The sequence below is a fragment of the Pseudophryne corroboree genome, chromosome 3, assembly GCF_028390025.1.
Source record: "Pseudophryne corroboree isolate aPseCor3 chromosome 3, aPseCor3.hap2, whole genome shotgun sequence".
NCBI classification, from domain to species: domain Eukaryota; kingdom Metazoa; phylum Chordata; class Amphibia; order Anura; family Myobatrachidae; genus Pseudophryne; species Pseudophryne corroboree.
Window position 1 is genome coordinate 326,224,934 of NC_086446.1, and position 1,153,433 is coordinate 327,378,366.

A 1,153,433-nucleotide genomic window follows, 5' to 3' on the forward strand; every position below is an offset into this window, starting at 1 on the left:
GGGAGAAACACTTTTTTCTGTTCTGTGTCCAGAATCATCCCCAGGAACAGTAAGCGTGTGGAAGGAACCAGTTGTGACTTTGGAATGTTTAGAATCCAGCCATGCTGTTGTAGCACTTCCCGAGATAGTGCTACTCCGACCAGTAACTGCTCCCTGGACCTCGCCTTTATTAGGAGATCGTCCAAGTACGGGATAATTAAAACTCCCTTTTTTCGAAGGAGTATCATCATTTCTGCCATTACCTTGGTAAACACCCTCGGTGCCGTGGACAGTCCAAACGGTAGTGTCTGGAATTGGTAATGGCAATCCTGTACCACAAATCTGAGGTACTCCTGGTGAGGAAGGTAAATTGGGACATGCAGGTAAGCATCCTTGATGTCCAGAGATACCATGTAATCCCCCTCGTCCAGGCTTGCAATAACCGCCCTGAGCGATTCCATCTTGAACTTGAATCTTTTTATGTATGTGTTCAAGGATTTCAAATTTAAAATGGGTCTCACCGAACCGTCCGGTTTCGGTACCACAAACAGTGTGGAATAGTAACCCCGTCCTTGTTGAAGTAGGGGTACTTTGACTATCACCTGCTGGGAATACAGCTTGTGAATTGCCTCTAGTACAGCCTCCCTGCCCGAGGGAGTTGTCGGTAAGGCCGATTTGAGGAAACGGCGGGGGGGAGGCGCCTCGAATTCCAGCTTGTACCCCTGAGATACTACTTGAAGGATCCAGGGATCCACCCGTGAGCGAACCCACTGATCGCTGAAATTTTTGATGCGGCCCCCCACCGTACCTGGCTCCGCCTGTGGAGCCCCACCTTCATGTAGCGGATTTGGAAGAAGCGGGGGAGGACTTTTGTTCCTGGGAACCTGCTGCGTGGTGCAGCTTTTTCCCCCTTCCTCTGCCCCTAGACAGAAAGGACCCGCCTTTTCCCCGCCTGTTTTTCTGGGGTCGAAAGGACTGTACCTGATAATACGGCGCTTTCTTAGGCTGTGAGGGGACATGGGGCAAAAATGCTGACTTCCCAGCTGTTGCTGTGGAAACAAGGTCTGAGAGACCATCCCCGAATAACTCCTCACCCTTATAAGGCAAAACTTCCATGTGCCTTTTAGAATCTGCATCCCCTGTCCACTGCCGAGTCCATAAGCCTCTCCTAGCAGAAATGGACAATGCACTTATTCTAGATGCCAGCCGGCAGATCTCCCTCTGTGCATCTCTCATGTACAAGACTGACTCTTTTATATGCTCTACGGTTAGCAATATAGTGTCCCTGTCCAGGGTGTCAATATTTTCCGACAGGGAATCTGACCAAGCAGCAGCAGCACTGCACATCCACGCTGAAGCAATAGCTGGTCTCAGTATAACACCAGTGTGTGTATATATAGACTTTAGGATAGCCTCCTGCTTTCTATCAGCAGGTTCCTTAAGGGCGGCCGTATCCGGAGACGGTAGTGCCACCTTTTTAGACAAACGTGTGAGCGCTTTATCCACCCTAGGGGGAGTTGCCCAACGTGACCTATCCTCTGGCGAGAAAGGGAACGCCATTAGTAATTTTTTTTTAAATCACCAATTTTTTATCAGGGAAAGCCCGAGCTTCTTCACACACTTCATTTAATTCTTCAGATGGGGGAAAAACTATTGGTAGTTTTTTCTCCCCAAACATAATACCCTTTTTTGAGGTACCTGGGTTTATATCAGAAATGTGTAAAACCTCTTTCATTGCCTCAATCATGCAACGAATGGCCCTAGTGGACATTAAATTTGACTCATCGTCGTCGACACTGGTATCAGTATCCGTGTCGACATCTGTGTCTGCCATCTGAGGTAGTGGGCGTTCTAGAGCCCCTGATGGCCTTTGAATTGCCTGGGCAGGCACGAGCTGAGAAGCCGGCTGTCCCGCATTTGGCATGTCGTCAAATTTTTTATGTAAGGAGTCGACACTTGCACGTAATTCCTTCCATAAGTCCATCCACTCAGGTGTCTGCCCCGCAGGGGGTGACATCACATTTATAGGCATCTGCTCCGCCTCCACATAAGTCTCCTCATCAAACATGTCGACACAGCCGTACCGACACACCACACACACAGGGAATGCTCTTAAAGGAGACAGGACCCCACAAAAGCCCTTTGGGGAGACAGAGAGAGAGTATGCCAGCACACACCAGAGCGCTATATAATGCAGGGACTAACTGAATTATGTCCCCTATAGCTGCTATAATATTTACTGCGCCTCAATTTTGTGCCCCCCCTCTCTTTTTTACCCTTTTCTGTAGTGTAGACTGCAGGGGAGAGTCAGGGAGCTTCCTTCCAGCGGAACTGTGAGGGAGAAATGGCGCCAGTGTGCTGAGGGAGATGGCTCCGCCCCTTTTTCGGCGGACTTTTCTCCCGCTTTTTTCTGTATTCTGGCAGGGGTAATTACCACATATATAGCCTCTGGGGCTATATATTGTGGTTATTTTGCCAGCCAAGGTGATTTTATTGCTGCTCAGGGCGCCCCCCCCCAGTCCCCTCAGTGACCGGAGTGTGAAGTGTGTATGAGGAGCAATGGCGCACAGCTGCAGTGCTGTGCGCTACCTTGGTGAAGACTGAAGTCTTCTGCCGCCGATTTTCCGGACCATCTTCTTGCTTCTGGCTCTGTAAGGGGGACGGCGGCGCGGCTCCGGGAACGAACACCAAGGACGGGTCCTGCGGTCGATCCCTCTGGAGCTAATGGTGTCCAGTAGCCTAAGAAGCCCAAGCTAGCTGCAAGCAGGTAGGTTCGCTTCTTCTCCCCTTAGTCCCTCGTTGCAGTGAGCCTGTTGCCAGCAGGTCTCACTGTAAAATAAAAAACCTAACATATACTTTCTTTCTAGGAGCTCAGGAGAGCCCCTAGTGTGCATCCAGCTCGGCCGGGCACAGAAATCTAACTGAGGTCTGGAGGAGGGGCATAGAGGGAGGAGCCAGTGCACACCAGGTAGTACCAAATCTTTCTTATAGTGTGCCCAGTCTCCTGCGGAGCCCGTCTATTCCCCATGGTCCTTACGGAGTCCCCAGCATCCACTAGGACGTCAGAGAAATATTGTATTAAATTACCTTCAGGCTGTGTGTATAAGGTGTATATGAAACATAAATGAATTGTGTGACTGTAGACATACTTTGTTTAATGCACAAAGTTATAAAAAATATTGGCTAAAATGACCTTCAGGCTGTGTGTGTATAAGGTGTATATGTAACATAAATGCATTCTGTGCTTAGACTTAGGTCCCATCACCATGATATCTCATTATGGTATGCAATTATTCCAAAATACGGAAAAATCCGTTATCCAAAATACCTCTGGTCCCAAGCATTTTGGATAAGGGATACTCAACCTGTAATTAATTGTGCTAAAGAAAACCGCTTCTTCTTGTGAGAACTCTTATCCCTTGGTTAAATTGCTTAACTCCTTAGTTACTGGAAATGTTACATATCAATAGTCAAGCTAGATTCACGTATTTTGTAATGTGCACAATAAGACTGGAAATACATTTTGCCTACCCAAATGTATTTAGAAAGTTGTGACGCTCATTTTTAAATATACTGTAGTAAATGTTACAAAATGTATTACATATATCACTATCAAATAGATTGAAAACCTAATTGGTGGTGCAGTACATTGGTGGTCATTCCGAGTTGTTCGCTCGCTAGCTGCTTTTAGCAGCATTGCAAACGCTAGGCCGCCGCCCTCTGGGAGTGTATCTTAGCTTAGCCGAATAGCGAACGAAAGATTAGCAGAATTGCTACTAAATAATTCCTTGCAGTTTCGGAGTAGCTCCAGACCTACTCCTAGACTACGATCACCTCAGTCCGTTTAGTTCCTGGTTTGACGTCACAAACACGCCCTGCGTTCGTCCAGCCACTCCCCCGTTTCTCCAGCTACTCCTGCGTTTTTTTAGCACACTCCCTGAAAACGTCCAGTTTCCGCCCAGAAACACCCACTTCCTGTCAATCACACTACGATCACTCGAGCGATGAAAAAACGTCGCTCGAGCTTGTGTAAATCTACTAAGTTATGTGTGAAAGTACTTAGCGCATGCACGCTGTGTACCATGCACATTTTCCACCTAATCGCTACATTGCGAAAAACGGCAACGAGCGAACAACTCGGAATGACCACCATTGTTCGACATCCCTGAGGTGTGGCTAAATACAATTGATGCAAAATGATAGATAGATAGATAGATAGATAGATAGATAGATAGATAGATAGATAGATATGGTGCAGGATTGGTCTCCATCTATGATTAATATAAGTGTTCCAGCTAATCTTATCTGAAAATGGGTAAAACTGATATAACTGCATATCTGATAAGAGGTGAGAAAAAAATATGAATTTAATAACTACCGGTAATTTCTTTTCTCGTACTCCGTAGTGGATACTGGGGAATGTACTTTAGTACCGTGGGGTATAGATCGGGTCTGTTGGAGCCTGGCACTTTAAGAGATAATTAGTGTGTGTTGGCTCCTCCCCTCTATGCCCCTGCTAGCAGACTCAGTTTAGGAAACTGTGTCCGTGGAGACGGACGTACTGTGAGAGAAGGATAAACACATAACATAGCGGTGAGGCAACGAACAAACACACAACAGTAACAGATAGCAAAGCTAACCAGAACAGAGGATAGCAACGCTAACCCAACAAGGAACAGGGAAGCAACAGCAGACCCAACCAAGAACACTTACAACCAAGTAAGCAGGAATTCGAAGCACAGAGGCGGGTGCCCAGTATCCATTATGGACTATGAGAAAAGGAATTACTGGTAGGTATTAAATTCCTATTTTCTCTAACATCCTAGTGGATACTGGGGAATGTACTTACCGTGGGGAAGGCCCAAAGCTCCCAGAACAGGTGGAAGAGTGCTGAGACCCCTGTAAAACCGCCTGACCAAACTGAAGGCCATCTGAGGCCAAGGTGTCGAACCTGTAGAACTTCACAAACGTGTTCGCACCGGACCAAGTAGCTGCACAGCACAACCGTAATGCCGAAACACCCCAGGCAGCCACCCAGGAAGAACCCACTAACCTAGTGGAGTGGGCCTGAATAGAACTCGGCAGCGGAAATGCTGCCGAAGAATAGGCTTGCTGAATGGTCAACTTGAGCCAACGAGCAATTGATTGCTTAGAAGCAGGACAACCAATTTTGGTAGCATCATAAAGGCCAAAAAGCGAGTCAGATTTCCTGTGACATGCTGTTCTCTTTACATACATTTTCAAAGCCCTCACCACGTCCAAGGACTTGGGAGCAATGGACGTGTCAGTCAGTACTGGAACCACAATAGGTTGATTTACATGAAAAGCCGACACCACTTTCGGCAAAAACGGCGGACGAGTCCCGAGCTCAGCCCTATCCTATTGAAATATCAAATACGGGCTCTTACAGGATAAGGCCCCCAATTCTGACACGCGTCTTGCAGAAGCTAATGCCAGCAACATGACAGTCTTCCAAGTGAGATATTTCAATTCCACCCTATGCAAGGGTTCAAACCAGTCCGACTGGAGAAAGGTCAAGACCATGTTAAGATCCCACAGAGCTGTGGGAGGGACGAAGGGTGGTTGAATGTGTAGAACCCCCTTCAGGAACGTCTGTACTTCCAGCATAGCCGCAAGCTGCTTTTGGAAGAAGATGGAGAGCGCCGAAATCTGAACCTTGATAGAAACTAACCGTAGGCCCATGACCATACCTGCTTGCAGGAAGAGTAGGAAACGACCCAGTCGAAAGTCCTCAGGAGAATATTTTCTACTCTCACGCCAAGATACATATCTTTTCCATATATGGGGGTAGTGTTTGCAGCCCTGCTTCTTGTTCCTCCGTGTCAATTTATGTACGCCACCGCTGTGGCGTTATCCGACTGTACCTTGATGGCTTGATTTCAGAGAAGAGAGGAGGCCTGCAGGAGAGCATTGTAAATTGCCCTAAGTTCCAATACATTTATCGGGAGTGCAGATTCTTGACTTGACCACATCCCTTGGAATTGAGCCCCTTGGGTCACAGCCCCCCATCCTCAGAGGCTGGCATCCATTGTCAGTGGTATCCATGACTGGATACCGAAACTTCGACCCTCCACAAGGTGAGGGACCTGCAGCCAGCATAACAGGGAAATCCGTGCTTTTGACGACAGAGTTACCATCTGGTGCATGTGTAGGTGAGACACCGACTATTTGTCCAGCAGATCCAGCTGGAACAGATGGGCATAAAACTTGCCATACTAGATAGCCTTGTATGATGCCACCATTTTGCCCAGTAAGCGAATGCAAAAATGAATCGAAATCTTGCGGGGCCTGAGTACAGAGCGGACCATAGCCTGGATAGTCAAAGCCTTGTCTAATGGAAGGAACACCTTCTGAGACAGTGTCCAGTATCATTCCCAGGAACTGAAGTCTTTGTCAGGGTTCCAGGTGAGATTTCCAGAAATTTAGGATCCACCCATGCTCCATAAGGAGGTGAGTCATGAGGTCGATGCTGTGCAGCAGACGTTCCCTGGACATCAGGAGATTGTCCAAGTAGGGGACGATGTTGACTCCCATTCAGCGCAACTAGAGCATCATCTCCACCATGACTTTTGTGAATACCCTCGGAGCTGTGGAGAGACCGAAAGATAAAGCATGAAACTGGAAGTGGTTGTCCAGGAGAGCGTACCTAAGGTAAGCCTGATGGGGAGGCCATATGGGAATATGCAGGTAAGCATCCTTGACATCCAGGGATACTAGGAATTCCCCCTCCTCCAAACCGTGAACCCATTCCATCTTGAATTTGAACACACGTAAGTATGGGTGCAGAGATTTGAGGTTCAAGAATGGTCGAACAGAACTGTCCAGTTTCGGAACAACATACTGGTGTAAAACCCCTGTTTGTTTAATGTAGCAGGTACTGGGAAAACAACCTCTGTTTGTAGTAGTTTTTGAATGGAGTCTTGCAAAGTAACCCTTGCTCCGGGTGAAGCTTGGTAAGCTTGACTTAAAGAATCTGAGAAGAGGTAGTGCTTGAAATTTCAACCGGTATCCTTGGGATATGAGGTCCCTCACCTAAGGATCCCGGTGGGAGAGGGCCCAGATGTGGGCAAAGTGCTGAAGTCGAGCACCTACCTGGAAGTCGCCTTGCTGCTGGGGCCAACAGTCACACGGAGGGCTTTGTGGACAAGGATACGGAGGCCTGGTCCATAGATCTAGCCGCCGCTGGTTTATGGAACTTACCACGAGATCCTCGGAATCTTGCCGCATGAAAGGACTGCAAAGAGGGCCCAGGGTAGGGACGTCTAAAAGGAGGTGCAGCAGACAGGTAGACTTACCCGCCGTTGCCTGAGAGATCCACTTGGTCAGCTTCTCCCCCAAACAGGGCATACCATGTAAAAGGAAGATTTTCTACACCTTTTTTTGGAATCGGCATCCGCTGATCATTGTCGCAGCCACAGGGACCTACGGGCCAATACCGCCATAGCACGAACATTAATGAGCCATAATTCCTTAACGGCTTCACTCGTAAAGTTAGCCAAATCCTGGATATGTTGCAGTAGGGTAATGATCTCCTCCTGGGGCAGGGAGTCTTACCCACTTACTATATTTCAGACCATTTTACCATGGCCCTAGAAACCCAGCCGCAAGCAATAGTGGGCCGCTGAGCTACGCCCACTGCAGTATAAATTGATTTGAGAATAGTCTCTATTTTATGGTCGCCTGGGTCTTTGAGGTAGATAGCCCCAGAAAGAGTCAGTACTATCATACGTGAAAGCCTGGACACTGAAGTATCCACTGACAGGGGATTTTCCCAAACTTTTCTGTCCTCTGCAAGAAAGGGAAAGGAATTCAGTAATCGTTTTGGGGTAATGAATTTCTTGTCAGGGTTCACCCACGCCTCTTTAGATAGGGAGTTTAGCTCCTTTGAAACAGGAAAGGTGACAGATGATTTTGGCTTTACATTAAAATGAGATTTATGGTAAGAACTTACCTTTGCTAAATTTCTTTCTGTGAGGTACCCTGGGCTCCACAGGGAAAGACATTGGGGTGTAGAGTAGGATCTTGATCTGGGGCACCAACAGGCTCAAAGCTTTGACAGTTCCCAGAATGCCTAGCACCGTCTCCTCTATAGCCCCGCCTCCATGCACAGGAGCTCGGTTTTTGTTAACCGGTCCAATGCAGAAGCAGGTAAAAGAGACAACTGTTAGTAGACACAAACACCACACACTCACGACAGGAGAGGGTGTCAGCGGCTAATGCCATACTAACCCAAAGACGCTAAATGGACGCCCTGTGGAGCCCAGTGTACCTCGCAGAAAGAGATTTAACAAAGGTAAGTTCTTACCATAAATCTCATTTTCTGCTGCGGGGTACACTGGGCTCCACAGGGAATGACATTGGGGATGTCTTAAAGCAGTTCCTTATGGGAGGGGACGCACTGCAGCGGGCACAAGAACCCGGCATTCAAAGGAAGCATCCTGGGAAGCGGAAGTATCAAAGGCAAAGAACCTAATGAACGTGTTCACTGAGGACCACGTAGCCGCCTTGCACAATTGTTCAAAGGTCGCACCACGGCGGGCCGCCCAGGAAGGTCCAACCGACCGAGTAGAATGGGCCTTTAGAGTAGCAGGAGCTGGAAGACCAGCCTGTACGTAAGCATGTGCAATCACCATTCTAATCCATCTGGCCAGGGTCTGCTTGTGAGCAGGGCAGCCACGTTTGTGAAAACCAAACAGAACAAAGAGAGAATCCAACTTCCTGATGGAGGCAGTTCTCTTCACGTAGATATGGAGAGCCCGTACCACATCCAAAGACCGCTCGTTGGAAGACAAATCGGGAGAGGCCAAGGCCGGAGCCACGATCTCCTGATTAAGGTGGAAAGACACCACCTTAGGTAAATATCCAGGACATGTTCTAAGAACCACCACCCGATCACGGTGAAAAATCAGATAGGGAGACCTACAAGACAAGGCACCCAAATCTGACCCCGTCCAGCGGAAGCTAGAGAATTTGACTCCGTGAACGTGTCAGTAGCCACTGGCACCACAATAGGTTGGTTTATGTGTTAAGATGAAACCACCTTTGGAAGAAAATGTTGGTGAGTTTTCAACTCCGCCCTATCTTCATGGAAGATCAGCTAAGGGCTCTTGTGAGACAAGGCCCCCAACTCAGACACCCGCCTTGCGGATGCCAAGGCTAAAAGCATCACCACTTTCCAAGTGAGAAACTTCAACTCTATCTCCTGTAGAGGTTTAAACCAACTCGATTGAAGAAACTGCAACATCACATTAAGGTCCCATGGTGCCATGGGAGGCACAAATGGAGGCTGGATGTGCAAAACCCCTTTCACGAAGGTCTGAACTTCTGGAAGAGAAGCCAATTGTTTTTGAAAGAAAACTGATAAGGCCGAAATCTGGACCTTGATTGACCCCAATCTAAGGCCCGCATCCACACCAGCCTGCAGAAAATGGAGAAAACGTCCCAACTCAAACTCTTCCGTAGGAGCCTTTTTGGATTCACACCAAGACACATATTTTCTCCAAATACGGTGGTAATGTTTAGACGTTACTCCTTTCCTGGCCTGAATAAGAGTGGGGATGACTTCCTTGGGAATACCCTTTCGGGCTAGGATCCGAATCTCAACAGCCATGCCGTCAAACGTAACCGCGGTAAGTCTTGACACACACACGGCCCCTGCTGTAGTAGGTCCTCTCGAGGAGGAAGAGGCCGAGGATCTTCTATGAGCAACTCCTGAAGATCTGGAAACCAAGCCCTCCTTGGCCAGTCTGGGGCAATGACGATTGCTCAAACTCTTGTTCTTATTATTATTTTGAGAACTTTTGAAATCAGTGGAAGTGGAGGGAAAACATATACTGACCGAAACACCCACTGGGTCACCAGTGCATCCACTGCTGTTGCTTGAGGGTCTCTCGACCTGGAACAATATCTCTGAAGCTTCTTGTTTAGACGAGATGCCATCATGTCTACTTGAGGAACTCCCCAAAGACTTGTCACCTCGGCGAAGACTTCTTGGTGGAGGCCCCACTCTCCTGGATGGAGATCGTGTCTACTGAGGAAGTCTGCTTACCAGTTGTCCACTCCCGGAATGAAAATTGCTGACAGACCTCGAACATGTCTTTCTGCCCAGAGGAGAATCCTTGTCACCTCTGCCATTGCCTCTCTGCTTTTCGTTCCGCCTTGCCTGTTTATGTACGCAACTGCTGTTACATTGTCCGTCTGTATCTGCACGGGATGATCTTGAAGAAGATGTACCGCTTGTAGAAGGCCGTTGTAAATGGCTTTCAATTCCAGAACGTTTATGTGAAGGTAGGCTTCCTGACTTGACCATTTTCCTTGGAAGCTTTCCCCCTGTGTGACAGCTCCCCAGCCTCGGAGACTTGCATCCGTGGTTATTAGGACCCAGTCGTGAATCCCAAACCTGCGTCCCTCTAGTAGGTGAGAACTGTGTAGCCACCACAGGAGCGAAATCCTGGCTTTGGGGGACAGGATTATTTTCCGGTGTATGTGTAGGTGGGATCCGGACCACTTGTCCAACAGGTCCCACTGGAATACTCTGGCATGAAATTGGCCAAACTGTATGGCCTTGTAGGCCGCTACCATTTTCCCCAACAACCGAATGCATTGATGGATCGACACGCTTGTTGGTTTCAATATTTGTTTGACCATTTTCTGGATTTCCAGAGCCTTTTCCACTGGAAGAAATACTTTCCGTACTTCTGTGTCCAGAATCATCCCTAAAAGGACAATCTTGTCGTCGGTTCCAACTGCGACTTTGGAAAATTCATGATCCAACCGTGTTGTTGGAGTATTGACAGGGAGAGTGCGATGTTCTGCACCAACTGTTCCCTGGATCTCGCTTTTATCAGGAGATCGTCCAGATAAGGAATTATATTGACTCCTATTTGACGAAGGAGGACCATCATCTCCACCATCACCTTGGTGAATACCCTCGGTGCCGTCGAGAGTCCGAACGGCAACGTCTGGAACTGGTAATGGCAATCCTGTACTGCGAATCTCAGATAAGCTTGGTGAGGAGGATAAATGGGAACATGTAAGTAAGCATCCTTTTTGTCTACTGACATCATGAAGTCCCCCTCCTCCAGACTGGAAATCACTACCCTCAGGGATTCCATCTTGAACTTGAACCTTTTCAGGTAGAGATTCAGATTTTTCAGGTTTAAAATCGGTCTGACCGAGCCGTCCGGCTTCGGAACTATGAAGAGGCTTGAAAAAAAAACCTTCTCCTTGCTGTGACAAGGGTACCAGGACAATGACCTGATTCTGACATAATTTTTGAATTGCCGTTGTTGATGCCTCTCTTCCTGGAAGAGAAGCTGGCAAGGTCCATTTGAAAAATCGGCATGGGGGGACGTCTTGAAACCCTAGTTTGTACCCATGGGACACTATTTGTAAGACCCATGGGTCCAGGCCAGATTGAATCCAGATTTGGCTGAAAAGTTTCAGATGTGCTCCCACCTGAGCGGACTCCCGCAAGGGAGCCCCAGCGTCATGCTGCAGATTTGGCAGGAGCAGGGGTTGACTTCTGCTTCTGGGATCCTGGACACGCTGTGGACTTCTTTCCTTTTCCCCTTACCCTCCCCTACCTGCAAAGAAGGGGGAACCTTTGGCCTTTTTGTATTTGTTGGGCCGAAAGGACTGCATGTGAGAGTGATGTCTTTTTTGCTGGTGCAGGAGCCGAAGGCAAGAATGTCGACTTACCTGCAGTAGCCGCCGAGACTAACGCATCCAGCCCATCACCAAACAAGGCCTCACCTTTACACGGGAGAGCCTCCATATTTCTTTTGGAATCTGCATCAGCATTCCACTGGCGAATCCACAACGCCCTCCGAGCCGATACTGCCATGGTAGCGGTTCTTGATCCCAAATGACCAATATATTTCATGGTTTCTATTACGTACGCAGCAGCGCCTTTAATATGACCTAACATTAGGAGTATCTCGTCTCCATCTATTGTGTCAATGTCTAATGACAAGTTTTCTGGCCACATCAATAGATCACCTCACTCACTTGCGGTCTGTCGGCTCCTTAAGTGAAGCCATTCCAGGCGCAGGAAGAAACACCTTTTCTCTTTTATGACAGGGCCCTGTCTAAAATGCGGGGTGACTCCCACCTTTTGGAAAAAGGTAAGCTGCCTGAATTCCTTTGGAAATCTGAAATTTCTTTTCAGGTTAAATCAGACTCCCTCCAATAGACTGTTTAACTCCTGAGGTGGAGGGAAAATTACATTACTTCTTTACTAAAGTAAACCCTCTCCTTGTGGTAAAAGAGGAGGCTTCGTAACTTCTAACACCTCCTTTATAGCTAAAACATGTTTTGAATGCTTTTTGCTAACTTAGTACCTATTCCCCTGGAATCACTAGTGTCGACACAGGAATCAGAGTCCGTGTTGGTATCAGTTTGTACTACTTGTGCAAATTTGTATGAGACCCAGAGGGTTCCCTGTGGATGAAAGGCAGAAATATTAAAAATCACATCTTCAACAGATTATATTCAGTTTTCTGTATGAGATTCAGTAGTGATTCACACTATCATGTAACCTTTCACCCAGTCAGGCTCTTGGTGTCATATTACACCTGTGTCTCTAACATGTATCCCACAGAGGAAGAGCTCACTGCCTCAGACATGTCACATGCACAACCACACCACAGACACTCCGGGACTTATAGGGGACAGACCCACAGTAAAATCTGTCAGAGGGACAGATAGGATTTGCCAGTTCACAACCCAGCGCCAGTAACACAATGCCTGTGAACACAAAATGCCCACTGACATGCAGTGCTTTTATAATGCTAATCACACAATTATATAGCACCAAATTCACTGTGGCCCCCCCCCCCACCTGTTTTGCACCCTGATACTTGTTCAGTAGTGGAAGAGGACCAGCATTGTCTCTGCAGCCTGAGGAGAGAAAATGGCGCTGAGCAGTGTGCTGGCTGACTGAGGAGGAAGTTCCACTCTTCAATGGCGAGTTTCTCCTCAGCTTTTATGAGGTAATTTGGGAACCCCCCCCCCCCCCCCCCTGCATCCTGCAGTGCCTGTGAATGTGTGGGCAACATGGCGCGCTGCGCTTCTGCCAGCCACGTGGTACCTTTAGCCGTCACTTTCTTGATTGAAGATCTGTCTTCTAACACTCACCTGTCTTCTGGCTCTGTGAGGGGGGTGACGGCGTGCTGTGGGAGTGAGCATCTAGGCACGGCTAGCGTTCAGTTCCCTTCAAGAGCTGATGGTGTCCTGTCAGCCAGAAGCAGAGCCATGAAACTCTTTAGGAAGTTGGTTCCTACTTCTGCCCCCTCAGTCCCACGAAGTAGGTAGACTGTTGCCAGCAGTTCTCCCTGAAAATAAAAAACCTAACATAAGTCTTTTCAGAGAAACTCAGTAGAGCTCCTCAGAGTGCATCCAGTCTGCCTGGGCACATTTATAAAACGGAGGTCTGGAGGAGGGGCATAGGGGGAGGAGCCAGTTCACACCCTTTAAAAGTCTTAAAGTGCCCATGGCTCCTGCGGAACCGTCTATACCCCACGGTCATGAAATGGACCCCAGCATCCTGTAGGACGTATGAGAAAAGGAGGTTGAATCCGCAACACACCCTGAGTGAATGTATGCACATCAGGTAAAGTTGCAATTTTTCTCTGAAACCAAACCGACAAGGCAGAAATATGAACCTTGATTGAGGCCAGACGAAGGCCCAAGACCAGGCCTTGTAAAAAGGCCAAAAGTTTGGCCGTACTAAACTTGTAAGCATCATGATTGTTAGATGCGCACCAAGCAAAGTAAGAATTCCAGACCCTATGATAAATCCAGGCAGAAGTCGGTTTCCAGGCCACCTCAGAAAATCATTTGGCCCTTAAGACAGAAGCTTCAAGAGCCACGCCGTCAAAGCCAATCTGGCTAAATCCTGATATACACAGGGGCCCTGAACGATGAGATCTGGGCGCTGCAGAAGTAGAAGGGGACGCTCTATCGAGAGACCATGAAGGTCTGAGAACCAGTGCCGTCTGGGCCACAGTGGAGTGATCAGAAGTAGGATTCCACCTTCTTATTTGAACTTCCTTATTACTCTGGCCAGGAGTGACACCTGAGGGAACATGTATGGCAGCCGAAAGTTCCATGGAATTGCCAGTGCGTCCAGGAACGCTGCTTGAGGATCCCTTGTCCTTGCTCCGAAGACCGGAACCTTGTGATTGTGCCGAGATGCCATCAGGTCCACATCTGGAAGGCCCCACTTGTCCACGAGGAGTTGAAATACTTCTGGATGGAGGCTCCCCTCTCCAGCGTGTACGTCCTGACGACTGAGAAAGTCCGCTTCTCAGTTTACGACCACCGGAATGAACACTGCCGATATGGCTGGTAGATGGCATTCCGCCCACTGAAGAATCCTTGATACTTCCCTCATTGCCATGCGGCTTCGAGTGCAGCCTTGATTATTTATGTACGTCACTGTGGTGGCGTTGTCCGGCTGTACTTGAACAGGTCTGTTCTGTATTAGATGCTGGGCAAAGTTCAAAGAGTTGAACACCGCCCGCAATTCCAGAATGTTTATCGGGAGGAGAGACTCCTCCTTGGTCCACCGACCCAGAAGGGAGTGTTGCTCCAACACCACGCCCCAACCCCTCAGACTGGCGTCCGTCGTCATTAAGGACCCAGTTGGAGATCCAGAAGGGACGACCCCTGCTCAATCGTTGGTCCTGAAGCCACCAGCTCAGTGACAGGCGGACCTCCGAAGATAATGAAATCATGAGACCTGATCCGGTGAGGCAGGCCATCCCACTTGACAAGAATCAGCCTCTGGAAAGGACAGGAATGGAATTGAGCGTACGCCATGTCGAAAGCTGACATCATGAGACCTAGCACTTGCATTGGCGAATGTATCGACACTTGCGGACGATATAGGAAGCATCGAATCCTGTCCTGAAACTTCAGGACTTTCTCCTGAGACAAGAACAACCGCTGGTTGTGAGTGTCCAACAACGCTCCCAGGTGCACCATGCTCTGAGCAGGGACCAGGGAGGATTTCTTCCAGTTGATGAGCCACCCGTGGACTTACAGGAACCGGATAGTCAAATCTAGATGACGTAGGAGAATCTCTGGGGAACTTGCTACGATCTACAAGTCGTCCAAGTACGGTAGGATCCTGACCCCTTAACGGCGGAGTCCAGCCGTCATTACCGCCATAACTTTGGTGAAGACTCGCGGAGCCGTGGTCAAACCAAAAGGTAATGCCCGAAACTGGTAATGAAGGTTGCCAACCGCAAACCTCAGGTACTGCTGATGTGACACTGCAATGGGAATATGCAGGTAAGCATCCTGTAAGTCCAGTGAGAAACATATAGTCCCCAGGCTCCAAAGCTAGAACAGTAGAGTGATGAGTTTCCATACGAAACTTGGAGACATTCACAAACTTGTTCAGGGACTTGAGAATGAAGACCCATTTGGTTTCGGGACTAGGAACAGCGGTGAATAGAACCCCCCTGCCTCTCTGAGCCAGAGGCACCTGTACTACCACTCCTGTGTGCAGGAGGGACTGTACCACCGAATGAAGAGTCTTTGCCTTCACCTGATCCGAAGGGATGTCTGTCAGGCAAAATCGATGAGGGGGACGATTCTTGAAGGATACGGCATAACCTCGAGTGACGACTTCCCGTACCCAGGCATCGGAAGTGGTCTTCAACCATTCCTGGGTAAACCCTAGAAGTCCGCCCCCCCACCCTGGGATCCCCCAGAGGGAGGTCCGCCCCTTCATGTGGCAGGCTTGTCAGTCTTGGAAGCAGGCTGACAGGCAGCCCAGGCCCGTTTGGGTTTGGGCTTATTGGGTTTGGAAGTGCGAATCTGCTTTTGGTACACCTGACCTTTTGCTTTCCCTGAAGGACGAAAGGAGCGAAAGGAAGTACTTTTAGCCTTCGGAACCGAAGGAGCAGTACTAGGAAGACATGCTGTTTTAGCAGACGCTAAGTCAGCCACTATCTTGTCAAGGTTTTCTCCGGAAAGAATGTCTCCTTTGAAGGGGAGTACCTCCAGGGTTTTCTTAGAGTACATGTCCACCGACTAGGACCTTAACCAGAGAATTCGGCAAGCCAAAACGGACGTAGAAGCCTTGGCCGCCAGAATACCGGCATCAGAAGCCGCCTCTTTAATGTAATGAGATGCTGTAATAATATAAGATAGGCACTGTCTAGCATGATCAGAAGCATTGGAAGGCAACTCCGCTTCCAGCTCCTGAGCCCACGCTTCCACAGCTTCTGCAGCCATGTAGCTGCAATAGTGGGCCTATGCACCGCACCGTTTAGGGTGTAGATTGCCTTCAAACAACCCTCCACACGCTTGTCCGTCGGCTCTCTCAAGGACGTGACAAGTTACAGGCAGAGCAGAGGATACTACCAGCCGCGCCACTTGCGGATCCACTGACTGTGGTGTTTCCCAATTTTTACAAAGCTACGCAGCAAGGAGGTAGCGAGCCAGCATCTTCTTGTGAGGCGTGAACTTCTTTCCTGGATTTTCCCAGGAATCCTGACGTATGTCAACTAAATGGTCAGTGAGGTAAAATTTGTTTAACCACCTTAACCTGTCCGGTTTCTTAGGGGCAGTGACAGGCTCCTGTTCATCATCAACCTGAAGAATGAGCCCGATAGCCTCTAACAAGTCAGTCAAGAACATCCACCTGCAAAACAACCTCCCCATCAGAAGCATCAGGATCAGAATCTGTGGGGTCCGTATAAGCGCCAACCTCATCAGACGAGGTGTCTGGGATATGGGTGGATTGTGAGGAAGTAATTGCCTGCTTAGAGGACACCTTGGTCTTAGGCGGGTGAGGGTTAGACTTTTGAGTAGTCAGTGATTGGTTCAATTGCTGTAACTGATTGGACAGTTGATCTGCCCATGGCGGGTTAACCGCGGGGACCATAAGCGGTTGTACCGGCACAGGAGGTCCCATAGGGGTGTTAGTCTAGTTACCAGCGTATTTAATAGCGTGGAGAAGGTAGCCCAAGGTGGGTCACTTTTCACCCCCGTTGCTACAGTCCCACTGGGGGGCAAGGAACCCACAGAACCTGAACCCTCAGCTGCTATGTTATCCTCAAATGCGTCTGCAGCGTCAACACCACGCAGTGTGGGATTAGCCCCAGCTCCGTTGCCCTTTGTAGCTGACAATCAAAAGCTCAACGCAAGGCAACACAGTACAATATCAGCAGCACAATACCCGACAAGAACCCCCTGTGCAGTGTTTCAGCACAAACAGGGGATTCAAGAGGTATATTCTGACTAAAACTCAGAGAAAAATACACACTGAGTATATCCTGTGAACTGCCTATAATATGGTAAACGTGACACACTTAGCCCCTCAGGTTATAGAATATAGGGCTAGCAATCTGAGTGAGAGACACAAAATGGAGTTCACACAGCAGCTATATGCACACACACAGAGTCACAGTTTGTACAATGCAGAAATTATGACATGCAATAAAACTGCACTGGACTGGACTAGCAATACAGAGTAGTACTATGTATAGCTATACACTGAATTAGATATAACAATGCACAGTAAAGACTGGATGTATATCACAGGGTACTTGTACTAAATAACCCTGATTAAATGCACTTTTTCTTAACTAACACTGTCAGCTGACATGTAGAATACTTAAGTGTCCTGTAAAATGCACAGCGCTGACAGGCAAGCGGCTTTACAGAGGAGGATTTGCCCAAACAGTCCCAGGAACAGTGTTGCTCTGTGTAATGGCGCTAAAACACTGACTGGGAGTGAGGGAGAGAGAGATATGCAGCTCCAGTGTGGGAACATTTACTCTAAATGGCGCCCTGGGGCTACAGGTCAAAGCCTTATCCCCCTGCTGGACTTCACCACCGGGTACTGGGGGCTTAAGAAAATGATTTTTGAGAGAAAACTGACCTGTGCCCATGCCCTGGTGGTCTAGTGGGGTCCCTGTACTGCCACAGTGTCCACGCCAGCACGCCTCTCACCGGCCGCGCGAGATTGCGATTTACAGCGGGTCCCGTTGCGGGGACCCCTTACCTCCTCCCTGCAGTGCGGCCACGTGATCCGGGAGAACAGCGGCCGTGTGTGTGACTAACATCAAAAGAAAACCGGAGCCTCCGCTGTAGGTACCCGGCAACCAGGGCGCGGGAGTGTACAGCGCCGCTGGGGGAGGTGATGGAGCTGCAGCAGGAAATGTCTCACTGACATCTAACACTGTCAGTGTCTCTGCTGCAGCCCTTGAAGTCTTCAATTTTCTTTTAGGGCTGCTGGAGAAGCTCCCCTGTTAAGTGCCTACTTACTGCATGGCACCAACTACAAAACTGAGCTCCTGTGCACGGAGGCGGGGCTATAGAGGCGGCGGCGCTAGGCATTCTGGGAACAGTTAAAGCTTTGAGCCTGTTGGTGCCTCAGATCAAGATCCTACTCTACACCCCAATGTTATTCCCTGTGGAGCCCAGTGTACCCCGCAGCAGAAAATATATTTCCTCTTCTGGCTCTGCCTCCTTATCTGGTATGTTGAGGACCTCTCTAATGGCATAAATTAGGGCATCGGCTCCGGGGGACAAAGTATTATCCTCGTCCACCTCCAGCTCTGCCTCATCCAACTCCAGTAACTCAGTCTCAGAGTCAGACTGGCATTCCTGTGGAAGCGTGCGTTTATGAGAGACCACCAGAGGGGGCTGAGGAGCCTGTCTGTGGTCAGTAGCCTTGACTAGGATATCATCCATAGACCCATTTAGGGTCTGTCTTTCATGCTTAGCCGTAGCTAACTTGGTATAAATATTAGTAATCATTGAGTTAAATGATTCCAACTACTCAGGTTCCTGCATAGCACTGGCCTGTGAAGGCAGAGAACACTGGGTACACAGTAAAGATCCCTGTGAGGAAGGTGTAAACTTAGTGTTACATGAGGGGGACACAGATTTATTTTTCCCCAGACATTTTTACAGCAGAAAATACAGAGTTAAAAGGATGTACAAACAACACAGCAATGTAGACACAGCAACCGCACACAGCCCTGTATGGAGTGACACAGATAGGATTGGGACCAGCACACAAACCACAGTCCAAAGCAAAGCTCCGCTGGGGTGTGTGTGTGTGTGTGTGTGTGTGTGTGTGTGTGTGTGTATATATATATATATACATATATATATGTGTGTGTTTTCTAAACGGACAGCGGTGTAACTGCTGTATATACAGTATATGCGCTCCCACCTTCTACTAGACCCAATTGTACCAGTTCAGTGTTAGTTCAGTGGCCTTTGTGGAGGAGCAGCGTCAGCATGCAGCCTGTAGTAGTAGCAGCAGCAGCAGCAGCAGGAAATGGCGCCTTCCAGCCGCTGGTCCCGCTCTCCAGGAAGCCCCGCCCCCTCAATGGCGCGCGGTCCCTATCCATTGTACTGGCTTGTACTGTGTGTAAAAAGCAAAGGTAATATGAAAAACAGAGAGAACAACCCCGCTTCCTCAGCCAGTGTTGGTCCGAGGCGGGCACCGCAGCTCATGGCCCGTGACCGCCACGCCTTTATGACGCCATTGTCACTGGGGACACACTAACCGGGACCCCGGTGTAACACTCACTGCATCGCGTCTGTCTTCAGCATCTGTTACGGGAGGCGACATGCTGCCGGTGTGGGCTCACACTCTGGGAGTGTGAGAAACAGCACCTCAGGAGCTTAGTGTCCTGTCAGTGGGGATACGAACCATTAAATCTATATTAAGTTGGTTCGGTCTACCCCCCTAAGTCTTACGGCGCAGGCAGACTGGTTGCCAACCAGTCTGAAGAAAAACTCTGGAGCTCCAGTGAAATGCACCTGGCTACTTGGGCACATTTTCTAAACCGAGTCTGCTAGGAGGGGCATAGACGGGAGGAGCCAGCACACAATAATTAATTCTTAAAGTGCCAGGCTCCAATGGACCCGATCTACGCCCCACGGTATTAAAGTACATTCCCCAGTATCCACTACGACGTTAGAGAAATTACCAATCAGAGAAAGCTCTGACATTCAATGAGAACTTAATCTGAGCTTCAATGTCACCCTATGCCTAGTGGACAGCAAAATAATGATCATTCAAACACCACATCATTCAATCTTGTCTATCAAACTAAAGCCGAGTACACACTGGGGACCTCCCCTATTTAGCAATCAGCACTATATCGCTGATTGCCAATTAGTGTAGCTCGCCAGTGCATACACACTGAACGAAATCGATGTACGATATCGTTCCCCCTCACTTCCTGAACATGCAGCTCAAAAGATATAATTATCATTGAGCTATATGTTCAGTAGATCATGGATGAATGAGAACGATCCACAGGTGCGGCATCGTTCATCCATACATACAGACTGGACAATATGAACGATAGATCTTTTAAAAAAGAGATAGTTATCATTCATATCTTCTAGTGTGTTGCCCATTGTGTATGATGCTTAAAAGATGACATTGTAACAGAGCTAATAAAGTTGGATTAACAAATAGAAATAAAAAAAGCAGGAGAAAACGTAGAATAAACAGATAAGAAAAAATACCCATCATGAGACATTTAAACATTGTTATTTTACTGAATGTTTATTCGGCTGACATAAATCTACTGTGTTTTAGCTTCAAGCTCCAGAACATTTCAATACACTGGCTGAAAAGATCACTGCAACTGGGGAAACAGTCTAATCTTATTTTTATAAATTATTTTCACTTTACAATGCAGAATCTAATGTCTCTATGTTTTTAAACACAAAAAGTTAATCTAACATGACCAACATTCATGTAACACTGCAAGAACATAATGATTTTCCCATGAAGCCGTCTCAAAATAGCGTCTGAACAACACTGCATGGAAATGGTTCCGTTTCTTCCCCCACTGGGGTTCTATTTAGAGCATTTTGGAGACTGTTGCATATTTCAAACCTGGAAATAGCCCACAAAACATAGAACGGGCTATAGCAGAGGATCATTCATTACTACACTCCACTACAATCCACGCCAGCGTGATTAATGGGTAGCAGCTGCTTGCATGCAACTTCATGACTAGTGACACATAGGTAGAAGAGCCTTGTTTTGACACAGAATGTGGCCCACTTATTCAGGGGTATTATAAATAATGAAAGCACAGTTTACATTACTGAATTATTAACAATCATGTTACCACATTTAGAGCCTTTTTTCATAGCATCTTAATGGGTGTAGAGGTTATCCCTGAAAACTCTTATAATGCAACATTTATTTAAGTGGCATGAATGCTGGTAGTTATATTGGGGAGTTAAGCCTTTTTTACCCTTGTGATTTAACAACAATCTGCGCAGAACGCAGAGATGGGTTTTATTGTACACAAAATGGTGACAACTGAAAATTCAAAGACCAGAAAGCTTGATCAGTAACCAACATGCGGTTAATTTCCACCCATGACTCGGAGTAAGTGTGAAACTGAATGTCAGGTGTACATCATTTCTGCCATGTGTGACATTTTCTTTGGAATATATAGGTAGTATTCCATGTATCCAGCGAGATCTTCTATGGTTACATCATCAACTGATGCTCTGGCTTGTTCTGAGCAGGAACGTGGAGATCCAGAAGCACCGCTGCCCACGGTTTGAGTTCTGTTTTGTAAAGGCTGAGAGCAATCCTCCTTCACAGTCTTCTCACATTCTGTTAGCATGTCCCGCAAGCCTGAAAAGGAGTACACTTCCATGTTCTGCCAGTTATCGCACTGGCAGTCACTACCGTTGCAAGTACAATTTGCATCTGTGCTGAGCTCAGATACAGAGTGAAAATCCGAGGGGAGGCTGGCCTTTAAACTTGCTCTGGGTTCCAAGGAAACTGAAGAACTTATCTTCCCCAACTGGGAAGATGTCTCTGATGCAGGCTCCCCAGAGGGCTTGAGGCCAAATCCCATGTAGCCATTGGCACTACGAGAAGTGCTAGGTGGATCACTTGCAGCTGATCGGCTGATGGGGACACTTCCATCTACAGCGTCACAAAGGCTCTTGTGCTTTAGTTGTGAGCTACAAGTTGTCTTTGTGCTGCAGTGTGTAAACTTTGGCGGATGAAGTACTGGGGATTTAGAGCGTCTTCTACGTGGTGTTCTTCCGGCTCCTCTTGTAGTTTTTCTTGTCGATCTACAAAAAAATAAAAAAAAAATAAAAAAGAGGGAAAAATAAGTAATGATAGAAGTGCTATGGAGTATGCCGACGCTTTACAAAATAAGATTTTACTTACTGGTAAATCTATTTCTCGTAGTCCGTAATGGAAGCTGGGGACTCCGTAAGGACCATGGGGAATAGACGGGCTCCGCAGGAGACATGGGCACTTTAAGAAAGAATTTAGATTCTGGTGTGCTCTGGCTCCTCCCTCTATGTCCCTCCTCCACACCTCAGTTAGAGAAACTGTGCCCGGAAGAGCTGACAGTACAAGGAAAGGATTTTGGGAATCCAGGTTAAGACTCATACCAGCCACACCGTATAACTTGTGATAACTTTACCCAGTTAACAGTATGAACAATAACAGAGCATCAGATAACCCCTGATGCAACTATAACATAACCCTTATTTAAGCAAAAACTATATACAAGCATTGCAGAAGAAGTCCGCACTTGGGACGGGCGCCCAGCATCCACTACGGACTACGAGAAATACATTTACCGGTAAGTAAAATCTTATTTTCTCTAACGTCCTAGTGTTTGAACCCGACCAAGTAGCAGCTCGACACAGCTGTAGTGCCGAGACCCCCCGGGCAGCCGCCCAAGAAGAGACCACCTTCCTTGTGGAATGGGCCTTAACTGATTTAGGCAGCGGCAACCCAGCCGCAGAATGAGCCTGCTGAATCGTGTTACAGATCCAGCGAGCAATAGTCTGCTTTGAAGCAGGCACCCCAAGCTTGTTGGAAGCATACAGGATAAACAAAGATTCTGTTTTCCTGACCCTAGCCGTTCTGGCTACATAAACCTTCAAAGCCCTGACCACATCCAGTAACTCGGAATCCTCAAAGTCATTAGTAGCCACCGGCACCACAATAGGTTGGTTTATATGAAAGGATGAAACCACTTTTGGCAGAAATTGTGGGCGGGTCCGCAATTCTGCTCTATCTGCATGGAAAACCAGATAAGGGCTTTGATGTGACAAAGCCGCCAATTCTGACACACGCCTAGCCGAAGCCAAGGCTAGTAGCATGACCACCTTCCAGATGAGATATTTCAATTCCACCGTCTTGAGTGGTTCAAACCAGTGTGATTTCAAGAAACTCAACACCACGTTAAGATCCCAAGGTGCCGCTGGAGGCACAAAAGGGGGCTGAATATGCAGCACTCCCTTTACAAACGTCTGAACTTCAGGCAGAGAAGTCAGTTCTTTTTGAAAGAAAATGGATAGGGCCGAAATCTGGACCTTAATGGAGCTCAATTTTAGGCCCAAAGTCACTCCCGACTGTAGGAAGTGAGGAAAACGGCCCAGCTGGAATTCCTCTGTAGGGGCATTCCTGGCCTCACACCGAGCAACATATTTTCGCCATATACGGTGATAATGTTGAGCCGTCACGTCCTTCCTAGCCTTTATAAGCGTAGGAATGACCTCATCCGGAATGCCTTTTTCTGCTAGGATCCGGCGTTCAACCGCCATGCCGTCAAACGCAGCCACGGTAAGTCTTGGAACAGACAGGGCCCCTGTTGCAACAAGTCCTGTCTTAGAGGCAGAGGCCACGGGTCCTCTGTGAGCATTTCTTGCAGATCTGGATACCAAGTCCTTCTTGGCCAATCCGGAACAATGAGTATTGTTCTCACTCCTCTTTTTCTTATGATTCTCAGCACCTTGGGTATGAGAGGAAGAGGAGGAAATACATAGACCGACTGGAACACCCACGGCGTCACCAGTGCGTCCACAGCTATCGCCTGAGGGTCTCTTGACCTGGCGCAACACTTCTGTAGCTTTTTGTTGAGGCGGGATGCCATCATGTCCACCTGTGGCAGCTCCCACCGACTTGCAACCTGCGCAAAGACTTCTTGATGAAGTCCCCATTCTCCCGGGTGGAGGTCGTGCCTGCTGAGGAAGTCTGCTTCCCAGTTGTCCACTCCCGGAATGAACACTGCTGACAATGCGCTTACGTGATTCTCCGCCCAGCGAAGAATTCTGGTGGCTTCTACCATCGCCACCCTGCTCCTTGTGCCGCCTTGGCGGTTTACAGGAGCCACTGCGGTGATGTTGTCTGACTGAATCAGAACCGGGTGGTTGCGAAGTAGGGACTCCGCTTGGCGTAGGGCGTTGTATATGGTCCTTAGTTCCAGGATGTTTATGTGGAGGCAAGTCTCCTGACTTGACCACAGACCTTGGAAATTTCTTCCCTGTGTGACTGCCCCCCACCCTCGGAGGCTTGCATCCGTGGTCACCAGGACCCAGTCCTGAATGCCGAATCTGCGGCCCTCGAGGAGGTGAGCACTCTGCAGCCACCACAGGAGAGACACCCTGGCCCTGGGGGATAGGGTGATTAACCGATGCATCTGAAGATGTGATCCGGACCATTTGTCCAGTAGATCTCATTGAAAGGTCCTCGCATGGAACCTGCCGAAGGGAATGGCCTCGTATGATGCCACCAACTTTCCCAGGACTCGGGTGTAGTGATGCACAGACACCTGTTTTGGTTTCAATAGGTTTCTGACCAGTGTCATGAGCTCTTGAGCCTTCTCCATCGGGAGATAAACCCTCTTCTGGTCTGTGTCCAGAATCATGCCCAGGAAGGGCAGACGAGTCGTAGGAATCAACTGCGACTTTGGAATATTTAGAATCCAGCCGTGTTGTCGTAACACTTCCAGAGAGCGTGCTACGCTGATCAGCAACTGCTCTCTGGACCTCGCCTTTATGAGGAGATCGTCCAAGTATGGGATAATTGTGACCCCTTGCTTCCGCAGGAGTACCATCATTTCCGCCATTACCTTGGTAAATATTCTCGGTGCCGTGGAGAGACCAAAAGGCAACGTCTGAAATAGGTAATGACAATCCTGTACCACAAATCTGAGGTACGCCTGATGTGGTGGATAAATGGGGACATGAAGGTATGCATCCTTTACGTCCAGAGACACCATAAAAATCCCCCCCTTCCAGGCTTGCGATGACCGCACTGAGCGATTCCATCTTGAACTTGAACCTTTTCAGGTATATGTTCAGGGATTTTAAATTCAATATGGGTCTGACCGAACCGTCCGGTTTCAGTACCACAAACATGGTCGAATAATAACCCTTTCCTTGTTGAAGGAGGGGAACCTTGACCACCACCTGTAGAAGATACAATTTGTGAATTGCAGCTAACACTATTTCCCTCTCTAAGGGGGAAGCTGGCAGGGCCGATTTGAGGTATCGGTGAGGGGGCATCTCTTCGAATTCCAGCTTGTATCCCTGAGACACAATATCTATTGCCCAGGGATCCACCTGGGAGTGAACCCACTTGTGGCTGAAATTTCGGAGACGCGCCCCCACCGGGCCTAGCTCCGCCTGTGGAGCCCCAGCGTCATGCGGTGGATTTAGTGGAAGCCGGGGAGGACTTCTGTTCCTGGGAACTAGCTGTGTTGTGCAGCTTCCTTCCTCTGCCCCTTCCTCTGGCAAGAAAGGACGCACCTCGGACTTTCTTGCATTTTTGTGATCGAAAGGACTGCATATGGTAATACGGTGCTTTCTTAGGTTGTGAGGAAACATATTGCAAAAAATTTGACTTTCCAGCAGTAGCTGTGGAGACCAGGTCCGAGAGACCCTCCCCAAACAATTCCTCACCCTTGTAAGGTAAAACCTCCATGTGCCTTTTTGAGTCGGCATCACCTTTCCATTGCCGAGTCCACAGGACCCTTCTGGCAGAAATCGACATTGCATTTATTCTAGAGCCCAGTAGGCTAATGTCTCTTTGAGCATCTCTCATAAATAGGACAGCGTCTTTTATATGCCCCAGGGTCATTAAGATAGTATCCTTGTCTAAGGTATCAAGTTCCTCAGATTAGGTATCCGTCCATGCTGCTACAGCACTACACACCCAGGCCGACGCAATTGCCGGCCTTAGTAAGGTACCTGAATGTGTATAAATGGACTTCAGGGTACCCTCTTGCTTTCTATCCGCAGCATCTTTTAGGGTGGCCGTATCCTGTGACGGCAGGGCTACCCTCTTGGATAAGCGTGTTAAAGCTTTGTCCACCCTAGGGGAGGATTTCCAGCGTAACCTGTCCGTTGGCGGGAAAGGATACGCCATAAGCATCCGTTTGGAAATCTGCAGTTTTTTATCTGGAGATTCCCAAGCCTTTTCACATAACTCATTTAGCTCGTATGAAGGGGGGAAGGTCACCATCTGCCTTTTTTCCCCATACATATGAACCCTCTTGTCAGGAACTGGGGTTTCCTCTGTGATGTGCAACACATCCTTAATTGCTATAATCATATAACGGATGGATTTAGCCAATTTAGGCTGTAACTTTGCATCATCGTAATCGACACTGGAGTCAGAATCCATGTCGGTATCTGTGTCAACAATTTGGGATAGTGGGCGCTTCTGAGACCCTGACGGCCTCTGCGACATAGGATCAGGCACGGGCTGAGACCCTGACTGTTCTAAGGTTTCAGCTTTATCCAACCTTTTATGCAAGGAATTAACATTATCATTTAAAACCTTCCACATATCCATCCAATCAGGTGTCAGCGCCGTCGGCGGAGACACCACATTCATTTGCTCCCGCTCTGCTTCCACATAGCCTTCCTCGTCAAACATGACGACACACGCGTACCGACACACCACACACACAGGGGATGCTCTTTTTGAAGGCAGTTCCCCCACAAGGCCCTTTGGAGAGACCTCGAGAGTATGCCAGCACACACCCCAGCGCTATATAACCCAGGAATCACACAGTAACTTAGTGTTAACCCAGTAGCCGCTGTAATAATGATTTTTGCGCCTAATTATGTGCCCCCCCTCTCTTTTATACCCTCTTTTACGTGTATCTGCAGGGGAGAGCCTGGGGAGCTTCCTCTCAGCGGAGCTGTGGAGAAAAAATGGCGCTGGTGAGTGCTGAGGAAGAAGCCCCGCCCCCTCAGCGGCGGGCTTCTGTCCCGCGTTTATGTACAATATTATGGCGGGGGCTCATACATATATACAGTGCCCAACTGTATATATGTCCAACTTTTGCCAAGAGGTCCTAATTGCTGCCCAGGGCGCCCCCTTCTGCGCCCTGCACCCTTACAGTGACCGGAGTATGTGGGTGTAGTGTGGGAGCAATGGCGCACAGCTGCAGTGCTGTGCGCTACCTCAGTGAAGACTGGAGTCTTCTGCCGCCGATTTCAAAGTCTTCTTGCTTCTTTCACACGGCTTCTGTCTTCCGGCTCTGCGAGGGGGACGGCGGCGCGGCTCCGGGATCGGACGACAAAGGGTGAGATCCTGCGTACGATCCCTCTGGAGCTAATGGTGTCCAGTAGCCTAAGAAGCAGGACCTATCTGCAGAGAGTAGGGCTGCTTCTCTCCCCTCAGTCCCACGATGCAGGGAGTCTGTTGCCAGCAGAGCTCCCTGAAAATAAAAAAACCTAACAAAATACTTTCTAATAGCAAGCTCAGGAGAGCTCACTAAACAGCACCCAGCTCGTCCGGGCACAGATTCAAACTGAGGTCTGGAGGAGGGACATAGAAGGAGGAGCCAGAGCACACCAGAATCTAAATTCTTTCTTAAAGTGCCCATGTCTCCTGCGGAGCCAGTCTATTCCCCATGGTCCTTACGGAATCCCCAGCATCCACTAGGACGTTAGAGAAATAACTTGATTAATGATCAAGCCCACATATATTATAAAGGTGCCTTACAAGGAATGTCCACCAAGATGCTCATTTATAACTTCCAGCAAAAGCGGTTTAGTGATAAATATTTTAATGGTTGAATTAGGCTTACCATGCTATCCCAGGAAACCAGGATACTAATGAATTACACAGGTTCTGTAGCTGGCCGACTACAAGCCTGGTTATAATTAGCCACAGAACCTTGGCTAATCACCGAGCGTCCCAGTTTAAAGGGATGGTATGGTAGGCTTAGTTCAATTGATGGTCCCAGATCTATCATGGGAGCCACCTGCTGTTACTGAGAACATGGCAAGCAGAAAACAGTATGGAAGCGTAGAGCAGTGATACATTTTAAAACGTAAGCATGCACAGCCATTCTAACGCAGCCAGGCAACAGTATAAAGCAGTTTAATAACTGCAGCGTGTGTAGAGCTTTATTAACATGGCACATCTGGATCAGCAGAATGTTGCTTTCCAGGAGTATCCACAATCTTAGGTTAGGTACACACTACGCCAGCAAATCCGCCAAAAGGCGGATCTGCCGACATGGCGGCCAATTTGGTAAGCATACACATTTACCAACTGGCAGCTCTATATGTCTGTGCAGACATCTCAACTGGGCGGGGACTTGAATTTGCCCACCCAGCTGTGGTGCCAGTGCCTGCAGCCAGTGTACGGGTAGTCGGTGGGTCGCCCATACACACAGCCAGACATGACGATATATACAGTATCTGCAAGATATTTCAGCATCAGCTGTGGTGCAGGGCAAATGCTGTTTTTGTGAACATCCTATATATTGTTCTACTGTGCTCCCAGTCTTACTGTACTGCATCAGTTTAGACGCAGTACAATCTACTGTTCTCAAACAAAGCACACCAAGTTCTACATATTTATGGGGACAAACATTGGGTATTTGGTAGTCACGTAAGTTATCAGCTGCAGAGCTCTTCTAAACACGAGCATGTTTCTGCATAATTAATAACTGTGTATTTGGCAAAAAAATATCCCAAATGTTGAAAATAGAACCTTACACAAATGTGAACTAGTAATAGTAAAGTGCAGGTGTACATCGAGAAACATAAATTGTGCAAAATAAAATGGCAAACGTGGCACGAGTTATAAAAGGGAACTTTTTAAAAAAGAAATAAACTACCATTTACAACAATGTATTGCTTCTTTAAAAGCCTAACAGATATAGGGGTTAATGTAATAGGCTATGACTTGCAAGCATCGGCGAGATCCCGGAGAGTTTAGCGGATGTTTTAAAGTGGCAATCCTTTAAAAGGCAAAACCAGGTCGGTCTTGCTTTTTAAATGATTGCCACATCTAACACTCACTGGGATCCGTCCATTGCCTGCAATTATCATACTATTACACTTACCCCATAGCCATGAATGAATACTTTAAAAGCTGTCCGCTGACAACAGGTTACAGTTTAAACCTATGATGTAAACACCTTCACGATATATATTCAGAGGGGTAATGGGTGAACCAGGTCCGAGCTACAGAGGAACGAAATTGTGCAAAAATATTCAATAACAGTTCTAAGACAAGGGAGTATGTAACAGACTGCAACTTGCAGGCATCGGTCAGGACCTGGCGAGTCTGACCCATGTTTTTAAGTGACTCATGTTTTTTAAGTGGCAATCATTTAAAAGGTGTCTACATCATAGGAGTAAATTGTAACTTAATGCTTTCTTTAGCGGCGGCAGCCTCACAAGCCATTATATATACCCCAAGGAGACGGACTACTATACTGTAAAGAAAAATAGGAATTTGATACCTACCAGTAATTCCTCTTCTCCTAGTCCGAAGTGGATACTGGGGAACTGTACTTTAGTACCATGGGGTATAGATCGGGTCCACTGGAGCCTGGCACTTTAAAACCTTTAGTGTGTGTATGTGTGTGCTGGCTCCTCCCCTCTATGCCCCTCCTACCAGACACAGTCTAGGAAAACTGTGCCCGAGGAGACGGACATAATATGAGAGAAGAACAATACAACTGCAGTGAGGCAACAAGCCAACACACAACCATGAACGTAAGGAGGGCGCTAACCAGAACAGAGGATAGCAACACCAACCTAACCTGGATAGCACGGCTATCCCAACAACATAACGGGACCACAACGCATGTCCAACCAAATACTTACACAAGTAAGCAGGAACGAAGCACTGAGGCGGGCGCCCAGCATCCACTACAGACTAGGAGAAAAGGAATTACCGGTAGGTATCAAATTCCTATTTTCTCTTACGTTCTAGTGGATACTGGGGTCTTGTACTTTAGTACCATATGGAAGTCCCAAAGCTCCCAAATGGGTGGGAGAGTGCCGAGTCCCCTGTGGTTTGCCTGACCAAACTGAAGGTCATCCTTTGCCAAGGTATCGGACCGACAGAACTTAAACATGTTCGAACCAGACCAAGTCGCAGCTCGGCACAATTACAGGACCGATACACCCCGGATAGCCGCCCAGGAAGAGCCCACCGACCTCGTCAAGTGGGCCTGAATAGACGTCGGCAAAGGCAGAGCCGCCGAAACATAGGCCTGTTGAATGGTCAACCGGAGTCAACGAGCAATAGATTGCTTAGAAGCTAGCCGACCAATCATGGAGACATCATAAAGGACAAACAGCGAGTCAGATTTCCGATGACGGGCCGTCCTTTTGACATAAATCTTCAGAGCTCCGACCACATCCAAAGATTCAGGACCAACGGAAGCGTCAGACAACACCGGAACCACAATAGGTTGATTCACATAAAAAGCGGACACCACTTTCGGCAAAAACTGAGGACGTGTCCTAAGTTCCACCCTGTCTGCATGAAAAATCAAATAAGGGCTCTTACAGGATAAGGCCCCTAATTCAGAGACACATCTGGCAAACGCCAAAGCCAATAACATCACCGTCTTCCAGGTGAGAAATTTTAACTCCACCCTATGTAAGGGTTCAAACCATTCTGATTGGAGAAAGGACTTATCACCACATTGGAGGTCCCACGGAGCCATGGGAGGTACAAAGGGCGGTTGCATATGCAGAACACCCTTCAGGTCTGTACTTCAGGCAACAAGGCAAGTTGTTTCAGGAAGAAAACAGAGAGCGCCGAAATCTGGACTTTGATGGAGCCTAAACGTAGGCCCATATCCACTTCCGCTTGCAGGAAAAGTAGAAAACTACCAATTCTAAATTCCACGGGAGAAACCTTCCTACTTTTACACCAGGAAACATACTTTTTCCAGATACGATGAGAATGTTTCGACGTAACCATCTTCCTGGCCTGGATCATGGTGGAAATAACCCGGGAGGGAAGACCCTTTCTTGGTAGAATCTCCCTCCCAATTTATAAGCCATCAAACGTAGCCGCTGGCGAACGGACCTTGCTGAAGAAGATCGTCTTGGAGTGGAAGAGGCCAGGGATCCTCCAGAGCCATGGCCAGAATATCCGAGTACCACGCCCGTCGAGGCCAACCTGGGGCAATTAGAATTGCTTGAACACTTTCCCTTCTTAGCCTTTTTAGCACCCTTGGGATCAGCGGTAGAGGAGGGTATACAAACTGGTACGTCCACGGTTTCATCAGCGCGTCCACTGCTACAGCTTGCGGATCGCTCGTTTTGGAACAGTAACGGCATAGCTGCTTGTTGAGACGAGAAGCAATCAGATCTATCTGCGGACAGCCCCACCGGTGAATTAACTGTTGAAACACCTGGGGACGTAGGCCCCGTTCCCCCGGATGGAGGTCGTGCCTGCTGAGGAAGACTGCTTTCCAGTTGTCCACTCCTGGAATGAATATGGCTGAGATGGACCGTGCGTTGGCCTCCGCCCAGAGGAGGATTTTTGACACCTCTTACATCATCACTATGCTTCCTGTTCCCCCTTGTCGGTTTATGTACGTCACCGCCATGGCGTTGTCCGATTAAACCTGGATCGTCTGACCCTTCAGGAGATGGGAGGCTTGTAGAAGGGCATTGTAAACTGCCCTGAGTTCCAGGATGTTTATTGGTAAAGCTGATTCCTGAACGGACCATAACCCTTGGAACTGGGCCCCTTGGGTCACCGCTCCCCAACCCCGGAGGCTGGCATCCGTTGTCAGTAGAATCCATGAGTGGATATTGAAACTTCTGCCCTCTACCAGGTGAGGAATTTGAAGCCACCATAATAGAGAAATCCGGGCTTTCGGAGATAGGGTGTCTTCCTGATGCATATGCAGGCGAGAACCCGACCATTTGTCCAGCAGATCCAGCTGAAACGGTCAGGTATGAATCCTGCCTCGTAAGCAGCCACCATCTTGCCCAGTAATTTGATGCAAAGACACCCTGCGAGGACTGAGTACCGAGCGGACCATAGCCTGGATAGTCAAGGCCTTATCCATCGGGAGAAACACCTATTGAGATACCGTATCCAGTATCATTCCCAGGAACTGTAGACGTTGGGTCAGTTGCAGGTGAGATTTCTGAAAATTTAGGATCCACCCATGATCCGTGAGTAGGCGAGGAGATCGTTCAAATAGGGGGCTATGTTCACACCCATCATGCGCAGTTGCAGCATCAACTCCTGACCTTGGTGAAGACCCTTGGAGCTGTGGATAATCCAAAGGGTAAGGTCTGAAGCTGGAAATGGTTTTCCAAGATGGCGAACCTCAGGTAAGCCTGATGAGGGGGCCACATGGGAATGTGTAGGTAAGCATCCTTGACATCCAGAGACACCAGGAATTCCCCCTCCTCCAGAGCGGATACCACCGCCCTCAGAGACTCCATCTTGAATTTGAACACCTGCAGATACGGAATGAGAGACTTTAGATTCAAGACGGGGCGCACCGAACCATCTGGCTTGGGAACGACTTAAAAGACTAGAGTAAAAAAAGCCCTCTTGCGTAACGGAGGAGGTACAGGAACTACCACCCCTGTCTGCAAAAGTTTTTGAATAGCCCCTTGTAAGGTAACTTTTGCTGCTGGTAAGCCCAACTTGAAAGCTGAGAGGAGGGAGTGTTTGAAATTCCAGCCGGTATCTGTGGGAAACGAGGTTCCTCACCCAAGGACCCCGGCAGGACTACGCCCACATGTAGGCAAAGTGTTGAAGGCGAGCACCTACCTGAACGTTGCCTTGCTGCTGGGGCCAACCGTCACGCGAAAGGCTTATCGGCAGGGGATCTGGTGGTCAAGGGAGACGGCAGGTGCAGGTTTATGGGACTTACAACAAGCTCCTCTGGAAGTGGTGGAGACCCCTCGGCCCCTACCTCTGAACCTTGCTACACGAAAGGACTGCAAGGAGCGTCCGGTGTAAGAACGTCTAGCCGGTTGCGCAGACGACAGCAGACAGGTAGACTTACCCGCCGTTGCTTGGGAGATCCACTTTTTTAATTCATAGAATTTGACGGCAGATAAGAACCACTTGGCCCATCTAGTCTGCCCTTTTTTAACCATATTTTTATCTCAAAACTTATTTGATCCTTATTTCTTTGTAAGGATATCCTTATGTCTATCCCATGCATGTTTAAATTGCTCTACTCTCTTAGCCTCTACCACCTCTGATGGGAGGCTATTCCACTTGTCCACTAACCTTTCTGTGAATTCATTTTTCCTCTCATATTTCTCCTGAACCTCCCCTTCCCCTCCAGTCTCAGTGCATGTCCTCGTGTCCTATTGCTTCTCTTCATTTGGAGAATGTTTCCCTCCTGGACTTTGTTAAAACCCTTGATATATTTGAAAGTTTCTATCATGTCCCTCCTTTCCCTTCTCTGCTTCAAACTATACAGATTTAGATATTTTAGTCTTTCTGGGTATGTTTTGTGATGTAGGCCATGCACCATTTTAGTTGCCCTTCTTTGTACAGTATCTAATGTATTAATATCCTTTTGAAGATATGGCCTCCAGAATTGAAAACCGTATTCTAGATGAGGCTATACCAATGACCTATACAGTGGCATTACTTTTCTTTCTGCTGCCGATTCCTCTCCCAATGCAGCCAAGCATCTGACTAGACTTCCTCATTGCTTTGTTACATTGCTTACCTGCCTTTAAGTCACCTGAAATAGTGACTCCTAGAGCCCTTTCCTCCGCAGTAGTTTACAGTATAGTGCCATTAATACAATAATTAGGGATATATTCAATTGAAGTCGAAAGCTGCCGTCTGACTTTTTTAGGTCGGAAGGGGTTCCGACCTATTCAATATAACCCCAAATTATTCGACAAGTCAAGGAATTCGACTTGTAGAAAAGCACGTGGATCGGCGGAATAGCTGCCGATCCACGTGCTTCTGTCGAAAATGGGGCCAAAACCAACAGGTTTTGGACCCTTTTTCGACCATCGCAATCCGACTTTAAAAAAAGTCGGATTGAGGACATGAGACCAGGTAGCGGTGCGGCGGGCTGCAGGACACTATCTCTGACGGGTCCCCCTGGTCGCCTGACATGTCCTCCAGTCGCCACAGAGGTCTCCTCCGGCTGCCGCTGACGGGGCCACATGACAGGTACCCCCCGGCCGCTGCTGACAGGGGTCCCCCCCTCCCTCCCGGCTGCCTGACAGTTCCCCTGTGATAGCTCCCCCCTGCCGCTGCTGACAGCTAAACCTCGGCAAGGACACTGGAGTACCAGTGGCTGTCTGTTTGGAGAGTCCATTTTTGGCAGGATCTTGCTGTTTTCACCTTCCTTTTGAAAGTTAGAAACATAGGAAATAGCTGAATTCTAATCAATCGAATATATGAGACTGGCTTGAAGCTTCGGCAGTCTCCTTTTTGATGTTTTGAAGTTATTCTTTGAAAAATCCTGAGTGTCCACTCTGATCACATTTTGATCATCATTTCGGCCATTACCTTGGTAAAGACCCGGGGTGCCGTGGACCATCCAACGGCAGCGTCTGAAACTGATAGTGACAGTTCTGTACCACAAACCTGAGGCACCCTTGGTGAGAAGGGTAAATTGGGACATGAAGGTAAGCATCCTTGATGTCCAGAGACACCATGTAGTCCCCTTCTCTTGAATTTGAACCTCTGTATGTAAGTGTTCAAAGATTTTAGATTTAAAATCGGTCTCACCGAGCCGTCCGGCTTCGGTACCACAACAGTGTGGAATAATACCCCTTTCCCTGTTGCAGGAGGGGTACCTTGATTATCACCTGCTGGGAATACAGCTTGTGAATGGCTTCCAAAACTGCCTCCCTGTCTGCTTGTAAAGCCCCAGCGTCATGCTGAGGGCTTGGCAGAGGCGGGAGAGGGCTTCTGTTCCTGGGAACTGGCTGATTTCTGCAGCCTTTTTCCTCTCCCTCTGTCACGGGGCAGAAATGAGGAACCTTTTGCCCACTTGCCCTTATGGGAACGAAAGGACTGCGCCTGATAATACGGCGTCTTCTTATGTTGAGAGGCGACCTGGGGTAAAAACGTGGATTTCCCAGCTGTTGCCGTGGCCACCAGGTCTGAAAGACCGACCCCAAATAACTCCTCCCCTTTATAAGGCAATACTTCCATATGCCATTTGGAATCCGCATCACCTGACCACTGTCGTGTCCATAACCCTCTTCTGGCAGAAATGGACAGCGCACTTACTCTTGATGCCAGTCGGCAAATATCCCGCTGTGCATCACACATATATAGAAATGCATCTTTTAAATGCTCTATAGGCAATAATATACTGTCCCTATCTAGGGTATCAATATTTTCAGTCAGGGAATCCGACCACGTCAACCCAGCACTGCACATCCAGGCTGAGGCGATTGCTGGTCGCAGTATAACACCAGTATGTTGTGTGAATACATTTTAGGATACCCTCCTGCTTTCTATCAGCAGGATCCTTAAGGGCGGCCATCTCAGGAGAGGGTAGAGCCCCTGTTTTGACAAGCGTGTGAGCGCTTTATCCACCCTAGGGGGTGTTTCCCAACGCACCCGAACCTCTGGCGGGAAAGGATATAATGCCAATAACTGTTTAGAAATTATCAGTTTTTTTATCGGGGGAAACCCACGCTTCATCACACACCTCATTTAATTTCTCAGATTCAGGAAAACTACAGGTAGTTTTTCCTCACCGAACATAATACCCCTATTGGTGGTACTCGTATTATCAGAAATGTGTAAAACATTTTTCATTGCCTCAATCATGTAACGTGTGGCCCTACTGGAAGTCATATTTGTCTCTTCACCGTCGACACTGGAGTCAGTATCCGTGTCGGCGTCTGTATTTGCCATCTGAGGTAACGGGCGCTTTAGAGCCCCTGACGGCCTATGAGACGTCTGGACAGGCACAAGCCGAGTAGCCGGCTGTCTCATGTCAACCACTGTCTTTTATACAGAGCTGACACTGTCACGTAATTCCTTCCAACAGTTCATCCACTCAGGTGTCGACCCCCTAGGGGGTGACATCCCTATTACAGGCAATTTGCTCCGCCTCCACATCATTTTCCTCCTCATACATGTCGACACAAACGTACCGACACACAGCACACACACAGGGAATGCTCTGATAGAGGACAGGACCCCACTAGCCCTTTGGGGAGACAGAGGGAGAGTTTGCCAGCACACACCAGAGCGCTATACATATACATATATATATATATATATATATATATATAGGGATAACCTTATATAAGTGTTTTTCCCCTTATAGCTGCTGTATACTGCGCCTAATTAGTGCCCCCCTCTCTTTTTTAACCCTTTCTGTAGTGTAGTGACTGCAGGGGAGAGCCAGGGAGCTTCCCTCCAACGGAGCTGTGAGGGAAAATGGCGCCAGTGTGCTGAGGAGATAGGCTCCGCCCCCTTCTCGGCGGCCTTTTCTCCCGTTTTTCAGTGTAATCTGGCAGGGGTTAAAATTCATCCATATAGCCCTGGGGGCTATATGTGATGTATTTTCGCCAGCCAAGGTGTTTTTATTGCTGCTCAGGGCGCCCCCCCCCTAGCGCCCTGCACCCTCAGTGACCGAAGTGTGAAGTGTGCTGAGGAGCAATGGCGCACAGCTGCAGTGCTGTGCGCTACCTTGGTGAAGACAGGATGTCTTCTGCCGCCGATTTTCCGGACCTCTTCTTGCTTCTGGCTCTGTAAGGGGGCCGGCGGCGCGGCTCTGGGACCGGACTCCATGGCTGGGCCTGTGTTCGATCCCTCTGGAGCTAATGGTGTCCAGTAGCCTAAGAAGCCCAATCCACTCTGCACGCAGGTGAGTTCGCTTCTTCTCCCCTTAGTCCCTCGATGCAGTGAGCCTGTTGCCAGCAGGTCTCACTGAAAATAAAAAAACCTAAAACTAAACTTTTCACTAAGCAGCTCAGGAGAGCCCCTAGTGTGCACCCTTCTCGTTCGGGCACAAAAATCTAACTGAGGCTTGGAGGAGGGTCATAGGGGGAGGAGCCAGTGCACACCAGGTAGTCCTAAAGCTTTACTTTTGTGCCCAGTCTCCTGCGGAGCCGCTATTCCCCATGGTCCTTACGGAGTTCCCAGCATCCACTAGGACGTCAGAGAAATGTTAATACCAAAAGAGGCTGGTTATTGAGCTGTCGGAATTCAGTGGAGCTGGATATTTTTAAAGATACCAAGATGTGCCCTAAACCATTTGGAGTCTTGTGAGTGAGATGTATTGAAAATAGAATTCAGTGCCATCTGACAAAAGCATTCTACACTATTGTGTCCTTTTTGTTTCTCTTTATGTACCTGAACGGCTGTTGCCATTAAGGACATATATTATATAGGTGTGATCCATCTTCATGTTAAATCCAGGGAGCGCCTAAGTGGAGTATATTATCTATACAATATTATGTCCTCCAGTCGCCACAGATGTCTCCCCCGGCTGCCGCTGACGGGTCCACCGGCCGCCTGACAGGTACCCCCCGGCCGCTGCTGACAGGGGTCCCCCCCTCCCTCCCGGCTGCCTGACAGTTCCCCTGTGATAGCTCCCCCCTGCCGCCGCTGACAGCTAAACCTCGGCAACCGCTAGCAGCAGCAGGACACCAATGAGCGGACAAATCCGACAGTCTGATTTGGCCGCTCATTTGCATAGGGCTTGTCAGATCCATTCCGACAAATGCATGTCGGAATGGATCAGACTTTAATTGAATATAGCCCTTAGCCTTTGGATTTTTGAGACCCAAGTGCATGATTTTGCATTTTTGGCCATTAAACTGTAATTGCCACACTCTTGACCATTCCTCTAGTCTACCAAGATCCTGTCATTTGTTTTACCCCACCTGGTGTGTCTACCCTGTTGCATACCTTTGTGTCATCTGCAAAAAGGCATACTTTCCCTTTAATGCCATTTGTAATGTCACCAATAAAGATATTAAAATGCACTGGTCCAAGTACAGATCCCTGGGGTACTCCACTTGTAACATTTCCCTCCTGTGAATGCACTCCATTTACCACAACTCTGTTTTCTATCCTGCAACCAAGATCTTATCCATTCAATAATCCGTATCCAATCCCAAGCTTCCATGTTTATTTCATCTCCAAACAAGGCATCACCTGTAAAGGGAAGATTTTCCACACCCTTTTTGAAATCAGTGCCCGCCGCCCATTGACGTAACCACAGAGCTCTGCACGCTGAGACGGCCGTAGTGCGGCCATTTATCTTACACAACTCCTTAATAGCATCGCTCATAAAATTTGCAGCATCCTGTAATGTTGCAACAGAGTAACGACCTCATCCCAGGGTAGAGAGTCTAAACCATCAATAACATTATCAGACCACTTTACCACAGCCCTGGAGATCCACCCACAAACTATTGTGGGCCATATAAATTGACTTGAGCGTTGTCTCAATTTTACGGTCAGCTGGCTCCTTCAGGGATACAGCCCTGGGGACAGGTAGCACCGATTTCTTAGACAGTCTGGATACAGATGGATCGACCGACGGGGGTTTTTCCCAGACCTTCCTATCCTCAGCTGGAACGGGAAAGGTAGATAAAAACCTCTGAGGAATCTTAAATTTTTTTATCAGGATTTAACCAGGCCTCCCTGGCCAGGGAGTTTAACTCTTTAGACACCGGAAAGGTAGCTGAACTCCTGGGTATAACATTAAAGTATAACTCCTCATCTGGTTCCGCCTCCTGATCCGGTATGTGGAGGACCTCTCTTACAGCAAAAATGAGAGCCTCCACCCAGGGGACAGAGAGCTGTCCTCGTCCATATCATCATCATCCATATCTGACTGATCAGAGTCAGAATCAGACTGGAAAACTTGTGGCAGTGAGCGTTTATGGGAAGCCACTAGAGGGGGCTGAGAAGCCTTCCTGGAATCTGCTGCCTTAGTCACACAATCAATGGAGTGTTTCAACACCTGTCTCTCTCATCTAGCTGCAGCTAGTTCAGAATTTACATTTTGAATCATGCTCTTAAATCTATCTAACCAGTCAGGTGCCTGTGAGCTGGGCCCCGAGGAGATCGGGAACATTGCTCATACATGAGTGTCCCCGCTAAAGACGGGATAGAATTGCAAGCAGCACACATAACCGAGTCCACAGCACACATAACCAAGTCCACAGCGCAGTCCCCTTGTCCAACACCCCACACAGACCCTAGAGAGCCCTTGGAGTGACACTGAGGAGCGGACCCAGCACAATGTTTGAAAATAAGTGTATGCATTATCAGTGCAGCGGCGCTACCGCTGGCGTGCTCCCCCCTGACTATGGACCCTCTGGTACCAGTTTAAACAGTCTGTAACAGCGTGGGTCCTGGAGAAGCAGCGTGCATGCAGCCTTGATGATCCGCAGCAGCAGGAAACGGTGCCTTCCCGACACTGGTCCCGCGACGGGAAGCTCCGTCCCTTGCAATGGCGCACAGTCCCTCACAAGATTATACTGTCCACAAGTGTAAAACACATCAGAAATGTTTTTAACAGTCCACACAAAGCCTTCGATGACAGTGATGAGCAATGTGGGGCTAATAGCCCACAGCCAGTTACGTACACAGCGGGCACCGCAGCTCCGGGCCCGTGACATGCTGCCAAACTGCACCGAGGACCCGCTAGCCGCGGGCCCCGGTGTAACACTCACCGCACCTGGTCTTCTGTATCTGTTAGAGGGTGGCGGCTAGCTTCTGGAGTGGGCACACATACTGACGATGAGTGATCAGCACCTAAGGAGCTCAGTGTCCTGTCAGCTGGGATTACGAACCATTAACCCTCAGGAGGTTGGTTCGGTCCCCCCTCTAAGTCCCACGAAGCAGGTAGTCTGTCTGCCCAGCAGAGCTAACTGAAAATAAAAACTAAATTAAAATTAAAGAAAAAATCTCTGGAGTTCCAGAGAAGTGCACTCGGCTCCTTGGGCACATTTTTCTAAACAGAGTCTGGTAGGAGGGGCAGAGAGGGGAGGAGCCAGCACACGCATACACACACTAAAAGTTTTAAAGTGCCAGGCTCCAGTGGACCTGATCTATAAGCCACGGTACTAAAGTACAAGACCCCAGTATCCACTAAGACGTATGAGAAAACTACATTTAATAATTTAAATAAGCAAATACACATAGCAAACATTAAAAGGTTATTTATAATAATATATCTGTCAAGCGGACATATTTTACAGAATTGTAACACACACACGCACTAGAAACTATTTCACAGGAGTGCAATTAATCAGACAGTATGTTTTTGTACTGTGGGAAAAGCCAAGGTAGCAATGTTAACCACTGTGCTACAAGGAAGTAAAACATCAATTAAATCCTTACCCATGCCAGCTTTCCTTATGGGGGCCCAAAACTTTAGCCTTTGTGTCTTCTAAAGTAGTTCTCCCACATGTTCTTGTATTGCAGCCGTCAACCGCACACAAGGACGCTGTGCACCTATAACACAAGTCACGGGTTAAGCCAAAGCATCCAAGGTTCACACATTGTTATGTATTCTTAAGAGTTTAGGAACAGCTATCCTCTATCTTTATGGCTTCCACTTTTTATTCATGTACAATATTAATATCCTGTATTTTATCACCTTGTGATACTATACAAAGTTGCTCTATAGATAAGAGCTGAACCAATCTATGTGGAATCCAGGAAAGATGTCCGTTCATGGATACAAATAGAAACTGCCTCCCATAGGTTTGGTGCCAAAAGTAACTTATTGTGGAAAGTCACCAGACACCCCTCAAACCGTCGGAAAACACGTGGACTGTCGGATTAGACACGGATCCACGTGTTCCGCGGCCAAATCAGACAGGTTTTGGCCCCGGTTCCGACAATGTTAATCCAACTTTTTTTTTAAAGTCGGACTGACATTGTCGGAACCAGGGAGATGAGACGCGTGAGGCGGCCGGAGGAGCAGCGGGACAGGCGAGTATTGCCAGTGGCAGCAGCAGCACGGACCGGCGCTCAGCAGCTCACTGACATTTGTCGGGAGCGGCCAAATCCGACAGTTGGATTTGACCGCCCCATTGAATACTCACCTGTCGGGTCCTTTCCGTCGGAAAGGCCCTGACAGGTATTGAATACACCCTTATACCTGTCTTGTTTCACTGTAGTGTTTTAAACACCTGCAACAATCTTTTGATAAGTTCATATGGACTAATAAGTCTCCTTAGTTAAAGTTTTCCACAAGAAGGTGGGCGGAATTATTATTATTATTACATTTTATTTATAGGGCGCCACAAGTGTTTCGCAGCGCCGTACAAAGGACAGTACAGGGAGACAAAACTTAGCATAACAGTAAATAATTACCAAAAATGGAGTGCAGGTAACAAAGAGCACCACAATTCTCAAAACATAATACAGCTTAGATGTAAGTAGCGAGGGAGTAATCATTGTACTACTTGGGGCTGGCGGCCATAGATAGAGAGGAGCCTTTACCAGTAGGAGAAAAAGCAGGTAAAGATGGTCGCTGAGTGAAATGTGTCGAGAAGAGGGCTTAGACAACAAGAGGAAAGGGGGCCCTGCTCTGAAGAGCTAACAATCTAGTAGGGAGGGGTGACAGACAGATGACATGAGGTGCAAGCAAGCAGGAGGAAGCCTGATGGCAGCATGCAAGCAAAGCAGAGATGTTCAAGGCTTGGGGCAGGAGAATGGAGGAGCAGCCTAAGGACTAGGTTATGCATTGGAGGGTACGCTTTGATAAATAGGTGGGTTTTCAGTGCCCGTTTGAAGCTTTGCAAGGTCGGGGAAAGTCTAATGGAGCGGAGGAGCGCGTTCCTCTGAAGGGGTGCAGCACGGGCAAAATCCTGAACTCGTGCATGGGAAGCAGTGACCAAGGCAGAGGGGAGGCGACGGTCATCAGCCGACTATAGTGGACGGGAGGGAGTATGAAGGGAGAGGAGGTTGGAGATGTAGGGAGCAGTGGAATTAGAGATGGCCTTGTATGTGAGGGTGAGGAGTTTGAAGAGGATTCTGTAGGGGAATGGGAGCCAGTGCAGATTTTGTCGAATGGGAGTGGCAGAAGTGGAGCGGCGGGAGAGGAAGATGAGCCTAGCTGCGGAGTTGAGGACAGATTGGAGGGGAGCGAGGTGGTCGCAAGTGAGGCCAGTGAGAACATTGCAGTAGTCGAGTCGTGAGATGACCAGTGAGAGGATAAGTTTAGTTGCACTCTGGGAGAGAAATGGCCTGATGCGAGCAATGTTGCGTAGCTGGAACCGACAAGATTGCACCAGAGCTTGGATGTAGGGTGCAAAGGAAAGGGAGGAGTCAAGAGTGACGCCCAGGCAACGGAGTTGGGGAACGGGGGAGATGATAGTGTTGTCAACAGTGATAGAGATATTTGAAGGGGATGTTGCTCTGGCTGGGGGAAAGATAATGGAGTTCAGTTTTCTCCATGTTGAGCTTCAGAGAGCGCTCAGACATCCAGGAGGAGATGGCAGAGAGGCAGCTGGAGACCTGAGAGAGGACAGATCAGGAGAGGAGAGGTAGAGTTGTGTGTCATCATCATAGAGGCGGTATTGAAGGCCAAAGGAGTTAAAGAGTGCACCCAGGGTCCGGGAAGAGCTGTACAGGGAGAACAGAAGGGGGCCTAGGACAGAACTCTGAGGGACCGGACCTACTGTAGCTAAATATTTGTCACAACTGATGGCCCGGTTTTCCCTCCTGTCATCTGCCCGGTGGCTTCAAACTGAATCTGACATTAGTAATGTTATATCATTGGCCTATATTTTAACTTCTTCTAGACTTTCTCCTCCAGGGTTTGCGCTCAATGACCTGATTATTGTATTTTCGAGCCCAACATGGTTGTATTCTGTTAGCAAAATCATCTGACTACCACACCCTCTCTACTCCCCTCTGTATGAGATAACACTGATTTCCTACCAGGTTCCCCCTTTTTGTACTCATTCTTAGAAGAAGCTTTCCAGAAGCCTGAGATTTGTCTATGACTTCCTAGATGGGCTGAAGAGGAGAAATATGGCCTGCCCAGACCTAGATTACTATTTACAATTATATTCATATTCATGTACTATGCCTAGATTTCTGGTATTTTAAGGCCTAACTCTGTTCGATAGAATCTGCTAAAATACCCCTAATAGGCAAGGTATGATTTACTTGTACCTGTCACTGCATGCTCCTCCCTAAGACATGAAATTGACTGGGAGAGAGTATTGTCATGCGGCTGGGGACCTGTAAAAAAACCTGTTAGGGATGGGGTCTCTAGAGGCTCTCTCTCTACCCTGATTACAATATATTTTTATGTAAGATTTCATTAGATGGTACATGGTGCCTACAAGGCTTTACAAGATGATCCCTACAATATCACCTTTGTGCTGAGGGGAATGTGGGGACTTATCCATATTTGATGCAGATGTCCCATGACCTTGGATGTTAAATTTCCCCTCTCCTGTTGGAGTGCCCTACTGTGCCTTTCTATTCCTGGTCTGGGGACTACAACTAATAATTATTTCACATATTCTTAATGCTACACAATCCTCTGTAGCTAAATTCTGGAAGAACACTTGCCCACCAGCTTGTGAAGAACAAAATTTGGTTCACTGCGTGCAATTTCAGAAGCAGGCCCCAAGCTAGCTCTAAATGGAGGCAATATTGATGTTCATTTAGTTGAGCAATTATTTTTCAACGGCACACGATTTGTTACATAGTGTGGTCACACACAGGGGGCGATTGCATTGTTTTTTAGGAGGCAATAATGGGCACCGGATGGATCAATTCAATTGTTGCTCTATTTAGACGTGAGTGCCGCAGAAGCCCACATTTCTGTTTGCAGCCTCCTGAGCTGGTGATCAGAATTATTAGAAAAGCACGTATTTTGGTCGCTCAAACAGCACCTTTTGTGTTGCGCCCACTAATTTAGATTGGGTTTAGCCACGCAAAAAATGGCAAAACCAGTGCTTTTGGGCACGAGAAGCACTAAACTTAATGGGTGCTTATTAATAGCCGGGATCAGTACTAAATGCCGCCGGCCGGAATCCCGGCGGTCGAAATACCGACGCCGGAATCCCGACCACACAATCCCGACAGGGGTGGCCACGCTGCGGGCACGGTGCCTCGCTACGCTCGGCACACTATTATATTCTCCCTCTATGGGTGTCGTGGACACCCACGGCGGGAGAATATGTCGGGATTGTGGCGGTCGGGATTCCGGCGTCGGTATTTCGACCGCCGGGATTCCGGCCGGCGGCATCTTGACCGCATCCCTAATAGCCACCCATAAAATAGGAATTTTATACGTACCGGTAATTCCTTTTCTCCTAGTCCGTAGTGGATACTGGGGTTCTGTACTTTAGTACCATGGGGTATAGATCGGGTCCACTGGAGCCTGGCACTTTAAAACCTTTAGTGTGTGTATGTGTGTGCTGGCTCCTCCCTTCTATGCCCCTCCTACCAGACTCAGTCTAGGAAAACTGTGACTGAGGAGACTGACATAATATGAGAAGAAACAATACAACAGCGGTGAGGCAACAAGCCAACACACAACATTACTGAAGGGAGGGCGCTAACCCGAACAGAGGATAGCAACACCAACCCAACCAGGATAGCACAGCTATCCCAACAACATAAGGGAACCGCAACGTCGGTCCAACCAAATACTTACACAGGTAAGCAGGAGACCACTACGGACTAGGAGAAAAGGAATTACCGGTAGGTATCAAATTCCTGTTTTCTCTTACATCCTAGTGGATACTGGGGTTCTGTACTTTAGTACCATGGGGAAGTCCCAACGCTCTCAAACGGGTGGGAGAGTGCAGAGACCCCTGTAAAACCACCTGACCAAACTGAAGGTAGTGTTCCTTCGAGGATGATGAAGGGGCAGGGCGCCGGAGTTCGGGGGCACCGAAACGGGGGAGTGGCCATGCAAATTAGGGGGGGGGGTCAAGCCCCCGTCATTTTAGTGGGCGGTGCGGCCCACAGACGCTGCTATAGAGGGCGTCTGTGGCCGTCGACGTCACTGTTGAGGGCGTGCCCAGCACCTCCGTCGGTGCTGGGCTTCCCCCAGCTCTCTCCCAATGCGTGAATGGATGCCGCGCGCATGCGCACGGCATCTTTACACGCTGGGAGGGCAGGAAGCGGGCGGCTGTTCTAGCAGGGCACCGCAAAAGGGGCAGGGCGGGTTTTGCCTTCTAAAAAACGGGCATAGCCTAGAGTGAACACTATGAAGGTCATCCTTGGCCAAGGTATCGAACCTATAGAATTTAATAAACGCGTTCAAACTAGACCAAGTTGCAGCTTGGCACTATTGTAGGGCCGATACACTCCGAGCAGCAGCCCAGGAAGACCCCACCGACCTTGTCGAGTGGGCCGGAATAGACGTCGGTAAGGGCAGAGCCGCCGAAGTATAGGCCTGTTGAATGATCAACCTGAGCCAGCGAGCAAACAGATTGCTTAGAAGCCGGTCAACCAATCCTGGAGGCATCATAAAAGACAAACCGAGTCAGATTTCCGATGACGGGCCGTCCTTTTGACATAAATCTTCAGGGCCATGAACACATCCAAGGACACAGGAACGACGGAAGCATCAGATAACATAGGAACCACAATAGGTTGATTCACATGAAAAGCCGACACTGCTTTCGGCCAAAACTGAGGACGGGTCCTAAATTCCGCCCTGTCTTCATGAAATATCAAATAAGGGCTCTTACAGGTTAAGGCTCCCAATTCAGAGACACTTCTGGCAGACGCCAATGCTAACAACATCACAGTCTTCCAGGTGAGGAATTTTAACTCCACCCTATGTAAGCGTTCAAACCAGTCCGACTGAAGAAAGGACAGAACAACATTGAGATCCCAATGAGCCGTGGGAAGCACAAAGGGCAGTTGCATATGAAGAACTTCTTTAAAGGAAAGTCTGTACTTCCAGCAACACAGCGAGCTGTTTCTGGAAGAAAATAGAAAGCGCCGAAATCTGGACTTTGATGGAGCCCAATCGTAGGCCCAAATCCACTCCCGTTTGTAGCAAAAGTAGAAAACGACCAATTCTAAATTCCGCGGGAGAAACCTTTCTACTTTCACACAAGATACTTCTTCCAGATATGATGATAGTGTTTTGATGTAACCATCTTCCTGGCCTGGACCATACTGGAGATAACCCTGGATGGAAGACCTTTCCTTGCCAGTATCTCCCTCCCATCTTCCAAGCCGTCAAACGTAGCCACTGTAAGTCTGGATAGACGAACGGACCTTGCTGAAGAAGATCCCTTTGAAGCGGCAGAGGCCAAGGATCCTCCAGAGCCATGGTTAGGTGGTCACAGTACCAAGCCCGTCGAGGAAATTCCAGGGCAATTAGAATTGCTTGAACACTTTCCCTTCTTAGTCTTTTTAGCACCCTTGGGATTAACGGTAGAGGAGGGAACAGGTACACAAACTGGTGCGTCCACGGTGTTATCAGCGCGTCCACTGCTACAGCCTGCAGATCTCTCGTCCTGTAACAGTAACGGTATAGCTTCTTGTTGAGACGAGAAGCCATTAGGTCTATCTGCGGATAGCTCCACCAGTGAATTAACTGTTGAAACAATAGGGGATGTTTCAACAGTGGTGGTGGACACCACCTGAATGGAGACCGTGCCTGCTGAGGAAGTCTGCTTCCCAGTTGTCCACTCCTGGAATGAATATGGCCGAGATGGACCTTGCGTTGGCTTCCGCCCAGACAAGTATTCTTGACACTTCCAAATAGCCGCTCTGCTTCTTGTTCCTCCCTGTCAGTTTATGTACGCCACCGCCGTGGCGTTGTATGACGGAACCTGGATCGCCTGATCCTTCAGGAGGTGGGAAGCTTGCTGAAGAGCATTGTTAATCGCCCCGAGTTCTAGGATGTTTATTGGCAGAGCCGATTCCTGAACTGACCATATCCCCTGGAATTGGGCCCCTTGGGTCACAGCCCACAGCCCCCAACCCCGGAGGCTGGCTTCCGTTGGCAGTAGAATCCACGAGTGGATATTGAAATTCTTGCCTTCTACCAGGTTAGTAACTTGTAGCCACCATAATAGAAAAATTAGGCCATTCGGAGAGAAGGTCACTGCCTGATGCATGTGAAGGTGAGACCCTGACCATTTGTCCAGCAGCAAAATACAAATTGAGAACTACCTCTGCCGCGCTCAGCTAAATATAGTCCACTTAAATGTCTTTTCCGTACAGTGGTTTTTCAGTTCGAAAAAAAGATAGAGGAGGTCGTCTTCCAATCCTTTTTTATATCCTGTCCATAGGGTGTGGGAGTTTCTTCTGTGTTCATCCAAAGTCCCTCAAAAAGAAGAGTGAAGAGAGATATCGTGTAGTATGTCCTAAATTAGGGGACGATGGATATTTCTAGATTCTGTAGTTGGTCACAAAGGTTCGTACCGTACTCACGTCTATGACGGAAGAGTTTCCACTCATAAAGGTTTCTTTATGGGTCCAAACTTCTCCCTTCCGAATGGATTGGGGCGCGTTACTCCCCTTCAAATCCTCCCAAGGTAATGGCACAGTGCAAAAGACAAGGAGAAGAATGACCCAATCAATAAGTCACAGTGACGTTATTTTTTAATCCCCTCACAGCTTAACTGAAAATTAAATCAGCGTACCGTACTCACACTCAGAGTATATTCAATAATCACGTAAAGGTATCTTTTAACCGTGGTTATACATTCAGATAGATCCCCCTTATAGAGTTAGAAAATGAATGGGCAGGCGTACCCCACTTACAGTCTTCAAAGGAGATATCAGGCTCGTAGCGGTTTCTTTTTCCACTATCTCCTTGGGAAGTGGATCTTCGCCGACAATAACTTCCAATCTCGGTGAAATAAAACATATGTCACCAGTGGGAAGTAAATCCAAAAAATTTTTTTATTACAATAAATACCAATTGGGCACGATCCTATCGGACGGTCCAGAAGATGTTAAACACAGTCAAAAAGGTGAGATGAATCCGGATTACCTCACCTCAAATCATGGGAGTCTGGAAGGTCCTTAGGTGGTATACAGCCCTCACACCAACGCGTTTCGACCAGAGGGTCTTTATCAAGGTGTGTGTAGAGGGCAACTATACCTCTATTTATACCCCTATACAGGAAGTCCTGGTGATGTGGGAGGGGTCAATCAATAATCAGCGTTCATAGATAAAATCATAATAAAAACATAATAACAATAACATAAACATGTACAGCGTCCTTTATATCATCATGGGACATTCTAAGAACCATTAAAAACTATGTAAAATAACTTAAATGAGCTGTGCGTTCCAACTGCCGAGTTTGGAACGCACAACTTCCGCCGGAAGTGCAGGCCAGGAATATTAGACGGTGTGCGTTCCACTGACTCTTTCGTGGAACGCACTTCCGCCGAGGGGATAATGTATGCCTTGAAGCGCTGAAAGGAAGTGACGTAACGTCCGGCCCGCGCTCCACACTGTGGAATGCACTGCCGTCGGACGTCACGTGCCAGGGGATGACGTGCGGGCCATGGAGGAAGTGGATGGAGGGCATATGGTTATGTCCCCATATTTATCGTGGAACGCACGGTGGCCGGAAATAACGTCACCCGGAAGTGACGTTTAAAGCCATGGAGCCGATGATACAGGGAAAAAAACCCTATGTTACACTAAGAAAAACAGACATAATACTATTGAAATATTGAGAAATAAAAGAATGATTATGCCATAGTGAAATATAAGAGAAAAAAACCCAGTCTTTTTAAAATACAATGGCATAGTTTCTGCACAGTTAAAAATGTGTTACAAATGGCTTTGCATGATGATCTGGTGTCACAATTGGCTTTACATGATTAAATAGAGCACGTGTCCATTTACCATAAGTAAAATTTCAGGGTCTATACAACCCCTCCATGAAATCATAAAAGAACTGGTACACATATAAAAACATATATATATATACACCTACTTATGTATAAACTTAATTTTAACCAAAATGATAGCGAAGAGGCTGATAAAAATATACCAGAGGATTGTTCTAATCCTATTGAGAAGAGTGTATAAAAAACAAGGTTATCTCAATATACATTATGGGAACAATGGTTAAAGAAATGTGTCAAAATAATGCATGGACCATGGGTATGATAGATGAAGGGGGAGGGCAGATATACATGAGATGGAAAAGTGGGAGATTCGGGAGTGTTCACCCTACAGGAACCATTTAATTTCGAAGTCGAGGTTCATGCCTCTTGGTTGTAATGTTCCTAAATTAAAGATGGCCCTCATTTCTGTTCTCGCCAATTTCCCCTCACTGTCCGTGCTCCTCCAATTATTTGGGGCTAGTTGTATCCCACAAAATAGAGCAATCTCTGAAGGTTTGCACATGTGTTCTTTTTTAAAATGAGATGAGATTCCGTGAGTTTCCACACCTTTTTTGATATTTCTAAGATGTTCGCTCATCCTCTCTTTTAATTTCCGCGTGGTCCTTCCCACATACTGTTTATTGCAGGTACATTGGACTAAATAAACAACATTTTTGCTGTCGCAAGTAATGAAGTCCTTGATCTCAAAAGTTTTCTTATTCGCTGTGGAGGAATATTGGGTGATGGTTGAGGTTTTACTCTTGCAGTTTCTGCACATTTGACACATGCCACATCTGAAAAAACCTTTTGAACGGATAGTTCTGAGATTTCTGGGTGCGTCTACTACACTCTTAACCACTTTCTTTCTGATATTATCCGCCTTCCGATATACAAACTGCGGTTTTTCAGTTAGATGTTCCTTTATGATGGGGTCTTGGAGTAGTAGTCCCCAGTTCCTCTTGATTATTTGTTCCACCTCCTTGTATTGGCTGCTAAATTTTGTTATGAACGTGATCTTATTCCCTCCATCCTTCTTGCTTTCTTCCTGCTCTTTAGATTTTAACATTCCATTTCTGTCTGTGGCTTCAAATTCTCGATAGGGTTCCTCTAGTCTTGTCTTAGTATAGCCTTTCCCCTCCAATTGCTTTATAAGACTCTTTCCTTGTTCCCTGTAGTCGTTTAATTGTGAACAATTTTTCCGGAGCCTATGGAATTGGCTTTTTGGGACCGATGCAAGCCAATTAGGATGGTGGTTACTTGAAGATGGGATATACGAGTTACAGTCAGTGGGTTTTATATATGTCCGTGTGTTGATGGAATTATCTTCGATAAATATTGATAAATCCAAGAAATGGACCGCTATCTGACTGATCTCAAAAGTTAGTTGAATGTTCTTACAATTATCGTTGAGATCTTTACAGAAAATGTCCAGGCTTTCAGAATTGCCTTTCCAAATGAAAAAAATATCGTCAATGTATCTTTTCCACAGCACCAAGTTCGCCCCTAATCCATGGTGGTTGTAAACCGAATTTTCTTCCCAATGTGCCATGAATAAGTTCGCATAACTAGGGGCGAACCTGGTGCCCATTGCTGTGCCGTGTTGCTGTAAATAATAAGTATCATTGAACCAGAAGAAATTGTTCGAAAGGATGAATCGTATACTTTCTATTAGGAATGATCGACGGTCCTCTTCCATCTCTTCCTTCTCCAAAAAAAACGTGACCGCATCTATGCCATGTTTGTGATCAATTACCGTGTACAAGGAGGTCACGTCAGCTGTTATCAGATAGTATTCTGGTTGCCATTCAAAGGATTCCAGTGCATTGATGACGTCAGTTGAGTCCCGCAGATAAGAGGGAGTCTTTTTCACCAGTGGTTGTAGTGTATGGTCGACATATAGAGATAGATTTGAGGTTATGGATTCGGTTCCGGCGACAATAGGTCTTCCCGGTGGGTGCTCTTGATCTTTATGAATCTTGGGTAAAGTGTAGATAACTGGGATGGATGGATGGGGAACAATAAGAAACTTTTTTTCTGTTTCTGTAATCACACCTTTATGTATGTATTTGTCAATATGCTCCAACATACGTTTACTGATATTTTCCGATGGATTGCTCCTCAATTTCTTATACGTGTTGTTGTCCTCCAATTGTCTTTCGATCTCCTTTTTGTATTCTTCGACATTCTGAATGACCACCGCACCCCCCTTATCAGCAGGTTTGATGACGATGAGTTTGTTCTCCTCTAATCCTCGTAGAGCCTCTTTTTCTTTTCTAGTCATGTTGTGTTGGACTTTCTTCTTGAACTCTGAATTCTCCAATTCTTTCTTCACCATTTTTTCAAAGCTTTCAATATAGCATCCTTTTTTAAAAGTGGGGTAGAATATGGACTTAGGTTTAAAGGTCCCTCCGGAGGTACTGGGTTCGCTTTCCTTATTATCTTGATCATTGAAGAATTTCTTAAGAGTGAGTTTCCTAATGAAACGCTGAAGATCGATGTATACTTCGAATCTATCTAGGTTACTAGATGGAGCATACTTTAGGCCTCTTTTCAAAACCTCTTCTTCCTCATGAGTAAGCACATGATTGCTAAGATTGTAAATTTTAGTGTATTCTTCATATACAACCGGATTCTCTTTTTTATTTCTTTTTTTCTTTTTATTCTTGTTATGCAGTTTTTGATGTCTTTTGGAAGAAATCAATCCCCTATGACCCCTTCTCGTTTTTATCTTCGGTATCTCCTTGCTCTTGCCCGATCTAAAAAAGTCCGGTCATCTTCATCATAGAGAGATGGAGAATCTCTGCCTGAGGGTCTGTACCATCTACTATCTCTAGTAGTCTCATCTCTATGGTCATTGTACTTAGTTCTATTATTCAACATTGGTCTTTCTCCTTCTTCTTGAATCCTTCCATGGTCCGGTCTGTAGCGATGCCTAGTTCTGGTTAAGGTTTGTCTGTATGTCGGTCTATCATCCCCTGACCTTTCATCATATCGAGAGTCCCAATGGGATATCCTTCGTCTTTCTTCCCTAAATGGAGAATTCCTCCATCCCGTACGGGCTGGTGATTTCAACCTTCTTAAGTCCTGATCTCTTCTTCGTGTGGGAGTATATGTTTGGTGAAATCTCACTCCTTGGGTTTTCCTGTTCTGTTCTCTTCCTCCAAAGAAGTTCTTTTCCTTTTTCGTAATCAGATGATGGTTACCATCCTTAAAGTCATTTAAATCTCTGTTGTATTTCTTTTTTTTCTTTTGCATGATTTCTTTCTCACTTGATGCAATTTTCTTCACAATCTCACTCTCTAACTCTTTGTAGTCCTGTAGATCCTGGAAGGGTTGAAATGGCCGGGCATGAAATCTGCCGTATTGGAGTGCCTCGTAAGCAGCTACCATCCTGCCCAACAAGCGTATGCAAAGATGTATCGATACCTTGCGAGGACGGAGCACTGAGCGGACCATAGCTTGGATAGCCAAGGCCTTGTCCATCGGAAGAAATACCTTCTGAGACACCGTATCCAATATCATTCCCAGGAACTGAAGACGTTGGGTTGGTTCCAGGTGAGATTTCTGGAAATTTAGGATCCACCCATGATCCGTAAACAGGCGAGTCTTCATATCGATGCTGTGCAAAAGACACTCCCTGGACATAGCCTTTATGAGGAGATCATCCAAGTAGGGGACTATATTGACTCCCAACATGCGCAGTTGCAGCATCATCTCCGCCATGACTTTGGGGAAGACCCTCGGAGCTGTGGACAGGCCAAAGGGCAAGGCCTGAAACTGGAAGTGGTCATCCAAGATGGCGAACATGAGGTAAGCCTGATGAGGGGACCACATGGGAATTTGTAGGTAAGCATCCTTGACATCTAGGGATAATAGGAATTCCCCTTCCTCCAGACCGGACACCACTGCCTTTAGGGATTCCATCTTGAATTTGAACACTCGCAGATACGGGTTCAGAGACTTCAGGTTTAAGATGGGTCGCACCAAACAAACAAACAAAAAAAAGACTGGAGTAAAAACCACTGTTGTGTAAAAGGAAGAGGTACTGGAACCACTAACCTTCTCCGCAAAACGTTTTTTAATGGCATCTTGCAAGGTAACTTTTGCTGCGGGCAAAACTGGTAAGCCCGATTTGTAAAAATCTGTGAGGAGGAAGTGCTTGAAATTCCAGCCGGTATCCCCGGGAAATTAGGTCCCTCACCCAAGGATCCCGGCAGGATTTTGCCCACACATGGGCGAAGTGGTGAAGGCGAGCACCTACCTGAAAATCGCCTTTGCTCCAGGGGCCAACAGTCACGCAGAAGGCTTAGCGGCAGGGAATCCGGTGGTCTGGTCCAGTGAGACAGCAGGTGCAGGTTTACGGGACTTACCACAAGATCATCTGGGAGTGGTGGAGACCCCTCGGCCCCTGCCTCTGAACCATGCCACACGAAAGGACCGCAAGTAGGGTCCTGGGTAAGAACGTCTAGCAGGTGGTGCAGCCGACGACAGAAAAGTAGACTTACCCGCCATTGCCTGGGAGATCCATTTATTTAATTTGTCTACAAACAAGGCATCACCTGTAAAGGGAAGATTTTCAACACCTTTTTTGGAATCAGCATCTGCCAACCATTGACGTAACCACAGAGCTCTGTGTGCCGAAAGTAGTGCGGTCATTTATCTTACACAACTCTTTTATAGCCTCGCTCATAAAATTTGCAACATCCTGTATATGTTGCAGCAGAGTAATGACCTCATCCCGGGGTAGAGAGTCTAAACCAGGGGTGGGCAATTATTTCAGCTGGGGGGTCGCTTAACACTTCCAGCGAATACTCGAGGGCCACACAAAAAAATCCCCTTTTTACACATTACAGCAGACAGCGTCCCTGTTTTTACACATTACGGCATACAGCGTCCCCCTTTTTACACATTACGGCAGACAGCGTCCCCTTTTTACACATTACGGCAGACAGCGTCCCCTTTTTACACATTACGGCAGACAGCGTCCCCTTTTTACACATTACGGCAGACAGCGTCCCCTTTTTACACATTACGGCAGACAGCGTCCCCTTTTTACACATTACGGCAGACAGCGTCCCCCTTTTTAAACATTACGGCAGACAGCGTCCCCCTTTTTAAACATTACGGCAGACAGCGTCCCCCTTTTTAAACATTACAGCGCCCCCGTTTTTACACATTACGGCAGGAAAGAAAGAAAAAGAAAGAAAGAAAGAATTATACTTACTCTCTCTGCTGGCTCAGGCTCCTCGGTGCAGCTTCTGCAGATATCCCGGGCAAGGAGGGAAGGGGAGGAGGGTGCCGCAGCAGCGCTGTGTTATTGGTGGAGGCGCTGCTGCTGCTGTCCCTCTGCTTCACCATAGGCTGTTCTCCACCGCTGCGAATGCTGGGATACGCTTCCCAGCATTTACAGCGGCGGAGGGCAGCCTATGGTGAAGCAGAGGGACAGCAGCAGCAGCGCCTCCACCAATTACACAGTGCTGCTGCGGCTCCCCCTCCCTTCCTCCTTCTCCCCAGTGCGCTCTTCTCCTCAGTCACTGACCGCCGCCAGGGCTGGCAACAGAAATATTGGGGCCCGATACACTGATATCTCTGGGGGCCCCCCTCGTCATACCCCCCCTTACCCTTGATCCCCAACCTTAGCGGTAAGCACACCCCACCATCACACACAGCAGCCATCCTACACAACCCCCGTCTTCCAAACTCACAGCAGTGGCCAACATTACCTCCCCCTCCAGTACAGAGCAGTGGCTGGAGTCACAATCACAATACACCCCCCTTCCTCTCCCCCACAGCACACAACAGGCAGCATCCAGCACCCCAATCCATCATCCCTCCAGTACATAACAGTGGCCAAAGAGATACCCCCTTTCAGTAAAGCTGCAGCCAGAGAGACCCCCCACCCACTGCATTTGACAGCCCCCTCTCTCACTCCACATACAACAGCCAGCATCCGACACCCCCTCCCCCACTCCACACACAGCAGCCGGTATCCGACACCCCCCTATACACACAGCAGCCGGCATCCAACACCTCCTCCACACACTGACCTGAGGCTGAGCTCTCAGCTGGGGGAAGTGAGGGGCGACCACGGGCCTGACCTATACAATTTTTTCAATCTATGCCTTGCTGCTGCCGCCGCTGTACCTTGGCGCTTGGGGCCTGGCCGCCGCTCCTGCTCACTGCCTGTTCCCCCGTGCCGCCCAGCGCATAACAGAGGAAATCCCGGTCAGCTGACCCTGTGACGTGACCGGGATTTCCTCAGCGGCGCCGCGTCTGGGAGCAGGGTAGCGCAATGACAAGCGGCTCTGCCTGTCGGGCCGCGTGTCATTGCACTCTGATGGGGCACAGCGGGCCAGGCAGGATCGGTCCGCGGGCCGCATGTTGCCCACCCCTAGTCTAAACCATCAATAACATTATCAGACCACTTGACTACCGCCCTGAAAATCCACCAACAAGCAATTGTGGGGCGCTGTGCTGCGCTCCTGCTGCCGTACATATTGCCTTGAGCGTGGTCTCAATTTTACGATCAGCTGGCTCTTTTAGGAATATAGTCCCTGGCACCGGAAGTATCAATTTCTTAGACAGTCTGGATACAAACGCATCGACTGATGGGGGGGGGCTTTCCCATACCTTCCTGTCCTCAGCTGGGAGGGGCAAGGTAATTAAAAACCACTGAGGAATTTTAAATGTTTTATCAGGGTTTAACCAAGCCTCCCTGGCCAGGGAGTTTAATTCTTTAGATACAGGAAAAGTTGTTAAGGTCTTTGGTCTAACATTAAAGTACAACTCCTCATCTGGTTTTGCCTCCTGATCAGATATGTGAAGAATCTCTTACAGCATAAATGAGGGCCTCCACCCCAGGGGACAAAGAGCTGTCTTCATCCATATCATCATCATCCACATCAGGCTGATCAGAATCAGACTGATGCACCTGTGGCAGTGAGCGTTTATGTGAAACCAATAGAGGGGGCTGAGAAGCCTTCTTGTTATCTGTTGCTTTAGCCACACCATCAATAGTGTGTTTCAACACCTGTCTCTCTCTTTTGGCTGCAGCCAATTCTGAATTTACGTTCTGAATCATGCTTTTAAAACTATCTAGCCAATCAGGTGCCTGTGAACGGTGTCCCTGAGGAAATAAGGAACACTGCTCACACAAGTGGCCCCGCTGAAGACAGGGTTGAGTTACAAGCAGCACAAATTACCATGCCAACAGACAACTTACACAACTGTACTACAGTGCAGCCAACTGACCAACACCTCCACACAGACCCTAGAAAGCCCACGGAGTGACACTGAGGAGCGGACACCAGCACACAGAAAACACAGGATTACTATGTGTAACTAAGTGTATGACCTGACAGTAGTGCAGCGGTGCCAACGCTAGCGTGCTCCCCCCTGTCTATGACCCCCTGGTACCAGCACAGAGTCCTGTAGCAGCATGGGTCACTGGAGGAGCAGCGTACATGCAGCTTGATGATCAGCAGCTGCAGGAAATGGTGATTTCCTGCCTCAAGTCCCGCTCCGGGAAGCCCTGCCCCCTGTAATGGCGCGCGGTCCCTGATCAATAAATTATACTGGCCATGTTACTAAAACATCAGAATATGCAATAAAGTACACACAAAGCCTTTTTGTGACAGTGAGCACTGAGGGACATCAGCCCAGAGCCAGCTCGTCCGCGGCTGGCACCGCAGCTCTGGGCCCGTGACCGCTGCACGACTTGCCGCCAAACTGCACCCGGGGACCCACTAACCGTGACCCCGGTGTAACACTCACCGCACCTTGTACTTCGGCATTTGTTAGAGGGTGGCGGCTAGCTGCTGGAGTGGGCACACATACTAACGATGTGTGATCAGTACCTCATGAGCTCAGTGTCCTGTCAGCTGGGATTACGAACCATTAACCCTCAGGAGGTTGGTTCGGTCCCCCCTCTAAGTCCCAAGAAGCAGGTAGCCTGGTTGCCAGGCAGGGCTACCTGAAAATAATAAGATTTTACTTACCAGTAAATCTATTTCTCGTAGTCCGAAGTGGACGCTGGGGACTCCGTAAGGACCATGGGGAATAGAGGGGCTCCGCAGGAGACAGGGCACTTTAAGAAAGAATTTGGATACTGGTGTGCTCTGGCTCCTCCCTCTATGTCCCTCCTCCAGACCTCAGTTAAAGAAACTGTGCCCGGAAGAGCTGACAGTACAAGGAAAGGATTTTGGAATCCAGGGCAAGACTCATACCAGCCACACCAATCACACCGTATAACTTGTGATAAACTTACCCAGTTAACAGTATGAACAACAATAGAGCATCAGATCAACCCTGATGCAACTATAACATAACCCTTATGTAAGCAATAACTATATACAAGCATTGCAGAAGAAGTCCGCACTTGGGACGGGCGCCCAGCATCCACTACGGACTACGAGAAATAGATTTACCGGTAAGTAAATTCTTATTTTCTCCAACGTCCTAGTGGATGCTGAGGACTCCGTAAGGACCATGGGGATTATACCAAAGCTCCCAAACGGGCGGGAGAGTGCGGATGACTCTGCAGCACCGAATGAGCAAACACAAGGTCCTCCTCAGCCAGGGTATCAAACTTGTAGAACTTTGCAAAAGTGTTTGAACCCGACCAAGTAGCTGCTCGGCAAAGCTGTAATGCCGAGACCCCTCGGGCACCCGCCCAAGAAGAGCCCACCTTCCTTGTGGGCTCTTACCGATTTTGGCAGCGGCAATCCAGCCGCAGAATGAGCCTGCTGAATCGTGTTACAGATCCAGCGAGCAATAGTTTGCTTTGAAGCAGGAGCACCCAGCTTGTTGGGTGCATACAGGATAAACAGCGACTCAGTTTTCCTGACTCTAGCCGTTCTGGCTACAGAAACCTTCAAAGCCCTGACCACATCTAGTAACTCGGAATCCTCCAAGTCACGAGTAGCCACAGGCACCACAATAGGTTGGTTCATATGAAAAGATGACACCACTTTTTGCAGAAATTGCGGACGGGTCCGCAATTCTGCCCTGTCCATATGGGAAACCAATAGGGGCTTTTATGTGACAAAGCCGCTAATTCTGACACGCCTAGCTGAAGCCAAGGCTAATAGCATGACCACCATCCACGTGAGAAATTTTAACTCCACGGTTTTAAGTGGCTCAAACCAGTGTGACTTCAGGAAACTCAACACCATGTTAAGATCCCAAGGTGCCACTGGAGGCACAAAAGGGGGCTGAATATGCAGCACTCCCTTTACAAACGTCTGAACGTCAGGTAGAGAAGCCAGTTCTTTTTGAAAGAAAATGGATAGAGCCGAAATCTGGACCTTAATGGAACCCAATTTTAGGCACAAAGTCACTCCCGACTGTAAGAAGTGAAGGAAACGGCCCAGCTGGAATTCCTCCGTAGGGGCATTCCTGGCTTCACACCAAGCAACATATTTACGCCATATACGGTGATAATGTTTAGCCGTCACGTCCTTCCTAGCCTTTATCATCAGCGTAGGAATAACCTCATCCGGAATGCCTTTTTCTGCTAGGATCCGGCGTTCAACCGCCATGCCGTCAAACGCAGCCGCGGTAAGTATTGGAACAGACAGGGCCCCTGTTGCAACAAGTCCTGTCTTAGAGGCAGAGGCCATGGGTCCTCTGTGAGCGTTTCTTGCAGCTCTGGATACCAAGTCCTTCTTGGCCAATCCGGAACAATGAGTATTGTTCTCACTCCTCTTCTTCTTATGATTCTCAGCACCTTGGGTATGAGAGGAAGAGGAGGAAATACATAGACCGACTGGAACACCCACGGTGTCACTAGTGCGTCTACAGCTATCGCCTGAGGGTCTCTTGACCTGGCGCAATACCTCTGTAGCTTTTTGTTGAGGCGGGATGCCATCATGTCTACTTGTGGCAGTTCCCACCGACTTGCAATCTGCGTGAAGACTTCTTGATGAAGTCCCCACTCTCCCGGGTGGAAGTCGTGCCTGCTGAGGAAGTCTGCTTCCCAGTTGTCCACTCCCGGAATGAACACTGCTGACAGTGCTCTTACGTGATTCTCCGCCCAGCGAAGAATTCTGGTGGCTTCCGCCATCGCCACCCTGCTCCTTGTGCCGCCTTGGCGGTTTACATGAGCCACTGCGGTGATGTTGTCTGACTGAATCAGCACCGATCGGTCGCGAAGCAGGGTCTCCGCTTGACGTAGAGCGTTGTATATGGCCCTTAGTTCCAGGATGTTGATGTGAAGGCAAGTCTCCTGACTTGACCACAGACCTTGGAAATTTCTTCCCTGTGTGACTGCTCCCCACCCTCGGAGGCTTGCGTCCGTGGTCACCAGGACCCAGTCCTGAATGCCGAATCTGCGGCCCTCGAGAAGGTGAGCACTCTGCAGCCACCACAGGAGAGACACCCTGGCCCTGGGGGATAGGGTGATCAGCCGATGCATTTGTAGATGTGATCCGGACCACTTGTCCAACAGATCCCATTGAAAGGTCCTCGCATGGAACCTGCCGAAGGGAATGGCCTCGTATGATGCCACCATCTTTCCCAGGACTCGCGTGCAGTGATGCACCGACACCTATTTTGGTTTTAATAGGTCTCTGACCAGTGTCATGAGCTCCTGAGCCTTCTCCATCGGGAGATAAACCCTCTTCTGGCCTGTGTCAAGAATCATGCCCAGGAAGGGCAGACGAGTCGTAGGAATCAACTGCGACTTTGGAATATTTAGAATCCAGCCGTGCTGTTGTAACACTTCCCTAGAGCGTGCCACGCTGATCAGCAACTGCTCTCTGGACCTCGCCTTTATGAGGAGATCCTCCAAGTATGGGATAATTGTGACTCCTTGCCGTCGCAGGAGCACCATCATTTCCGCCATTACCTTGATAAATATTCTCGGTGCCGTGGAGAGACCAAACTGCAACGTCTGGAATTGGTAATGACAATCCTGTACTACAAATCTGAGGTACTCCTGATGAGGTGGATAAATGGGGACATGAAGGTAAGCATCCTTTATGTCCAGAGACACCATAAAATCCCCCCCTTCCAGGCTTGCGATGACCGCTCTGAGCGATTCCATCTTGAACTTGAACCTTTTCAGGTATATGTTCAGGGATTTTAAATTCAATATGGGTCTGACCGAACCGTCCGGTTTCGGTACCACAAACATGGTCGAATAGTAACCCCTTCCTTGTTGAAGGATGGGAACCTTGACCACCACCTGCTGAAGATACAATTTGTGAATTGCAGCTAACACTATTTCCCTCTCTAAGGGGGAAGCTGGCAGGGCCGATTTGAGGTAACGGTGAGGGGGCATCTCTTCGAATTCCAGCTTGTATCCCTGAGACACAATCTCTATAGCCCAGGGATCCACCTGTGAGTGAACCCACTTGTGGCTGAAATTTCGGAGACTCGCCCCCACCGGGCCTAGCTCCGCCTGTGGAGCCCCAGCGTCATGCGGTGGATTTAGTGGAAGCCGGGGAGGACTTCTGTTCCTGGGAACTAGCTGTATTGTGCAGCTTCTTTCCTCTACCCCTGCCTCTGGCAAGAAAGGACGCACCTCGGACTTTCTTGCCTTTTTGTGATCGAAAGGACTGCATTTGGTAATACGGTGCTTTCTTAGGTTGTGAGGGAACATATGGCAAAAAATTTGACTTTCCAGCCGTAGCTGTGGAGACCAGGTCCGAGAGACCGTCCCCAAACAATTCCTCACCCTTGTAAGGTAAAACCTCCATGTGCCTTTTTGAGTCGGCATCTCCTGTCCATTGCCGAGTCCACAGGACCCTTCTGGCAGAAATCGACATTGCATTTATTCTAGAGCCCAGTAGGCTAATGTCTCTTTGAGCATCTCTCATATATAGGACAGAGTCTTTTATATGCCCCAGGGTCAGTAATATAGTATCCTTGTCCAAGGTATCAAGTTCCTCAGATTAGGTATCCGTCCATGCTGCTACAGCACTTCACATCCAGGCCGACGCAATCGCCAGCCTTAGTAAGGTACCTGAATGTGTATAAATGGATTTCAGGGTACCCTCCTGCATTCTATCCGCAGCATCTTTTAGGGTGGCCGTATCCTGTGACGGCAGGGCTACCCTCTTGGATAAGCGTGTTAAAGCTTTGTCTACCCTAGGGGAGGATTCCCAGCGTAACCTGTCCGTTGGCGGGAAAGGATACTCCATAAGCATCCGTTTGGAAATCTGCAGTTTTCTATCTGGAGATTCCCAAGCCTTTTCACATAACTCATTTAACTCATGTGAAGGGGGAAAGGTCACCTCTTGCCTTTTTCCCCCATACATATAAACCCTCTTGTCAGGGACTGGGGTTTCCTCTGTGATGTGCAACACATCTTTCATTGCTATAATCATGTAACGGATGGCTTTAGCCATTTTAGGCTGTAACTTTGCATCATCGCCATCGACACTGGAGTCAGAATCCGTGTCGATATCTGTGTCAACAATTTGGGATAGTGGGCGCTTCTGAGACCCTGACGGCCTCTGCGACATAGGATCAGGCATGGGCTGAGACCCCGGCTGTCCCAAGGCTTCAGCTTTATCCAACCTTTTATGCAAGGAAGTAACATGATCATTTAAAACCTTCCACATATCCATCCAATCGGGTGTCGGCGGCGACCCCACATTAATTTGTTCCCGCTCTGTTTCCACATAGCCTTCCTCGTACCGACACACCACACACAGGGGATGCTCTATTTGAAGACAGTTCCCCCACAAGGCCTTTTGGAGAGACAGAGAGAGTATGCCAGCACACACCCCAGCGCTATATGTCCCAGGAATCACACAGTAACAGTGTTAACCCAGTAGCTGCTGTATATATTGTTTTTGCGCCAAATTTATGTGCCCCCCCTCTCTTTTTACCCTCTTCTACCGTGATTCTGCAGGGGAGAGCCTGGGGAGCTTCCTCTCAGCCGAGCCGTGGAGAGAAAATGGCGCTGGTGAGTGCTGAGGAAAAAGCCCCGCCCCCTCAGCGGCGGGCTTCTGTCCCGCGTTTCTGTGTAAAAATATGGCGGGGGCCCATGCATATGTATATATGCCCACTTTTGCCAAGAGGTCTTTAATTGCTGCCCAGGGCGCGTCCGCCCCCCCCCCCCCCCCCCCTGCGCCCTACAGTGACCGGAGTATGTGGGTTTAGTGTGGGAGCAATGGCGCACAGCTGCAGTGCGCTACCTCATATGAAGACTGGAGTCTTCGGACGCCGATTTCGAAGTCTTCTTGCTTCTGTCACCGGCTTCAGTCTTCCGGTTCTGCGAGGGGGACGGCGGCGCGGCTCCGGGATCGGACGACAAAGGGTGCGATCCTGTGTACGATCCCTCTGGGGCAAATGGTGTCCAGTAGCCTAAGAAGCAGGACCTATCTTCAGTGAGTAGGGCTGCTTCTCTCCCCTCAGTCCCACGTAGCAGAGAGTCTGTTGCCAGCAGATCTCTCTGAAAATAAAAAAACCTAACAAAATACTTTCTTATAGTATAGCTCAGGAGAGCTCACTAAGTAGCACCCAGCTCGTCCGGGCACAGATTCAAACTGAGGTCTGGAGGAGGGACATAGAGGGAGGAGCCAGAGCACACCAGTATCCAAATTCTTTCTTAAAGTGCCCTGTCTCCTGCGGAGCCCGTCTATTCCCCATGGTCCTTACGGAGTCCCCAGCATCCACTAGGACGCTAGAGAAAATAAACTAAAATTAAAACAAAGGAAACTCTCTGGAGCTCCAGAGAAATGCACCCGGCTTCTTGGGCACATTTTTCTAAACTGAGTCTGGTAGGAGTGGCATAGAGGGGAGGAGCCAGCACACACACACACACACACACACACACACTAAAGGGTTTAAAGTGCCAGGCTCCAGTGGACCCGATCTATACCCCATGGTACTAAAGTACAGAACCCCAGTGTCCACTAAGACGTAAGAGAAATAGAATCTTCCCCAAAGGCGCTGTTGCGATTGAGATAGACGGTATGAGAAATGCTGTGGGAAAGTGATGGGTATTCCTTGGCGGTGACTAGAAATGCAAGCAGAAATGGTCCTTTCAGTGGGAGTGTCAACATAAGGGGTAGCCTTCACAGCTGCAGCCATAGGAGGCCATAGACAGAGAAACTAAACCTGCCACAGGGCAAGTCTCAATGGTGCAACCGATGGTGGTGTACAAGGTCGTATAATTCGGTATAGCAGCATGCACGGACACTAAAAGTGTCCTTGCACGTTCGGCTGCACGGATGTACACAAGGGTAGGTGTTTGTATAGGCATTTGTATAAAGTCACAGATGAGCAATCCCCAATAAACGCTGCTGTGCACTTCTGCATGTGGCTCAGAAGCAGGTCCTAAAATGTGCTCAGTAAAAAAGGGGAAAACAGCGAATGCTTTTAAATTGTATCCCGAGTGTAGGAGGATAGGAAATCTTTTTAGCGCCTCCAATGAATGAATAAAAAAGAGAAAAAAAAAAGGAGGAGATAATTTTGTTAGGTAAATAGTTCAACTTCAGTAAAACTGAAATTTTCATAGTAGCTTAGTACTGTATAGACCTTGAATATTCTCTTCCTGTAGCTGCACAGTGATTGCAACCATGTCAGGGAAAGCACAGCCTGGTGTTGTGGCGACCATGTCAGGTAAGTGGTTAAAAGCACAAAGGTCCTTTTTTTTTTACAGTACTTGCATACTGGAGACAGTAAATAAAAAAATACCAACTGAATAAGGATAAAAGAGTGTTTTACAATCAAATACCTTGCAGACATGCAATTTCTTATCTTTGTACCAATTTATAAAAGGGCCAGTCATTTCTCATCTACTCAGTGTACTCAGGCAGACTGCAGAATTTTGGAACTCTCTTTTTGCTGCCATTTCATATACAAACTTCTGTATTTATTAAGGATAAGGGAAACATTTAAAATAATGTTGACGAACCTTTAAATAACTAATTTGATCACACATGCGAGTACTGAGTAGCCATAAAACCCTTAAGGAGGGTAAACACGGAGAGATCCCTGCTTAAAATCTAAGCAATCTGACTAGATTGCTTAGATTTTAAGCACGGATCTCTCATGTGTATGTCCCACAGCGACAGCGATGCGCGGCCTGTATGCAGGCTCAATCTAGCGGGTCGCTTACTTCAGCAGTGTGTAAAGTAAGCAGCCCCCCATGTCTCCCCCCCCCCCCCCCCACACACTCAGCGCAATATGTGAGAGATGTGTGCTGAGCAGTCTGGATCGCTCAGCACACATCTCTCTAGTGTGTACCCCCCTTACCCCCTTAACTGCTGGAGTCCAGAATTCCTCCGTTAGTAAAAACCGCAGGAAAAAGTCTACGGTTAAAGCTTCTTATACATAGGACAACTTGATTATTGACCACCTTTAGGGTTTTAGTACAGCAACTTTAGATAAATGCCATATTTTTGCCTTCCTTTTGTGCTTTAGTAAACGCTGCAGCAGTGAAAGGACAATTATATAAATCAAAGTAATGAGAAGGTAGGAAGAGCCTTTAATCGGGTGTAGTATGGTATGCCGGCGGCCGGGCTCCCGGCGACCAGCATACCGGCGCTGGGAGCCCGACCGCCGGCATACCGACAGTCTGGCGAGCGCAAAGGAGCCCATTGCAGGCTCGCTGCGCTCGCCATGCTGCGGGCACGGTGGCGCGCCACGCTATTTATTCTCCCTCCAGGGGGGTCGTGGACCCCCACAAGGGAAAATATCTGTCGGTATGCCGGGTGTCGGGATCCCGGCGCCGGTATACTGTGCGCCGGGATCCCGAAATTCGGCATACTGAAGACCACCCCTTTAATCATATGAAGTAAAATACCAGATCAGAAATCTAGGCAGCTTACCCATCAGCATCTACGCGCAGCTTTTTAAACGCACTCTGAAGATTTTCTTCATCCCCGTCTTTGGCTTCTGACTCCATCACTGACTTGTGCAGGCAGATATGAAAGCAAGAACTGTAGTTGAAATCTAGAATAAAACACCAGGATAATTGTTGAAATACAAAGACATCTCTGTTTTTATGTAGACTTTGTCAAGTACTAAAAAATAAGAATTTACTCACCGGTAATTCTGTTTCTCGTAGTCCGTAGTGGATGCTGGGAACTCCGTAAGGACCATGGGGAATAGCGGGCTCCGAAGGAGGCTGGGCACTCTAGAAAGATCTTAGACTACCTGGTGTGCACTGGCTCCTCCCACTATGACCCTCCTCCAAGCCTCAGTTAGGTACTGTGCCCGGACGAGCGTACACAATAAGGAAGGATTTTGAATCCCGGGTAAGACTCATACCAGCCACACCAATCACACCGAACAACTCGTGATATGAAACCCAGTTAACAGTATGAAACGATAGAGCCTCTCAACAGACGGCTCAACAATAACCCGATTTAGTTAACAATAACTATGTACAAGTATTGCAGATAGACCGCACTTGGGATGGGCGCCCAGCATCCACTACGGACTACGAGAAACAGAATTACCGGTGAGTAAATTCTTATTTTCTCTAACGTCCTAGTGGATGCTGGGAACTCCGTAAGGACCATGGGGATTATACCAAAGCTCCCAAACGGGCGGGAGAGTGCGGATGACTCTGCAGCACCGAATGAGAGAACTCCAGGTCCTCCTCAGCCAGGGTATCAAATTTATAGAATTTTGCAAACGTGTTTGCCCCTGACCAAGTAGCTGCTCGGCAAAGTTGTAAAGCCGAGACCCCTCGGGCAGCCGCCCAAGATGAGCCCACCTTCCTTGTGGAATGGGCATTGACAGATTTAGGCTGTGGCAGGCCTGCCACAGTATGTGCAAGCTGAATTGTACTACAAATCCAACGAGCAATAGTCTGCTTAGAAGCAGGAGCACCCAGCTTGTTGGGTGCATATAGGATAAACAGCGAGTCAGATTTTCTGACTCCAGCCGTCCTGGAAACATATATTTGCAGGGCCCTGACAACGTCTAGCAACTTGGAGTCCTCCAAATCCTTAGTAGCCGCAGGCACCACAATAGGCTGGTTCAGGTGAAACGCTGACACCACCTTAGGGAGAAACTGGGGACGAGTCCTCAATTCTGCCCTATCCATATGAAAAATCAGATAAGGGCTTTTACATGATAAAGCCGCCAATGACACTCGCCTGGCTGATGCCAAGGCCAATAACATGACCACTTTCCACGTGAGATATTTCAGATCCACGGTTTTTAGTGGCTCAAACCAATGTGATTTCAAGAAATTCAACATCACGTTGAGATCCCACGGTGCCACAGGAGGCACAAATGGGGGCTGAATATGCAGCACTCCTTTCACAAATGTCTGAACTTCAGGTACTGAAGCTAGTTCCTTTTGAAAGAAAATCGACAGAGCCGAGATCTGTACTTTAATGGAGCCTAGTTTTAGGCCCATATTCACTCCTGCTTGCAGGAAATGTAGAAATCGACCCAGTTGAAATTCCTCTGTTGGGGCCTTTTTGGCCTCGCACCATGCAACATATTTCCGCCATATGCGGTGATAATGTTTTGCCGTAACATCTTTCCTGGCTTTAATAAGCGTAGGAATGACTTCCTCCGGAATGCCCTTTTCCTTCAGGATCCGGCGTTCAACCGCCATGCCGTCAAACGCAGCCGCGGTAAGTCTTGGAACAGGCAGGGGCCCTGCTGTAGCAGGTCCTGTCTGAGCGGCAGGGACCAAGGGTCCTCTGAGATCATCTCTTGAAGTTCCGGGTACCACGCTCTTCTTGGCCAATCCGGAACCACGAGAATTGTGTTTACTCCTCGCTTTCTTATTATTCTCAGTACCTTTGGTATGAGAGGTAGAGGAGGGAACACATATACTGACCGGTACACCCACGGTGTCACTAGGGCGTCCACCGCTATCGCCTGAGGGTCTCTTGACCTGGCGCAATACTTCTCTAGTTTTTTGTTTATGCGGGACGCCATCATGTCCACCTGTGGACGACCCCATTGATTTACAATCATTTTGAAGACTTCTGGATGAAGTCCCCACTCTCCCGGGTGGAGGTCGTGCCTGCTGAGAAAGTCTGCTTCCCAGTTGTCCACTCCCGGGATGAACACTGCTGACAGTGCTAGTACATGATTCTCCGCCCATCGGAGAATTTTTGTGGCTTCTGCCATCGCTGTCCTGCTTCTTGTGCCGCCTTGTCGATTCACATGGGCGACTGCCGTGATGTTGTCTGACTGGATCAGCACCGGCTGGTGTAGAAGCAGGGATTTTGCTTGACTTAGGGCATTGTAAATGGCCCTTAGTTCCAGAATATTTATGTGAAGGGCAGTCTCCTGACTTGACCATAGTCCCTGGAAATTTCTTCCCTTTGTGACTGCCCCCCAGCCCCGTAGGCTGGCATCCGTGGTCACCAGGACCCAGTCCTGTATGCCGAATCTGCGGCCCTCCAGAAGATGAGCACTGTTCAGCCACCACAGAAGAGACACCCTGGTTCGTGGAGACAGGGTTATTAAACGATGCATCTGAAGATGCGATCCGGACCACTTGTCCAACAGGTTCCACTGAAAGATTCTGGCATGGAACCTGCCGAATGGAATTGCTTCGTAAGAAGCTACCATCTTTCCCAGGACCCGCGTGCAGTGATGCACCGATACCTGTTTTGGTTTTAGGAGGTCTCTGACTAGAGAAGACAACTCCCTGGCTTTCTCCTCCGGGAGAAACACTTTTTTCTGGGCCGTGTCCAGAATCATTCCCAGGAACATTAGACGTGTCGTGGGGACCAGCTGTGACTTTGGGATATTCAGAATCCAACCGTGCTGGCTCAGCACTTCCTGAGATAGTGCTACTCCCACTAACAACTGTTCCTTGGATCGTGCCTTTATTAGGAGATCGTCCAAGTATGGGATAATTAAAACTCCCTTTTTTCGAAGGAGTATCATCATTTCCGCCATAACCTTGGTAAATACCCTCGGTGCCGTGGAGAGTCCAAACGGCAGCGTCTGGAATTGGTAATGGCAATCCTGTACCACAAATCTGAGGTACTCCTGGTGAGAATTGTAAATGGGGACATGCAGGTAAGCATCCTTGATGTCCAGGGATACCATGTAATCCCCCTCGTCCAGGCTTGCAATAACCGCCCTGAGCGATTCCATCTTGAACTTGAATTTTTTTATGTATGTGTTCAAGGACTTCAAATTTAGAATGGGTCTCACCGAACCGTCCGGTTTCGGTACCACAAATAGTGTGGAATAGTAACCCCGGCCTTGTTGAAGTAGGGGTACCTTGATTATCACCTGCTGGGAATACAGCTTGTGAATTGCCGCTAGCACTGCCTCCCTGTCTGAGGGAGCAATCGGCAAGGCGGATTTTAGGAAACGGCGGGGTGGAATCGCCTCGAATTCCAGCCTGTATCCCTGAGATACTATTTGAAGGATCCAGGGATCTACCTGTGAGCGAACCCACTGATCGCTGAAATTCCTGAGGCGGGCCCCCACCGTACCTGGCTCCGCTTGTGAAGCCCCACCGTCATGCGGCGGACTTGGAAGAGGAAGCGGGGGAGGACTTTTGTTCCTGGGAACCTGCTGTTTGCTGCAGCCTTTTTCCCCTGCCTCTGCCTCTAGACAGAAAAGACCCTCCTTTTCCCCGCTTATTTTTCTGGGATCGAAAGGACTGAACCTGATAAAATGGCGCCTTCTTAGGCTGTGAGGGGACATGGGGTAAAAATGCTGACTTCCCAGACGTTGCTGTGGAAACTAGGTCGGAGAGACCATCCCCAAATAATTCCTCCCCTTTATAAGGCAAAACTTCCATGTGCCTTTTGGAATCTGCATCTCCAGTCCACTGGCGAGTCCATAAGCATCTCCTAGCAGAGATAGATAGTGCACTTACTTTAGATGCCAGCCGGCAGATTTCCCTCTGTGCATCTCTCATGTATAAGACTGAGTCTTTGATATGGTCAATTGTTAACAGGATCGTGTCTCTGTCTAGTGTGTCAATATTTTCTGACAGGTTATCTGACCATGCAGCGGCAGCACTGCACATCCAAGCTGACGCAATTGCTGGTCTGAGTATAATGCCTGAGTGTGTATATACAGACTTCAGGATCGCCTCCTGCCTTCTATCAGCAGGTTCCTTAAGGGCGGCCGTATCCTGGGACGGTAGTGCCACCTTTTTTGACAAACGTGTGAGCGCTTTATCCACCCTCGGGGGTGTTTCCCAACGTAACCTATCCTCTGGCGGGAAAGGGAACGCCATTAGTAATTTCTTAGGAATCACCAATTTCTTATCAGGGGAAGCCCACGCTTCTTCACACACTTCATTTAATTCATCTGACGGGGGAAAAACTACAGGTAGTTTTTTCTCCCCAAACATAATACCCTTTTTTGTGGTACCTGGATGTAAATCAGAAATATTTAACACCTCTTTCATTGCCTCAATCATGCAGCGAATGGCCTTAACGGGCATTAAATTTGACTCATCGTCGTCGACACTGGCGTCAGTATCCGTGTCGACATCTACTTGTGCCACCTGAGATAACGGGCGTTTTAGAGCCCCTGATGACTTTTGAGACCCTTGGACCGGCACGAGCTGAAGACTCGGCTGTCCCACAGTCGGCATGTCGTCAAATTTTTTATGTAAGGAGTCTATACGTGCACTCATTTCTTGCCATAATACCATCCACTCCGGTGTCTGCCCCGCAGGGGGTGACATCTCTGCTAAAGGCATCTGCTCCCCCTCCACATCATTATCCTCCTCAAACATGTCGACACAGCCGTACCGACACACTCCACACACACAGGGAATGCTCAAATAGAGGACAGGACCCACAAAAGCCCTTTGGGGGGACAGAGTAAGAGTATGCCAGCACACACCAGAGCGCTATATATATACAGGGACTAACTGAGTTATGTCCCTAATAGCTGCTTATACTGTATACAGTGCCAATTTAGTGCCCCCCCTCTCTTTTTCCCTCTTACTGTATTGTAGAAATGCAGGGAAGAGCCAGGGAGCTTCCTTCCAGCCGAGCTGTGAGGGAAAAATGGCGCCAGTGTGCTGAGGAGATAGGCTCCGCCCCTTTTTCGCGGCCTATTCTCCCGCTTATTTTGGGATTCTGGCAGGGGTATTTACCTCATATATAGCCCCAGGGGCTATATATTGAGGTATTTTAGCCAGCCAAGGTGTTTTTATTGCTGCCTCAGAGCGCCCCCCCCCAGCGCTCTGCACCCTCAGTGACCGGAGTGTGAAGTGTGTATGAGGAGCAATGGCGCACAGCTGCAGTGCTGTGCGCTACCTTGGTGAAGACAGGATGTCTTCATGCCGCCGATTTTCCGGACCATCTTCCTGCTTCTGGCTCTGTAAGGGGGACGGCGGCGCGGCTCCGGGACCGAACATCAAGGCTGGGCCTGCGGTCGATCCCTCTGGAGCTAATGGTGTCCAGTAGCCTAAGAAGCCCAATCCGGCTGCAAGCAGGCGAGTTCGCTTCTTCTCCCCTTAGTCCCTCGCTGCAGTGAGCCTGTTGCCAGCAGGTCTCACTGAAAAAAAAAAAATTCTAAGACTATAACTTTCTAAGAGCTCAGGAGAGCCCCTAGTGTGCATCCAACCTCGGCCGGGCACGAAATCTAACTGAGGCTTGGAGGAGGGTCATAGTGGGAGGAGCCAGTGCACACCAGGTAGTCTAAGATCTTTCTAGAGTGCCCAGCCTCCTTCGGAGCCCGCTATTCCCCATGGTCCTTACGGAGTTCCCAGCATCCACTAGGACGTTAGAGAAATAGAGTATTCATAGTTTTTGTCTTTGGACCACAGAGAAGGACCTTAAACAATGGGCCTAATTGAGAGTTGTACGCTATGCTGTTTTCGCAACTAAGCAATTATCGGCAGACTATGGACGCACTGCGCATGCGCAAAAGCACCTTTGGGATTGTGTTCGCAATGAGAATTCAGTCGCAAAGTGATTGACAGGAAGTGATCATTTGGGGGTGATAACATGGTGTTAGCGGGGAGTGGTTGTAAAAATGCATGTATGTGATATCAGCTGCAAGCTCCAGCGTAGAAAAACATGGCACCTGAGTGACTATTGCCGCGTCTAGTCTGCACAGCCATAGACCTACTCGAGCAGTTGACATTTAACATTCTTGCGCATAGGCTATGCATGTATATGTAAATTGCAGATGAGTTGCATTCGCTTCGGTGGGCGTCTATCTTAATTTCTGGGAAGTAGCATCACTTGCCAACATTAGCAGTTACGTAAAAAAAATAAAAATCGCAATTGCAACTGCATTAACGTACAACTCTGAATTAGCCCTAATATTACAATTTAATGAAGAGATCTGTGTTCTTTCAGGATGTCTGGTAAGGCGAGTTACTCTAATTTAAGCCAGTAGCAGATAACTGCCCTTACACAAACCCGTGCCCAGCTTATGACTGATACATAGCATTAGCTTTAAAATAACAAAGAGGATGTCCATCATTGATTTAAATCCAAATGCACCATTTACAACAGAGAATAAATTAGTGTGTAATAGCTAAATGGACACTCCTCTTAATTTAACTTGCCAAATGCAAATTCTACTGACTTGTGCCCGGCTTGTCCTACACGTAGGAAGTCAGACTATGGGGGAATTCAAATGTTATCGCCCCCGATCTCCCGCCTAAAGTGACGGCGAGATCGCAGGGGGTGGTATACAATTGATGTCCCCTATCGCGCCCATTAGTGTCGGGTTTAGCCAGACTAAACTAAACTCGACTAAACTAATGGGCGCGATCAGGAAAAGTGCCGTTTGGGCGCCCCAAACGGATCACTTCTCACACACCCCCGGCGGGTGCGAGCTGAAATGTAGACGCTAGCAACCGATCACGCCCGAACAGAGATACGTTAGAATAGCTTCATTTGACGCTATCTAGTGGCTGCCGGACAGAATTAGATTTGAATCTCGCCCTATATGTCCCTGGCACAACTTTCTGCATGAGCTTTTAACTATAGATGATCATTAAAAAAATAAACCTATTACTGGGTTAACCCCCATAATCCAATCATTGTAAAGAGGACAAAATATAAGATCAGTTGAGTCCTCCCATGCTGCATAAAATGGAATTTGTGGAAACTGAAAGTTTTGACACTCTTGCTAATTGGAGTGTCCGGCTTGCATAATCCAACAATCCTTTATTCTCAATTACACCACAACCATTCATTCACCTAGGACACCCACACTAAGTGCTCAAACACATTATACTTTTTCTACTTATGAATGAAGATCAACAATATAACAGTGAGGTAAATTTTGACACTCTTATTTTTCCAAGTGGCATGTATATAAAGTTGTTCATCTGTGGTATCTATTGTAACAAATACAAACATCACTTGTAACATTATATTATAAAAATATAAAAAGGCGCCTCCTTGTGCAAGATTTTAAAGAAACAAAAGACCAATATATCAGTGTGATTGGCAACTCCACCTACAAGAAAATAATAAGAATTTACTCACCGGTAATTCTATTTCTCGTAGTCCGTAGTGGATGCTGGGGACTCCGTCAGGACCATGGGGAATAGCGGCTCCGCAGGAGACAGGGCACAAAATTTAAAAGTTTGACCACTAGGTGGTGTGTACTGGCTCCTCCCCCTATGACCCTCCTCCAAGCCTCAGTTAGGATAATGTGCCCGGACGAGCGTACACAATAAGGAAGGATTTTGAATCCCGGGTAAGACTCATACCAGCCACACCAATCACACCGTACAACTTGTGATCTGAACCCAGTTAACAGTATGATAACGTAGGAGCCTCTGAAAATAAGAATTTACTTACCGATAATTCTATTTCTCGGAGTCCGTAGTGGATGCTGGGGTTCCTGAAAGGACCATGGGGAATAGCGGCTCCGCAGGAGACAGGGCACAAAAAAGTAAAGCTTTACTAGGTCAGGTGGTGTGCACTGGCTCCTCCCCCCATGACCCTCCTCCAGACTCCAGTTAGGTACTGTGCCCGGACGAGCATACACAATAAGGGAGGCATTTTGAATCCCGGGTAAGACTCATACCAGCCACACCAATCACACCGTACAACTTGTGATCTAAACCCAGTTAACAGTATGACAACAGAAAGGGCCTCTTAAAGATGGCTCCTTAACAATAACCCGAATTAGTTAACAATAACTATGTACAAGTATTGCAGATAATCCGCACTTGGGATGGGCGCCCAGCATCCACTACGGACTCCGAGAAATAGAATTATCGGTAAGTAAATTCTTATTTTCTCTATCGTCCTAAGTGGATGCTGGGGTTCCTGAAAGGACCATGGGGATTATACCAAAGCTCCCAAACGGGCGGGAGAGTGCGGATGACTCTGCAGCACCGAATGAGAGAACTCCAGGTCCTCCTTTGCCAGGGTATCAAATTTGTAAAATTTTACAAACGTGTTCTCCCCCGACCACGTAGCTGCTCGGCAGAGTTGTAATGCCGAGACCCCTCGGGCAGCCGCCCAAGATGAGCCCACCTTCCTTGTGGAGTGGGCTTTTACAGTTTTAGGCTGTGGCAGGCCTGCCACAGAATGTGCAAGTTGAATTGTGTTACAAATCCAACGAGCAATCGACTGCTTAGAAGCAGGTGCGCCCAACTTGTTGGGTGCATACAATATAAACAGCGAGTCAGATTTTCTGACTCCAGCCGTCCTTGCAATGTATATTTTTAAGGCTCTGACAACGTCCAACAACTTGGAGTCCTCCAAGTCGCTAGTGGCCGCAGGCACCACAATAGGTTGGTTCAGATGAAATGCTGATACCACTTTAGGGAGAAAATGCGGACGAGTCCGCAGTTCTGCCCTATCCGAATGGAAGATTAGATAAGGACTTTTATAAGATAAAGCCGCCAATTCAGATACTCTCCTGGCAGAGGCCAGGGCTAGTAACATAGTCACTTTCAATGTGAGATATTTCAAATCCACCTTTTTCAATGGTTCAAACCAATGGGATTTGAGGAAATCTAAAACTACATTTAGATCCCACGGTGCCACCGGAGGCACCACAGGAGGCTGTATATGCAGTACTCCCTTGACAAAAGTCTGGACCTCAGGGACAGAGGCCAATTCTTTTTGGAAGAATATTGACAGGGCCGAAATTTGAACCTTAATGGATCCCAATTTGAGACCCATAGATAATCCTGATTGCAGGAAATGTAGGAAACGACCCAGTTGGAATTCCTCCGTCGGAACCCTCCGATCCTCGCACCACGCTACATATTTTCGCCAAATGCGGTGATAATGTTTCACGGTGACTTCCTTCCGTGCCTTAATCAAGGTAGGAATGACTTCTTCTGGAATGCCTTTCCCTTTTAGGATCTGGCGTTCAACCGCCATGCCGTCAAACGCAGCCGCGGTAAGTCTTGAAAAAGACAGGGACCCTGCTGTAGCAGGTCCCTTCTCAGAGGTAGAGGCCACGGTTCGTCCGTGAGCATCTCTTGAAGTTCCGGATACCAAGTCCTTCTCGGCCAATCCGGAACCACTAGTATTGTTCTTACTCTTCTTTGCCGTATGATCTTCAATACCTTTGGTATGAGCGGCAGAGGAGGAAACACATACACTGACTGGTACACCCAAGGAGTTACCAGTGCGTCCACAGCTATTGCCTGTGGATCTCTTGACCTGGCGCAATATTTGTCCAGTTTCTTGTTGAGGCGAGACGCCATCATGTCTACAATTGGTCTTTCCCAACGGTCTATTAACATGTTGAAGACTTCTGGATGTAGACCCCACTCTCCCGGATGAAGATCGTGTCTGCTGAGGAAGTCTGCTTCCCAGTTGTCCACGCCCGGGATGAACACTGCTGACAGTGCTATCACGTGATTCTCCGCCCAGCGAAGAATCTTGGCAGCTTCTGCCATTGCACTCCTGCTTCTTGTGCCGCCCTGCCTGTTTACATGGGCGACCGCCGTGATGTTGTCCGACTGAATCAACACCGGCTTTCCTTGCAGGAGAAGTTCCGCCTGGCTTAGAGCATTGTAGATTGCTCTTAGTTCCAGAATGTTTATGTGAAGAGACTTTTCCAGACTCGTCCATACTCCCTGGAAGTTTCTTCCTTGTGTGACTGCTCCCCAGCCTCTCAGGCTGGCGTCCGTGATCACCAGGATCCAATCCTGAATGCCGAATCTGCGGCCTTCTAATAGGTGAGCCTTCTGCAACCACCACAGAAGTGACACCCTTGTCTTTGGTGACAGGGTTATTCGCAGGTGCATCTGCAGATGCGACCCTGACCATTTGTCCAACAGATCCCTTTGGAATATTCTTGCATGGAATCTGCCGAATGGAATTGCTTCGTAAGAAGCCACCATTTTTCCCAGGACTCTTGTGCATTGATGTACTGACACTTTTCCTGGTTTTAGGAGGTTCCTGACCAGATCGGATAACTCCTTGGCTTTTTCCTCTGGAAGGAAAACCTTTTTCTGAACCGTGTCCAGAATCATTCCTAGGAACAGCAGACGAGTTGTCGGGATTAAATGGGATTTTGGAATATTCAGAATCCACCCGTGTTGTCTTAGCACCTCTTGAGATAGTGCTAAAGCTGTCTCCAGCTGTTCTCTGGACCTTGCCCTTATTAGGAGATCGTCCAAGTATGGGATAACTAATACGCCTTTTCTTCGAAGAAGAATCATCATCTCGGCCATTACCTTGGTAAAGACCCGAGGCGCCGTGGACAATCCGAACGGCAGCGTCTGAAACTGATAGTGACAGTTTTGAACAATGAACCTGAGGTACCCCTGGTGTGCGGGGTAAATCGGAACGTGTAGATACGCATCCTTGATGTCCAAGGATACCATAAAGTCCCCTTCTTCCAGGTTCGCTATCACTGCTCTGAGTGACTCCATCTTGAACTTGAACTTTTTTATGTAGAGGTTCAAGGACTTCAGATTTAGAATAGGCCTTACCGAGCCATCCGGCTTCGGTACCACAAATAGAGTGGAATAATACCCCTTTCCTTGTTGTAATAGGGGTACTTTGACTATCACCTGCTGAGCGTACAGCTTGTGAATGGCTTCCAACACCCTCTCCCTTTCGGAAGAGACGGTTGGTAAGGCAGACTTCAGGAAACGATGAGGAGGATCCGTCTCTAATTCCAACCTGTACCCCTGAGATATTATCTGCAGGATCCAGGGGTCTACCTGCGAGTGAGCCCACTGCGCGCTGTAATTTTTGAGACGGCCCCCCACTGTCCCCGAGTCCGCTTGAGAGGCCCCAGCGTCATGCTGAGGTTTTTGCAGGAGCCGGGGAGGGCTTCTGTTCCTGGGAAGGAGCTGCCTGTTGGTGTCTCTTCCCTCTTCCTCTGCCTCGTGGCAGGTACGACAAGCCCTTTGCTCTCTTATTTTTGTAGGAGCGAAAAGGCTGCGGTTGAAAGGTCGGTGCCTTTCTCTGTTGGGGAGTGACTTGAGGTAAAAAAGTGGATTTCCCGGCAGTAGCCGTGGCCACCAAGTCTGATAGACCAACTCCAAATAACTCCTCCCCTTTATACGGCAAAACCTCCATGTGACGTTTTGAATCCGCATCGCCTGTCCACTGTCGTGTCCATAAGGCTCTTCTGGCTGAAATGGACATAGCACTCACCCGAGATGCCAGTGTGCAAATATCCCTCTGTGCATCACGCATATAGATAAATGCATCCTTTATTTGTTCTAACGACAGTAAAACATTGTCCCTATCTAGGGTATCAATATTTTCAATCAGGGATTCTGACCAAACTACTCCAGCACTGCACATCCAGGCAGTTGCTATAGCTGGTCGTAGTATAACACCTGCATGTGTGTATATATTCTTTTGAATAACTTCCATCTTTCTATCTGATGGATCCTTAAGTGCGGCCGTCTCAGGAGAGGGTAACGCCACTTGTTTGGATAAGCGTGTGAGCGCCTTGTCCACCTTAGGGGGTGTTTCCCAGCGCGCCCTAACCTCTGGCGGGAAAGGGTATAATGCCAATAACTTTTTTGAAATTATCAACTTTTTATCAGGAGCAACCCACGCTTCATCACACACGTCATTTAATTCTTCTGATTCAGGAAAAACTGTTTGTAGTTTTTTCACACCATACATAATACCCTGTTTTACGGTATCTGTAGTATCAGCTAAATGTAACGTCTCCTTCATTGCCAAAATCATATAACGTGTGGCCCTACTGGAAAATACGTTTGAATTTCTACCGTCGTCACTGGAATCAGTGCCCGTGTCTGGGTCTGTGTCGACCGACTGAGGCAAAGGGCGTTTTACAGCCCCTGACGGTGTTTGAGGCGCCTGGACAGGCATTAATTGATTGTCCGGCCGCCTCATGTCCTCAACTGACTGTTTAAGGGAAGATAAACCATCACGTAATTCCACAAATAAAGGCATCCATTCTGGTGTCGACCCCCTGGGGGGTGACATCTGCATATTTGGCAATTGCTCCGCCTCCACACCAATATCGTCCTCATACATGTCGACACCACGTACCGACACACACCGCAAACTCACAGGGAATGCTCTAATGAAGACAGGACCCACTAGCCCTTTTGGGGAGACAGAGGGAGAGTCTGCCAGCACACACCACAAAGCGCTATATATACAAGGGATATCCTTATATTAAGTGCTCCCTTATAGCTGCTTTAATATATATATAGCCATTAATGTGCCCCCCCTCTCTGTTTTACCCTGTTTCTGTAGTGCAGTGCAGGGGAGAGACCTGGGAGCCGTTCTGACCAGCGGAGCTGTGACAGAAAATGGCGCCGTGTGCTGAGGAGATAGGCCCCGCCCCTTTTTCGGCGGGTTCTTCTCCCGCTATTTTTCCAGTCAGGCAGGGGTTAAATATCTCCATATAGCCCCTATGGGCTATATGTGAGGTATTTTTAGCCTTGTATAAGGTTTATATTTGCCTCTCAGAGCGCCCCCCCCCAGCGCTCTGCACCCTCAGTGACTGCCCAGTGAAGTGTGCTGAGAGGAAAATGGCGCACAGCTGCAGTGCTGTGCGCTACCTTATGAAGACTGAGGAGTCTTCAGCCGCCGGTTTCCGGACCTCTTCACGCTTCAGCATCTGCAAGGGGGTCGGCGGCGCGGCTCCGGGACCGGACTCCACGGCTGGGCCTGTGTTCGATCCCTCTGGAGCTAATGGTGTCCAGTAGCCAAGCAGCAAATCCACTCTGCATGCAGGTGAGTTTACTACTTTCCCCCTAAGTCCCACGTTGCAGTGATCCTGTTGCCAGCAGGACTCACTGTAAAGAAAAAAACCTAAACTAAACTTTCTCTAAGCAGCTCTTTAGGAGAGCCACCTAGATTGCACCCTTCTCGTTCGGGCACAAAATCTAACTGGAGTCTGGAGGAGGGTCATGGGGGGAGGAGCCAGTGCACACCACCTGACCTAGTAAAGCTTTACTTTTTTGTGCCCTGTCTCCTGCGGAGCCGCTATTCCCCATGGTCCTTTCAGGAACCCCAGCATCCACTTAGGACGATAGAGAAAAGATGGCTCACAACAATAAACAACCCGATTTTTTTGGTAACAATAACTATGTACAAGTATTGCAGACAATCCGCACTTGGGATGGGCGCCCAGCATCCACTACGGACTACGAGAAATAGAATTACCGGTGAGTAAATTCTTATTTTCTCTGACGTCCTAGTGGATGCTGGGGACTCCGTCAGGACCATGGGGATTATACCAAAGCTCCCAAACGGGCGGGAGAGTGCGGATGACTCTGCAGCACCGAATGAGAGAACTCCAGGTCCTCCTTAGCCAGGGTATCAAATTTGTAGAATTTTACAAACGTGTTCTCCCCTGACCACGTAGCTGCTCGGCAGAGTTGTAATGCCGAGACTCCTCGGGCAGCCGCCCAAGATGAGCCCACCTTCCTTGTGGAGTGGGCATTGACAGATTTAGGCTGTGGCAGGCCTGCCACAGAATGTGCCAGTTGAATTGTGCTACAAATCCAACGAGCAATCGTCTGCTTAGAAGCAGGAGCACCCAGCTTGTTGGGTGCATACAGTATAAACAGCGAGTCAGATTTTCTGACTCCAGCCGTCCTTGAAATATATATTTTCAATGCTCTGACAACGTCCAGCAACTTGGAATCCTCCAAATCGCTAGTAGCCGCAGGCACCACAATAGGCTGGTTCAGGTGAAACGCCGATACCACCTTAGGCAGAAAATGAGGACGCGTCCTCAATTCTGCCCTGTCCGAATGGAAAATCAGATATGGGCTTTTATACGATAAAGCCGCCAATTCCGACACTCTCCTGGCTGAAGCCAGGGCCAGTAGCATGGTTACTTTCCATGTAAGATATTTCAAATCTACCGATTTGAGTGGCTCAAACCAATGGGATTTGAGAAAATCCAAAACTACATTGAGATCCCACGGTGCCACTGGGGGCACAACCGGGGGCTGTATATATAGTACTCCTTTTACAAAAGTCTGGACTTCAGGAACTGAAGCCAATTCTTTCTGGAAGAAAATCGACAGGGCCGAAATTTGAACCTTAATGGACCCTAATTTGAGGCCCATAGATAATCCTGTTTGCAGGAAATGTAGGAATCGACCCAGTTGAAATTCCTCTGTCGGGGCCTTCCTGGCCTCACACCATGCAACATTTTCTCCAAATGCGGTGATAATGTTGTGCAGTCACCTCCTTCCTGGCTTTGACCAGGGTAGGGATGACCTCTTCCGGAATGCCTTTTTCCCTTAGGATCCGGCGTTCAACCGCCATGCCGTCAAACGCAGCCGCGGTAAATCTTGGAATAGACACGGTCCCTGCTGAAGCAGATCCCTTCTTAGAGGTAGAGGCCACGGATCTTCCGTGAGCATCTCCTGAAGTTCCGGGTACCAAGTCCTTCTTGGCCAGTCCGGAGCCACTAGTATCGCTCTTACTCCCCTTTGCCGTATAATTCTCAGTACCTTGGGTATGAGAGGCAGAGGAGGAAACACATACACTGACTGGTACACCCATGGTGTTACCAGAGCGTCCACAGCTATTGCCTGAGGGTCTCTTGACCTGGCGCAATACCTGTCCAGTTTTTTGTTGAGGCGGGACGCCATCATGTCCACCATTGGTCTTTCCCAATGGACTACAATCATGTGGAAGACTTCTGGATGAAGTCCCCACTCTCCCGGGTGAAGATCGTGTCTGACCACACGCCCTGGAAGTTTCTTCCTTGTGTGACCGCTCCCCAGCCTCTCAGGCTGGCATCCGTGGTCACTAGGACCCAGTTCTGTATGCCGAATCTGCGGCCCTCTAACAGATGAGCACTCTGCAACCACCATAGCAGAGAGACCCTTGTCCTTGTCGACAATTTTATCCGCTGATGCATCTGCAAATGCGATCCGGACCATTTGTCTAGCAGATCCCACTGAAAAATTCGTGCATGGAATCTGCCGAATGGAATCGCTTCGTAAGAAGCCACCATTTTTCCCAGGACTCTTGTGCATTGATGCACAGACACTGTCCCTGGTTTTAGGAGGTTCCTGACGAGTTCGGATAACTCCCTGGCTTTCTCCTCCGGAAGAAATACCTTTTTCTGAACAGTGTCCAGAATCATCCCTAGGAACAGCAGACGTGTCGTCGGGATCAGTTGGGATTTTGGAAAATTCAGAATCCACCCGTGCTGTTGGAGCACTACTTGAGTTAGTGCTACTCCGACCTCCAGCTGTTCTCTGGATCTTGCCCTTATCAGGAGATCGTCCAAGTAAGGGATAATTAATACGCCTTCTCTTCGAAGAAGGATCATCATTTCGGCCATTACCTTGGTAAAGACCCTGGGTGCCGTGGACAATCCAAACGGCAGCGTCTGAAACTGATAATGACAGTTTTGTACCACGAACCTGAGGTACCCTTGGTGTGAAGGGCAAATTGGGACATGAAGGTAAGCATCCTTGATGTCCAAGGACACCATAAAATCCCCTTCTTCCAGATTCGCTATCACTGCTCTGAGTGACTCCATCTTGAACTTGAATTTTTGTATGTACAGGTTCAGAGATTTCAGATTTAGAATAGGTCTTACCGAGCCGTCCGGCTTCGGTACCACAAATAGCGTGGAGTAATACCCCTTTCCCTGTTGTAGAAGGGGTACCTTGATTATCACCTGCTGAGAATACAGCTTGTGAATGGCTTCCAATACCGTCGCCCTGTCTGAGGGAAGACGTTGGCAAAGCAGATTTTAGGAACCGGCGAGGGGGAGACTTCTCGAATTCCAACCTGTAACCCTGAGATACTACCTGCAGGATCCAGCAGTCCACCTGCGAGTGAGCCCACTGTGCGCTGAAATTCTTGAGGCGACCCCCCACCGCCCCTGAGTCCGCTTGTAAGGTCCCAGCGTCATGCTGAGGCCTTTGCAGAAGCCGGGGAGGACTTCTGCTCCTGGGAAGGGGCTGCTTGCTGCAGTCTCTTACCCTTTCCTTTGCCTCGGGGCAAATATGAATGTCCTTTTGCTCGCTTGTTCTTATAGGAACGAAAGGACTGCGGCTGAAAAGACTGTGTCTTTTTCTGCTGGGAGGGGACTTGAGGTAAAAAGGTGGACTTCCCGGCTGTTGCCGTGGCTACCAAATCCGATAGACCGACCCCAAATAATTCCTCCCCTTTATACGGCAATACTTCCATATGCCGTTTGGAATCCGCATCGCCTGACCACTGTCGTGTCCATAGACTTCTTCTGGCAGATATGGACATCGCACTTACTCTTGATGCCAGAGTGCAGATATCCCTCTGTGCATCTCGCATATAAAGGAATGCATCCTTTAATTGCTCTATAGTCAATAAAATACTGTCCCTATCCAGGGTATCAATATTTTCAGTCAGGGAATCCGACCAAGCCACCCCAGCACTGCACATCCAGGCTGAGGCGATTGCTGGTCGCAGTATAACACCAGTATGTGTGTATATACTTTTTAGAGTATTTTCCAGCCTCCTATCAGCTGGATCCTTGAGGGCGGCCGTATCAGGAGACGGTAACGCCACTTGTTTGGATAAACGTGTGAGCGCCTTGTCCACCCTAGGGGGTGTTTCCCAGCGCGCCCTAACCTCTGGTGGGAAAGGGTATAACGCCAATAACTTCTTTGAAATTAGCAGTTTTTTATCAGGGGTAACCCACGCTTCATCACACACGTCATTCAATTCCTCTGATTCAGGAAAAACTACAGGTAGTTTTTTCAGACCCCACATAATACCCCTTTTTGTGGTACTTGCAGTATCAGAGATATGCAAAGCCTCCTTCATTGCCGTGATCATATAACGTGTGGCCCTACTGGAAAATACGTTCGTTTCTTCACCGTCGACACTAGATTCGGTGTCCGTGTCTGTGTCGACCGACTGAGGCAAAGGGCGTTTTACAGCCCCTGACGGTGTTTGAGACGCCTGTACAGGTCTCATGTCGTCAACCGACTTTTGCAGCGTGCTGACATTATCACGTAATTCCATAAACAAAGCCATCCATTCCGGTGTCGACTCCCTAGGGGGTGACATCACCATTACCGGCAATTGCTCCGCCTCCACACCAACATCGTCCTCATACATGTCGACACACACGTACCGACACACAGCAGACACACAGGGAATGCTCTGATAGAAGACAGGACCCCACTAGCCCTTTGGGGAGACAGAGGGAGAGTTTGCCAGCACACACCAAAGCGCTATAATTATATAGGAACAACCTTATATAAGTGTTGTTTCCTTATATCTGCTTAAATATATATAATATCGCCAAAAAATGCCCCCCCTCTCTGTTTTTTACCCTGTTTCTGTAGTGCAGTGCAGGGGAGAGCCTGGGAGCCTTCCTAGCAGCGGAGCTGTGTAGGAAAATGGCGCTGTGTGCTGAGGAGATAGGCCCCGCCCCCTATTCCGGCGGGCTCTTCTCCCGGTTTTTCTGAGACCTGGCAGGGGTGAAATACATCCATATAGCCTCATGGACTATATGTGATGTATTCTTTTTAGCCAGAAAGGTATTAACATTGCTGCCCAGGGCGCCCCCCCCAGCGCCCTGCACCCTCAGTGACCGCCGGTGTGAAGTGTGCCTGAGCGCAATGGCGCACAGCTGCAGTGCTGTGCGCTACCTCATGAAGACTGAAAAGCCTTCAGCCGCCGGTTTCTGGACCTCTTCTTACTTCGGCATCTGCAAGGGGGTCGGCGGCGCGGCTCCGGTGACCCATCCAGGCTGTACCTGTGATCGTCCCTCTGGAGCTAGTGTCCAGTAGCCTAAGAAGCAAATCCATCCTGCACGCAGGTGAGTTCACTTCTTCTCCCCTAGGTCCCTCGTTGCAGTGAGCCTGTTGCCAGCAGGACTCACTGAAAATAATAAAACTATCAAAACTTTTACTCTAAGCAGCTCTTTATGAGAGCCACCTAGATTGCACCCTGCTCGGACGGGCACAAAAACCTAACTGAGGCTTGGAGAAGGGTCATAGGGGGAGGAGCCAGTACACCACCTAGTGGTCAAACTTTTAAATTTTGTGCCCTGTCTCCTGCGGAGCCGCTATTCCCCATGGTCCTGACGGAGTCCCCAGCATCCACTAGGACGTCAGAGAAAATTATTTATCGGCTTATCTAATGCTGGGCATACACACTACAATTATCTGGTCAATCCGCCTGATATCAGCAGACAAGCCAGATAAATGTAGCACATATGTGGCCGACCAATTTGAAAATATTGATCGGTCAGGTATGCCGGATCGTCCACCATGTCCCTCTGATGCAATAATTTCTAAGTGTCCGGTCGGCTACATCGGGCAGTGTATGTCAAACTGCGGCCAAACAACGGACATTCCCTTGTTGCTTCACTTGGGAAGTAGCGAGGGAATGTCTCCTCCCCGGGCGCAGAGCTCTGATATTATGCGACATGCACTGTGAGAGCGCTCACAGTGCATGTCCAATACCTCTCGGCCTGACAGTCATTTCATCTGCCCTTGTATGCCCCAGCATTAAGGATGGCATATCTTTCAAAATTCATCCAGATGTTTTTTTCAGTAGCTCACATTCAAAAAGAAGGAAACATGATAGTACACATCACACTATAACACATTTCTTAAAATATTTCCCAAATTCAAAACGCGCAATGTATATTAAAAAACACAACTCAATGGCTTACATAAGAAGACACCTGACGTCTACATCCGTTACCACAATTTCCGGACCAGGACGCGTTTCATCCTGACAGTATGACGGCAATAACCCTGAGGGTCAAAATTGTACCACATTGGCAGGATACATTTTTTGCCTACAACTGGGTATACAAGTCAGGATGACTCTCAGATACAGTGGAGAATTGGTACCCTTCATTAGAGATTGAAATAGACCTCTTCACCAGGGGCATGGTTTTTTATTGTATTACTCTCTATATACACACAACAAGATGGACTGATTATGAGTTGGAAGCACCCACAGCAGCCTACTTACTAGCTTATGTATGCAAGATATACCAACCACTGCTTTTCAGCCACCATCAACAAGATTGTCCCTTGCACCCACTCCATAGCCATCTGAAAGAGGCGTCCCGTCTGCATTCAGACACCTTGAACAAGCATGAGGGTCAATTCAATACGAATTGAATAGCTCCGGGAAGGAGGTCCTGGAGTTATTAAATGTGCTGCTATGTGGGAGAATGCGGATACACACGCCATAAACAGGGTGTTTAGTCTCGAGAACTGGCATTCTCCACTTAAGTGCCCCTCAGTGATGCTGTTTGCACCGCGATAGGGCACAAAACAGCATCACAGACCTAGTTTTGTCAGATTTATGCTCATACCCCAGGTAGGGGATCACAATAATGTTTGTAGGAATTTTCAATTTATTTTGCAACTAAAAGTTATGAATATTGTGCATGTAAGCACCACTGTGCTTGAGGCCAGCTGGATATGTAGGCTGTGGAAGCTACACATTACTTGATTTAATGAATTTAAATTGCATACTAAAATATACTTGTTTTACTTTATAGTTTGCATAGACAATATGCTTGAAAAGAAGCTACAGGTTTGTCACATCTGTCCTTTAAAATAATCTAATGCTGGGTTCACACAGGCCGATATATTATGAGCCTGTCAGCATATGTGTACCCCCGTTATGTCTGTGAACAACGTTGTGCTGCAAAGCCAACGGCCGATATATCTACAGGAATACCGGGATCAGTAGATTCCGGTGTATGGTACCCCAGTATTTAAAATACTGACAGGGTTAAGTTAAGGGTGTACTACCCTCTCCCCACCCACCTAATACTCCCTACCCACAGCCTAACCCTAACCTCTTCCCTTTGTGCCTAGCCCTAACCACCCCCCGGAGGTGCCTAAACCTAACCTCCCCTCCCCGCAGCCTAAGCCTAACCCCCTGGGACGCACCCTTACACCTCCCCTCCCACCTCGCGGCTTACCTTTGCATCGCCGCAGTGCCTCCTCGTTCGGGATCCCGGCGCCGGGATGTTGCTCCTTTTCTGAATGCTGGTAATACTAGTGTCGGGATCTTGGCGGCGGTCTGACTGCTTCCCGGTATATCGGGCCATCTGGCTGTGCTTACAGGTGGACCACAAACTGACCATACACTTGCTGCAGGGGGCTTACATCACAGTTAGGCAGGCAAATTCAAATGGACCTCAAGCAGCCAGTCGGTAAGTGTGATTGGTGCGAAAGTGGGTACGCCGACGTGTCGGTCAGGAGTGTACTCCCCTTTACGGTTCCCACTCAATTCAGCAGCTCATGCCACTGAAAAGCTCTGATGCTTCGCTACACATGTATGGGCTGAGTCTGATGCATCGGCCGTGGAGGATGTCTGCTTACTACATGATGGCAGTGTCAGATTCTGCTTTTGTATAGCAAATATCCATGCGACTGTTTGAGGAAGCCTCCCCGCTCACTACTGTTAAATCCGCTGCCATCATTAGTACCTGGACTTATACCAGCCCCATACTGGGTGCAAAAAATCCATCTGACACAGATGTCCCATCTCCGTCCGGGACTGTTCTTTGCAACTGTATGGCTGCCTTAGGGCCAAGTGACAGGATCACGTCAAATGTTTACAACACTTGACAATGCATACAACTGGCACATACTGTACATTCATGAACTCACATTGCTAAATTAATATCAAGCACAACAGGAAAGCTCAGTCAGTGTGACTCACTGCTATAACACATACCACTTTTGTTAGGTCATTCTAATTGCCCTTATGTAATGGTGACCATATCTAATTGTAAGGTTCTACTCCGATTGCTGGAGAGAGAGAGAGAGTATCCTCAGACACAGTGGCAGACTATTCTAATAAGAATAGATAACAAAAAAATATGGAGGGGAAAAATAAAAACAAACAAAAAAATGTAACAAGACTATCATAAAAACACTACCTTAGTTTGTAACACATTTAACTATGAATGAAGCTTAGCGAGATTTCTGCTCCGTTCACTGTGCATTTAACCCAGAGGTAAACTGAAGTTATAATTACAGAACCCTAGGACTGACCATCTTCGTTCACATCTTAAAAAAAGCGTTAAACATAGACATCCAGTTTATGCTGAGCAATTACACTGCTGTTGATCCACTTAATGAGGTCTGGCAGCATTACAGTATTTGCAAGCAGTGTTCAAACCACAAGTCAGGAGATCTCATTAACACTTCAGTGAAAGCTGGATAAGTGTGCGCATCTGCTGCTTTTGTTGCAGATCGCGTTGCTAGTTCAGCTGAGTGCTTCATACAGATTTTTGGCCACACACACACACACACACACACACACACACACACACACACACACACACCTGTGAACAGCCTGGATTTGCACAGGAGAAAGGGATTCGACAGCCAAACACATGTTATCCTTTATAATACTAGCCTAGATGCTAGACCATTTTAATAACATCTAAAAACAAATCACCAAAACAATGGTAAAGTATCGGCAAGGTATTACATGGCACCGGTAGTGGGAAACAAACTATAAAAAATAAAAAAAAAAGGCCAAAAGTTTTAAACACCGAAAGCCATGTCAATACGAGGCGAGGGGCAGGATCCAAAAGTAAGGTCATAGTTAAGGCAAAAGGCCATATGGAATAGCCTGCATGTTGTACCACTGTTTCTGTGGCATAGCCTCAAAATTCAGAGTGGCAATTTATTAAAGTCAAAACAAACTAATATTTTATTATTATCAACCACCTATGTTCTATGCTCAGTCATGGCTGATGAGTGGATTTTTTTTCCATGGTATGTATGTATGTATGTATGTATGTATGTATGTATGTATGTATGTATGTATGTATGTATGTATGTATGTATGTATTCCCACACTGAAAACATATCCTAGTGTCTAGGGGCAGGATCAATTGTATGGGCAGTCAAAATATCCAGTCTAAACGGGACTGTTTAGACGCCCCAAACAATTGTCACTATTGGGCGCACATGCATGTTGCGCCCAAAACAGACCGGGTTTAGCAGTATAAAAAAGCTAAACCTGTTTAAACTCCTGCTTTGCGCGCCCAAGTGTGGAGTTTGCACACATTGCTTCTCTATGGGAGCTAGGTGCCGGAAAGGCAAAACAACTGAATTGCTGCCATCGGACACCATCTATTGGCAGCCGCACACAAAAAAAACCAATTGAATAGGCCCCATTGTGGGGGGGGGGGGGGGGGGGATTTAATTGAGCCGTGTGACCCCTGCTGCCCGCCTATAGTAGTGGGCGTCTATCAGAGCAATTTAATTGTTGCTCTGATCAGATGTCCATTAGCATCGAAAGCGCTCTAAAGTGCTCTATTGGCCATCTAAAGTCTGGGTCTGGGTGCTCAAGCTACAGACTTTTCACACAATTTTTCTAGCACCGTCAGAGGCTACAAGAAAAAATGTGACTGCTGCTGCCAATGGGAACCTGACCAGAGCAACAAATGAATTGCTCTGATAGACTCCCAATACCACACAGTGCATGTTTTGCAGGTCTCCTCACAAAATCGCAAGTGAAATAATTAGCTCCACCTGTGGGCCTTTTAAAATGTGTCAGTGAGCAATTAATACACCTGTGCACCTGCTGGGTTACCTGCAAAACATGCACTGTGTGGGGCCCTGAGGACAGAGTTTGAGAACATATGCCATAGACAGCCAGCAGGGGGTGCACGACACATCTGAAACCCCCCCCCTTAGACTAAACAAAGAGTAGATGACCCTATTCAGAGGGAGAAGGGCATAGAAATGAACTGCGCAATTACAATAGGTGTAGCATAAAAATAGGATTTTAATACCTACCAGTAAATCCTTTTCTCTTAGTCCTTAGAGGATGCTGGGGACTCCAAAAGGACCATGGGGTATAGACGGGATCCGCAGGAGACATGGGCACTGTAAGACTTTAAATGGGTGTGAACTGGCTCCTCCCTCTATGCCCCTCCTCCAGACCTCAGTTATAGGAACTGTGCCCAGGGAGACTGACATTTCGAGGAAAGGATTTTTGTTAACTAAGGGTGAACCTGTTAAGGGTGAACCAGCTCACACCACAACACACCATACAACATGGCATTTAACTAACCAGTTAACAGCATGAACCAAAAAAATCAGCAACAGGCTGATTGAACCAAAACACAACACAACCTTTGTGTAACAAAAGCAATAACTAAGATCAAATACTGCAGATAAGAGTCCGCACTGGGACGGGCGCCCAGCATCCTCTACGGACTAAGAAAAGGATTTACCGGTAGGTATTAAAATCCTATTTTCTCCTTCGTCCTAGAGGATGCTGGGGACTCCAAAAGGACCATGGGGTCTATACCAAAGCTCCAGACCGGGCGGGAGAGTGCGGATGACTCTGCAGCACCGATTGAGCAAACATGAGGTCCTCATCAGCCAGGGTATCAAACTTGTAGAATTTTGCAGAAGTGTTTGAACCCGACCAAGTAGCTGCTCGGCAAAGTTGTAACGCTGAGACACCCCAGGCAGCAGCCCAAGACGAGCCCACCTTCCTAGTGGAATGGGCCTTCACGGCAAACCAGTCGTAGAATGAGCATGCTGAATCGTATTACAAATCCAGCGTGCAATAGTCTGCTTAGAAGCAGGCACCCCAATCTTGTTGGAAGCATACAGGACAAACAGCGCCTCAGTTTTCCTGATACGAGCTGTTCTGGCTACATACATTTTCAAAGCTCTGACCACATCGAGAGACTTTGAATCACCCAAGGTTTCAGAAGCCACAGGAACCACAATAGGTTGGTTCATGTGAAACGAAGAAACCACCTTTGGTAGGAATTGTTGACGAGTCCTCAATTCCACTCTGTCCACATGGAAAACCAAATAGGGGCTTTTGTGAGACAAAGCCGCCAATTACGACACCTGCCTCGCGGACGCCAAGGCCAATAGCATGACCACTTTCCAAGTGAGAAATTTCAACTCAACCTTTTGTAAAGGTTCAAACCAATGTGACGTAAGGAACTGTAACACCACGTTAAGGTCCCATGGTGCCACTGGGGGCACAAATGGAGGTTGGATGTGCAGTACGCCCTTCACGAAAGTCTGTACTTCTGGAAGAGAGGCAAATTCCCTTTGAAAGAAAATTGATAAGGCCGAAATCTGCACTTTAATAGATTAACTTTAGGCCCGCCTCCTCATCAGCTTGCAAATAATGGAGAAACCGACCCAGCTGAAATTCTTCCGTAGGAGCCTTCTTGGAGTCGCACCAACACACATTTTCTCCAAATACGGTGGAAATGCGGCCGTTACCTCCTTTCTAGCTTTCAGTAGAGTGGGGATGACCTCTCCAGGAATACCCTTTCGAGCTAAGATTTTGCGTTCAACCGCCATGCCGTCAAACGCAATCGCGTTAAGTCCTGGAACACGCACGGCCCCGGCTGTAATAGATCCTCTCTTAGAGGAAGAGGCCAGGGATCTCCTATGAGTAATTCCTAAAGATACGGATACCAGGTCCTCCGTGGCCAATCTGGAACAACGAGTATCGCCTGAACCCCTGTTCTTTTTATGATCCTTATCACCTTTGGGATGAGTGGAAGTGGAGGGAACACATAGACCGACTGAAACACCCACGGTGTCACCAGTGCGTCCACTGCTATTGCTTGAGGGTCCCTCGACCTGGAACAATACGTCTGAAGCTTCTTGTTGAGGCGAGACGCCATCATGTGTATTTGAGGAAGTCCCCAACGACTTGTCACTTCTGCAAAGACCTCTTGCTGAAGACCCCACTCTCCTGGATGGAGATCGTGTCTGCTGAGGAAGTCTGCTTCCCAGTTGTCCACACCTGGAATGAAGCCCGCTGACAGAGCGCTTGCATGTTTTTCCGCTCAGCGAAGAATCCTTGTGGCCTCCGCCATCGCTGCTTTGCTCCTTGTTCCGCCCTGGCGGTTTATGTGCACCACCACTGTTATGTTGTCCGACTGAATTAGGACGGGTAGGCCGCGAAGCAGATGTTCCGCTTGTACAAGGCCGTTGTAAATGGCCCTTAATTCCAGAATGTTTATGTGCAGACAAGCTTCTTGGCTCGACCATTTTCCCTGGAAATTTTCCCCCTGTGTGACTGCTCCCCAACCTCGGAGACTCGCATCCGTGGTCACCAGGATCCAATCTTGGATCCCGAACCTGCGACCCTCTAGGAGGTGAGAACTTTGGAGCCACCACAGGAGAGAAATCCTGGCCCTGGGAGATAGGCATATCTTCCGGTGCATGTGTAGATGGGACTCGGACCACTTGTCCAACAGGTCCCACTGAAAAACTCTGGCATGAAACCTGCCAAACGGGATGGCCTCGTAAGCAGTCACCATCTTCCCCAGCACTCGAGTGCATTGACGAATCGACACTCTTGCTGGTTTCAGAATTCCCTTGACCATGTTCTGGATTTACAGAGCTTTTTCCAACGGGAGAAAAATTCTCTGTAGTTCCGTGTCCAGAATCATGCCCAAGAATGACAGCCGTGTTGTCGGAATCAACTGTGACTTTGGCAAATTTAGGAGCCAGCCATGTGGTTGCAGAACTGTCAGGGAGAGCGCAATGTTTTTTAGTAACTGCTCCTTTGATCTCGCCTTTATCAGGAGATCGCCCAAATACGGGATAATTGTGACCCCTTGCTTGCGCAGGAGCACCATCATTTCTGCCATTACTTTGGTGAAAATCCTCGGGGCCGTGGAAAGACTAAACGGCAACGTCTGAAACTGGTAATGACAATCCTGAACAGCGAACTTCAGGTACGCCTGATGAGGATATATGGGGACATGTAGGTAATGTCGACTGACACCATAAAATCCCCCCCTTCCAGACTGAAGATCACTGCTCGGAGAGATTCCATCTTGAATTTGAATCTTTTTAAATACAGATTGAGGGATTTTAAGTTCAGAATCGGTCTGACCGAGCCATCCGGCTTCGGGACCACGAACAGGCTTGAATAAAATCCTTCCCCCCGTTGTGACGGGGGTACCGTGACAACAACTTTCTGCTGACACAGCTTGTGTATTGCAGCACACACTACCTCCCTTTCCGGCAGAGAAGCTGGCAAGGCCGATTTGAAAAATCGGTGTGGGGGCACGTCTTGAAACTACAGTTTGTATCCTTGGGTCACAATTTCCAGCACCCAAGGATCCAGGCCCGAGTGAACCCAGACCTGACTGAAGAGCTGAAGACGCGCCCCCACCGGTGCGGACTCCCGCAGGGTAGCCTCAGCGTCATGCGGTGGACTTAGCAGAAGCCGGGGAGGACTTCTGCTCCTGGGAGCTTGCCACAGCCGGCGATCTTTTTCCCCTTCCCTTGCCTCTAGCAGCAAGGAAGGAGGACCCTCGTCCTTTTTTGAATTTATTAGACCGAAAGGACTGCATCTGATAGTGAGGCGTTTTCTTTTGCTGTGGAGGGACAAAAGGCAGAAAGGAAGACTTACCCGCGATAGCTGTAGAAACCAGGTCCGCAAGGCCCTCACCAAACAAAACTCCACCTTTATAGGGCAGAGCCTCCATAGCCTTTTTAGAATCAGCAACACCATTCCATTGATGAGTCCACAACGCCCTCCTAGCCAAGATTGCCATGGCATTGGCCCTTGATCCCAAGAGGCCAATATCTCTCGCAGCCTCCCTTAGATAGACTGCAGTGTCCTTGATATGACCCAGCGCCAAAAGCACGCTATCCCTATCCAGGGTGTCTATGTCAGATGACAAGTTCTCTGCCCATTTTTCAATCGCGCTACTCACCCATGCCGATGCTACGGCCGGCCTGAGCAGCGTACCCATAGTGACATAAATAGATTTCAAGGTAGTTTCCTGTTTACGATCTGCAGGATCTTTAAGGGCTGCCGTGTCAGGGGACGGTAATCGTGCCAGAGCTTTGTCCACCGTGGGAGTTGACTCCCAACTTAACCTATCCTCAGAGGGAAACGGATATGCCATAGAAATTCTCCTGGGAATCAGCCACTTTTTTCTACAAAAAAAGGAGGGTTTTTGATCCTGCACCGACCTAGATTCAAAGTACAAAAGGTAATAATATAAAGGCCAGAGATGGACAATAATATTTTGGCAATTCCTATCTGTCCGTGTGGCGGTGCGCCCGGAGTCAAAAAAAAAGGGGGAAAGCAGGTATGTACGGAAAGAGAAAAGTATGACTCTTGTTTGGGCGCACTCTTGTGTTAACTAAATGTAAGTTTACTACTATTAACTTACATTTAGTTAACACAAGAGTGCGCCCAAACAAGTCATACTTTTCTCTTTCCGTACATAATCAGCCACTTTTTGTCAGGAGCTTCCCAAGCCTTTTCAAAAAGAGCGTTACGTTCATGAGAGGGAGGAAACGTTACCTCAGGTTTCTTTCCTTTAAACATACAGACCCTTGTCTCAGGGACAGCGGGGTCCTCAGTGATATGTAACACGTCCTTTATCGCCACAATCATGTACTGAATGCTCTTAGCCAGTTTAGGATTCAATTTGGCATCATTATAGTCGACACTGGAGTCCGAAGCCGTGTCGGTATCTGTATCTGCTATCTGGGTAAACTAACGTTTCTGAGACACTGAAGTCTGAGCTAGTGACAACACGTCTCCACGCTTGGTTCTGAGACTCAGATTTGTCTAATCTCTTATGCAACAAAGCCACACTTGTATTTAAGACACTCCACATATCTACCCAATCAGCAGTCGGCGGTGCCGACAGAGTCACTCCCACATTCTGTTCTGCCCCCGCACCAGAACTCCTCCTGGGAAGAGCATCCAGCCTCGTTCATGTCGACACACGCGTACCGACACCAACTATCACACTGTGCTATAGGGGACAGACCCACAGTAAGGCCCTTCAGAGAGACAGAAAGGGAGTTTGCCAGCTCACACCCAGCGCCTCACCCGGTCTGAAGGAAAATACAAAAACCACAGACCTAGCAGCGCTTTTATATGTAAATAAATACAACACCAAATTTGCTGTGCCCCCCCCCCCCCCCCCACACTTTTGCACCCTGTTACTTGAGACAGAAGTGAAGGGCCAGTACCAGCGTCTCTGCAGCTTGCTGTGAAGAGAAAATGGTGCCGATTAGAGCTGGAGGACGAAGCCCCGCCCCATACATGGCGCGCTTGTGTCCCGCTTTTATTTATACTGGCAGGGGTCTGTATACAGTGCCTATGCACTGTATACTGTCATGCCAGTTCCCAAAAGAGGTTTAATTGCTGCCCAGGGCGCCCCCCCTGCGCCCTGCACCCATATAGTGCCGTTAGTGTGTGGGAGCAAATGGCGCGCTGCGCAGCACCTCCGAAGATCAGAAGTCTTCTGCCGCCTCTGAAGTCTTCTTTGCTTCCGCTACTCACCCGGCTTCTCTCTTCTGGCTCTCTGAGGGGGACGGCGGCGCAGCTCCGGGAACGAGCAGCTAGGCGCACCAAGTGATCGGACCCTCTGGAGCTAATGGTGTCCAGTAGCCTAAGAAGCAGAGCCTTTGAACTCACAGAAGTAGGTCTGCTTCTCTCCCCTCACTCCCACGATGCAGGGAGCCTGTTGCCAGCAGTGCTCCCTGAAAATAATAAACCTAACAAAAGTCTTTTCTAGAGAAACTCTGTAGAGCGCCCCTAGTGTGTGTCCAGTCTCTCTGGGCACAGAATCTAACTGAGGTCTGGAGGAGGGGCATAGAGGGAGGAGCCAGTTCACACCCATTTAAAGTCTTAAAGTGCCCATGTCTCATGTGGATCCCATCTATACCCCATGGTCCTTTTGGAGTCCCCAGCATCCTCTAGGACGAAGGAGAAAATATATTTTGTCATTTTAATCATTTACATTTTTCATTTTTATAATACACCTATTGTAATTGAGCAGTTTATTTTTCTTCTTTGGTTTAAACTATTGGACCTTCCACAGAAAGGTCTTTAGAACTGCAACACCTGCTTCCAGATATAACCAATCATCAGCAGCGCTGTGGGATTGTTTGTTAGAAATAGAAATGGAGAAAACAAAGGTTGGAGTGTTGGTAGGCTTGAGTTAATGAGTCGTATGGTTATGCTTAAAGGCAAGTTAGATTGTGAGTGGGAGAGTATTTCAAAGTTTGCAGGTGGCAAGAGATACATTCGGAAGGAGAAACAAGATTATAATGGCCATCATTCCGAGTTGATCGCTAGCTGCCGTTGTTCACGGCGTAGCGATCATTTAAAAAACCTGCAAAACTACGCATGTGTATGAGCGGCAATGCGCACGCGCTTCGTACTGGCACAAAGAGCATTGTTGTTTCGCACTGCTTCTAGCGACGATTCCATTCGCACAGCCATTCGCAAGGAGATTGAAAGGACGAGGGCATTTATGGGTGTCAACTGACCGTTTTCTGGGAGTGTTTGGAAAAACACAGGCGTGTCCAGGCGATTGCAGAGCGGGTACCTGATGTCAATTCTGGGACCTTCGTTGCAGCAATCATCGCACAGAATAAGTAACTACAGGGCTGGTCTTGTTTTGCACAAAATGTTTTTGTGCCGCGCAGTGGAGAGAAGTGGACGGGAGGGAGAGTAAGGGGCATGAGGCTGGAGATATACAGACATGGTCAATATATTTGTATGAGACACAGATAGATATATATATATATATATATATATATATATATATATATATCTATCTCTCTCTCATATATATATATATATATATATCTATATATATATATATCTATATATATATATATATCTATATATCTATATATATATATATATCTATAGAGATATATATATATATACATACACATATATATATACATACACACACACACAGGTTGAGTATCCCTTATCCGAAATGCTTGGGACCAGAGGTATTTTGGAAATGGGATTTTTCCGTATTTTGGAATAATTGCATACCATAATGAGATATCATGGTGATAGGACACACATGTAAGCACAGAATGCATTTATGTTTCCTATACACCTTATACACACAGCCTGAACGTAATTTTAGCCAATATTTTTAATAACTTTGTGCATTAAACAAAGTGTGTCTACATTCACACAATTAATTTACGTTTCATATACACCCTATACACACAGCCTGAAGGTCATTTAATACAATATTTTTAATAACTTTTGTATTAAACAAGGTTTGTGTACATTGAGCCATCATAAAACAAAGGTTTCACTATGGCACTGTCACTCAAAAAATTCCGTATTTTGGAATATTCCGTAATATTCGGATATGGGATACTCAACCTGTGTGTATATATATATATATATATATATATATATATATATATATATATATATATATATATATATATATATATATATATATATATATATATATATATATATTACACATATACACAGTTGTGCTCATAAGTTTACATACCCTAGCAGAATTTGTGATTTTCTGGCCATTTGTCAGAGAATATGAATGATAACTCACAAACTTTTCTTTCACTCATGGTTAGTGGTTGGGTGAAGCCATTTATTGTCAAACAACTGTGTTTACTCTTTTTAAATCATAATGACAACAAACTACCCAAATGACCCTGATCAAAAGTTTACATACTCCGTTCTTAATACCGTGTATTGCCCCCTTTAACATCAATGACAGCTTGAAGTCTTTTGTGGTAGTTGTGGATGAGGCGCTTTAATTTTCTCAGATGGTAAAGCTGCCCATTCTTTTTGGCAAAAAGCCTCCAGTTCCTGTAAATTCTTGGGCTGGCTTGCATGAACTGCATGTTTGAGATCTCCCCAGAGTGGTTCAATGATATCGAGGTCAGGAGACTGAGATGGCCACTCCAGAACCTTCACTTTATTTTCTACTGTAGCCAATGACAGGTTGACTTGGCCTTGTGTTTTGGATCATTGTCATGTTGGAACGTCCAAGTACGTCCCATGCGCAGCTTCCGGGCTTATGAGTGCAAATTTTCCTCCAGTATTTTCTGATAACATGCTGCATTCATCTTGCCATCAATTTTGACCAAGTTTCCAGTGCCTTTGTAGCTCACACATCCCCAAAATATCAGCGATCCACCTCCGTGTTTCACAGTGGGAATTGTGTACCTTTCATCATAGGCCTTGTTGACTCCTCTCCAAATGTAACATTTATGGTTGTGGCCAAAAAATTAAATTTTGGTCTCATCACTCCAAATGACTTTGTTCCAGAAGTTTTGAGGCTTGTCTCTGTGCTGTTTGGAGTATTTGTAAGCGGGATGCTTTGTGGGATTTGCGTAGCAATGGCTTTCTTCTGGCGACTCGACCATGCAGCCCATTTTTCTTCAAATGCCTCCTTCTTGTACATCTTGAAACAACCATACCACTTTTTGTCCTGTATTTCAGCTGAAGTTATTTGTGGATTTTTCTTTGCATCCCGAACAATTTTCCTGGCAGTTGTGGCTGAAATTTTTGTTGGTTTACCTGACAGTGATTTGGCTTCCACAGAATCCCTCATTTTCCACTTCTTAATTAGAGTTTGAACACTGCTAATTGGCATTCTCAATTGCTTGGATATCTTTTTATATCCCTTTCCTGTTTTATACAGTTCAATTACCTTTTCTCGCAGATCCTTTGACAATTCTTTTGCTTTCCCCATAACTCAGAACCCAGACACGTCAGTGCAGCACTGGATGAAAGATGCAAGGGTCTTTCAGGAGTCCAAAAACTCACTGACCTTTTATACACACACACACTGATAACAAGCAAACAGATCACAGGTGAGGATGGTTACCTTTAGTAGCCATTCAAACCCGTTTGTGTCAACTTGTGTGCATGTTATCAGGCCAAACTCTCCAGAGTATGTAAACTTTTGATCAGGGTCATTTGGGTAGTTTCTGTTGTCATTATGATTTAAAAAGAACAAACACAGTTGTTTGACAATAAATGGCATCACCCAACCACTAACCATGAGTGAAAGAAAAGTTTGTGAGTTATCATTCATATTCTCTGACAAATGGCCAGAAAATTACAAAATCTGCTAGGGTATTTAAACTTATGAGCGCAAATAAATATATATATATATATATATATATATATATATATATATATAAATAAATATATATATATATTTAGTCATTGGTTTGTTTCACCTTTCATGATGTACAGCCTGATGAAAAGACCGCAATGGTCTTGAAACGTTGCTGCTTTGCACTATGCTGTAACTTTTGAATACAGATATATTTGATAAGACCATGGAGTGCCGCCTGCGTTTTCTTCTACAAGGCCCTGCATAGGACTTGGGGAGGATTCTTTCATATATATATATATATATATATATATATATATATATATATATATATATATATATATATATAATTAAGGGCGGTATACCACTAGCAGCGGTACTTCCCCACTGCTAACAGGATCAGCCAGCATTTATTTTAGATTATGCATCGGGTGCCTGACGCAAAATCCATGATAAGGGTCCGCCAGAGCCGCGATAGCACATGGGATCGGGGACCTAGAAACTTGATAAAATGTTGACCCTATTAGCTAATGTACACACGATCAGCCATAATATTTTGTAAATGTCCCTCATGCTGCCAAACAGATCTGACCCATTGAGCATGGACTCCATAGGCCCTCTGAAGGTGTCCTGTGATATCTGGCACCAAGACGTTATTCTTTTCACCCGTAAGTTGGGAGGTGGGGCCTCCATGGACTTCCAGCACATCCCACCACAGATGCTCGATCGGATTAAGATCTGGGAAATTTGGAGGCCAAGTCACAGCAACTACTGCTAAATTATTATAATGTCACATGAGGCATTTGTGTAAATAGATGCCTCCTGCTGGATTCTGTGATCAGCAGCTGCTTCCAAAAATGCAGCCATCATATTACACGTGAGAACATCAGTCATGGGAGGTAGGTTCAGGGGAGATTTAAGGAAAAATTAAATCACAGAAAGGGTAGTGATAAGTGGAATAGCCGCCCTTCAGGGGTGGTCTTCAGGTTGGCAAATGTCGGGATCCCGGCGCACAGTATACCGGCGCCGCAATCCCGACACCCGGCATACCGACAGGTATTGTCCCTCGTGGGGGTCCACGACCCCCCTGGAGGGAGAATAAAAAGCATAGCGCGCGTAGCGCGCCACCGTGCCCGCAGCGAGCCCGCAAGGGGCTCATTTGTGCTCGCCACGCTGTCGGTATGCCGGCGGTCGGGCATACCGTACTACACCCTCCCTTCAGTAGTGGTAGAGGCTAAGGAGGGGAATCCAATTGTTCTGGGCGTCTAACTTTCCATTCTAAACAGGACTTTTGAGACGCCTTTTTGTCACTATTCAATTGTTGCGCAGAGTTTGCACACATTTTTGTTCCTCTTCAGGTGTTTGGGGATGAGATTCTACAGACAGCGCCTGCTCCCACTTCTGTGCAAGCACATAAACTTAAGTGGAAAAATACTCCATGTGGAAAGATACTTCAACTGTGTTAAACAGGCCTATCTTTTACATTTTACTGGACTACTACAAGTGGTCCAGGGACAGGATACGTTGGGGTGGGCTTTAAAGAGTGAAGAAAATCCCATTGGTCTCTAAGTTAAGCCCTTCCAAACCTAACCTGTCCCTGGACCATTTGTGTCACATTTGAAAGAGCAAAAAAAAAAAAAAAAAAAAGTTTTATGGTAAGAACTTACCCTTGTTAAAACTCTTTCTGCGAGGTACACTGGGCTCCACAAGTCTGGACAATGGGGTGTAGAGTAGGATCTTGATCCGAGGCACCAACAGGCTCAAAACTTTCACCTTCTTCCCAAGGTGCATAGCGCCGCCTCCTATATCACCCCGCCTCCCAGCACAGGAGCTCAGTTTAGTTAACCAGCCCAATGCAGTAGCAGGAAAAGAGACGACAACGGTTGGTAGCCACATACACCACACAAGAGAAGTGTCAGTGGCTAATGCCATATCAACCCAAAGAAGCTAAGTGCGTCAGGGTGGGCGCCTTGTGGAGCCCAGTGTACCTCGCAGAGAGTTTTAACAAGGGTAAGTTCTTACCATAAAACTCGTTTTCTGCTGCGGGGTACACTGGGCTCCACAAGTCTGGACAATGGGGATGTCCTAAAGCAGTTCCTTATGGGAGGGGACGCACTGTAGCGGGCACAAGAACCCGGCGTCCAAAGGAAGCGGCAGTATCGAAGGCATAGAACCTTATGAACGTGTTCCCGGAGGACCACGTAGCCGCCTTGCACAATTGATCAAGGGTCGCACCACGTTGGGCCGCCCAAGAAGGTCCAACAGACCGAGTAGAATGGGTCGTAATGTGAACAGGAGCTGACAGACCAGCCTTCACATAAGCATGCGCAATCACCATTCTGATCCACCTGGCCAGGGTCTGCTTGTGAGCAGGCCAGCCCCGTTTGTGAAATCCAAACAAAACAAAGAGAGAATTAAACTTTCGAATAGAAGCAGTTCTCTTCACATAGATACGGAGAGCCCGTACCACATCCAAAGACCGCTCTTTGGGAGACAAATCAGGAGACACAAAAGCTGGAACCACAATCTCCTGATTAAGGTGGAACGAAGAAACCACCGTAGGCAAATATCCGGGACGAGTCCTAAGAACCGCCCGGTCACTGTGAAAAATCAGATATGGGGAACTACAAGACAAGGCACCCAAATCCGACACTCTTCTAGCAGAGGCAATAACCAACAGAAACACCACCTTAAGGGAAAGCCACTTAAGGTCAGCTGAACCAAGAGGTTCAAACGTAGGCTCCTGCAACGCCTCCAAAACCACCGACAAATCCCAAGGAGCCACAGGCGGGACATAGGGAAGTTGGATACGCAACACACCCTGAGTGAAAGTATGATCATCAGGTAAAGTCGCAATTTTTCTCTGAAACCACACCGACAAGGCAGAAATATGAACCTTGAGGGAGGTCAGACGCAGTCCTAAATCTAGGCCCTGCTGTAGAAAAGCCAAAAGTTTGGCTGTACTAAACTTGGAAGCATCATAATGGTTAGATGCGCACCAAACAAAGTAGGAATGCCAGACCCGATGCTAAATCCGAGCAGAGGCCGGTTTCCGGGCCCGCAACATAGTTTTAATGACCTCTTCAGAAAAACCCTTCGCTCTTAAGACGGAAGCTTCAAGAGCCACGCCGTCAAAGACAGCCGGGCTAGGTCCTGGTAGACACAGGTACTTAGACTGGCATCTGTCGTCACAGGACCCAGTTGGATATCCAGTAGGGACGGCCTCTGCACAATTGTCGGTCCTGGAGCCACCAGAGCAGCGACAGACGGACCTCCGGAGGAGTCAAAGAGATCATTTGAGACCTGATCCGGTGAGGCAGGCCGTCCCACTTGGCTAGAATCAGCTTCTGGAGGGGGCGAGAATGGAATTGAGCATACTCCACCGTGTCGAATGCTGATACCATGAGGCCCAGCACCTGCATTGCCGAATGTATCGACACTTGCGGACGAGAAAGGAAGCAACGAATCCTGTCCTGAAGTTTCAGGACTTTCTCCTGAGACAAGAACAACCTCTGGTTGTGAGTGTCCAACAGCGCTCCCAGAAGCACCATGCTCTGAGCAGGGACCAGGGAGGATTTCTTCCAGTTGATGAGCCACCCGTGGGCTTGTAGAAACGAGACCGTCATATCCAGATGACGCAGGAGAAGATCTGGGGAATTTGACAGGATTGACAAGTCGTCCAGATACGGCAGTATCCTGACCCCTTGACGGCGGAGTACCACCGTCATCACAGCCACAACTTTGGTGAAGACTCGCGGAGCCGTTGTTAAACCAAAAGGTAATGCCCGAAACTGGTAATGAAGGTTGCCAATAGCGAACCTCCGGTATTGTTGATGTGACACTGCTATAGGAATATGCAGGTAAGCATCCTGCATGTCCAGGGAGACCATGTAGTCCCCAGGTTCCAAGGCCAGAACTATAGAGCGAAGGGTTTCCATACGGAACTTGGAAACCTTCACAAACTCGTTCAGTGCCTTGAGGTTGAGAATGGGCCGGGAGGACCCATTCGGTTTCGGGACTAGAAACAGCGGAGAATAGTACCCCCTGGCCCCTCTGAGCAAGAGGCACCTGTAGTACGACTCCTGTATCCAGGAGGGTCTGTACCACCGAATGCAGAGTGTTTGCCTTTGTCTTGTCCAACGGGACATCTCTCTGGCAAAATCGATGAGGGGGTCGGTTTTTGAAGGCTATGGCGTAACCTCGAGTGACGACTTCCCGTACCCAGGCATCTGAAGTGGTCTTCAACCAATCCTGGGTATACCCTAGAAGCTGGCCCCCCACCCTGGGATCCCCCCCCCCCGGGGGGGAGGCCTGCCCCGTCATGCGGCAGGCTTATCGGTCTTGGCTGCTGACTGATGGGCAGCCCAGGCTCTTTTGGGCTTTGGCTTACCAGGTTTGGAAGTGCGGGCCTGCTTATGGTACGCCTGACCTTTTGCTTTACCTGAAGGACGAAAGGGGCGAAAGGACGTGCCTTTGGCCTTCGACACAGAAGGAGCTCTATTAGGCAGACAGGCAGTTTTGGCAGTAGCCAAGTCAGCCACTATCTTATTTAAGTCCTCCCCAAACAGAATATCCCCCTTGAAAGGGAGTACCTCCAGGGTTTTTCTAGAGTCCAGATCCACAGACCAGGATCTCAGTCACAATATCCTGCGAGCCAGGACTGACTGCTAGGATACCGGCACCAGAAGCCGCCTCTTTAATATAGCGAGAAGCTGTGACAATATATGACAAGTATTGTCTAGCATGGTCAGAGGAGATTTCAGCTTCTAACTCCAAGGCCCATGCTTCAATAGCCTCTGCCGCCCATGTAGCTGCAATAGTGGGCCTTTTTGCAGCACCCGTGAGGGTGTAAATCGCTTTTAGACAACCCTCGACACGTTTATCCATAGGCTCTTTTAGAGACGTGACGGTAGTGACAGGTAGAGCTGAGGAAACCACCATCCTAGCCACATGCGAGTCTACTGGAGGAGGTGTTTGCCAATTCTTAGACAGCTCTGGCGCGAGGGGATAGCGAGCCAGCATCTTCTTTTGAGGCACAAACTTCGTACCCTGGCTTTGCCAGGGTTCCGGACGTATATCCACTAGGTGATCAGAGTGAGGTAAAACTTGTTTAATCACCTTCTGACGCATGAACCTATCTGGTTTCTTAGGAGGAATGGATGGCTCGGGATCATCCATAATCTGCAGAATTAACTTAATAGCCTCCAAAAGATCAGGAACAATCACATGTGAACTACCCTCCCCATCAGCCGTATCTGAGTCAGAACCTGTGGGGTCAGTGTATGTGCTGTCTTCATCAGACGAGGTGTCAGTGACAGCAGTGGATTGTGAGGAGACGAGCGCTCGCTTAGAGGACCTCTTGGACTTAGGCGAGCGATGGTCAGACTTTTTAGTAGTCAGGGACTGGTTCAACTTCTTTAATTTACCTCATAAAAAGCTTTTCTTAGGGCTGCCTGGAGCAGCCCCTCTGTTCAGTGCCTGCTTACTGCAGCACCAACTTACAAATTGAGCTCCTGTGCTGGGAGGCGGGGTGATATAGGAGGCGGCGCTATGCATCTTGGGAAGAAGGTCAAAGCTTTGAGCCTGTTGGTGCCTCGGATCAAGATCCTACTCTACACCCCATTGTCCAGACTTGTGGAGCCCAGTGTACCCCGCAGCAGCAAATGTTTCATTACAGAGAGGTATCAGACTGGGAGAATGTGTGCTGGGAGCAGGAAGGAACAGCAACTTGGAGAATGGGTGCTGGGAGGGAGAGACACAGCAGACTGGACGCAACACTGTACTCAAAAGAGGAAGCCTCAGTCACCTGGCTATCATTGGACCAGTGCTCAGGCTACTGTACAATTCTCCCATTTGTGGTGTATTACAAGGGAAAAACAAAAACGGAGCATCTTAGCTATGCTGTTATTTCAGACTGTCTGGAACACAACACAGTGGCAGTCTACTTCTTCCAGAGGAAACAAACTTCTTCTAGAATATCACCCAAAAAGATTTTCTACTTCTCCGATGGGTGTGCCACACAATTTAAGAACAAGAAAAACTTTGCCAACTTATGCTCATATGAAGATGATTTTTGTATAGAAGCAGAGCTCTATTTTTCCGCGATTGCTCATGGAAAAGGGCCTTTGCGACAGTGTAAGTGGCACAGTAAGAGGTTAGCATCCTAAGCAAGCCTGCAACACCCATATGAAAATCAGATTCTTACACCACAACAACTTTTTGACTGGGTAGAGGAAAACATTACAGGAATGCATGTTACTTTTTTTTTTACATGACTTTCAACGTTTTTCTTGTTCTTAAATTGTGCACCTGACCTATTTGAAAAATCACCAAAAAATAAGATTTTAAGCCTACCGGTAAATCTTTTTCTCGTAGTCCGTAGAGGATGCTGGGGACTCCGTAAGGACCATGGGGATAGACGGGCTCCACAGGAGACATGGGCACTTTAAGAAAGTACTTTAGGTATGGGTGTGCACTGGCTCCTCCCTCTATGCCCCTCCTCCAGAACTCGGTTAGAGAAACTGTGCCCAGAGGAGACGGACAGTACGAGGAAAGGATTTTTGTTAATCCAAGGGCAAGATTCACACCAGCCCACACCATTCACACCGTATAACTTGTGATATACTAACCAGTCAACAGTATGAAAACATAGCATCAGGCAAAGACCGATGAAACTATAACATAACCCTTTATTAAGCAAAACTATATACAAGTCTTGCAGAAGAAGTTCGCACTTGCGACGGGCACCCAGCATCCTCTACGGACTACGAGAAAAAGATTTACCGGTAGGTTTAAAATCTTATTTTCTCTTACGTCCTAGAGGATGCTGGGGACTCCGTAAGGACCATGGGGATTATACCAAAGCTCCCAAACGGGCGGGAGAGTGCGGATGACTCTGCAGCACCGATTGAGCAAACAGGAGGTCCTCCTCAGCCAGGGTATCAAACTTATAGAATTTTGCAAAGGTGTTTGAACCCGACCAAGTAGCAGCTCGGCACATCTGTAGTGCCGAGACCCCTCGGGCAGCCGCCCAAGAAGAGCCCACCTTCCTAGTGGAATGGGCCTTGACCGATTTTGGTAACGGCAATCCAGCCGTAGAATGAGCCTGCTGAATCGAGTTACAGATCCAGCGAGCAATAGTCTGCTTTGAAGCAGGAGCGCCAACCTTGTTGGCTGCATACAGGACAAACAGTGCTTCTGTTTTTCTGACTCTAGCCGTTCTGGCCACGTAAATTTTCAAAGCCCTGACCACATCAAGGGACTCAGAATCCTCCAAGTCTCGCGTAGCCACAGGCACCACAATAGGTTGGTTCATATGAAAAGATGACACCACCTTAGGCAAAAATTGAGGACGGGTCCGCAATTCCGCTCTATCCATATGGAAAACCAGATAGGGGCTTTTATGAGACAAAGCCGCCAATTCCGACACTCGCCCAGCCGAAGCCAAGGCTAACAACATGACCACCTTCCAAGTGAGATATTTTAACTCCACCGTTTCAAGTGGTTCAAACCAGTGCGACTTAAGGAAACTCAACACCACATTAAGGTCCCAAGGCGCCACCGGAGGTACAAAAGGAGGCTGAATATGCAGCACTCCCTTCACAAAAGTCTGTACTTCTGGGAGAGAAGCTAATTCCTTCTGAAAGAAAATGGATAAGGCCGAAATCTGAACCTTAATGGAGCCTAATTTTAGGCACAAATTCACTCCAGTTTGTAGGAAGTGAAGGAAACGGCCCAGATGGAATTCTTCCGTAGGAGCATTCCTGGCCTCACACCAAGAAACATACTTTCGCCATATACGGTGATAATGTTTAGCCGTCACGTCCTTCCTAGCCTTTATCAGAGTAGGAATGACCTCATCCGGAATGCCCTTTTCCGCTAGGATCCGGCGTTCAACCGCCATGCCGTCAAACGCAGCCACGGTAAGTCTTGGAACAGACAGGGCTCCTGTTGCAACAGGTCCTGCCTTAGAGGAAGAGGCCACGGATCTTCTGTGAGCATCTCCTGCAGATCCGGATACCAGGCCCTTCGCGGCCAATCTGGTACAATGAGAGTTGTCTGTACTCCTCTTTTTCTTATTATTCTTAACACCTTTGGGATGAGAGGAAGAGGAGGAAATGCATAAACCGACTGGAACACCCACGGTGTCACTAGGGCGTCCACCGCTACCGCCTGAGGGTCTCTTGACCTGGCGCAATACCTCTGTAGCTTTTTGTTGAGGCGGGACGCCATCATGTCTATCTGTGGTAGTCCCCACTGACTTGCAATCTGTGCGAAGACTTCCTGATGAAGTCCCCACTCTCCTGGATGCAGGTCGTGCCTGCTGAGGAAGTCTGCTTCCCAGTTGTCCACTCCCGAAATGAATACTGCTGACAGTGCGCTTACATGATTTTCCGCCCAGCGAAGAATCCTGGTGGCTTCCACCATTGCCACTCTGCTCCTTGTGCCACCCTGGCGGTTTACATGAGCCACTGCGGTGATGTTGTCTAACTGAATCAGAACCGGTGGGTCGCGAAGTAAGGTCTCCGCTTGACGAAGGGCGTTGTATATGGCCCTCAGCTCCAGGACGTTGATGTGAAGACAAGTCTCTTGACTTGTCCAAAGTCCTTGGAAGTTTCTTCCCTGTGTGACTGCTCCCCAACCTCGGAGGCTCGCGTCCGTGGTCACCAGAACCCAGTCCTGAATGCCGAACCTGCGGCCCTCTAGAAGGTGAGCACTCTGTAGCCACCACAGGAGAGATACCCTGGCCCTGGGGGACAGGGTGATCAACTGATGAATCTGTAGATGTGACCCGGACCACTTGTCCAGTAGGTCCCATTGGAAGGTCCTCGCATGGAATCTGCCGAAGGGAATGGCCTCGTACGATGCCACCATCTTTCCCAGGACTCGAGTGCAGTGATGCACTGACACCTGTTTTGGCTTCAATAGGTTCCTGACCAGGGTCATGAGTTCCTGAGAAAAACAAACGGCTGCGCTGGATGTCAGGAAAAATAAGAATTTACTTACCGATAATTCTATTTCTCGTAGTCCGTAGTGGATGCTGGGAACTCCGTAAGGACCATGGGGAATAGCGGCTCCGCAGGAGACTGGGCACAAAAGTAAAGCTTTAGGACTACCTGGTGTGCACTGGCTCCTCCCCCTATGACCCTCCTCCAAGCCTCAGTTAGGATACTGTGCCCGGACGAGCGTACACAATAAGGAAGGATTCATGAATCCCGGGTAAGACTCATACCAGCCACACCAATCACACCGTACAACCTGTGATCTGAACCCAGTTAACAGTATGATAACAGAGGAGCCTCTGGAAAGATGGCTCACAACAACAATAACCCGATTTAGTTAACAATAACTATGTACAAGTATTGCAGACAATCCGCACTTGGGATGGGCGCCCAGCATCCACTACGGACTACGAGAAATAGAATTATCGGTAAGTAAATTCTTATTTTCTCTGACGTCCTAGTGGATGCTGGGAACTCCATAAGGACCATGGGGATTATACCAAAGCTCCCAAACGGGCGGGAGAGTGCGGATGACTCTGCAGCACCGAATGAGAGAACTCCAGGTCCTCCTCAGCCAGGGTATCAAATTTGTAGAATTTAGCAAACGTGTTTGCCCCTGACCAAGTAGCTGCTCGGCAAAGTTGTAATGCCGAGACCCCTCGGGCAGCCGCCCAAGATGAGCCCACCTTCCTTGTGGAATGGGCTTTTACAGATTTTGGCTGTGGCAGGCCTGCCACAGAATGTGCAAGCTGAATTGTACTACAAATCCAAAGAGCAATAGTCTGCTTAGAAGCAGGAGCACCCAGCTTGTTGGGTGCATACAAAATAAACAGCGAGTCAGATTTTCTGACTCCAGCCGTCCTGGAAACATATATTTTCAGGGCCCTGACTACGTCTAGCATCTCGGAGTCCTCCAAGTCCCTAGTAGCCGCAGGTACCACAATAGGCTGGTTCAGGTGAAACGCTGAAACCACCTTAGGGAGAAATTGAGGACGAGTCCTCAATTCTGCCCTGTCCGTATGAAAAATCAGGTAAGGGCTTTTATAGGATAAAGCCGCTAATTCTGACACACGCCTGGCCGAAGCCAGGGCCAACAGCATTACCACTTTCCATGTGAGATATTTTAAGTCCACAGTGGTGAGTGGTTCAAACCAATGTGATTTTAGGAACCCCAAAACTACATTGAGATCCCAAGGTGCCACTGGAGGCACAAAAGGAGGCTGTATATGCAGCACCCCCTTGACAAACGTCTGAACTTCAGGAACTGAAGCCAGTTCTTTCTGGAAGAAAATCGACAGGGCCGAAATTTGAACCTTAATGGACCACAATTTTAGGCCCATAGACACTCCTGTTTTCAGGAAATGCAGGAATCGACCCAGTTGAAATTCCTCTGTAGGGGCCTTCCTGGCCTCGCGCCACGCAACATATTTACGCCAAATACGGTGATAATGCTTTGCGGTTACATCCTTCCTGGCTTTGATCAGGGTAGGGATGACTTCATCCGGAATGCCTTTTTCCTTCAGGATCCGGCGTTCAACCGCCATGCCGTCAAACGCAGCCGCGGTAAGTCTTGGAACAGACAGGGTCCTTGCTGGAGCAGGTCCCTTCTTAGAGGTAGAGGCCACGGGTCCTCTGTGAGTATCTCTTGAAGTTCCGGGTACCAAGTCCTTCTTGGCCAATCCGGAGCTACGAGTATAGTTCTTACTCCTCTCCGTCTTATAATTCTCAGTACCTTGGGTATGAGGCAGAGGAGGGAACACATACACTGACTGGTACACCCACGGTGTTACCAGAGCGTCCACAGCTATTGCCTGAGGGTCCCTTGAACTGGCGCAATACCTGTCTAGTTTTTTGTTGAGGCGGGACGCCATCATGTCCACCTTTGGTTTTTCCCAACGGTTCACAATCATTTGGAAGACTTCTGGATGAAGTCCCCACTCTCCCGGGTGGAGGTCGTGCCTGCTGAGGAAGTCTGCTTCCCAGTTGTCCACTCCCGGAATGAACACTGCTGACAGTGCTATCACATGATTTTCCGCCCAGCGAAGAATCCTTGCAGCTTCTGCCATTGCCCTCCTGCTTCTTGTGCCGCCCTGTCTGTTTACGTGGGCGACTGCCGTGATGTTGTCTGACTGGATCAGCACCGGCTGACCTTGAAGCAGAGGTCTTGCTAATCTTAGAGCATTGTAAATGGCCCTTAGCTCCAGGATATTTATGTGAAGTGATGTCTCCAGGCTTGACCACAAGCCCTGGAAATTCCTTCCCTGTGCGACTGCTCCCCAGCCTCGCAGGCTGGCATCCGTGGTCACCAGGACCCAGTCCTGAATGCCGAATCTGCGGCCCTCTAGAAGATGAGCACTCTGTAACCACCACAGGAGAGACACCCTTGTCTTTGGTGACAGGGTTATCCGCTGATGCATCTGAAGATGCGATCCGGACCATTTGTCCAGCAGGTCCCACTGAAAAGTTCTTGCGTTGAATCTGCCGAATGGGATTGCTTCGTAGGAAGCCACCATTTTTCCCAGGACCCTTGTGCATTGATGCACTGAGACTTGGCCTGGTTTTAGGAGGTTTCTGACTAGCTCGGATAACTCCCTGGCTTTCTCCTCTGGGAGAAACACCTTTTTCTGGACCACAAACCTGAGGTACCCTTGGTGAGAAGGGTAAATTGGGACATGGAGGTAAGCATCCTTGATGTCCAGAGACACCATATAATCCCCTTCTTCCAGGTTCGCAATCACCGCTCTGAGTGACTCCATCTTGAACTTGAACCTCTGTATGTAAGTGTTCAAGGATTTTAGATTTAAAATAGGTCTCACCGAGCCGTCCGGCTTCGGTACCACAAACAGCGTGGAATAATACCCCTTTCCCTGTTGCAGGAGGGGTACCTTGATTATCACCTGCTGGGAATACAGCTTGTGAATGGCTTCCAATACCGCCTCCCTGTCGGAGGGAGACGTCGGTAAAGCAGACTTTAGGAAACGGCGAGGGGGAGACGTCTCGAATTCCAATTTGTACCCCTGCGATACCACCAGAAGGATCCAGGGGTCCACTTGTGAGTGAGCCCACTGCGCGCTGAAATTCTTGAGACGGGCCCCCACCGTGCCTGAGTCCGCTTGTAACGCCCCAGCGTCATGCTGAGGACTTGGCAGAGGCGGGAGAGGGCTTCTGTTCCTGGGAACCGACTGTTTGCTGCAGCCTTTTCCCTCTCCCTCTGCCACGGGGCAGAAAAGAGGAGCCCTTTGCCCGCTTGCCCTTATGGGTCCGAAAGGACTGCGCCTGATAATATGGCGTCTTCTTATGTTGAGAGGCTACCTGGGGTAAAAATGTGGATTTCCCAGCAGTTGCCGTGGCTACCAGGTCTGATAGACCTACCCCAAATAACTCCTCCCCTTTATAAGGCAATACTTCCATATGCCTTTTGGAATCCGCATCACCTGACCACTGCCGCGTCCATAACCCTCTTCTGGCAGAAATGGACAGCGCACTTACTCTTGATGCTAGTCGGCAGATATCCCTCTGTGCATCACGCATATATAGAAATGCATCTTTTAAATGCTCTATAGTCAGTAATATACTGTCCCTGTCTAGGGTATCAATATTGTCCGTCAGGGAATCCGACCAAGCCACCCCAGCACTGCACATCCAGGCGGAGGCGATTGCTGGTCGCAGTATAACTCCCGTATGAGTGTATATACATTTTAGGATATTCTCCTGCTTTCTGTCAGCAGGTTCCCTTAAGGGCGGCCGTCTCAGGAGAGGGTAGTGCCACCTGTTTAGACAAGCGTGTGAGCGCTTTATCCACCCTAGGGGGTGTTTCCCAACGTGCCCTATCCTCTGGCGGGAAAGGGTATGATGCCAATAACCTTTTAGGAATTATCAGTTTTTTATCGGGGGAAACCCACGCTTCATCACACACTTCATTTAATTCCTCAGAAGCAGGAAAAACTACAGGCAGTTTTTTCTCACCAAACATAATACCCTTTTTAGTGGTACTTGTATTATCAGAAATATGTAAAACATTTTTCATTGCCTCAATCATGTAACGTGTGGCCCTACTGGAAGTCACATTCGTCTCGTAATCGTCGACACTGGAGTCAGTATCCGTGTCGGCGTCTGTGTCTGCCATCTGAGATAACGGGCGTTTTAGAGCCCCTGATGGCCTTTGAGACGCCTGGACAGGCACAAGCTGAGTAGCCGGCTGCCTCATGTCATCAACCGTCTTTTGTAAAGAGCTGACACGGTCACGTAATTCCTTCCATAAGCCCATCCACTCAGGTGTCGACTCCCTAGGGGGTGACATCTCTATTACAGGCAATTGCTCCGCCTCCACATCATTTTCCTCCTCAAACATGTCGACACAATCGTACCGACACACAGCACACACACAGAGAATGCTCTGATAGAGGACAGGACCCCACTAGCCCTTTGGGGAGACAGAGGGAGAGTATGCCAGCACACACCAGAGCGCTATATATAAACAGGGATTAACCTTATAGAAGTGTTTTTCCCCTTATAGCTGCTGTTATGTTAATACTGCGCCTAATTAGTGCCCCCCTCTCTTGTTTTACCCTTTTCTGTAGTGCAGGACTGCAGGGGAGAGTCAGGGAGACGTCCTTCCAGCGGAGCTGTGAGGGAAAATGGCGCCAGTGTGCTGAGGAGATAGGCTCCGCCCCCTTCTCGGCGAACTTTTCTCCCGCTTTTTGCTATATTCTGGCAGGGGTTAAAATACATCCATATAGCCCTGGGGGTTATATGTGATGTATTTTCGCCAGCCAAGGTGTTTTTATTGCTGCTCAGGGCGCCCCCCCCCCCCCCCAGCGCCCTGCACCCTCAGTGACCGGAGTGTGAAGTGTGCCTGAGGAGCAATGGCGCACAGCTGCAGTGCTGTGCGCTACCTTGGTGAAGACTGGATGTCTTCTGCCGCCGATTTTTCCGGACCTCTTCTTGCTTCTGGCTCTGTAAGGGGGCCGGCGGCGCGGCTCTGGGACCGGACTCCGAGGCTGGGCCTGTGTTCGGTCCCTCTGGAGCTAATGGTGTCCAGTAGCCAAGAAGCCCAAGCTGGCTGCAAGCAGGCAGGTTCGCTTCTTCTCCCCTTAGTCCCTCGATGCAGTGAGCCTGTTGCCAGCAGGTCTCACTGAAAATAAAAAACCGAAAACTAAATTTTTTCTAAGAAACTCAGGAGAGCCTCCTAGAATGCACCCTTCTCAGCCGGGCACAAAAATCTAACTGAGGCTTGGAGGAGGGTCATAGGGGGGAGGAGCCAGTGCACACCAGGTAGTCCTAAAGCTTTACTTTTGTGCCCAGTCTCCTGCGGAGCCGCTATTCCCCATGGTCCTTACGGAGTTCCCAGCATCCACTAGGACGTCAGAGAAATATATATAAATGTAAAGAGAGCCAACGTAAATAAATGCAGTATTTATTAATTAATAAAAATAGGTTTAAAACATATATACCGGTAAAAGTAAGATTAAAAAAAGAGTCACATTATAGTATACTCATGATGTCTGATAGTAGCTCGTGGTTAATATTGAGATGGCGGACGTATCCTTAATGGAGAAAGTCCGTATTCCACTTAGTGAGATTGATTACTATTAAACAGACAGAGGAACAAGGTGTACGGATACTTTCCCAATTAGGTATGGGTCCCTCGGTTAGAACAAATCTCAATACCTCTCCGGTGGGCTGGTCATAGCCGAGCGTCCTCGGCATAAGAGTCCTGCAATACCCACATGAGCTGTGCAGCGGAGGGGAGATAGCCGTCTATTCACAAGCTGACTGTAGCGGCGTGCGTGTTGAAGCCGCTAGCAACGGAAGATGTAAAAGAAGGGTGCAATGTAGATGGAGATCGATGTGCACCTTGTAGTTACACCTGAGCTAGGTGTGTATGGGGCCGGGACCCGCTCAAATATCGAAAAACCTGGCAGGGGCTCTTTATATATACAGTGCCCAGCTGTATATATACACATTTGCCAGAAAAAGAGGTTTTATTGCTGCCCAGGGCGCCCCCCCTGCGCCCTGCACCCTTACAGTGACTGCCGTTTGTGTGTGCTGTGTGGGAGCAATGGCGCACAGCTTTACTGCTGTGCGTTACCTCAGTGAAGATCTGAAGTCTTCTGCCGCCTCTGAAGTCTTCTTTCTTCTCATACTCACCCGGCTTCTATCTTCCGGCTCTGCGAGGAGGACGGCGGTGCGGCTCTGGGACGGACGGCGAGGGTGAGACCTGCGTACCAATCCCTCTGGAGCTAATGGTGTCCAGTAGCCTAAGAAACAGAGCCTAACATTAAAGCAGGTCTGTTTCTCTCTCCTCAGTCCCTCGATGCAGGGAGTCTGTCGCCAGCAGGCTCCCTGAAAATAAAAAACCTACCAAATATACTTTCTTTCAGGAAACTCAGGAGAGCTCCCTGTAATGCACCCAGTCTCCTCTGGGCATAGTAGTAAACTGAGGTCTGAAGAAGGGGCATAGAGGGAGGAGCCAGTGCACACCCATAACTAAAGTTCTTTCTTAAAGTGTCCATGTCTCTTGCGAAGCCCGTCTATCCCCATGGTCCTTACGGAGTCCCCAGCATCCTCTAGGACGTAAGAGAAAAAGATTTTCTACTTTTCCAAGTTATTCTAGAAGTTTGAGTTTCCTCTGGAAGCAGTAGACTGTAACCGTGTTGTGTTCCAGACAGTTTGAAATAACAGCACAGCCGAGATGCTCAGTTTGTGTTTTTCCCTGGTAATACACCACAAATGTGACCCAAATGGTCCAGGAACAGGTTAGATTTGAGTGAGCTTAACTGAGTGGCCAGTGTGCTTTCTTCACTATTTAATGCCCACCCAAACCTATCCTGTCCCTGGACCTCTTGTAGTGGTCCAGGAAAATGTAAAAGGCGGGCCCATTCAAAACAACTGAAGTATCTTTCTACATGGAATATCTTTCAACTTAGGTTTATGCACCTGCACAGAAGTGGGAACAGGTACTGTCTGTAGAAACTTGTTTCCAAACACACCTGAAGAGGAACATGCATTACTCTAATGTAGTGTACTGGGGAAAATATTATTTGTTCATTTTACATGAATCACTCAAAAATTAAAGCTCTTATAGCATGTGATCCCATCATGACCCCAAAATAAAGGTTTGGGGATTTATTAGGAACCTTATGAGCAATTTATTTATTTATTTATTTTAAATTCTAAAATTTTAAATATTGGCTTTTGAGAAAATCAAAGTTTTGTTTTGGAAAAATGTTAATATTTTATAGAAACATACTGCTGTGTTATTTACCATATGAAAGCTCATAAAAAGAGGTTTAAAATTAGACTTTGCCCAACTCTAGCTCAATTAGGTAGGCTGCAAATACATAAAAAAAAAAACAGACAAAAAAAAAAACATTAACTGCACATTTTTTGTGAAAAAAATATATGTAGCTTTAAAAAGGCATATAACTTCAAAACCACTGAACATATCAACCTAAAATGTGGGGGTTTTCTTTACACCCATGGCAGCATTTATTATACCAAATTTCATTGCAATCTGAAATGGTCAGTGTAAACACTGTTGATTTGTGTGGAATTACCCTAGGGAGGGGTCCGGAGAAACCCTCTGCCAGTTAATTTTACAAACTGTAGTCCACAGGCTACACCAGCTAAAGCCAGGTGGTTTGTGTACAGCTGTGATGGCAGGAGGACTGCGCTTGGCTGAAGGCTGTTTCCGTTTGGGGGCAGGGAGGAGGTGGTGCCGGGCTGTGTTCCTGAAAACAGGGCATGTCACCCCTATTCTCTGTGAATGGTGTTAGCTGCGGTGATCAAACTCTGGAATGCTTTGCATTCCTGGCCTGATAAATCTGACAGCATTGCATCCCCCTTAGAAACCCATAGGGGCTTGGGCTGCTCTCGTAAATGGGATGGGGGGGGGGGGGGGGGGGGGGGGGGAGGGGGGGGGGAATCACATCAGATAGCGGATATCTGCTACAGTCCCTTCTTCATACTGTACATTGGTGTGATACCATCTAATTGTGTACATCCCCCGAAAGTGAGTATGTTTGGGGAATAAGCTGCAAATATTTAATGATAAATAGGCCCCAAAGACACTGGCCTCGACATTCACAGAGAATAGGGGTGACATGCCCTGTTTTCAGGAAAACAGCCCGGCACCACCCCCTCCCTGCACCCAAACGGAAACAGCCTTCAGCCAAGCGCAGTCCTCTTGCCATCACAGCTGTACACAAACCAAGTTCACGAAGAGTGCAAAAAATATGCAAGTGTTGCAGCTGCTAGGATTTATATAGATGAACAGTGGCGGCATTTCTGAAACTGCCGCTTACGTATACATCAATAAAATGATCCACATCATTTGCACATACACTAATATCTGATTATTAAGTAAGCCCTCTCACAACATCAGCAAAGCATGTAATAATGTCTACTTACCCACAGTAAAAACCAAATGTTACAGCACTCCCTGGATGTTTAGCAGCTTCCTGTATTTGGAATGCATGTGTCCCCGCACATGGCCTATACCCATTCAGCTTAAAACCTACTGTTTGACTATGGCATCTAATTAGGGCAAAATAGTGAATTGCCCAACAATCTGGATATAAGCGGGATGTGATCGTCAGTGTCCCTGCTGAATCCAAAAGCAATTCTTTCTTTAATGTGTTCTTCTAATTGGAATGTACAATTCCTATTGTTTTGAACTGCAAACATCAACCAACTTTATTAAAACATAACATCCATATGGGAACAGTTAAGTAAAAATTACTTTCATAAACCATGTATAATGTATTACAGGTAGATCCTTTCAAGCAACTTAACTAGGATGGACTGGGGACATTTTCAGGATATTTATCAGACAGACCATAACATTCAGAATTAAATCATAGACCCAATACCTATGCCTTCTCATTTATATATATTCTATACTATTGATTAATTATATATTAATTAAAATGTGGCATAGTAATAAATTTACTATTTAATATTTGTGCCGTAAATCGTACAGCCAATATATCTACCTAATTGCTAATTTAATATTGCTTGCCTAATTTTACACTATTTAATATTAAACAAAACTAGAATTAAAAGTAGACTGAATAGCCATATGCGGACGATTCAAACGTTCTCCCCTGCAGCTATCACTATTCCGTTTGGGCGCCAATTAGCCGCAAGAGACACATTTCTTCTCACAGCCAGCTATGGTGGTGAGAAGAAATGTAAAAAAAGTCCATGGTTTGGGCATATGAAAAGTGATGACCACTCAATTGGAGCAAGAACTGAATTACTCTGACAGGCGCCTGTTAAACCAATTGTATTTCCACTATGACCTAATAAGTATTCAATACCTATAAATAATCCTATTAAATAATGCATACAGTTATAAAAGGAACAAAATAAACAGTCAGTGAGCAGTCTTAAATACCTTGAAACATAAAATCCAATATGAAACGTCTCCTGTTTCTGTTGTCACAGTGTGGGTCACAAGATGAACAGGACCAAGATGACCACAGGAACAGAAGTGTCACATTGGATTTCACATTTCAAGGTATTTAAGACTGCTGACTGACAGAATGTCTCACACCATTAAAGTTTCTAAACAATATTAAAATAAGAATTTACTCACCGGTAATTCTATTTCTCGTAGTCCGTAGTGGATGCTGGGAACTCCATAAGGACCATGGGGAATAGCGGGCTCCGAAGGAGGCTGGGCACTCTAGAAAGATTTCAGACTACCTGGTGTGCACTGGCTCCTCCCACTATGACCCTCCTCCAAGCCTCAGTTAGGATACTGTGCCCGGACGAGCGTACACAATAAGGAAGGATTTTGAATCCCGGGTAAGACTCATACCAGCCACACCAATCACACCGTACAACTCGTGATATGAAACCCAGTTAACAGTATGAAACAACTGAGCCTCTCAACAGATGGCTCAACAATAACCCGATTTAGTTAACAATAACCATGTACAAGTATTGCAGATAAACCGCACTTGGGATGGGCGCCCAGCATCCACTACGGACTACGAGAAATAGAATTACCGGTGAGTAAATTCTTATTTTCTCTGACGTCCTAGTGGATGCTGGGAACTCCGTAAGGACCATGGGGATTATACCAAAGCTCCCAAACGGGCGGGAGAGTGCGGATGACTCTGCAACACCGAATGAGAGAACTCCAGGTCCTCCTCAGCCAGGGTATCAAATTTATAGAATTTTGCAAACGTGTTTGCCCCTGACCAAGTAGCAGCTCGGCAAAGTTGTAAAGCCGAGACCCCTCGGGCAGCCGCCCAAGATGAGCCCACCTTCCTTGTGGAATGGGCATTGACAGATTTTGGCTGTGGCAGGCCTGCCACAGAATGTGCAAGTTGAATTGTACTACAAATCCAACGAGCAATAGTCTGCTTAGAAGCAGGAGCACCCAGCTTGTTGGGTGCATATAGGATAAACAGCGAGTCAGATTTTCTGACTCCAGCCGTCCTGGAAACATATATTTTCAGGGCCCTGACCACGTCTAACAACTTGGAGTCCTCCAAGTCCCTAGTGGCCGCAGGCACCACAATAGGCTGGTTCAAATGAAACGCTGACACCACCTTAGGGAGAAACTGGGGACAAGTCAACAATTCTGCCCTATCCATATGGAAAATCATATAAGGGCTTTTATAAGACAAAGCCGCCAATTCTGATACTCGCCTGGCAGAAGCCAAGGCCAATAACATGACCACCTTCCACGTGAGATATTTCAGATCCACGGTTTTTAGTGGTTCAAACCAATGTGATTTTAAGAAACTCAACACCACGTTGAGATCCCAAGGTGCCACAGGAGGCACATATGGGGGCTGAATATGCAGCACTCCCTTTACAAATGTCTGAACTTCAGGTACTGAAGCTAGTTCTTTCTGAAAGAAAATCGATAGAGCCGAGATCTGTACCTTAATGGAACCCAGTTTTAGGCCCATATTCACTCCTGCTTGCAGGAAATGCAGAAATCGACCTAGTTGAAATTCCTCAGTTGGGGCCTTTTCGGCCTCACACCATGCAACATATTTCCGCCATATGCGGTGATAATGATTTGCTGTAACCTCTTTCCTGGCTTTAATAAGCGTAGGAATGACTTCCTCCGGAATGCCCCTTTCTTTCAGGATCCGGCGTTCAACCGCCATGCCGTCAAACGCAGCCGCGTTAAGTCTTGGAACAGAGAGGGCCCCTGCTGTAGCAGGTCTTGTCTTAGCGGCAGAGGCCACGGGTCCTCTGAGATCATCTCTTGAAGTTCCGGGTACCATGTTCTTCTTGGCCAATCCGGAACCACGAGAATTGTGTTTACTCCTCGCTTTCTTATTATTCTCAATACCTTTGGTATGAGAGGCAGCGGAGGGAACACAAACTGACTGGTACACCCACGGTGTCACCAGAGCGTCCACAGCTATCGCTTGAGGGTCTCTTGACCTGGCGCAATAACTCTCTAGTTTTTTGTTTAGGCGGGACGCCATCATGTCCACCTGTGGACGACCCCACTGATGTACAATCATTTGGAAGACTTCTGGATGAAGTCCCCACTCTCCCGGGTGGAGGTCGTGTCTGCTGAGGAAGTCTGCTTCCCAGTTGTCCACTCCCGGAATGAACACTGCTGACAGTGCTAGTACATGATTTTCCGCCCATCGGAGAATTCTTGTGGCTTCTGTCATTGCCATCCTGCTTCTTGTGCCGCCCTGTCGATTCACATGGGCGACTGCCGTGATGTTGTCTGACTGGATCAGCACCGGCTGGTGTAGGAGCAGGGATTTTGCTTGACTTAGGGCATTGTAGATGGCCCTTAGTTCCAGAATATTTATGTGAAGGGAAGTCTCCTGACTTGTCCATAGTCCTTGGAAGTTTCTTCCCTTTGTGACTGCCCCCCAGCCTCGCAGGCTGGCGTCCGTGGTCACCAGGACCCAGTCCTGAATGCCGAATCTGCGACCCTCCAGAAGATGAGCACTCTGCAGCCACCACAGAAGAGACACCCTGGTTCTTGCAGACAGGGTTATCAAGCGATGCATCTGAAGATGCGATCCGGACCACTTGTCCAACAGGTCCCACTGAAAGATTCTGGCATGGAACCTGCCGAATGGAATTGCTTCGTAAGAAGCTACCATCTTTCCCAGGACCGATACCTGTTTTGGTTTCAGGAGGTCTCTGACTAGAGAAGACAACTCCCTGGCTTTCTCCTCCGGGAGAAACACTTTTTTCTGGACTGTGTCCAGAATCATCCCCAGAAACAGTAGACGTGTCGTCGGGACCAGCTGTGACTTTGGGATATTCAGAATCCAGCCGTGCTGGTTCAGCACTTCCTGAGATAGTGCTACTCCCACCAACAACTGTTCTTTGGACCGTGCCTTTATTAGGAGATCGTCCAAGTACGGGATAATTAAAACTCCCTTTCTTCGAAGGAGTATCATCATTTCCGCCATAACCTTGGTAAATACCCTTGGTGCCGTGGAGAGTCCAAACGGCAGCGTCTGGAATTGGTAATGGTAATCCTGTACCACAAATCTGAGGTACTCCTGGTGAGGATGGTAAATGGGGACATGCAGGTAAGCATCCTTGACGTCCAGGGAAACCATGTAATCCCCCTCGTCCAGGCTTGCAATAACCGCCCTGAGCGATTCCATCTTGAACTTGAATTTTTTTATGTACATGTTCAAGGATTTCAAATTTAAAATGGGTCTCACCGAACCGTCCGGCTTCGGTACCACAAATAGTGTGGAATAGTAACCCCGGCCTTGTTGAAGTAGGGGTACCTTGATTATCACCTGCTGGGAATACAGCTTGTGAATTGCCGCTAGCACCGCCACCCTGTCTGAGGGAGCAATCGGCAAGGCAGATTTTAGGAACCGGTGGGGTGGAGCCGCCTCGAATTCCAGCATGTATCCCTGAGATACTACTTGAAGGATCCAGGGATCCACCTGTGAGCGAGCCCACTGATCGCTGAAATTTCTGAGGCGGGCCCCCACCGTACCTGGCTCCACCTGTGGAGCCCCACCGTCATGCGGCGGACTTGGAAAAGGAAGCGGGGGAGGACTTTTGTTCCTGGGAACCTGCTGTCTGTTGCAGCCTTTTTCCCCTACCTCTGCCTCTAGACAGAAAAGACCCTCCTTTTCCACGCTTGCTTTTCTGGGTCCGAAAGGACTGAACCTGATAAAATGGCGCCTTCTTAGGCTGTGAGGGAACATGGGGTAAAAATGCTGACTTCCCAGACGTTGCTGTGGAAACTAGGTCGGAGAGACCATCCCCAAATAATTCCTCCCCTTTATAAGGCAAAACTTCCATGTGCCTCTTGGAATCTGCATCTCCCGTCTACTGACGAGTCCATAAGCATCTCCTAGCAGAGATAGACAATGCACTTACTTTAGATGCCAGCCGGCAAATTTCCCTCTGTGCATCTCTCATATATAAGACTGAATCTTTTATATGGTCAATCGTTAGCAGAATAGTGTCTCTGTCTAGTGTGTCAATATTTTCTGACAGTTTTTCTGACCATGCAGCGGCAGCACTGCACATCCAAGCTGACGCAATAGCTGGTCTAAGTAGAATGCCTGAGTGTGTGTATACAGACTTCAGGATTGCCTCCTGCTTTCTATCAGCAGGCTCCTTAAGGGCGGCCGTATCCTGAGAGGGTAGTGCCACCTTTTTTGACAAACGTGTGAGCGCTTTATCCACCCTAGGTGGTGTTGTTTCCCAGCGTGACCTATCCTCTGGCGGGAAAGGGAACGCCATTAGTACCTTCTTAGGAATTACACATTTTTTATCAGGGAAAAGCCACGCTTCATTTAGTTCATCTGATGGGGGAAAAAAATAAGAATTTACTTACCGATAATTCTATTTCTCATAGTCCGTAGTGGATGCTGGGACTCCGTAAGGACCATGGGGAATAGCGGCTCCGCAGGAGACTGGGCACAAAAGTAAAAGCTTGAACTAGCTGGTGTGCACTGGCTCCTCCCCCTATGACCCTCCTCCAAGCCTCAGTTAGGATACTGTGCCCGGACGAGCGTACATAATAAGGAAGGATATTGAATCCCGGGTAAGACTCATACCAGCCACACCAATCACACCGTACAACCTGTGATCTGAACCCAGTTAACAGTATGATAAACGAAGGAGCCTCTGAAAAGATGGCTCACAACAATAATAACCCGAATTTTGTAACAATAACTACATACAAGTATTGCAGACAATCCGCACTTGGGATGGGCGCCCAGCATCCACTACGGACTATGAGAAATAGAATTATTGGTAAGTAAATTCTTATTTTCTCTAACGTCCTAAGTGGATGCTGGGACTCCGTAAGGACCATGGGGATTATACCAAAGCTCCCAAACGGGCGGGAGAGTGCGGATGACTCTGCAGCACCGAATGAGAGAACTCCAGGTCCTGCTCAGCCAGGGTATCAAATTTGTAGAATTTAGCAAACGTGTTTGCCCCTGACCAAGTAGCTGCTCGGCAAAGTTGTAAAGCCGAGACCCCTCGGGCAGCCGCCCAAGATGAGCCCACTTTCCGTGTGGAATGGGCTTTTACAGATTTTGGCTGTGGCAGGCCTGCCACAGAATGCGCAAGCTGAATTGTACTACAAATCCAACGAGCAATCGTCTGCTTAGAAGCAGGAGCACCCAGCTTGTTGGGTGCATACAGGATAAACAGCGAGTCAGATTTCCTGACTCCAGCCGTCCTGGAAATATATATTTTGAGGGCCCTGACTACGTCCAGTAACTTGGAGTCCTCCAAGTCCCTAGTAGCCGCAGGCACCACAATAGGCTGGTTCACGTGAAACGCTGAAACCACCTTTGGGAGAAATTGAGGACGAGTCCTCAATTCTGCTCTATCCGTGTGAAAAATCAGGTAAGGGCTTTTATAAGATAAAGCTGCCAATTCTGAGACACGCCTGGCTGAAGCCAGGGCTAACAGCATTACCACCTTCCATGTGAGATATTTTAATTCCACAGTGGTGAGTGGTTCAAACCAATGTGATTTTAGGAACCCCAAAACCACATTGAGATCCCAAGGTGCCACCGGGGGCACAAAAGGAGGCTGTATATGCAGTACCCCTTTGACAAACGTCTGGACTTCAGGCACTGAAGCCAGTTCTTTTTGGAAGAAAATCGACAGGGCCGAAATTTGAACTTTAATGGACCCTAATTTTAGGCCCATAGACAGTCCTGTTTGCAGGAAATGTAGGAAGCGACCCAGTTGAAATTCCTCTGTAGGGGCCTCATTGGCCTCACGCCACGCAACATTTTTTCGCCAAATGCGGTGATAATGTTTTGCGGTTACATCCTTCCTGGCCTTTATCAGGGTAGGGATGACTTCTTCTGGAATGCCTTTTTCCTTCAGGATCCGGCGTTCAACCGCCATGCCGTCAAACGCAGCCGCGGTAAGTCTTGGAACAGACAAGGTCCCTGCTGGAGCAGGTCCTTTCTTAGAGGTAGAGGCCACGGGTCCTCCGTGAGCATCTCTTGAAGTTCCGGGTACCAAGTCCTTCTTGGCCAATCCGGAACCACGAGTATAGTTCTTACTCCTCTCCTTTTTATGATTCTCAGTACTTTTGGTATGAGAGGCAGAGGAGGGAACACATACACTGACTGGTACACTCATGGTGTTACCAGAGCGTCCACCGCTATTGCCTGAGGGTCCCTTGACCTGGCGCAATATCTGTCCAGTTTTTTGTTGAGACGGGACGCCATCATGTCCACCTTTGGTTTTTCCCAACGGTTTACCATCTCTTGGAAGACTTCTGGATGAAGTCCCCACTCCCCCGGGTGAAGGTCGTGTCTGCTGAGGAAGTCCGCTTCCCAGTTGTCCACTCCCGGAATGAACACTGCTGACAGTGCTATCACATGATTCTCCGCCCAGCGAAGAATCCTTGCAGCTTCTGCCATCGCCCTCCTGCTTCTCGTGCCGCCCTGTCTGTTTACGTGGGCGACTGACGTGATGTTGTCCGATTGGATCAATACCGCCTGACCCTGAAGCAGGGGTTTTGCTTGACTTAGGGCATTGTAAATGGCCCTTAGTTCCAGAATGTTTATATGAAGAGATTTTTCCATGCTTGACCACAAGCCCTGGAAATTTTGTCCCTGTGTGACTGCTCCCCAGCCTCTCAGGCTGGCATCTGTGGTCACCAGGATCCAATCCTGAATGCCGAATCTGCGGCCCTCTAGTAGATGAGCACTCTGCAGCCACCACAGAAGAGACACCCTTGTCCTTGGCGACAGGGTTATCCGCTGATGCATCTGAAGATGCGATCCGGACCATTTGTCCAGAAGATCTCACTGAAACGTTCTTGCATGGAATCTTCCAAATGGAATCGCTTCGTAAGAAGCCACCATTTTTCCCAGGACCCTCGTGCACTGATGCACTGACACCTGGCCTGGTTTTAGGAGATTCCTGACTAGCTCGGATAACTCCCTGGCCTTCTCCTCTGGGAGAAACACCTTTTTCTGGACTGTGTCCAGAATCATTCCTAGGAACAGGAGACGTGTCGTTGGAATCGGCTGCGATTTTGGAATATTTAGGATCCACCCGTGCTGACGTAACACTAACTGAGATAGTGCTACTCCGACTTCTAACTGTTCCCTGGACCTTGCCCTTATCAGGAGATCGTCCAAGTAAAGGATAATTAAAACGCCTTTTCTTCGAAGAAGAATCATCATTTCGGCCATAACCTTGGTAAAGACCCGAGGTGCCGTGGACAACCCAAACGGCAGCGTCTGAAACTGATAATGACAGTTTTGTACTACAAACCTGAGGTACCCTTGGTGAGAAGGGTAGATTGGGACGTGGAGATAAGCATCTTTGATGTCCAGAGACACCATATAGTCCCCTTCTTCCAGGTTTGCTATCACTGCTCTGAGTGACTCCATCTTGAATTTGAACCTCTTTATGTAAGTGTTCAAGGATTTTAGATATAAAATTGGTCTCACCGAGCCGTCCGGCTTCGGTACCACAAACAGCGTGGAATAATACCCCTTTCCCTGTTGTAGGAGAGGTACCTTGATTATCACCTGCTGGGAATACATCTTGTGAATGGCTTCCAAAACTGCCTCCCTGTCGGAGGGAGACTTTGGTAGAGCAGACTTCAGGAACCGGCGAGGGGGAGACGTCTCGAATTCCAGTTTGTACCCCTGTGATACTACCTGCAGAATCCAGGGGTCCACTTGCGAGTGAGCCCACTGCGCGTTGAAATTTTTGAGACGGGCCCCCACCGTGTCCGAGTCCGCTTGTAAAGCCCCAGCGTCATGCTGAAGACTTGGCAGAAGCAGAGGAGGGCTTCTGCTCCTGGGAAGAGGCTGCCTGGTGCAGTCTTTTTCCTCTTCCTCTGCCCCGGGGCAGAAATGAGTGGCCTTTTGCCCGCCTGTACTTATGGGAACGAAAGGACTGAGTTTGAAAAGACGGTGTCTTTTTCTGCTGAGAGGTGACCTGGGGTAAAAAGGTGGACTTTCCGGCCGTCGCCGTGGCCACCAGGTCCGATAGACCGGCCCCAAATAACTCCTCTCCTTTAAACGGCAATACTTCCATATGTCGTTTGGAATCCGCATCCCCTGACCACTGTCGCGTCCATAACGCTCTTCTGGCAGAAATGGACATAGCACTCACTCTTGATGCCAGGGTGCAAATATCCCTCTGTGCATCACGCATATATAGTAATGCATCCTTCAAATGCTCTATAGTTAGTAATATACTGTCCCTATCCAGGGTATCAATATTTTCAGTCAGGGAATCCGACCACGCCACTCCAGCACTGCACATCCAGGCTGATGCGATTGCTGGTCGCAGTATAACACCAGTATGTGTGTATATACCCTTCAGGATATTTTCCAGCCTTCTATCCGCTGGTTCTTTGAGGGCGGCCGTATCAGGAGACGGTAACGCTACTTGTTTAGATAAACGTGTGAGCGCTTTATCTACTTTAGGGGGTGTTTCCCAACGCGCCCTAACCTCTGGCGGGAAAGGGTATAGTGCCAATAATTTATTAGAGATTAGCACTTTTTTATCGGGGGAAACCCACGCTTTATCACACACCTCATTTAATTCATCTGACTCAGGAAAAGCTACTGGTAGTTTTTTCACTCCCCACATAATACCCTTCTTTGTGGTACTTGTAGTGTCAGAAATGTTCAATGCCTCCTTCATTGCCGTGATCATGTAACGTGTGGCCCTACTGGACATTACGTTTGTCTCCTCACCGTCGACACTGGACTCAGTATCCGTGTCTGGGTCTGTGTCGACCCACTGAGGTAACGGGCGTTTTATCGCCCCTGACGGTGTCTGAGACGCCTGGACAGGCACTAATTGATTTGTCGGCTGTCTCATGTCGTCAACAGTTTTTTGTAAAGTGCTGACATTGTCACGTAGTTCTTTAAATACAACCATCCAGTCAGGTGTCGACTCCCTAGGGGGTGACATCACTAATACAGGCAATTGCTCTGCTTCCACATCATTTTCCTCCTCATACATGTCGACACAATCGTACCGACACCCAGCACACACACAGGGAATGCTCTGATAGAGGACAGGACCCCACTAGCCCTTTGGGGAGACAAGAGGGAGAGTTTGCCAGCACACACCAGAGCGCTATATATATATAGGGATAACCTTATATAAGTGTTACTCCCTTTTATAGCTGCTGTTTATAATTTAGCTGCCAATAGTGCCCCCCCTCTCTTGTTTTTACCCTGATTCAGTAGGGACTGCAGGGGAGAGTCAGGGAGCCGTCCTTCCAGCGGAACGGTGAGGGAAAATGGCGCTTGTGTGCTGAGGAGATAGGCTCCGCCCCTTCACGACGGCCTTATCTCCCGCTTTTTTCTGGAAAACTGGCAGGGGTTAAATACATCCATATAGCCCAGGAGCTATATGTGATGTATTTCTTTTGCCATCCTAAGGTATTTCTGTTTTTTATTGCGTCTCAGGGCGCTCCCCCCCAGCGCCCTGCACCCTCAGTGACCGGAGTGTGAAGTGTGCTGAGAGCAATGGCGCACAGCTGCAGGAGCTGTGCGCTACCTTAGTTGAAGACAGGAACGTCTTCTGCCGCCGATTTCACCGGACCTCTTCGTTCTTCTGGCTCTGTAAGGGGGGCGGCGGCGCGGCTCCGGGACCCATCCAGGCTGAACCTGTGATCGTCCCTCTGGAGCTAATGTCCAGTAGCCTAAGAAACCCAATCCACTCTGCACGCAGGTGAGTTCGTTTCTTCTCCCCTTAGTCCCACGATGCAGTGAGCCTGTTGCCAGCAGGACTTACTGAAAATAAAAAACCTAAAATAAACTTTTACTCTAAGCAGCTCAGGAGAGCCACCTAGCATGCACCCTTCTCGTTCGGGCACAAAAATCTAACTGAGGCTTGGAGGAGGGTCATAGGGGGAGGAGCCAGTGCACACCAGCTAGTTCAAGCTTTTACTTTTGTGCCCAGTCTCCTGCGGAGCCGCTATTCCCCATGGTCCTTACGGAGTCCCAGCATCCACTTAGGACGTTAGAGAAATAAGAATTTACTCACCGGTAAATCTATTTCTCGTAGTCCGTAGTGGATGCTGGGAACTCCGTAAGGACCATGGGGAATAGCGGATCCGCAGGAGACTGGGCACAAATAGAAAGCTTTAGGACTACCTGGTGTGCACTGGCTCCTCCCCCTATGACCCTCCTCCAAGCCTCAGTTAGGATACTGTGCCCGGACGAGCGTACACAATAAGGAAGGATTTTGAATCCCGGGTAAGACTCATACCAGCCACACCAATCACACCGTACAACCTGTGATCTGAACCCAGTTAACAGCATGATAACAGAGGAGCCTCTGGATAGATGGCTCACAACAACAATAACCCGATTTAGTTAGGCAATAATAAGATTTTACTTACCGATAAATCTATTTCTCGTAGTCCGTAGTGGATGCTGGGGACTCCGCCAGGACCATGGGGATATAGCGGCTCCGCAGGAGACAGGGCACAATAATAAAAGCTTTAGGATCAGGTGGTGTGCACTGGCTCCTCCCCCTATGACCCTCCTCCAAGCCTCAGTTAGGATACTGTGCCCGGACGAGCGTGCATAATAAGGAAGGATATTGAATCCCGGGTAAGACTCATACCAGCCACACCAATCACACCGTACAACCTGTGATCTGAACCCAGTTAACAGTATGATAACAACGAAGGAGCCTCTGAAAAGATGGCTCACAACAAGAATAACCCGATTTTTGTAACAATAACTATGTACAAGTATTGCAGACAATCCGCACTTGGGATGGGCGCCCAGCATCCACTACGGACTACGAGAAATAGATTTATTTTCTCTGACGTCCTAGTGGATGCTGGGGACTCCGTCAGGACCATGGGGATTATACCAAAGCTCCCAAACAGGCGGGAGAGTGCGGATGACCCTGCAGCACCGAATGAGAGAACTCCATGTCCTCCTCAGCCAGGGTATCAAATTTGTAGAATTTGGCAAACGTGTTTTCCCCTGACCACTGTTGCCTTATAGGTAATTGTCTGCACTTAGTATAATATTAGGGCAATGGATATTGTCTGAATCAAAATATAATTCATTATAAATAGGCGATGTTACCATAGTGGACAGTATACTGGATATATATAGTAAGGAATAGATATGAAATAAGTTTGAATGTATGAGGTAATGTTTAGCTGATTTAAGAGATTAGGTTTGTGTATGTGTTTATATAGATATACTGTATATTTGTGTTTTACAGCAAGATGGTAAAAAATAGTGTAGGGAACAGGTTTATTCTGCTCTAGTCATAAATAAGGCCAGAGAGGTTACAGTAAGATCAAGAGTCATTGTAGAGAAAAGGTATTAGGCCATAAATGATAATAGGTATGTGACAGAGCTCTGTTGGTCATTGGAATTCACAGGTGTGCTTACAGTAGATCAGAATCTACTGGTTTGTCTATTGTCCAGTGAAGGTTAAAAGCTAGGGAGTATAAATTAACTACTATGAAAAGAGATCACATCCATTGATAAAACATTGTGTAACCGACCCCAGGAAAACTTGTCAATACAACAGAACTTTGGATGAAAAGACATTCCAGATTTTACAATACTATACTTGCTTAAGGCAGTGTGGACACCACACTTTTATGACACCATGCCTCCGTGAACAGGACACGACAGCCCAGTTCAATGTTTGTTTTATTACACCTTGGAATCTGACAAACCTATAATTACCTATTCCATTGGAAACTATGAGAATATGATAGTTTGAATTGGTAAAATATGAGATAAAAGGACCAGACTTGTAGTTAGGAGTTAGAAGGAAGAGGGAGAGGGAGAAGAAGAAGGAGAAGGAAGGAAGTCAGTCAGGAGGAGAAGTCATGGAGAACATGCAGAAGGAATGATTCTTGGGATGGCAATCTTTAACTTGCAAGTATACATTTTATGTTAGCAATTGAAACTGTTTGTGAAACTTATGTCATGTTGTTTTATGTTATGTAACGAAGGAAGCATATATAATTATAATTAGTATATATATCACTACTGTGTATATCTTATTCTGTACGATTTGATCTGCCTGTAAATAAAGAATCATATAAAAAGAGCGGTAATATTCAAGCTTGAACTCTCTTTAAGGAATCTTAACTTAATAACTTCATAAGTCATATGTATAAGGACTGCATATATGTATCAGCCAATTAGTTTGTAAGCCTGACATAATATATTTGCAGATATATATGATAAATGCATATTAATTGAAATATATCCATATATTAAATACCATATATGATATATTAAATATTAATATTCATAAATATGATTCCATAAAGCAATATTGGCGACCACGAATTGGACTTGTTATTACTGAATCTGATTATCTGATTTATAATATTTATGAGGAGTAGCAAATGCTATAAGCTGGCTACCAAATCTGCAGAATCACGGTGGGGATGTATCTATGAAAATTTATTACCATTGTGTAATGTCAATTTTGTATTCTGTATAACCTAGGATAAATGTGTTAGTGCAATATACGTTATTTTAACTAACATAATATCTATTAGGAAGCAGCACCAAAGGCTATAAGCCTGCTGGCAAAATACAAGATCACAGTGGAATAGGTTACAAATGAGAATAAAGAATTTAAAGGCCTAGAATAGAAAATGTGCACAGTGGAAAAGAGTATTTCCAAATAAATGTATAAATGTACCAGGTATTAGAGTTTAACCTTAAGACACCGGTCAATCTTAAGGAGAGGATACCTTCAGTACTAAAAACAAAGAATATATAAATTTAGCATTGAAATGTTAAAAATGCAAAAGTTTTCTGTAGCATTTAGAAAAATGCGCAGAACTGCGGCTCTAGAAGCCAAACAGAAATGTAAAGAAGAATCAGGTTCACGTCTTCGTAAGGCGTGCCTGACCATTAATGCAAAAATGCATTCGTTATTTAAGTCCCTTAAACAGAAAAATAAACAGAAAAAGTTTGGGGCAGAAGCGAAAAGCCTGACAGTTTGTAATCAAATTGTCAAGATCTCTGATGAAGAGATAACATCCAGCAAGCAAGCTGAGATAGAAACACCAAACAGGAATAGTGTTGAGGTATGTGAAACTCTGTACACAGAGTCTACAGGAGTCAGAAATGACTTAATCAGTCAAGATCCTAAAATTAAGGAAAGTTACATGTTGCAGGACTGCATCAATGTGCAGCGCATGGAGTCTGCTATGGTCACACAGACCACCAGCAGAACAGCCTCTGTGGTAAAGGAAGAAAGTAGCAATGTGCCGGATGTGTCTATCATCAGACAGCACATTAATGTAAAGGAGGTAGCAGCAATAGGAGATGTCCCCTATACTGTGTCTAGTAAGGGGGAAGATCATTGTAACTCAGATTATGAGTATTCTGCTGAATACACTCTCAGAGTTCCCAATGTAAATGAAGAATTTGTTATGCCCTTAGGCAAAGGTGAATTGTCAGCAGATTTAAACACTGATAGCAGCAGTACAGTGCACACAGGGGTGGGGAAGTTCCCCATGGTGAAAACTCCCATGGCAACCAGAGTTGCAAACCTTGAAATGTATTCACCTGGAAACATGTTTAAAGGGAAAATCCATGAAATTAATTCAGGAATGCATGTTTACAAACAAAGTTCCCAAACTTATGTAACCCCCACAGAGCACTCAGAGACTTCTAGTGATGGTGCAAATGTTTGCATGCTCTCAGAGAGACCACATGCAGAGTGTCATTCTGCAAACCACACACCAATTAACAATGACAAAAAGGATCACCAGGATGAAAATGTTTTTATGCCCTGGTGCCATAACCATTTTATTACAGGTGTGGAAAGACAGAAAGCCCTGGGACCTGCAATACATATTTGGCAAAGTTTAACAAGTTTCTCTCCCCACAAAAGTAGGTTTTTTCAGAAGCTCCAAGATTCTTCCAAACTAAGGAGCCACACCAAGCAGCAAACGCTATGGTTAAAGACAGTCTGGGACCAGGCTGCATCACAAGGGAGTATGGTCACAAGTGAATACGGTAGTATCATTCCTTTACTTGTTAGATCCAATGAAGCCATTGTTTGCTTTGATGTTCAAACAGCCACAGTTTCCAAATTAAACCTGCATCATATCTGCAGCGACAATTGTGCTGTCATTGACACACAATGTGACAGGAAAGATTGGCACAGGCCAGAAACAATTGTTTGTTTGTTATTCAATCGTTAAAAGACACATTTGTAAATTCTGTACCTGATAACATGCAGCAGATAGGACAGAATGCATAGCAAGCTATGTTAAATCACTGTATAAATATCTGTGATATTCATTGTATGTATTTTTGTTTTGATTCATAGTAATCCTGGCAACCTGTATACAGAATGGTGCAAGACTCCAAAAAGACTCCAATTTACAAGGGAAAAGGTCTTCATTAACCCTTTCATCGCTGCTATCCAGCAAAATCTACATAGCATCCCTAAAGACTGATATATGGACAAATCCTCAAGGAGTTTTCCAGTTTCACAAGAAAGGGGAAGGTTTTCATTAACCCTTTCATCACAAGTAATCATTACTTGTCTTTTAAACTACATGTACACCCCCACAACAGTGTACAGCACATCTCATCACTGTGATTATACAGAACTGTCTCATCCCTTCATATACCTCAATCAAATATATGTAAACATTTGTCTGATATATATATATATATATATATATATATATATATTATGTAATTGTATTATATACCTTGTAAATATTTTATGTTTTTTTAATATTACACAGTAGATACTATCTATGCTTCCTTCGTAAAAGCTTCAAAAGTAATTAAATATCTAATACTGGATGGAATTAGATTTAGTTAAAGCCATTCCTAAATGATATTTAATATCTGTTTGAAGCAAAATTATATTCATTTATTGTATTGATAGGATGTTACTATATACACATCAAAAGCATTTTAAATAATTATTAGTCAAAATATAGGTAGGATAGAAAACGCCTTTATATGGGTTAAACTGGTATAAGGTTATGTAAGATTGAGATGTATAAATAGGTACAAGGTAGAATAAGGAGATTTAAGACTGCATGGTAATTTATTCAGTGAGGAAATACAGTAAACAGAGTAGGTGTACTACTCACAGCCATTTGTGGTACTATTGCCCGAAGACAATTAAGACCTACTATTAACAAGCAAGGAAAGAAAGAAAGAAAGAAAAAAAAAAAAGACTGTTTCATATATGCCTGTTCTATTCAAAATCACAACCTGTTTGTGCAAAAGCAATATGGACACTGGTCACAACTGCGGCATTGGATAAACGCAAAGGAAACAGAACTGCTAAAGACTGTATAAAGACTATTACTATTACTGAGGGTCGTCACAAGTACTGAATGTTCAAGACACAGCACTCGACGTACACAGCCCTCTGCCTCAAACAGCGAAATGGCAAGCAAAGGAGCAGCTGCTACGAAGAATTCTACTTCTAGTAATGGTGCAAATGTTGCAAACGCAAGGCCATAATGCAAACGCAAGGCATCTCCAATTGCAAGCAAACCACGCAGATGACAGTCTTATCCCAGTAAATTGCTACATACAAGAACAGCAAAAATGTCCAAACGTACTGATCCAGATACAGAAAAAAGGTCTACAATTGGGCTATGGTATTCCAAATGTCTGTAGAAATTAGTTTTCCTCATGAATACTGAATAAAAACCTCAGTTTTGTCTGCTTTAGTTAAAAGTAGAATAAGGTTAGGTAAGCTAAGAATTTTTAGAGATTTTTAAAATCATAATGGTTATTATTATTACACTTATGGTATATATTATGGTTACAACGAAAGTTATGTTTGAAGGAATATTTTGAAATGTATTTGGAAGCAATTACGCTAGTTTAATGTGTGGCCAATCAAAAGAATTTCTCATGGCCACAAGGGGGCGACTGTTGCCTTATAGGTAATTGTCTGCACTTAGTATAATATTAGGGCAATGGATATTGTCTGAATCAAAATATAATTCATTATAAATAGGCGATGTTACCATAGTGGACAGTATACTGGATATATATAGTAAGGAATAGATATGAAATAAGTTTGAATGTATGAGGTAATGTTTAGCTGATTTAAGAGATTAGGTTTGTGTATGTGTTTATATAGATATACTGTATATTTGTGTTTTACAGCAAGATGGTAAAAAATAGTGTAGGGAACAGGTTTATTCTGCTCTAGTCATAAATAAGGCCAGAGAGGTTACAGTAAGATCAAGAGTCATTGTAGAGAAAAGGTATTAGGCCATAAATGATAATAGGTATGTGACAGAGCTCTGTTGGTCATTGGAATTCACAGGTGTGCTTACAGTAGATCAGAATCTACTGGTTTGTCTATTGTCCAGTGAAGGTTAAAAGCTAGGGAGTATAAATTAACTACTATGAAAAGAGATCACATCCATTGATAAAACATTGTGTAACCGACCCCAGGAAAACTTGTCAATACAACAGAACTTTGGATGAAAAGACATTCCAGATTTTACAATACTATACTTGCTTAAGGCAGTGTGGACACCACACTTTTATGACACCATGCCTCCGTGAACAGGACACGACAGCCCAGTTCAATGTTTGTTTTATTACACCTTGGAATCTGACAAACCTATAATTACCTATTCCATTGGAAACTATGAGAATATGATAGTTTGAATTGGTAAAATATGAGATAAAAGGACCAGACTTGTAGTTAGGAGTTAGAAGGAAGAGGGAGAGGGAGAAGAAGAAGGAGAAGGAAGGAAGTCAGTCAGGAGGAGAAGTCATGGAGAACATGCAGAAGGAATGATTCTTGGGATGGCAATCTTTAACTTGCAAGTATACATTTTATGTTAGCAATTGAAACTGTTTGTGAAACTTATGTCATGTTGTTTTATGTTATGTAACGAAGGAAGCATATATAATTATAATTAGTATATATATCACTACTGTGTATATCTTATTCTGTACGATTTGATCTGCCTGTAAATAAAGAATCATATAAAAAGAGCGGTAATATTCAAGCTTGAACTCTCTTTAAGGAATCTTAACTTAATAACTTCATAAGTCATATGTATAAGGACTGCATATATGTATCAGCCAATTAGTTTGTAAGCCTGACATAATATATTTGCAGATATATATGATAAATGCATATTAATTGAAATATATCCATATATTAAATACCATATATGATATATTAAATATTAATATTCATAAATATGATTCCATAAAGCAATACCACGTAACTACTCGGCAAAGTTGTAAAGCCGAGACCCCTCAGGCAGTCGCCCAAGATGAGCCCCCTTCCTTTTGGAATGGGCTTTTACCGATTTTGGCTGTGGCAGGCCTGCCACAGAATGTGTAAACTGAATTGTATTACAAATCCAGCGAGCAATCGTCTGCTTAGAAGCAGGAGCACCCATCTTGTTGGGTGCATACAGGCTAAACAGCGAGTCAGATTTTCTGACTCCAGCCTTCCTGGAAACATATTTTTCAGGGCCCTGACAACGTCAAGTAACTTGGAGTCCTCCAAGTCCCTAGTACCCGCAGGTACCACAATAGGTTGGTTCATGTGAAAAACAGAAAACACCTTAAGGAGAAATTGAGGACGAGTCCTCAATTCTGCCCTGTCAGAATGAAAAATTAAGTAAGGGCTTTATATATGATAAAGCCGCCAATTCTGACACACGCCTGGCTGAAGCCAGGGCTAATAGCATCGTCACCTTCCATGTGAGATATTTTAAGTCCACAGTGGTGAGTGGTTCAAACCAATGTGACTTTAGGAAACTCAAAACAACATTTAGATCCCAAGGTGCCACTGGAGGCACAAAAGGAGGCTGTATATGCAGTACCCCTTTTACAAACATCTGAACGTCAGGCACTAAAGCCAGTTCTTTCTGGAAGAAATTCGACAGGGCCGAAATTTGAACCTTAATGGACCCTAATTTTAGGCCCATAGACAGTCCTGTTTTCAGGAAATGTAGGAAACGACCCAGTTGGAATTCCTCTGTAGGGGCCTTCTTGGCCCCACACCACGCAACAGATCTTCGCCAAATGCGGTGAAAATGTTTTGCGGTTACATCCTTCCTGTCTTCGACCAGGGTAGGGATGACTTCATCTGGAATGCCCTTTCAGGATCCGGCGTTCAACCGCCATGCCGTCAAACGCGGCAGCGGTAAGTCTTGGAACAGACAAGGCCCCTGCTGGAGCAGGTCCTTTCTTAAAGGTAGAGGCCACGGGTCTTCCGTGAACATCTCTTGAAGTTTCGGGTACCAAGTCCTTCTTGGCCAATCCGGAACCACGAGTATCATTCTTACTCATCTCCCTCTTATGATTCTCAGTACTTTTTGTATGAGAGGCATAGGAGGGAACACATACTCTGACTGGTACATCCACAGTGTTACCAGAGCGTCCACCGCTATTGCCTGAGGGTCCCTTGACCTGGCGCAATATCTAGTTTTTTGTTCAGGCGGGACGCCATCATGTCCACCTTTGGTTTTTCACAACGGTTTACAATCATGTGGAAGACTTCCCGATGAAGTCCCCACTCTCCCGGGTGGAGGTCATGCCTGCTGAGGAAGTCTGCTTCCCAGTTTTCCACTCCCGGAATGAACACTGCTGAGAGTGTTATCACATGATTTTTCGCCCAGCGAAGAATCCTTGCAGTTTCTGCCATTTCCCTCCTGCTTCTTGTGCCGCCCTGTCTGTTTACGTGGGCGACTGCCGTGATGTTGTCCCACTGGATCAATACCGGCTGACCTTGAAGCAGAGGTCTTGCTAAGCTTAGAGCATTGTAAATTGCCCTTAGCTCCAGTATATTTATGTGGAGAGAAGTCTCCAGACTCGATCACACTCTCTGGAAATTTTTTCCTTGTGTGACTGCTCCCCAGCCACTCAGGCTGGCATCCGTGGTCACCAGGACCCAGTCCTGAACGCCGAATCTGCGGCCCTTTCATAGATGAGCACTCTGCAGCCACCGCAGAAGAAACACCCTTGTCCTTGGAGACAGGGTTATCCGCTGATGCATCTGAAGATGCGATCCGGACCATTTTTCCAGCAGATCCCACGTAAAGGTTCTTGCGTGAAATCTACCGAATGGGATCGCTTTGTAAGAAACCACCATTTTTCACAGGATCCTTGTGCAATGATGCACTGATACTTTTCCTGGTTTTAGGAGGTTCCTGACTAGCTCGGATAACTCCCTGGCTTTCTTCTCCGGGAGAAAACATCCTTTTCTGGACTGTGTCCAGAATCATCCCTAGGAACAGTAGACGTGTCGTCGGAAAAAACTGCGATTTTGGAATATTTAGAATCCACTCGTGCTGTCGTAGAACTACTTAAGATAGTGCTACTCCGACCTCCAACTGTTCTCTGGACCTTGCCCTTATCAGGAAAGCGTCCATATTTCTTTTAAGAAGAATCATCATTTCGGCCATTACCTTGGTAAAGACCCGGGGTGCCGTGGACAATCCAAACGGCAGCGTCTGAACTGATAGTGACAGTTCTGTACCACGAACCTGAGGTACCCTTGGTGAGAAGGGCAAATTTGGACATGTAGGTAAGCGTCCCTGATATCCAGTGACACCATATCGTCCCCTTCTTCCTGGTTCTCTATCACTGCTCTGAGTGACTCCATCTTGATTTGAACGCTTGTATGTAAGTGTTCAAATATTTCAGATCTCACCTAGCCGTCTGGCTTCAGTACCACAATATAGTGTGGAATAATACCCCTTCCCTTGTTGTAGAAGGGGTACTTTGATTATCACCTGCTGGGAATACAGCCTGTGAATTGTTCCCAATACTGCCTCCCTGTCGGAGGGAGACGTTGGTAAAGCAGACTTCAGGAACTTGTGAGGGGGAGACGTCTCGAATTTCCAATGTACACCTGGGATACTACGTGTAGGATCCAGGAGTCCACTTGTGAGTGAGCCCACTGCGTGCTGAAACTCTTGAGATGACCCCTACCGCACCTGAGTCCGCTTGTACGGCCCCAGCGTCATGCTGCGGACTTGGCAGAAGCTGTGGAGGGCTTCTGTTCCTGGGAATGGGCTGCCTGCTGCAGTCTTCTTCCCTTTCCTCTACCCCTGGGCAGATATGACTGGCCCTTTTGCCCGCCTGCCCTTATGGGGACGAAAGGACTGAGACTGAAAAGACTGTGTCCTTTTCTGCTGAGATGTGACTTGGGGTAACAAAAGGTGGATTTTTCAGCTGTTGCCATGGCCACCAGGTCCGATGGACCGCCCCTTTATACGGCAATACTTCCATGTGCCGTCTGGAATCTGCATCACCTGACCACTGTCGTCTGGCAGATATGGACATCACATTTACTCTTGATGCCAGAATGCAAATATCCCTCTGCGCATCTCGCATATATAGAAATGCATCCTTAAAATGCTCTATAGTCAATAAAATCTTGTCCCTGTCAAGGGTATCAATATTTTCAGTCAGGAAATCCGACCAAGCCCCCTCAGCGCTGCACATCCAGGCTGAGGCGATTGCTGGTCGTAGTATAACACCAGTATATGTGTATATACTTTTAGGATATTTTTCAGCTTCCTATCAGCTGGCTCCTTGAGGGCTGCCGTATCTGGAGACGGTAACGCCACTTGTTTTTATAAGCGTGTGAGCGCCTTATTCACCCTAAGGTGTGTTTCCCAACTCGCCCTAACTTCTGGCGGGAAAGGGTATACCGCCAATAATTTTCTATCGGAGGAAACCCACGTATCATCACACACTTCATTTAATTTATCTGATTCAGGAAAAACTACAAGTAGTTTATTCACACCCTACATAATACCCTTATTTGTGGTACTTGTAGTATCAGAAATATGTAACACCTCCTTCATTGCCCTTAACATGAAACGTGTGGCCCTAAAGGAAAATACGTTTGTTTCTTCACCGTCGACACTGGAGTCAGTGTCCGTGTCTGTGTCGACCGACTGAGGTAAATGGGCGTTTTTACAAGCCCCTGACGGTGTCTGAGACGCCTGGACAGGTACTAATTTGTTTGCCGGCCGTCTCATGTCGTCAACCGACCTTGCAGCGTGTTGACATTATCACGTAATTCCTAAATAAGCCATCCATTCAAGTGTCGACTCCCTAGAGAGTGACATCACCAATACAGGCAATTTGCTCCGCCTCCTCACCAACATCGTCCTCCTACATGTCGACACACACGTACCGACACACAGCACACACACAGGGAATGCTCTGACAGAGGACAGGACCCCACTAGCCCTTTGGGGAGACAGAGGGAGAGTTTGCCAGCACACACCAAAAACGCTATAATTATACAGGGACAACCCCTTATACAAGTGTTTTCCCTAATAGCATTTTTATATATGTAATCATATCGCCAAATAAGTGCCCCCCCTCTCTGTTTTAACCCTGTTTCTGTAGTGCAGTGCAGGGGAGAGCCTGGGAGCCTTCCTCACAGCAGAGCTGAGCAGGAAAATGGCGCCGTGTGCTGAGGAGAATAGGCCCCGCCCCCTTTTCGGCGGGCTCTTCTCCCGGAGTTTGTGAGATCTGGCAGGGGTTAAATACATCCATATAGCCTCAAGGGCTATATGTGATGTATTTTAGCCATAAAAAGGTATTATACATTGCTGCCCAGGGCGCCCCCCCCAGCGCCCTGCACCCTCAGTGACAGTTGGTGACTGTTGGTGAAGTGTGCTGACAACAATGGCGCACAGCTGCAGTGCTGTGCGCTACCTTATGAAGACTGAAAGTCTTCTGCCGCCTGTTTCTGGACCTCTTCAACTTCGGCATCTGCAAGGGGGGTCGGCGGCACGGCTCCGGGACGAACCCCAGGGTGAGACCTGTGTTCCGACTCCCTCTGGAGCTAATGGTGTCCAGTAGCCTAAGAAGCAAATCCATCCTGCACGCAGGTGAGTTTTCTTCTCTCCCCTAAGTCCCTCGTAGCAGTGAGCCTGTTGCCAGCAGGACTCACTGAAAATAAAAAACCTAACTTAAACTTTTATTCTAAGCAGCTCAGGAGAGCCACCTAGATAGCACCCTTCTCGTCGGGCACAAAAATCTAACTGAGGCTTGGAGGAGGGTCATAGGGGGAGGAGCCAGTGCACACCACCTGATCCTAAAGCTTTTATTATTGTGCCCTGTCTCCTGCGGAGCCGCTATATCCCCATGGTCCTGACGGAGTCCCCAGCATCCACTAGGACGTCAGAGAAAACTATATACAAGTATTGCAGACAATCAACACTTGGGATGGGCGCCCAGCATCCACTACGGACTACGAGAAATAGATTTACCGGTGAGTAAATTCTTATTTTCTCTGACGTCCTAGTGGATGCTGGGAACTCCGTAAGGACCATGGGGATTATACCAAAGCTCCCAAATGGGCGGGAGAGTGCGGATGACTCTGCAGCACCGAATGAGAGAACTCCAGGTCCTCCTCAGCCAGGGTATCAAATTTGTAGAATTTTGCAAACGTGTTTTGCCCCTGACCAAGTAGCTGCTCGGCAAAGTTGTAAAGCCGAGACCCCTCGGGCAGCCGCCCAAGATGAGCCCACCTTCCTTGTGGAATGGGCTTTTACAGATTTTGGCTGTGGCAGGCCTGCCACAGAATGCGCCAGCTGAATAGTGCTACACATCCAGCGCGCAATAGACTGCTTAGAAGCAGGAACACCCAGCTTGTTGGGTGCATACAGGATAAACAGCGAGTCAGATTTTCTGACTCCAGCCGTCCTGGAAACATATATTTTTAGGGCCCTGACTATGTCCAACAACTTGGAGTCCTCCAAGTTACTAGTAGCCGCAGGTACCACAATAGGTTGGTTCAGATGAAACACTGAAACCACCTTAGGGAGAAAATGAGGACGAGTCCTCAATTCCGCCCTGTCTGAATGGAAGATCAGATAAGGGCTTTTTCAGGATAAAGCCGCCAATTCTGACACGCGCCTGGCCGAGGCCAGGGCCAACAGCATGACCACTTTCCATGTGAGATATTTTAACTCCACAGATTCAAGTGGTTCAAACCATTGTGACCTTTAGGAACCCCAAAACTACATTGAGATCCCAAGGTGCCACTGGAGGCACAAAAAGGAGGCTGTATATGCAGTACCCCTTTTACAAACGTCTGAACTTCAGGAACTGAAGCTAGTTTTTTCTGGAAGAAAATTGACAGGGCCGTAAATTTGAACCTTAATGGACCCCAATTTTAGGCCCATAGACACTCCTGTTTGCAGGAAATGCAGGAATCGACCTAGTTGAAATTCCTCCATCGGGCCCTTACTGGCCTCGCACCACGCAACATATTTTCGCCAAATGCGGTGATAATGTTTTGCGGTTTCATCCTTCCTGGCTTTGATCAGGGTAGGGATGACTTCATCCGGAATGCCTTTTTCCTTCAGGATCCGGCGTTCAACCGCCATGCCGTCAAACGCAGCCGCGGTAAGTCTTGGAACAGACAGGGTCCTTGCTGGAGCAGGTCCCTTCTTAGAGGTAGAGGCCACGGGTCCTCTGTGAGTATCTCTTGAAGTTCCGGGTACCAAGTCCTTCTTGGCCAATCCGGAGCTACGAGTATAGTTCTTACTCCTCTCCGTCTTATAATTCTCAGTACCTTGGGTATGAGGCAGAGGAGGGAACACATACACTGACTGGTACACCCACGGTGTTACCAGAGCGTCCACAGCTATTGCCTGAGGGTCCCTTGAACTGGCGCAATACCGGTCTAGTTTTTTGTTGAGGCGGGACGCCATCATGTCCACCTTTGGTTTTTCCCAACGGTTCACAATCATTTGGAAGACTTCTGGATGAAGTCCCCACTCTCCCGGGTGGAGGTCGTGCCTGCTGAGGAAGTCTGCTTCCCAGTTGTCCACTCCCGGAATGAACACTGCTGACAGTGCTATCACATGATTTTCCGCCCAGCGAAGAATCCTTGCAGCTTCTGCCATTGCCCTCCTGCTTCTTGTGCCGCCCTGTCTGTTTACGTGGGCGACTGCCGTGATGTTGTCTGACTGGATCAGCACCGGCTGACCTTGAAGCAGAGGTCTTGCTAATCTTAGAGCATTGTAAATGGCCCTTAGCTCCAGGATATTTATGTGAAGTGATGTCTCCAGGCTTGACCACAAGCCCTGGAAATTCCTTCCCTGTGCGACTGCTCCCCAGCCTCGCAGGCTGGCATCCGTGGTCACCAGGACCCAGTCCTGAATGCCGAATCTGCGGCCCTCTAGAAGATGAGCACTCTGTAACCACCACAGGAGAGACACCCTTGTCTTTGGTGACAGGGTTATCCGCTGATGCATCTGAAGATGCGATCCGGACCATTTGTCCAGCAGGTCCCACTGAAAAGTTCTTGCGTTGAACCTGCCGAATGGGATTGCTTCGTAGGAAGCCACCATTTTTCCCAGGACCCTTGTGCATTGATGCACTGAGACTTGGCCTGGTTTTAGGAGGTTTCTGACTAGCTCGGATAACTCCCTGGCTTTCTCCTCCGGGAGAAACACCTTTTTCTGGACTGTGTCCAGAATCATCCCTAGGAACAGTAGACGTGTCGTCGGAAAAAACTGCGATTTTGGAATATTTAGAATCCACTCGTGCTGTCGTAGAACTACTTAAGATAGTGCTACTCCGACCTCCAACTGTTCTCTGGACCTTGCCCTTATCAGGAAAGCGTCCATATTTCTTTTAAGAAGAATCATCATTTCGGCCATTACCTTGGTAAAGACCCGGGGTGCCGTGGACAATCCAAACGGCAGCGTCTGAACTGATAGTGACAGTTCTGTACCACGAACCTGAGGTACCCTTGGTGAGAAGGGCAAATTTGGACATGTAGGTAAGCGTCCCTGATATCCAGTGACACCATATCGTCCCCTTCTTCCTGGTTCTCTATCACTGCTCTGAGTGACTCCATCTTGATTTGAACGCTTGTATGTAAGTGTTCAAATATTTCAGATCTCACCTAGCCGTCTGGCTTCAGTACCACAATATAGTGTGGAATAATACCCCTTCCCTTGTTGTAGAAGGGGTACTTTGATTATCACCTGCTGGGAATACAGCCTGTGAATTGTTCCCAATACTGCCTCCCTGTCGGAGGGAGACGTTGGTAAAGCAGACTTCAGGAACTTGTGAGGGGGAGACGTCTCGAATTTCCAATGTACACCTGGGATACTACGTGTAGGATCCAGGAGTCCACTTGTGAGTGAGCCCACTGCGTGCTGAAACTCTTGAGATGACCCCCTACCGCACCTGAGTCCGCTTGTACGGCCCCAGCGTCATGCTGCGGACTTGGCAGAAGCTGTGGAGGGCTTCTGTTCCTGGGAATGGGCTGCCTGCTGCAGTCTTCTTCCCTTTCCTCTACCCCTGGGCAGATATGACTGGCCCTTTTGCCCGCCTGCCCTTATGGGGACGAAAGGACTGAGACTGAAAAGACTGTGTCCTTTTCTGCTGAGATGTGACTTGGGGTAACAAAAGGTGGATTTTTCAGCTGTTGCCATGGCCACCAGGTCCGATGGACCGCCCCTTTATACGGCAATACTTCCATGTGCCGTCTGGAATCTGCATCACCTGACCACTGTCGTCTGGCAGATATGGACATCACATTTACTCTTGATGCCAGAATGCAAATATCCCTCTGCGCATCTCGCATATATAGAAATGCATCCTTAAAATGCTCTATAGTCAATAAAATCTTGTCCCTGTCAAGGGTATCAATATTTTCAGTCAGGAAATCCGACCAAGCCCCCTCAGCGCTGCACATCCAGGCTGAGGCGATTGCGGGTCGTAGTATAACACCAGTATATGTGTATATGCTTTTAGGATATTTTTCAGCTTCCTATCAGCTGGCTCCTTGAGGGCTGCCGTATCTGGAGACGGTAACGCCACTTGTTTTTATAAGCGTGTGAGCGCCTTATTCACCCTAAGGTGTGTTTCCCAACTCGCCCTAACTTCTGGCGGGAAAGGGTATACCGCCAATAATTTTCTATCGGAGGAAACCCACGTATCATCACACACTTCATTTAATTTATCTGATTCAGGAAAAACTACAAGTAGTTTATTCACACCCTACATAATACCCTTATTTGTGGTACTTGTAGTATCAGAAATATGTAACACCTCCTTCATTGCCCTTAACATGAAATGTGTGGCCCTAAAGGAAAATACGTTTGTTTCTTCACCGTCGACACTGGAGTCAGTGTCCGTGTCTGTGTCGACCGACTGAGGTAAATGGGCGTTTTTACAAGCCCCTGACGGTGTCTGAGACGCCTGGACAGGTACTAATTTGTTTGCCGGCCGTCTCATGTCGTCAACCGACCTTGCAGCGTGTTGACATTATCACGTAATTCCTAAATAAGCCATCCATTCAAGTGTCGACTCCCTAGAGAGTGACATCACCAATACAGGCAATTTGCTCCGCCTCCTCACCAACATCGTCCTCCTACATGTCGACACACACGTACCGACACACAGCACACACACAGGGAATGCTCTGACAGAGGACAGGACCCCACTAGCCCTTTGGGGAGACAGAGGGAGAGTTTGCCAGCACACACCAAAAACGCTATAATTATACAGGGACAACCCCTTATACAAGTGTTTTCCCTAATAGCATTTTTATATATGTAATCATATCGCCAAATAAGTGCCCCCCCTCTCTGTTTTAACCCTGTTTCTGTAGTGCAGTGCAGGGGAGAGCCTGGGAGCCTTCCTCACAGCAGAGCTGAGCAGGAAAATGGCGCCGTGTGCTGAGGAGAATAGGCCCCGCCCCCTTTTCGGCGGGCTCTTCTCCCGGAGTTTGTGAGATCTGGCAGGGGTTAAATACATCCATATAGCCTCAAGGGCTATATGTGATGTATTTTAGCCATAAAAAGGTATTATACATTGCTGCCCAGGGCGCCCCCCCCAGCACCCTGCACCCTCAGTGACAGTTGGTGACTGTTGGTGAAGTGTGCTGACAACAATGGCGCACAGCTGCAGTGCTGTGCGCTACCTTATGAAGACTGAAAGTCTTCTGCCGCCTGTTTCTGGACCTCTGGACCTCTTCAACTTCGGCATCTGCAAGGGGGGTCGGCGGCACGGCTCCGGGACGAACCCCAGGGTGAGACCTGTGTTCCGACTCCCTCTGGAGCTAATGGTGTCCAGTAGCCTAAGAAGCAAATCCATCCTGCACGCAGGTGAGTTTTCTTCTCTCCCCTAAGTCCCTCGTAGCAGTGAGCCTGTTGCCAGCAGGACTCACTGAAAATAAAAAACCTAACTTAAACTTTTATTCTAAGCAGCTCAGGAGAGCCACCTAGATTGCACCCTTCTCGTCGGGCACAAAAATCTAACTGAGGCTTGGAGGAGGGTCATAGGGGGAGGAGCCAGTGCACACCACCTGATCCTAAAGCTTTTATTATTGTGCCCTGTCTCCTGCGGAGCCGCTATATCCCCATGGTCCTGACGGAGTCCCCAGCATCCACTAGGACGTCAGAGAAAACTATATACAAGTATTGCAGACAATCAACACTTGGGATGGGCGCCCAGCATCCACTACGGACTACGAGAAATAGATTTACCGGTGAGTAAATTCTTATTTTCTCCGACGTCCTAGTGGATGCTGGGAACTCCGTAAGGACCATGGGGATTATACCAAAGCTCCCAAATGGGCGGGAGAGTGCGGATGACTCTGCAGCACCGAATGAGAGAACTCCAGGTCCTCCTCAGCCAGGGTATCAAATTTGTAGAATTTTGCAAACGTGTTTTGCCCCTGACCAAGTAGCTGCTCGGCAAAGTTGTAAAGCCGAGACCCCTCGGGCAGCCGCCCAAGATGAGCCCACCTTCCTTGTGGAATGGGCTTTTACAGATTTTGGCTGTGGCAGGCCTGCCACAGAATGCGCCAGCTGAATAGTGCTACACATCCAGCGCGCAATAGACTGCTTAGAAGCAGGAACACCCAGCTTGTTGGGTGCATACAGGATAAACAGCGAGTCAGATTTTCTGACTCCAGCCGTCCTGGAAACATATATTTTTAGGGCCCTGACTATGTCCAACAACTTGGAGTCCTCCAAGTTACTAGTAGCCGCAGGTACCACAATAGGTTGGTTCAGATGAAACACTGAAACCACCTTAGGGAGAAAATGAGGACGAGTCCTCAATTCCGCCCTGTCTGAATGGAAGATCAGATAAGGGCTTTTTCAGGATAAAGCCGCCAATTCTGACACGCGCCTGGCCGAGGCCAGGGCCAACAGCATGACCACTTTCCATGTGAGATATTTTAACTCCACAGATTCAAGTGGTTCAAACCATTGTGACCTTTAGGAACCCCAAAACTACATTGAGATCCCAAGGTGCCACTGGAGGCACAAAAAGGAGGCTGTATATGCAGTACCCCTTTTACAAACGTCTGAACTTCAGGAACTGAAGCTAGTTTTTTCTGGAAGAAAATTGACAGGGCCGTAAATTTGAACCTTAATGGACCCCAATTTTAGGCCCATAGACACTCCTGTTTGCAGGAAATGCAGGAATCGACCTAGTTGAAATTCCTCCATCGGGCCCTTACTGGCCTCGCACCACGCAACATATTTTCGCCAAATGCGGTGATAATGTTTTGCGGTTTCATCCTTCCTGGCTTTGATCAGGGTAGGGATGACTTCATCCGGAATGCCTTTTTCCTTCAGGATCCGGCGTTCAACCGCCCTGCCGTCAAACGCAGCCGCGGTAAGTCTTGGAATAGACAGGGTCCTTGCTGGAGCAGGTCCCTTCTTAGAGGTAGAGGCCACGGGTCCTCCGTGAGCATCTCTTGAAGTTCCGGGTACCAAGTCCTTCTTGGCCAATCCGGAGCCACGAGTATAGTTCTTACTCCCCTCATTCTTATAATTCTCAGTACTTTTGGTAAGAGAGGAAGAGGAGGGAACACATACACTGACTGGTACACCCACGGTGTTACCAGAGCGTCCACAGCTATTGCCTGAGGGTCCCTTGACCTGGCGCAATACCTGTCCAATTTTTTTTTTTTTTTTTTTTAAGCGGGACGCCATCATGTCCACCTTTGGTTTTTCCCAACGGTTTACAATCATGTGGAAGACTTCTGCTGAGGAAGTCTGTTTCCCAGTTGTTCACTCCCGGAATGAACACTGCTGACAATGCTATCACATGATTTTCCGCCCAGCGAAAAATCCTTGCAGCTTCTGCCATTGCCCTCCTTCTTCTTGTGCCGCCCTGTCTATCTACGTGGCCGACTGCCGTGATGTTGTCCGACTGGATCAGCACCGGCTGACCTTAAAGCAGAGGTCTTGCTTGGCTTAGGGCATTGTAAATGGCCCTTAGTTCCAAGATATTTATGTGAAGTGATGTCTCCAGGCTTGACCACAAGCCCTGGAAATTTCTTCCCTGTGTGACTGCTCCCCAGCCTCGCAGGCTGGCATCCGTGGTCACCAGGACCCAGTCCTGAATGCCGAATCTGCGCCCTCTAGAAGATGAGCACTCTGCAACCACCACAGAAGAGACACCCTTGTCTTTGGTGACAGGGTTATCCGCTGATGCATCTGAAGATGCGATCCGGACCATTTTTCCAGCAGGTCCCACTGGAAAGTTCTTGCGTGGAATCTGCCGAATGGAATTGCTTCGTAGGAAGCCACCATTTTTCCCAGGACCCTTGTGCACTGATGCACTGACACTTGGCCTGGTTTTAGGAGGTTTCTGACTAGTTCGGATAACTCCCTGGCTTTCTCCTCCTGGAGAAACACCTTTTTCTGGACTGTGTCCAGGATCATTCCAAGGAATAGAAGACGTGTCGTCGGGATCAGCTGCGATTTTGGAATATTAAGAATCCAACCGTGCTGCCGCAACACTACTTGAGATAGTGCTACCCCGACTACCAACTGTTCCCTGGATCTTGCCCTTATCCGGAGATCGTCCAAGTAAGGGATAACTAAAACTCCCTTCCTTCGAAGGAGTATCATCATTTCGGCCATTACTTTGGTAAAGACCCGGGGTGCCGTGTACAAACCAAACGGCAGCGTCTGAAACTGATAGTGACAGTCCTGTACCACAAACCTGAGGTACCCTTGGTGAGAAGGGTAAATTGGGACATGGAGATAAGCATCCTTGATGTCCAGAGACACCATATAATCCCCTTCTTCCAGGTTTGCAATCACCGCTCTGAGTGACTCCATCTTGAATTTGAACCTTTGTATGTAAGTGTTCAAGGATTTCAGATTTAAATTAGGTCTCACCGAGCCGTCCGGCTTCGGTACCACAAACAGCGTGGAATAATACCCCTTTCCCTGTTGTAGGAGGGGTACCTTGATTATCACCTGCTGGGAATACAGCTTGTGAATGGCTTCCCATACCGCCTCCCTGTCGGAGGGAGACGTCGGTAAAGCAGACTTTAGGAAACGGCGAAGGGGAGACGTCTCGAATTCCAATTTGTACCCCTGAGATACCACCTGAAGGATCCTGTGAGTGAGTCCACTGCACGCTGAAATTTTTGAGACGGGCCCCCCCGTGATTGAGTCCGCTTGTAAAGCCCCAGCGCCATGCTGAGGACTTGGCAGAAAACGGGAGAGGGCTTCTGTTCCTGGGAACTGGCTGTTTGCTGCAGCCTTTTTCCTCTCCCTCTGCCACGGGGCAGAAATGAGGAGCCTTTTGCCCGCTTGCCCTTATGGGGCCCAAAGGACTGCGCCTGATAATACGGCGTCTTCTTATGTTGAGAGGCTACCTGGGGTAAAAATGTGGATTTCCCAGCCGTTGCCGTGGCCACCAGGTCTGTTAGACCTACCCCAAATAACTCCTCCCTTTTATAAGGCGATACTTCCATATGCCTTTTGGAATCAACATCACCTGACCACTGTCTTGTCCATAACCCTCTACTGGCAGAAATGGACAGCGCACTTACTCTTGATGCCAGTCGGCAAATATCCCTCTGTGCATCACGCATATATAGAAATGCATCTTTTAAATGCTCTATAGTCAGTAATATACTGTCCCTATCTAGGGTATCAATATTGTCAGTCAGGGAATCCGACCAAGCCACCCCAGCACTGCACATCCAGGCTGAGGCGATTGCTGGTCGCAGTATCACACTCGTGTGAGTGTATATACATTTTTCTGCTTTCTGTCAGCAGGTTCCTTAAGGGCGGCCGTATCCGGGGACGGTAGTGCCACCTGTTTAGACAAGCGTGTGAGCGCTTTATTCACCCTAGGGGGTGTTTCCCAACGTGCCCTATCCTCTGGCGGGAAGGGGTATGATGCTAATAACTTTTTAGGAATTAACAGTTTTTATCGGGGGAAACCCACGCATCATCACACACTTTAATTCCTCAGATGCAGGAAAAACTACAGGCAGTTTTTTCTCACCCAACATAATACCCTTTTTAGTGGTACTGGTATTATCAGAAATGTGTAAAAACATTTTCCATAGCCTCAATCATGTAACGTGTGGCCCTACTGGAAGTCACATTCGTCTCGTAATCGTCGACACTGGAGTCAGTATCCGTGTCGGCGTCTGTATCTGCCATCTGCGGTAACGGGCGTTTTAAAGCCCCTGATGGCTTTTGAGACCCCTGGACAGGCACAGGCTGAGTCGCCGGCTGTCTCATGTCATCAATCTTTTGTAAAGAGCTGACACTGTCACATAATTCCTTCCATAAGCTCAGCCACTCAGGTATCGACTCCCTAGGGGGTGACATCTCTGTTACAGGCAATCTCTCCGCCTCCACATCATTTTTCTCCTCATACATGTCGACACAACGTACCGACACACAGCACACACACACAGTCCTCTGATAGAGGACAGGAACCCACTAGCCCTTAGGGGAGACAGAGGGAGAGTATGCCAGCACACACCAGAGCGCTATATATATATATATATATATATATATATATATATATATATATATATATATATATATATATATATATATATACATACACACACAGGGATAACCTTATATAAGTGTTTTTCCCCCTTATAGCTGCTGTATTGTTATACTGCGCCTAATTAGTGCCCCCCTCTCTTTTTTAATCCCTTTCTGTAGTGTAGTAACTGCAGGGGAGAGCCAGGGAGCTTCCCTCCAACGGAGCTGTGAGAGAAAATGGCGCCAGTGTGCTGAGGAGATAGGCTCCGCCCCTTTTTCGCGGACTTTTCTTCTGCTTTTTTATGGATTCTGGCAGGGGTTAAAATTCATCCATATAGCCTTGGGGGCTATATGTGATGTATTTTCGCCAGCCAAGGTGTTTTTATTGCTGCTCAGGGCGCCCCCCCCCTAGCGCCCTGCACCCTCAGTGACCGAAGTGTGCTGAGGAGCAATGGCGCACAGCTGCAGTGCTGTGCGCAACCTTGGTGAAGACAGGATGTCTTCTGCCGCCGATTTTCCGGACCTCTTCTTGCTTCTGGCTCTGTAAGGGGGCCGGCGGCGCGGCTCTGGGACCGGACTCCGAGGCTGGGCCTGTGTTCGGTCCCTCTGGAGCTAATGGTGTCCAGTAGCCTAAGAAGCCCAATCCACTCTGCACGCAGGTGAGTTCGCTTCTTCTCCCCTTAGTCCCTCGATGCAGTGAGCCTGTTGCCAGCAGGTCTCACTGAAAATAAAAAACCTAAAACTAAACTTTCACTAAGAAGCTCAGGAGAGCCCCTAGTGTGCACCCTTCTCGGTCGGGCACAAAAATCTAACTGAGGCTTGGAGGAGGGTCATAGGGGGAGGAGCCAGTGCACACCAGGTAGTCCTAAAGCTTTCTATTTGTGCCCAGTCTCCTGCGGATCCGCTATTCCCCATGGTCCTTACGGAGTTCCCAGCATCCACTAGGACGTCAGAGAAACTACGGGTAGTTTTTTCTCCCCAAACATAATACCCTTTTTTGTGGTACCTGGATGTAAATCAGAAATGTTTAACACCTCTTTCATTGCCTCAATCATGCAGTGAATGGCCCTGACAGGCATTAGGTTTGACTCATCGTCGTCGACACTTATCAGTATCCGTGTCGACATCCGGGTCTGCAAACTGAGGTAGCGGGCGTTTTAGAGCCCCTGACGACCCCTGAGGCACCTGGACAGGCACGAGCTGAGATCCCGGCTGTCCCACATTTGGCATGTCGTCAAATTTCTTATGTAAAGAATCTATACGTGCACTCATTTCTTTCCATAAATTCATCCACTCGGGTGTCTGCCCCGCAGGGGGTGACGTCCCTTCAAAATGCATCTGCTCCGCCTCCACCTCATTATCCTCATCAAACATGTCGACACAGCCGTACCGACACACCCCACACACACAGGGAATGCTCAACAGAGGACAGGACCCACAAAAAGCCCTTTGGGGGGACAGAGTGAGAGTATGCCAGCACACACCAGAGCGCTATATATATACAGGGACTAACTGAGTTATGTCCCTAATAGCTGCTTTTCATAGAATATATGTATATATACTGCCAAATTTAATGCCCCCCCTCTCTTTTCCCTCTTACTGTTACTGTATATTGCAGGGAAGAGCCAGGGAGCTTCCTTCCAGCCGAGCTGTGAGGGAAAAATGGCGCCAGTGTGCTGAGGAGATAGGCTCCGCCCCTTTTTCGCGGCCTATTCTCCCGCTTTTTATGGAATTCTGGCAGGGGTATTTACCTCATATATAGCCTCTGGGGTTATATATTGAGGTATTTTAGCCAGCCAAGGTGTTATTATTGCTGCCTCAGGGCGCCCCCCCCCCAGCGCCCTGCACCCTCAGTGACCGGAGTGTGAAGTGTGAGAGGAGCAATGGCGCACAGCTGCAGTGCTGTGCGCTACCTTGGTGAAGACAGAGTCTTCATGCCGCCGATTTTCCGGACCATCTTCTTGCTTCTGGCTCTGTAAGGGGGACGGCGGCGCGGCTCCGGGACCGAACACCAAGGACTGGGCCTGCGGTCGATCCCTCTGGAGCTAATGGTGTCCAGTAGCCTAAGAAGCCCAATCCGGCTGCAAGCAGGCGAGTTCGCTTCTTCTCCCCTTAGTCTCTCGCTGCAGTGAGCCTGTTGCCAGCAGGTCTCACTGAAAATAAAAAACCTAAGTCTATTCTTTCTAAGAGCTCAGGAGAGCCCCTAGTGTGCATCCAACCTCGGCCGGGCACGAATTCTAACTGAGGCTTGGAGGAGGGTCATAGTGGGAGGAGCCAGTGCACACCAGGTAGTCTGAAATCTTTCTAGAGTGCCCAGCCTCCTTCGGAGCCCGCTATTCCCCATGGTCCTTACGGAGTTCCCAGCATCCACTAGGACGTCAGAGAAAGATAATTTGTATCAAACCACGTCATATTTAAGGGAGGCTGTATGTCAAAACTATTCAGTTTTGACCCCACGGAAAATGAAAAAAATCCTAATAGTGTTCATCTTTGATGTTAAAAGCTCATTCTGATGTCCAAGGAGAGACTTCAAAAACTATTTAAGCCCTATAATAGGAAAAGACAACACTAAACTGCAAGATCAACTGCATTTCACACAAGAGAAGATGTTACCTCACTTTTTATAACCATATGAATAACCCTGAAGAAGTCTGAAACGATGAAGCGCGTTGGGTGATTATTGCTTATATATTATGTTTGGAGTGTTTCAAGTCTAACCAGAGTTCCCAGAAATGGGTTACAAATAGGTTAGATTTTCTAAACATGTATTCCTTTACCTAATGTATCTTAAAAGTAACATTGTCCGAATCACTGTTACCATTTTATATTTGATTTGTATGTGTTTTATCAAATTAAATTTTATTACCATACCAAGTGTATCTCCAGACATCATCTGTTAAGATATTTTGGGGTATATGCAATTGCCGGCGAATTGCGGCAATTTTTCGCCCGTTTTTTTAATTCGACACAATTCGACCGTCGAATTCCGGCAGGTGGGTGCCGGAATTCTACATATTCAATAAAAAGCGGATTCGACAGTCCCGCTGTCGAAAAACGGCCGATTTGACGGATTTTGATTAGATTTTTAAAAATGTAAAAAAAAAAAAAAACGGTAAAAAACCTGGAAAAAAAATTGCGTGGGGTCCCCCCTCCTAAGCATAACCAGCCTCGGGCTCTTTGAGCCGGTCCTGGTTGCCAAAATACGGGGGGAAAAATGACAGGGGATCCCCCGTATTTTAACAACCAGCACCGGGCTCTGCGCCTGGTCCAAAAATTACGGGGGACAAAAAGAGGAGTCCCCCGTATTTTTTGTACCAGCCCCGGGCTCCACTAGCTGGACAGATAATGCCACAGCCGGGGGGTCACTTTTATACAGCGCCCTGCGGCCGTGGCATTAAATACCCAACTAGTCACCCCTGGCCTCGGTACCCTGGAGGAGTGGGGACCCCTTCAATCAAGGGGTGTCCCCCCCAGCAACCCAAGGGCCAGGGGTGAAGCCCGAGGCTGTCCCCCCCATCCAAGGGCTGCGGATGGGGGGGCTGATAGCCTTGAGTAAAATGCACGAATATTGTTTTTTTCCAGAAGAACTACAAGTCCCAGCAAGCCTCCCCCGCAAGCCGGTGCTTGGAGAACCACAAGTACCAGCATGCGGGTGGAAAAACGGACCCGTTGGTACCTGTAGTTCTACTGGAAAAAAAATACCCAAATAAAAAAAACAGGAGACACACACCGTGAAAGTAAAAGTTTATTTCATTCATGCCGACACATACATACTTACCTATGTTGACCCGCCGACTGCCACGTCTCCAATGTCGCCGACGATCCGGGGTACCTGTGTATAAAATTATACTCCCCTCAATCCAGTGTCCTGTGATTTGTAATCCACGTACTTGGCAAAAAAACAAACCGCATTAACCCGAACCAGACGGACTGAAAGGGGTCCCATGTTTACACATGGGACACCTTTCCCCGAATGCAGAGACCCCCCGTGACTCCTGTCACAGAAAGGTCCCTTCAGCCAATCAGGAAGCGCCACTTCGTGGCACTCACCTGATTGGCTCTGCGCGTCAGAGCTCAGACGCGCATTGCACAGCCCCCTCCATTACTTTCAATGGTGGGAACTTTGCGGTCAGCGGTGAGGTCACCCGCGGTCAGCGTCTGACCGCGGGTAACCCCACCGCTGACCGCAAAGTTCCCACCATTGAAACTAATGGAGGGAGCTGAGCGATGCGCTGTCTGCCAGCTCAGACGCGCATACAGCCAATCAGGAGAGTGCCACGAAGTGGCGCTTCCTGACTGGCTGAAGGGACCTTTCTGTGACAGGAGTCACAGGGGGTCTCAGCATTCGGGGGAAAGGTGTCCCATGTGTAAACATGGGACCCCTTTCAGTCCGTCTGGTTCGGATTAATGCGGTTTGTTTTTTTGCCAAGTACGTGGATTATAATAAAAGAACAGGACACTGGATCAGGCGAGTATAATTTTATTTTCAGGTACCCCGGACGTCGACATTGGAGAGTATGTGTGTCAACATAGGTAAGTATGTGTCAACAGAGTCGGCGTGTCAACATAGGTAAGTATGTGTGTCTGCATGTATGTAATAAAGTTATACTTTCACGGTGTCTGTGTCCTGTTTTTATTTGGGTATTTTTTTTGCAGTAGAACTACAGGTACCAGCGGGCCAGTTTCCCCCCCGCATGCTGGTACTTGTGGTTCTCCAAGTACTGGCTTGCGGGAGAGGCTTGCTGGGACTTGTAGTTCTTCAGCAAAAAAACAATATTCTTACATTTTACTCAAGGCTATCAGCCCCCCATCCGCAGCCCTTGGATGGGGGGGGGGGGGGGGACAGCCTCGGGCTTCACCCCTGGCCCTTGGGTGGCTGGGGGGGGGACCCCTTGATTGAAGGGGTCCCCACTCCTCCAGGGTACCCCGGCCAGGGGTGACTAGTTGGATATTTAATGCCACGGCCGCAGGGCGCTGTATAAAAGTGACCCCCGGCTGTGGCATTAGCTGTCCAGCTAGTGGAGCCCGGTGCTGGTACAAAAAATACGGGGGACTCCTACTCTTTTTGTCCCCCGTATTTTTTGCACCAGGACCAGGCGCAGAGCCCGGTGCTTGTTGTTAAAATATGGGGGATCCGCCTTACTCCGCGCCCTTACTCCCTTTGAATCCCTATGCGTCAACTCCCATTCCTCCAAAGGTATAATCTCCCAACTCTACTCTCTCCTACTAGACTCCTCCCTCCCTTCTTCCCGGCCCCATGAACTCGCGTGGGAACAAGACCTCGGACCTCCTCCAGAAACAGAGGACTGGGAGGACATGAGGCTGGGGATCGCTAAAAGCTCCATTGCCACTGCCTTTAAGGAAACGGCCTACAAAATCTACTACCGCTGGTACTACACCCCCGACCGACTTAACAAAATTTTCCCGTCCTCCTCCCCGTCCTGTTGGAGAAACTGCGGAGCTAGAGGCACTATGCTCCACATATGGTGGACCTGCCCAGTAATTGTGCCCTTCTGGGACTTGGTCTACTCCCTCCTTAACTCACTTCTAGACCCTCCTGTCCGGAAAGACCCCTGGACCTCCCTGCTATGTTATCCCCCCCCACTCCTCAATAAATTCTCCCAAAAGCTAACCTCACATATTTTAGCAGCAGCAAAATCATTGATTGCCCTCAACTGGAAGAACCCCTCCCCACCTTCCCTACTCTCCCTTAAAGCTAAAATTTGGCACATCGCCTCAATGGAAAAGATCACATACTATCTCCACGACCGGGGCCACGTCTTCGAGCAGGTTTGGGCTCCTTGGCTCGCCGCCGAACGTAGAAACTAGTCTCCCCTCCTTTAGAACATCCCCCTCCCCCCCAGGGACCCATGGGCCCCCACCGCTCTCTCCCTCCGACAATTCTCTCTAACCCCCCCCCCCCCCCCGCTCTAACTTCCCTTCCTCCCTGCTGCTCTCTTCGTCCACACCCCCTTTCTGAATCTCCTCCCCCCTCTTAATCTGACTTTACTTGTTCTCATGGTATACATCATGTATAGACACAAATGTGGTCCTCCCCCCTCCCCCCCCAAACCCCATGTTTGAACTTGATTGTCTCTCCCTCATTGATTAATCTTGTTATATGCTTGAAAAATGTGGTCTACCCCGGATACTGGCTATGTTGGCCGCCTGTCCCATGTATTTTCAGTATGATCTCTGTACCTACCTGACCACGCATAAATAAAGTATTTCAAAAAAATATGGGGGATCCCCTGTCATTTTTTTTCCCGTATTTTGGCAACCAGGACCGGCTCAAAGAGCCCGAGGCTGGTTATGCTTAGTAGGAGGGACCCACGCATTTTTTTTTCAGATTTTTACCATTCCTTTAAAAAAAAACAACATTTTTTAAATATATAAATAATACTTGTGCCTCCAAAATAGACAAACCAAGTACCTAATCCCTTCTAATATAAATAGATATGCTATTACCAATAAAAAAAACACCAAAAAAAAGTTTTTAAAATTTATTAGATTCCGCCAGCAAAGTGTGGCGGATTGAAAATGACGAATTTTTGCTGTCTAAAAGCACTGTTGTTGAATTTACAATCTTCAATTGAATATACTTTTGTCGAATTGCCGCATTTGTACCATTGCAGAAATGTCGAATTTGACAAATGTCGAATTTCAAAAAGTAGAATTTGGAAAGTCCGGTTTTTTTTGACGAAAAGTACTGAATTGCATTGTCGAATTTTTTTTTTGGGCGAAAATGTCCCGTTTTTCGACATTTTCGGGAATTCGACCGCAATTGCATATACCCCTTTATATCAAAATTATTGTTAGATTGTCAGCCATAATACAAATTATTAATCAGATTTTACATCTCAAATTCAACTTGGAAGCGCTCCTTAGGACCTCCTCTTTATATTAAATCTACAGTTGTCTCTAGCTGGCAGAGATACTTTACCTGGGGATAGCTGCTCGAACACCATTCGATTGGCATATATACACCACACCACACTTAGTGGGTACTTAAAAAAAAAAAAAAAAAAAAAGTGGCGCCTGTGTCTTTCTTATTCTGACAGGGGATTTGTCATATACACAAGCGAGCTATATGTTGTACTATATTATATATATGCCATGGATATGAACTAGCTTGAATCCTTAGAGACAGGGAGCCATCAGTGAGACATTAGTACAAAATATCCAATAAACTGCTGCACTCCAAGTAAATGTAAAAAACTCTTTAGCGAAAAAGTGACATAAGATCTCTAAGTCATGAAGCTTACGTTTCAGTGCTCCCAAGACACCTTTCTCAAAGCAGACAAAAAATGTATACGTCTTTTGTCTGCTTTGAGAAAGGTGCCTTAGGAGCACCGAAACGTATGCTTCATGACTTCAATGTTATGTTACCTTTTTCACTAAAGAGTTTTTTACATTTACTTGGAGTGCCGCAGTTTATTGGAGAATGAATATATATATATATATATATATATATATATATATATATATTCATTCTCCAATAAACTGCGGCACTGTATGTATATATATATATATATATATATATATATATATATATATATATATATATATACACACACACACATAGCTCAAAAAAAATAAAGGGAACACTAAAATAACATCCTAGATCTGAATGAATGAAATATTCTTATTAAATACTTTGTTCTTTACATAGTTGAATGTGCTGACAACAAAATCACACAAAAATTATCAATGGAAATCAAATTTATTAACCCAAGGAGGTCTGGATTTGGAGTCACACCCAGAATTAAAGTGGAAAAACACACTACAGGCTGATCCAACTTTGATGTAATGTCCTTAAAACAAGTCAAAATGAGGCTCAGTAGTGTGTGTGGCCTCCACGTACCTGTATGACCTCCCTACAATGCCTGGGCATGCTCCTGATGAGGTGGCGGATGGTCTCCTGAGGGATCTCCTCCCAGACCTGGACTAAAGCATCCGCCAACTCCTGGACAGTCTGTGGTGCATCGTGGCATTGGTGGATGGAGCGAGACATGATGTCCCAGATGTGCTCAATTGGATTCAGGTCTGGGGAACGGGCGGGCCAGTCCATAGCATCAATGCCTTCGTCTTGCAGGAACTGCTGACACACTCCAGCCACATGAGGTCTAACATTGTCTTGCATTAGGAGGAACCCAGGGCCAACCGCACCAGCATATGGTCTCACAAGGGGTCTGAGGATCTCATCTCGGTACCTAATGGCAGTCAGGCTACCTCTGGCAAGCACATGGAGGGCTGTGCGGCCCCCCAAAGAAATGCCACCCCACACCATTACTGACCCACTGCCAGACCGGTCATGCTGGAGGATGTTGCAGGCAGCAGAACGTTCTCCTTGGCGTCTCCAGACTCTGTCACATCTGCTCAGTGAGAACCTGCTTTCATCTGTGAAGAGCACAAGGCGCCAGTTGCGAATTTGCCAATCTTGGTGTTCTCTGGCAAATGCCAAACGTCCTGCACGGTGTTGGACTGTAAGCACAACCCCCACCTGTGAACGTCGGGCCCTCATACTACCCTCATGAAGTCTGTTTCTGATCATTTGAGTAGACACATGCACATTTGTGGCTTGCTGGAGGTCATTTTGCAGGGCTCTAGAAGTGCTTCTCCTGTTCCTCCTTGCACAAAGGCGGAGGTAGCGGTCCTGCTGCTGGGTTGATGCCCTCCTACGGCCTCCTCCACGTCTCCTGATGTACTGGCCTGTCTCCTGGTAGCGCCTCCATGCTCTGGACCCTACGCTGACAGACACAGCAAACCTTCTTGCCACAGCTCGCATTGATGTGCCATCCTGGATGAGCTGCACTACCTGAGCCACTTGGGTGGGTTGTGGACTCCGTCTCATGCTACCACTAGAGTGAAAGCACCGCCAGCTTTCAAAAGTGACCAAAACCTCAGCCAGAAAGCATAGGAGCTGAGAAGTGGTCTGTGGTCCCCACCTGCAGAACAACTCCTTTATTGGGCGTGTCTTGCTAATTGCCTATAATTTCCACCTGTTGTCTATTCCATTTGCACAACAGCATGTGAAATTGTCAGTGTTGCTTCCTAAGTGGACAGTTTGATTTCACAGAAGTGTGATTGACTTGGAGTTACATTGTGTTGTTTTAGTGTTCCCTGCAGTGTGTATATATAATTTTTGTTTTGTTTTTTTTGTTACTGTAAAGGACAGATTCAATTAGCCATGGGGCTTACTGCATGTCTAGACCAATTATTACCCAATTTCCCCACATGGTAAACCTGCAGTAATCCACAGATTATGGGTTAAGGGCCTAGAATCTGTGGGTTACCCCACACTGTAAGCCTCAGAGAGTACACTTAACATGATTTTTTTTCCCTGCAACTCCTAAGGCTGTAAGGAAAAATCTGCACTAAGTGCACCCTGTGTCTTATGGCGTTAATTGATGGGCTCTAATCTGCCCCTAAATGTTCATATACTTGCAAAAAAATTGTAGTGATTGGGTGAACCAATAAGCACACTTTCACAACAGCAACCAAACAATCTAAGGACTTTACACGCTTACTAAGGAAATGATTAACAGAAGAGCAATTAAAAAGCAATTTTGTATTTAAAGCTGCACTAACGACTACAAATTTTATTTCCCAGTGCTCCTCCAGACTAATTTCACGAGGATTGTGATTATGAGGAGACTGGGGTTTATGAACAGTCCAATGTCCTTGACTTGTTGGTTTTATATTATAATACCAGCAAAGTTGTGGGAAAACTGTCAGCCACTGAACACCACATACACTGATGCATGTACACCCAACCATTTAAAAATAGACGTTATGGTAAGAACTTACCGTTGATAATGTGATTTCTCTTATGTACACAGGTATCCACAGGATAACATTGGGATATGGTTGAGCGACAGCGGAAATGGCACCAACACGGTCACGAGCTTTCTGGCCTCCCAGGATGCATCGGGGCCTCACCATATAGTCCCGCCCACTGACTCAGTCAGATTAATTCTTTCCACAGCGATTTAGGCAGGAGCATCAGGTAGAGACCTGTTTAGGCGATAAGAACACACACGCACACCCTTCCATACAAGAAGGAAGAGGTTTAGTGATTGTCAAGATCCTCAAATCAGGTGCGTCAGGGTGGGATCCCTGTGGATACCTGTGGACATAAGAGAAATCACGTTATCAACGGTAAGTTCTTACCATAACGTCTATTTCCCTGGCTGGGTCCACAGGATAACATTGGGATTCCCAGAGCCAATTTTAGTGGTGGGGACGCTCCCGATTACACAGGAGGACCTTTTGCCCGAAGTCTGCATCATGAGAGGCAAAAGTATCCAAGGCATAATATCTGATGTATGTGTTTATGGAAGACCATGTGGCTGCCTTACATATCTGTTCTGCTGAAGCACCCTGTTGTGCTGCCCATGAAGGACCTACCTTACGTGTAGTGTGTGCAGAGACATTAGCCAGAGTAGGGAGATCTGCATGAGAATAAGCTTCTGAAATTACCATTCGGAGACATCTCGCCAGCGTCTGTTTACTAGCAGGCCATCCTCTTCTATGGAATCCGTAGAGGATGAAGAGAGAATCTGTCTTTTTTGATTTTGTTCGTTTGAACGCAGGTGCTATAGATTTGAACACTGTCTTAGCTGGCTCTTCCAAAGAGAGAACAGCCTTCACAGCATTAATAAGTTCAGCTACATCCTCTGAACTAAAACTCTGCGACTGATCATCATATGGAGTATTTGAATATACTGTATCATCATCTGTTGTATCATCTTGTGTAGTCTGCCACAAAGACGTATCTGTCTTAGTCTTACCTGTCCCTTGGTTGCTTGTAGAGGCTACTGGAACCAAGCCGTAGGAAGGGAGCTGCATGTATGGGTTAATAGTGTAACCTAACCTGTCCGCTATTGAAGATTATTATTATTATTATTATTATCATCCTTTATTTATATGGCGCCACAAGGGTTCCGCAGCGCCCAATTTCAGAGTACATGAATAATCAAACAGGAAAACAGCAACTTACAGTTGATGACAGTATAGGACAAGTACAGGGTAAATAAAATAAGAATTTACTTACCGATAATTCTATTTCTCGTAGTCCGTAGTGGATGCTGGGGACTCCGTCAGGACCATGGGGAATAGCGGCTCCGCAGGAGACAGGGCACAAAAATAAAGCTTTAGGATTAGGTGGTGTGTACTGGCTCCTCCCCCTATGACCCTCCTCCAAGCCTCAGTTAGGATACTGTGCCCGGACGAGCGTACACAATAAGGAAGGATATTGAATCCCGGGTAAGACTCATACCAGCCACACCAATCACACCGTATAACTTGTGATCAGAACCCAGTTAACAGTATGACAAACGTAAGAGCCTCTGAACAGACGGCTTACAACAATAACACCCCGAATTTGTTTGTAACAATAACTATGTACAAGTATTGCAGACAATCCGCACTTGGGATGGGCGCCCAGCATCCACTACGGACTACGAGAAATAGAATTATCGGTAAGTAAATTCTTATTTTCTCTAACGTCCTAAGTGGATGCTGGGGACTCCGTCAGGACCATGGGGATTATACCAAAGCTCCCAAACGGGCGGGAGAGTGCGGATGACTCTGCAGCACCGAATGAGAGAACTCAAGGTCCTCCTCAGCCAGGGTATCAAATTTGTAGAATTTTGCAAACGTGTTTGCCCCTGACCAAGTAGCAGCTCGGCAGAGTTGTAATGCAGAGACCCCCCGGGCAGCCGCCCAGGATGAGCCCACTTTCCTTGTGGAATGGGCCTTGACAGATTTAGGTTGTGGCAAGCCTGCCACAGAATGTGCAAGTTGAATTGTGCTACAAATCCAACGAGCAATCGTCTGCTTAGAAGCAGGAGCACCCATCTTGTTGGGTGCATACAATATAAACAGTGAGTCAGACTTTCTGACTCCCGCCGTTCTTGAAATATATATTTTCAATGCCCGGACCACGTCCAACAACTTGGAATCCTCCAAATCGTTAGTAGCCGCAGGCACCACAATAGGCTGGTTCAGGTGAAACGCTGACACCACCTTAGGCAGAAAATGAGGACGCGTCCGCAGTTCTGCCCTGTCCGTATGGAAAATCAGATATGGGCTCTTATATGATAAAGCCGCCAATTCTGATACTCTCCTGGCTGAAGCCAGGGCCAGTAGCATGGTTACTTTCCATGTAAGATACTTCAACTCCACCGATTTGAGCGGCTCAAACCAATGGGATTTGAGAAAATCCAAGACTACATTAAGATCCCACGGTGCCACTGGGGGCACAACCGGGGGCTGTATATGTAGTACTCCTTTTACAAAAGTCTGGACTTCAGGAACTGAAGCCAATTCTTTCTGGAAGAAAATCGACAGGGCCGAAATTTGAACCTTAATGGACCCCAATTTGAGGCCCATAGACAATCCTGTTTGCAGGAAATGTAGGAATCGACCCAGTTGAAATTCCTCCGTGGGGGCCTTCCTGGCCTCACACCACGCAACATATTTTCTCCAAATGCGGTGATAATGTTGTGCAGTCACCTCCTTCCTGGCTTTTACCAGTGTAGGAATGACCTCTTCCGGAATGCCTTTTTCCCTTAGAATTCGGCGTTCAACCGCCATGCCGTCAAACGCAGCCGCGGTAAGTCTTGGAATAGACACGGTCCCTGCTGAAGCAGGTCCCGTCTTAGAGGTAGAGGCCACGGATCCTCCGTGAGCATCTCTTGAAGTTCCGGGTACCAAGTTCTTCTTGGCCAATCCGGAGCCACTAGTATCGTTCTTACTCCCTTTTGCCGTATAATTCTCAGTACTTTTGGTATGAGAGGCAGAGGAGGGAACACATACACTGACTGGAACACCCAAGGTGTTACCAGAGCGTCCACAGCTATTGCCTGAGGGTCTCTTGACCTGGCGCAATACCTGTCCAGTTTTTTGTTGAGGCGGGACGCCATCATATCCACCATTGGTTTTTCCCAACGGTTCACAATCATGTGGAAGACTTCTGGATGAAGTCCCCACTCTCCCGGGTGTAGATCGTGTCTGCTGAGGAAGTCTGCTTCCCAGTTGTCCACTCCCGGAATGAATACTGCTGACAGTGCTATCACATGATCTTCCGCCCAGCGAAGAATCCTTGCAGCTTCTGCCATTGCTGTCCTGCTTCTTGTGCCGCCCTGTCTGTTTACGTGGGCGACTGCCGTGATGTTGTCCGACTGGATCAACACCGGCTGACCCTGAAGCAGGGGTTTTGCCAGACTTAGAGCATTGTAAATCGCTCTTAGCTCCAGTATATTTATGTGAAGAGACATCTCCAGGCTTGACCATACTCCCTGGAAGTTTCTTCCCTGTGTGACCGCTCCCCAGCCTCTCAGACTGGCATCCGTGGTCACCAGGACCCAGTCCTGTATGCCGAATCTGCGGCCCTCTAACAGATGAGCACTCTGCAACCACCACAGAAGAGACACCCTTGTCCGTGGCGATAAGGTTATCCGCTGATGCATCTGCAGATGTGATCCGGACCATTTGTCCAGCAGATCCCACTGAAAAGTTCGTGCGTGGAATCTGCCGAATGGAATCGCTTCGTAAGAAGCCACCATCTTTCCCAGGACTCTTGTGCATTGATGCACAGACACTTTCCCTGGTTTTAGGAGGTTCCTGACAAGTTCGGATAACTCCCTGGCTTTCTCCTCCGGAAGAAACACCTTTTTCTGAACCGTGTCCAGAATCATTCCCAGGAACAGCAGACGTGTCGTCGGGGTCAACTGAGATTTTGGAAAATTCAGAATCCACCCGTGTTGTTGCAACACTAGTCGGGTTAGTGCTACTCCGTCCTCCAGCTGTTCTCTGGACCTTGCCCTTATCAGGAGATCGTCCAAGTAAGGGATAATTAATACGCCTCTTCTTCGCAGAAGAATCATCATTTCGGCCATTACCTTGGTAAAGACCCGAGGTGCGTGGACAATCCAAACGGCAGCGTCTGAAACTGATAATGACAGTTTTGCACCACGAACCTGAGGTACCCTTGATGTGAAGGGCAAATTGGGACATGCAGGTAAGCATCCTTTATGTCCAGGGACACCATAAAGTCCCCTTCTTCCAGATTCGCTATCACTGCTCTGAGTGACTCCATCTTGAACTTGAATTTTTGTATGTACAGGTTCAAAGATTTCAGATTTAGAATAGGTCTTACCGAGCCGTCCGGCTTCGGTACCACAAATAGCGTGGAGTAATACCCCTTTCCCTGTTGTAGGAGGGGTACCTTGACTATCACCTGCTGAGAAAACAGCTTGTGAATGGCTTCCAATACCGTCGCCCTGTCTGAGGGAGACGTTGGCAAAGCAGACTTTAGGAACCTGCGAGGGGGAGACTTCTCGAATTCCAACCTGTAACCCTGAGATACTACCTGCAGGATCCAGGGGTCCACCTGTGAGCAAGCCCACTGTGCGCTGAAATTCTTGAGTCGACCCCCCACCGCTCCTGAGTCCGCTTGTAAGGCCCCAGCGTCATGCTGAGGTCTTTGCAGAACCCTGAGAGGGCTTCTGTTCCTGGGCAGGGGCTGCTTGCTGCCCTCTCTTACCCCTTCCTCTGCCCCGAGGCAGATATGACTGTCCTTTTGTCCGCTTGTTCTTATAGGACCGAAAGGACTGCGGCTGAAAAGACGGTGTCTTTTTCTGTTGGGAGGGGGTCTGAGGTAAAAAGGTGGATTTTCCGGCAGTTGCCGTGGCCACCAGATCCGATAGACCGACGCCAAATAATTCCTCCCCTTTATACGGCAATACTTCCATATGTCGTTTGGAATCCGCATCACCTGACCACTGTCGCGTCCATAAACTCCTTCTGGCAGATATGGACATCGCATTTACTCTCGATGCCAGAGTGCAAATATCTCTCTGAGCATCTCGCATATAAAGGAAAGCATCCTTTAATTGCTCTATAGTCAATAAAATACTGTCCCTATCCAGGGTATCAATATTTTCAGTCAGGGAATCCAACCAGACGACCCCAGCACTGCACATCCAGGCTGAGGCGATGGCTGGTCGCAGTATAACACCAGTATGTGTGTATATACTTTTTAGGGTAGTTTCCAGTCTCCTATCAGCTGGATCCCTGAGGGCGGCCGTATCAGGAGACGGTAACGCCACTTGTTTTGATAAGCGTGTGAGCGCCTTATCCACCCTAGGGGGTGTTTCCCAGCGCGCCCTAACCTCTGGCGGGAAAGGGTATAATGCTAATAACTTTTTTGAAATTAGCACTTTTCTATCTGGGTTAACCCACGCTTCATCACATACATCATTTAATTCCTCTGATTCAGGAAAAACTACAGATAGTTTTTTCACCCCCCACATAATACCCTTTTTTGTGGTACTTGCAGTATCAGAGATATGCAAAGCCTCCTTCATTGCCGTGATCATATAACGTGTGGCCCTACTTGAAAATACGTTTTTTTCATCACCGTCGACACTAGATTCAGTGTCTGTGTCTGGGTCTGTGTCGACCGACTGAGGTAAAGGGCGCTTTACAGCCCCTGACGGTGTCTGAGACGCCTGGGCAGGTACTAACTGGTTTGCCGGCCGTCTCATGTCGTCAACTGATTTTTGTAATGTGCTGACATTATCACGTAATTCCATAAACAAAGCCATCCATTCCGGTGTCGACTCCCTGGGGGGTGATATCACCATTATCGGCAATTACTCTGCCTCCACACCAACATCGTCCTCATACATGTCGACACACACGTACCGACACAGCAGACACACAGGGAATGCTCTTATCGAAGACAGGACTCCACTAGCCCTTTGGGGAGACAGAGGGAGAGTTTGCCAGCACACACCCAAGCGCTATAATATATATGGGAACAACCTTATATAAGTGTTGTTCCTTATAGCAGCTTAAATATATCAAAATATCGCCAAAAAATGCCCCCCCTCTCTGTTTTACCCTGTTTCTGTAGTGCAGTGCAGGGGAGAGTCCTGGGAGCCTTCCTCACAGCGGAGCTGAGCAGGAAAATGGCGCTGTGTGCTGAGGAGAATAAGCCCCGCCCCCTATTTCGGCGGGCTTTTCTCCCGGAGTTTTAGATATCTGGCATGGGTTAAATACATACATATAGCCTCAATGGCTATATGTGATGTATTCTTTTGCCATAAAGGTATTAAATATTGCTGCCCAGGGCGCCCCCAGCAGCGCCCTGCACCCTCCGTGACCGCTTGGTGTGAAGTGTGTGACAACAATGGCGCACAGCTGCAGTGCTGTGCGCTACCTTCATGAAGACTGAAGAGCCTTCTGCCGCCTGTTTCCGGACCTTCAATCTTCAGCATCTGTAAGGGGGGTCGGCGGCGCGGCTCCGGGACGAACCCCAGGGTGAGACCTGTGTTCAGACTCCCTCTGGAGCTAATGGTGTCCAGTAGCCTAAGAATCCAATCCATCCTGCACGCAAGTGAGTTGAAATTCTCTCCCCTAAGTCCCTCGATGCAGTGAGCCTGTTGCCAGCAGGACTCACTGAAAATAAAAAACCTAAAAACTTTTTCTAAGCAGCTCTTTAGGAGAGCCACCTAGATTGCACCCTGCTCGGACGGGCACAAAAACCTAACTGAGGCTTGGAGGAGGGTCATAGGGGGAGGAGCCAGTACACACCACCTAATCCTAAAGCTTTATTTTTGTGCCCTGTCTCCTGCGGAGCCGCTATTCCCCATGGTCCTGACGGAGTCCCCAGCATCCACTTAGGACGTTAGAGAAACATAGTTACATCAGCAGATGACACTGGAATAAGTATCAGGTGGCAGAAGACTGCTGGAGTTGATGCAGTTGAAGATTATTAAAGTAAGAAAGGATAAGCACATGAGGGAAGAGGGCCCTGCTCGTGAGAGCTTACATTCTAAAGGGGAGGGGTAGACAGACAGGGGTGACACAGATAGGGTACATGGAGAGTGTAGAACAGAGGGTTAGGATGAGATTTGGCTGGGTTTGGTGAAGAAAATAAGAATTTACTTACCGATAATTCTATTTCTCGGAGTCCGTAGTGGATGCTGGGGTTCCTGAAAGGACCATGGGGAATAGCGGCTCCGCAGGAGACAGGGCACAAAAGTAAAGCTTTCCGATCAGGTGGTGTGCACTGGCTCCTCCCCCTATGACCCTCCTCCAAGCCAGTTAGGTACTGTGCCCGGACGAGCGTACACAATAAGGGAGGAATTTTGAATCCCGGGTAAGACTCATACCAGCCACACCAATCACACCGTACAACTTGTGATCTAAACCCAGTTAACAGTATGATAACAGCGGAGCCTCTGAAAAGATGGCTCACAACAATAATAACCCGATTTTTTAACTATGTACAAGTATTGCAGATAATCCGCACTTGGGATGGGCGCCCAGCATCCACTACGGACTCCGAGAAATAGAATTATCGGTAAGTAAATTCTTATTTTCTCTATCGTCCTAGTGGATGCTGGGGTTCCTGAAAGGACCATGGGGATTATACCAAAGCTCCCAAACGGGCGGGAGAGTGCGGATGACTCTGCAGCACCGAATGAAAGAACTCCAGGTCCTCCTTAGCCAGGGTATCAAATTTGTAGGATTTTACAAACGTGTTTGCCCCTGACTAAATAACCGCTCGGCAAAGTTGTAAAGCCGAGACCCCTCGGGCAGCCGCCCAAGATGAGCCCACCTTCCTTGTGGAATGGGCATTTACATATTTTGGCTGTGGCAGGCCTGCCACAGAATGTGCAAGCTGAATTGTATTACACATCCAACTAGCAATAGTCTGCTTAAAAGCAAGAGCACCCAGTTTGTTGGGTGCATACAGGATAACAGCAAGTCAGTTTTCCTGACTCCAGCCGTCCTGGAACCTATATTTTCAGGGCCCTGACAACATCTAGCAACTTGGAGTCCTCCAAGTCCCTAGTAGGTGCAAGGCACCACAATAAGCTGGTTCAGGTGAAACACTGACACCACCTTAGGGAGAGAACTGGGGACGAGTCCGCAGCTCTGCCCTGTCCGAATGGACAAACAAATATGGGCTTTTTTGAGAAAAAAACCACCAATTTGACACTCGCCTGGTCCAGGCCAGGGCCAAGAACATGGTCACTTTTCATATGAGATGCTTCAAATCCACAGATTTGACTGGTTTTAAACCCATGTGATTTGAAGAATCCCAGAACTACGTTGAGATCCCACAGTGCCACTGGAGGCACAAAAGAGGGTTGTATATGCAATACTCCCTTGACAAAGTTCTGGACTTCAGGAACTGAAGCCAATTCTTTCTGGAAGAAAATTGACAGGGCCGAAATTTGAACCTTAATGGACCCCAATTTGAGGCCCATAGACACTCCTGTTTGCAGGAATCGACCGAGTTGAAATTTCTTTGTGGGGCCTTCCTGGCCTCACACCACGCAACATATTTTCGCCACATGTGGTGATAATGTTGTGCGGTCACCTCCTTTCTGGCTTTGACCAGGGTAGGAATGACCTCTTCCGGAATGCCTTTTTCCCTTAGGATCCGGCGTTCCACCGCCATGCCAACAAACGCAGCTGCGGTAAGTCTTGGAACAGACATGGTACTTGCTGAAGCAAGTCCCTTCTTAGCGGCAGAGGCCATAAGACCTCTGTAAACATCTCTTGAAGTTCCGGGTACCAAGTCCTTCTTGGCCAATCCGGAGCCATGAGTATAGTTCTTACTCCTCTACGTCTTATAATTCTCAGCACCTTAGGTATGAGAAGCAGAGGAGGGAACACATACACCGACTGGTACACCCACGGTGTTACCAGAACGTCCACAGCTATTGCCTGAGGGTCTCTTGACCTGGCGCAATACCTGTCCCGTTTTTTGTTCAGACGGGACGCCATCATGTCCACCTTTGGTATTTCCCAACGGTTTACAATCATGTGGAAAAAACTTCCCGATGAAGTTTCCACTCTCCCGGGTGGAGGTCGTGCCTGCTGAGGAAGTCTGCTTCCCAGTTTCCATTCCCGGGATGAAACACTGCGGACAGTGCTATCACATGATTTTCCGCCCAGCGAAAAGTCCTTGCAGTTTTTGCCATTGCCCTCCTGCTTCTTGTGTCGCCCTGTCTGTTTACGTGGGCGACTGCCGTGATGTTTTTCCCACTGGATCAATACCGGCTGACCTTGAAGCAGAGGTCTTGCTAAGCTTAGAGCATTATAAATTTACCCTTAGCTCCAGTATATTTATGTGGAGAAAAGTCTCCAGACTTGATCACACTCCCTGGAAATGTTTTCCTTGTGTGACTGCTCCCCAGCCTCTCGGGCTGGGCTCCGTGGTCACCAGCATCCAATCCTGAATGCCGAATCTGCGGCCCTCTAGAAGATGAGCACTCTATAACCACCACAGGAGAGACACCCTTGTCCTTGGATATAGGGTTATCCGCTGATGCATCTGAAGATGCGATCCGGACCATTTGTCCAGCAGATACCACTGAAAAGTTCTTGCGTGAAATCTGCCGAATGGAATTGCTTCGTAGGAAGCCACCATTTTCTACCAGGACCCTTGTGCAATGATGCACTGTTTTTAGGAGGTTCCTGACTAGCTCGGATAACTCCCTGGCTTTCTCTTTCGGGAGAAACACCTTTTTCTGGACTGTGTCCAGAATCATCCCTAGGCACAGCAGACGTGTCGTCGGGATCAGCTGCGATTTTGGAATATTTAGAATCCACCCGTGCTGTTGTAGCAGTATCCGAGATAGTGCTACTCCTACCTCCAACTGTTCCCTGGACTATGCCCTTATCAGGAGATCGTCCAAGTAAGGGATAATTAAGACGCCTTTTCTTCGAAGAAGAATCATCATTTCGGCCATTACCTTAGTAAAGACCCGGGGTGCCGTGGACAATCCAAACGGCAGCGTCTGAAACTGATAGTGACAGTTCTGCACCACGAACCTGAGGTACCCTTAGTGAGAAGGGCAAATTTTGGGACATAGAGGTAAGCATCCCTGATGTCCCGGGACACTATATAGTCCCCTTCTTCCTGTTCGTTATCACTGCTCTGAGTGACTCCATCTTGATTTGAACCTTTGTAAGTGTTCAAAAATTTTTTAGATTTAGAATAAGTCTCACCTAGCCTTCTGGCTTCAGTACCACAATATAGTGTGGAATAATACCCCTTTTCTTGTAGTAGGAGGGGTAATTTAATTATCACCTGCTGGGAATACAGCTTGTGAATTTTTTCCCATACTGCCTCCTTGTCGGAGGGAGACCTTGGTAAAGCAGACTTCAGGAGCCTGCGAAGGGGAAACGTCTCGACATTCCAATCTGTACCCCTGGGATACTACTTGTAGGATCCAGGGGTCCTGTACGGTCTCAGCGCCATGCTGAGAACTTGTCAGAAGCGGTGGAACGCTTCTGTTCCTGGGAATGGGCTGCCTGCTGCAGTCTTCTTCCCTTTCCTCTATCCCTGGGCAGATATGATCTTATAGGGACGAAAGGACTGAGGCTGAAAAGACGGTGTCTTTTTCTGCAGAGATGTGACTTAGGGTAAAAACGGTGGATTTTCCAGCAGTTGCCGTGGCCACCAGGTCCGATGGACCGACCCCAAATAACTCCTCTTCCTTTATACGGCAATACACCTTTGTGCCGTTTGGAATCTGCATCACCTGACCCCTGTCGTGTCCATAACATCTTCTGGCAGTTATGGACAGCGCATTTACTCTTGATGCCAGAGTGCAAATATCCCTCTGTGCATCTCGCATATATAGAAATGCATCCTTTAAATGCTCTATAGTCAATAAAATACTGTCCCTGTCAAGGGTATCAATATTTTTAGTCAGGGAATCCGACCAAGCCACCCCAGCTCTGCACATCCAGGCTGAGGCGATCGCTGGTCGCAGTATAACACCAGTATGTGTGTATATACTTTTTATGATATTTTCCAGCCTCCTGTCAGCTGGTCCTTGAGGACGGCCCTATCTATAGACGGTACCGCCACTTGTTTTGATAAGCGTGTGAGCGCCTTATCCACCCTAAGGGGTGTTTCCCAACGCGCCCTAACTTCTGGCGGGAAAGGGTATACCGCCCATAATTTTCTATCGGGGGGAACCCACGCATCATCACACACTTTATTTAATTTATCTGATTCAGGAAAAACTATGGTAGTTTTTTCACATCCCACATAATACCCTCTTTTGTGGTACTTGTAGTATCAGAAATATGTAACACCTCCTTCATTGCCTTTAACGTGTGGCCCTAATAAGGAATACGTTTGTTTATTCACCGTCGACACTGGATTCAGTGTCCCTGTCTGTGTCGACCGACTAAAGTAAACGGGCGTTTTAAAACCCCTGACGGTGTTTTTGAGACGTCTGGACCGGTACTAATTGTTTGTCGGCCGTCTCATGTCGTCAACCGACCTTGCAGCGTGTTGACATTATCACGTAATTCCCTAAATAAGCCATCCATTCCGGTGTCGACTCCCTAGAGAGTGACATCACCATTACAGGCAATTGCTCCGCCTCCTCACCAACATCGTCCTCCTACATGTCGACACACACGTACCGACACACAGCACACACACAGGGAATGCTCTGATAGAGGACAGGACCCACTAGCCCTTTGGAGAGACAGAGGGAGAGTTTGCCAGCACACACCAAAAACGCTATAATTATATAGGGACAACCTTATATAAGTGTTTTCCCTTATAGCATCTTTTTTATATATTTCTAACGCCAAATTAGTGCCCCCCCTCTCTGTTTTAACCCTGTTTCTGTAGTGCAGTGCAGGGGAGAGCCTGGGAGCCTTCCCTCCAGCCTTTCTGTGAGGGAAAATGGCGCTGTGTGCTGAGGAGATAGGCCCCGCCCCTTTTTCGGCGGCCTCGTCTCCCGCTCTTAACGGATTCTGGCAGGGGTTAAATATCTCCATATAGCCTCCGGAGGCTATATGTGAGGTATTTTTAGCCAAAATAGGTTTTCATTTGCCTCCCAGGGCGCCCCCCTCCCAGCGCCCTGCACCCTCAGTGACTGCCGTGTGAAGTGTGCTGAGAGGAAAATGGCGCACAGCTGCAGTGCTGTGCGCTACCTTTAGAAGACTGAGGAGTCTTCTGCCGCCGATTCTGGACCTCTTCTTATTTCAGCATCTGCAAGGGGGCCGGCGGCAAGGCTCCGGTGACCATCCAGGCTGTACCTGTGATCGTCCCTCTGGAGCTGATGTCCAGTAGCCAAGAAGCCAATCCATCCTGCACGCAGGTGAGTTCACTTCTTCTCCCCTAAGTCCCTCGTTGCAGTGATCCTGTTGCCAGCAGGACTCACTGTAAAATAAAAAACCTAAGCTAAACTTTTCTAAGCAGCTCTTTAGGAGAGCCACCTAGATTGCACCCTTCTCGGCCGGGCACAAAAATCTAACTGGCTTGGAGGAGGGTCATAGGGGGAGGAGCCAGTGCACACCACCTGATCGGAAAGCTTTACTTTTGTGCCCTGTCTCCTGCGGAGCCGCTATTCCCCATGGTCCTTTCAGGAACCCCAGCATCCACTAGGACGATAGAGAAATGGGTCTTGAGAGCCCGTTTGAAGTTTTGTAGAGAGGTGGAGAGTCTGAGGGGGAGAGGTAGGGAATTCCAGAGAAGTGGTGCAGCACGTGAAAAATCTTGGGAGGTAGGAGTGGGAGGAGGTGATCCGTAGGCAGGAAAGTCGTCGTGCATTAGCAGAGCGAAGAGGACGTGTGGGAATGTAAAGGGAGATAAGACCAGAGATGTAGATGGGAGAGGAGTGGGTGAGGGCTTTGTAAGAGAGTGTGAGAAGCTTGAAATGGATTCTAAAAGGGAAGGGCAGCCAGTGAAGGTCTAGTAAGAGAGGAGAGGTAGACGTAGTGCGTTTGGTGAGGAAAATGAGCCGGGCAGCAGCATTAAGAATAGATTGGAGTGGAGAGAGGTGTTTGTCAGGAATGCCAGTCAGGAGGAGATTACAGTAATCCAGTCTGGAGATGACCAGTGAGTGGATAAGAGTCTTAGTAGCATCCTGGGTCAGAAAGGGTCTGATCCTGGAAATATTTTTTAGATGAAAACGGCAGGTTTGTGAGAGGTGCTGAATGTGTGGTTTGAAGGAGAGGGAGGAGTCAAGGATTACTCCAAGACAGCGCACTTGGGGGCTAGAGGAGATAGTAGTGCCATCAATAGATAATGATAGTCTTTGCGAACATATTCCATGGTGGCTCTGTTGGTGGTTGAACCAACTCCTGTTTTTTACTTCGCACACAAGCCCTCATAAGTGACTAATTGAAACACATCAATTAACCCTGTCTTACAAGATAAGCATATTAGGGATGTAGGAGTGCTTGATAAATTCTCCACGCCACTTTTGCCGTTCACAGACATGGTAATAATCTGTTAATGACTACACAATTTGTGACTGAAAATCACCTATATGAGTATATAGAAGTGAGATCAATCTGACCGCAGCGCACCTGAATTGAGGGTGATAACAGGACTGACATTACACAGAAAAGTCAGCACTCATACTAGCAATCACACATGTTAAAGCATTAGACATTGTCATATGAGAATACAACCTCCATTACAACTTATAAATAAGTAGGAAAAATTGTACTTCTGTTTTTAACTGGTTCTTTTTCAACATAACATGCAGAAAACACAGTAATATACAGATCTCATATGCAATATGTACTAAAAATTAACAATTCATACTAACAAGTAGAGAGAATTTTTAGTACTGTATACCCTTCCTCTGGACAGCGGGATACAGGGAGACTCACCACACTTCCATATCCAAGCAAATGAGCTCGTAAGACGCTGAGTGGATTCAGACGCTACTGAAGTACACTACCGCTCCTGATAACTGATACCGGACACGAACGCTCAGCGACTTCCACGTATATGCAGACGCTAAGGCCTGCGACTCGGTCTAGGCGGGATCTCTAGTGTACACAACTGCAGCGTCTATGCTGCGACCGAGTACCCTCGTGGTAGCGTCTGAGCCAGAAGTGAGGTCATTCAGCTCATGAAACTAGACGCGCGCGGAAACTGGCCATGAACTCGGAGGGGCGGCCAGGAGAGCGTCTGAATCCCCCTGTTGACTTAAACCCTAAGGATCGCGGCCTCTACCTAGTCCTGGCGCCTATGATCCCTAGAGCGTAGCACTGTCGCACTCGAGATGTTCGGCGCATCAACACACTGTTTGTAGTCTCCACCAAATCAGTGTAGCTGTGTCCGGACCCCCCTAGTAAGAGGAAATCCATAGACTTACCGTCCCCCCATGCTCCGGCCACAGCCTGGTTACGTCTGCTGGACCTGCTAGAACATCAGACACAGACGCCCGTCGAGACAGCACTATTACCGCGAAGGTAAGCGTTGTTGCAACCCGGTGGGGAGTTGTTGGAGCAACTTTTTCCAGTATGCGTTTAAGACGCTGTTAAGAAAAGTTGCTCAAAAAAAGTAAGTCTACAAAAATCAAATAATAAAAAGCTTGAGGCTGCTTTATTCATAGCAGCCCAGTGACCATGCGGCTTCCTGCGGCACCAAGCAAAAAACTGATCTGCCCGAGTCAGTGGGCGGGACTATATGGTGAGGCCCCGATGCATCCTGGGACGCCAGAAAGCTCGTGACCGTGTTGGTGCCATTTCCGCTGTCACTCAACCATATCCCAATGTTATCCTGTGGATAATCCTGTGGACCCAGCCAGAGAAACAATACTCCAACACATTTACTTCTATTGCTGCTTTTCAAGCAGTTAAATTGTCAACATCTTATTGCCGGTGTTGCCAAGCACCCTGCACCTAGGGTAGTGTTCACTCTAGGTACAGGGTACTGATCAGTGTGGAGGCCATATTTACATTTTGCGATACATTAATGTGATGTATTGCTAAGGCTACAGTAGCTGTAGTGATACTTCACATCTAAAATTTGGTCCTCCAAAACATAAATATGGCCTCCTCACTGATCAGCACCCTGCACCTAGAGTGAACACTATGGGGCCCTACTCACTGACCGACCCGCCGCCGAGCTGCCCGACGGCGGATACGGCCGACGAGCGACCCGGCGGCGGGGGGGCAGTGACGGGGGGAGTGAAGTTTCTTCACTCCCCCCGTCACGCGGCTGTATTGAAGTGCAGGCAAATATGGACGAGATCGTCCATATTGGCCTGCATGCACAGCCGACGGGAGACCAGCGATGAACGAGCGCGGGGCCGCGCATCGTTCATCCCAGGAGTCTCCACACTGAAAGATATGAACGAGTTCTCGTTAATTTATGAACGAGATCGTTCATATCTTTCAAAAAAATCGGCCAGTGTGTAGGGCCCTTAATTCATTCACAACATATGGCTACCCTCTAACCATCACATGCTATATTCATCTTAAACCCAACCGCGCTTTCACACTGCAGACTAACCGTGTCAGTCCTAGGTTCGACACTGGGTTTGGTGACCAGGGTTGCAACCACAGTCCCTTTCACACCAAACCAGGACGCAGGTTGCCCCGGCAATATCCTGTGTCAGAGACCACAGCCTACTCCGTAAACGCTTAACCACTACACACAACCACCATTTCACAACACAGTTCAACCAATCCACATTCCTCATCTCAGAAAAAGCTTTTAACCCTTCCACAATGACCCCATCTGACCACCAGTTACACCTTACAAAAAGATCCATGTACAGAATACCCACTCTCACCACGTTACAACTCGCAGTTGTACACTTGATAAAACACCCATTCTTACACTATCCACTACATCTCTTCTTGAGTATCCAATTATATTTCTAGTCGTCCCCCCCATCTTAACAGGTGTGATCAGTCAGTACTATAATGCAGTGCGCTAACAGAGTCACAGGAGGCCCAGTAAATGCTAGCCCTCTTAGTATGAGGCCGTGCTTTGGTGAGAACAACACACACCTTATCACCCACCCCACAGGTCCTAACGTCTTGCCCAACCCCACCAGCCCTTACCGCCTGGCCACCCCCAGGCCCTTACCGCCTGGCCACCCCGCAGGCCCTTACCGCCTGGCCACCCCGCAGGCCCTTACCGCCTGGCCACCCCGCAGGCCCTTACCGCCTGGCCACCCCGCAGGCCCTTACCGCCTGGCCACCCCGCAGGCCCTAACCGCCTGGCCACCCCGCAGGCCCTAACCGCCTGGCCACCCCGCAGGCCCTAACCGCCTGGCCACCCCGCAGGCCCTAACCGCCTGGCCACCCCGCAGGCCCTTACCGCCTGGCCACCCCGCAGGCCCTTACCGCCTGACCACCCCGCATGCCCTTACCGCCAGGCCCTTACCGTCTGGCCACCCCGCAGGCCCTTACCGTCTGGCCACCCCGCAGGCCCTTACCGTCTGGCCACCCCGCAGGCCCTTACCGTCTGGCCACCCCGCAGGCCCTTACCGTCTGGCCACCCCGCAGGCCCTTACCGTCTGGCCACCCCGCAGGCCCTTACCGTCTGGCCACCCCGCAGGCCCTTACCGCCTGGCCACCCCGCAGGCCCTTACCGCCTGGCCACTCCGCAGGCCCTTACCGCCTGGCCACTCCGCAGGCCCTTACCGCCTGACCACCCCGCAGGCCCTTACCGCCTGACCACCCCGCAGGCCCTTACCGCCTGACCACCCCGCAGGCCCTTACCGCCTGACCACCCCGCAGGCCCTTACCGCTAGGCCCATACCGTCTGGCCACCCCGCAGGCCCTTACCGTCTGGCCACCCCGCAGGCCCTTACCGTCTGGCCACCCCGCAGGCCCTTACCGTCTGGCCACCCCGCAGGCCCTTACCGTCTGGCCACCCCGCAGGCCCTTACCGTCTGGCCACCCCGCAGGCCCTTACCGTCTGGCCACCCCGCAGGCCCTTACCGCCTGGCCACCCCGCAGGCCCTTACCGCCTGGCCACTCCGCAGGCCCTTACCACCTGGCCACCCCACAGGCACTACTGCCTGGCCCACCACACAGCCCTTACCGTCTTGCCCACCTTAGTCAGAACAAAAAGAAAGGCTCCCCCTAGGTCATCAACATCTATTATAACCTCTGTAAAACTATTTGAAAAAACCTCCACTACACCCTCCTCCCGTGTCTCCACGGAAATGTGAAGGTATGGGCTTCTTTCCACCCAGCATACAGGTCTGATCAGTCACACCCATAGAACTGTGGGGTAACATAAACACAGCCCGCTCAGGGAATGTGGAGCTTCGAAACCTGCCACCAGTGTGTCTTCTTACCATGGAGGCCGTGTCCTGGCAGGCACCGGGAGTAGAGTACACACCAGCCTCGGGGTAACACCGTAACACTCGTCGTTTGCGTACAGCACTCGGCGGTGACTCTGCAGCCCCGCTTCGGGTGACGTCACCCACCACCGCTATAGAGACGTGAGAAAACACGGGCTAGAGCGTCCAACCTCTGCAGCGCGTGGGAGCTGCGTCACATGATCAGCTTGCGTGTCACGTGCGGCCCTGCGGTGGAACGCAGCGTAGGCTGGCCGCCATATTGTTGTTTATTTTCTTCTGGTCTTTCGTAATCGAGCGCCGATAAGTTATAACAAGATATATCCGTAGCCAAGCTTTGGCGGTAGGTCAGTTATTACGCAGCTCTAGGATTGAATTTAGTTGATGTAATGTGACATTTACTTTGGAAATGAAAATCAGGCACACGTTCTTCACCACATGTCTGCAATAATATGGTACACGTTTCACATATATGTAATCCAGCAACTAAAATACCCGTGTGTCGCAATCACGGTGCATATTTGAGTGTTGCTTTTTTCCCCATACATGTAAGGTTTATACTGATTCAAAACTATGGCCCTCATTCCGAGTTGGTCGCTAGCTGCTTTCGTTCGCAGCACGGCGATCAGGTGAAAAAGCGGCATTTCTGCGCATGCGTACAGGCCGCAGTACTCACACGCAAAGTACTTTCACACAAAACTGCAGTTTTACACAAGGGTGAGCGACGCTTTTCTGTCGCTGTGTTGATCGGTGAGTAATTGACAGGAAGTGGGTGTTTCTGGGTGGTAACTGACCGTTTTCCGGGAGTGTGCTAAAAAACGCAGGCGTGCCGGGTGAAACGGGGGAGGGGCTGGCCGAACGCAGAGCGTGTTTGTGACGTCAAACCAGGAACGAAACTGACTGAAGTGATCGCAAGGTAGGAGTAAGTCTTGAGCCACTCTGAAACTGCATGAAATTTTTTAGTAGCAGAACTGCAAATCTTTCGTTCGCACTTCTGCTAAGCTAAGATACACTCCCAGAGGGCGGCGGCCTAGCGTGTGCACTGCTGCTAAAAGCACCTAGCGAGCGATCAACTCGGAATGAGGGCCACAGTACTAAGCAGTGAAAAGTGCGGAGAAGTGACCCAGTGGAGAAGTTGTCCATGGCAACCAAAAAGCTGCTCTGTATAATTTTATAGTATCCAAAATGTTACTTCAATGCTGATTGGTTGCCATGGGCAACTTCTCCACTCTTTTCATTGCTTATTACATCTCCTTATAAGAGAGTATCACAGAAAGCCTCATATAGTAAAGGAAGTCCCGGGATGCGGTTATGTGACCGGCTCCGGAATCCCGCCCGGTGGAAAGCCCAACAGTCAGAATGCCGACTGACAGGGACTATTCCCACTCGTGTGTGTCCACAACACCCATAGAGTGGGAATAGAACCTGTGGCGAGCCACCGAGCCTGCTGCATGGCGAGCGCAGCACACCTGCAAGGGGCTTCGTTGCGCTCGCCCTCCCCTCCAGCAATCTAAACATCCGTATCCCGGATGGATATCCTCTGACTCTGAGAGAGTATTGAATTTCTGTAACATCGTATATGCTATGGCTGTATCTTACAACCGACAGAATTGCACAAAACGCTATTCCATTCTCCGTCTCTCCTGGATTGAGCCCACTGTCTTCAAGCTCAGCCCTCTGCCAGCTATTCAACACAGACTGGTAAGGACCAGTGGGAATTAGCAGACACAAATTAGGAGGTGTTGCAGCAGCAGCGTGTCCCTGCATACACAGAAGTAGGCAGTTTTCAGTAGCCAATGGTAGGAGGCTGAGTAGAAGTAAGCGGTTCCAGGTGACGATTGTAGGAGCCTGGTGATGACAGCACCTAACCCGCCCACTGCTCAGTGGGTGGAGTTAAAAACAAGTGATTACTGACCTTTGATAAAGCTGCCAAACGCCAGCGAAACGCGTAAGGGAACCAGCCCTGACCCAGACACCCTAAAGCCACCTTCAGGATACCATTGCAGTTATCACCATCTTGGATATTCTTCAATCTATGGACGTGGAAAAGTAACAGAGGGAAAACCACCAAACATCTGCGTAGGATCGGAGACAGCCTCTGGACCTTCGCTAGGTGGGATACCCGGCAAATCCACTGTAATACTGGTAATTATACCACAAGATTGGACTGATCTGCATATTTAAAACTAAGGATCCTGTTGATATTGTGACCGGTCACAGGGACATTACTGATCTTAAGTGGTGTGCACATTTACTGTCGGTGGTCAGAGACTGGCTATAGAGGCTCTATTTTTCATGGCTCACAATTATGAAAGTTTTATATATATTTGTTGAATAATAATAAAACGTATGTGATTTATTTTAAGGAAACACCTGATTTTTAGATTCTTTATTAGCGCTGTTTTTATGTTTCATATGTGGTAAGAAGGAATCCCCTATTAGCCCAGGTCCAGTGGGATCAAACAGAATTGTGATTGGTGCAGCAAGGTGCATCTGGTCTGAAAGGTAAACCTCAAAGCACCCTAAACAGTCCAGGTTATAAGGCTATCTATGCTTGGACACATATGGTGTAATCAAGTTGATGTACTAATTAAGTCACCTGTGCTTAAGCATGGATATCCTTAAAACCTGGACTGTTAGGGTGACTTGAGGACTGAGTTTGGGAACCACTGACAAACAATTGGTGACTAAAATGGAAAAGTTTAACTTCATGAAATGATAGTTTTAAAGTGCTTGGATATTTGTCTTTCCATGTGTTATTTTCTCTAACGTCCTAGTGGATGCTGGGGACTCCGTCAGGACCATGGGGAACAGCGGCTCCGCAGGAGACAGGGCACAAAAAGTAAGCCTTTAGGATCACATGGTGTGCACTGGCTCCTCCCCCCATGACCCTCCTCCAAGCCCCAGTTAGGTTTTTGTGCCCGTCCGAGCAGGGTGCAATCTAGGTGGCTCTCATAAAGAGCTGCTTAGAAAAAGTTTTTTAGGTTTCTTATTTTCAGTGAGTCCTGCTGGCAACAGGCTCACTGCTACAAGGTACCCCTCCTACAACAGGGAAAGGGGTATTATTCCACACTATTTGTGGTACCGAAGCCGGACGGTTCGGTAAGACCTATTCTAAATCTGAAATCCTTGAACCTGTACATACAGAAATTCAAGTTCAAGATGGAGTCACTCAGAGCAGTGATAGCGAATCTGGAAGAAGGGGACTTCATGGTGTCCCTGGACATAAAAGATGCTTATCTGCATGTCCCAATTTACCCTTCACACCAAGGGTATCTCAGGTTCGTGATACAAAACTGTCATTATCAGTTTCAAACGCTGCCGTTTGGTTTGTCCACGGCACCTCGGGTCTTTACCAAGGTAATGGCCGAAATGATGGTTCTTCTACGAAGAAAAGGCGTATTAATTATCCCTTACTTGGACGATCTCCTGATAAGGGCAAGGTCTAGAGAACAGCTGGAAGTCGGAGTAGCACTAACCCAAGTAGTGCTTCAACAACACGGGTGGATTCTGAATCTTCCAAAATCTCAATTGACCCCGACGACACGTCTGCTGTTCCTGGGAATGATTCTGGACACTGTTCAGAAAAAGGTGTTTCTCCCGGAGGAGAAAGCAAGGGAGTTATCCGAACTTGTCAGGAACCTCCTAAAACCAGGAAATGTGTCAGTACATCAATGCACAAGAGTCCTGGGAAAGATGGTGGCTTCTGACGAAGCAATTCCATTCGGCAGATTCCACGCACGAATATTTCAGTGGGATCTGCTGGACAAATGGTCCGGATCGCATCTGCACATGCATCAGCGGATAACACTGTCACCAAGAACAAGGGTGTCTCTTCTGTGGTGGTTGCACAGTGCCCATCTGTTAGAGGGCCGCAGATTCGGCATACAGGACTGGGTCCTGGTGACTACGGATGCCAGCCTACGAGGCTGGGGAGCAGTCACACAGGGAAGAAACTTCCAGGGCGTGTGGTCGAACCTGGAGACGTCTCTTCACATAAATATACTGGAGCTAAGAGCGATTTACAATGCTCTAAGCCTGGCAAAACCGCTGCTTCAGGGTCAGCCGGTGTTGATCCAGTCGGACAACATCACGGCAGTCGCCCACGTAAAAAGACAGGGCGGCACGAGAAGCAGAAGAGCAATGACAGAAGCTGCAAGGATTCTTCGCTGGGCGGAAAATCATGTCATAGCACTGTCAGCAGTGTTCATTCCGGGAGTGGACAACTGGGAAGCAGACTTCCTCAGCAGACACGACCTCCACCCGGGAGAGTGGGGACTTCATCCAGAAGTCTTCCACATGATTGTGAACCGTTGGGAAAAACCAAAGGTGGACATGATGGCGTCCCGCCTCAACAAGAAACTGGACAGATATTGCGCCAGGTCAAGAGACCCTCAGGCAATAGCTGTGGACGCTCTGGTAACACCGTGGGTGTACCAGTCCGTGTATGTGTTTCCTCCTCTGCCTCTCATACCAAAGGTACTGAGAATTATACGGCTACGGGGAGTAAGAACAATACTCGTGGCTCCGGATTGGCCGAGAAGGACTTGGTACCCGGAACTTCAAGAGATGCTCACGGAAGAGCCGTGGCCTCTACCGTTAAGAAGGGATCTGCTTCAGCAGGTACCTTGTATGTTCCAAGACTTACCGCGACTGCGTTTGACGGCATGGCGGTTGAACGCCGGATTCTAAAAGAAAAGGGCATTCCAGAGGAAGTTATTCCTACCTTGATTAAAGCCAGGAAGGAAGTGACCGCACAACATTATCACCGCATTTGGAGAAAATATGTTGCGTGGTGTGAGGCCAAGAAGGCCCCAACGGAGGAATTTCAGTTGGGTTGATTCCTACATTTCCTGCAGGCAGGATTGTCTATGGGCCTCAAATTGGGGTCTATTAAGGTTCAAATTTCGGCCTTATCGATTTTCTTCCAGAAAGAATTGGCTTCAGTGCCTGAAGTACAAACCTTTGTCAAAGGTTTACTACATATACAGCCCCCGATTGTGCCTCCAGTGGCACCGTGGGATCTCAACGTAGTTTTGGATTTTCTCAAATCCCATTGGTTTGAGCCGCTCAAATCGGTAGATTTGAAGTATCTTACATGGAAAGTAACCATGCTACTGGCCCTGGCTTCAGCCAGGAGAGTATCAGAGTTGGCGGCTTTATCGTACAAAAGCCCATATCTGATTTTCCATTCGGACAGGGCAGAACTGCGGACGCGTCCTCAGTTTCTGCCTAAGGTGGTTTCGGCTTTTCACTTGAACCAGCCTATTGTGGTGCCTGCTGCTACTAGCGACTTGGAGGACTCCAAGTTGCTGGACGTTGTCAGAGCATTGAAAATATATATTTCAAGGACGGCTGGAGTCAGAAAATCTGACTCGCTGTTTATCCTGTATGCACCCAACAAGATGGGTGCTCCTGCGTCTAAGCAGACGATTGCTCGTTGGATCTGTAGCACAATCCAACTTGCACATTCTGTGGCAGGCCTGCCACAGCCTAAATCTGTAAATGCCCACTCCACAAGGAAGGTGGGCTCATCTTGGGCGGCTGCCCGAGGGGTCTCGGCATTACAACTTTGCCGAGCAGCTACGTGGTCAGGGGAGAACACGTTTGTAAAATTTTACAAATTTGATACTCTGGCTAAGGAGGACCTGGAGTTCTCTCATTCGGTGCTGCAGAGTCATCCGCACTCTCCCGCCCGTTTGGGAGCTTTGGTATAATCCCCATGGTCCTGACGGAGTCCCCAGCATCCACTAGGACGTTAGAGAAAATAAGAATTTACTTACCGATAATTCTATTTCTCATAGTCCGTAGTGGATGCTGGGCGCCCATCCCAAGTGCGGATTGTCTGCAATACTTGTACATAGTTATTGTTACAAAAATCGGGTTATTATTGTTGTGAGCCATCTTTTCAGAGGCTTCTTCGTTGTTATCATACTGTTAACTGGGTTCAAATCACAAGTTGTACGGTGTGATTGGTGTGGCTGGTATGAGTCTTACCCGGGATTCAAGATCCTTCCTTATTGTGTACGCTCGTCCGGGCACAGTACCTAACTGGGGCTTGGAGGAGGGTCATGGGGGGAGGAGCCAGTGCACACCATGTGATCCTAAAGGCTTACTTTTTGTGCCCTGTCTCCTGCGGAGCCGCTGTTCCCCATGGTCCTGACGGAGTCCCCAGCATCCACTACGGACTATGAGAAATAGAATTATCGGTAAGTAAATTCTTATTTTACACTTTTTATTAAACATGCTTTTTCAGCTTGTTGCCCCTCTCTTAAACCTAAGCACACTTGTAGAGTATTGAGGGGCAAATTTTGAGACGATTTGCCCACAGACAGCATATGCATCAAAAACGGGAAATAAGGTTTGAGCATGCATTGCAAAATGCGTTCACATGAGCAGAGCTGGATTAATGCTTTGGGGGCTCGGGTACTTAAGACAGGGGGGCCCTAAGGTCGAGTCACATTATTATGACCACCTCCTGTTGCCGACGTCAACGCGTTTAATCCTTAGCCTTCGTCAGGCTTCCCACTGACCCAAGGCTAAGGCTGAAACGCATTTGGGGAGAGACACAGGCAAAGTGACCTCTGTGTTACAGCGATTAGCAGTGGAGAATTGGATGTTGAAGCCGGGAGTCGAGCGCAAGATACGCAGGCTGTGCAAAGAGCCGTATGTGTGTCGGGAGCAGCTCACTGCCACTAATGACTGAGACTAACCCATCCATTGTGATAAGCCCATTTTCTCTAACGTCCTAGTGGATGCTGGGGACTCCGTAAGGACCATGGGGATAGACGGGCTCCGCAGGAGACTGGGCACTCTAAAGAAAGATTCAGTACTATCTGGTGTGCACTGGCTCCTCCCTCTATGCCCCTCCTCCAGACCTCAGTTAGAATCTGTGCCCGGCCAGAGCTGGGTGCTCCTAGTGGGCTCTCCTGAGCTTGCTAGAAAAGAAAGTATTTTGTCAGGTTTTTTATTTTCAGAGAGCTTCTGCTGGCAACAGACTCTCTGCTACGTGGGACTGAGGGGAGAGAAGCAAACCTACTCACTGCAGCTAAGTTGCGCTTCTTAGGCTACTGGACACCATTAGCTCCAGAGGGATCGAACACAGGTACCTAACCTTGATCGTCCGTTCCCGAGCCGCGCCGCCGTCCCCCTCGCAGAGCCAGAAGTACAGAAGCAGCAGAAGCAAGAAGACATCGAAATCGGCGGCAGAAGACTCCTGTCTTCACTTAAGGTAGCGCACAGCACTGCAGCTGTGCGCCATTGCTCACGCAGCACAACCACACACTCCGGTCACTGTAGGGCGCAGGGGGGGGGGGCGCCCTGGGCAGCAATTAAGATACCTGATGGCAAAAGTATACATATATACAGTCAGGCACTGTATATATGTGCGAGCCCCCGCCATTTGTACACATGAGAAGCGGTACAGAAGCCCGCCGCTGAGGGGGCGGGGCCTTCTTCCTCAGCACACCAGCGCCATTTTCTCTTAACAGCGCCGCTGGAAGGACACTCCCCAGGCTCTCCCCTGCAGTATACAGGTGCAATAGAGGGTAAAAAAGAGAGGGGTCACATAAATTTAGGCGCAGATATATATATATATATATATATATATATATATATAAAACAGCAGCTACTGGGTAAACACTAAGGTACAGTGTAATCCCTGGGTTATATAGCGCTGGGGTGTGTGCTGGCATACTCTCTCTCTGTCTCCCCAAAAGCCTTTGTGGGGTCCTGTCCTCAGTCAGAGCGTTCCCTGTATGTGTGCGGTGTGTCGGTACGCTGGTGTCGACATGTTTGATGAGGAAGGATACGTGGAGGCAGAACAAGTGCAAATAGATGTGGTGTCGCCCCCGACGGGGCCGACACCTGATTGGATGGATATGTGGAAGGTGTTAAATGATAATGTAAGCTCCTTACATAACAGATTGGATAAAGCTGTAGCCTTGGGACAGTCGGGGTCTCAACCCATGCCTGCTCCCACAGCGCAGAGGCCGTCAGGGTCTCAAAAGCGCCCAATATCCCAGTTAGTTGACACAGACGTCGACACGGAATCTGATTCCAGTGTCGATGACGATGATGCAAAGTTGCAGCCTAAAATGACTAAAGCCATCCGCTACATGATTGTGGCAATGAAGGATGTGTTACACATTTCTGAGGAAAATCCTGTCCCTGACAAGAGGATTTATATGTATTGGGAGAAAAAGCAAGAAGTGGCTTTTCCCCCGTCACATGAATTGAATGAATTATGTGAAAAAGCATGGGATTCCCCTGATAGGAAGGTAGTAATTTCCAAGAGATTGCTGATGGCGTATCCTTTCCCGCCAACGGACAGGTTACGCTGGGAATCCTCCCCCAGGGCAGACAAGGCGCTGACACGCTTATCTAAGAAGGTGGCCCTGCCGTCTCAGGATACGGCCGCCCTAAAGGATCCTGCGGATAGAAAGCAGGAAGCTATCCTGAAGTCTGTTTACACACATTCTGATACGCTGCTGAGGCCAGCAATTGCTGAGGCCTGGATGTGTAGTGCGGTAGCAGCATGGACGGATACTCTGTCTGAGGAGTTAGATACCCTGGACAGGGACTCTGTTCTAATGACCCTGGCACATATCAAGGACGCGGTCCTATATATGCGGGATGCCCAGAGGGACATTTGCCTGCTGGGCTCTAGAGTAAACGCAATGTCCATTTCTGCCAGAAGGGTCTTATGGACTCGGCAATGGACAGGGGATACCGACTCTAAAAAACACATGGAGGTTTTACCCTATAAGGGTGAGGAATTGTTTGGGGACGGTCTCTCAGACCTAGTTTCCACAGCTACGGCTGGGAAGTCAAATTTCTTGCCTTATGTCCCTCCACAGCCTAAGAAAGCACCGTATTACCAAATGCAGTCCTTTCGTTCGCAAAAGAGCAAGAAAGTCAGAGGTGCATCCTTTCTTGCCAGAGGCAGGGGTAGAGGAAAGAGGCTGCACCACGCAGCTAGTTCCCAGGAACAAAAGTCCTCCCCGGCTTCCACTAAATCCACCGCATGACGCTGGGGCTCCACTGGCGGAGCTAGGAGCCGCGGGGGCGCGTCTCCGACATTTCAGCCACCAGTGGGTTCGCTCACGGGTGGATCCTTGGGCTATACAAGTTGTGTCTCAGGGATACAAACTGGAATTCGAGGTGACGCCCCCTCACCGTTACCTAAAATCGGCCTTGCCATCTTCCCCCATGGAAAGGGAGGTAGTGCTGGCAGCAATTCACAAGTTATACCTCCAGCAGGTGGTTGTAAAGGTTGCTCTCCTTCAACAGGGAAGGGGTTACTATTCCACTATATTTGTAGTACCGAAACCGGACGGTTCGGTCAGACCCATCTTGAATTTAAAATCCCTGAACATTTATCTGAAGAAATTCAAGTTCAAAATGGAATCGCTCAGAGCGGTCATTGCAAGCCTGGAAGAGGGGGATTTTATGGTGTCTCTGGACATCAAGGATGCTTACTTGCATGTCCCCATTTATCAACCTCATCAGGAGTACCTCAGATTTGTGGTACAGGACTGTCATTACCAATTCCAGACGTTGCCGTTTGGGCTCTCCACGGCACCGAGAATATTTACCAAGGTACTGGCGGAAATGATGGTACTCCTGAGAAAGCGAGGAGTCACAATTATCCCATACTTGGACGATCTCCTCATAAAGGCGAGGTCCAGAGAGCAGTTGCTGATCAGCGTAGCACACTCTCAGGAAGTGTTGCAACAGCACGGCTGGATTCTGAATATCCCAAAATCGCAACTGATTCCTACGACGCGTCTGCCCTTTCTGGGCATGATTCTGGACACAGACCAGAAGAAGGTGTTTCTCCCGGCGGAGAAGGCTCAGGAGCTCGTGACTCTAGTCAGAGACCTCTTAAAACCAAAAATAAGAATTTACTTACCGATAATTCTATTTCTCATAGTCCGTAGTGGATGCTGGGAACTCCGAAAGGACCATGGGGAATAGCGGCTCCGCAGGAGACTGGGCACAAAAGTAAAAGCTTTAGGACTAGCTGGTGTGCACTGGCTCCTCCCCCTATGACCCTCCTCCAAGCCTCAGTTAGGATACTGTGCCCGGACGAGCGTACACAATAAGGAAGGATTTTGAATCCCGGGTAAGACTCATACCAGCCACACCAATCACACCGTACAACCTGTGATCTGAACCCAGTTAACAGCATGATAACAGAGGAGCCTCTGAAAAGATGGCTCACAACAATAATAACCCGATTTTTGTAACTATGTACAAGTATTGCAGACAATCCGCACTTGGGATGGGCGCCCAGCATCCACTACGGACTATGAGAAATAGAATTATCGGAAAGTAAATTCTTATTTTCTCTGACGTCCTAGTGGATGCTGGGAACTCCGAAAGGACCATGGGGATTATACCAAAGCTCCCAAACGGGCGGGAGAGTGCGGATGACTCTGCAGCACCGAATGAGAGAACTCCAGGTCCTCCTCAGCCAGGGTATCAAATTTGTAGAATTTAGCAAACGTGTTTGCCCCTGACCAAGTAGCTGCTCGGCAAAGTTGTAAAGCCGAGACCCCTCGGGCAGCCGCCCAAGATGAGCCCACTTTCCTTGTGGAATGGGCTTTTACAGATTTTGGCTGTGGCAGGCCTGCCACAGAATGTGCAAGCTGAATTGTACTACAAATCCAACGAGCAATAGTCTGCTTAGAAGCAGGAGCACCCAGCTTGTTGGGTGCATACAGGATAAACAGCGAGTCAGATTTTCTGACTCCAGCCGTCCTGGAAACATATATTTTCAGGGCCCTGACTACGTCCAGCAACTTGGAATCCTCCAAGTCCCTAGTAGCCGCAGGTACCACAATAGGCTGGTTTAAGTGAAACGCTGAAACCACCTTAGGGAGAAATTGAGGACGAGACCTCAATTCTGCCCTGTCCGTATGAAAAATTAGGTAAGGGCTTTTATAGGATAAAGCCGCCAATTCTGAGACACGCCTGGCTGAAGCCAGGGCTAACAGCATTACCACTTTCCATATGAGATATTTTAAGTCCACAGTGGTGAGTGGTTCAAACCAATGTGATTTTAGGAACCCCAAAACTACATTGAGATCCCAAGGTGCCACTGGAGGCACAAAAGGAGGCTGTATATGCAGCACCCCCTTGACAAACGTCTGAACTTCAGGGACTGAAGCTAGTTCTTTCTGGAAGAAAATCGACAGGGCCGAAATTTGAACCTTAATGGACCCTAATTTTAGGCCCATAGACAGTCCTGTTTGCAGGAAATGCAGGAAACGACCCAGTTGAAATTCCTCTGTAGGGGCCTTCCTGGCCTCACACCACGCAACATATTTACGCCAAATACGGTGATAATGTTGCACAGTTACATCCTTCCTGGCTTTGATCAGGGTAGGGATGACTTCATCCGGAATGCCTTTTTCCTTCAGGATCCGGCGTTCAACCGCCATGCCGTCAAACGCAGCCGCGGTAAGTCTTGGAACAGACAGGGTCCCTGCTGGAGCAGGTCCTTTCTTAGAGGTAGAGGCCACGGGTCCACCGTGAGCATCTCTTGAAGTTCCGGGTACCAAGTCCTTCTTGGCCAATCCGGAGCCACGAGTATAGATCTTACTACTCTCCTTCTTATGATTCTCAGTACCTTGGGTATGAGAGGCAGAGGAGGGAACACATACACTGACTGGTACACCCACGGTGTTACCAGAGCGTCCACAGCTATTGCCTGAGGGTCCCTTGACCTGGCGCAATATCTGTCTAGTTTTTTGTTGAGGCGGGACGCCATCATGTCCACCTTTGGTTTTTCCCAACGGTTCACAATCATGTGGAAGACTTCTGGGTGAAGTCCCCACTCCCCCGGGTGGAGGTCGTGTCTGCTGAGGAAGTCTGCTTCCCAGTTGTCCACTCCCGGAATGAACACTGCTGACAGTGCTATCACATGATTTTCCGCCCAGCGAAGAATCCTTGCAACTTCCGTCATTGCCCTCCTGCTTCTTGTGCCGCCCTGTCTGTTTACGTGGGCGACTGCCGTGATGTTGTCCGACTGGATCAACACCGGCTGTCCCTGAAGCAGAGGCCTTGCTTGACTTAGGGCATTGTAAATGGCCCTTAGTTCCAGGATATTTATGTGAAATGACGTTTCCATGCTTGACCACAAGCCCTGGAAATTTCTTCCCTGTGTGACTGCTCCCCAGCCTCTCAGGCTGGCATCCGTGGTCACCAGGACCCAGTCATGAATGCCGAATCTGCGGCCCTCTAGAAGATGAGCACTCTGCAACCACCACAGGAGAGACACCCTTGTCCTTGGAGACAGGGTTATCCGCTGATGCATCTGAAGATGCGATCCGGACCATTTGTCCAGCAGATCCCACTGAAAAGTTCTTGCGTGGAATCTGCCGAATGGAATCGCTACGTAAGAAGCCACCATTTTTCCCAGGACCCTTGTGCATTGATGCACTGACACTTGGCCTGGTTTTAGGAGGTTCCTGACTAGCTCGGATAACTCCCTGGCTTTCTCCTCCGGGAGAAACACCTTTTTCTGGACTGTGTCCAGAATCATCCCTAGGAACAGCAGACGTGTCGTCGGAATCAGCTGCGATTTTGGAATATTTAGAATCCACCCGTGCTGTCGTAGTACTACTTGAGATAGTGCTACTCCGACCTCTAACTGTTCCCTGGACCTTGCTCTTATCAGGAGATCGTCCAAGTAAGGGATAATTAAGACGCCTTTTCTTCGAAGAAGAATCATCATTTCGGCCATTACCTTGGTAAAGACCCGGGGTGCCGTGGACAATCCAAACGGCAGCGTCTGAAACTGATAATGACAGTTCTGTACCACGAACCTGAGGTACCCTTGGTGAGAAGGGCAAATTGGGACATGGAGGTAAGCATCCTTGATGTCCAGAGACACCATATAGTCCCCTTCTTCCAGGTTCGCTATCACTGCTCTGAGTGACTCCATCTTGAATTTGAACCTTTGTATGTAAGTGTTCAAGGATTTCAGATTTAAAATAGGTCTCACTGAGCCGTCCGGCTTCGGTACCACAAACAGCGTGGAATAATACCCCTTTCCCTGTTGTAGGAGGGGTACCTTGATTATCACCTGCTGGGAATACAGCTTGTGAATGGCTTCCAATACCGCCTCCCTGTCGGAGGGAGACGTTGGTAAAGCAGACTTCAGGAACCGGCGAGGGGGAGACGTCTCGAATTCCAATTTGTACCCCTGAGATACTACCTGCAGGATCCAGGGGTCCACTTGCGAGTGAGCCCACTGCGCGCTGAAATTCTTGAGACGGGCCCCTACCGTGCCTGAGTCCGCTTGTAAGGCCCCAGCGTCATGCTGAGGACTTGGCAGAAGCGGGGGAGGGCTTCTGTTCCTGGGAAGAGGCTGCCTGCTGCAGTCTTTTTCCCCTTCCTCTGCCCCGGGGCAGATATGAGTGGCCTTTTGCCCGCTTGCCCTTATGGGGACGAAAGGACTGAGCCTGAAAAGACGGTGTCTTTTTCTGCTGAGAGGTGACCTGGGGTAAAAAGGTGGATTTCCCAGCCGTTGCCGTGGCCACCAGGTCCGATAGACCGACCCCAAATAACTCCTCCCCTTTATACGGCAATACTTCCATATGCCGTTTGGAATCCGCATCACCTGACCACTGTCGCGTCCATAACCCTCTTCTGGCAGAAATGGACAGCGCACTTACTCTTGATGCCAGAGTGCAAATATCCCTCTGTGCATCTCGCATATATAGAAATGCATCCTTTAAATGCTCTATAGTCAATAATATACTGTCCCTGTCCAGGGTATAAATATTTTCAGTCAGGGAATCCGACCAAGCCACCCCAGCACTGCACATCCAGGCTGAGGCGATTGCTGGTCGCAGTATAATACCAGTATGTGTGTATATACTTTTAAGGATATTTTCCAGCTTCCTATCAGCTGGTTCCTTGAGGGCGGCCGTATCAGGAGACGGTAACGCCACTTGTTTTGATAAGCGTGTGAGCGCCTTATCTACCCTAGGGGGTGTTTCCCAACGCGCCCTAACCTCTGGCGGGAAAGGGTATAATGCCAATAATTTTTTAGAAATTAGCAGTTTTTTATCGGGGGAAACCCACGCTTCATCACACACCTCATTTAATTCATCTGATTCAGGAAAAACTACGGGTAGTTTTTTCACACCCCACATAATACCCTTTTTTGTGGTACTTGTAGTATCAGAAATGTTCAAAACCTCCTTCATTGCCGTGATCATGTAACGTGTGGCCCTACTGGAAAATACGTTTGTTTCCTCACCGTCGACACTGGAGTCAGTGTCCGTGTCTGGGTCTGTGTCGACCATCTGAGGTAACGGGCGCTTTAGAGCCCCCGACGGTGTTTGAGACGCCTGTACAGGTAATAACTGATTTGCCGGCTGTCTCATGTCGTCAACAGTCTTTTGTAAAGTGCTGACGCTATCACGTAATTCCTTCCATAAGACCATCCAGTCAGGTGTCGACTCCCTAGGGGGTGACATCACTATTACAGGCAATTGCTCCGCCTCCATACCATTTTCCTCCTCATACATGTCGACACAACGTACCGACACACAGCACACACACAGGGAATGCTCTGATAGAGGACAGGACCCCACTAGCCCTTTGGGGAGACAGAGGGAGAGTTTGCCAGCACACACCAGAGCGCTATATATATATACAGGGATAACCTTATATAAGTGTTTTTCCCTTATATAGCTGCTGTATTGATTTATCTGCCAAATTAGTGCCCCCCCTCTCTTGTTTTACCCTGTTTCTGTAGTGCAGGACTGCAGGGGAGAGTCAGGGAGCTTCCCTCCAACGGAGCTGTGAGGGAAAATGGCGCCAGTGTGCTGAGGAGATAGGCTCCGCCCCCTTCTCGGCGGCCTTTCTCCCGCTTTTTTAAGGAAAAACTGGCAGGGGTTAAATGCATCCATATAGCCCAGGAGCTATATGTGATGTATTTTTTGCCATCTAAGGTATTTTTATTGCGTCTCAGGGCGCCCCCCCCCCAGCGCCCTGCACCCTCAGTGACCGGAGTGTGAAGTGTGCTGAGAGCAATGGCGCACAGCTGCGGTGCTGTGCGCTACCTTATTGAAGACAGGACGTCTTCTGCCGCCGATTTTCCGGACCTCTTCTGCTCTTCTGGCTCTGTAAGGGGGACGGCGGCGCGGCTCTGGGACCCATCCATGGCTGGTCCTGTGATCGTCCCTCTGGAGCTAATGTCCAGTAGCCTAAGAAGCCCAATCCACTCTGCACGCAGGTGAGTTCGCTTCTTCTCCCCTTAGTCCCTCGATGCAGTGAGCCTGTTGCCAGCAGGACTCACTGAAAATAAAAAAACCTAATTTAAACTTTTACTCTAAGCAGCTCAGGAGAGCCACCTAGATTGCACCCTTCTCGTTCGGGCACAAAAATCTAACTGAGGCTTGGAGGAGGGTCATAGGGGGAGGAGCCAGTGCACACCAGCTAGTCCTAAAGCTTTTACTTTTGTGCCCAGTCTCCTGCGGAGCCGCTATTCCCCATGGTCCTTTCGGAGTTCCCAGCATCCACTAGGACGTCAGAGAAACAGGTGTCGGTGCATCACTGCACGCGAGTCCTGGGAAAGATGGTGGCATCATACGAAGCCATTCCCTTCGGCAGGTTCCATGCGAGGATCTTTCAGTGGGATCTGTTGGACAAGTGGTCCGGATCGCATCTTCAGATGCATCGGCTGATCACCCTGTCCCCCAGGGCCAGGGTGTCTCTTCTGTGGTGGCTGCAGAGTGCTCACCTTCTCGAGGGCCGCAGGTTCGGCATACAGGACTGGGTCCTGGTGACCACGGATGCGAGCCTCCGAGGATGGGGGGCAGTCACTCAGGGAAGAAACTTCCAAGGGTTGTGGTCTGCACATAAATATCCTGGAACTAAGGGCCATATACAACGCCCTGAGTCAAGCGGAGCCTCTGCTTCGCAACCAACCGGTGCTGATTCAGTCAGACAATATCACCGCAGTGGCTCATGTAAACCGCCAGGGCGGCACAAGAAGCAGAGTGGCGATGGCGGAAGCCACCAGGATTCTTCGTTGGGCGGAGAATCACGTGCAAGCACTGTCAGCAGTGTTCATTCCGGGAGTGGACAACTGGGAAGCAGAATTCCTCAGCAGGCACGACCTCCACCCGGGAGAGTGGGGACTTCATCAAGAAGTCTTCACGCAAATTGCAAGTCGGTGGGATCTGCCACAGGTGGACATGATGGCGTCCCGCCTCAACAAAAAGCTAAAAAGGTATTGCGCCAGGTCAAGGGACCCTCAGGCGATAGCTGTGGACGCACTGGTAACACCGTGGGTGTTCCAGTCGGTCTATGTGTTTCCTCCTCTTCCTCTCATACCCAAGGTACTGAGAATCGTAAGGAAAAGAAGAGTGAAAACAATACTCATTGTTCCGGACTGGCCAAGAAGGACTTGGTACCCGGAACTGCAAGAAATGCTCACAGAGGAACCATGGCCTCTGCCTCTCAGACAGGACCTGTTGCAACAGGGGCCCTGTCTGTTCCAAGACTTACCGCGGCTGCGTTTGACGGCATGTCGGTTGAACGCCGAATCCTAGCAGAAAAGGGCATTCCGGATGAAGTTATTCCTACGCTGATAAAGGCTAGGAAGGACGTGACAGCAAAGCATTATCACCGTATATGGCGAAAATATGTTGCTTGGTGTGAGGCCAGGAAGGCCCCTACAGAGGAATTCCAGCTGGGTCGATTCCTGCACTTCCTACAGTCAGGTGTGACTATGGGCCTAAAATTAGGGTCCATAAAGGTCCAGATTTCGGCCCTATCCATCTTCTTTCAAAAAGAACTGGCTTCACTACCTGAGGTTCAGACGTTTGTTAAGGGAGTGCTGCATATTCAGCCCCCTTTTGTGCCACCAGTGGCACCTTGGGATCTTAATGTGGTGTTGGATTTCCTGAAATCCCACTGGTTTGAGCCACTTAAGACCGTGGAACTAAAGTATCTCACGTGGAAAGTGGTCATGCTGTTGGCTTTAGCTTCAGCTAGGCGTGTGTCAGAATTGGCGGCTTTGTCATGTAAAAGCCCCTATCTGGTTTTCCATATGGACAGGGCAGAATTGCGGACTCGTCCGCAGTTTCTGCCAAAGGTGGTGTCATCTTTTCATTTGAACCAACCTATTGTGGTGCCTGCGGCTACTCGTGACTTGGAGGACTCCAAGTTGCTGGACGTAGTCCGGGCTTTGAAGATTTATGTAACCAGAACGGCTGGAGTCAGGAAGACTGACTCGCTGTTTATCCTGTATGCATCCAACAAGCTGGGTGCTCCTGCTTCAAAGCAAACTATTGCTCGCTGGATCTGTAACATGATTCAGCAGGCTCATTCTGCGGCGGGATTGCCGCAGCCGAAATCAGTGAAAGCCCATTCCACAAGGAAAGTGGGCTCTTCTTGGGCGGCTGCCCGAGGGGTCTCGGCATTACAGCTTTGCCGAGCTGCTACTTGGTCGGGTTCAAACACTTATGCAAAATTCTACAGGTTTGATACCCTGGCTGAGGAGGACCTTGTGTTTGCCCATTCGGTGCTGCAGAGTCATCCGCACTCTCCCGCCCGTTTGGGAGCTTTGGTATAATCCCCATGGTCCTTATGGAGTCCCCAGCATCCACTAGGACGTTAGAGAAAATAAGAATTTACTCACCGGTAATTCTATTTCTTGTAGTCCGTAGTGGATGCTGGGCGCCCGTCCCAAGGGGGTCATTCCGAGTTGTTCGCTCGTTGTTTTTTTTCCGCAACGGAGCGATTAGTCGCGAATGCGCATGCGCAATGTCCGCAGTGCGACTGCGCCAAGTAAATTTGCTATGCAGTTAGGAATTTTACTCACGGTTTTTTCTTCGTTCTGGTGATCGTAATGTGATTGACAGGAAGTGGGTGTTTCTGGGCGGAAACAGGCCGTTTTATGGGTGTGTGCGAAAAAACGTACCGTTTCTGGGAAAAACGCGGGAGTGGCTGAAGAAACGGAGGCGTGTCTGGGCGAACGCTGGGTGTGTTTGTGACGTCAAACCAGGAACGACAAGCACTGAACTGATCGCAGATGCCGAGTAAGTCTGAAGCTGCTAAGAGGTGTGTAATCGCAATTTTGAGAATCTTTCGTTCGCAATTTTACTATGCTAAGATTCACTCCCAGTAGGCGGCGGCTTAGCGCGTGCAAAGCTGCTAAAAGCAGCTTGCGAGCGAACAACTCGGAATGAGGGCCCAAGTGCGGACTTTCTGCAATACGTGTATATAGTTATTGCTTAACAAAGGGTTATGGTTATGTAGCATCGGTTGAGTGATGCTCAGTTGTTGTTCATACTGTTAACTGGGTAAGTTTATCACAAGTTGTACAGTGTGATTGGTGTGGCTGGTATGAGTCTTACCCTGGATTCCAAAATCCTTTCCTTGTAATGTCAGCTCTTCCGGGCACAGTTTCCTTAACTGAGGTCTGGAGGAGGGGCATAGAGGGAGGAGCCAGTGCACACCAGATAGTACTGAATCTTTCTTTAGAGTGCCCAGTCTCCTGCGGAGCCCGTCTATCCCCATGGTCCTTACGGAGTCCCCAGCATCCACTACGGACTACGAGAAATAGAATTACCGGTGAGTAAATTCTTATTTTAACTTTCTCTTACGTCCTAGAGGATGCTGGGGACTCCGTAAGGACCATGGGGTATAGACGGGCTCCGCAGGAGATATGGGCACTATAAAGAACTTTAGAATGGGTGTGCACTGGCTCCTCCCTCTATGCCCCTCCTCCAGACCTCAGTTAGATCCTGTGCCCAGAGGAGATTGGGTGCATTACAGGGGAGCTCTTCTGAGTTTCTCTGATAAAGAATTTTGTTAGGTTTTTTATTTTCAGGGAGCACTGCTGGCAACAGGCTCCCTGCATCGTGGGACTGAGGAGAGAGAAGCAGACCTACTTAAGTGATAGGCTCTGCTTCTTAGGCTACTGGACACCATTAGCTCCAGAGGGAGTTGGAACGCAGGTCTTCCCTCGCTGTTCGTCCCGGAGCCGCGCCGCCGTCCTCCTTGCAGAGCCGGAAGATAGAAGCCGGGTGAGTATAAGAAGAAAAGCAGACTTCAAGGCGGCAGAAGACTTCAGATCTTCACTGAGGTAAGCGCTGCGCGCCATTGCTCCCACACAATACACACACTAGCGGGCACTGATGGGTGCAGGGGGGGGGGGGGGGGGGGCGCCCTGGGCAGCAATAAAACCTCTATATCTGGCATTATTAGGTTGGACACTGCAGAGGCAGTAATTCTTTGAATCCCCAGACAGTTTTGAGATACTTTGAGCGGGACTGAAGCCTGCCGCTGGAGGGGGCGGAGCTTGGTCCCTCAGCACTAACCAGCGCCATTTTCTCCACAGTGATCTGCAGAGAAGCTGGCTCCCCGGTCTCTCCCCTGCTGAACATGGTGACACAGGGCTGAAAAGAGGAGGGGGGGCACTTGTAAGTCGCAGTGAGTGTATTAACACAGTAATTAATATAAAAGCGCTATTATCTGGGAGTTTATTTTCCAGTGTCAGTTGGCGCTGGGTGTGTGCTGGCATACTCTCTCTCTGTCTCTCCAAAGGGCCTTATTGGGGAACTGTCTCCTTATAACTATATCCCTGTGTGTGTGTGGGTGTCGGTACGAGTGTGTCGGCATGTCTGATGCGGAAGGCTCAGCTAAGGAGGAAGTGGAGCAGATAATTGTGGTGTCTCCGTCTGCAACGCCGACTCATGATTGGATGGACATGTGAAATGTTTTAAATGCAAATGTGACATTATTACATAAGAGATTGGACAAAGCAGAGTCCAGGGAAAAAGCAGGGAGTCAATCCACGGCTTCGGCTGGGTGTCCGGGCCCTTCTGGGTCTCAAAAACGTCCCCTATCCCAAATAGCAGACACTGATACCGACACGGACTCTGACTCCAGTGTCGACTACGATGAAGCGAGGTTACACCCAAGGGTGGCAAAAAGTATTCATTATATGATTGTTGCAATAAAAGATGTTTTACATATCACAGATGACCCCTCGGTCCCTGACACAAGGGTGCGCATGTATAAGGAAAAGAAACCTGAGGTAACCTTCCCCCCCATCCCATGAGCTTAACGAGTTATTTGAAAAAGCTTGGGAAACTCCAGATAAAAAACTACAGATTCCCAAGAGGATGCTTATGCCGTGTCCTTTCCCTGCACAGGACAGGGTACGTTGGGAATCCTCACCCAGGGTGGACAAGGCTTTAACACGCCTGTCCAAGAAAGTGGCGCTACCGTCTCCGGAAACGGCAGCCCTCAAGAATCCTGCTGATCGCAGACAGGAAACTACTTTAAAGTCTATTTATGCGCATACAGGCGCTTTGCTCAGACCGGCAATAGCATCGGCATGGGTATGTAGTGCGGTTGCAGCTTAGACAGATATCTTGTCAGCTGACCTTGATTCCCTAGATAGGGATACCATTTTATTGACCTTAGGCCACATTAATGACGCAGTCTTATATATGAGGGACGCTCAAAGAGACGTTGGGCTGCTGGGTTCGAGAGCCAACGCCATGGCGATTTCGGCTAGGCGAGCCCTATGGACCCGCCAATGGACGGGTGATGCCGACTCAAAGAAGCATATGGAGGTTTTGCCATACAAAGGTGAAGTTTTATTTGGGGAAGGTCTCGCGGACCTGGTTGCCACAGCTACCGTGGGTAAATCTACCTTTTTGCCTTTTGTTCCCCCGCAGCAAAAGAAAACTCCACAATATCAGATGCAGTCCTTTCGGTCGCATAAGTCCAGAAGAGGTCGGGGCTCATCTTTCTTCGCCAGGCATAAGGGTAGAGGAAAGAGAGCTTCTGTGCCGGCTAGTTCCCAGGAGCAGAAGTCCTCCCCGGCTTCTACTAAATCCACCGCATGACGCTGGGGCTCCACTGAGGGAGTCCACACCGGTGGGGGCATGTCTTCGACTCTTCAGCCAGGTCTGGGTTCTGTCAGACGTAGATCCTTGGGCGATGGATATTGTATCCCAAGGCTACAAACTGGAATTCGAAGAGGTGCCCCCTCACCGATTTTTCAAGTCGGCCTTGCCAGTTTCTTCCCCAGAGAGGGAAGTAGTGTTAGCTGCAATTCAAAAGCTGTATCAGCAGCAAATGATTGTCAAGGTTCCCCTAGTTCAACAGGAAAAAAGGGTACTATTCGACCCTGTTCGTGGTCCCGAAGCCGGATGGTTCGGTCAGACCCATTTTAAATCTAAAATCCCTAAACCTGTACTTGAAAAAGTTCAAATTCAAGATGGAATCGCTCCGGGCTGTGATCTCCAGTCTGGAAGGGTGGGATTTTATGGTGTCACTCGACATAAAGGATGCATACCTTCATGTCCCCATATATCCTCCTCATCAGGCGTACCTGAGATTCGCTGTACGGCACTGTCATAACCAGTTTCAGACGTTGCCGTTTGGGCTTTCCACGGCCCCGAGGATTTTCACCAAGGTGATGACGGAGATGATGGTGCTTCTGCGCAGGCAGGGAGTCACAATTATCCCATACTTGGACGATCTCTTGATAAAAGCAAGATCGAGAGATCAATTGCAGAAGAGCGTGTTGCTCTCCCTGAGAGTGCTACAACAACACGGTTGGATTCTCAATCTGCCAAAGTCACAATTGATTCCAACGACTCGATTATCATTCCTAGGCATGATTCTGGACACGGAACAGAAGAGGGTTTTTCTCCCGATGGAAAAAGCCCAGGACCTCCAGAACATGGTCAGAGATTTGCTAATACCAAAAATAGTGTCTGTTCATCAATGCACTCGAGTTCTGGGGAAAATGGTGGCAGCCTATGAGGCCATACCCTTTGGCAGGTTTCATGCAAGGACGTTTCAGTGGGACCTCCTGGACAAGTGGTCAGGGTCCCATCTACTAATACATCAGAAGATAAGCCTGTCCCCCCGGGCCAGGGTGTCTCTCCTGTGGTGGCTGCAAAGTGCTCACCTTCTAGAGGGTCGCAGGTTCGGCATTCAAGACTGGGTTCTGGTGACCACGGACGCGAGCCTCCGAGGATGGGGAGCAGTCACACAAGGAAGAAGTTTTCAGGGCCTATGGTCAAGCCAGGAGGCTTGTCCACACATCATACCGGTTCTGATTCAGTCAGACAACGTCACAGCCGTGGCTCATGTAAACCGCCAAAGCGGGACAAGGAGCAGAGTCACAATGGCGGAAGCCACCAGGATTCTGCGCTGGGCGGAAAATCACGTAAGCGCTCTGTCAGCGGTCTTCATTCCGGGAGGGGACAACTAGGAAGCAGACTTCCTCAGCAGACACGATCTCCATCCAGGAGAGTGGGGACTTCATCAAGACGTTTTTACAGAGATAAGAAGTCTTTGGGGAATTCCTCACATAGACATGATGGCGTCACGCCTCAACAAGAAGCTTCGGAGGTATTGTGCCAGGTCAAGGGACCCTCAGGCAGTAGCGGTGGACGCCCTGGTGACACCTTGGGTGTTTCAGTCGGTCTATGTGTTCCCCCCTCTTCGTCTCATCTCAAAAATATTGAGAATCATAAGACAAAAAAGAGTGAGAACAATCCTCATTGTTCCAGATTGGCCTCGAAGGGCCTGGTATTCAGATCTTCAGGAGATGCTCACAGAAGATCCATGGCCTCTTCCTCTCAGGGAGGACCTGTTACAACAGGGGCCCTGCGTGTTCCAAGACTTACCGCGGTTACGTTTGACGGCATGGCGATTGAACACCGAATCATAGCTGGGAAAGGTATTCCGGAGGAGGTCATCCCTACTCTGATAAAGGCTAGGAAGGAGGTGACGGCAAAACATTATCACCGTATCTGGAGGAAATATGTTTCTTGGTGTGAAGCCAAGAATGCTCCTACGGAAGATTTCCATCTGGGCCGTTTTCTCCACTTTCTACAGACAGGAGTGGATATGGGCCTAAAATTAGGCTCCATTAGGGTACAGATTTCAGCCCTATCTATTTTCTTTCAGAAGGAATTGGCTTCTTTCCCAGAAGTCCAGACTTTTGTAAAGGGAGTGCTGCACATCCAGCCTCCTTTTGTGCCCCCAGTGGCACCCTGGGACCTTAACGTGGTGTTACGGTTCCTGAAGTCTCACTGGTTTGAACCTCTTCAAATGGTTGAATTTAAATTTCTCACTTGGAAGGTGGTCATGTTGTTGGCCTTGGCATCTGCAAGGCGGGTGTCCGAATTGGCGGCCTTGTCTCACAAGAGCCCCTATTTAACCTTCCATGTGGATAGAGCAGAGTTGAGGACTCGTCCTCAATTTTTGCCTAAGGTGGTTTCTTCATTTCATATGAACCAACCTATTGTGGTGCCTGTGGCTACGGGTGACTTGGAGGATTCCAAGTCCCTAGATGTAGTCAGGGCCTTAAAAATCTATGTAGCCAGGACGGCTCGAGTTAGGAAAACAGAAGCACTGTTTGTCCTGTATGCAGCCAACAAAGTTGGCGCTCCTGCTTCGAAGCAGACTATTGCTCGCTGGATCTGTAACACGATTCAGCAGGCTCATTCTACGGTGGGATTGCCGTTAACAAAGTCAGTAAAGGCACATTCCACTAGGAAGGTGGCCTCTTCTTGGGCGGCTGCCCGAGGCGTCTCGGCTTTGCAGCTTTGCCGAGCAGCTACCTGGTCAGGTTCAAACACTTTTGCAAAGTTCTATAAGTTTGATACCCTGGCTGATGAGGACCTTGCGTTTGCTCAGTCGGTGCTGCAGAGTCGTCCGCACTCTCCCGCCTGGTCTGGAGCTTTGGTATAAACCCCATGGTAATTACGGAGTCCCCAGCATCCTCTAGGACGTAAGAGAAAATAAGATTTTAATCCTACCGGTAAATCTTTTTCTCCTAGTCCGTAGAGGATGCTGGGCGCCCGTCCCAGTGCGGACGAAATCTGCAAGGCTTGTATATAGTTGTTGCTTACATAAGGGTTATGTTACAGTTGAGATCAGTCTTTAGCTGATACTGGTTTTTGTTCATACTGTTAACTGGTTGCGTATATTCCAGGTTATACGGTGTGGATGGTGTGGGCTGGTATGAATCTTGCCCTTAGATTAACAAAATCCTTTCCTCATATTGTCCATCTCCTCTGGGCACAGTTTCTCTAACTGAGGTCTGGAGGAGGGACATAGAGGGGGGAGCTAGTGCACACCCATTCTAAAGTTCTTTATAGTGCCCATATCTCCTGCGGAGCCCGTCTACACGCCATGGTCCTTACGGAGTCCCCAGCATCCTCTACGGACTAGGAGAAAAAGATTTACCGGTAGGTTTAAAATCTTATTTTTCATGTGTACGTGCAAAATTGAAGTAAAGCTATATGTGTTTTAAAAGATACTGCACTATCTGCGCCCCCTGTGTGTTTATGTTTTTTATGTCTATCAATCACCCATCTATATATATATATATATATATATATACATCATGCAGCGGCGGCACTCACGGCACTGAAGGAATTAAAGCGGACACAGCTGGTGTGATCACGTTTCAATGCAAATCAATACATTTTCATCAGGATAAGTGCTAACAATTTTCAAACTCACCTAAATACCCCTGTCTGCCGTAGTCCATGGTGCCAAACATCCGACCGCTCCGTTCGGTTCAAAACTGACGTCATCATGGGGTGCCGGGTGGAGCGTCACGGAATAACCGGACTGGAGCACCAATTAACAAAGCTAACAAAAAATAAACATTATAAAAATTATACAAGATACCGTGATATAAAGTGATAATAATATAACAATACACCAGGCTATGCTGTACCTTCAAAAAGGGCATAAATGACACCTATACACTAAAAGGGAAAACTGTTACCCTGAAGTTGCATCTATATGGATGCCTTATATAATAATAATACAGATCAGAGCAGGGGACATAAAGCTAGACAGACCAAAAAAATGTAATGTATCTAATTGACTGCTACAAATGTATATTATGATAGCAAGAACTAACAATGTTACAAAAAAGCAGCGTAACCAGTTTGTCCATTTAAACCCCTAGGGCAGTGGTTCCCAAACTGTGTGCCGTGGCACCCTAGGGTGCCTTGGGACACTTGTAGGGGTGCCTTGGATTGGTGGTCCAGGACCAATTAAAATTATTTATGGTCAATGTAATAGGCAAAACCGGTGCTGGTGGCTGCTAATCATAAAATACGTGGACAAACAGAAGCAAATCTTGTCCATCACCACACAATTTAACTTATGGATGACATATAAACACAATTTACTTCATTTAATATTTCTTTCTAAATTATTCAATAAGAAGATTTTGTCCTTGAGGTGCCGTGAAAAAATTCTGATGCTCGAGGGCGCCGTGATTCCAAAAAGTTTGGGAACCACTGCCCTAGGGGATAAAGTGTCAAGTAAGAAAATCCACTTTGATTCAGTCCGCTTGAATTTCTTCAGTGCCGTGAGTGCCGCCGCTGCATGCTATATATTAGGAACCGGCTTTTCCCATTTTCCTTCGGAGGGCACCGGCCATTTCTAACTATTATACCAGCATACAGGACTTGGGAGTGCCGTAAATTGTCTATTATATATGTATATGTATATATTTCTCTGACGTCCTAGTGGATGCTGGGGACTCCGTAAGGACCATGGGGAATAGACGGCTCCGCAGGAGACTGGGCACATCTAAAGAAAGATTTAGGACTATCTGGTGTGCACTGGCTCCTCCCCCTATGACCCTCCTCCAAGCCTCAGTTAGATTTCTGTGCCCGGCTGAGCTGGATGCACACTAGGGGCTCTCCTGAGTTCCTAGAAGAAAGTATAGTTTAGGTTTTTTATTTTCAGTGAGACCTGCTGGCAACAGGCTCACTGCAACGAGGGACTAAGGGGAGAAGAAGCGAACCTACCTAAGTGGTGGTAGCTTGGGCTTCTTAGGCTACTGGACACCATTAGCTCCAGAGGGATCGAACACAGAACCCGACCTCGTCGTCCGTTCCCGGAGCCACGCCGCCGTCCCCCTTACAGAGCCAGAAACAAGAAGGTGGTCCGGAAAATCGGCGGCTGAAGACTTCTGTCTTCTCCAAGGTAGCGCACAGCACTGCAGCTGTGCGCCATTGCTCCTCATGCACACCACACACTGCGGTCACTGATGGGTGCAGGGCGCTGGGGGGGGCGCCCTGAGCAGCAATAATAACACCTTGGCTGGCAAAACTAACACCATATATAGCCCCAGAAGCTATATAGGTGTATATTAACCCCTACCAGAAACGATAAAATAGCGGGAGAAAGCCCACCGAAAAAGGGGCGGAGCCAACTCCCTCAGCACACTGGCGCCATTATTCCCTCACAGCTTCGCTGGAAGGAAGCTCCCTGGCTCTCCCCTGCAGTCCTGCACTACAGAAAGGGTAAAAAAGAGAGGGGGGGCACAATTTAGGCACAGTATATATATATTATAGGCAGCTATAGGGGAAAACACTCTGTATAGTGATATCCCTGTGTTATATAGCGCCCTGGTGTGTGCTGGCATACTCTCCCTCTGTCTCCCCAAAGGGCGTTGTGGGGTCCTGTCCTCTGTAAGAGCATTCCCTGTGTGTCTGCTGTGTGTCGGTACTGCTGTGTCGACATGTATGATGAGGATAATGATGTGGAGGCGGAGCAAATGCCTGTGAATGTGATGTCACCCCCTGCGGGGTCGACACCAGTGTGGATGGACTTATGGAAGGAATTACGTGACAGTGTCAGCTCCTTACATAAAAGGTTTGACGACATAGGACAGCCGGCTACTCAGCTTGTGCCTGTCCAAGCGTCTCAAATGTCATCAGGGGCTATAAAACGCCCGCTACCTCAGATGACAGATACAGATGTCGACACGGATACCGACTGCAGTGTCGACGATGATGAGACGAGTGTACCCTCCAATAGATCCACCCGTTATATGATTGAGGCTATGAAAAATGTTTTACACATTTCTGATGATACCCCAGGTACTACAAAAAAGGGTATTATGTTTGGTGAGAAAAAACTACCAGTAGTTTTTCCTGCATCTGACGAATTAAATGAGGTGTGTGAGGAAGCGTGGACTTCCCCAGATAAGAAATTGATCATTTCTAAACGGTTAATGGCTGCGTACCCTTTCCCGCCAGAGGATAGGTCACGCTGGGAAACACCCCCTAGGGTATATAAAGCATTGACACGCTTATCAAAGAAGGTGGCACTACCGTCTCCGGATACGGCCGCCCTAAAAGAACCTGCTGATAGAAAGCTGGAAAGTACCCTAAAAGCTATATACACACACACACTGGCATTATATTGAGACCCGCTATTGCATCAGCTTGGATGTGCAGTGCTGCTGCTGCGTGGTCAGACTCCCTGTCGGAAAACATTGATACCATGGATAGGGACAATATTTTGCTAACGATTGACCATATAAAAGACGCGGTCTTATACATGCGTGATGCACAGAAGGATATTTGCCGGCTGGCATCAAAAATAAGCGCTATGTCCATTGCCGCCAGACGGGGGTTATGGACTAGGCAATGGTCAGGTGATGCCGACTCCAAGCGGCACATGGAAGTTTTACCCTATAAAGGGGTGGAACTTTTTGGGGAAGGTCTTCACTTTTCACTACTTTACCTCTCACTACTTTATCTCCCCCTTCATTACCTCTCACTAATTTAAACCTGCTGTTTTCAGCAGCCTATCTCACTAACCTATTTTCACTTTTTCACTATATATTTTTTCACTTTTGTGTTGCCCTGGGGTCACTCAGCTGCTTCATTTTGGGGGTCCCGCACCCTAGATTTGTACCCCCCAAAATGTTAGGGACTTGCCCGACTAATGAGGTCACCTGGACGCGGTGGGCAAGCCGTTACTTATGGCCATAACTATGCGAAGAACCTCGCTTAAAATGCAAAATTTTATTGCAATTATTATTATTATGATTAATAAATTGGTAATGTTTGAATTGTGCACCTGCAACCTTTTTCTTTGTATGCAGTTCTACTGAAAGGTCTCCGCAGGGTCGCACCTCTCATTACCGGTGTGCACCCCAGGACCCCTCCCCTGTATACCTATGTCCATTGCCGCCAGACGGGGGTTATGGACTAGGCAATGGTCAGGTGATGTCGACTCCAAGCGGCACATGGAAGTTTTACCCTATAAAGGGGTGGAACTTTTTGGGGAAGGTCTTTCAGACCTCGTTTCCACAGCTACTGCTGGGAAATCGACTTTTTTGCCACAGGCTACCCCACAGCAAAAGAAAGCACCGTATTATCAGGTACAGTCCTTTCGGCCCCAGAAAAATAAGCGGGCTAGAGGCTCATCCTTTCTGCCGAGGGGCAAAGGAAGGGGGAAAAAGCTGCAGCACACAGCTAGTTCCCAGGATCAGAAGTCCTCCCCTGCGTCCGGTAAGTCCACAGCATGACGCTGGGGCTGCTCAGGCGGAATCGGGAACGGTGGGGGCACGTCTCAGGTTTTTCAGCACACAGTGGGCTCTCTCACAAGTGGATCCCTGGGTCCTTCAAGTAGTATCTCAGGGGTACAGGCTGGAATTCGAGACGTCTCCCCCCCGCCGTTTCCTAAAATCTGCCTTGCCGGCAACTCCCTCTGCCAGGGAGGCAGTGTTGGTGGCTATTCAAAAACTGTATTCACAGAAAGTGATCGTCAAGGTACCCCTCCTTCAGCAAGGAAAGGGTTACTACTCCACAATGTTTGTGGTACCGAAACCGGACGGTTCGGTGAGACCCATCTTAAATTTAAAAACCTTGAACACTTATATCAAAAGGTTCAAGTTCAAGATGGAATCGCTCAGGGCGGTTATTGCGAGCCTGGAGGAGGGGGATTACATGGTATCCCTGGACATCAAGGATGCGTACCTGCATGTCCCCATTTACCCTCCGCACCAGGAGTACCTCAGATTTGTGGTACAGGACTGTCACTATCAGTTCCAGACGCTGCCGTTCGGGTTATCCACGGCACCGAGGGTCTTTACCAAGGTAATGGCCGAAATGATGATACTCCTTCGCAAGAAGGGAGTTTTAATTATCCCGTACTTGGACGATCTCCTGATAAAGGCGAGGTCCAAAGAACAGTTGATAGTGGGGGTGGCACTTTCTCAGGAAGTGCTACAGCAGCACGGCTGGATTCTAAACATTCCAAAGTCACAGCTGGTCCCGACGACACGTCTTCTGTTCCTGGGAATGATTCTGGACACAGACCAGAAAAGAGTGTTTCTTCCACTGGAAAAAGCCGAGGAATTGTCATCTCTGGTCAGAGACATCCTAAAACCAGGAAAAGTGTCGGTACATCAATGCACACGAGTCCTGGGAAAAATGGTAGCTTCGTACGAAGCAATTCCATTCGGAAGGTTCCACGCAAGGACGTTCCAGTGGGACCTGTTGGACAAATGGTCCGGGTCCCATCTCCAGATGCAACAGCGGATAACCCTATCGGCCAGAACCAGGGTGTCGCTGCTGTGGTGGCTGCAGAGGGCTCATCTACTAGAGGGCCGCAGATTCGGAATACAGGACTGGGTCCTGGTGACCACGGATGCCAGCCTTCGGGGCTGGGGGGCAGTCACAAAGGGAAGAAATTTCCAAGGACTGTGGTCAAATCAGGAGATTTCTCTTCACATAAATATCCTGGAGCTAAGGGCCATTTACAATGCCCTAAGCCAGGCAAGACCCCTGCTTCAAAACCAGCCGGTACTGATCCAGTCAGACAACATCACGGCGGTCGCCCATGTAAACAGACAGGGCGGCACGAGAAGCAGGATGGCGATGGCAGAAGCCACAAGGATTTTCAGATGGGCAGAGAATCATGTGTTAGCACTGACGGCAGTGTTCATTCAGGGAGTGGACAACTGGGAAGCAGACTTCCTCAGCAGGCACGACCTCCACCCGGGAGAATGGGGACTTCATCCAGAAGTCTTCCAAATGCTGGTCAACCGGTGGGAAAAACCACAGGTAGACATGATGGCGTCCCGCCTCAACAAGAAGTTGAAAAGATATTGCGCCCGGTCAAGAGACCCTCAGGCGATAGCGGTGGACGCTCTAGTGACACCATGGGTGTACCAGTCGGTTTATGTGTTTCCTCCTCTACCTCTCATACCCAAGGTACTGAGAATAATAAGAAGGCGAGGAGTGAAAACCATACTCGTGGTTCCGGATTGGCCAAGAAGAGCTTGGTACCCGGAACTTCAAGAGATGCTTACAGAGGACCCTTGGCCTCTGCCGCTCAGACAAGACCTGCTGCAGCAGGGACCCTGTCTGTTCCAAGACTTACCGCGACTGCGTTTGACGGCATGGCGGTTGAACACCGGATCCTGAAGGAAAAGGGTATTCCGGAGGAAGTCATCCCTACCCTGATCAAAGCCAGGAAGGATGTCACCGCAAGACATTATCACCGCATTTGGCGAAAATATGTTGCTTGGTGTGAGGCCATGAAGACCCCGACGGAGGAATTTCAACTGGGTCGATTCCTGCACTTCCTGCAAGCAGGGGTGACGTTGGGCCTCAAATTGGGGTCCATAAAGGTCCAGATTTCGGCTCTGTCGATTTTCTTCCAAAAAGAACTGGCTTCACTGCCCGAAGTTCAGACTTTTGTCAAAGGAGTACTGCATATTCAGCCTCCTTTTGTGCCCCTAGTGGCACCTTGGGATCTCAATGTGGTTTTGGCATTCCTGAAATCACATTGGTTCGAACCACTTAAGACTGTGGATTTAAAATATCTCACGTGGAAAGTGGTCATGCTGTTGGCCTTGGCGTCGGCCAGGCGGGTTTCAGAATTGGCGGCTTTGTCTTGTAAAAGCCCTTATCTGATTTTCCATATGGATAGGGCAGAATTGAGGACTCGTCCTCAGTTTCTCCCAAAGGTGGTCTCAGCTTTTCACTTGAACCAACCTATTGTGGTGCCTGCGGCTACTAGGGACTTGGAGGATTCCAAGTTGCTGGACGTAGTCAGGGCCCTAAAAATTTATATTTCCAGGACGGCTGGAGTCAGAAAGACTGACTCGCTGTTTATCCTGTATGCACCCACCAAGCTTGGTGCTCCTGCTTCTAAGCAGTCTATTGCGCGCTAAATTTGTAGCACTATTCAGCTGGCGCATTCTGCGGTAGGCTTACCGCAGCTTAAATCTGTAAAAGCCCATTCCACACGGAAGGTGGGCTCATCTTGGGCGGCTGCCCGAGGGGTCTCGGCTTTACAACTTTGCCGAGCAGCTACTTGGTCGGGGGCAAACACGTTTGCAAAATTCTACAAATTTGATACCCTGGCTGAGGAGGACCTGGAATTCTCTCATTCGGTGCTGCAGAGTCATCCGCACTCTCCCGCCCGTTTGGGAGCTTTGGTATAATCCCCATGGTCCTTACGGAGTCCCCAGCATCCACTAGGACGTCAGAGAAAATAAGAATTTACTCACCGGTAATTCTATTTCTCGTAGTCCGTAGTAGATGCTGGGCGCCCATCCCAAGTGTGGATTGTCTGCAATACCTGTACATAGTTATTGTTACAAAAATCGGGTTTTGTTGTGAGCCATCTCTTCAGAGGCTCCATTTGTTATCATACTGTTAACCGGGGTTCCTATCACGTGTTATATGGTGTGATTGGTGTGGCTGGTATGAATCTTACCCGGGATTCAAAAATCCTTCCTTATTGTGTCAGGAGGAGCCAGTGCACACCAGATAGTCCTAAATCTTTCTTTAGATGTGCCCAGTCTCCTGCGGAGCCGTCTATTCCCCATGGTCCTTACGGAGTCCCCAGCATCCACTACGGACTACGAGAAATAGAATTACCGGTGAGTAAATTCTTATTTTATATATATATATATATATATATATATATATATACACACACACACACGTAGAAGGATCAGCGGCACTCCAAGGATTTTTCAAACGTATAAATTGTATTAAACCATCAAAGATACAAATGAGTCCACGACTGTACCTACCGACGTTTCATGGCATGACATACCCTGTTATCAAGGTGGCAGTCGGACCGCTGCAGAAACATGCAAAATAGAACATAAACGTTTGATGTAAAAGTATTACCTTTTGTAGGCCAGGCATACTTCCGGATGCAGACCGGGAGCAGGGAGGCGTGGTGGATGGAGTGCACTAGGACGCGCGCTGCCGCACAGCCCAATCAGCCTGGTTACGTCATTGCTGGGCGCCGGTGTTGCCTTGGCAACATGTCCCAGCTTAGCTCTGTCTCGCCGGTCCACTTCCGGAAGGTGCTGCACGACATAAACATATGATTAAACTAATAAGTGCATTATATTAAAGCACAGTAATAATAAATGTTAATACATACAGCGTGCAATAGCAAGTGGAAAAAACACATCATAATGCTGACTAATAAGTAGCGCCAGATAGTATATGAGCAATTATTTAGAAAACAAGCCAAGCAAATGATGTTAAGGCAGTGGTTGTCATGGGTAGTATGTGTCAAACATTCTTGGTCACGTGAAGATATTCCAATGGAATCTTTCATTCAATCCCTTGGGAGCAATTGTGTCCAAAGTATGGATCCATTTGGATTTGAGTTTTAATAGAGCACCATCACGATCCCCTCCACGCAGACACGCTGGTACATGGTCAATTAATTGGTGTTTAAAGTCTGCAAGCAAAGTTTGGCTTGAATCCAATGGAGTGGAACTGGTTGATCAGAGGCGCCTGTTAAAAGAGCTGCTTTTCTCTGACGTCCTAGTGGATGCTGGGTACTCCGTAAGGACCATGGGGAATAGACGGGCTCCGCAGGAGACTGGGCACTCTAAAAGAAAGATTAGGTACTATATCTGGTGTGCACTGGCTCCTCCCTCTATGCCCCTCCTCCAGACCTCAGTTAGTATCTGTGCCCAGCCAGAGCTGGTTGCACACTAGGGGCTCTCCTGAGCTTCTAGTAAAGAAAGTATTTATTAGGTTTTTTATTTTCAGTGAGATCTGCTGGCAACAGACTCACTGCTACGAGGGACTTAGGGGAGAGAAGCGAACCTACCTGCTTGCAGCTAGCTTGGGCTTCTAGGCTACCGGACACCATTAGCTCCAGAGGGATCGAACACAGGCCCAGCCTCGGTCGTCCGGTCCCGGAGCCACGCCGCTGTCCCCCTTGCAGAGCCAGAAGCAAGAAGAACGTCCTGGAAATCGGCGGCTGAAGACTCCGGTCTTCATTAAGGTAGCGCACAGCACTGCAGCTGTGCGCCATTGCTCCTTATGCACACCACATACTCCGGTCACTGATGGGTGCAGGGCGCTGGGGGGGGGGGGGGGGGCGCCCTGGGCTGCAATTAGAGTACCTTAAATTGGCAAAACAGCACATAATATAGTCTAATAAACTATATATGTGCAAAAATCCCCTGCCATAATATTAATAAAAGAGCGGGAGAAGTCCGCCGTGAAGGGGGCGGGGCTATCTCCCTCAGCACACTGGCGCCATTTTCTCTTCACAGTTCCGCTGGAAGACAGCTCCCCAGGCTCTCCCCTGCAGTTTCCAGGCTCAAAGGGTAAAAAAGAGAGGGGGGGCACTAAATTTAGGCGCAAACTATACATGTAAAGCAGCTATAGGGAAAAAATCACTTGGTGTTAGTGTAAATCCCTAATTATATAGCGCTGTGGTGTGTGCTGGCATACTCTCTCTCTGTCTCCCCAAAGGACTTTGTGGGATCCTGTCCTCAGTCAGAGCATTCCCTGTGTGTGTGCGGTGTGTCGGTACGGCTGTGTCGACATGTTTGATGAGGAGGCTTATGTTGAGGCGGAGCAGGTGCCGATAAATGTGATGTCACCCCCTGCGGGGTCGACACCAGAGTGGATGGATATGTGGAAGGTATAAACCGACAGTGTCAATTCCTTACATAAAAGGCTGGATGACGTAACAGCCGTGGGACAGCCGGCTTCTCAGCCCGTGCCTGCCCAGGCGTCTCAAAGATCATCAGGGGCTCACAAACGCCCGCTACCTCAGATGGCAGACACAGATGTCGACACGGAGTCTGACTCCAGTGTCGACGAGGATGAGACATATACACAATCCACAAGGGGCATCCGTTGCATGATTACGGCAATGAAAAATGTGTTACACATTTCTGACATTACCCCAGGTACCACTAAAAAGGGTATTATGTTTGGGGAGAAAAAGCAGCCAGTGTTTTTTCCCCCATCAGATAAGTTGAATGAAGTGTGTGAAGAAGCGTGGGGTTCCCCCGATAAGAAACTGGTAATTTCTAAAAAATTACTGATGGCGTACCCTTTCCCGCCAGAGGATAGGTCACGTTGGGAGACATCCCCTAGGGTGGACAAGGCGCTCACACGCTTATCAAAAAAGGTGGCACTGCCGTCTCAGGATACGGCCGCCTTGAAGGAGCCTGCTGATAGAAAGCAGGAGGCTATCCTGAAGTCTGTATATACACACTCAGGTACTATACTGAGACCTGCAATTGCTTCAGCATGGATGTGTAGTGCTACTGCAGTGTGGTCTGATATCCTGTCAGATAATATTGATACCCTTGACAGGGATACTATTTTGCTGACCATAGAGCATATTAAAGACGTCGTCTTATATATGAGGGATGCACAGAGGGATATTTGCCGGCTGGCAACTAGAATTAATGCAATGTCCATTTCTGCCAGGAGGGTATTATGGACCCGGCAGTGGACAGGTGATGCTGATTCTAAAAGGCACATGGAGGTTTTGCCTTATAAGGGTGAGGAATTGTTTGGGGATGGTCTCTCGGACCTCGTATCCACAGCAACAGCTGGGAAATCGACATTTTTACCTCAGGCTCCCTCACAACCTAAGAAAGCACCGTACTATCAGGTACAGTCCTTTCGGCCTCAGAAAGGCAAGCGGATCAAAGGTGCTTCCTTTCTGCCCAGAGGCAGGGGGAGAGGAAAAAAGCTGCACCAGACAGCCAGTTCCCAGGAACAAAAATCCTCCCCTGCTTCTACTGATTCCACCGCATGACGCTGGGCTCCACAGACGGAGCCAGGTGCGGTGGGGGCGCGTCTCCGGAACTTCAGCGACCAGTGGGTTCGCTCACAGGTGGATCTCTGGGTACTACAAGTGGTATCGCAGGGATACAAGCAGGAATTCGAGGCGTCTCCCTCTCGCCGTTACCTCAAATCAGCCTTGCCAACTACTCCCCAGGACAGGGAGGTAGTACTGGCGGCAATTCACAAGCTGTACCTCCAGCAGGTGATAATAAAAGTTCCCCTCCTTCAACAGGGAAGGGGTTACTATTCCACAATGTTTGTGGTACCGAAACCAGACGGTTCGGTGAGACCCATTCTAAATTTGAAATCCTTGAACACTTATATAAGGAAGTTCGAGTTCAAAATGAAATCGCTCAGGGCGGTTATTGCAAGCCTGAAAGAGGGGGATTACATGGTTAGACTGGACATCATGGATGCTTACCTACATGTGCCCATTTACCCACCTCACCAGGAGTACCTCAAGGTTGTGGTACAGAACTGCCATTACCAATTCCAGACGTTGCCGTTTGGTCTGTCCACGGCACCGAGGGTGTGTTCCAAGGTAATGGCCAAAAAATGATGATATTCCTTCAAAAGTAGGGAGTTATAATTATCCCGTACTTGGACGATCTCCTTATAAAGGCGAGGTCCAAGGAGCAGTCGTTGATCGCAGTAGCACTATCTCAGGAAGTGCTACAACAGCACGGCTGGATTCTGAATATCCCAAAGTCGCAGCTGGTTCCTACGACGCGTCTGCTGATATTGGGCATGTTCTGGACACAGAACAGAAGAAGGTGTTTCTCCCGGAGGAGAAGGCCAAGGAGTTGTCATCTCTGGTCAGAGACCTCCTAAAACCAAAACAGGTGTCGGTGCATCATTGCACGCGAGTCCTGGAAAAGGTGGTAATTTCTTACGAAGCAATTCCCTTTGGCAGGTTCCATGCAAGGAACTTTCAGTGGGACCTGTTAGACAAGTGAGGATCGCATCTTCAGATGCATCAGCTGATCACCCTGTCCCCGAGGGCCAGGGTATCTTTGCTGTGGTGGCTGCAGAGTGCTCATCTTCTCGAGGGCCGCAGATTCGGCATTCAGGACTGGGTCCTAGTGACCGCGGATGCAAGCCTCCGAGGTTGGGGAGCAGTCACTCAGGGAAGAAATTTCCAAGGACAATGGTCGAGTCAGGAGACTTCCCTACACAAAAATATTCTGGACCTAAGGGCCATTTACAATGCCCTAAGGCAAGCAGAACCCCTGCTTCAAAACCAGCCGGTGCTGATTCAGTCAGACAACACCACGGCTGTCGCCCATGTAAACCGACAAGGCGGCACAAGAAGCAGGATGGCGTTGGCAGAAGCCACAAGGATTCTCCGATGGGCGGAGTATCACGTGCTAACACTGTCAGCAGTGTTCATTCCGGGTGTGGAAAACTAGGAAGCAGACTTCCTCAGCAGGCACGACCTCCACCCGGGAGAGTGGGGACTTCATCCAGAAGTCTTCACGCAGATTGTGAACCATTGGGAACGGCCACAGGTGGACATGATGGCGTCCCGCCTCAACAAAAAGCTAAAAAGTATTGCGCCAGGTCAAGAGACCCTCAGGCGATAGCTGTGGACACACTAGTGACACCGTGGGTGTACCAGTAGGTTTATGTGTACTCTCCTCTTCCTCTCATACCCAAGGTACTGAGGATAGTAAGTAAGAGAGGAGTAAGAACTATACCCGTAGTTCCGGATTGGCCAAGAAGAACTTGGTACCCAGAACTACAAGAAATGATCTCGGAGGACCCATGGCCTCTGTCTCTCAGACGGACCTGTTACTGCAGGGGCCCTGTCTGTTCCAAGACTTACCGCGGCTGCGTTTGAAGGCTTGGCGGTGGAACGCAGGATCCTAACGGAAAAGGGCGTTCCAGATGAAGTGATTCCTACACTGTTAAAGGCTAGGAAAGACGCTGCCTGAAGTTCAGACGTTGTTAAGGGAGTGCTGCATATTCGGCCCCCTTTTGTGCCTCCAGTGGCACCTTGGGATCTCAACGTAGTGTTGGTTTTCCTAAAATCACATTGTTTTGAGCCACTTCAGAACGTGGAGTTGAATATCTCACGTGGAAAGTGGTCATATATATTTGGCCTTGGCTTCGGCTAGGCGTGTGTCGGAATTGGCGGCTTTGTCATGCGAAAGCCCTTATCTGATCTTCCATAGGGACAGGGCAGAATTGAGGATTCGTCCCCTATTTCTCCTTAAGGTGGTATCAGCGTTTCATTTGAACCAACCTTTTGTGGTGCCTGCGGCTACTCGGGACTTGGAGGCCTCCAAGTTGCTGGATGTAGTCCGGGCCCAGAAAATTTCTGTTTCCAGGACGGCTAGAGTCAAAAATACTGACTCGCTGTTATCCTGCATGCACCCAACAAGCTGGGTGCTCCTGCTTCTAAGCAGACTATTGCTCGCTGGATATGTGGCGCGATTCAACTTGCACATTCTGCGGCTGGACTGCCGCATCCTAAATCAGTAAAAGCTCATTCCACGAGGAAGGGGGCTCTTCTTGGGCGCCTGCCCAAGGGGTCTCGGCATTACAACTTTGCCGAGCTGCTACCTGGTCGGGATCAAACACGTTTGCAAAATTCTACAAGTTTGATACCCTGGCTGAGGAGGACCTTGAGTTTGCTCATGCGGTGCTGCAGAGTCATCCGCACTCTCCCGCCCGTTTGGGAGCTTTGGTATAATCCTCATGGTCCTTACGGAGTACCCAGCATCCACTAGGACGTCAGAGAAAATAAGAATTTACTCACCGGTAATTCTATTTCTCGTAGTCCGTAGTGGATGCTGGGAGCCCGTCCCAAGTGCGGATTATCTGCAATACGTGTATATAGTTATTGCTTAACTAAAGGGTTTTGTTATGAGCCATCTGTTAATGAGGCTCATTTGTTGTTCATACTGTTAACTGGGTATAGTTATCACAAGTTGTACGGTGTGATTGGTGTGGCTGGTATGAGTCTTACCCGGGATTCCAAATCCTTTCCTTGTAGTGTCAGCTCTTCCGGGCACAGTTTCCCTAACTGAGGTCTGGAGGAGGGGCATAGAGGGAGGAGCCAGTGCACACCAGATAGTACCTAATCTTTCTTTTAGAGTGCCCAGTCTCCTGCGGAGCCCGTCTATTCCCCATGGTCCTTACGGAGTACCCATCATCCACTACGGACTACGAGAAATAGAATTACCGGTGAGTAAATTCTTATTTTAATGCAGACTGGTGTAAAGCCATCCTGATTCTTGCTGTCCTAATTGTTTTTCCCACATAAGTGAGGCCGCAAGGGCATGTGATGGTATAAATGACATGCGTCGTTTAACACGTTAGTACATGCTTAATCAGATACAGTTTGGACTGGTGTGGATGCGGGAACCTTTTTCCAATAATACTGTGCTTGCACGTAGTGCAATTGATGCATTTGTAGTTGCCTGGTTGCCGTTGTAAAAAAGTGTGCGCTGGAGTGTAGCTTTTGACAAATCCTGTAATGTCCGTATGGACTACAGTATCTCTGATGCTCCGGCCCCTGGTAAAACATGCCATCGGTTTTCTGTTTTTAAAGCAAGGCAGTGATTGGTCTAAGGAAACAATGGGCCACAACGCATGTGCAACTCCACTGCTTTGTACAACTCCACTGCTGGTGTTGAACTGCATTTTCCAGGGAATACGTTCTTGTTTTTGTTGATTGCAATAAGGGTTGTCTCTGTATTTGTTTTACCTCTTCTTGTTGTAGTAGATCTCTCAAATTGTATCCTCTAGCTGCAAATTTATCAACAATGAGTTGAAGCCCACAATTTCTGGCATCCTCATCACTAGAGATACGGTATCTTTGATGGTTTAATACAATTTATAAGTTTGAAAAATCCTTGGAGTGCCACTGATCCTTCTACTTGTGTATACCATTGACTACAGAAGGCACCCAGGTACTATTTAAGATGAAGAAATTATATATAACAAGTATATATACACAGGCGCTGCGATGAGTATGTTTTTCCTAGCAGCTGAATAAAGAAGGGGTAGTCAAACCCTTTAGGTAACGAGAGAAGGGAAATAGATATACAGCGCTAATTGACACAATATGTTCTAAAAGATGGATATTTAATATTAAATTGTTTTTAAAAGAAAAATTAAAATTATAAACAGTTAAGCTTACAAACTGTATTATAATATGTCACAATAATGACTTCCGGTGGACTTAAATTTGGTTAATACTGACACCAGCTGGTATATATGGCACACATCAACGTATTTGAGACCAATATGAATACAGTCATGCAAATGGACCAAATGAATAATAGTTCATCCAAGTGGATGTTGTTACCACGTCTGTGTTCCGTTTAAAGAGGCTCCCATAGAGTGCAAAGTCCGTATGGCAACGGCGACAATTGTTGGGGTCCTGGTTCACAGTTCATTTGGAACTCCGTGTTCCATTAGATGTTCCATCTAGCCACGTGATCGGACATTTGCCGATCACGTGACGAAGGACACACACTAAGCGGTGCCACCCACAGCCCGACCCGACACGTCAATCCGGCCAGGAGCGGCCACCCCATTGAGTACGTCACGGCAACGGCGACAATTGTTGGGGTCCTGGTTCACAGTTCATTTGGAACTCCGTGTTCCATTAGATGGGCTCCCCTATGGATGTAATAGGCAAAGGCAATGCCTAAAGGGGTCCTGGTTCACGGAGAAGATATAGTACAGGGTCCTGACTGTAGATGATGTCGTAGTGATGGTGCTGGTCAGCAGATGTCCACACAGGTCTTGGCCTAACGCGTTTCACTGCTCCAGGCAGCTTTTTCAAAGGTGATGTGACTTTGGAATAGATCACCCTTTTATAGGGGATATGATGTAATCATTACAAACAGCTGGTGCTTAATTATTATACTGAACATATTAAAAAACAATAAAATCATACTGAAATGAATCTAGTATTTAGTACTCCTAATAAAGAGTCATTAGAGATGAATAATTAACAGAAACGAAGCTGGAAACAGGAGAAACTGGTTATTTTATTTGTTTAATTAATCTAATGAATTCCGGTCATGAATTGTCCTTTATCTCTACCTTTAATAACTGCTCTAATGAAATCAAACAAATAATTAATAATTATAACATCCTTAGATATGATACCATTTTGAAGGACCTCTTACCACCCAAACCTCGGTTCATCTTTAAGAGGAACCGATCTTTGGGCTCTTATCTGGCCCCCAGTGGTATGAAAAAATCTCCTCCCAAAGTACACTTGGTGTCTAAAAATGTGAGTTCCTGGTTCCCAAAACAAACAGGATTTTACAAATGCAGTAAAACCAAATGCATTACTTGCAAACATGCATTAAATAAAACCACTAAATTGCCCAAAACAATTACCGAGAGAGATATCAGCATTACCAGCTTTATTACATGTGACACAAGTTGGGTAGTATATGTCTTAATCTGTGGATGCAATTTATTATATGTGGGTCGGACCACAAGGTCACTAAAAACTCGGTTTACTGAACACAGGAGAAATATCTTGAATAGATTAACTTATCATAGCATTCCAAGGCACTTTACTAAATACCATCAGGGGAACCCGGAAAGCTTAAAAATCATCGGTCTCGAACATATCCCCACCACTAAAAGAGGAGGAGACAGATTTGGGAAACTTTGCAAACAAGAGATATATTGGACCTTCCAATTAAATTCTCTACACCCTGAAGGTCTTAATGAAGCATTAGAACTTAACACCATCTTGTGATTCACCCCCTTTGTCGATATATCTATAATATCTCTGGATAAAGAATAACCAAAAAAAAAAAAGAATTTTGGAAAAGATAACAATAAAGATAATAATAACAACAAAAATACAAGTAAAAATATAAATAAAAATAGTCAATATATATGATATAATGTAATGATTGACCATTTTCCTGTATTCAGTCATTAAATATCATTATTTGTCTGTATTGGTAATTTAATTATTTACAATAATCAAGCACTTTATATTAGATTTTTAAGCACATAAATATTTCGTAATTTCTTTGAAGCATAAAAAGTATAAAAAAATAAAAAATTAAATAACATGATAGGAATAATACCATAAGAATAGTAATATCAACACTACACCCTATCACTATTGTTTTTTAATATATAAAAAAATAAAAAAATATATGGATTGGATGAACCTAATAATTGATAGTGAATCTGATCAAATTAGATATGTTCTTTATTTATGTAAAACACATCACATTTTTCCTCTCCCTGTTATATTATTTATATTATATTATTTAATTTATTTTATTTAATTTATTAAATCCTAACGCAGGCATCTATTCAGTACAGGGTATTGATTATTAACATGTTCCTAGGTGTATATATATTGTATTACTAAGAAGTTAAATTATTTAGAAAAGAATCACGAATATACACTGTTAAGATAATATACTAATCTTACTCAAGCATTCATTGGTCACTTAGCAACCGTGTTTGAATACTACTTCATCATTTAACGCCCTGATTGGAACTCAAAAACTCGTGATCATGGTCACGTGATCGGCACTAGTCCGCTCACGTGACTCTGACGTGACGTACTCAATGGGGTGGCCGCTCCTGGCCGGATTGACGTGGCGGGTCGGGCTGTGGGTGGCACCGCTTAGTGTGTGTCCTTCGTCACGTGATCGGCAAATGTCCGATCACGTGGCTAGATGGAACATCTAATGGAACACGGAGTTCCAAATGAACTGTGAACCAGGACCCCAACAATTGTCGCCGTTGCCATACGGACTTTGCACTCTATGGGAGCCTCTTTAAACGGAACACAGACGTGGTAACAACATCCACTTGGATGAACTATTATTCATTTGGTCCATTTGCATGACTGTATTCATATTGGTCTCAAATACGTTGATGTGTGCCATATATACCAGCTGGTGTCAGTAGCTATTCACCATGGTCCTTTCAGGAACCCCAGCATCCACTACGGACTCCGAGAAATAGAATTATCGGTAAGTAAATTCTTATTTTAAGTCCACCGGAAGTCATTATTGTGACATATTATAATACAGTTTGTAAGCTTAACTGTTTATAATATTAATTTTTCTTTTAAAAACAATTTAATATTAAATATCCATCTTTTAGAACATATTGTGTCAATTAGCGCTGTATATCTATTTCCCTTCTCTAGGTACTATTTAACACTGAAGTGTCTGTTCACCACTACCGCTGTATCCATTAGCAACCCAGGCCAGGGTGGCTTACCAGAACTAGGCACCCCCAGCTTAATTCATTTGTGGATTCCAGACATTACTGGGAAAATACATCTCACATTGTAATGGCAGCTCCTGCAGGCAGCAGAGGAATTCCTATAGCCAAAGGGCTATTGCACAGTTTTACTGAAGTACAAGCTGAAAACATCCTATTTAAGGAAACTTGGATCAATACAGATATCACTCCAACTGCAGAAGAAGCGGTCACACATGTAACTAAATTAAGGAAGAGGGAATGTGACTTTCATCTACATGGCATTTCACTGTCGAAATACTGTCGGGAGCAAATCATCCCCCGGGACTTCCGCGTTAGAAATTCACCAACTATAGGCAGATATAATCTGGATTTCTCTGACGTCCTAGTGGATGCTGGGTACTCCGTAAGGACCCTGGGGAATAGACGGGCTCCGCTGGAGACTGGGCACTTCTTTAAAGAAAAGATTAGGTACTACATCTGGTGTGCACTGGCTCCTCCCTCTATGCCCCTCCTCCAGACCTCAGTTAGAATCTGTGCCCGGCCTGAGCTGGATGCACTTAGTGGGCTCTCCTGAGTTCACTAAAAAGAAAAGTATTTGTTAGGTTTTTTATTTTCAGTGAAATCTGCTGGCAACAGACTCACTGCTACGTGGGACTTAGGGGAGAGAAGCAAACCTACCTGCTTGCAGCTAGCTTGTGCTTCTAGGCTACTGGACACCATTAGCACCAGAGGGATCGAACACAGGGCCCAACCTCGATCGTCCGTTCCCGGAGCCGCGCCGCCGTCCCCCTTGCAGAGCCAGAAGACGGAAGAAACCGGAGGAAATCGGCGGCTGAAGACTTCGGTCTTCAATAAGGTAGCGCACAGCACTGCAGCTGTGCGCCATTGCTCCCACAGCACACCACACGCTCCGGTCACTGGTTGGTGCAGGGCGCTGGGGGGGAACGCCCTGGGCTGCAATTAATATACCTTTTGGCAATAAAAAGCACATAATACAGTGTTTAACACTGTATATGTGCAGAAACCCCCGCCATTAACGTTATAAAAAGCGGGAGAAGCCCGCCGTTGAAGGGGCGGGGCTATCTCCCTCAGCACAGCCAGCGCCATTTTCTCTTCACAGCTCCGCTGGAAGGACGCTCCCCAGGCTCTCCCCTGCAGTATACACAACAGAAAGTGTAAAAAAGAGAGGGGGGGCACATAAATTTAGGTGCAAATTGTGATATAAGCAGCTATAGGGGGAAAATTCACTTTGTGTATAGTGTATATCCCTCTGTTATATAGCGCTCTGGTGTGTGCTGGCATACTCTTTCTCTGTCTCCCGAAAGGACTTTGTGGGGTCCTGTCCTCAGTCAGAGCATTCCCTGTGTGTGTGTGCGGTGTGTCGGTACGGCTGTGTCGACATGTTTGATGAGGACGCTTACGTGGAGGCAGAGCAGGTGCCGATAAGTGTGATGTCGCCCCCTGCGGGGCCGACACCTGAGTGGATGGATATGTGGAAGGTAGTAACCGACAGTGTCAACTCCTTGCATAAAAGGTTCGATGACGCAGCTTTGGGACAGCCGGCATCTCAGCCCGCTCCTGCCCAGGCATCTCAGAGGCCGTCAGGGGCTCAAAAACGCCCGCTACCTCAGATGGCAGACACAGATGTCGACACGGAGTCTGACTCCAGTGTCGACGAGGATGAGACAAATATACAATCCACTAGGGCCATCCGATGCATGATTACGGCAATGAAAAATGTGTTGCACATTTCTGACATTAACCCGGTTACCACAAAAAAGGGTATTATGTTTGGGGAGAAAAAGCAGCCAGTGACTTTTCCCCCATCTGATGAGTTAAATGAATTGTGTGAAGAAGCGTGGGGTTCCCCAGATAAGAAACTAGTAATTTCTAAGCGGTTACTAATGGCGTACCCTTTCCCGCCAACGGATACGTTACGCTGGGAGACATACCCTAAGGTGGACAAGGCGCTCACACGCTTATCAAAAAAGGTGGCACTGCCTTCTCAGGATACGGCCGCCTTAAAGGAGCCTGCAGATAGAAAGCAGGAGGCTATCCTGAAGTCTGTGTATACACACTCAGGTACTATACTGAGACCTGCTATTGCTTCAGCATGGATGTGTAGTGCTGCAGCAGCGTGGTCTGATTCCCTGTCTGATAACATTGATTCCCTTGACAGGGACACTATATTGCTAACCATAGAGCATATTAAAGACGTAGTCTTATATATGAGAGATGCACAGAGGGACATTTGCCGGCTGGCATCTAGAATTAATGCAATGTCCATTTCTGCCAGGAGAGTATTATGGACTCGGCAGTGGACAGGTGATGCTGATTCTAAAAGGCACATGGAAATTTTGCCTTATAAGGGTGAGGAATTGTTTGGGGACGGTCTTTCGGACCTCGTATCCACAGCAACAGCTGGGAAGTCGACTTTTTTACCTCAGGTTCCCTCACAGCCTAAGAAAGCACCGTATTATCAAGTACAGTCCTTTCGGCCTCAGAAAGGCAAGCGGGTCAAAGGCGCGTCCTTTCTGCCCAGAGGCAGGGGTAGAGGGAAAAAGCTGCACCATACAGCCAGTTCCCAAGAACAAAAATCCTCCCCTGCTTCCACTAAGTCCACCGCATGACGCTGGGGCTCCACAGGTGGAGCCAGGTGCGGTGGGGGCCCGTCTCCGGAACTTCAGCGACCAGTGGGTTCGCTCACAGGTGGATCTCTGGGTTCTACAAGTGGTATCTCAGGGATACAAGCTGGAGTTCGAGACGTCTCCCCCTCGCCGTTACCTCAAATCAGCCTTGCCAGCTACTCCCCAGGACAGGGAGGTAGTACTGGCGGCAATTCACAAGCTGTACCTCCAGCAGGTGATAATCAAAGTTCCCCTCCTTCAACAGGGACGGGGTTACTATTCCACAATGTTTGTGGTACCGAAACCAGACGGTTCGGTGAAACCCATTCTAAATTTGAAATCCTTGAACACTTATATAAGGAAGTTCAAGTTCAAAATGGAATCGCTCAGGGCGGTTATTGCAAGCCTGGAAGAGGGGGATTACATGGTATCACTGGACATCAAGGATGCTTACCTACATGTCCCCATTTACCCACCTCACCAGGTGTACCTCCGTTTTGTGGTACAGGACTGCCATTACCAATTCCAGACGTTGCCGTTTGGTCTGTCCACGGCACCGAGGGTATTTACCAAAGTAATGGCCGAAATGATGATACTCCTTCGGAAGAAGGGAGTTATTATTATCCCGTACTTGGACGATCTCCTTATAAAGGCGAGGTCCAGAGAGCAGTTGTTGGTCGGAGTAGCACTATCTCAGGAAGTGCTACAACAGCACGGCTGGATTCTGAATATCCCAAAGTCGCAGCTGGTTCCTACGACGCATCTGCTGTTCCTGGGTATGATTCTGGACACAGAACAGAAGAAGGTGTTTCTCCCGGAGGAGAAGGCCAAGGAGTTGTCATCTCTGGTCAGAGACCTCCTAAAACCAAAACAGGTGTCGGTGCATCACTGCACGCGAGTCCTGGGAAAGATGGTAGCTTCTTACGAGGCAATTCCATTCGGCAGGTTCCATGCAAGGATCTTTCAGTGGGATCTGTTAGACAAGTGGTCCGGATCGCATCTTCAGATGCATCGGCTGATCACCCTGTCCCCGAGGGCCAGGGTGTCTCTGCTGTGGTGGCTGCAGAGTGCTCATCTTCTCGAGGGCCGCAGATTCGGCATTCAGGACTGGGTCCTGGTGACCACGGATGCAAGCCTCCGAGGTTGGGGAGCAGTCACTCAGGGAAGAAACTTCCAAGCAGAACCCCTGCTTCAAAACCAGCCGGTGCTGATTCAGTCAGACAACATCACGGCTGTCGCCCATGTAAACCGACAAGGCGGCACAAGAAGCAGGATGGCGTTGGCAGTAGCCACAAGGATTCTCCGATGGGCGGAGTATCACGTGCTAACACTGTCAGCAGTGTTCATTCCGGGTGTGGAAAACTAGGAAGCAGACTTCCTCAGCAGGCACGACCTCCACCCGGGAGAGTGGGGACTTCAGCCAGAAGTCTTCACGCAGATTGTGAACCGTTGGGAACGGCCACAGGTGTACATGATGGCGTCCCGCCTCAACAAAAAGCTAAAAAAGTATTGCGCCAGGTCAAGAGACCCTCAGGCGATAGCTGTGGACGCACTAGTGACACCGTGGGTGTACCAGTCGGTTTATGTGTTCCCTCCTCTTCCTCTCATACCCAAGGTACTGAGGATAGTAAGTAAAAGAGGAGTAAGAACTATACTCGTAGTTCCGGATTGGCCAAGAAGAACTTGGTACCCAGAACTACAAGAAATGATCTCGGAGGACCCATGGCCTCTGTCTCTCAGACAGGACCTGCTACTGCAGGGGCCCTGTCTGTTCCAAGACTTACCGCGGCTGCGTTTGAAGGCTTGGCGGTTGAACGCCGGATCCTAATGGAAAAGGGCGTTCCAGATGAAGTGATTCCTACGCTGTTAAAGGCTAGGAAAGACGCTGCCTGAAGTTCAGACGTTGTTAAGGGAGTGCTGTATATTCAGCCCCCTTTTGTGCCTCCAGTGGCACCTTGGGATCTCAACGTAGTGTTGGATTTCCTAAAATCACATTGTTTTGAGCCACTTCAGACTGTGGAGTTGAAGTATCTCACGTGGAAAGTGGTCATGCTTTTGGCCTTGGCTTCGGCTAGGCGTGTGTCAGAATTGGCGGCTTTGTCATGTAAAAGCCCTTATCTGATCTTCCATATGGACAGGGCAGAATTGAGGACTCGTCCCCAATTTCTCCCTAAGGTGGTATCAGCGTTTCATTTGAACCAACCTATTGTGGTGCCTGCGGCTACTCGGGACTTGGAGGCTTCCAAGTTGCTGGATGTGGTCCGGGCCCAGAAAATCTATGTTTCCAGGACGGCTAGAGTCAGAAAAACTGACTCGCTGTTTATCCTGCATGCACCCAACAAGCTGGGTGCTCCTGCTTCTAAGCAGACTATTGCTCACTGGATCTGTAGCACGATTCAACTTGCACATTCAGCGGCTGGACTGCCGCATCCTAAATCAGTCAAAGCCCATTCCACGAGGAAGGTGGGCTCTTCTTGGGCGGCTGCCCGAGGGGTCTCGGCTTTACAACTTTGCCGAGCTGCTACCTGGTCGGGATCAAACACGTTTGCAAAATTCTACAAGTTTGATACCCTGGCTGAGGAGGACCTTGAGTTTGCTCATTCGGTGCTGCAGAGTCATCCGCACTCTCCCGCCCATTTGGGAGCTTTGGTATAATCCCCATGGTCCTTACGGAGTACCCAGCATCCACTAGGACGTCAGAGAAAATAAGATTTTACTCACCGGTAAATCTATTTCTCGTAGTCCGTAGTGGATGCTGGGAGCCCGTCCCAAGTGCGGAATTCTGCAATACTTGTATATAGTTATTGCTTAACTATAGGGTTTTTTGTTCTGAGCCATCAGTTTAATGAGGCTCAGTTGTTGTTCATACTGTTAACAGGGTATAGTTATCACGAGTTGTACGGTGTGATTGGTGTGGCTGGTATGAGTCTTACCCTGGATTCCAAATCCTTTCCTTGTAATGTCAGCTCTTCCGGGCACAGTTTCCCTAACTGAGGTCTGGAGGAGGGGCATAGAGGGAGGAGCCAGTGCACACCAGATGTAGTACCTAATCTTTTCTTTAAAGAAGTGCCCAGTCTCCTGCGGAGCCCGTCTATTCCCCATGGTCCTTACGGAGTACCCAGCATCCACTACGGACTACGAGAAATAGATTTACCGGTGAGTAAAATCTTATTTTCTGCACCAAATGGATTGGCACTCTGAACAAATGCAGCATGGATCTCATGCTGCTTGTAATTGAGGAGTCCTCTAGAGAATTATCATCCATCCGCGACAAGATCACATCATATGAGTCCCTGCATAAAGCTACCATAATAGAAGATCAAAGCCAGGATTGGCTGCTGAAACTTCAACAAAATATTAATAACTACCAGAGAGACCTTATCTAAGAATAATAAGTATCAAATCGTAATCAGCGACTACTAAGAAAATAAGGTTTATCGGTGGCTAATGGGAGGGGATTCTCGTGGCAATAGGAATCAAACACAGGGCTCCCGTCAACCATGGAGAAAAAGACGTGAATTACAGATGCATAACCACAACACTTCAAATAGTGACAGTGAATTTGTCTTAAGAGATTCGGACGAAGCATAGGAACAACCTGACGTCCCTTTAGGAGTAGGTCAGGGGATATAACCAGAGACAACATCATAAAAAGACGGCCACCCGCAGGGGGCGTCTAAACGCGTGCCAAAAAAGACACCAAGGCTCCAAAGAAAACTTAATCTATAATTTCTCTAACGTCCTAGTGGATGCTGGGGACTCCGTAAGGACCATGGGGAATAGACGGGCTCCGCAGGAGACATGGGCACTTTAAGAAAGAATTTAGATTCTGGTGTGCTCTGGCTCCTCCCTCTATGTCCCTCCTCCAGACCTCAGTTTTGAATCTGTGCCCGGATGAGCTGGGTGCTACTTAGTGAGCTCTCCTGAGCTTGCTATAAGAAAGTATTTTGTTAGGTTTTTTATTTTCAGGGAGCTCTGCTGGCAACAGACTCCCTGCATCGTGGGACTGACGGGAGAGAAGCAGCCCTACTCTCTGAAGATAGGTCCTGCTTCATAGGCTACTGGACACCATTAGCTCCAGAGGGATCGTACACAGGATCTCACCCTTTGTCGTCCGATCCCAGAGCCGCGCCGCCGCCCCCCTCGCAGAGCCGGAATACAGAAGCCGGGTGAAAGAAGCAAGAAGACTTCGAAATCGGCGGCAGAAGACTCCAGTCTTCACATGAGGTAGCGCACAGCACTGCAGCTGTGCGCCATTGCTCCCACACTATACCCACATACTCCGGTCACTGTAAGGGTGCAGGGCGCAGGGGGGAGGCGCCCTGGGCAGCAATTAGAGACCTCTTTGGCAAAAGTTTGCATAATATACAGTTGGGCACTGTATATATGTATGAGCCCCCGACAAAATTGTACATGAAAGCGGGACAGAAGTCTTCCTCAGCACTCACCAGCGCCATGTTTTTTCTCCACAGCACTGCTGAGAGGAAGCTCCCCAGTCTCTCCCCTGCAGTTACACGGTAGAAGAGGGTAAAAAGAGAGGGGGGGCACATAATTAGGCGCAAAAATCAATATAAACAGCAGCTACTGGGTTAACATTAAGTTACTGTGTTATTCCTGGGTTAATAGCGCTGGGGTGTGTGCTGGCATACTCTCTCTCTCTGTCTCTCCAAAGGGCCTTATGGGGGAATTGTCTTCAGATGAGCATTCCCTGAGTGTGTGGTGTGTCGGTACGTGTGTGTCGTGTCGACATGTCTGAGGTAAAAGGCTCCCCTAAGGAGGAGATGGAGCAAATATGTGTGTGAGAGGGTGTCTCCGTCGACAACGCCGACACCTGTTTGGATATGTGTTGTTAAGTGCTAAGGTGAATTTATTGCACAAAAGATTAGAGAACAGACAGGAAATCTACGCATGTCTGTCCCTATGTCGCAGAGACCTTCAGAGTCTCTCAATGCTCACTATCCAAAATAATAGACACTGATATCGACACGGAGTCTGACTCCAGTGTCGACTACGATAATGCAAAGTTACAGCCAAAATGGCAGGAAAGTATTCAATATATGATTATTGTAATAAAAGATGATTTGCATATAACTGATGACTCATCTGTCTCTGACACAAGGGTACACATGTTTAAGGGGAAGAAAGCTGAGGTAAATTTCCCTCCTCTCATGATGAAAAAGAGCGGGAATCTCCAGACAAGAGACTGCAGTTTCTCAAAAAGAATTCTCAGGCAGTATCCTTTCCCCAGTAGGGCCAGGATATGATGGGAATCTTCCCCTAGGGTGTCACGTTTGCCCAAAAGGTAGCCCTGACGTAACAGCTATTCTCAGGGATCCTGCAGATAGCGTGCACATTCTGGTACACTACTCAGACCGGCGATTGTGTCGGCATGGGTTTATAGCGCTGTGGCAACGTGGACAGGTACCTTATCAGCAGAGATTGAGACCCTAGTATGTATATATATATATATATATATATATATATATTAAAGATGCTGTCTTAAGAGATATATATATAAAACATGCCCAAAGAGACATGAATATACTGGGTCCTAGAGTCAAAGCTATGTCGATTTCTGCTTGACGTGTCCTGCAGAATATGCAATGGACAGATGATGCCGACTTAAGAGGCATATGGAAGGCTGAGGATTGTGTGGAGAAGGGTTCTCGGACCTGGTCTCCACAGCTATAGCTGGTAATTCTGATATTTTGCCTTATATTCCTGCACAGCCTAGGAAAGTACGACATTATCAAATGCAGCCTTTCGAACAAAGAAACAAGAAAGTCCGAGGTGCGTCCTTTCTTGCCAGAGGCGGGGGCAGAGGAAAGAAGCTGCACAACACAGCTAGTTCCCAGGAACAGAAGTCCTCCCCGGCCTCTACAAAATCCACTGCATGTCGCTGGGGCTCCACAGGCGGAGCTAGGCCCGATGGGGGCACGCCTTCGTAAGTTCAGCCACAAGTGGGTTCACTCCCTGTTAGATCCCTGGGCAATAGATATTGTGTCTCAGGGATACAAGCTGGACTTTGAGGAGATGCCCCCTCACCGACGGCCCTGCCGGCTTCCCCCCACGAGAGGGAAACAGTGTTAACTGCAATTCACAAATTGTATCTTCAACAGGTGGTGGTCAAGGTTCCCCTCCTTCAACAAGGAGGGGGTTATTATTCGACCATGTTGTAGTCCCAAAACCAGACGGTTCGGTCAGACCCATATTGAATTTAAAATCCCTGAACATATACCTGAAAAGGTTCAAGTTCAAGATGGAATCGCTAAGAGCGGTCATTGCAAGCCTGAAAAGGGGAGATTTTATGGTGACTCCGGACATAAAGGATGCATATCTTCATGTCCCCATTTATTCACCTCATCAGGCGTACCTCAGAATTGCGGTACGGGATTGTCATTACCAATTTCAGACTTTGCCGTTTGGTCTCTCCACGGCCCCGAGAATATTCACCAAAGTAATGGCGGAAATGATGGTGCTCCTGCGGAAGCAAGGTGTTACTATTATCACGTACTTGGACGATCTCCTCATAAAAGCGAGATCAAGAGAGCAGTTGCTGAACAGTGTATCACTTTCTCTGGAAGTGTAACGGCAACACGGCTGGATTCTATATATTCCAAAGTCGCAGTTGGTTCCTACAGCTCATCTGCCTCTCCTAGGCATGATCCTAGACACAGACCAGAAAAGGGTTTATCTCCCGATAGAGAGAGCTCAGGAGCTCGTGACATTGGTCAGGAATCTATTAAAACCAAAACAGGTGTCAGTGCATCACTGCACTCGAGTCCTGGGAAGGATGGTGGCATCATACGAGGCCATTCCCTTCGGCAGGTTCCATGCGAGGACCTTCCAATGGGACTTACTGGACAAGTAAGATCACATCTTCAGATGCATCGGTTAATCACCCTATCCCCCAGGGCCAGGGTGTCTCTCCTGTGGTGGCTGCAGAGTGCTCACCTTCTCGAAGGCCGCAGGTTCGGCATACAGGACTGGGTCCTGGTGACCACGGATGCGAGCCTCCGAGGATGGGGGGCAGTCACTCAGGGAAGAAACTTCCAAGGGTTGTGGTCAAGTCAGGAGGCTTGTCTGCACATAAATATCCTGGAACTAAGGGCCATATACAACGCCCTACATCAAGCGGAGTCCCTGCTTCGTGATCAACCGGTTCTGATTCAGTCAGACAACATCACCGCAGTGGCTCATGTAAACCGCCAAGGCGGCACACGGAGCAGGGTGGCGATGGTAGAAGCCACCAGAATTCTTCGCTGGGCGGAGAATCACGTAAGAGCACTGTCAGCAGTGTTCATTCCGGGAGTGGACAACTGGGAAGCAGACTTCCTCAGCAGGCATGACCTCCACCCGGGAGAGTGGGGACTTCATCAAGAAGTCTTCATGCAGATTGCAGGTCAGTGGGAACTGCCACAGGTGGACATGATGGCATTCCGCCTCAACAAAAAGCTGCAGAGATATTGCGCCAGGTCAAGAGACCCTCAGGCGATAGCTGTGGACGCACTGGTGACACCGTGGGTGTTCCCGTCGGTCTATGTATTTCCTCCTCTTCCTCTCATACCCAAGGTGCTGAGAATCATAAGGAAAAGAGGAGTGAGAACAATACTCTTTGTTCCGGATTGGCCAAGAAGGACTTGGTATCCAGATCTGCAAGAAATGCTCACAGCGGACCCGTGGCCTCTGCCTCTAGGACAGGACTTGTGCAACAGGGGCCCTGTCTGTTTCAAGACTTACCGCGGCTGCGTTTGACGGCATGGCGGTTGAACGCCGGATCCTAGCAGAAAAAGGCATTCCGGATGAGGTCATTCCTACGCTGATAGAGGCTAGGAAGGATGTGACGGCTCAACATTAGAACCGTATATGGCGAAAATAGGTGGCTTGGTGGGAGGCCAGGAATGCCCCTACGGAGGAATTCCAGCTGGGCCTTTTCCTTCACTTCCTACAGTCGGGAGTGACTTTGGGCCTTAAATTGGGTTCCATTAAGGTTCAGATTTCGGCCTTATCCATTTTCTTTCAAAAAGAACTGGCTTCTCTGCCTGAAGTTCAGACGTTTGTAAAGGGAGTGCTGCATATTCAGCCCCCTTTTGTGCCTCCAGTGGCACCTTGGGATCTTAATGTGGTGTTGAGTTTCCTGAAATCACACTGGTTTGAACCACTCAAAACGGTGGAAGTAAAATATCTCACGTGGAAGGTGGTCATGCTATTAGCCTTGGCTTCGGCTAGGCGTGTGTCAGAATTGGCGGCTTTGTCACATAAAAGCCCTTATCTGGTTTTCCATGCGGATAGAGCAGAATTGCGGACCCGCCCACAATTTCTGCCGAAAGTGGTTTCATCCTTTCATATAAACCAACCTATTGTGGTGCCTGTGGCTACTACTGACTTGGAGGATTCCGAGTCACTGGATGTAGTCGGGGCTTTGAAGGTTATGTAGCCAGAACGGCTAAGGTCAAGAAAACAGAATCTTTGTTTATCCTGTATGCTTCCAACAAGCTTGGGGCGCCTGCTTCAAAGCAAACTATTGCTCGCTGGATCTGTAACACGATTCAGCAGGCTCATTTTGCGGCTGGGTTGCCGCTGCCTAAATCAGTTAAGGCCCATTCCACAAGGAAGGTGGGCTCTTCTTGGGCGGCTGCCCGAGGGGTCACTGCATTACAGCTTTGCCGAGCGGCTACTTGGTCAGGTTCAAACACCTTTGCAAAGTTCTACAAATTTGATACCCTGGCTGAGGAGGACCTTGTGTTTGCTCATTCGGTGCTGCAGAGTCATCCGCACTCTCCCGCCCGTTTGGGAGCTTTGGTATAATCCCCATGGTCCTTACGGAGTCCCCAGCATCCACTAGGACGTTAGAGAAAATAAGATTTTACTTACCGGTAAATCTATTTCTCGTAGTCCGTAGTGGATGCTGGGCGCCCGTCCCAAGTGCGGACTTCTTCTGCAATGCTTGTATATAGTTATTGCTTAAATAAGGGTTATGTTATAGTTGCATCAGAGTTTATCTGATGCTCTGTGATTGTTCATACTGTTAACTAGGTAAAGTTATCACAAGTTATACGGTGTGATTGGTGTGGCTGGTATGAGTCTTACCCTGGATTCCCAAAATCCTTTCCTTGTACTGTCAGCTCTTCCGGGCACAGTTTCTCTAACTGAGGTCTGGAGGAGGGACATAGAGGGAGGAGCCAGAGCACACCAGAATCTAAATTCTTTCTTAAAGTGCCCATGTCTCCTGCGGAGCCCGTCTATTCCCCATGGTCCTTACGGAGTCCCCAGCATCCACTACGGTCTACAAGAAATAGATTTACCGGTAAGTAAAATCTTATTTTATCTTCTAGATCGCTCAGCGACACCGAAATTCAGGTCTTGAACAAAGGCCTATCATTTATACCCACAAACCCATACAATGATCTGAGATGGCAAACTAAGCTATATGGGTTTTCTAGGCTTTCTCTTACGTCCTAGAGGATGCTGGGGTCCATTTTAGTACCATGGGGTATAGACGGTTCCGCAGGAGCCTTCGGCACTTTAAGACTTTTCAACAGTGTGAACTGGCTCCTCCCTCTATGCCCCTCCTCCAGACCTCAGTTTAGAACATGTGCCCGGGAGACTGGATGCACACTAGTGGAGCTCTACAGAGTTCTGCTAGAAAAAGACTTTGTTAGGTTTTTTATTTTACAGGGAAGCTACTGGCAACAGCTTCCCTGCTTCGTGGGACTTAAGGGGGGAAGTAGGAACCAACTTCTCAATTAGTTAATGGTTCTGCTTCCGCTGACAGGACACCATTAGCTCCTGAAGGGTACTGAACACAGCCCAAGCCTGGCCAGCGTTCACTCCCACAGCACTGCCGCCACCCCCTAACAGAGCCAGAAATCAGAAGGCTGGTGAGTATATTACCGGAGTTCTGCAGAGAGGGGTCCTCCGGTCATCGTTGGTGGCAAAAAAGTACAGCGCAGCGGCTGAAGCTGCGCGAGCATTCATCTCAAAACACACACAGGGTGCAGGGCGCCGAGGGGGGCGCCCTGAGCTGCATGGAAAATCCTTACTCTCACTTGCAAAATGGTAAATACATGTTTAGCCTCTGATTTACAAACCCCAGCCAGTATAAAAATCATTGTAGCTGAGGCAGGAAGGCGGGGCTTGTCCTCAGACTTGCCAGATACTCACTCTGCCATTTTCTCATGCAGGGTCACAGAGAAAAGCTGACAGACACTGTTCCTCCACATAACAACGCTGAAACAAGTACCAGGGTGTTATAGATAGGGTGGGGAGTGTTTATTACATTAGGTGAGCGTGCCTAATATTGAAATAAAGCGCTGAAGGTTTTGTATAATAAATATACATATACAATTCTCTTCATATAGGGCGCAGTGTGTGAACTGGCAAATCTCTCTGCGTTTCTCTGACAGATTTTAGTGTGGGTCTGTCACCGATAGCTCCCCTGTATGATTGGGGTGTGAAAGTGCACGTTTGTGACATGTCAGACAATGAAGAGAGCTCTTCCCCTGAGGAAGCCATTTTAGATACGCAGCAGTGTAATGTGGTGGCCCTTCCCTCACAGAAGGAGCCAGACTGGGTGAGAAAATTACAAAGTAATATGTCAAAGCTTTCTAGAAAATTCTCTGAGTCTGAACAACAGACAAAATACTAGAGAAAGTCAGTGGAGGATGTACTATTTGCTGATCCCTCCACGTCATCCACACGGGACCCCTCAAGTTCCCAGAAAAGGTCACTTGCGCAGATTATGCAAGGTGACACAGACACAGATTCCGACACAGATGTCGACACTGGGGATTTGAGAGGGGTGGACCCCAAATTAGCAAAAAGCATTCAATGTATGATAGTTGCTATTAGGGAGGTGTTAGAGATTACAGATTCAACACCTGAACCTGAAGAAAAGGCTTATTTTAATTTAAATAAAAAGTAGGTCATAACTTTTCCTCCTTCAAAGGAATTGAATACATTCTTTGAAAATTCCTGGTCTAACCCAGAAAAGAAAATTAATATTCCTATGAGAATACGTTTGGCATACCCTTTCCCTGAGGAAGACAGGAAAAGGTGGGAGTCACCCCCCATGGTAGACACCTCAGTTTCTAGGTTGTCTAAGAAAATTATTTTACCTGCCCCAGGGTCGGCTTCATTAAAGGAACCTGCTGACAGTAAGTTAGAGTCGACCTTAAAGTCCCTTTATATGGCTACCGGAACGTTACTCAGGCCCACCATGTTGGGTTATTAGGTTCCAAATCCTCAGCTATGGCGGTTTCAGCTCGCAGAGCACTGTGGATTCGCCAGTGGAATGCAGATGCAGAATCAAAGAGGAATATTGAAGCGCTCCCCTACAAAGGTGAGGCGCTATCTGGGGACCAGCTGGATGTCATGATTTCGACGACTGCCTCAGGTAAATCAGCATTTCTTCCTTATGCAGCAGCACCCGCAAAGAAAGCATATCATTCGCATACGATGCAGTCCGTTCGGCCCAACAAACACAAAAAAAAGCCAAAGGTACCCCCTTCTTCGCAGGAAGAGGGCGGGGAAGAGGTAGGAAACCTACAACTGCATCGCAGGAGCAGAAGTCAGCCGCTGCTCCTGCTAAAACCACAGCATGACGCTGGGGCTCCCCTACGGGAGTCCGCTCAGATGGGGGCACGCCTACAGCTCTTCAGCCAGATCTGGGTACAATCAGATCTAGATCCTTGGATACTACAAATAGTATCCCAAGGTTACAAGTTAGAGTTTCAAGATCTTCCCCCATGCCGATTTTTCAAATCAACCTTACCAGTTTCTGTTCAAGACAGAAGAAATTTACTGGAAGCAATACAGAAATTATGTCAGGAAAAAGTAATTACCTTAGTTCCTGGGCTACAACAGGAAAAAGGATTTTATTCAAGCCTGTTTGTGGTTCCGAAGCCGGACGGTTCGGTCAGACCGATTTTAAACCTAAAATCGCTGAACCTTTGTCTAAAAAGATTCAAATTCAAGATGGAGTCCCTGAGAGCATTAATCTCCAGCTTGGAGGAAAGGAATTTATGGTGTCGGTGGACATCAAAGATGCTTATTTGCATGTTCCCATTTACCCTCCACATCAAGCATATCTGAGATTTGTGGTTCAGGACTGCCACTACCAGTTCCAGACATTGCCATTCGGACTCTCCGCGGCACCAAGAGTATTCACCAAGGTGATGGCGGAGATGATGGTTCTCCTTCGCAAGAAAGGAGTCAACATAATTCCTTACCTGGACGATCTCCTGATAAAAGCGAGATCCAGGGAGAAGTTAGTGCAAAACATTGCACTATCTCTGACGGTGCTTCAACAGCACGGTTGGATCATAAACCCAAAATCACAATTGGAACCGACAATAAGGTTATCATTTCTGGGAATGATACTGGACACCGAGGTACAGAAAGTATTTCTACTGGTGGAAAAGGCTCTGGAGATCCAGAGGATGGTCAAACAAATTTTTAAACAAGCACACGTGTCGATTCATCAGTGCATTCGCCTGCTGGGGAAGATGGTAGCGGCCTACGAGGCTCTACAATATGGCCGATTCCATTCCAGGGTGTTCCAGTGGGATCTAATGGACAAGTGGTCCGGATCACATCTACACATGCACCAGAGGATACTCCTGTCAACGAAATCTAGAATTTCGCTCCTGTGGTGGCTACAAAGTTCTCACCTCCTGGAGGGACGCAGGTTCGGGATTCAAGCCTGGATCCTAGTGACCACGGATGCAAGTCTCCGAGGTTGGGGAGCAGTCACGCAAGGGGAAAGCTTCCAAGGAAGATGGTCAAGTTAAGAAACACTTCTTCACATAAACATTCTGGAGTTGAGGGCCGTTTACAACAGCCTTCTACAAGCGGCGCATCTTCTTCAAGATCGTCCCATACAGATCCAGTCGGACAATGTAACAGCGGTAGCTTACATAAACCGTCAGGGAGGAACGGAAAGCAGAGCGGCAATTGCAGAGGTGACAAAAATACTACTCTGGGCAGAAAGACATGTAAGAGCTCTGTCAGCAATCTTCTGACAATGCAAAATTCCTTTGTCGTATAAACAACCCTTTATGAAGCTAAGAACACTGTACGCTGTTTACTTAAGAAGTACCGTAATGGTACGCTAGTTGCGTAACGATCGCTCAGCCGTAGGCGAGACGCTCAAGCGTCACGTTCGCTCACGGCCCAGGGATCACAGGACACGTTATTGGCTATGACTAGAGTAATGATTCGCTATGGCGTAGCGGACGCTCGAGACCACGAGGAGATCACCAGCGGCGCAGACGCTCACAACGCTATACCTTAATGTTTAAACCTTATACCAAAGAAATACACAGAATACCTTAATGTGAGTACAGGGTGTAAGTGCAACCTTGTGTAACCTGACTAACTACAAAGCTGCTCGAGCGTCACCGACGCTCAAGTGAACACTTAACACTATAGAAAATACACAGATACTGGTTTAGGTTCCAAAGCCTATTAACTGTATTATATCTAATATACTTGTAAAAGGGGATAACAGTACAAATGATACACTACAATATAACAGAGACTTCCTAACCACAGAACTAAACAATAAATACAAAAAGACAATACTACACTGACCTAAATGCAATACAATACAATACTATAATACTATGAGAGATATAAGAGAAAAGAGGAGAGAGAGAGAGACGGGGAGAGATGAGAGAAATTGGCTCACAGAAAGACAATGATTACGGAGAGAAACTTACGCACAAGGGGAAACGATCGCATGCGCCTGGACATCCAGCACCCGATTTTCAGCAATGAGAACCGTTGAAGAGTGAGAGCTGGATGTGGTCGGCCTGCCTATTTATGCCCCACACACAATGCAATCTCCTGGTCCTACAATCCCATTGTCCATTGGCCGAAGGAATTCGGCCCTGCATCATAACAAAAGGTCATAGGGTGATTCATACAGGTGGGCTGTGACGATTTCCAACAGCTCAGGTGGGTGGGAAACTGGGTTTCCCGCCGCATACCTGAGTATGTGTAAATAATAGAAATGGACATAAACTTCTTATATTCATAACTATTCGCACGAGCGATTAATACGCTCCAAACCAACACCGGAATATTGCTAATTAAATACTCTTCCGATGGGTACCAAACACTGCTGTATGATTCCTGTTAGACCCTTCGTACGATATAAAGAGGGATTCCTCAGCTCTGGGACATTGTATTTTAACCAAACTTTCAGAATCTATCAAAGGGACCATGATCTATAAACTACATTAATTGTGAACATTTGTAACGAATGAGTCGCACGCTACGACTACATAAACTCTACCGTAAATACGCATACCGCGCCTGCGAGTGCACGCTATTGCGGGTATGCGCCTCCACGGGAGAGCGTACGCACGCGCAGCGCGGACCAGTGTGCGGTGCAAATATGGCAACGTGCATTGAGACATTTTTCTGACTTTGACAGTCCACCCTTTGGCAGTCAATAATAACTGCCACAAAACATTTAAGGAGAAAAATGCAAGTCAGGGGTTAATTGATTTCCATGGTTGGGTAAGGGAGGAGAGAGGAGAAGGTGTGAAGAGGGTATGACCTAGTGAGATAGCAGAAGCATGTGTGTATGAATCCATGTTTGGGGGGTCATGTATCATCGTGCCGTACGTGTTGTAAATCAAGCTTCGAGGTATTGCGAAGTATACATTTGAATTCCTTCTTATCCTGTGGTACAGGTCTGTGGATGGGCTGTCAAACTTTACCGAGCTCTTTTCGGATTTTGAACAAAATGGGGAGCACATTTTAGTTGATGATACATGAATGGGGGAGGTATGTGGTTGCTGATATCTGTGCCTGTATTCCCTATCGTCTATGTGTGTCATTACCTGAGGGTTGTAGAGATGAAGATAAAGAACACTTATGGAAAATGCAATGATATTCTATGTCAGGGAAATGTACATCTGTCGTCGAAGTTGTGTTCGGTATCTGTTGAGAGTCGTCTTCTTTGCGCTGTATTGCTCCTTGGGCATGAGCAAATAGCTTTGTCTGAGCCATCAGATTTACAAAAAATGTTGGGCTAGCGTGAGTTTAAAAGTACTAGGGAAACTGGGGATCCATGGCAAAGTTCATCAAGTGTCCATATTTAAAGTTGTCAAATCTTCTTCTTTGGTCAATCCGTTGTCTGTATACATCTCGTCTCGTCAGCTTCCTCGTCCAAGGGGGTCTTTGTATCTTGGAGAAAAAGCAGAAAAACAGGTGAAAGAAACGGACCGTATAATCGCATTTTCATCACATCCTGGTTTCTATCATTGGGTCATAAATCAAATCCAGGTTAATTACGGTTTCCTCACTCCTCAAGCTCATCACTTTTGTACTTTGTTTGCACCTCATTAAAGCCTGCCCGCATCTAAATATCAATCCAATCGATATAATGACACCCAAGATACATAGTAGAAACTTTCCAACATCCATTATGACTCCTTGAGCCCAGTCCCCCAAACCGGAGAACCAATTTCGCGGGTTCAACCATGATACCCAACCAGTCAGCTCATTACCTACAGCAGCAAGGGTGAGATTGTGTTTTCGACGAAATTCCCACTTCAATTGGAGAATATCATCCATCTTTTGATCTATGACCTCTACCGGATCCTCGGTGCTATTGGTGATATACGTGCAACACTTTATGCCGTACTGTGTTGCCAATGTAACACAATATCCGCCTGTTACTGCTGTAAGATAATTAAGAACCATCCTATGCTGAACTAGTTCTGTTTTGTAAGCTTGAAGTTCTCTTCCAGTGTATCTAAACGTGTCATCATACATTTCAGTGATATTATCTAACAAATTGGCGAGTGCGGAAATGTATCTATAATTCATCACTCCTCGAGCGGTACGAGTGAAATCTAACGCTACCAGAACCTGAATCCCGGTGGATTCATGGATAAGATCAGAGGCCGGATGCTCTAACCTTTCTGACAGTTGTCTTTTAACTCGGTGCTCGTAATGAGTGTGAGTATAAGGAGCTTGGGCACCACGGTGTATGTCCTTCATTTTGTCATGTGTTACAGTCATCACTTCAGGCAATACTTTTCCAATATAACACAATCCTTCAGAGTTTGGGGCAAGCCACTTGTACGCCTTTCTCCCGCATATGAAATATGCATCATCGGGGAGAACATAAGGGACGGAGAAGGACATGACCATGTTACAAACCTTCCAGGTGAAATCTCCTGACCCTAATTCTTCCATCTGCTTAATGCACGTATCAGTTTGTACGATATGTGCACAGTATCCTGGTGATACCTCTCCAACTCTAGTAATCCTATTTCCTAAGGTATATCGATACCGAAAAGATTTTCCTCTACTGGCTATATGGCGTACGAGCTCTGTATCTGTAGGCATTCTATCTGCTCTGTGTGAAAAGGTCATGGTAAGGTTGCTCCATGACACTTCCCAATTTCCCGGTTTTCTGGGATTGGAGATGTTAAAACATAAGAGGGACCTATCCACATGGTATTGGTGGAGCTTCAAACTAGGAGGGCTGGAGATGTTAAACCTCCGGTCCACCGGTCTCCCACCACTTAGCTCAAGTACCTCCCCTAACGTTAAAGGAAATGGTACTAGCCCTGATTTACTGTGACCCTGAGGTACTTGAGAGCATACCCAACAATCTGTTTTGTTTAACACGTTACCCACTAGAGAGTGATAGTCACTCAATGGATGCCGGTCCATATGGATATTAAAACTAGATTGGCATTTCTTTATGCATCCATCTTCAACCAGATTATCACAGAGCCTACAGATACAATTTTCTTCAGCTAACAATCCATCACAATTTCTTCTATCGGATCGTTTTCTGATACTCGCCTTTGCTTGTTGGTTTGGTTGATCTTGGAAAACTACGCCTCCATCATCATAATCGGAACCCATTCCAGAACCTCTCTCGACCTCTATGGTACTCTCGCCGGAACAGACTGCTCTGGTCAACATCATGGTTAACATCAAAATCCGGATCACAGTCTCTTGGGGCAAGTCCATCTTTGAGGAAAAAATAGAGAAGAATGAGCAGGGGGAAAAAGAAATCTTAAGGGAGAGGGGCTGGGAAGTGGAGAAAAACAATAAAAGGGAGAAGGGAGTCGACAACTGCTTTCGGTCTTCAAGGCTCAGGTGCCGCCTCAGTCCTCCTGGAACAGACACTCCAGTGATACAACCTCTACCGTCTGTTCCTTATCACGGGACTTCTCTGGATCGGCAACCTTTTTGCAGTGGGATGAATGGACCCAAGTCTCTCTCTCAGCAACCTTCAATGCTGTGGTGCTAGTCAATAAGACCTGGTATGGTCCTTCCCATCTATCAATAAGACAACCTGAGCGTAGAAAATTTCGTATCATTACATAATCCCCAGGTTCAATGTCATGACAATTACTACCTGGTAAATCAGGAATCACCAACTTCAGATTATCATTTTGATTCCTCAACTGTTTACTCATGTTAATCAAGTATTTTACAGTTACTTCATTGTTACATTTCAAATCATCCTGAGGGTTAATCACGACATGCGGTTGTCGACCAAACAGAATTTCAAAAGGGGACAGGTTAAGAGGGGACCTGGGAGTGGTTCTGATGCTATACAAAACAATGGGTAAAGCTTCTGGCCACGTCAATCCTGTCTCTGCCATTACTTTACTCAATTTATTTTTAATAGTGCTGTTCACTCTTTCGACCTTCGCACTCGCCTGTGGACGGTACGGAGTGTGCAGCTTGCTATCAATTCCCATCAATTTACACATTCCTTGAAAGACATCACCGGTAAAATGGGTACCCCTATCACTTTCAATGATTCTAGGGATACCATATCTACATACAAATTCCTGCACAATTTTCTTAGCTGTAAACATAGCGGTATTTGTAGCTGCGGGAAAAGCTTCGACCCAATTCGAGAAAACATCTATACAAACAAGTACATATTTCAAATTTCGACATGGGGGTAATTGAATGAAGTCAATTTGTATTACCTGGAAAGGGCCGCCGGCAGGTGGGATATGGGATGGTTCTGTAGGTATTGCTTTTCCAATATTCTTTCTCAGACAGGTAAGGCATGACATTGCTCTTTTACTCGCATGAGAGGAGAATCCTGGGGCGCACCAGTATGCTCTTACCAATTTGCACATCCCCTCCTTGCCTAGATGAGTCAGCCCGTGAGCTGCTTCAGCCAGACATGGAAGGTATGCCCTGGGGGCCACCGGTTTACCATGTCCATCCGTCCAGAGCCCTGAGGACTCCTGGCCATATCCCTTTGCCCTCCAGACTGCTCTTTCCTGTGTGGAACACAAATTCTGCATCTCACACAACTTCTGTGTGTTGATGGTATTAAATACCATCAACTGTGTGGTGTTTGTCCGTGTGGGGGTAGCAGCTGCAAGTTTTGCGGCTTCGTCTGCTCGGCTGTTACCAAGGGATACTGGGTCTTGGCTATGTGTATGTGCTTTACATTTGATAACAGCCACTCTGTCGGGTTCCTGTATCGCTGTTAGAAGCCTTTTTATGTGAGCTGCATGCGCTATCGGTGTACCAGCTGCCGTCATGAAATTTCTGAGACGCCATAGCGCTCCGAAATCATGTACTACCCCGAACGCGTATCTAGAATCGGTGTAGATATTGGCAGACTTACCCTTAGCCAATTCACATGCTCTGGTTAGGGCGACCAGTTCAGCAACCTGGGCTGAGTGAGGTGGGCCTAGCGGTTCCGCTTCTATGGTGTCTTGGTCATCTACGACTGCGTATCCAGTACACAAGTCTCCCGAGTCTGACTGTCTGTGACAACTACCGTCCGTGTAGAACGTGAGTTCTGCATCTTCCAGTGGATTGTCACTGATGTCAGGCCTTGCGGTAAAATTTTGGGTCAAATATTCCATACAATCATGTGTATCTTCCTTTGCATTAAATCCTCCTTCCCCATCACTCTCACCTTCCACCCTTTGTGTCTGACCAGGCACACCTGGGAGAAATGTTGCAGGGTTTAATGCACTGCATCTCCTTATGGTGATGTTTACTGGGGCCATTAATGCCAATTCCCATCTTGTAAACCTTGCTGATGAGACGTGTCTGGTTTGGGCAGAATTCAATAAGGCAGATACCGCATGCGGTGTATGGATTGTGAGGTTGTGGCCTAGCACGACATCTTCGCTTTTTGTCACTAGCAATGCTATCGCCGCAACGCTACGCAAGCATGTGGGGAGGGATCGTGCTACCGTGTCTAGCTGGGCGCTGTAGTATGCAATTGGCCTGCTGGCGTCACCGTGTTTTTGGGTTAGTACACCTGCTGCGCACCCAGCACTTTCTGTTCCGTATAGTTCAAAGGGTTTCCCATAGTCTGGCATACCTAGTGCTGGTGCCTGCGTTAGACACTGTTTGAGTCTCTCAAATGCTGTTTCGGATTCGTCTGTATGCGAAATCCGATCAGGTTTGTTTGACGAGACCATTTCCTGCAAAGGTAGCGCCAATATGGAAAACCCTGGGATCCAATTACGGCAATACCCACACATTCCTAAAAACGTCCTGATCTGTTGCTGGGTTTGTGGCAGTGTCATGTCTCTAATGGCTTGGATTCTATCAGCGGTCAGGTGTCTCAGTCCTTGTGTTAGACAGTGTCCCAAATATTTTACCTTAGCTTGGCATAATTGCAACTTGTCTTTGGAAACCTTGTGACCTGTGTCTGAAAGATGAAACAGGAGCTGTTTCGTATCCTTCAGGGAAGCTTCCAATGAATCAGAACACAGTAGTAGATCATCCACGTACTGTATCAACACTGATCCACTCTCCGGTTGGAAAGACTGTAAACAATCATGCAAAGCCTGAGAAAATATACTTGGACTGTCTATGAAACCTTGGGGTAACCGAGTCCACGTGTATTGGACTCCTCTGTATGTGAATGCAAACAAATATTGGCTGTCAGGGTGCAGAGGTACCGAAAAGAAAGCGGAGCAGAGGTCAATAACAGTGAAAAATTTGGCAGTGGGAGGAATTTGCATTAGGATGACAGCTGGATTAGGCACTACGGGGAACTGACTCTCAACTATTTTGTTAATCCCCCTTAGATCCTGCACTAGCCTGTAACCCCTCCCCCCACTCTTTTTAACAGGGAAGATGGGACTATTTGCGGTGCTGGACGTTCTTACTAGAATGCCCTGTTGCAGCAAGCGCTCTATTACGGGAAAAACTCCTAGCTCCACCTCTGGCTTCAGAGGATACTGTGGGATTTTTGGAGCTATCCTACCATCTTTTACTCGCACAACTACTGGAGCTACGTTTGCCATTAATCCAGTGTCCTGTCCATCTTTTGTCCAAAGCGACTCTGGTATCTGAGATGTCATCTCTTCTACTTGGGATGGATTCCTATTTGTCATAATGGAATGTGACATTAATTTTGATGGGGAGTCTAGCATGTCTCGTACTTCCTGAGCGTGATTCTCAGGAATGTCCAAGAATACACCTTCAGGAGTACAATAAATGACGCAACCCATTTTACATAGTAAGTCTCTTCCCAGGAGATTAGTTGGTGCAGATGCAGCCAGCAAAAAGGAATGCTTGGTATGCAAAGGCCCTATTGTAATCTCGGCTGGTTTGCTAACAGGGTAGTGCTGGACTACTCCTGTTACTCCCATGGCTGGAATTGTCCTACCAGTGGTTCTCATGCCCACTGTCGAATTTATCACTGACTTGGCCGCCCCTGTGTCTACAAGAAAGTTTAAAGTTTTACCAGCTACATTGATTGCAATTTCTGGTTCGCTTCCAAGACTAGCAATCAACTTAACTGGGTGCAGATTACAGGTATGGCCACACCCCTATTGGGTATGCTGACCTCCCTGAATCCCATTGGCAGCAACTACTTGTGGGGGAGTTAGCTGGGAACTACCAGAGGCATGCCAATCTCTGTTCGGGGGATATCTTTTTGTTTCCCCTGTATGTGGCTCAAAACTCCGCCTCTGTGGACCCTGCTCCCAATGTCGTGTGTTGTGTTGTTGTCTAGGGGGTTGAAAAGATCTTTGTACATTCTTTGTTCTACATTCTCGTGCATAGTGTCCCGGTCTGTTACAAGAAAAACATGTTATTACACTTGCCTTACCCACAGGATTCGGTGGTACATACGCAGGCTGCCTTGTGGTCAGCGCCTGTATACTTACGGACATCAACTTATCACTTTGCGACTCTCTGTGCCTAGTGATGTTTCTGTCGTGATCAATAGCAGCCTCTCTCAAGCCGGACACTGACAGACCTCGCCAGCATGGTTGCGTGGTCTGAACCCTAGTCTTTAATGTTTCCTTTAAACCATCCATCAGCACAGATACTGCTACTTCCCGATGGTTTGGGTTGGTCTTTATGTCTTCTATACCCGTGTACTTTGCCATTTCTAATAGTGCCCGGTGAAAATATTCTATTGCCGTTTCGGACTCCTTTTGCTTAATGGAAAATATTTTATTCCATTTAACAACGGCTGGGAAATACTCTTTTAGCTGTAAATTTATCCTTTTTACATTATCCTTGTTGTACACGTCTGTAAGCGGTACATCTTTATCCAATGCACAATCAGCTAAAAATTGAGTTGCGTCAACATTGGAAGGTAAACAAGCTCTTAGCAGTATCTGCCAATCCTTGTTGTTGGGTTCTACAGTGTTACCTAGATCCCTGATGTATTTTTGGCTAGCAACTAAATCCTTCCTGGGGTCAGGAAATTCGGACACTATTGTTCTTAATTCCATTCTGGAAAATGGAGTGTACATGGCAATGTTCCTTATGGGAGTGGCTCCAGACACATCTGTTTTTCCATTGGGAACTGCTATTACCCTTACAGGAGCAATTCTAACAGCCTCTTCCTGTGTAGATTCTACTGCTTGTTGTGGTACAATTGTTTCAGTGTAGTGCATGGTGCCGTACTTACCCGTTGACACGACCTCACCTATCCCTCCGCTAGGGGCTTTCACTAATCTCGTGGGTGTCGCTGTGCCTACTGTGGTCTCTGCTATGGTGGCTGCAAGAGAGAGAGCTGAAATTGTTGCTGAATCGTCTTCTTGATCACACTCCTGAGGAAGGTTCAAAACAGGGTACATCTTGCACGGGTTAATACTTGCATGAGTTATTTGGTTAACGTCATTAACATTTACAGGGTTACTAAGAGTTTGTGTTTTACAACCCAGTGCGTTTCTCTCCGCAATCAACCTCTCTCCTGCAATGTATGGTGGAGGAGGAGCTGTGGCAATCAACTTCCTGACTGCCCCAGATCCTGCCGCCAGAGCCAAACCTCTCTGTATCTCACCTTCCTGGTGCCATAACTGTAAACAATCATGATGTTGAATTCGTCTCTTTGTTGATTTTACGAGACATATCCTCCTCCTTAAATTTTGTAACACTTCTGGACTAAAGCTACCTATTCTTGGGAATTTGTCCCTGTCTTGTACAGTCATTCTCTCCCATTCATCACATAAAACCTCTGTGTGACTACCGTATTTTTCACACATTACATATCGTGCCGACCCAACTGGTCGGTTCTCTGAATCAACCCGAACCGAGGTTGATCGCCCCCTACCTGAACAAATGGCCCCCATAATCTGCAGGCGTTGCTTATTCCTCCTTGGATCTTTATCTCAAGGTTTTCAGCGAACCCTTACAAACAAACCAAGATGTCCTTGGGCAGGCCGGCGGTGGTGGTTTATCAAGTACCCCACTTACTTCTCGCCCACGTTGGCCAGTACTGCAATCACTGTAACCAGAGCTGCTGTACCCAACCTAGGGCCCCTGTGAACCTTTATTTACTGGGGCGCGTTCCCCAGCAAGTATCGGTTGTTGGATAGTTCCTGAGTGACCAGCGAACTTCCCTTCCAAAAATAAAAAATTACACAAATCACGTCAGAATGTACAAATAGCGTTTGTGACCACTTTACTCTAATGGTATTAGGTCAGATTACTAACTACTGCACACAATTACGTGCGGTCCAATCGTTCAGTACACGAGCACTACTTGTCATGTACTGAAAGATCAATGGAATCGATGTTTCCGGCCGCGATTCCTTCAGCAAGAGCTTGTATGGCCTATATGGGTTCTGCACCAACACCCCAGGCGTTGTGCCACTGGACTTTTATAGCGGACCTCTTTGTCTATTTTACCTGTTACCTTATGACCTCCTGGTCTGTTACCTTATGACCTCCTGGTCTTGTTACCTTATGACCTCCTGGTCTTGTTACCTTATGGTCCGCTATACTCTAATGCTCAAATATTATTTAACCAGGGATGCCTCCCTAGCCACCGTATATGTCACTTACACGTATGTCCCTTGACGAGTACCCGGCTTTCCTTTTGGTTCCACCTTAAAGTTATATAAACTTTTGTATACAAAACCACACTCACTCAACACATGTACACTTTTGTTTCTATATCTATTTCTGCGCAGAAATTGTCTTTAGGCCAAAAGTGTTACCAATTAGGAGCAGGATCTGTTAAACTAAATTTCAGATTTTTCCAAAAATAGATTTGCGTTATTTACCGCGTCGCGTTATCTACCGCTGTGCGTTAATTATCGCCTTTGCGTTACTTCACTTTATCACAGCTTGAGCTACGTGGGCGTAACCGGACGCTACGTTGCGTAATGAACGCTGCGTGCGTCTGCCTTTGGATTGCGTACGCTAGTCTTTGTTAGCGACACGTGTACGCAATATAAAGATCCACCGTAACACAATTTCTATTTTTATCAATGTAAATGATCCCTGATCATCTACCGCAATCCACACTGACTGCCTTGTATCTCAGACAAACCGTGTGTTTGTTCTATACTTTAACTATCACCTCTACTATGAAATAACAGCAAATCTCTTTTTAGCACTTTCTATCAACTATAAAATTTGGCAAACAGGAATAGTGATATACGAAAATGAAACAGAAAATGCAGATATATGTATGCGTGCGTGTATACGCAAGACAGAAGAGAAATAAACAGTTTTAAAAGACACAAGCGTTTTGTTCTTACTTCCGGTTCCCGGATTCCTTCAGCACTCTTTATCTAAGCGAAGCAGACGCTTATCCCGTCAGCACTGGGAGACAACCTCCCACCCTTTGCTGGGGGATAATGTCTGCTGATCTACCTAGTGCAGATATGAGAAGGATAGGACGAGTCCCCAATTGACAATGCAAAATTCCTTTGTCGTATAAACAACCCTTTATGAAGCTAAGAACACTGTACGCTGTTTACTTAAGAAGTACCGTAATGGTACGCTAGTTGCGTAACGATCGCTCAGCCGTAGGCGAGACGCTCAAGCGTCACGTTCGCTCACGGCCCAGGGATCACAGGACACGTTATTGGCTATGACTAGAGTAATGATTCGCTATGGCGTAGCGGACGCTCGAGACCACGAGGAGATCACCAGCGGCGCAGACGCTCACAACGCTATACCTTAATGTTTAAACCTTATACCAAAGAAATACACAGAATACCTTAATGTGAGTACAGGGTGTAAGTGCAACCTTGTGTAACCTGACTAACTACAAAGCTGCTCGAGCGTCACCGACGCTCAAGTGAACACTTAACACTATAGAAAATACACAGATACTGGTTTAGGTTCCAAAGCCTATTAACTGTATTATATCTAATATACTTGTAAAAGGGGATAACAGTACAAATGATACACTACAATATAACAGAGACTTCCTAACCACAGAACTAAACAATAAATACAAAAAGACAATACTACACTGACCTAAATGCAATACAATACAATACTATAATACTATGAGAGATATAAGAGAAAAGAGGAGAGAGAGAGAGACGGGGAGAGATGAGAGAAATTGGCTCACAGAAAGACAATGATTACGGAGAGAAACTTACGCACAAGGGGAAACGATCGCATGCGCCTGGACATCCAGCACCCGATTTTCAGCAATGAGAACCGTTGAAGAGTGAGAGCTGGATGTGGTCGGCCTGCCTATTTATGCCCCACACACAATGCAATCTCCTGGTCCTACAATCCCATTGTCCATTGGCCGAAGGAATTCGGCCCTGCATCATAACAAAAGGTCATAGGGTGATTCATACAGGTGGGCTGTGACGATTTCCAACAGCTCAGGTGGGTGGGAAACTGGGTTTCCCGCCGCATACCTGAGTATGTGTAAATAATAGAAATGGACATAAACTTCTTATGTCCATAACTATTCGCACGAGCGATTAATACGCTCCAAACCAACACCGGAATATTGCTAATTAAATACTCTTCCGATGGGTACCAAACACTGCTGTATGATTCCTGTTAGACCCTTCGTACGATATAAAGAGGGATTCCTCAGCTCTGGGACATTGTATTTTAACCAAACTTTCAGAATCTATCAAAGGGACCATGATCTATAAACTACATTAATTGTGAACATTTGTAACGAATGAGTCGCACGCTACGACTACATAAACTCTACCGTAAATACGCATACCGCGCCTGCGAGTGCACGCTATTGCGGGTATGCGCCTCCACGGGAGAGCGTACGCACGCGCAGCGCGGACCAGTGTGCGGTGCAAATATGGCAACGTGCATTGAGACATTTTTCTGACTTTGACACTTCATTCCGGGAGTGTACAACTGGGAAGCATACTTCCTCAGCAGACACGATCTCCATCCAGGAGAATGGGGCCTCCACCAAGAAGTAGTTGCAGAGGTAGCAAGTCGTTGGGGCGTTCCTCAAGTAGACATGATGGCATCTCGTCTCAACAACAAGCTTCAGAAATATTGTTCCAGGTCGAGAGACCCGCAAGCAATAGCAGTGGATGCACTGGTGACCCAGTGGGTGTTCCAGTCAGTATATGTGTTCCCTCCACTTCCACTAATACTGAAAATTCTCAAAATCATAAGAAGTACAAAGGTTCGGGCAATTCTCATTGTTCCAGACTGGCCAAGGAGGGCTTGGTATCCAGATCTTCAGGAGTTACTGATAGAAGATCCTCGGCCTCTTCCTCTTCGAGAGGACCTGCTTTAGCAGGGGCCGTTGGTTTATCAAGACTTACCGCGGCTACGTTTGACGGCATGGCTGTTGAGCGCCAGATCCTGGCCCGAAAAGGTGTTCCCAATGAAGTCATTCCCACACTTATTCAGGCCACGAAAGGAGTAACATCTAGACCAGGGGTGGGGAACCTCAGGACCAGGGCCGCATAAGACCCGCAGAGCCACTTGATCTGGCCCGGCCAGGCTCACCTAGCCGGGCGCCCGCTGAGATTTTGTTATTAGTTGGTGCCTGGCTTCTTACCCTCAGTAGCAGCCGGAGGCAGTAGCTCACTCCTGAGCTCCGGCTCTGGCAGTGTGCGTGTGCAGCTGTGCAGTACTATGGGAGATATATCATGACTTCTCTCCCATAGTTCTGAGGAGCAGGCGGCCCGGCGGAGGGCAACGGTCCGGAAGCAGGAGTGGGGCTGGTGAGTATTGTGTTTTTTTTTCTTTTAATGTGTGTGGGTAAGCGTCGATACTAGGGGGCATATCTACTGGGGCATAACAACTAAGTGGGGGCATATCTACTGGGGGCATAACTACTGACTGGTGGTATATCTACTGGGGGCATAACTACTGACTGGTGGTATATCTACTGGGGGCATAACTACTGACTGGGGGCATATCTACTGTGGCATAACTACTGGGGGGCAGGCTCATTTTTAAGTTGATAATTTTTGTATGGCCCCCGAAGGATTCTATAAATATCCAAATGGCCTTTGGTAGAAAAAAGGTTCCCCACCTCTGGTCTAGACATTATCATCGCATTTGGAGAAAATATGTATCTTGGTGTGAATCCAAGAATTCTCCAAAGGTGGAGTTTCAATTAGGACGTCTTCTCCTATTTCTACAGGCTGGTGTGGATGCAGGGTTAAGATTGGGATCTATCAAGGTCCAAATTTCGGCCTTGTCCATTTTCTTTCAGAAACAGTTGGCTTCCCTTCCTGAGGTTCAGACGTTCGTAAGGAGGGTTCTGCGCATCCAACCTCCATTTGTGCCTCCTGCGGCACAATGGGATCTTAAGGTGGTGTTGCAGTTCCTTAAATCATATTGGTTTGAACCTCTGCAAGAGGTGAAGTTGAAGTTTCTCACTTGGAAAGTGGTCATGCTGTTGGACTTGGCATCAGGCAGACGAGTGTCTGAGTTAGGGTCTTTGTCTCACAAGAGCCCTTACTTGATCTTCATGAAGATAGGGCTGAACTGTGAATGCGTTAGCAATTTCTTCACAAGGTTGTGTCTTCTTTCCATATGAACCAACCTTTTGTGGACACCTCAACTGTTTCAAGGTCCTTGGATGTCGTCAGAGCTTTGAGGACTAATGTCACGAAAACAGCTCGGATAAGGAAAACAGAAGTTTTGTTTGTCCTGTATGACCCCAACAAGATTGGGTGTCCTGCTTCTAAGCAGACTATTGCACGCTGGATCAGATGTACGACTCAGCACGCTCATTCCACAGCAGGATTGCCGATACCGACTTCGGTAAAGGCCCATTCTACAAGGAAAGTGGGTTCTTCCTGAGCGGCTACTTTGCAGATTTGCCGAGCAGCTACTTGGTCAGGGGCAAACACGTTTGCTAAGTTCTACAAGTTTGACACCTTGGCTGCTGACGACCTTCAATTTGGTCAGTCAGTATTGCAGGAACATCCGCACCTTCCTGCCCGTACTGGGAGCTTTGGTACATCCCCATGGTACTAAAATGGACCCCAGCATCCTCTAGGATGTAAGAGAAAATAGGATTTTAATATACCTACCCGTTAATCCTTTTCTCATAGTCCGTAGAGGATGCTGGGCGCCCGCCCAGGGCTCCTTTTTCCTGCATTATTTTTTTTCTTCTTACACAAGTTATCACGTGTTAAGTTGTTATTCAGCAGTTGCTGTAAAGTTATTCATGCTCGTTGGCATGTTTTGAGTTGTATGCCATGTTGTGCGGCATGGTTGAGCGGTGTGAGCTGGTGTGAACCTCGCCACTAGCTTAATATCATCCTTCTCTCGTAGTTGTCCGTCTCCTCGGCACAGTTCCTATACTGAGGTCTGGAGGAGGGGCATAGAGGGAGGAGCCAGTTCTTACTGTTGAAAAGTCTTAAAGTGCCGAAGGCTCCTGCGGAAACCGTCTATACCCCATGGTACTAAAATGGACCCCAGCATCCTCTACGGACTATGAGAAAAGGATTTACCGGTAGGTATATTAAAATACTATTTTCTCTGACGTCCTAGTGGATGCTGGGTACTCCGTAAGGACCATGGGGAATAGACGGGCTCCGCAGGAGACTGGGCACTCTAAAAGAAAGATTAGGTACTATCTGGTGTGCACTGGCTCCTCCCTCTATGCCCCTCCTCCAGACCTCAGTTAGAATCTGTGCCCGGCCCGAGCTGGTTGCACACTAGGGGCTCTCCTGAGCTTCTAGAAAAAGAAAGTATTTGTTAGGTTTTTTATTTTCAGTGAGATCTGCTGGCAACAGACTCACTGCTACGAGGGACTGAGGGGAGAGAAGCGAACCTACCTGCTTGCAGCTAGCTTGGGCTTCTAAGGCTACTGGACACCATTAGCTCCAGAGGGATCGAACACAGGGCCCGACCTCGATCGTCCGGTCCCGGAGCCGCGCCGCCGTCCCCCTTGCAGAGCCAGAAGACAGAAGAGAATCCTGAAAATCGGCGGCTGAAGACTTCGGTCTTCATTAAGGTAGCGCACAGCACTGCAGCTGTGCGCCATTGCTCCCTATACACACCACACACTCCGGTCACTGATTGGTGCAGGGCGCTGGGGGGGGGCGCCCTGGGCAGCAATTAGAGTACCTTACATGGCTAATTGACACATAATACAGATTTTAAGCTGTATATGTGCATAATCCCCCGCCATTATACAGATAAAAAAGCGGGAGAAGTCCGCCGAGAAGGGGGCGAGGCTATCTCCCTCAGCACACTGGCGCCATTTTCTCTTCACAGCTCCGCTGGAAGACAGCTCCCCAGGCTCTCCCCTGCAGTTTCCAGGCATCAAGGGTAAAAAAGAGAGGGGGGCACTAAATTTAGGCGCAAACTATATATAAAAGCAGCTATAGGGAAAATCGCTTTTGTTAGTGTAAATCCCTGATTATATAGCGCTGTGGTGTGTGCTGGCATACTCTCTCTCTGTCTCCCCAAAGGACTTTGTGGGGTCCTGTCCTCAGTTAGAGCATTCCCTGTGTGTGTGCGGTGTGTCGGTACGGCTGTGTCGACATGTTTGATGAGGACGCTTACGTGGAGGCGGAGCAGGTGCCGATAAGTGTGATGTCGCCCCCTGCGGGGCCGACACCTGAGTGGATGGATATGTGGAAGGTATTAACCGACAGTGTCAACTCCTTGCATAAAAGGTTCGATGACGCAGCTTTGGGACAGCCGGCATCTCAGCCCGCGCCTGCCCAGGCATCTCAGAGGCCATCACGGGCTCAAAAACGCCCGCTACCTCAGATGGCAGACACAGATGTCGACACGGAGTCTGACTCCAGTGTCGACGAGGATGAGACAAATGTACAATCCACAAGGGCCATCCGATTTATGATTACGGCAATGAAAAATGTGTTGCACATTTCTGACATTAACCCGGTTACCACAAAAAAGGGTATTATGTTTGGGGAGAAACAGCAGTCAGTGACTTTTCCCCCATCTGATGAGTTAAATGAATTGTGTGAAGAAGCGTGGTGTTCCCCAGATAAGAAACTAGTGATTTCTAAACGGTTACTAATGGCGTACCCTTTCCCGCCAATGGATAGGTTAGGCTGGGAGACATCCCCTAGGGTGGACAAGGCGCTCACACGCTTATCAAAAAAGGTGGCACTGCCGTCTCAGGATACGGCCGCCTTAAAGGAGCCTGCAGATAGAAAGCAGGAGGCTATCCTGAAGTCTGTGTATACACACTCAGGTACTATACTGAGACCTGCTATTGCTTCAGCATGGATGTGTAGTGCTGCAGCAGCATGGTCTGATTCCCTGTCAGATAACATTGATTCCCTTGACAGAGATACTATTTTGCTAACTATAGAGCATATTAAAGACGTAGTCTTATATATGAGAGATGCACAGAGGGACATTTGCCGGCTGGCATCTAGAATTAATGCAATGTCCATTTCTGCCAGGAGAGTATTATGGACTTGGCAGTGGACAGGTGATGCTGATTCTAAAAGGCACATGGAAGTTTTGCCTTATAAGGGTGAGGAATTGTTTGGGGACGGTCTCTCGGACCTCGTGTCCACAGCAACAGCTGGGACGTCGACTTTTTTACCTCAGGTCCCCTCACAGCCTAAGAAAGCACCGTATTATCAAGTACAGTCCTTTCGGCCTCAGAAAGGCAAGCGGGTCAAAGGCGCGTCCTTTCTGCCCAGAGGCAGGGGTAGAGGGAAAAAGCTGCACCAGACAGCCAGTTCCCAGGAACAAATATCCTCCCCTGCTTCCACTAAGTCCACCGCATGATGCTGGGGCTCCACAGGTGGAGCCAGGTGCGGTGGGAGCCCGTCTCCGGAACTTCAGCGACCAGTGGGTTCGCTCACAGGTGGATCTCTGGGCTCTACAGGTATCTCAGGGATACAAGCTGGAGTTCGAGACGTCTCCCCCTCGCCGTTACCTCGAATCAGCCTTGCCTGCTACTCCCAAGGAAAGGGAGGTAGTACTGGCGGCAATTCACAAGCTGTACCTCCAGCAGGTGATAATCAAAGTTCCTCTCCTTCAACAGGGACGAGGTTACTATTCCACAATGTTTGTGATACCGAAACCAGACGGTTCGGTGAGACCCATTCTAAAATTGAAATCCTTGAACACTTATATAAGGAAGTTCAAGTTCAAAATAGAATCGCTCAGGGCGGTTATTGCAAGCCTGGAAGAGAGGGATATTATGGTGTCACTGGACATCATGGATGCTTACCTTCATGTCCCCATTTACCCACCTCACCAGGAGTACCTCAGGGTTGTGGTACAGAACTGCCATTACCAATTCCAGACGTTGCCGTTTGGTCTGTCCACGGCACCGAGGGTGTGTTCCAAGTTAATGGCCAAAATGATGATACTCCTTCGAAAGAAAGGAGTTATAATTATCCTGTACTTGGACGATCTCCTTATAAAGGCGAGGTCCAAGGAGCAGTCGTTGATCGGAGTAGCACTATCTCAGGAAGTGCTACAACAGCACGGCTGGATTCTGAATATCCCAAAGTCGCAGCGGGTTCCTACGACGCGTCTGCTGATATTGGGCATGTTTCTGGACACAGAACAGAAGAAGGTGTTTCTCCCGGAGGAGAAGGCCAAGGAGTTGTCATCTCTGGTCAGAGACCTCCTGAAGCCAAAACAGGTGTCGGTGCATCATTGCACGCGAGTCCTGGAAAAGATGGTAGCTTCTTACGAAGCAATTCCCTTCGGCAGGTTCCATGCAAGGAATTTTCAGTGGGACCTGTTAGACAAGTGAGGATCGCATCTTCAGATGCATCGGCTGATCACCCTGTCCCCGAGGGCCAGGGTGTCTCTGCTGTGGGGGCTGCAGAGTGCTCATCTTCTCGAGGGCCGCAGATTCGGCATTCAGGACGGGGTCCTGGTGACTACGGATGCAAGCCTCCGAGGTTGGGGCGCAGTCACTCAGGGAAAAAACTTCCAAGGACAACGGTCGAGTCAGGAGACGTCCCTACACAAAAATATTCTGGACCTAAGGGCCATTTTCAATGCCCTAAGTCAAGCAGAACTCCTGCTTCAAAACCAGCCGGTGCTGATTCAGTCAGACAACATCACGGCTGTCGCCCATGTAAACCGACAAGGCGGCACAAGAAGCAGGATGGCGTTGGCAGTAGCCACAAGGATTCTCCGATGGGCGGAGTATCACGTGCTAACACTGTCAGCAGTGTTCATTCCGGGTGTGGAAAACTAGGAAGCAGACTTCCTCAGCAGGCACGACCTCCACCCGGGAGAGTGGGGACTTCATCCAGAAGTCTTCACGCAGATTGTGAACCGTTGGGAACGGCCACAGGTGGACATGATGGCGTCCCGCCTCAACAAAAAGCTAAAAAAGTATTGCGAGACCCTCAGGCAATAGCTGTGGACGCACTAGTGACACCATGGGTGTACCAGTCGGTTTATGTGTTCCCTTCTCTTCCTCTCATACCCAAGGTACTGAGGATAGTAAGTAAGAGAGGAGTAAGAACTATACTCGTAGTTCCGGATTGGCCAAGAAGAACTTGGTACCCAGAACTACAAGAAATGATCTCGGAGGACCCATGGCCTCTGTCTCTCAGACAGGACCTGCTACTGCAGGGGCCCTGTCTGTTCCAAGACTTACCGCGGCTGCGTTTGAAGGCTTGGCGGTTGAACGCCGGATCCTAACGGAAAAGGGCGTTCCAGATTAAGTGATTCCTACACTGTTAAAGGCTATGAAAGTCGCTGCCTGAAGTTCAGACGTTGTTAAGGGAGTGGCACCTTGGGATCTCAACGTAGTTTAGGATTTCCTAAAATCACATTGTTTTGAGCCACTTCAGACCGTGGAGTTGAAGTATCTCACGTGGAAAGTGGTCATGTTTTTGGCCTTGGCTTCGGCTAGGCGTGTGTCAGAATTGGCGGCTTTGTCATGTAAAAGCCCTTATCTGATCTTCCATATGGACAGGGCAGATTTGAGGATTCGTCCCCAATTTCTCCCTAAGGTGGTATCAGCGTTTCATTTGAACCAACCTATTGTGGTGCCTGCGGCTACTCGGGACTTGGAGGATTCCAAGTTGCTGGACGTAGTGGGGGCCCTGTAAATCTATGTTTCCAGGACGGCTAGAGTCAGAAATACTGACTCGCTGTTTATCCTGCATGCACCCAACAAGCTGGGTGCTCCTGCTTCTAAGCGGACTATTGCTCGCTGGATCTGTAGCACGATTCAACTTGCACATTCTGCGGCTGGACTGCCGCTTCCTGAATCAGTAAAAGCCCATTCCACGAGGAAGGGGGCTCTTCTTGGGCGGCTGCCCAAGGGGTCTCGGCATTACAACTTTGCCGAACTGCTACCTGGTCGGGGTCAAACACGTTTGCAAAATTCTACAAGTTTGATACCCTGGCTGAGGAGGACCTTGAGTTTGCTCATGCGGTGCTGCAGAGTCATCCGCACTCTCCCGCCCGTTTGGGAGCTTTGGTATAATCCCCATGGTCCTTACGGAGTACCCAGCATCCACTAGGACGTCAGAGAAAATAAGAATTTACTCACCGGTAATTCTATTTCTCGTAGTCCGTAGTGGATGCTGGGAGCCCGTCCCAAGTGCGGATTATCTGCAATACTTGTATATAGTTATTGCTTAACTAAAGGGTTATTGTTATGAGCTATCTGTTCAGTGAGGCTCAGTTGTTATTCATACTGTTAACTGGGTATAGTTATCACGAGTTGTACAGTGTGATTGGTGTGGCTGGTATGAGTCTTACCCTGGATTCCAAATCCTTTCCTTGTAATGTCAGCTCTTCCGGGCACAGTTTCCCTAACTGAGGTCTGGAGGAGGAGCATAGAGGGAGGAGCCAGTGCACACCAGATAGTACCTAATCTTTCTTTTAGAGTGCCCAGTCTCCTGCGGAGCCCGTCTATTCCCCATGGTCCTTACGGAGTACCCAGCATCCACTACGGACTACGAGAAATAGAATTACCGGTGAGTAAATTCTTATTATTACGATTACAGGAATTTTTTCAGGATACTACTGTACCATCACTTCAGAAGGTTCTACTATCCATGCATTCATCTCAAAACATAGCTCTTCCAAGTTTGATCCACCATCATCAAATGAATCTATGAAGACGTACACACACCTCATTAGTGACTCCGTCACGAAATTTAATCAAGCATCTACTACAATTCATTATAATTTAACGCTGAAGGAAAAACAAGCACTAACCCAGCTGGGTTCATATAAGGACATTGTCGTACGCCCCGCCGACAAAGGGGGTGCGATCGCTATTCAAAATTTGAATGACTATATAACAGAAATTAATAACCAGCTTAGTGATGTCACTACATATAGAAAATTAAGCATTGATCCATCAATACAGTACAAACAGGAACTGGACTCACTACTGGTACAAGCCGAAGTAGATGGACTCATTTCAGCTAAATTGTGCAAAACCTTGATCCAGGACTTCCCCGTAACTCCTATAATTTACACCGTTGCCAAAATCCATAAAAGTGTCACCCAGCCTCCAGGACGTCCTATATTTTCCGCGAGAAATGCACTGTATCAACCAGTTTCTAAATTACTTGATATGATTGTGCAACCCTGCATCATCAAACATCCTCGCTTCATAAAAGACACCACCAGTTTCATTCAGAAACTCACCGTGCTTGATAAAGTCCCTGACAATGCCATCCTTGTTACGGTGGATATATCTAGCTCATATACATCAATACCCCACGATGCTGGCCTAGGAGCTATGAAGCAATTCGTTATTGCAGAATCCATCAGGGACTTGGACCACAAGTTATTTCTCAAATTGCTGCAATTAACTTTGACCAGGAATTATTTTAACGGAGAATTCTTTCATCAACTCCACAGATGTGCGATGGGCAGTGCCATGGCTCCTAGCTACACAAACATATTTATGTTCTATGAGGAAGATGACATGTTTTTTAAACATCTTGACTGTCAACAACATTGTTTATTGTACGCACGGTACATAGATTATGTATTCATCATATGGACTGTGTTAGGCGCCGGGGTCCGCATGTCCGCGCGGCCCGGCGCCTAGCCACTAGGGACGCCGTGCGCGTTCAGCCGCCGGCTCCCTAGCAACGCTAGACGCCGGGCGTGCTGAGCCGCACGGACCCTAGCAACGGGGACGCCACGGGCGGACCGCGTTCCCCGTTGCAGGGCCTAATTAACAAGCACACACACTTGTCCTCTGGCCGTGCAGCAAGGCAGCTGCACGGCATTTATTCCCAATCAGGCTCTAAGCAGCTGATTGGAGGACTCCCTGTTAAATACCTTCCCAGTACTTCTCACAGACGCCGGTAATAGCTTCCTGCATGCTGCTTTGGTTTGCTGAGAGTCTGTTCCAGTCCTGCTGTATCCGGTCATTCCTGTCCTCAGAAGTCCTGTATTCGAGAGTTGTCATCTCATCCAAGGAAGTCGTTTGGTCCCCAGTTGTCCTGACTGATCACCTTTGTATATCGAGTGGTGTTCCGTGAGTTGCGGCTCTGCCGTGTGTTGCGGCTCAGCCGCTTTATCTTTATTTCTCTATCGTCCTAGTGGATGCTGGGGTTCCTGAAAGGACCATGGGGAATAGCGGCTCCGCAGGAGACAGGGCACAAAAAGTAAAGCTTTCCGATCAGGTGGTGTGCACTGGCTCCTCCCCCTATGACCCTCCTCCAAGCCTCAGTTAGATTTTTGTGCCCGGCCGAGAAGGGTGCAATCTAGGTGGCTCTCCTAAAGAGCTGCTTAGAGAAAGTTTAGCTTAGGTTTTTTATTTTACAGTGAGTCCTGCTGGCAACAGGATCACTGCAACGAGGGACTTAGGGGAGAAGAAGTGAACTCACCTGCGTGCAGGATGGATTGGCTTCTTGGCTACTGGACATCAGCTCCAGAGGGACGATCACAGGTACAGCCTGGATGGTCACCGGAGCCTCGCCGCCGGCCCCCTTGCAGATGCTGAAACATGAAGAGGTCCAGAATCGGCGGCAGAAGACTCCTCAGTCTTCTAAAGGTAGCGCACAGCACTGCAGCTGTGCGCCATTTTCCTCTCAGCACACTTCACACGGCAGTCACTGAGGGTGCAGGGCGCTGGGAGGGGAGCGCCCTGGGAGGCAAATAAAAACCTATTTGGCTAAAAAATACCTCACATATAGCCTCCGGGGGCTATATGGAGATATTTAACCCCTGCCAGAATACACTAAAGAGCGGGAGACGAGCCCGCCGGAAAAGGGGCGGGGCCTATCTCCTCAGCACACAGCGCCATTTTCCTTACACAGCTCCGCTGGTCAGGACGGCTCCCAGGTCTCTCCCCTGCACTGCACTACAGAAACAGGGTAAAACAAGAGAGGGGGGGCAAAATAGTGGCAAAAATTATATTATAAAAGCAGCTATACAGGGAGCACTTATTATAAGGCTATCCCTGTCATATATAGCGCTTTTGGTGTGTGCTGGCAAACTCTCCCTCTGTCTCCCCAAAGGGCTAGTGGGGTCCTGTCTTCGTTAAGAGCATTCCCTGTGTGTCTGCTGTGTGTCGGTACGTGTGTGTCGACATGTATGAGGACGATATTGGTGTGGAGGCGGAGCAATTGCCAAATATGGGGATGTCACCTCCTAGGGGGTCGACACCAGAATGGATGCCTTTATTTATGGAATTACGGGATAGTGTCAACACGCTAAAGCAGTCGTTTGACGACATGAGACGGCCGGACAATCAGTTAGTGCCTGTCCAGGCGCCTCAAACACCGTCAGGGGCTGTAAAACGCCCTTTGCCTCAGTCGGTCGACACAGACCCAGACACAGGCACTGATTCCAGTGGCGACGGTGACGAATCAACCGTATTTTCCAGTAGGGCCACACGTTATATGATTTTGGCAATGAAGGAGGCGTTACATTTAGCTGATACTACAGGTACCACTAAACAGGGTATTATGTGGGGTGTGAAAAAACTACCTATAGTTTTTCCTGAATCAGAAGAACTAAATGATGTATGTGATGAAGCGTGGGTTGCCCCCGATAAAAAGATGCTAATTTCAAAGAAGTTATTAGCTTTATACCCTTTCCCGTCAGAGGTTAGGGCGCGCTGGGAAACACCTCCTAGGGTGGACAAGGCGCTCACACGCTTATCTAAACAAGTGGCGTTACCCTCTCCTGAGACGGCCGCACTTAAAGATCCAGCAGATAGGAGGATGGAAAATATCCAAAAAAGTATATACACACATACAGGTGTTATACTACGACCAGCTATAGCGACAGCCTGGATGTGCAGTGCTGGAGTAGCTTGGTCAGAGTCCCTGATTGAAAATATTGATACCCTGGATAGGGACAATGTTTTACTGTCTTTAGAGCAAATAAAGGATGCATTTCTTTATATGCGTGATGCACAGAGGGATATCTGCACACTGGCATCACGGGTAAGTGCTATGTCCATTTCGGCCAGAAGAAGTTTATGGACGCGACAGTGGTCAGGCGATGCGGACTCAAAACGGCATATGGAAGTTTTGCCGTATAAAGGGGAGGAGTTATTTGGAGTCGGTCTATCAGATTTGGTGGCCACGGCTACAGCCGGGAAATCCACCTTTTTACCTCAAGCTACTCCCCAACAGAAAAAGACACCGACTTTTCAACCGCAGCCCTTTCGTTCCTTTAAAAACAAGAGAGTAAAGGGATATTCATATCTGCCACGAGGCAGAGGAAGGGGGAAGAGACACCAACAGGCAGCTCCTTCCCAGGAACAGAAGCCCTCCCCCGCTTCTACAAAAGCCTCAGCATGACGCTGGGGCTTCTCAAGCGGACTCGGGGGCGGTGGGCGGTCGTCTCAAGAATTTCAGCGCGCAGTGGGCTCACTCGCAGGTAGATCCCTGGATCCTGCAGATAATATCTCAGGGGTACAGGTTGGAACTAGAGACAGATCCGCCTCGCCGTTTCCTGAAGTCTGCTTTACCAACGTCCCCCTCCGAAAGGGAGACGGTTTTGGAAGCCATTCACAAGCTGTACTCTCAGCAGGTGATAGTCAAGGTACCTCTTCTACAACAGGGAAAGGGGTATTATTCCACTCTATTTGTGGTACCGAAGCCGGACGGCTCGGTAAGACCTATTCTAAATCTGAAGTCCTTGAACCTGTACATAAAGAAGTTCAAGTTCAAAATGGAGTCACTCAGAGCAGTGATAGCGAACCTGGAAGAAGGGGACTTTATGGTGTCCTTGGACATCAAGGATGCGTACCTCCACGTTCCAATTTACCCCTCACACCAGGGGTACCTCAGGTTCGTTGTACAAAACTGTCACTATCAGTTTCAGACGCTGCCGTTCGGATTGTCCACGGCACCTCGGGTCTTTACAAAGGTAATGGCCGAGATGATGATTCTTCTTCGAAGAAAAGGCGTATTAATTATCCCATACTTGGACGATCTCCTAATAAGGGCAAGGTCCAGAGAACAGCTAGAGAGGGGATTAGCACTGTCTCAAGAAGTGCTAAAACAGCACGGCTGGATTCTGAATATTCCAAAATCCCAGTTAATGCCGACAACTCGTCTGCTGTTCCTAGGGATGATTCTGGACACGGTTCAGAAAAAGGTTTTTCTCCCGGAGGAAAAAGCCAAGGAGTTATCCGAGCTTGTCAGGAACCTCCTAAAACCAGGAAAGGTGTCTGTACATCAATGCACAAGAGTCCTGGGAAAAATGGTGGCTTCTTACGAAGCAATTCCATTCGGCAGATTCCATGCACGAATTTTCCAGAGGGATCTGTTGGACAAATGGTCAGGGTCGCATCTTCAGATGCACCAGCGGATAACCCTGTCTCCAAGGACAAGGGTATCTCTTCTGTGGTGGTTGCAGAGTGCTCATCTATTGGAGGGCCGCAGATTCGGCATACAGGATTGGATCCTGGTGACCACGGACGCCAGCCTGAGAGGCTGGGGAGCAGTCACACAAGGAAGAAACTTCCAGGGAGTGTGGACGAGCCTGGAAACGTCTCTTCACATAAACATTCTGGAACTAAGAGCAATCTATAATGCTCTAAGCCAGGCAGAACCTCTGCTTCAAGGAAAACCGGTGTTGATCCAGTCGGACAACATCACGGCAGTCGCCCATGTAAACAGACAGGGCGGCACAAGAAGCAGGAGTGCAATGGCAGAAGCTGCAAGGATTCTTCGCTGGGCAGAGAATCATGTGATAGCACTGTCAGCAGTGTTCATCCCGGGAGTGGACAACTGGGAAGCAGACTTCCTCAGCAGACACGACCTTCACCCGGGAGAGTGGGGACTTCATCCGGAAGTCTTCCACATGCTGGTAACCCGTTGGGAAAGACCAATGGTGGACATGATGGCGTCTCGCCTCAACAAAAAACTGGACAGGTATTGCGCCAGGTCAAGAGATCCGCAGGCAATAGCTGTGGACGCGCTGGTAACGCCTTGGGTGTACCAGTCGGTGTATGTGTTTCCTCCTCTGCCTCTCATACCAAAAGTATTGAGAATTATACGGCAAAGAGGCGTAAGAACGATACTAGTGGTTCCGGATTGGCCAAGAAGGACTTGGTACCCGGAACTTCAAGAGATGATCACGGAAGATCCGTGGCCTCTACCTCTAAGGAGGGACTTGCTTCAGCAGGGTCCCTGTCTGTTTCAAGACTTACCGCGGCTGCGTTTGACGGCATGGCGGTTGAACGCCGGATCCTAAAGGAAAAAGGCATGCCGGAAGAAGTCATTCCTACTTTGATTAAAGCAAGGAAGGAAGTAACCGTGCAACACTATCACCGCATTTGGCGAAGATATGTTGCGTGGTGCGAGGATCGGAGTGCTCCGACGGAGGAATTTCAACTGGGTCGATTCCTACATTTCCTGCAATCAGGATTGTCTATGGGTCTCAAATTGGGATCTATTAAGGTTCAAATTTCGGCCCTGTCGATTTTCTTTCAAAAAGAATTGGCTTCAGTTCCTGAAGTCCAGACTTTTGTTAAGGGAGTGCTGCATATACAGCCTCCTGTGGTGCCTCCAGTGGCACCGTGGGATCTCAATGTGGTTTTGGAATTTCTAAAATCTCATTGGTTTGAACCACTAAAAAAGGTGGATTTAAAATATCTCACATGGAAAGTGACCATGTTACTAGCCCTGGCTTCGGCCAGGAGAGTGTCAGAACTGGCAGCTTTATCTTACAAAAGCCCATATCTGATTTTCCATTCGGACAGGGCAGAACTGCGGACTCGTCCGCATTTTCTCCCTAAGGTGGTGTCAGCATTTCATCTGAACCAGCCTATTGTAGTGCCTGCGGCTACAAGTGACTTGGAGGACTCCAAGTTACTGGACGTTGTCAGAGCATTAAAAATATATATTGCAAGGACAGCTGGAGTCAGAAAATCTGACTCGTTGTTTATATTGTATGCACCCAACAAGATGGGTGCTCCTGCGTCTAAGCAGACGATTGCTCGTTGGATCTGTAGCACAATCCAACTTGCACATTCTGTGGCAGGCCTGCCACAGCCTAAATCTGTAAAGGCCCACTCCACAAGGAAGGTGGGCTCATCTTGGGCGGCTGCCCGAGGGGTCTCGGCATTACAACTTTGCCGAGCAGCTACGTGGTCAGGGGAGAACACGTTTGTAAAATTTTACAAATTTGATACTCTGGCTAAGGAGGACCTGGAGTTCTCTCATTCGGTGCTGCAGAGTCATCCGCACTCTCCCGCCCGTTTGGGAGCTTTGGTATAATCCCCATGGTCCTTTCAGGAACCCCAGCATCCACTAGGACGATAGAGAAAATAAGAATTTACTTACCGATAATTCTATTTCTCGGAGTCCGTAGTGGATGCTGGGCGCCCATCCCAAGTGCGGATTATCTGCAATAATTGTACATAGTTATTGTTAACTAATTCGGGTTATTGTTTAGGAAGCCATCTTTCAGAGGCTCCTCTGTTATCATACTGTTAACTGGGTTTGATCACAAGTTGTACGGTGTGATTGGTGTGGCTGGTATGAGTCTTACCCGGGATTCAAAATTCCTCCCTTATTGTGTACGCTCGTCCGGGCACAGTACCTAACTGAGGCTTGGAGGAGGGTCATAGGGGGAGGAGCCAGTGCACACCACCTGATCGGAAAGCTTTACTTTTTGTGCCCTGTCTCCTGCGGAGCCGCTATTCCCCATGGTCCTTTCAGGAACCCCAGCATCCACTACGGACTCCGAGAAATAGAATTATCGGTAAGTAAATTCTTATTATTTTCTGTTTTTGGAGCATTTGCGGAGGGTTCCGCTTCCACAAGTCCTCTCTGGAACTCGGCGGTGCTGGGTAGGAGAAGTGGACAAGTGGATATTTTGGTTGTCCTTTTCCCTGGCAGTGTTTCCGCACATATTCTAGTTTTAAGTTAGCTTGTAGCCCCTGGCCTGGTTGTTTAGTCAGAGGGCCCCTTGTTATCACCCTGCCTCGGATTTCCCTTTGTCTCTCATTATGACCTGGGGGGGCATCGGAGTTGGGCAGACATAATCCGCCCTTCAAACGCGGCTGCCATGGGCTCAAGCAACCATAGTCTCGCAGGGGATTTCCGACAGCACGGGTGAGACAACGGAGTTAGGGCGCCAGGGGCTATTTTCCATTCCCGCTCCCTTCCCCAGCATTTCGTTCCAGTGCTCCGGTCCTCGCAAAAGATCTCCTCAGACCAGAGTGCTGGAATCATAACAGACTGGTAGTGAGGAACAACTTACAACTCTGCTTATAAGGATTAATGCATGTGCATCCCCTATAAAGACCACATATGAGTTCAGCTATAATACCATACATTATCTCGATGTTCAAATAAGGATTGTGAACAGCCAAATATACACTAGTTTGTATACTAAAACAACAGACAGAAACACTTTACTCCACGCCTACAGCCATCACCCAAAAGTCCTAAAAAAAAAGGACTGCCAAGGTCTCAAATGCTACGAATAGCCCGTATCTCTATTGATGAGAATGCCAGAAATTGTGGACTTCAACTCATTGTTGATAAATTTGCAGCTAGAGGATACAATTTTAGAGATCTTCTACTACAACAAGAAGAGGTAAAACAAATACAGAGACAATCCTTATTGCAATCAACAAAAAAACAAAACAAGAACGTATTCCCTGGAAAATGCAGTTCAACACCAGCAGTGGAGTTGTACAAAGGGCAGCACATGCGTTGTGGCCCATTGTTTCCTCAGACCAATCATTGCCTTGCTTTAAAAACAGAAAACCCATGGCATGTTTTATCAGGGGCCGGAGCATAAGAGATACTGTAGTCCATACGGACATTACAGGATTTGCCAAAAGCTGTACTCCAGCGCACACTTTTTTACAACGGCAACCAGGCAGCTACAAATGCATTAATTGCACTACGTGCAAGCACAGTATTATTGGAAAAAGGTTCCCGCATCCACACCAGTCCAAACTGTATCTGATTAAGCATGTACTAACGTGTCAAACGACGCATGTCATTTATACCATCACATGCCCTTGCGGCCTCACTTATGTGGGAAAAACAATTAGGACAGCAAGAATCAGGATGGCTTTACACCGGTCTGCATTAATAGCAGCTCTTTTTGCAGGCGCCTCTGGTCAACCAGTTCCACGCCATTGGATTCAAGCCAAACTTTGCTTTGCAGACTTTAAACACCAATTAATCGACCATGTACCAGTGTGTCTGCGTGGAGGGGATCGTGATGGTGCTCTATTAAAACTCAAATCCAAATGGATCCATACTTTGGACACAATTGCTCCCAAGGGATTGAATGAAAGATTCCATTGGAATATCTTCACGTGACCAAGAATGTTTGACACGTACTGCCCATGACAACCACTGCCTTAACATCATTTGCTTGGCTTGTTTTCTAAATAATTGCTCATATACTATCTGGCGCTATTCATTAGCCGAGAGAGGGGTTTGTGGGAACCGCACCGGTCTATTAATAGTTTTTGTATGAATAGAAATCTGGATAATGTCCTCTGAGAAACTGAATTTTCTATTTCGGAATTACTTCGGATTAAGGTAACTGTACATATGAAAAGATACTGTGTCTTTTTCAGGTGCACTCAAATTTGTTACCATTCAGTGGTGCTCCCATGAGTCAAAAAAGTATCGGAAAAGGGATACCAAATAAAGAGAAATGGAAAAAAAGTAGACTCTTGTTTGGGAGCACTCAACCTCAGATGGACTAAAGTATATCAATGGGGTCGATTCAATTCGGCAACTTATGAATAGCGTCGGGAATTAGCTCCCGACGCTATTCAATTCAGCTGCTAGTTACCCGCAATTGTCGGGAATTCTTCTCTCATCCCAGGGGGGTGAGAGAAGAAAACCGACAAAGGTGCTGCCGCGCGGCCGGCGCGAGGCTGATTCTGTTGGGAATCAGCATCGCCGCGGGTAGTTAAGTCGGAGAATGCCCGTTCTCCCGACAAAACTACCTGTTAAGTCGGCGAGAACGGGCTTTCGCCGACTTAACTTTAGCTGAATTGAATAGCGTTGGGAGCTAATTCCCGGCGCTATTCATAAGTTGCCGAATTGAATCGACCCCATTGTCTTATACGATAAAATCATGATTTTAATAATTTCTTAATAAAATATGTAGAATTATCGGAGTTCAATAGGTATGTGATTCAAGGCTATTAAGCAAAAATATTTATATAGATTAGAGTAGATATTTAGCAAAAAATGCTATAATATAATATAAGCCGGAAAATCTTTTTTATGGTCAAGAGGATGTCACCTTTTAGTCTCAGTAATGTCCTTCATAAAGAGTATATGACCATCATTCATACTGCAGAAATCCCTAAGGGAAATTTAGTTGCAGAAAATTAAATCATAGGTCATATGGATCCGAGTACCTATCTGTGACATATATTTTGGCAGCAATATTTATTGCAGTACCAGGATGTTCCAAGGTGGTCTCCCATCCAAGTACTAGTCCGGCCCTCCACTGCTTGGCTTCCAAGATCGGAAGAGATTGGGCATCTCCAGTGGGGAATGTCCGCAATTTATATGCTGGCCCTTTTATTTGTCACCTTAACCGGAAATGAGATTGATCGTATTTTCCACAAAAGTAGGAAACGGACACACATGTGACAATCAGGCTCATATATACAAATTGGATATAACACTTATATGGCAAAACAATGTAAAGGCCACAAATATCCAACAGGGTAAATCCTTCCTTATTGGCCAAAACAACTAAATGAGTAGTCTAAATCACCAGTATAGTCATTATACAATAATGAGTACAATTGTGTGGGTGCGCAGGGGGGTAATGGCTAAACGTATATAGTGGCCATACCAATTATTTGTGCAATACTGTACACCAGTCAATTATGAATGAATGATAAGTTCATTCACAGTAGCACTGTTTAAATATGTGAATTTAGGCATACATTTATCACCATGAGTTATCCCAAGATTACTGCAAAGAATCCTTTATAGTTAATGGGTTTGCATTTGTATTATTCTGACAACCAATAATCCACCATTGGTGTGTACGACTGAGGCATACAAATGAAAGCAAATGCAGTAACAGGGTGTTCCAAAGTGGTCTCCCATCTAAGTACCAACCCTGCCCACCACTATGTAGCAATCATGCTTAGATGCAATTAAGCACCTTTAGTGGGGTATATCCGCAAATGTATGCTTATCACTGAATAGTATAATCACTTTTAATTAGTGGGTCTCTAGACCAGGTAGCCCTTTGGTGGTATAGGCAAAGAGCTTCGATGCATTTTTTGGTGATTGCCTTATATACACAGGTTTAAACAGGGAATTTTTCAATATAGATCATTATCTTCAAAAATTCCTAAAAACTGTACTCCACCATTATTAAGAAATTATTAAAATCATGATTTTATCAGTATAAGACATTGATATACTTTAGTCCATCTGAGGTTGAGTGCTCCCAAACAAGAGTCTACTTTTTTTCCATTTCTCTTTATTTGGTATCCCTTTTCCGCTATTCATTAGCCAGCACTATGATGTGTTTTTTCCAGTTGCTATTGCACGCTGTATGTATTAACATTTATTATTACTGTGCTTTAATATAATGCACTTATTAGTTTAATCATATGTTTATGTCGTGCAGCACCTTCCGGAAGTGGACCGGCGAGACAGAGCTGAGCTGGGACGCGTTGCCAAGGCAACACCGGCGCCCAGCAATGACGTAACCAGGCTGATTGGGCTGTACAGCAGCGCGCGTCCTAGTGCACTCGATCCACCACACCTCCCTGCTCCCGGTCTGCATCCGGAAGTATGCCTGGCCTACAAAAGGTAATACTTTAACATCAAACGTTTGTTTATGTTCTATTTTTCATGTTTCTGCAGCGGTCCGACTGCCACCTTGATAACGGTATGTCATGCCATGAAACGTCGGTAGGTACAGTCGTGGACTCATTTGTATCTTTGATGCTTTAATACAATTTATAAGTTTGAAAAATCCTTGGAATGCCACTGATCTTTCTACTTGTGTATACCATTGACTACAGAAGGCACCCAGGTACTATTTAACACTGAAAGGAGAGTGTCTGTTCACCACTACCGCTGTATATATCATATAAAAGCGAAAATCTGTCCTTCTGTCTTTCTGTACAAATCCACAGTTTACAAGCGAAGATCGTGAAATTTTACATACGAGCGTATTAAAACACGGCGGAGGCAACTAAAACAATTAGAAATCCCTAGCACCCCTAGGAGGGGAGACAGCAGCACAGAGTATATCAGGAGACAGCATAACTCCATAATTGCTGGAGCAATGGCCCTCATTCCGAGTTGTTCGCTCGCAAGGCGATTTTAGCAGAGTTACACACGCTAAGCCTCCGCCTACTGGGAGTGAATCTTAGCTTCTTAAAATTGCGAACGATGTATTCGCAATATTGCGATTACAAACTACTTAGCAGTTTCAGAGTAGCTCCACACTTACTCGGCATCTGCGATCAGTTCACTGCTTGTCGTTCCTGGTTTGACGTCACAAACACTCCCAGCGTTCGCCCAGACTCTCCCCCGTTTCTCCAGCCACTCCTGCGTTTTTTCCGGAAACGGTAGCGTTTTCATCCACACGCCCATAAAACGCCGTGTTTCCGCCCAGTAACACCCATTTCCTGTCAATCACATTACGTTCGCCGGAGCGAAGAAAAAGCCGTGAGTAAAAAAACTATCTTCATAGCAAAATTACTTGGCGCAGTCGCAGTGCGAACATTGCGCATGCGTACTAAGCAGAAAAACGCTGCGATGCGAAGAAAATTACCGAGCGAACGACTCGGAATGAGGGCCAATGTACTCAACAAGCACTGTGGGGGGAAGACACCCCTAGGGGTGAGGCAGCAGCACTGAGTATTTCAGCAGAGAGCATAACTCTGGAATGCCTGCAGCAATTTACAACAAACTTGGTACACATATGACTTACACTCTGGAAACAAACACTGTGGTGGCAGCAGCACATAGTATGTTAGCAGACAGCATAACTGTGGAAGGCCTGGAGCAATTTACACCAAACGTGGTACACATCTGATTTACAATCTGGGAACAAACTCTGTGGGAGTTAGACACCCCTAGCGGTGGGACAGCAGCACAGAGTTTTTCAGCAGACAGCATAAATCTGGAAAGCCTGGACATATATTCAACAAACTTGGTACACATATGACTTACAAGCTGGGAACAAACCCTGTGGGGGTAAGACACCCCTAGCACCCCTAGGGGTGAGGCAGCAGCACATAGTTTTTCAGCAGACAGCATAACTCTGGAATACCTGAAGCAATTTACACCAAACTTGCTACACATATGACTTACACTCTGGGAACAAACACTGTGGGGGTAACACACCACTAGCACCCCTAGGGGTGGGACAGCAGCACAGGCTATATCAGGACATGCATGATATGTCAGTGATGACAGGGCTGCATGTGACAGGGCCAGTGACATTATGTGAGGAGGGGAATGCATGTAGCACAAACCCACACACAGAGTTATATAGTGGAAGTAGCACTGTCCCCCAGCAGCACAGAGTATATCAGGAGATACATAATGTGCTGCGCTATATAAGAAACTGTAAAAAAATCAATAATTTCATAGGGGCACTGACATGATGTAAGGAGGGGAATGGAGGCAACAGGAAGCCACACACTGAGAGTTATATAGTGGGCAGAGCAGGGTCCCTTGGGGGACCAAAAAGGGGTCCGGCCACTGCGCAAAGTGCGTCAGGGAAGCAAGATATGCCTATATACTAGATCTCCAACCAACGTAAATTAGCAGACAACTATCATTCTCATTTACCATCCTCATCCCATAGCGAATCATGGGTATTCAGCTATCTACAATGTAATTTATACTGTGTGTTTAATATTTACATTTATTTTTGTAAACTTAAAATCCCGGGCAACGCTGGGTACACCAACTAATAAAATATAAATATAAAATTATTATCAGTGGAAATTGTGCTTACCAGAGGCGTAACTAGGGTAGGGCGAGTGGGGCACGTGCCCTGGGCGCCTTGGCAGGCCCAGGAGAGGGGGGCGCCGCCGGCGGCCAGGGCATCATGCCCCACTCGCCCCTGTCATGCCGAAATGTGAGGGGAGGAGAGCGTAGCTTCTCTCCATCCCCTCACCGCCGCTGCCAGCAGCGCTGCGTGTGTCCGGTCTCCGGCGGCGTTAGCCAATCAGAGCTTGCGGACCGGCTCCTGATTGGCTGCAACCTGGAGCGGTGAGGAGAAGGAGAGGCGCTGCGCTCTCCTCCCCCCACATATCAGAGGAGAGCCAGTGGAGCCACAAGCGGTGAGTGACGGGGGGGGGAGCACATGTAACTGGCACAGTGGGGCATGTATCTGGCACAGTGGGGCATGTAACTGGCACAGTGGGGCATGTAACTGGCACAGTGGGGCATGTAACTGGCACAGTGGGGCAAGTATCTGGCACAGTGGGGCATGTAACTGGCACAGTGGGGCATGTATCTGGCACTGTGGGCATGTATCTGGCACTGTGGGGCAATGTAACTGGCACTGTGGGGCAATGTATCTGGCACTGTGGGGCATGTATCTGGCACTGTGGGGCAATGTATCTGGCACTGTGGGGCAGTGTAACTGGCACTGTGGGGCATTGTAACTGGCACTGTGGGGCATGTATCTGGCACTGTGGGGCAATCTAACTGGCACTGTGGGGCATGTATCTGGCACTGTGGGGCAATCTAACTGGCACTGTGGGGCAATGTATCTGGCACTGTGGGGCATGTATCCGGCACTGTGTATCCGGCACTGTGTAACTGGCACTGTGGGGCATTGTAACTGGCACTGTGGGGCATGTATCCGGCACTGTGGGGCATTGTATCTGGCACTGTGGGGCAATGTAACTGGCACTGTGGGCCATTTTCAGTGGCCACACCCCTTCTGGAGTGTGGCCACGCCCATTTTTCTTCGGGGGGGGGGGGGGCGCACCTTTGGCGCGTGCACATGCTTCTTTTGGTGTTTTTTGTTTTTGTTTTTTAGGGGGGGGGGGCATTTTCCATCTTGCCCTGGGCTCCGAAAACCCTAGATACTCCTCTGGTGCTTACCTGCCATCCTTAGGATAATTTCTCTGACGTCCTAGTGGATGCTGGGAACTCCGTAAGGACCATGGGGAATAGACGGGCTCCGCAGGAGACTGGGCACTCTAAAAGAAAGATTAGGTACTGTCTGGTGTGCACTGGCTCCTCCCTCTATGCCCCTCCTCCAGTCCTCAGTTAGATTTCTGTGCCCGGCCGAGCTGGATGCACACTAGGGGCTCTCCTGAGCTCCTAGAAAGAAAGTTTAGTTTAGGTTTTTTATTTTACAGTGAGACCTGCTGGCAACAGGCTCACTGCATCGAGGGACTAAGGGGAGAAGAAGCGAACCTACCTGCTTGCAGCTAGCTTGGGCTTCTTAGGCTACTGGACACCATTAGCTCCAGAGGGATCGACCGCATGGAACTGGCCTTGGTGTTCGTTCCCGGAGCCGCGCCGCCGTCCCCCTTACAGAGCCAGAAGCAAGAAGAGGTCTGGAAAATCGGCGGCAGAAGACATCAGTCTTCACCAAGGTAGCGCACAGCACTGCAGCTGTGCGCCATTGCTCCTCATACACACTTCACACTCCGGTCACTGAGGGTGCAGGGCGCTGGGGGGGGCGCCCTGAGCAGCAATAAAAACACCTTGGCTGGCAAATATATCACAATATATAGCCCCAGAGGCTATATATGTGATAAATACCCCTGCCAGAATCCATAAAAAAGCGAGAGAAAAGTCCGCGAAAAAGGGGCGGAGCTATCTCCCTCAGCACACTGGCGCCATTTTCTTTTCACAGTGCAGCTGGAAGACAGCTCCCCAGGCTCTCCCCTGTAGTTTGCAGGCTCAAAGGGTTAAAAAGAGAGGGGGGGCACTAAATTTAGGCGCAATATTGTATATACAAGCAGCTATTGGGAAAAATTCACTCAATATAGTGTTAATCCCTAAATTATATAGCGCTGTGGTGTGTGCTGGCATACTCTCTCTCTGTCTCCCCAAAGGGCTGTGTGGGGTCCTGTCCTCAGTCAGAGCATTCCCTGTGTGTGTGTGGTGTGTCGGTACGGCTGTGTCGACACGTTTGATGAGGAGGCTTATGTGGTGGCAGAGCAGATGCCGATAAATGTGATGTCGCCCCCTGTGGGGCCGACACCAGAGTGGATGGATAGGTGGAAGGTATAAACCGACAGTGTCAACTCCTTACATAAAAGGCTGGATGACGTAACAGCTGTGGGACAGCCGGCTTCTCAGCCCGCGCCTGCCCAGGCGTCTCAAAGGCCATCAGGGGCTCAAAAACGCCCGCTCACTCAGATGGCAGACTCAGATGTCGACACGGAGTCTGACTCCAGTGTCGACGAGGTTAAGACATATACACAATCCACTAGGAACTTCCGTTACATGATCCCGGCAATGAAAAATGTGTTACACATTTCTGACATTAACCCAAGTACCACTAAAAAAGGGTTTTATGTTTGGGGAGAAAAAGCAGGCAATGTTTTTTTCCCCCATCAAATGAGTGAATGAAGTGTGAAAAAGCGTGGGTTCCCCCGATAAGAAACTGGTAATTTCTAAAAAGTTACTGATGGCGTACCCTTTCCCGCCAGAGGATAAGTTACGCTGGGAGATATCCCCTAGGGTGGATAAGGCGCTCACACGTTTGTCAAAAAAGGTGGCACTGCCGTCTTAGAATACGGCCACTTTGAAGGTACCTGCTGATAAAAAGCAGGAGGCTATCCTGAAGTCTGTATTTACACACTCAGGTACTAGACTGAGACCTTGTTAGGCGCCGGGGTCCGCTTGTCTGCGCGGCCCGGCGCCTAGAAACTAGAGACGCCGTGCGCGTACAGCCGCCGGCTCCCTAGCAACGCTAGACGCCGGGCGCGCTGAGCCGCACGGACCCTAGCATCGGGGACGCCACTGGCGGACCGCGTTCCCCGTTGCTAGGCTTTAGGAAATTAAGATATTCACCTACTCTCTGGCCGTGCAGCAAGGCAGCTGCACGGCATTTATTCTAATCAGCCTTTAGCAGCTGATTGGAGGACTCCTTGTTAAATACACTCCCAGGGCTTCTCACAGACGCCGGTAATAGCTTCCTGCATGCTGCCTTTGTTTGCTGAGAGTCTGTTTCCAGTCCTGCTGTATCCGGTCATTTCAGTCCTCAGAAGTCCGGTATTCGGGAGTTGTCATCTCATCCCAAGAGGTCGTTTGGTTCCCTGGAGTCCTGACTGATCACCGTTTATATCCAGTGGTGTTCGTGAGTTGCGGCTCTGCCGTGTGTTGCGGCTCAGCCGCTTTACCTTTTATATTTTGTGTTTGGAGCATTTGCGGAGGGTTCCGCTTCCACAAGTCCTCTCTGGTACTCGGCGGTGCCGGGTAGGAGAATTGGACAAGTGGATATTTTGGTTGTCCTTTTCCCTGGCGGTTTCTCCGCACATATTATAGTTTTGAGTTTGCTTAGCCCCCGGCCTGGTTGTTTAGTTAGAGGGCCTCTTGTTATCACCCTGTCTCGGGTTTCCCTTTGTCTCTCATTAAGACCGGGGGGCATCGAAGTTGGGCAGACATAATCCGCCCTTCAAACGCGGCTGCCAAGGGCTCAAGAAACCATAGTCTCGCAGGGGATTTCTGACAACACGGGTGAGACAACAGAGTTAGGGCGCCAGGGGCTATTTTCCTGTCCTGCTCCCTTCCCCAGCATTCCGTTCCAGTGCTCCGGTCCTTGCCATAAGATCTCCTCTGACCAGAGTGCTGGAATCATAACATTATTACCGGCCATACCAAAACTTAAAATTAAACGGCGTTTAATTTTTTCTCATTCAGTTTTGTGAGAGTTTATCGGCCTCATGAATCCAACAGGTTTAGGGCCAAATCCTGGTCAGCTCTTAGTCAGCCAGATTCAAGAACTTACTCAGATGGTTCAGGATCTTTCTCTTCGGGTGAAGTCGCAGGAAGATCTTTTGCGAGCTTCCCCAAGGGTAGTCCCTGAACCAAAGATGCATTTGCCTGACCGTTTTTCTGGTGATAGAAAAGAGTTTTTTAATTTTAAAGAATCCTGTAAGCTTTATTTTCGTTTAAGACCGACTTCCTCGGGTACTGAATCTCAGCGGGTCGGGATTATTATTTCTTTGCTCCTGGGGGATCCTCAGACCTGGGCATTTGGTTTAAGAGCAGAGGATCCGGCATTGTTGTCAGTTGACGCTTTTTTTGAGTCTTTAGGGCTCTTGTATGATGACCCTGATAGAGAGGCGTCCGCTGAAAGTCAGTTGCGCGCTCTCAGACAGGGTAGAAATCCTGCGGAGGTTTATTGTACGGAGTTTCGCCGTTGGTCGAACGACTGTGGCTGGAATGACCCAGCCCTGCGCAGTCAGTTTCGCCTCGGCTTATCAGAGTCTATAAAAGACAGTCTCCTTCAGTACCCAGCTCCTGAGACTCTCGATAAACTCATGGAGCTTTCTATTAAGATTGATCGTCGTCTCAGAGAGCGGAGGGCTGAAAAAGGAGCACCTGTAAGGTCAAGTCCGTGTGTATATTCCATTCCTGAAGACGTAGAGGAGCCCATGCAGATGGGTCTCTCCCGGCTGTCTCCTGAAGAAAGAGCCAGAAGGCAAAATTCTGGTCTTTGTCTGTACTGTGGGGGTAAGGGACATTTTGCTCGTAATTGTCCGAACAAGTCGGGAAATGCTTTGACCAGGTGAATTGTGAGGGGGTTCACCTAGGTCTGCAGCTTATCTCCTCGAATAACTCCCTTTTAGTCCCAGTTAAAGTTTCCTTTGGCAGCCTCAGTTCTTCGGTGTCGGCTTTTGTTGACAGTGGAGCTGCAGGAAACTTTATGGATTTAACTTGGGCTAAGGCCTTAGGCATTCCTCAGTTACCTTTGGGTAGGTGTGTCACCATGCATGGCTTAGATGGGAGTCCGCTGTCTAATGGGATTATTTCTCTCCATACACCCCCTGTACTACTTACAGTAGGAGCTCTACATTCCGAGAAAATCGAGTTCTTTCTTACACATTGCCCAGCAGTTCCAGTTGTTCTGGGTCACCCTTGGCTGGCCTTTCATAATCCCACCATTGATTGGCGGTCGGGGGAGATTTCACAATGGGGTACTTTTTGTGATAAGGAATGTATCACGTTTCCAGTCAGAGTAGCAGCTATCATTCCAGAACTCATTCCAGTGGAATACCAGGAGTTTGCTGATGTTTTCTCCAAAGGCAATGCGGACATTCTGCCTCCCCATCGGCCTTATGATTGTGCTATTGAGTTAATTCCTGGTGCCGCATTGCCAAAGGGAAGATTATATGCATTATCCGGGCCAGAAACTGCGGCTATGAATGATTATGTAAAGGAGAGCCTTGAGAAAGGATTTATTAGACCATCAAAATCTCCTTTAAGTGCAGGCTTCTTCTTTGTGGAGAAAAAGGATGGCTCGCTTAGACCTTGCATTGATTTTAGAGCCCTGAATAAGATCTCAGGTAAAAACACCTATCCTTTGCCGTTGATTTCTGTACTCTTTGATCAGTTACGTTCTGCTGTGATTTTTTCTAAAATTGACCTTAGAGGAGCGTACAACCTCATCCGAATTAAATCTGGAGATGAGTGGAAAACGGCCTTCAGTACTATTCGGGTCACTATGAATACCTGGTGATGCCGTTCGGCCTGTCCAATGCTCCGGCAGTTTTTCAAGACCTCATTAACGATGTGCTCCGTGACTTCCTAGGGAAATTCGTGGTCGTTTACTTAGACGACATCCTGATTTTTTCTGAATCAATGGAACAACATGTTACCCAGGTGCGTCTGGTTCTTCAAAAGTTACGCGAGAATCATTTATATGCCAAGCTGGAGAAGTGTGAGTTTCATGTCACGGAAATATCTTTTTTAGGGTACATAATTTCCCCTCAGGGATTTTCCATGGAACCAATTAAACTCCAGGCCATCCTTAGTTGGGCGCAACCCACCAATTTAAAAGCAATTCAGCGCTTTTTAGGGTTTGCGAATTATTATAGGAGGTTCATTCATTCTTTTTCTGACCTGGTTGCTCCCATTGTAGCTCTGACAAAGAAAGGAGCGGATCCTACCAACTGGTCACGTGAAGCTGAGTTGTCCTTCCGGGCCTTGAAACAAGCCTTTGTCTCGGCTCCAGTCCTCAGACATCCTAATCCGGAATTGCCCTTTGTGGTGGAGGTTGATGCCTCGGAGGTTGGAGTGGGGGCTATCCTTTCTCAAAAGGATCCGGAGTCTCTGGAGTTACATCCTTGTGCCTTTATGTCCAGGAAATTCTCCTCCGCTGAATCCAACTATGACGTTGGTAATCGGGAGTTACTGGCGGTAAAGTGGGCTTTCGAGGAGTGGAGGCATTGGCTGGAGGGAGCAAAACATACTATTTCGGTATTGACTGACCATAAGAACCTGCAATACATTGAATCGGCTAAGCGGCTTAATGCCCGGCAGGCACGTTGGGCATTATTTTTTACGCGTTTCAAATTTATAATCACTTTCAGGCCTGGTTCCAAGAATACTAAGGCTGATGCCCTGTCACGTAGCTTTCTTCCGGTTCACAATAACAATCCTGTTACCCCCATACTTCCATCTTCGGTCATCTGGGCGGGCCTCACACAAGATTTATTTACCCAGTTAAAACAGCTTCAACACCAAGCTCCTAGAATTACTCCTGCTGGTCGTCTTTACGTCCCTGAGTTTTTGAGAGCTACTGTTTTAACGGAATTCCATGATAACAAAGTTTCAGGGCATCCAGGAGTCTCTAAGACATTGGAGTTAGTCTCTCGCTCAGTATGGTGGCCTGGTCTTTCTAAAGACGTCAAGGAATTTGTTTATTCATGTCAGGTTTGTGCACAGCATAAAGTTCCCCGTTCCTTGCCCATCGGGCAACTTATGCCCTTAAATGTTCCTCTCAGGCCGTGGTCTCATATTTCCATGGATTTTGTGGTTGACCTTCCCCTTTCAGCCGGATTCCGAGTCATATGGGTGGTAGTGGACCGTTTTAGTAAAATGGCTCAATTTATTGCTCTTCCCCGATTGCCTTCTGCCCAAGGGTTGGCAGTTTTGTTTCTCCGCCATGTATTCAGGCTTCATGGGTTGCCTACTGATATTGTTTCTGATCGGGGTCCACAATTCATCGCACAATTCTGGAAATGTTTTTGTGCCTCATTGAAGATGAAATTGTCGTTAACATCCGGTTACCACCCACAATCCAACGGGCAAACCGAACGAGTTAACCAATCATTGAAACAATATTTGCGCTTGTATTCAGCCAAACTCCAGAATGATTGGTCCGAGTTTCTTCCGTTGGCTGAATTTGCTTACAATAATTCTTGTCATTCCTCCACTAAAGAGTCTCCATTCTTTTCAGTTTTTGGTTTTCACCCCAGAGCTAATTCTTTTTTTCATCATTCCTCAGTCTCCTCGCTAACCTTAACCTCCCATCTCAGAGCCATTTGGAAAAAGGTGCACCTTGCTCTCAGAAAAGCGGCCTTTCGAGAGAAGAAATTTTCTGACAGGCTCCGACGTCCTTGCACTTTTAAGGTGGGAGATAGGGTGTGGTTGTCGACTCGCAACATCAGGCTTCGACAATCCTCGGCTAGACTGGGACCCAAATTTATTGGGCCATTTCTTATTATTAAAAGAGTCAACCCAGTTGCCTTTCGGTTACGTTTACCAAGATCTCTCAGGATTGGAAATACGTTTCATTGTTCCCTGTTGAAACAATACGTTTCTTCCAGTAGATTTCCTCGGAAGATCTCTCAGGGTAGATCTCCAGTGGATGTACAGGGACAACAGGAGTTCTTGGTAGAGAAGGTTCTCGATTCCAAATTGTCCCGGGGTCGGCTGTAATTTCTAGTTCACTGGAAAGGCTATGGTCCGGAGGAAAGGTCTTGGGTCCTGGATAAGGATCTTCATGCCCCGAGGCTCAAGAGGGCATTTTTTCGGGAATTTCCTCAGAAACCTGGCTTTAGGGGTTCCTTGATCCCTCCTCAAGGGGGGGGTACTGTTAGGCGCCGGGGTCCGCTTGTCTGCGCGGCCCGGCGCCTAGCAACTAGAGACGCCGTGCGTGTACAGCCGCCGGCTCCCTAGCAACGCTGGACGCCGGGCGCGCTGAGCTGCACGGACCCTAGCAACGGGGACGCCACTGGCGGACCGCGTTCCCCGTTGCTAGGCTTTAGGAAATTAAGATATTCACCTGCTCTCTGGCCGTGCAGCAAGGCAGCTGCACGGCATTTATTCTAATCAGCCTTTAGCAGCTGATTGGAGGACTCCTTGTTAAATACACTCCCAGGGCTTCTCACAGACGCCGGTAATAGCTTCCTGCATGCTGCCTTTGTTTGCTGAGAGTCTGTTTCCAGTCCTGCTGTATCCGGTCATTCCAGTCCTCAGAAGTCCGGTATTCGGGAGTTGTCATCTCATCCCAAGAGGTCGTTTGGTTCCCTGGAGTCCTGACTGATCACCGTTTATATCCAGTGGTGTTCGTGAGTTGCGGCTCTGCCGTGTGTTGCGGCTCAGCCGCTTTACCTTTTATATTTTGTATTTGGAGCATTTGCGGAGGGTTCCGCTTCCACAAGTCCTCTCTGGTACTCGGCAGTGCCGGGTAGGAGAATTGGACAAGTGGATATTTTGGTTGTCCTTTTCCCTGGCGGTTTCTCCGCACATATTATAGTTTTGAGTTTGCTTAGCCCCTGGCCTGGTTGTTTAGTTAGAGGGCCCCTTGTTATCACCCTGTCTCGGGTTTCCCTTTGTCTCTCATTAAGACCGGGGGGCATCGAAGTTGGGCAGACATAATCCGCCCCTTCAAACGCGGCTGCCAAGGGCTCAAGAAACCATAGTCTCGCAGGGGATTTCTGACAACACGGGTGAGACAACAGAGTTAGGGCGCCAGGGGCTATTTTCCTGTCCTGCTCCCTTCCCCAGCATTCCGTTCCAGTGCTCCGGTCCTTGCCATAAGATCTCCTCTGACCAGAGTGCTGGAATCAACAGACCTGCATATAGTGCTGCTGCAGCGTGGTCTGTGACCCTGTCAAACAGGGATACTATTTTGCGAACATAAGAGCATATTAAAGACGTCGTCTTATATATGAGGGATGCACAGAGGGATATTTTGCCGGCTGGCATCCAGAATTAATGCAATGTCCATTCTGTCAGGAGGGTATTAGAGACCCGACACTGGACAGGTGATGCTGACTTTAAAAGGCACATAGAGCCTTATAAGGGTGAGGAATTGTTTGGGGATGGTCTCTGGGACCTCGTATCCACAGCAACAGCTGGGAAGAAAATGTTTTACCTCAGGTTTCCTCACAGCCTAAGAAAGCACTGTATTATCAGGTACAGTCCTTTCGGCTTCAGAAAAGCAAGCGGGTCAAAGGCGCTTCCTTTCTGCACAGAGACGAGGGAAGAGGGAAAAAGCTGCACCAGTCAGCCAGTTCCCAGAATCAAAATTCTTCCCCCGCTTCCTCTGAGTCCACCGCATGACGCGGGGGCTCCACAGGTGGAGCCAGGTACGGTGGGGGGCCGCCTCAAAAATTTCAGCGATCAGTGGGCTCGCTCACAGGTGGATCCCTGGATCCTTCAGGTAGTATCTCAGGGGTACAAGCTGGAATTCGAGGCGTCTCCCCCCCCCCCGCCGTTTTCCTCAATCTGCCTTGCCGACAACTCCCTCGGGCAGGGAGGCTGTGCTAGAGGCAATTCACAAGCTGTATTCCCAGCAGGTGATAGTCAAGGTGCCCCTACTTCAACAAGGACGGGGTTACTATTCCACTCTGTTTGTGGTACCGAAACCGGACGGTTCGGTGAGACCCATTTTAAATTTGAAATCCTTGAACACATACATAAAAAAATTCAAGTTCAAGATGGAATCGCTCAGGGCGGTTATTGCAAGCCTGGAGGAGGGGGATTACATGGTATCCCTGGACATCAAGGATGCTTACCTACATGTCCCCATTTACCTTCCTCACCAGGAGTACCTCAGATTTGTGGTACAGGATTGCCATTACCAATTCCAAACACTGCCGTTTGGGCTGTCCACGGCACCGAGGGTCTTTACCAAGGTAATGGCAGAAATGATGATACTCCTTCGAAAAAAGGGAGTTTTAATTATCCCGTACTTGGACGATCTCCTTATAAAGGCGAGGTCCAAGGAACAGTTGTTGGTCGGAGTAGCACTATCTCGGGAAGTGCTACAACAGCACGGATGGATTCTAAACATTCCAAAGTCACAGCTGGTTCCTACCACACGCCTACTGTTCCTGGGGATGGTTCTGGACACAGAACAGAAAAAAATGTTTCTCCCGCAGGAGAAAGCCAAGGAGCTGTCATCTCTAGTCAGAGACCTCCTGAAACCAAAACAGGTATCGGTGCATCACTGCACACGAGTCCTGGGAAAAATGGTAGCTTCTTACGAAGCAATTCCATTCGGCAGGTTCCATGCAAGAACTTTTCAGTGGGACCTCTTGGACAAGTGGTCGGGATCGCATCTTCAGATGCATCGGCTGATAACCCTGTCTCCAAGGACCAGGGTATCTCTACTGTGGTGGCTGCAGAGTGCTCATCTTCTGGAGGGCCGCAGATTCGGCATACAGAACTGGGTCCTGGTGACCACGGATGCCAGCCTTCGGGGCTGGGGGGCAGTCACACAGGGAAGAAATTTCCAAGGACTTTGGTCAAGTCAGGAGTCGTCCCTACACATAAATATTCTGGAACTGAGGGCCATTTACAATGCCCTAAGTCAGGCAAGACCCCTGCTTCAAAACCAGCCGGTACTGATCCAATCAGACAACATCACGGCAGTCGCCCATGTAAACCGACAGGGCGGCACAAGAAGCAGGATGGCGATGGCAGAAGCCACAAGGATTCTCCGATGGGCGGAAAATCACGTCTTAGCACTGTCAGCAGTGTTCATTCCGGGAGTGGACAACTGGGAAGCAGACTTCCTCAGCAGACACGACCTACACCCGGGAGAGTGGGGACTTCATCCAGAAGTCTTCCAACTGTTTGTAAACCGTTGGGAAAGGCCACAGGTGGACATGATGGCGTCCCGCCTCAACAAAAAGCTAAAGAGATATTGCGCCAGGTCAAGGGACCCTCAGGCGATAGCTGTGGACGCTCTAGTGACACCGTGGGTGTACCAGTCGGTTTATGTGTTCCCTCCTCTGCCTCTCATACCAAAGGTACTGAGAATAATAAGAAGGCGAGGAGTAAGAACGATACTCGTGGTTCCGGATTGGCCAAGAAGAGCTTTGTACCCAGAACTTCAAGAAATGATATCAGAGGACCCATGGCCTCTACCGCTCAGACAGGATCTGCTACAGCAGGGGCCCTGTCTGTTCCAAGACTTACCGCGGCTGCGTTTGACGGCATGGCGGTTGAATTCCGGATCCTAAAGGAAAAGGGCATTCCGGAGGAAGTCATTCCTACGCTAATAAAAGCCAGGAAAGAAGTAACCGCAAACCATTATCACCGTATTTGGCGAAAATATGTTGCGTGGTGTGAGGCCAGGAAGGCCCCTACAGAGGAATTTCTGCTGGGTCGTTTTCTGCACTTCCTACAGTCGGGAGTGACTATGGGCCTAAAATTGGGTTCCATTAAGGTCCAGATTTCGGCTCTGTCGATTTTCTTCCAGAAAGAACTGGCTTCACTGCCTGAAGTTCAGACTTTTGTAAAGGGAGTGCTACATATTCAGCCCCCTTTTGTGCCTCCTGTGGCACCGTGGGATCTCAACGTGGTGTTGAGTTTCCTGAAATCACATTGGTTTGAGCCACTTAAAACTGTGGATCTGAAATATCTCACGTGGAAAGTGGTCATGTTATTGGCCTTGGCTTTGGCCAGGCGGGTGTCAGAATTGGCGGCTTTGTCATGTAAAAGCCCTTATCTGATTTTCCATATGGATAGGGCAGAATTGAGGACTCGTCCCCACTTTCTCCCTAAGGTGGTATCAGCTTTTCACTTGAACCAACCTATTGTAGTGCCTGCGGCTACTAGGGACTTGGAAGATTCCAAGTTACTGGACATAGTCAGGGCCTTGAAAATTTATGTTTCCAGGACGGCTGGAGTCAGGAAAACCGACTCGCTTTTTATCCTGTATGCACCCAACAAAATAGGTGCTCCTGCTTCTAAGCAGACTATTGCTCGCTGGATTTGTAGCACAATTCAGCTGGCGCATTCTGCGGCTGGATTGCCGCATCCTAAATCAGTAAAAGCCCATTCCACAAGGAAAGTGGGCTCATCTTGGGCGGCTGCCCGAGGGGTCTCGGCTTTACAACTTTGCCGAGCTGCAACTTGGTCAGGGGCAAACACGTTTGCAAAATTCTACAAATTTGATACCCTGGCTGAGGAGGACCTTGAGTTCTCTCATTCGGTGCTGTAGAGTCATCCGCACTCTCCCGCCCGTTTGGGAGCTTTGGTATAATCCCTATGGTCCTTACGGAGTTCCCAGCATCCACTAGGACGTCAGAGAAAATAAGATTTTACTCACCGGTAAATCTATTTCTCGTAGTCCGTAGTGGATGCTGGGCGCCCATCCCAAGTGCGGATTGTCTGCAATACTTGTATATAGTTATTGCCTAACTAAAGGGTTATTGTTGAGCCATCTGTTGAGATGCTCAGTTATATTTCATACTGTTAACTGGGTATAGTATCACGAGTTATACGGTGTGATTGGTGTGGCTGGTATGAGTCTTACCCGGGATTCAAAATCCTTCCTTATTGTGTCAGCTCTTCCGGGCACAGTATCCTAACTGAGGTCTGGAGGAGGGGCATAGAGGGAGGAGCCAGTACACACCAGATAGTACCTAATCTTTCTTTTATAGTGCCCAGTCTCCTGCGGAGCCCGTCTATTCCCCATGGTCCTTATGGAGTTCCCAGCATCCACTACGGACTACGAGAAATAGATTTCCCGGTGAGTAAAATCTTATTTTATATGGCGCGGTAAACGGTTTTATTCTGTTGGTCTTCGCCACTTCTGATGTCAGCCGCCAGCCATAGGGAGGTGGTGATGGCAGAAGCACACGAGGCGGTAGCAGAGCTACAGATGGGGAAAGGGGCAGAGGCATACATAGAGGGGGTAGGAGCAAATGAGATGTTAGCAGAGGTACAGATTGGGGGAAAGTATGAGAAGCAGATATAGAGGGGACAAAGGCCCTGGTGAAAAATGGAGAATGAAGCATAGAAGGGGGAGAATCAAATGCTCACAATGGAAGGCAGACTTAGCTGGTATAGGTGACAGAGGCACGCATGTGGTGGGGGGGCAGAGGCACACATGGAGTGGGGGGGGCAGAGACACACATGTCAGAGACATGGGTGGGAGGGCAGAATGGGTGGGAGGGCAGAGAAACGCATGGGGTGAGAGGTGGGCAGAGACATGCATGGGGATGCTTGGAACAGAGGCACAGCTGAGGAACTTTTTTCATCTGAGTGCCTGTGTCTAGCACTGGCAGTGCAGCAGGGAGAAAACGGAAGAGCTACAGGATGCCTGTGGGCGGGGAAACTCGTGGAGGAGTCAGACAGGGAGGAGAGTGAGGGAGCTGAACTAGTCTTGACTCCGGACTGCCGCCCACCTCTTCAGTTAGACCGGCCTCTGAGCATGAGTACACTGTACTGTGCAGCTCCGCCCAGCAGTAGCTCGACAGTCAGCCTTGTCCCTTAGCCCCGCTGGCTGACTGACTGCTATCCTGTAATTTGGTCCGGCCCCGCAGCACACCCTCCAGCTGTCCTGCCTGTATTGCTATGCAGCGCCAGCGTTTGCTGGGGCAGAGCCGGGAGTTCAGCATTGCAGATTGGATCGGTAAAAGAGATCCGGCCTGCTGCCCTTTTAGAAAGTGGGGCTCAGGGTATTACCCCCAGGGGCCCCCCTTAATCCAGCTCTGCACATGAGCAAGTTGCTCTGTGTGACTCACATCTCAAGCAGATGTAGCCTAGTGGGAAATGAACAGTGACCATCTGGATGCATGGACCATATGCATGAGTGTAATGGGAGTGTAGCCCACTTCTATGCATGTTTGAGGCTTCCGGACGCAGATGGGACACCTGTTTCAGATGGATCAGTTGCATCCAGCATGGGGTGGGTGCAATTGCCAATACTAATGATGGTTGTGGATGGAAAATCAAGTGATTCATGCGCATAAAATAGTAAGTAGGCTGCATCGGGCAGACCCAAATGTGGCCATGGATGCATCTGACTCCGAGTCAATCCTTGAATGTGCTTTTTAAATGACCTGCACTGGCTCTGTTTGTGGGTTTATTGAAATGCACAATTTACACATACAGTAGTGTATGTGTTAGTGACTTTAACTTGTGATCTTTGTTCTGGACCATAGGCTTTCCAGTCCAAAAGCATGTCTTCAGGAGCAAAAAGTACAACATTTGTTTTACTTCAAACACCTTTTGACATTCGAACTGAAATAGTGTGAGTGGAAGGGATGTAAACAATATCCCCACACTCAGCATGTTGATATGCAGAATCTCTGCAGCAGAATCCTGATGCTCAATAGGTTTAGGGTTAAGCACTAGGGGGAGGCTTAGGGCTAGGCTGCATGAGGAAACGGTTAGGGTTAGGCACTAGGTGGAGGGTTAGTGCTCGGTTGCCGCAGCAGACTGTTAGGCTGCGGGAGGGGTGGGTTAGGGTTACTATACTTATGAATATCCGTCAAGATTTTGAACGTTGGCATTCAAATAACACAGTGGTTCTCAAACTGTGTGCCGCGGCACCTTGGGGGCTTCAGGGCACTTGCAGGGGTGCCTTGGATTGATGGTCCAGGACCAATTTAAAGTATTTATGGTCAATGTAATAGGCAAAACCAATGCTGGAGGCTGTCAATTATAAAATTTGTCGACAAACAGAAGTGAATATTGTCCCTCACCACATAACTGTACCTAAGGATTACATACAGTATAAACACAGTTTAATTTAATATTTCTTTCTAAATTTCTTAATAAAAAACTTTTGGCCTAGGGGTGCCATGAAAACAATTCTGATACTCTAGGGCGCTGTTATTCAAAAATGTTCGGGAACCACTGCAACAGGATTCTGACCGTCTGCATGCTGAGCATCGGGTCTCATACCCAACCCAAGTGGAGCTTCTCTAAAAGAAAATGATGTGTTTAAGTAATGAGACATTAAAAGCATTGGGAATGACAGACTAATTGGTACCTTGAACCGTAAAGAAGCAGGGCTACAGTAATTCTTTCTGTAGATGTGCGCCGGACCATTTTTTGGGGATTTGGCTCTGATCCGTCGTCTGTTTTTGGATTTGGATTTGCCAAATCGCTGTGACTGGTTTTGGATTTGGTTTTTATTTTTTAAATTGACAAAAAAAGGTAAAATCACATAATTTGGTCCCTTTTTTGTTCCTAGAGTATTATTAATCCCAATAACATTAATTTCTCTAACGTCCTAGTGGATGCTGGGGACTCCGTAAGGACCATGGGGAATAGACGGGCTCCGCAGGAGACATGGGCACTTTAAGAAAGAATTTAGATTCTGGTGTGCTCTGGCTCCTCCCTCTATGTCCCTCCTCCAGACCTCAGTTTGAATCTGTGCCCGGACGAGCTGGGTGCTGTTTAGTGAGCTCTCCTGAGCTTGCTATAAGAAAGTATTGAATTTAAAATCCCTGAACATATACCTGAAAAGGTTCAAGTTCAAGATGGAATCGCTAAGAGCGGTGATTGCAAGCCTGAAAGGGGGAGATTTTATGGTGACTCTGGACATAAAGGATGCATACCTTCATGTCCCCATTTATCCACCTCATCGGGCGTACCTCAGAATGCGGTACGGGATTGTCATTACCAATTTCAGACGTTGCCGTTTGGTCTCTCCACGACCCCGAGAATATTCACCAAGGTAGTGGCGGAAATGATGGTGCTCCTGCGGAAGCAGGGTGTCACTATTATCCCGTACTTGGACGATCTCCTCATAAAAGCGAGATCAAGAGAGCAGTTGCTGAACAGCGTATCACTTTCTCTGGAAGTGTAACGGCAACACGGCTGGATTCTATATATTCCAAAGTTGCAGTTGGTTCCTACAGCTCATCTGCCTCTCCTAGGCATGATCATAGACACAGACCAGAAAAGGGGTTATCTCCCGATAGAGAGAGCTCAGGAGCTCATGACACTGGTCAGGAATCTATTAGAACCAAAACAGGTGTCAGTGCATCACTGCACTCGAGTCCTGGGAAGGATGGTGGCATCATACGAGGCCATTCCCTTCGGCAGGTTCCATGCGAGGACCTTCCAATGGGACTTACTGGACAAGTGGTCCGGATCACATCTTCAGATGCATCGGTTAATCACCCTATCCCCCAGGGCCAGGGTGTCTCTCCTGTGGTGGCTGCAGAGTGCTCACCTTCTCGAAGGTCGCAGATTCGGCATTCAGGACTGGGTCCTGGTGACCACGGATGCAAGCCTCCGAGGGTGGGGGGCAGTCACACAGGGAAGAAATTTCCAAGGGCTGTGGTGAAGTCAGGAGACTTGCCTTCACATCAACATCCTGGAACTAAGGGCCATATACAACACCCTATGTCAAGCGGAGTCCCTGCTTCGCGACCAACCGGTTCTGATTCAGTCAGACAACATCACCGCAGTGGCTCATGTAAACTGCCAAGGCGGCACAAGGAGCAGGGTGGCGATGGTAGAAGCCACCAGAATTCTTCGTTGAGCGGAGAATCACGTAAGCGCACTGTCAGCAGTGTTCATTCCGGGAGTGGACAACTAGGAAGCAGACTTCCTCAGCAGGCACGACCTCCACCCGGGAGAGTGGGGACTTCATCAAGAAGTCTTCACGTAGATTGCAAGTCGGTGGGAACTGCCACAGGTGGACATGATGGCATCCCGCCTCAACAAAAAGCTGCAGAGATATTGCGCCAGGTCAAGAGACCCTCAGGCGATAGCTGTGGACGCACTGGTGACACTGTGGGTGTTCCAGTCGGTCTATGTATTTCCTCCTCTCTCTCTCATACCCAAGGTGCTGAGAATCATAAGGAAAAGAGGAGTGAGAACAATACTCATTGTTCCGGATTGGCCAAGAAGGACTTGGTATCCAGATCTGCAAGAAATGCTCACAGAGGACCCGTGGCCTCTGCCTCTAGGACAGGACTTGTGCAACAGGGGCCCTGTCTGTTCCAAGACTTACCGCGGCTGCGTTTGACGGCATGGCGGTTGAACGCCGGATCCTAGCAGAAAAAGGCATTCCGGATGAGGTCATTCCTACGCTGATAGAGGCTAGGAAGGATGTGACGGCTCAACATTATCACCGTATATGGCGAAAATATGTGGCTTGGTGTGAGGCCAGGAATGCCCCTACGGAGGAATTCCAGCTGGGCCGTTTCCTTCACTTCCTACAGTCGGGAGTGACTTTGGGCCTTAAATTGGGTTCCATTAAGGTTCAGATTTCGGCCTTATCCATTTTCTTTCAAAAAGAACTGGTTTCTCTGCCTGAAGTTCAGACTTTTGTAAAGGGAGTGCTGCATATTCAGCCCCCTTTTTGTGCCTCCAGTGGCACCTTGGGATCTTAACGTGGTGTTGAGTTTCCTGAAATCACACTGGTTTGAACCACTCAGAACGGTGGAAGTAAAATATCTCACGTGGAAGGCGGTCATGCTATTAGCCTTGGCTTCGGCTAGGCGTGTGTCAGAATTGGTGGCTTTGTCACATAAAAGCCCTTGTCTGGTTTTCCATGCGGATAGAACAGAATTGCGGACCCGCCCACAATTTCTGCCGAAAGTGGGTCCATCCTTTCATATAAACCAACCTATTGTGGTGCCTGTGGCTACTACTGACTTGGAGGATTCCGAGTCACTGGATGTGGTCAGGGCTTTGAAGGTTTATGTGGCCAGAACGGCTAAGGTCAGGAAAACAGAATCTTTGTTTATCCTGTATGCTTCCAACAAGCTTGGGGCGCCTGCTTCAAAGCAAACTATTGCTCGCTGGATCTGTAACACGATTCAGCAGGCTCATTCTGCGGCTGGGTTGCCGCTGCCTAAATCAGTTAAGGCCCATTCCACAAGGAAGGTGGGCTCTTCTTGGGCGGCTGCCCGAGGGGTCTCGGCATTACAGCTTTGCCGAGCGGCTACTTGGTCAGGTTCAAACACCTTTGCAAAGTTCTACAAGTTTGATACCCAGGCTGAGGAGGACCTTGTGTTTGCTCATTCGGTGCTGCAGAGTCATCCGCACTCTCCCGCCCGTTTGGGAGCTTTGGAATAATCCCCATGATCCTTACGGAGGCCCCAGCATCCACTAGGACGTTAGAGAAAATAAGATTTTACTTACCGGTAAATCTATTTCTCGTAGTCCGTAGTGGATGCTGGGCGCCCGTCCCAAGTGCGGACTTCTTCTGCAATGCTTGTATATAGTTATTGCTTAAATAAGGGTTATGTTATAGTTGCATCAGGGTTTATCTGATGCTCTGTGATTGTTCATACTGTTAACTGGGTAAAGTTATCACAAGTTATACGGGGTGATTGGTGTGGCTGGTATGAGTCTTACCCTGGATTCCCAAAATCCTTTCCTTGTACTGTCAGCTCTTCCGGGCACAGTTTCTCTAACTGAGGTCTGGAGGAGGGACATAGAGGGAGGAGCCAGAGCACACCAGAATCTAAATTCTTTCTTAAAGTGCCCTGTATCCTGCGGAGCCCGTCTATTCCCCATGGTCCTTACGGAGTCCCCAGCAACCACTACGGACTACGAGAAATAGATTTACCGGTAAGTAAAATCTTATTTTCCAGTCATTTCCAGTCAGTTTTGATCACCTCACAGCTCTCAATATTGGGGGTGATTCAGACCTGATCGCTGGGCTGCAAACTTTGCTGTCCTGCGTTCAGATAGTCGCCGCCTCCAGGTGGAGTGTTTAAATTTGCTGTGCAAGTGTGCGATCCTATGTGTACGCAGGGCTGCAAAAATCCACTTTGTGCAGTCTCTGTACAGCCCAAGACTTACTCCTACAGTGCGATGAGAACAGGCTGATTGGGGCCGGAGCTGACGTCAGACAGCCTCCCTGAAAACGCTGGGACACGCCTGCGTTTTTCCGGACACTCCCAGTAAACGGTCAGTTACCACCCTCAAATAGCTTCCTCCTGTCAATCACTTTGCAAACGCTCGTGCGATCGGATTTTTCGCAACATCCCCTTGCTGACCAGTGATGCCCTTTGTTGTCTGATGCGCGCGCACATTGCGGTGCATACGCATGTGCAGTGACTAACTGATCGCCCGCTGTGCGAAAAAACGAACAGCAGCGATCAGGTCTGAATCACCCCCATTGTTTTCACCAATATTAGTCAAAGGCTGCAGCAAGCTAGCTGGTTACTATGCAACAGAGCAGCAGCACAAACACATGGCAGTTTGTAGCACTATGAAACATTGCCACACACTGCGTGAATCACAGGGCTTATAGATGCACGTGAACAAAGCGCACTTGAGTAAAGCGCATCAACCAACCAACCAGTACAGAAACAATAGATATATATTTTTTATTTTTCTATTTTCACTAGCATCCCCAAGGGATATTGAGGAATATTGGGGACAGAATAGTACAATGGGGTATAGACTGGTCCAAAGGAGCCAGTGCACTTTACATGTCTTCAACTGTGTGTGCTGGCTCCTCCCCTCTATGTCCCCTCCCACAGGCAGTTTAGTTTAGAAAAAAGTGCCCTTAGGAGAGGATGAACACTCTGCAAGCTCCAGAGTTTTTCTTCAATTTCATTTAAACTTTTACTTATTTCGGTATGATGTTTGGGCTTCAGCATACCTGCGCCGTGGGAGTTAGGGGGGGAGACGGTCACCAGCCTCATGAGGTGCAGATCCGCATCTCCGCTGCAGGACCAACGTGAGGGGCCTGTTTGTTCAGCGGGGCACTGCGACTTAGCTGTCGCAGCCGCAGCTTGCCGCACACCCCTAACAGCCTGAAGATGATCGTCATGGTGAGTACAAACCGGGGGCCCCGCTAGGGGTCCCCCTGGTTTATTGTGCGGCAGAAGCTTGGCTGAGGCATACGGGTCCCACCTGTGTGGGACCCACGGGTGCCCCTGCGTGAGACTGGCTGGAGGTGTGTTGTACCAAGCATTTATGTGAGGCTACACAGCCTGTGGAGACTTAGCCAGTATAAAACTTATCAGTAGCTCCTGCGCTATAGCGGAGGGCGGAGCTACATCAGAGCAGGCTCAGCGACATTTTGGCGCCTTCCTCTGCATAAGCAGCAGCAGCCTCATACAGCTCCTCCAAGCGGTCACAGGATCGCTGGTACCGGGTGTAGAGGGAGAGAGCCGCTATTAGTGCACAGTTTACATTCCTCTGAGGAATTTTCTGTACAGCAGTATAATTGTTATATATTTCTACATAAAACGCTGACAGTCTCACTGGGGCTGTACAGCGTTGGGTGCTCTGGTGTCCTCTCTTCTGTGTCTCCTCTCACATGCAATAGGCCAGGCTTGTATTGTATTCAGTCTGTGTTGTATGTGTATTGTTTCTGTGTTTCATTATGGTGAAACAGAAGTCATGCAATGTATGTAATGCCAGATTCTCCCCTGTTTCATTGGGCTCCATATCCTGTGAGCAGTGTAGTCAGACATCACAAAATGCTGATAACAACATGGGGGAGAGTCCAGAGCCTTCCTGACTGGGGGCTAGAAAAATGATAATGTCGGATATGTCATCTCAGGTCACTGCCAATGCCAACAAAACACAAGAACTGCAACAAGCAGTGGCTAGCCTAATTGCCAAGGCCGATGCTTCCCATTCCCCGCTGTCTACTACAGGTGTACAAAAACGTGCTTTACCTGCAATTTTATCAGATTCTGATGATGATGTACAGGTGGATGGGGATGATGGGGATCCCATTAGTGGGGATTCCACCCCTACACAGGGTATCGAACCCCTCATATTGGCTATACGGGATGTGTTAAAGCTCCCCCTGGAGAACGCTATTAATCAGCAGTCATTTTTCCTCCGACAAGACAAACTGAGAGTCACTTTTCCTGATTCCAAGGAATTGGATGATTCATTTAAATTAGCCTGGAAAAAGCCAGATAAAAAAAAATCAGGGGTTATATTTACTAATATTCGTGTTTGTGCCGATTTGGAGGGAGTTGATGTATTTTACTGCAACTTTTTGAATCCATCTACGTAATTTACTAAGCTACCGAGTTTTTCTCAACGATGTCGATGTCCTTTGTATTGTCGGCAGTGTTTTACGAGAGTGATTAGTAAAACACTGCTGGACGTGACACAATGAAGCCCGGCCGGATCAGTGAGATCCGTGCAGGGCTTCATTGTGATCAGTATTTAAAGTGTTAAATGTTAAAAAAAAATTGTGTGGGGTCCCCCCTCCTATGTATAACCAGCCTCGGGCTCTTTGAGCCGGTTCTGGTTGTAAATATACAGGGGGAAAAATGCGTAGGGTCCCCCCATATTTATACAACCAGCACCGGGCTCTGCGTCCGGCCCTGGTTCAAAAAATACGGGGGACAAAAGATGTATGGGTGCCCCGTATTTTTTAAACCAGCACCAGGCTCCACTAGCCAGAGAGATAATGCCACAGCCGGGGGACACTTTTATATAGGTCCCTGCGGCCGTGGCATTACCCCCTCAACTAGTCACCCCTGGCCAGGGTTCCCTGGAGGAGTGGGGACCCCTTAAATCAAGGGGTCCCCTTCCCCTCCAGGCACCCAAGGGCCTGGGGTGAAGCCCGAGGCTGTCCCCCCCATCCCTGGGGCGGTAGATGGGGGGGCTGATAGCCTTTGTGTAAAAAATAGAATATTGTTTTTTGTGGTAGAACTACAAGTCCCAGCAAGCCTCCCCCGCAAATACCAGCATGCTGAGAAATAACGGACCCGCTGGTACCTGTAGTTCTACAACAACAAAAATACCCAAATAAAAACAAAACACACACACCGTGTAAGTAAAACTTTAATTTACATACACGCACACTTACACACTCACATACTTACCTAGTGTCCCACGGAGCCCCTCGGTCCCCTTGTCAAGTAGAATCCACAGGGTACCTGTCAAATAAAAATTATACTCACAACCAATCCAGTGTAGATCTGTCCTCTTCTTATCCGACGTAATCCAGGGACTTGAATAAAATAACAAACCGGAAACCCGATCCACGTCACTAAAGGGGTTCCATGTTTTCACATGGAACCTCTTTCCCCGAATGCCGGAAACCCCCCCCCCCCCCCCCGTGACTTCTGTCACTGAAGGTCCCGCCAGCCAATCAGGGAGCGCCACGTCATGGCGCTCTCCTGATTGGCTGTGTCAATCAGGTGGAGCGCACTGTCTAGAATAAAGGAGAGCGCTCCTCCACTCTACCCAATGATGGGAACTTTGCGGTCTGCGGTAAACCGCAAGGTTAATTGGGGTCACTCTTGGTCTGCAGTAAACCGCAAGGTTAATTGGGAACACTCTTACCATGGCTAATTAAATTCCCCCTTATGTGGAGTAATCAATTCTGCCCATTAATTGTTTGTGTGAAATAAAAGACTTTTATAGTGATTTTTTTTCACAGTGGTCATTGGCCCTCATTCCTAGTTGAACGTTCGCTAGCTATTTTTTGCAGCGCTGCAATCAGATAGTCGCCGCCCACGGGGGAGTGTATTTTCGCTTGGCAAGTGTGCGATCGCATGTGCAGCTGAGCGGGACTAAATTTTTTTGCAGTTTCTGAGTAGGTCTGAACTTACTCAGCCCTTGCGATCACTTCAGCCTGTCCGGTCCTGGAATTGACGTCAGACACCCGCCCTGCAAACGCCTGGACATGCCTGCGTTTTCCTTACCATTCCCAGAAAACTATCAGTTGCCACCCACAAACGCCCTCTTCCTATCAATCTCCTTGCGATCGGTTGTGCGAATGGATTCGTCGCTAGAAGCATTGCACAGCAACGATGCTGTTTGTACCCGTACGACGCGCATGTGCATTGTGATGCATACGCATGCGCAGTAGTAACCTGATCGCTGCGCTGCGAAAAACGGCAGCGAGCGATCAACTCGGAATGAGGGCCATGGTTTTGCCCAACTGCTAACAAATTTGCTGCTGCGATCAATTCTGAAGTACCTCCTTTATACAATATCTTGGATTTAAAAGAGGCATTAAACAATGTATCCCAGAAACGTAACCTGCAACTGTTGGCATACTATCCATTAAGAAGTGCTACAGAACAGATTTATCAGGAGAATGATATGAGTCTCATTAATAATTCAGAATGTCATCCAATTAACCAATTACAAACTGACAAAGATAGTTCAGGAAATACATTATGAGAGTTTTGAAAGACTAGTAAAATGTATGATAAGCATTTATAATGGCCATTTAATGTAAGTAGTCTTCCATTTGTTTCCCTTTACAGATGAAATTTAATGTACCTTTTAAGTTTAGAAATAAAAAGTTACACCATGAAAATATGTAGAGCTCAACAAAACCCTGCTCCAGAAGTAGATTTCTGAGTTTTAGGAGTCAATCCAATTAGGTGTAAGTTTCTCGCACCTGCAAATCAGAGTGGCAATGGTCACACTTTAGGGCATTCTGAGCATCGCATATGGCTGCAAGCACTTTTGAGTGAATTTGGGCCACAAGGGGTGCGAGATGCGGTGCTGTGTCTGGCATTGAATGCTGCGCCAACAGCAATTTGCATCCTTTGCATCTAACTGGATTGACCCCTTAGTGTTAGGAATTAAATAATTGGCAAAACAGCGTAAAAGGACAGCGTACTGGTAAGGCTTTGGCTTTGCCTTTACAGAAGATGTTTATGTTTTATGAATATTATTTAGGAAGGAAGGGATGCAGCTGTGAAACCACCAAAAGGATTGATGGAGCAGGCTTAATTTTATCCTGGGAAGTATCAAAATACAAAGGACCAAAAGATATGGCTTGTCTGGGCTTCTAATCAATGACAGGGAGGTGTTGTTGGACTCGTGGTAATTCTAGAAAATCTTAATACAATATCCTTGGGTAACACAGTACATACACAGACCCACTATCACACACCGGATCCTGGAGCCTCATTACCATGTCTTGCGGTATACCTTTTGGTCCTGCAGGTTACCCAGAGTGCCTCACCACAGTGTGAGCACTCACCTACACAAGGCTGTCATTCTCTTCAACAGCCCCGCAGCTCAGGATTATGGTTACTGCTATGTTTGTGTGATGTCATCCAGCTGCCCAAACCAGACAGAGTACGGCAATTCCGGGTCATTGTGGCTGAAGGGACCAATCACCAGTGAAGGAGCCCTATTTTAAGTAGGAGGTCCTGGTAGTATATTGCCAGTACAACTACACTCTCAGACGTTTATTACCTTGGCTCCTGGTTCCTGCTTTGCATCCTGCACTTCTGTACTTGACTCATTGTCCCTACACTGGGTATTCTAACCTGCATTAGTGTCCCTACACTGGATAATCTACTAACCTGCATCAGTCTTCTTACACTGGATTGTCTGCAAACCTGAAATAGTGTTCTTAAACTAGATATTCCGCTAACCTGCATTCCTACATTGGATAGTCTGTATCATTGTTCTTACAGTACACTGGATATTCCGCTAACATGCATCTGTGTTCCTACACAGAATATCCTACAAATCAACTTCTGTCGTCATGTGTCTACACAGGAAATCCCATAAACCTGTAATCTTTGGTAGTGCCTACACTTTGGTTAAATTCTCTCTGCACAGCTGATACTGATCATCCTAGCTGCAATCCAGTTGTGGTGTTCTCAGTATTGCAGCAGTCCACCTTCCTTTCCACTACTGGCCCGTATGAGGAACAGCATCATCAGGCCATCAAGCTTTACTAACTTATGAGTACACACAGCTAGCCTAATTAATTCCGACCAGAGTTAGAACCCTTCTAGTCTCATGTAACCCAAGGCATGTCTGTGGCAGCACTTTTCTTTAGAAAAAAAAATACACTCTTTCATGGCTTCTCCCAGAGAAGGTAATTTATTCTATAAATATTAAGTCAAATGAGGAAGGCTGCATCTCCATGTCCATCTATGTGTTGCCAAGAACACTCCCTAAAGTGTTCCAAAAGAGTAATGATAATGGGGGTAATACAGACCTGATCGCTGTTGCAAATTTCTTAGCAGTTGGTCAAAACCATGTGCACTGCAGGGGGAAGGGGGGGGGGGGGGGGGGGGGCAGATATAACATGTGCAGAGAGAGTTAGATTTGGGTGGGGTGTGTTCAAACTGAAATCTAAATTGTAGTGTAAAAATAAAGCGCCCAGTATTTACTCTGCACAGAAACAAAATAACCCACCCAAATCTAACTCTCTCTGCAAATGTTATATCTGCCCCACCTGCAGTGCACATGGTTTTGCCCAACTGCTATCAAATTTGCTGCTGCGATCAACTCTGAATTACCCCCATTGTCAAGAGATGTGGGAACATTACTTCATGCCAATGTTTCCTTTGTTTTGTCAGAGAGTATACACCAAGAACTTAATTATTCTGAGTAAGTGTATAGGCCTCGGTGTGCAATTTTTGTAGTATGCTCATCTGTGGTTATAGTAGGTTTGGCGTAGACTTAGAGCAGAGGTTCAGTGATCTCCACCAAGGACCACTGCAAGGGAGTTTGGCCTTCACTGCACACGTGTCCCTCTCACTGGGTTCCTAAGTACGGGGCTGATGGACACTGGGGGAACTAAAGGCAGGTAGTGAACTGGATGCTATGTAGTGTACTGGAGCTTCAGTGATGGGAAATGGTCTGAATCAGATATGCAGTGCACTACCAGGGGATGGGCAGAATCAGTCAAAGTCAGAACAGGAAGTCATTAAAGCAGTACCGAGGTAGCCGATCAGGAGAACCATCAGACAGACTGGATCAAAACAATGAATACACACTGTAAGCTCTAAGTGAATAGATTCTGGAGTAAGATGTGAGTAAAATACTCCGGCACTTGAACAGTGCCCAGAGACTACATTCTAAAGGGGGGAGTTTTGAATCTGGCACCAAACCTGACATTTTGTTTGGCACTCCTGGCCTTTCAATTTTACACCGAGCGGCGCACATGTCCCTATGGGTTCCACAGCCACCAAAGTTGGGATGAGATGCAGGCAGCTCCCACAGCAGCAAGAGGTAGCGCTGGCAGCAGAGAAGAACTTCTCTGTTGCGGGAGCTGGCCTGAAGAAGACCGTCATCTACCTGCAACAGAGCCTCCACTGCCCTGGGGTAACCTGCGTCACGGGACCTGTTAAGTAGAATTGGGGGTCCTGTATGCTGCGACAATAATGATGACTGTGACAGCAAAGATAAAGAACAGTTGTGAAAGATTGAAACTGCAGTGACTCAACCCTATATTTGAGATAAAGACCTAATTAGATTTGGATGTGGCTGTTAACAGATGGAGCAGAGACATTTGGGACATGACGGTAGAGCATCCAGTATGTACCATTTTATACAATCCCTAAGATCCACAAGTCTTTTGTACAGCCGCCTAGTAGGCCTATAGTGTAGGCAAGAGACTCAGTTCTGCAACTTATAATACAATACAAATCAATTTTGTGTTGCAACCGGTTGTAATTAAAACACAGAGTTACGATACAAGATATGCTTAGTTTCTCTGACGTCCTAGTGGATGCTGGGAACTCCGTAAGGACCATGGGGATTAGCGGCTCCGCAGGAGACTGGGCACAAAAGTAAAGCTTTAGGACTACCTGGTGTGCACTGGCTCCTCCCCCTATGACCCCCCTCCAAGCCTTAGTTAGATTTTTGTGCCCGGCCGAGAAGGGTGCACACTAGGGGCTCTCCTGAGCTTCTTAGTGAGAGTTTAGTTTTAGGTTTTTTATTTTCAGTGAGACCTGCTGGCAACAGGCTCACTGCATCGAGGGACTAAGGGGAGAAGAAGCGAACTCACCTGCGTGCAGAGTGGATTGGGCTTCTTAGGCTACTGGACACCATTAGCTCCAGAGGGACCGAACACAGGCCCAGCCTCGGAGCTCGGTCCCAGAGCCGCGCCGCCGGCCCCCTTACAGAGCCAGAGAGGTCCGGAAAAATCGGCGGCAGAAGACATCCTGTCTTCACCAAGGTAGCGCACAGCACTGCAGCTGTGCGCCATTGCTCCTCAGCACACTTCACACTTCGGTCACTGAGGGTGCAGGGCGCTAGGGGGGGGCGCCCTGAGCAGCAATAAAAACACCTTGGCTGGCGAAAATACATCACATATAACCCCCAGGGCTATATGGATGAATTTTAACCCCTGCCAGATTCCACAGAAAAACGGGAGAAAAGGCCGCCGAGAAGGGGGCGGAGCCTATCTCCTCAGCACACTGGCGCCATTTTCTCTCACAGCTCCGTTGGAGGGAAGCTCCCTGGCTCTCCCCTGCAGTTACTACACTACAGAAAGGGGTTAAAAAAGAGAGGGGGGCACTAATTAGGCGCAGTATAACAATACAGCAGCTATAAGGGGAAAAACACTTATATAAGGTTATCCCTGTATATATATATATATATAGCGCTCTGGTGTGTGCTGGCATACTCTCCCTCTGTCTCCCCAAAGGGCTAGTGGGGTCCTGTCCTCTATCAGAGCATTCCCTGTGTGTGTGCTGTGTGTCGGTACGTTGTGTCGACATGTATGAGGAGGAAAATGAGGTGGAGGCGGAGCAATTGCCTGTAACAGAGATGTCACCCCCTAGGGAGTCGACACCTGAGGGGATGAGCTTATGGAAGGAATTATGTGACAGTGTCAGCTCTTTACAAAAGATTGATGACATGAGACAGCCGGCGACTCAGCCTGTGCCTGTCCAGGTGTCTCAAAAGCCATCTGGGGCTCTAAAACGCCCGTTACCGCAGATGGCAGATACAGACGCCGACACGGATACTGACTCCAGTGTCGACGATTAAGAGACGAATGTGACTTCCAGTAGGGCCACACGTTACATGATTGAGGCTATGGAAAATGTTTTTACACATTTCTGATAATACCAGTACCACTAAAAAGGGTATTAGGTTGGGTGAGAAAAAACTGCCTGTAGTTTTTCCTGCATCTGAGGAATTAAATGAAGTGTGTGATGATGCGTGGGTTTCCCCCGATAAAAACTGTTAATTCCTAAAAAGTTATTAGCATCATACCCCTTCCCGCCAGAGGATAGGGCACGTTGGGAAACACCCCTTAGGGTGAATAAAGCGCTCACACGCTTGTCTAAACAGGTGGCACTACCGTCCCCGGATACGGCCGCCCTTAAGGAACCTGCTGACAGAAAGCAGTAAAATATCCTAAAATGTATATACACTCACACGGGTGTGATACTGCGACCAGCAATCGCCTCAGCCTGGATGTGCAGTGCTGGGGTGGCTTGGTCGGATTCCCTGACTGACAATATTGATACCCTAGATAGGGACAGTATATTACTAACTATAGAGCATTTAAAAGATGCATTTCTATATATGCGTGATGCACAGAGGGATATTTGCCGACTGCCATCAAGAGTAAGTGCGCTGTCCATTTCTGCCAGAAGAGGGTTATGGACAAGACAGTGGTCAGGTGATGATGATTCCAAAAGGCATATGGAAGTATCGCCTTATAAAAGGGAGGAGTTATTTGGGGTAGGTCTAACAGACCTGGTGGCCACTGGAAACAGCCAATTCCCAGGAACAAAAGCCCTCTCCCGCCTCCGCAAAGTCCTCAGCATGGCGCTGGGGCTTTACAAGCGGTCTCAGGCGCGGTGGGGGCCCGTCTCAAGAAATTTGAGACGTCTCCCCCTCGCCGTTTCATAAAGTCTGCTTTACCGACGTCTCCCTCAGACAGGGAGACAGTATTGCAAGCCATTCACAGGCTGTATTCCCAGCAGGTGAAAATCAAGGTACCCCTCCTGCAACAGGGAAAGGGGTACTATTCCACACTATTTGTGGTACCGAAGCCGGACGGCTCGGTGAGACCATTTTTAAATTTAAAATCCTTGAACACTTACATACAAAGGTTCAAATTCAAGATGGAGTCACTCAGAGCAGTGATTGCAAACCTGGAAGAAGGGGACTTTATGGTCTCTCTGGACATCAAAGATGCTTACCTACATGTCCCAATTTACCCTTTTCACCAAGGGTACCTCAGGTTTGTGGTACAGAACTGTCACTATCAGTTTCAGACGCTGCCGTTTGGATTGTCCACGGCACCCAGGGTCTTTACCAAGGTAATGGCCGAAATGATGATACTCCTTCAAAGGAAGGGAGTTTTAGTTAACCCTTACTTGGACGATCTCCTGATAAGGGCAAGATCCAGGGAACAGTTGGAAGTCGGGGTAGCACTATCTCAGATAGTGCTGCGCCAGCACGGTTGGATTCTCAATATTCCAAAAATCACAGCTGATCCCGACGACACGACTTCTATTCCTAGGGATGATCCTGGACACAGTCCAGAAAAAGGTGTTTCTCCCGGAGGAGAAAGCCAGGGAGTTATCCGAACTAGTCAGAAACCTCCTAAAACCAGGCCAGGTGTCAGTGCATCAGTGCACAAGGGTCCTGGGAAAAATGGTGGCTTCCTACGAAGCAATTCCATTCGGCAGATTCCACGCAAGAACTTTCCAGTGGGACCTGCTGGACAAATGGTCCGGATCGCATCTTTCGATGCATCAGCGGATAACCCTGTCACCAAAGACAAGGGTGTCTCTCCTGTGGTGGTTGCAGAGGGCTCATCTTCTAGAGGGCCGCAGATTCGGCATTCAGGACTGGGTCCTGGTGACCACGGATGCCAGCCTGAGAGGCTGGGGAGCAGTCACACAGGGAAAAAATTTCCAGGGCTTGTAGTCAAGCCTGGAGACATCACTTCACATAAATATTTTGGAGCTAAGGGCCATTTACAATGCCCTAAGCCAAGCAAGACCTCTGCTTCAAGGTCAGCCGGTGCTGATCCAGTCGGACAATATCACGGCAGTCGCCCACGTAAACAGACAGGGCGGCACAAGAAGCAGGAGGGCAATGGCAGAAGCTGCAAGGATTTTTCGCTGGGCGGAAAATCATGTGATACCACTGTCAGCAGTGTTCATTCCGGGAGTGGACAACTGGGAAGCAGACTTCCTCAGCAGGCACGACCTCCACCCGGAAGAGTGGGGACTTCACCCAGAAGTCTTCCACATGATTGTAAACCATTGGGAAAAACCAAAGGTGGACATGATGGCGTCCCGCCTAAACAAAAAATTGGACAGGTATTGCGCCAGGTCAAGGACCCTCAGGCGATAGCTGTGGACGCTCTGGTAACACCGTGGGTGTACCAGTCAGTGTATGTGTTCCCTCCTCTTCCTCTCATACCAAAAAGTACTGAGAATTATAAGACGGAGGGAAGTAAGAACTATACTCGTGGCTCCGGATTGGCCAAGAAGGACTTGGTACCCAGAACTTCAAGAGATGCTCATGGAGGACCCGTGGCCTCTACCTCTAAGAAGGGACCTGCTCCAGCAAGGACCCTGTCTATTCCAAGACTTACCGCGGCTGCGTTTGACGGCAGGGCGGTTGAACGCCGGATCCTGAAGGAAAAAGGCATTCCGGATGAAGTCATCCCTACCCTGGTCAAGCCAGGAAGGATGTAACCGCAAAGCATTATCACCGCATTTGGCGAAAATATGTTGCGTGGTGCGAGGCCAGTAAGGCCCCGATGGAGGAATTTCAACTAGGTCGATTCCTGCATTTCCTGTAAACAGGAGTGTCTATGGGCCTAAAATTGGGGTCCATTAAGGTTCAAATTTCGGCCCTGTCAATTTTCTTCCAGAAAGAACTAGCTTCACTACCTGAAGTTTAGACGTCTGTAAAAGGGGTACTGCATATACAGCCTCTTTTGGTGCCTCCAGTGGCACTTTGGGATCTCAATGTAGTTTTGGGGTTCCTAAAGTCACATTGTTTTGAACCACTTGAATCTGTGGAGTTAAAATATCTCACATGGAAAGTGGTCATGTTGTTGGCCCTGGCCTCGGCCAGGCACGTGTCAGAATTGGGGGCTTTATCCTGTAAAAGCCCTTATCTGATCTTCCATTCAGACAGGGCGGAATTGGGGACTCGTCCTCATTTTCTCCCTAAGGTGGTTTCAGTGTTTCATCTGAACCAACCTATTTTGGTACCTACGGCTACTAGTGACTTGGAGGACTCCAAGTTGTTGGACGTAGTCAGGGCCTTGAAAATATATGTTTCCAGGACGGCTGGAGTCAGGAAATCTGACTCGCTGTTATCCTGTATGCACCCAACAAGCTGGGTGCTCCTGCTTCTAAGCAGACTATTGCTCGTTGGATTTGTAGTACAATTCAGCTTGCACATTCTGTGGCAGGCCTGCCACAGCCAAAATCTGTAAAAGCCCATTCCACAAGGAAGGTGGGCTCATCTTGGGCGGCTGCCCGAGGGGTCTCGGCGTTACAACTTTGCCGAGCAGCTACTTGGTCAGGGGCAAACACGTTTGCTAAATTCTACAAATTTGATACCCTGGCTGAGGAGGACCTGGAGTTCTCTCATTCGGTGCTGCAGAGTCATCCGCACTCTCCCGCCCGTTTAGGAGCTTTGGTATAATCCCCATGGTCCTTACGGAGTTCCCAGCATCCACTAGGACGTCAGAGAAAATAAGAATTTACTTACCGATAATTCTATTTCTCATAGTCCGTAGTGGATGCTGGGCGCCCATCCCAAGTGCGGATTGTCTGCAATACTTGTACATAGTTATTGTTACAAAAACCGGGTTATTATTGTTGTGAGCCATCTTTTCAGAGGCTCCTCTATTATCATGCTGTTAACTGGGTTCAGATCACAGGTTGTACGGTGTGATTGGTGTGGCTGGTATGAGTCTTACCCGGGATTCAAAATCCTTCCTTATTGTGTACGCTCGTCCGGGCACAGTATCCTAACTGAGGCTTGGAGGGGGGTCATAGGGGGAGGAGCCAGTGCAAACCAGGTAGTCCTAAAGCTTTACTTTTGTGCCCAGTCTCCTGCGGAGCCGCTAATCCCCATGGTCCTTACGGAGTTCCCAGCATCCACTACGGACTATGAGAAATAGAATTATCGGTAAGTAAATTCTTATTTTTTTTTAGCAAATTAAGGTCCATAGGTGATATACTTTCAGATGTTTATTATCAACTTTAGACATGTCATAGTTATATACTGTGATTATTGTGAAAAAGAATTGAGGTAGAGGGAATCTTTCTTATCTAGTTGTGTAAATTGGTCATGCTTGTATTAGAGAACAATCATTTACAATATGGTCGCACTTACTATGTACAGAATGCTGGGTTCATATTTGGAGACTGGGGGTAATTCAGATCTGATCGTAGATGTGCTAAATTTAGCACATCTACGATCAGCTACTCTGACATGCAGGGGGACGCCCAGCACAGGGCTAGTCCGCTCACATGTCAGGCCCTCCCCCCCCTCCCAAGGTTGCAAGAGCGCTTTCACACCCGGTGAGTAGCTCCCTGCCTGCGCAGCTCCTGCATGCAGCCACTGCGGCCCGCCCCTGCAACGGTCCAGACACGCCTGCGTTGTCCGTACCGCGTCCCGCAACCACCTCTGCCTGTCAATCAGGCAGAGGTGATCACAGCCCTGAGATGCTGCTAGCATCTCAGTGGGCTCCCGGGGTGCGCGAATGCACTCCGCAAAAAGGCTTTACACTGCGATCGCTGTGTAGCATTCTGCTCTTCTATATATATACACACACACACACACACACACAGTGCATCCGGAAAGTATTCACAGCGCTTCACTTTTTCCACATTTTGTTATGTTACAACCTTATTCCAAAATGGAATAAATTCATTTTTTCCCTCAAAATTCTAAACACAATACCCCATAATGACAATGTGAAAAAAGTGTTTTTGAGATTCTTGCAAATTTATTAAGAATAAAAAACTAAGAAATCACATGTACATAAGTATTCACAGCCTTTGCCATGAATCTTAAAATTGAGCTCCACTGATCATCCTTGAGATATTCCTACAGCTTAATTGGAGACAACCTGTGGTAAATTCAGTTGATTGGACATGATTTGGAAAGCCACATACCTGTCTATATAAGATCCCACACTTGACAGTGCATGTCTGAGCATAAACCAAGCATGAAGTCAAAGAAATTGTCTGTAGACCTCCGAGACAGGATTGTCTCTAGGCACAAATCTGGGGAAGAGTACAGAAAAATATCTGCTGCTTTGAAGGTACTAATGAGCACAGTGGCCTCCATCATCCATAAATGGAAGAAGTTCGGAACCACCAGGACTCTTCCTAGAGCTGGCCGGCCGTCTAAACTGAGTGATCGGGGGAGAAGGGCCCTAGTCAGGGAGGTGACCAAGAACCCAATGGTCACTCTGTCAGAGCTACAGCATTCCTCTTTGGAGAGAGGAGAACCTACCAGAAGGACAACCACCTCTGCAGCAATCCACCAATAAGGCCTGTATGGTAGAGTGGCCAGACGGAAGCCACTCTTTATTAAAAAGCACATGGCACCCTGAGTCCTCTCTCCCAGCTATCCATAATATTCTTCAGGACTATTTCAATATATCATATTATAAATTGAACACATCCAAAACGGAAGTGCTCGCTTTAGATATAGATAATTCTCTCCTCCAATCTCTACAATCTCATTATAATTATTCTTGGCAAAACTCCTCCCTTTAATACCTCGGGATTAAAATCCCCTTAAATTATCAACATGCAGTAACTTGTAACTTTCTTCCCCTCCTAGCTCAATTTACAGATCTCACTAAACAATGGACAAACTATGAGGTCTCTTGGATGGGGCGCCTCTCTTCGATTAAAATGATGCTCCTTCCTAAAATTATTTATTTATTTGGGGCCATTCCCTATCTGGTCCCACTTAAGTTACTTAATAAATTTTATTCTATTATGTCTACTTTTATTTGGAAGGGTAAAAGGCCCAAAATGGCTAGAGCTCGCTTGTTTCGATCGAAAGGTAGTGGTGGTCTTGCCTTCCCTAATCTTGAGCTTTACCAACACGCGTGTTTACTTGATCAATTGAAGGATTGGCTCCAAACAGACCCTATGAAACCCTGGGTGGCTATTGAAAGACATATGTGTAAAGGTTTCCCCCTGCCTGATTTGATTTGGATTAAAGCCTCCCTCCACTACAGTAATGAAAAGTGTTTCTAACTCCCTTACAGTCTGGGTCAGGTTGACTACTACTCTGGGTGATTTCCCTCTGCCTTCCTCAAATTTATCCCTTTTGGCAATTTCAAAATTACTTCCTGATTTTTCCTTACAGAACTGGCAAGACCTAGGTATCCGACTGATTAAAGACTTGTACGACAATTCAGGGCTTAAAACTTTCCAACAACTACAAACCCAATACTCAATATCGACCAAGGACTTTTATAAGTATTTGCGTATTAGGCATTGGATTGTGTCAAGTGCATCTGATCCACAATCTCTCCCCACTCCTCCATCGTATGTGTTATCAACATTTTCTACTCCAAGCCATAGAGGTGGTATATCACAATGGTATTCTACTCTCCTTTCCCCACATGATGAGCCCAAACTCCACATCCAAGTTAGATGGGAATCAGAACTCAATATCTTTTTAACAGACGATGAATATAATAAAGTTTTTCTGAATGTATTCAAAATGTCCAGATGTATAAATCATTCGGAAATTATGTTTAAGTTAATACATGGCCTATATCACACACCAGATAAACTCCACAGTATCTGGCCTGAGACGTCTAAATTTTGATGGAGACAGTGTGGGTTGGTGGGAACATTAATTCATATATTTTGGCTATGCCCTATTGTTAAGCTACTCTGGACAGAGGTCTTCGTCCTGATGGAGCAGGTTACAAATGTGTAACTCCCGCCCCTCCCTGAGGTCGTCTTCTTACATTATTTCCTTCCCTCTGTACCCAATGAACATACATATATTATAGGCCATATACTTATAGCTACCAGAGCTGTTATAGCTCAATACTGGAAAAGACCAGATCCACCACACTTGTCCAAAAATATAGCTTCTCCCATCGCAATTTTGAAATGGAAACTATGGGCTTTAAATACTCTTTAGCTCCAACATCTCCTTTGAATAAATGGCTATCCTGGTCTAACTATTACACCTTCAATGTGACTTCACGGAAGGTTGTGGATTGAAGGCCACGGTTAGCTCCTCCTTCTGGTTTCCCCTTTTCTCCCTTTGTCTTTTGTTTTTGAGGATCAATGAGGTTTTGGAGGTGTCTTCTGTTACTCTATTCTATCCCATAGATATATTAAAATGTACAGTTTGGGCCCATGTGTACACCGCCTCTAAATACTGGGGGGTAAATTTACTAACATTCGTAATTTTCGGAAAAAGGTCAAAGTTCAATCACGAATGACATCGAAAGTGTAAAACTGCAACTTTTTGAATTGATTACGACTAATTTACTAAGCTGTCGTATTCGGGTTTTTCTTTTGTTCCGATGTCGATGTCATTCGTGTTTTTTTTTCTATTTTTACGGCAGTGATCAGCAAAACACTGCCGACTTTTTAAAAATGAATCTCGGCCGGATCTGTGTGATCCGTGCTGGGGTTCATTTTTTTTTTTTTTTTAAATTAAACAGTGTAAAATTAAAAAAAAAATTGCGTGGGGTCCCCCCTCCTAAGCATAACCAGCCTCTGGCTCTTTGAGCCGATCCTGGTTGCAGAAATATGGGGGGAAAAATGACAGGGGTTCCCCCATATTTAAGCAACCAGCATCGGGCTCTGCGCCTGGTCCTGGTTCCAAAAATACGGGGGACAAAAAGAGTAGGGGTCCCCCGTATTTTTAAAACCAGCACCGGGCTCCACTAGCTGGACAGATAATGCCACAGCCGGGGGTCACTTTTATATAGTGCCCTGCGGCCGTGGCATCAAAAATCCAACTAGTCACCCCTGGCCGGGGTACCCTGGGGGAGTGGGGACCCCTTCAATCAAGGGGTCCCCCCCCCCAGCCACCCAAGGGCCAGGGGTGAAGCCCGAGGCTGTCCCCCCCCATCCAATGGGCTGCGGATGGGGGGGCTGATAGCCTTTGTTGTAAATGAAAAGATATTGTTTTTAGTAGCAGTACTACAAGTCCCAGCAAGCCTCCCCCGCATGCTGGTACTTGGAGAACCACAAGTACCAGCATGCGGCGGAAAAACGGGCCCGCTGGTACCTGTAGTACTATTACTAAAAAAATACCCAAATAAACACAAGACACACACACCTTGAAAGTAAAGATTTATTACATACATGCACACAAACATACATACATACTTACCTTATGTTCACACGCAGGTCGGTCCTCTTGTCCAGTATAATCCATGGGGTACCTGTAGAAAAAATTATACTCACAAAATCCAGTGTAGATCGGTCCTCTTCAAATCCATTTGTAATCCAGGTACTTGAATAAAATAACAAAACGGATACCCGAGCCACGAACTGAAAGGGGCCCCATGTTTTCACATGGGACTCCTTTCCCCGAATGCCAGAAACCCACTCTGACTTCTGTCTAAGTGGGTTTCTTCAGCCAATCAGGGAGCGCCACGTTGTAGCACTCTCCTGATCGGCTGTGTGCTCCTGTCCTGAATGACAGGCGGCACACGGCAGTGTTACAATGTAGCGCCTATGTGCTCCATTGTAACCAATGGTGGGAACTTTCTGCTCAGCGGTGACGTCACTTTAGGTCAACCGCAGGGCAGAAAGTTCCCACCATTGGTTACAATGGAGCGCATAGGCGCTACATTGTAACACTGCCGTGTGCCGCCTGTCACTCAGTACAGGAGCACACAGCCGATCAGGAGAGTGCTACAACGTGGCGCTCCCTGATTGGCTGAAGAAACCCACTTAGACAGAAGTCAGAGTGGGTTTCTGGCATTCGGGGAAAGGAGTCCCATGTGAAAACATGGGGCCCCTTTCAGTTCGTGGCTCGTGTGTCCGTTTTTTTATTTTAATCAAGTACCTGGATTACAAATGGATTTGAAGAGGACCGATCTACACTGGATTTTGTGAGTATAATTTTTTCTACAGGTACCCCATGGATTCTACTGGACAAGAGGACCGACCTGCGTGTGAACATAAGGTAAGTATGTATGTATGTTTGTGTGCATGTATGTAATAAATCTTTACTTTCAAGGTGTGTGTGTCTTGTGTTTATTTGGGTATTTTTTTAGTAATAGTACTACAGGTACCAGCGGGCCCGTTTTTCCGCCGCATGCTGGTACTTGTGGTTCTCCAAGTACCAGCATGCGGGGGAGGCTTGCTGGGACTTGTAGTACTGCTACTAAAAACAATATCTTTTCATTTACAACAAAGGCTATCAGCCCCCCCATCCGCAGCCCATTGGATGGGGGGGGACAGCCTCGGGCTTCACCCCTGGCCCTTGGGTGGCTGGGGGGGGGACCCCTTGATTGAAGGGGTCCCCACTCCCCCAGGGTACCCCGGCATGGGGTGACTAGTTGGATTTTTGATGCCACGGCCGCAGGGCACTATATAAAAGTGACCCCCGGCTGTGGCATTATCTGTCCAGCTAGTGGAGCCCGGTGCTGGTTTTAAAAATACGGGGGACCCCTACTCTTTTTGTCCCCCGTATTTTTGGAACCAGGACCAGGCGCAGAGCCCGATGCTGGTTGCTTAAATATGGGGGAACCCCTGTCAATTTTCCCCCCATATTTCTGCAACCAGGATCGGCTCAAAGAGCCCGAGGCTGGTTATGCTTAGGAGGGGGGACCCCACGCAATTTTTTTTTTTGGAAAAAAAACACTTTACCACCCCTTCCCACTGATAGACATGCACGGATCTCATGGATCCCTGCATGCCTATGCAATCACGAATATAAAAAGCAGGTCTGCTTTTTTTTAGCACTTTTTTGCGATTTGTAATTCTTCACGGCAGTATTTTCCTCTTTGGAGATTTGCACTTTTTAGTAAATTACCGAGTTCTACTAATTTGCTGGCGTATTTTGACCGATGGTGTATTCATTCGTATTTTTTTACAACTACTTCCAAAAAAATACGAATGCCCTCATCACTGCCGTGATTATTGCTTAGTAAATTACCGAGATGACACTTTGATGAAAAAACGGCATCTCGGTCAAAATCGGGACCTTAGTAAATTTACCCCTAGGTCTCTTGAGTCTGTATTTGGCATCACTTCTCCCTTTTTTCTTTTTCTTTTCCCTATGTATGTTCTATTATGCCTTTTTATCGTTTGTTTGTTTATTTATGATTACAGATCTGTTGTTGATGCAATATTGTCTTTATATATACTTATATTGACCTGTATTATCTGTAATGAAAACTTTCTCTAATAAAAATATTTCAGTAAAAAAAAAGCACATGGCAGCCCACCTGTAATTTGCCAAAATGCACCTGAAGGACTCTCAGACCATGAGAAACAAAATTCTCAGGTTTTATGAGACAAAGATTGAACTCTCTGGCATGAATGCCAGGCGTCATGTTTGAAGGAAACCAGGCACCACTCATCACCAGGCCAATACCATCCCTACAGTGAAACATGGTGGTGGCAGCATCATGCTGTGGGGATGTTTTTCAGCGGCAGGAACTGGGAGACTAGTCAGGATAGAGGGAAAGATGAATGCAGCAATATACAGAGAAATACTGAATGAAAACCTGCTCCAGAACACTCTTGACCTCAGACTGGGGCGACGGTTCATCTTTCAGCAGGACAATGACCCTAAGCACACAGCCAAGATATCAAAGGAGTGGCTTCAGGACAACTCTGTGAGCCCAGACTTGAATCCGATTGATCATCTCTGGAGAGATCTGAAAATGGCTGTGCACCGACGCTTCTCATCCAACCTGATGGCGCTTGAGAGGTGCTGCAAAAAGGAATGGGCGAAACTGCCCAAAGATAGGTGTGCCAAGCTTGTGGCATCTTATTCAAAAAGACTTGATGCTGTAATTGCCGCCAAAGGTGCATCAACAAAGTATTGAGCAAAGACTGTGAATACTTATGCACAGATGGAACATTGGTCTAGCGCCATCATTGTCACAGTCTTGTATGTATATGTCCTATTGTGAAAAGTTGGGTGACTTTTTCTCTGTGACAGTGGGCAGCTTGTCCTCAGTATTGCGCCTATAAGTTTTTTTTCATATATTTGTATTGCATGTGATTTCTTAGTTTTTTATTTTTAATAAATGTATGAAAATCTAAAAAAAAAAAATTCACATTGTCATTATGGGGTATTGTGTGTAGAACTTTGAGGGAAAAAAAGGATTTATTCCATTTTGGAATAAGGCTGAAACATAACAAAATGTAGAAAAAGTGAAGCACTGTGAATACTTTCCGGATACACTGTACACACACACACATCTATCTCTCTCTCTCTCTCTCTCTCTATATATATATATATATATATGTTTTCTTTTTCACATGTGCTGAGGAGTACAGGTTTACTCCTGAAGGAGGACTGCTGCAATAATACATTTGGACTAATATATCTCAAAGACTATATTGTTTTAATGCGCGACTTTATTTTTCATATATATATATATATATATATATATATATATATATATATATAAATGCTACTGGTATGTGTACAAATCCGAATCAGACCCATTCTAGTCTTTGGGGTGATATTTTTTATTTTTCATGGTTTGATGTATTTTTATATTATATGTACTATCCAGACCCTGCCTCTTTGTGGACCCAGTGTGAGTCGTGCCTGGGCCCCATTGAAAGTATATGTAGCGGCAAAAGATGAAGGTTGGTGCTTCCAGGCTTGGCCACACCAAGCCGCGCCAGGAGTGCACATGCGGCCGCTTCCCTGCCATGATGAGCGTGGCTACATCTGTAGCTGCACTTGTGGAATGGAAGCACTGATGATGGCTGATGTCCTGGATGTGATTGCCTGGTGATTAGCTGTTGATGTACTGATGTGTCCACTCACATCTTGCCTCACTACACGTTAAACAGCCCTTCTAGTCACACTATGCCGTGACGTGATTTGGTAGCACTGAGCATCTTTTCGTGCGACGTATTTCATTAAAATGTGTCTTATTTGCAAAATGCTGCAAATAGGACACACAAGCAGATTTTGCTGAGTAAAATGATATCGGGCATGCCTATATTCTGTGTGCGACCGTGGCTATATCTGCATACGAAATGCTACACTACAGTGTTTTCCTAAAAAAGTGATGCTTATAAGATACATTTTCATGGCTGTATCTGCATACGAAATGCTACACTACAGTGTTTTCCTAAAAAAGTGATGCTTATAAGACGCATTTTCGTGGCTGTATCTGCATACGAAATGCTACACTACAGTGTTTTCCTAAAAAAGTGATGCTTATAAGACGCATTTTCGTGGCTGTATCTGCATACGAAATGCTACACTACAGTGTTTTCCTAAAAAAGTGATTCTTATAAGATGCATTTTCGTGGCTGTATCTGCATACGAAATGCTACACTAGTGTTTTTCCTAAAAAAGGGATGTGTATAAGACGCATTTTCGTGGCTGTATCTGCATATGAAATGCTACACTACAGTGTTTTCCTAAAAAAGCGATGCGTATATGACGCATTTTCGGCAAAAAAAGACGTCCGATGCTAACAGAGTTGTATGGAACCTGTCAGCTCACTTACACCAGGCATCTCCCAGTGCATGGCACAAGATGTATGAAGACACATCTGTATAGTACTGTATGTGTGTGCACTCCAAGGTGAAACTGTAACATATGCAAGACTTTCTCGTGGATGGAAAGTAGCAGCACAGTGGATGGGAGCTCACCCCACTACTTGCCGAAATATCATCAGATCAAACACGAACATGTGAGAACACAGGTAAATATGATAGATATTAATATGTGTCCTATAAAGGTAAGTTCTGGTAAGGTACTCATAAACTGGCTGGTGATCATGGATGATGTGATCTTGAAAACGATCAGTAAGGGGACTGAAATGTCTGACTAGTATGACCACATATTGGCGTTTACTGCAACAGTGTTCTGCTAGGTGGTAAATCTGTTTTTGATACATCATTTGATGAGTGCCTAGTCTCTATAGATAGATAGTTGCTCAGTGAAGAGCTGTTTTGGCTTCACAGCGCTTGTTCTCAGATTACCAAATGATGCCACCTTTACCATTGTGCAGAACAGTATGTACCACCTTCCCTAACTAGTTCTAGTGTCAACCTTAGCACTGGCATTTGTAACACTAAGGTGGTGATTCTGAGTCTCATGCAAAATATTTGTAGTTGTGGGTAGCCACAAAAGCCTGCTTTATCCTAAGGCAAGTATTTGTTCAGTTATTCCGGGGGTTTGGGCACTTACACCAGCCCCATATTAGATACCAGAGATATGTCAGAAACAGAATTCCCACCCACAACACTCCCCTGAGTCAGGGTGCTTATGTGCGATCACTTTTCCATCGCCTAGTTCATGCTCCAGAATGCCCTATTTCACGGAAAGACAGATTTGGACAAATTGCGTCCATTTCACAATAGGATGGACATTGTAAATTCGCATTATCTGAAATATTGGTTCTCAGCTCACAAAATGGCTGCCTTCACTGTGTGTAGGTGATGCAAGCAAGGTGTCCCCCACAGTAAGTAAGCTGAAGTTCCACCATGTCAAGGGGATTAAATGTACGTCTTTGCTGTTTTTACGCAGATATCCTTTTTATGCTTAGTACATAGTCTGGTTCATCTACATGTTAATACTTCGAGTGCTCCGATAAACTGAGGCCTAACTTCCAGTTACACAAGGTGTCATGCCAAAATGTCTGACTGGCATGTCGTGTTTCTAAATCAGGCAGATGATCACTAGCTACCTCATTACCTGCTGTTACTTAGTGGAAAACCAGTATCTCATATTCAGCTTACCTCAGCACAGTGTCTGCCAGCTGTGCATCACAGGCTCAGAATCCTGACGTTCCATAAGAATGACACATCATGGAATCAATTTGACATATAGTCATGGCAATAAAAATATTGAACTATAAAGAGAAAATTAAGACAAATAAGGGTGACATAATTACATATTTGGCCAATTTTACGTCCATGAGGAAATTACAGTACCCTTAAGAAGTACATTTTTATGTATTCTTATTTATAAGTATAGTGCAGTAGCCTCAGACTTGTGAATAAGGGGCTCATTTATCATTCAGTATTTGCAACATACATGCAGATATTAAGTATCAACACAATGTATGAAAGAGGGGTCGCAGCTCCTCCTCCGAAAGCAAGTGCATCCCCATATGGAATGCGAATCTGTCCGGTTTACCAAATTCTCGAATGCGATGCATTTTGGAGTGTGGCCTGGGATACTGATGGCATCTGAAGATGCTGTAGGCTATGGGCTGCATTCCAGAAAAAGTAACTGGGAGAGCGTTCCCACCACAGTGGTCGCCACATGCCTATGGTCAGTAGACCACACTTGCACAGTAGCACTGTGGGTTCCCGATAGAGGAGTGAAGTGATTGCTAAGACGATCCATCACAGGGACAGGCTATTTTTCGGAGCCCCTGTCTCTGCATGTATTTTTTTTATATTTTCAGGTGACTGTTAGGGCTGTGGGGGATAGCTGAGAACAGAAAAGAGGGCTGTGTTGGCTAGCTGGGCACAGAAAAGAGGGCTGTGGGGGGGGGGGGGGGTAGTTGAGAACAAAAAATAGGTCTGTGTGGGTTAGCTGAGAACAGAAAATAGGAGTGTGGGGGATAGCTGAGAACAGAAAAGACGGCTGTGGGGGATAGCTAAGAACAGAGAAGACAGCTGTGGGGGTTAGCTGAGAATAGAAAATAGAGCTGTGGGGAATAGCTAAGAACAGAGAAGACAGCTGTGGGGGATAGCTGAGAATAGAAAATAGGACTGTGGGGGATAGCTAAGGACAGAGAAGACCGCTGTGGGGGATAGCTAAGAATACAAAATAGGGCTGTGGGGGATAGCTGAGAACAGAAAACACGGCTGTGGGGCATAGCGGAGAACAGAAAAGATGGCTGTTGGGGATAGCTGAGAACAGATAAGACGGCTGTGTGGGATAGCTGAGAACAGAAAAGATGGCTGTGGGGGATAGCTGGGAACAGAAAAGACGGCTGTGGGGGATAGCTGAGAACAGAGAAAACGGCTGTGAGGGATAGCTGGCAGCAGAGAACAGCTGTGGGGGATAGCTAAGAACAGAGAAGACAGCTGTGGGGGATAGCTGAGAATAGAAAATAGGACTGTGGGGGATAGCTAAGAACAGAAAAGACGGCTGTGGGGGATAGCTGAGAACAGAGAAGACAGCTGTGTGAGATAGCTGAGAACAGAAAAGACAGCTGTGGGGGATAGCTGAGAACAGAAAAGACGGCTGTGGGGGATAGCTGAGAACAGAGAAGACAGCTGTGTGAGATAGCTGAGAACAGAAAAGACAGCTGTGGGGGATAGCTAAGAACAGAAAAGATGGCTGTGGGGGATAGCTGAGAACAGAAAAGATGGCTGTGGGGGATAGCTGAGAACAGAAAAGAGGGCTGTGGGGGATAGCTGAGAACAGAGAAGACAGCTGTGGGGGTTAGCTAAGAAGTGCCTATGGATAAAAAAACTAAGTCACTTTGTTTTTTATCCATATGTCTTTATAGTGTGGGTTGACACTATTCATCAGTGGGGACACTGGGCGACTTTAGGGTTCTTTTATATTTTCCTGTTCCATTTGAAAATAGCAGTGCAGCCTAAACCTGCTCACTTCTGCTCATGCTCATACTCGAAGACGGATGTGGTATACAAGATCTACAATGTCTATGTTGACAGTCATTAGGTTGACCACATATGGTCGACATGCATTAGGTCCACATTGACAAAAGGTCAACATGGTATTGGTTGACACAAAAATGGTCAACACTTTTTGGGGATTAGTCGGGATAGTTTTTCCACCTGGGACCACCATTTGTAGAAACGCTTAACAAAAGGTTACTAAAGGCTATGATTTGTGACATGGATAGGCAAGGATGGGAAAAGTCCAAAAACATAAAAAAATAACCACGTGTGACCATATGTGTGCCGACCATTGCCATGTCGACCTTTTGAACCTGTCGATGTTTTGTCCATGTCGACCTTTCATAGGTCAGCCTTTTGTCCATGTAGACCATATGGAGTCGACCTAGACATTGTCAACCTATAGTCCAGATCCCCAAGAAGACCTTGGGCTTGCATAATGGATGTATGAGCAACCTGGAATCCGGATCCCTGAGAAGACCTGGGGCTTGCATAATGGAGCATTGCCATGTTTCCCTCGCCTCTGAGCTCCATCACTGTTGCATCCTGTGCATTATAGTTCTGCCCCTAGATTATGTCTGATCAGGGTGTTTTTTTACGTGTATTCCAAATGTTTTAGGCAAACTGAAACCCTGGAGGTAAATCAAATAAAAAAAAATATTTAATTGCAATGGAGGGTGTTCTCACCATTTCCTGTGATATGGAATTTTACTACAGACTTCAATTCCAAATCATCTATTGACCCCTACTAACCATAAACAAATATCTATTTTATTTAATTTTTTTGAGCTAGAACCAACAAATACACTAAGGGGGTTATTAAAAGTTGTTAGCAAACTAAAAACAATTGGACAAAACCATGTTGCACTGCAGATGGGGCAGATGTAACGTGCAGAGAGTTAGATTTGGGTGGGTTATAGTGTTTCTGTGCAGGATAAAAACTGGCTCCTTTATTTTTAGACTGCAATTTAGATTTCAGTTTGAACACACCCCACCCAAATCTAACTCTGTGTGCATGTGCTACATCTGCAGTGCATATGGTTTTGCCCAATTGCTAACTTTTTTGGTTTGCTAACAACTCTGAATAGCTTCCTCAGTTCAGTTATGCAGGTAAATACTGCTTGACAAAAAGAAAGAACTTTAGGATTACACCAAAACCAAAGCATCTGGTGGAACGTGCCTATTATCAGTAGAGTGTACTAGGTATCTTGTAAATTTACCCCTGTCCATCTTGCGTCTGTCACATTTTTAAGACTTGGTTTCGATTTTCCAGGCACCCAATCAATTTGGCAGAGATTGCTCAGCTGAGAGCAGTGCCCTGTTACAGCACATCATTTTTCCATTAAGGATTAGCAGCAGTAATAGTCTTAGCAGACTTCTGAGCTGGCAGTAGTTGCCCATCTGCTTCTGCTATGTACTGTAGATGTCCTGTTGAACCTATGTGATATATTATCTTATTCAAAACGGCACTGCAAGTATCTCTGACCTCTATGGATTATGGGACTGCTTAAAATAGTATTAATAATTTTACACAAGAGGAAATTAGCAACAGCTGACAAATTCTTCAGAAAGTAAAGGTTAATAAAGTAAAAATTGCATATGGTATCAAACTATTGTGATTTTTTTGTTCTCTGTACTCTCCTTGTTGATTATCCATGGATGGAATCTCTAACACCAATTACTTATTGAAAATGTCTACTTACACGTGACTACGAAGCCATAAAAATAGGGGATCCGGAGCTTTGTGTCATAGCTTTTGTGGCTGACCTGCTACTTTTTACATTCAATCCAAGACTTTCCATTCATTTATTAACTACTTCTATACATTGGCTTTCTTCTTTTGCCGGATGCTTTTGCTAAATTCCGGCGGGAGAGATCAGGCTGGAATGATTATTTTCCCTTTCAGTGGGCACATACTCATATCACTTATTTAGGAATTGCATTCCTGTCCCACCTGTTCCATCTTTATGCTTATATTATTCAGCCAGTTCTTTGAGCTTAGTCTATGGCAAAATGTACCCCTTAATGCACGTGGGCACTATCATTTGATTAAAATGGCTAGCTTCCCAAATGAACCCTCTATACAGATGTAGCATTGGAATCTCAACTCTGTGCTCTCGCTCCCTCAGTTATATATTATACGTCTGCCCTTTTACTCTACAGTTGCCTCAGTTTGATAATATTTTGCTGTCCTCGACCATTCAGGCTTGGAAATTGTCTAGATAGTCTCTCAACTTTCAGTACTCTTGTTCTCTGTTACTCCCTATAGTAGGCAATTTAGACTTCCAGAATGGGAATGCCTTTTCTCCTTTCACAACTTAGCACACTTCTGGTATTCGTACTCTCCGTGTTTTGCTAAGCACCTGTAAGGTCCTGTTTACCTTTAGTGAAGCCAAGGAAAAGTATAGCCTTAGCCCTTAACATAGGTTTTCATATTTTCAGGCTGACCATTATCTAAAGTCTGTTCTTCCCCAGACTAGTCCCCCAAGATTTTTTAAATTAATTTGACACACTTACACTAACTCATCTTCCATCTCCACTATTCGTATGCAAATTTATGCAGAACTTAATCCGGAAGTTGATCTCCCAGAAATGGGTAAATGGTTTTCTCAAATACCTTCCCTCTCTCCCGCTGTACTACTCACTACTTTCCAGACTAACCTAAAACTCATTCCCTGCAGTACATATCAAGAGATGACCTATAAACTTCTACATATGGCATACCTATCCCCCAAAAAATTTCACATAATGGGTCTCTTGGATACTGCAGAATGCTCTAAAAGTCTGGCTGTAGAAGCAGACATCATGTACTGCGTTTGTGAGTGCCAATACATTCACCCTGTCTGGAAGGAACTAACTCATTATGGTACTACGATTTTGGGTATACCCTTCCATTGCACTGCATCCTGGGCACTTTTTGAACACTTAGCAGACCAGCCTGATGTTCCCAAGGTAGAAAAGAAGTTGCTCTTATTCCTGGTTGCGATGGGCCAGAAGGCTTTACTAAAACCATGGATTGGAGTATTCTCTTTTATTATATCTTTTCTCTTTGCATGGCTTATACTCCACTTCACAAGGTCACATAATTATGTCCATGCTTGTTCTCTTTGTGTTTTATAAAAGTTTTCCACATTTTTTTATTGCTCTATAGTCAAGGCCAGTTATAGTCATGGCCAGTTACTTCTGGTCTTTTTGTGGAATACTGTGTTATTTGCTCTGTATTACCTTATTTGTCTTATATGCCTCATGTATCTCCATTCTGTATCACATTGAGCCTTAATAAAAAATATATTGAAAATATCTTCTCAACTAACTGTAATCACACACTCTTCGATATGACAAGTGATTGCAATCATTTGTGTACATTCTGAAATGTGTGTAACCCAAAAATGAGGCACATGACAGTCACTGTAACTTAATTATATTATTGACTTAAGGTGACTGCTACTCAGGGGCGTTGGGAGGGCGGCTCCGGTGGAGCTTGAGCTCCAGGCGCCCAAGACAGTGCAGGGCGCCGCAGCTCGACTCCGCCGGAACCTCCGCCTGGCCGCAAGCAGCCCGCAGCCACAGCTGTCAGTCACTGACAGGTGGAAGCCCAAGCGGCATCAAATCTCTCCCTCCCCTACCTCCTCCCCTCTACTCTGTGACTTGCGTGTGACATCACGCGTCACACGCACTGACGTCAGACGGGCGGAGACGCGGCTACAGGAGGCACAACTACTCCGGGCACAGCTACAGGGGGCACATCTACTGGGGTCACAACTACTCCAGGCACAGCTACAGTGGGCACATCTACTGGGGGCAAATTTACAAGGGGCACAACTACTGGGGGCACAGCTACAGGGGGCACAAACCAGGGTGCACAATTACTCTGGGCACAGCTACAGGAGGCACACCTACTGGGGGCACAGCTACAGGGGGCACATCTACTGGGGGCAAAACTACTGGGGGCAAATCTACAGGGGACACAACTACAGGAGGCATAACTGTGGCCACACTCCTATATTTTGCTGCGCGCCCTCGGCGCGCACTGTGTTTGACCTGTGGAGGGAGGGGGGCGCCAAAGGAAACTTTTGCCCTGGATGCCACAAGGTCTAGAACCAGCCCTGGTGGCCACGCCCCCCAATTCAGAACAGGGGAGGGGGGCGCCGAAACATACCTTGCTCCAGGCACCATGAAACCTTGCTACACCTCTGCTGCTACTGGTTTGTGAGTAGTATGATTGTAGGCAGAGACTGACAAAAGGGTCAGAGATTAGAGAGTTGGAGATCGACAGGAGAGGGGGAGAGAGATGAGTGGGAAATGGGTGGGGCGTGGGAGACAGAGATGATAGTAAGATAAGGGGTTGAGGATGACACAAATGAAAGATTGGGAGGTAAGGGGGGTAAATGGGAGACAGGGGTGAGGGTCAGAAATAAAAGACAGTGAGACGGGTGAGGTGGGTGAGACGAGAAAAGGGGAAGGCAGAGATCAGGGGATGAGAGACATGCAAAAGAGGAGGTGAGGTGAACAGGCATAAGATACAGGGAGATGAAGAGGATGAGGGGCAGAAATGAGAAGCAAGGAGATGGGGAGGGGGGCAGAGATGAGAGGAAGTTGGGAGGAATATAGGGGACAGAGATGGGGTGACCTTCAACTTCAGGCATGATAACTAGTAATATGGTAAATGATTGTTATTTTACATTGGTAAAGATAACAGCCCTAGGACAGAAAACCAAGCGCTGGTGTATGTATTGTGTTATGAACTATATTAAGTTAATAAAACAAAAAAATCAATGAATTTCTCTAACGTCCTAGTGGATGCTGGGGACTCCGAAAGGACCATGGGGAATAGCGGCTCCGCAGGAGACTGGGCACAAAAGTAAAAAGCTTTAGGACTACCTGGTGTGCACTGGCTCCTCCCCCTATGACCCTCCTCCAAGCCTCAGTTAGATTTTTGTGCCCGAACGAGACGGGTGCAGGCTAAGGGGCTCTCCTGAGCTGCTTAGTGTAAAAGTTTAAAGTAGGTTTTTTATTTTCAGTGAGACCTGCTGGCAACAGGCTCACTGCACCGAGGGACTAAGGGGAGAAGAAGCGAACTCACCTGCATGCAGAGTGGATTGGGCTTCTTAGGCTACTGGACACCATTAGCTCCAGAGGGACGATCACAGGCCCAGCCATGGATGGGTCCCAGAGCCGCGCCGCCGTCCCCCTTACAGAGCCAGAAGACGGAAGAGGTCCCGAAAATCGGCGGCAGAAGACGCCCTGTCTTCAATAAGGTAGCGCACAGCACTGCAGCTGTGCGCCATTGCTCTCAGCACACTTCACACTCCGGTCACTGAGGGTGCAGGGCGCTGGGGGGGGCGCCCTGAGACGCAATAAAAACACCTTTTTTGGCAAAAAAATACATCACATATAGCTCCTGGGCTATATGGATGTATTTAACCCCTGCCTATTTTTACATAAAAAAGCGGGAGAAAGGCCGCCGAAAAAGGGGCGGAGCCTATCTCCTCAGCACACTGGCGCCATTTTTTCCTCACAGCTCCGTTGGAGGAAGGCTCCCTGACTCTCCCCTGCAGTCCTGCACTACAGAAACAGGGTAAAACAAGAGAGGGGGGGCACTAAATTGGCATATAAATATATACAGCAGCTATATTAGGGAAAAACGCTTATATAAGGTTATCCCTGTATATGTATATAGCGCTCTGGTGTGTGCTGGCAAACTCTCCCTCTGTCTCCCCAAAGGGCTAGTGGGGTCCTGTCCTCTATCAGAGCATTCCCTGTGTGTGTGCTGTGTGTCGGTACGTTGTGTCGACATGTATGAGGAGGAAAATGGTGTGGAGGCGGAGCAATTGCCTGTGTTAGTGATGTCACCCCCTAGGGAGTCGACACCTGACTGGATGGTCTTATGGAAAGAATTACGTGATAGTGTCAGCACTTTACAAAAGACTGTTGACGACATGAGACAGCCGGCAAATCAGTTAATACCTGTACAGGCGTCTCAAACACCGTCAGGGGCTCTAAAGCGCCCGTTACCTCAGGTGGTCGACACAGATCCAGACACGGACACTGACTCCAGTGTCGACGGTGAGGAAACAAACGTATTTTCCAGTAGGGCCACACGTTACATGATCACGGCAATGAAGGAGGTTTTGAACATTTCTGATACTACAAGTACCACAAAAAAGGGTATTATGTGGGGTGTGAAAAAACTACCCGTAGTTTTTCCCGAATCAGATGAATTAAATGAGGTGTGTGATGAAGCGTGGGTTTCCCCCGATAAAGAACTGCTAATTTCTAAAAAGTTATTGGCATTATACCCTTTCCCGCCAGAGGTTAGGGCGCGTTGGGAAACACCCCCTAGCGTAGATAAGGCGCTCACACGCTTATCAAAACAAGTGGCGTTACCGTCCCCAGATACGGCCGCCCTCAAGGAACCAGCTGATAGGAAGCTGGAAAATATCCTAAAAAGTATATACACACATACTGGTATTATACTGCGACCAGCAATCGCCTCAGCCTGGATGTGCAGTGCTGGGGTGGCTTGGTCGGATTCCCTGACTGAAAATATTGATACCCTGGACAGGGACAATATATTATTGACTATAGAGCATTTAAAGGATGCATTTCTATATATGCGAGATGCACAGAGGGATATTTGCACTCTGGCATCAAGAGTAAGTGCGATGTCCATTTCTGCCAGAAGAGGATTATGGACACGACAGTGGTCAGGGGATGCGGATTCCAAACGGCATATGGAGGTATTGCCGTATAAAGGGGAGGAGTTATTTGGGGTCGGTCTATCGGACCTGGTGGCCACGGCAACGGCTGGAAAATCCACCTTTTTACCCCAAGTCACCTCGCAGCAGAAAAAGATACCGTCTTTTCAGGCTCAGTCCTTTCGTCCCCATAAGGGCAAGCGGGCAAAAGGCCACTCATATCTGCCCCGGGGCAGAGGAAGGGGAAAAAGACTGCAGCAGACAGCCTCTTCCCACGAACAGAAGCCCTCCCCCGCTTCTGCCAAGTCCTCAGCATGACGCTGGGGCCTTACAAGCGGACTCAGGCACGGTGGAGGCCCGTCTCAAGAATTTCAGCGCGCAGTGGGCTCACTCGCAAGTGGACCCCTGGATCCTGCAGGTAGTATCTCAGGGGTACAAATTGGAATTCGAGACGTCTCCCCCTCGCCGGTTCCTGAAGTCTGCTTTACCAACGTCTCCCCCCGACAGGGAGGCGGTATTGGAAGCCATTCACAAGCTGTATTCCCAGCAGGTGAAAATCAAGGTACCCCTCCTACAACAGGGAAAGGGGTATTATTCCACGCTGTTTGTGGTACCGAAGCCGGACGGCTCGGTGAGACCCATTTTAAATCTGAAATCCTTGAACACTTACATAAAAAGGTTCAAGTTCAAGATGGAGTCACTCAGAGCAGTGATAGCGAACCTGGAAGAAGGGGACTATATGGTGTCTCTGGACATCAAGGATGCTTACCTCCATGTCCCAATTTGCCCTTCTCACCAAGGGTACCTCAGGTTTGTGGTACAGAACTGTCACTATCAGTTTCAGACGCTGCCGTTTGGATTGTCCACGGCACCCCGGGTCTTTACCAAGGTAATGGCCGAAATGATGATTCTTCTTCGAAGAAAAGGCGTCTTAATTATCCCTTACTTGGACGATCTCCTGATAAGGGCAAGGTCCAGAGAACAGTTAGAGGTCGGAGTAGCACTATCTCAAGTAGTACTACGACAGCACGGATGGATTCTAAATATTCCAAAATCGCAGCTGATTCCGACGACACGTCTGCTGTTCCTAGGGATGATTCTGGACACAGTACAGAAAAAGGTGTTTCTCCCGGAGGAGAAAGCCAAGGAGTTATCCGACCTAGTCAGGAACCTCCTAAGACCAGGCCAAGTGTCAGTACATCAATGCACAAGGGTCCTGGGAAAGATGGTGGCTTCTTACTAAGCGATTCCATTCGGCAGATTCCACGCAAGAACTTTTCAGTGGGATCTGCTGGACAAATGGTCCGGATCGCATCTTCAAATGCATCAGCGGATAACCCTGTCTCCAAGGACAAGGGTGTCTCTCCTGTGGTGGTTACAGAGTGCTCATCTCCTAGAGGGCCGCAGATTCGGCATTCAGGATTGGGTCCTGGTGACCACGGATGCCAGCCTGAGAGGCTGGGGAGCAGTCACACAGGGAAGAAATTTCCAGGGCTTGTGGTCAAGCATGGAAACGTCACTTCACATAAATATCCTGGAACTAAGGGCCATTTACAATGCCCTAAGTCAGGCAAGACCTCTGCTTCAGGGTCAGCCGGTGTTGATCCAGTCGGACAACATCACGGCAGTCGCCCACGTAAACAGACAGGGCGGCACAAGAAGCAGGAGGGCAATGATGGAAGTTGCAAGGATTCTTCGCTGGGCGGAGAATCATGTGATAGCACTGTCAGCAGTGTTCATTCCGGGAGTGGACAACTGGGAAGCAGACTTCCTCAGCAGACACGATCTTCACCCGGGGGAGTGGGGACTTCACCCAGAAGTCTTCCACATGATTGTGAACCGTTGGGAAAAACCAAAGGTGGACATGATGGCGTCCCGCCTCAACAAAAAACTGGACAGATATTGCGCCAGGTCAAGGGACCCTCAGGCAATAGCTGTGGACGCTCTGGTAACACCGTGGGTGTACCAGTCAGTGTATGTGTTCCCTCCTCTTCCTCTCATACCAAAAGTACTGAGAATCATAAGAAGGAGAGGAGTAAAGACTATACTCGTGGCTCCGGATTGGCCAAGAAGGACTTGGTACCCGGAAATTCAAGAGATGCTCACGGAAGACCCGTGGCCTCTACCTCTAAGAAAGGACCTGCTCCAGCAGGGACCATGTCTGTTCCAAGACATACCGCGGCTGCGTTTGACGGCATGGCGGTTGAACGCCGGATCCTGAAGGAAAAAGGCATTCCGGATGAAGTCATCCCTACCCTGATCAAAGCCAGGAAGGATGTAACCGTACAACATTATCACCGTATTTGGCGTAAATATGTTGCGTGGGTCGAGGCCAGGAAGGCCCCTACGGAGGAATTTCAACTGGGTCGTTTCCTGCAATTCCTGCAAACAGGACTGTCTATGGGCCTCAAATTAGGGTCCATTAAGGTTCAAATTTCGGCCCTGTCAATATTCTTCCAAAAAGAACTGGCTTCTGTTCCTGAAGTTCAGACGTTTGTCAAGGGAGTACTGCATATACAGCCTCCTTTTGTGCCTCCAGTGGCACCTTGGGATCTCAATGTAGTTTTGGGTTTCCTAAAATCACATTGGTTTGAACCACTCACCACTGTGGACTTAAAATATCTCACATGGAAAGTGGTAATGCTGTTAGCCCTGGCTTCAGCCAGGCGTGTCTCAGAATTGGCGGCTTTATCCTATAAAAGCCCTTACCTAATTTTTCATACGGACAGGGCAGAATTGAGGACTCGTCCTCAATTTCTCCCTAAGGTGGTTTCAGCTTTTCACTTGAACCAGCCTATTGTGGTGCCTGCGGCTACTAGGGACTTGGAGGATTCCAAGTTGCTGGACGTAGTCAGGGCCCTGAAAATGTATGTTTCCAGGACGGCTGGAGTCAGAAAATCTGATTCGCTGTTTATCCTGTATGCACCCAACAAGCTGGGTGCTCCTGCTTCTAAGCAGACGATTGCTCGTTGGATTTGTAGTACAATTCAGCTTGCACATTCTGTGGCAGGCCTGCCACAGCCAAAATCTGTAAAAGCCCATTCCACACGGAAAGTGGGCTCATCTTGGGCGGCTGCCCGAGGGGTCTCGGCTTTACAACTTTGCCGAGCAGCTACTTGGTCAGGGGCAAACACGTTTGCTAAATTCTACAAATTTGATACCCTGGCTGAGGAGGACCTGGAGTTCTCTCATTCGGTGCTGCAGAGTCATCCGCACTCTCCCGCCCGTTTGGGAGCTTTGGTATAATCCCCATGGTCCTTTCGGAGTCCCCAGCATCCACTAGGACGTTAGAGAAAATAAGAATTTACTGACCGATAATTCTATTTCTCATAGTCCGTAGTGGATGCTGGGCGCCCATCCCAAGTGCGGATTGTCTGCATTACTTGTACATAGTTATTGTTACAAAATCGGGTTATTGTTGTTGTGAGCCATCTTTTCAGAGGCTCCTTCTGTTATCATGCTGTTAACTGGGTTCAGATCACAAGTTGTACGGTGTGATTGGTGTGGCTGGTATGAGTCTTACCCGGGATTCAAAATCCTTCCTTATTGTGTACGCTCGTCCGGGCACAGTATCCTAACTGAGGCTTGGAGGAGGGTCATAGGGGGAGGAGCCAGTGCACACCAGGTAGTCCTAAAGCTTTTTACTTTTGTGCCCAGTCTCCTGCGGAGCCGCTATTCCCCATGGTCCTTTCGGAGTCCCCAGCATCCACTACGGACTATGAGAAATAGAATTATCGGTAAGTAAATTCTTATTATAACCAAAAAATATTACAAATAAATAAATAAACAATGAAAATAAAAAAAGAAAGAAAGAACAACGACAAGAGAGGTAAGGGAAGGTGGTGAAAAGCATACAGTACCTTAGATAAAACCAGTAATGTTTGCAGCCTTTTAGGTGGATGTTTAGAGCCGGTGGCAGTTCATGTAATCCAAATAGGTTTTGTCCAAGGTTTTGTCCACAAGGGTGCTGACCCTGATTTACCCTGATCTTTTCAGAGGGGTCAGTTTGACCTGCCTCCTGCTGCTGGAAGTCCATGCACTCACTTCCTGTAACATCAGACACTGGCGGAATTCTGTGCTGTATAGTTAGCTTCTGTTGACTCTCTCTTGCGGCTCTAATGCTCCAGGAGCATTACAAAGATATTTTTGAGATCACCAGCCAATCCACAAAAATCCACTGTATTCTTGTTGATTCTACTCTGAGACAACAATTCATACATGACAATCAAGAAACAGTATTCGCCGACCTCCAGGATACAAAAGGAATACGTGGAGCAAAATGTGTGGTTCCTGTTAAGGAATTTATCATGAAACTATGGGGGTCATTCCGAGTTGTTCGCTCTGTATTTTTTTCTCACAACGGAGCGATTAGTCGCTAATGCGCATGCGCAATGTCCGCAGTGCGACTGCGCCAAGTAAATTTGCTATTCAGTTAGGTATTTTACTCACGGCATTACGAGGTTTTTTCTTCGTTCTGGTGATCGTAATGTGATTGACAGGAAGTGGGTGTTTCTGGGCGGAAACAGGCCGTTTTATGGGTGTGTGCGAAAAAACGCTACCGTTTCTGGGAAAAACGCGGGAGTGGCTGGAGAAACGGAGGAGTGTCTGGGCGAACGCTGGGTGTGTTTGTGACGTCAAACCAGGAACGACAAACACTGAACTGATCGCAGATGCCGAGTAAGTGTGGAGCTACTCAGAAACTGCTAAGAAGTGTCTATTCGCTATTTTGCTAATCTTTCGTTCGCAATTTTGATAAGCTAAGATTCACTCCCAGTAGGCGGCGGCTTAGCGTGTGCAAAGCTGCTAAAAGCAGCTTGCGAGCGAACAACTCGGAATGACCCCCTATATGAAAACACCAGTGAAAGTGTTCTTCTTAATACATTCAAATGAATACACATTGCTGACATGGAAAATGGTCAAGTTCTGATGAACATGTAAATGATGAAGATGCAAATATTGATCTGCTGTTACAACTGCAAATAATACCCAAGAAATTGAATCTCAGGTCACCGTTCCACCTGTGAACTCTTTTGTAGTACTGGAGTACTCTACAGTTAAAGGGGATATCAAACACTATATTAGAAACATTCTAAGTATCAGTAATGACAACTTTCTAATTGTACAATACTTGAAAAGAAAAGGTGATCTGATTTTACAGATTATGGGGTAAATTTACTAAAATGGGAGTTCTATTTAAGATGGGATGTTGCCCATAGCAACCAATCAGATTCTACTTCTCATTTATCTAGCACCTTCTAGGAGATAATACCTGTAATCTGATTGGTTGCTATGGGCAACATCCCATCTTAAATAGAACTCCCATCTTAGTAAATTTGCCCCTATGTTTTTCCTGAGAAAGATGACATTGACATCATAAGCACAGATATAGTGCTGTGTACCTTGGCAGAGCCACGCGAATTGCGTGGCAAACATTATTTCTCTGATTTTGCTATATAATATTGAGTTTTGCTAAATGTTTATTGTTATACTGTTATAATGTATATTCTTTGTGTAACAGTTATACTGGGTGATATTAGTTATAAAAACATATGCCTATTTTGATAAATATTAATCATAAACATAACTGGAAATATATGGTACATCATTTAAATATTTATATAAACATAGGTGGTCATTCCGAGTTGTTCGCTCGCTAGTTTTTAGCAGCTGTGCAAACGCTATGCCGCCTCCCACTGGGAGTGTATTTTAGCTTAGCAGAAGTGCGAACGAAAGGATCGCAGAGCAGCTACAAAGTTTTTTTGTGCAGTTTTAGAGTAGCTCAAAACCTACTCAGCGCTTGCGATCACTTCAGACTATTCAGTTCCTGTTTTGACGTCACAAACACGCCCTGCGTTCACCCAGCCATGCCTGCGTTTTTCCTGGCACGCCTGCGTTTTTTCGGACACTCCCTGAAAACGGTCAGTTGACACCCAGAAACGCCCACTTCATGTCAATCACTCTGCGGCATATAGTGCGACTGAAATGCTTCCCTGTGTGAAATGACATCGTTCGTTGTAATAGTACGTTGTGCGTGCGCATTGCGCCGCATGTGCAGAAGTGCTGTTTTTTAGCCTCATCGCTGCACAGCGACCGAATGCAGCTAGCGAACAACTCGGAATGACCACCATAATCTTATGTAGGTCCATTGCTATTGTAAAAGGAAAAGTTGCCATTTACCTCATGGTATTCGGATGGTAGGTCAACATTGACATGGTCGACACATGAAGAATGTCAACACATCAAACAGTTAACATGACAGTTAAATAAATAAAAAAAATTGGACTTTTTCATACTTTACCATCCACTTGGACTACAATTGGGAATAGTAACCTGCAATAGTAGCATGCAAGGGGACGCGGTACACTAATTAGTGTTCCTGGACATCTTATGCAAAAAATGAGAAAAGTATAAAAATGTCACTTTGACCTTTTTATGTGTCAACCTGTCCCGCGTCAACAATTTTCATGTGTCGACCTTTTCCCTGTGCCGACTATGTCAGTGTCGACCAATAGTGGTCAACCTTTTGACTGTTAACCTAATCTAGGTCGATTTATTGATCCATAACCTACATCATTTAACAAATTTACCAAAAAAAGTGTAATACTGAGGTTTATTTAATTATTCATGGCATGTAGTCCTAACTTTTTAAAAATGTGTGAGAAACATTATTTCTCTGATTTACCAAGTACAGTAGAATTGAGTTTATTCTTATTATACTATAAAGAGAACAAATTTTCATGTATTATATTTACTCTATGTAATGTGTGTGTAACGTTAATTACAAGAACATCTATTTAATAAATATTAAACACCATTGAAACTCATAGTATTTCATTTAAATAAATATACCAACATGATCATATTTAGTGCTGTACTAAAGAAAAAAATGCCATTTACATAAACTATATAGAGAAGCAGAAAATTACATTGTAACAAAGGGCTGATACTTTTAATGACTCATTACATGTAATGTTAGTTACAGCAAGTTGGTCCAGAATTTTTGATTAAATGTCAACCTATGTTTTTCAGTGAAGAAAGTAAACTACCGTACATTTATAAAAGCACATTAAATTCCTCCTATCTTGTAATAGTATATTTTACACATTGTCCATCTATTTGGAAGTTATGCAGTATTGTTCATGTAACAGAATATATGTAACGTTAGTTACTTTGAAATGGCGCTTCTGACTCCTTTGTTGCTCCCTAACTCCCCTGCTGAAGACAAATACAGTCATACACATAAGATCAGTCAGCCTGTGATAGATGTTTTGGCCTGCTGAAATCTTGGTTTCGGTATCTGGATAAGTCTGCTAGGCTTTTGCTGTATAGTCCCTTAAAGGTGACTAACATTGTGTTAAGCTGCTGTTTTCTTCACAATATGTGTTTGCAACAACAGCTGCCACATGTTGATGAAGAAGACAGTCAGAAAGTAGTGGAGCTAGTACCATCTGGCGATAGTTTTAAGTACAGAATTAGGGATGGAGGCAGGTAAGGCAGCAAGTCATTGATGAGCACTTCAGTGGTAAGTATATATCAACCAATATACCTTCTTATATCCCTAAAACATAAACATATAGTAATGTAACCGTAAAATCATTCATTTTTGTTAAGTACTACAAAATATACTATATCATATGTGGTTTGTATGTGTGGTATTACTGTTATAGTATTAGTAATGTTGTGCACACACTTTTACATATCTGTTTTTTTAGATGTCCATATCAAACACATTTTGTTATCACTTCATATATATCAATGCATAGGGAGATATTCAATTGTTTGAAAAGTCAGTTGGGTGTCTGTTTTATACTATCTAATAGACAGGAAAACACAGACACCCAACCGACTTTGCAAACATTTGAATTCCCCCCATAATGTGTATTTGCTAACACCATATCTGGCTTTATTTGTTATGGACCACTTTCAACATAAATTACTCAACACTGCTGTATGTATAATGAGCCTCTATTTAATTATCAAAAGGATGCCATAGAAACAGACAAGTTTACACAATAGTTTATTGTTAGTAACAAAATCAAATTTGTTTGTACTGTAATGCCTGTTTCTCTGACGTCCTAGTGGATGCTGGGAACTCCGTAAGGACCATGGGGAATAGCGGCTCCGCAGGAGACTGGGCACAAAAGTAAAGCTTTAGGACTACCTGGTGTGCACTGGCTCCTCCCCCTATGACCCTCCTCCAAGCCTCAGTTAGATTTTTGTGCCCGGCCGAGAAGGGTGCATTCTAGGACTCTCCTGAGTTTCTAAGAAAAAGTTTAGTTTTAGGTTTCTTATTTTCAGTGAGACCTGCTGGCAACAGGCTCACTGCATCGAGGGACTAAGGGGAGAAGAAGCGAACCTGCCTGCTTGCAGCCAGCTTGGGCTTCTTGGCTACTGGACACCATTAGCTCCAGAGGGACCGAACACAGGCCCAGCCTCGGAGTCCGGTCCCAGAGCCGCGCCGCCGGCCCCCTTACAGAGCCAGAAGCAAGAAGAGGTCCAGAAAATCGGCGGCAGAAGACATCAGTCTTCACCAAGGTAGCGCACAGCACTGCAGCTGTGCGCCATTGCTCCTCAGGCACACTTCACACTCCGGTCACTGAGGGTGCAGGGCGCTGGGGGGGGGGCGCCCTGAGCAGAAATAAAAACACCTTGGCTGGCGAAAATACCTCACATATAGCCCCCAGGGCTATATGGATGTATTTTAACCCCTGCCAGAATACAGCAAAAAGCGGGAGAAAAGTCAGCCGGGAAGGGGGCGGAGCCTATCCTCAGCACACAGGCGCCATTTTCCCTCACAGCTCCGCTGGAAGGACGTCTCCCTGACTCTCCCCTGCAGTCCTGCACTACAGAAAAGGGTAAAACAAGAGAGGGGGGCACTAATTGGGCGCAGTATTAACATAACAGCAGCTATAAGGGGAAAAACACTTATATAAGGTTATCCCTATATATATATATAGCGCTCTGGTGTGTGCTGGCATACTCTCCCTCTGTCTCCCCAAAGGGCTAGTGGGGTCCTGTCCTCTATCAGAGCATTCCCTGTGTGTGGGCTGTGTGTCGGTACGATTGTGTCGACATGTATGAGGAGGAAAATGATGTGGAGGCGGAGCAATTGCCGGTAATGGTGATGTCACCCCCTAGGGAGTCGACACCTGAGTGGATGAACTTATGGAAGGACTTACGTGATAGTGTCAGCTCTTTACAAAAGACAGTTGATGACATGAGACAGCCGGCTACTCAGCTTGTGCCTGTCCAGGCGTCTCAAAGGCCATCAGGGGCTCTAAAACGCCCGTTACCTCAGATGGCAGATACAGACGCCGACACGGATACTGACTCCAGTGTCGACGGTGAAGAGACAAATGTGACTTCCAGTAGGGCCACACGTTACATGATTGAGGCAATGAAAGATGTTTTACACATTTCTGATAGTACAAGTACCACTAAAAAGGGTATTATGTTTGGTGAGAAAAAACTACCCGTAGTTTTTCCTGCATCTGATGAATTAAATGAAGTGTGTGATGAAGCGTGGGTTTCCCCCGATAAAAAACTGATAATTCCTAAAAAGTTATTGGCATCATACCCTTTCCCGCCAGAGGATAGGGCACGTTGGGAAACACCCCCTAGGGTGGATAAAGCGCTCACTCGCTTGTCAAAACAAGTGGCACTACCGTCTCCTGATACGGCCGCCCTTAAGGAACCTGCTGACAGAAAGCAGGAGAATATCCTAAAATGTATATACACACATACTGGTGTTATACTGCGACCAGCAATCGCCTCAGCCTGGATGTGCAGTGCTGGGGTGGCTTGGTCGGATTCCCTGACTGACAATATGGATACCCTGGATAGGGATAGTATATTACTGACTATAGAGCATTTAAAAGATGCATTTTTATATATGCGTGATGCACAGAGGGATATTTGCCGACTGGCATCAAGAGTAAGTGCGCTGTCCATTTCTGCCAGAAGGGGGTTATGGACGCGGCAGTGGTCAGGTGATGCGGATTCCAAAAGGCATATGGAAGTATTACCTTATAAAGGGGAGGAGTTATTTGGGGTAGGTCTATCAGACCTGGTGGCCACGGCGACTGCTGGGAAATCCACATTTTTACCCCAGGTAGCCTCTCATAATAAGAAGACGCCGTATTATCAGGCGCAGTCCTTTCGGCCCCATAAGGGTAAGAGGGCAAAAGGCTCCTCTTTTCTGCCCCGTGGCAGAGGAAGAGGAAAAAGGCTGCAGCAGACAGCCAGTTCCCAGGAACAGAAGCCCTCTCCCGCTTCTGCCAAGTCCTCAGCATGACGCTGGGGCTTTACAAGCGGACTCGGGTACGGTAGGGGCCCGTCTCAAGAATTTCAGCGCGCAGTGGGCTCACTCACAAGTGGACCCCTGGATCCTTCAGGTGGTATCTCAGGGGTACAAATTGGAATTCGAGACGTCTCCCCCTCGCCGTTTCCTAAAGTCTGCTTTACCGACGTCTCCCTCCGACAGGGAGGCGGTATTGGAAGCCATTCACAAGCTGTGTTCCCAGCGGGTGATAATCAAGGTACCCCTCCTGCAACAGGGAAAGGGGTATTATTCCACACTGTTTGTGGTACCGAAGCCGGACGGCTCGGTGAGACCTATTTTAAATCTAAAATCTTTGAACACTTACATACAGAGGTTCAAATTCAAGATGGAGTCACTCAGAGCAGTGATCGCGAACCTGGAAGAAGGGGATTATATGGTGTCTCTGGACATCAAGGATGCTTACCTCCATGTCCCAATTTACCCTTCTCATCAAGGGTACCTCAGGTTTGTGGTAAAGAACTGCCACTATCAGTTTCAGACGCTGCCGTTTGGATTGTCCACGGCGCCCCGGGTCTTTACCAAAGTAATGGCCGAAATGATGATACTCCTTCGAAAGAAAGGAGTTTTGATTATGCCTTACTTGGACGATCTCCTGATAAGGGCAAGATCCAGGGAACAGTTGGTAGTCGGAGTAGCACTATCTCAAGTAGTGCTGCGGCAACACGGTTGGATTCTCAATATCCCAAAATCGCAGCTGATCCCGACGACACGTCTTCTATTCCTTGGAATGATCCTGGACACAGTCCAGAAAAAGGTGTTTCTCCCGGAAGAGAAAGCCAGGGAGTTATCCGAGCTAGTCAGAAACCTACTAAAACCAGGCCAAGTATCAGTGCATCAATGCACAAGGGTCCTGGGAAAAATGGTGGCTTCCTACGAAGCAATCCCGTTCGGCAGATTCCACGCAAGAACATTCCAGTGGGACCTGTTGGACAAATGGTCCGGATCGCATCTTCAGATGCATCAGCGGATAACCCTGTCTCCAAGGACAAGGGTGTCTCTCCTGTGGTGGTTGCAGAGTGCTCATCTTCTCGAGGGCCGCAGATTCGGCATTCAGGACTGGGTCCTGGTGACCACAGATGCCAGCCTGCGAGGCTGGGGAGCAGTCACACAGGGAAGAAATTTCCAGGGCTTGTGGTCAAGCCTGGAGACATCACTTCACATAAATATTCTGGAGTTGAGAGCCATTTACAATGCTCTAAGCCAAGCAAGACCTCTGCTTCAAGGTCTGCCGATACTGATCCAGTCGGACAACATCACGGCAGTCGCCCACGTAAACAGACAGGGCGGCACAAGAAGCAGGAGGGCAATGGCAGAAGTTGCAAGGATTCTTCGCTGGGCGGAAAATCATGTGATAGCACTGTCAGCAGTGTTCATTCCGGGAGTGGACAACTGGGAAGCAGACTTCCTCAGCAGGCACGACCTCCACCCGGGAGAGTGGGGACTTCACCCAGAAGTCTTCCACATGATTGTAAACCGTTGGGAAAAACCAAAGGTGGACATGATGGCGTCCCGCCTCAACAAAAAACTGGACAGGTATTGCGCCAGGTCAAGGGACCCTCAGGCAATAGCTGTGGACGCTCTGGTAACACCGTGGGTGTACCAGTCAGTGTATGTGTTCCCTCCTCTGCCTCTCATACCCAAGGTACTGAGAATTATAAGACGGAGAGGAGTGAGAACTATACTCGTGGCTCCGGATTGGCCAAGAAGGACTTGGTACCCGGAACTTCAAGAGATGCTCACAGAGGACCCATGGCCTCTACCTCTAAGAAGGGACCTGCTCCAGCAAGGACCCTGTCTGTTCCAAGACTTACCGCGGCTGCGTTTGACGGCATGGCGGTTGAACGCCGGATCCTGAAAGAGAAAGGCATTCCGGAGGAAGTCATCCCTACCCTGATCAAAGCCAGGAAGGATGTAACCATAAAGCATTATCACCGCATTTGGCGGTAATACGTTGCTTGGTGCGAGGCCAGGAAGGCCCCTACGGAGGAATTTCAACTGGGTCGATTCCTACATTTCCTGCAGACAGGAGTGTCTATGGGCCTCAAATTGGGATCCATAAAGGTTCAGATTTCGGCCCTGACGATTTTCTTCCAGAAAGAACTGGCTTCAGTGCCTGAAGTTCAGACGTTTGTCAAGGGGGTGCTGCATATACAGCCTCCTTTTGTGCCTCCAGTGGCACCTTGGGATCTCAATGTCGTTTTGGGGTTCCTAAAATCACATTGGTTTGAACCGCTTAAATCTGTGGATTTAAAATATCTCACGTGGAAAGTGGTCATGTTGTTGGCCTTGGCTTCGGCCAGGCGCGTGTCAGAATTGGCGGCTTTATCCTGTAAAAGCCCTTACCTGATTTTTCATACGGACAGGGCAGAATTGAGGACTCGTCCTCAATTTCTCCCTAAGGTGGTTTCAGCGTTTCACCTGAACCAGCCTATTGTGGTACCTGCGGCTACTAGGGACTTGGAGGACTCCAAGTTACTGGACGTAGTCAGGGCCCTGAAAATATATGTTTCCAGGACAGCTGGAGTCAGAAAATCTGACTCGCTGTTTATTCTGTATGCACCCAACAAGCTGGGTGCTCCTGCTTCTAAGCAGACTATTGCTCGTTGGATTTGTAGTACAATTCAGCTTGCACATTCTGTGGCAGGCCTGCCACAGCCAAAATCTGTAAAAGCCCATTCCACACGGAAGGTGGGCTCATCTTGGGCGGCTGCCCGAGGGGTCTCGGCTCTACAACTTTGCCGAGCAGCTACTTGGTCAGGGGCAAATACGTTAGCTAAATTCTACAAATTTGATACCCTGGCTGAGGAGGACCTGGAGTTCTCTCATTCGGTGCTGCAGAGTCATCCGCACTCTCCCGCCCGTTTGGGAGCTTTGGTATAATCCCCATGGTCCTTACGGAGTTCCCAGCATCCACTAGGACGTCAGAGAAAATAAGAATTTACTTACCGATAATTCTATTTCTCGTAGTCCGTAGTGGATGCTGGGCGCCCATCCCAAGTGCGGATTGTCTGCAATACTTGTACATAGTTATTGTTAACTAATTCGGGTTATTGTTATTGTGAGCCATCTTTCCAGAGGCTCCTCTGTTATCATGCTGTTAACTGGGTTCATATCACAAGTTGTACGGTGTGATTGGTGTGGCTGGTATGAGTCTTACCCGGGATTCATGAATCCTTCCTTATTGTGTACGCTCGTCCGGGCACAGTATCCTAACTGAGGCTTGGAGGAGGGTCATAGGGGGAGGAGCCAGTGCACACCAGGTAGTCCTAAAGCTTTACTTTTGTGCCCAGTCTCCTGCGGAGCCGCTATTCCCCATGGTCCTTACGGAGTTCCCAGCATCCACTACGGACTACGAGAAATAGAATTATCGGTAAGTAAATTCTTATTTTTGCTTTTATATATATATTTTTACAATTCTATGCATTCAATAAACATGCTGCAAGCATAAAAAATTATATTACAAAAAACTTTTTGAATGTCTCATTGATGAAAAATGTTTTTGTTTTTTTTAAAGTGTAACCAATAACTGTGACTATCAAATGCCACCTAGGTGCCTATAATTATGGCCTCTACCCGCCCTCTGGAAGTACTATGCCCTCTGGATGGTGTGGTGGAGGTGCATCTGTGGGATGTCCGCCTTTGAAGTGAGGTCATTGGGGTGGGTTTAGTGGTTGTTCTTCCAAAGCTGCTACTTTGCTGAGTAGCTGCTACTCAGTTCGGTGTGCCACCAGTTGCTGGGCCAAATTTACAATGGTGGCATCTACTGTAAGTCTCTTGTGGCTGAGTTTTGGGATTCCATCAGCCACGACATACAGTACTTTGTTGGATTTTCAGGGTGGTGTCAAACATATGATGGTAATTTTGGTGTAAATTTTGATCGTCTTCCATGGGTCTAAGTACTGTGGAATCTGTTGTGGTCATCCCGCATTGAGTTCTACAGTGTTTGCCAAGCGTGCCGGGTGCGTATTTTGCCTATCCACATTTTTGTACACCTTATGTGTTTCGGGCCTGGCTTCCCATATGTGCCACCTGCTTTTTGAGGCAGTCCAGATTAGTGGCTTGTTGAGTGGACCAGGTGTGCCAAAAGACTCGGTCCTGTGTTGGTTGTGCTGTAGGTGAATTGGGACTGATGTTTGGTATTGGAGATCACAAAATAGAGTTTTGTGTAAGTATGATTTTGTAATGTTAGCTGCTTTGTCCTGTGAACGTGTTTTTTTTTTTTAAATTGTTTATTTAATTTTTCAGGTTATAAAGGGTTACAACGACCCCCCACCACACGTGGGGTAAGCATTTTCGTTAAACAATAGAATACTAAGAGCAAAAATGTAACCACGGGAAACAGCGGTGAAATATACATCAGGAGTTACAAAAGTAGTTCAATCAGATGGGAACCAAAGATTAAACTCGTGACTATAGCAGTAGAGAGAAGAAGACTAAAGACAAAGCAAGAAGAGAGAGAGGAAAAGAAGGGAAAGACGGGGGGAGGTATAGAGTGGGGGGAGAAAAGACAGGGTTAGAGGGAACCGCTGGTGCGTCCCGAGACGCCACAATCCCCGCTCAGAGCGCTAGTGTAAAATGGAAGGTAACCTTTGAGGAACACGGAAAGGGAACACTAGGAGTAAAACCCAATCTACTCGACAGGTCAGGAGACTACAGAAATCATAGTAGGAGAGCCACCGAGCCCCCAGGGGAGCGTATTCTATTTGCGGGAGCCTGAGAGTCGAACCATAGTTCCCAGATCAGAAGAAACTGGAAAGATCTATTATGAAGGTATGCAGTGATTTTTTCCATGCTTGCGAAGAACCATACTTTATCGATGACCTGTTTGATAGGGGGGCCTCTCTCTGTTTCCATTGGAGAGCAATGGAGCACCTGGCCGCGTTTAAGATCTGTGTCAGTAATTTACCGGCTTGTGGAGGAACGTTAACAATGGGGAGGCCTAGTAGAAAAGACCAAGGGTCTTTGTATATTTGGGTCTGGAGCACTGTACTCATCAGGCGTGCGACTGAGTCCCAAAATAGCATGATCTTAGGGCACGTCCACCAGATGTGGAGGAAAGAGCCATGACCGCCGCATCCTCTCCAGCACATGGGCGAAGAGGAGGGAAACATTTTGTGGAGTCTGGAGGGGACAAAATACCACCTATATAATATTTTGTAGGCGTTTTCCTTTACTAGGGTTGAAATGGAGGATTTCGCGGCCGCAGTGAAGACATCCGACCAGTCATAGTCATCAGGCAGCGGTCCTAGATCCCGTTCCCACTGGAGCACAAAGGCCGGGGTCGCCGACTGGCCCCATGCCTGGAGAAGGGAGTACAGTAGGGAAATGATTCCTCGGACAAGCGGTTTGTGATAGCAATAGGACTCCAGGGTGGATAAAGGTTGGAACGGGGACGAGTTCGATAAAGAAGAGACAAAATGTCTTAATTGGAAATAGGTAAAAGGATTCGCTTCCGGGAAGTTATATTTTGACATGATCTCCGGTAAAGGTGCACAGGTACCCTCGTGTAGCACGTCCAGAACAAAGCGGATATTCCTCTCCAACCATGGGCGTGAGCGGGTCAGAGAATGACCCGGAGCGAAAGAAGGATTATCCCACAAGGGGGTAAGCACAGAGGGGGATGACAGCAGGTGAAAGTGACGAGTGCAGTAGTCCCAGAGCTGGCAAGTGAATTCCAGCACAGGGTGCAGTTGCAAGTGAGGAGATCTAGCTCTAGAAGGGGATAAGAGTAAGGACGACAAAGATGGAGTGTGGCTAAGCGCCGTTTCCAACTGGAGCCAACGAATGGACTGCGTGGAGGCGAACCATGCCACCGCTTGGCTAAGATGAGTGGCCAGATAGTAAAGGCGGATATCTGGGAAACCTCTGCCTCCATCCTCTACCGGTTTGCGTAAAGTAGAGAAACCTATCCTAGGGACCTTATTTCTCCACACAAAGCGGAGCAACCAAGAGTGGATATGTGCCAAGACGGAGTCCGGAACTTTCACTGGTAGCGTCTGAAACAGATAAAGTAGGCGGGGGACAATGTTCATTTTCAGAGCTACTATACGACCCAGCCAGGAGATAATCAAAGATTGCCATTTATGAAGATTGGCCTTAAGGTTATTAAGCAACGGCGGGAAGTTCTCCTTATACAGGTCTCCGTAGCGGCGCGTGATAAAGATCCCCAGGTATCGGATTTTAGACGCGCACCAGGAGAATTTAAAGTAGGTTTGCATGCGGGACAGTTGAGAAGGGGGAATGTGGAAGGGGAGAGCTTCCGTTTTAGACCAATTGACTTTATAACCCGAAACATGTCCGTAGTCAGACAGGAGTTTAAAAAGGTTCGGCAGAGAGGTGTGTGGTGAGGAAAGCGAGAGGAGGACATCATCTGCGAATAGGGAAATCTTGTAAACAGAGCCCCCCACCTCCAGCCCCCCGATGTTGGTCGAGGCTCGGATACGGGCTGCTAATGGTTCTATTACTAATGCAAAGATCAGGGGCGAGAGTGGGCAGCCCTGTCTGGTGCCGTTGGAGATATCCAGAGGGTCTGACTGCACTCCGTTCACGGAAACCCTGGCGGAGGGGTTCGAGTACAAGGCCTGGATCCCCGTGAGGAATTCCCCCTGAAAGCCAAAGTGAGCAAGAGTTTCAAACATAAAGGGCCAGCCTATCCTGTCAAATGCTTTCTCCGCGTCCAGAGAAAGCAAAAGAGCAGGGCTATGTGTGAGGTTGATATAGTGAGCCAGGCTAATAACCCGCCTCGTGTTGTCTCGGGTTTGGCGGCCGGGGATAAATCCTACCTGGTCATTATGGATAAGATGGGGCAAGACGCTGTTCAATCGGAGGGCAAGGATTTTCGCGGAAATCTTAATATCAGAATTAAGTAGTGAGATAGGTCTATAGTTAGCGCAATTGGATGTATCCTTGCCATCCTTGGGGATGACTATGATCCTAGCCTCCAGAGCAGACTTGGAGAAAGAGGCTCCCTGTAAAACAGCATTGAAGAGGGTTGAAAGGTGGGGCGCCAGCTGGGGGAGAAAAGTCTTGTAATAGGCGGCCGAAAATCCGTCTGGGCCTGGGGCCTTGTTAAGTTTTAAGGTTTTAACGACGGTGGCAACTTCTTCGTCGGAGATCTTTGCGTTCAATTCTGCAGAGACCGATGGGCTCAGACAGGGCAAATGGCAGTGGGACAGAAAGGTGTGAATGGCTGCATGAAAGTCTGGGCTCGATTGAGTGGGCCGATGAGCATTGTACAATTTCTCGTAGAAGCGAGAGAAAGTCTCGGTGATACGCTTGGGATCACCCGTTTTCTTACCAGGGGAAGACTGGATAGATAAAACGTTATTCCTTGCCAATCTAGTCCGAAGCCTAGAGGCTAGTAGACGATCAGCCTTATCCCCTTTTTCAAAAAAGGACTGGTTGAGCCATTTCAAGCCAGTTTCTACCTTAGCCGTCAGGAGCATGAATGTGTTTTTTTAATGGCTACATTTATTGAAGCTTCCATGAAAAAAAAGTGGAGGTGTTGGCTATAGCACCGAAACAGATTCTGTATATCATTTAACTTTTGCATGCTAGGAAATGATAGACACATGGCCAACTATGCTATGGGCAACATCTCATTTTTTTTATCACAACCTTTAGTAAATGTACCCCTAAGTATGTGTGCTTAACTGTGTTTCTAAATGTAGGCCTAGGGGAGTATTTTGTAACCTGTGGAGTTTTCATAGCGGGGATGCTCTCCATAGCAAACGATATGATTTTTTTACAAAAACATCTAGCACCTTCTCTAAAATAATACCTTCCATATAATTGTTTGTTATAGCCAACATTTCCACTTAAAAACCCCACATCTTAATAAAAACACCCCCTACACTGCTTGCATTTTGTGGACGTTTGTGTGTTTTTTCGTGCCACCCCCCCTTATAGGAATGATACTCACAAGCAATATGTGAAGTACGAGGAGAGTGGCATTCTGGGGACTCCAGTATGCAGCTTAGTGGCCTGGAGGACACCTGTGAGATGCGTCGTTGAGGTGGAGTGAATCTGGGCTGAAGGCCCGAAAAACAAGGGAACAGCTATTAACCCTTTGTTTGTTTTTTGTGTTTTCCCCAAACACACACTTTGATTTAACTTACCGGCACTATCTTCATCCTCAACCTGGGGCTGTTCAGAGATTTAAACAAACATTTGTTTATTGCAAACAACCTATGTATTTTCAGACCTTTGTTGTAAAAGATAATTCATATTTTACTTTTGATTACACTTGTAAAAAAACAAAAACAAATATGTCACGCATGATGTCAGCATAATAATGGCAAACACCCATAATTGTAAATAAAAACATATCACCAGAAATGTTGCTTCACTGTCACTGACCACTATTGGTACAATAAATGATGAATGCTGTACTACTGAGTGTTTTCAATAACATACCTAAATAAAATATTGTACTGTTTACGTCAAATTTTTGAACCAAGTATTGTTTTTTTAAATGGATTTTTGTTTGTCTAAATCTAACAAAAACATCATACGTAAGGATTAAAAACAATGCATGCTAAACAATAAGTAAGGCACGCATACACATTCTGTTTACTCACAATTGTTGTGAAGCTACAAGTCCCAGCATGCCCAGAAAGAGAATTTGTGTAAGTGAATTATTACATTGAGTTTAGGCATGCTGAAATATTTCTTAACACAAAACTTTGCAGGTGGCGCGGAGGACTCTACTATCCAATGAGTAATCATACTACACTGTACAGGCTATGACAAAATAGGTGCCATGAGGAAATATTGAAAAACTGTACAGGTTTTAAACACAACAAATGAAAACAACACCATTTCACATTACATGTATGTGTGGTGTGCAAAAACAATAACATTAGTGTAATATAAACACATCCACGTGATGTCTATCTGTACCCTAACAAAGGAGCCACAAAAACAGCCTACTCAAACAAATATACCAAATAAGGAGTTGCACATATAACACAAACCACACCACGAAAAAAATAACATTAACAACACCAAGGGAAAATCATGGACACAATGACATGCACATTACCACAATTATATGTAACCACAGGTTACTAAATCCACGGAGGCCAAAAAGGTATGTAGATAAAAACTAATAATCATTATACTGTACCACAAAAATACCTATACCAGGCCTGCCAAACCTGTGGACCTCCAGCTGTTGTGAAACTACACATCCCAGCATGCTCAATGATCGCACTGAGAGAAAAAAAATGTGAGTCCCAACTTTAAAAAATTGAGGACCTACTTCATTGTTTCTGGGTCCTATTGTAGTTTATGCTTTTGAGCTCCCCATGTACCTACCCACATGCCCTTAATTGCCCATCTTATCCTACTATATAGAATCAGACCAGCATACCCTCCAACATTTCACAGCTAAAAAAAGGTACACTTAAAACACAGAAGAGGTGTGTCTTTAACACCCAGGGGTGTGTCAATTAGAAGGGGGGTGTCTTTCCCCATCCATGGTTTGCATTTCCTTATTCTGATTTTTCACATAATTATAAAGTCATTACCTTTAATAATTAAGTTCAACAGGCTTAAATAAATGAACATTTATGGTACTTGAACCAGAACTCGGTGTAAATACAGGTTGAGTATCCCATATCCAAATATTCCGAAATACGGAATATTCCGAAATACTGACTTTTTTGAGTGAGAGTGAGATAGTGAAACCTTTGTTTTTTAATGGCTCAATGTACACAAACTTTGTTTAATACACAAAGTTATTAAAAAATATTGTATTAAATGACCTTCAGGCTGTGTGTATAAGGTGTATATGAAACATAAATGCATTCTGTGCTTAGATTTAGGTCCCATCACCATGATATCCCATTATGGTATGCAATTATTCCAAAACACGGAAAAATCCCATATCCAAAATACCTCTGGTCCCAAGCATTTTGGATAAGGGATACTCAACCTGTATAACATAAATAGCACACAATAGATAACCTAATCATAAAGCATTTTCTGCTAATTATTACAGTATACAGATATTAAGAAAGCAATGAACTTATTACACTAACATGCATAAGGCTTTATGCATAGTCTTAAAAACAGGTAATGCAGAAACATAGAAGACACTTTCTTGAATCCTAATTACCTGCTTCTTTTCTTGATATTACATTTTTGTAAGTTGCTGACTTTGCCATTTGCAGCAGATCACCTGATGGTGACCACATTGTGCATGGTGTGTTTTTAAATACATTCATTTTGGAGGGCCAGTACAGCACAGAAGTTGTTCCTGATGCCTGTAGAGTCTGCATAGGCTCCATTTGAGGAGTGACCTTCCACCAATTTTCCAAGGGAGCTCCGTACCTCAGTTATGTTCTTTGTAACCATACTAAATATACCTTCACAAAAAGCATTGCTATGTGGAATGAGCAGGATATATTTAGCTAACTGTAAAAGCAATTCAAATTGGGGATCAATTCTCTCCTCTTCAGAGAATATGGGTAAATCCAGGGAAGTTTGATAGGATGTAAACTCCATGAGAAGTTGGTCAACCTTGTTTGAGGGAATAATATCTGGGAAATTTTGTATTAATGTTTCAATCATTGAAGAAGTGGATGTCAGTCTTACTTTGGGATCAAAAACAGCAGCAGCATTCATAGGGTCATAGGGAAACTTTTCTGTATTTTGTCCATCCTCTGTCATTTGGAAGAAGGGGGTTCATCAGTGTCTTCAACAAAGTGGGTCAAAATATAGCAGCGAAGTCCATCCCAAATTTCAAGGACACGTTCAAGTGTACAAGACATACTTAACCAATGAGTAGACACATCATTTTAACACTTTTCTTATCGTTTCATTGCAAAATTAAATATCTTCTCTTAGCAACTGTTTTCTTTTGGCACTTTTATCAAAATGGTAAACAAATATCTACTAGAAAATCTTGTGGATCAAGTGACAAAGCTTTTGCTACCTGTTTTGCAGCAAGATGTGCAAGGTGGCAAGCACAGCCATAGATCTCTACACCTGTACGTTTGTCTTAGAGCAATTTAAGGACACCCCTGTGCTTGCCTATCATAACTGATGCATTATCTGGTACAAATGCTGCACAATTGCTTAGATTAAGACTAGTATTGGAAAGACATGTCTCCACAGTTTCTGCAATGTTTTTTGCATCTGAATAATTTATTGTGGGCATGTCAAGAGTCCTAATTAACCCATCTGCATGTTCATATGTTATCAGTATTGGGAAATATTTATCATCGTTATCAGACCCTCCATCAGTGCTACGAGCATACCATTTTACAGCTTTTCCGGATTCTGTTGTCAGTTTTTTTTACTTCACTCAGGGGTCTATTTACTGTTTGTCTGTGACCCCTCCCCCTTCCAGCACCTGATATATAATTATCTCCAGGTATGATTGAGCAGCTTCCAAATTGTTTGTCTGCTTGTGTACAAGAGGCATTGAATGGGAGCAGCATTTGGAAGGCATGCTGTTCCTTGTAGTGCCAATGGGAGATCCTGGGGGTGGCTCCTGGGTAAGTTAGCTCTCTGTCTGGAAGTGTTTTAGTAATAGCCTTTATCATGAGGCCTACTGTGACAAATTACATGGCCCTATGTGGGCACTGCTATTATGTAGGTTAGGACTGCTGTATCAGAGAAGCCGTGAAGTGGCCAGCAGCTAAACATGTGTTTCCAAACATTTGTGACTAATTCTCTGAATTTTATTACCAGATAGGTTCAGGGATGGTTACAGGTAATTTTCAGCGTGCGGAAGGGAATTTAGGGGTGGGGATTTGCACCCCCCCCCCCCCTCCTTTTGTCTGTTGTGAGCCAATTAACCTGCCAGTATATTTTTGATTTGTGGGTGGAAACTGGAATACCCTGAAGAAACCCACACAAGGTGGTTAGGAATATGTAGCGCCAATGCTGTTTAATGTTTTAAAACTTATTATAATTTTCACGCTAATTATTCACAGTGATTTTAAAATACATATACAGGGGGTAATTTTTTCTTATCTGCTTTATTCTGCTAATAGTAGTTATCACTCACTGCTGCTGCTGGAGCATAGTTAGAATAAAATCAAATGGCCTCCTTCACCTTTTTATGTTCCTTTTGTACATTGGGAGCAGGGGGCAGTCAATGCTGGCTGGTTGGTTACAGTGTTATTTAAAATTCATCCTTATCACTGGGGGCTGGGGACCAGTCTGTGCTGATTAATTCAAATTACTGTTACTTAAGAACAGTAACCAGCCAGCACCGCCTGGCAACCATGACCCTGCCCCCAGTGATATATACACAAGTGTACAAATCACGGCCGGCTGCCCTGTACTTCCTAAATTCTCCTCTGTCTGCACTGGTGCTAGCGTGATGATGTCATTACTTCAGCGCAGATCATTCAGTGCACAGACGGAGGAGAAACTGATGACAGCTACGGAACAAAGGTGACAGGGGAGGAGGAAAACCGATACAATCGGTACAGACGTTTTTGCCGGAACAGACCATTAGAAAACGGTACTGTACCGGCTAAGTCGGTACAGTTGAAAGCTATAGACCAATCAACATGCTCCTTCAATAAATGTTTAACACCTTCATAATCCTACATTTTTTATGTGTGTGTGTCTGTGTGTGTGTGTGTGTGTGTGTGTGTGTGTGTGTGTGTGTGTGTGTGTGTAGGAAGTCGGGCACAAAGCACACTCTTCTGCTACAGAGAAGGCACACAATGCTCCTCTGCCATACAGCAGTCACAACACACTTATCTCAATCCGTAAATGCAAGGCATACACTCATCTCTATCCGTACAGGCACAACACACACTCCTCTCCCAGAGAACAGGCAACAAAACAATCTACTGAAATCATACAGTACAGGCACAGACAAAACCCACATTCATCAGCATCCGTACCAGCATAGAAGCATCCCACTTCCATTCCCTCAGCTACATACTGGTGTGAAAACACCCTGGTCACTCATAGGAACACGGCCAATTATCCTACAGCTAACCGCCCAGCATAAGGAAAGTACAGGTTGAGTATCCCTTATCCAAAATGCTTGGGACCAGAGGTATTTTGGATATGGGATTTTTCCGTATTTTGGAATAATTGCATACCATAATGAGAAATCATGGTGATGGGACCTAAGTCTAAGCACAGAATGCATTTGTTTCATATACACCTTATACACACAGCCTGAAGGTAATTTTAGCCAATATTTTTTATAACTTTGTGCATTAAACAAAGTGTGTCTACATTCACACAATTCATTTATGTTTCATATACACCTTATATACACAGCCTGAAGGTCATTTAATACAGTATTTTTAATAACTTTGTGTATTAAACAAAGTTTGTGTACATTGAGCCATCAAAAAACACAAAGGTTTCACTATCTCACTCTCACTCAAAAAAGTCCGTATTTCGGAATATTCTGTATTTCGGAATATTTGGATATGGGATACTCAACCTGTATTATATCCTCTAGGTGACCATGCACTGGTTTACAATAGTGCACTGGAGGCAGAGCTGTCTGCACTGCCCTTAAATGGCAAGGACAAAAAAACGGGCATTTATTACCTCAGAGAAGGTGCCAGGAACTGGTGAAATAACATACGCATGTGTTATACCTGCCGCAGCTGACGGTAGCATCTGAGTTAGCACAGCCGCCCCCTTGCCCCGCTTTCTCCTACCAGGCGATGTTACTGTAATGCTGTCCTCATGTTCTGTCATTCTGATGCTATTCTACAGCACTGCGGACACTTTGTGGCGCTAAATAAGTAATAAATCCAATGTCAGTAGCGTCGTCAGACAGGCAGCAGAATAAATGCATTTGGGGCTTCTCAGTAAGGAAGGGGGGTAGTGACATGGTCAGAGCCGGTGATGGGGGTCAGGGTGTATGGGGGAAGAGATCTGGGTAGCTGGGGGTTCACTACAGGCCACTATGTGCAAATAGCCTGGTGCCTGGGCAGCGGGCACTATGGGTATGATTAATGCCATACAGCCAGCCACAGGAGCCACAACCTCTGACAGGAACCATAGCCAACCAGGGACACCAGTGACAGGTGCCACAGCCAGCCATGGACAGTAGTAGAAGGGGCCATAACCATTGACAGGAACCACAGCCAGTCATAGGTGCCACAGCCGGCCATGGACACCAGTGATGGGGGCCACAGCCAGCCATGGACCCTCACCTTTCAGTGTGCTCCTTTCCACCAGCACTGTGTGCACCTGCGGGTCAGACAGGAACTTCTTTATCTGCTCCAGGGTGCTCTTTTCCAGTGCAGCCTCTAGATCGGCCGGGGCACCACTGCCATCCTCCAGCAGCGGCACCAGCTTCTGGATGTACTCCTGCTGCACCAAGGTGTCCGCTAAGTTCTGCACCGTGGCTGACACCTATATGCCGTTGCTGCAGTCACCTCCCCCGCCCGTGTCCGACATTGCCATAGAGTGAAGGCAGTGGGACAGGCAGTGCCACAGCGACTAGAAGGGGACACAGCAGGATTACTATTGTGTAATTATTATTGTGGTGCACAGCGGTCATCACAGTGAATCCTGTGGGACCTGCTTGTTTTTGAAAACCGAGTCCCTAATTGCTTATAGTGTGTAAAATACATGCTATAGCACGTTTGTGCGATCACTAATGCTGATCTACAGTTTTAGCATTCCCTAATAGCAAAACTGTGCCAGAGCATGCTGGGACTTATAGTTTCACAATGGCTGTAGAGATACCGGTTGTACATCCCTAACCTAGGCAGTATTTTCAGCAAAAACACATTTTTTTAATACACCAACAAAAGAAAAACTTTAAAAGGACAAAAAAAATTAGGCCACAACAAACATGCAGTATAAGTCAACATCACTAACTTAACATGTCATTAACATTCATATCACACAATTTGAATATATGTAGGGGATGTAGTCATGATCCCGGCGATCGGGATCCCAGCGGTCAGCATGACGATGCCCTGATCCCGGCCGCCAGAATGCCGGCAGGAGGCTGAAGGCTATTCCTACTTGTGGGTGTCCATGACACCCATAAAGTGAGAATAGAACCTGTGTCGAGCGCGGCATCCTCGTGGCTGGGATCCCTGCATCGGCATGCTGACCACTGAGATACCGACCGCTGGTATCCCGAACCCATGACACGCACGCTGGTACTTAGGATGCAGTCTGGACCTAAACCACTAGCCGTAGGGGCTCACACAGTAGGCTGAAGACCACAGGTAAATGAGCTGGAGTATTCTTGGAATGCACAGGAACATGAGAGCACAAAGGGTTAAGGTCAGGACCGGGCAAGGATCTCAGCGTAGGTATAAGAGGTGCTGTAAGACAGAATGCAGGAACTTATGAGATGGCTAATATATACAGTGCAGATGGTATGCAGGCACAGCACAGTTGTAGCCTTCTGCAGGCTGAGTACGGGAACACTGAGAGGCAGGCTGAGGGTTAACACACTGGGAATCAACATAGGTACAATTTAGCTAAGGACTAGGACAATGAACTAGAAAATCCAGCAGAGTATCCACAGAACAGGCAAGGTCTGGAGATGGACCAGTAGCTTATACTGACAGGCACAAGCTATAACCGGCACTGGAGAGCCGGGCTGAGTGCCTTTTAACAGATCAGGACCAATCAGTGCGGCCAGAGAGGGAGGTATCTAAACACAAGTTCCGGCTTATTAGAGAGCCACAGTCCCAGAATCCATTGCTTAGCAACTGGCGGGGTTCGCCAGGTGGCAGTTCTAGCACATCCCAGTTGCCTAGCAATGACCGAGACATGCCAGCGATACAAGCCACAGTGGCGGTTCGTAATACTATGCTGTTTCTCTGGCTTGAATCACCTGTATTGGCGTGAGGCCAGTGGTTTGCTGTTTGGATTTAGTTTGCATTTGAAAACTCACATTTGGAAGCTTGGTTTTTATTAATTTGTTCTGTGTTTCAGATTTACTATTTCTTATAGTAATAAATGCTATACCTTCAACTAAATACTTAACCTCCTGTACTGGCCTCAGGCCTGTGATTTGCTTTTTGGAGTAAGTTTGATGGAGATCTAGTTTTATACTAGACGTTACTCTGGCAGTAATCACCTGTACTGGCAGAGGCCAATGATTTGCTGTTTGGAGAAGTATGTTGGTAATGTATTTTCTACTAGGCTTTTAGTTTTCGGCTATTAGCTCTTAAGTAATTTAAACATTCTATTGTTGTATTGTTTATTAAACTGCTAACCTGTCTACCACTGCTATGCCACAGAGTTTCATAGATGTGCTATATTCTTTATACTTGCCACGTGTTTGTGTCGCTGCTAGCCAGCTCTCTGCAGCCTTTGGGGGTTATTCCGAGTTGTTCGCTCGCAAGCGGATTTTAGCAGATTTGCTCATGCTAAGCCGCTGCCTACTGGAAGTGAATCTTAGCATCTTAAAATTGCGAACGATGTATTCGCAATATTGCGATTACACACCTCGTAGCAGTTTCTGAGTAGCTTCAGACTTACTCGGCATCTGCGATCATTTCAGTGCTTGTCGTTCCTGGTTTGACGTCACAAACACACCCAGCGTTCGCCCAGACACTCCCCCGTTTCTCCGGCCACTCCTGCGTTTTTTCCGGAAACGGTAGCGTTTTTTCCCACACGCCCATAAAACGTCCTGTTTCCGCCCAGTAACACCCATTTCCTGTCAATCACATTACGATCGCCAGAACGAAGAAAAAGCCGTGAGTAAAAATCCTAACTACATAGCAAATTTACTTGGCGCAGTCGCAGTGCGGACATTGCGCATGCGCATTAAGCGGAAAATCGCTGCGATGCGAAGATTTTTACCGAGCGAACAACTCGGAATGACCCCCTTAGACCAGTATTGCTGATAACATTATTGTGAACTGTGAGGTAGACTCAATTGACTGAAAATAGATGATATTCTTGTTAGTAATACTGGAGGAACAAGACAGGTCCAAATGACATGATTTTAGTGTTTTTTTTGTTGTCAATTTTTAACAAAACCAAAACACTTGAGAGTGGTTTTGCAAAAACCAAAACATAACTATGATGTAAAACAAAAAGCAAAATCTGCACTCATCCCTACCTCTGTGCTACTCTGAATAGACCTGTCATTTAAGAATTGTACAGTGGATATAAAATACATAGATACATGTAAGAAAGCAGAAATGGGTCGTTGTTAATTCAATATCATTTCATATCAACATGATATTGAATTAACAGCGACCGGTGTAAAAGACACATTAAAATCCGTGGTATAAATATCAAGTTGATCGGGACTAAGCCACACCCCCTGTCAAAGTACAAACTGACAAAACGCATTGGGCGTGGCCTGTGGACGCTGGACATGGTGATGTCTCTTCTGCTGCTCTGGATAAAAACAGTTTACCCACTGTATACAAGCCGCGCTGATCCGGGACTGACGGCTGTCCGAAGGCTTAATGACTGGAGCGTGAGGCTGTTATCCTGATACTGAGATGTATGTGAGCATTTACATTTTATAAAGGTGTTTTTATGAAATTTACTCATGGTGTGCGCCCCCCATTTCTGCTTTCTTACATGTTTATTTCTGAGCCTGTGGTGACGGCTTATACGGAGGAGGCTGCAAGTACATCTATTTAAAGACTCTGGGACGGAGAGTAAGCTGAAACCAAAGACTCTGCAGTATTATTTGCACAAATCCATGTTATCTCTATTTACATAGATATATGGTTAACATTATACAATACTAGCAGTGTTAAATACAATTTTGATGAGTAGAGATTTTGAGCATGCTAATTCCCTATTTTAAATGTCCTGACATCACCAACTTGTCACAGGACAGGTTCAACATTGCATTGTGCACATGCTCTCTCTTTCAGTTTTCACTGAACATTTTCAGAATATAAATAGAAGAAAATCAATAGCAGAATGATTTTTGGTTTACAGGAAACTCCTGCTTTCATGATTATGCCATGTTGTACATGTGTGGATCCATTCAATGTAAAAACAGAAGACTGTCTTATTTCAAAGCAATTAAAACTTTATCCACTAGATGGTGCTGTCAGAATAAAGAAATATGAGATGTTGGCGTGCAATGGTATTAATTAGAGATGTGCACTGGAAATTTTTCGGGTTTTGTGTTTTGGTTTTGGATTCGGTTCCGCAGGCGTGTTTTAGATTCGGACGCGTTTTGGCAAAACCGCCCTGAAATTTTTTGTCGGATTTGGGTGTGTTTTGGATTCGGGTGTTTTTTTTAAAAAACAGCTTAAATCATAGAATTTGGGGGTAATTTTGATCCTATAGTATTATTAACCTCAATAACCACAATTTCCACTCATTTCCAGTCTATTCTGAATACCTCACACCTCACAATACTATTTTTAGTCCTAAAATTTGCACCGAGGTCGCTGGATGACTAAGCAAAGCGACCCAAGAGGGCGACACAAACACCTGGCCCATCTAGGAGTGGCACTGCAGTGTCAGACAGGATGGCACTTAAAAAAATTGGCCCCAAACAGCACATGATGCAAAGAAAAGAGAAAAAGAGGTGCACTGTGGTCGCTGGACGGCTAAGCTAAGCGACACAAACACCTCAATATCACAGGAATTATTCGTTCTAATCAATGGTATTGGTCCAAATCACTGGAAGAAAATGACAAAATTACTGGAATTATTCGTTCTAATCAATGGTATTATTGGTCCAAATCACTGGAAGATAATGACAAAATCACTGGAATTATTTGTTCTAATCAATGGTATTATTAGTCCAAATCACTGGAAGATAATGACAAAATAACTGGAATTATTCGTTCTAATCAATGGTATTATTGGTCCAAATCACTGGAAGAAAATGACAAAATCACTGGAATTATTCGTTCTAATCAATGGTATTATTGGTCCAAATCACTGGAAGAAAATAACAAAATCACTGGAATTATTCGTTCTAATCAATGGTATTATTGGTCCAAATCACTGGAAGAAAATGACAAAATCACTGGAATTATTTGTTCTAATCAATGGTATTATTGGTCCAAATCACTGGAAGAAAATGACAAAATCACTGGAATTATTTGTTCTAATCAATGGTATTATTGGTCCAAATCACTGGAAGAAAATGACAAAATCACTGGAATTATTCGTTCTAATCAATGGTATTATTGGTCCAAATCACTGGAAGAAAATGACAAAATCACTGGAATTATTCGTTCTAATCAATGGTATTATTGGTCCAAATCACTGGAAGAAAATGACAAAATCACTGGAATTATTCGTTCTAATCAATGGTATTATTTGTCCAAATCACTGGAAGAAAATGGATTGGATGGATACTTGCAGTGACACAGAGCTGCAAGATACAGCAATGGCCTACTGTACACAACTATATACTGTTGGGTCACCAAAATGCTGCACTGTAATACTATATATACTGCTCACAAAAATGCCGCACAGATATGGAATGGATACTTGCAGTGACACAGAGCTGCAAGATACAGCAATGGCCTACTGTACAACTATATACTGTTAGTCACCAAAATGCTGCACTGTAATACTATATATACTGCTCACAAAAATGCCGCACAGATATGGAATGGATACTTGCAGTGACACAGAGCTGCAAGATACAGCAATGGCCTACTGTACAACTATATACTGTTAGTCACCAAAATGCTGCACTGTAATACTATATATACTGCTCACAAAAATGCCGCACAGATATGGAATGGATACTTGCAGTGACACAGAACTGCAAGATACAGCAATGGCCTACTGTACAACTATATACTGTTAGTCACCAAAATGCTGCACTGTAATACTATATATACTGCTCACAAAAATGCCGCACAGATACGGAATGGATACTTGCAGTGACACAGAGCTGCAAGATACAGCAATGGCCTACTGTACACAACTATATACTGTTGTGTCACCAAAATGCTGCACTGTAATACTATATATACTGCTTACAAAAATGCTGCACAGATATGGAATGGATACATGCAGTGACACAGAGCTGCAAGATACAGCAATGGCCTACTGTACACAACTATATACTGTTGTGTCACCAAAATGCTGCACTGTTATACTATATATACTGCTTACAAAAATGCCGCACAGATACGGAATGGATACTTGCAGTGACACAGAGCTGCAAGATACAGCAATGGCCTACTGTACACAACTATATACTGTTGTGTCACCAAAATGCTGCACTGTAATACTATATATACTGCTTACAAAAATGCCGCACAGATACGGAATGGATACTTGCAGTGACACAGAGCTGCAAGATACAGCAATGGCCTACTGTACTGTACTACTATAATTATTATATAGATGATAGATATAAAGTTACATTGTGGGGGAATCCAGCATACGTTCTGTCACCAGGTACCAGTGAATGACCACATCATGTATATATATAGGTGACAGATATAAAGTTACATTGTGGGGGAATCCAGTATACGTTCTGTCACCAGTTACCAGTGAATGACCACATCATGTATATATAGGTGACAGATATAAAGTTACATTGTGGGGGAATCCAGTATACGTTCTGTCACCAGATACCAGTGAATGACCACATCATTTATATATATAGGTGACAGATATAAAGTTACATTGTGGGGGAATCCAGTATACGTTCTGTCACCAGGTACCAGTGAATGACCACATCATGTATATAGGTGACAGATATAAAGTTACATTGTGAGGGAATCCAGTATACGTTCTGTCACCAGGTACCAGTGAATGACCACATCATGTATATATATATATATATAGGTGACAGATATAAAGTTACATTGTGGGGGAATCCAGTATACGTTCTGTCACCAGGTACCAGTGAATGACCACATCATGTGTATAGGTGACAGATATAAAGTTACATTGTGGGGGAATCCAGTATACGTTCTGTCACCAGGTACCAGTGAATAACCACATCATGTATATAGGTGACAGATATAAAGTTACATTGTGGGGGAATCCAGTATACGTTCTCTCACCAGGTACCAGTGAATGACCACATCATGTATATAGGTGACAGATATAAAGTTACATAGTGGGGGAATCCAGTATACAAATCTGTCACCAGGTACCAGTGAATAACGACATCATGCATATAGGTGACAGAGATAAAGTTACATTGTGGGGGAATCCAGTATACGTTCTGTCACCAGGTACCAGTGAATGACCACATCAGGTATATACTAGGTGACAGATATAAAGTTACATTGTGGGGGAATCCAGTATACGTTCTGTCACCAGGTACCAGTGAATGACCACATCATTTATATATATAGGTGACAGATATAAAGTTACATTGTGAGGGAATCCAGTATACGTTCTGTCACCAGGTACCAGTGAATGACCACATCATGTATATAGGTGACAGATATAAAGTTACATTGTGAGGGAATCCAGTATACGTTCTGTCACCAGGTACCAGTGAATGACCACATCATTTATATATATATAGGTGAAAGATATAAAGTTACATTGTGGGGGAATCCAGTATACGTTCTGTCACCAGGTACCAGTGAATGGCCACATCATGTATATACTTATACTGGTGGTCCCCAGTCCCCACAATGCAGCACACTGATCAGATATTTGCAGCACACTGAGCACAGATATGGAGCGTTTTCAGGCAGAGAACGTAGATATTTTCAGCACACTGAGCACAGATTATTTGCAGCACACTGAGCACAGATATTTGCAGCACACTGAGCACAGATTACGGAGCTTTTCAGGGAGAGAACGCTGCCACGTCCTCTCCGTTCAATCTCCAATGCACGAGTGAAAATGTCGGCGACTCACGGATCCTTATATAGAATACGAATCTCACGAGAATACGACAGCGGGATGATGACGTTCGGGCGCGTTCTGGTTAACCGAGCAAGGGGGAGGGAAGATCCGAGGCTGCCTCGGAACCGTGTAAAATGGGTGAAGTTCGGGGGGGTTCGGATACCGAGGAACTGAACCCGCTCATCTCTAGTATTAATTAGTCTGTAGTTATGCCACAACAGCATAGCAGTATGACTAATTTATGAGATTTCAGATTTTGTTTAATAATATTATTTTTCTCTAACGTCCTACTGAATGCTGGGGACTCCGTAAGGACCATGGGGAATAGACGGGCTCCGCAGGAGACAGGGCACTTTAAGAAAGAATTTGGATACTGGTGTGCTCTGGCTCCTCCCTCTATGTCCCTCCTCCAGACCTCAGTTTGAATCTGTGCCCGGACGAGCTGGGTGCTACTTAGTGAGCTCTCCTGAGCTTGCTATAAGAAAGTATTTTGTTAGGTTTTTTATTTTCAGGGAGCTCTGCTGGCAACAGACTCCCTGCATCGTGGGACTGAGGGGAGAGAAGCAGCCCTACTCTCTGAAGATAGGTCCTGCTTCTTAGGCTACTGGACACCATTAGCTCCAGAGGGATCGTACATAGGATCTCACCCTTTGTCGTCCGATCCCGGAGCCGCGCCGCCGTCCCCCTCGCAGAGCCGGAAGACAGAAGCCGGGTGAAAGAAGCAAGAAGACTTCAAATCGGCGGCAGAAGACTCCAGTCTTCATATGAGGTAGCGCACAGCACTGCAGCTGTGCGCCATTGCTCCCACACTACACCCACATACTCCGGTCACTGTAAGGGTGCAGGGCGCAGGGGGGGGGGGGCGCCCTGGGCAGCAATTAGAGACCTCTTTGGCAAAAGTTTGCATAGTGTACAGTTGGGCACTGTATATATGTATGAGCCCCCGCCAAAATTGTACATGAAAGCGGGACAGAAGCCCGCCATCGAGGGGGCGGGGCTTCTTCCTCAGCACTCACCAGCGCCATGTTTTTTCTCCACAGCACCGCTGAGAGGAAGCTCCCCAGTCTCTCCCCTGCAGTTACACGGTAGAAGAGGGTAAAAAGAGAGGGGGGGGGGGCACTTAATTAGGCGCAAAAATCAATATAAACAGCAGCTGCTGGGTTAACATTAAGTTACTGTGTTATTCCTGGGTTAATAGCGCTGGGGTGTGTGCTGGCATACTCTCTCTCTGTCTCTCCAAAGGGCCTTATGGGGGAATTGTCTTCAGATGAGCATTCCCTGAGTGTGTGGTGTGTCGGTACGTGTGTGTCGACATGTCTGAGGTAAAAGGCTCCCCTAAGGAGGAGATGGAGCAAATATGTGTGTGAGAGGGTGTCTCCGTCGACAACGCCGACATCTGTTTGGATATCTGTAATTAAGTGCTAGGGTGAATTTATTGCACAAAAGATTAGAGAACAGACAGGAAATCTACCCATGTCTGTCCCTATGTCGCAGAGACCTTTAGAGTCTCTCAATGCTCACTATCCAAAATAATAGACACTGATATCGACACGGAGTTTGACTCCAGTGTCGACTATGATAATGCAAAGTTACAGCCAAAATGGCAGAAAAGTATTCAATATATGATTATTGTAATAAAAGATGATTTGCATATCACTGATGACTCATCTGTCCCTGACACAAGGGTACACATGTTTAAGGGGAAGAAAGCTGAGGTAAATTTCCCTCCTCTCATGATGAAAAAGAGCGGGAATCTCCAGACAAGAGACTGCAGTTTCCCACAAAGAATTCTCAGCCAGTATCCTTTCCCCACTAGGGCCAGGATATGATGGGAATCTTCCCCTAGGGTGTCACGTTTGCCCAAAAGGTAGCCCTGACGTAACAGCTATTCTCAGGGATCCTGCAGATAGCGTGCACATTCTGGTACACTACTCAGACCGGCGATTGTGTCGGCATGGGTTTATAGCGCTGTGGCAACGTGGACAGGTACCTTATCAGCAGAGATTGAGACCCTAGTATGTATATAGATATATATATGTATATATAAAGATATATATATATATTAAAGATGCTGTCTTAAGAGATATGTATATATAAAACATGCCCAAAGAGACATGAGTATACTGGGTCCTAGAGTCAAAGCTATGTCGATTTCTGCTTGACGTGTCCTGTAGAATATGCAATGGACAGATGATGCCGACTTAAGAGGCATATGGAAGGCTGAGGATTGTGTGGAGAAGGGTCTCGGACCTGGTCTCCACAGCTATAGCTGGTAATTCTGATATTTTGCTTTATATTCCTGCACAGCCTAGGAAAGCACGACATTATCAAATGCAGCCTTTCGAACAAAGAAACAAGAAAGTCCGAGGTGCGTCCTTTCTTGCCAGAGGCGGGGGCAGAGGAAAGAAGCTGCACAACACAGCTAGTTCCCAGGAACAGAAGTACTCCCCGGCCTCTACAAAAATCCACCGCATGTCGCTGGGGCTCCATAGGCGGAGCTAGGCCCGGTGGGGGCACGCCTTCGTAAGTTCAGCCACAAGTGAGTTCACTCCCTGTTAGATCCCTGGGCAATAGATATTGTGTCTCAGGGATACAAGCTGGACTTTGAGAAGATGCCCCCTCACCGACGGCCCTGCCGGCTTCCCCCCATGAGAGTGTTAACTGCAATTCACAAATTGTATCTTCAACAGGTGGTGGTCAAGGTTCCCCTCCTTCAACAAGGAGGGGGTTATTATTCGACCATGTTGTAGTCCCGAAACCAGACGGTTCGGTCAGACCCATATTGAATTTAAAATCACTGAACATATACCTGAAAAGGTTCAAGTTCAAGATGGAATCGCTAAGAGCGGTCATTGCAAGCCTGAAAGGGGGAGATTTTATGGTGACTCGGGACATAAGGGATGCATACCTTCATGTCCCCATTTATCCACCTCATCAGGCGTACCTCAGAATTGCGGTACGGGATTGTCATTACCAATTTCAGCCGTTGCCGTTTGGTCTCTCCACGGTCTTGAGAATATTCACCAAGGTAATGGCAGAAATGATGGTGCTCCTGCGGAAGCAAGGTGTCACTATTATCACGTACTTGGACGATCTCCTCATAAAAGCGAGATCAAGAGAGCAGTTGCTGAACAGCGTATCACTTTCTCTGGAAGTGTAACGGCAACACGGCTGGATTCTATATATTCCAAAGTCGCAGTTGGTTCCTACAGCTCATCTGCCTCTCCTAGGCATGATCCTAGACACAGACCAGAAAAGGGTTTATTTCCCGATAGAGAGAGCTCAGGAGCTCGTGACACTGGTCAGGAATCTATTAAAACCAAAACAGGTGTCAGTGCATCACTGCACTCGAGTCCTGGGAAGGAGGGTGGCATCATACTAGGCCATTCCCTTCGGCAGGTTCCATGCGAGGACCTTCCAATGGGACTTACTGGACAAGTGGTCCGGATCACATCTTCAGATGCATCGGGTGTCTCTCCTGTGGTGGCTGCAGAGTGCTCACCTTCTCGAAGGTCGCAGATTCGGCATTCAGGACTGGGTCCTGGTGGCCACAGATGCAAGCCTCCGAGGGTGGGGGGCAGTCACACAGGGAAGAAATTTCCAAGGGCTGTGGTCAAGGCAGGAGACTTGCCTTCACATCAATATCCTGGAACTAAGGGCCATATACAACGCCCTAAGTCAAGCGGAGACCCTGCTTCGCGACCAACCGGTTCTGATTCAGTCAGACAATATCACCGCAGTGGCTCATGTAAACCGCCAAGGCGGCACAAGGAGCAGGGTGGCGATGGTAGAAGCCACCAGAATTCTTCGCTGGGCGGAGAATCACGTAAGCGCACTGTCAGCAGTGTTCATTCCGGGAGTGGACAACTGGGAAGCAGACTTCCTCAGCAGGCACGACCTCCACCCGGGAGAGTGGGGACTTCATCAAGAAGTCTTCATGCAGATTGCAAGTCGGTGGGAACTGCCACAGGTGGACATGATGGCATCCCGCCTCAACAAAAAGCTGCAGAGATATTGCGCCACGTCAAGAGACCCTCAGGCGATAGCTGTGGACGCACTGGTGACATCGTGGGTGTTCCCGTCGGTCTATGTATTTCCTCCTCTTCCTCTCATACCCAAGGTGCTGAGAATCATAAGGAAAAGAGCAGTGAGAACAATACTCATTGTTCCAGATTGGCCACGAAGTACCTGGTATCCAGATCTGCAAGAAATGCTCACAGAGGACCCGTGGCCTCTGCCTCTAAGACAGTACTTGTGCAACAGGGGCCCTGTCTGTTCCAAGACTTACCGCGGCTGCGTTTGACGGCATGGCGGTTGATCGCCGGATCCTAGCAGAAAAAGGTATTCCGGATGAGGTCATTCCTACGCTGATAGAGGCTAGGAAGGATGTGACGGCTCAACATTATCACCGTATATGGCGAAAATATGTTGCTTGGTGTGAGGCCAAGAATGCCCCTATGGAGGAATTCCAGCTGGGCCGTTTCCTTCACTTCCTACAGTCGGGAGTGACTTTGGGCCTGAAATTGGGTTCCATTAAGGTCCAGATTTCGGTCCTATCCATTTTCTTTCAAAAAGAACTGGCTTCTCTTCCTGAAGTTCAGACGTTGTAAAGGGAGTGCTGCATATTCAGCCCCCTTTTGTGCCTCCAGTGGCACCTTGGGATCTTAACGTGGTGTTGAGTTTCCTGAAGTGGTTTGAGCCACTCAAAACCGTGGAGTTAAAAATTTCTCACGTGGAAGGTGGTCATGCAATTAGCCTTGGCTTCAGCTAGGCGTTTGTCACATAAAAGCCCCTATCTGGTTTTCCATATGGACAGGGCAGAATTGCGGACCCGTCCACAATTTCTGCCAAAAGTGGTGTCCTCTTTTCATATGAACCAACCTATTGTGGTGCCTGTGGCTACTCGTGACTTGGAGGATTCCGAGTTGCTGGATGTGGTCAGGGCTTTGAAGGTTTATGTAGCCAGAACGGCTAGAGTCAGGAAAACTGAGTCGCTGTTTATCCTGTATGCATCCAACAAGCTGGGAGCTCCTGCTTCAAAGCAAACTATTGCTCGCTGGATCTGTAACACGATTCAGCAGGCTCATTCTGCGGCTGGATTGCCGCTTCCAAAATCAGTGAAAGCCCACTCCACAAGGAAGGTGGGCTCTTCTTGGGCGGCTGCCCGAGGGGTCTCGGCATTACAGCTTTGCCGAGCAGCTACTTGGTCAGGTTCAAACACTTTTGCAAAGTTTTACAAGTTTGATACCCTGGCTGAGGAGGACCTTGTGTTTGCTCATTCGGTGCTGCAGAGTCATCCACACTCTCCCGCCCGTTTGGGAGCTTTGGTATAATCCCCATGGTCCTTACGGAGTCCCCAGCATCCACTAGGACGTTAGAGAAAATAAGATTTTACTTATCGGTAAATCTATTTCTCGTAGTCCGTAGTGGATGCTGGGCGCCCGTCCCAAGTGCGGACTTCTTCTGCAATACTTGTATATAGTTATTGCTTAAATAAGGGTTATGTTGTGGTTGCATCAGGGTTGATCTGATGCTCCGTTGTTGTTCATACTGTTAACTGGGTAAGTTTATCACAAGTTATATGGTGTGATTGGTGTGACTGGTATGAGTCTTGCCCTGGATTCCAAAATCCTTTCCTTGTACTGTCAGCTCTTCCGGGCGCAGTTTCTCTAACTGAGGTCTGGAGGAGGGACATAGAGGGAGGAGCCAGAGCACACCAGTATCCAAATTCTTTCTTAAAGTGCCCTGTCTCCTGCGGAGCCTGTCTATTCCCCATGGTCCTTACAGAGTCCCCAGCATCCACTACGGACTACGAGAAATAGATTTACCGGTAAGTAAAATCTTATTATAACAATTTACCCGCAAAGCTTTCTTTCAATCTCATACAATTACTTTTTGTCTATGCAGTTCAGAGGTTTCCATATGGGGTCACTTAGAGCCTGATACTGAGTGGAATTGAGGGGGATTTGGACTTATCTTGCGGATCTCAGCATACAGCACATGCACTGTAGAAACAAATTGGTGACTGCGCATGTGCCAAATCTGGCAAACACCCATGGATGGAGATTGCTAGTGCAACAGATTGACTGGACATCTTTTATTGTGATAAAGCTAAATATTTATCTTATATAAAACCCTTTATGAGGTCTAAGAACACTGTACGCTATTTACGTATGGCGTACCGTAAGGGTACGCTCGTTGCGTAACGATCGCTTAGCCGTGGTCGAGACGCTCAAGCGTCACGTTCGCTCACGGCCAAGAGATCACAGGCAGGCACGCTATTGGCTGCCGACTAACGTAATGATTCGCTATAGCGTAGCGGGCGCTCGGGACCACGAGGAGATCACCAGCGGCGCTGACGCTCACAATGTTAAACCTTTATATCTAAACCATAAACAATGTAATATGCTGTAAAACCTTAGTGTAGAGATAGGGTGTAGATGCAACCTAGTGTAACCTTATTACCTTTTTAGCTGTTCTAGCGTCACCGACGCTCTGAGAATACTTAACACTATAAGAAATACACAGATACCTGGGCTTAGGGTCCAACGCCTAATATATATATATTATGAATGATATACTTGCAAAAGAATTAATACAAATACAAATCATACACTACAATATAACATAGACTACCTAACCAGATAACTACACAGGAAATACAATACAATTACTATTTAAGGGAAAATAAGAGAGAAAGAGGAGAAGAGAGAGAGAGAGAGAGATTGGCCCACAATAACAAGAAGATCAATATAGTTGCGGAGAAAAACTTACGCACAAAGGAAACGATCGCATGCGCCTCTGGACATCCAGCTCCCGATTTTCAGCAATGATAACCGTTGAAGAGTGAGAGCTGGATGTGATCGGCTTGTCTATTTATGCCCCACACACAATACAATTCAATGGTCCCTACAATCTCATTGTTCATTGGACACAGGAATCCCTCCTCGCATTATAACAAAAGGTCATAGGTTGATTCATACAGGTGGGCCTTGACTATTTCCAACAGCTCAGGTGGGAGGGAAACTGGGTTTCCCGCCGCATGGATAAGTAAGTGCAAATACAGTAAATGTTCATAAACTTCTTATGTCCATAACTATTCGCACGAGCGATTAATCCGCTTCAAACCAACACCGGAATATTGCTAATTAAATACTCTTCCGATGGGTACTAAACACCACTGTATTACCTTTGTCTGACCCTTCGTATCAAACAAAGAGGGATTTCTCTGTTCACGAACATTCTATATTAACCAAACTTTCAGAATCTATCAAAGGGACCATGATCTACAAAATACATTATATAGTGAAAATATGTAACGATTGAGTCGCACGCTACGATCACATAAACTCTACCGTAAATACGCATACCGTGCGCCTGCGGGTGCCCACGACTGTGAGTATGCGCACGTACGGGAGAGCGTACGCATGCGCAGCACGGACCTGTGTGAGGTGCAAATATGGTAGTGTGCATAGAGATATTTTTCTGACTTTGACAGTCCCCCCTTTGGCAGTCAACAATAACTGCCACCTTCTAAAACATTTCAAAAAGAGAAAAATATATGTCAGGGGTTAATACATTTACATGGTTGGGTAGGGGAGGAGAGGAGAAGGTAGGAAAAGGGTATGACCTAGTGAGATAGCAGAAGCATGTGTGTATGAATCCGTGCTTGGGGGTCATGTATCATCGTGCCGTACGTGTTTTAAATCAAGCTTCGAGGTATTGCGAAGTATACATTTGAATTCCTTCTTATCCCGTGGTACGGGTCTGTGGATGGGCTGTCAAACTTTACCGAGCTCTTTTCGGCTTTGGTTGTAACAAAATGGGGGAGCACATTTTAGTTGATGATACATGAATGGGGGAGATATGTGATTGCTGATATCTGTGCCTGTATTCCCTATCGACTATGTGTGTCATTACCTGAGGGTTGTAGAAATGAAGAAAAGACATAATTACGGTAAATGCGGTGGTATTCTATGTCGGGTAAATGTACATTCGTCGATTGAGGTCTTGTTTGGTGTCTGTTGAATGCAGTCTTCTTTGTGCTTTTGCCCATAAGGTGCGAGCAAAAGCTGTCAATGTCCATAGATTTACAAAAGTGTTGGGCTAGCGTAATTTTAAAATTTCTAGGGAAACTGGGGATCCATGGCATAGTTCATCAAAAATCTGTGTATCAGGTTGTCAAAACTTCTTCTTTAATCCATCTGTTGTCTGTATATCGGCTCATCAAATTCCTCGTCCAAGTGGGTCTTTTTACCTTGGAGGAAACGGAAAAACAGGTGAAAGAAACGGACCGTAGAAATCGCATTTTCATCCCATCATTGTTTCTACATTTGGGTCATAAATCAAATCCATTGGAATTACAGTTTCCTCACTCCTTAAACTCATTACCCTAGTACGACGATTGCACCTCATCAAAGCCTGACCGCATCTAAATATCAAACCAATCGTTATGATAACACCTAAGATACATAGGAGAAACTTCCCAACATCCATTATGACTCCTTGAGCCCAGTCTCCTAAACCAGAGAACCAATTTCGCGGGTTCAACCATGACACCCAACCAGTCAGCTCATTACCTACAGCAGCAAGAGTGAGATTGTGTCTCCTGCGAAATTCCCACTTCAGTTGGAGAATATCGTCCATCTTTTGGTCTATGACCTCGACCGGGTCCTCGGTGCTATTCGTAATATATGTGCAACATTTCACGCCGTATTGTGTTGCCAGTGTGACACAATATCCGCCTGTCACTGCTGTGAGGTAATTAAGAACCATTCTATGCTGTACCAGTTCTGTTTTATAAGCCTGAAGTTCTCTTCCAGTATACCTAAACGTGTCATCATACATTTCAGTGATATTATCTAACAAATTTGCAAGCGCAGATATGTATTTATAATTCAACACTCCTCTGGCGGTGCGAGTAATATCTAACGCGATTAGAAACTGAATCCCGGTGGATTCATGGATCATGTCAGAGGCCGGATGCTCTGTTCTTTCTATCAGGTGCCGTTTAACTACGTGCTCGTAATGGGTGTGAGTATAAGGAGTTTGGGCAACACGGTGTATGTCTTTCATTTTGTCATGTGATACAGTCATTACTTCAGGCAGTACTTTTCCAATATAACACAATCCTTCAGAGTTTGGGGCAAGCCACTTATACGCCTTTCTCCCGCATATGAAATATGCATCATCGGGGAGAACATATGGGACGGAGTAGAACATAACCATATTACACACCTTCCATGTGAAATCTCCTAACCCTAATTCTTCCATCTGCTTAGTACACGTATCAGGTTGTACGATATGTGCACAGTATCCTGGTGTTACCTCTCCAACTCTCGTAATCCTATTTCCTAAGGTATACCTATACCGGAAAGATTTTCCTCTACTGGCTATGTGGCGTATAAGCTCTGTATCTGTAGGCATTCTATCTGCTCTATGCGAAAAGGTCATGGTTTGATTACTCCATGACACTTCCCAATTTCCCGGCTTTCGGGGATTGGAGATGTTAAAACATAATAGGGACCTATCCACATGGTATTGGTGGAGCTTCAAACTAGGAGGGCTGGAGATATTAAATCTCCTGTCCACCGGTCTCCCACCACTTAACTCAAGTACCTCCCCTAACGTTAAAGGAAATGGTACTAGCCCTGATTTGCTATGACCTTGAGGTACTTGAGAGCATACCCAACAATCTGTTTTATTTAACACACTACCCACTAAGGAGTGATAGTCACTCAATGGATGCCGGTCCATATGGATATTAAAACTGGATTGGCATTTCTTTATGCACCCATCCTCAATGACATTGTTACAGAGCCGACAGATACAGTTTTCTTCAGCTAACAATCCTTCACAATTCCTTCTATGGTCAATGCTATCGGATCGTTTTCTGATACTCGCCTTTACTTGTTGGTTAAGTTGTTCTTGGAAAACTACGCCTCCATCTCTGTCATCAGAACCCATTCCAGAACCTCTCTCGACCTCCATGGTACTCTCGCCGGAACAGACTGCTCTGGTCAACATCATGGTCAACAGGAAAATCCGGATCACAGTCTCTTGGGGCAAGTCCATCTTGTAGGAGGAAACGGAGAAGAATGAGAAGGGGGGAAAAATAATTTGAGGGAGAGGGGATGGGAAGTTGGAGAAAAACAATAAAAGGGAACAGGGGATCGACAACTGCTTTTGGTCTTGTGATTTTCAATGCTCAGGCGCCGCCTCAATCCTCCTGGAACAGACACTCCAGTGATACAACCTCTACCGTCTGTTCCTTATCACGGGGCCTCTCTGGATCAGCAACCTTTTTACAGTGGGACGAATGAACCCAAGTCTCTCTCTCAGCAACCTTCAATGCTGTAGTGCTAGTCAATAAGACCTGGTATGGTCCTTCCCATCTGTCAATAAGGCAACCTGAGCGTAGAAAATTCCGTATCATTACATAATCCCCAGGTTCAATGTCATGACAATTTCTATCTGGTAAATCAGGAATCACTAACTTCAGATTATCATTTTGATTCCTTAACTGTTTACTCATGTTAATCAAGTATTTTACAGTCACTTCATTGTTACACTTCAAATCATCCTGAGGGTTAATCATAACATGCGGTTGTCGACCAAACAAGATTTCAAAGGGAGACAGATTAAGAGGGGACCTGGGAGTGGTTCTGATGCTGTACAGTACAATGGGTAAAGCTTCTGGCCATGTCAATCCTGTCTCTGCCATCACTTTATTCAGTTTATTTTTAATAGTGCTGTTCACTCTTTCCACTTTCGCACTCGCCTGTGGACGGTATGGAGTGTGCAGCTTGCTATCAATTCCCATCAATTTACACATTCCTTGAAAGACATCACCTGTAAAATGGGTACCCCTATCACTTTCGATAATTCTAGGGATACCATATCTACATACAAATTCCTGCACAATTTTCTTAGCAGTAAACATAGCGGTATTTGTGGCCGCCGGAAATGCTTCGACCCAATTTGAGAAAACATCTATACAAACAAGTACATATTTCAAATTTCGACAAGGGGGTAATTGAATAAAGTCAATCTGTATTACCTGGAAAGGGCCGCCGGCAGGTGGTATATGAGATGGTTCTGTAGGTATTGCCTTTCCGATGTTCTTTCTCAGACAGGTAAGGCATGACATTGCCCCTTTACTCGCATGAGATGAAAATCCTGGGGCACACCAATATGCTCTTACCAACTTGCACATCCCTTCCTTGCCCAGATGAGTCAGCCCGTGGGCTGCCTCAGCTAAACATGGAAGGTATGCTCTGGGGACCACTGGTTTACCGTGTCCATCCGTCCAGAGTCCTGAGGACTCCTGGCCATATCCTTTTGCCTTCCAGACTGCCTTTTCCTGTGTGGAACACAAATTTTGCATCTCACACAACTTCTGTGTGTTGATGGTATTAAATACCATCAGTTGTGTGGTGTCTGTCTGTCTGGGGGTAGCAGCTGCTAACTTAGCAGCTTCGTCTGCTCGGCTGTTACCAAGTGATACTGGGTCTTGGCTATATGTGTGTGCTTTACATTTGATAACAGCCACTCTGTCGGGTTCCTGTATCGCTGTTAGAAGCCTTTTTATGTGAGCTGCATGCGCTACCGGTGTACCAGCTGCCGTCATGAAATTTCTGAGGCGCCATAGGGCTCCGAAATCATGGACTACCCCGAATGCGTATCTAGAATCGGTGTAGATATTGGCTGATTTGCCCTTAGCCAATTCACATGCTCTGGTTAGGGCGACCAGTTCAGCAACCTGGGCTGAGTGAGGTGGGCCTAGCGGTTCCGCTTCTATGGTGCCTTGGTCATCTACGACTGCGTATCCAGTACACAAGTCTCCCGAGTCTGACTGTCTATGACAACTACCGTCCGTGTAGAACGTAAGTTCTACATCTTCCAGTGGGTTGTCACTGATGTCAGGCCTTGCGGTAAAATTTTGGGTCAAATATTCCATACAATCATGTGTGTCTTCCTTTGTATTAAATTCTCCTTCCCCACCACTCTCATCCTCCACCCTTTGTGCCTGTCCAGGCACACCTGGGAGATATGTTGCAGGATTTAATGCACTGCATCTCCTTATGGTGATGTTTACGGGGGCCATTAGTGCCAATTCCCATCTTGTAAACCGCGCTGATGAGACGTGTCTGGTTTGGGCAGAATTTAACAAGGCTGACACTGCATGTGGTGTATGAATTGTGAGGTTGTGACCTAGCACGACGTCTTCGCTTTTCGTTACTAGCAATGCTATCGCAGCAACGCTTCGCAAGCATGTGGGGAGGGATCGCGCTACCGTATCTAGCTGAGCGCTGTAATATGCTACTGGCCTGCTGGCATCACCGTGCTTTTGGGTTAGTACGCCTGCCGCGCAACCAGCACTTTCTGTTCCGTATAGTTCAAAGAGTTTCCCATAGTCTGGCATACCTAATGCTGGTGCCTGCGTTAGGCACAGTTTAAGTCTCTCAAATGCTGTCTCAGACTCGTCTGTATGCGAAATCCGATCAGGTTTGTTTGAGGAGACCATCTCCTGCAAGGGTAACGCTAGAATGGAAAACCCTGGGATCCAGTTACGGCAATACCCACACATTCCTAAAAATGTTCTGATCTGTTGCTGGGTTTGTGGCAGAGTCATGTCTCTAATTGCTTGAATTCTATCAGCGGTCAGGTGTCTCAGTCCTTGTGTTAGACAGTGTCCCAAATATTTTACCTTAGTTTGGCATAATTGCAACTTGTCTTTGGAAACCTTGTGTCCTGTGTCTGAAAGATGAAACAGGAGCTGTTTCGTATCCTTCAGGGATGCTTCCAATGAATCAGAACACAGTAGTAGATCATCCACGTACTGTATTAATACTGATCCACTCACTGGTTGGAAAGACTGTAAACAATCATGCAAAGCCTGAGAAAATATACTTGGGCTATCTATGAATCCTTGTGGTAATCGAGTCCATGTGTATTGGACTCCTCTGTATGTAAATGCAAACAAATATTGACTGTCAGGGTGCAGAGGTACCGAAAAGAAAGCGGAGCAGAGGTCGATAACAGTGAAAAATTTCGCAGTGGGAGGGATTTGCATTAGGATGACAGCTGGATTTGGCACTACGGGGAACTGACTCTCAACTATTTTGTTAATCCCCCTTAGATCCTGCACTAGCCGGTAAACCCTCCCCCCACTCTTTTTAACAGGGAAGATGGGACTATTGGCAGTGCTGGACGTTCTTACCAGAATGCCCTGTTGTAGCAAGCGCTCTATTACGGGATACACTCCTAACTCCACCTCTGGCTTCAGAGGGTACTGTGGGATTTTTGGAGCTATCCTACCATCTTTTACTTGTACAACTACCGGAGCTACGTTTGCCATTAATCCAGTGTCCTGTCCATCTTTAGTCCAAAGTGACTCTGGTATCTGAGATGTCATTTCTTCTACTTGGGAGGGAGTCCTATTTGTCATAATGGTATGTGACATTAATTTTGATGGGGAGTCTAACATGTCTCGCACTTCCTGAGCGTGATTCTCAGGTATGTCCAAGAATACACCTTCAGGAGTACAATAAATGACGCACCCCATTTTACACAGTAAGTCTCTTCCCAGGAGATTAGTCGGTGCCGATGCAGCCAGCAAAAAGGAATGCTTGGTATGTAAAGGCCCTGCTGTAATCTCGGCTGGTTTGCTAACAGGGTAGTGCTGGACTACTCCCGTTACCCCTATGGCTGGAATTGTCTTACCAGTGGTTCTCATGCCCACTGTCGAATTTATCACTGATTTGGCCGCCCCTGTGTCTACAAGAAAGTTTAATGATTTACCAGCTACATTGATTGCAATTTCTGGTTCACTTCCAAGGCTTGCAATCAATTTTACTGGCTGCAGATTACAGGTATGGCCACACCCCTATTGGGTATGGTGACCTCCCTGAATCCTGCTGGCAGCAACTACTTGTGATGGAGTTAATTGGGAGCTACCAGAGGCTTGCCAGTCTCTGTTCGGGGGATATCTTTTTGTTTCCCCTGTATGTGGCTCATAACTCCGTTTCTGCGGACCCTGATCCCAATGTCGTGTGTCGTGTCGTTGTCTAGGGGGTTGGTATGAGTTTCGTGAATTCTTCACTCTACAATCTCGTGCCATGTGTCCCTGTTTATGACAAGAATAACAAGTAACCACATTTGACTTACCCACAGGGTTTGGTGATATAAACAAAGGCTGCCTTGTGGTCAGGGCCTGTATACTTACTGCCATTAACTTATCACCTTGTTGTTCCCTGTGTCTGGTGATGTTCCTATCGTGATCAATAGCAGCCTCTCTCAAAGTAGCCACAGACAGACCTCGCCAACATGGTTGTGTGGTCTGTACCCTAGTCTTCAATGACTCTTTTAAACCATCCATCAGTACCGATACTGCTACTTCTCGATGGTTTATGTTTGTTTTAATGTCCTCTATGCCTGTGTATTTTGCCATTTCTGATAATGCTCTGTGAAAATACTCTGCAGCTGTTTCTGACTCCTTCTGTTTAATGGAGAATATTTTGTTCCATTTAACTACAGCTGGGAAATACTCCTTTAACTGTAAACTTATTCTTTTTACATTGTCTTTGTTGTACACTTCTGTAAGAGGTACATCCTGATCTAATCCACAGTCAGCTAAAAATTGAGCTGCGTCGACATTGGAGGGTAAACATGCTCTCAGCAATATCTGCCAGTCTTTGTTGTTGGGCTCTACCGTGTTACCTAGGTCTCTGATGTATTTTTGGCTGGCAACTAAGTCTTTTCTAGGGTCAGGGAATTCAGACACTATGGTCCTTAATTCCATTCGGGAAAATGGGCTATACATGGCATTGTTCCTAACAGGAGTGACTCCTGAAGTGTCTGTTTTCCCATTTGGAACTACTATTACCTTAACAGGATTAACTCTAACAACCTCATTCTGTGTAGATTCTACAGGCTGTGGTGAAATAGTTTCAGCATAGTGTATGGTGCCGTACTTACCCGTTGATACGACCTCACCTATCCCTCCGCTAGGGGCCTTTGTTACTAATCTCGGGGGTGGAGCTGTGCCTACTGTGGTCTCTGCTATGGTGGCTGCTAGAGAGAGCGCTGAAATTGTTGCCGATTCGTCCTCTTGATCACACTCCTGAGGAAAGTTCAAAACAGGGTACAACTTGCACGGGTTAATACTTGCATTGGTTAACATTATCTTTAACATTAATACAGTTGCTAAGTGTTTGTGTGTTACACCTTAGTGCATCATTCTCCGCAACCAATTTCTCTCCTGATATGTATGGTGGCGGTGGGGCCGTGGCTATCAGTTTTCTGATCGAGCCAGATCCCGCCGCCTGAGCCAATCCTCTCTGTATGTCACCCTCCTGTTGCCACAACTGCAAATAATCATAATGCTTGATTCGTCTCTTTGCTGATTTAATGAGACATATCCTTCTCCTTAAATTCGTTAACACTTCTGTGCTGAAGCTACCTACTCTTGGGAATTTCTCCCCGTCATGTACTGTCATTCTCTCCCATTCATCACATAAAGCTTCTGTGTGACTTCCGTATTTCTCACACATTACGTACCTTGCCGACCCGACTGGTCGGTTCACTGAATCAACCCGAACCGAGGTTGATCGCCCCCTACCTGAACAAGTGGCCCCCATAGTTCGAAGGTGTTGCTTTATTCAGCCAACCCTTACGCAAACCAAAATGTTCAAAATAGGCTGACGGTGGCGGTTTACCGAGTACCCCACTCACTCGCCCACGCCGACCAATACGACCTGATCACACTGATATAGTGCTGGCGTACTCGACCCAGGGCCCCTGCGACCTGAACCTCTATTTACTGGAACCTGCGAGGGTTATCCGAAGAACACTTACTCTTTCCAGTAACTATTGGTTGTTGGATAGTTCCTGAGTGAGCAGCGAACCTCCCTTAAAATAAAAAAAATTACACAAATCACGTTAGAATGTACAAATAGCGTTTATGACCTTCGTACACAAATAGTACCGGTCAGGTTTACTAATGTACACAATTACGTGCGGTACAATCGTTCAGCACATAAGCAACTAATCTTATGTACGGAGCGACCAGTGGAATCGAAAATTACGGCTGCGAATTCCTTCAGCCAGAGCTTGTATGGCCTATATGGGTGTTGCACCAACCCTTTCTTGGTGTTGTGCCTGTGGACTGTATAGCGGACTTCCTTGTCTGCTGTACCTGAACCTGCTGGTCTGCTATGACCTCCTGGTCTGTTACAGTATGACCTCCTGGTCTGCTACACTCTAATGCTCAAATTGTATGTTTTAACCAGGGATGCCTCCCTAGCCACCATGTACGTCACTTACACGCATGTACCTCACGAGAACTCGACTTTTCTTGTGGTTCAACCTCAAAAATTTGTAAAAACAAACACTCACTCACCACATATACACTTTTGTTTCTATTTCTATTTCTGCGCAGAAATTTTCTTTAGACCAGATGTGTTACCAATTAGGAGAAGGATCTGTTAATTTAAATTTCGAATGTTGAAATAGATTTGCGCGATTTATCGCCTTGCGTTATTTACCGCGTTGCGCTACTTATCGCGTTGAGAGGAGAAAAAACAACAACTTGTGATTTGAGTTACGTGGGCGTACCCGGACGCTCCGCTGCGTGATATACGCTGCGTGCGTCGGCCTTTGGTTTGCGTACGCAAGTCTCAGTCCTTTGTTAGAGACACGTGTACGCAAAATAAAGATCCACCGTAACACAATTTATACGTTTATAAATGTAGATGATCCTTGATCATCTACCGCACACCACACTGACTTCGCCTTGTCTCCCAGGCAAACCTGTGTGTTTGTCTATACTTTAACTATGTTACCTTTACTCTTAAACTATGAAATAGCGGCAAATCTCTCTTAGCACGTTTATCAACTATAAAACTGGCAAACTGGAGAGTGATATACGAAAATACACAAATGAAAAAAAAAATGCAGATATATATGTGTGCGTGCGTGTGTACGCAAGACAGAAAAATAAACAGTTTTAAAAGAGACTAGCGTGTTGTTCTTACCTCCGGTTCCCGGATTCCTTCAGCACCCTTTACTAAGTGAAGCAGACGCTTATCCCGACAGCACTACGAGGAATATAACCTCCCGCCCTTTGCTGATGGATAATGTCTGCTGAAATTACCTAGCAGAGATGTGTGAAGGACAGGACGAGCCCGCAATTGATAAAGCTAAATATTTATCTTATATAAAACCCTTTATGAGGTCTAAGAACACTGTACGCTATTTACGTATGGAGTACCGTAAGGGTACGCTCGTTGCGTAACGATCGCTTAGCCATGGTCGAGACGCTCAAGCGTCACGTTCGCTCACGGCCAAGAGATCACAGGCAGGCACGCTATTGGCTGCCGACTAACGTAATGATTCGCTATAGCGTAGCGGGCGCTCGGGACCACGAGGAGATCACCAGCGGCGCTGACGCTCACAATGTTAAACCTTTATATCTAAACCATAAACAATGTAATATGCTGTAAAACCTTAGTGTAGAGATAGGGTGTAGATGCAACCTAGTGTAACCTTATTACCTTTTTAGCTGTTCTAGCGTCACCGACGCTCTGAGAATACTTAACACTATAAGAAATACACAGATACCTGGGCTTAGGGTTCAACGCCTAATATATATATATTATGAATGATATACTTGCAAAAGAATTAATACAAATACAAATCATACACTACAATATAACATAGACTACCTAACCAGATAACTACACAGGAAATACAATACAATTACTATTTAAGGGAAAATAAGAGAGAAAGAGGAGAAGAGAGAGAGAGAGAGAGAGAGATTGGCCCACAATAACAAGAAGATCAATATAGTTGCGGAGAAAAACTTACGCACAAAGGAAACGATCGCATGCGCCTCTGGACATCCAGCTCCCGATTTTCAGCAATGATAACCGTTGAAGAGTGAGAGTTGGATGTGATCGGCTTGTCTATTTATGCCCCACACACAATACAATTCAATGGTCCCTACAATCTCATTGTTCATTGGACACAGGAATCCCTCCTCGCATTATAACAAAAGGTCATAGGTTGATTCATACAGGTGGGCCGTGACTATTTCCAACAGCTCAGGTGGGAGGGAAACTGGGTTTCCCGCCACATGGATAAGTAAGTGCAAATACAGTAAATGTTCATAAACTTCTTATGTCCATAACTATTCGCACGAGCGATTAATCCGCTTCAAACCAACACCGGAATATTGCTAATTAAATACTCTTCCGATGGGTACTAAACACCACTGTATTACCTTTGTCTGACCCTTCGTATCAAACAAAGAGGGATTTCTCTGTTCACGAACATTCTATATTAACCAAACTTTCAGAATCTATCAAAGGGACCATGATCTACAAAATACATTATATAGTGAAAATATGTAACGATTGAGTCGCACGCTACGATCACATAAACTCTACCGTAAATACGCATACCGTGCGCCTGCGGGTGCCCGCGACTGTGAGTATGCGCACGTACGGGAGAGCGTACGCATGCGCAGCACGGACCTGTGTGAGGTGCAAATATGGTAGTGTGCATAGAGATATTTTTCTGACTTTGACAATTGTGAAATACAGTATGCATTAACTGGGTATTGACCATACTGACACACGGAACTGTCCTGTCTACTAGTGCGTGGACAGAGACAGAATATTGGAGTGTATGTATGTCCAGATACTAATGGTGATAGTTGTTGCTGCAGGTGAAAAAACAGTGGGCAGATGCGCATTTCACATGCAGACATATGGATGTTTGGCATACATGGGTGGATTCTCGTAGTAGCATATGCTAGTAAGTAGGCGGTGGCGGGTATATAAAAAAAATGCCACTGATTCATCTGACTCAGAATCAGCCCCTTCATATGTGCTGTAATAAAGTGTAGTAACATTGTGCTATTTATCTTAAACAGAAGCATACTGTTTTACAACTGATGAACTGAAACAGAAGGGACCCTGCTTATTAAATACTACCTCTTCTCCTTTGAAAATCAAGTAGAAACATGATCTATCACTGCTATTTAAAAAAAAAAAAAAAAACACTGCTGGCCCTTTTTTTTCAATAGAGACTTTGGTCTTGGGCAGTTTACCAGGTATCGGAGAGCTTAGCTTTTCTCGGCTTGTGTTAGCAAACTCCATCTTTAGTTCAGTGTGGCCTATAGTTTTGCAGGACAGGGATCTTCAGATCCCACTCTAGGAGCTGTAATGGGTACATGCTCGTCCTGATGAAGATACATTCCAACTACATACATTTCCTTCACAATCTTCCTTCACTATCCTCCCCATCTTCAAAGGGAACCAGGATACTAAGTGAGCAATTTAGATGCTTCACAAGGAACTATTTAAACTAGCAGCAAGGGGCAGTGAACTATAGGAATAAAGCAATTTGTTCCCCAGCCAATAGGTATTGTTTCTGCAGACAAATGGAACAGGAAGCATATCCTCAGCAACAAAAGACAATTGAAACATACAGTAGGCAGAGAGATGAACATATCTAGGAATAAGAGATTCACAGACAAAACTCTTAGAGCTATGTGTGCAAATGCTAGGAGCTTAGGAAATAAGAACTCAGAACTAATTGCAGTATTGCATGATTGTAAGGGATGATTGTGGCTATTATGGAGTCATGGCGCGAAAAGCATGACTGGGGCATAGCTATTAGGGGGTAAACTTTATTGAGGAAGGACAGAGTGGGAATAATCGGAAGAGGGGTAGCAATGTAAGTGGGGAAAAAAGCATAAATACTACCTAAATACAAAGTATTGGAAATAAACAGGCCCTTGGGGTGACTATAGAAACGGGAGAGAATCAAGTTCCACTAGAAGTAGGTACATTCTGAATTCCTTACCGTGAACATTCCTCCAGAAATTAGTGAGGGAGATCACTTAATACTTAATACAATAAATATTGACACTGACATAAATGTGGGTGAGAAGCTAGGATCAAGTGACCATCAAGCAGTATGCTTTATTACAGTGGTTCTCAACCTGTGTGACTAGGCACCGTGGGGTGCCTTGGGACACTTGTAGGGGTGCCTTGTATTTGTGGTCCAGGGCCAATTGAAATTATTTTGGTCAATGTAGCAGGCAAAACCAGTGCTTGTGGCTTCCATTCATAAAATATGTGTACAAACATAAGCAAATCCTGTCCTTCACTACATAACTGAACCTAAGGATAGCATATAAACTAGAGATGTGCGGCGGGCACTTTTCGGGTTTTGTGTTTTGGTTTTGGATCTGGATCCCAGCTCGTGTTTTGGATCTGGATTGGTTTTGACTAAGCTAAGCGACACAAGTGGGCGGCACAAACACCTGGCCCATCTAGGAGTGGCACTGCAGTGTCAGACAGGATGGCAGCTTTAAAAACTAGGCCCCAAAGAGCACATAATGCAAAGAAGAAAAAGAGGGGCAAGATGGAATTGTCCTTGGGCCCTCCCACCCACCGTTATGTTGTATAAATAGGACATGTACACTTTAACAACCCATCATTTCAGCGACAGGGTCTGCCACACGACTGTGGCTGAAATGATTGGTTTGTTTGGGCCCCACCAAAAGAGAAATCTTTCCTTGCACAAACTGGCTCTACAGTGGCAAGATGTCATCCTCATCCTCAGATTCCCCCCCCCCCCCGCTCCCCCCGTTCAGTGTTTACATCCTCATCCTCACAGAAATATAATATTCAAACAAAGAAAACCACATCATTTAGGTGTCAGTGTACTGCTTACGCTATTACCCAAAGTTTCTGAACTTGACAATGACTTATGATGAATGCGCTGCAGGTGACGTATAAGGGAGGATGTTCCAAGGTGGTTTACGTCCTTACCCCTACTTATTATGGAATGACAAAGGCAACAGATGGCTTGACACCTGTTGTCCGGATTTGTGGAGAAATAATTCCACACCGAAGCGGTTTCTTTTTTGGTATTTTGCCCAGGCATGACAATGGGCTTTTTCATCTCATGGCCAACAACTGTTTCCACTGGTCCCTTATTCAAACAAACCACGTCACCATCAGAATCCTCATCATCAACTTCCTCCGCAGTGCCAGCTACATCCATATCCTCCTCATCCTGATGTACTTCTACAGTGACATCCTCAATCTCAATATCAGTAACTGGACTGGTGGTGCTCCTCCCAGCACTTGCAGGGGGTGTGCAAATGGTGGTAGGAGCCTCCTCTTCCTATACAGTGTTGTGAAGGTCAGGCCTAGACATCGCAACCGCAGACAGTGCCAGCACCCCTGTATTTTCACAACACCCCTGTAATTTTACAGCATGCTGTCACGATCCGGGTATCTGGACGCCATTACTTACCCTTCAGATGCCTCCTAAGGCTGGCTCAGCGTTCCAGGACCGGATCCCGCTGTTCCTGAGTTTCCACATGCAGAATGTCAGAGTGGTGATTTCATCAGCCGCGGCCTCCGCTGTGCCCGCGTGGTTAAATGTGCGCTTGTCAGTCTGGCGTCTCCTGTCTCCTGTGGCCGGCGTCGCCATTACTGTTTCAATTCTCACATGGATTACAAACCAAACTTCCCTCCAAGTGTCTGCATGGGCGCAGCCATCTTGGATTTTGTCATCTGATCATTTCCACCAATCTGCTGTCTGTATTGTTGATTTGCATAATTGCCTAGCCAACCCCTTCCTTGCTGCAGGTATAAGTAAGCTGTGCCTGAGCAAGGAAGGCGTCAGTGCTTTGGTTGTCTAACCTAGTTCCAGTTTGTCTCTCTCCTGTGGTTGTCTTCCAGGTTCCAGCTCCTGTCTCCAGACTTCTGCTATAGAGACCCGCACCAGCATTCCATCTGCGGTGTAGCCTGACTCTCCGATCCATTCTGGACTCACCTGTTTCCAGTTACAACAATCACCTGCTTCCAGCCCAGCTTCCAGCAGTGTACAGCTTCTCTTAAAGGGCCGGTGTCCTTTCTGCAGTTTACCACTCTCCACCGGTATTATTATTTCACCGCTCTCAAACTCCAAACTTCATTATCAATCACCTGCTTCCAGCCCAGCTTCCAGCAGTGTACAGCTTCTCTTAAAGGGCCGGTGTCCTTTCTGCAGTTTACCACTCTCCACCGGTATTATTATTTCACCGCTCTCAAACTCCAAACTTCATTATTATTTCATCGCTCTCAAGTTCGTTTATTATTTAACTGGTTCCAGCCAGTATCCACTCCGTACCAACAACAGTCTGGTTCCAGCCAGTATCCACAGCAGCCGTTTTATCTTCAGCAGCCCAGCCTTTCCTGGAACACCAGCTGGTACGATCCTGGGTTCTCTCCATTGCTACAGTCAGGCCTGGTAAGGACTTTCCAACTAGAAGATTATAAGAACTGTCTCACACTACCAGTGCCTGTGGCCCTTGCCACCCTGTAGTACCCAGGAATTGTATTTATCCTCTGTTGACTTTTATGTTTCCTTTACTGCTGCTGTGTTACGGAGTTTGTCATAATAAACATCATTGACTTTTATCCTGGTTGTCGTGGTCACGCCTTCGGGCAGTTATTCTACGTGTTACTTACATGTCTAGGGGTCTGATACAACCTCCCAGGTTCCGTTACATCTCAGCCCCTACAACTGAGGCTGCCTCCCGTCAGCTCAGGCCCTCAGTTGTGACAGTAAGCACTGACCTAATGAATCCAGCCGGAGACCAGGATCAAGCGGCCAGGCCAATGCAAGAACTGGCAGCCCGACTTGAACATCAGGAGGCTGCACAGGGCCACATCATCCGCTGTCTCCAGGATCTCTCTACACGGCTGGATGGGATTCAAACGACCCTCCGTGGACCTGGCACGTCCGGTGCGTCCACTACAGTGACACCAGCTGTAACCCCACCCACCTTACCCATTTCCAGTCCACATCTTCATCTTCCAACGCCAGCAAAATTTGATGGATCTCCAAGGTTCTGCAGGGGATTTCTCAATCAATGTGAAATCCACTTTGAGCTTCTACCTGGCAATTTCTTCAGTGACCGTACCAAAATTGCCTATATCATCTGACTAGTGATGAGCGGATTCGGTTTTACTCGGTTTTACTCGGTTCTCAAAACGGCATCTTATTGGCTCACGGATGTCACGTGTTTTGGATAGCCAATAAGATGCCGTTTTGAGAACCGAGTAAAACCGAGTAAAACCGAACCTCGCTCATCACTTCATCTCCCTTCTCAGTGGCTCAGCCCTTGACTGGGCATCACCTTTATGGGAGAAGTCTGATCCCCTGCTATCCTCCTATACTGACTTTGTAGCTACATTCAGGCGCATCTTCGACGAGCCAGGCCGGATAACATCTGCTTCATCTGAGATTCTCCGTTTACGCCAGGGAACACGTACTGTGGGACAGTATCTTATACAGTTTAAAATCCTGGCATCCGAACTGGCATGGAACGACGAGGCCCTGTATGCTGCATTCTGGCATGGCTTATCAGAACGCATCAAGGATGAGTTAGCTACCAGAGACTTGCCCTCTAAGTTGGATGAGCTAATTTCTCTTTGCACGAAGGTTGATCTACATTTCAGAGAGAGAGCAACCGAGCGAGGAAGATCATCTACTCCTAAATCTTCTGCTCCTCCTCCTCGTCAACCATCTCCATCCAAGGATGAGCCTATGCAAATTAGTCGTTCCCGTCTATCTCCCGCTGAGCGCCGAAGACGTCTCTCTGAGTCTCTCTGTCTCTACTGTGCAGCTCCGTCGCACACTATCAATGCCTGTCCCAAACGTCCGGGAAACTCCAGATCCTAGCTCGCCAAGGAGAGGGCCGGCTAGGAGTAATGATCTCCTCTCCATCTCCTCATGACTGTAACCTCCCAGTGTCGCTCCAAATTGTTCAACGTTACAGGAACGTCATTGCCCTCCTTGATTCCGGAGCAGCTGGGAATTTCATAACCGAAGCTTATGTTAAACGGTGGTCCCTACCCACCGAGAGACTGTCCTCGTCCATCTCTTTGACTGCCGTGGATGGCAGCAAGATTTTTGACGCAGTCATTTCCTTAAGGACTCTTCCAGTTCGTCTGAGAGTGGGAGTTCTTCATTCTGAGTATATTTCTTTTTTAGTGATTCCAAGAGCCACACATCCAGTGGTTTTAGGCCTTCCATGGCTCCGTCTCCACAACCCATCAATTGACTGGACGACTACGCAAATACTGGCATGGGGTCCCTCCTGTGCTGAGACTTGTTTAGCCAAAGTTCTTCCTGTTTGTTCTTCCTTCCCCAGGTCATCTGATGTTCCGCCTCCTCCATATCAAGACTTCGGACGTGTTCAGTAAAGCCTCTGCTGATATCCTTCCTCCTCATAGAGAATGGGACTGCCCAATCGACCTCATTCCAGGGAAGGTTCCACCGCGAGGTCGAACTTATCCGTTGTCTCTGCCTGAGACACACTCCATGGAAGAGTACATCAAAGAGAACCTGGCGAAGGGTTTCATCCGACCATCTTCTTCTCCAGCCGGCGCAGGCTTCTTCTTCGTTAAGAAGAAAGACGGTGGTCTGCGTCCGTGCATCGACTACAGAGGTCTGAACCACATTACCGTCAAGAACCGATACCCTTTACCCCTGATTACCGAGCTCTTTGATAGAGTTAGTGGTGCAACTATTTTCACAAAGCTGGACTTGAGGGGTGCCTACAATCTCATCCGAATCCGTGAGGGTGACGAGTGGAAGACCGCCTTTAACACCCGTGACGGACATTATGAGTACCTCGTCATGCCCTTCGGATTGAGCAACGCTCCAGCAGTCTTCCAGCACTTCGTGAATGAGATTTTCAGGGACATCTTGTACCGCCATGTCGTGGTTTATCTAGACGACATCCTCATCTTTGCTAATAATCTCGAAGATCATCGTTTCTGGGTAAAAGAGGTTCTTTCCCGTCTCCGTGTCAATCACCTCTATTGTAAATTGGAGAAGTGTGTGTTTGAAGTTAAAACCATTCCGTTTCTAGGTTACATTGTGTCCGGTTCCGGACTAGAGATGGATCCTGAGAAACTCCAAGCAATCCAGAATTGGCCTATACCCTTAAGCCTCAAAGGGGTCCAGAGGTTCTTAGGGTTCGCCAATTATTATAGAAAATTTATACGAGAATTTTCCACCATTGTGGCGCCTATCACTGCATTAACCAAGAAAGGTGCTAATCCGTCCAAGTGGTCCGAGGAAGCTACACAGGCCTTTCACCTTCTGAAGCAACGGTTCATCTCTGCACCAGTTCTGAAACAGCCCGACACCGACTCTCCTTTTATCTTAGAGGTAGATGCCTCCTCCGTTGGAGTAGGAGCAGTGTTATCCCAGAGGGCCAAAGATGGACATCTACATCCTTGCAGTTTCTTCTCCCGGAAGTTCTCCCCAGCTGAGCGCAACTATGCCATTGGCGATCAGGAGTTGCTAGCCATCAAGCTCGCTCTGGAGGAGTGGAGATACCTGTTGGAGGGAGCTTCCCACTCAATCACCATACTTACCGACCACAAAAATCTTTTATATCTCAAAGGCGCACAATGTCTGAATCCTCGTCAGGCCAGATGGGCACTTTTCTTCTCTAGGTTTGACTTTAAACTCCAGTTCTGTCCGGGTTCTCAGAATCGTAAGGCCGATGCCCTTTCCCGCTCATGGGAGCAAGAAAATGAGTCCGAGTCTGCAGACAAGCATCCTATTATTAATCCGTTGGCATTCTCCACGGTAGGGATGGACTCTACGCCTCCACCAGGGAAAAGTTTTGTTAAGCCAGTTCTAAGGAAGAAGCTCATGCATTGGGCCCATGCTTCCCGTTTTGCTGGACATACAGGCATTCAAAAAACCCTTGAATTTATTTCTAGGTCCTACTGGTGGCCAACTCTGAAGAAGGACGTTATGGAATTTATTGCCTCCTGCCCAAAGTGTGCCCAACACAAAGTCTCCCGCCAGTCGCCTGCGGGGCAACTGGTTCCATTATCTGTTCCCCGTCGACCTTGGACCCATTTGTCGATGGACTTTGTTTCCGATCTACCTATCTGCAACAAGTTTAATACCATCTGGGTGGTAGTTGACCGGTTCACCAAGATGGCACATTTCATCCCTCTCACCGGTCTTCCGTCAGCTTCCAAGTTGGCTCAAGTGTTTATACAAGAGATCTTCCGACTTCACGGTCTTCCTGAAGAGATCATCTCGGATCGTGGAGTACAATTTGTAGCCAAATTTTGGCGAAGTTTGTGTCAAGCCCTCCAAGTCAAGTTAAAGTTTTCCACGGCTTACCATCCTCAGACCAATGGTCAAACCGAGAGGGTGAATCAGGACTTGGAGGCCTTCCTCCGTATATATGTGTCTTCCTCTCAAGATGACTGGGTTCAACTCCTTCCTTGGGCCGAGTTCAGCCACAACAATCAATACCATTCCTCATCTTCTTCTACACCATTCTTCATTAATTATGGATTCCACCCTAAAGTCCCAGAATTCCAACCGCTTCCCGCAACTTCTGTTCCAGCAGTGGATGTCACCTTGCGTCAGTTTTCAAATAACTGGAGGAACGTCCGCGCAGCCCTGCTTAAAGCCTCATTCAGGTATAAGAAGTTTGCCGATAGGAAGCGTAGAGCGGTTCCTGCTCTCAAGGTGGGTGATCGTGTGTGGCTGTCCACGAAGAATTTGAGGTTGAGAGTTCCCAGCATGAAATTTGCACCTCGCTACATCGGACCCTTCAAGATTGAACAAGTCATCAATCCTGTTGCCTACAAGTTACAGTTACCATCCTTCTTGAGAATACCCAGGACATTTCATGTTTCTTTGTTGAAACCGCTGATCCTGAATCGGTTTCATTCCGCACTTCCTCCAGCTCCCAAAGTTCAGACTCAACGGGGAGTCGAGTACGAGGTGGCCAAGATTTTGGACTCACGTTTCCGTTACGGTCAGTTACAATACCTCATTGACTGGAAGGGCTATGGTCCTGAAGAACGCTCTTGGACCAATGCCTCAGACGTCCATGCTCCTGCCTTGGTCCGAAATTTCCACGCAAAGTTTCCTTTAAAGCCTAAGAAGTGTCCTGGGGCCACTCCTAAAGGGGGGGGTGCTGTCACGATCCGGGTATCTGGACGCCATTACTTACCCTTCAGATGCCTCCTAAGGCTGGCTCAGCGTTCCAGGACCGGATCCCGCTGTTCCTGAGTTTCCACATGCAGAATGTCAGAGTGGTGATTTCATCAGCCGCGGCCTCCGCTGTGCCCGCGTGGTTAAATGTGCGCTTGTCAGTCTGGCGTCTCCTGTCTCCTGTGGCCGGCGTCGCCATTACTGTTTCAATTCTCACATGGATTACAAACCAAACTTCCCTCCAAGTGTCTGCATGGGCGCAGCCATCTTGGATTTTGTCATCTGATCATTTCCACCAATCTGCTGTCTGTATTGTTGATTTGCATAATTGCCTAGCCAACCCCTTCCTTGCTGCAGGTATAAGTAAGCTGTGCCTGAGCAAGGAAGGCGTCAGTGCTTTGGTTGTCTAACCTAGTTCCAGTTTGTCTCTCTCCTGTGGTTGTCTTCCAGGTTCCAGCTCCTGTCTCCAGACTTCTGCTATAGAGACCCGCACCAGCATTCCATCGGCGGTGTAGCCTGACTCTCCGATCCATTCTGGACTCACCTGTTTCCAGTTACAACAATCACCTGCTTCCAGCCCAGCTTCCAGCAGTGTACAGCTTCTCTTAAAGGGCCGGTGTCCTTTCTGCAGTTTACCACTCTCCACCGGTATTATTATTTCACCGCTCTCAAACTCAAACTTCATTATCAATCACCTGCTTCCAGCCCAGCTTCCAGCAGTGTACAGCTTCTCTTAAAGGGCCGGTGTCCTTTCTGCAGTTTACCACTCTCCACCGGTATTATTATTTCACCGCTCTCAAACTCCAAACTTCATTATTATTTCATCGCTCTCAAGTTCGTTTATTATTTAACTGGTTCCAGCCAGTATCCACTCCGTACCAACAACAGTCTGGTTCCAGCCAGTATCCACAGCAGCCGTTTTATCTTCAGCAGCCCAGCCTTTCCTGGAACACCAGCTGGTACGATCCTGGGTTCTCTCCATTGCTACAGTCAGGCCTGGTAAGGACTTTCCAACTAGAAGATTATAAGAACTGTCTCACACTACCAGTGCCTGTGGCCCTTGCCACCCTGTAGTACCCAGGAATTGTATTTATCCTCTGTTGACTTTTATGTTTCCTTTACTGCTGCTGTGTTACGGAGTTTGTCATAATAAACATCATTGACTTTTATCCTGGTTGTCGTGGTCACGCCTTCGGGCAGTTATTCTACATGTTACTTACATGTCTAGGGGTCTGATACAACCTCCCAGGTTCCGTTACATCTCAGCCCCTACAACTGAGGCTGCCTCCCGTCAGCTCAGGCCCTCAGTTGTGACACATACAAGACAGGGCCAGTGTACATTGTTTTTCACTGCACCCTAGAATTATTACAGCATACAAGACAGGGCCAGTGTACATTGATTTTCACTGCACCCTAGAATAATTACAGCATACAAGACAGGGCCAGTGTACATTGATTTTCACTGCCTCCCTAGAATTATTACAGCATACAAGACAGGGCTAGTGTACATTGATTTTCACTGCACCCTAGAATTATTACAGCATACAAGACAGGGCTAGTGTACATTGATTTTCACTGCCCCCCTAGAATTATTACAGCATACAAGACAGGGCTAGTGTACATTGATTTTCACTGCACCCTAGAATTACTACAGCATACAAGACAGCGCCAGTGTACTTTGATTTTCACTGCACCCTTGAATTATTACAGAATACAAGACAGGGCCAGTGTACATTGATTTTCACTGCACCCTAGAATTATTACAGCATACAAGACAGGGCCAGTGTACATTGATTTTCACTGCACCCTAGAATTATTACAGCATACAAGACAGGGCCAGTGTATATTGATTTTCACTGCACCCTGAATTATTACAGCATACAAGACAGGGCCAGTGTATATTGATTTTCACTGCACCCCTGAATTTTTATAGCATACAGGGCCTGCAGCACCCCAATATTTTACAGCATACAGGAGCAGTGTGCTTTTAATTTTTAACAACTGCACCTCTGAATTTTTACAACATAAAGGGCCAGCAGCACCCCTATATTTTAAAGCATACAGGAGCAGTAGGCTTTTCATTTTTAACAACTGCACCCCTCCATTTTTATAGTATACAGGGGCAGTGTAATGTAATTTGAACAGCAACAACCCTATATTTTACAGCATACAGCAGTGCGCTTTTAATTTTGAACAACTGCACCCCTGAATTTTTACAACATACAGGGCCAGTGTAATGTTATTTGAACAGCAACACCCCTATATTTTACAGCATACAGCAGTGTGCTTTTAATTTTTAACAACTGCACCCCTGAATTTTTATAGCATACAGGACCAGTGTAATGTTATTTGAACAGCAACACCCCAATATTTTACAGCATACAGCAGTGTGCTTTTAATTTTTAACTGCACCCCTGAATTTTTACAACATACAGGGCCAGTGTAATGTTATTTGAATAGCAACACCCCTATATTTTACAGCATACAGCAGTGTGCTTTTAATTTTTAACAACTGCACCCCTGAATTTTTACAACATACCGGGCCAGTGTAATGTTATTTGAACAGCAAAACCCCTATATTTTACAGCATACAGCAGTGTGCTTTTAATTTTTAACAACTGCACCCCTGAATTTTTATAGCATACAGGACCAGTGTAATGTTATTTGAACAGCAACACCCCAATATTTTACAGCATACAGCAGTGTGCTTTTAATTTTTAACTGCACCCCTGAATTTTTACAACATACAGGGCCAGTGTAATGTTATTTGAATAGCAACACCCCTATATTTTACAGCATACAGCAGTGTGCTTTTAATTTTTAACAACTGCACCCCTGAATTTTTACAACATACAGGGCCAGTGTAATGTTATTTGAACAGCAAAACCCCTATATTTTACAGCATACAGCAGTGTGCTTTTAATTTTTAACAACTGCATCCCTGAAATTTGATAGCATACAGGGCCAGCTGCACCCCTATATTTTAAAGCATACAGGATCAGTGTGCTTTTAATTTTTATCAACTGCACCCCTGAATTTTTACAACGTACAGGGCCAGCAGCACCCTTATATTTTCCAGCATACAGGAGGACAGTGTCACTGCACCCTGTACACAGTGACAGCCAGGACAGCAACACCCATGTACAGCTGCAGCACATTAAACACCAGTGACAGCCAGTACAGCACCCTTAACACAGCACAGATACACCACAGTGACTGCGGCAGCACCCCTACAGACCACACACTAACCCCACCCGAAGCCACCACCCACAGAGAGAGACATAGGTCTGTCTCCCTCACTCTCCAAGTCCGGAGTGGAAATGGCGGCGACGTGCGGCTGTTTATATGGAATCCAAATCTCGCGAGAATCTGACAGCGGGATGTTGATGTTTTGCCTCGTTTTGGTTTCCGAGTCTGGCGGGAAGTCCTGAGCTGGACTCGGATCCGGACTCGGGACGTGATGTTTGGGGGGGTTCGGTTCGCAGGGAACTGAACCCGCTCATCTCTAATATAAAACACAATTTACTTATTTAATATTTTTGTTCTAAATTTCTGAATAAGAAACTTTTCACAGTGGTGACGTGAAAAACAGTCTGATACTCTAGGGTGCCCTAATTCAAAAAAGTTTGGGAACCACTGCTCTAGACAGAAACTGACTCATCCCACTCAAAAACAAAGGTGTTAGATTTTAGGAAGGCTGACTTTGTAGAGATGGGAAAATGCATTTCTTTGGTGGATGGACTTGAAAAGAGTGTAGGAGAGGTGGGGAAAATAAAAAGTGCAATACGAAAAAGAAACAGACCTTTGTACCAAAAGGGTTAGGTAAAGCATAATTAAATGGAAGCCAGGCAGGGGCGCTTTAAGAGAGGAGTCTCGTTTCCTGGATGTCACTGGAATGTTTTCTGTATGATATCATATATGTTGCATTGAATACTGAGCAGAAAGGGCTTTATTTTGGGGGATATCTGTCAAAGCTTGAAGAGAGAAAAGTGATGAGAGATAAAGTACCAACCAAAAAGATCCTGTCATTTTTCAAGCACAGACTGTAAAATCACAGTTAAAAATTAATTGGTTAGTACTTTATCTTGGGGCCAGCTTTTGACACATCGATCGGAGTGGTTGAATGGGGCGTCGGGTTTTTAAGGATGTGCAGCAATTTTAAATGAGGAGCCAGCCGATAGCCAATCAGAGCTCGCGGACTGGCAGTGGCGGCTCCTGATTGGCTGCCAGACCACAAGCTTTGATTGTCTCACGAACTGGCACCATATTTGAGATGCCCACTGGAGATGGTAGACTGGACTTACTGTGGGTCAGCAGAGGTGCATGCTGCACTATCCTCCCCGCGGACACAGACATGGAGGCCAGCAGCAGCAGAGGCCAGCAGCGGTGGCGGTGAGCACTATTGTGGGCAGTTTGTGTAAGCAGCTCTGCTTGGGGCATTATGTGTATTTAGCACTATTGGGTGCATTATGTGTATGTGGCACTATTGGGGCAGTATGTGTATCTGACACTATACTGGGGGTATTTGTGTACCTCGAACTACTAGGGGCATTATATCTATCTGGCACTATATGAGGGATATTATGTGTACCTGGCACAACTGGGGGCATTATGTGTATCTGGCACTATACTGAACATTATGTGTAACTGGTACTATACTGGTGGGTATTATGTGTATCTGGCATTGATTATACTGGGAACATTATGTGTATCTGGCACTATTCTGGAACATTATGTGTATCTGGCACTATACTGGGGACATTATGTGTAACTGCCCCTACTGGGGACATTATGTGTATCTGGCACTACTGTGGGCATTATGTGTAAGGGCCATTAGTGTGGGCAGTATGTGTAAGCTGTTATTACTGTGAGCTTTATGTGTAAGGAGCACTACTGTGGGCATTATGTGTAAGGCTGCTAAGTGTGTGTGTGTGTGTGTGTGTGTGTGTGTGTGTGTGTGTGTGTGTGTGTGTGTGTGTGTGTGTGTGTAGAGGGGGTGTGGATATATATATATATATATATATATATATATCAGTGACGTGCGGTGGGGTGAGGCAGAGCCTTTCCTGTCATACTAACGTTTGTACCAGAGTTTTGATTGTATAAAGTATATGAAAAATACAAAGGATATGTTTGAAATATCTTCTTTGCATTATTCTAATCATTTTTATAGCCAAAACTCTGGAGTAAAAAGTCTATGGCAGGTGAGGCAGTGGATTACATGGGTGCATAGTACGCTCCTGCTTATGGGTCACACATGGGTGTGTGACAGCTGACAGGTGCATCTGTATCTCTCCTTTTACATGCTGTGCTAGAGAAATTACAGTTAAGCTTGGTACCCACAGTTATGATATGACGATCCAGCGATGAGACAGTCTTATGAATCTATATATCGCATTTGCATACACACTGCACAATGTGCTGTTTATCATTACATGATTAATGTAAAAAAAACCATCTTACTGTACATCGCATACACACATTATGATGTGCAGCACCACACAATTCATTAAATGAGATTTTGTACACAGTGGTCGCAGGTAACATGATTTCGAAAACAAATTGTGATTGTGTACCTAGCTTTAGAGGCTGATTGGGTGCTATGAGCATGTCATCTCATTTATTTCTCTCTACAAAAATCTATCTATAAGATTTGATAAATCTCACCCATAATTTTTTTATGCTTCATTGGTTGTGTAAAACTACACCCATGTTAGCCAGTGGTGTGATTTTAGGTCTAGGTTACTAAACCTTTTCATATTTGCCTACTCTCCCGGTTTCTGCAGGAGATACCCAATTTTACACTTAGTCCCCCGCTCCACCGGAAGAGTGGGCACCCTTCCCGCATTCTGCCATCTGCAAAGAGAAGTGGGCAAAATGTGCAGGAGAATAATACGGTAATCAGAGAAGGGGACGGGACCTAATAACTTATTTCTATGACAATTGCAACATTTGGCCAATATGCAAATATGTGCCAATGGTCACAGTTTCCCCACTAATGACATGACTAGGATAACCACACCCCCATCACCACCCACCTGCTTCTCCTCTCTAGGCATCTCACAGAGAGGAGATTTTTAATGTAGGTAAGTATGCTTCATACCTATTAATGTTTACAAATGTCAGGCTGTCACGCTCGGCGTAAGTTGGGGTTCCGACAACCGAGTTTTTGCTGAAGGAACAGCTACCTGTGAGGAGAGTAAACGAGGTGGCTGACTGTAATTCCTCTTCATGGGGTGGAAGCCAAACTAAGTGTTAACGTTGGCCGGAGGGCGTAAAGAAAAGGAGGACTCCGTAGGAAGATAACTGTAATTTTAATAAATAATCATGCTGTACACGTATATTGGAGAAATAGAAGAAACTGGAAGAATTAGAGTCTATGGTTAAATGACTTGAAGAGTGAAGCTGAAGAACTCCGGTAAAGAACTGAAGACTGTGTTTTATGATTAAAAGACAAGGCTGAAGAACTTGGACTTTGAATAAAAGAAGACTGTGGTTTGTGATTGAAAAGCGAGGCTGAAGAACTTGGACTTTGAAGAAATGAAGACTGTGGTTTGTGATTGAAAGACGAGGCTGAAGAACTTGGACTTCGAAGAAATGAAGACGTCTGCGGGGAACGCCGTTAGCACCTGGAGCTCCTCTACGACTTGGGACCCCGTGAGCGCTTCCACGAGTGGCAACGGACTTAGACAGCAGGACTGCAGCAACGTTTAGGTAACCTATAGATGAGAGCAACCAGGACCAGGGAACCAGAAGTAACCTGTTAGCACAGAGCTGGAGAACCTTTCACAAGGATGTAACTTGAAGCACTGGCACTCTCCCTCTGAGCCAGCCCCCTTTTGTAAGAGGAGAACACGCAGGATTGGCTGGACACAGATTGGGAACTTCATTGGTAATACTCTGGTCTCCAACATGGCTGCCTCCAGCACAGGAGACATACTTAGCTGTTAGCACACAGCTTTAGCCAGCTTCTGTCTCTGACACACTATACTGTGTCACCACTAGAGGACCTTACGCCAGCGATCCCCGCCGCAGCGCCAGGCTCTCCAGACCCTTGGCCCCCGGCCCTTGGCAGCCACACATCCGTCCAGGAGAACCCGCCGCCAGCAGCTCCCTGCCGCCACAGCCGCGCCAACCAGCGGAACGGCAACCCTCCGGTGCCTGACACAGGCCTGGCAGTGCCATTCAGCAGATTAATGTTTACAGATATTGTCATGCAGATGTTAGGAATAGGAGTCATGTAAAAGTGACTGTCACAAACTCAGCTGGCTCTCAGATACGCCGATCTTAATGGTTACTTCAGCACTCACAGATAATAACACAATGTCACTGCCACCAGCAAGGAAATGTTGGTGATGTCTTACGAGGTAGCCATTTCTTCTGCCTATACACAATTATTAAAATTCAGATAATAATATACCATTCATGTAGGATGGATTTTGGTACTCAGAGGCCTATGGATTATTCAAGAACACAAAGAGAAATATGCTACATTAACTGTTTAATTTGAAAAATATTTCCAAGGCCTACAGTTCAAATATTACAAAGATTGACATACAATAGGCAGTACCCTGGTACCCACAGGGTAAGGGTACCAGGACTCGAGCCCAGTGCTTCTAGGTATTAAGTGGGACAGTCTTAGGTGCAGGACTACCTTAGAGGGCTGGGACCAATGCTTGTTTTTTTTTTTACTGCCCCTGGCCTCTTACCACCCCCAAAATGGCCGACTCCCCAACCCCAAAACAACATCAGACTGTCAATCAAAGACAGTCCGATTTCGGGCTGTGTTTTATTCAGTAGGACCCATTCGCGCACGTACAAAATCGGTACTTTGCACCCAGGGCCGGTTCTGGCGCCCCGGGCGGCAATAGGGGGCGTGGCTTCGTACAGGGGGCGTGGTCTTTTACGCCCCCTGTACAGACTGAAATGATGTGCGGTGCGCGATGACGTCATCGCGCACCGCACAGCAAAGGTCCTCTCCACGAAGGGAAACTAGCACCGCACAGTAAAGGACCTCTCCACGAAGGGAAACTAGACGCGTATGCATCTAGTTTCCCTTCACAGCGGGGAGGGGGCAGCGGCAGCGGGGGGCACACAGCAACAGCGGATCTTGCCCTGGTGCGGCGCCCTCCGGATGGCGCCCTGCGCCCTCCGGAAGGTGGCGCCCCGGGCAAAAGTCCTGCTTGCCCGTGACAAGATCCGCTACTGTTTGCACCGATGGTTGCAGAAGCAACCGCACCTGAATGACCCCCTAAGCCACTTACAGCTATGTCCTTCCTCACCTTTCCCGCGAATGGATCGCACTTGGAGTCGTGATTGTGAGTAGTCACACCCGTGTGCGACCTGTTTGCAGGAGTATAGAACCATACAACCCTATGGGTTGCGGGTACTTACACAGAACATGTTCGCAGGCACGCAGATAAGATGAGTTCGGACTCATCTGTACCACTGGTGCAATGATTGAGCACTCAGATACACAGACACACCCACAGCAGAATAGGTATACAAATCTACTGCCACTGGGCATGTACAGCAGCTCCATTCTGTTCTTTATACTGCATGTAGTGGCTGCTAGCCAGGCTGTGGGGAAGGGGGGTTTCTGGGCAACTGGAAACTCTCCCCCCCCCCCCTTCCACAACGCTTGCATTTTGCAAAGTAAAAAAAAAAAAGACTACCTAGCTTTGGTCCCAGCCCTCTAATACCCCTTTCACATCGCACTAAAAACCCGGTATCGACACGGCATATTGCCGTGTCGAAACGGGTCCGTGTGCGATGTGAAAGGTCCTTTGGTGAATTAGCGGGTCGCCTGACCCGGTAATTCAACCCGGTAAAAAAGAAGGGTTATTACCGGGTTGATTACCGGGTCAGGCGCAGTGTGAATGGGAGCCGTTCCGATGCGACACGGCTCCCATTCACAGCATAGGCAGAGGCGGCGCAGGAGATGAGCTCATCTCCCGGAGCCGCCTCCACCCCTGCTGCGCCCTCCGCTGCTATGGCAACCGACCCGGTATATTGCCGGGTCGGAAAGCCAGCAACGGAGCGCAAATGCCGGATCCCACCCGGTAAGTACACGTTTCTCTTACCGGGTAGGATCCGGCATTTGCGATCTGAATGCAGCATAAGGTAGTCCTGCACCTAAGACTGGCCCTCATTCCGAGTTGTTCGCTCGCAAGCTGCTTTTAGCAGCTTTACACACGCTAAGCCGCCGCCTACTGGGAGTGAATCTTAGCTTCTTAAAATTGCGAACGAAAGATTCTCAAAATTGCGATTACACACCTCTTAGCAGTTTCTGAGTAGCTTCAAACTTACTCGGCATCTGCGATCAGTTCAGTGCTTGTCGTTCCTGGTTTGACGTCACAAACACACCCAGCGTTCGCCCAGACACTCCTCCGTTTCTCCAGCCACTCCCGCGTTTTTCCCAGAAACGGTAGCGTATTTTCACACACTCCCATAAAACGGCCAGTTTCCGCCCAGAAACACCCACTTCCTGTCAATCACATTACGATCACCAGAACGAAGAAAAAACCCTGTAATGCCGTGAGTAAAATACCTAACTGCATAGCAAATTTACTTGGCGCAGTCGCACTGCGGACATTGCGCATGCGCATTCGCGACTAATCGCTCCGTTGCGGAAAAAAATAACGAGCGAACAACTCGGAATGACCCCCACTGTCCCACTTAATACCTAGAAGCAATGGGCTCCTCCTGGTACCAGGGAAAGTAAGTAAATAAGTGGCCCTGTAGATATTATAGATAATAATATAGTGCCTCCTTATTCTTTTCATTAATAATTGTGTCCCCTTTATTGATTTTATTAATAGTGACCCATTTCTGTTTTTATTATTACGTAGTTTATTTGCTACATATTTAGCATTTACAAGATTTAGTTCATAAAATCCTTCAGGTTTCCATGTTAGAATAGGCATTCATGTGATCTTGCAGAACCGTGTCCCGATTTGACTTGCAGTGTGATTATAATAATTTATGAAGTCACTCTCCTGTAATCTTAATGTTTAGTCTGTTTCTTTGGGACCTGTAATAAATCCCAAGTATCTGTGATGAATTCTACACATCTTAAATTTATCTCAATTTATGAAGTTTTTAGATTTTTCAGATCCAATACATTTTTGTTCTGAATAGGAAAGAATTGTTTAACCTGCAGTTAACAGATGCATTCATTAAACATGTCAATAGTGTATGTGCAAAATAATTAAATGGATTTATTTAAAAAGCCAATTAACTGAGAGCAAATACAGTCGTGACCTTTAGCTGCACGTTGTATCCTATATTTTAGCTGAGACCTATATACTGCTATTTATGAGCCCAATATTCTTCCTCACAGTAATATATCACACACAAGCCATCCCCGCATTGCTGACTTAATATGAGGGAGATTCCTGATGTTATAGCACAAGCTGTTAAGGATGTTAGCATGTATGTCAGTCTTTCTCTCAGCACCTAGAGTCCTAGACGGTATGTGATGAGTAATAGGACGGAGGCTCTCTGCTAGTGGTGATTGTCCACAGAAGCCATGTGATGCTTTTGCTGGAGCAGCGGCTCTCTAGCTGTCTCCTTTCTTCTGTCTCGGGCTGTCATGGCGACTGCCAGCAATCTTACTCCCACAAATTGCAGCTGGTGGCCTATTTCAGCTATAGAGAATGATGCAGGGAAAACAATTGAGGGCGAGGAAAATTCTGAAGCATCTAACCCCAGCCTCAAATCCAAGGACAGGCTGGTTTTGTATCACTGGACACAATCCTTCAGCTCGCAGAAGGTGAGGGCATGCACTGACTGTTTAAATGGCAAGGTCCATTTTTATGACTAAAGCAGCTCACTTTAATAGCAGACTGCAATAATATGTATGGTTCCTGTCAGTATGTGTGGTTAAAAAAAAAAAAAATGTTGTCTATGCATTATACAGTATATATGCATTGCTGTAAAAAGATGCTTGTGTTGCATTATACAGGGGGTGCATTTTACATATATCTTGTTTGTTGCAATTGTTTATTATTGTATCATCTATAGATCTGACTGCAGATTCTATATTTTAAATTGCACCATCTCTAAAGCATCAAGGGCGTGCATTGTGAAAACATTTTATTTATGTGCAAATTGCTGTTCTCTGAGTTAATATTGTAGTTTTTCTGTGAAAATTAGGCTTGTATGCATGCATATACCTTTACTCCCTTTCACTGTCTACATGACTGAGACAGATAAATACCATAGTAAAAAGATCCAGGCATTCTCTACCTAGGGTTATGCTTAATACAGTAGTAAGTCTTTTTGTTTGCTTCTATTACACATCTAACTTGTATACTGTTCCTGTTTTTGAAGGATATAAAGAAACTACAAGTATCACAAGCCACGTAAAATGATGAAGCATTTCTGAGACTTAAATATAAATGGTTGACCCTTTTGACCTCGTTCTCTGTATTGACTGAAAATGTCATACTATAGTAAATCTTTTCACTAGCATGGGATATATAGGCGTTCCCGAGAGCAAATCTGGCCCCCTCCCCCTACACATACAATGATACCTTGTTGCAATCTTCCTAAACAAGCACTGTAACAATGTATTCGGCCAGAGCCAAATTAAGGCTAAGGGGGGCCCGGGGCTCTCCAGACAGTGGGGCCCCTAATAAAGAGGCAGGCAGATGATTGATATATATATATATATATATACATATATCTTTATCAATAAATATAGATATTTACTACTTTACACGGTATTGAACAGCTGAGCCGTCGCTCAGCTGTCCTCTACTGTTAGGCAACCGTGGCGCTGGCGCCGCGGCTGTTAGGTTGCCAGGGCAACCAAAGGGGAGACGGAAGCGCCGCAGATCGGTAAGAGCTCCGTTCTGTGGCAGGGGGCCCGGGGTACTTACCCCCAGGGCCCGCCCTTAATCCGGCTCTGTATTAGGCCTCTTACCCCCCTGTACATTGTTTTTATTCATGTTCTCAATGTCTATTAAAGGAGCTTTGATGCTGATTGTCTGAAAGATAATGTGAGTGAATATACCTGACAAACATGCACTTTCATGTACTCCAATGTCCACATTGTCTGCAGCCTTCAGACAGTGATATGGCGTTTAATGGAATCGCTCAGTGCATATACACTGTGCTGCAGGGAAGCTTTGAGAACTTGCTGTTAAAGTAAGGACAAAGTACATGTTCTCTGTAATGGTGCGATATTTTAAGCGATATCGCTCATTTTCACCCTTCTGAGTGACATAGTTTGTAATATTGCCCATTGTGCACGCTACAAATGATGCACGCTCCCATGGCCTCTGTCATCTGTACATGCAGCTCTATTTGGATTTATCACCCAAAACTGCATGACTGGGCCGCCGCCGGCGAGACATCACTGACCGATATCGTTAGCAATATCGTACAGTGTGTACACACTATATCAGCCACCTGGGAGGGTAGGGAAAACACTAGGCGATATCACTCATGGAGCGTATCACCTAGTGTGTATGCACCTTAAGACTGAACTATTGTTTTTCAGTACTTGTCTATGGGCCTGATTCTGAGTTGGGAATAAAGCGAAAAAGAGCAAGTAACTGTGTACCTGGACAAACTATGTTGCAATGCAAGGGGTGCAAATGCATACACTTTTACATGTGGGGTAAATACTGGCTGCTTTTGCATGCAGCCCACACATTCTGGACAGCTTTATTTTTACTCTGCGGTTTAGATTTCAGTTTGGACACACCCTACTATATCTAAATATCTTTTCATATTTCGGGCCTGATTCAGATGGGGTTGGAGCGAGCATCACTGCTGTTTACTTGGAAACAGCAGTGATGCACAGATATGTTAATGCAGCAAGAGGCATCTGATATAAGTAGACACCACCTGCATGCATTTGTGATCTGGTGCTGCATCCTAGAACGCAGCATCGGATCACTTGTGCCTCCGTCGACTGACTGAGGGACCCATGGGGCCATGCAAGCCGTCCGCTCCTACCAAGAGGCCAGGAATCTACGTTAGAAGATAGAGATCCTGGCCTTGGCATTGACACAAAATGGAGGCGACACACCTCCAGCCCATCGCTGCCCCGTCCCCTCTCCCAAATGGCTGTAGATTGTCAATCATTTGACGTCTGCAGCCGTTCTGCCTCTGATGACGCAGGACACGTACTGCACATGCGCAGTACACAAATGCAGAAAGCACTGAGCATCGGTGCTTTGTTTCATGCACAGCAGGAGCAACAGAATCTGAATCAGGCGCTTTGGTGCAAGTTTTGACTGTGTGACTGATGGTGGTGTCTGAAGTAACACCAGGGGGTATATTTACAAAGATTCGTGTTTTGGCCGTTTTGAAGGGTGTTTGAACTCGAATGGTATCGGGTGCATTTTACTGCAACTTTTTGAATCCTGATACGATCATTCACTAAGCTGCCGAGTTTTGCACAATCGTTTTTTCCGATGTCGATGTGATTCGTAATATCAGGCAGTGTTTTGCGGGAGTGATGAGTAAAACACTGCCTGAAAAAACACAAGGAATCCCGGCCGGATCTGTGAGATCCATGCAGGGCTTCATTGTGTACCTTAAAAAGTTGATTCAAGTCTTAAAAAATCTGAAAAAAATTGCGTGGGGTCCCCCCTCCTAAGCACAACCAGCCTCGGGCTCTTTGAGCCGGTCCTGGTAGAAAAAATATGGAGAAAAAAATGACAGGGGTTCCCCCATATTTAATCAACCAGCACCGGGCTCTGCGCCTGGTCCTGGTTCCAAAAATACGGGGGACAAAAAGCGTAGGGGTCCCCCGTAGTTTTGAAACCAGCACCGGGCTCCACTAGCTGGGGAGATAATGCCACAGCCGGGGGACACTTTGATATTGGTCCCTGCGGCCGTGCCATTAAAACCCCAACTAGTCACCCCTGGCCGGGGTACCCTGGAGGAGTGGGGACCCCTTCAATCAAGGCGTCCCCCCCCTCCAGCCACCCAAGGGCCAGGGGTGAAGCCCGAGGCTGTCCCCACCATCCAAGGGCGGCGGATGGGGGGCTGATAGCCTTGTGAGAAATTGTGAATATTGTTTTTAGTAGCAGTACTACAAGTCCCAGCAAGCCTCCCCCGCAAGCTGGTATTTGGAGAACCACAAGTACCAGCATGCGGAGGAAAACCGGGCCCGCTGGTACATGTAGTACTACTACTAAAAAAATACCCCAATAAAAACAGGACACACACACCGTGACAGTACAACTTTATTACATACATGCACACCAACATACACACATACTTACCTATGTTCCCACGAGGCTCTGTCCTCTTCTCCATGTAGAATCCTAGGGGTACCAGTGAAAAAAATTATACTCACATAATCCAGTGTAGAATCCGACCTTTGAATAATCCACGTACTTGGCAAAAAAAAAAACGGAAACCCGACCACGCTCTGAAAGGGGTCCCATGTTTACACATGGGACCCCTTTCCCCGACTGCCAGGACTCCCCCTGACTCCTGTCAAAGAGGGTCCCTTCAGCCAATCAGGGAGCGCCACGTCGTGGCACTCTCCTGATTGGCTGTGTGCTCCTGTAGTGTCTGTCAGGCAGCACACGGCACAGATACAATGTAGCGCCTGTGCGCTCCATTGTAGCCAATGGTGGGAACTTTGCGGTCAGAGGTGAGGTTACTTTCGGTCAACCTCTGACCGCAAAGTTCCCACCATTGGCTACAATGGAGCGCATAGGCGCTACATTGTATCTGTGCCGTGTGCTGCCTGACAGACAGGGGTGACTAGTTGGGGTTTTAATGGCACGGCCGCAGGGACCGATATCAAAGTGTCCCCCGGCTGTGGCATTATCTCCCCAGCTAGTGGAGCCCGGTGCTGTTTTCAAAAATACGGGGGACCCCTACGCTTTTTGTCCCCCGTATTTTTGGAACCAGGACCAGGCGCAGAGCCCGGTGCTGGTTGATTAAATATGGGGGAACCCCTGTCATTTTTTTCTCCATATTTTTTCTACCAGGACCGGCTCAAAGAGCCCGAGGCTGGTTATGCTTAGGAGGGGGGACCCCACGCAATTTTTTTTTACAGATTTTACACTAAACAGACCCTTTCCCATAGATAACCATGCACAGATCTCACTGATCCGTGCATGGTTATCCAAACTCGACTGGAAAAAGCAGGTCTATTTTATTGCTGCTTTTTTTAACGAATCGAATAAAAACAGACCCGCACTTGAGCACTCAGAAACTAACACCCAAATACGAATGAATAGTGAATGCCCGTATTCTATGAAATAACAGCCGCGTTTGACCGATGGTCTATTCATTCGTATTTCTGAACGAAGTCATTCAAACCATTACGAATAGTCCAAACACTGCCGAGATTGGTGCTTAGTGAATTCCCGGATTGGGACTTAGAAAAAAAAAAAAAAATCGGACAAACTCGGATTCTTAGTAAATACTGGCCCAGGTGGTATACAGTATTACAGCACCTTAGGATGCTTATAGTAGAGGTCTGTCCTGTGGCAGGTGCAGATTTTCTGAGCGAACAGTTGGACGTCGCCCTAATACTAAGGTTCTTCTGGTGGGTCCCTAACACTTGAATCTTAGTCACAGGTGGTGGGCCAATATTTTTAGCCAAATATTATGCTAAGGACTTAAATTTTGCACTTTGTCAGATTGCAAAGTTTATTCTAATTAGCAGTGCTTAGTACTATAAACTATGCATCTGCATTTTCTTTTTTTCTGTGTGGAACTACAAGTCTCAGCATGATAACACTTCTTATTATGTTTGGAATTAGGGTTTGCAGTCCCTCTCCCCAATCTATTCTGCACAGTGTAACCAATGTAGTGCACCCAAGATGGCTGCCTTGCCTGGTACGTTTGTGGGAAGGAATAATCCTTGGAAATTATATCCCAAAATGTCCTCACTTCTGTATTATGTTCATGGTTTTTGTATTTTATGCAAATATAAACCTCTGTAATATGTTCATGATCTCTGTAAGCAAGAGAGTTCTTTTGGAGAATAGTGCTATATAAATACAGTTATTATTATTATTATTATTATACTATATTAACATTATAAATTAACTTATATTAATACTCTAAATGAAACTTATTTCTAGTGGACAATTGGTAGAGCCTTGTGAAAGCTTATAGGGACTTTATTATAGCAACCAGATAACTTTCTATGGTATTCTTTGGTGCGTGTAATAAATAATCTGAGAGAAGACTTTCAGGCATTTTTTTTTACATATCTATTTAAAATAGATTTTTAACACCTACCCACCCTCCATAACTAATGAAAACTTAAATTTTTTTGTAAATCTTTGTATACAAATCTTTTTCCCCTAATTGTTTATTACAATAATAGTTGGCAAAAACAATTATTTTGAAAACACCATTCCACCTCTCTATGGGGTCCTCAGCGGAGGAGCCATTCTGCTCCCTAAAACGCAGCCTAGAATTTTTTTGCAACATCACTGTCACTAGTTCCTAGTGAAGTGATAATCCTGCAGGGTATGTGTTCAGCCCACAAAATGGCTGCCTCCACAGCAGTGCCGGATTAAGTACCCCCGGCCCATCTTATTAAGGGGGCCCACCCGGTTGAAGCTGCTATCCACAGATGATTCTACCTGTCTCCAGGCTCCACAGCCAAGAACAGCACTACCAGCAGCAGCGGCAGCTGCTGGGAGAGCTGCTGTCTGCTGCGGAGTCTGGACGACATAGAATCATTACTGACGCCTTCAGTACAATCTGTGTCAGCATACTCTCTCCTCCATTTTAGCGCCGGTGTGAGTACATGCTGCGGCACAACTGACACTCGGGGGGATGAGACATCATGTTGTCTCATCCCCAGGAGAGCAACGAAGAGCGGGATTTGGGAGGCAGTAGGATAGACTGTGAAGCTGCCTGACAGCGCTGCGGAGAGCAGTGGGTTTGTGAGTATTAAATGTATAAGGCAGTGGGGGACTCATGAAATATTTCTAGGGTGGAGGAACACTAAATATATATATAAGGGGTGAACAGGGGTCATTATTATATAAGGGGTAGAGGTAATGAGTTAAGGGAAGGAGTGGGGACATATACCACACGTGTGTGTGTGTGTGTGTGTGTGTGTGTGTGTGTGTGTGTGTGTGTGTGTGTGTGTGTGTGTGTGTGTGTGTGTGTGTGTGTAATATAGACACACCTTGACAAAGAGGTTTAGTACCCCAAAATGTATTTATTTATGTTATGATTGCTTCAATATAAGTTGTTTCTTTGAAAGTCTGAGTGCGTATGGTTTTTCGTCTCTCTCTCTCTCTATATATATATATATATATATATATATATATATATATGGGATGCAGTTAATTTCCCGGCTGTCAGGATCCCGGCAATGCCACCGGTCGGAATCCCAAACAAATGCCCGGAGTTCCCACTCGGGTGGTGGTATACGCCAACACCCGAGGGGGAATATGATAGTGTGGCGAGCGAAGCTGTGCTCATCACCTGGATTTCGGTTTCGGTCTCCTAATTGCCGGGATCCCGACCGCCGGTATTACATACCGAACCGATTATATATATATATAACTTCCATTGATGCGGCACTCATGGAATTAAACCCACAGACACAGCATATGATGTCAACGTTTCGGTATATTAACCGTCTTCAGGATATAAGAAATATAAAACAGCTCTTACCTTTATGACAAACATCACCCAGTGCACGAGCATGACATGGGGCGGGCAGCCACGCCGACCGGAAGCTGCACGCGTTGTCATCGCTGCTCAATGATATTACTGCACAGCCGTACAGAGCATCAGTGTGTGAACCCATCACCATGGAAACAAAATCGGCAAACACCTTAATAACACTGTAACAAGAATACAGATACAGAAATACAATTGCAATTGCAGATGATAAACTTATTTTGGCAACTGTATAACAAAGGCATTAATTTACTGCAATATTTACCTACAATTTATAAGTACAGGTTGAGTATCCCTTATCCAAAATGCTTGGGACCAGAGGTATTTTGGATATGGGATTTTTCCGTATTTTGGAATAATTGCATACCATAATGAGATATCATGGCAATGGGGCCTAAGTCTAAGCACAGAATGCATTTATGTTTCATATACACCTTATACAGACAGCCTGAAGGTCATTTTAGCCAATATTTTTTTATAACTTTGTGCATTAAACAAAGTGTGTGTACACTGACACAATTCATTTATGTTTCATATACACCTTATACACAAAGCCTAAAGGTCATTTAATACAATATTTTTAATAACTTTGTGTATTAAACAAAGTTTGTGTACATTGAGCCATCAGAAAACAAAGGTTTCACTATCTCACTCTCACTCCAAAAAGTCCGTATTTCGGAATACTCCGTATTTCGGAATATTTGGATATGAGATACTCAACCTGTATTGAGGTGATGCCTCTAAGAACAAGATATTACATTAATAGAATACATAAATATTAGAGATGAGCGGGTTCGGTTTTACTCGGATTTACCCGAATCTCCTTATTGGCTATCGGACGTCACGTGTTTTGGTTAGCCAATATGAAAAATCCAGAAAATAAGAAATGGCGAAAATTCTGGCGTAAAGAACCAAGTAAATCCGAACCTGCTCATCTCTAATAAATATATGAATAAATTAATCTCTCATGGAGACAGAAATAAATAACACTCACAAGAACACTGACCAAGAGATAGTCTCTTTAAGGCCCCAAGTATTGAGTACATCCAATGTATGAATCCACCTATTCTCACATTTTAGTAAGAGGAGATTTCTGTCACCACTTCTATGCAATGGGGGGGATATGGTCAATCATTCTATATCTGATGCTAGACAAATTATGGCCCTTCTCCACAAAATGTCTAGCAACAGGTTGCTCACTCTTGCCACTACTGTATTAAGTGCTGCACGAATAGCTGACCTATGGGCTGACATCCTTTCTTTGAATTTACATTGCGTCTTCCCAATATTTGAGAGGCCGCATGGGCAAAGAATTTGATATACCACAAAAGTGCTGTTGTAGTCCAAATGGTGTCTAATCTGATATTGCTCACCAGAATGCGGATGAGCAAATTTCTCTCCGGTAATCATAAATCTACATGTAGTGCAAGAGCACCTAAAGCAACCCCATTTTTTATTGGTAAGAAACTGTGTTTCTCTATTAATGCCTGTGATGTCAGTACGCATAAGAACATCTGTAAGATTTCTTTCTCTAGTGTAGCACGGCATAACTGTGTGATGATTAAGATGGAGCATTTCATCGGATTGCACAATAGGCCACAATTTCTTAGTGGTCTTTTTTTATTGCTGGTGACAAGCTATTAAATCTATTGATGACAGGGAATTTATTAGATAGTTGACTCCTATCCTTCTTCTGTAACAGTGACCCCCCTATCCAAACTTAAGACTTTCTCCTTAGTCTGTAATAGAGCAGTACGATCATACCCTCTATTAAAGAACTTGTCTACAATTTCATCTATCTGTTTGCAGGCCGTCTGTAAATCAGAATTGATCCTACGCAGCCTAACCATCTGTGAATACGGGAGTCCTAATTTAAGTTCCCGTGGACGGTTACTGTTCATATGTTGCAGTGTATTTTGGTCAGTCGGTTTACAGTAGACCGTGTTTGATAACTCATTTCCCTTACACGATACCTGCACATCCAAAAAGCTTATCTGAGTTTGACTCATATTAAGAGTTAATTTAACTGGACTAATGGAGTCATTATGATTGTTAATTAAACCCCTAAAATATTCCTCTGTTCCCTGCCAGATCAGGAACAGGTCATCAATAAAGCGCATATAGCACAATATCTGTGAACCAATCTCTTGGTCACTAAAAAACAAATCCTGTTCTATACTGAACATATAACAGTTGGAATATGCTGGGGCCACAGAGGACCCCATAGCACACCCCAACCTCTGCAAATAGAAATTTCCATCAAATAAAAAGTAGTTTTTTGTTATCACAAATTCCAACAACTGTAAAAGAAATTCCACAAATGCAGGTGTTAATGTTGCATTAGATATCAGCACTGTTTTGACAGCCACATCATGTGGGATAATAATATAAAGGCTAGTGACTTCAGCCATCACTAGCCACACATTAGCCGGTAAAGGACCTAGCTGAGATAATTTATTAAGAAACATAGTAGTATCAAGGAGAAAACAATCATTTTTCTAAATGATAGCCTGCAAAAAAAATCAATCTAAACCGCAGCGGGTTGTGACAAAGACCCGCGAGCAGAAATTATATGCCTTCCAGGCAGAAGGGATAATCCTTTATGGATTTTTGGTAAAGCATATAGAACAGGAGTAATAGGATATTCTGGAATAAGCATATCACAGAGTTCTTCATTGATAATTACTTGCGTTTTGGCTACAGAAATAATCTCCTTCTGTTCCTGCTTAAAGATACTGGTGGGATCACCACAGAGGGAACAGTAAGTATCCAAGTCCCATAATTGTTGATGAATTTCAGCATGATAATGAGATAAGTCTTGTAGAACAATCGCCCCACCCTTATCGGCTAGGCGAATGATAAGGTCAGTATTAAAAGATAATGTCCTCAAAGCTCTATGTTCCAAAGGAGTCAAATTCGGATGTATTTCATTCTGTTTACTTTGAATTTCATTCACATCCCTGTCAAGTACTCTCATGAATGTTTTGATCAATGCATTATACGATATAGGCTCAAATGTAGATCTTTAAGCAAACTTTCATTTGTGCAGGAAATAATTGCTCATCCTGTATTGTATTCATGTTCTTATCCCCAAAAAATTCTCTGAGTTTTAGTTGTCATTGCAATCTATATTTATCTACCTGCCACTGTAATTTATTGAAAGGACTTGATGGAATAAATGAAAGGCCCTTCTGTAAGAGACTCATTTCTGATTGAGATAATTCATAACATGAAAGATTATATACTATTTCCTTTGTGGTAGGGGCGTTTTTTTTTCTACGTCCCTTTTCCTCTATTTTGTCCACCTCTTCTTGTGGTTCGGTTGCTTGGGTGGCATGTTTTCTGCGTGTTGTAACCCCTAAAGGGATCTGCCTTTTTTGGGCGTCTTCCGGATGCTGCTATACCTGAATCACTAGCACTGCTAGATTGTTCCTGAGACGATGCTGTGTCACTCATAAGCGGTTCGTGGATATCTGCGATTCCTCTGAAAGTTACGTCTAGCATTATTCTCATCACCCCCTGATAACCATCTGAAGACCTTATGATACTCATAATCGTTGTCAACTTTCTGAGATTTTTCTTTCTTGAATGAACAAGGTCGCATTTATATATTGCATTCTGGTTCTCAAGTTTAGCCTTCCAATCGGTGTACACATCGGTATTAGGCACAGGTAGGTGAATTTTCTCAAATGCATCAATTTTCTCCTTAATTGTCACAAGCTCTTTGTTAGATTGGTCAATTATGAGCACAATCAAATCATATGAACATTTATTTAAAATACCGATCCACTTTTTGCCGAAGCTAGGATCATATCGACCGATGGTTGGGTAATTCTTGATCCTAAAGCCGCGGGGGATCTTTTTTGATCTATAATAATCAGTTAGCATGATAGAGTGATAGTAAAAATCCATTTCTTTCTTTTTCAAACATAACAAGTCACAATAAATAATTTCTGCAGTAATAGCCCCTGGAGCATCACCCAAACAGTCTTTATGTAAGATATTGTCAATTTCAACATCAGAAAAACCAAAGGTATCACCAATGGGGTATAAAGCAGGGTTAAATACAAGTTCATCACTATTCAAATCTGCCATTTTTCTTAAGACAACCGAATGGTATCCACCACAGAGAGAACCAATATTAACAGAAACTGCCTTCACAGAAGATAGATAGCCAGTTCATTACTTAGAAGTTCACCATATTGTTCCATATTAAAAGCAATCACATACAGTGAAAAAGAATGTATATAATGGAAGTCACAATCCAGCACTCCCCTCACTTGTCATTTTCGCTCCGGTGCCCTCCCAGCATTGCCTTGTACAGAGAAAATCAGAGGCGGCAATCGGAGACTGCTGATTGATTATATTTGTGTATTAGACACACATACCGGACACCAACATTTCAGGGCTACACCTGCCCCTTTGTCAAGGTGAGAGCAACCCACCAAAGGGGCAGGTGTAGCTCCGAAACGTTGGTGTTCGGTATATGTGTCTAATACACAAATATAATCAATCAACAGTCTCCGAGTGCCGCCTCTGATTTTCTCTCTCTCTCTCTGTATATATATATATATATATATATATATACTCATCTTGCGTGTGCGGCACTCAGGGCTTCACAAATTAACACACAACTTCAAAATACTTGAAGTTGTGTGTTCATTTGTGAAGCCCTGAGTTCCGCACCCGCAAGATTGACATTTTTTTATATATATATATATATCAGGGGCGTGCGGTGAGCTAAATGGCTCAGGAGGCACTGGCTAACCCCAGAGCCAGAATTCCATGCAATATATGAGCCAAAGGATACATCAGGGTATTATACACAGGTGCAGCAGTATAAACTCCTGGAAATTTGGTGAGTTTTGATCAGAGATGTGCTGAAAAAGAAACAGTACCTCACCTGCCATAGACTTTTTACTCCAGAGTTTGGGCTATAAAAATTATTAGAATAATGCAAAGAAGATTATTAGTATTTCTCTAACGTCCTAGTGGATGCTGGGACTCCGTCAGGACCATGGGGAATAGCGGGCTCCGCAGGAGACAGGGCACATCTAAATAAAGCTTTTAGGATCACATGGTGCGTACTGGCTCCTCCCCCTATGACCCTCCTCCAAGCCTCAGTTAGGTTTTTGTGCCCGTCCGAGAAGGGTGCAATCTAGGTGGCTCTCCTAAAGAGCTGCTTAGAAAAAGTTTTTTTAGGTTTAAATCTCAGTGAATCCTGCTGGCAACAGGATCACTGCATCGAGGGACTTAGGGGAGAGATTTCCAACTCACCTGCGTGCAGGATGGATTGGAGTCTTAGGCTACTGGACACTTAGCTCCAGAGGGAGTCGGAACACAGGTCCTCCTGGGGTTCGTCCCGGAGCCGCGCCGCCGATCCCCCTTACAGACGCTGAAGACGGAGGTCCGGAAAGCAGGCGGCAGAAGACTCCTCAGTCTTCATGAAGGTAGCGCACAGCACTGCAGCTGTGCGCCATTGTTGCTACACGTCTCACTGATTCAGTCACGGAGGGTGCAGGGCGCTGCTGGGGGCGCCCTGGGCAGCAATATTAAATACCTTTAGTGGCAAAATAAATACATCACATTGTCGAAGTCAGAAAAATGTCTCTATGCACGTTGCCATATTTGCACCGCACACTGGTCCGTGCTGCGCATGCGTGCGCTCTCCCGTGGAGGCGCATACCCGCAATAGCGTGCACTCGCAGGCGCGGTATGCGTATTTACGGTAGAGTTTACGTAGTCGTAGCGTGCGACCCATTCGTTACAACTGTTCACAATTAATGTAGTTTATAGATCATGGTCCCTTTGATAGATTCTGAAAGTTTGGTTAAAATAGAATGTCCCTGAGCTGAGGAGTCCCTCTTTGCATCGTACGAAGGGTCTAACAGGAATCATACAGCAGTGTTTGGTACCCATCGGAAGAGTATTTAATTAGCAATATTCCGGTGTTGGTTTGGAGCGTATTAATTGCTCGTGCGAATAGTTATGGACATAAGAAGTTATGTCCATTTATTTATTATTATTTGTTCTTACTTAGTCATGCATCTGAACAGTTGGAGACAGGCATCAGTAGGTCTCAAATGTCTCTTTGACCTCAGAGATCCCCCAAACAATAGTTTGCATGTTAAGAGGGCCTCATATCTACACATGCATAAGGTAAACACAGGAATAGTAATTGAAGATCAATTGTACTCCAAATCAGTATCTTTCCCGCAGACGGAGTACAATAGCCTTTAATTACACTGAGCTTTTGAGACTCAATAAGGAGGGCCAACACCTGTGTTTACAAATGGGGCTGGATTTGTATACAGGAGAATGAGGGCTGAGATGTCATTGTCTCAACTGAAAGTGGACATCATGAATATAGAACAAAACCCAGACAGGAATGTGTTGGTCATCACCCATTGTGTTACATAACCAAGGCCACTGATGCAGCTGGCTCACATGCTGGGAGGGACACACACTTCCTGTGGTTGACACACCCCCACAGCTGGAATGCAGGTATGATATACCCACTGGAGATCACAGGGCTGACTGACACTCAGAACTAAGCTAGCATCAAGCAGCATGGCGGCTACATCCCCAGGACAGAATTCCTTCCCAAAGGCTAAGTATAGAATCACATGGCTATAGAAGGAAATATAGACATATTGCTTTCTGGTTTAAATAGGATATTGTAACTTGGCTGTGATGATTGTTGGGTGTTAGTGTTGGTGCCCTGTGGAATCTGTGATGGTAGCTGGGATCTTGTTAATCATAAATACCACCATGCAGTACTTTTGAATATGTGCTGGTAGCAATGGCAGGCTGATACTTGTGAGTACCTGGTGGTCTGGTCTTGTGATAACTCATATGCTCTGGTTATAGAGATACTGTGTTTGCTTGAAATTGTGAAAGGTGATTTAGATTGTTTGGAATTGTAAAATCAGAACATATGCATTGTTTTGAGGCTTGGACATTTTGGAATAAAATGGAGTCTAGCTTCTGCCCCATGCGGCATTGTAGGGACGATTGTGTAGCTGGGTGTTGTGTATATAGGGACAGGCAGCATGGGTAAGCTCAAGTACTTTCTAAACAAAGATTCTCAGCATTGATTAACTGCGCAGCGATTGTTCCTCACATGTGTAAGCTTCGCTGCAACCATATTGTCTTTTAATGTTATTGTGAGCCAATCTCTCTCAAATCTCTCTCTCTCTCTCTTGTCTTCTCATCTTCTCTTATTTCTCCTTAAACTTAACTGTATTGTATTGTAGTGTGTTTCCTGTATAGTTATCTGGTTAGGTGGTTTATGTTATACTGTAGTGTATCATTTGTACTGTGATTCCTTTTTGCAAGTATATTAGTTATAATACAGTTAATAGGCTTTGGAACCTAAACCAGTATCTGTGTATTTTCTATAGTGTTAAGTGTTCATTTGAGCGTCGGTGACGCTCAAGCAGCTTTGTAGTTAGTCAGGTTACACAAGGTTGCACTTACACCCTGTACTCACATTAAGGTATTCAGTGTATTTCATTGGTATAAGGTTTTAACATAAAGGTATAGTGTTGTGAGCGTCTGCATCGCTGGTGACCTCCTCGTGGTCTCGAGCGTAGGCTACGCTACAGCGAATCATTCCCCTAGACATAACCAATAACGTGTCCTGTGATCACTGGGCCGTGAGCGAACGTGACGCTTGAGCGTCTCGCCTACGGCTTAGCGATCGTTACGCAGATAGCGTACCCATACGGTATTTCTTAAGCAAACAGCGTACAGTGTTCTTAGCTTCATAAAGGGTTGTTTATACGACAAAAGTATTTAGTATTGTCAATTGGGAACTCGTCCTATACTTCTCACATCTGCACTAGGTAGATCAGCAGACATTATCCCCCAGCAAAGGGTGGGAGATTGTCTCATAGTGCTGGCGGGATAAGCGTCTGCTTCGCTTAGATAAAGAGTGCTGAAGGAACCCGGTAACCGGAAGTAAGAACAAAACGCTTGTGTCCTTTTAAAACTGTTTATTTTTCTTTTGTCTTGCGTACGCACGCATATATCTGCATTTCTGTTTCATTTTCGTATATCACTATTCCTGTTTGCCAATTTTATAGTTGATAGAAAGTGCTAAAAAGAGATTTGCTGTTATTTCATAGTAGAGGTAATAGTTAAAGTATAGAACAACACACGGTTTGTCTGAGATACAAGGCAGTCAGTGTGGATTGCGGTAGATGATCAGGGATCATTTACATTGATAAAAATATATTGTGTTACGGTGGATCCTTTGCATTGCGTACACGTGTCGCTAACAAAGACTAGCGTACGCAATCCAAAAGGCAGACGCACGCAGTGTTCATTACGCAACGTAGCGTCCGGTTACGCCCACGTAGCTCAAGTTGTGATAAAGTGAAGTAACGCAAAGGCGATAAGTAACGCACAGCGGTAGATAACGCGACGCGGAAAATAACGCAAATCTATTTTTGGAAAATCTGAAATTTAGTTTAACAGATCCTGCTCCTAATTGGTAACACTGTTGGGCTAAAGACAAATTTCTGCGCAGAAATAGATATAGAAACAAAAGTGTACATGTGTTGAGTGAGTGTGTTTTGTATACAAAAGTTTATATAACTGTAAGGTGGAACCAAAAGGAAAGCCGGGTACTCGTCAAGGGACATACGTGTAAGTGACATATACGGTGGCTAGGGAGGCATCCCTGGTTAAATAATATTTGAGCATTAGAGTATAGCGGACCATAAGGTAACAGACTAGGAGGTCATAAGGTAACAGACCAGGAGGTCATAAGGTAACAGACCAGGAGGTCATAAGGTAACAGGTAAAATAGACAAAGAGGTCCGCTATAAAAGTCCAGTGGCACAACGCCTGGGGTGTTGGTGCAGAACCCATATAGGCCATAAGCTCTTGCTGAAGGAATCGCGGCCGGAAACATCGATTCCATTGATCTTTCAGTACATGACAAGTAGTGCTCGTGTACTGAACGATTGGACCGCACGTAATTGTGTGCAGTAGTTAGTAATCTGACCTAATACCATTAGAGTAAAGTGGTCACAAACGCTATTTGTACATTCTGACGTGATTTGTGTAATTTTTTATTTTTGGAAGGGAAGTTCGCTGGTCACTCAGGAACTATCCAACAACCGATACTTGCTGGGGAACGCGCCCCAGTAAATAAAGGTTCACAGGGGCCCTGGGTTGGGTACAGCAGCTCTGGTTACAGTGATTGCAGCACAGGCCAACGTGGGCGAGAAGTAAGTGGGGTACTTGATAAACCACCACCGCCGGCCTGCCCAAGGACATCTTGGTTTGTTTGTAAGGGTTCGCTGAAAACCTTGAGATAAAGATCCAAGGAGGAATAAGCAACGCCTGCAGATTATGGGGGCCATTTGTTCAGGTAGGGGGCGATCAACCTCGGTTCGGGTTGATTCAGAGAACCGACCAGTTGGGTCGGCACGATATGTAATGTGTGAAAAATACGGTAGTCACACAGAGGTTTTATGTGATGAATGGGAGAGAATGACTGTACAAGACAGGGACAAATTCCCAAGAATAGGTAGCTTCAGTCCAGTAGTGTTACAAAATTTAAGGAGGAGGATAAGTCTCATTGAACCAACGAAGAGACAAAATAAACATTATGAATATTTACAGTTATGGCAACAGGAAAGTGAATTACAAAAAGAGTCTATTGACTTTTCTGACTCTTATCTTGAGAGGAGAGACAGTGGCATCAGGAGAGGGGTTGATTGCGGAGAGAAAGACACAAGGGTGAACAATAAAAACGCTCTTAGCAACTGTAATATAGATTATAAGAATAAGTGTAATAAATGTAACAATGATTATTGTAATACTGTTGAATGTACAACTATTAACCTGTGCAAGCTGCACCCCATGTTAAACTTCCCTCAGGATTACCAACAAGAAAGTGAGCCCAGAACGATGTCGGCACCTCTTAAAGAAGCCATCCTACAAGACATCCAGGTGGACACGACCAAATTGGTAAAGGCAATAATCAAACCCCCTAACGGAGGGTCAGGTGAGGTCGTGTCCACAGGTACGTACAATGTTTTATATCACGCACAAACAAATGTACCTCATATTATAAGACCAAAACAAGGTGATGTAATTGAGTTTAGTCCTGTCAGGGTGATCACAGTCCCCAATGGGAAGACTGACGATCAGGGAATCATTCCCGTCAAGGACAGTGCAATGCGCCGTCCCTGGTCCCGGACAGAATTGAGATCAATCATGTCTGATTACCCAGATCCTAGGAAAGATCTAACTGTATGATCAAAGATTCACAGAAGGTATATCAACTCCCTAGACAACGACATAATCATGGTATCCAAGGAATCAGGTAGGTACAGGGAAAGCGGTTGATGGTGATGAGCATCCAAGCGTTTGAGGAGGCATCAAATCAACCAAAACCCCAGGCCATTGGCACATGGAGGAACTTAAGGATTTGTGATCTGTGCAAAAGAGAAGGGCATTGTGCTAGCAACTGTAATAACCCACATAAAGTTAGACCCCCTAGACCAAGAAATGAGCAAAATTACAATACACACCATTATAATCAAGGATCACATAGGCAGGAAAGGTGATTATTAGGAATGGAGGCAAGCCTGAAGTAACGGTTAATGAAGTGGGAGGTCATTCACTAAAGACACAGGAATGACCAGGTGAAAAGTTGTAAATGTATTTGTGAAAAATGTTTTTCTCTCCCTCTCTCTACCCCCATCTCTGACGAGTATTGGTAAGAATTCACACATTGCATACCCACTTGGTCCTTGCAGAAGTCTACCAAACCCCAGCATGACCTCCGCCACAATGTATTTCTGGCCAGATACAGACAGTGGAGTAATGCAGGTGCTGGTGGGGAGGGACTGCTCAAGGAGACCAGTAGACACATAGATATGACAGCCTAATAAGTCTGACAATGTTTTTCTAATGCTAACAATGTTTTCTTACAATGTTTAAAAATGCTTTGTTTCTCTTTTCTTATTGATGGTTATTGTCGAGTTATGTAATGTATATATGCACATGAATTGTTCTCTATCTCTTTTGTTTTTTTTATTTTCTCTCTCTTCTCACTCATGTTTCCATGGTTTAAAGATGGTATGTCACCCCTCAGTTGGACCAATGGTAATGCCAGATTTTTGCTCCTTACAGAAAGATCGTCGGTTAGGAAGGAATATTGCATCACCAGAATGATCGTTTTTGAAGACTGAGAGACAACACCTTTGAGAGGACAGCAGAACAAGAAGAACAACAAGACGAGAGAACTTATTATCGTAACGAGTTCTCTCCCCCTCAAACTGATTTTCTTATACCCCATTTACAAATTTCTTCTTTTCTCCTCCTGTAAGATGGACTTGCCCCAAGAGACTGTGATATGGATTTTTCCCGTTAACCATGATGTTGACCAGAGCAGTCTGTTTCGGTGAGAGTACCAGTGAGGTCGAGAAAGGATCCAGAAAGGTCCTGATGACTGAGACGGAGGTGTAAATTTCCAATAGCAACCCAATCACCAAGCAAAGGCGAGTACCGGGCACGATCTAACAACCATGTTATTTGTAAACAACTGTGAAGGAATGTTAGTTCAAAAAGAAAGTTGTATCTGTAGGCTCTGTAACAAAGAAATGCCAATCCAGTTTTAATATCCATATGGACCGGCATCCATTGAGTGACTATCACTCTCTAGTGGGTAACGTGTTAAACCAAACAGATTGTTGGGTATGCTCTCAAGTACCTCAGGGTCACAGCAAATCAGGGCTAGTACCATTTCCTTTAACGTTAGGGGAGGTACTTGAGCTAAGTGGTGGGAGACCGGTGGACCGGAGGTTTAATATCTCCAGCCCTCCTAGTCTGAAGCTCCACCAATACCATGTGGATAGGTCCCTCATATGTTTTAACATCTCCAATCCCAGAAAACCGGGAAATTGGGAAGTGTCATGGAGCAACCTTACCATGACCTTTTCACACAGAGCAGATAGAATGCCTACAGATACAGAGCTCGTACGCCACATAGCCAGTAGAGGAAAATCTTTCCGGTATCGATATACCTTAGGAAATAGGATTACTAGAGTTGGAGAGGTATCACCAGGATACTGTGCACATATCATACAAACTGATACGTGCATTAGGCAGATGGAAGAATTAGGGTCAGGAGATTTCACCTGGAAGGTTTGTAACATGGTCATGTCCTTCTCCGTCCCATATGTTCTCCCCGATGATGCATATTTCATATGCGGGAGAAAGGCGTACAAGTGGTTTGCCCCAAACTCTGAAGGATTGTGTTATATTGGAAAAGTATTGCCTGAAGTGATGACTGTTACACATGACAAAATGAAGGACATACACCGTGGTGCCCAAGCTCCTTATACTCACACTCATTACGAGCACCGAGTTAAAAGACAACTGTCAGAAAGGTTAGAGCATCCGGCCTCCGATCTTATCCATGAATCCACCGGGATTCAGGTTCTGGTAGCGTTAGATTTCACTCGTACCGCTCGAGGAGTGATGAATTATAGATACATTTCCGCACTCGCCAATTTGTTAGATAATATCACTGAAATGTATGATGACACGTTTAGATACACTGGAAGAGAACTTCAAGCTTACAAAACAGAACTAGTTCAGCATAGGATGGTTCTTAATTATCTTACAGCAGTAACAGGCGGATATTGTGTTACATTGGCAACACAGTACGGCATAAAGTGTTGCACGTATATCACAAATAGCACCGAGGACCCGGTAGAGGTCATAGACCAAAAGATGGACGATATTCTCCAATTGAAGTGGGAATTTCGTCGAAAACACAATCTCACCCTTGCTGCTGTAGGTAATGAGCTGACTGGTTGGGTGTCATGGTTGAACCCGCGAAATTGGTTCTCCGGTTTAGGAGACTGGGCTCAAGGAGTCATAATGGATGTTGGAAAGTTTCTACTATGTATCTTGGGTGTCGTTATATCGATTGGATTGATATTTAGATGCGGGCAGGCTTTAATGAGGTGCAAACAAAGTACAAAAGTGATGAGCTTGAGGAGCGAGGAAACTGTAATTAACCTGGATTTGATTTATGACCCAATGATAGAAACCAGGATGTGATGAAAATGCGATTATACGGTCCGTTTCTTTCACCTGTTTTTCTGCTTTTCTCCAAGATACAAAGACCCCCTTGGACGAGGAAGCTGACGAGACGAGATGTATACAGACAACGGATTGACCAAAGAAGAAGATTTGACAACTTTAAATATGGACACTTGATGAACTTTGCCATGGATCCCCAGTTTCCCTAGTACTTTTAAACTCACGCTAGCCCAACATTTTTTTGTAAATCTGATGGCACTGACAAAGCTATTTGCTCATGCCCAAGGAGCAATACAGCGCAAAGAAGACGACTCTCAACAGATACCGAACAAAACTTCAACAACAGATGTACATTTCCCTGACATAGAATATCATTGCATTTTCCATAAGTGTTCTTTATCTTCATCTCTACAACCCTCAGGTAATGACACACATAGGCGATAGGGAATACAGGCACAGATATCAGCAACCACATACCTCCCCCATTCATGTATCATCAACTAAAATGTGCATCCCCATTTTGTTACAACTAAAAGCCAAAATGAGCTCGGTAGAGTTTGACAGCCCATCCACAGACCCTTGATACGGGATAAGAAGGAATTCAAATGTATACTTCGCAATACCTCGAAGCTTGATTTACCACACGTACGGCACGATGATACATGACCCTCCAAACATGGACTCATACACACATGCTTCTACTCTCTCACTAGGTCATACCCTTTTCACACCTACTCCTCTCTTCTTCCTTACCCCACCATGGAAATCAATTAACCCCTGACTTACATTTTTCTCCTTAAACGTTTTGTGGCAGTTATTATTGACTGCCAAAGGGTGGACTGTCGAAGTCAGAAAAATGTCTCTATGCACGTTGCCATATTTGCACCGCACACTGGTCCGTGCTGCGCATGCGTGCGCTCTCCCGTGGAGGCGCATACCCGCAATAGCGTGCACTCGCAGGCGCGGTATGCGTATTTACGGTAGAGTTTACGTAGTCGTAGCGTGCGACCCATTCGTTACAACTGTTCACAATTAATGTAGTTTATAGATCATGGTCCCTTTGATAGATTCTGAAAGTTTGGTTAAAATAGAATGTCCCTGAGCTGAGGAGTCCCTCTTTGCATCGTACGAAGGGTCTAACAGGAATCATACAGCAGTGTTTGGTACCCATCGGAAGAGTATTTAATTAGCAATATTCCGGTGTTGGTTTGGAGCGTATTAATTGCTCGTGCGAATAGTTATGGACATAAGAAGTTATGTCCATTTATTTATTATTATTTGTTCTTACTTAGTCATGCATCTGAACAGTTGGAGACAGGCATCAGTAGGTCTCAAATGTCTCTTTGACCTCAGAGATCCCCCAAACAATAGTTTGCATGTTAAGAGGGCCTCATATCTACACATGCATAAGGTAAACACAGGAATAGTAATTGAAGATCAATTGTACTCCAAATCAGTATCTTTCCCGCAGACGGAGTACAATAGCCTTTAATTACACTGAGCTTTTGAGACTCAATAAGGAGGGCCAACACCTGTGTTTACAAATGGGGCTGGATTTGTATACAGGAGAATGAGGGCTGAGATGTCATTGTCTCAACTGAAAGTGGACATCATGAATATAGAACAAAACCCAGACAGGAATGTGTTGGTCATCACCCATTGTGTTACATAACCAAGGCCACTGATGCAGCTGGCTCACATGCTGGGAGGGACACACACTTCCTGTGGTTGACACACCCCCACAGCTGGAATGCAGGTATGATATACCCACTGGAGATCACAGGGCTGACTGACACTCAGAACTAAGCTAGCATCAAGCAGCATGGCGGCTACATCCCCAGGACAGAATTCCTTCCCAAAGGCTAAGTATAGAATCACATGGCTATAGAAGGAAATATAGACATATTGCTTTCTGGTTTAAATAGGATATTGTAACTTGGCTGTGATGATTGTTGGGTGTTAGTGTTGGTGCCCTGTGGAATCTGTGATGGTAGCTGGGATCTTGTTAATCATAAATACCACCATGCAGTACTTTTGAATATGTGCTGGTAGCAATGGCAGGCTGATACTTGTGAGTACCTGGTGGTCTGGTCTTGTGATAACTCATATGCTCTGGTTATAGAGATACTGTGTTTGCTTGAAATTGTGAAAGGTGATTTAGATTGTTTGGAATTGTAAAATCAGAACATATGCATTGTTTTGAGGCTTGGACATTTTGGAATAAAATGGAGTCTAGCTTCTGCCCCATGCGGCATTGTAGGGACGATTGTGTAGCTGGGTGTTGTGTATATAGGGACAGGCAGCATGGGTAAGCTCAAGTACTTTCTAAACAAAGATTCTCAGCATTGATTAACTGCGCAGCGATTGTTCCTCACATGTGTAAGCTTCGCTGCAACCATATTGTCTTTTAATGTTATTGTGAGCCAATCTCTCTCAAATCTCTCTCTCTCTCTTGTCTTCTCATCTTCTCTTATTTCTCCTTAAACTTAACTGTATTGTATTGTAGTGTGTTTCCTGTATAGTTATCTGGTTAGGTGGTTTATGTTATACTGTAGTGTATCATTTGTACTGTGATTCCTTTTTGCAAGTATATTAGTTATAATACAGTTAATAGGCTTTGGAACCTAAACCAGTATCTGTGTATTTTCTATAGTGTTAAGTGTTCATTTGAGCGTCGGTGACGCTCAAGCAGCTTTGTAGTTAGTCAGGTTACACAAGGTTGCACTTACACCCTGTACTCACATTAAGGTATTCAGTGTATTTCATTGGTATAAGGTTTTAACATAAAGGTATAGTGTTGTGAGCGTCTGCATCGCTGGTGACCTCCTCGTGGTCTCGAGCGTAGGCTACGCTACAGCGAATCATTCCCCTAGACATAACCAATAACGTGTCCTGTGATCACTGGGCCGTGAGCGAACGTGACGCTTGAGCGTCTCGCCTACGGCTTAGCGATCGTTACGCAGATAGCGTACCCATACGGTATTTCTTAAGCAAACAGCGTACAGTGTTCTTAGCTTCATAAAGGGTTGTTTATACGACAAAAGTATTTAGTATTGTCAACATATAGCCATTAAGGCTATATGTATGTATTTAACCCAGGCCAGTTTTCTTAAAACCCGGGAGAAAAGCCCGCCGAAAAAGGGGCGGAGCTTATTCTCCTCAGCACTCAGCGCCATTTTCCTGCTCAGCTCCGCTGGTGAGGAAGGCTCCCAGGACTCTCCCCTGCACTGCACTACAGAAACAGGGTAACAAAGAGAAGGGGGGCATAATTTGGCGATATTGATATATTAAAAGCGCTTATATCAAAAACAACACCTTCTAGGGTTGTTTATATACATTTATAGCGCTTTTGGTGTGTGCTGGCAAACTCTCCCTCTGTCTCCCCAAAGGGCTAAGAGGGTCCTGTCTTCGATTAGAGCATTCCCTGTGTGGCTGCTGTGTGTCGGTACGTGTGTGTCGACATGTATGAGGACGATGTTGGTGTGGAGGCAGAGCAATTGCCGGTAATGGTGATGTCACCCCCTAGGGAGTCGACACCGGAATGGATGGCTTTAGTTATGGAATTACGTGATAATGTTAGCACATTACAAAAGTCAGTTGACGAAATGAGACGGCCGGAAAACCAGTTAGTACCGGCTCAGGCGTCTCAGACACCGTCAGGGGCTGTAAAACGTCCCTTACCTCAGTCAGTCGACACGGGTACCGACACAGATGAATCTAGTGTCGACGGTGAAGAAACAAACGTATTTTCCAATAGGGCCACACGTTATATGATCACGGCAATGAAGGAGGCTTTGCAGATCTCTGATACTGCTGGTACCTCAAAAAGGGGTATTATGTGGGGGGTGAAAAAACTACCTGTAGCTTTTCCAGAATCAGAGGAATTGAATGACGTGTGTGACGAAGCGTGGGTTAACCCAGATAGAAAACTGCTAATTTCCAAGAAGTTATTGGCATTATACCCTTTCCCACCAGAGGTTAGGGCGCGCTGGGAAACACCCCCTAGGGTGGATAAGGCGCTCACACGTTTATCAAAGCAAGTGGCGTTGCCGTCTCCTGATACGGCCGCCCTCAAGGATCCAGCAGATAGGAGGCTGGAAACTACACTGAAGAGTATATACACACATACTGGTGTTATACTGCGACCGGCAGTAGCCTCAGCCTGGATGTGCAGTGCTGGGGTAGTGTGGTTGGATTCTCTGACTGAAAATATTGATACCCTGGATAGGGACAGTATTTTATTGACTCTAGAGCAATTAAAGGATGCTTTTCTTTATATGCGAGATGCTCAGAGGGATATTTGTACTCTAGCATCAAGAGTAAGCGCGATGTCCATATCTGCCAGAAGAAGTTTATGGACGCGACAGTGGTCAGGTGATGCGGATTCCAAAAGGCATATGGAAGTATTGCCATATAAAGGAGAGGAATTATTTGGGGTCGGTCTTTCGGACCTGGTGGCCACGGCAACTGCCGGCAAATCCACTTTTTTACCTCAGACCCCCTCCCAACAGAAAAAGACACCGTCTTTTCAGCCGCAGTCCTTTCGCTCCTATAAAAACAAGCGACCAAAAGGACAGTCTTATCTGCCGCGAGGCAGAGGAAAGGGTAAGAGAGGGCAGCAAGCAGCCCCTGCCCAGGACCAGAAGCCCGCCCCGGGTTCTACAAAGCCATCAGCATGACGCTGGGGCTTTACAAGCGGACTCAGGAGCGGTGGGGGGTCGACTCAAGATTTTCAGCAATCAGTGGGCTCGCTCACAAGTGGACCCGTGGATCCTGCAGATAATATCTCAGGGTTACATGTTGGAGTTCGAAAGGTCTCCCCCTCGCCGGTTCCTAAAGTCTGCTTTACCAACGTCTCCCTCAGAAAGGACGTCGGTTTTGGAAGCCATTCACAAGCTGTATTCTCAGCAGGTGATAGTCAAGGTACCCCTCCTACAACAGGGAAAGGGGTATTATTCCACACTATTTGTGGTACCGAAGCCGGACGGTTCGGTAAGACCTATTCTAAACCTGAAATCCTTGAACCTGTACTTACAGAAATTCAAGTTCAAGATGGAGTCACTCAGAGCAGTGATAGCGAATCTGGAAGAAGGGGACTTCATGGTGTCCCTGGACATAAAGGATGCTTATCTGCATGTCCCAATTTACCCCTCACACCAAGGGTATCTCAGGTTCGTGATACAAGACTGTCATTATCAGTTTCAAACGCTGCCGTTTGGTTTGTCCACGGCCCCTCGGGTCTTTACCAAGGTAATGACCGAAATGATGGTTCTTCTACGAAGAAAAGGCGTATTAATTATCCCTTACTTGGACGATCTCCTGATAAGGGCAAAGTCCAGAGAACAGCTGGAAGTCGGTGTAGCACTAACCCAGGTAGTGCTTCAGCAACACGGGTGGATTCTGAATCTTCCAAAATCTCAATTGACCCCGACAACTCGTCTGCTGTTCCTGGGAATGATTCTGGACACGGTTCAGAAAAAGGTGTTTCTCCCGGAGGAGAAAGCAAGGGAGTTATCCGAACTTGTCAGGAACCTCCTAAAACCAGGAACTGTGTCAGTACATCAATGCACAAGAGTCCTGGGAAAGATGGTGGCTTCTTACGAAGCGATTCCATTCGGCAGATTCCATGCACGGACATTTCAGTGGGATCTGCTGGACAAATGGTCCGGATCGCATCTGCACATGCATCAGCGGATAACACTGTCACCAAGAACAAGGTTGTCTCTCCTGTGGTGGTTGCAGAGTGCCCATCTGTTAGAGGGCCGCAGATTCGGCATACAGGACTGGGTCCTGGTGACTACGGATGCCAGCCTACGAGGCTGGGGAGCAGTCACACAGGGATGAAACTTCCAGGGCGTGTGGTCAAACCTGGAGACGTCCCTTCACATAAATATACTGGAGCTAAGAGCGATCTACAATGCTCTAAGCCTGGCAAAATCGCTGTTTCAGGGTCAGCCGGTGTTGATCCAGTCGGACAACATCACGGCAGTCGCCCACGTAAACCGACAAGGCGGCACGAGAAGCAGAAGAGCAATGACAGAAGCTGCAAGGATTCTGCGCTGGGCGGAGAATCATGTCATAGCACTGTCAGCAGTGTTCATCCCGGGAGTGGACAACTGGGAAGCAGACTTCCTCAGCAGACACGACCTTCACCCGGGAGAGTGGGGACTTCATCCAGAAGTCTTCCACATGATTGTGAACCGTTGGGAAAGACCAAAGGTGGACATGATGGCGTCTCGCCTCAACAAAAAATTGGACAGATATTGCGCCAGGTCAAGAGACCCTCAGGCAATAGCTGTGGACGCTCTGGTAACACCGTGGGTGTACCAGTCAGTGTATGTGTTCCCTCCTCTGCCTCTCATACCAAAGGTACTGAGAATTATACGGAAAAGAGGAGTAAGAACAATACTGGTGGCTCCGGACTGGCCAAGAAGAACTTGGTATCCGGAACTTCAAGAGATGCTCACGGAGGATCCATGGCCTCTACCTCTAAGAAGGGATCTGCTTCAGCAGGGACCTTGTATGTTCCAAGACTTACCGCGTCTGCGTTTGACGGCATGGCGGTTGAACGCCGGATTCTAAAAGAAAAGGGCATTCCAGAGGAAGTTATTCCTACCTTGATTAAGGCTAGAAAGGAAGTGACTGTACAACATTATCACCGCATTTGGCGAAAATATGTTGCGTGGTGTGAGGCCAAGAAGGCTCCAACGGAAGAATTTCAATTGGGTCGATTCTTACATTTCCTGCAAGCAGGATTGTCTATGGGCCTAAAATTGGGGTCCATTAAAGTTCAAATTTCGGCCTTATCAATCTTCTTCCAGAAGGAATTGGCATCAGTGCCTGAAGTACAAACTTTTGTCAAAGGTGTACTACATATACAACCCCCAATAGTGCCTCCAGTGGCACCGTGGGATTTGAACGTAGTTTTGAATTTTCTCAAATCTCATTGGTTTGAGCCTCTAAAATCGGTAGATTTAAAATACCTTACATGGAAGGTAACCATGCTATTGGCCCTGGCTTCAGCCAGGAGAGTTTCAGAGTTGGCGGCTTTATCATACAAAAGCCCATATCTGATTTTCCATTCGGACAGGGCAGAACTGCGGACACGTCCTCATTTTCTCCCTAAGGTGGTTTCGGCTTTTCACTTGAACCAGCCTATTGTGGTGCCTGCGGCTACTAGCGACTTGGAGGACTCCAAGTTACTGGACGTTGTCAGAGCATTAAAAATATATATTTCAAGGACAGCTGGAGTCAGAAAATCTGACTCGTTGTTTATATTGTATGCACCCAACAAGATGGGTGCTCCTGCGTCTAAACAGACGATTGCACGTTGGATCTGTAGCACAATCCAACTTGCACATTCTGTGGCAGGCCTGCCACAGCCTAAATCTGTAAAGGCCCACTCCACAAGGAAAGTGGGCTCATCTTGGGCGGCTGCCCGAGGGGTCTCGGCATTACAACTTTGCCGAGCAGCTACGTGGTCAGGGGAGAACACGTTTGTAAAATTTTACAAATTTGATACTCTGGCTAAGGAGGACCTGGAGTTCTCTCATTCGGTGCTGCAGAGTCATCCGCACTCTCCCGCCCGTTTGGGAGCTTTGGTATAATCCCCATGGTCCTGACGGAGTCCCAGCATCCACTAGGACGTTAGAGAAAATAAGAATTTACTTACCGATAATTCTATTTCTCATAGTCCGTAGTGGATGCTGGGCGCCCATCCCAAGTGCGGATTGTCTGCAGTACTTGTACATAGTTATTATTACAAAGATCGGGTTATTACTATTGTTGTGAGCCATCTTTTCAGAGGCTACTTCGTTTTTTGTTATCATACTGTTAACTGGGTTCAGATCACAAGTTGTACGGTGTGATTGGTGTGGCTGGTATGAGTCTTACCCGGGATTCAAGATCCTTCCTTATTGTGTACGCTCGTCCGGGCACTGTACCTAACTGAGGCTTGGAGGAGGGTCATAGGGGGAGGAGCCAGTACGCACCATGTGATCCTAAAAGCTTTATTTAGATGTGCCCTGTCTCCTGCGGAGCCCGCTATTCCCCATGGTCCTGACGGAGTCCCAGCATCCACTACGGACTATGAGAAATAGAATTATCGGTAAGTAAATTCTTATTTTTTCATATACTTTATTCAGTCCAAACTCTGGTTTAAACGCAAGTATGACAGGAAAGGCTCTGCCTCACCCCACCGCACGTCACTGAGATATATATACACTGCTCAAAAAAATAAAGGGAACACTAAAATAACACATCCTAGATCTGAATGAATGAAATATTCTTATTAAATACTTTGTTCTTTACATAGTTGAATGTGCTGACAACAAAATCACACAAAAATTATCAATGGAAATCAAATTTATTAACCCATGGAGGTCTGGATTTGGAGTCACACTCAAAATTAAAGTGGAAAAACACACTACAGGCTGATCCAACTTTGATGTAATGTCCTTAAAACAAGTTAAAATGAGGCTCAGTAGTGTGTGTGGCCTCCACGTGCCTGTATGACCTCCCTACAACGCCTGGGCATGCTCCTGATGAGGTGGTGGATGGTCTCCTGAGGGTTCTCCTCCCAGACTTGGACTAAAGCATCCGCCAACTCCTGGACAGTCTGTGGTGCAACGTGGCGTTGGTGGATGGAGCGAGACATGATGTCCCAGATGTGCTCAATTGGATTCAGGTCTGGGGAACGGGCGGGCCAGTCCATAGCATCAATGCCTTTGTCTTGCAGGAACCGCTGACACACTCCAGCCACATGAGGTCTAGCATTGTCTTGGATTAGGAAGAACCCAGGGCCAACCGCACCAGTATATGGTCTAACAAGGGGTCTGAGGATCTCATCTCGGTACCTAATGGCAGTCAGGCTACCTCTGGTGAGCACATGGAGGGCTGTGCGGCCTCCCAAAGAAATGCCACCCCACACAATTACTGACCCACTGCCAAACCGGTCATGCTGGAGGATGTTACAGGCAGCAGAACGTTCTCCTTGGCGTCTCCAGACTTTGTGACGTCTGTCACATGTGCTCAGTGAGAACCTGCTTTCATCTGTGAAGAGCACAGGGTGCCAGTGGTGAATTTGCCAATCTTGGTGTTCTCTGGCAAATGCCAAACGTACTGCACGGTGTTGGGCTGTAAGCACAACCCCCACCTGTGGACGTCAGGCCCTCATACCACCCTCATGGAGTCTGTTTCTGATCATTTGAGTAGACACATGCACATTTGTGGCTTGTTGTAGGTCATTTTGCAGGGCTCTGGCAGTGCTCCTCCTGCTCCTCCTTGCACAAAGGCGGAGGTAGCGGTCCTGCTGCTGGGTTGTTGCCCTCGTACGGCCTCCTCCACGTCTCCTGATGTACTGGCCTGTCTCCTGGTAGCGCCTCCATGCTCTGGACACTACGCTGACAGACACAGCAAACCTTCTTGTCACAGCTCGCATTGATGTGCCATCCTGGATGAGCTGCACTACCTGAGCCACTTGTGTGGTTTGTAGACTATGTCTCATGCTACCACTAGAGTGAAAGCACCGCCAGCTTTCAAAAGTGACCAAAACATCAGCCAGAAAGCATAGGAGCTGAGAAGTGGTCTGTGGTCACCACCTGCAGAACAACTCCTTTATTGGGGGTGTCTTACTAATTGCCTATAATTCCCACCTGTTGTCTATTCCATTTGCACAACAGTATGTGAAATTGATTGTCAATCAGTGTTGCTTCCTAAGTGGACAGTTTGATTTCACAGAAGTGTGATTGACTTGGAGTTACATTGTGTTGTTTAAGTGTTCCCTTTATTTTTTTGAGCAGTGTGTATATATATATATATATACATTTACTCCTATTCAAACAGCAGCGGCACTCAGATTTTTTCAAGCAGCAAAAATTGTGTATTTCACATCAAAACGATTCCCAACGTTTCAGGGCTTGCACGCCCCTTTGTCAAGGTGTGTAACGTTACACACCTTGACAAAGTATTTCACATCAAAACGATTCTCAACGTTTCAGGGCTCACACGCCCCTTTGTCAAGGCGTGTAACGTTACACACCTTGACAAAGGGGCGTGTGAGCCTCGAAACGTTGGGAATCGTTTTGATGTGAAATACACAATTTTTGCTGCTTGAAAAAATATTTGAGTGCCGCTGCTGTTTGAATAGGAGTTTATACAATCATTTCCAGAGGGCACCGGAGTCTATCTTTACTGCAGAGGGAGGAGTGCCGGTCCGACAGCAACATATATATATATATATATATATATATATATATATACGTCCAGTGTCAGCCGGCACTCACAACCAGAGATCAGCTTGCTCCCGTGCCTGTTTAAACAGCATAATATCAATCCAGAAGTAACGGCACTCAGAGGCCATAGAAGGTGAAAAAAATGTAATTCACGTTAATGACGTGAATTACATTTTTTTCACCTTCTATGGTCTCCGAGTGCCATTACTTCTGGATTGATATATATATACCGTGTTTCCCTGATAATAAGACACTGTCTTATTATTTTTTTTGGACAGAAAAACACCAGAGGGCTTATTTTCAGGGGAGGGCTTATTTTAATGAACATTGACAGTAATTTTAATAAACAGGTAAATGTGAACAAAAAATTTTTACCTTTATTCAATAATGATCATCATGCCCCTTTTATCCTCCATCATGCCCCCTCACTCCCGCTTACATACCGGGTTTTTATGTTGTCCTGCCTCAGCTCTCCTCCGCGGCACTGCTCTCAATGGCGCCAGCAAGCAAATCACTGGGGAAGAACAGGATGACGCGCTCACTGCTGCAGCTCTGATTGGATGCAGCTCGGAGCGCGGCGTGCGTTTCACCCGGGGGGGGGGGGGGGGACGGTGCATACAGAGGGTACCGTAATGTCGCGTGTAGCGCAGGGGATCACCTTCACTACAGTAGCAATCTCAATAGGGCTTATTTTCGGGGGAGGGCTTATTTTAGAGGAATCTTACACAGTAAGGGGAGGGCTTATTTTCGGGATAGGTCTTATTATCGGGGAAACACGGTATATATATATATACTGTATATACTGTATATTGATATACCGGTATATACAGGGGCAAATCCAGAAGAAAATGAAATGGGGGGCACCATGATAGGGGAACGGTAATAGTTATATTTACATGCACCTAAGGCACGCGTGCTCCCAGATAAGGGGTGTGGTATCACTGGGGGCGTGGCCTCACAGAATACGCCTTCAGGTAATAATTGGCTGTATGAGCGCATCCTGGTTTATTGCCAATGTTACACCCCGATGAAAAGGCTGATTGGGCCTTGAAATGTTGGTCACTTGTTCCATTAGTTATGGGAGCCTGCAAGGCACCCCAGCACAATATAATTATTAAAGTTTTTAGTTGGTGGTGGCAGGTGCAGCATACCGTGTTTTGGGCACTGCACTGAGACTCAGACTGCAGGAAACAAACTGCCCATCTTTGATTAGCAGAAGCAGCCAGCTGGATCTCCAACAAGCAGCATAAGACATCTGCAGGACAGCCCTGTCACAATCACACGGGCCGCCTTCTCAAAGCTGAGCTGAGTTTGACTGCACCTAGCATGGTGGTAAAGGAAGTGGAGGAAGAAGCGCTGGGAAACTGTGCGGTGCAGTGAGGGCTAATGAAGCCTTCTGTGCCGTCATAAGTAACAGTCTTACTCGATGCTGGCATTTGAACCCCGTGCCTGGGCTGGACTCTGGCCGGCTGGCAGTGGAGGAGGTAGGTTGCAGTGTGAGCACATGGACTGACTGTTAGAGCCGCGGCGGGTCCTCTTTTGTCAAATCTGACTGACGGAAATAGCAGTAGTACTGCTGCTGTTCTCCTTTTGAAAAAAAGAAGAAATCAGAAACGACAGGGGGGGCACGGGCCCGAGTGCCCCCCCCCCCTGGATCCGCCTATGTATTTATACGTATGTATTGATTTATGTATATATATATATATATATATATATATATGTGTGTGTGTGTGTGTGTGTGTGTGTGTGTGTGTGTGTGTGTGTGTGTGTGTGTATATATATATATATATATATAGGGAGAGAGAGAGAAAGAGAGAGAGAGGACCTGCCACAGGGGTAGGAGGCATGGCCATGGGTGCCAATGTGCTGACATTGTCATGGAGGGAAGGGACCTTCTATTTTAAGTGCCACGGGCCCCCTGAAGGCTTAATCTGACCCTTCTCCACAGTGCGTATCCTGAATGCCAGACATTCCCAGCATCAGTCCTCAAGGCACACTAAAGGGCCCCATACACTTATGCGACCACATGTTGCAGGCGATCACCCCGGCAGCCTCCCGGGGGGCAGGATCGCCCCCAAGATACATCGTATGCTGTCCTTTTGCATACAATGTATCTTGGGCGAACCCGGGTGATCCCAGCCATGCCCCCAGGTTGGACCTGATTGAATGTGCAGCACATTCAATCTGGAGGATCTGATCCGATGCACACGGGAACGCGCATCGTATCGGAAACACCTCCAAAATGCCCAATTTCATCCGATATATCGGGCCGAATGCCCGAAATCGGATGAAATCGGGCATTATCGCTCTAGTGTATGGGGCCCTTAACAGTCAAGGTTTTAGTGATATCCATGCTTGAGCACAGGTGACTTAATCAGTACCTAAGTTATTTTGATTTAACCATCTGTGCTGAAGTCTGGATATCACTAAAACCTGCACTGTAAGGTGGGTACACACCAGTGACACGTGGTGGGGCGAGGCAGGTGAAGCAGAGCCTTTCCTGTCATACTAACCTATACGCCAGAGTTTTTACTTTATAAAGTATATGCAAAATACAAATAATATATGAGAAATATCTTTTTTTGTATTAATCTAATATTTTTTATAGTCAGAAATCTAAAGTAAAAAGTCTATGGCGCCTATCTTTTCCGCACATCTCTGATCAAAACTCACCAAATATACTGCTGCAGCTGTGTATAATGCCCAATGCGCCATTGGGCTAATACAGAGGTTCCCAAACTGTGTGCCGTGGCTCCCTGGGATGCCTCGGGACACTTGCAGGGGTGCCCTGGGTTGGTGGTCCAGGACCAATTCAAATTATTCATGGTCAATATAATGGGCAAAACCAGTGCTGGTGGCTGCCAGTCATAAAATATGTGGCCAAACAGAAGCAAAACGTGTGTCTGTGCTTGTTCGGTCGGCTGACTGCCTATACACACTGAACGATGTACCAATATATCTGTAGATATATTGGTCATCACGTGTGCTGCAGGGCCAACGTGATATGTCTGTGAATTACGGCGTTCACAGACATGTTGTTGGTACACACTGGCCGATGTACCAGCGATATATCGGCCGTTTAATAGAATGTCTGATATATCGGCCAGTGTGTACGCACCTTTAGTGTACTGTTATGATTCCCGTACTCCAGACCAGAGGAGATCTTTATGGCAGAGGTCTGAGTACTGGAAGGATATGCTGGTACGGGAGCAGGAAAGCCTAGTAACCCCTGGCGCCCTAACTCCGTTGTCTCGCCCGTGTTATCAGAAATCCCCTGCGAGACTATGGTTGCTTGAGCCCATGGCAGCCGCGTTCGAAGGGCGGATTATGTCTGCCCAACCCCGATGCCCCCTCAGGTCTTAATGGGAGACAAAGGGAAATCCGAGACAGGGTGATAACAAGGGGCCCTCTGACTAAGCAACCAGGCCAGGGGTTACAAGCTATCTAACTTAAACCAAAAGTATGTGCGGACAAACCGCCAGGGAAAAGGACAACCAAAGATCCACTGATCCGTTACTCCTATCCAGCACCGCTGGATACCAGAGTGGATTTGTGGGAGCGGAATCCTCCGCAAAAGCTCCAGAACACAATAAACTAAATAATAAATAGTAGCGGTCAAGCCGCAACACACGGCTACGCCGCGACTCACGAACACCACAGGATGTTAAAGGTGCTCGGTCGGACTCCAGGAATAGATGACAAATTCCGAGTACTGGATCACTGAGGACAGGAACAACCGGGTTGAGCAGGACTGGAAACTCTCTGTAACTGACACAGCAAACAGGAAGCTATCACCGGCGTCTGTGAGAAGTCCTGAGAGTGCTTAAATTTGGGAGCCCTACAATCATGATCCAGACAGGGTAATCACATAATGATGCCGTGCAGCTGCATGCTGCATGGCCAGAATACACAAGCACTGATTAATTAAGACCCAGCAACGGGGAACGCGGTCTGACCGTGGCGTCCCCGTTGCTAGGGTCTGAGCGGCTCCGTGCGCCCGGCGTCTAGCGTTGCTAGGGAGCCGGCGGCTGTCTGCCTGCGGCGTCCCTAGTTGCTAGGCGCCGGGCCGCACTGACGGGCGGACCCTCGGCGCCTAACATGTACCTTGAGAACTGAGGTTGGGAATGACTGCAGTGTGCAATAGGAGTCAGGTGCTTAAATGTCACTGTAAATCATTTAAATAGGTATCGTATATCATTAAATCAGATTCATTCAGTTCATTCATTTGTTGGTTTAAAATACATCAGAACTGGCAAATATTTTCATATCTCTCTTGGTACAAATTTAATGTACTGATTGAAAGTTCTCTTAATTACAGCATTGTCAACCCTCAGTTATATAAAGTAGGCACTCCCCATTGTGTTTGCTGATTGTTTAATCTGTATTGAATATTTTCTAAAAGCTGTGTGCTTCAGAGGCTTCCACTTATTTCATAGTGAAATCAATGAAGTAGCTTAATTTAACAGCAATAATAGCAGACCACCCCCGGATGCTGATGCTGTTATCAGGATTTTCTGCACATGAAATACAGATGATCGATTAGTATTCCATTTACCTTCTGCGGTTTCTTGGTGAATTTCTGCTTATAACATGTGAAAAGGTTTCCAACTCCAATCAGGTTATATGGATGATGGTCTCTATTTACTAGAACTAGCTACTCTGTTATAGGGAGAAATAAAAACATTATGTGGAGTAGAACACGTAAATAAATTTGAAATGCATTTCTATTCAGTAATTTTCTATTACATAATCAGAAAAGAAATTTACTAAAGTTAATTTAGGAAGCACAAAATATACAGACAGGTACATCATTTTATTTTAAGCAAATTTGTACCCATAGTGTAGGTGCATGCCTACATTTCCTTCTGAGTAATAATCTTACTCTGATGTTACTACAATTTTAGGACCACCCTTTATTAATTTCCACTTCTATTATATCTTCCAACGGTCCTAATTTTGGCGAGACAGTATAGGACTGTACCAATTTTTAAGAGCGGTTGGAAGGTATGCCATTGCTACACACAATGTTTTTCTGAATACAAAATGGCTGCTGGGTTGCCCTCTCCCAATATTGTAACCTCCAGATGTTTACATTTTTCTCTGCAATGGAGCTTTTTTTCTCTACTTGTACACTCTTTACAATGCTTGATATACTACCCCCTCTCATATATCTTTTATGTGTCACTATCGCACATAATCAATATTATTATTACATTGTAATATATGTGAAAATGCCCCCAATAATATTCTTTTCCATATGGGGCCTCATTTAGAATGAGCAAAGTAAACCTACTTACCTAGTCTCTTAAACATCCAAGACACTCTTACACCTCAGATGGCTCTCTTGGACTCCAAGAAGTGCGGACAAATCTCCCCAAATCTGCCATTGCCACCACTGACAGCCCACTTCACAAGTGATTTGGGTGGTCTGGATGGCTTTATGATGCAAATCTTGCCTACTTGGCTGTCCCCTCTCCTGGACCATCCCGGAATCAAGCTAAAGCTGCAACCATGGCCCTCATTCCGAGTTGATCGGTCGGTATTTTTCATCGCATCGCAATGAAAATCCGCTTAGTACGCATGCGCAATATTCGCACTGCGACTGCGCCAAGTAATTTAACAATGAAGATAGTATTTTTACTCACGGCTTTTTCATCGCTCCGGCGATCGTAATGTGATTGACAGGAAATGGGTGTTACTGGGCGGAAACACGGCGTTTTATGGGCGTGTGGATGAAAACGCTACCGTTTCCGGAAAAAACGCAGGAGTGGCTGGAGAAACGGAGGAGTGGCTGGGCGAACGCTGGGTGTGTTTGTGACGTCAAACCAGGAACGACAAGCACTGAACTGATCGCTGTCACGATCCGGGTATCTGGACGCCATTTCTTACCCATCAGATGCCTCCTAAGGCTGGCTCAGCGCTCCAGGACCGGATCCCATCTGTTATCCTAATGTTCACATTCCTGCATCCTCTCCTGTCTCTCTGAGACGCTGTCACAGTAACGCCTTATTACATCTGGCATGGCGTCTCCCGCGGCCTCCGCCGCCGTCCCTGAGCTTCTGCATGCAGAGTGTCAGAGTGGCGATTACGTCAGCCGCGGCCTCCGCTGTGTCCGCGTGGTTGGATGTGCACTTGTCAGCCTGGCGTCTCCTGTCTCCAGTGGCCGGCGCCGCCATTACTGTTTTCATTACCACATGGATTACAAACCAAACTTCCCTCCAAGTGTCTGCATGGGCGCAGCCATCTTGGATTCTGTCAGCTGATCATTTCCTCCAATCTGTTGTCAGTATTGTTAATCTGCATAATTGCCTAGCCAATCCCTTCCTTGCTGCAGGTATAAATACACTGTGCCTGAGCAAGGAAGGCGTCAGTGCTTTGGTTGTCAAACCTAGTTCCTGTTTGTCTCTCTCATGTGATTGTCTTCCAGGTTCCAGCTCCTGTCTCAAGACTTCCACCATAGAGACCCGCACCAGCATTCCACCTGCAGTGTAGCCTGACTCTCCAATCCATTGTGGATTCATCTGTTTCCAGCTACAACATTACCTGCTTCCAGCTCAGCTTCCAGCAGAGTACAGCTTCCCTTAAAGGGCCGGTGTCCTTTCTACACTTTACCACTCTCCACCAGTATTATTATTTCTCCGCTCTCAAGTTCTACATTTCAGTTCATATTTCATCGCTCCCAAGTTCATTTATTATTTAACTGGTTCCAGCCAGTATCCACTCCGTGCTAACAACAGTCTGGTTCCAGCCAGTATCCACAGCAGCTGTTTTACCTTCAGCAACCCAGCTTTTCCTGGAACACCAGCTGGCACAATCCTGGGTTATCTCCATTGCTACAGTCGGGCCTGGTAAGGACTTTCCATCTAGAAGATCATAAGAACTATCTCACACTACCAGTGCCCTGTGGCTCCTGCCATCCTGTAGTACCCAGGAACTGTATTTATTATTTGCTGACTTTTACGTTTTCTTTTACTGCTGCTGTGTTGCGGAGTTGTCATAATAAACATCATTGACTTTTATCCAAGTTGTCGTGGTCACGCCTTCGGGCAGTTATTATTCATGTTACTTACATGTCCAGGGGTCTGATACAACCTCCCAGGTTCCGGTACATCTCAGCCCCTACAACTGAGGCTGCCTCCCGTCAGCTCAGGCCCTCAGTTGTGACAGTAAGCACTGACCTAATGAATCCAGCCGGAGACCAGGATCAAGCGGCCAGGCCGATGCAAGAACTGGCAGCCCGACTAGAACATCAGGAGGCTGCACAGGGCCACATCATCCGCTGTCTCCAGGATCTCTCTACTCGGCTGGATGGGATTCAGACAACTCTCCGTGGATCAGGCGCATCTGGTGCGTCAACCACAGTGACTCCAGCTATAACCCCACCCACCTTACCCATTTCTGCTCCACGTCTTCATCTTCCAACGCCAGCAAAATTTGACGGATCTCCAAGATTCTCCAGGGGATTTCTCAACCAGTGTGAGATTCAGTTTGAGCTACAACCTGGCAATTTTCCCAGTGACCGTACAAAAATTGCCTACATCATCTCTCTTCTCAGTGGCTCCGCCCTTGACTGGGCATCACCGTTATGGGAGAGGTCCGACACCCTGCTATCTTCTTACACTGCATTCGTGTCAACATTCAGGCGCATCTTCGACGAGCCAGGCCGGGTAACCTCAGCTTCATCCGAGATTCTCCGTTTACGCCAGGGGTCACGTACTGTAGGACAATATCTGATACAGTTCCAGATCCTGGCATCCGAACTGGCATGGAACGACGAGGCCCTGTATGCTGCATTCTGGCATGGCTTATCTGAGCTTATTAAAGATGAGTTAGCTACCAGAGACTTACCTTCTAAGTTAGATGAGCTAATCTCACTCTGCACGAAAGTTGATTTACGTTTCAGAGAGAGAGCAACTGAGCGTGGAAGATCATCTGCTCCAAAATCTTCTGCTCCTCCTCCTCGTCAACTGTCACCATCTAAAGATGAGCCCATGCAAATTGGCCGTTCCCGTTTAACTCCTGCTGAGCGCCGAAGACGTCTCTCTGAGTCTCTTTGTCTTTACTGTGCAGCTCCGTCTCACACCATCAATGCCTGTCCCGAACGTCCGGGAAAACTCCAAACCCTAGCTCGCCCAGGAGAGGGCCGGCTAGGAGTAATGATCTCCTCTCCATCTCCTCATGATTGTAATCTCCCAGTCTCGCTTCAAGTTGCTCAACGTTATCGGAACGTCATTGCTCTCCTTGATTCCGGAGCAGCTGGGAACTTTATTACTGAAGCCTATGTTAAACGGTGGTCCCTACCCACCGAGAGACTTCCTTCCTCCTTTTCCTTAACTGCCGTGGATGGCAGTAAAATTTTTGATACTGTTATTGCTCTAAGGACTCTACCAGTTCGTCTGAGAGTGGGAGTTCTTCATTCCGAACTTATTTCACTTTTAGTGATTCCAAGAGCCACACATCCTGTGGTCCTGGGCCTTCCATGGCTCCGTCTTCACAATCCTACAATTGATTGGACGACTACGCAAATCCTGGCATGGGGTTCCTCCTGTGCAGAGACATGTTTGTTTAAAGTATTGCCTGTCTGTTCTTCCTCCCCCAGGTCGTCTGATGTTCCACCTCCTCCATATCAAGATTTCACGGATGTGTTCAGTAAAGCTTCTGCTGATATCCTTCCTCCTCATAGAGAATGGGACTGCCCGATTGATCTCGTTCCAGGGAAGGTTCCACCTCGAGGCCGAACTTATCCGTTGTCTCTGCCTGAGACGCATTCTATGGAGGAATACATTAAAGAGAACCTAGCAAAGGGGTTCATTCGACCTTCTTCTTCCCCAGCCGGCGCAGGCTTCTTTTTTGTAAAAAAGAAAGATGGTGGTCTGCGGCCGTGCATCGACTACAGAGGTTTGAACGACATTACCATCAAGAACCGTTATCCTTTACCCCTGATTACTGAGCTCTTTGACAGAGTTAGCGGAGCTACCATCTTTACAAAGCTGGACTTGCGAGGTGCATACAATCTCATCCGGATCCGTGAGGGTGACGAGTGGAAGACCGCCTTTAACACCCGTGACGGACATTATGAGTACCTCGTCATGCCCTTCGGATTGAGCAATGCTCCAGCTGTCTTCCAGCATTTTGTCAATGAGATTTTCAGAGACATTCTATACCGTCATGTCGTGGTCTATCTAGACGATATCCTCATTTTTGCCAACGATTTAGAGGAACATCGTTTTTGGGTTAAAGAGGTTCTGTCCCGTCTCCGTGTCAATCATCTCTATTGCAAATTAGAAAAATGCGTCTTTGAAGTCAAGTCCATTCCGTTTCTAGGGTACATTGTGTCCGGTTCCGGACTAGAGATGGATTCTGAGAAACTACAAGCAATTCAGAATTGGCCGGTACCCTTAACCCTCAAAGGGGTCCAGAGGTTCTTAGGGTTCGCCAATTATTACCGAAAGTTTATACGAGACTTTTCCACCATTGTGGCGCCTATTACTGCTTTCACCAAGAAGGGTGCTAACCCGTCCAAGTGGTCTGAAGAAGCCATGCAAGCTTTTCATCTTTTAAAACAGAGGTTCATCTCTGCGCCTGTCCTGAAACAGCCTGACATCGACTCTCCTTTCATCCTAGAGGTGGATGCCTCCTCCGTTGGAGTAGGAGCGGTGTTATCTCAGAGGGCTAAAGATGGCCATTTACATCCTTGCAGTTTCTTCTCCCGGAAGTTCTCCCCAGCTGAGCGCAACTATGCCATTGGCGACCAGGAGTTGCTAGCCATCAAGCTCGCTCTAGAAGAGTGGAGGTATCTGTTGGAGGGAGCTTCTCATTTAATCACCATACTTACAGACCACAAGAACCTTTTATACCTGAAGGGCGCACAATGTCTCAACCCTCGTCAGGCCAGATGGGCACTTTTCTTTTCCAGGTTCGACTTTAAACTCCAGTTCTGTCCGGGCTCTCAGAATCGCAAGGCCGATGCCCTTTCCCGCTCATGGGAGCAAGAAAATGAGTCAGAGTCTTCAGACAAGCATCCTATTATAAATCCGTTGGCATTCTCCACGGTAGGGATGGACTCTACGCCCCCATCAGGGAAAAGTTTTGTGAAGCCGATGCTAAGGAAGAAGCTCATGCATTGGGCCCATGCTTCCCGTTTTGCCGGACATACAGGTATCCAAAAAACCCTGGAGTTTATCTCTAGGTCCTATTGGTGGCCAACTCTGAAAAAGGACGTCTTGGAGTTTATTGCATCTTGCCCAAAGTGTGCCCAACATAAAGTATCCCGCCAGTCGCCTGCGGGGCAACTGGTTCCACTATCCGTTCCCCGTCGACCATGGACCCACTTGTCGATGGATTTCATTACAGACTTACCCATGTGCAACAAGTTCAATACCATCTGGGTGGTAGTTGACCGGTTCACCAAGATGGCACACTTCATTCCTCTCACCGGTCTTCCGTCAGCTTCCAAGTTGGCTCAAGTATTCATACAAGAGATCTTCCGACTCCACGGTCTTCCTGAAGAAATTATCTCAGATCGAGGAGTTCAATTCACAGCCAAATTCTGGCGAAGTTTATGTCAAGTCCTCCAAGTCAAGCTAAAGTTTTCCACGGCTTACCATCCTCAGACCAATGGTCAAACCGAGAGGGTGAATCAGGACTTGGAGGCCTTCCTCCGCATCTATGTGTCCTCCTCTCAAGATGACTGGGTTCAATTACTTCCCTGGGCCGAGTTCTGTCATAACAACCAGTATCATTCTTCATCTGCTTCAACACCATTCTTCACTAACTTTGGATTCCACCCTAAAGTTCCTGAGTTCCAACCGCTTCCAGCAACTTCTGTTCCCGCAGTGGATATCACCTTGCATCAGTTTGCCAATATCTGGAAGAGCGTACGATCAGCTCTGCTCAAGGCATCGTTCAGGTACAAGAAGTTTGCGGATAAGAAGCGTCGAGCAGTTCCTGCTCTCAAGGTGGGTGATCGGGTATGGTTATCCACGAAGAATTTGAGGTTAAGAGTTCCCAGTATGAAGTTTGCACCTCGCTATATCGGTCCTTTCAAGATTGAACAAGTCATCAATCCTGTTGCTTACAGACTCCAGTTGCCTCCCTTCTTAAAAATACCCAGGACATTCCATGTTTCCCTGTTGAAACCGCTGATCTTGAATCGGTTTCATTCCTCACTTCCTCCAACTCCGAAAATCCAAACTCAACGAGGCGTTGAGTATGAAGTGGCCAAGATCCTGGACTCACGTCACCGTTACGGTCAACTACAATATCTTATTGACTGGAAGGGTTATGGTCCTGAGGAACGTTCATGGACCAATGCTTCTGATGTCCATGCTCCTGCCTTGGTCCGGAGATTCCATTCCAAGTTTCCTCAAAAGCCAAAGAAGTGTCCTGGGGCCACTCCTAAAGGGGGGGGTGCTGTCACGATCCGGGTATCTGGACGCCATTTCTTACCCATCAGATGCCTCCTAAGGCTGGCTCAGCGCTCCAGGACCGGATCCCATCTGTTATCCTAATGTTCACATTCCTGCATCCTCTCCTGTCTCTCTGAGACGCTGTCACAGTAACGCCTTATTACATCTGGCATGGCGTCTCCCGCGGCCTCCGCCGCCGTCCCTGAGCTTCTGCATGCAGAGTGTCAGAGTGGCGATTACGTCAGCCGCGGCCTCCGCTGTGTCCGCGTGGTTGGATGTGCACTTGTCAGCCTGGCGTCTCCTGTCTCCAGTGGCCGGCGCCGCCATTACTGTTTTCATTACCACATGGATTACAAACCAAACTTCCCTCCAAGTGTCTGCATGGGCGCAGCCATCTTGGATTCTGTCAGCTGATCATTTCCTCCAATCTGTTGTCAGTATTGTTAATCTGCATAATTGCCTAGCCAATCCCTTCCTTGCTGCAGGTATAAATACACTGTGCCTGAGCAAGGAAGGCGTCAGTGCTTTGGTTGTCAAACCTAGTTCCTGTTTGTCTCTCTCCTGTGATTGTCTTCCAGGTTCCAGCTCCTGTCTCAAGACTTCCACCATAGAGACCCGCACCAGCATTCCACCTGCGGTGTAGCCTGACTCTCCAATCCATTGTGGATTCATCTGTTTCCAGCTACAACATTACCTGCTTCCAGCTCAGCTTCCAGCAGAGTACAGCTTCCCTTAAAGGGCCGGTGTCCTTTCTACACTTTACCACTCTCCACCGGTATTATTATTTCTCCGCTCTCAAGTTCTACATTTCAGTTCATATTTCATCGCTCCCAAGTTCATTTATTATTTAACTGGTTCCAGCCAGTATCCACTCCGTGCTAACAACAGTCTGGTTCCAGCCAGTATCCACAGCAGCTGTTTTACCTTCAGCAACCCAGCTTTTCCTGGAACACCAGCTGGCACAATCCTGGGTTATCTCCATTGCTACAGTCGGGCCTGGTAAGGACTTTCCATCTAGAAGATCATAAGAACTATCTCACACTACCAGTGCCCTGTGGCTCCTGCCATCCTGTAGTACCCAGGAACTGTATTTATTATTTGCTGACTTTTACGTTTTCTTTTACTGCTGCTGTGTTGCGGAGTTGTCATAATAAACATCATTGACTTTTATCCAAGTTGTCGTGGTCACGCCTTCGGGCAGTTATTATTCATGTTACTTACATGTCCAGGGGTCTGATACAACCTCCCAGGTTCCGGTACATCTCAGCCCCTACAACTGAGGCTGCCTCCCGTCAGCTCAGGCCCTCAGTTGTGACAATCGCACAGGCAGAGTAAGGTTGAAGTTACTCAGAAACTGCAAAGTAGTTTGTAATCGCAATATTGCGAATACATCGGACGCAATTTTAAGAAGCTAAGATACACTCCCAGTAGGCGTAGGCTTAGCGTGTGTAACTCTGCTAAATTCGCCTTGCGACCGATCAACTCGGAATGAGGGCCTATGTTGCCATACAAAAGGTGCAAATTAAATTTTTTTTAATGCAATAGAAAAACTACCTGCTTGCATGTAGTGCCCAAAAAAGTAATTCTTACCTACTCTCCCTGACCATATGGTCGACAGTCAAAAGTCCGACAGTCAAATGATCGACAATCAAAAGTCCGACAGGTTCAAAAGGCCATCAGTCAAAAGTTTGACAGGGTCAAAATGTCGATACATTTTTTTCTTTGATTTTTAATACTTTTACAACTTTTTTTTCATTTACTATCCATGTCACAAAATATGACCTTTAGCAACCTTGCCCGAAGCGTGGTGAGCCGAAGTGAGCCCACGAGGGTCAAATTTTACCAAATTTAGGGGAAAAAAGTAAAAAACCCCACAAAATTACTTATTTTTTTTTTATCAACCTTTTGAACCTGTCAGAATTTTGACCCTGTCGGACTTTTGACTGTCGACCATATGGTGTCGACCTAATGACTGTCTATTGTTTTACTGTCTTACTTGTATACTACATCCGACAAATGCAGCTGGCCATTGTGAGTAAATCTTGTCAACATCCCCTTTGTCTCTCTTATTTCACTAGGAAGTGAGAGGGATGAAGGAGGATAATTTGCATTTGTCCTCTAGCAACATTCCCAGATATGAACATATTAAAGTTGTCAAGTATGCAGATAGTGTTCCTTCTTGCTGGATTATATATTTCATTCTAAACAAGGCCGATGGAATGCTTCTGGAAAGGTGCAGAGGTGTCTCATTGAATGCATAAACCAAGGATTGGACTTCATTACCTCTGAAATGTGTTAAAAATGTAGGGGGAAAAATGTTCCATGCCCAGGGCCACAGAGGCATACAGGGGGCCTGGGTGCTAGGAGCATTTCCAGACATGGACCATGCCCACTCATTTAGTGAAAACACCATGACACATAGCTAGCAGGGGGGGCATTCCTCCTGCATGGTTGCCCCAAGCCCTCTAGAATTGCCCAGACATCTGGTACCCGACACTACCACCCTCTCTATGCCCACAAATCAGGGAGCTTCCTTGCAAATATGCACCTTTTTACATTCTCTCCCTGCAAAACAAAAGAGTAGATGTATCAAGCAGTGAAAACAGTAGAGAAGTGGACCAGTGATGAAGTTGTCCATAGCAACCAATCAGCTGCTACCTATCATTTTATAGAATGTACTTGATGAATGTTACCTCTATGGGCAACTTCTCAACTGATTGACTTCTCCACTCTTATTACAGCTTGATACATAACCCACAAAATATTGTTTTTGCATATGAGTGTAAAATAATGGCCATGAGTGTAAATAACGCACATTTAGTTATAAAAAGCTTGAACTGCCCAGTACTTCTTATTAGAAATGCAAAATGATATCATGCAACAACACTATGTAGACAGAAGTGATTGGATACTGACTGCAAATAGATCAACAAGATTTTATTTTATTGTAAGTCAGTAAGTCCACCACGTGCAGTGATTACTGCAGACACCCTTCTTTGCACACTCCACAAGTTCCTGGACAACAGCAGGTGGTATGTTTTGCCATTCCGCCTTAAGTACAGTCACCAACACACCCATAGTTCCAATTCCTCCCAGTGGTTCTCAGTGGGGTTAAGATCTGGATTCTGAGCTGGCCAGTCCATCCAGGTTACCGAATGTTCTGTATACCAGTCCAGCATCACCTGGGAGACAGGACATCATGCAGCCAACGATGATGATCCCCTTTTCAAACTCAGCTCCTTCCGGCAAGCCATTTCATTAGCAAATGATCTGATCAGTGCCCTTCTACCCATTTATACATTCACGAACCATTCCTCTACAAAGAGACATTTGAGGCCACACCCTTGGCCAAAATCAACCCCCGATGTTAAAAATATGTAATGTACCCTCTAAGGCAGGCTTTTTCAACCAGTGTGCCGTGGCACACTAGTGTGCCGCGACCAGTTGCAAGGTGTGCCGCGGAGCCAGAGCAGCTTCCAGCACCATCAGAGTGAACTGTTGGCACGGGCTCTTCTTAGAGGATCGGTTGTGCTCCAGCTGTGACGCGGCGGTGTGATATCATAGGTCACGGCCGCTGCGTCTCACCACCCAGCCAGCCCACCCGCCTGCATACACATCTTCCAGTTCCTGTCTCCATACACAGCTTTCCTTGCCCACCCACATCCACACCTGCATGACCGCCCACTGCTCAGTTTTTGCAGCACTCCACTATGAACCCCCGCCACTGAGGTACAGGGAGGAGGAAAGCTGACAGGAAGGGGCTAATATTTGTTATTTTTCTCCTGTGGGGAACAATAGGATTTATGTGGGGAGAAATGTGATTGATTTATGTGTGAGCAACATGATTTATGTGGGGAGCAATAGGATTTATGTGGGGAGCATTATGATTGTTTTTTCTGTGTAGGCCAATGTATGTGTGGATTTTATTTTTACTGTGAGGGCCAATGTGTGTTTTTTTAGTTTTTTAGTTGGGGGGAAAGGATGGTGTGCCTTGGCAATTTTTAAATATTGTTCGGTGTGCCGCGAGTAAAAAAAGGTTGAAAATCACTGCTCTAAGGTATGTCATTTGGGGTAATAACATTAAGGGGCTAATGTACAGTATCAAGGTGTTTCCGCAGTATTTTTCCCCGATAAGCATGCTTATCACGATATTATGTTTCGGTCCTATGTAACAAGCTGTTAATTAGGTTATTATCTCATTTTTGGGGGGAGATAAAAATCTGTTTTTCTTTTATTGCAAAAAGCATGCCAGACCCATTGGAGTCTATTGAATGTGATGTGAATCATATATATCAAATAATCCAGCCAGATTTTTATTGCAAAATTTGATACATATTTTAAGGTAGCTGTTGAAGGCGTAAATGTATTTGATCAATAGCAAGGAGAAACTCTGCATGCGGAGCACAAATAATCAAAATGTGATAAGAGCACCTCATTATCGCATTTTTTAAATATCGTAAAAAAAATTGCAAAACCACATTGTTTTCAAAAGAACTTCAAAAAATAATTTTTTAGAAATACATTTCACAATAAGTAAAATGTTAAAAATTACGTAAATTTCCGGATCTAAATTGCGATCAATGATACCTAGGCCCCTTAATGAGAACTCCAGAGGCATAGTGACGTGGGACTGAGGGATGGGCATTCGCTCTCAGGTGCTAGTCTAAAGTGGGCGTCGTCTGGCAGCCAATGATGCTCAAGTTTCATTTTAGGAGATTAATTCAGAACAGTTGGCATAATGAACAATTGCTGTAGGGTTGCCCACATAGAGAAGAAGACACATGTTAGAAGGCTATAACTATTAATGCAAGAACTCACATTATTAATACAATTTTGTTAAAGGGGGTTATGACTTGTAGATAAAAAATGGTGAACATAAACAGTTGTATGACAGAGAGCAGCTTGCAGAAATAGTTGGGAACAGGAAGAGCTGATAGACAGAGCTGCAGATGAGTATGTTGTTGAAAGAGAGAGGAAGAGAGAATGTCTGTGTTATTATTAGCAAGGCTCATTCCCTTTGTTTCACCTTCTCCCATCTTCATCAGAACCTGGTTGCTGTTCCATTTTTCTTGAATCTTTTTCATTTGTCACATAGCCCTGACTTAAAAACTGCTGGAGGGTGAGTGACCACATGGACCAGTAGCAGAGATGTGCGGTGAAGTACATGGCTCAGATGGCACTGGCTAGTACCAAAGCCAGATTTAAACACAATATATGAGCCAAAGGGCACATGTGGGCATTATACACAGGTGCAGCAGGATAAACTCCTGGAAATTTAGTGAGGTTTGAGATGTGCTGAAAAGACAGTCAGGGGAGGCACTGCCTCACCAGTCATAGACTTGTATTCAAGAGTTTTGACTATAAAAATGATGCAAATAATACAAAGAAGATATTTTAACATATTCTTTGTATTTTTTATATACTTTATACAGTCAATACTCTGGTGCAAATGTTAGTATGACAGGAAAGGCTCTGCCTCACCCACCGCGCGACACTGACCAGTAGCATGACACAAGCACATAGAGCCTGATTCAGATATGTAATCACATGCCTACGCAGCGGCGATATTTTAGCCTACAGACTTGCTAATCAAGTGAAACTGCCATCCACAAAAGAATAGAGACACCCACCGAAACCACTGAAAAGTCCTCAGCAACTGTGTATATATACGCAGCATTGACGCAGTAGCGAGGAGCATTGACTCCTCCCCTGAATGAGTCTATGGTCATGCAGACTGGCCTCTGCAGTAGTAATGCTGGTGCCAAGTTTCTCTATGTATATGATCGCAGCTGAAGGCAAAAACATGCTCCGAAAACAGCCAGGACATGCCTGCACCTTTGCCACCACTCCCCATTACCTCCTCCAGATGGTCCATACTGTCAATCACTCTGCAAATAAATTATGACTGCGAGCAGCATCGTTAAAGTACCTTGGCACGTGTGCAGTGCAATCGTGGCGCACACTCAGTTGCATGAACATCGGCATTGCTTCCAAATCTGAATCAGGCCCATAGCCTGCAGCTGACTTTTGTTTCTCCCGCTCACAATCCATTTTTAGCATCCATAGCAGGGACCGATTCAGCCCTGCCTATTTGCGCGCTTAAGCGGCTTAAGTGCGGAAAGCAACTGAATTATAATTATCATATACGGCCATGATTTAAAAAGGGTTTCTTCCCATTTGCTCTTACAAGGTAGGAGCAGAAATAAGTAAAAGCAGCTCTACCATAATTGCTGGTTGGACCACACCCCACATCGCAGATTCTCAAGCTTAATTGAATAACATAGCATTGAAATATACTGTACACATGGGCACCATATGACCTCACTATGCCTCTGAGTACTGCACCCTATGACATGTTTTAGTATCTGTGGGTCATTTCATTCTTATTTAACACTGTCCGCTTGGCTCACTTTCTGAGTGAAGAGGGTGGTCCGGGTGGCTTGATGATGTAATTTGTACTGAATTGAATCAACATGGCCCCGTTCCCCACTTTATAATGCAAAATCTCCACTAACATTGCATAACTGTACACACCTGCTTACTGCCATTTTGCTAGGCAGTGCTGCAGAGAACAGTACATACTTCCTAACAGTAGCGGCTCCTACCTTTAGACATAAGGAGGTTGCAATTGCCTAGCTGCTGCTGGTTGCAAACAGTACAGAACATCACATACAAATAATCTACTTTAAATCACCTTAAGCTATGACAGTTAAATTAACAAACAGAACACTCTCTTAACATTGCACTTATTATTGTGTTTTCTCCCAAATTATGAAGATAGAATAGTTTTTTTTTTTTTTGCATATCAGCTCCGTACATCTAGATTTGTACATTGAACATTTTTAAGTCACCCTATTATTGAAATTGAGCACAGTTTTCATCACCACAGACTTTTCTACAGACAACATTGCAAGAGCTGAAAGTCTTTCTTCTTTCATAGTATTTCATAAATAAATCTTTATTCTCTGTAAGCACGAGAAACAACATTCTGGCTTGGCCGCCGTAAGAAGGAGCGTCACAGCATTTTGTAGTACAGTAGCTATACCACTTTGGAAAATGAAGACTGCAGTAACTTAACTTCTGCATCAAGGGGGTATATTTACTAAAATTCGTATTTTTCAGAATGAGGTTAAAGTTCAAACACGAATGACATCGAAAGTGTAAATTTGCAACTTTTTGAATTTATTACGACTAATTTACTAAGCTGTCGTATTCTGCGTTTTCGTGTTTTACGATGTCGATGTCATTCGTATTTTTTGGCAGTGTTTTACGGGAGTGAATAGTAAAACACTGCCGACATTAACACAATGAATCTCGGCCGGATCTGTGAGATCCGTGCAGGGCTTCATTGTGCACCTTTCGTAAAAAAAAGGTGAGGTTACTTTCGGTCAACCGCTGACCGCAAAGTTCCCACCATTGGATGCAATGGAGCGCATAGGCGCTACATTGTTTCTCTGCCGTGTGCTGCCTGACAGACACTACAGGAGCACACAGCCAATCAGGAGAGTGCCACGACGTGGCGCTCCCTGATTGGCTGAAGGGACCCTCTTTGACAGGAGTCAGGGGGGGTCCTGGCAGTCGGGGAAAGGGGTCCCATGTGTAAACATGGGACCCCTTTCAGTGCGTGGTCGGATTTCCGTTTTTTTGTTTTGCCAAGTACGTGGATTATACAAAGAATACAAGATACCCTGGATTATGTGAGTATAATTTCTTCACAGGTACCCCAAGGATTCTACAGGGAGAAGAGGGCCGAGCCTCGTGGGAACATAGGCAAGTATGTATGTTTGGAGGTGTGCATGTATGTAATAAACTTATACTGTCACGGTGTGTGTGTCCTGTTTTTTTGGGGGGTATTCATTTAGTAGTAGTACTACAGGTACCAGCGGGCCCGGTTTTCCACCGCATGCTGGTACTTGTGGTTCTCCAAGTACCAGCTTGCGGGGGAGGCTTGCTGGGACTTGTAGTACTGCTACTAAAAACAATATTCAAATTTTTTTCAAAAGGCTATCAGCCCCCCATCCGCCGCCCTTGGATGGGGGGGGACAGCCTCGGGCTTCACCCCTGGCCCTTGGGTGGCTGGAGGGGGGGGACCCCTTGATTTAAGGGGTTCCCACTCCTCCAGGGTACCCCGGCCAGGGGTGACTAGTTGGGTATGTAATGCCAGGGCCGCCGGGACCAGTATAAAAGTGTCCCCCAGCTGTGGCATTATGTACCTGGCTAGTGGAGCCCGGTGCTGGTTTCAAAAATACGGGGGTCCCCTACGCTTTTTGTCCCCCGTATTTTTGGAACCAGGACCAGGCGCAGAGCCCGATGCTTTTTTATTAAATATGGGGGAACCCCTGTCATTTCCCCCCCCATATTTTGTCAACCAGGACCGGCTCGAGCCCGAGGCTGGTGTTGCTTAGGAGGGGGGACCCCACGCATTTTTTAGTAAAAAAATTAACACTTTCCCACCCCTTCCCACTGATAAACATGCACGGATCTCACGGATCCGTGCATGCCTATCAGAACACGGTAAAAAAAAGCAGGTCTATTTTAAAACTGCTTTTTTTTTACGATTTGTATTTATTCACGGCAGTGTTTGGCTATTGCCGGCAGTGTTTGTGAAATACAAATTTTAGTAAATGACCGAGTTCTATCAAATAACAGGCGTATTTGATCGATGGTGTATTCATTTGTGTTTTTTTTCTTGGACTTCAAAAAAAATACGAATGCCCTCATCACTGCCGAGATTTGTGCTTAGTAAATTCCCGAGATGACACTTTGAAGAAAAAAACGCAAAATCGGTCAAAATCGGGACCTTAGTAAATATACCCCAAGGAGTCTGATCACCTCCCAAAAATACAGAATAATTAGTTTCATTTGCAATTCCTACTTGTTGAAGATGGGAAAGACTTCCACACACTCTTGTAGTTATGTCCAGTGGCGGATTTTACCTATGGCCCAGGTAAAATCCGCCACTCAGCTTAGTGTCCATGACTGCATTGGCTTCACTGTTGCTGGCAGTGACTTCCTATTGGAAGTCCCACCTGTCAGTTACCGACACACAAGGCAGTCCTATTGGGAGGTGTTTCCTCCCTCTGGGACTGCCAGACCAGGCTGCAACAAGCAGAAAGCCTGTAGGAAGCCACTCCCTGCCTTTCACGCACACCCCAATACGCCTTCTGTGGGCTGCCGTCTGTGCAAGAACTGATTCTTGCAGATGCTTTGTAAATTTTAAATGTGTTAGCTTGGGAGATGATGACATCATATATTTATTTTGCTGCAGCAGTTCTTTATAGTTTGTCTTGCAAATGGCATCATTTATTGTGTATAATTTCATCTTAAGTGTTTTCACCACTTTCAGCTCTAATGGTGCCCACATACGGTGCGATTCTCGCATGCTATTTGATCTTTTTAGTTCAAATTGCATCGAGTCTAGTTCAAATCACACCGTGTTTAGTTTCCCTTGCGATGCGATGTGCATGTAGTCAATACCGCAAGGCAAAATAGTACGTGCAGGCAGGTATTTCTAGACTACATCGCAAACATTACATATTGTAGTGTAGTCAAAATCGGGTGTAGTTCAAATCGCATGTAGTTCAAATAGCATACCACTAAAGTACAAATCACATAGCACACATAGTATAGCTCAAATTGCACCTAGCACAGATAGCACCGTGTGTGGGCACCATAATGCCTTTTACTGCGTTTACAAAATTGGCTCTCTTTACATGTAAATTTATTAAAAGACAGTTTTGATTTTTGGTCGATATTCAGTTGATTTTGCAAATTAGATATTTACTAAAGTAAAAACCATCGCAAAAAATACCAAAACGACCTTAGAACAAATTAGAACATCGGAACAAGGGCCCGATTCAGTATGGAATGCAGGTACAATTGCATTCGCATGCTGGGGCCTGATGAAGTGTGCGCACGCACAGAAGCCGCACTGCGAGATGTGACGGCATATCACATCTGCGAACTCCTCTGCCTGATTGACAGGCAGAGGCATTCACGGGGCAGGAGGGGGCGTAGTGGTGGCATTGGGGAGGTGTGGTCTGGACCGTTTGCAGGACAGGCCACGGCAGTTGCGTGACATCACACAAAGCCGATGAAACCCGAAACATGGAGGGTAGCCGTATGCCTTTGCAGCTAGGCTACGTAGGCAGAGGGCTACGCTGAACACGTAAAAGCTTTCACACGTGCGCGCGCGGGGGGGGGGGGGGGCAGGGCCCGGCATGCGGGGTGTATTTGTTCTGTGTTGGGCGTCCCCCCGCATGTCAGTGTAATTGATTGTAGATGTGCGATTTTTCACACATCTACCATCCATGTTGTATTAGGCTCCAATTTAAAACATCAATACTGTTTTATAGACGTCTACATAAACTGGAGATTTACTAATGGACAGTTTTAAAATCAACCAAAAACCAATGGTAAAAATGACCAAATAATAGACTTTTAACTGACAGGGGCGTGGCCACAATTATCCGCCTGTACTTGTGCCCCTTGTAGCTGTTCCCCCTGTAGTTGTGACTCCAGTAGTTGTGTCCCCCTGTAGGTGTGCCCCCAGTAGCTTTGCCCCCTGTAGCTGTGCCCCCTGTAGTTGTGCCCTCAATAGTAGTGCCCCCAGTAGTTCTGCCCCCTGTAGTTGTGACCCCTGTAGCTGTGCCCCAGTAGCGCTGCTTACAAACACACACAATAAAAAAAAAAAACAACTACACAATACTTACCATCCCTGCTCCTGCTTCCGGACCGCTGCTGCGCTGCTCTCCGTCTCCAGCCGCCAGCTCCTCTCTATGGGAGAGACGTCATGATGTCTTTACAATAGCAGCGTCGCACTGATACTAGTGATGAGCGAGGTTCGGTTTTACTCGGTTTTACTCGGTTCTCAAAACGGCATCTTATTGGCTATCCAAAACACGTGACATCCGTGAGCCAATAAGATGCCGTTTTGAGAACCGAGTAAAACCGAGTAAAACCGAGTAAAACCGAATCCGCTCATCACTAACTGATACTAGAAGTCAATTATGACCTCTAGTGTCTGTCAGTGGAGCCGGCTGCAGCAGGCGCCCACACAGGCCACTGCGACTGCTGCAACTGGGGAGAGGGAGCGGGGATCAGTAGCTGCTCTTGCCACAGCGGCAGCGGCGCCCTGGGGACAGCGGCGACCCGGGCAAAAAGCCTGCTTCCCCGTGGCAAGAACCGCTACTGGATACCTGTAAAAGGGGACATATGCCCTGGCTGTAGAAAAAAAGGCATTAGAAGGCTATGGCAGTGGTTTCACTTACCCCAGTGACACCAGTGACGTGCAGAGGCGTGAGGCAGACCCTTTCCTGTCATACTAATGTATAACACAGAGTTTTAACTATATAAAGTATATGAAAAATACAAAGTATATATTATAAATTTCTTTTTTGTATTATTCTAATCATTTTTATAGTTAAAACTCTGGAGTAAAAAGTCTTTGATAAGTGAGGCCCTGCCTCCTTTGGCTCATGTTTGTGTGTGTAAATCTGGCTCTGGTACTAGCCAGTGCCTCCTCAGCCATTTCCCTGAGTGACGCCCATTGTGCAGCAGAAAAAAAGGCATGGCTTCCAAGAGGGGGCGTGGCTTCACATCCTAACCCCTGTTTTTCATCACTGTGGGGGTCCCAGAGATGCGGCTGCTCCTAGAAACTTGTCTGCCTGCACTTCCCAGCTCCTACACTGTATGGTATGCACATCAACAGCTGACTGAGAGGACCCAGTAGCCTGAATCAGAGGAGCAACAGCAGCTTATTGAGTTACTGCAGAGCCTATGCAGGCCTAGGTTCATCCGTGCGCGGTTACATATCAATGCATTGTCTGCTGGCAAGGTAATACAGATGTTCCACTTCAGTCATTCCAACATAATAATGCTGTATGAGTTTGTCAAGACTCAGCTTGAGACAGACACTGCATGGTCAGGCCTGGACAAGCTGCTGTGGCTCCTTTCAGTCAGCTACTGGTGAATGCTAGGCATATTGTAGGCCACTTTTAGCAGGCACCTCACACAGGTCATGGGAGCCCTTATCCTCCACAATAAGATCTACATCTGCTTTCCCAGGCAGGAGTCACAGTGGCATGAACAAAAGCGTAGCCATCTATAGATTTGCAGGCATGCCTAATGTCCTTGGAGTTATAGACTGCACACACATACTGTACAGTAGGACTGAGACCACCTACTGTAAGTACTCATCTACAAAACAAAAGGCACCATGTCTATGCCATGAATGAGCAGGTTGTGTGTGATGCAAAACAAACAATTATATGTGCTAACTGGCTATCCTTGGTCTTGTCATGCTGCGAACATCCTCAGTACATCATCTATCTATGCTAAGTTTCAGGCTGGTCAAATGCCTGAGGGCTAGCTGCTGGATAAGTGAATAATATATTTATGCTGCGGGGTACACTGGGCTCCACAGGGAATGACATTGGGGTGTAGAGTAGGATCTTGACCCGAGGCACCAACAGGCTAAAAGCTTTGACTGTTCCCAGAATGCATAGCGCCGCCTTCTCTATAACCCCGCCTCCATGCACAGGAGCTCAGTTTTGTAGTTGGTGCCATGCAGTGCGGGCATACAGCAGGTGGGCTGCTCCAGCAGCCCTTAGAAGTGCTTTATTTAAGTGAAAAATGAAGACTTCAAGGGCTGAAGCAGAGACACTGTGAATGTTAGATGTCAGTCAGACATCTCCTGCTGCAGCTCCATCACCTCCCCCAGCGGCGCTGTATACTCCCGTGCCCTGGTTGCCGGGTACTGACAGTGGAGGCTTCGGTTTTCATCTGTCAATCACACACCCCACCGCAGCTCTCAAGGATCGCGTGGCCGCACTCAGGGAGGAGGTAAATGGGTCCCCCAGGCGGGACCTGCTGGAAATCGCAATCCGGCGTGGCCGGTGGGAGGCGGGTCACGTGCGCTGGCGTGGATACTGTGGTAGTACAGGGACCCCACTAGACCACCAGGGCAAGGGCACAGGTCGGTTTTACTAAATACCGTTTACTATAAAGCCCGCAGTACCCGGTGGTGAAGTCCAGCTAGGGGATAAGGCTTTGACCTGTAGTCCCTCCCCCAGCCCCAGGGTGTCATTTAGAGTAACCGTTCCCGCCCTGGAGCTGCATATCTCTCTTCCTCACTTCCTGTCAGCGTTTGGGTGCCATTGGGACAAGCTGAGCTGATCCTGGGACTGTTTGGGCAAATCCTTCTCTGTACAGCCACCTGCATGTGCATTTTACAGGACACTTAAGTATTCTACATATCTGCTGACAGTGTTAGTTAAGAAATAGTGCATTTAGTCAGGGTTATTTAGTACAAGTACCCTGTGATATACATCCAGTCTTTACTGTGCATTGATATATCCAGTGGCGTAAGTTCGTCCTAGTCGCCCGGAGGCATGATACATTTTGGTGCCCCCCTACACATACACACACATACCATATGTAGCTATCCGGCACCCAGGGTGAACAGTAGCAGCGTGCTCAGGTACCTTTCCCAATAGTAATATAGATACACATAGAAAGTGGACGCACTCCAAGTCAGTCATTACAATAAAACAGACACCAGCATACCATTATAGTACACCTACAGTGCTCCCTCACCCGCCAGGTCTCCATGGAGATGCTTTGGCGCAGCGGTGTGCCAATATAATTAGTGTTCACTGTGGTATTTTTTTTTAGGGCAGGGTGCTGATCACGGGGAGGGCACATTTTTCATTCGGGAGGGCACATTTTTAAGTTAGATGGGCAAACTTAGGTACATACTATAATGCTTGGTGCTCCCATTCCTACGGCCAAAACATGGACAGTGCGCACCGAAGGTGCGCAGCAAAAATCTAGGGGCGTTGTTTCGTGGGGAAGGTAGTGCCCCTAATACACATTGCACCAGTTAGAACCTCCTATACACACTGCGCCAGGTAGAGCACGTTATACATATTGCGCCAGATAGAGCACATTATACACATTGCGTCAGATAGAGCACATTATACACATTGCGTCAGGTAGGGAGCACTGAGGCACATTGCACCAGGTAGAGAGCACTGAGACACATTGCACCAGGTAAAGAGCACTGAGGCACAATGCACCAGGTAGAGAGCACTGAGATACATTGCACCAGGTAGAGAGCACTGAGACACATTGCACCAGGTAGAGAGCACTGAGGCACACTGCACCAGGTAGAGAGCACTGAGGCACACTGCACCAGGTAGAGAGCACTGAGGCACACTGCACCAGGTAAAGAGCACTGAGGCACACTGCACCAGGTAGAGAGCACTGAGGCACACTGCACCAGGTAGAGAGCACTGAGGCACACTGCACCAGGTAGAGAGCACTGAGGCACACTGCACCAGGTAGAGAGCACTGAGGCACACTGCACCAGGCAGAGAGCACTGAGGCACACTGCACCAGGTAAAGAGCACTGAGGCACACTGCACCAGGTAAAGAGCACTGAGGCACACTGCACCAGGTAGAGAGCACTGAGGCACACTGCACCAGGTAGAGAGCACTGAGGCACACTGCACCAGGTAGAGAGCACTGAGGCACACTGCACCAGGTAGGGAGCACTGAGGCACACTGCACCAGGTAGGGAGCACTGAGGCACACTGCACCAGGTAGAGAGCACTGAGGCACACTGCACCAGGTAGAGAGCACTGAGGCACACTACACCAGGTAGAGAGCACTGAGGCACACTGCACCAGGTAGAGAGCACTCAGGCACACTGCACCAGGTAGGGAGCACTGAGGCACACTGCACCAGGTAGGGAGCACTGAGGCACACTGCACCAGGTAGAGAGCACTGAGGCACACTGCACCAGGTAGAGAGCACTGAGGCACACTACACCAGGTAGAGAGCACTCAGGAACACTGCACCAGGTAGGGAGCACTGAGGCACACTGCACCAGGTAGGGAGCACTGAGGCACACTGCACCAGGTAGAGAGCACTGAGGCACACTGCACCAGGTAGAGAGCACTGAGATACATTGCACCAGGTAGAGAGCACTGAGATTAATGTTTACAGCTGCAAAATACTTACAAGGTTAATTTAGCCCAGGGGGACTCTCATGTACGTACCGGGTCTGGCGGCGCACGGCTGGCCGACGTGGAGGGGTCCGGCAGGCAGCAAACGGCGGGGCGGCAGGGCGCACAAAAACTGGCAGGGCGGGATTCAGCTGTCTAAAAAAGGGGCAGACACCTAGCGTGAACACTAGATATATATTAAAAAAAAACACAAACGCCTCATTCACTTAAACACTCACACACGTCTCACTTAAACACACACGCCTCTCACTTACATACACATGCCTCTCACTTACACACACCTCTCACACACGTGCCTCTCACTTACACACACCTCTCACACAAGTGCCTCTCACATACACGTGCCTCTCATATACACATGCCTCTCACTTACATACACATGCCTCTCACTTATAGGCCCTACACACATAGCAATTTCACTGCACGATATGAACGATCTTGTTCATTAATGAACGAGATATCGTTCATATCGTGCAGTGTGGAGTCCCCAGCGATGAACGATGTGCGGCCCCGCGCTCGTTCATCGCTGGGGCCATGTCGGCTGTGCATGCAGGCCAATATGGACGAGATCGTCCATATTTGCCTGCAAGTCTACGGAGCCGAGTGACGGGGGGAGTGAAGAAACTTCACTCCCCCCGTCACTGCCCCCCCGCCGCCGGGTCGCTCGTCGGCCGTATCGGCCGTCGGGCACCTTGGTGGCGCATCGCCTAGTGTGTAGGGCCCCTTACATACACATGCCTCTCACACACACACACACACACACACACATGCCTCTCACTTACATACACATGCCTCCCACTTACATACACATGCCTCACACACACACACACACACACACACACATATGCCTCTCACTTACATACACATACATGCCTCTCACACACATGCCACTCTCACACACACATCACACATGCCTCTTTTACTTGAATGTAAAACTTTCCTTAAAAACACACACACCTCACTTAAAAACAAGCACACACAAAACACAGTACTTCCCCCCCAAATACACCTCTCCCCCACCCCCCACACAGTGCCTACCTTTGGCTATCATCCAGAGCATGGAGGAGCAGAGAGTTCTGAGCTTCCCTCGGCTGGCTTACTAAGGGCCCGGGAGGAGCTGTGCTCTGGAGCTCCCCCTAGCTGCAGCCAGTGCCATCTCTCTCTACAGGAGGCAGCTTCCGTGTCACTGACACAGCTCCTCCATCTGCAATAGCAGCGCAGTTCTCAGGCTGCGGGAGACAGTGGAGGAGATGCGCCCCCTTGTGGCCAGGAGCCCGGCGGCAGCCGACTCCACTGCCTCCCACAGTTCCGCCCCTGGATATATCCATTGAGTGTATAGTTATACTTAGTATTACTCTGTATTGCTAGTCCAGTGCAGTTTTATATAATTTCTGCATTGTACAATGTGACTGTGAGTGTGCATATAGTTGCTTTGTGACCTCCATTTTGTGTATCTCACTCAGATTGCTATCCCTATATTCTGTAACCTGTGGGGGCTAAGTGCATCAGGGTTATATTTAATATAGGTGTTTCACAAGATACACTTATTGTGTATTTTTCTCTGTGACTTTTAGTCACCATATACCTCTGGAACTCTCTGTTTGTGCTCATACACTACACAGGTGGTTCTTGTCAGGTGTTGAGCTGCTGATAGTGTACTGTGTTGCCTTGAATTGAGCTTTCAGATATGTCAGCTACAAGGGGCGACGGAGCTGGGGCTGACCCCACAATGCGTGGTGGTGACGCTGCAGACACGTTTGAGGAAAATATAGCAGCAGAGGGTTCAGGTTCTGGGGGGTTCCTTACCCCCCAGTGGGACCGTAGCAACGGGGGTTAAAAAATATCCACCTTGGGCTACTTTCTCCACGTTATTGAATATGCTGGTAACTAGACTTACGCCCCTATGGGACCTCCTGTGCCGGTACAACCGCTTATGGTCCCTGCGGTTAATCCGCCATGGGCAGATCAACTGTCCACTCAGTTACAGCAATTGAACCAATCTCTGACTAAACAGAAATTTCACCCTTGACCGCCTAAGACCAAGGGGTCCTCTAAGTGGGCCATTACTTCCTCACAATCCACCAACATCACAGACACCTTGTCTGATGAGGATGGCGTATATACTGACCCCACAGACACTGATTCTGATGCTTCTGATGGGGAATCTGTTTCACAGGTGGATGTTCCTGACTTGTTGGAGGCTACCAGGTTAATCCTTCAAATTACTGATGACCCAGAGCCTGATACTGCCCCTAAGAAACCGGACAGATTTAAATGTCAGAAAGTGGTTAAACAAGTTTTACCCCACTCTGACCATTTAGTTGACATACGTCAGGAATCCTGGGAAAATCCAGGAAAGAAATTCATGACTCACAGGAAGATGGTGGTTCGCTATCCCCCCGCCGGTGGATTCGCAGGTTGCGCGGCTGGTGGTATCCTCAGCTCTGCCTGTGATGATCGTCACATCTCTGAAAGAACCGACAAATAAGCTTGTGGAGGGTTGTTTAAAGGCGATTTACACCCTAGGCGCATCGGTCCACCATTGCAGCGACTTGGGCTGCAGAGGCTATTGAAGCGTGGGCTAAGGAGTTGGAAGCTGTGCTGCCTTCCAACGTTTCTGATCATGCTAGACAATGTCTGTCGTATATTGTCACAGCTTCTCATTACATTAAGGAGGCGGCTTCTGATGCCGGTATTCTGGCTGCCAAGGCTTCTACTACATCCATTTTGGCTCGCCGGATTCTCTGGTTGCAGTCCTGGTCTGTGGATCTGGACTCTAAGAAAACCCTGGAGGTGCTCCCTTTTAAGGGAGACATTCTTTTCGGAGAAGACCTCAACAAGATAGTGGCTGACTTAGCTTCTGCTAAAACAGCTTGTCTACCTAGTACTGCTCCTTTGGTACCGAAGGCTAAGAGTACTTCCTTTCGCTCCTTTCGTCCTTCAGGGAAAGCAAAGGGTCAGGCGTATCCGAAACAGGCTCGCACTTCCAAAGCCACTACACCCAAACCTAAACGGGCCAGCTTCCAGAACTGACAAGCCTGCTGCATGGCGGGGCGGGCCTCCCTCTGGGGGATCCCAGGGTGGGGGCCCGACTTCTAGGGTTTACCCAGGAATGGTTGAAGACCACTTCAGATGCCTGGGTACGGGAAGTCGTCATTCGAGGTTACGCTGTATCCTTCAAGAATCGTCCCCCTCATCGATTTTGCCTGACAGATGTCCCTTTGGATCAGGTGAAGGCAAACACTCTTCATTCCGTGGTACAGTCCCTCCTGGACACAGGAGTGGTAGTACGGGTGCCTCTGGCTCAGAGAGGCAAGGGATACTATTCACCGCTGTTCCTAGTCCCGAAACCGAATGGGTCCTCTCAGCCCATTCTCAACCTCAAGTCCTTGAAAAAAAATTTGTGAGGGTCTCCAAGTTTCATATGGAAACTCTTCGCTCTGTTGTTCTGGCCTTTGAACCTGGGGATTATATGGTCTCCCTGGATATACAGGATGCTTGCCTGCATATTCCCATTGCAATGTCGCATCAGCAGTACCTGAGGTTTGCGGTGGGAAACCTCCATTACCAATTTAGGGCGTTACCTTTTGGTTTTACCACGGCTCCGTGGGTCTTCACCAAGGTCAAGGGGTCAGGATCCTGCCGTATCTGGACGACTTGTTGAACCTGGCGAATTCCCCAGAAATTCTCCTACGCCATCTGGATCTGACTATCCGATTTCTGCATGCCCATGGGTGGCTCATCAACTGGAAGAAATCTTCCCTGGTCCCTGCTCAGAGCATGGTGCACCTGGGGGCTATGTTGGACACTCACAACCAGCAGTTGTTCTTGTCTCAGGAGAAAGTCCTGAAGCTTCAGGACAGGATTCGATGCTTCCTATCTCGTCCGCAAGTGTCGATACATTCGGCAATGCAAGTGCTAGGTCTCATGGTGTCGGCTTTCGCCATGGTGGAGTACGCTCAATTCCATTCCTGCCCTCTGCAGAAGCTGATTCTTGCCAGGTGGGACGGCCTGCCTCACCAGATCAGGTCGCAAATGATCTCCTTGTCTCCGGAGGTCCGTCTGTCACTAAGATGGTGGCTGCAGGATTATCGACTGAGCAGGGGTCGTCCCTTCTGGATCTCCAACTGGGTCCTTCTGACGACAGATGCCAGTCTGAGGGGTTGGGGCGCAGTGTTGGAGCAACACTCTTTCCTCCCAATAAACATTGTGTTCAACTCACTGAACTTGGACCAGCATTTAATACAGAACAGACCTGTTCAAGTACAGTCGGACAACGCCACCACAGTGGCCTACATCAATCATAAAGGCGGCACTCGAAGCCGCATGGCAATGCGGGAAGTATCAAGGATTCTTCAGTGGGTGGAACGCCATCTGTCAGCCATATCGGCAGTATTCATTCCGGAGGTCCTAAACTAAGCAGACTTTCTCAGTCGTCAGGACGTACATGCCGGAGAGTGGAGCCTCCATCCAGAAGTGTTTCAACTACTCGTGGACAAGTGGGGCCTTCCAGATGTGGACCTGATGGCGTCTCGACACAATCACAAGGTTCCGGTCTTCGGAGCAAGGCCAAGGGATCCTCAAGCAGTGTTCGTGGACGCACTGGCAATTCTATGGAACTTTCAGCTGCCATACGTGTTCCCTCCGGTGTCACTCCTGCCCAGAGTAATAAGAAAGTTCAGGCAAGAAGGAGGAATCCTACTTCTGATCGCTCCCGCGTGGCCCAGACGGCATTGGTTCTCAGACCCTCTGGGTCTCTTGATAGAGCATCCCCTTCTACTTCCACAGCGCCCGGATCTCCTCGTTCAGGACCGCTGTGTGTATCAGGATTTAGCCCCGTTGGCTTTGACAGCGTGGCTCTTGAAGCTTCCTTCCTGAGGGCCAAAGGATTTTCTGAGGCGGTCATTTAAACCATGTTGAAGGCCCGGAAACCGGCTTCTGTTCTGATTTATCATAGGGTCTGGAATTCTTACTTTGCTTGGTGCGTCACTAATAATCATGACTCTTACAAGTTTAGTACGGCCAAACTTTTGGCCTTTCTATAATAAGGCCTGGACTTGGGCCTTCGTCTGGCCTCCATCATGGTTCATATTTCTGCCTTGTCGGCTTGGTTTCAGAGAAAAATTGCGACTTTACCTGATGTTCATAAGTTAACTCAGGGTGTGTTGCGGATTCAACCTCCTTATGTCCCGCCTGTGGCTCCTTGGGAGTTGTCGGTGGTTCTGGAGGCGTTGTAAGGGTCTCCATTTGAGCCTCTTGAATCAGCAGGCCTTAAGTGGCTTTCTCTTAAGGTATTGTTTCTGCTGGCTATTGCCTCTGCTAGACGGGTGTCAGATCTGGGTGCCTTGTCTTGTAGGTCCCCATATCTGATTTTTCACCATGACCGGGCGGTTCTTAGAACACGTCCCGGGTACTTAGTGTCTTCTTTCCACCTTAATCAGAGCGGTCTTTGGATGTGGTATGGGCTCTCTGTATCTATGTGAAGAGAACTGCATCCCTTTGGAAGTCTGATTCTCTCTTTGTACTGTTTGGTTTTCACAAATGTGGCTGGCCTTCTCACAAGCAGTCCCTGGCCAGATGGATTAGAATGGTGATTGCACATGCTTATGTACAGGCTGGCCTACCAGCTCCTGCAACCATTAAGGCCCATTCTACTCGTTCTGTTGGACCTTCTTGGGCGACCCGCCGGGGTGCGGCCCTTGAACAATTGTGCAAGAGTTCTACGTGGTCCTCAGTGAACACGTTCATAAGGTTCTATGCCTTCGATACTTCCGCCTCCCAGGATGCTTCCTTTGGACGCTGGATTCGTGTGCCCACTACAGTGCATCCCCTCCCATAAGGAACTGCTTTAGGACATCCCCAATGTCATTCCCTGTGGAGCTCAGTGTACCCCGCAGCAAAAACAAGATTTATGGTAAGAACTTACCGTTGTTAAATCTCTTTCTGCGAGGTACACTGGGCTCCACAGGGCGCCCACCCTGACGCACTTAGCTTCTTTGAGTTGGTATGGCATTAGCCTCTGACACTTTCGCATGTCGTGAGAATGTGGTGAGAGTGTTTGTGGCTACTAATGGTTGCCATCTATTTTACCTGCTACTGCATTGGACTGGTTAACAAAAACTGAGCTGAAGCGGGGTTATAGAGGAGGCGGCGCTATGCATTCTGGGAACAGTCAAAGCTTTTAGCCTGTTGGTGCCTCGGATCAAGATCCTGCTCAACACCCCAATGTCATTCCCTGTGGAGCCCAGTGTACTTCGCAGAAAGAGATTTCTTAGAAATGAAACTAGATTGCTTAGAAATTAAAAACGGATCTCTCCGCGTGTATGACCCATAGCGATAGCGATGCGCTGCCACACGCGTCGCTATCGCCGGTTCTAGGTTGTGCCGCTGTGTGAAGTGAGCGGGTCCTCAGTCATCCCCCCTCTTTGCGCTGAGTGCTGAGCGGGGGGAGAGATGTGTGCTGAGCGATCTGTTATAGATACATGTGTACCCCTCTGAAGAATAACGTGATAGGGTTTGCCCAATAGGAAAGCAATATAATGTTTTAGGTCTGCTGTAGGTTGGTTTTTGGTTGGTTTAAGGTCAAAATCTACAAACGTTATAACACCAAAATCGACCAAAATTGATGGCAGTTTACATATGACACTTAAAATCAATGGATAATAAATTCGTGATATTGGCACACAAATTTACCAAAAAATTACCTTTAATAAATTTACCCCTTAGTGTGGAGGCTTAATTTATTGTAGTCATAGGGGTAAATTTACTAAGATTCGTATTTTCCCGTTTCAGGTCAAAGTTCAATCACGAATGACATCGAAAGTGTAAAACTGCAACTTTTTGAATGTATTACGACTAATTTACTAAGCTGCCGTATTTTGCCTTTTCGGGTTTTCCGATGTCGATGTCATTCGGTTTTTTTTTCAGTTTTTAACGGCAGTGATTAGCAAAACACTGCCGACTTTTTAAAAATGAATCTCGGCCGGATCTGTGTGATCCGTGCTGGGGTTAATTTTTTTTTTTTTTAAATTAAACAGTGTAAAATCATTAAAAAAAATTGCGTGGGGTCCCCCCTCCTAAGCATAACCAGCCTCGGGCTCTTTGAGCCGATCCTGGTTGCAGAAATATTGGGAAAAAAATGACAGGGGTTCCCCCATATTTAAGCAACCAGCATCGGGCTCTGCGCCTGGTCCTGGTTCCAAAAATACGGGGGACAAAAAGAGTAGGGGACCCCGTATTTTTAAAACCAGTACCGGGCTCCACTAGCTGGACAGATAATGCCACAGCCGGGGGTCACTTTTATATAGTGCCCTGCGGCCGTGGCATCAAAAATCCAACTAGTCACCCCTGGCCGGGGTACCCTGGGGGAGTGGGGACCCCTTCAATCAAGGGTTCCCCCCCCCCAGCCACCCAAGGGCCAGGGGTGAAGCCCGAGGCTGTCCCCCCCCATCCAATGGGCTGCGGATGGGGGGGCTGATAGCCTTTTGTGATAATGAAAAGATATTGTTTTTAGTAGCAGTACTACAAGGCCCAGCAAGCCTCCCCCGCATGCTGGTACTTGGAGAACCACAAGTACCAGCATGCGGCGGAAAAACGGGCCCGCTGGTACCTGTAGTAGTACTACTAAAAAAATACCCAAAAAAAGACAATACACACACACCTTGAAAGTAAAGTTTTATTACATCCATCCACACAAACATACATACATACTTACCTTATGTTCACACGAGGGTCTGTCCTCTTCTCCAGTAGAATCCAAGGGGTACCTGTTGAATAAATTCTACTCACCAGATCCAGGGTCCCAGGCTCCTCGTAGCATCCATTTGTAATCCACGTACTTGAATAAAATAACAAAACGGATACCCGAGCCACGAACTGAAAGGGGCCCCATGTTTTCACATGGGACTCCTTTCCCCGAATGCCAGAAACCCACTCTGACTTCTGTCTAAGTGGGTTTCTTCAGCCAATCAGGGAGCGCCACGTTGTAGCACTCTCCTGATCGGCTGTGTGCTCCTGTACTGAGTGACAGGCGGCACACGGCAGTGTTACAATGTAGCGCCTATGCGCTCCATTGTAACCAATGGTGTGAACTTTCTGCTCAGCGGTGACGTCACTTTAGGTCAACCGCAGGGCAGAAAGTTCCCACCATTGGTTACAATGGAGCGCATAGGCGCTACATTGTAACACTGCCGTGTGCCGCCTGTCAGACAGTACAGGAGCACACAGCCGATCAGGAGGGTGCTACAACGTAGCGCTCCCTGATTGGCTGAAGAAACCCACTTAGACATCAGTCAGAGTGGGTTTCTGGCATTCGGGGAAAGGAGTCCCATGTGAAAACATGGGGCCCCTTTCAGTGCGTGGCTTGGCTCTCCGTTTTGTTATTTTATTCAAGTACCTGGATTACAAATGGTTGCCCCGCAGACCCTGGGACCCTGGATCTGGTGAGTAGAATTTATTCAACAGGTACCCCTTGGATTCTACTGGAGAAGAGGACCGACCTGCGTGTGAACATAAGGTAAGTATGTATGTATGTTTGTGTGCATGTATGTAATAAATCTTTACTTTCACGGTGTGTGTGTCTTGTCTTTTTTTGGGTATTTTTTTAGTAATAGTACTACAGGTACCAGCGGGCCCGTTTTTCCGCCGCATGCTGGTACTTGTGGTTCTCCAAGTACCAGCATGCGGGGGAGGCTTGCTGGGCCTTGTAGTACTGCTACTAAAAACAATATCTTTTCATTATCACAAAAGGCTATCAGCCCCCCCATTCGCAGCCCATTGGATGGGGGGGGACAGCCTCGGGCTTCACCCCTGGCCCTTGGGTGGCTGGGGGGGGAACCCTTGATTGAAGGGGTCCCCACTCCCCCAGGGTACCCCGGCCAGGGGTGACTAGTTGGATATTTGATGCCACGGCCGCAGGGCACTATATAAAAGTGACCCCCGGCTGTGGCATTATCTGTCCAGCTAGTGGAGCCCGGTGCTGGTTTTAAAAATACGGGGGACCCCTACTCTTTTTGTCCCCCGTATTTTTGGAACCAGGACCAGGCGCAGAGCCCGATGCTGGTTGCTTAAATATGGGGGAACCCCTGTCAATTTTTTCCCCATATTTCTGCAACCAGGATCGGCTCAAAGAGCCCGAGGCTGGTTATGCTTAGGAGGGGGGACCCCACGCAATTTTTTTAAATAAAATAACCACTTTCCCACCCCTTCCCACTGATATACATGCACGGATCTCATGGATCCCTGCATGCCTATACAATCACGGATTAAAAAAGCAGGTCTGTTTTTTTTTAGCACTTTTTTACGAGTTGTAATTTTTCACGGCAGTGTTTGTTTGTTTTTTTGCTTTGCACTTCTTAGTAAATTACCGAGATTCATACTTAAACAGCCGCGTTTTGACCGATGGTGTATTCATTTGTATTTTTTTTGTTGGACTTCCATAATATTACGAATGCCCTCATCACTGCCGTGATTATTGCTTAGTAAATTACCGAGATGACACTTTGATGAAAAAACGGCATCTCGGTCAAAATCGGGACCTTAGTAAATTTACCCCATAGTCTTTGATTCCACAAGAGTCTCAAAACAGTCCATAAGAGCCTCTTTCTTTTTGTGCACTACATTCACCATATGTGATTTTAAATTCTTGTTGGTCCAGGACTCTTATTTGCTACACCAGAATTGAGAACTGAGGATCTATGAGGCGATCTAGAAAAGAAAGCCGGAATAGCAGTCAAATTTGCAAAAAATATTTTAGATTGTATTTTAGCATGCTGATCTCTCCATTGATAAATATAGTTGATGTGAAAAGCAGTGTACGAAATGTGAATTTTTATATATTTCTCTCACTTTCGTCTGCACTCTATTTATTGCCCAATTCATTACTGCTGATCCTTCTTATGATTACTATTAGCTTGTGTTTTTTCTTTTTAAAATGAAATCAAGCTGACTTACAGTAGGAACTTATTCAGCTGCAGTTGCAGTGTTGCTAATTTAGTATTCGCATGCTGAGGGCCGCCAAACACAGACCCAGAAAATTAAGGGAAGCCCCCTGCCCCTGCACAGCCTGGCTTTGAAGGCAGGCACAGTGCGGTCATCTTTCCCATCGTAGCGAAAAAGAAAAGCCCCGTAACCACCCACGTTTCCATTGACACACCCCTGCAATGCCGCATCACCGCCCTGACCGCCCCGCCAATGCCTCTGCCTGTCAATAACGCAGAGGCGTTCGCATCACTGCGATCGCATTGCCCGGCCCATGCATGTGCAGAATGGGCCCTGCGCATGCGCACTGGGCATAACATCGGGAAATGCAATCGCATCGCATGAGTGATTGTTACTAGATAAGGCTCTTAATACAACCAGATATCGCATTCACATCTTGGATTGAAGAAACCCCAAAACCTTTTAACAGGGTTTCTGTTATTGTCACAATTCCGTAGAAACAAGTTGGAAAGTACAGTATCTGTGATGTCTGTTGTCTCATCTGCCATAATACCAATACATTTCGCCTCCATAATTTCCTCCAAAACATTCCGTGTACAGATCTAGCATGCATGCTAACAAATCATTCTGGATGGATTTTGATGTCCATTTGCATGTGGAATAGTTCTCTAAAGTCTTCTAACAATGAATTAATTTCACTTGTGTATTTCAACAGTACCAGAAATTATCCAATTCCTTCCCTTCATCGTGCCAACTCATTTATTTCTTAAAACACAATTTATTATCTTGGAAATGGCTTCTCTGTTCTTACACACTTGAGCATTGCGGCGCTCTGTCGTTTCTTTGTGCGCTCTCCTGATTGGCTAGGTGCTCCTCACCTGTCAGTCAGGCGGAGCCCATTGACTTCAATGGGGAAAAAAGTCCATAGAAGTCTTCCGCAGACTGCAAGGTTTATTGAGGTCACTCTTGTGGGTGACCTCAATTAACTTTGCATTCTGATGTAGACTGCCGGTTCCCACGCATAGACGTCAATAAGGATTCCCCCCCCCCGCCCCATTTAAGTCTATACGCGCCGCTTGACTGACAGGTGAGGAGCGCCTAGCCAATCAGAAAAGTGCTACTACGTGGTGCTCCCTTTGTGTGCATATACTGTGGGACATATGAGCTGTGTGTTTTTAGTGACTTAGACACACGCGCAGTTGAAGAAATCAACCATTTTTGTGAACATAGCATTACGTCTGACTCAGAATCAGGCCCAATGTGTTTTTGTGCTATGGATAGAGTAGTTCAGAGTTCACTATAACACTATATATAACAGGTCATAGGCATATTTATAATGTGTCCAGAGGGGGCCTGCACCACACACCCTGCACCACACACCCTGCACCAAAAGTATCCTTATTTTGTGTGGGTAAGCAGGTTCCTCCCCTCCGCGACACCATCACATCTTCAGGAAGATGCCACTGCGCAGTGAAGGCAAAAACTCTAGCACTGTGCCAGGACATTTGCTCTCTTGTGCGAATGCTACATCTTCCTGATGGGCCTGTTTAGGAGGAGGGACCTGCTTGCTGGCACAAGGTAAGATGTGGGTCTGGGGGGGAGGTAGTCTGCTGTTCACGGGCCCCCTCGGGCACAAATATGCCCCTGCAGCCACTAGAACTGTGGGGGGAATGCTGTTTGAAAGGCATAGGGTGGTTACACCAAATAACGAGTTTTATGGTAAGAACTTACCTTTGTTAAAACTCTTTCTGCGAGGTACACTGGGCTCCACAAGTCTGGACAATGGGGGGGTGTAGAGTAGGATCTTGATCCGAGGCACCAACAGACTCAAAGCTTTGACTTCCCAGAATGCACAGCGCCGCCTCCTATATCACCCCGCCTCCCAGCACAGGAGCTCAGTTTTAGTTAACCAGCCCAATGCAGTAGCAGGAAAAGAGACGACAACGGTTAGTAGCCACATACACCACACTCTCACGACAAGAGAAGTGTCAGCAGCTAATGCCATACCAACCCAAAGAAGCTAAGTGCATCAGGGTGGGCGCCTTGTGGAGCCCAGTGTACCTCGCAGAAAGAGTTTTAACAAAGGTAAGTTCTTACCATAAAACTCGTTTTCTGCTGCGGGGTACACTGGGCTCCACAAGTCTGGACAATGGGGATGTCCTAAAGCAGTTCCTTATGGGAGGGGATGCACTGTAGCAGGCACAAGAACCCGGCGTCCAAAGGAAGCATCCTGGGAAGCGGCAGTATCGAAGGCATAGAACCTTATGAATGTGTTCCCGGAGGACCACGTAGCCGCCTTGCACAATTGATCAAAGGTCGCACCACGGTGGGCTGCCCAAGAAGGTCCAACAGACCGAGTAGAATGGGCCGTAATGTGAGCAGGAGCTGACAGACCAGCCTTCACATAAACATGTGCAATTACCATTCTAATCCATCTGGCCAGGGTCTGCTTGTGAGCAGGCCAGCCACGTTTGTGAAATCCAAACAAAACAAAGAGAGAATCAGATTTTCGAATAGAAGCAGTTCTCTTCACATAGATACGGAGAGCCCGTACCACATCCAAAGACCGCTCTTTGGGAGACAAATCAGGAGAGACAAAGGCTGGAACCACAATCTCCTGGTTAAGGTGGAACGAAGAAACCACCTTAGGTAAATATCCGGGACGAGTCCTAAGAACCGCCCGGTCACGGTGAAAAATCAGATATGGGGAACTACAAGACAAGGCACCCAGATCCGACACTCTTCTAGCAGAGGCAATAGCCAGCAAGAACACCACCTTAAGGGAAAGCCACCTAAGGTCAGCTGAACCAAGAGGTTCGAATGGAGGCTCCTGCAACGCCTTTAAAACCACGACAAGTCCCAAGGAGTCACAGGCGGGACATAGGGAGGTTGGATACGCAACACATCCTGAGTAAAGGTATACACATCAGGTAAGGTCGCAATTTTTCTCTGAAACCACACAGAAAAGGCAGAAATATGAACCTTGAGGGAGGCCAGACGCAGGCCTAAATCTAGGCCCTGCTGCAGAAAAGCCAAAAGTTTGGCTGCACTAAACTTGGAAGCGTCATAATTGTTAGATGCGCACCAAACAAGGTATGAATGCCAGACACTATGGTAAATCCGAGCAGAAGCCGGTTTCCGGGCCAGCAACATAGTTTTAATGACCTCTTCAGAAAAACCCTTAGCCCTCAAGACGGAAGCTTCAAGAGCCACGCCGTCAAAGATAGCCGGGCTAGGTCCTGGTAGACACAAGGGCCCTGAACGAGGAGGTCTTGGCGTTGTGAAAGTAGAAGTGGACGCTCTGACGACAGGCCTTGCAGGTCTGAGAACCGGTGCCGTCTGGGCCACGCCGGAGCTATGAGAAGCAGATTTCCTTTTTCTTGCTTGAACATCCGAACTACCCTGGGCAGGAGTGACACCGGAGGGAACACGTACGGCAGCCGAAACTCTACGGCACCGCCAGCGCATCCACGAATGCTGCTTGAGGATCCCTTGTCCTTGCTCCGAAGACCAGAACCTTGTGATTGTGTTGAGACGCCATCAGATCCACATCTGGAAGACCCCACCTTTCCACGAGGAGTTGAAACACATCTGGATGGAGGCCCCACTCGCTGGCATGCACGTCCTGACGACTGAGAAAGTCCGCTTCCCAATTCAGGACTCCCGGAATGAATATTGCCGATATTGCCAGTAGATGGCATTCTGCCCACTGTAGAATCCGTGAGACTTCCTTCATTGCCAAACGGCATCGAGTGCCGCCTTGATGATTTACGTAAGCCACCGTGGTGGCGTTGTCTGACTGTACTTGAACAGGACGGTTCTGAATTAAATGCTGGGCCAGGTTCAACGTATTGAAGACCGCCCGCAACTCCAGAATGTTGATCGAGAGGAGAGATTCCTCCTTGGTCCACCGACCCTGTAAGGAGTGCTGCTCCATCACCGCGCCCCAACCTCTTAAACTGGCATCTGTCGTCAACAGGACCCAGTTGGATATCCAGAAGGGACGGCCCCTGCACTATTGTTGGTCCTGGAGCCACCAGAGCAGCGACAGACGGACCTCCGCAGTCAATGAGATCATTTGAGACCTGATCCGGTGAGGCAGGCCATCCCAGTTGGCTAGAATCAACTTCTGGAGGGGGCGAGAATGGAATTGAGCATACTCCACCATGTCGAATGCTGACACCATGAGGCCCAGCACCTGCATTGCCGAATGTATCGACACTTGCGGACGAGAAAGGCAGCAACAAATCCTGTCCTGAAGCTTCAGGACTTTCTCCTGATACAAGAACAACCTCTGGTTGTGAGTGTCCAACAGCGCTCCCAGGTGCACCATACTCTGAGCAGGGACCAGGGAGGATTTCTTCCAGTTGATGAACCACCCGTGGGCTTGTAGAAACTGGACCGTCATATCCAGATGACACAGGAGTAGATCTGGGGAATTTACCAGGATTAACAAGTCGTCCATATACGGCAGTATCCTGACCCCTTGACGGCGGAGTACCACTGTCATCACCGCCATAACTTTGGTAAAGACTCGCGGAGCCGTTGTTAAACCAAAAGGTAACGCCCGAAACTGGTAATGGATGTTGCCAATAGCAAACCTCAGGTATTGTTGATGTGACACTGCTATAGGAATATGCAGGTAAGCATCCTGTATGTCCAGGGAGACCATGTAGTCCCCAGGTTCAAAGACCAGAACTATAGAGCGAAGGGTTTCCATACGGAACTTGGAAATCTTCACAAACCTGTTCAATGCCTTGAGGTTGAGAATGGACCGGGAGGACCCATTCGGTTTCGGGACTAGAAACAGCAGAGAATAGTACCCCCGGCCCCTCTGAGCAAGAGGCACCTGTACTACGACTCCTGTGTCCAGGAGGGTCTGTACCACCGAGTGTAGAGTTTTTGCCTTTGTCCGGTCCAAACGGACGTCTGTCTGGCAAAATCGATGAGGGGGTCGGTTTTTGAAGGCAATGGCATAACCTCGAGTGACGACTTCCCGTAGCCAAGTCAGCCACTATCTTATTTAAGTCCTCCCCCAAACAGAATATCTCCCTTGAAAGGGAGTACCTCCAGGGTTTTTTCTAGAGTCCAGATCCACAGACCAGGATCTCAGCCACAATATCCGGCGAGCCAGGACTGACATAGTAGAGGCCTTGGCTGCCAGGATACCGGCATCAGAAGACGCCTCTTTAATATATCGAGAATCTGTGACAATATATGACAAGCATTGTCTAGCATGGTCAGAGGAGATTTCAGCTTCTAACTCCAAGACCCATGCTTCAATAGCCTCAGCAGCCCATGAAGCTGCAATAGTAGGCCTTTGTGCAATACCCGTGAGGGTGTAAATCGCTTTTAGACAACCCTCCACACATTTATTCATAGGCTCTTTCAGAGACGTGACGGTAGTGACAGGTAGAGCTGAGGAAACCACCATCCTAGCCACATGTGAGTCCACTGGAGGAGGTGTTTCCCAATTCTTAGACAGCTCTGGAGCGAGGGAATAGCGAGCCAGCATCTTCTTTTGAGGCACAAACTTCGTACCCGGATTTTCCCAGGGTTCCTGACGTATATCCACTAGGTGATCAGAGTGAGGTAAAACCTGTTTAACCACCTTCTGATGCTTGAACCTATCTGGTTTCTTACTCTTAGGAGGTACGGATGGCTCGGGATCAGCCGTAATCTGCAGAATTAACTTAATAGCCTCCACAAGGTCAGGGACATCCACATGTTAACTACCCTCCACATCAGCCGTATCTGAGTCAGAACCTGTGGGGTCAGTGTAAGTGCCGTCCTCATCAGACAAGGTGTCAGTGACAGCAGTGGATTGTGAGGAGACGAGCGCTCGCTTAGAGGACCTCTTGGACTTAGGCGAGCATTGGTAAAACTTTTTAGTAGTCAATGACTGGTTCAACTTCTTCAGTTGAGCAGATAAATCATTCGCCCACGGCGGGTTAGCTGCAGGGACCACATATGGTTGTACCGGCATTGGGGGTCCCATAGGGGGTGTTAGTTTATGAACTAGCATATGCAGAAGCGTGGAAAAAGTGGCCCACGGTGGGTCAGTATGTGCCCCCGTTGCCACAGTCCCACTGGGGGGCAAGGAGCCCCCAGAACCAGAGTCCACAGCTGCTATAATCTCCTCATATGTGCCTGTGGCTTCAGCAACACCAGCAGTGTGTTCCGCCCCAGAACCGTTACCCTCAGTAGCACACATGATATAACTTGCAGTATGAGGTAACACAGTACAATTAACAGCAGCACAATATCCCAAACCCAAACCCCTGCGTAGTGTAGTCAGCACTAGCAGAGATAAAGGAGAGATATGGTGACCAAATCACAGAGAAAAATACGTAATACAGTATATCTTTGTGAAAATCCTACATTAGATAACACCTGACGCACCAAGCCCCCTCAGGTTATAGAATATAGGGATAGCAAGTTGAGTGAAAGACACGAGATGGACAACACTCTGCTATCAAATGCACACACAAATAGTCACAGTCTGTACAATTCAGAGGTTATTACTGACAATAATACTGCACTGGACTAGCTTACACAGCTATATAACAATAGGTATAACACTACACAGTAAGAAACTGGATGTATATCACAGGGTAATTGTACTAGGAAACCCTGACTAAATGCACTCTTTCTTACTAACACTGACTAAAAAGGCAGGTAGAATACTTAAGTGACTTGTAAAGTCACAGCACTGACAACCAGGCGGCTTTACATAGAAGGATTTGCCCAAGCAGTTCCAGAAACAGTGAACTGAGGAATAATGGCACCGCAGACACTGACTGGGAGTGAGGAAAAGACAGATATGCAGCTCCAGAGCGGGAACATTTGCGGGAAATGGCGCCCTGGGGCTGGGGGAGGGGCTTCAGGTCTAAGCCTTATCCCCCTTGCTGGCAAAACCACCGGGTACTGTGGGCGATATTAGAAGTGGTTTAGAGAGAAAACCCGACCTGCGCCCATGCCCTGGTGATCTATTGGGATCGCCTGTATCCACAGTGTCCACTGCCAGCGCGCGTGGCCCGCCTCCACTGACTGCACCGGATCGCAATAAAGACCGGGTCCCGCGAGCGGGATCCACTTACCACCTCCCGAAGCGCGGCCACGCGATCCTGGAGAGCCCCAGCCGTGTGTGCCTAACATGTAGAAAACCAGAGCCTCCGCTGTAGGTACCCGGCAACCAGGGCTCGGGAGTGTACATCGCCGCTGGGGAGAGCTGGAGCCGCAGCAGAGAATGTCAGAAGACATTTACCACTGCTGCTGCCCATGAAGTCTTCACTTTTTACCTCATAAAAAGCTTTTTTCAGGGCTGCTTGGAGCAGCCCCTCTGTTAAGTGCCTGCTTACTGCAGCACCAACTTACAAACTGAGCTCCTGTGCTGGGAGGCGGGGTGATATAGGAGGCGGCGCTGTGCATTCTGGGAACAGTCAAAGCTTTGAGTCTGTTGGTGCCTCGGATCAAGATCCTACTCTACACCCCGCCATTGTCCAGACTTGTGGAGCCCAGTGTACCCCGCAGCAGAATCTGATTTTATTAAGAGTTCTCTACTGTTCATTCACTTTGCATTTTCTTAACTGATAAAAAGAAACTATTAACACTTTTATTTTTTAAAGCATTCTTACTTTGCAGCATTTTTTACACACCTGCCAAAATCTTTTGGATAGCACTGTGTACTGTATGTAATGTATAGTGAGGCCGAGCATGTGACGCACACTCACACTGTGCACTTTGTTTTAGATAAACTGGTACAGTAAAGCTCAGCTACCTTGTTCTACTGGAAGAGAGACAGAAATTTGGCTTTTCATTAGGAGTTAAATTATACTTCATAAAGATAACAATAGATAAAAAAAAAACAATAAATACATCATACATGCCACAATTATTCTTACTCAGAAAATTTAAAGAAATAGGTTCTGCACCATTTTGGAGAAGGAGACATGATGAACGTACAGGTTTTGTATTATTTATTAAACTACATGTTCTGCAGAATAAGTCTCTACCAGAAAGTCACTGGCACATCATGCTCACTGAAAGATTGCCAAGTCATCTGCTGTAAGTAATAAATGTAATACCAATAAAGATTGCGCTTAAGAGCATTAGAAGAAACAGAGACATCAAATCTGCACAGGAAATGTATATTAGCCACTACAGATGGCACACAGCAACCTGCCTAAGTCTACAGCACAACTGCGACTGGCACAAAAAGCAAATAAATTGCGCTGCAGCTAAGACGTTGATTTGCATTTAATGCCACAGGGATGATCTGGGGAAACCTACTAAGGAGTAGAGAAGTTCCCTTTAGCAACCAATGGCAGTCTCCTATAGTTCCTATGTTGACCATTAGGTGGCATGCATGAGTAAATTCATGAAGACATTTAGAAAAAAATAAATTAGAGGAATTCATTTTAATTTTCTTGTATCATGGATCTTATTGCAGAAATAAGACATAACAATTATGGGCTTTTACTAGCATGCTGGGGGCCGCCCATTGCAGGGCAAGGCCGCCCAGCATGCTGACCACCGCCCCCCCCCCCCCTTGATGAAGCAGAATTGCGATCACCTTGCAATTTCTGCTTCATCCTAGAAATAAGTGAAGACTACTGCCGGCGCAGCTTAGCTGCGCACGCAGGAAGCCCGCCACTAGGCAGAGACGATCGTATTTTCTGCGGCCACCTTGCAGAAAGTGCAGGTGCATGCGCAGGACAGGTGCTGCGCATGTGCCCGTGAGGCAATTGTAAAAATTCCGGTTGGATCGCGATTTGTGATCCAACCTGAATTAGCCCCTATGTCACTGAGGATCACAGCAATATGTTTCATAACATTAACAAATATATACATCTAACCCATTACTATACTTCATGTTCAGATTGTGTACATTGATTCAGAGATGCATGCTATTCACGCAACCGGTGCGTCTTTGTACGCAGAAGCTGTGCGATAATATGCTAATGCCACAGGAGGTGTCTTGTGTAAATAGACGCCTCCTGACAGCTTTTTGATCCGCTGCTGCATCCAAGGAAACAGCATCGGATCATCTGCGTGACCACTGGACATCTGAGCAACCCTCAGGTTACTCAGGATGGCCAGGAAGCTCATGCTGCTGAAGCCAGTGAAGCTGTGTCCAAGGACGCAGCCACTGGCTTCAGCATGGACAGAAATTGCCCCCCTTTTCTGTATTGCTGCATGTCCCTGCCCCTAGATGTCAGCAGCATGTCAATTATACTGCAGTGCTTGGAGCACAGCAAGCAACATCACAACCCTAAATCTGCACATGTGTGCAGATGAACAACCATGGGAGATGTATGTAAATCATCAGTCTAACCCTCATATAGTCATGTAGACATGCACAATTAGACATTTTTAATATATATATATGTATGTATGCTGTAGATTCTGTATTGTCCTGAGGACAGAGCTGAGGCTCCAACAACGTTTGACAGATTTCAATACAACAAGTTGTGCATTTAAACAGTCTTCGAGTGCCTGCATTCTTTGGAGTGGATATATATATATATATATATATATATATATATATCTCACAAGTCTCACAGAGGGTGGGGGAGGCTTATTAAAGCAATGGGGAGGCCTAAGAAGAGGTACAGTAAAGTCTCGTAAAGATAAGACTTTCGTAATTTGAAAAGCCACACTTGTATTGTATATCTGTGTAAAAAGTAGCATCCACAGCTTTTTTCTAATTTTGACTGCATGTGTGCATTTCTGAGTCTGTATACGAAGCTCGACAGAGCTTGTTTTGGGAAAATTAGAAAAACGCTGTGGATGCTGCTTTTTACACAGATATACAAATGTGTCCTTTGCGGGAATCGAACCCTAGCTCATGGGCGTGATAACTATCGGTGATAACACTTTGCCAAGAGAGCTACGAAGACAGGTGACTGCAATGACATATTGATGTCGCTTATTGTATTTTTTTTTAATAGTGCTGTGTGTCCCAACTCTATCACTGATTGTAATATTTTTTCTTTCTTTTAGAGAGCTGTGTAGAACTCTGAACTGTGCTTTTCTTTGTATGCGTCGGAAATACTGAGCAAATCTTTTTCTGTGTTCTCATTCCTACTGAATGTAGCGATCATCGAAAAAAGTGGCTCTTAAACTACAAGCATCGTTTGACTGTACAATAGAGCCTTCACACATGCACAATGCTGGTTTTGAAATGCAATACTTGGTGGACGAACACAGGTATTGCACCTGCCGGAGACTCAATTAATCACACCGTGACTGAATACGCCAGGTGCAGGCAAATGGAATTGGACTAGTTTCTTGCACTATGTGCCATACAGAGGATAGATGAGCGTGGCTACATCTGTATATATATATATATATATATATATATATATATATAGTGACAAACAGTAATAGTTGAATGTCCACACAGGTTTTGCCAAACAACTGGCCTGTAGTTTATTACCCAGATGTCAGGATGTTAGACAGGATTAGGTGTGGTTCCAGTAATCTAATCCATAAGGTATTCATAGTGTACCGTGACCCTGCTACTAGTTATGCACTGGTCACCTAGATAGTCACTGGCTACCTTGTCCGGCATTGCTCGCCCCACTCCAAACACAACAGAGTCTACTTATATCTCCCAAACACTGCCATCTAATTATTCACACCCATGTCACGCACCTGTGTAGTTGTGTTGTGTGTGTGTGTAGGGATATGTGGGGAATTAACCCTGTCTGACCATGAGTCTGCAGTCTCCCAGAAAAAGCATTAGTCTCTTTCACATATAAACATTGCTGCCTCTCTACTATAAATGGTGGTGAACCATTGGATCGCCACCATTGATAGCAAAGCTACCGACCATCAGTGGCAGACCATCGATTGGATAGCCAACACAGGTGTCAGAACAGGAGGAGAAAGGGGACAATGACCCTCCCCCAAATTAGTTGAGAGGCATCAGTTAATGTATTGAGTCACAGAGCGCAGTGTGGTGCTATCTAGGGTTACCATAGGCTGTGTCAGGACAGAGATAATGCCCTTTTGCAGCTGCACCACCTCTTCCAACCCCATAGCACTTTTCCACCCACCTCCAGGGCCCTATTCCCTCCTGTACCCAGCTCAAGCCCATACAGTGTGTGGTTAATTACTATGGGCAGGCCCCTTCTGGGACCAGCCCTGCACCCTTCCCACCTCCCATTTCATTTGTTCCTTCGCTCTTCCACCTCAGCTCCTCCTTCATCCTTTGGCTAACTTCCACCCACTTGGACTCAAACACCCTCCCCCCACACTGCCCCTTACATAACACCTCTCCCTGGGTGTGTTTTTTTTAATACATCTGAGCAATTATGTCTAAAACTCAATAAATAAGGGCCCTTATTGTATTTTTATTCTAGTACACTATTATCTGCATTCCCTTGCTATTATCTGCATCTGCACTGTCAGTACCTGGACAACGACTCACCCACTTGCACCTTTGCCCTTGTAAATGTCTTTCCCCATTTGCAGACCCCAGGGATCCCTTGAAAATTAGAGAAATGGAGAGAAAGGGTACAGAGATAAATGTGAGAGGGGGACAGAGATGAAAGAAAGAAAGAAAGAAAGAAAGAAAGAAAGAAAGAAAGAAAGAAAGAAAGAAAGAAAGAAAGAAAGAAAGAAAGAAAGAAAGGGGAGTATGGGGTGGCAGACTTAGGAAAGTGGTGAAAGACACCTGTCAGCACTTGGAGCCTCCTCCACACCCACCCAAAAGAAACACCCCCCTTCCCCAAAGTGTTCATTTTGCCCATGAAAATTGGGACTACAAGTGTTCATTGACAGCAGTTTATTTCAGGACTAAAATTAGACTAAAATTAAAACTGAGATTCACACTGACTAAATCTTGACTAAAACAAAGTAAAAAGAAGCAAATAAGACTAAACTAAAGTTTATGAGTTTATGTCCTTGTTAAAATTAACAATGGAAGTAGAGTTTTACATTTTTAAAGAAATATGTGTTCTAGATATTTGCAGAAAATAAATATGACTTGCTGTGAAGGAAATATGATTGTGTATTGCACTTGTTTGTTCTAACAAACTTAAGGCATTCATTTGTATATGATATATAGGAGTGCTACATTAAGTCAGATTTATTTTGTAACAGATTCTCAGCCTACTGAGTCTAGATTACTAAAAACATAGGTATGCAAACTGAAAGAAATTTTAGAGCAATAATTTTCAGCTAGATGTATTACAGTATAATTAAACTGTAAAAGTTGTGACTAAAACTTTGACTAAAATTAAACTAAACCAAAAACTGAGATCCACTGACTAAATCTTGACTAAAACAAAGAAGAAGAAAAATAGACTAAAATGTGACTTTAAACCAACAATTTTAAGGTTGCGACTAATATTCAAACTAAATTGAAAATCCTTGTCATAATTAACACTGCACCCTCTTGGCAGCCCCACTTAGTACCCTCGTCCAACAGGGGAGGATGGGCACAGATTATAGAGAGAAAAAGATGGGGTGATGGGACAGTGATAAGGGAGGCGGAGAAGATGACAGAGAGAGATGACAGAGTAAAGAGACATAAAAGGGAAACATTGCATAAAGCTGGAGAGGGCATGAAACTGCACAGATGGGGTGCATGAGATTGGACAGATACATAGGGACATGATGCTGGAGAGACACATATGGGCAAGAAGTTGGAGAGACACATGGGGTATGAGGCTGGACATACACGAAGGGAATGAGACTGGAGAGAAACAGGCTGGACTTGAGGCTGTAGTGAGGCTATATGGCGGCCACACTAGCTAGTAATTAGGTGAATGATGAATCAAAAATACTAGTGCATCTATATATCACTCTTTTTTAGAGATGAGCGACTCAGATTCCTAGGAATTCAAGCTGCGCCGAACTTCCGGGATCCGAGTATCCGAGCCGTGGCTAGGGTGTTCCCGTCATCCTACCAGTGTTGGATTCTCGCTGGCTTTGGATTCGATCTAAGGGGCTGTGGCGGTGATTCAGCATTACCATTTCCCTCCAGTGCAGGGCAGGCCTGCTGCTGTGTGCTGCGCGCTGCTCATACAAGTTTCTGATACAGTGTGGTGGTCAGACTATACTCTGCAATAATACTGCTATACTGCTCTGCTGTTACAGTACGTTGTCCAGACTATACTGTGTGGTGATAGATACTGATATACTGCTGAGCTGATACAGTGCAGTGTCTAGACTGTACTATATGGTGATGATGCTATACTGCTGTGTTGATGCAGTGCACTATCCAGGAGACTACACTGTGCGGTGATACTGCTATATTGCTTTGCTGAAACAATGCAATGTCTATCCTCCTGGAATGGCCGGGAGGCTACTGAAAATTGGGTGGCATTCTCGGCCACCCGGATAAGTGGGCAAGTCTCCTGCAACTTGCTTGCACCACCCTGCTTACCACTGCAGCCATTCGCACCTGCCCACACTCAGAGGAACAGAGGGTGCGGTGATGATGCAATTCGCGATGCATCGTGTCATCATAGCCCTGCCCTTTGCTATGCAATGCCAGTAAAGTAAGCATTGCATAGCCGGGGGCAGGGCTGTGATGATGCAATCGCATCTCTAAGCCCACGGACCACCACTTTTTGTAGAGACCTGCCCCTTGGTGTGCTGACCTGGCTGAGGGAGCAGACAAAAAGTCAGCATGTATGCTGTGTGGTGATACTGTTATACTGCTCTGCTGATACAAGTGGGCTGTGTGGTATGTGCAGACACCATACAAATGGCTGTGCTGTGTCCATCCACAAGTGCTGTGCTGTGTCCATCCACAAGCTGTCCAGTCTCCAGTCTAATTCTATCACACAGTGGTGCTGCACTGACTCCGCAGGCTATACCCCTCCCACTGCGTTCACATATAAGATCTGCAGTGTGTATTGTCAGTTGTATAAAAAGTGAAAAAAATAAAAAGTTATTAAAAAAAGTTTTAAAAATGTTTATAAATTGTTGTACTGTTCTTCGCACTGCACCCCAGTAGTAGTGCAGAAAAAACATAAAATTAGCCACTCACCACACGCAGTGGCAAGGAAAGGCTCAGGCCTTGGCCATTATTTATGAGTGGTGGTTCTGAAACTGTCAGTGAGGCATTTCTGCCTCTCATGATGATCAAAAACTTTTACCAGAAGTCTAGAAGAGGTGTAAAAAAAATGAAAACCACCAAGGCAGTAGAACAAACTGTGTGTTCTAAACCATCACACATCCCTGAGGAGAGTCTAGGGGTGTCCAAGTTAGCTATATGCGAGTCTGACGTTTCTCACTCTGCCATCATAGAGAAGCATCTTTCGCCTCCTTCTGTCATGACTGTGGTTTTTGTGAACCCGGTGTTAGTGAAGTCTGTGCGAGCGGCTGGAGGACTATGTGTATATTAGGCTGGTCTGTAGGAATCAGTGAGAAGAAGGAGCAATCCCTGATTGGAGATCAAACCCGGGCCTCATCAGGGGGAGCCGTATCCTGACCACTGGATCACCAGGGACTTGGTGTTGATAGCAGGATGGTGACTGTATTGGTGAGATTGAACTGAATATACTGTCACAGGAGTAGGTGCTTGTGTACTCAAGGTTACTATGAAATAGGTTCTCTGGAATTGCGCAGAACTGGGCTGGTTACTGGTGAGATTGAGAACCGGATTGGTTACTGGTGAGACTGGAACTGGGCTGGTTACTGGTGAGACTGAGAACCGCACTGTGAACCGGGCTGTGTACCGGTATACTGGAACGCAACTGTAATCCGGGCTGGTACCGGATATAACTGGAAACGCAACAGTAAGTAGAACGATGACTGTGGCTGTGACTTTAAGACAAGGCTGAAGAACACTGCGGCTGTGGCTTTAAGACGAGACTGAAGAATACTGTAGCTGTGACTTTAAGATGAGACTGTAGAATACTGCAGCTGTGGCTTTAAGACGAGACTGGAGAAATACTGGATATCAATGGTAACGCAACTGTAATCCGGGCTGGTACCGGATATAACTGGAAACGCAACTGTAAGTAGAACGATGACTGTGGCTGTGACTTTAAGACAAGGCTGAAGAACACTGCGGCTGTGGCTTTAAGACGAGACTGGAGAATACTGCAACTGTGACTTTAAGATGAGACTGTAGAATACTGCAGCTGTGGCTTTAAGATGAGACTGGAGAAATACTGGATATCAATGGTAACACAAATGTAATCCAGACTGGGTAGCAAAAGAGCAGAGTTTTACAGGAACCGAAGTACAAGTGTTACCTTTAGGGAGCTCAGCTTCTAAGCTCACACAGAGCTGTGTGTGACACAAGAAACTGGCAGAGTCTGCAACTCAAGTCTCCAGATTTATACTTCCTTGTCCTTGATGATTGGTGAGCAGAGACAGGTGATTCAGAGAGTCTCAGGCTGGCATAGGATTGGATAGCTCCAGGTCAGGTGATCAGACCCTGTCACGTCAGTACTTTAGATTAGGCTCTGATGTGGAGTGAGGCCTAGCAGGCCGAAAGAACACTGAAGCCTGAACTTCTACAAATAAACAGAGGATGCTGGCGTTTAGGCCCAAACTCCAGATTGCTGAGCACAGTGGAGAATGCATCTGGTGACCCCTGGAGTCAGAGAGGCATATAGTAGATTGACAACAATGATTGCTGTGTAGGCACAGCATACAGAGACTTGCTGAATTCACACAGAAAGTTAATCACCACAGGTGGAGCTCATTAACTCTTACCTTCCAGGCAGAGAACTCAGCACTCAGGAAACTCATAGTACTGGCAAGATGTTTAACCCAGTGAGCAGAAAAGACGCAGGATCCAGGACAGATGGCAGAGGTAAGTCACCAAATATGAGAACTACAGTCAGGGTCGTGACAGTACCCCCCTCTTCAAAGGTGGACTCTGGACACCCATCTTGAATCTTAGAGGAACATGAAAAATTCATACAGAAGAACTTAGGAACTTTGTCGATGCCTCTTCTTCTTACGGGAACATCCGGATTTAACCAGGGAGAGTGGAATTTCAGAAGGAGATACTTCAATTATCCTTGGAAGGACAGGACAAACTTCCTTCTGCATCAGACTGTTGCATGTCAAATGAAGAAGAACCTGAATTCCCTTTTGAGCATGATTTTTAACAGTCAGATTCCAAAGGTTTAAGGCTAAATTCTTTAACCACAGCATTACTAAAAGTCTGTAAATCATGGAACACAGGATCATTACCCTCAAAACGTGTGTTAGCCCACTCCAAAGCTCTTTCTCTGAATGCCAGGAACAGATGTCAAGTAATGTTGGAAGGAGTTACTACACCCGAAGGATCATACTCCATCAGAGAGAGAAATCGATCAACTAAAGTGGCAAATTGCAATAAATCTCCATCAAAGAAAATAGGTGCTAAAGCAGTGGATGAAAGCTTAGAGTCTGAAATTGAAGACACACCGTCACAGGCTGGATTGGAGATAGTTTGAGGGACATCAGACTGATGAAGAAATATCCTTTCTGACGTTGTCTGGCTGAAATCCTCAACTGAGAAATCACTTGAAATGTCCTACTGGATTGAGACGCTAGTAATTCTCCCTGACGCTGCGACACTTGCATCTGCGACTGAGGTAAATGACTCTGGGGACTGGACAGAGGAAGCAACATCAGTAACCTTCTCAGCAATATTAGCCTGACGTCCTTTATCCAAATCAGCAGATGGAACAATAGATTGCTCAGAAACGCTTAGGGACAAAGCTGAGAAAACTGTACTCAGATCGGTATCCAGCTCTGTAGCATGTTCTGACTTTAAGTGAACAGCCTTGGGATTTTTCTTGACTTTAGCGGCTACAGCAGAATTATTCTGACATTGATGAGAAGAGGTATTAGAGTTCCCCGCAGAAGCTGTGGACTCAATGCTGGAAGACGAGGAAACAGAATCAGAGACAAACTGAAGTCTAATTTTAGAACTAGAAGGTAGAAGTCCTTTACTGGGACTAACTGACAAAAGTTCTTTACTTGGACCAATGCTTGGAATCGGTTTGAGTCCAGACGATCCTGAACTGACTGAAACTGGAGAAATCTTTGGCTGGACAAGTAGAACCGGATTGGATCCGAGGATACTTGAATTGGCTGGAACCAAAGGAGACTAACCAGGCTGGTCCTTGAGTATTGCTGAACCGGCTGGAACCGGGACGGGCTGACTAGGCAGAGCCTGGAGTATTGCTGGACCGGCTGGAACCAGGACGGACTGACCAGGCTGGGCCTGGAGTACAGCTGGACTGGCTGGAACCGGAGGAGACAGATTCCAGCTGGAACCGAAGTGAGTGGAATCCAAGTGTTCAGATGGCCCATTCTGGACCTGAACCATGCTGGATGCCAACATGGTGGCGCTCTCAGAAGACGGCAAACAGGAGTTCATAACTGCATCTGTAGCACAAAGATTCCCATCTGGAAACTTGACTCTGGATACTTCCCTTGGGGCTGAAACTCTGGTGACCCCTCCTGGGGATGACGAGTCAGACACCTCTCTCAGGGTTGTTATTTCCAGCACCCCTCCTGGGGTAGACAGATTAGGTATTCCTTTTTGAGTAGAAGACTCATATGCCCCTACTAGATCTTGAACATTGTATAACCCTCCTTGGGCTGCACACTCTGAACCCCCTCCTGGGGATGGACATTTGTACCCACCTCCTGGGTCTAGACACTCAGAACCCCCTCCTGGGGCTGAATGCTCTGAACCACCTCCTGGGGCTGGATGCTCTAAACCCCCTCCCGGGGCTGGACGCCCAGAACCCCCTCCTGGGTCTGGATGCTCTGAACCCCCTCCTGGGGCTGGACGCTCTGAACCCCCTCCTGGGGCTGGACGCTGTGAACCACCTCCTGGTGCTGGACGCTATGAACCCCGTCCTGGGGCTGAAGACACAGACCACCCTCCTGGAGCTGAAGACACGGACGCCCCTCCTTGGGCTGAAGTAATGGACACCCCTCCTTGGGCTGAAGACACGGATGCCTCTCCTTGGGCTATAGACATGGATGCCCCTCATTGGGCTGAAGACACAGACTCCTCTGTGACTTTAAATGGCTTGAACATTCTTTTCTGGACACCCAACTTGGGATAGGGTCTTTTAATCACAGGACCCCAGTCATAAATTTGAGTCTCTTTTAGAGTAGCCTTCTTGACACCCCCGTCAGCAGTAGCAGTATCGGCTACTATAGATGACTTATAGACATGAGCGCTATGATACTAAGATTTATCACCATTTCCTGGCTTTCAAAGAATGCAATCCTTAACAAAATGACCGGAATTTCCACAGTAAAGAAAGAGGTGTAGCTCCCTATGCCGCTGACATTCAGCTTCAGAGAGCTTAGGCCGTGGGTAGCTCTGATGAACAACTTTTCCTTGCACAGGGGAATAGACTTTAAAAACTGGATGGAACAAAACAGGATCAACAATGTTGGTGATATTCCTGAGGAGTTCAGGCATCACAGAAAGAATACTGGTCAAAAGTTCTTGTAACTGTATTAACATCTGGTGGAGAATCCGCAGTTGGTCAGGAGTCTGAGTACAGGGAGTCCGAGAATCTCTGGAGAACGAGTTCCACTGCAGACACTGTGCCAGTTGATGCTGAGTTGACTCCAAACCCTCCAAGCGTCCTGCAATATTGCTTAGGAGGTCTCGCGTCAGACAAACACTTTCGGCCGGGTCCATGTGGCCAGTTCCTACTGTCATGACTGTGGTTTTTGTGAACCCGGTGTTAGTTAAGTCTGCGGGCGACTGGAGGACTATGTGTATATTAGACTGGTCTGTGGGAATCAGTGAGAAGAAGGAGCAATCCCTGATCGGGGATCAAACCCGGGCCTCAGCAGAGGACGCCGTATCCTGACCACTGGATCACCAGGGACTTGGTGTTGATAGCAGGATGGTGAATGTATTGGTGAGATTGAACTGGATATACTGTCACAGGAGTAGGTGCTTGTGTACTCAAGGTTATTATGAAATAGGTTCTCTGGAATTGCGCAGAACTGGGCTGGTTACTGGCGAGATTGAGAACCGGACTAGTTGCTGGTGAGACTGAGAACCGCACTGTGAACCGGGCTGTGTACCGGTATACTGGAACGCAACTGTAATCCGGGCTGGTACCAGATATAACTGGAAACGCAACTGTATGTAGAACGATGACTGTGGCTGTGACTTTAAGACAAGGCTGAAGAACACTGCGGCTGTGACTGGCGAAATACTGGATATCAATGGTAACACAAATGTAATCCAGACTGGGTAGCAAAAGAGCAGAGGTTTACAGGAACCGAAGTACAAGTGTTACCTTTAGGGAGCTCAGCTTCTAAGATCACACAGAGCTGTGTGTGACACAAGGAACTGGCAGAGTCTGCAACTCAAGTCTCCATATTTATACTTCCTGGTCCTTGATGATTGGTGAGCAGGGACAGGTGATTGAGAGAGTCTCAGGCTGGCACAAGATTGGATAGCTCCAGGTCAGGTGATCAGACCCTGTCACCTCAGTACTTTAGATTAGGCTCTGAGGTGGAGTGAGGCCTAGCAGGCCAAAAGAACACTGAAGCCTGAACTTCTACAAATGAACAGAGGATGCTGGCTTTTATGCCTAAACTCCAGATTGCTGAGCACAGTGGAGAATGTATCTGGTGACTCCTGGAGTCAGAGAGGCATATAGTAGATTGACAAAAATGATTGCTGTGTAGGCACAGCATACAGAGACTTACTGAATTCACACAAAAGTTAATCACCACAGGTGGAGCTCATTAACTCTTACCTTCCAGGCAGAGAACTCAGCACTCAGGAAACTCATGATACTGGCAAGCTGTTTAACCCAGTGAGCAGAAAAGACACAAGATCCAGGACAGATGGCCGAGGTAAGTCACCAAATATGAGAACTACAGTCAGGATCGTGACACCTTCAAACTTTTCTGCACCATCAGCACATGTGGGGAGCACTACAAGTACAGATGGTTATGATGAGGAGGACATAATAGAAATTGAGGATGCTTGTTTGGAAGTGGTACAAGATTAGGGGTATATGTGTATACTACTACTATCTAACACTAAGGATGAGGATGTTGATGATGTTGTTTGTGTAAGTCAGCCACCAGTGGCTGCAGGTCTTGGTCATGATAAAAAGAAAGCCATTGTGATGCTTGGGCATAAGAACATAAAAGCCACCTCTTGGGTGTAGAATTATTTGTACCCAAATCCTGAAAACATTTGTGAAGGCATCTGCTCCATTTGTGAGCCAAAGTTAGTAGAGGTAGGAATGTTAGCCATCTAGGCACCTCCTCTACGTTACATCATTTGCGGTGAGTTCATGAAATTTATTTTACCAGATTATAATGTAATTGACACCCTCATCATCAACCTCCTCTTTGTGATTGGAGGTAGTCCTTCCCAAAAAATTTTTTGTGGGGGTCCAAACAAAGCAAGCACTTCAGCCACAAAAGTGGCAGTCCATGTTGCTGAAGTGCTTGGTCCGTTAAACTGTGCACGTCTTTTTTAAAATCCAACATAAGGATGGATGGGAAAACCCAAGAACAATTCCACCTTGCACCACTTTCATTTCTGCCACTGCTGTGTGACAATGTTCCTTAGATATTCTATAAGCTTGTGCTGCTGCTCTGTAGCTTAGTAACCAGGCAGCTCGCTGCAGCCTTTGGCCTAAAGTGGATGAAAACAATATTGTGAGCGGTGAGGTGGTTAAAATTTACTGGAAATGAGTGGAAATTAATGTTTTTGAGGTTGATAATACTCTAGTAACAAAAAAGGCCTATATTATATGATATCAGCTTTTTTTGTAAATTTTTGTCACTGCCAAAATCCAAAACCAAAACTGGAGAATGAATTAGAACCCAAACCAGCAAAAATGGTCCAGCACATCTAAACTCTCTTAAGATTTTTTTTTTTTTTTTTCATTTAATTTGTGTCTCCGATACTGTATATTGCATGAGAGTAGAAAGGTCTGATTTATACTACTGAATGCAGACAGCAGCATTTGCTTGTCAGTTTGGACAGACAGAAAATATATTTTCTCCATTAGTTGATGTGGTATTTATAGTCTAGCATGTGATGTATTTCCTTAGTTCACCTAGTCATGGCTAGTTTTGAAGTCGCTGCAAAAAATGTGAGTCATTATGCATTATCGTGAACAGTTATACCTTTTACTGACAAAATCTTTCTGTGTAAATTGTGACTCAATCACCTTCATCAACTGCCTCAAATCAGTAAAATGCCATACAGAATTTCCAGCCTGCATTGTATAAACTGCCTGCAAATACAGTATATCGCACAATACGCTTGGATGAGACAGGACGACAGTGCCATTGGTCCTTATACTGTATTTTGATCTATAGATAAAAAAAACTACTGCAACTTGTGCAGTTGTCCTTCCACACCAGTGTGAAGGTATAAAATATGTATTGGACGGCGTTCTGCAACTTAATAGATAATCAGCAGCATACACAAGTCTTTGGTCAATGTTTCAGAGACCTGATCCCTTTTATCAAGACAAGGAAAATCCAACATCGCACCCATGCCGGGACTCTTCCCTCCCAGAAAACGGGGATGACATGCCCCTGTTTCTGGGAACGCAGAGCTCCCTCCGCCCCCTCTCCACTCTCTATATACCGCTGTTAATAACTATGGGCAATGTCGCAAAGACTGTTCACAACGGGGCTTGCGCAGCCACAGATTCTCGACAACCGGGAATCTGTGAGTGTCCCCTATCATGCGTCCAAGAATCTGTCCCTTCAAATAATAAAAACCATTTATAGTTCTCTATACAACTGCCTAATATTACCTCTGCTCAAGCAGACTTCCTCACTGCAATGGTGTGGATTACTGGGTTGACCCTGTCTAGGTCATCAGTCACTAGGTCGACCACTTTTGGACGACGTGCACTAGGTCGACACAGGAAAAAGGTCAACATGAAAAAAGTCATCACAGAAATAGGTCGACATGAGTTTTTTAAACTTTTTTTGGTGTTGTTTGCTCTGTAAAATCACCGGGAACCCCAATTAGTGCACCACGTCCCCTTGCTTGGATTGCTTTTCTCGCCATGCTTCGGGCAAGGTGCCTCGCTCCACTGCGATCTGCACAGGTTACTATCCTAATCGTAGTGGATCGTAAAGCATGAAAAAGTTTAGAAAATGAAAAAAAGTGAAAAACTCATATTGACCTTTTTATGTATTGACCTTTATCTTGTTGACCTATTGTCAATTACGACATTTGAACCATGTCGACTTAAGGCATGCCGACCAATAGTGGTTGACCTATTGACTGTCGACTTAAGTGTGGTCGACCTAATAACCGCATACCTACTGCAACAATTAGCACAGAGGAAGTCAAAAATTTCCTCAAAACTTAAAAGTTTTTCAAGGCTCTGGGTCCTGGTGGATTAAGTGGGGAATTCTATACGTCTCTATTATTGATCTTCCTGTTAGAGCCCTTAACTAAATTTTAAAACAATATATTGAAATAGAAAATCCTCCCTCTTCACTTTAATTCATCCGTTGTTGTTGTTATTATTATCATCCTTTATTTATATGGCGCCACAAGGGATCCGCAGCGCTCATTACACAGTACATAATCAAATGAGCAAACAAGAAAACCGCACTTACAGTACAGGACAATATAGGACTGCTATAGAAATCCCGGGGTTAGGTGCCATCAAAGGGAGTATGGAGTATGAGATAGTGTAAGTAAGATAAGGAAAGGCACATGAGGAAAGAAGTCCCTGCTCTTGCGAGCTTACGATCGTTATCATCCCTCTTCATTTTAATTCATCGATAATGAAGGTACTACACAAACCTGGGTAAGATTTGGATATACCATCCTCCTATTGTTCAATCACATTACTGAATATTGATTACAAAATTCTTACTAGGATTCTGGCTGAACGTTTAAAAGGTATCCTTTCATCAATAATGTGTACTGACCAGACAGGTGTTACATTGGGTCGCCATCTTGTCCCTAATGTCCTAAGAGTCTCTCTATTATGCAACATCTAAGTACTACTTGGAACCCGGATCCTAAAATATGTTTATCCCTAGCATACACATGGTCCCTGGTCAGTTTGGGCTCCCTGAGACTTTCACTCAGTATTTACAGACACTGTATACCACCCCTCCCACCTAAACCCTGTCTAATGGTCAAATCTCTACCATGTTTGCACCGGGCACCATGTTTTTGAACACAGCGTTCACAGATGACGTCAGATACACGCCCGGAAAACGGCCATGACACGCCTGTGGATTCCCAACCACTCCCCAAAACACCATGTTACCACCCACGAATGGTCACTTCCTGTCAATCAAAATGCATTGTCTTTACAGTTAGGCTGCATACGCAGTGCGATTGTATTTTGCCCTTCGGGTATGTGCAATGCATTCACAGCATATGCGCAGTCTGACGATAATCGCTCACTGCATGCAATCTCACATTTGTAAATGGTAGTGAATCAGGCCCAGTGTGTGTTTTTTGGGGAAAATTGATGTTTTTTTGGTAAGTGGATCATGTTCTTTTTTCTTTCACTTCCTAGAAGCAAGCTGCATCTCAGTGGATGGTATCCTTTGCTAATCACTTTTCCACAACATTTCTGTAACCATTCACATGCACAGTTGCTAAAATATGCTCAACCGTGTGAGCATTAGCATAATATGCGGCTCTGCATCAGGCCCACTGTCCCTGGAAAAACGACATCATGTTGCCATGTAGTGCTACTAATGTGCCCCTGGAGGTTGGATCGTTTGCTACTCACAATTGAATAGAATAGGCTTGCGATAAAAAGGTGCAGGCTTGGACTGGCCCACAGGGGTACAGGGGAAACCAGATTAGAGACTCTGCACAGTGGTGTATCTATAATGGGTGCAGTGTGTGCAGTGCACATGGGCTCCTTGCCCATACCGCAGACACTGCACCCATTTCATTAGTACTCTCCTCTCTGGAGTCCAGCGTCCATTACGGCAGCACTGCAAACTCACCAGGAAAATGTTGCAGTGGCTATTTTCCCAGAGTTTTGTGTGTGTGCAGCAGGGGAAACCTCAGGATAATGGTCACCATGCCATTTCCCCAGAGTCCTGTGCATGAGCAGTAGACTCTAGCACTGCTCTATAGTCTACTAGCTCCTGATGCCGTCACTCACAGAGTGCAGAGTGACACTGCCCAGCTGCCAGCAAGAGGGGCCCAGTTGGAGCTTGCACATGGGCCTCCTCCTCTCTTAATACACCCATGACTCTGCCACCTGTGAATCAGGCCCTTAGTTCTAGGGACCACACTGAGGCATGTGCCTCTTGCTATATATATATATATATATAAAAATATATATAATTTGTTCCAAATGAATTGCTAGGCTGCATTCTTATGGAAGATTTCACTGTGTATATAAAGTCCACATTAACTGCCATTGTAATATTGGAAACATGCCTTCTGTAAGTAATTGCTGCTCCACTTGCAGATTCGTCTGGTGATTGCGGAAAAAGGATTGCCATGTGACGAGCGGGATGTCAGCCTGCCACTTGCAGAACAAAAAGAACCATGGTTCATGCGCCTCAATCTTGGGGAGGAGGTACCAGTGGTTATCCATGGGGACAATATCATCAGTGACTACAACCAGATCATTGACTATGTTGAAAATAATTTTGTGGGAGGTAAATCTTGTTTATGAACATTTTCTGATGCAAGAATAATTAGACTATAATATTCCATAAATTGATCTAACATTTACAAAGTCGAGTGTAAAGAATGTCTAGTCTATGTCTCCTCCGTAGGCCAGCACATTACGTTTCAGCCAATTAAAGTACTGAAATTTCTATTTGAAACGGTAATATCTCACATAGGCACAGTGAAATATAGTGACTTATTGGTCTATTCATGAAGCAGTGAAAAGAGTGGAGAAGTGAGCCTGCGGAGAAGTTGCCCATGGCAACCAATCAGCTGCGCCATACAATTGAATAGTATGCAAATTATAAATGTTACTTCAATGCTGATTGGTTGCCATGGGCAACTTCTCAACTCACTTCTCCACACCTTTCACTGCTTCATGAATAGACCCCTTAGAGTGACCCACTGAAACAAAAATATAAACTAACGGAGAAGCTCCCAAACTACTTTCTCAGAGTTTGGTTTCAGTCATGAAAGTAAATGAGCCCTGGGACACAGCATACTGGAAGTCACAATAACATGACTTCTGAATATCACAGTATCAGTACTGCCACAAATGTCAGCTCTCTTCAATGTGTAAGTGGCACATTCAGCCATTAGAAAGTTCCATTTATGAAACATGACTCACAGTAGTTGTAATGTACATATGTAGCACAGTGACATGTTATTATTTATCACTTTATCTTTAACTTCCATGCTAACAAGCTAAATACTAGGGGCTCTGTTTGTGGATCCTCCCCCCAAGTACCTGCTCATTTGTAAACCCAAGCCCTGGCTATCTACATCGTAGCCCTTTACTATGACGTTGCGGTAGATGATTTCAGTTTGACTAGAGTTATTCAGTGGTTCCTCTTTGGTTCTCTTTGTTGTATTTTATTTAATAAATAGCTGGAGTGTAAACAATCTTATGTTTCTCCTATGTAGTACCTAAAAGCACAAGAATATATAGTTGTCGACATTTCAATACAATTTCCAATGACACTGTCTGCTGAGCAGATGCCAACAAGACATAAGCAGTGGACATTATCAGATTGTATACTTCCCAACAGTACCTTTGTTCACAGGTCAGTGCAGGGGGTGTGGCCTTGTGATGTGGGGGTATGGTCTCATGGTGTGACGGCATGGCTGCAGCTTATTGAGGCTGCAGCCTAAAATGTAAATGGATGTTATTTGATATATTCCCCTCCAATATATAAAAGAGATGGCACTGTGCAATTGACGAAACCTGTGACTATTACCAAGTAGGCACATGCTACAGGCTCAAGCAAAATCACAGGAAAAGGAAACAATAGCAACTTGCAGGCATGCCATTTATTTGCAATGGGTGGAAGACTTTGTCTAAATATTTCCAAAGGTGGTAGTACTTACTGTAGGAGCACACCGTGCACATGGCATACAGCCAGACACACTGGAAAGCATTATAATATTACCACAGTGAAATTAAACATATGGAGGAGATGCAAACAGCTCTTTTGTACACCATCTGCTCCGGGTTCAGGGTGAACTTGCATAATAGCCATAAGAACACTTATATATGACATTTACAGGCAGGGGGTAGATCCCATGTAGTCTTTTTATGTGTTTTCTACGCACAGGCTAGTGTGCAGTTACATGACATGAATGACAGTAAAGTTTAAAGCATAATGTAATGCAATATATATTATTTTTAATAGCTCAGCAAATCCTCTGTAACTTTTTTGTCCGGCTGTTTGTATCAGATATAATATATTTTAAGCATCTTCACTCAGTGCAATCAACATGAGTAACCAGAGGCCGGATTCCTTTCTGTGCATTTCCTGTATTGTGTGTGTCTGCTGAGAACTCTCTGATCACAGTTTAATTTCCTTCTTAAAATGCCATCTGGGAGCAGCCAGCTGTTAAGACTGGTAAAGGCTTACATTACCACTCCCTCTCAGGTTCATTCATTGTTTTGGGCTTGCAAATGAATAGGATGGGTGAGAAAAAAAGGTTATATTAGACTCCAGAGTGACAACTTTTAAAATGTTTATAATTAGTTAGTGCCAACGTAAGAAAAGTTATACGTCATACAGCAATTTTTTCCGTATTTTAATGTAGTCAGGTGTTTAACTCTACCCGTCATCTGCACATAGCAGACCTGATTAAACAGCTTGGTTTTGCAATGGTGCGCCTTTATAATCCACCCAGTGCAGACCATCATATACTGTACACACAGCATTCAGGAGCAGCCCTTACAAATGAAAAGTGCGATTTCATGGTGAGAGGGGCAGAATACATCTGACAAACATCACATCATAGTCTAACCTCTTAGTATAACCCCGTTCAATTGAGAAAAGTTTTATTCCCCCCCCCCCTAAAATACCAATCAGTTCAGTCTTATTTATAGTTTCAATAAATGATGATTGTGAGGGTCATCTAAATGGTCTTCAATAAATGTCAGTTTGTTGTGTGTGAAACCTTTTATTGCATTGCACTTATCTGCAGAAGACCTATGCTTATATAATCATATACAGTACGCTGTATAGTAAAATAAGTAAGTCTTTATAATAATCAAAACCACAGTGATGGAGGCAGTACAGACTTTGGTGAGGAAGACCGGAGTGTTGGGATAAGTATAGAGGGGCGGGGGTTGAATAGCATATGTTGAGTAATTAATACTAGTAAATAAATAAATGAATAAAACATGGAATCCTCTGGATCCCCAACAAGACCCAGTGTTAAACCTCCTAGTGATAATTTGTGGACCCCTTATTCAAAAGTAAAGCCTTCATTACCTTTAATACCAAGAAATAATGACACGGAGACTTGAATTTGGCAGAAAATTGTTAGCTATTTATTGTACCCTAACCATTAGTAAACCTGTAAATTGAAAAATTTATTTAACATGCCGATTCAGCCGGCATATGGTGGCAGAAAAAAGAACAACTCTATTAAACTGACGCTAACCTTAAAACGTTAAAATTCAAAACTATCCTAATTTAAATACAAACTATAAAATCGGTAATAGGTGCCCAACTCAACCCCCACGGGGACTACCCACCCTGATGGGTGATGCCGCTGCCCCCGGACGGGTGGTCGAGCGGCCTTAAAAGTCAATGGAGGTGAGTGCACCTCAACCACACCAAACTGTAAATCACTACAGCTAACAAGACAAACTACAACCCGCCGTTCTTTTCCGCCAACAGCGAAAGACTCCTCCCCAGAGTCTTCGCACCGCCACCATAACCTCAACCTAACTCCTGCAACACAAGAAACAGATCCTCCAGGAAAAGCATCATCCCCTCATTGGACAGATGCACACCATCAGGCCGAAAAAGGTGACTGTCTCGAAACCGAATCCTAGGGTGGCGAACCACTTTGCCTCCGTGGGACAACACCCACTTCGCCACCGCCCCATTCACCTTCTGCCTGGCCTCATCAATCAGGCGACCGTCCGCCACACCTCGCCAACTCAACCATGGCACCATCATTGAGAACACCAAGACCCAATTGGTCCATGCTGCGGCCACACAGGCCAGATCCTGCATCATGGCCCACCGCAGCTCCAAAGATGTCCTCTTCCCCAGGTCGTTGCCACCTAAATGGACAACCAGTACCCTAGGGACTCCATGCTCGCTGGCTTGACTGACTAATCTACTCTTCAGATCTTTCCACATCATTCCCCGCCAACCAAGCCAACGAACGCCATGAGCCCTAGGAAACATCTGCGTCCCCTCCGAGGCCAAAAACCTGGCTGCCCAGTATACATAAGAGTGGCCAACCACCCAGACTGCCAAATCATCGTCTACCCAACCCGAAGAGAAGGAAAGGGGTAAAAATTCGGTTAATAAAAATCTAAAGCAGAGTTAGTTTATGCATTAACCTGAAGGATCTGCGAAAAGAAAAAATGGATTTTCGTGTCTTGCAGAAGTAACGGCCTAGCCGATCTGCACAAGCTTCCAGCAAATTTGAAGCAGAACATAAACACACAATGGGAAAATCAAAATTAAATTAAGAAAATAAACGGGGGATGGGGGGGGGGGAGGGGGGTATAAAATGGGAAAAACATGTAAGAACTCAGCTGGAGGTGAAAGCGTAAAAACCTGCTGAGGGACTTTGATTAGAACTGATCAGCCGAATTGTAGATTAGAATTCAGTCCGTCAAGTCAGGCAAAAAATCGCAAAAGAACTCCAGACCCCCGCTGCCAGCAGCGGCGAGTAGCTAATCCCTGAGTAGGATAAACAGGGGAGACAAACCGATACACCACACAAGGACGTACTGAACTTTACAACAGGACTTATACAACTACAAATAAACAAAACCATATTCAAGCAAACATCTCATGCAACGGGGCGAATATATCGTCTGTAACTCGACGACTTCCATCGCCCCACCGCCTGGATTTCAGCCACGGAAAACCCTGCCGACGCAGCCGACGTCGCAGCCCCGATGCGGAAGGAATGCGTCCCGAAAGCAGCGGGTGGAAGGCCCAAGCTCGCCAGACAGCGACCCAGCATCCAACGAAACTGATATTTCGTCACTGGCAGACCGTCATAATGCAGCAACCACGACCCCCGACCATCGGGCCGTACTGCCGCATACTGAACTGCCAACCTCACTGGGCAAATGCTCTCCTCCGGCGCCGAAACCAAGGTGACCCATCGCCCTCTACCTACTTGGTCCGTCTTAGAGCGACGCAATCTGCACAGCAAGGACCTCTCACCCACCACCACGTCCTCGAGAAGCATGCGCGAATCTGCTCGCTTAGAAGGCGCCACCAGCTCCGACACCCGAAAGGCACCGTGATAAGCCATTGAGAACGCCAAACGGAACAGCAGCGACTCAAAAATGGACGACGCGATACTGCCAACCGCCATGATGACAGCCGGAAGCAAGGCCGCATCAATGGGCCGCCTCCTATCAGGCGGCGTCGGCGCCACGCGCGCCCACCCCTTCATCGCCTTAAGCAGAATCCCGCTCTTTGTCACGTCAGGGACACCCTTGATTTTGTTAAAGAACGAAATACCAGCCAAGTACCGTGATACCACCGCTCTGGACCTACCCGTAACAAACAGCTGCCAAATAAAAGAAAGCATCTGCCGATGCCCGCTCTTACCTTGTTGACTTCGTCCTTGGACAAACTCCTCCCACTCGCTCCAAGCTTGTCCGTAAGCCTTGAGCGTGTTCGGAGCGACTGACCGCATCGCTAGACCCTCCAGTCCGGCCCGATCACCTGCCAGACATAACCGGGACATTGAAAACCTTGCTCATCGGCCTCGGTTGCCAACAAACAAAACCTCTCCCATTGACCTCGTGACAACGCGTCGGCAATTCCGTTCTCCAGCCCAGGCACATGCTGCGCGCGGAACCACACATTCCTATGCAAGCATGTCAACAGCAACTGCCCCAGCACCCGCAGGACCACCAGCGATTTCGCCCTCTGATTATTTATCGCATGCACCACGCCCAGATTGTCACATGTAAACAAGATGCTGCGATGCGCCAGACGATCGCCCCAAACCTCCAGCACCACCATAATGGGGAAAAGCTCCAGCAGCAAAAGGTCCTTAGTTAAACCCTCGCGATGCCATTCCGCCGGCCACGAGGCCGCGCACCAAGATCCCTCCAGATAGCAACCGAACCCAGAGGAACCCGCCGCATCGGTAAACAGCTGCAGCCCAGCGCTGTCGACTGTTAGGGCCTGCCATATACACACCCCGTTGAAGTCCTCCAGGAACGAGGCCCATACGGCCAAATCCCTCTTAATCTCGGAGGACAAGCGTACGAAATGATGCGGTCTGGCACACACCGCAGTCGCCCTTTCCAGCTTCCGGCAGAAAACCCTGCCCATCGGGATTACCCGACAAGCAAAGTTCAAAATGCCCAGCAAGGACTGCGCCTGCCGCAGCGTGACTTTGCGCGACCTTACGAACCGGCAGATAGCCTCGCGGAGCTTCGCAACCTTGTCCGGAGGCAGTCGACACGATCCCGCCACCGTGCGATTTCTATCCCCAAAAATGACAAACAGGAGACCCGCCCCTCCGTTTTATCCTCGGCCACAGGAACGCCGAAGTGAAAAAACAGAGCTCCGCACCGTGGTGAATTCGCCGGACCGACACACAGGAAGTCATCAAGGTAATGGGCGACTCCGTGACCCCCTGATGAAGACTCCACGCACCAATGTAGGAATGTGCTAAACCGTTCGAAAAACGAGCAGGAAACGGAACATCCCATCGGCAAACATTTGTCGATGAAATACTCCGCTCCAATCCGAAAATCCATAAAACGGAATGAGTCCGGATGCAACGGCAGCAACCGAAACGCGGATTCGACATCTATCTTAGCCATCAGGGCCCCAGGGCCGTAACTACGGACCAACTCTAGCGCCTCGTGAAACGACTGGTACACCACCGAGCAATGAGCCGGCGGTATCGCGTCGTTGACCGACGACCCCGACGGGTAAGAAAGATGCTGAATGAGCCTAAAAGCACCTGGAGTCTTCTTGGGAACTACCCCCACTGGGGAGATGACCAAGTCATCCACCGGGGGTGAGATAAACGGTCCCTCCATCCTACCCAGCCGAATCTCCTTATCCACTTTCTCCCGCAGAACCGACGGCAAGGCACGAGCAGACTGGAGATTCCGTTGGGCCCGGACCGAAACCTTGCTCGCAACAGGCAAGCGAAAACCAAACTGAAAACCGTAAAACAAAAACTGCGCGTCCGCCCTATTTGGATACCACTCCAACCACTTGGCCATTGTATCCAAATTACTTGGCGTTGGAGCGCTGCGTAGCGCTCCCGCTCGCGCCAGGTCTTGGGTAATTTTGCTTACCCCGGGCACCCTGGCGACTGCCTTTAAAGCAGGTAGAGGCTGGGTGGGAGCCGCCACATTGCAAGCACAAATATCGAAACCGACACTGCTTGCCGAAGGAACAGGACGCATTGTTAAACGCGAAGCACTTCCCTTTTGCGGCGGCCTGCCCCCCCCCCCACGGACGGCCAACCTACCTGTCTTGCCCGATCCGCCGTCCGCGCCGGTCCCTTGGGCGGACGACCCTGCGCGGTGCCCGTCCGCCCCCGGATTCCGGGGCTCCCTAGCCTGTTGAGAAGCCCGGGTGACTTGGAGCCAGACTTCCACGTCCTTGCAACCAAAGTCTATCACCTGCAAGCAGTCCTGTTTTTCCCGGAATTTCTTGTCATACATCCGCCATTCGATGCCCGACGATGTGCGCTGCATATCGTGTATTAAATGCAGGTATCTAATGACGTTCATATGTTCGTCAGGCCTATCTTCTAGGTAACAAGCCGCGAAGACACAAAAACCGGCCAGCCAGTTGTCGAAGGTACGGAATGCCTCGGCCCCGATGCCCTTCTTTGCTGACGCCGACTTATAGTCCTTCTTTGCATCCTTCGTCAAGACGAACATATCAACGTAATCCCCCCTGCAGATTTTTCTACGGCAGCTATCCCTCAGTCCCCGCATCACGGCAGTGTAATCGCAGTGGACTACCCCAGGCAAATCGCGGCGCTTCTTGGCCCTGCGAGCGTCCTCGCTAAGCCGCTTACGTCTCTTCCGCCTCTCCTGCTGACCCGCCGCCCTCTTGGCGTATTTCGTCACGCGGTTTTTCGCCCTAGTCATGCTACTGACTTCGGACGCCGGCAACGACAGAGAAGAAGAAGAGGAAGAGCTGCGAGAACTAGAGCGCGTGCTGGAGCCCGACCCCGACTGCTCTACCTCACCTGATGCCGTCGACTGCTCGGACAGGGAATCCTCTGGTGTGGCAAATGCGACATCCTCATCCTCGCTCCCCACCATCTCAACTTCTCCGCGATCACCTGAAGAAGAAGACAGAGCAAAGGACCCAGAAAACAATCGCGGCGCATGCCTAGCACCCCGGGGCGCAGGCGTCCCCGCTTCGCGCCCCTGCTCGTCCCGCACGGAACGATGACCCAGCTGCGCCGCGGCCACCCCAGCTCGCAGCAAGCGCGAGCAACTCGCTGCGCCGCCGACACCGCCCGCGTACCGGACCCGCTTGCTACTGCATGCGTGCCGGAACGCCTTGCCACCCCCGGGGATGCGGCAGCGGCCAGCGGGCCCAATGACGCCACCACCGTTGACAGGGCCGACGCCAGCTCTCCGGAGGGGTCCTGACCACCCCAAAACTCATTGCCGTCCCCCGCGGGTTCCCCCGCAGATGCCGGCGCGCGCCTCCCTGCCCGACGCCCGACAGGCGCCAACAGGGGGCCCGACGCCCGGAGCCCAGACTGGCCCGGTGGGGAACCGGCAGCGCCCCTGACCACCAGCGGCCCGGTCCCCCACCAGTCACTGCTCTCCCCTAGTGTCTGCCTTATGGTGCCAGCGCTGCCCCCTCTTTCAGACCCCCCGCGCGCACCCTCCTCCCGCAGGCCGGAGCTCCCTCCGCCCGCTGGGAGGGCGCCGCGGCGTGACTCCATGCTGCCCTGTTCATTACTGCTGCTTCTGCCCCTCACACTGTTTCCCCGCCTCCCCCGCTCCCCGCCGGACTCCGGCTGCAAGGGAGTGAGCCGGGGAGACAAGGAAACCACCTGTGGAGAGCGCGGGCGTGCGCGCGGCCCGTGCGCGCGGCCCGTGCGCGCGGCCCACCTCTTCCCGCCACTAAGCCCCCGTCCGTGCCTTCCTGTGGAGCTGACGGACGAGATCCCCGCGACGGGCCTCGTCCGACTTGCCGCCGCCTCCCGTCCGCTCAGCCCCCCTCGCCTGGCACCGCCTCGCGGCCGCGACGAGGAGGAAGAGACTGGGGACGACTCCGCATCCACCGACGGCCGCCCACCGCGGCGCGCGCGGGCGCACGAACGCGGCACTGAGGCTTCCAACGCTGCACCCGGAGGTGAGGGCCGATGCCCGTCCACCTCCGGGCATCCTGCCTGCACCCCCAGCCCTCCCCGCCACCCGCGCCCGGCCGGCAAGACCGGCCCGGAACCAAGCGGCCAGGATGACCGGGTCTGCCGCGCCCCGTCCACACCAGCGCCCGCGTAGGCCTCAGAGGACGGGAAGCCGTCCACAGGGCCAGCCAGCCCGTCCTCGGGCCCAGACCCACCGCCTGATGAGCGGTAACGGGCTGGGGTCCCGGCGGCATGGCGAGGGCGAGATGCAGCCATCACAACACAATTGAAACTAATGAAGGGAAGTGGCTTGTAATTAAATGAGCTAAAGTATTACAAAGGCCAACAATGGGGAGACTCTGCTATGCAGCACTCACCAAGGCAATTCAGCAGCAAGAGAGACCGAGCTGGCCTAGCATTCCCTATATATATTAACCCTCCCCCTTTTTCCATGGGCTGTACTTTCCTCACAGCTAGGTCCACCCCTCACAGGATGTTTAACTCTCTCCATTCCCATGCAGTCATTTCGCTCTCCTAAAGATCCCAGGCTGGTTTCTTCTATGGTAGAGAGACCAATAACTGCCTAAACAGGTAGAGCAGTTGGAAAAGAAATTGTTTCCCTTCCAGAGGGTACTGTGTCCTTGCTGACAATGCCCTGCGGCTTTGTACAAAACTCCTGGGCAGTGGCACCAGAGTAATTAACACATTTGGAACCTCTGAAGGTGAATCGGTATCAGCCCAGTACTCCTTGTTTCCTATATAATAAAAGGCTATTGCTGCTCCTCACCTCTGTGGGAGTATTCAATTGTTGTGCGCACCAGCAGCCACTAGATTGCACCCGTCAGAGTAATTCTGTTTGGGCGCGCCCAGCCTCCGGGGGTGATATCACTGTTATGTTGTTCCGTCATTTTGATGGGCAGGCAACTAGTAATGTATAAGAAGAAAGGCATTTTTCTTTTTACACAATGAAACTTTACTGCACATTGGGGTTCATTCCGAGTTGTTCGCTAGCTGCTTTCGGTTGCAGCACGGCGATTAGGTAAAAAAGCGGCATTTCTGCGCATGCGTATGGTGCGCAGTGCGCACGCGCAACGTACTTTCACACAAGACTATGCAGTTTCACACAAGGTCTAGCGACGCTTTTCAGTCGCACTGCTGGCCGCAGAGTGATTGACAGGAAGTGGGTGTTTCTGGGTGGTAACTGGCCGTTTTCAGGGAGTGTGTGTAAAAACGCAGGCGTACCCGATAAAAAGACAGGAGTGGCTGGGGAAACGGGGGAGTGGCTGGCCGAACGCAGGGCGTGTTTGTGACGTCAAAACAGGAACTAAACAGACTGAAGTGATCGCTAGCTAGGAGTAAGTCTCGAGCTACTCTGAAACTGCACAATCTTTTTTTGTAGCAGTGCTGCGATCCTTTCGTTCGCACTTCTGCTAAGCTAAGATACACTCCCAGAGGGCGGCGGCCTAGCGTTTGCACTGCTGCTAAAAGCAGCTAGCGAGCGATCAACTCGGAATGTATTATTTTGAACAATTCTTTTAAGGAGTTTTAGGTTTCTCAGTCAATTGCAGTGGGTGGCAAAGTTGCTAAGCTTGGGGGTAATTCCAAGTTGATCGCAACAGGATTTTTGTTAGCAATTGGGCAAAACCATGTGCACTGCAGGGGAGGCAGATATAACATGTGCAGAGAGTTAGATTTGGGTGGGGTGTGTTCAATCTGCAATCTAATTTGCAGTGTAAAACTAAAGCAGCCAGTATTTACCCTGCACAGAAATAAAATAACCCACCCAAATCTAACTCTTTCTGCACATGTTATAGCTGCCTCCCCTGCAGTGCACATTGGGGGTAATTCCAAGTTGATCACAGCAGGATTTTTGAAAGCAACTGGGCAAAACCATGTGCACTGCAGGGGAGGCAGATATAACATGTGCAGAGAGAGTTAGATTTGGGTGTGGTGTGTTCAATCTGCAATCTAATTTGCAGTGTAAAAATAAAGCAGCCAGTATTTACCCTGCACAGAAACAATATAACCCACCCAAATCTAACTCTTTCTGCACATGTTATATCTGCCTCCCCTGCAGTGCACATGGTTTTGCCCAGTTGCTATCAAAAATCCTGCTGCGATCAACTTGGAATTACCCCCATAGTTTTGCCCAATTGCTATCAAAAATCCTGCTGCGATCAACTTGGAATTACCCCCCTTGTTAATTATTTGTGTCCCAAAAACAAGAGACGTTAGGAAACTCCTGTTATAGTGGAAAAGATGAGAAAGTCTAGCATTGGTCTGGTTGAGTATTTGTGGCATGTGGGGAGTAATTCTGCTCTTTTCATACTATTTATTTGTAAGAAAGTTTGCAGAGAGGGAATGGTGGGAATGAGAGCATGGCGAGACACCTAAAAATACAAGGCTTCTTTCCCATTATCTAACTGCAATAGCCACTATCTCTGACTGCAGTCTGTCCCACAATAACACAAGGCACATCAATGCACATCCTCTTATTTCAGTGACAACACCTTCACTTCACACAAACTCCAATTGCTATCATTTTCTGAGTTTCCACAAATGCCGCCATGTGCTTAACAAACTACTGTTCAGATGGAAATAATAGTACATTTGCACAAATCAAGGCAATACAGTGTCCAAAAATGTATGGGGACTGCAATAAGGCTGTTGTGCTCCTCGTTAATGATCTTCAGAGGAGGCAGACATTTTGTCAACTGAGCCATGTTAACCAAAATTCCAACTTACAGTAGTTACATCACTGAAGCATGAAGCATATAAAGTATATATATTTATATAAATATTTTTTCAAGGTGCCATTTTATATACTGTAGCAATGTGACAGCATTTACAAACAAACATGTTAGATATCACAATTTCTAATTACATTCTCACCAAGGCATCTAAGAAATACTCACCTACTTATTAGTCTTATTTAAATAATATAGTATTTTTCAATTCATTTAAATATGTTATGGAGATACAAATCTTATAGTTGGCGGTGACCCCTTGATTTATAAGGCAAAGCCCTAGTAGGCCTTAGGACTTATTACCCTATGATAAAAATGTCCCTAAATAAGCTGAATATAATTAATTACAAAAATGTTACAGAAATTAGCAACCTTTTTTTATAGCTACTATGGACAATCAGCTATAATAGATTTACCTAATAGTGAGCATACAGAATGTAGCCTGAGGCCTAACACAACCTACATTAGGAAGTAACACTACACATATTGGAGTGAATTTACTAAGATGGGAGTTCTGTTTAAGATGGGATATTGCCCATAGCAACCAATCAGTTTCCAGGTATTTTATTCTAGAAGGTGTTAGATAAATGAGAAGTAGAATCTGATTGGTTGCTGTGTTCAACATCCCATTTTAAATATAACTCCCATCTTAGTAAATTTACTCCTATATGTGGAGTGTTACTTCCTAATGTAGGTTGTGTTAGGCCTCAGGCTACATTCTGTATGCTCACTATTAGGTAAATATATTATAGTGGCATGGATCGTGCCGCTATAACACTTCCTGCTTCACCTCATTACCGAGGTGAAGCAGGAAGGGACATCGACAAGATGTATTAACATCTTGTCTGCAGAAGTAGGGGAGCAAAAGCTCCCCCTCCGGCGATGTCCCCCAAGCACACAGCGCATCAGCTCAGAGCTGACGCTCTGTGTCTCCTTCCCGGCTAGCTCCCCTGCACATGCGCGGTATCTCGCTACTCACGTGAGATCCCCAGCGCAGTCCGGAGCCGTTACCCGCCACAGGCAGGGACAGCTCTGTCCCTGCTGTGGTGAATGGGCATCGCCGCCTGCTGCCGTCGAAATCGTCAGCTGCAGGTGTCGGAATGGTAAGCGATGCTGACCGTTCATACATTGCCCGCGCATATTGGCCTGCTATCTTTTAGCACCGAAGCCATCATACATGGGCGAGAAGCGGTATTGTGCACATAACGTGCACTGATAACGCATCTCCCCCATAGCGCCACTTCATTTGTTTACCCATATATGTGGAGTGTTACTTCCTAATGTAGGATGTGTCATACTTGCCTACCCTCCCGGAATGGTCAAGAGGCTTCTGAAAAATAGGGTGACACTCCTGTCCCCCGGAAAGGAAGGCAAGTCTACCGGAGCCTGACCACACCAGCCAGCCAACCCTCCAAGTCACCTGTACACCCCAGTCGCCACTTAACTAGTGCAAGTGGGCGGGGCAATGAAGCGATTTGTGCTGACAAAAAGTCAGCAAGTGTAGTATGTGTTAGGCCTCAGGCTACATACTGTATATTCACTATATGTGGTGTGTTACTTCCTTATGTAAGATATGTTAGGCCTCAGACTACATACTGTATGCTTACTAAATGTGGATGTTATTTCTTAGTTTATATATTTTATAACTTGTTTGTATTTCTATTCCAGAACTTATTCCACAGTTAATACCAGAAGCTGGAAGTCTTCTACACTCCAGAGTCGTTCAGTATAGAGATGTTCTAGAAAGCCTTCCGATGGACGCCTACACTCATGGATGTATTCTTCACCCAGAACTTACCATGGATTCCTTGATCCCAAAATACGCCACAGCTGAGATCCGCAGTAAGTGGCCATGTTAGCCAGCTGGCTTTTGCTAAGTCAATATGTGGGAAAGACAGTCTTATCATTGGCAGTTATCAACAGTACTGTAGGAAAAGAACTAGTAAAGTTATTAGTATCAGTAGTATGAAAAACAAAACCACAGTTGCATATGTACATTTTGTTTCATTTAGCAACGCATTTTACATAACATTTTTTGGGATAGAATCCTCAAATGACTATAGTTCTGTGGCTTCCTGATTCTTCCATTCCCCTCGGCACATCATGTCACATGGAATGGTCCTCACTAACACAGTTAAACAAGTGGAGTCATCACTGCTTCCACTCATCTCCAGCTGCCATGATGATTTCCATAATCTGATTGAATGAAGGTTTTTCTATCCCCAAACACTTCAAAACTGGGGACCCCACTTTGGAAAAATCTGGATGAATATGAGATAAAGTGCAAAAAAAGTAATTCAGATGTATACTAGGCACTAGCATATACTATGCCAGATACAATACAAATAACATAGCCTTCAGATGGATGGCTAAAGGGTCTACGGAGTATGTCCGAATGGAACACAAATGCAATGAATGGGATGGAAAGTTTATATGGGGATAGTAGACCCCTATCTATGTCAAAATATCTATGTAAACATACAATGTAATTGTGTAAAAACATAAGCAAACAAAATGTAACTAATATATAATGACAACAATAGACTAAGGGGGTCATTCAGACCCGATCGCTGCTGTACGTTTTCGCACAGCAGCGATCGGATCCGAACTGCGCATGCGCTGGCGCTGCAGTGCTCCGGCGCATGCCAGACAGCCGACGGCTGTCTTTAGCTAGCGAACGCCTCTGCCCGATTGACAGGCAGAGGCGGTCGCTGGGCGGGAGGGGGCGGGCCGACAGCATTTGCCCGCTGTTTAGGGGGCGTGGTCCGGGCAACACAGGCATGCCCGGACCACTGGGGGGGCGTGCTGCGGCTGCATGATGTCACACGCAGCCGCTGCGAAACGGGCAGCAACGAGTAGCTCCCTGCCAGTGCGCAGCAGCTGCACTGGCTGGGAGCTACTCTTCAAGTACAAAAGCATCGCTGCTGTGTGATGCTTTTCTACTTGTACGACGGGGCAGGGACTGACATGCGGGGGGGGGGGGGGGCTAGCTTTGTGCTGGGCGTCCCCCCGCATGTCAGTGTGACTGATCGCAGATGTGCTAAATTTAGCACATCTACGATCAACTCTGAATAACCCCCTAAATCTCAAAGTTTCATAAGAGTCCCAACATTTTGCAAAGCAAATAAGCACACAACTGGGCAAAAACATGCTGCACTGCAGGTGGGGCCAGGGCCGGATTAAGCCTTGGGGGTGCCCGGGGCATTTAAGACAGAGGGGCCCTGGTGGAGTGGGGGGGTGTATATTAGATTGTGCATATAAGACTGGTGTCACCTGTGTTAAACTATTTAATTGATAAGAAAGTGTTTCAACACAGGTGATTGCAATCATAATTTAAGAAGGAAGTCCATGTAGAGTACATTTTGTCTCTCCTGGGGTTGGTCATGTTGGGATGTATGGATTTTGTATACAGGTTGAGTATCCCATATCCAAATATTCCGAAATACGGAATATTCCGAAATACAGACTTTTGAGAATGAGCGTGAAATAGTGAAACCTTTGTTTTCTGATGGCTCATTGTACACAAACTTTGTTTAATACACAAAGTTATTAAAAATATTGTATTAAATGTCCTTCAGGCTGTGTGTATAAGGTGTATATGAAACATAAATGCATTCTGTGCTTAGACTTGGATCCCATCACATTGATATCTCATTATGATATGCAATTATTCCAAAATACGGAAAAATCCGATATCCAAAATACTTCTGGTTCCAAGCATTTTAGATAAGGGATACTCAACCTGTATTAAATTTAAACCAATGGTGTATATTAGATTTAAACTACTAGTTTAATAATGCCTTGGTACTGTTTAAAGCACCACCTAATTGAAAGATAACTATTTTATAAAATGTACTTGTAGTACAACGAAGGCAACTTAAACAACCTTAAAATGCACAAAGAAAAATAAAATCTACAATTGATCTTGTCACATGCAAGAATAGCAGTATCCTCTGTGCTACTTGCACACTGGGACAGGACGCAGGAGGACTCTGTGTGTCTCTCTGTCTAGACCCTCATTAGATAGCAGGTTACACAGGATGCAGACTCCCAGACAGGGAAGAGGAGAAGCTAGGATCCCTGTGTCACTTACAGCTCTCTCCACCCTCCTATCTCTACTCTGGCCGGTATCTAATGAAACATGATACTCCTGTATATTTGCCTGCACTGCATACTGTCCTGCTCGCATTCTGTCTGCTTGGTACTGCTGTTGCATAAGAGGAAAAGCTAGTGATGTCAGTGTGCTCGGGCCTGGCGGCTCCCTGACAAAGGGGGGGTCCGGGGTACAGTATGCCTTGCATCCCCCCCTTAATCTGGCTATGGGTGGGGCAGATGTGACATGTGCAGAGAGATTAGATATGGGTGGGGTGTGTTCAAACTGAAATCTAAATTGCAGTATAAAAGTAAAGCTAATTGTGGGCTACATGCAAAAGCAGCCAGTATTTACTAGTGATGAGCGGATTCGGTTTTACTCGGTTCTCAAAACCGAATATTATTGGCTATCCAAAACACGTGACATCAGTGAGCCAATAAGATTCGGTTTTGAGAACCGAGTAAAACCGAGTAAAACCGAATCCGCTCATCACTAGTATTTACCATGCACAGAAACAATATATCCCACCCAAATCTAAATCTCTCTGCATGTTACATCTCCCCCACCTGCAGTGCAACATGGTTTTGATTAGTTGTGTGCTATTTTGCTTTGCTAACAAACCTGAAACACGAAAATGGCAAATTTTTCTATACAGACCATACAAAGAAGAAACTTTATGCATTTTTTGCGTAAGCCCGTCTTATTCTGATCTGGACACAAGTTGTTTGAATCTGTATTAAAATAGGGTGCTTCAAGTAGGGCAATGGGCAGTGCCAAAGAGATGGCACAGAATTGCCCTGATCTGTGGGAGTGTTATGGTAATGTTGTAGGCATGAATCAAAAGCTCCATGTGATTCCAAGTCCAGAATGGACAAGGGAAGCCTGTTTCTGTCAGATCTGTAGCACTTAAGGGCCATACACACTGGTCGATTGGCTGCCGAGGTGCCCGATGGCCGATACGGCCGCTGGACGACCCGGCGGGGAAGGGGGGGGGGGGAGTGAAGTTTCTTCACTCCCACCGTTACCCGGCCCTATAGCCCTGCATGCTAATATGGACAATATTGTCCATATTGGCTTGCAGGCATAAACGAGTCAGCACCAACGATGAACGAGTGCGGGCGATCATTAATGAACGAGATCGTTCATATCGCTCAGTGTAATTGGTAAATGTGTAGGGCCCAATAGCATTGGGTTGGAACAGATAATAATGGTGATGGTTGTTGCAGTCAATATAAAATCAGTGGGTGGCGCTGCTTTCCACTTGCACATGCACAATCACCTTGTTACGCACACCAGTGATAACAGGAGTATACCGGTGTATGAACAGAGAGGGAAGCGAAGCAAACGAACTCACAGACAGTATAACATAACATACACAGGAGGTGATGGAATAACTAATAAACACAAAGTGAACGGAGAAGCCCAAAGGCTCAGGAATTGGGTGTCTCCCTAGTGTCAGGAATGCTCAGATGGAATAGAGCGGACAATGAAGCGAGGTGTAATGATTTAACATGTGGAGCACCTGAAATGATGTTGCTAAGAGCAACAGAAAAAACCCCAAAGGGTTACCAACGGGTGTGGGAATAAACTCCTTGGTCAGAGATAGAAATATAGACACAAGGAGAGTATCCACAATCCTAACCCCACTTGCAGGGCACAGGTTCAGCTTACTGCCACTAAACTGACACCTGGACGCCCTGCACAGTGAGGGAGGATTAAGCAAGCGGGTCTGAGAGTACAGACGCAAACCTGCTGGGTTCACAGAATAGCAAAAGAACCCCAGCAGGTCAAACAACTGACTCCAGTCTTACTGCTAGGTCCGGATTGGCAGAATGAAGTACCGAATCCCAAGGCCTATTCGCAGTAAGCAACAAGTAAATACAAAGTCACACAGTACTAGATAACTCTCTGGAACTGACTAACAAACAAAGATTCAGCAGCATTTGCCTAGCCTGAGAGGATGGTTTATATAGCAGGTGCTGTCCACGCCCCACTCAGACCTCACAGATTGTGAGCACAAAACCAGCGCCGGATTCCCTGCCGTGCACAGAGCCTGTAACCACTACACAGTAAAAACCCGGACCGGAGTATCAGCTGCGCTCAGGTTACTTCGCTAACACTTGCCTCCCGGTTGCCATGGCGACGTGGCAGCACAGAGCAGGAGATCTTAACAGTACCCCCCCTCTGACGAGGGGTCAAAGAACCCCTACCACCGGGTTTATCGGGGAACTGCGAGAAGAAAGAGCGTATCAGTCTGGGGGCATGAAGATCACAACTGCGCACCCACGACCGCTCCTCCGGGCCATACCCCTTCCAGTGCACCAAAAATGACAGCCGACCCCGAACCATCTTGGAGTCAAGAACCCTTTCAACCACAAACTCCCTCTGACCCCGTATCAGAAGAGGAGAAGGTCTTCCACTGGAAGAAGGATTATTAACCGCCAGTTTTAAAAGGGAACAATGAAATGTTTTATTGATACCCAATGAACGGGGCAGATCTAACTGAAATGCCACCGGATTGATAACCCTGGTGATCTTATAAGGGCCGATGAACCGGGGGCCTAACTTATGAGATGGCTATCTCAACTTCAAATTCTTGGTGGACAACCAGACGAAGTCTCCTAATTTGAAGCTGCAGGGTCTTCTCCGCTTATCAAAAACCCTTTTGGTCACTAATGACACAGACACAAGGGCTTTCTTCACTTTCCTCCAAATACCCCTAAGGACCGAAACAACAGAGGAACCACCAGGCGTGGAATCCAGGGGGTCAAAAGAATTGGCCTTAGGATGATGCCCATACACACAAAGGAAGGGAGAGATCCCTGTAGCAGAGTGAGCCGCGTTGTTATAGGCAAACTCCGCCATGGACAGATGAGCAACCCAGTCAGTATGACACTTGGAGACATAACACCTGAGGAACTGCTCCAAGGACTGGTTCACCCTCTCAGTCTGCCCATTAGACTGTGGATGGTAGCCTGACGACAAGCTCACAGAAATCTGGAGATCAGAACAAAATGCCCTCCAGAATTTAGCCACAAACTGGGATCCACGGTCAGAGACCACATCAAGTGGCAACCCGTGGAGGCGCACAACATGCTGCATAAATAACTCAGACAGGCGTCTGGCCGATGGCAACCCAACCAGTGGAATGAAATGCGCCATCTTCGAAAACCTGTCAACGACAACCCAAATGGCTGTCATCCCCGAGGATTTGGGCAAGTCCACCACAAAATCCATGGAAATGTGGGTCCATGGCTTAGACGGAATAGAGAGTGGATGTAATGGGCCGACAGGAACCCCTCTAGGAGTTTTATTTCGGGCACAAACGTCACATGCCCGAACCCACTGATCCACATCCCTAGCCACCGAGGGCCACCACACCGCCCTAGACAGCAACTCCCGAGTTCTGGCAATACCCGGATGCCCTGCCGACCTCTTGGCATGAAATTTCAGGAACACTCGCTGTCTTAACCTAGGAGGCACAAACAAGAGACCTACCGGAAGGTCTGGAGGAGCCTGCTCCTGTACTCTAAGGACTAATGACAAGAGGTCCTGGGTAATGCCCACTGTAATACATGATGGGGACACAATGGGCAATGGCTCCTCGGTGGTCTCTTGAACTGGAGCAAAACTCCGCGAGAGCGCATCAGCCTTGATGTTTTTTGACCCAGGGCGATATGTTATCAAAAAATTAAAGCGAGCAAATAACAAAGCCCATCGTGTCTGCCTGGCATTGAGCCGCTTCGCTGACTCTAAATATGCCAGATTCTTATGGTCGGTGAGAATTGAGACCACAAACTTAGCCCCCTCAAGCCAGTGTCTCCACTCCCCGAGTGCATCCTTTATAGCCAACAATTCCCGGTTACCCACATCATAATACATCTCGGCAGACGAAAATTTACGGGAAAAGTAAGCACAGGGATGAAGGCGATTATCAGACACCCCCATCTGAGAGAGCACTGCCCCAATACCTATCTCAGAGGCATCCACTTCTACCACAAAAGGACGCTCTGGATCTGGGTGTCACAGCACCTTGGCCGAGACAAATGCCCTTTTGAGACCGGCAAAGGCCGCTTTGGCCTCACAAGACCAGTGAGCAACATCCGCCCCTTTCTTAGTGAGTGCCACCAAGGGGGCCACTATAGACGAAAATCCAGCGATAAACCGTCTATAAAAATTTGCAAAGCCCAGAAAACGCTGAAGCGCCTTCAAACTAGTGGGCTGCACCCAATCCAGGACTGCCTGTACCTTAGAACCCTCCATTTGGAAACCTTCTGAGGAGATAATATACCCTAGAAATGCGATTTGCTGGACTTCAAACTCGCACTTCTCCAGCTTCGCCCCAAGCTGGTGGTCTCTGAGTTTCTGGAGGACTAAGCGTACATGCTTCCGATGTTCCTCCAGGGAATGAGAGAAGATTAGGATGTCATCTAGATAAACAACTAAGAATCTATCCAAATATTCCCTGAGCACATCGTTCATGAATTCCTGGAAGACTGCCGGGGCATTAGAGAGCCCAAAAGGCATCACCAAATATTCATAATGCCCTGAGTGGGTATTAAAGGCAGTCTTCCATTCATCCCCCTCTCTTATTCGGATTAGATTGTAAGCACCGCGTAGGTCAATCTTAGAAAAAATGGTGGCAGTATGAAGCTGGTCAAACAAAACCGAAATGAGAGGCAGTGGGTACGAGTTTTTAATCGTGATACGGTTCAATTCCCTGAAGTCGATGCAGGGTCGCAATGAACGGTCCTTTTTACCCACGAAGAAGAACCCCGACCCAACTGGGGACTGTGAGGGTCTGATAAATCCCTTAGCCAAGTTCTCCTGAATGTACTCTGCCATAGCCTGAGTCTCAGGACGTGACAGGGAGTACAACCTGCTCTTGGGAAGCTTAGCATCCGGCAACAAATCAATGGCACAGTCATAGGGGCGATGGGGAGGTAGTACCTCCGCAACTTTTTTGGAGAACACATCCGCAAAATCTGCATAACATCCTGGCAATCCTGGCAAACTTAGCTGCGAGAGCCTGACTGGAAGGCTCAAGCAACTCCTGAAACAATCACTACCCCAACTAAGAATCTCCCCAGAGACCCAGTCAAATTGAGGGTTATGGGCCCTTAACCAGGGTAACCCCAAAACCAATGGGGCAAAAGAACAGACAGTCACATAAAAAGACAATTTTTCAGAGTGTGTGGCTCCAATAAACAAAGGAATTTGGCTGGTGCAGGAGGTCATTTTACCCTGGGACAATGGTTCCCCGTTTAACCCACAGATCTCAATCTCTGATGGCAAAGGTACTGAGGGAACAGAGTGTTCCAGGGCGAATTGACGGTCCATGAAAACCCCATCGGCCCCACTGTCAACAAAGGCCTCAGTCTTGACAGTTTGACCGAGGATCTCCAAAGTCACCGGAATGAGAAAAGTCTTTTTGGGAAATTCTGACTTCTGGCCTGACAGGATATTTCCCATCACCCTCAGGCCCTGAAGTTTTCCGGTTTTTCTGGGCATGATACTACAGCATGACCTTTATTCCCACAGTACAAACACAAACCCTGCTGTCTCCTCCGCGTCTTCTCACGCGAGGAGAGGCGGTTAGCCCCAATCTGCATAGGCTCCTCGGAATATTCCTCAGAGTCTGAGGTTCCCTTGGGAAAAAAGGAAACTGCGGTCTCCCTTTCAAGCCTACGCTCTCTGAGCCGTCTATCCACCCGGATGGATAACTGCATGAGCTGATCTAAGCTATCAGGCGAGGGATATTGTACCAGTTGGTCCTTTATCTGGTCAGAAAGGCCCCTTCGGTACAGGTTTCTCAGGGCTCGGTCATTCCACTGGGTATCATGAGCCAACCTCCGAAACTCCGTACTATAAACCTCAGCTGGCCGTCGCCCTTGCTTAAGAACCGTAATCTGAGCCTCGGCTGAAGCCATCTTGTCAGGGTCATCATACAAAATGCCCAGTGCCGTAAAAAAAGCATCAACACTTTTAAGCGACGGACAGTCAGGCTGTAACCCATATGCCCAGACCTGTGGGTCTCCTTGTAGCGAGGAAATCACCATGCCCACCCGCTGAATCTCCGACCCAGAAGACTGGGGCCTAAGCCTGAAATATAGCTTACAGCTCTCCTTGAAACAAAAGAACTGCGAGCGATCTCCAGAAAAACGATCCGGGAGATTTACTTTCGGCTCCTTAACCCCTGAACTTGCCGCTGCTGCTGCGGGAGCTCCGCTAGCGGCCTGCGGGGTGTTCATTTTAATGGACATCTCATTAAATTGTCGAGTCAGGACCTGCACCTGATCGACCACCTGTTGCAAAGTATTTTGAGGGGTATGCTCCATATTCCCACAAAATTTCAACAGGAGTAGGGCTGCTGAATATGTTACGCACACCAGTGCTAACAGGAGTATACCGGTGTATGAACAGAGAGGGAAGCGAAGCAAACGAACTCACAGACAGTATAACATAACATACACAGGAGGTGATGGAATAACTAATAAACACAAAGTGAACGGAGAAGCCCAAAGGCTCAGGAATTGGGTGTCTCCCTAGTGTCAGGAATGCTCAGATGGAATAGAGCGGACAATGAAGCGAGGTGTAGTGATTTAACATGTGGAGCACCTGAAATGATGTTGCTAAGAGCAACAGAAAAAACCCCAAAGGGTTACCAACGGGTGTGGGAATAAACTCCTTGGTCAGAGATAGAAATATAGACACAAGGAGAGTATCCACAATCCTAACCCCCACTTGCAGGGCACAGGTTCAGCTTACTGCCACTAAACTGACACCTGGACGCCCTGCACAGTGAGGGAGGATTAAGCAAGCAAGGTCTGAGAGTACAGCCGCAAACCTGCTGGGTTCACAGAATAGCAAAAGAACCCCAGCAGGTCAAACAACTGACTCCAGTCTTACTGCTAGGTCCGGATTGGCAGAATGAAGTACCGAATCCCAAGGCCTATTCGCAGTAAGCAACAAGTAAATACAAAGTCACAAGGTACTAGCTAACTCTCTGGAACTGACTAACAAACAAAGATTCAGCAGCATTTGCCTAGCCTGAGAGGATGGTTTATATAGCAGGTGCTGTCCACGCCCCACTCAGACCTCACAGATTGTGAGCACAAAACCAGCGCCGGATTCCCTGCCGTGCACAGAGCCTGTAACCACTACACAGTAAAAACCCGGACCGGAGTATCAGCTGCGCTCAGGTCATACTTGCCTACTTTTGAAAAAGCATTTCAGGGAGATTGTGAAAGTAACACCTATCAGCGCGGACGTGTACTGCTACATCTGAGAGGTGTGTCACAAAAATGACTTACATCCAAATGTAAATGAGCCCCAAAGTTAGTAAGATCTACTTGTTGAAGAAAATACTCTTATATTTTGCAGGATTTGTTTGTGTATTGTGTTTTACAAGAGGTTCCATATACTGTAAGTGGCCACAAGAAACCTTTAAAATGCATGTAGCCATAGGGATCATTATAACCAATACAGGGAAATGGCACTGATGATCCCATTTAAATGTATGTATCTATGATTTTTTTTTTTTCAGGGAGATTGAGGGACCATTCAGGGAGTGAGGGAGATTGCTACTATTTCAGGGAGTCTCCTGCAGAATGAGGGAGGGTAGGCAACTATGGCTCAGGTTACTTCGCTAACACTTGCCTCCCGGTTGCCATGGCGACGTGGCAGCACAGAGCAGGAGATCCTAACACACCTGCATTAGTTGAACAGATACTGTACTTTTATTAGCATAAAGTAGTAAAACAGGCTTCCCCAGCTGCCTGCAGCTACAGCAACTTTGCATATGACTCAGGTTATCTTCCATGGAATAGTGTGGTTGGTTACAGCAGTGATGAGAATTCAAAAATATGTGCATAGCTATTCTGATGTTACTAACCCCGTCAGTATTCTACTTACGCTTAACAAGCATGTTCATGTATTTCATTACAATGATATCATCAGTGGTCAGTGTTCTGCATGTCATCACATTTCTCTTCTCAATTTTCAGAGCATAAACACTTTTCATTTAAACCAGTGGAAATTCTCCCCTTTGATCAATTGAGAATCATGTGTATATTCTCCTTCAGTCAGATCCTCGATTATGTAAGCTGTGAATACTTGTCTTGGAAGCAGCCTGCCTGATAAATGTAATGATAATAAATAAATAAAAAAGCACTACATATATATATATATATAGTGCATATATCTTTCTATTTGATTAATCTCTTGCATAATCCAGTAAATCAAATAAAAATATGGATAGTCTAAAAAAACAAAAACAAATACTAATTTGACGAATGGATTCACAAATCTAAATATTCCTCATTTTACATCCACAACTAGGCCGAGACAGTATTGTTATTAGAGGGTGTAATAAATCAGTCAATGTATATTGTATTATTTTCTATTGTAAATGCATACATGTACAGTTATTTCCTTATCTCTCACGTCTCAGGACACCTGGCCAATGCTACCACAGAACTATTGAAACTCGATCACGAGGAGCCTCAACTAATGGAACCATATCTTTCCAAACATAAAAAGCTCATGGTAAGTAATTGTATCCTACCAGTTCTAATTTGTTACTTATATTCTTTAATGAGATCTATAAAGTCTATGGTAAATCCATGAGGCAGTGCCGTAAATATCCATTCTGAGTCACATGTGCTCAGGGGCAACGTCTAAGGGACTAGAAATGAATAGACTTAACAGTGCGAGGAACAAGCATGCTCTTTTCTAAGTAACTACCTCCTACCTCCATGAAGTAGTAAGGTTTGAAGTAGAGATGTGCAGCGGGCATTTTTCGTATTTTGGTTTTGGATTCGGTTCCGCGGTCGTGTTTTGGATTCGGACGCATTTTGGCAAAACCACCCTTTCAGATTTTTGTTGGATTCGGGTGCGTTTTGGATTCGGGTTTTTAAAAAAACAAACCTCAAAAACAGCTTAAATCATAGAATTTGGGGGTAATTTTGATCCTATAGTATTATTAACCTCAATAACCATAATTTCCACTCATTTCCAGTCTATTCTGAACACCTCACAATATTATTTTTAGTCCTAAAATTTGCACGAGGTTGCTGGATGACTAAGCTAAGCGACCCAAGTGGGCGGCACAAACACATGGCCCATTTAGGAGTGGCACTGCAGTGTCAGACAGGATGGCACTTAAAAAAATAGTCCCCAAACAGCACATGATGCAAAGATAAATAAAAAAAGAGGTGCAAGATTGTCCTTGGGCCCTCCCACCCATTCTTATGTTGTATGAACAGGACATGCACACTTTAACAAACCAATCATTTCAGCGACAGGGTCTGCCACACGACTGTGACTGAAATGACTGGTTTGTTTGGGCCCCCACCAAAAAAGAAGCAATCAATCTCTCCTTGCACAAACTGGCTCTACAGAGGCAAGATGTCCACCTCCTTCTCATCCTCCGATTCCTCACCCCTTTCACTGTGTACATCCTCCTCCTCACAGAGTATTAATTCGTCCCCGCTGGAATCCACCATCACAGGTCCCTGAGTACTTTCTGGAGGCAATTGCTGGTAAATGTCTCCACGGAGGAATTTATAATTAATTTTGAGGAACATCATCTTCTCCACGTTTTCTGGAAGTAACCTCCTACGCCGATCGCTTACAAGGTGACCGGCTGCACTAAACACTCTTTCGGAGTACACACCGGAGGGGTGCAACTTAAGTAAAATAAAGCCAGTTTGTGCAAGGGCCTCCAAATTGCCTCTTTTTCCTGCCAGAATACGTACGGACTGTCTGACATGCCTACTTGGATGCTGTCACTCATATAATCCTCGACCATTCTTTCAATGGTGACAGAATCATATGCAGTGACAGTAGACATGTCAGTAATCGTTGGCAGTTCCTTCAGTCTGGACCAGATGTCAGCACTTGCTCCTGACTGCCCTGCATCACCGCCAGCGGGTGGTTTTGGAAATGTTATCCTTTTCCTGGCAGCTCCAGTGGCGGTAGAAAATGAAGGAGAAGCTGTTGGCGGGTCACGTTCCGCTTGACTTGACAATTGTCTCAACAGCAGGTCTTTGAACCTCTGCAGACTTGTGTCTGCCGGAAAGAGAGATACAACGTAGGCTTTAAACCTAGGATCGAGCACGGTGGCCAAAATGTAGTGCTTTGATTTCAACAGATTGACCACCCATGAATCCTGGTTAAGCGAATTAAGGGCTCCATCCACAAGTCCCACATGCCTAGCGGAATCGCTCCGTTTTAGCTCCTCCGTCAATCTCTCCTGCTGCTTCTGCAAAAGCCTGATGACCTGACTTAGGCTGGCAGTGTCTGAACTGACTTCATGTGTGGCAAGTTCAAAGGGTTGGAGAACCTTGCACAACATGGAAATCATTCTCCACTGCGCTTGAGTCAGGTGCATTCCCCCTCCTTTGCCTATATCGTAGGCAGATGTATAGGCTTGAATGGCCTTATGCTGCTCCTCTATCCTCTGAAGCATATAGAGGGTTGAATTCCACCTCGTTACCACCTCTTGCTTCAGCTGATGGCAGGGCATGTTCAGGAGTGTTTGCTGGCCCTCCAGTCTTCGGCACGCGGTAGCTGAATGACGAAAGTGTCCCGCAATTTTTCGGGCCACCGACAGCATCTCCTGCACGCCCCTGTCGTTTTTCAAAAAATTCTGCACCACCAAATTAATTGTATGTGCAAAACATGGGACGTGCTGGAATTTGCCCACATGTAATGCACGCACAATATTGGTGGCGATGTCCGATATCACAAATCCCCAGGAGAGTCCAATTGGGGTAAGCCAATCTGCGATGATGTTCCTCAGTTTCCGTAAGAGGTTGTCAGCTGTGTGCCACTTATGGAAAGCGGTGATACAAAGCGTAGCCTGCCTAGAAACAAATTGGCGTTTGCGAGATGTTGTTACTGGTGCCGCCGCTGTTGTTGCTGCGGGAGGCAATACATCTACCCAGTGGGCTGTCACAGTCATATAGTCCTTAGTCTGCCCTGCTCCACTTGTCCACATGTCCGTGGTTAAGTGGACAGTGGGTACAACTGCATTTTTTAGGACACTGAGGACACTTTTTCTGATGTCTGTGTACATTCTCGGTATCGCCTGCCTAGAGAAGTGGAACCTAGATGGGATTTTGTACCGGGGACACACTACCTCAAGCAATTCTCTAAGTCCCTGTGAACTAATGGTGGATACCGGACGCACGTCTAACACCAACATAGTTGTCAAGGCCTGAGTTATCCGCTTTGCAACAGGATGACTGCTGTGATATTTCATCTTCCTCGCAAAGGACTGTTGGACAGTCAGTTACTTACTGGAAGTAGTACAAGTGGTCTTCCGACTTCCCCTCTGGGATGACGATCGACTCCCAGCAGCAACAACAGCAGCGCCAGCAGCAACAGCAGCAGTAGGCGTTCCACTCAAGGATCCATCGGAGGAATCCCAGTTAGGAGAGGACTCGTCAGACTTGCCAGTGACATGGCCTGCAGGACTATTGGCGTTCCTGTCTAAGGAGGAAATTGACATTGAGGGAGTTGGTGGTGTGGTATGCAGGAGCTTGGGTACAAGGGGAAGAAGGGATTTAGTTGTTAGTGGACTGCTTCCGCTGTCACCCAAAGTTTTTGAACTTGTCAATGACTTCTGATGAATGCGCTCCAGGTGACGTATAAGGGAGGATGTTCCTAGGTGGTTAACGTCCTTACCCCTACTTATTACAGCTTGACAAAGGCAACAACACGGCTTGACACCTGTTGTCCGCATTTCTGTTGAAATAATTCCACACCGAAGAGGTGATTTTTTTTGTATTTTGACCAGGCATGTCAATGGCCTTATTCATACCACGGACAACAGGTGTCTCCCCGGGTGCCTGACTTAAACAAACCACCTCACCATCAGAATCCTCCTCGTCAATTTCCTCCTCAGCGCCAGCAACACCCATATCCTCATCCTGGTGTACTTCAACAGTGATATTTTCAATTTGGATATCAGGAACTGGACTGTGGGTGCTCCTTCCAGCACTTGCAGGGGGTGTGCAAATGGTGGAAGGAGCCACCTCTTCTCGTCCAGTGTTGGGAAGGTCAGGCATCGCAACCGACACAATTGAACTCTCCTTGGGGATTTGAGATTTAGAAGAACGCACAGTTCTTTGCTGTGCTTTTGCCAGCTTAACTCTTTTCATTTTTCTAGCGGGAGGATGAGTGCTTCCATCGTCATGTGAAGCTGAACCACTAGTCATGAGGAACATAGGAGATTGCCTTAGCTGTTCCTTGCCACTCCGTGTCGTAAATGGCATATTGGCAGGTTTACGCTTCTCCTCAGACGATTTTAATTTAGATTTTGGGTCATTTTACTTAACTTTTGCTTTTTGGATTTTACATGCTCTCTACTATGACATTGGGCATCAGCCTTGGCAGACGACGTTGATGGCATTTCATCATCTCTGCCATGACTATTGGCAGCAGCTTCAGCACTAGGTGGAAGTGGATCTTGATCTTTCCCTATTTTACCCTCCAAATTTTTGTTCTCCATTTTTTAATGTATGGAATTATATGGCAGTAATATATCTGGAATTAGATGGCAGTAATGTCTGTAATTAGATACCACTAGATAGATACCAGATACCACTGTGACTGGAATGATGATGACCAATGCACAGTGACAGGACACTACCACAGCACCCTACAGCAGCAAAAGGCAGCACAAGACACTGTACTAGTATTAGTAATGTACTGTAGTATTACTGAGCACCACAAGACAATGAGCAGTGATACTGAGCACTGCTGATACTGAGCACTGATGATACTGAGCACTGATGATACTACGGAGAACTGACACTGAGCAGCATGATTAGCACAAGACACTGTACTAGTATTACTAATGTAGTATTACTGAGCACCACAAGACAATGAGCAGTGATACTGAGCACTGATGATACTGAGCACTGATGATACAACGGAGAACAGACACTGAGCAGCATGATTAGCACAACACACTGTACTAGTATTACTAATGTAGTATTACTGAACACCACAAGACAATGAGCAGTGATACTGAGCACTGCTGATACTCAGCACTGATGAAACTGAGCACTGATGACATTGAGCACTGATGATACTGAGCCCTGATGATACTACGGAGAACTGACACTGAGCAGCACCATTAGCACAAGACACTGTACTACTATTACTAATGTAGTATTACTGAGGACCACAAGACAATGAGCAGTGATACTGAGCACTGATGATACTGAGCACTGATGATACTGAGCACTGCCGATACTGGCCCTCATTCCGAGTTGTTCGCTCGCAAGCTGCTTTTAGCAGCTTTGCACACGCTAAGCCGCCGCCTACTGGGAGTGAATCTTAGCTTATCAAAATTGTGAACGAAAGATTAGCAAAATTGCGAATAGACACTTCTTAGCAGTTTCTGAGTAGCTCCACACTTACTCGGCAACTGCGATCAGTTCAGTCAGTTTCGTTCCTGGTTTGACGTCACAAACACTCCCAGCGTTCGGCCAGACACTCCTCCGTTTCTCCAGCCACTACCACTTTTTTCCCAGAAACGGTAGCGTTTTTTCGCACACACCCATAAAACGGCCAGTTTCCGCCCAGAAACACCCACTTCCTGTCAATCACATTACGATCACCAGAACGAAGAAAAAACCTCGTAATGCCGTGAGTAAAATACCTAACTGCATAGCAAATTTACTTGGCGCAGTCGCACTGCGGACATTGCGCGTGCGCATTAGCGACTAATCGCTCCGTTGCGAGAAAAATATAACGAGCGAACAACTCGGAATGACCCCCACTGAGCACTGCCGATACTGAGCACTGATGATACTGAGCACTGATGATACTACGGAGAACTGACACTGAGCAGCACGATTAGCACAAGACACTGTACTAGTATTACTAATGTAGTATTACTGAGCACCACAAGACAATGAGCAGTGATACTGAGCACTGATTATACTGAGCACTGAGAACTGACACTGAGCAGCACAATTAGCACAAGACACTGTACTAGTATTACTAATGTAGTATTACTGAGCACCACAAGACAATGAGCAGTGATACTGAGCACTGCTGATACTGAGCACTGCCGATACTGAGCACTGATGATACTACGGAGAACAGACACTGAGCAGCACGATTAGCACAAGACACTGTACTAGTATTACTAATGTAGTATTACTGAGCACCACAAGACAATGAGCAGTGATACTGAGCACTGCTGATACTGAGCACTGCTGATACTGACCACTGATGATACTGAGCACTGATGATACTGAGCACTGATGATACTACGGAGAACTGACACTGAGCAGCACGATGCAGCACAAGACACTGTGTATTAGTGAGCAGCACAAAAGCACTCTGGAATTGTCACCCCCCCAGATACCACTGTGACTGGAATGATGATGACCGATACACAGTCACAGAACACTACTACCACAGCACCCTACAGCAGCAAGATGCAGCACAAGAGAGACACTGTACTAGTATTACTGAGCAGCACAAAAGCACTCTGGAATTGTCACCCCCCAGATACCACTGTGACTGGAATGATGATGACCGATGCAGTCACAGGACACTACTACCAGAGCACCCTACAGCAGCAAGATGCAGCACAAGAGAGACATCTGTACTAGTATTACGGAGCAGCAATAAGCACTGATACTGAGCACTGATACTGAGATTTGCCACTGAGAGAACGTAGCCACGTCCTCTCTGTACCCTCTATAATGCACAAATGAAAATGCCGGCGACACGCGGCTCTTTATATGGAATCCGAATCTTGCAAGAATCCGGCAGCGGGATGATGACGTTTTGCCTCGTTCTGGTTTTCCGAGTCAGGCGGGAACAACCGAGCCTGGCTCGGACCCGTGTTTGACACGTGAAGTTCGGTAGGGTTCGGTTCTCAGAGAACCGAACCCGCTCATCTCTAGTTTGAAGTTACCCCAAAATCCCTTCACCATTTCTTTCTAGCAGTCACTGCTGAAACCTGATGGGACGAATCAGGGAAGTAAGCAGAACTTTGTGGGCTACTTAGCAACATATTGAAGGGGCCCCTGCCCCAGACACCTCTCCTCAGCAATTATTAATGTTATGCCCCATAATAGTACCCTAGTTCATTTTCAGAACCATAGTAGTGCCCTAGTCAATATTATGCCCCTTAGTAGTACCGTAGTTTATTTTATGAACCATCGCAGTTCCCTAGTTTACATGATGTCATATTATAGGGATGCCTGTACACATTATGCAACACAGTACCCCCAATTAACATTATGCCATAGTGTCCCCATTTCATATTATGCAATATTACAGTGCCCCAGTTCATGGTATGCCACACTATAGTGCCTCAATTTCATATTATGCCACATTAAAGTGCCCCAGTTATTATAATGTAACATTATAATGCCCTCCACATTACAATGAGCAGATCAGATTATGACACATTACAGTGCCCTCCTGACCATTATAACATCCACTACACACACCTCTCACTGAAAATGTAATGTCACACAATTCAGGCTGGGCAATGGATCAGACCCAAATGCTTACTAGGCAAATCTGGGAAATCGGCAAGCAAATTTTCTAACCTGGGACTAGGCCCCCCTAAGCCCCTGGGCTGCATAGCAATAGCATCCTTTGCACCCACTATAGTTACGCCAATGAGAAGAAGGATGAGCTGAGATCTTTCAGTGCCAGTAACTGGGCTAAAGTAACACATTAATAATACAAGGAATATAATATCTACCTTGAACAAGGTATCTGATTGGGCACGTCTCATAGGGGATCCGGTCTGAAGATCGACAGTGTCTAGGTCGACAATGTTTAGGTCAACCACTATAGGTCGACAGTCACTAGGTTGACATGGATGGAAGGTCGACAGGGTTTCTAGGTCGACATGTGCTAGGTCGACAGGTCTAAAGGTCGACATGAGTTTTTCACATTTTTTTTTCTTTTTTTGAATTTTTTCATACTTAACGATCCACGTGGACTACGATTGGAATGGTAAAGTGTGCCGAGCGAAGCGGTAGCGGAGCGAAGGCACCATGCCCGAAGCATGGCGAGCGAAGCGGTGCACTAATTTGGGATCCCGGTCACTCTACGAAGAAAACGCCACACACAAAAAAAAATCCTCATGTCGACCTTTAGACCTGTCGACCTAGCACATGTCGACATAGAAACCCTGTCGACCTTCCATCCATGTCGACCTAGTGACTGTCGACCTATAGTGGTCGACCTAAACATTGTCGACCTAGACACTGTCGATTTGATGAACCACACCCGTCTCATAGTCCGCAGGAGCCATATTTATTGAACTCCTACTGAACTATTAACTTAAATGAATAAAAAGGGACAAAGTTCTTGAAAACTGAAAACCTGCAGTTGTATCAGCCTCCAGTATGTGGGGCAGCCTACCACCAATGTACTACACTTGGAGGGTACTTAACAAATAGGGGTTATTGTCATAAGATAATACTTAAAGGATGTACTTACTGTAATATTTTCACTGTGGTATAATTTAGTGCAGTTAACATTATACTTCTAAGTATACCCTTAATCAGTTGTCTAGTATGCATCATATACGGAGTATATAAAATACTGAGCACTTCATCCCAACAACCAATACAAATCAAGTTAAAGCTCTAAAAGAAATACCCATCCAGGTACAGTAAGGGCAAGCACTCTACATTACTCTACAGTAATGTATAGTGTATAGTGTAAACTATACATTACTCTGTGATGACCGAAGACCATGGAGACCTCTAGTGTATACAGCGTACTGTGTAATATATTATCTTCTAACTGACAATCATTTATATATACCTTACATAAAGGTAGTACACTGTAACACAAACATTGTAATATGCTGTACAAGCTGAATTCCAATGCTATTATCCCTGTTCTTTTCTTCAGGCTAAAATACTGGAACATGACAATGTGAACAACTTGAAAAAAATCCTAATTGAGTTAGCCATGGTATTAGACCAGATTGAGGCTGAGCTAGAAAAGAGGAAAATTGAATATGAAGGTATGTGTATACATGTTCTTTCTATAAGAAAAATATAATGATACGCCAATGTAGTCAGAAAGACTTTTCTGGTGTGTTTTGCAAATTCAAATGTCACTGATGCCTACCTGCCTGCCAGTCTTTCCACATGTACTCAAGAAACAGGCTGTATCACATAGCAGAATAACATTGCTCATTTTCAAAGCTTTCTATATTGGATAGAAAAATCCCTCTTTCACACAAGTGTATTGCAAGAATTTGCTTGGGTGGATAGGAAAACTCAGCAGACAACAGGAGAAACCGCAGATATAGCAAAACACAGAAAATGCTTAGTGCTTAAACGTGGATTACTGTGCCGATTATATGACCGGTAGAGGTGTGCAGGCACTGGAATATATGAATCCAATGTTTGCCTCATCCTAAAATCTAGCAAGAGAAAGGAAAGCTTTATGGTGCTAATGGCCAGATTTATTAACTTTGCTTTTCTAAAATAATGTGAAAAAAGGGTGTTTTCACACCCGTTTCACATTATTTTAGTTTCACTTAAATGTATTATAAGGCTTTTGGAGCAGTTTTTGTGAAAAACTGCTCCAAACCCTTTAATTCGCTTTTTTTGTTTCAGGAACCAGTTCGCATTTTCCATACTTATAATGGGAAATGCGATCTTACCAAATTTACAAAAAATGTAAAATAAATAAATAAAATAATAATAATAATACCACCACCACCACAGTGAGCTCTGTGATAATAAAGCTATCCTGAGACAGCATTCTCAGAGGGCTCACTGCAGATCCTGTACTCTTGCACAGCTTTCTCTGCCCCTAGGCTGTGCGGGAAGCCGGCAGTGTGATCAGCTCTGTGTGACCTACCCAGGGACCAGTGATTGGTGCTCCTGTGCGGGCTGCCGGTCATTGGGTCTACCTGCTGCTCCTGTGACCCCCGGTGCAATAAAGTGATACTGCAAAGTAGCAGCTCACTTTACAGCACCGGAGTTCCCAACAACATGGAGCTCCGATGACCGGCAGCCCTCCAGGAGCACCGATAACTGATACCTGGGTAGGTGAGTATTATCAGCAGTGGTGGTGGTGGGGGTTGCGGCACGGGGGTAATCACACTGGAGGGTGTCGACCCGGTGGAGACGGTAGTGTCGGTGCATGCACAGCACATATTTGGGGTATTTTGTATGAAGAATACCCTGATAATGCTGCGGAGTGGCATCACAGGGACAGAGCTTTGGTGCAAGCACAGCCCCTGCATGCGATAATTGATACATCCATGCAATGTAGTCAGTTATTGCAGTAGGGATTGGGTTGATTTTATCACATCCCATCCGCATCAGATGCAGATGGTGATAAATCGGCCCCTAAATGAGATAAATAGCTGTTGTAAATGGGATGTCTGCTTACATGGATGCAGCACTAATATGTTATTGCAGCAGGAGGTATTTGATATAAGTAGATGTTTCCTGCTTGCATTAGTGATCCATGCTGCACAATAGTATGCAGCATAGGATCACCTGTGACACCCATGGGGTCGTGCAAGCCGGTCACTGCAGATCCAAAAAGAGACCAGGGGCCAGATGTAATGAAGCCCTAGTTGGCAGAAGGTGCGGGTTCCCAGCCAAACTTGGACGTATTTTTAAAGCGGCAGTCATTTACAAGGCATGATTTTCCCTTGTACATGATTGTCGCTTTAAAAAAAACGTCCGAGTTCGGTCAGGAACCCGCACTGGTTCCAGTTGTCTGCACTGCTGATCTGTGTTGTTATGCTGCCCATTTGACTGAGCTGTGAACTCCTTGACAAAGGTCCTGGTGTGGACCGAAACGTTGGAGGAGGAAAACGCTACTTGGAACTGTGAGACTGACCTTTTACATTAAAATATCATTTCACTTGGCTGATTCAAATCTAGAGAGTGCTATTCTTTCCACATTAGTGGAAAATACTGTATTGTACTTTGGGTCACACCCCTCAGGGGGTTTTGACTTTGATTGGCACCCTAGTAGTTGGCTGTGGTTTGTGAGAGTGCAGGGATCCCTGTTGGTATTATAGATAGGGTATATGTTTATAGTGTAGGTAAGGTAGCGCAGGATATAACATCAACTGTTCTGTATTTTACGGCCTGTTTTAGCAGAAAACAAATCAGGCTGTCTACTGCTGGAGCTGGTTGTGTTTTTGTGGGATATGGTACACATGGACATTTTCCTTCTATTTATTATAATTGCAGAGTGTTAGAGAGGATTTGGAGAGCATAGGATGAGACCAATCCCAACGAGGTGTGAACTGGTGCAAAAAGAAAATCTTTTTACGTTAAAGTCAATAATAATTATGATGAGACTTCCTTTGTGATGATATTCAGTATATAGAATTTATTATCAAAGAGGGAACCACGGACAATATTCTGCACAGAGGAGCGTGGACCAAGACAAGAGTTCATCAATGACCCCCTTGCCTTCAGAGCATGGAACATACATATTTATACTAGAGATGTGCAGCGGGCACTTTTCGTGTTTTGGTTTTGGATCTGTATGATTTTTGAAGAAAACATAAAAACATCTAAAATCACAGAATTTTGAGGTAAATTTGATCCTACGGTATTAACCTCAATAACGCTCATTTCCAGTCTATTCTGAACACCTCACAATATTGTTTTTAGGCCAAAAGGTTGCACCGAGGTGGCTTTATGACTAAGCTAAGCGACACAAGTGTGCGGCACAAACACCTGGCCCATCTAGGCGTGGCACTGCAGTGGCAGACAGGATGGCAGATTTAAAAACTAGGCCCCAAACAGCACATCATGCAAAGAAGAAAAAGAGGTGCAATGAGGTAGCTAGTTGACTAAGCTAAGCGACACAAGTGTGCGGCACAAACATCATGGGACGTGCTGGAATTTGCCCAGATGTAATACACGCACAATATTGGTGGCACAGGAGAGCATACCCCTAAACCACACACACACACACACACACACACACACACACACACACACACACACACACACACACACACACACACACACACATGGCAAAGCCTGTAAAATTAATTTGGATAATAATTACCCTTTTATTTGGAGCTATTATAATAATATGCAGCACAGACGAGCATACCCCTACACCACACAGGCCAAACCCTGTAAAAATTATATTCGGATTAAATGTTAATAACCCCTTTATTTGGAGTAAATAATATACAGCACAGGACACTACCACTGGTTTGATGCAGGACAACACAGCAACACTGTAAGGTATTTCTTATACAGCAGCACTGGACATATGGCAGCAGAGGACACCACCACTGTGACTGGTCACTGGACTGACTGATGCAGCTAAGACACTACACTGGTCTGAGCAGCACAAGACAGCACTATAATCGCCACCCCACTTTCCCACCCGCACAGACACTTAGGACGGTGACACATCCTCTCACTACACTCTCCAGGACTGGAGTGAAAATGGTGGCGACGTGCGGCTCCTTATATGGTATCCAAACCCCACGAGAATACAACAGCGGGATGATTACGTTTTGCCTCGTTCTGGTTTCCGAGTCAGGCGGGAAAACCCGAGCCGGGCTTGGATCCAGGCTCGGGACGTGAAGTTCGGTAGGGTTCGGATCTCTGAGAACCGAACCCGCTCATCTCTAATTTATACCTTAACATTATACAATTATTCATAACTGATTTATAAACAAGGCGTACATAAAGATAAAATAAGAGAGATACATTGGTTGATGGACAAAAAGAGGAAATGACAAATATGGTTAGATTGGCTAATTGAAGAGAGTGGTTTTATCCAGATGATGGCAGACTTGTCCACAAATCTTAAATCTCCTATACATAACAATTAGGTTCTCTAATTGGCTTCTTTGTCATAAAGGTAATTCTTGTTCATAATAACGTGTTGTTGTCCAATGTGAAGGTCCATCAGATATTCCAAAATATGTCCTTGTTTTGCCACAAAGTCTCGTACAGTATCATTGAATCGTAGTTATCTACATAAAAGCCTTGATACTAGCCACGTAAACACCTAATCATATAAATGTTCAAGGGTTGAGGGAGAATATTACCCTTTGCATATTAACTCTATACTAAAATGAGACACTGGTTAAGGGAACACAGAATATTAAGAATCATAGCACAATTAATGAGACAATACAGGATATCTGATTTAACTTCAACAAAGTACAACAGAGAATGGCCCTAAACATATACTTAATCTACTAATTCTTGTCATTGCAATAATCTTGCTCTACAAAACTGAACCTCATGTCTGCTCAACAAAATGAGACAATTCCTCTCCTCTGCTTACTCATGCCTCTCTGCAAATGTGCCCATCTCCACAATTGAATGCACCGCAGTGAAATTCTAAACATAATAGTCAGCCCAAAGTAGCATTTACATAGTGGACAAAGGGGCAGATGTATTAAGCCTGGAAAAGTGATAAAGCAGTGATAAATGCAAGATGATAACGCACCAGCCAGTCAGCTCCTGTCATTTTTCAAATCCATAATGACTGGCTGGTAATACATCTGCCCCATTGTGTCCTTCATACATGACCTCCAGTATCCGTATTATCTGCACAGAAAACGTCTATGAAGAGTTATGTAAGACTTCATGTAATGTGGAATGCCAACGGCATTCTGTCTATTGAACAACATTCAAAAGCTATGTTAATTAGTAAAGCTAACGCTGGAAAAAATCAATTTCCTGCTGGGAAATAAATATATATTTTGTATGTGTGCTAGATTATGTGAAAGGGTGAGAATGTATTTTCTTAGAGAGAAGAAAGATCAAGCTATGAGAGTTGCAGCCTTTATAGTACAGTAAGTTAACGGTTTTGTGTAAAGGACACAAGTGAAAAGAGAACAGCTCAGCTGGATAACTTACAATACAGGTAATGAGAAGCAGACAGATTCAGACAGCCCAGCACAGTACTTACAAACACTAAACTATTTAATAAGTTCACAAAGCGGGTTGGTTGATTTCATGCTCGGTCTTCCCAGAACTCCTATGTCAGCTCTGTTTTAATAGATTAAAAAAAAATCTTCAAATATAGGCAGTAATGGAAGACCAAGCATATTAGAAGGAATATTTAACAATATATATATATATGTGTATGTATGTATATATATATATATATATATATAAATACGGTAAAGTCCACACTCCAGACTTGATAAGATCAACGATGGGGTGCTCCACAAAGGCCCATAGGCCAGTATATAGAAATTTGGGTATGCAGGCACTCACCAGTAAATTCCAACAGGTATTTATTAATAACTCACAGAGACATAAAGACGGTGTGTCGACGTTTCGGTCATCACGTGACCTTCTTCAGGACATCATACAAGGACATCAGGAAGACAACTGTCCAGTGCATCACCATTCACCATATGTCAGACAGGCTTCCCTTAAATAGCAAAGGCGGGCCCAAGCCACACCCAACCAGTAATTGCCACAGGAAGTGCCTCAAAAGGCACTAATTTCTGCCTTTTGAGGCACTTCCTGTGGCAATTACTGGTTGGGTGTGGCTTGGGCCTGCCTTTGCTATTTAAGGGAAGCCTGTGTGACATATGGTGAATGGTGATGCACTGGACAGTTGTCTTCCTGATGTCCTTGTATGATGTCCTGAAGAAGGTCACGTGATGATCGAAACGTCGACACACCGTCTTTATGTCTCTGTGAGTTATTAATAAATACCTGTTGGAATTTACTGGTGAGTGCCTGCATACCCAAATTTATATATATATATATATATATATATATATAAATGATACTTATTAATACCCGTGCCTCATAAATGATTGCCCCTTTAAAAAAAAGTCTGCTTTGGGCCAGCATCCCGCACGTCGGGAGAACTTGGACTCCCATTACATCCGGCCCCTTATATATTATTTAGAGCTTTCTTGTTGCTTAAAGGAGATGCATTTTGTTCAGCATTTACTGTTTAGGAAAAGTCAAGCTTGTATCATACCTCCCGACATGACCCTTTCCAGGAGGGACAAAATGCTCTGTTCCTGGACTTCACCTTTGTTATCAATGAACCTGTTCAAAACAGGTGACAGCAATCCTAAATTAAGAGGGAAGTCCAGGTACAGAGCAATTTGTCCCTCATGGAATGGGTCATGTTGGGAGGTATGCTGTATGTTAAACTTAAGACATTTATTTATGACCATATAATTACTGGCACATGTTCCTAAATTATGAATTAAGATGGTCCTGACTCCTAACAAAGCCTTTAGGCCAGAGGTTCTCAAACGCGGTCCTCAAGACACCTCAACGGTCCAGGTTTAAGGTATATCCATGACTCTGCACAGATGGTTAAATCAAATTAACTGAGGTACTAATTAAGTCACCTGTGGCCAAGCATGGATAAACTTAAAATGTCCAGATACACCAAAAGAAGCAGGGACTGGAGTATTGAGGATGACAAATCTGACGTTTGTGGGTATCTGTTACAAGCAAGACTGTTAGATGAAAGACTCTGTATCACTACCACAACTCTATTAAGTATACAAGGTGCTATTGGCCACAAACAGCTCAAGAAATGTTTAAGTTGTACCCAAATCAAATTCTTATGTCAGTGTCCAACAGGCCTTTTACAGTCTTTATCCGTTTATTTGGCTCCATGGAAACAAATATACATGGATTTTATAACAAAATGGCCATATTCACCGGCAATTCACTATATTTTTGGTATTAGCAAACCGTAAAAAAATAGCATATTTTGTCCCATTCATATTGCTCCACTCAAGAAGCTTCTGTCAGTACTTCAGATAGCGCAACTTTTTTGAAACATTTTTGAAACATATATTTTGGCTATATAGATGTCTGATTTCTGATGTCAAATAGAGGAATACAGTTTACAGTACATTGGGTACATTTATGTAAGATCAGTTTTGTTTGAATTACAATCGATTTAATTCAGCCAACATCGATGTCGTATTTCAGGGTCTACATTGCACATTTAATAACAGACAATCTTTGACATTGATTTTAAAACCTGGGCAAATTAGACATCGGAAAATTACATCTATGGTGATCGATATAACTCAAATTTAAAATTGATGAACATCGATCTTTAGTAAATTTAACACCAGTACTGGAGAGCTTTTTGCATGTCTCTACAGATAAAGTTGGTCTTCTATTAAATCTACTATTCTCAAACTAACTGCCAGATAGGGCAGCACAGACGGTGTAATGGTCAGCATTACTGCCTCACAGCACTGAGGTCATGGGTTCGATTCCCACCATGGCCCTAACTGTGTGGAGTTTGTATATTCTCCCTGTGCTTGCGTGGGTTTCCTCCCACAATCCAAAAATATACTGGTAGGTTAATTGGATCCCTACAAATGAATGTGTGTGATTGTATGTGTGCTAGGGAATATAGATTGTAAGCTCCACAGGGGCAGGGACCGATATGAATGGCCAAATACTCTCTGTGAAGCGTTGCGGAATATGTGTGCGCTATATAAATAACTGGTAATAAATAATAAATAAATAATAGATAGAGTGATCCGGTGCCTGGGACAATGTATGAGACTATGTCACGTGCCAACAAAATCATTGGGTAGATTTGATTACCATTACTGAACTTGCATACATGAATGCTATATACAGCTCCACTATATATTTTTTCCAAATATGAAAATCATCCTCTGTCTGCACCTTACACTCCCTCAAATTATGAAGTCCCTTCTGTTTTAAATTTACAAAAGTATTCAGGAGAACATTGGAATACTCTCATTCTCAGACTCAATGAAGCCCAAAGCTGTTATAAAACTGAAACAGAAACACCGCAGCCCAGTGCTGGTTGTTGCTCGGGAGGGGGGACCCCATTTTAATTTTTGGGGGCCCCCACTTTCCGAGGGATTCCAGCCCTGGGCTGACTGGCCTGGAGGGCCCTTTAATGGCATGGCAGGGGGACCCCAGACTGTGTGTTTTCCCTGCTATGGCATTATCCCCCTGGCTGGTTCTGCCTGGTGCTGATTTTAGTGGTGTGTGGGGGTACTACACTTTTTTTTTTTTCTCAGTGGGGGTGGGGGTGTTTAGCTGCCAGTGCCTTCCCAGCCACTGACCTCACCGCACGTCACTGTGTGCTACTGTGTTCCAGACTTAGGCGTCTCTGATGACTGCTCTTACTATGTGTCACTACTACTGTGTACCAGATGCCAGCTTGTCTCTGGCTACAATTTTATGAACTTAACCTCCACTCCTGAGTACCATCCCAGTTGTAAGCCTGATCAGAAAGTGACCATCAGCCAGTGGGGTCTATAGCCTTATGTATTGCACTATCATTAGTGTTGCCCATGACAAACATGTAGAGAATCTTATAAATGTAACCATTGATGTACTTTGGCAGTCTGAACACTTATCTTTCTTAAGGCCAGTACTCACTGGCCGATGTGGGAGAGATGTGTGCTGAGCGAACCGCCGCTCAGCACAGCGCGATGTGTGCTGAGCGTGCGGGGGGAGACGGGGGGCCGCTCATTTCACCCAGCGGCCCCCCTGCCACCCAGCGGCCCCCCCAATCTAGCACCAGCGATAGCAGCTATGGCTGTAGGGGGTACACACGGAGCGATCAGGCTTAAAATCTAAGCAATCTAGTCAGATTGCTTAGATTTTAAGCAGCGATCGCTCCGTGAGTACCCCCCTTTAGTTCTATGCCCTCTTTACAAGTATTAACTAGAATATACATTCCCATGTGCAAATAAAATGTTGGCATTTAGTCTCTTTAACACAAGCATAATACATTTTTCTACAGTAGTTCTAAAACATGCAGATATCATGGTCTCTCTTTATACCTGATTTGCTTACAAACTCCCACATTTTTGTTACTGCTTATAAATAAAATAAATAATTAATGCAACCTTTGCAGAGTCTCATTAAGATCCAGTCTCACATTTCCACTACATACAGCCTGCAAATAGCATAAATGTACCCCCTCCTGCCGCCACAGCTGCCTGTGCTTTGTTATTGCTGGGATCATTATGTATTAAAGGGTCATTATATTAATACAATATTTATTTATTAAAACTTGTCTGAAAAATGCTTTATTCAACAGTAACTGCTTGGTAACGCCAAGTCTACATTCATAAGGAACCTTTCACCTATGAGACCCATCCAAGGTAGTCAAAGGGTTTCAAAACTGTTCCACTGAATACTCACATTATTAGAAAGTCATACCAGTTATTGTCGTGAGAAGTCATTTAATATAGCTTATGATAAATGTTTTTAAATTTCAATGTCAAACCCTGAACCCTTTTAATCAAGCAAAAGCTGAAAATCAAGCCTTTGCTTGGTAAATCCAGCACCAAGTGTTGTTGAGTCTGATTTAAGAGCATGTTTCATCATCTCTCACAGTAGTTGCTGCATCTAGAATGGAAGCAACAGTGCTGCAGAATAAGGAACAATGGGGCAGATGTATTAACCTGGATAAGGCATTAGGAAGTGATAAACCAGTGATAAATGCAAGTTGATACAAGCACCAGCCAATCAGCTCCAATATGTAAATTAACAGGAGCTGATTGGCTGGTGTGTTATCACCTTGCATTTATCACTGGTTTATCACTTCCTTATGCCTTATCCAGGTTAACACATCTGCCCCCTTGACGGCAACGTTTTAGAATAGCATTTACTGTGCTGCTGTCATTTGTGACTGGTGCAATTATGTAATTCAGGGGTTCCCAAATGCAGTCCACAAGGCACCCTAACAGTCCAGGTTTTAAGAATATCCATGCTTGTGCATAGTTGGTATTATCAAACTGACTGAGGTACTAATTAAGTCCCTTGTGCTTAGCATGGATATCTTTAAAACATGGACTGTTAGGGTGTCTTGAAGAGTGCGTTTCGGAACCACTGATGTAATTTAACATATTAGTACCTATTATTTAGACATGTAATATTTAGACATGTAATAGCCTGTGAGATGCAGGCTGTGTTGGAATTCCGGCAAGTATGCCCATATTTTTAAAGAGGCAATTATTTACAAGACAAAGCCAGGTTGGAGTGGTGTGGGCATGGAACAGACATTCTCTAGACTATGTGGATGTATTTCCCAGATGTGAGGCCATCGCGGAGGTTGCTGCGTCTGTGATTAGGTACCTATTGAGAGGTGAAAGAGATGTATTGTCTATTGTGTTGCAGTGGTGCATGAAACTGGCTCTCTCATTGTTGACTCCACAGCACGGATAGCTACATGTAGTTCTTAGGCTGGTCTTTGTTAGCCTATTCCTAAGTTTCAGCATGCAGCATTATGTAGACAATAGTACTTGGGTACTGCCACTTTTGTGGGTTCTTCAAACTGTCACCTGGCAGGATAGTATGTGACTCAGGGCTTATCACTTGCCTATGTGTGAAAAAGCCAATCAGCCACTGTTAACTGAGAACTAAGGGGTCTATTCATGAAGTAGTGAAAAAAGTGGAGAAGTTGCCCATGGCAACCAATCAGCATTGAAGTAATACTTATAATTTGCATACTATACAATTGTACGAAGTTGTTTGGTTGCCATGGGCAACTTCTCCACAAGCTCACTTCTCCACTCTTTTTACTGCTTCATGAATAGACCCCTAACTGCCCAAAGGCACACTTGCACCTGGATGTGGTCAAGCACCTGCGTGAAGCAGCTAAACTCAACCAACATAATGGGTGTGTGAGCTGAAATGCAGGCATCATCAGCCAATTGCACCCGAACAGCCAACAATTGAATAGCTCTGTGAGTGCCATCTACTGGCTGTAGGCGCATAAAACAATTAAATATCACCCTTACTGTAAGTGCAGCTTTACATTTTTTAAACCCACCAAAAAGCCGCTTCATAAATATAACCCTTAGTAACTCTGTATTTGCAATACAGAGTCAATATTTAGATGGGTTTGATGAGTTAGGGTCTGGGACAGAAGTGGACAGCAATGGAAACCAATGAAAGGTCAGAACAAGCTGTGATCAGGAACCAAGACATACAGTATATCCGAGAGTCAAGGGGGTAGACTAAAGGCTAGTACACACTAGAGAGATGTGTGCTGAGCGATCTGTCGCAGACCGCTCACCACACATCTCTCCCCCCGCTCAGCACAGCGTGATGTGTGCAGAGTGAGGGAGGCCGCTCATTTCACCCAGCGGGTGAAATGAGCGATGTGCTAGATTGTGTCTGCATGCAGGCCAATCTAGCACCAGCGATAGTGACGCGCGGGGCCGCGCATCGCTATCGCTGGGGGTCATACACACAAGAGATCCATGCTTAAAATCTAAGCAATCTAGTCAGATTGCTTAGATTTTAAGAACAGATCTCTCCGTGTGTAACCCCCTTAAAGCTTCTAAAACAGACAAGTGGTGGTGTTGCCCAAAGCAACCCATCAGATTCTAGCTATCATTTCTCTATTGCAGTTTATAAATTATTGAAAAAACTCTTATTGGTTGGTATGGGAAACACCTTCACTTGTCTGGTTTAGAAGCTTTATTAATACCCATGCCCTCCAACATGACCCATTCATTTAGGTAAGAATGCTCTGTTCCTGGACTTCCTTGCCAGTGGCAGCTGCAGAGGTGGGGCTGCAGTGCAGTCCAAACTTCAACTAGTGGAGCTACACAATTGCATTACTGCTGGTTTAATATAAAAGAGATGTTTCCACCTTTGAGTTGCTACACATTTTTGCAACAGAGCAAGGTCTTTACTTAATGTAACGGAGGTCTCTACTGGACAGCTTTTGTAAAATTGTATATAGCCCAGAGCATACAGTATGATGTAAAAATGTCAGCTTGCCCGGACTGCATTTCTGCAGCACTCATTTTGCCCACTGATTGAAAACAATATCTCTCTTTGCTGCAAGGGTCATCCAGAATAGCACAGGTGACTTAATCAGTACCTCATTTTTATTTATGTAATCATCTATGCTCAAGCATGGATATCCTCAAAACCTGACCTTTTAGTACGACTTGAGGACAAAAGTTGCGATAAATGGCATAACTCAATGCAATAAGCCACTAGCCTTCTACTCATGGATAGGGTAGTACAAACAATTATCAGTAAAAAGAACCATGACCATTAAAAGTGGACTTTAATGCTACTTGTCTTAACACAAATATTTAATGCTTATGCAAATTTTTGTCTCAACGCAAATTTTTTTCTTGCTTAGGCCGGAAATGTGAGCTCTGGCTTTGTGGAAACATCTTTACCTTAGCGGATGTACTTCTGGGAGCTACATTGCATCGACTCAAGTTCCTAGGACTTTCCAAAATTCAGTGGGAAGATGGGAGCAGGCCAAACTTACAGTCATACTTTGAGAGAATACAGAAGCGCTATGCATTTCGGAGAGTACTTGGAGACATCCACACCACCCTCCTGTCTGCAGTTTTACCCAACGCATTCCGCCTTGTCAAACAAAAACCACCATCTTTCTTTGGGGCATCTTTCCTCATGGGTTCATTAGGGGGAATGGGATATTTTGCCTACTGGTATTTAAAGAAAAAATACATCTAATGTCTATCTGGTCTTAGTTTGATGTCTCTGTGCAATGTGGTATTATTAAACCTAGTAACAGAAACCTGAACAAAACTTCACCATGAAACTGGTATCTTTAATGCTAATGTAAACATTCCACAATAGAACACATAGATCTTATATTGCAATAAAAGTACTAAATTTGCATATTACTTTTGTAGGTTAAGCAAAATAAATCTATAATGTTGCAGCATTAACAGATCAATTAAACTATAACAAACGTGTTGAATTGTGGCCTTTCCCTAGTTTCAAATTTGTTATCCTTCAATGTATACCCATCAATATACATATTAGAGACATCCATTTTGAGGTCTGAGACAATTTATTAGGAGCTAGTCTCATCTCTGAGTTCATGCTCCAATGATGTCACTAGCTCCAAGCAACTTGATAAATTGAATTTTTACTCGTTCTACAAAATGGCTGCTTCCACTGTTGCAACAGGTACACTTGAGGCCAGCGAAATGGTGGTGAAATGACCACTCAATATACTTATGACCAAAATAAAAAGCCATTATCTTTGTAAACACACTGTTTCTTCCTATATATTATTTTGTAAGCTTATAAAATAAGAGCACAGAATGAAAACCCCTGACACAAAATGCTGGAGACAAAGGAATGAAATTGTGTGTTACTGTATTTACATTTTGATTTCAATGTAGATTTTCTTTGAATTAAATATTTTTAGATTGAGCTGTTTTTAGAATGTATAAGACTTGGATGCCTTTGGATTTCTTTGAAACAGCTGCTTTTACTTTTACAATCTTGTGACTCTCTTTTGTTGCCTAAATCTCAAGGGTACATATTTTTTTTACTGCATACACAAAGAAAAAAAAATAGGGCATTTAAAGGCCCGTTTCATATGAAAGTCTGTGATATCTGTCTGTTTGTGCACATCCTCATAATTAATCACAGGGTTCCAAACTTTCTTGTGCCTTTTGTATGTCAGAAAGAGCAAATTAAGTTCTTAAACAAGAAAGTATTATGGATCAATAAACTTTTGGTGGGAAAATAATAGATGTTTATTTTATCTTCAAAAACCTTAATTAATCAAATGTCATTGAAATGGGACATTAATATTGGCTCTGCCAAGAGCTCATCCTACATGGAAGATCAATTTAATACAAGAATCCTAAAATCCACATTTTGTTGCCAGTCACATTCAACTGTCTTACGGAATGTGGTGACACACTCCGAACTGGCTGGTCCCTTTCTGTGTCCTTCTGACAGATTTTACTGTGGATCTGTCCCCTATAAGCCCCGGAGTGTCTGTGGTGTGTTTGTGCACGTGTGTGACATATCTGAGGCAGGGAGCTCTTCCCCTGAGGGAGCCATTTTAGGGATATAGAGTTGTAATGTGGTGGCGCTGCCGGCACACCACGAGCCTGAATGTGTGAAAAAATTACGTGATAGTGTGAATCATATCAGTAAGAGATTGGATAAGTCTGAGTCTCATGCAGAAACCTGGAGAAAATCAGTGGAAGATGTGATTTTTAATAGTTCTGGTTTTTCATCCACAGGGGACCCCCCTGGGTCACATAAAAGGTTATTTGCACAAGTAGTACAAACTGATACCGACACGGACTCTGATTCCTATGTCGACACTAGTGATTCCAGGGGAATAGATCCAAAATTAGCGAAAAACATTCAATACATGATTGTTGCTATAAAGGAGGTCTTAGACGTTACTGAGCCCCCTCCTTTACCACAGGAAAGAAAAGAAAATTAATGTAACTTTTCCTCCATCTCATGAGCTGAACAATCTCTTTGAGGGAGTCTGGGCAAACCCTGAAAAGAAATTTCAGATTCCCAAAAGAATTCAGGTAGCTTACCCTGTCCCTGCAGAGGACAGGAAAAGGTGGGCGTCACCCCCTGTTTTAGACAGTGCCCTGTTACGGTTAACAAAAAAGGTGATTCTCCCTGCGCCTGGGACGGCTTCACTAAAAGAGCCGGCAGACCGCAAGTTAGAGACTACGTTGAAATCTATTTATGTGGCCAATGGGACACTACTCAGACCTACCATTGTAGCTGGAGTGTTCTTATTGGTCACCCTGAAATTGCGCAGGAATCCAAGAAAGCAGCTTATAGGAAAAAACAAACCCCACTGAGTTTCTCTCCAAAAAAACCCTCCAAAAATGAAATATGTGTAATAGGAGTGTTTGGGATGTGTTCCCTCAGGCGCTAATGGTGAACTTTAACTAGTGCAAATGGACAAGTGAAACCACAATCACAAGCTTGATGAGACACAAACTAATGTATATGAAGTATTGAAAAGATAATACAACATCCCTTATCTTGAAATAAACATCCGGGACGATTCTTCCTCAATGAATATGTTATTCCATTCACAGGTTCACATGTGAAGAAAAATAGGGGGTATCATGTGTAGTACAGTTAAAACAATTTTAATACTGACATACAGACATGACATAAAATACAAGATAAGATATTTGAGGACTAGCAGGGTCCTGTATGAAGGAAAGTCAGAATAATTACCAGCAGGTCTCAGAACCAGTAATAAACAGTTATCAAACAAGTTCTTTAAAGGTTACCAATCGCCTCTCCGGAAAAAGCTAACTGGAGCCCGTTCCTGGTAATAATTTGGCAATCCAGATGTAGTGGCAGGAGCTGCAAAGTCCACTGCTGATCCCTCAATAACCAAAGCGTTTCCACCTACTTTGCTGCAGGTCTTTGTCAAGGTAAGATGAGAGGCAGTCTGTTAGTCCAGAATTTAAATCCCTATTCAGCCAATCCTCGTTCTGATAAATTTAACACAGTTGTGAAAGTTACTCCGGTTGTCATGGATACAGAAGGCAGGTCATAGTTGCGTCATGTCACTTCCGGGGTTCTAACCACATCACCCAATAGATATGGTTTCCTATGATACCATGAACAGGTTCTCGCCACCCGCTTCCACCAGCCTCCCCGAGACGTGTCTGTCAGCCGAAGCCGGAAGTCCCAGGCGTTCGCTTCCGCCAGCCTCACTCAGACATATCCGCCAGCCGGAGCCGGAAGTGTCGGACGTTTAGCTTCCGCCATCCCCGTCAATGGTGTCCACGCCAGCCGGGGCCGGAAATATAATGGCTCGCATCGCTCCCGCTTCCGCCAACCATTCTGATAGCATATTTGCCAATCAAATTCCGGAAGTGTCCCTCTGCAACCATCTCGAGCCTCATGAACTATAAACTCCACACGGTTTATGTGCTATCGAAGTCGGAAAAATATTACAGTACACACATCACGTACAAACACCACATAGATGGCCTCTGTGCGCGTACTTATTCGGTCGTGCGTGCACATATTTGCAAATTGCGTATGATCGCTCACGCAGTCGTGCGTGTTAGCGCGTGGTATGAATAATTACGGAGGCATTTGTACTCGCATGGAAAAGCCACAAAGACATATCGTATATTTAATCCATATATTGCATAAATCACCCACTGTCTGCTCACTCTTCTAATAGCATGAAGATGGTTCTCACATAAATTATCCTCCCAGAGACTCAAATACAATGTACCAGATGGCCTTATTTACACAAAGCTTTGAAATCCTATGAAGAAGGCAAATACCTTTGGTTACCCCTATTGTTCTAGAGTTGTCCAGTATCTGGCGAAGACTATAAATACTGGATTGTCACTGTCTTATCTGAAGACAGGACAAACAAGAAAGACAATATCCAGGAACCTAGGTTGACTGAAGAGAAACTCAATTAGCAATAGCTAACAAATTACAAACCAGACATTTAGAAATCTGAGGTAATAACATTCATAGTCTAAACTCTTGGAGATATATATATATATATATATTTATATTTCCTAACAAATTGTAATAGCAGGAGTGTGAGTGTATGTGTGTGTATATATATATATAGATATAGATATATATGGATATATGAACATCTTGAGGATGGAAACAGATAATCATATCATGTGTGGGATCATATTGTTCAGAGTCATGTAAACATTAATCTGGTGGGTATAAGAATGTTATCATATATTGCAACATTAAGTTATTAATAATACCAGATTTATGTATGATTAATGTGATGGGTTTAACTGGTCATGGGGCGGGAACTCAGATGCAAACAACAGAAATCACATCTCAAGTCTTAGCCATCGCCCACCTCTTGAGCTGACCAATGATCCCCGGTGCACAGGATATGTCCCACCCCCGAACCAATGGAAGAAGAGCACACAGTGTCTATTGTATTATGTTTTGATCCACTGTATAAAAAGCCAGCTGCAGGCCAGGTCACTATCACAGACTCTGAAGGTCATCTCCCTTGATGACTGAGGACCGGCCGGGAAGCGCAGGCGAAACCAAAAACGTATGTACCATTGACCGTAGCCATTTTTCTATTGTATTATATGTTGGTGTGTCGGAACCCAGCATCTTAAATACAATCTGGTGTCGTGTCTCCTTTCCCTGCAAAGGTTATAAGTGTATTTCTGTCACGTGTAGCTGCAGAGTGCTCACGGCGTGTCTTCGGGTGTATACGCACTGCGTGTACTTTGTACGGCCAGCACGGCATTAGTACGCAAAGTACGTACACGGTACGGGGCTTTGTACGCTAATGGTGTAAAAAGTACATAGGCTAAGGATTGATTACAGCGGCCGCAGCGGCTCCATTTAAAGTGTATTGAATGTCTTTTTAAAGTGTTGCTTTTAGTCCTGTATGTAAATCGACGTTTACAATTGGGGGCTCGATCCGGTTTTCACATGCTCACAGCCTAGCAGGTCATAGCAGACAATCTATCAGCAAAGGGTGGAAAGTTATCTTACGTAACCTTTTCCTGGTTGGTGGATGTTCTAAAAACCCTATTTGTGTGCTGTTAGATTGCGTCTGCTCTGTCTGGTCTGCAGAGGTGCTGATAGAACCCGTAGGTAAACAGGAAAAAAGTTATTTAAAAAATCTCTGTGTAAAAAATTTTTTTGGCGCCAAAAGCGTACACAAAGGGCACCGATACTTTGCATACCCTCTCATATTGTTCTGCCACAAGGTTTAGATTGCTAGACTCGTTTAGATCTGTGTGAAATCAGATACATTTGTTGCTATATAGTTAAATTTGAAATAAAAGTATTTAAGGAAGTAAGTGTAAAGACACAAACGTAGGTCTAGCCCAGTCATAAAGGGTTACACAGAACAAGTTGTGTCTAGTGAGCAATTGTAGTTAGTATTGCTCACATTTATAGAGACTGTGTGATTTGTTTTATTGCAGACGCATGATTTTGTACACGTGGCTCGGACAAAGTACAGGACCGCGCACGCAGCGTAAAAGGCACGCTGGTCGCGTGGTTAAGCAAAGTGCGTAAGAGTGCGGACACTAAGTACAAATTACACGATAGTTTTGTTCAATTAAAAAGTGGGACAGTGTCCATGCTACAATAGCACATAACTATCCGGTTTCAAAAGCAGATTAGTATAAGACTTTTTTTTAAACTGTATTGCCTCTGGGGGAAAAGCTGCCGATCAGAACGAGTGGAAATTTTCTGTACATAAAAACAAGGTGTATTTGAGTGAGTGAAAGCGGAGTGAGTGGAGCTGAACCCAGGAACTAGGTGGTCTAGGTGATATTCTGGAGTGGAAACACTGAGTTAGTAGAGGCCCGGTGGCGTAGGGTTTGCTACCTTGCGTGATTAGAACTAGGTGGTCTAGGTGATCTGAAGTGGTCTAGGTGTCCCATACAACTAGGTGATCTCTAGGTGTTTCAGTTGGTCTACAGCAATCCTAGGGCATATAGATAACTAGTATCTATAGGCTGTGCGATTGCATCACATGTCCGTTTGTTCTACACAGCACAACGTGATACCATTGTGTCATTTGCGCTGTGGAAAAGCATACGCAGATGTGATTGTATAGACAAAGGGTTTTTTTTTTAATAACGTCGGGAAATCTCCCTGGTGGGCTTCCACTGGAAAGGGTGAACAATAGTTATCTAATTTCTCTATTTTTCACCCTACAAAAAATTCCAGTAGAAAGATACCGAAAAGGAATTTTTCGCTGCCTCTCTCAGGAAAATATTCCAACAGAACCTCCACCGAGAGAAATCACGGTGCTGTAAGGTCTGATAGGAGCCCTAAGTTGGGTACGTTGCCTTCCACTATCAACAGTGTATCGCAGTACTGGCCAACGTGGGCGAGAGTGGGTGAAAGCGCTCTAAGAACTTTCACCGTCTACTTGCATTGAGTATTTTGGTGTTTGTGGGAATTTTTAGTTATTAAAAATACCCACAAATATGGGAGCCAGTTGCTCAAGTGAGATACGTTTGTGCAGGGTTCAGCCTGAAGATGAAAGACCAAAAGGGTCAGCAAGGTTTATCATGTGTGAAAAATATGGTTCACACACGTAAGTTTTTTGCAATGAGTGGGTACGTGTGACTGACAAAGATAGGGTATCATTCCCTAGGGTGGGCAGCTTTGAACCAGAGGTACTGCAGAATGTAGATAGTAAAACATGTCTGATTAAATCCAGAAAACAAAGGATCAGACATAACGATTGTTTAAACCTGTGGCAACAAGAGGGGGAGGTGCAAAGGGAACAAACTTGCAAAGCAAGTTCCAAACCTAGCAGGAATGAGGGCACGGACACACCATTATCGACACAGGTCGAAAGGGAAGAGATGGCTACAGTCAATGGTATATCTGTAAATGATAGTAGAATGCAAGAGCAATGTATTAACCCTAATTTTTGCAAGTTGTATCCTGTTTTGAAGTCTCTCCAAGGTTATAGGTCACAGGAAGATGAAGGACCCAGCCAAATCGCAGCTCTCATTCAGGCAGTCACTTTGCAGGGAACTCAGGTGGGGCCTGTCCAACCAGTAAGAGCAGTAACAGTATCCCCCATTGAAAAGACTGGTGAGATCTCAGACATCGGTAAGTGCGAGACTGTTCATTACACAGAGACATTAACACCTTACAGTAAACAGATTAGGAACTGAATGGTAGGATTACATCCTGTCTTGGAAATAGTAACTCCCAATGGGGGAACCGATAGTCAGGGAGAAATCCTCACCAGGAATAATGCAATGTATTGCCCGTGGTCCAGAGCTGAGCTGCGGTCAATCATTTCAGAATTCCCCGATCCCCGGAAGCATTTAGCCAGATGTCAGAAGTTTATCAGAGATCTGGGTAATGCTCATGAACCAGCTTACAAAGATTGGCGGATTTTTTTGAAAGCGTGCCTACCCCCTAATATTGACACCCAAAAATGTATCACTGTTTGTAGATTAGAGTTGGATAGTCCTATGACTGACGGAAACAATCAGGAGAATGTGGAATTAATTTACAGGCAACTAGATTTGTATTCCCCCACTACTGTTAAGTGGAGAAAAAATTTCTCCATAAATCAGAGGGAAAATGAAATGGCATCTGAATATTTTCATCGGGCTCTGCAAATAATGGATAGATACGTTGGGATATCGGATATAGGGAACAATTCGGATTACAGGGAGGTGGCTGTCTCTGTGCTAATGGACAGGCTCAATAAGACAGTAAGGGACAGGGTACAAACATCTTTGCCTAATTGGAGAGGGGCCACAGTAGCTTGTCTTAGGGAGCGCGCAATTGAACAACACAAGAATATTGCTAGGCGCAGAAAACAACAGGAGGAGAGGATGATGACAGTAAGTCTACAGGCTCTTGCAGCAAAGCCTCATCAGCCTAAACCCCAAAACCCTGGTAGTAGGAAAATACCGAGAATATGTTACATTTGTAGAAATAAAGGACATCTTGCTAGAAATTGTAGGAGTAGTAGAACACGTAGTCAATATAGACCCCTAGACAGAGAAAACAAGCCACATTATTAAACACATAGACGGGATCAAGGGACATATAGTAAGGAATCATGAGCCATATAAAAAACCCAGATTCGGTTAATGGGAAGAACGGAATAAATGCAACTTTACCCTTTTGACAAAACTTGCTGGGGTTAAGATGAGGCCTCTAAACTTTTGCTTCTTTCTCTAGCAGAAATGGCCCCTGATTAACTTAACAGGAGTTTTGCTAGATATGGTATACATATAGCGTGCTCCCGCCCAGGAAGTACAAAGTATGTTGGATACCCACGAAGACTAATATTGCATTTCACTGTTCTAGATTCATGTCCATCACAGGTAGAGGAAATTATCTCACAGATACCGGGTTCCCTATGAAGTTAGGATGGACAGGACACTGGATTGATGGCTGGGATAGTCCCAGTAGAGATACGACACACATAGAATTTTTTTTAGGGGTGTAGACCTAGTAGAAAAGTCATTCCCCATAGTGCCCAATCCAGTTGTCAAAATTTTATAAAATCCTCTTTGCCTCTACAAACTTATCTGTTACTAACCTCTATGTGATTTTTCTTCCAAGTTTCCTCCTCATCTCTTACGTTCACCGACAGGAGGGTACAATACATGGACCCAATTACAGTTCAAATGCCACATGCCTACTTGGTCCGTCAGAGTTCTGCCCAAAATCCAGTATATCTCACCAGCACAAGGACACCAGTATTAATGCAGTGTGCCTGGTCATGCACAAAGGGTGGAGAATGAGAATACTGGTGAAGGGAGACTGTGTACAGACACCGATATGCATGATGGTGTGACAGCCTGTTGGTGAATGCCAAACCTGACATTTTCTTTTTTATTTACTATTTTCCCCCTCTGTTCTCTAATCCAGAGACGGTTTACTTCACACAACTGATAACACATGATAGTAAATTGAAATGCAAAATTTGTGTTCCCTACAGGAAAAGGCAGTCTGGAGGTCAAAGGGGTATGGCCAGGAGTCCTCAGGACTTTGGACAGGTGGACACGGTAAGCCGGTGGCCCCCAGAGCATATCTTCCAAGTCTAGCTGAGGCGGCACACGGTCTGACTCATCTGGGCAAAGAGGGTATGTGCAAGCTGGTAAGAGCCTACTGGTGTGCGCCAGGATTCTCTTCTCATGCAGGTAAGGGAGCAATGACATGTTTTACTTGCTTGAGGAAGAACATTGGAAAGACAATACCAACAGAGCCATCCCATATCCCTCCGACAGATGGACCTTTTCAGGTAATACAAATCGACTTCATACAGTTACCACCCTGTAGGAATTTTAAATATGTGTTAGTATGTATTGATGTATTTTCCAACTGGGTAGAAGCGTTCCCTGCTGCCACAAATACTGCTACGTTCACTGCAAAGAAAATTGTGCAGGAATTTGTGTGTAGATATGGTATCCCTAGAATGATTGAAAGTGATAGGGATACCCATTTTACAGGTGAAGTCTTTCAGGTCATGTGCAAACTGATGGGAATTAATAGCAAGCTACATACTCCATACCGGCCACAGGCGAGTGCAAAGGTAGAGAGAGTGAACAGCACTATTAAGAATAAGCTGAGCAAAGTGATGGCTGAAACTGGATTGCTGTGGCCAGAAGCTTTGCCACTAGTGTTGTACAGCATCAGAACCACTCCCAGGTCTCCGCTTAACGTATCACCCTTTAAAATTCTTTTTGGTCGACAACCTCATATAATGATAGACCCCCAGGATGATTTGAAATGCAATAAGGAAATAACTGGGAAATATTTGGTTGGGATGAGCCGGCAGCTGAGAAATCAACAAAGAGATCTAAAGCTGGTGATTCCTGACCTACCGAACAGTAATTGTCATGACATTGAGCCTGGGGATTATGTGATGATTCAAAATTTCTTACGCTCAGGTTGCCTCATAGACAGGTGGGAAGGACCATACCAAGTCTTGATCCGAAAGAGAGACTTGGGTCCACTCGTCCCACTGTAAGAAGGTCGCTGACCTGGAGAGAACTCGTGACACAGTTCACTTGGAACACACAGTTACCAAAGAGCAAGGCAAAGAGAACCTTGTATCCCTAGAGTGTTTGTTCCGGGAAAGTTGAGAGGCAGGACTGTTGAAAGGCACCTGAGCACAGAGAGCAACAAGATCTAGGACGGTTGTCGCACCATTTTCTTTTTTCACCCCCCCTGCATTTTCCTTCCTTTTCTCCTCCTTATTTTCCTTCTTTCCCCTAACGAAATGGATCTATCACAAGAGACTGCGTTTCGAGTTCTGCCAGAAATTCTGTTTTTGATCAGGAAAATTTGTTTTGGCGAGGGTCCCAGAGAGGTCAAGCAAGGATCTGGAATGGGTTCTGATGGCGAGTATGAATTTGTAGGATCTCAGGAGCAGCACATCACTCGAGTAAAGGCTGGTATCAGTAAGTGTTCTGGTAGTCATGGAGCTTGGAGGCAATGTGAAGGGTTATTGTCTGACAAACCAGACAATGACTTTTTCACACAGACCTGATAGGATACCTATTGACTCTGAACTTGTACGCCAGATAGCCAACAGTGGGAGGTATTTTCGGTATAGGTATACACGTGGAAGCAAGACCATGTGGGTTGGAAATGTATCGTCAGGGTATTGTGCCCATATCATCCAGCCCAATACTTGTACTGAGCAAATGAGAGAACTAGGGATCGGTTTCTTTACATGGAAAGTTTGCAATATGCTGATGTTACATTTTGTCCCCTATGTTCTCCCAGATGATGCCTATTTCATATGTGGGAGGAAAGCGTACAAGTGGCTTGCCCCGAGCTCTGAGGGACTGTGTTATATTGGGAGAGTACTACCGGAGGTCATGACCATAACCCACGATAAAATCAAAGACGTTCACCGCAGTGCTCAGGCTCCTTATACTCATACTCACTATGAACACATCATCAAGAGACACCTCATAGATAGGGCAGAGCACGCAGCCTCTGATTTGATCCACGAATCCACCGGGATTCAGTTCCTTCTCGCATTAGACATCACCCGTACTGCCAGAGGAACTATAAAATAAGATTTTACTCACCGGTAAATCTATTTCTCGTAGTCCGTAGTGGATGCTGGGACTCCGTAAGGACCATGGAAATTAGTGGCTCCGCAGGAGACTGGGCACAACTAAAGAAAGCTTTAGGACTACCTGGTGTGCACTGGCTCCTCCCACTAAGACCCTCCTCCAGACCTCAGTTAGGATACTGTGCCCGGAAGAGCTGACACAATAAGGAAGGATTTTTGAATCCCGGGTAAGACTCATACCAGCCACACCAATCACACCGTATAACTCGTGATACTATACCCAGTTAACAGTATGAAATATAACTGAGCCTCTCAACAGATGGCTCAACAATAACCCTTTAGTTTAGCAATAACTATAAACAAGTATTGCAGACAATCCGCACTTGGGATGGGCGCCCAGCATCCACTACGGACTACGAGAAATAGATTTACCGGTGAGTAAAATCTTATTTTCTCTGACGTCCTAAGTGGATGCTGGGACTCCGTAAGGACCATGGGGATTATACCAAAGCTCCCAAACGGGCGGGAGAGTGCGGATGACTCTGCAGCACCGAATGAGCAACCTCCAGGTCCTCCTCAGCCAGGGTATCAAACTTGTAGACTCTTGCAAAAGTGTTTGAACCCGACCAAGTAACAGCTCGGCAAAAGTTGTAAAGCCGAGACCCCTCGGGCAGCCGCCCAAGAAGAGCCCCTTTCCTCGTGGAATGGGCTTTTACAGATTTAGGGTGCGGCAGTCCAGCCGCAGCATGTGCAAGTTGAATCGTGCTACAGATCCAGCGAGCAATAGTCTGCTTAGAAGCAGGAGCACCCAGCTTGTTGGGTGCATACAGGATAAATAGCGAGTCAGTTTTCCTGACTCCAGCCGTCCTGGAAACATATACTTTCCAGGGCCCTGACTACGTCCAGTAACTTGGAATCCTCCAAGTCCCAAGTAGCCGCAGGCACCACAATAGGTTGGTTCACATGAAAAACTGATACCACCTTAGGAAGGAATTGGGAACGAGTCCTCAATTCCGCCTTAGCCATATAAAATACAGATAAGGGCTTTTGTATGACAAAGCCGCCAATTCTGATACACTCCTGGCCGACGCCAAGGCCCACAGCATGACCACTTTCCACGTGAGGTATTGTAGCTCCACGGATTTAAGTGGCTCAACCCAATGCGACTTCAGGAAATCCAACACCACGTTGAGATCCCACGGTGCCACTTGAGGCACAAACGGGGCTGACTATGCAGCACTCCCTTAACAAAAGTCTGAACTTCAGGCAGTGAAGCCAGTTCTATTTTGGAAGAAAATCGATAGACCCGAAATCTGGACCTTAATGGAACCCAATTTTAGGCCCATAGTCACCTCTGACTGTAGGAAGTGCAGAAATTGACCTAGCTGAAATTTCTCCTTTGGGGCCTTCCTGGCCTCACAGCACGCAACATATTTCCGCCATATGCGGTGATAATGGTTTGCGTTCACTTCTGTCCTAGCTTTAAATAGCGTAGGGATAACTTCCTCCGGAATGCCCTTTTTCCTTCAGGATCCGGCGTTCAACCGCCAGGCCGTCAAACGCAGCCGCGGTACGTCTTGGAACAGACAGGCCCCCTGCTGCAGCAGGTCCTGTCTGAGCGGCAGAGGCCATGGGTCCTCTGAGATCATTTCTTGGAGTTCTGGGTACCAAGCTCTTTTTGGCCAACCCGGAACAATGAGTATAGTTCTTACTCCTCTCCTTCTTATTATTCTCATTACCCTGGGTAAGAGAGGCAGAGAAGGGAACACATACACCGACTGGTACACCCACGGTGTTACCAGAGCGTCCACAGCTATCGCCTGAGGGTCCCTTGACCTGGCGCAATATCTTTGTAGCTGTTTGTTGAGGCGGAACGCCATTATGTCCACCTGTGGCCTTTCCCAACGGTGTACAATCATTTGGAAGACTTCTGGATGAAGTCCCCACTCTCCCGGGTGGAGGTCGTGTCTTCTGAGAAAGTCTGCTTCTCAGTTGTCCACTCCGGGAATGAACACTGCTGACAGTGCTAACACATGATTTTCCGCCCATCGGAGAATCCTTGTGGCTTCTGCCATCGCCATCCTGCTTCTTGTGCCGCCCTGTCGGTTTACATGAGCGACCGCCGTGATGTTGTCTGACTGGATCAGCACCGGCCGGGGTCTAGCCTGACTTAGGGCATTGTAAATGGCCCTTAGTTCCAGAATATTTATGTGTAGGGAAGTCTCCTGACTTTTCCATAGCCTTGGAAGTTTCTTCCCTGTGTGACTGCCCCCCAGCCGCGAAGGCTGGCATCCGTGGTCACCAGGACCCAGTCCTGTATGCCGAATCTGCGGCCCCCTAGAAGATGAGCACTCTGCAGCCACCACAACAGCGACACCCTGGCCCTTGGAGACAGAGTATTCCGCCGATGCATCTGAAGATGCGACCCGGACCACTTGTCCCACAGATCCCACTGGAAGATCCTTGCATGGGACCTGGCGAATGGAAGTTCTTCGTAAGAAGCTACCATCTTTCCCAGGGCTCGCGTGCATTGATGCACCGACACCTGTATCTGTATTAGGAGGTCTCTGTCTAGAGACGACAACGCCTTGGACTTCTCCTCCCGGAGAAAACCTTTTTATCCTGTTCTGTGTCCAGAACCATACCCAGGAACAGTAGACGCATCGTAGGAACCAGCTGCGACTTTGGAATATTCAGAAACCAGCCGTGCTGTTGTAGCACTTCCCGAGATAGTGCTACTCCGACGAACAACTGCTCCCTGGACCTCGCCTTTATAAGGAGATCGTCCAAGTACGGGATAATTATTTCGGCCATTACCTTGGGAAATACCCTCGGTGGCGGGGACAGACCAACGGCAACGGCTGGAATTGGTAATGACAATCCTGTACCACAATTTTGAGGTACTCCTGGTGAAGAGGGTAAATAGGGACATGCAGGTAAGCATCCTTGATGTCCAGTGATACCATGAAATTCTCCAGGCTTGCAATAATCGCCCTGAGCGATTCCATTTTGAACTTGAACCTTCGTATATAAGTGTTCAAGGCTTTCAATTTTAGAATGGGTCTCACCGAACCGTCTGGTTTCGGTACCACAACATTTTGGAATAGTAACCCCCGCCTTTTTGAAGGAGGGGTACCTTGATTTCACCTGCTGGAAGTACAGCTTGTGAATCGCCGCCAGTACTACCTTTCTCCGAGGCAGCAGGCAAGGCTGATGTGAGGTAACGGCGAGGGGGAGTCGCCTCGAACTCCAGCCTGTATCCCTGTGATACTATTTGCAGAACCTAGGGATCCACCTGTGGGCAAGCCCACTGGTACCTGAAGTTCCCGAGACGCGCCCCTACCGCACCTGTCTCCACCTGTGGAGCCCCAGCGTCATGCGGTGGACTCAGAGGAAGCGGGGGAAGATTTTTGATCCTGGGAACTGGCTGCTGGTGCAGCTTTTTCCTTCTTCCCTTGTCTCTGTGCAGAAAGGAAGCGCCTTTGACCCGCTTGCTTTTCTGAAGCCGAGAGGACTGTACCTGAAAATACGGTGCTTTCTTAGGCTGTGAGGAAACCTGAGGTAAAAAAAATTTTCTTCCCAGCTGTTGCTGTGGATACGAGGTCCTAGAGACCATCCCCAAACAATTCCTCACCCTTATAAGGCAGAATCTCCATGTGCCTTTTACAGGCAGCATCACCTGTCCACTGCCGGGTTTCTAATACCCTCCTGGCAGAATGGACATTACATTAATTCTGGATGCCAGCCGGCAAATATCCCTCTGTGCATCCTTTATATATAAGACGACGTTTTTAATATGCTCTATGTTAGCAAAATATTATCCCTGTCTTAGAGTATTAATATTATCTGACAGGGTATCAGACCACGCTGCAGCAGCACTATTTATGCTGAGGCAATTGCAGGTCTCAGTATATAACCTGAGTGTGTATATACAGACTTCAGGATAGCCTCCTGCTTTTTATCAGCAGGCTCCTTCAAGGTGGCCGTTTCCTAAAACCGCAGTGCCACCTTTTTTGACAGACGTGTGAGCGCCTTATCCACCCTACGGGATATCTACCAACGTGACCTATCCTCTGGCGGGAAAGGGTACGACATCAGTAACTTTTTAGAAATTACCAGTTTCTTATCGGAGGAACCCACGCTTTTTCACACACTTCATTCACTCATCTGATGGGGGAACAAAACACTGGCTGCTTTTTCTCCCCAAAAATAAAACCCCTTTTATGTGGTACTTGGGTTCATGTCAGAAATGCGTAACACATTTTTCATTGCCGAGATCATGTAACAGATGTTCCTAGTGGATTGTGTATATGTCTCAACCTTGTCGACACTGGAGTCAGACTCCGTGTCGACATCTGTGTCTGCCATCTGAGGTAACGGGCGTTTTTCTGAGCCCCTGATGGCCTTTGAGACGCCTGGGCAGGCGCGGGCTGAGAAGCCGGCTGTCCCACAGCTGTTACGTCATCCAGCCTTTTATGTAAGGAGTTGACATTGTCGGTTAATACCATCCACTTATCCATCCACTCTGGTGTCGGCCCCACAGGGGGCGACATCCCATTTATCGGCCTCTGCTCCGCCTCCACATAAGCCTCCTCATCAAACATGTCGACACAGCTGTACCGACACACCGCACACACACAGGGAATGCTCTGACTGAGGACAGGACCCCACAAAGTCCTTTGGTGAGACAGAGAGAGAGTATGCTAGCACACACCAGAGCGCTATATAATGCAGGGATTAACACTATAACTGAGTGATTTTTCCCCCAATAGCTGCTTGTATACATATATTGCGCCTAAATTTAGTGCCCCCCCTTTCTTTTTAACCCTTTGAGCCTGAAAACTACAGGGGAGAGCCTGGGGAGCTTTCTTCCAGCTGCACTGTGAAGAGAAAATGGCGCCAGTGTGCTGAGGGAGATAGCTCCGCCCCTTTTTCGCGGACTTTTCTCCCGCTTTTTTATGGAATCTGGCAGGGGTATTTATCACATATATAGCCTCTGGGGCTATATATTGTGATCTATTTGGCAGCCAAGGTGTTTTTATTGCTGCTCAGGGCTCCCCCCCCCCAGCGCCCTGCACCCTCAGTGACCGGAGTGTGAAGTGTGTATGAGGAGCAATGGCGCACAGCTGCAGTGCTGTGCGCTACCTTGGTGAAGACTGATGTCTTCTGCCGCAGATTTTCCGGACTCTTCTTGCTTCTGGCTCTGTAAGGGGGCCGGCGGCGCGGCTCCGGGACCGAACATCAATGGCCGGTTCCATGCGGTCGATCCCTCTGGAGCTAATGGTGTCCAGTAGCCTAAGAAGCCCAAGCTACCACCAGTTAGGTAGGTACGCTTCTTCTCCCCTTAGTCCCTCGCTGCAGTGAGTCTGTTGCCAGCAGATCTCACTGTAAATAAAAAACCTAAATATACTTTCTTTCTAGGAGCTCAGGAGAGCCCCTAGTGTGCATCCAGCTCAGCCGGGCACAGAAATCTAACTGAGGTCTGGAGGAGGGTCTTAGTGGGAGGAGCCAGTGCACACCAGGTAGTCCTAAAGCTTTCTTTAGTTGTGCCCAGTCTCCTGCGGAGCCGCTAATCCCCATGGTCCTTACGGAGTCCCAGCATCCACTTAGGACGTCAGAGAAATTATAGGTATATCCATGCGCTAGCGAACTTGATAGATAATATCACTGAGATGTATGATGACACCTTCAGGTATATGGGAAGGGAGTTACAAGCCTACAAGAAGGAACTGATCCAGCAAAGGATGGTCCTTAATTACATCACAGCCGGGACAGGTGGGTACTGTGTTACTCTGGCAACTCAACATGGTGTGAAGTGCTGTACATATATTACGAACAGCACTGACGATCCCACGGGGATCATCGATCAGAAGATGGACGAGATCTTGCAGTTGAAGTGGAAGTTCAGGTGGAAGCACAACCTTACCTTAGCGACAGTGGGTAATGAACTGACCGGCTGGGTCTCATGGTTGAACCCACGCAAATGGTTCTCAGGTTTAGGAGAGTGGGCTCAAAATGTCATTATGAGGGTGCGGAAGCTTCTCCTTTGTATCCTGAGAGTCATCATAATTATTGGGTTGATATTTAGGTGTGTTTGAGTTCTGACGCGGCGCAAGCGCAGCACAAATTTAGTTTAAGGAGCGAGGGCGCTGTTATAGCAGCAGATTTAATTTATGACCCCACAATAGAGACAGCGTTATGATAAGGATTGCAAATGAATTTCATGGCCTGTTTCTTTCACCCGTTTTTCTTGGTCACCCCCCTCTGCCCAGATACATCCAACCCGAAAAGAAGTCAGCCCTACCCAAAGTGTTTATGTGAATGTATTTTTATATATGTGTCTTATCTTCATCTCTGCAAACTCCAGTTAATGGCACACATAGTCGACAGGTGATATCCACATATACTAGCACTCACATATGTTCCCCCTCCATGTATCATCAACTAAATGTGCACCCCATTTGTTGGAACAAGAAGCCGAAAAGAGCTCGGTAGTGTTTGTTGGCACATTTACAGACCTTAATACGGGATGATAAGGATTTAATGTATACTTCGCAATACCTCGAAGCTTATTTAGAACATATACGGCACAATGATACATGCCCCTCATACATTGATACATACATACATGCTTTTTACTATCCCACTAGGTTATACATTTCCCACCTACAACTCTCCCCGATCATCCAAGCTTTTGTATATATTGTAAAGGTAATATTTTTTTTTCTGTTTATTGATTAGTTAGTGGCAGTTATTGATGACTGCCAAAGGGTGGACTGTTGAAGTCGGAAAAATATTACAGTACACACATCACGTACAAACACCACATAGATGGCCTCCGTGCGCGTACTTATTTGGCCATGCGTGCACATATTCACAAATTGCGTATGATCGCTCACGCGGTCGTGCGTGTTAGCGCGTGGTATGAGTAATTACGGAGGCATTTGTACTCGCATGGAAAAGCCACAAAGACATATCATATATTTAATCCATATATTGCATAAATCACCCACTGTCCGCTCACTCTTCTAATAGCATGAAGATGGTTCTCACATAAATTATCCTCCCAGAGACTCAAATACAATGTACCAGATGGCCTTATTTACACAAAGCTTTGAAATCCTATGAAGAAGGCAAATACCTTTGGTTACCCCTATTGTTCTAGAGTTGTCCAGTATCTGGCGAAGACAATAAATACTGGATTGTCATTGTCTTATCTGAAGATAGGACAAACAAGAAAGACAATATTCAGGAACCTAGGTTGACTGAAGAGAAACTCAATTAGCAATAGCTAACAAATTACAAACCAGACATTTAGAAATCTGAGGTAATAACATTCATAGTCTAAACTCTTGGAGATATATATATATATATTTATATTTCCTAACAAATTGCAATAGCAGGAGTGTGTGTGTGTGTGTGTGTGTGTATATATATATATATATATATATATATAGATATATATATATATATATAGATATATATGGATATATGTATATCTTGAGGATGGAAATAGATAATCATATCATGTGTGGGACCATATTGTTTAGAGTCACGTAAACATTAATCTAGTGGGTATAAGAATATTATCATATATTGCAACATTAAGTTATTAATAATACCAGATTTATGTATGATTAATGTGATGGGTTTAACTGGTCATGGGGCGGGAACTCAGATGCAAACAACAGAAATCACATCTCAAGTCTTAGCCATCGCCCACCTCTTGAGCTAACCAATGATCCCCAGTGCACAGGATATGTCCCACCCCCGAACCAATGGAAGAAGAGCACACAGTGTCTATTGTATTATGTTCTGATCCACTGTATAAAAAGCCAGCTGCAGGCCCAGTCACTATCACAGACTCTGAAGGTCATCTCCCTTGATGACTGAGGACCGGCCGGGAAGCGCAGGCGAAACCAAAAACGTATGTACCATTGACTGTAGCCATTTTTCTATTGTATTGTATTGTTATTGTAACCCCCTTTCAGTAATTATATGTTGGTGTGTCGGAACCCAGCATCTTAAATACAATCTGGTGTCGTGTCTCCTTTCCCTGCTAAGGTTATAAGTGTATTTCTGTCACGTGTAGCTGCAGAGTGCTCACGGCGTGTCTTCGGGTGTGCACGCACTGCGTGTACCTTGTACGGCCAGCGCGGCGTTAGTATGCAAAGTACGTACACGGTACAGGGCTTTGTACGCTAATGGTGTAAAAAGTACGTAGGCTAAGGATTGATTACAACGGCCGCAGCGGCTCCATTTAAAGTGTATTGAATGTCTTTTTAAAGTGTTGCTTTTAGTCCTGTATGTAAATCGACGTTTACAGTGCACAGTGGTAGATTTAAAGATAAGGGATGTTATATTATCTTTTCAATACTTCATATACATTCATTTGTGTCTCATCAAGCTTGTGATTCTGGTTTCACTTGTCCATTTTCACCAGTTAAAGTTCACCATTAGCACCTTGGGGTACACATCCCCAACACCCCTATTACACATGAGGCCTACCATTGCCTGTGCGTGGGTGAGTAGTGCTATTGAAAAGTGGTCAGAAAACTTGTCATCAGAAATTGACACAATAGATAGAGACGAGATACTCCTAACGTTAGGGCCTGAGGGAACACATCCCCAACACCCCTATTACACATATTGCATTTTTGAAGTTTTTTGTGGAGAGAAACTCCATGGGGTTTGTTTTTTCCTATAGGCTGCTTTCTTGGATTCCTGCGCAATTTCAGGGTGATCAATAAGAACACAGCTACACATCTTTGTTTCTTTTCTCCTATTTTTTGGAATTTCAAATTGCAGCAACCATGTTTAAGTGTAGAGAAAATAGAAGATCAATGCTAGAAAACCTTTTTAAAGATGAGGGCGAGCATATTGAGCTTCTTGATGAAAGCTTAGAAAGCATTATGAGGAAGCTAGAAACAATCCTCTTGAAAGAGAACAGGATTTGGTGGGAAACGGTTACTTTGGAGAAGTACGTCTCCCACAAAATCATCCCAAGGAGTCTAAGGATGAATAAAAAGGCCTCTTTTGAGACTTCCTCAGAGACGTTTAGAGATGATTGGGACATGATTTTGGCAGAATGCTCTTTCTCTCATTAACCTCATCATCCCTGGCTGGCGTGGGCACACATTAACGGGGATGGCGGAAGCTAAATGTCCGAGACTTCCGGCTCCGGCTGGCGGATATACCGGAGTGAGGCTGGCGGACGTGAACGGCCAGGACTTCCGGCTTCGGCTGACAGACACATCTCGGGGAGGCTGGCAGAAGCGGGAGGCGAGAACCTGTTCATGGTATCATAGGAAACCATATCTATTGGTTGATGTGGTTAGAACCCCGGAAGTGACGCGACGCAACTATGACCTGCCTTCTGTATCCATGACAACTGGAGTAACTTTCACAACTGTGTTAAATTTATCTATCAGAATGAGGATTGGCTTCGTTTGTGTCTCATCAAGCTTGTGTTTGTGGTTTCACTTGTCCATTTGCTCCAGTTAAAGTTCACCATTAGCACCTTGGGGAACACATCCCCAACACCCCTATTACACATGAGGCCTACCATTGCCTGTGCATGGGTGAGTAGTGCTATTGAAAAGTGGTCAGAAAACTTGTCATCAGAAATTGACACAATAGATAGAGACGAGATACTCCTAACGTTAGGTCATATCAAAGATGCTGCTGCTTACATGCTAGAAGCCATGAAAGATATAGGTCTCTTGGGATCAAGAGCCGCTACCATGGCAATCTCAGCACGGAGGTCGTTGTGGATTCGCCAATGGAATGCTGACGCAGATTCCAAAAGGAATATGGAGGCTCTCCCGTATAAAGGCGAAGCCTTGTTTGGAGATGGCCTGGATGCCTTAGTTTCTGCGACTACCGCAGGTAAGTCGACATTCTTACCTAATGCTCCTGCTTCGGCAAAAAAGACACATCACTCCCAGATGCAGTCCTTTCTGCCCAATAAGTACAAAAAGGGTTAAGGTTCCCCTTTCTTTGCGGGCAAAGGAAGGGGACAAGGAAAAAAGTCCACAGCGTCTCCAGGATCACGGGAGCAGAAATCAACTTCTGCTTCTGCCAAATCTTCAGCATGACGCTGGGGCTCCTTTGCGGGAGTTCGCTCAGGTAGGGGCACGTCTGAAACTCTTCAGTCAGTTCTGGGTTCAATCTGGCCTGGACCCGTGGATCCTACAAATAGTGTCCCACGGGTACAAACTGGAGTTTGAAGACGTTCCCCCATGCCGATTTTTCAAATCAGCCTTACTAGCTTCGATCACAGACAGGGAGGTGGTAGCAGCAGCAATACAAAAATTGTGTCAGGATCAAGTCATTGTCCTGGTTCCCCTGTCACAACAAGGAGAAGGGTTTTATTCAAGCCTCTTCGTAGTTCCGACGCCGGACGGCTCGGTCAGACCGATTCTAAACCTGAAAACACTGAATCTCTACCTGCAAAGGTTCAAGTTCAAGATGGAATCTCTGAGGGCAGTGATTTCCAGTCTGGAGGGAGTAGACTTGATGGTGTCAGTGGACATGGGGAATAGATCCAAAACTAGTAAAAAACATTCAGTAAATGATTGTTGCTATAAAGGAGGTCTTAGAAGTTACAGAAGCCCCTCCTTTACCTCAGGAGAAAGCTTACTTTTATAAAGAAAAGAAAACTAACGTAACTTTTCCTCCATCTCATGAGCTGAACACTCTCCTTGAGGGAGTCTGGGTAAATCCTGAAAAGAAATCTCAGATTCCCAAAAGAATTCAGGTAGCTTATCCTTTCCCGGAAGAGGACAGGAAAAGGTGGGAGTCACCCCCCATTTTAGACAGTGCCCTGTCACGATTAACAAAAAAAGGTGATTCTCCCTGCGCCTGGGACGGCTTCCCTAAAGGAGCCGGCAAACCGCAAGTTAGAGACTACGTTAAAATCTATTTATGTGGCCAATGGGACTCTACTCAGACCTACCATTGCCTGTGCGTGGGTGAGTAGTGCGATTGAAAAGTGGTCAGAAAACTTGTCATCAGAGATTGACACACTAGATAGAGCCGAAATTCTCCTAACGTTGGGTCATATCAAAGACGCTGCTGCGTATATGCTGGAAGCCATGAAAGATATTGGGCTCTTGGGATCAAAAGTCACTACCATGGCTATTTCAGTAAGGAGGACGTTGTGGATTCGCCAATGGAATGCTGACGCAGATTCCAAGAGAAATATGGAGGCTCTCCCGTATAAAGGTGAGGCCTTGTTTGGAGATGGGATGGATGCTTTAGTTTCTGCGGCTACAGCAGGTAAGTCGACATTCTTGCCTAATGCTCCTGCGCCGGCTAAAAAGACACATCACTCTCAGATGCAATCCTTTCGGCCCAATAAATACAAAAAGGGTAAAGGTTCCCCTTTCTTTGCGGGTAGAGGAAGGGGAAAAGGAAAAAAGTCTGCAGCGTCTCCAGGATCACAGGAGCAGAAATCAACCCCTGCTTCTGCCAAATCTTCAGCATGACGCTGGGGCTCCCTTGCGGGAGTCCGCTTAGGTGGGGGCACATCTGAAACTTTTCAGTCAGTTCTGGGTTCAATCTGGCCTGGACCCGTGGATCTTACAAATTGTGACCCACGGGTACAAACTGGAGTTTCAAGACGTTCCCCCATGCCGATTTTTCAAATCGGCCTTACCAGCTTGTCTTCCAGACAGGGAAGTAGTAGCAGCAGCAATACAAAAATTATGTCAGGATCAAGTCATTGTCCTGGTTCCCTTGGCACAACAGGGAGTACGGTTTTATTCAAGCCTCTTTGTAGTTCCGAAGCCGGATGGCTTGGTCAGACCAATTCTAAACCTTAAATCTCTGAATCTCTACCTGCAAAGGTTCAAGTTCAAGATGGAGTCTCTGAGGGCAGTGATCTCCAGTCTGGAGGAAGGGGAGTTCATGGTGTCAGTGGACATAAAGGATGCCTACTTACATGTTCCCATCTATCCTCCTCATCAAGCTTATCTAAGATTCGCGATACAGGAGTGTCATTACCAATTTTAGACGTTGCCGTTTGGATTCTCCACGGCACCGAGGGTATTCACCAAGGTGATGGCTGAGATGATGGTCCACCTTCGACAGAAAGGAGTCAATATAATTCCTTACCTGGACGATCTCCTGATAAAGGCGAGGTCCAGAGAAAAGTTGGTGCAGAACATTGCACTCTTCCTGACAGTACCCCAACAACACGGTTGGATCATAAATTTTCCAAAGTCACAGTTGGAACCGACGACAAGATTGTCCTTTCTGGGGATGATACTGGACACAGAGGTACAGAGGGTATTTCTTCCAGTAGAAAAGTCTCTGGAAATCCAGAGACTGGTCAAACAAATTCTGAAACCAACAAGAGTGTCGATTCATCAATGCATTCGGTTGTTGGGTAAGATGGTAGCGGCCTACGAGACCATACAGTTTGGCCGATTCCATGCCAGAGTATTCCAGTGGGACCTGTTGGACAAGTGGTCCGGATCCCACCTACACATGCATCGGAAGATAATCCTGTCATCAAAAGCCAGGATTTCGCTCCTGTGGTGGCTACACAGTTCTCCCCTGCTAGAGGGATGCAGGTTCTGGATTCAGGACTGGGTTCTAGTAACCACGGATGCAAGTCTCCGAGGCTGGGGAGCAGTCACACAGGAGGAAAGCTTCCAAGGAAGATGGTCAAGTCAGGAAACCTGTCTTCACATAAACGTTCTGGAGTTGAGAGTCATTTACAGCGGCCTTCTACAAGCGGGGCATCTTCTTCAAGGTCACCCTGTACAGATCCAGTCAGACAATGTAACAGCAGTCGCGTACATAAACCGTCAGGGCGGAACGAAAAGCAGAGCGGCAATGGCAGAGGTGACAAAGATCCTCCTCTGGGCAGAAAGACATGCAAGAGCTCTGTCGGCAATTTTCATTCCGGGAGTGGACAACTGTGAAGCAGACTTCCTTAGCAGATACGATCTCCATCCAGGAGAATGGGGCCTCCACCAAGAAGTCTTCGCAGAGGTGACAGGTCTTTGGGGAGTTCCTCAAGTAGACATGATGGCATCTCGTCTCAACAAGAAGCTTCAGAGATATTGTTCCAGGTCGAGAGACCCTCAAGCAATAGCAGTGGATGCACTGGTGACCCAGTGGGTGTTTCGGTCAGTGTATGTCTTTCCTCCACTTCCACTAATACCAAAGGTGCTCAAGATCATAAGAAGAACAAGGGTTCGAGCGATCCTCATTGTCACAGACTGGCCAAGGAGAGCTTGGTATCCAGATCTTCAGGAGTTGCTCATAGAAGATCCTTGGCCTCTTCCTCTTCGCGAGGACCTGCTGCAGCAGGGGCCGTGCATGTATCAAGACTTACCACGGCTACGTTTAACGGCATGGCTGTTGAGCCCGGGATCCTAGCCCGAAAGGGTATTCCCAAAGAAGTCATTCCCACTCTGATTCAGGCCAGGGAAGGAGTAACATCTAAACATTACCACCGTATTTGGAGAAAGTATGTGTCTTGGTGTGAATCCAAGAAGGCTCCTACGGAAGAGTTTCAGTTGGGACGCTTTCTCCATTTTCTGCAGGCAGGTGTGGATGAGGGCCTAAGATTGGGTTCAATCAAGGTCCAGATTTCAGCCTTGTCCGTTTTCTTTCAGAAACAATTGGCCTCCCTTCCAGAAGTTCAGACGTTCGTGAAGGGGGTTCTGCACATCCACCCTCCATTTGTGCCTCCTGTGGCACCTTGGGATCTTAACGTGGTGTTGCAGTTCCTTCAATCGGATTGGTTTGAACCTCTCAAGAAAATTGAGTTAATGTTTCTCACTTGGAAAGTGGTCATGCTGTTGGCCTTGGCATCCGCAAGGCGGGTGTCTGAGTTAGGGGCCTTGTCTCACAAGAGCCTTATTTGATCTTTCATGAAGATAGGGCCGAGTTAAGAACTCGTCAGCAATTTCTTCCAAAGGTGGTTTCTTCTTTCCATATAAACCAACCTATTGTGGCGCCAGTGGCTACTGACACCTTCGCTGCTTCAAAGTCTCTGGATGTGGTCAGAGCTTTGAGGATCTATGTCGCAAGAACAGCTCGGATAAGGAAAACAGAGGCTCTGTTTGTCCTGTATGCTCCCAACAAGATTGGGTGTCCTGCTTCTAAGCAGACCATTGCGCGTTGGATCAGAGGTACGATTCAGCACGCTCATTCCACGGCAGGATTGCCGTTACCGAATTCGGTGAATGCCCATTCTACAAGGAAGGTGGGCTCATCCTGGGCGGCTGCCCGGGGGGTCTCGGCATTACAACTTTGCCGAGCAGCTACTTGGTCAGGGATAAACACGTTTGCTAAGTTTTACAAGTTTGACACCTTGGCCGATGAGGACATACAGGACAAACAGAGCCTCCGATGAGGACCTCAAGTTTGGTCAATCGGTGCTGCAGGGTCATCTCTCCCGCCTGTACTGGAGTTTTGGTATAACCCCATGGTACTGAAGTGGACCCCAGCATCCTCTAGGACGTATGAGAAAACAGGATTTTAATACCTACCGGTAAATCCTTGTCTCCTAGCCCGTAGAGGATGCTGGGCACCCAACCCAGTGCGTACTTTACCTGCAGTAGTTATTTTGTTGTAGTTACACACCTGTTGTGTTGCAATTATTTTCAGCATGTTGCTGCAAAATATGCCGTTGGCATGTGTTATGTTGAATTCCATGTTGTGCGGCTTGGTTGAAGTGTGAGCTGGTATGAATCTCACCATTTACTTAAAAGTAAATCCTTTTCTCGAAATGTCCGTCTCCCTGGGCACAGTTCCTATACTGAGGTCTGGAGGAGGGGCATAGAGGGAGGAGCCAGTTCACACTCTGGAAGAGTCTTAAAGTGCCCATGGCTCCTGCGGAACTGTCTATACCCCATGGTACTGAAGTGGACCCCAGCATCCTCTACGGACTAGGAGAAAAGGATTTACCGGTAGGTATTAAAATCCTGTTTTTCTTTTGAAGTGCTGAGTGAGAACTACATTTTCAAGAAGTATAAATGCCTCTTTGTCCTTGCATGTCCCAGAGGACAGCAGCCACAAATAGTTCAGTTAGTTCAATAATGCAGTTGACTTGAGGCAGCTAAAAAGAGATACAGTTCAAAGAGCTTCTCCAGAACAGTATGTATCAATAATCAGTGATTGCAAAAATGCACTATAGTGCGTATTTTACGGGCCATGGCCCTCATTCCGAGTTGTTCGCTCGCTAGCTGCTTTTAGCAGCAGTGCAAACGTTAAGCCGCCGCCCTCTGGGAGTGTATCTTAGCTTAGCAGAAGTGCGAACGAAAGGATCGCAGCACTGCTTCAAAAAAAGATTGTGCAGTTTCAGAGTAGCTCGAGACCTACTCCTACCTTGCGATCACTTCAGTCTGTTTAGTTCCTGTTTTGACGTCACAAACACGCCCTGCGTTCGACCAGCCATGCCTCCGTTTCCCCAGCCACTCCTGCCTTTTTATCTGGCACGCCTGTTTTTTCTTACACTCCCCGAAAACGGTCTGTTACCACCCAGAAACACCCTCTTCCTGTCAATCACCCTCTTCCTGTCAGTGCGACTGAAAAGTGTCGCTAGACCTTGTGTGAAACTGCAATGGCTTTTGTGAAAGTATGACGCGCGTGCGCACTGCGTACCATACGCATGCACAGAAATGCCGATTTTTTTGCCTGATCGCTGCGCTGCGAACAATGGCAGCTAGCGATCAACTCGGAATGACCCCCTATATGCAGTTAGGGCCTCAATTTTGAAATATGAGCAGGTCAATCACCGCCGGCAGCATTCCCCGCTTCAACCAATTACCGCCGGCAGCGTCCCACATCTCCCCATTCAATAGCCGTCTGAGACTTTTGTCCTTCCGTCCCTGCCCGACAGCACCCAGTGTACCGCTGTGCAGCTTCAATCTGCTTTGGGCATCCTCCCCCACAGGCTCCGGGTAACAGGATCCTCTGACTTTTGCAGTCAGCAGCGTGCTCTGTGCTGGCTGAGGGGCGGACTCCCATGTTCAGTTGTATAACATCAGATGTGATTTAGAAGATAGAGGCTCCCTCTCACCAGGAACTAAGCGGCAGTGCACAAGCTAACCCCTTGTACTGTACATGCACTGCGACCAGCACTGGCGGAATTAGGGGGCGCACCAAGGCACGTGCCCAGTCCTGTAGATTTTTTGTATTTAACAACTTGCCTGGTGACACCAGGCTGGGCTTCACCTACTGGGCAGCTGCCTATATCAGAGGGACCTCCCAGTCCCCCTGCACCAGCGGTTTCGCCTTCAGTGTGTCCCGATCACTGATGGTCACAGTGATCGGTCAACCCACGGCACACCACCCACCCACCTGACGACAGTGTGTTTGCAATCATGAGCCACTGCTTCTCACCCATGGTGTCCCGATCACTGTGGCCAGCAGTGACTGGGACATGAAGTGCAGCAGAGTCAGAGGAGCTGGGTGCAATGTGCAGTAGCTTGCTCCAGTTCACACACACTGGGGGTCATTCTGAGTTGATCGCTTGCTATAGATTTTCGCAGTGCAGCGATTATGGCAGAACAAGGCTAACCTGCGCATGCACCGCAATGCGCAGGCGCGTTGTGCAAGTACAAAGAGCTTTGTGGTTTTGCACAGGTTCTAGCGACGCTTCCAGTCGCACTGGCGGATGCAAGGAGATTGACAGGAAGTGGGAGTTTCTTGGTGTCAACTGACCGTTTTCTGGGAGTGTTTGGAAAAACGCAGGCGTGGCTGGGCGGGTCAATACCGGGACCTTCGTCGCAGCAATCATCGCACAGAATAAGTAACTACAGGGCTGGTCTTGTTCTGCACAAAATGTTTCTGTACTGCTCGGCTGCACAAGCGTTCGCACCCCTGCAAAGCGAAAATACACTCCCCCGTGGGCGGCGACTATGCGTTTGCACGGCTGCTAAAAGTAGCTAGCGAGTGATCAACTCGGAATGAGGGCCACTGTGTGGCTGGGAGTGTTGCTGCTCAGCCTGATTCTGTGTGGCGCGGAGTGAGAGCACATGAATGCCTCTACGAGAATTGGAGGAAGTGGAATAGCTGCAGGGTGCTGGGGCCCTGGGGGTGCACTCATTGTAGCAGGCACAGTTCCATAATTATACCCAGAGTGTTATAATTGTTATTTAGGGATGTTCTACATATTAGCATATTGGGCCCATCACCCAGTGTCTGCCCCAACTTGCCCTGTCCTGCCTTCCCCCGTACCTCTGCTCTATCATGGCCCCATCCCCACCGCTCTGTCTGGTCCCCCTACCTCGAGTCCCATACCCCATTCTCAACAGCTGGCCCTCCTCTTCTAGGTCAGTCCCATATCCATCGCAATGGAAACAGCTGGAGTGTACGTCCAGGTTTCAACTGTGTAAGCATAGAGTAGAGGTGACACTGTCACTCACTATCTCTCCCCATCAGCCTCTTTTTGCCCCTCACCCTTTCCTGTCACCCACTGCCTCTACTCGTCACCCAATGCCTCTCCGTCTCCCACTATCTCTCCCTGTTACGCACTGCCTTACCCTCCCCATCATTATTACCCCATCAACTTCTCTCACCTGTCACTCTGTGCCTTTCCAAGGCATCACCCTCTCTCTCTGGTTTTCTATTGCCAGTTACTGTGGCAATAGGAAACTGGTATAATTATAAAACAGTGTACTTTCATACCCCCCAATATTACCCCCTTGCTACCCCAGTACTGTCTGCCCCTAACCCACTCCTTGTCCCCAGTACTGCCCCAGCTGCAGTCTACACCTTTCCACAGTACTGCCCCCAGTAGCTACCTACACTTACACCCTTTGTACCCCCAGCAATGCCCCAGCTGCTCTTTCCTTACCCCCTCCCTACCTCAACTGCTGCATGCCCTTATCTCTCTCTACCCCAATTGCTACCCGCTCACAGCACTTGTCAAACTGTTACCTGCCCCCAGTTGTGCCTCAACTGCTGCTTGCACTTACCCCCTCCCTACCACCAGCACTGTCTGCCTTTAACCCGCTGTACCCCCTCTCCCTGCCCCAAGTATTCTCTGCCTCAACCCCCAGCTCTACCCCAGCTGCTGCCTGCCCCCAGCATTGCCTATACAGCATAAAATGTGATGGCACCCATGAACAGTGGTGTAGGACCCAATTTTCTGGTTCCTGGGACCCACTTTTTTTGCTCAGCGCGATCACTGAATAATATTAAATCCATAAGCTTGGTTTAATTATTGTTCATTTATTTACCTTAATCTACATTGTCATATTTGAAATGAAGTGTAACACTCATGAAACAAAAGTAAAAAAAACACTGAATAAAAACTAGAATTCTAGAAATTGCAATATTCTAAAAACAAGCAAAATAATCCCCATAAGATTTCATTTAACAAATTTATTGCATGCATTTAAATAAACAAAAGTAATTCAAATACATAAATCCGAAGCTTAGATGGAAAACTAACATTTTAATTGCATTAAATATACCAGCAAATAAATATCATCTCATGGAATTTTGAAGGATTTAGAATTTATCTTTGTAATGAAAATAGCAGTGCTAATACATAAATAATTTCAAAATGTAAAATATTGCAGTTCCTTTAAATAAAACATTCCAATAACAAACAAGATACTATGATAGACCAGTTACTATTGTAGTGTTTGATATATGGGGATATCCACTTTAACTCCTTGTTTTCTTTTGGATATTGGGTATAGTAAAGAAAGTTACAAGTATCTGCCAATGTTGTAAAATGACATGAATCCAGCCTCATTTCTATAACAAATACTTATTTTATATATATATATATATATATATATATATATACACACACATACATATATACACACACACACACACACACACACATACATACACAGTATAGCTTATTCGGTGGAGGAGAATTTAGATTAATCCAGCAGAGACTCGATACAATAACGCTGCCGCCATAGTTCTATTAATTTATCAAGTGACAAAAGGCTTAGCTTATTACAAAAACATAACAGCATCTATAGATAATACTGTAGCCTATAGGTGGTAGTATTATACAGTAGGTGTAGGATTATAACCTATAGGTGGTGTTACACAGGTGATTTTTCAGCTGTGAGTTTTACAAATTAAAATACTACGTTTGTTTTCATGACCGATTTTTCCACTCCAAATAGGGAACATAACACATGGGATTTTGACAAACATGGACCCGAAAAAGTTACGTGTTTTCATACCGCTCGTTGGAATCCCGGCTATCACAATACCGCTGCCGGCATCCCAACGGCCACCGGTATACCGGCACGGTAGGCGATTCCCCCTCTATGGGTGTCCACGACACCCATAGACGGAGAATAGAACCTGTGGTGAGCGTAGCTTACCACCGAACACAAAAGGGGCTTCGTTGCGCTCGCTTCCCTGCTAGCATTCTACCTCTTTCGGGATGCCGGTATACTGACATTCTGCATCCCGTGCGGCGGTAATACATACTGATCCCGTTCTAGACAATTTCAAATACCAATTATTTCAACAGTAACGTCTAGTGAACATCCATGGCAACATAACTGCAGCAGTTTTGAAACTGCCCATGCAATTACCAAGGTTTTAATTACTGGTTCTTAAAACTTGCGCAGAAAGCACTGTGCCCCCTCACATTTGTATTACTTCAGCCACTAATCATGTCTATGCCAGGCAAAGCATAATCAGAACACCACTTGTGTCCACTACTATTCAGTACATGCACACATGAACCATGGCAACACTTTGGTACCCGCTGATCAGCCCTAGTGACATCCAGTCTCCATGCATCTGTCAAACAACCAAATACTGTCACCAAGCTGTAATAGGGACAGTTCTGGTCAGAGAGTAGCAAAAATGTTTTAGGTTCAATCTAACAATACTATGGAATTACTAAAAAAAAACAAAATAAAATATTTGATTGATGATGAATATGATGGGATTTACATGGGCACATAGGGGTGTATTCAAAAGATGTCGGATCCTTTCCGATGGAAAAGATCCGACATCCGAGTATTCAATGAGCGGCCAAATCCGACAGGATTTTTAAAGTCGGATTGACATTGTCGGAACCAGGGCCAAAACCTGTCGGATTTGGCTGCGGAATCCGACAAAACACGTGGATCCACGGCTAATCTGCTGACCCACGTGTTTTCCGACAAGTCGGAATTCCCAACTTGTCGGAAAAACGGAGGCAGCATTGAATAGGTCGGAAACCCTTCCGACTTAAAAGTGTCGGAAACTGAAGTCTTTCCGACAAGACGGCAGTTTCCGACTTCAATTGAATACCCCCCATAGTGAGGCTTTTAGTAGCTCTGAAATAGCACCAGTTTTATTAACTGCAAATTAATTTATCAGTACAAACTTATATGTGGATTTTCTTCATTTCATGTCCTTTGGTAAACATAAAACAATTTTAACCAGACATAACTAAGAAATATGACTCTCCGCACCAATTCATTACGATTATAACATTGGAATAGTTCTGTTACTGAGCAACGTTCAAATAAGAACTATTCAGGATTAGAAACTTCTGGGAAACTGCATTAACATAACCACCCTCTAAGTCAATGCTTTACCTATTGGATATAGCATGACACAGGTCTGTGCTCAGCTTGGCTAAAATATTGTGGTCTAGTAATCAAAATGTGAGGAATTCTAATGCAGTCGATAGGGATCACTGGGCCTAATCAGAGTTGTACGCTATGCCGATGTTTCGCACCTGAGCGATTATCGGCCGACTGCGCATGCGCTGTGATCACAGTGGATATGTATAAAGGTAAAGGATTTCTTTGCAGAGTGATTGACAGGAAGGGACCATTTGGTGTAGGTAACAGGGAGTAGCAGCAAAACCGCAGGCGTGTCATAGCCATTTTTGGGGCGTATACCAGACATCAGCTGTGATCATGTATGCAGAGAAACGTGGCGCCTGCGTTGCTACTGTTGTAGTTAGTCTGCGTAGCCATAGACCTAATGTAGCAGTCGATGTTCCCCGTTGTTGTACGTAGGCTGCAAATGTATATGCAGATAGGAGTTTGCAATTGCCTTGGTGGGTGGCAGCTTCACTTGCTAACATTAGCAGTTTCACAGCCTAAAAAAAATAAATCACAATTCAATAGCGTACAAATCTGAATTAGGCCCATTATCGCATAGCGTAGCGGTTCTCCAACTCAGTCCTCAGGACCCCAGCCGTTTACAGCGAGTGTAAGCTCAAATCTCCACTGTAAATGGCTGCCCCGATACGAGACCTACTGCTTTCCAGAGGCAGAAGTCGGAACGGGAGGCTGGTTATTACTATTTTTAGATGTACGCGAGCTCACGCTTTTTAGTAAAAATATTAACATGGTTATGTGAAAATCACTCCAACCAGTTTCATTCCTTCAGCGCTCGTAGATAGCCAGGCTGCTCTAGTGCTATGGTCAGCAAATGTGTAGCATGTAGCTTTAGGGTACTATTGATCGCTACATTTCAGGTTCCCTATGGGAGCAGCTACATGTGCTCGTCTGTCATGCAACCAATGGAGGAAGATGCAACAGTCTGATGCATTGTCTGAGAGTTGCACAATACAAGTATAGCTTTCCCAAAGGAAAGAACACAAGAAGCAGCCAATAGTTCCCCGTGATCACATACTTCACAATCCTTGGCACTATTCCTAGTATAGCCCACACTTTAATATACAGTACACAGAAACTCGGACCTTATTATACAGTCTCTTAACATCATCAGTAAGTAATTCTGTAGACTGCAGGAATCCTTATAAACCACTTTCACAAATTAGAAATAAACTACTAACACTGAAATCGGTTTAATTTAATAATACTAATTATCTAGGCCTAGTCATTTAGAAAAAAATAAAATTGTACAACTGAGCCTGCCATGCCTCTCTCTGTTTATTAATGAAGATAAAAGGCACTCTATTGGCTGTTCTGCTACCTGTGAAACCCATCATTACTAATCAATATAATAGGAGTCCAAATTAAAAAAACAGAATGTTGTGATGTTCATGAGAGGTCAAAAAAAATAATTAATTGCTAGAACAAAATTACATTCGCTTTATATTTCATACAGTACCTATGCATTAAATGTTGTAATATGGTCTCTATAAACGATATAATTAAATTAAAAAATCAAATTAATCTTGTGTGCCATAACTGTAAAACAGATTTCCATTTACTTCAGGCCTGTTTAGCCATTGCACGAGGAAGTCCAGGAGAACATGGCATTAGATACCACCACCTGTAGGTTACGTACCACCCAACGACCCCGCACATAAATCCTAGAAATTTTTGTAGGACATCATGAAAATAAACAGCTGTACAAACAAACATGAAAGCCCAAATGGTAGCCAGCAAAATTAGGAAACAAAGTAGCGTATAAATAATTGTTTTCTGCCGATGTCCCTCGAGACGAATATTGTACATAATGACAATTTCTTCCAAAATCATCAGCATGCAATATGGCAGCAAGAATGAATGACCAGATATATCGAATCCATGCCAGTAACCACCACTGCTTGCACATGCTCTCCTGTCTGTATACTCTGCTTTAACATCCAGCAATGCTGACGACTCGTAACAACTGCCAGTAGCATTTTCAATGTATGTAAAAATACTCGTGCAGGTAAACCAAACTACTGTTCCAACCAGCAGGGTACTTAGCCGGCGTAAACTTGTGCTTATGCTCTTATTAAGAGTGTAATTGGTCAAGGCAATGAAGAGAAAAAGGGAGCAGAATGTCCATCCCCAGGAAAATTTGACGAAATATCTGCAAAGAGAAGAATTTTTTTTTAAACAGATGTTAAATAAACACAATAAATTATCAAACTGGAAAAGATGAGATTTAGAAAATAACGCTCTGGTAATATTTATATGGATGCATTTTCATTTATCAATAATATTTAGAATGCAAAGTGAAATTTCAGTTAAAAATGTGTCAAAATATAAAGTATAAGACATAGGGTATATTCAATTGAAGTCGAAAGCTGTCTTCTGTCAAAAAGACGTCAGTTTTCGACTTTTTTAGGTCGGAAGGGGTTCCGACCTATTCAATCTAACCCCAAATTATTCGACAAGTCGAGAAATTCTACTTGTCGAAAAGCACGTGGATCGGTTTTGGCGGGGGGAGAGGAGGAGACAAGGAGGAGGAGACAAGGAGGAGTCGGGGGAAAGCCGCGGGGAGACGGGGGACAGCAGCGGCTATGTAGTCGGAGGATGTGTCACAGCCGCCGCTCACAGCAGCGTCCACCCGGCTCCAGAAAGCGAGACTTCGCTTGCTGGAGCCAGGTGGACGCTGCTGTGAGCGGCGGCTGTGACACATCCTCCGACTACACTTGCTGGAGCCACTCCTGGACTGCCGCTCTCCCCTGTCAGCCTGCGGTTCCCACCCCCGTCTCCTCCTCTCATCTCAATTCGACTTTTTTAAAGTCGGTTTGAGATGGCATTGAATAGCCCTTGTCGGATCCATTCCAACAAATGCATGTGGGAATGGATCCGACCTCAATTAAATATACCCCATAGAAAGAGAATATATTCTATAATTTATGAACTGTGCAATGATTAACAGAATAGGCCAGACATGGAAAAATGAAGTTCATTAGCCAACTGTACTGTCTGTGAAAAGCCATGGAAGTGGTGCACCTATTAGAGAACATATGAATACTGGCCACCTACATAGAGACATAGGGCCTTATTCAGGTTGGCCAAAGATAGCTTAAGCAGCAAATATATGTGGGGTTAACATTTCAATCTGCAGGACACAGCCTGGGGGAGCAGGAAGACATCATGACGTGTATCTTACATTATTAATATTCTAATTACACTTATTGAAAGGATGTGTATAAAATAACGGTGTACTGTATTCTTCATGCCTATTACTAACCTATGTTTATCCTGGGAGAACCATAGCTGTTTCTATCATGGGTACAATGTGTGCGGTGGACACGGGCCACTGGCCCAGGGGGGCCTACACTGCACACACTGCACCCATAGTGTTCCTTCTAGGCTGTTTCAGCATGGTGCCGCCCCCTGCCCATTTTTGATATGTGAAAAAGTGCCCTGCCCTTTTTTAGTGCACCTTGCAGAATCATAAATTACCAACAGTCAGAGCGCATGTTACAATGTAGTATTCTACTCCTTGCCCACCTCTGAAATCCTTAGCGAAATGGATGGCAGAGGAGGAACTGTAAATGGCATCACTGCTGTGGCTGCCGGCATAACACATCACTGAGTGAAAGAACATGGTAAGCAGTGAGCATGTGCTGCTTATAGTATTTCCCTAGAAGAATAACAGACTTATTTTGTAACTATATATTTTAACCCTCGGCTTAACTTTTCTGTTTTATAACACATACGGATTATAGGGGTTATTCAGTACGGATTGCAAATTCTGCTAAAAAGCAGAATCTACAATCCTTTCTATCACATGCTGGGGGCCGCCTATTGCAGGGCAAGGCCACCCAGCATGCAGAATGGCCTGCCCAGCGCCCGCAGCAGCAACTGTGGACGACCCCCTGCAACAACAGCTAGGCTGCGTATGCAGGTGGTCAGCCGCCATTTTTCTCATCGGAGTGGCTGCATGTGACATCACGCAGCCGCCTCAAAATCACCCATGTAATCAGGTAGAGGCATTCGCAGCCAATGCAATCAGATCACATTGGATGCTGTGCATGCATTGGTGCCGTAAAACGGGATTATTGCAGTTGCATCGCTTAGCGATGCGACATAAATAACCCCCTATAACTACTTTGGCACTAGAGGAGACATTTATTATTATCTACTTATTATGTATATGCTACAGCCATTCTTTGAAGACGACTGAACTGAACATACAGATGGAGTAACGTTAGTCTTGGCTCCGTCTGTGCCTAGGCGCGCCTAGGACTCAGCATCTCCGTCCCCTGTTGGGCACGCGCGCCCGTGACGGAGAAGTGGCCCATTCACTAGAATGGGAGAGCATCTCCGTCCGGGAGTGCACGCCTGTGATGGAGCCGCCTCATTTGAGCGCGGCTCCATCTGTATACAGTATTTTTTTCAGTACAGATGTTAGGGGTTACATGGGTGTCCTATATGTATGTAGGGGTATATGATACATTAACGGGAAATACAGTATATCTGTATAAAAACTATAAACATGTGCCCTTCAAAATTAAAATGTGCCCATCTCAATGATCAGCACCCTGCCCTAAAAAAAATCCTAGAGTGAACACTATACTCATATTGTTTTAATATTCAAGTTTCCGGAGTCCCACGATGTGCGCTGCAACCACATCAACCTCGGCAAAAAAAAAAAAAAATGCTCCCAAAATAGGCGCTGCACAGTAGATAATTTGTCTCCGCGCCATGTTTCTGGAGACCTGCGCATGCACAGAAGACTCCGGCACAAAGTCCCCTGGGGGAATGATACAAATGTTACTGAATGTAGAGTAACTGGCAGATCCGCCGCCGAGCTGCCCGACAACGGATACGGCCAACAGGCAACCCGGCGGCAGGGGGGTCCCCCCCGTCACCCGGCTCAATAGAAGTGCATGTAAATATGGACGAGATCGTCCATGTTGACCTGCATGCACAAGCGACGGGGCACCAATGATGAACGAGCACGGGGCCGCGCATCGTTCATCGTTGCTGCCTCCACACTGAAAGATATGAACGGTATGAGATTGTTCATATCTTTCAGTAATATCGCCCACCCAATTCTAAATCTCTCTGCACATGTAACATCTACCCCACCTACAGTGCAACATGGTTTTGCCCAGTTGTGAGTAGCTGGTCACAAAGTGAGGAGGCAGTGGAAGGATCCACTCGGATCCCCCTTAGCATCTCGGGACCTCCTTCCCACAGGAATGTATGGTGCTCCAAGAACAAGTGCCATCTGAAGATTGCGTTGGTTCTTGCAGGGTATACTCTGAAAACTTTAAGTTTTTGGAGTTTGCAGAATATCAGCTGGTCCTATCAGACCCCTAATGATGATTGGCCTGTTACATAAAATACCGTTTCCACATGCGTAATGGGCCATTTAGTGATGATGGATAAGTCCCTTCAAGTGATATCAGAATAACAGAGGCTGGGAGATGAGAGAGGAACAGTTCATGCATTTAAGTGAATTGAGAGAAAAAAAATATGTTTACATAAAACTAAGCAAGTAAACATGTCTTCTCTTTTGATCCATACTCCATTTGGCATTTCGACCCATTTAATTAATAATAATGCTAATACATATTTTGCAGGGATCACTGATCCCTAGCCTGCACCACTTTCCTACTGTCTCAGGCATATGCTGTTTGGAGCACAAAATAAAATTAAGCACCCGTGTAAACAAGCCATTAGTATCATGAAAAAACTTAAAGTGGGGGAATTTCAATTCTAAGTTGTGTGTCGCTGATAGAGATGGTCATCAATCATTTAAAATCACAAATGGTCTATGGCCGATGGTAAATACTTTTGTCATCGATGGTGGAGAACCAGATGGTTTCCAGCCACCAATGGTTCTATTTTTTTTTTGCTCTACATGGTCCTGGGACACTGAGCATAGCTTCATCCCCAACATCCATGAAGCCCCGCCTCCAGGTTCTGATTGGCTCATTAGCCAGTCCATGAAAGAACAAGGATGATTATCGGTTGGTGAAACTATCCAGGGTCATCTATTTTATAGTTTACAAGGATTCATGGTCGCTTGTCATTCCACCATGTCAACCATCGATCGTCATTTGCCCATCCCTAGTCACTGAATATTTCAGTGATGCTCAGCTATACATTACTGCCAACACCAAAAGTTCTCCTGCACACCTCTATGGGGTGCAAACAGGGCTAGACTGGGCCACAGGAGTACAGGGGAAAGCCCTGGTGGGTCCACCCCCTTCTCTAGGGATCATGACCCAGACTGTGCATTTGAATTATACATTATACGCACTACTTGGGGTTCCCAGTCACTTTACGCAAAAAACGACACCAAAAAAAGTTAAAACACTCATGTCGACCTTTTCATGTGTCGACCATTTTCATGTGCCGACCATGCGTCCATGTCGACCAATAGTGGTCGACCTAATGACTGTCGACCATATCATGGTCGACCATTCATACCGGAACCACGCTAAACGTCCCTTCAAATCGCAGCATGTCGTGGCAAGACTCAGTAGCACGGAGCGTTTTTGTTTTTTTTGTATTTTTTTTCCCTGCGAACATTTGTATTTGTCGCAACTGAATGTAATAGGTCGCACAAGCAGATTAAAATGATATTCGGCATGACTACATTCTTTGTGTAATTGCGGCTGTATCTATCTACATCCAAAATGTCACGTTAGTGTTTTCCAGGAAAACACTGTAGCATAGCATTTTATATGCAAATACAGTCTCAGTCACACACTATATAAGGTGCTCGTCCGTCATATTGCATTACTTTGCATCCCATGTTCGCAGAAAAGAAAATTGTAAAAACAGACGCTCAGCGCTACATACTCACGCTTTATGTGTAATGTACCTTGTAGCGCATGGAGCAAAGATGTAAGAGGACACATTTGTATTTACAATGTACTGCAAGGGACTTTGTTGTATTTTCTACAGTGCATTGCTGTTATTATTTGTATATTTTCATACATGCACTAGCAGTATTTACTATATATTTATAAAGGGGCCCAGGCCTTGCACACAGTAATGGTTAGCCGAGCCTCTGCAGAGGGTAGCCACACCCCTAATTATAGGCCCCTACCAAAGCATTCCCCGGAGGCCCCTTCATGTCCCAGTCCGACACTGGGTGCAAAGGAAAATCTGTAATGTGGACTCACATAAATGGTTTCTAAATGGTTAATCGCATGCACTACGCTGAAATGAATTCCCCCCAAAAGTCTGAAGGGAAAGTGCCTGCATCATGCATCAAGGAATGCCACAAGTCTGCTAAATGTTCCTCCTTCACTATAAGACAGGTCTATCAGTGAATGCTTAGGAATAGCAATGTATGGAGGCTGTCGGGAGGTGTCTACTCAACTGGCACAAGCTGGATGTATAGACAAGCTATGGGAACCGACATGCTATGCTCTCAGAAGGTATCTCCTGTGATGGACAGATGACACATGCCAGCTGTGCCACAGCTTGGAGGACACCGATAAGCCTGTCAGCATAGCCACGCCCCCTCACTCACACATTGAGGACGTTCCTCTTGTTGCTCAGATAAGAGTCCGGCATCGGCCACAGCTCCTTCACGATCGAGCCGCACACCATGAGCCCGGCCAGCGCCGCGGCGCAGTATCCCGGTACCGTCTCATAGGAAAATTGCCGCCTTGCGTGGTGATTCCTCCGCTCCATGCTGAACCCTGGCCACAGCCCGTCACAGACTGTGTGACTCACTCCACCAATCACAACAAGCCAAAGCCTGGCCGACAACCCTCCAACTATGGGCAAGGAGGAAAACTCTGACATGGCGAACCCTGACTCAACATAAAGGAGTACGCAGTGCTGTGTGCTGGGGAACGTATCAGCCAATGGGAGTGTCGCTTCGTGGAACGTGATTTGGAAGTGGAACTCGATTGAGGGGGCGCCGATGCCATTCTTTCCGAATTGTGTCACGGGCTGTGCTGTATACATATTTTTATAAAGCTTTGCAGTATAATATGTGTATATGTGCCTATGTAGCGCATGGCTGCTGGGACTTTTAGTTCCAGTTTAAGAATACAGAAGTAATAACATCCTGTTATATAATTAGCAGCTACTGATGTTTCTCTTACGTCCTAGAGCAGAGGTTCTCAAACTCGGTCCTCAGGACCCCACACAGTGCATGTTTTGCAGGTCTCCTCACAGAATCGCAAGTGAAATAATTAGCTCCACCTGTGGACCTTTTAAAATGTGTCAGTGAGTAATTAATACACCTGTGCACCTGCTGGGTTACCTGCAAAACATGCACTGTGTGGGGTCCAGAGGACCGAGTTTGAGAACCTCTGTCCTAGAGGATGCTGGGGACTCCAAAAGGAACATGGGGGTATAGACGGGATCCGCAGAAGACATGGGCACACTAAAAAGACTTTGACTATGCCATACCTCCCAACTTTGATACTCTGTGGAGCGGGACACTCGCGCGGCTTTGCGCTCCCGAAAAGGGACGTGGCCTACGAAAAGGGGGCGTGGCTTCGCGGGAGGTCCCGCGATCGCGAGCCACGCACCCCGTTTTCGTCATTGAGGGGGCATGCCCAGAGCTCTGTGAACCGCTGGCACGCCCCCTCTCACTCTGACTCCACTGAATAGACGCTGTGCGCGTGCGCACAGCGTCTATTCACCGCTGCTCTGCTAAGCAGAGCAGCGATTGACAGAGCCTCCCAACTGCCCCCCCCCCCCCCCCCCCCCCACCGCGGGACACTGTGGCCCGCGGGTGGGACAGCGGGACAGTCCCCAAAAAACGGGACTGTCCCGCGAAAATCGGGACAGTTGGGAGGTATGCTATGCCCCTCCTCCAGACCTCAGTTAGATTCTATGCCCAGGAGTGACTGGACACACACTAGGGGAGCTCTACTGAGTTTCTCTGGAAAAGACTTATGTTAGGCTTTTTATTTTCAGGGAGACCTGCTGACTACAGGCTCCCTGCATCGTGGGACTGAGGTGAGAGTAATTATGCTAAAGGAGCTTTGTTTTATTCTGGTATTGTTATGGTAGCGTCTAGTTTCTCTTCGTGCTAAGGACCTTTCCCATAATCCCCTGGGTCCATGTCACAATCTATTTGGAATAGTAAAGTGTGGCGAGCGAAGCGAGACACCGAGCCCGATGCGTGGCGAGCGAATAGGTTTCTTTCCTTAGACTCTAGAGTAAAACTGCGTATCCAAACAAAGCTTTGTGAGACAGTGTAGATTTTTTTAAAATTGTCATGTACACATCGTGATGTAAAATGGCAATTCTAACATGCCAGATACCAACACTGATGCTAGAATAATGCTTGCCGCTTTCTAAAGGTAGTTTCAGGGAGATTGTAAATGTTACTGAAACCCAGCTTGAACACTCGGGCGACAAAGAGTGCAAATGTGTTAAGATTATTTTTCTCATACGTCCTAGAGGATGCTGGGGTCCACTTCATGATCATGGGGTATGGACGGTTCCGCAGGAGCCATGGGCACTCTTAAGACTTTTCAATGGGTGTGAACTGGCTCCTCCCTCTATGCCCCTCTTCCAGACCTCAGTTTTAGAAATGTGCCCAGGCAGACTGGATGCACTTTAGGGGAGCTCTACTGAGCTTCTCTGAAAAGACTTATGTTAGGTTTTTTGTTTTCAGGGAGAACTGCTGGCAACAGTCTCCTTGCTTTGTGGGACTGAGGGGGCAGAAGTAGGAACCAACTTCCTGAAGAGTTTCATGGCTCTGCTTCTGGTTGACAGGACACCATTAGCTCCTGAAGGGTACTGAACGCTAGCCGTGTCTAGATGCTAACTCCCACAGCACGCCGTCACCCCCCTCACAGAGCCAGAAGTCAGAAGACAGGTGAGTAGAAGACAGATCTATCAAGAAAAGTGACGGCTGAGGTAAAGTGGCTGGCGGGAGCGCAGCGCTCCATTGCTGCCCACACACACAGGCACTGCAGGGTGCAGGGCGCCAGAGGGGGGGGGGGGGGAGGCGCCTTGGGCAGCAAAAACACCTCTATAAACTGGCAAAAAGGGGGTATAAGATGCCCAGGCACAGCCCTACCCCCGCCAGTATAAATATTATGAAAAGTTTCTGAGGTAAAAAGGGCGGAGCTTCTTCCTTAGGCAGCCAGCACACTGCTCAGTGCCATTTTCTCTCTCCTCAGGCTGCAGAGACATCGCTGGTCCTCCTTTACTTCTGACTACAAGTATCGGGGTGCAAAACGGGGGGGGGGGGGGGGCACAAGCGAATTTGGTGCTTTACAAGTGTGTTTTACTGTGTAAAAAGCACTGCATGTCAGTGGGCATTCTGTGTTCACACAGGCATTAGATACTGGCGCTGGGGTTGTGAACTGGCTGCTACTAAACTGTGTCCCTCTGACAGATTTTACTGTGGGTCCGTCCCCTATAAGTCCCAGTGTGTCTGTGTGTGTGTTGTACACGTGTGTAAGACATGTCAAAGGCAGGGAGTTCCTCCCCGGAGGAAACCATTTTAGGGACACAGAAGTGTAATGTGGTGGCGCTGATGGCACACCAAGAGCCTGCATGGGTGAAAGAAATACGTGAAAGTATGCATCATATCAATAGGAGATTAGATAAGTCTGAATCTCATGCTGAGTGCTGGAGAAAATCTGTGGAGGATGTGATTTTTCAGGGCTCTGTTCTTCCATCCGCAGGCGACCCCTCTGGGTCACATAAGAGACCATTTGCGAATATTGGGGGTCATTCCGAGTTGTTCGCTCGGTAAATTTCTTCGCATCGCAGCGATTTTCCGCTTAGTGCGCATGCGCAATGTTCGCACTGCGACTGCGCCAAGTAAATTTGCTATGCAGTTAGGAATTTTACTCACGGTTTTTTCATCGTTCTGGTGATCGTAATGTGATTGACAGGAAGTGGGTGTTTCTGGGCGGAAACAGGCCGTTTTATGGGTGTGTGTGAAAAAACGCTACAGTTTCTGGGAAAAACGCGGGAGTGGCTGGAGAAACGGAGGAGTGTCTGGGCGAACGCTGGGTGTGTTTGTGACGTCAAACCAGGAACGACAAGCACTGAACTGATCGCAGATGCCGAGTAAGTTTGAAGCTACTCAGAAACTGCTAAGAGGTGTGTAATCGCAATTTTGAGAATCTTTCGTTCGCAATTTTAAGATGCTAAGATTCACTCCCAGTAGGCGGCGGCTTAGCGTGTGTAAAGCTGCTAAAAACAGCTTGAGAGCAAACAACTCGGAATGACCACCATTGTGAATACTGATACCGACACGGACACTGGTTCTTGTGTCGACGATAGTGACTCCAGAGAAATAGATCATAAATTGGCAAAAAATATACAATATATGATTGTGGCTCTAAGGGAAGTTCTGGAAGTCACAGAAGCCACTCCTGTACCTCAGGAGAAGGCTTATTTCTATAAAGAAAAGAAATCTGAGGTCACTTTCCCTCCTTCCCACGAGCTTAATACACTCTTTGAAGGGATGTGGGTGAATCCCGAAAAGAAATTTTGTATTCCCCAGAGAATTCAGATAGCTTATCCTTTCCTGGTGGAGGACAGGAAAAAATGGGAGTCACCCCCTGTGTTAGACAGTGCACTGTCCTGGTTGACAAAGAAGGTAATTCTCCCTGCACCTGGCACGGCTTCACTAAAAGAGCCGGCAGACCAAAAGATGGAAACTACATTGAAATCCATTTATATTGCCAATGGTACGCTGCTCAGGCCCACAATTGCTTGCGCGTGGGTGAGTCGCGCTATTGAAAAATGGTCAGAAAGCGTGTCACCAGAAATTGACACGATTGATAAATATGAGATACTCCTTAAGTTAGGGAATATCAAAGACGCTGCCGCATACATGCTAGAAGCGATGAAAGATATTGGACTCTTGAGTTCACAAGCCGCTACCATGGCAGTATCGGCTCGGCGGGCGTTGTGGATTCGCCAGTGGAACGCGGATGCAGATTCCAAAAGAAATATGGAGGCTCTCCCATATAAAGGTGAGGCCTTATTTGCGATGGACTGGATTCGTTAGTCTTGGCGGCTACCGCAGGTAAGTCGAAATTTTTGCCCTCTGCGCCTGCACCGCAAAAAAGACATATCACCCGCACATGCAGTCTTTTCGGCCCAATAAATACAAAAAGGCGAGAGGTTCCCCCTTCTTTGCGGGTAGGGGAAGGGGAAAGGGAAAGAAGTCCACAGAAGCTTCAGGTTCCCAGGAGCAGAAGTCTACCCCTACTTCTGCCAAATCTTCAGCATGACGCTGGGGCTCCTTTGTGAGAGGCCGCTCGGGTGGGGGCACGTCTCAAACTGTTCAGCCAAGGTTGGATTCTGTCTGGCCTGGATCGCTGGGTGTTGCAAATAGTGTCCGAGGGATACAAGCTGGAGTTTCAAGACATTCTCCCATGCCTATTTTTCAAATCGACCTTGCCAGCTTCTCTTCCAGAAAGGGAAGCAGTAACAGCGGCAATCCAAAAATTATGTCAGGATCAGGTCATAGTCCTGGTACCTTGTCACAACAAGGGGAGGGGTTTTATTCAAGCCTTTTTGTCGTTCCAAAGCCGGACGGCTCGGTCAGACCGATCCTAAACCTGAAAAATCTGAATCTCTACTTGAAACGATTCAAGTTCAAAATGGAATCACTGAGGGCAGTGATTTCCAGTCTGGAGGAGGGGGACTACTTGGTGTCTGTAGACATAAAAGATGCTCACCTGCATGTTCCCATTTATCCTCCTCACCAGGCTTATCTGAGATTCGCGGTTCAGGATTGCCATTACCAATTCCAGACATTACCTTTTCGGTCTCTCCACGGCGCTGAGGGTATTCACCAAGGTGATAGCGGAGATGATGGTTTTCCTGCGTCAAAAAGAAGTCAATATATTTCCTTTTCTAGACGATCTCCTGATAAAGGCAAGATACAGGGAGCAGTTGTTACAAAACATCACACTCTCCCTGTCAATACTCCAACAACACGGTTGGATCATAAATTATCCAAAGTCACAGTTGGAACCGACGACAAGATTGTCTTTTCTCGGGATGATTCTGGACACAGAAGTTCAGAGAGTATTTCTTCCGGTGGAAAAGGCTCTGGAAATCCAGAAAATGGTAAAACAGATATTGAAACCATCAAGTGTGTCGATCCATCAGTGCATTCGGTTGTTGAGGAAGATGGTGGCGGCCTACGAGGCAATACAGTTTGGCAGGTTCCATGCCAGGGTATTCCAGTGGGACCTGTTGGATAAGTGGTTGGGATCCCACCTACACATGCACCGGAAGATAATCCTGTCGTCAAAAGCCAGGATTTTGCTCCTGTGGGCGCTACACAGTTCTCCCCTACTAGAGGGACGCAGGTTCGGGATTCAGGACTAGGTCCTAGTAACCACGGATGCAAGTCTCCGAGGCTGGGGAGCTGTCACTCAAGGCGAAAGCTTCCAAGGAAAATGGTCAAGTCAGGAAGCCTGCCTTCACATAAACGTGCTGGAATTGAGAGTCATTTACAACGGCCTTCAACAAGCGGTACATCTTCTTCAAGATCATTCCATGCAGATCCAGTCGGACAATGTAACAGCAGTCGCGTACATAAACAGGCAGGGCGGAACGAAAAGCAGAACGGCAATGGCAGAGGTGACAAAGATCCTCCTCTAGGCAGAAAGACATGTAAAGGCTCTGTCGGCAATTTTCATTCCGGGAGTAGACATCTGGGAAGCAGACTTCCTCAGCAGACACGATCTCCATCCAGGAGAGTGGGGCCTCCACCAATGAGTCTTCACAGAGGTGACAAGTCTTTGGGGAGTTCCTCAAGTAGACATGATGGCATCTCGTCTCAACAAGAAGCTTCAGAAATATTGTTCCAGGTCGAGCGACCCTCAAGCAATAGCAGTGGATGCGCTAGTGGCCCAGTGGGTGTTCCGGTCGGTGTATGTCTTCCCTCCACTTCCACTGATCCCAAAGGTGCTCAGGATCATGAGAACAAGAGTTCGAGCAATCTTCATTGCCCCAGACTGGCCAAGGAGGGCTTGGTACTCAGACTTCAGGAGCTGCTCATAGAAGATCCTCGGCCTCTTCCTCTTCGCGAGGACCTGCTGCAGCAGGGGCCGTGCGTGTATCAAGACTTACCGCGGCTACGTTTGATGGCATGGCTGTTGAGCGCCGGATCCTAGCCCGTAAGGGTATTCCCAAGGAAGTCATCCACACCCTTATTCAGGTCAGGAAAGGAGTAACGTCGAAACATTACCACCGTATTTGGAGAAAATATGTGTCTTGGTGTGAATCCAAGAAGGCTCCTACGGAAGAGTTTCAGTTGGGACGTTTTCTCCATTTTCTGTAGGCTGGTGTGGAGGCGGGCCTCCGATTGGGGTCAATCAAGGTCCAGATTTCGGCCTTGTCAGTGTTCTTCCAAAAACAATTGGCCTCTCTTCCAGAGGTTCAGACCTTCGTGAAAGGGGTTCTGCACATCCAGCCTCCATTTGTGCCTCCAGTGGCACCATGGGACCTTAATGTGGTGTTGCAGTTTCTTCAGTCAGATTGGTTTGAGCCTCTACAAGAGATAGAGTTGAAGTTTCTCACTTGGAAAGTGGTGATGCTTTTAGCATTGGCATCTGCTTGGCGGGTGTCTGAGTTGGGGGCCTTGTCTCACAAGAGGCCTTACCTGATCTTCCATGAAGATAGGGCAGAGTTGAGAACTCGTCAACATTTTCTTCCAAGGGTGGTTTCATCTTTCCACATAATCCAACCCATTGTGGTGCCAGTAGTTACTGACACGTTCACTGAGTCAAAGTCTCTAGCTTTTTAGAGCTTAGAAGATTTATGTCGCTAGAACAACTCTAATACGGAAAACAGAGTCTTTGTTTGTCCTGTATGCTCCCAACAAGATTGGGTATCCTGCTTCCAAACAGACTATTGCGCGTTGGATCAGAAGTACGATTCAACACGCTCATTCTATGGCTGGATTGCCGTTACCGACGTCGGTAAAGGCCCATTCCACTAGGAAGGTGTGCTGATCCTGGGCGGCTGCTCGGGGGGTCTCGGCAATGCAACTTTGCCGAGCAGCTACTTGGTCGGGGTCAAACACATTTGCAAAATTCTACAAGTTTGACACCTTGGCCGATGAAGACCTCAAGTTCGGTCAATCGGTGCTGCAGGGTCATCCGCACTCTCCCGCCCGTACTGGAGCATTGGTATAAACCCCACGGTCATGAAGTGGACCCCAGCATCCTCTAGGACGTATGAGAAAACAGGATTTTGATACCTACCGGTAAATCCTTTTCTCCTAGTCCGTAGAGGATGCTGGGCGCCCGTCCCAGTGCGTACTTTACCTGCAGTTTTGTTTATTAGAGTTACACATGTTGTTTTTTATTAGTTTCAGCATGTTTGCTGTGATTGGTTCATGCCTGTTGGCGTGTGTTATGTTGAATGCCATGTTGTGCGGCATGGTTGAGGTGTGAGTTGGTATGTATCTCACCATTAGTATTATAGTAAATCCTTTCCTCGAAATGTCCGTCTCCCTGGGCACAGTTCCTATAACTGAGGTCTGGAGGAGAGGCATAGAGGGAGGAGCCAGTTCACACCCATTGAAAAGTCTTAAGAGTGCCCATGGCTCCTGCGGAACCATCTATACCCCATGGTCATGAAGTGGACCCCAGCATCCTCTATGGACTAGGAGAAAAGGATTTACCGGTAGGTATCAAAATCCTGTTATTTCTCTTACATCCTAGAGGATGCTGGGGTCCATTTTAGTACAATTGGGTATAGACTGTTCCGCAGGAGCCTTCGACACTTTAAGACTTTTTAACAGTGTGAGCTGGCTCTTCCCTCTAGGCCCCTCCTCCAGACCTCCGTTTAGAAAATGTGCCCAGGAGACTGGATGCACACTGGTGGAGCTCTACAGAGCTTTGCTGGAAAAAGACTTTCTTAGGTTTTTCATTTTACAGGGAAGCTTCTGGCAACAGCTTCCCTGCTTCGTGGGAATTAGGGGGGGAAGTAGGAACCAACTTCTCAATTAGTTAATGGTTCTGCTTCCGCTGACAGGACACCATTAGCTCCTGAAGGGTACTGAACACAGCCCAAGCCTGGCCAGCGTTCACTCCCACAGCACTGCCGCCACCCCTTAACAGAGCCAGAAGTCAGAAGGCTGGTGAGTATATTACCAGAGTCCTGCAGAGAGCGGATCCTCCGGTCATCTTTGGCGGCATTCATGTCTTTCAGCACAAGGGTGCAGAGCGCGATGGGGGGCGCTCTGAGGGCATGTTTTAAAACCTTACTCTCACTGGCAAAAAGGGTACATACATGTACAGCCGCTGATGTGCCATCCCCAGCCAGTTTAAATATTACATTGCTGAGGCTGAGGGCGAGGCTTCTCCTCAGACTTGCCAGAACACTCACAGGGTGCCATTTTCTCCTGCAGAAACTCCAGTGTGAAGCTCCTGAACGCTGTTTCTCCTCATGACAACGTTGATACAAGTACAGGGTGTTATAGAAGGGGCAGAGAGTGTTCATTATAATTAGGTCTGTGGACCTATTATTGGTATATGCGCTGTAAGTGGGTAATAGTTCCACAATTCACAATAAAGTACAGTGTGCGGACTGGCAAATCCCTCTGTGTCTCTCTGACAGACTTTAGTGTGGGTCTGTCCCCAATAGATCCCCTGTTTGATAGGGGTGTGTGTGTGTGTACAAGTGTGTAACATGTCAGATATTGAGGAGGGTTCTTCCCAGGAAGAACCCATTTAGATGCACAAGAGGGTAATGTGATGGCCCTTACCTCTCAGAAGGAGCCGGAGTGGGTGAGAATGTTGCAAAATAACATGTCAATGCTTGCAGAGAAATTCTCTGAGTCTGAACAACAGACTAAATATTGGAGGCAGTTTGTGGAGGATGCACTGTTTACTGACCCCTCCATATCATCCACTCAGGTCCCATCCAGTTCCCAGAAAAGGTCTCTGGCCCAGATAATGCAAGGGGACACAGACACAGATTCCGACTCTGACGTCAACACTGGGGATTTGAGAGGGGTAGACCCCAAATTAGCCAAAAGCATACAATGTATGATAGTTGCTTCAAAGGAAGTGTTGGAGTTTCCTGAAACAACACTAGTCCCAGAGGAAAAGGATTATTTATTAAATAAAAAGCAAGTGACTTTTCCTCCTTCAAAGGATTTGAATGCATTCTTTGAAGAATCCTGGGCTAACCCTGAGAAGAAATTTACCCTTCCCAGAAGGATACGTGTAGCGTACCCTTTCCCTGAGGAAGACAGGCACAAATGGGAGACTCCCCCAATGATTGACACCTTAGTTTATCGGCTGTCTAAAAAAATAGTTTTGCCTGCCCCTGGTTCAGCCTCTTTAAAAGATCCAAATGACCGTAAATTAGAAACAACCCTGAAATCCATATATACGGCTAACGGAACGGTGCTCAGGCCCACCATTGCTTGTGAGTGGGTGGGTAATGTTGTGGAAAAATGGTCTGACAACTTGCTTGTTAACATAGACACAGTTGACAGGGATGAAATAGTCCTAATTCTCGGCCATATCAAAGATGCTGCAGGTTACTTAGAGAATGGGGCCTCCACCCAGAGGTCTTTGCGGAGGTAGCAAGTCGTTGGGGCATTCCTCAAGTAGATATGATGGCATCACGTCTCAACAAGAAGCTTAAGAAATATTGTTCCAGGTCGAGAGACCCACAAGCAATAGCAGTAGTGACCCAGTGGGTGTTTCAGTCGGTGTATCTGTTCCCTCCACTTCCACTAATACCAAAAGTTCTCAAGATCATCAGAAGAACAAAGGTTTGAGCAATTCTCATTGCTCCAGACTGGCCAAGGAGGCCTTGGTATCCAGATCTTCAGGAGTTGCTACTGGAAGATCCTCTTCCTCTTCGCGAGGACCTGCTTCAGCAGGGGCCGTTAGTTTATCAAGACTTACCACGGCTACGTTTGACGGCATGGCTGTTGAGCGCCAGATCCTAGCCCGTAAGGGTATTCCCAAGGAAGTCATTCCCACATTTATTCTGGCCAGGAAAGGGGTAACGTCCAAACATTACCATCGTATTTGGAGAAAATATGTATCTTGGTGTGAAGCCAAGAAGTCTCCTGCGGTGGAGTTTCAATTAGGACATCTCCTATATCTACAGGCGGGTGTGGATGCTGGCTTGAGCTTAGGGTCTATCAAGGTCCAGATATCGGCCTTGTCCATTTTCTTTCAGAAACAGTTGGCTTCCCTTCCTGAGGTCCACACGTTCGTGAAGGGGGTTTTGCACATCCAACCTCCCTTTGTGCCTCCTGTGGCACCATGGGATCTTGTGGTGTTGCAGTTCCTTAAATCGGACTGGTTTGAGCCTCTGCAAGAGGTGGAGTTGAAGTTTGTCACTTGGAAAGTGGTCATGCTGTTGGCCTTGGCTTCAGGCAGTCGAGTGTCTGAATTAGGGGCTCTGTCACACAAGAGTCCTTATTTGATTTTTCATGAAGATAGAGCAGAACTACGGATGCATCAGCATTTTCTTCCGAAGGTTGTGTCTTCTTTCCATATCAACCAACCTGTGGTGGTGCCAGTGGCTTCTGACACCTCAGCCGTTTCAAAGTCCTTGGATGTCGTCAGAGCGTTGAGGACTTATGTTGCAAGAACGGCTCGGATAAGGAAAACAGAATCATTGTTTGTCCTCTATGACCCCAACAAGATTGGGGGTCCTGCTTCTAAGCAGACTATTGCGCGCTGGATCAGAGGTACCATTCAGCACGCTCATTCCACGGCAGGATTGCTGTTACCGAGTTTGGTAAAAGCCCACTCTACCAGGAAAGTGGGTTCGTCCTGGGCGGCTGCCCGGGGGGTCTCGGCATTGCAAATCTGCCGAGCTGCTACTTGGTCAGGTGCAAACACCTTTGCTTAGTTTTACAAGTTTGACACCTTGGCTGCTGACGACCTTCAATTTGGTCAGTCAGTTCTGCAGTAACATCAGCACTTTTCCGCCCGTACTGGAAGCTTTGGTACATCCCCATGGTACTAAAATGGACCCCAGCATCCTCTAGGATGTAAGAGAAAATAGGATTTTTATAACCTACCGGTAAATCCTTTTCTCGTAGTCCGTAGAGGATGTTGGGCGCCCGCCCAGTGCTCATTTTTCCTGCAAATTACGTTTTGTCTTTTTACACAGGTTCTCATGTGTTAAGATGTTCACAGCAGTTGCTGTTGCGTTATGCATGCACGTTAGCATGGGTTATGTTAAAGGCCATGTTAGGCGGCATGTTTTGTGTGGTGTGAGCTGGTATGAATCTCGCCACTAGTTTAATGTAAATTCTTCTCTCGAAGTTGTCCGTCTCCTCGGGCACAGTTCCTATACTGAGGTCTGGAGGAGGGGCATAGAGGGAGGAGCCAGTTCACACTGTTAAAAAGTCTTAAAGTACCGAAGGCTCCTGCGGAACCGTATATACCCCATGGTACTAAAATGGACACCAGCATTCTGTACGGACTACGAGAAAAGGATTTACCAGTAGGTTATAAAAATCCTAATATCTCACAAAACAATCAGTTTGTGTCCTAATAATTATATATATATATATATATATATATATATATATATACACACACACACACAGTATATACAAATACCCCTTGTCCGGCACTCACTGTCCAACATCAAACAGCTTTCTCTGGTGCACAAACCTCTCGCAGAGCATGCAGAAATAGAACCAATGGAGGCACTCAGAAAGAAATAGACGACACACCGCTGGATAGGTTGACGTTTCAGGTACGAATCCCTTTTATCAAGACACGGCCAGCCTTTACAAAAGAACAAGTATATATACAAGTACATCACTTACCAAACACCCATCGTGGATCTCAGGCCGCCGCGTCCAGCCAAATTGCGATGACGTCACCTGCGCGACTCTGCGCCAGGAATCACTGTCAGTCGGGTAGGAGGCGCAGCCAGCCCGTGTCAAAGTGTGGTTGCCAAGCAACCTCTACAAACAAAATGTGCACATAAATAGGGAAATCATAACAAACAAGATAAGACAATTGTGCATATAATGAGGTACATAGCCGCTTATTTAGGGATCCTAAATGCGCAAACAATCAAAGCTATTACGCTATACACGCTGTGTCCATGACTCCAATAACACAAACCATGCTTAATTCTAATAGCAACAGCGTGAATAATGAATATTATGCTAGTATAGCCAATAAAGGATGCAGGATACCTAACCTCATTACAGAACAAACTGTCAGAAAAGCGAAACCTGATTATAAAAACAGTTTATAACTTAAGGATTCATTAAGGCCCTGGGGATACACGGTTTGCAACTTATGTATCCACCAAGCCTCCTTTTATAGCAGAATCTTTCCCCGATCTCCACCCCTTCTATTGGCTGGAATGAGACTATGATTGTTGTTTTTAAAATGTCTGGCAACAGGTAAATCACTACCCCTATCCTCAAGAGCAGCGCGAATACTAGATCTATGTAAGGCAATACGTTCCTTAAATTGCCTGATGCTTTTACCAACATACAATAAGCCACACGGGCATTTGATGTAATAAACTATAAATTTGCTTGTACAGGTCAGAGCATGCTTAATCAGAAAAGTTTTTCCTGACCTAGGATGTGAAAAAGTGTCTCCGATCTCCAGACAACTACAGGTGGTACACCCTGTGCACCTGAAGTTCCCTGGTTTGCGGGTAAGAAAATGCATAGGTCGTGTAGGGCCAAAGTCCGAGATATCATTATGGACCACAATGTCCTTTATGTTGCGCCCCTGTTTATAAGAGGTCATCAGGGACGTGTTCTGGAAACAAACAAAATCTATGTCCCTAGAGACAAATGGCCAGATACGCTTAGCTTGTTGAGACAAACATGGACTCGCTGTAGTAAATTCCTGTGTCCATATCATCCAGTCCTGTTGATTACTTTGTACCTTTGGGGTAAGAGCCACTTCTCTGGGAGTGGCTAACGCCTTCTGCATAGCTTTATCCAATGTCTCGGATGTATATCCTTTGGATAGAAATTTTTGCGCCATATCTTGAATTTGTTGTTTAGCATCATCGTGATTATTGCAGATGCGGATAATCCTCAAAAATTGAGAAAATGGCAAGCTCCATTTGGAGGGTTCAGGGTGATGACTACTTGCCCTTAAAAAGGTGTTTCTATCAGTGGGCTTAAAGTAAATGCTGGTATTAATCGATCCATCCATAGCCTGAGAGATAGCTACATCTAAGTAATAGACTAACTCCTTGCTGCAGTCAAAGGTAAATTTATTTGTGGGGTCCTTAAGATTGACAGTCCGCATCATTTCTCTAAACTCAAGTTCTGTACCTGACCAGACCATCAGAATGTCGTCTATATACCTGCGGAATAATGAGATCTTACTTAAAAATTCTTCTTCATCGAAAATCAAAGATTTTTCCAAATCGCTCATGAAGACATTAGCGAAACTGGGTGCCACACATGATCCCATGGAGCACCCAGTTCGCTGGCGAAATATCTTTTCTCTGACGTCCTAAGTGGATGCTGGGACTCCGTAAGGACCATGGGGAATAGCGGCTCCGCAGGAGACTGGGCACAACTAAAGAAAGCTTTAGGACTAACTGGTGTGCACTGGCTCCTCCCACTATGACCCTCCTCCAGACCTCAGTTAGAATCTTGTGCCCGGCTGAGCTGGATGCACACTAGGGGCTCTCCTGAGCTCCTAGAAAGAAAGTATATTTTAGGTTTTTTATTTTACAGTGAGATCTGCTGGCAACAGACTCACTGCAGCGAGGGACTAAGGGGAGAAGAAGCGAACCTACCTAACTGGTGGTAGCTTGGGCTTCTTAGGCTACTGGACACCATTAGCTCCAGAGGGATCGACCACAGGACTCGACCTCGATGTTCGGTCCCGGAGCCGCGCCGCCGGCCCCCTTACAGAGCTAGAAGCAAGAAGTGTTCCGGAAAATCGGCGGCAGAAGACTTCTGTCTTCAACTAGGTAGCGCACAGCACTGCAGCTGTGCGCCATTGCTCCTCATGCACACCTCACACTCCGGTCACTGATGGGTGCAGGGCGCTGGGGGGGGCGCCCTGAGGGCAATATAAACACCTTGGCTGGCAAATCATCACAATATATAGTCCCAGTGCTATATATGTGATAAATTACCCCTGCCAGAATCCATGAAAAAAGCGGGAGAAAAGTCAGCCGAAAAAGGGGCGGGGCTATCTCCCTCAGCACACTGGCGCCATTTTTTCTTCACAGTGCAGCTGGAAGACAGCTCCCCAGGCTCTCCCCTGTAGTTTTCAGGCTCAAAGGGTTAAAAAGAGAGGGGGGGCACCAAATTTAGGCGCAATATGTGTATACAAGCAGCTATTGGGGGAAAAATCACTCAGTTATAGTGTTAATCCCTGCATTATATAGCGCTCTGGTGTGTGCTGGCATACTCTCTCTCTCTGTCTCCCCAAAGGACTTTGTGGGGTCCTGTCCTCAGTCAGAGCATTCCCTGTGTGTGTGCGGTGTGTCGGTACGGCTGTGTCGACATGTTGGATGAGGAAGGTTACGTGGAGGCGGAGCAGAGGCCGATAAATGGGATGTCGCCCTCTGTGGGGCCGACACCAGAGTGGATGGATAGGTGGAAGGTATTAATCGACAATGTCAACTCCTTACATAAAAGGCTGGATGACGTAACAGCTGTGGGACAGCCGGCTTCTCAGCCCGCGCCTGCCCAGGCGTCTCAAAGGCCATCAGGGGCTCAAAAAACGCCCGTTACCTCAGATGGCAGACACAGATGTCGACACGGAGTCTGACTCCAGTGTCGACGAGGTTGAGACATATACACAATCCACTAGGAACATCCGTTGCATGATCTTGGCAATGAAAAATGTGTTACACATTTCTGACATTAACCCAAGTACCACATAAAAGGGGTTTATGTTTGGGGAGAAAAAGCAGCCAGTGTTTTGTTCCCCCATCAGATGAGTGAATGAAGTGTGTAAAGAAGCGTGGGTTCCCCTGATAAGAAACTGGTAATTTCTAAAAAGTTACTGCTGGCGTACCCTTTCCCGCCAGAGGATAGGTCACGTTGGGAGATATCCCCTAGGGTGGATAAGGCGCTCACACGTTTGTCAAAAAAGGTGGCACTGTCGTCTTAGGATACTGCCACTTTGAAGGAGCCTGCTGATAAAAAGCAGGAGGCTATCCTGAAGTCTGTATATACACACTCAGGTACTATACTGAGACCTGCAATTGCCTCAGCATGAATAGTGCTGCTGCAGCGTGGTCTGGTACCCTGTCAGATAATATTAATACCCTAGACAGGGATAATTTTTTGTTAACATAGAGCATTTTAAAGACGTCATCTTATATATGAAGGATGCACAGAGGGATATTTGCTGGCTGGCATCCAGAATTAATGCAATGTCCATTCTGCCAGGAGGGTATTAGAGACCCGGCAGTGGACAGGTGATGCTGACTTTAAAAGGCACATGGAGATTCTGCCTTATAAGGGTGAGGAATTGTTTGGGGATGGTCTTTGGGACCTCGTATCCACAGCAACAGCTGGGAAGAATTTTTTTTTACCTCAGGTTTCCTCACAGCCTAAGAAAGCACCGTATTTTCAGGTACAGTCCTTTCGGCTTCAGAAAAGCAAGCGGGTCAAAGGTGCTTCCTTTCTGCACAGAGACAAGGGAAGAAGGAAAAAGCTGCACCAGACAGCCAGTTCCCAGGATCAAAAATCTTCCCCCGCTTCCTCTGAGTCCACCGCATGACACTGGGGCTCCACAGGTGGAGACAGGTGCGGTGGGGGCGCGTCTCGGGAACTTCAGGGACCAGTGGGCTTGCCCACAGGTGGATCTCTAGGTTCTGCAAGTAGTATCACAGGGATACAAGCTGGAGTTCGAGGCGACTCCCCCTCGCCGTTACCTCACATAAGCCTTGCCTGCTGCCCTCGGAGAAAGGGAGGTAGTACTGGCGGCAATTCACAAGCTGTACTTCCAGCAGGTGAAATCAAGGTACCCCTCCTTCAACAAGGCCGGGGTTACTATTCCAAAATGTTTGTGGTACCGAAACCAGACGGTTCGGTGAGACCCATTCTAAAATTAAAATCCTTGAACACTTATATACGAAGGTTCAAGTTCAAAATGGAATCGCTCAGGGCGATTATTGCAAGCCTGGAGAATATCATGGTATCACTGGACATCAAGAATGCTTACCTGCATGTCCCTATTTACTCTCCTCACCAGGATTATCATTACCAATTCCAGACGTTGCCGTTGGTCTGTCCCCAGCACCGAGGGTATTTACCAAGGTAATGGCCGAAATAATTATCCCGTACTTGGACGATCTCCTTATAAAGGTGAGGTCCAGGGAGCAGTTGTTCGTCGGAGTAGCACTATCTCGGGAAGTGCTACAACAGCACGGCTGGATTCTGAATATTCCAAAGTCGCAGCTGGTTCCTACGACGCGTCTACTGTTCCTGGGTATGGTTCTGGACACAGAACAAGAAAAAAGGGTTTCTCCCGGAGGAGAAGTCCAAGGAGTTGTCGTCTCTAGACAGAGACCTCCTAATACAAATACAGGTGTCGGTGCATCAATGCACTCGAGCCCTGGGAAAGATGGTAGCTTCTTACGAAGAAATTCCATTCGCCAGGTCCCATGCAAGGATCTTCCAGTGGGATCTGTTGGACAAGTGGTCCGGGTCGCATCTTCAGATGCATCGGCGGATAACCCTGTCTCCAAGGGCCAGGGTGTCGCTGTTGTGGTGGTTGCAGAGTGCTCATCTTCTAGAGGGCCGCAGATTCGGCATACAGGACTGGGTCCTGGTGACCACGGATGCCAGCCTTCGAGGCTGGGGGGCAGTCACACAGGGAAGAAACTTCCAAGGACTATGGACAAGTCAGGAGACTTCCCTACACAAAAATATTCTGGAACTAAGGGCCATTTACAATGCCCTAAGTCAGTCTAGACTCCTGCTTCAACACCGGCCGGTGCTGATCCAGTCAGACAACATCACGGCGGTCGCTCATGTAAACCGACAGGGCGGCACAAGAAGCAGGATGGCGATGGCAAAAGCCACAAGGATTCTCCGATGGGCGGAAAATCATGTGTTAGCACTGTCAGCAGTGTTCATTCCCGGAGTGGATAACTGGGAAGCAGACTTTCTCAGCAGACACGACCTCCACCCGGGAGAGTGGGGACTTCATCCAGAAGTCTTCCAAATGATTGTACATCGTTGGGAAAGGCCACAGGTGGACATGATGGCGTCCCGCCTCAACAAAAAGCTAAAAAGATATTGCGCCAGGTCAAGGGACCCTCAGGCGATAGCTGTGGACGCTCTGGTAACACCGTGGGTGTACCAGTCGGTGTATGTGTTCCCTTCTCTGCCTCTCATACCCAGGGTAATGAGAATAATAAGAAGGAGAGGAGTAAGAACTATTCTCATTGTTCCGGATTTGCCAAGAAGAGCTTGGTACCCAGAACTCCAAGAAATGATCTCAGAGGACCCATGGCCTCTGCCGCTCGGACAGGACCTGCTGCAGCAGGGGGCCTGTCTGTTCCAAGACGTACCGCGGCTGCGTTTGACGGCATGGCGGTTGAACGCCGGATCCTGAAGGAAAAGGGCTTTCCGGAGGAAGTTATTCCTACGCTAATTAAAGCTAGGGAAGAAGTGAACGCAAACCATTATCACCGCATATGGCGGAAATATGTTGCGTGCTGTGAGGCCAGGAAGGCCCCAACGGAGGAATTTCAGCTAGGTCGATTTCTGTACTTCCTACAGTCAGGGGTGACTATGGGCCTAAAATTGGGTTCCATTAAGGTCCAGATTTCGGCTCTATCGATTTTCTTCCAAAATAGAACTGACTTCACTGCCTGAAGTTCAGACTTTTGTTAAGGGAGTGCTGCATAGTCAGCCCCCGTTTGTGCCTCCAGTGGCACCGTGGGATCCCAACGTGGTGTTGGATTTCCTGAAGTCGCATTGGGTTGAGCCACTTAAATCCGTGGAGCAAAAATACCTCACGTGGAAAGTGGTCATGCTGTTGGCCTTGGCGTCGGCCAGGCGTGTATCAGAATTAGCGGCTTTATCATGCAAAAGCCCTTATCTAATTTTTTTATATGGATAGGGCGAAATTGAGGACTCGTTCCCAATTCCTTCCTAAGGTGGTATCAGTTTTTCATGTGAACCAACCTATTGTGGTGCCTGCGGCTACTTGGGACTTGGAGGATTCCAAGTTACTGGACGTAGTCAGGGCCCTGAAAAATATATGTTTCCAGGACGGCTGGAGTCAGGAAAACTGACTCGCTATTTATCCTGTATGCACCCAACAAGCTGGGTGCTCCTGCTTCTAAGCAGACTATTGCTCGCTGGATCTGTAGCACGATTCAACTTGCACATTCTGCGGCTGGACTGCCGCACCCTAAATCTGTAAAAGCCCATTTCACGAGGAAAGTGGGCTCTTCTTGGGCGGCTGCCCGAGGGGTCTCGGCTTTACAAATTTGCCGAGCTGTTACTTGGTCGGGTTCAAACACTTTTGCAAGAGTCTACAAGTTTGATACCCTGGCTGAGGAGGACCTAGCGTTTGCTCATTCGGTGCTGCAGAGTCATCCGCACTCTCCCGCCCGTTTGGAAGCTTTGGTATAATCCCCATGGTCCTTACGGAGTCCCAGCATCCACTTAGGACGTCAGAGAAAATAAGATTTTACTCACCGGTAAATCTATTTCTCGTAGTCCGTAGTGGATGCTGGGCGCCCATCCCAAGTGCGGATTGTCTGCAATACTTGTATATAGTTATTGCTTAACTAAAGGGTTATTGTTGAGCCATCTGTTGAGAGGCTCAGTTATATTTCATACTGTTAACTGGGTATAGTATCACGAGTTATACGGTGTGATTGGTGTGGCTGGTATGAGTCTTACCCGGGATTCAAAATCCTTCCTTATTGTGTCAGCTCTTCCGGGCACAGTATCCTAACTGAGGTCTGGAGGAGGGTCATAGTGGGAGGAGCCAGTGCACACCAGGTAGTCCTAAAGCTTTCTTTAGTTGTGCCCAGTCTCCTGCGGAGCCGCTATTCCCCATGGTCCTTACGGAGTCCCAGCATCCACTACGGACTACGAGAAATAGATTTACCGGTGAGTAAAATCTTATTTTTGTCGAATAGGAAGTAATTTCTTCCAAGTGTTAGTTCGAGTAACTTTAAGAAGAATTTGATGTCCGGACCAGTTTAATTTGATTGACTGTTCAAAAATCTGTCCATGGCCTGTAGACCTCTGTCGTGCGGGATACTGGTGTATAAATTCACGACGTCTATCGTGCACAGCAGATGGCTTGTCGGTAACGGTGATATTGATTGTAAAGTGTGAATGATAGTAGTAGAGTGTTTGAGACATAATGGAAGACCCTGAATCAATGGCTGCAAATAAAAGTCCAAATATCTGGAAAGATTATAATACAAAGAGTTTTTAGCTGCAATAATAGGGCATCCTGGTGGATCAACTGGATTTTTGTGCAATTTTGGAATGGTGTAAAAAACTGGAGTGATCGGACAAAGTTCACACAATGAATCCTTAATTTGAATAGTGATTGTTTTATCTTGAACTGCTTGACTTAGGATTTCATCCAGCTCGATCTTATATTGCGGTGTTGGATCCTCTGGCAGTAATTCATAGACAGCTTGGTCATTCAGTTGACGGTATATCTCGCTTTTATAGGTTGAAAGGTCCTGAATTACAATTCCTCCGCCCTTATCCGCAGGGCGTATTGTAATGTCTTTGTAATTGCCCAGGTTCAGTAATGCTGCATGCTCTTGCGTGGTAAGATTGGGCGGACCTTTATAAGAATTAAAGGATTTGTCTTCGATATAACTCTCAAGGCAATTGGTAAATGTTTTGATACTTTTGTTGTTTGATATTGGATTAAAGGTAGATTTCTTGTAGCCTGGGATCGGATCCCCTGTGGTGGTCTTGTCTGCAAAATATTCTTTTAATTTCATGCGTCTGTTCAATTTGAATAAGTCCACTTTGTTGGTAAATTCATCAGGTGTGTGTGTGTAGGGACAAATGACAAGCCTCTATTCAGTACACGCAGTTCATCACTGGTGAGTTGCCGAGATGATAAGTTGAAAACTATGTTTTCTTTGAAGCCTTTTTTGATGGCTTCCCTGCGGTTTTGGCCCACCCTGCGCATACGGGCTCTTTTGTATACTCGTTTTTTGAGCGAGTTTTCACCCCCGTAGCAGAATTCTTGGTAGCAGATGTAGAAGCATATTCTGTGTCACTAGATGACAATGCGGTACTGGGCTGCTCAGTTTCCAAAGGAAATTCTCTGGGTTTCCGTCAGAACCTTTGATTCCTGGTTGGCGCAGTGCTTTCTGGAAAACCCAGCTGTACACCTGATTTAAGGCGTAATCCTCGTCTACCGTCACCCGTTTGGATTTTTTAAACGTAATCAGGTCTGTTTGGTATTTATCAACCTGAGCTGTCAGCTGTTCTAGCCAATCAGGTGGTGCAACTGTTTGTATTTTAGACAAGTTGACTTTTTCAAACGCATCAATTTTCTCTTTTGTAATTGTCAGTTCTCGTCTTGTTTCTGCTATCACCAATAGCATTAAATTAAAAGAGCAATGATTCAGGACAGCCGCCCATTTTCTACAGAAATCAGGATTATGGCGACCCAAGCTTTGATTGTTTGCGCATTTAGGATCCCTAAATAAGCGGCTATGTACCTCATTATATGCACAATTGTGTTATCTTGTTTGTTATGATTTCCCTATTTATCTGCACATTTAGTTTGTAGAGGTTGCTTGGCAACCACACTTTGACACGGGCCGGCCGCGCCTCCTACCCGACTGACAGTGATTCCCGGCGCACAGTCGCCTTCGCAATTTGGCTGGACGCGGCGGCCTGAGATCCACGATGGGTGTTTGGTAAGTGATGTACTTGTATATATATACTCGTCCTATCCAGCGGTGTGTCATCTATTTCTTTCTGAGTGCCTCCATTGGTTCTATTTATATATATATATATATATATATATATACACACACACACACACACACACACACACACACACACACACACACACACACACACACACACACACACACACACACTATATGTATACCCTGCTCAAAAAAATAAAGGGAACACCTAAACAACACAGCCTAGATCTAAATGAATGAAATATTCTTATTAAATACTTTGTTCTTTACATAGTTGACTGTGCTGACAACAAAGTCACACAACAATTATCAATGGAAATCAAATTTATTAACCCATGGAGGTCTGGATTTGGAGTCACACTCAAAATTAAAGTGGAAAAACACACTACATGCTGATCCAACTTTGATGTAATGTCCTTAAAGAAAGTCAAAATGAGGCTCAGTAGTGTGTGTGGCCTCCACGTGCCTGTATGACCTCCCTACAATGCCTGGGCATGCTCCTGATGAGGTGGCGGATGGTCTCCTGAGGGATCTCCTCCCAGACCTGGACTAAAGCATCCGCCAACTCCTGGACAGTCTGTGGTGCAACGTGGCAGTGGGTGGAGCGAGACATGATGTCCCAGATGTGCTCAATTGGATTCAGGTCTGGGGAACGGGCGGGCCAGTCCATAGCATCAATGCCTTCGTCTTGCAGGAACTGCTGACACACTCCAGCCACATCAGGTCTAAAATTGTCTTGCATTAGGAGGAACCCAGGGCCAACCGCACCAGCATAGGGTCTCACAAGGGGTCTGAGGATCTCATCTCGGTACCTAATGGCAGTCAGGCTACCTCTGGTGAGCACATGGAGGGCTGTGCGGCCCCCCAAAGAAATGCCACCCCATACCATTACTGACCCACTGCCAAACCGGTCATGCTGGAGGATGTTGCAGGCAGCAGAATGTTCTCCTTGGCGTCTCCAGACTCTGTCACGTTTGTCACATGTGCTCAGTGAGAACCTCATCTGTGAAGAGCACAGGGCGCCAGTGGCGAATTTGCCAATCTTGGTGTTCTCTGGCAAATGCCAAACGTCCTGCACGGTGTTGGGCTGGAAGCACAACCCCCACCTGTGGACGTCGGGCCCTCATACCACCCTCATGGAGTCTGTTTCTGATCGTTTAAGTAGACACATGCACATTTGTGGCTTGCTGGAGGTCATTTTGCAGGGCTCTGGTAGTGCTCCTCTTGTTCCTCCTTGCACAAAGGCGGAGGTAGCGGTACTGCTGCTGGGTTGTTGCCTTCCTATGGCCTCCTCCACGTCTCCTGATGTACTGGCCTGTCTCCCGGTAGCGCCTCCATGCTCTGGACACTACGCTGACAGACATAGCAAACCTTCTTGCCACAGCTCGCATTGATGTGCCATCCTGAGCCACTTGTGTGGGTTGTAGACTCCGTCTCATGCTACCACTAGAGTGAAAGCACCGCCAGCTTTCAAAAGTGACCAAAACATCAGTCAGAAAGCATAGGAGCTGAGAAGTGGTCTGTGGTCACCACCTGCAGAACAACTCCTTTATTGGGGGTGTCTTGCTAATTGCCTATAATTTCCACATGTTGTCGCCAAAGCATTCCTGATTGCCTGTCTGTGCTGAGCCATTGGGTGCTACAAGTGCACGGGCTGTACGACCTGTGCACATATGTCCCCAGGTGATAGTATTTCCCACCCCTTTTCAGGAAAAAGTTTTAAGATCAGGTGGCCCTTGACATGTAGCACCAAGTTCGTTGTATATGCCATCATTTGCCCATGCGGCCGGTATTATATAGGGAAGACCGAGTGCCAGTTCAAAGTGCGAATGGCTCAGCACAGACAGCAGGCAATCAGGAATGCTTTGGCGGCCGGTAGTGGGGAACAGCCGGTTGCCAAACATTTTGTGGAGTTTAGACATAGCATGGCGACATTAAAACATCGGATCATTGATCATGTGCCAGAATCCCCCCGGGGGGGGGGGGGGAACAGGGGTAAAAAGCTTTTGCAGCTAAAATCCATGTGGATACATAGACTGCAAACCCTGAAACCGGGGGGACTTAATGAGAATTTGGGGCTCATTAATTTTCTTTAATTTTGAGGAGTAATGAGGTCCGCGATGTGCCAGATGTTGAGTCCAGAGTTTAATATATTGCGATGGTTTTACAGCACGGACAGGCGAGGAGGAGTCAGATGGCCTTAATTGATTATGCTGTAGGTCAGTGGGATCTTTTTAGATCAATTTGTCTGTAGTGATGAGGTTAATGGAGGACCAGGCTGATATATGGGGGGTCATTCCGAGTTGTTCACTCGCAAGCGGATTTTAGCAGATTTGCTCATGCTAAGCCGCCGCCTACTGGGAGTGAATCTTAGCATCTTAAAATTGCGAACGATGTATTCGCAGTATTGCGATTACACACCTCGTAGCAGTTTCTGAGTAGCTTCAGACTTACTCGGCATCTGCGATCATTTCAGTGCTTGTCGTTCCTGGTTTGACGTCACAAACACACCCAGCGTTCGCCCAGACACTCCTCCGTTTCTCCGGCCACTCCTGCGTTTTTTCCGGAAACGGTAGCGTTTTTTCCCACACGCCCATAAAACGGCCTGTTGCCGCCCAGTAACACCCATTTCCTGTCAATCACATTACGATCGCCAGAACGATGAAAAAGCCGTGAGTAAAATTCCTAACTGCATAGCAAATTTACTTGGCGCAGTCGCAGTGCAGACATTGCGCATGCGCACTAAGCGGAAAATCGCTGCGATGCGAAGATTTTTACCGAGCGAACAACTCGGAATGACCACCATGGTTAGGGACTAGTTACCTTGAAATATTCCCCAGATGCTGTAACATTCTACATGTACATTTGTGTCATGGATCAGAATCAGGACGGCCAGTAGCTGCATGTGGTAATAGCAGCAGTATGCTGCATGTTTATTTTTACACGGACATAGAATGTGTATAAGCACTGTTTTTAGACTTGCATTAGCATCTTATGTAGATATGTACTAGTATTTCAATTAGTTTCTATTTTGCACAGTATTTTAAAATGTTGTGGGATGTGTCTTTTCTATTTTGTATTGCCAGCGTCTCCATGGTAACGCGGCTTACTCCCGCGACGTCACTTCCGGCTGCGACAGACGCGCCCGGGGGCGCCGGGCGGTGAGATCGGCGGCGTGACCGAGTGGAGACGCCAGGTGATTGCGTGTGTGTTGGGGGGTAAGTACTTCTTCTAAGTATTTAAATGTGTGTAGTGCTTTGTTAACACTTATCCTGAAGAAGGGGAACTGGTCCCCAAAACGTTGATTTTTTTTTTTTTTGCACCAATATATGAGTATTTCTCTAACGTCCTAAGTGGATGCTGGGGACTCCGTAAGGACCATGGGGAATAGCGGCTCCGCAGGAGACTGGGCACATCTAAAGAAAGCTTTAGGACTAACTGGTGTGCACTGGCTCCTCCCCCTATGACCCTCCTCCAAGCCTCAGTTAGATTTCTGTGCCCGACGAGAAGGGTGCACACTAGGGGCTCTCCTGAGCTTCTTAGTGAAAGTTTTAGTTTAGGTTTATTATTTTCAGTGAGACCTGCTGGCAACAGGCTCACTGCATCGAGGGACTAAGGGGAGAAGAAGCGAACTCACCTGCGTGCAGAGTGGATTGGGCTTCTTGGCTACTGGACATTAGCTCCAGAGGGACGATCACAGGTTCAGCCTGGATGGGTCCCGGAGCCGCGCCGCCGGCCCCCTTACAGAGCCAGAAGAGCGAAGAGGTCCGGAAAAATCGGCGGCAGAAGACGTTCCTGTCTTCAATAAGGTAGCGCACAGCACTGCAGCTGTGCGCCATTGCTCTCAGCACACTTCATACTCCGGTCACTGAGGGTGCAGGGCGCTGGGGGGGGCGCCCTGAGACGCAATAAAACACGATAAAAATACCTTACATGGCAAAAAATGCATCACATATAGCTCCTGGGCTATACGGATGCATTTAACCCCTGCCAGAATATACAAAAAAAACGGGTGATAAGGCCGCCAAAAAGGGGGCGGAGCCTATCTCCTCAGCACACTGGCGCCATTTTCCCTCACAGCTCAGTTGGAGGGAAGCTCCCTGGCTCTTCCCTGCACTACAGAAAGGGTTAAAAAAAAGAGAGGGGGGCACTAATTAGGCGCAGTATTAAAACATACAGCAGCTATAAGGGGAAAAACACTTATATAAGGTTATCCCTGTATATATATATAGCGCTCTGGTGTGTGCTGGCATACTCTCCCTCTGTCTCCCCAAAGGGCTAGTGGGGTCCTGTCCTCTATCAGAGCATTCCCTGTGTGTGTGCTGTGTGTCGGTACGTTTGTGTCGACATGTATGAGGAGAAAAATGATGTGGAGACGGAGCAGAGTGTCTGTAACAGTGATGTCACCATCTAGGGGGTCGACACCTGAGTGGATGTACTGTTGAAAATTACGTGACAGTGTCAGCTCTGTATAAAAAAAAAAACCCAGTGGTTGACATGAGACAGCCGGCTACTCAGCTTGTGCCTGTCCAGACGTCTCATAGGCCGTCAGGGGCTCTAAAGCGCCCGTTACCTCAGATGGCAGATACAGACGCCGACACGGATACTGACTCCTGTGTCGACGGTGAAGAGACAACCGTGATTTCCAGTAGGGCCACACGTTACATGATTGAGACAATGGAAAATGTTTTATACATTTCTGATAATACGAGTACCACCAAAAAGGGGTATTATGGTGAGGGAAAAACTACCTGTAGTTTTCCTGAATCTGAAAAATAAAATGAGGTGTGTGATGATACGTGGGTTTCCCCCCGATAACAATTGATAATTTCTTAAAAAGTATTGGCTGTATACTCTTTCCCGCCAGAGGTTAGGGTGCGTTGGGAAACACCCCCTAGAGGGGATAAGGCGCTCACACGCTTGTAAGAACAAGGGCTCTACCTTCTCATGAGATGGCCGCCCTTAAGGATCCTGCTGATAGAAAGCAGGAGGGTATCCAAAAATGTATTCACACACATACTGGTGTTATACTGCGACCAGCAATCGCCTCAGCCTGGAGGTGCTGGGTCGGATTCCCTGACTGGAAATATTGATATCCTAGATAAGGATAGTATATTATTGCCTATAGAGCATTTAAAAGATGCATTTCTATATATGCATGATGCACAGCGGAATATTTGCCGACTGGCATCAAGTATAAGTGCGTTGTCCAATTCTACCAGTAAAATGGTCAGGTGATGCGGATTCCAAACGGCATTTGGAAGTATTGCCTTTAAAAGGGGACATTTGGGGTCGGTCTTTTAGACCTGGTGGCCACGGCAACAACTGGGAAATCCACGTTTGTACCCCAGGTCGCCTCTCAAAATAAGACGCCGTATTATCAGGCGCAGTCCTTTGTTGGCAAGCGGACAAAAGGTTCCTCTTTTCTGCTCGTGACAGAGGGAGAGGAAAAAGGCTGAAGAGATTACCCAGTTCCCAGGAACAGAAATCCTTTCCCGCCTCTGCAAAAGCCCTCAGTATGACGCTAGGGCCTTACAAACTCAGGCACGGTGGGGGCCCGTTCTCAATGAATTTCAGTGCGCAGTGGGCTCACTCGCAAGTAGACCCCTGGATCCTTCAGGTAATATCTCAAGGGTACATATTGAAATTCGAGACGTCTCCCCCTCGCCGTTTCCAAAAGTCGGCTTTACCGACGTCTCCCTCTGACAGGGAGGCAGTTTTGGAAGCCATTCACCCAGCAGGTGATAATCAAGGTACCCCTCCTGCAACAGGGAACGGGGTATTATTCCACACTATTGTGGTACCGAAGCCAGACGGCCCGGTGAAACCGATTCTAAATCTAAAATCTAAAATCTTTGAACACTTACATACAGAGGTTCAAATTCAAGATTGAGTCACTCAGAGCAGTGATTGCGAACCTGGAAGAAGGGGACTACATGATGTCTTGGGACATCAAGGATGCTTACCTTCATGTCAAAGTTTACCCTTCTCACCAAGGGTACCTCAGGTTATGGTACAGAACTGTCACTATCAGTTCAGACGCTGCCGTAGGGATGGTCCACGGCACCCCGGGTCTTTACCAAGGTAATGGCAGAAATGATATCCCTTCGAAGGAAGGGAATTTTAGTTATCCCTTACTTGGACGATTCCCTGATAAGGGTAAGATCCAGGGAACAGTTGGAAGTCGGTGTAGCACTATCTCAGGTAGTGTTGCGGCAGCACGATTGGATTCTCAATATTCCAAAATCGCAGCTGGTTCCGACGACTTGTCTTCTGTTTCCTAGGGATGTTCCTGGACACAGTCCAGAAAAAAGGTGTTTCTCCCGGAAGAGAAAACCAGGGAGTTATCCGAGCTAGTCAGGAACCTCCTAAAACCGAACCAAGTCTCAGTGCATCAATGCACAAGGGTTCTGGGTAAAAATGGTGGCTTCCTACGAAGCAATCCCATTCGTTAGATTCCACGCAAAAACTTTCCAGTGGAACCTACTGGACAAATGGTCCGGGTCGCATTTTCAGATGCATCAGCGGATAACCCTGTCACCAAGGACAAGGGTATCCATCATGTGGTGGTTGCAGAGTGCTCATCTTCTAGAGGGCCGCAGATTCGGCATTCAGGACTGGGTCCTGGTGACCACGGATGCCAGCCTGCGAGGCTGGGGAGCAGTCACACAGGGAAGGAATATCCAGGGCTTAGGGTCAAGCCTGGATACATCACTTCACATAAATATCCTGAAGCTAAGGGCCATTTACAATGCTCTAAGCTTAGCAAGACCTCTGCTTCAAGGTCAGCCGGTGTTGATCCAGCGGACAACATCATGGCAATCACCCACGTAAACAGACAGGGTGGCACAAGAAGCAGGAGGGCAATGGCAGAAGCTGCAGGGATTCTTCGCTGGGCGGAAAATCATGTGATAGCACTGTCAACAGTATTCATTCCGGGAGTGGACAACTGGGAAGCAGACTTCCTCAGCACGACCTCCACCCGGGAGAGTGGGGACTTCACCCAGAAGTCGTCCACATGATTAAAAAACTCGACAGGTATTGCGCCAGGTCAAGAGACCCTCAGGCAATAGTTGTAGACGCTCTGGTAACACCGTGGGTGTACCAGTCAGTGTATGTGTTCCCTCCTCTGCCTCTCATACCCAAGGTACTGAGATTGATAAAATGGAGAGGAGAAAGCACTATATTCGTGGCTCCGGATTGGCCAAGAAGGACTTGGTAACCGGAACTTCAAGAGATGCTCACGGAGGATCCGTGGCCTCTACCTCTAAGAAGGGACCTGCTCCAGCAAGGACCCTGTCTGTTCCAAGACTTACCGCGGCTGCGTTTGACGGCATGGCGGTTGAACGCCGGATCCTGAAGGAAAAAAGGCTTTCCGGATGAAGTCATCCCTATCCTGATCAAAGCCAGGAAGGATGTAACCGCAAAAACATTATCACCGCAATGGGCGAAAATATGTTGGGTGGTGCGAGGCCAGTAAGGCCCGACGGAGGAAATTCAACTGGGTCGATTCCTACATTTCCTGCAAACAGGAGTGTCTATGGGCCTGAAATTGGGGTCCATTAAGGTTCAAATTTGCGGCCCTGTCAATTTTCTTCCAAAAAGAACTAGCTTCAGTCCCTGAAGTTCAGACGTTTGTAAAAGGGGTACTGCATATACAGCCTCCTTTTGTGCCTCCAGTGGCACTTTGGGATCTCAATGTAGTTTTGGGTTCCAAAAGTCACATTGGTTTGAACCACTTAAATCTGTGGAGTTAAAATATCTCACATGGAAAGTGGTCATGCTGTTGGCCCTGGCCTGGGCCAGGTGCGTGTCAGAATTGGCGGCTTTATCCTGAAAAAGCCCTTATCTGATTTTCCATTCGGACAGGGCGGAATTGAGGACTCGTCCTCAGTTTCTCCCCAAGGTGTTTTCAGCGTTTCACCTGAACCAACCTATTTGTGGTGCCTGCGGCTACTAGGGACTTGGAGGCCTCCAAGTTGCTAGACGTTGTCAGTGCCCTGAAAATATATGTTTCCAGGACGGCTGGAGTCAGGAAATCTGCCTCGCTGTTTATCCTGTATGCACCCAACAAGCTGGGTGCTCCTGCTTCTAAGCAGACTATTGCTCGTTGGATTTGTAGTACAATTCAGCTTGCACATTCTGTGGCAGGCCTGCCACAACCAAAAATCTGTAAATGCCCACTCCACAAGGAAGGTGGGCTCATCTTGGGCGGCTGCCCGAGGGGTCTCGGCTTTACAACTTTGCCGAGCAGCTACTTGGTCAGGAGCAAATACGTTTGTAAAATTCTACAAAATTAATATCCTGGCTGAGGAGGACCTGGAGTTCTCTCATTTGGTGCTGCAGAGTCATCCGCACTCTCCCGCCCGTTTGGGAGCTTTGGTATAATCCCCATGGTCCTTACGGAGTCCCCAGCATCCACTTAGGACGTTAGAGAAAATAAGAATTTACTTACCGATAATTCTATTTCTCATAGTCCGTAGTGGATGCTGGGCGCCCATCCCAAGCGCGGATTGTCTGCAATACTTGTACATAGTTATTGTTACAAAAATCGGGTTATTATTGTTGTGAGCCATCTTTCAGAGGCTCCTCTGTTATCATACTGTTAACTGGGTTCAGATCACAGGTTATACGGTGTGATTGGTGTGGCTGGTATGAGTCTTACCCGGGATTCAAAATCCTTCCTTATTGTGTACGCTCGTCCGGGCACAGTATCCTAACTGAGGCTTGGAGGAGGGTCATAGGGGGAGGAGCCAGTGCACACCAGTTAGTCCTAAAGCTTTCTTTAGATGTGCCCAGTCTCCTGCGGAGCCGCTATTCCCCATGGTCCTTACGGAGTCCCCAGCATCCACTACGGACTATGAGAAATAGAATTATCGGTAAGTAAATTCTTATTTTTTACAGTCTCCGAGTGCCGCCTTTTCTTTGGTTTAAAATATTTTGGGGGGCCCCAGCAAAGCCCTCTGCGGAGGAAGGCACCGGAGCAGGTCATATCCCGCAGCGGATACTGGGAGTGCCGGGCAGCAAGGTGACTATATATATATATATATATATATATATGTACAGTTGTGCTCATAAGTTTACATACCCTAGCAGAATTTGTGATTTTCTGGCCATTTGTCAGAATATGAATGATAACTCACAAACTTTTCTTTCACGCATGGTTAGTGGTTGTGTGAAGCCATTTATTGTCAAACAACTGTGTTTACTCTTTTTAAATCATAATGACAACAGAAATTACCCAAATGACCCTGATCAAAAGTTTACATACTCTGGAGATTTGGCCTGATAACATGCACACAAGTTGACACAAACGGGTTTGAATGGCTACTAAAGGTAACCATCCTCACCTGTGATCTGTTTGCTTGTAATCAGTGTGTGTGTATAAAAGGTCAGTGAGTTTCTGGACTCCTGAAAGACCCTTGCATCTTTCATCCAGTGCTGCACTGACGTGTCTGGATTCTGAGTCATGGGGAAAGCAAAAGAATTGTCAAAGGATCTGCGGGAAAAGGTAATTGAACTGTATAAAACAGGAAAAGGATATAAAAAGATATCCAAGCAATTGAGAATGCCAATCAGCAATGTTCAAACTCTAATTAAGAAGTGGAAAATGAGGGATTCTGTGGAAACCAAATCACGGTCAGGTAGACCAACAAAAATTTCAGCCACAACTGCCAGGAAAATTGGGGGATGTTTAAAGAAGCGCCATCCATAAAGAAAAAGGTGTAATTATTTGATTTATTCAGTAGACCCAAGACTGGTGCAGTGTTGTCTCCAGTCGGACAGTCTTATTATCATAGACTTTTTACTATTTTTAATTTCTAATTTTTTACTCATTTTAATTTTTGAAAAGCGCTTTTCCTCCTGGTTATATATTCATAGCTGTTTAGTTATCATTGGATAAATTGAGATAAGTTATTAATGCATGTGACCTTTTTAATTGCTTAATACATGTTCATTGCTGGGGGGGATACAATGGGGGTCATTCCGAGTTGTTCGCTCGCAAGCGGATTTTAGCAGATTTGCACATGCTAAGCCGCCGCCTACTGGGAGTGAATCTTAGCATCTTAAAATTGCGAACGATGTATTCGCAATATAGCGATTACACACCTCGTAGCAGTTTCTGAGTAGCTTCAGACTTACTCGGCATCTGCGATCATTTCAGTGCTTGTCGTTCCTGGTTTGACGTCACAAACACACCCAGCGTTCGCCCAGACACTCCCCCGTTTCTCCGGCCACTCCTGCGTTTTTTCCGGAAACGGTAGCGTTTTTTCCCACACGCCCATAAAACGGCCTGTTTCCGCCCAGTAACACCCATTTCCTGTCAATCACATTACGATCGCCAGAACGAAGAAAAAGCCGTGAGTAAAAATCCTAACTGCATAGCAAATTTACTTGGCGCAGTCGCAGTGCGGACATTGCGCATGCGCATTAAGCGGAAAATCGCTGCGATGCGAAGATTTTTACCGAGCGAACAACTCGGAATGACCCCCAATGTTGTATATAACGCTCAGCAACAAATAAACGGCACTCAGGACACTTCACAACAGGTGAACCTATGTGGTCAAAGATTCGGAGAACCTAAGAACTACATCTAGATATAGATACATATATATATATATATATAGATATATATACACATACACACACACACACACACACACACACACACACACACACACACACACACACACACACTGGTGTCCTTGCCATTGTGGTTTAACATTAGAAAAGAAGGTGACAAAATATAGTTGTCTGTGAAATATATACCCTACAGTGAGTCAGTGGTGGTATTGATGCAGGCAAGGATTTTGACTCTGTGGATGCACTTATTTGTGGGAAGTTATTATTAGCAGAACCTATGCTGATAGGTATCAGAGGTGTGTGACGGAGGTCAGTTCATACGATGAATAGCTTAAACAGGGATTGGTTTATTAACCAGGTAGAGCAGTAGGATATGAGACAACACAGGGTTGATGCAGCACAATACAGAAACATGCATTGGGAGACCGATCCAGCTAAGGGGATTATTCAGGTTTGTTAGCAAACCAAAAAAAGTTAGCAATTGGGCAAAACTATGTTGCACTGCAGGTGGGGCAGATGTAACATGTGCATAGAGTTAGATTTGGGTGGGTTATTTTGTTTCTGTGAATGGTAAATACTGCCTGCTTAATTTTTACACTGCAGTTTAGATTTCAGTTTGAACACACCCCTCCCAAATCTAACTCTCTCTGCACATGTTACATCTGCCCCCCTGCAGTGCAACATGGTTTTGCCCAATTGTTAACTTTTTTTAGTTTGCTAAGAAACCTGACTAAGGCCCTAAGAACGGTTTAATGCAAGTGGCATGTGGTGTTTGTAGCACTCACCTGCAGCTATATCCAGTAGTTTCAGGGGGACATGTAGTTCGGCCAGTGGTGGTTGGATGGTGGTGTTTAGTGGCACTGCTGCTGTTATATGTGGCACGTCCTATCATTATATGTCAGGGGCATGTCCTATTATCATTAGGTCGGAGGTCATGCATACTCTATTACTATGAGGATCTTGTCACAATGAGGAGACAGCACAGAGCATACTCCTCAATAGTTATTAAGTGTTTCGGAATAGGTCCGGGAATTATTTTGCGGGTTCTTATACTTATGAATATGCGTTGATACATTACAAATCCTTCTAAACTGGGGAGGAGCATTAGCTGTTGACCCACGTTTATGCCCTAACAGATCTCATTCAAATATCCATGGGTTCTCAATAGTCCTTATACTATTGCCTTGTATGGTGACAATATATTCCTTCTCCTAGCCAATGTGTATAGCTTTGTAGAGAGGCTTCATTCCTCTCTGCAATGCTATGTTTACAATAGTAACTAGGCAGTGATGTTACTGATAGAGGGTTTATTCAGACGTGGATGCAGGGAAAGTATTAGGCGCAAATGCTTGATTTTTCCCCCTCTGCACATGCGTCGGAGAAGCACTGTGAATGTGTCCTGATGTTTTCCACTGAGAGGCGCAGATGGAAATTTCATGGAGGTCCATGTAATTTCGATGGGTGTTTCTGGGCTGTAACTGGGGCTGTGACTAACAGTCACTAGTGTATCGGTGTAAGTGACTGCATGTAACACGTGGCTAAGGTCACTCAGACCTTCTGCGCGGTGCAGTGGCCGATGGTGCGCTAACAGTGTATCTTTGATCTTTGTACACTCATCAGCGGATTCAAGCCTCAACCAGTGGGCTTCTCAACAGGACGCCCACTGGTCGCGTCATTAGCATAAACATGCAGTAGGGGCTGCAATAGAAGTGTACCTCTTAAGCAACCACAGAATGTCTGGGCAGCAATAGCCCAGGTATTCCATCTCTTCACCAAGGCTTGGTGGCAAGAAATTCTGTCTTTTTAATACTGAGAATGTAGAAATTCACTTATAAGTCAGAAATTCCATGAAACATTTTCCATCTATAAGTAAAGTAATATTCCTACTAATAGCGAGCAGCTTTTGAGTTGATTGATTTAATTTAATTGTAAAAACAAAAGTGCTTGGTAGTGCTCCCTGATACCCAATTTTCTTCCAGCATCAACAACATATTACTGTTGTCTTCAGATGTGCGTCCATGCCTCTAATGCCTTTTTCATGTAGGGCCTAATTGGTGCCTGCAGGCATTATTAGGTTTTCATTGTTAGTGCATTATTCTGAATTGCTTCCCTGCCCATCTAACTTTTAGCTTGTTTTGGACTGACCCATGACCTTTGTCTGGTTTTATTTGTGGTTTTGAGTCATCAGCTGCTTAGCTGATGACTGATGAGGAAAACTGAGAGCGCAAACTGTCTCACCATAATGCATACTTGCCTACTTTTGAAAAAGCATTTCAGGGAGATGTGAAAGTAACACCTATAAGTGCGGGCGCGTACTGCTACATCTGAGAGGCGTGTCATGAAAATGACTTACATCCAAATGTAAATGGGCCCCAAAGTTAGTAAGATCTATTTGTTGAAGAAAGGACACTGATATTTTGCAGGATATGTTTGTGTATTGTATTCTACAAGAGGTTCCATATACTGTAAGTGGCCACGAGAAACCTTATTTAAAATGCATGTAGCCATAGGGATCATTGGGGCAGATGTATTAACCTGGAGAAGGCATAAAGAAGTGATAAAGTGGTGATAAGTGCAAGGTAATAACGCACCAGCCAATCTTCTTGTAACTGTCAATTTACATATTGCAGCTGATTGGCTGATGTGTTTTCACCTTGCACTTAGCACCACTTTATCACTTCTTTATGCCTTCTCAAGGCTTAATAAATCTGCCCCATTGTGCCTTATAACCAATGCAGCGAATTGGCACTGATGAGCCCATTTGAATGTATGTTTCTCTGATTTCTTTTTCCCCCCAAGAATGTAATAGCTACATAATGGGGGTCAGATGCAATCAGGGAGATTGCTGGTCTATTCAGGGAGTGAGGGAGATTGCTGCTGTTTTAGGGAGTCTCCTGCAGAATGAGGGAGGGTAGGCAACTATGCCATAATGTCCATCACCTCCTTAGCTGGCATCTGATGAAGACTGGAGTCAGGAGATTGTATCAGGGCAAACTAACTTGTGTCCACTTTATTATCTGGGAAACCTCATCAACTCCCTATTGTATATTTATGAAGTATGTCGCTGTCTGTGATTTGTCTGGATTGGAGCAGGACCCTGAGGCTGATATGCGGCTGTAGCGTATGATGGAAACTTAGAGCTTTAACAAGGTTTCTCCTCATAGATGGTAAATCAAACACAATGGGGGAGATTCAAATGTTTGAAAAATCAGTTGGGAGTCTGTTTTTTCCTATCTAATAGACAGGAAAAAACAGACTCCCAACTGACTTTTCAAACATTCAAATCTCCCCCAATGAATACCGATACCCGACAGAGCACAGTGTACAGTCTCTGATTACTAGCAGGGTTGGCAAATATAAATAACACAGGGAACTGCAGAGAGTGCCTAACAGAACATACAATATTCTCTGTGGTAACAGCTGTCTTTGATATTAGGAGCCAATGTGTAGTGGTTACATGAAGCTTATCAGCAGCAGATAGTGCAGTCGGCAATATAGAGCAATGCTGAGAATGCCAACAGGTGGACAGGAGTCTCTGAACAGTACTCACCAGCAGTGGCGTAACTATGAATCAGAGCTGGGGAAGGGTACAGAAAAATATCTGCTGCTTTGAAGGTCTCAATGAGCACAGTGGCCTCCATAATCCATAAATGGAAGAAGTTCGGAACCACCAGGACTCTTCCTAGAGCTGACTGGCCATCTAAACTGAGCGATCGGGGGATAAGGGCCCTAGTCAGGGAGGTGACCAAGAACTCGATGGTCACTCTATCAGAGCTACAGCATTCCTCTGTGGAGAGAGCAGAACCTTCCAGAAGGACAACCATCTCTGCAGCAATCCACCAATCAGGCCTGTATGGTAGAGTGGCCAGACGGAAGCCACTCCTTAGTAAAAAGCACATGGCAGCCCGCATGGAGTTTGCCAGAATGCACCTGAAGGACTCTCAGACAATGAGAAACAAAATTCTCTGGTCTGATGAGACAAAGATTGAACTATTTGGCATGAATGCCAGGCGTCATGTTTGGAGGAAACCAGGCACCGCTCATCACCAGGCCAATAGCATCTTTACAGTGAAGCACGGTGGGGGCAGCCACATGCTGTGAGGATGTTTTTCAGCGGCAGGAACTGGGAGATTAGTCAGGATAAAGGGAAAGATGAATGCAGCAATGTACAGAGACATCCTGGATGAAAACTTGCTCCAGAGCGCTCTTGACCTCAGACTGGGGCGACGGTTCATCTTTCAGCAGGACAACGACCCTAAGAACACACCAAGATATCAAAGGAGTGGCTTCAGGACAACTCTGTGAATGTTCTTGAGTGGCCCAGCCAGAGCCCAGACTTGAATCCGATTGAACATCTCTGGAGAGATCTGAAAATGGCTGTGCACCGACGCTTCCCATCCAACCTGATGGAGCTTGAGAGGTGCTGCAAAGAGGAATGGGTGAAACTGGCCAAAGATAGGTGTGCCAAGCTTGTGGCATCATATTCAAAAAGACTTGAGGCTGTAATTGCTGCCAAAAGTGCATCAAAAAGTTTTGAGCAAAGGCTGTGCATAATTATGTACATGTGATTTCTTAGTTTTGTATTTTTAATAAATTTGCAAACATCTATCTAGTTGCAATATACTGAAAATTACTTTGTACAACAAAGTTTTATTGAAGTCTTGCTTCTGTTATCTTTTCGGTTGTATAACTTTGCTGTATACTACAGATATGTCCTAATTTACAATTATATTATTCTCTGTACTCCTTGTTACCATTTTTGAACTAAAAATTGTGTTTAAAAAAAATAATTGCAAAAATCTCAAAGAAACTTTTTTCACGTTGTCATTATGGGATATTGTGTGTAGAATTGTGAGGGAAAAAATTAATTTATTTCAGTTTGGAATAAGGCTGTAACATAACAAAATGGGGAAAAAGTGAAGCACTGTGAATACTTTCCGGGTGCACTATACATAAAGGATAAAATCCAAAATGATACATAAAGTACATTGCAAACACCTATTAGGGACAAAACGTTTTAACCAATTCCGGTGCTGGTATCACATAGATAAAAGTGCAGATAATGTTCAATACTCCTGGTTCATACCGTGTCAGGCAGGTGGTGTGTGCCTTAATGTTGGAGCTCCTGGTTGGCAAACCAGCAACACACCACAAGCTTTGCCCAGATGGAAAAGACGGTTTTCAGCAGGAGTTCGAATGGAGATGCGGTTCTATAGCACAACGCGTTTCAGATGTCTTTCATCTTTTGTCAAGTGCTATGTTGTGCTTCCCTAATAGATGCTAGAGGTCCAGTAGGACCTCTAGCATCTGTCCCCTCCTACGTGGCAGCCATTGTTGGACGGACATTTTTCAGCAGATTTCCATGCGGACGGCAAGACTCCATGGAATCTGCATAACACTTGCGTGGGTGCCAACTCCCCTAAGCTACTGCATTGTCTTTGGGGGCTATTGCACCCGTCACCAGTAGAGAGTGCTCTGGACCTTTGGTACCTGAAATGTCTCAGCTGGGTACTGAAGAGTAAATTGTCAGAAATTAAAGTACCACAGGAACACGCTGGAGAATAGATGGAGTGCTTATTAAACCTAGGCAAATGCGGAGAGTGTATAAGTCTGAGATGAACCCAGCTGATGCCTGCACCATGTATTTTGGAGGAAAGCACACTTGCTGGTCTGTAGCAGACTCGCAGACATTAGGAGCAGGCATCTTAACATGAATATCATGTGAGGCCTGTGTGAAGGTTGCAAAATCAACACAGGATAGAAAATCCTTCAGGCTCTTCCTGATGAAGTGCGTAACATTGGTTTGCCCCACATTTGTGTTGTCGCCTTTTAGCCATAAATAGCCTAGAGTGCCAGATGACTGAATGTCTCTCAACAGATCTTCCAGTCTCGCTGTTCTGGACATCAGTGAAATGGGCCCCACTTGAGTCTTAAAAGGCCCCCTCTATTTAGAATCGAATGATCCAGAACTTAACTCCACCTTCAATAGATACGTTCAACACCTCCTCCAGCATATGTACAGTACAAGAAACAAGTGGAGAAAAACGTCAGATAGTGTAAAACTTTATTTTTTTTCCAAGCAAACAAGTAAAAATATATCTACAAAACAGGGTTGCATTGGACTCTTGTGAAAGGACAAAGGATGACCGGGCACTGGTTCGAATTGGATTGAGATTTGTGTCTAGAAAACCAAAAATGGACAATTGAAATTTATGGAAAGAAAATTTATATCTTTCAATTGTAGTCCTAGTTGGTGGTACGCCCAGAGCTAGGGAGTACAAGTACTAACCATGGGAGAGAAAGAAAGCTCTTGTGTGGGCGCACTCTTATGTATAGAAGAGAATTTCTTCAAAAATGTATTAAGAAAATATTTTTAAAACATCAGTTTAATATTCAAAATTAAAAACGTTACCCAAATGTGATCCAAGATGTGAATAAAGAGGAAAAAATGTTAAAATGTTCTGATCTTTTTTTTACACAAAAAGGTGATTAGAAAGGTTGTAGACACTTGATTGTCTAATACCCGTTTCTCCTGACCAGTACAGAAATTCTGTATTGATGGGACCAAGGAAGGACCACAAAGTGTGTAGTAGTGTATCTTCAGAGAACCACTTAGGTTGGATCCTTATTATACACTTTGGTGGTCACCAGTTACTTCGAATATGCACGTATTTGTTATATATACATAAAAATTAGTTTGACAAAGCTTGACGCTGAATTGACAGAACAAAGGAAAGAAAGAAGAGATTAGTGGTGATACTGCTGTTGGTGTTCACCTTTTAAATAAAGGGAGTAGTGCCTGCTCTAGAACACCGGGTATTCCCAGGAAGTCTCCTCTCCAGGTACTGACCCAGCCCAACGCTGTTTGGCTTCCAAGATCGGACAAGATCGGGCATTAGCAGCGTTGTATGATAGTAGAGGAACTATATACCAATGAGAGTGCACCTATATAGGAGCAGTAGAAGATGTAGTTTTAAAAGTAAGATAGAGTATAATATGTGGATCTGCTTTCCCCCGTTAGGCAAGGTGCAACGCCCACCACAAATGTGGCGTCGTGCCTCCTGGATCGTGGATGAGAGTCCACGGAAAGATAGTAAGTCAGAAAAGAAGGGGTTATAGAAAAAATATATATCCTTTTTTATAGTAACTTATTCAGTGAGTCTTGTAGGAGAAAAAAGAGCTCCTAATTAAATCTCAAACGTCAGGCAGTTTTGTAAATCGTGTGTCAGTCAGACATCTATTCTCCTATATGGAGACACCACATATTATTGCAACTTAGAAACATTCCTAATTTGGATACATTGCAAACGAAATTGTGGATGGAAATAAGTAAAATTGTTGCACAGCTGATTATGGTGTAGAGATGTGGATGTAATATTGGCTCAAAACGATCCCTGACACATAGGACTGTTCGCTGTGCAGGCTGTTAAATAACTAACCGTTCCTGGATCCAGGAATCATATGTGAATCACTGTGTATACAGAGATCACATGTGAATAAATTTGTGTCAAATGTGAAAAAAGCACAAAAAAATATACATATAAAATAATATATAACTCAGCCTAAATGTAAGAATCACCTATACATACATATATATCAGATATGGATAGGCATCTATTGGTACTGAATAAGCTATTCACCCAAATGGGTGCAGGCTTACGAAGCTCAGAATATGACAGTCCAATGGAGTGATTGCGGTGTCATGTCCTAGAAAAGGCTGGTGCCAGCAGGTCCTTCCATGGAGTGGTCCCTCCGTGGAAAACGCGTTTCACCCTTGCGGGCTTGTTCACTTCCGGAAGTGAACAGGCCCGCAAGGGTGAAACGCGTTTTCCACAGAGGGACCACTCCATGGAAGGACCTGCTGGCACCAGCCTTTTCTAGGATTGGACTCTTACCAGATATAATGGTCTACTATGCAAAAGTAGACTTTTAGGGCAGTGGTACAGTAATGAGCCAGGCATCGCCGGATAGCACTGTCCACCAGCCAGGTAAATTATTTGATTCCAAATAGGGGGGATACTCTCCTTCTTATGCGCTTTTGTCTACTGTAATGTGTAGACCACTTTCTCTGTTAGGAGACCATGAGTTACATTTTATTGTGATTCTACACTTTTCAACTGTACTACACTTTGAAAATCTTTTTGTCTTTTGATATGTCTGACAGAGACCACAGAGTGATTTGACCTACTGAAGGAATACCATCTCTAAGAAATCTTTACTATGGGTCATTTCTCTACATTATTAGTGCCGACAGACCCATTGGTGATATTTCTATTGTGTATTTATGTTGGAGTTTGAGGTGACACTGCTACACCAACGGGCCTAACTGGCAGCTTTTTGAGTGTGCGCTTGTCTCGTTCACAACTTTGGTGAAAATATAGAAATGATAGAGAAGTAGATAGGATGCAATGGATCCATACTGCTCCTCTTACTCTCTCTATGTTTAAAGAAAACTTTTTTCATTTTTAAAATGAGTTCCTGACAGATGTATTCATGTCTGCAGATGTAAAGTTGAGAAAATAGTGGATCACTGGCTATTTCAACCTGGCATCAAAGTAATGCAACAGAAACCAAAAGTGTTCTGACTGAATATTGGACATTTTGTGGATACGTGCAATGGATGCTTAAGCTGGGTACACACTGGAGCAATGTCAGGCCTATATGCCATTTAAAAATGACATATCGCCTACATCGCTCAGTGAGTACGCATGATTGCGCGCTCCCGCTGGTCACTGGTTACAGTCGCTTGTCATCCATGCTGCACATAAAACCTAGTGATGTTGCTAGCGATTTTGTGCCTATCATGCAGTGTGTATGGTGAACAAACTATATGTCAGACCAACTCCCTAGAACAGAGTGGCATGAAGGTTGTAGTGTGTACAGGAGCAACGATAAATCACTAGCAACCAAGCGATGCAATATATCGTTCGGTTGTTATCAAGATTGCTGTGTGTGTAAACTCAAAATCGAATGTGCTGGGCTCAAGCAAAATCGTCCGTAAATTTGGAACAATCAGTGGTCGCTTCAGTGTGTACCGAGCCTTAGAAACAATGTGCCTAACTTATTTTCTTAATAAATTTTGTGCCTATCCTATATGTACTTTTTTTTTCTTGTGGGTGTGGGGGGTGGTGGCTTCATTTGTTATTTGTTTATTTTTAAGGCCAGCCTTCACGACCATACATTTAAATGTAGTATTATCATTTACCACTAGAGGGCAGCATATAATCTAGTTTTTGTTAAGCTCACACTATATTTAGTTGTACAGTATTGTTATAATGCCAAACACAACAATTCAGGCACTAACTGTGCTAGTCTGATGTTTGCTAAAGAGGGGTTACCTTACCAGAGACCCTCACAAACATTACAACAAAATAAAAACTATCACCTTCATATGTATCCACTTACTCACATCTACCTACATTTTTTAAAGCAGCAATCATTTACAAGGCAAAAACCAGGCTGGTTCTGCCTTGTAAATGATTGCTACTTTAAAAAAATCTAGGTAGACATGCACAAAAGTTTCAGGCCTCCGAAACTTGGAGGCTATTACATTTAGCAGCATGTTGGATTTGTTGGACAGGGGCGTATCTACCCATTGGCCAGGATGGCACTCGCCAAGGTTGCCAGCCGAGCAGGGGGCACCGCCCGACGGTGCCACGCTTGGGCCAATGGGTGGAATCCTTTAAGCCGTACTGTCTGGCAATACCTGCTGTGCTGAGCTTCCTGTGCATTGCCTGGGATGGAGGGCGGAGGATCGCTCAGCAGGCAGGAGCTGGCACCGGTGTTCAGCACAGCAATGCACTACAGGGAAGAAACTGAAAATAAGCCACAACTCCCAGCAACCCTTGCTGTTGGGAGCTCCTGGCGGCAAGGGCTGCTGGGAGCTGTAGTTTATTTTCAGTTTCTGCACATAGTTTGGTGCGTTGCCGGACCATGGTGCCAGCTCCTGCCTGCTGAGCGATCCTCCGTCCTCCTTCCCAGGTAGCTCAGCACAGCAGGTATTGCCAGACTAAGGCTATCTGCTGTTGTGGGGTGGGGACTAGGGCTATGTGCTGTGTGGGGAGGCTATGTATGTGCTGGGAGTGAGGGAGACTACTACTACGTGCTAAGGGCGGAGTACAGCTATGTGCTGGGAGGGGGATGGAGACTATGGCTATGTGCTTGGGGAGGTGAGGAGCTATGTGCAGGGAGGGGTACTATGGCTACCTATGCTGACAGGGAACTATTGTTATGTGATGGGAGGGGGGTGGGGATTACTGTATGACTGTGTTAGGAGAGGTGGAGACTACGGCTATGTGCTGGGGGGACTAAAGGCTATGCTTAGAAATATTAACTGGTTATAGTATATATTTTATCAGTGAAAGTTGTAATGAGTAATTGGCAACACTGCCACCGAGAGAGGGGGGTGGGGAGCGGGTACTAATTACCCAGGTCCAGGCCTGATGGATGGGCCCAGGTCCTTTGCCATCCTCCCACCCCCTTACCTGTCAGCAGCAGCAGCTTATTCTCCAGCCAATACAGGCTACTGTGTGCTGGCTGGGCTGTGGTGGTGTATGGAGGCTGCTGCCGCTTAGCAGCAGCAGTGCTCAGCTCTGACCCGGGTCAGCTGAGTGTGAAAGCCAGACCAATATCATACTTGACCTGGATCATGCCTAAAGGCTGCTGATTGTCAGGCACAGGACACTTGGAGAGGTCATCTCCAAGCATTCATATAGCCAGATTAAGGGGTGGGAACAGGGCATACTGGACCCCGGGCCTCCCTCTTTCAAGGGTTCCCCTCTGGCTGGGGCACACTGACATCCCTAGCTCTTCCTCTTGTGCAGCAGCAGTACCAGGCTGCCAAACCGAGCAAGACCGTATGAAGTGCAGGCAGAGACACGGGAGAATCCGGTTTCATGATATACTGACTGAGCTTCCCGACTAGAGGAGAGATAGGAGTGCAGAGAGAGAGCTGTAAGTGACCCACGGATCCCACGGATCCCAGCTTCTCCTCCTCCCCCCCTGGGTGTCAGGGTCCTATGTAACCTGTTATCTAATGAAAGCACTCAGGTCTAGTGAGAGAGAAACGCACAGAGAGTCCTCCTAAGTCATGTTGCAGTGTGTAAATAGTACAGAGGCTGCTGCTATTGCATTTTCACAAGATAAAGTATAGATTTTATTTTTCTATGTGTATTTGTTCCACCACAGGAATACTTTATAAAATAGTTTTCTCTCAATTAGGTGGAGTTATAAACAGTACCCAGGCATTCTTTAACTATTAGTTTAAAGCTAATATACACCATTGATTTAAATTTAATATACATAATCCATACCTCCCAACATGACCCATTCCAGGACAGACAAAATGTTCTCTACCTGGACTTCCCTCTCAATTTATGATTGTAATCATCTCTGTTGAAATACCTTTCTTATCAATTAAATAGTTCAACACAGGTGACACCAATCATATATTAAGAGGGAAGTCCAGGTAGAGAGTGTTTTGCCCCTCCTGGAATGGGTCATGTTGGGAGGAATGCATAATATACACCCCTCCCCAGTCCCCCCTGTCTTAAGTGCCCTGGGCCCAGAGGCTGATTGGCTATAGGGTTTACAGGGAAGATTCCCGGTGGGCCGACGCACCTGTGGGGCCTGTTTTGTTAGAGGACATGTGGTCCTTTTTATAGACATAATGAATAAGATGCAAAATAATTAGCATATATGAAAATTACTTTGCCACTTAGCCTGTGATTGCAGGTGATCTAGTGTATGCTCTGTCTGCCTGCTTGGCTGACATATAAGATTGAGTGAATAGTGATTGGGATACAGTTGGTGTAATAAGCAAGAAAATATATATTTCTAAAGAATGATATAGTTTACTAAATTCTGAAGATGTATCATATAATGTGCTCATAGGGGTATATGCAATTGCGGTCGAATTCGCGGCAATTTTCGCCGTTTTTTAATTCGACTCAATTCGACAGGTGAATCCCGGAAGGTGGCTTCCGGAATTCACCATATTCAATGAAAAACGGATTCGCCAGAGTCGCGGGCGAAAATCGGCCGATTTGGCGGATTTTCCCGCGATTTAAAAAAACGGTAAAAAAACGTGAAAAACCCGAAAAAAAAATGGCGTGGGGTCCCCCCTCCAAAGCATAACCAGCCTCGGGCTCATCGAGCTGGTCCTGGTTCTAAAAATGCAGGGGAAAAATTGGCCAGGGATCCCCCGTATTTTTAAAACCAGCACCGGGCTCTGCGCCTGGTGCTGGTGCCAAAAATACGGGGGACAAAAAGAGTAGGGGTCCCCCGTATTTTTAACACCAGCATCGGGCTCCACTAGCTGGACAGATAATGCCCCAGCCGGGGGTCACTTTTATGCCGTGCCCCGCGGCCGTGGCATTAAATATCCAACTAGTCACCCCTGGCCGGGGTACCCTGGGGGAGTGGGGACCCCTTCAATCAAGGGGTCCCCCCCCCAGCCACCCAAGGGCCAGGGGTGAAGCCCGAGGCTGTCCCCCCCATCCAATGGGCTGCGGATGGGGGGGCTGATAGCCTTTTGTGATAATAAAAAGATATTGTTTTTTCCAGCAGTACTACAAGTCCCAGCAAGCCTCCCCCGCAAGCTGGTACTTGGAGAACCCCAAGTACCAGCATGCGGGAGAAAAACGGGTCCGCTGGTACCTGTAGTACTACTGGGAAAAAAATACCCAAATAAAAACAGGACACACACACCTTGATAGTAAAACTTTATTACACACTACCGACACACACATACTTACCTATGTTGACACGCCGACTGCCACGGTCTCCGACGATCCGAGGGTACCTGTGAAAAAATTATACTCACCTTCCAGCGTCCAGAGATAAATCCACGTCCAGAGAGTAAAATCCACGTACTTGTTTTAAAAAAAAACAACGCAAAAACCCGCTCCATACCGGACTAGAAAGGGGTCCAATGCTTTCACATCAGACCCCTTTCTCCCGAATGCCGGGACATCACGTGACTCCTGTCACTGACGTCCCTTCCGCCAATCAGGAAGCGCTACTTCCGTGGCGCTCACCTGATTGGCTGTGCGCTGTCTGTACTGTGACAGCGCATCGCAAAGCCGCTCCATTACTTTCAATGGTGGGAACTTTGCGGGTAGCGGTGGGGTCACCTGCCGGTCAGCCGCTGACCGGCGGGTGACCTCACCGCTAGCCGCTAAGTTCCCACCATTGAATATAATGGAGGGAGCTGTGCGATGCGCTGTCACAGTACAGACAGCGCTCAGCCAATCAGGTGAGCGCAACGAAGTTGCGCTTCCTGATTGGCTTAGAGACCTTTCTGTGACAGCTGTCACTGACAGGTCTCATTCATGGAAAGGTGTCCCATGTGTCAGCATGGGACCCCTTTCAGTCCGTTATGGAGCGGGTATTTGCGTTTTTTTATTTTTAACAAGTACGTGGATTTATCTCTGGACCATGGCTGAGGTGAGTATATTGATCTTTTTTTTCAGGTATCCGTGGATTCTACATGGAGAAGAGGACCGATGTCGGCGTGTGAACATAGGTAAGTATGTGTGTGTCGGTAGTGTGTAATAAAGTTTTACTGTCGACGGTGTGTGTGTCCTGTTTTTATTTGGGTATTTTTTCCCCAGTAGTACTACAGGTACCAGCGGGCCCGTTTTTCTCCCGCATGCTGGTACTTGTGGTTCTCCAAGTACCAGCTTGCGGGGGAGGCTTGCTGGGACTTGTAGTACTACTGGAAAAAACAATATCTTTTTATTATCACAAAAGGCTATCAGCCCCCCCCCATCCGCAGCCCATTGGATGGGGGGGACAGCCTCGGGCTTCACCCCTGGCCCTTGGGTGGCTGGGGGGGGGACCCCTTGATTGAAGGGGTCCCCACTCCCCCAGGGTACCCCGGCCAGGGGTGACTAGTTGGATATTTAATGCCACGGCCGCAGGGCACGGCATAAAAGTGACCCCCGGCTGTGGCATTATCTGTCCAGCTAGTGGAGCTCGATGCTGGTGTTAAAAATACGGGGGACCCCTACTCTTTTTGTCCCCCGTATTTTTGGCACCAGCACCAGGCGCAGAGCCCGGTGCTGGTTTTAAAAATACGGGGGATCCCCTGTCAATTTTTCCCCCGCATTTTTAGAACCAGGACCAGCTCGAAGAGCCCGAGGCTGGTTATGCTTTGGAGGGGGGACCCCACGCCATTTTTTTTTTTATGATTTCACCGTTCCAGCATAAAAAAAAAAATAATAATAATATTTTAAAAAATATATAAATAATATTTGTGCCTCCAAAAAAAAAAAAAAAAGTACATAATCCCTTCTAATATAAATAGATCTGCTATTCCCCCCCCAAAAAACACAAAAATAAACATGTTTAAATTTTTTTTATTTGTTTTCACCCTCCAAAGTGTGGCGGATTGAAAATGACGAATTTGCTGTCTAAAAGCACTGCTGTCGAATTTCCAAACTTGAATTGAATATGCTTTGGTCGAATTGCAGCACTTGTATCATTGCAGAAAAGTCGAATTTGCAAAAATTCGAATTTCAAAAAGTCGAATTTTGAAAGTCCGTTTTTTGGTCGGAAAGCACTGAATTGCATAGGCGATTTTTTTTTTTGGTCGAAAATGACCCGAAATTCGACAATTTCGGGAATTCGACCGCAATTGCATATACCCCATAATATTTAATTTTATTTCTTTTTAACTTCCCCCTTGATGCTGGACATGCCCACTATCTGGAAAGTCTTGGGGGGAGGGTGCTGCTGCGATGGCCCATGGCTAGACCTTACACCTCTGGTGCTGCCCATGTGGGGCCACTAGTACAAATTTTTCCAGGGCCACTTTTTGTTCCCAATCCGCCCCTGCCTGGGCCCCATCAGGGCTTGATTTGACCCATAGCATCATGTAATAATGGCGACAACGTTGGATTAGCCCAGGTCCGTCAAGGTGGTGTGAAGGGTGGTAAGTAGTCTAATGCCCCAACTCCAACCTGTGTTCGGTATCACAGGTCAGAGCCTGGACTTCAGTGTAAAAGAGGTATAAGAGTTATCTATTGCTAGTCATATATCTGGAGCAGATATTTAGCCAAGCCTCCATACAAGAGACCTTTTTTATAGGTTGGATTGTTTCTATATCTCCTGAAATAGATTTAAGATATTTATATGAATGTTTATAGTTTTATTTTGTGCCACATTTGTTTTCTTTGTTTTGTTATGCCTTATTTTTCTTATAATTTAAAAAAATAAGTTTATCTTAATTATCACATATATATATATATTTATGAGTAATCATACGTACTCATCAAGAAGTTTAGTATAACTTTTATTTCTACATGATGTAGTTTTCCATGAGTACCACAAGATGATGCTATACAGAACTTTGAAGATGAATATCTGTTATGGCTGGCACAAGGAAAAAAAAATAGAACATTTAACAATATTGTTAACATTTAGAAAATACATACTGTAGTTTGTTAAAAGAAAAATACATTGTTTTTGCACTTGAATATATATACACATCTAACCCCTTAAGTAAGAAATACAACATATAAGAAGTACTGTATATCATAACCAGCTACATCACCATAAAACAGTACAGTAGTCATTGGATCTATGCTACTGGACATTGGGCCTACAGTAAATCATATTTGTATGCAAACCTGATGGTTGTGGGTGTGCTCCCAAAACTTTTCACATTAGCACAGCAAGGCTAATTCACACCTGCAGCATAGAACAAGACAACTCTAAAGCAATCCAAATGACATAAACAAATTTTCCACAAAAAGTAACATGCCCTCATCATTAAGATGAACTCTATAGGGTTGATAAAGGTATGCATCCTTGTATAAATTAGTACAGGTTGAGTATCCCATATCCAAATATTCCGAAATACGGAATATTCCGAAATACAGACTTTTTTGAGTGAGAGTGAGATAGTGAAACCTTTGTTTTTTGATGGCTCAATGTACACAAACTTTGTTTAATACACAAAGTTATTAAAAATATTGTATTAAATGACCTTCAGGCTGTGTGTATAAGGTGTATATGAAACATAAATGAATTGTGTGAATGCAGACACACTTTGTGTAATGCACAAAGTTATAAAAAATATTGGCTAAAATTACCTTCAGGCTGTGTGTATAAGGTGTATATGAAACATAAATGCATTCTGTGCTTAGATTTAGGTCCCATCACCATGATCTCTCATTATGGTATGCAATTACAGATGTAGCCACCTTTATCTTGACCGATTCTCCGCCAAGACGGACGTTTAGTCACGCTAAGGCGATAACTGAGTTTAATCACAGGCAGGGGCGTTGAGGCGATTCTAGATACTCAGCATGCATTACACATCTCCACCACTGGGTGGCTAATGCTCCACTAATCCAGTACTTTCGATCGTACAGTATAGTGGCGGATTGATCTACAGCTCTGGCAATTGGTCAGTGACGACTGTAATGTTAATACTGTAGGCGTAACGGGAGGCGGTGGAAAAAGATGGTGACCTACACTGCTTTTAAAATACATGTACAGTACATGAGCGTCTGAGTTCCCTAAGGCATAATGGGAATGATGGGCTAGCGGGAGGCGATGGAAAATACCGTGCTTTACAAATGCGAGCGTCTGAGTCCCCTAAGGCATAAACCAACACCAATGGGGAGGGGGCCGGGCGCTGTTTGCTGTACTTTTACACATGAAATTGGGAATCTCTCATGAGGCGTTGTGGGCTAGCGATGAAGGCTCCCACCTCCCACGCTGGGGGTCCAGGGTTCGAGACCTGATGTGCCTTTTTTTTTTTTAATTGTAATAATATACTGTATTATTTTATTTTCATTGTAAGACAGTCAATGGAAAGGTGCACACAAGTTACATATAAATCAGAGTACATCTGCAGGAGCGATTCTTTATGCTAAATGCAACTACATAGCGGCAATGAGTAGAAATGAGTGTATTCTGATGCAACGAATTGCGCAAAACAGTACAGTAGATCTTCGGCGTTTGTGTATTGCACAGGACCTGAATTCCCTCCCTGTCTACTGCATGATCTGTGCAGGCTCCCAGGGGGGGAAGGGCAATGGGGGTAGGGGGAGACGATGGAAAATACCGTGCCTTTGAAATGCAATTATATGAGCGTCCGAGTCCCCTACGGCATAAACCAACACCAATGGGAAGGAACTGACAACCTTTTTTTTTTAATGTGTTCCCGTGACATTCACTTTAATATTTTTTTTTTCTCTCTAATACATCCAATGGAAGGATGCACACAAGTTTCACATAAATCAGAGTAGATCTGCAGGAGCGATTCTTTACACTAAATGCATCTACACAGCGGTAATGAGTAGAAATTAGTGTATTCTGAGTGAGCAAAACAGTACTGTAGATCTTCGGCGTTTGTGTATTGCACAAGACCTGAATTCTCTCCCTGTCCACTGCATGATCTGTGCAGGCTCCCAGGGGGGAAGGGCGATGGGCTAGCAGGAGGCGGTGGAAAATACCGTGCTTTACAAATGCGAGCGTCTGAGTCCCCTAAGGCATAAACCAACACCAATGGGAAGGAATTGCCAACCTTTTTTTTTTTTATGTGTTCCCGTGAACAAGCACAAACAGCTAATTAGTACCCTAATAGAACATACTGTGCAGCGATACTAAGTACAGTGATTTGGCATCCGGTAAAACAGCTGTTCATGCTAATTAGTACACTAGTAGAACATACTGTACAGAGATACTAAGGATGGTGATTTGGCATCTAGGAACTTTCAGAGGAGCTTTTATCTCTCTCCATTATACATAGAAAGATTAAACTTGCCACTCTACGTTACAAGCTGTTCGTGCTAATTAGTACACTAGTAGAACATAGAGTACAGAGATACTAAGGACAGTAATTTGGCATCCAGGAATTTAGGGAGGAGCTTTTATCTCTCTCCATTATACTAAGAAAGATGACAATGGAGAGATTAAAGCTCCTCCCTAAGTTCGTGGATGACAAATCACTGTCCTTAGTATCTGTGTACAGTATATTATACTAGTGTACTAATTAGCACGAACAGCTTGTAATGTACAGTGGCAATTTTAATCTTTCTATGTATAATATAGAGAGATAAAAGCTCCTCCCTAAGTTCCTGGTTGCCAAATCACCATCCTTAGTATCTCTGCATAGTATTTTCTATTAGGGTACTAATTAGCACAAACAGCTAATTAGTACCCTAATAGAACATACTGTACAGAGTTATTAAGTACGGTGATTTGGCATCCAGGAACTTACTGAGGAGCTTTTATCTCTCTCCATTATACATAGAAAGATTAAACTTGGTGCTGTACGTTACAAGCTGTTTGTGCTAATTAGTACCCTAAGAGAACATACTGTACAGAGATACGAAGTATGGTGATTTGGCATCCAGTTAAAAGCTGTTCGTGCTAATTAGTACACTAGTAGAACATACTGTACAAAGATACTAAGGATGGTGATTTGGCATCTGGGAACTTCCAGAGGAGCTTTTATCTCTCTCCATTTTACATAGAAAGATTAAACTTGCCGCTGTCCGTGCTAATTAGTACCCTAATAGAAAATACTATACAGATACTAAGGACGGTGATTTGGCATCTAGGAACTTACAGAGGAGCTTTTATCTCTCTCCATTATACATAGAAATATTAAACTTGCCACTGTACGTTACAAGCTGTTCGTGCTAATTAGTACACTAGTAGAACATAGAGTACAGAGATACTAAAGACGGTAATTTGGCACACAGGAATTTAGGGAGGAGCTTTTATCTCTCTCCATTATACTTAGAAAGATTACAATGGAGAGAGATTAAAGCTCCTTCCTAAGTTCGTGGATGCCAAATCACTGTCAGTATCTCTGTACAGTATGTTCTACTAGTGTACTAATTAGCACAAACAGCTTGTAAGGTACAGTGGCAAGTGTAATTTTTCTAAGTATAATGGAGAGAGATAAAAACTCCTCCCTATGTTCCTGGATGTCAAATTACCATGCTTAACATTTCTGTACAGTATTTCCTATCTAGCCAGAAACTCTGCATCCTGTGCAAGTTAGGCGGACAACTGGAGGGGACCCGAAACTCGGTTGCTTCCCGTTTACCTTCTCAGTGTCACATAAACTAGTGGTTGGTCTTCCCCGAAAGCCAAGAGTCTCCTCTTTTGTATGGTACCAGTCCTGCGTCTCTGGCACACCCAGAACCAGAGATATCAGTATGCAAAGTGAACCCATTTTCCCATAGACTATAATGGGACCGTTAATTCAGACCCACCATGGGTTTCAATGCTTGCCATGAGCCTTGTGGGGGTCACAGAAACTAGGGGTTGGTAGCCTCTGGTAGCGAATTGTCTCCCCTTCCATACCAACCTAGTGATGAAGGCTCCCACCTCCCATGCTGAGAGTCACAAAGTGCCAACCTTTTTTTTATGTGTTCCCGTGACATTCGCTTTATTATTATTTTTTCTTTGTTACACATTCAATGAAAGGGTGCACACAGGTTTCACATAAATCAAAGTAAATCTGCAGCAGCGATTCATTCCGCTATATACAAATACACAGCGGTAATGAGTATAAATTAGTGTATTCCGACGCAACTAACTGAGCAACACAGTACTGTAGATCATCAGCATTTGTGTATTTTACCTGACCTGAACTTCCTCCCTGTCCACTGCATGACCTGGGCAGGCTCCCAGGGGGGAAGGGCGATGGGGGTAGGGAGAGGCGGTGGAAAATACTGTGCTTTTGAAATACAAGTATTAGCGTCCGAGTCCCCTAAGGCATAAACCAACACCAATGGGAAGGAAGTGTCAACCTTTTTTTAATGTGTTCCTGTAACATTCACTTTATTATTATTATTTTTCTTTGTTATACATTCAATGGAAGGGTGCACACAGGTTTCACATAAATCAGAGTGGGCGGTGGATTTTCCTACATACAGTAGTATACTGTTGCACATGTCTTGTAACCTGATCGGAACTCCCTCCCTGTCTACTGCATGTACTTTGCAGGCTCCCAGGGGGGAAGGGGAAAGAGGGATGGGGGTAGGGTGAGGCAGTGGAAAATACAGTGTTCAAAGAAAAGGCATAATCAAAACCATGGGGAACTTTGCGGTGTATCGTTATGTGCAAAGACCTCACTTATCCCTATCACCCCTGTGTATTTTAGCTAAGGGATTCTGACGCTCCTTCAGCATTGCCCCGTGACCTACCAAATCTGTGCTGTTACTTGATCCATAGCCGAGGGCCTCCATTGGGCGAGGAGTCACAGGCGGTAGCCATTTCAATTGAGTCTGCCCTGCTACAGAATTGTATGTGTACCATATGGTGCATAGACCCTTAACAGTACAACTGCTCCTGCAGCTTTGCCCTGGTTTATGTGAATAACCCCCTCCCTGTCTACTGCATGACCTGTGCAGGATCCCAGGGGGGAAGGGCGATAGGCTAGTGGGAGGCGGTGGAAAATACTGTGCTTTTGAAATGCAAGTACTGTATGAGTCCGAGTCCCCAGTATGTTCTTCTAGTGTACTAATTAGCATGAACAGCTTGTAAAGTACAGTGGCAAGTTTAATTTTTCTATGTATAATGGAGAGATCAAAGCTCCTCAGTAAGTTCCTGGATGCCAAGTCACCGTCCTTAGTACCTCTGTACAGTATGTTATACTAGTGTACTAATTAGCATAAACAGCTTTTAACTGGATGCCAAATCACCGTACTTAGTATCTCTGTACAGTATGTTCTATTAGGGTACTAATTAGCAAGAACAGCTTGTAAAGTACAGCGGCAAGTTTAATCTTTCTATGTATAATGGAGAGAGATAAAAGCTCCTCAGTAAGTTCCTGGATGCCAAATCACCGTCCTTAGTATCTCTGTACAGTATTTTCTATTAGGGTACTAATTAGCACAAACAGGTAATTAGTACCCTAATAGAACATACTGTACAGAGTTACTAAGTGTATTATTATATTAGTACCCTAATAGAAAATATTATACAGAGATACTAAGGACAGTGATTTGGCAACCAGGAACTTAGGGAGGAGCTTTTATCTCTATATTATACATAGAAAGGTTAAACTTGCCACTGTACGTTACAAGCTGTTCGTGCTAATTAATACACTAGTAGAACATACTGTACAGAGATACTAAGGACGTTGATTTGGTATCTAGGAACTTACAGAGGAGCTTTTATCTCTCTCCATTATACATAGAAAGATTAAACTTGCCACTCTACATTACAAGCTGTTCGTGCTAATTAGTACACTAGTAGAACATAGAGTACAGAGATACTAAGGATGGTAATTTGGCATCCAGGAAGTTAGGGAGGAGTTTTTATTTCTCTCCATTATACTTAGAAAGATTACAATGGATAGAGATTAAAGCTCCTCCCTAAGTTCGTGGATGCCAAATCACTGTCCTTAGTATCTCTGTACAGTATGTTATACTAGTGTACAAATTAGCACGAACAGGTTGTAACGTACAGTGGCAAGTTTAATCTTTCTATGTATAATGGAGAGATAAAAGCTCCTCTGTAAGTTACTAGATGCCAAATCACCGTCCTTAGTATTTCTGCATAGTATTTTCTATTAGGGTACTAATTAGCACAAACAGCTAATTAGTACCCTAATAGAACATACTGTACAGAGTTACTAAGTACGGTGATTTGGCATCCAGGAACTTACTGAGGAGCTTTTATCTCTCTCCATTATACATAGAAAGATTAAACTTTCCGCTGTACGTTACAAGCTGTTCGTGCTCATTAGTACCCTAATAGAACATACTGTACAGAGATACTAAGTATGGTGATTTGGCATACAGTTAAAAGCTGTTCGTGCTAATTAGTACACTAGTAGAACATAGAGTACAGAGATACTAAGGATAGTAATTTGGCATCCAGGAATTTAGGGAGGAGCTTTTATCTCTCTCCATTATACTAAGAAAGATGACAATGGAGAGATTAAAGCTCCTCCCTAAGTTCGTGGATGACAAATCACTGTCCTTAGTATCTGTGTACAGTATATTATACTAGTGTACTAATTAGCACGAACAGCTTGTAACGTACAGTGGCAATTTTAATCTTTCTATGTATAATATAGAGAGATAAAAGCTCCTCCCTAAGTTCCTGGTTGCCAAATCGCCATCCTTAGTATCTCTGCATAGTATTTTCTATTAGGGTACTAATTAGCATAAACAGCTAATTAGTACCCTAATAGAACATACTGTACAGAGTTATTAAGTACGGTGATTTGGCATCCAGGAACTTACTGAGGAGCTTTTATCTCTCTCCATTATACTTAGATAGATTAAACTTGGTGCTGTACGTTACAAGCTGTTTGTGCTTATTAGTACCCTAAGAGAACATACTGTACAGAGATACGAGGTGATTTGGCATCCAGTTAAAAGCTGTTCGTGCTAATTAGTACACTAGTAGAACATACTGTACAGAGATACTAAGGATGGTGATTTGGCATCTGGGAACTTCCAGAGGAGCTTTTATCTCTCTCCATTTTACATAGAAAGATTAAACTTGCCGCTGTACGTTACAAGCTGTCCGTGCTAATTAGTACCCTAATAGAAAATACTATACAGATACTAAGGACGGTGATTTGGCATCTAGGAGCTTACAGAGGAGCTTTTATCTCTCTCCATTATACATAGAAATATTAAACTTGCCACTGTACGTTACAAGCTGTTCGTGCTAATTAGTACACTAGTAGAACATAGAGTACAGAGATACTAAAGACGGTAATTTGGCACACAGGAATTTAGGGAGGAGCTTTTATCTCTCTCCATTATACTTAGAAAGATTACAATGGAGAGAGATTAAAGCTCCTTCCTAAGTTCGTGGATGCCAAATCACTGTCAGTATCTCTGTACAGTATGTTCTACTAGTGTACTAATTAGCACAAACAGCTTGTAAGGTACAGTGGCAAGTGTAATTTTTCTAAGTATAATGGAGAGAGATAAAAACTCCTCCCTATGTTCCTGGATGTCAAATTACCATGCTTAGCATTTCTGTACAGTATTTCCTATCTAGCCAGAAACTCTGCATCCTGTGCAAGTTAGGCGGACAATTGGAGGGGACCCGAAACTCGGTTGCTTCCCGTTTCCCTTCCCAGTGTCACATAAACTAGTGGTTGGTCTGCCCCGAAAGCCAAGAGTCTCCTCTTTTGTATGGTACCAGTCCTGAGTCTCTTGCACACCCAGAACCAGAGATATCAGTATGCAAAGTGGACCCATTTTCCCATAGACTATAATGGGACCGTTCATTCAGACCCACCATTATTATTACCATTATTTATTTATTACCAGTTATTTATATAGCGCACACAAATTCCGCAGCGCTTTACAGAGAATATTCGGTCATTCACATCAGTCCCTGCCCCAGTGGAGCTTACAATCTATATTCCCTATCACATGTACACGCACACACATTCATGCTAGGGTTAATTTTGTTGGGAGCCAATTAACCTACCAGTATATTTTTGGATTGTGGGAGGAAACCGGAGCACCCGGAGGAAACCCACGCAAGTACGGGGAGAATATACAAACTCCACACAGTTAGGGCCATGGTGGGAATCGAACCCATGACCTCAGTGCTGTGAGGCAGTAATGCTAACCATTACACCAGCCGTACTGCCCACCATGGGTTCCAATGCTTGCCATGAGCCTTGTGGGGGTCACAGAAACTTGGGGTTGGTACCCTCCGGTAGCTAATTGTCTCCCCTTCCATACCAACCTAGTGATGAAGGCTCCCACCTCCCATGCTGAGAGTCACAAAGTGCCAACCTTTTTTTTATGTGTTCCCGTGACATTCGCTTTATTATTATTTTTTCTTTGTTACACATTCAATGAAAGGGTGCACACAGGTTTCACATAAATCAAAGTAAATCTGCAGCAGCGATTCATTCCGCTATATACAAATACACAGCGGTAATGAGTATAAATTAGTGTATTCCGACGCAACTAACTGAGCAACACAGTACTGTAGATCATCGGCATTTGTGTATTTTACCTGACCTGAACTCCCTCCCTGTCCACTGCATGACCTGGGCAGGCTCCCAGGGGGGAAGGGCGATGGGGGTAGGGAGAGGCGGTGGAAAATACTGTGCTTTTGAAATACAAGTATTAGCGTCCGAGTCCCCTAAGGCATAAACCAACACCAATGGGAAGGAAGTGTCAATCTTTTTTTAATGTGTTCCTGTAACATTCACTTTATTATTATTATTTTTCTTTGTTATACATTCAATGGAAGGGTGCACACAGGTTTCACATAAATCAGAGTGGGCGGTGGATTTTCCTACATACAGTAGTATACTGTTGCACATGTCTTGTAACCTGATCGGAACTCCCTCCCTGTCTACTGCATGTACTTTGCAGGCTCCCAGGGGGGAAGGGGAAAGAGGGATGGGGGTAGGGTGAGGCAGTGGAAAATACCGTGTTCAAAGAAAAGGCATAATCAAAACCATGTGGAACTTTGCGGTGTATCGTTATGTGCAAAGACCTCACTTATCCCTATCACCCCTGTGTATTTTAGCTAAGGGACTCTGACGCTCCTTCAGCATTGCCCCGTGACCTACCAAATCTGTGCTGTTACTTGATCCATAGCCGAGGGCCTCCATTGGGCGAGGAGTCACAGGCGGTAGCCATTTCAATTGAGTCTGCCCTGCTACAGAATTGTATGTGTACCATATGGTGCATAGACCCTTAACAGTACAACTGCTCCTGCAGCTTTGCCCTGGTTTATGTGAATAACCCCCTCCCTGTCTACTGCATGACCTGTGCAGGATCCCAGGGGGGAAGGGCGATATGCTAGTGGGAGGCGGTGGAAAATACTGTGCTTTTGAAATGCAAGTACTGTATGAGTCCGAGTCCCCAGTATGTTCTTCTAGTGTACTAATTAGCATGAACAGCTTGTAAAGTACAGTGGCAAGTTTAATTTTTCTATGTATAATGGAGAGATCAAAGCTCCTCAGTAAGTTCCTGGATGCCAAGTCACCGTCCTTAGTACCTCTGTACAGTATGTTATACTAGTGTACTAATTAGCATAAACAGCTTTTAACTGGATGCCAAATCACCGTACTTAGTATCTCTGTACAGTATGTTCTATTAGGGTACTAATTAGCAAGAACAGCTTGTAAAGTACAGCGGCAAGTTTAATCTTTCTATGTATAATGGAGAGAGATAAAAGCTCCTCAGTAAGTTCCTGGATGCCAAATCACCGTCCTTAGTATCTCTGTACAGTATTTTCTATTAGGGTACTAATTAGCACAAACAGCTAATTAGTACCCTAATAGAACATACTGTACAGAGTTACTAAGTATATTATATTAGTACCCTAATAGAAAATATTATACAGAGATACTAAGGACAGTGATTTGGCAACCAGGAACTTAGGGAGGAGCTTTTATCTCTCTATATTATACATAGAAAGGTTAAACTTGCCACTGTACGTTACAAGCTGTTCGTGCTAATTAATACACTAGTAGAACATACTGTACAGAGATACTAAGGACGTTGATTTGGTATCTAGGAACTTACAGAGGAGCTTTTATCTCTCTCCATTATACATAGAAAGATTAAACTTGCCACTCTACATTGCAAGCTGTTCGTGCTAATTAGTACACTAGTAGAACATAGAGTACAGAGATACTAAGGATGGTAATTTGGCATCCAGGAAGTTAGGGAGGAGTTTTTATCTCTCTCCATTATACTTAGAAAGATTACAATGGATAGAGATTAAAGCTCCTCCCTAAGTTCGTGGATGCCAAATCACTGTCCTTAGTATCTCTGTACAGTATGTTATACTAGTGTACAAATTAGCACGAACAGGTTGTAACGTACAGTGGCAAGTTTAATCTTTCTATGTATAATGGAGAGATAAAAGCTCCTCTGTAAGTTACTAGATGCCAAATCACCGTCCTTAGTATTTCTGCATAGTATTTTCTATTAGGGTACTAATTAGCACAAACAGCTAATTAGTACCCTAATAGAACATACTGTACAGAGTTACTAAGTACGGTGATTTGGCATCCAGGAACTTACTGAGGAGCTTTTATCTCTCTCCATTATACATAGAAAGATTAAACTTGCCGCTGTACGTTACAAGCTGTTCGTGCTCATTAGTACCCTAATAGAACATACTGTACAGAGATACTAAGTATGGTGATTTGGCATACAGTTAAAAGCTGTTCGTGCTAATTAGTACACTAGTAGAACATAGAGTACAGAGATACTAAGGATAGTAATTTGGCATCCAGGAATTTAGGGAGGAGCTTTTATCTCTCTCCATTATACTAAGAAAGATGACAATGGAGAGATTAAAGCTCCTCCCTAAGTTCGTGGATGACAAATCACTGTCCTTAGTATCTGTGTACAGTATATTATACTAGTGTACTAATTAGCACGAACAGCTTGTAACGTACAGTGGCAATTTTAATCTTCCTATGTATAATATAGAGAGATAAAAGCTCCTCCCTAAGTTCCTGGTTGCCAAATCACCATCCTTAGTATCTCTGCATAGTATTTTCTATTAGGGTACTAATTAGCACAAACAGCTAATTAGTACCCTAATAGAACATACTGTACAGAGTTACTAAGTACGGTGATTTGGCATCCAGGAACTTACTGAGGAGCTTTTATCGCTCTCCATTATACTTAGATAGATTAAACTTGGTGCTGTACGTTACAAGCTGTTTGTGCTTATTAGTACCCTAAGAGAACATACTGTACAGAGATACGAAGTATGGTGATTTGGCATCCAGTTAAAAGCTGTTCGTGCTAATTAGTACACTAGTAGAACATACTGTACAGAGATACTAAGGATGGTGATTTGGCATCTGGGAACTTCCAGAGGAGCTTTTATCTCTCTCCATTTTACATAGAAAGATTAAACTTGCCGCTGTACGTTACAAGCTGTCCGTGCTAATTAGTACCCTAATAGAAAATACTATACAGATACTAAGGACGGTGATTTGGCATCTAGGAGCTTACAGAGGAGCTTTTATCTCTCTCCATTATACATAGAAATATTAAACTTGCCACTGTACGTTACAAGCTGTTCGTGCTAATTAGTACACTAGTAGAACATAGAGTACAGAGATACTAAAGACGGTAATTTGGCACACAGGAATTTAGGGAGGAGCTTTTATCTCTCTCCATTATACTTAGAAAGATTACAATGGAGAGAGATTAAAGCTCCTTCCTAAATTCGTGGATGCCAAATCACTGTCAGTATCTCTGTACAGTATGTTCTACTAGTGTACTAATTAGCACAAACAGCTTGTAAGGTACAGTGGCAAGTGTAATTTTTCTAAGTATAATGGAGAGAGATAAAAACTCCTCCCTATGTTCCTGGATGTCAAATTACCATGCTTAGCATTTCTGTACAGTATTTCCTATCTAGCCAGAAACTCTGCATCCTGTGCAAGTTAGGCGGACAATTGGAGGGGACCCGAAACTCGGTTGCTTCCCATTTCCCTTCCCAGTGTCACATAAACTAGTGGTTGGTCTGCCCCGAAAGCCAAGAGTCTCCTCTTTTGTATGGTACCAGTCCTGAGTCTCTTGCACACCCAGAACCAGAGATATCAGTATGCAAAGTGGACCCATTTTCCCATAGACTATAATGGGACCGTTAATTCAGACCCACCATTATTATTACCATTATTTATTTATTACCAGTTATTTATATAGCGCACACAAATTCCGCAGCGCTTTACAGAGAATATTCGGTCATTCACATCAGTCCCTGCCCCAGTGGAGCTTACAATCTATATTCCCTATCACATGTACACGCACACACATTCATGCTAGGGTTAATTTTGTTGGGAGCCAATTAACCTACCAGTATATTTTTGGATTGTGGGAGGAAACCGGAGCACCCGGAGGAAACCCACGCAAGTACGGGTAGAATATACAAACTCCACACAGTTAGGGCCATGGTGGGAATCGAACCCATGACCTCAGTGCTGTGAGGCAGTAATGCTAACCATTACACCAGCCGTACTGCCCACCATGGGTTCCAATGCTTGCCATGAGCCTTGTGGGGGTCACAGAAACTTGGGGTTGGTACCCTCCGGTAGCTAATTGTCTCCCCTTCCATACCAACCTAGTGATGAAGGCTCCCACCTCCCATGCTGAGAGTCACAAAGTGCCAACCTTTTTTTTATGTGTTCCCGTGACATTCGCTTTATTATTATTTTTTCTTTGTTACACATTCAATGAAAGGGTGCACACAGGTTTCACATAAATCAAAGTAAATCTGCAGCAGCGATTCATTCCGCTATATACAAATACACAGCGGTAATGAGTATAAATTAGTGTATTCCGACGCAACTAACTGAGCAACACAGTACTGTAGATCATCGGCATTTGTGTATTTTACCTGACCTGAACTCCCTCCCTGTCCACTGCATGACCTGGGCAGGCTCCCAGGGGGGAAGGGCGATGGGGGTAGGGAGAGGCGGTGGAAAATACTGTGCTTTTGAAATACAAGTATTAGCGTCCGAGTCCCCTAAGGCATAAACCAACACCAATGGGAAGGAAGTGTCAATCTTTTTTTAATGTGTTCCTGTAACATTCACTTTATTATTATTATTTTTCTTTGTTATACATTCAATGGAAGGGTGCACACAGGTTTCACATAAATCAGAGTGGGCGGTGGATTTTCCTACATACAGTAGTATACTGTTGCACATGTCTTGTAACCTGATCGGAACTCCCTCCCTGTCTACTGCATGTACTTTGCAGGCTCCCAGGGGGGAAGGGGAAAGAGGGATGGGGGTAGGGTGAGGCAGTGGAAAATACCGTGTTCAAAGAAAAGGCATAATCAAAACCATGTGGAACTTTGCGGTGTATCGTTATGTGCAAAGACCTCACTTATCCCTATCACCCCTGTGTATTTTAGCTAAGGGACTCTGACGCTCCTTCAGCATTGCCCCGTGACCTACCAAATCTGCTGTTACTTGATCCATAGCCGAGGGCCTCCATTGGGCGAGGAGTCACAGGCGGTAGCTATTTCAATTGAGTCTGCCCTGCTACAGAATTGTATGTGTACCATATGGTGCATAGACCCTTAACAGTACAACTGCTCCTGCAGCTTTGCCCTGGTTTATGTGAATAACCCCCTCCCTGTCTACTGCATGACCTGTGCAGGATCCCAGGGGGGAAGGGCGATAGGCTAGTGGGAGGCGGTGGAAAATACTGTGCTTTTGAAATGCAAGTACTGTATGAGTCCGAGTCCCCAGTATGTTCTTCTAGTGTACTAATTAGCATGAACAGCTTGTAAAGTACAGTGGCAAGTTTAATTTTTCTATGTATAATGGAGAGATCAAAGCTCCTCAGTAAGTTCCTGGATGCCAAGTCACCGTCCTTAGTACCTCTGTACAGTATGTTATACTAGTGTACTAATTAGCATAAACAGCTTTTAACTGGATGCCAAATCACCGTACTTAGTATCTCTGTACAGTATGTTCTATTAGGGTACTAATTAGCAAGAACAGCTTGTAAAGTACAGCGGAAGTTTAATCTTTCTATGTATAATGGAGAGAGATAAAAGCTCCTCAGTAAGTTCCTGGATGCCAAATCACCGTCCTTAGTATCTCTGTACAGTATTTTCTATTAGGGTACTAATTAGCACAAACAGCTAATTAGTACCCTAATAGAACATACTGTACAGAGTTACTAAGTATATTATATTAGTACCCTAATAGAAAATATTATACAGAGATACTAAGGACAGTGATTTGGCAACCAGGAACTTAGGGAGGAGCTTTTATCTCTCTATATTATACATAGAAAGGTTAAACTTGCCACTGTACGTTACAAGCTGTTCGTGCTAATTAATACACTAGTAGAACATACTGTACAGAGATACTAAGGACGTTGATTTGGCATCTAGGAACTTACAGAGGAGCTTTTATCTCTCTCCATTATACATAGGAAGATTAAACTTGCCACTCTACATTACAAGCTGTTCGTGCTAATTAGTACACTAGTAGAACATAGAGTACAGAGATACTAAGGATGGTAATTTGGCATCCAGGAAGTTAGGGAGGAGTTTTTATCTCTCTCCATTATACTTAGAAAGATTACAATGGATAGAGATTAAAGCTCCTCCCTAAGTTCGTGGATGCCAAATCACTGTCCTTAGTATCTCTGTACAGTATGTTATACTAGTGTACAAATTAGCACGAACAGGTTGTAACGTACAGTGGCAAGTTTAATCTTTCTATGTATAATGGAGAGATAAAAGCTCCTCTGTAAGTTACTAGATGCCAAATCACCGTCCTTAGTATTTCTGCATAGTATTTTCTATTAGGGTACTAATTAGCACAAACAGCTAATTAGTACCCTAATAGAACATACTGTACAGAGTTACTAAGGCCCTCATTCCGAGTTGTTCGCTCGTTCTTTTTCATCGCATCGCAGTGAAAATCCGCTTAGTACGCATGCGCAAAGTTCGCACTGCGACTGCGCCAAGTAACTTTACTATGAAGAAAGTATTTTTACTCACGGCTTTTTCTTCGCTCCGGCGATCGTAATGTGATTGACAGGAAATGGGTGTTACTGGGCGGAAACACGGCGTTTCAGGGGCGTGTGGCTGAAAACGCTACCGTTTCCGGAAAAAACGCAGGAGTGGCCGGAGAAACGGTGGGAGTGCCTGGGCGAACGCTGGGTGTGTTTGTGACGTCAACCAGGAACGACAAGCACTGAACTGATCGCACAGGCAGAGTAAGTCTGAAGCTACTCTGAAACTGCTAAGTAGTTAGTAATCGCAATATTGCGAATACATCGGTCGCAATTTTAAGAAGCTAAGATTCACTCCCAGTAGGCGGCGGCTTAGCGTGTGTAACTCTGCTAAATTCGCCTTGCGACCGATCAACTCGGAATGAGGGCCTAAGTACGGTGATTTGGCATCCAGGAACTTACTGAGGAGCTTTTATCTCTCTCCATTATACATAGAAAGATTAAACTTGCCGCTGTACGTTACAAGCTGTTCGTGCTCATTAGTACCCTAATAGAACATACTGTACAGAGATGCTAAGTATGGTGATTTGGCATACAGTTAAAAGTTGTTCGTGCTAATTAGTACACTAGTAGAACATACTGTACAGAGATACTAAGGACAGTGATTTGGCATCCAGGAATTTAGGGAGGAGCTTTTATCTCTCTCCATTATACTTAGATAGATTACAATGGAGAGATTAAAGCTCCTCCCTAAATTCGTGGATGCCAAATCACTGTACTTAGTATCTCTGTACCGTATGTTCTACTAGTGTACTAATTAGCACGAACAGCTTGTAACGTACACTGGCAATTTTAATCTTTCTATGTATAATATAGAGAGATAAAAGCTCCTCCCTAAATTCCTGGTTGCCAAATCACCATCCTTAGTATCTTTGCATAGTATTTTCTATTAGGGTACTAATTAGCACAAACAGCTAACTAGTACACTAGTAGAACATAGAGTACAGAGATACTAAGGACAGTAATTTGGCATCCAGGAATTTAGGGAGGAGCTTTTATCTCTCTCCATTATACTTAGATAGATTACAATGGAGAGATTAAAGCTCCTCCCTAAATTCGTGGATGCCAAATCACTGTACTTAGTATCTCTGTACAGTATGTTCTACTAGTGTACTAATTAGCATGAACAGCTTGTAACGTACACTGGCAATTTTAATCTTTCTATGTATAATGGAGAGATAAAAGCTCCTCTGTAAGTTACTAGATGCCAAATCACCGTCCTTAGTATTTCTGCATAGTATTTTCTATTAGGGTACTAATTAGCACAAACAGCTAATTAGTACCCTAATAGAACATACTGTACAGAGTTACTAAGTACGGTGATTTGGCATCCAGGAACTTACTGAGGAGCTTTTATCTCTCTCCATTATACATAGAAAGATTAAACTTGCCGCTGTACGTTACAAGCTGTTCGTGCTCATTAGTACCCTAATAGAACATACTGTACAGAGATACTAAGTATGATGATTTGGCATACAGTTAAAAGCTGTTCGTGCTAATTAGTACACTAGTAGAACATACTGTACAGAGATACTAAGGACAGTAATTTGGCATCCAGGAATTTAGGGAGGAGCTTTTATCTCTCTCCATTATACTTAGATAGATTACAATGGAGAGATTAAAGCTCCTCCCGAAGTTCGTGGATGCCAAATCACTGTACTTAGTATCTCTGTACAGTATGTTCTACTAGTGTACTAATTAGTACGAACAGCTTGTAACGTACACTGGCAATTTTAATCTTTCAATGTATAATATAGAGAGATAAAAGCTCCTCCCTAAATTCCTGGTTGCCAAATCACCATCCTTAGTATCTTTGCATAGTATTTTCTATTAGGGTACTAATTAGCACAAACAGCTAACTAGTACACTAGTAGAACATAGAGTACAGAGATACTAAGGACAGTAATTTGGCATCCAGGAATTTAGGGAGGAGCTTTTATCTCTCTCCATTATACTTAGATAGATTACAATGGAGAGATTAAAGCTCCTCCCTAAATTCGTGGATGCCAAATCACTGTACTTAGTATCTCTGTACAGTATGTTCTACTAGTGTACTAATTAGCACGAACAGCTTGTAACGTACAGTGGCAATTTTAATCTTTCTATGTATAATATAGAGAGATAAAAGCTCCTCCCTAAGTTCCTGGTTGCCAAATCACCATCCTTAGTATCTTTGCATAGTATTTTCTATTAGGGTACTAATTAGCACAAACAGCTTGTAACGTACAGTGCAATTTTAATCTTACTATGTATAATATAGAGAGATAAAAGCTCCTTCCTAAGTTCCTGGTTGCCAAATCACCATCCTTAGTATCTCTGCATAGTATTTTCTATTAGGGTACTAATTAGCACAAACAGCTAATTGGTACCCTAATAGAACATACTGTACAGAGATACTAAGTATGGTGATTTTGTATCCAGGAACTTATTGAGGAGCTTTTATCTCTCTCCATTATACATAGAATGATTAAACATGCCACTCTACGTTACAAGCTGTTCGTGCTAATTAGTACACTAGTAGAACATAGAGTACAGAAATACTAAGGACAGTAATTTGGCATCCAGGAATTAAGGGAGTAGCTTTTATCTCTCTCCATTATACTTAGATAGATTACAATGGAGAGATTAAAGCTCCTCCCTAAATTCGTGGATGCCAAATCACTGTACTTAGTATCTCTGTACAGTATGTTCTACTAGTGTACTAATTAGCACGAACAGTTTGTAACGTTCACTGGCAATTTTAATCTTTCTATGTGTAATATAGAGAGATAAAAGCTCCTCCCTAAGTTCCTGGTTGCCAAATCACCATCCTTAGTATCTTTGCATAGTATTTTCTATTAGGGTACTAATTAGCACAAACAGCTAATTAGTACACTAGTAGAACATAGAGTACAGAGATACTAAGGACAGTAATTTGGCATCCAGGAATTTAGGGAGGAGCTTTTATCTCTCTCCATTATACTTAGATAGATTACAATGGAGAGATTAAAGCTCGTCCCTAAATTCGTGGATGCCAAATCACTGTACTTAGTATCTCTGTACAGTATGTTCTACTAGTGTACTAATTAGCACAAACAGCTTGTAACGTACAGAGGCAAGTGTAATTTTTCTAAGTATAATGGAGTGAGATAAAAACTCCTCCCTATGTTCCTGAATGTCAAATTACCATGCTTAGCATTTCTGTACAGTATTTCCTATCTAGCCAGAAACCCTGTATCCTGTGCAAGCTAGGCGGACAACTGGAGGGGACCCGAAACACGGTTGCTTCCCGTTTCCCTTCCCAGTGTCACATAAACTAGTGGTTGGTCTGCCCCGAAAGCCAAGAGTCTCCTCTTTTGTATGGTACAAGTCCTGAGTCTCTGGTACACCCAGAACTAGAGATATCAGTACGCAAAGTGGACCCATTTTCCCAGAGACTATAATGGGACCGTTAATTCAGACCCACCATAGGTTCCGACACTTGCCATGAGCCTTGTGGAGGTCACAGAAACTTGGGGTTGGTACCCTCCGGTAGCTAATTGTCTCCCCTTTCATACCAACCTGGTGATGAAGGCTCCCACCTCCCATGCTGAGAGTCACAAAGTGCCAACCTTTTTTTTTTCTATGTTCCCGTGACATTCACTTTATTATTTTTTTTCTTTGTTGTACATTCAATGAAAGGGTGCACACAGGTTTCACATAAATCAAAGTAAATCTGCAGCAGCGATTCATTCCGCTATATACAAATACACAGCGGTAATGAGTATAAATTAGTGTATTCCGACGCAACTAACTGAGCAACACAGTACTGTAGATCGTCAGCATTTGTGTATTGTACCTGACCTGAACTCCCTCCCTGTCCACTGCATGACCTGTGCAGGCTCCCAGGGGGGAAGGGCGATGGGGGTAGGGAGAGGCGGTGGAAAACACTGTGCTTTTGAAATACAAGTATTAACGTACGAGTCCCCTAAGGCATAAACCAACACCAATGGGAAGGAAGTGCCAACCTTTTTTTAATGTGTTCCTGTAACATTCACTTTATTATTATTATTATTTTTCTTTGTTATACATTCAATGGACGGGTGCACACAGGTTTCAAATAAATCAGAGTGGGCGGTGGATTTTCCTACATACAGTAGTATACTGTTGCACATGTCTTGTAACCTGATCGGAACTCCCTCCCTGTCTACTGCATGTACTTTGCAGGCTCCCAGGGGGGGAAGGGGAAAGTGGGATGGGGGTAGGGTGAGGGAGTGGAAAATACCATGTTCAAAGAAAAGGCATAATCAAAACCATGGGGAACTTTGCGGTGTATCGTTATGCGCAAAGACCTCACTTATCCCTATCACCCCTGTGTATTTTAGCTAGGGGATTCTGACGCTCCTTCAGCATTGCCCCGTGACCTACCAAATCTGTGCTGTTACTTGCTCCATAGCCGAGGGCCTCCATTGGGCGAGGAGTCACAGGCGGTAGCCATTTCAATAAAGTCTGCCCTGCTACAGAATTGTATGTATACCATATGGTGCATAGACCCTAAACAGTACAACTGCTCCTGCAGCTTTGCCCTAGTTTATGTGAATAACTCCCTCCCTGTCTACTGCATGACCTGTGCAGGATCCCAGGGGGGAAGGGCGATGGGCAAGCGGGAGGCGGTGGAAAATACTGTGCTTTTGAAATGCAAGTACTGTATGAGTCTGAGTCCCCAGTATGTTCTTCTAGTGTATTAATTAGCACGAACAGCTTGTAACGTACAGTTGCAAGTTTAATCTTTCTATGTATAATGGAGAGAGATAACAGCTTCTCTGGAAGTTCCTAGATGCCAAATCACCATCCTTAGTATCTCTGTACAGTATGTTCTATTAGGGTACTAATTAGCAAGAACAGCTTGTAAAGTACAGCGGCAAGTTTAATCTTTCTATATATAATGGAGAGAGATAAAAGCTCCTCAGTAAGTTCCTGGATGCCAAATCACCGTCCTTAGTATCTCTGTACAGTATGTTTTACTAGTGTACTAATTAGCACGAACAGCTTGTAACGTACAGCGGCAAGTTTATTCTTTCTATGTATAATGGAGAGAGATAAAAGCTCCTCTAAGTTCCTGGATGCCAAATCACCGTACTTAGTATCTCTGTACAGTATGTTCTATTAGGGTACTAATTAGCTGTTTGTGCTAATTAGTACCCTAATAGAAAATACTATGCAGAGATACTAAGTTTGGTGATTTGGCAACCAGGAACTTAGGGAGAAGCTTTTATCTCTCAATATTATACATAGAAAGATTAAAATTGCCACTGTGTGTTACATGCTGTTCGTGCTAATTAGTACACTAGTAGAACATACTGTACATAGATACTAAGTACAGTGATTTGGCATCCAGGAACTTAGGGAGGAGCTTTTATCTCTCTCCATTGTAATCTTTCTAAGTATAATGGAGAGAGATAAAAGCTCCTCCCTAAGTTCGTGGATGCCAAATCACTGTCCGTAGTATCTCTGTACAGCATGTTCTTCTAGTGTACTAATTAGCACGAGCAGCTTGTAACATACAGTGGCAGGTTTGATCTTTCTCCTCCGTAAATTCCTGGTTGCCAAATCACCGTCTTTAGTATCTCTGTATAGTATTTTCTATTAGGGTACTAGTTAGCACGAACAGCTAATTAGTACCCTAATAGAACATACTGTACAGAGATACTAAGTACGGTGTTTGGCATCCAGGAACTTACTGAGGAGCTTTTATCTCTCTCCATTATTCATAGAAAGATTAAACCTGCCATGTACGTTACAAGCTGTTCATGCTAATTAGTACCCTAATAGGATATACTGTACAGAGATACTAAATTCGGTGATTTGGCATTCCGTTAATAGCCGTTTGCGCTAATTAGTACACTAGTAGAACATACTAAGGACGGTGATTTGGCATCTAGGAACTTTCAGAGGAGCTTTTATCTCTCTCCATTATACATAGAAATATTAAACTTGCCACTGTACGTTACAAGCTGTTCATGCTAATTAGTACACTAGTAGAACATAGAATACAGAGATACTAAAGACTGTAATTTGGCACCCAGGAATTTAGGGAGGAGCTTTTATCTCTCTCCATTATACTTAGAAAGATTACAATGGAGAGAGATTAAAGCTCCTCCCTAAGTTCGTGGATGCCAAATCACTGTCCTTAGTATCTCTGTACAGTATGTTCTACTAGTGTACTAATTAGCACGAACAGCTTGTAACGTACAGTGGCAAGTGTAATTTTTCTAAGTATAATGGAGAGAGATAAAAACTCCTCCCTATGTTCCTGGATGTCAAATTACCATGCTTAGCATTTCTGTGCAGTATTTCCTATCTAGCCAGAAACCCTGCATCCTGTGCAAGCTAGGCGGACAACTGGAGGGTACCCGAAACACGGTTGCTTCCCGTTTCCTTTTCCAGTGTCACATAAACTAGTGGTTGGTCTGCCCCGAAAGCCAAGAGTCTCCTCTTTTGTATGGTACCAGTCCTCAGTCTCTGGGACACCCAGAACCAGAGATATCAGTATGCAAAGTGGACCCATTTTCCCATAGACTATAATTGGCCCGTTAATTCAGACCCACCATGGGTTCCGACGCTTGCCATGAGCCTTGTGGGGGTCACAGAAACTTGGGATTAATACCCTCCGGTAGCTAATTGTCTCCCCTTCCATACCAACCTAGCGATGAAGGCTCCCACCTCCCACGCTGAGAGTCCCAAAGTGCCAACCTTTTTTTTCTATGTTCCCGTGACATTCACTTTATTATTTTTTTTTCTTTGTTATACATTCAATGAAAGGCTGCACACAGGTTTCACATAAATCAGAGTAGGTGGAGGATTTTCCTACATACAGTAGTATACTGTTGCACATGTCTTGTAACCTGATCGGAACTCCCTCCCTGTCTACTGCATGTACTTTGCAGGCTCCCAGGGGGGAAGGGGAAAGTGGGATGGGGGTAGGGCGAGGCAGTGGAAAATACCGTGTTCAAAGAAAAGGCATAATCAAAACCATGGGGTACTTTGCGGTGTATCGTTATGTGCATTGACCTCGCTTATCCCTATCACCCCTGTGTATTTTAGCTAGGGGATTCTGACGCTCCTTCAGCATTGCTTCAAATCTGTGCTGTTACTTGCTCCATAGCCGAGTGCCTCCATGGAGTTAGGAGTCACAGGCGGTAGCCATTTCAATTGAGTTTGCCCTGCTATAGAATTGTATGTGTACCGTAAAGTGCATAGAATCTTGACAGTAGAAACTCTCCTGCAGCTTTGCCCTGCTTTATGTAAAACTTGTGTTTTGTCAGTTTGCCATGCGATCGAGCCCGGTGTAACGTAATGTGCATAGACCTCACTTATCTCTATCGCCCCTGTGTATTTTGGCTAGGGGATTGTGACGCTCCTTCAGCATTGCCCCGTAGCCATCGCTGCCTGCCACGAGGTGGGGGTTCTGGGGTAATGGTCATTTTGCCAGTGTGCTATGCGATTGAGGCCGGTGTACCGTAATGTGCAGACCTAGCTTATCCCTATCGCCCCTGTGTATTTTAGCTAGGGGATTGTGACGCTCCTTCAGCATTGCCCCATAGCCTGTAAAATCTGGACTGTTACTTGCTCCGTAGCCTAGGGCCTCTGTGGGGCAAGGAGTCATAGGTGGTAGCCATTTCTATTGAGTCTGCCCAGCTACAGAATTGTATGTGTACTGTACGGTGCATAGAACCTTAACAGTAGAACCGCTCATGCAGCTTTGCCCTGGTTTATGTGAATAAAAAAAACAATAAAGTGTCTGGAAAAAACTAACATGCATTTGTACTTTAGGAATCGAACTCAGGACTCTGAGTATAGGAAGCGGAACACTTCACCACTTCGCCGCAGACAGATAAATAAATCCATTGGTTTTGATTATGCTGTAATGACTACGGGATTAGGACGCTAACATACTGTACAAAATTCCTAATCTCAAGAGGCAATAGTGAACTTCTAACACGTCCATTTGCGACAGTGTACACTACTGGTTTTCTGTTGTTTTGTCTGCGGGACTTGGACGCTCACATATTCATAAAGTACTGTAGATGGATCATATACTGTATGCTGTACTATCTGTGTCTGTATCGTATATACTGTATTAAATAATGCAGCGTAATGAGTATTTACTGTTTGCAGCGTAATGAGACGCCTTAGTAAAGTAGTCCTTATTATATATTTCAGTATTGTATTTTACGGGAGACCACACGCATGCTCAGTGGTGATTGTAAAAAGCGACATCTGGTGGCTGATCGCAGGTATTACACGTAAAGGTAACGCCAAACGCTCTGTCTGCCTCCGTGCGATTAGGTACGCCTCTCTGTGACTAGGCGCGCCTCCCTACGCTGCGTATGCTCGATCGGGACAAACCCCTCAGCCAGTCAAGATAAAGGTGGCTACATCTGTATTCCAAAATACGGAAAAATCCCATATCTAAAATACCTCTGGTCCCAAGCATTTTGGATAAGGGAGACTCAACCTGTAGTATGGCTGACCACCATACTCCCAGCCTTACAGAGTGCCCTAGGTCGAAATGTGTTAGTCTCATGCCTAGCCAAATCCATATGTACATCACCTTACCACTAACACCTTAGACAACCCAAACTTATAGACAGCACACTTCAATATAGCCATCTGATACTGGACATGTCAGGGAATGAAGAGGAGTCACTGGCAATGAGGCCTTAGATGCCTAAAACATGTATGAATGTCCAATGAGCAAAGTATATTTCAGCAAAGTATATTTGCCATTAAAACGCCCTGCAATGAAATAGTAACATTAATAAACACATTTGAAAACCATTCAACTCTACCTTGAAACCATAGGCACACAATCAACCCAGAAAGATGAGGGACAGAGAGGGCCCAAACTAAAGGCCCATACACACGGTGAGATTCGGGCTATGCCTGATTCTCACTATGCGACAGGGGCTAGGTCGGCATCGCAAGCACATAATGAGTGTGCGTGCGATACTGACTATGTGCGATTTTGGCTAAGTGTCAATCTCTTCTATAGAGATAGTCAAAATTGACTTGCCTGCACAGTCTATCCAGGCTTGCGATGCCGACTGCGCGGGATCGCGCATTGGCATCGAATTGGGATCGCAAGGTGACTTTCACCTTGCGATCTGCACTAACTTTTCTTACGATAAGAAAATATCTCGCTGTGTGTACACACCATTAAACAACCACTCGCCATACTGAGAAGAAACAGAATTGTCCACTGTTGCTGTGGTGCTGCGGGCAATGCCCATGACATTCCCATGATACTTCCTCATTTTGCAATGACTTTAAGTCACCTCCAGTTGTGGCTGATGCCCCTGGGCTGCAGCGCCGACCAAAGACTGCAGAGGGGAGCCGGCCACCACATGTAAAGTTGTATGCAATATATGTGCTGGCTGCCTTACCCAGGGATCAGCAGCTGCGGCACGCATGGGACTACGCACGCAGTGCTCAGCCTATCTTCAATAAGCCCGCCCCCATACTCCCATTGGCTGGTTTCACAGGAGACTGGGGGCAGGCTTGTTGAAGATAGACAGGCTGAGCACTGTGTGCCTGTGTCCCATGAGTGGGCAGCTTAGTGAGGCTAAGTCACATTAAACAAGGCTATTTTTCATGATTTGAGGATAGGTGTATGTGGACACATCAGTAATGATTCAGAGTCCAGAAAGCAAATACTGCTTAGAAAACACTTCGTGAAGACAACACTAATTGCCAGTAACAAGAAATCCATAGGTCAAGGTGCTGGTTTCTGGAGGCAGATGTTACCCAGGATTAGAACAAGAAGATAAGATATTCTTAGATTGGTGCATAAATTCCACAAAGCAGCTTTGTAGTTGTCCAATATTTGAAGAGAGATACTTAACTCCATAAGTTGCATCTGGGATAAATAATTACTGATACTGTTATACCACACTTCACAAATAACCCGGTACCGACCCGGCATATTGCCAGGTCGACACGGGTCGGCGTGCGGTGTGAAAGGGGCATAGCCAAAATCGTGGGTCGCCTGACCCGGCAATTTAACCCGGGAATAAAGCAGTGTTATACCCGGGTTGAATACTGGATCAGTGGCTGCGTAAACGGGCTCCCGGGTCGATACTTCCCGGGACCCATTTACTACAGCAGGGAGAGGCGGCGCGGAGATGATCTCATCTCCCAGCGCCGCCTCCACCACCACCCCAGCCGCCGGCTCCGCCCCTGCTGCTATAGCAACCCGCCCGGCATATTGCCGGGTCGGGGAAGCCTGCAGCAGCGGTAAATGCCGGATCCCACCAGGGAAGGACCTGTCTCTAATTCCCGGGTGGGATCCGGCATTGGCAGTGTGAAAGGGGTATTACTGAAGTCAATAGTGGCCACTGGTGATAGAAATGCATAGTGCAGCTCCAATGTAGAACTTCATAATAGCCACTAGGGTTGTAATACAGGATCCCGGTGGTCGGGATGGGGTAATTATTTGACCCCTCTCCTGTCCCCTCCTCTAACCCGCCTGGGGTACCAGCTAGGGTTAACATAGTGGGGATGGTGGCTAGAGCTAAGAGTTGGGGTGGTGGCTATGGCTAACCTCCCCCATCTAGTGCCTTACCCCCCTTCACCAGTGTCCTAACCCTAACAGTGACCCCCGATACCTTCGGGATGTCAGTGTTTGATGTTCTGGCACCGGCATTCTGAGTGGTGTTGGGATTCTGGCGTTGGTCACATGATAACCGGCATCCCAACTGCCAGGATGCTAATCGCATCCCACCACTTGTGGTGAAAGTGGATAAACAGAGTAAATCAAAGCAGTACAGTGCCAACACTGCAGGTGACCTACAGTAGAACCTATCTCATATGTTTTTTTTACTAAATAGAAAGCTGGTTTCAGCACAGAACAGCGGGACTGTAGGACTTCTTAAGGACATGAATATCTAGCTGATAAAATAGAGAAGTAATTTTTCTGACATTCTTAAAGGTCACAATATTTGGGTCCAAATTTATCTGATGGCCGGTTTACAGCCAAACCCTATCTTCACCTGCACGGGCGTTTCTGATTTTCTCATGTAAAGATGTAAATTTGAGACGTCTTAATGTAAGTAAAAATGAATCCATGGTTCTTGGCGTTACCCAAGGAGCATCCTTAGCAGATACGGTAAAAAGTGCAGGACCATTTTTGTAGTTTATTAATTTCTACCCACTGTAGGTGCAATCCAAATTTTGATCCGATTATGACGCCATTACGGCAACCCCCTGTTCATCCCCTTAGGGAAAGTTTATTAAAATTCTAATTACGTAGTTTTCCTATTTCCCACATGAAGAATACCTATGTTACATTTCAGCTTCCTAACATATCGGGAAGTAAGAGTATTAGTGATGAGTCAGTCAGTTAGTGAGTGAGTGAGGGCTTTGCATTTATATATAATGAACGCAGGGACGCTGTCCGTCTGATTATTCTTAACAACAAGTCTTGTGAGTGCCGCCCGTTGGTGTGTATATATATATATATATATATATATATATACTGTAGTGTCATGGCTGTTATTCACAGGAGTATTTAAGGGATCAGAGCCAAAAGTAATCACGGCATTATGCTGTGAGAGTGGGATACTGAGACTGTGGTCAGTCAGGCGTACTCAGAACCCCCCTCCCCCCCGCGTCACTGCCTTATTCTTCCCACATAGCCCCATTATTGTGTGATTGGGAAAGATAAATTCTGGGGTATTGTTCCAAGATGCTATTAACCCTATTAGTCTGAGCATTTATTTGGGAATGATATGCAGATGAAAAGCTCAGAATAAAGCAATAAACAGCCATTCCTGCTCAAGGGCCTGATTTAGATGCGGTCGCAATGCCAATGCAGCAAACCATTTACCAACTGATGTAGCTGAAGGAATCTGTCTTTGAATGTCCTACAACAACACACACTTGTATAAATCCCTCTAAGATTATTTATGCTGGAATAAAAAAAAATGTATGGGGGTACTAAAATCTTCAGGACAGGTCAGAAACCTCGAAATTCTCTGACCAGGCCTGTATGTTATCAAAAAATTAAACCTTGAAAAAAATGCATGGACAAGTCTGTCTATGGTTAAGTCTCATAGCAGTTTCAATTTACGGCAATATTTTTTTTTATTAATAAAGTCTGTGTTACAGTGTTTTTAACTCTTCGACCAATGTCTTCATTCTTCAGTGGTCCATTTCAAAGCCAGCAATTCCTTGTTTCTTATAATAGAATTCATCAGCAGTGGAACATTTCTGAGAGAAGGATGTAGTCTTTTATCTATAGAACCTGTGACAAATTGGCTCTGGCCAACATTGGAACCATCTTGTCAGGACTGTGCAGGTGTTGGGTGCTAGGTTATGGGACTTACCTACACGGGCGCTGGTAAGGCGGTGGAGTGACATGCAAGTTTCTTATGGACGGCAGGTGAAACAGCTGAGGTTTTAGCCATGACGGCAGACAGCACTGGTTGTGTAATGGTGTTTGGGGTGTTTGGTGTGTCTTCCAGGTGATCGGCATTCCTGTGTGTCTGCATATTGGGCCGCCGCCATGTTGGAGACCATCAGATGACTACCAGTGACCAATGGTCAGCCAGAGGGTATTCCTGGACCAATCGGTGCGCAATGGTACCTATAAAGCCTGTCCAGCCCAGAGAGGAATTGCCTGTCCAGCCCAGAAAGGAATTGCAATCGCATCTCTGCCGGGTATTTACATGCTGGGCGGCCTTGCCCTGTGCTGCAACTGAAGCTGAATAAGGCCCAAAGTCCACCATCCTTTTTTGTTTGCAAAAAAAAAACCCTGCTTCTAAATGGAGATTTGAATGACATTATGAATCCTTGCATGAGGTTTTCAGAAATGTGCTCCTCTGAGACTATAAATCCTTTCTTGGTGATTTTCAACCCTGGTGTAATATCAAGTGTACAATCATGAGGACAATAAAGAGGCAGTGAATCTGGATTTTTTTTTTACAGAATGGGTCCTTTCAACATATGGACAGGCAACTACTAGCATTTTTTACATGATTTTCTAGCCAAGAAACGCTACCCTTCTGATCAGTTAATTAAAGGATTACTTTGACACAATCATGTATATCCCAAAATAACTGGATTACCCAAAGTATGTATAACATAGGAGGACATAGATTATAAATGTAAAAACCTAACCAACAATGGACAGAAACACCATTGCTTAATGGTACCACTAAGCAAAAGGGTATTATTCAATGCTACAATAGAAAAAGCATTTCCAATAACACCATTTCCAGTGGATATTCAATGGCTTTCTCTTAGTCAATAAATTCACCAGCAACCCCACAGTCAACCAGGACTGTATTCTTGTAATAACCATTGGGGAAATTTACTAAAGGGCATTTTATCAAAACTGGTGAAAATATAAAAGTATGGAAATTACTAAAATCCAAATCACACTCCAGATTTTTCATTAGTAAAGAACTGAAATCACCAGATTTATAAAGTGGTGGTTTGAAAATCCACCAAAGAAACCAGTTGAACAAAACTAATGGAAGGGACATGCAAATAGTTCAAACAGTTTGTTTTTCTTCTGAGGTGTCTGGCCAAACAATAAGATACTCAATAAACTTATGAGGACCATCATTATGTATTGATTAAGGAGGCAAATAAAATTAATGATTCTCTTATAGTGACAATGTAATTTCATTCATACATTAAAAAGAAAATAATGTTTCATTTTATTAAGAGAAACATTATTTATTTATTTATTTATTTATTTATTAAACTAAAGAAACAATATTGATTGATAATTGATGTAAAAATTTATATGTATTACAGGGACAACGCTGACTATTTCAAAGTAAAAACATCAAATTGCAGCACTAGGAGTACAGAAAACAGAGACCAACCAAATTAATATATGTAATAAAAAGACATCTAATATAACAATATAATGATAACTCCCAGGAGTCGAACGTATGTATATATATATATATATATATATATATATATATCCCTTAGAATGTAAGCTCTCACGAGTAGGGCCCTCTTCCCTCATGTGCTTATACTTTTCTTACTTTAATAATCCTCAACCGCCCAGATCCCACAGTTTTTTGACCACCTGGAACTTATCTCTATGTTTACTGGTGTAGTTATGCTTAGCTGCCCTGTACTTGTCCTATATTGTATTCAACTGTAAGTCACTGTTTTCCTATTTTTTATGTGCATTTGTACTCTGTAATCGGGCGCTGCGGAACCCTTGTGGCGCCATATAAATAAAGGATAATAATAATAATAATAATAATAAAGCATAAAAATAACTTCAATGTCTAGACAGATATATTGCATATGCACATACACATAAACCTCTGTTCATGTGCAGATGATGAAATAGTAAAACATTTTCTTGATTAAATGGAATTGAATACAAAGGGCCTGATTCTGAGATTTATGTAATTTGATATTTACACAAATGTCTGATGTTTTTAGATCTGTTCAAGAGCTGCACTGCACATGTGTAGATGTGCATGTAGATGTAGATGTGCACTGCACATGTGTAGATCTGGTCCTGCACCATGACTGGCATTTCGTCCAAAGTTTTCTAGGCATGGGGGAAAATTGGATTCAAATGCCTGCATTGGATTCATATTTATCAGGAATCCAAGATACAAGCTTTGTTGGATGCCATGTGAACAGAGATAAAGACCAGAGGCATGTCCAGAGTCATATTGAAATAGAGGGCCAAGTTTAAAGTTAAAGTGCTCCCCAAACTGATGGAACTCAACTAGGAGGTTAGGAACCAACACTAATGGATTGGACAGTATTGCCAAGAGATCATCAGCAAATAGAGCCAGTTTATGCTCAGCGGCTCCCACTACATACACGTGATATCTGCAGTCATCAGAATGGCCTTCGCCAATGCCTCCATATAAAGCACATAAACTAGTGGGGAGAGAAGACAGCCATGGTGACTACCATTGGAGATACTAATCGGGATCAGCAATTCCCTAGCAATTCTGAATCCGAGCCACTGCAGTATGTTTATGGGACTTTGCTACTACAGTACATGAGCGATTGTTACCAAATTACTCATATCATTATAGCCCATCAAAGTGCAACAAATTATTCACACACTCACTCTCTATAGAACCAGTATAGTTGAATGCATCTGGGTAAATAAGATTTTATGACTGGATCCCAGAATCACCATTGAAATACAACAGTCAGTATCATATCTGGGCATCTGTGGTACACAATCATTGAATAACTAAGCATCACACATCACACTAAAGAATAGTAGGCCTGATTCTGAGTTTGGAGCAAAGCCAAAAAGAGCAAGTAACTTTGGCCCTCATTCCGAGTTGTTCGCTTGCTAGCTGTTTTTAGCAGCCGTGCAAATGCTATGCCGCCACCCTCTGGGAGTGTATCTTAGCTTAGCAGAAGTGCGAACGAAAGGATCGCAGAGCGGCTGCAAAATATTTTTGAGCGGTTTCAGAGTAGCTCCAGACCTACTCAGCACTTGCGATCACTTCAGACCATTCAGTTCCTGTTTTGATGTCACAAACACGCCCTGCGTTCGGCCAGCCACGCCTGCGTTTTTCTTGGCACGCCTGCGTTTTTTCGAACACTCCCTGAAAACGGTCAGTTGACACCCAGAAACGCCCCCTTCCTGTCAATCATTCTGCGGCCAGTGAAAAGCTTCACTAGACCTTGTGTGAAACTACTTAGGCTGTTGTGAAAGTACGTAGCGCATTGCGCCGCATACGCATGTGCAGAAGTGCCACTTTTTTGCTTGAACGCTGCGCTGCGACCGAAAACAGCTAGCTATCAACTCGGAATGACCACCTTTGTACCTTGGCAAAACCATGTTGCAGTGCAGTGTATCTAATGCTGGGTACACACAATCTAACTAATTGGACAGTGTTTATACTAGAGCGTTGAAGTGTTCGAAGCTGATAAATCTGCAACTGTCAGATCGGGGAACGAGATCACGTGTGCTGCACATACTCGGACATACAGTAGCAATGGAACACACATGCATGCAGTAGGTGTCTATTTATACCAGACGTTACCTGCTGCATTACCATATGTTGACATATTCTCCCGGACCTGAATCAGGCCCTTTGTCTGTAAATAACGTTCATTGGCCCTCATTCCGAGTTGATCGGTCGCAAGGCGAATTTAGCAGAGTTACACACGCTAAGCCGCCGCCTACTGGGAGTGAATCTTAGCTTCTTAAAATTGCGACCGATGTATTCGCAATATTGCGATTACTAACTACTTAGCAGTTTCAGAGTAGCTTCAGACTTACTCTGCCTGTGCGATCAGTTCAGTGCTTGTCGTTCCTGGTTGACGTCACAAACACACCCAGCGTTCGCCCAGGCACTCCCACCGTTTCTCCGTCCACTCCTGCGTTTTTTCCGGAAACGGTAGCGTTTTCAGCCACACGCCCCTGAAACGCCGTGTTTCCGCCCAGTAACACCCATTTCCTGTCAATCACATTACGATCGCCGGAGCGATGAAAAGCCGTGAGTAAAATTACTTTCTACATAGCAAAGTTACTTGGCGCAGTCGCAGTGCGAACATTGCGCATGCGTACTAAGCGGATTTTCATTGCGATGCGATGAAAAATACCGAGCGAACAACTCGGAATGAGGGCCATTGTTTTCTAATAATAAACTGAACTATTTGGATGAGTATGAGGGCGGAGATTACATGTCTTACCTGGTTTGGTCAGATCTTTTAAAATAATAAAAAAAATTAATATATATTCATTTGACATGGAATATATTTGTCTGCTGTATTTAACTGCATAAATTTATGTAATCCCACCGACATATCCTGTAAAAGACTAATTAGTGCTGCAGACTGCAGTCCCAATTATTCTCAGTATGGACTACGGTCTGACGCCTATGTACCAAACTCGAAAACACAAAGCTTTTTGGAAGGGGATAGCAAATCACTGGATATATTCTGTTTCACATCTCACAAATTTTGTGACTAATATGCCAGTGTCCCCACTCACCACATATATTCAGTGAAAGGGTTTGGTCTTCTGTACCTGAGCTCACCTTAAGCAGGGGAAACAATGCCTTTAAAGTAGTGATGAGCGGGTTCGGTTTCTCGGAAACCGAACCCCCCGAACTTCACCCATTTTACACGGGTCCGAGGCATACTCGGATTCTCCCGTATGGCTCGGGTAACCCGAGCGCGCCCGAACATCATCATCCCGCTGTCGGATTCTCGCGAGATTCGGATTCTATATAAGCAGCCGCGCGTCGCCGCCATATTCACTCGTGCATTGGAAATGTTAGGGAGAGGACGTGGCTGGCGTCCTCTCCGTTATTGTTGAACTTGATTGTGCTGTGCACTATTGCTTAATTGTGGGGAGGGCTGGGGAGCAGCTGTATATAGGAGGAGTACAGTGCAGAGTTTTGCTGATCAGTGACCACCAGTTATCCGTTCTCTGCCTGAAAAAAACGCTCCATATCTGTGCTCACAGTGTGCTGCATATATCTGTGCTCACACTGCTTAATTGTGGGGACTGGGGAGCAGCTGTATTATATAGCAGGAGTACAGTGCAGAGTTTTGCTGACAGTGACCACCAGTATACGTTGTCTGCCTGAAAAACACTCCATATCTGTGCTCAGTGTGCTGCTTTATTGTGGGGACTGGGGACCAGGGCTGTTTCTAGCCAATTTGGCTCCCAGTGCAAGATTTCAAAATGCGCCCCCCCCCCCCCCCCCCTTTATATATAAAAAAAAAAAAATGCGCTCCCTTCCCCCATAGCTATTAAAAGAAAAATCATGTGGGGGCCAAGGCGCTCGCGCTCCCGGCAAGGGGGCGTGACCTCATTAAAATGGGCATGGCCTCATCTGATATCATCACGGCCACCGCAGGGGAAAAAATAAAATAAAATCAGAAGTCCCCATTTTACACAGTACGGCAGGCAAGTGTCCCCATTTTACACAGTGCGGCAGGCAAGAATCCCCATTTTACACAGTGCGGCAGGCAAGAATCCCCATTTTACACATTGTGGCAGGCAAGAATCCCCATTTTACACAGTGCGGCAGGCACGTGACCCCATTTTACACAGAGCGGCAGGCAGGTATCCCCATTTTACACAGTGCGGCAGGCACGTGCCCCCATTTTACACAGTGCGGCAGGCAAGAATCCCCATTTTACACATTGCGGCAGGCAAGAATCCCCATTTTACACATTGCGGCAGGCAAGTGTCCCCATTTTACACAGTGTGGCATGCAATAGCCCCATTTTACACAGTGCGGCAGGCAAGTGTCCCCATTTTACACAGTGCGGCAGGCAATAGTCCCAATTTTACACAGTGCGGCAGGCAATAGTCCCCATTTTACTCAGTACGGCAGGCAAGTGTCCCCCATTATGGCAGGCAAGTGTCCCCATTTTACACAGTGCGGCAGGCAATAGTCCCCATTTTACACATTGCGGCAGGCAAGTGTCCCCATTTTACACATTGCGGCAGGCAAGTGTCCCCATTTTACTCAGTATGGCAGGCAAGTGTCCCCATTATGGCAGGCAAGTGTCCCCATTTTACACAGTGCGGCAAGCAATAGTCCCCATTTTACACATTGCGGCAGGCAAGTGTCCACATTTTACACATTGCGGCAGGCAAGTGTCCCCATTTTACTCAGTATGGCAGGCAAGTGTCCCCATTATGGCAGGCAAGTGTCCCCATTTTACACAGTGTGGCAGGCAAGTGTCCCCATTTTACTCAGTATGGCAGGCAAGTGTCCCCATTATGGCAGGCAAGTGACCCCATTTTACTCAGTACGGCAGGCAAGTGTCCCCATTATGGCAGGCAAGTGTCCCCACTTTACTCAGTACGGCAGGCAAGTGTCAAGTGGGGGGGGGAGAGGAAGGGGGGGCGAGATTACTTACCCATGAACAGCAATCAGGATCTTCCCGCTCTTCGCGCTGGCCGTCTCCTCGGTTCCTTCCAGCTTGTCTGCTCCTCCTCCGTCTTCCGAGTACTCCTGCTCGGGGGGCGGGGTTTTGCGGAATGACGCGATTGCGTCATGACGCAGCCGCGTCATTCCGCGAAACTCCGCCCCTCGAGCAGGAGTGCTCGAGAAGACGGAGGAGGGGGATAAAGGGAGCTGCAAAGTGCCGCGGCGGGCGCCCCGTGCGATTGCACGGCTCGCCCGCCGCAAGAAACGGCACTGCTGGGGACCACCAGTATAATATTATATAGGAGGAGTACAGTGCAGAGTTTTGCTGACCAGTGACCACCAGTATAGGCGGCGCCCCGGGCAAAAGTCCTGCTTGCCCGTGGCAAGATCCGCTACTGTATAGCAGTACGGTACGGAAGGCCACTGCTGTACCTACCTCTGTGTCGTCATTCATTAAGTATACTATCCATCTACATTCTATACCTGTGGTGCATTTTAGTTTTGCAGTTTGCTGACACAGTGACCACCAGTATACTATATATAGCAGTACGGAAGGCCACTGCTGTACCTACCTCTGTGTCATCGTCATTCATTAAGTATACTATCCATCTACATTCTATACCTGTGGTGCATTTTAGTTTTGCAGTTTGCTGACACAGTGACCACCAGTATACTATATATAGCAGTACGGAAGGCCACTGCTGTACCTACCTCTGTGTCGTCATTCATTAAGTATACTGTCCATCTACATTCTATACCTGTGGTGCATTTTAGTTTTGCAGTTTGCTGACACAGTGACCACCAGTATACTATATATAGCAGTACGGAAGGCCACTGCTGTACCTACCTCTGTGTCGTCATTCATTAAGTATACTATCCATCTACATTCTATACCTGTGGTGCATTTTAGTTTTGCAGTTTGCTGACGCAGTGACCACCAGTATACTATATATAGCAGTACGGAAGGCCACTGCTGTACCTACCTCTGTGTCGTCATTCATTAAGTATACTATCCATCTACATTCTATACCTGTGGTGCATTTTAGTTTTGCAGTTTGCTGACACAGTGACCACCAGTATACTATATATAGCAGTACGGTAGGCCACTGCTGTACCTACCTCTGTGTCGTCATTCATTAAGTATACTATCCATCTACATTCTATACCTGTGGTGCATTTTAGTTTTGCAGTTTGCTGACACAGTGACCACCAGTATACTATATATAGCAGTACGGAAGGCCACTGCTGTACCTACCTCTGTGTCGTCATTCATTAAGTATACTATCCATCTACATTCTATACCTGTGGTGCATTTTAGTTTTGCAGTTTGCTGACACAGTGACCACCAGTATACTATATATAGCAGTACGGAAGGCCACTGCTGTACTTACCTCTGTGTCATCATTAAGTATACTATCCATCTACATTCTATACCTGTGGTGCGCCTCTTTTTTTCTTTGCATCATGTGCTGTTTGGGGACAATTTTTTTGAAGTGCCATCCTGCCTGACACTGCAGTGCCACTCCTAGATGGGCCAGGTGTTTATGTCGGCCACTTGTGTCGCTTAGCTTAGTCACACAGCGACCTTGGTGCGCCTCTTTTTTTCTTTGCATCACGTGCTGTTTGGGGACTATTTTTTTGAAGTGCCATCCTGCCTGACACTGCAGTGCCACTCCTATATGGGCCAGGTGTTTGTGTCGGCCACTTGTGTCGCTTAGCTTAGTCACACAGAGACCTTGGTGCGCCTCTTTTTTTCTTTGCATCATGTGCTGTTTGGGGACTATTTTTTTGAAGTGCCATCCTGCCTGACACTGCAGTGCCACTCCTAGATGGGCCAGGTGTTTGTGTCGGCCACTTGTGTCGCTTAGCTTAGCCATCCAGCGACCTCGGTGCAAATTTTAGGACTAAAAATAATATTGTGAGGTGTGAGGTGTTCAGAATAGACTGGAAATGAGTGGAAATTATGGTTATTGAGGTTAATAAAACTATGGGATCAAAATGACCCCCAAATTCTATGATTTAAGCTGTTTTTTAGGGTTTTTTGTAAAAAACACCCGAATCCAAAACACACCCGAATCCAACAAAAAAATTTCGGTGAGGTTTTGCCAAAACGCGTCCGAATCCAAAACACGGCCGCGGAACCGAATCCAAAACCAAAACACAAAACACGAAAAATGTCCGGTGCACATCACTACTTTAAAGATATCCTTATCTTCTGGTCACCATGCGATATATTCTTGTATCAGCCAGATCAGTCAAATAGATAATACCTTACAAAATAGAAGTTAAAAAGGAGTAGCTCCTCATATTATTTAAACGTTTATTTACAACACATACAAATATGCATATACTCGCACAGGTAAGAAATGCAATTCACAAAGTTTTAAGGGTTACCGCATACCATATATAACGTTTTGAGAAAGGCAAACTTTTAGGTATGAAGGGAAGAATGGAGATTCCTGCGTATGTCACCTCTTCCTTTTGGTGTGTTTCCTCTCAGGGTCTCCTGAGGTAGCAGCTGGCTTTGTAGCAGTGTGTTTCGGACTTGGGGCCTAATTCATACTTGATCGCTGCTGTGCGTTTTTGCACAACAGCCAATCAGGTTTGCACTGCACCGGCGCAGCAGTGCGCCGGCGCATGCCAGACAGTCGACGGCTGTCTCAGCCCTGCGATCACCACTGCCTGATTGACAGGCAGAGGCAGGAGGGGACAGGCCGCAAGTCTGTATGACTGATCATAGATGTGCTAAATTTAGCACATCTACGATCAAGTCTGAATTAGGTCTTGGTCCTCATAGATTACACAGGTTCTGTGGCTGATTAAAACCAGAAGAAATGCAGACTTGAAGTCAGCGAGCCACAAAATCTATGTAATTCATTAGTGTCCAAGTTTAAAGGTAAAGTATGGTGCGCAGAGACATACAGTTCACCTGTGAGAATAGACTCAATAACCCCTACTCTACCTGCATGTATGATAAACCATAAAGGGCCCCATACACTACAGCGACATGTCTGACCCTCATGTCACATAAGATTTCCCTTGACCCGCCCGGCAGCCTCCCGAGCGGCAGGATCGTATAAGATACATCGTATGCGGTACTTTTGCACACAATGTATCTTATGCGTTCCCAGCCATGCCTGCGGGATCCGACATATCCCGAGTGCAGCACTAACGACCTAGGGGCTCCGATCCGATGCTCAAGGGACCACGCATCGTATCGGATGTAAAACACATCCGATTTGCCACTTTTTATCCAATTTATCAGCCTGTTGTAGTGTATAGGGCCCTTAAGCTTACTATATTATCCCTTTAAACTAGGACACTCATGAGTTACACAGGTGTTCTAGCTGCTTACAATGAGAAGAAATGCAGGTTTGAAGACAGGCAGCCACAGAACCTGTGCAATTCATGGATATACCAGTTTAAACGGAGAGTATCATACCTCCCAACATGACCCTCTCCAGGAGGGACAAAATGCTCTGCTTCTGGACTTTCTCTTAATTTATGATTGCCGGCATCTGTTTTGAACAGGTTAGTGGGTAAGAAAGGAGTTTCAGCACAGGTGATGGCAATCATACATTGGGGGTAATTCTGAGTTGATCGCAGCTGGAACTTTGGCCCTCATTCCGAGTTGTTCGCTCTTTATTTTCCTTCGCATCGGTGCGATTTTCCGCTAACTGCGCATGCGCAATGTTCGCACTGCGGCTGCGTCAAGTAAATTTGCTAAGAAGTTTGGTATTTTACTCACGGCATTACAAGGTTTTTTCTTCGTTCTGGTGATCGTTGTGTGATTGACAGGAAGTGGGTGTTTCTGGGCGGAAACTGGCCGTTTTATGGGAGTGTGTGAAAAAACGCTGCCGTTTCTGGGAAAAACGCGGGAGTGGCTGGAGAAACGGGGGAGTGCCTGGGCGAACGCTGGGTGTGTTTGTGACGTCAAACCAGGAACGAAACTGACTGAACTGATCGCAGTGGCAGAGTAAGTGTCGAGCTACTCAGAAACTGCTAAGAAATTTCTATTTGCAATTTTGCGAATCTTTCGTTCGCAATTCTGCTAAGATAAGATTCACTCCCAGAGGGCGGCGGCTTATCGTGTGCACTGCTGAGAAAAGCGGCTAGCGAGCGAACAACTCGGAATGAGGGCCTTTGTTAGCAGTTGGGCAAAACCATGTGCACTGCAGGGGAGGCAGATATAACATGTGCAGAGAGAGATAGATTTGGGTGGGTTATTTTGTTTCTGTGCAGGGTAAATACTGGCTGCTTTATTTTTACACTGCAATTTAGATTGCAGATTGAACACACCACACCAAATCTAACTCTCTCTGCACATGTTATATCTGCCTCCCCTGCAGTGCACATGGTTTTGCCCAACTGCTAACAAAGTTCCTGCGGCGATCAACTCAGAATTACCCCCATTAAGAGAGAAGTCCAGGAGCACAGCATTCTGTCCCTCCTGAATAGAGATGAGCGGGTTCGGTTCGTCGAGATCCGAACCCCCCCGAAGTTCACGTTTTTTACATGGGTCCGAGACAGCCTCGGATCTTCCCGCCTTGTTCGGTTAACCCAAACGAGGCCGAACGTCATCATCCTGCTGTCGGATTCTCGCGAGATTCGTATTCCATATAAAGAACCGCGCGTCGCCGCCATTTTAACTCGTGCATTGTAGATTGAGCGGAGAAGACGTGGCTGCGTTCTCTCCCTGAAAAGCTCAATATCTGTGCTCAGTGTGCTGCATTGTGGTGACCACCAGTATATTATAGTAGTACAGTACAGTTGGCCATTGCTGTATCTTGCAGCTCCGTGTCAGACTCAGTTCTAGTATCCTGATCAGTGCTCAATGGGGGGTCATTCCGAGTTGTTCGCTCGCAAGCTGCTTTTAGCAGCTTTGCACACGCTAAGCCGCCGCCTACTGGGAGTGAATCTTAACTTATCAAAATTGCGAACGAAAGATTAGCAGAATTGCGAATAGACACTTCTTAGCAGTTTCTGAGTAGCTCCAGACTTACTCGGCATCTGCGATCAGTTCAGTCAGTTTCGTTCCTGGTTTGACGTCACAAACACACCCAGCGTTCGCCCAGACACTCCTCCGTTTCTCCAGCCACTCCCGCGTTTTTCCCAGAAACGGTAGCGTTTTTTCGCACACACCCATAAAACGGCCAGTTTCCGCCCAGAAACACCCACTTCCTGTCAATCACAATCCGATCACCAGAACGAAGAAAAAACCTCGTAATGCCGTGAGTAAAATTCCTAACTGCATAGCAAATTTACTTGGCGCAGTCGCACTGCGGACATTGCGCATGCGCATTAGCGACTAATCGCTCTGTTGCGAGAAAAAAATAACGAGCGAACAACTCGGAATGACCCCCAATATCTGCTGCATTGTTGTGTGAGCAGTATATAGTAGTATAGTGCAGCATTTTGGTGACCACCAGTATATAGTAGTACAGTACAGTAGGCCATTGCTGTATCTTGCAGCTCTGTGTCACTTCTAGTATCCATATCTGTGCTGCATTGTTGTGAGCAGTATATAGTAGTACAGTGCAGCATTTTGGTGACCACCAGTATATAGTAGTATAGTACAGTAGGCCATTGCTGTATCTTGCAGCTCTGTGTCACTTCAAGCATCCATATCTGTGATGCATTGTTGTGAACAGTATATAGTAGTACAGTGCAGCATTTTGGTGACCACCAGTACATAGTAGTACAGTACAGTAGGCCATTGCTGTATCTTGCAGCTCTGTGTCACTTCAAGTATTCATATCTGTGCTGCATTGTTGTGAGCAGTATATAGTAGTACAGTCCAGCATTTTGGTGACCACCAGTATATAGTAGTATAGTACAGTAGGCCATTGCTGTATCTTGCAGCTCTGTGTCACTTCAAGCATCCATATCTGTGCTGCATTGTTGTGAGCAGTATATAGTAGTACAGTGCAGCATTTTGGTGACCACCAGTACATAGTAGTACAGTACAGTAGGCCATTGCTGTATCTTGCAGCTCTGTGTCACTTCAAGTATCCATATCTGTGCTGCATTGTCGTGAGCAGTATATAGTAGTACAGTGCAGCATTTTGGTGACCACCAGTATATAGTAGTATAGTACAGTAGGCCATTGCTGTATCTTGCAGCTCTGTGTCACTTCAAGTATCCTTATCTGTGCTGCATTGTTGTGAGCAGTATATAGTAGTACAGTGCAGCATTTTGGTGACCGCCAGTATATAGTAGTACAGTACAGTAGGCCATTGCTGTATCTTGTAGCTCTGTGTCACTTCAAGTATCCATATCTGTGCTGCATTGTTGTGAGCAGTATATAGTAGTACAGTACAGCGTTTTGGTGGCCACCAGTATATAGTAGTACAGTAGGCCATTGCTGTATCTTGCAGCTCTGTGTCACTTCAAGTATCCATATCTGTGCTGCATTGTTGTGAGCAGTATATAGTGGTACAGTGCAGCATTTTGGTGACCACCAGTATATAGTAGTACAGTACAGTAGGCCATTGCTGTATCTTGCAGCTCTGTGTCACTTCTAGTATCCATATCTGTGCTGCATTGTTGTGAGCAGTATATAGTAGTACAGTGCAGCATTTTGGTCACCACCAGTATATAGTAGTACAGTACAGTAGGCCATTGCTGTATCTTGCAGCTCTGTGTCACTTCAAGTATCCATATCTGTGCTGCATTGTTGTGAGCAGTATATAGTAGTACAGTACAGTAGGCCATTGCTATTGATATAATAATATTACTGGCATATAATTCCACACATTAAAAAATGGAGAACAAAAACGTGGAGGGTAAAATAGGGAAAGATCAAGATCCACTTCCACCTAGTGCTGAAGCTGCTGCCACTAGTCATGGCAGAGACGATGAAATGCCATCAACGTCGTCTGTCAAAGCCGATGCCCAATGTCATAGTAGAGAGCATGTAAAATCCAAAAAACAAAAGTTCAGTAAAATGACCCAAAAATCTAAATTAAAAGCGTCTGAGGAGAAGCTTAAACTTGCCAATATGCCATTTACAACACGGAGTGGCTAGGAATGGCTAAGGCCCTGGCCTATGTTCATGGCTAGTGGTTCAGCTTCACATGAGGATGGAAGCACTCATCCTCCCGCTAGAAAAATTAAAGTTGGCAAAAGCACAGCAAAGAACTGTGCATTCTTCTAAATCACAAATTCCCAAGGAGAGTCCAATTGTGTCGGTTGCAATGCCTGACCTTCCCAACACTGGACGGGAAGAGGTGGCTCCTTCCACCATTTGCACGCCCCCTGCAAGTGCTGGAAGGAGCACCCACAGTCCAGTTCCTGATAGTCAAATTGAAGATGTCACTGTTGAAGTACACCAGGATGAGGATATGGGTGTTGCTGGAGCTGAGGAGGAAATTGACAAGGAGGAATCTGATGGAGAGGTGGTTTGTTTAAGTCAGGCACCCAGGGTGACACCTGTTGTCCATGGGATGAATAAGGCCTTTGACATGCCTGGTCAAAATACCAAAAAAATCACCTCTTCGGTGTGGAATTATTTCAACAGAAATGCGGACAACTGGTGCATTTGTCAAGCTGTAATAAGTAGAGATGTGCACCGGAAATTTTTCGGGTTTTGGTTTTGGGTTCGGTTCCGTGGCCGTGTTTTGGGTTCGAACGCGTTTTGGCAAAACCTCACCGAATTTTTTTTGTCGGATTCGGGTGTTTTTTTCAAAAAACCCTAAAAAACAGCTTAAATCATAGAATTTGGGGGTCATTTTGATCCCAAAGTATTATTAACCTCAATAACCATAATTTCCACTCATTTTCAGTCTATTCTGAACACCTCACACCTCACAATATTATTTTTAATCCTAAAATTTGCACCGAGGTCGCTGGATGACTAAGCTCAGCGACCCAAGTGGCCGACACAAACACCTGGTCCATCTAGGAGTGGCACTGCAGTGTCACGCAGGATGGCCCTTCCAAAAAACACTCCCCAAACAGCACATGACGCAAAGAAAAAAAGAGGCGCAATGAGGTAGCTGTGTGAGTAAGCTAAGCGACCCTAGTGGCCGACACAAACACCTGGCCCATCTAGGAGTGGCACTGCAGTGTCAGGCCGGATGGCCCTTCCAAAAAATACTCCCCAAACAGGACATGACGCAAAGAAGAAAAAAAAGAGGCGCAATGAGGTAGCTGTGTGACTAAGATAAGTGACCCTAGTGGCCGACACAAACACCTGGCCCATCTAGGAGTGGCACTGCAGTGTCACGCAGGATGGCCCTTCCAAAAAACACTCCCCAAACAGCACATGACGCAAAGAAAAATGAAAGAAAAAAGAGGTGCAAGATGGAATTGTCCTTGGGCCCTCCCACCCACCCTTATGTTGTATAAACAGGACATGCACACTTTAACCAACCCATCATTTCAGTGACAGGGTCTGCCACACGACTGTGACTGAAATGACGGGTTGGTTTGGACCCCCACCAAAAAAGAAGCAATTAATCTCTCCTTGCACAAACTGGCTCTACAGAGGCAAGATGTCCACCTCATCATCATCCTCCGATTCATCACCGTGTACATCCCCCTCCTCACAGATTATCAATTCGTCCCCACTGGAATCCACCATCACAGCTCCCTGTGTACTTTGTGGAGGCAATTGCTGCTGGTGAATGTCTCCATGGAGGAATTGATTATAATTCATTTTAATGAACATCATCTTCTCCACATTTTCTGGAAGTAACCTCGTACGCCGATTGCTGACAAGGTGAGCGGCGGCACTAAACACTCTTTCGGAGTACACACTTGTGGGAGGGCAACTTAGGTAGAATAAAGCCAGTTTGTGCAAGGGCCTCCAAATTGCCTCTTTTTCCTGCCAGTATACGTACGGACTGTCTGACGTGCCTACTTGGATGCGGTCACTCATATAATCCTCCACCATTCTTTCAATGGTGAGAGAATCATATGCAGTGACAGTAGACAGTAGATATATATATCACTACTGCAGGTATATATAATATAATGACGGACCTGCTGGACACTGTCAGCAGACTCCTAAACTACTAGTATGAAGAAGATAGAAAAAAAAAAACCACCACAGGTAGGTATACAATTATGGACGAGCACTGACGACACAGAGGTAGCTACAGCCGTGGACTACCGTACTGCGTCTGCTAGTATAGAGATGATAATGATATAAAAATATATATATATCACTACTGCAGGTATATATAATATAATGACGGACCTGCTGGACACTGTCAGCAGACTCCTAAACTACTAGTATGAAGAAGATAGAAAAAAAAACCCCACCACAGGTAGGTATACAATTATGGACGAACACTGACGACACAGAGGTAGCAACAGCCGTGGACTACCGTACTGCGTCTGCTAGTATAGAGATGATAATGATATAAAAAATATATATATATCACTACTGCAGGTATATATAATATAATGACGGACCTGCTGGACACTGTCAGCAGACTCCTAAACTACTAGTATGAAGAAGATAGAAAAAAAAAACCCACCACAGGTAGGTATACAATTATGGATGAGGCACTGACGACACAGAGGTAGCTACAGCCGTGGACTACCGTACTGCGTCTGCTAGTATAGAGATGATAATGATATAAAAAATATATATATATCACTACTGCAGGTATATATAATATAATGACGGACCTGCTGGACACTGTCAGCAGACTCCCAAACTACTAGTATGAAGAAGATAGAAAAAAAAACCCCACCACAGGTAGGTATACAATTATGGACGAGCACTGACGACACAGAGGTAGCTACAGCCGTGGACTACCGTACTGCGTCTGCTAGTATAGAGATGATAATGATATAAAAAATATATATATATCACTACTGCAGGTATATATAATATAATGACGGACCTGCTGGACACTGTCAGCAGACTCCTAAACTACTAGTATGAAGAAGATAGAAAAAAAAAACCACCACAGGTAGGTATACAATTATGGACGAGGCACTGACGACACAGAGGTAGCTACAGCCGTGGACTACCGTACTGCGTCTGCTAGTATAGAGATGATAATGATATAAAAAATAAATAAATATATCACTACTGCAGGTATATATAATATAATGACGGACCTGCTGGACACTGTCAGCAGACTCCTAAACTACTAGTATGAAGAAGATAGAAAAAAAACCCCCACCACAGGTAGGTATACAATTATGGACGAGCACTGACGACACAGAGGTAGCCACAGCCGTGGACTACCGTACTGCGTCTGCTAATATAGAGATGATAAAGATGATAGAGATGAACAAAAAAAATATAACACTACTGCAGGTAAATATTTATATAATATAATGAATGACGGACCTGCTGGACACTGTCAGCAGAATGCGTTGATAGAATAAAATAAAAAAAACCACAGACAGGAGTGTTTAACTTTTTCAGGCAGACAATATACTGGTGGTCACTGGTCAGTCACACTGGCAGCAAGTGTGCACTGTACTCCTGCTATAACTGCACCCCAGTCTCCCCCACAATTCAGCTGTGTGAGCAGTGAGCACTCAGCACAGTCAGATATACATATAGATGATATTATCATGCAGCACACTGAGGCTGAGCACAGATATGGTATGTGACTGTGTATCGTTTTTTTCAGGCAGAGAACGGATTATATTAAATAATAAATAAAACTGGTGGTGGTCAGTCACTAGTAACTATCAGCAAAACTCTGCACTGTGAGTACTCCTAATGCTCCCCAAAATTACTAAGTAATCAACTCAAGTGTCTCTATCTATTCTAACGGAGAGGACGCCAGCCACGTCCTCTCCCTATCAATCTCAATGCACGTGTGAAAATGGCGGCGACGCGCGGCTCCTTATATAGAATCCGAGTCTCGCGATAGAATACGAGCCTCGCGAGAATCCGACAGCGGTATGATGACGTTCGGGCGCGCTCGGGTTAGCCGAGCAAGGCGGGAAGATCCGAGTCTGCCTCGGACCCGTGTAAAAAGGCTGAAGTTCGAGGGGGTTCGGATTCCGAGGAACCGAACCCGCTCATCTCTAGTAATAAGTAGGGGTAAGGATGTTAACCACCTAGGAACATCCTCCCTTATACGTCACCTGGAGCGCATTCATCAGAAGTCATTGACAAGTTCAAAACTTTGGGTGACAGCGGAAGCAGTCCACTGACAACTAAATCCCTTCTTCCTCTTGTACCCAAGCCCCCAGTGCAAACTACACCACCAACTCCCTCAGTGTCAATTTCCTCCTTAGACAGGAACGCCAATAGTCCTGCAGGCCATGTCATTGGCAAGTCTGACGAGTCCTCTCCTGACTGGGATTCCTCCAATGGATCCTTGAGTGTATCACCTACTGCTGCTGGCGCTGCTGTTGTTGCTGCTGGGAGTCGATCATCATCCCATAGGGGAAGTCGGAAGACCACTTGTACTACTTCCAGTAAGCAATTGACTGTCCAACAGTCCTTTGCGAGGAAGATGAAATATCACAGCAGTCATCCTGTTGCAAAGCGGATAACTCAGGCCTTGGCAGCTGTGTTGGTGTTAGATGTGCGTCCGGTATCCGCCGTTAGTTCACAGGGACTTAGAGAATTTTTTGAGGTAGTGTGACCCCGGTACCAAATGCCATCTAGGTTCCACTTCTCTAGGCAGGCGATACCGAGAATGTACACAGACGTCAGAAAAAGAGTCACCAGTGTCCTAAAAAATGCAGTTGTACCCAATGTCCACTTAACCACGGACATGTGGACAAGTGGAGCAGGGCAGACTAAGGACTATATGACTGTGACAGCCCACTGGGTAGATGTATTGTCTCCAGCAGCAACAACAGCAGCAGCGGCGGCACCAGTAGCAGCATCTCGCAAACGCCAACTCGTTCCTAGGCAGGATACGCTTTGTATCACCGCTTTCCATAAGAGGCACACAGCTGACAACCTCTTACGGAAACTGAGGAACATCATTGCAGATTGGCTTACCCCAATTGAACTCTCCTGGGGATTTGTGACATCGGACAACGCCACCAATATTGTGCGTGCATTACATGTGGGCAAATTCCAGCACGTCCCATGTTTTGCACATACTTTGAATTTGGTGGTGCAGATTTTTTTAAAAACGACAGGGGCGTGCAAGAGATGCTGTCGGTGGCCCGAAGAATTGTGGGCCACTTTCAGCATTCAGCCACCGCGTGCTGAAGACTGGAGCACCAGCAAACACTCCTGAACCTGCCCCGCCATCAGCTGAAGCAAGAGGTGGTAACGAGGTGGAATTCAACACTCTATATGCTTCAGAGGATGGAGGAGCAGCAAAAGGCCATTCAAGCCTATACATCTGTCTACGTTATAGACAAAGGAGGGGGAATGCACCTGACTCAAGCGCAGTGGAGAATGATTTCCATGTTGTGCAAGGTTCTGCAACCCTTTGAACTTGCCACACGTGAAGTCAGTTCAGACACTGCCAGCCTGAGTCAGGTCATTCCCCTCATCAGGGTTTTGCAGAAGCAGCTGGAGAGATTGAAGGAGGAGCTAAAATGGAGCGATACCACTAGGCATGTGGGACTTGTGGATGGAGCCCTTCATTCGCTTAACCAGGATTCACGGGTGGTCAATCTGTTGAAATCAGAGCACTACATTTTGACCACCGTGCTCGATCCTAGGTTTAAAGCCTACGTTGTATCTCTCTTTCCGGCAGACACAAGTCTCCACATGTTCAAAGACCTGCTAGTGAGACACTAGTCAAGTCAAGCGGATCGTGACCCGCCAACAGTTCCTCCTTCATTTTCTACCGCCACTTGAGCTGCCAGGAAAAGGATCAGATTTCCAAAACCACCCGCTGGCGGTGATGCAGGGCAGTCAGGAGCGAAAACTGACATCTGGTCCAGACTGAAGGACCTGCCAACGATTACTGACATGTCTACTGTCACTGCATATGATTCTGACACCATTGAAAGAATGGTGGAGGATTATATGAGTGACAGCATCCAAGTAGGCACGTCAGACAGTCCGTACGTATACTGGCAGGAAAAAGAGGCAATTTAGAGGCCCTTGCACAAACTGGCTTTATTTTACCTAAGTTGCCCCCCTCCAGTGTGTACTCCGAAGGAGTGTTTACTGTTTAGTGCAGCTGGTCACCTTGTCAGCGATCAGCGTACGAGGTTATTTCCACAAAATGTGGAGAAGATGATGTTCATCAAAATGAATTATAATCAATTCCTCCGTGTAGACATTTACCAGCAATTGCCTCCAGAAAGTACACAGGGACCTGTGATAGTGGATTCCAGTGGGGACGAATTAATACTCCGTGAGGAGGGGGATGTACACAGTGAAAGGGGTGAGGAATCGGAGGATGATGATGAGGTGGACATCTTGCCTCTGTAGAGCCAGTTTGAGCAAGGAGAGATTGATTGCTTCTTTTTTTTGGTGGGGGCCCAAACCAACCAGTCATTTCAGCCACAGTCGTGTGGCAGACCCTGTCGCTGAAATGATGGGTTTGTTAAAGTGTGCATGTCCTGTTTATACAACATAAGGGTGGGTGGGAGGGCCCAAGGACAATTCCATCTTGCACCTCTTTTTTTATTATTTATCTTTGATCATGTGCCACTGCAGTGCCACTCCTAGATGGGCCAGGTGTTTGTGCCGCCCACTTGGGTCACTTAGCTTAGTCATCCAGTGAGCTCAGTGCAAATTTTAGGACTAAAAATAATGTGAGGTGTGAGGGGTTCAGAATAGACTGGAAATGAGTGGAAATTATGGTTATTGAGGTTAATAACACTATAGGATCAAAATTACCCCCAAATTCTATGATTTAAGCTGTTTTTGAGGGGTTTTTGAAAAAAAACACCCGAATCCAAAACACACCCGAATTTTAAGGGAGGTTTTGCCAAAACGCGTCCGAATCCAAAACACGGCCACGGAACCGAATCCAAAACCAAAACACAAAACCCTTAAAATTTCCGGTGCACATCTCTACTCCTGAAGAGGGTAATGTTGGGAGCTATGCAGTATGGTAAGCCTAATAAACCAAATACACAGGTCCGGTACAAGGATTCTCGACACCCTAGGCAAAACTTCAGCCTGCTGCCCCTCCTTTCCCCCCCAAACCACACACCAGTACCTACTATTCATCCTCTCAGGTGAATGTTTGGAGATGGCATCTTACAGGTTCAGCAGCCGCAGTCTGCATTAAGTTACACAAGGATGCATCTCTCAGCATTATCCTTAATTTTATGGTAAGCAGACCCCTAGATTCTTGCATCCAAGCAACTGCCTAAAGCTGCCTAATTGTAGAGCTGGCCCTGTTCCTAAAGCTTTGTCTGTTATTAACCAGTTTTGTTCTATCACTGTTTCCACAAAATATGCTGCACTATATAATAAACTGTTAATAATAATAATAATAATGATAATAATAATAATAATCATAAGTTGCGATGTCACAGAAGTAGGCGGACAGTGTAGTGTCTGCCTACTTTTGCATGTTTTTTTATTTTATTTTTTCAAGTAAAAAAAAACTTCTGGGATATTTGCATTTCAAATACTGGCAATTGCCTTTGAAGTTTTATATATATATATATATATATATATCTTCTATATATTAGCCCAGTTCTGTGACTTTGTGACTCATTTGCTAACGCTGGGCGGAGTCACAGTGCTGGGCGGAGTCAGAGTCACAGATCTGGGCTAATAAGGAGGCATCTAGGTATGACCCCAGTCGTGTGATTGGCGGAGTGTCTGAAGAGGGGTTGTGATCCCTCGGAGCTGTATGCCAATCACCTGTCGGTGGGGCGTGGCGGCAGTCAACTTGGCACTGTGTGATTGACTGAAGGAGGAGGACGGGTAACGGGCCGCAGCTGTCTGACGTGGCGGCAGCCGGTGAGTCTGAGGCGGCGGCAGCAGAGGATGGATCCGCCCGGGGAGGATGTGAGCGGGCAGCCGAGAGATGCGAGCGGGGAGCGGGCGCAGTCTGAGGCGGCAGCAGCAGATGGACGGATCCGCCCAGGGAGGATGAGAGCGGGGAGCTGAGAGATGAGAGCGGGGAGCTGAGAGATGAGAGCGGGGAGCCGGCGCCGAAGCATGGAGACACAGAGACAAGTAAGTGACCCGCAGTACACAGCGGCTGCAGCACCTCCTCCCCTCCACGGCCCACACTCTGTGTATATACCTGCTCTATGTACTCCCTCCATACACACATACATACCTGCTGTACACACATCTACACCCCCACACACATACCTGTCTACCCTATGTACCCCCTCCATACACACATATATCTGCTGTACACTCATACCTACCAATGCCTGCCAGATCCTCTCCCCCATCCACGGCACCCCTACACCCGGCACTCCCCCACCTGCGGCACCTCCGGACCCCCTACCCCACCGCGAAACCCCCCTTCCCCACCCGCAGTGCCTCCAGAACCCCTCCCCCATCTGCGACAGCTGCACCTGCCCCTCTCCTAACCGCAGAGCATCTGGACTGCTCCCCCATCTGCGGCCCCCTCCCCATCGCAAGGGGCTTCGCCCCCTTCACCATCTGATGGCCTTTCGTCGTGCAATTGTAATTCTCTATATAATACAAATATTGAATGCCGAAAAGGCGTTCAGGGGTTAAGGGGGCGTAGCCCCTTGCGACGGTGTGAAGAGCGCCCGTAGGGCGCGATGAATCACCTAGTATATATATATACATACATACATACATACATATACAGATAGATAGATAGATAGATAGATAGATAGATAGATAGATAGATAGATAGTTACTAGTCAACAGTTGCTCAATAAAAGCGCATGCACCCCACTCAATGATTTTTCTATGGGAAAACATTATGGCTCTTTATGCGTTATTTCTCAACAACCTTATCAATTACCAAAATTCTGAGAACTTATTGCAAATCTGCATCACACACTCTATCAAATGAAACCTGAAACATCAAAATCAGGGATGTCATTTGGTCTCACAAAACACAAAAAAAAATTGTTTAACCCAATAAGAGCTGCCCTTTGCGATGGCCGCCGGTCCCTGGACTTCTGAGTTTATGACCTGGGAGCCTGTCTGCGCATGTGCAGAGTGACAACGCGGCCGCAGGGGGATGCTGGGAGGGATCCGATCGGATCTCCCTGACAGCTCCAGTTCAGAAAGAAACCCATAGGCTTCCACAGGGTGACGCTTTTGTTGCCACTATCACCCACATCGGACATCCAACGTCCGGGTCTTAGCACATATATACGGGAAATGCAATAAAACCACAAAAATGGGTTTTTACCGTATTTTCCCTTATACACATTATACCATAGTAGAGCCCCTTACACACATGACACCACAGTAGAGCCCCTGATACACAATATGCCAGGTAAAGCCCCTGATACACATTATGCCAGGTAGAGCCCACATCATTCTAGGTAGAGCCCCTGATACATATTATGCCAGGTAGAGCTACAGTCCCTGATACACATTATGCCAGGGAGAGCCCACAGCCCCTGATACACATTATGCCAGATAGAGCCCTTGATACACATTATGCCAGGTAGAGCCCCGATGCACATTATGCCAGGTAGAGCCCACATTATGCCAGGTACAGCCCCAGGTGCACAGAGTAAGAGAGAGTGTGTGTGTGTGTGTGTGTGTGTGTGTGTTGTTCATTCCTCCCTCCCCAGAGCACACATACTCACCTACCATACGCTGCAACCCTGTGACAAGTAGCTGGCCTCTACTACAGCTACCTAGTGGCGGCACCACAAACCTTTGCATAGTTACGGATATATATATATATATATATATATATACACACACACACACACACGACTTGTAAAGGTACAATATATGTAAAAATATCAGGTGGCACTCCACAGGCTTACAAAGTACTCAGCATCCTTTATTGCTACGGCATGTATATTTTTATATATAAATATATATATATATATATATATATATATATATATATTTACATTGAGTTGCGGCAAACACAGCTGAAGCTCTCAGTTAAATAACGGACATGACCCACAGGTAGATATCAATATATAAGTTTACGGACTCTTTCCCCCTGCCAGCAACACATATGAGGGTATGCAACCGTAGGGTGGTAGTAATTGCGGAGGGAGGAGGTTGTCATATGCGGCATGCAATCACGGAGGGAGAGGGGGCAGGGTAGTGTCATGCAATGGCGGAGGGAGAGGGGGTGGGGGGTTTTCATATGCGGGATGCAATCGCGGAGGGAGGTGATCATGGGGGGTGTAATATATATGCGCCATTATATCGCGGGTGGTGGATGGGGGCGGGTAACATGCGAGGTCACATTGCGGCACTCTGTTGTTGTTGTGCGGGTGTTGTGGATAGATGCAGACAATTACTACACTACACCTGTAAGAGCCTGCAGCATGTGCATAGTCTGTTAGAGTCAATGGTTACACTTACACACTGTCACGTCTGTCAGTGCTGCTGGGCGGCCACGGTATCCCTGCTCTTCATCTCATAAAGCAAGCATTGATCGGCAGCGTGAGGTGCTGCCCTCAAGTGGCCGCCACCCATAGGCAGCTGCCTAAATCTGCCTAGTGGTGGCACCGGCCCTGCATATACACCAGGCATTCCCAACCTCCTCAACCTTGGTCCTCGAGGCACACTTAGGCCCCTTTCACACTAGCTGGCACAGACCGGCACGGCACACTCCTGGACGGCTTTTTGCCGTGTTGCAGCCGGATCTATCCACTGAATAGGATGCCTGCCGGGGCGTGGCCATGCCGTCCCTGTGAATCGCCTCTTTCACAAACAACGGCATTTTCTCTTATGTCCTAGAGGATGCTGGGGTCCACATTAGTACCATGGGGTATAGACGGGTCCACTAGGAGCCACTGGCACTTTAAGAGTTTGAGAGTGTGGGCTGGCTCCTCCCTCTATGACCCTCCTACCAGACTCAGTTTAGAAAATGTGTCCGGAGGAGCTGGTCACAGCTAGGGGAGCTCCTAGAGCTTCTTTAGTTTTATTATTTTTCTAAAAGTTAAGTTAGGCACAGAGAGGCTGCTGGCAACAGCCTCCCTGCTCCGTGGGACTTAGGGGGGGAGTAGTGTCCGCCCTGAGGGGTTTTGAGCCACTATCTCTGACAGGACATTAGCTCCTGAGGGTGATGATCGTTAGCCGCCCCTGGCAAACGCTCACTCCTGCAGCATGTTGCCACCCCCTAACAGAGCCAGAAGATTTCGGTGGTGAGTGAGTCACCGGCCCCCTCAGCAAGCGTGGAGCCGGTATGAAGATGGCGGCAACAGGGTGGGAGCGCAGTATTAACTGCGCTACGGAAGATCAGCGGTACATAGTGCGGCGCTGTGAGGGGCGCCCTGAGCCAGCGCCTATACCCTACACTGGTCAGCAAGCTTGTCATGGACCTCGGTTACAATGCCAGTAGAAATCCTCAGGCCAGTATAAAGAATTGAAAAGCAGGAAGCAGCGCCATGTTCAGGGGGCGGACCTTCTCCTTAGAGCGGACCCAGCAGCGTTCAGCGCCATTTTCCTGCCTGCAGATCCTATACAGAGACACTGACAGGGACAGCTGTCCCTCCAAGCAACTCCAGCTATCCTGTGCGGTACCAGGGGGTTGTAGAAGGGGGGGGGGGAGGCTGTGTAAATACTGTGTAGTCTATTAAGGTACACAGTAAGCGCTAGGTAGTTGTTTTATATCTACGTCAGAAAGCGCTGTGTGTGTGGGTTGGCTCCAATCTCTGTGTCTCTCTGTGGCATACTTGGGGGGAAACTGTGTCTGACATTTCCCTGTGTGCGTGTGGGTGTTTGTTGTCTCACATAGCTATGTCTAGGGACTCTGTGTCTTATGCTGCAGAGGATGTTTCCTCTCAGGAGGAATCCATTCCATGTACACAGGAATGTAATGTCTTGTCTCAGATCCCAATTAATGAGCCTGAGTGGTTGTCCTCTATTAAGAGGATGATCTCTCAGATCTCTACCAGGGTAGCTCATACTGAGACTGAAACTCAGGTGTTAAAGAACTCTATGGCAGTTTGATCAGGTTCTGTTCCTATTCCTGCAAAATCCCCTAGTATGTTCCCACAGAAACGTGCACTTGTCCAGATTATGCAAGATGACACGGATACCGACTCTGATACAGCAGACAGTGATGGGGACGTGCTGAGGGGAGCGGCATCCCTTGCAAAGGGGGTACAGCTCATGATTGAGGCCATTAGAGATGTGTTAAACATTAATGACACGCCACCTGAGCAGGTTGAGGAGGCTTACTTCACTGGCAATAAGAAAGCCTCGCTAACCTTCCCTGCGTCAAAAGAATTAAACGCTATATTTGAATAATCCTGGGAAAATCCGGAGAAAAAAATTCCAAATAGGGCTCTGGTTGCTTTTCCCTTCCCTGAGGAGGATAAGAAAAAATGGGAAAACCCACCCATAGTTGACGCATGTGTCTCCAGACTGTCTAAAAAGGTGGTTTTACCTGTCCCTGGATCTACCGCATTAAAAGAACCGGCTGATCGTAAAATTGACACTACGCTCAAATCCATATACACTGCTTCAGGAGTGGCATTAAGGCCCACTATTGCCTGTGCATGGATTTCTAAAGCCATAGTAAAGTGGTCAGGCACATTACTAGAGGATTTGGATACAATGGATAGAATTGACATTGAATTGTTTCTACGTAACATACAGGATTCTGTGGGTTCATGGTGGAATCCATGAAGGACCTGGGTACGCTGACGGCAAGGATATCTTCCATGTCGGTCTCAGCTCGCAGGGAACTCTGGCTACGCCAATGGTCTGCAGACGCGGAATCCAGGAGAAGTGAGAAGAACTTACCCTACACAAGTCAGGCTCTTTTTGGGGAAGCGTTGGATGCATGGATTTCCACAGCAACCATGGGTAAGTCACCTTTCCTTCCCCCTGCTACACCTTCTACGAAGAAACCATTTTCTTCAGCTGTGTCGCAGTCCTTCTGGACCACTAAGGCAAAAAAGTCCAAGCCTCCTACCACTTTCTTTAGAGGTGGTCATGCAAAATCCAAAAAGCCTGCACCCGCAGGCTCCCAGGACCAAAATCCTCAGCATGACGGTGGACCGCACAGCCTGGAGGACGGGCTGGTGGGTGCGAGACTCAGACGTTTCAGACACGTCTGGGTTTCGTCCGGCCAGGATCCCTGGGTACAGGATATTGTGTCCCAGGGGTACAGACTGGAGTTTAAATAACTCCCGCCTCCCCGATTCTTCAAATCAGGCTTGCCAGCTTTGCTGACAGACAGGGCTATCCTACGGGAAGCCATCCTAAAATTGGAAAAGTCACAGGTCATTGTCCCAATTCCACCTCATATGCAAAACAAGGGTTATTATTCAAACCTTTTTGTGGTACCGAAAACGGATGGTTCGGTCAGACCAATTTTGCACTTGAAATCGTTGAACCATTACCTGAGGGTGTTCAAATTCAAAATGGAGTCTCTCAGAGCGGTGATTTCAGGTCTAGAGGATGGAGAGTTCCTGGTATCCCTGGATATCAAGGATTTGTACCTCCACATTCCGATTTGGCCACCACACCAGGCTTATCTGCACTGTTAGTCACTATCAATTTCACAATTTCAGGCACTGCCATTCGTCCTCTCCACAGCACCGAGGGTGTTCACCAAGATGATGGCCGAGATGATGGTTCTCCTCCGCAGACAGGGGGTGAACATAATCCTATACCTGGACAATCTACTGATAAAGGCATCGTCCCGGGAGATGTTGTTGCAGTCCATTGTTCTCACGACTCATCTGCTCAGGGAACACGGTTGGATTCTGAACCTTCCAAAGTCACATTTGGAGCCGACAAGGAGATTGTCCTTTCTGGGAATGATTCTCGACACAGAAGTGCAGAGGGTGTTTCTGCCGGAGGAGAAAGCGTTGGTGATTCAAACAATGGTCCGGGATGTCCTGAAGCCATCCTGGGTATCGGTTCATCAGTGCATTCGCCTTCTGGGAAAGATGGTTGCCTCCTACGAGGCTCTGCAGTACGGAAGGTTTCATGCTCGGCCCTTCCAACTGGATCTCCTAGACAAATGGTCGGGTTCTCACCTACACATGCACCAGAGAATACGTCTGTTGCTGAAAGCCAGGATTTCACTCCTCTGGTGGCTGCAAATGCCTCATCTTCTGGAGGGCCACAGGTTCGGGATTCAGGACTGGATCCTTCTTACCACGGATGCAAGTCTCCGGGGCTGGGGCGCAGTCACTCAGGGGGAAACCTTCCAAGGAAGGTGGTCAAGCCTGGAATCCAGTCTTCAAATAAACATTCTGGAACTAAGAGCCATCTACAACGGTCTTTTCCAAGCGGCTCATCTTCTACGAGATCGAGTCATTCAAGTGCAGTCGGACAATGTAACGACGGTGGCCTACATAAACCGACAGGGCGGAACGAAGAGGAGAGCTGCAATGTCAGAGGTAACAAGAATCATCCTCTGGGCAGAAAAGCACGCAGTGGTGCTGTCAGCAATCTTCATTCCGGGAGTAGACAACTGGGAAGCGGACTTCCTCAGCAGACACAATCTCCATCCAGGAGAGTGGGGACTCTATCCGGAGGTGTTCACGGAGGTAACAGATCTTTGGGGTGTACCTCAACTAGACATGATGGCCTCCACTCTTAACAAGAAGCTTCGGAGGTATTGTTCCAGGTCAAGGGACCCGCACGCCGTGGTGGTGGACGCTTAGTGACTCTGTGGGTGTTCCAGTCGGTGTACGTGTTTCCTCCACTTCCACTCATTCCAAGAGTTCTAAAACTCATAAGGAGAACAAGAGTTCAGGCAATCCTCATTGCTCCGGACTGGCCATGAAGGACTTGGTACGCAAATCTTATGGGTCTTCTGCTGGAAGATCCGAGGCCTCTTCCTCTTCAGGAGGACCTACTGCAACAGGGGCTGTTCGCTTATCAAGACTTACCGCGGCTACGTTTGACGGCATGGAAGTTGAACGCCAGATATTAGCTCAGATGGGCATTCCGAGAAAGGTTATTCCTACCCTGATACAGGCTAGAAAAGGAGTAACATCTAAATATTACCATCGCATTTGGAAAAAGTATGTCTCTTGGTGTGAATCCAAGAAGTTTCCTACAATGGAGTTTCAACTGGGACGGTTTCTCCTCTTCCTGCAAGCAGGTGTGGATATGGGCCTGAGGTTGGGATCCGTGAAGTTCCAGATTTCCGCCTTATCCATTTTCTTCCAGAAACAGCTGGCTTCCCTTCCTGAGGTTCAGACTTTCTTGAAAGGGGTTCTGCATATCCAGCCTCCCTTTGTGCCACCTACCCTGGGATCTTAACGTGGTGTTACAGTTCCTCCAATCGGATTGGTTCGAGCCTCTATAGGTAGTTGAGGTCAAGTTTCTCACGTGGAAGGCTGTCACTTTGTTGGCCTTAGCTTCTGCTAGACGTATGTCGGAGTTGGGGGATTTGTCTTGCAAAAGCCCCTACTTGGTCTTCCATGAAGATAGAGCTGAGCTCCGGACACATCAGCAGTTCCTTCCGAAGGTTGTGTCAGCATTTCAGATCAACCAACCTATTGTGGTGCCAGTGGCTACTGACTCCTCAATTTCATCAAAGTCCTTGGATGTTGTACGGGCTCTCAAAATCTATGTGAAGAGGACTGCTCATCACAGAAAATCGGACTCTCTGTTTGTCCTGTATGATCCCAAGAAAACTGGGTGTCTTTTAAGCAGACTATATCTCGCTGGATCAGGTTTACTATCCAGCATGCATATTCTTCGGCAGGATTGCTGTGTCCTACGTCTGTTAAGGCCCACTATACTCGTAAGGTGGGTTCTTCCTGGGCGGCTGTCCGGGGTGTCTCGGCTTTACAGCTTTGCCGAGCGGCTACTTGGTCTGGGTCGAACACGTTTGCTAAGTTTTACAGGTTCGATATTTTGGCCTCTGAGGACCTGAAGTTTGGTCAATCGGTTCTGCAGGAGCCTCCGCGCTCTCCCTCCTGTTCTGGGAGCTTTGGTACATCCCCATGGTACTAATGTGGACCCCAGCATCCTCTAGGACGTAAGAAAAAGAGTTTTATGGTAAGAACTTACCGTTGTTAAAACTCTTTCTGCGAGGTACACTGGGCTCCACAAGGATAGACAATGGGGTATAGAGTAGGATCTTGATCCGAGGCACCAACAGGCTCAAAGCTTTGACTGTTCCCAGAATGCACAGCGCCGCCTCCCTGAACAGGAGCTCAGTTTTTAGTTAACCAGCCCAATGCAGTAGCAGGAAAAGAGACGACAACGGTTAGTAGCCACATACACCACACTCTCACGACAGGAGAAGTGTCAGCGGCTAATGCCATACCAACCCAAAGAAGCTAAGTGCGTCAGGGTGGGCGCCTTGTGGAGCCCAGTGTATCTCGCAGAAAGAGTTTTAACAACGGTAAGTTCTTACCATAAAACTCATTTTCTGCTGCGGGGTACACTGGGCTCCACAAGGATGGACAATGGGGATGTCCTAAAGCAGTTCCTTATGAGAGGGGACGCACTGTAGCGGGCACAAGAACCCGGCGTCCAAAGGAAGCATCCTGGAAAGTGGCAGTATCGAAGGCATAGAACCTTATGAACGTGTTCCCGGAGGACCACGTAGCCGCCATGCACAATTGGTCAAGGGTCGCACCACGTTGAGCCGCCCAAGAAGGTCCAACAGACCGAGTAGAATGGGCCGTAATGTGAGCATGAGCTGACAAACCAGCTTTCACATAAGCATGTGCAATCACCATTCTAATCCACCTGGCCAGGGTCTGCTTGTGAGCAGGCCAGCCACGTTTGTGAAATCCAAACAAAACAAAGAGAGAATCAGATTTTCGAATAGAAGCAGTTCTCTTCACATAGATACGGAGAGCCCGTACCACATCCAAAGACCGCTCTTTGGGAGACAAATCAGGAGAGACAAAGGCTGGAACCACAATCTCCTGATTAAGGTGGAACGAGGACACCACCTTCGGTAAATAACCGGGAGCCCGAAGTACCGCCCAGTCACGGTGAAAAATCAGATATGGGGAACTACAGAAAAGGGCACCCAAATCCGACACTCTTCTAGCATAGGCAATAGCCTGCAAGAACACCACCTTAAGGGAAAGCCACTTAAGGTCAGCTGAACCAAGGGGTTCAAACGGAGGCTCCTGCAACGCCTCCAAAACCACCGACAAGTCCCAAGAAGCCACAGGCGGGACATAGAGAGGTTGGATATGCAACACACCCTGAGTGAAAGTATGAACATCAGGGTCGCAATTTTTCTCTAAACCACACCGACAAGGCAGAAATATGAACTTTGAGGGAGGCCAGACGCAAGCCTAAATCCAGGACCTGTTGCAGAAAAGCCAAAAGTTTGGCTGTACTAAACTTGGAAGCGTCATAATTGTTAGATGCGCACCAAACAAAGTAGGAATGCCAGACCCTATGGTAAATCCAGGCAGAAGCCGGTTTCCGGGCCCGCAACATAGTTTTAATTACCTCTTCAGAAAAACCCTTAGCCCTCAAGACGGAAGCATCAAGAGCTACGCCGTCAAAGACAGCCGGGCTAGGTCCTGGTAGACACAGGGGCCCTGAACGAGGAGGTCTGGGCATTGTGGAAGTAGAATTGGATGCTCTGACGATAGGCCCTGCAGGTCTGAGAACCAGTGCTGTCTGGGCCACGCTGGAGCTATGAGAAGCAGATTTCCTTTTTCTTGCTTGAACTTCCGAATTACCCTGGGCAGGAGTGACACCGGAGGGAAGACGTACGGCAGCCGAAACCTCCACGGCACAGCCAGCGCATCCACGAATGCTGCTTGAGTATCCCTTGACCTTGCTCCGAAGACCGGAACCTTGTGATTGTGTCGAGACGCCATCAGATCTACATCTGGAAGACCCCACTTTTCCACTAGGAGTTGGAACATTTCTGGATGGAGGCCCCACTCGCCGGCATGCACGTCGTGATGACTGAGAAAGTCCGCTTCCCAATTCAGGACTCCCGGAATGAATATTGCCGATATGGCCGGTAGATGGCGTTCTGCCCAATGTAGAATCCGTGAGACTTCCTTCATTGCCAAATGGCTTCGAGTGTCGCCTTGATGATTTATGTAAGCCACTGTGGTGGCGTTGTCCGACTGTACTTGAACAGGACGGTTCTGAACTAAATGCTGGGCCAGGTTCAATGCATTGAAGACCACCCGCAATTCCAGAATATTGATTGAGAGGAGAGATTCCTCCTTGGTCCACCGACCCTGAAGGGAGTGTTGCTCCAGCACTGCACCCCAGCCTCTTAGACTGGCATCTGTCGTCAACAGGACCCAGTTGGTTATCCAGAAGGGACGGCCCCTGCACAGTTGTTGGTCCTGGAGCCACCAGAGCAGCGACAGACGGACCTCCGGAGTCAATGAGATCATTTGAGACCTGATCCGGTGAGGCAGGCCGTCCCACTTGGCTAGAATCAGCCTCTGGAGGGGGCGAGAATGGAATTGAGCATACTCCACCATGTCGAATGCTGACACCATGAGGCCCAGCACCTGCATAGCCGAATATATCGACACTTGCGGACGAGAAAGGAAGCAACAAATCCTGTCCTGAAGCTTCAGGACCTTCTCCTGACACAAGAACAACCTCTGGTTGTGAGTGTCCAAAAGCGCTCCCAGATGCACCATGCTCTGAGCAGGGATCAGGGAGGATTTCTTCCAGTTGATGAGCCACCCGTGGGCTTGTAGAAACCAGACCGTCATATCCAGATGACGTAGGAGAAGTTCTGGGGAATTTGCCAGGATTAACAAGTCGTCCAGATGGCAGATACGGCAGTATCCTGACCCCTTGACGGCGGAGTACCACCGTCATCACAGCCATTACTTTGGTGAAGACTCGCGGAGCCGTTGTTAAACCAAAAGGTAACGCCCGAAACTGGTAATGGAGGTTGCCAATAGCAAACCTCAGGTATTGCTGATGTGACGCTGCTATAGGAATATGCAGGTAAGCATCCTGTATGTCCAGGGAGACCATGTAGTTCCCAGGTTCCAAGGCTAGAACTATAGAGCGAAGGGTTTCCATATGGAACTTGGAAACCTTCACAAACCTGTTCAATGCCTTGAGGTTGAGAATGGTCCGGGAGGACCTATTCGGTTTCGGGACTAGAAACAGCGGAGAATAGTACCCCCGGCCCCTCTGCACAAGAGGCACCTGTACTACGACTCCTGTATCCAGGAGGGTCTGTACCACCGAATGCAGAGTGTTTGCCTTTGTCTGGTCCGATGGGACGTCTGTCTGGCAAAATCTATGAGGGGGTCGGTTTTTGAAGGCTATGGCGTAACCTCGAGTGACGACTTCCCGCACCCAGGCATCTGAAGTGGTTTTCAACCATTCCTGGGTATACCCTAGAAGCCGGCCCCCCACCCTAAGATCCCCCAGGGGGAGGCCCGCCCCATCATGCGGCAGGCTTATCGGCCTTGGAAGCTGGCGGGCCGCCCAGGCTCTTTTTGGCTTCGGCTTACCAGGTTTGGAAGTGCGGGCCTGCTTGTTGTATGCCTGACCTTTTGCTTTACCTGAAGGACGGAAGGGGCGAAAGGACGTACCTTTAGCCTTCGACACAGAAGGAGCGGTACTTGGCAGACAGGCAGTTTTGGCAGTAGCCAAGTCAGCCACTATCTTATTTAAGTCCTCCCCAAACAGAATATCTCCCTTGAAAGGGAGTACCTCCAGGGTTTTTCTAGAGTCCAGATCCACAGACCAGGATCTCAGCCACAATATCCGGCGAGCCAGGACTGACGTAGTAGAGGCCTTGGTTGCTAGGATACCGGCATCAGAAGCCGCCTCTTTAATATAGCGAGAAGCTGTGACATATATGACAAGCATTGTCTAGCATGGTCAGAGGAGATTTCAGCTTCTAACTCCAAGGCCCATGCTTCAATAGCCTCTGCAGCCCATGTAGCTGCAGTAGTGGGCCTTTGTGCAGCACCCGTGAGGGTGTAAATCGCTTTAAGACAACCCTCCACACGTTTATCTGTAGGCTCTTTTAGAGACATGACGGTAGTGACAGGCAGAGCTGAGGAAACCACCATCCTAGCCACATGTGGGTCTACTGGAGGAGGCGTTTCCCAATTCTTAGCTCTGGCGCGAGGGGATAGCGAGACAGCATCTTCTTTTGAGGCACAAACTTCGTACCCGGGTTTTCCCAGGGTTCCTGACGTATATCCACTAGGTGATCAGAGTGAGGTAAAACTTGTTTAACCACCTTCTGACACTTGAACCTATCAGGTTTATTAGGAGGGATGGATGGCTCGGGATCATCCGTAATCTGTAGAATTAAGTTAAATGCCTCCAAAAGGTCAGGAACATCCACATGTGAACCACCCTCCCCATCAGCCATATCTGAGTCAGAACCTGTAGGGTCAGTGTAAGTGCCGTCTTCATCAGACGAGGTGTCAGTGACAGCAGTGGATTTTGAGGAGACAAGTGCTCGCTCAGAGGACCCCTTGGACTTAGGCGAGTGATGGACAGACTTTTTAGTAGTCAGGGACTGGTTCAACTTCTTCAATTGAGCAGATAAATCGTCCGCCCTCGGCGGGTTAGCTGCAGGGACCACATACGGTTGTACCGGCATCGGGGGTCCCATAGGGGGTGTTAGTTTATGAACTAGCGTATGCAGAAGCGTGGAAAAAGCGGCCCACGGTGGGTCATTATGTGCCTCCGTTGCCACAGTCCCACTGGGGGGCAAGGAGCCCCCAGAACCAGAGCCCACAGCTGCTATATTCTCCTCATAGTGATCTGTGGCATCAGCAACACCGGCAGTGTGTTCAGCACCAGAACCATTACCCTCAGAAGCAGACATGATATAACTTGCAGTATCAGGTAACACAGTACAATTGGTAGCAGCACAATACCTCTTACCCAAACCCCTGCACAGTGTAGTCAGCACAAGCAGGGATACAGGAGAGATATGGTGACTAAATCACAGAGAAAAATACGTATTAGAGTATATCTTTGTGAAAAACCTATATCAATATAAAACCTGACGCATCAAGCCCCCTCAGGTTATAGAATATAGGGATAGTAGGTTGAGTGAAAGACACAAAATGGACACCACTCAGCTATCAAATGCACACACAGATAGTCACAGTTTGTACAATGCAGAGGTTATTACTAACAATAATACTGCACTGGACTAGCTTTTATATATATATATATATATATATATATATAAATATATATATATATATATATATATATATAGCTATATAGGCAATAGATATAACACTACACAGTAAGAACTGGATGTATATCAGAGGGTAATTGTACTAGAAAGAAAACCCTGACTAAATGCACTCTTTCTTAACTAGCACTGACCGAAAAGGCAGGTAAAATACTTAAGTGTCATGTAAAGTCACAGCATTGACACCCAGGCAGCTTTACACAGGAGGATTTGCCCAAGCAGTCCCAGGAACAGTGAAGCTGAGGGATAATGGCTCCCAGACACTGACGGGGAGTAAGGGAGAGACAGATATGCAGCTCCAGGGCGGGAACATTTGCGGGAAATGGCGCCCTGGGGCTGGGGGAGGGGCTTCAGGTCTAAGCCTTATCCCCCTGCTGGCAAAACCACCAGGTACTGCGGGCTCTTAGTAAACTGGTTTAGAGAGAAAACCTGACCTGCGCCCATGCCCTGGTGATCTAGTGGGATCGCCTGTACTGCCACAGTGTCCATCGCCAGCGCGCGCGGCCTGCCTCCCACTGACCGTGCCGGATCGCAATAAAGACCGGGTCCCACAAGCGGGACCCACTCACCACCTCCCAAAGCGCGGCCACGCGATCCCGGAGAGCCCCCGTCGTGTGTGCCTGACGTGAAGAAAACCGGAGCCTCCTGCTGTAGTTACCCGGCAACCAGGGCTCGGGATTGTACAGCGCCGCTGGGGAGAGCTGGAGCTGCAGCAGTGAATGTCTCCTGACATTTACCACCGCTGCTGCCCTTGAAGTCTTCACTTTTTCTTCATAAAAAAGCTCTTCTTAGGGCTGCCTGGAGCAGCCCCTCTGTTAAGTGCCTGCTTACTGCAGCACCAACTACAAAACTGAGCTCCTGTGCAGGGAGGCAGGTTTATAGAGGAGGCGGCGCTATGCATTCTGGGAACAGTCAAAGCTTTGAGCCTGTTGGTGCCTCGGATCAAGATCCTACTCTACACCCCATTGTCCATCCTTGTGGAGCCCAGTGTACCCAGCAGCAGAAAATAGAATTTTAATTACCTACCGGTAAATCCTTTTTTTGTAGTCTGTAGAGTATGCTTGGTGCCCGCCAAGCGCTTCGTGATCCTGCAGTGGTTACTTAGTTCAGTACTGCTTAGTTCTTGGTTAAGTACTGTTTTGTTACTTGGTTAAGTAATTTTGTTCAGCCTTTGCTGAGTTTTCAAGCTGGTTAGCTTGGTTTGCCTTGTATGTGTGAGCTGGTGTGAATCTCACCACTATCTGTGTAAAATCCTTCTCTCGAAGTTGTCCATCTCCTCGGGCACAGTTTCTAGACTGAGTCTAGTAGGAGGGGCATAGAGGGAGGAGCCAGCCCACACTCTCAAACTCTTAAAGTGCCAGTGGCTCATAGTGGACCCGTCTATACCCCATGGTATTAATGTGGACCCCAGCATCCTCTACGGACTACGAGAAAAGGAATTACCAGTAGGTAATTAAAATCCTATTTTTTGCTGCTGCTCTTACGCACAGCATTAAACATGGCTCAAAACCATTGTGTGTGAAGGGGCAGTGACAGAGGGTAAAAAACTGTCTGGCTTTTTGCCGACTGGGACAAACTGATGTGTGTGAAATAGCCCTAACAGTGATTAAATCGAAATAACGGAAGTTCTAATTAAGTCACCTGTGTTTAAGCATGGATATCACTAAAATCTAGACTGTTAGTGTGCCTTGAGGACCGAGATTGGGAATGTCTAATATACACAATTGTAGAGCGTTATACATACTTGCCTACCTAAAATAAGGAATTCAGTCCATCAGGGGAGGGGGGGGGGGGGGGGGTTCTCCCCCCTGCGTGCGCTACTGAGACCTGGAAAACATGCATCGTAATAAATATTGCCACATTTTCATACTGTATGTAAAACATTCTATGTATTGCCTAGGCCAGGATCATTGACCATGGCAGTTCTTGTAAGACTCTGGGGCACTCTGATTGAGCAGCTTGCCATTTTGTGCACATTTATTAAGCCTAGTGAAGTGATAAAGTGGCAGGTGATAACATACCTCCCAACATGACCCTCTCCAGGAGGGACACCATGCTCTGCTTCTGGACTTTTCTCTTAATGTATGATTGCCGGCACCTGTTTTGAACAGGTTAATGGACAAGAAAGGTGTTTCAGCACAGGTGATGGCAATCATATAGTAAGAGGGAAGCCCAGGAGCAGAGCATTCTGTCCCTCCTGGAGAGGGTCATGTTGGGAGGTATGTGATAACGCAGCAGCCAGTCAGCTCTTCTGTCATTTTTCAAACCCAGCCTGTGGAAGTTAGGAGCTGATTGGCTGGTCATTTATAACCTTCCACTTTATCACTTCACCATGCTTAATAAATCTGCCCCAGAGTGTTCCCAGCATCATTTATCAGTCTAAGAGCAAGATTCCAGTGTTAATCTGACCCCTTAACCAGGGCCGTTTCTAGACAATTTGGCTCCCAGTGCGAGATTTCAAAATGCGCCCCCCCCCCCCCATTGCTATAAAAAAAATTGCGTGCCCCCCCCATATAGCTATAAAAAGAAAAAGCATGCGCGTGTGGCCTGATTAAAATGGGCGTGGTCTCATTAAAGTGGGCGTGGCCTCATCTGATATCATCACGCTCACCACAGGGGGGGAAAAATAAAAATAAAAAAAGTCCCCATTTTACACATTACAGCAGGCAAGTGTCCCCATTTTACACAGCCCGGCAGGCAGGTGTCCCCATTTTACACAGCGCTGCAGGCAGGTGTCCCCATTTTACACAGCGTGGCAGGCAGGTGTCCCCATTTTACACAGCGCGGCAGGCAGGTGTCCCCATTTTACAAAGTGCGGCAGGCAGGTATCCCCATTTGATTTTACACAGCCCGGCAGGCAGGTGCCCCCATTTTACACAGTGCTGCAGGCAGGTATCCCCATTTTACACAGTACGGCAGGCAGATATCCCCATTTTACACAGTACGCAGGCAGGTGCCCCCATTTTACACAGTGCGGCAGGCAGGTGTCCTCATTTTACACAGTGCGGCAGGCAGGTGTCCCCATTTTACACAGCGTGGCAGGCACGTGCCCCCATTTTACACAGTACGGCAGGCAAGTGTCAAGTGGGGGGGGAAGGAAGGGGGAGAGAGAGAGAGATAGAGATAATACTTACATCTTCCCGCTCTTCGGGTCCCGCCGCCTCACGTCCCTCGCGCCGGCCGCCTCCTCCTTCCAGGCTTATCTCCTCTCCTCCCTCTCCCCGAGCACTCCTGCTCGGGGGGCGGGGCTTCGCGGTATGACGCGTTTGCGTCGTGACGTCACGACGCAAACGCGTCATTCCGTGAAACTCCGCCCCCCGAGCAGGAGCGCTCGGGAAGAGGGAGGAGAGGAGATAAGGACACACAAAGTGCCTCGGTGGGCGCCCCGTGCGGTTGCACGGCTCGCCCGCCGCTAGAAACGGCACTGCCCTTAACTAAAGGAGAGAGAATTGACTGCATAGGAAAGGAAAGAGTTAAACATCTGGTGAGGGGTGGACCTAGCTGTTAGGAAAGTACAGCCTTTTTAAGGGGAGGGTTTGATATATATAGGGAAGGTGAGGCCATCTTAGTTCTCTTGGTGGTGATTTGCTTTGGTAGGTGAGTGCTGCAGTGCAGGCATTTGTTTACACATAACTGTGCAAATTTTTACACAGATTACCCCCCCTCCCTTGGTAGTACTTCCTGTGCTGCAGTGCAGGCATTTGTTTACACATAACTGTGCAAATTTTTACACAGATTACCCCCCCTCCCCTGGTAGTACTTCCTGTGCTGCAGTGCAGGCATTTGTTTACACATAACTGTGCACATTTTTACACAGATTACCCCCCCCCCCCCCTCCCTTGGTAGTACTTCCTGTGCTGCAGTGCAGGCATTTGTTTACACATAACTGTGCAAATTTTTACACAGATTACCCCCCCCCCCCCCCCTGGTAGTACTTCCTCCTCTCTACCTTTAATTATCCCTGCTACAATGTCTGCCCGCCCTCAGCGTGTGTTACGGCCCCCGGCTCGGTACCGCGGGTCAGGCGGTCGAGCTGGGCCAGGGGATGAGGTGGGTGGCCTGGGGGACGGGGCTCCGTCCCTCGGGGCCTCCACAAACGCGGGCACGGGCGTTCCACGGCGGGTCAGGTCGGCCTCGCCGCTGGGGGCCGGCTGGGGCGGCCAGGCGGGGGCGGCGTGGGGGACCGGAGGTCCTTGCAGGCCGCCCTGAGGTTGACGGGCTGCGGCCCTCGCCTCAGGGATCATTGGAGTCCATGGCGATGTCGGGCGCTCCGGAGGTGCAACCTCGGCCCCTATCTCTCCTCCCTTGCCGCGGCCGAGTGCAAGTGCCGGGCGGGGAGAGAGGGAGGAAGGGGGATCGGGCGGTCGCCGCGCGGGGCCTGTCCGGGAGCCTCGCGCGGCGACTTTGGACGGAGCACAGGCCGGGACTCGTATGGTGGGAGGAGGTGGGACGCGCGTACGAGGTGCGCGCGCGCCCACGCTCGCACCAGGCTGCGCCGGCCGCACACGAGCACGCGCAGCGGCGCCCCAGTACCTCTGTCCCCGCTCCTGACTCCCCGGATGCCGGAGTTCACCAGGGGGAGGGGGCGCAGCAGGGGGGTGCAGCGTTTGCCGCTTGACGGCGACGCTGGGCGCAGGCGAGTTGCGCTGGCGGACGGGGCCACGGAAAGGAACAAAAGGGGGGAGCGCGCACAGTATGCGCGTGAGCACTCTGCGGGCAGTACAGTTCGCGGGGGAAGGCGCGCTGCTGCACCGCAACTTTCTCTGTATCCACATGCCACTCCTCCTGAGACAGGGTGCAGCGGCCCTCGGGGGAGGAGGGGGGACAGGGAATGGGTCAGCGGCCGCATGGCCGCGAGACGTGCCGCTTCGCGTTACAGCGGGTCCTCCCCGGGATCGGGTGATGTTTCTGATCCGCTAGGCGGGGAGGAGGCGTTCTCCGAGGGGGAGAGTGGGTGGCTCAGTCGGGGGGCCCCCGCTTCCCCGTCGGGTCGGAGGGTGCCGGGTTCACGGGTCACGTCTGTCAGTCGGCGGGCGCGGGTTCGCGCCCAGGCACGGACCGGAGGCCCTTCGGGGGCCGTGGAAGGGGGTCGCGGCAAGCGGGATCCTCCCGGGGCGCTGGCGTCGGCTCTGGCCACAGTGGTGAGGGCGTTGGGGCCACTAGCCGCAGTAGCCTCCCCGAGGGCGGTGAGAGATTTCGGCCAGTCTGCGGGAGCCAGTGGGCCTGGCAGGCAGAGGGCCTCAGCGGCGCAGCGGGTGGCACGAGCCTGCCGGGAGCTTGGGGCGGCCGCTGAGGAGCTTGAGCTAGGTACGGAGCAGGATGGACAAGGGCGCGCGCCCACAGCGCCTCCCAGGCGTGGGGCCCGGCGTGCGCCGCAAGCGCGGGCCGGGTCCTCCTCTGCTTTGTCTATTTCAGGGAACCGAGAAGAGGTGGATTTGGCGGACTTCGTGGAGGACGACGTATGGGCTGAAGCGGATGAGGATTCCAGGTCGGAGCGGTCGACTGCATCCGGTGAGTGGGTACAGTCTGTATCGGTTTCAACCACGAGCTCGAGTTCGCGTAGCTTTTCTTCTTCCTCCTCTTCATCTTCTCTGTCGTCGCAGGCGTCCGATGTGGATAGCACTTCTAGGGCAAGGAAGAGGGCGGCGAAATTTGCCAGGCGCGCAGCGAAGCAGCAGAAGAGGCGTAAGTGGCGCAAGCAAGTTAGTGAGGAGGAGCGTAGGGCTAAGAAGCGGCGCGATCTGCCTGGGGTTGTGCGCTGCGAGTACACCGCAGTGATGCGGGGACTCCGAGACAGCTGCCGCAAAAAGATCCGTAGGGGTGACTTCGTGTACATATTCGTATTGACAAAGGCCATGAAGAAGGAATATAAGGCGGCGGCCGCTAAGAAGGGCATGGGGGCGGAGGCTTTCAGGTCCTTCGATAATTGGCTGGCCGGTTTCTGGGTGTTTGCGGCATGCTACTTGGAGGATAGGCCGGAAGAGCACATGAACGTTATCCGGTATCTGCATCTCGTACACGACATGCAGCGCACATCCGCGGGCTCGGAATGGCGCCGGTATGATCAGGAGTTTCGGGAGAAACAGGACGGCATACGGGTCATGGACTTCGGATTTAAGGATGTGGAGGTCTGGCTCAAGGTAACCCGGGCCTCGCATCAGGAGGAGGAGCCTCAAAAACAGGTGGCGGGCGGGCGACGCGCAGGCGCACCAGCCCAGGGGTCCAGCGCGGACGGAGGATTTGCAAGGACAGGTGGATTGGCCGTTCACGGGGGAGGGCGTCCTGCCACACGGGGAAAGTGTTTCGCGTTTAACAGCGGAACATGTTCCTTTGGCAAGCAGTGTCGTTTTCGTCACTCTTGCCAGCAGTGCGGAGGAGCCCACCCAGCCTCCTCTTGTTTCAAAGGCGGTCGACAGGGGACTCGGGGTAAACAAGCGTACCCTAGGCAGGCCGCGAGCGGGACCGCTCTGCAGAGCCCCAACGCCAATTAAGTTGGAAGCGATGGTCCGGTGGTTGGATTTGTATCCGAATAGAGGGGATGCAAAATTTTTGTTTGACGGTTTTAAGTTTGGTTTTCGCTTGCCTGTTGCGAGTGAAGTGTCCGTGCGCGCGCAGAGGAACCTCCAATCTGCCCGAGCCTTGCCGGTAGTGCTGCGGGAGAAAGTGGATAAGGAGGTCAGGTTGGGCAGAGTGGAGGGACCGTTTAGGTCACCCCCGGTGGATGACTTGGTCATCTCTCCGGTCGGGGTGGTTCCGAAGAAGACTCCAGGCGCTTTTCGGCTCATCCAGCATCTTTTTTACCCGCCGGGGGCGTCGGTCAACGACGCAATACCACCGGCTCATTGCTCGGTGGTGTATCAGTCATTTGACGAGGCGCTAGAGATGGTCCGCAGCTACGGGAACGGGGCCCTCATGGCTAAGATTGATGTTGAGTCAGCTTTTCGGTTATTGCCATTGCATCCGGACTCATTCCGTTTTATGGGTTTCCGGATTGGGGCGGAGTATTTCATCGACAAATGTTTGCCGATGGGATGTTCCGTTTCATGCTCATTTTTCGAGCGCTTTAGCACGTTTCTTCATTGGTGCGTGGAGTCTTCGTCAGGCGGTCACGGGGTTGCCCATTACCTCGATGATTTCCTGTGTGCGGGTCCGGCTAATGATGCAAGGTGCGGCGACTTGCTGTTTAGCATCCGGGCTCTTTTTTACCACTTCGGTGTTCCCGTGGCCGTGGACAAAACGGAGGGTCCGGCCTCCTGCTTGTCAATTTTGGGGATTGAAATTGACACGGTGGCGGGAGAGTGTCGCCTGCCCCGGGACAAGGTTTCGAAGCTCCGCGAAACCATTGGCCGGTTCGACGGCTCGCGTAAAGTTACGCTGCGGCAGGCGCAGTCCTTGCTGGGCATGCTGAACTTTGCTTGTCGGGTAATACCGATGGGCAGGGTTTTCTGCCGGAAGCTTGTAAGGGCGACGGCGGGGTGTGCCAGGCCTCATCATTTCGTGCGTTTGTCCTCCGAATTAAAAAGGGATTTGGCCGTTTGGGCCTCGTTCCTGGAGGATTTCAAGGGAGTGAACATATGGCAAGCGCCAGCGGTGGACAGCGAGCGGTTGCAGCTGTTCACCGACGCTGCAGGTGCCTCTGGATTCGGTTGCTTTTTGGAGGGATCTTGGTGCGCGGCATCCTGGCCGGCAAACTGGCATAGCGAGAGTCTAACAAAAGATCTGGTGCTTCTGGAGCTTTTTCCCATTATGGTAGCGTTGGAGGTCTGGGGCGATCGGTTGGCTAATCGCAGCATATTGTTTAGATGCGATAATCTGGGCGTGGTGCATGCGATTAATAACCAGAGGGCAAAATCGCTGGTGGTTCTGCGGGTGCTTGGGCAATTGCTTTTGACGTGCTTGCGTAGGAACCTATGGTTCCGGGCACAACACGTGCCCGGTTTGGAGAACGGAATTGCCGACGCTTTGTCGCATGGACAGTGGGAGAGGTTTTGGGTTTTGGCACCCGAGGCCGAGGAGCAAGGTTTTCACTGTCCCGGTTATGTTTGGCAGGTGATCGGGCCGGACTGGAGGGTCTAGCGTTGCGGTCAGTCGCGCCAGCCACGCTCAGGGCTTACGGACAAGCTTGGAGCGAGTGGGAGGAGTTTGTCCAAGGTCGTCAGCAACAAGGTAAGAGCAGGCATCGGCTGATGCTTTCTTTTATTTGGCAGCTTTACGTTTCCGGTAGGTCCCGAGCGGTGGTATCACGGTACTTGGCTGGGGTCTCAATTTTCTGCAAGCTGCGAGGCGTCCCTGATGTGACAAAAAGCGAGGTTCTGCGGAAGGCAATGAAAGGGTGGGCGCGGGTAGCGCCGACGCCACCAGATAGGAGGCGGCCCATCGATGCGGCTTTGTTGCCGGCCGTCATCGCGGCGGTGGGGCGAGTCGCGTCGTCCAGGTTTGAGGCGCTTTTGTTCAGTTTGGCGTTCTCAATGGCTTACCACGGGGCCTTTAGGGTTTCGGAGTTGGTAGCGCCTTCCAAGAGAGCAGATTCGCGCATGCTGGTCGGAGACGTTGTAGTGGGTGAGAGGTCCTTGCTGTGCAGATTGCGGCGCTCTAAGACGGACCAAGTGGGGAGAGGGCGCTGGGTCACTATGGTTCCAGCGCAAGAGGAGAGCGTTTGCCCAGTAGGTCTGGCAATGCAATATGTGGTGGTGCGACCCGTTAGGGAGGGGTCATGGCTATTGCATTATGACGGGCTGCCAGTGACGAAATACCAGTTCCGTTGGATGCTGAGTCGTTGTTTGGCGGGCTTGGGCCTCCCACCCGCTGCGTTCGGTACCCATTCCTTTCGAATAGGCGCGGCGACGTCGGCTGCTGCGGCGGGTTTCTCCAGAACTGAAATCCAGGCGGTGGGGCGATGGAAGTCGTCAAGTTACAGACGATATATTCGCCCCGTTGCATGAGAGGTCGGATTGCGCTTAGTGCCTTGTTTTATTTGCAATGTATTATGTTGTTCCAGTTCTGTGAGTTATGGTGTTGTGCGTCTGTTGGTATTTCCCCCTTTTGTTATCCTACTCAGGGATTAGCTACTCGCCGTTGCTGGCATGAGTCGGCAGCGGGAGTCTGGAGTTATTTTGCGATTTTTTGCCTGACTTGACGGACTGAATTCTAATCTACAATTCGGCTAATCTGTTCTAATCAGAGTCCCTCAGCAGGTCTTTACGCTTTCACCTCCAGCTGAGTTATTACATGTGTTTCCCATTTTATACCCCCCCCCCCTGCTTAATTTCGTTTGTTTTTATTTGAACTTCCCCCTTTGTGTGTCTATTTGCGCTTTAAATTGGCAACGAAGCATGGTGCAGATCGGCTAGACCGTGACTGCTGCAATAGCGAGAACTAAAGTTTTTTCTTTTGGCAGATCCTTCAGTGAAAGCAATTAATAAGCCTTTTAGTAATCAATTTTACCCCTCTTTTCCCCTTCAGGTTGGTTTGAAGACAATTTGGCTATTTGGGTGGTTGGCCACTCATACATTTACTGGGCAGCCAGGTTTGTGGCCTCGGAAGGGGCTCAGGCGTTGCTTGGAGCGCAGGGTGTCAGATGGCTTGGCTGGCGAGGGATGATGTGGAGCGAGCTGAGGAGTAGGTTAGTTAGTCAGGCCAGCAAGCATGGAGTTCCTAGGGTCTTGGTTGTCCATCTAGGTGGCAACGACCTGGGGAAGAGGACATCCTTGGATCTGCGGCGGGCCATGATACAGGATCTGGCAAGTGTGGCCGCAGTATGGACCAATTGTGTGTTGGTTTTTTCAATGATGGTGCCAAGGTTGTGTTGGAGGGGTGTGGCGGATGGGCGCCAGATTGACGAGGCCCGGAAAAAGGTGAACGGGGCGGTGGCAAAGTGGGTGCTGTCCCACGGAGGGAGGGTGGTTCGCCACCCGAGGATTCGGTTCAGAGACAGCCACCTTTTCCGGCCTGATGGAGTACATCTATCCAATGAGGGGATGATGTTTTTTCTGGAGGATCTAGGTTTCGTTTTGCAGGAGTTAGGGTAGGTTTTATGGTGGCGGTGCGAAAGGCTTTGGGGATGAGTCTTTCGCTGTTGGCGGAAAAGAACGGCAGTTTTGTATTTGTATGGAAAACTGTAGTGTTTTACAGTTTGGTGTGGTTTAGGTGCACTCACCTCCATCGACTTATGGCCGCTTGACCACCCGTCCGGGAAGGCAGCGGCAGGGCACCCAGGAGCGGTGGGTAGTCACTGTGGGGGTTGAGTTGTCACCTATTACCGGTTTGTGATAAGTTTTAGTAAATTTAGATGGTTAGTTATTTAAGGTTAATTTAGGTTAATTGAGCCGTTCTTTTGGGCCGCCACCATATGCCGGCTGGATCGGCATATTAATTAATTCTCTATTACAGGTTTGCTAATGGATAGGGACAAATAAATAGCTAGCAATATTCTGCCAAAATTCAAGTCTCCGTGTCGTTATTTCTGGTTCAAGGTTATGAATGCTTTACTTTTAAAGAAGGGGGTCCACCAAATATCACTAGGATGTTTAGGAGAGAGAATTGACTGCATAGGAAAGGAAAGAGTTAAACATCTGGTGAGGGGTGGACCTAGCTGTTAGGAAAGTACAGCCTTTTTAAGGGGAGGGTTTGATATATATAGGGAAGGTGAGGCCATCTTAGTTCTCTTGGTGGTGATTTGCTTTCCCACCCTCCCGCCCTGGTGGTCAGAAATTCTGGCACGTGGTGCTTTGGCGTTAAGTTGTTGGCTGGTTTATCGTTGGCTATTTATTGGCGGAAAAGAACGGCAGTTTTGTATTTGTATGGAAAACTGTAGTGTTTTACAGTTTGGTGTGGTTTAGGTGCACTCACCTCCATCGACTTATGGCCGCTTGACCACCCGTCCGGGAAGGCAGCGGCAGGGCACCCAGGAGCGGTGGGTAGTCACTGTGGGGGTTGAGTTGTCACCTATTACCGGTTTGTGATAAGTTTTAGTAAATTTAGATGGTTAGTTATTTAAGGTTAATTTAGGTTAATTGAGCCGTTCTTTTGGGCCGCCACCATATGCCGGCTGGATCGGCATATTAATTAATTCTCTATTACAGGTTTGCTAATGGATAGGGACAAATAAATAGCTAGCAATTTTCTGCCAAAATTCAAGTCTCCGTGTCGTTATTTCTGGTTCAAGGTTATGAATGCTTTACTTTTAAAGAAGGGGGTCCACCAAATATCACTAGGATGTTTAGAAACTGGAAAGAGTCAGGTTGTGGAATAAAAAGTATTCAACAATAACAAGGCTGGTTGTAATAAAGATAAGTTTGCAATTTTTCCATAAAACTATAAACCAAAGACTTTTACATTTCCAGAAACACGTTTTGGAGTTTCTAAAACATGTATGTGTAGACCGCTTTTTATGAATTCTCCCTATAAAGCATAGAGTTGGTAGTGTTACAGTTTTGTACACACTGCGCTGAGTCTAAAATGACAGCTAATGGAAATCAAAGTTTTTACTAAGAAGCATAGTGACTGCCAAGTTCTTTTACTTCAGGGACATTTTAATAAAGATTAAGTAGTCAGTTAACCCATTCACTGCTAAGGAAGGGGTGTATCTATAATGCGCGCAGGGTGCGCTATGTTTACGAGGCCCCTGATTCAAGGGGTGCCAAACCACTCACACAGCACTTACCTATACATAGACTATACAACCTTTCCATCGACACTGCAGAAATCACTGTGAAAATGGCACTTGTACCCTTTCCCCTATGATGTGCTCATGCTCAGTAGAGAAATTACCAATATATATATACACACACTGGTGATGCAGTTTCCCCCTTAATAGACTGATCTTCCCCAAACAGAGAGGGGGGGGGGGGGGGTGCTTTTTCCCACCCTAGCTACCCCCTCAGCACGCTGGCTAATACACGCAACAATACCTGAATCTATCTGGTAATAGAATTTCAGAGATATTTGGAATCCAAAGTCCTTGTGTGGAGTGGAAATGGCTCTCTCCACCCCTTTATATCTATTACTCATACTTGCCTACTTTTTAAAAAGCATTTCAGGGAGATTGTGAAAGTAACACCTATAAGCGCGGACGTATACTACTACATCTGAGAGGCGTGTCATGAAAATGACATACATCCAAATGTACAGTAAATGAGCCCCAAAGCAGTTAGTAAGATCTACTTGTTGATGAAAAGACAAAAGACACTGATATTTTTCAGGACTTGCTCATGTATTGCTCATAGAGGTTCTACGTAAATGACTGCGAGAAACCTTATTTAAAAATACATGTAGCCATAGGGATCATTGCGCCTTATAACCAATGCAGGGAATTGGCGCTGATGATCCCATTTGAATGTATATATCTCCGATTTAATTTTTTACCCCAAGAATATAACAGCTGCATAATGGTGGTAAAGTACACTCAGGGAGATTGCTGGACTCTTCAGGGAGTCAGGGAGATTGCTATTATTTCGGGGAGTCTCCCTGACAATCAGGGAGAGTTGGCAAGTACAGTATGCTATTACTGCAAAGGAAAGTTTAGTCTCCCCTCTGCCCGAGTGCTTCCCCCTGCCTACAGACTTCTCCTACCTTGCCATGAACTCATTCCCAGGATATTAGTGTATGCAGATTTTTACAGACATATTATATCATAGGATCAAGCCAGTCACCTGGGATTCTGCTTTGTGAGAGGGAGAAAGTTCAGCTGGATTCATTAAGTTACACTGTTATGATTTACTCAGCTGCACTGATGTGTCTGTTTACTGACAGCTTCCAGAACAAATATGCCTCCATCAGCAGAATGAGGCACTAAATGTAAGATCTCCAGGAACAGGGCTGCTAAAGAAATGTAAGACTTCAGGATAGAAATACTCGTATAATGAGCACATTTTGTGGATGATCCAAAGCATAGCTAAATTAAGTAACCAAGATTTAGAGATTTAAAATTGGCATAGGTATTACTGAACAAATTCAGTATGGATGAGAGGACATAGGTACATCCTTCATCACAGGTGACAACTGTGTGTGCATAGAACTGCTTATTACATTGCTGGTAGTGCACCTGTTGTAATAATGTGTTTCTCTGCAAAGTGCAACATGGAGGATCAAGTCTCGTTAAATATATATTTTGAGATCTGAAGATCTCCGGCTATTTGCAGCTGCAAAACTTAGGGTGTGTACACACGGTGAGATCCTTGCTATGCCCGATTTTCACTTGCGATTTACCTTGAACTCCCTGGAGCCCAGATAGCACAGATTTTGACTAACTTTTCTTGAGATCTGGACTATGTGTGCTTATGATTTTGGCTTATGTGAGATTTTGGCTTATGTGAGATGTCATTGACATGTGAGATGAACTAGATAGTACACCGATCTAGCAAGGATTGACTTGCCTGCACAGTCTATCTTTTCTTGTGATGCCGACCTGGCGGGACCGCGCATCGGGGTCTAATCTGGATCGCAAGGTGACTTTCACATTGCAATCTGCACTAACTTTTCTTGCGATTTTGACTATATAGTCAAAATCGAAAGAAAATATCTCACCGTGTGTACACACCCTTACTGTATATCCTTTTGTGCGGTGGAAATGCCCATGTATTCCTGGTATGGCAATGATAGCCACTGATAAGGTCACATATTGTATACTTAATGCAATTTCTGCAGTGATTAGCAAAGCGAGACACTTGTCTGCACCTGCTCCTAAATTTACTGGGTTGTGGTACCAACACCCTCTACGGGTGAAACTCAGAAAATTAGAATATCATGCAAAAGTTCATTTATTTCAGTAATTCAACTTAATAGGTGAAACTAATATATTATATAGACTCCTTACATGCAAAGTGAGATATTTCAAGCCTTTACTTGTTATAATTTTGATGATTGTGGTTTACAGCTTAAGAAAACCCCAAATCCAAAATCTCAGAAAATTAGAATATTGCATAAAATCAATTAAAAAAGGATTTTAAAAACAGAAATGTAATCCCTCTGAAAATTATAATCATACATATGTACTCAGTACTTGGTTTGGGCCCCTTTTGCATGAATTACTGCCTCAATGCGGCGTGGCATGGATTCTATCAGCTTGTGGCACTGCTGAGGTGTTATGGAAGACCAGGATGCTTCAATAGCGGCCTTCAGCTTTTCTACATCTCATGTCTCTCATATTTCTCTTAATGATGACCCGGCTGAACCCTTCCGCATGGGGCAGTCAGAAAGTCAGTAAGCCTGGATTTAAAGCCAGAAAAGTTACGCAAAAGAGTACATTTATACAGTATATTTATTAAATACAGCAATATGTAAGAATTGTGGCGAACGCCCACTGCTATTATCCATTGCTGTAAATTCTCTGCCAGATGCCAGCTGCCACCTACATTTTCTGAGTTCTAGCTGTTGGAGGCACGTGGCATTCGTGGACAATGATTACTTTCTGGAGAAATGGGATCACACATGGGGGTATATTTACTAAGGTCCCGATTTTGACCGAGATGCCGTTTTTTCTTCAAAGTGTCATCTCGGTAATTTACTAAGCAAAAATCACGGCAGTGATGAGGGCATTCGTAATATTTTGGAAGTCCTAGGAAAAAATCACGAATCAATACACCATCGGTCAAATACGCCTGCAATTTGGTAGAAATCGGGAATTTACTAAAAAGTGCAAATCACAAACACTGCCGACAATAGCCAAACACTGCCGTGCAGAAATACAATTCGTAAAAAAGTGCTAAAAAAAACAGACCTGCTTTTTTATCCCGTGTTTGGATAGGCATGCAGGGATCCATGAGATCCGTGCATGTTTATCAGTGGGAAGGGGATGGGAAAGTGTTCATTTTTAGAAAAAAATTGCGTGGGGTCCCCCCTCCTAAGCAAAATTAGCCTCGGGCTCTTTGAGCTGGTCCTGGTTGCAAAAATATGGGAAAAAAATTAACAGGGGTTCCCCCATATTTAAACAACCAGCACCGGGCTCTGCGCCTGGTCCTGGTTCCAAAAATACGGGGGACAAAAAGCGTAGGGGTCCCCCGTATTTTTGAAACCAGCACCGGGCTCCACTAGCTGGACAGATAATGCCACAGCCGGGGGTCACTTTTATACAGCGCCCTGCGGCCGTGGCATTAAATACCCAACTAGTCACCCCTGGCCGAGGTACCCTGGAGGAGTGGGAACCCCTTCAATCAAGGGGTCCCCCCCCTCCAGCCACCCAAGGGCCAGGGGTGAAGCCCGAGGCTGTCCCCCCCATCCATGGGCTGCGGATGGGAGGCTGATAGCCGTTGTGTAAAAAAATGAATATTGTTTTTAGTAGCAGTACTACAAGTCCCAGCAAGCCTCCCCGCAAGCTGGTACTTGGAGAACCACAAGTAACAGCATGCGGCGGAAAACCGGGCCCGCTGGTACCTGTAGTACTACTACTAAAAAAATACCCCAATAAAAACATAAGACACACACCTTGAAAGTATAACTTTAATACATACATCCACACCACCATATACACATACTTACCTTATGTTCACACGAGGGTCGGTCCTCTTCTCCATGTAGAATCCATGGTGTACCTGTTGAAAAAATTATACTCACAAAATCCAGGGTAGAAGGCTCTTCTGCTTGTAATCCATTTGTAATCCACGTACTTGTCAAAATAAAAAAACGGACATCCGACCTCGAACTGAAAGGGGCCCCATGTTTTCACATGGGACCCCTTTCCCCGAATGCCAGAAACCCCCTCTGACTTATGTCTAAGTGGGTTTCTTCAGCCAATCAGGGAGTGCCACGTTGTGGCACCCTCCTGATCGGCTGTGTGCTCCTGTACTGTCTGACAGGCGGCACACGGCAGTGTTACAATGTAGCGCCTATGCGCTCCATTGTAACCAATGGTGGGAACTTTGTGGTCAGCGGTTGACCGAAAGTAACCTCACCGCTGACCACAAAGTTCCCACCATTGGTTATAATGGAGCGCATAGGCGCTACATTGTAACACTGCCGTGTGCCGCCTGTCAGACAGTACAGGAGCACACAGCCGATCAGGAGGATGCCACAACGTGGCGTTCCCTGATTGGCTGATGGAACCCACTTAGACATAAGTCAGAGGGGGTTCCTGGCATTCGGGGAAAGGGGTCCCATGTGAAAACATGGGGCCCCTTTCAGTTCGAGGTCGGGTGTCCGTTTTTTTATTTTGACAAGTACGTGGATTACAACTGGATTACAAGCAGAAGAGCCTTCTACCCTGGATTTTGTGAGTATAATTTTTTCAACAGGTACACCATGCATTCTACATGGAGAAGAGGACCGACCCTCGTGTGAACATAAGGTAAGTATGTGTATATGGTGGTGTGGATGTATGTATTAAAGTTATACTTTCAAGGTGTGTGTCTTATGTTTTTATTGGGGTATTTTTTTAGTAGTAGTACTACAGGTACCAGCGGGCCCGGTTTTCCGCCGCATGCTGGTACTTGTGGTTCTCCAAGTACCAGCTTGCGGGGGAGGCTTGCTGGGACTTGTAGTACTGCTACTAAAAACAATATTCAACACTTTCAACAAAGGCTATCAGCCCCTCATCCGCAGCCCTTGGATGGGGGGGACAGCCTCGGGCTTCACCCCTGGCCCTTGGGTGGCTGGAGGGGGGGACCCCTTGATTGAAGGGGTTCCCACTCCTCCAGGGTACCCTGGCCAGGGGTGACTAGTTGGGTATTTAATGCCACGGCCGCAGGGTGCTGTATAAAAGTGACCCCCGGCTGTGGCATTATCTGTCCAGCTAGTGGAGCCCGGTGCTGGTTTAAAAAATACGGGGGACCCCTACGCTTTTTGTCCCCCGTATTTTTGGAACCAGGACCAGGCGCAGAGCCCGGTGCTGGTTGTTTAAATATGGGGGAACCCCTGTCAATTTTTCCCCCATATTTTTGCAACCAGGACCGGCTCAAAGAGCCCGAGGCTGGTTTGGCTTAGGAGGGGGGACCCCACGCAATTTTTTTTTAAGTTTAAACATTTTTTATTTTTTTTACAAGGTGCACAATGAAGCCCAGCACGGATCTCTCAGATCCGGCCGAGATTCATTGTATTAAAGTCGGCAGTGTTTTACAAGTCACTCACGTAAAACACTGCCTAAAAAAACGAATGACATCGACATCGGAAAAACCGAAAATGCAGGATACGGCAGCTTAGTAAATTAGTCGTAATAAATTCAAAAAGTTGCATATTTACACTTTCGATGTCATTCGTGATTGAACTTTGACCTCAAACGGAAAATTACGAATGTTAGTAAATTTACCCCCATGGATTAATAGACCCTAGTCCCAGACAGAAAACTCCAGTTCATATGACAAGCCATGTCTAAATAATCCCTCCTACAGTGCCACAACATACAGTAGGCTTGGACAGCATAGTAACATATAATTGCATGCTATTTGCTATATAGGTAGCATGTGAAACATTTCTTAAAAAGTGTCATTATGTTTATACAGTGTCATTATGTTTACACGTGGTAATTGGATAAACACCCTGGTTCGATCACCTCATGATTCATTCTACAGTAGCATTTCTTGTATGAAAGGCATCTAAATAAATGTTTTAAATTCTGCTAGTGAAGTCTCCATCACTACCCTTGTGTAAGGAATTCAACAGCTTAATCACCCTTCCAGTAGAGACCCCTTTCTTTCCTAATGGTGTAACTTTCTTTCTTCCTTTCACAAGTAAAAGGCTTGTCAGGAACGTCTGTGTATTAACCACAGATATAACTATAGATTTTAATTACATAACCTTTTAGGTGCCTTTATCCATAGTAAACTATCCTAGTTTTTTTAACCTCTCTCTTTATAATTTGACTTGCTTGTTCCTTTATTATTGAGGTTGCCCACATTAGATTCCTCTCAAGTTTAATTATGCTCTCTTAAAATGACGTGTACTCTGAAGTCAAGATGAGGTCTAACTAGTGACTTACACAACGGTAATAATACATTCTCCTCACAATGCATTTATTCAACTTTATAGGGATCTGAGTATGTAAAATGCCTTTACTGCTTCTGTGTGACATAGGACCTTTCTCAGAGGTGGGCACAGACGTCTATTAGCGGTCACCCAACTGTAACTTTATGCAAATGCCGCTATAACGCACTTCCCTGGTGTACATCTGTGCATCTGAAGGTGCAAGGACTGAGATGCCACTATCAGTGCCCGAGGGCAGGTGCAATGTTTTGTCTGTGTATGGCCTCCTGTGTGAGCGGTTGAGCACACTCCCAGTAGAAACACACAACACTCCCAGCAGACACAACATAGTCTGTTTAGCCACCTCCCAGTCAACACCCAGGAATGGTGAGCACCTTTCCAGGACATTTCTGATACCTTGCGTCTTGATCATAAAAGCGTATTTGATGTCATCACATTTATCTACTTACCATGTCACAATCAAGTTCATCATCAAACTCCTTTGTAGCATATTACTCTGTTGTTCTGTGTCCATAACCCAGCATGGCTCTGGCCAGGGGAGGATCTACTATGAAACTAATGAATCTTAAGCTTCAGGGCCCCTAATCCCGGAGGGGCCCATTTCCACATCTTGTTTTTATGTACTGTATTATTATTTCTCATCACCAATAGCACCATGACCACCAGGCTTCTAGTACAGCATAGCTGCTATTACAGCTTCGATGCGCATTACTTAGTACCACAGGAGCTGCTGGGAGTTGTAGTCTAGCTCTGTGATTTGAACTCTGTAAATAGCATGAAACATGTATCCATTTTAAACTACAATTTCCGTCAGCTTGCAGAACTTTTGTTTGTGACAGTCCCAAGAATGGCGGATCCTGAGAGGGAGAGTCCTAGAAAAGAGGCTGGGAGCAATGAAAGGTGAGATGGACAAGGAGGCATCTAATTAGGTAATTTTGCTGGCACTGAGCGGTGTCTGCTGTTGAGTGTTTATTGAAGAGATGGGGGAAAAGAGACTGGTATGAGGTGATTAATGAAATGGGGGTTCTGTGAGGTGATTATTGAAAGGGGGGTGTCTGTAAGGTGATTACTGAAAGGGGGGTGCTGTTATATGATTATTGAAGAGGAAGGGGTAGTGCTGTGAGAGGTAGACATTAAATGGGCCAGGAGGGGGGTGCTGTAACTAGAACTGCCCCACCACTTCTGCCCCCACAGACTCTCTCACAGTGCCAAATACCTGACCTGTCACCACAGACACAGGCTGGTGGGAAGAGATTCACTGTATGGCCCATTTTCAAGGACTCTACCACCCCGTTCTCCGCCATTTGGGATTTGGGCCTTGATGTCCTTGCAAGGGCAGCAAGGCTCTTTGGACCTTGTTGTATATTGCCCTATCAAAATGCAACAATGCATCAATTAGTTCAAGCTTCAGGGCCCCAAACATGTACATCTGCCGCTGGCTGTGGCATTCACAAATATTGAAATGTTACTTCCTTGACCAATAGTTCTCATCTTCAGTCCTTAACAACTCTAACAGATCATGTTTTGTGGATTTCTTTTACCATGCACAACTGAGTTAATCTATTTTGCTGGGTCAGTAATTAGCCCACCTGCTTTCACAGATGGAAATCCTCAAAATATGACCTGCTGGAGGAATTTAAGGGTTAGAGTTGAGATTCACTGTCCTAGATGATCTACAGGGTCATCAACGAAATGGCTGCAAATGACCTAATACTAGTATTTCTTTCATCCTTCAACCAGTTTTTTACCCATGTACAGTACCTTTTTCCCTATACCTACAGCTCTCATCTCGTGTACCAGACTGTTAAAGTTCACACAATCTTAATGTATCACTTAAATTGAACTAGGCTACCAAGATCCAGTTTGAAACTGATCTTCAAAAAACAAATTATATTTGTTAGGCATGACCGGGCCATTCATGAAACTTTGCTGACATTGTCATCATATTATTTCCTAATTTTTTTTAGATTGTATACTTCTGAAATCCTTCAAATAATTTCCACAGGACAGAAGTCAGACTCAGAGGTCATTATTTTCCTGGCTCTGATTTTATTGCCTTTGTAAAGACATCTGCTTCCCACCAGCCATGTAGAACTTATCCGGTTGTGCATAGTTCATAAATATAAAAAATAATTGTCTGTCAGTTATCAAACTTAGGGGTAGATATATCAAACTTGGAGAGAGATAAAGTGGAAAGAAATAACGTACCAACCAATCAGCTCAAACTCAGTCTGTAACATGGAAGTTAGGATCTGATTGGCCGGTGCGTTATCACCTTCCACTTTATCACTTCACCAAGCTTAATAAATCTGCCCCTGTGTCACTATGAGACAGAAGAATTGTCATGAACACTCTAGGGTCAGAGTAATGTTGTCTACACACCAATAGATATATCTGCAGATCAATTGATCTGCAGATATATACGTCTTGACTGTCGTCACAAACTGGGTGGGCAGTTACATGCACCCGCCTAGTTGTGCTGTCAATCACCGCCAGTTTGTGCAGGAAGTGTACGGGCGGTCAGCACCAACAGAATGATGCACCAATATATCTGTAGATATAATAGTCATTGTGTGTGCTGCAGGTTCGACGTGATATGCCTGTGAACGATGGCATTCACAGACATATAGTTGGTACACACTGGCCAATGGACCAGCGATATATCAGGTGTTCAATAGAACGGACGATATATCAACCAAGGTATGCACCGTCCTTAAGTAGTCCAAAATCAGAGACGGGAACCGGCTATCTTCAAACACCAGGAAACAACAGAGAACCAATAAATTCCAGCCTACCTCTAATGCATAATCAGCAGCACCTGAGAGCCAAAAAGAAATGAAGAGCAGCTTTTTAGGCAACATGCACAGATTGATATAGTCATAGGCTGCCTGCACAGTCTATTTTTCCTTGCGATGCCGATCCCGCGGGGCTGCACATCGGCATCGCAAGGACTATACACACGGTGCGATATGCACTATATTTTCTTATGATTTTGACTATATAGTCAAAATCGTAAGAAAAATTGCACCATGTGTACACACCTTAACACCAGTCGGTCAACCCCAGTTGTACACAAATCATACCTCCCAACATGGCCAATTGCAGGACAAAATGCCCTGCTCCTGAATTCTTAATTTATGATTATCATCATCTGTGGTGAAACACCTTTCTTATCAATGAACTAGTTCAACACAGGTGATGGTAATAATAAATTAGGAGGGAAGTCCAGAAACAGAGCCTCCTGCAATAGGTCGTGTTGGAAGGTATGCACAAATAGTTATACTCGGTGAACACTGTTCAGTCCATTCTAACAGTCTACAATTTTTATAAAAAATGTAAACTGATAAACAAAAACACTACTCCACGACACTCACCATTCCTAGATTTGGGGTACAACATGGTATGTGACCACATTGTTTGCGCCCCAGATCTAGGAATGGTGAGTGCAATGGATTAGTGCTTTTTGTTTATTAGATTGCAGTGCATTAGTGCTTTTTGTTTATTAGATTGCAGTGGATTAGTGATTTTTGTTTATTAGATTGCAGTTGATTAGTGCTTTTTGTTTATTAGATTGCAGTGGATTAGTGCTTTTTGTTTATTAGTGCTTTTTGTTTATTAGATTGCAGTGGATTAGTGCTTTTTGTTTATTAGTGCTTTTTGTTTATTAGATTGCAGTGGATTAGTGCTTTTTGTCTATTAGATTGCAGTGTATTAGTGCTTTTTGTTTATTAGATTGCAGTGGATTAGTGCTTTTTGTTTATTAGATTAATTTTCTTAATTAATTTTTTTGTGATCACATTCTCTCATGCACGCTGTGTTAACGTATTTATTATAGTTTGTAACAAAGACACTTTTTTTAAAACATTTGTTTCTTGGCGCTAAATAATTGACAAAATGTATATAGTATATAATATACAACTATGTTTTAATATGTTTTTTAAATGAAGCTGTGGAGTGTAAATTATGCCTGTGTACGCATAAATAGATGTCTACTGCATACGCAAGAAACTACACGAGAAATATTATCCAAACTTCACTCTGCGCTGTGTTAGGCAACGAACTGGGTGAGGACACATGAAACCAATTTGTTTTTTTCTTTTATATGATTTTTATTTTTTTATGCATCATTTTTATCAGTTTAAAAAGACAACTCTAGACATAGAATAGAGGATAAACTGTGACCTGCTGTGGATATCCGGCTTTAGCACTTGCTTGCAGTAAGACACCGTGAACACCTTACCGGCCTGTGGGAAGTTGCAACGGCACCGCATCGTGGAGAACGGAGATGTCCAGTTGCCTCCTAGCCAGCTCCTTCCCATCTGACACAAGGTTTCCAGCTGGGAGATTCCTATTGATTTACTCTTCTCATAGTGAGATCCATAAAAGCGGTTGTCCCCATAGCGTGCAGCTACACAATATCGCATTGCTGCATATGTTTGGGACAGAGACTTTTGTTCTATACTCACCTGCTGTGAGACGTCAATCAGGACACGGAACATTTAACCGAGGGGTCTTGAATTTAAGAAATATTACAACGTAACATAACATCTATACTACATACACACTGTGTATATTCTCTATGTGCTCAGAGAAAAATCAGAATTGATTCACCTCCAGCTTATTGATTTATTAACATTCTTAGAGGAAATTGGTTCTTAAACTGTATGCTTTTATATTATTATTGTGATACAGTATATGTATATGGTCTTCTATATTTGACGTTTATTATTCTATATCTAGAGTTGTCTTTTAAGCTTATAAAAATGATGCATAAAAAACAAAAATCATATACAGTAAATAATTTCTCTTATTATAGTTTGTCAGCTGATTTCCTAGGTGCTTTAGAACAGATATGTTGGTAACTGCCTCACCTTTAAAAGCAAAGTTGCTGTGAACTTTAGATCAGGTAGCATACCTAAAGCTTAACACTAATGTGAGAGCTATTTTTATGGTAATAATTTGTAATAATTTTAAGCAATACAGTAAGACCTGCAGTATAGTGGGGTCCCTTGCCGGGGGCTGCAGGCTTAAATGGATTGATGAATACATGAACTAAAACTCCACTGTTTATTATAGTGAGCTAATATAGTGAGTGCAGGGCTCCTGTGATTTATATTTAAACAATGTGGTCACAAACCGTGTTGCACCCCAAATCTAGGAAGAGATGAGTGCAGTGTATTAGTGTTTTTATATATACTGTGTGTATACATAGAGAGAGAGAGAGAGAGAGAGAGAGAGAGAGAGAGAGAGAGAGAGAGAGAGAGAGAAACACCAGAGGGTGCTATATTGTCAAGAACAATTGTCAGTAATGAAGTCCATAAATGATTAGAGAGGTGAATGTCCAATGTTCACAGTGTATTCCTATAGGACTTGATTGGAATCTCAGCCTGGGGTGAGTGTTGAAGTTTTTAGATCAATACTTGGTTGTGCTCAGCCGGGTAGTTTTCCTGAAAGAGACCGTCACACCATAGAAAAGAGAAAGAAATGTTCCTTTTTTCGAGAAAGATTATAAGAATTTGTGATGTTGTTGTTAATTCTTGTATTTAGATCATATACATTACAGAAAAATCCTACTGGCCAGTGAAGTTATTCAACTTTCCCTTTTATCTTGGTATGTACTTGGTAATTTGGTAAAATCATCATTATGTAGAGGTGGGATTATTATTCCACAGTACAATAATAGCCATATGTGTCTCCCTCATTTAGGCAACACTATTTCTGCCCAATTGCATTTCTGTTTGGTTGGTGGGAACCATAGGTACCTACCTTATCATACATTTAGGTATGTATGACAATGACTCTTCTCTTCATGCCCTCCACCGTATAATAATGTATCAGCTAAATCTGTATGACACCCTTTCTAAATTCTTTTAAAGATTTTACCATTGAAGAAGTCCTGTTAAAGGACCAAACGTGTAGGGTTTAAAAGGTGATTAGGATACCCTGTTTACATCGGGGAGACCCCATCACTGAGCTCACACCCTGCGATGGTTGGTGGCACTTGTCTTTACATCTGTCCCTGTGTAACATTGGTTCCTTTAAAACACCTTGTATATGTAAAATTTGTTTTATATTGTAAATTTTGGTGATCATTCCGACTCCGAGTTGTTCGCTCGTTGCCGTTTTTCGCTATGCTGCGATTTGGTGCTAAATGCGCATGCGCATGGTACGCAGCGCGCATGTGCTAAGTTATTTAACTAAAAACTTAGCAGTTTTGCTGTTGCTCGTGCGGCGCTTTTCAGTTGCACTGCTGATCGGTGAGTGATTGACAGGAAAGGGGCGTTTCTGGGTGGTAACTAAGCGTTTTCCGGGAGTGTGCTAAAAAATGCAGGCGTGTCAGGCTAAAACGCAGGAGTGGCTGGAGAAATGGGGGAGTGGCTTGCCGAACGCAGGGCGTGTTTGTGACGTAAAAACCAGGAACTAAACGGACTGAGGTGATCGCAATCTAGGAGTAGGTCTGGAAATATTTCATAGCAAATATGCTAACCTTTCGTTAGCAATTCTGCTAAGCTAAGATACACTCCCAGAGGGCGGCGGCCTAGCGTGTGCACTGCTGCTAAAAGCAGCTAGCGAGCCATCAACTCGGAATGAGGGCCTTTATTGGATGTTCCAAATAAACATTGGATGTTTTTACTAATGAAAGTCTTTGCGCCATATCTTTGGGTGTCTACGTTTTTGCTGTGAGGGTATCTTTCAGGAAAAATACTCTGCTGAGTACAACCAAGTATTGATCTAAAATCTTCAACACTCACCCCAGGCTGAGAGTCCAATCAAGTCCTATAGGAATACGCTGTGAACATAGGACATTTACCTTTCTAACCATTTATGAACTGCACTATGGACAATTGTTCTTGACAATCTAGTGCTCTCTGGTGTTTATTTGTCCGCATTTCCACTGGTCCCACTAACAGGGGTTCTACCGTGAGGTGCTGCTTTTTGAAGCGCGTGAAAAGGGTTCTTTTTTTGTATGTATATATATATATATATATATAAAAAGACACAGATAGAAACTAGAGATGAGCGGGTTCGGTTCCTCTGAATCCGAACCCGCCCGAACTTCATGTTTTTTTACACGGGTCCGAGCGACTCGGATCTTCCCGCCTTGCTCGGTTAACCCGAGCGCGCCCGAACGTCATCATCACGCTGTCGGATTCTCGCGAGGCTCGGATTCTATCGCGAGACTCGGATTCTATATAAGGAGCCGCGCGTCGCCACCATTTTCACACGTGCATTGAGATTGATAGGGAGAGGACGTGGCTGGCGTCCTCTCCGTTTAGAAATAGATAGGAGAGTGAGAGTGAGACACTTCATTTACTGGAGCTTAGGAGGAGTACTCAGAGAGTGCAGAATTTTGCTGATAGTAGTTAGTTAGTTATACTAGTGACTGACCAGTGAGACCACCAGTGCAGTTTTATTATTATTTTATATAATCCGTTCTCTGCCTGAAAAAAACGATACACAGTGACTCAGTCACATACCATATCTGTGCTCAGCCCAGTGTGCTGCATCATCTATGTATAATATCTGACTGTGCTCACACAGCTTAATTGTGGGGGAGACTGGGGAGCAGTTATAGGTTATAGCAGGAGCCAGGAGTACATATTAAACAGTGCACACTTTTGCTGCCAGAGTGCCACTGCCAGTGTGACTGACCAGTGACCTGACCACACTGACCACCAGTATATTGTGATTGTCTGCCTGAAAAAGTTAAACACTCGTCGTGTGACTTGTGTGGTGTTTTTTTATTCTATAAAAAACTCATTCTGCTGACAGACAGTGTCCAGCAGGTCCGTCATTATATAATATATACCTGTCCGGCTGCAGTAGTGATATATATATATTTTTTATATCATTATTTATCATCCAGTCTATACTAGCAGCAGACACAGTACGGTAGTTCACGGCTGTAGCTACCTCTGTGTCGGCACTCGGCAGTCCATCCATAATTGTATACCACCTACCCGTGGTTTTTTTTTTCTTTCTTCTTTATACATACTACATCTCATTATCATCCAGTCTATATTAGCAGCAGACACAGTACAGTACGGTAGTCCACGGCTGTAGCTATCTCTGTGTCGGCACTCGGCAGTCCATCCATAATTGTATACCACCACCTACCCGTGGTTTTTTTTTTCTTTCTTCTTTATACATACTACATCTCATTATCATCCAGTCTATATTAGCAGCAGACACAGTACGGTAGTCCACGGCTGTAGCTACCTCTGTGTCGGCACTCGGCAGTCCATCCATAATTGTATACCACCTACCCGTGGTTTTTTTTTCTTTCTTCTTTATACATACTACATCTCATTATCATCCAGTCTATATTAGCAGCAGACACAGTACAGTACGGTAGTCCACGGCTGTAGCTATCTCTGTGTCGGCACTTGGCAGTCCATCCATAATTGTATACCACCACCTACCCGTGGTTTTTTTTTTCTTTCTTCTTTATACATACTACATCTCATTATCATCCAGTCTATATTAGCAGCAGACACAGTACAGTACGGTAGTCCACGGCTGAAGCTATCTCTGTGTCGGCACTCGGCAGTCCATCCATAATTGTATACCACCACCTACCCGTGGTTTTTTTTTTCTTTCTTCTTTATACATACTACATCTCATTATCATCCAGTCTATATTAGCAGCAGACACAGTACGGTAGTCCACGGCTGTAGCTACCTCTGTGTCGGCACTCGGCAGTCCATCCATAATTGTATACCACCTACCCGTGGTTTTTTTTTCTTTCTTCTTTATACATACTACATCTCATTATCATCCAGTCTATATTAGCAGCAGACACAGTACGGTAGTCCACGGCTGTAGCTACCTCTGTGTCGGCACTCGGCAGTCCATCCATAATTGTATACCACCTACCCGTGTTTTTTTTTTCTTTCTTCTTTATACATACTACATCTCATTATCAACCAGTCTATATTAGCAGCAGACACAGTACGGTAGTCCACGGCTGTAGCTACCTCTGTGTCGGCACTCGGCAGTCCATCCATAATTGTATACCACCTACCCATGTTTTTTTTTCTTTCTTCTTTATACATACTACATCTCATTATCAACCAGTCTATATTAGCAGCAGACACAGTACGGTAGTCCACGGCTGTAGCTACCTCTGTGTCGGCACTCGGCAGTCCATCCATAATTGTATACCACCTACCCGTGTTTTTTTTTTTCTTTCTTCTTTATACATACTACATCTCATTATCAACCAGTCTATATTAGCAGCAGACACAGTACGGTACGGCTGTAGCTACCTCTGTGTCGGCACTCGGCAGTCCATCCATAATTGTATACCACCTACCCGTGGTTTTTTTTTTCTTTCTTCTTTATACATACTACATCTCATTATCATCCAGTCTATATTAGCAGCAGACACAGTACGGTAGTCCACGGCTGTAGCTACCTCTGTGTCGGCACTCGGCAGTCCATCCATAATTGTATACTAGTATCCATCCATCTCCATTGTTTACCTGAGGTGCCTTTTAGTTGTGCCTATTAAAATATGGAGAACAAAAATGTTGAGGTTCCAAAATTAGGGAAAGATCAAGATCCACTTCCACCTCGTGCTGAAGCTGCTGCCACTAGTCATGGCCGAGACGATGAAATGCCAGCAACGTCGTCTGCCAAGGCCGATGCCCAATGTCATAGTACAGAGCATGTCAAATCCAAAACACCAAATATCAGTAAAAAAAGGACTCCAAAACCTAAAATAAAATTGTCGGAGGAGAAGCGTAAACTTGCCAATATGCCATTTACCACACGGAGTGGCAAGGAACGGCTGAGGCCCTGGCCTATGTTCATGGCTAGTGGTTCAGCTTCACATGAGGATGGAAGCACTCAGCCTCTCGCTAGAAAAATGAAAAGACTCAAGCTGGCAAAAGCAGTAGCACCGCAAAGAACTGTGCGTTCTTCGAAATCCCAAATCCACAAGGAGAGTCCAATTGTGTCGGTTGCGATGCCTGACCTTCCCAACACTGGACGTGAAGAGCATGCGCCTTCCACCATTTGCACACCCCCTGCAAGTGCTGGAAGGAGCACCCGCAGTCCAGTTCCTGATAGTCAGATTGAAGATGTCAGTGTTGAAGTACACCAGGATGAGGAGGATATGGGTGTTGCTGGCGCTGGGGAGGAAATTGACCAGGAGGATTCTGATGGTGAGGTGGTTTGTTTAAGTCAGGCACCCGGGGAGACACCTGTTGTCCGTGGGAGGAATATGGCCGTTGACATGCCTGGTGAAAATACCAAAAAAATCAGCTCTTCGGTGTGGAAGTATTTCAACAGAAATGCGGACAACAGGTGTCAAGCCGTGTGTTGCCTTTGTCAAGCTGTAATAAGTAGGGGTAAGGACGTTAACCACCTCGGAACATCCTCCCTTATACGTCACCTGCAGCGCATTCATAATAAGTCAGTGACAAGTTCAAAAACTTTGGGCGACAGCGGAAGCAGTCCACTGACCAGTAAATCCCTTCCTCTTGTAACCAAGCTCACGCAAACCACCCCACCAACTCCCTCAGTGTCAATTTCCTCCTTCCCCAGGAATGCCAATAGTCCTGCAGGCCATGTCACTGGCAATTCTGACGATTCCTCTCCTGCCTGGGATTCCTCCGATGCATCCTTGCGTGTAACGCCTACTGCTGCTGGCGCTGCTGTTGTTGCTGCTGGGAGTCGATGGTCATCCCAGAGGGGAAGTCGTAAGACCACTTTTACTACTTCCACCAAGCAATTGACTGTCCAACAGTCCTTTGCGAGGAAGATGAAATATCACAGCAGTCATCCTACTGCAAAGCGGATAACTGAGGCCTTGGCATCCTGGGTGGTGAGAAACGTGGTTCCGGTATCCATCATTACTGCAGAGCCAACTAGAGACTTGTTGGAGGTACTGAGTCCCCGGTACCAAATACCATCTAGGTTCCATTTCTCTAGGCAGGCGATACCGAAAATGTACACAGACCTCAGAAAAAGAGTCACCAGTGTCCTAAAAAATGCAGCTGTACCCAATGTCCACTTAACCACGGACATGTGGACAAGTGGAGCAGGGCAGGGTCAGGACTATATGACTGTGACAGCCCACTGGGTAGATGTATGGACTCCCGCCGCAAGAACAGCAGCGGCGGCACCAGTAGCAGCATCTCGCAAACGCCAACTCTTTCCTAGGCAGGCTACGCTTTGTATCACCGCCTTCCAGAATACGCACACAGCTGAAAACCTCTTACGGCAACTGAGGAAGATCATCGCGGAATGGCTTACCCCAATTGGACTCTCCTGTGGATTTGTGGCATCGGACAACGCCAGCAATATTGTGTGTGCATTAAATATGGGCAAATTCCAGCACGTCCCATGTTTTGCACATACCTTGAATTTGGTGGTGCAGAATTTTTTAAAAAACGACAGGGGCGTGCAAGAGATGCTGTCGGTGGCCAGAAGAATTGCGGGACACTTTCGGCGTACAGGCACCACGTACAGAAGACTGGAGCACCACCAAAAACTACTGAACCTGCCCTGCCATCATCTGAAGCAAGAAGTGGTAACGAGGTGGAATTCAACCCTCTATATGCTTCAGAGGTTGGAGGAGCAGCAAAAGGCCATTCAAGCCTATACAATTGAGCACGATATAGGAGGTGGAATGCACCTGTCTCAAGCGCAGTGGAGAATGATTTCAACGTTGTGCAAGGTTCTGATGCCCTTTGAACTTGCCACACGTGAAGTCAGTTCAGACACTGCCAGCCTGAGTCAGGTCATTCCCCTCATCAGGCTTTTGCAGAAGAAGCTGGAGACATTGAAGGAGGAGCTAACACGGAGCGATTCCGCTAGGCATGTGGGACTTGTGGATGGAGCCCTTAATTCGCTTAACAAGGATTCACGGGTGGTCAATCTGTTGAAATCAGAGCACTACATTTTGGCCACCGTGCTCGATCCTAGATTTAAAGCCTACCTTGGATCTCTCTTTCCGGCAGACACAAGTCTGCTGGGGTTGAAAGACCTGCTGGTGACAAAATTGTCAAGTCAAGCGGAACGCGACCTGTCAACATCTCCTCCTTCACATTCTCCCGCAACTGGGGGTGCGAGGAAAAGGCTCAGAATTCCGAGCCCACCCGCTGGCGGTGATGCAGGGCAGTCTGGAGCGACTGCTGATGCTGACATCTGGTCCGGACTGAAGGACCTGACAACGATTACGGACATGTCGTCTACTGTCACTGCATATGATTCTCTCAACATTGAAAGAATGGTGGAGGATTATATGAGTGACCGCATCCAAGTAGGCACGTCACACAGTCCGTACTTATACTGGCAGGAAAAAGAGGCAATTTGGAGGCCCTTGCACAAACTGGCTTTATTCTACCTAAGTTGCCCTCCCACAAGTGTGTACTCCGAAAGAGTGTTTAGTGCCGCCGCTCACCTTGTCAGCAATCGGCGTACGAGGTTACATCCAGAAAATGTGGAGAAGATGATGTTCATTAAAATGAATTATAATCAATTCCTCCGTGGAGACATTGACCAGCAGCAATTGCCTCCACAAAGTACACAGGGAGCTGAGATGGTGGATTCCAGTGGGGACGAATTGATAATCTGTGAGGAGGGGGATGTACACGGTGATATATCGGAGGATGATGATGAGGTGGACATCTTGCCTCTGTAGAGCCAGTTTGTGCAAAGAGAGATTAATTGCTTCTTTTTTGGTGGGGGTCCAAACCAACCCGTCATATCAGTCACAGTCGTGTGGCAGACCCTGTCACTGAAATGATGGGTTGGTTAAAGTGTGCATGTCCTGTTTATACAACATAAGGGTGGGTGGGAGGGCCCAAGGACAATTCCATCTTGCACCTCTTTTTTCTTTAATTTTTCTTTGCGTCATGTGCTGTTTGGGGCCATCCTGCGTGACACTGCAGTGCCACTCCTAGATGGGCCCGGTGTTTGTGTCGGCCACTAGGGTCGCTTATCTTACTCACACAGCTACCTCATTGCGCCTCTTTTTTTCTTTGCGTCATGTGCTGTTTGGGGAGGGTTTTTTGGAAGGGACATCCTGCGTGACACTGCAGTGCCACTCCTAGATGGGCCCGGTGTTTGTGTCGGCCACTAGGGTCGCTTATCTTACTCACACAGCTACCTCATTGCGCCTCTTTTTTTCTTTGCGTCATGTGCTGTTTGGGGAGTGTTTTTTGGAAGGGCCATCCTGCGTGACACTGCAGTGCCACTCCTAGATGGGCCCGGTGTTTGTGTCGGCCACTAGGGTCGCTTATCTTACTCACACAGCTACCTCATTGCGCCTCTTTTTTTCTTTGCGTCATGTGCTGTTTGGGGAGGGTTTTTTGGAAGGGACATCCTGCGTGACACTGCAGTGCCACTCCTAGATGGGCCCGGTGTTTGTGTCGGCCACTAGGGTCGCTTATCTTACTCACACAGCTACCTCATTGCGCCTCTTTTTTTCTTTGCGTCATGTGCTGTTTGGGGAGGGTTTTTTGGAAGGGACATCCTGCGTGACACTGCAGTGCCACTCCTAGATGGGCCCGGTGTTTGTGTCGGCCACTAGGGTCGCTTATCTTACTCACACAGCTACCTCATTGCGCCTCTTTTTTTCTTTGCGTCATGTGCTGTTTGGGGAGGTTTTTTTGGAAGGGACATCCTGCGTGACACTGCAGTGCCACTCCTAGATGGGCCAGGTGTTTGTGTCGGCCACTAGGGTCGCTTAGCTTAGTCATCCAGCGACCTCGGTGCAAATTTTAGGACTAAAAATAATATTGTGAGGTGTGAGGTATTCAGAATAGACTGAAAATGAGTGGAAATGATGGTTTTTGAGGTTAATAATACTTTGGGATCAAAATGACCCCCAAATTCTATGATTTAAGCTGTTTTTTAGGTTTTTTGGAAAAAAACACCCGAATCCAAAACACACCCGAATCCGACAAAAAAAATTCGGTTAGGTTTTGCCAAAACGCGGTCGAACCCAAAACACGGCCGCGGAACCGAACCCAAAACCAAAACCCAAAACCCGAAAAATTTCCGGCGCTCATCTCTAATAGAAACACTATGTTACATGCTAGTAGCTTTCACCCAGCTAGTATGAAGTTTGGATTAACTGACTCCCAATTTCTGCGAGCCGTGCGTACATGTAGCACTAAGGAAACCGCTATTGTCCATATTGATAGCATGATTCAGAACTTTGTGGAAAGAGGCTACAATTATGATTCCCTAATAAAAGCGAAAGAGAAAGCCATGAAATTATCTAGAGAGCAATTACTTGTCAGGAAGAATACGTCCACTGACAACAAATATTTGCCATGGGTTAATCACTATAATGTAGCTAGTGAGGACATTGTTAAAACCACTAAAAATCTTTGGCCCATTGTAAGCAGTGATCCTGATCTCAATTTATCTGATAGGAGACTCATGCCTTGCTATACGCGCGGTAAAAACATTAGAGATTGGGTCATGCGTACGGATATTATAGATTTACAATCTTCCCAAAGTGAGATTGGTCATTTCTTATCCCCCCAGAAAGGATGTTTCAAATGCCTTAATTGTGTTACATGTAGGGCCATGATAGTGGGACGGTCTTTTCGTCATCCCCACAGTGGCAGACAGTACTTTATTAAGCATAGAGTAACTTGTACGACCAGATATATTGTATATATGATCTATTGTCCATGCGGGCTTAATTACGTTGGGAAAACCGACAGGACACTTAGGGAGAGAATAGCGAATCATAAGTCCTCTATTAGATCGGCAATTGCCTCTGGCCATAGTGACCAACCAGTGGCACGGCACTTTATGCAAGCTCGGCATAGTATAGCATCTTTACGTTATATGATAATTGACCATGTACCAGCTACCTTGAGAGGGGGTAACAGATCAATGATTCTCTTAAAGCGTGAGTGCAAGTGGATCCATGAACTTGGTACCCTGGCCCCGGGTGGTTTAAATGAATCCCTGGGTCTACATTGCTTTCTATAATTATTGGTTGACCTACACTAGTAATTAACAATTGGTTATAAGCAAGTCTTACTCGGTATGGTTCTCTTTAGCGAGTACTTTTCTTTAGTGAGTACCATTGTATTTATTATTGTATTTATTATTGCATTTTTCACAGCTGTGTTTAAATCAACATACTAATAAATAGTGTTTTATTAAAATGTATTGTATGTATTTTAGGATACAATTATTAACCATATCAGTTGAACAATAGTGTATTATGCATCAGTCGTTTTTCCTTTTTTTTCCTTTTTCTGTTTTTTCTTTCTTCACAGTGTTTTTATTATCACATTGGTCTGTGTATTGTCATCATACCATTAATGGTTAAATTCACATGTATTTCTTTGGATTATCTGGTCCTCATACTAGTATTTGTTATCTACAGCTGCTGAGGAGGTGGAGGTGCATTTTAATTGCATTCCCTACCGCACCTGAACAACTGCAGTAAATCACGTGGTTTTTTACCCTATTTAAGGGCTGCTTGTATTCACTTGTGTATCCTGACGACGAGGTATTAAATGACTTAGAAATGTTGAAATCAACCTGTGTTATTGTCTTCAATCCGAGTGCCGCCTGCATTGAAAAGCTATATATATATATATATATATGTATATATATATATAGTCCAGGATAAGAACCCGCACTCGGATGCTAATGAATAAAGTGGTTGAAGGGTGCCCTCAGCAAATATAGTAATGCAAAAAAGAACAAAAGGCTGCGGCACTCCAATTGCAGAAAAAAATATTGTATTGATTTAAAAAATCATGACAGCACTAGTAATGGCGACGTTTCGGTACTCGTAGGTACCGTATTCAAGCTACATACTGCTGAAAGGAAAAAATAAGAATTTACTTACCGATAATTCTATTTCTCGGAGTCCGTAGTGGATGCTGGGGTTCCTGAAAGGACCATGGGGAATAGCGGCTCCGCAGGAGACAGGGCACAAAAAAGTAAAGCTTTACTAGGTCAGGTGGTGTGCACTGGCTCCTCCCCCTATGACCCTCCTCCAGACTCCAGTTAGGTACTGTGCCCGGACGAGCATACACAATAAGGGAGGCATTTTGAATCCCGGGTAAGACTCATACCAGCCACACCAATCACACCGTACAACTTGTGATCTAAACCCAGTTAACAGTATGACAACAGAAAGGGCCTCTTAAAGATGGCTCCTTAACAATAACCCGAATTAGTTAACAATAACTATGTACAAGTATTGCAGATAATCCGCACTTGGGATGGGCGCCCAGCATCCACTACGGACTCCGAGAAATAGAATTATCGGTAAGTAAATTCTTATTTTCTCTATCGTCCTAAGTGGATGCTGGGGTTCCTGAAAGGACCATGGGGATTATACCAAAGCTCCCAAACGGGCGGGAGAGTGCGGATGACTCTGCAGCACCGAATGAGAGAACTCCAGGTCCTCCTTTGCCAGGGTATCAAATTTGTAAAATTTTACAAACGTGTTCTCCCCCGACCACGTAGCTGCTCGGCAGAGTTGTAATGCCGAGACCCCTCGGGCAGCCGCCCAAGATGAGCCCACCTTCCTTGTGGAGTGGGCTTTTACAGTTTTAGGCTGTGGCAGGCCTGCCACAGAATGTGCAAGTTGAATTGTGTTACAAATCCAACGAGCAATCGACTGCTTAGAAGCAGGTGCGCCCAACTTGTTGGGTGCATACAATATAAACAGCGAGTCAGATTTTCTGACTCCAGCCGTCCTTGCAATGTATATTTTTAAGGCTCTGACAACGTCCAACAACTTGGAGTCCTCCAAGTCGCTAGTGGCCGCAGGCACCACAATAGGTTGGTTCAGATGAAATGCTGATACCACTTTAGGGAGAAAATGCGGACGAGTCCGCAGTTCTGCCCTATCCGAATGGAAGATTAGATAAGGACTTTTATAAGATAAAGCCGCCAATTCAGATACTCTCCTGGCAGAGGCCAGGGCTAGTAACATAGTCACTTTCAATGTGAGATATTTCAAATCCACCTTTTTCAATGGTTCAAACCAATGGGATTTGAGGAAATCTAAAACTACATTTAGATCCCACGGTGCCACCGGAGGCACCACAGGAGGCTGTATATGCAGTACTCCCTTGACAAAAGTCTGGACCTCAGGGACAGAGGCCAATTCTTTTTGGAAGAATATTGACAGGGCCGAAATTTGAACCTTAATGGATCCCAATTTGAGACCCATAGATAATCCTGATTGCAGGAAATGTAGGAAACGACCCAGTTGGAATTCCTCCGTCGGAACCCTCCGATCCTCGCACCACGCTACATATTTTCGCCAAATGCGGTGATAATGTTTCACGGTGACTTCCTTCCGTGCCTTAATCAAGGTAGGAATGACTTCTTCTGGAATGCCTTTCCCTTTTAGGATCTGGCGTTCAACCGCCATGCCGTCAAACGCAGCCGCGGTAAGTCTTGAAAAAGACAGGGACCCTGCTGTAGCAGGTCCCTTCTCAGAGGTAGAGGCCACGGTTCGTCCGTGAGCATCTCTTGAAGTTCCGGATACCAAGTCCTTCTCGGCCAATCCGGAACCACTAGTATTGTTCTTACTCTTCTTTGCCGTATGATCTTCAATACCTTTGGTATGAGCGGCAGAGGAGGAAACACATACACTGACTGGTACACCCAAGGAGTTACCAGTGCGTCCACAGCTATTGCCTGTGGATCTCTTGACCTGGCGCAATATTTGTCCAGTTTCTTGTTGAGGCGAGACGCCATCATGTCTACAATTGGTCTTTCCCAACGGTCTATTAACATGTTGAAGACTTCTGGATGTAGACCCCACTCTCCCGGATGAAGATCGTGTCTGCTGAGGAAGTCTGCTTCCCAGTTGTCCACGCCCGGGATGAACACTGCTGACAGTGCTATCACGTGATTCTCCGCCCAGCGAAGAATCTTGGCAGCTTCTGCCATTGCACTCCTGCTTCTTGTGCCGCCCTGCCTGTTTACATGGGCGACCGCCGTGATGTTGTCCGACTGAATCAACACCGGCTTTCCTTGCAGGAGAAGTTCCGCCTGGCTTAGAGCATTGTAGATTGCTCTTAGTTCCAGAATGTTTATGTGAAGAGACTTTTCCAGACTCGTCCATACTCCCTGGAAGTTTCTTCCTTGTGTGACTGCTCCCCAGCCTCTCAGGCTGGCGTCCGTGGTCACCAGGATCCAATCCTGAATGCCGAATCTGCGGCCTTCTAATAGGTGAGCCTTCTGCAACCACCACAGAAGTGACACCCTTGTCTTTGGTGACAGGGTTATTTGCAGGTGCATCTGCAGATGCGACCCTGACCATTTGTCCAACAGATCCCTTTGGAATATTCTTGCATGGAATCTGCCGAATGGAATTGCTTCGTAAGAAGCCACCATTTTTCCCAGGACTCTTGTGCATTGATGTACTGACACTTTTCCTGGTTTTAGGAGGTTCCTGACCAGATCGGATAACTCCTTGGCTTTTTCCTCTGGAAGGAAAACCTTTTTCTGAACCGTGTCCAGAATCATTCCTAGGAACAGCAGACGAGTTGTCGGGATTAAATGGGATTTTGGAATATTCAGAATCCACCCGTGTTGTCTTAGCACCTCTTGAGATAGTGCTAAAGCTGTCTCCAGCTGTTCTCTGGACCTTGCCCTTATTAGGAGATCGTCCAAGTATGGGATAACTAATACGCCTTTTCTTCGAAGAAGAATCATCATCTCGGCCATTACCTTGGTAAAGACCCGAGGCGCCGTGGACAATCCGAACGGCAGCGTCTGAAACTGATAGTGACAGTTTTGAACAATGAACCTGAGGTACCCCTGGTGTGCGGGGTAAATCGGAACGTGTAGATACGCATCCTTGATGTCCAAGGATACCATAAAGTCCCCTTCTTCCAGGTTCGCTATCACTGCTCTGAGTGACTCCATCTTGAACTTGAACTTTTTTATGTAGAGGTTCAAGGACTTCAGATTTAGAATAGGCCTTACCGAGCCATCCGGCTTCGGTACCACAAATAGAGTGGAATAATACCCCTTTCCTTGTTGTAATAGGGGTACTTTGACTATCACCTGCTGAGCGTACAGCTTGTGAATGGCTTCCAACACCCTCTCCCTTTCGGAAGAGACGGTTGGTAAGGCAGACTTCAGGAAACGATGAGGAGGATCCGTCTCTAATTCCAACCTGTACCCCTGAGATATTATCTGCAGGATCCAGGGGTCTACCTGCGAGTGAGCCCACTGCGCGCTGTAATTTTTGAGACGGCCCCCCACTGTCCCCGAGTCCGCTTGAGAGGCCCCAGCGTCATGCTGAGGTTTTTGCAGGAGCCGGGGAGGGCTTCTGTTCCTGGGAAGGAGCTGCCTGTTGGTGTCTCTTCCCTCTTCCTCTGCCTCGTGGCAGGTACGACAAGCCCTTTGCTCTCTTATTTTTGTAGGAGCGAAAAGGCTGCGGTTGAAAGGTCGGTGCCTTTCTCTGTTGGGGAGTGACTTGAGGTAAAAAAGTGGATTTCCCGGCAGTAGCCGTGGCCACCAAGTCTGATAGACCAACTCCAAATAACTCCTCCCCTTTATACGGCAAAACCTCCATGTGACGTTTTGAATCCGCATCGCCTGTCCACTGTCGTGTCCATAAGGCTCTTCTGGCTGAAATGGACATAGCACTCACCCGAGATGCCAGTGTGCAGATATCCCTCTGTGCATCACGCATATAGATAAATGCATCCTTTATTTGTTCTAACGACAGTAAAACATTGTCCCTATCTAGGGTATCAATATTTTCAATCAGGGATTCTGACCAAACTACTCCAGCACTGCACATCCAGGCAGTTGCTATAGCTGGTCGTAGTATAACACCTGCATGTGTGTATATATTCTTTTGAATAACTTCCATCTTTCTATCTGATGGATCCTTAAGTGCGGCCGTCTCAGGAGAGGGTAACGCCACTTGTTTGGATAAGCGTGTGAGCGCCTTGTCCACCTTAGGGGGTGTTTCCCAGCGCGCCCTAACCTCTGGCGGGAAAGGGTATAATGCCAATAACTTTTTTGAAATTATCAACTTTTTATCAGGAGCAACCCACGCTTCATCACACACGTCATTTAATTCTTCTGATTCAGGAAAAACTGTTTGTAGTTTTTTCACACCATACATAATACCCTGTTTTACGGTATCTGTAGTATCAGCTAAATGTAACGTCTCCTTCATTGCCAAAATCATATAACGTGTGGCCCTACTGGAAATTACGTTTGAATTTCTACCGTCGTCACTGGAATCAGTGCCCGTGTCTGGGTCTGTGTCGACCGACTGAGGCAAAGGGCGTTTTACAGCCCCTGACGGTGTTTGAGGCGCCTGGACAGGCATTAATTGATTGTCCGGCCGCCTCATGTCCTCAACTGACTGTTTAAGGGAAGATAAACCATCACGTAATTCCACAAATAAAGGCATCCATTCTGGTGTCGACCCCCTGGGGGGTGACATCTGCATATTTGGCAATTGCTCCGCCTCCACACCAATATCGTCCTCATACATGTCGACACCACGTACCGACACACACCGCAAACGCACAGGGAATGCTCTAATGAAGACAGGACCCACTAGCCCTTTTGGGGAGACAGAGGGAGAGTCTGCCAGCACACACCACAAAGCGCTATATATACAAGGGATATCCTTATATTAAGTGCTCCCTTATAGCTGCTTTAATATATATATATATAGCCATTAATGTGCCCCCCCTCTCTGTTTTACCCTGTTTCTGTAGTGCAGTGCAGGGGAGAGACCTGGGAGCCGTTCTGACCAGCGGAGCTGTGACAGAAAATGGCGCCGTGTGCTGAGGAGATAGGCCCCGCCCCTTTTTCGGCGGGTTCTTCTCCCGCTATTTTTCCAGTCAGGCAGGGGTTAAATATCTCCATATAGCCCCTATGGGCTATATGTGAGGTATTTTTAGCCTTGTATAAGGTTTATATTTGCCTCTCAGAGCGCCCCCCCCCAGCGCTCTGCACCCTCAGTGACTGCCCAGTGAAGTGTGCTGAGAGGAAAATGGCGCACAGCTGCAGTGCTGTGCGCTACCTTATGAAGACTGAGGAGTCTTCAGCCGCCGGTTTCCGGACCTCTTCACGCTTCAGCATCTGCAAGGGGGTCGGCGGCGCGGCTCCGGGACCGGACTCCACGGCTGGGCCTGTGTTCGATCCCTCTGGAGCTAATGGTGTCCAGTAGCCAAGCAGCAAATCCACTCTGCATGCAGGTGAGTTTACTACTTTCCCCCTAAGTCCCACGTTGCAGTGATCCTGTTGCCAGCAGGACTCACTGTAAAGAAAAAAACCTAAACTAAACTTTCTCTAAGCAGCTCTTTAGGAGAGCCACCTAGATTGCACCCTTCTCGTTCGGGCACAAAATCTAACTGGAGTCTGGAGGAGGGTCATAGGGGGAGGAGCCAGTGCACACCACCTGACCTAGTAAAGCTTTACTTTTTTGTGCCCTGTCTCCTGCGGAGCCGCTATTCCCCATGGTCCTTTCAGGAACCCCAGCATCCACTTAGGACGATAGAGAAAACAGAATAAACAAGAATAACGTTGCTTTACTTACTTAAATACCCCCCGCTGATGAGGGAAGCCGGGTAGCGACAGCGTCCCGCATGGTGTCCGTCCATGACGGGCGCTTGCCGATGACGTCATGCCGCTCGGCGCCGGGGTGATCCAGGGGAGCGTAATGCGTTGCCTGGCAACCGGACGCTGCGGACTGAGATCTCTCCCCGGCCTCCCACAGCAGCTGAAGGAGACACAAATGATTAATAAGAATTATATGTCAACACAGGATGCTGAAAAGAGGAGACACATATGTACATTACAGTGTGAGCGCGCACGAATGAAATCACGCACACACTGAAATAAGAAACAGGTTACCATGGGAGTAATGGATACACGAAAGTAATCTAATAATATAGACACTACCACAACATAAAATAAAGTGCGCTTGGGGAAGCTAGATGTAATTGAGATACCACAAGCCTCTCATAGCAAGCAAACAGAAAGGGGGAAGAGAGCTAAGGACCTAGTTTGTGGCCTCCATATATACTTATGCTAGTGCATTACTATATTTGCTGAGGGCACCCTTCAACCACTTTATTCATTAGCATCCGAGTGCGGGTTCTTATCCTGGACTGTTTTATGTGAGTCACCTGACTCCGCACGGAACCCTGCACCATCAGCTGCATTCACCTACCTCTCTTGGAATATTGGCACATCTCATCATGGAAACACAGTCGGACGACAGTGGTGGCTTTACAGCAGGTTGTCGCAGCATGCCCCTAACCAAGGGCCTTTTGTGCAGCTTTACTGACGAAGAGGCCGAAGGTATCCTATCTAAAGAACCGTGGCCTTCTTTTGAATCAGATTTGTCAGCTGAAGAAGTTTATCAACATCTAGTTAAGCTAAAAAAACGCGAAACGGACTATTTAATGCATGGAGTCACCTTGACCAAATATTTCAAGGAGAAGATGATACCTCGAGGCTTCCGCTGTCGCAATGTACCAACCATCGGTCGGTACAGCCCGGAATTCTGTCAACAGTGGATAGGGATCGTGAACAAGTGTGGACTTGATCTTATGTTACTTGTGATCAAAGAATCTGAAAAAGAACTTCACCTGGTGAGAGACAATATCCACAAGTTTCAAACGACCAATGCCCCTACTCTTTCTGCTGACACGGGCACCGACTGGCTTTCCAAAATCAAGTCAACCATGGAATCCTATCAGAAGGAACTGACTAAATTCAAGCTCAAGAAATATGACACAGTGGTACAAGATTATGAGACCAACAGAGTCTATCACTGGCTAATGGGTGGCGAGCGCCCTCCCATGCGATCACAGAAGGGTGGATCTCGCCAAGGTTGGCGACAACGCCGTGAAGCCAGGGGAAGAGGCACTGTTACTTCAAATAGTGATAGTGATTTTCAGATCAGGGACTCTGACGACCCTTTAGAGGGGACCTCCATCCCCCCAGGCGGACAGACCAAGAAAATAAAAGACTAGGCTGTCAAGTCAAAGCCACCCGCCGCGGGGGTCAAAACTCGAGGCAAAAAAGAAGTTCCCTCCCAAAAGAAAAAATTATTTACAACCTCTATTCCCATGTGCTCACTGAGACAGAGGAGAAGGTTCTTAACAAGGGCCTCTCCTTTGTGCTGACCAATAAACATCATGATCTGAATTGGAACATCGATCTTTACAGATTTTCCAGGACGCTCCGATTACAGGAGCACTTTCAACATGCCACAGAAGTTTCAATTACATCACCTACACAACAATTTTTGAGGAAGAGAAGCCGTTCTAAGTTTGATCCCAGTTCTCAAAACTCTTCCATACAAACGTTTTCCCGATTGATGGATGCCTCGGTCAAGAAATTTGTGGATGCCCAACCTAGGCCACACCATAACTTAAGCAGAGACGAACATCTTGCTCTCAAAAATCTTTCTGAGTATAGAGATATTGTGATTCGCCCGGCAGACAAGGGGGGTGCCATCGTGGTCCAGGATCTGGGGGCCTACATGGCTGAAATTGAACGACAATTAGCTGACACGGCCGTGTATCAAAAGCTTGATGGCGACCCGACTCATCAGTATCAAGTAGAACTTACCAGCATTTTACAACAGGCAAAGGCTAACGGTCTACTGGATGATATTCTCCTCCAGGCCCTACAACAACCATTTCCAGTGAGTCCGATAATGTACACTGTCCCAAAGATCCACAAGGACCCGGTGCACCCCCCTGGGCGCCCAATCATCTCGGCCCGCGACTCTCTATGTCAGCCAATCGCGATGTACCTCGATCAGATTCTTCAACCTCATGTGATTCGGCATGCCAGACTAATTAAGGATACCACAAGTTTCCTCAACCGACTAGCAGTCATTGCTGATATCCCAGCAAACGCCATTCTAGTTACAATGGATATCAATAGCTTGTACACGTCGATCCCACATGTACAAGGACTCTTAGCAGTAAGAACTTTTTACCTGGAAGAGGGGATTACAGATCTCGACATTGACCTGTTCATGCAGCTGCTTGAGCTTACACTCACGCGCAACTACTTCATCTACAATGGCACATTCTACAGACAACTGCTGGGTTGTGCCATGGGCAGTAATGTTGCGCCCAGCTACGCAAATATTTTCATGTTTTTTGAAGAAGAGTCAATGTTCTTTTCCGCCCCAGAGATTGCTCGAGACATCTCAATATACATGCGTTACATCGACGACTTATTCATGTTATGGCTAGGGGATGAAAAGGCCCTGTTAGGCCTCATTGATCTCTCCCCGGCCTCCTTCAGCTGCTGTGGGAGGCCGGGGAGAGATCTCAGTCCGCAGCGTCCGGTTGCCAGGCAACGCATTAAGCTCCCCTGGATCACCCCGGCGCCGAGCGGCATGACGTCATCGGCAAGCGCCCGTCATGGACGGACACCATGCGGGACGCTGTCGCTACCCGGCTTCCCTCAACAGCGGGGGGTATTTAAGTAAGTAAAGCAACGTTATTCTTGTTTATTCTGTTTTTTCCTTTCAGCAGTATGTAGCTTGAAAACGGTACCTACGAGTACCGAAACGTCGCCATTACTAGTGCTGTCATGATTTTTTAAATCAATACAATATTTTTTTCTGCAATTGGAGTGCCGCAGCCTTTTGTTCTTTTTTATATATATATATATATATATATATATGTAAAATATACACTGCTCAAAAAAATAAAGGAAACACTTAAACAACACAATGTAACACCAAGTCAATCACACTTCTGTGAAATCAGACTGTCCACTTAGGAAGCAACACTGATTGACAATCAATTTCACATGCTGTTGTGCAAATGGAATAGACAACAGGTGGAAATTATAGGCAATTAGCAAGACATTCCCAATAAAGGAGTTGTTCTGCAGGTGGTGACCACAGACCACTTCTCAGCTCCTATGCTTTCTGGCTGATGTTTTGGTCACTTTTGAAAGCTGGCGGTGCTTTCACTCTAGTTGTAGCATGAGACGGAGTCTACAACCCACACAAGTGGCTCAGGTAGTGCAGCTCCTTCAGGATGGCACATCAATGCGTGCTGTGGCAAGAAGGTTTGCTGTGTCTGTCAGCGTAGTGTCCAGAGCATGGAGGCGCTACCAGGAGACAGGCCAGTACATCAGGAGACGTGGAGGAGGCCGTAGGAGGGCAACAACCCAGCAGCAGGACCACTACCTCCGCCTTTGTGCAAGGAGGAACAGGAGGAGCACTACCGGAGCCCTGCAAAATGACCTCCAGCAAGCCACAAATGTGCATGTGTCTACTCAAACGATCAGAAACAGACTCCATGAGGGTGGTATGAGGGCCCGACGTCCACAGGTGGGGGTTATGCTTACAGCCCAACACCGTGCAGGAAGTTTGGCATTTGCCAGAGAACACCAATATTGGCAAATTCGACACTGGCGCCCTGTGCTCTTCACAGATGAAAGCAGGTTCTCACTGAGCACATGTGACAGACGTGACAGAGTCTGGAGATGCCAAGGAGAACGTTCTGCTGCCTGCAACATCCTCCAGCATGACCGGTTTGGCAGTGGGTCAGTAATGGTGTGGGGTGGCATTTCTTTGGGGGGCCGCACAGCCCTCCATGTGCTCGCCAGAGGTAGCCTGACTGCCATTAGGTACCGAGATGAGATCCTCAGACCCCTTATGAGACCATATGCTGGTGCGGTTGGCCCTGGGTTCCTCCTAATGCAAGACAATGCTAGACCTCATGTGGCTGGAGTGTGTCAGCAGTTCCTGCAAGATGAAGGCATTGATGCTATGGACTGGCCCGCCCGTTCCCCAGACCTGAATCCAATTGAGCACATCTGGGACATCATGTCTCACTCCATCCACCAACGCCACATTGCACCACAGACTGTCCAGGAGTTGGCGGATGCTTTAGTCCTGGTCTGGGAGGAGGTCCCTCAGGAGACCATCCGCCACCTCATCAGGAGCATGCCCAGGCGTTGTAGGGAGGTCATACAGGCACGTGGAGGCCACACACACTACTGAGCCTCATTTTGACTTGTTTTAAGGACATTACATCAAAGTTGGATCAGCCTGTAGTGTGTTTTTCCACTTTAATTTTGAGTGTGACTCCAAATCCAGACCTCCATGGGTTAATAAATTTGATTTCCATTGATAATTTTTGTGTGATTTTGTTGTCAGCACATTCAACTATATAAAGAACAAAGTATTTAATAAGAATATTTCATTCATTCAGATCTAGGATGTGTTATTTTAGTGTTCCCTTTATTTTTTTGAGCAGTGTATATTATAACATATGTCGTGCAGCAATTGGTACAGGTTGAGTATCCCTTATCCAAAATGCTTGGGACCAGAGGTATTTTGGATATTGGATTATTCCGTATTTTGGAATAATTGCATACCATAATGGGATATCATGGTGATGGGACTGAAGTCTAAGCACAGAATGCATTTATGGTTCATATACACCTTATACACACAGCCTGAAGGTCATTTTAGCTAATATTTTTAACAACTTTGTGCATTAAACAAAGTGTGTGTACATTCACACAAATCATTTATGTTTCATATACACCTTATACACACAGCCTGAAGGTCATTTAATACAATATTTTTAATTATTTTGTGTATTAAACAAGGTTTGAGTACATTGAGCCTGTCACGATCCAGGTAATTCCTTATCAGTATTTACCTTCCAAATGTCTCCTGAGACTGTCCCAGTGTTCCAAGCCTGGATTCCATCTGCACTGTCTGTGTGCAGGACGCTGCATCTCATTGTCTCTAATCTCCTTACTGTGATTCTGGCAGCATCAGGGTTAAGTTTCACATGCAAGTTACAAACAATCTTTCCCTCCAAAAGCTAACATGGGCGCAGCCATGTTTTCCTAATCACATGATACCTTTCAGCCTATCAGCTGCACTCTGCTCTCAGCCTGATTACCCAGCAGCTGCACTCTGGTCTCTGGTTAATCAGCCAGCCAATCCCTGTTTCCCAGCTGGTATAAATATCTTGTTCCTGGGGTGGAAAGAGGTCAGTGCTTCAATTGTCTTCAGTGATCCCAGTGTGCAGTCCTCCCATGGACTTTCTCTGCAGTACAGCCTGACTCTGCAGTGTCTCATCATTGCATCCTGTGACTGGCAGTTACCGACACCAGCTTCCAGCAGTGCTCTGCCCTGCCAGTAACCATCGGTGTTCCACCATCGATCTCCAGTGACCATCGGTGTTCCGCCATCGATTCCAAGTCACCATCGGTGTTCCGCCATCGATCCCAAGTCTCCATCGGTGTTCCGCCATCGATCCCAAGTCTCCATCGGTGTTCCGCCATCGATCCCAAGTCTCCATCGGTGTTCCGCCATCGATCCCAAGTCTCCATCGGTGTTCGGCCATCGATCCCAAGTCTCCATCAGTGTTCCGCCATCGATCCCAAGTCTCCATCGGTGTTCCACCATCGATCCCAAGTCTCCATCGGTGTTCCGCCATCGATCCCCAGTAACCATAGGTGTTCCGCCATCGATCCCAAAGTAACCTTCGGTGTTCCATCATCGATTCCAAGTCACCATCGGTGTTCCGTCATCGATCCCAAGTATTTCTCTGAACTGTGATTAATAAAACCTTTGAACTTTACCTTTTTGTCTTGGTCACGCCTTCGGGCATTTGTTCTAAAGGTTCCCTGCATGTCCAAGAACCCTGTACTGCCTCCCAGGTACACATATACCTCAGCCCCTACAACTGAGGCTTCCCCCTGGTCAGCACCAGCCCTCAGTTTGTGACAGTAAGCACTGACCTAATGGATCCGTCCGGAGACCAGGTCCAAGCGACCAGGCCGATGCAAGAACTTGCAGCCTGCCTTGAACGTCAGGAGACTGCACAGGGCCATGTGATTCGCTGTCTCCAGGACCTCTCCTCTCGGCTGGATGGAATACAAGTAACCCTCCGTGGTTCAGGGGCGTCCAGTGTGCCGACTGCAGTACCTTTGGTGGTATCCCCACCCACCATTCCCGTTTCTGCTCCTTGTCTCCATTTACCGACACCTGCCAAGTTTGAAGGTTCCCCAAAAGCCTGTCGGGGTTTCCTAAATCAGTGTGAGATATATTTCGAGTTACAGCCTGGCAGTTTCCCAACTGACCGCACCAAGGTTGATTACATGATCTCCTTCCTCAGTGGCTCCGCCCTCGATTGGGTATCACCTCTATGGGAGAAGTCTGATACCCTGCTCTCTTCATATGCAGATTTCGTGGCAACCTTCAGGTGCATCTTTGATGAACCAGGTCGTGTGACCTCTGCCTCCTCTGATATCCTCCGGCTACGTCAGGGGACACAAACAGTCGGTAAATATCTGGTACAGTACCAGATCCTAGTGTCCGAACTTTCCACAGCCCAAGAAGGGGCGTCTGTGTCTACAGCCCAAGAAGGGGCGTCTGTGTCTACAGCCCAAGAAGGGGCGTCTGTGTCTACAGCCCAAGAAGGGACGTCTGTGTCTACAGCCCAAGAAGGGGCGTTCGTTTCTGCAACCCCAGGAGGGGTATCCAATGTTCAAGCTCTAGTAGGGGCATATGAGTCTTCTCAAAAAGGAGTTTCTGATCTGTCAGCCCCAGGAGGGGTGCTGGAGAAAACAACCCTGAGAGAGGTGTCTGATTCGTCAACCCCAGGAGGGGTCACCGAAATTTCAGCCCCAAGGGAGGTATCCAGAGCCAAGTTCCCAGATGGAAATTTTTGTGCTACAGATGCAGTTATGAACTCCTGTTTGCCGTCTTCAGAGAGCACCACCCTGTTGGCATCCAGCATGGACCAGGTCCAGGATGGTCTAACTGAACACTCAGATACCACTCATTCCGGTTCTAACCGGATTCTGACTCCTTCAGTTCCAGCTGATTCGAATGTCAATCCAAAGACTCCTCCGGTCCCAGCCGGTTCAAGCTTTTCTGGACCCAATCCGGTCCCATCCGTCTGTCCGGATCAGCCTCCTTTAGTTCCAGCCGACTCCAGTACCTTCGGATCTAATCCTGCCCTATCCGTCGGTCTAAAGACTCCACCGGTCTCAGCCGGTTCAAGTTTGTCTGGACTCAATCTGGTCTCGTCCATAAGTCCGGTACAGTCTCCTCTGGTTCCAGCCAGTTCAAGTTCATCAGGACTCAATCTAGATCCTTTCGTTTGTTCAGATAAAGAATTTATAAGAAGTGTCCTGGGGCCACTCCTAAAGGAGGGGGTGCTGTCACGATCCAGGTAATTCCTTATCAGTATTTACCTTCCAAATGTCTCCTGAGACTGTCCCAGTGTTCCAAGCCTGGATTCCATCTGCACTGTCTGTGTGCAGGACGCTGCATCTCATTGTCTCTAATCTCCTTACTGTGATTCTGGCAGCATCAGGGTTAAGTTTCACATGCAAGTTACAAACAATCTTTCCCTCCAAAAGCTAACATGGGCGCAGCCATGTTTTCCTAATCACATGATACCTTTCAGCCTATCAGCTGCACTCTGCTCTCAGCCTGATTACCCAGCAGCTGCACTCTGGTCTCTGGTTAATCAGCCAGCCAATCCCTGTTTCCCAGCTGGTATAAATATCTTGTTCCTGGGGTGGAAAGAGGTCAGTGCTTCAATTGTCTTCAGTGATCCCAGTGTGCAGTCCTCCCATGGACTTTCTCTGCAGTACAGCCTGACTCTGCAGTGTCTCATCATTGCATCCTGTGACTGGCAGTTACCGACACCAGCTTCCAGCAGTGCTCTGCCCTGCCAGTAACCATCGGTGTTCCACCATCGATCTCCAGTGACCATCGGTGTTCCGCCATCGATCCCAAGTCACCATCGGTGTTCCGCCATCGATCCCAAGTCTCCATCGGTGTTCCGCCATCGATCCCAAGTCTCCATCGGTGTTCCGCCATCGATCCCAAGTCTCCATCGGTGTTCCGCCATCGATCCCAAGTCTCCATCGGTGTTCCGCCATCGATCCCAAGTCTCCATCGGTGTTCCGCCATCGATCCCCAGTAACCATAGGTGTTCCGCCATCGATCCCAAAGTAACCTTCGGTGTTCCATCATCGATTCCAAGTCACCATCGGTGTTCCGTCATCGATCCCAAGTATTTCTCTGAACTGTGTTTAATAAAACCTTTGAACTTTACCTTTTTGTCTAGGTCACGCCTTCGGGCATTTGTTCTAAAGGTTCCCTGCATGTCCAAGAACCCTGTACTGCCTCCCAGGTACACATATACCTCAGCCCCTACAACTGAGGCTTCCCCCTGGTCAGCACCAGCCCTCAGTTTGTGACAGAGCCATCAGAAAACAAAGGTTTCACTATCTCAGTCTCACTCAAAAAATTCCGTATTTCGGAATATTCCGTATTTCGGAATATTTGGATATGGGATACTCAACCTGTATTACTAGAGAAAGTATTTTGTGAATGTCACTCTTCATAGCTCCACTTTAAATGGATAGGCTTTATACTATTGGAGTTGACTAAGTAAAACATTATGGCTCTGGGTCTAACATCAACATTTACCTGATTTTTATTTTATTTTTTTAAATGAAATATATCAGATTAGCTTTGTGTGATCCTAATTTTGGACATACAGTATCAATTTAAATTCTGAACAAACATTTGGAACAGACTCCTAAATTCTTATATCTATTTAATTCAACACAGCCCCCAACCTTTTGTTTTTCTTCTCAAACGTTATTATCATTGCCAGTCACTAGATTTGCTATGGAAGATTGTTATCAAAACTATAACAAAACTTTCCTTTTAAAGTCCTATCTAACAGTTGCAGTGACCGTGGAATATAATCCGAGGTGTAGATTTTATTTTTCTTATAATGTAACACCACCAAATGCCAATGCAATTGGATTGCTTTGAATAAAAGAGATACTAAATGATTCCTTGCTGGGGCGTGAGTCAGTTACTTATAAGGAATGTTAGGTATAAATGTTTCAGTTGAATTGGGATTAAAAGCTAAACATGCAGAGCAGACACATGTAGATAGTAACAATATAGGTTATAGAAGTAATAATATTAATATAGTAATATGCCAACAAACACTGAGCAACTATATGGCCAGGTGTTCCTTTGATATAGCAGCTATTAGGTAACAGAATTTAGGGAGCATCAAAATGTAGATATCTGTTCATTTCTGAAACCACAAAAGTGCAAGGGGAATGCAGTTTTCTCCTGTTTTGAGCAAAGCGCTTCCTACATGCCCAGGTGTTCCTTTGGGAGGTAGTCAATTTACCAGCTGTTGTGATCCCGGCTGTCAGGTTACCGACGCCAGAATCCCAACAACCGGTGAAATACCGGCGGTCGGAATTCTGACCGCCAGCTGGATTCCCCACATGGGTGGTGGTCCACGCCACCACCCGAGGGGGAATATAACATAAGGTCGCTACCGGGCCCAAAGCGTGGCGACTGCAGCAAGCTCGTAAGGGGACACGCTGCCTTCGCTGCCAGTATCCCAGCTATCGTGATCCTGGCGTCGGTCTCCTGACGTGAGTAAAGAGAGTTGCTTCTCACTACTGCAGGGCTGCCACAGGACAAACTGGATGAGGGTGTTAGTATCTTCTTTTATATATTGTGCATATAGACAAGTGGCCAGTACTGCTTACCTTGCTCTATGTAATCCTCAGCATCTATGCTTATACTGTCAGTGTTGGAGTGGCCCACAGGGGTTCAGGGGAGACCCCCGGTAGCCCACACGGACTGGGGCCCCACCTCTTCCTCTAGGGATCAGGTTCCAAATTGTGCAGTTGAATTGTACATATGTTACACTATACTGCATAGAACTATGGTGTGTTCTCTACAGTGCATTGCTGTTATTAATCTGGTACATTATCATGCATGCACTAACAGTATTTACTATATAAGAGTGTATTTATCTAGGGGCCCAGGCGATGTACTTTATAATGGTTAACCAAGCCTATGTGGCAGCTGAACTCACCCCTAAGCGTGGGCCCCTACTAGTACATTCCCCTGGTCTGACACTGTGTACTGTATGTATGGACAACTGCACAATACCACTTTTCTTTCTTACAGTATGTCTTACACAATCCTTAATAGCTGGGTAATTAAATATAGACAGATCCAAAGTGCTGAATTTTTTGTTCGGAATACTACATTTTTGGTTGAGGTACAGTAGAGAGATTTTAAATATATATAGCCCTGCATTAAATGTCACATTGACAAGCAATGTAAAGCGGCTCCTCTTCATATCCATTCCATTAAGAGGTTTTTCATAATTCACTGGCTATCCTGCTCACTAATGTAGCTAACCAATCACTCCTATATACAGGGGTTAAAGTGGGCCAGAACGGGGCGGAACTGCGTTCCGGCAGTTCTAATTGGAGGCGGAACCAGTTTTGCCTCTGCCTGCCCACCTTAACTAGACACAGGCAGCCTAAGTGCTGAGGAATCGGCCTCACACATACACTACAGCCAAACTGCTGCTGCCCTGCCTCCACCGCCCCATAACATCTATTATGCCGCGGGCTGCCTGTCAGTCTCACTCACACACACTGTCCGCACTGAGTGACCCTGCTCATGTGTACCAATGACGTGATGGTTGGTGGGCGGTACTGGCAGGAATGATTGAATTAGCCCGCCCTGCCTCCTCCAAACCCTGTTCCACTGGCCCTTGGTTGAGGATGTCATGACATCATTTACACTCTACAGGGATCATAAGAGCTGCCCTTACTGTGTACCCAGGCACATGGACACTGAGGGCTTGGAGGAAGGGGTGGTATTCATGTGACCGCGTCGGTATGCTGCCGGTATGCTGCCGCGTCGGTATGCTGCCGGGATCCCGGCGTCGGTAAGGTGACCGGCGGTCAGGAGACCGCCGGTCACCAGTACTACACCCGGAAGGGGTGGTATTCATGTGACCGCCGGTCAGCTGACCGACAGTTACATGACCTCCTCCGTGAGCCCGACGGCTCACTATCCCGATGGTCGGCATGCCGACCAACAGGGACTATTTCCACTCGTGGGTGTCCACAACACCCATAGAGTGGGAATAGAACCCGTGGCGACTGCAGGTCGCCACCGAGCCCGCAGCGTGGCGAGCGCAGCGAGCCTGTAAGGGGCTTGCTGCACTCGCCCCTCCCCGCCGGGATCCCGGCGTCGGTATGCTGCCGGGATCCCGGCGTCGGTAAGGTGACCGGCGGTCAGGAGACCGCCGGTCACCAGTACTACACCCTGGAGGAAGGACGAGAAAAAACCCCCAATGCAATTGCAATGTAATATTTTATTTATTTGTATAACTCAGTCTCAAACTGCATATGTAATGAAGTCTATGATTAATAATGAATGATTATGGCCCTCATTCAACAAGGGATGCAGAAGTCCAAAAATCGTAAACGGATGATTTACGGACTTCTGCACATGCGCAGCGGCCACAAACTTTCATAGTGCGATCACATCCTGGAATGATAGATTGCACTGTGATTGACAGCGGTGGATGGCAAGAGAGCGGCAACACAGGATTATGGGGAGTGGTCCGGACCATTTTCTGGACAGCTGTGGGATGTCACACACAGCCACTGCAAAGGAAAAGATGGCAGCGGTGCGCCTGCATACGCAGCAATGCTGCGTATGCAGGAGGTCTACCCTTATGCTCGGTTCTGCAATGTGATCGCAATCACAGGGTGGCACTTTGCTTGCTGGGTGCTGTGCCCTGCTACTGAAGCTGAATCAGGTCTAGAATTTGAACATGTTCTTTAGTGATCACATTTCCATGCTTGCTAAAAAAAAATATATTCATTTTGAGAGACTGCCATGCAACATGTTATTTCTTTTTTCTTTTTTGTTTCTTTGGAATAGCCAACTACTTTGTTGGGGTACTGCTTTGTAGTAATGAATTAAATGTACTTACAGTAAGGTGCATACACACGGAACCATTTGTCCAACGATCGGAGCATTCCCAGGGCGTTCTCGATAAATCGGACGACCAATCGTACGCGTGTGTGCACGATATCATGCATGGCGTGCTCCCATGGGGTCATCCGTTGCTTCTCTTGATCTTACTGCATGTTCAAAAGATCAGGGAAAGCGGCTGTCGATCCCATGCAGCACTAAGCGGGGTGGGGGCGGCATAGCGGGCAGTCATGCACCGGATCGCTCCATGTGTATGGCCACCCGATATGTCAGCCCGAGGAGTGCCCAATGCATCGGTGGGTACACATCGTACCGTATGTACCCATCTTGAGTTTCTTAATACCTGTTTCTCATATGGACATACAGTAAATTAAATGTATTAAATTTGCCAATGTTTAGCAGTGAGCAGTGTGTTTATATGCTATTTACTGTAGCTGCGCTAAGCCAATAATAATTAAAATGAGCTCTGGGCTACTGCTGGGGGTTTTCATCTTGTGCTCTCTTACAGTATTACCTCTGTGTGCATTAACTTCTCTAAAGACTACTGCTGTGCCAACCCTACTAAGCTATTACTGATTTGTGAGGCTGGGTAAAGGCACAGCCAACAGGTGTGCATGGTCATCAACCCATCGATCTGCATCTCTTAGGTTTTTTGATGGCTTCTTTAGACTTACAGGGTAGGGGTTTGGGGTGTGGCATCTGTCAGGTGGGTGGGGCTAGGGTGTGTGGTATATGCAAGATGGGAGTGGCTAGGGTGTATGGCTCACATGGGGGAGTGGGGGGGGGGGGTGAGTTCCTCTCTAGAACCACCTCTCTAGAACCACTTTAAGCACTGCTTATATATACCAGTCTTGTCTATTTGTTAGACTTGTGATTCAGTTTGACACTTTCTGTGGCTTTTAGTCAGATAACGACATATATTTTACTAATAGGTTCTCCCATAATATAACATAATGTAGAAATAAGAGCCTACAGTATGTACACCCATACACTATAAAGCAAGCATTTCAAAATGCTTCCAGCTCTGCACCTGTAGCATGTGCACCAAGTATAAATCAGGCATATATGCAATACATATATAGTACATATATAGTTAAACAGATTATAAGGCGAAGAAAAATGTAATGTTCAGTTTTTATGTACTATGCTTGTGCCAAAGGGAAAACCCCTCTATAATGCAGCATACATAATATTCTTATGATTTAAAGTAGCAGAAACATTATTTTGAAAATACAACGTGTGGCTATTAAATTATGAGACTGAGGCTATAATTCACTGTACGTTTAATTATATTAAGTACATTTTAACTTTGTTCCCCTTCTTCCACATATGCCTACACAATTCTATAACATATGCACGGACATGAGGAAAGTGCCAGCTTGATAGGTGAACTCACAATCAGCCAATTGGAAGTGGCTAAATACGTGCTAGCAACTGACATATTCAGCATTTATGCCCACCCCTTTGCTCTGACATCCTACCTCTCCAGATGCAATCAGGTGGAAGTGTAGATGAATGCAAATCTGCATTACCTTTATAAGCATGCAACTTGTTGTGTGGGCATGGGTGACACTAATGGAACTTGTTGTGTGGGCATGGGTGACACTAATGGAACTTTGTGTGTGAGCATGCATGGCACTAATTTGCAGCTTTTTTATACTCAAGTGGGCATACGTTCAACTCAGTATCAGTTCATAGTCTCAGCACTATACTATCAATGTAACAAATGCATTTGCATTAAAAATGAAATACAAAAGTGGAAATGTATCAAGTCTCGGAGGAAGTGAAGTGGAGGCGTTGCCCAAAGTGACCAATCAGCTCCTGTAATTTCATAGACCGTGCTTGACAATTAGAAGCTGATTGGTGGCTTTGACAATCTTGCCCGCTTTATTTCTCTCCAAGGCTTAGTACATCTCTCTCAAAGTGAGACAAATAGAGATGCAGGGAGCAAAACACAATACTTCACAAGTGTCCTGACTATGATAACCTGAAACTGTGAGCCCAGTTTTGCCCATACTCATACAATTCCATATTTACTTTATATACTCCTTTTGGACACTTCTACCAAAACTGAATTGATAGGTATGAAATCTGTCTCACTGCTACCCATGGCTTTAAAAATTAATAAATGTGTGATGCCCCAACTTTGTACAGTGCCATTGTGCAACAATAACACGCTTGGATGGATCTAATATGGCTCGTGCTGGCTAGTGTGACAGTTGGCGGCAGTTGGGTTTTAAGTGAGAGGACAGAGAGGGGAGTGGTGATGCAGCTCCTCCCCTGTGGACCAGCAGTGAGCAGCCCACCATAAAGCAGGCTCTACCCTCTGCAACCTCCACAGAGGAAGGAGACAGTGAGGCATTGGTGATCACAGGAGCAGACATCCCAGCTAAGTGTGAGAGGTCTGTAAAAATAAGATTTTACTTACCGGTAAATCTATTTCTCGTAGTCCGTAGTGGATGCTGGGGACTCCGTAAGGACCATGGGGAATAGACGGGCTCCACAGGAGACATGGGCACTTTAAGAAAGAATTTAGATTCTGGTGTGCTCTGGCTCCTCCCTCTATGTCCCTCCTCCAGACCTCAGTTAGAGAAACTGTGCCCGGAAGAGCTGACAGTACAAGGAAAGGATTTTGGAAATCCAGGGCAAGACTCATACCAGACACACCAATCACACCGTATAACTTGTGATAAACTTACCCAGTCAACAGTATGAACAACAACAGAACATCAGTTCAACCCTGATGCAACAATAACATAGCTTTTATTGCAGCAATAACTATATACAAGTATTGCAGAAGAAGTCCGCACTTGGGGGGTAATTCCAAGTTGATCGCAGCAGGAACTTTTTTAGCAGTTGGGCAAAACCATGTGCACTGCAGGGGGGGCAGATACAACATGTGCAGAGAGAGTTAGATTTGGGTGTGGTGAGTTCAATCTGCAATCTAAATTGCAGTGTAAAAATAAAGCAGCCAGTATTTACCCCGCACAGAAACAAAATAACCCACCCAAATCTAACTCTCTCTGCACATGTTATATCTGCCCCCCCTGCAGTGCACATGGTTTTGCCCAACTGCTAAAAAATTTCCTGCTGCGATCAACTTGGAATTACCCCCTTAGGACGGGCGCCCAGCATCCACTACGGACTACGAGAAATAGATTTACCGGTAAGTAAAATCTTATTTTCTCTAACATCCTAGTGGATGCTGGGGACTCCGTAAGGACCATGGGGATTACACCAAAGCTCCCAAACAAGCGGGAGAGTGCGGATGACTCTGCAGCACCGATTGAGCAAACACAAGGTCCTCCTCAGCCAGGGTATCAAACTTGTAGAACTTTGCAAAAGTGTTTGAACCTGACTAAGTAGCAGCTCGGCATAGTTGTAATGCCGAGACCCCTCGGGCAGCCGCCCAAGAAGAGCCCACCTTCCTAGTGGAATGGGCTTTAACTGATTTTGGCAGCGGCAATCCAGCCGCAGAATGAGCCTGCTGAATCGTGTTACAGATCCAGCGAGCAATAGTTTGCTTTGAAGCAGGAGCACCCAGCTTGTTGGATGCATACAGGATAAACAGTGACTCCGTTTTCCTGACTCTAGCCGTTCTGGCTACATAAACCTTCAAAGCCCTGACCACATCCAGTAACTCGGAATCCTCCAAGTCACGAGTAGCCACAGGCACCACAATAGGTTGGTTCATATGAAAAGATGACACCACTTTTGACAGAAATTGTGGACGGGTCCGCAATTCTGCTCTATCCATATGGAAAACCAGATAGGGACTTTTATGTGACAAAGCCGCTAATTCTGACACACGCCCAGCCGAAGCCAAGGCTAATAGCATGACCACTTTCCACGTGAGATATTTTAACTCCACCATTTTAAGTGGATCAAACCAGTGTGATTTCAGGAAACTTAACACCACGTTAAGATCCCAAGGTGCCACTGGAGGCACAAAAGGAGGCTGAATATGCAGCACTCCCTTACAAACGACTGAACTTCTGGTAGAGAAGCCAACTCTTTTCAAAAGAAAATGGATAGGGCCGTAATCTGGACCTTAATGGAACCCAATTTTAGGCCCAAGTTCACTCCTAACTGTAGGAAGTGAAGGAAACGGGCCAGCTGGAATTCCTCTGTAGCAGCATTCCTGGCATCACACCAAGAAACATATTTTCGCCATATACGGTGATAATGTTTAGCTGTCACGTCCTTCCTAGCCTTTATCCGCGTAGGAATTACCTCGTCCGGAATGCCCTTTTCTGCTAGGATCCGGCGTTCAACCGCCATGCCGTCAAACGCAGCCGCGGTAAGTCTTGGAACAGACAGGGCCCCTGTTGCAACAGGTCTTGTCTTAGAGGAAGAGGCCACGGGTCCTCTGTGAGCATTTCTTGCAGATCTGGATACCAGGTCCTTCGTGACCAATCTGGAACAATGAGGATTGTTCTCACTCCTCTTTTTCTTATTATCCTCAGCACCTTGGGTATGAGAGGTAGAGGAGGAAATAAATAGACCGACTGGAACACCCACGGTGTCACCAGTGCGTCCACAGCTATCGCCTGAGGGTCTCATGACCTGGCGCAATACCTCTGTAGGTTTTTGTTGAGGCGGGATGCCATCATATCCATGCAGTTCTCACCGACTTGCAATCTGCGTGAAGACTTCTTGATGAAGTCTCCACTCTCCCGGGTGGAGGTCGTGCCTGCTGAGGAAGTCTGCTTCCCAGTTGTCCACTCCTGGAATGAACACTGCTGACAGTGCGCTTACGTGATTCTCCGCCCAGCGAAGAATTCTGGTGGCTTCTGACTGAATCAGAACCGGCGTTGTATACGGCCCTTAGTTCCAGGATGTTGATGTGAAGGCAAGTCTCCTGACTTACCCACAGAGCTTGGAACTTTTTTTTTTTTTCCTGTGTGTCTGCTCCCCACCCTCGGAGGCTTGCATCCGTGGTCACCAGGATCCAGTCCTGAATGCCGAATCTGAGCACTCTGCAGCCACCACAGGAGAGACACCCTGGCCCTGGGGGATAGGATGATTAACCGATGCATCTGAAGATGTGATCCGGACCACTTGTCCAGTAAGTCCCATTGAAAGGTCCTCGCATGGACCCTGCCGAAGGGAATGGCCTCGTATGATGCCACCATCCTTCCCAGGACTCGAGTGCAGTGATGCACTGATACCTGTTTTGGTTTTAATAGGTTCCTGACCAGTGTCATGAGCTCCTGAGCTCTCTCTATCGGGAGATAAACCCTTTTGTCTAGAATCATGCCTAGGAAAGGCAGATGAGCCGTAGGAACCAACTGCGACTTTGGAATATTTAGAATCCAGCCGTGTTGCCGTTACACTTCCAGAGAAAGTGATACGCTGTTCAGCAACTGCTCTCTTGATCTCGCTTTTATGAGGAGATCGTCCCAGTACGGGATAATTGTGACACCTTGCTTCCGCAGGAGCACCATCATTTCCGCCATTACCTTGGTGAAGATTCTCTGGGCCGTGGAGAGACCAAACGGCAACGTCTGAAATTGGTAATGACAATCCTGTACCGCAAATCTGAGGTACGCCTGATGAGGTGGATAAACGGGGACATAAAGGTATGCATCCTTTATGTCCAGAGACACCATAAAATCTCCCCCTTTCAGGCTTGCTATGACCGCTCTAAGCGATTCCATCTTGAACTTGAACCCTTTCAGGTATATGTTCAGGGATTTTAAATTCAATATGGGTCTGACCGAACCGTCCGGTTTCGGGACTACAACATGGTCGAATAATAACCCCCTCCTTGTTGAAGGAGGGGAACCTTGACCACCACCTGTTGAAGATACAATTTGTGAATTGCAGTTAACACTATTTCCCTCTCGTGGGGGGAAGCCGGCAGGGCCGTCGGTGAGGGGGCATCTCCTCAAAGTCCAGCTTGTATCCCTGAGACACAATATTGCCCAGGGATCCAACAGGAAGTGAACCCACTTGTGGCTGAAATTACGAAGACGTGCCCCCACCGGGCCTAGCTCCGCCTGTGGAGCCCCAGCGACATGCGGTGGATTTTGTAGAGGCCGGGGAGGACTTCTGTTCCTGGGAACTAGCTGTGTTGTGCAGCTTCTTTCCTCTGCCCCTGCCTCTGGCAAGAAAGGACGTACCTCGGACTTTCTTGTTTCTTTGTGATCGGAAGGCTGCATTTGATAATGTCGTGCTTTCCTAGGCTGTGCAGGAATATAAGGCAAAAGATCAGAATTACCAGCCATAGCTGTGGAGATCAGGTCCGAGATCCCTTCTCCACACAATCCTCAGCCTTCCATATGCCTCTTAAGTCGGCATCACCTGTCCATTGCATATCTACAGGACACGTCAAGCAGAAATCGACATAGCGTTGACTCTAGAACCCAGTAGACTAATGCCTTTTTGGGCATGTTTTATATATATATCTTAAGACAGCATCTTTAATATATATATCTATATATATAAATATATATCTCTATATATATCTATATATATATATATATATATATATATATATATATATACATACTAGGGTCTCAATCTCTGCTGATAAGGTACCTGCTACAGCGCTATAAACCCATGCCGACGCAATCGCCGGTCTGAGTAGTGTACCAGAATGGGCACGCTATCTGCAGGATCCCTGAGGATAGCTGTTACGTCAGGGCTACCTTTTGGGCAAACGTGACACCCTAGGGGAAGATTCCCATCGTATCCTGGCCCTAGTCAGGGAAGGATACTCCCTGAGAATTCTTTGTGGGAAACAGCAGTCTCTTGTTTGGAGATTCCCGCTCTTTTTCATCATGAGAGGAGGGAAATTTACCTCAGCTTTCATCCCCTTAAACATGTGTACCCTTGTGTCAGGGACAGATGAGTCATCAGTGATATGCAAATCATCCTTTATTACAATAATCATATATTGAATACTTTCCTGCCATTTTGGCTGTAACTTTGCATTATCGTAGTCGACACTGGAGTCAGACTCCGTGTCGATATCAGTTTCTATTATTTTGGATAGTGAGCATTGAGAGACTCTGAAGGTCTCTGCGACATAGGGACAGACATGGGTAGATTCCCTGTCTGTTCTCTAATCTTTTGTGCAATAAATTCACCTTAGCACTTAATTACACATATCCAAACAGGTGTCGGCGTTGTCGACGGAGACACCCCTCACACACATATTTGCTCCATCTCCTCCTTAGGGGAGCCTTTTACCTCAGACATGTCGACACACACGTACTGACACACCACACACTCAGGGAATGCTCATCTGAAGACAATTCCCCCACAAGGCCCTTTGGAGAGACAGAGAGAGAGTATGCCAGCACACCCCCCAGCGCTATTAACCCAGGAATAACACAGTAACTTAATGTTAACCCAGTAGCTGCTGTTTATAATGATTTTTGCGCCTACTTATGTGCCCCCTCCCTCTCTTTTTACCCTCTTCTACAGTGTATCTGCAGGGGAGAGGCTGGGGAGCTTCTTCTCAGCGGTGCTGTGGAGAAAAACATTGCGCTGGTGAGTGCTGAGGAATAAGCCCCGCCCCCTCGACGGCGGGCTTCTGTCCCGCTTAAATATAAATTTTCTTGGCTGGGGCTCATACATATATACAGTGCCCAACTGTATATATGCTAAACTTTTGCCAAAGAGGTCCCAATTGCTGCCCAGGGCGCCCCCCCCCTGCGCCCTGCACCCTTACAGTGACCGGAGTATGTGAGGTGTGTGTGTGGGAGCAATGGCGCACAGCTGCAGTGCTGTGCGCTACCTCAGTGAAGACTGGAGTCTTCTGCCGCCGATTTCGAAGTCTTCTTGCTTCTTATGCTCACCCGGCTTCTGTCTTCCGGCTCTGCGAGGGGGACGGCGGCGCGGCTCTGGGATCGGACGACGAGGGTGAGATCCTGTGTACGATCCCTCTGGAGCTAATGGTGTCCAGTAGCCTAAGAAGCAGGACCTATCTTCAGAGAGTAGGGCTGCTTCTCTCCCCTCTGTCCCACGATGCAGGGAGTCTGTTGCCAGCAGAGCTCCCTGAAAATAAAAAACCTAACAAAATACTTTCTTACAGCAAGCTCAGGAGAGCTCACTGAACAGCACCCAGCTCGTCCGGGCACAGATTCAAACTGAGGTCTGGAGGAGGGACATAGAGGGAGGAGCCAGAGCACACCAGAATCTAAATTCTTTCTTAAAGTGCCCATGTCTCCTGCGGAGCCCATCTATTCCCCATGGTCCTTACGGAGTCCCCAGCATCCACTAGGACGTTAGAGAAAAAGAAAGCACCAAACACAATCAGCGGCATATAGTGACTAGAGATGAGCGGGTTCGGTTTCTCTGAATCTGAACCCGCACGAACTTCATGTTTTTTTTCACGGGTCCGAGCGACTTGGATCTTCCCGCCTTGCTCGGTTAACCCGAGCGCGCCCGAACGTCATCATGACGCTGTCGGATTCTCGCGAGACTCGGATTCTATATAAGGAGCCGCGCGTCGCCGCCATTTTCACACGTGCATTGAGATTGATAGGGAGAGGACGTGGCTGGCGTCCTCTCCATTTAGATTAGAAGAGAGAGAGAGAGAGATTGACCTGATTTACTGGAGCTTAGGAGTACTGTAGAACTGTAGAGAGTGCAGAGTTTACTAGTGACTGACCACAGTGACCACCAGACAGTGCAGTTTTATTTAATATATCCGTTCTCTGCCTGAAAAAAACGATACACAGTGACTCAGTCACATACCATATCTGTGTGCACTGCTCAGCCCAGTGTGCTGCATCATCTATGTATATATCTGACTGTGCTCAGCTCACACATCTTATAATTGTGGGGGAGACTGGGGAGCACTGCAGTGCCAGTTATAGGTTATAGCAGGAGCCAGGAGTACATATTATTATTAAAATTAAACAGTGCACACTTTTGCTGCAGGAGTGCCACTGCCAGTGTGACTGACCAGTGACCTGACCACACTGACCACCAGTATAGTTAGTAGTATAGTATACTATATTGTGATTGCCTGAAAAAGTTAAACACTCGTATCTGACTGTGCTCAGCTCACACATCTTATAATTGTGGGGGAGACTGGGGAGCACTGCAGTGCCAGTTATAGGTTATAGCAGGAGCCAGGAGTACATATTATTATTAAAATTAAACAGTGCACACTTTTGCTGCAGGAGTGCCACTGCCAGTGTGACTGACCAGTGACCTGACCACACTGACCACCAGTATAGTTAGTAGTATAGTATACTATATTGTGATTGCCTGAAAAAGTTAAACACTCGTCGTGTGACTTCACTTGTGTGGTGTTTTTTTTTTATTCTATAAAAAACTCATTCTGCTGACAGACAGTGTCCAGCAGGTCCGTCATTATATAATATATACCTGTCCGGCTGCAGTAGTGATATATATATATTTTTTATATCATTATTTATCATCCAGTCGCAGCAGACACAGTACGGTAGTTCACGGCTGTAGCTACCTCTGTGTCGGCACTCGGCAGTCCGTCCATAATTGTATACCACCTACCCGTGGTTTTTTTTTCTTTCTTCTTTATACATACATACTACTACTACATCTCTTTATCAACCAGTCTATATTAGCAGCAGACACAGTACAGTACGGTAGTCCACGGCTGTAGCTACCTCTGTGTCGGCACTCGGCAGTCCGTCCATAATTGTATACCACCTACCCGTGGTTTTTTTTTCTTTCTTCTTTATACATACATACTACTACTACTACATCTCTTTATCAACCAGTCTATATTAGCAGCAGACACAGTACAGTACGGTAGTCCACGGCTGTAGCTACCTCTGTGTCGGCACTGGGCAGTCCGTCCATAATTGTATACCACCTACCCGTGGTTTTTTTTTCTTTCTTCTTTATACATACATACTACTACTATATCTCTTTATCAACCAGTCTATATTAGCAGCAGACACAGTACAGTACGGTAGTCCACGGCTGTAGCTACCTCTGTGTCGGCACTGGGCAGTCCATCCATAATTGTATACCACCTACCCGTGGTTTTTTTTTCTTTCTTCTTTATACATACATACTACTACTACTACATCTCTTTATCAACCAGTCTATATTAGCAGCAGACACAGTACAGTACGGTAGTCCACGGCTGTAGCTACCTCTGTGTCGGCACTGGGCAGTCCGTCCATAATTGTATACCACCTACCCGTGGTTTTTTTTTCTTTCTTCTTTATACATACATACTACTACCACATCTCTTTATCAACCAGTCTATATTAGCAGCAGACACAGTACAGTATGGTAGTCCACGGCTGTAGCTACCTCTGTGTCGGCACTGGGCAGTCCGTCCATAATTGTATACCACCTACCCGTGGTTTTTTTTTCTTTCTTCTTTATACATACATACTACTACTACATCTCTTTATCAACCAGTCTATATTAGCAGCAGACACAGTACAGTACGGTAGTCCACGGCTGTAGCTACCTCTGTGTCGGCACTCGGCAGTCCGTCCATAATTGTATACCACCTACCCGTGGTTTTTTTTTCTTTCTTCTTTATACATACATACTACTACTACATCTCTTTATCAACCAGTCTATATTAGCAGCAGACACAGTACAGTACGGTAGTCCACGGCTGTAGCTACCTCTGTGTCGGCACTGGGCAGTCCGTCCATAATTGTATACCACCTACCCGTGGTTTTTTTTTCGTTCTTCTTTATACATACATACTACTACTACATCTCTTTATCAACCAGTCTATATTAGCAGCAGACACAGTACAGTACGGTAGTCCACGGCTGTAGCTACCTCTGTGTCGGCACTCGGCAGTCCGTCCATAATTGTATACCACCTACCCGTGGTTTTTTTTTCTTTCTTCTTTATACATACATACTACTACTACATCTCTTTATCAACCAGTCTATATTAGCAGCAGACACAGTACAGTACGGTAGTCCACGGCTGTAGCTACCTCTGTGTCGGCACTCGGCAGTCCATCCATAATTGTATACTAGTATCCATCCATCTCCATTGTTTACCTGAGGTGCCTTTTAGTTGTGCCTATTAAAATATGGAGAACAAAAATGTTGAGGTTCCAAAATTAGGGAAAGATCAAGATCCACTTCCACCTCGTGCTGAAGCTGCTGCCACTAGTCATGGCCGAGACGATGAAATGCCAGCAACGTCGTCTGCCAAGGCCGATGCCCAATGTCATAGTACAGAGCATGTCAAATCCAAAACACCAAATATCAGTAAAAAAAGGACTCCAAAACCTAAAATAAAATTGTCGGAGGAGAAGCGTAAACTTGCCAATATGCCATTTACCACACGGAGTGGCAAGGAACGGCTGAGGCCCTGGCCTATGTTCATGGCTAGTGGTTCAGCTTCACATGAGGATGGAGGCACTCAGCCTCTCGCTAGAAAAATGAAAAGACTCAAGCTGGCAAAAGCAGTAGCACCGCAAAGAACTGTGCGTTCTTCGAAATCCCAAATCCACAAGGAGAGTCCAATTGTGTCGGTTGCGATGCCTGACCTTCCCAACACTGGACGTGAAGAGCATGCGCCTTCCACCATTTGCACGCCCCCTGCAAGTGCTGGAAGGAGCACCCGCAGTCCAGTTCCTGATAGTCAGATTGAAGATGTCAGTGTTGAAGTACACCAGGATGAGGAGGATATGGGTGTTGCTGGCGCTGGGGAGGAAATTGACCAGGAGGATTCTGATGGTGAGGTGGTTTGTTTAAGTCAGGCACCCGGGGAGACACCTGTTGTCCGTGGGAGGAATAGGGCCGTTGACATGCCTGGTGAAAATACCAAAAAAATCAGCTCTTCGGTGTGGAAGTATTTCACCAGAAATGCGGACAACAGGTGTCAAGCCGTGTGTTCCCTTTGTCAAGCTGTAATAAGTAGGGGTAAGGACGTTAACCACCTCGGAACATCCTCCCTTATACGTCACCTGCAGCGCATTCATAATAAGTCAGTGACAAGTTCAAAAACTTGGGCCGACAGCGGAAGCAGTCCACTGACCAGTAAATCCCTTCCTCTTGTAACCAAGCTCACGCAAACCACCCCACCAACTCCCTCAGTGTCAATTTCCTCCTTCCCCAGGAATGCCAATAGTCCTGCAGGCCATGTCACTGGCAATTCTGACGAGTCCTCTCCTGCCTGGGATTCCTCCGATGCATCCTTGCGTGTAACGCCTACTGCTGCTGGCGCTGCTGTTGTTGCTGCTGGGAGTCGATGGTCATCCCAGAGGGGAAGTCGTAAGCCCACTTGTACTACTTCCAGTAAGCAATTGACTGTCCAACAGTCCTTTGCGAGTAAGATGAAATATCACAGCAGTCATCCTGTTGCAAAGCGGATAACTGAGTCCTTGACAACTATGTTGGTGTTAGACGTGCGTCCGGTATCCGCCGTTAGTTCACAGGGAACTAGACAATTTATTGAGGCAGTGTGCCCCCGTTACCAAATACCATCTAGGTTCCACTTCTGTAGGCAGGCGATACCGAGAATGTACACGGACGTCAGAAAAAGACTCACCAGTGTCCTAAAAAATGCAGTTGTACCCAATGTCCACTTAACCACGGACATGTGGACAAGTGGAGCAGGGCAGGGTCAGGACTATATGACTGTGACAGCCCACTGGGTAGATGTATGGACTCCCGCCGCAAGAACAGCAGCGGCGGCACCAGTAGCAGCATCTCGCAAACGCCAACTCTTTCCTAGGCAGGCTACGCTTTGTATCACCGCTTTCCAGAATACGCACACAGCTGAAAACCTCTTACGGCAACTGAGGAAGATCATCGCAGAATGGCTTACCCCAATTGGACTCTCCTGTGGATTTGTGGCATCGGACAACGCCAGCAATATTGTGTGTGCATTAAATATGGGCAAATTCCAGCACGTCCCATGTTTTGCACATACCTTGAATTTGGTGGTGCAGAATTTTTTAAAAAACGACAGGGGCGTGCAAGAGATGCTGTCGGTGGCCAGAAGAATTGCGGGACACTTTCGGCGTACAGGCACCACGTACAGAAGACTGGAGCACCACCAAAAACTACTGAACCTGCCCTGCCATCATCTGAAGCAAGAAGTGGTAACGAGGTGGAATTCAACCCTCTATATGCTTCAGAGGTTGGAGGAGCAGCAAAAGGCCATTCAAGCCTATACAATTGAGCACGATATAGGAGGTGGAATGCACCTGTCTCAAGCGCAGTGGAGAATGATTTCAACGTTGTGCAAGGTTCTGATGCCCTTTGAACTTGCCACACGTGAAGTCAGTTCAGACACTGCCAGCCTGAGTCAGGTCATTCCCCTCATCAGGCTTTTGCAGAAGAAGCTGGAGGCATTGAAGAAGGAGCTAAAAGGGAGCGATTCCGCTAGGCATGTGGGACTTGTGGATGCAGCCCTTAATTCGCTTAACAAGGATTCACGGGTGGTCAATCTGTTGAAATCAGAGCACTACATTTTGGCCACCGTGCTCGATCCTAGATTTAAAACCTACCTTGGATCTCTCTTTCCGGCAGACACAAGTCTGCTGGGGTGCAAAGACCTGCTGGTGACAAAATTGTCAAGTCAAGCGGAACGCGACCTGTCAACATCTCCTCCTTCACATTCTCCCGCAACTGGGGGTGCGAGGAAAAGGCTCAGAATTCCGAGCCCACCCGCTGGCGGTGATGCAGGGCAGTCTGGAGCGACTGCTGATGCTGACATCTGGTCCGGACTGAAGGACCTGACAACGATTACGGACATGTCGTCTACTGTCACTGCATATGATTCTCTCAACATTGAAAGAATGGTGGAGGATTATATGAGTGACCGCATCCAAGTAGGCACGTCACACAGTCCGTACTTATACTGGCAGGAAAAAGAGGCAATTTGGAGGCCCTTGCACAAACTGGCTTTATTCTACCTAAGTTGCCCTCCCACAAGTGTGTACTCCGAAAGAGTGTTTAGTGCCGCCGCTCACCTTGTCAGCAATCGGCGTACGAGGTTACATCCAGAAAATGTGGAGAAGATGATGTTCATTAAAATGAATTATAATCAATTCCTCCGCGGAGACATTGACCAGCAGCAATTGCCTCCACAAAGTACACAGGGAGCTGAGATGGTGGATTCCAGTGGGGACGAATTGATAATCTGTGAGGAGGGGGATGTACACGGTGATATATCGGAGGATGATGATGAGGTGGACATCTTGCCTCTGTAGAGCCAGTTTGTGCAAGGAGAGATTAATTGCTTCTTTTTTGGTGGGGGTCCAAACCAACCCGTCATATCAGTCACAGTCGTGTGGCAGACCCTGTCACTGAAATGATGGGTTGGTTAAAGTGTGCATGTCCTGTTTATACAACATAAGGGTGGGTGGGAGGGCCCAAGGACAATTCCATCTTGCACCTCTTTTTTCTTTTCTTTTTCTTTGCGTCATGTGCTGTTTGGGGAGGGTTTTTTGGAAGGGACATCCTGCGTGACACTGCAGTGCCACTCCTAGATGGGCCCGGTGTTTGTGTCGGCCACTAGGGTCGCTAATCTTACTCACACAGCTACCTCATTGCGCCTCTTTTTTTCTTTGCGTCATGTGCTGTTTGGGGAGGGTTTTTTGGAAGGGACATCCTGCGTGACACTGCAGTGCCACTCCTAGATGGGCCAGGTGTTTGTGTCGGGCACTTGGGTCGCTGAGCTTAGTCACACAGCTACCTCATTGCACCTCTTTTTTTCTTTGCGTCATGTGCTGTTTGGGGAGTGTTTTTTGGAAGGTCCATCCTGCGTGACACTGCAGTGCCACTCCTAGATGGGCCAGGTGTTTGTGTCAGCCACTAGGGTCGCTTAGCTTAGTCATCCAGCGACCTCGGTGCAAATTTTAGGACTAAAAATAATATTGTGAGGTGTGAGGTATTCAGAATAGACTGAAAATGAGTGGAAATTATGGTTTTTGAGGTTAATAATAATATGGGATCAAAATGACCCCCAAATTCTATGATTTAAGCTGTTTTTTAGGGTTTTTTGAAAAAAACACCCGAATCCAAAACACACCCGAATCCGACAAAAAAAATTCGGTGAGGTTTTGCCAAAACGCGGTCGAACCCAAAACACGGCCGCGGAACCGAACCCAAAACCAAAACACAAAACCCGAAAAATTTCAGGCGCTCATCTCTAATAGTGACCCATTCTAGCTGCAGCCCAAATCATCCCTGTACTTCAGGGAATAGCGAACAGTCTCTTTGTTAAACACAGACACACTAGCTGTCATCCATACATAGACTCCTGCATTGACTAAAAGTTTAGATGCTGCAGCCAGGAGCAACTTAGACCGTTTGAGCTGCTTGCGTAGTATACATAGTTACAGCTTGAATTAGCAAGAGGCTACTCTACTAGGATAGCTGATTATCACTAACTGACAGATGCAGCCATAGACTAGTGATTAAAGGCACAGCCAGCCTAATACCCCTTTTCCACTAGCTCTAAAAACACGGGTAAATGCGCGGGGGCGCACATTTACCCGTGTTTTTTTCTAGTGGAAACTGCCCTCCCTTAAAATTCCCGGATCAATTGATCCGGGAATCCTACCCGTGTAGTGTAAACGGAAGCCGTGTCGATGCGACATGGCTCCCGTTCACAGTGTATGGAAGGGCGGCGCTGGGAGATCATGTGATCTCCCAGCGCTGCCCCTGCCGCATCACCAGCAGCGTCACCAACCCGGCAATATGCCGGGTTGGTGAGCTCAGTGTAGAAGGGGGCTCTAGCACGGGTCGCAGCTGCGTCAGGCTCCCGACTGCGACCCATGCTAGATAGTGGAAAGGGGTATCAGTGACTCGATTACAAGTGGCTACTGCCTAGAAAAGCAAACGGATGTCAGTGACCGCTTTACATAAGGGAACAGAGATGTAGAGGAGCCAGTAAGCCTGCCAATGGGATATTGGCAGTAGTCTGCTAAGCTTGCGGCCCACCGGGGAACAGTCAGCGGGACATTTAAATCAGCAAAGGTTATAATTGCTACACAAACGAGGGGTGTTGTTACCATGGAAATTTATTATCTACAGAAGGGAAAATCTGCAGAACTGCCCGGATAGACAGAGTCAGCAGTCTTCAATATTCTGTAAACTCTCATTAACTTTATTCAATTCAGAATCCACATGCTCTCAGGAAATAGACCTTTTTAGAATAAGTGCACTCAAAACTCTTACACACAGTGCGATATGAACTACCGATATGGACTACTGTATTTAGTCCATATCGGTAGAAAACATAGAATATATCACACCGTGGGGTATATTTACTAAAATTCTTAATTTTCGGAATTTGGTTGAAGATTAAACACGAATGACATCGGGAGTGATAATTTGCAACTTTTTGTTTTTTTTACGCCTCATTTACTATGCTGTCGTATTCTGCATTGTCGTGTTTTCCGATGTCGATGTCATTCGTAATGTCTGGCAGTGTTTTACGGGAGTGATTAGTAAAACACTGCTGGACTTAACACAATGGGGTAAATTTACTAAGATTCGTATTTTCCCGTTTGAGGTCAAAGTTCAATCACGAATGACATCGCAAGTGTAAATTTGCAACTTTTTGAATTTATTACGACTAATTTACTAAACTGCCGTATTCTGCATTTTTGGTTTTTCCGATGTCGATGTCATTCGTTTTTTTAGGCAGTGTTTTACGTGAGTGACTTGTAAAACACTGCCGACTTTAATACAATGAATCTCGGCCGGATCTGAGAGATCCGTGCTGGGCTTCATTGTGCACCTTGTAAAAAAAATAAAAAATGTTTAAACTTAAAAAAAAAATTGCGTGGGGTCCCCCCTCCTAAGCCAAACCAGCCTCGGGCTCTTTGAGCCGGTCCTGGTTGCAAAAATATGGGGAAAAAATTGACAGGGGTTCCCCCATATTTAAGCAACCAGCACCGGGCTCTGCGCCTGGTCCTGGTTCCAAAAATACGGGGGACAAAAAGCGTAGGGGTCCCCCGTATTTTTGAAACCAGCACCGGGCTCCACTAGCTGGACAGATAATGCCACAGCCGGGGGTCACTTTTATACAGCGCCCTGCGGCCGTGGCATTAAATACCCAACTAGTCACCCCTGGCCAGGGTACCCTGGAGGAGTGGGAACCCCTTAAATCAAGGGGTCTCCCCCCTCCAGCCACCCAAGGGCCAGGGGTGAAGCCCGAGGCTGTCCCCCCATCCAAGGGCTGCGGATGGGGGGCTGATAGCCTTTGTTGAAAGTGTTGAATATTGTTTTTAGTAGCAGTACTACAAGTCCCAGCAAGCCTCCCCCGCAAGCTGGTACTTGGAGAACCACAAGTACCAGCATGCGGCGGAAAACCGGGCCCGCTGGTACCTGTAGTACTACTACTAAAAAAATACCCCAATAAAGACATAAGACACACACCTTGAAAGTATAACTTTAATACATACATCCACACCACCATATACACATACTTACCTTATGTTCACACGAGGGTCGGTCCTCTTCATGTAGAATCCATGGTGTACCTGTTGAAAAAATTAGACTCACAAAATCCAGGGTAGAAGGCTCTTCTGCTTGTAATCCATTTGTAATCCACGTACTTGTCAAAATAAAAAAACGGACACTCGACCTCGAACTGAAAGGGGCCCCATGTTTTCACATGGGACCCCTTTCCCCGAATGCCAGAAACCCCCTCTGACTTATGTCTAAGAGGGTTTCTTCAGCCAATCAGGGAGCGCCACGTTGTGGCATCCTCCTGATCGGCTGTGTGCTCCTGTACTGTATGACAGGCAGCACATGGCAGTGTTACAATGTAGCGCCTATGCGCTCCATTGTAACCAATGGTGGGAACTTTGTGGTCAGCGGTTGACCGAAAGTAACCTCACCGCTGACCACAAAGTTCCCACCATTGGTTACAATGGAGCGCATAGGCGCTACATTGTAACACTGCCGTGTGCCGCCTGTCAGACAGTACAGGAGCACACAGCCGATCAGGAGGGTGCCACAACGTGGCGCTCCCTGATTGGCTGAAGAAACCCTCTTAGACATAAGTCAGAGGGGGTTTCTGGCATTCGGGGAAAGGGGTCCCATGTGAAAACATGGGGCCCCTTTCAGTTCGAGGTCGGGTGTCCGTTTTTTTATTTTGACAAGTACGTGGATTACAAATGGATTACAAGCAGAAGAGCCTTCTACCCTGGATTTTGTGAGTATAATTTTTTCAACAGGTACACCATGGATTCTACATGGAGAAGAGGACTGACCCTCGTGTGAACATAAGGTAAGTATGTGTATATGGTGGTGTGGATGTATGTATTAAAGTTATACTTTCAAGGTGTGTGTCTTATGTCTTTATTGGGGTATTTTTTTAGTAGTAGTACTACAGGAACCAGCGGGCCCGGTTTTCCGCCGCATGCTGGTACTTGTGGTTCTCCAAGTACCAGCTTGCGGGGGAGGCTTGCTGGGACTTGTAGTACTGCTACTAAAAACAATATTCAACACTTTCAACAAAGGCTATCAGCCCCCCATCCGCAGCCCTTGGATGGGGGGGACAGCCTCGGGCTTCACCCCTGGCCCTTGGGTGGCTGGAGGGGGGGGACCCCTTGATTTAAGGGGTTCCCACTCCTCCAGGGTAACCCGGCCAGGGGGTGACTAGTTGGGTATTTAATGCCTATGGATCCCCTTTCAGTGCGTAGTTCGGGTAATCCATTTTTTTATTTTACCAAGTCCCTGGATTACAAACTTAAAGAAGAGGACCGATCTACCCCGGATTTATTGTAAGTATAATTTTTATTTACAGGTACCCCGTGGATTCTACTGGAGAAGAGGACAGACTGCTTCGTGTCAACATAGGTAAGTATGTATGTATGTAAGTGTGCATGTATGTTTAATAAACTTTCAAGGTGTGTGTGTTCTGTTTGATTTTGGGTATTTTTTTTGTAGTAGAACTACAGGTACCAGTGAGCCCATTTCCCCCCGCATGCTGGTACTTGTGGTTCTCCAAGTACCAGCTTGTGGGGAAGGCTTGCTTGGACTTGTAGTTCTGCTACAAAAAAACAATGTTCTTTTTTTTTACACAAAAGGCTATCAGCCTCCCATCCGCCGTCCTTGGATGGGGGGGGGGACAACCTCGAGCTTCACCCCTGGTCCTTGGGTGGCTGGAGGGGGGGACCCCTTGATTTAAGGGGTCCCCACTCCTCCAGGGTACCCCGGCCAGGGGTGACTAGTTGGTGATTTAATGCCAGGGCCGCAGGGACCAATATAAAAGTGTCCCCTGGCTGTGGCATTATCTCTCTGACTAGTGGATCCCGGTGCTGGTGTTAAAAATACGTAGGACCCCTACGCTTTTTGTCCCTGTATATTTTGCACCAGGACCAGGCGCAGAGCCCGGTGCTGGCTGTTAAAATATGGGGGAACCCCTGTCAATTTCCCCCCCGTATTTTTACAACCAGGACCGGCTCAACGAGCCCGAGGCTGGTTATGCTTAGGAGGGGGGACCCCACGCAATTTTTTTTCCAGATTTTTAACTCTTTCCCACCCCTTCCCACTGATAAACATGCACGGATCTCATGGATCCGTGCATGCCTATCAGAACACGGTAAAAAAAGCAGATCTATTTGAAAACTGCTTTTTTTACGACTTGTTTTTTTTTCATGGCAGTGTTTGGCTATTACTGGCAGTGATTGTGAATTCGAATTTTTAGTAAATTACTGAGTTGTATAAAATAACAGGCGTATTTGACTGATGGTGTATTCATTCGTATTTTTTTTTCTTTGACTTCCAAAATAATACGAATGCTCTCATCACTGCCGAGATTTCAGTTTAGTAAATTCCCGAGATGACACTTTGATGAAAAAACACAACTCGGTCAAAATCGGGAGCTTAGTAAATATACCCCCATGTGTATACAGCTTGCGATGCCGATGCATGCTTCTGCAGTGCTGGTATCGCAAGAAAAAATAGACTGTGCAGGCAGGTCAAATTTGACTAGAAAGTGTACAATCTAGTTTCTAGTATAGTCAAAATTGTATACAGGTTGAGTATCCCGTATCCAAATATTCCAAAATACAGAATATTCCAAAATACTGAATTTTTTGAGTTAGACTGAGTGAAACCTTTGTTTTCTGATGGCTCAATGTACACAAACTTTGTTTAATACACAAAGTTTTTAAACATATTGTATTTAATGACCTTCAGGCTGTGTGTATAAGGTGTATATGAAACATAAATGAATTGTGTGTATGTACACACACTTTGTTTAATGCACAAAGTTATAAAAAATATTGGCTAAAATGACCTTCAGGCTGTGTGTATAAGGTGTATATGTAACATAAATGCATTCTGTGCTTAGACTTGGGTCCCAGCCCCATGATATCTCATTATGGTATGCAATTATTCCAAAATACGGAAAAATCTGCTATCCAAAATACCTCTGGTCCCAAGCATTTTAGATATGGGATACTCAACCTGTATAGACAAAATTGTACATAGCCAAAGTTGCACCATGTGTTTAGTTAATATCGGTGCTTCTTGGCTCAGGGAAGTTCAAAGGAAATCGCAAAGTCAAAATCGGTCTTTAGCCTGAATCGCACCGTGTGTACCCAGCTTTACAGATGTAATACGGGACCCCAATTATCAAATAACTTAGATGCTATGGTTTCTGCTTTGTAATTCAGTGTGGTAAGTGTTGAAATAGTCCTCTTCTGCTTGGAGACCTGCATGCTTTGTTACAGTTATTATCGAACGTGATCCATTTCTCAAGTACACAACCAGGGCCGGTGCTAGGGTGTTCGGCGCCCCCCTGCAAATGATAAATTTGCGCCCTGCAAAAGGGGTGTGGTTTCACAAGGAAGGGGCATGGCCACAAAACGGTACCCCCAATTCAAATAACACCACACAGTAGCACAATCTTATTCACATTACACCGCACGTAGTGCCCCTGATTCATATTGCACCACATATTAGTTTACTTTATTCATGTTATGACAAACAGTAGTGCCACTAATTCATGTTACGTAGTGCCCCTTATGCACGTTACATCACACAGTAGTGCCCCTTATTCACGTTACATCACATAGTGGTACCCCTTATTCACATTACACAGTAGTACCCCTTATGCATGTTACATTACACAGTAGTGCCTCTTATACACAATTCCCACTGTAGTGTCCCTCATATACATAATGTCCACAGTCGTAGAGTCGCCTGTCACTCCCACAATGACATGTTAAATAAGAAAAAAGTAGAAAAACGTATATGCAACACACCAGCGCACACCCCATTAACACGTTCACTTGACAAACACCTGGGATCTGGTCAGGATCTAGGCTGTTGGGATCCCGGCTGTCAAAAGGCCAATGCCGGAATCCCAACAATGATCACAATGCATCCTGAATAGGATCACAATGCCTGCGCCAGCATGCTGACAGCTGGGATCCCGATTGACTGCCTGCCGTGATGTCTCAGAGGTAAGTCACGTGGGGGAAGGGGGTTTGGATTAGGCTGCAGGGGGAGGGGTTACGGTTAGGTTTCGGGAAAGTGGGGGTTAGGTTTAGGCTGTGAGAGGGAGGGTTAGGTACCCCTGGGGAGGGTTAGGGTTAGGCTGCGGGAGTAGTAGGGTAAGGTTTAGGCTGCAGGGAGGGGGGTAAGGGTCTAGGCACCACCAGGGAGGGGGGGAAGGGGTTAGGGTGCAGTAAGGCAGGGTTAGGGGGGTAAGGGGGTGAGGGGTAGCTTGTTTCCCAACCCTGGTCGGTATTCTAAACAGAGGGATTCTGTAGTCGGTATTCTGACTGCCGGCATCCCGCACGCCAGAATTTGAGACACAATCCCTAAACACCCAAGTGAACAACAGATAAAATGGTGCCCTAGATAACACCATAAGATCTGAAAAGTCATAATCACCCTTGAAAAGTCCTTGTTGTAATATGCAGTCCAATATGTAGAATCCCTTCTAAAATCTCATCCAGCACTAGAAACTGGTCACATAAAGCTCCATGCACTCAGCCAGCCCATAACTCTTTCTCTCCCTGGGCTGCGCTCCGGAGGGTATCCCCTGCACTCTGCTTCATTGAAGCTCAGCAGGGACACACAGAAAACAATGCTTTGCATACTACTGTACCTCTGCTCTGAATTTACCTGAACTTTCATCAGCCATGCCCTGTTCTGCTAGCAGTTTTTGAGCAGGGCAATGAGTGGGGGCGGGACGGATACTCTCAGCCGCTGCAGATTCTCTCCAAGCTCTTGCGCCGCTTGAGTAATCTCCAGCCTCCCCCATCAGCCTGCCAGCAGCAGCTCTCCCAGTGGCAGTGCGCCGGCCGGGTGTACTACAGAAGTTAGGAGATGGAGCTAAAGGAACCTGACCCTGAGAGCCGCCGCTGTGCTTCCCGCTGGCGGCACCACTGTATGTCATACAGTGTGACAGGTGCAGCGGCAGCCGGCAGCAGCAGGGATGCAGAGCAGGTAGAGCGTCTCCACACCCTGGCGCCTACCTGCATTGCATACACTTGCTGAACGGGTTGCGCCAGCTCTGTACACAGCAGAGAGCGATTCACCAAAGCGTTCCAGTTAAATAAATTCCTACAAAGAAATCATAAAGTTATTGTCTGCGTGTAATCTACTTTGTATTGCATTATGTTGTGAACTGACATTAATATTTATTCCTGCAAGGCTGCGAGATACTTACCTTGGTGGGTGTCACATTTGGCATCCAACGAACAGAATACTTATACAATCCAAAGTTAAGCTGTACCTTATTAATAGCAGTACCCAGCAAGGAGGACCGCATTATGCACACTTCCGTGTCATTTACCATGCCTTATTATTTTGGCGCACCATGGCTATCTACTTATTTGGGAGACATGCATACTGCAAATGTGACACCCACTAAGGTAAGTATCTCGCAGCCTTGCAGGAATAAATATTAATGTCAATTCACAACATAATGCAATACAAAGTAGATTACACGCAGACAATAACTTTTATGATTTCTTTGTAGGAATTAATTTAACTGGAACGCTTTAGCGAAATGCTCTCTGGTGTGAACTTGAGAAATCAGAGATCACGTTCGATAATAACTGTAACAAAGAATGCAGGTCTCCAAGCAGAAGAGTACATTTCAACATTTAACAACTTATCACACTAAAGGGGACATTTACGAAGCAGTGATAAAAGTGGAGAATTGAGCCAGTGGAGAAGATGCCCATGGCAACCAATCAGCTGCTCTGTATAATTTTATAGTATGCAAATTATAAATATTACGTCAATGCTGATTGGTTGCCATGGGCCTGCTTGGTTGCCATTGGTTGCTCTGGGCCTGATTCATTATGGATCACTATTGAGGCTGAGATAGCGATGTTCACAAATCTGCTATTGCTAACATTCGCATGTGAAGAGCCGCCCAGAAAGGATAAAAAACGCCCACCGATGCATTCGCAAATCTGTGTATGCATTAACAGATTCGCAATACATATGAAAAAAAATAACACTATCGACATTTGCGGCTGACCCCAGCATACTCAAATCAATAAAAATGCAGTCGTTCCGGGTGCCATGTTTTTGAACGCAGCTTTCACAGATGACGTCAGATACGCGCCCTGAAAATGGCCATGACACCTGCATTTTCCCAACCACTGCCCACAAACGCCATGTTACCATGCACAAACGGTCATTTCCAGTCAATCAAAATGCATTCACTTTATAATTAGGCTGCATACGCAAGGCGACCGCATTTTGCCCTTTGCGCAGTTCTGCAGATTTTCCCTTCTGTAGATAATACATTTACATCACAACAATCCCCTCTCAAGCTTTGCAGACTACTGGCAATGGGGGTAATTCCAAGTTGATCGCAGCAGGAATTTTTTTAGCAGTTGGGCAAAACTAGTGCACTGCAGGGGAGGCAGATATAACATGGGCAGAGAGAGTTAGATTTGGGTGGGGTGTGTTCAATCTGCAATCTAAATTGCAGTGTAAAAATAAAGCAGCCAGTATTTACCCTGCACAGAAACAATATGACCCACCCAAATCTAACTCTTTCTGCACATGTTATATCTGCCTCCCCTGCAGTGCACATGGTTTTGCTCAACTGCTAAAAAAATTCCTGCTGCGATCAACTTGGAATTACCCCCAATATCCCATTGGCAGTCTTACTGGTTCCTCTACAACTCTGTTCCCTTATGTAAAGCGGTCACTGACATCTGTTTGCTTTTCTAGGTAGTAGCCTCTTGTAATCGAGTCACTAAGGCTGGCTGTGCCTTTAATGACTAGTCTATGGCTGCATCTGTCAGTTAGTGATAATCAGCTGTCCTATTAGAGTAGCCTCTTGCTAATTCAAGCTGTAACTATGTATACTACTCAAGCAGCTCAAACGGCCTAAAGACCCGTACACACTGGCCGATAAATCGGCCGTTCTATTGAATGGCCGATATATCGTGGGTCCATCGGCCAGTGTGTACGGGAGATATGTCTGTGAACTCCGTCGTTCACAGACATATCACGTCGGCCCCGCAGCACAGCCGACGGCCAATATATCTACCGATATATTGTTGTATCGCTGTGTGTGTACAGGCGGTCGGCCGACCGCCCGCACACATGCTGCGGCAGCCGACAGTGATTGACAGCTGAACTGGGCGGGCGTGTTTACATGCCCGCTCAGTTTATGACGTCGGTCCCCGACGGGTCGGGCAGTGTGTATGCACAGCACACTGCCCGATCCGTCCATAGATATATCTGCCGATCAATTGATCGGCAGATATATCTATCAGTGTGTATCAACCTTAAGTTGCTCCTGGCTGCAGCATCTAAACTTTTAGTCAATGCAGGAGTCTATGTATGGATGACAGCTAGTGTGTCTGTGTTTAACAAATAGACTGCAGGTAGAATGGGTCCCTATATGCGGTGGTTGTGTTGGGTGCTTTCTTTTTTACAGACCTCTCACAGTGGCTTGCTTAGCTGGGATGTCTGCTCCTGTGATCACCAATGCCTCACTGTCTCTTTCCTCTGTAGAGGTTGGAGGGTCTCTGTTAATTGCAGAGGGTAGAGCCTGCTTTTCGGTGGGCTGCTCACTGCTCGTCCACAGGGGAGGAGCTGCATTACCACTCCCCTCTCTGTCCTCTCACCTAAAATGGCCGCCCCAACTGCCGCCAACTGTCACACTAGCCAGCCTCTCCCTGGAGTTGCATGTGACCTCCAACTGTCACACTAGCCAGTATTAGATCCATCCAATGTGGCATATTATTGTAGCTTGGGGGTTCCTGTGAGCACAATGGCACTGTACATAGTTGGGGTATCACAAATGTATTTTGGGTTCCAATAACTGACCACTCCCTCTGTTGTTACTTGTCACTCTCCAACTGGAAGCGACAGCTGCACACCTGTTGTGGAAGAGTAATCACTGCCACCACCAGGTTTTTGCACAGGCACCTGTAACCTCTTATTTGTGGGTGCTGAGTGTAGCTACTCTTTGCTAATGATAGTGGCTGGTTCATTACTGCCACTTACCCTGGGTGGAATGGTGTTTACTGCTCAAAATAAGCTCTTAGAAAAATGAAAAATGGATGAAGTTTCATCCAAAAGTAGCCATTTTCAGAAGCACCTGGGCAAATGTATTTATTTATTAATAGTTTCTTATATAGCGCAGCATATTCCGTTGCGCTTTACAATTAAAACAACAGTAATAGAACAAAACTGGGTAAAAACAGACAGACATAGAGGTAGGAAGGCCCTGCTCGCAAGCTTAAAATGGGAAGGGGGCTTATTTTGTCCCAATTCTGTCTCTCAATGTTGGGTGATATAACATTTCTCTGTCTTCTTAGCTTAGCAACAGCCACCTATAACTCACTTTGAGGCAGAGCCAGATTATAGGAGGGGGACAGGGGCGATTGTCCCGTCCCCCACACATTTGGGGTCCCCACACAGTGTCCCCCAGACTCTCCACTATCACTGGTGCAGGCAGATCTATCACCGGTGCAGCCGGTGCCCGCAGTCAGCGTCATTAACAGCAGCACTAATAATAAGTCAGTCTGACTAATTATTAGTAAGTCGTGTGCAGTCCCAGCAGCAACAAAGAAGGATTGAAGCAGTGCAGTGGAGGAGAGGAGTAAGCCCTTCCCCGTACCACCCAGTCTCTCTTCACACCTCTCACTTTCTACTCCTCCTCTCTTTCTCACAATGTCAGATCCCATCGAGGGGAGCCACAGCTGGCCAATGCCCAGCAATGCCAGATCCCAATGGGGGCGAGCCACAGCCGACAAGCACCCTCCAATGTCAGCAATGTCAGATCCCAGTGGTGGGGGTGGCCGTAGCCGCCCTGCCCTGCTAGTGCTGAGCCGACCCAGCCATCGAGGTAGGCCCTCACTCTCCAGCCGCACTTTGGTGCCGGGGCGGGGGAGGGACCAGGTACTTTTTACTCCCTTCCCCATTCCAGACAGCAGGGAGAGAGAGGACTAGGCTGGGGAGAGAGGGAGCTGCCGAAGCAGGGCTTGTGAGCGCAATGAAGCCCCTTGCGGGCTCTGTGCACTTGCCACAGGTTCTATTCTCACTCTATGGATGTCGTGTCAGCCCATTTTATTTTACAAAGGCTGTGATACGGCAGTAATACCCCCCTCCTCCCCCTCACTTCCAAGAAATAGCATAAAGTAGTCTCTGGCTGTGTGTGTTCATGCAGATGGAATGTCGGCGGTCATGTGACCGACACCGACACCACATGGAATCCTAGTGCCGGAAAACATCCTGAAGGTAATTATTGGGGTCACTGTGGGGGTTAGGGCCCAGATAGGTTAGGGTTAGGCACTGGAGGGGGGTTAGCCATAGTTGCCATCTGTTTGCTTCGGAGCACCATATGCAGCAGGGTTCGCTGAACTGTTATTTTAGACACACGTCTGCAAGCCTCCAGGTTAATTTTGACAGTGAGCTGCTCCACTGTAGCATATCTGTCGGCCCTCATGTAGCTTCGTTTCTGATGTTCACCTCTCACATCAATGGCATGTAGTGCTCTGCAGTTTAAACGTATATTGGCCCTCATTCCGAGTTGATCGGTCGCAATGCGAATTTAGCAGAGTTACACACGCTAAGCCGCCGCCTACTGGGAGTGTATCTTAGCTTCTTAAAAGTGCGACCGAAGTAATCGCAAAATTGCGATCACAAACCTCGTAGCAGTTTTGGAGTAGCTTCAGACTTACTCTGCCTGTGCGATCAGTTCAGTGCTTGTCGTTCCTGGTTGACGTCACAAACACACCCAGCGTTCGCCCAGGCACTCCCACCGTTTCTCCGGCCACTCCTGCGTTTTTTCCGGAAACGGTAGCGTTTTCAGCCACACGCCCCTGAAACGCCGTGTTTCCGCCCAGTAACACCCATTTCCTGTCAATCACATTACGATCGCCGGAGCGATGAAAAAGCCGTGAGTAAAATTACTTTCTACATAGCAAAGTTACTTGGCGCAGTCGCAGTGCGAACATTGCGCATGCGTACTAAGCGGATTTTCATTGCGATGCGATGAAAAATACCGAGCGAACAACTCGGAATGAGGGCCATTATTCGCAATTGTGCCATTTTGTCCAGTCACGATACACCTTCACAGCAGCAGCACGCGAACGGTTCACAAACTGCGCTGTTTCTGAAATATTGCCACCCTTGGCCCAGAAGGTGATAATCACATTTTTATGCAACTCTGAAAAATCGCCCTGTTACCTATGACAGCAATGAGTGATATAGTGTGCAGACGGCCTATCACACACTTTATATACCCACCAAGCCAGCGCACGACATCTGATATACTTCATGGGTTATGCGCTGCTGACGTCAAATGTAGGGCGTGGTCATAATAATGTGACTTGACTGTGTGTGTATGTATATATATACCAATCAGCATTGAGGTAACATTTCTAATTTACATAATATTAGATCATACGGAGCAGCTGATTGGTTGCCATGGGCAACTTCTCCACTGCTTCACTTCTCCACTGTTTTCACTGCTTTATGAGAAGACCCCATATTTTGTTCGGAAAGTCACTGTGCGCTTATGTATATAGAGCTGTTTAGAAACAAAATAAAAAGGATCCAAGCCTGTCTTTATGCTAACGGTGGTCATTTTCAACTTTGCTTATAATTATTATTCCTGTTTACATCATGTATTATATATTGAAAGTTAACGTGTGTTAATAAATATACATAGGTGCACAGTGACTTTCAGAACACCCTGTATATATATATATATATATATATATATATCTTTTTTCACTAATGCCATTCAGGAATAGATATGCAGAACATCTCAAACCAGGATGGGTCAGTGTGCGATGTGAAAGCACTTTCCAAGAATTAGCGGGTCGTCTGACCTGGTAATTCAACCCGGTATAAAAGAAGGATTATACCCGGGTTGAATACCGGGTCAGGTGCAGTGTGAATGGGAGCCGCGTCGATGCGACACGGTTCCCATTCACAGCATAGGGAGAGGCGGCGCAGGAGATGAGCTCATCTCCCAGCACCGCCTCCACCCCCGCCCCTGCTGCTGCTGCGCCCCCCCTCCCCCCCCGCGCTGCTATGACAACCGACCCGGTATATTGCCGGGTCGGAAAACCAGCAAAGGAGCGCAAATGCCGGTTCCCACCCGGTAAGGACACGTTTCTTTTACCGGGCGGAATCCGGCATTTGCGATCTGAATGCGGTAAGAGTAAGTGCTATCACTCGCTGTTACTGTATATAAACATTTTTTTTATTATTTTTTTTAAGAAGGATGGTTCATAGAGTCTATTTGCAGTTTTGTGCAATGTGATTACTGACGGAAAGTCCAGTGTGAGTAGGAAAATATCTCCCCCGTCCTTCACAAGCCTATATCACATGTCTTTAGTTGATAAGTTCTGACATATAGTATTTGTGACTGTTATTTGTAGCTCTTTTATAGAATGCACATAGTATTTTAAGGTTTTGTGGTCCTTTAAAGACTTCATTCCATGGGTGCAGCACCTCTGTAACAGAGTTTATGTGCATGTGGTTGGTATGTACGTTTTGCTAGGCTAGCATATTCTGACCATTTTATGACGGTGAAATGCTTCTCTGCCTATAGCTTTTTCCATGACAAGGCTGTTTTACTCAGACTAAACGGATTGCTTGTTTGAAGATGGAGAACAAGATGACTGAATTCCCTGGTCCTACAAAAACATAGCCAGCTGATTGACATGAAAAATGTTCCATTACACCACAAAGGGAAGGTTACTGTTGTAAAGAAGTACTGTAATAGAGCAGCGCGGCGGCTGCAGCTGTCAGGTGTTCGCTCTGCTCCATCAAGGAGCTGCCTTACTCTCTCTAAGTTGTTTGTCAAACGTAATGCACAATTAGTGTCTTGCAGACTTTATTGACAGACTGATGTCTAAGATGTTTTCATTCTTCTGCAATCTGCAGTGAACCCAATGTTTTATCTGCCTCAGGTTTCATGTTATATCTATAAAGTTATTTTATATTGGATTTAAATGATTTAAGTCAACTTGTATGTTTTGTATTCCTTTTTGTGAAAGCTGTCTACTTTTTTCCGTGTTACAGGTAAATACATTTCCCTTCATTCCTGCAGATAAATCTGGCAAACCGTTTACTCACATTGGCCCAAATGTATTAAGCCTAAATAGGCCCTACACACTTAAAGATCTAACTGAACGATTTGAACGTTCTCGTTCATTAATGAACGAGAACTCGTTCATATCGTTCAGTGTGTAGGCACCAACGATGAATGATGCGCGGCCCCGCGCTCGTTCATTGTTAGTGCCACGCCGCTTATACATGCAAGCCAATATGGACAATTTCGTCCATATTAGCATACACTGCTATGGGGCTGGGTGACAGGGGGAGTGAAGAAACTTCACTCCCCCTGTCACTACCCCCCCCCCCGCCGGGTTGCCCTTCGGCCATATCGGCCGTCGGGCACCATGGCGGCACATCGCCAGGTGTGTAGGGCCCATTAAAAAGTGTTAAAGTCGAGACGGATAAAGAGTGCTAAATTACCAATCAGCTCCTAACTGTCATTTTTCAAACACAACCTGTGACATGACGGTAAGGAAGCTGATTGGCTGGTCATTTATCACTCTTTATCCTTCTCCACTTTATCGCTTGTTAAGGCTTAATACATTTGAGCCACTGTGTGATTTAATCAATAAGAATACGGACTTCCATTAGCCCCATTTCTGCATATGGTTGTACTGTATATCATACTTGCCAACTCTCTTGGAAGGTCCAGGAGAGTCCCAAACTTAGGGGGATTTTCTGGCCAGAGTTAGCCACTGTTACCCACTTCCCAACTGGAGGCCTTTACCCCACAGTAAAAGTGCTGTGAAATGCTGTGTTTGTGTCAACAGCGTGGGCATGGTCTAATGACACTTATGCGGCAACATGCCCTTGTGCTTCAGAGAAAGTTCTAACGCAGATTTGTAATATTAAAGGCTCTGTTTCATGAGCTGTGAAGAGACATTTTGGCATAAATACTGGTAAATTACTCTTATCACCAAGTCTTCCTATTTAACAAACAGCACAGATTTCTCCAGCCTTACCCTACTTTACACACTTTACCACCATCCTCATACACCTCTATTCAAAAGGTGGCATCACTCAATTTATCAGGAGGTGAGTATGCCCGACTTTTCACTGCTAAGTAATGCAATCTTGTAATGCAGTGGAGGACCAGTGAAGCCTGAGGTCTTAAGGGGCCCATACATCAGCAATCACAATTTATTGTTTCACAGATCCTGTGATTTTTTCCCCCAGATATATTGTTTCCCCAATCCATCTAACTTTGTTCATACACTACAGATATTTTTGAATGATTTGCAGATCATTTTTAGTTAAACAGCTCTGCCAGTCTTGAAAGACTCATCAGTTTACTAGAAACGGTCTGCAGATCTGATGATTGCTACCTATACACTATTAATCTACAGTCCCAATAGATCTGTGAAACTAAACATGTTGAAAAACCTGATTTTACGATCCCGATCAAACGCTATGCCGCCGCCCACTGGGGAGTGTATTTTAGCTTAGCAGAAGTGCGAACGCATGTGCAGGCGAGCTCTGCAAAAACAGTTTGTGTAGTTTCAGAGTAGCTCTGAACCTACTCAGCGCTTGCGATCACTTCACCCTATTCGTGTCCGGATTTGACGTCATACACCCGCCCAGCGACCGCCCAGTCACGCCTGCGTTTTTCAGACACGCCTGCATTTTTTAAAATGGTCAATTGACACCCAGAATCAATCTTCTTGCGGCCGTCAGTGCGACTGAAAACTTCGCTAGAACCTGTGCAAAACAACAAATGGCTTTGTACCCGTATGTCACGCGTGCGCATTGCGGTGCATACGCATGCGCATAAATGCCGATTTTTAGCCTGATCGCTGCGCTGCGAACAACGGCAGCTAGCGATCAACTCGGAATGACCCCCATTCTCCATATGAAGAAAAGCTATAGGACACAAGGACATGCACTGAGACTGGAAGGGGGGGGGGGGTGTTTCTTACTTCACAGAAAGGGTAGTGGACAAGTGGAATAGCCCCCCATCAGAGGTGATAGAGGCTAAGACAGTAGAGCAATTTAAACATGCATGGGATAGACATAAGGATATCCTTACAAAGAAATAAGGATCAAATAAGGTTTTGGTTAAAAAAATGGGCAGACTAGATGGGCCAAGTGGTTCTTATCTGCCGTCAAATTCTATGTTTCTATTATGGCAAACTCCAGGCGGGCTGCCATGTGCTTTTTTACTAAGAAGTGGCTTCCGGCTGGCCACTCTACCATACAGGCCTGATTGGTGGATTGCTGCAGAGATGGTTGTCCTTCTGGAAGGTTCTCCTCTCTCCACAAAGGAATGCTGTAGCTCTGACAGAGTGACCATCATGTTCTTGGTCACCTCCCTGACTAGGGCCCTTCTCCCCCAATCGCTCAGTTTAGATGGCCGGCCAGCACTAGGAAAAGTCCTAGTGGTTCCGAACTTCTTCGATTTACGGATGATGGAGGCCACTGTGCTCATTGGGACCTTCAAAGCAGCAGATATTATTCTGTACCCTTCCCCAGAGGTCTACAGTCAATTCCTTTGACTTCATGCTTGGTTTGTGCTCAGACATGCACTGTCAAATGTGGGACCTTATATAGACAGGTTTGTGCCCTTCCAAATCATGTCCAATCAACTGAATTTACCACAGGTGGACTCCAGTTAAGGTGTAGGAACATCTCAAGGATGATCAGTGGAAACAGGATGCACCTGTGCTCAATTTCGAGCTTCATGGCAAAGGCTGTGAATACTTATGTACATGTGATTTCTTAGTTTTTTATTTTTAATAAATGTGCAAAAATCACAAAAAAAAACTTTTTTTCACATCGTCATTATGGGGTATAGGGGGTAATTCTGCGTTGATCGCAGCAGCATGTTTGTTAGCAATTGGGCAAAACCATGTGCACTGCAGGGGAGGCAGATAGAACGTGCAGAGAGAGTTAGATTTGGGTGGTTATATTGTTTCTGTGCAGGGTAAATACTGGCTGCTTTATTTTTACACTGCAATTTAGATTGCAGATTGAATACACCACACCCAAATCTAACTCTCTCTCTGCACATGTTATATCTGCCTCCCCTGCAGTGCACATGGTTTTGCCCAACTGCTAACAAAGGGGGTCATTCCGAGTTGTTCGCTCTGTATTTTTTTCTCGCAATGGAGCGATTAGTCGCTAATGCGCATGCGTAATGTCCGCAGTGCGACTGCGCCAAGTAAATTTGCTATGCAGTTAGGAATTTTACTCACGGCATTTCAAGGTTTTTTCTTCGTTCTGGTGATCGGAGTGTGATTGACAGGAAGTGGGTGTTTCTGGGCGGAAACAGGCCGTTTTATGGGAGTGTGTGAAAAAACGCTACCGTTTCTGGGAAAAACGCGGGAGTGGCTGGAGAAACGGAGGAGTGTCTGGGCGAACGCTGGGTGTGTTTGTGACGTCAAACCAGGAACGACAAGCACTGAACTGATCACAGATGCCGAGTAAGTCTGGAGCTACTCAGAAACTGCTAAGAAGTGTCTATTCGCAATTCTGCTAATCTTTAGTTCGCAATTTTGATATGCTAAGATTCACTCCCAGTAGGCGGCGGCTTAGCGTGTGCAAAGCTGCTAAAAGCAGCTTGCGAGCGAACAACTTGGAATGACCCCCAAAGTTCCTGCTGCGATCAACTCAGAATTAGGCCCATTGGGGATAATTCCAAGTTGATCGCAGCAGGAATTTTTTTAGCAGTTGGGCAAAACCATGTGCACTGCAGGGTAGGCAGATATAACATGTGCAGAAAGAGTTAGATTTGGGTGGGTTATTTTGTTTCTGTGCAGGGTAAATACTGTCTGCTTTATTTTTACACTGCAAATTAGATTGCAGATTGAACACACCACACCCAACTCTAACTCTCTCTGCACATGTTAAATCTGCCTCCCCTGCAGTGCACATGGTTTTGCCCAACTGCTAACAAAATTCCTGCTGCGATCAACTTGGAATTACCCCCTTTGTATGTAGAATTTTGAAAGAAAGAATGAATTTATTACATTTTGAAATAAGTCTGTAACATAACAAAATGTGGAAAAAGTGAAGCGCTGTGAATACTTTCTGGATGCACTGTATATATAACTCCCATTAGAAAAAGAAGAGAAAACATTTTATATAGCTCTTCCTTCTCATGCATTCTACATTTACTGAAATATGTTGTAACTTCTTAACAGAATGTGAGCAGGTCAAACCCTTCCTAAAACTGATCTTTCATCATAACCTTGAGAGTTCCTGGTATAAATAGCATAAAAATAAGTGTACTGGAAAAGAGGTGGCGTTGTTACAGGAATTCTTACTTTAATGTAGTAACAGTAACAGTACATATCATCAGCATCTCAAAATGACGTGTTTTATAACTGGAAATATTGCATGTTTTTAGGGTATGTAGTTAGTATCGACATTCAGAATTTTGACACTCTCAACATGTTGACATGGTCATGATGTTGTCATTGTGAATGTCAACATAGGGTTAGAGCTCAGAGAATGTATAATCGATATGTCAGTGGTTCCTACACTTTTTTGAATCACGGCACTCTAGAGTATTAGAATTATTTTCACGGTACCCCAGGGCCAAATGTTTCTTATTCAGAAATTCAGAAAAAAATATGAAATTAAGTAAATTATGTCTATATGTCATCCTTTGGTTCAATTATGAGGTTAGGGATAAGATTTGCTTCTTTTTGTCCACCTATTTTATGATTGGCAGCGACAAACACTAGTTTTGCCTATTACATTGTCCCGTGGCACACAGTTTGAGAACCACTGCGCTATGCACAATGTCAACATTACAACCGTGTTGTCATTGTGCATGATGACATTCAGACCTTGTTGACATTCTGGTGTAGACATTTTGAATATCGACATTTCATACCACACCTGTTTTAGCTATTATGCACTTACTTGCTTATACCATCCAACTAAGAGATGCAGAGGGGAGGAATGAAAGAAAAAGGGGGGAATACTGTGCCAGAGTATTTGCTCTCTAGTGGCCAGTGTCATCTTCCCAAATATCACTGGGAAGATGGTGGTGGCCGGGGAAGAGGGACCCGCTTCCTGATCAAGTAAGGTAAGAAGCAGGTGCCCTCCCCTGTGTCCCCTTTGCCCCCCCTCCCCCCTATTAAGAAATTAGTGGCCTAGCCCCACAATTATTTTATATTTAACATATTTTAATATTAACCACTTGCCTGGCATGGTCGCATCATATGCGACCAAGCCAGGCTGGGCTTTCCCTAACATGGTCGCATCTGATGTGTTCAGTCAGAAATGCCCACTCAGAGGGACCTGCCAGCCCTCCTGCAACCGCCATGGCTCTGCCCCCAGTGTATCCTGATCACTGCTGAATACAGTGATCGGGCCACCCTGCGAGATCCCCCCAACCCAGCGAAAAACCCTCCCTCCCTCTGTCCCGATCACTGTATGCAGTGATTGGGCATCAGCGGCATTGCGGCTCTGACCTCCATCCCGCATCCTCCCCCTGTCCTGATCACTGCAGCCAGCCAGCAACGATCAGTCAGGCAGCCCAGCGTCACCCCTTCTGCCAGCATAAAAAAAAAACCCTTTCCTTGTCCCGATCACTGTGGCCAGCAGTGATAGGGCAGCCCAGCATTACCCGCTCCTTTCCTCCCTTACCGTCATCAGGTAAGTGGACAAGTTTAAAAACATATTCTTCACCTAATTCTGTCATTAAAAAAATCCACACTTTCGGGGCGGTGTTTCAGAGAAAAAAAAATTGGCAGTTAAGTTGTTAATGGGCTTCACTGCGTCCACTTTTTAAAGCCAGGACGTTTTACCACATTACTTTGAAACAAAGCAACCAATTACAACACCAATACATTTCTGCAAATCTACAGACCAAGACCTTAAATTTGGTATATGATGCTCAGACAATGGCATCATAGAAATATGTCACTCATAAAAGTCGTCCTTTTGTTATTAATACTGTATATAGATGTTAAGAGGTGTTATACAGGTTGAGTATCCCTTATCCAAAATGCTTGGGACCAGAGGTATTTTGGATATGGGATTTTTCCGTATTTTGGAATAATTGCATACCATAATGAGATATCATGGCGATGGGACCCAAGTCTAAGCACAGAATGCATTAATGTTTCATATACACCTTATACACACAGCCTGGAGGTAATTTTAGCCAATATTTTTAATAACTTTGTGCATTAAACAAAGTGTGTGTACATTCACACAATTCATTTATGTTTCATATACACCTTATACACAGCCTGAAGGTCATTTAATACAATATTTTTTAATAACTTTGTGTATTAAACAAAGTTTGTGTACATTGAGCCATCAGAAAACAAAGATTTCACTATCTCGCTCTCACTCAAAAAAGTCCGTATTTCGGAATATTCCGTATTTCGGAATATTTGGATTTGGGATACTCAACCTGTATAGGTAGAAAAATAATAAGGTGCTTAAAAAATGCTAGAGTAAGTATTAACTAGAGATGAGCGGGTTCGGTTTCTCTGAATCCGAACCCGCACGAACTTCATGTTTTTTTCACGGGTCCGAGCAGACTCGGATCCTCCCGCCTTGCTCGGTTAACCCGAGCGCGCCCGAACGTCATCATGACGCTGTCGGATTCTCGCGAGACTCGGATTCTATATAAGGAGCCGCGCGTCGCCGCCATTTTCACACGTGCATTGAGATTGATAGGGAGAGGACGTGGCTGGCGTCCTCTCCATTTAGATTAGGGTTGAGAGAGAGAGAGAGAGATTGACCTGAGGCTGTGCTACTGTAGAAGAGAGTGCAGAGTTTAGTGACTGACGACCACAGTGACCACCAGACAGACAGTGCAGTTGTTTGTTTTATTTAATATATCCGTTCTCTGCCTGAAAAAAACGATACACACAGTGACTCAGTCACATACCATATCTGTGTGCACTGCTCAGCCCAGTGTGCTGCATCAATGTATATATATATCTGACTGTGCTCAGCTCACACAGCTTATAATTGTGGGGGAGACTGGGGAGCACTGCAGTGCCAGTTATAGGTTATAGCAGGAGCCAGGAGTACATAATATTATATTAAAATTAAACAGTGCACACTTTTGCTGCAGGAGTGCCACTGCCAGTGTGACTAGTGACCAGTGACCTGACCACCAGTATATATAATATTAGTAGTATACTATCTCTTTATCAACCAGTCTATATTAGCAGCAGACACAGTACAGTGCGGTAGTTCACGGCTGTGGCTACCTCTGTGTCGGCACTCGGCAGCCCGTCCATAATTGTATATACCACCTAACCGTGGGTTTTTTTTCTTTCTTTATAGTCATACTAGTTACGAGTATACTATCTCTTTATCAACCAGTCTATATTAGCAGCAGACACAGTACAGTGCGGTAGTTCACGGCTGTGGCTACCTCTGTGTCGGCACTCGGCAGCCCGTCCATAATTGTATATACCACCTAACCGTGGTTTTTTTTTCTTTCTTTATACATACATACTAGTTACGAGTATACTATCTCTTTATCAACCAGTCTATATTAGCAGCAGACACAGTACAGTGCGGTAGTTCACGGCTGTGGCTACCTCTGTGTCGGCACTCGGCAGCCCGTCCATAATTGTATATACCACCTAACCGTGGTTTTTTTTTCTTTCTTTATACATACATACTAGTTACGAGTATACTATCTCTTTATCAACCAGTCTATATATTAGCAGCAGACACAGTACAGTGCGGTAGTTCACGGCTGTGGCTACCTCTGTGTCGGCACTCGGCAGCCCGTCCATAATTGTATATACCACCTAACCGTGGTTTTTTTTTCTTTCTTTATACATACATACTAGTTACGAGTATACTATCTCTTTATCAACCAGTCTATACATTAGCAGCAGACACAGTACAGTGCGGTAGTTCACGGCTGTGGCTACCTCTGTGTCGGCACTCGGCAGCCCGTCCATAATTGTATATACCACCTAACCGTGGTTTTTTTTTCTTTCTTTATACATACATACTAGTTACGAGTATACTATCTCTTTATCAACCAGTCTATATATTAGCAGCAGACACAGTACAGTGCGGTAGTTCACGGCTGTGGCTACCTCTGTGTCGGCACTCGGCAGCCCGTCCATAATTGTATACTAGTATCCAATCCATCCATCTCCATTGTTTACCTGAGGTGCCTTTTAGTTGTGCCTATTAAAATATGGAGAACAAAAATGTTGAGGTTCCAAAATTAGGGAAAGATCAAGATCCACTTCCACCTCGTGCTGAAGCTGCTGCCACTAGTCATGGCCGAGACGATGAAATGCCAGCAACGTCGTCTGCCAAGGCCGATGCCCAATGTCATAGTACAGAGCATGTCAAATCCAAAACACCAAATATCAGTAAAAAAAGGACTCCAAAACCTAAAATAAAATTGTCGGAGGAGAAGCGTAAACTTGCCAATATGCCATTTACCACACGGAGTGGCAAGGAACGGCTGAGGCCCTGGCCTATGTTCATGGCTAGTGGTTCAGCTTCACATGAGGATGGAAGCACTCAGCCTCTCGCTAGAAAAATGAAAAGACTAAAGCTGGCAAAAGCAGTAGCACCGCAAAGAACTGTGCGTTCTTCGAAATCCCAAATCCACAAGGAGAGTCCGACTCCAATTGTGTCGGTTGCGATGCCTGACCTTCCCAACACTGGACGTGAAGAGAATGCGCCTTCCACCATTTGCACGCCCCCTGCAAGTGATGGAAGGAGCACCCGCAGTCCAGTTCCTGATAGTCAGATTGAAGATGTCAGTGTTGAAGTACACCAGGATGAGGAGGATATGGGTGTTGCTGGCGCTGGGGAGGAAATTGACCAGGAGGATTCTGATGGTGAGGTGGTTTGTTTAAGTCAGGCACCCGGGGAGACACCTGTTGTCCGTGGTAGGAATATGGCCGTTGACATGCCTGGTGAAAATACCAAAAAAATCAGCTCTTCGGTGTGGAAGTATTTCACCAGAAATGCGGACAACAGGTGTCAAGCCGTGTGTTCCCTTTGTCAAGCTGTAATAAGTAGGGGTAAGGACGTTAACCACCTCGGAACATCCTCCCTTATACGTCACCTGCAGCGCATTCATAATAAGTCAGTGACAAGTTCAAAAACTTGGGCCGACAGCGGAAGCAGTCCACTGACCAGTAAATCCCTTCCTCTTGTAACCAAGCTCACGCAAACCACCCCACCAACTCCCTCAGTGTCAATTTCCTCCTTCCCCAGGAATGCCAATAGTCCTGCAGGCCATGTCACTGGCAATTCTGACGATTCCTCTCCTGCCTGGGATTCCTCCGATGCATCCTTGCGTGTAACGCCTACTGCTGCTGGTGCTGCTGTTGTTGCTGCTGGGAGTCGATGGTCATCCCAGAGGGGAAGTCGTAAGACCACTTTTACTACTTCCACCAAGCAATTGACTGTCCAACAGTCCTTTGCGAGGAAGATGAAATATCACAGCAGTCATCCTACTGCAAAGCGGATAACTGAGGCCTTGACATCCTGGGTGGTGAGAAACGTGGTTCCGGTATCCATCATTACTGCAGAGCCAACTAGAGACTTGTTGGAGGTACTGTGTCCCCGGTACCAAATACCATCTAGGTTCCATTTCTCTAGGCAGGCGATACCGAAAATGTACACAGACCTCAGAAAAAGAGTCACCAGTGTCCTAAAAAATGCAGCTGTACCCAATGTCCACTTAACCACGGACATGTGGACAAGTGGAGCAGGGCAGGGTCAGGACTATATGACTGTGACAGCCCACTGGGTAGATGTATGGACTCCCGCCGCAAGAACAGCAGCGGCGGCACCAGTAGCAGCATCTCGCAAACGCCAACTCTTTCCTAGGCAGGCTACGCTTTGTATCACCGGTTTCCAGAATACGCACACAGCTGAAAACCTCTTACGGCAACTGAGGAAGATCATCGCGGAATGGCTTACCCCAATTGGACTCTCCTGTGGATTTGTGGCATCGGACAACGCCAGCAATATTGTGTGTGCATTAAATCTGGGCCAATTCCAGCACGTCCCATGTTTTGCACATACCTTGAATTTGGTGGTGCAGAATTTTTTAAAAAACGACAGGGGCGTGCAAGAGATGCTGTCGGTGGCCAGAAGAATTGCGGGACACTTTCGGCGTACAGGCACCACGTACAGAAAACTGGAGCACCACCAAAAACTACTGAACCTGCCCTGCCATCATCTGAAGCAAGAAGTGGTAACGAGGTGGAATTCAACCCTGTATATGCTTCAGAGGTTGGAGGAGCAGCAAAAGGCCATTCAAGCCTATACAATTGAGCACGATATAGGAGGTGGGATGCACCTGTCTCAAGCGCAGTGGAGAATGATTTCAACGTTGTGCAAGGTTCTGATGCCCTTTGAACTTGCCACACGTGAAGTCAGTTCAGACACTGCCAGCCTGAGTCAGGTCATTCCCCTCATCAGGCTTTTGCAGAAGAAGCTGGAGACATTGAAGGAGGAGCTAACACGGAGCGATTCCGCTAGGCATGTGGGACTTGTGGATGGAGCCCTTAATTCGCTTAGCAAGGATTCACGGGTGGTCAATCTGTTGAAATCAGAGCACTACATTTTGGCCACCGTGCTCGATCCTAGATTTAAAGCCTACCTTGGATCTCTCTTTCCGGCAGACACAAGTCTGCTGGGGTTCAAACACCTGCTGGTGAGTAAATTGTCAAGTCAAGCGGAACGCGACCTGTCAACAACATCTCCTCCTTCACATTCTCCCGCAACTGGGGGTGCGAGGAAAAGGCTCAGAATTCCGAGCCCACCCGCTGGCGGTGATGCAGGGCAGTCTGGAGCGACTGCTGATGCTGACATCTGGTCCGGACTGAAGGACCTGACAACGATTACGGACATGTCGTCTACTGTCACTGCATATGATTCTCTCCCCATTGAAAGAATGGTGGAGGATTATATGAGTGACCGCATCCAAGTAGGCACGTCACACAGTCCGTACTTATACTGGCAGGAAAAAGAGGCAATTTGGAGGCCCTTGCACAAACTGGCTTTATTCTACCTAAGTTGCCCTCCCACAAGTGTGTACTCCGAAAGAGTGTTTAGTGCCGCCGCTCACCTTGTCAGCAATCGGCGTACGAGGTTACATCCAGAAAATGTGGAGAAGATGATGTTCATTAAAATGAATTATAATCAATTCCTCCGTGGAGACATTGACCAGCAGCAATTGCCTCCACAAAGTACACAGGGAGCTGAGATGGTGGATTCCAGTGGGGACGAATTGATAATCTGTGAGGAGGGGGATGTACACGGTGATATATCGGAGGATGATGATGAGGTGGACATCTTGCCTCTGTAGAGCCAGTTTGTGCAAGGAGAGATTAATTGCTTCTTTTTTGGTGGGGGTCCAAACCAACCCGTCATATCAGTCACAGTCGTGTGGCAGACCCTGTCACTGAAATGATGGGTTGGTTAAAGTGTGCATGTCCTGTTTATACAACATAAGGGTGGGTGGGAGGGCCCAAGGACAATTCCATCTTGCACCTCTTTTTTCTTTTCTTTTTCTTTGCGTCATGTGCTGTTTGGGGAGGGTTTTTTGGAAGGGACATCCTGCGTGACACTGCAGTGCCACTCCTAGATGGGCCCGGTGTTTGTGTCGGCCACTAGGGTCGCTTATCTTACTCACACAGCTACCTCATTGCGCCTCTTTTTTTCTTTGCGTCATGTGCTGTTTGGGGAGGGTTTTTTGGAAGGGACATCCTGCGTGACACTGCAGTGCCACTCCTAGATGGGCCCGGTGTTTGTGTCGGCCACTAGGGTCGCTTATCTTACTCACACAGCGACCTCGGTGCAAATTTTAGGACTAAAAATAATATTGTGAGGTGTGAGGTATTCAGAATAGACTGAAAATGAGTGTAAATTATGTTTTTTGAGGTTAATAATACTTTGGGATCAAAATGACCCCCAAATTCTATGATTTAAGCTGTTTTTTAGTGTTTTTTGAAAAAAACACCCGAATCCAAAACACACCCGAATCCGACAAAAAAAATTCGGTGAGGTTTTGCCGCGGAACCGAACCCAAAACCAAAACACAAAACCCGAAAAATTTCCGGCGCTCATCTCTAGTATTAACATGTGATGCCCCAAAGCAGCCAGGCCACACCAACAAAGGGGGCCCCATGCCCTGAACTCATCCCTAAAACTGACAAATTGTATACATTTATTCAAGACTTACCATCATATGGCCTTTTCCAATATGCAGTCTGTAAATGACATGAGTATGGGTCATAGGGTCGGCCACACTTTGGTCGACATTCAGATTTATGCTAATTAATACACCCCTGGGTAGGTGGGAGAGGTGCTAAGCCAAGCTTAAGGAGTCTCTGCCTTCAAGTGTACACAATATAGAATACATGGGAGGGTCGGTGCTACCATGCTGAGACTTGTAGTTCCATGTGATTCCCCAAAGCAGCCAGGCCACACCAACTCAGGGGGTTGTAAGTTTTAGGAATGATTTCGGGGCACGGGACCCCCTGGGTTGGTGTGGCCTGGCTGCTTTGGGGCATCATAGGGTAATACTTAATCTAGCACCTTTTTTTTTAGCACTTTATTATTATTTTTTTACCTATGTAACACCTTTTAACATTCTAATTATTACTTCTCACCTTTGTAACACTCCTAGCACATAATTATAATCATAAATAATAATAAATAATAATTTTATTTATATAGCTCTCTTTCTTCTATAGCAGGGCTGGCCAAACCGGTCCTCGAGATCTACCAACAGTTCATGTTTTCCAGGCCTCCTGGAGATCAGTAGAATTGTCAGTTAGGAATGAATGCAGCACATCTTAATTAGTAATGACTACACCTGTGCACCAGCTAGGTGGTCTGGAAAATGTGAACTGTTGGTAGATCTCGAGGACTGGTTTGGCCAGCCCTGTTCTATCGGATTCTTGGTGCTTTACAGACATCAAGACAATGCACATTGGCCCTCATTCCGAGTTGATCGCTAGCTGCCGTTGTTCGCTGCGTAGCGATAATTAAAAAAAAAGGCAAAACTGCGCATGCGTATGCACTGCAATGCGCATGCGCGGCATATGGGTACAAAGAGCATTGTGGTTTTGCACAGGTTCTAGCGACGCTTTCAGTCGCACTGGCGAACGCAAGGAGATTGACAGGAAGTGGGAGTTTCTGGGTGTGTTTGGAAAAGTGCAGGTGTGCCCGGGCAGGAATCTGACATCATTACCGTGTCACACGTCGCAGCAATCATCGCACAGAATAACTACAGGGCTGGTCTTGTTCTGCACAAAATGTGTTTGTAGCCGCTCGGCTGCACAGGCGTTCGCACTCCTGCAAAGCGAAAATACACTCCCCAGTGGACGGCGACTATGCATTTGCATGGCTGCTAAAAGTAGCTAGCGAGCGATCAACTCAGGCCATTATACAGAAGATTTAAGTAATACAGCAATAGACAAGCAACACAGACATAAAAAAGAATACCTAGAGCACACATAAGCAGAATGCAGGATTGGGTTAGGCATTTTGGGTAATGACGTCCATAGGTTGTGTATTCCACCCTCACAAGGTACCAGATGAGGCAGCCACGTTGGGCACACTACAGAGTTTACACTGCGGGAGGTGAGCCATACAAGGGCCCAATGCATACAGGAAAACACATGGTAAGAACACATTTGCTGGTAACCAATGGAATGAGGATAATTGGGGTAACATATTATTTTGATAAAATTATAAATGTCCTGGTCTCATGGGAGCAATACGGGTCGGTTTGATAATGTGGGGCGCACACTCATGTCTGATGGAAATGTCCCTGCTGACCCTGTTCCTGGTGCTTTCCCCCCGAAGCTCTTGGCTCACCTTGAGGGGTAGGCCCAGGGGCAGTCCTGATGTTTTCAGCCTAAGGGGTGGTAGGTCTGGTCCTGGTGTTCTCATAGCAGAGGTGAGGAGAGGCAACATAATGATTCTTAGGCGCAGTGTTTGTAAAATTGTTTGATTTTAGAGTAGTCCAAAGTCCAAATCCAGTTCAAACTCTGGTTCTAATTGCATCCTTAAAAATACATCTTTCAAATGCATTCTTAATAAATGCAGACCCAGGCCCTGACTGTGGGATGGGTATGAAATCCCGGCGGATGGTATGCCGGGTGTCAATATCTTGACACCGGCATCTAGCCCGCCAGAATGCCGGCACCGTGGTGAGCACTACGAATGAGCTGTGCTCGCCATGCTGGCCACAGGATCTATTCCCACTTTATGGATGTCGTGGACACCCACAAGTGGGAATAGCTGTGGCGAGTGCTGTCATCATTTTAGCTGACGGTATTTCGGCGTCATTATCCTCGACAGCGGGATCCCGACCTCTGGAATATCAACTACATTTCCTGACTGCAGGCCTTGTCAATAATGCTATTAAATATTACACACTATATCAGCTGGCACAGGAGAAGGTGTGTTTATCAGTATGGTCAGCAATTTAATTAGCAGAGGGGGTGTTGCATTGCAAACAGGATCACAGGTGCAGACAAACTTTTTTGTGGTGTGAAAAGTGTAGTCAGATACAGAAGGGAAACTCAGATATATAAACATGAAGATGGTTTTTACCTGTGAAGAAAGGAGAGATGGGATTTCAACCTTGAAATGACATCCTTCAAATGCATTCTTAATAAATGCAGGCCAAGGCCCTGATTGACAAAGCTTATGCTTCTTACTTATGTAACTTCTTACTAGTGAGGCCTTGTGGTAGTTAGCCTGTACTGACCTGGGGAATGCTGTGTCCTTGACCTGAACATTAGTGTTAGGGACCCACCAGATGAGGTCACCTGGTCGCGTTTGGTGGGCCCATATACTGTATTTGTGGGCAAAAATTATGCTAAGTATCTCAGTTTTGCTCTATGTTAGATTGCAGCATTTAGTATAATTACTCTGATTAGCAGTGTTTGTTACTATAGAGTGTGCATCAGCATTTTCCTTTTCCATGTGCATTTAACATGATAGCAAGATGATTCATAGCCTATGATACTCCATAACTGCTCAGTCTCTAATTTGTAGCCTAATAGCATTCTTCTTTTTGGCCACAAGATGTCCTCACACTGTATGTCTTCTATTTTGTTTTGCTAATTTGCCGATTAACGTGATATCGAGATGATTCATAGCCTATGTTACTCGGAGGATCTCAAGGAACATTTCAGTGAAAACCCCATCAAAATCAGTTCAGTAATTGTCGAGTTTATCCTGCATATACATACAAATGAACATTGGATGAGTGTTATACTCCCGTTATATAAATCACTAGTGAGGCTACATCTCGAATACTGTGCACAATTATGGGCACCATACTACAAAAAGGATATCCTGGAACTAGAAAAGGTTCAGAGACAGGCGACCAAATTGATTAAGGGGATGGAGATGCTAGAATGCGAGGAAATGCTTGCTAGGCATGTTTACACTGGAAAAAAGCAGATTAAGAGGATACATGATTAACATTTACAAATATATAAAGGGTCAATACACAGAGCTAGCGGGGGAATTGTTTTTGGTAAGATCATCACAAAGGACACCCGCTTAGGTTAGAGGAGAGGAGATTTTGCACGCAGAGACGGAAAGGTTTCTTCCCAGTAAGGACAATACATATTTGGAATTCCCTGCCTGAGAGAGTACTAATGGCGGACTTGGTCATTACTTTTAAGAATGGGCTAGATAAATTCCTAATGGATAAGGATATACAGGGTTAAAGTGGATAAATCATGCATTATAGTATTAAAATAAAAGAAAAAATATATAAAAAAAAGAAAAGGGAATTTACATAAAGGCTAAACATTTACCATAGTTACATTAGTCTTTACTGTGTAGGAGATCACTGACAGGTTGAACTCGATGGACAAATTTTCTTTTTTCAACCTTAGAAACTATGGGGGTCATTCCGAGTCGATCGCTAGCTGCCGTTGTTCACAGCACAGCGATCAGGCTAAAAATCGGCATTTCTGCACATGTGTATGCACCGCAATGCGCAAGCGCAACGTACGGGTACAAAGGCCTTTGTGGTTTTGCACTGGTTCTAGCTACGTTTTCATTCGCACTGGCGGCCGCAAGAAGATTGACAGGAAAGGGGCGTTTCTGGGTGTCAACGGACCGTTTTCAGGGAGTGTTTGGAAAAACGCAGGTGTGCCAGGGAAAACGCAGGCGTGGCTGGTCGAACGCTGGGCAGGTATGTGACGTCAAAAGCCAACTCTCCAACGTTAGAATCAATGCACATGAAGAGTATGTACAGGGCTGGTCTTGTTTGCACAAAATGTTTTTGCAGGCGCTCTGCTGCACAGGCGTTTGCACTTCAGCAAAGCGAAAATACACTCCCCAGTGGGCGGCGACAATGCGTTTGCACAGCTGCTAAAAACTGTTGGAGTAGAATGACCAGCAATGTTACTATACTATGTTAACAATTAAATATACAGTATACTACAGTTTTCATGCCTGGGCTAGATCTGCATTGTGTGGAGGGTGGCTCCTCCTCTCCTCCTTGGGTTTTCACACTGGGGACAGTCACAAATTCATAACAGCAGATCGTCGGTGGCAAGAGTAGCTATAGGACTGCCTCAGAACTGACACTGGTGGAGAGGAAGGAAGAGACAGGTAGAAACAATTGGAGAAGGGAGAAAAGAACACAGGTGCCCCTCTTCCAGCCATACTTCATCCCTTCTATGTTACTACCCACCAGTGCTTAAAGTGGTCCTAGAGAAGGTGTGGAACTTGCCCCTCCACACCTGTGAAATAAAGGGGGGGTGCGCGTGCCGCAAAAAGGGGCGTGGGCTTAAAACATAAGGGGCGTGATCACTAGAGATGAGCGCCTGAAATTTTTCGGGTTTTGTGTTTTGGTTTTGGGTTCGGTTCCGCGGCCGTGTTTTGGGTTCGAACGCGTTTTGGCAAAACCTCACCGAATTTTTTTTGTCGGATTCGGGTGTGTTTTGGATTCGGGTGTTTTTTTCAAAAAACACTAAAAAACAGCTTAAATCATAGAATTTGGGGGTCATTTTGATCCCAAAGTATTATTAACCTCAAAAACCATAATTTACACTCATTTTCAGTCTATTCTGAATACCTCACACCTCACAATATTATTTTTAGTCCTAAAATTTGCACCGAGGTCGCTGTGTGAGTAAGATAAGCGACCCTAGTGGCCGACACAAACACCGGGCCCATCTAGGAGTGGCACTGCAGTGTCACGCAGGATGTCCCTTCCAAAAAACCCTCCCCAAACAGCACATGACGCAAAGAAAAAAAGAGGCGCAATGAGGTAGCTGTGTGAGTAAGATTAGCGACCCTAGTGGCCGACACAAACACCGGGCCCATCTAGGAGTGGCACTGCAGTGTCACGCAGGATGGCCCTTCCAAAAAACCCTCCCCAAACAGCACATGACGCAAAGAAAAAAAGAGGCGCAATGAGGTAGCTGACTGTGTGAGTAAGATTAGCGACCCTAGTGGCCGACACAAACACCGGGCACATCTAGGAGTGGCACTGCAGTGTCACGCAGGATGTCCCTTCCAAAAAACCCTCCCCAAACAGCACATGACGCAAAGAAAAAAAGAGGCGCAATGAGGTAGCTGTGTGAGTAAGATTAGCGACCCTAGTGGCCGACACAAACACCGGGCCCATCTAGGAGTGGCACTGCAGTGTCACGCAGGGTGTCCCTTCCAAAAAACCCACCCCAATCAGCACATGATGCAAAGAAAAAGAAAAGAAAAAAGAGGTGCAAGATGGAATTATCCTTGGGCCCTCCCACCCACCCTTATGTTGTATAAACAAAACAGGACATGCACACTTTAACCAACCCATCATTTCAGTGACAGGGTCTGCCACACGACTGTGACTGATATGACGGGTTGGTTTGGACCCCCCCCAAAAAAGAAGCAATTAATCTCTCCTTGCACAAACTGGCTCTACAGAGGCAAGATGTCCACCTCATCTTCACCCTCCGATATATCACCGTGTACATCCCCCTCCTCACAGATTATCAATTCGTCCCCACTGGAATCCACCATCTCAGCTCCCTGTGTACTTTGTGGAGGCAATTGCTGCTGGTCAATGTCTCCGCGGAGGAATTGATTATAATTCATTTTAATGAACATCATCTTCTCCACATTTTCTGGATGTAACCTCGTACGCCGATTGCTGACAAGGTGAGCGGCGGCACTAAACACTCTTTCGGAGTACACACTTGTGGGAGGGCAACTTAGGTAGAATAAAGCCAGTTTGTGCAAGGGCCTCCAAATTGCCTCTTTTTCCTGCCAGTATAAGTACGGACTGTGTGACGTGCCTACTTGGATGCGGTCACTCATATAATCCTCCACCATTCTATCAATGTTGAGAGAATCATATGCAGTGACAGTAGACGACATGTCCGTAATCGTTGTCAGGTCCTTCAGTCCGGACCAGATGTCAGCATCAGCAGTCGCTCCAGACTGCCCTGCATCACCGCCAGCGGGTGGGCTCGGAATTCTGAGCCTTTTCCTCGCACCCCCAGTTGCGGGAGAATGTGAAGGAGGAGATGTTGACAGGTCGCGTTCCGCTTGACTTGACAATTTTGTCACCAGCAGGTCTTTCAACCCCAGCAGACCTGTGTCTGCCGGAAAGAGAGATCCAAGGTAGGCTTTAAATCTAGGATCGAGCACGGTGGCCAAAATGTAGTGCTCTGATTTCAACAGATTGACCACCCGTGAATCCTTGTTAAGCGAATTAAGGGCTGCATCCACAAGTCCCACATGCCTAGCGGAATCGCTCCGTGTTAGCTCCTCCTTCAATGCCTCCAGCTTCTTCTGCAAAAGCCTGATGAGGGGAATGACCTGACTCAGGCTGGCAGTGTCTGAACTGACTTCACGTGTGGCAAGTTCAAAGGGCATCAGAACCTTGCACAACGTTGAAATCATTCTCCACTGCACTTGAGACAGGTGCATTCCACCTACTATATCGTGCTCAATTGTATAGGCTTGAATGGCCTTTTGCTGCTCCTCCAACCTCTGAAGCATATAGAGGGTTGAATTCCACCTCGTTACCACTTCTTGCTTCAGATGATGGCAGGGCAGGTTCAGTAGTTTTTGGTGGTGCTCCAGTTTTCTGTACGTGGTGCCTGTACGCCGAAAGTGTCCCGCAATTCTTCTGGCCACCGACAGCATCTCTTGCACGGCCCTGTCGTTTTTAAAAAAATTCTGCACCACCAAATTCAAGGTATGTGCAAAACATGGGACGTGCTGGAATTGGCCCAGATTTAATGCACACACAATATTGCTGGCGTTGTCCGATGCCACAAATCCACAGGAGAGTCCAATTGGGGTAAGCCATTCCGCGATGATCTTCCTCAGTTGCCGTAAGAGGTTTTCAGCTGTGTGCGTATTCTGGAAAGCGGTGATACAAAGCGTAGCCTGCCTAGGAAAGAGTTGGCGTTTGCGAGATGCTGCTACTGGTGCCGCCGCTGCTGTTCTTGCGGCGGGAGTCCATACATCTACCCAGTGGGCTGTCACAGTCATATAGTCCTGACCCTGCCCTGCTCCACTTGTCCACATGTCCGTGGTTAAGTGGACATTGGGTACAGCTGCATTTTTTAGGACACTGGTGACTCTTTTTCTGAGGTCTGTGTACATTTTCGGTATCGCCTGCCTAGAGAAATGGAACCTAGATGGTATTTGGTACCGGGGACACAGTACCTCCAACAAGTCTCTAGTTGGCTCTGCAGTAATGATGGATACCGGAACCACGTTTCTCACCACCCAGGATGCCAAGGCCTCAGTTATCCGCTTTGCAGTAGGATGACTGCTGTGATATTTCATCTTCCTCGCAAAGGACTGTTGAACAGTCAATTGCTTACTGGAAGTAGTACAAGTGGGCTTACGACTTCCCCTCTGGGATGACCATCGACTCCCAGCGGCAACAACAGCAGCGCCAGCAGCAGTAGGCGTTACACGCAAGGATGCATCGGAGGAATCCCAGGCAGGAGAGGACTCGTCAGACTTGCCAGTGACATGGCCTGCAGGACTATTGGCATTCCTGGGGAAGGAGGAAATTGACACTGAGGGAGTTGGTGGGGTGGTTTGCGTGAGCTTGGTTACAAGAGGAAGGGATTTACTGGTCAGTGGACTGCTTCCGCTGTCACCCAAAGTTTTTGAACTTGTCACTGACTTATTATGAATGCGCTGCAGGTGACGTATAAGGGAGGATGTTCCGAGGTGGTTAACGTCCTTACCCCTACTTATTACAGCTTGACAAAGGGAACACACGGCTTGACACCTGTTGTCCGCATTTGTGGTGAAATACCTCCACACCGAAGAGCTGATTTTTTTGGTATTTTCACCTGGCATGTCAACGGCCATATTCCTCCCACGGACAACAGGTGTCTCCCCGGGTGCCTGACTTAAACAAACCACCTCACCATCAGAATCCTCCTGGTCAATTTCCTCCCCAGCGCCAGCAACACCCATATCCTCCTCATCCTGGTGTACTTCAACACTGACATCTTCAATCTGACTATCAGGAACTGGACTGCGGGTGCTCCTTCCAGCACTTGCAGGGGGCATGCAAATAGTGGAAGGCGCATGCTCTTCACGTCCAGTGTTGGGAAGGTCAGGCATCGCAAACGACACAATTGGACTCTCCTTGTGGATTTGGGATTTCAAAGAACGCACAGTTCTTTGCGGTGCTTTTGCCAGCTTGAGTCTTTTCAGTTTTCTAGCGAGAGGCTGAGTGCTTCCATCCTCATGTGAAGCTGAACCACTAGCCATGAACATAGGCCAGGGCCTCAGCCGTTCCTTGCCACTCCGTGTGGTAAATGGCATATTGGCAAGTTTACGCTTCTCCTCCGACAATTTTATTTTAGGTTTTGGAGTCCTTTTTTTTCTGATATTTGGTGTTTTGGATTTGACATGCTCTGTACTATGACATTGGGCATCGGCCTTGGCAGACGACGTTGCTGGCATTTCATCGTCTCGGCCATGACTAGTGGCAGCAGCTTCAGCACGAGGTGGAAGTGGATCTTGATCTTTCCCTAATTTTGGAACCTCAACTTTTTTGTTCTCCATATTTTATAGGCAGAACTAAAAGGCACCTCAGGTAAACAATGGAGATGGATGGATTGGATACTAGTATACAATTATGGACGGACTGCCACGGTTAGGTGGTATAAAAAAACCACGGTTAGGTGGTATATATTATAATAATAATACAATTATGGATGGACGGACTGCCTGCCGACTGCCGACACAGAGGTAGCCACAGCCGTGAACTACCGCACTGTACACTGGTTGATAAAGAGATAGTAGTATACTCGTAACAATTAGGATGACACTATGACGGTATAAAGAATGAAAAAAAAACCACGGTTAGGTGGTAGGTATATAATAATAAATAATACAATTCTGGTCGGACGGACTGCCTGCCGTGTGCCGACACAGAGGTAGCCACAGCCGTGAACTACCGCACTGTACACTGGTTGATAAAGAGATAGTAGTATACTCGTAACAATTAGGATGACACTATGACGGTATAAAGAATGAAAAAAAAAACCACGGTTAGGTGGTAGGTATATAATAATAAATAATACAATTCTGGTCGGACGGACTGCCTGCCGTGTGCCGACACAGAGGTAGCCACAGCCGTGAACTACCGCACTGTACACTGGTTGATAAAGAGATAGTAGTATACTCGTAACAATTAGGATGACACTATGACGGTATAAAGAATGAAAAAAAAAACACGGTTAGGTGGTAGGTATATAATAATAAATAATACAATTCTGGTCGGACGGACTGCCTGCCGTGTGCCGACACAGAGGTAGCCACAGCCGTGAACTACCGCACTGTACACTGGTTGATAAAGAGATAGTAGTATACTCGTAACAATTAGGATGACACTATGACGGTATAAAGAATGAAAAAAAAACCACGGTTAGGTGGTAGGTATATAATAATAAATAATACAATTCTGGTCGGACGGACTGCCTGCCGTGTGCCGACACAGAGGTAGCCACAGCCGTGAACTACCGCACTGTACACTGGTTGATAAAGAGATAGTAGTATACTCGTAACAATTAGGATGACACTATGACGGTATAAAGAATGAAAAAAAAACCACGGTTAGGTGGTAGGTATATAATAATAAATAATACAATTCTGGTCGGACGGACTGCCTGCCGTGTGCCGACACAGAGGTAGCCACAGCCGTGAACTACCGCACTGTACACTGGTTGATAAAGAGATAGTAGTATACTCGTAACAATTAGGATGACACTATGACGGTATAAAGAATGAAAAAAAAAACCACGGTTAGGTGGTAGGTATATAATAATAAATAATACAATTCTGGTCGGACGGACTGCCTGCCGTGTGCCGACACAGAGGTAGCCACAGCCGTGAACTACCGCACTGTACACTGGTTGATAAAGAGATAGTAGTATACTCGTAACAATTAGGATGACACTATGACGGTATAAAGAATGAAAAAAAAAACCACGGTTAGGTGGTAGGTATATAATAATAAATAATACAATTCTGGTCGGACGGACTGCCTGCCGTGTGCCGACACAGAGGTAGCCACAGCCGTGAACTACCGCACTGTACACTGGTTGATAAAGAGATAGTAGTATACTCGTAACAATTAGGATGACACTATGACGGTATAAAGAATGAAAAAAAAACCACGGTTAGGTGGTAGGTATATAATAATAAATAATACAATTCTGGTCGGACGGACTGCCTGCCGTGTGCCGACACAGAGGTAGCCACAGCCGTGAACTACCGCACTGTACACTGGTTGATAAAGAGATAGTAGTATACTCGTAACAATTAGGATGACACTATGACGGTATAAAGAATGAAAAAAAAACCACGGTTAGGTGGTAGGTATATAATAATAAATAATACAATTCTGGTCGGACGGACTGCCTGCCGTGTGCCGACACAGAGGTAGCCACAGCCGTGAACTACCGCACTGTACTGTGTCTGCTGCTAATATAGACTGGTTGATATTTAAAGAGATATTAGTAGTATACAACAATACTATACTGTAGAGATGAGCGCCTGAAATTTTTCGGGTTTTGTGTTTTGGTTTTGGGTTCGGTTCCGCGGCCGTGTTTTGGGTTCGAACGCGTTTTGGCAAAACCTCACCGAATTTTTTTTGTCGGATTCGGGTGTGTTTTGGATTCGGGTGTTTTTTTCAAAAAACACTAAAAAACAGCTTAAATCATAGAATTTGGGGGTCATTTTGATCCCAAAGTATTATTAACCTCAAAAACCATAATTTACACTCATTTTCAGTCTATTCTGAATACCTCACACCTCACAATATTATTTTTAGTCCTAAAATTTGCACCGAGGTCGCTGTGTGAGTAAGATAAGCGACCCTAGTGGCCGACACAAACACCGGGCCCATCTAGGAGTGGCACTGCAGTGTCACGCAGGATGTCCCTTCCAAAAAACCCTCCCCAAACAGCACATGACGCAAAGAAAAAAAGAGGCGCAATGAGGTAGCTGTGTGAGTAAGATTAGCGACCCTAGTGGCCGACACAAACACTGGGCCCATCTAGGAGTGGCACTGCAGTGTCACGCAGGATGGCCCTTCCAAAAAACCCTCCCCAAACAGCACATGACGCAAAGAAAAAAAGAGGCGCAATGAGGTAGCTGACTGTGTGAGTAAGATTAGCGACCCTAGTGGCCGACACAAACACCGGGCACATCTAGGAGTGGCACTGCAGTGTCACGCAGGATGTCCCTTCCAAAAAACCCTCCCCAAACAGCACATGACGCAAAGAAAAAAAGAGGCGCAATGAGGTAGCTGTGTGAGTAAGATTAGCGACCCTAGTGGCCGACACAAACACCGGGCCCATCCAGGAGTGGCACTGCAGTGTCACGCAGGGTGTCCCTTCCAAAAAACCCACCCCAATCAGCACATGATGCAAAGAAAAAGAAAAGAAAAAAGAGGTGCAAGATGGAATTATCCTTGGGCCCTCCCACCCACCCTTATGTTGTATAAACAAAACAGGACATGCACACTTTAACCAACCCATCATTTCAGTGACAGGGTCTGCCACACGACTGTGACTGATATGACGGGTTGGTTTGGACCCCCCCCAAAAAAGAAGCAATTAATCTCTCCTTGCACAAACTGGCTCTACAGAGGCAAGATGTCCACCTCATCTTCACCCTCCGATATATCACCGTGTACATCCCCCTCCTCACAGATTATCAATTCGTCCCCACTGGAATCCACCATCTCAGCTCCCTGTGTACTTTGTGGAGGCAATTGCTGCTGGTCAATGTCTCCGCGGAGGAATTGATTATAATTCATTTTAATGAACATCATCTTCTCCACATTTTCTGGATGTAACCTCGTACGCCGATTGCTGACAAGGTGAGCGGCGGCACTAAACACTCTTTCGGAGTACACACTTGTGGGAGGGCAACTTAGGTAGAATAAAGCCAGTTTGTGCAAGGGCCTCCAAATTGCCTCTTTTTCCTGCCAGTATAAGTACGGACTGTGTGACGTGCCTACTTGGATGCGGTCACTCATATAATCCTCCACCATTCTATCAATGTTGAGAGAATCATATGCAGTGACAGTAGACGACATGTCCGTAATCGTTGTCAGGTCCTTCAGTCCGGACCAGATGTCAGCATCAGCAGTCGCTCCAGACTGCCCTGCATCACCGCCAGCGGGTGGGCTCGGAATTCTGAGCCTTTTCCTCGCACCCCCAGTTGCGGGAGAATGTGAAGGAGGAGATGTTGACAGGTCGCGTTCCGCTTGACTTGACAATTTTGTCACCAGCAGGTCTTTCAACCCCAGCAGACCTGTGTCTGCCGGAAAGAGAGATCCAAGGTAGGCTTTAAATCTAGGATCGAGCACGGTGGCCAAAATGTAGTGCTCTGATTTCAACAGATTGACCACCCGTGAATCCTTGTTAAGCGAATTAAGGGCTGCATCCACAAGTCCCACATGCCTAGCGGAATCGCTCCGTGTTAGCTCCTCCTTCAATGCCTCCAGCTTCTTCTGCAAAAGCCTGATGAGGGGAATGACCTGACTCAGGCTGGCAGTGTCTGAACTGACTTCACGTGTGGCAAGTTCAAAGGGCATCAGAACCTTGCACAACGTTGAAATCATTCTCCACTGCACTTGAGACAGGTGCATTCCACCTACTATATCGTGCTCAATTGTATAGGCTTGAATGGCCTTTTGCTGCTCCTCCAACCTCTGAAGCATATAGAGGGTTGAATTCCACCTCGTTACCACTTCTTGCTTCAGATGATGGCAGGGCAGGTTCAGTAGTTTTTGGTGGTGCTCCAGTTTTCTGTACGTGGTGCCTGTACGCCGAAAGTGTCCCGCAATTCTTCTGGCCACCGACAGCATCTCTTGCACGGCCCTGTCGTTTTTTAAAAAATTCTGCACCACCAAATTCAAGGTATGTGCAAAACATGGGACGTGCTGGAATTGGCCCAGATTTAATGCACACACAATATTGCTGGCGTTGTCCGATGCCACAAATCCACAGGAGAGTCCAATTGGGGTAAGCCATTCCGCGATGATCTTCCTCAGTTGCCGTAAGAGGTTTTCAGCTGTGTGCGTATTCTGGAAAGCGGTGATACAAAGCGTAGCCTGCCTAGGAAAGAGTTGGCGTTTGCGAGATGCTGCTACTGGTGCCGCCGCTGCTGTTCTTGCGGCGGGAGTCCATACATCTACCCAGTGGGCTGTCACAGTCATATAGTCCTGACCCTGCCCTGCTCCACTTGTCCACATGTCCGTGGTTAAGTGGACATTGGGTACAGCTGCATTTTTTAGGACACTGGTGACTCTTTTTCTGAGGTCTGTGTACATTTTCGGTATCGCCTGCCTAGAGAAATGGAACCTAGATGGTATTTGGTACCGGGGACACAGTACCTCCAACAAGTCTCTAGTTGGCTCTGCAGTAATGATGGATACCGGAACCACGTTTCTCACCACCCAGGATGCCAAGGCCTCAGTTATCCGCTTTGCAGTAGGATGACTGCTGTGATATTTCATCTTCCTCGCAAAGGACTGTTGAACAGTCAATTGCTTACTGGAAGTAGTACAAGTGGGCTTACGACTTCCCCTCTGGGATGACCATCGACTCCCAGCGGCAACAACAGCAGCGCCAGCAGCAGTAGGCGTTACACGCAAGGATGCATCGGAGGAATCCCAGGCAGGAGAGGACTCGTCAGACTTGCCAGTGACATGGCCTGCAGGACTATTGGCATTCCTGGGGAAGGAGGAAATTGACACTGAGGGAGTTGGTGGGGTGGTTTGCGTGAGCTTGGTTACAAGAGGAAGGGATTTACTGGTCAGTGGACTGCTTCCGCTGTCACCCAAAGTTTTTGAACTTGTCACTGACTTATTATGAATGCGCTGCAGGTGACGTATAAGGGAGGATGTTCCGAGGTGGTTAACGTCCTTACCCCTACTTATTACAGCTTGACAAAGGGAACACACGGCTTGACACCTGTTGTCCGCATTTGTGGTGAAATACCTCCACACCGAAGAGCTGATTTTTTTGGTATTTTCACCTGGCATGTCAACGGCCATATTCCTCCCACGGACAACAGGTGTCTCCCCGGGTGCCTGACTTAAACAAACCACCTCACCATCAGAATCCTCCTGGTCAATTTCCTCCCCAGCGCCAGCAACACCCATATCCTCCTCATCCTGGTGTACTTCAACACTGACATCTTCAATCTGACTATCAGGAACTGGACTGCGGGTGCTCCTTCCAGCACTTGCAGGGGGCATGCAAATAGTGGAAGGCGCATGCTCTTCACGTCCAGTGTTGGGAAGGTCAGGCATCGCAAACGACACAATTGGACTCTCCTTGTGGATTTGGGATTTCAAAGAACGCACAGTTCTTTGCGGTGCTTTTGCCAGCTTGAGTCTTTTCAGTTTTCTAGCGAGAGGCTGAGTGCTTCCATCCTCATGTGAAGCTGAACCACTAGCCATGAACATAGGCCAGGGCCTCAGCCGTTCCTTGCCACTCCGTGTGGTAAATGGCATATTGGCAAGTTTACGCTTCTCCTCCGACAATTTTATTTTAGGTTTTGGAGTCCTTTTTTTTCTGATATTTGGTGTTTTGGATTTGACATGCTCTGTACTATGACATTGGGCATCGGCCTTGGCAGACGACGTTGCTGGCATTTCATCGTCTCGGCCATGACTAGTGGCAGCAGCTTCAGCACGAGGTGGAAGTGGATCTTGATCTTTCCCTAATTTTGGAACCTCAACTTTTTTGTTCTCCATATTTTATAGGCAGAACTAAAAGGCACCTCAGGTAAACAATGGAGATGGATGGATTGGATACTAGTATACAATTATGGACGGACTGCCACGGTTAGGTGGTATAAAAAAACCACGGTTAGGTGGTATATATTATAATAATAATACAATTATGGATGGACGGACTGCCTGCCGACTGCCGACACAGAGGTAGCCACAGCCGTGAACTACCGCACTGTACACTGGTTGATAAAGAGATAGTAGTATACTCGTAACAATTAGGATGACACTATGACGGTATAAAGAATGAAAAAAAAACCACGGTTAGGTGGTAGGTATATAATAATAAATAATACAATTCTGGTCGGACGGACTGCCTGCCGTGTGCCGACACAGAGGTAGCCACAGCCGTGAACTACCGCACTGTACACTGGTTGATAAAGAGATAGTAGTATACTCGTAACAATTAGGATGACACTATGACGGTATAAAGAATGAAAAAAAAAACCACGGTTAGGTGGTAGGTATATAATAATAAATAATACAATTCTGGTCGGACGGACTGCCTGCCGTGTGCCGACACAGAGGTAGCCACAGCCGTGAACTACCGCACTGTACACTGGTTGATAAAGAGATAGTAGTATACTCGTAACAATTAGGATGACACTATGACGGTATAAAGAATGAAAAAAAAACCACGGTTAGGTGGTAGGTATATAATAATAAATAATACAATTCTGGTCGGACGGACTGCCTGCCGTGTGCCGACACAGAGGTAGCCACAGCCGTGAACTACCGCACTGTACACTGGTTGATAAAGAGATAGTAGTATACTCGTAACAATTAGGATGACACTATGACGGTATAAAGAATGAAAAAAAAACCACGGTTAGGTGGTAGGTATATAATAATAAATAATACAATTCTGGTCGGACGGACTGCCTGCCGTGTGCCGACACAGAGGTAGCCACAGCCGTGAACTACCGCACTGTACACTGGTTGATAAAGAGATAGTAGTATACTCGTAACAATTAGGATGACACTATGACGGTATAAAGAATGAAAAAAAAACCACGGTTAGGTGGTAGGTATATAATAATAAATAATACAATTCTGGTCGGACGGACTGCCTGCCGTGTGCCGACACAGAGGTAGCCACAGCCGTGAACTACCGCACTGTACACTGGTTGATAAAGAGATAGTAGTATACTCGTAACAATTAGGATGACACTATGACGGTATAAAGAATGGAAAAAAAAACCACGGTTAGGTGGTAGGTATATAATAATAAATAATACAATTCTGGTCGGACGGACTGCCTGCCGTGTGCCGACACAGAGGTAGCCACAGCCGTGAACTACCGCACTGTACACTGGTTGATAAAGAGATAGTAGTATACTCGTAACAATTAGGATGACACTATGACGGTATAAAGAATGAAAAAAAAAACCACGGTTAGGTGGTAGGTATATAATAATAAATAATACAATTCTGGTCGGACGGACTGCCTGCCGTGTGCCGACACAGAGGTAGCCACAGCCGTGAACTACCGCACTGTACACTGGTTGATAAAGAGATAGTAGTATACTCGTAACAATTAGGATGACACTATGACGGTATAAAGAATGAAAAAAAAACCACGGTTAGGTGGTAGGTATATAATAATAAATAATACAATTCTGGTCGGACGGACTGCCTGCCGTGTGCCGACACAGAGGTAGCCACAGCCGTGAACTACCGCACTGTACACTGGTTGATAAAGAGATAGTAGTATACTCGTAACAATTAGGATGACACTATGACGGTATAAAGAATGAAAAAAAAACCACGGTTAGGTGGTAGGTATATAATAATAAATAATACAATTCTGGTCGGACGGACTGCCTGCCGTGTGCCGACACAGAGGTAGCCACAGCCGTGAACTACCGCACTGTACTGTGTCTGCTGCTAATATAGACTGGTTGATATTTAAAGAGATATTAGTAGTATACAACAATACTATACTGGTGGTCAGGCACTGGTCACCACTCCTGCAGCAAAAGTGTGCACTGTTAATTAATATAATTGTACTCCTGGCTCCTGCTAACAACCTGCAGTGCTCCCCAGTCTCCCCCACAATTAATTATAAGCTTTTAATTTATACATTGATGACTGTGCAGCACACTGGGCTGAGCTGAGTGCACACAGACTGAGTCACACTGTGTGACTGACTGTGCTGTGTATCGTTTTTTTTTTCAGGCAGAGAACGGATATAGCAGAGAGAAGTGAACGGATATATTATATTAAATAAAAGTTAACTAGCAACTGCACTGGTCACTGACTGTGGTAAACTAACTCTGTCTGCGACTCTGCACAATCTCTCTCTCTCTATCTAATCTATCTCTATTCTAATGGAGAGGACGCCAGACACGTCCTCTCCCTATCAATCTCAATGCACGAGTGAAAATGGCGGCGACGCGCGGCTCCTTATATAGAATCCGAGTCTCGCGATAGAATCCGAGCCTCGCGAGAATCCGACAGCGTCATGATGACGTTCGGGCGCGCTCGGGTTAACCGAGCAAGGCGGGAAGATCCGAGTCGCTCGGACCCGTGAAAAAAAACATGAAGTTCGGGCGGGTTCGGATTCCGAGGAACCGAACCCGCTCATCTCTACTATACTGGTGGTCAGGCACTGGTCACCACTCCTGCAGCAAAAGTGTGCACTGTTAATTAATATAATTGTACTCCTGGCTCCTGCTAACAACCTGCAGTGCTCCCCAGTCTCCCCCACAATTAATTATAAGCTTTTAATTTATACATTGATGACTGTGCAGCACACTGGGCTGAGCTGAGTGCACACAGACTGAGTCACACTGTGTGACTGACTGTGCTGTGTATCGTTTTTTTTTTCAGGCAGAGAACGGATATAGCAGAGAGAAGTGAACGGATATATTATATTAAATAAAAGTTATCTAGCAACTGCACTGGTCACTGACTGTGGTAAACTAACTCTGTCTGCGACTCTGCACAATCTCTCTCTCTCTATCTAATCTATCTCTATTCTAATGGAGAGGACGCCAGACACGTCCTCTCCCTATCAATCTCAATGCACGAGTGAAAATGGCGGCGACGCGCGGCTCCTTATATAGAATCCGAGTCTCGCGATAGAATCCGAGCCTCGCGAGAATCCGACAGCGTCATGATGACGTTCGGGCGCGCTCGGGTTAACCGAGCAAGGCGGGAAGATCCGAGTCGCTCGGACCCGTGAAAAAAAACATGAAGTTCGGGCGGGTTCGGATACCGAGGAACCGAACCCGCTCATCTCTAGTGATCACCCAATAGTATCCCTAATTCAAATTATGCCACACAGTAGCACAATCTTATTCACATAACACCACATAGTAGTGTCCCTAATTCTTGTTATGATACACATTAAGTGCCCCTTATATACAAAGCCCACAGTAGTAGCCAGGGCCGTAACTACGTGTGTGCCAAGGGGGCTTGGCACACAGCGCAGTTGCCCTGGGGGTACACGGCCAGCGGCATGTAATGAGTCAAATTGACTCATTACATGCCGCCTCTGTGACTGCGCCGTGCGCCGCGCTGGAGGAGAGAAGACAGGAGCGCCGGGCAGCGGAGGAGGAGGGAGGGGGAGCAGAGAGCCGCAGCAGCGCTATTTGATTGGTAGTAAGCGCTGCTGCAGCATCCCCCTCTCCTTCTGTATTGGCTGCCTGGCGCTGCTGTGGATGCATCCCAGCATCCACAGCAGCGCCAGGCAGCCAATACAGAAGGAGAGGGGGATGCTGCAGCAGCGCTTACTACCAATCAAATAGCGCTGCTGCGGCTCTCTCCCCCCTCCCTCCTCCTCCTTCTCAACTGACTTCACACTGCACGGAGAGGAAGCTGCACGAGGAGCCTGTCAGCGGGGAGAAGGTAAGTATGTCTCTCTCTCTCTCTCTCTCTCTCTCCTGCAATGTGTAAAAAGGGGTCCCATCTGCTGCAATGTGTAAAAAGAGGTCCCATCTGCTGCAATGTGTAAAAAGGGGTCCCATCTGCCGCAATGTGTAAAAAGGGGTCCCGTCTGCCGCAATGTGTAAAAAGGGGTCCCGTCTGCCGCAATGTGTAAAAAGGGGTCCCGGCTGCCGCAATGTGTAAAAAGGGGTCCTGGCTGCCGCAATGTGTAAAAAGTGGTCCTGGCTGCCGCAATGTGTAAAAAGGGGGCCTGGCTGCCGCAATGTGTAAAAAGGGGTCTGGCTGCCGCAATGTGTAAAAAGGGGGACTGGCTGCCGTAATGTGTAAAAAGGGGTCCTGGCTGCCGCAATGTGTAAAAAGGGGGACTGGCTGCCGTAATGTGTAAAAAGGGGTCCTGGCTGCCGCAATGTGTAAAAAGTGGGACTGGCTGCCGCAATGTGTAAAAAGGGGGACTGGCTGCCGTAATGTGTAAAAAGGGGTCCTGGCTGCCGCAATGTGTAAAAAGGGGGACTGGCTGCCGCAATGTGTAAAAAGGGGGACTGGCTGCCGCAATGTGTAAAAAGGGGGACGCTGTCTATTGTAATGTATAAAAGGGGCTCTACCTGGTGTAGTGGCGCTACTGTGCAGCGTAATTTGAATAATGGAGACTACTGTGCACCGTAGTGTGAATTGCTATTATTTTGTTGCCACGCCCCTTCCCGTGAAGCCACGCCCCTATATATTTTTCGCGCGCCTATCTTGTACGGGGGGGGCGCCAATGTCAGTTCTTGCACACAGCGCTAAAATGCCTAGTTACGGCACTGGTAGTAGCACCCCAAATACACATAATGCCCACAGCAGTAGTGCCCTTTATACAATGCCCTCAGTAGTAATACCCCTTATGCAATGTCCACTGTTCTGGAAGTGCCCATAGTATTGGTGCCCCTTACACATTGCCCCCAGTAGTAGTGCCCCTTATGTCGCCAATAGTGATGCCCTTTATTAAGTGCCCCTATGCAATGCCCTCATTAGTAGTGCCCCCAGAAGTAATACCCCAAGTGGTAATGTCCTCATGTAGTATTGCTCCCCATAGTTATGCCCTCAGTACTTATGCCTCTAGTAGATGTGCCCCCTGTAGTTATGCCACAGTAGATGTGCCCCCATTAGTTATGCCCCCAGTTGATGTGCCCCCCAGTAGATGTGCTCCCATTAGTTATACCCCAGTTAATGTGCCCCCTGTAGTTATGCCCCAGTAGATGTGCCCCCATTAGTTATGCCCCAGTAGATGTGCCCCCTGTAGTTATGCCCCATTAGTTATGCCCCCAGTTGATGTGCCTCCTGTAGCTATGACCCAGTAGATGTGCCCCCATTAGTTATGCCCCAGTAGATGTGCCCCCTGTAGTTATGCCCCAGAAAATGGCCCCCATTACTTATGCCCCCAGCAGATGTGCCCCCATTAGTTGTGCATCCAGCAGATGTGCTCCCATTAGTTATGCCCCCAGCAGATGTGCCCCCTGTAGTTATGCCCCCAGCATATGTGCCCCCGGTAGTTATGCCCCCAGCAGATGCCCCCTAGTAGCGCAGCTTAAACATACACACACAAAAAAAAACCCCACTATACTCACCAGCCTTGCTCCTGCTTCCAGACCGCGCTGCCCTCTGCCTGGCCAACTGCTCCTCGAAACTATGGGAGAGACGGTGATAGGGGTAGGAGCCCGCTGATAACACCAACTCAGCGGGTGCCCGACATCTCCCTCCTGGGTTAGGTGAGCCATAGGAGACGGAACTGGTTCCATCTCCAAATGGAACTGACGGAACGCAGTTCTGCCCGATTCCGGCTCACTTTATCCTCTGCTGCCCACATTGCGCCGGGAGCGTACTAAAATGAGTCAGTCTGACTCATAATGTTGCTGGCTGTGGGCCCCTTCATTGCATTAGACCTTGGAGCTGCACCACTAGTTCCACACCTGGCAGTACTATTAATTAACAGCTGCATTCAAAGCCATATCATCCCAAGGCCAGGCCCCCTAGGCTTTCAGATATTTTGGGCCTCCTCCGGCACTGTCTTTCACAGGGCCGGTACAAGGTCTCTCTGCACCCTAGGCAAAGCTTCAGCCAAGTGCCCCCTAACCTGCAAACCCTTGCAAATTTTTTTTAATTTGTTCATATTATATTTTACTTTAAAAGTCCTTGATTGCCGTCTATTCTTCATATACTGTGTAATACTGTATATTAGTGATGTTCACCGGACATTTTTCGGGTTTTGTGTTTTGGTTTTGGATTCGGTTCCGCGGGCGTGTTTTGGATTCGGACGCGTTTTGGCAAAACCTCCCTGAAATTTTTTTGTCGGATTCGGGTGTTTTTTTTTACCAAAAACCCTTAAAAACAGCTTCAATCATAGAATTTGGGGGTCATTTTGATCCCATAGTATTATTAACCTCAATAACCATAATTTCCACTCATTTCCAGTCTATTCTGAACACCTCACACCTCACAATATTATTTTTAGTCCTAAAATTTGCACCGAGGTCATTGGATGACTAAGCTAAGCGACCCAAGTGGCCGGCACAAACACCTGGCCCATCTAGGAGTGGCACTGCAGTGTCAGACAGGATGGCACTTCAAAAAATAGTCCCCAAACAGCACATGATCCAAAGAAAAAAAGAGGTGCACCAAGGTCGCTGGATGGCTAAGCTAAGCGACCCAAGTGGCAGTCACAAACACCTGGCACATCTAGGAGTGGCACTGCAGTGTCAGACAGGATGGCACTTCAAAAAATAGTCCCCAAACAGCACATGATGCAAAGAAAAAAAGAGGTGCACCAAGGTCGCTGGATGGTTAAGCTAAGCGACCCAAGTGACCGACACAAACACCTGGCCCATCTAGGAGTGGCACTGCAGTGTCAGACAGGATGGCACTTCAAAAAATAGTCCCCAAACAGCACATGATGCAAAGAAAAAAAGAGGTGCACCAAGGTCGCTGGATGACTAAGCTAAGCGACCCAAGTGGCCGACACAAACACCTGGTCCATCTAGGAGTGGCACTGCAGTGTCAGACAGGATGGCACTTCAAAAAATAGTCCCCAGACAGCACATGATGGAAAGAAAAAAAGAGGTGCACCAAGGTCGCTGGATGGTTAAGCTAAGCGGCCCAAGTGGCCGACACAAACACCTGGCCCATCTAGGAGTGGCACTGCAGTGTCAGAAAGGATGGCACTTCAAAAAATAGTCCCTGACACAGAGGTAGGTAGAGCAGTGGCCTACTGTACCGTACTGCTATATATTATATACTGGGGGTCAGCAAAATTATGCACTGTCCTACTACTATATATATACTGCGCAAAACTTAGGATGGTAGTCATGTGACCGCCGGTCGGCTGACCGACAGTCACATGACCTCCTCCGTGAGCCCGACGGCTCACTATCCCGATTGTCGGTATGCCGACCAACAGGGACTATTTCCACTCGTGGGTGTCCACGACACCCATAGAGTGGGAATAGAACCCGTGGCGACCGCATGTCGCCACCGAGCCCGCAGCGTGGCGAGCGCAGCTAGCCTGCAAGGGGCTTGCTGCACTCGCCGCTCCCCGCCGGGATCCCGGCGTCGGTATGCTGCCGGGATCCCGGCGTCGGTAAGGTGACCGGCGGTCAGGAGACCGCCGGTCACCCGTACTACACCCCAAAACTTAAATGCACCACAGGTATGGATGGATAGTATACTTGCAGATACAGAGGTAGGTAGAGCAGTGGACTACTGTACCGTACTGCTATATATTATATACTGGTGGTCAGCAAAATTATGCACTGTCCTCCTACTATATATATACTGCGCAAAACTTAAATGCACCACAGGTATGGATGGATAGTATACTTGACGACACAGAGGTAGGTAGAGCAGTGGACTACTGTACCGTACTGCTATATATTATATACTGGTGGTCAGCAAAATTATGCACTGTCCTCCTACTATATATATACTGCGCAAAACTTAAATGCACCACAGGTATGGATGGATAGTATACTTGACGACACAGGGGTAGGTAGAGCAGTGGACTACTGTACCGTACTGCTATATATTATATACCTGTGGTCAGCAAAATTATGCACTGTCCTCCTACTATATATATACTGCGCAAAACTTAAATGCACCACAGGTATGGATGGATAGTATACTTGACGACACAGAGGTAGGTAGAGCAGTGAACTACTGTACCGTACTGCTATGTAATACTGGTGGTCACTGGTCAGCAAAATTCTGCACTGACCTAATATATACTACAATGCAGCACAGATATGGAGCGTTTTTCAGGCAGAGAACGTAGATATTTTCACTTCAGCACACTGAGCACAGATATCTGCAAGCACACTGAGCACAGATATTTGCAGCACACAGATATTTGCAGCACACTGAACACAACTGAGAGAACGCTGCACACGTCCTCTCCCTATCATCTCCAATGCACGAGTGAAAATGGCGGCGATGTGCGGCTCCTTATATACAATACGAATCTCGCGAGAATCCGACAGCGGGATGATGGCGTTCGGGCGCGCTTGGGTTAACCGAGCCACGCGGGAGGATCCGAGTCTGCCTCGGACCCGTGTAAAATAGGTGAAGTTCGGGGGGGTTCGGATTCCGAGGAACCAAACCCGCTCATCTCTACTGTATATGAGGTCTGGTGGGAATATTTAATTGTGGTTGGGTACGAGATGCCACAATCAAAATACAGACAGTGGCATCCCGACCACCATAATACCAACATTTTGAATGAAATTAATTAACCTTACCCCTTACACTAACCCTCCCTCCCCGCAGCCTAACCCTAACCCTCCCCAGCATACTAAAATTCAGGATGCCGATTGTCAGGATTCCGCCATCAGCATTCTGAATACTGGGATGCCAGCATCCCATTGTATGTGTATACATACATACTGTATATACACACAGACATACATATATTTGTATGTTCCTTATGGTGTTCCATTCCCCCATCTGTAAGTTCATTACTGACCCACATACAGAGAAATCCTTCATTTTTTTGCTGGATGAATTCAGTGGTGCCCTCCAGTGGTCGGCGCCCCTAGGCATCCGCCTAAAGCTGCCTAATGATAGAGCCAGCCCTGATGTTTCACCCCACTACAGCTGACATTTGGAAAATAGAGCTTTTGCCATCATTTACAATATTTTTTCAATTCAATAGTCTTTATTTGTTTTTAAAAAAAAATGAAAAACAACATATACCGTACAACATTGTACAGTATGGACAAATATCTATCATCGTTTACACTTTTAGTATTCACACAAACTCCGATACCCAGTTTAAATAAAGTCTGCTGACTTTTTTCTTACAGCACAATCGTTATCCCTTACCTCTTTTGAAATCCTGATTTGTGCTTGTCCGATGGCCCGTGGGAACATTTGTGAACACATTGTTCTGTGAATTGGAGTTATTTAAGAGAGAAAGACTGAGTTAACCTATCCAAGGACCCCTTACTACAGAGTAAGCTGTTTTTGTTAGAGACACTAGGATATCTTTGCTATCTCCATCCTCCTTGCATAACTGACTTTCAGTGACATTCCTAATTTGTTTAATAAGTGCCTTTACCATTCCATTGCAACACTGTGGCACTTTAGTATCAAAAGAGAGCTCCAACGTAATTTGCCCGTGAAGATTGAAACATTATTATTAGGGAAAGTTAGAAATATAGAAACTGTCATTGAGAATCGTATTTTTCATCACTCTTCTCATCACCTTCATTATTGTTTTGTTATTGGAATATGCATATATCTGTGATTAATTGTCCTATTGAATTACTAAATGTTCCAACATATTGTAAGCTATGGTCAACTGTGATTTGCTAATCTTCAATGCCATCTTATTCTTGTGATTGTCTAATTGTTGCCAAATAGCTAATCATCCCCTTTAATTTAGAGTTCATTGTGGCTCAATAAAAAGACATCCTGTTGGAATTGCTGTCTATACATGACTGTTTCGTATCATTCTTTCTGCTGCAGGGTACACTGGGCTCCACAAGGAATAACATTGAGGTGTAGAGTAGGATCTTGATCCTAGGCACCAACAGGCTCAAAGCTTTAGACTGGTCCCAAGATGCACAGCGCCGCCTCCTCTATAACCCCGCCTCCATGCCAGTGAGCTCAGTTTGTAGTTGGTGCCTGCAGTATTCTTAGCTTAAACTTTAAAGACAGAAGAGGACTATACAAAGGGCTGCAGCAGGCTGTGTCTGATTGACGTCTCTGCTGCAGCTCCATCACCCCCAACCCGCTGTATACTCCCGCGCCGCAGTTGCCAGGTCACTACAGCGGAGGCGCCGGCTTCTTCCTCTGTCCTCACGTGAGTCACACACACTCCGCCGTCTCCCGGATCGCGGGGCCTCTGACAAGGGGGAGGTAAGGGGCTTCTTTGCACCGCGATCCCGCGCGGCCATAGGAGGCGGGCCGTGCGCGCGCTAGCGTGGACACAGATTACTGGGCTGCTTGCTCCACTAGCCACCAGGGTGATTATATATGGGCACAGGTCAGGGGGGACGTTGTACCAGTACCCCCCCCCCCCCCCCATTTTCTTTACTGCCCGCACGTCCAGTGGGAATGCCAGCAGGGGGATCAGGCCGGACCTGAGGCCCTTACCCCCAGCCCCAGGGCGCCATTTCTACAATGTTCCCGTCCTTGAGCTGCATATCTCTCCCTCACTCCTGACCAGCGGCCATCATAGATTGAGCTGAGTTGTTTCTAGGACTGTTGAGGCAAATCCTCCTCTGTGGAACCGCCTGACTGCCAGTGCTGTGCTTCCTACAGGACACTTGAGTATTCTACCTGTCACTGCGACTGTGTTAGTTAAGAAAGAGCGCATACTGTCAGGGTTGTGTGGTAAAAACACCCTGTGATATACATCCAGTATTTACTGCGTTTGTTATATCTATTGTTATCACATATAGCCATACTGAGTATTTCTTTGTATTGCTAGTTCAGTGCAGTTTATGGTACATAATTTCTGCATGGTACGTTTGTGACTATATACGTGTGTGTGCATGTTGCTGCTGCATGGTTGCCTTATTGCAGGGTATTTCACTCAGCATGCTATTCCTATATTACTATACCTGTGGGGGCCAAGTGTTTCAGGTTTGTTTCACAAGATATGCTACTGGAGTATTTTTTACTTGTGAATTATGGCCCTCATTCCGAGTTGTTCGCTCGCAAGCTGCTTTTAGCAGATTTACTCACGCTAAGCCGCCGCCTACTGGGAGTGAATCTTAGCTTCTTAAAATTGCGAACGACGTATTCGCAATATTGCGATTACACCTCTCTTAGCAGTTTCTGAGTAGCTCCAGACTTACTCGGCATCTGCGATCAGTTCAGTGCTTGTCGTTCCTGGTTTGACGTCACAAACACACCCAGCGTTCGCCCAGACACTCCTCCGTTTCTCCAGCCACTCCCGCGTTTTTCCCAGAAACGGTAGCGTTTTTCCGCACACACCCATAAAACGGCCAGTTTCCGCCCAGTAACACCCACTTCCTGTCAATCACACTACGATCACCAGAACGATGAAAAAGCCGTGAGTAAAATTCCTAACTGCATAGCAAATTTACTTGGCGCAGTCGCACTGCGGACATTGCGCATGCGCACTAAGCGGAAAATCGCTGCGATGCGAAAAAAAATACTGAGCGAACAACTCGGAATGACCCCCTATAGTCACCATATGTTCTATTCCTATTGAACCCTCGGTCTGTGCCAGCTTTGGCTATTTCTCTAAGAGTTCTTACTAGGTATAGTGCTGCTACAAAATAATAAATATCTTTTTGTACCGGGTTGCCCATTACTGTGCGCATTGTTATGTCTGCTACACGTGGCAACAACGTTGGGGCCTCTCACACACTGCGTGGTAGTGAGGCCACTGACGGCATGGAGGATAATTTAGCAGCTGAGAGTTCAGGTTCAGGGGCTTCCTTGCCCCCCGGTGGGTCAGTAGCACTTGGGGCAACACAAGATCCACCTTAGGCTACATTTTCCACATTGTTAAACACGCTTGTAACTAAATTGACGCCCCCTGTGGGGCCACCTGTGCCGCTATCACAAATTATGGTCCACGCTGTGAACCCGCCATGGGCGGATCAACTTTCCACTCAGTTACAGCATTTGAACTGATCCATGTCCAAATATAGGGGTCACTCTCGCCCGCATAAGACTAAGTCATCTTCTAAAGGGGCCATTGCCTCCTCCCGATCCGCGGCCTTAACTGACACGTCCTCCGAGGAGGACGGTGCTTATACTGACCTCTCGGACACTGACGCTGATGTTTCAGAAGGGGAGGGGAAATCGTTCGTGGATGTCTCAGATTTGTTTGAGGCGATACGGCTCATTCTTTAGGTGGCTGATGATTCTGAGCCTGAAACTGTCTCCAAGAAACCTGATAGGTTTAAGCGTAAGAAGGTGGTTAAGCAGGTTCTACCCTACTCTAAACACCTGATTGACATACGTCAGGAATCCTTTGAAAATCCGGGGACAAAGTTTACACCGAATAAGAAACTGTTGGCTCGCTAACCTCTCTCTGCGGAGGTGTGTAAAAATTGGGCAACCCCTCCGCCTATAGATTCTCATGTGGCGCGTATCGTTGATTCCTCTGCCCTGCCAGTAACTTCCATCACCTCTCTGAAGGAACCGACGGATCGTCGGGTGGAGGGCTGTTTAAAAGCAATTTATACCCTGTCTGGGGCTGTTCAAAGGCCAACTATTGCAGCGACTTGGACTGCTGAAGCTGTTGAGGCATGGGCTCAGGAACTCGAGGCGGAACTGCCTTCTGATATTTCTGAGCATGCTCGACAATGTCTCTCATATATTGCTACGGCTTCTCTGTACCTTAAGGAGGCGGCCTCTGATGCCGGGGTGCTCGCGGCTAAAGCTGCTAATGCGTCCGTATTGGCCAGACGTATCCTTTGGTTGAGATCCTGGTCGGTGGATTTGGATTCCAGAAAAACCCTGGAGGTACTTCCTTTCAAGGGAGACATTCTCTTTGGAGAAGACCTCAATAAGATTGTGGCTGACCTGGCTACTGCTAAAACAGCCTGCCTACCTAGTACGGCACCTTCCGCGCAGAAGGTTAAAAGTACTTTCCCTCGGCCCTTTCATGCTCCAGGTAAAGCAAAAGGTCAGGCGTACCCGAAGCAAGCCCGTAATTCCAGGCCTGCCAAGCCCAGACCAAAGCGTGCTTGGGCCGCCCGTCAGCCAGCTTCAAAAACTGATAAGCCGGCCGCATGATGGGGCGGGCCTCCCTCTGGGGGATCCCAGGGTGGGGGGCCGACTTCTAGGATTTACCCAGGAATGGTTGAAGACCACTTCGGATACCTGGGTGAGGGAAGTCGTTGCTCGAGGTTACGCCATACCCTTCAAGAACCGCCCCCCTCATCGATTTTGCCTAACAGATGTGCCTCTGGATCCGGCAAAAGCAAGCACGTTGCACTCGGTGGTACGTTCCCTCCTGTCCACAGGAGTGGTGGTACAGGTGACTCTGACTCAGAGGGGCGAGGGGTTCTATTCACCGCTGTTTCTAGTCCCGAAACCGAACTGGTCCTCGCGGCCCATTCTCAATCTGAAGTCCTTGAACAAGCATGTGCGACTTTCCAAGTTCTGTATGGAAACGCTGCGCTCTATTGTTCTGGCCATGGAGCCTGGGGACTATATGGTCTCCCTGGATATACAGGATGCCTACCTACATATTCCTATTGCGGTATCTCATCAGCAGTACCTGTGGTTTGCAGTGGGCAACCTTCATTACCAATTTTGGGCTCTACCTTTTGGCTTGACTACAGCTCCGCGAGTCTTCACCAAGGTGATGGCGGTCATGACGGCCACGCTACGTCATTAAGGGGTCAGGATACTACCATACCTAGATGATTTGTTGATCCTGGCGAGTTCCCCAGAACTTCTCCTGTGTCATCTCGATTTGACAATCCAGTGCATGAAAGCCCACAGATGGCTGATCAACTGGAAGAACTCCTCCCTGGTTCCGGCTCAGAGCATGGTGCACCTGGAAGCGTTATTGGACACCCACAACCAGCGGTTGTTCCTGTCTCAGGAGAAAGTCCTGAAGCTTCAGGACAATATCCAATGCTTCCTATCCCGTCCGCAAGTGTCGATTCATTCGGCAATGCAAGTGCTAGGTCTCATGGTGTCGGCTTTCGACATGGTCGAGTATGCTCAATTCCATTCTCGCCCTCTACAGAAGTTGATTGTGTCCAAATGGGATGGCCTGCCTTACCGGATCAGATCCCACATGATCTCCCTGTCTCCGGAGGTTCGTCTGTCACTGAGCTGGTGGCTTCAGGACCAACGATTAAGCAGGGGCCATCCCTTCTGGATATCCAACTGGGTCCTGGTAACGATGGATGCCAGTCTGAGAGGTTGGGGCGCGGTGTTGGAACAACACTCTCTCCAGGGTCGGTGGGCCGAGGAGGAGTATCTACTCCCATTAAACATTCTGGAACTGCGGGCAGTGTTCAGTGCATTGACAATGGCCCAGCATCTGATACAGAACAGACCTGTTCAAGTACAATCGGACAATGCCACCACAGTGGCGTACATCAATCATCAGGGCGGCACTCGAAGCCACATGGCAATGAGGGAAGTATCAAGGATTCTTCAGTGGGCAGAAAGCCATCTGCCGGCCATATCAGCAGTGTTCATTCCAGACGTTCTGAACTGGGAGGCGGACTATATCAGTCATCAGGACATGCACACCAAAGAATGGAGCCTTCAACCAGAGGTGTTTAAACTTCTCATGGACAAGTGGGGCCTCCCAGATGTGGACCTGATGGCGTCTCGACGCAATCACAAGGTTCCGGTCTTCGGAGCAAGGATGAGGGATCCTAAAGCAGCGTTCGTGGACGCTCTATCAATCCCGTGGAACTTTCGGTTGCCGTACGTGTTCCCTCCGGTGTCACTACTGCTCCAGCGTGGCCCAGGCGGCACTGGTTCTCCGATCTACAGGGCCTCTCATTGGATCGTTCCCTATCCCAACCATGTTTAAATTGCTCTACAGTGTTAGCCTCTACCACCTCTGATGGGTGGACAAGTGGAATAACCTCCCATCAGAGGTGGTAGAGGCTAAGACTGTAGAGCAATTTAAACATGCTTGGGATAGGCATATGAATATCCTTACAAAGAATTAAGGTTTAAAAAGGGTTGAGATTACCTAAAGGATAAAAAAAGGGGCAGACTAGATGGGCCAAGTGGTTCTTATCTGCCGTCAAATTCTATGTGTCTATGTTTACTTCCACAACGACCAGACCTCCTTGTTCAGGGCCCTTGTGTTTACCAGGATTTGGCCCGTGTGGTTTTGACGGCATGGCTCTTGAAGCTTTCGTCTTGAGGGCCAAAGGTTTTTCTGAGGCAGTCGTTGTATGTTGTAGGCCCGTAAGCCGTCTTCTGCTCGGATATACCATAGGGTCTGGAATGCTTACTTTACTTGGTGTGCATCTCACAATCATGACGTTTTCAAGTTTAGTACGGCCAAACTATTGGCCTTTCTACAACAAGGCCTTGATTTAGGCCTGCGTCTGGCCTCCCTCAAGGTTCACATCTCGGCCTTGTCGGTTTGGTTTCAGAGAAAGATCGCTACCCTGCCTGATGTCCATACATTCACTCAGGGTGTGCTGTGGATTCAGCCTATTTATGTGCCACCTGTGGCCCGTTGGGATCTGCGTACAAAAGAAGAAAAGTATGACTCTTGTTTGGACGCACTCTTGTGTTAACTAATTGTTAATTAATAGGTAAAGTGTCTAGGAGATAATAATGAAGTCTTTATTTCTACTCTTTAAAATACATAGGGACTAAACAAAACAGGTTAGAGATAGAGCAAATGTGGATATGCCAGCTGGAGAGAACGGTCTCCCAAAATTGAAAATGTTCAGATTTTAATTATACCTGGATAATTATACCTGCATATCGGAAGGTTGGGATCTGTCGGGGGGATTTGGAGGCTTTACAGGAGTCTCCGTTTGAGCCTTTTACCTCTGCTGACCTTAAGTGGCTTTACCTTCAGGTGTTGTTTTTGCTGGCTATTGCTTCAGCTAGAAGGGTCTCGGACTTGGGTGCCTTATCCTATAAGTCCCCCTATTTGATTTTTCACCATGAACGGGTGGTTCTTCGGATACTCCCTGGTTATTTAGACAAGGTGGTGTCTTCTTTCCACCTTAACCAGGAGATTGTGGTTCCGGCCTTTAATTCTCCTGAGTTGTCTTCCAAAGAGCGGTCTTTGGATGTAGTACGGGCTCTCTGTATCTATGTGAAGAGAACTTCCTCCATTAGGAAATCCGATTCTCTTTTTGTGTTGTTTGGTTTTCACAAACGTGGCTGGCCTGCTTCTGAGCAGACATTGGCCAGATGTATTAGAATGGTGATTGCACACGCTTATGTACAAGCTGGTCGTCCGGTTCCTGCTACCATAAAAGCCCATTCTACTCGGTCGGTTGGACCTTCTTGGGCGGCCCGACAAGGTGCGACCCTTGAACAATTGTGCAAGGCGGCTACGTGGTCCTTGGGGAACACATTTATTAGGTTCTATGCCTTTGATACTGCCGCTTCCCAGGATGCTTCCTTTGGATGCCGGGTTCTTGTGCCCGCTACAGTGCTTCCCCTCCCATAAGGAACTGCTTTAGGACATCCCCGATGTTATTCCTTGTGGATCCCAGTGTACCCCGCAGCAGAAAACAAGTTTTATGGTAAGAACTTACCGTTGTTAAATCTCTTTCTGCGAGGTACACTGGGCTCCACAAGGCGCCCACCCTGACGCACTTAGCTTTTTTGGGTTGGTATTGGCATAGCCGCTGACACCCTCTCCTGCAGTGAGTGTGTGGTGTAATTGGCTACGAGCGGTTGTCGTCTCTGGTACCTGCTACTGCATAGGGCTGGTTAACTAAACTGAGCTCACTGACATGGAGGCGGGGTTATAGAGGAGGCGGCACTTTGCATCTTGGGAACAGTCTAAAGCTTTGAGCCTGTTGGTGCCTCGGATCAAGATCCTACTCTACACCCCAATGTTATTCCTTGTGGAGCCCAGTGTACCTCGCAGAAAGAGATTTAACAACGGTAAGTTCTTACCATAAATCTCATTATCCTACCTCACTACAGACAAGGTACGGGGAAGATTACTTCAGGGTAAAGGTCTGTCACATAGCCACCAAACATCTGTGATACCTCTTTCAACCACTTTGACATACCTGCAAATTTAGGACTGTAGGTTCAGTTGGGAAGTCAGCCAGCTCCCCCCTGCACACTTTGGTCGGCTTTGCAGCCCTGGGGCAGCAGCCGCCGCTGGTCATTTGAAATGTTTAAATTAAAGATCTATGTGTACAAGTCTTAGAATTACTAAATAAATAACACCTGGTCTTATTAACTCAGCGTTGTCTTAGAGAGATTAGGAAAATACAATATAGAAAGGCTCATTAGATAACGGTCTATCCCTCTGTTGGTCTTTCATTTCACTGACACAAGTAGAATGTATACCAATGTGTTTGTCTTCCCTCTCTCACATCTTGTTCTAGCACTGTGCCTTCTTTGTCCGTGGGATGCTGCTCTCCAATTTTACATCAAGTGCTATACAAACATAGATTTTTAAAGAAACAAACGAAGTGAAGCTGGCCTTCGCTAGAATGTGTTTAGCTCAGAATCTTTTCACCGTTTTATGACAATCTGCTCTGAGTGACCTTACAACATAAGTTTTGGCAAAACCTAAAGCAATTACATAATCTTCATTCCTCTTTTTTATCCAAGTGCAGAGCCAGCTGGTGCAAGACATGTTCCAGTGTAATTATTTGTCTTGTATTCTTTTTATTCATATCATAGAAATTATTGCTTGGCTATACATCTTGCATATTTCAGTCCACATTATCTTAAATAACAGCATAAAATGTATCCATCATTTTCTAGTGGAGATAGCCACTTAAATACTCAACGTATCAATTTCCTAGGATCTAGTGACATCACTGAGGCATGAGGGTCAAAGTAATAGCATATTTGTAATTCAAATGAATATAGACCTGGTAGCTTAGAACAATAGATTTTAGCTAGTTGTCACAGCCAGCCAACAGGAAGAATTTCGAGTGGTGCAAACTTCAACTCCTTCTCCATTAGCATAGCATCTAGGGATTAAAACTGTCAGTCATTGAATGGAGGACATTTGTCAAAGCTTGGATAGAGATAAACCGGAGAGAGATAAAGTACCAATCAATCAGCACAAACACAGCTTTTTAAATGAAAGGCGCTGACTGGTTAGTACTTTAGCTCTCTCCACTTTATCTCTCATCAAGCTTTGATAAATCTCCACATTTGTACCAGCCACTTTTTCCTTCTTCCTTCCACTGTATCATTTAACTGGCATCAGTTGCAGAATAAATATAACTATGCTGACAGTGGTGCTCCCTCCACAACAGTATAATGCAACAGCGACTGGAGGTAGTCATACACCATTCCAATACTGGCCGCCTTAGCTTAGATTCTACCTATCAGTATGGAGTGAAGCTTTCAAAACACTGTTCCATGAATTACAGTATGCACCTAATTTTGCAGTTGGCTATGATATTTTTTTTGTTTTGTACAGATGTAGCCACCTTTATCTTGACTGTTTCTCCGCCGAGACGGGCGTTTAGTCACGCTAATGCGATAGCTGAGTTTAATCACAGGCAGGCGCGTTGAGGCGATCTAGATACTCATCATGCATTACACATCTCCACCACTGTGTGGCTAATGCTCCACTAATCCAGTACTTTCGATCGTACAGTATAGCGGCGGATTGATCTACAGCTCTGGCAATACTGTAGGCGTAACGGGAGGCGGTGGAAAAAGTATGGAGTACTGTATGTGTATGGAGACGCAACTACAGTAATTGTGTAAAAGGAAGAATGTACAGTACAATGTATAAACACCGTGCTTTTAAAATATATGAGCGTCTGAGTTCGCTAATGCATAATGGGAATGGAGGACTAGCAGAAGGCGGAGGAAAACACCGTGCTTTACAAATGCGAGCGTCCGAGTCCTCTAAGGCATAAACCAACAGCAATGGGGCGGGGGCCGGGCGCTGTTTGCAGTACTTTCACACATGAAATTGGAAATCTCTCATGAGGCGTCGTGGGCTAGGGGTGAAGGCTCCCACCTCCCTCGCTGGGGGTCCAGGGTTCGAGACCTGATGTGCTTTCTTTCTTTTTTTTTTTTTTCCTGTAATAATGCACTGTATTATTTTATTTACATTGTAAGACAGTCAATGGAAGGATGCACACAGGTTTCACATAAATCAAAGTACATCTGCAGGAGCGATTCTTTACGCTAAATGCAACCTACAGTACAGTACTGTAAGTGAGCAAAACAGTACTACAGTGGGCGTTTGTGTATTGCACATGACCTGCATTCCCTCCCTGTCTACTGCATGATCTGTGCAGGCTCCCATGGGGGAAGGGCAACAGGCTAGCAGGAGGCGGAGGAAAACACCGTGCTTTACAAATGCGAGCGTCCGAGTCCTCTAAGGCATAAACCAACAGCAATGGGGCGGGGGCCGGGCGCTGTTTGCAGTACTTTCACACATGAAATTGGAAATCTCTCATAAGGCATCGTGGGCTAGGGGTGAAGGCTCCCACCTCCCTCGCTGGGGGTCCAGGGTTCGAGACCTGATGTGCTTTCTTTCTTTTTTTTTTTCTGTAATAATGCACTGTATTATTTTATTTACATTGTAAGACAGTCAATGGAAGGATGCACACAGGTTTCACATAAATCAAAGTACATCTGCAGGAGCGATTCTTTACGCTAAATGCACCTAAACAGCGGGAATGAAATGAGTGTATTCTGACGCTACCAACTGAGCAAAACAGTACTGTAGATCTTCAGCGTTTGTGTATTGCACAGGACCTGAATTTCCTCCCTTTGCAGGCCCCCAGGGGGGAAGGGCGATGGGGGTAGGGGGGAGACGATGGAAAATACTGTGCCTTTGAAATGCAATTACATGAGCGTCCGAGTACACTACGGCATACTGTAAACCAACACCAATGGGAAGGAAGTGCCAACCTTATTTTTAATGTGTTCCCGTGACATTCACTGTAACATTTTTTTTTTCTCTCCAATACAGTACATCCAATGGAAGGATGCACACAGGTTTCACATAAATCAAAGTACATCTGCAGGAGCGATTCTTTACGCTAAATGCAACCTACAGTACAGTACTGTAAGTGAGCAAAACAGTACTACAGTGGGCGTTTGTGTATTGCACATGACCTGCATTCCCTCCCTGTCTACTGCATGATCTGTGCAGGCTCCCATGGGGGAAGGGCAACAGGCTAGCAGGAGGCGGAGGAAAACACCGTGCTTTACAAATGCGAGCGTCCGAGTCCTCTAAGGCATAAACCAACAGCAATGGGGCGGGGGCCGGGCGCTGTTTGCAGTACTTTCACACATGAAATTGGAAATCTCTCATGAGGCGTCGTGGGCTAGGGGTGAAGGCTCCCACCTCCCTCGCTGGGGGTCCAGGGTTCGAGACCTGATGTGCTTTCTTTCTTTTTTTTTTCAGTAATAATGCACTGTATTATTTTATTTACATTGTAAGACAGTCAATGGAAGGATGCACACAGGTTTCACATAAATCAAAGTACATCTGCAGGAGCGATTCTTTACGCTAAATGCAACCTACAGTACAGTACTGTAAGTGAGCAAAACAGTACTACAGTGGGCGTTTGTGTATTGCACATGACCTGCATTCCCTCCCTGTCTACTGCATGATCTGTGCAGGCTCCCATGGGGGAAGGGCAACAGGCTAGCAGGAGGCGGAGGAAAACACCGTGCTTTACAAATGCGAGCGTCCGAGTCCTCTAAGGCATAAACCAACAGCAATGGGGCGGGGGCCGGGCGCTGTTTGCAGTACTTTCACACATGAAATTGGAAATCTCTCATGAGGCGTCGTGGGCTAGGGGTGAAGGCTCCCACCTCCCTCGCTGGGGGTCCAGGGTTCGAGACCTGATGTGCTTTCTTTCTTTTTTTTTTTTTTTTTTTTCTGTAATAATGCACTGTATTATTTTATTTACATTGTAAGACAGTCAATGGAAGGATGCACACAGGTTTCACATAAATCAAAGTACATCTGCAGGAGCGATTCTTTACGCTAAATGCACCTAAACAGCGGGAATGAAATGAGTGTATGCTGACGCTACCAACTGAGCAAAACAGTACTGTAGATCTTCAGCGTTTGTGTATTGCACAGGACCTGAATTTCCTCCCTGTGCAGGCCCCCAGGGGGGAAGGGCGATGGGGGTAGGGGGGAGACGATGGAAAATACTGTGCCTTTGAAATGCAATTACATGAGCGTCCGAGTACACTACGGCATACTGTAAACCAACACCAATGGGAAGGAAGTGCCAACCTTATTTTTAATGTGTTCCCGTGACATTCACTGTAACATTTTTTTTTTCTCTCCAATACAGTACATCCAATGGAAGGATGCACACAGGTTTCACATAAATCAAAGTACATCTGCAGGAGCGATTCTTTACGCTAAATGCAACCTACAGTACAGTACTGTAAGTGAGCAAAACAGTACTACAGTGGGCGTTTGTGTATTGCACATGACCTGCATTCCCTCCCTGTCTACTGCATGATCTGTGCAGGCTCCCATGGGGGAAGGGCAACAGGCTAGCAGGAGGCGGAGGAAAACACAGTGCTTTACAAATGCGAGCGTCCGAGTCCTCTAAGGCATAAACCAACAGCAATAACCTGCACAAGGGTTCAGGGGCGGCGGCCATTTTGCCAGTGTGCTACAGTATGTGATCGAGTCCGGTGTACCATAATGTGCATACTGTGTATTTTAGCTAGGGGATTGTGACGCTCCTTCAGCATTGCCCCCTGGAGTGTGAAATGTATGCCATACTGTATCTCACTACATATCCGAGCGCTGCCACGTGCTGGGAGTTCACGGTCGGCGGCCATTTTGTCAGGTTGCTAAGCGATCCAGCTTGGTATACCGTAATGTGCATAGACCTCGCTTATCCCAGTGTAATTGAGCTAGGGGATTGTGACGCTCCTTCAGCATTGCCCCCTGGACTGTGAAATGTATGTCATACTGTATCTCACTACATATCCGAGCGCTGCCACCTGCTGGGAGTTCACGGTCGGCGGCCATTTTGTCAGGTTGCTAAGCGATCCAGCTTGGTATACCGTAATGTGCATTGTGCATAGACCTCGCTTATCCCGGTGTAATTGAGCTAGGGGATTGTGACGCTCCTTCAGCATTGCCCCCTGGACTGTGAAATGTATGCTATACTGTATCTCACTACATATCCGAGCGCTGCCACGTGCTGGGGGTTCACGGTCGGTGGCCATTTTTAGTGTGCATAGAACTCGCTTATCCACATAGGCCCCTGTGTTTTTAACTACTATATTGAGATGCACATTTCTAGGCCTACAGTATTTAATATACAGTAAGCAGCATTGTTGTTAGGCAATAATTGAAGAATTTACATACAGTACTGACATGTACTGTATGTAATGCTTGTACATCATGTCAGTCGACCCTTATGCTGTACACTACTGTAAGTCTCACAGGGCCCATGCACTTCCAAGGAGGGTTATTTACTGTACTGTATCTGTTTCATACAGGAAACTAATTGCAGTCCATAACACTGAAGTGGTATTTTCAGTACTGTACAGTATACAATACTTAAATTTGAACATCAGGTACTGGATAGTAAACATGTACAGTATTAACTTCTATCATAAAACTCTTATGCATTTTCAGATGTGTAAATTTTAGACTACAGTATTCATAAATGTTTTTTCTCCATACAGGAATTATAGTTGGACAACATGCCAGTAACTATCAACAAAACGATGAGCAAGATAATCGCCAACATGAAAAAAGAAAATAAAACCATCAAAGAGATCCATGCATGGCTCAAGGAAAGTGGCATTATAGTCACTTTAGAAACGGTGCGCTATCATGCATTCGAGAAAACAACGCCCAGATTTGTATTTCCTACAAAATGCACATGGTACGTACTGTACACTACTGTAATGTTTAAATGACTTGCTTTATACCATAAACAATTTTTTTGAAATAAAATAAAAACTTCATCAATTGTAACTGTGATTGTGCTGTTCATGAATTCATATTTTTCATACTGTATTGTACTGTAGGAGAGTGCAACAAATTGTGGAGGAACTAACTCGTGAGGATGATGAGCGTACTGCTCTGCAAATAAAACGAATTCTCCATTCCAAGTATAACCTGGACATATCGGCCACCAGCATCAGAAGGATGCGACGGAAAATGGGATGGACCTTTGGCGCAACAAGGTAAAATACTGAAAGCAGTACAAACCATACAGTAAATGCACTGTTAATAATCCCTTGATACGTGATATAATAATGCCATAAATCATTATACAGAGTGTGTACTTTATACTATATACAGTATGTGTGTGTGTATATACTGTATATATTCTATCCCAAAAGAGATACCTACTGTATAGGCACTCAGAGACAGCAATGAAGCATTGCCGGCTTATTGTGATGATTACATACTGTATACTGTGTGTGTGTGTGTGTGTGTGTGTGTGTGTGTGTGTGTGTGTGTATGTACAGTATGTATATATATATTACTCTGTATGTACCTTAATGTACTGTATGTACAGTTTAATGTATACAGTAGGTATATAATACAGTATACTGCACATACAGTCTACTGTATATACAGTAATCTGTAAATCTGTAATTTCATAACTGTATCTGATTTCATTATTTTTGGCTCTTCACAGGATATCTCCAATGATAAGAGATGTGAATAAAGAAAAGAGAGTGGAACAGGCACGGCGATGGATTGAGAGTGGTGAAACATTTGATGATGTCATTTTCACAGATGAATCGTCTGTTGCCCTTGAGCGGTTCTCCAGAATGTCATTCAGGAAACGTAACCATATCTCTTTAAAACCACGCCCAAAGCATCCATTGAAAGTCCATGTATGGGGAGGCATATCACGATTAGGAGCTGGTCCCCTATTATTTTTCGAAGGTACAGTACTATACTTTATTCTGTGCCTGTGTTCTGTAAAAATACATGCTGTACTGTAGAGTACGTGTAACTGCACAATAAAAGGAGTTGCTTATTAATGAACAACATTTTTTGATTTCTGTAGGAATCATGGATAAGAAATTTTTCCAAGAAACAATAGTAGAGGAATGTATGGTGCCATTTGTGAATAAATATTACCCAACTCACCATAGGATATTCCAAGACAATGATCCTAAACACTCCGCCTCAGCCAAATTTATGGAAGAGAAAGGTATGAATTGGGAACGCACACCACCAGAGTGAGTATTCTTTCAACAGTGTACAATTAAAATTTTGGATAGCACTCTAGTACTGTAAAAAAAAAATTTGTTTAATAAACAGTACAATATTGTATGTTTAATTTTCTCTATTTACTGTAATGTAATTAATTTTTTCTATACGCTTTTTTTTAATTTTTATATAGATCACCAGACATGAACCCAATCGAATTAGTGTGGGCTCAATTGAAGAGGTACGTTAGGAGTGTTGCAAAGCCAACAACAAAACAGCAACTGGTGGATGGGATAAAGAAATTTTGGCTAGAAGTACTCACACCTGAACATTGTAATAATTATATAAATCACCTGTATAAAGTATTACCTGTTGTAGTCGAAAGAAATGGTCAAGCCACAAATATGTAGTTCTGTACTGTATTTTCTGTTTAAAATTTTAAATTGGTGCATTATTAAAAAAAATTATAAAATTGCCTTTGTCTGATTATTGCATAAACTAATGTAGAATATTATACAGTAGTAATGTTATTGATGTGTATGAACAGTTATTTTCAGTTTTATAAGTCCTGAATAAGAGTAATGTACATTTTGATCAGTGCAGTACATGGAATCGGATGTTGTAATACTTTTTTTTTACATTAATATTGATGTTTTTCCAATAAATATTCAATTTTACAGTATGGTACGGTACAGTACATGAGGGTACCTGTACAGTATGATACGTCATTATGGGGGAGAAATACTGTATCCACTAAATGTACAGTAAAATGTTTTTTTCTTATTACAAACACACAAATGCATCTCAGATGGAAATATGCTATACACAGCAGACAGCTTATGGTGACAGAACTTCCCTACTGTATCCCCACCCATAGTCGTGGTATATTTTAGATTGCCTAATGAGACACTCCTGCAGCATTGCCAATGATTCATGTAAAACCTGTGTGCAAACAGTATCTGTATTGAATGCAAAGTACAGTAAGAGTACAGTATACAGTATTATCAGAGCCAAACCTGACCAACATGATGCCCTAGGCTAGATTTTGGCTGATGCCCTCTTGCACAGATGCTACGTAGTTCCGCCTCTAACCCTGCACCCCTTTCCCAGCACCATCACCCATTTTGGCGCTCCTACCCCCTATAATCTAAATAAGAACAATGTGCACATTTAGTGCCAGCCCAAAACAGTGTACAGTATGTTCTTGCTGGGAAGGGGCATGGTAACACAATAATACCCGAAGATGAAATGACACAACACAGTACTGCAACTTTATTCACATTATATCATGCAGTGGTGTCTCTTATTCTCATGACATCATATCATAGTACCACATTACTCCTAACAGTAATGCCCCTTATTCACATTACACCCCACCACATTCATCTTTATTTACATTAGACCACAGGTTCTCAAACTCAGTCCTCAGGACCCCACACAGTGCAGGTTTTGCAGGTCTCACAGAATCACAAGTGAAAAAATTAGCTCCACCTACTGTATGGACCTTCTAAAATGTGTCAGTTAGTAATGAATACATCTGTGCACTTGCTGGTTTACCTGCAAAACATGCACTGTGTGGGGTCCTGAGGACCAAGTTTGAGAACCACTGCATTAGACCATGCAGTAGTGCCCTTTCCTTATGTTACACCAGAAAATATTGTAGTACACCTTATACACATACAGTACAGTAATGCCACACATTAGTAATGCATTTCATATTTAAATTTTCTGATTTAATTTCATAGAGCCGCAGTCACTCACAGAATATAGGCATGTACTGTAGCATCTCATTTTATTCAGCAGAAGCTGATTATTCCCGTTTGGCTAGTTTGCCGCCTCTGTACAGTATATTACAATAGAAAAAAGTTATAGTGTCAGTGAAAAAAGCACCTCATGACAGATACTGTACACAAGCTCATGTCTAAATACTGTATACTGTAAGCAGTGACATTAAGGGGTACAGTACTGTATATGCAATTGCGGTCGAATTCCGGCAGGAATACGGAAAAAATGGACACGGGATCCCCCATCTTTTTAGAACCAGCACCGGGCTCTGCGCCTGGTCCTGGTGCAAAAAATAAGGGGGACAAAAAAGCGTAGGGGTTCCCCATATTTTTTGAATCAGCACTGGGCTCCACTAGCTGGACAGATAATGCACAGTTTTATACCGGTCCCTGCGGCCATGGAATTAAATACCCAACTAGTCACACCTGGCCGGAGTACCCTGGAGGAGTGGGGGCCCCTTAAATCAAGGGGACCCCCCCTCCAGCCACTCGATTATCTCTATCACCCCTGTGTATTGTAGCTAGGGGATTGTGACGCTCCTTCAGCATTGCCCCGTAGCCTGCAAAATCTGTGCTGTTATTTGCTCCATAGCTGAGTGCCTCCTAGGAGCTAGGAGTCACAGGCGGTAGCCATTTCAATTGAGTCTGCCCTGCTATAGAATTGTATGTGTACATTACCGTACGGTGCATAGAACCTTTACAGTAGAAACTCTCCTGCAGCTTTGGCCTGCTTTACTGTATGTACTGTAAAACTTGTGTTTTGTCAGTTTGCTATGCGACCGAGCCCGGTGTAACGTACTGTAATGTGCATAGACCTCGCTTATCTCTGTGTATTTTGGCTAGGGGATTGTGACGCTCCTTCAGCATCGCCCCGTAGCCTGCACAGCTTATGCCATTTCTCATTCCATACCCAACTGCTGCCTGCCACGAGGTGGGGGTTCAGGAGGTGGGGGTTCATGGGTAGTGGTCGTTTTGACAGTGTGCTATGCGATTGAGTCCGGTGTACCGTAATACTGTATGCAATCCTACAGTAGCTTATCCCTATCTCCCCTGTGTATTTTGGTTAGGGGATTGTGACGCTCCTTCAGCATTGCCCCATAACCTGCACAAGGGTTCAGGGGCGGCGGCCATTTTGCCAGTGTGCTACAGTATGTGATCGAGTCCGGTGTACCATAATGTGCATACTGTGTATTTTAGCTAGGGGATTGTGACGCTCCTTCAGCATTGCCCCCTGGAGTGTGAAATGTATGCCATACTGTATCTCACTACATATCCGAGCGCTGCCACGTGCTGGGAGTTCACGGTCGGCGGCCATTTTGTCAGGTTGCTAAGCGATCCAGCTTGGTATACCGTAATGTGCATAGACCTCGCTTATCCCAGTGTAATTGAGCTAGGGGATTGTGACGCTCCTTCAGCATTGCCCCATAGTCTGTACAATCTGGACTATTACTTGCTCCGTAGCCTAGGGCCTCTGTGGGGCAAGGAGTCATAGGTGGTAGCCATTTCTATTCAGTCTGCCCAGCTACAGAATTGTACAGTATGTGTACTGTACGGAGCATAGAACCTTAACCTGCATAGAACCTGCACATTATGGTACACCGGACTCGATCGCATAGAACCGCTCATGCAGCTTTGCCCTGGTTTATGTGAATAAAAAAAATAATAAAGTGTCTGAAAAAAACTAACATGCATTCGTACTTAAGGAATCGAACCCTGGACTCTGAGTATAGGAAGCGAAACACTTCACCACTTCGCCGCAGACAAATGTATAAATCCGTTGGTTTTGATTATGCTGTAATGGCTACGGGATTAGGACGATAACATACTGTACAAAATTCCTAATCTTGAGAGGCAATAGTGAACTTGTAACACACATCCATTTGCGACAGTGTACACTACTGGTTTTACAGTACTGTATGTTTTGTCTGCGGGACTTGGACGCTCACATACAGTATTCATAAAGTATTGTAGATGGATCATATACTGTATGCTGTACTATTTGCGTCGGTGTCGTATATACAGTACTGTATTAAATAATGCAGCGTAATGAGTACAGTATTTACTGTATGCAGCGTAATGAGACGCCTTAGTAAAGTAGTCCTTATTATGTATTTCAGTATTGTATTTTACGGGAGACCACACGCATGCGCAGTGGTGATTGTAAAAAGCGACATCTGGTGGCTGATCGCAGGTATTACACGTAAAGGTAACGCCAAACGTCAAATGTCTGTCTCCGTGCGATTAGATAGCCTCTCTGTGACTAGGCGCGCCTCGCTACGCCCCAGTACGCTGCGTATGGTCGAACGGGACAAACGCCGCAGCCACTCAAGATAAAGGTGGCTACATCTGTAATTGTAATGTGATCCTATTTCTACATAGTAGACTGAATTGACCCAGATTTATGCACATCTGATTTCTAAATACAATGTGACAGGCATACCATGTCATGGTGAAGCCAAAACATAACTCGAAGATTGTATCACCAGAACTTCTACCTCTGGGTAAGGGCCTCTCTGCCACAAAGCTTGGTTTGTGTGAAATCTCAATGTAGCTTTTCTCATCTCTACCTGTCCAAATCTGGAACTTAAAAAGTGTAAAAGATAGATTAAGTGAGATATCGTTAGAAAAATTATTATAAATTTGAAGTTGAATACTTCAGTAAAGATAAGTAAATAGCCTTTAAGACTGTGATCTTTATGATCTCTCTACCTCTATACTGCATTTTTCCATGAGATCCGACCTTGCTACAATTAATTTTGCCTAAAAATGTTTTGTTCAAATTTACTGTATCTGACCTTTTTTAAAAAGCAAAAAAAATGCATACTTGAAGTCTAATGTCGATTTGGTTGCTGTGATAACAATCAATGGTTCCTTTATACTTTAAACGCCTGTTGAGAAAGTACAACCAGAGTGAAAGCACGACTTCAGGAATAGAACAAAATTAGACATTATTTAACTGTCTCAGACAGTTTTGAATCTGGGCAGGTATTGCAAATTTGCATAGATCGCATTGTAGATTATTGACATTAATGCTGATATGCGACTTGGAGCCCCCCTTAAATCCCAGTAGCCAATGACTTAACTGCTTTATCTGATACTCCAGGCCAAAGAATCAGGTGTACATTAGTAGATCAAAGATGTCTGCAACCCAATAAAACATTGCAGTACAATGTAACTTGACATATACAGATGAGAAACCTCAGTTTCATCAATATAAAAAAGACAAAAAAAAGACAAAAACAATATTGCATTGGAGTGTCAGATTGTTCCATCGTTCCACTCATAGGTGTTGTGTTTTTGAAGTTGACTTCAAAGTTTCCCTCTGGAATGAAGTTCCCTGCCCTAGGAGTATACTCTTCAAATATTTACAAGCACCAGTGAAACCTATGGAGCACTTAAATAGATGACAGGCAAATTCTTTATGTGTATGTCAGTTCTCTTTAGAGCTAAGTTAAATAATTTTCAACTTAACATACTATAATAGTTTTTATTAAATTCAGACTCTCCAGATGTCCGTAGATTAAAGTGTACTTGTCACCTTAACATGCTGAAAACCAATATTATTTAGCTGAATTTATTTATACCTAAAAAAATGCCTTTTTCCACTGTGTGATTCTACATAGTGGAAAAAGGCAATTTTTGGGGTATAAATAAATTCAGCGAAATAATATCAAATGTAATAGAACAATTACAGAATTCTATTACAACCAGTAGGCCCATGTTCTACACTGTAGAACATAGGCCTACTGGCTTTAATAGAATTCTGTAATTGTTCTATTACATTTGATATCCAAAGAAGAAGGGGGTGACTCCTATAAACTGAGGAAACAGTATGCTTTTAGCTTGCTTGTTAATGGCAGCATGTCTTTTTGTCAAATTATGCATAATTAAATGTTTCAAAGTGTAGGAGCAGTGTTAGACAAAGCATGAAGCACAGACCGTTTTAAATGGGCTGTGGGTTCTTTAGTTTCACCCTGGAGCTCAAAATGAATATATGGTGATAAGAGGGATTGAAATCCCTCTCAAGTAAGTGGGTGACTGATTATTGTGTTGTCAGCTATATTTATTATTATTATTATTATTATTATTATTATTATTGTTATTTTATATTTTTAAGTCACCATACATTTTCGATAGCGCCTTACAGGCAATATACAGGTAATAGCGAAAATAAACATATAAAGGTGCAGTAAATGTAATCTGACATACAATGTAGTTGGAACAACAGAAAACAAGTATCAGCAGAGTTGGTAGGATGCAGATGGGGACGATGCTTGGGAGACTCACTATATCTTGACAGGCATGGCCGCATGGGACAATGAGTCACAGGGAGAGGAAGGCAGTTCTGCACATTATGAGACTCTTCTTAATGAGGGACAAGCTCACAGAATCAGAGTCCCTGAAGGGGTCTAGGAGACATAAGACAAGGAGCACTGAAAGCAAGGATGGGTCTGGGGAAAAACATGTGGAAGGAGGGCCCTGCCCATGAAAGCTTGCAAGCCAGGGTCAACAAGTGTAGGGTGAGCTGGGGAAAAGAAAAAGACAGAGGATGAGAGAAGAGTGGAGATTTAAGAGGAGGGATGGAATACTTTGGTGAAAAGGTTTGTTGTGAAGGAACATTTGAAGTTGGCGAGACTGGCAGAAAGTCTGATTTGTTGTGGGAGTGAGGGCCGCAAGTTGGGAAAAATCTTGGAGCAAATCATTAGATGAGGTGACTAGGGGTGGAGTAGAGGCAACAGTCAGAGAAAGAGAATACATGTAAGATGTTTGTTTCAAGCTACTGAACCATTAAGGTTACGAATGAAAAACGTATCAAAATGCTCAAAAATTAGGTTTGCAATATTTTGTAATATAAAACTCCATTTTTTTGCACTATTTCACATCTCAAATACTGGCTTAAAGTGTATTAAATGTAATTTTGGTGCTGGCACTAGATCTGGCAGCACCCTAGCTCCCATCTTCCCCTCTTAGAATTGGTGCTTCCTGTCCCACCACTCTTTACCTTAGTTGGTGGAAGATGGGACTGCTTCCTCTTCGCAGTGGAAGTGTGTTACTTGAATCTGGCTCTTCCAGGTCATTTTGGACTGTGGTGGCAATATGAAATTAATAGATGTAAAAATTGGTGACAGTGTGATGGGACTGCTGGCAGCCTTCAACAAAATCCCAGAAGATTGAACACATTAGTTTTTGCAATGAGAAACAAATTGTAAATACTACAGTATAAGGTTATAAATAATTCCAACTAAGTGAAGATCATATATACCAAAGAAAATCATTATGTAAACCAAGTTTACTAGAGAAGCAGTTTTCTATCAGGATATTAAAACAGAATAATACGATAATAAAATAATATATATAAAAAATATAAAAACAAAAACATAACAGCTGTATGACAATTATAAAAAAAGGTACCACTTAGCCCATATGGTTAGCATGCATATACCTTTAGGTCAGAATTTTTTTAACTACACCCCTAGGCCAAAAGTTTCTTATTGAGAAATTTAGAAAGAAATAGTAGATTAAGTAAATTGTCTTTATACAGTATGTCACCTTTAGGTACAATTGTGTGTTAAGGCTCAAGATTTGCTCCTGTTTGTCCACATATTTTATGATTGGCAGCCACCAGCACTGGTTTTGCCTATTACATTAACCATAATAGTTTATATTAGTCCTGGAATACCAATCCAAGGTACCCCTGCAAGTGCCCTGAGGCACCGCAGGGTGACGCGGCACACAGTTTGAGAACAACTGATGTAATTTATTACTTATAAGCAAAATCTGGAAATAGTCAAGTGGTTCACAAGTTAGTGAGATAAGTTGTTAGTAGTATCTCCAATATGTTAGTACAGTCCTAAGGTTAGTATAATTGCTAATAGTACCAAGTTGATATTAGTATTTATCAGTCGGCTCCATATTCCATAAAGCACTTATCATACTTTTAGGGGGGTATCCAATTAGCAGTGAAGCAACATTGGGTGCGAAAAATGGCAGTTTTTCACACTTTTTTCTGATGTTTCACCAATATAGGCTATCCTATTAGATCACCTGTAAAAAAATACATTATCTCCTGAAAACACTCAGGATTCACTTTTTCGGTAGAAACAGCCCCGTTTTTGCATGAAAATGGGTCTGTTTCCATGCATTTGGTTTCGCCTGCCTGAGTGTTCCATGCCCGCTGCAGCAGCAGCAGGCTGGAACTACTGGGAGGGCGCCGCGGACAAAGGGAGCTGAGACTTGGCACGGTGACCCCGGCGGGTAGCCGGGGCAGCACTGTGATTCACATACCCCATCTTCCTCCACCCCTGGCAGCAGTCACATGACTGGGGAGTGGTCATGTGCCCGGGGGGAGCCGGAGGTGCAGTGCTGCACCGGGAGCTCTCAGGAGCCGGCACAGTTAACCCCCAATAAGCCGCCGCTCGTGACGGCTTGTCAGGGCTAATAGGATAGCCCCTGGCGAGACCATTAGTCCCGGTAAATTATCAGCGTTAATTGGATATCCCCGTTAGTGGTAAGGTTAGGGTCACACTATTGATATCCCTTCATCCCCCAGTTGTTTGTAGGAGAAAAGTGGTCCTCTAAGCTCCCTTGCTGCTGGTACAGTATTTCCTATTGTGCAGTATTACAGAAGGAGCACATATTGTGCTTGCAGAGCCTTACTCTGTCCTTAATACAAGGAGTCTCTGGATTAGTGTCCCTATTCAATTTCTATTAGGAGCCAAAAGGGCCAATGGATTGTATGTGACAACCACTCCAGCTGTATAGAACGCATTTCTCCACCTGTGTAGTCAACGGCTTCTTCAGATATTTATACAATATTGAGGTATTACTATTAGCAGCTTATTGGAAGAAGCAGTTCAATTCTGGCTAATTGTTGCCAGTTAAAACCTGCTCCTAGTTTTGTGTTTATTTTCGCTTGTATTAAGGCCATGTATAGCCCAGTGAAAGTGTAGTGCATTTTAATTTTCACAATTGTGCTTATTTTGCTGCTAAATTTGTACATTATAGCACGGCTCCATTTCACATTTTATAACATGTCCATGGCTATCCTAAATCATACCACAACCATTTCAGGAGAAATGAGTTAGAAAATTGAAATTGCAGAATTAAAAAAACAGAAAGCCAGGGAAAAAAACTGTCAGTTAAGTTCATGTAGTCAAAAAGAAAAAGACCACATATACAATAATAGTATACATAAAAAGGATCATTGCTTGTACATATATCAATCCATAAAAATGTACATAGACCAGTATACTTATCATCATGTCATTCTGAACAAATGACACTCTGCATAGCAAGATTTATATATCCCATGAATAAGCACGAACTGAAAAATATAATTTAACTCACCTATATGACACTTTAAGACAATGAGGAACCAATGAACTGAGATGATTAATCCAGATTGTTTGTCTCTGTACCAATAGATTGTTATGGTCACCTCTCATTAACAATAGAATTTTGGCAATGGTGATTAAATTATAATCTATTATAGTGTTTGGATTAATGAGGATACTGCCACTTCAGTCAAGACTACCCTAAAATTCCACTTTTGTATATTTTGCCCGATGTTCTAAAAACTTTAATTAGACCACTGGGGAGAGCAATAATCTTCTTGCATGGTTAATTTGGTAAGTAATATCACAATACTGTATGTTTACTTCTGGTTCTAAACGGTAATTTAACATACAATATATTATTCAAGAGATACTACTGTCTTTATCAATTAATTGAAAATACTTGTTTCTCTCCCTTCCACCAGTATTCTTGTTACATTAGACATAGCTAGTCTTTACAGCAACATTCATCGCAGGAAAGACATGGAGGTGGTTAGGAGCAATTTCACCACCAGTCCACACTATATAGGTCCACCAGTTGATTTTCTTTTATTATTGATTGAACTTATTTTGCATAAATATTTCACTCTTTTTGAAAGTTTCCATTATTTATAGTGCAGGTGGACAGCAATGGGGTCAAATATGGCCCCATTGCATGCCAACTATTTATGTATGTGTATGAAAATCCATATATCATGTCACATTCATTTTTTATTATATTTCTACTGATGGCCACATGTTTGTGTGTATTGGTGGTGTTGATCAACTCATTGACCTTCTTAACACACTTGATACCACAACTCATTTTACATTATCATTTAGTTCATCTATCATCTGTCTCTATTATTTTTTTTATATGTATGTATTACAAAATCTAGAACCATGTTGTGTATATCAATATTTAAAATAAACATACACACAAGCACACCATGCTTATGGCTGACAGCATCCATCCATAGTCTCTAAAATGTGGACCTCCATTTTCTTTTTTAACAAATACTATTTATTGAAAGATTTTGTTGAAATACAGCAAAATTAATAGACATTTGGAGGGAGGGAATACAAAAGGGAAAAAGGTGGCAAAGGATACAAAGGGAATAGTACAGTATCACTCAAGACAGTTAAGAGAAATAAAAAAAATGAGGGTTACAGAAATTCAGATTAACACAGTGTAACGTAAATACCAAGACTTTAGATTTGGCATGTAGCACGAATTTAAGGACATATAAACCATAATAAAACCTATCTCTTTAATAACCAAAAGTTAAGGGAGGCGGAGCTTTATGATGAGCTAACCATGGGGCCCATGATTCAGTGAAAGACGACGCATTATTATCTACTATACTAGATATGAATTCGATATGATATGTGTCCCATATAGACGCCGAAATTGCGGCCATAGAGGGGACAGTGTGGGATTTCCAGTGAGACGCAATTTTGCATTTCACTGCACTAGTAATATGCCAAATAAGCTTTTGAGAGGGTTTAGCAACATCTGATATACTACGAGGGAATAGGAAAAAAGAAGGTGAAAAGGGTATATCTATTGCCATAATGCGTAAGATCAACCTTCGAATGGCTTTCCATATGGGGGATATTTTAGGACATTCCCAGAAAATATGGAGCAGGGTGCCCTCTGACCCACAGTCTCTCCATCAGCGATCGGAGGTATTCGGGAAGATACGTTTCAGCCTCGTTGGAACCAGGTACCAACATACATACATCTTAAATGAATTTTCTCTATGTCTAATTGCAGTAGAGGAAGATACTAGGTTTTCTCTTCTTTGAACCCAAGTGTCGGGCCCTAATTGTTCCTCTAAGTCAGTATCCCAGGCTAACTCATGCGATGCTACTGTAGGTAGATTATGGTTAAGTAGAAGCCGGTATATCGTTGAAATAAGGCCTCTCAAGGAAGAGCGAAGAATACATAAAGATTCAAGGGAGGACCTTACCAATGAGCTAAGTGAATGAAGCCAAGATGAGTGGAAACTACGAAGTTGCAGGTATTGGTAAAAATATTGAGAAGGCAAATGATAGTTTTCATGCAAAACCCTGAAAGATGGGAAAGATCGTAAAGGAGCAATATCGTTGATAAAAAGTAAGTCATTATTGAGCCAGTATTTAAATGTCTGCCTATGTTTACCATCTGGGAAAGCTGGGTTATCCCAAAGTGGACATAGTGTAGGGGGAGAGGACAACAGTGAGTAAGCTTTAAAAAGTCTATCCCACAGATATATAGTAAACGTAATAGATTGAAACTTGGACAAACTAGAGGGTCTTTGGCCACGGGGGATCCACAAAACAGAGGAAACAGAGAACATTTGTACTAATTCTGATTCCAGCTGAACCCATCAACGGGAATAAGTGAAAGAATGCCATTGGACAGCTTGTGAAAGATGAGCCGCATAGAAATATAATTTCAAATTTGGAACACCTAGTCCACCTTCTTTAGTTCCACTATGGAGAGTCTTAAGACGAACACAAGGTCTTTTACCCGCCCACAGAAAGAGTGATCATTTTTTTCTGTAGCTTTAGCAAGATATGTGAGGGTATCATTACCGAAGAGCTTGAAAAAGGTAAAGAAAACGGGGTAATATGTTCATTTTTAGAGCAGTCGTGCGACCTGTCCATGATATATATTGTCCAGACCACTTGAGAAGTTCTGCCGATATAGAGTTAATTAAGCTAGGATAATTAGCTGAGAATAACTGTGTGTAGTACTTACTAAGATTGATACCTAAGTACTTCATTTGAGAATTTTTCCAATCAAACTTGAAGCTAGAGGCCAGAGTGTGTTTCAAGGAAAGGGAAAGATGTAGGTCTAATACCTCAGTTTTTGATTTGTTAATTTTAAAACCAAATTCCTGTAGGATCTTAAAGAGGTTAGGTAGGGATATGAGGGGTTTTGATAAAGTGAGTAGGATATCATCGGCATAGAGAGAGATTTTAAATTCCACAGTCCCTATTTTAAGACCCAAAATATCCGGACAGTCTCTAATTTTTGAAGCTAGAGGCTCCACCATTAAAGCGAAAATTAAAGGGGAAAGGGGACAACCCTGTCTAGTACCACTTGTTATAGTGAAAGGCTGAGACATAAGACCGTTAACTAGAACACATTCAGAAGGGGAGAATTAAGTCCCGTAAAAAATTGTTCTTTAAAACCAAAGTGGTGTACAGTAGGGTCCGATTCATATAAAGCCATGAGACGCGATCAAATGCTTTTTCAGCGTCTAAACCCATAATTAGGGAGTGAGTTTTAGAGATGTCAGCAAAGTGAATGGTATCCACCGCCCTTCTAATATTATCAAAAGCTTGCCTGCTAGGGATGAATCCCACCTGATCCGGGTGGACCAGGGAGGAAATCACTCCAGCAAGATGATTTGCAAAATTTTTAGCAAATAACTTGAGATCGGAATTCAAAAGCAATATAGGACGGTAACTACCACACACAGTATGATCACGACCGGGTTTCGGAATGACAAATTTTTTCTGGTCTGGTAATAGCACTATCGAATTACATACCTGATAAAATATCATTAAAAAAGTTTTTCAGAAAAGGGGCTAGAGTGTTTCTAAACTTCTTACAATAAAGGGCAGGTAGACCGTCGGGGCCCGGGGCTGACGAGTTCCTAAGGGATTTGATTGTATAGTCAATCTCTTCAGAAGTAATTTCCGCATAAAGAAATTGAAGCTGGGAGTCGGAAAGTACTGGGAGAGAGCAGCTGGAAAGAAAGGTATCAATACGATCTTGTAGGACTATATTATCAGCTGAGTTGGGAATATTATATAAGGCCTGATAAAAGTCTTTAAAGCATTGAGCAATTTTCTGAGGATCATAAGTCAGTTTATGTTGCGAATCATTGAGAGAAAGGATTCGATTCCTCTGCTTATGAGAATGCAGAGGAGCTGCTAAGAGAGAGAGTCCACTTTATCTTCTTTCGCATAAAATTTATTTTGTAACTATCTCATGGTTTTGACTGCCTTAGCTGAGAGAATTTGGTGCAACTGACCTTCAATTGCTAAAAGCTTACTATAAATCGAGCGTTTAGGGGTCTGCTGATCGTCAAAGCTTCTATCTGATTTTCTAGTTCTATAATAGCTTGTTTATCTCTTAATTTTTGAGCCTTAGCTAAGGAAATGAAATGCCCTCGAATGGAAGCTTTATGAGCCTCCCAAACTATAGCTGTAGAAATCCCCTCAGTCAGATTAAAAGCAAAATATTCTTCTAAGATTTTATCAGTTGGGCGATAAAGTCCTGTTTCAGAAGAAGGGAAGAATGCAACCTCCAGCGAAAAACAGAAGATGGTGTCTGAGTGGAAGAGATGGCCAGGGAAACTGCTAGGTGATCGGACCATACAACAGGTATGACCAAGCCTTGGTTACGCCGAGGACAGAATTGGTGTCTATCAGAAAGAAATCAGTTCTATAGTACAAAACATGAGGAATTGAGTAATGTGTATACGTACGCTCAGATGGGTATAACACCCTCCATGCATCAAAGTAGCCCTGTGAGGTTATAGAGTCAACAAATCTTTTAGATTCTTTTATTGTGGAAGGGCTTGGGGTATGAGACTGAGAACAATCCCAATGCAGATCAGGTACTGCATTGAAATCTCCTCCAATGACAACACGTCCTTTAGCTAGTTTTTCTAGTCGTGAAAAGAAATCGCTGTGGAATGCACCCTGGTCTATATTCGGGGCATATACTGAGGCAACAGTCAAATAGGAATGACCTAGGTGCAGTACAACAATATTTCTCTGACGTCCTAGTGGATGCTGGGGACTCCGTCAGGACCATGGGGAATAGCGGCTCCGCAGGAGACAGGGCACAAAAGTAAAAGCTTTAGGATCAGGTGGTGTGCACTGGCTCCTCCCCCTATGACCCTCCTCCAAGCCTCAGTTAGATTTTTGTGCCCGGCCGAGAAGGGTGCAATCTAGGTGGCTCTCCTAAAGAGCTGCTTAGAGTAAAAGTTTGTTAGGTTTTTTATTTTCAGTGAGTCCTGCTGGCAACAGGCTCACTGCATCGAGGGACTTAGGGGAGAGAAGTGAACTCACCTGCGTGCAGGATGGATTGGCTTCTTAGGCTACTGGACACCATTAGCTCCAGAGGGAGTCGGAACACAGGTCTCACCCTGGGGTTCGTCCCGGAGCCGCGCCGCCGACCCCCTTGCAGATGCCGAAAAGTGAAGAGGTCCAGAAACCGGCGGCAGAAGACTTTTCAGTCTTCATAAGGTAGCGCACAGCACTGCAGCTGTGCGCCATTGTTGTCAGCACACTTCATAGCAGCGGTCACTGAGGGTGCAGGGCGCTGGGGGGGGCGCCCTGGGCAGCAATGATAGTACCTTATTCTGGCTAAAAATACATCACATATAGCCCCTGGGGGCTATATGGATGTATTTAACCCCTGCCAGGTCTCAGAAAAACGGGAGAAGAAGCCCGCCAAAAGGGGGCGGGGCCTATTCTCCTCAGCACACAGCGCCATTTTCCCTCACAGAAATGCTGGTGGGAAGGCTCCCAGGCTCTCCCCTGCACTGCACTACAGAAACAGGGTTAAAACAGAGAGGGGGGGCACTTATTTGGCGATATGACTATATATATATTAAAATGCTATAAGGGAAAAACACTTATATAAAGGTTGTCCCTGTATAATTATAGCGTTTTTGGTGTGTGCTGGCAAACTCTCCCTCTGTCTCCCCAAAGGGCTAGTGGGGTCCTGTCCTCTATCAGAGCATTCCCTGTGTGTGTGCTGTGTGTCGGTACGTGTGTGTCGACATGTATGAGGACGATGTTGGTGAGGAGGCGGAGCAATTGCCTGTAATGGTGATGTCACTCTCTAGGGAGTCGACACCGGAATGGATGGCTTATTTAAGGAATTACGTGATAATGTCAACACGCTGCAAGGTCGGTTGACGACATGAGACGGCCGGCAGACCAATTAGTACCTGTCCAGGCGTCTCAAACACCGTCAGGGGCGTTAGAACGTCCTTTTACCTCAGTCGGTCGACACAGACACAGACACGGACACTGACTCCAGTGTCGACGGTGAAGAAACAAACGTATTTTCCTTTAGGGCCACACGTTACTTGTTAAGGGCAATGAAGGAGGTGTTACATATTTCTGATACTACAAGTACCACAAAAAAGGGTATTATGTGGAGTGTGAAAAAACTACCTGTAGTTTTTCCTGAATCAGATAAATTAAATGAAGTGTGTGATGATGCGTGGGTTTCCCCCGATAGAAAATTATTGGCGGTATACCCTTTCCCGCCAGAAGTTAGGGCGCGTTGGGAAACACCCCTTAGGGTGGATAAGGCGCTCACACGCTTATCAAAACAAGTGGCGGTACCGTCTCCAGATAGGGCCGCCCTCAAGGAGCCAGCTGATAGGAGGCTGGAAAATATCCTAAAAAGTATATACACACATACTGGTGTTATACTGCGACCAGCGATCGCCTCAGCCTGGATGTGCAGCGCTGGGGTGGCTTGGTCGGATTCCCTGACTGAAAATATTGATACCCTTGACAGGGACAGTATTTTATTGACTATAGAGCATTTAAAGGATGCATTTCTATATATGCGAGATGCACAGAGGGATATTTGCACTCTGGCATCAAGAGTAAGTGCGATGTCCATATCTGCCAGAAGTTGTTTATGGACACGACAGTGGTCAGGTGATGCAGATTCCAAACGGCACATGGAAGTATTGCCGTATAAAGGAGAAAAAGACAACGTCTTTTCAGCCTCAGTCCTTTCGTCCCCATAAGGGCAAGCGGGCAAAAGGCCAGTCATATCTGCCATGGGATAGAGGAAAGGGAAGAAGACTGCAGCAGGCAGCCCATTCCCAGAAACAGAAGCCCTCCACCGCTTCTGCCAAGTCCTCAGCATGACGCTGGGGCCGTACAAGCGGACTCAGGTGCGGTGGGGGGGGTCGTCTCAAGAGTTTCAGCACGCAGTGGGCTCACTCGCAAGTGGACCCCTGGATCCAACAAGTAGTATCCCAGGTGTACAGATTGGAAATTCGAGACGTCTCCCCCTCGCAGGTTCCTGAAGTCTGCTTTACCAACGTCTCCCTCCGACAGGGAGGCAGTAGTGGAAACAATTCACAAGCTGTATTCCCAGCAGGTGATAATCAAAGTACCCCTCCTACAACAAGGAAAGGGGTATTATTCCACACTATATTGTGGTACTGAAGCCAGACGGCTCGGTGAGACCTATTCTAAATCTGAAATAGTTGAACACTTACATACAAAGGTTCAAATCAAGATGGAGTCACTCAGAGCAGTGATAGCGAACCAGGAAGAAGGGGACTATATGGTGTCCCGGGACATCAGGGATGCTTACCTCCATGTCCCAATTTGCCCTTCTCACCAAGGGTACCTCAGGTTCGTGGTACAGAACTGTCACTATCAGTTTCAGACGCTGCCGGTTGGATTGTCCACGGCACCCCGGGTCCTTACCAAGGTAATGGCCGAAATGATGATTCTTCTTCAAAGAAAATGGACGATCTCCTGATAGGGGCAAGGTCCAGAGAACAGTTGGAGGTCGGAGTAGCACTATCTCAAGTAGTTCTACGACAGCACGGGTGGATTCTAAATATTCCAAAACCGCAGCTGTTTCCGACGACACGTCTGCTGTTCCTAGGGATGATTCTGGACACAGTCCAGAAAAAGGTGTTTCTCCCGGAGAAGAAAGCCAGGGAGTTATCCGAGCTAGTCAGGAACCTCCTAAAACCAGGAAAAGTGTCAGTGCATCATTGCACAAGGGTCCTGGGAAAAATGGTGGCTTCTTACGAAGCGATTCCATTCGGTAGATTTCACGCAAGAACTTTTCAGTGGGATCTGCTGGAAAAATGGTCCGGATCGCATCTTTAGATGCATCAGCGGATAACCCTGTCTCCAAGGACAAGGGTGTTTCTTCTGCGGTGGCTGCAGAGTGCTCATCTACTAAAGGGCCGCAGATTCGGCATTCAGGACTGGGTCCTAGTGACCACGGATGCCAGCCTGAGAGGCTGGGGAGCAGTCACACAGGGAAAAAATTTCCAGGGAGTGTGATCAAGTCTGGAGACTTCTCTCCACATAAATATACTGGAGCTAAGGGCAATTTACAATGTTCTAAGCTTAGCAAGACCTCTGCTTCAAGGTCAGCCGGTATTGATCCAGTGGGACAATATCACGGCAGTCGCCCACGTAAACAGACAGGGCGGCACAAGAAGCAGGAGGGCAATGGCAGAAACTGCAAGGATTCTTCGCTGGGCGAAAAATCATGTGATAGCACTGTCAGCAGTGTTCATTCCGGGAGTGGACAACTGGGAAGCAGACTTCCTCAGCAGGCACGACCTCCACCCGGGAGAGTGGGGACTTCATCGGGAAGTATTCCACATGATTGTGAACCGTTGGGAAAGACCAAAGGTGGACATGATGGCGTCCCGCCTGAACAGAAAAATGGACAGGTATTGCGCCAGGTCAAGAGACCCTCAAGCAATATCTGTGGACGTTCTGGTAACACCGTGGGTGTACCAGTCGGTGTATGTGTTCCCTCCTCTGCTTCTCATAACCAAGGTACTGAGAATTATAAGACGTAGAGGAGTAAGAACTATACTCGTGGCTCCGGATTGGCCAAGAAGGACGTGGCACCCGGAACTTAAAGAAATGCTCACAGAGGACTCATGGCCTCTGCCGCTAAGAAGGGACTTGCTTCAGCAAGTACCAGGTCTGTTCCAAGACTTACCGCGGCTGCGTTTGACGGCATGGCGGTGGAACGCCAGATCCTAAGGGAAAAAGGCATTCCGGAAGAGGTCATTCCTACCCTGGTCAAAACCAGGAAGGAGGTGACCGCAAAACATTATCACCACATGTGGCGAAAATATGTTGCGTGGTGTGAGGCCAGGAAGGCCCCACGAAGAAATTTCAACTCGGTCGATTCCTGCATTTCCTGCAAACAGGAGTGTCTATGGGCCTCAAATTGGAGTCCATTAAGGTTCAAATTTCGGCCCTGTCAATTTTCTTCCAGAAAGAATTGGCTTCAGTTCCTGAAGTCCAGAAGTTTGTCAAGGGAGTATTGCATATACAACCCCCTTTTTGTGCCTCCAGTGGCACTGTGGGATCTCAACGTAGTTCTGGGATTCCTCAAATCACATTTTAAACCGCTCAAATCTGTGGATTTGAAATATCTCACATGAAAAGTGACCATGCTGTTGGCCCTGGCCTCGGCCAGGCGAGTGTCAGAATTGGCGGCTTTGTCTCACAAAAGCCATATCTGATTGTCCATTCGGACAGGGCAGAGCTGCGGACTCGTCCCCAGTTTCTTCCTAAGGTGGTGTCAGCATTTCACCTGAACCAGCTTATTGTGGTACCTGCGGCTACTAGGGACTTGGAGGACTCCAAGTTGCTAGATGTTGTCAGGGCCCTGAAAATATAGGTTTCCAGGACGGCTGGAGTCAGGAAAACTGACTCGCTGTTATCCTGTATGCACCCAACAAACTGGGTGCTCTTGCTTCTAAGCAGACGATTGCTCGTTGGATTTGTAGCGCATTTCAACTTGCACATTCTGTGGCAGGCCTGCCACAGCCTAAATCTGTCAAGGCCCATTCCACAAGGAAGGTGGGCTCATCCTGGGCGGCTGCCCGAGGGGTCTCGGCATTACAACTCTGCCGAGCAGCTACGTGGTCGGGGGAGAACACGTTTGTAAAATTCTACAAATTTGATACCCTGGCTAAAGAGGACCTGGAGTTCTCTCATTCGGGGCTGCAGAGTCATCCGCACTCTCCCGCCCGTTTGGGAGCTTTGGTATAATCCCCATGGTCCTGACGGAGTCCCCAGCATCCACTTAGGACGTCAGAGAAAATAAGATTTTACTTACCGATAAATCTATTTCTCGTAGTCCGTAGTGGATGCTGGGCGCCCATCCCAAGTGCGGATTGTCTGCAATACTTGTACATAGTTATTGTTACAAAAATCGGGTTATTATTGTTGTGAGCCATCTTTTCAGAGGCTCCGCTGTTATCATGCTGTAAACTGGGTTCAGATCACAGGTTGTACAGTGTGATTGGTGTGGCTGGTATGAGTCTTACCCGGGATTCAAAATCCTTCCTTATTGTGTACGCTCGTCCAGGCACAGTATCCTAACTGAGGCTTGGAGGAGGGTCATAGGGGGAGGAGCCAGTGCACACCACCTGATCCTAAAGCTTTTACTTTTGTGCCCTGTCTCCTGCGGAGCCGCTATTCCCCATGGTCCTGACGGAGTCCCCAGCATCCACTACGGACTACGAGAAATAGATTTATCGGTAAGTAAAATCTTATTTAAATTGTCCCTTAGGGTCCAAAAAGGATTGTTCTACTGTACAAGTGAGCGTGTTATGAAGCAATATGGCCGTGCCTTTTTGTTTTTTTGCTGTGGTGGAGTAGAAAGCTTGAGGGTAAGCTCGGGACGCTAATGAGGGTGTGATGTTTTGAAATGAGTCTGCTGTAAGAGCATTATATCGGCTTTTTGTTTTTTAAAGAATTGGATGGCTATAGTACGTTTGCACGGAGAATTCAGAACATTTACGTTTTAAGTTAAAATCTTCAAGGTCATGGGGGATACCAGAAAAAGAAACTGCTAAACTGCGAATCTGTAGAGTAGAGCGAAGCTGTTCATGAGCGGGGTGGGAGGACCTGCAGAGAAAAAAGACAAAATACAAGAGGGATGATGGCCCATGGGCCAACCAGAAAACATGGTGAGGTTGCAGTCTCGAGGACTTGACGAACAACACAACAATATAATCCAATCTAGTCAGAGGAACCATAGTGCTGTGGGGGGGGGAGGCTATGAGGGTAGAAAGGACTAGCTTACTAGACAACAGATATACTACTATAAAGAACCGAGAAACCAGAATGCACATGGAGGTATCACTAGTAAATAAGAAAACTCAGTATTAGAAACTTAGATATATGCGAAACAACTCTATACATAATTTTAAGTGCATATCAAAACACGTATTATCAGTTAACAAACATCATTATCAAACTGAAGTAAAGTAACTGAGTGTAACCATGGGAATTAGAGAATTTGTATTAGCAGATAAAATCACGCCAGTAAGAACAATTATATCAGACACAAATCCCCTGAACAGAGGCACGAGGCGAACACAAGTCTGTGGGTATTAGATGTACATGTAATTGTAGCAAAAAGCCCAAAATATAATCATAAATTTAAATAGTTATAAGGAGTGCTTTTTATTTAGCAAAAGGCAGTCGCCCCTTGTCTCTGACCGGATAGGAAAAAGCAATCTTTGAGTCACAAACTAAATAATATACAGTCTACAAATGCTGCAATCTACTTATGACCGCTGTATCTCTAAATCCCGAAGGAGGAGAAAAATAAATCAAAAACAGCAACCTGAAAGCACAGCATAGTCAATTATGAAGTCGACCATTCAGCTCGTGGAGAAGAATTTGGAGTTGGAACTCTCCGCATGGCCATGAGGAGGAGAGTCCGAAGGAGTTGAAAAGAGACCCAATCTCCTAAGAACATCCATACCGCTCTCCGGGTTTTTAACAGTATGGTTTCGACCATTGAGTGAGAATTGGAGAGAAAACGGGAATCCCCATCTGTAGGGGATTTTCCTGTTGCGGAGGGCTTTTGTATCGGGTAACATTTCTCTCCTCTTTCTCAAAGTAGAGGGGGGTAATTCCTGGAACACAAGCAGGTTAGATCCCTTATAGAGCACTGCTGGCCCACCACGACAAGTGTCCAGGACTTTCGTCTTAATATGAAAAAGTGCATCCGTAAGATGACGTCTCTTGGAGTTTGGTCTGGGGGAGGTTTTGCACGCAGAGCTCTACGCGCTCTGTTCAATAAGAATTGTTCATCTGTGAGGTCCGGAAGAAGTTGATGGAAAAGGCCAGCAAGGTGACCAGGTAGTGTAGAATTATCTACCGATTCCTGAACATTTCTGATCCGCAGATTGTTCCTACGTGATCTATTTTCAAGATCTTTGACATGCTTGCGTAAGAATTCAACCTCCGTGCGCAATTCTGATACCTCCTTAGAGACGGCATCTTGATAATTACAGAGTTCATCCGTTTTATGCTCTAGGGTGTCTGTGTGTGAACCGAGTGAGGTAATTTCTGATTTCAAATCTTGTATCGCTGCTCTTAACTTAACTCTAAAAGTAGTAGCGATCCGCTGCACCAAAGAGTCATATGGATCAGAGTCCACCGGTAAAGTCGTAGTAGATCTGGACGGAGGGAAACCAGGACCTGGAGCTGATTCCAGCGAGGCAGGTTGTTGATTCGCATTTTTACCTCGTTTGGGACCGAAGAATGATGCTGTATCTCCTGGCGGGGGTTTACAATTTTTACCAGACATGGCCAGAAGAGCTATAAATGAGACGACTATGTAGGGTGAAGATAAAGATGTATATCTGCTATTCTCGCAGTCGTCTACTCTATACGTGAATGATGACTGAGCTGTAAAGATGCAGGAGAAAAAAAGGGGAGCCCAGATGCCTCTTATTTAACCATATGAAAGTGACATATCTGCACTTGGTGCTGGAGGGTATGAAAACAAAAGATTCAGCTTGAGCTTAGTTGAGATATTACAGACCAGCAAGAACACTGCTATGGGTCTCTGAGGGTGTGAGAATCATATGGAAAACAGTAAGACCTGTCCAGCAGAATCTATTATATCCAGAGACACACAGTCAGAGGTAGAAATGTGAGGAGGATCTCTATAGGTGAAATAACTGCACTCACCCTCTGGACATCCAGCAACTGCAGGGTTAATGTGCCTCCTGCGTCCTACTGAACTGCCCGGTTATCTCGTAATGGAGACGGGTGACTCCTGTATAAGAGCCGCCCTGTCTCTCCACATAAACACAAACAGATGGCTGCTCCTCCGCTGCGCCAGTGAGCTGACCCCGCAAGTGCTGAGCACAGGCGCCGGCACCATAGGGAGGTCCGCACGAGGGTACGGGTGAGTGAGAGCGGCGGGTGACAGGGTGGACGGAGCCACGTCTATTCGCGTAGACGGCGGGCATCCGGGACCTGCAGGGAAAAGCCGCCTCAGCAGTACAGCTTGCGGATGGTCCAGGCAGTGTAGGGAGGCTGCGGTCCAGGGGAGAAGGCATCCGGGAGTCTCAGTGTTGCCCCAGGTACTCCAGTTTAAGCGGGGTGTAGGAAGTCGATGGTCCCCGTCGGTCTGGGTCTCTCAACAGAGGTGCCACTATAATGGAGACCCCGGCTTCTGATGGAAGGCAGGCCGCAACCTGCAAGGACTAAGTTATCAGTCCCCTAGCTCTGCAGCTAAGACTATACAAGCTGAGATGGCTATAATGGTGTAGCGGAATAGTGGGGATAATACTGGCATGCCAGAGTGGGGTGCAATACCCTATTTTAAAGTTAAGGCTGGAGGAGCTCCCAGGAGATGTATCCGTCACAGCCAACAGTCAGGCCATGCCCCGTGGACCTCCATTTTCACAGTTGTTGTGGGTGACATGAATCACCTCTTTTTTTGAGTTTCTCCCACAGGCTTTAAATGCAAGGGGTCACATATTTAAGGAAAGAGGTTATGACAGAATTTGAAAAAGCATTTTTTAAATGTTTAATGTTGAACATTGATGAACTTTTGAGTAGTAAGACCAGAGATAATTCCATGGACCATTTCATTTTTGCGAGCATTTTTTCCATTGCCTCTAAGCACATACACCCTGCTGGTGGTTTTAAATACATCCCCTTGATCATTCATTCCTTATTGATGCAAATAGCAGCAATAAAATTTATATTTATTAGTTCTAGGACCTGATAATTAATAAATATAAAGAATCCAGAAACAAATGATGATCCAGCAGTGAGTGCTTGATCAAATTTAAAAGAACCATGTGTCAGGTGTAATCCATGCTGATGATGAGTAGGCAATTACCTGACACCTGGCTGGAGAACAGATTCATAAGAGAGGTGTAATGGGCATCATGGATGGTGTAATGGTTAGCATTACTGCCTCACAGCAATGAGATCATGGGTTCGATTCCCACCATGTGTGCATGTACATGTGGTAGGGAATATAGATTGTAAGCTCCACTGGGGCAGGGGCTGATGTGAATGTCCAAAATATTCTCTATAAAAGCGCTGTGGAATATGTTAGAAATAACTGGTAATTATAAATAACTGGTAATAATAAGAAGCTTTCAAAACTTCAGCTCAGATTGCAGAAGAGACCTGGCGATTCTTGGTGGGCGGGGAATGAGCACTATCAGGAATTATGACAGTTTTATAGTGCATATTCTGCAGCATTTACAGGGATATTTAGTCTTTCACAACAGTTCCTACCCCAGTGGAGCTTACATTTTATAGCCTCTTCTACATGGACACACCCTAGGGTTATCTTTTTCTTTTTGGAAGCCAATTAATCTACCAATTTATTTATGGGCGGAAACATGACTAACCCATGCAAAATGGGGTGAGCGTGGCATGGTTTGTCCAGAAAGGGGAGCAGACATGCTCTACATCGGCTCCTGTGGCCTCACCTTTTTTTGTCCAGTTTTCAGAGACCTCCCCATACACAGTGTTTCTAACTTACTGTTGGGTTACACTTTCCATCACTGGCTGCCTTACACTGCTGTCTGGCCATCCCTGCGGCTTTCCAACTGTCTGGGGCCTATTGTAAGGAGAAGCTGTGGCCTCAAATAGTGCCTCTACGCTGCCGCATCCCTGATGTACCCTGCTGCTGGCGACCCACGGCCATTCCTCCATCCTGCTCCTGAGACACAGCTGACTCCTGCCGCTGGCCCCCGGCATCCTTACCTGATCAGGATAAAGTCTTCTGGTGGCCAGAGCTTGGAGCACCAGACCCGCCGGGAGGCCTGTCCACCATCTTGGATAGAGTGCTAGCACTGGGCATAGAAGTCCGCTCTGGCTTCCATACCTATAGTCTGCCCCAGATAAACTGTGGAAGCTCTCTTTCTAAGGCCACCTGCTGCCCTTTTCCTGGTGCTCACTCTCCTAGATGGGGCTCTCATTGCAGCTATACTTCCCTGTAACTCACGACTGGAAGTAGTAGGCCTCCTAGCAGCACTACTTCTGCAGGGCTCCCTTATCTTAGCATACACTTGTCACAGTGTTGCTGACTCTCAGACCACTGCTGACTCCTGCTTTGGATAATAAATTCCAACAACAAGCTTCTAGATGACCAGTAAACTCAGACAACCTGTACAGGGATCTTGCCATACACCAGCTTGCACTGGTGAATCCTTCCAATAATTGTGGATTTCCTCCCCTGAGCTGCATCATCATACTACTGTATGTTCCTGACTTCTGTACATCATATTAGGGTCTAAGGATTGCCCAACATACTACTCTACTTTTACAGTGGTCCCAGTGTTACTGCCCCTTCGTGATAACAGTAGTGGATATATTTCCTCTGTCTGGAGATTCCTGTGCTTGGTTAACTGTGCTGCCTCTAGTGGTTGTTTTCAGACATTACAACATCATTTTACCTGATTTTACTTCTATTGTGATTTGTACCACAACTCTGATCTATAATGGAGCATAGTCCTTGACCTCATCACCACCTGGACTTCGATGTGACTCTAATTCAACAATGTTCGGGCCTCATGTAGGCGCTATCTGTCCACTATGCAGCTCCACTAATGGGGTAATGTGATCTTATTCATCTATTTTATCTATACTGCTGTTTTTTATGTAACTTCTCCCACTTCACTTCACTAATAAGCAAGTCTGGGAAGGTATTCAGAGTAAGACTCCCCAAAAAGCATTTGATAATACCTTTCAACAGAATTTACACTCCTATCTGTCTATTTCTCACATTATTGATTCTCCTGAGGTCTTTTGTCCAGGGGTTACCACCAGTCCCTCTCCTACCATGATGGCTGATTCTCCTCCCTCAAATGATGTTCGTGATCATATGTCTCAACTGAGGGCTGAAATCGCAGAGATTCTGGGGGTAATTCAGAGAGCGATCACAGTCTGAATCCTTTTGTGGAGTGTGCTCGCACAGCGGGTGCACTGCGCATGCTCCCCCCGGGAGGCCCAGTGAGATGCTAACATCATCTCAGGGTTGTGATCGCCTCTGCCTGATAGACAGAGGCGGTCGCTGGGTGGGAGGGGGTGCGGTTTGGACAATGCAGGCGTGTCCGTACCGTTGCGGGGGTGGCCTGTGGCAGCTGCGTGACATCACACGCAGCCGCTGTGACTTGGGACGCGGCAGGTAGCCGCCTGCCAGCACAGCTAGGCTGCGCAGGCAGTGAGCTACTCGCCGGGTGCAAAAGCATCACTGCCATGTGATGCTTTTGCACCCTTGCAGAGGGGGGCGGGGGTAGGGCCTGACATGCAGGGCGGACTAGCCCTGTGCTGGGCGTCCCCCCGCATGTAAGAGTAACTGAGCGTAGATGTGCTAAAATTTGCACATCTACGATCAGATCTGAATTACCCCCTCTGTCCCATGTTAAGTTGCTCGCTACCAAACAGGATATGCAAGTGCTAGAAACCTGACTCCATGAATCTCTGCAAACTCAGATTTCTTTAGTGCAGGCCAATGTCACTCATTTGGGCTATAGTGTGCTCATTATGGAAGAAGACAGAGATGATGTGCATTCACAATAATCCCGCCTTCATGAAACAATTACCTAACAGTCTCTGGACACGAAGGCTGTACAGAACAGGTTGGATGATCTGGACAATAGAGGCCATAAAAACATTAGAAACAATTAAAATTCGTTGCCTCCCAGAAGATATCCCTCCTTCGGGTCTTTAATAATATTTTCCTGGAAATTCTGAACTTAGATCCAAATGATTCCATTGAATTCAACCAAGCTCACAGGGCCCTTTGTCCGAAATGTCCGGCGACTGATTGACCATGTGATGTGATATGCCTGGTTCACTATTTCTCACAAACAGAAGAGATTCTCCACAAGGTCCATAATTTTGAGGATGTGGAATTTAATGGTACCCGTCTACAGATTTTCCAGGACCTTTTGTGGTGCACGCTCCAGCAGCGGAGTTTCCTGATGTCCCTTACAGAAGCGCTTCACAAGAAGGAAATCAAATATAGATGGGGTTTCCACTGCCCCTCTACTGTAGGTTTTCCATGGTGGCAGGCTTCTCTCTCTCTAGACCCCCTCGGAACTTCCTGATTTTTGCTCTGCATTGGGACTGGATGCCATAGATCTTCCTTATTGGCAGGTCCTTTCTCTCCCAAACACATTGCCTTCCAGTCTTCCGAGGAAAGCCCATTGGAAACAAGTTCAACATCTAAGATGAAGTCTAGAGGAGAAGATTCTCCTAATGGGACACACCCCACATTAACGTTCATGTGTCGACCATTTTCATGTGTCGACCATGTGTCCATGTCGACCATGTCAATGTCGACCAATAGTGGTCGACCTAATGACTGTCGACCATAACATGGTCGACCATTCATACCGGAACCGTTATTTCTTCTCATCTCTGTATACTTCACTGTCATTATTGTGAATCACTATGTTTCCTTGTGGGACCCTTTCCAGGTGTAGTTACTGGACTAAGGTTTTTATGTTACCCATATTATGCCCCTGCTGGAAGTCATTTCCAGTTCTTAGATTTTCTGTTACCTGGTTTCACCATATTGGTTCTTGTTCAGCTAAGCTCCCTGTTGCCCTTTCTATCCCTCTGTTGGCCTATTAGGGTAGTCTCTCCCTCAAGGATGAATGCCCTTTCACAAAGTTATGCTTAGTTTTAGAAATTCAGCTGATAGCACTGTTTCCTACTTTTGTTACTTTTTTATTACTGTAATGTTTTGGATGATGAAGTTATTGCTCGCTAGTGTGCCCCCTACCGCAATTTTTTCCCCCAACATGGGTAACCCAGTAGTCCCCTCCCTATCTGGACGCATTTTTTTCATGTTTCAATTATTCTTTTGTGCATTTCAAATTCCATTTTTTCTCTTACGTCCTAGAGGATGCTGGGGTCCAATTTAGTACCATGGGGTATAGACGGGTCCCTTGGGAGCCACTGGCACTTTAAGAGTTTAACAGTGTGGGCTGGCCCCTCCCTCTATGCCCCTCCTACCAGACCCAGTTTACAAAATGTGCCCGGAGGAGCCGGTCACAGCTAGGGGAGCTCCTATGAGTTTTTCTAGTTTTATTTTTTTCTAAGAGTTGTTAGGTACAGGAAGGCTGCTGGCAACAGCCTCCCTGCTTCATGGGACTTAGGGGGAGTAGGAACCAACTTCCTGAAGAGTTAATGGTTCTCTATCTCCGCTGACAGGACACTGAGCTCCTGAGGGTGCTGATCGCAAGCCCACAAGGCGACCGCTCACTCGCACGGCCGCCACCCCCTAACAGAGACAGAAGTGTGGTGAGTACAGCGCCGGCATCCCAGTTAGCGGGTTGCCGGCACAAGGGTGGGAGCGCAGCTCTGGAAGGCTGCTCTCCGGACAGCTCAGCAACACTTTGTGTAAATGCTTTGAGGGGCGTCCGGAGCATGCACAATTCACCCTAAACTGGTCAGTCAGCTAACAGGGGCTAATCCTCTGTTAGCAATAAACACCTCAGGCCAGTATAAACAATTAGCACTCACCAGCGCCATTTTCTCCCTGCAGATACATAGGAAAGAACGCTGACATGGAGTGCTGCCCTCCACATAACTCCAGCATACCTCTGCGGTACCAGGGTGTTACAGAGAGGGGGGGAGTGTGATACTAGTATTAATTACCCTATTAAGGTTAGTTGGTCAGCGCCACGCTTTTATCATAATAATTGCCTACAGGGGTGCTGTGTGGCTATCTCTTTATACTCTGTGACTCTCTGAAGGTACTCTGGGGGGAAACTGTATCTGACATTTTCCTGTGTGTGTGTAAGTGTGTATATCTCACATTACCATGTCCAAGGACTCTGTGTCCTGTGCTGCAGAGTGTTTATCTTCTCCTGAGGAGTCTATTCCATGTACTCAGAACTGCAATATGCTGTCTCAGCCTTCTGAATACGAACCCCCATGGGTTGATTCTTTAAGGGGAATGATATCCCAGATTTCAAATAGGATGTCACATACTGAGAAGGAGACGCAGTTTTTGAGAAAATCTGTAGAGAGTTTGAAGTTTTCAGCTCCCACTACTTCGTCTAAGCGGCCACCTACATACCCGCAAAAGCGTACACTTGCCCAGATAATGCAAGCTGACACTGATACCGACTCTGATACAGGGGACGGTGATGGGGTTATGCAGGGGGGAGATGCATCCCTTGCTAAAGGCGTGCAGCTCATGATTGAAGCCATTAGGGATGTTTTGCATATTACGGAGAAGGTACCTGAGCCGGAAGAGGAATCTTATTTTACAGTAAATAAGAAATCCTCGCTCACCTTCCGGGCTTCAAAGGAGTTAAACTCATTATTTGAAAATCCTGGGAGAACCCAGATAAAAAATTCCAGATCCCTAAAAGAATTCTCATTGCTTTCCCTTTCACTGAAGAGGATAAGAAGAAATGTGAAAACCCACCTATAGTAGACACTTCTGTAGGTTGTCTAAAAAGGTGGTTTTACCTGTCCCTGGTTCAACTGCCTTAAAGGAGCTGGCTGACTGCAAAATTGAGAAAACGCTCAAATCACAATACACGGCTACAGGCGTGGTCTTAAGGCCCACTATTGTCTGTGCGTGGATTTCTAAAGCCATAGTAAAATGGTCAGGCACTTTACTAGAGGACTTAGATACTACGGATAGGAGTGACATTGACTTGTTTTTACATCACATACAGGATTCTGCAGGTTTCATGGTGGCGGCCATGAAGGACATTGGCCTGCTTAATGCGAGGGCTACTTCCATGGCAGTATCGGCATGCAGAGGTCTCAGGATACACCAATGGACTGCGGATGCAGAATCCAAGAAATGTGTGGAGAACCTACCCTTCACAGGTCAGGCACTATTTGGGGACGCATTGGATGCATGGATTTCCATGGCGACTGTGGATAAGTCAACATTCTTCCCTCTGCAGCAGCACCGACTAGGAAATCTTATCCTACGCCTTCACTGCAGTCCTTTCGGACCGCAAAATGTAAAAAATCCAAACCTTCCCCACCTTCTTTAGAGGCGGTAGGGGAAAATCCAGAAAACCCGCACCACCAGGTTCCCAGGAACAGAAACCAGGTTCTGCTTCCTCAAAATCTTCAGCATGACGGTGGACCTCCTAGCCTGGAGATCGGACAGGTGGGAGCGAGACAAAAATATTTCAGTCACATCTGGGCGTCATCATGCCTGGATCCCTGGGTGACAGATATTGTTGCCCAGGGGTACAGACTGGAGTTTCAGGAACTCCCACCTCACAGATTCTTCATATCAAGCTTACCAGTTTCGCTGACAGAAAGTGCTATCCTACAGGAAGCCATTCAAAAATTGGTACGAACAAATGTCATTGTTCCAGTTCCACCTTACCTAAAAAACAAGGGTTATTACTCAAACCTGTTTGTGGTACCGAAACCGGACGGTTCGGTAAGGCCGATTTTGATCCTGAAGTCATTGAACCCTTACTTGAGGGTTTTCCAATTCAAGATGGAGTCTCTGAGAGCGGTGATCTCAGGTCTGGAGGAGGAGGAATTCCTAGTATCCCTGGATATCAAGGATGCGTACCTTCACATTCTGTTCTGGGCGCCTCACCAGGCTTATCTACGGTTTGCACTACAGGACTGTCACTATCAGTTCCAGACATTACCATTTGGCCTCTCCACAGCACCGAGGGTGTTCACCAAGGTCATGGCGGAGATGATGCTCCTCCTTCGCAAGCAGGGAGTGAACATAATTCCATATCTGGACGATCCGCTGATAAAAGCATCTTCCAAGGAGAAGGTGTTGCAGAGTATTGCACTCTCAACTTGACTACTCCAGGATCATGGGTGGATCCTGAACCTTCCAAAGTCACATTTGGAACCGACAAGAAGACTGCCCTTCCTGGGGATGATACTCGACACGGAAGTGCAGAGGGTGTACCTACCACTGGAGAAAGCATTGGTAATCCAATCAATGGTCCAGGATGTCTTGTGGCCAGCCAGGGTATCGGCTCATCAGTGCATTCACCTTCTGGGGAAGATGGTAGCCTCCTACGAGGCTCTACAGTATGGAAAATTCCACACAAGGTTCTTCCAGCTGGATCTCCTGGACAAGGGGTCGGGATCACATCTTCACATGTACCAGCGGATACGCCTGTCGCCGATAGCCAGAATTTCACTTCTCTGGTGGCTGCAAACTTCTCACCTGCTCAAGGGCCGCAGGTTCGGAATTCAGAATTGGATACTTCTAACCATGGATGCAAGCCTCAGAGGTTGGGGAGCAGTCACCAAGGGGGAAAACTTCCAAGGAAGGTTGTCAAGTCAGGAATCTGTCCTTCCAATAAATATTCTTGAACTAAGGGCCATCTACAATGGCCTTCTCCAAGCGGCACATCTTCTGCAAGATCGAGCCATTCTGGTTCAGTCAGACAACATCACAGCAGTGTCCTACATAAACAGGCAGGGCGGAACAAAAAGCAGGGCTGCAATGTCAGAGGTAACTAAAATCCTCCTTTGGGCAGAAAGGCACACGCTGGCGCTGTTGGCGATCTTCATTCTGGGAGTGGACAACAGGGAAGCGGACTTCCTCAGGAGACACGATCTCCATCCAGGAGAATGAGGCCTCCACCCGGAGGTGTTCGCAGAGGTAACAAGCCGATGGGGTGTACTTCATATAGACATGATGGCCTCTTGAATCACCAAGAAGCTTCGGAGGTACTGTTCCAGGACACGAGACCCACAAGCAGTGGCGGTGGACGCCCTGGTGACTCCGTGGGTGTTCCAGTCAGTGTATGTGTTCCCTCCACTTCCACTCATCCCAAGGGTTCTCAAACTAATAAAAAGATCAGGAATTCCGGCAATCCTCATTGCTCTGGACTGGCCAAGAAGGACTTGGTAAGCGGATCTTCTGGCATTACTGCTGGAGGATCTGAGGCCTCTTCCTCTTCACGAGGACCTTCTACAACAGGGGCTGTTCGCCTATCAAGACTTACAGCGTCTACATTTGACGGCATGGAGGTTGAACGCCAGATCTTAGCTCAGAAGGGCATTCCAAACAAGCTTATTCCTACTCTGATCCAAGCTAGGAAGGGGGTAACGTCTAAACATTAACATAAGATTTGGAAAAAGTATGTGTCTTGGTGTGAATCCAAGAAGTTTCCTACGGTGGAGTTTCAAATGGGACGTTTTCTCCTCTTTCTGCAAGCAGGTGTGGATGTGCCAGCAATCATAGAGAAAGAGAAAAGTCCAGAAGCAGAGCATTTTGTCCCTCCCGGAGAGGGTCATGTTGGGAGGTACTGTATGCTATATAGTCCATATCGGTAGTTCAAATCGCACAATGGGGGGGTCATCCCGAGTAGATTGCACTTTTTGCTGCTCATGCGATCAACTTGACGCCGCCTATAGGGGAGTGTATTTTAGCATAGAAGGGCTACGATCGCTTGTGCAGCCCTGCTATGCTAAAAAAGTTTCACGCAAAACAAGACTAGCCCTGTAGCTACTTACCCAGTGCGACGGATCCAGCGATGAAAGCCCCGGCTGCGACATCAGACATACACCCTCCAAACACCTGGACACGCCTGCATTCGCCTTACCACGCCCGGGAAATGGTGAGTAGACACCCCGATCCACCTTCCCGCTGTCAATCTTCTTGCGATCGTGCCTGCAGTTCTGAACCATTCGCACCGCAGCGAAGAACAGCTGCGTGCGAACAGGTCAGAATAACTCCCAATGTGTATGCACCTTTACTAATGTTAGGCTGACCATACTAGCCCTTTAAACTGGGACACTCATGAATTACACAGGTTCTGTAGCTGATTAAAACCAGGTGAAATGCAGGCTTGAAGTCAGCCAGCCACAGATCCTGTGTAATTCATGAATGTCCCAGTTTAAAGGACTAGTATGGTCAGCCTACTAATGTTGAGGCTGCTAACAAATGGAGCAGTTGTGAAAAACCTAATCATACTAATTGCATGCTTTAAAAGGATAGACCAGGCATTCCCAACCACGGTCCTCAAGGCACAACAACAGTGCAGGTTTTAGTGATATCCAGGCTGCAGCACAGATGGTTAAATCAAAATAACTGAGCTACTAATTAAGTCACCTGTGCTAAAGCCTGGATATCACTAAAACCTGCACTGTTGGTGTGCCTTGAGGACCGTGGTTGGGAATGCCTGGGAATCTAGACTGTGCTCGTTACACGTAGCTGCACATATTATGGAATCACAGTAATGCTGAAAAAGACTGCTTTTCTCACTTCTTGCATTACTAACACGTCCATGTGCTTTTTATGTGTTTTAAATGTTTTATGATGTTTTTCACTTAATTGCAGAGATATTAGTGTGATTTAATTAATATTGGGCTATATGTACGATAAATGTGTTGAATAAATAATACCCTTGTTTATCTGGACAGCGCTTTCTATTCTGTTCTTTTTATTGTTATTTATTGAGGGTCAGCACTAGAGATGAGCGGGTTCGGTTTCTCTGAATCCGAACCCGCCCGAACTTCATGTTTTTTTACACGGGTCCGAGCGACTCGGATCTTCCCGCCTTGCTCGGTTAACCCGAGCGCGCCCGAACGTCATCATCACGCTGTCGGATTCTCGCGAGGCTCGGATTCTATCGCGAGACTCGGATTCTATATAAGGAGCCGCGCGTCGCGGCCATTTTCACACGTGCATTGAGATTGATAGGGAGAGGATGTGGCTGGCGTCCTCTCCGTTTAGAAATTAAAATAGATAGGAGAGTGAGAGTGAGACACTTCATTTACTTACTGGAGCTTAGGAGGAGTTATACTAGTGACTGATGACCAGTGACCTGACCCACCAGTGTAGTTTTATAATTTATTATTATTTAATAATCCGTTCTGTTCTTGTTCTCTGCCTGAAAAAAACGATACACAGTGACTCAGTCACACTCACATACCATATCTGTGCTCAGCCCAGTGTGCTGCATCATCTATGTATAATATCTGACTGTGCTCACACAGCTTAATTGTGGGGGAGACTGGGGAGCAGTTATAGGTTATAGCAGGAGCCAGGAGTACATATTAAACAGTGCACACTTTTGCTGCCAGAGTGCCACTGCCAGTGTGACTGACCACTGACCACTGTGACCAGTGACCTGACCACACTGACCACCAGTATAGTATATTGTGATTGTCTGCCTGAAAAAGTACACTCGTCGTGTGACTTGTGTGGTGTTTTTTTATTCTATAAAAATTAAAAAACTCATTCTGCTGACAGACAGTGTCCAGCAGGTCCCTCATTATATAATATATACCTGTCCGGCTGCAGTAGTGATATATATATATTTTTTATATCATTATTTATCATCCAGTCTATACTAGCAGCAGACACAGTACGGTAGTTCACGGCTGTAGCTACCTCTGTGTCGGCACTCGGCAGTCCATCCATAATTGTATACCACCTACCCGTGGTTTTTTTTTTCTTTCTTCTTTATACATACTACATCTCATTATCATCCAGTCTATATTAGCAGCAGACACAGTACAGTACGGTAGTCCACGGCTGTAGCTACCTCTGTGTCGGCACTCGGCAGTCCATCCATAATTGTATACCACCTACCCGTGTTTTTTTTTTTCTTTCTTCTTTATACATACTACATCTCATTATCATCCAGTCTATATTAGCAGCAGACACAGTACAGTACGGTAGTTCATGGCTGTAGCTACCTCTGTGTCGGCACTCGGCAGTCCATCCATAATTGTATACCACCTACCCGTGGTTTTTTTTTTCTTTCTTCTTTATACATACTACATCTCATTATCATCCAGTCTATATTAGCAGCAGACACAGTACAGTACGGTAGTTCACGGCTGTAGCTACCTCTGTGTCGGCACTCGGCAGTCCATCCATAATTGTATACCACCTACCCGTGGTTTTTTTTTCTTTCTTCTTTATACATACTACATCTCATTATCATCCAGTCTATATTAGCAGCAGACACAGTACAGTACGGTAGTCCACGGCTGTAGCTACCTCTGTGTCGGCACTCGGCAGTCCATCCATAATTGTATACCACCTACCCGTGGTTTTTTTTTTCTTTCTTCTTTATACATACTACATCTCATTATCATCCAGTCTATATTAGCAGCAGACACAGTACAGTACGGTAGTCCACGGCTGTAGCTACCTCTGTGTCGGCACTCGGCAGTCCATCCATAATTGTATACCACCTACCCGTGGTTTTTTTTTTTCTTTCTTCTTTATACATACTACATCTCATTATCATCCAGTCTATATTAGCAGCAGACACAGTACAGTACGGTAGTTCACGGCTGTAGCTACCTCTGTGTCGGCACTCGGCAGTCCATCCATAATTGTATACCACCTACCCGTGGTTTTTTTTTTCTTTCTTCTTTATACATACTACATCTCATTATCATCCAGTCTATATTAGCAGCAGACACAGTACAGTACGGTAGTTCACGGCTGTAGCTACCTCTGTGTCGGCACTCGGCAGTCCATCCATAATTGTATACCACCTACCCGTGGTTTTTTTTTCTTTCTTCTTTATACATACTACATCTCATTATCATCCAGTCTATATTAGCAGCAGACACAGTACAGTACGGTAGTTCACGGCTGTAGCTACCTCTGTGTCGGCACTCGGCAGTCCATCCATAATTGTATACCACCTACCCGTGGTTTTTTTTTCTTTCTTCTTTATACATACTACATCTCATTATCATCCAGTCTATATTAGCAGCAGACACAGTACAGTACGGTAGTCCACGGCTGTAGCTACCTCTGTGTCGGCACTCGGCAGTCCATCCATAATTGTATACTAGTATCCATCCATCTCCATTGTTTACCTGAGGTGCCTTTTAGTTGTGCCTATTAAAATATGGAGAACAAAAATGTTGAGGTTCCAAAATTAGGGAAAGATCAAGATCCACTTCCACCTCGTGCTGAAGCTGCTGCCACTAGTCATGGCCGAGACGATGAAATGCCAGCAACGTCGTCTGCCAAGGCCGATGCCCAATGTCATAGTACAGAGCATGTCAAATCCAAAACACCAAATATCAGTAAAAAAAGGACTCCAAAACCTAAAATAAAATTGTCGGAGGAGAAGCGTAAACTTGCCAATATGCCATTTACCACACGGAGTGGCAAGGAACGGCTGAGGCCCTGGCCTATGTTCATGGCTAGTGGTTCAGCTTCACATGAGGATGGAAGCACTCAGCCTCTCGCTAGAAAAATGAAAAGACTCAAGCTGGCAAAAGCACCGCAAAGAACTGTGCGTTCTTCGAAATCCCAAATCCACAAGGAGAGTCCAATTGTGTCGGTTGCGATGCCTGACCTTCCCAACACTGGACGTGAAGAGCATGCGCCTTCCACCATTTGCACGCCCCCTGCAAGTGCTGGAAGGAGCACCCGCAGTCCAGTTCCTGATAGTCAGATTGAAGATGTCAGTGTTGAAGTACACCAGGATGAGGAGGATATGGGTGTTGCTGGCGCTGGGGAGGAAATTGACCAGGAGGATTCTGATGGTGAGGTGGTTTGTTTAAGTCAGGCACCTGGGGAGACACCTGTTGTCCGTGGGAGGAATATGGCCACTGACATGCCTGGTGAAAATACCAAAAAAATCAGCTCTTCGGTGTGGAAGTATTTCAACAGAAATGCGGACAACAGGTGTCAAGCCGTGTGTTGCCTTTGTCAAGCTGTAATAAGTAGGGGTAAGGACGTTAACCACCTCGGAACATCCTCCCTTATACGTCACCTGCAGCGCATTCATAATAAGTCAGTGACAAGTTCAAAAACTTTGGGCGACAGCGGAAGCAGTCCACTGACCAGTAAATCCCTTCCTCTTGTAACCAAGCTCACGCAAACCACCACACCAACTCCCTCAGTGTCAATTTCCACCTTCCCCAGGAATGCCAATAGTCCTGCAGGCCATGTCACTGGCAATTCTGACGAGTCCTCTCCTGCCTGGGATTCCTCCGATGCATCCTTGCGTGTAACGCCTACTGCTGCTGGCGCTGCTGTTGTTGCTGCTGGGAGTCGATGGTCATCCCAGAGGGAAAGTCGTAAGCCCACTTGTACTACTTCCAGTAAGCAATTGACTGTTCAACAGTCCTTTGCGAGGAAGATGAAATATCACAGCAGTCATCCTACTGCAAAGCGGATAACTGAGGCCTTGGCATCCTGGGTGGTGAGAAATGTGGTTCCGGTATCCATCATTACTGCAGAGCCAACTAGAGACTTGTTGGAGGTACTGTGTCCCCGGTACCAAATACCATCTAGGTTCCATTTCTCTAGGCAGGCGATACCGAAAATGTACACAGACCTCAGAAAAAGAGTCACCAGTGTCCTAAAAAATGCAGCTGTACCCAATGTCCACTTAACCACGGACATGTGGACAAGTGGAGCAGGGCAGGGTCAGGACTATATGACTGTGACAGCCCACTGGGTAGATGTATGGACTCCCGCCGCAAGAACAGCAGCGGCGGCACCAGTAGCAGCATCTCGCAAACGCCAACTCTTTCCTAGGCAGGCTACGCTTTGTATCACCGCTTTCCAGAATACGCACACAGCTAAAAACCTCTTACGGCAACTGAGGAAGATCATCGCGGAATGGCTTACCCCAATTGGACTCTCCTGTGGATTTGTGGCATCGGACAACGCCAGCAATATTGTGTGTGCATTAAATATGGGCAAATTCCAGCACGTCCCATGTTTTGCACATACCTTGAATTTGGTGGTGCAGAATTATTTAAAAAACGAGAGGGGCATGCAAGAGATGCTGTCGGTGGCCAGAAGAATTGCGGGACACTTTCGGCGTACAGGCACCACGTACAGAAGACTGGAGCACCACCAAAAACTACTGAACCTGCCCTGCCATCATCTGAAGCAAGAAGTGGTAACGAGGTGGAATTCAACCCTCTATATGCTTCAGAGGTTGGAGGAGCAGCAAAAGGCCATTCAAGCCTATACAATTGAGCACGATATAGGAGGTGGAATGCACCTGTCTCAAGCGCAGTGGAGAATGATTTCAACGTTGTGCAAGGTTCTGATGCCCTTTGAACTTGCCACACGTGAAGTCAGTTCAGACACTGCCAGCCTGAGTCAGGTCATTCCCCTCATCAGGCTTTTGCAGAAGAAGCTGGAGACATTGAAGGAGGAGCTAACACGGAGCGATTCCGCTAGGCATGTGGGACTTGTGGATGGAGCCCTTAATTCGCTTAACAAGGATTCACGGGTGGTCAATCTGTTGAAATCAGAGCACTACATTTTGGCCACCGTGCTCGATCCTAGATTTAAAACCTACCTTGGATCTCTCTTTCTGGCAGACACAAGTCTGCTGGGGTTGAAAGACCTGCTGGTGAGAAAATTGTCAAGTCAAGCGGAACGCGACCTGTCAACATCTCCTCCTTCACATTCTCCCGCAACTGGGGGTGCGAGGAAAAGGCTCAGAATTCCGAGCCCACCCGCTGGCGGTGATGCAGGGCAGTCTGGAGCGACTGCTGATGCTGACATCTGGTCCGGACTGAAGGACCTGACAACGATTACGGACATGTCGTCTACTGTCACTGCATATGGATATGATTCTCTCAACATTGAAAGAATGGTGGAGGATTATATGAGTGACCGCATCCAAGTAGGCACGTCACACAGTCCGTACTTATACTGGCAGGAAAAAGAGGCAATTTGGAGGCCCTTGCACAAACTGGCTTTATTCTACCTAAGTTGCCCTACCACAAGTGTGTACTCCGAAAGAGTGTTTAGTGCCGCCGCTCACCTTGTCAGCAATCGGCGTACAAGGTTACATCCAGAAAATGTGGAGAAGATGATGTTCATTAAAATGAATTATAAACAATTCCTCCGCGGAGACATTGACCAGCAGCAATTGCCTCCACAAAGTACACAGGGAGCTGAGATGGTGGATTCCAGTGGGGACGAATTGATAATCTGTGAGGAGCGGGATGTACACGGTGATATATTGGAGGATGATGATGAGGTGGACATCTTGCCTCTGTAGAGCCAGTTTGTGCAAGGAGAGATTAATTGCTTCTTTTTTGGTGGGGGTCCAAACCAACCCGTCATATCAGTCACAGTCGTGTGGAAGACCCTGTCACTGAAATGATGGGTTGGTTAAAGTGTGCATGTCCTGTTTATACAACATAAGGGTGGGTGGGAGGGCCCAAGGACAATTCCATCTTGCACCTCTTTTTTCTTTAATTTTTCTTTGCGTCATGTGCTGTTTGGGGAGGGTTTTTTGGAAGGGCCATCCTGCGTGACACTGCAGTGCCACTCCTAGATGGGCCCGGTGTTTGTGTCGGCCACTAGGGTCGCTTATCTTACTCACAAAGCTACCTCATTGCGCCTCTTTTTTTCTTTGCGTCATGTGCTGTTTGGGGAGGGTTTTTTGGAAGGGACATCCTGCGTGACACTGCAGTGACACTCCTAGATGGGCCCGGTGTTTGTGTCGGCCACTAGGGTCGCTTATCTTACTCACACAGCTACCTCATTGCGCCTCTTTTTTTCTTTGCGTCATGTGCTGTTTGGGGAGGGTTTTTTGGAAGGGCCATCCTGCGTGACACTGCAGTGCCACTCCTAGATGGGCCCGGTGTTTGTGTCGGCCACTAGGGTCGCTTATCTTACTCACACAGCTACCTCATTGCGCCTCTTTTTTTCTTTGCGTCATGTGCTGTTTGGGGAGGGTTTTTTGGAAGGGACATCCTGCGTGACACTGCAGTGCCACTCCTAGATAGGCCCGGTGTTTGTGTCGGCCACTAGGGTCGCTTATCTTACTCACACAGCTACCTCATTGCGCCTCTTTTTTTCTTTGCGTCATGTGCTGTTTGGGGAGGGTTTTTTGGAAGGGACATCCTGCGTGACACTGCAGTGACACTCCTAGATGGGCCCGGTGTTTGTGTCGGCCACTAGGGTCGCTTATCTTACTCACACAGCTACCTCATTGCGCCTCTTTTTTTCTTTGCGTCATGTGCTGTTTGGGGAGGGTTTTTTGGAAGGGACATCCTGCGTGACACTGCAGTGCCACTCCTAGATGGGCCCGGTGTTTGTGTCGGCCACTAGGGTCGCTTATCTTACTCACACAGCTACCTCATTGCGCCTCTTTTTTTCTTTGCGTCATGTGCTGTTTGGGGAGGGTTTTTTGGAAGGGACATCCTGCGTGACACTGCAGTGACACTCCTAGATGGGCCCGGTGTTTGTGTCGGCCACTAGGGTCGCTTATCTTACTCACACAGCTACCTCATTGCGCCTCTTTTTTTCTTTGCGTCATGTGCTGTTTGGGGAGGGTTTTTTGGAAGGGCCATCCTGCGTGACACTGCAGTGCCACTCCTAGATGGGCCCGGTGTTTGTGTCGGCCACTAGGGTCACTTATCTTACTCACACAGCTACCTCATTGCGCCTCTTTTTTTCTTTGCGTCATGTGCTGTTTGGGGAGGGTTTTTTGGAAGGGACATCCTGCGTGACACTGCAGTGCCACTCCTAGATGGGCCCGGTGTTTGTGTCGGCCACTAGGGTCGCTTATCTTACTCACACAGCTACCTCATTGCGCCTCTTTTTTTCTTTGCGTCATGTGCTGTTTGGGGAGGGTTTTTTGGAAGGGACATCCTGCGTGACACTGCAGTGACACTCCTAGATGGGCCCGGTGTTTGTGTCGGCCACTAGGGTCGCTTATCTTACTCACACAGCTACCTCATTGCGCCTCTTTTTTTCTTTGCGTCATGTGCTGTTTGGGGAGGGTTTTTTGGAAGGGCCATCCTGCGTGACACTGCAGTGACACTCCTAGATGGGCCCGGTGTTTGTGTCGGCCACTAGGGTCGCTTATCTTACTCACACAGCTACCTCATTGCGCCTCTTTTTTTCTTTGCGTCATGTGCTGTTTGGGGAGGGTTTTTTGGAAGGGCCATCCTGCGTGACACTGCAGTGCCACTCCTAGATGGGCCCGGTGTTTGTGTCGGCCACTAGGGTCGCTTATCTTACTCACACAGCTACCTCATTGCGCCTCTTTTTTTCTTTGCGTCATGTGCTGTTTGGGGAGGGTTTTTTGGAAGGGACATCCTGCGTGACACTGCAGTGACACTCCTAGATGGGCCCGGTGTTTGTGTCGGCCACTAGGGTCGCTTATCTTACTCACACAGCTACCTCATTGCGCCTCTTTTTTTCTTTGCGTCATGTGCTGTTTGGGGAGGGTTTTTTGGAAGGGACATCCTGCGTGACACTGCAGTGCCACTCCTAGATGGGCCAGGTGTTTGTGTCGGCCACTAGGGTCGCTGAGCTTAGTCATCCAGCGACCTCGGTGCAAATTTTAGGACTAAAAATAATATTGTGAGGTGTGAGGTATTCAGAATAGACTGAAAATGAGTGGAAATGATGGTTTTTGAGGTTAATAATACTTTGGGATCAAAATGACCCCCAAATTCTATGATTTAAGCAGTTTTTTAGGTTTTTTGGAAAAAAACACCCGAATCCAAAACACACCCGAATCCGACAAAAAAAATTCGGTTAGGTTTTGCCAAAACGCGGTCGAACCCAAAACACGGCCGCGGAACCGAACCCAAAACCAAAACACAAAACCCGAAAAATTTCCGGCGCTCATCTCTAGTCAGCACCTCATTTGGAAAACGGCAGTTCATTTCAAGGGGTTAGTTTTGAATTAATAGGTGCAACAACTGACATACGCATTCCAACTAAGCACTTTCCTGTATTGGTTATTAATTATCCACAATAGCAGAACTTGTAAGAATGGCATGTTATCCGCAATAGCAAAACTTGTAGAAATGGCATGTAACAAACAATAGCAAAACTTGTACAAATGGCAGAAAATCCCAATCGAAGACTTGTAGAAATGGCAGGTTACACTTGAACAGGCCAATAGTATAGAAATATATACTGATGCAGGGTAGCTTCTTGCATAAGCAGGAGATAACAGCAGAGATGTGGTGAGATGTAATGCCGCCTGAGTCTGGCGGTTGTGCGGAACGCCGAACTCTGACTTTTTTTTAAAGGGGCAAGCACTTTCAAGGCAAAACCATGCCTGAACATAGGACCTGGAAACAGGAACAACTAAGGTAGTCCAGCTGGAGACAGAGCTAAGATACACAAATACAGATCCACAAAAGCTAAAGCTGGGTACACACGGTACAATATTTTTCTCTATATCGCTCATATTCAGGGTAATGAGCGATATATTGTCACTATATCACACTGTGTGTATGTACTATATAGTTCACTGGGCCTAATTCAGACCTGATCGTAGCAGCAAATTTGTTATTTTGTTTCTGTGCAAAGTAAATACTGACTGCTTTATTTTTACACTGCAATCTAGATTTCAGTTTGAACACACCCCACCCAAATCTAACTCTCTCTGCACATGTTATATCTGCCCCCCTGCAGTGCACATGGTTTTGCCCAACTGCTAACAAATTTGTTGCTACGGTCAGGTCTGAATCGCACTCCTGCAGTTCGTTTACTTGGTGATGTCTCGTTTTATCATGTAGCTCTATTTTGGCTAGATAGTTCACTATATAGTGCATATTGTTAAGTGTGTATTGGAATGAATGATATAGTGAATGATTTGTGTGATCATAGCCACTCCCCAAACACTTCAATTTTCACTGCATGCGGAGTCGAGGAAGCAAGTCACGGAGCTGCGGAGGAAAAACTTTGTTGGTAAGTAGATGGTGTGGCGCTCCCGGGATACATAATGGTGCAACACCGGGGAGGAGCCTAAACTACAGGGGTGGATGCCTAAGCTACAGGGGGATACCCTACAGGGGGGTGCTTAAAATGCAAGGGGGGTGCATTAACAGATGGAAGTAACACTGAACAACAGTGTTTACTTAGCTCTACACATGGGGCCAATATGTGCATTTATGCCACTACACTGGGGGCATTGTGTGTATTTTTTTAACAAAGATATGGACCAAATAAGACCCTATACATATACTATAGTGTTCACATATCCCCACTGCCCATCAATTTCACCACAATTCACCAATTTAGGGCACTAAACCTAATTAATACAAAAGTATTTGTGATTAATGTTTCTATGATCTTATTTTTCATGGCTTATATATTTAGAATAATTTATTTTGTTTTCACAATTTAATTACAGATATGGCAATGGATAAACAAGAATTGTGGTCTGGATTCTTTGATTTGTAATGTGCCAATGAGTGCCTCTGGAGAATAAAATCCAAAGATTACATTAATAAACAAAAGAAAAATCCGGAATCCGTCTGTGACTAGGCGGGTGCGCCTATCACCGAGAGCATCCCCGTCTGCCTGGATGCCCGCGGCGGAGACGTGCCCCAATCACTTGAATGAAGAGCGTCTCCACCCGTGCACCCGGACAGAGACGCTCTGAATGGGTGCGTCTCTGTGCACTCCCAGCGTGACTAGGTGGACAGATCGCCTAGTCACTCCGGGAGTGCACTTTTGTGATGGAGCCGCCTCAGACAAGCGCAGCTCCATCTATACCAACAACTGGTCATGTAAGCCAAAGGGCCAAGAGTCAAAACAAACAGGAGCTGGGGCAGACGAAGTCCAGAAGCCGACATTGTGGTACTATGATCAACTACTGTTTAGCTTGGAGCAAGAACCCTAGAACCGGTCAAGGTGCTCACTGATGGAAGTCTCGCCAGGTGGCCTGGTGGCGTAGGAATCCACTTGATAAATGCTACCTCAAAGCTGTTTGGTTTACGTTGGAAAATTCTCTACTGCCTTAATTCTCTTATCTTTTTACTGGATTTGTTTATCCATTCCTCCACACACCAATTAACTGAAGTTTTTTACAATCCAAAGCGTTCATGGGGTTTAAAATTTGTGTTTAATATAGTTAAAAAAGTGTTTTTTGCAATATTTAAATATTATATTTTGAACATACGAAGAACAGACCTCCACTTAAAAAATAGGGGGACACAGTGGCCCTCTGCATTTGCATATGATTTGACCGTGCCAGTTAACTGGATAAAGGGAACTAAAATGTTATTATACATGTTGATAGACTTTAAGTAAATCTTTACATTTACACCCTTTTTTATTTATTTACAGTTGACTGCTTCCGACGTGGATCTAGACCCTCCCATCACTGAGCCCACAGAGCTGGAAGAGAGTGTATTGAAGAAGCCGCAACCTCAGCCACCTGCCAAGAATCAGAGGACCGGACCAAACAACGCCAATCTTCCAGCTCTGGACTGAGTCAGGCAGAGCAATTTATGAAACAAGTGTCATACACTCAGCATGAATGAGTGCTGAGTCCACTCTACATGGCGATTCCGATTGTTTAAATTTGTGAATTTTTAAAAACAGGTTTTATGTATGTTTCATAAATTGCTCTGCACTTTTTCTGGTTTTCTTACTCCAGGTCGACCAGGGGTTTGGATATTTTACCATAACGATGATTTTTGGACTTCATTTGTCCCTGCTACTGGACGTTGTGACTTCCTATGTTTCTTGTCTTCTTATACAAGACTGTACGATCATTTAAATTTTATTCTTTACTCTAGTTATGTTGACATCACTGTTTTGCCCTTGAATGTACATGACAAATTGGTCTGCCTGATTTATTTTACCTTGTTTGAGTAATCAAACAAGTGCCTTTGGACCAAAGGTACTCATTGGTTTAGTGCCAATCAATGAATCGAGACCAGAATTATTTGTTTTATTTTTTTATTTGAAAAATGTTTCATTATTTATTATAGATAAAAAAACATAAATAAAAAAAAATGGTGTTGTGTTATTTGCATCGTGGGCAGTACCTTAATACAGGTGGGAAAAAAAATGTTCCAAAATACAGCAGTCAGCATAAATAAAACATAATAAATGCACATTAAGTGTAAACATTTCAGTAGTTATTTCTGCTGTGCACTCTTTTTGAACATATATATATAACATTTATTTTCATATACCGAAACATATATGGTCAACACAAAATGAACATGGGCCAGAATGTAATGGGGGATAAAGGTGAGACTTGCCTGATGTAATAGCTTGATGTAATAAAAATGAGGGTCAAATGCTTTTAAACCAATGTCTACGTGGGATGTAGGCAAGTATGTATAAAGGTGTCAGCAGTGTCGGACTGGGGCATGAAGGGCCCACCGGGGGAATGCAGTGATAGGGGCCCATACTTAAGGGTGTGGCCAGCCTACAAAGGGGGTGTGGTCAGCCTCTACAGAGGCTTGAAATACACAATAGCCTAGTGCAGTGTAATGCAACATATCTACCATGTATAATACAAGTGCACAGTCTGGAACCTGATCCCTAGAGGAAGGAGTGGGCACTCAGGCAGTGGGGCCTATCGGTGGTTTCCCTGGTACCCCTGTGGGCCAGTCCGACCCTGGGTGTCAGTGTGAATGTGAATGAATAAGCTATTAAAAGTATCCTTTCACGCTGTGTACTGTATTTAAATTGTTGTACAGGTGGACTACAGGTACAAGTGACCCCTTTAATGGCCCACTTGCTGGTTATCCAATAACCAGCAAATGGAGAGGCTTGCTGTTACATGCAGTTCCACCTGTAAATACAATATTGATTCTATTTTTAACACTATGGCTATTAGCCCGGCACACACTGCACAGGAGAGCCAGGGACAGTGCTGGCATTCATTCTGGCCCTGGGTGTCTTTGAGGGAGGGATTTTTTGGGGTGGTCCCCACTCCCCCAGGAATCCTGGGACAGGGGTGACTAGTGTGTGTGTGTGTGTGTGTGGGGGGGGGGTTAATGCTTTGCCGCAGGGACCACCATACTAGCCACGGAGCGTAAATGCATAGATTTAAAATGGCTGCTGTCTCTATTCCTCCCTAAAGTCCTTCCCACCCCTCTTTAATCCCTGCCCAGTATGTAAATTAGGTGAGAAGCCTAAATAGTGCATATTATTCATCTTTTAACAAATAGTTTGCAAAATCTTTCAGTGTGTATGTATACACACGGGGGGGGGGGGGTCATTCCGAGTTGTTCGCTCGCTAGCTGCTTTTAGCAGCATTGCACACGCTAGGCCGCCGCCCTCTGGGAGTGTATCTTAGCTTAGCAGAATAGCGAACGAAAGATTAGCAGAACTGCTAATAAATAATTCCTTGCAGTTTCTGAGTAGCTCCAGACCTACTCACACATTGCGATCACTGCAGTCCGTTTAGTACCTGGTTTGACGTCACAAACAAGCCCTGCGTTCGGCCAGCCACTCCCCCGTTTCTCCAGACACTCCCGCGTTTTTTCCCTGACACATCTGCGTTTTTTTTAGCACACTCCCTGAAAACGCTTAGTTACCACCCAGAAACGCCCCTTTCCTGTCAATCATTCACCGATCAGCAGTGCGACTGAAAAGCGCCGCAGAATCCACAGCAAATCTACTAAGTTTTTAGTTAAATAACTAAGCGCATACGCCCTGCGTGCCTTGCGCATGCGCATTTTGCAACAAATCGCAGCATTGCGAAAATCGGCAACGAGCGAACAACTCGGAACAACCCCCACTGAACGATATTGATGAATGATATTGTTCAGTGATGTCATCCCCCGCACTCCCCGAACATGCAGCACAACGATACGGCAGTAAAAGTTGAGCTGCATGTTCAGAAGATAATGCCTGAACGAGAACGACCCGTGGGTGCACGTATCGTTCATCATTCAGGCATACACACTAGACTAAAGGTTGTTATCGTTCATAAAGTTTAGTGTGTCGCACAGTGTGTATGGGACTTAAGACTCAGAGGTCAGGCAATCTAGGTAATCAGGTAGGAAGTAATCCACCAGGTAACATAGGTAATGTTCTCCAGAGAAAGTAACACAAGGCATCTAAGTAATATAACCAGCAGATTTGTGTAGAGCTGGTTGCTCCTCATCAGGAGCACGGATCAATGGCAACACAGCCCTCTTGATGACAGATTACATTGCAGCTGACATACTGCACACATATACTGCAGCTGAGATGCAAATAAAACAACACTGCTCTGATAGCAGCACATCTGGCAGCACAGGGGCACTGCAAGCCATAATGTGACAGCAGCACCTCTGGTATTACAGAGGTACTGCAAACCAGACACAGAACAGCAGCACCTCTGGCAGCACAGAGGTACTGCATGCCAGACACAAATGGCAGAGATGTAACACATACAGTATATATATACTTATATTTACTGTACATATGCAAAGGCCTTTTTACTGTATTCATGCTTTGCAGAAAAAAGCAGACATAAGTCAAATTTTAAATTAGCTATTAAAAGGCTCAGATGTAGAATCTGTACATGCTGGTGCCGCAGGAAAGAAATATCTGGGTTTTTTTTTTTTTAAATGTGTACAATATGATCCTCCTGTGCAAGCGTACAAATAAAAGTATGCATGTGCTTTCTTTTTTTGCAACTTTTGCTTACAACTCCCTATAGCTAGAGAGGTGGAACAGGAAGGGACATGTAGGCTGCATACAGTAACAGTACACTGAAGTAGACCTTGATGGAGATTTAGATATACCTGATGGGAGATGTATCTCTTGGGTGCTGTAATGCTTTTCCAGCAAGATGAAATGATTATGATGACTGGCAGCCCTAGCTGGGCATATTTATCACCAATTACTTTCGAGTTCAGACCCTGGTTGGTCTGCTCACTCTTTATGTGCGAGCAGAGTTGTGGGTATCCCACTCCCGGAAACTTTTGTAGAATGTTGCCCGTAGTGTATAATGATATTAGCTACCAGGACCAGGTACAATTCCGTAGCTAGGTAAATATGAAATTTTAGCAGCCCCCATAGATCCATCTGTTGTCTACACCATTTACCATACCAGGTGTACTATATAGTATTTTATCAGCACCAGAGATTATTTATTGTATTAGATTATTTTTAGGGTTTTTTTGACCCTTTTTCTCCTCAAGTGTCAGATTAGTGTACATAGGCCCTCATTCCGAGTTGTTCGCTCGCTAGCTGCTTTTAGCAGCATTGCACACGCTAAGCCACCGCCTACTGGGAGTGAATCTTAGCATAGCAGAATTGCGAACGCAAGATTAGCAGAATTGCGAATAGAAATTTCTTTGCAGTTTCTGAGTAGCTCGAGACTTACTCTGCCACTGCGATCAGTTCAGTCAGTTTCGTTCCTGGTTTGACGTCACAAACACACCCAGTGTTCGGCCAGACTCTCCCCCGTTTCTCCAGCCACTCCCGCGTTTTTCCCAGAAACGGCAGCGTTTTTTCGCACACACCCATAAAACGGCCAGTTTCCGCCCAGAAACACCCACTTCCTGTCAATCACACTCCGATCTCCAGAACGAAGAAATTTCTTCATAAAGCCGTGAGTAAAATACCAAACTTAATAGCAAATTTACTTGGCGCAGACGCACTGCGAACATTGCACATGCGTATTAGCGACTAATCGCTCCGTTTCGAAAAAAAAATAACGAGCGAACAACTTGGAATGAGGGCCCTAGTGTCCTCATGTTTGTTCTTCTAACTTTGCAGCTGCCATTTCAGTAATTAGCACATTTTATTGTTAAAGGAGATAACAACAGATATTTACTTTTAATTATATTTTATATGGTAAACTCATATGGGTAGTATGTTAGATACTGTTTTAACTAATATATATGTAACTTCTTAACTCTGTTAATATTGGGGCTCAGTCTCTGCTCCTAAGGATGGGTTTGATACTAATGTAAATAAACAGTGACGATTTGCCTGGATGTTACTAATTAGTGATATAGCGCCAGACCTGGATTGCTATATAGTTACACCTTGATAAAATAACATTGGTACTTCGGCTTTACTTTTTAAATAATTTATTTGTTTTTATCGTATTGGATTCTATGTTTATGTTGTGTGATGTGATCCATTTTATTTAATTGTATATTTTATCTTAAAGTTATATAGAGTGCATTGGAAGCATTTATCCAGTTTATATTGTTTGTTTCCTTCTGGTATGTGTACTGTCTGTGTTTTCACCTTTCTAATATCCAGAATACACCCATACAGTATATTACACAAGAAAAAAGATAGAAAAAATATTACAGCGCACAGGAATTGATCATTTTTATAATTTAGTTAAAACATATATCTCAACAAGATCTATATCAGATAATCCATACGCAACCACCGGCCGGTATTATAGTGTATACTAAAACAATAAAATTTTATAAATCTAACTGGATTAATGTAAATAATCACACAATTTATATTCTAAGAGCACATATTAAGAGCATCAATTCCTAGCTATAAGAATATAGACACTATTCACTTTAGCAGCTTGTTAATAGCAATGTGTCCTTTCTCATAGACAAAGATTAGCTTGCGGTCTCATAAATTAGTGAGAAGACGCTGTGTTCGGTTGTTACCAGTTCATCTGACAGAGGTTGCTTAACAAGAAACAATTGGCAACATGTGTTCTTCAGCTGTGAACATGTAGACACCAAAGATGTTTGCGGTTTGTTAACAACAGTGTATCCAGTCTGTATCAATTCAGCCCACCCCAGCTGTTCAAAGGCTTATGCTATATACACACAACACTACTCAGAGCATCTATTTGTAGCTGTAAGTTTGTGATCTCATTTAAGTTCAGCATATAGTGGATGGCCCCTTAAATAAACAATATTGTTAAATCTGGACAGATATTTATAAGGGGTTATGTGTGGTCTCACCACTATTAGTTTGTTCTGCTGTGAGTGATCCTGCCGGCCACTGGCGCTTTTAGCCTTATATTGCAGTCATCTCTGGAAGATCCTTTGGTTAAACCGTTTCAGCATACGTGCATATTCGGGTGTTGAATAGATCCCGATCTGGTGGCGCAGGAGTATGGTAACTTTTTGTTTGATGCGTTTCATCGCCTCCTTTTGGAATCAGCGGCTTCCTCAAAAGGAATACTCAACACCCGAATATGCACGTATGCTGAAATTCCTGTGTGATGTAATATTTTTTCTATCTTCTTTTTAGGACTAACTTTCAGGGTTGAGTAACCCCTGTGTTACCGGCTGTACAGGAATTGTTTTGGGTTAAACGCTTAATTTACCTTTTGTGTGTGTTTATTATCTTACACAAGACACTGCAAAATCTCTAAATTCATGCACTCATGGGGGAATTTGTAATAGGGTCCGAGTATGCCGTAGGTGTGCGATGCTGGCTGATCTCTGACGTTTTTTTTTAAATGGGGCAATCATTTAAAAAGCAAAACCACATCTTTAAAAAAAGTATGAGATCGGCCAGCATCCCGCACCTCAAGCAAACTTGGATCCTTTTACATACTGTATTCTCTGGTATCTTTGCAATAGTCTCCTTACTGTTCTTCTCCACCCCAAAAAATACTCTTACCACTACAATCCATTTTAAATGCAGAGGCAAGGAGGATCTTCCACACTAAACGTTCATCATTTGCTGCTCCGCTCTGTCAGTTGTCTGTCTGTGGAATGCCCTGCCATGCACAATAAGACTATGCTCTAGTCTCCAAATCTTCAAGCATTTTCTGAAAACTCACCTTTTCAGACAATCTTAGCAAATTCCAGAAGCACCCATATAACCTCCATAAGCTATTATACTTAATTACCTCTCTGCTATACAGTCAACACATAACTTTACATATTTTTTCTTTCGTCATGTTCACATCCCGCTGACCTCAGGCCAACATTTTTGTGTGACTGAATCATACAGCCTACCAAGAACCTCTGAAATCATCTGGACCATTATGCAATAGTTAACACCTATCATTGTGTATCAATCCCTGTTTCCCTACAGATTGTAAGCATGCGAGTAGGGCCCTCTATCTCTTTATCTGTTATTGCTCAGTCTTGTTTTATTACTGTTTGCTTTCAACTGTAAAGTGCAATGGAATATGCTGGTGCTATATAAGTAACTGTTAATAAATAATTAATAATGACATAAAGCCACATCTGCATTCTATTTTTAGAGTTTATTTATGCTAATGTACAGTTAAGTATATACACCTGTTACTCCTGACCAGAAATGTATAGGCACACACATCTTGAATACACTTGTGAACATATTCACATAAAAACATTAGTTGCAATTGAACTCACTAGAGCAGGTGTTACTTGTAGGCAGAACAGTAACTAGGTGCCCTGTGCCAGAAAGAGAATTGCCCCCCACCCCCATTTTTCCAATAGGGACATAAGATGCATGCCTCGTGGGGTGGAGAAGTTTGATTGATAGATAGTTAAAAGATAGACAATCATTAGGTCCACAATCAAAAGCTACACAGTCAAAAGGTTGACAGGGTCAAAAGGTTGGGAGTGTCAAAAGGTCATTTTTAGGGGTTTTTCATGCTTTTACAACTTTTTTTTACTTACTATCCATGTCACAAACTATTACCTTTAGTAACCTTGTGTACCGAGCCTGAAGTGTGGCGAGGGGACGTATTTCAACAAGTTTTTGGGATTTTTTTCTTAAAAAACACAAGTTTTTGGTGTTGACCTTTCACCCTGTTGACCGTTTTACTGTCTACATTTTCACTGTCGACCTTTTCACCCTGTTGGACTTTTGCCCCTATCGACCTTTTGACTGTCAACCATATGGTGTCGACCCAATGACTGTCTTTTAACTGTTTAATTTGTATAACACACCCCTCTTGGGGAAGAGGAACAAAAAAATTGATCCCAGAGAAAGCAAATGCTATGCTGCCCTTTGCCACATTTTATAACCTGTTGCATTCCAGTCAGACATTATACTTATTGAGCTATTTGATCCTACATAAAAACTATGAGATTTCTATTTATATGAAGCTACTTGTACTTTGTAAAAAAAATAAATAAATCAGTATTGCAGTTGAGCAAATCTATGTAGTGTGCAACTGCACATACAATCTCTTGCAGGCACACACTACATAGATCTGCTTATCTGCAATGCCAATATTTTTTTCCCAAAGCAGAAGGTAAACTTTAAATAGTTCAAATTCTCTAGCTTAGAATTCTCTAGTTTGCTATGCAAGGGCAGATACAGTAGCTCAATGAATATAGTGTCTGACTGCAATGCCACAGGCAATGGGTTTGAATCCTGGTGTTGTCAGCATCTTGAAATGTAATAATGGACAGTGTGACTGAATAACAAAGAGCTCTTGAGTTAAGTTCATAAATGTTGTATAGGTATTAGCGACCAAAGGGGTGGGGGAAGGAGACAGCAACGGTCAGGAGATGCTGGGCTTCAAAAAGGGGGCAAGCTGCAGGTGAAAGTAATTAAAACAGATAACTGACAAGTGCTGCCAACAGCTCCCCCTACCCTTCAGCGCGATGTGTGGTGGCACACTACGCACACAGCTAGTTACGGCCTTCTTGTGGGTTAATGTTGATGGTTATGAGTGTCAACCGTTAGCAATCAGTCGAAGGGTAACAGTTGATCTTTAAGCAGACAATTGAATTTATAATAACTTCAGATGAATTCTCATACACTTTGGCTGTCTTTTTGCCATATGGCGCAAGATGCTTGTCGCAAGTGAGATGCTCTGGGAGGAGTAACAAACCGTAATTCTTAATTTCTGTGTCACAGTCGCATCATAGATGCTAGGCTGCGAAATGAACCGCACAAGATTTGGTTATACACACATACAATGAAAGTTGGCTTGAGGAAAAGCTGCAGCATCAGAGCCCTGCTTACACAGTTTCAGACTCAGTTGCTGAGTGTATACTGCTAAAGCAGTATTGTTAGTCCCAGTTGATTTATTTATGCAAATAAGACGCACATTTTAAGTGAAAAAGACCTGGTGCAGCTGAGTTACACAGGACCTGGTGCGCCAAAAGGGGTTATTTAGCATAAAGGGCCACAGTAAAATAAAGGCACATCTGTATGTCTGTATCCAGGGCCACCATCCGGTGCCGACATCTTGATTGGCTGCCGGTAAACGATCTATGATTGACCTGTGACCGGCACCAATACTGTCTTTCCATGGATGGCTGAGGTCCACGATCTGCAACCAGGCAGCTTAGTGTTCCCAATGAGCAGGGGGTCCTGGGAGGCAGTGAATGCAAGAGTGGCCGCCTCCCGCCATCAGCCATTCCTCCTGTCCCGGTGCATGCCTCAGTGGATGCCCTTTGCACCCTGCCAAGGTCCAGTCTGTCCTGCCTTGTGCCCCCCAGGTCCAGCATTCCCTGTACTGTGCCAATCCTCCAGGTCCAGCCTTCCCTATCCTGTGCCCTCCTAAGTAAAGCCTTCTCTGCCCTGTGCCACTCTCCCCCCTCCACTAACCATCCCTGTGACACCAATAGGTCCAGCCCTCCCTGTCATGCACTCATCCTTGGCCTCGCCTTCTCTGCCCTGTAAAACCGCTCCCCCACTATCCATCCCTGTGACCCCAATAGGTCCAGCCCTCCCTATCCTGCAGTTCCCCAGTCCAGTCCTCCCTGGTCTGCATCCCCTTTCTGTTTATTGGTTTACGCAACCAATTGATATCTCACCCCCGCTGTAGCTCCACCCACATTATCTACAGCTCTGCACACTTATTTATTTATTTGTTGGGGGGGGGGGGGGGGCTGGGGCTGCATGTGTTGTTAGTCACGGGCCCCACAATTTCTAATGGCAGTCCTGTGTGTATCAGGAGTTATTCTGGTGTATTAAAAGCAGATTTTTTAATGCAACTTCATTTGCACTCTATACAAAATGACAGTAATGTTCAGAGAAAGCCTCTCTCTCTCTCTCTCTCTCTCTCTCTCTCTCTCTCTCTTTCTCTTCTCTTTCTTTCTCTCTCTCTCTCTCTCTCTCTCTCTCTCTCTCTCTCTCTCTCCTCTCTCTTTTTCTCGCCTTTCTATTAGTAGAAAATGTTCTAAAAGTTGGGAAACCCCTATGTGTGCAAAATTCAGAGGAATTCAGATCCTCATTTCTAGACTATAGCCTTTACCTATTGAACTATTGATTTTAATTTTTGATAGCCAAGCACAAAAAACTCTAAATCCCCTTAATACAAGGGCCCCTCTCTGCTATGCAGGGATAAACCCAAGCTCCGCTCCATCTGGAGCCTTGCACATTTTATTCTAACTTGTTATCATCACTTTCTAAACAGACCTCTAAAGTTTTGGAATACGCTGCTTTCCATAAAACTAAATATGGGTTATTAAATTGTAGAACCCACCATGTGATCAGATTAAGTGATATTACAGTAATAATTTTATTTAACATACTGTATATTCACTGCTCCCGAAATATTTTAGTTTGCCGGTTTAATGTCTATATGTTTGTTTTCAATGTTTCAGATTCATTGTATTTCTCCCTGATACATATATTATTGCAGTCACTTTCTGGCTGTTAGCGGTTCTTGCTCTGTACAGATGCTGTGTGCTTTGGCAGCCAGTCTAGTCTGGACTGCTACACTGCAGGATATTACACCTGGCAGAAACACAAGACTCTACCAGTTCTTGGAATTTAGAATTTAACTAGGCGAGGGCTGATTAGGTAGATTTTCAGCATGCACCAAATAACAATGTACTGAAACTGTACGCCATGGACATCTTACGATGAAGTCAAAATCCCTAGCTCTCTGAAAGCCAAAACATCTGGATGTCCATTAACACCATCACTGCCGAAGCAACAAAACTCAATAACTTTAATTTCATTTAAAATGGAAAAATTAAGGGTTTTATTAAGCTCGCATTGCATCGGCCATTTTTTTGACCAGTGCGCATGTGCAGGGTCCGTTCTGCATGTGCGCGGGCCAGCCAGATGCGAACGCCTCTACCTTATTGACAGGCAGAAGAGTTTGCGGGCAGCAACGCAGCATTGCGGGGGTGGCGAAGCGGCATTGAGGGGCATGGCATCAGAAACAGGACGGCCACAGCTATGGGAAAAATGGCAGTGGCCTGACTGCCTTCATGGCCAGGCTGCGCAGGCAAGGGCTCTTCCCTTATTGAGTGATGCGATCACAATGCTGCGGGCCATTAGCATGCTAGGCAGCCTTGCCCTGTGCTGGGCACCCCCAAGCATGCGATTGCAAAATATGGACCTGAACACCGAAGGAGGCATTCGATGATGGGAATTTCCGACAGATATACTTACCTTTCACCAATGCCCCCCTAATCCTTTCTACGTGCAGCCTAACCGTAACCCTCCCCAGTGGTGCCTAAACCTAACCTCCATTCCCGCAGCCTAAACCGAACCTTCCTTCCCACAGCCTAAACCTAGCTCTCCTTCCCCCGCAGAACAGTGATGTACGGTGGGGTGAGGCAGGTGAGGCAGAGCCTTTCCTGTCATACTTACGTTTAAACCAGAGTTTTGACTGACTAAAGTATATGAAAAATACTAATAATTTGTTTGAAATATCTTTTTTGCATTATTCTAATAATTTTTATAGCCTAAACTCTGGGGTAAAAAGTCTATGGCAGGTGAGGCAGTGCCTCACCTGCCTATCTTTTCCGCACATCTCAGATCAAAACTCACCAAATTTACAGGAGTTTATAATGCTGCACCTATGTATAATGCCCAGATGTACCCTTTGGCTCATAGACAGGGCCGGTGCAGGGGCTTTTTGCGCCCCGGGCGGCAATAGGGGGCGTGGCTTCATACAGGGGGCGTGGTCAGTTACTCCCCCCTGTACAGTAGTAGCGCCGCTGAAATGATGAAAGGTCCTCTCCACAAAGGGAAACTAGACGCTACAGGTCTAGTTCCCTTCATGGAGAGTACCTTTGCTGTGCGGTGCGCGATGACGTCATTGCGCAACGCACAGTAAAGGTCCTCTCCACGAAGGGAAACTAGATGTGTAGCTTCTAGTTTCCCTTCACAGCGAGCGGGGGGCAGTGGGGGGCACAGCAGCAGCGGATCTTGCCCTGGTGTGGCACCCTCCGGATGGCGCCGGTGCCCTCCGGAATGCGGCGCCCCGGGCAAAAGTCCTGCTTGCCCGTGGCAAGATCCGCTACTGCTCATAGACTGCATGCAAATCTGGCTCTGGGGTTAGCCAGTCCCTCATGATCCATTTAGCTCACCGCACATCCCTGCCGCAGAATAACCTTAACCCTCCCCGGGGGTACCTAACCTCCCATTCTTGAAGCCTAAACCTAACCCCCCTCCCCAAAGCCTAACACTACGTTCATTTAGAATCAGTGTCGAGATTCCGGCATCGGCATATCGACTGCTGGAATCCTGACACCCGGGATCCTGACCCTGAATATTTTGTATAGAAGGATATGCTAGACTTGAGCAGGCACCTGCTAATCCTACCTGCGTTACCTCTGTGTGGTATGGGAATTCCACATATTCTGACAATGAAACTTTAGTTAGGGTGGTAAAAGCGACCGAGAGAACCATTGGTCAATCTTTGCAAAGTTGGAGGACATTTTTAGTTTTTTCCATCTGTAATTGTTAGTTGAAGTTTTTAATATTATTGTACTTTAATTATTTATGTTGCAGCTATAAGATCATGATTTCATTTCACTAATGCATTTTTCAATGCTGTAATAATAATTTGAATCTTAATCATTAGCACATATAGATTTGTTGGTAAGAACAGACAACACCACTATATGATTTGTTTTGTCTGTGTGTAACACCCCGGGGTTGGTGGGTATGTCTAAGTGGTTGAGAGAGGTATAACACGTGTTAGGTGGCTATGTGATGGACATTTCCCCTGAAATGTTGCTCCCTGTACCTTGTCCTGCAGTACCATGTTCAGAGAGGTAGGATAGATTGATACGAAGCATTAGTGGGTTAGCAATTCCAACAGGATGTCTTTTATTGAGCTGCAATGAACTCTGGATTGAAGATGATGATTAAATGATATTAATTTTGGATAATCACAGAAAAGAAGAATTTGCGTGCAAAAGATGAACACAACTCGCTACAGTTCACATCACAAAGGAGCATCCAATATGCAATAGACATTTAATTGAAATCAAATAAGAATGGCAGAATATCATTAAAATCACAGATGAACATATTAATTAGAATCACAAATACTGGCATGAAATAATTGTAATCATATAATAGGGCGATAACGAAAATGTGGTGATGATAAATACAATTAGCAAAAATCAATACTAACTTTCTAGCTTTCCTTAGCCAAAGTATGCCAATCTTCAACAGCGATTTACGTTGGAGCTCAGGTAGAGGGCTGCTGTGCCACTGTATGTCACTGGGGAATTGGCACACAAATGAAATGGGTAATCCCGGATGATATCAGAGTTAATCGTTCACAGTTCTGTGCAAAGAAGATGTAACTAGCAAAGGTATAGTAGTGTCTCTCAGCAGATACAATTTACTTAGCAATGAGGGTCTTTCCAATGCAGGAAACTGTCTCTTTACCTGCTTACAGGGCTGCACAAAAACTTGTCACAACTCAGTCTCTTAAAATAAATGTTGGTACTTGATCTGATGCCACAATTCAGTTTTACTGAATCTCATAGTCTCCATGCGATAGAGGGAAGGGTTGCCTCATTAAACTCCTTGTAATGCTTAGCTGGCAGAATTATGGCATTGCAGTGTCTAACTTAAGCAATGTAGCGTTATGCTGTCCGTGCAATTACTTTAACAGTTATGGATAGGGCTCCATTAACCTGGTTATCAAGCTTGCCCAGGGCTTTTGTTGTTGGTATATTTTTGTACTCACTCAGACCCTCTTAAGCGGTCTTCAAGGCAGACTAACAGTGGAGATTTTAGTGATATCCAGGCTTCAGCACAAATGGTTAAATCAAAATAACTGAGGTACTGATTAAGTCACCTCTGCTCAAGCCTGGAAATCACTAAAACCTGGACTGTTAGTTTGCTTTGAGGACCGAGGTTGGGAAAGCTTGTCTTAATGGCTCCTTTCAGTCCCAAGATGACTGCGGCGTCAGCTCCTCTCTCCACGTCTGGAAGTGTCCAGTCTCCCGCTGTAGTGTCTCAACACCGGCTCACCTAGCACTTGTCTCTCTGGCACCCCTCTGTTCACACTCTGCAGTGTTGCGCTCATCGACTAGCATCCCGTGGCTGTCATTTGGTCTCTCAACTCTGAAGGCAGCCAGCATTCCCACACCTAATCTTGCTCAGCACTGCTCCACCTACTTCTTACCACAAGGCTCTCATCTCCCAGGCTGCCCCTGTCCAATCAGCGGTCTGCATCTCAACCATGTGATTGTACAAGAGGCTCGGCTTTAACTCCTGCTATGTCGCATTTCCCCTTGTGCTGCTGCGGACCTGTGAGTCAGGTCTTAAAGGGGCCTGACCACCACTTGTCGGGGTACCACATGTGAGTTGCAATGTTGATTATACACTATGTGGTGAAAAGTGATTGGACACTGACATCAAATAGATCAACAAGATTTTATTGACTTTGTTGGTCCACCACTTGCAGTGATTACTGCAGACATCCTTTGACAAACTGTCCACAAGTTCCTAGACTACAGCAAGCGCTATGTTTTGCCATTCCACCATAAAAACAGTAACCAACTGTGACACTGAAGAAGAAGGTTTAGTCGGTCTACAGTAGAACGCACCCATCACTCCAATATGTCCCAGAGGTTCACAGTGGGGTTAAGATTTGGACACTAGCTGGCCAGTTCTTCCGGGTAACCAAATCTGCTGCAGGAGCACAACATTTCGTTTGTGTGGGACGCTGTTCAATCACTTTGTCTACATATTGTACTTCAGGTACAGTATATAAGCAGCTACTGGAAGGCCACTCAGGGATGCCGAATTTTGTGGTGTTCAAAGGAATGTCCTTGATGAGTAAGGTGCAGCAACAGGCATCTCCCCACTTCTGCCAGTCATTATACTTTGGCACTATAACTATAAGCTGTTATAACAGATATAAAATGCAGTTACTTGATGCAAATCATCGGTCAGTAGTTTTTTGCGGGTGGTCTTCAGGTTGCCGACTGTCGGGATACCGGCGCACAGTATACTGGCGCCGGAATCTCGACAGCCGGCATACCGACAGTTTTTCACCCTCATGGGGGTCCACGACCCCCCTGGAGGGAGAATAAATAGCGGAGCGCGCCACCGTGCCCGCAGCGTGGCGAGCGCAGGGAGCCCGCAAGGGGCTCATTTGCGCTCACCATGCTGTCGGTATGCCGGCAGTCGGCCTTCCGGCGCCGGTATGCTGGTCGCCGGGAGCCCGGCCACCGGCATACCATACCACACCCGGTTTTTGCAGCTATAAAAGCTGTCAGTTTTGATCAGTCAGTTCTAAACCCACAGCAAATAGAAGTTAAAAAATGACGGCAAACCCACCCAAACAGAAGCACTGCACAGATAACTAAGCATTTCAACCTAACAAAACCTGCACAGATCACAGTGATCTGTGCCGTGCTTCTCCCGTACTGCCTTTCTCAGACAGGTCTATAGTTTGCGCAGGTTTGATGTCGTTTTGCTGTCAGTTTAAAAACTGACCATTAGGAAGTCTGTGGATCCTATTCTTCTCTATGTGAGGAAATCAATTGCTGTTCTAGAGTAGTTTTTATGGTCATTTTGCTGTCGGTTTTGACTTTAGTTAATGGTCGGTTTGCAAAACTGACTGCAAATGACCAAGAACCCAAAACGGACCTTTAGCAGATACCCCTATGTTAGTGACAAAAGAGGTCTACACAAGGTGTTTTGTACAGTGAATATATGGTTTGAAGCAATGTCACTGCAACACCACATGGTGTTTATATTTGGTAATGCAACATTAGAAATATATGTTATGTAAAAAAAAAATGGAAACTGTTAAAAAATAATATCTATATAAAAGATTAATCTGATGTTACTTCAATGCTCAAAATCTGTATTAAACGGAATAAGGCTTACCCTACTGTAATGTTTTAAGGAAATTAGGATCTATAACCACTTATCGTTGACTTATAATATCTTTATATACAGTTCAAAGTATAATAAGGAATATAGATATATAGGGTTCGGTATGATTTACCGCCACTCGGGATGCCGAATGTGAGTATACCGTCATCGCCATCCCAAGCGGTAGAATGGCAGCAGTGGGTGAGGCGCAACGAAGCCCCTTGTGGCTCACTGAGCTCACCACGCTGCAGGCTCGGCGGCAAGCTACGCTCGCCACAGGGTCTATTTTCCCTCTGTGGGTGTCATGGACACCCATAGAGGGGGAATCACCTACCTCGCCGGTATACCAGCAGCGGGATGGTGTCCCTGTCGGGATCCCGGCATCGGTATTGTGACAGCTGGGATCCCAACGATTGGTATGCTAACCGCATACCGATATATATATAGTGGCAACCATGACACTGTCAGCAATATGGTCCAGTTGAATTGTAGTCCGCAGGAGTCTAAAAAGAGGCATCAATTCCACAGCCCTGTAAAATTAACCTTTGTTCTATCCGATGGGGAACAATAAAGAGGAATTAATAGGTCTTACCAACAATTTGGCCCCAGTTGCTCTCAGGATGCTTCATAATTTGTGGTGGATAACTTATTTTCTAAATTATAAAACATATGAATACATTTTTACGAGAACTGTATGAAAACGTATGAGATTGTAGTTTGGGGAACATTATTTGGCTTGTCACCCCACTGTGTTCTGCTTTTCATGCAGACTTTAAAATGTATTTAGTACATATATAAATGAAATATGTAGATTTCTGTAAGTTTTATTGATAAATCTGGAAATATTACAAGAACACTTGTCACAAAACATGGAAGATTTTATCTAAGGAAATAGCTGTATTTTCTAGATAACAACCAAAATATATCAATGTACTTTACGAAAAATAATCTATAAATATTCAAGCGGGGACGATTCAGTCTGCCAAGGTTTTCTTACGTAGATATTTACAAATCCTTTGGTTTCCATTTAGAGGATATTTGGATATGCTGTATCAAAATAGGCTTAAAAAGATATTAGGGTCATTTAAGGGGAAGTACGACAGTTATAAAAAAAAAATTGAAGTGAGTACAACAAAGGATTTAACTTTATTCTGGTGGAATATTGCTGCATTTCAAATGAATCTCAGTCCTTTCTCTACTACATACTGATTACTACTCTAGCAGAATCTTGGTGCGTGTGTGTGTGTGTGTGTGTGTGTGTGTGTGTGTGTGTGTGTGTGTGTGTGTGTGTTTGTTAACATTGAACAGGCAGTAAATCACCTATCACATCTTCTTTCCAACTTCAAGACATTCCCCGGGGGAAGAGTTAAGATGCAGATTCAGTTTCAGATGCCATCAAAGACATGTAGGATTTGTCCTAGTTAAAGTTCTCTGCTCTTGTGGATGAGCAGGTTGCTTGCAAAGGTCACTCTTTCAGTCTACTGCAAACATTTCTCAGCTGTTCCTTGCTCACAGGCTCAGGTATGTAGATCACTCTACTATCTACTTACAAAGTTATGAATATATATCCTATCCATCCATGTCCTGCTACTGTATCGTGTAAATATTCTGAATATAAATTCTTTTCTGACACGGCAAGTTTCATTCTAGTGCTAATCTAGTATTTATTGGTATACTGAGTGATATTATTTCTCCTAAACATATATTTTTATACTGACATTGCATTTATTCATTAAATACGATTATATTGTTCATATAATAAATATTTTACAGTAACAAAAAATATTTCTAGATAATCTTTTAAAATCAACAACTGGATCTCTAATGTTTAATGACGTTTTACAAATGGAATATTAATTCTATTATTTATTTCGAAATGCATGTTTAGCAAACAAATATGTAAAAAAAAAATAAACACAATATAAAATGACTTATGTTTGTGGAATAGTAATTTATGGCCTTAATAGTAAAGTAATGATATTTCATTCATTGGATAATACATTTTTAGATAAGGATTTTTGAAAGAAGACGGAACAATTGGTAGCTATCAGACTTTCCACAGTAAAAGATATGACATTAATCAACCCGTACCTCCCTGGCTTGCTTCTGTGGATTATACAGCTGTCTAGTTCCTTTGTGCTGGCCAGCGCTACTGAACTGCTGCATCCTTCCAACAGTACTGAAAGTGATCTCATGTTTGGCACTGGGACTCCTAGAAACAGGCGGAAACGCTACATATCTTCCAGAGACATGAGTGCCTTGTTGGACTATCACAATCAGGTGCGGTCCAAAGTGTTTCCTCCAGCTGCTAATATGGAATACATGGTAAGTACCGCAGGGTGCAGGCTGGAATACAGCTGATGTACTGTACAGTAGTGTGAATTCAGTCCACTTACTTTAAATGTATACTGTCTGTGATCTGCTGTCAAGTTGTCATTTCCTTCAATCATTTTACCACCACCGTACACTTGCATACACTCTGCAGTCAGTTGCATAATAGTCCAGCACAATATACACACAGATGAGTTTACCATTGTTTTTCTGTAATGTACTGTACAGTATGTGTGCATAGCAAAATTCCTGTACTAAAGAAACTACAGTGTCACCACCTATTTTACCAGGCATGCAAATAAAGAACCCTTCCATTCAATCCAGATATTTATTACAGTGTAGTGTTATAGAACTTACAGCAGCACTCCTGTATACAATATTTGTGTATGTCTTTAGTATCCCAAAATGTGGTCTAGCATTTGACAGATGTCTAATAGTATTCCATCATGTTAGCTTAAATATGTCACTACTTCCCCATTAACTTCCATTTCCCCCACTAAGGCACTTTATACACAAGTTTGTTATCATTTTCATGGGTTTAGTATGAAATACCTACAATCAAAATTCTGACAGTTAAAATACCGACAGCTATTGACTGACGGTTAAAATACCGACAAGGTCAAAATACCAACAAGGTTAAAATACCAACATTTAAAATACAGACAAGGTCAAAATACAGACAAGGTCAAAATACCGACATTTAAAATGTCGACAGGTCAAAAAGTCAACACAAGTTTTCATTGTTTTTGTGTGTGTAAAGTGTACCACGTCCCCTCGTGGTTCGGGCATGATGCCTCTCTGTGCTCCGCACACTATTATATTCCCCCTCCAGGTCCACTGGGATGGTAAAGTATGAACAAGTCGGTTTCAATTAAAAAATCATGAAAACCTCATGTCGACTTTTTGACCTGTCGACATTTTAAATGTCGGTATTTTGGCCTTGTCTGTATTTTAAATGTTGGTATTTTGAACATGTCGGGATTTTTACCTTGTCGGTATTTTGACCAGTGGTCAATGGTTGTTGGTATTTTGGCCGTCAGGATTTTGATTGTAGGAAATTGACCGCAGCCCAATTTTCATATATATGTCCCATGAAAGCACACAGAATACTACACAAGCCCTTCAGTCCAGTATTTCTTCACAGATTCAGATCTACTACACTTTTTGCAGTTATTCTAAAGGACATTATGGGTGGTATCCTATTAGTGGAGAAAAAATATCGGAGTAAATTTACTAAGATGGGAGTTCTATTTAAGATGGGATATTGCCCATAGCAATCAATCAGATTCTACTTCTCATGTATCTAGCCCCTTCTAGAAGATAATACCTGGTTGGTTGCTATGGGCAACATCCCATCCTAAATAGAACTCCCATCTTAGTAAAGTTACCCCATCAAGTGTGAAAAATTTCAGTTTTCTTTACACTTTTTTCTGATGTTTCGCTGATGATATTTTACAGGTTATCCAATTAGGATTGCCCATAAAAACCAGCTTTCCTCCAGAAAACACACAGGTTCAGTGAAACCTTTGTATTTTCTTGAGAAACAGCCCCGTTTTCACTTAAAAATGAGGCTGTTTCCAGGGATTTGGTTTCGCCTGCCTGAGGCAGGTGAAACAAAATCCCTGATAAGCCGTGGTGACCTATCAGTGTCCCATGCCTGCCGCAGCAGCAGGCTGGGACTGAAGTGAGGATGAGTGAATCGGGGAAGCCAGGGCAGCGGTTACATGATGGTGGAGCGGTAGAGGAAAAATACAGATAAGCCACAGGTCATGCCGGCTTATTGGGGGTAATAAGATCGCCCCAGGCTATATCATAATGTACCGCGGGTAATTGGATTTCCTCCTATATTTCCTTCCCTGACCTGACCTAAGCCTGGATATGATGACAATATAAAACTATTACATTTTATGTCGATATAGGGTACTGTGGTATGCAGTCACCATGTCGCCAATGACCAGGTCAACATGCAGAAGATTGACATTAATGGTTAAACTGTCAACACCTGTAAAATGTCAGCATTGACATAATGCCGACATTTACAAGATACTTAAGGTTAGCGTTTAGGGTTTATGGATAGAATAAGAAGAAAACCAGTATGTCAACATTCTAATGATGTCAACATAACATCGACATGGTCAGTGTCAACATCATGAACACATCAACATGTTCAGTGTCAACATTACACATTGTGCATATTCTCATTGTGATTGTCTAACATACAATAAGCCAACATAACACCTTCCAACAATTATGTAATCAAATGGTCGACAATTACAATGTCAATATTCATAATAACAGGCGACATGTCGACATTCTCAGAATGTCAACAGGTGAAATAGCAAGACATTTCATACCCAACCCCTTCCAACATCACTTGGCCATTGATCATGAAATCGATGATGCAATTCTATTGTATATTATACAGACATAAGACACTTTAATCCTAAAGCCGGGTACACACCTGCACAACCGGCAATCGTGACGATGCTTGGGGCGATTTCCATTCGCCCCAGGCTATATCAAATTGCCAGTACACATTACATGATGTAATGAATGACGGAACAACATCTCTTTCCATTCTTCATTATACTGCACCAGGTTGCACACAATATCCTCAGAAGATGTTGCATGTGACCCGCAGGAGTGTGCAATCAGGCACACACATCAGACGATATGCACAATTTGTCATTACAATGCTCTAATGTGTACCCTGCCTAAGATTACTTGAAGACTGGGCAAATTATTAACATTTTATTGCACAGATATAGGACACTGTACTTCCGCAAATGACCAGACCATTGCACATTATCATGAAATAATTCATACAGACACTATACCCCCAAATGACCTATAGACTGGACATATTCATACAGTTCTATTACATCATCATAAAGTAGGTGCCCAACTGAGATAATAGGGGCTGATTTAGAGGTGACCACTATTGCAATTTTTTTTGCTATTTGACGATGTTTCCAGATCTGCGCAAGGGCAGATCTGGGACTGATGCTTGACATGCTGCTGTTTGGGGACGGTGGCAAGAAGCATCCCAGCACATGGGGTGTGTTGTCCCCGTTTTCTGGGTGTGTCGAAGCCAGTGGCAGAACGTAGTTTCATTGGCTTCGGCAGCGCGATTTCACCAGACATCCTGAGTAACTTGAGGTTTACTCACATGTCTGATGATCACACAGAGGTGATCCGATAATGCGTCTCCGGACGCAGCAGCTGATAAGACAAGCCAGCAGTGGGTGGTACTTAAAAAGCCTTCTGTGGCTTTAGCATAATTTAGCACAGTTGCTGCTACAGTGTCTACCTCTGAATCTACCCCATAGCTATCAGATGCATGCTTAAAAGGTACTGAGAGGGAAATTCAGGTCTGATCACTGCTGCGTGTTTTCACACAGCGGTCAATCAGATCCAAACTGCGCTTATGTATGCATCACACTGTGCCGGCACGTTACACGGCTGCAACGGGCATCGGCGCCCTGCGATGTGATGGTGCGAAAAATCCATTCACACGGGTGATGGCAAGGAGATTGACAGGAAGAGGCCATTTGTGGGTGGCAACTGACCGTTTTCTGGGAGTGTCAGGGAAAACGCAGGCGGGATCAGGCGTTTTCAGGGAGGGTGTCTGACGTCAGCTTCGGCCCCGGTCAGCCTGATGTGATCGCAGCGGCTGAGTAAGTCCTGGGCTGCGCAGAGACTGCACAAAATCAGTTTGTGCAGCTCTGCTACACATGTGAACGCACACCTGCACAGCTAAAATACACTCCCCCTGTAGGCAGCGACTTTCTGATCGCAGGACTGCAAAAAGTGCTGCCCAGTAATCAGATATGAATTATCCCCTTAATTTCCTCTGTACATACAAAAATGCTGCATTGATATTTTAATTTTACATGACCTATAACGTGACGTGAAAGTTGATGTTTAAAAGTGATTCAAGAGTGTGTTAAACCGTTATTGTTATTTTTTCAACTAGCAGACAAAAATATTTTATACATTTATTCTAAAATAATGTGAATGTTTTGTTTTTTGCCTTACTTTTAAACATGTAGGGCTGGTGCAAAGATGAATATAAGTCAGTTTTGCAGAAGTATTTTTTGTGTTTTGCACTGCACATACAAGGGCCGGATGTATTGAAGTCTGAGTTGGCAGAGGTGCGGGTTCCTGGCCAAACACTGACTATATTGAAAGCGGCAGTCATTTACAAGGAATGATTTTGCCTTGTACATGAGTGCTACTTTAAAAAAACGTCCAAGTTCGGCCAGGAACCTGCGCCTCCGCCAACTCAGACCTCATTATATCCGGCCCCTAGTATATAGCCATCGGGGGTAATTCAGAGTTGATCGCAGCAGCAAATTTGTTAGCAGTTGGGTAAAACCTTGAGCACTGCAGGGGGGGGGGGGGGGGGGGGGGATAGATATAACATTTGCAGAGAGAGTTAGATTTGGGTGGGTTATATTGTTTCTGTGCAGGGTAAATACTGGATGCTTTATTTTTACACTGCAATTTAGATTTCAGTTTGAACACACGGCACCTATATCTAACTCTCACTGCAAATGGTAAATCTGCCTCCCTGCAGTGCACATGGGCCCTCATTCCGAGTTGATCGCTCGCTAGCTGCTTTTAGCATTGCACACGCTAGGCCGCCGCCCTCTGGGAGTGTATCTTAGCATAGCAGAATTGCGAACGAAAGATTAGCAGAACTGCTACTAAATAATTCTTTGCAGTATCTGAGTAGCTCCAGACCTACTCCTAGATTGCGATCAGCTCAGTCCATTTAGTTCCTGGTTTGACGTCACAAACACGCCCTGCGTTCGGCCAGCCACTCCCCTGTTTCTCCAGACACTCCCGCGTTTTTCCCTGACACGCCTGCGTTTTTTAGCACACTCCCGGAAAACGCTCAGTTACCACCCAGAAACGCCCCTTTCCTGTCACTCATTCACCGATCAGCAGTGCGACTGAAAATCGTCGCTCGAACACCAGCAAATCTACTAAGTTTTGTGTTAATTAACTTAGCGCATGCATGCTACGTACCATGCGCATGCGCAGTTAGCAACAAATCGCAGCATAGCGAAAATCGGCAACGAGCGAACAACCCGGAATGACCCCCATGGTTTTGCCCAACTGCTAACAAATTTGCTGCTGCGATAAACTCTGAATTAAGCCAATTGTCTGTTCCCATGTGACCAGCCAAATTAAACATCTTTCAATCTGCACATTTTGTGCTTTCTGCTCTCAAGCCCTTCATTATACAGAATCCCTGAAGCCAGCCCTGAACATGTTAATCACGGAATAAAGCCGCGTAACCTCCCCTTTATCATTTTATGCTTCTTGTCCACTTCCTGTTCACGTTTGTTTTGTTTTGATTTTATTAAACACCTGCTCATATAAATGTCACCATGTAACAATATATACACCACAATTCACCATAAGCTCCTTTTCCCCTTTCCACATTTCTCTTTTGTTTCTTACAAAAATTAGGGCCTGAATAAGATCTGAAACAACTTAACTTTACATCCGAGGAACATGTTTGTTCTAGTGATACCCAGTGATACGCCCATTGACTTCAGATTTTCAAAATACACTGGTGTCACATCCCTTGGAGTTAATCATGAGTACGTAACAGAACCAAGGCATACTCTTCTATCCTGAAAGCCTTCACTCATATCTGACCGGGGTGTGTTTCATGTGCCGGCTGTCGGGATCCCAGCGATCAGGATACTGACGCTGGAATCCAGACAACCGACAATGCCGCCAGCCAGAATCCCGGTTCAACAGGACTATTCCCACTCATGGGTGTCTCCGACACTCATAGAGTGGGAATAGATCCTTTGGCAAGTGCAGCAAGCCACAGAGCTGGCAGCATGACGTGTGCAGTGAGCCAGCAAGGGGATTCTTTGCGCTTGCCGCGCTGCCGGCATTCGGGATATTGACAGCCGCCATCCCACCTACCGGTAAATTATACTGAATCCATCTGACCAGCCAACATACATGTGGACAGTGCTTAGTTTGTGAAATGGCTTGTGCCCTCCTATAGTTGCTTTTTATCAGATGAAACAATGTGTTATCTACAGTATATGTTAGGCATGTATGTGTTAGTAAAAAAATGTATCTGATATTTTGGTAGTACTGACTGACGTGGCTGCTGGTTGCACAGAAAAAAAAGTTTAATGTTTTGTTTTTCCAACTATTGCTTGATTTAAATAAATAGTTATCATGTTTTCTGCTAGATATCCCAAACAAGAAACAGATGAAGTAATCTATATGACTGCATGCTTATATTTATCCCACCTTATCCTGAACACAGTACTTACAGTATAATATGACCTATTTGGGTGGATTAAGTATGTTTTACCAGCGGCCGGGATGCCGGCTGTCAATATATCGACAGCAGCATCCTGGCCTCTAGTATGCCGACAGCGGGACGAATGCGCTCGCCACACTTTGGGCTCGGTGTCTTGCTGTGCTCAACACAGGATTCCCACTCTATGGGTGTCGACAAGTGGGAATAGTCCTGTAGCGCCGGTATTCCGGCTGGCAACACTGCCGGCTATCGGGATTCCGGCATCGGTATCCTGACCGCCAGGATCCTGACAGCCGGCAACTTAAATGTATCCCATTTGGGGTTCTTAGGACTAGTTGTGAAACACTGCCCTGAAGAGGCGGTGCTCTATAGTGGTAGACAATCTCCATTTATACCTCTTTCATACATACATCAAAAACCTGGGTTTTTGAATGTGAATGTGCATTGATCCAGGTTTTTGGTACAGTAAGTGTGAAAGGAAACTATGAGGAACAAAGTCACAGGTCCATGACCCTGCTCTTTACCAGGGTTGAGCTGAGGTCCTGGAATTTGTCGGAAATATCCCAGGATGTATGTGTGAAAGGGGTATTAAGTGTCCCTAACATTACTGTGTAGTCTGTGGGTATTTAGAACCTAATTCAGACCTGATCGCTCGCTATCAGTTTTTTGCAGCGATGCGATCAGATAGTCGCCGCCTACAGGGGAGTGTATTTTAGCTGTGCAAGTCTGCGAATGCATGTTCAGTCGAGCAGTACAAAAAGATCTTTTGCAGTTTCTGAGTAGCCCAGGACTTACTCAGCCGCTGCGATCACTTCAGCCAGTTCTGGACCGGAAATTGACGTCAGACTCCCGCCCTGCAAACGTTTGGACACGCCTGCATTTTTCCAACCACTCCCTGAAAACTGTCAGTTGCCACCCAAAAAACGCCCTCTTCCTGTCAGTCTCCTTGCGATCGGCTGTACGAATGGATTCTTCATAAAACCCATCGCACAGCAACAATCTGCTTTGTACCCCTGCAACAAGCCTGCGCATTGCGGTGCATGCGCAGTTCTGACCTGATCGCAGCGCTGCAAAAAATGCTAGCGAGCGATCAGGTCTGAATTAGGCCCGTAGTGTTAGGAACTGCGAGAAAAATATCACAACTCTATCAGTACAAGAAAGAAGAAGAGAAATTTTGCTGCGCCGATGTGTCTCTATTCCTCTAATAAATTAAGCGAAATAGCTTATAACTTGAAAATAAGATCCCAAGTGTCAGAGGTGTGTGCGCTTCTATAAGGAGTAGTGAGTTACTCCTAGATTGATAAACTAAAGAAAAGTGGATATAGAATAGAAGCGCTCAACACTCACTGACCCTGTGATCTAAAATTAATAACAACCAAGGTGTCCTTGGGGATTTTTTTGAATGTAAAAATATATTATTATAATACAGTAAAAATTGTACAATAAACCAAATCTATATCTTATCATAAAACCCTTTATCCTCACTGCAATTCTATTGCCAAGAGCTATTCTACATTCACATCAAATTGCAGATGTCAGCTAGATAACTAGCAGCAATATAGTGGTAACAATTGTTGCAATCAGATCTTCAGGCTATCTATTCAACAATGTTGAGTGTATATTCAGACACAATTGTTACGATGTAAAGAAAAGAATTAATGGATGTAGAATGCACTCACTCGCTCTGAATTCAAGAGCTATGTTATGTAACGTCTCAGAGTTCCAGGAGCCGATGACAGGTGTTGGTGAAATAATTGATTACCTCTCCGGTAGGACTCCTCCCCCGGTTGCCTCACTGACCGATCATTGTCTCTGACACTCTCCGGACGGCTCTGCTACATTTCCCACGGGATTAATCAGCACGATAGCCAGGACAGGACACAGCCGAATTTCCTCTCCGCACAGTGCCAGTGGTCACCAGCAGTCTCTCTCCCCCACATATCCTACGGACGGTGCCAGTCCAGGGAGATCGAGGCGTTCCACCAAGGTACTCTCTCTGCAGCGGGTTCCCTCCAACAGCAGTCACACACCTGTTCTTCCCCACAGACTGCAACGGGCGGTGCACGCCCAGGGACAGCAGGTTTAACAGTGGGACCCCGGCTAGCACGGCCAGTGCTTCAAAATTCTGCAGCTTCATTTGAGTTTTCTGGCTTTACCCGAGGACGCTCGGGACCAGCCAACCTACCGGAGAGGTAATCAATTATTTCACCAACACCTGTCATCGGCTCCTGGAACTCTGAGACGTTACATAACATAGCTCTTGAATTCAGAGCGAGTGAGTGCATTCTACATCCATTAATTCTTTTCTTTACATCGTAACAATTGTGTCTGAATATACACTCAACATTGTTGAATAGATAGCCTGAAGATCTGATTGCAACAATTGTTACCACTATATTGCTGCTAGTTATCTATCAGTACAAGAGTTTACTGAAAAAGGAATCTAATTGTATGGCAGCAGCATATGTTTCAATCAATCAATCAATCAATCAATCAATAAATCATTCACCTTTCCTGAAACGTTTACTAGGACTAGGATTACTTAATCACCCGTAATTTTCCCAAATCAGATTACAAGCCAAAGGTAGTATCCTAAGGGATTGGATCCACATCTAGCTGCTACTGGAAATGAGGGTGCTACCAGAAGTGACCCCCCCCCCCCCCCCCAATAGACATTTTACAAACTTATTACTTGCAAATATCATTATAATTTACAGAGCAACCCATATTATATAATTGCACCTACTTCTTTGTAATATGCTTTTTATTTATCCTTTGTAGTGGAAACTGACATCACACATGCAAGATGCAAGCTGTCTGTAGAGGGGCAGTTTCATAGTTGCATAGCAGTCCTACACTATAATGAATGTATGTGTTCATTATTTAACATTACATAAGTGGTATAAACTGAATATACAGTGCATCCGGAAAGTATTCAAAACGCTTTACTTTTTCCACATTTTGTTATGTTGCAGCCTTATTCCATAATGGAACAAATTAATTTTTCCCTCAAAATTCTACACACAATACCCATTAATGACAACGTGAAAAAAGTTTTTTTTTGAGATTTTGCAAATTTATTTAAAAAAAAAGAAAAGAAATCACATGTACATAAGTATTCACAGCCTTTGCCATGAAGCTCAGAATTGAGCTCAGGTGCATCCTGTTTCCACTGATCATCCTTGAGATGTTCCTACAGCTTAACTGGAGTCCACCTGTGGTAAATTCAGTTGATTGGACATGATTTGGAAAGGCACACACCTGTCTATATAAGGTTCCACACTTTACAGCGCATGTCCGAGCACAAACCAAGCATGAAGTCAAAGGACTTGTCTTTAGACCTCCGAGACAGGATTGTCTCGAGGCACAAATCTGGGGAAGGGTAAATATCTGCTGCTTTGAAGGTCCCAATGAGCACAGTGGCCTCCATCATCCGTAAATGGAAGAAGTTCGGAACCACCAGGACTCTTCCTAGAGCTGGCCGGCCATCTAAACTGAGCAATCAGGGGAGAAGGGCCCTAGTCAGGGAGGTGACCAAGAACCTGATGTTCACTCTCAGAGCTACATCATTCCTCTGTGGAGAGAGAAGAACCTCAAGGAAGAGAGAGGGGTCGCACAGACATTTATTTTGATTAATTATGTTCATGTATTATTTTATGTTCTTTCCCTTTATTCAATGATGCATATATATGCCTTTTATTGGGAGGTGCTCCAGGGATATCATAACTGTAGGAGGTCAAAAAAGGAAGAAAAAGGGGATTCCCTATATTGGGCACACTCGGACTGTGTTATTTTCATAAAGTCAAATATCTGTCATGATAGATGACCACTAATCTAAAATATAACTTTTATTGAAATCTTTAAAACATAGGCGAAATATAGTGCATGTGAATAAATTGTGAAAACATAATAAAGTGAATTAAAAAGCTTGGTCACTGTAATTGTTGTGTTTCTTCACTGTCTCCAGTATCTGAACAATGTTGCAATATCTGTAGCAATGCTAGTTGCCTTATGTCTGATAATGATACCTTTGTATCTAGTAGTGAAATGCTCCTGTTACAATTTCAATATGCCACCACTATTATGATTTTTATCCCATACTTGCAGTGTGCGCATCACTGACTAGTTATACTCAGGTGGTGGATCATACTTTAAGTGTCTCCTGTTAGGAATTTGCTGCTCCTAGGAGAATTCCCTGTGCTGCTACTCTCTATATATGACACCTGAATTTGTGAATTTATTCAGGATGCTTTACTCTATATGTCATTAAACCTTATTCATGATTTGTGTATCACCACCAAATATACATGCATGTGACGTATGGGGAAGTTTTATATATCACATCCCACATAAAGTATTTTTAATGTACTGCTGACATTAGAGCACTTGTTTTTTTATATAAAATAATTTTTATTGTTAGAATTGCAACGCTCTTTTTCTGTGTGGTTATAATCCACACCTATTGATTTACCTGTCAGCACCTATTGCACACACGTGTATAATATATATTAGAGGTTCTATGACACTTTCATATATATATTTTCAATAGAGTTTGCATTTACTGCACACAATGGGAGATTCATTCATATATGTGTTGTCCTTTCTCTTACATATAGTGTAACATCCCGTTATAGTGTATCTCCTCAGTATCGCACTGATCACTATTCCCACACTGGGATGTATATATGGGTATATGCCCAGTTATCGGGGCCCCACATTTAATGACTGCAAAATGCAGCTCTATTGTCTCACAGCGTTCTACTCAGTAACGCTGCGCGTGTCAGCTGGAAGCCGCTAGCCGCGGCTTTCCTGTGTGGAAACACCCGGATGACTCTGTGCGGTGGGAGGGCTGTTTGCAGTGCAGTATGCACACGGTTTATAACCTACACTAGGAGCAGCACCTAATCCAATACACGGGCACAATTTCTTAACAGACTAGCAACATATACATATACACAGTGGCTAAGCTAAATGATGGAAAGGACACATGATGTCCTTAGGGAAATCCTATTCTGGACTTAACACTTGATACACCAGAGAAGGGATAAAAGCACTTATATCCCTCAAGGTGCTAGACTTTTTCAGATACCATTTTAAATTCTCTTGGACTTTTTTGGACTTTTTAAAAATTATATGTTATATGTTGTATTGTTATATATGTAGTATACCGGTATTAGGACCCACTTTATTATAGATAGGTAACAGACAAAGTGTGCTACTCTGTGTAGATATATTTTTAAAATAAAATAAAACAATACTCTTTCTTCCATATGGATGTGTGATTAATAATGGTCACTACCTGCTACTATAATCATTTGATACTAGTGTGATTTAACAATTCAAGTAGAAGTGTTATTATCAGATACCGGAGCGCTTGGGTTTTTTTGTCTTTGTCTAAACGTAATATTGGGAAAGGTGGATTCCCTCCATACCCCTATAGCAGCTTACGTATCTGTTAGCGACAAGCGCAGTCCTTGTTTGTCATTTTTTCTTTAAAAGTATAATACTTACACTCTCTGCCTGCCTTATGTGTAAAAAGGGGGACTCTGCTGCAGTAATGTGTAAAAAGAGGGACTCCGCTTCTGTAATATATAAAAAAGGGGGACTTTGCCTGCTTAATGTGTAAAAAAGGGGGACTCTGTCTGTTGTTATGTGTAAAAAGGGGACTTTGCCTACCGTAATGTGTAAAAACGGGGACTCTGCTGCCGTAATGTGTAAAAAGGGGGACTCTTGTGGCAACGTTCCTTCCCCATGAAGCCACACCCCTATATTTTTGGCACATACCTACGCCGCCCACTGGTCCTGTATTGTATATCGGGGGGGGGGGGGGGGGGCGCCAATGCTGTTTCTTGCACACAGCCCTAATATGTCTAGTTACAGCACTGTCAAGGGAGAAGAGTGGAGAAGTGGACCAGTGGAGAAGTAGCCCATAGGAGCCAGTTTCTACCTATCATTTTAAAGAATGTACTTGATAAATGCTACCTCAAAGCTGATTGGTTGCTATGTACAATTTCTTCACTAGTCCACTTCTCCATTCTTTTCTCTTCTTGATACATAAACCCCCAAATGAACAATGCTTACATTATTTCAGAACTGTTGTATAATGCTGATGTAACAAAGAAATTGGAGAATTTTATATCGCGGAGGGTACTTTAGCTAGCTGATATTCGTAATACATCATTCTAAGGTGATGTATGAAACGCTCATGCAGACAGTATTACAACACATAAATATGTAAAAGCCTACTGTGTCCCTAAGAACCCATTTCTTAAAAACGTGCAACGGAATATGCTGCGCTATATAAGAAACTGTTAATAATTAAATAATTCTTGTATCTTTCACTCAAGTCTGTTGCAATGATCTCTTACATCCTTTGTGATGATGTGGGGACATCTAGTGGGCAAAATACAACGAACATGGTTTTAGGTAGAATTAAAAGCATTTTTTTTAAATTAGGCAGATGTAAAATGCATGTAAAAATAAAGACAACGTTATAGGCCTGATTCTGAGTTAGGAGTAAAGCAAGTAGCTGTGCACCATGCCAAAGCCATGCTGCACTGCAGGTGGGGCAGTTGTAACAACTGAGACAGTTATTGCCCGTACACACTAGTCGATCACTGCTGCAGTGATGGCAACTCCAACCGCATATGATTAACCCCCAATTAATACTGTAATAAAGTGTCTGGATGGGTGTTTTAATAAATGTGAAAGTCGCATTTATCACGTAAAATATGATATACAGGCACAAATGCAAAAGAAAATTAGACGTTAAATACAAAAATCTGTTTTCTTCCCCTTTAAAAATCAAATGTGAATATTCTTAATTTTTGTGATCCAAATTTAAATGTCAATTAAGCAATGCAAATAGATGACTGTGTCTTCATAGCAGTGACACAATTAATTTACTATTACTGGGAGGGTATACAGGTGCAAAGGTGCAAACAGCTAAATAGAAGTGGCTGCTCTTAAGTGTGAACCATATCCATACTATGCTTGCCTGTCCCTTCCCAGAGCCGTAGCTAGACATTTTGGTACCCTGTGCCAGAAACAGAATTGGTGCCCAACCCTCAAAAAATTAAAATAGGAACAGTGCACGCTGAAGGCACGCGTCAAAAATATAGGGGTGGCGTGGTCACAAAATAATACCACTTCATAATATGTTGCAGCGTAGTCTCCATTATTCAAATTATGCCACACAGTAGCGCCACGTACTGTATACACATTACACCAGGTAGAGCCCCTTATATACAAGATGCCAGGTAGAGACCCTTTTACATATTACTCGAGGTAGAGCCCCTTTTCAAATATTACACCACAGTAGAGCAGAGCCCATTATATACATTACACAAGGTAGATTCCCCTATACACATTACCCAGGTAGATCTCTTTTTACACATTACGCCAGATAGGGACCCCTTTTATACACTGTGCCAGGTAGAGCCCCCCTTTACACATTATGCCAGGTAGAGTATACTTTTTTAAAAGCCAGGTAGAGCCCCTTTTACACAGTACACCAGGTAGAGTCCCATTTTACACATTATGCTAGGTCGAGTCCCCTTTTACAATGCCAAGTAGAGCCCCCTTTACACATTGCGCCAGGTAGAGCCCCCTTTTCCACACTGCACCAGGTAGAGCTCCCTTTTACACATTGCACCAGGAAGAATCCCCTTTTACACATTGCACCAGGTAGAGCCCCCATTTTCACACTAATCCAGGTAGAGCCCCCTTTTACACATTGCACCAGGTAGAACTCCCTTTTACACATTATGCCAGGTAGAGTTCCCTTATACAATGTCAGGTAGAGCACCTTTTACACACTGCACCAGGTAGAGCTCCCTTTTACACAGCGCACCAGGTAGAGACCCATTTTACACACTGCACCAGGTAGAGCCTCCTTTCACTCATTACACTAAGTAGAGCCCCCTTTTACAATAATGTGTGTGTGTGTGTGTGTGTGTGTGTGTGTGTGTGTGTGTGTGTGTGTGTGTTATACTTACTCTGCCTCCAGCTCAAAAAGATTTGGACGCCTGTGAATTGACTGAACTAACTTTTAAGTGATAAAAGTACAGATGTGCAGGTTCGAATTTGCCCGGATTTACTCGTATCTCAAAACAGCATTCTATTGGCTATCGGCTCTCACGTGTTTTAGCCTATAAGATGAAACTGGATAAATATGATCGTGATAAATTTGGGGATAAGAACTAAGCAAATCTGAACCCGTCCGTCTCTAGATAAAGTAGTGTTGGAACAGACTGTTATTGCAGCCTGTACTACAGGAAGTAGTATAATTTAGTATTATTTATAAATTAGAGATGTGCGGTGGGCACTTTTCGTGTTTTGTGTTTTGGTTTTGGTTCTAATTCCACTTTCGTGTTTTGGTTTTGGCTTGGTTTTGCCAAAACCACCCTTTCGTGTTTTGGATCTGGATGATTTTTGAAAAAAACTTAAAAACAGCTAAAATCACAGAATTTGGGGGTAATTTTGCTCCTACGGTATTATTAACTTCAATATCATTCACTTCCACTCATTTCCAGTCTATTCTGAACACCTCACAATATTGTTTTTAGGCCTAAAAGTTGCACCAAGGTGGCTGTATGACTAAGCTAAGCGACACAGGCGTGCGGCACAAACACTTGGCCCATCTAGGAATGGCACTGCAGTTGCAGACAAGATGGCACTATTCAAAAACTAGTCCCCATACAGCACATGATTCAAAGAAGAAAAAAGAGGTGCAATGAGGTAGCTGGATGGCTAAGCGACACAAGTGTGCGGCACAAACACCTGGCCCATCTAGGAGTGGCACTGCAGTTACAAACAGGATGGCACTTAAAAAAACTAGGCCCCAAACAGCACATCATGCAAAGAAGTAAAAGACGTGCAATGAGGTAGCTGTATGACTAAGCTAAGTGACACAAGTGTGCGGCACAAACACCTGGCCCATCTAGGAGTGGCACTGCAGTTGCAGACAAGATGGCACTTAAAAAAACTAGGTCCCAAACAGCACATCATGCAAAGAAGAAAAAGAGGTGCAATGGGGTAGCTGTATGACTAAGCTAAGCGACACAAGTGTGCGGCACAAACAACATGGGACGTGCTAGAATTTGCCCAGATGTAATACACGCACAACATTGGTGGCACAGGATAGCGTACCCCTAAACCACACCCACACACAAACAAACACACACACACACACACACACACACACACACACAGCAAAGCCTGTAAAATTAATTTGGATAATAACCCTTTTATTTGGAGCTATTATAATAATACTAGGTGATTCATCCCGCCCTACGGGCGCTCTTCACACTGTCATAAGCAGCAGCGTATACCACTGTGACTGCCTCGTCACTGGAATGACTGATGGACAGGACACTACCACTGGTCTGATGCAGCACAACACAACAACACTGTAAGGGACTTGTGGTTGTTGTTATTATTATAATACTAGGTGCTTCATCGCGCCCCATGGGCGCTCTTCACACCGTCGCAAGGGGCTACGCCCCCTTAACCCTTGCATGCCTTTCTGGGGTTCAATATTTGTATTATATGGAGTATTACCTGCATTCTTTTGTTAGTGGTTAAATATTGCACAATGAAAGGGCGTGCGATGGTGAAGGAGGCGCAGCCCCTTGCAACGGCGTGAACAGCACCTGCAGGGCACGATGTACAGAATGTAGCGGGTGCGGTGGGGACTGCGGATGGGGGAGGGTGTCTGTAGATGCTGCGGGTGGAGGGGTGGTGGAAGCGGGGGGGGGGCCCAGACGGGGAAGGCTCGGGAGGTGCTGCGGGTGGGGGAGGGGCAGATGAGTGGGGGAGGGGCAGAGGAGTGGGGGCTGCAGATGGGGGAGGGGTCCGGAGGCACTGCAGGTGGGGGAGGGGCAGGGGTGCCACGGGTGGGAGAGGGGCAGGTGCAGGGATGTTGTGGATGGGTGAAGGGTTCCGGAGGTGCTGTGGGATGGGAAGGGGCGGGGGTGCCAGGGGTGGGGTAGGGGGTCCGGAGGCGCCGTGGGTAGGGGAGGGGCAGGTACGGGTGGTGCGGCGGATGGGGAAGGAGGTCCGGAGGTGCTGCAGGTGGTGGAGGGGCAGGTGCGGGGGTGCCATGGGTGGGTGAGGGGTGGGTGAGGGGGGGACCGCGGATGGAGGAGGGTGTCTGCAGATGCTGCGGGTGGAGGGGGGTAGGTGTGGGGGGAGACATATATGGGGGGTGGATGGTGGAGGGGGCCTGGAGGTGCTGTGGGTGGTGAAGGAGCGGAGGAGTGGGAGCAGCGGGTGGTGTAGGGGGTCTGGAGGCACAGCGTGTGGGGAGGGGTGGAGTGCCGCATGTGGTGGAGGGGAAGGTGCGGAGGTGTGGTGCATTGGGGAGGGGTCTGGAGGCGCTGCGCGTACTGTACCTGCCAAAAAGGTAGTTGGAGGGTATGCAGTAACAGGGTCAGAACAGGGGTGACGGGGCCAGGACAGGGGTGACAGGGTCAGAACAGGGGTGACGGGGCCAGGACAGGGGTGACGGGGCCAGGACAGGGGTGACGGGGTCAGAACAGGGGTGACGGGGTCAGAACAGGGGTGACGGGGCCAGAACAGGGGTGACGGGGCCAGAACAGGGGTGACGGGGCCAGGACAGAAAAGGGTGAAAGGGCCAGGATAAGGGTGACAGGGCAAGGCCAGGGGTGACAGGGACATGATAGAACACAGGGCACGGGAGAGATTGGTATTAGGGACAAAACAGTGGTGACAGACAGATGTGTCTTACCGGAGTCACTGCTGCTGGCTGCTGCTGTTCCACTCCAACCTGTTGGGATCTGCTGCTGGTGGAGACTTGGCATGGCTGACTCTTAGGTTGGAGTCCTGCTTCCTCTGCCCGTCCGCATTCCTCCCCCCCTCCTCAGTCACACACCGCAGACCTCGCGCAGCTGCCGGGCACTGTGGTAAGGGGAGACTGGGAGTGACTGGTTAGCCCCCAGGAGACGCTGCAGCTGGAGGGAGGAGGGGGTCATAGCATGCACGCAGCGTGGACCTCGCAGCTGCTGGGCACTGTGGTAAGAGGAAACTGGGAGTGACTGGTTAGCTCCCAGGAGACGCTGCGGCTAGAGGGAGGAGGGGGTCGGAGCCTGCAAGCAGCTCGGACTTCTGCAGCGCTACCCGCCGGCTAAAGTGTGTGAAGGGGCTGGGCGCACCTCACTGCAGGTGGCAGCGCTGCAGCTAGCGGTGGGGTTGCCGGGGCTGGAGATAACAGAGGCAGTACGGAACCTGCACAGCGGCAGGTGCCCCACAAAACTGCAGCTAAGAAGCGTGGCATGTGATCGCTTCACTGCAAAGAACTGCAGTGAGCGATCAGGTCAGAATGACTCCCAGTGAGCAGTGCTAAAATGCGGAAGAGGGCTACCCTGCACATACCTCAGATATGGGGCTTACAGCAATGTAGAGGTTATAAAGTCCCCAGATAGATATGAGGTGCAAAGCAGTGTAGAGGATATGCAGCCCCCAGGTAATTATGTGGTACATTTCAAGGTAGTAGTTATGTACTCCCTAGATGTTCCAGATAAGATGCAAAGCAATGTAGAGGGTGGGAAAAGTTGCTGTTTCCAGTCGCTGCCGGTGAATACTAGATGCCGTGCACATGCGCAAGGCATCTATTCACATAGAGGGAAAGTTTGGAGGAAACCCAGCACCTCTGTAATTGCTGAGCACGCCCCCAAGTGTGTCGATGATTACGTTGCACCCCCCTCCCCAGCAGGTTACATCCCTTTTTCTTGAGCACGTGTGCCTTTGGCAACCACAGGGGCTGCCTTCCCGCTTGTCAATGCCCTGCCGCCGTTCTGCCGGGAACACTATTAGCATAAAGTCAGGGAAACAACTGCAGCAAAATACATACACAAGGAAGGCTGCAACTGTGTTCAGATCAGAATCGAGCATTATGAGAATGGATACCGCCCCTTTCAACAGACCACAACCCTCTCAACAAACCTAGCCCCAATTAGGGCTTCTTCCATAAATTTCCAGGCCTGGTTTTCCATCCCAATCCGCCCCTGAAGGCATTAACAAACTAGACCAATGTACATCTCTTCACTTATCTCAAAATATCTTCCAACACAACCTCTTAGCTCTTCACAAGATCTATCCTCATATAAATTCTCTTTATTCACTTTCCCTTAATCCTGACCCCAGGCCAGCATTGCTGTGTGACCACATCATACAGCCCACTAAGAACCTTTGTAATCTGGCGGACCATTATGCAATAGATAGTGTATCAATACCTATTTCCCTATAGATTGTAAGCTTGCAAACAGGGCCTGCCTACCTCTATGTTGACCCAATAGTTTAGCCATCACAATTTGCACCTTGTCAAAGTAACTCAGATCCTTACAGGTGTGCATTTTTTCCTGTTTCCAACATATCAACATCAAGAACTGAGGGTTCACTTGCTGCCTAATATAGCCCACCCTTTTACAGGTGCCACTCTAACGATATAATCAATGTTAGTCACTTCTCCTGTCAATGGTTTTAATGTTATGGCAGAACAGGTGTCAGAGCTTAGAAGTCTGGTAGTAATTAGCGCTCATCACTAGTAGTAATGTATTCCTATATATTGCTGTGTTTAACCAATGGTAATTCTAATTTCTCTGTTTCATGAAGGTATGGGATGAGCGATTAGCCAGATCTGCAGAGTCCTGGGCCAAGCAGTGCAAATGGGACCACGGACCTAACAAGCTTTTGCGCCACGTGGGTCAAAATCTTTCCATCCATTCTGGAAGGTAATTAATTCCTTTTTGTCACAAACATAACAATGCCTTAAAAATTCAGTAATTATTATTATTATTATTATTATTAAGTTTGTGGTTCAATGCTACCACTTTGCAGCTAGAAAAGCTCACTCTCTGTCACACAGGAGCGATCAGGTTAAGGAAATGTTGTTTGCAGTGTCGTCAGGTCTCACTAATGTGATAGGGAATGAGTGTTCCTTATTTGCTTAATGTGTCAGCATTGGAACAATGGCCCTCATTCTGAGTTGTTCGCTCGCTAGCTGATTTTAGCAGCATTGCACACGCTAAGCCGCCGCCCTCTGGGAGTGTATCTTAGCTTAGTAGAATTGCGAACGAAAGATTAGTAGAATTGCGAATAAAAATTACTTAGCAGTTTCTGAGTAGCTCCAGACTTACTCAGCCATTGCGATCAGTTCAGTCAGTTTGGTTCCTGGTTTGATGTCACAAACACACCCAGCGTTCGCCAAGACACTCCCCCATTTCTTCAGACCCTCCTGCGTTTTTCCCAGAAAAGCCAGCGTTTTTTCACACACGCCCAGAAAACGGCCAGTTTCCGCCCAGAAACACCCACTTCCTGTCAATCACACTACGTCTACGATCACCAGAACGATGAAAAATCCTCGTTATGCCGTGAGTAAAATACCTAACTTTTGTGTAAAATAACTAACCGCATGCGCTCTGCGAACCTTGCGCATGCGCAGTATGCAACTAATCGCAATATAGCGAAAATCGGCAACGAGCGAACAACTCGGAATGACCACCAATATGAGTGCTATGAACGCAAGTTAGACATGTGTTAGCATGCATAGTGCCCATCTAACACCACCCTAACAATACGCTTCAGGAGATTAAAAACAAACCAAAAACACACAGTAAAAACCAGTTATTGATTGTGAACAGCTTCCCAGAGCAGTGATTGCTGCTAACTTCCCTCTTATAGCTATTTTGCAGTGACCTTGCCATAAAATCATGAAAGAGGAAGTGCCTTGATAAGCAATCTGTCTGTGGTAAAGCACATGACGATCACTCCTAGAATCCCTTGCTGTCTCCTCACAAGGTATATATAGTATAATGGACAAATTGTCTAGGCATTTCTAAATATTGTATCTAATATTTGACATAATATACTGGTTACCATGTTAGAAACAGCAGTGCTCATTTATGAAGTCACTGCTTCCTATTTTAGAGTGTGATAAGGAATATAAATGAGAATTATCTAGTGGATTTAGGTATACTCCACTTTGCATAACATAAATCATCTGATTCTGTTTTGCACCCATTTAGATTTGTGTGATTCTTTCTAACCATACACATGCTTGTGCCTGGATCAACAGGATGGGTTCGGACAGTGCCATTCTAACATAGACTGAATATGGAAAGGGTGTACTCAGGGGCGGATTGGGATGGAAAACCAGCCCAGGAAATTTATGGAAGCAGCCCTAATGGAGGTGCGGTCTGATGAGGGGGTGAGGTCTGTTGAGGGGGGTGGGATGCCTCCTCATAGGGCCTGATTGTACACAATTGAGGCCTTACTTGCATCTTTTTTGCTGCAATTGTGTCTGAGACCAGAGGTGGATTGGGAACTATAAGTGGCCCTGTAAAAGTAGAAGTGCCCGACATGGGCAGCACAAGAGGTATAACACACCGTGTAGCCATGGCAGCATCACTGGATGGTAGAGTTGCTGTATTGCAGAGATAGAATGACAGAATGAATATGGACAATGCAGTGTAATGAGTGTGGTGGGCTGCCTGTCATGTGGAGGGGGGTACATAACAACACACAAAACAGGCCCCACAGACATGTCAGCCTACCAGGAATCTTACAAGTGATCCCTATGGCCAATTCGCCCCTGGGTGTACTGTTTATTGGGCACTGGCCCATCATCCCACCCACAAGTCACAGTGTCCGGCACTGATGGGTGGGGAGTTGGGAGGCCCCCTGCCACTTGCTGTTCAGCTTAGCAGTAGTGGTGAATAGATGCATGCGCACAGTACCTACTCACTGGAGAGATGGATTGGGGGCATGTCCAACAGCTCTCAGTGTGGCCACGCCAGTGACGTGCGGTGAGGTGAGGCAGGTGAGACAGAGCCTTTCCTGTCATACTAACGTTTGTGCCAGAGTTTTGACTATATAAAGTATATGAAAAATATAAAGAATATATTAGAAATATCTTCTTTGTATTACTCTAATGATTTTTATAGTCAAAAACAGGAGTAAAAAATCTATGACAGATGAGGCAGTGCCTCCCCTGCCTATCTTTTCCGTGCATTTGTGATCAAAACTCACCAAATTTCCAGGAGTTTATACTGCTGCACCTGTGTATAATGCCCACATGTACCCTCTGGCTCATATATTGGGTGTAAATCTGGCTCTGGTACTAGTCAGTGCCTCCTGAGCCATTTAGCTCACCACATGTCCCTGGTCCATGCCCCCTTCCCAGCGAGGCCATGCCCCCTAATTTTGGGCAAGCATCCATCTTTACAGCTGCAAGAAGCTGGGAGGTATGAATTTGGGGTTGTAGCCAACTCTGCATCAGCCCTCTTTATCCCTAAATTTATGTCTAGGATGTGACAGCCAATATATTGGTATGACTGTATATCAGTCGAGTTATATACAGTATGTAAAACTACAGGGACTGATTCTGAGTTAGGAGGAAAGCAGAAGCAGCAAGTAACTTTGTATCTGGAACAAATCATTTCGCAATGCCAAAAATATATATATATACATTTCTCTGACGTCCTAAGTGGATGCTGGGGACTCCGTAAGGACCATGGGGAATAGCGGCTCCGCAGGAGACAGGGCACAAAAGTAAAAGCTTTAGGATCAGGTGGTGTGCACTGGCTCCTCCCCCTATGACCCTCCTCCAAGCCTCAGTTAGGTTTTTGTGCCCGGCCGAGAAGGGTGCAATCTAGGTGGCTCTCCTAAAGAGCTGCTTAGAGTAAAAGTTTTGTTAGATTTTTTATTTTCAGTGAGTCCTGCTGGCAACAGGCTCACTGCAACGAGGGACTTAGGGGAGAAGAAGTGAACTCACCTGCGTGCAGGATGGATTGGCTTCTTAGGCTACTGGACACTAGCTCCAGAGGGACGATCACAGGTACAGCCTGGATGGGTCACCGGAGCCGCGCCGCCGACCCCCTTGCAGATGCTGAAGAGAGAAGAGGTCCAGAAATCGGCGGCTGAAGACTTCCCAGTCTTCTTAAGGTAGCGCACAGCACGGCAGCTGTGCGCCATTGCTCTCAGCACACTTCACACCAACGGTCACTGAGGGTGCAGGGCGCTGGGGGGGGCGCCCTGGGCAGCAATGAAAGTACCTATGCTGGCTAAAAATACATCAAATATAGCCTCTGGGGCTATATGGATGTATTTAACCCCTGCCAGGTTGTCAGAAAAACGGGAGAAGAAGCCCGCCGGAAAGGGGGCGGGGCCTATTCTCCTCAGCACACAGCGCAATTTTCCTACACAGCTCCGCTGCTAGGAAGGCTCCCAGGCTCTCCCCTGCACTGCACTACAGAAACAGGGTTAAAACAGAGAGGGGGGGCATTTTGGTGGCGATATTATAATATATTAAGATGCTATAAGGGAAAACACTTATATAAGGTTGTCCCTGTATAATTATAGCGTTTTGGTGTGTGCTGGCAAACTCTCCCTCTGTCTCCCCAAAGGGCTAGTGGGGTCCTGTCCTCTATCAGAGCATTCCCTGTGTGTGTGCTGTGTGTCGGTACGTGTGTGTCGACATGTATGAGGACGAGGTTGTTGAGGAGGCGGAGCAATTGCCTGTAATGGTGATGTCACTCTCTAGGGAGTCGACACCGGAATGGATGGCTTATTTAGGGAATTACGTGATAATGTCAACACGCTGCAAGGTCGGTTGATGACATGAGACGGCCGGCAAACCAATTAGTACCTGTCCAGGCGTCTCAAACACCGTCAGGGGCTTTAAAACGCCCATTACCTCAGTCGGTCGACACAGACACAGACACGGACACTGACTCCAGTGTCGACGGTGAAGAAACAAACGTATTTTCCATTAGGGCCACACGTTACATGTTAAGGGCAATGAAGGAGGTGTTACATATTTCTGATACTACAAGTACCACAAAAAAGGGTATTATGTGGGGTGTGAAAAAACTACCTGTAGTTTTTCCTGAATCAGATAAATTAAATGAAGTGTGTGATGATGCGTGGGTTTTCCCCGATAGAAAATTATTGGCGTTATACCCTTTCCCGCCAGAAGTCAGGGTGCGTTGGGAAACACCCCCTAGGGTGGATAAGGCGCTCACACGCTTATCAAAACAAGTGGCGTTACCGTCTCCAGATACGGCCGCCCTCAAGGAGCCAGCTGATAGGAGGCTGGAAAATATCCTAAAAAGTATATACACACATACTGGTGTTATACTGCGACCAGCGATCGCCTCAGCCTGGATGTGCAGCGCTGGGGTGGCTTGGTCGGATTCCCTGACTGAAAATATTGATACCCTTGACAGGGACAGTATTTTATTGACTATAGAGCATTTAAAGGATGCATTTCTATATATGCGAGATGCACAGAGGGATATTTGCACTCTGGCATCAAGAGTAAGTGCGATGTCCATGTCTGCCAGAAGATGTTTATGGACACAACAGTGGTCAGGTGATGCGGATTCCAAACGGCACATGGAAGTATTGCCGTATAAAGGGGAGGAGTTATTTGGGGTCGGTCCATCGGACCTGGTGGCCACGGCAACAGCTGGAAAATCCACCTTTTTTACCCCAAGTCACATCTCAGCAGAAAAAGACACCGTCTTTTCAGCCTCAGTCCTTTCGTCCCCATAAGGGCAAGCGGGCAAAAGGCCAGTCATATCTGCCCAGGGGTAGAGGAAAGGGAAGAAGACTGCAGCAGGCAGCCCCTTCCCAGGAACAGAAGCCCTCCACCGCTTCTGCCAAGTCCTCAGCATGACGCTGGGGCCGTACAAGCGGACTCAGGTGCGGTGGGGGGGGGGTCGTCTCAAGAGTTTCAGCGCGCAGTGGGCTCACTCGCAAGTGGACCCCTGGATCCTACAAGTAGTATCCCAGGGGTACAGATTGGAAATTCGAGACATCTCCCCCTCGCAGGTTCCTGAAATCTGCTTTACCAACGTCTCCCTCCGACAGGGAGGCAGTATTGGAAACAATTCACAAGCTGTATTCCCAGCAGGTGATAATCAAAGTACCCCTCCTACAACAAGGAAAGGGGTATTATTCCACACTATTTGTGGTACTGAAGCCAGACGGCTCGGTGAGACCTATTCTAAATCTGAAATCTTTGAACACTTACATAAAAAGGTTCAAATCAAGATGGAGTCACTCAGAGCAGTGATAGCGAACCAGGAAGAAGGGGACTATATGGTGTCCCTGGACATCAAGGATGCTTACCTCCATGTCCCAATTTGCCCTTCTCACCAAGGGTACCTCAGGTTCGTGGTACAGAACTGTCACTATCAGTTTCAGACGCTGCCGTTTGGATTGTCCACGGCACCCCGGGTCTTTACCAAGGTAATGGCCGAAATGATGATTCTTCTTCAAAGAAAAGGCGTCTTAATTATCCCTTACTTGGACGATCTCCTGATAAGGGCAAGGTCCAGAGAACAGTTGGAGGTCGGAGTAGCACTATCTCAAGTAGTTCTACGACAGCACGGGTGGATTCTAAATATTCCAAAATCGTAGCTGATTCCGACGACACGTCTGCTGTTCCTAGGGATGATTCTGGACACAGTCCAGAAAAAGGTGTTTCTCCCGGAGGAGAAAGCCAGGGAGTTATCCGAGCTAGTTAGGAACCTCCTAGAACCAGGCCAAGTGTCAGTGCATCAATGCACAAGAGTCCTGGGAAAAATGGTGGCTTCTTACGAAGCGATTCCATTCGGCAGATTTCACGCAAGAATTTTTCAGTGGGATCTGCTGGACGAATGGTCCGGATCGCATCTTCAGATGCATCAGCGGATAATCCTGTCTCCAAGGACAAGGGTGTCTCTTCTGTGGTGGCTGCAGAGTGCTCATCTACTAGAGGGCAGCAGATTTGGCATTCAGGACTGGGTCCTGGTGACCACGCATGCCAGCCTGAGAGGCTGGGGAGCAGTCACACAGGGAAGAAATTTCCAAGGAGTGTGGTCAAGTCTGGAGACTTCTCTCCACATAAATATACTGGAGCTAAGGGCAATTTACAATGCTCTGAGCCTAGGAAGACCTCTGCTTCAAAGTCAACCGGTGCTGATCCAGTCGGACAACATCACGGCAGTCGCCCACGTAAACAGACAGGGCGGCACAAGAAGCAGGAGGGCAATGGCAGCAAGGATTCTTCGCTGGGCGAAAAATCATGTGATAACACTGTCAGCGGTGTTCATTCCGGGAGTGGACAACTGGGAAGCAGACTTCCTCAGCAGGCACGACCTCCACCCGGGAGAGTGGGGACTTCATCTGGAAGTCTTCCACATGATTGTGAACCGTTGGGAAAGACCAAAGGTGGACATGATGGCGTCCCGTCTGAACAAAAAACTGGACAGGTATTGCGCCAGGTCAAGAGACCCTCAGGCAATAGCTGGGATGCTCTGGTAACACCGTGGGTGTACCAGTCGGTGTATGTGTTCCCTCCTCTGCCTCTCATACCCAAGGTACTGAGAATTATAAGACGGAGAGGAGTAAGAACTATACTCGTGGCTCCGGATTGGCCAAGAAGGACTTGGTACCCGGAACTTCAAGAGATACTAAGAAGGGACTTGCTTCAGCAAGGATCATGTCTGTTCCAAGACTTACCGCGGCTGCGTTTGACGGCATGGCGGTTGAACGCCGGATCCTAAGGGAAAAAGGCATTCCGGAAGAGGTCATCCCTACCCTGGTCAGAGCCAGGACGGAGGTGACCCCACAACATTATCACCGCATTTGGAGAAAATATGTTGCATGGTGTGAGGCCAGGAAGGCCCCCACGGAGGAATTTCAACTCGGTCGATTCCTGCATTTCCTGCAAACAGGAGTGTCTATGGGCCTCAAATTTGGGTCCATTAAGGTTCAAATTTCGGCCCTGTCGATTTTCTTCCAGAAAGAATTGGCTTCAGTTCCTGAAGTCCAGAAGTTTGTCAAGGGAGTACTGCATATACAACCCCTTTTGTGCCTCCAGTGGCACTGTGGGATCTCAACGTAGTTCTGGGATTCCTCAAATCACATTGGTTTAAACCGCTCAAATCTGTGGATTTGAAATATCTCACATGGAAAGTGACCATGCTGTTGGCCCTGGCCTCGGCCAGGCGAGTGTCAGAATTGGCGGCTTTGTCTCACAAAAGCCCATATCTGATTGTCCTTTCGGACAGGGCAGAGCTGCGGACTCGTCCCCAGTTTCTCCCTAAGGTGGTGTCAGCGTTTCACCTGAACCAGCTTATTGTGGTACCTGCGGCTACTAGGGACTTGGAGGACTCCAAGTTGCTAGATGTTGCCAGGGCCCTGAAAATATATATTTCCAGGACGGCTGGAGTCAGGAAAACTGACTTGCTGTTATCCTGTATGCACTCAACAAACTGGGTGCTCTTGCTTCTAAGCAGACGATTGCTAGTTGGATGTGTAGTACAATTCAGCTTGCACATTCTGTGGCAGGCCAGCCACAGCCAAAATATGTAAATGCCCATTCCACAAGGAAGGTGGGCTCATCTTGGGCGGCTGCCCGAGGGGTCTCGGCTTTACAACTTTGCCGAGCTGCTACTTGGTCAGGGGCAAACACGTTTGCAAAATTTTACAAATTTGATACCCTGGCTGAGGAGGACCTGGAGTTCTCTCATTCGGTGCTGCAGAGTCATCCGCACTCTCCTGCCCGTTTGGGAGCTTTGGTATAATCCCCATGGTCCTTACGGAGTCCCCAGCATCCACTTAGGACGTCAGAGAAAATAAGAATTTACTTACCGATAATTCTATTTCTCGTAGTCCGTAGTGGATGCTGGGCGCCCATCCCAAGTGCGGATTGTCTGCAATACTTGTACATAGTTATTGTTACAAAAATCGGGTTATTATTGTTGTGAGCCATCTTTTCAGAGGCTCCGCTGTTATCATGCTGTTAACTGGGTTCAGATCACAGGTTGTACAGTGTGATTGGTGTGGCTGGTATGAGTCTTACCCGGGATTCAAAATCCTTCCTTATTGTGTACGCTCGTCCGGGCACAGTATCCTAACTGAGGCTTGGAGGAGGGTCATAGGGGGAGGAGCCAGTGCACACCACCTGATCCTAAAGCTTTTACTTTTGTGCCCTGTCTCCTGCGGAGCCGCTATTCCCCATGGTCCTTACGGAGTCCCCAGCATCCACTACGGACTACGAGAAATAGAATTATCGGTAAGTAAATTCTTATTTTTTTTTCTTTTGCGTGCAGGGTAAATACTGGCTACTTTTGCATGCAAACCACAGATTTACTGTAGTCTCACACTGCAATTTACATTTGCATTTGTACACACACCTCTCCAATCTATCTATCTGCACATTTTAATCCTGTCTCTCCTGCAGTGCTTTTTTTTTTTTAAATTTCTGAATCAGTCCATAGATTGGGTAGAACTGATGAATTAAGTGTAAATATTTAATTATTTACACAATTCATATTTTAATTATTAGAGCTGTGGGTTTTGATTTTTTCTTTCATTTGGCTCCATTTGTATTGTTCTCATACATCCCAATCCTTCTGGAAATGCAACAATTACAATATATTTCCAATCCAGACCTGTACATTGATTCTAAAGTGAGCAGTTTAATACGAATGTAGTCTTTAGGTCGACAACAATAATATCTATATTCCTACCGCATACCTCCCAACATGACCTATTCCAGGGGGATGCAGTCAATATACCGGCTGTCGGGATCCCTGCGTAAGGAGACCGACGGCGGAGTTCTGTTCATCTCCATAGTTCATAAACAGTATATTTTTTAGAGATGAGCGGGTTCGGTTTCTCTGAATCCGAACCCGCCAGAACTTCATGTTATTTTTCACGAGTCCGAGCGACTCGGATCTTCCCGCCTTGCTCGGTTAACCCGAGCGCGCCCGAACGTCATCATGACGCTGTCGGATTCTCGCGAGGCTCGGATTCTATCGCGAGACTCGGATTCTATATAAGGAGCCGCGCGTCGCCGCCATTTTCACACGTGCATTGAGATTGATAGGGAGAGGACGTGGCTGGCGTCCTCTCCGTTTAGACACTTGATTTACTAATTTTGGGGAGCATTAGGAGTACTCAGTAGTGTACAGTGCAGAGTTTTGCTGATAGTGACCAGTGACCACCACTTTTATTTATAATCCGTTCTCTGCCTGAAAAAAGCGATACACAGCACACAGTGACTCAGTCACATACATACCATATCTGTGTGCACTGCTCAGGCTCAGGCCAGTGTGCTGCATCATCTATATATATTATATATCTGTCTGACTGCTCAGCTCACACAGCTTATAATTGTGGGGGAGACTGGGGAGCACTACTGCAGTGCCAGTTATAGGTTATAGCAGGAGCCAGGAGTACATAATATTATATTAAAATTAAACAGTGCACACTTTTGCTGCAGGAGTGCCACTGCCAGTGTGACTAGTGACCAGTGACCTGACCACCAGTATATAATATTAGTAGTATACTATCTCTTTATCAACCAGTCTATATTAGCAGCAGACACAGTACAGTGCGGTAGTTCACGGCTGTGGCTACCTCTGTGTCGGCACTCGGCAGCCCGTCCATAATTGTATATACCAGTGACCTAACCGTGGTTTTTTTTTCTTTCTTTATACATACATACTAGTTACGAGTATACTATCTCTTTATCAACCAGTCTATATATTAGCAGCAGACACAGTACAGTGCGGTAGTTCACGGCTGTGGCTACCTCTGTGTCGGCACTCGGCAGCCCGTCCATAATTGTATATACCAGTGACCTAACCGTGGTTTTTTTTTCTTTCTTTATACATACATACTAGTTACGAGTATACTATCTCTTTATCAACCAGTCTATATATTAGCAGCAGACACAGTACAGTGCGGTAGTTCACGGCTGTGGCTACCTCTGTGTCGGCACTCGGCAGCCCGTCCATAATTGTATATACCACCTAACCGTGTTTTTTTTTTCTTTCTTTATACATACATACTAGTTACGAGTATACTATCTCTTTATCAACCAGTCTATATATTAGCAGCAGACACAGTACAGTGCGGTAGTTCACGGCTGTGGCTACCTCTGTGTCGGCACTCGGCAGCCCGTCCATAATTGTATATACCAGTGACCTAACCGTGGTTTTTTTTTCTTTCTTTATACATACATACTAGTTACGAGTATACTATCTCTTTATCAACCAGTCTATATATTAGCAGCAGACACAGTACAGTGCGGTAGTTCACGGCTGTGGCTACCTCTGTGTCGGCACTCGGCAGCCCGTCCATAATTGTATATACCAGTGACCTAACCGTGGTTTTTTTTTCTTTCTTTATACATACATACTAGTTACGAGTATACTATCTCTTTATCAACCAGTCTATATATTAGCAGCAGACACAGTACAGTGCGGTAGTTCACGGCTGTGGCTACCTCTGTGTCGGCACTCGGCAGCCCGTCCATAATTGTATATACCACCTAACCGTGGTTTTTTTTTCTTTCTTTATACATACATACTAGTTACGAGTATACTATCTCTTTATCAACCAGTCTATATATTAGCAGCAGACACAGTACAGTGCGGTAGTTCACGGCTGTGGCTACCTCTGTGTCGGCACTCCGCAGCCCGTCCATAATTGTATATACCAGTGACCTAACCGTGGTTTTTTTTTCTTTCTTTATACATACATACTAGTTACGAGTATACTATCTCTTTATCAACCAGTCTATATATTAGCAGCAGACACAGTACAGTGCGGTAGTTCACGGCTGTGGCTACCTCTGTGTCGGCACTCGGCAGCCCGTCCATAATTGTATATACCACCTAACCGTGGTTTTTTTTCTTTCTTTATACATACATACTAGTTACGAGTATACTATCTCTTTATCAACCAGTCTATATATTAGCAGCAGACACAGTACAGTGCGGTAGTTCACGGCTGTGGCTACCTCTGTGTCGGCACTCGGCAGCCCGTCCATAATTGTATATACCAGTGACCTAACCGTGGTTTTTTTTTCTTTCTTTATACATACATACTAGTTACGAGTATACTATCTCTTTATCAACCAGTCTATATATTAGCAGCAGACACAGTACAGTGCGGTAGTTCACGGCTGTGGCTACCTCTGTGTCGGCACTCGGCAGCCCGTCCATAATTGTATATACCAGTGACCTAACCGTGGTTTTTTTTTCTTTCTTTATACATACATACTAGTTACGAGTATACTATCTCTTTATCAACCAGTCTATATATTAGCAGCAGACACAGTACAGTGCGGTAGTTCACGGCTGTGGCTACCTCTGTGTCGGCACTCGGCAGCCCGTCCATAATTGTATATACCACCTAACCGTGGTTTTTTTTTCTTTCTTTATACATACATACTAGTTACGAGTATACTATCTCTTTATCAACCAGTCTATATATTAGCAGCAGACACAGTACAGTGCGGTAGTTCACGGCTGTGGCTACCTCTGTGTCGGCACTCGGCAGCCCGTCCATAATTGTATACTAGTATCCAATCCATCCATCTCCATTGTTTACCTGAGGTGCCTTTTAGTTGTGCCTATTAAAATATGGAGAACAAAAATGTTGAGGTTCCAAAATTAGGGAAAGATCAAGATCCACTTCCACCTCGTGCTGAAGCTGCTGCCACTAGTCATGGCCGAGACGATGAAATGCCAGCAACGTCGTCTGCCAAGGCCGATGCCCAATGGCATAGTACAGAGCATGTCAAAACCAAAACACCAAATATCAGTAAAAAAAGGACTCCAAAACCTAAAATAAAATTGTCGGAGGAGAAGCGTAAACTTGCCAATATGCCATTTACCACACGGAGTGGCAAGGAACGGCTGAGGCCCTGGCCTATGTTCATGGCTAGTGGTTCAGCTTCACATGAGGATGGAAGCACTCAGCCTCTCGCTAGAAAACTGAAAAGACTCAAGCTGGCAAAAGCACCGCAAAGAACTGTGCGTTCTTTGAAATCCCAAATCCACAAGGAGAGTCCAATTGTGTCGGTTGCGATGCCTGACCTTCCCAACACTGGACGTGAAGAGCATGCGCCTTCCACCATTTGCACGCCCCCTGCAAGTGCTGGAAGGAGCACCCGCAGTCCAGTTCCTGATAGTCAGATTGAAGATGTCAGTGTTGAAGTACACCAGGATGAGGAGGATATGGGTGTTGCTGGCGCTGGGGAGGAAATTGACCAGGAGGATTCTGATGGTGAGGTGGTTTGTTTAAGTCAGGCACCCGGGGAGACACCTGTTGTCCGTGGGAGGAATATGGCCGTTGACATGCCAGGTGAAAATACCAAAAAAATAAGCTCTTCGGTGTGGAGGTATTTCACCAGAAATGCGGACAACAGGTGTCAAGCCGTGTGTTCCCCCTGTAATAAGTAGGGGTAAGGACGTTAACCACCTCGGAACATCCTCCCTTATACGTCACCTGCAGCGCATTCATAATAAGTCAGTGACAAGTTCAAAAACTTTGGGTGACAGCGGAAGCAGTCCACTGACCAGTAAATCCCTTCCTCTTGTAACCAAGCTCACGCAAACCACCCCACCAACTCCCTCAGTGTCAATTTCCTCCTTCCCCAGGAATGCCAATAGTCCTGCAGGCCATGTCACTGGCAAGTCTGACGAGTCCTCTCCTGCCTGGGATTCCTCCGATGCATCCTTGCGTGTAACGCCTACTGCTGCTGGCGCTGCTGTTGTTGCCGCTGGGAGTCGATGGTCATCCCAGAGGGGAAGTCGTAAGCCCACTTGTACTACTTCCAGTAAGCAATTGACTGTTCAACAGTCCTTTGCGAGGAAGATGAAATATCACAGCAGTCATCCTACTGCAAAGCGGATAACTGAGTCCTTGACAACTATGTTGGTGTTAGACGTGCGTCCGGTATCCGCCGTTAGTTCACAGGGAACTAGACAATTTATTGAGGCAGTGTGCCCCCGTTACCAAATACCATCTAGGTTCCACTTCTCTAGGCAGGCGATACCGAGAATGTACACGGACGTCAGAAAAAGACTCACCAGTCTCCTAAAAAATGCAGTTGTACCCAATGTCCACTTAACCACGGACATGTGTACAAGTGGAGCAGGGCAGGGTCAGGACTATATGACTGTGACAGCCCACTGGGTAGATGTATGGACTCCCGCCGCAAGAACAGCAGCGGCGGCACCAGTAGCAGCATCTCGCAAACGCCAACTCTTTCCTAGGCAGGCTACGCTTTGTATCACCGCTTTCCAGAATACGCACACAGCTGAAAACCTCTTACGGCAACTGAGGAAGATCATCGCGGAATGGCTTACCCCAATTGGACTCTCCTGTGGATTTGTGGCATCGGACAACGCCAGCAATATTGTGTGTGCATTAAATATGGGCAAATTCCAGCACGTCCCATGTTTTGCACATACCTTGAATTTGGTGGTGCAGAATTTTTTAAAAAACGACAGGGGCGTGCAAGAGATGCTGTCGGTGGCCAGAAAAATTGCGGGACACTTTCGGCGTACAGGCACCACGTACAGAAGACTGGAGCACCACCAAAAACTACTGAACCTGCCCTGCCATCATCTGAAGCAAGAAGTGGTAACGAGGTGGAATTCAACCCTCTATATGCTTCAGAGGTTGGAGGAGCAGCAAAAGGCCATTCAAGCCTATACAATTGAGCACGATATAGGAGATGGAATGCACCTGTCTCAAGTGCAGTGGAGAATGATTTCAACGTTGTGCAAGGTTCTGATGCCCTTTGAACTTGCCACACGTGAAGTCAGTTCAGACACTGCCAGCCTGAGTCAGGTCATTCCCCTCATCAGGCTTTTGCAGAAGAAGCTGGAGGCATTGAAGAAGGAGCTAAAAGGGAGCGATTCCGCTAGGCATGTGGGACTTGTGGATGCAGCCCTTAATTCGCTTAACAAGGATTCACGGGTGGTCAATCTGTTGAAATCAGAGCACTACATTTTGGCCACCGTGCTCGATCCTAGATTTAAAGCCTACCTTGGATCTCTCTTTCCGGCAGACACAGGTCTGCTGGGGTTGAAAGACCTGCTGGTGACAAAATTGTCAAGTCAAGCGGAACGCGACCTGTCAACATCTCCTCCTTCACATTCTCCCGCAACTGGGGGTGCGAGGAAAAGGCTCAGAATTCCGAGCCCACCCGCTGGCGGTGATGCAGGGCAGTCTGGAGCGACTGCTGATGCTGACATCTGGTCCGGACTGAAGGACCTGACAACGATTACGGACATGTCGTCTACTGTCACTGCATATGATTCTCTCAACATTGATAGAATGGTGGAGGATTATATGAGTGACCGCATCCAAGTAGGCACGTCACACAGTCCGTACTTATACTGGCAGGAAAAAGAGGCAATTTGGAGGCCCTTGCACAAACTGGCTTTATTCTACCTAAGTTGCCCTCCCACAAGTGTGTACTCCGAAAGAGTGTTTAGTGCCGCCGCTCACCTTGTCAGCAATCGGCGTACGAGGTTACATCCAGAAAATGTGGAGAAGATGATGTTCATTAAAATGAATTATAATCAATTCCTCCGCGGAGACATTGGCCAGCAGCAATTGCCTCCACAAAGTACACAGGGAGCTGAGATGGTGGATTCCAGTGGGGACGAATTGATAATCTGTGAGGAGGGGGATGTACACGGTGATATATCGGAGGGTGAAGATGAGGTGGACATCTTGCCTCTGTAGAGCCAGTTTGTGCAAGGAGAGATTAATTGCTTCTTTTTTGGGGGGGGTCCAAACCAACCCGTCATATCAGTCACAGTCGTGTGGCAGACCCTGTCACTGAAATGATGGGTTGGTTAAAGTGTGCATGTCCTGTTTTGTTTATACAACATAAGGGTGGGTGGGAGGGCCCAAGGATAATTCCATCTTGCACCTCTTTTTTCTTTTCTTTTTCTTTGCATCATGTGCTGATTGGGGAGGGTTTTTTGGAAGGGACATCCTGCGTGACACTGCAGTGCCACTCCTAGATGGGCCCGGTGTTTGTGTCGGCCACTAGGGTCGCTAATCTTACTCACACAGCTACCTCATTGCGCCTCTTTTTTTCTTTGCGTCATGTGCTGTTTGGGGAGGGTTTTTTGGAAGGGACATCCTGCGTGACACTGCAGTGCCACTCCTAGATGTGCCCGGTGTTTGTGTCGGCCACTAGGGTCGCTAATCTTACTCACACAGCTACCTCATTGCGCCTCTTTTTTTCTTTGCGTCATGTGCTGTTTGGGGAGGGTTTTTTGGAAGGGACATCCTGCGTGACACTGCAGTGCCACTCCTAGATGGGCCCGGTGTTTGTGTCGGCCACTAGGGTCGCTAATCTTACTCACACAGTCAGCTACCTCATTGCGCCTCTTTTTTTCTTTGCGTCATGTGCTGTTTGGGGAGGGTTTTTTGGAAGGGCCATCCTGCGTGACACTGCAGTGCCACTCCTAGATGGGCCCGGTGTTTGTGTCGGCCACTAGGGTCGCTAATCTTACTCACACAGCTACCTCATTGCGCCTCTTTTTTTCTTTGCGTCATGTGCTGTTTGGGGAGGGTTTTTTGGAAGGGCCATCCTGCGTGACACTGCAGTGCCACTCCTAGATGGGCCCGGTGTTTGTGTCGGCCACTAGGGTCGCTAATCTTACTCACACAGCTACCTCATTGCGCCTCTTTTTTTCTTTGCGTCATGTGCTGTTTGGGGAGGGTTTTTTGGAAGGGACATCCTGCGTGACACTGCAGTGCCACTCCTAGATGGGCCCGGTGTTTGTGTCGGCCACTAGGGTCGCTTATCTTACTCACACAGCGACCTCGGTGCAAATTTTAGGACTAAAAATAATATTGTGAGGTGTGAGGTATTCAGAATAGACTGAAAATGAGTGTAAATTATGGTTTTTGAGGTTAATAATACTTTGGGATCAAAATGACCCCCAAATTCTATGATTTAAGCTGTTTTTTAGTGTTTTTGGAAAAAAACACCCGAATCCAAAACACACCCGAATCCGACAAAAATAATTCGGTGAGGTTTTGCCAAAACGCGTTCGAACCCAAAACACGGCCGCGGAACCGAACCCAAAACCAAAACACAAAACCCGAAAAATTTCAGGCGCTCATCTCTAATATTTTTATGTATAAAGTTTTATTACATGTATAAATAACGCTGTTTCAATTGCTGCACTTTTATTTATTATTTAACTAATGGAGCTGAAAGCATCAATGGGGGCAATTCAGATCTGATTTCAGCAGCAAACTTGTTAGCTAATGGGCAAAACCATGTGCACTGCAGGGGGGGGGGCAGATATAACATGTGCAGAGAGAGTTAGATTTGGCTGGGTTATAGTGTTTATGTGGCTGCTTTATTTTTACACTGCAATTTGGATTTCAGTTTGAACACCCCCCACCCAAATCTAACTCTCTCTCCACATGTTATATCTGCCCCCCCCCCCCCCCCCCTTGCAGTGCACATGGTTTACTTTTGTCCATTAGCTAACAAATTTGCTGCTGTGATCAGATCTGAATTCGGCCCAATCTCTCCCATTGTGCATCCCTTATGATTGTCTCCCTTTGAGCCTGATTCAGAGATGGATGCAGAACACGTTGCTGCTGCGTCTTTGGATACAGAAGTGGGGATACGGGCATTAGGTCGACAAGACTTAGGTCGACAGTCATTAGGTCGACCACTATTGGTCGACGTGCATTAGGTCGACATGGAAAAAGGTTGACATTAGTTTTTCTCATTTTTTTTTGCACTTTTTCATACGTTACAATCCATGTGGACTACAATTGGGAACGGTAACCTGTGCCAAGCACAGCGGTAGCGGAGTGAGGCACCTTGCCCAAAGCATGGTGAGTGAAGCGAGCCATGCGAGGGGACACAATGCACCATTTGGGGTACCCCGTCACTTTACGAAGAAAACAACACCAAAAAAAGTAAAAAAAACTCATGCCAACCTTTTCCATGTCAACCTAGTGACCATGTCAACCTAATGCATGTCGACCAATAGTGGTTGACCTAATGACTTTCAACCTAAGTGTGGTCGACCCATACCCCAGAAGTGATGTATAAAAATTCTAATGCAGTAGCAGGTGTGTGAGGGAAAAAGATACCGTATAGGATCACGCCCCTATTTTCAGACATGCCCTATTGCCTGCCTCCTCACTGCCTCAAGCGGACGCAGCCTGTCAATTAGATTGCGACTTAGGGGACACTGCTCGTGATCACGCAGGACCTGTTCTGCACATGCACAAAACGGGTCCTGCACAATTGCACATGCACAAAACGGGTCCTGCACAATTGCACATGCACAAAACAGGTCCTGCACAATTGCACATGCACAAAACGGGTCCTGCACAATTGCACATGCACAAAACGGGTCCTGCACAATTGCACATGCACAAAACGGGTCCTGCACAATTGCACATGCACAAAACGGGTCCTGCACAATTGCACATGCACAAAACGGGTCCTGCACAATTGCACATGCACAAAACAGGTCCTGCACAATTGCACATGCACAAAACAGGTCCTGCACAATTGCACATGCACAAAACGGGTCCTGCACAATTGCACATGCACAATCCACCCACTATCAGAGGTGTACGCGGATCATGACTATGTTAAATCCCGTGTAGGAAAAAACTGTGTTCCCTAATGCACACCGAGTGAAAAATATTACTACATAATAGTCAGATAATACGGAGATCTTAGTTGCGTATATCTGCAGATATAGGGTTAAGCCCCCAGGATGATCGACAAGGCTTCTCCGTCACTGGGGGTCCCTAATATTAGGTATGGGTCCGGGGTGCAGGACCCCACGATGTCGGCACAGGTCGGCCACCCCAGGTCAGCACACAGGTGAAAATTAATAGGGGTTAATAAGAAGCACAGAAGTGCTATGTAAGTGGTGTGATTAAAATAATATATACAAAGTGATAGGGAAAATCATAAGTGTTAATAAAGTGTTAGGGTGTGCCGACCCGAAGCAGCCCAGCCATACCGACACAGCGGCCACCGCACCCCACACCCACCCCATAAATTTTGTGTACTATGTTAAATCCCAGTAGGTTGATATGTCAGGTTGTCTTTTTTTTTAACTGTTTTATTGCTAGTCATTGCTGGGGTAGGGTACATTGGAGTTTGGATATAATTATGGCATTCACATGTTTGGTCTCATTATTTAAAGAGCATTGTGAGGCTTGCCGTACCCATCAAGTCAAAGGATAGCTAAAGATTTTAATTAATGTTAGATTAAAGGAAAACAGAAGGAGAACATTCTACCCAATCTCAGAAACACTGAAGGACTTACTCTACACCTCAAGCAACTCCAGTCTGAGTAACCTGGACACATCACTTATTTATTTTATTTATTATTTATTTCTTATATAGCGCAGCAAATTCCGCTGCGCTTTACAACTGGACACAATGATATAACAAAACTGGGTAATAACAAACAGTCAGAGGTAGGAAGGCCCTGCTCACAAGATTACAATCTATGGGGAAATAGGTATTGACACACAAGGATAGGTGCTACCTATTGCATAGTTGTCCACCGGATTGCAAAGGTTCTTGGTGGGCTGCATGATATCACATCGCAGCAATGATGAACCAGGGTCAGGAGGAAGGCAAAGTGAAGAAAGAGAAACTATGTGCAGGATATGTGTGGACTCTACAGTGTTGATATAATTGGATAGGATAGCTTATGAAACTAATGTGAGTGGTTCTGGAATTTGATAAGCTTGTCTGAATAGGTGAGTTTTCAGTGAACGCTTGAAGGTTTGGAGACTAGGGGAGAGTCTTATTGTATGTGGTAGGGCTTTCCACAGAGTGGGTGCAGCCCGAAGAAAGTCCTGCAATCGTGCATGGGAGAAAGTAATGATTGTAGATGAGAGACGTAGATCTTGTGAAGAGTGAAGGGGACGGGTTGGAAGATATTTTGGAATAAGAGAAGAGATGTATGTTGGTGTAGTATGTTTAATAACCTTGTGTGTAAGTAAAATTATTTTATATTGAATACAGTAGAATACCGTTAACCAATGGAGGGACTGACATAGTGGGTCTGCAGACGATGAACATCTAGCAGGGACGATTAGCCTCGCAGCTGCATTCAGAATGGATTGTAATGGTGAGAGTCTCTTCTTGGTAAGACCAGTAAGAAGACTATTGCAATAATCAATACGGGAGATAATGAGAGAATGGAGTTTTAGCAGTGTCTTGTGTAAGATATGATCGTATCTTGGATATGTTTTTTAGATGCATGTAACATGAATTTGAGACAGATTGACTGTGAGAAACAAAGGACAGTTCAGAGTCAAGGATGACACATAGGCAGCGAGCTTGTGGTGTAGGGTTGATTGTAGAGTTCTCAACGGTGATAGAAATATCAGGTTGGTAACTGCTATTGGCCGGTGGAAATATAATTAACTCTGTTTCGGAAATATTAAGTTTGAGGTGGCGAGATGACATCCAGGATGAAACACTTAAATCTGTCTTAGGAACGCTGCAAGACCTTTCCACATCATCTTCAACTACTCATATTTATGTTTACCAATGTATTTTTGCTTTTACATATTGTGAAAGTCCTTTCTGAATTACTACTTCTTTTTCCCTACTCTTACAACCTCTCTCAATTCTTACAGTCTACTCTAAAACTCAACTTATGCAACAATATAATCTTCACTTTAAATTTTGCTTGAAACTTTATTATTGTCATTGAACAGAAACATTTACCAATACTACTTTTACCCACACTCCTGCAATTCTATTGTTCTGTCTCTATCATACAGTCTCCACTTCCATTTTTTTATCCATACTATGTCCAGGTTTTCATCAATCCTCCCCATCACTACTTGTCTACCTAATCCTTTATTTTACCCCATCCTCCCACTTTTATCCTTCCACCCTAGTCTTCTACATCTCCTACTCTTTCCCCTCCTCTGTTTCCCATCCACCCCTCTGCTTCCCTTCCTTTTATCCCACTTTCAGTCACTTCTGCCCCACCATGTTCCTACTACCCCACCTATTTGCCCAGTTCCCTCCTTTCCCTGTCACTTCACCTCACCTCCATCTACATTACACTGCATTCCCTCCCTGCCTCATCCTGCAGTCTCCTTGCTTAGAAGCCTGCACTAACATTACACCTGCTTTATCCCTGCCATCCAAATTAATCTCACCTCAACGCCACAGCAACTCTGATAATCTCATTTGCATCTCTCCCAAAAACTCACACTCCCTATCCTGTGCCCTATGGAAAGCCAGATCTGTTTGTAACAAACTGGTCCCTACCCATGACTTCTTCATTTCCAACTCCCTGTATCTGCTAGCCATTACTGAAACCAGAATTACGCCCTCTGACACCACTTCTCCTGCTGCTCTCTCTGCTGGGGGCCTTACATTCTCACACAGACTCTGACCTGGTGGTCACCAAGGCGGTGATTTTGGGGTCCTTTTACCCTCTAGTTACTCCTACCAACTCATACCCCAGAACTATCCCTTACATTCTCTACATTTGAGGTCCATGCTATAAGCCTCTTTCAACCGGTACATCTTCGAGTAGCTGTCATTTACTGTCCCCCTGGCATTCCCTCCAAATTCCTTGAGGACTTTGTTTCTTTGCTTCCCCAATTCTTCTCTTCTGACATTCCATCCATTATCTTAGGTGATTTCAGCATCCATATTGATATCCCTACGGAATCTTCTGCCTCTAAACTCCTTAACCTCACATAATCACTTGGTCTCTCCCAGTGGACCTCCTCACCCTCCCATGTGAATGGGAGCTCACTGAATCTGGTCTTCACTCACCACTGTGATATTTCTGATTTATTCAACTCCCCATTTCCCCTCTCTGACCACCACCTGCTCTCCATCTCCTTTAACTTATCTATCTCTGCTTCTCCATCTCTACCTCCCAAGGCTACCATCATACCAAACATTGAGACCACTTCCCTATCCTACCTGCTCAACTCACTTCTCGCTCCTATACTATCTCTCTCATGTCCTGAACAAGCCACTTCCCTATACAATGCTTCCCTTACATGTGTTCTCGACTCACTCCACCGACCACTATTCACCCTTGCAGATCAACACCTCAACCCTGGTACAGCAAATGCACCAGATATCTTCAAAAATGCTCACATACAGCCTAGGAACAATGGAGGAAACCACACTCTAGGGCAGACTTCCTCCATTTCAAACTTGTGCTCTCATCCTTCAATGCTGACCTTTCCCTCACTAGACAGTTGTATTTCAATAACCTCATTTCCTCCCAGTCTTCAAACTACCGGCTCCTCTTTGCCACTCTCAACTCCTTCTTCTGCCCACCCCCACCTCATTTCCCCTTCTCAATCTGTGCTCTTGATTTTGCCACTTACTTCACATCCAAAATTGACTCCATACATCAGAACATCACATCCCATCAAGCCATCAACAACCAACCACTTACTTTCACTTACCACTTCTCCCTATCCCTCTTACCAACTCTCACATCTTTCACCCATGTATCTGGGGAGAAAGTCATGGCCCTCATCCATCCCCCCCTCCACCTCCCCACTTGATCCTATCCCCTCCCGCCTCCTCCGCTACATCTCTATTTCTGCCTGTTCCCATCTTGCCCACCTCCTAAATCTCTCCCTTTCATCAGACACTGTACCCTCTGCCTTCGCGCATGCACTCGTCTCCTCTATTCTTAAAAAATCTACCCTTGATCAACACGCTCTCCAACTATCGACCCATCTGTCTCCTCCCTTTTGCCTGCAAACTCCTTGAGCGTATTGTCTAAATCCACCTTACTGTCTCTCTTTGCTTCCACTCTATGCTTGACCCTTTCTAGTCTGGCTTCTGTTCTCTCCACTCCATTGAAACTGCCCTCACGAAAGTCTGCAATGACCGCCTTTCTGCTAAATCTAAGGGCCACTACTTTCTGCTTATTCTCTTTGACCTCTCTGCTGCTTTTGACACTGGGAACCAACCTCTTATTCTGCAAATCCTTCACTCCCTTTGTCTGCATGATACTGCCCTCTACTGGTTATCCTCCTACCTCTCTGGTCACTTCTTCTATGTCTCCTCTCATGACTCCACCTCTACCTCCCTTCCAGTAACTGTAGGTATCTCTCAAGGTTTTGCTCTTGGTATGCACCTTTTCTCTATAGGCCTAATTCAGACCTGATCGCTAGGGTGCGTTTTTTTGCATCCCTGTGATCAGGTAGTCGCCGCCTACAGGGGGAGGGGGAAATTGCTGTGCAGGGGTGCAATCGCATGTGCAGGAGAGCTGCACAAACAGAAGTTTGTGCAGTCTCTGCACAGACCAGGACTTACCCTTCCAGTGCAATGATTGGGGCTGGAGCTGACGTCAGAAACCCTCCCTTCAAATGCCTGGTCCCTCCTGCGTTTCTCTGGACACTACTTAAAAACGGTCAGTTGCCACCCACAAACGGCCTCTTCCTGTCAGCGACCTTGCGATCTCCTGTGCAATCGATTTCCTCGCACCATCCCGTCGCTGCCCGCCTATCCCCGTCGCTGCGTACCGACGTGCCTGCGCATTGCGGTGCATACACATACGCAGTTCAGACCTGAACGCAGGCTGTATGAAAATGCAGCCTAGCGATCAGGTCTGAATTAGGCCCTATATACATCCTCTTTAGGTGAGCTTATTATCTCTTTTGACTTCCAATATCATCTCTATGCTGATGATACACAAATCTACCTTTCCTCCCCTGACCTCTCCACCACTCTCCTCACTTGTGTATCCAACTATCTCTCTGCTATCTGTTCTTGGATGTTTTTTAAACTTAACATGTCTAAAACTGAGCTGATCATCTTCCCACCCTCCCGCACAACCTCACCTCCCACAATTTAATTATCTATTGATGGTACTTCTATCTCCTCTAGCCCCCAAGTGCACTGTCTTGGAGTAATCCTAGACTCCTATCTCTCCTTAAAACCACACATTCAGCACCTCTCACAGCTGTAATTTTCATCTCAAAAATATTTTCAGGATCAGACTTTTTTTTCCCACCCAAGATGCCACTCACTGGTCATCTCCAAACTTGACTACTGTAATCTTCTCCTATCTGGCATTCCTGATAAATGCCTCTCTCCACTCCAATCTATCCTCAATCCTGCTGCGCAGCTCATCTACCTCAACAAACCTACTAATTCCAGCTGCCCTCTCTTACAAGCCCTTCACTGGCTCCCCTTTTCCTTCATAATTCAAGTTTCTCACACTCGCTTACAAAGCCCTCACCCACTCCTCCCCCATTTACATCTCTGACCTTATGTCCCTTTACACTCCTGCCCGTCCTCTGCTAATGCACGCTGCCTCTCCTGCCTACTGATTACCTCCTCCCATTCCTACCTCCAAGATTTTGCACATGCTGCTCCCTTTCTCTGGAATTCTCTACCTCTTACCCTCAGACTCTCCACCTCTCTACAAAACTTCAAACATGCCCTCAAGACCCACTTCTTTACCAAACCCAGCAAATGGTATCTGGATGGTAGGTTGATGGTACTTAGGTTGACAGTCAATAGGTCGACCACTATTGGTCGACATGGACAAGGTCGACATGAAAAAAGGTTGACACATTAAAATGGTTGACACGGGACAGATCGACACATGAAACGGTCAAAATGTTGTTGTTGTTTTTTTTAATATTTAATACTTTACCATTCACGTGGACTACGACTGGGAATAGTAATCTGTGCCAAGTGCAGTGGTAGCGCAGACAGGCACCTTGCCCGCAGCATGATGAGTGAAGTGAGCCATGCAAGGAGACATGGTGCACTAATTTAGGTTCCTGCTCATGTCACACAAAAACCACCAAAAACAGTCCTAAATGTCACGTCGACCTTTTTATGTGTCGACCATTTCACTGTGTCAACCTTTTCCCCATTTCGACTATGCCCATGTTGACCAATAGTGGTCGACCTATTGACTGTCGACTTTAACTAGGTCAACCCTTTGAACCATAACCCAGCAAACTGTCATCCTAAGCCCTCTGTCCCACGCTCACTGTCTACCCCATCTGTGTCACCCCTGTCTGTCTGCCCCTCCCCTTTAGAATGTAAGCTCTTGTGAGCATGGCCCTCTTCCATCATTCTCTTACTTCTATTCAGTACTCCCTTCTACGGCACCAAAACCCTCAGTTTTCTGCTGCCCTGACACTTATTTTAATGTTGTCTGCTGATGCAGCTATGTTTATATACCCTGTACTTGTCCTATATCTTGTCTTGAATTGTAAGTCACTGTATTCTTGTCTTGCTTATTAGTTTATTTACTCTGTAATGGGGCGCTGCGAATCCCTTGTGGCACTATATAAATAAAAAATAATAATAATAATAATCATCATAATAATCATCATAATAATCATTGGGTTTGCGAAAATCTCAGAATCAGGCAAGGAATTCTCAGTCACAAGTACTGTACATCACAACACATCTCTCTGGGCACTATGAGACAGCAGAGGGAGTGGACATTAGGTAAAATAAGTTCTACACGTGTAGGGATTGTAAGTAATGACAGTGCCTAATTTAGGGGCTAATTCAGATCTGATCGTCTATGACCAGTTTCTCAGTCATGCGGGGGGACGCCCAGCACAGGGCTAGTCTGCCTCGCATGTCTGGCTCTGTCCCCCCCGCACGGGTGCAAAAGCATTGCACGCGGCGATGCTTTTGCACCCGTTGAGTAGCTCCCTGCCTGCGCTGCTCCTGCGCCAACAACGTTCTATCGCCTCTGTGTGATTCACAGAGAGAGGCGGTCGCGGGGTGGGAGGGGGCGTGCCAGTGGCATTCTAACGCCGCTGGCACGCCCCCTCCTGCCCCACGACCACCTCTGCCTGTCAATCACACAGAGGCGATTACAGCCCAGAGATGCTGTTAGCATCTCACTGGGCTCCCGGGGTGTGCAAGCGCACTCCACAAAGGGATTCAGTCTGAATTACCCTCTTAACACCATGCAAAGCCATTGCGATTTAAGTAGGAATCTTACCTAATTTGGATAGTGTATAGCTATACTCCCTACAGTGGTAGTAACATGTCCCTAAAGGCCCTTACTTAACAGAGTTTTAGTGTCTCCGGGAATGTTCCTACTGTTGATCTCTTAATTGCCATTAAAATCACCCAGCAGACTCAAAGATAACACATGTAAAGTTATTGGTATTCCAGCTGTGACCAGCCTGCTCTCCCTTCACAAGTAAACAGTGCAATGCAAACAGTGACATGGGCTGACTGGCAGATGTGAGGCCTGGATTCTGCTGCTATCTGTAGAGTCCTGAGTACAGAGCTGACAGATTACATGGGCTGTCAGCCTGTGCTGGTCACTCCTTCCATCACTACCTCTACCTCCCTCACTGACCTCAGAGTGACACAGGAACACACACTGGAGGTTACTGAGCCCATTTCCTAGGGACACACCTGAGCACACATGGCATTCTTAGGCAGCCCAGCCTATCTTGTAAAGATGTGGCAGGGGGCTTTATACTGAATCATTGCTTATTGTACTCTGTCCATCTGAATAAGTGGGTTTATTGCATACATAGCATGTGCAGTGTAATAGTTATCAAGACATTAGGGTGTTTTATCTGTATCTACTTTGTCTATTCTCATGCATTTTTCATGTCAGTAAGAGATGAGCGGTCTCTTAATAACCTGGACATCTATGATCAATTACTCCGACATGCGTGGGAAGGTGGGGGGGGAATCCCAGTGCTGGGATGCCCAGCCTACTTCTGTGAAATCACAAGTTGGAGAGAAGTAGGCCGGTCTAAAGATTAAGGGGATAATTCAGAGTTGATCTCAGCAGCAAATTTGTTAGCAGTTGGGCAAAACTACATGCACTGCAGGTGTGGCAGATATAACATTTGCAGAGAGAGTTGGATTTGGGTGGGTTATATTGTTTCTGTGCAGGGTTAATATTGGCTGCTTTATTTTTTTTTACACTGCAATTTAGATTTCAGTTTGAACACACCTCACCCAAATCTAACTCTCTCTGCACGTTATATCTGCCCCCCCTCCAGTGCACATGGGGGGTAATTCCGAGTTGATCGCAGCATCAAATTTGTTAGCAGTTGGGTAAAACCATGGGGGGTAATTCCAAGTTGATCTCAGCAGGATTTTTGATAGCAATTGGGCAAAACCATGTGCACTGCAGGGGAGACAGATATAACATGTGCAGAGAGAGTTAGATTTGGGAGGGGTGTGTTCAATCTGCAATCTAATTTGCAGTGTAAAAATAAAGCATCCAGTATTTACCCTGCACAGAAATAAAATAACCCACCCAAATCTAACTCTTTCTGCACATGTTATATCTGCCTCCCCTGCAGTGCACATGGTTTTGCCCAATTGCTATCAAAAATCCTGCTGCGATCAACTTGGAATTACCCCCCATGTGCACTGCAGGGGGGGCAGATATAACTTTTGCAGAGAGAGTTAGATTTGGGTGGGTCATTTTGTTTCTGTGCAGGGTAAATACTGGCTGCTTTATTTTTACACTGCAATTTAGATTTCAGTTTGAACACACCCCACCCAAATCTAACTGTCTCTGCAAATGTTATATCTGCCACACCTGCAGTGCAAATGGTTTTGCCCAACTGCCAACAAATTTGCTGCTGCGATCAACTCTGAATTAGGTCCTAAGTTGGCTACTTTTGTTTAAATTTGGCAGGTATTCAGTAGGGTCCGTTTCACATGGTTGCATCATGTAATGTGTTAAGAAACTGTTTTTATTGTTATAACCCTGCTCGGGATCGGTAATTGCACCAAAAATCAACAAGTGAACTGCTCATTAATTTCAATAAATTGAGAATCTGTTTTCAAAGAAAACTGTTGTTGGTCATTGGCCCTCATTCCGAGTTGTTCGCTCGCTAGCCGCTTTTCGCAGCAGTACACACGCTAAGCCGCCGCCCTCTGGGAGTGTATCTTAGCTTAGCAGAATTGCGAACGAAGTATTCGCAATATTGCGAAAAGATTTTTCTGTGCAGTTTCTGAGTAGCTCGAGACTTACTCTTCCAGTGCGATCAGTTCAGTGCTTGTCGTTCCTGGTTTGACGTTACAAACACACCCAGCGATCGCCCAGACACTCCCCCGTTTCTTCAGCCACTCCCGCGTTTTTCCCAGAAACGGCAGCGTTTTTTCACACACTCCCATAAAACGGCCAGTTTCCGCCCAGAAACACCCACTTCCTGTCAATCACACTCCGATCACCAGAACGAAGAAAAAACCTCGTAATGCCGTGAGTAAAATACCAAACTTCTTAGCAAATTTACTTGGCGCAGTCGCAGTGCGAACATTGCGCATGCGCAATTAGCGGAAAATCGCTGCGATGCGAAGAAAATTACCAAGCGAACAACTCGGAATGAGGGCCATTGTGTCCAAGGGGAGAAATTACCTGCCTGCTTCTCTGATCACACCTTGACCCTGGTCCTTGTAGTACCCATATTTGAGACTAAAATATCTGAGACTGCCTTACGGGTATTACAAACTAGATTACTTATAGGCCAGTGTCCTATTAGCTGTGGTAATTTACTGCTGCTAATTACCACACCTGGTGCAATCCAATTAACCTTGTAAATCAGCAGTTATCAGGGATTTTTGGTTTTCACATGACCAAGGTATATTACCTGATTTTGCAATCATGGTCACGAAAGCAAGGGGGTCCAGGAACTTATTCCGTATCCTGTTTGTTTTCACGTAAAATGGGTCATTTTTCTTGCAAAGAAACGGGCTGTAATTGGATAGCCCAATAATGATCATCAACAAAAATTGCATAAGAGCCTGTTTCTTTCATGAGAATTTTTTGTATTGGTAATTGGATTACCCCATGATCTTTCACAGCCTTTCCCGCTTCAGCTGCATCTCCATAGTGAACTTCCATGTGGCATAGTAAACTGAACCTTGCAATTTGGAGCAAGATAGGCTTGTAGCCGCACTGTGCTTTTTTTCTGTTTGCGCTGATCCAAGCACAGGAACTTTCTGTTTTCTTCACACTTTGGGCGCTGTGGTGCCTTGGCCCATACTTATAGCCTATTGGGTCACAATAGGTGCCCAAGGGATGAGAAAGTGACTGTTAGGCCAATCAGAGAGTCCTTCACCAGTATGCTGGGTTTATTGGTAAACAGCAGGTATAGTGTAAAACACAGCGGTACTGCAGGGTTTATGAGAAGCCACCTACCCGCAAATTAACCCTCTCGTCCCACAGCCTAACCTTCAAATCCCACAGTCTAACCCTAGCTCTCCAAGATGCTGGGCTGCCCCCAGGCTCTCCCGGCACTGTGAATGGATGCCCTGCGCATGTGCATGGTATCTATTCACCCACTCCTCTCTGCAGATTCTGGGTCCTAGTGCCCATAGTTTATGCAGCATAAGAGACAGTGCAGAGTGCTGCTCTCTCAACAAGGAGGGAATTACATAAAACTTTAGGGTCTATTTAATAAGCCTTGGATAGGGATAAAGTGGACGGAGATAAAGTACCAGCGAATCAGCTCCTAACTGACATGTCACAGGCTGGGTTTGAAAAATGACAGTTAGGATCTGCATGGCTGGTACTTTATCTCCATCTACTTTACCTCCATCCAAGGCTTAGTAAATAGACCCCCATAGTTTTAAAGTGGAAAACAGGGTTAACTGTTTTGCGGATTGCCGTAATCGGTCCTACTGTTAGTGGGTAAGGATGGCATGGGGTCTGTGCGCTGGATGCCTGGTGGGAAATAGTGGTGGACACATTATCACTGCTGCCGCTGTGATAAAGTAAAGCCTACAGGATTGGAGAAAACTCAGCCAGTGCAGCGTCCACATGGCTCTATGCCCTCCATGTCTCCCGCTATTAGCAGCTTCTTCAGTCTCTTGCATTGGTAGCACTTTGGAGTGACCTACACTATCCCCCACCAGGGATCTTGACCCCTTGATTTCATAATGGCTGATCAGTAGGGCTGGATTAAGGCTTGTGGGTGTCCCATGTCAACTTAATTGCAGAGGTTCCCTCAAATTAAAATGATGGCCCACAATCCCTTTGTATACTACACAGTGCCACCATACACTTGTGGCTATATAGCGTGAGAGGCATCCAGCAATAGATAACGTGACTGGAAGAGCTGCCAGGCACCAGCTACTGTCACTACTGACAGAGAAAACATGGCAGCTGCTTCAGGAAGTAAAGTAACACTAGGGATGGGACCCAAAGTAAGAGGGGAAACCAGCAGCCGTAAAGAGTGATGTAACCCTTCCGTACTATGGGACATGCAACCACTGTGGCACCCATTGTGACACCCACATCAGTGTGTAGAGAAATGGGAAATTTCACTCAGAGGGGGGAATTCAGTTGTTTAATCATGCCCGATCTCCTGTCTAAAGTGACGGGAGATCGCATGGTGATATTTAGTTGTCCCCCATTATTGCACTGATCACGCCCATATCAGTCAGGTTTAGCCGTGCAAAGAGGCTAAACCCAACTAAACAAATGGGCGCAATGCCCGCTTGGGCGCCCAAACGGGTCACACTTTGTGCATTTCAGCTCGCAACCCATGGGGGTAGCGAGCTGAAATGCAGTTCTCGTGCCCATCGGCAGCAACATTTGACCCGCAATAACTTTTGAATCTCGCTTAGAGAGTTCTAACATCACTGACAGCAGCTGCCCCCTCCTCCTGCTGTCCCCCTGCTGGATCACATCTGACTAATTATAGTGCCGAGGGCTGCGCACCTCCTCATTGTGGTGGCCACCAATTCCGCCACTGTCCACAGTGCTCACCACCTACAGCACAGAGTGGCTCCCAAGTCCCCTCATTAACGACACTGATCTGATGTGCCATGCAACGCTGATGAGAAGACTCTGATCCACTCTGCGATGTATGCAGCACTGACTGTGCATACAGAATACTGATTCGCTGCAGATTCCGTCCGAGAACAGGTGCCGCTGGGCACCTGTTCTCATCAATCGCAGGGTTAGACGGACCATGTGTGGGGGCCACCTGTATACAGGGGTCCCTGGAAGACCGCCCCTGTCAACCCTCCCTTAATACGGTCCTGGGACCGATTATGCTATTTAACAGAGATCTTGATCTTGTTTGCTTCCCATTGATGGTAGAAGATCTGAGGGACTGCCATCATTCCCTAATAATGGACCCAGATTTTGTGCTGCTTCCACCAGCTGATCCGCAAGACTTGGACCCCGTTTCCTTTCCTTACATACTGGGTAAGTTGGCCACCCTGGTGCAGGTACAATTTTAAGCTTGTCGACAGTATTCACTGCTGTTAATACATGCTGCTTTAACTTATACACTACAAGCTGATCACCTGTAGGATTTAAACTAACCAAGCTTATCCACTTACTGACACTAATCGCTATTAACTGCATGTTCAATACCTGCTGCATTTTCCACAAGAACCTGCTTTCCCAAAGGAATACATATTTAATTTCTTTATTACCAGTAATCATGGATTGTTACTATGTTTACACAGATTAAGAGCATTTGATTTTAGTTATTACATGCTTCAAGTTTTCCGTATAGAGTGATCAATAACATCATTTTTATGGTGATTAATGTGCACATTTGTAAAATGATTGTGGTTTTTAAATTATGAGGTTTTTATCCCTCCCCTTGTATACTCTAATTGAATAAACAGTGTTCTAGTTTTAGTATTATATTTTGTTTATTGTATTTTATATTCAGTATGTGGATTCAACCCCTTCAGGGATATTAGCGCATATGTGTAGGTTTACTTTTATTTAAAAATAAAGCTTATTTTTAAATGGAAAGTTTTTTGAAGTTTGAATAGATATTTGTAACTAAATTGGTCATTATAATCAATACTTAAAATCTATTTACAGACAACGCATTTATAAATTCTGTGCATTTAATAGGGACACATCACAAGTATTCAACAACAATTTGTAACAGTAAAGTGGTGTATTTTTTCAACATAATGCTGAATGCCTTTCTGCCATTTCATCTTGGATAACATCTCGCCACCTCAAACTTAATATTTCCAAAACAGAATTAATTATATTTCCACCGGCCAATAGTAGTTCCCAACCTGATATCTCTATCACTGTTGATAACTGAGCAATAATCCCTACCCCACAAGCTCACTGCCTAGGTGTCATTCTTCACTCTGAACTGTTCTGTGTTCCCCACATTCAATCTGTCTCAAGATCATGTAACATACATCTAAGAAACATATCCAAAATACGACCATATCTTACACTAGACACAGCAAAAACTCTAATCCATGCTCTCATTATTGATTATTGTAATAGTCTCCTGACCGGTCTTCCCAAACCGGTCTTCACCACTACAATCCATTTTGAAATCAGCTGCAAGGCTAATCTTCCTCACTAGACGTTCATCGTCTGCAGATCCTCTCAGTCAGTCCCTCCATTGGTTACCGGTATTCTACCGTATTAAATATAAAATACTTTTACTGACATACAAGGCTATTAACCAAACTGCACCAACATACATCTCTTCACTCATCTCAAAATATCTCCCTACCCGACCTCTCCGCTCTGCACAAGATCTATGTCTCTCATCCACACGCATTACTTGTTCACACTCAAAATTACAGGACTTTATCCGGGCTTCACCCACTCTGTGGAATGCCCTCCCATGCACAATAAGACTCGCCTCTAGTCTCCAAATCTTTAAATGTTCCCTGAAAACTCAGCTCTTCAGACAAGCCTATCAAATTCCAGACCCACCCACATAACCTTCAGTGCTTCCCTATCTAATTACATCCTCTCTGTACAGTACACGTAGCCTCGCATATCTTGTCTTTCTTTACTCTCACACCCTCCTGACACTTGGCCAACATTGCGGGGTGATCATATCATACAACCCATTAAGAACCTAGCAATCTGGTGGACCATTATGCAATAGGTAGCATCTATCCTTGTGTATCAATGCTTATTTCCCTACAGAGTGTAAGCTTGCGAGCAGGACCTTCCTACCTCTATGTCTGTCTGTTTTTACCCAGTTTTGTTCTGTTACTGTTGTTATAATTGTAAAGCGTGACGGAATATGCTGCGCTATATAAGAAACTTAATAAATAAATAAATAAACATAATATAATTAATATTTTGTGCAATAAAAAACAGGTACTGTTTAGGAATTGTGATTGTATTCATCTAATGTTTTTTTGTATTGTGTCTATTCAATTCAATGTAAATAGTAAACATCCACATTTGTGGACATTTAGCGCTCGTGGGTATTTTTGTGTCCGTGTATATTCTATATACCAGACACAGTCGTATTAGCGAAAATGCAAAGATTGATTGTGTCCAGGTATGGAATCTTGTACACATATGTGGCCAATTAATTTTTCCGGCTTTTTGCCTCATTCAAAATGTTTTGAATTTTTTTTTAATAATATATATCGCTAAAATCACAAAATCATTCTTGAAGAGGTTAATTTGAACATTGGCTCTCATTCTGAGTTGATCGCACGTAGTAACTTTTTGCTGCTTGTGCGATCAACTTGACGCCGCCTTTGGGGGAGTGTATTTTAGCACAGCAGGGCTGCGATTGCTTGTGCAGCCCTGCTATGCTAAAAAAGTTTCCTGCAAAACAAGACCAGGGTCAGACTTACTTACCCTTTGCGACGGATCCAGCGACGAAGGTCCCAGGATTGACTTCAGACATCCGCCCGCCAAACGCCTGGACACGCCTGCGTTTGGATCTCCACGCCCGGAAAACGATGAGTAGACGCCCCGGAACGCCTCCCCGCTGTCAATCTTCTTGTGGTCGCGCTAGCGATCACTTTCTTCTTTATTCGGGCCAATGCCTGGCGACACACAACGGCAGCCAATGGTGTGGCGGCCATGCACCCGCCGCACATGCTCAGTTCCGACCCGCTCGCACCGCAGCGATGAACCGCTGTGTGTGAACGGGTCGGAATGACCCCCATTTTCTGCCATTTAGAGCAATGACTGAGTTTTTCAGTGACAAATGTGACACTATTAGATAGGATAAAACAGACACCCAACTGACTTTTCAAACAATTGAATATCCCCCTAATACTCCTTTCACACATGCAACGAAAACCTGGGTTTTTGCACATGAACGTGCAGCAATCTAGGTTTTTGGGGGTCATTCCAACCCGATCGCATGCTGCGCTTCATCGCGATCGGGTCAGAACTGCGCATGAGCTGCGGCCGCATTGTACGTCGCCGGGCAGCGATGCCGCTAGCGAAGAAAGCGTTCGCAGCGTCGACCGCAAGAAGATTGACAGGAGGAAGGCGTTCCGGCGCGTCAACTCACCATTTTATGGGCGTGAAGATCCGAACACAGGCGTGTCGAGGCGTTTGGAGGGCGGATGTCTGACGTCCATTCCGAGACCTGCAACACAGGGTAAGTAAGTAAGTCTTACCCTGGTCTTGTTTTACACAAAACTTTTTTTAGCATAGCAGGGCTGCACAAGCGATCGCAGCCTTCCTATGCAAAAATACACTCCCCCATAGGCGGCGTCTAGTTGATCGCACGGACAGCAAAAAGTTGCTACGTGCAATCAACTCGGAATGACCCCCTTTATCCCAGGTCCCTGACCCTGTTCTCTACCAGGGTCGGGCTGAGATCTGGGAATTTGCCAGCATGCTAGACCCAGCAAATTACCGGGTTGCAGTTTAGTTATATACTTGCCTGTTGTAGTTACAGGAAATCATCGATTTTTTCAAACTGAATTAACATGTAAACTGATGTTTCAAGCTCACAAGTAAATAAATATGTTGAAAAAAACTAGAGTTGTGCGTGGACCTCTTGTTTTGTTTTCTGTTTTTACTCTAATTCATTATTGGGTTTTGGTTTTGGCGAAACCACCCTCAAGTGTTTTGGTTCAGATTCGGATTTCGGTTTGGTGTAAAATTGATTTAAAAAATTTGATAATCATTGATAAAAATCTATACAAACAGCCAAAATCATGTAATTTTTGCAATCCAAAACCCGAAAATTTGGTTTTACAATTTGAATTCCAAACAATGGGCCTAATTCAGGCCTGATCGTAGCCGTGCAAAATTTTGCATGGCTACTATCAGCCACCCTGACATGCGGGGGGACGCCCAGCACAGGGCTAGTCTGCCCTGCATGTCTGGCCCTCCCCCCGCCACACGGGTGCGATAGCATCGCACGGCAGTGATGCTGGCGCACCCAGCGAGTAAGTCCCTACCTGCTTCCCGAGTTGCAGCGGATGTGTGTGATGTCACGCAGCCGCCGCAGCCCGCCCCCCCTGCACAGTACAGGCACGTCTGCGTTGCCCGGACCGTGCCCACAAAACGGCAGCCTAACGCCACCGGCCCGCCCCCTCCAGCCCAGCAAACGCCTCTCTCTGTCAATCAGGCAGAGGCGATCGCTGGGCTGAGATGCCGATCGTATCTCTGGCATGCACATGCGCAGTTCACACCTGATCACCCGCTGTGCGAAAACGCACAGCAGCGATCAGGTCTGAATTACCCCCAATGAGAAGCACTTAGCAAAAACAATTTTATTACAAGTTGGGCAGAGCCGGCCCTAACCAATATGATGCCCTAGGCAAGATTTTGGCTGGTGCCCCCTAGCACCACCGCTGGTTCCGCCTCTGACCTTGCACCTCTTTCCCAGCACCATCACCCCCACACATAACAGTCCTCATTTTGGTGTTTGTATCCCCTATATTTTAAATAGGAACAATTCGCACATTTGGCGCACAGCCCAAAAAGGGGTGTGTTTTTGCTGGCAAGGGGCATGGCCACACAATAGTAACCCCAATTCAAATAATGCCACACAGTACTGCAACTTTATTCTAGAGATGAGCGGGTTCGGTTCCTCGGAATCCGAACCCCCCCGAACTTCAGCCTTTTTACACGGGTCCGAGGCAGACTCGGATCTTCCCGCCTTGCTCGGCTAACCCGAGCGCGCCCGAACGTCATCATCCCGCTGTCGGATTCTCGCGAGGCTCGTATTCTATCGCGAGACTCGGATTCTATATAAGGAGCCGCGCGTCGCGCCATTTTCACACGTGCATTGAGATTGATAGGGAGAGGACGTGGCTGGCGTCCTCTCCGTTAGAATAGATAGAGACACTTGAGTTGATTACTTAGTAATTTTGGGGAGCATTAGGAGTACTCAGAGTGCAGAATTCTGCTGATAGTTACTAGTGACTGACCACCACCAGTTTTATTTATTATTTAATATAATCCGTTCTCTGCCTGAAAAAAAACGATACACAGTCACATACCATATCTGTGCTCAGCCTCAGTGTGCTGCATGATAATATCATCTATATGTATATCTGACTGTGCTGAGTGCTCACTGCTCACACAGCTGAATTGTGGGGGAGACTGGGGTGCAGTTATAGCAGGAGTACAGTGCACACTTTTGCTGCCAGTGTGACTGACCAGTGACCACCAGTATATTGTCTGCCTGAAAAAGTTAAACACTCCTGTGGTGTTTTTTTTTTAATTCTATAAACGCATTCTGCTGACAGTGTCCAGCAGGTCCGTCATTCATTATATTATATAAATATTTACCTGCAGTAGTGTTATATTTTTTTTGTTCATCTCTATCATCTTTATCATCTCTATATTAGCAGACGCAGTACGGTAGTCCACGACTGTGGCTACCTCTGTGTCGTCAGTGCTCGTCCATAATTGTATACCTACCTGTGGTGGGTTTTTTTTTTCTATCTTCTTCATACTAGTAGTTTAGGGGTCTGCTGACAGTGTCCAGCAGGTCCGTCATTATATTATATATACCTGCAGTAGTGATATATATATATTTTTTATATCATTATCATCTCTATACTAGCAGACGCAGTACGGTAGTCCACGGCTGTAGCTACCTCTGTGTCATCAGTGCTCGTCCATAATTGTATACCTACCTGTGGTGGGGTTTTTTTTTCTATCTTCTTCATACTAGTAGTTTAGGAGTCTGCTGACAGTGTCCAGCAGGTCCGTCATTATATTATATATACCTGCAGTAGTGATATATATATATATTTTATATCATTATCATCTCTATACTAGCAGACGCAGTACGGTAGTCCACGGCTGTAGCTACCTCTGTGTCGTCAGTGCTCGTCCATAATTGTATACCTACCTGTGGTGGGGTTTTTTTTTCTATCTTCTTCATACTAGTAGTTTAGGAGTCTGCTGACAGTGTCCAGCAGGTCCGTCATTATATTATATATACCTGCAGTAGTGATATATATATTTTTTTTATATCATTATCATCTCTATACTAGCAGACGCAGTATGGTAGTCCACGGCTGTAGCTACCTCTGTGTCGTCAGTGCTCGTCCATAATTGTATACCTACCTGTGGTGGGGTTTTTTTTTCTATCTTCTTCATACTAGTAGTTTAGGAGTCTGCTGACAGTGTCCAGCAGGTCCGTCACTATATTATATATACCTGCAGTAGTGATATATATATATTTTTTATATCATTATCATCTCTATACTAGCAGACGCAGTACAGTAGTCCATGGCTGTAGCTACCTCTGTGTCGTCAGTCACTCGTCATCCATAAGTATACTAGTATCCATCCATCTCCATTGTTTACCTGAGGTGCCTTTTAGTTGTGCCTATTAAAATATGGAGAACAAAAATGTTGAGGTTCCAAAAATAGGGAAAGATCAAGATCCACTTCCACCTCGTGCTGAAGCTGCTGCCACTAGTCATGGCCGAGACGATGAAATTCCATCAACGTCGTCTGCCAAGGCCGATGCCCAATGTCATAGTACAGAGCATGTAAAATCCAAAACACAAAATATCAGTAAAAAAAGGACTCAAAAATCTAAAATAAAATCGTCGGAGGAGAAGCGTAAACTTGCCAATATGCCATTTACCACACGGAGTGGCAAGGAACGGCTGAGGCCCTGGCCTATGTTCATGGCTAGTGGTTCAGCTTCACATGAGGATGGAAGCACTCAGCCTCTCGCTAGAAAAATGAAAAGACTTAAGCTGGCAAAAGCACAGCAAAGAACTGTGCGTTCTTCGAAATCACAAATCCACAAGGAGAGTCCAATTGTGTCGGTTGCGATGCCTGACCTTCCCAACACTGGACGAGAAGAGCATGCGCCTTCCACCATTTGCACGCCCCCTGCAAGTGCTGGAAGGAGCACCCGCAGTCCAGTTCCTGATAGTCAGATTGAAGATGTCAGTGTTGAAGTACACCAGGATGAGGAGGATATGGGTGTTGCTGGCGCTGGGGAGGAAATTGACAAGGAGGATTCTGATGGTGAGGTGGTTTGTTTAAGTCAGGCACCCGGGGAGACACCTGTTGTCCGTGGGAGGAATATGGCCATTGACATGCCTGGTGAAAATACAAAAAAAAATCAGCTCTTCGGTGTGGAAGTATTTCAACAGAAATGCGGACAACAGGTGTCAAGCCGTGTGTTGCCTTTGTCAAGCTGTAATAAGTAGGGGTAAGGACGTTAACCACCTCGGAACATCCTCCCTTATACGTCACCTGCAGCGCATTCATCATAAGTCAGTGACAAGTTCAAAAACTTTGGGCGACAGCGGAAGCAGTCCACTGACCAGTAAATCCCTTCCTCTTGTAACCAAGCTCACGCAAACCACCCCACCAACTCCCTCAGTGTCAATTTCCTCCTTCCCCAGGAATGCCAATAGTCCTGCAGGCCATGTCACTGGCAATTCTGACGAGTCCTCTCCTGCCTGGGATTCCTCCGATGCATCCTTGCGTGTAACGCCTACTGCTGCTGGCGCTGCTGTTGTTGCTGCTGGGAGTCGATGGTCATCCCAGAGGGGAAGTCGTAAGACGACTTTTACTACTTCCACCAAGCAATTGACTGTCCAACAGTCCTTTGCGAGGAAGATGAAATATCACAGCAGTCATCCTGCTGCAAAGCGGATAACTGAGGCCTTGGCATCCTGGGCGGTGAGAAACGTGGTTCCGGTATCCATCATTACTGCAGAGCCAACTATAGACTTGATTGAGGTACTGTGTCCCCGGTACCAAATACCATCTAGGTTCCATTTCTCTAGGCAGGCGATACCGAAAATGTACACAGACCTCAGAAAAAGACTCACCAGTGTCCTAAAAAATGCAGTTGTACCCAATGTCCACTTAACCACGGACATGTGGACAAGTGGAGCAGGGCAGACTCAGGACTATATGACTGTGACAGCCCACTGGGTAGATGTATTGACTCCCGCCGCAAGAACAGCAGCGGCGGCACCAGTAGCAGCATCTCGCAAACGCCAACTCTTTCCTAGGCAGGCTCCGCTTTGTATCACCGCTTTCCAGAAAACGCACACAGCTGAAAACCTCTTACGGCAACTGAGGAAGATCATCGCAGAATGGCTTACCCCAATTGGACTCTCCTGTGGATTTGTGGCATCGGACAACGCCAGCAATATTGTGTGTGCATTAAATATGGGCAAATTCCAGCACGTCCCATGTTTTGCACATACCTTGAATTTGGTGGTGCAGAATTTTTTAAAAAACGACAGGGGCGTGCAAGAGATGCTGTCGGTGGCCAGAAGAATTGCGGGACACTTTCGGCGTACAGGCACCACGTACAGAAGACTGGAGCAACACCAAAAACGCCTGAACCTGCCCTGCCATCATCTGAAGCAAGAAGTGGTAACGAGGTGGAATTCAACCCTCTATATGCTTCAGAGGTTGGAGGAGCAGCAAAAGGCCATTCAAGCCTATACAACTGACCACGATATAGGAGGTGGAATGCACCTGTCTCAAGCGCAGTGGAGAATGATTTCAACGTTGTGCAAGGTTCTGCAACCTTTTGAACTTGCCACACGTGAAGTCAGTTCAGACACTGCCAGCCTGAGTCAGGTCATTCCCCTCATCAGGCTTTTGCAGAAGAAGCTGGAGACATTGAAGGAGGAGCTAACACTGAGCGATTCCGCTAGGCATGTGGTACTTGTGGATGGAGCCCTTAATTCGCTTAACAAGGATTCACGGGTGGTCAATCTGTTGAAATCAGAGCACTACATTTTGGCCACCGTGCTCGATCCTAGATTTAAAACCTACCTTGGATCTCTCTTTCCGGCAGACACAAGTCTGCTGGGGTTCAAAGAACTGCTGGTGAGAAAATTGTCAAGTCAAGCGGAACGCGACCTGTCAACATCTCCTCCTTCACATTCTCCCGCAACTGGGGGTGCGAGGAAAAGGCTCAGAATTCCGAGCCCACCCGCTGGCGGTGATGCAGGGCAGTCTGGAGCGACTGCTGATGCTGACATCTGGTCCGGACTGAAGGACCTGCCAACGATTACGGACATGTCGTCTACTGTCACTGCATATGATTCTCTCACCATTGAAAGAATGGTGGAGGATTATATGAGTGACCGCATCCAAGTAGGCACGTCAGACAGTCCGTACGTATACTGGCAGGAAAAAGAGGCAATTTGGAGGCCCTTGCACAAACTGGCTTTATTCTACCTATGTTGCCCTCCCACAAGTGTGTACTCCGAAAGAGTGTTTAGTGCCGCCGCTCACCTTGTCAGCAATCGGCGTACGAGGTTACTTCCAGAAAATGTGGAGAAGATGATGTTCATTAAAATGAATTATAATCAATTCCTCCATGGTGACATTCACCAGCAGCAATTGCCTCCACAAAGTACACAGGGAGCTGTGATGGTGGATTCCAGTGGGGACGAATTGATAATCTGTGAGGAGGGGATGTACACGGTGATGAATCGGAGGATGATGATGAGGTGGACATCTTGCCTCTGTAGAGCCAGTTTGTGCAAGGAGAGATTAATTGCTTCTTTTTTGGTGGGGGTCCAAACCAACCCGTCATTTCAGTCACAGTCGTGTGGCAGACCCTGTCACTGAAATGATGGGTTGGTTAAAGTGTGCATGTCCTGTTTATACAACATAAGGGTGGGTGGGAGGGCCCAAGGACAATTCCATCTTGCACCTCTTTTTTCTTTCATTTTTCTTTGCGTCATGTGCTGTTTGGGGAGTGTTTTTTGGAAGGGCCATCCTGCGTGACACTGCAGTGCCACTCCTGGATGGGCCAGGTGTTTGTGTCGGCCACTAGGGTCACTTATCTTAGTCACACAGCTACCTCATTGCGCCTCTTTTTTTCTTCTTTGCGTCATGTGCTGTTTGGGGAGTATTTTTTGGAAGGGCCATCCGGTCTGACACTGCAGTGCCACTCCTAGATGGGCCAGGTGTTTGTGTCGGCCACTAGGGTCGCTTAGCTTACTCACACAGCTACCTCATTGCGCCTCTTTTTTTCTTTGCGTCATGTGCTGTTTGGGGAGTGTTTTTTGGAAGGGCCATCCTGCGTGACACTGCAGTGCCACTCCTAGATGGGCCAGGTGTTTGTGTCGGCCACTTGGGTCGCTGAGCTTAGTCATCCAGCGACCTCGGTGCAAATTTTAGGACTAAAAATAATATTGTGAGGTGTGAGGTGTTCAGAATAGACTGAAAATGAGTGGAAATTATGCTTATTGAGGTTAATAATACTTTGGGATCAAAATGACCCCCAAATTCTATGATTTAAGCTGTTTTTTAGTTTTTTTTTTTAAAAACACCCGAATCCAAAACACACCCGAATCCGACAAAAAAAATTCGGTGAGGTTTTGCCAAAACGCGTTCGAACCCAAAACATGGCCACAGAACCGAACCCAAAACCAAAACACAAAACCCGAAAAATTTCCGGTGCACATCTCTACTTTATTCACATTTGATCATGCGATAGTGTCCATAATTCATATTACATCCCACAGTAGTATCACTGTACCTTATAAACATTACTCTCTCACAGTAGAGCTCCTTATTCACATTACATCACACTGAATTGCTCCTTAATCACATTACACCACACCTTATTGCTTTTTATTCACATTAGACGACAAAGTAATGCCCTTTCTATAGGCAACACCACATAGTAAAACACCTTATACACTTAATGCCACACATTAGTAATGCATTTATACACATAATTCCACACAGTAATGCCCCTTACACATACAGTATGAGACACATCATCAATGTCCTTATAAACATAGTGCACCTTACACATTATGACAACCTTTATTAATGCCCTTTTACACATAATGTACCTTACACATATGCCACACATTATTAATGCCCTTATACACATAATGACACACATAGTGACTAGAGATGAGCGCCTGAAATTTTTCGGGTTTTGTGTTTTGGTTTTGGGTTCGGTTCCGCGGCCGTGTTTTGGGTTCGACCGCGTTTTGGCAAAACCTCACCGAATTTTTTTTGTCGGATTCGGGTGTGTTTTGGATTCGGGTGTTTTTTTCAAAAAACCCTAAAAAACAGCTTAAATCATAGAATTTGGGGGTAATTTTGATCCCAAAGTATTATTAACCTCAAAAAACATAATTTACACTCATTTTCAGCCTATTCTGAACACATCACACCTCACAATATTATTTTTAGTCCTAAAATTTGCACCGAGGTCGCTGTGTGAGTAAGATAAGCGACCCTAGTGGCCGACACAAACACCGGGCCCATCTAGGAGTGGCACTGCAGTGTCACGCAGGATGTCCCTTCCAAAAAACCCTCCCCAAACAGCACATGACGCAAAGAAAAAAAGAGGCGCAATGAGGTAGCTGACTGTGTGAGAAAGATAAGCGACCCTAGTGGCCGACACAAACACCGGGCCCATCTAGGAGTGGCACTGCAGTGTCACGCAGGATGTCCCTTCCAAAAAACCCTCCCCAATCAGCACATGATGCAAAGAAAAAGAAAAGAAAAAAGAGGTGCAAGATGGAATTATCCTTGGGCCCTCCCACCCACCCTTATGTTGTATAAACAAAACAGGACATGCACACTTTAACCAACCCATCATTTCAGTGACAGGGTCTGCCACACGACTGTGACTGATATGACGGGTTGGTTTGGACCCCCCCCAAAAAAGAAGCAATTAATCTCTCCTTGCACAAACTGGCTCTACAGAGGCAAGATGTCCACCTCATCTTCACCCTCCGATATATCACCGTGTACATCCCCCTCCTCACAGATTATCAATTCGTCCCCACTGGAATCCACCATCTCAGCTCCCTGTGTACTTTGTGGAGGCAATTGCTGCTGGTCAATGTCTCCGCGGAGGAATTGATTATAATTCATTTTAATGAACATCATCTTCTCCACATTTTCTGGATGTAACCTCGTACGCCGATTGCTGACAAGGTGAGCGGCGGCACTAAACACTCTTTCGGAGTACACACTTGTGGGAGGGCAACTTAGGTAGAATAAAGCCAGTTTGTGCAAGGGCCTCCAAATTGCCTCTTTTTCCTGCCAGTATAAGTACGGACTGTGACGTGCCTACTTGGATGCGGTCACTCATATAATCCTCCACCATTCTATCAATGTTGAGAGAATCATATGCAGTGACAGTAGACGACATGTCCGTAATCGTTGTCAGGTCCTTCAGTCCGGACCAGATGTCAGCATCAGCAGTCGCTCCAGACTGCCCTGCATCACCGCCAGCGGGTGGGCTCGGAATTCTGAGCCTTTTCCTCGCACCCCCAGTTGCGGGAGAATGTGAAGGAGGAGATGTTGACAGGTCGCGTTCCGCTTGACTTGACAATTTTGTCACCAGCAGGTCTTTCAACCCCAGCAGACCTGTGTCTGCCGGAAAGAGAGATCCAAGGTAGGCTTTAAATCTAGGATCGAGCACGGTGGCCAAAATGTAGTGCTCTGATTTCAACAGATTGACCACCCGTGAATCCTTGTTAAGCGAATTAAGGGCTGCATCCACAAGTCCCACATGCCTAGCGGAATCGCTCCGTGTTAGCTCCTTCTTCAATGCCTCCAGCTTCTTCTGCAAAAGCCTGATGAGGGGAATGACCTGACTCAGGCTGGCAGTGTCTGAACTGACTTCACGTGTGGCAAGTTCAAAGGGCATCAGAACCTTGCACAACGTTGAAATCATTCTCCACTGCACTTGAGACAGGTGCATTCCATCTCCTATATCGTGCTCAATTGTATAGGCTTGAATGGCCTTTTGCTGCTCCTCCAACCTCTGAAGCATATAGAGGGTTGAATTCCACCTCGTTACCACTTCTTGCTTCAGATGATGGCAGGGCAGGTTCAGTAGTTTTTGGTGGTGCTCCAGTCTTCTGTACGTGGTGCCTGTACGCCGAAAGTGTCCCGCAATTTTTCTGGCCACCGACAGCATCTCTTGCATGCCCCTGTCGTTTTTTAAAAAATTCTGCACCACCAAATTCAAGGTATGTGCAAAACATGGGACGTGCTGGAATTTGCCCATATTTAATGCACACACAATATTGCTGGCGTTGTCCGATGCCACAAATCCACAGGAGAGTCCAATTGGGGTAAGCCATTCCGCGATGATCTTCCTCAGTTGCCGTAAGAGGTTTTCAGCTGTGTGCGTATTCTGGAAAGCGGTGATACAAAGCGTAGCCTGCCTAGGAAAGAGTTGGCGTTTGCGAGATGCTGCTACTGGTGCCGCCGCTGCTGTTCTTGCGGCGGGAGTCCATACATCTACCCAGTGGGCTGTCACAGTCATATAGTCCTGACCCTGCCCTGCTCCACTTGTCCACATGTCCGTGGTTAAGTGGACATTGGGTACAACTGCATTTTTTAGGACACTGGTGAGTCTTTTTCTGACGTCCGTGTACATTCTCGGTATCGCCTGCCTAGAGAAGTGGAACCTAGATGGTATTTGGTAACGGGGGCACACTGCCTCAATAAATTGTCTAGTTCCCTGTGAACTAACGGCGGATACCGGACGCACGTCTAACACCAACATAGTTGTCAAGGACTCAGTTATCCGCTTTGCAGTAGGATGACTGCTGTGATATTTCATCTTCCTCGCAAAGGACTGTTGAACAGTCAATTGCTTACTGGAAGTAGTACAAGTGGGCTTACGACTTCCCCTCTGGGATGACCATCGACTCCCAGCGGCAACAACAGCAGCGCCAGCAGCAGTAGGCGTTACACGCAAGGATGCATCGGAGGAATCACAGGCAGGAGAGGACTCGTCAGACTTGCCAGTGACATGGCCTGCAGGACTATTGGCATTCCTGGGGAAGGAGGAAATTGACACTGAGGGAGTTGGTGGGGTGGTTTGCGTGAGCTTGGTTACAAGAGGAAGGGATTTACTGGTCAGTGGACTGCTTCCGCTGTCACCCAAAGTTTTTGAACTTGTCACTGACTTATTATGAATGCGCTGCAGGTGACGTATAAGGGAGGATGTTCCGAGGTGGTTAACGTCCTTACCCCTACTTATTACAGCTTGACAAAGGGAACACACGGCTTGACACCTGTTGTCCGCATTTCTGGTGAAATACCTCCACACCGAAGAGCTGATTTTTTTGGTATTTTCACCTGGCATGTCAACGGCCATATTCCTCCCACGGACAACAGGTGTCTCCCCGGGTGCCTGACTTAAACAAACCACCTCACCATCAGAATCCTCCTGGTCAATTTCCTCCCCAGCGCCAGCAACACCCATATCCTCCTCATCCTGGTGTACTTCAACACTGACATCTTCAATCTGACTATCAGGAACTGGACTGCGGGTGCTCCTTCCAGCACTTGCAGGGGGCATGCAAATAGTGGAAGGCGCATGCTCTTCACGTCCAGTGTTGGGAAGGTCAGGCATCGCAAACGACACAATTGGACTCTCCTTGTGGATTTGGGATTTCAAAGAACGCACAGTTCTTTGCGGTGCTTTTGCCAGCTTGAGTCTTTTCAGTTTTCTAGCGAGAGGCTGAGTGCTTCCATCCTCATGTGAAGCTGAACCACTAGCCATGAACATAGGCCAGGGCCTCAGCCGTTCCTTGCCACTCCGTGTGGTAAATGGCATATTGGCAAGTTTACGCTTCTCCTCCGACAATTTTATTTTAGGTTTTGGAGTCCTTTTTTTTCTGATATTTGGTGTTTTGGATTTGACATGCTCTGTACTATGACATTGGGCATCGGCCTTGGCAGACGACGTTGCTGGCATTTCATCGTCTCGGCCATGACTAGTGGCAGCAGCTTCAGCACGAGGTGGAAGTGGATCTTGATCTTTCCCTAATTTTGGAACCTCAACTTTTTTGTTCTCCATATTTTATAGGCAGAACTAAAAGGCACCTCAGGTAAACAATGGAGATGGATGGATTGGATACTAGTATACAATTATGGACGGACTGCCACGGTTAGGTGGTATAAAAAAACCACGGTTAGGTGGTATATATTATAATAATAATACAATTATGGATGGACGGACTGCCTGCCGACTGCCGACACAGAGGTAGCCACAGCCGTGAACTACCGCACTGTACACTGGTTGATAAAGAGATAGTAGTATACTCGTAACAACTAGTATGACACTATGACGACGGTATAAAGAAAGAAAAAAAAATACCACAGTTAGGTGGTATATATTATAATAATAATACAATTATGGATGGACGGACTGCCTGCCGACTGCCGACACAGAGGTAGCCACAGCCGTGAACTACCGCACTGTACACTGGTTGATAAAGAGATAGTAGTATACTCGTAACAACTAGTATGACACTATGACGACGGTATAAAGAATGAAAAAAAAACCACGGTTAGGTGGTATATATTATAATAATAATACAATTATGGATGGACGGACTGCCTGCCGAGTGCCGACACAGAGGTAGCCACAGCCGTGAACTACCGCACTGTACACTGGTTGATAAAGAGATAGTAGTATACTCGTAACAACTAGTATGACACTATGACGACGGTATAAAGAATGAAAAAAAAACCACGGTTAGGTGGTATATATTATAATAATAATACAATTATGGATGGACGGACTGCCTGCCGACTGCCGACACAGAGGTAGCCACAGCCGTGAACTACCGCACTGTACACTGGTTGATAAAGAGATAGTAGTATACTCGTAACAACTAGTATGACACTATGACGACGGTATAAAGAAAGAAAAAAAAATACCACAGTTAGGTGGTATATATTATAATAATAATACAATTATGGATGGACGGACTGCCTGCCGACTGCCGACACAGAGGTAGCCACAGCCGTGAACTACCGCACTGTACACTGGTTGATAAAGAGATAGTAGTATACTCGTAACAACTAGTATGACACTATGACGACGGTATAAAGAAAGAAAAAAAAATACCACAGTTAGGTGGTATATATTATAATAATAATACAATTATGGATGGACGGACTGCCTGCCGACTGCCGACACAGAGGTAGCCACAGCCGTGAACTACCGCACTGTACACTGGTTGATAAAGAGATAGTAGTATACTCGTAACAACTAGTATGACACTATGACGACGGTATAAAGAATGAAAAAAAAACCACGGTTAGGTGGTATATATTATAATAATAATACAATTATGGATGGACGGACTGCCTGCCGACTGCCGACACAGAGGTAGCCACAGCCGTGAACTACCGCACTGTACACTGGTTGATAAAGAGATAGTAGTATACTCGTAACAACTAGTATGACACTATGACGGTATAAAGAATGAAAAAAAAACCACGGTTAGGTGGTATATATTATAATAATAATACAATTATGGATGGACGGACTGCCTGCCGACTGCCGACACAGAGGTAGCCACAGCCGTGAACTACCGCACTGTACACTGGTTGATAAAGAGATAGTAGTATACTCGTAACAACTAGTATGACACTATGACGACGGTATAAAGAAAGAAAAAAAAATACCACGGTTAGGTGGTATATATTGTAATACAATTATGGATGGACGGACTGCCTGCCGAGTTCCGACTGCCGACACAGAGGTAGCCACAGCCGTGAACTACCGCACTGTACTGTGTCTGCTGCTAATATAGACTGGTTGATAAAGAGATAGTATACAATACATACAACAATATACTACTATACTGGTGGTCAGGCACTGGTCACCACTAGTCACACTGGCAGTGGCACTCCTGCAGCAAAAGTGTGCACTGTTTAATTTTAAATTAATATAATATTATGTACTCCTGGGGGCTCCTGCTATAACAACCTGCAGTGCTCCCCAGTCTCCCCCACAATTATTATAAGCTTTGCCTTTTATACATTGATGTGCAGCACACTGGGCTGAGCTGAGTGCACACAGACTGAGTCACACTGTGTGACTGGCTGCTGCTGTGTATCGTTTTTTTTCAGGCAGAGAACGGATATAGCAGAGAACGGATATATTATATTAAAATAAATAAAAGTTAACTAACAACAACTGCACTGGTCACTGTGGTAAACTCTGTCTGACTCTGCACAATCTCTCTCTCTCTTCTAATCTAATTTCTAATGGAGAGGACGCCAGCCACGTCCTCTCCCTATCAATCTCAATGCACGTGTGAAAATGGCGGCGACGCGCGGCTCCTTATATAGAATCCGAGTCTCGCGAGAATCCGACAGCGTCATGATGACGTTCGGGCGCGCTCGGGTTAACCGAGCAAGGCGGGAGGATCCGAGTCTGCTCGGACCCGTAAAAAAAACATGAAGTTCGTGCGGGTTCGGTTTCAGAGAAACCGAACCCGCTCATCTCTAATAGTGACCCCTACACATTTGCTTCACATTATTAGTGCCCCTATACACATAATTACACACATACAGTAGTACCCTGTTACACATATGCCTCCCATTATTAATGCCCTTATACACATAATGACACACATAGTGCCCCTTACACATATGTTGCACATTATTAATGCATTTTTACATGACACACATCATGCTCCTTACACATATTCCGAACACTACTGCACAACCAACCCACTCACATGCACACAGCACTCACACTGCCACTAACACTGTGACCTCTGCCTCTGCTTGGATACAGATGTGTCCTCATAAATCTTGCCTCAATGCTAACATCGGGCACCTTTTCTTCTTTATTAAAATACATCTTATTTGCATTGCTATGTACCTAGGATGCACACGCAGCTTCTGCTGATTAAAATGATATGCAGCATGCCTATATACTGTGTGAGACTGTGGCTGTATCTGCATATAAAATTCTACACACAGAATACAGGCATGCCGCATATCATTTTAATCAGCAGAAGCTGCTGATGCCCCTAGGCATATCAAATGCCCTAGGCAATTGCCTAGTTTGCCTATGCCTATGGCCGGCTCTGAAGTTGGGCAAAATAAATGTGAAATGACATACATATGCTATCTGATGATGCCTTTGTGGCTGCCAGATTTGTTCTGTAAGCAGCTGGAGCAAGCATACTTTGGATGAAAATTGAAGGGAAAACATTATGTAAAAGTTATAGATATGATACTAGTATAGTACATGATACTATTTTTATTTCACAATAATAAAACATGATAATAATATTAGTGAAAGGAAATCATGTTAGTTCATTTTGTTGATGCTTTACGATTTTAAATGATTGTGTTTTGCAGGTATAAATCAATCATAGATCTGGTAAAAGCTTGGCATGATGAAAAACAGCATTACTCATTTCCTTACCCACGAGAGTGTAACCCCAGCTGTCCAAGCAAATGTAGCGGCTCAGTGTGCAGCCACTATACACAGGTATCGCACCAATAAATTTCCTTGATAATCTATTATTGTTGTTTTAGAACAGGTTTTTTCGACCTATGGTTCTTCAGCTGTTGTAGAGGTTCTTCCAGTGGCTGGTAAGGAGCTACATCTTGACAACCTTTGAGTTCTAATATACAAATGTATGATACATATCAGGAACTTCACATGTGATCTTCTGACAGTCCAGCAGACACCAGTTTATGTGGGCATTGAAGTGTACATTCTGGAAGCCTCACAACAAATGCACCTCCAGTGCTATTTTTGTAGAAAAATAGGTTCAGGAACTCCCGTGGGTGGGCAGTGGTGGGCGGAGCTGTGGATAATTTGGGAGGAGCTACAGTAGGGGGGCTTTTGCAAGAATGAAGAGTTTGCACGTGCCACAAAAAAGGGGTGTGGCCTCGCTGTAAGGGGTGTGACTTTGCTGCAAGGGGCATGGCCTTGCAGGAAAGACTACCTTATACCCCAGTTTTGCAACCCACACGCCCAGACATTGCCTACCACAGGAAATAAAAATACTGATTCATGTCCCTTACATTATTTGTCATTTTTCCACCTTATAGTAATGCCCATTACACATTATGCCACACACCGTAATGCCCATTACACAATATGCCACACACCGTAATGCCTATTACACAATATGCCACACACCATAATGCCCATTACGCAATATACCACACACCGTAATGCGACACACCGTAATGATGGTTACACATTATGCCACACACCGTAATGCCTATTACACGTTATGCCACACACCATAATGTCTATTACACGTTATGCCACACACCGTAATACCGATCACATATTATGCCACACACCGTGATGTCTATTACACATTATGCTACACGGGTGTGGTATGGTATGCCGGCGGTCGGGCTCCTGGCGACCAGCATACCGGCGCCGGGAGCCCGATCGCCGGCTTACCGACAGTGTGGCGAGCGCAAATGAGCCCCTTGCGGGCTCACTGCGCTCACCACGCTGCGGGCACGGTGCCACGCTATTTTATTCTCCCTCCAGGGGGGTCGTGGACCCCCACGAGGGAGAATAAGTGTTGGTATGCCGGCTGTCGGGATTCCGTTGCCGGTATACTGTGCGCCGGGATCCCGACAGCCGGCATACTGAAGACCACCCATGCTACACACCGTAACACCCATTATGTGTTATGCCACACACCGTAACGCCAATTACATATTATGACACACATAGTTATGGCCTTGACACCATTTTATGCTACCTTTTCCCTCTGTATACATTACTAAGTCTCAAGCAGAGTAGCACCTCACTACCTAATTAAGGTGTGCAAATTAGGGCCCTTTTCCCACCATTTTATGCCCCACACACCATAATGCCCCTTACAAATTATGCCACAGTAAGGCTTCTAATTACTTTTAAATTACCTGCCTGTTGTCAGGGATCTCATGCTCGTTACCAAGGAATTCATGCACGTTGTCAGGGGTTTCATGCTCTGGGTGCCATGCTCGTTGCCAAGGGTTTCATGTGCATTGCCAGGTGTTTCATACACATTGCCAGGGGTCTCCTGCATGTTGCCAGGGGTTTCATGTGTGTTGCCAGGGGTTTCATGCGCGTTGTCAGCGGTCTCATGCGCGTTGTCAGGTGAGGGCAGGTGCGGGCTGTGAGTATAGCCTCCGCAGCCCCTGTAAACGTCTGAGGTGAGAGTAAAGCAAAAAAAGGAAGTAACTGTGAACCTTGGCAAAACCATGTTGCACTGCAAACATACCAAAATACAGTGCATTCAGAAAGTATTCACAGCACTTTACTTTTTACACATTTTGTTATGTTACAGCCTAATTCCAAAATGAAATAAATTAATTTTTTCCCTCAAAATTCTACACACAATACCCCATAATGACAACGTGATAATAGTTTTTTTGAGATTATTGCAGATTTATTAACATTTTTTACCTATTTTCAAAGTGATCTGTCTAGATCGCTTAGAAATTAAGCACGGATCACTCTGTGTGAATACCCCATGGCGATGGCGATGGGCAGTCTCGTGCGTTGCCATTGCCCATTGAGATCTTTAGCACATACAGGCAAGAACTAGTTAGATCACCTAGCATGTGCATAAAAAACACTGGTTAGCACAGATCACTCAGCACACATTGCTGTGTGTATAGCAATGTGTGCTGAGTGATCTGTGCTAACCTACATCACTTAGCACACAGGCACAAGTCGCCCCGTGTGTATGGGGCATTAGTCAGAGTCAAACAATGCCGAAGTACTTGTCTACAGCAAATGCGTTACACAAAGTGTATGCACAAAGGTGATGTTGCGATTGGGACAGGTGGTATCAGCAAAGTGTTGGGAGGTGTCTGGGAGGTTGCTAGAAATGAACACAAAAGTCAGTTTCATATACGTTTTGTGGACGTGTCTCAGCTGTGTCAGTGAAAGCGGCTGTGTTCCTAAACGCACAGCCGCAACCACAGAGGCCAGTGTCAGATAGAGAAACTGCACCTGCCATAGGGCTGGTGCAAATGTTGATGGCATATAAAGGTCTGCCAACAGTGGCATGTGAAGAATCACCAGCGATGCTGTATGGCGCAGTGACGCTGAAAGTGGGTGACTTAGTGCTTGCACATTCAGACACAGGCATCTACACCAGGGGAAAGCTGAAAATGCATTTTTCATATTTTCGCAGCTGTGACCCCGGCATCAGATGCAAGAGCTGACAAAGCAGCATCCACCTCTGAATCAGGCCCAAAGTAGCCTGTTCTTTTTGATAACCCTCCCTAACCAAGAAATACATTGTGAATGCTATCTGATTAAATTTGATCTAAGAATTAAAAAAAGAGAGGGTCATTATTTGACTATGTATAGCTAATCAGAATATTTCACTGAACCACTTTAGTCACCTAGGCAAGCTAATAGTTGCTGAAAGTGATGGATTCTGAAACCAGCAGAAAGCAGGACAGTTCCCCAAAATTGAGACTGTCCAGCTGAAATCAGAGTAGCGAGATTGATGCTTGGCCAGAACCTAGAATCTTGGGGTCTTGTATTATTATTATTATTATTATTATTATTATGATCCTTTATTTATATGGTGCCACAAAGGTTCCACAGCACCTAACACAGTACAGAAACAATTGAGTAAAACAAGAAAACAGTGACTTACAGTACAACACAATGTAGGACAAGTACATGGTATATAAATATTTCTGCATCAGCGGACATGACACTGAAATAAGCATCAGGGTGGCAAGAACCGAGGGTTAGGTCCCATTATAGTGAGTATGGTGTAGAAAATAGTTTATGTAAGAGAGGGAAAAGCACATGAGGAAAGAGGGCCCTGCTCATGACAGCTTACATTCTAAAGGGGAAGGGCAAACAGGCAGGGGTAACACAGATGGGGTAGAAGTGAGCATGGAACAAAGGGTTAGGCTGAGGGATGGCTGGGTTTGATGAAGTAGTGTGTCTTGAGAGCCCATTTGATGTTTTGTAGAGATAGAGAGAGGTAGAGAATTCCAGAGATAGGGAGAAGCATGTGCAAAAACTTGGAGGTGGGAGTTGGAGGAAGTAAACAGACAGGAGAGGAAGATGAGCCGGGCAGCAGCACTGACAATAGATTGTAGTGGAGAGACGCAGTAGTCAGGGAGTCCAGATAGGAGGAGATTACAGTAGTCCAATCTAGATTGAGTCTTAGTAGCATCCAGGGTGAGAAAGGATCTGATCCCGGGAATATTTTTGAGACGGAAACGGCAGGATTGAAAGAGGTACTGAATGTGTGGTTTTAAGGAGAGGAAGGAGTCAAGGATAACTCCAAGACAACGTACTTGAGGGCTAGATGAGATAGCTGTGCTATCAACAGATAACGTGGTAGATGATCAGCTCAGTCTTAGACATGTTAAGCTTAAGAAAGTGCTTGAATATCCAAGAAGAGATAGCAGAGAGACAGTTGGAGAACTGAGGTGAGAGGGGAAAAGTTCAGGGCAGGAAAGGTAGCTTTTAGTATTATCTTCATAGAGATGATATTGGAAGTCAAAAGAGCTAATAAGCTCACCTAAGGAGGATATATAAAAAGAGAAAAGGAGAAGTCCAAGAACAGAACTTTGGGGGGGACATAGTGTTAGAGGAATTGCGTGGGAGGTGGAGTCATGAGAGGAGACAGAGAAGCAGTGGTCAGAGAGGTAGAAGGACAGCCTCGAAAGGGCCGTATCACACAGCCAATGGAATGAAGGGTTTGCAGTAGGAGAGGGTTGTCCACAGTGTCAAAGTAGCAGAGATGTCAAGGAGAAAAAGCAGAGAGTAGTGGCCCTTGGATTTGGCAACATGGCAGTCATTGCAGACTTTCATTAAGGCAGTTTTAGTGGAGTGGAGAGAATGGAGGCCAGACTGAAATGGGTCAAGCAGGGAGTGGAAGGAAAGAAAAGCAGGGAAAGGAGGGGGCAGGTTACTGAGTGTCTAGTGGGATGTAGTGTCCTGACGTATGGATTCAGGGAGTTATCAGTAGCAAAGAGACAACAGGGTTTTTTGAGAAGAGATGAGGTTCTTAAAATACGACTGTTTAGAGGGAAAGGGCAGCACTAAAAATTTGAAGTAGAGTAAGTCGGCAGTAGAGCATGATTTCCACCACTGTCACTCGGCAGTACGTGAACATTTTTGAAGATATCTGGTGAATCTGAAATGCCAGTGTTGAGGTGTTGATCTGTAAGGGTGATTAGTGGTTGCTGGAGCAACAGAGTCAAGAGCAGAAGTAATGGAGGCATTTTACAGGTACATGGCTTGTTCCAGGCAGGAAAGAAAGAGAATAGGAGAGTTGAGCAGGGAGGATAACGAAATGGTTTTCATAGCCTCAATGTTACACCTAGTGTTGGTAGCCTTAACACGTAGAGATGGAGAAGCGGAGAAGTATAAGTTAAAATAGAGCAGGTGATGTCAGAGAGGAGGAATGGGGAGTTGGAATAGTCAGAAATATCACAAAAGTGAGAGAAGACCAGATCAAGCGAGGGTCTACTCACATGGGAGGATGAGGAGGTTAACTGGGAAAGACCAAGCGATGATGTAAAGTTAAGGAGTTTAGAGGCATAGGATTCTGTGGGGATATCAATTGGGAATCACCTAAGACAATGGAGGGTACATTATGTCTGAAAAGAGGAAGTGAGGGAGCTAGGAAGCAATGTAGTTGAGGAATTTGTAGGCAGTGCCAAGGGATGATAAATGACAGCAACTCGAAGGTGAACAGTTTGGAAAAGACATATAGCATGGACCTCAAATGTAGAGAATTTAAGGAAATATTCTGGGGGTATACAGGTAGGTTGGTAGGAGTAACAAGAGGATAGAAGGACCCCAACACTACCGCCATGGTATGTGTGAGAATGTGAGGCCCCCAGCAGAGACATCATCAGGAGTACTGGTGTCAGAGGGGGAAATCCAGGTTTCTGTAATGGCAAGGAGAGTAATGTAGTTAGAGATAAAGAGGATATGGGTGGGGCCCAGTTTGTTTTTGACAGATCTGGCAGTCCAGGACAAAGAGACTTTGTGGGAGAGATGTGTATGAGATTTTCATGGTTGCTGTAGAGTTGAGGTGAGATTAATTTGAAGGGCTAGACTAAAGAGTGTATAATGATGATGTGGGATCCTGAGCTAGAAGGGAAACTGCAGGAGGTGGACAGGGAGGGAGTTCAAACTGATGTGGTTGGAGGTGAGGTGAAGTGATAGGAAGAGGGGGGAGGGAGCAGGGCTTAGTGGTGGGGTAGTAGGACTATGGTGGAGGAGAGGTGAATGAAAGTGGGGTAACAAGAGAGTAGGGTAAAGGTAGTAGAGGGGTGGATGGGAGACACATGGGAGAGTGGATGAGGTGCAGGAGACTAGGGGGGAAGGATAAAGGTAAAAAGACAGGTTTAGACACTGAGTGATTAAGGGAGTTCAAGAAAACCTGAACATGGGGCGTAATTCCAAGTTGATCGCAGCAGGATTTTTTTTTAGCAGTTGGGCAAAACCATGTGCACTGCAGGGGAGGCAGATATAACATGTGCAGAGAGAGTTAGATTTGGGTGTGGTGTGTTCAAGCTGCAATCTAATTTGCAGTGTAAAAATAAAGCAGCCAGTATTTACCCTGCACTGCAGGGTAAATACTGGCTGCTTTATTTTTACACTGCAAATTAGATTGCAGATTGAACACACCACACCCAAATCTAACTCTCTCTGCACATGTTATTTCTGCCTCCCCTGCAGTGCACATGGTTTTGCCCAACTGCTAAAAAAAATCCTGCTGCGATCAACTTGGAATTACCCCCATGGTGTGGATGAGATAAATAGGGGGAGGGAAACTGGAAATAGGATTCGAGGCTGTATGAGAGAAACAGAGCAGTATATTTACAGAAATGCAGATGAACGTAAAGTGTTGGTAAATGTGTATGCTCAATGGCAATAATTTAGTTTCAAGCTAAATAAAAATATTGATTATTGGAAGCAGAAATTGAATTTTAAGGTTGACTTGAAATGAGAGGATGTGAGGGTGGTACAGTAGGCAAAAAAAGCAATGATAATTCAGACAGGACTTTCAAGTGTATAAAGACAAGATGACATTGTTGCAGCTGTCCATTCAGATGTTTGTGGAAATCTGAAAGTACAAATACAAGTAATTACAGGTGAAGTGGAAAGTTCTTGCAGTATACAAAACAGGGAGTTTAGTGCTGTGTGTCCAGGTTATACAACCAGGATGTATTTGTTGTGAGGAGTAAGTTTACTCACATTTGTTGTTTAAAAGCGGCCCTTCAGTAGTCCTGATTGTTGATAGTGTTCTTCTTCTGCTTTCCTTTGGTTTAACATCAGTATAAGGCTGTTGATGATAAGGATATTTACAACAGTATTTACCACATGTGAAGCTGATCAATGAATGAATAGTTCTCTCTACCCAGGTAGAGCAAACATTAAATGAATATTGCTTATATTATATAAAGAAGCCTCTTATCTCCCAGCCAGCTTAATAATGAAATTATAAGTCTGCACAATTAATACACATTGTATTAGTAGCCCCCCAAATGTATTAATATCCCCATCAGCCTGACATAACATTAATAGCCCCACATTTAATAAAAAGAGACCACTTACACATTTAAAATCCTGACTTTCACTTATACAGGTTGAGTCTCCCTTATCCAAAATGCTTGGGACCAGAGGTATTTTGGATATCGGATTTTTCCGTATTTTGGAATAATTGCATACCATAATGAGATATCATGGCGATGGGACCTAAATATAAGCACAGAATGCATTTATGTTTCATATACACCTTATACACACAGCCTGAAGGTCATTTTAGACAATATTTTTTATAACTTTGTGCATTAAACAAAGTGTGTCTACATTCACACAATTCATTTATGTTTCATATACGCCTTATACACACAGCCTAAAGGTCATTTAATACAATATTTTTAATAACTTTGTGTATTAAACAAAGTTTGTGTACATTGAGCCATCAAAAAACAAAGGTTTCACTATCTCACTCTCACTCAAAAAAGTCTGTATTTCGGAATATTCCGTATTTCGGAATATTTGGATATGGGATACTCAACCTGTATTACATGATACTGCATATTACATTAATAAACTCCAGTAGTCCACACATTACATTAATATTCTCCAGCAGCCACCATATTACATCAGTAGTCTCACTACTAATCTTAATATCCATTACTACATTATATCATTGGCCTCTAACCACATTACATGAATACCCCACCACTTCACTTATCTGCAAGCCTGCTCTGCAAACTGTTACTGTGTGACGTAGACCCCTCTGTTTTCTGCAGTGTTTCTGTGTAGAAAGTAACCTCAACACTAAATGTTGTCTCCCTTGAAGGGTGAGAGAAAGGTGAGTGGTGGAAAAAGAAGAATAGAGGTGTAGTTGAGGGAAGGATCAAAGTTGACTTGAGGAAGAGAGAGGGGAATGGTACGGGAAGAATAGAGGAGCCAGCCATTATGGAGGAGCAGATCAGCCCTTTTGCACTCTATCTGGATAGGGAACTGAGCTACACAGGGTTAATTTCCGATGCCAGCCACATTACACTCAATATATTGGTTGGTCTCAAGGGAGGAGCAAGCCACCAGTAAGGATCTAAAATCTGTATTTACCAGACTTGTGCCATAGCCCTCCTCACTCCTTGCAAGTACAACACTGAGTTAAGCATAGGTCCATAGGTGAAGAGGCTTTACTCATGGGCACATGTGCACTTCACACCTTGCACTATGTTGTTTTAAGAGTACAAACATGCTTGTATATTTTAATTGGTCTTTTATAGCCATATATTATGAACAATGGGGAAAAAATGTGTTTTTAAGGGTCCAATAGTTGATTCCACAGCAAATTAGGGGATAGTTGAAATGGGAGAGAAGAGGAGGGATAAGCCAGATGAATATTATTGAAGACTCCCTTTCCTTCACCTGCCCCCCCCCCCCCCCCCCCACACACACACACACACACATTCATGCTATCTTTAAATCCAGTCCCTTCTTCATCCAGAAGACCCCAAAATCGTTTATTCATGCTTTTATCATCTCCCGCCTAAACTACTGTAACCTCCTCCTCCCTGGTCTTTTGCTCTCCCACCACTTCCTTATTAAATCTACTCTCAATGCTGCTACTCCCCTCATCTTCTGATCTCATTGGTCTGGTTCAACTTCTCCTCACTTGCAACTCTGTTTGGCTCCCTCCGACCTTATCTCATAGCATACTCCATCTCGCCCTCTTTGATCTTCCTTTGATTGTTGCCTTGCTAATTACCTAATCCCATTCCCTCATGCGACTTTTCTTCTGCATCTCCCCTCCTCTGGAAATCACTCCCCCACCCTATCCGAATGTCTACCGACAGATCTGGGGGGAAAATACTTGTTGTATTGTTTGTTTTTACTATTATTTGTTAATTCTATTGTAATTTTACCTGTATGGCTCTACGGAAACTTGGTGATGTGGTAACGAATAAATATTCTTATAGAGCCACCAACCCACAATAATCTTGCTGTAGTTAGTTAGAAAGTGGCTAATTAATGCAGATAAACAGATAGTTATGTGTAGAATAATTTTATTCTTTTGAGCTTTACTACTTGTAAAAATACTGACATCTATAAAATCTATTTGTGAGTAGGATGTATTTTTCCTTTTCTCTACCTAATAATTGTTCGGATTTACTCTTAATATCCTTGTTAATTTCATATATAAGCTGTCTAGTAAATTTCTTCAAAAAATGTGTACTACTCATGCTAACACTCACACCCCCCTTCTCTGGCACCCCACCGTACATCTGCAGGCAGTTAAATATTTTTCCATAAACCGTTTTCCTGAGTCCAATCTTACAGCCACATATTTATTTTCTAAGGAAGAAAGGCTTCCTCTCACATTTCATTTTTACCTTCAGCAGACAAGTGTTAAGTGACAGCTGGCAATTCATATCGCTTTTAAAATGTGGAACACAGAATAGCAGATGGTTTTTTTTCATAGTTAGCGCTAAGTTTCATTGCATTCTGTGCTCCTGGTGAAGACGTTTACAGATGGTGGAATTGCATGTGAAAAGGAGATGTAGAAAACACACTTTCTTTACTGCTGATGATGCATATTAATATCAGTCATTAATAAGGTCATTGTTGAACGCATTGGATTTTTGAGTAGAGGCTCTTACTCTCCTATACACATAAGAAGAATCTTATTTTTGTATATTCTTTACATGGATTACAATGGCCATATCACCTGGCTGCTGAGAGGAATCTCGGGCACCAATGCTGCCACAAAACCCATGTATAACTCTCAGCCTAAGGTAGTGTGGCTGCGTAGTACAATAGGAAGCTGCTGGTTTACATATTCACTTTCACATATGGGGGCAAATGTACTAAGAATTGTGTTTGACTTCTAAACCAAATCGCTGGACATCGCCAGCTGCTTAGAAGTTGAAAATCACAAATTTACCAAAGAGCTTATTTGAGTGTCTATTTTAAACCGATAGGGATACTCAGCGATTTCAGTCGGAGTGTAGGAACTGGAGCTCTTAACCAATCACTGCTTTCTTCATTCAGGCTACTGCCAGTGACCAGGAATGACCTAGTTTCATGCAAGTACTACTACTTCATGGACTGAAGACAGTGTCAGACTGGGGCATGAAGGGCCCACCTGGGGAAATGCAGTGGTAGGGGCCCATTCTTAGAGGCTTGTCCTACCATTAGTGTATGGTCTGGGCCCCTTGATAAATAATATATATGGTAAATACTGCTAGTGCATGCATGATAATGTCCCAGATTAATAACAATAATGCACTGTAAAAAATACACCATAGTCCTGTGCAGTATAATGTAACATATGCATAATGTATAATTGAGAGGGTGGGCCCCCAGGCAGTGGGGCCCACCGGTGGTTTCCCCTGTACGCCTATGGGCCAGTCCAAGCCTGACTGAAGAGGACACATTCATTGTGTTGGTGAGTTTGAATTTTATTTTTGAATAAAGGACTACAACACCTGGTGTGCGAGTACTGTCATTTTTAAAATATTTTTTCAAAGTGGGACTACAGGAGCCAGCGGGCCCTAATGTCCAATCATTCTCTCATTTGTGGTTCTCCAAATGCCGGCATACCAGGGCAGGTTTGCTGGTACAGTGCCTGTAGTTCCACTGTGAGGAACCATATTACACTGGTTACGTGTACACATTAACACTGCAACTACCACCACCACCAGGGATGTGAGGAATAGGCCCAAGCTTTAAGTCCAGGCCTGGGGGATCCTCTCTGGGCTTTTTAAGGGCTACACAGCATGTCAAGTGATAGCCAGCTACCATCAGCATGGTCTGAGAAATAGGATCTAGCAGCCACCAGCTGCCAATATACCTAATAAAGTGGTTGTGCTAGACTCTACTGTTCTGGATCTAAATAGGGTATAGTATGGGTGCACGGTCAATTGGCCGACAGTCAATAGGCTGACCACTAATGGTCGTTATGCATTAAGCCAACATGGTCAAAAGGTCAACATGGTCATTAGGTTTACATGTAAAAGGCCGATAGTGCTTATGATCGAGAGGTACAAATGGTCAACAAGTTCAAATGGTCAACATGACAATGGTCGACACACATATGGTCAACACAACTTTTTAAGGTTTTTTTTGTAACTTTTTTTAAAACTTTTTCATATTTATGATCCATGTGGACGACAATTGGATGGCGAGCAAAGTGAGTTGGGGTTCAATGTGCTTTGACAGCGAAAACAACACCCAAATGTTTTTAAATGTTGTATTGACCTTTTGGGAATCGACCATTTTCCACGTCGATCTTTTCATGTATCGACTTTTGTACCTGTTGACCCATTCCATTGTCTACCTTTTATGTGTCAACCTAATGACCCTGTCGACCTTTTCCATGTCAACCATATAGGGTCAACCTAGTGACTGTAGACCAAAGTAGGGTTGACCTAATGAACCATGCCCATTGTACATCTGGGTTGGGGCTGGGATCCCGACAGCAGAATGCTGGCGGCGGGTCGAGCGCAACAAAGCCCCTTGCGAGTTCGCTGCGCTCGCCATGCAGCAGGCTCGATGGCTCGCTGCACTCACCACAGGTTCTATTCCCACTCTATGGGTGTCGAGTGAGAATAGTCTCTGTCAGTCGGCATGCCGACTGCCGAGCAGGTATGCGGGCGAGATCCTGGAGTCGGCATGGTTACCACCGGAATCCTGAGTGCTGGTACATGACAAGATCCCGTACATCTATACCCTCCAATTCTACAAACAAGATAGCTTTTGGTTCACTCGTATATTTTCCATCGATGATACAGGATGCATGAAGTTTACTGGAGTGTTACCATTTCATATTTATGGAACTATACTTGTTAATAAGTATCAATCTATAAGGGATGTAGTACGGTATGCCGGCGCTCGGGCTCCCGGCAACCAGCATACCGGCGCCGGGAGCCCGACCGCCGGCATACCGACAGCGGGGCGAGTGCAAAGGAGCCCCTTGCGGGCTCGCTGCGGAAAAGATTATTCTCCCTCCAGGGGGATCGTGGACCCCCACGAGGGAGAATAGCTGTCGGTATGCCGGGTGTCGGGATTCCGGCGCTGGTATACTGTGCGCCGGGATCCCGACATTCGGCATACTGAAGACCACCCTCTATAAGATACTGTACTTTAATACACTGGATATTTTAGTTACATTTATTATAAAGATTGATTGTCAGATACAAAGTAAACAGGTGTTGATTCTAAAGACCAACTATAAAGGACATAAGGCCTGATTCATAAATGTACGCAAACCTGATGGTTTGCATACAAATACAGTGTTTGGGGGACTGCGTAGGTGCAAGACCCATTCTGCGCATGTGCAGAATAGGTCTTGCTATGTTGCTCGCAACCCCATCAGCACCCGGCACCGTCCTTCAAAATGGAGGGAGGAGGGTGTTGCCTCTTTTTTTTTTTTATTGTTTATTTAATTTTCAAGTTATACAAGGTTACATTAGCCCCCCACAACAGGTCGGGAGGGTATATCCGTAAAACACCATTATTTTTATAGCAGAGATATAATCTAAAAACAGAGATCATGGGGTTCCCATATTGAAAAAAAAACCATCATGTTGATAATAAAGGAAATAGAGATAAAGTATACATCAAAAGCGACCAAAGCACTTTGATTAATTAGGAACCAAAAAAATAAAAAGAAAAACAATCTCGTGGCTGTATCAGTAGGGAGAAGAAGAATAAAGAGAAAGCGAGAAAAGAAGAGAAAGGAAAGACGAGGAAAGTATAGAGTAGGAAGAAAAGAGACAGAGTCGGAGGGACCGCCGGCGCGTCTCTATATACAGCAAATACCGCTCGGAGCGCCAGTGTAAAATAAGAGGCAATGCTTAAGGTACACGAAAAGGTGGTATTAAGGACGGTCACACACCTACTCTATGGGAGGCGAGGCTACTAAGATCACAGTAGAAGTGCCGCGGAGCCCCCGGGGGCGCGCGTTCTACGTGCTGGAGCTTGAGAGTTAAACCATAATTCCCAAACCACAAGAGACTGGAAAGATCTGTTATGGAGGTATGCAGTGATTTTTTCCATTCTTGCGAAGTACCATACTTTATCAATGACCATCTTAATAGGAGGGGCCTCCTTCTTTTTCCAATGGAGAGCAATTGAGCAGCGAGCAGCATTTAAAATCTGTGTCAGTAATTTACCGGTATTTGGAGGTGTGTTAATAACGGGAAGGCCCAGCAGAAAAGACCAAGGGTCTTTAGATATCTGGGATTGGAGCACTGTACTTATCAAGTGTGCGACTGAGTCCCAAAATAACATGATCTTGGGGCACGTCCACCAGATGTGGAGGAAGGAGCCATGACCGCCGCAACCCCTCCAGCACGTGGGCGAAGAGGAAGGAAACATCTTGTGGAGTCTAGAGGGGACAAAGTACCACCTATATAATATTTTGTAAGCATTTTCCTTCACTAGCGTTGAGATGGAGGATTGTGCGGCAGCAGTGAAGACATCCGACCAATCATGGTCAGCAGGCGGCGGACCAAGATCCCGTTCCCACTGGAGAACAAAAGCTGGGGTCGTCGGCTGCCCTCCAATCTGGAGAAGGGAGTATAGTAGGGAGATGATTCCTCGAGCAAGCGGTTTATGATAGCTATATGACTCCAGAGTGGATAAAGGTTGGAACGGGGAAGAATTCGATATAGAAGAGACAAAGTGTCTTATCTGGAAATAGGTAAAAGGGTTCGCTTCCGGGAAATTATATTTTGTTATGATGTCCGATAGGGGCGCGCACGTACCCCCAGCTAGAACATCTTGTACAAAGCGGATGTTCTTTTCCGACCATGGGCGAGATCGAGTCAGATATTGACCCGGGGTGAAAGAAGGGTTATCCCATAAAGGGGTAAGCGGAGAGGGAGATGACAGGAGGTGAAAGCGCCGAGTACAGTAGTCCCAGATCTGGCAGGAGAATTCCAGCACAGGGTGCAGTTGCAAATGGGGGGATCTAGCTTTGGGGGAGGATAAGAGTAAAGACGACAAAGACGTAATATGGCCCAGTGCAGATTCCAGCTGAAGCCATCGAATGTTCTGAGCAGGGGCGAACCAAGCGACAGCTTGGCTAAGATGAGTGGCCAGATAGTGAAGGCGAATATCTGGGAAGCCTCTTCCGCTCTCCTGCACAGGTTTACGTAAGGTGGAGAAACCTATCCTAGGGACCTTATTTTTCCAAACAAAGCGGAGAAACCAAGAGTGAACTTGCGCCAGGACAGAGTCCGGGACTTTCACAGGCAGCGTCTGAAACAGAAAAAGTAGACGGGGGATTATATTCATTTTCAGAGCTATGATTCGTCCCAACCAGGATATAATCAGAGACTGCCATTTATGGAGATCAGCTTTAATGTTGACAAGCAAGGGGGCGAAGTTTGCCTTATAAAGGTCACCATAGCGGTGCGTGATATAGATCCCCAGGTAACGAATTTTAGAAACACACCAAGAAAATTTAAAGTTGGATTGCATGCGAGCTAGGTGGGCAGAAGAGATATGGAGGGGTAGAGCTTCCGTTTTGGACCAATTGACCTTATATCCCAATACATGCCCGTACTCCGATAGAAGATGGAGAAGGTTCGGCAATGAGGTGTGCGGTGAGGAGAGCGAAAGGAGGACATCGTCCGCAAACAGGGAAATCTTGTAGACTGAGCTCCCCACCTCTAACCCCCCAATGTCGGTCGAAGTCCGGATGCGTGCGGCCAACAGTTCTATTACTAGAGCAAATATCAGGGGTGAGAGTGGGCAGCCCTGTCTGGTGCCGTTGGAGATACCCAAGGTGTTGCCCCATTTTGAAGGTGTGATGGACCCAGGGTTTGCATCATCCGACTTCCTGGACTCCGGTGTCCGGATTTGACGGCCAGCCTCAGTAAGCTTCAGCTTACACAGTCTGTCCGGTGTCTGTAAGCATTGCGGATTGCAATCAGTGGTCATGATTGTGAGCCAGGCTGCGTGCTCAGACACAGCACTCGGATCTGTGCTAATGCTATCTCCTACAGACGCCTCCTCCTGCATTAGAATTTTATTTACATGTACAGTAATTGCACAGCCGCTTCCTTGTGTCTGTGCAGTTCCGTACAAACATGAATCGGGCCCATAATCATAACCCCTTGTAGCTATATTGTTGTGTTTGTCATATGTATTGTGGGTTTTATTTATTTTTATCATGTTATAACTTATTCGTTATGTGATGCTTTTTACATTTTATTTTGTAATACCAATTCGTTTATTTGGATTCAACCAGCACAGTTTCTGTTCTTGTATGTTTGTGCATGTGTGTAACATCTGTGGATATACTTTTGTGCCGAAGGGAATGGCCTCGTACGATGCCACCATCTTTCCCAGGACTTGCATGCAGTGATGCACCGACACCTGTTTTGGTTTTAAGAGGTCTCTGACCAGTGTCATGAGTTCCTGCGCCTTCTCCGTCGGGAGAAAAACCTTCTTCTGGTCTGATTCCAGAATCATGCCCAGGAAGGGCAGACGTGTCGTAGGAATCAGCTGCGACTTTGGAATATTTAGAATCCAGCCGTGCTGTTGTAACACCTCCCGAGAGTGTGCTACGCTGATCAGCAACTGCTCTCTGGACCTCGCCTTTATGAGGAGATCGTCTAAGTATGGGATAATTGTGACCCCCTGCTTTCGCAGGAGCACCATCATTTCCGCCATTACCTTGGTAAATATTCTTGGTGCCGTGGAGAGACCAAACGGCAACGTCTGGAATTGGTAATGACAATCCTGTACCACAAATCTGAGGTACGCCTGATGAGGTGGATAAATGGGGACATGAAGGTATGCATCCTCTATGTCCAGAGACACCATAAAATCCCCCCCTTCCAGGCTTGCGATGACCGCTCTGAGCGATTCCATCTTGAACTTGAACCTTTTCAGGTATATGATCACGGATTTTAAATTCAATATGGGTCTGACCGAACCGTCCGGTTTCGGTACCACAAACATGGTCGAATAATAACCCTTTCCATGTTGAAGGAGGGGAACCTTGACCACCACCTGCTGAAGATACAATTTGTGAATTGCAGCTAACACTATTTCCCTCTCTAAGGGGGAAGCTGGCAGGGCCGATTTGAGGTATCGGTGAGGGGGCATCTCCTCGAATTCCAGCTTGTATCCCTGAGACACAATCTCTATTGCCCAGGGATCCACCTGGGAGTGAACCCACTTGTGGCTGAAATTTCGGAGACGCGCTCCCACCGGGCCTAGCTCCGCCTGTGGAGCCCCAGCGTCATGCGGTGGATTTAGTGGAAGCCGGGGAGGACTTCTGTTCCTGGGAACTAGCTGTGTTGTGCAGCTTCTTTCCTCTACCCTTGCCTCTGGCAAGAAAGGACGCACCTCGGACTTTCTTGCCTCTTTGTGAACGAAAGGACTGCATTTGGTAAAACGGTGCTTTCTTAGGTTGTGAGGGAACGTATGGCAAAAAATTTGACTTTCCAGCAGTAGCTGTGGAGACCAGGTCCGAGAGACCCTCCCCAAACAATTCCTCACTCTTGTAAGGTAAAACCTCCATGTGCCTCTTTGAGTCGGCATCGCCTGTCCATTGCCGAGTCCACAGGACCCTTCTGGCAGAAATTGACATTGCATTTATTCTAGAGCCCAGTAGGCTAATGTCTCTTTGAGCATCTCTCATATACAGGACAGCGTCTTTTATATGCCCCAGGGTCATTAATATAGTATCCTTGTCTAAGGTATCCAGATCCTCAGATAAGGAATCCGTCCAAGCTGCTACAGCACTACACACCCAGGTCGACGCAATTTGCCGGCCTTAGTAAGGTACCTGAATGTGTGTAAATGGACTTCAGGGTACCCTCTTGCTTTCTATCCGCAGCATCTTTTAGGGTGGCGTAGCCTGTGACGGCAGGGCTACCCTCTTTGATAAGCGTGTTAGAGCTTTGTCCACCCTAGGGGAGGATTCCCAGCGTAACCTGTCCGTTGGCGGGAAAGGATACGCCATAAGCATCCGTTTGGAAATCTGCAGTTTTTTATCTGGAGATTCCCAAGCCTTTTCACATAACTCATTTAGCTCATGTGAAGGGGGAAAGGTCACCTCCTGCCTTTTTTCCCCATACATATGAACCCTCTTGTCAGGGACTGAGGTTTCCTCTGTGATGTGCAACACATCCTTCATTGCTATAATCATATAACGTATGGCTTTTGCCAATTTAGGCTGTAACTTTGCATCATCGCAATCGACACTGGAGTCAGAATCCATGTCGGTATCTGTGGCAACAATTTTGGGATAGTGGGCGCTTCTGAGACCCTGACGGCCTCTTCGACATAGGATCAGGCATGGGCTGTGACCCCGACTGTCCTAAGGTTTCAACTTTATCCAACCTTTTATGCAAGGAATTAACATTATCATTTAAAACCTTCCACATATCCATCCACTCAGGTGTCGGCGCCGTTGGCGGCGACCCCACATTCATTTGCTCCCGCTCTGCTTCCACATAGCCTTCCTCGTCAAACATGTCGACACAAGCGTACCGACACACCACACACATACAGGGGATGCTCTTTTTTGAAGACAGTTCCCCCACAAGGCCCTTTGGAGAGACAGAGAGTATGCCAGCACACACCCCAGCGCTATATGTCCCAGGAATCACACAGTAACTTAGTGTTAACCCAGTAGCTGCTGTATATAAAGCTTTTTGCGCCTATTTTATGTGCCCCCCCCCCCCCCTCTCTTTTTACCCTCTTCTACCGTGTTTCTGCAGGGGAGAGCCTGGGTAGCTTCCTCTCAGCGGAGCTGTGGAGAGAAAATGGCGCTGGTGAGTGCTGAGGAAGAAGCCCCGCCCCCTCAGCGACGGGCTTCTGTCCCGCGTTTGTGTGTAAAAAATGGCGGGGCTCATGCATATATACAGTGCCCAACTGTATATATGCTGCTTTTGCCAAGAGGTTCCTAATTGCTGCCCAGGGCACCCCCCCCCCCCCCCCTGCGCCCTGCACCCTACAGTGACCGGAGTGTGTGGGTTTAATGTGGGAGCAATGGCGCACAGCTGCAGTGCTGTGCGCTACCTCAGATTGAAGACTGGAGTCTTCTGCCGCCGCTTTTGAAGTCTTCTTGCTTCTGTCACCGGCTTCTGTCTTCCGGCTCTGCGAGGGGGGCGGCGGCGCAGCTCCGGGATCGGACGACAAAGGGTGAGATCCTGTGTACGATCCCTCTGGAGCTAATGGTGTCCAGTAGCCTAAGAAGCAGGACCTATCTTCAGTGAGTAGGGCTGCTTCTCTCCTCTCAGTCCCACGCTGCAGAGAGTCTGTTGCCAGCAAATCTCTCTGAAAATAAAAAACCTAACAAAATACTTTCTTATAGTAAGCTCAGGAGAGCCCACTAAGTAGCACCCAGCTCGTCCGGGCACAGATTCAAACTGAGGTCTGGAGGAGGGACATAGAGGAAGGAGCCAGAGCACACCAGTATCCAAATTCTTTCTTAAAGTGCCCTGTCTCCTGTCTCCCGTCTATTCCCCATAGTCCTTACGGAGTCCCCAGCATCCACTAGGACGTTAGAGAAATATATATATACACACACACACATATTTATGATTGAGTGTCTTTGTGGGGTTGCTAATTTCTCCTTTAATGTAATACTGGGCTACGGTAGTGCCAAACGCTGAGTGTTGTATTTTGTCAACGTGTGAGTCACCAAAACACTGTAAGAGGAACATGTGCTGAGGCTTGATTGGAGGATCTCAGAATGTAAGAAAAGGGCTGAGGCAGTACATGGTCTATGCAGCGCTTGATGCACTGTAAAGTGTAGGCTCTGGCATGGACTGATTGAGGGTCTACAGTACATGGGGGGTAATTCCAAGTTGATAGCAGCAGGAATTTTGTTAGCAGTTGGGCAAAACCATGTGCACTGCAGGGGAGGCAGATATTACATGTGCAGAGAGCGTTAGATTTGGGTGGGGTGTGTTCAATCTGCAATCTGAATTGCAGTGTAAAAATAAAGCAGACAGTATTTACCCTGCATAGAAACAAAATAACCCACACAAATCTAACTCTCTCTGCAAATGCTATATCTGCCCCCCCCCCTCCCCCCCCCTCTGCAGTGCACATGGTGTTGCCCAACTGCTAAAAAATTTCCTGCTGCGATCAACTTGGAATTACCCCCATGGTTCCCCCATCAGAAACAAAGTAACATGAATTGGGACATACCATGCACATGTCCTGACTGCACATGACAGTAATCTGAAATTGGAACTGGTCTACCAGTAACAAATAGGTGGCAGACAATACTGCTCTCTGCTACTCAAACTTGCAATTTTTATAATCTAGTGCTGGTGGTGTCTTAGATGATGCTGCTTCTGAAAACTGCTGTATTCCTGTTACTTACCGATAAGAGTTACCTCTCTAACCTGTCACCTGGGCTATCCTGTTATGAGCCCAGCATCCAAAATAAACTATAAGGATGAAACTAGAGTACCCAACAAAGCAAGTGGTTACTGGTGTTGGTGGAGGACTCTGTTGAAGGTAGTGCTTATCAGCTTATGTCATTTATCTAGCACAGTCTTTGAAGTGACAGTAGCTCATTGGTTGCTTTAGGCAAATACTCCAATTTATCTCTCTCTCTCCGAGGCTTGATACATCTTCCTTTCTGTCTGTAACTCAAAGTAGAAGCAGTGTCCACAACAAAAGTAGCTCAGGAACTGTGAACAGATCTCTATAACCCCCAAAGCAATGTTGAGACACTCCGGTGTGTGTTATTGCTGTGTCAGAACGCAGACAATTTTCAATGACCTTACCTTTTTCTCAGGTTTGAAAATTGAACTTTTTTCCTTTTTGTCACTAAATTTGCTGACAGTTGGCAATCCTGCTGTATATGCTGGTTTATCATTGCACACTTCCATAGTTCTTTGAATGTTTACACACCCCTAGTTACTGATGTTTGTGAAACAGAAGATAGACATTAAAAAGACAGTCATTAGGTCGACATAGTCAAAAGGTCGACATGGTCAAAAGGTCGACGGACAAATAGTTGACATATAAAATAAATTTTGGGTGTTTTGTGTTTTTAAACTTTTTTTATCCCAATTTGTTGAAATTAGTCCCTTCGCGGCTCGCTTTGCTCACATCTATTAATACCATACTTGCGACCCTCTGGCTGCCACCTTAAAGAGGAGGTAGCCAGGTTGGCACAACCGGGTGGCGTGGTATCGGCAATAAGTGGTGGTAGTATGGGGGTTTAGAGGTGCAATTTTGTCATTGCGGCCCCACACCCACCCTGCTATACAGGGCTCAGATTACCAGCATTGTAAATCAGGGGTGGGCCAAGATGACAAGATTCAATGCAAATTGCATCATCTCCTGACCACTTTTCCTCCGTAAGCGGGTGGCTGCAGGGGTGTGTGGCAGTAGCAAGAGAGTGCGGGCGGTTGCAGGATAGCTCCAGGAGACCTGACCACTTTCGGATTGCTGGGAGTGCCACACAATTTTTGGGAGCCTCCCGGCTGTTCCAGGAGTGTAGGCACGTATAATTAATACTGTATGTGCCTATTCCTTCATTTTTGGGGGTAAATTTGCTTTTAAAGGGTATTTAGTAGAAAATGTTAAGTAAAATTTTTCAGCAAAATGTAAGCAAACCTATCAGTTTTACAGATAGCTTATTTTTTCAGCAATCATCTATGTACACCTAATAAGGAGAGGAAAAAAAGTTTACCTTGGCTGTTGGAGCTGAATAATCTCTTAGGAAATAGAAAAGACAAGTATTATCTTTGAAATTATAGAAGTGCTGTTTTTTCTTTCTTTCCAAGGCACCGAATTGTAACATCAAGTTGAAAGTAAACTATTACAGCATCTTCTTTGGCAAACAGGAGGGATATGAAATTAGCCAGTACTGTAACTGACGCACACATTTTGGGCAAGGATTCTATTAAGAGTCTAATTTAGACATATCTCTTCCAATGTTTGTATTGGCTTGGCCTACAGTATTTGCGCTTTCCAACAGCTAGATCTTCAGTCTTATTAACACCCTCAGTTCTCCTGATCTATAGCTCTGTCTATGTGTTCCACAGCCCAAACAGAACTACTGCTCAGTGATGTCAAAACTGCATTGGTCTCTGGGGTCTTCTTAACTAACGTCAGTAAAGATCAGGTTTTATTTCATTTGGGTTTTACGTAGGAAACAAGTCACATAGTACAGCAGTAAGAAAAAAAGTAAGGTTTAATTTATCAAAGGATGAAAAGTCATCTTGATGGCAATAAGACTTTTTTTTAATTATTATATTCATGCGCTGGGTGTCAGGCTCATTGCCAGGGATTTCATGTGCTGGGTGTATTGCTCATTGCCAGGGATTTCATGCTCTGGGATCCATGCTCATTGCCACAGGTTTCATGCTCTGGGACAGGTGTCATGCTCGTTGCCAGGGCTAATGCTCGTTGCCAGGGGTGTGTAATTCTAGTTGTCAGGGGTGTGTAATGCTCGTTGCCAGGGATGTGTAATGCTAGTTGACAGGGGTAATGCTCGTTGCCAGGGATGTGTAATGCTAGTTGACAGGGGTAATGCTAGTTGCCAGGGGTGTGTAATGCTTGTTGCCAGGGATGTGTAATGCTAGTTGACAGGGGTAATGCTAGTTGCCAGGGGTGTGTAATGCTTGTTGCCAGGGGTGTGTAATGCTAGTTGACAGGGGTAATGCTCGTTGCCAGGGGTGTGTAATTCTAGTTGCCAGGGGTGTGTAATGCTCGTTGCCAGGGATGTGTAATGCTAGTTGACAGGGGTAATGCTAGTTGCCAGGGGTGTGAAATTCTAGTTGCCAGGGGTGTGTAATGCTCGTTGCCAGGGGTGTGTAATGCTAGTTGACAGGGGTAATGATCGTTGCCAGGGGTGTGTAATTCTAGTTGTCAGGGGTGTGTAATGCTCGTTGCCAGGGGTAATGGTCGTTGTGAGGGCTCTGGGGTAATGCTAGTAGTTGCCAGGGGGGCGTAATGCTAGTTGTCAGGGGTGTGTAATGCCAGGCCAGGGGTGTCTAATGCTTGTTGTCAGGGATGTGTAATGCCAGGGGTGCAAAATGCTAGTTGCCAGGGGTGTGTAAAGACAGGCCAGTGGTGTGTAATGCTTGTTGTCAGGAGTAATGTTAGTTGTCAGGGGTGTCTAATGCCAGGCCAGTGGTGTGTAATGCTTGTTGTCGCGTTGCATCGTGACGTCACAAAGCAAACGCGTCATTCCGCAAAACTCCCCTCCCTGAGCGGAGTACTAATGACAGGGAGGAGGAGGAGGAGCACACGGAGCAGTGAGGGACATGTAAAAGTGCTGCGGCGGGTGCCCCGTGCGACCGCATGGCTAGCCCGCCGCTAGAAACAGCACTGAGTACTGGTTCTATTATGTTTGTATATTTATTTATTATGGTATGTTTAACATCTTCCTGATCACTTATCTTCTTTATATTATTTAAATATATTTTATACAGCCTATGCTATAGACAATCTGTTGTGCCAGATATTGATCAAATCTTCCATACAGTATCCAGTGTATAAAAAGACCATTGTTTCATTAATGTCTAGGGTCGTTACTGGGTTCTTCTACCACTCTCCCAGACCCGCACTTGTTCCAATGTTCCACAGAGTGGGAGAATGTGGATTGCATTTGGACTCCCTCTCTAGAAATACTATGTTTGCCACTGATTTTTTATAGTGTAATACATCATTTCATACCATGATCTACAAGTGTATTTTTTTTTTTTAATAATGAAAATGTTTAGTATATTTTTTTATTATTTCCTTTGTATAAAAAGTAGACACTGGATAAGTGGTAAAAAAAAAAAAAAAAAAAAAAAAGAGGCATTAATATGCCTTATGTGATTGAATTTGAATCAATTTACCTTGTTTTCCATCACATCCCTTACTGCAGTCCTCAGTAAACAGCTGCTTCGCAGAAAGGAGCTTCTCTACATTGCACTAGATTAGTGGAAATTTGGATGATTTTGCTTTCCTACTTTATGCTGATAAGTTACTTTATGGTTTATAGTTAGGTATATGAATGAAGTGTGATAGATAGATACCAATGTCACTTTCTTCTGAACAGTTATATAAATAAATCAACCTGATAAAAAATGTATATTGTATTAAACCTACAAACCGAGCTTTCTCTTTTCCAGATGGTGTGGGCATCATCAAATAAAATAGGCTGTGCCATCAACACCTGCAATAACATCAATGTATGGGGAAGTACATGGAGGCAAGCTGTCCTTTTGGTGTGCAATTATTCCATAAAGTAAGTCAGCATATTTCCTGTGTTTCTTTTACTGTAATTGGGCAGAAATCAAGAGTTTGTGGGTGCAACCATTTAAATGTTTAATTTGTCGTTTACAGTAAGACATACAATAAGACAAGTGGGGGGAAATGACTTCAGAAGCTGTTTGTGGATAAGGACTTAAATACAACACATGATAAGCACAGCCAAGGATTTTTGTCATCTTCTTGTAGCAGTGCCAGATTAAGGCTCACATGGGCCTGAAGCTGAAAGTTATGAAGGGCCTATTTTGTGTAGGGGTCATGGTATCGGGATGCAGAGAAAAGGGATAGGGGTGAGGTTATTGGGATGCAGGGACAGGGTGTAGGGGTGACGGTACCAGGATGTAGGGACAGGGTGTAGGGGTGACGGTACCAGGATGTAGGGACAGGGTGTAGAGGTGAGGGTATCAGGATGCAGGGACAGGGTGTAGAGGTGATGGTACCAGGATGCAGGGACAGGGTGTAGAGGTGAGGGTATTGGGATGCAGGGACAGGGTGTAGAGGTGGCGGTACCTGGATGCAGGGACAGGGTGTAGGGGTGAGGGTACCTGGATGCAGGGACAGGGTGTAGAGGTGATGGTACCAGGATGCAGGGACAGGGTGTAGAGGTGAGGGTATTGGGATGCAGGGACAAGGTGTAAGGGTGACGGTACCAGGGTGCAGGGACAGGGTGTAGAGGTGACGGTATCAGGATACAGGGACAGGGTGTAGAGGTGAGGGTATCAGGATGCAGGGACAGGGTGTAGAGGTGATGGTACCAGAATGCAGGGACAGGGTGTAGAGGTGAGGGTATTGGGATGCAGGGACAGGGTGTAGGGGTGGCGGTACCTGGATGCAGGGACAGGGTGTAGGGGTGAGGGTACCTGGATGCAGGGACAGGGTGTAGAGGTGATGGTACCAGGATGCAGGGACAGGATGTAGAGGTGAGGGTATTGGGATGCAGGGACAATGTGTAAGGGTGAGGGCACCTGGATGCAGGGACAGGGTGTAGAGGTGAGGTTATTGGGATGCAGGGACAGGGTGTAGGGGTGACAGTACCAGGGTGAAGGGACAGGGTGTAGAGGTGACGGTACCAGGGTGCAGGGACAGAGTGTAGGGGTGAGGGTATTGGGATGCAGGGACAGGGTGTAGGGGTGACGGTACCTGGATGCAGGGACAGGGTGTAGAGGTGAGGGTATTGGGATGCAGGGACAGGGTGTAGAGGTGAGGGTATTGGGATGCAGGGACAGGGTGTAGGGATGACGGTACCAGGATGTAGGGACAGGGTGTAGGGGTGATGGTACCTGGATGCAGGGACAGGGTGTAGGGGTGAGGGTATTGGGATGCAGGGACAGGGTGTAGGGATGACGGTACCTGGATGCAGGGACAGGGTGTAGAGGTGAGGGTACCAGGGTGCAGGGACAGGGTGTAGAGGTGAGGGTATTGGGATGCAGGGACAGGGTGTAGAGGTGAGGGTATTGGGATGCAGGGACAGGGTGTAGAGGTGAGGGTATTGGGATGCAGGGACAGGGTGTAGGGGTGAGGGTATTGGGATGCAGGGACAGGGTGTAGAGGTGACGGTATTGGGATGCAGGGACAGGGTGTAGGGGTGAGGGTATTGGGATGCAGGGACAGGGTGTAGAGGTGAGGGTATTGGGATGCAGGGACAGGGTGTAGGGATGACGGTACCTGGATGCAGGGACAGGGTGTAGAGGTGAGGGTATTGGGATGCAGGGACAGGGTGTAGGGATGACGGTACCTGGATGCAGGGACAGGGTGTAGATGTGAGGGTATTAGGATGCAGGGACAGGGTGTAGGGATGACGGTACCAGGGTGCAGGGACAGGGTGTAGAGGTGAGGGTATTGGGATGCAGGGACAGGGTGTAGAGGTGAGGGTACCAGGGTGCAGGGAAAGGGTGAAGGGGTGAGGGTATTGGGATGCAGGGACAGGGTGTAGGGGTGACGGTACCTGGATGCAGGGACAGGGTGTAGAGGTGAGGGTATTGGGATGCAGGGACAGGGTGTAGGGGTGTGGGTATCGGGAAGCAGGGACAGGGTGTAGATGTGAGGGTATTAGGATGCAGGGACAGGGTGTAGGGATGACGGTACCTGGATGCAGGGACAGGGTGTAGAGGTGAGGGTATTGGGATGCAGGGACAGGGTGTAGGGATGACGGTACCAGGATGCAGGGACAGGGTGTAGAGGTGAGGGTATTGGGATGCAGGGACAGGGTGTAGAGGTGAGGGTATTGGGATGCAGGGACAGGGTGTAGAGGTGAGGGTATTGGGATGCAGGGACAGGGTGTAGAGGTGAGGGTATTGGGATGCAGGGACAGGGTGTAGGGATAACGGTACCTGGATGCAGGGACAGGGTGTAGAGGTGAGGGTATTGGGATGCAGGGACGGGGTGTAGGGGTGTGGGTATCGGGAAGCAGGGACAGGGTGTAAAGGTGAGGTTATTGGGATGCAGGGACAGGGTGTAGGGGTGTGGGTATTGGGAAGCAGGGACAGGGTGTAGATGTGAGGGTATTAGGATGCAGGGACAGGGTGTAGGGATGACGGTACCTGGATGCAGGGACAGGGTGTAGAGGTGAGGGTATTGGGATGCAGGGACAGGGTGTAGGGATGACGGTACCAGGATGCAGGGACAGGGTGTAGAGGTGAGGGTATTGGGATGCAGGGACAGGGTGTAGGGGTGTGGGTATCGGGAAGCAGGGACAGGGTGTAGATGTGAGGGTGTTAGGATGCAGGGACAGGGTGTAGGGATGACGGTACCTGGATGCAGGGACAGGGTGTAGAGGTGAGGGTATTGGGATGCAGGGACAGGGTGTAGGGATGACGGTACCAGGATGCAGGGACAGGGTGTAGAGGTGAGGGTATTGGGATGCAGGGACAGGGTGTAGAGGTGAGGGTATTGGGATGCAGGGACAGGGTGTAGAGGTGAGGGTATTGGGATGCAGGGACAGGGTGTAGGGGTGATGGTACCTGGATGCAGGGACAGGGTGTAGAGGTGACGGTACCAGGGTGCAGGGACAGAGTGTAGGGGTGAGGGTATTGGGATGCAGGGACAGGGTGTAGGGGTGACGGTACCTGGATGCAGGGACAGGGTGTAGAGGTGAGGGTATTGGGATGCAGGGACAGGGTGTAGGGGTGTGGGTATCGGGAAGCAGGGACAGGGTATAGATGTGAGGGTATTAGGATGCAGGGACAGGGTGTAGAGGTGAGGGTATTGGGATGCAGGGACAGGGTGTAGGGATGACGGTACCTGGATGCAGGGACAGGGTGTAGAGGTGAGGGTATTGGGATGCTGGGACAGGGTGTAGGGGTGTTGGTATCGGGAAGCAGGGACAGGGTGTAAAGGTGAGATTATTGGGATGCAGGGACAGTGTGTAGAGGTGAGGGTATTGGGATGCAGGGACAGGGTGTAGGGGTGATGGTACCTGGATGCAGGGACAGGGTGTAGAGGTGACGGTTCCAGGGTGCAGGGACAGAGTGTAGGGGTGAGGGTATTGGGATGCAGGGACAGGGTGTAGGGGTGACGCTACCTGGATGCCGGGACAGGGTGTAGAGGTGAGGGTATTGGGATGCAGGGACAGGGTGTAGAGGTGAGGGTATTGGGATGCAGGGACAGGGTGTAGGGATGACGGTACCAGGATGTAGGGACAGGGTGTAGGGGTGATGGTACCTGGATGCAGGGACAGGGTGTAGGGGTGAGGGTATTGGGATGCAGGGACAGGGTGTAGGGATGACGGTACCTGGATGCAGGGACAGGGTGTTGAGGTAAGGGTACCAGGGTGCAGGGACAGGGTGTAGAGGTGAGGGTATTGGGATGCAGGGACAGGGTGTAAGGGTGAGGGTATTGGGATGCAGGGACAAGGTGTAGAGGTGAGGGTATTGGGATGCAGGGACAGGGTGTAGGGATGACGGTACCAGGATGCAGGGACAGGGTGTAGAGGTGAGGGTATTGGGATGCAGGGACAGGGTGTAGGGATGACGGTACCTGGATGCAGGGACAGGGTGTAGAGGTGAGGGTATTGGGATGCAGGGACAGGGTGTAGGGGTGTGGGTATCGGAAGCAGGGACAGGGTGTAAAGGTGAGGTTATTGGGATGCAGGGACAGTGTGAAGAGGTGAGGGAATTGGGATGCAGGGACAGGGTGTAGGGGTGTTGGTACCTGGATGCAGGGACAGGGTGTAGAGGTGACGGTACCAGGGTGCAGGGACCAGGGTGCAGGGACAGAGTGTAGGGGTGAGGGTATTGGGATGCAGGGACAGGGTGTAGGGGTGACGGTACCTGGATGCAGGGACAGGGTGTAGTGGTGAGGGTATTGGGATGCAGGGACAGGGTGTAGAGGTGAGGGTATTGGGATGCAGGGGCAGGGTGTAGGGATGACGGTACCAGGATGTAGGGACATGGTGTAGGGGTGATGGTACCTGGATGCAGGGACAGGGTGTAGGGGTGAGGGTATTGGGATGCAGGGACAGGGTGTAGGGATGACGGTACCTGGATGCAGGGACAGGGTGTAGAGGTGAGGGTACCAGGGTGCAGGGACAGGGTGTAGAGGTGAGGGTATTGGGATGCAGGGACAGGGTGTAGGGGTGAGGGTATTGGGATGCAGGGACAGGGTGTAGAGGTGAGGGTATTGGGATGCAGGGACAGGGTGTAGGGATGACGGTACCTGGATGCAGGGACAGGGTGTAGAGGTGAGGGTATTGGGATGCAGGGACAGGGTGTAGGGATGACGGTACCTGGATGCAGGGACAGGGTGTAGATGTGAGGGTATTAGGATGCAGGGACAGGGTGTAGGAATGACGGTACCAGGGTGCAGGGACAGGGTGTAGAGGTGAGGGTATTGGGATGCAGTGACAGGGTGTAGGGGTGAGGGTATTGGGATGCAGGGACAGGGTGTAGAGGTGAGGGTATTGGGATGCAGGGACAGGGTGTAGGGGTGACGGTACCTGGATGCAGGGACAGGGTGTAGAGGTGAGGGTACCAGGGTGCAGGGACAGGGTGTAGAGGTGAGGGTATTGGGATGCAGGGACAGGGTGTAGAGGTGAGGGTATTGGGATGCAGGGACAGGGTGTAGAGGTGAGGGTATTGGGATGCAGGGACAGGGTGTAGGGGTGACGGTACCTGGATGCAGGGACAGGGTGTAGAGGTGAGGGTACCAGGGTGCAGGGACAGAGTGTAGGGGTTAGGGTATTGGGATGCAGGGACAGGGTGTAGGGGTGACGGTACCTGGATGCAGGGACAGGGTGTAGAGGTGAGGGTATTGGGATGCAGGGACAGGGTGTAGAGGTGAGGGTATTGGGATGCAGGGACAGGGTGTAGGGGTGAGGGTATTGGGATGCAGGGACAGGGTGTAGGGATGACGGTACCTGGATGCAGGGACAGGGTGTAGAGGTGAGGGTACCAGGGTGCAGGGACAGGGTGTAGAGGTGAGGGTATTGGGATGCAGGGACAGGGTGTAGGGGTGAGGGTATTGGGATGCAGGGACAGGGTGTAGGGGTGACGGTACCTGGATGCAGGGACAGGGTGTAGAGGTGAGGGTATTGGGATGCAGGGACAGTGTGTAGAGGTGAGGGTATTGGGATGCAGGGACAGGGTGTAGAGGTGAGGGTATTGGGATGCAGGGACAGGGTGTAGAGGTGAGGGTATTGGGATGCAGGGACAGGGTGTAGGGATAACGGTACCTGGATGCAGGGACAGGGTGTAGAGGTGAGGGTATTGGGATGCAGGGACAGGGTGTAGGGGTGTGGGTATCGGGAAGCAGGGACAGGGTGTAAAGGTGAGGTTATTGGGATGCAGGGACAGGGTGTAGGGGTGTGGGTATCGGGAAGCAGGGACAGGGTGTAGATGTGAGGGTATTAGGATGCAGGGACAGGGTGTAGGGATGACGGTACCTGGATGCAGGGACAGGGTGTAGAGGTGAGGGTATTGGGATGCAGGGACAGGGTGTAGGGATGACGGTACCAGGATGCAGGGACAGGGTGTAGAGGTGAGGGTATTGGGATGCAGGGACAGGGTGTAGGGGTGTGGGTATCTGGAAGCAGGGACAGGGTGTAGATGTGAGGGTGTTAGGATGCAGGGACAGGGTGTAGGGATGACGGTACCTGGATGCAGGGACAGGGTGTAGAGGTGAGGGTATTGGGATGCAGGGACAGGGTGTAGGGATGACGGTACCAGGATGCAGGGACAGGGTGTAGAGGTGAGGGTATTGGGATGCAGGGACAGGGTGTAGAGGTGAGGGTATTGGGATGCAGGGACAGGGTGTAGAGGTGAGGGTATTGGGATGCAGGGACAGGGTGTGGAGGTGAGGGTATTGGGATGCAGGGACAGGGTGTAGGGGTGATGGTACCTGGATGCAGGGACAGGGTGTAGAGGAGACGGTACCAGGGTGCAGGGACAGAGTGTAGGGGTGAGGGTATTGGGATGCAGGGACAGGGTGTAGGGGTGAGGGTATTGGGATGCAGGGACAGGGTGTAGAGGTATGGGTATTGGGAGGCAGGGACAGGGCGTAGAGGTGAGGGTATTGGGATGCAGGGACAGGGTGTAGAGGTGAGGGTATTGGGATGCAGGGACAGGGTGTAGGGATGACGGTAACAGGATGTAGGGACAGGGTGTAGGGGTGATGGTACCTGGATGCAGGGACAGGGTGTAGGGGTGAGGGTATTGGGATGCAGGGACAGGGTGTAGGGATGACGGTACCAGGGTGCAGGGACAGGGTGAAGGGGTGAGGGTATTGGGATGCAGGGACAGGATGTAGGGGTGACGGTACCTGGATGCAGGGACAGGGTGTAGAGGTGAGGGTATTGGGATGCAGGGACAGGGTGTAGGGGTGTGGGTATCGGGAAGCAGGGACAGGGTGTAGATGTGAGGGTATTAGGATGCAGGGACAGGGTGTAGAGGTGAGGGTATTGGGATGCAGGGACAGGGTGTAGGTATGACGGTACCTGGATGCAGGGACAGGGTGTAGAGGTGAGGGTATTGGGATGCAGGGACAGGGTGTAGGGGTGTGGGTATCGGGAAGCAGGGACAGGGTGTAAAGGTGAGATTATTGGGATGCAGGGACAGTGTGTAGAGGTGAGGGTATTGGGATGCAGGGACAGGGTGTAGGGGTGATGGTACCTGGATGCAGGGACAGGGTGTAGAGGTGACGGTACCAGGGTGCAGGGACAGAGTGTAGGGGTGAGGGTATTGGGATGCAGGGACAGGGTGTAGGGGTGACGCTACCTGGATGCTGGGACAGGGTGTAGAGGTGAGGGTATTGGGATGCAGGGACAGGGTGTAGAGGTGAGGGTATTGGGATGCAGGGACAGGGTGTAGGGATGACGGTACCAGGATGTAGGGACAGGGTGTAGGGGTGATGGTACCTGGATGCAGGGACAGGGTGTAGGGGTGAGGGTATTGGGATGCAGGGACAGGGTGTAGGGATGACGGTACCTGGATGCAGGGACAGGGTGTAGAGGTGAGGGTACCAGGGTGCAGGGACAGGGTGTAGAGGTGAGGGTATTGGGATGCAGGGACAGGGTGTAAGGGTGAGGGTATTGGGATGCAGGGACAGGGTGTTGAGGTGAGGGTATTGGGATGCAGGGACAGGGTGTAGGGATGACGGTACCAGGATGCAGGGACAGGGTGTAGAGGTGAGGGTATTGGGATGCAGGGACAGGGTGTAGGGATGACGGTACCTGGATGCAGGGACAGGGTGTAGAGGTGAGGGTATTGGGATGCAGGGACAGGGTGTAGGGGTGTGGGTATCGGAAGCAGGGACAGGGTGTAAAGGTGAGGTTATTGGGATGCAGGGACAGTGTGTAGAGGTGAGGGTATTGGGATGCAGGGACAGGGTGTAGGGGTGTTGGTACCTGGATGCAGGGACAGGGTGTAGAGGTGACGGTACCAGGGTGCAGGGACAGAGTGTAGGGGTGAGGGTATTGGGATGCAGGGACAGGGTGTAGGGGTGACGGTACCTGGATGCAGGGACAGGGTGTAGAGGTGAGGGTATTGGGATGCAGGGACAGGGTGTAGAGGTGAGGGTATTGGGATGCAGGGGCAGGGTGTGAGGATGACGGTACCAGGATGTAGGGACAGGGTGTAGGGGTGATGGTACCTGGATGCAGGGACAGGGTGTAGGGGTGAGGGTATTGGGATGCAGGGACAGGGTGTAGGGATGACGGTACCTGGATGCAGGGACAGGGTGTAGAGGTGAGGGTACCAGGGTGCAGGGACAGGGTGTAGAGGTGAGGGTATTGGGATGCAGGGACAGGGTGTAGGGGTGAGGGTATTGGGATGCAGGGACAGGGTGTAGAGGTGAGGGTATTGGGATGCAGGGACAGGGTGTAGGGATGACGGTACCTGGATGCAGGGACAGGGTGTAGAGGTGACGGTATTGGGATGCAGGGACAGGGTGTAGGGATGACGGTACCTGGATGCAGGGACAGGGTGTAGATGTGAGGGTATTAGGATGCAGGGACAGGGTGTAGGGATGACGGTACCAGGGTGCAGGGACAGGGTGTAGAGGTGAGGGTATTGGGATGCAGGGACAGGGTGTAGGGGTGAGGGTATTGGGATGCAGGGACAGGGTGTAGAGGTGAGGGTATTGGGATGCAGGGACAGGGTGTAGGGGTGACGGTACCTGGATGCAGGGACAGGGTGTAGAGGTGAGGGTACCAGGGTGCAGGGACAGGGTGTAGAGGTGAGGGTATTGGGATGCAGGGACAGGGTGTAGGGGTGACGGTACCTGGATGCAGGGACAGGGTGTAGAGGTGAGGGTATTGGGATGCAGGGACAGGGTGTAGAGGTGAGGGTATTGGGATGCAGGGACAGGGTGTAGGGATGACGGTACCAGGATGTAGGGACAGGGTGTAGGGGTGATGGTACCTGGATGCAGGGACAGGGTGTAGGGGTGAGGGTATTGGGATGCAGGGACAGGGTGTAGGGATGACGGTACCTGGATGCAGGGACAGGGTGTAGAGGTGAGGGTACCAGGGTGCAGGGACAGGGTGTAGAGGTGAGGGTATTGGGATGCAGGGACAGGGTGTAGGGGTGAGGGTATTGGGATGCAGGGACTGGGTGTAGAGGTGAGGGTATTGGGATGCAGGGACAGGGTGTAGGGATGACGGTACCTGGATGCAGGGACAGGGTGTAGAGGTGAGGGTATTGGGATGCAGGGACAGGGTGTAGGGATGACGGTACCTGGATGCAGGGACAGGGTGTAGATGTGAGGGTATTAGGATGCAGGGACAGGGTGTAGGGATGACGGTACCAGGGTGCAGGGACAGGGTGTAGAGGTGAGGGTATTGGGATGCAGGGACAGGGTGTAGGGGTGAGGGTATTGGGATGCAGGGACAGGGTGTAGAGGTGAGGGTATTGGGATGCAGGGACAGGGTGTAGGGGTGACGGTACCTGGATGCAGGGACAGGGTGTAGAGGTGAGGGTACCAGGGTGCAGGGACAGGGTGTAGAGGTGAGGGTATTGGGATGCAGGGACAGGGTGTAGAGGTGAGGGTATTGGGATGCAGGGACAGGGTTCAGAGGTGAGGGTATTGGGATGCAGGGACAGGGTGTAGGGGTGACGGTACCTGGATGCAGGGACAGGGTGTAGAGGTGAGGGTACCAGGGTGCAGGGACAGGGTGTAGAGGTGAGGGTATTGGGATGCAGGGACAGGGTGTAGGGGTGAGGGTATTGGGATGCAGGGACAGGGTGTAGAGGTGAGGGTATTGGGATGCAGGGACAGGGTGTAGGGATGACGGTACCTGGATGCAGGGACAGGGTGTAGAGGTGAGGGTACCAGGGTGCAGGGACAGGGTGTAGAGGTGAGGGTATTGGGATGCAGGGACAGGGTGTAGGGGTGAGGGTATTGGGATGCAGGGACAGGGTGTAGAGGTGAGGGTATTGGGATGCAGGGACAGGGTGTAGGGATGACGGTACCAGGATGCAGGGACAGGGTGTAGAGGTGAGGGTATTGGGATGCAGGGACAGGGTGTAGGGGTGTGGGTATCGGGAAGCAGGGACAGGGTGTAAAGGTGAGGTTATTGGGGTGCAGGGACAGTGTGTAGAGGTGAGGGTATTGGGATGCAGGGACAGGGTGTAGGGGTGATGGTACCTGGATGCAGGGACAGGGTGTAGAGGTGACGGTACCAGGGTGCAGGGACAGAGTGTAGGGGTGAGGGTATTGGGATGCAGGGACAGGGTGTAGGGGTGACGGTACCTGGATGCAGGGACAGGGTGTAGAGGTGAGGGTATTGGGATGCAGGGACAGGGTGTAGAGGTGAGGGTATTGGGATGCAGGGACAGGGTGTAGGGATGACGGTACCAGGATGTAGGGACAGGGTGTAGGGGTGATGGTACCTGGATGCAGGGACAGGGTGTAGAGGTGAGGGTATTGGGATGCAGGGACAGGGTGTAGGGGTGAGGGTATTGGGATGCAGGGACAGGGTGTAGGGATGACGGTACCTGGATGCAGGGACAGGGTGTAGAGGTGAGGGTACCAGGGTGCAGGGACAGGGTGTAGAGGTGAAGGTATTGGGATGCAGGGACAGGGTGTAGGGGTGAGGGTATTGGAATACAGGGACAGGGTGTAGAGGTGAGGGTATTGGGATGCAGGGACAGGGTGTAGGGATGACGGTACCTGGATGCAGGGACAGGGTTTAGAGTAGAGATGTGCACTTGAAATTTTTCGGGTTTTGTGTTTTGGTTTTGGGTTCGGTTCTGCGGCCGTGTTTTGGGTTCGACCGCGTTTTGGCAAAACCTCACCGAATTTTTTTTGTCGGATTCGGGTGTGTTTTGGATTCGGGTGTTTTTTTCAAAAAACCCTAAAAAACAGTTTAAATCATAGAATTTGGGGGTCATTTTGATCCCAATGTATTATTAACCTCAAAAACCATAATTTCCACTCATTTTCAGTCTATTCTGAATACCTCACACGTCACAATATTATTTTTAGTCCTAAAATTTGCACCGAGGTAGCTGTGTGAGTAAGATAAGCGACCCTAGTGGCCGACACAAACACCGGGCCCATCTAGGAGTGGCACTGCAGTGTCACGCAGGATGGCCCTTCCAAAAAACACTCCCCAAACAGCACATGACGCAAAGAAAAAAAGAGGCGCAATGAGGTAGCTGTGTGAGTAAGATAAGCGACCCTAGTGGCCGACACAAACACCGGGCCCATCTAGGAGTGGCACTGCAGTGTCACGCAGGATGGCCCTTCCAAAAAACACTCCCCAAACAGCACATGACGCAAAGAAAAAAAGAGGCGCAATGAGGTAGCTGTGTGAGTAAGATAAGCGACCCTAGTGGCCGACACAAACACCGGGCCCATCTAGGAGTGGCACTGCAGTGTCACGCAGGATGGCCCTTCCAAAAAACACTCCCCAAACAGCACATGACGCAAAGAAAAAAAGAGGCGCAATGAGGTAGCTGTGTGAGTAAGCTAAGCGACCCTAGTGGCCGACACAAACACCGGGCCCATCTAGGAGTGGCACTGCAGTGTCACGCAGGATGGCCCTTCCAAAAAACACTCCCCAAACAGCACATGACGCAAAGAAAAAAAGAGGCGCAATGAGGTAGCTGTGTGAGTAAGCTAAGCGACCCTAGTGGCCGACACAAACACCGGGCCCATCTAGGAGTGGCACTGCAGTGTCACGCAGGATGGCCCTTCCAAAAAACACTCCCCAAACAGCACATGACGCAAAGAAAAAAAGAGGCGCAATGAGGTAGCTGTGTGAGTAAGATAAGCGACCCTAGTGGCCGACACAAACACCGGGCCCATCTAGGAGTGGCACTGCAGTGTCACGCAGGATGGCCCTTCCAAAAAACACTCCCCAAACAGCACATGACGCAAAGAAAAAAAGAGGCGCAATGAGGTAGCTGTGTGAGTAAGATAAGCGACCCTAGTAGCCGACACAAACACCGGGCCCATCTAGGAGTGGCACTGCAGTGTCACGCAGGATGGCCCTTCCAAAAACCACTCCCCAAACAGCACATGACGCAAAGAGAAATTAAAGAAAAAAGAGGTGCAAGATGGAATTGTCCTTGGGCCCTCCCACCCACCCTTATGTTGTATAAACAGGACATGCACACTTTAACCAACCCATCATTTCAGTGACAGGGTCTGCCACACGACTGTGACTGAAATGACGGGTTGGTTTGGACCCCCACCAAAAAAGAAGCAATTAATCTCTCCTTGCACAAACTGGCTCTACAGAGGCAAGATGTCCACCTCATCATCATCCTCCGATATATCACCGTGTACATCCCCCTCCTCACAGATTATCAATTCGTCCCCACTGGAATCCACCATCTCAGCTCCCTGTGTACTTTGTGGAGGCAATTGCTGCTGGTCAATGTCTCCACGGAGGAATTGATTATAATTCATTTTAATGAACATCATCTTCTCCACATTTTCTGGAAGTAACCTCGTACGCCGATTGCTGACAAGGTGAGCGGCGGCACTAAACACTCTTTCGGAGTACACACTTGTGGGAGGGCAACTTAGGTAGAATAAAGCCAGTTTGTGCAAGGGCCTCCAAATTGCCTCTTTTTCCTGCCAGTATAAGTACGGACTGTGTGACGTGCCTACTTGGATGCGGTCACTCATATAATCCTCCACCATTCTTTCAATGGGGAGAGAATCATATGCAGTGACAGTAGACGACATGTCCGTAATCGTTGACAGGTCCTTCAGTCCGGACCAGATGTCAGCATCAGCAGTCGCTCCAGACTGCCCTGCATCACCGCCAGCGGGTGGGCTCGGAATTCTGAGCCTTTTCCTCGCACCCCCAGTTGCGGGAGAATGTGAAGGAGGAGATGTTGACAGGTCGCGTTCCGCTTGACTTGACAATTTTCTCACCAGCAGGTCTTTGAACCCCAGCAGACTTGTGTCTGCCGGAAAGAGAGATCCAAGGTAGGTTTTAAATCTAGGATCGAGCACGGTGGCCAAAATGTAGTGCTCTGATTTCAACAGATTGACCACCCGTGAATCCTTGTTAAGCGAATTAAGGGCTCCATCCACAAGTCCCACATGCCTAGCGGAATCGCTCCGTGTTAGCTCCTCCTTCAATGTCTCCAGCTTCTTCTGCAAAAGCCTGATGAGGGGAATGACCTGACTCAGGCTGGCAGTGTCTGAACTGACTTCACGTGTGGCAAGTTCAAAGGGCAGCAGAACCTTGCACAACGTTGAAATCATTCTCCACTGCGCTTGAGACAGGTGCATTCCACCTCCTATATCGTGCTGAATTGTATAGGCTTGAATGGCCTTTTGCTGCTCCTCCAACCTCTGAAGCATATATAGGGTTGAATTCCACCTCGTTACCACTTCTTGCTTCAGATGATGGCAGGGCAGGTTCAGGCGTTTTTGGTGTTGCTCCAGTCTTCTGTACGTGGTGCCTGTACGCCGAAAGTGTCCCGCAATTCTTCTGGCCACCGACAGCATCTCTTGCACGCCCCTGTCGTTTTTTTAAAAATTCTGCACCACCAAATTCAAGGTATGTGCAAAACATGGGACGTGCTGGAATTTGCCCATATTTAATGCACACACAATATTGCTGGCGTTGTCCGATGCCACAAATCCACAGGAGAGTCCAATTGGGGTAAGCCATTCCGCGATGATCTTCCTCAGTTGCCGTAAGAGGTTTTCAGCTGTGTGCGTATTCTGGAAAGCGGTGATACAAAGCGTAGCCTGCCTAGGAAAGAGTTGGCGTTTGCGAGATGCTGCTACTGGTGCCGCCGCTGCTGTTCTTGCGGCGGGAGTCCATACATCTACCCAGTGGGCTGTCACAGTCATATAGTCCTGACCCTGCCCTGCTCCACTTGTCCACATGTCCGTGGTTAAGTGGACATTGGGTACAGCTGCATTTTTTAGGACACTGGTGACTCTTTTTCTGAGGTCTGTGTACATTTTCGGTATCGCCTGCCTAGAGAAATGGAACCTAGATGGTATTTGGTACCGGGGACACAGTACCTCCAACAAGTCTCTAGTTGGCTCTGCAGTAATGATGGATACCGGAACCACGTTTCTCACCACCCAGGATGCCAAGGCCTCAGTTATCCGCTTTGCAGCAGGATGACTGCTGTGATATTTCATCTTCCTCGCAAAGGACTGTTGGACAGTCAATTGCTTGGTGGAAGTAGTAAAAGTGGTCTTACGATTTCCCCTCTGGGATGACCATCGACTCCCAGCAGCAACAACAGCAGCGCAAGCAGCAGTAGGCGTTACACGCAAGGATGCATCGGAGGAATCCCAGGCAGGAGAGGAATCGTCAGAATTGCCAGTGACATGGCCTGCAGGACTATTGGCATTCCTGGGGAAGGAGGAAATTGACACTGAGGGAGTTGGTGGGGTGGTTTGCGTGAGCTTGGTTACAAGAGGAAGGGATTTACTGGTCAGTGGACTGCTTCCGCTGTCGCCCAAAGTTTTTGAACTTGTCACTGACTTATTATGAATGCGCTGCAGGTGACGTATAAGGGAGGATGTTCCGAGGTGGTTAACGTCCTTACCCCTACATATTACAGCTTGACAAAGGCAACACACGGCTTGACAAATGTTGTCCGCATTTCTGTTGAAATACTTCCACACCGAAGAGCTGATTTTTTGGGTATTTTCACCAGGCATGTCAACGGCCATATTCCTCCCACGGACAACAGGTGTCTCCCCGGGTGCCTGACTTAAACAAACCACCTCACCATCAGAATCCTCCTTGTCAATTTCCTCCCCAGCGCCAGCAACACCCATATCCTCCTCATCCTGGTGTACTTCAACACTGACATCTTCAATCTGACTATCAGGAACTGGACTGCGGGTGCTCCTTCCAGCACTTGCAGGGGGCGTGCAAATGGTGGAAGGCGCATGCTCTTCACGTCCAGTGTTGGGAAGGTCAGGCATCGCAACCGACACAATTGGACTCTCCTTGTGGATTTGGGATTTCGAAGAACGCACAGTTCTTTGCGGTGCTTTTGCCAGCTTGAGTCTTTTCATTTTTCTAGCGAGAGGCTGAGTGCTTCCATCCTCATGTGAAGCTGAACCACTAGCCATGAACATAGGCCAGGGCCTCAGCCGTTCCTTGCCACTCCGTGTGGTAAATGGCATATTGGCAAGTTTACGCTTCTCCTCCGACAATTTTATTTTAGATTTTGGAGTCCTTTTTTTACTGATATTTGGTGTTTTGGATTTTACATGCTCTGTACTATGACATTGGGCATCGGCCTTGGCAGACGACGTTGCTGGCATTTCATCGTCTCGGCCATGACTAGTGGCAGCAGCTTCAGCATGAGGTGGAAGTGGATCTTGATCTTTCCCTAATTTTGGAACCTCAACATTTTTGTTCTCCATATTTTAATAGGCACAACTAAAAGGCACCTCAGGTAAACAATGGAGATGGATGGATACTAGTATACTTATGGATGGACGAGCGACTGCCGACACAGAGGTAGCTACAGCCGTGGACTACCGTACTGTGTCTGCTGCTAATATAGACTGGATGATAATGAGATGAAATCAATATATATTATATCACACTAGTACTGCAGCCGGACAGGTAGATATATTTATTATGTAATGACTGATGACGGACCTGCTGGACACTGTCAGCTCAGCAGCACCGCAGACTGCTACAGTAAGCTACTATAGTAGTATGTATAAAGAAGAAAGAAAAAAAAAAACCACGGGTAGGTGGTATACAATTATGGATGGACGAGCGACTGCCGACACAGAGGTAGCTACAGCCGTGGACTACCGTACTGTGTCTGCTGCTAATATAGACTGGATGATAATGAGATGAAATCAATATATATATATATAATATCACTAGTACTGCAGCCGGACAGGTAGATATATTTATTATGTAATGACTGATGACGGACCTGCTGGACACTGTCAGCTCAGCAGCACCGCAGACTGCTACAGTAAGCTACTATAGTAGTATGTATAAAGAAGAAAGAAAAAAAAAACCACGGGTAGGTGGTATACAATTATGGATGGATGAGCGACTGCCGACACAGAGGTAGCTACAGCCGTGGACTACCGTACTGTGTCTGCTGCTAATATAGACTGGATGATAATGAGATGAAATCAATATATATATATATATAATATCACTAGTACTGCAGCCGGACAGGTATATATATTTATTATGTAATGACTGATGACGGACCTGCTGGACACTGTCAGCTCAGCAGCACCGCAGACTGCTACAGTAAGCTACTATAGTAGTATGTATAAAGAAGAAAGAAAAAAAAAAACACGGGTAGGTGGTATACAATTATGGATGGACTGCCGAGTGCCGACACAGAGGTAGCTACAGCCGTGGACTACCGTACTGTGTCTGCTGATAATATAGACTGGATGATAATGAGATGAAATCAATATATATGTATATATAATATCACTAGTACTGCAGCCGGACAGGTATATATATTTATTATGTAATGACTGATGACGGACCTGCTGGACACTGTCAGCTCAGCAGCACCGCAGACTGCTACAGTAAGCTACTATAGTAGTATGTATAAAGAAGAAAGAAAAAAAAAAAACCACGGGTAGGTGGTATACAATTATGGATGGACTGCCGAGTGCCGACACAGAGGTAGCTACAGCCGTGGACTAACGTACTGTGTCTGCTGATAATATAGACTGGATGATAATGAGATGAAATCAATATATATGTATATATAATATCACTAGTACTGCAGCCGGACAGGTATATATATTTATTATGTAATGACTGATGACGGACCTGCTGGACACTGTCAGCTCAGCAGCACCGCAGACTGCTACAGTAAGCTACTATAGTAGTATGTATAAAGAAGAAAGAAAAAAAAAAACCACGGGTAGGTGGTATACAATTATGGATGGACTGCCGAGTGCCGACACAGAGGTAACTACAGCCGTGGACTAACGTACTGTGTCTGCTGATAATATAGACTGGATGATAATGAGATGAAATCAATATATATATATATATATAATTATATAATATCACTAGTACTGCAGCAGGACAGGTATATATATTTATTATGTAATGACTGATGACGGACCTGCTGGACACTGTCAGCTCAGCAGCACCGCAGACTGCTACAGTAAGCTACTATAGTAGTATGTATAAAGAAGAAAGAAAAAAAAAAACCACGGGTAGGTGGTATACAATTATGGATGGACTGCCGAGTGCCGACACAGAGGTAGCTACAGCCGTGGACTAACGTACTGTGTCTGCTGATAATATAGACTGGATGATAATGAGATGAAATCAATATATATATATATATAATTATATAATATCACTAGTACTGCAGCCGGACAGGTATATATATTTATTATGTAATGACTGATGACGGACCTGCTGGACACTGTCAGCTCAGCAGCACCGCAGACTGCTACAGTAAGCTACTATAGTAGTATGTATAAAGAAGAAAGAAAAAAAAAACACAGGTAGGAGGTATACAATTATGGATGGACTGCCGAGTGCCGACACAGAGGTAGCTACAGCCGTGGACTAACGTACTGTGTCTGCTGCTAATATAGACTGGATGATAATGAGATGAAATCATTATATATATATATATATATATATATAATTATATAATATCACTAGTACTGCAGCCGGACAGGTATATATATTTATTATGTAATGACTGATGACGGACCTGCTGGACACTGTCAGCTCAGCAGCACCGCAGACTGCTACAGTAAGCTACTATAGTAGTATGTATAAAGAAGAAAGAAAAAAAAAAAAACACGGGTAGGTGCTAGGTGGTATACAATATTATATATATATTATATACAATTATATATATATATATATATATATATATATTAAACTCATAAACTGGTGATGATTATTAAACTGGTGGTCAGGTCACTGGTCACACTATCAGCAACTTGCAAGTAGTACTCCTGAGTCCTAAGCAGACAATCACAATATATATTATACTGGTGGTCAGTGTGGTCACAAACAATGGCAGTGTGGCACTCTAGCAGCAAAAGTGTGCACTGTACTTTATATGTACTCCTGAGTCCTGAGTCCTGCTCTCAGACTCTAACTGCTCCCCACTGTCAGTGTCTCCCCCACAAGTCAGATAATACAGTCACACTATCTCTATCACTTCAGCAAGTACTAGTAGTAGTAGTACTCCTCCTAATGCTCCCCAAAATTACTACTGTGTCTCTCTCTGTCTCACTCTCTTCTCGAATCTCTATAAACGGAGAGGACGCCAGCCACGTCCTCTCCCTATGAATCTCAATGCACGTGTGAAAATGGCGGCGACGCGCGGCTCCTTATATAGAATCCGAGTCTCGCGATAGAATCCGAGCCTCGCGAGAATCCGACAGCGTGATGATGACGTTCGGGCGCGCTCGGGTTAACCGAGCAAGGCGGGAAGATCCGAGTCGCTCGGACCCGTGTAAAAAAACCTGAAGTTCGGGCGGGTTCGGATTCCGAGGAACCGAACCCGCTCATCTCTAGTTTAGAGGTGAGGGTATTGGGATGCAGGGACAGGGTGTAGGGATGACGGTACCTGGATGCAGGGACAGGGTGTAGATGTGAGGGTATTAGGATGCAGGGACAGGGTGTAGGGATGACGGTACCAGGGTGCAGGGACAGGGTGTAGAGGTGAGGGTATTGGGATGCAGGGACAGGGTGTAGAGGTGAGGGTATTGGGATGCAGGGACAGGGTGTAGGGATGACAGTACCAGGGTGCAGGGACAGGGTGAAGGGGTGAGGGTATTGGGATGCAGGGACAGGGTTTAGGGGTGACGGTACCTGGATGCAGGGACAGGGTGTAGAGGTGAGGGTATTGGGATGCAGGGACAGGGTGTAGGGGTGTGGGTATCGGGAAGCAGGGACAGGATGTAGATGTGAGGGTATTAGGATGCAGGGACAGGGTGTAGGGATGACGGTACCTGGATGCAGAGACAGGGTGTAGAGGTGAGGGTATTAGGATGCAGGGACAGGGTGTAGGGGTGTGGGTATCGGGAAGCAGGGACAGGGTGTAAAGGTGAGGTTATTGGGATGCAGGGACAGGGTGTAGGGGTAACCTGGATGCAGTGCTGAACATTTGCCTACCTGATATATAGTGTGCATACTGTATACACCTATATAGTATGCATATGAATGCAGTGTACATACACATACCTATATATACAGTAGAATGCATATGTATACATTTATACAGCATATACCAATACAAAAAATTCATATACTGAGGTGTCCTAGTACATTCTTGCTGCGGGAGGCAGCGAGTCACGGTGCTGCCGCAATATGAAAGTGCAGGTTCCCATAGCCAGCAGGTCTCCCACTGAATGCTGGAGGTGGCCTCCCCTGGAAAATATACAGCTCCCACTACCCTCGCTGAAGGAGCTTCGCTGGCTCCTTGTACATACTGTACAGGTAGCGGAGGCATCGCCAGGCAGGGTAAGGGCTAGGTTGTGCCAGTGGGGGGAGGGGGGCACGGTTAGGTTTAGGCACTAGGGGGTGGGTTAGGCTGCAAGGGGGGTTAGGGTTAGGCTGTGTGAGTGGGGGAGGCATGGTTAGAGTTAGGAATTAGGGGGTGGGTTAGGCTGCGGCGATGGTTAGGGTTAGGCTGTGAGAGTGGGCGGCACGGCTAGGGTTAGGCTCTAGGGGGTGGGTTAGGCTGCAAGGGGGGTTAGGCTGTGTGAGTGGGGGAGGCATGGTTAGGTTTAGGCACTAGAGGGTGGGTTAGGCTGCAAGGGGGGGTTAGGGTTAGGCTGTGTGAGTGGGGTGGGCATGGTTAGAGTTAAGCACTAGGGGATTGGTTAGGCTGCAGGGGGGGTTCGGGTTAGGCTGTGTGGGAAGGCAGGATTAGGACGGGGAGGGGGTTTGCATACCCACCAGGTGTAGGGATTTTTAGCGTTGAGATGCCAGTGTCATGGGCCCTACACATTGCGCAATCCGCCGCCGAGCTGCCCGACTGCGGATACGGGTGACCCGGCGGCAGTGACTGGGGGAGTGAAGTTTCTTCACTCCCCCCATCATCCGGCTCCATAGCAGTGCAGGCAAATATGGACGAGATCGTCCATATTGGCCTGCATGCACAAGCGACGGGGCACCAGCAATCGTTCATCGCTGGTGCCTCCGCACTCAAAGATATGAATGGTATCTCGTTCATTAATGAACAAGATCGTTCATATCTTTGAGTATTATCGCCCAGTGTGTAGGGCCCATTAGTCTTGTGACCTCCGACATTGTGAGCGCTGGGAGAACCTGTACATGTAGCACACACACACACACACACACACACACAATGGGGGGGGGGATTCCGAGTTGTTCGCTCGCTAGCTGCTTTTAGCAGCATTGCACACGCTAGGCCGCTGCCCTCTGGGAGTGTATCTTAGCTTAGCAGAAGTGCGAACGAAAGATTAGCAGAATTGCGAATAGAAATTTCTTAGCAGTTTCTAAGTAGCTCCAGACTTACTCAGCCATTGCGACCAGCTCAGTCCTTTTCGTTCCTGGTTTGACGTCACAAACACACCCAGCGTTTGCCCAACCACTCCCCCGTTTCTCCAGCCACTCCTGCGTTTTGCAACTCGAACGCTTGTGTTTTTCCGCACACTCCCATAAAACGGCCAGTTTCTGCCCAGAAACACCCACTTCCCGTCAATCACACTACGATCAGCACAGCGATGAAAAAGCTTAGTTATGCCGTGAGTAAAATACCTAACTTTTGTGTAAAATAACTAAGCGCATGCGCTCTGCGAACCTTGCGCATGCGCAGTAAGTGACTAATCGCAGTATAGCGAAAATCGGCAACGAGCGAACAACTCGGAATGACCCCCCATATACATACTGTACATATACAGTGTAAATACTGTATACATACTGCAGAAAAGGCAGCTAGTGGGGGGAAGGGGTTAAAGGAGGGGCTGCTACATCCAAAGGAAAGAGATATAAGGAACATGTAGACTTCAGGGAGGAGGTCACGCTTACAAGAGTGATTGATTACCCTGCACAGTACTATGGTGGTCATTCCGAGTTGTTCGCACATTATTTTTTTTCCGCAATGGAGCGAGTAGTCGCTAATGCGCATGCGCAATGTCCGCAGTGCGACTGCGCCAAGTAAATTTGCTATTAAGTTAGGTATTTTACTCACGGCATTACGAGGTTTTTTCTTCGTTCTGGTGATCGTAATGTGATTGACAGGAAGTGGGTGTTTCTGGGCGAAAACTGGCCGTTTTATGGGTGTGTGCGAAAAAACGCTGCTGTTTCTGGGAAAAACGCGGGAGTGTCTGAAGAAACGGGGGAGTGTCTGGGTGAACGCTGGGTGTGTTTGTGACGTCAAACCAGGAACGAAACTGACTGAACTGATCGCAGTGGCAGAGTAAGTCTCGAGCTACTCAGAAACTGCTAAGAACTGTCTATTCGCAAATCTGCTAATCTTTCGTTCGCAAATCTACTATGCTAAGATTCACTCCCAGTAGGCGGCGGCTTAGCGTGTGCAAAGCTGCTAAAAGCAGCTTGCGAGCGAACAACTCGGAATGAGGGCCAATGTGTGACACACTGACACTAACCATGTTTTCTGTGCTCATGTTGAACTTCTGCTGCGGCTGCCTGCAATTTCATCCTTCAGCCTCCTATGCAGGCAGTCAGTGTGTTATGGTGTCTGTGCCCCAATTGGCTGAATGACCTGTGTGATGTGTCACTCAGCCAATAGGAGCCCAGCAGACACTGCTGAGGAGTTACTGTACTGAACAGGAATCTCCTCAGCGTTACAGCAGGACAGTCCATTGGGCACAGCTCAGCAGCTGATATACTGCAGCTTGTCCTGGACCAGTCACCAGCGGACCCTGCATTGGCCACACTCCTGATGATAGTGGGCCGAGTTACAGAGTGGGGGTGGGTCACGGTGAATTTACCTGGCAGCCAAGACCGAGCAGGACTCTGAGGTAAGCATTAAGGTTTGCCGGGCTAGGGGGCCGAGCTACGGGCTGGTCCGGGGGCGGAGCTTAGGACGGGCTTCGGGGAAAGAGCCTCAGGATTAAAAGGAGGATTCAGCAGGACCCCGCAGCCATGCGTGGGGTTGTCGAGATTTCGGACGGCCGATTTGGGGTCCTGTGGGCCTATTTTCAATGGGGGGCCTGGAGCTGCAGCTCCATCCGCCCCATTTTTAATCCGGCTCTGTCTTGTAGTCTTAAAATGAAGCAGTTGTGAAGGCAGCCAGTCTGGTGGGATCACAGCCTACCTTGGAAGAAACTGTGGTACTTACAGTATTTGCTGCTTGCCTTGTTCTCAGAACTGGCCTTGAGATTTTGTCTTGTGAACCTGAAAGTACCAACATGGACTGTCTATTGGTTGTACAGGTCCAAGTCTGCCATACCCAAAAATACTTGAGACCAGAAGTATTTTGGATTTTTCTGTATTTTGGAATATTTGCATACCATAATGAGATATCACGGCGATGGTCTAAACACAGAATATTTTTTATATTTTTGTGCATGAAAGAAAGTTTTTGTACACTGAACCATAAGAAAGCAAAAGGTGTAACTGAGAAAATTCCATATTTCTGCATATTCTGTATATCGGAATTTTGGGTTTGGGAGACTCACCTGTAGTACAAAAACATGAGGGGAAACAGCTTAGATTTTGTAGCAGCATTAAAGGGGATTTAGCTGTAGATTTGCACAAATCAGGAGATGTTCCAGGTATAATGATGATGTGTATATCTCTCAAGTTACACATTAATCTGATCTAAATGTTTTGAGAAGTAATGAGAATGAATGATAATTGAACTATTCATAACCAGTAGTGTAACAAAAAGGACTGTATCATTAGGAAAAGCAGCTGAGTACTGGGGCAACAACTCCTATATGCTAATGGGCTCAAACCTGCCTATTCCTCACACTCTTTGTGACAGGGAAAGCACCAGTTTGTCTTGTTAGGCAGTTATGGGAGACTTCCTGAATTAGGAATGCTGTGCCATTAGCCGCAATTCAGGTCTAGAGACTATTAAAGGTCTGCTAGGATCCCACTCCTGCAATGAGGAGAAAATTTGAATGAATCTATTTTCTTGTGTTACGGACGGTAGATGATTTGGGCATGTTGTGTGTCATTAGGGACAATGAACCTTTAATTACATGTACCAGACAGATAATAGTTTCAATAGTACCCTCTCTTTATACCATCAATTTATATCAAGGGTGGCGTTATAAAGAACATAAAATGGAATTCCTAGATTCTAATATGAATAAACCTGGTGGAAAGTGAGGTCGGTATTATAAAGGTCACTGTATTTCAATAACCCTTGCATAAAGGACACAAAGCCAATTTAACCCCCAAATACATGGCATACAGTATCGGCTTCTAACCACACCTGCAACAAATAAATACTTTTGTAGACACGTAAACTAGCATATTGGTAGACCACTATTCAAGTAAATGTTGATTTTTTTGTAGTCACTGGAGGAAGGAATTTCACACTATAAACATTATGAATAGGCTATAAAACCACTATAAAAACAAGCTTGTTCAAACTGGACCATGTGTCTTTTTTACCAAGGACAAAAGTGAGTTCAACAAGCACTGGAACCTATCACAAACTCTTATTGCTCCTACAGTGACTACTGAATTTTAGCCTGGGCAAATGACTTTGTATTCGGGAATAGAGTCTAGAATGTGCCAGTTTGTTTTCACATGCTTATTCACCAGTTTATGAGAGAATTAAAAAAAACAGTCAAGGTTGTGACGTTCATAAAATAAGTCTATGTGCTAGGGATTTTACTTCAGTCTGAAATAATCACAGTTGTTTCACTTGATGTCACAAAGCCTTGACTACTGATGTCATATTTGCATTTCAAACAGACAATTTACTATTATGTTTTTGTAGACACTAAAGCTGTCTATAGCCTGAGAACCTCAGGATAGTTTACCGGATATAATAGCTAATCAAAATAATAACTTGAAATAATGACGCCAGACAAAGAATTTAAATAAGGAAACAACTATTAATTGAATTTGATATATATTAAAAAAGTGGTCTTCTTTGCGAAACTTATCTCTAGCTATAATGTGCTTCACTAACAAAGTGATCTACGAAGTCTTAGGGGTTTATTTACTAAAGGTCAATTTTTATCAATTTATATCAGTTGTAATCTATGAAATCAACCTTTGTAATATACCCCATACACTCCGCTCTGTATTAGTCCCCCTCTTGGGCAGAGACAGCTTGCCCTGTGAAACTAAGGTGCGCCACATCTACCACTTGAGCGCCCTATTGGCTGCTGAAAAGCAATGCTTTCTCGCCAAACGCATTTGACAGAAAATTTTAAATGTCTCCTTTAAAAAAATGTCCATCCAATTGTGGCTAACATTTACTCTGTCTGCCCTGATTGATCCAGGGTCATTGTAACCTGGGTGCCACACTACTAAACCTCCAAAGCTTTGAACTTACTGACGGAAGCATTAACCTTTCACTAAAGGGGCCTTCCCTAATGTTTTTGTGAGGAACAGCTCTCAATGGAGCTGAAGATGCTGACCTTCTCTGGCAGCCCTTGGCGAAATGCCCTTTCAGAAATGGCACAAAGGTGGCAAAAATGGCAGTTCGCCCATCTGTCACAGTGGGAGCTGCTGAATGCAAAGCACTTCCCTTTTTGTAATGTGCTTTGTTGCACTTTAGCCACCCATATGGATCTCCTATTTGAAGCTACATTTTCCCCAATATTTCCTCTGCTGGGTCACTTCTCACCAAATTTCTTCATCTTCAAACCCTAACAACATAATAGTAATTCCATTTACTTCTTACATTTTTTTTCATTGTAAGAACACCTAACTTTCCATTTTGATTTTACATACATGGGATGGATTAAAGGGGTTATTCAGAGTTGTTAACAAACCAAAAAAGTTAGCAATTGGGCGATACCATGTGCAGTGCAGGTGGGGCAGATGTAACATGTGCAGAGAGAGTTAGATTTGGGTGGGGTGTGTTCAAACTGAAATCTAAATTGCAGTGTAAAAATAAAGCAGCCCGTATTTACCCTGCATAGAAATAATATAACCCACCCAAATCTAACTCTCTCTGCACATGGTACATCTGCCCCACCTGCATTGCTTGCTTTTTTGGTTTGCTAACAACTCTGAATAACCCCCTAAGTGCACCTATTTTAAAATGTTTAGATATGCCGAAGGGGTGGTCTTCTTTATGCCGAATGTCGGGATCCCGGCGCACAGTATACCGGCGCCGGAATCCCGACACCCGGCATACCGACAACTATTCTCCCTCGTGGGGGTCCACGACCCCCCTGGAGGGAGAATAAAATAGTGTGGCGCGCATAGCGCGCCACCATGCCCGTAGCGTGGTGAGCGAAGCGAGCCCGCAAGGGGCTCCTTTGCGCTCGCCACACTGCCGGTATGCCGGCGGTCGGGCTCCCGGGCAGGTATGCTGGTCGCCGGGAGCCCGAGCGCCGGCATACCATACTACACCCATGCCGAAGGCCTAGACTTTAAAGAGCAGGCTGCAAACAACAGCATGCAACTTAACCAATTATTCTAACATCTGTAAGCCTCTTCACTAATGCCTCGGATGCCTTAGCCACAGCCAGGGACAGACTAGGGCTCTAAAACGCTTTTCACCGCTTCATACATAAACCCCATGGTTATATAACTAATGCAATACGTTAATAAAGATAAATATATTGATCTGTCTTGGTTTTCATATTAAGACGCGTGCGCAGACAGGACAAATTCGTTAAATGCACCCATTTCCATAGATACTGTATGTCCGATTCAAAATCAGCCTGATAGCTTGTTCATCTCAGTAGTCACTTATTAACAAAGATCATTCATTTTGCCCCTGCACCACGTACTACATGGTAGTAAAGTCTATGCTCAGAGGTGATACTAATAAGAATATTTCCTTCATAACAAACTAAAAAAAATTATTTACATCAGATTAAAGAGAAGTTCTCCTATGCTCAAATGGGTTGGGATCTGGTGACCGGCGGTAGTGATCCCGGTGGTCAGCATACTGATGTCGGGATCCCTTCAGCCAGATTGCTGGGGGATGGGGAGGGGGCGATTGCAACGAAGCCCCTTGTGGGCTCACTGTGCTCGCCACGCAGCGGGCTCGGTGGCGAGTGCACTCTATGGGTGTCATGGACGCCCAGGAGTGAGAATAGTCCATGTTAATCAGCATGCCGACTGTCGGGATTTCTAGCGGTCGTGATTCCGCTGTCGAGATACTGACAGACGGGATCCCGACCGCTGGTCACATGATTGCATCCCGCTTAAACATATAGGTTTCTACTTGTAATGTATCTAACAATGCCCACGGTTTTAATCTAAGACTAATATCCATGTGTTTTTTTTATAGGGGCAATTGGATAGGAGAAGCTCCTTACAAGTTTGGAAAACCATGCTCGGCTTGTCCGCCCAGCTATGGAGGCGTGTGCAGCAATAACATGTGTTTCTCTGGTGTTAAATCCAATAAACTCAACTGGTTTTAGATAAATGAATGAATGCCAAGATCAGTTATTTTGTAAAAGTTAAAAGATGAATGGCTCCTCTGTGTTGGTGCAAGGTAAGCAGGTTGGAGCTGCAGTACAGACAGGCCACTACTTATTATTATTTGATAGCTGGAATGTGCGGCCTAATTGTGCAATAGAAAATGATGGGGTGGGCATGCTTTCTATACATTGCCTGCACCATTGCTATTGCTTCAGGCCTATTTAAAACTGCTGTATAAACTATTAAGACATATCTTTGACTCCACAAAATTACTAGTGAATGTGGCTATGTAACCATAAATCTACCCATCGGAAAGAACAAACATTTGTTACGAAGCTGCAGATTTGGGAATGTGCAACATAAGTGCCATTGTTTTTTCTGTTCTTTCATCAATACATCATGTTTCAAATGTATAAGCCTTACTCCATTCATATGGAAAAGTACACAGATTAGTACGTCCCAAATGGGAATAACTTCAGGATGATAAGATTTTGCTTTTTTTTATGGGAGATTTTGGGTACATTGCGGCGCTGTTTGTAATGACGCATTTAATACTGCACTCAAATACATGCCGTGAATATTATGCATTTAGAGGGCTGTTCCCAATTTATTGGGTGCTTACACCTTCTAAAACCTGACATTTATATATACTGTACACCTCCATAGAGCTTCTAGAGATTGGCCACTGGTTGAAACTTACAGTTTCACCTAGCAACATCTGCACAAGAAAGCACACAATTGAAAACATAAAAAAATCGACATAATGTAACACAAAAAATAAAGACAGTTCCAATTTATTTTTCCTTGTTATAGGAGGAGAAAGCAAAAGATGTCATTGATAAGGGATAGCAGACGGGACATTTCAAGTTTGTCCCTTTGCTGCATACAGTTTATCTATCCTTTTGAAGTTTTTATTTTGAATGAAATGCACATTCTTTTCATGGACCACAGCCTATAAATGGCCCCACAAACTATCTGCACAGAGGCATTTTCCAAAAACGGCGGTCAAACTGCCACACTTGCATCACAATTATGTGTTGCACATTCCACATTTTTCTAAGTCATAACCTACCTTTACGATCACAGGCAAGTAGAGAGTATCTTCCACGGTGTATGTTTAATTTCTTCCACATATAACCTCAAAATTTGCTGACTTTTTTTAATTTCAAATTGTTTTTACTTGTTCTGTCAAAATATTGAGTAATGACATGTAAGCAAAACAGATTAGAAACATAAACTGATAATTTATATATGTATGTACTAATCTTCACTGAATAGAGTTAACTCAATGTTGTGAGGTTCTCACACATAATTGAGCCAACTAAAAAGAACATGTGTACTATGAAATGACAATGCTAAATTCCTTTGTCGTATAAACAACCCTTTATGAAGTCTAAGAACACTGTACGCTGTTTGCTTAAGAAGTACCGTAAGGGTACGCTATTTGCGTAACGATCGCTCCGCCGTAGGCGAGACGCTCAAGCGTCACGTTCGCTCACGGCCCAGTGATCACAGGACACGTTATTGGTTATGACTAGAGTAATGATTCGCTATGGCGTAGCATACGCTCGAGACCACGAGGAGGTCACCAGCGGCGCAGACGCTCACAACGCTATACCTTAATGTTTAAACCTTATACCAATGAAATACACAGAATAACTTAATGTGAATACAGGGTGTAAGTGCAACCTTGTGTAACCTGACTAACTACAAAGCTGCTTGAGCGTCACCGACGCTCAAGTGAACACTTAACACTATAGAAAATACACAGATACTGGTTTAGGTTCCAAAGCCTATTAATTGTATTATATCTAATATATTTGTAAAAGGGGATAACAGTACAAATGATACACTACAATATAACAGAGACTTCCTAACCACAGAACTAAACAATAAATACAAAAAGACAATACTACACTGACCTAAATGCAATACAATACAATACTATCTAATACAATACAATACTAGCCTAGTCTAGGGGAGATATGAGAGAACAGAACAGGGAGAGAGAGAGAGAGAGATGAGAGAAATTGGCTCACAGAAAGACAATGATTACGGAGAGAAACTTACGCACAAAGGGTATGATCGCCTGCGCCTCGATATCCAGCTCCCGGCTATCAGCAGATAACCGTTGATGAGAGAGTGAGAGTTGGATATGGTCGGCCTGCCTATTTATGCCCCACACACAATGCAATCTCATGGTCCTACAATCCCATTGTCCATTGGCCGAAGGAATTCGGCCCTGCATCATAACAAAAGGTCATAGGGTGATTCATACAGGTGGGCTGTGACGATTTCCAACAGCTCAGGTGGGTGGGAAACTGGGTTTCCCGCCGCATACCTGAGTATGTGTAAATAATAGAAATGGACATAAACTTCTTATGTCCATAACTATTCGCACGAGCGATTAATACGCTCCAAACCAACACCGGAATATTACTAATTAAATACTCTTCCGATGGGTACCAAACACGGCTGTATGATTCCTGTCAGACCCTTCGTACAATACAAAGAGGGATTCCTTTAAACAGGGACCTTCTATTTTAACCAAACTTTCAGAATCTATCAAGGGGACCATGATCTACAAACTACATTAATTGTGAACATTTGTAACGAATGAGTCGCACGCTACGACTACATAAACTCTACCGTAAATACGCATACCGCGCCTGCGAGTGCACGCTATCGCGGGTATGCGCCTTCACGGGAGAGCGTACGCATGCGCAGCGCGGACCAGTGTGCGGTGCAAATATGGCAACGTGCATAGAGACATTTTTCTGACTTTGACAGTCCACCCTTTGGCAGTCAATAATAACTGCCACCTTCTAAAATATTTAAGGAGAAAAATGTAAGTCAGGGGTTAATTGATTTCCATGGTTGGGTAGGGGAGAAGAGTGGAGTAGGTGTGAAGAGGGTATGACCTAGTGAGAAAGCAGAAGCATGTGTGTATGAGTCCATGTTTGGAGGGTCATGTATCATCGTGCCATACGTGTGGTAAATCAAGCTTCGAGGTATTGCGAAGTATACATTTGAATTCCTTCTTATCCTGTGGTACAGGTCTGTGGATGGGCTGTCAAACTCTACCGAGCTCATTTCGGTTGTGGTTGTAACAAAATGGGGATGCACATTTTAGTTGATGATACATGAATGGGGGAGGTATGTGGTTGCTGATATCTGTGCCTGTATTCCCTATCGTCTATGTGTGTCGTTACCTGAGGGTTGTAGAGATGAAGATAAAGAACACTTACGAAAAATGCAATGATATTCTATGTCAGGGAAATATACATCTGTTGTTGAAGTTGTGTTCGGTATCTGTTGAGAGTCGTCTTCTTTGCGCTGTTTTGCTCCTTAGGCATGAGCAACAAGCTTTGTCAGTGCCATCAGATTTACAAAAATGTTGGGCTAGCGTGAGTTTAAAAATACTAGGGAAACTGGGGATCCATGGCAAAGTTCATCAAGTGTCCATATTTAAAGTTGTCAAATCTTCTTCTTTGGTGCTTGTCTGTTGTCTGTATAGCGTCTCGTCAACTTCCTCGTCCAAGGGGGTCTTTGTATCTTGGAGAAAAGCAGAAAAACAGGTGAAAGAAACGGACCGTATAATCGCATTTTCATCACATTCTGGTTTCTATCATTGGGTCATAAATCAAATCCAGGTTAATTACAGTTTCCTCGCTCCTCAAGCTCATCACTCTTGTACTTTGTTTGCACCTCATTAAAGCCTGCCCGCATCTAAATATCAATCCAATCGATATAACGACACCCAAGATACATAGTAGAAACTTTCCAACATCCATTATGACTCCTTGAGCCCAGTCTCCCAAACCGGAGAACCAATTTCGCGGGTTCAACCATGACACCCAACCAGTCAGCTCATTACTTACAGCAGCAAGGGTGAGATTGTGTTTTCGACGAAATTCCCACTTCAATTGGAGAATATCGTCCATCTTTTGGTCTATGACCTCTACCGGATCCTCGGTGCTATTTGTGATATACGTGCAACACTTTATGCCGTACTGTGTTGCCAATGTAACACAATATCCGCCTGTTACTGCTGTAAGATAATTAAGAACCATCCTATGCTGAACTAGTTCTGTTTTGTAAGCTTGAAGTTCTCTTCCAGTGTATCTAAACGTGTCATCATACATTTCAGTGATATTATCTAACAAATTGGCGAGTGCGGAAATGTATCTATAATTCATCACACCTCGAGCGGTGCGAGTGAAATCTAACGCTACCAGAACCTGAATCCCGGTGGATTCATGGATAAGATCAGAGGCCGGATGCTCTAACCTTTCTGACAGTTGTCTTTTAACTCGGTGCTCGTAATGAGTGTGAGTATAAGGAGCTTGGGCACCACGGTGTATGTCCTTCATTTTGTCATGTGTTACAGTCATCACTTCAGGCAATACTTTTCCAATATAACACAATCCTTCAGAGTTTGGGGCAAGCCACTTGTACGCCTTTCTCCCGCATATGAAATATGCGTCATCGGGGAGAACATAAGGGACGGAGAAGGACATGACCATGTTACAAACCTTCCAGGTGAAATCTCCTGACCCTAATTCTTCCAACTGCTTAATGCACGTATCAGTTTGTACGATATGTGCACAGTATCCTGGTGATACCTCTCCAACTCTAGTAATCCTATTTCCTAAGGTATATCGATACCGGAAAGATTTTCCTCTACTGGCTATGTGGCGTACGAGCTCTGTATCTGTAGGCATTCTATCTGCTCTGTGTGAAAAGGTCATGGTAAGGTTGCTCCACGACACTTCCCAATTTCCCGGTTTTCTGGGATTGGAGATGTTGAAACATAAGAGGGACCTATCCACATGGTATTGGTGGAGCTTCAAACTAGGAGGGCTGGAGATGTTAAACCTCCGATCCACCGGTCTCCCACCACTTAGCTCAAGTACCTCCCCTAACGTTAAAGGAAATGGTACTAGCCCTGATTTGCTGTGACCCTGAGGTACTTGAGAGCATACCCAACAATCTGTTTGGTTTAACACGTTACCCACTAAGGAGTGATAGTCACTCAATGGATGCCGGTCCATATGGATATTAAAACTAGATTGGCATTTCTTTATGCATCCATCTTCAACCAGATTATCACAGAGCCTACAGATACAATTTTCTTCAGCTAACAATCCATCACAATTTCTTCTATCGGATCGTTTTCTGATACTCGCCTTTGCTTGTTGGTTTGGTTGATCTTGGAAAACTACGCCTCCATCATCATAATCGGAACCCATTCCAGAACCTCTCTCGACCTCTATGGTACTCTCGCCGGAACAGACTGCTCTGGTCAACATCATGGTTAACATCAAAATCCGGATCACAGTCTCTTGGGGCAAGTCCATCTTTGAGGAGGAAATAGAGAAGAATGAGAAGGGGGAAAAATAAATTTTTAAGGGAGAGGGGCTGGGAAGTGGAGAAAAACAATAAAAGGGAGAGGGGAGTCGACAACTGCTTCCGGTCTTCAAGGCTCAGGTGCCGCCTCAGTCCTCCTGGAACAGACACTCTAGTGATACAACCTCTACCGTCTGTTCCTTATCACGGGACTTCTCTGGATCAGCAACCTTTTTGCAGTGGGATGAATGGACCCAAGTCTCTCTCTCAGCAACCTTCAATGCTGTGGTGCTAGTCAATAAGACCTGGTATGGTCCTTCCCATCTATCAATAAGACAACCTGAGCGTAGAAAATTTCGTATCATTACATAATTCCCAGGTTCAATGTCATGACAATTACTATCTGGTAAATCAGGAATCACCAACTTCAGATTATCATTTTGATTCCTCAACTGTTTACTCATGTTAATTAAGTATTTTACAGTTACTTCATTGTTACATTTCAAATCATCCTGAGGGTTAATCATGACATGCGGTTGTCGACCAAACAAGATTTCAAAAGGAGACAGATTAAGAGGGGACCTGGGAGTGGTTCTGATGCTATACAAAACAATGGGTAAAGCTTCTGGCCACGTCAATCCTGTCTCTGTCATTACTTTACTCAATTTATTTTTAATAGTGCTGTTCACTCTTTCGACCTTCGCGCTCGCCTGTGGACGGTACGGAGTGTGCAGCTTGCTATCAATACCCATTAATTTACACATTCCTTGAAAGACATCGCCTGTAAAATGGGTACCCCTATCACTTTCAATGATTCTAGGGATACCATATCTACATACAAATTCCTGCACAATTTTCTTAGCTGTAAACATAGCGGTATTTGTAGCTGCTGGAAATGCTTCGACCCAATTCGAGAAAACATCTATACAGACAAGTACATATTTCAAATTTCGACATGGGGGTAATTGAATGAAGTCAATTTGTATTACCTGGAAAGGCCCGCCGGCAGGTGGGATATGGGATGGTTCTGTAGGTATTGCTTTTCCAATATTCTTTTTCAGACAGGTAAGGCATGACATTGCTCTTTTACCCGCATGAGAGGAGAATCCTGGGGCGCACCAGTATGCTCTTACCAATTTGCACATCCCCTCCTTGCCTAGATGAGTCAGCCCGTGAGCTGCTTCAGCCAGACATGGAAGGTATGCCCTGGGGGCCACCGGTTTACCATGTCCATCCGTCCAGAGCCCTGAGGACTCCTGGCCATATCCCTTTGCCTTCCAGACTGCTCTTTCCTGTGTGGAACACAAATTCTGCATCTCACACAACTTTTGTGTGTTGATGGTATTAAATACCATCAGTTGTGTGGTGTCTGTCTGTATGGGGGTAGCAGCTGCAAGCTTTGCGGCTTCGTCTGCTCGGCTGTTACCAAGTGACACTGGGTCTTGACTATATGTATGTGCTTTACATTTGATAACAGCCACTCTGTCGGGTTCCTGTATCGCTGTTAGAAGCCTTTTTATGTGAGCTGCATGCGCTATCGGTGTACCAGCCGCCGTCATGAAATTTCTGAGCCGCCATAGGGCTCCGAAATCATGGACTACCCCGAAGGCGTATCTAGAATCGGTGTAGATATTGGCTGACTTACCCTTAGCCAATTCACATGCTCTGGTTAGGGCGACCAGTTCAGCAACCTGGGCTGAGTGAGGTGGGCCTAGCGGTTCCGCTTCTATGGTGTCTTGGTCATCTACGACTGCGTATCCAGTACACAAGTCTCCCGAGTCTGACTGTCTGTGACAACTACCGTCCGTGTAGAACGTGAGTTCTGCATCTTCCAGTGGATTGTCACTGATGTCAGGCCTTGCGGTAAAATTTTGGGTCAAATATTCCATACAATCATGTGTATCTTCCTTTGCATTAAATCCTCCTTCCCCATCACTCTCACCTTCCACCCTTTGTGCCTGACCAGGCACACCTGGGAGAAATGTTGCAGGATTTAATGCACTGCATCTCCTTATGGTGATGTTTACTGGGGCCATTAATGCCAATTCCCATCTTGTAAACCTTGCTGATGAGACGTGTCTGGTTTGGGCAGAATTCAATAAGGCAGATACCGCATGCGGTGTATGGATTGTGAGGTTGTGGCCTAGCACGACATCTTCGCTTTTTGTCACTAGCAATGCTATCGCCGCAACGCTACGCAAGCATGTGGGGAGGGATCGCGCTACCGTATCTAGCTGAGCGCTGTAATATGCAACTGGCCTGCTGGCATCACCGTGTTTTTGTGTTAGTACACCTGCTGCGCACCCAGCACTTTCTGTTCCGTATAGTTCAAAGGGTTTCCCATAGTCTGGCATACCTAGTGCTGGTGCCTGCGTTAGGCATTGCTTGAGTCTCTCAAATGCTGTTTCAGATTCGTCTGTATGCGAAATCCGATCAGGTTTGTTTGAAGAGACCATTTCCTGCAAAGGTAGCGCCAATATGGAAAACCCTGGGATCCAATTACGGCAATACCCACACATTCCTAGAAACGTCCTGATCTGTTGCTGGGTTTGTGGCAGTGTCATGTCTCTAATGGCTTGGATTCTATCAGCGGTCAGGTGTCTCAGTCCTTGTGTTAGACAGTGTCCCAAATATTTTACCTTAGTTTGGCATAATTGTAACTTGTCTTTGGAAACCTTGTGACCTGTGTCTGAAAGATGAAACAGGAGCTGTTTCGTATCCTTCAGGGAAGCTTCCAATGAATCAGAACACAGTAGTAGATCATCCACGTACTGTATCAACACTGATCCACTCTCCGGTTGGAAAGACTGTAAACAATCATGCAAAGCCTGAGAAAATATACTTGGACTATCTATGAAACCTTGGGGTAACCGAGTCCACGTGTATTGGACTCCTCTGTATGTGAATGCAAACAAATATTGGCTGTCAGGGTGCAGAGGTACCGAAAAGAATGCGGAGCAGAGGTCAATAACAGTGAAAAATTTGGCAGTGGGAGGAATTTGCATTAGGATGACAGCTGGATTAGGCACTACGGGGAACTGACTCTCAACTATTTTGTTAATCCCCCTTAGATCTTGCACTAGCCTGTAACCCCTCCCCCCACTCTTTTTAACAGGGAAGATGGGACTATTTGCTGTGCTGGACGTTCTTACTAGAATGCCCTGTTGTAGCAAGCGCTCTATTACGGGAAAAACTCCTAACTCCACCTCTGGCTTCAGAGGATACTGTGGGATTTTTGGAGCTATCCTACCATCTTTTACTTGTACAACTACTGGAGCTACATTTGCCATTAATCCAGTGTCCTGTCCATCTTTTGTCCAAAGTGACTCTGGTATCTGAGATGTCATCTCTTCTACTTGGGATGGATTCCTATTTGTCATAATGGAATGTGACATTAATTTTGATGGGGAGTCTAACATGTCTCGTACTTCCTGAGCGTGATTCTCAGGGATGTCCAAGAATACACCTTCAGGAGTACAATAAATGACGCAACCCATTTTACATAGTAAGTCTCTACCCAGGAGATTAGTTGGTGCCGATGCAGCCAGCAAAAAGGAATGCTTGGTATGCAAAGGCCCTATTGTAATCTCGGCTGGTTTGCTAACAGGGTAGTGCTGGACTACTCCTGTTACTCCCATGGCTGGAATTGTCCTACCAGTGGTTCTCATGCCCACTGTCGAATTTATCACTGACTTGGCCGCCCCTGTGTCTACAAGAAAGTTTAAAGTTTTACCAGCTACATTGATTGCAATTTCTGGTTCGCTTCCAAGACTAGCAATCAACTTAACTGGGTGCAGATTACAGGTATGGCCACACCCCTATTGGGTATGCTGACCTCCCTGAATCCCGTTGGCAGCAACTACTTGTGAGGGGGTTAGCTGGGAACTACCAGAGGCATGCCAACCTCTGTTCGGGGGGTATCTTTTTGTTTCCCCTGTATGTGGCTCAAAACTCCGCCTCTGTGGACCCTGCTCCCATTGTCGTGTGTTGTGTTGTTGTCTAGGGGGTTGAAAAGATCTTTGTACATTCTTTGTTCTACATTCTCGTGCAAAGTGTCCTGGTCTGTTACAAGAAAAACATGTTATTACACTTGCCTTACCCACAGGATTCGGTGGTACATACGCAGGCTGCTTTGTGGTCAGCGCCTGTATACTTACTGACATCAACTTATCACTTTGCGACTCCCTGTGCCTAGTGATATTTCTGTCGTGATCAATAGCAGCCTCTCTCAATGTGGACACTGACAGACCTCGCCAGCATGGTTGCGTGGTCTGTACCCTAGCTTTTAATGTTTCTTTCAAACCATCCATCAGTACAGATACTGCTACTTCTCGATGGTTTGGGTTGGTCTTAATGTCTTCTATACCAGTGTACTTTGCCATTTCTAATAGTGCCCGGTGAAAATATTCTGTTGCCGTTTCGGACTCCTTTTGCTTAATGGAAAATATTTTATTCCATTTAACAACGGCTGGGAAATACTCCTTTAGCTGTAAATTTATCCTTTTTACATTATCCTTGTTGTACACGTCTGTAAGCGGTACATCTTTATCCAATGCACAGTCAGCTAAAAATTGAGTTGCGTCAACATTGGAAGGTAAACAAGCTCTTAGCAGTATCTGCCAATCCTTGTTGTTGGGTTCTACAGTGTTACCTAGATCCCTGATGTATTTTTGGCTAGCAACTAAATCCTTCCTGGGGTCAGGAAATTCGGACACTATTGTTCTTAATTCCATTCTGGAAAATGGAGTGTACATGGCAATGTTCCTTATGGGAGTGGCTCCAGACACATCTGTTTTTCCATTGGGAACTACTATTACCCTTACAGGAGCAATTCTAACAGCCTCTTCCTGTGTAGATTCTACAGCTTGTTGTGGTACAATTGTTTCAGTGTAGTGCATGGTGCCGTACTTACCCGTTGACACGACCTCACCTATCCCTCCGCTAGGGGCTTTCACTAATCTCGTGGGTGTCGCTGTGCCTGCTGTGGTCTCTGCTATGGTGGCTGCAAGAGAGAGAGCTGAAATTGTTGCTGAATCGTCTTCTTGATCACACTCCTGAGGAAGGTTCAAAACAGGGTACATCTTGCACGGGTTAATACTTGCATGAGTTATTTGGTTAACATCATTAACATTTACAAGGTTACTAAGAGTTTTTGTTTTATAACCCAGTGCGTTTCTCTCCGTAATCAACTTCTCTCCTGCAATGTATGGTGGAGGAGGAGCTGTGGCTATCAGCTTCCTGACTGCCCCAGATCCTGCCGCCAGAGCCAAACCTCTCTGTATCTCACCTTCCTGGTGCCATAACTGTAAATAATCATGATGCTGAATTCGTCTCTTTGCTGATTTTACGAGACATATCCTCCTCCTTAAATTTTGTAACACTTCTGGACTAAAGCTACCTATTCTTGGGAATTTGTCCCTGTCTTGTACAGTCATTCTCTCCCATTCATCACATAAAGATTCGGTGTGACTTCCATATTTTTCACACATTACATATCGTGCCGACCCAACTGGTCGGTTCACAGAATCAACCTGAACCAGGGTTGATCGCCCCCTACCTGAGCAACTGGCCCCCATAGTCTGCAGGTGTTGCTTAGTCCTCCTTGGATCTCTGTATCAAGGTTTTCAGCAAGCCTTTTCAGACAACCAAATTACTCCACAGTAGGCCGGCGGTGGCGGTTTACCGAGTACCCCACTCACTCGCCCACCTCGACCAATACGACCTGATCACACCGATATGGTGCTGGCGTACTCGATACAGGGCCCCTATGGAACCTTCAGTTTACTGGAACATATGAGGGTTACCCGCAGGACACTTACTCTTTCCAGTAAAGTTGGGGTTGTTAGATAGTTCCTGAGTGACCAGCGAACTTCCCTTCCAAAAATAAAAAATTACACAAATCACGTCAGAATGTACAAATAGCGTTTGTGACCACTTTACTCTAATGGTATTAGGTCAGATTACTAACTACTGCACACAATTACGTGTGGTCCAATCGTTCAGTACACAAGCACTACTTGTTATGTACTGAAAGATCAATGGAATCGATGTTTCCGGCCGCGATTCCTTCAGCAAGAGCTTGTATGGCCTATATGGGTTCTGCACCAACACCCCAGGCGTTGTGCCACTGGACTTTTATAGCGGACCTTTTACCTTACGACCTCCTGGTCTTGTTACCTTATGGTCCGCTATACTCTAATGCTCAAATATTATTTAACCAGGGATGCCTCCCTAGCCACCGTATATGTCACTTACACGTATGTCCCTTGACGAGTACCCGGCTTTCCTTTTGGTTCCACCTTAAAGTTGTATAAACTTATGTATACAAAACCACACTCACTCAACACATGTACACTTTGTTTCTATATCTATTTCTGCGCAGAAATTGTCTTCAGTCCAACAGTGTTACCAATTAGGAGTAGGATCTGTTAAACTAAATTTCAGATTTTTTTCAAAAATAGATTTACGTTATTTACCGCGTCGCGTTATCTACCGCTGTGCGTTACTTATCGCCTTTGCGCTAATTATCGCTTTGCGCTAATTCAACTTTTCGTGACGAGCTACGTGGGCGTAACCAGACGCTGCGTTGCGTAATGTACGCTGCGTGCGTCTGCCTTTTGGATTGCGTACGCTAGTCTTTGTTAGCGACACGTGTACGCAATGCAAAGATCCACCGTAACACAATATATACTTTTATCAATGTAAATGATCCCTGATCATCTACCGCAATCCACACTGACTGCCTTATCTCCCAGGCAGATCGTGTGTTGTTCTATACTTTAACTATTACCTCTACTATGAAATAACAGCAAATCTCTTTTAGCACTTTCTATCAACTATAAAAATTTTGGCAAACAGGAATAGTGATATACGAAAATGAAACAGAAAATGCAGATATGTGTATGCGTGCGTGTATACGCAAGACAGAAGAGAAATAAAACAGTTTTAAAAGACACAAGCGTTTTGTTCTTACTTCCGGTTCCCGGATTCCTTCAGCACTCTTTATCTAAGCGAAGCAGACGCTTATCCCGTCAGCACTGGGAGACAACCTCCCACCCTTTGCTGGGGGATAATGTCTGCTGATCTACCTAGTGCAGATATGAGAAGGATAGGACGAGTCCCCAATTGACAATGCTAAATTCCTTTGTCGTATAAACAACCCTTTATGAAGTCTAAGAACACTGTACGCTGTTTGCTTAAGAAGTACCGTAAGGGTACGCTATTTGCGTAACGATCGCTCCGCCGTAGGCGAGACGCTCAAGCGTCACGTTCGCTCACGGCCCAGTGATCACAGGACACGTTATTGGTTATGACTAGAGTAATGATTCGCTATGGCGTAGCATACGCTCGAGACCACGAGGAGGTCACCAGCGGCGCAGACGCTCACAACGCTATACCTTAATGTTTAAACCTTATACCAATGAAATACACAGAATAACTTAATGTGAATACAGGGTGTAAGTGCAACCTTGTGTAACCTGACTAACTACAAAGCTGCTTGAGCGTCACCGACGCTCAAGTGAACACTTAACACTATAGAAAATACACAGATACTGGTTTAGGTTCCAAAGCCTATTAATTGTATTATATCTAATATATTTGTAAAAGGGGATAACAGTACAAATGATACACTACAATATAACAGAGACTTCCTAACCACAGAACTAAACAATAAATACAAAAAGACAATACTACACTGACCTAAATGCAATACAATACAATACTATCTAATACAATACAATACTAGCCTAGTCTAGGGGAGATATGAGAGAACAGAACAGGGAGAGAGAGAGAGAGAGAGAGATGAGAGAAATTGGCTCACAGAAAGACAATGATTACGGAGAGAAACTTACGCACAAAGGGTATGATCGCCTGCGCCTCGATATCCAGCTCCCGGCTATCAGCAGATAACCGTTGATGAGAGAGTGAGAGTTGGATATGGTCGGCCTGCCTATTTATGCCCCACACACAATGCAATCTCATGGTCCTACAATCCCATTGTCCATTGGCCGAAGGAATTCGGCCCTGCATCATAACAAAAGGTCATAGGGTGATTCATACAGGTGGGCTGTGACGATTTCCAACAGCTCAGGTGGGTGGGAAACTGGGTTTCCCGCCGCATACCTGAGTATGTGTAAATAATAGAAATGGACATAAACTTCTTATGTCCATAACTATTCGCACGAGCGATTAATACGCTCCAAACCAACACCGGAATATTACTAATTAAATACTCTTCCGATGGGTACCAAACACGGCTGTATGATTCCTGTCAGACCCTTCGTACAATACAAAGAGAGATTCCTTTAAACAGGGACCTTCTATTTTAACCAAACTTTCAGAATCTATCAAGGGGACCATGATCTACAAACTACATTAATTGTGAACATTTGTAACGAATGAGTCGCACGCTACGACTACATAAACTCTACCGTAAATACGCATACCGCGCCTGCGAGTGCACGCTATCGCGGGTATGCGCCTTCACGGGAGAGCGTACGCATGCGCAGCGCGGACCAGTGTGCGGTGCAAATATGGCAACGTGCATAGAGACATTTTTCTGACTTTGACAGAAACTTTGTTTCTTTGCTGTTATATCTGTTACATATTAATCATTGCTTGTAACATAGTGTGGATAATTATCCCTAACCTGAACCCGTAAAAGGACCATCATTTTGCTGAACTGTCACATTATTAAATGTCTAAAAGTGGTGGTATGTTCACATTGGTAACTAGATTTCATCAGAGTATGGATGTCACTTATGAAGCTCAGAATGTCTGAGACGTCTTTGGAAGTGCTGTGTGTTTAGATATCCGCCACGCTGCGTGTGCTTGTGAAACAATAGGGAGGCAGTTGCATGGTTTTACATGGTCACATTTCTCACTAAGTACAGAGTAGACACACCAGTGATCCTAGCTTTGTAGAGCAGTACTGAAAATGGGGAGGCATTTTGCAGAATGGGATTAATGAAATTATGTTTAAAAAAACAAAAATGAACTAAATGGGCACAGTCGGTGCATATTATGGGCATTCCTTGCTTTCTTCTGAAGGGCCTGCAGTTATTCACTTCGCAAATAAGACTTGATTATCGCACCAGCTAGGAACCGCAGGAAATCAAACTTTTTTACTACACTTTTAATGTTATGTATTTTGTATCTTCTAGTTGTACTTTTGCAGAGAAGTGTGTTACTAGCCATTCTTTACCTGATGTAAAAGAAAATCTTTAAACACACAAAAGCACCACATTTTATTGCTTCAATGTCCTCTTACATTTGAAATCTTTAAAAAAACAAAAAAACCTGAAGGTTAAGTTGAGAGGAGTGAGTAGGCACACTCATTATAGTGCCCTATGTGGACAGTCTAGGTGAAAGGCAATTTTCAGTGTACATCCAGTGTTGAGGGCCACAGTGAAGTGACAAGTGCTGCAGCCATTTTGTTCATGCTTCCTGCAGCCATTTTGTTAACTTGTGCACTGTGTGTGAAAAACTTTCAAGTCTGAACTCCAACCAGATTTGACTATTTCTGGCACTGTTTAAAACATTTCAATAAGCTGTGAATTCCTTATTTTGTTTTTTGTTATCCAACTTTTATGTATGTATATTCAATCAAAATATTTGTTGAAAGCACTTATATTTGTAAATTATATGTCAGTGATACTATTACCACACAATAAATGGTGTTTTTCAGAGTAGTTTTAGTGAATGTGGTAGTAAGCTGGTATAATTTGTAAAAAACACAATCATTTTATCATCATAAACACTTATGTTATTGGTATGTTGCACACTATTTCCATACATGTTTTCTATTAAGGTACATCACATTAAGGTTGTTTGCCCACTGGGGTGGCATTTACATCACTAAAAGCAAGTGCAATCTGCTTGTGTAAATGCATATACCCAATGCAGTTGCACATATTTGATATAAGGGGTATGCACACAGTTGATATGAATCGGATACAATTATGTGCATTAGCAAGCAGTATACAGCTTTTCCAACTCATTTAAATGGGGTTTCATGCATTTTGTACTCTCCCTGAAAAACAATAAGAAATTAAGTAAATTGCCCCACCAGGGAATGAGAGAAAAATTAATTGAAGAAGTGTAATCAAAGATGGTTTCCAGTTTTAGCCCCAATGTGATTAGGGCATGTTGAAATGAGTTCCATTTATTTTTATGGTACATTAATTTCACTGAATAGCATGCAACCTCATTCAAATGAATTGCTTGCAGTAATGAATCGTTGACACCAACAGGGAAATTATAGCTCAAAATGGGGTTTGCACTCCTATATGAGTGGATTTTTCCAAGTATTGTGAAATGCAGTGTCCAAAAAGCAAACAAAAACAATTTAGTATGGACACACAAACAACAGGGGTATATTAATTTAGCTGCGATAATTTGCCAAGTCTAATTGATTCCCGGGGGCTATCCAATTAGCCCCAAAACCGGCACTCATCTGGAATGTGTTTTCACCTGATAAAATGCACCATTTCCCCCCAAATCACTTAGGTCAGGGAACTTAACCCAGATTCTATGTGTTTTTGCCTGAAAATTTTACATATTTTCGGTAAAAAAAAATTGGGAGATAATTGAATTGGCTGGGGTGAAAAAATTTGGGGCTAATTTAATATCCCCAACAGGATGTATTTTATTTTGCACTTGCATTAAAAAATGCAGCATTTAAACATCAGTGTGTAAAAAAACAAAACAAAAAATTAATAGCTGCTAAACTTGAATTGAAAAGTGACCTAAAGTGAAAACATATGCAGTGTGGTCTTTTAACAGTAAAACAGATCTAAAGTGACATAATAAAAATGTGCTCATGTACAGAGGTTGGAGGTTTGCCAAATTCTCTGCTGCAATCTGCATCAAGTTCCCTAGCTGGTAACAGGTTACACTTCTGTCTCTGCAGCAATGCTTTTCGGGAACTGACCCTTCCTTAAGGCAGTGGAGAGAGGTGGCCCAGAGATTGGTTCTGGAGCCTGTGGGGTCTATTTACTAAGCCTTGGATGGAGATAAAGTGGACGGAGATAAAGTACCAGCCAATCAGCTCCTAACTGACATTTTTCAAATCCAGCCTGTGACATGACAGTTAGGAGCTGATTGGCTGGTACTTTATCTCCGTCCACTTTATCTCCATCTAAGGCTTAGTAAATACACCCCAAAATCTTTTTTACAACTAACGTGCCTACTTTACATGGGAGTCTGGTAAACCTCCATATTGCTTTGTGTTACTTATACTGTACCTTGTATTTTATATACAAAATGCCTGCTTTTGAATAGTTTTTTTAATAAATTTGTTACATTTTGTCTATATTTTTCATGCTTTTGTCTACATATGTGAGGTACCGCTATATATACATATGTTGAGAAATTCAGGGAGCTAACAGAGGAGTGCGGAAACCTCTAAGGGAAGTACTGTTTGCATTTGTTTTTGGTTTTTTTGTTCCTTCATTCACTGTGTCCAGGTGATATAGCTACAGCTACATGGTTTCCATGATTCTTAGCTCTTAATTCAAGGCAGTCCATTTTCTGTTTTTGTCAATTGGAGGCTCTTATTTCAAGGGGGACTTCACACAGTAGCGGATCTTGCCATGGGCAAGCAGGACTTTTGCCCGTCGCCGCCATCCGGAGGGCGCAGGGCGCCATCCGGAGGGCGCCGCACCAGGGCAAGATCCTCTGCTGCTGTGTGCCCCCCTGCTGCCGCTGGCCGCTGCCCCCCGCTGCCGCTGGGAAGGGAAACTGGGAAACTAGACGCGTACGCATCTAGCATCTAGTTTCCCTTCGTGGAGAGGTCCTTTACTGTGCGGTGCGCGATGACGTCATCGCGCACCGCACATCATTTCAGTCTGTACAGGGGGTGTAAATGACCACGCCCCCTGTACGAAGCCATGCCCCCTAATGCCGCCCGGGGCGCCAGAAGCCCCGGAACCGGCCCTGACTTCACATAAGAGCCTCCAAATGAATCAACTCAGAATCAGACCCATAGGGGTATATTTACTAAGATTCGTAATTGACGGGATTTGGAGGGAGAGTAAACACGCATGACATCGAATGTGTGAATTTGCAACTTTTTTTTTTTTACGACTCAGTTACTAAACAGTCGTATTCTGCAATTTCGTGTTTTCCGATGTCGATGTCATTCGTAATGTCTGGCAGTGTTTTTACAGGAGTGATTAGTAAAACACTGCCGGACTTAACACAATGAATCCCTGCCGGATTAGTGTGATCCGTGCAGGGCTTCATTGTGTACCTTAAAAGAAGTGTGGAAAGTGTTAAAAATCACACAAAAAATTGCGTGGGGTCCCCCCTCCTAAGCATAACCAGCCTCGGGCTCTTTGAGCCGGTCCTGGTTGTAAAAATACGGGGAAAAAATTGTCAGGGGTTCCCCCATATTTTAACAACCAGCACCAGGCTCTGCCCCTGGTCCTGGTGCAAAAAATACGGAGGACAAAAGACGTAGGGGTCCCCCATATTTTTAACACCTGCACCGGGCTCCACTAGTCAGAGAGATAATGCCAAAGCCGGGGGACACTTTTATATTGGTCCCTGCGGCCCTGGCATTAAATCCTCAACTAGTCACCCCTGGCCGGGGTACCCTTGAGGAGTGGGGACCCCTTAAATCAAAGGGTCCCCCCTCCAGCCACCCAAGGACCAGGGGTGAAGCCCGAGGTAGTGCCACCCCATCCAAGGGTGGCGGATGGGAGGCTGATAGCCTTTTGTGTAAAAAAAAGAATATTGTTTTTTGTAGCAGAACTACAAGTCCCAGCAAGCCTCCACTGCAAGCTGGTACTTGGAGAACCACAAGTACCAGCATGCAGGGGGAAACGGGCCCGCTGGTAGCTGTAGTTCTACTACAAAAAAATACCAAAATAAAAATAAAACACATACACACCGTGATAGTAAAATTTTATGAAACATACATGCACACTTACATACATACATACTTACCTATGTTGACACGAAGCAGTCGGTCCTCTTCTCCAGTAGAATCCAGAAATAAAAATAGGATTTTAATACCTACCGGTAAATCCTTTTCTCTTAGTCCGTAGAGGATTCTGGGGACTCCAAAAGGACCATGGGGTATAGACAGGATCCGCAGGAGACATGGGCACTTTAAGACTTTAATGGGTGTGAACTGGCTCCTCCCTCTATGCCCCTCCTCCAGACCTCAGTTATAGGAACTGTGCCCAGAGGAGACGGACATTTCGAGGAAAAGGATTTTGTTAAACTAAGGGTGAGATACATACCAGCTCACACCAAAACACACCGTACAACATGGTGTTTGACCACAACCAGTTAACAGCGTGAACCAAAGAGATCAGCAACAGGCTGACCTTTACCAAAACACAACCTTCGTGTAACATAAGCAATAACTATTTACAAGTACTGCAGATAGAGTCCGCACTGGGACGGGCGCCCAGCATCCTCTACGGACTAAGAGAATAGGATTTACCGGTAGGTATTAAAATCCTATTTTCTCCTTCGTCCTAGAGGATGCTGGGGACTCCAAAAGGACCATGGGGTTTATACCAAAGCTCCAGACCGGGCGGGAGAGTGTGGATGACTGCAGCACCGATTGAGCAAACATGAGGGCCTCATCAGCCAGGGTATCAAACTTGTAGAATTTAGCAAAAGTGTTTGAACCCGACCAAGTAGCCGCTCGGCAAAGCTGTAATGCCGAGACACCACGGGCAGCCGCCCAAGATGAGCCCACCTTCCTAGTGGAATGGGCCTTCACCGATTTCGGTACCGGCAATCCAGCTGTAGAATGAGCCTGTTGAATCGTATTACAGATCCAGCGTGCAATAGTCTGCTTAGAAGCAGGAGTGCCAACCTTGTTGACCGCATACAGGACAAACAGCGCCTCTGATTTCCTAACACGAGCCGTTCTGGCTACATACATTTTCAAAGCTCTGACCACATCCAGAGACTTGGAATCCACCAAGGCTTCAGTAGCCACAGGCACCACAATAGGTTGGTTCATGTGAAATTACGAAACCACCTTAGGCAGAAATTGTTGATGAGTTCTCAATTCCGCTCTATCCTCATGGAAAATCAGATAGGGGCTTTTGTGAGACAAAGCCGCCAACTCGGACACCCGCCTTGCGGACGCCAAGGCCAACAGCATGACCACTTTCCAAGTGAGAAATTTAAATTCAACCTTTTGTAAAGGTTCAAACCAATGTGACGTAAGGAAACGCAACACCACGTTAAGGTCCCATGGTGCCACTGGGGGCACAAAGGGAGGTTGGATGTGCAGCACACCCTTCACAAAAGTCTGAACTTCTGGAAGCGAGGCCAATTCCCTTTGAAAGAAAATTGATAAGGCCGAAACCTGCACTTTTATGGAGCCTAACTTTAGGCCCACATCCACACCTGCTTGCAAAAAGTGGAGAAAATGACCCAGCTGAAATTTTTCCGTAGGAGCCTTCTTGGATTCACACCAAGACACATATTTTCTCCAAATACGTTGATAATGCTTTGCCGTTACCTCCTTTCTAGCTTTAAGTAGAGTGGGGATGACTTCCCCGGGAATACCCTTTCTGGCTAGGATTTGGCGTTCAACCGCCATGCCGTCAAATGCAACCGCGGTAAGTCCTGGAACACGCACAGCCCCTGCTGTAACAAGTCCTCTCTTAGAGGAAGAGGCCAGGGATCTCCTGTGAGCAATTCCTGAAGATCCGGATACCAGGCCCTCTGTGGCCAATCCGGAACAATGAGTATCGCCTGAACCCTTGTTCTTCTTATGATCCTTATCACCTTTGGGATGAGTGGAAGTGGACGGAACACATAGACCGACTGAAACACCTACGGTGTCACCAGTGCGTCCACTGCTATTGTTTGAGGGTCCCTCGACCTGGAACAATATATCTGAAGCTTCTTGTTGAGGCGAGACGCCATCATGTCTATTTGAGGAAGTCCCCAACGACTTGTCACTTCTGCAAAGACATCTTGATGAAGACCCCACTCTCCTGGATGGAGATCGTGTCTGCTGAGGAAGTCTGCTTCCCAGTTGTCCACTCCTGGAATGAAGACCTCTGACAGAGCGCTTGCATGTTTTTCCGCCCAGCGAAGAATCTTGGCGGCCTCCACCATTGCCGCTCTGCTCCTTGTTCCGCCCTGGCGGTTTACATGTGCCACAGCTGTAATGTTGTCCGACTGAATTAGGACGGGCAGGTCGCGAAGAAGATGTTCCACTTGCCGAAGGCCGTTGTAGATGGCCCTTAACTCCAGCACGTTTATGTGCAGACAGGCTTCCTGGCTGACCATTTTCCCTGGAAATTCTGTCCCTGTGTGACCGCTCCCCAACCTCAACCTTGGAGACTCGCGCCCGTGGTCACCAGAACCCAATCCTGGATCCCGAACCTGTGACCCTCTAGAAGGTGAGAACTCTGGAGCCACCACAGGAGAGAAACCCTGGCCCTGGGGGACAGGCTTATCTTCCAGTGCATGTGCAGATGGGACCCAGACCACTTGTCCAGCAGGTCCCACTGAAAAGTTCTTGCATGGAATCTGCCAAACGGAATGGCCTCGTAGGCCGCAACCATTTTCCCCAGCACTCGAGTGCAGTGATGGATCGACACTCTTGGCGGTTTCAGAAGTTCCTTGACCATGTTCTGGAGTTCCTGAGCCTTTTCCAATGGGAGAAAGATCCTCTGCCGTTCCGTGTCCAGAATCATGCCCAAAAAATGACAGCCGTGTTGTCGGAATCAACTGCGATTTTGGTAAATTTAGGAGCCAACCATGTTGTTGCAGCACCTTCAGGGAGAGAGCAATGCTTTTTAGTATCTGCTCCCTTGATCTCGCCTTTATCAGGAGATCGTCCAAGTTTGGGATAATTGTGACCCCTTGCTTGCGCAGGAGTACCATCATTTCCGCCATTACTTTGGTGAAAATCCTCGGGCCCGTGGAAAGACCAAACGGCAACGTCTGAAATTGGTAGTGACACTCCTGAACAGCGAACCTCAGGAACGCTTGATGAGGAGGATATATGGGGACATGTAGGTATGCATCCTTTATGTCGACTGACACCATAAAATCCCCCCCCCCCCTCCAGACTGGAGATCACAGCTCGGAGAGATTCCATCTTGAATTTGAATCTTTTTAAATACAGATTGAGGGATTTTAAGTTCAGAATCGGTCTGACCGAGCCATCCGGCTTCGGGACCACGAACAGGGTTGAATAGAACCCTGTCCCCTGTTGCAACGGAGGAACCATGACAATGACTTGCTGTTGACACAGCTTTTGTATTGCCGCACACACTACCTCTCTTTCTGGGTGAGAAACTGGCAAGGCCGATTTGAAAAATCGGTGTGGAAGCACATCTTGGAACTCCAGTTTGTACCCTTGGGTCACAATTTCCAGCACCCAAGGATCCAGGCCCGAGCGAACAGAGACCTGAGCGAAGAGCTGAAGACGTGCCCCCACCGGTGCGGACTCCCGCAAAGGAGCCCCAGCGTCATGCGGTGGATTTGGCAGAAGCCGGGGAGGACTTCTGCTCCTGGGAGCTTGGCACAGCCGGCGATCTCTTTCGTCTTCCCTTACCTCTGGCCATGAGGAAGGAAGATCCACGTCCTTTCCTGAATTTATGAGACCGAAAGGACTGCATCTTTTATTGAGGCGTTTTCTTTTGCTGCGGAGGGACAAAAGGCAAAAAAGGAAGACTTACCCGCGGTAGCTGTAGAAACCAGGTCCGCGAGGCCTTCACCAAACAACACTTCACCTTTGAAGGGCAGAGCCTCCATAGCCTTTTTAGAGTCAGCATCACCATTCCACTGATGAGTCCACAACGCCCTCCTAGCCGAAACTGCCATGGCATTGGCCCTTGATACCAAGAGGCCAATATCTCTTGCTGCTTCCCGTAGATATATTGCTGCGTCCCTGATATGACCCAGCGTCAAAAGCACATTATCCCTATCCAGGGTGTCTATGTCAGATGACAAGTTATCTGCCCACTGTTCAATAGCGCTACTCACCCATGCCGACGCCACGGCCAGCCTGAGCAGCGTACCCGTAGTAATAAATAGATTTTAAGGTAGTTTCCTGCTTACGATCCGCAGGATCCTTAAGGGCCGCCGTGTCAGGAGACAGTAGCGCCACCTTCTTGGACAAACGCGCCAGAGCTTTGTCCACCGTGGGTGAGGATTCCCACCATAACCTATCCTGCGATGGGAAAGGATACGCCATAGCAATCCTCCTGGGAATCTGCAGTCTCTTGTCAGGGGATTCCCAAGCTTTTTCATAAAGAGCGTTCAGTTTATGAGAGGGAGGAAACATTACCTCAGGTTTCTTTCCCTTAAACATACAGACCCTTGTGTCAGAGACAGTGGGGTCTTCTGTGATATGTAACACATCTTTAATTGTTACAATCATGTACTGAATACTTTTTGCCACCTTAGGATGTAACTTAGCATCATCATAATTGACACTGGAGTCGGAATCCGTGTCGGTATCCGTGTCTGCTATCTGGGTAAATGAACGTTTCTGCAAACCCGAGGGGGCCTGAGACTGTGACAAAACATCACCCATGGATTGTCTCCATGCCAGGTTCTGAGACTCAGATTTGTCTAACCTCTTATGCAATAAAGCCACACTTGCATTTAAAACACTCCACATATCTGCCCAATCAGCAGTCGGCAGTGCCGACGGAGTCACTCCCACACTCTGTTCAGCCTCCACACCAGCCTCCTCCTGGGAAAAGCCATCAACCTCAGACATGCTGACACACGTGTACCGACACCCCCCAACACACTGGGCTTTAGGGGACAGACCCACAGTAAGGTCCTTCAGAGAGACAGAAAGGGAGTTTGCCAGCTCACACCCAGCGCCTCACTGGTCTGAAGGCATTAAACAATGCCCCAGACCTGTAAGCGCTTTTATATTAATAATCAACACCAGAATTTTGTGTCCCCCCCCCCTTCTTTTGTGCACCCTGTTACTTGTGTACAGCAGTGAAGGGCCAGGAGCAGTGTCTCTGCAGCAAGCTGTGGATAAAATGGCGCTGGTTACAGCTGAAGGAGGAAGCCCCGCCCCATACCCGGCGCGCTTCGTTCCCGCTTTTATTTATACTGGCGGGAGTCTGTATACATTGCCTATGCAATGTATACCTTCTTGCCAGTGCCAAAAAGAAGATTTATTGCTGCCCAGGGCGCCCCCCCTGCGCCCTGCACCCATATAGAGCCACTTGTGTGTGGGAGAGCGCTGCGCGGTACCTCAGGAAGATCTGAAGTCTTCTGCCGCCTTTGAAGTCTTCATGCTTCTAATACTCACCCGGCTTCTTTCTTCAGGCTCTGTGAGGGGGGCGGCGGTGCGGCTCCGGGAACGAGCAGCTAGGCGTACCAAGTGATCAGACCCTCTGGAGCTAATGATGTCCAGTAGCCTAAGAAGCAGAGCCTTTGAACTCACAGAAGTAGGTCTGCTTCTCTCCCCTCAGTCCCACGAAGCAGGGAGCCTGTTGCCAGCAGTGCTCCCTGAAAATAATAAACCTAACAAAAGTATTTTTTAGAGAAACTCAGTAGATCTCCCCTAGAGTGCACCCAGTCTCATCTGGGCACAGAATCTAACTGAGGTCTGGAGGAGGGGCATAGAGGGAGGAGCCAGTTAACGCCCATTAAAGTCTTAAAGTGCCCATGTCTCCTGCGGATCCCGTCTATACCCCATGGTCCTTTTGGAGTCCCCAGCATCCTCTAGGACAAAGGAGAAATTATACTTACAAAAAATCCGGGGTAGATCGGTCCTCTTCTTAAAAGTTATAATCCACGTACTTGGTAAAAAAAATAAACCAAAATACCCGGACCACGCACTGAAAGGGGATCCATGTTTACACATGGATCCCTTTTCCCCAACTGGCGGGACCCCCCGTGACTGCTGTCAAAGAGGGTCCCTTCAGCCAATCAGGGAGCGCCACGTCATGGCACTCTCCTGATTGGCTGTGTGCTCCTGAACTGTCAGTCAGGCTGCGAACTGTAGATACAATGTAGCGCAGAGACGCTCCATTATATCCAATGGTGGGAACTTTGCGGTCTGCAGTAGTGGGGTCACTTTTGTGGTTGGCCCCACTTAACCTCGCGGTCTACTACCGACATCCCAAAGTATGTATGGCAGGGACTCCTTGGTTTTGGATGCACATGGGGGGGGGGGAGCTTAGATTTAGGCTGTGGGTGGAGGGTTAAGCTGTGGGGAAGGGATGGTTAGGGCTAGGCTGTGGGATAAAAATACTTTCCTGACCCCTACCGGGATGCTGACCAATGGGGTGCCAGTGTTTGTCTTATGACTGCTGGCATCACAAATATCGGTATCCCGTATCACACCCCTGTGTGGGACTGAGTCTCTGCATCTGTATACAAAGTGCCACACTGCAGCAGCCATGGCTTTTTGCCATGCCAGTCTCCTGGTGCATCTTAGTCTCACATTGCATTGAGACTAGGACACATTTTTGGCAAAAAAGATGGCCAACGCTTACAGAGGTGCACAAGACCTGGTGGCTCACTCATGCCAGGCATCTAGTGCTGCATGGCATATTGAAGCTAGATGTATGAGGACACATCTGTAGCCAAGGTACACTTATCATAAAGTGTTAAAAAATCTATAATTGTGCAATGTATCCTGCACCTTTTCAATTGTTTGTTACTCTGGAAGGAAATATTGTTTGACATCTGAATTATTGTTGTTTTACTACTATCCCATTAATAAATTGTAAAAATCCCTTAAAGGGTTACTCATTTCCATTCTGTGTTCCTTTGTGTTAGTATATTGAGAAGGGAGGACCAGCATACCGAAACATTAGGCAGTAAGAGTTTCTACAAGTCGACCTCTGGTGGACCGCATTACTGCCACGGATACGAAGACTCGGGTGGAGCACCACCAAGCTATGAGAAATCCATAAGAAGCAAGCAATGTTAGTTTCATGTGACCCTATCAAACCTACTGTAGCTTCAAGGGGCACATATTTGAAAACTCTTCCAGAAATTTTTTCCTTCACTCCGCCAAGTTGCATTAGATTTTTGCATAAACTGAATTTTACATTAGAACAGGCCATTTGGTAGAGAAGGGACATTGCGACTTCCAGCAATACAATTTATGTGGAATAAGGCTGTCTTTACAATGTTCTCTCACTGAAAGACACTATTACTTTGACACAGTGGGTCCTTAATCTTCTAGACATTTATGACGCTTTTTATGGAAAATAATCAGTTCTGTTCCATTAAAATGCCATTTGGTTGAAGTCTGAGTAATTTATGTCAGTTTTGCACCGTTAAATATTCACCAACCAAGAATTATTGCACAATCAATACCTTACTTGGGCCTTAACCAGGTTTTCATTTTCACCATTTACAAAGGGCAAATTCTTGCGCCTGCCAATTGCCTCTCCTTCCTTTTAGGAAGAAAAACGATGTAATAAAAAAATAATTATGTGGTACATGAGAGAGAGAATAAGTAGTTAGGTGCGCTGTTTGTACGAAAAGTACAATAAATATTGCTGGGTAAAATGGATTTACAAATACATAACAGACAGATAGCAGAGGTTTCACAGACTATTCCATAATTATCCTAGGATTTGTATATATGTATTGAGTAAAGTAGTGAGGAGGCGCAGCAAAAAGCTGTGTTTGAGTTTCAGGCCTTAGCGTTGCTATAGTGACAACAACCTTGTAGATTGGTCACCATAAGAGACTGGTTACTGTTTAACATCTCTTTCTACATTAGGCATGATTAAGAGAATCAATATGATAACAGTACAACACACTACCGTGCCTTGTTTTACAACACCTCACCTCACAGCTCTCACCTGGATCTGTTCCTCCATGTCGGCTGTTAACTCTTTTCTAAACTAGAGTCAGACACAAGACATGGTCAATGTCAACACCGAGCTCAACTCCAGCATGGAAATCACATACGGTAAGGGGACACAACAATATAGAATCAGTTTTATGTTTGTGTTTGTTTTACTGTTTTTGTTACTTTTTATGCTGAACAGCATTCATGAAAATTCATTACAGCACAAAATATCTTATAAGAACCAAGCAGGAAAGTAGACTACCTTTATAAATCAGGTGTGTTTAATGGACAGAAATTACATGGAAAATATTTCTGGATAATTGATTTATTTTGTATTTTTTAAGGCAGAATAAATCGCTTATTTATATAGCTTTATTATATATCGGTTCCTTCAGAAAATGTCAGAATTCTGCATTTCAAACAAGACATGAAGAAAACAGACTTTGATCTTTAATCTCACGCTTTCTCTTGAAAGCTACATATCGGCAAAGGCCGACTTTTTACTATTGCGTTTTATCACAAGATCACCTAACACCGTAGAAGATTGTTGCCAGATATTACGCTCACTGCAGGGTTTTATATGTGATAATATTCAGTGCCGTTCAGTAATTTTGTGGTGATTTCATATATTTTTTAATTATGAGGATGAGAATATTTTTGTCATTATTAAGATGAAAAGTTGGTATTATTACAATCATAAGTAATGTATATTGACTAATATATAAGTAGGCATTTGGTGTTTTTTCCATATCGTCAACTCAGTATCATGCAACAATGGGGAAGTATTGAACAGAGGAAGTACACGCCTTATTTTAAAAAAAGACTAAAAGCAAATACAATTCTGAGGTTAGCAAACACATCTTTATTGAAAGTTAAGTGCTAGAAAACATGAATGAATTATTAGCTTATTCTTAAATCAACAAGACACTAGGTTGTGCAGATTATTCCTAGACAGGAAGGGAGATTTAGAGACTTTTTTTTTTTGGTTTTTAAAAAGTTGATTGTATATTTACTGCAGCAAGAAACCAGGGCGGTATTCCAGCATTAATGGACCAGATAATGTTTTACAAAATAAGCTTGTTGGCCTCTATTTATTTGCACTGCTGGAAACCGAGGTCTAGTTTTTTTTATAAAAACCTAAAACATGTAAAAAAAAAAATCAGTATAATGATAAAGTAATATATTAAACGATATATATATATATATATATGTATATACACACACATTATATATATATATATACTCACACATTTTATATATATATATATATATACCGGTATATATATACTCACACATTTTATATATATATATATATATATATATATATATATATACTGTACATTATAATATATATATATTAAAATATATATTCCATTGTATGTAAGGCACATGTGCATCTTGAGAACAGAGCCAAAATATACGTATAATGAGTACAGAGCCAAGATCAATATCACATTGGTATTCATCATTGTCACAAATAAATATCTGAAAGGCTGCAATATTAATAACGCCTCCAGACTTGCATTGTTATACCATTTTCAGTTGGAATATCCAAATGTCTTGAATGATTATTATATGATTATTATTACAGTATTTTCTGTTTTGGTAAAGATCATCAATTTGTATGTATATACCTATATACTTGCCTAGTCTCCCACAAGAGTAGGTCATCCTCCCAGATCCCATTTCTCTTTCTTGTGAAGTGGGTGGGATGGGACCTTACCTGACATGCATGAGAATGCGATTTGAAAATCTCGTCATTGTGCACTGGGGGGAGGGGCACCTTTCAGCGCAAATCATGACATCAAAACCCTTGCACTTGGACCTCATCTTCAGGATCTTTTTAGAGTTTTCTCCACAATGAAAACATATAATAACTTGCCTAAGAAACTGAAAACAAATTGACAATTTCTGCAAGTTATTTTTTATGGAATCTATCTGCATTGGATGCACAGCAGTTGGCTTAGCTGCCGGACAGAGGTAAAACCTCAAGTTTAGTTCATACCAGGGAGCTTTTTGCATGGATTTTGTAGCCCTTATGTAATAGCCTGCAAGTTGCAGGAACTGGTGCAATTTCAACATATTAGAACATAGATTTAAAGAAGCAATTAATGTCGGTTTAAATCTCTGGGCTAAATTGATGGTATTGTGGCAGTAAGGGCAACAAAAGGACCTGTATGGTCTTTCCAGTCAGTTCTAACAGATCCCCTAATCTATTTCCCCAGTCCAAAAACATGAGTTTTTGTGTCTGTTACAGAGAAATTAAATGAAATCTGCTAACAAAAGGACTTACCTGAATGCATAAACATTTCCTGATGATGCAGTTACCCTAATACAAGTTACCCTAACAGTCCAGGTTTTATGGATATCCATGGTTGAGCTCAGTTGGTTAATTAAAATTGACTGAGGTACTAATAAAGTCACGTGCTCAAGCATGAGTATCTTTAAATCCTGGCCTGTTAGGGTGCCTTGAGAGCCAAGTTTGGGAACCTCTGTTTTAAAGTGTTAAGAGTATATGGATTTTGGATATCACCAGCTTCCTGACACAAAGCATGCATGTTGGCATTGTAAAAACTAAAATTAACAAACTGTGTTTTCAGATGTGAAAGCAGTTGATGTGCTATATAATAACTTTTAAATATTCAGTATTATCAGTGCTTTATTTCTATGAAAATGGGTATTGATAACAGGTATAGTAGCGTGGTGCCATAGCTAAGAAGAAAGTGCATGCTATTGCGCCCCCCCAGTGCTGAAGTTCACTAGGGGGCATGTGCAGCATGTGATGGCAAGTTCAAGAGAAAAACAAGACTTTCTTTTCCTAGATTATACATGCTGTATTTGCTTCAACCGGTTTTATATTTTACATGTACAATTACAAACTGTTTTACAATGGATTCATGGACATTTATTTTGGGCTAACTTTGACAAGAAGGTCTGTAGTGTTGCATATATTAAACTTGCAGCAAGAGCCACAGTCTACCTCTAGCTGCTGCTATTGGAAAGCATGTGCAGTATAGAGACTATTTCCACATCAAAGCTCACAATAATCTAACAGAATGTACTAAAGAATGCATGAATGTGGAATCCTGTAAATTCCCAACTGAATTATATATTAATAAAAAACTATATTTAAAATAATAATTATTCAGAAAGATGTCTGGAATTAACTGACGCTCTAGACACGCCTGCGTTCTCCAAAAACGCAGCATCGATTCCCCCCCGACAGCCACCATTGTCAATCATTAGGCAATTGCATCCTTCCCGGATGCGATTCCATGGTGAAAAGTCACGCCCATGCACAATAGCCGCTGCACGTGCGCAGACCATCTCGATTCGGTCACTACAAGGGGCTGCATCTAGGTCTGAACAGCCCCCTAAGTCAGATATGTAACTAGAACTTAGAGGACACCAGAGCAACATATTGAAGGGTTCCCCAATGTTTCTAAAGCAACATATCTCCCTACAGCAGTTGTTCATTTTATGCCCCAAAGTAGTGCCCCAGTTCACAGTAAGCTACATACAGTGCCGCAGATCACATTATGCTACTTTGTCCCTTCATATTATTACTTTGTCCCTTCATATTATCCCACACTGTAGTGCCCCGAGTTCACATTACACCACACTGTAGTACCCCTAGTTCACATTATACCACATTGTAATGCCCCCAATTCACATTTTGTCAAACTGTAGTGCCCCCTAGTTCACAATATGTCACACTGTAGGGCATTATTTCATAATATACCACTGTACTTATTATGCCACACTTTAGTGTCCCTTGTTCACATTATGCCACACTGTAGGGCCCTAGATCACAATATGCCAAAGAGGACCCAACCTCCTTTTTGAAAGAGCACTTACCCATACCTTTGTATAGGTGGCGATCACAAGACCAGAATACCAGCTCTGAAGGCTTTTATCCCTCCGTGGGTGTCCACGACACCCATAGAGAGAGAATAGATCTTGTGGCAAGCGCAGCGAGCCACTGTGCCCACACGGTGGCGAGCACAGCGAGCCCGCAAGTGGCTTTCTAGCGCTCGTCCTGCTGCCAGCATACTGGTGGTCGGGATCATGACAGTCGGGATCCCGGCCGCCGGTAAAACATATGTATTAATGCAGGAAGGATAATCTATTTTACCCTTTTTGTTTGTTTCAGTAATGGTTTTCAGTCAAAACCTTTGATTGTTGTAGTAAGTGATAGCAAACGCCTATATACCTTTACCCATATAAAGGGGCGCTACCACAGACAATTTGTAGAAATAGTATGTAAGAATGAAAAGGATGTTTATATCTATCTGTAAAATATCAGCTACACGCTGATGTAACATTATCTTTCTAAACAGTTACTTCTATACTATATAAAAGACTCTCAAACTTGATACAAAATTTATAAAATCTGCCACACACTTTGTAATTTGTTCCTGTCTCTGGAACTAGTTCTAAGATTGAAAACCTATGCATAGTTGCATACCCCTGAGTATCATCAGAAAACAGCACTGAGTATTGGTGTCCCTTCCTAAAGTTATTTGCTGACTCTACCTGGATGAAGAGGATACAGCTGCACAGTGCCCCACCAGAGTGTGGAGATAGACAAGAGTAGGAATCATTGCCCAAGAGCAGAGTGGCAGCAGTTCATACTTGCCTACTTTTGAAAAAGCCTTTCAGGGAGTTTGTGAAAGTAACACCTATCAGCACGGACGTGTACTGATTGTGTATTGTGATTTACAAGAGATTCCACATACTGTAAGTGGCCACGAGAAAACTTATTTAACATGCATATAGCCATAGGGATCATTGTGCCTTATAACCAATGCAGGGAAACAACGCTGATGAGCCAAATTTACTGTATATATCTCTGATTTATTTTTTCCCTCAAGAATGTAACAGCTGCATAATGGGGATAGGTGTAGGGAGGCCAATCCCGGGATCGGGATCGGCGGGATCCCGTGATTTGGGCCCAAAAATGCCGGGATTTGAATCCCGGGATTAGAGCATCCAATCCCGGGATTCACGGGATTATACTGCGCATGCGCGGCGGCGGGAGGGTGGTTGTGTAAGTAATAGTACTTACTAATATTAGGCGGGCGGCAGCCATGAACAAGTTGAACGCGGCGGCATTTCAATTGTAGCGCCGGCCGCCAGCCAATCAGAGCTGGCGGACCGGCAGCCAACCAGGGAAGCTGCAGCGGCAGCCAATCAGGAGCGAATCCCGGGATTGAAAAAACGGCCCGGGATTGGCCTCCCTAGATAGGTGCAATCAGGGAGATTGCTGGTCTATTCAGGAAGTCAGGGAGATTGCTACTATTTCAGGGAGTCTCCTGCAGAATGCCAGCAGACGCGCATACAGCCAATCAGGAGAGTGCCACGAAGTGGCGCTTCCTGATTGGCTGAAGAGACCTTTCTGTGACAGCAGTCACGGGGGGGTCTCTGCATTTGGGGAAAGGGGTCCCATGTGTAAACATGGGACCCCTTTCAGTCCGCCTGGTCCGGGTGTTCGTTTTTTTTTTTGCCAAGTACGTGGATTATAATCTGGACACTGGATCAGGTGAGTATAATTTTATTCACAGGTACCCCGGATTCTTCAGTGATGAGGGGGGCGTGGCAGTTGGCGGGTCAACATAGGTAAGTATTTGTGTGTCGGCAGGTGTGAAATAAAGTTTTACTTTCACGGTGTGTGTCTCCTGTTTTTATTTGGGTATTTTTTTCCAGTAGAACTACAGGTATCAGTGGGCCCATTTTTCTCCCGCATGCTGGTACTTGTGGTTCTCCAAGTACCAGCTTGCGGGGGAGGCTTGCTGGGACTTGTAGTACTACTGGAAAAAACAATATTCTTTCAATTTTCTCAAGGCTATCAGCCCCCCATCCGCAGCCCTTGGATCGGGGGGACAACCTCGGGCTTCACCCCTGGCCCTTGGGTGGCTGGGGTGGGGGACCCCTTGATTGAAGGGGTCCCCACTCCCCCAGGGTACCCCGGCCAGGGGTGACTAGTTGGATATTTAATGCCACGGCCGCAGAGCGCTGTATAAAAGTGACCCCCGGCTGTGGCATTATCTGTCCAGCTAGTGGAGCCCGATGCTGGTGTAAAAAATACGGGGGACCCCTACTCTTTTTGTCCCCCGTATTTTTTGCACCAGCACCAGGCGCAGAGCCCGGTGCTGGTTTTAAAAATACGGGGGATCCCCTGTCAGTTTTCCCCCTGGATTTTTAGAACCAGGACCGGCTCGAAGAGCCCGAGGCTGGTTATGCTTAGGAGGGGGGACCCCACGCAATTTGTTTTCTGATTTTTAACATTCCATTTAAAAAAATATATATATATTTTTAAAAATATATAAATAATACTTGTGCCTCCAAAATAGACAAACCAAGTACCTAATCCCTTCTAATATAAATAGATATGCTATTACCAATAAAAAAAAACACAAAAAAAAACATGTTTTTAAAAATTTTTATTAGATTCCGCCAGCAAAGTGTGGCAGATTGAAAATGACGAATTTACTGTCTTAAAGCACTGTTGTCGAATTTACAAACTTCAATTGAATATACTTTTGTTGAATTGCCGCATTTGTACCATTGCAGAAATGTCGAATTTGACAAATGTCGAATTTCAAAAAGTCGAATTTGGAAAGTCCGGTTTTTTGGCGAAAAGTACTGAATTGCGTTGTCGAAATTTTTTTTTTTGTCGAAAATGTCCCGTTTTTCGAAATTTTCGGGAATTCAACCGCAATTGCATATACCCCTTAGTCTCCCTGAAGAGTCTAGCATTCTCCCTGATAAGGGGCCGGCTGGGACCAAATAAGTGATGTTGTCATCACACTCCACCCAAAATGTGTGAAACACTGGTGAAAAGAATAATGAGGATGTGTGCTACAAGAAAATGGCCAACTCTCTCCTGCACACTGGTACCTGAATGACTGTTTTCCCAATCAATTACAAGGGATGTTTTTCATAGATTTAATAAACTGAACTAGAAATCAGAAGAGAAGAGTGCAGCATATTTTTATGTACAGCCATGTCTATGGTAAGATATCTCACATTGCAGTGTGCATGAGTGACGTGCGGTGGGGTGAGGTAGGTGAGGCAGAGCCTTTCCTGTCATTCTAATTTATATGTCACAGGTTTAATTATATGAAATATATGAAAAATACAAAGAATATGTTAGAAATATCATTTTTGCATTATTCTAATCATTTTTATAGTAAAAACTCGGTAATAAAAAGTCTAAGTCAACACATTTCCAGCAGTATACACTGCTGCACCTGTGTATAGTGGCCAGATATATATATAGCTCATATATAATAATAATAATAATAATAATAATTTTATTTATATAGCGCTCTTTCTCCAATAGGACTCAAGGCGCTTAACAGATACATAGCATAATATAGTACAGAAAATAATGAAGTACATTTTCATAAAATACAGAAGCATGAAGATACTAAAAGGGACATTATGGAAATGCTTGAGTAAACAGAAAAGTCTTGAGTCTACTTTTGAAGGATTCTATAGTTGGGGCCTCTCGCACTGTGCGGGGAAGTGAGTTCCATAGAGTCGGAGCCGCATGACTAAAAGCTCGACCCCCAGATGAATTACGGTAGATTATAGGTACTGCTAAAAGTCCTTCATCTACAGATCGCAGTAACCGAGTGGGGCAGTATGGGGTCAGAAGCTGTTTCAGGTACCTTGGGCCTTGGTCATATATAGCTCATATATATATAGATATATATAGCTCATATATATATATTGGCTCATATATAGTGTGTAAATCTGGCTCTAGTACTAGTCAGTGCATCCTGAGCCATTTACCTCACCGCACGTCTGTGCAAGTTGAAGGAATGAGCAGACTGTGCAGGATCTTTCTGTGACCATTGCAGATTTTTCTTTACAACCGACCGTGGTTAAATATACATTATAACTTGTAATATATATATATATATATATATATATATATACACATATATATATATATCCACACACACACAAATAAATATATATATATATATATATATAAAACAGAGTCCATGTTAAACTGGGCCAATCGGTACAGAGCAACATGGTTATCCAGCACACCAATGACAAATGCAATCAAAGTTTTAATCCAATGTATCAAAATCTTGGCATAGCAGCACAAGGAATAAATATTATAGGCAGTCAGTAATCAGGGTACCGATTGGCCCAGTTTAATGTGGACTCTGTTTATGCTATTTACAGTTAGCACCCTCATTATCACTGGAAAACGTGTGCGGCTCTCACAAGCTCTACTATATATATATATATATATATATATACACACATACACACACACACACACACACACACACACTCACACACACTATGGCTAATTTCCAGTTGCATGTACTGTAAGTTGATTTTACGACCGTCATCTCTGCAAACAGAGCAATACACGTTCTTGTTCCTGATGGAACAGGTTCTTTCTGGTTGCAATGAGTTAAAAGAAAGACACAAACAGAACTTTAAAATCAATACTTTTTATTTTAACAGATGCATAATAAAAATAATAAATAATAATAATACTTATCAGCCAATGTGTGCTCAAGCAATATATTCCAGGTGCTTTGTCCTCCCAGACAATTATCAGAGCTGGACAATGCTGTACATGTAAAGTTACAGGTACTTGGTGCTGCTGCAGTTCAGACCAGGTATGGGGGTCATTCCGAGTTGTTCGCTCGTTGCCAATTTTCGCAACGGAGCGATTAAGGCAAAAATGTGCATGCGCATGGTACGCAGTGCGCATGCGCTAAGTATTTTAGCACAAAACTTAGTAGATTTACTCACGTCCGAACGAAGAATTTTCCTCGTTGAAGTGATCAGAGTGTGATTGACAGGAAACTGACCGTTTTCTGGGAGTGTGCGGAAAAACGCAGGCGTGCCAGGATAAAACGCAGGAGTGTCTGGAGAAACGGGGGAGTGGCTGGCCGAACGCAGGGCGTGTTTTTGACGTCAAACCAGGAACGAAACGGGCTGAGCTGATCGCAATGGCTGAGTAAGTCTCGAGCTACTCAGAAACTGCTAAGAATTTTCTATTCGCAATACTGCTAATCTTTCGTTCGCTATTCTGCTAAGCTAAAATACTCTCCCAGAGGGCGGCGGCCTAGCGTGTGCAATGCTGCTAAAATCTGCTAGCGAGCGAACAACTCAGAATGAGGGCCATAGAGTCCAATTAGTTTCACCCCCACCCCCAGCAGCTTCTCAGCCTATATAGCCTAACAGTGCAAATCTCCGGATACCATGGTACATGTAATGATATAAACATGAGCTAGGCATTCTATTAGCTAAACAATGGTTATACTATCAAAAACAAGAAGTTCAGTTAAACCACAGAAACTTCTAGTGTCAAATAACTTTCCAGTCCTGTGTGTGTGTTGGCGTCAGACAAGCAATATGGAGGAGACCAGCACCATGTTTCTCTGTGCCTCTTTAGCACAGTCCTGTTTAGCGCTTAAGTGTGCATTATGGACCTGATTCTGATCTGGCGCAGCAGCAATGTCGGATGCAGTGGAGCAATGCTTTCTGTATGTGCATGGGTCTGAGTCACACAGAACACATGTCCTGATGGTGTTTGTACAGAGACAGATTTAGACACACGGTCACTGAATATATATTGGAAATTCCTAGGAGGTGACTGGGATGCAACATGGTGGCTAATCAGACGCAGGGAGATATTGCGATTTATGTGCGCATCGTTGATAGTGATTACATTGATAGTCGCAGAACCACTCACATAGGAGGCCATATTCAAATGTATAATCTGCATCTGTCACATGAATGGTGCAAAGTTTCAGTGGAACTACCAATGGTGCATCTAAAGACACACAAAGCAGTATTTCATCATCTATGGATGCTGACAGTGGACATCTGGGTCCTCACATTAAGATGCACGGATGTACACCAGTAAAGGGCTTTGTAGCAGCATTTGCATAAAGTCACAGCCCAACTCATAATCAGCCCCTATGTCTTAAATTGGTATGCACATCCAGTGCATACTTACCTACATTTCTAATCTCCTCTCTGGGAGATACCCGGAGAGGAGAAGCAGGTGGGCAGCGTTGGGGGCAGACTGAGCTAATAGCATCATTAGGCTCCACACACAACTGAATAAAGTATGTGATTGGGTAATATTTGCATAGGGGTGGAGCTAAAATTACGCAATTATCATATAATCGCGGCATTAGGCTCCAACCCTTCTGCCGGGTCCACGATTTTGACATATTTATCTCCCCATTCTGCCCACTTCACTAGGAAGTGGGCAGAATGTGCGAGGGGTGCCCACTCTCTCGAGGCTGCAGTGGACTACCCGAGAAACCAGGTGTCTCCCGCAGAATCTGGAAGAGTAGGTAAGTATTGATCAGAGGTGTAGCTAGGTGACATGGTGCCCGGAGCAAGGGTATGTTTTGGTGCCTAGCCAACATGTGGTGACATGCTACATTTGAAAAGAAACAATATTTAAAAATCCTAAATTGGTGCCAGGGCCAGTTCTAGACCATGTGGAGCTCAGGGCAAAAGTTTCCTTTGGGTGCCCCCAGCTTACAACATCAATATAGGGGCATGGCTTCATTGGGAAGGTGTGTGACCACAGAATAGCACCAATTCACATTACACTGTACAGTAGTGTCTGTTATTAACATTATACCGCACAGTAGTACCCTTTGTACATACATGTCACGCCACACAGTAGAGCCCCTTATACACGTTACGCCACACAGTAGAGCCCCTTATACACATTGCACTATGGTTGAGCCCCTTATACACATTACGCCATGGTAGAGCCACTATGGAAGTAGCTGTATTTAACTATTTACTTCTTTAATTCAACATAATTAAAAACACTAGTACTGTATATGCCCCAACTGACCTATCCTCACAATCCCCAAAAATCCTCATTGCAAATAAAGCTCCAAATGTGATGCCCCTCCCCTTTCCCCACAGACCTGACAAACCCTCCCCCAATCTCTGAATGGAAATAATGCCCCAAAATGTACCCCCCCAGCGATAATCTCCCAATGCCTCAATTAAAATAATGCCCCAAATGTGACTCCCCCACTCACAGACCTGAAACTCCCCCAAACTCTCAATGAAAATTGCCCCCTGACATGATAATCCCCCAATGACTCAATGAAAATAATACACCTAGAACTGCCATCCCAGTTCTCATAATCTCACTATGCTTCAATGAAAATAATGTCCTAGAATTGCCTGAGGGGCAGAGAGAGGTGCTGCAGCAGCCTGAGGGGCAGAGTGAAGTGCTGGGGCTTCTAGGGCAGAGAGAGGTGCTGCAGCAGTAGCTGGGGCAGAGAGGGGTGCTGCAGCATCAATGTAGAGAGAAGCGCTGCTGCAGCCGGGGCAAAGACAGGTGCTGCAGCAGTCAGGGCAGAGAGAGGTTCTGCAGCAGCCTGAGGGGCAGAGTGATGTGCTGGAGCTTCTAATGCAGAGAGAGGCGCTGCAGCAGTAGCTGGGGCAGAGAGAGGTGCTGCAGCATCAATGTAGAGAGAAGTGCTGCTGCAGCCGGGGCAAAGAAAGGTGTTGCAGCAGTCAGGACAGAAAGAGGTGCCTTAGCAGCAGCTGGGGCAGAGAGAGAGGAGAGATGCTGCAGCATCAATGTAGATGGAAATGCTATAGCAGCCGGGTCAGAGAGAGGTACTACAGCAGCCGGGGCAGAGAGAGGTTCTGCAGAAGCCAGGCCAGAAAGAGATGCTGCAGTAGCTAGGGCAGAGAGTGCTGCTGCAGCATCTGAAGTAGAGACATGTGCTGCAGCTTCCATGAAAGAGAGAGGTGCTGCAGCAGCGGGGGCAGAGAGTGGTGCTGCAGGACAGAAGTAACCCTGCTGCACAGCTATAAGCAGGCAGAGCTCCAGCATGTGCTGGCTGTCAGGGGTCTATTCATGAAGCAGTGAAAAGTGTGGAGAAGTGAGCCAGTGGAGAAGTTGCCCATGGCAACCAATCAGCATTGGAGTAACATTTAGAATTTGCATACGATACAATTGTATGGAGCAGCTGATTGGTTGCCATGGGCAACTTCTCCACAGGCTCACTTCTCCACTCTTTTCACTGCTTCATGAATAGAACCCTCAGTGTCTCCTGATGTCACCTCTGGCCAGCCCTGTTCCCTACCTAGTCTCCAAGTACAATTCAGTGTGCGCTTCCTCTGCTTCTCCTCTGTCTGCTCTACAGCTGCCAGCAGGGGGGCGGCGGGTGGCAGCGTGCCCTCTAGCTTTTTTGGCGCCCAGAGCTCGCGCTCCAGCGGAGCCACCCTTGCTACACCCCTGAGTATGATCCAGTGTAATTTATGCAGATACAGTTAGTTATATCTGAGGCAGAACTTTTACCCTAACTGCTTGTTAATTGCTGAACACATCATGGCTCCTGTAGAGGCTGACATAGTTGAACTCCGACTGTATGCAGGAATAGTAACATTTACATGCACACGTTCAGTCAAACACATCTCATGATACAACAGCACTAGCACCAGGATTTGCTCAACAGTAACAAGTGACATACTTTAACTTTTCCTCAAGTAGGATTCTCACTTCTCTTCCTTTCCCAGTACCCCTATGCAACAGTGACGTGCAGTCAGGGTAAGCAGGGGAGTTTTGACGATAAAAATTATTAGAATAATACAGAGAAGATATTTATAAGTATTATTCATATCATTGTTAAAGTCAAAACTCAGCAAACCAGGAACAGCCAACATGAAGATGGCTAAAATATAGGGGAAAGTGCTGGTGAGTGACTGCTGGGGACAAAGGTCTGGCCCACTTCCCTCCTGTGGGCAACATACCCCCCAGCCACAGGGAGGAAGCACATAGTGCCTAACATATTTCAGGATGCTTCTGCAGAGGATATACATGTTTTAATGCGTTATTTTATGGCAGGTACCACTTTCCTGCGCATAAGATCTGTTGTTGTATTGACCTGTTTCCGAAGTTGGTAAGAAGATAAACACTGTTGCACCTTGGTATGGTTCATACAGGGCTGTTTCTAGACAATTTAGCTCCCAGTGCGAGCATTAAAAAAATGTGGCCCTGACCCCATAGGCATTCAAAAATTAGAGATGAGCGGGTTCGGTTCCTCTGAATCCGAACCCGCCCGAACTTCATGTTTTTTTTCACGGGTCCGAGCGACTCGGATCTTCCCGCCTTGCTCGGTTAACCCGAGCGCGCCCGAACGTCATCATCCCGCTGTCGGATTCTCGCGAGGCTCGGATTCTATCGCGAGACTCGGATTCTATATAAGGAGCCGCGCGTCGCCGCCATTTTCACACGTGCATTGAGAGTCATAGGGAGAGGACGTGGCTGGCGTCCTCTCCGTTTAGAGAAGAGAGAGACACAGTAGAGACGAGAGAGACACAGTAGTAGTAATTTTGGGGAGCATTATTAGGAGGAGTACTACTATACTACTATACTACTTGCTGAAGTGATATAGATTAGATAGTGTGACTGTAAGTGTATTGTATTATCTGACTTGTGGGGGAGACACTGACAGTGGGGAGCAGTTAGAGTCTGAGAGCAGGACTCAGGAGTACATATAACGTACAGTGCACACTTTTGCTGCCAGAGTCAGTGCCACACTGCCATTGTTGTGACCACACTGACCACCAGTATAATAATATATTTTGTGATTGTCTGCTTAGGACTCGGAGTACTAGTTGCAAGTTGCAACGTGAGTGACCTGACCACCAGTTTAATAATCAATCACCACCAGTTTAATATATATATATATATATATATATATATATATATATAATTGTATATAATATATATATATATATATATATATAATATTGTATACCACCTACCCGTGGTTTTTTTTTTTTTCATTCTTCTTTATACATACTACTATAGTAGCTTACTGTAGCAGTCTACGGTGCTGCTGACCTGACAGTGTCCAGCAGGTCCGTCATCAGTCATTACATAATAAATATATATAGTACCTGTCCGGCTGCAGTACTAGTGATATTATATTGATTTCATCTCATTATCAATAATTTATCATCCAGTCTAGACTCTATATTAGCAGCAGACACAGTACGTTAGTCCACGGCTGTAGCTACCTCTGTGTCGGCACTCGGCAGTCCATCCATAATTGTATACCACCTACCCGTGGTTTTTTTTTTTCTTTCTTCTTTGTACATACTACTATAGTATAGTAGCTTACTGTAGCAGTCTGCGGTGCTGCTGAGCTGACAGTGTCCAGCAGGTCCGTCATCAGTCATCATTACCTAATAAATATATTATCTACCTGTCCGGCTGCAGTACTAGTGATATTATATATACATACATATATATATTGATTTCATATCATTATCATCCAGTCTATATTAGCAGCAGACACAGTACGGTAGTCCACGGCTGTAGCTACCTCTGTGTCGGCACTCGGCAGTCCATCCATAATTGTATACCACCTACCCGTGGTTTTTTTTTCTTTCTTCTTTGTACATACTACTATAGTATAGTAGCTTACTGTAGCAGTCTGCGGTGCTGCTGAGCTGACAGTGTCCAGCAGGTCCGTCATCAGTCATCATTACCTAATAAATATATTATCTACCTGTCCGGCTGCAGTACTAGTGATATTATATATACATACATATATATATTGATTTCATATCATTATCATCCAGTCTATATTAGCAGCAGACACAGTACGGTAGTCCACGGCTGTAGCTACCTCTGTGTCGGCACTCGGCAGTCCATCCATAATTGTATACCACCTACCCGTGTTTTTTTTTTCTTCTTCTTTGTACATACTACTATAGTATAGTAGCTTACTGTAGCAGTCTGCGGTGCTGCTGAGCTGACAGTGTCCAGCAGGTCCGTCATCAGTCATCATTACCTAATAAATATATTATCTACCTGTCCGGCTGCAGTACTAGTGATATTATATATACATACATATATATATTGATTTCATATCATTATCATCCAGTCTATATTAGCAGCAGACACAGTACGGTAGTCCACGGCTGTAGCTACCTCTGTGTCGGCACTCGGCAGTCCATCCATAATTGTATACCACCTACCCGTGGTTTTTTTTTATTTCTTTCTTCTTTGTACATACTACTATAGTATAGTAGCTTACTGTAGCAGTCAGCGATGCTGCTGAGCTGACAGTGTCCAGCAGGTCCGTCGTCAGTCATCATTACCTAATAAATATATTATCTACCTGTCCGGCTGCAGTACTAGTGATATTATATATACATACATATATATATTGATTTCATATCATTATCATCCAGTCTATATTAGCAGCAGACACAGTACGGTAGTCCACGGCTGTAGCTACCTCTGTGTCGGCACTCGGCAGTCCATCCATAAGTATACTAGTATCCATCCATCTCCATTGTTTACCTGAGGTGCCTTTTAGTTGTGCCTATTAAAATATGGAGAACAAAAATGTTGAGGTTCCAAAATTAGGGAAAGATCAAGATCCACTTCCACCTCGTGCTGAAGCTGCTGCCACTAGTCATGGCCGAGACGATGAACTGCCAGCAACGTCGTCTGCCAAGGCCGATGCCCAATGTCATAGTACAGAGCATGTCAAATCCAAAACACCAAATATCAGTAAAAAAAGGACTCCAAAACCTAAAATAAAATTGTCGGAGGAGAAGCGTAAACTTGCCAATATGCCATTTACCACACGGAGTGGCAAGGAACGGCTGAGGCCCTGGCCTATGTTCATGGCTAGTGGTTCAGCTTCACATGAGGATGGAAGCACTCAGCCTCTCGCTAGAAAAATGAAAAGACTCAAGCTGGCAAAAGCAGTAGCACCGCAAAGAACTGTGCGTTCTTCGAAATCCCAAATCCACAAGGAGAGTCCGACTCCAATTGTGTCGGTTGCGATGCCTGACCTTCCCAACACTGGACGTGAAGAGCATGCGCCTTCCACCATTTGCACGCCCCCTGCAAGTGCTGGAAGGAGCACCCGCAGTCCAGTTCCTGATAGTCAGATTGAAGATGTCAGTGTTGAAGTACACCAGGATGAGGAGGATATGGGTGTTGCTGGCGCTGGGGAGGAAATTGACCAGGAGGATTCTGATGGTGAGGTGGTTTGTTTAAGTCAGGCACCCGGGGAGACACCTGTTGTCCGTGGGAGGAATATGGCCACTGACATGCCTGGTGAAAATACCAAAAAAATCAGCTCTTCGGTGTGGAAGTATTTCAACAGAAACGCGGACAACAGGTGTCAAGCCGTGTGTTGCCTTTGTCAAGCTGTAATAAGTAGGGGTAAGGACGTTAACCACCTCGGAACATCCTCCCTTATACGTCACCTGCAGCGCATTCATAATAAGTCAGTGACAAGTTCAAAAACTTTGGGTGACAGCGGAAGCAGTCCACTGACCAGTAAATCCCTTCCTCTTGTAACCAAGCTCACGCAAACCACCCCACCAACTCCCTCAGTGTCAATTTCCTCCTTCCCCAGGAATGCCAATAGTCCTGCAGGCCATGTCACTGGCAATTCTGACGATTCCTCTCCTGCCTGGGATTCCTCCGATGCATCCTTGCGTGTAACGCCTACTGCTGCTGGCGCTGCTGTTGTTGCTGCTGGGAGTCGATGGTCATCCCAGAGGGGAAGTCGTAAGATAACTTTTACTACTTCCACCAAGCAAATGACTGTCCAACAGTCCTTTGCGAGGAAGATGAAATATCACAGCAGTCATCCTACTGCAAAGCGGATAACTGAGGCCTTGGCATCCTGAGTGGTGAGAAACGTGGTTCCGGTATCCATCATTACTGCAGAGCCAACTAGAGACTTGTTGGAGGTACTGTGTCCCCGGTACCAAATACCATCTAGGTTCCATTTCTCTAGGCAGGCGATACCGAAAATGTACACAGACCTCAGAAAAAGAGTCACCAGTGTCCTAAAAAATGCAGCTGTACCCAATGTCCACTTAACCACGGACATGTGGACAAGTGGAGCAGGGCAGGGTCAGGACTATATGACTGTGACAGCCCACTGGGTAGATGTATGGACTCCCGCCGCAAGAACAGCAGCGGCGGCACCAGTAGCAGCATCTCGCAAACGCCAACTCTTTCCTAGGCAGGCTACGCTTTGTATCACCGGTTTCCAGAATACGCACACAGCTGAAAACCTCTTACGGCAACTGAGGAAGATCATCGCGGAATGGCTTACCCCAATTGGACTCTCCTGTGGATTTGTGGCATCGGACAACGCCAGCAATATTGTGTGTGCATTAAATATGGGCAAATTCCAGCACGTCCCATGTTTTGCACATACCTTGAATTTGGTGGTGCAGAATTATTTAAAAAATGACAGGGGCGGGGGCGTGGCCTAGCTGGCATCGAGGAAGGTCGGGTCTCTGCTGAGCTCTGGCTGGCAATTTATTAAAAGTCTCTACTAAGCCAGATTTGGAGGCCCTCCGGCAAGGAACTAGTCCCCTAAGCCCTACCACATCACCCTGCACCTGGAGGAAGAGGCTGCGGAATCGGGGGGGCCCTGCGTTGCCCCCTGCGGATTGCGGCCTACCTCCGCCCCAGAAGCCGGGGCCTCGATTTTGGAGCGGCGCCGGCGATCCGTGGGACCCGGTGCGGCGACCCTGCGGACTCCCCCACCCACCTGAAAGGCACTCCCTGGCACTGGAAGACTCACCCTCCGGGCGCTGACCCTCGCGGGAGACCAGTGACCGGACGATCTGCGGGAGGTGAGGGCCGAGAAGTGTGTGGCTGGCAGCCGGCGGCCATCTTGCGGTTGGCGCCGCCCGGCCTTTAAACTCTACCTGACCGATCCCCGACCTCTCCAGGCGTCTGTCCTTCCACCCCCGCCTCACACAACACTGCTGGCAAGTTCTCTCCCCTCGCTGGCGGGGAACGACGACCGGGGGACCTCCGGTGGGCCTATATCTCGCTGATAAGCGGCGGCCATCTTGGGACTGGCACAGCACCCATCTCACTCCCTGACTGGTGCTGGCTGTAACTAGGGCTCCCTCTTGTGGCGAATACTGGAATAGCCAACTCACAGCCACTATACTTATATCTCAATAACCCTGCCTGTTCCCATATCCCCTATTTAGTGGCTAGTGGCTGCGAGCGGCGATCACTATACTCCGCACCCAACACACAGACCACCCCAGACCCCATGAGATCGGAGGCCAGAAGCACTCCCACTACCCCTGCCGCACCACCCTCGGGACAAAACCAGATCCCTTACACCTCTGGATTAACAGGCCTGATCATCCCGCCCAGCTCAGATCTGTTCCTGCAATCACAACCTCCGGCTTTATGACCTCAGTGACCTCCATAATGTGAGCGCTCTCTAACCTGTCTGCCGCCACTCATGCCTGTCTAAATAACACGTAATATCCATCAATGTGACTGAGCACCCCTGTTTCACTATTACCAGCCGATTGGACCCTCCCCTGAAGCACGTCTCTCCGAGTACTCTAGGTGCGCTGCTACTGACGAGAAATGGCTCCTACAAAAAAAAAGGAGACAATCCCCCCGAAAGTCGCCTACCCCTCGCGAAAATCTCTTCAAATCTCCCCGCTACAAAATGCTCCTTCCCCCTCCGCCACACTGGACCCCTTGGGATCTAGTGTCCTCTCCACAGCTTTCTCAGTTTCGGGAGTAGACTGCGAGTCGGATGCCCCCCTAACCGGGAGATCCCTCTGCCAGATACTTTCCGCCTTCAAATCTGAACTCTCTAAAGATCTGACCTCTGCCATTCGTGAGGTCAAAACAGAGCTGGTAGCTCTGGGAGATAGGACGGATCATTTGGAACGCAAGATGGAGGAATTGGTCACCTCCCACAACGATCTACTCTCATCTCACGATCGCCAACAACAAGATCTGGATCAATTCAAATCCAAATTGGCAGATATGGAGGACAGATCAAGGCGGAACAACATCAAAATTCGAGGCATCCCAGACTCAGTTACCAACTCTGAACTGGAAGCCTACGCCACTGTCTTATTCAAGAAACTCCTCCCAAAGGCGGATGCCTCGGAACTCCTGATTGACCGCATTCACCGCCTCCCCAGACCCCGAACTGTCTCATCCGACCTTCCTAAAGACACCCTCCTTCGAGTCCATTTCTTCCCAGTTAAGGAACGCATTATGAGGGCCGCTAGAGAATCCAAAAATTCAGACACTCTGGGGGGACTTCAGTTGTTCCAAGATTTCTCTGCCGCTACCATAGCAAAGAGACGTGCTTTCACCCCTATCACCCTTGCTTTGAGATCCCACGACATCCACTACCGCTGGGGATTCCCAGTTAAACTGATAGTCTCGTATGATGACTCGACCTACATAATTTCCTCCCTAGATGCAGGTGTGAAATTATTGATGGACTGGGACATCTCCATCTCGAAGCCGTCTTCATCGTCTCGTGCTGCTAACGTCAGCCATGATTGGACGAACACCTGAATCACTGGACTGCCGAGCTGGGTCCTTTCGGAATCCATGCACCAAAACCTCCGATTCACGGAGGCTGTAGACCGCCTCCCCCCTAATGTGGGGAGTTGAAAATATCCTTTTTATGCTCTTTTCTACAAATGCAATGTTGTGCCTTAATATAAGTTTGTTTTCCAGGTCTATAAGTTACGGGGTTACTCCCTCACATGTTGTTCAACTGTTGTTATATCTTAAGGGGCGACACTTTGCCCAGTTATTTACTGACATGTACTAATTACCTGCCTATGCCCTAGGGTACATATGTTTCCTAATTAGAGAAGCCTTCAATAGATGCCCACGCCCTAAGGTTACTTTCTCAGAAGTTGTTTTGAAGTGGCGGCGCAGGTTAATCCAGCCCGCCTTCACCTTTTTCTGCACTACTGCATTCCCCAGAATTTTTTTTTTTTTTTTATCCCTTCCCCTGCAGTAGCCATGCAGGTCCAATATACCGGACCTTTTCTTTTCGTTGTTTACCTCTTCCTCTCCTGTTATAAACCCGAGCCATGCATTTCCCGCATGCTTCCCTCCTCCTCAAGCTCCAGACTTGATTCATATCCCTGGCTACCTGTGCGTATTAGCACTCGGAGCAGATACGCTCCAATAGATCTCCATAGACCCCTCTTCCTCATGCCTAATATAGACTTCCAATGTTGAACTTTATATCTCTCAATGTCAAGGGACTGAACTCTCCCAACAAACGTAGGCTGGCCCTCTCCTTCTTCCACCAGCAAAAAGCTGATGTCGTAGCTTTACAAGAAACCAATTTCTCTTCTGTTAATCCCCCCCTCTTTAAAGATAACCATTTCCCAGTGGGGTACTATGCTAATGGCCCATCCAAAAGAAACGGAGAAGCCATCCTTTTTAACAAAAATGTCTCCTTTTCCCTACACTCTCAACTTTCAGACAAAAATGGCCGATATATTATCATAACTGGCCTCCTCAATGACAAACCGGTTACCCTGGTATCCCTATATGCACCTAACTTTAACCAGGTCCCCTTTTTGCGAAAATTATTCCCCACTATACGGAATGCACTAAGGGGATCTCTGGTAGTTTTGGGTGACTTTAACCTTGTTCTAGACCCTAAATTGGACAAGTCCCGCCAATTCCCCCAGCCTGTTCCAACCACTATCTCTGGCCCCTCCCTAGCCTTCCGCAACCTGCTTGCAGAATTCGATATTTACGATGTCTGGAGGACACAATTCCCCTCAGGTCGAGAATACACATTTCACTCCCTTGTCCATAACTCCTACTCCAGAATAGACCTGATTTTATGTGATAAATGGTCTCTCCAGAGAACTAATAACGTGGATATCTTACCAATCACATGGTCGGACCACGGCCCAGTTCTCTGGAAATGGAACCTTCAGGACACCTACAACCCTCCCCGACAATGGCGCCTTTATCCCTACCTACTAAATAACCCTTTGTCTAAAAAAATAATCTCTGACTCTATTGACTCCTATTTAACCACTAATTCCCCCCAAGATACCTCTCCTATCAATCACTGGTGTGCTTTTAAAGCCGTTACCCGTGGAGCCGCCATTCAGGCCGGCGCCACTCTCAAAAAACAAGCCCTTCAAAAGCAGAAGACCCTGGAGGATGACCTGTTAGACCTTGAGATTAAGAATAGAGCCCATCCCTCCAAAACACTTAAAACTGAGATCTCTAATGTCCGAGGACAACTACAAAAGCTGCACCTCGCACGCACCCAAGCGGCCTTGAATAGAATGCGCCACAAGTTTTACCTGCTAGGAAATAAAACTGGCAAAATGCTTGCGCGCAAACTCCGCGTTCAACAAGCCAGAAATAGAATTAAATGTATTTATTCTCCCACCAAACAAAAGATCTTGAACCCCAAAGATATAACGAACCAATTCGCAAGCTATTACGCCAAATTATACAACTTAGCAACTGACCCGTCCACCCCACAACCCTCCCCTCCGTCTATTTCGTCCTTCCTAGATGACCTTTCCCTCCCTACTCTTACGCAGGACCAGCTCTCTTCTCTGAATGCCCCTTGGTCGGTGGATGAAATCTCTACAACTATTAAATCCACACCCAGGAATAAAGCCCCCGGCCCAGACGGCTTTGTCTCTGACTTCTATACTACTTTCCATGACGTCCTTTCTCCCCTCCTGACCTCGCTATACAATACATTTTCAGATCGAGGCTCCCTTCCCCCAGAACTCTTAGAAGCGCGTATTGTTACTATTCCTAAGCCCGGCAAAGACCCCGCCCACGTACACAACTACCGACCAATAGCGCTACTAAACTGCGACATCAAACTATATGCCAAACTGATTGCAACACGCATTAACAAATTCCTACCCTCACTGATACACCCGGACCAGACTGGCTTCGTCCCTGGGAGCGAGACTGGATTTGTTGTGGGGGAAACAGCGCACTGAGCTACCTGTCTGTCGGTATTTATCTAATACAAAAACCGGAATACAAAAGATTTTTTTCTTTTTTTTATTCTTCAATGTTACCCATTGACTATTGAAAATTTTTTGACTTATCAATTAAACAAACACCCGGCGGTGCTCCCTTGAGTTGTGGAAAACAAATCAGCTGATATACAAGAAGGAAAGACAACTCCTTTTTATGGGGCACTCTTATTCATAAGAGTGCCCCATAAAAAGGAGTTGTCTTTCCTTCTTGTATATCAGCTGATTCGTCCCTGGGAGACAAGCGTCTGACAACACACGTCGGGTCTTCAACCTGATAGACTCCCTATCTGGAGACCAGGGCCTTCTCTTGCTTTCGTTAGACGCAGAGAAGGCTTTTGACAGATTAAACTGGACATACATGCGCCAAACTCTCCTCAGATTCGGATTTAGGGATCGTATCCTATCCTCTATCTTAGCGTTATACAGCTCCCCCACGGCCCGGGTGTTCAATGGAGGCTTCCTATCCGACCCTTTCCCTATTACAAATGGCACCAGGCAAGGCTGTCCCCTATCCCCCCTGATCTTCGTCCTATCAATTGAACCCCTAGCAGCTAAAATAAGAGACAATCCCAACATTCCGGCGATTCAGTTCGGTTCATCCCTCCATAAACTGAGCCTCTTCGCAGACGATGTCCTCCTATTTATCTCCAACCCCACTACAACGCTTCCAGTCTTACACTCTGTCCTAGATGCCTACAGCCTCGCTTCTTACTATAAACTAAACACTACTAAAACGGACGCCCTCCCCTTCAATTTATCTCACTCCACCCCAGCACTCCAAGCTACCTTTCCTTATAACTGGCGAACTCATACAATTAAATACCTGGGTATCAACATCCCTATCTCCACTACAGACGCCTTCTCAGCCAACTTAACCCCCTTGATAAAGTCATTAGAAGCACTTACGAAAGCCTGGTCATCCTACGAGGTCTCTTGGCTAGGACGAATGGCGGCATTTAAAATGTCCCTACTTCCTAAACTAATGTATCTCTTCCGCACTATACCATACCCCTTCCCAAAGAAAGCCATCCAAACCTGTTCCTCTATCATGTCTAAGTATATCTGGTCTGCAAAACCCCCCTCAATGGCTCTTTCAAGAATGACCTTGCCAAGAGCGTTTGGGGGTCTTAATATACCTAATATTCTTCTATACCAAGAAGCCTCCCTCCTAGCCCCCATTAAATACTATTTCTCAACCCAATTGCACACTGGCTGGATGGAGTTGGAGCAAATTCGATCAAACCCAATCCCCCTAGCTGACCTTTTCCGTATCCCAAAGTCGCTCCGACCTACGCAACCGTCCCTCCTTCCCTCCACGCAAGCTGCTCTACAAACCTGGGACTCCCTATCGACCTCCCTAACATCGCCCATCTCCCATATCTCCCAGATATCCATCACCACATTAGCATCGCTGATTCCACATCTCAATCTATCCAAATGGAGACGTGCAGGAGTGTTATCCCTAGGAGACCTCCTCGATGGACTTTCTCTAAAACCTTTTTCTACTCTCCAGTCACAATACTCACTCCCAGCTACAGAACTCTTCCACTATGTGCAAGTAGCACACTGGTGGAAGACGATCCCTCCTACCTACGCAACGCTCCACACATCCTCACATACTCTCTTTTCCCGTCTCTCCTTACCAGATTCCAAAGGCGACATCACATACTGGTATAAACTTCGGATAACCCCTACCTCCCCTTCCAAATCAAACGCCCAAAAGAAATGGGAACAGGACCTGGGAAAAACCCTATCTCCAAATGACTGGCGTCAAGTCTTTTTAACCTCGCACTCCATGTCCCAGTGCCTAAACCACACTGAAATGCATATTAAACTAGTGAACAGAATATACCAAACCCCAGACCGAATTCATAAATTCTGGCCCTCTCACAGTAATAAATGCTGGAGACTATGCGGCTCGGTAGGACATATCTTCCACATATTCTGGACGTGCCCAAAGATCACTAAATACTGGTTAGATGTATTTGAGCTAATAAACAAAGTTCTGTCCACCCACCTAGCTCCAGATCCAACTCTAGCATTACTACAAGTCGTCCCCGCTTCAGTAACGCCACCTGCCAGATATGTCCTGGGCCACATCCTGATAGCCGCTCGAGCAAACCTAGCCCAAATGTGGAAACAATCCACTCCCCCTACCCTGCTAAGAGTTATACATAAGATTAACCACCATTTCCATATGGAGACGGAAACAGCTTCCACCTCTCTCAACTACTCTTCCCTCAAAACGCGCTGGCTTGCATGGCAAACCTTTATTTCCTCGATTGAAGGGTCTCAATATCTTCATAAATCCACCTCACCCCCACTCACCCCATCCGGGCAACCCGACAATGTCTGAACTAAAATACAACATCTATCATTACACCCCCCATTACCTGAGCAGTTACACCTTCCCCTCCCTGTTAAGAGTCGACCCCTACTTGGTCTCCCCCCAATCCCATCTTCTAAAGCGTACCTATAACTTCTGCCCAACAGGATTAGGCCACTATTCCCTTAATGCAATGTACAGTTTTTCTATATGTCTCAACTTTTCTGATGTATTATGTATACAAGGCTCCGATGTAACACTCCTCCAATTCTAGTCTGGACCCCTATTCTCCCCCCCCCCTCCCTCTTTCTTCTACATCCCTACCATACCTACCCTTACATTGTATTGTTGATGTTTCACCCCCCCTTTTTTTTTCTTCGTTCTGTACCCCATAAAAATGTTTATCTTTTCAATAAAAACTATTGATTAAAAAAAAAAAAAACGACAGGGGCGTGCAAGAGATGCTGTCGGTGGCCAGAAGAATTGCGGGACACTTTCGGCGTACAGGCACCACGTACAGAAGACTGGAGCACCACCAAAAACTACTGAACCTGCCCTGCCATCATCTGAAGCAAGAAGTGGTAACGAGGTGGAATTCAACCCTCTATATGCTTCAGAGGTTGGAGGAGCAGCAAAAGGCCATTCAAGCCTATACAATTGAGCACGATATAGGAGGTGGAATGCACCTGTCTCAAGCGCAGTGGAGAATGATTTCAACGTTGTGCAAGGTTCTGATGCCCTTTGAACTTGCCACACGTGAAGTCAGTTCAGACACTGCCAGCCTGAGTCAGGTCATTCCCCTCATCAGGCTTTTGCAGAAGAAGCTGGAGACATTGAAGGAGGAGCTAACACGGAGCGATTCCACTAGGCATGTGGGACTTGTGGATGGAGCCCTTAATTCGCTTAACAAGGATTCACGGGTGGTCAATCTGTTGAAATCAGAGCACTACATTTTGGCCACCGTGCTCGATCCTAGATTTAAAGCCTACCTTGGATCTCTCTTTCCGGCAGACACAAGTCTGCTGGGGTTGAAAGACCTGCTGGTGAGAAAATTGTCAAGTCAAGCGGAACGCGACCTGTCAACATCTCCTCCTTCACATTCTCCCGCAACTGGGGGTGCGAGGAAAAGGCTCAGAATTCCGAGCCCACCCGCTGGCGGTGATGCAGGGCAGTCTGGAGCGACTGCTGATGCTGACATCTGGTCCGGACTGAAGGACCTGACAACGATTACGGACATGTCGTCTACTGTCACTGCATATGATTCTCTCAACATTGAAAGAATGGTTGAGGATTATATGAGTGACCGCATCCAAGTAGGCACGTCACACAGTCCGTACTTATACTGGCAGGAAAAAGAGGCAATTTGGAGGCCCTTGCACAAACTGGCTTTATTCTACCTAAGTTGTCCTCCCACAAGTGTGTACTCCGAAAGAGTGTTTAGTGCCGCCGCTCACCTTGTCAGCAATCGGCGTACGAGGTTACATCCAGAAAATGTGGAGAAGATGATGTTCATTAAAATGAATTATAATCAATTCCTCCGTGGAGACATTGACCAGCAGCAATTGCCTCCACAAAGTACACAGGGAGCTGAGATGGTGGATTCCAGTGGGGACGAATTGATAATCTGTGAGGAGGGGGATGTACACGGTGATATATCGGAGGATGATGATGAGGTGGACATCTTGCCTCTGTAGAGCCAGTTTGTGCAAGGAGAGATTAATTGCTTCTTTTTTGGTGGGGGTCCAAACCAACCCGTCATTTCAGTCACAGTCGTGTGGCAGACCCTGTCACTGAAATGATGGGTTGGTTAAAGTGTGCATGTCCTGTTTATACAACATAAGGGTGGGTGGGAGGGCCCAAGGACAATTCCATCTTGCACCTCTTTTTTCTTTAATTTTTCTTTGCGTCATGTGCTGTTTGTGGAATGTTTTTTGGAAGGGCCATCCTGCGTGACACTGCAGTGCCACTCCTAGATGGGCCCGGTGTTTGTGTCGGCCACTAGGGTCGCTTATCTTACTCACACAGCTACCTCATTGCGCCTCTTTTTTTCTTTGCGTCATGTGCTGTTTGGGGAGGGTTTTTTGGAAGGGACATCCTGCGTGACACTGCAGTGCCACTCCTAGATGGGCCCGGTGTTTGTGTCGGCCACTAGGGTCGCTTATCTTACTCACACAGCTACCTCATTGCGCCTCTTTTTTTCTTTGCGTCATGTGCTGTTTGGGGAGGGTTTTTTGGAAGGGACATCCTGCGTGACACTGCAGTGCCACTCCTAGATGGGCCCGGTGTTTGTGTCGGCCACTAGGGTCGCTTATCTTACTCACACAGCTACCTCATTGCGCCTCTTTTTTTCTTTGCGTCATGTGCTGTTTGGGGAGGGTTTTTTGGAAGGGCCATCCTGCGTGACACTGCAGTTCCACTCCTAGATGGGCCCGGTGTTTGTGTCGGCCACTAGGGTCGCTTATCTTACTCACACAGCTACCTCATTGCGCCTCTTTTTTTCTTTGCGTCATGTGCTGTTTGGGGAGGGTTTTTTGGAAGGGCCATCCTGCGTGACACTGCAGTGCCACTCCTAGATGGGCCCGGTGTTTGTGTCGGCCACTAGGGTCGCTTATCTTACTCACACAGCTACCTCATTGCGCCTCTTTTTTTCTTTGCGTCATGTGCTGTTTGGGGAGGGTTTTTTGGAAGGGACATCCTGCGTGACACTGCAGTGCCACTCCTAGATGGGCCCGGTGTTTGTGTCGGCCACTAGGGTCGCTTATCTTACTCACACAGCTACCTCATTGCGCCTCTTTTTTTCTTTGCGTCATGTGCTGTTTGGGGAGGGTTTTTTGGAAGGGACATCCTGCGTGACACTGCAGTGCCACTCCTAGATGGGCCCGGTGTTTGTGTCGGCCACTAGGGTCGCTTATCTTACTCACACAGCTACCTCATTGCGCCTCTTTTTTTCTTTGCGTCATGTGCTGTTTGGGGAGGGTTTTATGGAAGGGACATCCTGCGTGACACTGCAGTGCCACTCCTAGATGGGCCCGGTGTTTGTGTCGGCCACTAGGGTCGCTTAGCTTAGTCATCCAGCGACCTAGGTGCAAATTTTAGGACTAAAAATAATATTGTGAGGTGTGAGGTATTCAGAATAGACTGAAAATGAGTGTAAATTATGGTTTTTGAGGTTAATAATACTTTGGGATCAAAATGACCCCCAAATTCTATGATTTAAGCTGTTTTTTAGTGTTTTTTTAAAAAAAACACCCGAATCCAAAACACACTCGAATCCGACAAAAAAAATTCGGTGAGGTTTTGCCAAAACGCGGTCGAACCCAAAACACGGCCGCGGAACCGAACCCAAAACCAAAACACAAAACCCGAAAAATTTCCGGCGCTCATCTCTATCAAAAATGCGACCAAATCCCCCCCCCCCTGTAGACATTTAAAAGAATTGCCCTGCGAGGGGGCGTGGCCTCGCCAAAATGGGCATGGTCTTGCAGGAAAAAACTACCTTACACCCCTGCAACTACAGACCTCGGTCACCACAGGATAAAAAAAACATTCCACCATATTAAGCCCCACACAGTAATGCCCCTTGCACCATATTATGCCACACACTGCAATGCCTGTGATACATTAGGCCCTACAGTAAATCTTCTAATTACTCTTAATTTAATTACCTGCTCGTTGCCAGGGGATTCATTTGCTGGGTGTCATGCTCATTGCCAGGTGTTTCATGCACTGGGTTTCATGCTCGTTGCCAGGTGTTTCATGCGCTGGGCGTCATGCTTGTTGCCAGGGGTTTCGAGCGCTGGGTGTCATGCTCGTTGCCAAGGGTAATGCTACTGCCAATGTTAATGCTTGTTGCCAAGGGTGTATATTCACTGGCGGGTGAGTCATTCTGCAAAACTCTGCCCCCCTAAGTGGAGGACTAGGGAAGAGGGTAGCAGAATAGGTGCCACAAAGTGCCGCGACGCCTGCCACTAGAAACTGCACTGGGTTCATATATGTGTGTGTGTGTGTGTGTGTGTGTGTGTGTGTGTGTGTGTGTGTGTGTGTGTGTGTGTGTGTGTGTGTGTGTGTGTGTGTGTAAATCTGCCTTTGATATTATCCAGTGCCTCCACAGCCATTGACCTCACCACGCAGTCAGTCATCATGTAGGACGGGTAAAAGGCTGTTGAAATCTATATTTGGAGCTGTGTCAATGATTTGTGTTTTAGCTCATGTTACAGTATGTTTTGCTTTAATAACTGTTACACTGAGTTTTCAGTGTCTGCTATGTCCTTCCCTTTGTGCAATAGAGCAGCTGTTCCGTAGTCTGATATTCCAGGGTGTGTAAGGTACAGTACTGTAAGTTATTTCATGTGCTGAAACCAAGGGAAAGGAGCTTTTGTAAAAGAGCTAAGAGCATACCTCCCAACCCCGATTTTGGTGGGACAGTGCCACTTTGAGGGACTAAGGGGCTTATTCATTAACTTTTTTGCAACCAGCCCCCGAAAATAAAGATTCTTTATCACCTAAATTAGCTTCAATAAGGAATCTTTATTCACACAAATTATTACCATTACTGAGTTGCCAGGACAGGGGTGCTGATGTACTATATGTGTGTTAAACAGCCATTGTCAAGCAATTAACGTCTAGGGATATAGGGGGAAATTTACTAAGCAGGGATAAGAGCGAAGAAGTGGGTCAGTGGAGAAGTTGCCCCATCAACCAATAGGCAGCTCTGTCTAATTTTATAGCAGGCAAATTATAGATGTTACTTCAGTGCTGATTGGTTGCCATGGGCACTTCTCCACTGGCTCACTTCTCCGCTCATATCACTGCTTAGTAAATGTCCCCACATTTACTAAAGTGCGGGATTTCAAATGTGGAGATGTTTCCCATAGCAACCAATCAGATTGTACTTATTTATCTAGCACATTATAAAAGATAATAGCCAGAATATGATTGGATTGCTATGGAAAACATACCCACTTTTGTAAACCCGCACTTTAGTAAATACTGTATTCCCACCGTTTCACCCACAAACCATAAAACGTACTGCTATACAGTAGTTTTGCATCCAACAATACAGTAAACTATACAATGATAAACTTTAAAATGTGATGACAAATGCATACTGCAGACTTGCTCATGACATGGAGACTGTCACACAATGCTTATTGACGTTAGGAATTTGTTGCATTGCAGATGAATGCAACCAAAAAGGGATTCCCTAATGGCATGGCATGCATCTATCACTATTGTATGCTGTACAGTACACATTGACAGCAGTCGCATCAGATGCGACTAAACAGGAATTTCCCAATGGAATGGTCTGTGCCCATGTCATCACTACTCTAACAACTATTAAAATGCTGTATAATAGCACTCTTACATATTCCACTGACAGTGCCACATATTGTACATTATTGGGCTAATTCGGAGTCAGCTGCTTTTCTGGGAAACCACATGCTGGGTGCAAAATATCCATCTGAAACATCCATCCATCTCCATATGCACACTGCAAATGAGCACTGAAGTTGGCCAACCAGTCCTTGACATTCCTGTAAGAGTCTAATGAGATGGGTTCGGTATGTAATATCGCCGCCTGGGATGCCGAATGTCACTATCCCGACATCAGCATCCCGAGCGTTGGGAAACCGGCAGGGTGGTGAGGGCAACTACGCTTGCCACAGGTTCTATCTTCCTCTATGGGTGTCATGGACTCCCATAGAGGGGGAATCACCTACCTTGTCAGTATACCGGAGGCGGTATGGTGTCCCCGTCAGGATCACGGAGTCTGTATTGTGACCACCAGGATCCCGACTGTCGGTATGCTAACCGCACACCAATGAGATGGATAAGTTTGATGTGATCTTGTGGTGGCCTCCCAGTAGCCGCCCAGAAAACGCCAACTTATGGATAGTGTGATCTATCCAAGTATGAATCAATCCTTATGCATTAGCAAACTCCATCCATGTGCTCAAGTCTAATTTGGAGCGTTTGCACTTGCTGACTTCTTTCTTTGGTGTATGTGTCCACATTGTCACAATCAGTCCCTATGTGTGACAAAGTCATAATATATGCCAACTAGACGATGGTTTCTTGGCACCATGGATGGTGGACCATTTGACGGTCATCTCTAGGGCATGTATGTAGGGGGCATGTATGTGCTCCTATTTGTAGTATCTATGAAGATAGTTTATGTGCATTAGCCAGATGAGTTAGTGTAACTTTAAGAATCTGGCTGCACAGATGAACATGTGATCAGGAAGTGGAAGGGAGAGAGAAGGAGAAGGAGAGCAGCCATGTGGGTTTGATGTCTACAGTATCTGTAACCATGCAAGTATTACCAATAAGAAATAAAATACATAATCATCATACTGCATGATTCATTGAAATAAAGAAATGTACATCAAGATATAACACTATTGCCTGAGTGACTGTGATGTTACATAAGCCAATCGGAGCACTGTAGAGACTGCTGAAGAGTTCCTACCTGATGAGGAAACTCCTCAGCATTACAGCAAGCTAAAAGGAATGGGGAAGTGGTCACCCCAAAACATCTTGTTAAGGTGTTAGGTGTAATGATCACTTGAAACCCCAATAGATCATATACAGTCCTATCACCAGGTGAGCTGTGGTCTTTACAAGTAGCAGTCACATACTGTAGTTACCAGATAAGGACTTTCGAGTAGGTCTCATTCTAAAGAGCACTGGTTCAGCCTATAAAATGGCTGTGTCCTCTGTGTGTACAGCTTATGTATGGGGCATTCATCTTATATTGATAGCATGACTGAGATGGAAGTAAGTTATACAAGTCAAACTAGTTAAATGGTATGATACTGTAGGTCAATCATAATGCTTTGCTGCAGTCCTTTGAAGTCATTAATCCAGCAATGGTGGTGCTAACCTATATGTTACAGAACCATTGACTTCCTTTATCATTTCATTTTATGGTTACTGGAAAAATGGTGATGTTCCTGTTAAGAGAAGATATAATAAAATATTACTAGATGAGCATATATTTAAAGGTAAATCATCACATTGTAAAAAGTCCCCAATTATTTTTCAATAATTTTCTACTTTTAGTGATCAAAAAAGTTTAATTATGAACCTGAAAATGTGGGTGATTAGCACATACTGTCTTCTGCCCAAATGCAGCTGTGTCTTCCCCATATACATACATAAGACAGAGGGCACATTTTGCGTGACCATGTGCGGGAGTGTGCGGTGTGTCACTTCCATGTCCTGTCAGTATTGGGTATTCTACTTTATTCAATATTTTTCATCCCTTAACATTTCAGTTGCTGAAGGGTCATTAACATCTTAAGGAAACATTTTGTATGAATGCAATTGTGCACTATCACATGGAAAGGGTATGGGTTGTTGGGTTGACACAACTTAGGTCGACAGTCATTAGGTCGACCACTATTGGTCAACATGCATTAGGTCGACAGGGTCACTAGGTTGACATGCAGTAGGTCCCGACAGGTCAAAAAGTTGACATGAGTTTTTTTACTTTTTTTGTCGTTTTCTTCGTAAAAAGTGATGGGGAACACCAATTATTGCACCGTGTCACCTCGCATGGCGAGCGAACTTCAGGCAAGGTGCCTCGCTGCACTACCACTGAACTCGGCGCAGGTTACCAATCACAATTTTAGTCCACGTGGATCGTAAAGTATGAAAAAGTTAAACATTTTGAAAAAAGTGTGAAAAACTCGTAGACCTTTTGAACTGTCGACCTAGCACATGTCAACCTAATGACCATGTCAACCTAGTGACCCTGTCGACCTAATGCATGTCAACCAATAGTGGTCGACCTAATGACTGTCGACCTAAGTGGTGTTGACCTAATGACCCGTATCCCCATGGAATGGCATCCCATTAAATGTAATATTCAATGTTCCAAACTCAGAGGAACATTGATGTAAACATCAAGTCACTTTGTTGGACTACGGAGGTACAGAACCAGTACCAGCACCCCACTATGCACACAGGGCCTGATTCAGAGATGGTGCTATATCGTTGATGTACGCTGTGGAGCAATTTTTTGCTACTGCACATGCACATAAGTTGCACTGCACATGTGCCGCAATGATCTTGCTATGACAGGGAGCATCTGTGGGAGGTAATCGGGAACTGACGAAAACACATGCATGTTTTGCCCATTTGCCTGTACACAGTTTCAATGACTCCTGCATCTTACTTCCTGCAGCCATGCTGCGCATCCCCAGAGTTACCCAGTAAGCTGATTAAGGACTGATGTGTGTACAATATCTGCATCTTCGTAAACGAGGATTTGAGATGTCTTCAGTGTGCGTCTCAATGTAAATTCTGGGGGCTGCAACATTTGCATACTGTCACACAGCCGCTGCATACTAAATCCCAGCTGTGCACTCTGCTAAGTCAAGCCCACAGTCACTAATCTTGAAGCTCATTTAAATCTCTAATATAAAGTCTTGTTCTTACATTACTGGGTACGGTATGAGACACATTTCTCATGCTAGCACTCATTTAGCCAGGATCAGCTCAAACTGTCAGTTCCCCTATCAGAATGTGCTAGATAGCACTCCAGCCTTCAGCACCATATTGGTGAGCTAAGCCATGTGTTTACATAGCCCCTAGTAGTGCCCTTTATGGCTACATTATCATTGAATTAGTAACATTTGAGCCTAATTTTACAAAGCAATAATTTTTGAATGTGGTATTTTTATTTACCGGTACATACTTTCATGTGGAAAGTGATAAGACTACATATGAACCAAATAAATAACATATTAAACAGGCACTGTGTAATCCTTCACATCAGTCCCTTCCCATATATATATATATATATATATATATATATATATTGTGACAAGAACACTGGGATAGTGTTTGAGGGCAGGTATGTTTGTCCCAGGTTCTTGTCTTACATGTATTAGAAAAATGAAAACTTCTAGGAATATGTTTTGTTTTGTTAGAACCTTTTCAGTTTGTTGGAAAAGCTGGGTAAGGGCCCTGAAAGAGAGATGGGGCAAGTTCCAGACATTGGGCCCAGTTCGGGTCTTTGGCCTCACAGAAGGCTAATCAGGCTTTCAGCTGTGTAAGACTGTTATAGAGCTGCTGGCCTTATTAGGGTGTGCAGACTGCCTGGGAAGACTGCAGGATCTCTGTGAGAGAAACACGCTTCCTGATACAAGTGAGCTATACAGTGTACTGGAGAACCCTTGGTTTTTTGTTTAATGATAGTTAGGAACATCTTGTGTTTAGTTAGTGCCGAACAGGCAAGGTATTTTCTTTTGCTGTTTGTTTTATTTTCTGTATAATAAAAACTGGCTGGGGCCAGTTGTACCGGAAACTGGACTTGTGTGGTTCCTCAGCTGCTGCAGGCTGCCATCTATCCCAGGAAACGGCACCTTTTACCCTTACAGTGTTACAATATATATATATATATATATATATATATATGTAACCCACTGGTTAAATAAAGCCAATATATGTATATAAAGGTATTAAATGAATGTGTATATAAATAATATATATATATGTATACCGGATCCCTATGTATTAATAGCATGAACTGGAACAATGCTTATAGGGAGGAGAGACTCGCGGGAGGTAATGGGGAGAACTTGCTAGAATCCCCAGGCGGAGATGAGAGAGACACCGTGAGCCAGAAAAATAACGGAAACTGACAGCCGTTGGAGAGGTCTAATGATGGACCAGGAGTCAGTACAGAGGAGCTCCCGGGCACAGCGGTAACTTGAGAGGAGATAGAGGAGAGAAGAGACCATAGCTGTGGCTACGAGGAAGAGCAGAGCGGGGAGGACCTAGGCAGTGAACTGAGACAGAGGTTGCGGGGACAGCGGAGTATGGCGGCTTGTAAGTAGCCTTACCAGATTGCCCGGCCATCGCTACAGAGCTTCAGTGTGACCGCCGCCGTTGGAAGAGTGCGTCAGAGGTGAGAGCGGTAGACGACGTAGGAGGGGCTGGAGCTCTGGGACAGCGGCCGAGGGACGGACAAGGAGGAGCGGCATTACAACAGAGGAGGAGTCGGGGGAGTGACCATGCAATAGATGAGGTGGGATTGCTATATACACACATCAATCACACCCTTACTCCAGTCCTATATCCTCCCAGGAAGTGATACATGTCATCTCCATATTGATGAATCAAAGGTTCCCCCTAGTGGTATCTCTGCATAAAAGAAATGATAAATTGCAGTGACAGCTGTATGAAGCCCGATAGACCATATCACATACACTGCGTATTATAAGTAAGAGAGACTGAGTGCAGTATTGAGTCGGAACTGAGCTTGGTAGGAGCAAGCCAAATACCCCTCCTTGGCGTGGAGGGTGTCATTAACTCAGCAATAAAAAGGAGAAATAGAGAGGATATTGCTTTATAAATCCAAGTTATCCCTAAAGAGACTAATGACAGACTAGTCTGCAACCTAATCAGGGGTGTCCTCACAATAGCTTGCCATTGCCAGAATCGGACTGTGGGTGCTCCTAATATCACTGTTGCTAAGTCCCGATACTAGTTGGCATCAGGAATCTTTTACAAGCAGCAAATAAATTAGTCAGAATAGAGGAACCCTTTGGATTATTACTCCACTAATAGTCATCATCCTAAAGAGAATTGAAAGTGTCAGATCAATCACGAGACACGGCAGGGAGAACGAGACCTTAAAAAAAGTTAAGTTGATTATAGAAGATTTGACTCAGGCAAGTAACAGAGGGACACCTATCTGACGCCCACTCTAGACTGGGGTTATTGCTTGAGTAAGCATAGTTTAATCCTTCGTTTAAACTAACCCGACTTAGAGAGACTAGTGGAAGATTGCGAACTTGATATTCGTTGCAGCTACACTAAAACCTCATATGGATTATAAATATAACGGAATTGAGGGGAGGTAGTTATACAGCTCATTGAGAAATACAAACAGAGGATTGGACTGGTCCATAAAGGAAAGAGATGTCTACTACAGAGAGTACAGAAAAGGTCTGTGATGTCAATTCAATATTGCTACAATAGCAGCATTCAGTGAATTTAAGGGCCCCAACGAGCTCATTATAGATTTCAGAATACCCGGGTCACTCTTATATTTTAATGTCTTTACAGAAATGTCTGTAATGTGGGCGATGATATGTGTAATATATGCCTGTTGAAAGAAAATATAGTAGTAGCATAGACAATATTCAAAGTTATTGTGGATATAAGATATAATGCTTATTAAAGTTGTACTATTAAATTTTATATACTTACCATATATCCTGTTCCGGGTGATTGATCAGAGGAGGCTTGACGACTAAAAGAGAGAACAGGTAAAAGAGAGTAAACTGTGTGTAATTGAATCCGTATATCATACATGCATTCATTGGGCTTACCCAAGCAAGCCTACATACACTGAGATATAGCTTGGGTGGAGGCATGTCTATTGTAATCCGTCCATAGTGATACTCAAAAATAGGGTTACATATATATATATATATATATATATATATATATATATATGAAATGCACATGAATAGTGTCCTCGGGATAGTGCCCATGGCCCCAGCGCTGTAAAGCAGCAATGGTAACCACTATGCCACTTATATACCAACATGCTATTGAGGTTGGGGTATCTCTAGCCATAATTAAATAAGAGGTTGGTTAAAGAGGAGGAGTTTTGCTGGTGAAAGTACAGCATATGGTGTACATTGGGGCATACTATATATGGTTGGCACTGGAACATTAAGTTGGACGAAGGGACAGACTGCACACCTCCCAACCATCCTAATTTAGGCGTGATCATGTGATTTGATTACATCATAAACTGCCTTTGTGATGTCACTCAGCTTTGTACAAAACTGTCAGATATCAACTGTATCTACTGATATGACATCTCACATGTAAGGTATGCTAGTTTTAACCTAAATGTTATATTAAATTAATAGATAGATAGCAATGGTAAAATGCAGGTAGGATGTGATTTATAACCTTAATAAGCTGATCATGTGACGTGCTATAAAACTGTCAGTTATCAACTGTATATATATGGTGATGATCAAACCTTGATATCATTCGCCTAGAAAAAAGTGTCCAATGTGACATATTAAAGTGATAGAGAAACTCTTTTCCCCTAAACATTCTGTAGTCAGTCAGTGCCATGAGACACCATAATACCATCTGCACCTGCACTAGTAGATGTTATTTTTTTATATAGAGATTTACACAGCAGAAGTGGCTCAATATGCATATCACAGACAAAACACAACTTTGAAAGCATTTTTAATTTTTGCTCAGTAGCTATGGAGTAAAATAAAAGATAGATCTTAGCAAGCCTATGGCAGACATGTTTGGTTTATTATTTCCCGCCTACTTTTAGATTGAATTCATCTTCATCAATAACCATTTAATTAAATATGTATTTTTTTTTTACATCAACTAATTAGAGCTTAAGTAATTTCAGCCATACAGATACAGTACGTTCCTCATACAAAGGAATTTGTAGCCACGTCTGCTATGAGAATGTATACAATGTGTCAAACTGAATAATCTAATTTTGTAGCTACACCAGGAGTAACATTATTACCAGAGCTGGATTAAGGGTTTAAGGGGCCTGGTGCACTTAAAACAGGGAGGTCCCTATGGTCGAAAACTAACAGCGTAATTTAGGAAATAGAGACAGTGGTGGAAATTTACTAACGTTCCGATTTGATTTGAGTTTGCATTCTCATATGAAAATGCAACTTGGAAATTTACTAAGCACAAATCACGGCAGTGTTGGGGCAATTAGTATTGAGATACACTGCTGTCCACACAAATATGAATCAATAGTCGAACACGGTTGTTTATGCGCATATACCTCATACAACAAAGGAATTTACTAAGAATTCGTATTCTCAATCACTGCCAACAATAGCTAAACACTGCTGGAGAAGCATGGAATTCATAAAGAAACAGAACTTTCCAATAGACCTGCTTTTGGCTGGCATGTTTGGAGAATCATGCACGAATCAGGGAGATCCGTGCATGCTTCTCTGTATAAAAGTGTCTGAAATAATTAAAAATTAAAAATTAAAATTGTGTGGGGTCCCCCTCCTAAGCATAAACAGCCCCGGGCCCTTTGAGCCGGTCCAGATTGTTAAAATACTGGGGGAAAATTGCACAGGTGTTCCCTGTATTTTAACAACCAGCACAGGGCTCTTGGCCCGGTCCTGTTTCCAAAAATAAGGGGGACAAAGGACATAGGGGTCCACCATATTTTTTAAACCAGCTCCGGGCTCCACTATCCAAGGAGATAATGCCACAGCCGTGGGAACACATATATACTGGTCCCTGCAGCCGTGGAATTACCCCCCCCCCCCCAACTAGTCACCCCTGGCCGGGGGTTCCCTGGGATGAAGCCCAGGGCTTTCCCTGCCATCCGTGGGCTGTGGATGGCAGGATGATAGCCCATGTGTAAAAAAATTGTGAATATTGTCTTTTACCTATGTAACTACAGGTCCCAGCAAGTCTGCCCCGCATGATCGTACTCAGAGAACCACAAGTACCAGCATGCAGGGAATTAAAGGGCCCACTTGTACCTGTAGTTCCACCTGTAAAATAAATATTACAATAAAGACAGTACACTCACACCGTGAAAGTACAACTTTAATTAAACATACAGATATTATAATATACTGTGTATTGAAAAGCAGACAGTCACATATGCAGCGGATCACAGATACAAAGGAACACATGTATAAAATCACACATGCAGAGTCACACATGCAAGAGTCTGTGGGTGTCTGGGCCGGGACCACAGCTCAGGGCTCAACTGAGGAGGGAGGGGGATACTCTGGGTGCTTCTGTAATTTGGGACAGGTAGCGGGGTTCCCTCAAGACTGGGGCTGGTGCAACCTGTGTGACCATGGAGCGCTGTGAGGAGGGCTGGGATCGAGGTGGCTCCCTCCAGGGTGTCAAGTTGGGTGCAGGCAGGAGGGGAAGGGGAGCTGATCAGTCAGAGGCACTTCATGTCAGTAGCGGGAGGTGGGCAGCGGCATGGCACTGGCTGGGTGACTTCAGTCTGGACCAGATGTCAACACTTGCTACTGACTGCCCTGCATCACTGATAGCGGGTGGGTTAGGAAATGTTATCCTTTTTCTCGCAGCCCTAGTTGCAGGAGAAAATGAAGGAGGAGCTGTTGACGAGTCACGTTCCACTTGAGTTGACAATTTTCTCACCAGCAGGTCTTTGCACCTCTGCAGACTTGAGTCTGCTGGAAAGAGAAATACAAAATGTAGGCTTTAAACCTAGGATTGAGCACGATGGCCAAAATGTAGTGCTCTGATTTCAAAAGACTGACCACCCTTGAATCCTGGCAAAGCGAATGAAGGGCTCCATCCACAAGTCTCATATACTTAGCGAAATCGCTCTGTCTTAGCTCCTCCTTCAATTTCTCCAGCTGCTTCTGCAAAAGCCTGATGAGGGTAATGACCTGACTCAAGCTGGCAGTGTCTGAAATGACTTCACGTGTGGCAAGTTCGAAGGGTTGGAGAACTTTGCACAGCACAGAAATCATTCTCCACTGCGCTTGAGTCAGGTGCATTCCCCGTCCTTTGCCTATATCATAGGTGGATGTATAGGCTTGAATGGCCTTTTGCTGGTACTCCATCCTCTGAAGCATATAGAGTGTTGAATTCCACCTCGTTACCACCTCTTGCTTCAGCTGATGGCAGGGCAGGTTCAGGACTGTTTGCTGGCACTCCAGTCTTCGGCACGCAGTCGCTGAATGTCGAAAGTGGCCCACAATTTTTCGGGCCACCAACAGCATCTCATGCACGCCCCTGTGATTTAAAAAAAATTTCTGCACAACTATATACCTATGACACCTGAATGGGCTCTGTTTGGTATGCTTCCTCCCAATGTTTGCATATCACATGGGGGCAAACGTCTCTTGTTAGCTATAGGAGCAGTGGCCTGCAAAACCATTCTACAAACCTGGTTACAACCCTCTCAGCCACTACTGTCACTTTTCAAAGCTAAATTACATGATGTATTCAGGATGCAGTGGGTTGAAGTAGTGCTGGATAGGGAGGCCAAAGTTGAGAGGTTTTTTCTAACGTGGGAATCATATATAGCTACCCTATCACTCCCATTACGGACACAAATTCATAATAACTTCAAAGACACGACTTGGTATATGTTACAAATGGCCACTAATGACCCTCCAATCCCTCTGTAATACAATATTTTAGTTGATAATTGATCTCATACAAGGTGTTTTGCATAAAACATGTTCTGGTCGGGGAGGTGGCGGGGGGATGGCAGGGCGCTGGTGGGACGGCAAACATTGACCATGATTGTATTTGACTTGACTTTTATTCTCACATTGGGGTAAATTTACTAAGATTCGTAATTTCCGAAAAAAGGTCAAAGTTCAATCACGAATGACATCGACAGTGTAAAACTGCAACTTTTTGAATTGATTACGATGGATTTACTAAGCTGTCGTATTCGGGTTTTTCTTTTCTTCCGATGTCGATGTCATTCGTGGTTTTTTACCTATTTTTACGGCAGTGATTAGCAAAACACTGCCGACTTTTTTTACAATCAATCTCGGCCGGATCTGTGTGATCCGTGCTGGGGTTTATTTATTTATTTTTTTTAAATTAAACACTGTAAAATAATAAAAAAAAATGCGTGGGGTCCCCCCTCCTAAGCATAACCAGCCTCGGGCTCTTTGAGCCGATCCTGGTTGCAAAAATATGGGGAAAAAAATGACAGGGGTTCCCCCATATTTAAGCAACCAGCATCGGGCTCTGCGCCTGGTCCTGGTCCCAAAAATACGGGGGACAAAAAGAGTAGGGGTCCCCCGTATTTTTAAAACCAGCACCGGGCTCCACTAGCTGGACAGATAATGCCACAGCCGGGGGTCACTTTTATATAGTGCCCTGCGGCCGTGGCATCAAAAATCCAACTAGTCACCCCTGGCCGGGGTACCCTGGGGGAGTGGGGACCCCTTCAATCAAGGGGTCCCCCCCCCAGCCACCCAAGGGCCAGGGGTGAAGCCCGAGGCTGTCCCCCCCCATCCAATGGGCTGCGGATGGGGAGGCTGATAGCCTTTGTTGTAAAAGAAAAGATATTGTTTTTAGTAGCAGTACTACAAGGCCCAGCAAGCCTCCCCCGCATGCTGGTACTTGGAGAACCACAAGTACCAGCATGCGACGGAAAAACGGGCCCGCTGGTACCTGTAGTACTACTACTAAAAAAATACCCAAAAAAAGACAAGACACACACACCGTGAAAGTATAATTTTATTACATACATACACACATACATACATACTTACCTTAAGTTCCCACGCAGGTCGGTCCTCTTCTCCAGTAGAATCCAAGGGGTACCTGTTGAAGAAATTATACTCACGAGATCCAGGGGTCCAGGCTCCTCGGGAAATCCAGGGGTAATCCACGTACTTGCATAAAATAAGAAAACGGAAAGCCGAGCCACGAACTGAAAGGGGCCCCATGTTTTCACATGGGACTCCTTTCCACGAATGCCAGAAACCCACTCTGACTGATGTCTAAGTGGGTTTCTTCAGCCAATCAGGGAGTGCCACGTTGTAGCACTCTCCTGATCGGCTGTGTGCTCTTGTCCTCACTGACAGGCAGCACACGGCAGTGTTACAATGTAGCGCCTATGCGCTACATTGTAACCAATGATGGGAACTTTCTGCCCTGCGGTTGACCTAAAGTGACGTCACCGCTGAGCTGAAAGTTCCCATCATTGGTTACAATGTAGCGCATAGGCGCTACATTGTAACACTGCCGTGTGCTGCCTGTCAGTGAGGACAGGAGCACACAGCTGATCAGGAGAGTGCTACAACGTGGCGCTCCCTGATTGGCTGCAGAAACCCACTTAGACAGAAGTCAAAGTGGGTTTCTGGCATTCGTGGAAAGGTGACCCATGTGCAAACATGGGTCCCCTTTCAGTTCGTGGTCGGGACACCGTTTTATTTTTTTTTTCAAGTACGTGGATTAACCCTGGATTTGCCGAGGAGCCTGGACCCCTGGATCTCGTGAGTATAATTTCTTCAACAGGTACCCCTTGGATTCTACTGGAGAAGAGGACCGACCTGCGTGGGAACTTAAGGTAAGTATGTATGTATGTGTGTATGTATGTAATAAAATTATACTTTCACGGTGTGTGTGTCTTGTCTTTTTTTGGGTATTTTTTTAGTAGTAGTACTACAGGTACCAGCGGGCCCGTTTTTCCGTCGCATGCTGGTACTTGTGGTTCTCCAAGTACCAGCATGCGGGGGAGGCTTGCTGGGCCTTGTAGTACTGCTACTAAAAACAATATCTTTTCTTTTACAACAAAGGCTATCAGCCTCCCCATTCGCAGCCCATTGGATGGGGGGGGGGACAGCCTCGGGCTTCACCCCTGGCCCTTGGGTGGCTGGGGGGGGGGGACCCCTTGATTGAAGGGGTCCCCACTCCCCCAGGGTACCCCGGCCAGGGGTGACTAGTTGGATTTTTGATGCCACGGCCGCAGGGCACTATATAAAAGTGACCCCCGGCTGTGGCATTATCTGTCCAGCTAGTGGAGCCCGGTGCTGGTTTTAAAAATACGGGGGACCCCTACTCTTTTTGTCCCCCGTATTTTTGGGACCAGGACCAGGCGCAGAGCCCGATGCTGGTTGCTTAAATATGGGGGAACCCCTGTCATTTTTTTTCCCATATTTCTGCAACCAGGATCGGCTCAAAGAGCCCGAGGCTGGTTATGCTTAGGAGGGGGGACCCCACGCAATTTTTTTTGTAAAAATAAGCACTTTCCCACCCCTTCCAACTAATATACATGCACGGATCTCATGGATCCCTGCATGCCTATCAAATCACGGGGAAAAAAAGCAGGTCTGTTTTTTTTTAGCACTTTTTTACGAGTTGTAATTTTTCACGGCAGTGTTTTGTGTTTTTTTGTTTTGCACTTCTTAGTAAATGACCGAGATTCATACTTAAACAGCCGCGTTTTGACCGATGGTGTATTCATTCGTAATTTTTTACCTGAACTTGGAAAAAATTACGAATGCCCTCCTCACTGCCGTGATTAGTGCTTAGTAAATTACCGAGATGACACTTTGATGAAAAAACGCCATCTCGGTCAAAATCGGGAGCTTAGTAAATTTACCCCATAGTGTATGTTTGTGGATACACGTGTGCTTTACATCATTATTGTGACATTATATCATTCAATAGTATGATGATGACTTATACTTTGTATTATTGTATGTTGATTGACTTAACTCTCAAAAAAAATTTTTACTGCTTGTCACAGTGATGTTGAACTGACATAATGATGCTTCAATAAAAAAATAAAAAAAAATTCTGCAGCACCAAATTAATTGTATGTGCAAAACATGGGATATGCTGGAATTTGCCCAGATGTAATGCACGCACAATATTGGTGGCGTTGTCCGATATCACAAATCCCCAGTAGAGTCTAAGTGGGGTAAGCCATTGTGCGATGATGTCCCTCAGTTTCCATAAGAGGTTGTCAGCAGTGTGCCTCTTATGGAAACCAGTGATACACAGCGTAGCCTGCCTAGGAACAAGTAGGCATCTGTGAGATGCTGCTACTGGTGCCGCTGCTGTTGTTGCTGTGGGAGGCAATACATCTACCCAGTGGGCCGTCACAGTCATGTAGTCCTTAGTTTGCCCTGCGCCACTTATTCACATGTCCGTGGTTAAGTGGACACTGGGTACAACTGCATTTTTCAGGACACTGTCACTTTTCTTAATGTTCCAGTACAGCCTGAGAATCGCTTGCCTAGTGAAGTGGAATCTAGATGGGATTTGTCCATCAACTGTCTAAATCCCACTGCACTAATGGTGGATACCGGACGCACGTCTAACACCAGCATAGTTGTTATGGCCTCAGTAATCCACTTTGCAACAGGATGACTGCTGTTATATTTAATGTTCCTCGCAAAGCACTATTGGACAGTCAATTGCTTAGTTGAAGTAGTACAAGTGGTCTTCTGACTTCCCCTCTAGGATGACGATCGACTCTCAGCAGCAACAACAGCAGTGGCAGCAGCAGCAGCAGTAGGCGTACCAATCAAGGATCCTCTAGAGGAATCCAGGTTAGGAGAGGACTCCTCAGTCTTGCCAGTGACATGGCCTGCAGGACTACTTACGTTCCTGACTGAGGGGGAAATTGACATTGAGGGAGTTGGTGGTGTGGATTGCAGGAGCTTGGGTACAAGAGGAAGAAGGGATTTAGGTGTCAGTGGACTGCTTACGCTCTTACCCAAAGTTTCTGAACTTGACAATGACTTCTGATGAATGCGCTGGCGGTGACGTATAAGGGAGGATGTTCCTAGGTGGTTAATATCCTTACCTCTACTTATTACGGATTGACAAAGGTATCACACGGCTTGACACCTGTTGTCCAAATTTGTGGAGAAATAATTCCACAACGAAGAGGTGGCTTTTTTGGTATTTTATCCAGGTATGACAATGCGCTTTCTGATCCTACGGACAACAACTGTCTCCACTGGTGCCTTATTCAAACAAACCACATCACTATCAGAATCCTCATCGTCAACTTCATCCTCAGCGCCAGCTACACCAATATCCTCCTCATTCTGGTGTACTTCTACAGTGACATCCTTAATCTCAATATCAGCAACTGGACTGGCGGTGCCCTTCCCAGCACTTGCAGAGGGCGTGCAAATGGTGGTAGGAGCCTCCTCTTCCCATACAGTCTTGGGAAGGTCAGGCCTAGACATCGCAACCGCAGACACACTTGGACTCTCCTTGGGGATTTGTGATATCTCTGATCGCACAGTTGTTTTTTTCCTGTGCTTTAACAAGCTTAATTTTTTAATTTTTTAAGAGGGAGGAGAGCTTCCATCCTCATGAGAAGCTGAGCCACCAGTCATGAACATAGGCCAAGTCCTTAGCCTTTCCTTGCCACTTCGTGTCGTGAATGGCATATTGCCAATTTTACTTTTCTCCTCACATAATTTCTATTTTTCCTGATTCTTAATTTTTGCTTCTTGGATTTTACATGGCCTCTATGACATTGGGCATCGGCCTTAGTGGACGACGTTGATGGAATTGCATTGTCAATGTCATGACTGGTGGCAGCAGTAGCTTCAGCACTAGTACTAGGAACTGGAAGTGGTTCCTGATCTTCCACTATTTTTTCCTCCAACTTGTTCTCCATTTCACCAGACAGCACCCCTTTATTATTACAGCACACAGAACAGTGCTCCTTTATTTTCACAGCACCCCTGTATTCTTACAGCATACGGTACCAGTGTGCTTTTATTTGAACAACAGAAGCACCCCTGAATTTTTACAGCATACAGGGCCAGTGTAATATTTTAACAACTGCACCCCTATATTTGTACAGCATACGGGACCAATGGGCTTTTATTTGAACAGCTGCACCCCTATATTTTTACAGCATAGAGGACCAGTGTGCTATTATTTGAACCACTGCACCCCTGAATTTTTACAGCATATAGGGCCAGTTTAATATTATTTTAACATCAGCACCCCTATATTTTACAGCATACAGGACCAGTGTGCTTTTATTTGAACAACAGAAGCACCCTGAATTTTTACAGCTTACAGGGCCAGTGTAATATTATTTTGGCAGCAGCACCCCTATATTTTTACAGCATTCAGGGCCAGTCTGCTTTTATTTGAACAACTGCACCCCTGAATTTTTACAGCATACAGGGCCAGTATAATATTTTAACAGCAGCACCTCTATATTTTTACAGCATACAGGACCAGTGTGCTTTTATTTGAACAACTGCACTCCTGAACTTTTACAGCATGCAGGGCCAGTGTAATATTATTTTAGCAGCCGCACTCCTATATTTTTACAGCATACGGGACCAGTGTGCTTTTATTTGAACAACAGAAGCACCCCTGAATTTTTACAGCATACAGGGCCAGTGTAATATTATTTTAACAACTGCACCCCCATATTTTTACAGCATACAGGACCAGTGTGCTTTTATGTGAACAACTGCACCCCTGAATTTTTACAGCATACAGGGCCAGTGTAATTATTTTAACAGCAGCACCCCTATATTTTTACAGTATACAGGACCAGTGTGCTTTTATTTGAACAACAGAAGCACCCCTGACCTTTTACAGCATACAGGGCCAATGTAATATTATTTTAACAGCAGCACCCTTATATTTTTACAGCATACAGGACCAGTGTGCTTTTACTTGGACAACTGCACCCCTACATTTTTACAGCATACAGGGCCAGTGTAATATTATTTTAGCAGCAGCACCCCTATATTTTATTTTTACAACATACAGGACCAGTGTGCTTTTATTTGAACAACTGCACCCTTGAATGTTTACAGCATACAGGACCAGTGTGCTTTTATTTGAACAACAGAAGCACCTCTGAATTTCTCTAGCATCCATAAAGGATATTGGGGACACATTAGTACGATGGGTATAGGCAGGGTCCAAAGGAGCCAGTGCACTTTAAATTTCTTCCACTGGGTGTGCTGGGTCCTCCCATCTATGCCTCCTCACACACGCAGTTTAGAAAAAAGTTCCCTCAGGAGAGGTTGCACACTCTGCTAGCTCCAGAGTTTTTCTTCATTTTATTTTAAACTTTTGTTTATTTCGGTATGCTGTTTGGCAACAGCATACCTGCACCGTGGGAGTTAGGGGAGGGGACGGTCACCGGCCTCGTGAGGTGCAGAGCCACTTCCCGCTGCAGGACGGGTTGTTTGTTCAGCGGGGCACTGCGCCTTGGCTGTTGCAACCACAGCAAGCCACACACCCCTAACACTGCCTGAAGCTGATCGTCGGTGGTGACTACACACCGGGGACCCCGCAAGGGGGGTTCCCTGGTTTTCAGTGCGGCAGAAGCGCGGGTGAGGCATATGGGCCCCTGCGTGAGACTGGCTAGCGCTGGCTGTTCCAAACATTCATGTAAGGCTACAGCACAGTTAGGAGACAGGGCACTGGCATATCTATAATGGGTGCAGTGTGTGTGGTGCATACGGGCCCCTGGGTCCAGAGGGGGCCCACACCGCACACACTGCACCCATTTCTTCTATACTTACCTTTCCAGCATCCATCGGCGACTGTGTGTGGGCGCCCTCCTCTCCTGTAGCCGTCACCACCACTGCTAGCGCACTGAGTGCTAGAGACTCTGGCTCAGTGCCAGAGTGTACAGCGCATGCGCAGGACTCTGGAAAAATTGCATGGCAGCCATTTTTCAGAGTCTTGCGCATGCGCTGTAGATTCTGGCACTGTGCCAGAGTCTCAGTGCTGAGAGCGCTAGCAGTGGCAGTGACGGCTACAGGAGAGGAGTGGGCCCACACATGGAGTCTGCACACGGGTCCCCTGCTCTCTAGAGATGCCGCTGAGACAGGGCCAGTATAAATATAACTATGTAACTCTAGCACCATTACGTGGGGGCGGAGCTACATCAGAGTGTGCTCAGCTGCATTTTGGCACCTTCGTCTGCATAAGCAGCAGCCTCGCACAGCTCCTCCAGACTGTCACACGCTGGATCACTGGTACAGGGTGTCAATAAGGGAGAGAGCCACTAATTGTGCACAGATATTCCTCTGAGGGAATACATTATATAAGCAGTTCTCACTGTTATGTACAAATGCTGACAGCCTCACTGGGGCTCTGCAGCATTGGGTGTGCTGGGTCCTCTCTTCCTCTGTGTCTTCTCTCACATGCAATAGGGCAGGCTTGCATTGTAATCAGTCTGTGTTGTATGTGGGTTGTGTTTTCATTAAGGTAAAACAAATATTATGCAGTGTATGTAATGCCAGATTCTCCCCTCTTTCGTCTGGTTCCATATCATGTGAGCAGTGTAGTCAGTCATCACAAAATGCTGAGGACAATGGCTGGGGGCTATCAGAACTATGATGTCTGATATGTCATCTCAGCTCACTGCAAATGCCAACAAAACACAAGAACTACAAAAAGCAGTAGCAGATCTAGCTGCCAGGGCTGATGTTCCCCATCCCCTCCCTCTCTACTGCAGGTCCACATAAACTTGCTTTACCTGCATTTCTATCAGATACGGATGATGATATATAGGATGATGGGGACAATATGGATACCATAGGTAGGGATTCCACTCCTACACAGGGTACTGAACCCCTCATTTTAGCTAAAGGGATGTGCTAAAGCTCCCTCTAGAGGACACTGCAAATCAGCAGTCATTTTTCCTCCCTCAAGACAAACTGACTGTCACATTTCCTGATTCTAAGGAATTAGATCATTTATTTTAACTAGCCTAGAAGAATCCAGATAAAAAATATCAGGTGTCAAGTAGTCCAGGAAAGTTCCCAAAAGTATGTGAGTCTCATGGACATTCCGGGAAAATGTATATTTGTCTATTAGTCTATTCGGCCACAACTGTGCTGGTTGCTCAGAGAGGAGGGGAGCACCAACTTTTGCTATTTTTCCCTGAGCAGACTTTCATTTTAATTGTGGAGGGCCAGAATTCTGGCTAGCATGCATTTTCATAGTGTAAGTAATTACGAATAAGGACAAGGCAAAGGGGTGTAAGGCCATGGAGCAGCATGGGAAAGAGCTACACAGGCTGGAAGATGCAGTTTTAAAAAATGGACTGGTGATGGCACTGTGCACTCATAAATTGCTTTTGAAATCAATGGTGTAAATCAATAAAAGGCAATTAACCTGTGCTTTCACTCCTAATAAGTACACTGACACTAGTACGTTAGTAAGTTCTGCACACTAGTCATTCCAATTATAACAACTGCATATTAACAATGTATAGAGAGAGATAGAGAGAGAGATCTCAAGCAAAGCGATTCTGTTTGCGCAATGTCCAGTGTCTCGAGTCTTTATATATAAAAACGTCCTGCACTCCACGGTGCTCCAATAGAGTGCTGCACCCCTTGTATGCCCTATCCACTGGGCTGTGTCTACAAAGCAAGATGGAATAAGGAGGCGCACAATAGTGAAGTAAGGGGGTAATTCAGACCTGATCGCTCGCTAGGGTTTTTTTGCACTGCTGCGAACAGATAGTGTATTTTCACTTTGCAAGTGTGCGAACGCATGTGTAGCAGAAATATACAAACAGATCTTGTGCAGTCTCTGAGTAGCCCAGGAGTTACTCAGCCGCTGCGAGCACTTCAGCCTGTCTGGTACCAGAATTGACGTCAGACACCCTCTCTGCAAAAGCATGGACACGCCTGTGTTTTCCCAACCACTCCCAGAAAACGGTCACGTACCACCCACAAATGGCTTCTTCCTGTCAATCTCTTTGCGATCGCACGTGCGAATGGATTCTTCGCACAAATCCATCACTGAGTGGTAATCCGCTTTGTACCTGTGCGACGCGCCTACGCATTGCGGTGCATATGCATGCGCAGTTCTGACCTGATCGCAGTGCTGCAAAAAATGTTAGCGAGCGATCAGGTCTGAATTACCCCCATAGTCTTCTATAAACATTTATAGTGTATTAGGTAAAATTAGAGATGAGCGGGTTCGGTTCCTCGGGATCCGAACCCCCCCCCCCGAACTTCACCTATTTTACACGGTTCCGAGGCAGCCTCGGATCTTCCCGCCTTGCTCGGTTAACCAGTACGCACCCGAACGTCATCATCCCGCTGTTGGATTCTCACGAGAATTATATTTGATATAAGGAGCCGCGCGTCGCTGCCATTTTCACTCGTGCTTTGGAGATTGAACGGAGAGGACGTGGCTGCGTTCTCTCCCTGAAAAGCTCCGTAATCTGTGCTCAGTGTGCTGCAAATATCTGTGCTCAATGTGCTGAAAATATCTACGTTCTCTGCCTGAAAACGCCCCATATCTGTGCTCAGTGTGCTGCATTGTGGAGACTGGGGCCCACCAGTATATAATATATACTTTTCTATAGCCTCTATACTGCTTGTCAGGACACATGGTCACAGTTACACTGCTCTGTACTGATATATACAATAATATATATACTTTTCTATAGCTTCTATACTGCTTGTCAGGACACGTGTCACAGTTACACCGCTCTGTACTGATATACAGTAATATATATATACTTTTCTATAGCTTCTATACTGCTTGTCAGGACACATGGGTCACAGTTATACCACTCTGTACTGATATACAATAATATATATATACTTTTCTATAGCCTCTATACTGCTAGTCAGGACACATGGTCACAGTTACACTTCTCTGTACTGATATATACAATAATTTTAAATACTTTTCTATTGCTTCTATACTGCTTGTCAGGACACACATGTGTCACAGTTACACCGCTCTGTACTGATATATATACAATAATATATATACTTTTCTATAGCTTCTATACTGCTTGTCAGGACACATGTGTCACAGTTACACCGCTTTGTACTGATATATATACAATAATATATATACATTTCTATAGCCTCTATACTGCTTGTCAGGACACATGTGTCACAGTTACACCGCTCTGTACTGATATATATACAATAATATATATACTTTTCTAAAGCTTCTATACTGCTTGTCAGGACACATGTGTCACAGTTACACCGCTCTGTACTGATATATATACAATAATATATATACATTTCTATAGCTTCTATACTGCTTGTCAGGACACATGGGTCACAGTTATACCACTCTGTACTGATATACAATAATATATATATACTTTTCTATAGCCTCTATACTGCTAGTCAGGACACATGGTCACAGTTACACTGCTCTGTACTGATATATACAATAATTTTAAATACTTTTCTATTGCTTCTATACTGCTTGTCAGGACACACATGTGTCACAGTTACACCGCTCTGTACTGATATACAGTAATATATATACTTTTCTATAGCTTCTATACTGCTTGTCAGGACACATGTGTCACAGTTACACCGCTCTGTACTGATATATATACAATAATATATATACATTTCTATAGCTTCTATACTGCTTGTCAGGACACATGTGTCACAGTTACACTGCTCTGTACTGATATATACAATAATATACTTTTCTATAGCTTCTATACTGCTTGTCAGGACACGTGTCACAGTTACACCGCTTTGTACTGATATATATACAATAATATATATACATTTCTATAGCCTCTATACTGCTTGTCAGGACACATGTGTCACAGTTACACCGCTCTGTACTGATATATACAATAATATATATACTTTTCTATAGCTTCTATACTGCTTGTCAGGACACACATGTGTCACAGTTACACCGCTCTGTACTGATATATACAATAATATATATACTTTTCTATAGCTTCTAGTATTACAGTGCAACATTTTGGTGACCAACAGTATACATATATAGTACAGTACAGTAAGCCATTGCTATTGATATATTACTGCCATATAATTCCACAGATTAAAAAATGGAGAACAAAAATGTGGAGGGTAAAATAGGGAAAGATCAAGATCCACTTCCACCTCGTGCTGAAGCTGCTGCCACTAGTCATGGCCCAGACGATGAAATGCCATCAACATCGTCTGCCAAGGCCGATGCCCAATGTCATAGTAGAGAGCATGTAAAATCCAAAAAACAAAAGTTCAGTAAAATGACCCAAAAATCAAAATTAAAAGCGTCTGATGAGAAGCGTAAACTTGCCAATATGCCATTTACGCCACGGAGTGGCAAGAAACGACTGAGGCCCTGTCCTATGTTCATGGCTAGTGGTTCAGCTTCACATGAGGATGGAAGCACTCATCCTCCCGCTAGAAAAATTAAAAGACTTAAGCTGGCAAAAGCACAGCAAAGAACTGTACATTCTTCTAAATCACAAATCCTGACCTTCCCAACACTGGATGGGAAGAGGTGGTGCCTTCCACCATTTGCATGCCCCCTGCAAGTGCTGGAAGGAGCACCCGCAGTCCAGTACCTGATAGTCAAATTGAAGATGTCACTGTTGAAGTACACCAGGATGAGGATATGGGTGTTGCTGGCGCTGAGGAGGAAATTGACAAGGAGGATTCTGATGGTGAGGTGGTTTGTTTAAGTCAGGCACCCGGGGAGACACCTGTTGTCCGTGGGACGAATATGGCCATTGACATGCCTGGTCAAATTACACAAAAATCACCTCTTCGGCGTGAAATTATTTAAACAGAAATGCGGACAACAGGTGTCAAGCCGTGTGTTGCCTTTGTCAAGCTGTAATAAGTAGGGGTAAGAACGCTAACCACCTAGGAACATCCTCCCTTATACGTCACTTGGAGCGCATTCATCAGAAGTCATTGACAAGTTCAAAAACTTTGGGTGACAGCGGAAGCAGTCCACTGACAACTAAATCCCTGCCTCTTGTACCCAAGCTCCTGCAAACCACACCACCAACTCCCTCAGTGTCAATTTCCTCCTTAGACAGGAACACCAATAGTCCTGCAGGCCATGTCACTGGCAAGTCTGACGAGTCCTCTCCTGACTGGGATTCCTCCAATGGATCCTTGAGTGTAATGCCTACTGCTGCTGGCACTGCTGTTGTTGCTGCTGGGAGTCGATCGTTATCCCAGAGGGGAAGTCGGAAGACCAGTTGTACTACTTCCAGTAAGCAATTGACTGTCCAACAGTCCTTTGCGAGGAAGATGAAATATCACAGCAGTTATCCTGCTGCAAAGTGGATAACTCAGGTCTTGGCAGCTGCGGTGGTGTTAAACGTCCGGTATCCACCGTTAATTCACAGGGAATTAGAGAATTGCTTGAGGTACTGTGTCCCCGGTACCAAATACCATCTAGGTTCCATTTCTCTAGGCAGGCGATACCGGGAATGTACACAGACGTCAGAAAAAGAGTCACCAGTGTCCTGAAAAATGCAGTTGTACCCATTGTCCACTTAACCACGGACATGTGGACAAGTGGAGCAGGGCAGACTCAGGACTATATAACTGTGACAGCCTACTGGGTAGATGTATTGCCTCCCGCAGCAAGAACAGCAGCGGCGGCACCAGTAGCAGCATCTCGCAAACGCCAACTCGTTCCTAGGCAGGCTACACTTTGTATCACCGCTTTCCATAAGAGGCACACAGCTGACAACCTCTTACGGAAACTGAGGAACATCATCGCAGAATGGCTTACCCCAATTGGACTCTCCTGGGGATTTGTGACATCGGACAACGCCACCAATATTGTGTGTGCATTACATGTGGGCAAATTCCAGCACGTCCCATGTTTTGCACATACATTGAATTTGGTGGTGCAGAATTTTTTCAAAAAATGACAGGGGCGTGCAAGAGATGCTGTCGGTGGCCCGAAGAATTGCGGGCCACTTTCGGCATTCAGCCACCGCGTACCGAAGACTGGAGCACCAGCAAACACTCCTGAACCTGCCCCGCCATCATCTGAAGCAAGAGGTGGTAAGTCAGTTCAGACACTGCCAGCCTGAGTCAGGTCATTCCCCTCATCAGGCTTTTGCAGAAGTAGCTGGAGAGATTGAAGGAGGAGCTAAAACTGAGCGATTCCGCTAGGCATGTGGGACTTGTGGATGGAGCCCTTAATTCGCTTAACCAGGATTCACGGGTGGTCAATCTGTTGAAATCAGAGCACTACATTTTGGCCACCGTGCTCGATCCTAGGGTTAAAGCCTACGTTGTATCTTTCTTTCCGGCAGACACAAGTGTGCAGAGGTGCAAAGACCTGCTGGTGAGACGCTTGTCAAGTCAAGCGGAACGTGACCCGTCAACAGCTCCTCCTTCACATTCTCCCGCAACTGGGGCTGCGAGGAAAAGGCTAAGAATTCCGAGCACACCCGCTGGCGGTGATGCAGGGCAGTCTGGAGCGAGTGCTGACATCTGGTCCGGACTGAAGGACCTGCCAACGATTACTGACATGTCGTCTACTCTCACTGCATATGATTCTGTCACCATTGAAAGAATTGTGGAGGATTATATGAGTGACCGCATCCATGTAGGCATGTCAGACAGTCCGTACGTATACTGGCAGGAAAAAGAGGCAATTTGGAGGCCCTTGCACAAACTGGCATTATTTTACCTAAGTTGCCCCCCCTCCAGTGTGTACTCTGAAAGAGTGTTAAGTGCAGCCGTTCACCTTGTCAGCAATCGGCGTACGAGGTTACTTCCAGAAAATGTGGAGAAGATGATGTTCATCAAAATGAATTATAATCAATTCCTCCGTGGAGACATTCACTAGCAATTGCCTCCAGAAAGTACTCAGGGACCTGAGATGGTGGATTCCAGTGGGGACGAATTAATAATCTGTGAGGAGGGGGATGTACACAGTGAAAGGGGTGAGGAATCGGATGATGAGGAGGAGGTCGATATCTTGCCTCTGTAGAGCCAGTTTGTGCAAGGAGAGATTGATTGCTTCTTTTTTGGTGGGGGCCCAAACCAACCTGTCATTTCAGCCACAGTCGTGTGGCAGACCCTGTCACTGAAATGATGGGTTTGTTAAAGTGTGCATGTCCTGTTTATACAACATAAGGGTGGGTGGGAGGTCCCAAGGACAATTCCATCTTTCACCTCTTTTTTTTTTATTTATCTCTGCATCATGTGATGTTTGGGGCTAATGTTTTTAAGTGCCATCCTGTCTGACACTACTGTGCCACTCCTAGATGGGCCAGGTGTTTGTGCCGGCCACTTGGGTCGCTTAGCTTAGTCATCCAGCGACCTTGGTGCAAATTTCAGGACTAAAAATAATATTGTGAGGTGTGAGGTGTTCAGAATAGACTGGAAATGAGTGGAAATTATGGTTATTGAGGTTAATAATACTATGGGATCAAAATGACCCCCATATTCTATGATTTAAGCTGTTTTTGAGTGTTTTTTAAAAAAAACACCCAACTCCAAAACACACCCAAATCCAACAAAAATTTTCAGGGAGGTTTTGCCAAAACGCGTCCGAATCCAAAACACGGCCGCGGAACCGAATCCAAAACCAAAACACAAAACCCGAAAAATGTCCGGTGCACATCTCTAGGTAAAATATGTACTCACAATATATCACATAAAACAAGCATCTCACAATAGCGGCAACAGTCGGACTCCAGCTCCATGCGGAGGCTCTATTCCATTCGGCGTCCCGGAGGTCCCCGGCGCCGTCCCGGAATTGAGTCACAAACCAAGCCTTGATCTCATCGGTATGCAGGTGTCACCTTAGCTCAGTCATCATGTTCCCAGACTGGTTTCATCTTGGGCCCCGTTCACACACCCCCATTCCCGCTTACTTCTCATGATGTCTGTCGCCCACCACGTGCAGCAGACACTCAGTATTCCGTATGGAATACTATTGAAAATGTCCCTCTCAAAATGGCCGCCGCCTCCTCTAGCATAACTGTCTCCTGTTAGGTGGCGGCCATTTGGGAGGGACATTTTCAATAGTATTCCACACGGAATACTGAGTGTCTGCAGTACTGATGCGTCAGGCAACGGGCATCATGAGCAGCGGGCGGTGGATGAACGGAGGCCCATTGCACAGCAGCGGGAATATCGGAGGGCGGTATGAGCTCTTTGTCAGAGTGGCCGGGCCCGGGACAATTATACCCACAGCACCCTCTTAATGGCGGCCCTGCTCATATGTTGTCTAAACTACGGCTCTTACGATGTGAGAGATGTGAGCAATGGTAACAGGTTAGATTTAAATCCTACTTGGATCATGTAAAAAATCATCTCATCATACAGCACTGCAACTGTTCTATGTGTAGATGTTTTATTCTATTATACGTTACTAGTTACCAGCCTGTCAAAATGACAGAACAGATTAACAGTAATGTCAGCGCACAAACCACTTGAATTATTCCTATATAGGCGAGGAGCAGCATTAGCAGGGCTGTTTCTAGCCAATCTGGCTCCCAGTGCGAGATATAAAAATGCGCCCCCCCCCCCCACATTGACATAAAAAAATGCCCCCCCCCACACAACCTAGAGATATAAAAAGAATACCACGACAAGGGGCGTGGCCTCGTTAAAATGGACCAGGTCCCATTAAAATGGGCATGGCCTCGTCTGAAAAGACTACCTTAAACCCCAGTTTTTGACCCTGCACCAACAGATCATGGCCACCATAGGAAAAAAAAAAAAATCTACCATATTAAGCCTCACACAGTAATGCCCCCTGCACCATATTATGCCACACACCGCAATGCCCTTGATACATTAAATCCCCACATTACGGCAGGCAAGAGTCCCCATTTTACATATTACGGCAGGCAAGAGTCCCCATTTTACACAGTACGGCAGGCAAGAGTCCCCATTTAACACATTATGGTAGGCAGAGTCCCCATCAAGAGAGAGAGAGAGAAACTAATACTTACGTTTTGCAGAGGCGCTTCCCGCTCTTTGGCCCGCCTCTCCATTCCATCCTCGCGCCTGCCAACTCTTCTTTCTTGTAGCTTGGCAGCGGCTCCCCCTCCTCCTCAGTACTCCGCTCAGGGGTGGAGTTTCACGGAATGATGCGGTTGCGTCATGACGTCACGGCGCAATCGCCTCATTCTGCGAAACTCCGCCCCCCAAGCAGGTTACTCTGGAAGAGGGAAGAGGGGGAAACAAGGAGTCACAGAAGTGCCGTGGCGGCCGCACCGTGCGATTACACGGCTCGCCCGCTGCAAGAAACGGCACTGCATTTGCATACATACACATAGCATACTTACAAAACACACACAGGGCATACACGTACACATAACATACATACATTCATACATGAAGAGAAGAAAAAATATACAGCGCTGCTTGACACAATAAAGTCTATAAATGAATATTTTAATATATATAATATAAAATATTTTTTGTGAATAAAAATACAAATACTTTAATACGATAAAAACTAATATGTCTCTTAAATGACTACAGGTGGACTTGAGAATCTGTTCATGCCGACATTCGAATGATTTAAGCACACACCAATACAAGCACAGTCATAATGATGGACCAGATTTGAACAACTTCATCCAATTGGATGTATTTACCAAGTCTGTGTTCCGTTTGGAATGGATCCCGTTAGGTGTAAGTCCGTGTGGCAACGGTGATGTAGTTGGGGTCCTGGTTCACAGTTCACTTGGAACTCCGTGTTCCGTTAGGTGGATCCTCTATAGATGTTGTAGGCAATGGCAATGCCAGTAGGGATCCTGGTTCACGGAGATGAGGGTGTAAGCAGAGGTCCTGACTGCAAGTGGTGGCGTGATGGAAGTGCTGGTCAGCATGTGTCCACACAAGACCTGTGTGGACACATGCTGACCAGCACTTCCATCACGCCACCACTTGCAGTCAGGACCTCTGCTTACACCCTCATCTCCGTGAACCAGGATCCCTACTGGCATTGCCATTGCCTACAACATCTATAGAGGATCCACCTAACGGAACACGGAGTTCCAAGTGAACTGTGAACCAGGACCCCAACTACATCACCGTTGCCACACGGAATTACACCTAACGGGATCCATTCCAAACGGAACACAGACTTGGTAAATACATCCAATTGGATGAAGTTGTTCAAATCTGGTCCATCATTATGACTGTGCTTGTATTGGTGTGTGCTTAAATCATTCGAATGTCGGCATGAACAGATTCTCAAGTCCACCTGTAGTCATTTAAGAGACATATTAGTTTTTATCGTATTAAAGTATTTGTATTTTTATTCACAAAAAATATTTTATATTATATATATTAAAATATTCATTTATAGACTCTATTGTGTCAAGCAGCGCTGTATATTTTTTCTTCTCTTCTTGTAATTCCAAGGGGCTGACTACCCCTTATCTATACAGCTGCTAGGGAAAACATACTCATCACAGCGCCCACATATATACTTGTTATATATACTTTCCCCAACAATACATTCATACATACAGCATTATAAACACAAACAATGCATACACACACATGTCATGATATACACACACATATACACACACAGCATATTTATAAACACACACACATATGCTCATTCTCCCCCTCTCCCCTCCCAGCTCCATAAACAAACAGCACATGCTGCAATGCACAGCACAGGCAAGGCCAGCTGCTAGCACTCTGTAAACCGGTCTCCCCCCTCCCGCACCCGCACTTATGTTGGTCAACACAGCGCGCGCGTATGAGCCACTCTTCCTGTCTGCAGTACTCAGTTCGGGGGCGGAGCTTCACGATATGACGCGGTGGCGTCGTGACGTCACGACGCAACCGTGTAATATCGCAAAGTTCCGCTTGCAGACGGGAGGAGGGGGAGCAGCCAATGTAGCCGGCAGGTGTCGCGATTGCACGGCTCGCCCGCCGCAAGAAACGGCACTGAGCATTAGCCTTTTATTATATAGGATTTATTTAGTGTACAGAAATCTTTCACATGTTTTGTAACAAATGCGTTAGTGCCCCACAAAAAAAATGGAGAAAATGTAGATGCACACTCTTATAATATTTAGAATTAATGTGTGCAGTCGCACTTACCTCTAACCCCACCCCCTGCTTACAGCAGCTTCTATCCCCAGCGAGCCAGCAAACGCTGCTGTGTGCTGGCTGGTCTGTGGTGGGTGCGGGGAGGCTGCTGCCGCTTAGCAGCAGTGTCTTCTGTTCAGTGGCGTAACTAGAGATTTTTCTCTCCCAAGCCAAAACATACCCCCCTCCCATTCTTGGCACTAGTAAAGCGATGAATCTGCGTGCGCACAAAAATTGGGCGTTACCTTGCTGAAATGGGTGTGGCTTTGCATAAATGGGCGTGCATTGCAGGAAAAGACTACCTTATACCCCAGTTTTGCAACCTGCACGCCCAGACATTGGCCACCACAGGAAAAAAAATAATCCTGATTCATACCCCTTACATTATTTGTAATTTTTCCTCCTTATAGTAATGCCCAGTATACATTATGCCACACACCACAATGCCCGTTATACATTATGCCACACACTGCAATGCCCCTGAGACATTATACCACATACCACAATGCCCGTTATATAGTATACCACACACCGTCATGCCTGTGACACATTATGCCACACACCGCAATGCCCGTTATACATTATGCCACACACTGCAATGGCCCTGAGACATTATAACACATACCACAATGCCCATGTGTATAGTATACCACACACCATAATGTCTGTGACACATACCGCAATGCCCGTTATACCCTATGCCACACACCGCAATGCCCGTTATACATTATGCCACACACTGTAATGCCCCTGAGACATTATACCACATACCACAATGCCCGGGACACACACTGTAATGCCTGTGGCACATTATGACACACGCCGCAATGTCCGTGATACATTATGCCACACACCGCAATGGCCATTACACATTAAGTCCTACAGTAAGGCTTCTAATTACTTTTAAATTACCTGCTCGTTGCCAGGGGTTTCATGCTCTTGGATTCCATGCACGGTGCCAGGGGGTTTCATGCTCAGGGTGTCATGCTCGTTGCCAGGGATTTCATGCAGTAGGTGTTATGCTTGTTGCCAGAGGTATCGTGCTGGGTTTCAAGCTTGTTGCCAGGGGGTAATATTCGTTACCAGGGATTTTATGCACTGGGTGTCATGCTCATTGCTAGGGGGTAATGCTTGTTGGCAGGGATTTCATGAGCTGGGTGTTGTGCTTGCAACCAGGGGGTAATGCTTGTTGCTAGGCCTGTGCTCCCAGTGCCACATATGCCCCTAGTGCCAGATATTCCCCCACAGTGCCAGATACACATATGCTCCCAGTGCCCCATATGCCTCCCCAGTGCCAGCTACACACATACCCCAGTGCCAAATATGCCCCCCCCCCCAGTGCCTGGTACACATATACCCCCAGTGCCAAATATGCCCCCCACCAGTGCCAGGTACACATATACCACCAGTGCCAAACATGCTTCCCCAGTGCCAGGTACAGATATACCCCCCAGTGCCAAACATGCCCGCCCCAGTGCCAAGTACACATATACCCCCAGTGCCAAACATGCCCCCCCCAGTGCCAGGTACAAACCCCCAGTGGCAAACATGCCCCCCCCAGTGCCAGGTACAAACCCCCAGTGCCAAACATGCCCCCCCCCTCCCCCGGGCCCTCACGCTGCTGTTTTGGGAAGGACACGAAGAGCACAGTGCGCGCTTCTCCTGTGTGTCCCTCCTGCGTCTCTGGCGGCAGCGGTGTGTCAGTCAAATGAAGTGCCGGTTCGTGAGCCAATCACAGCTCACGGACAGGCACTTCATTTAACAGACATGTCGCTGCAGCCGGAGACCCAGGAGGGACACACAGGAGAGGCACGCACTGTGCCCTCCGTATCCTTCCCAAAACAGCCGCACTAGGGGGTCGCAGTCACTGCGGACGCTTGGAGGTGCAGGGCGGTGCCCCCTGCAGGCCTGCGCCTCCAAGCGTCCCCTAGTTACGCCAGTGCTTCTGCTACTGCAGGGGGTGGGGGGAACGATCACACCTCCCTCTGGATTTGCCCCTAGCTAAGGGGTACGATGGCGCTGAAAATACCTTTTTCTCATCAATTTGTGTAAGGGGTCATGGCCACGCCTCCCGCGATTAGGCCACATCCCTGAAATAGTACCTGGACCCGCCACAGCTCCACTTCGCCCCTGTATGCATTACACAGATTTCACTTTGCAAGATGCATTGTGGTAAATGTGCCCTAAATTATTAACAGTAATTTGCTATGCCCAGCACCATGTATACAACATGCTCATCTATCTGCTGGGGTAATAGCTAGAGCCCAGACAAAAAGTGAGCAAAACTTTTAATAAAAACACATTTCTATGTTTCCTTGTGAACACTGCTACCGTAGGCACAACACCTTGTTTATCCGTATGTGGAGAATGAGCTCATTTGTAGTAGTCACAACTAGAGGGCAGTGCAGTATTGATCCTAAGAGGATACTTACTGTCTGTACTCTGACCCTGATATATAGACTATTTTCCAATTTAATCTAAATGATGAGTAGAGAGTAGTGCTTATCACCCCATGACGCATTTAATAAACTATATACCTTATGGTAGGGGACAGACTTATCTTGTACTGATGGTGTCTGGTAAATGTTGGGGCTTTATGGCATACATGTAAAATATACTGTATACAGACCTTCAGCTCTTCAAAAGAATATATATGACACTGCTCTGCCTACATGACTTAGAGAAAGATTCTGTGCAATAGTATTGCAAAAGTTTCTATTTATGCTTTGCTCACAATGGTCCTTTACCCACTGGTGTCAAAAAGTGTGTTTCTACTAAAGCTGGTATGAAGATGGAACCTATTGTTTTCAATGACATCATTAACATTGGCGTATGTACCTGCGTTCGGGAGCAGCTATGTCTTTTGTTTGCATAATAAAGGTTTAGCAAATTAAATATCAGCAAATTGGGTGTTATACATATAGCAGCAATACTGGCCTGGAAAGGTAATATAAAGGTTTAAAAAAGAGAAAAAACACAACCATTAAAACAGAATTACAGATAATATATACCTATATATATATATAAAATTAATAAAGTTTTAGTTTATATGTAAATAAATAAATACAAATATTTTAAGGGGGAGTAGCCCGGCAGCCATTAGGAGAGGGAGCATCCACCCTGGGCTGCTGCAAAATCCCTCTTATAGCTACCCTAATAGGGATTGTTCAGTGCCCCGCTGCGCTGTGAGGGGTGGTTTAAGCCCCAGCCAGCATACAAGCCACCTTGCATAAGTCTGAGTGCTGTGCGGTCCTTGTTACTGGGCCAGCCATGACGTAGGCCTGCCTCCTGCTTACCCTCCGGCTCACCATCCATGATCCTCCTGCTGCCCTGGATGAAGCTTGGATGCATTAAGATGCTGAAGTTACCTATTCTCCTCTTAACTCACCACCAATGCATATCTATTATTTCAAGTGTCTGAACCAACACAGTCTCTGCAGGGAATCTTTGACCGCAGTGTGATACGGTTGTTTATTTGGATCGTCCTTTTATCTGTTGTACACCATTATGTCTTCTAAATGAACCAAGGGAATGCTCCCTCCTCCAGTGTCTTTTTCTAGCCAGAAAGTTGCTCATACCTCCCTGTGAGTAGCCCTGGCCCGAGTGGTGCTATGGGACTGTTGTCAGAATTTGGGGTAGACCCTTACTCCAATGCTCCCCTCACTGTCAAAAACCTGTGTCACGTTTTAGTGGCCTTCAAAACAGACCTCCCCCAAGACCTCATTGCGGCTAAACGTAAGGTTAAACTGGAACAGTCCGCAATTGGAGATCACACTGACCACTTAGAAGAACACAAAATGGAGGAATTAGTGACTTTCCATAACACCCTCATCTCAGCTCATGATCACCAACAATCTGAACTGGAGGCGTTTACAGATTAGATGGCTGATATGGAAGATCATTCCCGAAGAAATAATATTACAATTTGGGGAATCTCTGACTATATCCAATTCGTAACTATTGGACTACACTATGTCTCTGTTTCATAAGATTCTCCAGGAAGTGGATGACAAAGATCTACTCATCAACTGTATCCACTGTTTCCCTAGGCCTTGATCAGTCTCTACCTCCCTCCTCAGAGATACGTCTTCATGATTAAGGAGAATATTCTTCAAGATGCCAGATACACCGGAGACTCCAATGTTCTAGGAGGCCTACAACTCTAGAATTCTCTGCGCTGACCATTGCTAAACGAAGGTTGCTGGCTCTCATCACATAAACTCTTATCTCTTACCAGATACAGTACCATTGGGAATTCCTGGTAAAATGAATCATCAACCACAAGGGCTCCTCTTATGTGATGTCCACTTTGAATGCTGGAGTTAAGCTGCTGTCTGATTGGGATATTTCAGTTAAATTGCCAACTTCTACCATGACTCTTCCTCCTTCTCAGTCTGAATGGTCCACGACCTGCCTGTTCACCTCTCTCCATCCTGGAATTTCACTTTCTGGACTTAACTAAACTCTATATAATTTGTCGGGTATGCCATTGATTATGCCAGCGGCTACCTATGGGACACGAGTTGCTCTGTTGATTCTCTGTGTTTAGTTTCTATGTTTAAGTTCTTATGTTTCTATTATAACATTTGTGTGTCCCCTATGTTTTTTGCTAGATATGCTACGTATATCTTCTGAATCAGTTTATCTAACCTCTTAAGAACTCATGTGTTGATGTTGGTACTGCTTCCCCCAGGTTTATCCTACTGCACACTTTCCCCCCCACAGTAGTTATGCAGACCCAATACACCTGGCCATTTTGGGGGTTTTTATCCTATTTTTTTCTCCTCCCTCCTCCATTTTATCCCCCTTCTAACCCCTTTTTTTTTTTGGATGCTTTTTGAATTGTTTGTTTTCTGATTCCTCTACTCTTCAACCTTCTTCCTCAACATTTTAATCTTTCCAGTCGGCTGTAGGTTTACCTTCTCTAACTTATGGCCAGCTGACTATACTGAATGCACCCTGGACTTCCTTAGAAGTAGAGATAGCAAGTAAGGTCAAAGCTCCTGGCCCCAATGGTTTTCGCAATGGTTTTTACATCACCTTCTACAGTCATTTAGTTCCTACACTGACATCCATGTTTAATGAAGTGACTAACTTGGAAAAATTTCCCACAGAAATGCTGGAAGCGCAAGTCTTGACTCCATCCAAACCTGGAAAAGACCCAGATTATTGTCCAAATTACCGTCCCATTGTGTTTCTTAATGGCAATGTTAAATTATATGCCAAATTGATTGCCACACGTTTTAACGCTTTTCTGTCTTCCCTAATCCACCCTGACCAAGTGGGGTTTGTGCCCGGCAGGCAAGCAACCAACACTCAGAGTATTTAATCTGATTAGTTCCCCTCCTGTCACTAAGGACTTTCTCTTACTGTCTCTTGATGCTGAAAATGCATTCAACAGACTGAATTGTTATATATGCATACAGTCTTCTCTGGGTTTGGTTTCCATGACCAAATGCTGTCTTCTATTTTAGCTCTATACACTTCTCCCTCAGCACTAGTGTTCAGTAATGGTTTCCTGGGGAAGCAGTTAGCTTCCCGGCTGTCGGAATCCCGGCAGTCAGGATACTGACGTAGAATGACCCTGACAATTTATACAAAAGTATGTTTAGAAAAATGTTAAGTCTCACCTTTTTTTGTATAAATTAAGTGATGAATAGACCTATGAATGACTGAGAAGGTTTGGTAAGCAGTTCTATACACTGCATTGATTCTTGCTCAGCTTTTTTACCCTTGTAGGGTGATATCCAATTCAATTGTTTTCGAAGAACTTATGGAGGACTTAGTGAAAACATATCCATGAAAACCAGTCCTATCAGTGCCATTTTTCTACGAAAACATACAGGTCAAGGAACTTTTAATTTTTTAGGCGAAAAAACAGGTAATAATTGTGTAAGGAGGAAAAAATTGTTGATAAAATAAAAAATAAAAATTGCAAAAAAACCACAATTTTTTTGCACCTGAAGAATTTTTGAGGATAACTGGATACCCCCTTTCTATTGTTTTATAGAATATACTATTGAAGATGTCAATGATTTGTATGTGTATTTCACAAGTACAGAAAAACATGTGTCTTTGCTTCTGCCAATGGGTTCTACATAGTAACATACTTTTGGGGTCAACCCTCTGAAAACAGATATTTTTGAAGGATTAACACAATAAAAGAATAAGTACCGTGGACATTTATCATCAGTGTACCACTGCAGTCATCAGATGCAAATCCCTCTGTTTTCCTACACAAAAGCTGTACCTACACAATTCTGTGTGGACTGCAGAAACAGCCAATTCAGCAAGCTCTAAAAAGGCCCCATAACGTCTCTACTACTGTACTATGCATGAGTCAGAACTGTCATTTCTCTGTTTTAATATCCAATAAAGACATTTGTGCAAATCCAGTCCACCAAGCTTGCTCTCAGGAAAGTATTTGGGATATGTATTTCCTGGAAACTAACAAACATGAATGGCATAGACTAGAGGGCAAGACTAATGTATGTACACTACAAAATGATTTGGTTATTTTTCAGCAAAAAGAATCAATGCCACTCGATTACATTATAAATACATGGCTGAAAATCACGAGTCGTTAGCTATTGTTTCCGGCATTGCAGGTTTTTCTCCCCCCCCCCCCTTCCTTTGCATATCTCTGCCCAATCTTACTTGCGTCCTTCCTTCCATCTACCTTTCCCATTCATCGCTCTCTCTCCACCTCGTCTTCCAATCTCTTTCCCACTTTTCCTGTAATCTTTAGCTCTCACTCTTTTCCTCCCATTTTTCTCTTTTCCCTCTAACATCCATCTCTCTTCCCTATCTGCACCTCTTTCTGCTATTTCTATTTCTCCACCCTCTCCCCATCTTTGTCCCATCTCTCTCTCTGCCATGTCCCGCAAAAACTTCCATTTCTCTCTGCCCTGTCTCCCTCCCATCTCTCGCCATAGGGGACTGAAGGTGTCGATTTGCAAGACCTCCTGCAGCGAGGGGGGATGCAGAGGATGGTTGGTGTTTAGTGAGAAGAAAGTCTGCGCCCAGTCTGATAACCAGGGCTGTCTTTTCGTATGGGCTCAATGGGCAGTTGCCCAAGGGCCCAAGGAGTACCATACTTTTGAAAATTGGCCCTGAGGAACCAGAGATATACAACTTCCAAGCAGTGGTCCCCATCTGAGCCTGTTAATTGCTCTTCCAAGCCAGATATTTCAGGTTCTGTCAGAGTTTTTTTTGAGGTTATACACAGCTAAGAAATCTATTTCAAAGAACTGGAGATATCTGCAGTCAAACAAGCTGCCCTTCTCCCTAGGAAATGATAAATATTAAGCCCACTCTACTATCCACCCCTCCCCTGCGTATTGAACATCCCCTACCACCCTGGAAGTCATGTACCAGGGCCCCTTTATTCAGCCCAATGCCCCCTTGTACAGTTTAGTGTTCTCCCTCCCGCAACATCTTCTAACATCTGTGCAGTAAAGGAGTAATTAGCAGAAATGATTGCTCCAGGTCCTACATGCTGAGCGGAAGATAGAACACCCCCTACCGCCAGCAGGACATCAAAGCTGCCACTGATAGCACCCCCTACCACTGAAGATTGGGTAGGGCCCCGGTGCACTGTTTTGCCCAGGGGCCTACACTGCTGTTAAGATGGCCCTGCTGCCAGCCAGTGAGAGCTGTGAAGGGTGGGAGGGGGCAGGACCTACCTGTATTTTTCTAATGAGTCTGTACTAGACATACATTTTGCTCATTGTATAAAAAAATACTGCCCAAGTCTCCAGATGACAACTTTTATATTTATATATTCTGTTTAATTTGCATGGTAACCATGGTTTAGAAAAGTTTAGGAACTTTGCTACCCCATTAACCCCCTCCAAATGTGCTTTTCAATCTTTTAAATCTTGCATGACAATTTTCCCAAAATGTTCTGCACTTCTCTCCTTGGGAATGGTGAGTGCAGTGGATTCTCGTATGTATGTGTATATATATATATATATATATATATATATCCTCTCACCACTCGGCGGCACTCCGGACGAATAAATTAGAGACTACAAAATCATCTTGGATTAAATCAACGTTTCAGTGCTCGGTGGCACTTTTATCAAGATTATGCTGTCTGATAATCTTGATAAAAGTGCCGCTGAGCACTGAAACGTTGATTTAATCCAAGATGATTTTGTAGTCTCTAATTTATTCGTCCGGAGTGCCGCCGAGTGGTGAGAGAATATTGTGGGCCGCTGCAATACGGCCATCACGGAGGGCACCTGGCAAGTTTTGTTCTGGGATAACAAGAGTGCCGGATCTGGTGGATGTATATATATATATATATATATATATATACATATGGGATGTAGCTGCTTTAGCGGTGGTCAGGATACCAATGCCAGAATCCCGACTGCTTACAATGCTAGCAAACAGGGGCTATTCACACTCGTGGGTGTCCACGACAAGCATAGAGTGTGAATAGAACCTGTGGAGAGCGCAGCGATTACTTTTGTTATGCCAATAACACATGATATCCTTTGAAATTCCAAGTATTCTCTATTATGCTGCAATAAATACTTTTGTTTTGCAAGTCACACAGGTTAGGTATACATTTTAATCAGTAAAGTGCACTAGATATAAAATAACATTTTTCCTGTATTGGTAAACCAGTTTAAATGTTGTCTCTTGTATAGCCTAATCATTTTACAAATTGAATCTATGCTATGTGGTTCTCCATAAATATCATGTTTAAAATAATATAAGGACATGTTGCTAACTTCTTAGAGCAAATTCATACATTAATTGTGGAAACATAAACAGCATGCTTTATAGATAATCACAATGTAAGAAAACTATTTTCAAATTATGCAGGTGTAAAGCTGGGTATATACTCGGCAATATGCCGGCTGATCCAGTGGAGCGGACCAACATATTGGGCACATTATCTAGTATGTACCCACTACCAGGGACGTGTGGTGAGCTAAATGGCTCAGGAGGCGCTGGCTAGCACCAGAACCAGATTTACAAGCAATATATAAGCCAAAGGGTACATGGGGGCTTTATACACAGGTGCAGCGGTATAAACTCCTGGAAATTTGGTTACTTTTAATCAGAGATGAGCGGAAAAGATAGGCAGTTGAGGCACTGCCTCACCTGCCATAGACTTTTTACTCCCGAGTTTTGGCTATAAAAATTATTAGAATAATGCAAACAACATATTTCAAACATATTCTTTGTATTTTTCATATACTTTTATACAGGCAAAACTCCAGCACAAACGTTAGTATGACAGGAAAGGCTCTGCCTCACCCCACCGCACATCAATGCCCCTAGCATAGAGCCTAATTCAGACCTGATCGATGTGCTGCAATTTGCAGAGGTCTGCGATCAGATAGTCGCCGCCCAGGGAGAGTGAAAACCCGTCCCGTGCAAGTGTGCGAATGCATGTGTATGCCGTGCTAAAATTCCGCGGACAGCTGCAAATCCGTTTTCAACTCACTCACCATTGAATGATTTTTCCAGTGTGTGCAGTCTGTGCATAGCCCAAGACTTACTCCTCCAGTGCGATGAGAACAGGCTGATCGGAGCCAGAGCTGACATCACATACCATCCCAGGAAACACTTGGGAACGCCTGCTTTTTTCCTGACACTCCCAGAAAACATCCAGTTACCACCCACAAACGTCCGCTTCCTGGCCCTCATTCCGAGTTGTTCGCTCGGTAAAAATCTTCGCATCGCAGCGATTTTCCGCCTAATGCGCATGCGCAATGTCCGCACTGCGACTGCGCCAAGTAAATTTGCTATGTAGTTAGGATTTTTACTCACGGCTTTTTCATCGTTCTGGCGATCGTAATGTGATTGACAGGAAATGGGTGTTACTGGGCGGAAACAGGCCGTTTTATGGGCGTGTGAGAAAAAACGCTACCGTTTCCGGAAAAAACGCAGGAGTGGCCGGAGAAACGGAGGAGTGTCTGGGCGAACGCTGGGTGTGTCTGTGACGTCAAACCAGGAACGACAAGCACTGAACTGATCGCAGATGCCGAGTAAGTCTGAAGCTACTCAGAAACTGCTACGAGGTGTGTAATCGCAATATTGCGAATACATCGTTCGCAATTTTAAGATGCTAAGATTCACTCCCAGTAGGCGGCGGCTTAGCATGAGCAAATCTGCTAAAATTCACTTGCGAGCGAACAACTCGGAATGAGGGCCCCTGTCCATCACTTTGCAAACGCCTTTGCGATCGAAATTTTCGCACCATCCTGTCGCTGCTTGGTGACGTGCCTGCGCATTGAGGTGCATATGCTTGTGCAGTCATTCAATAATCACCCGCTGTGCAAATTCGCACAACAGCGATCAGGTCTGAATCGGGCACATGGTTAGGAGATAGCGAAACTACAGCTGCCATTTCAGGCTATCAAAGTACTATTACTAAACCACTGACAAATCTGTCCTTGGGGCCAACCTAGGATCAGGTTCATAAGTCCGTTCCTGGGATGCAGAATTACAGACGTGGAAGGCTCTTGTTCCCTGATTTTGACTCTTCTATTCCTGAAATTAATTTATTTAGTAATAGAGTACATTAATTTATTTTATACACATGGGGGTATATTTACTAACATTCGTAATTTTCGGAAAAAGGTCAAAGTTCAATCACGAATGACATCGAAAGTGTAAAACTGCAACTTTTTGAATTTATTACGCCTAATTTACTAAGCTGTCGTATTCGGATTTTTCATTTGTTCCGATGTCGATGTCATTCGTGTTTTTTTCCCGTTTTTTACGGCAGTGATTAGCAAAACACTGCCGACTTTATCACAATGAATCTCGGCCGGATCTGTGTGATCCGTGCTGGGGTTCATTTTTTTTTTTTTTTTAAATAAACACTGTAAAACGGAGAAAAAAATTGCGTGGGGTCCCCCCTCCTAAGCATAACCAGCCTCTGGCTCTTTGAGCCGACCCTGGTTGCAGAAATATGGGGAAATAAATGACAGGGGTTCCCCCATATTTAAGCAACCAGCATCGGGCTCTGCGCCTGGTCCTGGTTCCAAAAATACGGGGGACAAAAAGAGTAGGGGTCCCCCATATTTCTAAAACCAGCACCGGGCTCCACTAGCTGGACAGATAATGCCACAGCCGGGGGTCACTTTTATATAGTGCCCTGCGGCCGTGGCATCAAAAATCCAACTAGTCACCCCTGGCCGGGGTACCCTGGGGGAGTGGGGACCCCTTCAATCAAAGGGCCCCCCCCCCCCAGCCACCCAAGGGCCAGGGGTGAAGCCCGAGGCTGTCCCCCCCATCCAATTGGCTGCGGATGGGGGGCTGATAGCCTTTTGTGAAAATGAAAAGATATTGTTTTTAGTAGCAGTACTACAAGGCCCAGCAAGCCTCCCCCGCATGCTGGTACTTGGAGAACCACAAGTACCAGCATGCGGCGGAAAAACGGGCCCGCTGGTACCTGTAGTACTACTACTAAAAAAATACCCAAAAAAAGACAAGACACACACACCTTGAAAGTAAAGTTTTATTACATGCATCCACACAAACATACATACATACTTACCTTATGTTCACACGAGGGTCGGTCCTCTTCTCCAGTAGAATCCATGGGGTACCTGTTGAATAAATTCTACTCACCAGATCCAGGGTCCCAGGCTCCTCGTAGCATCCATTTGTAATCCACGTACTTGAATAAAATAAAAAAAACGGAGAGCCGAGCCACGCACTGAAAGGGGACCCATGTTTGCACATGGGCCCCCTTTCCCCGAATGCCAGAAACCCACTCTGACTGATGTCTAAGTGGGTTTCTTCAGCCAATCAGGGAGCGCTACGTTGTAGCACCCTCCTGATCGGCTGTGTGCTCCTGTACTGTCTGACAGGCGGCACACGGCAGCGCTCCCTGATTGGCTCTCCGTTTTTTTATTTTATTCAAGTACGTGGATTACAAATGGATGCTTCGAGGAGCCTGGGACCCTGGATCTGGTGAGTAGAATTTATTCAACAGGTACCCCATGGATTCTACTGGAGAAGAGGACCGACCCTCGTGTGAGCATAAGGTAAGTATGTATGTATGTTTGTGTGGATGCATGTAATAAAACTTTACTTTCAAGGTGTGTGTGTCTTGTCTTTTTTTGGGTATTTTTTTAGTAGTAGTACTACAGGTACCAGCGGGCCCGTTTTTCCTCCGCATGCTTTCATTTTCACAAAAGGCTATCAGCCCCCCATCCGCAGCCAATTGGATGGGGGGGACAGCCTCGGGCTTCACCCATGGCCCTTGGGTGACTGGGGGGGGGACACCCCTTGATTGAAGGGGTCCCCACTCCCCCAGGGTACCCCGGCCAGGGGTGACTAGTTGGATATTTGATGCCACGGCCGCAGGGCACTATATAAAAGTGACCCCCGGCTGTGGCATTATCTGTCCAGCTAGTGGAGCCCGGTGCTGGTTTTAAAAATACGGGGGACCCCTACTCTTTTTGTCCCCCGTATTTTTGGAACCAGGACCAGGCGCAGAGCCCGATGCTGGTTGCTTAAATATGGGGGAACCCCTGTCAATTTTTTCCCCATATTTCTGCAACCAGGATCGGCTCAAAGAGCCCGAGGCTGGTTATGCTTAGGAGGGGGGACCCCACGCAATTTTTTTTAAGAAAATAACCACTTTCCCACCCCTTCCCACTGATATACATGCATGGATCTCATGGATCCCTGCATGCCTATACAATCACGGATTAAAAAAGCAGGTCTGTTTTTTTTTAGCACTTTTTTACGAGTTGTAATTTTTCACGGCAGTGTTTGGTTTTTTTTTGCTTTGCACTTCTTAGTAAATTACCGAGATTCATACTTAAACAGCCGCGTTTTGACCGATGGTGTATTCATTCGTATTTTTTTTGTTGGACTTCCTAAAAATTACGAATGCCCTCATCACTGCCGTGATTATTGCTTAGTAAATTACCAAGATGACACTTTGATGAAAAAACGGCATCTCGGTCAAAATCGTGACCTTAGTAAATATACCCCATGGTATATGAACAGGGGCCTACGAACACCTGAGGGGACATTTGTGCAGCGGACCCCCTCCTCTGAGCAGCCCCCACCTTTCCCAGCCTGGGCCATATTAACCCATGGGCAGGCCCCTAGGCTTTCAGATATTTCAGGCCCCCTCCAGCACTTCAATCTTTCATCCCATTACAGCTGACATTTGGGAAGCAGAACTTATTTCACATGGACACAGATAGATACCCCAGCTGAAATAAAGTCTGCTGACCTCTTTTCTCAGAACACAATCGTTCTTCCTGCTAGTACGCTATTGGTCAGTTGTCTTCCCCCTACCCTCCTCCATTGTCTCAAAACAAACCTCAGCTGACTATGAGTGTGCCTTACTACAGCACCAAGGGCCATGCCATTGTTCTTGCTGCTGCCTTTGCTGTCTTTTGCCATATGCAGTTGTGATTATATGCTAATATGTGCAGAAGCTAACCTGAGCATAGGGACGCCTATTACTATCGCATCATTTCAGTTCAATGGCGTATAATTGCTGATAGATTGGCACGATCGTCACAAATCGGGACATGTCGCACAGTCTGAGTGCCTCTGTAGACACGCAGGCTGAGCTGCTCTGCAGGGATGCGGAGGGCTCTTCAGTAGCAAGTAAGATCGCAACTGCTAATTTATGCACGCCCAGAATAAAACGCCATCTGAATGGTCATGACACACCTGCATTTACCCCGACCACTCCCTGTAACCACCCCCAAGTATTGTCTTCCTGTCACTCACTTTGCGACTAATTCCTCAGTTCGACAGCAATCGGATTTCACTTGCTGCGCATGCGCACTATGGCTCAGGTGCAATAAGAAAACATCAGGTGATTTGCGTACAATGGAGGTAATTCCAAGTTGATCGCAGCAGGAATTTTTTTAGCAGTTGGGCAAAACCATGTGCACTGCAGGGGAGGCAGATATAACATTTGCAGAGAGAGTTAGATTTGGGTGGGTTATTTTGTTTCTGTGCAGGGTAAATACTGGCTGCTTTATTTTTACACTGCAAATTAGATTGCAGATTGAACACACCACACCCAAATCTAACTCTCTCTGCACATGTTATATTTACCTCCCCTGCAGTGCACATGGTTTTGCCCAACTACTACCAAAGTTACTGCTGCGATCAACTCAGAATTACCCCCAATAGCAGCTATGTGACCGCTTCTGAAATAGGCCCAGAGTGCAAAGTGCCTTTAACCATTGGAGCTCTAGGTAGCAGGTAAGAGTACCACAGCAAAAAAAAAAAAAAATTAAAAATGGGTCCCTAGTCCCAGTGGGGCCCCCAGGCTTCAGCCTATTCAGCCTAATGGATATATCACCTTCCCCCAGCCCTGCATCTTACTTACCTTATGCCTTACCTTATGCCTTCTTCTCAGTGGCGCCATCTTCCCAGTGATATTTGGGAAGATGGTGTATGGCACAGTGCAACAGTCTTTGCTTTCAATGCGCAGCACGAAAGATGTCACTGGGAAGGTGGTGCTGTGGAGGAGGAAGGACCTGATTGCTGGGACAACGTAAGTATACCCTGGGTGCCCTTGTACACTGAATATCCTGCACCCATTGTAAATATGCGTATGAGATAAAGTGGAAGTTAGGAAAATGAATCTCTATGGTGGTGATGTGTGATATCAGCACAGAAATAGCAACCCAGGGAAAAGGCTAGGCAAAACAATTCTGTATTCCAGGCATAGCTTTACTGAGATTTCATGTTTCATAGATCTCAGCTCAGAAGCACTTGTGAATACGCCTGTCCACATACATATTTGTGAAAATAGCACCAAATAGGACTTTTTGGCACAATTTGAGCCACAGACTTTGCGACTTAGCCATCCATCTTTAAATATGTGTATTAGTTGTATCACTAATGTACGTTACTGTGGTACATTGACTGCTGCAGCTGGCAATACTTCTACTTCTGTGTGCGACTGTGTGGCAAATCTGGGTACAAAAAGGCAAAAGACAGCCACACCATTCCTCAGGGTACACATCATTATGCTGAATCTGTAACTTCATGCACATTTTCTGTCAATTCTTTTGCTTCTCTGGGGTCTATGTACTAAGCCTTGGAGAGAGATAAAGTGGATGGAGATAAAATACCTCCCCCTGTAACATGGCAGTTAGGAGCTGACTGGCTGGTACTTTATCTCCACCCCCAAGACTTAGTACATAGACCCCTAAAGTACTAAAGTACTATTCTTGTGCCCCTGGTACATGGTGAGTGACATTACTATGATGTAAATAAGATGCAAAATGTAGAAAAATGACAAATCGCTATCCATGGCGGAGCATCTAAGTTGTAACAAGCGTCCTACTAGGTAAATGAGAACACATCTGTATATTAGTTTGTGAGAGACCATTATAGAAATATAACAGTGTGTTGCTGCCAGGAGATCTACAAAAGAGGAGATCTGATTGCAGTTATGAGAACTAAGGGTCGGTATTTTATCACCAAAAAGTTCAGAGTAAGTAATTTAGGTTTTCTCATGGATTTATATAACACTCTCTAGAAAAAAGAAAGAATGTCATGTGGGGGGGGGACTATCAACAAAATGTCTCATATCTGTGGAAAAATATTTGTTGAAAATATTTATTCAGACACTTTATTGCATGTAAACCGTGAACAAAATATTTGCTGTGCTGGATGTGTGGACCAGTTGGCTGTTTGCACGCTAATTCCCCTCAGATTTGAAGAAAAGTGGGTAAAGCATTATATAAAAGTCTGTCACATTTTAACTCGACTAATCCCCTTGCCCTGTCTTCGAGTTCATCTCATGGCTTCTTGGATAAATAATGAACTAGTTTAAAAATATATAACTATCTGACAGAAGGTTTGCTGAGTGATAACATTTTCAGGTGGCTTTAGCTATTATCCATTCTAAGCCACTTGCAACTTCATGATGTTTATCTAAGAGATGGTGGTTGTAAAACAAAGTTGTTGAGGCCTTCTCTGCTGGTCTTCAAAGGAATCGTGTGACTGATCAATACTTTTCAGCACAATGAGGTGTGGCTGCAGACAAGCGATCAGTTTCATAACACTCTCACAACTATCTGTTATAATGTACCCATCACCCACATATACGTACTGGAGGCCATTTTGTGGTCTGCATGACCAATAGTCATCCTATCATGACCAGACCCTACTACATGACTCTTTATACAGAATACAACATGCTCTGCTTATTAATTTAATTTAATTTACAAAAGAGAATGTGCTGGATTGGTTAATTGATGTTACAAAAATACTGTTTTCCTAAATTAATTCAGCACAGGTAACTGTAGTATTAGGTGGTACATTTGGAAGCAGAGTTGAAGGGATGGTACGGTGGATCTGCAAGTCATTAGCAGCCAATGGTATTACTAAGAAGTGATATACTTCTCATAGACTGCATTTTAAGGAACTTGAAAAATAAATATTGCTTAATAAATAAAATGGTGACACACTTTAAGAACAATCTATTAGGTGCCTAATCTTTTAATAATTGAATAATTGAAAAAAGTGTGCATTGTTTGCACACCAGACAAGTGTTCTAGGTAATTGCTCTTTTGGATCCAAAAATACACATCATTTACTAATCAAGAGTCATTAGTGTTAAAATAACCATGTTTCTATGTTGTTACCTTAAGCCAGTGCTTCCTTATTAATAACACTTTAGAAATGTTCGCTACTATTTTACATGCATTAGAGCCACTAAAGGCTGGTATAATTTACAATATATTGTACTTTGTTAATGAGTCTCCTTACAGTGGATTGCTTTTTGGCTAAGATCAAGTGTAGAACCCCATGTACATTGTAGGGCTTAAAGGTGCCCCAAGTAGGTGATGGGCCATCACTTCATCCTTTGGTCAGGGGCAAACATAGCGTAAAAAGCCAGGGACATTAAACCCCATGGAATGGTGACCAGGGAGTGCATAGAAAGTCGCTGAGGGAAGAGTAATGCACAATGTACTTTATCTCACTTTTTAATTTTGCTGCACAGACCCCTCTATACTGGCCTTTTGACTGGACAGGGGCCAAATTCACCCGGCTAATTTATTTTCTCTCACAGTTTTGTCACTTTAATTATTTTTGTGTTTTTTCAGAGTGTGCTTTGCCCTTATGTGCTCAGTGTCCCTGAGATCTAGGGTGAGTGGTGTAGCCCTGGGGCAGAAAATTCCAGTCTCTGGAGGTACCTTCAGTGGATCCCAGATGAAAAGGATCCTCACCAACATTGGGGTGACCCATTCCACCTAGGGAGTCTTTTGGCTCTGGGGGGGGTCAGGGATAGAGGGCCATTTCCTCTTTTGAGGAGGGCTTTTTGCATTTTTGTTTTTGAGCACAAAGTTACCATGCATAGGTATGAATGGATGACCCATTATTATTACTCCTTCACTGCTTTTAATAAGACTTGCAGCTTATGGTTAGTCCTTGCAATGTATAGAGACTTTACTAATACATATTAGTAAATGAGACAAAAAGGCCTGATATACAGTAGCGTTTCACAGAAGTCTTTGTGGACAGAGTTTGCACTTTATTTTTTGTAGTTTGACATACGCAACCATGAGCAGTTCGGAGGACACAGAGTTGTATACATCTCAGCTGCATCTTCACTTGCTGCTAAGTAGGTGTAACTGGTCGATAACTAGGTGCTCATGTGTAGATGACCTGGTCTAGGACAGGTGTCGTGGACTGAAGACAGCTTTGAGGGATATTTAGAGGCGAGTGTATGCAGCCATCCATCTGATCCCTTGCGCCATGGGCTGGTGCAAGAGATTTGCCACTAGTGCTGGTGATAGTGATGATGGCAACTGTAACAAGCTGATAGATAAGGGCAGTGCAGTCACATGGATATGGCTAACTCTAACCACAGGAGGAGATCCACTTTTATTTCTGATCATGCAATGCAGCCAACATGCATGCGACTCTGGATCAGACCCAAAATGCCAAATACAACTCAACATTGAGGAACTCTAAGGAGGAACATTAAAAATAATCACATTTTGGTGTTATTCTTGCAGCCTAATTATGAGAAACTACCAACCAATCAGCTCCTCCTAACTATCAATTTCAAACACAGCCTGTTAGATGGCAGTTAGGAACTGATAGGCTGATACTTTATCGCTCTCCACTTTATCACTCTTCAAGTGTTGATGCATATGCCTCTGTAGCTGGTACATTAAAGGAGAACTCACTTAGGGGTACATTTACTAAGCAGTGATAAGAGCATAGACGTGAGCCAGTGGAGAAGTTGCGCATGGCAACCAGTCAGCACTGAAGTAACATCTATAATTTGCATACTACAAAATGATTCAGAGCTGTTGATTGGTTGATGGGGAAATTTCTCCACTGGCTTACTTCTCCACTCTTATCACTGCTTAGTAAATGTCCCCCTTAAATCTGTTAAACCCTCTCCCAATATGTCAAGCCATTTCTAAGACCCTAATGTATCTCCACCTTTTAGTTTTCAAAGATTACTCTCATGGCAGGTGGAAGGTGTGTTGGTGATCTATGCTGGCTAATGGTATGACAGCTCTATTTACTGTCAGTCTTTGCCAGGCTGATGTACCTGGAACAGCATTGGCTGCAGCATCCATAGGATTATGCAAACTGAGAGGAATTTTGGTTTAGGATTCCAAAAAGATCAGCTAGCTGTTGGGTGGGGTTATGTGGGGTACATACAGTGGCCAATTTCCCATTAGGTACGTGAGAAGTGGCACTTGTTTGGGGGTGGCACTTATTTTGGGGGTGGCACTTGGATGCTTGTGTTGGTACTGTCAGACAAAAAAGTACCAGTAACTGCAAAATATTTCCACTGTACTGCACCATATGCCATCTTGAATGGAGTGTAAATGGGTAAGACATGGACATACTGACCTGTAAGATGTTTTACGTAGTACATATGTACACATAATCAAAAATAAAAAAGTGTCATAGTGGCATTTTCTTTATTGTTCTATTCAGTTTGCTATCATCAAATGAGGGCTTATAATCAATCAATAAAAATAATTAAATAAAGAAGGCGGGGTGGGGCGTGGCTTGGCTGGAGAAGAGAGCAGACGTGTCTCTGCTGGCCTCCTCTCTCCAGAGTTCTTCAACACTCTAGTTTGTGTGCTCTTCTCCTGTATTCCCTCTCTGGGGGCTCCCCTTCCCTCCCTGTAGGCCTCCTCAGCCCTGCTGCGACTGCCGCGGAGCCGGGGAGCAGTTTTCACTGCTCTCGCAGGTTGCGGCCTATACACCCCCGGAAGCCGGGGACTCGCGTACTCCCGGCGCCCGCGATTTGAGCTCCACGGTGGGAATGCGGCGCCGGGAAGCGGCACGGACCCCACACACGAGCTCCGGATCACCCAGAAGCCTTCCCCTGACCCCCAGGGTGGACACCCCCTGAGGCAGCAGGTCCGGGGAGACGCCTGGCAGCGGGGGACAGAGGTGGAACTGAAACCCAGGGAGACGCGGCGGCCATCTTTATTCCTACTGGAGGAGCTGAATCTGAGGTAGCAGTGTGTCTGTATAACTGTGGGGGTCTCTGGCTTAGGGCTACACCAGGACAGGTGGCCCTCTGGCACTGTTCTCCCCCTGCTCTTACTCTGGGGCCCCTGTGGAGGGATTTGTGCATTTACTTGTGTGTGGAGAAATAGCCTTATACTTGGCACTATTATCTTCTACTGTAACTGCCCCATCTAGTGGCCTCTGGATGTAATAGCATACATTTCTCACACAGTGTGCTGGATATATAATACATATTGCTCTGCAGACTTCATAGGACCGCAGATTTCCCGGCACCCGCCGAGACGATCGGCCGTGATGTCCCCACGGTTGAATGACCACGATATTATGATGTGACCGCTCTGAGATAACTCCGCCTACGCCCGAATGCTCCTATGACATGATATGACAACTCGACTTTTCTGTGGATCCTTCCTCGATTTATACTCCAGACGCCTCTTGCCTCCAGTTCCTCTACCTTTGTCATTCAGTGTTGTAATGCCTCCCAAGAAATATAAGGCCGCTAAATCTATTTCCCAGGTGGCGTTCTTTAAACCTTCTCCACAGGCCGCTAAAGCAAAGGAAACACGGGGTGGCGCCTCTAAGCCTACTGTTCTCGTGCCCTCACCACTTAGAGATGCGTCGCCCCTGCCACTGCACACACCAGCTCCATTGATGACAGCGACGCGCTTACGGTGGGCGCTATGAAGCATCTCCTAACACAATTTAAGGATGAAGTCGCGGCAGAATTTAGAGCGACTATGAAGGAATGCCAGAGATCTATTGACGAGATTGGTGGCCGCACCGATCACCTAGAAACAAAAATGGGGGAAGTGGTGTCGTCGCACAATGACCTGATCTCTTCACATGAACTGCTCCAAAATGAGGTCACGGCGCTCAGGGACAAACTCTCGGAAATAGAAGACAGATCGAGACGTAATAACATAAAGCTACGTGGTGTTCCGGAAGCTGTCACTAATAGCGCTTTAAACGATTTTGCAGTTGACCTCTTCAGCAGACTCCTTCCTTCGTACCGCTCCGTGGACTTCCTAATCGATCGTATCCATAGGCTTCCTAAGGCCAGGAACGCTCCTGATGGTGTCCCCCGGGATGTCCTTATGAGGTTACACTATTTCCATGTGAAGGAGGCAATCTTGAAAGCTGTTAGACCCTCGGACGCTGCGTCGGAGGCTTTGGGCTCACTTCAGATATTCGGAGACTTGTCCCCTGCTACTTTAGCGAAACGGCGCTCTCTTTACCCCATCACATCAGTGCTACGTAAAGAGAACATTCTATACAGATGGGGAATCCCTACTAAGCTGCTCATCTCTCGAGAAGGTTCCACAGTTGTTATAACGACCGTCGAGGAGGGTAAAAAGATCCTAGCATCATGGAACTCTGCAAGTTCTCCTACACACACCTCTCCTGAACGGGGCCTTCAGCGGGACTGGGCCTCATCGGCTGTAGTACTTTGAGTACTGGCGTTTAGGTAAACTCAGTCTTCTTCAGCCGGAGACCACGCAGGCGATCCAATCCACCTTGGATTATTATCTTTCTGAGAACTCTCCTCAGGAGACGTCTATCTTCACATTCTGGTGCGCCCTCAAAGCAGTGACACAAGGGACGGCGATTCAAACAGCGGTTAAACTTAAAAGGGCATATCGCAAAAAATTTGAACAAGCTGAGCTTACAGTCGCTTCCCTGGAGAGTTCTCACAAGGCACATCCACACGATAAAGCCCTCCTTAAGTCATTGAGAGAAGCAAGGGAGGCGGTGAATCTTTTCTATCTAGCAGAGGCCCTACATAGACTGAACCAAAAATTTTATGTTTATGGTAATAGGGCTGGTAGACTACTGGCGAGGAAGCTGAGGGGTAAGAAGGCTAAAGAAAAAATTCATATTGTCCATTCGGATAGGGGTAAAAGAGTCTACGATCCTGACGAAATTGCAAATGTCTTTGCATCCTATTACTCTAAATTATACAACCTGAAGGGGGATTCTTTTACTTTTCAACCTACAGGCGTAGATGTTCAGAATGTTCTGAGCAACTTTCCTCTCCCCTCGCTGTCGTTGGAGTCTTGTAGCTCTCTAAGTGTGCCTTGGACTTTAGCCGAAGTCGAAAAGGCTATTGACTCCCTCCCAGCGGATAAGGCCACGGGACCCGACGGTTATCCTTCTGGTTTCTATAAATCTTTTAAGGAGAGCTTGGCCCCGGTGCTCTTCTCGGTGTTTAATGAAGCCTCAGAGGCAGGCCACTTTCCCAAAGAGATGCTGGAAGCTCAAATCATCACCATTCCCAAACCGGGAAAAAACCCTACCTCCGTCCAAAATTTTAGACCAATTGCTTTATTGAATACGGATCTAAAAATGTATGCAAAATTAATTGCCAACCGTATCAGTCCCCTGCTCCCCTCTCTTATCAACCCTGATCAAGTGGGTTTCGTTTTAAACCGACAGGCCCCGGATAATACCCGTAGGGTGATTAATGTGATTGAGCATTCTGCCTGTAGAAGAGAACCCCTCCCAGTTTTGTCTCTAGACGCCGAAAAGGCGTTCGATAGATTGAACTGGGATTTTATGAGATTAACTCTGGACAAATTTGGCTTCTCTGGAAGGATCTTAGATTCTATCCTGGCTCTCTATTCCTCACCCAGTGCGCGAGTCTTTGTTAACGGATGCCTTTCATCACCCTTCAATATCTCTAATGGCACGCATCAGGGCTGCCCGCTATCCCCTCTTATTTTTGCGTTGGCGATAGAACCCTTGGCTGCTTGCATTAGATCCCAGGACGCGATTATTGGCCCTGTTATAGGGGGCATTTCTCACAAAATTAGCTTGTTTGCGAACAATATTCTGCTATGTCTATCTGACCCTGAAGCTTCCTTGCCAGTTTTGCATGACGTCCTTCAAAGCTATTCAGATGTTTCTTTTTATAAGTTAAATACAAATAAAACTGAAGCCCTCCCACTCCATATACCTCCGACTGTGGTCTCTAGGTTGAAGGATTTGTACAAATATGCCTGGAAGTCCTGCTCCTTGAGATATCTAGGAATTAACTTAATCAGAGAAGATAACTTGATTGAGTGTAATTAATTATGCCCCGTTATTAAAAGCGTTTACGGAGCTGACTGGGGAGTGGATGCTACAGGAGGTGTCTTGGTTGGGTAAGATTGCTGCTGCCAAGATGGTCCTATTGCCGAAATTAATGTACCTGTTTCGCGCCATACCAAGGCCCCTTCCCAGACTCTTCTATAATAAATATAACCAGGTCCTGATCAGATATGTGTGGGGAGGCTCTAGACCGAAAATTGCTAAAAAAACTCTTATTCTGCCTAAACTGTCTGGTGGGGTAGCTTTCCCAGATATAGAAAAGTACCATACTGCATGTCTGATAAGTCAGTCTAGAGACTGGTTTGACACCTAGAGCCTGAAACCTTGGGTTATTCTGGAAGCTTCATGCTTGGACGCTGTTTCTCTCCCTGATTTGTTTTGGTTACCACTGTCTGCTGCTCGGAGTAGGGCCGGATCCTGCAAGTCTATTAAAACGACCCTAGATTCATGGCATAAATTAGTACTCTCTTCGGAAGAGCTTAATTTACCCGCCCCTTGCCTGTCGTTAACTGCTCTCATGTCATTGATTCCTATTGTTTCCTTAGAGGAGTGGATTCGGAAGGGGCTCTCCACTGTGGGCAATTTATTTGTAGGAGACGTCTTGATGTCCTTTTCTCAATTGCAAGAGAGATTTGAGATTCGGACTCAGGATTTTTTCAAATACCTGCAGGTGAGAAGTTGGTTACACTCATTTACTCCCTCACATCTCCACAAACCTTCTCTTCCGGCTTATATTATAAGCCGATTGGAGACGTCCTTGCATAAATATGGGATTACGTGGTGGTATCAATTTCAATTGACAAACGGCACACAGACAAAATTAAAAGCTCAGACTTTAAGGGAAAGAGATTTGAATAGGTCCTTTACTGAAGCAGATTGGGACAGTATATTTAGATCTTGTTTTAAAGTCTCCAAATGTGTTAAGCACTCCGAAATGTTCTACAAGCTTATACAGAGGGCCTACTTCACCCCTGAAAGACAGCACAGAATCTGGCCTTCACAATCTAAATCATGTTGGAGGAAATGCGGCTCCACGGGGGATATCTTTCATATCTTCTGGGCATGCCCTCGTATACAACCACTTTGGAGAGAAGTTTTAAATATGGCTAGCACGGTGTTAGGGCTCAGCATCCCCATGGACCCAGCTCTAGCTGTCACTGGCCTAGACTGAGGGTGTTGTGAACTCGGGGATTCTTCCGATGGTTGAGAAGAGGAACCACAACTGAACAGTGAAGTTTGGTGAAAATATTGAAGAGCTTTATTGCAGAAAAAGAACAACTTAAAGTCATATGTCAAAAGGGATTTATGTAGAAATGTCCAGACCCATTGAGGGTTTTGTGAGCTATATTAGAGATGCTGATAACTGAAGAAACTGTGGGTGATGTTAAAAGTCACTGATAACTTGAAGAACTCATAAATGGTGAACTTAAGTGCAAAGGTTTAGGACGCTGATGATTTGTAGAAATAAGAACGGTGACTGTGACGCTGATGAAATGAAGAACTGAAGTGCAGTGGTTTAAGACGCTATTGATTTGTAGAACTTGAGAACGGTGACTGAGACGCTGATGATGAGAAGAACTGAAGTGCAGAGGTTTAAGACGCTGGTGATTCATAGAACTTGAGAACGGTGACTGAGACGCTGATGATGAAAAGAACTGAAGTGCAGTGGTTTAAGACGCTGGTGATTCATAGAACTTGAGAACGGTGACTGAGACGCTGATGATGAGAAGAACTGAAGTGCAGAGGTTTAAGACGCTATTGATTTGTAGAACTTGAGAACGGTGACTGAGACGCTGATGATGTGAAGAACTGAAGTGCAGTGGTTTAAGACGCTGTTGATTTGGAGAACTGGAGAACGGTGATTTAGGCCCGCAGCCCACGCTGATTCCTAGGAGCACTGGTGACTAGACCGCAGAGAGATACACCGGCTGTTGAATACACTGGAACCGGTGCAGCGAACTGGCACCTGGAAATGCCAGAGACACTGGAGTACAACTTCAGAGATCCCTGCCGGGAACAAGAGCGCTGGCATCCACGTCAGGGAAAGACGATACTCAGGCGCTGAGGCTCTGTCCGGCGTCTGACTTTGAATTCCCCGCCACCGCTGGATTGGTGGAGCAGTCAGATGACGTCACCTGCCCCCCTGTCCACGTGATGCCGGGTGTCATGGCGGCGCCTATGCCCTGGAGAACCGCCGGAGCCGTGCCAGCCAGACGCCGGAGCCCGTGGCCCACCGAAGGCAGAGGCCGCGACACAGACCAGCAGACACGCAGGGGTAAGCGCGGCGAACGCCGCCTCTGGCATGTGACAGTACCCCCTCCTCCAGGAGTGGCCCCTGGACACTTTCCAGGTTTTGTTGGATGTCTGGAATGGAAGATCCGCACCAGTCGGGGAGCCGTAACTTCAGTAGCTTTGACCCAGCTCCTTTCCTCGGGTCCAAAATGTTTCCATTCCACCAAATACTGTAGATTCTTGTGAAGATAGCGAGAATCAAGAATAGCTTTGATTTCAAAGTCCGTACCCTCTTCAGCCTCTGCAGAGGTTGGCCTTGGGGACTTGGAATGAAACCGGTTCAAAACAAGAGGGCGAAGAAGAGAGACATGGAAGGAATTTGGTATCCGGAGATGGGAAGGTAATCCCAATTTGCAGACAACCGGATTCAAAACTTGTAACACTGGATAAGGACCAATGAACCTTGGAGCGAACTTCATAGTGGGCACCTTCAAACGGAGATTGCGGGTAGAGAGCCATACCCTGTCACCAACCTTGTATTGTGCAACTGCCCGTCGCTTCCTATCCGCAAAGAACTTATAGCGGCCAGAAACTCTCTTGAGGTTGGCATGAACTCAACTCCAGATTTGACTGAAGTGCCGGAGAGTAGAGGCTGCAGCAGGAACTTCTTCTCGAGGACAAATGGGTAATTCTGGAACTTGGGGATGAAATCCATAATTAATGAAAAATGGAGACTCACCAGTCGAGGAGTGATATAGATGATTATGGGCGAACTCGGCCCAAGGCAACAGCTCCACCCAATTATCTTGTGAGGGGGAGAGGTAAACACGGAGAAAAGTCTCTAAATCTTGATTGACGCGTTTAGTTTGCCCATTGGTCTGTGGATGGTAAGCGGATGAAAACTTGAGTTTTATTTGTAAGGCCTTACAGAGGGCTCTCCAGAATCTTGCCGTAAACTGTACCCCTCGATCAGAAACTATTTCCAGAGGTAACCTGTGCAGGCGGAAGTGTTCCCGAATGAATAACAAAGCCAACTTAGAAGCTGATGGTAACCCGGTCAACGGAACAAAATGTGCCATCTTAGAGAATCGGTCGATAATCACCCAGACGGTGTTATGACCCTCAGAGAGAGGCAGTTCAGTAACAAAGTCCATAGAGATATGAGTCCAAGGCCTCTTAGGAATGAACAATGGGTGCAACAACCCCGCAGAAGGCAGGCGAGGAGTTTTGTGCTGAGCACATTGAGGACACGAGTTGACATACTCTTGAACGTCCTTCTTCATAGTGTCCCACCAGTAAGATCTTCGTAGGAATTCCCACATCTTTTGAACTCCAGGATGGCCAGAAAACTTGGAAATATGAGCCCACTGCAACAATCTTGGTCGAAATTTAACTGGCACAGACATTCTTCCAGGAGGAGGACCTAACGCGGTGGGATCCGCAGAAATAGAAACTGGACTGAGGATTAAAGCCTTTTCAACGGAATTCTCTTCATCCGAAGCCGGTAAGGAACGGGATAGGGCATCCGCCTTGGTATTAAGAGTTCCAGCCCGGTACTTAATGACAAATGAAAATTGGGCAAAGAAGAGCGCCCATCTTGCTTGACGGGGATTCAAGCACTGGGCTGTCTTGAGATACAGCAAATTCTTGTGATCCGTGAAAATCATAATTAGGTGTTCAGCACCTTCCAAAAGATATCTCCATTCTTCCAAGGCAGATTTTATTGCCAACAGCTCTTTGTCTCCAATGGTGTAATTTAGCTCAGCAGGAGAGAACTTGCAAGAATGGAAACCACATGGATGTAACTTTCCATCTGGAGCGTACTGCAAAAGTACGGCACCAATGCCTACCGTAGAAGCATCAACCTCCAGAAAGAATGGTTTTAAAAAGTCTGGTTGCTGAAGTACCGGAGCGGTCATAAAGGCTACCTTCAACTGAGTGAATGCTGCTACAGCTTCAGAGGACCAATGCCTTGGGTCAGCCCACTTCTTGGTTAGGGCAGTAATAGGCGCCACAACAGTAGAGAAACCCCTTATGAATTTCCGGTAGTAATTTGCGAACCCTAGAAATCGTTGCACTGCTTTCAAGGAAAGAGGCTGAGTCCAGTCCCGAATAGCAGAAAGTTTCTCTGGATCCATACGCAACTCCGTGCCTGAAATAATGTAACCCAGAAATGGAATAGAGGGGACCTCAAAGGTGCACTTGGAAATCTTGCCGTAAAGATGGTTCTCTCGCAACCGAAGAAGTACCTCCTTAACTTGTATTCTGTGCTCAGTGAGATTCTTCAAAAATATAAGGATGTCATCCAAATATACCACTACATTTAGGTATAACATGTCCCGAAAGACTTCATTAATGAATCCCTGGAAGACGGCGGGGGCGTTGCTGAGGCTGAACGGCATTACCAAGTACTCATAATGCCCGTCCCTAGTATTGAAGGCCGTCTTCTATTCGACCCCTTGTCGGATACGTATCAAGTTATAAGCTCCCCTTGAATCGACCTTAGTGAAGACTCGAGCTCCGCGGACTCTATCAAAAAGCTCCGTGATGAGCGGCAAAGGATACTTATTCTTAATAGTGAGTTCATTTAGACCACGATAGTCAACACATGGCCTCAGGCCTCCGTCCTTTTTCTTCACAGAGAAGAAGCCTGCTCCCGCCGGGGAAGTAGAGGGGCGGATGAATCCCTTCTGCAGATTAGACTTGATATATTCTGACATGGCTTGAGTCTCGGGTACTGACAAAGGATAAGTACGGCCTCGAGGTGACATTTTCCCCGGAATGAGCTCAATAGGACAGTCCCAGGGTCTACGCGGTGGTAACTTATCGGCCGCCTGTTCCGAGAACACATCTGTAAACTCCCGATAAGCCTCTGGAATAAGCTCTTCATCCGATTTGGAAGATACACGAAGCGGATAGACAGGAGTGAGACAAATCGAGTGACAAAATGGACTCTAAGAAATTATCTGTGTCGACCTCCAGTCGACGTGAGGGTTGTGAAGCTTGAGCCAGGGAAGACCAAGGACGAGGTCGTGAGGCATCTCCTGAATCACAAGGAACTCCAGATGTTCTAGATGCAAAGCTCCCACTTGCAGCTTGATTGGCATAGTACGACTTGAAATCAGAGCATTAGGAATTTGGGTACCATTAATAGCAGTTATCGTAATAGGTCGTTCAACCGACTGTAACTTCAAACCCAGATTCTGGGCGCAGGAAAGGGAAATAAAATTCCCCGCAGCCCCTGAGTCCAACAGTGCCTTAACGGTTTTGACTTCAGACTCAGAAAACAGAGACACGGAGAGTAAACAGTCCACTGCCGGAAAAGATTGAGAAAAAAACCCTAGCTCGACTTCTCCAGAACAAGCTAGGACTGCCCGTTTTCCCGGGCGAGACTTGCAAAACTTGAGAAAATGATCCGCCGCTCCACAGTAGAGGCAAAGTCTACCCTCACGACGACGCTGACGTTCTTCTGGAGACAGCCGAGACTGATTAATCTGCATGGGTTCGTCTAAACTTGAAATAACTGTTTGCTTAGAAGGAAGAGATCGGAATCTCGACCGGTCTGACCGACTACGTTCACCACCTCGTTCCTGCATGCGAAGATCCACCTTTACACAGTGTGAGATCAACTGTTCCAAGGAATCTGGCAGATCTCTAGTAATCAATACGTCCTTTAAACGATCCGAGAGCCCGTTCCAAAAAGCAGCCCGAAGGGCATCATTATTCCAGCTCAGTTCAGAAGCTATAGTTTGAAAGTGAATCACATACTGTCCCACTGTACGAGAGCCTTGTCGAACTCAGAGCAAGTCAGCAGAGGCAGCAGTTGTCCTGCCGGGCTCATCAAAGATCCTTCGGAATGACGTGACGAAGTTGGTATAACTAGAAACTAATGGATCAGATCGCTCCCACAACGGTGACACCCACTCCAACGCTGAACCCTCAAGCAAAGAGATAATGTATGCCACTTTAGACTGATCAGTAGGGAAGTTATGTGAGAGGAGTTCGAAATGTACCTCACACTGATTGAGGAATCCACCGCAATTCTTTGGATTCCCGTTATAACGAGGAGGAGTGGGAAGCTGAAGGCATGACCTGGTTCCAGACAAGGAGGGAACATTGCCAGAGACAACCACAGGAGCGGATACTGGAACTGGAGCTGGAACCACTGAAGCTAGAAAAGCCTGGATTTGATCCATCCGGCCAGATAATTCCTGGAGATAATGAATCACCTGATTCTGTGCTGCTTCCTGACTCTGTACTCGGGAAACCAGGTCCTGCATGGTGCTTGCCTCTGGGTTCCGATTCCCCGGGTCCATGTGGCCTGAGTATACTGTCCCTGGCCTAGACTGAGGGTGTTGTGAACTCGGGGATTCTTCCGATGGTTGGGAAGAAGAACCACAACTGAACAGTGAAGTTTGGTGAAAATATTGAAGAGCTTTATTGCAGAAAAAGAACAACTTAAAGTCATATGTCAAAAGGGATTTATGAAGAAATGTCCTGACCCATTGAGGGTTTTGTGAGCTATATTAGAGATGTTGATAACTGAAGAAACTGTGGGTGATGTTAAAAGTCACTGATAACTTGAAGAACTCATAAATGGTGAACTTAAGTGCAAAGGTTTAGGACGCTGATGATTTGTAGAAATAAGAACGGTGACTGTGACGCTGATGAAATGAAGAACTGAAGTGCAGTGGTTTAAGACGCTATTGATTTGTAGAACTTGAGAACGGTGACTGAGACGCTGATGATGAGAAGAACTGAAGTGCAGAGGTTTAAGACGCTGGTGATTCATAGAACTTGAGAACGGTGACTGAGACGCTGATGATGAGAAGAACTGAAGTGCAGTGGTTTAAGACGCTGGTGATTCATAGACCTTGAGAACGGTGACTGAGACGCTGATGATGAGAAGAACTGAAGTGCAGAGGTTTAAGACGCTATTGATTTGTAGAACTTGAGAACGGTGACTGAGACGCTGATGATGTGAAGAACTGAAGTGCAGTGGTTTAAGACGCTGTTGATTTGGAGAACTGGAGAACGGTGATTTAGGCCCGCAGCCCATGCTGATTCCTAGGAGCACTGGTGACTGGACCGCAGAGAGATACACCGGCCGTTGAATACACTGGAACCGGTGCAGCGAACTGGCACCTGGAAATGCCGGAGACACTGGAGTACAACTTCAGAGATCCCTGCCGGGAACAAGAGCGCTGGCATCCACGTCAGGGAAAGACGATACTCAGGCGCTGAGGCTCTGTCCGGCGTCTGACTTTGAATTCCCCGCCACCGCTGGATTGGCGGAGCAGTCAGATGACGTCACCTGCCCCCCGTCCACGTGATGCCGGGTGTCATGGCGGCGCCCATGCCCTGGAGAACAGCCGGGTGCCGCGCCAGCCAGACGCCGGAGCCCGTGGCCCACCGAAGGCAGAGGCCGCGACACAGACCAGCAGACACGCAGGGGTAAGCGCTGCGAACGCCGCCTCTGGCGTGTGACACTAGCGCTATTTCACTTGTACGTAGATCGCCTCTCCGCAGGTGATCGCTACGTCTTGGGGCATATCTTGATAGCCGCTAAAGCGGCTATAGCACAATTGTGGAAATCTGAGAATGTCCCCACCTTAGCGTTCATTCAAAACAAGATTCACAAACATTTCATTTTTGAAACAGCGGAGGCTAAATATTCCTCCTCGGCTAACTCTATCCACTTGAAATGGTTAGGATGGTCCGATTATAGAAGTAGAGACGGTAGGCTAACCGTTTACAGCTCTCCAATTGATATGTCTGTGCTTGGCCCTTCCTAGATTGACCTCTACGAAAATGCTGTGATACCAGATATTTTCTCTCCATGTCTTCTCTCAGTGCTTTCTCGTTTTCTTGTATCTGTACGCCTAATGTAGCCAACTGTATATTCCTCCGACTGTGCGTTGTTTGTATTTGCATATGGTAACCATTCCGGACTTCCCCTGTGTTTCCCTTATCTCTTTTTTCTGTTCCCCATTTCTGTGTGTAAACTTTTCAATAAAAATTGAATGTTTAAAAAAAAAAATTAGGAAGGCGGTGGGCGTCCATTACTGTTGTGCCTAGAGGAACCCTCACCCCTACATCCATTCCTGGATACATAGATCTCTCTTTCTAAGGGGTCTATTTATGAAGCAGTGAAAAGTGTGGAGAAGTGAGCCAGTGGAGAAGTTGCCCATGGCAATCAATTAGCATTGAAGTAACATTTATAATTTGCATACTATATAATTGTACGGAGCATCTGATTGGTTGCCATGGGCAACTTTTCCACAGTCTCACTTCTCCACTCTTATCACTGCTTCATGAATAGACCCTGGTACTTACAAAAAATCTAACTGTGATGCTAACAGTAAATACATTATTTAGCTGATGAATCATTCTGTGTTTTCTAGCAGTGAATGGGTTAAAATAGCACTTTGTCACACTGCTACTTTAACACCTTCAACAAATCTGGTTATGAGGCGAATTAAGGGATTATTGTTGTACAGCAGAATTCTCTGCGTCCAAGAAAAACAGCCTATTGTTCCTGTTATGTGAGTGGATTTATGGGTAAGAACTTCACAGCTGTATTTCTTCATCCCTGATGCAGACCCCCTTTGGAGAGATGTGTGTGAGTTCAGACGATGATATCCTCCGTGCTGTCTCCAGGTACAAAGGACAATTTCCTTTTTGCAATCAAATCTATGCTCTAACAATTTTTCCAAGCCTGGTGCAATGGTTAGATACCTGTGACACATTTGTAGTTATATGAGGGCATGAAGAAGGGAGATGTACAGTAAAATCTTCTAATGAGGACAACTGGAGAAGGGGAGGCACTTCATATGCCAGCTGTTGGGATCCCGGTGCTCAGCATATCGGCGCCGGCATACCGACAACTATTCTCCCTCTTGGGGTGTCCACGACACCCCTGGAGGGAGAATAAATAGCGTGGCGGGCGTGCCCGCAACGTGGCGAGTGCAGCAAGCCCGCAAGGGGCTCTTTAGCGCTCGCCTCGCTGCCGGTATACAGGCGGTTGGGATCCCAGCACCAGTATGCTGGGCGCCGGGGTCCCGAGCGCTGGCATACTGTAGTAGACCCCGCGAAGAAGAGCTTTTTTCATTCTGTAGAATGCACTTGATAAATGATAGCTAGAAACTGCTTGGTGACTATGGGCAACTTCTAGGCCTGTCCTCTTTAGAAGGCTTGATAGATCTCCTCCAGAGTTCCTGTAACAAATTATTTGTAGGGAAGGGTGTTTACCTAAGCAATGCGGCTGTTCAAGAAGTAGAATACGTTTGCAAAATATTTAAATATCATGGCGTAGTGATATGAGAATAATGTGCTGCTTATAGGTCCCTATAGAGGTTATCACACTGCAGATTATCAGTATATAGAGTAAAAGGCATGTTATGTAAACCAGAAAGCATAAGGTTATACTGTAAGTAGTGCATGTGTTACATCAAAACCTACAATCTGCAGAATGCAAACTCTTGAAGAAGTTATTTGCTAACAGGTCAAAATTGCAACTGGACACTAAACAAATATTCTTTTGAGTGATCTGCACATTTACAAATTAAAACAAACACTAGGTTGCTAATGGAGACACCAGCTCTTCATTGCACCAATTTCATAGCAGGGGATTTCTGTGCCCCGGACTGGCCCCCTGCCTCCAGCACATACAGTACAGTATGTCACGGAAGAAGGAGCTGGGCACCGGGGCCAACCTATGAAAGCCCTTTCAGAGACTCCACAATTTGGAGGCAGGTGGTACTGTGGCAGCACCGGTCCCACACCTCTAATTGCTGCCCTGTTGCAGGCTATTGCAAGCTATGGAATGTTTGACATTGTATAAAAAGTAGTGATATCTCTACAGCAAAATCTCAAACAGCAAAATTGTTTGGAATGGAATTCAATTAGATAAAATGGAAACATGTTTTCTCTTTCATTAAGTATTGCTTGCTACGTCCATGTTGAGTTCCTGTGTGCTTAAATGGTCCCACACTCACCTTGCTGGGAATTCTACTTCAGTTGTTTCAGACCATCAAAAAGGATGAGCATGAATTGGGGAATGAAGAGCAAAATGGGACTATTAGACTGTTAGGGACCCATCTGATCTGACATGCAGAACTCGGAAAACATAAACCTTTATTTATGTTATTTGTTTTAACTCATTAGTTCCTGGTTCTGAGTGTGTCAGGGAGATGGTGATCCCAGATTTCCTATGATTCTCAGTACAGTGGTTGTTTTATGTGTACTGTTTGCGTATGTGAAATCAGTCATTACACACATGGGGCAGATGTATTAACCTGGAGAAGGCATAAGGAAGTGATAAACCAGTGATAAGTGTAAGGTGATACACGCACCAGCCAATCAGCTCCAATATGCAAATTGACAGTTATGAGCTGACTGACTGGTGTGTTTATCACCTTGCACTTATCACTTGTTTATCACTTCCTTATGCCTTCTCCAGGTTAATACATCTGCCCCAGTAGGACTGTTTTACAATTATGGCAGCACCATATAGTTTTTCCTTTTATTACTGCAATGGGCATGGCTATAAATGGAATGCTAAATGGGGTGTAGTAACATCATTTCTATTTTGGGAAAGGAAATATTTGTATTTAGTAAACGTTTATATATACAGTGAATGAGACACATATACATCTCAAGCTCTCCTATATGACAATTTCATCTTGCTACCAAATGCTTTGCACCCACACTTAATTTACTATTGCAACTACCTGGGCTGAAAAATTCAATAAAGGTATTATCATATTGATGATGATGATGATGATTTTTAAATAATTAATACAGCTCATGTAACCAGGGACATGAGTTCATACCAGGTACCTGGAGGAGAAATAGAAGGTAGTGCAAGCCCCAACCATCCCCCCGTCGACACAGTAGCACAGCTAAGGGGACAAAGGAGTAATGTGCCAGTAATCACGTATGCAATCACTTTACGTCTTGCTTTGAGCCTCACAGCGCATGTGCAAGCAAAGATCACTGAACGTCAAGCAGACGTCACTTATAGATTCCTCTCCTGATAATATCTGCAGTAAGTAAGCCCATAGGCTACAGTGGCTAACAGGTCCAAGCTCTGGAATGTGAAGCTGCTTTGCAAGCAAAATAATACATTCAGGTGATATGTAGTGATTGTGGTACCCTCCCAAAATCATGTGTTTCTGTTTTGGGGGCTATTACGTAAATATGACTTGATAAATAGGCACCTCGGTATGAAGACAGGAACGTGTCAAGCATATACATTTATAAATCAAATGCAACCACAAAAACAAATACTGTACATTACAAAATATGTGAATTAACAGATAAAGGGGTGAAATGCTTAGAATGTCTTTCTTATTTCTAAAACGAATAATTTGCAGGTTACTTGATTAATAAACTTTCCTAAATTTTGCAAAGTATTACTCTTTCATTTCCATAGGCCTCAATCTTTGTGCTTCTGTAAATATTGTAGAAAATGAAGATCTTAGAAGTAATTTACTGCATGTTCTCATTGATCTTTGTAAAGAGTTAGGGGCCTATTTATCACCATCCGCATCCAGGATGCGGATGACAGGTGATAAAATCGGCCCAATTCACACTGCGATAAATGATTACATTGCAGGGATGTATCAATTATCGCATGCAGGAACAGAGCTTGCAGTCAAGCTCTGTCCCTGCGATGCCTCTTCGCAGCATCATCTGGGTATTTTTCGTAAAAAATACCCTGATGTCCTGCTGCGCATGCGCCACCCCCGCCGACATCACCGCTACAGCCGCTGCCCGGTCGACCACCCTGTCGCGACTACCCCCGCGCTCCGCAGACCATCCCCATCCAGAAGATCAATATACTCAGCTGTCCAGGGAGCCGGTCTGTGCTGCTTCAGGAGGCTGCCGGGCGTCGGGTCCTTCTCCTGCGCTGTGTCCCCCGGTGCTGTAAAGTGCCCTGCCATTTTGCAGTGTCACTTTACTGCACCGGGGTCACAGCGCAGCATATGGGGGATCTGGCGCCCGGCAGCGCTCACTAGAGCAGCGGACACCGGCTCCCTGGACAGGTGAGTATGTTTTTGGGTTTTTTTACTTTTATTTTTATTTTTACACTGTGATCAGCTTGTGTGTCCATCGGACACACATAGCTGATCACTCTGCCGGGTACCCGCTCAGCTTTCTCTGCCAGGGGCAGAGAAAGCTGGGCAAAAGGGTGCACATCGCAGTGCTGTCCTGTGAACTCGCCAGCCTGAGCTGGCGAAATTATCACAGGGCACACTGCGGTATTTTTTCACATTTTTTTTTAGCAAATTTGGCCACATCAGATTTCCCGTTATAAGTATGGGGAATGCGAAGTGGGTTACTAAACAAAAAAGTGAAAAAGGGGTTTGGAGCAGTTTTTCATGAAAACTGCTCCAAATGCCCTTTAATACATTCAGGTGATACTAAAATAATGTGAAAAGGGTGTGAAAACACCTTTTTCACATTATTTTAGTAAAAATAATGTTAATAAATAGACTCCTTAGAGAAATAAAAGAAGTTTGTTTCATATATAGCTTGTACTTTTTGAGTGGTGGTTTGTTTCTTTTCCTGGACAGCCCTAAATTCAGTTACCTTGTACTGACTTGTGCTATTGCTAATATTTAGAAACTGGAATGGCTGCAGAATAGAACATTGTGTGTCACCATTCTAAATATTGCCCAATAATTTTGTGGTGTAGGTGAAATTAGATTGAATTTAAAGTTGAATGTACTCTGCAAGTGTAAAATATGAGCTGTCCCTGAATGATTGCACTCGTGCTAAAGCTGCACGGCATGTCATAGTTTTATGTTTAGGATTGCTAAAAGACGTTCTGGAAGATTCTAACAATGTGCTGCTTCCTGTCTTGTAGGTAGTGCTGTTGCATTTCCTCTTGCTGCCCCTTTCCTGTTGAATGTCAAACCCTCATTGTCACTACCCCACTCCCTCTTCTTCCCTTGTCTTTGTGAGTAGCTGATGCACTCCTCTTTGGAGTGTAGTGCCAGGCTGTGACATTAAAGCATGGTACCTCCTTCTCAGCCCATAAGCAACATATTCACAAGTAAGAAGCTGCCATCTGCTGCCCCTCCTTGTCAATGGCCAGTGCATAGTGAGGGTGTGCAATTGTGACACTAAAGATACCGAATGAATGTGAATATGTCACTATTTCAGGGCTCTACTGTCATTATACTTTGCTATGGCCAGCATACACTCTTCATGTATGTTGGCTCCCACTCACAGCGGTAGTTGCTGGTATTTACCAATACGTACCCATCTGGAGAGGTCCAGTGGTGTCTCCCTACTTGGCATAGTCATTCTCTCTTTTGGTCAAGAGTAAATGTGAAATGCTCTTCAGCCTAGCATAGACTCAGTAAAGCCAAAAAAGCTTCGCTGAACCCAGAAAAGCTTAGCTTTATCACTATTGCCAGCAATGGGCACCCTATCGAGAACACCATCTTGTCTTTATAAGTGCATTTGATTCACCGTTGCCATAAGGTTTATGGGGACAGTGGGAATTGAAAGTAAGTGGGTTAAGACCAGGGAAACCACTGATTTCACCCCTAGCTAAATGACCCAATACAGTTAAAAGCATATTTTCTGACACTGCATAAAAAGAGAATACAAATTTTATCCCAGAACCGCGCTTACAGGTAACGATGACAGCTCGTGTTCCCACAAAAAGCCTTCACCAAGACTTTCACTATACACCTTAAAAACAAAAAAGTGAGAACTCGTGGCGCTACCGTAACCACAAACACATTCAGAGAGGTGGTCTATGATTCACAAAAAGACCAGAATGCAATACACTTACATAAATGATACTGGATTCTAGAAAAATAAACAGAAATAAACACAATAGTGTAATATGTAGTGATAATATCCAAAGTGTGTTTTTATTGGTTCCACTCACATAGAGAGACTTGTATCAATGCATATCATCCTCATACGAGGTATATCCAGAGATCATCAACCGGATAGTAGATGAGATTATTCTGTGTGTATTATCCTTATAGGAGGTATATCCAGAAATTCCCAACGAAGTACTAAAGACTTAAAAAAGACCAATGGTGCAATAAAGTCTTAAAAGAAACAAAAAAGGCATATATCACCAATGACATGGTAGATCAATTGATATCCTGTCACAGCACCGACCCAAAGTCCCTCTGCATCCAGAAAGAAATCCCAGCTGCCAGAACCATTGGATGTGAAGTCGATGGCTGAACCGTAGAAGTGCAGGAATACCAAAGGATAAATTGCTTAAGCAGTACTTCGTTGGGAATTTCTGGATATACCTCCTATAATAATCCCATCTACTATCCGGTTGATGATCTCTGGATATACCTCGTATGAGGATGATATGCATCCAGTATCATTTATGTAAGTGTATTGCATTCTGGTCTTTTTGTGAATCATAGACCACCTCTCTGAATGTGTTTGTGGTTACGGTAGCGCCACGAGTTCTCACTTTTTTGTTTTTAAACTGCATAAAAAGAGCCCTTTTGTTATCTGAGTACAACCAGACGCTTAAGACGTAACAGTTTAAAAGAATTTGTGGTTAATCATAATCACTGTTTCTAGATAATGAATTCACAAGTGAACTGTATACAATATCTATACTTATATGGAAGGTGCTCCCCAGAATAGTGTTGTCAGAGCTGAGGAATAAAGGAACAGAAAGTATTCTTTATTGAGGCTCAATTCTAGCAGTGATTTATTAAAATGTAACTTTTAATTAATTCACATTAAAACAGCAAATTTTAAAACCCCAGGTGACGCGTATTCTAAATGTAATCCCAAAATTTGTGACTGTAGAACAGAATACTAACATTGTCATTACCTCCTTTTGCAACAGATTAAGATTTTTTATATATATATATATATATATATATGTATATATATATATATATACACACACATATATATATATGTATATATAAAATGTCTCAGCAGTGTTTCAGTTTTAGGCATATCAGTAAACAAAGGGTTATAGCAATCACTCAAAGGGCCCCATTTCATAATGAGTGATAAGGCTTGCATCACTTGTTACCTTTATTAAATACAGGTCCTGCTATCTATCACAGCTGATAGCGCTGTTTTTCTACTGATAGCCAGCTAAATTATTTAGTTAACTGCTGCCCATTGAAAATCTATGGCTTTTGTATTTAATGAGCAGTGTGTTTAACTTACCGCTTGTTATCTTTATTAGAATTGTCCCGGGAGATGCAACTGTTGACTAGCGCTGATGAGCGCTAACGTCCCAGTGGTAGTCTCCGGCATCTGGGTCCTTGACCACAGTGCACTGCCACAGCTCCTTCACCGACTTTTCCCTCCTGCTCTCCGCCCCTTTCTTCCCACTCTCATAACTTAACTAAAGATGTGCGAGTTCGGATTTACTCAGATCTCAAAACGGCATCTTATTGGCTATCCAGCTGTCACGTGTTTTGGATGGCCAATAAGAAAAATCTGGACAAATCCAAATTTGTGCTAAATTGGCGTTAAGAACCGAATAAATCCGAACCTGCACATCTCTAAATTAAACATTCCCTCTAATAAGTGAAATTGGTTTGGGGCACAAAAGCTATTTAAGATCAGGACACTACAAGTTACACCAGTCATTGGTTTAAAAGGTTGCAAATATTGAACTATTGCTTATATTTTATATAGGTCACTGTAAAGGCCGGAACATTATACTTACCATCAGGAAAATAATTAGTATATGTACTTTATTACAGACAACCAGCAACAATCTGCTACATCCAGAACTTGTGGTTCTAAATTTACCAGGACAATGCTGATTTCATTTATCTCCATTTCCTTTGTTGGTTTTCCTTGGACCCTTACAACTCATTCTCAAATTTTGGTCAAATCTTACAATGCTTACCAACTAGTTTTTTACAACCTTTCCATTAGCCTCAGAATTATAACACCCATCAAACACACTCTTTACACCCATTAACCATATACTGATCCATCATTACTCATAGGTGATTTGAAAGTTTAACCCCTACACTGCGGATGATGAGTGGTATTCACCATCTGTGTATTCCTTAAAACTGTTGGTAACAACTATATTTGGCATATTGATTTACTATTTGATAGACATATTGATTTACTATTCAATTACTTGATTGTATTAATATGTCATGTCTACATGCTATTTGTATTCATTTCTCACTATTGTCATGATGTCAACAAAAGTGTAAATTAATTTTATTTAGTGTTCCTGAACCAATGCTTCCAATAAATTGGGGATATCCAATTACCTGTAGTACATTACCGCGTGTAATTATATAGTTTGGGGCTATCCTATTAGCCCTGATAAGCTGGCACAAGCAGCGGCTTATCAGGGCTTTGTGTTACTGCACCGGGTGCCAGCTCCTGGTGCAGACAGGGTGGCGCTGCACCTCTGGCTCCCCGGTAACATGACTGCTCCCCCATCATGTGACTGCCACTGGGGGTCACAGCACCGCCTCGGCTTCCCCGCCAGGGGTTACAGTGATGAATTTCAGCTGCCGAATTGCTGCGACGGGCATGGGACACTGACGGCTTGCCACACTTATCTGGGATTTTGTTTCACCTGCCTCAGGCATGCGAAACCAAATCCCCAGAAAGAGACCCATTTTTAAGTACAAACGGGGCTGTTTCTCACGAAAACGGAACCTGTGTGTTTTCAGGAGGAAAGCTGTTTTTATTGGTGAAACATTGGGAAAAAGTGGGAAAAATGTCCAGATGTTTTCTCTCCTCTAATGGGATACTGCCCTTGTTGTTTAAAAAACATTGTTGCTGATAAGTTACACTTGTAACTGTAGTAAAGTGCTCAAATTAAGGAGACAATTACCTTCTCCCCACCAATACTAATCAATGGTGGGGACTCATAGATGGCCAGGGGGCAGTCATGTACTCCTCCTATCACTCTTGTTCACATGGGGGCACCCACATTTGAAAACGGTTTTGCTGCTTAGCAACAGTACAATATCAACATGCGCTACGGAAAAAAGTATGTTTTTCCATAGATGGGAGAGATCACATTGTATTGTATAAAACCCATACTGGTCTGAACACAAATTGGGGCAAACGTGTTTGAAAGAGGATATTGTCGATGTGCCCCTTTAGTAATTATTGTTTGGCGGTCACTAGACAATGACTAATACAGTACAGTACATAAAAAAATAAACATTTTCACAGATGAGGGGGATCAAAGCACAGACCTCCCCCATCTTGTGTCAAATAAATTATATTAAATCATTTAATGCTGCAGAATTTCTGTTTGGAAAGGAATGGGGAACCTTGTTGTTGGGCTACTATATTATTCCTACACAGTAAACATTTAAATACTGTATACTGTATATGTTGACAATTATCCCCCCAAAAAAGAAAAAAACATTATCATTTTCAGGAGCAAAGGGAAACATGAGGGTGGTTTTTTTTTCCAGGTACGTGTTGCACAATATAAAAAGAAACCAGTGATGTTGATGTATATGTACACTGAAAAATGGCCTCAGCACAGGGGTGAAAAACGCCTCAGCAGCAAATGGGTTAAAAAACAGAGCTGTAAATTGCTAAACTCTATGAAAGTGAGGACATACTAATCATATAGGATAATTTCTTCCCTCTAAACATAGACATTAAGGTAAAAGATTCTTTTTTTGCCTGTATTAAGTACAGATCTCATACGTTTCTGATTAACAACTTATTAACACTCAGGAACTTCTTTCCTACCTACAATACATTCTTAACTGTAATATACTCAAACCACAAAATAAGAATTTTGAAATCTTACAATGGTCTCTTCTACGTCTTGAGTCTTCTACTTATAGCAGTCAATGATATATCATAAACTCCAGGTCGCCCCCCACCCCCCTCATGCACGCATGTATGCACACACACACACACACACACACACACACACACACACACACATACCTCCTGTACACCTTACTCTGATGCAGCAGACTATGGAAAGCTAGCAGACCTCAAACATATCATCAGTATCCCATCATTTGCAAGTCTTTTAAATGTGCCCTAAGTATGTATGCTGCTACTTCTGTAATAAGCTTATCTTGATCCATGATTACTTCCCCTCAAACAACCTTTACATTATAACATTAGCAGATAAAATTGCTCACATAATACAATGCCCACTGGTATCTTTCCATTACTATTCAAGAATTAGGGTATTATTCCTATTCTGAATTACATGATTCTGACTTAAACCACAGTGCGAGAGGTACTTCCCCCCTAAAATGCAGTCATAACAGTCATAACTCAGAAAACTGCAGTTTTCAGATGTTTTCCGCTATTCCCATATACAGGTTGAGTATCCCTTATCCAAAATGCTTGGGACCAGAGGTATTTTGGATATCGGATTTTTCCGTATTTTGGAATAATTGCATACCATAATGAGAAATCATGGTTTTGGGACCTAAATTTAAGCACAGAATTCATTTATGTTACATATACACCTTATACACACAGCCTGAAGGTCATTTTAGCCAATATTTTTTAGAACTTTGTGCATTAAACTAAGTGTGTCTACATTCACACAATTCATTTATGTTCCATATACACCTTATACACACAGCCTGAAGGTAATTTAATACAATATGTTTAATAACTTTGTGTATTAAACAAAGTTTGTGTACATTGAGCCATCAAAAAACAAAGGTTTCACTTTCTCACTCTCACTCAAAAAAGTCCGTATTTCGGAATATTCCGTATTTCGGAATATTTGGATATGGGATACTCAACCTGTATATTAAAGTCGTCTGTGATATCCACCCTGGACCGCTGGCACTGCAGTCCACATAGAATTTTATGGGGCTGTGGTGTGCTGTATGCATCAAGCTCCGGAAAGCAGTGCCATCTATAGATGACGTTGCCAATAGAAGACTATAGGTTTCTTACCACAGAACTCCCCGGAAAGGTATACAAAGGATCACTTTTTGTCTCCTGCCACTTCTACATGCGCTGCTTCTGCATGGGCAATAGGACTCCTGGGTCATAAACCCTAAAGTCCCCTCATCACAAGAAACACCTCTTTACCTCTTATCAGAAGAGCAGTCCCTTGCATAATTATTCATGCATGCTGCGTTAAAAACGCTGTGGTACATGCAATAAGGGGTGGGCTGCAATGCATAGAAAATACGATAGATGATACATCACGCCTTTAGACTTTTCATTGAGGATTTTATTCCCAACACCCATCACAGACTGCACTGTAGTTGCTAAACGTAAATTTCACTAATTACTCCTATCAGGCCTTGACTTCTCATCAGCCTTTGCTACTGTTGGCCACTCACTTCTCATACAAATACTGCATTCTTCAGGACTCTGGTTATCCTGCTACTAATCCAACTATTCTTTCAGTTTGCATTTTTCTGGATTATTGGACCTTTGCTTTATACAGAAAAAAAATTATGTGGCTCCTCACTTATCAACCAATTCTTTTAACAAACGAGTTAAAAGAGCGAACCTCGGTCGTCTAATTTTGGTGATAATCAGACTGTCGTAGTTGAGTTTCAAAGCCCTAATAGCCCTACTGCAGGTATTTCCAAACTGCGGCCCTCCAGCTGTTGTGAAACTACATATCCCAGCATGCCCTGACACAATTTTGCTGTCAGAGAATGCTAAAGCTGTGTCAGGGCATGCTGGGATGTGTAGTTTCTCAACAGCTGGAGGGCCGCAGTTTGGACATGCCTGCCCTACTGTATTTAATGTTTCTTCAGAGAGCTTTATATAGGTGGGCCATTCCGCTCCTTTCAGTATGTTCAATATACTCGAATGTCTGTCAACCTCTTTCAAGTTTACTTAGCTGATTTTGCAAATTTTGTGTTTACTTGTAATGATCCAACTTACCCCCTGACTTTTTCAAAGTTAAAATGAAGGTAAATATATTTTTCTGCCAGTTTGAAGGAGCTTGCAGTGAACTACAGTAAACTGTATCTGTTAATTTTTCAACCGCGAAGTCATCGCAAACAGTGGAGTTTTCAAAAGTAAGGCAAAAAACAGTAATTATTTAACTTCATCCGTAAAGTTAAATTATGCAGTTAAATGGTTACTGCGATGTAACTATTCCATTCAGGCTAAATATCTATTATTTACTATAAAATACATTTTGGGGAGCTATTTATCATAAAACAAATTGCCTGGGCAGTTGAGCAATACTAGCTGGTAGCAGTAAACCATGATTTACAGCATAGCCTGCCACTTGGGGTATTTACTACTCATGTGATCTAGCATCGCTACAGTAGGTCACACAGGTGCAAGTTTGTATTTAAAAAATATATTTTTTTTAAATAAATGTCCCTTGCATCCTACAAGGAAAGGTAAATATGGAGTATCCCTAAATCCTGTAAAAACATCTTCAAATGCACCTCAATTCTCAGCCAATGGAGGTTATTGCTATCAATTCCACCATATGTAGGGCAAATGGAAACTAGGGATGTGCACTTTAAATTTTTCGGGTTTTGTGTTTTGGTTTTGGGTTCGGTTCCGCGGCCGTGTTTTGGGTTCGACCGCGTTTTGGCAAAACCTCACCGAATTTTTTTTGTCGGATTCGGGTGTGTTTTGGATTCGGGTGTTTTTTTCAAAAAACCCTAAAAAACAGCTTAAATCATAGAATTTGGGGGTCATTTTGATCCCAAAGTATTATTAACCTCAAAAACCATAATTTCCACTCATTTTCAGTCTATTCTGAATACCTCACACCTCACAATATTATTTTTAGTCCTAAAATTTGCACCGAGGTCGCTGGATGACTAAGCTAAGCGACCCTAGTGGCCGACACAAACACCTGGCCCATCTAGGAGTGGCACTGCAGTGTCACGCAGGATGGCCCTTCCAAAAAACACTCCCCAAACAGCACATGACGCAAAGAAGAAAAAAAGAGGCGCAATGAGGTAGCTGTGTGAGTAAGCTAAGCGACCCTAGTGGCCGACACAAACACCTGGCCCATCTAGGAGTGGCACTGCAGTGTCACGCAGGATGGCCCTTCCAAAAAACACTCCCCAAACAGCACATGACGCAAAGAAGAAAAAAAGAGGCGCAATGAGGTAGCTGTGTGAGTTAGCTAAGCGACCCTAGTGGCCGACACAAACACCTGGCCCATCTAGGAGTGGCACTGCAGTGTCACGCAGGATGGCCCTTCCAAAAAACACTCCCCAAACAGCACATGACGCAAAGAAGAAAAAAAGAGGCGCAATGAGGTAGCTGTGTGAGTAAGATAAGCGACCCTAGTGGCCGACACAAACACCTGGCCCATCTAGGAGTGGCACTGCAGTGTCACGCAGGATGGCCCTTCCAAAAAACACTCCCCAAACAGCACATGACGCAAAGAAGAAAAAAAGAGGCGCAATGAGGTAGCTGTGTGAGTAAGCTAAGCGACCCTAGTGGCCGACACAAACACCTGGCCCATCTAGGAGTGGCACTGCAGTGTCACGCAGGATGGCCCTTCCAAAAAACACTCCCCAAACAGCACATGACGCAAAGAAGAAAAAAAGAGGCGCAATGAGGTAGCTGTGTGAGTAAGCTAAGCGACCCTAGTGGCCGACACAAACACCTGGCCCATCTAGGAGTGGCACTGCAGTGTCACGCAGGATGGCCCTTCCAAAAAACACTCCCCAAACAGCACATGACGCAAAGAAGAAAAAAAGAGGCGCAATGAGGTAGCTGTGTGAGTAAGCTAAGCGACCCTAGTGGCCGACACAAACACCTGGCCCATCTAGGAGTGGCACTGCAGTGTCACGCAGGATGGCCCTTCCAAAAAACACTCCCCAAACAGCACATGACGCAAAGAAGAAAAAAAGAGGCGCAATGAGGTAGCTGTGTGAGTAAGATAAGCGACCCTAGTGGCCGACACAAACACCTGGCCCATCTAGGAGTGGCACTGCAGTGTCACGCAGGATGGCCCTTCCAAAAAACACTCCCCAAACAGCACATGACGCAAAGAAGAAAAAAAGAGGCGCAATGAGGTAGCTGTGTGAGTAAGCTAAGCGACCCTAGTGGCCGACACAAACACCTGGCCCATCTAGGAGTGGCACTGCAGTGTCACGCAGGATGGCCCTTCCAAAAAACACTCCCCAAACAGCACATGACGCAAATAAAAATGAAAGAAAAAAGAGGTGCAAGATGGAATTGTCCTTGGGCCCTCCCACCCACCCTTATGTTGTATAAACAGGACATGCACACTTTAACCAACCCATCATTTCAGTGACAGGGTCTGCCACACGACTGTGACTGAAATGACGGGTTGGTTTGGACCCCCACCGAAAAAGAAGCAATTAATCTCTCCTTGCACAAACTGGCTCTACAGAGGCAAGATGTCCACCTCATCATCATCCTCCGATATATCACCGTGTACATCCCGCTCCTCACAGATTATCAATTCGTCCCCACTGGAATCCACCATCTCAGCTCCCTGTGTACTTTGTGGAGGCAATTGCTGCTGGTCAATGTCTCCACGGAGGAATTGATTATAATTCATTTTAATGAACATCATCTTCTCCACATTTTCTGGAAGTAACCTCGTACGCAGATTGCTGACAAGGTGAGCGGCGGCACTAAACACTCTTTCAGAGTACACACTTGTGGGAGGGCAACTTAGGTAGAATAAAGCCAGTTTGTGCAAGGGCCTCCAAATTGCCTCTTTTTCCTACCAGTATAAGTACGGACTGTCTGACGTGCCTACTTGGATGCGGTCACTCATATAATCCTCCACCATTCTTTCAATGGTGAGAGAATCATATGCAGTGACAGTAGACGACATGTCCGTAATCGTTGTCAGGTCCTTCAGTCCGGACCAGATGTCAGCATCAGCAGTCGCTCCAGACTGCCCTGCATCACCGCCAGCGGGTGGGCTCGGAATTCTGAGCCTTTTCCTCGCACCCCCAGTTGCGGGAGAATGTGAAGGAGGAGATGTTGACAGGTCGCGTTCCGCTTGACTTGACAATTTTGTCACCAGCAGGTCTTTGAACCCTAGCAGACTTGTGTCTGCCGGAAAGAGAGATCCAAGGTAGGTTTTAAATCTAGGATCGAGCACGGTGGCCAAAATGTAGTGCTCTGATTTCAACAGATTGACCACCCGTGAATCCTTGTTAAGCGAATTAAGGGCTCCATCCACAAGTCCCACATGCCTAGCGGAATCGCTCCCTTTTAGCTCCTCCTTCAATGCCTCCAGCTTCTTCTGCAAAAGCCTGATGAGGGGAATGACCTGACTCAGGCTGGCAGTGTCTGAACTGACTTCACGTGTGGCAAGTTCAAAAGGTTGCAGAACCTTGCACAACGTTGAAATCATTCTCCACTGCGCTTGAGACAGGTACATTCCACAACCTATATCGTGCTCAATTGTATAGGCTTGAATGGCCTTTTGCTGCTCCTCCAACCTCTGAAGCATATAGAGGGTTGAATTCCACCTCGTTACCACTTCTTGCTTCAGATGATGGCAGGGCAGGTTCAGGCGTTTTTGGTGGTGCTCCAGTCTTCTGTACGTGGTGCCTGTACGCCGAAAGTGTCCTGCAATTCTTCTGGCCACCGACAGCATCTCTTGCACGCCCCTGTCGTTTTTTAAAAAATTATGCACCACCAAATTCAAGGTATGTGCAAAACATGGGATGTGCTGGAATTTGCCCATATTTAATGCACACACAATATTGCTGGCGTTGTCCGATGCCACAAATCCACAGGAGAGTCCAATTGGGGTAAGCCATTCCGCGATGATCTTCCTCAGTTGCCGCAAGAGGTTTTCAGCTGTGTGGGTATTCTGGAAACCGGTGATACAAAGCGTAGCCTGCCTAGGAAAGAGTTGGCGTTTGCGAGATGCTGCTACTGGTGCCGTCGCTGCTGTTCTTGCGGCGGGAGTCCATACATCTACCCAGTGGGCTGTCACAGTCATATAGTCCTGACCCTGCCCTGCTCCACTTGTCCACATGTCCGTGGTTAAGTGGACATTGGGTACAACTGCATTTTTTAGGACACTGGTGAGTCTTTTTCTGACGTCCGTGTACATTCTCGGTATCGCCTGCCTAGAGAAGTGGAACCTAGATGGTATTTGGTAACGGGGGCACACTGCCTCAATAAATTGTCTAGTTCCCTGTGAACTAACGGCGGATACCGGACGCACGTCTAACACCAACATAGTTGTCAAGGCCTCAGTTATCCGCTTTGCAACAGGATGACTGCTGTGATATTTCATCTTCCTCGCAAAGGACATTTGGACAGTCAATTGCTTGGTGGAAGTAGTAAAAGTGGGCTTACGACTTCCCCTCTGGGATGACCATCGACTCCCAGCAGCAACAACAGCAGCGCCAGCAGCAGTAGGCGTTACACGCAAGGATGCATCGGAGGAATCCCAGGCAGGAGAGGACTCGTCAGAATTGCCAGTGACATGGCATGCAGGACTATTGGCATTCCTGGGGAAGGAGGAAATTGACACTGAGGGAGTTGGTGGGGTGGTTTGCGTGAGCTTGGTTACAAGATGAAGGGATTTACTGGTCAGTGGACTGCTTCCGCTGTCGCCCAAAGTTTTTGAACTTGTCACTGACTTATTATGAATGCGCTGCAGGTGACGTATAAGGGAGGATGTTCCTAGGTGGTTAACGTCCTTACCCCTACTTATTACAGCTTGACAAAGGCAACACACGGCTTGACAAATGTTGTCCGCATTTCTGGTGAAATACTTCCACACCGAAGAGCTGATTTTTTTGGTATTTTCACCAGGCATGTCAACGGCCCTATTCCTCCCATGGACAACAGGTGTCTCCCCGGGTGCCTGACTTAAACAAACCACCTCACCATCAGAATCCTCCTTGTCAATTTCCTCCCCAGCGCCAGCAACACCCATATCCTCCTCATCCTGGTGTACTTCAACACTGACATCTTCAATCTGACTATCAGGAACTGGACTGCGGGTGCTCCTTCCAGCACTTGCAGGGGGCGTGCAAATGGTGGAAGGCGCATGCTCTTCACGTCCAGTGTTGGGAAGGTCAGGCATCGCAACCAACACAATTGGACTCTCCTTGTGGATTTGGGATTTCGAAGAACGCACAGTTCTTTGCGGTGCTTTTGCCAGCTTGAGTCTTTTCAGTTTTCTAGCGAGAGGCTGAGTGCTTCCATCCTCATGTGAAGCTGAACCACTAGCCATGAACATAGGCCAGGGCCTCAGCCGTTCATTGCCACTCCGTGTGGTAAATGGCATATTGGCAAGTTTACGCTTCTCCTCCGACAATTTTATTTTAGATTTTGGAGTCCTTTTTTTACTGATATTTGGTGTTTTGGATTTTACATGCTCTGTACTATGACATTGGGCATCGGCCTTGGCAGACGACGTTGCTGGCATTTCATCGTCTCGGCCATGACTAGTGGCAGCAGCTTCAGCACGAGGTGGAAGTGGATCTTGATCTTTCCCTAATTTTGGAACCTCAACATTTTTGTTCTCCATATTTTAATAGGCACAACTAAAAGGCACCTCAGGTAAACAATGGAGATGGATGGATACTAGTATACTTATGGATGGACGAGCGACTGCCGACACAGAGGTAGCTACAGCCGTGGACTACCATACTGTGTCTGCTGCTAATATAGACTGGATGATAAGGAGATGAAATTAATATATATATATATATAATATCACTAGTACTGCAGCCGGACAGGTATATATATTTATTATGTAATGACTGATGACGGACCTGCTGGACACTGTCAGCTCAGCAGCACCGCAGACTGCTACAGTAAGCTACTATAGTAGTATGTATAAAGAAGAAAAAAAAAACCACGGGTAGGTGGTATACAATTATGGATGGACGAGCGACTGCCGACACAGAGGTAGCTACAGCCGTGGACTACCGTACTGTGTCTGCTGCTAATATAGACTGGATGATAAGGAGATGAAATTAATATATATATATATATATATATATATAATATCACTAGTACTGCAGCCGGACAGGTATATATATTTATTATGTAATGACTGATGACGGACCTGCTGGACACTGTCAGCTCAGCAGCACCGCAGACTGCTACAGTAAGCTACTATAGTAGTATGTATAAAGAAGAAAGAAGAAAAAAAAACCACGGGTAGGTGGTATACAATTATGGATGGACGAGCGACTGCCGACACAGAGGTAGCTACAGCCGTGGACTACCGTACTGTGTCTGCTGCTAATATAGACTGGATGATAATGAGATAAAATCAATATATATATATATAATATCACTAGTACTGCAGCCGGACAGGTATATATATATTTATTATGTAATGACTGATGACGGACCTGCTGGACACTGTCAGCTCAGCAGCACCGCAGACTGCTACAGTAAGCTACTATAGTAGTATGTATAAAGAAGAAAGAAAAAAAAAAACCACGGGTAGGTGGTATACAATTATGGATGGACGAGCGACTGCCGACACAGAGGTAGCTACAGCCGTGGACTACCGTACTGTGTCTGCTGTTAATATAGACTGGATGATAATGAGATGAAATCAATATATATATATATAATATCACTAGTACTGCAGCCGGACAGGTATATATATTTATTATGTAATGACTGATGACGGACCTGCTGGACACAGTCAGCTCAGCAGCACAGCAGACTGCTACAGTAAGCTACTATAGTAGTATGTATAAAGAAGAAAGAAAAAAAAAAAACACGGGTGGGTGGTATACAATTATGGATGGACGAGCGACTGCCGACACAGAGGTAGCTACAGGCGTGGACTACCGTACTGTGTCTGCTGCTAATATAGACTGGATGATAATGAGATGAAATCAATATATATATATATATATATATATAATATCACTAGTACTGCAGCCGGACAGGTATATATATTTATTATGTAATGACTGATGACGGACCTGCTGGACACTGTCAGCTCAGCAGCACCGCAGACTGCTACAGTAAGCTACTATAGTAGTATGTATAAAGAAGAAAGAAAAAGAAAAAAAACACGGGTAGGTGGTATACAATTATGGATGGACGAGCGACTGCCGACACAGAGGTAGCTACAGCCGTGGACTACCGTACTGTGTCTGCTGCTAATATAGACTGGATGATAATGAGATGAAATCAATATATATATATATATATATATATATATAATATCACTAGTACTGCAGCCGGACAGGTATATATATTTATTATGTAATGACTGATGACGGACCTGCTGGACACAGTCAGCTCAGCAGCACCGCAGACTGCTACAGTAAGCTACTATAGTAGTATGTATAAAGAAGAAAGAACAAAAAAAAAACCACGGGTAGGTGGTATACAATATTATATATATATTATATACAATTATATATATATATATATATATTAAACTGGTGGTGACAGGTGGTCAGGTCACTGGTCACACTATCAGCAACTTGCAAGTAGTACTCCTAAGCAGACAATCACAATATATATTATACTGGTGGTCAGTGTGGTCACAATGGCAGTGTGGCACTCTGGCAGCAAAAGTGTGCACTGTACGTTATATGTACTCCTGAGTCCTGCTCTCAGACTCTAACTGCTCCCCACTGTCAGTGTCTCCCCCACAAGTCAGATAATATACAGTCACACTATCTATCACTTCAGCAAGTAACTAGTACTCCTCCTAATGCTCCCCAAAATTACTACTGTGTCTCTCTCTACTGTCTCACTCTCTTCTCTATAAACGGAGAGGACGCCAGCCACGTCCTCTCCCTATGAATCTCAATGCACGTGTGAAAATGGCGGCGACGCGCGGCTCCTTATATAGAATCCGAGTCTCGCGATAGAATCCGAGCCTCGCGAGAATCCGACAGCGGGATGATGACGTTCGGGCGCGCTCGGGTTAACCGAGCAAGGCGGGAAGATCCGAGTCGCTCGGCCCCGTGTAAAAAAACATGAAGTTCGGGCGGGTTCGGATTCCGAGGAACCGAACCCGCTCATCCCTAATGGAAACAAGTCCTTTTACCATCAAATACCCTGCATAAGAGCCTTTTGTCCCAGAAGCTACCTGTTCCTGGATTGTAGACTACCTCACAGCCCCCCCCCCCCCCTTTTCCCCCCCTCTATATATGTGTATTTATTGTACACTGGAAGTCAAGGCTTCCATCCTCTGGTATTAGCACCCCTCCCATTCACCCTCAGGTGTTTTAATTAGCTAGGTTCCTGCATTTCAGATCACACATTGATAAGGGCTCTATTTAGAGGTAAGTCCTGGATAAATTTATAGAATGTGACAGTATTAGGAATGCCAGGGACCCATGTGATGAAGTGACCTAGTCGCGGTACATGGGCCCGCATATTTGCGCAAATGTGTGCTAAGAACTTCAATTATACTACATGTTAATTGTGAAGGTTTATTGAAAATAATTTTCCTATCAGTGTTCTTAGTGTTGGGAGTGTGCATCTGCATTTCTCTTCCTCCAGCATAGTATTAGAAGCCTCCAGGGTCGGATTGGCCCACAGGGGAACAGGGGAAACTACCGGTGGGCCTCACTGCCTGTGTGCCCACCTCCTCCTCTAGGGATTAGGTTCCAGACTGTATCCTAGTGCACTTTAATTATACATTATACATATGTTACCTTATACTGCACAGGACTATGGGCCCAGCCCATGCACTCTCTTATGGTAAGCCGGGCCTCTGTGGTGGTTGGCCACACCTCCACTATTGCCTGGCCACACCCTTAAGCCCCTACCACTGCATTTCCCCGGTGGGCCCTTCTTGCCCCAGTCTGACACTGGAAGCCTCAGCATGATAGCACCTCTTGATATCTTTAGTAATAGGGTGTGCAGTCCAGGCCCCCCCTTTTTACCTGACAGATAGGACACAGGTGGTGAAAGTGGGGGAATTCACCTATCGAGCATGGTCCAATAGAACAGAGGCCACTCAGGGCTGTGTCCTCTACCCCCTGCTCTTCTCCCTGTACACAAATGACTGTACCTCAGAGGCGCAATCAGTAAAGATCATCAAATTCACTGATGACACCACCGTCATCAGCCTCATCAAGGATGGGGAAGAATCGGCCTAAAGACGGGAAGTAGACCGGTTGGCCCAGTGGTGCAGCCACAACAACCTTGAGCTCAAACCCCTCAAAAACTGTTGAGATGATAGTGGACTTCAGGAAGAAGTCAGCTAGTGCACCTCCGCTAATGATTGCTGACAGTGTGGTGTCGCTAGTGGACTCCTTGAAGTTCCTAGGGACCACAATCTCCCGGGACCTTAAATGGGGGTCCAACGCTGACGCCACTGTCGGGAAAGTGCAGCAGAGGTTGTTCTTCCTCAGGTAACTAAGGAAGTTCAACATCCCACAGAAGCTACTACTCCTCTTCTACTCCACGATTGTGGAGTCGGTACTGTGCTCCTCAATACTGGTATGGTATGGCTCAGCCAGCGCGAGGAACAGATGCAGGCCCCAAAAGGTGGTCAGAACCTCAGAGAAGATTAGTGGGGCCGACCTTCTCTTAGTCTAGGACCTGTACCTGTCCAGAGCTAAAAAGCGGGCAACAAAGACAGTAAAGGACCAGCTACATCCCGGCCACAGCATGTTTAACTTGCTTTCTTCAGGCAGGCGTTATAGGGCCGTCCCTGCTGGGTCCACCAGAAGCCTTAAAAGTTTATTTCCCCAAGCGGTCCGCCTGCTGAACTCCTGAACATTGACTGACTAAATGTACATGCAGCTCACTTGTGTCCCTACAGTATACCTATCTATATGACTTTACTTGCCCCCCCTTCACCTGCTTATCTGTTACCTACTTGGCTGTTGTATAGCAAAGCGAAGACAAATTCCTAGTGTACGCAAGTATACATGGCCAATAAATCTGATTCTGATTATATGCCTAAAATGACATGGGCCACTCCTGTGTACTTGTCCTTCATTCTAAAATTTGCCAGGCACCCCCTGCTCCCAATTATGCCTAGATTTTAATAAGGAAACATTGACTTTCCAATAAACCCCATCGCTTTAGGCGTCTGGACAGTCCTGGAGTTAAGCAGGTAAGAATAGGAATATAAAATATATTCAAGCTGTGTAAATAAACCTGTTGTATTTATATTTCTGACTAGCACCATATTCCTGAAAACAGACATTATATTAATATCATGTAACACCCAATAACATTACAGGTTTTATCTTTATTGCACAATATGCAGTGAAAAACATAGTACTGTAAATGTAATGTGCAATAAGTAACTTTTTATCTGTTGTTCTGTGTATATCAATTCCCAGTACTCAGAGTAATTATATGTATTAATTAACCCTCAGCAGACTGAAGCAGGGATAAGGTCAAAGTGTCAACTCAGAATTAATACATGGAACTCAAAATGGGTGATTTATTATTACAGTACGCTCTGTACTTATACAGGACTGGAGATATACAATTCACTGTAACTTCCAGGATTACTTTGCTGCATTAAAAGTACATCTATACATGTTATATACCTGAACATATAACCAGTGCTGCAAGTATGGCGGTACAGGGCTGTACGGCGTATCGGTAAGAAATTCCCAGCCGGTACGCCGTACCGCCAGGCCGTCCACCATACCTGCAACCCGCTGGCTGCTATGTGAGGGAAGGAGAGCGCAGTGCCTCTCCTGTCCCTCAACTCTCTGTGATGTCCAGTCTCTGGCGGCTGCGGCGGCGACGGGATGAACCTCAATAAGGCACCGGTTTGCTAGCCAATCAAAGCTCGTGGGCCGGCAGCCGAGGCTCCTGATTGGCTGCCGGTACGTGAGCTCTGATTGGTTAATGAACCGGCGCCTCATTGAGATACCCACCGCCAGAGACTGGACTTCACGAGCATTGAGGGGCAGGAGAGGCGTGTGCTGCGCTCTCCTCCCCTCACACAGCAGCAACAGAGGCAGCCGTGAGCGGGGGAGGGGCACTCTGGGGCAATGTACATCTGGCACTGTGGGGGCGTTTGTGTATCTGGCACTGTGGGGCAATGTATATCTGGCACTGTGGGGGCATTTGTGTATCTGGCACTGTGGGGCAATGTATATCTGACACTGGGGCAATGTGTATCTGACAATGGGGCATTTGTGTATCTGGCACTGTAGGGCAATGTGTATCTGGCACTGTGGGGCAATATGTATCTGGCACTGTGGGGGCATTTGTGTATCTGGCACTGTGGGGGCATTTGTGTATCTGGCACTGTGGGACAATGTATATCTGGTACTGTGGGGGCATTTGTGTATCTGGCACTGTGGGGGAATTTGTGTATCTGGCACTGTGGGGCAATGTATATCTGACACTGGGGTATTTGTGTATCTGGCACTGTGGAGCAATGTGTATCTGGCACTGTGTGGCAATGTGTATCTGGCACTGTGGGGGCATTTCTGCATCTGGCACTGTGGGGAAATGTATATCTGGCACTGTGTGGCAATGTGTATCTGGCACTGTAAGGGCATTTGTGTATCTGGCACTCTGGGGCAATATGTATCTGACACTGTGGGGCAATGTATATCTGGCACTGTGGGGGCATTTGTGTATCTGGCACTGTCGGGGCATTTGTGTATCTGGCACTGTGGAGGCATTTGTGTATCTGGCACTGTGGGGGCATTTGTGTATCTGGCACTGTGGGGCAATGTATATCTGACACTGGGGCATTTGTGTTTTTGGCACTGTGGGGCAATGTATATCTGGCACTGTGGGGGCATTTGTGTATCTAGCACTGTGGGGGCATTTGTGTATCCGGCACTGTGAGGCAATGTATATCTGACACTGGGACATTTGTGTATCTGGCACTGTTGGGCAATGTGTATCTGGCACTGTGTGGCAATGTGTATTTGGCACTGTGGGGGCATTTGTGTATCTGGCACTGTGGGGGCATTTGTGCATCTGGCACTCTGGGGCAATGTGTATCTGACACTCTGGGGCAATGTATATCTGGCACTGTGGGGGCATTTGTGTATCTGGCACTGTGGGGCATTTGTGTATCTGGCACTGTGGGGCAATGAGCATCTGGCACTCTGGGGCAATGTATATCTGGATCTCTGGGGCAATGTATATCTGGCATGCTGGGGCAATGTATATCTGGCACTGTGGGGCAATGTATATCTGGCACTGTGGGGGCATTTTATGTATCTGGCACTGTGGGGGCATTTGTGCATCTGGAACTCTGGGGCAATGTGTATCTGACACTGTGGGGCAATGTATATCTGGCACTGTGGGGGCATTTGTGTATCTGGCACTGTGGGGCATTTGTGTATCTGGCACTGTGGGGGCATTTGTGTATCTGGCACTCTGGGGCAATGAGTATCTGGCACTCTGGGGCAATGTATATCTGGCACGCTGGGGCAATGTATATCTGGCACTGTGGGGCAATGTATATCTGGCACTGTGGGACAACAAGTATCTGGAACTATTGGGGTGATATGTGTATCTGGCCCCCACCCACATGTGTGTCATGCCCCCATTTTCATTGGCCACGCCCCATGTGACATTTGGTCACACCCATTTTTTTGGCACATTACCTATAACACATTTTTTCTACTTGCACCACTGCATAGAATACTACACCACAACATAATATGAATACTAAATTATATATTACAAATTACAATCCAACGGGGTCTGTGTACTAAAGGCCAGTGTACACCTGACATGTTATCTAGAGATGTGTGCTGAGCGATCTAGCACAGACCGCTCAGCACACATCCCTCCGCCCGCTCAGTACAGCGCGATGTGTGTTGAGCGAGGAGGGGCTGATGGGGGAGCCGCTCAGTTCACCCAGCGGTGAAATAAGCGATGTGCTAGATTGAGCCTGCATGCAGGTCAATCTAGCACCGGCGATAACGAAGCGCGGGGCCACGCATCGCTATCGCTGTGGGGCATACATGGAGAGATCCGTGCTTAACTTCTAAGCAATCTAGTTAGATTGCTTAGAATTTAAGCACGGATCTCCGTGTGTACACCCCTTAAGCCTTGTAGAGAGATAAAATGGACGGAGATAAAGTACCAGCCAAACAATTCCTAACTATGTTACAGGCTGTGTTTGAAAAATGACAAGAACTGGTTGGTTGGTACTTTATCTCCAACCACTTTATCTCTCTCCAGAAAGGAAGGCAAGTCTACCGGAGCCGACCAGCCACCTGCTCCCTGAGCAAAAGTGGGCATGGTGATGATGCAAATCACACTGCATTGTGTCATCATAGCCCCCCCCCCCCCCACCCCACACACACACACACACACACACACACATACACACACTTTACAATGCCAGTAATTTGGCCATTGTATAGCAGGGCATGGATCTGCTCTCTGTTGAGCCGACCTGGCTGCCTCCTCCAGGAAGGAGCAGCCAGAAAGTTGGCGAGTGTGCTTCAAGGCCCAGTACATAAGGGTCTAATGTGTCTTTAATATTCTTAGATATACTTAATTAGTACATTTTACAGAATAATAATAATAATAATTATAATAATAATAATAATAATAATAATAATAATTATTATTATTATTATTATTATTATTAGTAATCAAAGTGTGAGATAATAATACAAGTAATAAGAGAAGCAGTCAATGATTCAGTACAAAGGACAGACAGTTGTGGATAGAATATTATTACGCATATCCTAGTCCCATGTAACTTCTTTACCTGGCCTCTGTCATTCAGGATATATTTCGGCACCCTGACCTTCTGCTCCCACCCGCTGCTGCTTCCCTAACTACTGCATGCTACCTAAAGCAGTGCAAGTAGACAATACACTGCCAGTGTGAAAAAAACCTAGGTTGGCAGGGGAAAGCAGCTTCCAGCGATATCTGCAGAAACTCCTTGTTCCTGGCTATCCAGTCCTGGTTCTTTTGGCAGTTTTACAGTTTGTGAAACATGCTTTAACATGAGCTTAGATGCCAGCAATCCACTTATTGTTGCAAGAATTTTAGGGGGCGATTTAATTCACCACAATGTCCCACCGCAATGTTCAGGTGCACACATCACAGTATAGCATTATCTGAACATCATTAACTTTCCAGTGCACCTCTATGGGTTACAAGAGAAAATTAGAAATGTGAAGTGCTCTTACCTTACTATTCGGGCAGGCACTCTGCCGTCATCATTTGGGATTGACCTGCCCCCTTAGTTTGTATCTATAAAGCTACTTAGCTTGCCTCAATTTCAGTTCTTTCATCTACTCCCTACATGCTTCTACCATTCATATTCTTGTATAAACCTCTTGCAACACAATAGAATGAGGATATATGAGGATAGTCAGTGGGGCAAGATCTGAAATAACTGGTGGAGGGTCAACTAGAAGTCCAAGAAGAAAGAGAATAGCGAAGGGGAGGTAGATGCAATGTTTTTAGTTTGCATGTAGCCTCTAGAGAAGAAGATAGTCTCAAATTATATTCAGCATACAATAACCCTTTACCAGGCAGAATTAAGCACTGGGACAGGTTAGAGTTCCTAGTGTATAAGTGATATTTGTGTCCTCTAAATATCAGTGTTAAGAAAATATAAGGAGTTTTCTCTAAGTTGAAACTACTGTATAACTATTATTTTGTGATTGAGTGCAGAGATCATTTACATACATATAGTAAGGACTTATTATTTATTAACAGTTTATTAACAGCGCAGCAAATTCTGTTGCGCTTTACAATTGCAAACAATAACACAAAACTGGGTAATAACAAACAGTCATACAGGTAGGAAGACTTAAATAATGTACTTGTAAGGTATAAACAAAAATGTGGCCACTGTTTTTAAGATTATTCCATGTACATAAAAGCTTTTTTTTTTTTTTTTTTTTTATGAAAGGGGCCCTTTAACTCAATGGGTTATTTGAATTTGGCTCTCAAATAGGGTGAAATAAGGTTTGTGTGATGTTACTGTAGATTCAACAAGACATTGCACAAATGCCCTCTACCCTTTATTCTCTGATAAGAACAGAGAGCTGTACCTGTCACCATTACCAAACATATGACTCTGCTTATTGCTTATTTTTTAACCTAAGCAACACAATTTAACATTTAAGTTCCACTATTAGGCAGGTATAGTTCTCCATACATTTGCATTCATATGAAGCAGAGGAGATATGCAGATGTTTATTGTCAATAACTACCAAAGTCTACAGTATAAACTAAACAGTTTACACACACACACACACACACACACACACATATATACACACACATATATACACACACACATATATATATACACAGTAGAGAGATATAGATATATACTTTTATATTCAGTATCTCTCTCTCTCTCTCTCTCTGTGTGTGTGTGTGTGTGTGTGTGTGTGTGTGTGTGTGTGTGTGTGTGTGTGTGTGTGTGTGTGTGTGTGTGTAGATAGATAGATAGATAGATAGATAGATAGATAGATAGATAGATAGATAGATAGATAGAAGGTTCACAGGGAAAAATGTTGCATTTAACAGCTCAAAAATGCCACTTTTCACGTTGTTCCAAGTTTTTGAATAATACACCGATTCACCTTTAAAAATTACTTCAGAGTACTTACACCTTTGAAAGGGTCTGAAGTAAAGCAGGGTTATCTTTATAGCTCACTTGCCACACAGCTAAGGCAGTCATTTTTCTGTTGAACATGTATCCATTAGAATGCAGAATACCAATACTCTAATTAGCAGTTACATCAATGAGACACCAGTCTATTGATTCACTAGAACCCACAGACATCTATAGAGTCACTAGGAACCAGCACAATTACAGAGAAAGCATCCTGTCCAGTCACTAGGAACCATCACCATCACTGAGAAGGCAGCCTGTCCAGTCACTAGGAACCAGCACCATAACTGAGAAAGCAGCCCATCCAGTCACTAGGATCCATCACCATCACTGAGAAAGCATCCTGTCCAGTCACTAGGAACCATCACCATCACTGAGAAAGCAGCCTGTCCAGTCACTAGGAACCAGCACCATCACTGAGAGAGCAGCCTGTCCAGTCACTAGGAGAACCAGCATCACTGAGAAAGCAGCATGTGCAGGAACCATCATTATCACCACCAATGAAGCCTATGTAGTCACTAGGAACCAGCATCACTGAGAATGTGGCCTGTCTAGTCACTAGGACCAGCACCATAACTATTAAAACAGACTATCTAGTCACTAGGAACCAGCATCACAGAGAAAGCAGCCTGTCCAATCACTAGGAACCAGCACCATCACTGAGAATGCAGACTATCTAGTCACTAGGAACCAGCATCACTGAGAAAGCAGCCTGTCCAATCACTAGGAACCATCACCATTACCATTAATGTAGCCTATGTATTTAGTTACTAGGAATCAGCACCACAAAGAGAGCAGCCTGTCGAGTCACTAGGAATCAGTGACATCATTGGGTATACAATATATCCAGTCACTAGGAACCAGTGACATCATTCACTAGGAACTAATGACATGACTGAGGCATTACAATATTTAATTTCACTTCAGTTTATTTTATACAAGGTTCAATAGGAGATACAAACATGAGTCACTCTTTGTTAAGATCCTTATTTTTCAGAACAGTTTTGTTCACTAACATAACAGATTTCATCAAATGCAATCCTTGTATGTAGAGCTTAATAGTATAAATTGCCTCAAGTGGAAGAATGCGCAGAGTGTTAAAAAAACATTATGACAATTACAGCATGTTTCTGCCCTGTGGCCTCTCCAAGCAAAACATTGAACAAATAGCCCCATAAACATCTGGTTGTCTTTGTTTTACTAGTCAGACAGAGCATGCACATATTGTACACATGATCAGCGTACTCCTATTACACTTGTACACATGATCAGCGTACTCCTATAACACTTGTACACATGATCAGCGCACTCCTATTACACTTGTACACATGATCAGCGTACTCCTATTACACTTGTACACATGATCAGCGTACTCCTATAACACTTGTACACATGATCAGCGCACTCCTATTACACTTGTACACATGATCAGCGTACTCCTATTACACTTGTACACATGATCAGCGTACTCCTATTACACTTGTACACATGATCAGCGCACTCCTATTACACTTGTACACATGATCAGCGTACTCCTATTACACTTGTACACATGATCAGCGTACTCCTATTACACTTGTACACATGATCAGCGTACTCCTATTACACTTGTACACATGATCAGCGCACTCCTATTACACTTGTACACATGATCAGCGTACTCCTATTACACTTGTACACATGATCAGCGCACTCCTATTACACTTGTACACATGATCAGCGTACTCCTATTACACTTGTACACATGATCAGCGCACTCCTATTACACTTGTACACATGATCAGCGTACTCCTATTACACTTGTACACATGATCAGCGCACTCCTATTACACTTGTACACATGATCAGCGTACTCCTATTACACTTGTACACATGATCAGCGCACTCCTATTACACTTGTACACATGATCAGCGCACTCCTATTACACTTGTACACATGATCAGCGTACTCCTATTATACTTGTACACATGATCAGCGTACTCCTATTACACTTGTACACATGACTTGTACACATGATCAGCGTACTCCTATTACACTTGTACACATGATCAGCGCACTCCTATTATACTTGTACACATGATCAGCGTACTCCTATTACACTTGTACACATGATCAGCGTACTCCTATTACACTTGTACACATGATCAGCGCACTCCTATTACACTTGTACACATGATCAGCGTACTCCTATTACACTTGTACACATGATCAGCGTACTCCTATTACACTTGTACACATGATCAGCGTACTCCTATTACACTTGTACACATGATCAGCGCACTCCTATTACACTTGTACACATGATCAGCGCACTCCTATTACACTTGTACACATGATCAGCGCCCTCCTATTACACTTGTACACATGATCAGCGCACTCCTATTACACTTGTACACATGATCAGCGCACTCCTATTACACTTGTACACATGATCAGCGCACTCCTATTACACTTGTACACATGATCAGCGTACTCCTATTATACTTGTACACATGATCAGCGTACTCCTATTACACTTGTACACATGACTTGTACACATGATCAGCGTACTCCTATTACACTTGTACACATGATCAGCGCACTCCTATTACACTTGTACACATGATCAGCGTACTCCTATTACACTTGTACACATGATCAGCGCACTCCTATTACACTTGTACACATGATCAGCGTACTCCTATTACACTTGTACACATGATCAGCGTACTCCTATTACACTTGTACACATGATCAGCGTACTCCTATTACACTTGTACACATGATCAGCGCACTCCTATTACACTTGTACACATGATCAGCGCACTCCTATTACACTTGTACACATGATCAGCGCCCTCCTATTACACTTGTACACATGATCAGCGCACTCCTATTACACTTGTACACATGACTTGTACACATGATCAGCGTACTCCTATTACACTTGTACACATGATCAGCGCACTCCTATTATACTTGTACACATGATCAGCGCACTCCTATTACACTTGTACACATGACTTGTACACATGATCAGCGTACTCCTATTACACTTGTACACATGATCAGCGCACTCCTATTATACTTGTACACATGATCAGCGCACTCCTATTATACTTGTACACATGATCAGCGCACTCCTATTATACTTGTACACATGATCAGCGCACTCCTATTATACTTGTACACATGATCAGCGCACTCCTATTACACTTGCTAAATGTGGCATTTCCAGCAGTGGTCTTATAAATAATAGTATTGACTATGTTTATTGTACTACTACTATTAGACTTCTATGACAGCAACTTGATCTCCAGCGCCGTAGCAAAAAGCAGAACACAATACAAGGTATAGAGTAAACTGGCCCAAGCACGTTCTAATCTACGAAATATTCATTAAGCAGCATCTTAAAGACCTGTGCATGGGTGTAGATCATAGGGTCGACCACACTTAGGTTGACAGTGTCTAGGTCGACCACTATTGGTCGACAGTAACTAACTCGACACCTTAAATATGTCAACACAAGCATTAGGTCGACATGAGCAAGGTCGACATGAGAAAAGGTCTACATGAGATTAAAAAAAAAAAAAATCATTTTCTTCGTAGAGTGACGGGGAACCCCAATTAGTGCACCGTGTCCACTCGCATGGCTCGCTTTGGTTACCATTCCCAATTGTAGCCCACGCGGATCGTAAAGTATGAAAAAGTAAAAAAAAATTGTGAAAAACTCATGTCGACCTAGAACATGTCGACCTATTAACCATGTCGACCCAATGCATGTTGACCAGTAGTGGTCGACCTAATGCAAGTCGACCTAAGTGTGGTCGACCTAGAGACCGGATACCCTGTGTATAGCCAGCATCATTAGAATAGGACTCACATACCCTACTACTGGACAGTGGGCTAAAAACACCAATGCACAGTGCACTACATATAATAGTAATATCACTTAGGTAGATTTTAAGTATTAAATGTATAGTGTCAGGGACAAGACCTGTACTATAATATATATATATATATATATATATATATATATATATATAATTTTTGAAATTTCTGTTTCATTTTTATTCTTTTATTTGATTGCCCTTGGAAATTGAGCACTTGACGACTCCACTTGTGAAATTAGCAAGATTTAGAGTAATATCAGAAGTACACATCCCTGGGCTGTTAGAAATATTCCGATCCGCTATAAAACAAAATATATTTAATGCATTGGTAACAAATATTGGGCTATCTTTACCTGATTTTTGATCTGAGCTGTAAAATAGGGCTAATTGTTAGTTTGTAAACTGTGGACAAAACTGGAAGGCAACTCACCTGCCCTTCCTATGGTTTCCAGATAGTAATAAATCCTTAAAATGGTCCTAAAGAGTTAGCCTGAGTTCTGTATTGCTGTCCAAGCGATAGTAGCGTGTATTCCTGACACATGCCGTTACCAAACTAAGAACAGTACAAACTTCAAAAAAGGATAAATAGTTAGTTACTTGGAATGGAGTTTGGTCAGTGGTCGGAGATCCATATTCTACAGCGTGCAGGACTTTGTCCACAAACTGGAATTTGTCATTTCATTAGGACAATAGGGAAAGTTCTCTTGCTTTAAGGAAGAGCTGAACGGCTTAATACATTTTTTTCTGGAGTATTGATCTTTATCATGTAGATGTATCTTGATATAAGCTGACTGCAAGGTGACAGTTTAAATGCACATCTGCTACAAAGGCATAAGACATGGTATAATATGTAAACAGTCTGTGCTATCTCGGGCATCTCAGGTCTTATGTACAGTCATTGCTATTTGTACTATGGGGGTCATTCCGAGTTGTTCGCTCGCTAGCAGTTTTTAGCAGCCGTGCAAACGCTATGCCGCCTCCCTCTGGGAGTGTATCTTAGCTTAGCAGAAGTGCGAACTAAAGGATCGCAGAGCAGCTACAACAAAATATTGTGCAGTTTCTGAGTAGCTCCAGACCTATTCAGCGCTTGCGATCACTTCCGGATTTGACGTCACAAACACGCCCTGCGTTCTCCCATACACACCTGCGTTTTTCCTGGCACACCACCTGCGTTTTTTCGAACACTCCCTGAAAACAGTCAGTTGACACCCAGAAACGCCCACTTCATGTCAATCACTCTGCAGCAGCCAGTGCGACTGAAATGCATCGCTAGACCTTGTGTAAAACTACATCGGCCGTTGTGAAAGTAAGTCGCGCGTGCGCATTGCGCCGCATACGCATGCGTAGAAGTGCCATTTTTTTGCCTGAGCGCTGCACAGTGAACATTTTCAGCTAGCGATCAACTCGGAATGACCCCATATACATTAAAGCATTATATGTTGTGTCAGTGGAATACATATGTCTGATTATTTTCAATAACACTTACACACTCAGCTGCTGATTCAATACTGGCATAAATTACTGGAAAAACTGCACATAAAATAGTATTTCTGCCCATATGCCGAGCAGTTCACATCTCAGATATGTCTGGTTACGCAATGGCAGCATTTGCACCTGATTTACGCCAAGTCACAAGTGTACATGTGCAGCAGCACTGTAGCAAGCGCAAAGGATAAACTTTCCTAACAGGCGTATATGTGTGTTCCTGCGCGGCATTTATGTGATTACTTCCCTACTGTACTCAGCCTGCATTTGTACGCCCCTTCCAGTATCGGAATAGAGCATGAATGGACCACCGGGGAAATGCAGAGGCGGGGTCCATGTTTAAGGGGTATGGTCAGCGTCCACGAGGGCTTGGCCAACCGTTACAGGGGACAACATGGATATTACAGTGCATGGTCTGGGCCCCTTTATAAATATATAGTACATACTGACAGTTCACGCTGTATAATCTACCAGATTGTAACAACTATATAATAATTTCATAAGGTCTACCCCATTTCCTAAATGTGTGTGCCTCGGAAGACCGAGCACACGCCCCAACGGCTTCCACCGCAAGAGAGATGGTACACATCTAAGATAGCAGGCAGGGGGTCATTCCGAGATGATCGTAGCTGTGCTAAATTTAGCACAGCTATGATCATTCACACTGACATGCGGGGGGACGCCCAGCACAGGGCTATCCCGCCCCGCATGTCAGTGCCGCCGCCCCCCCCCCCCCCCCTCCCGCAGAAGTGCAAAGACATCACACAGTGGCGATGTTTTTGCACTTCAAGAGTAGCTCCCGACCAGCGCAGCTTTAGCTGTGAATGGCTGTGAGGGGGTACTACCCTTAGAGAAGAGCCTGCGCACTCCTATGCCTAATATTGCCCTTGGAAACAGCTCTGCACAGTATGGCATCTCACCAATGATGGCAGTAGAAAAACAACTGTTTGTTTATACCTGAGTACTCTACTTGTATCACAGATGATCTCTTATGTACATGCGCAGTAACATATTATGCATGGACATGCTCTGTATTATAATGATAGAATGGCGAGATTTGGGGAAGAGAAAAATAACTGTGGTCATATTTAGAAGTCATTGTCTATTTTTGTTTCATTTAATAATTGCTAAAATATAGGTTACAGGGTCAAGGATGTAAAAATGCCGTACCTGTAAATGCATGGTGACTGGCAAATTTGATAGATAGATAGATAGATAGATAGATAGATAGATAGATAGATAGATAGATAGATAGATAGATAGATAGATAGATAGATAGATAGATAGATAGATAGACAGACAGACAGACAGACAGACAGATAGATAGATCATAGTAATCTTCATATTGTTTGTCTTTTTCTAACAATGTAGCCCAGAGCCTTATTAAGGTTAGTTAGCAAACCAAGAAGCACACTAATGGGCAAATCCATGTTGCACTCCAGGTGGGGCAGATGTAACATGTGCAGAGGGAGTTAGATTTGGGTGGGGTGTGTTCAAACCACACTTGCCTACCTGACCCTCTCCATGAGGGAGAAAATGCTCTGTTCCTGGACTTTCCTGGTAATGTATGATTGCCATCACCTGTGGTGAGCTAGTTAATTGATAAGAAAGGTGTTTCACCACAGGTGATGGCAATCATACATTACCAGGAAAGTCCAGGAACAGAGCATTTTCTCCCTCATGGAGAGGGTGTGGTTTGTTTTATCGACAGTATCTAGGTCGACAATGTTTAGGTCGACCACTATAGGTCGACAGTCACTAGGTCGACATGGATGGAAGGTCGACAGGGTTTCTAGGTCGACATGTGCTAGGTCGACAGGTCTAAAGGTCGACATGAGGATTTTTATTTTTTTTGGTGTCGTTTTCTTCGTAAAGTGACCGGGATCCCAAATTAGTGCACCGTGTCCCCTCGCATGGCTCGCTTCGCTCGCCATGCTTCGGGCATGGTGCCTTCGCTCTGCTACCGCTTCGCTCGGCACACTTTAGCGTTCCAATCGTAGTCCACGTGGATCGTTAAGTATGAAAAAATTCAAAAAAATTTAAAAAATGTGAAAAACTCATGTCGACCTTTAGACCTGTCGACCTAGCACATGTCGACCTAGAAACCCTGTCGACCTTCCATCCATGTCGACCTAGTGACTGTCGACCTATAGTGGTCGACCTAAACATTGTCGACCTAGACACTGTCGATCTTCAGACCAGATCCCCATGGAGAGGGTCAGGTAGGCAAGTATGGTTCAAACTGAAATCTAAATTGCAGTGTAAAAATAAAGCAGCCAGTATTTATCCTGCACAGAAACAGTATAACCCACCCAAATCTAACTCTCTCTGCACATGGTACAACTGCCGCACCTGCAGTGCAACATGGTTTTGGCCATTAGTGTGATTTTTGGATTGCTAACAAACCTGAATAACCCCCCAATTCCCATGCTGATTGTGCAGTAATCCTGATCACAACAAGACGTTGTTCAGATAAATTTATCAGCATCTAAACAGCTTAAATATTAGCTGGAAATGACTGGGCAGATACCAGCAAGTCACATGTACAATTTAGATATACCGTGCTCTATCATTCTTATCAATTCATTCTGGTAATAATAGTGCCACCAATTACCTGTTACATTGTCTATAAAAAATCAATTATCAGTTGAGCATTTAATTCGAGGTGTCACCTTAAACAACCTGAAGTGATATGATGACCTCATTCAGGTTAGATCGCAAATCGCGATCCTACCTCAATAATTACAATGATGATGTGGGCGCATGCACAGGGACCATCCTGCGCATGCGCCCGCATTTACTGCGGATGCCCCGCAGTATTTGCGAACGCCTCTTCCTGATTGACAGAGAGAGGCATTTGCAGAGGCGTTCACAGAGGCGTTCGCAGAGGCGCTAATTCTCCGTTTCCAAGACGGAGCATTGCGCGGTGGTGTCTTCTGAACAGGGGCGGTGCGGCAGCATTATCGGGGTGGCTGTGTGACGTCACACGCAGCTGCTCCAATCAAAAAGTTGGCAGCGGGCCTCCTGCTGTCGCAGCCGGCTGCACCGGCAGGTGGGTCCCCTAATTTCTACAACCATGCACTATTTGCGGCACGATCACAATTAGTGCATGGTTGTAGAGGGAGGGGCAGCATTTAGCATGCTGGTCAGCCTTGCCCTGCTATGGGCAGCCCCCAGCATGCGAGTCAAAGGATTGCAAATTCTGCTAAAATGCAGAATTTGCAGTCCTGGGTCCTAAGACCACAAGAGCACCAACACTATCAGGGCTTGGCCAAATCAGTATACTGTTTGATGTGCAAATATATCCCTTAATAGACAGATTTGGTCATCCAGTGTGGATGTTTCTGATCAAATTGGCAAGCCAATGCACAGTGGGTGGTACAGTTCTAAGTCACCAAAATTGGAGTTGGTTGGCTCCCATTGGATTTATATTAGCAGGATAATAATACACACCACAATTCACATAACCACATTTGTGACTTCATCACTTGGTCAGTAAAATGATATGGAAGTGAAATCTGAATTATGGTGCACACAATAAAAGTGATTACTTTCAATGCAGCATTATTTTTTATACTTGCAGAAACAAAACTGGCAGCATTTCAGTATTTTGTAATTCTCCCAGTATACACTTGTTTTCATCAGTCTAGTGCGTCTATGAATTATTCCTTCATTTCTACAAAACTAGGCCTACTTTTGTAGAAATTAAGTATTGTTTCCATTCATTACAAAGGTAATACAGGATATATCATGGATAGCTCCTTCCTTCCCTATCTATGGAAAGGATGTCCGGTTTGCGATATTCCAAAGGATGTCTGGTTCTTCATGCGCATGCGTGTACCCGCTCACACTGCTGAGTCAGACTGACAGTGGTATCTTCACTGCTACTGAAAAAGCAGTCTCAGAGATTGTGGCGACAGCTGATTTTTGGGTGTTGAATTGCTCCGGTGTTTTAGTATGCACTGCTGCTACTCGCGAGTTGGATACTAAGTTACTGCTGCCGAGTGGCAGTGCTTAATGAATAGAGCCCTAAATGAGCATTGACTGATAAACCAACCTCCAAGCATTTCAGAGGGGTGGACCCATAATGGTCACACATTATGTCCCTGCTGCTTATTACGCTGGAGGTGTGGCTAGTGCTTCCTAAGCTGCTGGACTGCCGCCAGACTCTCTCTATGGGTGTGATACAGGCGGATACTGGCAAACCAAAAATTAGAATGCCGCCAGGGGAACGAGTAATTATTTTATCCCTCCCCTGTCCCTAACCCGCCATGGGTGGTGGTTAGGGCTAAGATAGTGCAGCGTGGTGACTAGGGCTAAGACACCAGGGGTGGGAGCATGAGCTAAGACTCGGGGGTGGCGGCTACGGCTGACCTCCCCCTCTTGTGCCTAACCCTAAACCCCCCCTCCCCCCGGGTCCAAACACTAACAGTGGGCACGATACTTACCTTGTGGATGTTGGCGTTTGGTGTTACAGTACCGGGATTCCGAGTAGTGTTAGGATTCCAGCGTCAGTCACGTGACTGCCGGCATCCCAACTGCCGGGATGCTAACTGCATCCTCTCTCTACAGTATTTTGGTGTCACATGTATGTACACATCATCAATTTATTGCTATTCCGTTATGCAGAGCGGCAGGTGAGAGTGACCTACCAAGCTTTCCCCCCTGTGGGGTGCTGCAGAACACGGGTGGGATGGCAGTATAGTACCTAAAAAGCGGAGCTGTCCTTCTAAAAATCTATACAGTTGGGAGGTATGTAATAAAAGATAATTGTTGGAGGATTCCTATTGCTTTTCTGCATTTTACCATTGTGTACTGTATTCAGTATGATTTATACTATATAGTGTTCCGTGTAGTGGTGCAGAAGTCCTAATGGAGAAACTTTGGCCCAAAGTTGCTAAACTCAATTTTGGAATATATCTAAAACATATTTTAGTGTCCAAGGGTAGTTGTGGCCTAAGCATCGCACTCATAAAATTTGGGAGCAAATAACATATGTAATGTGTCGTTGTGTAATAATAAGTAAGATAAATGAACTGAAGGTGTTTGTTATGCTACCAGTTTCTGAAAACAATAGCACAGGGATCAATCTATACTTTTTCAAATAATCAGGGTTGGCATTCAACTTCTGTAGAATCTTCATTAGATTGGTCACAGAAGAAGATGGGTGCGTTGATCTTCCATCCTCCTAACCGCTGTCTCTCTAGCCTCCTTCCCCTGTCACTCCAGCCTCCCAGCACATGTCTTTTAAGCCTACTGCCCAGTGTCACCTCAAGAGGGAACCCGCTCCCCAGCCACCTCCAATTTACCTTCTTCTTTGACAGCCTGCATGTTGCTCCTCCTTTCAGCCAATTTGGCGTCCTTCTGCTCCTGCCTGGTGACAACGCGCTGCATGCTCTTCCTCTGCTTTTTTTCATGGACACAGCCACCCTCAGAGAGTGCATGTAACCAGTGGGAGGCGTAGTTTAGGACCTCCTCCTAGGCCATGCTGGGTGGGCTGCACTGGCTCACAGTAAATAAAATTTCATATCTGGTGATCGGGCTAATGGGTGGCAGGTGCATACTGGAACCCCTCCTTAATTTTGCCAGTGGTGGTGACTGACTGCAGAAGTGTGGTTGCACCCCCAACCCCAGGCTAGTACAGCATGAGGAGCTGACTGCAGCTGCCCCCCCCCCCCAGGCACAGCTCCATGGACAAGTGCTTTGTCAGCCTGTCCCTTGAGCTGCTCCTGTGTAGTAATATGTGATTCCTGTGTAATTAATCTGTACATATTTTGATGTGAAATGCACCTACTTGTATTTTTAATTTATAAAAGCATTTGCAGAAGTATCTTCACTGACAGTTTTGTTATATTCTAATAATTGCATTACAAGAGCATAAAAATGCACACTTCAGCAGTAGGACTGTACTGAAACCAAGACAAAGATTGAGATTTAGAATTACTAATGCTTTTTAAATTCCAATTTCACAGTTTGTACTCTGACAATTAATATTAATATTCAGTGTATGGGTCTGATTCAGAGGTAGACATCTGAACAAAAAAGACTCCTCCTGCCAGCATCACAGATCCAAGTGCTTACTTATACTGGGCAATGGAGCTCCTCAGCTGGGGCCAGGAAATCTGTATTGGAAGACACAGACCCTGGTCTCAGGTTTTGCCCAACTGCTAACAAATTTGCCGCTGCGATGAACTCTGAATTACCCCCTTGCGTCAGCTTCACCACCGTTACTTCCCAGGAACGCTCACTAAAATTCTCAGACCATGGGGGGAATTCAAATGTTTGAAAAGTCGGTTGGGTGTCTGTTTTTTCCTGTCTATTAGACAGGAAAAAACAGACACCCAACTGACTTTTCAAACAATTGAATATCCCCCCATGAGTCCAATTACGTGCTGAATCTGTTGCACAGACAATCGGGACACATGCTTATTACAACTCAAACTCAGGATCAAACTTTAAACATTGGAAGTGTGTAAGTGAAATTGCCAATGCATGCCCCTCTGAATCAGTGAGAACTTTCATGGGCAGCACAATTTCAAGAGCAGTTAGTTGAGATAAGGTTCTCACCTTGCCTTCTAGCCCCCTGCATTACTCCATGAGTTTCTTCTATCCAAGGCTACTTGGCAGCACCATCATGACTGCTGGAGTATTTGCGGAGTGCCTCTGTCTTCATTTTCTATGTGGGGAGCACAGTGATTGACATCACAAGTGCTGTAGATAGATTTGGGATAGGGAGGATATTGGACCCTACTCGGGTTGGATCACAAAATTTGAGAATTGCAATCCGTCCAATTTTTGAACGACTGCGCATGCACAGTGTTCTCATTGCACGTGCGCACCCGCGATTAGCGATTATTTCTGTGAACGCATTGTGCGTCAATGCATTTTGATTGACAGGAAACCAGCGTTTTTTGGGTGGGTGACTGATGTCAGCGATGATCACTTCCAGCTTCTTGCATATGCCAAATTGTGTATGACCTTGCCTGGCGCAGATGGAAAAACTCTTTGATGTTTCGGTATTTGCATATGGTTATGCAATCACATTGCACACTGCGATGCGCTTGCAATTTCTGCAATGGCTGTTTTTTTCTCTATTTCTGGGCGGCAACTATTTGATCGCAGAAACTGCTTTTTAGCAAGATTAGCGATCCAACCTGAATAAGGTCCATAGTACTGTTTAGGGAGAGAAGCAGGGAGGCTGGATGCAGCAGAGCCCCTTCAGGATGCATTAGGCGCTAACTCAGCCGCAACAGTATTAGAATAAGTGTTGGGGTTCTTATAAATTGTAATTGATTTACTGTTCTGTTAAAATGTAGTGAACACTTCAGCAGCCATATTGCAAAACTTCTTTATTCTAAAAATGGCAAAATGTACAGTTCAAGTTTATATTAAGCTGTTTTGGATTTTTGCAGCGTGGCTTGTTCCGCACACCTCCGTTCACTGACCTCGTTAGTGTTGACACAAGTTATAACTTCACCCTGGTGAGGTATTCATGAACAATTCATGATCATATTTGGCAGTGTGTTTTTCACCTTGCTTGCTTTCTATCTTCTCAACATGAATCTTTTATTGGGGCAATTAAATTATAAATAGTCTTTTTATCAAGCAAAGAGTCCTTCAGAGGAATCCACAGCTATTTCCTGCTAGCATTTAGCGTTTACAAAATAAGGCTCTTTGCCAGATCAGTAATGGATGTAATCATGGGATATTCTCTGAATGTTCATCACTTTCATGTTACATGGATTTGAAACGGGATGCTACTGATGCCTGTAACCATAGGCCTAATAATGGCTGATTGTCAAAGCATGCTGGGGGAAACAAATGGGAACAGAGGTACAGTAGACAGATGAGGCTGCTGCCTAAGGCTGGATACACAGGGGGCCCGATTCAGACCTGATCACTGCTGTGCACTTTCGCACAGCGGGCGATTATCGAACTACTGCGCATGCGTATGCACCGCAATGCGAACGCGCATCACCAAACAGCGACAGGATGGTGCGAAAAGTTTGATCGCACGGCTGTTTGTAAGGTGATTGACAGGAAGAGGACGTTTGTGTGGGTGGTAACTGCCCGTTTTCTGGGAGTGTCTGGTAAAACGCAGGCGTTCACAATCATTTTCAAGTCGGGTGTGTGACGTCACTTCCGGCCCAGAGCAGTCTGATTTCTTCGCACTGGAGGAATAAGTATTGAGCTGCGCACAGACTACACACACTGCACAGAATGGGAAAACATTCAATGGTGAGTGTGACGCGAATGGTTTTGCAGCTGTCCACTGACTGAGGGGAATTTTCGCATAGCATACACATGCATTTGCACACTTGTACGGGGCGAATTTTAATTCCTCCTGGGCGGCGACTATCTGATCGCAGGACAGTGTAATTTGCAGCACAGTGTTGATGGAGTCGATGATGACTTTCAGATCATTGCCCCTGACTCATTCATACACTAGAATTATTAACTAATTCAAGAATTAATATTTCAAACATATTTAGATGCCAGCAATTTAAAAAAAAGAAGATGTGGAAACACAAATTTGCTGGAGCATCTTTGCTTGGACGCAAAAGGAAAATCATAGCGCTTATCACTAAGGGCCTAATTCAGACCTTTTACGGCCGTCGCCAGGCAGCGACGGCAGCTATGATGAAAGCGTTCGCAGCAGTGAACGCTAGAAGATTGACAGCAGGAAGGCGTAACTGGGAGGCAACTGACCGTTTTCTGGGAGTGGTGAGGTAAATGCAGGCATGTCGCGGCGTTTGCAGGGCGGGCGTCTGACGTCAATTCTGGGACCAGACAGGCAGAAGTGATTGCAGTGACTGAGTAAGTTCAGAGCTACTCAGAAACTGCACAAACAGTTTGTGCACAGCTCCCCTGCAAAAGCATTCGCACCCTTGCTAAGCTAAAGTACACTCCCCCATAGGCAGTGACTATTTGATCGCACGGCTGCAAAAAACTGCTACCGTGCGATCAACTCGGAATGACCCCCTATGTTCTGTTTAATGTTGGAAGCATGCATTTGTAGTTAAATAGAAACAATTAAAACAAATCTTATCACTCTACCATAATCTGTAGGTTGTTACAGTCGTTTAATTGCACCAAAATACTGTTAAAAGAGGAGTTGTCAACTGCTCCAAGGATGCTTCATTCCCTGTGCGAAGATGGCCACTCAGGCTACTAATGAGCATGTGTGGAGTCCTCTTCAGAATGTTAAGGCGCATCAGTGCTCACCGTTCATCACCTGGCCATACACACTAGGAGGTTTTGAGATCAAAGTAGCTCAAAACGCCAAACGTGAGCTAGTTTGAGCTCAAAATCGCCTAGTGTGTGTGGGCCTTTGGAGTGCCACAGTGGAAGACAGTAGATTTTCACTTAGCTACAGTGAGACCTGCAATTATTTGCTGTTTTAGGGGCCGATTTATCACAATCTGAGGATGTGGGTGCGTTGTGATAAAATTGGCCTGATCCACAATGCATTATCTGAGTACATTGTACATATTTATCAGTAATGCAGGGACAGAGCTTGCGAGAAAGCTCTGTCCCTGCGATGCCATTCTGCAGCCTTTTTGGGGCTTTTTTGGAAAAAAATCCTGAGTATGGGCTACGCATGCGCCGCTGGCATCACTGCTACCACAGCTGCCGCATTGTGGCTAGCAACCACCCCCTCTGTGCCGTGACTCTCCCCCCTACCCCCCTCCTTCACCACTGCTGCTCATACTCACCATACCCAGGGACCAGTAATCGGTTCTCCTTTGAGGGCTGCCAGTCTTCGGATCCTCTTCCTGCTTTGACCCCCGGGACCACTTCACAGCATCACTTTACTGCACCGAAGGTCACAGCGGTAGCAGGAGGATCCGATGAATGGCAGCCCTCACCGGAACACTGATCACCGGTACCTGGGTCTGGTGAGGATGATTTTTTTTTTTTATACAGTGATCACAATTCCGGAACCTACTGCGCTGTGGAGAGGAGGTGGCCCACCCGGAGCCTGCACACAGGCCCCTCCTCTGTTAAAACGTAAAGTATATGAAGATAGCGTTATCATCACAGGGTACACTGCGGTATTTTGTTTCTTTTTTATCTTTCAGTAAATTTGGCCAGATCGTATTTCCCATTATAAGTATGTTTACTAAAAAAAGAGTGAGAGGCATGGCTTGGTGGCCATTTGGAAAGGACGTGGGACTTCAGGGCTCCTGACTGACTGACTCAATTTGCCCGTCTCTGTCCTACCTGCACATTCCCCCATGGTCCTGCATCCTCTAAAGCCAGTCCGGCAGTGATTGTCCGTCAGGGGATAGAGTCCACACAGCTGAGACACATCGCGGAGGAGCCGCGTCATCAGGTCTCCTCTCTCAGTGTGGCTCCCACCTGTGTGTGCCCCTCTCCTGTCACTCTCCTCCTGCTGAGACACTTTGCGGCACCGCTGGGACACATAGTGGCAGAGCCGCGTCACTGGGTCTCCCCTCACAGTGCGGCCCACACCTGTGTGCACCCCTCTCCTTTTGCTCTCACCTCCTGCTGGGATGCTTTGAGGCACAGTCTCGGAGATGCCTGTGCCGTCTGCCATTCAGAATCCTTGCCTCACGGGACTGTTACAGTAAGTGTAAGGGGCCTAAGTGGCTACTGGCTGGTCCGTGGCCTCATTGTGGGACGCCCATCTTCTCATTCCTTCTCACTGTGTTGGCCTACTATTGTCTACAGTGGGGTGCTGCACTGGGGGTCCGGAGCTGGTGTCTCCCCCCCTTTACTGTTTATGACTGTGGAGTTTATTATACCTGGCATGGCACACTGACAGTGGACATTAGCTGCATATGAGAGTGGAATCTGAAGAGCTCTCATCCCCTTCTTTCTGTTACCAAATAGTACTGCACAGACTCAGGGGCCTGATATCTGACTCTCCTTCACCTTCCAGTCCCGCAAGATCACCCTGTAGTGGTTTCCCTTTGCTGCCTGGATTATGGGCTTCCAAATCCCTTGGGGTCATTTATTTGATTGTGGATCTGTGTTGTTCGACAATATTACTGTGTGCCCGCCCTAAGTACCCCCTCTTTGCCGTGCTGTCTTTTACCTAATATACAGCCCATCCGTATTTTGGAATAATTGCATACCATAATGAGATATCATGGTGATGGGACCCAAGTCTAAGCACAGAATGCATTTATGTTTCATATACACATTATACACAGCCTGAAGGTCATTTTAGCCAATATATTTAAGAACTTTGTGCATTAAACAAAGTTTGTGTTCATACACACAATTCATTTATGTTCCATACACAGCTTATACACACAGCCTGAAGATCATTTAAAACAATATTTTTAATACTTTTGTGTATTAAACAAAGTTTGTGTACATTGAGCCATCAGAAAACAAAGGTTTCACTATCTCATTCTCACTCAAGAAATTCCGTATTTCTGAATATTCCGTATTTTGGAATATTTGGATATAGGATACTCAACCTGTATTATTAGCCATATTGCACTGAAAGCTAAGAAAAAAGGGCCACAGGAAATCTCTCACCACTTCCTTCGTCAAGAAAAACAGCTCTCACCTCAATCTCCTAACAGCCCATCCCAGCCATCCGAGATGGAACAATCATCGTCACCTGCTAGTAGGGGTGATATTCAGAACCTTCAGGCACTTATATTGGACCTCTGCTGTACAAAAAGCTGTGGGAGAACTCAAAGCAGACATGACGGAACTTTCATCCCATATCACTTCTCTTGGAACCCGAGTGGAAAAGGTTCAGAAGGTCCAAGGACATATTGGCAATGATATGCACTATTTCTACACCGAATTGGATCTCCTTAGGGACAAAAACGAAGATTTGGAAAATCGGGAGAGATGTAACAACCTCTGTGTTCGCAACGTTCCGGAGACATGCCCGGTGATCTTAAACCCTTCCTCCTTTGATTGTTTACCTACCTTCTCCCATCTGAGGATGCCTCTGCTTTCCAAATTGAGAGGGCCCACAGAGCCCTACAGCCCAAGCCAAAGGATACTGAACCCCCTAGAGATGTGATCCTTAAATTGCTTTCCTTCAAGATCAAGAACCTGATCACTATGGCCAGTAGATCCTCTTCCTGTATTATATTTGAAGGTTCGTTGCTCCAAATCTTCCAGGGCCTAGCCCCTTCCACTATAGCGAAGCGCAGGGATCTGTGCTCGGTTACTACACTGCTAAGAGAAAATGGATATAAATACAAATGGGGATTTCCGTTCTGCTTTCAAGTGGAGATTAAAGGGAAACCCTACTGTATAAAGACTCCCTAAGAAGGAAAGGATCTTCTTCGCAAACTGAACCTCAACTTTTCCTCTGGTCTGTCCCGCCACAATGCTCGCGGTCAGGACTCCCTGCCCTGAAACATTTTCTTTGCAGATGTACAGTATTTGTTTGTTTTCTTGTCTTTCCTATTATAGGTTGTATGCCATGTTATGAACCATAGATTGGTATCGAATCTCTGGTATGTATGTACTAAGGTTATTCACACATTATGTTCTGATTCGCTTAAGTTACTTACCACTAGTATCGCTTTATGTTGATGCTTATTTGGTTACCGACAACACCCATTTTTTTCTTAGATGCAACGTAGCAAAAGTGCTCTAGGTGGGAAATGTTGGCTCTCTGCCAAGCCTCACCACCCCCGATTTTAGGGATTATTTCGTTTGTACTTCTATATTTTACTTTGTGACTCGGGTTTACCCCCGAATTCTGAATCCCGCCCTCGAGCCTACCCCTTTTTGTAAGACTCATTTACTGTAGTTGTCAGCCTTACTTTTTGGCTGTACTAACTACTTCCCTCCTACCCTCACCTCGCTTTTGTTTTTTAGCTGTGATCATATCTTTCTAGCAGAGTCCAGACCCCCTCCTCCCTTTCCCTTTTTTTTCTCTTTCACCCCTAACAATACATGTCTCACCAGTAACACTAAGGGCCCAAACACTCCACAGAAGTGCTCTCACTTGTTCCGTTCATTAAAACTTCCTTGAGGCGATTGTGTTTTTCTCCAGGAAACCCACCTCAAATCAGGGAAACATCCCTCGTTAGCCTCCAAACACTACCCGAATGTATACTACTCTGATGGGGGTCATTCCGAGTTGATCGTAGCTGTGTTAAATTTAGCACAGCTACGATCGTTAACTCAGACATGCGGGGGGACGCCCAGCACAGGGCTAGTCCGCCCTGAATGTCAGTGCCAGCCCCCCCCCCCGCACAAAATACAAAAGCATCGCACATATGCGATGCCTTTGTATTTGAGGAGTAACTCCCAGCCAGCGCAGCTTCTGCGGCTGACTGGGAGTTGCTCGTCGCTCACGCAGCCGCCGCGGGCCCCCCCCAACGGTCCGGCCAAGCCTGCATTGGCCGGACCGCTCCCCCTAAACGGTGGCTTATCGCCGCCATTCAGCCACCTCCCTCCTAGCGACTGCCTCTGTCTCAGAGGCGAGCGCTAGGTAACGAAAGCTGCCATGCGCCGGCGCACTGCGGCGCTGGCGCATGCACAGTTCTGACCTGATCGCTGCGCTGCGACAAACTGCAGCGAGCGATCGGGTCGGAATGACCCCCAATATCTCTAAACGGAATGGTGCAGCCATACTGCTCCGTTCCACATTTCCTTTTATATTTTCTGACTTCAAAAGTGACCCCGAGAGTCAATTTCTTATTCTCAAGGGTAAGTTTTGGACATGAGGAGGTGACCCTAGCCAACATTTATGCCCCTAATTAGGGCAACTCCCAGTTTTTCAATAAGTTTTTTGATATGCTCTCTGAATTTAGAAGCGGTAAAACACTCTTGGGTGGGAATTTCAACACAGTGCAACTTCCCTCACTAGACAAATCTGGTTCTCATAATGATAGGTCCCAAATTACAGGCTCCGCAGCTCTACGTAAACACATGGCCGAGGCTGGTCTATTTGACATCTGGAGATCCCTCAACCCCTCGGTAAGGGACTATACTTTCTATTCTAATCCCCACGACACCTACTCCCGCATCAATCTCTTACTTGGTTGCGCTTCCCTTTCTCAGACAGCGATTCACGCCTCTATTTTTCCTAATTCATGGTCCGATCATTCCATTCTAGAAACGACTTTTTGGCTTTTGGAGTTCACCTCGGGTAGGCCCACATGGAGACTTAATGAAACCCTCCTAAAACGTCCTCAGTTTCAGGATATGGTAAAGGATCGCTTGCAGGAATACTTTCTCCTTAACTACTCTGACTATACCCCTGTCCCCACGATTTGGGAGGTACATAAGTCAGTAATTAGAGGCCATATGATTCGATTTTCCTCACTCCGCAAAAAGTCTCAGGAAGCGTTGATAACATTTCTTTACTCAACTATTGCTTCTCTTGACCGAGAGCATAAGAGAACAATGTCCAAAAAAATTCTGTCCCAACTCTCTCAAAAATGGCAGAATTACAAGTGCTTCTAGCTGAACGAGATGAGAGGAGTCTCAGATAGACCAATCAAATGTTTTACGATAAAAGCAACAAAGCACCCACTTTACTAGCCCGTAGACTTATCTCTGTGATCAAGGGTCCCTCCAGTGCTATGTCTTATAACCCTAAAGATATTAATGGTGAGTTTGCTCATTACTATAAAGCTTTATATAATTTGTCGCCCTGTCTGATACTAAATCTCATGTGCAAGGTATTCAACAATATCTGGACTCTTGTGCGCTTCCTAGTATTTCTGTATCTACGGCCCGGGCCTAGAGTGTAGATATCACCAAGGAGTAACTCACTTCGGCCCTTAAGTCACAGAAACCATCTAAGGTCCCAAGGCCACTAGGTTGAATGAAGTGCTACCCTCTTTAATACTCCCTGACCAAGTGGGCTTCATCCCTCAATGCCAGGCCTCAGATAACACTAGATGAACTATAGATTTAATACATTACTCCACCACCCATAGAATTCCGTCAGTGGTTTTGGCCTTAGAAGCAGAAAAGGCGTTTGACCGCCTGTTATGGCCCTTTATGTTTACTACACTAGATACAGTGGGTATATCAGTAAATTTTATGCAGGCCATACAAGCCCTCTATTCTCATCCTTCTTCTACAGTTATGTTGAATGGTTTGCACTCATCACATTTTGTTCTGGGAAATGGGACAAGGCATGGGTGCCCACTCTCCCCTCTTCTCTTTGCCATTTGCATTGAGCCATTGGTAGCTAGAATTAGAGCTAACCCTGATATTAATGGCATCATCGTGGGGGATGAACAATACAAACTATCTCTCTTTGCAGATGATATTCTCCTCACTCTGACCAATCCCTTACTGTCGCTCCCCAATCGTCAAACTAAACTACGAACTTATGGCTCCCTTTCTGGGTACAAAGTCAACAGCTCTATGTCTGAAGCCATGGCTCTCTGTGTCCCCCCACAACAACTCTCTATGCTCACTACAGCATTTCCTTTTATTTTGCGTCCCTCAGTGATTAAATACCTTGGCATTTCCATCACTAAGTCATACTCTTCATTATACCAAGCAAACTGTTCTCCCATGTTTCAAACAGTGACGAAAGACTTATCACATTGGCAGTCCCTCTTTATATCATGAATTGGTAGAATTAATAAGGTTAAAATTAATCTTCTTCCTAGACTGCTGTACCTCTTCCAGAACTTACCCATACCTATTCCGATCTCGGCTTTGGACTCCATGCAAACCCTCTGCAATCGCTTCATCTGGGCACAAGGTAAACCTCGCATTTGTAGAACCATTTTGGCTAAGCCTGTCCCTGATGGTGGACTGGGTTTATCAATACTCCGCTCTTATTATTATGCTGCCCAGCTAAATCATATTGTATCATGGCACTCCGAATATGGCCGTAAATGATGGGTGGATTTAGAAAATTCCATGTTGCAGGGGGGACGAGTGGACGACATAGTTTGGCTACCCAGACCACTTAGACCATCCTCGGCCTGTGCAATCCCAACCATACGCTTTACTCTTAATATATGGGAAAAACTTTGCCCCTCTTTGGATTGGGCTCAATTTCCCTCACCTATGTCCCCTGTTTGGGACCATCCCCGGTTCCCTCCGGGATCAGATGGACATATGGCATCCTGGTGGAATCTCCATATTACTAGATTTAAGCATGTTAAAGGTCAATTTGCTCCATCCCCTCTCACCACTTTCAATACAACCAAATTGTGAGCTTCATCAACTCGCAATTCCCCTCTAGTAAACTTTGTATGCTGTCTCCCTTTGAACACCTCTATTCCTACTTAATAGGCCGCAAAGGTAATATTTCTGTTATTTACCATTCCATCCTGGCCCCAGACCCTCCTGACCATGGGAGTCGGATCTTCCGTTCAACTTTGACAGTGAGGATTGGCCCACCATTAGGACTAGAATTGCTAAAGCCTCTATCAGTGTAGGTATCAGAGAGACGTGTTACAAAGTGTATACTAGGTAGTATTTGGTGCCCTCCAAGCTCCATGCCATTTTTCCATTGACCTCAAATCTTTGCTGGAGGAATTGTGGTGAGGTTGGTTCATTCCCTCATGTCTGGTGGTATTGCTTGGTAATTTGGATATTCTGGGAACAAGTGTGGGCACTTCTATCCTGTATCAGGTAACATTGCCACCGCATTATTATGTGCCCGGGTCCCATCAGTTAGCAAGCACCAGGATAAGCTTATAATCCATGTATGCAATGCAGCTAAATCCCTCATAGGCAAACATTGGAAATCCTCAATGGAGCCTTCAACTACTGCCCTTTTTAAACGTATTCACTTTGTTGCTTCAATAGAATACATCACCAGTTTACAAAATAACACTGTACCGACCTTCCACAAAATATGGTCCCCCTGGTACCTTTCCGTTCTTCCCCCCTCCCTGGACTCTGCTGATGTACCTTTGTTTCCATATACTTTATTTATTTTGCCCTCAGAGTATTATCTCCTTTTGATTTTTTATTTTCTGTGTATTATTTGGTTATTTTATTTTGTTGTCTATTCTATGTCTTTGTGTACTCTTTGCGGTTTATTGATGATGTCAATAATGCCCTTTAATATATTTCAGTGAAATGAAAATAATGTGAAAAGTGTATGACAACGTCCTTTTTCACATTATTTTAGTAAAAATGTTTTTAATAAATCTGTCCCTTAGTCCCTTAGACACTGTTCCGGCATTCTGCACCACTATGCAAATCAGTTATAATGTTGTCAGGCAGAGGAAAGCTGCAACTCCTTCTTTCCCCCTACTGTTATACATTGCCCCCAATGCTGATTAGGGGTATAGGTTAGTATGGGGACATCTTTCTATAACAATACTAATTTCTCCAGAACTTGGGCGAGGAAGAACTGTAGACATGAATACAATTGTATGTCAAGAAATAAGCCTTTCGTAGTACTGTCACTCACATGTGAAAATGTTCCATGCTGGAATGCATTACAGTACGCACATATTAGTAAGGATAATTCTGAGTGTCAGACTGTGTTTCAACTTTGACCTCATACAGGTTGGCCAAATTGGATAGAACCAACTGTTGTTTAAAATAATTAATTTTTCAGTATAATGTTTAATTGCTGCCATAATTTGTCTCTCTCTGTGGGGAAACTGTTTTAATATGAATGTGCCAACTATACAAATTCCTTGCCTTGCGTGTCAGTGTCTTTAATGATTAGCTGTTTGTAAGGACCTCATCAGATGAACCCTTTACCTTTTAGTTAAAGCAGGTTGTTAAAGATAAAACAAAACCCAGTGTTGGCTGCTGAACTGTGTATGTGTGAGAGGTTCTACTATGCATGCTATTGTAAACACAGTTCTAGTGCATTAAACAGGTTGGGGTTACGTGGCCGGGATCCTGGCAGCAGAATGCCGGCAGGGGTGGCGAGCGCAACAAAGCCCCTTGCGGGCTCTCTGTGCTCGCCACGCAGTGGGCTTGGTGGCGAGCTGCACTCGCCACAGGTTCTATTCCCACTCTATGGGTGTCATGGGGGAGTGGGAATAGCCCCCCTGCTAGCCAGTGTTGTGGCTGGCGGCATTGTCAGTCTTCGGGATCCCGTCGTCGGAATGCTGACCACCAGGATCCCGTGCGCCGGCCATGTAACCGCATCCCTTATTAAACACCCTAGCGGCAGATGACAGATTGTAACCCAAATGTAGATAAATGCAACATTAACCAAACGTAACATTATTTAAACTATAAAAAAAAATTAAAAGAATAAAAAATGTGGCATTAAAAATCGTCAGCTTTTATTTATAAACATTATGGTGGTAAAAGAAAGATTGGACAAAAAGCAGGTGTCTCTGCACAGGTTCAATTCAACAAATTACCCCTACTTCAGAATATTAACCCAAAGGATCTAGGCATATATGGGGGTGTGCTACCTGCTACCTGTTGGACAACTATATTGCAAAAGGAAAAAAGGGGGTAGCATTGTGGTGCACTCAGTCGATAAGGCTGAAAGATAAATGTTAAAATATAACTTTTATTAGGTATATCTAAATTAAATAATTTCCCCACCTGATCTAGTTAAAAAAAGCGAAATATTTAAAAGATAGAAAATAGGTAAGAAATGAAAGTATTCAAATATTGCGCCGGGATGCCGATGGCTACTCCTTCTATAGCTCAATTCCTAATTCAAATATCAATAATTCTACTGTGACTTGAATTACTGTTGTGTCATATCTTAGCCAGTGGCTATAAAATTGTCAACCTAAATATTCACATATGTGGTTAGCTGAGATGAACAAAAAAACAACTCGCTTTCAGTCTAAGAGTGTTTAGTTTTTGTTATTAGAGAGTGACTGGTCAAAGGCTCTTAGTCCTTGTTATTGATTACCCTTTCAACACCAGTATAGCTATTACGGAAAAGTTGTTTAGTAAATGATTATTGTTTAAATATATCTCTGCATCCGGATTATGCTAATGCACCCGGAATTAAATTATTAATTCTGAGGAGATGGTCATAATAAACCTCCAAAATGTCTAATGTTGAAAAGAGAATCCCCCTATGATCATACAGCTCATTTAGCAGTTTAAATTCTTTTGTACTCTCTGTCCTCTGAGTTCTGCAGCCTATTTCCCACACAGAGCAAAGTTATACAAATGTATCCATATTGTATTTATTCACAAAATGTAACAAACTGTCAGAGTAGAACCTTATGAAGTTATTGCAACAGTTTTACTTAACACTAAACCCCTTGTATGTATGATGTTAGATGTTAGATAAGTAGTCGATGTGCATCTAATTAAGTGTTCGTTGTTCTCAGGGTATAAAGGATTATACTTATTCACAAATATTCTCTGGGCACAAATGTAACTTTGTATATGCTGCTTCAATATGAACACACTGCCAATAGCACTGGGTGACAGGGATTCTCACTAATTATCAGCCCTCACAGCATAGCACAGGACAAGTGTCTCTATCTCACTATGTGGCAGGGCACTGTGCAACCTCACAGATATTCTCAGATATACTCGAGGCACAAATGTAACTTTGTATATGCTACTCCAATATAAGCATGCTGCCGCTGGCTAAGATATGACACAACAGTAATTCAAGTCACAGTAGAATTATTGATATTTGAATTAGGAATTGAGCTATAGAAGGAGTAGCCATCAGCATCCCAGCGCAATATTTGAATACTTTCATTTCTTACCTATTTTCTATCCTTTAAATATTTCACTTTTTTAACTAGATCAGGTGGGGAAATTATTTCATTTAGATATACCTATTAAAAGGTATATTTTAACATTTATCTTTTAGCCTTATCGACTGAGTGCACCACAATGCTGCCCCCTTTTTTCCCTTTGCAATATGGTAAAAGAAAGATTGTCATCTATTTAATGACCACTCGTTTCATGCAGGAATTACTTCAGCAACTTGCAAGAGTCGACTTCACTGTTCACAGCGGCAAGTAAGTTATCCAGATAGAAGATCTACAGTGAAAATGTTGACAGTCAGTACATCGACACCATATGACCGACAGTAAATACGTCATCAGGGTCAAAAGGCCAACTTTAAAAGGTCAACATTCAAATGGTCAACACAAAAAAGTTGACGCAAGGTTTTACATGTTTTTTAGGGTTAGGTTGCAGGAAGGGATGGTTAGGGCTAGGTACTAGGGGGATGGTTAGAGTTAGGCACAAGGGAGAGGGTTAGCCTGTGGAGAAGGACGGTTAAGATTAGGCACTGGGGGAGTTAGGGTTAGGCACTAGGGGAGGGTTAGGATTAGGCACTAGGGGTGGTTAGGATTAGGCACTAGGGGGAAGGTTAAAGTTAGACACTAGGGAAAGGTTAGGTTTAGACTATAATAACAAACAAGAAATGTGTCGACCTTTGTCGTGATGATCATTTCAATGTCGACCTTTTAAGCTTGACAACCTAAATTACTGTTGACTTTATTACTCAAAGCACCTCTTGACCCCGTCGACCTATTCACTGACAATCATCTGGTGTTGAACTACTGACTGTAGACTTTTTCACTTTCGATCTATCAAAAAGCACCCGGCAAGTAATAGGTATCTAGAGCCGTAACTAGAAAGAGTATCAGTTCCCCTCCCCCCCCCCCCCCATTTTAAAAAAGGACATTAGGCACAAGAGGGGTGTGGCTTTGTGTATATACACACATTCATATATAGGTCTATCTATGCAAACAAAGTCTAGAATAAGGATTTTTTTAGCACTGCACAAATATTGTTGAGCACATCATCCCCGTCCCTAAGTTTTGCCATACAGGCAAATAATACTGGCCAGCTTTGCTTTATACAGAAATTGAATTAGATGGTAAATGAACACTCCCTTCCCAACTGTAATACCCCTTTTGCACCGCCAACATATAACACGGGTTATTGCACATGAGCGTGCATAACCCATGTTGCTGGTTGGTGTAAAAGGGCAGAGTTGGAATAATCCGGGTCGAGTGACCCGTTATTCCAACTCTGGCAGTTTGCAGGGTTGAACACAGGTTCAACCCGTGCATCACAGAGAATCGCTCAATAGAAGACATTAGACTATCGGACCAAACATTGTATCCTATACATTGACAGAATTTACTAACAATCATGTGTTAAAAAACCAAAAGAACCTGTCGAAAAATCACTTCACAAAAGTGTAAAAAAAATATAATATTGTCCTTTGCAGTGGGACTACAGATCCCAGCAATCCCGCCCCCACATGGGGGCACTTGTGGAACAACATGTGCCAGCATGCCCGGAAATTACAAGTCTGCTGCACCTATAAACTGCCTGTAAAGAAAATATTAAAATAATGACAGTACGCAGACACCAATTGGGGAAGGCCTTTATAAAAAAAAACTACAAAGAAGTCCATTGGTCTTCTCATGTAAAAAAAAAAGCAAAATCCTGTAAACGAAGAGTACAATGCAGAAAGAATTCTAGTAACTATCACCCTAGTGACTGCCATAATGGAGAATATTTGTGATCACCACACAAAATCATTCCTTCATCATACACTAACCCAGTGGTTCCCAAACTTTTTTGAATCACGGCGCCCTACAGTATCAGAATATTTTTCAAGGTACCTTTAGGCAAAAAGTTTTTTTATTGAGAAATGTAGAAAACTATATTAAATGTTAAAGTAAATTGTGTTTATGTTAGGGATGAGCGGGTTCGGATATCCAAGATCCGAAACACCCCCCCCCCCCCAGGACTTCAGGATCCGAGCCCAGATCCGAGTTCAGCTCGGGACCTCCCGCCAGACTCAGATCCCAGAATGAGGCAAAACGTCATCATCCCGCTGTCGGACTCTCGCGGGTTTTGGATTCCATATAAGGAGCCGCGTGTCACCGCCATTTTCACTCCGGACTTGGAGAGTGAGGGAGACAGACCTCTGTCGGGCGCCGCACCATGGCAAGATCCTCCACTGTCAGTGTGCTCCCCAGCAGTGTCCCCCCGCTGTGCCCCCCCTCCCGCTGTGAGAAGGGAACCAGACGCTATGCGTCTGGTTTCCCTTCGTGGCGCTGGTCCTCCCCCGCTCTGAAGGGAATCAGACGCTAAGCGTCTAGTTTCCCTTCATGGAGAGGACCTTTGGTGTGCGGGGCGCGATGACGTCATCGCGCACCGCACAGCATTGTGGCATAGACGCTAGGGGTCATAATTGACCTCTAGCGCTTATGCTGTGCTATGGGAGAGACGTCATGACTGACGTCTCTCCCATAGATCCGAGGAGAAGAGCGGCGCCGGTCTGCAGGGTCTGGAAACAGGAGCGGGGTACAGTAAGTATAATTTTTTTTCCTTTCTTTTTTTTCCCAGCAGCGCTACAAATGGGGGGCGTGACTGACCACACCCCCATGTTAAGCCACGCCCCTAAATTTTGCCCGGGGCGCCGAAAGGGCAAGAACCGGCCCTGCCTGGGGTGTACTGTGCTGATTGGGGTGCTGTACAGGAGTGTTGCTGTCCTGTACTGTACAGGGGTGCTGTCCTGTGCTGTTTCGGGTGCTGTACAGGGGTGCCATCCTGTGCTGTTAGGGGCTCTGTCCTGTGTGCTGTAAAAATAAAGGGGTGCTGTAAAAATAAAGGACCGCTGTGGCCCTGTCCTGTATGCTGTCAAAATATAGGGGTGCTGTAAAAATAAAGGAACACTGAGGCCCTGTCCTGTATGCTGTCAAAATATAGGGGTTCTGTAAAAATAAAGGAACGCTGTGGCCCTGTCCTGTATGCTGTCAAAATATAAGGGTGCTATAAAAATAAAGGAATGCTGTGGCCCTGCTGGGTGCTGTAAAAATAAAGAAACGCTGTGGCCCTGTCCTGTATGCTGTAAAAATATAGGGGTGCTGTAAAATTAATGGAACACTGTGGCTCTGTCCTCTATGCTGTAAAAATATAGGGGTGCTGTAAAAATAAAGGAGCGATGTGGCCCTGTCCCTTTATGCTGTAAAAAATATAGGGGTGATGTAAAAATAAAGGAACGCTGTGACCCTGTCCTGTATGCTGTCAAACTATAGGGATGCTGTAAGAATAAATGAACACTGTGGCCCTGTCCTGTATGCTGTCAAAATATAAGGGGTGCTGTAAAAATAAAGGAACACTGAGGCCCTGTCCTGTATGCTGTAAAAATATATGGGTGCTATAAAAATAAAGGAATGCTGAGGCCCTGTCCTGCATGCTGTCAAAATATAGGGATGCTGTAAAATTAAAGGAATGCTGTGGCTCTGTCCTGTATGCTGTAAAAATATAGGGGTGCTGTAAAAATAAAGGAACACTGTGGCCCTGTCCTGTATGCTGTCAAAATATAGGGGTGCTGAAAAATAAAGGAACACTGTGGCCCTGTCCTGTATGCTGTCAAAATATAGGGGTGCTGTAAAAATCAAGGAATGCTGTGGCCCTGTCCTGCATGCTGTCAAAATATAGGGGTGCTGTAAAAATAAAGGAACGCTGAGCCCTGTCCTGTATGCTGTAAAAATATAGGGGTGCTGTAAAATTAAAGGAATGCTGTGGCCCTGTCCTGTATGCTGTAAAAATATAGGGATGCTTTAAAAATAAAGGAATGCTGTGGCCCTGTCCCGTATGCTGTCAAAATATAGGGGTGCTGTAAAAATAAAGGAATACTGGCCCTGTCCTGTATGCTGTCAAAATATAGTGGTGCTGTAAAAATAAAGGAATGCTGTGGCCCTGTCCTGTATGCTTTCAAAATAAAGTGGTGCTGTAAAAATAAAGGAACGCTGTGGCCCTGTCGGGTGCTGTAAAAATAAAGGAACACTGTGGCCCTGTCCTGTATGCTGTCAAAATATAGGGGTGCTGTAAAAATAAAGGAAAGCTGTGGCCCTGTCGGGTGCTGTAAAAATAAAGGAACACTGTGGCCCTGTCGGGTGCTGTAAAAATAAAGGAATGCCGTGGCCCTGTCGGGTGCTGTAAAAATAAAGGAGCACTGTTCTGTGTGCTGTAATAATAAAGGGGCTCTATCCTGTGAAATGGAGAACAAATTTGGAGGGGAAAATTGTGAAAGATCAGGAACCACTTCCTAGTACTAGTGCTGAAGCTGCTTCCTCCAGTCATGACATTGACAATGCAATTCCATCAATGTCGTCTGCTAAGACCAATGCCCAATGTCATAGAGGGCATGTAAAATCCAAGATGCGAAAATTAATAACCAAAAAAAAAAAGAAATTATCTGATGAGAAACATAAAATTGGCAAAATGCCATTCACGACACGAAGTAGCAAGGAAAGGCTAAGGCCTTGGCCTATGTTCAAGACTGTTGGTTCAGCTTTTCATGAAGATGGAAGCCCTCCTCCCTCTCGAAAATTAA

General features: G+C 46.1%; 4 protein-coding genes, 1 long non-coding RNA gene and 2 pseudogenes across 11 annotated transcripts; 2 read left to right on the top strand and 5 right to left on the bottom strand.

Moving 5' to 3' along the window:
- Window positions 1-20,535: 20,535 nt before the first annotated feature.
- Window positions 20,536-174,559, bottom strand: OSER1 (oxidative stress responsive serine rich 1). Of its 2 annotated transcripts, XM_063959550.1 has the most exons (4): window positions 174,355-174,548; window positions 64,621-64,744; window positions 40,382-40,495; window positions 20,536-22,098 (listed from the first exon to the last, which is right to left on the bottom strand). In XM_063959550.1, exons 2-4 carry the CDS (start codon window positions 64,695-64,697, stop codon window positions 21,414-21,416), a joined length of 876 nt encoding a protein of 291 aa, XP_063815620.1. In that variant the 5' UTR covers window positions 64,698-64,744; window positions 174,355-174,548; the 3' UTR covers window positions 20,536-21,413. The 2 variants fall into 2 exon arrangements, with proteins under 2 accessions (XP_063815620.1, XP_063815621.1); XM_063959551.1 differs by lacking the exon at window positions 40,382-40,495 and having other exon boundaries at window positions 174,355-174,559.
- Window positions 174,560-174,604: 45 nt separating this feature from the next.
- Window positions 174,605-523,737, top strand: GDAP1L1 (ganglioside induced differentiation associated protein 1 like 1). Of its 6 annotated transcripts, none has more exons than XM_063959546.1 (7): window positions 174,605-174,700; window positions 263,816-264,000; window positions 477,359-477,551; window positions 490,803-490,976; window positions 501,680-501,774; window positions 510,142-510,256; window positions 522,361-523,737. In XM_063959546.1, the coding sequence occupies exons 2-7, from the start codon at window positions 263,983-263,985 to the stop codon at window positions 522,702-522,704; spliced, it is 939 nt and encodes a 312-aa protein (XP_063815616.1). In that variant the 5' UTR covers window positions 174,605-174,700; window positions 263,816-263,982; the 3' UTR covers window positions 522,705-523,737. The 6 variants fall into 6 exon arrangements, with proteins under 6 accessions (XP_063815616.1, XP_063815614.1, XP_063815618.1 ...); XM_063959544.1 differs by lacking the exon at window positions 263,816-264,000 and adding an exon at window positions 264,055-264,102 and having other exon boundaries at window positions 174,654-174,700; XM_063959547.1 differs by lacking the exon at window positions 174,605-174,700 and adding an exon at window positions 175,558-176,502.
- Window positions 262,609-262,728, bottom strand: LOC134896253 (5S ribosomal RNA; annotated as a pseudogene).
- A 30,318-nt stretch (window positions 523,738-554,055) lies between the features above and the next one.
- FITM2 (fat storage inducing transmembrane protein 2) lies at window positions 554,056-562,021 on the bottom strand. Its single transcript, XM_063959552.1, has 2 exons — window positions 561,634-562,021; window positions 554,056-556,269 (listed from the first exon to the last, which is right to left on the bottom strand). Exons 1-2 carry the CDS (start codon window positions 561,909-561,911, stop codon window positions 555,681-555,683), a joined length of 867 nt encoding a protein of 288 aa, XP_063815622.1. The 5' UTR covers window positions 561,912-562,021; the 3' UTR covers window positions 554,056-555,680.
- Window positions 562,022-600,335: 38,314 nt separating this feature from the next.
- Window positions 600,336-600,454, bottom strand: LOC134898385 (5S ribosomal RNA; annotated as a pseudogene).
- A 263,311-nt stretch (window positions 600,455-863,765) lies between these two features.
- On the top strand, window positions 863,766-983,318 carry R3HDML (R3H domain containing like). The gene is made up of 6 exons (XM_063963522.1): window positions 863,766-863,925; window positions 864,413-864,729; window positions 883,673-883,791; window positions 932,197-932,329; window positions 955,438-955,553; window positions 981,859-983,318. Exons 2-6 carry the CDS (start codon window positions 864,475-864,477, stop codon window positions 981,989-981,991), a joined length of 756 nt encoding a protein of 251 aa, XP_063819592.1. The 5' UTR covers window positions 863,766-863,925; window positions 864,413-864,474; the 3' UTR covers window positions 981,992-983,318.
- Window positions 983,319-1,036,823: 53,505 nt separating this feature from the next.
- Window positions 1,036,824-1,128,307, bottom strand: LOC135055450 (uncharacterized). Its single transcript, XR_010243755.1, has 3 exons — window positions 1,128,171-1,128,307; window positions 1,043,540-1,043,582; window positions 1,036,824-1,039,269 (listed from the first exon to the last, which is right to left on the bottom strand). It is a non-coding gene; the product is annotated as an uncharacterized LOC135055450 (long non-coding RNA).
- Window positions 1,128,308-1,153,433: the final 25,126 nt, after the last annotated feature.

What these genes read in the sequence shown, in the direction of transcription:
- OSER1 (XM_063959550.1), bottom strand. Translation starts at nt 64,697, where the DNA reads ATGGAGTCAGAAGCCAAAGACGGGGATGAAGAAAATCTTCAGAGTGCG. An exon ending in CTGCGCGTAGATGCTGATGG is followed by an intron (nt 40,496 to 64,620) that starts GTAAGCTGCCTA and finishes CTTGTGTTATAG; the next exon opens with GTGCACAGCGTCCTTGTGTG. An exon ending in CATAAGGAAAGCTGGCATGG is followed by an intron (nt 22,099 to 40,381) that starts GTAAGGATTTAA and finishes ATTTTTTTGTAG; the next exon opens with ATCGACAAGAAAAACTACAA.
- GDAP1L1 (XM_063959543.1), top strand. Translation starts at nt 386,227, where the DNA reads ATGGCGACTGCCAGCAATCTTACTCCCACAAATTGCAGCTGGTGGCCT. An exon ending in CCAAACATAAAAAGCTCATG is followed by an intron (nt 501,775 to 510,141) that starts GTAAGTAATTGT and finishes TCTTTTCTTCAG; the next exon opens with GCTAAAATACTGGAACATGA. An exon ending in GAGGAAAATTGAATATGAAG is followed by an intron (nt 510,257 to 522,360) that starts GTATGTGTATAC and finishes TTTCTTGCTTAG; the next exon opens with GCCGGAAATGTGAGCTCTGG.
- FITM2 (XM_063959552.1), bottom strand. Translation starts at nt 561,911, where the DNA reads ATGTCAGAGTTTTCCTCCTTGCCCATAGTTGGAGGGTTGTCGGCCAGG. An exon ending in AAGAGGAACGTCCTCAATGT is followed by an intron (nt 556,270 to 561,633) that starts GTGAGTGAGGGG and finishes TTCTCTTTGCAG; the next exon opens with ATATTTCGTCAAATTTTCCT.
- R3HDML (XM_063963522.1), top strand. Translation starts at nt 864,475, where the DNA reads ATGACATTAATCAACCCGTACCTCCCTGGCTTGCTTCTGTGGATTATA. An exon ending in CTTTCCATCCATTCTGGAAG is followed by an intron (nt 883,792 to 932,196) that starts GTAATTAATTCC and finishes TGTGTTTTGCAG; the next exon opens with GTATAAATCAATCATAGATC. An exon ending in TGTGCAGCCACTATACACAG is followed by an intron (nt 932,330 to 955,437) that starts GTATCGCACCAA and finishes TCTCTTTTCCAG; the next exon opens with ATGGTGTGGGCATCATCAAA.